Source organism: Balaenoptera ricei, chromosome 9 (genome assembly GCF_028023285.1).
Source record: "Balaenoptera ricei isolate mBalRic1 chromosome 9, mBalRic1.hap2, whole genome shotgun sequence".
Classification (NCBI taxonomy): Eukaryota; Metazoa; Chordata; class Mammalia; order Artiodactyla; family Balaenopteridae; genus Balaenoptera; species Balaenoptera ricei.
In genome coordinates this window covers 47,171,332-48,101,278 of record NC_082647.1, presented here as the reverse complement: position 1 = coordinate 48,101,278, position 929,947 = coordinate 47,171,332, and the positions used below count along the sequence as shown (strand labels likewise).

Below are 929,947 nucleotides of genomic sequence, written 5' to 3'. Positions count from 1 at the left end.
TACACATGGTAATGGCGCTAACACTGGGGAGACAGAGCCAGTACTGTGTCCAGTGCGTTCTCTGCATTACTGCATCGGAATATTAGAGCAACGCGATGTGTTCTGTGCTATAACTATCCCCACTTTGCAGGCGGGAAACTGGGACTTAGAGAGGTTAAGGAGCCCATTCAGGGTCATCTCTTGTAAGTGACCTACCTGAGTAGGTAGTATTAACCACCACCAGGTGCTGGCCACTAAGCCAGACACTGGAGGAAGACAGACTTGTTTAAGAAAAAAGAAACAACAGACCCAAAATGGGGTCTCTTGTGCTAAGCCCCTGTCACCAAACCAAGACCTAATACCTAACCTGATTGCAATTCCAACCTTCCCTATTAACATAATCTTAACCAGTCAGTCTGAAATTTCCTGGTCAGCACCAGTGAGGTAATTCACCTGATGGACCCTTTGTCCCCCAAAAGAAGGCGACGTTGCCTGAAATAGCCTGAAATAATTCTTTTTCTTTCATTTATGACTTCCTATCCCACCCCCACCCTCACCCCCACCCCCACCTTTAAAAACCTTTCCTTTTCTGCAGCTATTTGGGACTCCTTTCTATTTGCTAGATGGGATTCAGATGGGATTCTACCCAGTTCACGATTTAACAAAGCCAATTAGATCTTCAAATTTACTTGATTGAATTTTGTTTTTTAAGACTAAAAAGGTAAGGAGATTGCAAGAGCAAGGGGATAAGACAAAATACAGGAGTGTCATCATTCCCATGTCTAAGTCCCCAACAGGTCCCGTGGTTCAGAGAAGGCACAGTTATTAGAGCGTCCCAGCCAGGCCACTTGGCTTTGAATCCTGGCTCTGCTATTCAGCTACTAGCTCTGATCCATTGTTTTTAAAGGTGGCCAAAACAAGGTCACCATGCTCCTTTGCAAGGTGACTTGGCCGTTCCTTCCATCAACAGGTGAAGTCTCTCTTCCCTCCCCTTGAATCAGGACTGGCTTTGAGACATGTTTTGACCATTAGAATGTGGGCAAGTGCCAGTTCTATCCCAGGAATCAAAAGACCTTGCAGCTTGTGCTCTGAGACAGCTGCCCTGGGACCACCATGACAAGAAGCAGGTGTGGCTCCTGAAGAGTGAGAGGTCATGTGCAGGAGAACTGAGGCATCGCAGAGACAGGAGCACCAACTGGGAGACTGGTGAGAGAAGCCATTGGGGCCTTCCAGCTCAGCCCACCCTGCAGCAGGGTGCAGCTGCATGAGCTAGCCCAGGTGAAACCAGCAGTGGAATAGCCCAGCCAGCCCACCAATCAGGGGAAAAAAAAATCACTGTTGTTTTAAGCCACTTAAGTTTTGGGGAGTTTGTTATGCCACTAAGGCTAACTGTAGCATTAACTTTCGGATCTGGAACAAATTGCTTAATGTCACTGAGTCTCAGTTTTGTCATAAATACTTACTTTATTGGGTTGTGGTGGGCACTAAATGTAAGTCATCTGGCCCAGAGTATGTGCTGGGTGGCTGCAGCCATCACTATCTGCCATCATACACTATGCAAGGAAGTATATTCTACACACTTATCTTTTTATGGAGAAAAATTTATTGGTGGGAAAAATGTTTCCTTTAAGACCAAAATCAGACCACCCTTAACAAACTATTAAATAAAATAGGTGCAACCTTCCTACCTTGACAAATATACCTTTGTAATGACCTGCAAGGCCAGATACAAACTCCTTGATGATCTGCACCTAAATGTGGCGATGCAGGGAGAGCTGGTCTCCAGCCCCTGGGCTGCAGCCACTTCCCTTTTTCCCACTAAGCTCCAGTCCCAGTATACTTTACTGAAGTATAGTTGATTAACAATGTTGTGTTAATTTCTGCTATACAGCAAAGTGATTCAGTTATACATATATATATTCTTTTTTATATTCTTTTCCATTATGGTTTATCTCAGGATATTGAATATAGTTCCCTGTGCTATACAGCAGCCCCTTGTTGTTTACCAGTCTTCTTTAAGAAACTTGGAGTTTAGCTCGGGGGGCAGGGGGAGGGAGGCACTTAAATTGATCCTTTAATTGACACTTAAATGCTAAGTACTATCATTGAGGCCTATTAAAATAGCTGTAGGAACAGAGAACAGGGACCAACTGACTCTGCATAGGAGCCAGGGAAAACCCCCCCAGAGGAGGTGACATGAAGCTGGGCATTAAAAATGAATAGACATTGAGGGGAAAGGGAATAGCACAAGCACATAGCATGCCGTCTGTGAATTGATGCTATGTTCTGGGAATGATTGACTGTTTGGAGCTACTGGATACATTTGGGATGGATCAGAGGTTGGCTAAATGGAGGTTAAGAAATTGGTGTGGAAAAAGCTTGAATGAAGTCTGATGACATTCAGAATTAGTAGACTGGAAAATCAATTTTCTTAATGAAATAGGATAGAATAGAATAGAATAGTCCTGTATCTGCCAGGACTGCTATAACAGAGTACCCAAAACTGGGTGGTTATAAATGGTAGAAATTTATTGTCTCGCAGTTCTGCAGCTTACAAGTCTGAAATAAATGTGTCTGCAGGGCCGCATTCCCACTGTAGTAGGAGGATTCTTCCTTGCCTTTTCCAGCTTGTGGTAGCCCTAGGCACTCCTTGGCTTATGGCATCATAATTCTAATCTCTGCCTTGGTCTTCATAGGATGCTCCCCTTTTTTATAAGAACACCAATCATATTGGGTTAGGGCCAACCTAATGACCTCATTTAACTTATTACCTCTGTGAAGACCCTATTTCCAAATAAGGCTGCATTCTGAGGTACTGGGGAGGGGGGGTGTTGAGGAATTCAACATATCTTTTTTTTTTTTTTAACATCTTTATTGAAGTATAATTGCTTCACAATGGTGTGTTAGTTTCTGCTTTATAACAAAGTGAATCAGCTACACATATACACACGTTCCCATATCTCCTCCCTCCCGCATCTCCCTCCCTCCCACCCTCCCCATCCCACCCCCCCAGGCGGTCACAAAGCACCGAGCTGATCTCCCTGTGCTATGTGGCTGCTTCCCACTAGCTATCTATTTTACATTTGGTAGTGTATATATGTCCATGACACTCTCTCACCCTGTCACATCTCACCTCTCCTCCTCCCCACATCCTCAAGTCCATTCTTTAGTAGGTCTGTGTCTTTATTCCCATCTTGCCACTAGGTTCTTCATGACAACATATCTTTTTGAGGGGACATAATTAAATCCATGAAGATGGGAAAGAAAACATCAGAGTATATCATGTGTTATGAAACTAACTGTTTCAATGTGTGTACATATGTGTCATGGCATTAGTTTCCTGTTGGTACTGTAACAAATTACCACAGTTTAGTGGCTGAAAACAGCTCAACCTTAATTGTCTTATAGTTCTGAAGTTGGAAGTGTAAAATCAAGGTTTCAGCAGGGCTGCATTCCTTCTGGAGGGTTCAGGGGAGAATATGATTCTTTGCCTTTTTCATCTTCTAGAAGCTGCCCACATTCTTTGTCTCCTGGCCCTGTACTTGCATCACTCCAAGCGCTTGCTTCCATCCTCACATCTCCTACTAATCATTCTGATCCTTCTGTCTCTCTCTTATAAGGATCCTCATGATCACAGTGGGCCCAACAGATAATCCAGGGTGTAGGGAAGCAAAATTTGCCACCCCAAAGTGTGTCTCTTGAGTCTCATTTTTTTCATGGGGCCCTTGTAAGTATGTAATTAAATTTGATTTTCTCCTGTTAATCTGTCTCAGGTCAATTTAATATTTAGACAAGCTAGAAGAACCTAGAAAAGGTATGAGGAAATTTTTTTTTTTTGAATAGGTGGTGTATCCAGCAGGATCCTTCACTGGCTGGAAGAACTGCTTTCCAGAAGACCACTGCAGATAGAGATCCTGGGACATCTGACAAAAGCTGGCAGAAGGTAAGATTTCCTATTACATCAGCCTTCCAGAATCTCTGTCTGTGGGATTTGGTAGAGCAAAAGTGGTGTGAATGTTTTCACTCTCTCTTTCTAAATTTAGATTAGTAGGAGAAAATGTCTGTGGAACTATAGTACCTTGGACTTAGTGACTCTGATCAATTTGGTATTTACCAAATGGCTTTAATGATCCATTTCCTCCCAGTGACAGTCACTGTTTTTTCTTTGTCCTTGTCTTTTATGTTTGTCATAAGGAGGAAAAACCACAGAATAATTACAGAGGCATAGGCTGTATAGGGCCCTATAACCTGCGTTCGAGCCTCAAAGACTAGTGAGTTCACAGTTCTCAGCAGACTGGCATCTGTTTAGACAAACTTTGCTGTGGATTAATAGGCACATGAGGTAAAAGCTGTTGCTAAGGGACATCTTGGAAGCCAAAGCCACAAAACTGGTTGACATGGATCGAGCATTTAAGAGCCATTAGGGTGCTTGCCACTTCAAAAAGGCACCCATGAGAGGATAAGTTGGTCACGGAATGGGTTAGATCAACACTAGATCACCTGCCAACCTCAAGAAAATTTCCATGTAATGAGGTACTCTGTAAAACAACACATAACCCCCAACCCCATGGCATATTCCTCCTAGGTACTTCACTTACAGGGTTCCTGGCAGCCTTACCAGGTGTGTAAGGATGGTCACTTCCTGGAAGGTACAGGAACCTCGAGGTATTTTGGGGACCTCGAGAAGAGAAGAATTCACTGAGATGTGTAGGTATTGCACGTGAGTCTGGTGGCAAATCCTTAGCATGGCTTCCTGGCCTGAAGAGGCATTTAAAAGTCCAATCTGAAATTTCTTATGAAAAGTTCCAACAAAGCAGATTAAAAGAGTTACATGATCAATTGCTATTCTTGCTATACTTATATAAACAGGCCAAGTTTTTTGAAACTAAACTTGTTTTGCAAACAAATTAGTCCTAAGTTGTCTACCTTTGGTAAAAATTAGGATGATTTTAGAAAGAAAAATTATGTTTTAGTAATATACTTGTGGCTGTTAGATTCTAATACTGTCCCTTGTCTTTGAGGTTTGTTTTCTACCTATAAACTGGATTGGATCCTGAATTCTTCCAGTTTCCTCCAATAGTTGGCTACAACTCTCCAAACTAACATTTCTAATTTTCTCTCCCACCCTTTTGACTTGAAATCATTAAGAACTAAAACTGTCCTTTTTCTGAAGCCATGCAAGCTAAAATTGGACAACCTGATATAAACTTCAGAGAAATCACCATGATAGCTCATATATAGAGAGTCTTCATATCTGTTGCCATGTAAGCCACTCAGAAAGATCACAAGAGACATTCAAACTGCAAACTAGGAAAATCTGTCAGTTTGCCACTACCTGCCCTCACTCTGTCTGAAAACGCTTTGAGCTAGACATCTAGAAATATTTACTGGCTGCCCTCAGAACTCAGAAACTGGGATTATGTTTTGCTCCAATCCCTAGCCGTTATTTCACTTTGTTTCCATAGAAGTGCCTCTTATTAAACACCTGATTGCTTGCACCATAGTCCTAGCTCTGGGAGCTCACCTGCATCACCACCTCCTGAAATGAGTTTAGCCAAAGTGACCTATTGTCAGGACTAAGAATCTGGTTCAATCTACCAACTCAACTTTTGGACTGTGAAACTTCTTGGGGAAGTTTCAAAGGCATACTGTAGGGAAGCAAAATTTGCCACCCTAAAATGTTGCTCTTTGGCATGAGGATTATTTTAGATTGATTGTCTTTAAGAAACAGAAGAGAAGAAAAAAAAAAAAAAAAAGAAACAGAAGACTCAGGAAGTCTTTTTTTTTTTAACCTCTCCCTTAAGCTGCCTAAGAGAATTTAGATAAGGGGCCTGGTCCGGGAAGAGCACCATCACCAGAGATATCTACAAAGAATATGGGTTAGGTGTGGTAGGGGGACTCAGCAGGGCCTTAAGACCAAAGTTCTCTCTGGGTCCCATTGTCTTTGCATGGCATAGCAAACGTTTGTTTACCAAACATTTGTTTTTCCATCCCATATGAATTTCCATTCTCCCCTTTGAGGTTCCCAAACCCCTACCCCCTTCTCCTTCTCTCAGATGGCATATAAGCCTCAATTACTAACTTGTCCATGGCTCTCATTTTTCTTATGGGGCCCCTGTATGTACATGATTAAATTTGATTTTTTCCTGTTAATCTGTCTTATGTCAGTTTAATTCTCACCAGCCAGAAGAACCTAGAAAGGGTAGAATGAACTTTTTTCTTTTCCCAACAGTGACATTCACAGCTTCTGGAGATTAGGGTATAGACATCTTTGGAGGGAGTGGCATTACTCAGTCTACTATAGTCATAATGCAAACCATATTTGTTACTAGGAGATGAGGTCAAAATAGCTTGAAAACCACTGAACTGGAAGTCTTCTGAATTTTTCAAGTAAGCTATATTGCTTATTTTTTATTATGAGCATAATACATTATCATTATAGAAATATGAGGACATATAAAAAGATCAGATAAAAATCCTGTTGTGACTCCTAAGAGATAACCAGATGATATATTTTTTTCTAATCTTTTATCTATACAAACATGTTTAAAACAAAACTGGAATTATACAGTTATTTATCTTCTTTAACAGGTAGCATATTATATCCCAGTTATTTTCACACATAGTTAATTCAAAAACATAATGTTAATGGCTGCATAATGTTCAGTTATATGAATATACCATAATTTATTCAACCATTTTCCAACATTTGGTCATTTGAATTGCTTCCAATTTTTTCTTGCTATTAATTCACTAAAACTAATCCCTGCAAAAGATGATGAGGGCTTGGGCCAAGTTGTATGTGGTAGTCCCTATATTAGTTTCCTAGAACTGCTGTAACAAATGACCACAAACTGGATGCCTTAAAGCAACAGAAATTTATTCTCTCACAGTTCCGGAGAAGTCTGAAATGAAGGTGTTGCAGGACTGCTCTCTCTCCTGAAGCTCTCGGGGAGGATCCTTCCTTGTCTCTTCCAGCTCCCAGAAATCCCCGGCATTCCTTGCCCTGTAGCTGCATCCCTGCCTCCATGTTTACGTGGCTTTTTCTCTGTGTGTGTCTCTTCATGTCTTCTCCTCTTCTTATAAAGATGCCAGTCATGGGATTTAGGGCCCATCCTAATCCAGTATGACTTCATCTTAACTAGTTCCACCTGCAAAGACCCTATTTCCAAATAAGGTCACATTCTGAGGTTCTGGGTGGATATGAATTTTGAGGGGACACTATTCAACCCACTACATTCCCTATGGAAAGGGTACAACTTTGAAAGATATTTAGGTGCATTGAGAGGATTTGGGGACAGCCAACCATGGGATGGGCAAAAAGGATGAATCCGTACATTTTCATGAAATAATAATTTCCCTGTCTTTATTCACACCCATTCTCCAGTGAACTGTGGCTTCTGAAATGACACATCTAGTGAACCCATGAGCAAATTCTGTTTGGAAACCACACTGCAATGGAGGAGATCATCTGTAGGGTGTGCTTGCATCCAGACTGTGCAGGTATAATTGGCAGCAGCGTGGGAGAGATGATTTTGGTGCGTTTCTTTCCTTAGAGACAAACGTATTCCTTTTCCACACTATTCACTGGCATATTTTGGCATAGCTGGTCAAATATTACTAATACTTTAAAGAGTATTTCTTTACATTTCTCTCCAAATGACCATAATTGTAATCAACCTAACAGCTGAAAAATCAAAATATATGACTTGCAGAGGAGGATCAAACTGCTGGAAATAGCATTTTTAGCCCATTTCTGTATCAAGAGTTCTCAAAGGTGGACAAAAGAATGGCCTTGTAAAAAGATTGGTTAAGCCTTCTTCTCTGATTGGCTTTTCTGAGAACAACTTTAAATTGGCCAGTTGATCAGTCCACATGACTTCAGGGTCTCCTAAGCCCTTGTGTTCTCTGCACCTGCATATCCTGGGGAGGTTCTAGTTTGTTAAGCCCTGGTGGTTCACAGCATGTGTTGGACCCAGGTTCAGATCTAGAACCTGCCATCTGGTGACCTCAGCAAGTTACTTAATCTCAGCTTTTTCAACCATACATGGTAAGAATAATATTAGCTACCTCACAGTGTTATTAGGAGGGTGAAATGAGAGCGTGTCCATCAAGCACTTGTCATATAGAATGGGCCCAATGAACCCTAGCTATAGCAATAGTAATGATGAGCATGACAGTCTGTGAGATTTCAGGCCTGTGACTGTCATGCTCTTCAACTGTCTCACCCAAGGTACTAAATTGTGTCCTCTCCCCCAGTGTCTTCCATTGTATCTGGACACTGCCGAAAAGTGTGTCCCTCACTGACCTACCGCCGGAGCTTTGCAGTATGTCTTACATCCTGTCTAAGAAGACACAGAGAATAGCTCGTTTCCATGTCTCAAGCAGGTAAATACAATTTCAGTCGTCTTGGCTTTCACGTTTGTAGCTGCTGCCGCCAAGATAATGTGGACCTGGAATGAAAACCAAGGGAATTGATTAACCTTGTAGACAGCCAGGCCGCTGTTGGAAGTGTCTGTGTCTCTCTCTACACTTGTCATGGCCTCTGCCATTGCTCCTTTTAAGTGTTGTTAGTATCTTCAACAGCGCCTCATGGCTTGAGAACACAGCTTGGAGGCACATCAGAAAGAGGAATGTCACAGCCTGCCCATTGTATTAACTTGCTCTATAAGCCCGTTGCTTCAGAAAAGAAGTCAGATGTGTCGCATTCACACACTGGCAAGAAAAGTCATTGTGCTGTGAGGAGAGGAAAGGAGAGTGGATCCAGTGGCTGAGACCCCACAGCTGTTCTGCCCCTTGGCCATCAGCTTTGAGAAGTAGGCCCAGGTGGCGTTGACGCCGCTGTAAGGCACAGACACATGCCCTGATAAATTTATGGAAATGCTTCAGTCTCCTTACACTTAGTTAGGAAGGGCCACCTCCTAACACCAGCCACAGGCTACAGCCTCAGGGAAGTTGTGGATAATTACATGGTAATTATTTATAACAAGTGCTTCCACTCTCAGCACGATTATCCGTCCCTGGGTTTGCTTGCCTTCTTGTGCCTGGTTTATGTAGGGAAGTAATGTCCAAATTAATCTATATCTTTTTGTAAGTGAATCTAGTCTCCTCTGATGATCCAGCACCCTTTGGCAGCAGGTGTTAAGCCTTCCTTACAGAAGGCATATTTTCAGTATCCCTTTGGTTATAGAGAAAGCCAGGCAAACAAGACTTTGGTGGATTAAGGATGAATTATGGGATTAATATAGACTTGGTCACTAAGGACAGCAAAGCTACCTCTGTGTAAAGCCGTGACAAATAATCACAGTGAAGCTTTGCAGGGCCTCATGGTTTGCCGAACACTTTTCATATATATCATCTCTTTAATTTGCACGCCAGCCCTGCAAGGTATATATTGATGTGATGATGAACCTGCCAGTACGCTCACTAAAGTATCTGATTAAGGGCACAGCATGGCTCATGGAGAAGACTGATGGGGATTTGAATCCCAGCTCATTAGCGGTGTGACCTTTGCTGTGTTAATTAACCTCTCTAAGCCTTCAGTTTTTCATATATGGAAAGAGGACAGCCCTACAGGGCTGATCTGAGGATTTACTGACTTGCCCGTAGAGCTGATATAACAATGCCTGGCCCATTGCAAGTTGTTGAAGGCAAAAAATTTACAAATGATAAACAGAGGTCAAAGGAACCAAATTGGTGTAATGGCATGTGGTGTCTCCTCTTTTTCTTTTATTCAGGTTTTATTTTATTTTCCTCTGATGCCAATAGTGGTTAGTCCAGGGGCTCTCCTTACTAACAAAATATTGTGCCTGTGATTAATTGCGTGATTCAAAGAAGAGTTGGCCTAGAAAAGGGATTCTCTGTTTTTCTGGATCTGTAACCTCTTGAGGGCTTCCAAGAACTTCAAGAACTAAGTAATATTACCAAATAAAGGGATACAAATGAAATAGGTGAAGGGTGGTCCTTGGCAGGAATGCTCAGACAATGACATGAAACATCATGTTGTTTTTTATATAGGGTGGTTCAGGCTAAACTGCTCAGAACCTCCTGCTTGGTTGACTTCTATGGGTTTAAAAGAGTCTCCCTTGAATTTAAGATGGCTATACTCTCGGAGCACACAACAGTTGGGAAGAGAGGATGCACTAGAAGACCAGTTCCAAGGTCTCTTCCTTCTCTAGTCTCTGTCACTGGCTACAGCCTGTCTCTCAACTCTGGTTTCCTCGTCTGAAAGTGGATGTTGTAACAACTCATCTACTCCATCCACCTTTACTACCGTCCTCACCCCAGAGAGTGGTGATGGATAACTAAGTGAGCTGAGGAATAAGAACGCCCTGGGCTAATTGTGCAGGGCATGTCGTGGGTGGCACAGTGATCACCAATGTGATATAAACTGCCAGTGCTTAATTGGTCCTCTTCCACCCCACACAGAGATCTGTCAGCAAAAAGAATAGAAAAGGAATGATCCCTTCCTCTTCTCAGAAGAACTCAACACTAGATTCTTAAAAATCTGGGCTTCTTTGCAACCGGAATGGTCAGGAGAGTTAATAACCCCACTTTTCCTCTTTCTGTGTACCCAGTTGTTCATTTCTCTCAGGAAATTCGTGACAAAAACAAGCAAACAAAACAAAACACAGTCACTATTCATTCTTTGTGGATTCCATATTTGCAGATTTGCCTCCATGGTTTAGATAACAGGGCCCTGAGAATTCCTTCCCCAAATGTCTACAAGTCTGATTCCAGAGCCTGCATGCTAATCTTTTTTGGATTCCGGCTCCCCTTGGGGGGTGTCCAGGGAGCATACTTACAGATCTTGTATGTATAGGATAGAGTGTCAAGGAGCAGGACAGGCTAAAAGGCTATCTTGCCCTATATTACCATGTTCTAACATAGAACATTAAGGAAGGAGTCTCGGAATTCTAAATTCAAATCTCATTTTCCAGGTTGTTATAAAGGCATATTTGTCAAGGTAAGAAGTGTTGGAAGACGGAGAGAATGAAGAGTGCCCACCACTGAACTAAGAAGTTATCCTGAGACTGAAAAATGAGGTAGGCAGTTGCGTATAATCAATGGATCAGTTTATTGTTGGATAAATTACATACAGAGTGGAATTGGGTAAATGGCGATACCCCTGTTTGTACTGTAATTCTCTGCTCCGCTGAGGGGCCTTTGGGACGTTTTTATAGTTAAACTAGGATATGGGGGTATATGCTCGGAGACAAGGAGTGTATTCCTAAGTCGCAATTGTATCTGACTTATGATGGGTAACTAGTCTTGTGGGTGCCGGAAATGCATCAGTATCATTGTTTGGAGACTAACAGAGCATAGAGGCCACCCAGAACTAATGAACATTAAACAATATCTATTAACTATAAAGCCCTTGACAATAGAGAAGAGATCTACTACACAGTACAGTCCTAGGTAGTTTCAGTGGAAGGACAGGAGGAGCTGAACAGGCCCAAGATGGTATTGGTTATGCTAACAGCCATACAAGAGGGTAGAACGTATTTTGTTTGTTACCTTGGTTTATAACTTTTAAATACTTAGACATATGGTACTTGGGGCTCCATTCGTACTTTAGGCTTGGAAAGAAATGAACCTCTGGTGAGTCGGGTTACTAATATTTGGGACTATCATAGCCTGGTTTACTCTGACTATTATACCAGGGTAGTGGGTTTCACGGTTACAGAACCTCTGTAGCCGTATGATCTGGCAGCATGGGTGCCAGTAGGGGCTCAACCCAGCAAGTAGTGCTGGGAGCCTCTGAGAATGTGACTGTGTTCTGTGGTGAGGGCTGCCATGGGGGCATGTCTGTAATCTACCTGGGGCAGGGTGCCGACAGATAAGGAGCAACAGTCAGAGCTGCACGGAGTCAGTGACAGAGCAGTAGGACCGGAAAGATTGTGAATCCCGAAGATCAGGCCCCGTCCCTTATATAAATGAGGAATAGCTACTAGCATGTTCTAGGATCTAAATGGGAGAAGGGAGAAGGGAGATTCCCCATCCCTTCTCCTTATCCCTTTAAACCAGTCGTTTTTGGACTTCTCTCCAAATTCAGCAAGGGTGAGCTCAAACTGGATTCTTTTTCAACAATATAAAAAGATAGGACATTTCTTATACTCCAGGTGTGACAAAACAGTGCACATCTAACCAATATATAAAGTACTCTTATTATCGTCTAAACTTGGTTGACACCATTTCAGAGAAAACAAATACATTTTAACGGCCTAAATTAAAAAAGCAATTATCAAAAAAATAAATCTCTTTTCAAAGTTAGAGGGGAAGACAAGGACTCTCTGGTCCTTGAAAAAGGTATTGAGCTCTAAAAGCAAAAAAGGCACTGAGCCCTAAAAAAACAAAAGCTATTAAGCCCTTTTGGCCCTTAGCCAAAAGCCATGCTAAGTGTATCACACACATTATCTCATTTAGACCTCACCCTAACCCTAAAAGGTAGGTGTCATAGTCACCATTCTATAACAGAAGTAACTGAAGAACAGAGATGTTCAACAATTTGTCCAAGGTCAAAGAGCTACTAAGTGTCGGCATCAAGATTCAAATTGAGGCCTATCTGATACTAAAACCCCCATCCTTTTTACATCTATGTCTAGTGGCCTCCATTCTGAAGCTTAAAATAAATAATTGGATTATTCACATCACCTGCTCTGCTTCCCTGTTTCTAAATCCTGTCCCTTTTGCAAGGTCACCAGTGGACAGTCCTCCCTCATCTGGGACCAGGAAGTTAGTCTGGCTGGAGGGGGCCAGTTGACAAATCTCATCTTTGTGGTGGATTTCTTATAGGGTACAGAGCAGCTGGAGAGGACACTTCTTAAATACCCTCTGTTTGTGTTGAGACAGTATTAGGGCATCCTGTCAGGGTCTGAGTGCTGGGCAATACGCCATGAGCTGACGGGTCCATTGGAAGCCACATACTCCTACAGAGTGGATCAAGCATTCACCCTTTGGCTGTTGGTTTAGCAAACTTACTTTTACATTCAACCTTGTTTTTTCCTCTCAAATGTAAAGAGGGCCAGGGGTAGAGCAGTGAAACATGATAAAATGGAAGAAAGTTTAGATACAGGGTTATCCTAGACTTCAGAGAGAGGCGCTTTGAAAATCATGCATGTACTTTGAATTTTTTGACATCATGATCTTTTTTATCTTCCCTTCCCCTGCCAGACTAGTCCATTTTCCCTCTATTTGTAAATTTTCATGCGGCATGTCACCTTCCTTGCAAATCTGTTGCGAAGTAATCACATCTCTGTATTAGGTTCCATTTCTAAAAATGTCAAAACAAATCTCAATGATTAAATGCAGTGGGTTAGGCTTTAAGCTTTTTACTTCTCTAAAATTGATATGATTTTAATTAGAAAATTATAAATCTAAGCCACTGTATCACCAAACCACCTCCAAAATATGTATAAAGCTCTAACTCTGAAAAAAAAAAAGTTAAATTCTATATAATGACAGTGATCTTGTTAAATAACCAGCCACATCTCGTTTTATTTCATTTGGGTTGAAATTTTGCCCTGAGGCATCTGAGAGTAAGACATCTCTTATAAAGGTCATCTATGAGAGAACCTTTGAATTTTTTCTCTGTCTATAAACTCTAATTAAATATGCATTTATTGGTGTGATTTTGTCCAGGGAGCTTTTTATTAGTATAGAAGTGACTATTACTCTCTGGCATAGTTTATCCATGGCATTATGCTAAATGTTGAGATTTTTCGGTTCTGCATAGCTAAAGACAAAGTCCAAGAAGTCGTAATTCTTTATCAAAACTGACACTTGTTTTATGCATTTGGGGATCTGTGTAGAGAACGGTGCCGTGCGTTCTCAACGTTAAAATCCCATGGCTGCCAGTCACCAATAGATCTAATTTTAACACAAGAAAAAATGTCTAGCAAACATCAAAACAAAAGCTACCCTTCGAGCTTAATTTTCTCTTTCATGCATTTGTCCATTCTGCTCCCTCTTGGTGTCAGCAGGAAGTAATCTCACTTTTGGAAAGGAAGCCAGTATCCTAGCTGTGCTGACAAATTGTAGGGAAATGACTGCTGAATTTTATCCCTCTTTATTTCCAAAAGAAGAAGAATGAAGAGCTCTCTTTTCTTCCACTTAACATCCTAATGATCCACATCTGCAGTTTATATTGCAGCTACCCATACCTCTGCACAGGAAGAAAAAAAAAAAAAGAATGAGATGTGACATCCCTCCCCCTCCCCTGCCACACCCATTGGAACCTGTCGCTAGTACATCCTTAATCAATCTCTGAAATTGCTGTGGGAACTATACAATCCTACCCCAGTCAATGCCCAGCCCCTGCTGGTTGAGACAGCTACATAGCTTGTGGTGAACTGCTATCCACTATTCCTCTATATTTAGAACTTCTCTAGAGAAATGGCATTGTCTCAGTCACTAAGCTGAAAGCTGCTTAAAGTTAGTTTTTCACAGTTGTTTATTCACAGTCTGTTTCATGCACCCTTCATTCACCTTGCTTTAAAAAATGTCCGATTGATGCACAACCACAGAAATGCAAACTGTTGAAATATCGCCTCCGAGAAAATTGACTGTGATTTGCATTTTGCTAATGTTGGAGTGGGTCAAAATGTTATTTTTCTCTCTCTTCTCAGTAATGTTTCATTAAAGGTAAATTCTACTCCCTTCTACCAGTGAAAAGCCACTCAATGACCTGAATAAGATCTGGTGATAGGAAACATATTTTCAGTAATACTGAACTCATTTTTCTGCCAGAACAAATTAGTCAGTAGCTATCGTGTATGTCACAGAGGTTTTCAAGAGGCACTTAGGAGGATGCTAGAAAAAAAATCCTTCTCTGTAGATTATTAGAAATGTCATGGTGCTAATGGAAAAACGCTGTGGTAATCTTTTTGTTTTACTCTTCTCTCCTAAACTACTCTTTCTTGTTTGCAATTCTGCTCTTAGAAGATACCTTTTGAAAAATGGTTCCAAAGAGAAGCAGAAAGGAAATTTTATAATTTATCCCGGAAAAGGCAAGATAGAGGGGTAATCAGATAATGGAGGCAAAGATGCAACTGAACTAATCATTTCTCTGAGTTCCCATCTTCACTGAAAACTGAATAAGGAAAGGGAAGTGGGCTGGGTTTAGAGGATGCTTTCCTTAGAGTAGGGTATGTTAGAAATAGAGTGAGTCTCTGAATGAATGACTATAATCAAGGACTGTCTTCCTTAATGTTCTTTGGAATTTGAAGGAAAAGCAGTTTACAGCATACGCATAACCCCTTGGGACCTCAGTTTCCACCATCTTGTAATAGAGCAAACAATTGCTACATTTATGGGCTGTTGAGGAGATTAAATACCATGATGGGAATGAAACATCTAACATGATGTCTGGTCCATAGTCATAGAAAACCAGAGTAATGTGTAAAGCTATGATGCAGGTATGTAGGGGTGGGGGTGGCTAAATCATGAAAATTCCGGCAGAAAGACTGACTTTATTTACTGTGTAGCCTGGTCTTTATGTGATTGCATTACTATCAAAGTTTATCAGAGAGGAAAAGTGACTCTTCGGCATCCTCTGCATGATCCGTTTTCTCATGTGTGGAGTTGACTGTGTATTTGTAGGGACAATTTATGCATTTCCCATAATGAGTTAGACATGATTTGAGTTAACTTTTTAAATATTTATTTATTTGGCTTCATCAGATCTTAGTTGCGAGAGTTAACAGTTTAACATCAAAGTGTTCCTTGGGATTTTGCTGGTTCCTTTTGGCTTCTACTCGAACTTAAAAGAGATTATTAGAAGTAGTATTTGTGGTTTCATCCTGTCTTAAATATTTACAGATGCTTAACTCTTAGAGAGATACTTTTCATTTTCCAGCAGATTTAAACTCTAAGTATAAACATTCCTTTGTTCCAAATGAGACATCCTCCAGCAATCGAAATAACCTATGCAGTTATTATTCCACTGGAAAGTACCCTTTACCCCCAAGGAATGTGCTATAAGAGGAAATTAAAACCTAGCTGCCCAAATTAAAGCCTATTCAGTCATTAGATGGCTCTTTAGTCTTTTTGAGCCTCGTGTACCTTCTGGGTTGCAGGGAGGAAGAAGGCCTTCCAGAGCAGGTGAGGAGAGGCTACTGCAGACTCCTGTAAGCAGGAGTGTGATTTATCTAAGAATCACAGAATTTAGACCTGAGTTGGACCTAGGGCATCATCCTCTTCAGCTCCCTCAATTTGTGGACAAGGAAACTGAGCACAGAAGAGGTTAAATGGTTTTTCCAAAATCCACAGCTGTTTGAGGAAGACTCAGAGTTAACCCCCAAATCCCTACAACATCCTGAAATCACAGAGCCCACTAGTCCTGAAGGTAGGGTGAATTTCTCTAGACCCATGTGCTTTGGATGGTGGGATTTGAAAACTCTCTGGGTTGATGGTTGCCTCAGAAGAAACAAAAAACCTATTCTTTTTAAAAGGTAGAGCATTTACAATGTGTTTTATTTTGTAACATATCATGTACTATCACTGAATTGATCCTGAGTTCCATGGTGTCGTGATATGCATTTAATCTGTATTTTGTATAAACAAACTGCTAGTGATCACTACCTAAAGTAGTTTGGAAAGCTAGGTAATTGAAAATTATGAATTCGACTCTTTTGAAAATGCAATTTTGGCCAAAGCAAATGTCTCCTTTAAAGAAGCAGAAAGTGGAATCTGTGCATGGCTTGTTGAAACTAATTATTTAGAGTCAAAGGATCTGGGAGCTGGAAGGGATCACACAGATCAGCCAGTTCAGCCCTTTATTTTACAGAAAAGGACACTGAGGCCCATTGAGTTTACCTAAAGTCACACAAACCAGTGACAGAAATGGAAAGTGTAGCACTCCAAAACAAGACTGATCTCTTTTTCTACTTAACTGGAAAGTCTCACTTAGAGAACATCAGGGTAGAATCATGATGACTTCATAAATGTTCTCTAAATTTTTGTAGAATTTATAATTTATCCAAATCTTAAATCCAGTGCATTGATTCAGCTTACCTGTCAAGGACTAATCATTCCCATGACACTGTCCAGGTTACAGTTCTCACAAATAAACATTAACTGGAAAAGTATATTAATGTGATAATAACAAGCAACAATAAAATTAAGGCAATTCGTCCTTAATCACTTAAACACAAGCACTATATTTTGGTGTTAAATGTGAAATGGCAAAGAAATATGAAATCCACATCAGTGCCAAAAATCGAAATGGGCATACAGAGGTCCTCAACTTTGTTTCAAGGAGAAGCAGTGGCTCACTTCCCTGATACAGTGAGATCTCTCAGGGAAGGTTTGGAAGGCCCATGTTTCTAGAGGGCTGGAGGCAAGGGCAAGTGCCAATAATAAAGTCCCTCTGTAGAGGGGGGAAATGGGATGCCTGATATTAGACACAGCCTTCCCACAAGTCCTCTTGGCCCTGCTTGACCTCCTTGGCGAGTTTGCTCAGTTGTCACCTTCTCGGTGAGATGTCCCTGACCACCCTGTTTAACCCCTCCCACAGCGCCCATCCCAGGATTACTGACCCCTTTGACCCTGTTCTATTTATTTTCCATAGCACTTAATCACTTGCTAACTTAATTCACTTTGCAGGCTGTAATTTACTCATTATTATGCTAGAATATAATAAGCTCATGGGAGTAGGAAGTGTTTCGTTGTTTTTGTTCGCTAATGTATTGCAAGTACTTAGAACAGTGCCTGATATATAACATGGTCTCCATAAGTATTTGCAGAAGGAACTAATGCTTTCTCCTCAAATGGCATTCTTTGGGCTGTCAAAGGTGCCCACCTTTTTCTTCTTCCCATTGGTGGTCACCGTCCTCTGCCTGGACATGCCCTGTCCATCAACACCCAGTCATGGTGAAGAGCCAGGCTTCATTATTACCTTGCCCTCCTGAAAAATAAACACTGTGGGTTTTGGCTCTCTGATAAAGATAGCCTACTTTCTTAATATCAGTGTGATTTTTCAGCCCTCATAAATATTTCTACATGTTTAAATCCTACTCAGTTTGCCACCTTCTACATTCTACATTAACCTAAAATGTGTATTGAGCACGTACAATATGCGCAGTTGGTGCCAGACATTCAATGGTGACAGGAAACATATGTAGTATATTCTGGAATTTATTAGACTAGTGTCCCATAAAGCTTCTCTAACTCCCTGATACTCCTCCGGTCAATTCTTTTGTACTTCTCTGGGGCAGACAAGGTTACTTGCTTATCCATCAGTCATTCCCCTTCCTGTTTGCTGTCTCAATTTAGTTTGGGCAGGGCAATAATGTGCTAGGAGTTGAGTCATGTTTGACCTCAGTCAATCATGGCAATCCCTTTCCCCTTTGCCAGTGACTGTTCTACAAGTGGTCATGTAACCCAGTTCTGGTCAGTGAATTGTAATGTGAATTCTAGTGGAAGGCTTGGGATAGATTTTCCTCCCTGTTAAAAGATAGGGGAAGTTCAGCAATCCCCACTCCAAATCCCAAAGTCTTGATTCCTAATTTGGGTGGTGTCATGTGAGAATGTGATACCTGGTGCTGTGACAGCCATCTTGTGACCATGAGGAAAACCATCACATGTGCACTAAGGATGGCAGAGAGGAAGGACTGAAGGTGCCTGGGCTCTTAATGAGATTGTTAAGCCAACAAATCCAGTCTGAGACCACTCTATCTCCTGACTTACTGATCACATTCAAATATCTCTTAATCATTGATACCTCTTAATCATTGATATCAAATCTGTAGTCTTTTCTATTTTTGATCAGTGTGAAAAATTATAGACTATTTTTGTCTAAAAATGTCTGTCAACCTTGGGATAATAATATTAAGAAAAGATTTTACTTTCTTGAGCTTCTCCTCTATCACTGAGTTTTTCTTACTTTTGTTAACTTTATTTTCTCAACCTTCTTTTATAAATACTTGATTCTATTAATTTATTTTCTGTACAATAATACCTATAAGCTATCTCACTTCTTATGAGATATTATCTTAAGCCCCTTCTTTGTACCTTAATAACAAGATAGGGTAAGGTGCTCAAGATGAGGGGAAAAATTTTAATGTTTTCAACATTATCCCAGACCAGGCTCTCATGGCTGAGAGTTTGGCGAGGGAAACAGGAGGAAGGAGAGGAGAGCATGGTTGCAACATTTCCAGTCCTCTTTGAACACTGCTGCCAATGAATCTTCCTAAAACACTGCCTGCAATAACATCTTTCTCCTGTTTAGAAAATCCCAAGGACTCTGTAGAGCCTGCCAGATAAGGCTTCCACCCTCTTCTTAGTGTTCAGCATCTTTCACAATCTAGACCCAATTGACCTTTCCAGCAGGAGCATCTCTGTTTGTCCTGAATCTCACTCTTTACCCAGTTGGATCTGTCTATTTGCCTGTAACTTTCCTTACCCATTCATGCTTCTGGTCCTGTTTATATTGGTCCCTCACCTGGAAGGATGCCCATCCAAATTCTACCCATCCTCTAAACTGTGTTATTTACTAGTTAGCCACAGGCTCCATGTGGGTACCTGAAAATTGCATAGTGAGACTAGCCTTTTTACCCAACTTTTAATTTAATTCAATTTAAATTAAAAAACTGATAATTGAAAATTAAAAACTTTTGCTCAGTGAAAGACCCTGTTAAGAGGTTGAAAAGACAAGGCACTGACGGGGAGAAAAAATTTACAAATTACGTATCTTATAAAGGATTCATATGTAGAATATATAAGAACTCTCTGAACTCAACAGTGAGAAAATAAAAACTTATTTATAAAATAGGTAAAAGTGTTGAATAGATATTTCACCAAAGATATATGGTTGGCAAATAAGCACATGAAAGTTGTTCAACACCACTAGCCATTAGGGAAATACAAATTAAACTCCTAAAGATGTGTATCAATACACATCTATTAGAATGTCTAAAATAAAAAATATAATAACAAATGTTGGCATGGATGCTGGGAAATTGGATCTCTCAGACATTGCTGATAGAAATGTAAAATGATACAGCCACCCTGGGAATCTGGCAGTTTCTTATTAAACATATGTTTACCACACAACTCAGCAATAGCACTTAGGCATTTATCCTAGAGAAATAAAAATTTTAGAGTTGATGCTGGAATGAGTTAAGACTTTTGGGGCTGTTGGGATGGAATGAATATATTTTGTATGAGATAAGGACATGAATTTTAGGCAGCCAGTGGCAGAATGCTATGGACTGAACTGTGTCCCCCAAAATTCATATGTCGAAGCCCTAACCCCAGCGTAACCCCAATAGGGTCTTTTAGGAGGTTAAATGAGGTCATAAAGGTGGGGCCCTAATCTGATAGGACTGTGACCTTATGAAAAGAGGAAGAGAGCGAGATCTCTGTCTGCTGTGTGAGGACACAGTGAGGAAGTGACCATCTGCACCTCAAGGAGAGAGTTCTCACCAGACACTGACCCTGCTGGCACCTTGATCTTGCACTTCCAGTCACCAGAACTGTGTGAAAATAAATTTCAGCTGGTTAAACCACCCAGTCTATGGTATTTTGTTATGGCAGCCTGAGCAAACTAAGACAGAGCTATTCAGATTATTTGTTTCTTCTTGAGTGAACTTTGGGAGATTGTTTCTTTCAAAGAGTTTACCTGTTTCATCTAAGTTGACAAATATATTGGCACAAGGTTGTTCATAATATTCTTATCTTTTAGTGTCTACAACATCTGTAGTGGTATCCTCCCTCATCACCATAATTGGTAATTTACATCGTCTCTTTTTTCTTATCAATCTAGCTAAAGGTTGATCGCTCTTATTGGTCTCAAATAACCAGCATTTAATTCTAATGATATTCTCTATATTTTGTTTATTTCCTACTTAATTTTCTATCTTTTGTTTTCACTATTATCTATATTGTTTCCTTTCCTCTCCTTAATTTGCGTTTAATTTGTTTTTTCTCTAGTTCCTTAAGGTGGAAGCTTAGGTCACAGATGAGAGATTTTTTCTAATGTAAGGATTTAATGCTATAAATCTCTCTCTAAACATTTGTGATATTGTGGTTTGTAATTAGAAATATGTATTTGGTCTTTGTCTCCATTCCTGGAAAGAGCTTCTAAAACTTCTGGAATTTCCTAAGTGATAAGAGTGATGAAAGTGTCTTTTGTTATTTAGAACAAATCCTTTTCAATCACACCTGAGTTTACATTAATGAGGTGATTATAGAGAGCCCCTAAAGGTGGGGGCTTTTGCCAAGGGAATAAACCCTGTGACTAGAGGGTTGAACTTTCAGCCCCATCTCCTGACCTCCAGGGAGGGGAGAGGGGTTGGGGACTGACTTAATCACTAATGGCCAGTGATTTAATCAATCATGTTTAGGTTGTGAAGCCTTCATAAAAATCCCTAAAGTGTGAGGTTCAGAGAGCTTCCAGGTGGGTGAACTCATGGGGGTCCTGAGAGGGGGCAGGTCTGGAGAGGGCATGGAAGCTCCACACCCCTTCCCCATACCTTGCCCTATGCATCTCTTCCATAGGGCTGTTTCTGAGTTATATCCTTTGTAATCGACCTGTAATCTAGTAAGTAAACTGTTTTCTTGAGTTCTTTGAGATGCTCTAGCAAATTATCAAACCCTAGGTGGGAGTCATGGGAACCTCTAACTTATAGCTGATATGTCAGAAGCACAGGTGACAACCTGGACTTGAAATTGGTATCTAAAGTGGGGACAGTCTGTGGAACTGAGCCAGTAACCTGTAGGATTTGACGCTATCTCCAGGTAGATGGTGGTAGAATTGAGTTAAATTATAGCGCACCCAGCTGATGCTGAGAGTTGCTTGGTGTGGGGAAAAAACTGCTACATATTTGTGACCAGAAGTGAAGTATATTAAGAGCAGAATGTTGTAGGAAAGTAGAGAAGAAACAGGAGTGATTTTCCTTTACAATACTACTTTAGCAACATAACACAAATTTTGATATATCTTGTTTCATTTGCATTGAGTTCAAGATACTTTCTAATTTCTCATGTGACTTCCTCTTTGACCCATGGATTGATTAGAAGTGTATTTTTTAGTTTCCATTTTGTAACATGCTTCTCCTAAAGGACTTTTTTCCAGTGTTTCTGGTAGTGCTGAACTGCTAGTGAAGTATGTCCTTAGCTTTTGCATCTATCAAAAAATCTTTATTCTCCATTTTTGAAAGATATTTTTACTGGGTAAAGAATTCTAAGTTAACAGTATTTTTTCCCAAATACTTTAAAGAGTTTACTCCAGTCTTCTGGTTTGCTTTTTTTTTTTTTTTTTTTTGAAGAGAAATCTAGAAATCTACTGTAATTCTCATCTTTATTCCTCTGTATGTAAAATGTGTCTCCCTTTCCCTTCCCCAACCCAGCTCCTTTTAAGATTCTTTTTTACTGGTTTTCAGCAATTGATTATGATGTGCTATGTTGTAGATTTTATCAGTTTAAAAAGTTCATTGAACTTCCTGAACCTATATATTTATAGTTTTCTTCATATTGGGACAAATTTCAGGCATTTTTTGTTAAAATATTTTTCTGTCTCCCCTTCCCATGATCCCCCTGTGACTCCAATTATACATGTATTAGGCCAGTTGGTGTTAATGTATAAATCACTGATGCCCTGTTCATTTTTGTCCTGTCTTTTTTTGTGTGTGTTTCATTTTTTGCAGTTTCTGTGTCTTCAAGTGCACTAAGCTTTTTTTCTGTTGTGTCTAATTCGTTAATCCCATTCGGTGGATTTTTTATATCAATTATTAATTTTTCATCTCTAGAAATTTGATTTGGGGTTTTAAAAATATTTTTAATTTTTCTCTTCATTGTGTTCATGCTTTCCTCTTACCTTCTTAAACTTGACTACTAATTCTACCATTTGTGCCATTTTGTTTTGTTCCTATTGATTGGTTTTTCTCCACAATATGAGAAGTATTTCACTGTTATTTTTGTGTGTGTGTGTGCACAAATAAACAAGAGTGTATATAATGTATACATACAAGTTAAAGAATACTAATAAAATAAACACATGTTTAAAGCTCCATTATTAAAATAATAATAAGCTTATTGTTCCAAAAAAAATATTACCACCACCTTATCAGTCCCTCCCTGATCACACCCCTCCCTCAGTCCACTCAGAGGTGACATCTATGTTGAATTGTGTGCTTCACTAAGATGTATTTATTTATTTACATACTTATTTATATTCCTAAAACAATATATTATTTTTGATTATTTTAAGCCTTTCCCAAAACACCACAGTTCTTGACATATATTTTTCACTCAATATGATGTTTTTGAAATTGAACTGAATAAAAGTGTATATCTTTTGTTCATTCATTTTCTGTACTGAATGGTATCTCATAAATAAGTATTCCCAAAATTATCTATTTTGCTGTTTCTGCATGTGAAAGCTATTTCCAGTTTGATTTTTATTTGCTTACCAATAGTGCTGCTATAACCACATTTCCAGTTATCCCCCTTTCCAAGCACAAAGAAGGAGGAATTACACTTCCTGACCCCTTGTGGTTGGGTGAGTTCATGTGACTTGTACTGACTAATGAGTTATGAAAAGATGTGTGCTGCTTCCAGGCTGAAGCAATTACTTGCTGATGCAAATACCTCCCTGACTCTCTTCCCTCTGGAAAGGAGACCTACAACATTCAGGAAGTGACTGCTGTATGACCTTGGGAACATGAGTGACTATGATGAATAGAGCCTCCCAACTGACCTACAATGGCTAGTTAGTGTGAGACATAAAATTTTGTTAGTATAAGATTCTTGGGTGTTGGCAGCAACAATATAACCTAGTCTATCATGATGTAGGAAATATCTCATTGTGGTTTTAATTTGCATTTTCCTGCTTACTTAATGAGACCAAACATCTTTTGATATTTTGCTGGCCATTTTTTGTCCCTTCATAGAATGCTCATTGATGGCTTTTCCATTTTTCAGTTGATTTCTTTGTCTTTGTTTTATTGATTTATAGGAGTTCTTAAAACATTTTGGATTCTTTTGTCGGTTTTGTTTCAAGTTTCTTTCTATAATTTATGGTTTTTCTTTTAATCCTGTGGTTCTTTAAAAAAAATAGCTTTTCATTTTAGAAAATTTCAAACATATGCAAAAGTAGAGAAAATAGTATAATAAACCCTCATGGAGCCATAACCCAGGTTCAGCAGTTATTGACTCATGGCCATTCTTGTTTCATCAGTAATCCCTATTCATTCCCCTCACTGGTGGATTATTCTGAAGAAAATTCCAGTCCTCACATAATTTCATCTGTGTATGTCTGAAGAGAAGATCTCTTTGCTATTTGTAGACTCAGCTTTGTGTAAACTCTGTTCCCATCTCCCACCCTGCACAGGCCAAAGGCTTTTTCCCCTTCCCCTCAAACCGAAGCTGTAGGCTTCTGAGGAGCATTTGTGTTTCAGCCAACCAGGTGGCTTTAGCCATCCTTTCAATTATATTGGGCTAAAAGCACTAGAAATAATTAAGTTTAGTATATACTCATGTTGCTTAGATATTTACTAGTAGGTGTGTTTTATGCTCGTATGTTTTTTACACGTGTGTGTTTACCACTGTCCATATTAACCTATAAGTTTCTAAAATGTATGAATTGTTCCTATTTGCCTTGTTTGAAATAATGCCCAGCCCAATGTTATTCAGAATTAAATACAGAATAAATTATATTTGGTGAAAGTGGACATCCTGGTAATTGTTAGGATATCGTGAGGAAAATGAACTCAAGTTATGGCTTGATTTTCATAGATAGTTCTAATGGGTATAAGAAGAAATTTATCTCACGTGGAACAAAATGTGGGATTTTTCCATGTTCTACTCATTTCAGTTTTCTTTTTTTCACACCTATTCTAGGTAGTCTATGCATTGTATGTTCAGCACGGTTGTTTTTTAAAGGTACTTAAAATATGTGGTCCTACTATGGATAAAGGCACTATACTGATCTTACCATTCTACAAGAATCTGGAAGGAGCATTCTGTCATTTAATCCCTTCAACTGTATCATCTAATCAAGTTGCTTCTTCTCAATTATTTGTGTACAGTGTACTTTGTCTTTCAGAGTTTAACAATTCCGTTTGCATACCTCTCTAAAATAATGTTTTTAATAGTTATTTTAAGCAACACTCAGTGATTTCTGTCCTATATTTTTTATAAATGTCTAAATACAATGATTTTCTGTTAATTAAAAATTAAATACAATGGTTTTATTGCTTTTATATTATCTTTCACTTAAAAAAGGAGGAAGAGCAGATTAAGTAGCTGACAGTATATCAAAGAGTAACTGAAAAGACCAACACAGGATCACTGCCTTTTCCTGCTTTTTCTCCTTTGGTTTCTACCAGTTCGCATCCTTTGCAGGGCTGTCATTGCAGCGCTGTCTCTTTTCCTTGGGGCTTGCTTAATACGTTTGATCCAGAAATGCCCCTCCCTTCCCTCTGACCGCTGCTTGCGCAGTTGGCATGCCTATAGCTCTGCTTGCCCTTATTCCATGGTTATCTGGCAGGGATAAGAATTGTGCATCCCTTTGATCCTTATATTTGACCTTCTTGATTAACCCGGTGCTTCCAGACTTCCAGCTGAAGCCCATGGTCTAGAGTTGTGCTCAAGGAATCTCACAGAGTAGAGAGGCTTCCCTGAGCTCTTGAACCTGCTTCTAATGTGCTTTCTTGGCCACTTTATGTTTAGCAGTTGATTGCTGGTGATACTAATGAAACTTTTCCTTTGTTTTAATATCTGACTTTTTTTTCCAATCTTCACTACCAGAGCAACTCTAGGGAACAACGAATCTTCAAACGCAAGATTTTAATATGCCTTCTGTATTAGGGTTCTCCGGAGAAACAGAACCAATAGGATATAGATATAGATGGAGAGAGAGAGAGAGAGGAGAGAGATTTATTATGAGGAATTGGATTATACAGTCATGGAGGCTGAGAAGCCCCACAAGCTACCCTCTGCAAGTTGGAGATCCAGGAAAGCTGGTGGTATAATTCAGTCGAGTCCAAAGGCCTGGGAACTAGGGAAGCCAATGGCGTAAATCCCAGTACAACGGTAGGAGATGAGATGAGGCGCTCTAGTTCAAGCAGTGAGGCAGGAAAAAAGGGGCAAATTCCTCCTTGCTCCACCTTTTGTTCTATTCAGACCCGAGCCTACCAGTTCAAACGCTAATCTCATTTGGAAACACCTCACAGACATAGCCAGAAGCAATGTGTAATCTAGGCATCCAATGGTCCACTCAAATTGATGCATAAAATTAATCATCACACTTTCCTTCATGCCAGTGTTTCTTTTATCTGCATCCTTAATAAAACATTTGTTCTATTTGATCCCAGAGGTTTGCCCTTCCTTTAAATTAATTTGGATGCTGTGAATGTTAGTTCCCCTGCTCCCCACATAGTTCATATTTTCTCCAGTTGTTCATCGGATGGCTCATTTAAGTAACTTGTAACCTATCCCCACTTTATACTGGCTTTTGAAAATTTAGTGAGTATTTCTAAGAAAGACCAATCATTACGTGACAAATGTATGTCTTCTAGTATTTTTGTTCCCAAGCTCTGTGGAATCCTTCTGGCTTTCTGTAATATCTAACCTCAGGCAAAAACACCTTACAGTGCTCTGTAACTCAGCCGATCCATTTCTCTAATGGATACAAACCCACATTTCTCTTACTGAAAATGACTGTTTACCACATATGTCAATCAAGCTGAAAGGTGCTGAAAGTAATGAACTGCCAGTTTGGTTCCCAGTTCTGACTCTTGATTGCAAAGCCCTGTTACTACTTACATATGCACTGCTCTTTCACAGGAAATAACGGGCTCTGACAGCACCTTATAAGCTTCCCACTCCGTTCTTTCTGCCACACTTCCAGAAACCAAAAAGCCCTTAGGAACACCCAGGGGATTTCACAGCTCTGTAAGAAGAACAACCTGTTAATTGGGCTTGGTTATTCTGTGGGGATAGCATCCAACATAATATGTGCGTAATGGAATAACTTACAGCATTAGCCAGTTTAGAGCCCTGAGGATGAGCTTGCCAGGAGAAAGAGCACCACGCCCCAAATAAGCGAGTAGGGTGGGACCCCAGAGGGAATGAATTTACCCAGAATCCTCTTCAATTCAATCCTGAGGTTTTTATCAAGAGTCTTCTGTATACAGAGTGTAAGGTCAGAGACTTTTAATATTTCATTCACATGCGGGCAGGAAAGACAAGCTCTAAAATCTTGAGATACTACTTAATCAAATTCCACAAACTAAATACCTGCCAAGAGACAAATAATTCAGAGCATAAACTTGTTACAGCCAAATCCAGGCATGTGACATAATTAAGAAAACTACCAGTGTGTCTCCAAATAATGCATGTTCGTTTTTCAATATAAACACATGCCAAAAAGGGATAGGCCTAATCTCAAGCCAATACCAAGTTAGAATACTAATGTTGCTGTTTAAAAGTAGCCATTTCTTGATTTGGAAAATAAAAATATGGTTCCTTCTCTCATAAGGCCTTTGTCTCTAGGGTATGTAGTGTGACAAATAGACAGGAAAACAAATAGGTTCTGCAAACAGTGCAGAATAACAAACCTAAGTAAAACCTTTTCCAGTTATAGTTAAGAGGTTTTTGGTTGTTCTTAAGGTACAGATGTAATGGAGTGATAATCCTTTGAGATAGAATTTAAGGGGTACCAGGGAAAGGATACCCAGTCCAAAATGTTTTCTCCATATCCATATCACAGTGCCTGAAATTCGCTATACACTCTTGGGAGCTAAAGTACCTTCCAAATTTTAGTCTCTAGTAGTTTTGATGCTGAAAACTCAGCCTCTTTGCACTGGTGCCAAATCGAATCTCAGAGACGGAGTTTTGGGTGAAGTAGAAAAGAATAGCTTTATTGTTTTGCCAGGCAAAGGGGGACACAGCAGGCTCGTGCCCCTCAAAACTGTGTGTCCCAACCCAGGAGGATTTGGTGTAGAGTTTTATAGCAATAGTTCAAGGGTGGAGTTGCTAATAAGGATCAGGGTGTGTGCAGGGCCTGCAGTCCTTTCATCGGGCCTCAGGTGGTCTCCTGATGAGCTTCTCTGGTTCTCCAGGCTATCAAACCGTAGCCTTCTCTCTGGAATGAGGACTGCTTCGTCAAGTAGTTTATCCTCCATTTGTTGAGGGTTTTAGTTCTGTAGAAGAGGTCAAAGATAGTGTTATGTGTATCCCTTGAGGTGGAAGCAGGACCCTGCCCCAAGGCTGCACTATTGCTTCTTGACTGCTCCTCCCTTGTCTCTGCATCCCTCCCTTCCCTGATTAGCAACTGTTCGAATCTGCCCTTTGGAACTCAGGGAAGGTTATGGAGGCTGGAGTCTATTCCCTACAAACAAGAAACAGGGGACATGGAAAGTCTTTGTGCCCAGGAGCCCCACAGGGTCCTGCTTAGTTTCAGTTTCAATGAAAAAGGTTAATTCATGAGCACATTAATCAACATTATCATCTTGAGTAAGATTTTCTATGGCTTACATGTCTCCTTTTAGAGTCCTAAGAGTTTGAGATTGGAGACTGGAGTGGGGAGGACACATCTAAAGTGTGAGGTTTTCCTTGGGAAGGATTGAAAAATAAAACTAGTAATTTGAGGCGTATTATGTTCCAGGCATTATGTGTTGTGCCTGAGGCCATCATGATCAGTTCATTGAGCAATCCAGGGACACCCATACTTTTATCAACCAGGCCTCTTGTAGTGGCAGGGAACACAGTAAAACTTAAAAGGCTCTTCTCTCTCTCTCTCTCTCTCTTTTTTTTAATTAGGTAACTAAAAAGTCTAGAGGTTATTTCTTTCAGGTACAGCTGGATGTGGGTGCTTGAGCTGTGCTTTCAGAATCTCTTAGCCTTTTTTGCCTTTGGAGTTATTCTTATGAGATCTCCCGGTTTACATGGCCTCTGTTTTGGTTTGTCATCTCAAGAGGAGAAACATACTCACTCTCCCAGCATCCCTATCAATCCCAAATGGAACTTATAAGGGACTTGGATGGGCCTCGCTCAGCCCTGTTGTTCACCTGGGTAGTGGGGCTCCCTAGACCATCACAAGAACCCAGGAAGGCACTGGAATACCTGGGTAGAGTCAGTACAGAGTAAAGCATAAAGTGGGTAATGAGAGACATGAGAACAGGAGGCTGGGTTAGTTTCCTAGTGCTGCTGTAACAAATTACCATAAATCTAGTGGCTTCCAGGAACACAAATAAAATATATTATTTCATAGTTCTGTGGATCATAAGTCTGAAATGGGTCTCACCAGGCTAAAATCAAGGTGTCTGCAGGGATGCATTCTTTCTTAAGGCTCCTGGGAAGAGTCTGTTTCCTTGCTCATGCAGGTGTTGGCAGAATTCACAAGTTGTATTCGTAGGACTGAGGTCCTCATTGCCTTGCTGGCTCTAGGTCATGGTCACTCTCAGCTTTTGGAGGCTGCCTGGATTTGCTCTCTCATGGCCTCTTTCATCTTCAAAGACATCAGCAGTGGGACAGGTCCCTGTCTTGTTTTGAATCTTTGCTGCCTCTTCTTCCATTGGATTTCTCTGACCACAGCTGGCAAAGAGTCTTTGTTTTTAAGTACAGCAGTCCCCCCTTATCTGCAGTTCCGCTTTTCATGGCTCTGTTACCCGAGGTCATGCACAGTGAAAAATATTAAATTGAAAATTCCAGAAATAAACAATTCATAAGTTTTAAATTGCACACCATTCTAAGTAACATGATGTAATCTCGAGCTGTCCAGTTCTGTCCTGCCCAGGACCTGAATCATCCCTATGTCCAGTATATCCTGAAAGTCACTTAGTAGCTGTCTAGGTTATCTGATCCACTGTTGTGGTTATCAGATTGACTGTCGCAGTATCTCAGTGCTTGTGTTCAAGTCACTTTTATTTTGCTTAGTAATTGCCCCAAAGGTCAAGAGTAGTGATGCTGGCAATTCGGATATGCCAAAGAGAAGCTGTAAAGTGCTTCCTTTACAGGTGAAATCTCTCAACTTAATAAGGAAAGAAAAAATTATATGCTGAGGTTGCTAAGATCTATGGTAAAAACGAATCTTCTATCTATGAAATTGAGAAGAAGGAAAAAGAAATTTGTGCTAATTTTGCTGTTGAACCTCAAACTGCAGAAGTTACGGCCACAGTCGTGATAAGTGCCTAGTTAAGGTGGAAAAGGCATTAAATTTGAACAAGATATTTTGAGAGAGAGACACCACATTTTCATAACTTTTATTACAATATATTGTTATAATTGTTCTATTTTGTTATTAGTTATTGCTGTTACTCTCTTACTGTGCCTAATATGTAAATTAAACTTTATCACAGGTATGTATCTCTAGGACAAAACATAGTATGTATAGGGTTCAGTACTATCTGCAGTTTCAGGCATCCACTGGGGGGTCTTAGAACATATCCCCCATAGAGAAATGGTGGGGGACCACTGTCCTCATTTGATTAAATTGGACCCACTCAGAATCTAGGGTAATTTTAAGATTATCTCATGATCTATAACCTTAATCACATCTACAAAGTCCCTTTGGCCATGTAAGGTAACTTATTCATAGTTCCTAGGGATTAGAGTGAGGGCATCTTTGGGAGGCCATTATTTGGCCTGCCAGAGAGGGGTAGGGAAATGCCAAAAATAAACTATCGAATCCATCATTTTAAAGGAATGAAGTAATTGTAACTGAAGCTTTCAAGCATGCCTTCACATATAGTTCCTACAAATGGAACTTAAGAGCTGATTTGGAGGGAAGCCCCCAATTCCTATATCCTTGACTGTAAAGAACAGTCAGTCCTGTCTGAAAAGGTTGTCCTCCTCAGTTGAGCACTCAGTGTGCACAGGGGAAAACTCATGGAATAACGAAGGAGGAAGAAGACAACCATCTAGTCAGCCAGATCAACCAAATCAGATGTAGGGTCTAATGGATCATGTTAACATATTGGGATAACGTTACCTCCTAAATGGAACCCAAGAAGTAACTAGGTTTATTATGAAGGGAATTCACGCAATGATCCCTTCCCTTAATGAAACCTCTTACTGTAGGTCATTAAAAGTCAGCATTACCTTCTCTCCAGGATCTAGTCCCACTGCGGTCATGGTAGCATAGGTGCTGTAGGCATCATAGCTGGTTTCTGTTATTTGATTGGTTATATCTAGTTGATCAACTTTCTGACCCAAGAATCCTCTGACTTTTAGACTTAGGCTCACCTTTGCTTATGATGAGATCATTGTCTAAAGTTTACATTAGTATACTATAACAACAATCTATGAATCTGTCTATTTATCTATCATCATGTAATCATCCATTCATCATTTGTCAAAAATTTTTTTGTTAAAAATAACTAACATTTTGGATTCAGGAAAATCCTCAAAATCAATTTTCTTTCTCTTGCAGTTGGAAAATGAATTTTAAATTATTCATGTTAACATCCTGTAGATAAATTGAATTTTTAGAGTATTTAAGAGTATTTAAGAAAAACTTAGTAAAGTCAATCTTTTACATTAATGGATTTCATTTTTAAAATATTAATTTCACATTAACCATTGCTTTTTGACTTATGCAGCCTTCTAATCAACAATTTTGAGAATCATTCATCTTAATAAGAAAAAAAGTAAATTATTAAAATTTTAACATTATAAAACACTTTTTTTCAACTTTTGTTTCTGGCCATATGACTTACTCGATATCTGGAAGAGACTCTGTTATGTATCACTTTAAAATGCTGTAAGATAGTTTTTTAAAAAACATCTTTTTAAATGCATGTCTGAGCTTACACAAAAATAAGGGAAATCGTCTCAGGCCAGCAAAATAAGACAGCAGGAATCCAGAGACACAGTGAGCCCTGCAGCTGGCATTGCCCTGAAGGCACCTGCCAGGTGCTCCTGGCTTTGAGCTTGGGCCTGTCCTTCAGTGGCCACGTAGTAATTTATCCTCCAAACCGGAGTGCTTGGGAAGTGAAAGGTGGTGCTGTTTGGAATACACTGGGAATTCCGCTCCTGCTCGAGATCTGGAAAGCTGCGAGAGAGTGTCACTCCCATCCTAACAACAGGAAAATGCTTAACGGTGTACAAAATCAATCACGGTTTTCCTGAACTCATCAGAGGGCTGAGGTCACTGGCAGCCAGGAAACTGAATTTCAAATAGTAAAAAGTCCCCCTCAAGGAGAGTCAGGACACATGGATTGTTTTACCTTTGACAGTGCCTGGGAGGAAGAGGCGGCTGCCATAGGGTGGGGGGAGAAAAAATTAAAAAAAAAAAAAAAAAAAAAGAATTCCTAAAGGCTGAATAGGCACTAGTATATCAATTAGAATAACTGGGTACCCCAGACACATGGGGATTTGTACCCACTCCCAAGCTCCTCCCCTTGGTCTCCACTGGGTGCTTTTGAGAAAGATGGCGGGTAGGTCAAAGGCTGGAGAGAGCCCCTTTGGATGGCACAGGACACAGGGAGGAGGTCACTGCGGCTGTGCCCTGAGGCTCCTCTCGTGGTGCATAACTAAGCCTTGGCATATAGTAGGAGCTCAGTTACTATTTGTTGGATGACCATTTGACATTAATTCCACAACTTGGGGTAAAAAAGTGGTTACATCATTTCATTTTTGATAATCAAATAATCTGGCCGGGATCCCATCTACCAGAGCTAACAAGAATTTCTACCCTCTCGGTCATTGTTAAGTGATCTCTTGACCCCTTAGGGTTGCAGAGGATCCAGGAGTGTCTCGTGCTGTCAGGGAATAGGAAACCATTCTCTAATCTGTGCTGACACACTTATACCCCTCGTGGTCCCTTTGAAAGCAACGCTTCCATTTTCTTTTTGCCAAGCCTGGGCATGAGGCTTATTTGCGTTAGGTCACCCCGCCATCTGGGAGGACCCTTAAGAAGGTTCTGTCCCCTCACAGAGCACTGGGTGATGGTGGGCACGGGCTGCCATCCTTGAGAACTGCCACCCCCACTCCAAGTCGTGGGGAAATTTGCTCGCTTCACTCCCTGGAAAGATCACTTGTGCCTTTCCACCACCCAGCCTCAGCCTCTCGGTCAGCCTTGATGGAGAAAGGACTCCTGAAGGTTCTGCTCAGAAACCTCAGGCTTAAATTTTACCATATAAGAGTTGTTTGACCACCTTCAGACACTAGGGGACCCAGGAACCCAGGCTCAACACAAAGACTTCTCGTGGTAGGAAGGGAAAATTCTCACACTTATTCTAAGTCTTCTTCAGCAACAAGAATAAGGCAGACATCAATATGTCAATAGTTTATATATATCCTTTGTCAAATAGAATTATTGTGATATATGTAAATAAATACTCGCCTTTTCTAAGTAGAGGGACCAGGTATAATTACTATGCATTCACTTCTCAAATGACAAAATATAAGATACTTAATAACTATTCTGTATCATATAAATGCAAAGCACAGTTGAGAACTAGACATTTGTTGGGACTATTTAGTGTTCATTGTGTTTATTTTTTCTTATGCTAGACCTTCAGTGAGTTAGTGCACATGAGGATATATTTATTATTTCCAGCAAATTAGCTTAGGTATTACAAACCTTATCTAATCACCACCTTATTTTGAAAATATTAGAATAATTTACATTGCTAAGCATTTGATTGATCTGTTATTTGTCTTATATTTCCGATTTATTATGTTCCCCTAGAGGTGGTAGAAACACCACTGAGAATTAAGATGTCTCTTCATTAATGATGCAGATTATTTGATTTCCAAATATTCACATATTATGGTTACGTGTTCCATTCTTAATATTCCAAAGTCAGTTCTTCCTCTAATATTTTTTTACTTAGAAAGGAAAATATCATTTCACACCAAGCATTTTAATACCTAAATCAAATTTTAAATATTTAAAACATGTGACAGAGGGCTAATATCATTATATATCATTGTTATACAAAGAAGTCATGTAAGTTGATATAAAGAAAGGCTTAAATCTATAGTATATCAAGCTAAGGCAAATAGCCAAGAAAAATGTATTTGCTACAAATTTAACCAAATTTTATTACAATTACTATATAAAGAGTTATTACAAACTAGTAAGAGGAACACTGACATAGCAATGAAGGAGCACTATAATGCAATGATAAAGAGCCCAGACTCTGGAGTTAGAGCTAGGTTCAGATCCAAGTCCTATCACTTGCTGAGGGACCTTGAGCAAGATCCTTAACTTTCACACACCTCTTAGTGTTCTAATGTGTAACGCAGAGTTACTAAAAGTGACTGCTTACAATGTAATTGAGAAGAGTAAGTAAGATCATACGTGTACAACTCTTAGTGCAATTACTGGAACCCAGTACTTATTGTGATTTTGGCAAAAGACATGAATAGGCAATTTGCAAAAGAAGAAATACAAGTGACTAATAAACATAAGCAAAAATTTTAATCTCACTAGTAATCAAAGAGATAAAAATTAAAACAGCAATGAGATACCATTTTTTTTCCTAGCAAATTTGAAATGTTCAAATGAAAATATGTTCTCATTCTCAGTTTTGATATGTATGTGGTGAGTCCTGGAATGAATATACATTGAGACAATTTTTCCAGAAGGCAATTTGCCAGTTTTTATTAAGGGCTTTAAACATTTCCTTCATCTTTGACGACACTCAACCATTGCTCTACTCCAGTGGACTCAACTCACATTGTAGTTTGAAATTGCACCATTTATATAGAACACACCGTGTCTGGTGCCCTCAAGAGTCACGCATCTGGGGGCCCTGCCAGTGACACGCTCAACTTACAGCAACCAAGCCTAAGAAAGAAAGTAGACAGAAAGGCACCTACAGATTTATGTGCAAGGATTTTTATCCCAGCATAATTCACAAAAAGCAGAAACCATGGAATAATTTAAATTTTAATTAAGACTATGTAATGACATGGGGAATGTTCATATAAGTTTATTCCAAAACAAAGGTAGCTTTCTTACTGATTCCAATATAAAAGTAAAATATAATCATTTTAAATGACACAATATAGAAAATTAAAGTAGTCATAATAATTTCAACATACGAAGAGATAGCCACTTTTGATATATATCCTAACAAAGTATTTTACACATGTATATTCATATTCCTACATAAACTGCAAAGAGCAGACTGCTAAACTGCTAATCCCCACAGGGAGAAAAATACAACAGAAGTATTAACATACTTATTCATGCTGATGGGATTATGGACAATTTGTCTTTTCTTTTGCTGATCTCTTTTTTACTTCTAACACGTCTACAGTTAGCATGATTACTTTTTAAGAAAAACATTTTAAATAACAAATGCTGTAAATGACTTGATGTTCAGCTAACTTATAACTATTTCTTTCAGTGATTTGAATGCAGAATATAAAAAAATAGACATATTTCTTTTGCAAAATGTGAAATAACATTCATTAATCACTTTGCCGTCTTCCTCTTAATGAAGACATGCAAATGCATATGCAAACAAGCTGAACTTCTGTTCTGAGGCTATGACAGGATGCTCTGCAAAAGAGAAGGTAATGATAGAGCTTGAAAAGTAGGAGGGCAGAGGAAGGTTAGCAGTGGTGGAAGATTTCTATTCTGAATGCCTTAAAAGAATTGTATGAGCCTATAGTGTTCTGTCTAACAATAATAAAATAAGATCACAAACAGCATTAAGAGAAGAAAGCTAGTCATTGTGCTATGACACACAGAATGTAACCAAATGGGGAGATGAAGACTCAGATCGAAATGAAAATGTATAAAGTTGCAATTTTGTTCAGACTTCTCCCTAAGTCTTGCCAGATCATCATATTCAACTACTTGACAAGTTCAGTCAATATTACTGACTTATAACCCTAGGATATTTTTACCCAATATTACACACTTGGATCAAAATTGAAAAAGTCAGTTCAACATTTAAACATTTTATCTACACAATTCCATAAATTTACATGTCTAGAAATATAAATTGAGTGAACTCGGTGTCCCCCAAGATCATTAGGGTTCAATAGAAAAGACTTCAACATCACAAGAGGGTATGAAACATTAAGATTCTAGATATAACTGTCCCAAAAAGAATTGGAGCTAGGCTTATAGAAGGTTAAATTCTTTGGACAGGGCAGAAGAGAATATCAGACAGCATCCTATTGTGTTAATTCTACTCCTGCCTTTTTGTGTGGCAGGCAGAACAGCCTGCCGCCTTTAAATGGCTTGGGAAACCAGAACAAAGATAAACACTCAGCTGGATTTTACAAACATTTTTGAAATTCTATTATAGGAAAAGGTTCTTGGGTTGGGGAAGGGAGATGCAAAAATGGCAAAACATCATTGCTGCCCTCCAGAATCTTCCCATCGCATGAGAGCGCCAGATAGAAAACTGCAAATCATGGTGGAATTTTTTTAAGGGCTGAACTGGTGGTATAAACACAGGAAGTGGAGATTAAAGGGTAGTCCCCTGGAAGGGGGCTGTGATCATTATTACAATGATGGTAGACCTCTTCACTCAGAGCAGGGTTCATGGAATAGCATCACCCAGGAGCTTGTGAGAGATGCAGACACTCAGCCCCTTCTCCCCGCCCAGACCTCCTGAATCAGAATCTCTGAGGGTGGGACCCAATTTTAACAGCTCTGCAGGTAATATTCATAGGTTTTAAAGTTGGAGAAGCCACATTGCTCTGAAGTATAGGCACTTGTGATGTAAGAGGATATGGTTCTTCCGGTTGTTCATTTAATAGCCCACAATTTAAAAATCAGTGATTATACAATCTCATTTTAGAAAAATATGAAAATATGGAGAAATACAAAAGATGAAAAAATTGCCCTTATGAATTATTATTATTATTTTTTTAAATTTTATTTTTGTCTGCGTTGGGTCTTCATTGCTGCATGCAGGCTTTCTCTAGTTGTGGCGAGCGGGGGCTACTCTTCGTTGCGGTGCACGGGCTTCTCATTGCAGTGGCTTCTCATTGTGGAGCATGGGCTTTAGCCGCGCGGGCTTCAGTAGTTGTGGCATGCGGGCTCAGTAGTTGTGGCTCACGGGCTCTAGAGCACAGGCTCAGTAGTTATGGCACACGAGCTTAGTTGCTCCGCGGCATGTGGGATCTTCCCGGACCAGGGATCGAACCCGTGTCCCCTGCATTGGCAGGCGGATTCTCAACCACTGCGCCCCCGGGGAAGCCCACCCTTATGAATTATTAGTCAAGGTTCTCCAGATAGACAGAATCAATAGAATATATATGGCCAAACCAATTCCTTTACATATGGAGGCCGGTAAGTTCCAGATCTGCAGTGAGCAAACTGGAGACCTAGGAGAACTGATGGTTTATTTCTAGTCCAAAGGTCAACAGGCTTAAGACCCAGAAATAGCTGATGTTTCAAATCAGGAAACAAAGGCAAGAAAAAAACTGGTGTCCCAGTCTGAAGGCTTTGGGGAAGAGTTCTCTCTTACTCGGAGAGGATCAGCCTTTTTGTTTTATTCAGGCCTTCTGCTGATTAGATGGGGCCCATCCACATTAGGGAGGACAATCTGCTTTACTCAGTCTACTGATTTGAATGTTAATTTCATCCAAAACCAGCCTCATGGAAACACCCAGAATAATGTTTGACCAAATATCTGGGCACCCCATGGCTCAGTCAGGTTGACGCATGAAATTAACCATCATACCTGAATTACCTGCTGTAAACATTTTGGTTTACCTTGTCACCTTTTCAGTTTCAACCCTGAGGAATGAGAGTGTATGTGGGTGAGGATAAATTCTTTGGGTATAAAGAGTTAGCTAAAATACCTTTTGCCTGCCTGCTGCTGCCACATAGGAAGTGGAAGTCAAGTTCATTCACCTATGTTACTGCCTCTTTATGTCCAACCTGAGGGTTTCATTTTCATATATTCATAACACATAAGAAGTTGAGGGGTTTTCTTCTCCAAAGCGATTTTTCTAGCTGTGGTGTGAAGTACTTCTCTGGCATAAACATCACTCTTCAACCCCATCTGAGCTGAAAATCCCATCTCTAATCTTCTTTCTGATTGAGAAATGATAGAGTGGATTTGCTGGGAAACATCTGCCTCCCTGACAGCTGGTGGCTCTTGTAGGATTGGCCCTAAGGAAAGAGCATATTGATGCTTATTCATCGAGAAGTATATTTTAAAAATCATAATGTGGACTAGAATTCGAAGAAGAATTGCCCCCATGTTGATTGAGAAAATTTTATCTGAATGTTAGATTATATTCTGTTTTCTTTCATCACAGTGGCTGGTGTCATGTGGTCTTATAAAAGGTCTTGACAAGAACTTGATTCTCTCTTTTTCCTTTATGACCAGAGACAGTCCTAAAAAAATCATTAAAGCAACATTAGCCCTCCCCATTCCCAACTGACTCCTTTGACAGTATGTTCTCTTTCCTAAATCCCGTCTTCCCCATAAGTGGCTCCAAATCTTAGCAGTACATTGGAATCACCAAGGAGTTATAAAAAATACTGATGTTTGGTTCCCACCTGCAGAGATTTTCGATTTGATTGTCCTGGGGTGCAAGCTGGGCATTGGGATTTCTGAAAGCCTTTTAGGTGACTCTGATGTCAGCCAGAGTTGCAAACCATTGCCCCAGGACCCTTGTTATTCAAGGTGTATTGATGCACCATCTGCATCACCTGGGAGCTTGTTAGAAATGCAGAATTGGGGTCTGCCCCATACCTGCAGAATCTGAATCTGCATTTTAACAAGACTCCTAGGTAATCTGTAGACATCTTAAATGTTGCATAGCCCTGTCCTGTGTATTGGTGTTAAAAATCAATTAAAATTGGTATAAAATCCCTGAGTATTAAAATCAGTTTAGGGGATAGGGAAATTCACTCAAGTGAAAATAGCTATGGTTTAATGTCTTAGGTCCCCCAAAGGTGATTGAATTCTAGTAGGTGTTCACAGCACTGTTTGATTAAGTCAGAAGTGAAAATTCTCACCTGAAGCTAACACAACATTGTAAATTAACTGTACTTCAATTAAAATTTTTTTCCAAAAAAAAGTGAAAGTTCTACTTATGGGACTTCCAGCAACTGGAAGCTGGATAGGATGGAGTTTTTGATCAGGAGCATTCGTGGTTCCCTGAAATCCCCTCACTTGGGCAAATGCCTTAGTATCCCCAACACTATGCCCGTCCCTGCCCAGGCCCTTGGAGTCAGATCCCAAGCTCATCCTGTGAACTGTCCAGAGCCCGGCCTGTGCAAAGCTGTGTGTTTTAGGCAAGGAAAATGATAGTATCCTTCTAGGTTCAAATAGAGAAACACCAGTGCTTAAAGCAAAGAAAACGTATTTTAAAGACTTCATTTCTCACCTGAGCAAAGGCTCAAACAGGAAAATGTTTACCAAAAAAGCAGAAAGAAACTTCAGACAAAAACTAAAAGGTAAATTTTCTTTTCATGTGTTCTGAAAAGAATCAGCGAAAGCTGGGTTCAAATTGATGCCTGTAACCATGATAAATTATGTACCGTCTCTCACTTTTGGTTTTCTTAACCAAATAAAGTGAGGATGATGATACGTACCACTAGGTTTGTCGTTCATTTTAAGATGTGATGTAAGTGTTTTGGCCTCAGTTTCCCCAAATGGAAAATGGAGCTCACGATTCTGACTTCAGGATTGTTGTGAATATAGGTTAATATGTACAGCATGGTCCTGGCTCAATAAATGCTTATCATGTGGAAGGTGATTTTTCTGTATCACTAGTGGCAGGGAACGTACTGAGTGGTGATAAAAGTAGCAGCAGTAGTAGTCGTCAGCAAATATGAGTTTTCTCCCCTTTTTTCTTATGGGGGCCAGATTTAACAGAGAGTTTATGTAATCTGCCTACATTCTTACACTGAACCCTACTTTCAGATTCTACCAGGATTCTTATCCAAAGAGGCTGGTGGGAAAATGTCTCAATGTGAGGCATTGCCATCTTGTGTAGGGGGTGTGTGTGTGTGTGTGTGTGTGTGTGTGTGTGTGTGTGTGTGTGTGTATGTATGAGAGAGAGAGGGAGAGAGAGGACTTGAGTAAACCTTTTAAAATTATACATGCCACTCCCTGGAGATTCTGAAACACCCTCCGCCTAGCAAAGTCACCCTCTCTCCAGCTGGACATAAATATTATTGAGTGCTAAAATAATGTTGCGTACACTAATATCATTGCCCTTTACCTAAGAATAAGAAAAGTTAAGCTCCTTGTCCAAGGTTACCACACGATATGTAGCAGAATCAGGATTTGAACTCTGATTTATCTCCAAAGCCCAGGCCTCTCTCACCTGTCTTAATGTAATCTCACACAAGTGATGGAACATAGGAGTGGTAGGTAGAGATGAAAATTACTTTTGCCTCAGACCATTATTCTTCAAGACTACTCTGGAGAGATAGGTGTAAGCGCACTGTGCTTTGCTCTGAGGAATAGACACCCAGAACTCCTAACTGGGCTTCTATGTGGTAGACGCTGCATTACATCTGTTGTTTCATTTGGGTTTCACAGACTCTGAAGTAAGTACTGTTCACCCCATTTTAAAGATCAGGAGACTAAGATGAAGTAACTTGCCAAAGGTCTCACAGCTAATAAATGACAAACTAAGATTGAATTTGGGTCTGTCTGATTCCATAGATACACATTCAACTTTTCCAGAATCATTTCATACCTCGTTTTACAAATAAATCTGGAATATTTGCAAAAGGCTAAAATATGTTTTCTTATATGAGAAAATTGGCCCAGATATTGTGTCTGTTAGCTTTCTTCCAATGCCCACTTACCCTCCCTCCTTAAAAAAAAAAAAAAAGGTTTGTTTCTGTTTTGTTGTTGTATCTGTAGCTGCCACAGGGAATGAAATGAGAATAATGATCCAGAACTTTTCTGGGAGGTGAGGGCACAGAACATTTAGAGTACAGTATCTGCTTAGTTCTCTGAGCTGACAAGCTAAAACTGAATGAGAAAATGCCAATTATCTAGAAACAGACTTTAAGGCTTAATTTTGGATGTTTTGTTAAAAAAAAAATGCTGAAAATAAAGTTGCCACCAGCATAGATAATACCTATAATTCCCAGTTAGAGGTAATTTCTGTAGCTTAAAACCTTGTCCCAGCTAAAATGTAAATGTTCCAGGGAGGAGGAGAGGCATCATACTGTAGGATGCCCCAGGGCAAGAATGTAGTTTTCCTCTTATCTTTCTTCCCAGCATACTTCCTTCCTGACACATAGTGAGTGCTCAATAAACATCACTGAGTGAAGTGGTGAATGCATAAATGAGTGAAAAGTTAGCAGAGGACAAATCCATCTGATACTTTTATGAAAGCCAAACTTCGACAGTGAAAGCATAAAGCCAGAGGTACCCCAGAAGACATGAAAAACAAACTCACTGCACACGTTTGCCCAGAGTAGGCTTAGAGCTCTCTTCAGTTTAGTTTATCCTAGATTTCTCTTTGGACATAGAGGGTAGAAAAGATTTTTGTTATCTAAAATGTCAGGGAACAAAGCCAAAGGTGATCTGTGGAAGAATGCATATTCAATGAGTTTTTGAACTCTATCACTGAATTTCTGAACTCTGATTTTTTTTTTTCTTTAGAAAGAAAAGCCCTCATTTTTCTTTTTCTCTCTCAATACCTCTCTCTCTCTCTCTTCCTCCCCCCTTCTCTCTCAAGTCAAAGAGGTTGTAGCTGACAGCCGTGCCATAAGTGTGTGCCTGATCCTCCCAAGCTAAGTGGCAAACAGGGAAACTCAGTGTTACCCCCGGACCCCTCCGCATCTCAGATTCAGGAACACTTGTGCTTGCGGCATGTTACCACTAGGGGTCGCCAGCAGCAGGCGGTGTGAACTGGGACTTGGGTAGCCGAGGCGGCCTCCTTTGTCTGCACCCCAGGTGTGGACTCCTTTTGTTCAGAGGCTGGGCTGCTACCTGCGGCGTCTGAGCTGTCTGCTCCAGTCACCCAGCCCTGGGCTGCCTGCGCACCTCTTCGGAGGACATGCACTGTTTCTCAGCTTCTGCCTTTAGTTACACCTGACGTTATCCCGGAAGAGCCCGTGTTTTCTCTTTAACAGGACTAGGTATCTTTGCATTAGAAACACGGCTTAAACTGCAAAGGGAAATATTTCTCACTACAACAAAGAGTATATCTATGTTGAGAAATTAATGGCAAAAGGACCCCTTTTCTATAGTAGAGTATTTGCCATAAAATATTTAAAGCTAGTTGACAAATAGCCCCACTCTTCTCCCGCGAAAGCTGGCCCCTGGATTAATCTTCAAAGTCAGGAATGTTTCATTCTATGCTTAGCAGAGAAGAGGAATGACCTTCACAGACACCCCTGAGTGCCTGAAATGTGGGAGCCCAGCTCCAGCCACAACAGCCGCATGCACCCTTCAGTGTTTTCACGTCTGCCTTTAAACTTCAAAGGAAGGAACAGTAAAGCAAAAATAAACAAATTACAGTAACAGAAGAGCTACTCTGTAAACAATAAATTACAGGAGTTGTAACAGCTGGTGATGGGAGTGGGGGTGGGGAATGCAGACATTTGCTCCATGGAAATTTATTCTTGTTTTCACCATTTTAGTTTTTCTTGTTCACAGCAAAATAGTGGGTCCTTAACATGCACGTCAACTTTTTTGTGCTCCAGATGCGTCACTTATCACCTAGCTGCTCAGTGGTCACAGCTACTGATGTGAAAATTAATTGGTGTACATGAGAACCGTTCATGGATTCATTTGTTCCTTGGTTTACTCACTTCTTCCACAGATATCCACTGAGCACCTATTGTGTGTAAAGCATGGTAGAGACTACAAAGGCCGGCCAGACAAGGATCCTACCCCCCAGGAAGCTTTTAATAAAGTAGGGAGGTCAAATATGTTCCACAATTGCGACCAAAGCAAGACAGAGCATCTGCCATTTGAGAGGTGCAGAGAAAAGACTATAGGAATTCAACAGAAGGAGAGCCAATTTCTGGCTTGGGGTTCAGGGACGATTCCCCAAGAAGGTACATTCTTCTTGAACCTTCACGGTCTGTAGGAGGTCCAGCAGGGAGGGACGGGAAAAGGCCAGTGCCGGCAGCCCCAACTGTTATGGGACGAGGTGAGGCAGGTTTACGTTTGTGAACGGTACAACAGGAAATATGTTTGGAAAGGGAAGGTGGGAAGGCTTTAAATGCTAAGCTAAGCATGAATGCTAAGTTAAAACAAAATGGTAATTTTTAAGCCTAAATAGACCAAGTTATCAACAAGACTCCTTTCATCCCATAAGTACTTTACTGTTTGAAGAAAGAAGGTAGAAATATCTTCTAAAAATCCCTACTTCTCAAACAGACTTAAGATCTTTGTAGCACCAATATTCCCCTTTTTACCAGCAGATAGGCATTACCTAGAAATAATGCCGTACATGAGTGAATAAAATACATGAATGAATTTTCTTATTGCTTCATTTAGAGGATGCTTTGGAAGGTCCACAAACAGGTTCCTGGGCCTACTGAGGAGGAGGTTAGCATCTTGTTTCCTCCACCTTCTGCTAATATATTGATATTAAACATTTTTGCAAGTAGCAACGAGCCATTAAGCCTCTGAAACTAAGTTGATAGTGAGTGATCGTGCCTGCTGAGTTTTCTCTGTTGGTTATGACTTTAACAATCCAAGTTATTGATTAACTTGCAGATTTTAGTTCTGAACCTAGAGCTTTCCTTTTGTTCTTCAAAATAATGGACTTCAGAGTTTCCGTCCATCTCCTACCAGTTAGCTAAGCCTCCCCAGTCATCCCATTTCTACTCAGCAAGCATGTTTGTTGGTCTTGTATTCTTCTGACCTCTGGACCCAGTAGAAAAAAATTATTTTCCATCTTATTCTACTTTTGTACAGCACAGAGTGCCTTGGGGTGATGCCTTCACAGCAAGTGTCCCTCTGTCCCTTCATCTGTCAGTTGGGAATAAAAAAATAATCTACTTCACAGGGCCATGCTTTACTTTCTCTAACTAAGGACTGTAAAGCTCTATGAGGGTAAATATTATCATCCAAACTGCAGAAATAGAATTTGACATCCCTTTGTGAGACTTCTGAGTGATGAAACCTGTTGCATATTTCTTGATTTGGGACAAGAAAGATACAAACATTGGGCCAAAGATGAGCATTTCCCCTGGTAGAACAAGTCACTGCTGATTAGTTATCTCCAGTTATCTCCGGATGCAATGGAGAAAGCAAAAGTTGTTCAAATCATAGATTCCATCTTTCAAGTAAAAAATTTACAGTCACTTATGGAGCACAAACTGTATGCCAGGTACACTGTGACTTTACACATCTCATGTCATTTAATCTTCACAATGCCCTACGTTATCAGGAGTTTGGTTGCGGGTGGAGAAACTGAACCTCAGCAAATGTGAGCAATTTGCTCAAGGTCACACAGCTAATAAGTGGCAGAACCAGAGTTTGAATCCAAGTGTTGTCTCCTTCAAAGCCCAGAGGGAGACAACCCTACTAGGTGACATAGCCAAGTCAGACAGTCCGCCAGCTAAAGATCTGGAGGGATGCATAGATTACTAGTCAGAGAGGTAGATGATGCCTTTGATCAGAAGAACTCTGAAAAAAACAGGAAGTTCTATTCTGACAGAGAGGTCAAGGTTGTGATGGGCCATATGTCCTTGAAGGGCTCCACATTAAGCTGCATCAAGGCTGCATTACACAAAGAAGAAGAAAAATGGAACGGGGGCGGAGTGGAGGTGCTTGGGTCTCCGTATACCAGGCTGGGACGTTTCAGGTTCCATGTAGATGAGCGTCAGGAGGACTCAGTCCAATGTGACTGCAGAGTGCTCCAGAGCCCTCAACTATTCTGCAAGCTGCATTAAAAAAAAAAAAAAAAAGAGCCTTATTGGGAACATACACTGGGATGGCATGCTGGAGGGAATTAAAAAAAAATGTTTAAATCAACTAGAAAATGTGACATGGGTGCATACTGTGATTATTTACCATTTATTATTCACTGTGTGTTAGGTGCTTGGTTGAGGTGGACCCCCTAGGATTGGCTGCTGTTCCTGTGTCACTCCTGATAATTTTTAAATTGACTATGTCCTTTTAACCATGTTTTGAAAAATTGAACTACCACAACGTGAACACTTTCCACTTTGCTACATAATGAGAGTACTTTCATTCCTTTAATGTTTGCTTTTTCCTTTGAACTAACAATTTTCTGTTCAAATTTCACAGTTTTCTGTGGCTTCAGGAATGAAAGAACCGATTACCCTGCTGGGAGCGTGAAATAGACTTTAAAAATCTGCATGATTTCCTCCCAGTTAAATTAATTTAGGTTTAAATACAGGAGTAAAGTACACACCTTGTGCCAGAGTCTCTTTTTCTCACACACCTGAGTAGTTCCTTATCCAGAAAGGGCACAATTGGACCTGCTGCTACGTCTTAAGTCTTTTGTGAGGCTCCTTTGCAAGACTGCAGTGTGAGAACCTCTTTTTCTTTGACACCCGTCTTTGTGTGGGCCTGATGACATATCTGGAACGTCTCTATTTCTTTGAAGGCCCATCTCCAAAGCCCAGTGGACCCGTCGGGCACTGTCCATGGCTGGGGTACTTAAGAGCAGCCGGATTGGCTTGCCGGGTGTTTTGAGGGTATTTTAGGAAACGCACCTTCTTGCAGGGCAGGAATCCTCAGCTCCAGAGCAACAAAGGACAATTTGGAGAGGGGTGGAAGGAGCACTCCACAGCCGCTCTGGCATCCCAGGCCCCCTTCCGCCTAGCATCGTGTCCTTAGTGACCCCGCCTTCGCCCTCTGGATCGCACCCCGGCTGTCTCGCTGCTCCCTAGTCCGGCCGGGCGTCGCGAGCCCCGCCACCTTCCCCCACGCCCCACACCCGGTCGCCCTCAAACCTTTGGAGCCGCGCTGCGCACCGCAGCCATGCTCGCCCCGCGCCCCCCAGCGGCCTCCCCGGCACCTCGGGGTCCGGCTCCCCGGGCCAGTGTCGCCCCGCCCTGCAGCCCACAGCCTCCCCCTCCAGCCCCCGTCGCAGGAGCTGTCAAGCCCGCGGCAGCTGAACCAGCCCCCGAGCTCCCGCGTCTCCTCTCCTTCCTTTGTGTGCGCGCGAGCGGAGTTGGGGCGGAGGGAGAAGGGGGAGGTCGCTCTGTCTGTCTGTCTCCCGCCGCCTTTGCCCGGGCAGCTTGAAGTGCCGCCGGCGAGGCGGGAGCCGGGGGGAGGGTGCGGGGAGCTGGCGGGGCGGCTCGGGGCCGCCCGGGCGCCCTGGTCCCAGCCGCGCGCTGGGGAGCGCGGACTGCAGCTGGGGCTCAGCTGGAGGCACGATTCGTCTGCTCCGGCCGTCCCTCGGCCTCCCTCCGCTCCCACCTACCCTCGACACTCGGAGAAAAGCGTGTGAAGGCGCCGAGAGTGACGGAAACCACAAATAAATAGCGGCGGCAGCAGCGCGTCATCTGGCGGAGCAGGAAGTGCAGGCAGAGTCCGGAGGCTGGTGCTTTCTGCGCGTCCCCAGGACTTTGCCATGGGCTGGGGGCCGCGGAGGCTGCGAGCTGCCGGGCCAGGACAGCGGCGGCGGCGTCCGCACCGGGGCTGAGCGAGCAGCGTCGCGCGGGGCGCGCGGAGATGGCAGCGTCCAGCAACTCCAGCCTGTCCGGCTCCTCGGTGTCCTCCGGTGAGTTTCAGCCCGTCGGGCGCGATTGCCCCGCTGGGTCTGTCGCCCGCTGCCCTCGCCCCGCACTCTGGGATGGAGAGAGCCTACCTGTGGCCGTCTTGCCCGCTCTCCCGGGGTGAGGGCAGGCGGCCGGTGTGACACTTGTTTGGCTGGCCAGCACCCTCGGTGCCCACAGCACCTTTCGCGCCTGGCGTCTGACAGCGCAGTGGTGGGGGAGCGGGGCGCCCTTAGTGTGCAGACGCGGGGGTTCTGGGGATTTGGGGAGCAGCAGGCGAGAAGCGAACCGGGCAGGGGCGGGCTCGCACTTTCTGGCGCCGCTGGAACCCGGGCTGGCGGGGCGGGGAAGGTTAGGGTGACGCTGGGCGCCCCGACCCGCTGGCTGTGCGGTGCCCGCTCCGCTGGATGTCCAAATTCAAGGCAGGGGGGGAGCAAACCCTCGCTTCTCGCAGACTTGATTTTCTTTGTTTGTTTCGGAAATTAGCTCCGTGGAGACACACGCTTGGGGTATGGGTTTGAGATAGAGGTAATTCTCTTTCTGCTTCTGATCGAAGCGAGTTAGGGGACGCGAGGTCGAGCCCAGCCTCTGACAATTTGCCCGTTTTCAAGTGTGCAAGTGTGTGTGTGTGTGTGTGTGTGTGTGTGTGTGTGACTTTCCTCTGTGGCCTCTTGGAATACGTTCTGCGATTTTACTTTCCAGGCATACGTTTTTTTTTTCCCAAGTGCGGCTGAGGAAGGAAGGGCTTCTTTCAGCTTTTCTACGTTGAACAGCGGGTCTAATTGAAGAGAAAAAATTGCTAATGAATCTGAAGGAGTAGGAATCAATAGAAGCAGACGCACTGGATTCTGAGTATGACAGGTTTCTAATCAGGATGATGCATTAGGTAGAATTCTTCTACCTCGCTAGTCATTGAAAACTTTAATGACAAACCCTAAAGGGTTAGCTGATAAGACATTTAGTGTAGTTCACAGTATTCAGGGGTCAAGAAGGTCTTGAAGTCCTAATGGAAATGCTTAATATATCAATATTGTATTAATTCCTATTGTGTGTGTGTTTTAAATTATTACCCAAAAATTAAACTCAAAGGAAGAAACACTTTGTTGGAGGCATTGGACAGCAAGCCAAGCATTAAGGAACCATATCTCTAGATATGTGACTAATTAAATCATAAATGCAAGGTGATTTGACTAAGGTGCAGTTGTGACGTGGAACAAGGTGATCACTTGAAAGCCATTTATTATCTTTTTTGGCAGGTTTTAGTTCCAGGGAAATAGCACTTCCTTTCTTGATCACTGCCAACTAATGAAAAGCACAGTGTTGTTATGTGTACGATGTAGTTGAAGTTTCTGGTAGTAGCAACCAATGGGGCAGAACAGTCATATCTTATTAAGAGCAGCAACAAGTTGACCGCCTGTGGGTTTAATTCTGAGAACTCAGCAAATGCTACAGCGTATTTTTAGTACCCCCAAACCACTGCTGCTGCTTTTCAATTCATTTTGGTTGACTAACATTGAATTTAAAACACAGTGATGTTAGCTTATGATTAGCATATGGTTATCCCTCTCCGAAAATGGCCCACAAGAAAATGAATTGGTGGGGGAGAGGTGACGAAGGGAAAGAAGAAAGGATAAAGGACAATAAGGCAGTGTTATCACATGATTTACTGATGGTATAAATTACAGGTGCTGTGGCATCTGAATTTTCAGATCTTGATGAAAGATCTCCTTAAGCTTAAGGAATGTTATTGAAAAACCTAACTCAGCCTTAGGAAGAATACATGGGTTTGAAGCAGCACAGTATAAGCTTTAGATGATGTTAATTGCTTTGTAGATATAATAGAGATGCTTGTGATGGTTCTCTTTTCTGCTTTAGTTACCACTGTTTTAAATCCTAATGAAAACTGGAAAATTATGCAAAAGCTTAAATTCAAAAAGTGGGCAGAGGTATATTTTTTGGTATGACTCAGCCATGGGCCATGAGCTTATATTGGCTAATTCACGAATTAATCAGGCACTTGGTCTTGAAAAATTTGAGAGCCAGAATTCTCTTTTTAAGCTCACTTACCATCGTGTGGATCATGAATAATTCAGGTGACACAAGCAATTCACACCTGTGGGAGGTGTTGGGCAGGAAAGAATAGAGCCTGTTTGTGGTGGCAGCTGGGTTCTCTCAGACAAAGGCCAGAGTCTGAAAAATTAGGACACTCCATCAATCTATTAATCACCGTTTTGGAGGGCCTACTATGTGCCAGGCAGTAAGTTATAAGCCTCAGATTCAAGGAGGTTAAGTGAGGAAGATAATTTAAAGGATTCCTTCTAGTTCTGAAGTTCTGGGATTATTGTTCTTGAGTTTGGCTCCAGCAGTGGGTAACTTGGGGTAAGTTATTTAACTTCTCCAAGCCTCAAATTCCTCATCGATAAATGAGACTGATGCTAATAATAGGAACTATTTCGTAAGAATGTCGTGGGGATTAAGTGAGATAATGTGTATAGAGCGTTTAGCACAGGGCGTGGCACTTAATAAGTGCTTGGTGTGAATAAAGTTTGTTCCTTGGAGGAATGAAAAAGAAAGCTCTCACTGACTCAGACTTTAGGTACAAAAATAAGTCCAACACACATCAAACCTGCCTCTTACATTGCATGTTAAGTTTGGTCTTGAGGTTTGAGCTCCATTAAACAAGCATTTATTAAGTTTCTTTTAGGTTTCAGGCATAATCCCAAGTGTATGGAATAGAAAAATGCATCAAGATGCTTTCCCTCTCCATCCAGCAGCAGAGATGGACAAGCAAATAGCAATCTATTTTCCATTTTGATAAAATAAATTATGGGGAGGAGAGTGCAGGGAAGAGAGTGATGACCTCAGTTGTGAGGGGTCAGTAGGGGTGACATATAAGTTGAGCCTTGAAGGATGAGTGGAATGTTTTCAAAAAGCAGAGTGTGGGAAAGGCATTTCAGGAAGAGGTAGGATCTTAGGCAAAGGTCTGGAGATAGGGAAGTTCATTGCCTAATTTTCAACTCCCTTCTTAGGACTATTGACCCATTTTCTTGGTGGTTCCTCTTCTCTGGACAGTTGTGCTTATAGGCCCATCAGCAGCCTCATGCACAGAGCTACCAGATCACTCACTTTTGGTGCCGATATAGGACGCTTTCTTTCTGCTCAGGCAGCAATGGGTTTAATGGCACGGCTCTCCAACACCTTAGGACATACTTGGGCAATTGAGCCCTGAGAAAGGAATGGTTGATTCTGTAGTGTCCAGGATATGGAGAGGTGAACTTGAATAGAATACCATGGGTTAAACCTCTCTTAGAGGAATAGCCGTGGGAGGTTTAGGTTTGGATGGATTTGTGTGAAGAGTAAAAATCTAATAATTTACTCATATTAAGCTCAAAATTATTTGATTTTCCTGAGAATATGTTCTTACCTGCTGTTGTTGGACCACATCACCCAAGCATCTCATTTATTCTACATTACCAGCTGAGACACAACAGATGAAATAATCAAGTTAAAATTAATTTTTAAATACATTTTCTGAGAACTCTTTAGAAATTTGTTTCTGAAGTATTCAATTATGTGTAAAAGAAATTGCTTTGCCTTTGTTTTAATGATAACTGCTGGTGATTAAATTTCACAGTCACCTAGATTGGCAGGAAGGTTTGATTACCTGTATTATTTTAAATTGGGGGAGAAAAATCCCTATCCTTAAGTTTTTCATCTAGCCTGTGGTACTTGATTATATTCTGAAATAAACAGTGGTTGACTTGCAAAATACTTTTCTTAATAATCATGAATTAGATTTGCTTTTATAACTGAAATAAGAACTTTTTGCATATTAGTCATGTGATCACCAAATGGATAATTTCACAAAGTAACGAAAAAAATCAACTCAAGTAAAGTAATAGATAAAGAAGCTATGAGATGTTTTCCAGTAAGTGAACAAAGTAAAAAATTAAATAATAAAGGGACTCCCAGGATAAGAAGTTGTTAAGATTTTGGGAACATAAACATTACTGTATTATAGAAATGAAATCGACAGGGACTTTTGAAATTAAAATGCAAATAGAAAAAGGTAAAAATCAGTGTTATGTGCAGAGTCATTGAAACCTTAATTGGGAAAAGAACATTCCTGAATGGATTGAGAGATTTATTTTTCCAGATTCTATACAACAGTAATTGTGTGCCAGGTAAGTAATGCCATTTTCTGCTTGATCCTAGAAATGATAAATAGGAATTTTCATTACTTGTTATCGGCGAGTCACAACCAGCGGCATATACAAATCTTTCACATTCCTAGATGCAGAAGGCAAAATTGAACTATAGTAATGCTGCCAAGACTTATATATGTGTAATTAGAAACTCCATGGATCCAATGCTACAAAGCAGGGTATCTTTGTTGAAACAGACACTCACACTGAGAAGTCTTCTAGTCGTTTAGACTTCAGAAAGAGTCAATTATGTGTAAGCAAAATATCTTTACCTTTGTTTCAGTGATAACTGCTGGCAATTTAATTTCAATCACCTAGAACGGCAGGAAGATTTGATCACCTTTATTTGAAATCGTGTGCACAAAAAAATTGCAATTTCAAAAACACTGCAAATATTTTTAAATCACAAAGCTAAAAGTTAATCCCCTGAGAGAAATCATTCACTCAGATGAAGAATATTGTTTTTTGCTGTTTTTTCTGGTGACCTTTCCACAGCTTATTTTAACTTATTAGATTTTCACTGTACTTTGTGGTACCTGAGTTGAACCCAGTGATATAAAATCTGAGAGAAAAGGAGGCTCTTCTTAATCATGACAGCTTGTTTGCAGTGTTTGACAAAGGCCCACTGATTTGTGTACTTTTGCTAAAACGCCAGATGCCCCCCCCCCCACCGCAACTCCCACTAACCCTATGAAGAGTTTTGAATGACCTTGACATTTGTTCAACTTTTGGGGGATGCAAACCCCAGGTATTTTCTGAGGCCAGTCTCTGTGGGGTTTAACTGAACAATGTGTTCTTTGCGCTGCCTCCTGGGGCTTGGCCCGAGTGTCAGTCCTGCTGAGGGCCGTCTGCTGCTCTGCAGGGTCTCCTGTTTTCACACAATGGTGAAAATAACCGGACATTAGCATTGGAAAACCTATACATGAGCAGTGTCATCTTGGCGTGGTTTGGGAAAGCGTTTTCTGCCAGAACGTTAAGATTCCTGCCAAGATAGTTAGATATAAAGAAAGAGAAAGGAACTGAGTGATAGACATAAGATTAATAGCACCCAGCTATCACTCACCCATGATTTATCTTTTATGAATGTATTCACATTTCATGGCTCCTAAAATATGTCATTGAATTTTCAAAATGAATGGCTGGCTTGCCTTCCTCCCTCCCTCCCTCCCTCTCTCTCTCTCTCTCTTTCTCTCTTTCTTTCTTTCTTTCTTTCTTTTCTTTCTTTCTTTCCTTTCTTCCTTCCTTCCTTCCTTCCTTCCTTCCTTTCTCCCTTTTGCTTTTCTCATCAGTTATTGTGTTGGTCAGATTTCTATTTAGAGATGTTTTCAGAAACCCTGCCTTTGGTCTACTTTACTGTTAATAGTTTCCCAGTCCTCCAAGCACCTTGCTGCTTCTGCTTCCACTTGCTCAGTGGGAAAGGCAACTACTGTTCTGCTTCTCGCATGGATTCTGGTCAGAGCGTCAAGATGGACGCCTCCATCTCTGGTGCAGGCTGGTGGGTGTGACAGAACACACTCATGTGTCTCAAAGTTACTAACGAAAGCAGAGGTTTATTTAAAGTTTTCATGGCTAGAGGAAAACCCAGTTGGAATGTGCTGAACCCACATGCAGTCTGCTCTGCCAGGGGACCTGTATGGCTGTCCACTGGGGTCTGAGGCTGGAGATGGCATGTGTGCACTGGGGGAGAGCCATCCACCAGCTGCTTGTGCAAATAACCTGCTTCTTCCCTCATTTATTACTAATTGAACACCTTCGTGGGGACCAATCTTCTAATATAGTCTTTACAGTATGGCCTAATGACAGCATGGCCTTGCTTCAACAGTTTGGCCTGTCAAAGTCACCCAACTTCAGCCCATTCACAGTATCACCTCCACAGTTTAAAGTGTTATTTTCAATCATCCAATGTCTGAGTTCCCATAGACATTCTCTAAGAAAGGTGTTCACTTAATAACCTTATTTAAAATGTCATCACCACCTCAGGTCAGAGGGGACATTGATCAGATTCCTGGAATTGAGATATTGCCCACTCACTATGCAGGCCGCCAAACACCCCATGCCTTTGGTGGGCCTGTGGAGGAGAGCATTTTGTCGAGGGGAGAGGCTGGATGCCAGTTGCCTGGCAGAATCAAATAGATCTGAATTGATACAGCCACTATGGAGAACAGTATGGAGGTTCCTTAAAAAACTAAAAATAGAACTACCATATGACCCAACAATCCCACTACTGGGCATATACCCTGAGAAAACCATAATTCAAAAAGACACATGCACCCCAATGTTCATTGCGGCACTATTTACAATAACCAGGTCATGGAAGCAACCTAAATGTCCATCAATGGATAAAAATGAATGGATAAATAAAGAAGATGTGGTATATATATATATATATATATATATATATATACACACACATACATACATACATACATACATATACACACACACAATGGAATAATACTAACTCATAAAAAGGAACGAAATTGGGTCATTTGTAGAGATGTGGAAGGAGTCTGTCATACAGAGTGAAGTAAGTCAGAAAGAGAGAAACCAATATCATATATTAATGCATACATGTGGAATTTAGAAAAATGGTACTGAATAACCTATTTGCAGGGCAGGAATAGAGATGCAGATGTGGAGAATGGATGGGTGGACACAGGGGAAGGGGAGGGTGGGATGAACTGGGAGATTAGGATTGACATATATACACTACAATGTGTGAAATAGATAGCTAGTGGGAACCTGCTATATAGCACAGGGAGCTCAGCTCTGTGCTCTGTGATGACCTAAATGGGTGGGATGGGGGGTGGGTGGGAGGGAGGTCCAAGAGGGAGGGGATATATGTATACATATAGCTGATTTACTTCGTTGTACAGCAGAAACTAACACAACATTGTAAAGCAATTATACTCCAATGTAAAAAAAAAAAAAAAAAATCAAACAGATCTGGAGAAACAGTCTGCTTCCTTGAGCTGGGGAGAGATCCCACCTTCTGAAATGTGTCTTCGTTAGATGTCTAGATGTCGTAGGAAGAGCCCTAAACGTGGAATCAGAAGATTCCGGACATTTAAACCTTTAACCAGGATATTTAAACCCTTAGCCAGGGCACCTACACCTTTTACCAAAGCCCTTAAATCCTCTGTCAGAGCCCTTAAGCCCTTAACCAGGACCCTTAAACCATTAACCAAGGCCCTTGAACCCTTTACCAAGGCTCCTAAACCCTTAACATAGGCACTTTAACCAGATACTTAACCAAACCAACTAGCTAGCTATGTGGTCTTTGGTAAAGTTAGCCCCTCTGAGCCTTAAATGCCTCGCTGCAAACTGCAGTTGTGAGAGTCTGTTTCTGGAGCTGAGATGAGCATCGACAGAGGTGATAGAAGCATCCCCTCTGCAGACCTGGCCAGCATGCCTGCTTATTAGAGGCCAATTCTCTTTTCCCTCTCTCCTTCCCTTACTGTCTCTGAGCCTCAGTTCTCTTGGCTGTAAACCAGAAATAGCGATATCTGACGAATTTATCCCATGGGGTTGTTATTCCTGAAGTACTGTTTGGGAAAATGCATAGTAAACTGTAAAAGCAGCTAACACTACTGAATGGCTGCTACGTGTCATTCTGTTTACATTATCTCACACAATTCTCGCAATATTTCTCTGAGGTAGACATTATATCCCATTTTGTAAACAAAGAAGTAGGTTCAGAGAGGGATGGGGCTTGGATTTGAGGTGATAGGATTAGAGCAAAGTCTTCCTAATTTCAAAGATCATGCTTTTCCCTCTTGAAACATAAGGGGTTGGTTCGTTTCTGTCTATTTACAAAGTTGCTGACATTAGAGTTTACCGCTGAAATCCATGCTCATGGTTGACAGAGAAAATACAGTTACATACTTGTGCTCTATTTTGTTGCCCTCAGTAGTTAGCCAGACCCTCACCTCAGTCTGACCAAAGCTTATTCTCACCAGCGATACGAACTGGGAAGTGTTACCAAGTCATTACTCTTCAGAGTGAACACCCAGGATATTGGACTTGTGAGTATCTATACTTGAGAATAGTCTTGCAAGGTGAAGGGTGTATAGGTATCCATTGTACTATTCTTGCAACTTTTCTAAAGGTTTGAAAATTTTCTCAGTGAAAGAAAAAAATGAGGCAAAAAAAGAAAAGTATTACTTAGCATTCAGTTGATTTTCTTCACTGGCATTTCAAAAGCGTTCCATTTTGTGTGAGCATATCAAGTCCTGTTATCATCTCATGAAACTCCCAGATTCTGAATCCTCAGGCAACAGAATATCTGTTCCTTAGCTTATATCTTAAGCGAAAGCATAAAGGAGCTGAAATTACAGAAGCAGTTCAGGCAGAACACACGCATCAATTTCTACCTGAGAATTGTTTTTTTTTTTTTCTCCCGACCTGGGTCGACTTGACATTTCACTGTAGGTTTGGACCAAGGAGGGACCTTGGAGGTTGTTTAGAAGATGCCAGCATAGTATAAGCAAGAGAATCAGGGTCCAAGGAACTCCGGGAACTGCCCAGTGCCGCTCAGCTAGTTGGTGGTGGGGCTAGAGCTGAACTGTAGTCTAGGACCCATGTTTCCAGAACATCGTTCTCCATCCTCCTTCCTGGCTCATCCTAAAGAGTAGTATCATCCTTGGAGAACTTCTCGCATATGTTTTTTCTGTCTGGCTTCATACAGGCTGTTCTATTTAATTATTTAATATTTTCAACAAAGAAGTCATAAAGTGCTTTGTATGTTAAATGGGCCTTAGAACTCAAGGCTGTTGTGTCAACAGAGACAGAGACTTAAGTGATCTGGTGTCTGCCCTAACTATATATAGCTATGCTGTCCAATACGGTAACCACGAGCCACATGTAGCTATTTAAATTTAAATTAAAAACATTCCTTTCCTTAGTTGTAGTAGGCACATTTCAAGGGCTCAGTAGTACACATGGTACTACTGTGGTAGCTAGTGGCTACCATATTAAGGCCACGCAGAAATAGAACATTTCCACCATTCTGCAAAAGATTCTATTGGGCAACACTGGTAGACAGGGTATGAAGTTCTAAGACAGGGACTTTACTAACGTAAAATTAATTAGCTAAGGATAGAAAATTTGGTAAAATGTTCTCCCATTCTTGTGTTTGCTCCTTGTGCTGCTTGGGTTGGATTTTACTAATTTTGCAAATTGGCTTTTCGTAAGTAATTTTTTCATAACTTTGAGGCAAACTGTGGAATGACAGCTAGAATATAATGTTGGGGAGAGTAATTAAAATGTTGATAAACACTGCTAGTCCTGAAGTTTGATTCAAGCTTTTTAAAAAATGGTCTGTAGTTTCCTTAATGGCAGCTCCACTTCTTTTTGAAATAAACCCACAGTGAGTTGTAATTTCACCCTCAAAGAGGAAAAAATGCCATATCCAGAAGAAGTTTGGATCTTATAATTGCATTTCTTCCCCAAAATTATAAAGAAAATAGGGAAATTGTGAATGTGTGGACTGAGGTTGCTAGTGGCATATCTAAGCTATGCTATTTAAAAGATTTTCTGCCAACTTGGCCATCAGCAAACCATTTGCCTAGAAGTATTTTGCTTCTGCAAAAGCCCACATACAGGGCAAAGAAAATGCACTGGTTTTTGGAAAATAAAGTTAGCTTTTGGAATTTTCAGCACATTTAATTGGGGGGAAATGCATGCATATAAGATGCAGGAACATGACAGTTCCTACGAAAAGGAAGCCGCCCTCCTCCTTGAACTTCTGTTACCATCTTCAAGTGGAACAAAAAAATGGAAAGGTGGAGGGTATCTTTCAAGTGTCAAGCAACTGTCAAGAAAGACGTGGATGTTGAGGCCACTGGCCTCAGAAACCACACTAGCCAGAAGCCTGTGGCATGAATGCTTGTTTTTTATTGACATAACTCAGATCACAAATTTCAGGCAGTATGAATCACAGAATCACTTGGGTGATAACCTTACGTAGTTCTTTTCTCTTCAGAGGCCCAGTACCTAGATTTCATCATGCCCCATCATTGCCCTCTACCCTCAGTCCTGGCTGAACACTATCTTCTTCAAGGAAAGGAAACCTAGCACTTCTTAGTTATTTCACATAATGCCACTCTAACAATGTAAAGTGCTTTTTCTTAAATAATTTTGCTTCCAAGGAATAAACCTGAGAAAGATCAATTTTGGGGCAGCAAGTAAGCAGGAAGCAGGGAGCATGGTTTTGGGTGTAAATCTTCTGCAGCATCTCCTAAAGTGTGAGGGCTGCAACACTGACCTGTAAGGGTCTTCTCGAGACCTAGACCTGCACTGCCCAATATGGTAGCCACCTGGGCAATCTAGCCCTTGAAATGTGGCTGGTCTGAGATGGGCTGCAAGCTAAAATACACACCAGAATTGAAGACTTCGTACAAAACCAAAAGAATGTAAAATGTCTCATGAATAACTTTGTTATATTGATTATATGTTGAAATGATAACATTTTTTGGATATTAGGTTAAAGAAAACATATTTGAAGAAACTTATTTAAAAATGTTTAATGTAGCTGCCAGAATATTTAAAATTACCTATGTGGCTCACATTACATTTGGATTAGACAGCACTGGTCTGGACAACTCCAGTGAGAATATTCTAGCCTTTCTCACAGAATCTACCGTACAAAACCTGCTGCTTGGCTCAGTGGCTCTCATGGTTGCCGTCCTGTCCACTTTCCAAGCCAGAAACTTACCCTCCCTCCCCCTCCCCCCAGGTCCAGTTCAGCCCTGATTCTTAAGTCCCTGTTTTGGATTAGTCTCAGACACTGAGAGACATCCTTCATTTTTCTGGGTCTGTACAGTGACTTTGAAATGAAATACTATAGAGAGGGACAGACTGGGAGTTTCATCAGATTCTTGTTTATATAGGTTTTGTGCTTTGTTTTTTGTTTATTTTTGGTTTTTGCTTCACGATAGTTCTAGACTTTACATATTTACTTGTGAGTTTTACGTATACCCCTCTTTCCAAAGAAAGCCTGCCGTGCGATAATGCTATGAAGTTGGAAAGAGAAGCTGAGAGAATAAGGAACACATTTTCTCTTGACCTGAAGCTTCTTGCCATGAGTATGCCTATGTGTATACATGCGTGTACACACGTGGTTTATGTCTGTATGTGTGTGTTTATGTGTATATGTATACACAGAAAGCCAAAGTGGATTGGGTTGCAAACAAAAGTTATTTCCCGCCAAATGTATGTTAATATCAAGGGAAGTGAAAAGTCAAGCCTAGCATTACTTTCGGTAATGAAAAAATTCACTTGGGATTTTGCTAATGATGTGTAGATATTAATACACATAATTTGGCTGCCTAATATTGATTTAAGGTGCTCATTCAAATTCATTTTATTAAAGAAAAATTAGCCATTTTGTTCTACAGTGTTTGTCCCTGCAGATAGTGAGACTGTAAAACCGTGTTTATTGGGTAAATAATACTATTTTGCTGACTTTCACATGCAAAGAGAGCATTATGATGTCTCCTTCAGGAAGTGCTGTGAGCAGTTAGGTTCTCGTTGGGGGTCTGGTGAGTTCAATCCGGGTGTCCTCTGGTTACCTCCCTCCTGATCCGTATCTAGGGTTGAAGGTACTGTCAGTAACCTGGGCACAGGGGGTTTTTTTCTTATGTGATGTTACTATGCCTGAGGGTTGAACTTTGTCCCTGTGAGAGCCCTATGCTTGTTTTAAGCAACCAAACTAACCCACGTGCTTTTTTTTTTTTTTTTTAAAGCAAATGTGAGTTCTTCCTCAGAGGAAAAAGCAATTGACAGCGGCTTTGTCAACTCTCTTGAAATAATATCAGGTTCAGATTAGGAGCATAACCACAGCAAATCCTAGGGAATTATGAACGGAAGACATGATTTGGAACTAGACAATGTAATTTGTCACAAGAACATAATAATTGCCACCGTACTTATTTGGTTCTATATTCTAACCCCAGGAATAACATTAAGGGGTATTTTGTAAAAATGCACAGCAGTCTTTCAGGGAAGAGATGCCCTGCAGATATCTTATTTTTCATAAATAACTGAGTGTAAGCCTGTCATTCAGGAATTCATGTAAACATGTTTCTGAGAGCATATGTAGTTCTAGCTTGTGCTTCTTATAGTAATGAGTTCCATCCATTTTCTGTCCTCAGAGTGGACTTGTATTTCTTTTTATTGCTTTAAATGTAACTCTCTGAAACTTATTTTTAACATCCATTCTTAGGCTTTGTAAATAAATGTGGGTTCATTTGAACCCTGGACTTCAAGGGTGATGTGTCATGTATCACTTGCTGTGAAGTTGGGGATCTGGCTCAAACACTAGCACCAACAGCTGTGTTAACTTGGCCCCCTCTGAATTTCCATTTTCTCATCCATAAAATGGGCTAATAATACTTGTTGTGAGAATCAGATGGGAACATGTCTGTGAAAGAAACTTGAAAATTGAAAATTTGTGAACAAAACATAAAAATCTCTGGTCTCATGAAGTTCCCATTCTAATAGATGCTCCATAGGTTCCTTTCCTGGGTGATAAGTTGATCATCCAGAGTTCATGATCATCTAATATAACTGGAAAAATCTCTTCTAAATATATTATTTTGCTCTTCAACAGCCTTTCAAAATCTTGAAGCGTAATCCCACCAGTTTAGAATTTCTCCACTCAGTGTGAGACTCCACTGTGCATCCCATATTCCCATAAACATTTTAAATGAGCCTGGACAAATCTCTCATCCAAAGGCACATCACTGTTTATACTTTCCAATCCAGAGGAGTGGCTCTTTTATAAATCAAATTTGATGTAATAATCAATATATGCAAATGAATATCTGTAATAGATGTGCAAGTTACAAAGCACAGCAAGGTAACTCACATAAGGAGAGCTACCACCCAACCTAAAACACTTTGTTCCCTTGCATCTTCCTGGGTTCTCTTCTCCCTTCTCCCTTCCCTCCCCCACCCTCTTTCTTCCTTTCTCTCTCTCTTTCTTTCTTTCTTCCTTTCTCTCTCTCTTTCTTTCTTTCTTCCCTTCCTTCCTTCCTTCTTTCTTTCTTTTTCGTTTTTTTTTAATTGGAGTAAAATTGCTTTACAATGTTGTGTTAGTTTCTGCTGTACAATGAAGTGAATCAGCTATATGTATACTTATATCCCCTCCCTCTTGGACCTCCCTCCCATCCCCCCCCATCCCACCCATCTAGGTCATCACAGAGGACTGAGCTGAGCTCCCTGTGCTATATAGCAGGTTCCCACTGCTATCTATTTTACACATGGTAGAGTATTTATGTCAAATCTAATCTCCCAGTTCGTCCCACCCTCCCCTTCCCCACTGTGTCCTCCCTCCAAAGTAACCACTACTTTGAATTTCCTGCTTATTATTCCCTTGGTTTTCTTTCTTTAAATGATTTTATCACATATCACTAAAATACATGCTCCATGATGGTGGATATTTTTTGTCTGTTTTGTTCAGTCAATCCCCAGTGCCTAGAACTGTGTCTGGCATGTAGTAGGCACTCAGTAACTAGTTGTTGAGTAAATGAACATGTCAGTATCCCAAGTCTATCAAAGGAATGCCGCTATAGTCCCTCTTTTATCTCTTGTATCAGTTCTGTAAGTGATGTAAATTCCATCACTGTCTCACATTAGCTGCATTCCTTTAATGATTTTTAGAAAATTAGTATTTTTTAAACTGATAATATAGATTATTTGCATTTAGTTGCAATAGGAGACTCCCAGAAAAATTACATAGACTTTTCTGAACCAGGACTTCTTTTTAAACTTGATTTGTAGTTCACAAGCATTTTTCAGGTGTGAATAGTGAACACTCAAGAACATAAGTAGTAAAGCTAGCGTTCAACAGGGAGAGCTATAGAGAAATTTGTTTTAAATGGATAAAATATACGTGCTACAACAAGGATGAACCTTGAAAACATTATACTAAGTGAAAGAAGCCAGCTAAGAAAGACCACATACTGTATGATTCCACTTATGTGAAATGTCCAGAATAGGCAAATCATAGCGACAGAAAGTCGATTAGTTATTTCCTCCTGCTGGGAGTGTTGGAGGGAAACCAGAGTGACTACTAATGGGTATGGCTTTCTTTTGGGGGTGATGAAATTGTTCTAAAATTGATTGTGATAATGGTTGCACCTGTGTGTGATTACACTAAAAGTCATTGAATTGTACACTTTTAAAGAGGTGAATTGTAGGTGTGTGAATTATATCTCAGTAAACCCATTATTTAAAAGAAGCCAAAAAAATTAATAGAGTAGGCATGAGAGGGTGAAAAGACTGGAATGTACGTAAAGATCAAGTCCTTTCCAGATAGGATGCTTGTAATCAGATAGGAGGCATTCACTACAATATTCACTGATATCTTTATCAACACATGGAGGTACCTCTCCTCTTCCCATTATTGTTTGCACATTCATCTTTTTCTGCTGCCAGCCTCCGATCTCATGTAAAGGTTCCACAGAAAGGTGTTCTCTGTGGCTGGTTCGCAGGGTCAGCTCCGCCTGCACTAGGCAGATACCTCCTTCCCCAGTGTCCCCTAAAGGCCACGGTGTCCTCCCTCCTCTGGCTGAAAAATGAGGGACAGCAGCAGGTCTCTGCTGATCCTGGACAAAGCAGTTAATGCATTTCTCATGACTAGTTAATTAGATTTTTATGCAGCTTTTCAAGCCCTGGGCACAGCTCTTATGCCCTCCAAGTGGAACGGAGGTCATCTGGGAACCAAGTTTCCCACTGTGTACGTGGTGCTGCTGAGTGTTATCAGTGCAGTGATGCCGCTGTTCCTCTCTTCCATGCCCCACTAGATGGATGCATGTGCAAACGTTTCCAAGGGTATCATCTGTTGGCTCTTTTGTTGTTTCTAATCAAAGAGCTGACACCCTTTGATCATGTCAGATCACAGTATTGTACTGTAAATACTTTGTTAGAAAGACTAAAATATTACACGGATACAGCTGTCTCAGCTGTTCTGATAGTGCTTACTTTCACCCTGAACAAGTAAAGAAAAATGCGTTTGATCAGATCAGATGTAAAATATGAATATTACAAATAGAAATTTTCTAGAACCACATATAGTTCACTACAATGAATCCAGTCAATAAGCATTTTAACAAGACCTGTTGGTTTTGAGTACCAGGTTGTTGTAGAAATCCTCCTTTCCCCACAAGTTTAGAGTCTCCTAGAGCAAGATAGACTTCCCGTTGGTTGGAGGAATATCTGGCTCTGGTGGGGAGCTTATGGAGATAGAGACTGGCATCTTTGGGGAGCAGAGTCCCTGGGTCATCACTTTCATGGGCAGGCTTCAATCTTCAAAGGCTTGTATGAATTTATAGGATGACTGGCTCCACTTCAACCTGTTCATGGCCTGTCCTCTTTCTTTCTCCCCATGGGAGAGCTAAGATGGGTACCCACACAAAATCCACATAAATACCCATTCATGGGAGTGTGAAGGCAAAGCAAGTACCGAAACGTCTTCCTTAGTTCTTTCCTTAAGGTCCCATTTGCAGCATTTTCTTGGCACCCAGAGGAGGAAGTGGGTATGGGCTACAGTGGATTTGTTGTTCTATGTCCTCCCTCAGGGGAAATCTGGCTGCCCTGGGTCCCCTGCGACAACGTCGGCAGGGTATTGTGCCTTGTGCTGGCCTCTGCAGCTGCCCTCACGTCTCACCCCAGGTGTGGATTTTATACGTTGGTCGTCCTACTTGCTAATGGCCCTGGCCAAGCTTTCCCTAACAAAAGACACACTGTCCCTGGGACATCCTGTGCGTGTAATTTTTCTCATGCTGACACCACCATGCCTAACGCATTCACACTTCCTAACTTCCTGACTAGAACATTCCAGGGCGTGATTATTGCATGGGTTAGGATGCTTCTGCAGAAAACCCCCAAAGAAGTGGGAGATAGGGATACTATATACACTGTGGCATTCCACTCTGTCTGCTTCTCTGCAGTTCTGTGGGCTCTCCCTCTTGGTGGATGGGCTCTGTCCTCAGCCTCGCTCTCCTTTTGGCGTCAAGATGACATCGGCAGTCCCTGGCATCACGTTTAGAAAGAGAAAAGGGATACTGTTTTCCTACTGACTTGGCGGAAAGTAAGAACACCTGTCTCAGAAGCATTCCTCCCCCCAGCAGACTTCCCCTTGCCTCATTGGTCACAGTTTTGTCACATGCTCATATGCGAGCCAATCACTGGCAAGAATAGGATTCCCATGGTGCACGCGGTCATGACCCCCTTCCTGGAATGGAGATGGGGCCAGCCTCCTCTGGAAACGTGAGGACATCTGGAGGGAGCAGGGTTCTGTGAAGGAGGGTGGAGGAACAGAAAGTGTCTGCCACAGGTAGGTCAAGAATGTCCGCAGCCCTCGAAATCTCTAAGGGCACCTAGAAATACTGAGAGTTCTAAGAAACCTGGCCTCCCCCAGTCAAATGACTTATTTCGTCTAGTTGAGAACCCAACGACTAGTGAACCTGCTCATTCTGTAATAATATTCAGTCCCTGACAAAAAAAATGTATCAGCTTCCCTTCCAAGTTAAGGTGACTGACAGCTTTTACTGATGTATTGTTTTCACTTGTTAGTGCCTTATGGTTTGAAACATTTTGTTTTATGGTTATGAGCCATTCATTAAAAAATGGATGGATTCTTCAGCTCTAATGAAAAGTAGGACAGTGAGGGTTGAAGGTTTTGATTCTCAACTGACTTTAACACCCCTGAGCCTGGTGTAAGTTGGAATTGTTTTATTAGAAATTCAGGGAATAATAGTAGATGATTCAACCACTCCTGGTTGCTATGGTGAGGAATTTTTAAAGCTTTGATTTATGAGAAATGGTGATCATTAGCAGCTCTTTGTTTTTAAAACAGAAAGCCCCACAAATTGTGAAGGCTTGAGTGGAAGAGATGACTGGCAGCTAATTGGAGAAAGAATCTCAGGTTATTTCCAAAGAAAAGAGAACAGGCAGAAGGCTTTTGGAGAGCAGATTCCTGCTTTTCATTTTTATGGCAGGCCAGAGCGTGTGAAGATCGTTGGACAAGGGGTCATGTGACCCAGGTCTATGCTAGTTCTGTCTCGGCATTTGCTTTTCATATGGCCTGGGGCCAATTACATTATCATTTTGTAAATTTTTGATGCTCATCTGTCAAATTATTAGGTCGGACCAGATCATCTCTGTGGGTCTTGAAAATTATTTTGTGATTCTGCCGATATCCTCTTGCCAATTTACAGTGTTTTGGTAGTGTGCTCAAGGGAACAACCCTCTGTCCTCCCACGTGTACTTCACATGGCAGTTATCACTGGCCCCATTTGCTCCTGGCACCCAGTCTGTAAGATATGAAGAATTACTGGGTGCCTTTCCTGCACCCACTTTTCAGTCCTTACAGTAAGCCCAGAGGTATCCCAAGTGTGCTCCGGGGGAATATTATACAAGCCTTTTGGAATTTCTTACACTAAGAAATATATTTTATACTACAACCCAGAACACACAGACACCGTGCACGCGCGCGCGCGCACACACACACACACACACACACACACACATAATTCAGTGTATACTTATTGAGTATTTATGATGTTCTAAGTGTTAGAAATATTATTGCAGTGAACAAAACAGACAAAAATTCTGGTCCTTATAGAGCTTCTAAATACAGAGAAATAATAAACCAAAGAAACTATATGTAATCTGTATATTTATGAAATATATGCATCATTATTGTATTATATATAATTTATAATTTCCGTAATATATTAGAAGGTGGTAAGGTCTATGGAGAAAAATAAAGCAGGAAGGGAGATAGGAAATAGTGGGGGGTGGTGTCTGATTATTAAATTGTGTGGTCAGGGAAGGCCTTACTGAGAAGGTAACATGGATGGTGAGGGAGCCAGCATGCAGATATCTGGAGGAAGAGCATTCCGGACAGAGGGAACAGCAGTTACAGATGCCTGCACGTGGACGTGTGCCTGATGTGTTCCAGGAACAGAAGTGATATCAATGGGTCTGGGGTGAATAAGGGGTAAATAGGACTGAGCAGAAGGGGGGTGGGGCAGATCACGGTGGGCTGTACAGGCCATTGTAAGGACTTGGGCTTTTTCTCTGAGATCCATTATCCCTTGATAATCCGTAGGGTTCTAGAAGAGTGACATGATCTGACTTGGGTTTTAACCAAGAACCATTCTGGCTGTTATATTGAGAGTAGACTAAACATGAACACTCTGTGTGTGTGAGCAAGTCCACAAGCTGTGCTTACCCCTTCATGTGTGACGTGCTGTATTTTCTTTTCTATTGCATTCTAATTCATTCATCTAAAAACTGGTCAGCGCCCACAAATTGATTTCATTATCAGGTGGCAACTGGCAGTTTGAAAAACAGATTATAAATTGGCCTAGAACCCCGAAGATGTAACGGTTGAGCTTCCTTGCTCAAGGCATAGTTGTGGTATACATGGCACCCTATGGAAACCTCGTATTCACACTCAATAATAGTTTTCAAGGAGCTTTTGTTCATTTTTTAACTTACACCGAATAGCTATTTTATTAAATGCTGATTTAAAAGTTTCATCTTTTCCTACATATTCAGCAGCTTTTATTACCAATTTGTATTTTAAATAACTTTCTTTTTATTGAAGTGTAGTTGATTTACAATCCAGGTGTACAGCATAGCAATTCAGTTTTTTTTTCTGATTATATTCTATTATAGGTTATTACAAGATATTGAATATAGTTCCCATGCTTTCAGCAAATCCTTGTTGCTTATCTATTTTATGTAGAGTGGTGTGTATCTGTTAATCCCATACTCCTAATATGTTCCTACCCCACTCCCTTTCCACTTTGGAAATAACTTTTTATATAGAGCATTTTAAATATACTTAAAGTAAAGAGAAAAGTATAATAAAACAACTTGAACAATTGTAGACTCATGGCCTGGTGTCATCTAAACTCAACCCCTATAGTTCGGATCATTTTGAAGCAGGTCTCAGGCCTGGTGTTATTTCATCTGTAAATATTTCAGTTGTTATCTTAAAAGATAAGAACTCTTTACAAAAATATGCCACATTAGTATTCTCTCACACACACACAGACACACAGACACAGAAACACAGACACAGACACACACACACACACACAGACACACACACACACACACACACACACACACACACGAGCAGTAATCCCCCCTGTTTAGTCTGGCCAGCAGTGTCTCTCTTCATTCGCCTGAGGACAGAAATGCAAGTGACTTTAATGAAATGAAGCTGTGGTCATTGTGGTCATGCTTTCCTGATGCTGAAGATGGTATTTCTGGATGCTGCCAAGCCCCTGTTGAAGAACTACTTTCTTACTTTCAAAAATGAGTCACTTCAATCCTATTCCCCTTTTATACTTTCGTTTTTTCTGAAGTGTGAGCTCCTTTTCTGTGGCTCTTGACTAATCAATAGTAAGCGCCTTGAGAGAAGGTCTTGGGTCTTATGACCCTTGTACCACCCAGTGGCTTGACATGGTTCCCCGCACACAGCAGCCATCACACTTTTGTTAATGTTCTTACTTCCTTTTCTAAATGCAGAATTGGGGTAACCTCTCTTGGCCCTTTGGCCCATTACTCCTTTGGCCATATGCTGTAGCATCATTAAAATCTGACTTTTCTAGGAAGCCTCACTTCTACCACGATGGAAAGCTTTCTGGATCAGTATTAACTCTTTGACAGGAGCCTTCAAGTTGATCTCTGTTCTTACAGAGCATTTTTTGTCCCTTCTATTTCTTGAGCTCATTATCCTCAATCAGTAGAGTGTGGTGTTTCTCTTTCTGTGATAGCGGCCCTAATCTCCACCAATTTATTGACAAGAGACTAATTTGCTATGGATTACATTACTGGAAACATTGTCGTTTCTAAATATGTGTAATAGTCATAATTCCAGATAGAGGTAAGTAAATATTTGTATGTTTGAGTATATGGTGTATACTAATTCAGTGTTGAGTATCCCTTATTTAACAAATTAATTACCCAAATATTTTATCTGTAAGATTGGTAAGGGAAGTGGCAATACTCCAAGCCTTATTCTTTTCATCCTTGCTTTCTCCAACCTTTTCCCCTTCTCTTTTCCATAAAAATTGAGTGCATACTTGTGCCAGCCACCATGTGTGGCTCTGGGCAACACAAAGATGGGAAGCAGCGTCCTTGTAGTTTCTTCTTCAGAGTTTGTCCCCAGTGGATTGTCAGTCCATAAAGGCAGGGACCCTCAGGTCACCAGCTACTAGCAGAGGGCCTGCCATATAATAGCTTCTTAAGAACAGTTTTTGGGTGAATGGTTGAATGAATGGAGATATGAACTTCACCACAAAGGAGTTTACAGCCCAGGATTTGATAGTGAGTGTGGAGTTGGTGGAACTTGGTAGAACTTGTAAGGTCCTTATCATTTATAAATATTTGCAGTTTGAAACTCTTCCCTTAAGTTGCTACCCCTCCTGGCCACTATCTCCTGAGTTTTCAGTACCCTCTTAAAGATGCCAGAAGCTTGACATGGGGATTCTTACACACAATGGCATAGGTATGGCCTCGGACAACAAACAAAAAAGACTGAAACGGGGGGGGGGGGGGGGGGGAGGGCTCCACTTCCTTCACTGTCTACCTCTCCTGCGTATGTGGCTCTAGCTAGATGAGACACTCCCAGTTGCTCATCCTCTCTGGTTCTGGAAATGTCTCAGTCTTGGGAGGCCTCCCGGATGTCCTGATTATGGGGCTTGTTTAGCCTGGAGGCAACCCTGTAGTTGTAACTCGTTACCATGAGGAAAGCATTTTTAAAACTAGCACACAGATCTACGTCTGTCTTTTCTTCTCTCTGAGTTACAATTTTATGTTTATGCTCTGCCAGGAGACGTTTACTACTGGTTAAAGAGGAATTAAAAATACTTGTTGTTCTGTCATTCCAGGGCAAGGATTCACTCTGGTGGAAATTAATGTCGTGTGTGTGTGTATGTGTGAATGTCTGCATTTATGCGTGTCAGGGTGTGTCTGTGAGTTGCTGTATGTGTGCACATGTGTGTGTCTATGTCTCTTTGTCTCGGTTTGTGTTTGTGTGTCAGTGTATGTGTGTGTCTTTGCGGGATATTTGTGTGTCTTTGTGTCATAAGGCAGATTCAGTTCCCAAGGGAAAGAAAACTTTCAGAGGCCCACAACCCATGGGACACGTTTTCAGCTACTATCTTTTCTTGTGGTTTTAAATTATTTACTCCTCTTCCTGAAGTGACTGATTCAGAATATGAAAGAGTTCTCTCAGAGAATGGAAAAGATATCATTTAACATTTTAATGGTTATATGTAATTAATCTTATTATGTAAACCAATTATTTTTGATCCCTGGTGGAGTTTGTAACTAAGCCTAAGTAATTCTCCAGGTATGATGAATGACAAGCCACAGAGTCAAAATGTCAAAGAAGCAACTATTTTGAGGGGTTGGAACATTTTCTTTTTAAATAGACGTTTTTAGTTGCTGAAAGAGTCCTTGTAGATTCCCCTCAAAATTAAAAAAGCAAAAGGAAGAGGAAATTACAATGAATAGTCTTAAAATTCCAATTAATCTCTCAAATAGTGATTAATTTCCAGAGACATGGAGACTCAGCAGTATATCGGAGAGAAAGGAAAAGACAATTAGGATTGGGGAAATTGGTAGAGGACACTTGGGTAGGTGGAAATCCCACCAGGATTGAAGACTGCACTAGGATTGAGATAATTGACAAGGTTGGAAGCCTGCCAAAAACTATCTGGCGTTGGCTCTTCTTCGTGGGACAAATGTGTCCATTTGGAAACCCACGAACCATGTTTTCTAAAACTGTCTATTGTCTCTTTATGGGAAACCTCAAATAAGATCTGTTATCAAATTAGAGTGCTTTCTTTGTCACCTTTTAGCTCATCCTTTGGCTGAAATGTTGGCCCCCTGCCCTTCTTTGTGCTCAGGGCATTCTTGGGGCTCTCCTCTTCCTAACAATCAACATCTCAGTGAGCTGGTTCAAATCTGTGTTGGTTTAAGATAGTGGATGCTTTAAATTTCTGAGACCACTGATGTAGCCTGGAAATCACAAAAACCAATTGATGTATCAACTTTTTCCTCTATAAAGGCAAAATAACACCATTGCAATTTTTTTTTTTTTTTTGGTGCAAATTATTGAGGACAGGATAAATTGGAACAAAGAGAAAATTAGCATGTTCTCATAGAGCTGGCTATACTTATGAAAATAATACTTACTTTAACATGCAAATGCTAAGATCGAGTGGATTCAGTTTTAAGTCGTTTGGAACTTACTTGTATGTACCTGAAGTTTTAATTACAGGGTAGTGAAGATGGTGTTAAACTTTTACGGTAGCATGGCTTTTGATCTGTTTCTTCTTTCCAATCTCCTAACAGTACTTATTAGGGGGAAAAACTCTCTAGAGAGTGAGGAATAAATATCACAGTCCCTTAAACTTCTATGTGTATGCAGCACTTTACAGAAATAATGTTAAGTGAAGTAACCATTTGTGGTCAGCTGGAAAATGTAACTTTCAGAGGGATTTGACCAGCTATACTGACCTAGAAAACTAAATAAGCAGTTTGGAAAATCTGGTTTGTGTGTATAATTATTTTTATATTATCTCAGGCTGTGCCTTGCAAAGAGCAGACCACAGTAGTTATCTGACCTATTGCTCTACCCTTGCCTTTTCTTCAACACAGTAATTATGTAAGACTCAGCATGTTTTTCACTAACTATGTGCCGTATGCACATTCCTTAACTTCAGCAGCCCTCTATCTGGAGGCGACTCAAGTGCTCTGTAATCTCTCAGTTTGAATAGGAAAGATATCTTAAATTGGGACCAGTGGTAACATTTATAGACTGGGAGGACCACTGGGAAAATAAAAGCATTTGGCACTTTTATTAGCTGAAAATGTCTTGAAAGTTGTGAGGTCTCAGCTATTTTTAATTAAAATAGAAAAGTAATCTTCAAGATCAAAGAGTCCTAACAATGCTTTTCATTTGAATATAAATATTTAGTTGGGATATAGGTTACAGGATGTCTTTAAGGACCTAAGGTCCTTTGGGTTTACTGTTTTTAATTCTGGTTATTCCTTTAGTTGCTTGGAGCACAGAAAAATGATTTCCTTTAGATTGTATGCATGCTCCTAAGGATATCTGAATAAAAGATACATTTCTGATAATTTGCCATCTCAGCTTCATCCCTTGGGCAGCAGGCTGGAATGCAGTAACTTAACCTGAATGTGAATGAATGCATATGTGCAAGAGGGTGTGTGTCTCTTCCTGGATTTGAAGGAATTGGCATTAAAGCAGTTTAATCAGGATACCTTGGATGGCTTATCATCTTGATTAGCTAGCATTGCAATTAGAAGACGTTGAACTTTTGTTTAAAACATGAAAGTGACTGGTGGAGTTCAGATATTAATAAAACTAGGCTTAGCCTATAGTTTTAACCCTCTACTATCTTACGTTAAGAAGAAATAAAAAGACGATTCAAGGGAAACAAGGAACTGGAATTAACTACAAAGCTGTAAAGGGCCCTGGGTGATTTTAGTCTTATTTGGCATTCTGATATCCCCTCCCACCCATCCACAACCCTGACCCCCTCCAGCACAGCAGCACCTCTGTTCTCAGCTCCTGAGTTGGTTCCTTTTTCTTCTTTATTGTAACCATAAATACTAGATGGTAGAAGTCATGCTTAGTGAAGGGAGGCATGAGGAGTAGTGGAATCACACAATATCTGTGTTAAAAGGTTATGTCCTATTAAGATATGCTTTTTAAAGTTAGTTATTAATATAGACAGGACATTTAGATTGTTTTCGATGAGACAGGCTCTGTCAGAGATTGATCCAGTGGTCCTTAGTCCTGATTCACCAGGGATGGTTTTTGAAAACACAGTGGCCCAGGCCACATTCCAGGTCTAAAGAATCTTTTCGAGATAAGGCTGAGAGATACTCATGTGCAGTCAAGGTAATGAAACACTCTGTGTTTCCCCAACATTGAGAATGATGAGTCACCTAGAGCCTTGAACAGTCAAAGGATGGTCCCTGATGACTGCATCACCTAAAGCTTGTTAGAATTGCAAAATCTCAGGCCCACCCCACACCTACTGAATCAGAATCTGAGTTTTAACAAGATCTCCAAATGATTTTTATGTACTTTCAAGTGTAAGAAGCATTTATTAAAAGCCCTTAAATACATGAGCAGGAAATAGAGTCAGAAACACAGATGATTAGGACCATGGTTAAGTGAGGAAAAAGCTCTCCATACAATGGATTGCTGCTAGCTTAAATGAAGTTTGGGTAGAGTTTTTGATGACTGATTAGTTTTGATTAGAGCTCTTAAGAGAGAAATAGAAAGTTAGAGAATTGTATCTATAGTAAGACACTGTCTCTACTTAAACATTAAAGAAAGAGTTCCCACTTTTGAGGTCCCAGGCATAATGGTATAAAAGGTACTGGACTTAGCCTTCTGTTATGAAAAGCTGTGAAAACTGGATAATATATAAACAACTCATTCAGGTATTGGAAAACAACCAGTACAGAAATACAGTAATTGAGTGAGAGGTGGAGGAGCTCTCTAGGAGATCCCACATGTACGATGACATTTTCTCTGAGACCATTTTTCAAACCAAGATTTAGGAAAATAGGACCCAAACAGAAAACTTCAGTCTCCCTAGGCAGAAGAAACAGAGGTCAGAGTTTGAGGGCATCAAGGATTTGAGAGTCAGAGTCCCAGAGAGGAGGGAGCTAGAGAGAAGGAGCCCTAAATATCTCCATAAAAATGCTTTTAGGATCTTTGTTCAACTACTAAGCTGGGCATGTGCAGGGTGAGAGGTGGGAAGTAGCAGAGAGAAGGCTGGAGAGAAGACTGGAGATTTCAGAGGCCATATGGTGCTAAAGAGATGTTGGAGTTTGGGCTTAATGAGAATAGACAGACCTAAATGAACACTCTGAGCATTCATGTGAGGCTTTAGAAGACCAGGGTGAGGTCCTAGGGAGGGAGGATTTCACCATTGCCTTGACAGGATCAAGGTGATCCACAGGTAACTTAACAGGTGAGCAAAACAAAACTCAACCCTCTGTAAGAAAAATGACATAATACCGAGTTCTATAGTGTACATCATAAAATTAAAATTATTTCATCTGTGAAGAAGCAGAAAAAGTGACCAACAGTCAAGAGATAAAGAAGGCATAAAAACAGATCTGCAGATGATCCAGATGTTCGAGCTACTAGAAATGGGCCTCAAAATAATCATGATTGGTATTATTAAATTCTTTAACAGTTAAAGAAAATGGAAGACTTGTATTAAAGATATTTCTTTAGGCAGAAGGAAAATGATCTCAAATAGAAAAATATAATTGCAGGAAGGAATGGAGAGCTATTAGAAATGGTAAATATGTGCATGAATAGAAATAAATATTGATTGTTTAAAATAACAGCAATAGTCCTTTTGTGGGATTTGCAACATTTATAAAAGTAAAATATATAACCATAATAACACAAAGGATGGCAAGGGTAAATGGAGTTAAACTGTTATAAGTTTCTTGCATTGTTTAGGATGGGGTAAAATTACTAATTTAAAGAAGACTGAAATAAATCGAGAATGTATTTTGTAATTTTTAGGGTAACCTAAACCTAAAAATTTATTTTTAGGGTAAAATAATAATTTTTAAAAGATATAACTAAAATGCTAACAAGGGATAAAAATAATTTTTTTAAATTTTGATTAATTTAAAGGGAAGTGAAAAAACAGGAACAAAGGATAGATATAGATGGGACAAACGGTAAACAAATTGTAAGATGGTCAACTTAAAAGCAACTATATCAGTAATTACATTAAATGTACATCAACATTCCAACAAAAATATAAAGGTTGTCAGAATGGATAAAGAAAACCAACTGTAACAGGTTTAAATTTTAATATACTTTATAAAGACACAAAAAGGTTGAAAGTTAGAGGTAGATTTACCATGCAAAAACTAAACAAAATAAAGCTTATAACAACATATTAATATCAGACAAAGCTGATTTTAAAGCTAGAATTATTATGAGACATAAGAAGGGACATTTCTTAATGAAAAAAGGAAGTTATAACAATCCTAAATTTGTAGGCACTTAATGATACGTCTTCAAACATTGACAGACTCAAAGGAAAAAATAGACAAATCCAAAAATCATTGTTGGAGATTTTAAGCAGATAAAAGTCAATAAAAAATAGAAGACTTGAAAAATATGATTATGTAACTTGATCTAATTGACAAGTATAGAACGCTACATCCAACAACTGCATTCTTTTCGAATGTACATGGGCCCTCCTTTTAAGTGCTCATGGGACGTTTGACAAAATAGATCACATCTTGGCCATAACATATGTCTCAGCAAATATCAAAGGATTGGAATCAGTGTATATGATCTGACCAGAGTAAAATCAAATTAGGACTTGATAACAGAAAGATACCTAGAACATCTCTAAATATTTGTAAATTAAGCAAAACACTTGTAAATACCCCACACAAGAAAAAATTACAATGTAAATAAGAAAATGTTTTGAGGTGAATAATAAAGGTAATGAAAATGCAACATATGAAAATTCATGAGACGGAACTAAATCAATACTTAGAAGGAAATTTATACTTTTAAAATGTATACAGCATAAAAAAGGAAAAGTTGAAAATAAATCATTTAAACATCCATTCAAGAAACTGGAAAATTAATAGCAAATTAATCCCAAAAGAAAAAAAGAAAGGAAATCACAAAAAGAAGAGCAGAAATCAAAGAAATAGGAAAAATATATATGATAATAAAAAAATTGACAAAACCAAGTGTGGTTCTTTAAAAATGTTAATATAATTGATAAATCCTTGAAGACCAACCAAGAAAATAAGAAGAAAAAGCACAAGTAAGGAATGTCAGCAAAAAAAAAGAAGGGATCACAACTACAGGTCAGAGATATTAAAAGGAAAGTAAGAGGATATTACAATCAACTTTATGTCAATAAAGTTGACAACTTAGAGAAAATTGATAAATTCCTTCAAAAACATAACTTACCAAAGTGGACATAAGAAGAAATAAAAAATCTAATAGTCCTACATATTGAAATTGAAACCAAATTTAAATGTCTTCCTACAAATTAAATTCCAGACCCAGACTGTTTTAGTGATGAATTATTCCAAATATTTAAGGAAGAAGTAATGTCAACCTTATACAATCTTCGACTCTTCCAGAGAATAGCAAAAGATAGAACATTTCTTAACTCATTTTGTGAGTTCAGCATAATCAAACTCTGACAAGTACTTACTAGGAAGGAAAATTACAAGTCAGTATCTCTCATGAACCCTAGAATTGTTTTTAGCAAATAAAATTCAGTGATTTATAAAAGGATAGTACATTATGATCAAATGGGATTTATTTCAGGAATCCATGGTTGTTTTAACTTTTAAAAAATAATCAAAGCCTCATTAAAAGAATAAAGGAAGAAGAAAAGAGATGGAGAATTTACACTGCCAGAGATTTAGATTTACCATAAAGCTACAGTAATTAAGATAGTGTGACATTGACTCAAGGGTACATGAATAGAACAAACGAATAGAATAGAGTTCTGAAATAATTGTTACAGATATCTGTGAATCTGACAAAGTTCTTAAAGCCAGAACACATAAAGAATCCTATCCTACAAAACAATTGGAAAAATAAAGTCAACTCGATTAAAAATTAGGCAAAATACTTGAAAGGGCCTTCACAGAAGAGAATATCACAATTGCCAGTAAACATATAAAATATGCTCAACATCATTAGTCATTAGATAAATGCAAATAAAAATACCAAAAAATACCATTACGTACCCACCAGAATGGCTAAAATTAAAAAGGCTGACAATATCAAGTTGATATTTTAGACTTTTTGGTGACCTGGAGAAAGGAATTCACTCTGTCCTCCCTGTCCTTATAGTTAAAACTCTATTAGCAGCTCTTCTTCCATTTTCTTGGCTGTAGCATCCCAAGTCATTTCCCCATTGATTTAGTCTTTTTTTTTTTAAATTTAATTTTTATTTTATAATGGAGTATAGTTGATTTACAATGTTGTGTTAGTTTCAGGTGTACAGCAAAGTGATTCAGTCATACATATACACATATCTATTCTTTTTCAGGTCCTTTCCCCATATAGGTTATTACTCTTGAGTAGAGTTCCTGTGCTATATTGTAGGTCCTTGTTGATTATCTATTTTATATATAATAGCGTGTATATGTTAATCCCAACCTCCTAATTTATCCCTCCCCCCGCTTTCCCCTTTGGTAACCATAAATTTGTTTTCGAAGTCTGTGAATCTGTTTCTGTTTTGTAAATAAGTTCATTTGTATCATTTTTTAGATTCCACATATAAGTGATACCATATGATATTTGTCTTTTTCTGTCTGACTTACTTCACTTAGTATGATAATCTCTAGGTCCATGGCATTATTTAATTCTTTTTTATGGCTGAGTAATATTTCATTGTATATATGTACCACCTCCTCTTTATCCATTCCTCTCTTGATGGACATTTAGGTTGCTTCCATGTATTGGCTATTGTAAATAGTGCTGCAGTAAACGTTGGGGTGCATGTATCTTTTCGAATTAGAGTTTTCTCCCCATATATGCCCAGGAGTGGGATTGCTGGATGATATATATAGTAGTTCTAGTTTCAGTTTTTTAAGGAACCTCCATACTGTTCTCCATAGCAGTTGTACCAATTTACATTCCCACCAACAGTGTAGGAGGGTTCCCTCTTCTCCACACCCTCACCAGCATTTATTATTTGTAGACTTTTTGATGATGGCCATTCTGACTGGTGTGAGGTGATACCTAATTGTAAGTTTGATTTGCATTTCTCTAATAATTAGCAATGTTGAGCATCTTTTCATGTGCTTTTTGGCCATCGTATGTCTTGTTTAGAGAAATATCTGTTTAGATCTTCTGCCCATTTTTTGATTGTGTTGTTTGTTTTTTGACATAGAGCTGCATGAGCTGTTTGTATATTTTGGAGATTAATCCCTTGTCGGTCGCTTCGTTTGCAAATATTTTCCCATTAATTTAGTCTTGCCTTTTGCTCAGAGCCTTCTCACATCACCCAGGTAGATATAGCCAATCTACTTAGGCCTTCCAATGAAACACTGATTCGCCATTATTGCCATTCCCCAAATTAACCACTATTCTGACTTTCTCACCATAGATTAATTGTCTGTTTTTGAATTTTATATGCATAGAATCATACAATATGCACTTATATACTCTTTTATATCTAGATTCTTTCACTCAACATTATATCTTGAGATTCATCCATATATTATGTCTACCCGTGGTTCATTCTTTTTTACTTTTGTAGAATATTCCAATTCCTATATGTTTATCTCTGTATACTTATGTATTCTTTTACTGATGGATTCTTGGGTTGTTTCCAGTATGGGACTACTACCAAAAAATGCTGCTATGAATATTTTTGTATGTGCACCTATGTACATTATCTGTTATCTATATACCTGAAAGTAGAATTGTTAGGTCGTGGGGTATGTATATATTCAGTTTTATAAGACACCGCCAAATAGTTTTCTAAAATTGTTTTACCAGTTTATATTTCCACCCAGAAGTGTATGAAAATTCCATATCTTCTCCATTTTCATGTCCCATTTCTTGTTGACTTAAAATTCTTTTGAAGGTAATCACATTTGACTAGACTGTTAAAACCACCACAGTAGCAGAAGCAGCAAACAAACATGATAGGAGAGACAGTCCCAACTGATATTCCCAAGTCAGATCATCCTGAAGGCCACTTACTGAAAGGAAAACAATTAGGTGAAATTGCTCTCCCATTTAAGAAGACATTACCACTTAATCATTAACTTAATTCTTATTTTCCCCTAGAAATGTCACAATTATGAAAAATTATGAAATGATTCCTGATTAAATGACACTACATGTGAAACAGTAAATATAACTGAAAAGGGTAGACTTTTTTTTTTTTTAATTTTATTTTATTAAAGTATTGTTTTTTTTTGTTTGTTTGTTTTTTTCACACACACACACTGTATTTTATTTTTACAAGAGATAAATAGACTGACACCAAGCATTGTACATGGATGACCACAACCAAAGCAACAATGATTGCAATTAAAAAGGGTAGACTTTTAGGCTTAGTCAGATACTACTATTTTAACTAAGTTACATATGTAACTAAGTAACATAACTAAGTTATGATGAGAAGAACTCTCACAGTAGAAACATTTTTTTCCTGTTTGTTGAAGGCATAAACTGGGTTTATTTCTAAAACCCTGCTTTGCTTAAGGAGAGGTCACAGGAGAGAAAAGTCAGAAGCTGTTTCTGCTGTTACTAACTTTGTGATCCTAGTCACTTAATATCTTTTGTCTCAGTTTCAAGTGTCTGCTAAAGCTATGGAACATTATACCTTCTCTGTTCACCAAAAAGATTATTGTGAGAAGCAATTGAATGCCTGTAACAGCTAATCCACATAGAGATTTAAAGTCAACAGAGCATTTTCCACATATTCTCATTTCTATATTTAAAATAATCTTATAATGGGTAAAATGCTATTCTAATGGAAGGTATTTTTTTCATACGATAAATCATATTTTTCATATGATAATCTTATTTGTTATACATCTTATGTCGTAAGCAGAGCCCATTGCAGTGCAGTCTAGAAGTACATTTGCTCATTCTCTTTTGCCTCAGTAGAAAGGAATAGAGAGGATGATGAATAATGAGTAAAACACGTATCATCTCCTGGAGATAGAAAATAAGGATAGAGGCAGATTTTCATTCAGGAGAATTTATTTGGGCTTTGGAAGTAATTTAAAATGGCTATTCCCTCTATTGGCAATTTGTAGCCTGCCTGAGTTGACACCTCCATTTTCAATCACAGCAAGATTGCTTTTAGTTGCAGGGAATTGCTAAAGCCAGAGCTCTGAAACCCTGAATCTGAACCTTTTTCAAACTCGTTATAGATTTAAAGCAGATGGAACAAAAAATAGGATCTTCTCTTGTAATTGTCATCACATGCTTTACAAATTATTTAAATTAATCCATAATTTGTCTAAATCAAGAAGGGGAAATATGGCCCAATTATAACATTGACCTATTATATCTAGACACGGCAAATTTAGTCCAGAAAGGTATGTTAGCCATCAAATATGCAAACTTAATGTGAAGTAGTTGTTGGGCTTTTATATACATATGAGATCTAAGAAAGACAATATTATTATACATACAGTGACTAAGTTCCCAGATCAGTCAATCCAAACCAATATATGGAAAACTCTGTGTGTGTGTGTGTGTGTGCGTGCGTGCATGCGTGTGTGTGTGCCCGCACACACATACCTTCTGACTGTCTATCTGTATGGAGATATGTACCTATCTGTTTAGAGCAAAATCTTCAAAGATTCTCTTTGTAAAACTGAATTAGATTCTAGAGGACACTAGTGTTGTAGTTTAGCATCTCTCTTGGTTTCCTATCCATACCGTGGAAAATCTCTAAGGCAGAAGGAGACCGAAGCTGATCTCCTGCTGTGAGCTCTTTGAGACCCATTTTGAGGAATCACCACTAATCACACTGGGGAAGGCGACTTACCTCACATGGGGGAGAGTTATAATTATTGAGTGGGTGTTATAGTCACCGAGCTTTCGTGTAGTTAAAACATTATTCTGAGACATGTCCTATAAGCCATGGGATTAGGCCTTTATTAATAAAACTCCCCAAGTGGTATTTGCAATGTTTCATTCCACTTGAGAAGATAAATAGGACAGAATTAAACTAACACAGAAAGATTACTTATCTTATAATTAAGAACATTGTAGAAGAATGAATTTTGAATTTATAGCAGATTCTGGGTTGGCTGGGAAGACATATTAAATAACCTTCCTTTTTTAAAAATATCTTTTGAGACATAAATTCTCTGTGGGGAAAAAATATAGAACAATGAGCTGTCTTTTCTCAATTGATTGCCTAGTGTTCCAAACGCTTTGAAAAATGAAGGGAAATGTAACATTTTAAAATGATCTTTTAGAAATCTTTTATTATGAGTGGGGAAGAATGAACTAAAGTCCTAAAGTATTTAGACTTTTTGGAAACTTCCATGATGTAAGCTTAAGTAAGTCTGAGATAGTCCAGCCCACAGAGCATGGTGGCATGAAATGCAAACATGAGTCACCGATTTTTATAGTCAGCTAGAAAAGCAGCACATTTAGTGTGATTTTTAAAGAAGAAAAATAGACAATATTTCCTGACGTGAAGACACTTACTATCTTAGTTTCTCCTTGGAAACTTCACAGAGCTTTATCCTGTTTATTTACTGTGTAGAAGTGACCCTGAGCATCAGCTTGGGTCTGTATTTTAAGATCTTGGCTAAAATGTCATATGTTCTTAAGCAAACCAAAGTAGAGAATTCAACAGTCACCCAATTTATACCATTAAGGTAAAAATAATCAATTTATACAAATCAGAATCAAATTCATACCAGTTTATCTATGGTATGAATTTTCAGGTTTTCTCTGAAATTATCCTGGGGATCATAATTTTGCTTTTAACTTTCTCAATGTAGACCCCAGATAAGAAGAAGATAATTTTATTGTAAGCGTAGAAGATAGATTTTGATGACCCATTTTTTCTTTGTTCCTCCTAAAATGAATTTCTTAAGCTGGTCTTTACTTTTCCCATCTACAAAGTGGAGAATATAAAAGGTTTCCTGAAGCTGTGAAATACATAGAGGGCATTCATGTTTTCGGAAGCAAGTTGGAATGTATAATTACACACAATTCCCAGCATTTTGTGCTTATGAAAGGAGTAATAGCAGTTCCCTGATCTCAAGTCATTAGATCTGTGGGGAGATGTAATGTGATGCTGCCATTTGTTAGAATATTTTAGGACTATACTACTTCACTGTTTGGTATGACATTATGACCGGCTGTAACTGTTTTGGCAGAGTTAATCGGACTTGTTTCCCCCTGGCTCCCATCATCACAGCATCCCACTGGCAGCAGGAAGCTTCTTGAGGAGATGTCTTCGTGCCTTGCTGGGTACTGTAGCCCACATCAAGCCATCAACTTTTCCATTTTCATACTTTTCTAACTTGGAGTCGTTTTCCCAACTCAGTGATCTCCTTTCTGCCATTAGCCACCTGCACTCCATTAAGTTGTCTGTTCCATAGAAATAGAAGCATCGAGTTCCTTGATAAGGGTTGTCTACTGTCCACCATTACTCTCCCTTCTTGTAGCAAAGCCCCTGATTTTCTTATGGGTGCCCACTTTTCCCTAACTCCCTCAGTCCATACACGTTCAGAGCTTCTGAGGGTGGCTTGTGACTCCAGCTTCACAGAAAAGAGCTTCAGGGATTGGGCGGGAAGGGGCACAGGAACCATCGGCCGTTTGCTCTGGCTTTTGCCTGCCGGATTTAAACTGTAGTCACCTTGCGATCATCCACATGGGACCTGAGAGAGACCACACCCACGTCGGGGCAGAGGTGAGAGATGGAGACGTGAGCCCTGCATCACGATGTCTGAACCTGAATGGAGTAGTGGCTGAAGTTCTACCTCTGGCCTTTTAGCTACCACAATTTTTTTTTTTTTCTTTAGCTCAAACCAGTTGGAATTGGGGCTTCTATCATCTGTCACTCTCAACAGAAATAACCCTGAGTAATCCAAGCCTAGTATCTATGGTCCAAATTCAAAAGAATTTCACTTCTTTGTTTTATCCTGGGTATCCCCACTAATATATCAAGGCTGCAGAACCTTTCTTCACCCATGGATGCTGGCACCAACAAGATTGTTCTTGAATTTGAGGCCTCAGATTGTGCAACAAATAAGTTCTCAGCCCCATGTACTCAGTGCTAAGCATAGTATCAATTTGCTTAAAATCAGGGTAACTACAAGTCACTGCTTCTAATTCACAGAGAAGCTGCCTTTTAAAATGTGTGTGTGTGTGTGTATATATATATGTACACACACACACACACACACACAAATACACATATAGATGTGTGTTATACCTTTGTAATGGCTAGGTCAACAATATTTAATTAATTAAATTTGTTAGATTTAAAAAAATAAGCTCCCCATTGGGCAATATCAGGAAATAAATACACCAAGGTAGAGAATTTGATGTGATCAAAGTCCAAGATGATTTGGCTGCAGGCACAGTAGCAAAGTGGGGGATTGTTTGTCCCTTATGACCCCAGGTTTCAAGGAGGCCGATCCACCCACATAGCCAGGGCAGGGTGCCAGATAAATGAGCCTGTGGCACTGCAGCCCCATTCTCCTTCCTGAACTCTCGGTTCACGCCTACTCTTCCTTTTGCTCCCACTCTGTTCCAGTTTCGCCTGATTTCCAAGCCTAGTCACATGCTTTCCTTTCTGGCCCATGAACTCAAGGATGGAATCGATATCCAACTTTAACCCTTAAAGCTCCCAGGCCCATTAGCTTGGCTTGACCAGCTCCTGGCCACTCTTTCCCTGGGCTAGGGGTGCTGTTTCAGTCTTCTTTGTAAGAGGACGGTGGGGTGAAGAAGAAAGTTGAGATGAAAGACTAGCAGATAGAAAAAGGGCAAAGGTAGTATGTTCCCACACAAGTCTTTACCTTATCTGAAAAGACTTCCCATTGACAAAAAAGATGAAGCTGAGCATATGGCATATGCTTCCTAGTGCACCAGATTGTAATATTATACACTGGGATTACAAAGTCTGGATATTACAACCATAAACGTATATAAACATTTTTGTGTTTTGTGCAAAAGGAAAAAAATCACCAGTGATGTATTATCCTAATGAGCTGATTACAAAGATCAATTAGCGATATTCCCAAGCTCTAGATAGAAAGAATGGCACCCACTTCAGTGACATACTACATAGCTGCATTAGTGAGTATGATGGTATTTCTCATTGGTTTGATTGTAGCTGTTTGCTACAGCTGTGTTTTATAGGTTAGAATCCTAGGACTGGAAGGAACCCTTAGATGAGGGATTGGAAAACTACAGCCTACTGCCAAATCCAGCCTGCCCCCTGTTGTTGTAAATACAGTTTTATTGGAACCCAGCCACAGCCTTTCACTTAAGTGTTGTCTGTGGTATGTAAGTGTGTAGGTGCTTTCGCATACGCCGGCAAAGCTGAGTACTTGTGACAGTGACTGTAAACTGTAAGGCTGACAAAGCCTAAAATATTTACTATCTGGTGTTTTACAGTGAAGATTTGCTGAGCTTGCTTTAGAAGGCAATTTAAATCCATTTGCCTGTTTTCTGGAATGATTGTATTTTTGTTGCCTCAGAAAAGTATTTGCCCAGTTAGTAATGATTCCTAGGGATGAAGATTGTGTTGTCTCATTGGTATTCCAACTCCTACTACCCAAAAATTCTTTGTAGAGATAACTTACCTAAATCCTTCATGGTACAAGGTAGACCCAGTTCCTCTTCTTTTGTCTTTAGTTTGGTTGTTTTTGTTTTAGCTGCTCAATGAAATCTTTTCATATATTTAAAGACTATCAAATGGCCCAATTTTTGTCTTCCCTCCCCCACCCCCCTGCCCACAGGATAAAATCCATCCCTTTTAGCATTCCCAAATCTTGAATTTTTTTTTTTTTTTGCATGGCTCATTTACACAGCCTTTTCCATTCACTGTGATGAGATTTCTTTATTATACCAAGAACTGGACATTGTACTTTGATAATATTTACCTATTAAGAAGTGCATTCAGGTATAGAATGAATTTGGATCTCAAAACATCTTGGGAGGCCAGCTAGGGTTTTTACTACACCCATTTTGCAGATGAGGGGCAATGAGGCTCAACAAGGTTAAATACACAGCCCCGTGATCACATAACCAGGAATTGATAAACCTCTTCTAGCTTACTGCACTGCCCTTTGCTTTGTAATGAGCCTGGCAGGAGGACAGTTTCAATAAACTATATTGCATGTGTCTGGTGCAATACTGAGCTTGCTTTGGGGGAGATATTCTGTCCTTCATTGTATATCTGCTGGTTCAACTTCAACTCAAAGTTGTTTGTCCGTGGGGCCAGTGTGAAGTGGGTCCTTGGTGCACTATTTAAATATTGTCACTGTGTTCTACGGTCACAGCAAGCAGGTCATGTGTTAGAAGGACTGGAGGAGAGTGTGGTTAAATTAGCAAAAATCCATCACCAGCAGGAGAAAAGGTGTGCGTTTTGCCGGGAGGAAGATGTTCCATGGTGTCATCTTTCTGTACAGTGGGCAATGTTATCTACATATCTTTCCTGTGTTAGACATAGCCAGCCCATCCCCCTGTTTTATTTTGTGCCGTTTATTTTCCTCTTCTGATGTACTAAATTTAGTAGTCTAATTTGCCCAAATTACTTTGATTTTGGAGTCTATGTTTGAAGTTATTCTCTGCTGTCCCCTTTTTTCATCATCATATGGTGTTACCATGAAATTCTTCTCTGAGTCATTAATGAAAATGTTAAGCAACAGAAACAAAACGATATCTCCTTAATAATAATATATCGTTCTCAACCAAGCACAAAGATAGCGTAGGGGCACTGCTATAGAAGTATGAAAAAACAATCGTTACTGCACTTTGGGGGTGGATATTTTCCAACTTATTTACTTTAGCCTTTTAGATGTTTCTTTGTGGACCAAATTATAGCTCTGGTACTGTCATTAGCACTTTAGATTATCGGTTGCAGTGTATTAAGGGAGATACAGGCTGCTTCTTGAACATTCTGCATTTGTATTTAAGTTTAGCAGTGTTTCCTTTTTTGGTTGTATGTTGCCTGTTGTTCACCTTTTATCCTGGCAAAAGGTCATGATTCCTATACACACAGATCATCTTACTAATTGAGTTTCTCGTTGTGTGTCTTCAGGTTATTGCAGTTTAAGTATTTATTTTTATTACTAATAATATTAGTCGATAATTTGAAGCCTAAACCACTTTTCCTTACACAAACAGCAGCAACTTTTCCCTCCAGTGTATTTGTTTCTGAATCATGCAATTCCCGGTGATTGTGTAAGGAGCAGAAAGGGCACACTTTGACTATGAGACCCAAGGCTGGGATTGAGAGATGCCAGCAAGGACATTCATCCTTGGATTTGCAAACAGATTTGTAAAACTGTGACATTTTATGAGGACATCATTGGGAGAGAATAGATTCAGGACCTTGCTGTCATTTTTATAGTCAGAATTAAAGTGAGATGGGACTTTAAAATGGGAATTTCTCTTTTCTTACCCTTTCTTCCAGTCTTCCTTTAAAAGCTACTAAAAAAAAAAATTCCTTTGTATTTTCCTAACCTTCTCTCTAGTTTAGTGGCCAGCTCTTATTCTCATCTGACCAGATTTCTTCTCATCCTTTTATGTGCACAGCCAGGAAGCCTTCCTAAATCACTCTCCCAGCATCACAGCTGCTTTCTCCCTTTGAGAAACAATATACTCTAGCTCTTCTGTTTTTTTCCCCTGTAGAGTTGCATTCAACAGACAAAATTTCCATGTCTAAGAAGCAGTCACCCTTGAATTTTGCATACCTAATTTCATTCTGGTAGCTTCAAACCTACAAACAAAATGAGTGACCTGATACGTATTTTCATTCGAGAATAGAGGTGCATCTTTTTTCGTAGTGCTGGGGTTTGGCTGAGGCGATCTCTTTCCAATCTGAGCTGACCGTGTGATCTTTTGTGTGCACTCACATATTTTAGAGTTGTCGAATGTCCATTGAATGCAGGATGCCATTAAATTTTGCAGGCTTCTTTCTGAACTGTTATTTATACACCCTGTGAAAACTTCAGTTATTTTTATGACAAACATTATTTTAAAGGAACAGTGGTGACAATGACTATTCATTGATTATTTTCATTGAATGGTCCTCATACATCTATAATATGGGTACATTGTCCTGTTTTTGCTTGGAGGTTTATGTTATTTCTACAGTTTATATTGTTTTTGTTTACCCAGTTAATGCCCTTTTCTCTTAAAGTTATATTAAAGAACACACTGATCATAGAGGTTCAGAGCTTGGGTTCCAGAGTCCGAGTGCCTGTATTTAAAACCCATCCTGCCACCAAACTAGTTGTGTGACCTGGACAAGAAACATTGTCTCTTTGTGCCTCAGTTTCCTTTTCTCTAAAATGATGGTAATAATACTACCTAACTCCTGGGGTGGTTGCGAGATTCAATGAGTTAAGTCATATTATGTGTTTAGAAAGGAGCCTGGCATACAGTAAATGCTCAACAGTGGCAGCTGTTAATCATCTTTATTGTTCTCTCCTGAAGAGTAAGGACTATGTGAAACACAGTTTTTTTTTCAAAATCCCTTACAAAACCTCATAATAGAAATGGGTACTCCACGTCCTGGCTATTGTAAATAGTGCTGCAGTGAACATTGTGGTACATGTATCTTTTTGAAAGAGAAAAACAAATACCGTATGCTAACGCGCATATATATGAAAACTAAAGAAGTGGTACTGCTGAACCTAGTGGCAGGGCAGGAATAAAGATGCAGATGTAGAGAACGGACTTGAGGGCACGGGGGTGGGGGGCGGAATGGGAAGCTGGGATGAAGTGAGAGAGTAGCATTGACGTATATACACTACCAAATGTAAAATGGATGGCTAGTGGGAAGCAGCTGCATAGCACAGGGAGATCAGCTCGGTGCTTTGTGACCACCTAGAGGGGTGGGATAGGGAGGGTGGCAGGGAGACGCAAGAGGGAGGGGATATGGGGATATAGGTATACATATAGCTGATTCACTTTGTTGTACAGCAGAAACTAACACACCACTGTAAAGCATTTATACTCCAATAAAGATGTGGAAAAAAAAAAAGAAAGAAAGAAATGGGTACTCAAGGAACGTGTTAAGTAACTGTGGCAGGTAGAATAATGGTCCCTCAAGACGTCTACATCCTACTCTCTGGATCCTGTGAATGTGTTATGTTACATGACAAGGGGGACTTGAGGTTTTGCAGATGGAATTAAGGTTGCTGTCAGTTGACTGGGATGGGTAGATTACTTGGATCTTCCTGGTGGGCACAGTGTATCATAAGGATCCTTTAAATGTGGAAGAAGGAGGCAGAGGAGTCAATGGCAGAGGAATTTGAAGTAAGAAAAACTCAGTGAGCCATTGCTAGCCTTGAAGATGGGAGGGACCACCAGCCAAGGACTGCTGGGCAACCTCTAGAAGCTGGGAAAGGAAAGGAAATGGATTCTCTTTTCCTTAGAGCCTCCAGAAGGAACACATCCCTGCCAATACCTTGATTTTAGCCCAGAAAGACTTCACAACTGTCATATAATAAATTTATAATATAAACATATAAAATTTATAATAAAGTTATATTAGTTTAAGCAACCAAGTATGTGGTAATTTGTTAAAGCAGTAATAGAAAACGAATACGGTGACCAACTGACTGAATGAAAAGATGATTTTTTGAGACAATGACACCAAAAAAAGGTACCAGTGTAAGAATTTGTACATTAAGAAGACATAATGGCTAGAACCAGTTCTTAAAGCAGTGGATTTTAAACCTTCCTTGGTCAGAATCATTCCTTTAAAACAGCTCACATGCCCGTAAATATAAAGTTTTCCATAAAATTTAACAAGGCCCACAGACCACGTGGAAACCCTCCATTGACCCCAGGTTATAACCCTAGGTTTGTTCAGGATTTGTTAAGACTCAGCCAATGACAAGTTTTAAACAATGACCTAGGAGCATTTGCTACTAGACTGTTAGAGTTGTCTGGTACTTTGAGGTTCTTCTGAGTAGCTGAAGACTCTGTGAATGCTAATCAAAGCTATAAGGTAACTTAGAGGTTTGGGCCCCCTTTTCAGTGAAATTGAAAGTTTAGAACCTTGTTCTCTGTTTCTCAGTTTACTGTGGCAATATTATATCCCAAGTCACATGATCCTTCTGTACTCATATTCTCCATTTTTAGAAAAGATTAATCATCACTAAAGTAATTAAATTGGTGTTTTAAAAGGTGATTTGAAAGCTGAGGTAACGTTGGAGTAGTGGTCACCTTTAGTATGCCTTATTCCAAGGTTTTGTTTGTTTTAGGGCAGTCATGAAAACAGGTTTTATCTCCATATCATAGGAAGTGCTAACATTTATAGCAGATAGTATAGGTGTTCTCTCTGTTGGTATGGTTTCATTCATTCATTCAGTAAGTTTTGATCCAAGACCAACTAAATTCCAGGCATGGTACTAGGGATGAGGGATACCAATGAAAAAGAAGTTGAATGTAGACTCTGTTCTTGAGTTTACAGTCTTGTGATCTTTGTTAAAAAGTAAATACCCCTTGGAGGTATGGTTTAAATGTCACAGCCATTGTGGACTTTATAGTGAATGAGTTTACCAGATCTTGTCTTGAAAATAAGCTTTCACTGGAGGAGGAGAAGAGGTTAGAAGTCCAATAAGAGCCAGAGGGGGAAGAGTAAGATTTCTGTAAGAAGATAAGAAAGGATGGTAGTAGCATAGCATCATGGGGTCAGTGAATGATAACTTTCACTCATACCGGATTTCTCTTCGAGTGGATCCAAACTATTCTTTAAAAGTTCTGGTAAAGAGTGGATAAGTGGCAGAGAGGGTGTGGGATGGCCAAAGGTGATCAGTGTGACCCACCCAGACCTGGCTTGAAGCCCATCTTTGTGACTCATTGAGCACATGGGTTGCATTAGTGAGTCTGGCATTTCCCACAGGCTCTGCTGCACCTAGCCATGGCTGTTTGTAAGACTGCACCTTTGTAGACGATGAAGAACTGCCACAAAATGAGCTGTGATTTCACAAAAAACTTCCCTGTCTCCACCTGAGCCTGGTTGCTAGAACATTCAGGACATTCTCAGCCATGAAATGCTGAAGGACTGGATGTGAGAGTGAGAGAAGAGATGTGTATTGGTTTCCTGTTGCTGCTGTAACAGATTACCACAAATCCAGCGGCTTAAAACAACACACGTTTGCCATCTTATAGTTCTGGAGGGTCACCATTCTCGAGTGGGTTAGCAGAGCTGCATTTTGAAAAGGCAGAGGGAAATCTGCTTTCTTGCCTTTCGCAGCCTCTGGTGGTTGCCCACGTTCCTTGACCCCTGACCCCACATCGCTCTGGCCTCTGCTTCAATTCTCACATCTCCTTCTCTCTCTCACCCTCCTGCCTCCCTCTTATAAGAACTCTTGTGATTATATTGGGCCTACCCTGGTAATCTAGGATAATCTTCTGTCTCAGAATCCTTAATCACCTCTGCAAAGTCCCTTTTGTCATGGAAGGTAACATTTTCACAGGTTCCGGGGATTAGAATATGGACCTCTTGGGGCTATTATTCTGCCTACCACAAAGTGTCAAATATGATGGCACCCAAACAGCCAAAATGTTTTGCTTAAGGCCTTGAAACCAAAATCTCAGCCCCATCCAGTTTTGGAGCCAGACAAACATTTGTAACCCCAAGATGGCCCATTTTCCATTTCCCATTATAATGAACATGATATGAAATGTTTTAATGTGAATGGAATCAGCAATGTCTTATCTCACGTTTGGCTCAGTGGGGAAAGTTGGTGGAAAATGGCAGATTTCCAGGCTATCTGCCTTGCCTTTGCAGGTCTGTAAATTCCTCATCAGACTCCAGACTGTTTCAGTAACTCCTCATCCCGTTGCCTTTTAGAGTGTGCTTTACACTGCTTTTTTGGACAGACATGACATACCTTTTCAGCCTGTGTTTTTCTGAAGCTGTTATGAAGATTTCAACTTTATTTTCTCATAGTTCGGTGTCACCACGAAGCTTTGTATTTTTTTCCAGATAACTTCAAAAGTCTGGTGGAAAAGAGAAAGGGAAAAAAAAAAATTTGAAAAGAACAAGTGCCTTTGCCAAAAACTTTCCTGGGTTCCTTTCTGTCTAACATCTACCCTCCAGGCTAAAGCAGAGAGGAAAGCAGGTCTCAAGGCCAAGCCTGGAGGCAGGAGATCAGCTGTGAGCCAGGACATGAGGTAACAGGGCTAGCAGCCTCAGGACCAGACAAACAGAGGTTCCAAAGCTAGAGAAGCAAAAGATGCAAATAGGAGGACAAAGGAGAGGCTGAATAAAGTGAGGTGCAGAGTGGACACATCTTGTACATGAAGAGTTCTCTCCACTGTGTCTTTCAAGGGGCCAGAGCAAAATCTAAAAGGAGAAGGCCTGGGCTTTGTACTGCACAGCATTGTATATGTGGTGTTTTAAGTTACTGTTACTCCATCTTTTGAATTTTTGTCAGTCACTCATACTGTGACATCTACCCTTTTTTTTAAAAAATATCTATTTATTTATTTATTTGGCTGCGTTGGGTCTTAGTTGGGCACGTGGGATCTTTGTTGAGGCATGCGGGATCTTTCATTGCGGCACGCAGGCTCTTCGTTGCGACACGTGGGCTTCTCTCTAGTTGTGGCTTGCTGGTTTTTCTCTCTCTAGTTGTGGTGTGCGGGTTCCAGAGCACATGGGCTTTGTAGTTTGCGGCACGTGGGCTCTCTCATTGAGGTGCGAGCTCAGTAGTTGTGGTGGGCTTAGTTGCCCCGTGGCATGTGGGATCTTAGTTCCCTGACCAGGGATTGAACCCGTGTCCCCTGCATTGGGAGGCGGATTCTTTACCACTGGACCACCAGGGAAGTCCCTGACATCTACCCTTTTTAAAGCTTTAGGCCTAATACTATGTGTATTATCCCCAAATTTAATGTTATCAGGCAAACTGGTAAATTTTTTTTCCACTGGGAATGATCATATGTAAGTATGATCTTAAGAATGTAGAATATATATATATGAATTCATTTTATTTAACAAATATTTGTTGATCATCCAGTATTCATTGGACTATGTGCCAAGGAGTCTTCTAGGCACTGATGATACAATATTTAACAAAACACATTGAAATCCTGTCTTTTTTTTTTTTAACGTCTTTATTGGAGTATAATTGCTTTACAATGGTGTGTTAATGTCTGCTTTATAGCAAAGTGAATCAGCTATAGCAAGGAGAATCAGTCTCCCTCCCACCCTCCCTATCCCACCCCTCTAGGTGGTCACAAAGTACCGAGCTGATCTATCTCCCTGTGCTATGCAGCTGTTCCCACTAGCTATCTATTTTACATTTGGTGAAATCCTGTCTTTGAGGTGCTTATGTTCTACCTGGGAGTGACAGACTACAAACGAAAATAGGAAAAATTTAGTGAAGGAAAAACAGGGCATGGGCAGGGTTGTAAAGTATTGAAGAGGGTTGAATTTGAGATAGGGTGATCAGAGAGGCCCTTCCTGAGATGGAGGCATTTTTGTAAAGTCAGAAGGAATTGAGGGGGATGGTTAGTGGATATGTGGGGGAAAAGAACATCCTGGACAGGGAAACAGCAAGTACAGGTGGGAATATGCTTGCAGCTTCAAAGAACAGCAGAAAGACCAGTGTGGCTGGAGTAGAGTGAGCGAGGCAGGGAGGGTAGTAAGAAATGAAGGTGGCGTGTGTGAGTGGAGGGTGGTTCACAGGTCATGGGAGATCTTGAAGATCCCAGCAGGGGCTCTGTTCCTCTGAATGAATGGGAACTCATTGGCAGGTGCTGAGCAGAGCAACGATATGACCTAACTTTTATTTTCATAGGATCGTTCTGGCATCTGTGTTGAGAACGGACAGCAGGGTGCATGGGTGGAATTAGCAGTAGCATTTAGGGGCCTATTTCAATAATTTAGGAGAGAGATGATGGCTTGGACCAGAGTGATGGCAGTGGGGCTGGTGACACAAGGTTGAATTCCTGGGATATTTTGAAGGTAGAGCTAGAACAGGATTTGCTGATGGACTAGACATGGGAATGAAAGCATGTGGCGTCAGAGGTGACCTCAAAGTTGTTGCCCTGAGCAACTGGAAGAATGAATGGAAAAGATGGCAGGAAGAGCAGGTTTGGTGGAAACCATCAATGGTTTAATTTGGATATTCAATTTGATACACTCATTAGACAGGTCAAGCAGGCAGTTGGATATGTGGGTCTGGAACTCAGAAGAGAGGTCCTGGCTGGAGATACGAATTTATATTTATACATACACATATACCATAAAGCCATCAACTCGGGTCCCCAACACCACACTTCCTAGAAACCATTAATTCTAGCCTCCATTTATCACTGCTCTTCACAGCAGCCCCCCTACCTTGGCCTAAGTAATGAAGATCTTATAAAAAGCTCTTGGCCGCTTGGTCCTGGGTTTCTTTCCGTATTCTGGTCTGATTTTTCCATTTCCCACCTCCTTCCATCAGAGCTTGGATTCTCTTGCTGAGCCTAGCCCTGAGGTTACAGACTCAGTTGCACAGTGCCTAGGCACTTAAAGAAACCGACCCAAGTGAGGAGCGTGATGGACTCCAGAATACATGCCCCACCTACAGATAACAGCGTGATTCAGCTCCCACCAGGTGCTCCGCCCAGGGAGGGGAACCCATTGTAGCCAGTTCTTCTCAAAATCAAGCCAGAAATCCGTGATTTAAAAAAATGTACAGTCTCCTGGTTTTTAAACATTGGCAGCTAACTTACACATTTTTCAAGACTCTGTGGGCCAAACAGAATATATCTGGGGGCCAAATGTAGTCCACAGGCCGCTCACCTTTTACCAGTGAGGAGAAGCCTGTTGGACAGGCTGGCTGGCTGGGTTTGGCTCCTGAACAGAACCGCTTGGATTGTCCACCTTGGTTTCCCGCAGTGCAGGCAGAGGGCACAAGCCCCCCACCCTGGGGAGGTTCCCAAGGAACACTGTTCCCTGAGCCTGGCTCCTAAAGGCCCTGCTTTTCTGGAAAGGGTAACGAGACATCTTCCCCAGCACCTCTCTCGAGAACATTTTATGTTCCGTTTTCCTTCATCCCCTTCCCTCCTGATACTGTATCTCATTTCAAAAGCAGAATGAGTATTGATCCTATCTCATAGGTGAGACAGGTAGGGACTATTGAATCAGCACCTCTGTCTGAAATGCTTGATGGTTAAAAAAAAAAAAAAAAAAAAAAAAGATTGCAAAATAGTAGCTGAATGAGTCTAAGAGCACAAGTTAGTCTGAGGGCAGGTAGAAGAAACTATATATTTTTTCAACAATTATGTATTGAATACTTGTGAGGTGCCAGTTCTTTTACTACGTGCTGTGTGTACAGAAAAAATAAATAAACCACAGTCTGCTCCTAAGAGAGTCACAGCCTAGTAGAGGAGACAAATATGAAAGGAAGCAAACTGTAGCAGTGAGAGGAGAGCAGCAGGACAGAAATGCCACAGAGCAAAGAGCAGGGGTAGAGGGAGGGTGAAAACAAGTCTTTCTGGAGGCAGTGATTGCTGGGCCAAGTTTTGAAAAATGAGGAGAAGTCTACCAGGTAGACCACTGGGGGAAAGCATTCTAGAAAAATGACTCCCATGTACAAGGTTTCAGAGGTATGGTGTAACATGGAGTAGTTAAGGAACTCTGGTCATTGCAAGAGCTTAAAGTGTGAAGGAAAGGGCAAATCCCGGCCTGAGGGGACAGGGCAGGAGAGAGTGCCAGGGACCAAGTCCTGAAGGGTCTTGTCAAAGAGGAAGAAGGAGGGACCAATGCATTCCCATCTTCGCTAGAGGGCTGCTGGGGCAAGCATAATCTTGGTTGAGAGGCAAACAAACAAACAAAAATCCCCTTTTTCTTCCAAAATTTATGCCAAGAGGAGAGCCACCATCAACCTGAAGCCACTTAGAAAGTTTGATGTAACCTTCATTAATTTCCCTTGAGACCTGCCAATCATATAAGACATAGAACATGATAATAATATCAAGCACTTGTATGGTGTTTACTCTGCAAGGCATTGTCCCAAAGGCTCTATATGTGATGCATTCCTATAACTCACTGAATTCTGAAAACCACCCTATGACGTAGTAGGTCCCAATGTAGTTAAGTGACTTGTCCAAGGTGATATGACTTATAAGTGACAAAGCAAGAGTGGAACCCAGGCAGGCTACCTCTAGTGGCCTTGCTCTTGACTGTTCTTCTACAATGCTTCTGTCTGCCACATTGTGGTGTTTCTCACCAGAGGCTTTGTAAGGCAGATAGCAAATGTCTAGCAACCAGAGACGGGGCTGTTGTATTTGTATAAAACCATCTCTTTGGCATTGTTGGGAGTGACGATTATAAATGCAAATCGTCAGAGACCCTGCCTTAATTCAAAGGCAGTGGGAGCTGCACATTTACCTATGGCTGCCTGCTGCACACTGCTGATTTGGATGTCACCGTGTTTACATGAAATGGTGCAGCCCATGGCCACATCTTTTAAGGCAGTCAATGATCTGTCTTGGTGGAAACAGAATAGGTCTCTCAGTATTTTAGATAATTTTCTGCAAGAACTCTGGAGGGCTGGATTCAGGGTGATTAGACTCTTTAAATAGAGTAAGTATCCATTATGTTCAGAAAGCTTTGCAATTTCTCTTTGATGCTTATTGCACATTAGTTAAGAACTGTCTTGGATAAAGAAAGGAAGAAGTCTAAATGCTAAAATCTTGAAATGAGAGTCTTTGATTGTTGTCTGGAGAAATCTGCAGCACTGACTTTTCTTCTTAAAAATAAAGGAAGAGAAAAGTCAAAGAATCAGATAGTATTTCTATGAGGAAAACAGGAATTGCAGTTCTCAGGGTGAATGCTAGTCTTTTTACAGCATGACTTTTTTTTTTTTGGAAATAAACTTCAAACCTTCTACACATGTTAAAAGTATTCCCCTCTGCAGGGGAACAAATTCATTTCATTAATGCCTTCATTATTTATGTAGTCAAAAAACAAGTATGGAAATAAATATCACTGAGAGAGATTTGTAAAAACAGACATGTTTTGTGTTTTCTTTGAGACGGCTTAGTTATTTTAGAATTCTGTTGTAACCTAATCAGTTAATAACTACATTTGAAAAATATGGTAACGGGAGGAAATTACTTTTCAGAAAATGTAACTTCTTTTTTCAGTGCCGTGAAGAAACACACAAAAAAAATCAAAAAAGCAACCTTTCAAAAATAAACTACTTCTGTTCTTATGTCTCATTTTTCATAGAAAAAAAAGCCCATTTCTGGCATTTTTCACCAATTTGAGACCATTATAGTTCACCTTATGTAGGTGCATTTCACTTTGGGTCACAGGTGTAATCCTGAAAAGTTATGTACAAATCAGTTTCCTAAGCTGCACCATTCAGGATGTACTCACATAGAAAGAACTCCTCATTTGAAAGGGGTTCTATGGGGAGTGCTTTTGGGAAATGAATAAAACATTTTATGTGAAAATACCTCAATATCCCAATTTTTAAAATTCAGATTTTCAGTATGCCAGTTTACCATAAGGTAGGCATGTTTGTATTCATAAATGACATCGTTTTACTTTGTGTATGTTATACAGATTCTGAATTAGAGGATCTTAAAATACTCCAGAAATTTGCTTGCAAAATATGGGCAGATAGGTGTTATCACCTGTAGGGTTGGAACAAATTACAACAGAGAGCCAAGAAGAATGTCACCAAGTCTCAAGACTATCGAGGGAAGAAAATCCCCAGTTTCCACATTTGTTGTTAGTGTGCTTGCCAGATATATCCTTTTGATCTAAAATTACATAATTTAAATAAGTCTGAAGTTAATTGCAGTTCAGTGCTATCACAAATCTATTTTTAGACGCCAAAAGTGCACCCACATCGGACTACCAGGCAGGGTTCCCGCAGGATCTGAACATTCAGTGCCTCTTTTTTTTTTTAAAAAAAGAAGTTGCCCTGAGTAACAGCACACTGGATTGTTCTATTGTTAACACTAAGGAGGGAACTTCCTGATTTTTTTTTTTCAGTTTTATTTAGTGGTTTCTAAACTGAAAAGGAAATATTGAATGGTGCTTAATTTCAAGTTTGTGGGTTATATATTATTTGCTTTGCCACACCCACTTTCCCCCTTCCCTGTCATTTCGTAAGTGGTGTGTTCACTTATTTACGCTCTTGTGCTCTCATTTCCGAGGCTGGGATTTCCCCTTCTTCTTCTTGAATTTTGATGTAGAAGAGAAACTGCAGGGGAGGGAAGGTGGCACAGAGAGCAGAGGTGGCCGAAGTTAACCACTCACTGGCTGGGGACGAAGCGTCTGAGGCTATGAAGGACACAATTCACCTCCCACATGGAGGGATGCACCAACCAAGTGACTCCTCCTTGGAGGAGTAAGTGGTTGAATCCTCCTTGGTCATTTCTGTCATTCTCTGTGAGAATTTCAAAGCAAGCATTACAGTATTATTAAGGCAGCAAGGCTTGGTCCAGCGTGATGGCTGATGGGTTTTGCTTCCAGGAGCAGTGCAACCTTCTGGCAGACTGGAAGGCTGTTTTGAAGATGGCAAGGCTGGGTCTGGACTCAATAGGAAAGAGTGCCCTGATCGATTAGAAATGTCTGCTTTGGGTGAGGGGTAAGGAGGTGTGGTGTATATGCCATATGTTGCCATTTCCCTGTGATGGGTGTTCCAGCTTCTGATTAATAATTAGGAAAACAGCATGCTCATCCCAGTTCTGTTCCTAATGAGCAGTGTAACTTCAGGCAAGTTAACTTCCCTTAGACTTGCTTTCCTGGCCTTTCAGAGGGGACTAGACTATATGAACCTTCCAGGACTCGGATTCTGTGAACCCAGGCCAGGTTACATGTGCCTGTCCATTGTCCATGAGCTGAGCCCTGAATCTTCATCTTGGCCTCTAGGTTTCTTTCCAGTCTGACCTTGTACTACTTTTCAGGCCATGTCTTCAATTTCCTACACTTATTGGCCAGGCCAGATACCCCTGGTTTCTCCAGCTTGCTCCACACTTTCCCGTCTTGATCTCCTTTCTTCAGAAATGTCTCTAAATGTAATGCCTCTGCCTTCTCCTCTTCTTTGGTTATCAAAATCCTACTCATTTTTTTTAGACTCTGAGCCTCATAGAACTTTTTCCCTCGTGGAACCTTTAATACTCAACAATCTATTCCAACTGGCTATGCATTTGTCAGGTTGCCTACAAATCCTGCCTGAAATTCATGGTGGACAGGATTTGTGTTTTATTCATTCACTTTAATGTCTAATCAGGCTAACAAATTGTAGTAAACATTTCTTCAAAGAGGAAAACAAAAACCAAGGAACAAGGATAGAAATAACGTGGCAAGGAGATTCATTTAAGTCAACACACACTTAGTACCTGTTGAATTTGAGCAAAACAGGACGAGGTACTTCAGTGGGGACAAGTAAGAGTAAGAAATAGTCTCTGTTTTCAAGGAGCTTATGAATCATTATCATCATCACCATAATCACCATAGCTTCCATTTATTTAATGCATATTCTTTACCACATCCTTTACCTATATCCTAAATTCTTAGAACAAACTTGCAAGGTATTATCATCTCTATTTTACTGATAAGGAAGCTGAGACCCAGAGAGTTTGAGGGACTTGCCCAAGGCCACATAGAGTTGGTAAGGGAGTGACTGACTTCAGTACCTCTGCTAATTCTAATACATGCCTCCCACGTGGGGAGCCTTTGATAAGGAGGGGCAGTTCCCTGAACACACTCTACTTTCTCATCCTCAAGCCTTTGCTCATACTCTTCAGGCAACTTGGAACACTCTTGCCTTCCATGACTCTCAGCTCATGAAAAGGTTTTCTGTGCTTCAAATATGTCTCAGATATCTCCCTCTTCAAGTCTTGCCTGTCTCCCTTTTCCAGCTGGGTCCCTGATAATGTGTGAATCTATACATACATAAAATGAACGCATTAATACCAACTTCTCTTTCTTCATTACGAGGTTCTAAGGGTGAGGTAAGAACATCTAATGAAAAGTGAGCAGAGAATTCTTTTCCGTTCAACAAACATCTATTGAGCACTTGGCAAGGCTTTGACAACTTAAAGAGGAAGACTCTCCCAGCGTTAGAACAACTGTTCTCTGCTTTATAGGAGAAGAGGCTGCGGTGACACCCATGATGAGATCATCGTCTGGGATTTATGTTGCATGGAGAGAATTACTTGTTGCCTCAGGCAGAAGCAGAAGGTTCCCAGAGTTCTCTTGTCCTCTTCCTGGTTCTGGTCCATGCAGCCCGGAGGGGTGAGGGGAGATGGGCACTGCGAGGAGTGGACAGTCTCAGAAGGAACTGATTTGCTGGGAGTTGCACAACAAGAGTAGGTTTCTGGAAGCATGTCAGAGCTTCTTCCCTCCATCCAGGAGTGAAGGGTCAAAGTAAGGCCGCTGTTGGCATAGTTTATTATATTCACTGATCTTCCTGTGAGTAAGTGGTGAGGTTGGTCTCTATGTCTTCTGCAGGGGCTCAATTTTTTGAGCCACTGCTCACAGTGCTGTGGATTCCAAGGTTAATAAGGCACAACTGGGAGAGACCTTCAAGACGGCGGAAGAGTAAGAGATCACCTTCCTCCCCACAAATACATCAGAAATACATCTACATGTGGAACAACTCCTACAGAACACCTACTGAACACTGGCAGAAGACCTCAGACTTCTCAAAAGGCAAGAAACTCCCCCACGTACCTGGGTAGGACAAACGAAAAAAGAAAAAACAGTGACAAAAGAATAGGGACGGGACCTGCACCAGTGGGAGGGAGCTGTGAAGGAGGAAAGGTTTCCACACACTAGGAAGCCCCTTCGCAGGTGGAGACTGCGGGTGGTGGAGGGGGGAAGCTTCGGAGCCACGGAGGAGAGTGCAGCCACAGGGGTGCGGAGGGCAAAGCGGAGAGATTCCCACACAGAGGCTCGGCGCCGAGCAGCACTCACCAGCCCGAGAGGCTTGTCTGCTCACCCGCCGGGGCAGGCGGGGGCTGGGAGCTGAGACTCGGGCTTCGGTCGGATCCCAGGGAGAGGACTGGGGTTGGCTGCGTGAACACAGCCTGAAGGGGCTAGTGCGCCACAGCTAGCCGGGAGGGAGTCCGGGAAAAAGTCTGCAGCTGCCGAAGAGGCAAGAGACCATTGTTTCGGGTACGTGAGGAGAGGGGATTCAGAGCACCGCCTAAACGAGCTCCAGAGATGGGCGCAAGCCGCGGCTATCAGCGCGGACCCCAGAGACGGGCATGAGATGCTAAGGCTGCTGCTGCAGCCACCAAGAAGCCTGTATGTCAGCACAGGTCACTATCCACACCTGCCCTCCCGGTAGCCTGTGCAGCTCGCCACTGCCAGGATCCCGTGATCCAGGGACAATTTCCTCGGGAGAACGCACGGCACGCCTCAGGCTGGTGCAACGTCACGCCGGCCTCTGCCACCGCAGGCTCGCCCTGCATCCGTACCCCTCCCTCCCCCCAGACTGACTGAGCCAGAGCCCCCGAAGCAGCTGCTCCTTTAACCCCGTCCTGTCTGAGCAAACAATAGACGCCCTAGACGCAGAGGTGGAGCCAAATCCAAAGCTGAACGTCAGGAGCTGTGCGAACAAAGAAGAGAAAGGGAAATTTCTCCCAGCAGCCTCAGGAGCAGCGGATTAAATCTCCAAAGTCAACTTGATGTACCTGCATCTGTCAATACCTGAATAGACAACGAATCATCCCAAATTGAGGAGGTGGACTTTGGGAGCAATGATATATATATTTTTTCCCTTTTTCTCTTTTTGGTCTTGTTGCTCTGGCGGGGTGTCAGGCCTGTGCCTCTGAGGTGGGAGAGCCAAGTTCAGGACATTGGTCCACCAGAGACCTCCCGGCTCCATGTAACATCAAACTGCGAGAGCCCTCCTAGAGATCTCTGTCTCAACGCTGAGACCCAGCTCCACTCAACGACCAGTGAGCTACAGTGCTGGACATGCTATGCCAAACAACTAGCAAGACAGGAATACAACCCCACCCATTAGCAGAGAGGTTGCCTAAAATCATAATAAGGTCACAGACGCCCCAAAACACACCACCGGACGCAGTCCTGCCCACCAGAAAGCCAAGATCCAGCCTCATGCACCAGAACACAGGCACTAGTCCCCTCCACCAGGAAGCCTACACAACCCACTGTACCAACCTTACCCACTGGGGGCAGACACCAAAAACAACAGGAACTACGAACCTGCAGCCTGCTAAAAGGAGACCCCAAACACAGTAAGTTAAGCAAAATGAGAAGATAGAGAAACACACAGCAGATGAAGGAGCAAGGTGAAAACCCACCAGACCAAACAAATGAAGAGGAAATAGGCAGGCTACCTGAAAAAGAATTTAGAGTAATGATAGTAAAGATGATCCAAAATCTTGGAAATAGAATGGAGAAAATACAAGAAATGTATAACAAGGACCTAGAAGAACTAAAGAGCAAACAAACAATGATGAACAACACAATAAATGAAATTAAAAATCCTCTAGAAGGACTCAACAGCAGAATAACTGAGGTAGAAGAACGGATAAGTGACCTGGAAGATAAAATAGTGGAAACAACTACCACAGAGCAGAATAAAGGAAAAAGAATGAAAAGAATTGAAGACAGTCTCAGAGACCTTTGGGACAACATTAAATGCACCAACATTCGAATTATAGGGGTCTCAGAAGAAGAAGAGAAAAAGAAAGGGACTGAGAAAATATTTGAAGAGATTATACTTGAAAACTTCCATAATATAGGAAAGGAAATAGTTAATCAAGTCCAGGAAGCACAGAGAGTCCCATACAAGATAAATACAAGGAGAAACACGCCAAGACACACATTAATCAAACTATCAAAAATTAAACACAAAGAAAAAATATTAAAAGCAGCAAGGGAAAAACAACAAATAACATACAAGGGAATCCCCATAAGGTTAATAGCTGATCTTTCAGCAGAAACTCTGCAAGCCAGAAGGGAGTGGCAAGACATATTTAAAGTGATGAAAGGGAAAAACCTACAACCAAGATTACTCTACCCAGCAAGGATCTCATTCAGATTTGACGGAGAAATTAAAACCTTTACAGACAAGCAAAAGCTAAGAGAATTCAGCACCATCAAACCAGCTTTGCAACAAATGCTAAAGGAACTTCTCTAGGCAGGAAACACAGGAGAAGGAAAAGACCTACAAAACAAACCCAAAACAATTAAGAAAATGGTAATAGGAACATACATATCGATAAATACCTTAAATGTAAATGGATTAAATGCTCCAACCAAAAGACATACACTGGCTGAATGGATACAAAAACAAGACCCATATATATACTGTCTACAAGAGACCCACTTCAGACCTACGGACACATACAGACTGAAAGTGAGCGGGTGGAAAAAGATTTTCCACGCAAATGAAAATCAAAAGAAAGCTGGAGTAGCAATTCTCATATCAGACAAAGTAGTCTTTAAAATAAAGACTAGGGCTTCCCTGGTGGTGCAGTGGTTAAGAATCTGCCTGCCAATGCAGGGGACACAGGTTCGAGCCCTGGTCCAGGAAGACCGCACATGCTGCAGAGCAGCTAAGCCCATGTGCCACAACTACTGAGTCTGTGCTCTAGAGCCCGTGAGCCACAAGTAGAGAGCCCGCATGCCACAACTACTGATGCCTGCGTGCCTAGAGCCCGTGCTCTGCAACAAGAGAAGACACCGCAATGAGAAGCCTGCTCACCGCAACGAAGAGTAGCACCCCCTCGCCACAACTAGAGAAAGCCTGCGCACAACAACGAGGACCGAACACAGCCAAAAGTAAATAAAATAAAATAAATAAAAAATAATAATAAAAATAAAATGAAGACTGTTACAAGAGACAAAGAAGGACACTACATAATCATCAAGGGATCAATCCAAGAAGAAGATATAACAATTGTAAATATTTATGCAACCAACATAGGAACACCTCAATACATAAGGCAAATGCTAACAGCCATAAAAGGGGAAATCGACAGTAACACAATCATAGTAGGGGACTTTAACACCCCACTTTCACCAATGGACAGATCATCCAAAATGAAAATAAATAAGGAAACACAAGCTTAAAATGATACATTAAATAAGATGGACTTAATTGATATTTATAGGACATTCCATCCAAAAACAACAGAATACACTTTCTCCTCAAGTGCTCATGGAACATTCTCCAGGATAGATCATATCTTGGGTCACAAATCAAGCCTTGGTAAATTTAGGAAAATTGAAATTGTATCAAGTATCTTTTCTGACCACAATGCTATGAGAGTAGATATCAATTACAGGAAGAAATCTGTAAAAAATACAAACACATGGAGGCTAAACAATACACTACTAAATAACCAAGAGATCACTGAAGAAATCAAAGAGGAAATCAAAAAATACCTAGAGACAGATGACAATGAAAACACGATGACCCAAAACCTATGGGATGCAGCAAAAGCAGTTCTAAGAGGGGAGTTTATAGCAATACAATCCTACCTCAAGAAACAAGAAACATCTCAAATAAACAACTTAACCTTGCACCTAAAGCAATGAGAGAAAGAAGAACAAAAAAACACCAAAGTTAGCAGAAGGAAAGAAATCATAAAGATCAGATCAGAAATAAATGAAAAAGAAATGAAGGAAACGATAGGAAATATCAATAAAACTAAAAGCTGGTTCTTTGAGAAGATAAACAAAATGGATAAACCATTAGCCAGACTCATCAAGAAAAAGAGGGAGAGGACTCAAATCAATAGAGTTAGAAATGAAAAAGGAGAAGTAACAACTGACACTGCAGAAATACAAAGGATCATGAGAAATTACTACAAGCAACTAAATGCCAATAAAATGGACAACGTGGAAGAAATGGACAAATTCTTAGAAAAGCACAACCTTCCGAGACTGAACCAGGAAGAAATTGAAAATATAAACAGACCAATCACAAGCACTGGAATTGAGACTGTGATTAAAAATGTTCCAACAAACAAAAGCCCAGGACCAGATGTCTTCACAGGCGAATTCTATCCAACATTTAGAGAAGAGCTAACACCTATCCTTCCCAAACTCTTCCAAAATATAGCAGAGGGAGGAACACTCCCAAACTCATTCTATGAGGCCACCATCACCCTGATACCAAAACCAGACAAAGATGTCACAAAGAAAGAAAACTACAGGCCAATATCATTGATGAACATAGATGCAAAAGTCCTCAACAAAACACTAGCAAACAGAATCCAACAACACATTAAAAGGATCATACACCATGATCAAGTGAGGTTTATCCCAGGAATGCAAGGATTCTTCAATATACACAAATCAATCAATGTGATATACCATATTAACAAACTGAAGGATAAAAACCATATGATCATCTCAATAGATGCAGAAAAAGCTTTCAACAAAACTCAACTCCCATTTATGATAACAGCCCTCCAGAGAGTAGGCATAGAGGGAACTTACCCTAACGTAATAAAGGCCATATATGACAAACCCACAGCCAACATAGTTCTCAGTGGTGAAAAACTGAAACCATTTCCACTAAGACCAGGAACAAGACAAGGTTGCCCACTCTCACCACTATTATTCAACATAGTTTTGGAAGTGTTAGCCACAGCAATCAGAGAAGAAAAAGAAATAAAAGGAATCCAAATCGGAAAAGAAGACATAAAGCTGTCACTGTTTGCAGATGACATGACACTGTACATAGAGAATCCTAAAGACTCTACCAGAAAACTACTAGAGCTAATCTGTGAATTTGGTAGAGTAGCAGGATACAAAATTAATGCACAGAAATCTCTTGCATTCCTATACACTAATGATGAAATATCTGAAAGAGAAATTAAGGAAAAACTCCCATTTACCACTGCAACAAAAAGGATAAAATACCTAGGAATAAACCTACCTAAGGAGACAATAGACCTGTATACAGAAAACTATAAGACACTGATGAAAGAAATTAAAGATGATACAAACAGATGGAGAGATATACCGTGTTCTTGGATTGGAAAAATCAACATTTTGAAAATGACTCTACTACCCAAAGCAGTCTACAGATTCAGTACAATCCCTATCAAACTACCAATGGCATTTTTCACAGAACTAGAACAAAAAATTTCACGATTTGTATGGAAACACAAAAGACCCCGAATAGCCAAAGCTATCTTGAGAAAGAAAAACGGAGCTGGAGGAATCAGGCTCCCTGACTTCAGACTATACTACAAAGCTACAGTAATCAAGACAGTATGGTACTGCCACAAAAACAGAACTATAGATCAATGGAACAGGATAGAAAGCCCAGAGATAAACCCATGCACATATGGTCACCTTATTTTTGATAACAGAGGCAAGAATATACAATAGAGAAAAGACAGCCTCTTCAATAAGTGATGCTGGGAAAACTGGACAGCTACATGTAAAAGAATGAAATTATCACTCCCTAACACCATACACAAAAATAAACTCAAAATGGATTAAAGACCTAAATATAAGGCCAGACACTATAAAACTCTTAGAGGAAAAGATAGGCAGAACACTCTATGACATAAATCACAGAAAGATCCTTCTTAGTCCACCTCCTAGAGAAATGGAACTAAAAACAAAAATAAACAAATGGGACCTAATGAAACTTAAAAGCTTTTGCACAGCAAAGGAAACCATAAACAAGGCGAAAAGACAACCCTCAGAATGGGAGAAAATATTTGCAAATGAAGCAACTGACAAAGGATTAATCTCCAAAATTTACAAGCAGCTCATGAAGCTCAATATCAGAAAAACAAACAACCCAATCCAAAAATGGACAGAAGACCGAAATAGACATTTCTCCAAAGAAGATATACAGATTGCCAACAAACACATGAAAGGATGCTCAACATCACTAATCATTAGAGAAATGCAAATCAAAACTACAATGAGGTATCACCTCACACCAGTCAGAATGGCCATCATCAAAACATCTACCAACAGTAAATGCTGGAGAGGGTGTGGAGAAAAGGGAACCCTCTTGCACTGTTGGTGGGAATGTAAATTGATACAGCCACTATGGAGAACAGTATGGAGGTTCCTTAAAAAACTAAAAATAGAATTACCATATGACCCAGCAATCCCACTACTGGGCATATACCCAGAGAAAACCATAATTCAAAAAGAGTCATGTACCACAATGTTCATTGCAGCACTATTTACCATAGCCAGGACATGGAAGCGACCTAAGTGTCCATCGACAGATGAATGGATAAAAAAGATGTGGCACATATATACAATGGAATATTACTCAGCCATAAAAATAAATGAAATTGAGTTCTTTGTAGTGAGGTGGATGGCCCTAGAGTCTGTCATACAGAGTGAAATAAGTCAGAAAGAGAAAAACAAATATCGTATGCTAACACATATATATGGAATCTAAAAAAGAAAAAAAAATGGTTATGAAGAACCTAGGGGCAGGACAGGAATAAAGATGCCGACGTAGAGAATGGACTTGAAAAATATATATATAAGGCAAAACTGCAGCTGAAAAGCAGCTTACTTAACTGAAGTACAATATCACACATCATGTATGGGTCATGATGGCCTTGTGCACCTAATGCCTTTAGTAGACCACAGGAAGGAACAATCTGTCATGCCTGAGAGTGTAAGAGAAGGTTCCACGGAAGTGGTGACACGTTTGCCAGAAGTTGAAGGATGAATGGGATTTGACCAGGCTCAGAAGGGGTGGGGGAGGGGCACTCCAGGAAGAGGGACCAGCAAGTGTAAAGAGTAGAGAGAGCAGGTTGGCATAGCTGGAGCTTGGGGAGTGCAGGAGTGAGGTCCAGTGAGAGCCACAAATTCTGGATTTTCTGTTTCAAATATTGCTGATATGTATGCAAATTACACAGTCGCCCAAAGATGCCAGCACAGGGCTCTCCTCCGTGCTACATCTGGCGCACAGGCCTGCTGTTGGTGCCTCCTTCCCTGCCTTCATCACTTATGCAAGTGGCTGCCCAACACCCTCCAGAGAACAAGTGCCCATTTGTCCTGTGACCACATGCTTCCCTCGCCTTCTGCCCACGGCCAGTCTGCCCCGCTTCCTGAGCTCAGCTTGCCAGAAGGATGCAGGCTGCTGTGCTGTGCCACTGCGGGGGGCACTGCAAACACAGACCACCCTGACGACCTGGCATTGTGCAGTGGCCTAGAAGGGGCCAGAACTTGTTTGTCTTGCCCCCTTACAAAGATTGCCAGCCCCTGGGTTACAGAAAACAAAACAAAACAAAACAAACTAACAGAAGCCTTCCTGCCCCTGATGGTGCATCACAAGTCCTGACCTTTTACCACCCAGTCTTGACCTTCATCGTATCACAGCCTGATTCATTGAGACAGGAGCGCTGACACAGTTCTGTTGTTTCCTCGGCCGGCTTTCCCTTTCCGAGGCTTTGCTCTCCAGTGAAAAACGAAACAAGGCAAAATGAAAATCCAGCAAGCCCCAAATCCTTCCCAACTCCTGATCCTCAGGTGGTCAGTGTTACAGTATTTTGAATTTTGGTTTGTTCTTGCTGTTGTTTTTAGTGGAAGCATTGTTTTTATAGAAAAAGCCTTATTGTCCGTGGAACCGTGGGTTTGCTGTGCCTTGTTCTGGTTCTGTGTGTGAGGAACCGATGCACCAGCCTGTGAGAGCAGAGCTGAGGCCAGGCAGCTAGCGGGTCAGTTTGACTTGGGGCTGGAGGGTGCCTGGGTGCCTGGGGCTTGGAAAACAGACCCTGCCCATTGCAGCCAAGTGCAGTCATTGGGTGTGACTTTGTTGCAGGAGGTGGGAGGAAGTCTGGCAGGGCAGCTGGAGGTGAGGTCCGGAGAGTCTGGAGAGGCAGTGCCAGGCAGGCAGTAGTGATATTCGGAAGAAGCAACCCCTGATATCCAACCCCAGACCTGAGCTCCAGACTGGCCGCCTAGGACGCAGCCTTGCAGTCAGACCTGCTTTCAGGCTACTCACCTGCCAATTTATATCTCTCTTCTGCCTCTAGCTCATTAGCCATTGCTCCCCCAGTTGTCTCCAGCATCCATTTCTCCCTCTCTGCTTCTGATGCCGTGACCTTCATGCAGGCCCTGCATCTCCTCCAGGTTACCATCATTGACCTAGTGATGAATTAATTCCCGGCCTGGAGTCTCTCCCTATCATGTCTGCCTTTTGAATCACTGCCAGATGTCTTTACCTGAAATGCGGTTCTGATCACGTTATTCCCCTACCCACAGATCTTTGGGGGTTCCCACCCAGTAAGCCTGCTATTTCGAGGCCTCAGGCCATCAGCTTTGCCTCTCATACCACTTCCTGTCTCATTCTCTGCAAGGAGTATGATCACCTCTTGTGCTCTGAATATTTCCTGTAGATTCCCACTCTCATCGCTTTGCCCAGTGGATCCACTGGGAAGCTTGCTAACTGTTAAGCATACAGTTTCTCAGGCTCCACCTCGAGGGACACACAGCAGTAAACTGGGGGCTGGAATCTGGATGCTTCATGTTTAAAACTCTGGCCCCGTGGCACTGTGGATGAGCCAGGTTGGAGAACCAGCGCCTTTGCCGTAACCGTTCCTGTGTGCTGGTGTTCTCTCTCCCATCACCAGAACTCTGTTCTTCAGTGTCCAGATCAGATGTTACTTCCTTCTTGAAGAACTCCCTGAGCCCAGCAGTCAAAAATGACTTCTTTCACCCTGTAGGTTGGTCCTGTGGCCTTTGTGCTCTAAGCTGTTTGTCTTTCGCCTGCTTGACTATAAGTTCCTCGAGTGTAAGGAGGGCATTTTATTCATCCATGTGTATCTTACAGCTTCCAGGAAATTTAACAGCTGCTCAAATGTGAAAGATAGCATGCAATCGAATAACCAAGTAAAGATATAAAGATATTACATTCACTTACCTGCTATTTTACATCTACAAGAAAAAAAGAAAAGATATCTCAAGAATGGTAGTGGCATGAATACCTCCAATCAACTCCATTTTAAAAAGTTTTGGAAACATGAATTTAAACAAGTAGCATTTTCAGTTGTTAAGCCTTGTATAAGAATTTTTTTCTTCACTGTCTTGCCTAGTGAAGAGAGTGTAAAGCTTCTGAGAGTATCTGTATTGCCAAGACTTTGCTGATGTAATATATAACATAAGGTTTATGATTTTATTGTTTGTCTGCAACCATTTTTTCTGTTATATTTGCTTTTGTTCACCAGCAGAAACACCTATTAGCTCAGACTTCTGTTAACAGGCATAGTTTTATGGAATTCTCTGAGATGAAAGGAAGACATCAGGAGTCAGCTGTTTATAGCTTTTATAGCAACACCTTTATTGATATATATGTGTGTCTTTAATATCCTTTTATCTACATTGCAAAAATGAAATTATGTATCCATTACCAAAATTAGATAGGAGATGTATTGGATTAGAAATGCCTTCTTCCTAATCCTTAAAAGACCAAAAGGCTCTTCTTTGATAATTCTATGAGAGTTAAAATTCCTTTTTATTTTCAGATGTTACAGATAGGAGATTAACCTAGTTATGCTTTGGCGATATAAGGAGTGCATGTCTCAGGGAACCAGGCAACGCCAACAGAGATTTCTGGTTCAGGAATGTACAGAAGATATGAGACTTGCATGAATTATAGCATGATTCACTAAAGGACATAAGAGTACTTTGCAAGTAATTAAATAATTAAATATTTTAGACTAGGAATTCTGATTTCCTGTAAGTCTTCCTGCTATAAAGAGTCTTCCTTTTTTGTGCATGTCTGAATCTTCTTTATAATTTAGTAATAGTTCTAATACATATTAATTATAGGCAAGGAAGGCAAAATTGAATGAAAATACTAAAATGAATAAACCAACATTTGTTATGTATCTACTGTGCAGGACACCTTGCAAAGGACTGTGACTTAAAATAAAATACCTCTGATAAGACCACTTTTTAGGGTTGTTATGGGGCTGAGAGGTAGTAAAGCACCTGGCATGGTGAGTGCTGAATAAATGGTAGGCAGTGTTTTTCACGTAACTTTGTGTAACCTGTGCAGAATTTCAGAGAGAATGAATTAAGGCCATCCAGACATATTAGTACTGTTTGGATAAACAGAGATTTCACTCTTTCTCCACACAGTGTTTTAAGCTTCATATGAGGAGAAATGTGTCAGTATGTGTAAACTGCGAATGTTTGTTTTCAGCTATGAACGTGAAGCCAAATTTGGAATTAGGAAGATTTTCATCATAGACATGGAACTAATTATGTACAATTCAAGACAGTGTAAGACTTGGTGCACGACACTTAAAGATACAAGCAATTAAATTCAGGTGACAGTGGTTTGTTTGTTTAGCTTTTTGAAGGTGCTTTAAATTTTACATCTCTCTCAAGAATCGTATGTGCTGTACACACAGGTTTAGACACAAACGCATTATCTTTAACCCCCAAACAATGGTAGAAAAGCCCTGAATCAAGGCTCTGCCACTGTAGTGGGTCAAATAGTCGTCCTCCCCAATTCATGTCCACCTGGAACTTCAGAACGTGAACTTATTTGGAAATAAGGTCTTTGCAGATGTAAGTAGTAATAAGATGAGGTCATGCTGGATTAGTGTGGTTCTTAAATCCAATGTGACTGATGTTCTTACAAGAAGAGTAGAAGATGCAGACAGACACACAAGAAAGAAGGCCATGTGAAGATGCAGGCAGACATAGGAGTGATGCTGCCACAGCCAAGGCACACCAGGGATTGCCCTCAACCTCCAGAAGCTGAAAGAGGAAAGGAAGGATTCTTCTCAAGAGCTGTCAGAGGGAGCATGGACCTGTTGACACCTTAATTTCAGACTTCTAGCTTACAGAACTGTAGAAGAGTTCTGCTGTTCTAAGCCAATTTGTGGTGCTTTGTTACGGCAGCCCAAGGACACTAATACAGCCACTTATCAGAGATGCACTTAAATGCACTGATGTGCTATTTTCTATCCTTAAATTGGGCCCAGTAAAACCTACCATGCAAGATTACATGAGGATTACATGAGATAGTCTATGTACAAGTATTTGACACATGCTTTTTGTGTTAAGTTCTGTTCTTATGCAACAAAGTGCTACCCCTTGTTCAGGGTGAGATTTCAGCTTAGGGAGAGGAAAAATTATTTTCTACAGGATCATCCAAAAATGTAAGCAACATCTTCTGGGCAGTGAATTTCCCCTCGATGGAAAGATTTAAGATCCAGGGTATGGAGGATAGTGTATAAGTTAGAGACTGTACTTCAGTCCAAGTACCAGAAACCCAATTATAGTGGCTTAACCAAATAGGGATTAGCCAGTAAGGATCTCATATAATAAGATGTCCTAAATTATGCCTTCTGAGCTAGGAAAGAAGCCCCAGGGTGCCATCCAGGACCCAGGCTGCTTCTCTCATTCTGCCCTTCCATCCTTACATGTTTTTCATCCTTGCTGCCTAAAGTTGGTTGCCCTACTTCCAGCCTCACAAAGTCATTCCAGCAGGAAGAAGAAGGCAATGTCAAGAAGGAAGGGACAGCCCATATTAAGAAAGCACAACTTCCAGAAATTCTCAGTACACTTAAGTTAATTCTCATTGGCCAGAACTGGGTCACATGACCTCCCCTAAACATGAGGGTGTCCAGGAAATTTAACTTTTAGCTGGGCTTGGTGCTGCTTTGAACAACATAAACATTCTGTTTGTAAGGAAGCAGGGGATCATGGATTTGGGGTAGCTAATTAGTAGAGTCAGCCATAAAAGGGATTCTGGAATACGTAGGAGATTAGACTAGATGAGTCTTTCCAACTGTGAGTTTCAAAGATGCAATTAAGAGATCATTTCCTACCCTCAAGGCATTTACAGTTTATATTGGAGGCAGGTTCTGGAGTCAGCTGTGTGGATTTGACTCCCAGTTCTAGCCCTGACTAGATACCATAATCCTGATTGTGGGAAAGTTATTTATCCTCTCTGTGCCTTAATTCCTTCATCTGTAAAATAGGAAGGATAATATCTACTTTATACTGTTATTTTGAGGATTATATGAGTTAAATGTTTAGAGTGTTAATTTGCTAAATAAATGTAGCTATTATTTTTTCCACTAGAGTGTAAGCTCCATGAAGCCAGAAATTGTATCTGACATGCTCGCCTGGTAACTCAGGACGTAGAACATAGTCAGCCTTTAACAGATCTTTGTTAAGTGAATGAATGGATAAGATCACCAGTCCTAATGCTAATACAGCTGACCCTTGAACAACACGAGTTTGAACTGCACTGGTCCATTTATATGTGGATTTTTTTCAATAGTAAATACTACAGTACTGCACGATCTGTGGCTGGTTGAATCTGTGGATGCAGAACCGCTTATACAGAGGGCAGACTATAAGTTACACTAGGATTTTTGACTGTGCAAAGGGTCAGTGCCCCCTAACCCCTGTGTTGTTCAAGGGTCAGCTGTATAAAGATTACTCAAAATAACTGAGATCTGTCATTTCTCAAGTGAGGTTTTGGTGCATGTATCTGAAGCACCTTCTCTAAATATGAGGTGGGAACACTCTACATTAAGGGAAAAGAATGAAGGCTTAAGGATAAGAAGTTGTCTTGATCAGTGCTGTTAGTTTCAGACAATAGAAGCCACTCTAACAAATTTAAGCAGAAAATGATTTGCTACAGGCTATTAAGAACCTTAAAGAACCAGGACTGTTCTAGCAGTAACTTCCTTGCCATCACTGCTCATACTCACCTTTGGTGTTATGGGGTAGTGGAGTGAGAATCTCTGCCATAGCTGCCCCAGACAAATCACACACATCAGGTCTATAAGAGCCAATCTCGCTGTACAGCCACGGCTCAACACCTACTCCTTCCAAATCTCATGTGAATGTGTCTGCTTGTCAGAGTCTAGGTTACATGCAGACCTGTAGCTGCAAGGGAGACTGGGAAATGTAGTTTTTAGCCTTCCAACGTCTGTAGTCCAGGCAGGTTTGCTAAAGGGGGATTGGAAGGGGTGCTTAGCTAGCTAATGCTCAGTGTCTAGCACAGAGGTCGCTCTGTGCAGCTGCATGCAGTTGTCCCACCAAGACTACGGAGGGAAAAAAAAAAAAAAAGACTACGTAGAGGTCACAGGGGGGTGTGGCCACTGAGAGGAGGCTCTGGAAGACCAGAGGAACGCATTGAAGAGTTCAGGCCCACATAACCCAGGAGCCTGCAGAACAGCCACACAAGAATGGACAACAGGATGCTGATGAGGGGATGCAGGGAGTCACGAGAGGAGGAAAGGTGAGGGTAGTTCTCCCTGGGCGTGCATGATTGTGTGCAGAGGGAGACCTGCTCCTGTATTTCCTGTTGCCTTGGCACGGTCCCAGCTGCTCAGCTCCAAGCAGGGCCATCAAGCTCACCTCACTGCCCAGCCACCCCCATCCATCCCAAAGCAGGGATGACAAAGGAGGGGCAGCTGTGCATTGTGGCTCCCATGACCCGACCTGTATGACCCTACAGCCGGTCCTAAAACGTAGACTGTGGGGAGGAACGATGAGGAAGCAAGGAGGAGGAGGGGTACCCGCCGCACTGGAGAGCCTTTTATTAGGACCTTTCAGGCATGAGGTTGGAAGGAAGGAGCTGGGTGATCTTTAAAAAAAAAAAAAAACCAAAAAACTTGGTTGAAGGTGTGATTTCCCTTTCTCTTCTTTTTTACCTTTTGTCTTTTCAGTTTGAGTCATGTTTTATAGACTGTGTGATATAGGCAGTGGGGCAGCTGAGCAATTAGCTGGAATTGATCTTGTAGACAGCCAAAGTGGCAAGCTGATAATTCAAGTTCAGAAAGGATCTTTTACAGAGGAAAAAAAAAAAAAAGCCTCAAAAAACCAGCCATGATTTATCCCTACCCCCCTTTTATTTACTTATTTATTTATTTTTGTAGGCCTTGTGGAGGATTTGGCGGATTTACTGATATCATTTCTTCCTTTGCAGACACATCCATGTTAGTCCTCTACTCAGTTATACCTTTCATGAGGACGAAATCTATAAATGCAACTTGCAGTGTGCAAAAACCATTTTCTAGAAACTGATTCAGTTTAATGCCATTAAATGCAATCAGAAGTTCCCAAGCATCTTACTGGAACTCTCTTCCAAATGTAACCTAATCCAGTTTACCTTTCCTTTGGTATTTAAGTTCCTGACAGCCAGAGTGGACATTTCTCAGACAAAGCAGCTTGGCTTGTAACAGGTGCCTTTTCTTGCTTGATTCTTCTTCATTCACTTCCTATTACCATCTTGGTGTCATGTTACAGTGAGCGTTCACCACTGGGTTATGGTCAGCTCTAGACACAACGATGCTGCCATATCAGATATGATCCCTTGATTTCAGTGTCCTGCGTGTGTCAGATATTTGTGCGTGAGTGAATGAGACATAGCCCTGTTCTCAAGCCCCAGGCGACTTCTCACTGTTTTAGAATCACAGAATCGTGTGATCATGTGAGAATACTTTATCTCTAATAAACCTGGAGTTTAATGACTCTTTCCCAAATGATTTTAGTGTTTCTTTTTCAATTGAAAATATTCTTTTTGAAGAAGAAAAAGTTTGCGTATGAACATTCAAGAGGAAGGAAAAAGCCATTCCCCATTCTCTCAGCTTGAACACAATCGCAGTATTTTAACTCTCACTTTGCAGTTTTGAATGTATGCCTCGAGGTGATTTAATTATCTGCTTCTGATCTCCTCACAGAGAAGTGGTAGAAGCCTGGGGGGTGGGGAGCTTTTCATTCCCCAGGATCTTCTGCTAGAAAGCTGGTGCTCATGGATCATTTATTCGAGGAATTATTTTAAAGCCCATTTTCTATTTCACATAAGTTAGAGCTGCATCAGGCTGGTCTGGCGAGGATGCTCTTTGATGATCTTTTGAGACCTGGACACGTGAGCTCCGGATTAGGGGACTTGGATAGCCTAGGAGCCAATCCTACTAGCGTATGAGGGGGAGCTGACACCCCATTGAACCAGATCTACCTGCAGGGCCCTTCATTAACCAAAGACATTCTAATAATAAGGAGTTCTGGCTGCACATCCCTTTTGTCATCAGGGAAACCCAAAGGAATTAGACATGGTACTTTCTTGGAGTCAAAGCCATCCAGTTATAGGTATGGGTTTTCCTTAAATACATCCTGAGTTAAAGCCATAGATTTCCTTCAGAGCCATCGGAGATAAAGACTGGGACTGTCAATTGTCCTTGCCGTCAAAAACCTACTTGCTTTCCCAGGCTGTCTGACCTGAAACTTAGACTGTCAACCTTTGTCTACTTACCTGCTGTCTTCGCACTCATCTTCTTTGACCACACATGAGCACCATGAGTGAGGGCCGACAACCTTCTCCGAGTCCATCTGCTAGAACTGTCTAAGTATGGTCCAGCCCAGCCCTGGTTTCCATTTGGCTTGGTTACGTCACTGTGCCCTCTTATGTATATCTTTAAATTGCCACTTCAGTGGCCTGCTGTCATCTCAAATACAGTGTGTATGAAACAAACTTCATGGGCTGTCTCACAATTCAGCTCAATAGTCCACACAACTTTTATATGCCAGTGGCAACAATTCTGCTGTCCTTGTCACCTATGCTCAGCTGTCTTGACTGTTCCCTGTACTTCACTGTTGCTTCTTTTTTTTCCTTTCTAATTTTCCACATATCCATGCACCTAGATTGTAGCAATAATCTCCTAGAGCCGTGAGTATTAGATCTGAAAGTCCCCTTTTGCAACTAAACCAATATCTTCAGTGTACAAATGAAGAAATGGCAGCTCCAGAGAGGTTAGATAAATTACTTTGTTTCAAACTAGGAGAGTCAGGCCTAGCATCCTTCCTCCTGGTCCTGTTTTCTCGCTACCCTGCCAGGTGATGTCCTGGTCCCCCTTCCACTAGCCTCTCTCCCTTCATCCATTCTGTGCACTCAGCATTCACATTTATTTTGCTGAAATATTTCTTTCATCATCTCTCTCTCTCTTGTCCACAAATTTTTGGTGGTCCCTATTGCTAGGATGGGACAATATAAATTTTGCTACAATATTGCTAGGATGATGACAATATAAATTACCATTCAAGCTGGGACCCTTGAGAGTGAAAGAAATGCTAAGACAACAGACATAAACCGGGACATATGGTCATACTTCATGTAGTATAAATCATAAAGACCAGACTTTCCCCTCTGGAACTTAGGGTTTTCCATATTCAGCCCCCAATTACATTTCCAAGCTCTGTCCTTAGTAACCTGCACAGCACTTTGCCCCAGCCAATGTGCTCATCCTTCGTGGCATACTTCATGTATATTTCTGCTTTGGAACCTGAACATTTTTCTCTGCTTACTGAACTTCTCCGTGTTCTTTAAGGGCCCAATTGGGTCCCCTTTCTTCCATAAAATCTTCTAAGTTGGTTGCATCTCCCGAAGATGTCTAGCTCCTCCTAAGTCATGCACTTGCTGTCTCTACTACTAATCTGACACTTACAAGTGGTGAAATGAGCTGTTCTGACTTCTTTCCTCCATAGTGAGGATGTAGTCTCTGATCAGCCTCACTATAAATGTGTCTGCCTGAAAAGAGAGAGACCCAGAAAATAACGAAAATGAACAAAACTTTCCAAATGGATATAAGAACTTATTGATGAATGTGGAAAACTGTACAGCCTCTGCAAGGGAGAATGAAGCATTATGTAACAGAAGTTTAAATGCAATCCCACTTCTGCCTGCACAAGTGTGAAATAACATATGTACCAGGTTATTGCTTGTGGCATTACTGTAATCCCAAAAGGTTGGAAGCAACTAAGTGTCCAGCAGTAGGGAACTAGTTGAACAGACTGTGATATAGCACATAGCACACAGTCGAGTAGCTGTAAAAAAAAGAAGGACAATCTCTGTGTATGAATATGGAAAGATCTATAGGACACAGAGAAGGGGAGAAGCAAGGTACAGAAGAGTGGATGTGATTTGCTACCCTTTAAGTACTTTTAATTTAACATTTAAGTACTTTATTTCATGAAATTCTTTCTTTTATAAAGTAGTGTACAGTGTGATTAATTTTGCATTCCCTCATTGGCAGTATTTTCATGTTTGGATTTGTGGAACTGAATAACCATCCGGGGAGGGACATCAGAGCTATGCTTTAGAAAGCTCTTTCTGCCACAGTTGAAGGTGTGTTGGGACAAGGGAGGAAGCCTGGAAGAAGGGGTGATCTACAGGTGGAATCGGCATCCAGGGCTCCCAGCCTCCAGTCTTGAATGTGGCTCTGTCAACCAGGTTTCTTTATAAGAAGCTCAACCATTTGCTGGCTCCGTATCTCAGCATTCCCCTCTTGTTGCCCTTGGCCTTCAAGAGTTTGGAGTTTTGTTTTCAGGTGAACGTTTATTCAGAAGCACGATTTTCCAGCCTGGTAAATTTGAGCACCAGACTTGTTTTACTTTGTGATGTATGTGGTGGTTTCTCCCAATAGCAGAGGGAGGGAGAAAACAGATCCTTTGTTCCACTCATCACGTCTCATTCTGACAAATGTAATTTACATCTCTTTAAGAATGTCATTTAAGGGCTTCCCTGGTGGCGCAGGCATTAAGGATCCACCTGCCAATGCAGGGGACATGGGTTCGAGCCCTGGCCCGGGAAGATCCCACATGCCGTGGAGCAACTAAGCCCGTGCGCCACAACTACTGAGCCTGCGCTCTGGAGCCTGCGAGTCACAACTACGGAAGCTCGCGCGCCTAGAGCCTTTGAGCCACAACTACTGAGCCCGCGTGCCACAACTACTGAAGCCCGCGCGCCTAGAGCCCATGCTCCGCAACAAGAGAAGCAACAACGAGAAGCCCGTGCACCGCAACGAAGAGTAGCCCCCGCTCGCCGTAACCAGAGAAAAGCCTGTGCGCAGCAATGAAGACCCAACACAGCCAGAAATAAAATAAATAAAATAAGATAAATAAATTTATTTTTAAAAAGAGAATGCCATTTAGAAATAATCCCCAATTAATAAACCACTTTGCAATTATATTTTATTTTCCTTCTAACACACTTTGACTCTTATGGGGGGGGGAAAAGTTAGGACATGACTTTTTAATGCAGACATCTGGAATGACCCGTTCTAAGAGAAACTCTGTAGGCAATAGTGATTCCTCCTTCCCAGCCCCTGCATCCAAGCAGTTATCAACCGTAATAATAGATTTTCTTCATGAAATGTCTTCAGGAATGCTCTATCCAGCTGGCTTTTTACTTTTCTTATGTTTTGTATGTCATCTCTTATTATTTTCTTACGGAGAAGGAAACTGAGGCTCAGAGAGGTTTAGTAACTTGCTCAAGGTCACACAGCCTACAGTGTAATGACAGGCCTGGGTTTGAACTCAGGTCCTCAGGCTGTGAAGCTGGTGTTTGCATTATATTCACTGCCTCCTTAACTTGGCCAAGCTCTGTCAGTTCTACGGTTGCTGTTATCTTTCACATCAATTCCAAACCCACTGAGAGCAGTTATGAGCACCCTCATTACCTCTCACCTGGAGCACTGTGATTGCCTCCCGGCGAGGCTCAGTTTCCAGGTTTTTCCTCTTATAACCTGGAGATCCTACGTACTGCCTAGAGCTCAGTCTCTCTGAAGGGCCACAAGTATCCTCCCTCCACTCGACACATTTTTCTGGAGTATCTCCCCAAATACATGGTGATTTTTTCCTTCAAGATATCATTCCTCAGCACATAGGATTTTGTTTTCAATTTGAGTCCTTACAAAGTCTTCCATCTTCAGTAGAATGAAAGTTCAGTTATTTACTTGGAACCCCAAACATTGTTGAGGCAAGACACAGTAGCTTGAAATTACCTAAAATAAATACCAGCAGTGGATACTCATAGTGGTCATCTAACGGAATGACTTTTTTTTAAAATTTTTATTTATTTATTTATATTTATTTATTTATGGCTGTGTTGGGTCTTCTTTTCTGTGCGAGGGCTTTCTCCAGTTGCGGCAAGCGGGGGCCACTCTTCATCGCGGTGCGCGGGCCCCTCACTATCGCGGCCTCTCTTGTTGCAGAGCAAAGGCTCCAGACGCGCAGCCTCGGTAATTGTGGCCCACGGGCCCAGCCGCTCCGCGGCATGTGGGATCCTCCCAGACCAGGGCTCGAACCCGTGTCCCCTGCACCGGCAGGCAGACTCTCAACCACTGCGCCACCAGGGAAGCCCTGGAATGACTTTTTAAAGGAAGCAGATTTGCACAGCTCTAGTGATTGTTCATAGGCTCTGCCCTCATAGAAGTGCACATTAGATATCATTGTACACAGGCCTTTTCAAGTTTCTTTAAAAAGCAATAAAGTGGTGATCACTAATTTCGTGGTGCTCATGAATTCACATCCACACAATCAAATAAAAACCGGTCTTGTGTTACATAAATGCAGCTTTGTGGCTGGGATAACATTTCCAGTGACAACATCGTGCACAGATTCCAAAGTGCTTTGTCTCAAACTGTGTAAATGGATGTGAAGATGGTGTGCTCCAGAAATCTGTTAGACGGTTCAAAAAGTGACTCTAATGATGACTAAGATGCTGCTGACAAAGATGTGTGTCAAGAGAGTAATAAAATTGTTTCAAAAAATATGGGAATGAAAAAGAGTAATATTTCTAAACATATCATCTTATGCTGTCTATGACTGTGAATATGCAAATATAAATTAAGTAAATTAAAATTAACTATTTCATCTTCAGCCTTAGAAGTTTACATATTTAAACTCACCAAAACTCTTTTTTCCTTATTTTCTCATTGAGAAGACAGACAGTTGCTTTATTTTCAGGGTCACCTTATGGTCATGTCTCTACACTGTACTACTCACAGAAAATCAGATATAGATCCTACCCTCAGGACACTCATAACCCAGGAGAGAAGTGTAACAGCTACTAAGTGTAGCTGTTATACTTCATTGCGGTGTGCGGGCTTCTCATTGTGGTGGCTCCTCTTGTTGCGGAGCATGGGCTCTAGTCATGTGGGCTTCAGTAGCTGTGGCACACAGGCTCAGTAGTTGTGGCTCCGGGGCTCTTGAACGCAGGCTCAGTAGCTGTGCCGCACGGGCTTAGTTGCTGCGCGGCATGTGGGATCTTCCCAGACCAGGGCTCGAACCTGTGTTTTCCTGCATTGGCAGGCGGATTCTCAACCACTGCACCATCAGGGAAGCTGTACTGTAGCTGTCTGTACTAAGTGTAACAGCCACCCTCTTCTCTTGAAACTCTTCCATTTCTTGGCTTTAGTTGGCTGTCCTCCCACCTCTCTGGCTGCACCGTCTCAGTCCCCTGGGCTGGCTCCTTTATCTCAAAGCCTCCTCAAATTTAGTGGCATGAAACAACAACTGTTTTATTAGGTTCATGGATTCTGTGGATTAGGAATTCCAGAAGACCACAGAGGGGACAACTTTGTTCTGTTCCATGATGTTTGAGGCCTCTACTGGGAACACTTGAAGGCTCAGCTGGAATCATTTAGGATGTCTTTACTCATTGGCACTGGGTTTCCTCACAGCATGGTGGCCTTACAGTAGTCAGATTTCTTACATGACAGCTCAGAGCTCCAAGCACAAAAATTTCATTGAAGAGTAGAAGCTGCATTGCCTTTTTCTGACCTGGTCTTTTTCTGATGATGACTACCCATTGTTACTCCTGCCAGAGTCTTTTGGTTATAAGCAAGTCAGAATTCTGTCTGAATTCAGGGGAAGGGATCTAGACCCCACCTCTTGTGGGATGAGTGTCAATATCACATTGTAGGAGATCATGTAGGTTGGGAAATATTGTTGTGCCCATTTTTGGAAAATGCAACCTGACCTAAAGATCTTCGGCCGGCCCACATATAACAGAAAGTGAAGATAGAAAACATAGCGGACGTTCTGTGGCCTTAAAGAAAAGTGATTTATGGATGAGGCTTGGGCAAAGGAGGAAGGGTAGGATGTAGACATTTGAAAAGGTAGTGATGGGAACCAGATATAGAATTAATGAGATCTAAGCAACTGAATGAAAATGTAGGGTTAGGGAGAGAGATGGCTGGATGTTTTCGAGTCTGGATGTCAGGAAAAGGGTGTGCCTCAGTCAAAAAAAGGGAAGAGAGGCAGACAAGTGCACGCGGGAAGGAGGTCCAGCAGTTGTTCACAGTAGCATTTACAGTGTCTAAAATCCGATATCCTCAATCCAGCCCTCGGCATTCTGGCCTCTGAACCAACATTGCCTTGACACTCCAACATAGATACCTGTTTGTGGTTAATTCTAACGGCTACTTTCATTGGGTTTTCTGCCCTCTTATGGCACCTCCCCCCAAGCCTGTCTTCCAGCAGAGTATGCTTGGATAAGTGTTTCATGGGTCCTACTGCTCTACTCTTAAACCATCTGCAGCTCCATTATTTGACCCATTCACAGCATTTGATTCTATACCACCCTCTTCTCTTGAAACTCTTCCATTTCTTGGCTTTAGTTGGCTGTCCTCCCACCTCTCTGGCTGCACCGTCTCAGTCCCCTGGGCTGGCTCCTTTATCTCAGGCAGCTCATTATTTGTTGGGTTTCCCCCTTGGCTATTTTTCCTGATTGTTCTATACTCAGCCTTGCGAAGGTGGGCTTCTGGTGGACCATGGGCCACTGAGATGGGCTGTGACTTTTGTGAGCATGTGCGTAAGCACGTATTTCTAGGAGATGACCCAGAGCTTCATCACATTCTCAGAGTTGTCTCTGAATTAAGAAAAAACAAAAGGCCTAGACGCTCTGCTTTCTGCATATTTGCTCCATGCCTTCAACTCCCGTAACTCTAGGATCCCTCCTTGGCTATACGTGAGCCTCTTTGGGGAAGCTTAAAAAAAATACTGATGATCAGGGCTCAATCTCTGACCAGCTGAACAGAATCCTGGGCATAGGGTCCAGTGGGTAATACATTTTAAAGAAAGCGTTAACCCTGCTTTGTGTCAGTCACAAAGATAACCCCCATGGTTAATACTTTAAACTATTTTCTCTTTACTAGGCTGAAATAAGTTACACCACCTTAAAGAGAGTTGAATTATATCAGGATTAGACTGTCAATGTAGATGACAAAATCTGGATTAAAAAAAACATCAGTATAGAGAATAGATTGAATATAATTGTTTTCTTTGGGTTGACTTCATTCAGCTCCCTAAGTCCTTTTTTTCTTTGTCTAATTGTTCCTTTTATCTTTAATCTGTTAAAGTGAAACTTTCTTCCTAAAAAGAAAGTAGATTTTAATTTAATGGGTACAGTTTGCAGTTTTGCAAAATGAAAAGAGTTTTAGAGATGGATGGTGAGGATGGTTGCATAGCAATGAATACGCTTAACTCCACTGAACTTTACACTTAAAAATGGTTAAGATGGTACAAATTATGGTATGTGTAGTTTACCACAATTTTTAAAAATAACAAAAAATTAAAAAAGAGAAAAGAGAATTGACTGTTAACCAAAAAAGTGCAACTAGTTTTAGATGAAATAGAATCATTGGCCTTTTAAAAAGAGGTTTGTTGTTTCTCAGTATAAATTCAATCCATTGAGAAATGATATCAAAATTATTTCTCTCCAATCCCAGTGAAATCATGAGGGTTTAAAGTAGCTGTTATGGAGAATTCCACAGAGACAGAAAGTCAGAAAAATGCCTATTTCTGCCAAATTCAGTTAATGGTAACTAAACCATAACTTTTCTTTTCCCACTTCATTGTTTATTTCCTAGACAAAATATTAAAAATTACATATTTGATTTTTAAAAGGCCTTATAATGTAAGGACCAGCATAATTCCTGAAGGTACTTTTAGCTGGGGTGGGTATATTTTAAAAAGTGATCAAGAAATTACCCAGAGGGACTGTGTTCTCTATGGTTTGTGTGGTGTAGTGGTTGAACTCACAGAATCTGGAGCCAGAATGCCTGGGTTTTAATCCAAACTCCACTATCAATTATCAGTGTGATCTGGGACAAGTTAATTTAACCTGTGTATGCCTCCAGTTTCCCCACCTGTCACATTGGCCCCAGCCTCATAGAATTTAATGAGATAATACATGTAAAGCACTTAGGATGGAGCCCAGAGCTTTTATTATTTCCCTATCACATTGAATTTTAGAGGTTTCTGATTCAGCAAACATTTTCTGCACGTTGACTGTACATTGCTGGAGAGAGTCACAAAACATAGCATGAAACAGACTCTCCTTTGAGACCCTCAAAGACCACCCCCCCAATCCTAGCTCTTTGTACCCTGGCCCTTCTCCTGAGGTGTCATAACTATTTTGACTGCATAGTCAATGATGCAGCCCCTATTTCTTCAACTTCTCCTAACTCCACAGAACATTCACCTATTTAGTGAGCTTCAGGTTTTCTGAAGGCTCCAACTGTGCAGTCTCCCTGCTTGTCTGGGTGCCCTTGGTCTCCCACCTGGCTTCCTTACTGTCCTTCCTTGGGAGCTGCACTGCTTTGGGGCCCTAGATTTCTTTTCAGCCTTACATTCACAGAACATGTTAGTTAAGTGAATTTTTGAGTCTTAGGGTTTTGGACAGAAGTTGGTTGTTCCTCTTTTCATCCACTGATGGCTTGAGAGAAAGTTTATAAAAACGTGAAAGGATTTGCAGAATAATACTGCTCTTACAAAAATGTGTCTCAGAACCTAACTGAGATTCCAGTTTGACAAAAGAGAACAAAAATGAAAGAAGTTGTGAAGGGCTAGGACACAAGGTAAGAATGAAAACAATGCTTATGAAACCACACATTTTCATCCCGGGAAGAGGAGGCAGCTGGCACAAAGGTACAATCCGATGCCCAAGAAGAGGGCACGACTTTCATGTGCTCTTCTAGACTAGGCTGACCAAACTCACTGTCATGAAACCTCTTGAAACCTTGGTCTGAGTTTTTACTTCTGCCACCTTAAGGATCCTGGCTTCGAAGCTGTGGAGGCTGTTAATTAGCTAACAGAGCTTTGTATACTGCTTAAGAGATGTGGGTAGGCAATTGGGACTTGTAGAGCAAAGATGAGATGATTAAAAAAATCTTCTCTGATTAGGATTAACATACCTGCCTTGTCACTCTGAGTCCAAAGAGCTTTACTGGAGATGGGAGGAGGCTTCACGAGAGACATGAGACAAGGGGAGTAGTGTCTCTGGGTCCAGAAGTACTACATCTCCCTCTTGCATTCAGGGAAGAGAATCCTGCAGCCTGGGTGATGAGTTACAGCTGAGGAATAGAGAATTTTGATGCCAAAGAGACTAGGTACAAAGGACACCCTTTGCCATGGTGGATGAGTGTAACGAGAAGGAAAAGGCTTAAGTTTTTTTAAAAAAAATTTTATTAAACTATAGTTGATTTACAATATTGTGTTAGTTTCAGGTGTACAGCTTCAGATTCTTTTCCATTACAGCTTATTATACTGAATATAGTTCCCTGTGCTATACAGTAAATCCCTGTTGTTCATCTATTTTATATAGAGTAGTGTGTATGTGTTAATCCCAACCTCCTAATTTATCCCTCCCCCTCCCCTTTCCCCTTTGGTAACTGTAAGTTTGTTTTCTATATCTGTGAGTCTGTGTCTGTTTTGTAAATAAGTTGGTTTGTATTATTTGTTTAGATTCCACATAAAAGTGATATCATATAATATTTGTCTTTCTCTGCCTGACTTCTCATAGTATGATAATCTCTAGGTCCATTCATATTGCTGCAAATGGCAATATTTCATTCTTTTTTATGACTGAGTAGTATTCCATTGTGTGTGTGTGTGTGTGTGTGTGTGTACCATATCTACTTTATCCACTTATCTGTTAATGGACATTTAAGTTACTTCCATGTCTTGGCTATTGTAAATAGTGCTGCTGTGAACACTAGGGTACATGTATCTTTTCGAATTAGAGTTTTGGTCTTTTTATAGCTATATGCCCAGGAGTGGGATTTCTGGATCATATAGTAACTCTATTTTTAGTTTTTTAAGCAATCTCCAGACTGTTTTCCATACTGGCTGCACCAATTTACATTCCCACCAACAGTGCGGGAGGGTTCAAAAAGGCTTAAGTTTTGAGTCAACTCATAAAGTCTGTTTTAAATAAAACAGTAAAAGCTTGACTGCCACATGAATGAAGAATCATCTCAGAAAGCCCCGATTCAGATATTATGCATGCCATTGGCTGTGTGACAAATGACAGCCAAGATGTGTTTGTCCTCTACAAAGCAAACTGCCGATACACTTATAGCCTGAGATCTCCACGCAGAGTTTCCTAGGAGACTGGGCCACTGGTAGGCCTTTCTCACTGAGCACTCACCAGAAGGGGGACTCAATAAATATTTCCTTTCTCCCTAACGTCTCCTCTCTCCCCTCCTCTCTATCCTTCAACCCCCCCACATCAAAAAGACCTGAAGAATGGATGATCCAATAAGATACTAAACAGGCGATATTATTAACTTCTGATTGAAAGAATATATTTGCTAAATCACAAATTGACTATCGCCTGTCAGATGGACCAACAAGACAAGAGTTGTGAAACTATGCATTTTCTGGAAAAATCCATGACCGGTGATCCCAGTCATTTGTTATTCCATTGCAGGGCAAGACGATATATGAGAAGATTCAGGTGGGATCTAGTATTTACTGACCATTTGTGTGCAGGATATTGTGTTCCAAGTTTTCAAGGCATTCTTTAATGCTAACGAGCCCCTACGTGGCAGGCATTTACCCCATTTCACAGTCGAGGGAAGTGAGGTCCGGGGAGGACTGTAATTTCCCCAGGGTCACCTAGCCAGGGAGAGTGGAGCAGGATTTTGAGCCCAGGTCCACTCCCCAATTCTTTCCACTATAGCACATCTTCTGTATGAGTGACAAGTTGGTTTTGAGCACTGCCCTCCCTTCCTCTTCCTCCCGTCCCTTCCTATCCAAACTGCTGACCACGCAGCCAACAAGAGCCAAGCACCCTTCCAAAAAGCCTCCACTTCTCCCAACAGTGACATCCTTCAAATCCAGCCTGGGCCTCAATGATCATAGTTTGGAAAATAACAAATTGACTGTACTGGCCCTTCTCTCTTTTTAAAATGAGAAGCTAAAGTCACTTTCTGTTTGAAGTCCTGCCCATCTCTTAATGGAAGTACTCAATATGGGTCAAATCCTTCCTTTCCCTTTGATGCTTTTCCTGCTTGTCTCAAGCCCCACCCACCCCTCAGCCCTGGTAGCACTTGGAATTTTTATGTTCAGTTGGCATTTCTCACCAAGTGCCTTCTGACCTCGCCTACATTTCTCCCTCGCAGAACTGTCATCGGGATACACTTCCCTGTATCCCAGAATCTTTGGTACATTAGGCACTAAATGCATGTTTCTCATTGGTTTTTAAAGGATACAAAGAGCAAATGACTTTTCTCCAGGAGGAACTTGAGGGGTGTGGATCCTAGCACCCAGAACAAAGCCCTGGTTCCCCTTTGAATTTCCTTTAGTTCTCCATTGGGGATGTCAGTGTGTCCCTGTTCTGGGAACCTGGTATTCGTCACCTGCATAAGCAGTTTAAGCTGAGTCAGATCGCAGAATCCTCCCCATACCACAGGACAAGAAGAGGCTCCAGAGCATTCCATCTGTGTGTGTCAGGATCACGCTACTTGTGTTTTGGCTTATCTGTAATTTGGATGACTCTCCTTGAAGCAGGACAGCCAAATCAGCTTCCTACTGATAACAGTAATCAGATTTTATAGCAAAGACCCCAGTTAGACAGGGCAAACAGAGAGGCAGCCCAAGTTATTGATTTGTGCCATGGAAGGTTCTTTTCCATTGAAGGCTGAATATTTTGTGCTGAAACCTTTGTCTTCCCTGTACCTGGCATATTTCTCCTATACATGTTACGGGAGTATCTTTTTGAGTATCTTCTTTATTTTATTTGCTTAGTTAAAACCCTGGAATTAAGGTTTGGGAAACAAATTAACCATATTTAGTGTATGCAATTGGCTCAAAAGTGTCACCCATTTTAGATAACATAGGAAGAAGTGTAAATTATTTCTTAGTGTACCAACCATTTTCATTGGTGTTTTTCATGTCTTTTGTATTTCATACCAGTTAAAAAATAGATTCTCCCTGGGTACCAACATTATCTATAGAGTATGTTTTTCTAAAAAAATTACTAACTATGCCATGCATTTTCAACTTCTCTTAATCTTTGCATTTGGAAAATGCTACCTACTCTCTAGGTAGCTTTGAAGATAATAATAATGTGAGAATGCATGGATGCTTCTGCACCAATCCCAAGGAAGGCTTTTCCAGATGTGGAACGCCAATGGGGAGTTGATCTGGCTTGGATAATTGACAGCTGGCAGCCTGTAATCTTTTGTGCTAAATTGGCACTGGGGCCACAGAAGGCAACACAGCAGCTGGGCTGCTGGGATTCAAGTCCCTGCACATGGCATGGCTCCTCCTTCAACCCCGCCGGCTGCTGTCTGCAGGGACCCCATCCCCTAAAGCAGGATGCACTGCTCTGGGAAGGGAAGGAAGCCTGTAACTATTGCCTGGTAGATGGGAGAAAACATCTTGATTCACTCAACTGGGCCACAGTTGGATAATCAGAGTTAGTGTTTTATTGTATTGACTTTGGCATTTTAGTCTTAAATTATTCAGAGACCAGTTCTTAAGATGAGGCAGGACCATAAATTAAAAGAATGGAGGATATCAGCTAAGTAGAGAAAACAATCCCCTTTCAGGGCCTTGAACCATGTGGCTCCTGTTCTTGTCCCAGCTCTTCCATTTAGTGACTGTTAAACCTTATACCAAAACCTCCAAAGCTTTCTGCCCCTCCATCATGTCCTGGTTTACCAAATGGGATAATACCACCTGTCCTACCTACTTCACAGGCTCATTCTGGGGATCAGAGACGTTAATGTAAATGCTCTGCCCACTGTCAAACCAATTGAAATAGAATGCACAGATGGATTAAGAAACAGAAGCTGGTAGGCATGGTCTCTGTCTTCTAATTTTCTTCCTCTTCTGAATTACAGCCTCCATTGTAAAGGCTTCCTGATAATAATAATAGCTATCATTTGCTAAGCACTTTTTATGTGCCAGGCTTTGAGCTAAATGCTTTACAGGCCTTGTTTTATTTAATCCTCATGAAAACTTTGCTGATTGGTACTCATTCCTTCAGTTCATGTAAGACTGGGTTCTGAATCCATCATGATCTTCTAGACAAGCCCATGTACTTTCCTTTAATCTGCTTTCTAAATGAACGGGCTGCATTCTTCATTTTCAGTTTTGACACTTTTAAAATGATTAAAAATTTTATCAATAACTGAATCACTTTTTGAATGTTTGAATGCACCATAAAGCCAGAAAGCATGGTGTACAATTATGATTATTCAGCAAAGAGAGAGAGAGAGAGAGAGAGAGAGGAAGAGAGCTACAGTGACAGAGCGAGAAGAGAGCAGAGAGTAGGTGTAGAGGAGGGAGGGAGAAAGAGAATACATGACGGAGAGAAAAAGATGTAATTTTATGTGTGTGATAGGAATAGTGATTTTCTAACGTTTTACATGCAGATAATCCTTAAAAGCTTATAATTAATTAGTTAATGGGCTTTTGATGTTCATAGAGCAGGAGATTTGGAAGTACATGATCTTGATAATCTTCATAAAAGATCAGAAGATGCTTAAAGTGAGACAGTACCCAGGATTTCAAAACTTTGCTGAACAAGAAATGATTACAGTGGGGGGCAGGGGGGTAGAAGAGGTGAGAGGAGGTGGAACGAGAAAGGGGATTGAGATGAAAAATGGCTTCAGAAAATCCTTTCACGAACAACTCTCCTTTTAGTCATCTTCTTCATCTTCACTAATCGAGTGCATCTTAGCTTTGGCTGTGGCAGGTCCCTGCCTAACTCTGGCAGCAGGCAGACAAGTTTGAGCCACTGGTTGTTGTTCACATTAGTGAAAGCCCTCTGGTTGTTTGCTTCTGGCCCCATTAAATAAGCAGGTAGTGATCAGGCTGCCCATTTTAACATAGAACTTCCTGGTTCTAGAGCCTACTTTAAAGATGAAGCATTTTGCAATTCAAAAATGTTCCAAGTCCCCTTCCATTTCTAAGATGCCCTCCAGGCTGGGCAGCCCTTTAGCTGGATGCCTCTGAAGAGCCTTGTGGGTGAATCCTGCCTGGGGACCTGAGCATAACCAGGCCAGACACGGGAATTTTTAGTTTGGTCGGAAATCTCTTTCTGTCCAGGCCAGCAATTGAATTTGAGGTTAGGAAATAACATTAATAAAGAGGAAAGAGAGAGTGGCTTCTTCTGCAGAATCAGTTCTTGTATTTCAGATGTTGATTATCCAGTCTTGTGAATTATTTAGGGCTTTTGTTTCTCCGTTTTCTCCAGCAGCTTTGCTTTTTCTCTGTGTGCAGTTTCTAGAAGACAGGCAAGGTAAGAGACATGAGTTAAAAACTCAAGTCTGATCATTTTGCTGCTAATACGAAGCTCCACTAAAGGTTTGTCCTGCTCCTGGAGGGCAGAGAGGGGGCATTTCTTATGGATCTTGGCGCTTCTCCCCACCAGCACTTTACATAGTGTCAGTGATTGTTGTTTTTAGGTGGACTAGATTGAAGTGAATATTTTACTGTGATTTGCAGGAGAGAGATAGAGACAGGGCTTCTGAGGTCCCTGGAACCTGCAGAGAACATGGCCCTGCCTGTGACTTTGGTGTCAGTCATAAGGTTTTTCACACATGGAGGGGACCCTTGATCTGTATGGTACTGCCTGCCCCTCACCACAGACACGGGGCTCCCTCCCAGTCTCTGCAGTCCAGACTCAGGGTCTTGACCTCCCCAGTCTAGACACAGCTCCCTCCCACTGTCAACCCATAGAAGTGCATCTGTCTCCCCAGCCCCCATCCAGCGTTTGTGGGTTGACAGTCCAGGCAGAAGTGGCAGTCCTCATATGCATGTGGACGCTGCCTGATGGAGAGCTAAGAGGCTTGCCAGGGAGGATGAACAACTGGGACTCTCCTGGTCCCATGTCATGGGCAGAACAAAGACAAGTCAACGGTAAGGATTTGGAGCAAGGCAGGTAATGGAGACAGCCTGCATCCAAGACCCAGAAAGGGGTGAGTCTGAAGCAGGTGGATGATTGGCTGCTGAGCCGAGAAGGAAGGACTGCTTCCACCGAGGGGAAAATAAAGTTATCAGATGCTTCTAGGTCAGTGGTTCTCAAGCTTTTGGGGCTCAGAACCTTGTCATTCTTTTAAAAACTGAGGGGCCCAAATACTTTTCTGTGGGTTATAGCAATCAGTATTCACCATATTAGAAATTAAAACTGAGAAATGTAAAAAATAATTTGTCAATTTATTTCAAACCATATGCCAGATGTATGTTAACATAAATTATTTTTATTCTAAAAAAAACTATGTTTTATGAAAATAATGATTGAGAATAATGTCATTGTTTTACTTTGCTGCAAATCTCTGTCGTGTCTGCCTTAGTGGGAGATGGTTGGATCCTCTTATCTGCTCATGCGTCCGATCCGATGCTATATCCCATGTCATGTGTCTTCTGGAAAACGCTACACTTGAGGGAGAATGAGAGTGAACAAGTCAAATAATGTCTCAGTGCTTTTATGAAAATAGTCTTAACCTCTCAGATCCCAGGTCTCAGGGATGCCCAGGGGTTCCCCAGACCATCCTTTGAGAAATGCTTCCCTAGGTGCCAGCTCCCAGAAACGCGCCTCTCTCTGTGTTTAACATGTGGCCATCTTGCATGATGACATTTCTGCATTAGCAGAAAGTGGGTAATGGTGAGCCAAGCGGATAATTCTTTTTCAAGCTTTTGTCATTTGAACAGTGCCTGTGAACATTCCACAAAGCATCACAGAGACAAGCTAGAATAAGATGGACGGTGAATGTCCCATTGGGCAATCTGGCCGAGTTCTTGCTCATTGACTGGCAAAAATGATAATCCAGAGCATGAGACAGTCTCCCTTCCACACTTTTCAAAATGTGAACCTCAAATGCTACGAGCCCCACTTAGTCTGGGCAACACAGACGTTTTTCCTCTCCACAATTACTGCAAGCTTTTTAAGAGAGGAGCAGCTGCTCCACATCCTCTCTGAGGTTTGTGTTTCAGGGCCCGGGGGCAACTAAAATCTGCTTTCCAAGTGACCAATAACTGGGCAGTTTACCGACTCATCTGGTGTTTCCTGGGCAGCACAGATTTATCTCACTTAATCGTGACTCCCTTTTTCCTGCACTAATCAAGACAGTGACAGAGCTCTGACACCAGCAAGATGAGCATGGGTGGAAAGTGATGATTTATAAGGACTGTGATCTAGCTTTGCTCAGGCCCAGACTCGGCCAGCGAGAAAAGGATGGTGGATACAGCACAATGGATACAGCCAGTCTGCAGCCAACGTGCAGATCAAAGAAAGACCGTTAAAAGACAAAAGTAAAACATATTTTTATGTTGTTCTAAAGCAGGAACATCATTTCTAATGTGGCTAGGAAAATATTCAGCTTCATTCTCTGCCTCTTGGGAAAACTACATGCATCATTGCTCTGACCTCTCCAAAACTGGCAGTGGGATAGTCTCTGTAGATTCAGTTACAATCACAGAATTGTATAGTGAGAAGGAGAGTTAGAGATCATCCACTGTGAAGGCCAGGGTGTGTGTGTGTGAGTGTGTGCAGTGCGTATACATGGGAGGGAGGTGCAAGGTAGGAACAGTGTCACCACAGCAAAGGCCCATGGGTCTTGTCTCTCTGTGTCCTCTGCCAGACCTAGCTGTGGAACTCAGGCACCACACTAGGGAATTGGATTTAGCCAATTCCCACGATCTCTGTGATCCCTGCCACCTTAGAGGATTACTTAATCTCTGTATCTCAGTTTCCCCATCTGTAAAATGGGTATAACAATAACACCTATCTCATAGCATGATTTTGAAAATTGAAAGATAGTATACATAGATGCTTCTTAAAGCAGTGTACAATACATAGGAAGCACAAAATAAATGTTAGTCATCATCATCGTCTTATTAGCATTACTATTATTATTATTAGACACCTCTGAAACTCAGTCTCCTCATCTGCAAAGTAGATTTTGCCGGTTGGTGTGGGGATTAGGTTAGAGAATATATGGTCAAGTCTTGGAGAAGCTGTCAAGTGCCATTAAAAGTAATGTACTCTATTTGGGGGCCAAGTTAATAGAACAGTTTTTGAACCTGGGTGTTTTTCCATGTGTAAGACTCCAGTCCTGGAGCAGTGACATGTGATTTTCTGCACTGTTTTGAAAGTAGGGCAGTTAATTTCAATTAAGTGAATGTATAAAAACAACCAGAGGAGAAACAGCAATATAGTCACAACTGGCAATAAGAGTTAGTATTTATCTTGTGTCAGCACTGAGCTAAGTACTTTACATGTAATATATTGTGTCACTTCTCACCACAGCCCCTTTAAAGAGGTGATGTTATTATTCTCAGTTTGCACATGAGGAAAGTGAAATTGAGAGTTCACCCAGGGCCACTTAGGCCAGGGTTGAACCCAGGCAGGCTGGGTCCCCAATCAGCACCCTTAACCAGTGTAGGAGCAGAGCTAGAGGTCCAGGAGGTGGACGGGGAAACATCCAAGTTTGAGCTCAGCAGGGCAGTGTTGTGCCCTGCTGGTGAAAGAATTAGATCTTTTGTTCTCTTTAGATGAAAGATATGGTGCTTTATCAGAACTATTTGGGGAGAGGAGCTGGCTGCTTCTTAGGTGAGTAAATCGTTGACCAGACATAACCCAGGGATGGAGCCAAGAATCAATTCTTGAGAAACGGGGGAGATCAGATGAAAGGCTCTAAGCGCTCTCCAAGGAGCAGCCAAGTGAGACAGTGTAAGGAGAGGCCTGGAACAGATATCCACAAGCAGTTTCTGAAGGGACCCTGAGACCCTAGGAAAAAGGCAGAGGTGAGCCCCAGACATGAGGCAGAAACTTCCAGAGTAGAGAAGTGCAGCCCCTTTCTCAAAGGTGCCGGAGGCTGTCTCATGGAGCATGGATATTTTTTCCCTGTCTCAGTCCAAAGCTATTTGGTGGGACAAGATTATGCCACAGCAGAGGCATAACTAGCTCTTTCTGGGGAGGCTCTATAAGTTAGTAATATAGAGCTGGAGCTTTAGAGTCAGGGAGACCTGAATTCAAATCTCAGTCCTGCACTTAAAAGCTATGTGGCTGTGCCGGCACTTAATTCTCCAAGTCTTCATAGGATGGTTGTAAAGAATAAATAAGAAATCAGGACTTCCCTGGCGATCCAGTGGTTAAGACTTCACCTTCCAATGCAGCGGGTGCAGGTTCAATCCCTGGTTGGGGAGCTAAGATCCCACATGCCTTGTGGCCATAAAACCAAAACAGGAGCAATATTGTAACAAATTCAATAAAGACTTTAAAAATGGTCCACATCAAAAAAAGTTTTTTTAAAGAATAAACAAGAAATTGCATATAAATAAATAAATAAATTACCACGCACTTAGTAAGCCCCCCAAAAATGGAAGCCATTAGTATCATTGTTACCATTACAATTAGATCTTCCCATTGACTGGTTCTTGGATTTTGCAGTTGTGTAGAGGGGCTGTCCCTTAACCATGGCTTGACTCCAAGCTATCTTAATCCCACATTTGTTTATTTATTTATTTTATTTATGGCTGTGTTGGGTCTTCGTTTCTGTGCGAGGGCTGTCTCTAGTTGCAGCAAGCGGGGACCACTCTTCATCGCGGTGCGCGGGCCTCTCACTATCGTAGCCTCTCTTGTTGCAGAGCACAGGCTCCAGACACGCAGGCTCAGTAGTTGTGGCTCACGGGCCCAGTTGCTCCGCGGCATGTGGGATCTTCCCAGACCAGGGCTTGAACCCGTGTCCCCTGCATTAGCAGGCAGATTCTCAACCACTGCGCCACCAGGGAAGCCCCCAAGCTATTTTAGATCATCATATGTGATGCCCGTTTTCAGGACAGGGCCCCATGGCTAGGGGCCTGGAATGGTGCTAAGCTACCTTTCCTTATGCAGGTATTACATTCATGATAGTATTGGCCAGGCTTTTCTGAAACTAGCCACACAGCTTGATCCTGTTCTACCCCAAGCCTTAAGCCAATGTTCAGGAAGAGATGGCCAACTGCAAACAGTCATGCCCCTGGCTCAGCTGATGGAGGTCATGGTTTACCATTTCTTGAGTTGGTGGGTCTCCAAACCCTGCCAGCACTCCCAAGAACTCTGGTTGTGCCTCTGAGGAGCCTCCCATCTTTACACCAGACGGGAGAGGTTACTAACTCTGAATAAGACTCAGGCCTGCCTGTGAAATGCAGGATCACTCTCTCTGCTCAGTGTAGGTCATTAGCTGAGCAAGCAATCCCAAGGATTTTGCAGCGTTCATGTCCTTTACTTGTTAATTGAATGGTCGAGGACAGATATTGTTGGAGCATCTTTAGGAGCCAGAGAGTCTGCCCCAAAGAGAAGTCCTCTGTGTAGAGCAGGCCAGAGTCCTCCTTGTGTTCCCTGGGTACGAGTTTGGCAGACTGCAGCAGACTGATGTCAAACCCAGACCGGCACGGAGGCAGGGCAAAGGTGGGCAGGAAGCAGGAGTCTGCAGGGTAGGTGTCAGGCGCCTACCACAGCCCAGTGTGCGGTCCAAGCAGCAGGTTTCAGGTTTTAGTATCAAGGTCTCTAAAAAGCATTCACTAGGAGCTACCAGAATCTTGCAGGGAGATTCTGCTGGCATCCAGAATGTGAGCCAGGGCCCAAAACGGGGAGCCCCAGGAGCAGGGGAGATACGGGCAGAGTTTAGCCATGGGCGTCCCTCAAGCTCTCCTGGACCACGCCCCCCAACACAGGCTGGGTCATCACACATGCACAGGGCTTTCCCAGCAGCATCTTTAAAATGATGCTCAGCCTCCAACATGAACATCTCTTGTTGGACACCACATGTGGCAGCCCTGAGAATTTCTCCAGCTCCTCCAGCTGCTCTAAGCCAGGATGAAGTCAGCTTCTCAGCCCAGCTCTTGCCCATCCCCTATTTTAACTACCTTTTATCATGTCATATGCCAGGCTCAATGCTAAAAGCTCTACAAGCATTCTTTCCTGTAATCCTCTTAGCCACCCCGTGAGGTAGGTGTTGTTATTATGCCCATCTTATAGATGGAGAAACTGAGATGTTGAGGGGTCGAGCTGTCTAGGTTAGATAGCTGACAAATGACAGAGTGAGGATGCAAATTAGGCCTTTCTTCCCCAAAGCTCAAGCTCTGAACCACCCTTCCCTGTGACTTATTCAGCTAAGATGGAATCTTATTCTGTGTTCAGCTGCTTCTCAGAGTTGCTTCATCAGACTGGACCAGTGGTTCGCAACCTTGGCTGCGCACTGAAATCACCCAGGAAGCTTTAAAAAGTACCCATGCCTGGGTTTTGCCACCAGAGATTCTGATTTCAGTTGGTCTGAGGGGCAGCCTGGGCATTTTCTGGACCAAAAGTTGGCAAAGTTTTTCTGTAAATGGCCAGATAGCACATGTGTTAGGCTTTGCAGGGCCATATGGTCCCTGTCACAACTACTCAACTCTGCGTTCATGGAGCAAAAGCAGCCATAGACAACACATGAGCAAATGAACATGGCTGTGTTCTGGTAAAACTTTATCTATAAAAACAGGTGGCTAGCTGGAATTGGCCCACAAGCCATAGTTTGCCAATGCTTGATCAAGTCAGTCATTTCCTTAGTAGATTCTATCCATCGCCAGCGAAATTAGAATTCATCTTGCTTCTGTGGACCTGGTATCTGTGGTATGGTATCTGTTCCCCTTGGGCACCCATAAACCCTTCAATCCACTGCCTTCCTGCAGACTTGGAGGTGTTGGCCTAGTGTCTATGATTTGTCTTTTTTGTCAAGGACTCCCACTTCCCCATAGATCTGAAATCCTGCCATGAACCATCCCTGTTAGGCGGGGATCCTTTCTGGCTTGCTAACTGTTCCCCATGAGGAGTTAAAATTGCCCCCCTTCGTCTTGGCTGGCGGCCAGGTCCTCTATAATTAGGAGGATTAGCTGGACCCACGAGGCTGCCACCTGTCTGACAGGAGGACTGCCCCTGTGTGATCATGCTTCCCCTTTCTGCCCCAGCACCCTGCACCCCTACCCCCGTCTCCCCCCAGAGCCATCTCCCAGGGAGGTGTGGCTTCCCACCCCCTCCTCACCCAGACCCCCACTTCTTTCCTTTCCCAATTGACCTTCCACGTCTGCCCGGTGCTTGTAGTTTGAGTAATAGCATCATTTTCGCCTGAGGAATTCAGTATACCAATTAATTTTCTTTCATGGAATATTAATAGAGTATTCCTGAAATTGTGAATTGTGATTATTTACAAAGTCAAAAGGACAACTAGAAAATAAAGCTGCGGAATTGCTTGTGGCGATCGGAATTATGCCCCAACCACTTAAAAATAGCCTGCTTTCCTCATCTCCCCTCATATGTCAACTTGTCCTTGGTAATGGGGTGTAAGAGACACCACAAAAATGCCAGACTGAAAGAAAACTCTTAATATAGGTGACATCTAAGATATTAACAGTTCATGTACACAAAGCCTCTTTGTAAGTTAGTTGTTTAGACATCGAAATGCATTTGTTCCACAAACATTTATTGAGACCCTAATCTGTTCCGTGTGTCAGGGATACAGGATAAGGCTCCCGTCCTCATGAGAGAATCCATCACATAAACAAATAACTCTATAACCATATCAGAAGTGCCGTAAAAGAGGCGTGTACACAGCTCTGTGGGAGGAGAGGCTGGAGTCAATGCCTGAGGTTACAGGGAAAGCTTCTCCCAGGGAGTGAGAGGCGAGTTGAGTTGTTTGAATAAATTTCCCCACCAGGAACAGGAGGAAAGGCGTTCCTGGGAGAGGGCCTGGCGTGTCAAGGCAGGAATGGGATGCGATTGTGTGACTGGAGTGTGTGGTTCCTGGGAGAATGGTGGGAGCGGAGTCTGGAAAGGGACAAAGGGATGTGTAAACCAGTCTGGCAGTGCCAACTTTAATGGGCAATTTGGGCCAATACAAGCCTTTTAAATAGAGGGCTAATTCGATCCAGTTTCTGTTTTAGAAAGAGCTTCTGATAGCCGTGGGGATCCTGAATTGGGGTGGGAGGTAAGGAAGGAAGCAGGGGCTTCCTATTAGGAGCTGTTGTAAAAATAAAGAGGTTCTCAACTAAGAACTTGGAAGCTAGGATGAGAAGGAGCAGGAAGGTATGATTGTGCTCAAGAGATGTGATTGGATCATGAAGGCAAGTGAGGAGTTCTTTATAATTAAAAAGATAGAAGAAAGAGTGGTATTTTAGAGGGGCGGGGAAGTTAAGGGGTTGGGATTGGGGCCTGTTGAGTTTAGGGAGTCTGAGGAGCATACAGTTTGGGGTTTCCCATTAATCTGTGGGTCATGTGGGCTGAAACTGAAGAGGGAAGATCGGAGGTAAAAATGATGCATGGGCAGTAATTAAATCCATGGCAGTAAGTGAGTTAACCACAGTGTGTGAGAGATAAGAGAAGGGAAGGGAAGAGATGGGATGGTAAGAGAACAGGACAGGTCTATAGCATAACCCCAGGGAACACCAGCATTTAAGGAACTGAGTAGAGGAAGTGCCAACGGAACAGACCCGATTTCTGGATCAGTTATGAATGGGGCAGTGTTGAGGAGACCACGGGGATCTGTTTACACCTGGGACTGAACTAAGAGGTACCACTAGATGAGCTTCAGGATGTCTTAAATATTTACCCTGGAACCTTGCCATTACTCCTACCATTCAGGGTATAAGACTCCATTCATTTGCTTCTTTGTTTACTAATTGAACAAATACTCTACTGAATGCAAGACAGTCTACTGGGCACTGGGTGTAGATGTGGCTCCTATGCTCTGTTGGTTATAGTTTAGCAGAGAAGACAGACATTAAGCAATAAACTTGGAAACAGATGTTTTCATGAAAACAGCCTGTTGTTTTCAGTTGTGTGATTGTGGGCAAGTCGTTTACCTTCCTCAGTCTCAATGTCTTCATTCAAAAAAAGTGGATGAGGATGTGTAGAAAAAGGAACCCTCCTATACTGTTGGTGGGAAAGTAAATTGGTGCAACCAGTATGGAGAACAGTATGGAGGTTCCTCAAAAAACTAAAAATAGAACTACCATATGATCCAACAATCCCACTCCTGGGCAATACCCAGAGAAAACCATAATTCGAAAAGACACATGCACCCCAATGTTCATTGCAGCACTATTTACAATAGCCAAGACACGGAAGGAACCTATGATAAATGCCCATCGACAGATGAATGGATAAAGAAGATGTGATATATATATAATATATATATATATATTATATATATAGATAATAGAATATTACTCAGCCATAAAAAAGAATGAAATAATGCCATTTGAAGCAAATGGATGGACCTAGAGATTATCATACTAAGTGAAGTAAGCCAGACAAAGACAAATATCATATGATATCACTTATATGTGTAATCTAAAAATGATCCAAATGAACTTATTTAGAAAACAGAAATAGACTCAGACATAGAAAACAAACTTATGGTTACCAAAGGGGAAACAGGGGAGGAATAAATCAGGAGTTTGGGATTAATATATACACACTATTATATATAAAATAGGTAAACAACAAGGACCTACTGTGTAGCACAGGAAACTATACTCAGTATCTTGTAATAGCTTATAAGGGAAAAGAATCTGAGAAAGAATATATATATCACTTTGAATCACTTTGCTGTACACCTGAAACTAACGCAACATTGTAAATTAACTATATTTCAGTTAAAAAAATTTTTGAAAAGTGGCTGATAAGAACCTTAGCAATAACTAAGGTATGTATAGGACTTATTGTTTATAACCCCTTACACATATTGTCTAATTTAATACTTAAACTGACAACCTTGATGCTTTAAAAAATGGTATGTTTTGAATAAGCAATATATTCAGATGGTACAAAATTCCTGAACGGGTAAATAGTGAGTTTCCCTTCCATGCTGTCCCCAGTCCCCAATTCCTCTTCCCAGAGGACACCAGTGTTACTATTTTCTTGTGTGCCCTTACTGGGGTATTCTTTGCATGTACAACCTACCACTGTGTGTGTGTATCTGTGTGTATGTGTGTGCGCGTGCATGTGTCTTTCTTCCTTTCTTTCTTCCTTCCTTCCTTCCTTCCTTTCTTTCTTTCTTTCCCTTTCTTTCTTTTTTTCCTTTCTCACTTCCTCCCTTCCTTTTTTTCTTGTGAAAATTGTAGCATGCTTTTCACTGTTCTCTACCTTGCTTTTTTCACATAACAAAATATATCCATTATACAGCACAATTTTACTTAAGTAACATGCTATTTATGGACATTTAGGTTGTTTCCAGTATTCTGCTATTATAAACAATGTTGCATCAGTTCCACATATGCAAGTATCTTTATAGGATACATCCCTAGGAATGGGATTGCTAAATCAAAGAGAATGTGTATTTGTAATTTTGATGATGATGAGCAAATTTCTCATCTTGGTGATTTTACCAAGTTCTGTTCTTATCAGCAAGATCTCCCATGGTTATGAGGGTCATATGAAGTAATGTGTTTAAACATTACTTTAAATGTGAGCCGAGAAGGGGTCTATACTTTCACAGCGTCCTCATCCCTGTGCCTCCCTACACAGTAGCTCTACAGCTTGCTGTCAACACCATGAAAAGTGATGGTTACACGTAATGGGGCAACCCCTTAGAACCCTGTCCAGCCATGGCCTCCAAGACAGGGGTCCCCAAACCCCGGGCCACGGACCGGTAGCAGTCTGTGGCCTGTTAGGAACCGACTGCACAGCAGGTGGTGAACGGCGGGCCATCTGTATTTACAGCCGCTCCCCAGCACTCACATTACCGCCTGAGTTCCACCTCCTGTCAGATCAGCAGCGGCATTAGATTCTCATAGGAGCGCGAACCCCACTGTGAACTGCACACGCGAGGGATCTAGCTTGAGGGATCTAGGTTGCGCGCTCCTTATGAGAACCTAACGCCTGATGATCTGAGGTGGAGCTGAGGCGCTGATGCTAGCGCTGGGGAGCGGCTGCATGATAATGACCTCAGCTCATTTGTCCATACAAGCCTTCTGTGTCGAACTGTGTCATTACTGCTGGTTCTTCTGTTTGTTTTAAAAACTCTGTTTTACACTGGAGTTAGGTATCAGGGAGAAGGAAGGACACTAATTAAGTGGATCCATGGTAGTCTTTTAATGGGACAGATCCTCAACTCAAGAAATGTCTGCTGAGTACCTACTATGTGCAGGGCACAGGGCTGCAATGTATTGTATTTTGAAATACTGCCGACAGCCACAGCTGTGTTAGCTGTTTGCATGGACTTTGGCAGACTGACATTGCTTTGCCTTTTCCCTTTGCTAGCCTCTCATAGTTTTCATTGGCAAACTGGTTGCAAACCAGGGCTGATTCCCTTAGCGTAATAGGAGGGTTCCTGAAACTTATTTTTGAAAATGAATTGTTATAAAAATTAACAGTGTTTTAACTGTACTGCGGGGGGAGGGTTTCTATTAAAAGGAAATTCTGGTGTTGAATTGTTTTGAAAGGTGAAATGTTATTTTCTGTTTTATCTGTTTGGTAAAGGAGAAAATTTAACTAAAGGGAAAATAAGTCAAAATTTCATAACTTCAGGAATCTGAAACAATAGCAAATACAAAAAAATATTTTTAAGAGCTGATGAGTAGAGAATACTAACAAAAAGGATCACATGATAGAATGTTAGCTGATCTGAAGGAAAGACATAGTTTCATTTGCTGCGCTAATAATAGCAAATCTTGCCAGTGTAAAAAATGAGAAAAATGAAAGAAGCAACGTAGAAAAAAGAAAAGGCTGAAAGAAAAAACCCACACACACACAGAAGAGGAAGAATAACAGCAGGTGATGGACACCCAAAGTGGCAAAGGAAATTAAAGCCAAATAGTGAAAGTGGCAGCAAAGAGGAGAGCTGGCCCATCGGAGAGAAAACAGAAGCCACCTCTCCATGAAGTTGCGGATCTGACCCACTTTAGCAGCTCCTGCCTGAGAGCTCATTGACCATAGGATGTGTGACTGCCACCGGGTCCAGTCCTTCCAAAGGATACCATCTATTCCTGCACGACAATACCTTATAACTTTGCTTGGGTGAACCTGATGCCAGGTTACTCTTCCAAGTGCTTTATGTATGAATTCATTTAACCCTTCTAACAACCCCTTAAGGAATCATTATCCCCACTTTATAGATGAAGTAACTGGGTTGCAGAGCAGCTTGCCCAAGGTCAGAAGCTGTGAGTGCAAAAGCTACATGTGATTGGCAGAATTCTACGATGGCCCCCAAGATTCCCACCCCTTAGTGCACACACCCTGGAGAATGCTCTCCCCTTCAGTATGCACAGGATTTGTAAGAATGATGGGATTTCACTCTCTTGAATGGGCTCCATTATATAGCAGGCAAGAAGAGATTTTTGCAGATACAAGTAAGGTCCCTTATGAGTTGATTTGAATTAATCAAGAGGGAGATTTTGGTGGGTGGGCCTGACCTAATCAGGGAAACCCTTTATAAGAGGGTCCAGGCTTTTCCTGAAGAGAGAGAATTAAAGCAAGAGAGTCTTCTGCTGACTTCAAAGAAGCACACAGTCAGGTTGTGAAAGCCTATGGAGGGAGTCACATGGCAAGAACCAGAGAGTGGCCTTAGGAGCCGAGAGTGGTCCCTGGCCAGCAGTTAGCAAGGAAGTGAGGAGCTCAGCCATCAGCCTCAGGGACAAGAGTTCTGCCAGGTTGGAAGAGGACCCTGAGCTCAAGAAAGGAGCACAATCCAGCTGACACCTCAGTTTCAGTCTTGTGAGACCCTGAGCAGAGGACCCAGTTAAGCTCTGCCTGGACTTCTGTCCTGCAGAGACTTGAGCTGGTAAGGGCGTGTTGTGTTCATGTGTTCCACAGCAATAGAAAATGAATGCGCTGAGATTCGAACCACATGATTCTGGCTGCAGAGTTCACCTGTTTCCCCACTACTCTAGTCTGCCTCTTAAGAGAAGTCGTAGCTCAGAAATCGCTGATTCCTGGAACTTTAGAGTTAAACAGGGACCTTTGAGATCATCCAATCCTGTGGCTTAATACAGCCTTCCCCTCACAGCAGAAGCGTGTGTGAACAGGTCAGGGGAGCTACTCTGCTTAAAATGGGGTGTGGGAGCAGGAAACTTGTGTCATAATGGAGACACAAGCAGACAGCTGCCTCTGTCTCTTCTGCCCTGAGGCACTTCTGAGGAACACAGTTTGAGAACCACTGGTCTGATCCAACAACACATCTGGTCTTTATATTTCCCTCGACCACATCCTTGTCATCTGCTGACTTCTGTTAGATTGCCTCCCTAAACTTTTCTTTCGATCCGGGGACCATTCCTCTGGAAAGTTTTCTTTCTGTTGCATTAAAACCCGTTCTAAAATTCCTGCCATTGGTCTAGGTGCAGCCACAGGTGACGCACAGAACAAAGGGATCCCTTCTTTCTCAAGACGGCTTATCATATCATCAAAGACAGTGCTCCAGTTTCACATGAGCCTTCTATTTTCCATGCAAAACATCTCCATGCCCTCCTAGGTCCCTTCACCATAATGGTCACTTCTCTCCTGAACTTCAGTTCATTTATGTCTCTCTTAGAGTAAGGTCAGGAACTAAGCACAGAACTCGTGGTGTGGTCTGCTTCACATGAACTACAGCTCACCTCACACCACCCACAGTAAGATGTTCTGTTTCCATCAGTGCAACATCAGACCACAGTAGCTTCTTGGCAACCACAGTGCAGAGTTGACTCATATCGCTTGTAGTGTCAACCAAAGCTTCTTTTTCACACATGTGGCTGCTAAGGTATGTCTCCACAACAATTGACTTGTGTGTGTTTATTTTAACCCAAACACAGGCTTAACATGCATCACAATTGTCTCATCAGGGATCTGGTGTATATCTTGCTTGATCCTGATTAGGTCATCCAACAACATTACTCTTCTTCCCAGCATCACTTCAACTCTCAATTTGATCAGTATGCCATAAATATCCTCACTGGGCTTATTGACAGAATTTTGGAACTGGACAGAGCTAAGGTCATAGCCCTCTGGCATCCTAGAGGGCCAACTCCCAGTGTTTGGGTCTTTCAAACAGTTACCAGTCCAACTCATTGTATCACCTACTGGCAGTTATTCAACTCATAAAGGTACCCTCAGAAATGTAATGAAATATTTCCTGGAGTCCAGGTACAGGTATTGAGTTCTCTGACCTCCCAAGCCAGGAGGTCAGAAGAGCTCCTAGTGAGCACTCACAAACACTCGGCAGCATCTTTTCCCGGTGGTGCCTCTTACCCGCCGATCTGTAGTTTGGTCCTTCTGAGATAAACATTTCTTCCCACAACTCTGTTCTCTCTCATCTTGTTTGTTTCCACTCAGATTCGCATGGGGAAAGATAAAGACTCTTTAGAGGATAACAGTGGATCTTGGGCTGCCTAAAACTTGAGGCAGAGTTCATTTTTATTTCAGAGGAAGAGCCGATGCTAAGTGTTTTTCCGTAAGAAGTAGGGTAGTGGCTCTGGTATGAAGAGCAGGGCAAACTGAGACGTGTGCAGTTAGAGGCAAGGTTTGTATGTGGGGATGGGATGATGAGAGAGACGGGGGATAAGATGAGCGTGGTTGCTAAGGCATAAGTGCAGGTGTCTGCAGCGTCAGCCTTTTTTGCCTGTCCTTCTGTGCTTTCTGTATCAGCTGTGCCGTACGTGAAAGCAGGGCAAGTTGAGAAATAGACCAGCCTGCTAACGTGGAGGGCATGGTCCTTGGTGGCACTGGGAACAGCCTCTGTTCCATGCGGGACCTTGGAGTGGATGCACGCCGATATCTCCCGTCAAGTGAAGATTCTCTGATTTCATGATTCATTGAGGAATCATAAAAACTGATGTGAATGGGCTTGGTGGAGGTAGTCCAAGAATAGAAAATTAATCATGATGGTCCTGTCTTGGTTCATTTTTTTATATACCTTTCTCCTTTATAAAAATGAAAGTTGCCACAGGTCTCATAGGACAACTGTGATACCCAAAGACCAAGAGCTTCTATCAGATAATTGAAAAAGAAGTATTTTAATTATTGTGGTAAAATTTTACAATGTAATGTTCACCTATTGTTTACACTACCCAGTATTTCAGTCACCATCTCTGATAACTATTGCAGTTTCTCTGGGGAAGGAGGTGTACTCACCTCATCTACTTTCTGTCCAGATGTTTCTGGTGGAGTTGACTCCACATTCTGCTCCGTGGGGCTCTGTGACCCGGGTTTGTCTGGCCAATCAAAACATTAACACCCTCCTGTGTTTGGGTTAAGTCAATGAGATGCAGGGAGACTTTTCCTGGGAGTTTTGGAAAGAAACCCTTGGTCTTTTTCACTGGACTTGGAATTGTCATGATTTGAGGCTTAAGCTGTTTTGGCTGTCTACTTCCAGGAAGGGAGAATCTCAAAGAGAAGGAACCACAGAGGAGGTGGAGTTGAAAGATAGAGCAAAACTGGATCATGGTCATGTGAGGAGGCACCAATTAAAATCTAGACTCTGAAACCAGATTGTTTGGGTTTGAATTGCTCTTCCATTTACTGTCAGGATCACTCAGGACAAGTTAGCTTCCGTGCCTCAGTTTCCTTATCTGTAAAATGGGAATCATTATAATAGCTACTCACAGAGTTATTGTGAGGATTAGGTGAGTTGTGTGAAATGCTGAGAACAGTACCCTGCATTTGGTATGGACCATACAAGTGTTTGTCACCATATGAGCTCTGTGTCCAGCCAAGCCTGAAATCAGACCCTCCTCTCAATTTTTCAGTTCTAAGAACAATATAGTCTCTTTTTGTAATTAGCTAATTTGGATTTTGGTTTTGGTCACTTAACCCAAAGAATCATAACTAGTAGATTCAATGAAATCAAATTATTATTCAAGTTTAAGTTTTGTCTTCCTTAATGAGACTAAGATAAAAATAAGGCAGAGTCAGATATTTCCTGATTGTTATCCATTGGTGAGTATGATCTCAGAACAGCCTAATTCCTTCTCCTTCCCATCTTCTTGGTTGCATTTGTTTGAAATTACTTCTCAGAAATTCTTTTAAAAATACTGCAGGTCATGATTATCTAAGAAAACTCCAAACATTGTCATCAGATTTTCACAGCAAGCATATGCTTTACCTTCTTTATCCCCAATTCATGAAATATTTTAAAATGTTCATATGATAGAACATGCTAAATGCGGAAGAGGGTAGTTGGCTGGGGCTGTGGGTGGGAGGGAGTAGGGAACAAATCAGAAAACCTGGGAATCTACCTTGGCCTCAGCAAATACCTGGCTCTGTGGTCTTGGACAAGTTATTCTCCTCGGTTTCCTGGTCTGTAAAACAGGCAAGGTGCTTTCTAAGGTTCCCTCCTTATTGATTTTGAAATGTATGGAAACTTTCTTAAGCACCTTAAATAATAGATTTAATTTTCTGTGTAGTTGAAACGATGAAAAGGAAGTGAGAAAAATAATAAATCTTAATGAGACCCATCTGTATTTTGTGATTACCTTAGAATTGGTAGTATATATTTTAAGGTTTATCCATCTGGATCTGAGGGGTTTTGTTTCGCCTTGTTTTGGTTTTTTTCCCCTAATTTCTTCTCTCTAAAAATCCATGTGCCATCTCCCTAGGTCCTCATGGTCCTTGGTCATCAACAAGGATCTTGGCCATTTAGGCTGAGAATTGCAGCAGAGGCCCTGGGCCTCTAGTCAGCTTTAATTAGCAGGCAGCACGCAGAGAGAAACAATAAGGTAACCAGAATAGCAAACAAATAGTAAACTAGAGGCAATGGAGACAGAGACATGGAGACACAGCAAATGACTAGAATTAGATCAGGGAGCTGGGAAGAGGGAAGCCAGAACTGTGTTATCCTTCCTTTTTCTTAGACTGTAAAGCCAGGCCTGACGTGTCATAGGCACTCGGTGGATGTGTGTGGAGCCGGGGGCGAGTGATGAATAGATGTGAGCATTTGGCTGTGTGTGGACACACTGGCTCCTGCCAACTCAACTAGCCCAGGGACAGCGAAGGGAGGAAACAACAAAAGAAGACTCAGGATACCGATGTACCAATGCAAAACGCATTTTCCACTGCAGAAGGGAAAATATCATAGGAGGCATTGAATGAGGAACAGTGAGACATTTGAGAAAGCTCTTAAGTTGCCGACTAGCATTTGTTTTTGAAACGTGGCGCTTACTTGCAAGTAAGTATTCATTTCGTGCCTCACTATTTGGCTTTTAGGTTGGAATTAATTTAAAAAGCTGTAGCATCTTTGAGTCCAATTTCCTCTTTTCACATAGCATCTGTCCCTGACAGCTTGTGTGAGGCTCGGCCACTTGTTGAGGGCCAGGCTAGAGGAGGAAATGGCAGGGGAGAGGCAAGGTGGACAGACGCCTCTTGGTGGAGATGGCACTCTCTGATGCTGCGCGGCCCTGTCACATGCGTCCGAGGCTTCTTGGTTTAAGCAAGGCAACAGATGTCTCCGAGAGGGGGATGCTGGCAGCCTCACAAAGGCCAGCATGACTGAGGGTAGGCATGAGTGAGCTAACGGGAGAGCAAGGCACACATGCTTGGGCCCTCTACTCAGAACTAGAAGATAGGCCAAAATTGGATAAGAGAAAATTCTAGAACTGAACAGAGGGTGGATGGCAGAGAGAAAATATAATACTAATTTGGGATAAGCACTCTCCCAAGGGGAAAAGCTCACTATTTCCAGAGGCAAATATGCCCTCGTGCTTTCTATATTCAAACAGATGGCACAGAAGATAAAAGTCAGCACTGAGCTTGGCTTTCCTTAGATGTGGTCCTGTGCGACCCCTTGATGCATTTACCTGGATGTTTGGTTTGGAATGTGACTGAGAAAGAGAATTGAAGCTTTCTCCCCTTAGATCTGTCATTCTCATTTCTTGGGACAAGCGTATCAGTAAATCCAAACAAACCTGGATCTCATTTTGGAACAAGTAATTGAGTTTGTCTTAAGCAAGCTCTTACAGATGGAGCCTACACTTAATCCACTTTCTGTTTGATGTTTTTAGTGTTGCTTTTAAAGCAGTTTGTTTGAAGTTCAAGGTATTAGGATTTAGTTCTTTGGAGACCTCATTCTTAATTTAAAGGAGCCTTTGGAAATTGCTTGGGCCGTGTATTGAATCTTGTTCCTGAAATTAGCCGGAATTTCCCTAATTGTGCTGTGCTGTTTTATAGCAGAAGGCCCATTTGACCAAATATGTGCTGGGTTCTTATTCCCTTTCTGGGGCTTTGCTTGTCTCCCCTGTGTACCTCCTACCCTCTAACCCCCATAGATGTTCTGGCTACATTTTGTTGCTTTGATGCAAAGGCAACTGATACTATGACACATCCCACTTGAAGCTTATGGTTAAAGCCTGTTCTCTGTGGTTCTGTGGGTATTTGAATCTCCGCTGCTCTCCTCATTTCCTTGCACTTGGTGCCTGAAGAATACAATTGGCCTGATTGCTGAGCAGATTGTCACAGATCCATGGAAGGCCATCTGTGGGCCACATTAGGGCTTAAGCACTGACATAACCACATGTCTAGAAAGCAAGCAAGGTCAGGAGCCACAGGGGTGCCTTTGGCCAGGCAGTCTTCTTGTGAGACTGGAGTCCACCATGGATAATGTTTAGCCACTTTTACTGACAGTTTTCCAATTACACAAGTAGTAAAAGGATACTTACGGAAACATTAGAACAAAGCACAGATGAGCAAAAAAGACAACCTCCCTGAAAATCCTTCATTTAGAAATAATCACATAACTCTTTTGATGTTTATGCTTTAAATTTCCTTCCATGTGCATATATACATGTAAATATGTATTTTCTTTGAACAAAAATGTGGTCAGACCATTCATAATAATTTTATTTCAGAATCCACTGTGAACCTATTTCCACATCTTTAAGTACTTGAAATCATTTTTAATCGCTCTGAGAGTTCAGTTGCATGAATGGTACTTATTTTTTTTAACCAGTCACCAATTGTCAGACATTTAGATTGTCTCTAGTTTTTCTTTCTAATAAACCATGCGGTGGTGACCATCCTTGCAACTAAATGTTTATGCAACTTTAACTGTTTCTTTAGTATTAAATTCTAGACGTTTGTTTGTCAAAAGCCACCATGATTCTTATAGGAATCTATCTTATATGCCCTCTAGGATGGCGCAGAACATCTGGGTGACAAAAGTTAGCAGTTAATGCTTCTCAAACAAAACTTGAGTCAGGGAAAGAAGTGAAAGGGGTTTCTGCCCTTTACTGTCTGGAAGTTTTATGTGTATTATTTCCTGTTATAAATTTGAAAGGAAAGACTGGGTTCCTCATGTATTTTGGTTGTTCCAAGTCCTAAATATTAGAGGAAATAGGTTTAAAATAGGCCTCATGAAGACCAGAGGTGGACATTTTTATAACAACACTTTCACCTTGTGATGCAAATTTGTACATCCCAACTTTATCTGTAAGATTATCTGTAACTGTAGTTATAAGTGGCAAAGGAGGAAGGGAAAGGGCAGTCGTCTTAGTTCTTTTCCGTGTTGCATAGAGGTGCATGTTTCTGATATGCTGTGGACAGTTACTGTAAAATGCAGACTAATAGTGTTTCACTGATGAATAGAAAATACTTAGTGAGGACGGAGTGCTTTGAGCAACTTCTCAATCCATTTATCAAAAGAGCTTATAATGGAACTCTCGTTTCAAGGGAGGTCAAACACTAATAAATATTGAGAAAAGAAAGTTAAAAGGGCATCAGGTTAATATTTTACTATCCATTCTTTGATCTTGGAAACGCTGAAATATTTTTCCACACTAATTCTGTGATTTATTGATTCATCCTTGACAATCGGCTTATTGGAACAGACACAGATGCCTTGCTTTTAACTTCAGCTTCAATTTCTATAATGCTTTACAAGGCCAGTGGATTTTTATGTGTTCACCGGCATCACTTATTGATATTGCCACAGTTCTGGAATAGTCTTTGCTGGTTAAAAACTGGATTGGTGTCAGTAAGAGCAGCTGAAATGTTACTGATTTTTGGTTTAAATGCTGTAATAACCTGTCTTGGTTTTGTTGTATTGGTTTGGGAGGAAAACAATAAAATACCCTGTACTTCATTGACTCTGCCATACTTACCTGTATTCAGATACATTCAGAATCTGATCGTTTTCCCACTTCCATTGTTACCACTCTGGTCTATTTTTAAAAACCCCACAAACATCTCATCTCCACCTTGGATTATTTCAGTAACCACCCAACTGGCTGCTCTGTTTCCACCTTTGCCTCACTTTATTCTGATCCCAGAAGCCAGAGGGAGCTCCTAAAATGTAAGTCAGATCATTTTGTAGCCCCTCTTCCCTCAGAGTCAGCACCTCTGCCCCTACATGACTCGCCCTAGTCTTCCTCTCCGACCACAGGCCCCCTGAGCTGTTTCGTTGAGAAGATAACAGAGCTGTCTGGAGAGGATCTGCATGAGCCCCCAGCACTCACCTGCATCCAAACCTTGGTGCCAGTTCCCCTGCCTTCTCTTCTTTGCCTGACCATGACTTGTTCCTGTTGCTGCCCAAGCTAACCTCGTTCCCCTGTCCACTAGATCCTCTCCTCTCCCACTCGTTCCCCCTGCTCGTTCTGACAAGTCCTCTTCTCTCTCCAGCATCACCAATGCTTCCCTCTACTGGATCCATTCCTAACAGCCTACTAACAGCCTGTTATTCCTCTCATTTAAAAAACAGGACAAAACAAAAACCATCAATCGATCAGACAAAAACCACCTTTCTTTTTTCTCTTTCCTTCTTTCTCTCCTTCTCTCTCTCTCTCTCTCTCTCTCTCTCTCTTCCTTTCTTTCTTTCTCTCTCTTCCTTCCTTCCTTCCTCCCTCCCTCCCTCTCTCCCTCTCTCCCTCTCTCTCTCTTTCTTTCTTTCCCCTCCCCCGGCTTTATTGACATATAATTGACAAATAACATTGGGTAACTTTTAGGCATACCACACGATGGTTGGATATGCATATACATCATGAAATGCTGACCACAAAAAGACTAGTTGACACATCTCTCACCTCACATAGTTACCTCTTTTGGTGTGAGAACCAAAAGTGAGAACATTTAAGATCTACTCGCTTAGCAAATTTCAAGTATGCAGTACAGTATTATAACTATAGTCACCATGCTATACACGTTTCTATGAGTTTGACTTTTTTAGATTCCACATAGAAATGAGATCATGCAGTATTTTTGTTTCTCTGTCTTATTTCACTTAGCATAACTCCTTAAGGTTTCATTCATGCTGTCAAGAGTGGCAGGATTTCCTTTTTTATGGCTGAATAATATTGTATCATATATATATATCACATTTTTAAATTCATTCATCCCCTGAGGGACACTTCAGTTGTTTCTATGTCTTGACTGTTGTGTATAATGCTGCAGTGAACATGACAGTGCAGACATCTCTTCAAGATGGTGATTTCATTTCCTTCAGACATATACCCAGAAGCGGGATTGCTGGATCCTGTGGTGGTTTAATTTTTAATTTTTTGAGGAACCTCCATACTGTTCTCCACAGTGGCTGCACCAGTTTGCATTCCCACCAACAGTGCGCGGTGGGTCCTTTTTCTCCACATCCTCACCAACGCTTGTTCTTTTTGTCTTTCTCATAATAGCCTCTCTGACAGGTGTGAGGTGATATTTCATTGTGGTTTTGCTTTGCGTTTCCCTGGTGATGAGTGATGTGGAGCACCTTTTCATTTACCTATTAGCCGTTTGCATGTCTTCTTTGGAAAAATATCTTCTCAGGTCCTTTGCTGATATCTCTATCAGATTATTTGCCTTTTTGCTATTGAGTTGTATGCATTCCTTATTTAAAATAAAAAACAACCACCTTTCTTGACATCGTTTCCCCCTCCAACGATCACTCCATTTCTCTACTCCGTTTTCAGTAACTGCTTTGTCATCCACTCTTTTCCTCCCTCTCTCCCTTGAATTCCCTGCGGTCAGGCTAGTCGGGGTCGCCAGCAACCTCCGCAGCATTAACTTCAAGGGTCCATTCTCTGTCCTCACCTTACCTGACCTCTCGGCCGCATTTGCTAACACTGATCACTCACTTTCCTCCACCGTGAGACATGTTTCTTCCTCTGTCACCCACAATCCACACTCCACTAATTGTCTTCCCGCTCCCGACTGCTGACGGCTCTTACTTCTCTGTCCTTGCATCTTACTACTCTCGCCTTCCCTCACTCAGCTCCAGGCGCACTGGCCTCCTTGTGACTCCTCACCCATGTCAGGTGCGTTTCAAGGCCTTTGCACTTGCTGTTCCTTCTGCCACAGATGCTCTGCTCTGTGACACCTGCATGGGTCTCCACCGTTCTCTTCCTTCAAGTAGTGGCTCAAATGTCCCCAGCGTTCCCTGTGTCCTTTGCCTGCCCCTTTTCTCCACAGCACATCTCATCATCTGGCTTACTATTTTATGTATTTGTTTCCTTTATTGTCAGTCTCTACCCACTAGACTGTAAGCTCCGTGGGGGGCTGGTTATCTGTTGTGTTCTCTGCCACATCCCCAATGCCTGGGACAGTGCCTGATAGGTGCCCAATAAATATTTGTTAAATGAATGGAGAAATGAATGAATGATGAATGTTCTTGGCCTGTTAGTAATGTACTTGGAGAAATACTTCAGGAGAACCTCCTGAGTCTCATACCTTATAGGAATTTCAGATTCCTAGTTTTCTTAGAGTTATTATGGCTTGGGAAAAACAAGGGTGTTTTGAGAGGCGGAATGCCTTTCTCATTTTGCCAGCCTTTCTGTATACACAGAAACACTTCCTCAGAACTCTAAATTCCAAGTATAATTTTTAGAGTCTGTCTTGTAAGCACGAGAAGGTGCCATTTGGGGGCCAAACTGAATGACGGGGGCAGAATCCGAGAGAAGCAGCTGAGAGCTTGCCTTCATGCGGCTCATGTTGCTTCAGAGGCGTTGTAAGTGCAGGTTGAGAGACTTCTGAAAAGGTAGCCAATGCCTCCTGCCTGTCTTTGGTGCCTCCTACCTGGCTAGGGCCCTCTCATTTAGTTCCTCTTCTCCATGCACATCAGCACATGGCACATGACTTGTACTATCCCCTGTCTCTGCCTTTTCTCAAGTATTTGCTTCTTTCTTCAAAAATCCCTTCTCCTTTATTTCTGCTTGCTGAAGTTCCCATTCTTATCAAGGCCCAGCACAAATACAGGCTTGCCTGTGAAGCTTTTCCAGATCCTTGCCTATCAGCGTGGACTCCCCCTGTGGACTGTGCACCTTAGAATAGCAAGCTGCAGGTGCCTCAGTTTTGCTGTGAACACACACAGACACACACAGACATACACACACAGACACAGACATACATGCACACACATAGGTACAACAGACACCCACCCCCCGCCAAATATAAGCACATCGAGGGCAGGGATTGCATTCTACTTTTCTGGAGTTTTCGACACACAGAAAATGCCCTGGACAGTGAAGCCACTCAATATAATTAGAAATGTGATAAAATTGACACAAATCCTTTTTCAATAGATAAAGTCCATTCTTATAAATTCCCCTCCTACTGGTCATTTTCCTTTTCCTCCTGTTTTGTGTCTATTCAGACATTCTGAAGAGAAGCCCCTTGTGCACCACACTGAGGCCTCCTACTAAGGCCAGGGCATAACTGTGCTACTGTGTGTTTGCCCAGGGGCCCTCGGATGTGTCTGCAGACAGAGGCTGTTCTTGTTTGGCAAAGAATGAAACAGGTTAAGCAACTTACATAAGAATGTCCTGCAAGGCAGAGCTGGATTTCAACCTCTGCTTCTCTGAAATGCTAGTCTGGGGGCCTCAGCATGATATTGCACTGATACCAGGCCAGTTCTTCATCAGAAATGACACAAGTGCAAATCTCAGGCATCAAGAAAGAAAGGTAAAACCATTCATGGTTATTGAGGGCTACTGAGGCTTTTCTTACCAATGTTCTCACTTGGTGGCATAGATGAATCCCAGTGATTCTTGGCTGTTGAGGCTACTTACCTACCTCTTTTCATGATACTTTGTTAGTAAGACCAGGAGAAATGAGCACCTGAGAAACAGACTCATGCGGGTCTGGCCTCAGTGGCACTACTGCCTTTGCCAGCAGAAAGGATTAGGCAAATTAGCAAAGGGCCGCAGGGTCTTGTGGGAGCCTCACTGATGTCTCAGACATGGCGTATTGGGTCCCAGAGGAGGGAAAGTCAGCGTGATCTTGGCTGGGCTGTCTGTGGGCACCACGTGCTGGAAATCATCCATGTTGAAAGAAACACGTGGGAAGCCTGAAGCTAGGATCACTCCAAAAAAGGGAAGCGTCTGTTCCTGTCTCATCACCGTAAAAACAAATCTAGTTGTATCATATTTTTTAAGCATAAGCTAAAATGCTCTATTTGTAAGGATTCCGATGATGTTGGGTAAATAACTTGTATTTTGCCAAGTGCTGTGGAGTAAAACAACAGTCAGTGCTGGGCACTCCAGCTGGCATGAAAGGTACTTCCAAGAGAACATTTGCCTAACAGACTCTGCTAGCTCTGGCCTGCAGGTATTTGCATGCTACAGGGCTGAGTTCCTTTCCATTGTATACTTATTTAAAAGGTTTCTTTCTAATGACTCATGTGCACTGAGGGACAAGAGATAAACTGGTCCAAACCTACTTAGCAGTCCAAAGAGGCACAACGGAAGCCAGATATTTAATGAACGTTTTCTGAATTGCCTTGCAGGGGTGCAGAGTGACTTATAACGGGTAAACTCTCCTTGGGATACTTTGTCACTAGCCTGACTTTGTGCCCCAAGTTACCAGTATGACAGGCTCCCCACTGGAGGCGAGATTTGCACTTGGGAGCAAGGCAAATCCAGGAAATGCCCCGTAAATGGCTCCCCTGGATTAAGAAAGGGAAACTGTCCTAAAGAACATTACTCGTAATGATCCATGGTGCTATCTGTTCTCATGAGAGAGCATACTTACTCTTTCATTTCAGCTGAAGTCTTGTTTGTAATGGGTGTTTGTGGTGATCCACATAAATCAGGACATTCTTGAGTTCATAGGTAGTGATGTCTGGAGACCATATCAAAGGGCCCACAGTCAGGCTGAGCTTCATTTTTCTGAATACTTTATGTTTTTCTAAGCATTTTCAGAAATTCCTGTTCACCTGATACAGGTTTTGCCTCTTGCTAGCTCTTTGTTTCATTTTGCTCATATGTCAGATAAGGATGGAGATATCACCTCTTTCAGAAGTCTTGAGATAAAAGATAATAGACCTGGAAACCACAACATGTATTTAATGTCCTATTTAATTTATTATTGCATATAACTCAAAACACTGACTTTTTATAAGAGTAATGCAATTATGAAGCAGGGTTACTGATACTGCTTGGTATCCCGTGCTAATTCCTGTATTTTCATCGAGCTTTGCTAGGGAGGAAGCATAGAGGACTGAACTATAAACACAAATAATTGATACACGGGGCAGAAAGTGGCAAACATTTTAAGAGACAAATTAATAACTCTCCATGAGAGCACAGATGAGAGCCTGAGTGTCCAAGAAGAAGAAACAGGAAAGATAGAAAAAATAGCGTGGAATGACGACTTGGAGGCAGGAACCCAGAGGGGGCCCAGTGGGAGTAGATTTCGTTAGAACTCAGGGCACGTGAGGGACAAGAGCAGAAGTTAGACTAGGAAAAAAGATGGGGGTCAGATTATGGAAGGTCTTACATGTTAGGCTGAGGAGTGTGGACTTTGGAGCAGAGGTGATAGTGAGCAGTGATGAGAGAGACTGGAGGCAGTACGCCAAACAAAAGTTGATGATGTCTCGAGCTAGGGCATTTCAGAGAGAATAGAGAGGAGGGTGAGGCAAGAAATACCCTAACTGGAGAAAAGACAGGAATTGGCCATGAATGAAGTATGAGAAAGGTGAGCTGGTGAGCGGAGGTAGGGGGAGGGGTCAGGTGGTTCACTGGGTCATGAGGTGTCTCCCTGGGCCTTTGGCACTGGCTTCTGAATGGACAACCTTGAGAAAATATTGCCCTTTTACATTCATTCTCAATTTTGTATAATGCTATTTTCTACTTTTAAGTGTGCTCAAAATAGCCAAAGGTACAGCATAGTACTTTGAGCCAACAAAACAATATGACGAGTCGAACTGGTAGAGTTTAAAAAAAAAAAAAGAAAGTGGTGATTCATTTATCAGACTTTGAAGACTTTCTCCTTTTCAAAAATGCCAAAACAAGAAACTCTGAAGTAGATAAATTAGCAGGTGATTATTTGAATAACAAAAGGAATCTTTTCCAAAAGCTTTCCTTCAAGGATTCTTTAAATAGTAAGCACCTTGTCTTCACTCATTTAAAATGTGATTTATTTGTAGGCGTTTGATAAAACACAGGAGCAAGCTCATCACATAAAGCATGATATCCCCTAGAGCTACATTTTACCATGTGCAATATTTTAAAAAATACTTATTTATATATGTATGAAGTAGCCATCACATAAATACTCTAAGAAACTTAATTAGTAGATTTTCATTTTCTGTTAGTCAATTTTGGAAAATTAAAACTGTAATTTTTTTATTAAACATAAAAATGACTAGTAAAATTTGCTAATTATTTTGATTACTGTCATTTGTATAGTCTCATAATAAATACAGAGTCTAGAAAGTTCTTTGTGATTTTTTCTTAAAGGCTTGTAATAAGAAAAGTTTTTATAATGTCAGCTCTGAAAAACCCTAACAATGGCTTCCTTTTAAAATCCTTAAAAGAGGTAAATTTAATTATTTTAGGATTTTCTAGAAGTTCCTAGTTTTCTTCTATAGAATGCTTTTTAAAATTACTCTCGGGCTTCCCTGGTGGCGCAGTGGTTAAGAATCAGCCTGCCAATGCAGGGGACACAGGTTCGAGCCCTGGTCCGGGAAGATCCCACATGCTGCGGAGCAACTAAAGCCCGTGTGCCACAACTACTGAGCCTGCGCTCTAGAGCCCACGAGCCACAACTACTGAAGCCCGCATGCCTAGAGCCCGTGCTCCACAACAAGAGAAGCCACCGCAATGAGAAGCCCACGGACCACAACAAAGAGAAAGCCCATGCGCAGCAACAAAGACCCAATGCAGCCAAAAATAAATAAATAAAGTAAATAAATTTAAAATTACTCTCTGCTACCCAAAAGACTTGAAAGGAAGGATTTGAACAGATATTTATTTGTACACCGATATTCATAGCAGCATTATTCACAATATCCAAAAGTAGAAGCAACCCAACATCAATGAATGAATGGATAAGCAAAATGGAACATTATGTACCTTTGAAAAGGACGAAATTCCAACACCTGCCACAGCATGGATAAACCTTGAAGACATTATGCTAAGTGAAATAACTCAAACACAAAAGGACAAATACTGCATGATTCCACTTATATAAGTACCTAGAGTAGTTAAATTCATAGAGACTGAAAGTAGCAGGGTGTTTGCCAGGGGCTGGTGGGAGGGTGAAAGGGGAGTTAGAGTTTATTGGGCAGAGTTTATTGGGCACAGAGTTTCAGTTTGGGAAGATGAGAAAGCTCTGGAGATGGATGGTTGCATGACAATGTGAATGTACTTAGGATCTCTGAACTATACACTTAAAAATGATTAAGATGGTGAATTTGTTATGTACGTTTTATCCCCCTAAAAAACCACAAGAACTCTCTGCTAAACTGTAGTTCTGTAGAAACTCTCTTAGAAAAGGACAGTGGCAGTGGCCAATCTGGAACCGGTTGAGTGTCCTTATACTTGCAGTCTTCCAGCCTGTGACCGTCGGCCCTTCCTCGGGGGTCCTCTGGCTTTGCCCCTGCTCCCCAAGAGGAAGTACATCTCACACACTTCCGGTGCCACAGGTGGTTACAACAGTGTTTCACCTCCCAGCCCTCAAAGTGGCCTGCTCCAGTGGGTTGCCAGATGGTTTCAACAAAAAAACCAGGAATATATTTTTAAGTTTGGAGTTTTATCAATTTGTGTCCTAGACAGAAAACTCAACTATGGGGCCTTATTTGAAAAGGAAGGGGGAGAAAAATCTACAGCCAGGTTGATAATAATCACTTCTTTCTATACAGTACATTTAACCTCAAAGAGTGTTTTCATTCTAATGCAATTCTTTGAGATTAAGTAGGGCAAGTAGTATCATTCATATACTCTAGTGAGATGAGATGAGGACTGCAGGTTTAAGTGACTTGCCCAAGGTTACCTCGCTAAGCCAGGGCCTGAAGAAGGGTCAGTCCCAGTGTTCTGAGTCCAGATCTGCAGCCCTTTTCAGTGCACCTCATTCTCCCTTCAGAGAAAGGATGAGGGGAGTCCTAGGCAGGCTCTGGGTCACCCGGAGTGCAGGACACCACGGAAAGACCAGGAGCATCTGAAAGCCTCTCTCAGGAGCAAGCATTCTGCTTTGTGCTGTGTTTAGATCCCAGGTGAACCCATAAATGGATCTCCTTTTGAGAGCAGGGCTCCCCATCAACTTCAGAACTGTCGAGGCCTCCAGTCAGATGAAAATTCTGGGTTTCCCGGGAGCCCTTGGCTTCCTCCTGTCTGGACCGGCCTCCTTGGGCTCTGGCTACCCCCCATGTCACTGGGCTACTGTGGAGAGGCAGTGTGCTTAGGGGTTGTATTAGTTCCCTAGGGCTGCCGTAACAGACTACAGCAGGGCAGCTTAGAACAACGAAATGTATTCTCTCACAGTTCTGGAGACTAGAGGTCCGAAGGTGTCAGCAGGGCTCCACTCTCTTTAAAGGCCCTGGGGAAGAATGCCTCCTTGCCTCTCTCCTAGTTTCTAGCAATCCCAGCAATGTATGGAATTCCTTGGCTTGTAGCTGCATCACCCCTATCTCTGCCTCCTTATTCCCATGGCCTTCTTCCCTGAGTCTTTCTGTGTCTCTTCTTCTAAGGACACCAGTCCTTGGATTTAGGGCCCATTCTAATCCAGTATGTTCTCCTCTTAACTAATTACATCTGCAAAGACCCTGTTTCCACACAAGGTCACATTCTGATGTTCCAGATGGACATGAATTTGGGGGAAGACGCTATTCAACCCACCACGGTGGTCGGATACAGGCTCTGGAGCCAGCGGGCCTAGCGGCCTGTCCCTCCTATCTTCAGTCTGTCTTGCTTCCGGGGGCCTCACTCTGTATCTCACACCAGGGGCAACAGGCTGACTTCTTGCTGTCATGTGTTGGTGCTGGCCTCCGTTTCCTGGTTCCCAGGCAACCTTTCCTTGGAGTCATTGCTGTGTGCGCCTAGCAAGACAGCTTAAGGTCTGCCTCTCTCTGAGTTTCTTTCATGACACACTTGATTCATAGAGATCATTCTTTCCATGGGGGACCTTGACAGTCTGTGTAAGGCTTGCCTCCACTTATGTGCTCCCTTTGGGGCACCCAGAAATCATTCGCTCATTCTTGTGATGTGTTGGGGAATTAGGGCAGATCTGGAGCCACCTCGGTCACTCCACGTGGCATCTCCCCTTCCTCCCTCAATCTACCAGGACAGGTGAGGCAGTGACCCCTGCCCTCATATGCTCCAGCTCTACCTGAGGGTTCCTTTATCCACTCCTCTCAGAGCTGTGCCTGAAGGTGGGTGGGGATTGGGGCTGCTTCTCAGGACCCCCCAATCCTGGCCTCTAATACCTTTCTTTTTTTTTGGCTGCGTTGAATCTTGGTTTCTGTGTGCGGACTTTCTCTTGTTGCGGCAAGCGGGGGGCTACTGTTCGTTGAGGTGCGTGGGCTTCTCATTACGGTGGCTTCTCTTGTTGCAGAGCACGGGCTCTAGGCACGCAGGCTTCAGTAGTTGTGGCACGCGGGCTCAGTAGTTGTGGCGCACGGGTTTAGTTGCTCCATGGCATGGGGGATCTTCCCGGACGAGGGTTTGAACCCGTGTCCCCTGCATTGGCAGGCAGATTCTTAACCACTGCACCACCAGGGAAGCCCTCTAATACCCTTCTACCACCCTCCACTGGTCTGCTGCTTTCCCCCGTCTATGGGACTTTATCAGAGCCTTTGCTTACTGAATACCCATCCTTCCAAATCTTTAGCCCATGCCAGGATCCAAGATTTTGAAACAGAAAATAATCGATTTCTTTGTTTTCTGCCATTGTGCTGTGTCATCCCTTCTCTCTAAAGTAATGAAAGCAGTGGTCGTAGCTGGTTGAATGAGCAAGGGTCACTGGGTACTGGGGAAAAATACAAAACAAACACACAAAGAGCCACTGGGTTAGTGCTTAAAAATATCCTCCTAACTCTAATGTTTCAACTCCGCGGTTTAATAGAAGTTCAGGGAGAGCAGCGGACATAAATTAGTGAACCAAACCCAATTTGCAGATGACTAAAACCTGATCCTTTGGTATCCCTGAGAGATTTATAGGATGTGAAGTGTAACTGAGAGTTAAGAAACCAAAACTGACTGAGGGAGCAAGTGAAAAAACATATCCAGAGAGGCTTAGCCAAGCTATAATTGTAGAGCGAGATGGTACCTCATAACAAAATAGCATTAAAAATTGTAAAATGTGATCAACTGAACAATAACTGTCTGCTTAATCTGCTTTGGAAATCTAGACTTTCATATTTAGGATAAAATGGAATATTATATAATATTATGTGAAAATGGACCTATTTTAATTTCAGTGTTGGCTGAGTACCCAATACAGTAAATGTGCCATTTCAAAATTTGGGAAGGACATGCACACAAACTGGTTTTGTGACTCTGACCCCTCACCCACTGAGGGTGTAACAAGATGGAGAGTTAGAATTTTGGAGCAAACTGTGTGCTATGCTCTAAATCTCGTCCTCTCCAAAAAAGGTATGAAGTGTGCTTGCCTCTTTCTTCAAGCACAGAAAGAGCAGCTTCCACCAGACCTCTTGGAGGGTTTAATATGTGTCCTCTGCATTTTGGGGGACAGAGTGAACAGGGGCCTGATTCACACCTAGAAAATCTAAAGGGCAGGTTGCTCTCAGATTGGGGGTCATTGAGTATCTGGAATTTGTCAGGGTAGAGGAGCGACTGTTTCCCATGAAGCAGATGTAAGCGGGGCCCCAGGGACAGCTGTCCAGGAGAGCCACTTGGAGGGTAAACTGACACCCAAAGGAGGTGAGCCTCTAGATTTCCAGTAGCTGAGGAAGGAGCCCTACAGCATTTGCCTGTGTTAAGGATACCTCAGATGTGAGAACCCCAGTAATTGTGGGGAAACCCATGAAAACACTCCAGAGGAAGAAGCGCATATTTTATTTTATTTTTGCCTGTGTGATTTCTCTTCTTTCTTTCTTTAAAAAATTGAAGTATAGTAGTATATACTTGAGTATATGTAGACTTACAACATTATGTTAGTTTCAGGTATGGAGTATACGCTCGGTAGTTGCTGTGGGCCCCTAAGCCATCTTTAAGCAGTACTAATCCAGTAATGCCTTTCCTTCTGCTTCTCTTCCCTCTACCCTGACCTGGAGGAATCAGAAACTGCAGTTAGCAAGAAGTATAAAAGGGCAAGGAGGGAAGAGAGATCTTCTCCCTCAGGCAACTAGCTGGAAGCAGGCTGAGACAGGAAAGTAAGGGAAGTTGTAACTTTGAATTATTACACTGGACTGAACATGTTAATTATTCCACTTTGTGTTTTGTGAGTTGAGTTGCTGACAAACTTCTTATTATCCAAAAGTAATCTGAAAGACATGGGATTTGCCCTAAATTTCTTTCAGGACGGGGAAGAGTTAACTTTACCAGAATAAATTTAAAGTTTGGACAATGGTAGACGAAAATAAAGTTGCTTATAGCCCATGGATTTTGCTTATTCAAAATAGTTGTTACATATATTAAGGTTTCAAAGAGATATAAAATGTCTATAGCCAACAAATGTTTTTGAGCTCTTAGTATGTCAGACAATCCTGTTAAGTGCTAGGGCTAGAAATTACATAGAAGCACATCCCTTTATCTGCTGTTCATATTCTACATGCTGAAAATCATAAAATAACTATTCAGCACCCAGTATTTCACTAGGGATAGTTTCTTCTTTGACGAAGATGAGTTTTGTTTTTTAGTTTTGACCCTTACCCTGATTTATTACAAAGCTTGTGATTTGTAAGAAAAATTTGCATTTGTTAAAGCTTAGAGACATGATAAAATGGAAAACTGAGTCAATAGCTGGATAATTTTTAGAGACGAAGTAATCAAAGCAATTGTAGAGTTAGCTATTTGGTTTACATTGCACAGAATGCAAAGTCTGATAAAGTTTACTTGTGTAGAAAGCCACATGGGCTGCCCAGAAAGTTACTCTGCATGCCCACATTTTATTCTTCTGAATAAGAAAGCACATCCACACACTGTGGATCTCTCTTGCTTTCTCTCCCTCTCCCTCTCCTTCCTTCTCCCCCATCTCCTCCTCTTCTAATTCCCTTCCTCTCTCTCTCTTTCAATCTCTCTCTTTTTCTCCCCTTTTCTCTCTTTTTCTCTCCCTCTTCCTCGACTCCCTTGCCCCTCCGCCAAAGCTTTTTAGACACATACTTATTTGAATCTTATTTACATGTTAGATTTCTGTGTTCCATGTCTAGAATGCTCACGTCTAGGAGGCAAAAATTGCAGAATCGGTGTCAAGCAAATATCTCAGAATGTTCCCAGGATTGTGATTTGCTTTCAATCCCGTTGCAAGTTAGGCCCCCTTTCGGATTTTGTCGGGAAGCTGGTATGTGAAAGCTCATTGATTTGAGTAGTGCACAGTGTGAGCCAAGAAAGTCCCCAAATTAGCTGTGTCTTAAGAAGCAGATCTGAAAGCATCTTATTGCTTTGTCAGTTTCCTGGGAGGGTGTTTCAAGCTTAAAAACTGTAGTCAATGTAAACATTTCCTGAGAAGTTAATTATTAGTATCTCCTGCAAATGGAAGTACTGGCATCATGTAAAAGAAAGGAGAATGTTCTGATTAAGTAGCTTGTTTAATAAACAATGAGGAGGAGCCACAAAGCAAAAAGTATAGAAGGAGGGATAGTGATGGGAAGACAAGAGTCCCTCTATGATGTATCACTAACGAGAGTGCTGATTGCCAAGGTATCAACTTGGGGACATAATAGGGAAAGGAGATCCTGGGAGCTATAAGAAAGAATAAAATGGTCTAGCAGATGCTGCATGAAGTGCTGTATCTTTGACCTGTGACAAATTCACCCTCCAACAGCAAACAGAGGTCCAGGGAATCTTGTGTCCAAGGTGATTTTTCATGTGTTTTGTTTAGTATTTAAATATTGGGCAGACCACTTAATCCCGGATGATCAGTAGGTTAGAATTGCTGCAAACTCCCTACTGTCCCAGTAGCTTTGTTAGCGTCCTTGAGGGATGACATGGGAATGTCATCAGGCGAGCTCAAGGGGAATTGTTTTGGGTGATTTGCATTCTGCGGACTTCCCAGGTTTCTGTCCTCTAGCACAATAATGAGCATTTCCCTCCAGAGGTGTGAAGTGTGTATAATAACTAGTCCTCTTCATTTTAGATGTGATTCATCATGTCCAAGCCTCTTTAGTATTAAGAATATAATTTTAGGGCTTCCCTGGTGGCGCAGTGGTTGAGAATCTGCCTGCCAATGCAGGGGACATGGGTGCGAGCCCTGGTCTGGGAAGATCCCACATGCCGCGGAGCAACTGGGCCCGTGAGCCACAATTACTGAGCCTGCGCGTCTGGAGCCTGTGCTCCGCAACAAGAGAGGCCGCGATAGTGAGAGGCCCGCACACCGCAATGAAGAGTGGCCCCCGCTTGCCACAACTAGAGAAAGCCCTCGCACAGAAACGAAGACCCAACACAGCCATAAATAAATAAATAAATTACTTTAAAAAAATTTAAAAAAAAGAATATAATTTTATTGTGTTGACATTTTCCAGGGAGCAGCCCCAAACCCCCACTGGGGGGACAACAGGAGGGGGATATACCCAGATCCATCCTATCAGTTCGTTGTCTCCCCTTCAGCTAAATCCTTTGATCAGACCTAGGAAGTTGATATTTGAAAAGCCCAGTTTCCTGTAATTCTAACGGCCCCCAACTCAAGAATCACTTCAAATATTTTTTGGAGTTCTGCAACCTCTTTTACCCATTTTGAAAGTCTAATTTAAAAATCTAAATGGAAATCATTATCTATACGTAATTATATAATACATTCCATTTGCTTTGGAAATCAAATTTTTTGAAACATCCAGTTTGAGGGAAAATAATAAAAGGGGTCTATGAGTTACAAGGTTGGCAACTATGGTTTAGTCAACCTCAATTTACAACTAATGTCATTCCTAGTGTGGGAGGCAGAACAACAGCCCCCCAAAGATGTCTTCGTCCTAATCCCTAGAACTTGTGACTATGTTGATACACGGCAAGGGGGAGGTACGACTGCAGATGGGATTAAGGCTGCTGATCGACCGACTTTGAGATGCTGAGATTATGCTGAATTATCTGGTGGGTCCAATGTAATCACAGGAGTCCTTTTAAGTGAAAGAGGGACGCTGGAGGGGCAGAGTCAGAGAGAGATTTGAGGATGCTATGCTGTTTATTTTTGAAGACAGAGGAAGGGGCCATGAGCCAAGGAATGCAGACAGTTTCTAGAAGCTCGAAAAGGCAAGAAAACAAATTCTTCTCTAGAGCCTCCAGAAGGGGCCGAGCCCTGCTAAAACCTTGATTTTAGCCCAGTGAGAGACCTATTTTGAACTCCTGACCTCCAGACCTGGAAGGTAATAAATTTGTGTTGTTTTAAGCCATTAAGTTTGTGGTAATTTGTTACAGCAGCAATAGGAAACTAATGCACTGAGTGTAGTATTTTTCTGGATTTTGGTCATTTAACCAAAACCAGTTAACAGTATCTTCTGGGTACCATGACATACAAATAACTGTACGAGGGTTGTTGTAAAAGTATAGAGGAAGTAGGATCAATCCAAACTCCTTACCACTGTCTCAGTGTCTGCATCATCTGCCCCTTCCTGGCACTCCAGCCTTCCTTTACGTTACTTCTCCACAATCCTGACTCCAGCTCTTCCAGCTTTCTGCCAGTTCTTCAGACTTCCTGCCCTGGTGTTTGGTTCATGCTGCTTCCTCTGCCATGAATGCCCTTGTTCCAGATCTCCCAACAGCTGCTTTCTTCGCATCCTTCAGGCCTTAGTGTAACCTTTCCTCCTCTGTTATCAGAGCAGTGTATCGTGTACAACTCCAAACCTTAGTGGCTTAAAACAATGACATTTATTTGTTCCTCAGGTCACAGCCCAATGTGGTTGATGCGTGTGGGAATCAGGGATAAGAATGGGGACGCCCCTGTGTTCTACATGGCCCCAGAGCCTTTCCCTCATGTGACCCCCACCAACCCCTTGGCCTTCTTGGAATCCTCTGCAGGTTCACGTGCTTTCACCCGGTGAGAAGTCAAAAACCTGTGGAGGATTGTTCAGGCCAGGCCTGGAGGTGAGAGGCATCACTTGAGCTCACATTCCACATGACCCCACCTAGGTGCAAGGGGGTAGGCAGTCTTTCTATGAGCCCAGATGGAAAAAAAACTCACCACTTGGTGACTAATTGCCCTGCTGTGCCCCTTCTCAGAGATGCTTCCTATAACATCCCTAAGCAGGTCTGCCTGGTTAGTCTCATGATGATTCCTTATTTATTTTCTCCATAGTACTTTATCCTTAATAATTTATTTGCCTCTTTGTTAACTGTGTTCTCTCCACAAGCCCAGAGCTGCGTGAGGATAGAGATCATTTGTTTTGTCATGACCGTATGCACAATACTTGGCAAAACTGGGTCCTGTAGAGTAGTTTACCAATTAATAATAGTTAATCAATGTGTGATGAATGGATGAGCCGATGACCCAACAAATGAGTAAAGAGAAAACAGAGCCCTTATCTAGAAGGTATCCACTATTGTAGGAAAGACAGAGCCAATAGCTCATGGTCTTTTACAATAATTAATTTTAAGAAGCCACAAAAACCTTTGCATTAAAAACAGCAGACCTTGTACTAGGGTTCAGAAAGTGTTTGGAATGGCACTGCTCTTTCCGCGAAGTTCAGTTCTCCTGGTGAACAGACTGGGGAGGAGCAGTGCTGTGTGTTTATTCTGGTTGATTAATTCTATTGTTGTATTTCTGAGCGGGGTGCAGACCTTTCAGACACCCTCCTAATTCACCTCATCTCCACCCCCACTCCACTCACAGAAGCCAGATGACTTACTCCTTCCCTCCCCTCCTCTATCAGTATCCTCATAATGGCCCAGGAAATGGGAGCATACCATTTCAGATGACCGAGTTTTTTATCTTTCTTCTCTTTTCCCTTCCCATTGTCCTTTTCTGGCTTAGCGTGCACCGGGAGTGTATGGCAGTCCAAGAGGCAGAATGCCCAACCCAAGGCTTCCCCTCTTGCGGTGTGAGTAGGGCTCTAAGGAGGGATGCTGTGGCATGCTCAGCTACTTTGCCGGGAAGGCTGGGCTGTTGCCTGTCTCCTGGAGGGGGACACGGGGAAGGTCCACCCTACCTAGTTCATTTGTGCGGCTCTGTCTCTGGCATGGCTCCTGATTGGCTGGGCTTTGGGGAATGTAGGAGAGTGAGGGGCCAGAGTGCAGATTCCTGGAATCGCTGGCTAGGCAGGATGCCCCCTACCGCAGATGGGTTTCTCCCATCACCCCATTCTGTCCCCCATGGGGCAAGCATATGGCATTTCCCGGGTAGAGGACCGAGGACTTGTAGTTGGGGTAATTCCTGTGAAGAGTACAGTGTGTACTTACTTCACTTTCTTTCTTTCCCTCGCTTTGGCGTTTTTGTGCAGATGTACGTTAAGATGAACACTAAAATCAAGGATGTGTACAAAGATGTAGCAACAGGTATGTTCAGTAATAGGAAAAAAATGGAAAACAACTTAAACGTTCACATAAGGGAGTAGATAAAAATAAATTATAGTACGTCCATATAATGAAATACTAGAAAGTCATTAACATTGATTGTGTAGGAGAGTATTAAATGACATGTAATTTAATTTTTAAAAATCAGGCTATAAAATAAGGGACACCGTATGATCCCATTTTTTCCAATTAAAACTTTTTTTAATGTATAATATATAAACAATGAAAACAATAAAGATCAAAATGGGGTGGTTATTGTGTAAATGTGATGATAGGTAAATTTTTCTTTTATTCTTAGTGCCCAGTGGTATTTTAAAAATTTTCTATAATGAACACACATTTCTTTTGTAGAGGGACATAAAAATCTAAACTGTTATTTTACAGATTAGATGGCTAAGTTCCCAAATAAACACTTGTTTCTGAAAAATGACTGTTGACAGAACTTAAAAGAACAAACCAAGTCATTGAAGTGCAATTAAAAAAAAAAGCCCAATAACTTGCTTTTCTGTTGTTCCCCAACCTCATCCTGGACCCTGTCTCTCACTTTTCCTCCCACCCACCCGTACTAAGTGCTGAGGCCTCCTCAGTATCTGGAGTAGTGCCATCTCTGGTCGCCACGCCCTCCCATGGCATTCCCACCGCCATTGCCTTAGTTTAGCCCTTTGTCATCTTCTGATGAGACTTGCCTCCAGGCCTTGAGTCACACTTGACACCCCCTACTCCCCCCGGCAAAGGGGGACCCTTCTCAGGAGACTCAGCTCAAAGGTCACATGTTTTCTGAGTCTTTCCTGACCGTCTCCATTTCTGTTCCCAGAATCAACCCTTCTTTATGCCTCACTCTTTGTTCTGAACTCTCTTATGGAGGCTTTAAATCTCTGCTGCATTTCTTTCTTTTTTTAAAGCCACTTTATTGTGGTATGATTGACATGTAAAAGTTGAATGTATACAACTGAATGAGTTTGGGCATAAGTATAGAGCCATCACCACCAAGGCCAGAGTCATATCCAGCACCTCCCGAAGTTTCCTCTCGCCGCTTTACCATTATTATTGTTATTTTCTATTGCCCTTCTTGGCACTTCGTGTTTACACTTCCCCCATGGTAATTTGTGTGATCCTTGCAACATCCCCATGAGGGTTATAGCCCCACTTTACAGATGAGAAAACAGAGGCACAGAGAGGTTAAGTAACTTGTCCAAGGCATCACAGGGAGAAACTGACAAGAATGGGGTCATACTCAGGTAGTACAGCTCCAGAATCTCTACACTTAACATATTTAGGTGCTGCTGCTTCTCATATTTATGAGGCCTTTCACGTGTCTCTCTTCCTTTACCATATTGTAGAGGAGGGATCCTGTTTTAAATGTATCTTTATTTATTTGATGCCAAGCCCAGGGCTGGCATATAGCAATCTCATCATAAATATCGACTATTTATGCAACAAGTGTTTATTGAGCCTTTGCCATATGCCAGGCATTGTTTTAAGCACTTGAAATACGTAAATTACAAAACACATCAAGATTTCTGCCCTCAGTGGGAGGGCAGAGCAGTGACTTAGATTCTAGTGAAAATGTCAAGGGCAAGTTGGGTAAATGACTCAGGTGTTATTTACATGACATTTTTACTTCTTCTGTATCCATGCTTCACTAGATTTCGTTTTAAATTTGGGGTATAATTTGAGGCAATAACAGTGCTGGAAATTAATACCAATCCTTCCTTTGTCACATGAGAGCTCTGTAACTGATCAAGTGTTAGCGACCTGTCAGTGGTCACATCATGACTGCCTGATGCATCTTGATGCTTTGAAATGTATTTTTTGACACTTCAGTGCATATCTGAAAATATCACCTTTCTCTCGTTTCTTTATGTTCTTCTTTCTTGCTCATATTTTTTGTTTTTTTCTGTTTTTCTCCCCTCTTTTCTCGTGAAACCATCTCAATGCCTCTCACTGCTTCCTCCTGCGCCCTCTGCCTGCCCTTCTTTCCTTCTCCCTCTACCTTCCCAAATGTATGTTTCTAACAGTTGATCAAAACTCAGGAAGACGATATGATTTTCTCTTTCAACCTGTAGTGTAAAAATGGCAAGGCATTGATCTGATCAAAATTGGTGTCACCAGCAACTATAGATTTCATTTGGGTGCAGAAGAAAGAAGAAAGGCTAGCTCTAGAGGTCAGAATAATCTCATGAGGTAGACTTTATTTCTGTTTTATTAATAACAAAGCAGAGATTCAAAAGGATTAATTGTCTAAAATCACCTAAATAACAAAGAACATGTAAAAGAATATGTTCTTCTACACTCTGTTGCTTACCACCTTATACAGAGGCGAGCTCTGAGAAAAATTTGCTTTTCCTACCTAGGGGATGTATTTTTCTGGGGTCTCATGTATTAAAGTGAAATTGAGGTGGTAAGAAACTCAGACTATTCCCAAATAATGGCATTATTTTAAAACAAATGGAGCCTTACAGGAATAGCAATAACTTATTATACTTGCAAAGCACTTGCTTAAAAATGTACCACCTGAATATGCTGTTTCTTCATTTTCCCCTCCCTACACTCCAGTCTCCAGGATTGGAAATTACTCATTCCTTAGATTCTACATTAAATTCAAATTCAAATGTCCATAGCGTGACCATAGGAAGCCCCTGAATTTATCAATAGTTTCCTTGTATCTTGAGCAATCACACAGCCTAGATTTCCAGAACATTATCTTGTGCAGATGTTTTGTCAAACTCTGTTCCAAAAATATAGTCAGTATTCCTGTATCTCTGTTAGTCAACTGTGTTCTTTAAACACTTGCAGTTGAACTTGAGCCTCGCTATATCAGCTCACAGGTCACCAATGACCTGCTCACCGCCAAGGTCAAGCCTTTCCCTCAGCGGTAGTGCTTTTCAGCCTTCCCGACATATATGCAGTTTCAGGGTCAATGCTTACCTTCAGGGTTTTCCCCCAGGAACGAATTGTCACATTTTAAGAAGGGCTGGAGGAAAAATACCCAAACCCCTAGCCTCTAATTTAGTTGATATGAACCCAAGCTGGAAGGATTCCCAGGAAATAGAGGGACTGTGGACTAGTGAGAAAATCTTCACTAAGCAGGTGGGGCAAATGATTTGCTGGTTGAGGTCCCAGAGGTGTCAGCTCAGTCTCAGAAAAATGCAGATGTACCCCTGTTCCCCACCTGAGGCTCCCTGTAGCACCCTACTGACTGCTAAGGTGGGAAGGCGCTTTATTTAAGTGACCACTGAACTCTGGGAAAGCAACGAAGTTAGAGAAGTGCTGTCCTTAGGACCATGGTACTTGGTCAAGCCAGGAAGCAAAGATTAAGCTTCCTAAACATTAAATCATTCATTCCCGTGATGCTTTACTTAGGAAAATTTCTCTCGGAAACTCTTATTGATACATTGATTCTTGATCTCCCCCTCCTCTCCCTTCTGGCTCTTCATGTCCATACCCTTATTTCCTCTAGGGCAGAACCGGGGGTCTTAAGGTAGTTAATGAGACATAGCTCACTGTGGGTGTTTATTATTTTTAGAAATTGTACACAATGAAGAGCTCCTCAAGGTCACAGAGTCCCAACATTCTGTCTGGGGGGTGCCATTCCCTATTTGATTATAGAGTCATTCGGCCCAGTGTCTTCTTGGAATCCTTCTTTTTCACATCCTGTCCATAGTGCTTGCCAATATATAACTAATGTTAACATTAGCCCGGGACATTACCACTTCTGGGTATACATCCAAAAGAATTAAAGGCAGGGTCTCAAAGAGATATCTGTATACCCATGTTCATAGCAGCATTATTCACAATAGCCAAAAAGAGGAGACCACCCAAGTGCCCATCAATGGATGAATGGATAAACAAAATGTGGTATATACATACAATGGAATATTACTCAGCCTTAAAAAGGAATGAAATTCTGGCATATGCTACAACCTGGATGAACCTTGAGGATATTATGCTAAGTGAATAAGCCAGTCACCAAAACACAAATACTGTATGATTCCACTTATGTGAGGTAACTAAAATAGTCTAATTCACAGATATGCAACATAGAATGGAGATTGCTAGGGGCTGGGGAAAGAGGGAAAGGAGGGATTGTTGTTTAATGGGTATAGAGTTTTAGTTTTGCAAGATAAAAAGAATTCTGGAGATTGGTTACACAACAATGTGAATGTACTTAACACTACTGAACTGCATGCTTAAAAATGGTTGAGACGGCAAATTTTATGGTATGTATTTTGACACAATTAAAAATAAAATAAAATTAAAAAAATAGTAACCTGGGAAGAGGAATTGGAAAGTTATACCACCAACAACAAAAATTCAGATAATTCACTGTCAACTAATACTTCTCAGCAATTACTATCTACAGTATACCTGAGCTGAGAGCCAAGAAGAATATTAAGATAAATACAGCATGGTTCTTATCCCCAGGGAGATGCTGGTGTGGTCCAGGTTATGAGACATGCACAGAATATTAATTGAATGAAAATTCCAAGAAGTGCAAGTTCACATTAGGTACAAGGTAGAACATTTGAGATGATCACTTAAGGTGAACTGAGAAGGACAGGTAGGAATCTAAAGCCAGATAGAAACAATTTTTTAAAATTACCTGCGCCTGTATTAAAGAATGAATAATTAAGACTTTATGGCCCTTTATTTTTCTGAGTTCTTATAAACTGTTCTGAGATGGAATAATTCCAGGCATCCCTTCCATAAAGTGTCACTTGATTAAATCAACATTGTGTGTTTTAGGGACAAGACGGTGCTAAGTACCAAACCCCTCAGAGGTTTTAAACACCAGCATTCTCAATATAAAAGCGCCAACCTTACTGTAATTTAGCATTCAATTGTGAAAATATTGTACAATTTCCTGAATTCTTATGAAATGATTATTTTTATCCTGTTCTTAGAAAACAAAGCCATAGATTTATTTCTACTTTTTTGACTACCTCAAAAACCAGTGTAGTATAGGAGAGACCTAATGCCATGTGTGCTTCTAATTTAAGGATCTTCCCGTAGTTGTGAAATACTTTACTTTGTGATGGGAATATCTGAAAGAGAGAATATGTCAAAATTGCCTGGCCAGGAGTGCTTACTTTGATCTGATCTATCTTTCTTAGCATTGGCAGGCCAGCAGAGATGGCAATTTCCCTGCCATATAATCCTAGGAAGCTGCTTGCTGAATCCTAAGAGTCCTAACTTCAGGCTGAAGGTGAAAATAATTCCTTCAGGGAGTAATGTCTAGGTCCAGTCTGCAGAATTAAGCTGATAGGCAATGGCATTGCATTAGGAGGTTACAATAATAGGATCACCTTAAATTAAGCTCCCTGAATGAATAAAATAAAGCTTTTACTCTGAGGTTCACCTCAGCCTTGTAAAATGCCTGGCACATCAGAGGTTCTGGAAAAAACGTCAAATAGATGACATGAGAAGGGGGTATTCTGATAATGCAGTGATATTTTTGAGGGTTATCATATATGATTCTTTTTTTTTTTTATTTAACACATTTATTTACCTCTCACTTTGTGCTGGACACTATTCTAGGTGGTATAGCTGTGAATAAAAGATAAAAATCTTTGTCTTTAGGAATCTTACCTTCTAATGGGGGAGACAGATGATTTTTTTAAAATTGTGAGAATGCCAAAGAGAAGAGATAAAGTAGGAAGGGATTTCTGAAACATGGTGGTGGGTGTTGAAATTTTAGATAGGGTGGACCATACATGAATTATGAAATTTCTAAAAATTTGAACACATGAAAGGTTATGATATTTAACACCATTTAATCAGTATGGTGCAAAGGCCATGTGTCAGGGTATGAGGAAACTGGGTACCAGGCCTTGCTTTCATTCATGAGCAAGTTATTCACTCCTTCGGACTCAGTACACAGCTGTCAGATGTGCATTTTGGACTTATGAACTCCAAATCTCTTTCAGCTCTAAAATTCTGTAAGTATTAATGTTTCTTTAATGATTTAGAAGACCCTTCAGGATCTTTCACTTCCCCAGAGTTGTCAATATGAAAACCAGTTACTATCGAACACATTTTTTGGAGCTTTCTGGTCATTTAGATTTTGAAGAAATAGTAATGTTTGCCATATATATAATGCACAATGAAATCAGGTTGCTGTGGTCTGAATGTTTGTGTTCCCCCAAAATTCACACGTTGAAATCCCAACACCAATGTGATGGCATTAGGAGGTGGGGACTTTAGGAAGTAGTTAGGACCTGGGGGTGGAGCCCTCATGAATGGGCTTAATGCCCTTAAAAAAGAGATACCACAGAGCTCCCTAGCCCGTTCTGCCATGTGAGGATGTAATGAAAAGACTGCAACCCTTATCCAACGACGCTGGCACCTTGATCTGGGACTTCCAGCCTCCAGAACTGTGAGAAACAAATTTCTGTTGTTTATAAGCTATCCAGTCTGTGGTATTTTGTTATAGTTGCCGGAAGGGACTAAGACACAGGTATTATGTTTATCAGTTATAAAACTGCCATACTTTTGTAATCGTTTTCTTCTGTAATTTCAGGTAAGGCAATTTGATTCCTTCCATTGGAAATAAATATAGGGAGAGAGCCATTTATGTAGTATGAGTTGATTATAGTGCATTTTACTACAATTTAGTAGTGAAAAAGCCCAGTTAGAATCACATATTCACTATAACACCAATTTTGTGACACAATTCAATATCCTTAGAAATTATCAGAGGAGATGGAGTTATCCAAAATGCTGAGATTACCTGATATAAACTAGCCTAAGCCTACTTGTTATGGACCTGTGGCATCTTTATGCTAAAAGCCAGTTTCCAGGCAAAGCTGAATGGCTGGAGCTGCTGCCCCCAGTGTGATATCTAACTTTATTGAACTCATACAAGGAAATGTGATTTTTGCCATAATGTTAAGATTATACTTTTAACTTGCCAAAGCAAAGAGCTCAGCTTTCATGGAGTATGAAGTTCCTCTAGATAATCTTGATATATTCTTCTTCTGTCTCTTTTTTTGGTGTGTGAGGGGATCCGGGGGGTTAGGGGAGGTTGGGAGGGTGGAGAATCATGTGGTTCCTGGAGCTCTGTAAGCAATTATTTGCTCTGCTGATAAAAAAGTGTTTTGTTGCTATAAAAAGAGGTGTAGGTAACCCAAAATAGTTTCGATTTGGTGATTGTGCTGGAGTTCTGGGAAAACAGACTGTTCTTTTGAATTTCTAAACAATAATAATTTGTTTAATACATTTGCACCGTTCATGATAAGTAATACATCTTGATAAGAAAGCCTTGCATTGGCAGAGCATCTGTAGAAAAATCACTATACAGATAATGAGAACAGTTATGTTTAAATTAAATTAAGTGGACACCAAGGGATAGGAGTAAATAGGGAAGGAGGAAGTAATTGAAACAGCAAATGGTCTGAGGCATAGAAATGGAAATGTGTGTAAACTCTGCAAATTTAAAAGTCATTTGGGTGCCATAAATTATGTTATTAATTTCTCTGGAGTTTTGAATAGGTGCAAGTAATGATTTAATGAAATGACCATGGAAAGAAGTCAACATATGTACCAAAATTGGGGAGGAAATCTCTTAGCATATGCCACTCTGGGACCAAAGGGTATTTCCCAGATTCTTGCTACTCAAAGTGTGGTCCGTGGACCAGCAGTATGTAGCATCCTGGGAGTGTGATAGAAATGCAGAACCGTAGTCCCCATTCTAGACCTACTGAATCAGAAACTGCAGAATGAAGTTGCCAGGTGATGTGTATGCACACTGAAGTTTAAGAAGCACTGCCCGCGGGACTTCCCTGGTGGTGCAGTAGTTAAGAATCCACCTGCCAATGCAGGGGACACGGGTTCGATCCCTGGTCCTGGAAGATCCCACGTGCTGCAGAGCAACTAAGCCCGTGCGCCACAACTACTGAATCCACGTGCCACAACTACAGAAGCCCACGTGCCTAGAGCCCATGCTCCACCACAAGAGAAGCCACCACAGTGAGAAGCCCACGCACCATAATGAAGAGTAGCCCCCGCTCACCGCAGCTAGAGAAAGCCCGCGTGCAGCAACAAAGACCCAAGGCAGCCAAAAATAATAAATAAGTTAATTAAAAAAAAAAAAAAAGAAGCACTGCCCTAGAGTCTTTATAACAGTTCGTTCATTCATTCAGTAAACATTTTTTGGGAGCCCCTTCCATGTGCTAGAAACTAGATTAGACAATAGGAATGCATGGTCCCTGCGCTCAAGGAACACATAATTGGAGTGGGACAAATGAGATATATTAGAAGTTAGAGTTAATAGGCTTTGTGCTTGGCTGTGGGTTGTCAGGATGGGGAATGTGGATGATGCCCCAGTGTTAGCCCCGGGCACACGAGTGCTGGTGGTATGTTTACAGGTAACTAGAGGTAGAAGAGAATGTATCTAGCCTTGAAACATTGAGTTTTGAAGCAGCTATGGAATCTGCAGGTGGAAGTGTCTAGCAGGCAGTTGGAGTTGAGGACAGGGGTTGGCAAACTGGGACTGCATAGACCAAATCCTGCCCTCTCTTTGTTTTTGCAAACAGAGTTTTACTGGCATGCAGCCATGCACATTGGTTTACACATTGTCTATGGCTGCTTTCACCCTATGAGGGCAGAGTTGAGTAGGTGCATCAGAGACCCAGACACCCCGTGGCACACAAAACCGAAAATATTTTCTCTCGAGCCTTTTACAGAAAAAGTTTGCTGAGTCCTGTTCTAGAGCATAGTGGAGAAGTCTGGGCTAGAGACAGCCATGTGGAATTCACAGCAGCCAAGCGGGTGGATAAAGACCATCCTGGGAGGTGTCAGTGAGAAGAAAAAAGGGCAAGATCAGAGCCCTGAGACAGACACGGCTTCGTGTGGTTTTTGTGCCGGGGGGTGGGAGCTCCCCTGGCCATTCAAATTCTTTTTTTTTCCCCCTGATAATTTTACAGCAGTTTTGTTTGTGTGCATGGGAAGGGGAGGGGGTGCCTTGGCACTTGCAAATTTATTAAGCCAAGAAACTTGCATTAGTTCCGTGACCCATCCTGTAGGTCATTTATGATCCTAATAATTTAGCAGATTCTGTATGGTAACAAATAACGCTTACCTTTCAATGAAAGCTGTAAGTAACATAATAGTTTGGGCCTAATAACAGAGAAGAATCTCATCATCTCATGAACTAGAAAGGAAAAATTTCATTTCCTTGTGCATTTGTTTTGCCTGACCCCTGTGGCTGGCACGGCTGTGCAGGGGTGCCCACAGCTCCTGAAAAGCCCCTGTCCTCTTAATCCGGTCCCAAAGCCGTGTGGCCACAAGCTGGCATGTTTTCTGTGCTTTGCCCAGGCGTGAGGCTGCCGTTCTCTACCAGATACAAGGAACTGGATCAGACAGAGAGGAGCTGCGAAGGGAAGCAGGGTGCTCCTGGAGCACGGAAGCAGTTTAGGGCATTAAAAAGGGAACTGCATGTGTAAAATCTGCAAATTTAAAAGCCGTTCGGTGCCATAAACTCTTACATACTCCTCAGGAGTTGTGCATGAAACATTTTAATGGAGTCACCACAAAAAGTCAAGGATTCAAGCCTCAGTTCTTAGCCCACCTTTATTAGATAAATAACGCAGATAGTGTTAAGTCCTGGGCTCCAAGGGGAGGTTGAGTTGAGGTGAGGAGGAGAAAAAAGACGCAGGTGGAAGTCAGCTCAGCACCCTCCCATCGGTGCAGACAACCTAATGTCACGTTCTTTTCGTACCAGCACGAAGGTGGTCCTTGTACTCTCCAATGCCAGGCATGGTGGACGGTGTCTTCACAGACACCCTCTAGTTTAACATCCTCGTGGACACAATTCAGATATAACGGAGCTGCCAAAATTGTTTTGATTTCAATGTGAGGTGCAAGATGCTTACTTCTGAGAAGCTCCAGGAGCTCTTTTGGTAAACCTACAGTTGCACATTGCAGTGCTCCATTAGAGGTTCTGTCACCCCTGGTTAGCAGTGTGTCTAAACCACAGGGGAGGGGAATGAAAATTGAATACCTTCCTGCAGGCAGAAAGTGCAAAACTCAGAAGCCACAGTTCGGTGGCTCTGGGACCCCAATCTCCAGTGTGTAAGGTCTGGGGATGGGCATGGTGGTGAAGAGCCGCACTGCCGGCAGCTCTGACAGAGGAGATGTGGTTCCATTAGAGGCGCTGAGTCGGTCTCCACTTCCACAAAACAAACTTCATTTTCTTTCGGCCTTTCCAGTTCCTTTGAGGGCCCGAAGCTGTCTGTTCACAGTATTGCAGTGTTGGGGTTTTCTTACAGGGCCGTGGCTCATCTGGGCTTCTGTTTACTCTGGAACCGAGTGGCACCAAACCCTTTATCACGTCTTGCTTTCCCAGTGTGAATGAGCCAGTGTTGCAATGCTCAGTTCCTTTGTGCAGCCTCCCCTCCCTCCCCTTCCCCTCCCCTGCCCTCCCCAGCCCCTATCTTTCAGCAGTGTTTCTGTGTTTTTGTGACTCTCCACGAGAGGGTGAAGTAGAAGATCGATGAGTGGGAGGATGAACTTCAACGTTTAGTGAGGAGCTGGGCTCACTGAACCCTCCCTGGCCCCCCAGGGGTAGGTCCAGTAGATTTCTCTATTAAAGAGGAAGTGATGGAGATTTAGAGAAGTTACAGAATTTGCCCAAAGTGGTACAGGCAGAAAGTAATAGAGCTGCATGAGAACCACATCTCCTCTCTCAGATTGGTCGGCAGTGGGGCTCTTCACCACCATGCCCGTCCCCAGACCTTACACACTGGAGACTGAAGTCCCAAAGCCACCGAACTGTGGTTTCTGAGTTTTGCACTTTCTGCCTGCAGGAAGATATTCATTTGTCCTTCACCTCCCCTGTGGTTTAGACACACTGCTAAGCAGGGGTGACAGAACCCTGTGGTTCTGAACGACACATGGTCATCCTCACAAAGGTTTGCCAGTAAGGCTTTTGGCTGGCATCCCCACAGATCTGTGACTGTACACTTTGTGCAACTTTATTGTAAAAAGCTCTCTTTATTAAAAGAACTAAAGCCAAATAAATATTAAAGAAACATCCAAACCCACAGAGCAACTTCTGGGATATGGCAGCTTTCCTCACTAACATCTAACAGCCAGCTGGACCCCAGACCCTACTTGGGATAGCAATATGAATGACGGTTCCCAGATTTTAACCGGTCCTCCAGACTGTCCTGCCACACCTAGGTGCACATCTCCCTGGGGTTCTTTCCTTCTTGAAGATTCTCTTTCTCTTTCCTCTAGTGCTTTCAGAGTTGTTCCTTCTGGGCCTTGGAAGACCTTTTCTGTCCCATGGTCATCATCTGGCCCTCTCCCTCCAGCCTCCTACTATGTCCCTTCTTTCTTTCGCCTCACATCCTATTTGCAGGGGTGCATCTGCTGCAACCAGAGAGACCACATTGGTCCCATCTTTACTTGTTCTCCAACACCAGAATCTAAATCACTTAAAATTAGACCCAATGCTGGGAGCACTTAGGTAAATTTCTCCCTCACGGGAGAAAGTGGCTTCTTTTAAAACTTGCTTTAGAATGGCATTTCTTTAAAACACCATCATCTCTTCTACAGAACAGACCATCTAGGGAAAATCTTTACAGATCATTAACAGTTCTGGTACAAAGCTTCCTTGGTGGAAAACAGTGGACATTTTTTTGGAGAGAGTAGATTTCTGGGTTATCTTTGCCTTTTATTTATGCCTGCTTTCCTAATATTGCCCTCTGGTGTGGACAGCCCAAGATCTTAAAGCAGGTGACGAGGGAGTAGATTGATTCTTACCACCAAGGTGAAGACTCGCTGTGCTCTGTGGTGTACAGACAGTGCAGTGGCAATGGGGGCGGACATGGGAAGCATATGCCAGGTGCCCGGCATTTATTTTATAGATTTGCTGATCTATTCCCCACAGCCCTCCTGTGAGGGAGAGGAGGTGCTCTAATGATCCCATTTTATGGATGAGGAAACCAGGCACAGAGCAGTGGACTGACTTACCCAGAGTCACCCAGCTCATGGGTGGTAGAGATGGGATTTGAACCTAGGCAGTGTGGTTTCAGAGACTGTGCTTATACCCCTTCTTCTATACCTCTTGACACAAGGACAAGGAAAGCTTGTCATTTCCTTCATGGATCTTACGGATTAGTCAGAGAGACATTTGCCAATCTAATTTAAGACATACTGTGTTAAATACCACACAGAAACACAGAATAGGGTGCTCTTAAGGCCTGGATATTTTCATGTGGTGTAAAAAGCCATTTTTGGAACTGCCTTCCATCCCAGAGAATTATCAGCCACTCAGATAACTGAGGAAAATGAGGTAAAATGAGAAGAAGGGTCCTCTCCAAGCCATTTTTCCTTGTAATTCACCACTGATCAGGGTCAAACAGCTTTTCTCATTCTGCTTCCTAACACCTCTGCCTGTCTCCACTAGTGAGTCCCTGCCTTTCCTGGAACCAAAAGTTTAAGTCAGTCCCTGATTACTGTTGCTCTTAAATGCATTGTAACAGGGACAGTGTCCCTCAGAAAGGTGGAACGTGGCTTTACCCTTTAAAATAGAGATGGCTAAAGAACAAAATTCCAAATTCCAAATACCAGATTCCCATCATGATGGAATAGCCTTTGCTAAATCTTGTCAAGCTTCCCTGGCTACAAAATGGGCAAAATCAAACTTGCTTCCTCCTCCTCTTTACCTGGTGGGAGTATTGTAAAGGTAAAAGGCAGTAATTGGTATGAAGATGCCCTGAGCTCCGTAGATAAGAGCTCTATATAATCCCAGTATATCATTAAACCTGCTTTATTGGGATTTGGATACAGTTCTGTAGATCATAGAAGTAGGTCTTTCAGCCAGTAGTTTGGAGTCCCAAGGCTTTATTCCAGAAAGAGAGCATTTATGGCAAATACAGTCAAATTAACACTATCCAGGTCACAGACAGCCTAGAGTTAAAGGATGGGCACACTTCTCTTTGGGAAGCACTTCAGTCACGCTTGAATGTCTCCTGCAATGGGGAACTCCCCACCTCCTGAAGCTGCCACTGGAGACCGTCAGAAAGTGCTTCCTTGGATTGGCGCTCTTTCTCTGCATTCCCGAACTCTGCAGAGCACATCCACATCTGGCCCCTTCAGCTCTTTGAAGACACGCACCATGCTCATCCAGAGACATCGCTAACCTAGCTTCCTTCAACCATGTCTCACCTGATGAGGTTTTGAATCATCTCATTCTACTCATTCTCCTCCAGACATATTTCAGTCCTCCCCTAATATTATAGAGTGTGGCCCCCAGAACCACACTCGACACTCCAGAGAGTCTGACCAAAGGAGATGGACACCTTTTCATCCTATTAGCACAGTCTGAGATCAGAGTTTTCTGGGAGCTTTGTTACTCTATAATAACTACTGATGTTACACCAATTACAATCTTTACATCTACATTGTATGTACCCCTGCTAGGTTGTGTCTCCCCAGTATTGGCAATGATTTTTTAAATTCTTGGCAAAAAGTCACCTCTATCCCTCTTAAATGAAATTTTATTGAATTTGGTGCCAGCCTCTTCAGTTTTTATTTTTTAATCCCCATTTTACCATCTAATATATTATCTACCCCTCACAGGTGGCAATCCAAGCTTCTGAATCTTTATTCCAGAAAGGGTAAAGAGCATACTTCTTTCAACTATAGTGACCTTTAATTAGATCTCCTGTACATGGATCATTTTGATAAAAATGCTCTCACTTTTGGTTAAAATGTTAATAAAAATATTGCCTAGGATAAGGCCAAGAAATATTCTTCTATCAGCTAATTTGCACCCTTTCTACTTGTCAATCATCAGATTGATTATTAATCTGCCTAATTGTACTGGTCTCTATCCTGTGTTTTGTAACCTTGTCCAAAATCCTTTGCAGACATCCCTCTTGTTTGCTTCATTTTCTCTGATATCCCAATCTTATTACTTTATTTCTGGAAAGATATGACTGGCATTACTATGACTTCAGTTGTTCTTAGTGAGACTGGATTGGCTTTTTTTTTTTTAATTTAATTTTATTTATTTATGGCTGTGTTGGGTCTTCGTTTCTGTGCGAGGGCTTCCCCTAGCTGCGGCAAGCGGGGGCCACCCCTCATCGCGGTGTGCGGGCCTCCCACCACCGCGGCCCCTCCCGTTGCGGAGCACAGGCTCCAGACGCGCAGGCTCAGCAATCATGGCTCAGGGGCCCAGCCGCTCCGCGGCACGCGGGATCCTCCCAGACCAGGGCTCGAACCCGTGTGCCCTGCATTGGCAGGCAGATTCCCAACCACTGCGCCACCAGGGAAGCTCTGGATTGGCTTTTATGGTACCACCATTATCACTTTCTTTTTCAATCCATCCCATTTATAATTTCTGGGATCAATTTCCAGCTCAACCACCAATATCTTAGAGAATTTTCCTTCTGTCTCTTTAAAAATAATTAAGACATTTGCCTAATTCCTTGCTTCTGGCCCCACTCTCATGGATCATGTCTTCCTCCAAGGTCTCTGTCAGCAGGTTGTCCATCCCGTTTGCAAGCCAGAGACTGTTCTCCCTGGCAAGGAAGCCAGTGGCAACTGGGAGAGGGATTGTGCCTCTTTTTGACATCCTTCAGCGTCACACCTTGGATGTCACGCAGTTGACTCAGGCCTTCTTTGATGTTCTCCTGGTTCTGAGCCTTACCAAATTCTTTTCAATACTACTTTCAGTCTTTAAGTGACCCTTATTAAAATGCAAATATCTCTTAGAAGGGTTATTAAGCTAACAGCCTATGTAGTTTCAGGGGTGAGGGTGGGTTTTAAAGGAAGACATCCTTAACGGCTCACTTATGGCTGGGCTGAAACATTAGACCTTCCTGGGACACTTTATCTGGTGCCACCTAATGGAGAAGAGCCCAAGCCTGATTCATTTTGGGAGGTTGCTATGTTCCTGTAATATTGTTGGCAGGAACTGGAGGAAGGAGAGGTGTAGAAGAAAGAGAGGTGGATTAGGAGTTAAGAGACATAGTCATGTTCCCGTGATCTGCTCCTAAATAGACTCAGAGACCTCTGTATCCATATCTATAAAATGAGAAAGTTGGGTCAACGCAAACTCATCTGGAAGGTCATTCCCAGCATGATTCTGTGATACTTTATTGTAATCCAATCCCATCTTTTCCACTATAGTTGGCTCTGTGTCCTATTAGCAAGTTATGTCACCTCTCTAGGTCTTAGTTTCCTCAGTTTTAAAGATGGAGTAATGACTAATTCCTGGGTTTTCTAAATGAGAAGGGCTCACAGAAGCCTGGGGAGAAGCAGGATAGAGATGTGGGAGAGAGACTTTGTCCTCCTCCCTCCCTGTTCAACCAAAATAACTCAATATTTACCCTTTGGTCTTCTGCAGAAGCTTTTATTCAGGGAAAGGTTTTTGTTGTTGTTGCTTTGTTTTGTTTTTGCCTACAAATGAATGTATCTTAGTACGTCCATGTAGTATAATATCACAGGACACTCTGAAGCTCCTATCTAGCTCAAAAATTAGATAATAAGCTCTTTGAGAGCAGGGATCAGGACTTGTCATTCTATCTTCATTACCTTTCGTAGAGTCTAAAGTATAGTAGATTTCAACAAATGTTTGTTGGATAAATATGCAATGATAATAATAATCACTATTACTGAGCTCTTATTCCATGCCAGGCATTCAGTGCTTTAGTGGGTTACCTCAGTTAATCCTTAAAATAAACCTATCAGGTAGTTATTATTTTTCCCCATTTTATAAATGCAGCAATGGAGGTATTAAGACTTGAGTAGAATGGAGGCAATTTGATATATATATATATATGTATGTATGTGTGTATATATATATATATATATATATAAACCAAGGCTCTTAATCACCTTGTTACATGGCCTCATTTCTGTCTATGGGACATACTGAGTAATATGGATGAGGAAGCTGAAATGCAAGGCCAACAGGATGGGGAGTGTGAATCTGCAGATAATACCTGGAGAGAGGGAGAGGGAGGGATGGTTCAAGGTGTATGAGAAAGGGCTTAGATGTGAGGTGGAAGATCAGTTCCACAGAATTGGGTTCCCTAGACCACCAGCATCAGCATCACCCAAGAACGTTTCAGAACTACAGATCCTCAGGCCCCATCCCAGACCTTCTGATTCCAAAAAGCTGGAGATCAGGCTCAGAACACGCTCACAGGGCATGTTAATTAATAAGCCCTCCAGCGGATTCTGATGCATGTTGAGAATCCTGCTGTGGACCAACTTCTGAAGAGTGGTGAAGCTTCTGGTTTTCTCACTGTTGGAATAAAAGTTCTAAATCGACACGAATATTTACCTCTTTGATATCTTAAGATGACACTCCACAAGATGTTTGCTTGGACTGAGAGACTAAGTATGCCATTCCTTTCCTACCTTCTGTTTAGTCTGTAACCCGAGGCCCATCACTTAACTCCTGATTCTTTGCCTGTAAAATGTGGTTAATGATGCCTGTTTCCTATTGGGGTAGCAGGAGAAATGTGTAATTAGTGGCTGCAAGGCACCTGGAACCCAGAGCGCCCTATAAATACTGTAGGATAATAACCAGTTTATGGCCTTAAATGCTGCCTGCAACTTGACACATTTAACATTTCTTCTCTGAACTGTAAAGTTGAAAGTTAATTTAACTGTTCAGTATTTGCACTTATTTTTTATTCATTCTTTAGCCCCAAATTGTGTGCGTGTGTGTGTGTGTGTGTGTGTGTCTGTGTGTGTGTGCGTGTGCTTCCTTCAAACTTCCAGAGAAAATGGGTAAGAAAGAAAACATTTAAAAAATCAGGACCTTCTGAGAAAGTAACCTCTCCAAAGCATGATGTTGGATTGATTGTCAAACAGATTCTTCAGATGATTTAAGCAGAAAGGTGAGAGACTCCATGGGCAGAGATGCTTGGTGCCAGAGGTAATGCTGGTTCTTTGAGATTCCAAGCTGTGATTATTTAAAGATGGTTCACCCTTTCACTTTATGAACATTTTCATTTCTGCTCATCTTTCTAACGGTAACCCTCCTTTTCCTATTTAGAATACAAAAAGTCTGAATAATATTCTCTACGAGGTCATTCTTTATTCAGCTTAGGCAAATACTTCCTTTTTTAGGCAAGACTGCTTGTCCTATGTATACACTCAGATTAGATTTACAAGAGTACAGGCTAGTTTTTTTTACTCTAGCATAAAGGTTTTTTCCCCCCTTCATCTTAAGCAGATGAATGGCCAAAAAAGACCCAGATGGAGACACAGCAAAAACATTTCTTTTGAGAGGTTGACCAGGGCACAATTTACATGGAGGATACAAATGTGAATAGATAAGCAAAGAGGGGCTTCCCTGGTGGCTCAGTGGTTAAGAATCTGCCTGCCAATGCAGGGGACACGGGTTCGAGCCCTGGTCCGGGAAGATACCACATGCCGCGGAGCAACTAAGCCCGTGCGCCACAACTACAGAGCCTGCCCTCCAGCCTGCTCTCTGGAGCCTGCGAGCCACAACTGCTGAGCCCCTGTGCTCCAACTACTGAAGCCCACATGCCTAGAGCCCATTCTCTGCAACAAGAGAAGCCACCGCAATGAGAAAGAAGCCCGTGCACCGCAACGAAGAGTAGCCCCCGCTCGCCACAACTAGAGAAAGCCTGCATGCAACAATGAAGACCCAACACAGCCAAAAAAAAAAAAAAAAAAAAAAAAAAAAAAAAAAGATAAGCAAAGATACGTGTGTAAAAGAGGCTTTTATACCAACAGTGTGGTATGGAGAAAAAAAAATTTAAATGCCAACTAACTGTAGTTTAAATTTTTTATGTTATAACTTTAATATTGGAGCATAATTACTGGGCAGGAAAAATACCTCCACCCTTTTATTACCATTTCCTGACATTTTAAATTATATGCTATTCCTGAATTTAAAAAAAAGAACAGCAGAATAGGGATCGTTCGGACCCTCAATCAACTCACTATTTTATAGAACCAAGTCTCAAGTAAACTGGCTTGTTTCTCCTCGTGCCTATGCTGGAGGGCAAATGCTTACAATAGCCTAAAATAACAAGTTGACATATGTTTTCATAAGTGGAAATAAGAAAGAAATTCAACCATCTGCTAATGGAAAGAAAAGTTTTGAAATAAAGCTAACAGCTGCTGTCGTTTCTGAAGAAACATCTCTAAATTCTTCAGAAGACAGTAATGGTGCTTACGACAGCTAAAAATCATTCAGGGCACCATTAACTAATTATGAATTACCTGGGAAATCATGTTTGCACTTAGAAGGGCCATGCAGAATCCTTTTAGAAGTTGGTCTAACTTTACAACTGTCTGGGGTTATTCATTGCAGACTGAAGTGTTTCCGTTTCAAGTCCAAATAAGTCGAAATAAATTGGACAGCGGATTCCCTGTGAGGGAAAAGAGGGAGGAAAAGAGACTGTGCCCTCCCTTTCCTTGAAAAGCACTGGCTGAACCCAAGAATGGCTTCTATTTCCACCAAGCTTCAGAACAATCTGCAAAGCACTTCAGTGAAATGAAATAGTAGCAGGTCTGGCAAATTGTGAGGGTTGACAGCAAACAAAAAGGAAGAATTTAACTCCTCCTCATCTTCCAGCACTGGCATTAAGCTTCAGATAAGGCAAGAAAAATGGCTAACGTTGGGACTGCCTGCCCCTCATAATAGAAAATGGTCCTGCCGGAGATATTTTCTCATTTTTCTGATCACCTGTCTTCTCAAGGCCTGTCTTTTCTTATCGGGAGTAAATTATTTGTTTGCAGTGTTTCTGAGATTGCTCTAAGAAGATCAGTAGAAATGTGGTGAGGAAAGAGAATATAATTTCACTGCCCTCACTTCTCTAAAATCCGGGAATTCTTGCATTGTGTGTACTTCCTGCCAGCTCGGTAGTACTTAATGTAAAGTGTGTGTGTTTAATCCTGCAGAAACAAGTGCTTTTAATCATTGTTTGGATGATCCTAAAGCACTTTAATATTACAGTGTTTAGTCGGCAAACCTCTGCAATAAAGAAAATACGTTGTTTGACTGAATTAGGTAATAAAGTTTCTTCTTGATTTTTTAAAACAGGAACCGTTGCTTTTCAGAAAAAAAGAATTTTTCTTGAGGAATCTGCATGGCAGTTTTTTGTGGTTCCTCTCTTTTCTGACCTCTCAGAGCTCTCACTGTCTGAACTATTCATTTCTCATCTTTCAGTATCTACTTTCATGTACTGTTAATTCTCTTTTTATGTCCCAACCAGACTATAAACTTCTTGAAGGTAAGCATCATTGTAATGTTTATTTCTCAAAGTGCCTAAATCAGTAGATTGTCAGGCATTTGTAACAAGATTTTATGTGTTTAATCACATTTAATGATCTGACCCATTTCTTCTTAAAATAGTGAATTGCATCTCATTCTATTTTAATATCATAAAGTCATCATGAAATGTAGTGTGTTTGACAGTCCCTCTTCTAAAATGACCCTGGCCTTCTTCAGCACAGTGGTCTGCAGTAAAGTTCTTCAGTCCTGGGCTCTGGATGGTTTGGGTATCACACCTAATAAGTGTGATTTGAAGTAGCGTCATTCCATTGAATGAGCTTCATGGCAGTGCATAGGGTCAGACTGAGTAATTTCTGTGTGAGTGTGACTGGGAATTGTTCCGACTCTGAGAATCTTCCATGATTGGAGAACATAAGAGAGAATGCCTCTCTTAGATGGATATTTATTTGTTTTTTAATTACAATTCATAAAGGGTTAATGAAATTGGCCTTTCTGAAACCTGTTTTTGGAATTTGATTTTGGTCACTGATTGACGTTCAGGAGACAAACTCATGTTCTTGGATGTTGTGTATGTGTGTGTGTGTTTCTGTGTGTATGAAAAACAAAGGAATCAAGTTAGTATCGAGAACATACCATTTAAATTCTTAGAAACCCCATAATTGCTGGTTTTGTGGCATGCATATCATATGAAGAAAAGAAAAATAGCCCACTAAACTTGGAGGCCTTGCTTAGGCTCAGAATACATCACCAAAGAGTAAAGAGGGGAGTGTTGGTGATGTTGTTATCATTTTTATTTTTAGAAAAGCCCAGAGCTCAGAGGAGAGCTTCCGTGCACTGAGTCAATTTAGAAGTGGTGTGTAGTGTAGCATGGGAAGTTCATTACAGATGTGGAATTATGCAGTACGTAGCAAGGGTAAATGTTTATTCATATTCCAAATGTAACCCACTTTAGTGGGTTAAGTTTAACCCATTTTAATGCTGCAGTGGGAAGTGGGTTTGCTGTTTTGGTTTATGGGCTTGGAAATCTCCCTAGATGGTAAGAGAGGCGCACCTACGGAAACTGGAAGGATATCCAGGCTCCCTCCTCACCTTTGGACAATGTATTTGATTCCAGTTTATAAAACGTGAGTCCAAAGTCCCTACAAAAATAAATGACCTTCGTCCTGTTCAGGTCTTGTTTCAGACTGTTTTTGCCTTTCCTGTGGTCTAGGGGATGTTGAATGGTCTCTGTCAGGGTCCTGGCAGGGGCAGAAGGCACGCTGGGGTGTTGAAGAGAAGTTAACGAAGGGGCTTTTCTACAGAGGTGTAGGCAGGCCAAGGGAACCAGAGATTCTGAAGCACCCAGGGGTTGCCAGCAGTGCAAAGCCGTGACCACTCCCGGGCCTGAAGGGGCAACAGGAGGAAACCGTGTTACTGCTGGAGCCAGGGGATGGCTAGAGCCGCAGGAGAGGAGCCCGGACAGTGGTAGCTGTGAGGGTCATCCATTGCAGCACCAGAGCAGGGAGGGAACAGGAATAAATACCGCAGCATATCTCTCCTTCCTCCTTCCCTTTCCCGCCCAAGCCTCCCATTGGCTGAACCCAATTGGCAGCCTGAAGCAAGGGAGCCTAAGGACTACAGTTCTTAGATGTTAATCTCCCTACCGCACACACACACTGAGGAGACCCTTGGGAGAAGCAGAGACCACTCCTGTCAGAGAGTCAGTTCTTCCCTTCAAACTCAGGGTTACCAACATAGTGATTTTTCATTGGATTTGCTGCGGGATAGAGGGTACAAGGGATGGATGAAATCAGAATTGGGGTGGAGCGTTGGCTTGTATGATCTGGAAAAATAATCATAAATAGTAAAATATGAGGTATATCCATAAAAAGGAGAAAATAAACAAACAGCCACATGGAGTAGTGGTTCAGAGCACCTGCACTGGCCTGAGGCTGTTCACGTGGGACCCCAGCTTGGCCTCTTACTAGCTGGCCAGTTTCTCTCTGAGGCTCTTTTTGCGCATTTTAAAAGTAGGGATAATGATCATACCTACCTGTGGGTAGGCTGAAGTGAAAAGATAATTGTAAAATTCTTGGCTTGGGACATAATCAGCACTCAAGAAATACAACTGCTAGCTGCTAATCCAAATTATAGAGAGGAAGGCTCAGTCTTGGCTTGTGGTCCTGTCCCAGAAGATGTCCTTCCTTCTGCACCAGGAGTCAGAATGGGTGAGAAATTGACTAAAGAAGGACGCGTGCTAGGTTCCCACCAGGTCAAGGCTGGATGGGGATGTATGTGGAGCAACAGCAAAATGGGGGAGGCCCACCCAGGCTGTGTGATCACATTCTTCACCGGCATCCCACACCAGATCCTGACCCACTCTTTTCTGAGCCCATGGCCTCCATCGCTTCATGTCGGGGCTGCTGTTAAAAGGATTCACAGGCCCCCCTCAGAGTCTTATCCTGAGAAAATGACCATTCTTGGGAGAAGAGGTGACAGAGTGAGTGGGAGAGTTACACGCAGCTAAGAGTAGATCAAGAAGAAATTGGGGTCTCTTGAGGAAAAAAGGATCTAATAAAAGAATCTAAAGATGTAGTTGAGTCCTCTAAACTAGCTGGCTTTCCCTTACATTTTTGTAGTTTTAAAAATAAAAACTAGAAGCAAGTTGGATGAACAGAAAGACACTGGCAGCCTTGGGAATTAGGGGCAAAATTCTGTTCTAAATTCATGAAATCGTGGCGTGGTTTCATATTCAACATGACTCTGTTTCTACCACTAGCATTTTCCTGGCTGATTTCTTCTCCATCCCTGGACTTCCTTCTGGTTTTCCAACTTATGCACCTCATCCCCTACCCATCCCCAGGTCTCCCCAACCCATGAATAAGCCAGTGGTTACAGGGGCAGCACATTTTGTGTCAGTAATCTCTGGATTTTCAGCAGTAATAGATAAGAGTCAGAGACGAGATGAGTGTGTGAGCTGGTGAGAAAGGACCAGATGATAAAAAAAAATACACTGTGTTATGGGGCTGGCAGTCCTTGATATTTTGAAGATTACCTGGCCTTTGACAACCAGTAGATTTGACCCCCCCTTCTCTCAGAAAATACTAAAACATATCTAAAAAGCCATATGATAAATAAATTCAATCTCATAGCTACTATCTCACCACACAAGATGAGTGTAGAAAAATTTGGCTGAGAGAATTGTGGCAGTTTGACATCACAAAGCTACAATGGTGAGGGATTAGAAAACATTCTTCCTATAATTCTATTTGAAAAGAAATTCTATTTAGAAAATGTCCATCAGATTCCATGCTTGTCACATCTCTGTCCCCTAAGTGTAAGAATTAGGGTCAAAGGACTAGACTGGAGTGAGAAAGTCAAATGCAGAAATACCCCTCTGGGTATATACAGGAAGCTCATGTATGGAGGAAGAGCTACTGTGTACCCTTATTATTGATACCTTGAGTCATTTACTATGTGTGAGAGATAAGTTATCTTAATCAGTGGATACATTTAGAATACTTTAGTGTAATAGCTTTGAAAATATTGTTGATATAAAATGCATTTAGAAAGACATCTAAAATTCCATAGTGAAAGTCTCAGTGGTGGTCAAGGTCAAGTATGCCTTCTTTCCGGATCCATCTATTCAGTGCATTGGTGCTCACAGGAGTGGAACAATGGAGTCCCTCCAGCATCCTCTGTCACTGTGGCAGGCAGTGGAGGAAAGCCTATTACAATGTAACAAATGAACTCTGAAAATAGAACCAACTCCTAAACAGCTAAAAGTTGCATATGAAAAAACCTACAAACAGCTCCTGCCAAAGGCTGAGCCTCTTGACCCAGCAAATTATTACTAGTATGGCATAAGTGGTTTCTTAGTGCCCAGAGGAACACCCACTTCCTACCGGAGGGTAGGAAACCCTGGACAGGGGAAGCTCCCACCAAGTGCTTGGACTCAGATGCTTGAGACAAAGGACCTTTCACTGTTGTTTAGAGGCCCAAGATCTAATCATTTCTGGCTGCTCTCTTTGCTTTTTCCTTTTCTAGTTTTTGAATTCTGACAGCCAAATCATGGCCGCACTAGTTACTGATTGGTCTGTATCAGAGTTTGCATATGTCAGGTAGGGCACACTGCACATCCTGGTTGAAGGAGACTTCCAATATGCCCAGTTGTTCTTTTCCTTTTTAATCCCATCAGCCAGCTTGTGACTGGCCATGTGGACACTGTGAGCAGTGAAGGTGATTTGTCTTGCTTGAACCTAGCCCTGAAAATGCAGTACTGATGGCTGCAATAGACATTCTTAAGGAGAATCTGATTTTTTTCCTCTACTTTGATAGTGGTCACTCAGTTGATCAATCAAACAAGCATTTATTGAGCACCTGGTGTATACAGAGCTCTGCTTTAGGGAGGTGCTGAAGAAAGTAAAGCTGCAGGGTAGCACTGGGGTTTTGGGGGCACTCGGGTGGCTTTCCACTGGATTCACACCTCACTTTCATTCCATCAGAAGCCACAGGACACCCACTGGGAGTAATCATGGTGAGGGCTCTGCCCTGAGCAGCCAGGGTTAATAGGCCACATGCCTAGAAGAGGAGGCGAGACAGCAGGTTGCCCTGGAGGAATTTCCCTGTGACCCTCTCCTCGCCCCTTGACAGGATGCAAGCAATCCTTTCATTCAAAGCCTGCTGGTGCCTCTTGTATTTGCCTTTGCATTCATTATAGGCAGGGAAAGATGGCTTTGTTAAGGCACAGACTTCCAGTGGAAATGATGATCTAGCCTTTGTGAGAAAACGCTCCTTTGTCAGAAACACTTAACATACAAACCAAGAAGTCTCCTTCCTTCTCAGAACGCTTAAAGTGAAACCAATGTCCCAATCCTCCCTTTTACCTTCACCTTCCTTCTCTTCCCTGTAATGCAGAGCCCAGTGAACTCCTACTCACCCTTCACTGCCCAGCTCCAATATAATCTCCTCTGTGAAGTTTTCCTCCTCCTTCCCACTCACCCCTGCCAGGGTCGTGGCACTTGCACACCCCACCTCCCATAGACACCATTCAATTCTTTTCCCTCTGGAAGTGGGAGCTGCCTGAGGGAAAGAACTTTCTTACCCATCTTTGTGGGCCCAGCACCTAACGTGAGCTCAGGAACAGAGTGACTGGTAAATATTTGTTATGTGGACAAATTAGGAAATTGATAAATGATCTTTTATAAAGGCACAGGTGTGTAAATATGCTATTCTTCCTTATGACAGTGCCACTGGAAATAGATAAACAGAGGTTACAAGTACAAACATCTTCAGACAGGAGGATAATATTAAGGAAAGATTTGTTTTAATATCTGGTTTCTGATTCTGGTTGTGGAAGCAGGAACTTTCACATACCAGGATTAGGAAGACAAATGTGCCACTGTGCAAACAGCAAGAGGATATGACTCTCCCGCCAGCACGTGGGACAGCTGTCCCAAGTGCCGTGAAGACAGGCGACCCTAAGATAACAGCAGGGGCCGGGGGGTGGTCTATTCTTCTTGCTCTGTTATGTAATGTAAATATTCTCCCTTCCAGAAATCATTGGGCCCGCCTGTTGTTTGCCTTATTCTTAACCCTTTAATTATAGACCTGCCAATGCTGTCATCCACCCTGCCAGGGTGACAGGAAGGCTTCCCTTCCTGCGTACATTTGTTCAAGCATGCGGCATCCAAGTGATAAATACATGCTAATGCCAAGTTGAACGCTGAGGTTTTAATTAGCATCTTGCAGCTTGTGAAGGGTTGCTTTGACTCTTGTTTCTCCTTCCTGTACATTGCTGTTGCACTTCCTGTGCTGTTTTTGTTGCTTTGTGGTACGGTGGGTGAGATGTCTGAAGTGTTGCTATAGTGTGCGTGTTTGTGATCTTTAGAAATATTTTCTCTGTAAGAAGGTATTTTTAAAGCAAGTGATAAGAAACCGCAGAGCACTGAAACCCTGGAGAAAAGCAAAACTTGAGGCTCTGGTTTTCAGGAGGCTTCAAGTATCAGAGCCACAACTACGGCCACACCAGACAACCTGACTGGGCCTCATCTGTCTTTATTTGGCTTACAGTAATAGGTGAGGTTTAGGTTGGTTATAGATGAAGACAGAATTAATGCAATCTTAGACCTAAGTAAACAGGTTTAGCATTGTGAAGCAAATGTATTTAATGCTTGTGATAAAATGATAGGTCAGCCTTCCCAAGATGACCATTGGGTGTACATAGTATTATTTTTATGGGGCACAAAGGAGTTGACCAACTTTGGGTAAGGTTCGGTTGCCTTTGATCCTCAGCGTCCATATCTGTAAAATGGGATAATACTACCCACCTCACAGTGCTGTTTGATGATCCCGTGTGATAATATATATGAAGTCTCACGATGTAGCAAGGTTCATTGGGAGAGGCAGGATTTTATAGTGGAAGAAGCCTAGTTGTCAGAGTTGGACAGACCTAAATTTGAATATTCAGCTTTACTACCTATTAACTGTCTGACTCTGGGCAACCTCATTATTCCTCGGTTTACTCACCTGTACAATGGGACTGATAATCTGTATTTTATAAGTTTGTTATGAATATTAAATAAGACTGCACCTGAAACACCTAATAACGTCATGTAATGAAAGCCTCTCAATAGAGGTTAAAATACCTGTGTCTCTATTTACGATATATGCCGCAAATGATCTTTCAGAAAGGGGGGTGTCATCTTAAAATTGTATTTATACAAAACCTCTCAGGTAGTTGGGTTTCTCTCTCAGTTACTTTATTTTGCACCCCCAACTACTTTCTGGAAGAGACACAGTCGACCTGAAATCACCTTAATCAATGATAGTTTTGCCTTCTTGTGGAGGTTACTTAACAGCCAAGCCTCCCAGTCTCTTCTGACCCGCAGTCCCCAGCTCTCTTCCTCCTCAGACACAACTCCAACCATGGCAGAATCTTCCAGAGCCGTTCTGTGCTCTGCCAACACTGGGCTGGCTGTACCTCACTTTCACAATTTAACATCTTAGAGAGCTTTTCGTATCAGCCACCTTATTCCTTTTAGCACCTTTGTGGTTTTCCATAAACAGAGTTTTTAAAGATCACTTGAAAAAAATAATGTAGCCAGTGGTTATGTTGTGGAGACCACCTACAGGATGAATGAACAGCCAGCTGCCCTCATGTGATGTGATTATGTGGCCAGGGTTGGAGAAGATGTCCAGTGGTCACATTGTACATGGATCTTTAAATTTTTTACTCTGAAAAGGCTAAGGAAGAAGTGAATATGATGCACTTTAGGAAAAAAATGTCTTAGATGCCTCACAAATGCCAAAGATATACATAGAGAACTTAAATAAAGTTGTCCTATGAAATATGAATTAATGAAAGCACTATCTCTAAATTTGTGTATTATTTTATATCTGGTTTTAAGTACATATGTATAACTGAATTAATGAATTAAATAGTATTAGTAGGTATCTGATAATTTCACTGATACCTCTAAAAGTTTATATATTCAAAAACTTTTTGTAGAGGATCTGCTCATTAGGAAAATGGAGGCTGCCTTCTGCTGGGGGTTGCTTAGAACTCCCCAGTATTTAGCAGTTCTAGTCTTTTTTTAAAATATTTATTTATTTATTTATTGGTTGCACTGGGTCTTAGTTGTGGCACGCGGGCTTCTTAGTTGTGGAATGTGAACTCTTAGTTGCGGCATGCAAACACTTAGTTGCGGAATGCGTGTAGGATCTAGTTCCCTGACCGGGGATCAAACCCAGGTCCCCCGCATTGGAGCACGGAGTCTTATGCACTGCGCCACCAGGGAAGTCCCCTAGCAGGTCTATTCTAAACAAACAGAAATCAAACAAAGTAAAGCAGGCATAGGCTGAAGTGTCACCTGTATTACTAAGGGCAGGCAGGAGGGTGGTTAGCCAGGTGGACTTGCACACCATTGAACCCCAGAATTAAGTAGGCTTACCTGTCCCCCAGGTACTGCAGAGCTAGATCACCAGAAAGGCAGCCCTTCACCTCCAGGGCAGCGCTCCCAGGTGCTGACACAAAGCCAGGCGACAAATGGCTTCCATCTCAACAGGACACAACATAGGCCCAGATCGAGGGCAGGAGTTCACTTACTGAGTGAGCTTCACAGGCCAGGAGTGGGGAAGTCTTCTCCACTAACACTGTGTATTTGGGCATAAAGCCTATACTCACTTTGACTGATTCTCACCACGCATGTGAGGCAATTCGATTATTCTGTGGCAGGTGAGGGGTTCACTTGTTCCATCAGCGGGGGAAGGAGGGCTTCACCAGAACTGCTGGTGTTGGCCTGCCGCCTTTTCACCTCCAGGTCACCTCGAACCTCTCTGAGCAGAGAATGCGGCAGTGGGGAGATTGTAGCTGCTCCACAACTCTGATAATTTAAGGGATTCAGGAGAGCTCTCAGAGGGCATCCCGCCCAATCCCTGTTTTTACAGATGAGAAAACTGAGGCCCACCTGGGTTGGGGTTGCGGGAGTGGGTGAAAATCACTGAGTGAACTGAGAGTGGAGCTGGGGCGAGAAACTCCCAGGGTCATTAACAAGAGCACAGATTTCTGCCCTCGCTTGAGATGCCCATCGCGAGAAATCTCTAAATCTTCCATTTTCCAGACTAGTTCTCTCCTTCACAGGAGGACACATAGCCATTGGCCCTCTGAAAGGCAGGTTCCACTGCAGCTGGTTCTGTTTTCAGTCTGTAAGACCAACAATGACCAGGCAAACGTGGCCAGAGTGAACGGCTGCTGACATGTCCATGCTTGCCATCAGTTACTATGGTTATATTAACTGTGCTGTTTGTTATGAACTGAACCAGTTGTGAGGAATGGTGGTGTTAAACCAGGGGGCCCATTTGTTGCCAGACTGGTTGCTGATAAGCCAGGTCTAGGCACGGGCTGAATATTTCTATTGATAATGAAACTGGGGAAGAGTCACACACAGAACCTGATACATAGAGGGCTCTTGAGGAAGAAGAATAGGGATGGATGGTGAGAGGAATAGAGAGAGGGAGAAGGGAGAGAGGGAAGGAGGGGAGGAGAAGAGAAAGGAGGGAGGGGATTCCAGTTAGTGAGATTTCACATTTTTTGGTCTAAAAAAATGGCAGAAAAAGGAATAATGTCCTAAGTATTCTTGCTTCTCTAATGCTGCTTTCTACAGGGTTCAAACTGTGTTATATCATTGAAGCAGAAGAGAAATAAGAAAGAGCTGAAATTTTCACTTTAGCTTCTGCACTGCTGATTCCTCTGTGGGATTAGGGCCATGGGGAGAGAAATCAATTGGCTCTGAAGCAAAACAGACCTGGATTTGAATTTTGCCACTAACTGTGTGACTTTGGGAAAATTACTGAATCTTTTTGAGTTTCATCTTCCTCATAGCTAGGAGATAAAAATACTTACAAGACCCCCGTTATATGCTTCCTTAATTAGCACCCTGAACTTTGTCTGTCATGTTTTTCCTAGTTTATTGTAATTTTTCCTTTTTTAAAAAAATATTTATTTTATTTATTTATTTTTGGCTGCGTTGGGTCTTCGTTGCTGCGCGCGGGCTTTCTCTAGTTGCGGAGAGCGGGGGCTACTCTTCGTTGCAGTGCGCGGGCTTCTCATTGCAGTGGCTTCTCTTGTTGTGGAGCATGGGCTCTAGGCACGTGGGCTTCAGTAGTTGTGGCACGCAGGTTCAGTAGTTGTGGCTCGTGGGCTCTAGAGTGCAGGCTCAGTAGTTGTGGCGCACGGGCTTAGTTGCTCCACGGCATGTGGGATCTTCCCAGACGAGGGCTCGAACCCGTGTCCCTGCATTGGCAGGCAGATTATTAACCACTGCACCACCAGGGAAGCCCTGTAATTACTTTTCAAATGTTTGTTTGCCTTCATTGCTGGAGTGAAGGCACTTTGAAAGCAGGGACTGAGTTTGCCTTGCTCATGGCTATATCTTTATATAGCACTGTGTAGCACAGTGCCTGGCACATAAGTATTTGCTGAAGGGATGGATGGATGGATGGATGGATGGATGGATGAATGGATGGATGGATGGATGGATGGATGGATAGGTGGATAGGTGGATAGAGGGATGAGTGAATAGATGGGTGAATGCATGGAGAGATGATTCAGGAAAATTGTAAAGATTAGATATAATGTATATAAGCGACCTACCCCCAAATCTAGAATCTACTGGGTACTTAAAATTCCTTCCCACTCTTGGTAGGAGACCTCACTTCCTCTTCTGTCTCTGCACTAAGACTTCCCTCTATTTGACTCCAAATATAATACAGGCAAAAAATCTTTCTTTCCTTGCCAGTAGCAACATTTCCAGGGCTCAGATTTATGAGCTGCTTTCATGAGAATTTAGTCTATCACTGCCACTACCACTATGTATGTAGAGACACAAATACCCACAGTAAGCTCAAGGCACACAAGAAAGATATTATTATAATAGGAGAAGAAAATGGCTTTTCTAAATGGCAAGAGTAGAGAGCTGCCTGGAGGTACACCTAAGTTGTCTTTTCTAAGCAAGAAGACATCTTCTTCAGGAAAGAGATGTTTAAAAGAATAATTATCAAGAAATAACTGAGCAGTGGGAAGAGGGAATGGGGGAGGGGCAAGATAGGGGCTTAAGAGGTACAATCTATTATGTATAAAAATAAATAAGCTTATAAAAATAAATAAGCTACGAGGATCTATTATTGTACAACACAGGGAATATAGCCAATATTTCATAATAACTACAGATGAAGTATAACCCTTAAAAATTGTGAATCACTGTGTTGTACACCTGTAACTTAATATTGTACATCAACTATATTGCAGTGAAAACGCTGAGTTCTAACCACTGGACTGCCAGGGAATGCCAAGAAAAGATTTTAAAAAGCCATTTTCTACTAAAAAACAGAAATAACTGAGTAAAACAACCTCTCTTTCCTCTCCCTTTTAACAGCACTTTTCGGTCTAACCTTTCTATGTAACATGCCGCTTTCTACCTTATGCTTTGGTTACAGTGCACACGTGGCTGGAAGTTAGATGCCCAGCAGGCAGTTCTTGTTGAATGGAGTGAATGAGCTGATGTCTTTATTTCATCTTCTGATTTCTTGTGATTAGATTCTGCATCCTGCCTTTATAGCTACACCAGTGCCTAGTGCAATATTTTGTGCCAAGTAGTCTGTAAGTTCTAGGTAAATATTTGTTGGATGAATAAATGAATGCCTGGCTTCTGGAGGAAAGCCAGGAAGACATTCCTCTGATGAAAAGAATTTGTGAAGAGGCAGGCAAATGCTGGAAGGGAGATTGTCGGGGGGCTGGGGGAGAAGAGAGGATTCCAGACTGAATGGAAGTAGTGAGTGTGGGGTTGTCTCTAAAGAAATAGCAGAGGAGGAAGTATGTGAATTTTAAAGGAGGAATTTATCCACCAGCAAAGCAGCTCCATCACGCTGGGAGGAACCTGCATGTTATAGAAACTTTAGGACCAGGAAGTGGGGAGAAGGCCCTGGAGGAAAGGGAGACCAGGGACACGGGCAAGAGGTAATGACAATGATATCCGAATTAAAGCTCCTATGTCTTTTATCTCTCTTGATCCCCATCCCCCTTTATTGGAAAGAGACGTTCGCCTCCATGTCACTGCCACGCCTCCCAAAAGATTTGTTCATACTCACAAGTTCAGTTTTCTCAACTTCCATTCACCCTTCATCTTATTTAACTGCGGCTTCTGCCCACACTCCATTGCAAGGTCATCATAAACCCCTTGTTGCTAAAGCAGTGGGTCCTCCTCATGCTTGTCTCACGTGAACAGCTTCTGATACACTTGACCACGTCTCCCTTTTAAAATCTTTCTTGTCTTGCCTTTCACATCACCCCATCTCATGGTTTCTCTCTTATCTCTCGGGTCTGTACTTACTCTCCTCTTCTTCTTATCCCTTAAATGTTGATGTTCCTGGGGGGTTCTGTCAAAGGCCTTGTGTGTCAACTACTTTAGGGGCTGCAGTCGCCATCTGTATGTTGGGGCTTCCGTTTCTAGATCTCTTGCCTAGATCTCTCTTCTAAACTCCTAGCCCCTTAGATATGCTCACTTGGCTGTCCCATAGACGTCTCTTTCCAACAGGGAAAAGCTGAGTGCATCACCATCTGCCCAACCTGCTCCTCCTCTGGTCTGGCCTATTTCTGTGAATGACATCACTATCCATCCAGTTCCTTATGCCAAAAACCATTCATCTTCTTCCACCAGAAGTCATGTTTCCTCCTCTCCTTTTCTGTTTACGTCCAATTTATCACCAAGTCCTGTAGATTCTGTCTTCTCAACATCTTCCAAACCCATTCCATTTTCTCCATCTCCACTGACACTGTTCGAGTTCCAACCATTACTGTCACCTGATTAGGTTACTACCCAGCTCCCTGATTGGTCTCCACCCCCCTTATCTTCCATCCCTCCCGTCTTCTCTTCCTCCAGTCTGATTTCACACTGCAGTTGGAGTGATCTTTCTGAAATGCAAACTGGATGCTGTATCCTCCTTGTGCATATTTCCCCTTCCTTCTAGAACAAAGGCAAGCCCTTAGCATGGTTTTAAAAGCCCTTCATTATCTGGCCCCTGCGTGCCTCTCTAATTTCATTCCTAGCCATTCTGAAACCTACACACACACACACACACCCGTCCCCCACACACACACCATGGTCTCTCTGTTTCAGCCAGCAGGCTGAACCACTTCTAGCTCTCAGCACCATGTTCTGTCTTGCCTTTGGTCCTGACAGGCCACACCTTGGTCTACTATTCACGATCCATGAGCCCATTTGCTCACAAAGGTACTCCTTGCCGTGGGCTGCTGTAAGTAGCTACCTGGGCGATAGCGTGCCTCCTTGACTAGGCTTAATGTGCAATGGTACTGAAGTTACTTATGATTCTCTCAGTCTTTGGGGACCCTAGGTCTTGCTCTTAGACTCCACTTTTCTGGGACGATTCTTGAAGGCCTTGAAGAGCTGCTCGAGGCCAGATGTAACTGGCCCAGGCCCCATTCAGCCTTCTGAGGGTTAGGAAGTTCTGCTAGATACTCCTTTATATATCCTCTTGCTATTGGATTGCCTCCTTATTTGTTTGTATCCCTCAACAGGAAGGCAACAAATCTGCCTTTCACTTAGCCAACTCTTTATTGAGAAGCTACTACCTCCTGAATACAAGAGTCAGGGCCGTTCCAGTCATGCTGGTAGTGCCCAGCTGAGGGGATGGGTTAGGGCTGAACCCAGTCTGGGCTCACCTCACCAGGCCTGTGCCCTGACTCAGGGCTGTGTCTCCCAAAGGAAGCATATTCTTCACACACAGGTGCTGTCCAGTGACCAAGCCATGCACCTGCCTGAAAGCGGCACCTTCTAAAATTCATCAGAGGTACTCGATAAGCTAAGGATGACCCAGACTTCAGAGAACAAGATAAATGAGGTTCTTGCTCTCATAAGTGCTGTCTAGCCTGGGCTATATTTTTGTCTCAAAATACAAACAAAGAAATACACAAGCACATAGTAAAAAAAAAAAAAAAAAAAAAAAATCAGATAGTGAAAAGGCTCTGCAAAGAATTTAAAAAGGTATCCAAGACACAGCTTTAAGTTGAAGGGTACAGGAAGATGTCTCTGGGGAGCCAGAACATTTAAGCTGAGATCCAAATGATAATGAAGCCGACCATGTATAAATCAGAGGGAAGAGACTGTAACATCTCTAAGACTGTGTAACATCTCTAAGGCTGAAACAACAAGGTTCTACTATACAGCACAGAGAACTATATTCAACATTCTATGATTAACCATAGTGGAAAAGAATGTTTAAAAAAAAGAATATATATATATACATATATATATGTATAATTGAATCACTTTGCTGTACGGCAGTAATGAACACAGCATTGTAAATCAACTGTACTTCAATAAAAATGGAAAAAAAAAAAAAAAAGGCCAGAGTAGCTGAGGTATAGTGGGCAAGAGAGGAGACAAATGAGATGACCAGGGAGAGGTGGTCAGGGGCCAGATCACGCAGAGCTTGAAGCCCTACCTGCCTTGTTCACTGAGGCGTTCCCAGGGCCTGCCTCACTGTATTTATTCAATAAATACCTGTTGAACAGGAGAAACTCATCATGCCTCTACATATGGAATAAGTGGCCCAGACAGAAGCTCCGTGTGGCCTCAGTGCCCTCTAGTGACCACAAACTCCAGCCCAAGGCCCTCGATGGTTGGCTTCATCATCTTTAGAAAATCTCAGTTTAGCCTTGGCCTTGGGGCCCAGCCTGTGGGCCCAGCAGTAATTTCTGGAATATGTCTTACTAACTATTCTCTGCAATTAGGACTAAATCAGTTACAAAAAAATCCCTGAAATGAGAGCGACAGTCAGATGCACACCAGGGCTTCAATTCCTTACCCAAGCAGCAGTTTCCAAAGAGAATGCATGGATGTCTTATTTCTCAGGGGAGTGCTGGGGGCCTGGACAGGTGACAAGTGTTAGAACACATTTCTGTATCCCTTAGCCAGTGTGACAGCAAGAAAGCTCCATAATAGCCCTGACATCTCAATGTCTCACGGCAGTTAGGATGATCTCCAGGTCATCTCACTGCTCACGCACTCTTGGGCTGGAATGGCCTGACAAGACCATAGCCGCAGGCTGCCCGCGCTGGCCCCTCACACGCTTCTGAAGACCCAAGCCTGGGCATCGTGTGTGTGTGTGTGTGTCTAGGATATGTTGCGGCATGTACACAAACATAGCATACTTCTTGGGCTGTCGTTGTTTGCTTTCGTTTGGATCCCAACCCATTCTGTGCCCATTAAGCCCAACAAATTCCAAACTGTCATCTCGTTGTGAAGCTGTCCCGTGGCTGATTGAAAAACCTGTTTCCACCCAACTTCCCTGGAAAAAGCCCATGAACTGCAGCCCATTTGCAAATGTGTGCATCAATAAATCAAAAATGACAGCAGAGACCTGGCTCTTCTGGGAGAGGGGATGGCAGAGGGAGGGACCCAATCCTTCCACCCTCTATTTCCCAAATCATCCTCCTGATGCAGTATAGGCAGCTTCGCTTGAAATATTCTTAAGGGTGGGTCATCTCCAATTTCCTTGGTAGATCATTCTCGAAATTGGTGAATCTTTCACTCCTCTCATTTTCCAAAGCCCCTGCGTGTGTTTTTCTGTGAGTCTCGTCATCCTCCACTGAGCCAAGCGAAGGAATCTGGCTCTCCTTGATGTTTACAGGTATTTCCTCTCTGGTTGTCACTTGCCCAAGTGTAGCACATGGTGTTCTGTAATTTTTCTTCATTAATCAGTCCCCAAATTCCTTTACACTTGCTCCTCAGGTGATTCCATCAAATCAACATATTTCTGGAGCTAAAAATGCTTGGAAGAATATAGCCTTCCAGCTGCAGCCACCAGAACTTGGAGGATTAGCGTGTTTTTGCCTTACTCCTTGGCCATATGTTTCCACAGGTTCATGCCCAGGAGCGTTCTGTGCAGCTGTTTGCTTCCATACAAATGTACTTAGTTTCATTTGTATATTTTTTCTAATTGAGTATTAAAGGCATCAGAAATTAAAATGTATATTGATAACAGCCAGTGTTTGGTGAGAGTGTGGGGAAATGGGCATTCTTTCACACATGATTGAGAGTTCCAACTGATACATCTTTTTGAAGGCCATTTTCACAGTAGCTTTGAAAATCAGAAATACACCCATCACCCAGCAGTTCAACTTCCCAGAATATAAACTACGTGTATAGCCTATCATTGAAGCATTATTTCAAAATATTGAAAATAACTTAAATGTCCATCAATTGGAAATGTTTACATAAGTGAATTAAGTGCATTTTGGTATTCTGGTACACAGATATAGTGGAAAACCAACCCACAGTTTTAAAAAAGGAAGCCACAGATCTGTATGTACTGACATGGAAAACATGCCTAAGAAATATCATTAAGTTCAAAAGCAAATTGCAGGACACTATATATATGAGACCATTTTTATAAATTTTTATTTTAGCCTGTTACAAGACAAAATCTGGAAGGATTCGCAGAAGTCTATTATTTATGGTGCTTTTTTCTGAGGTTAGGAACTTTCTAAAATATACATTCTTTAATTGTTGGGATTTTTCTGCTTTGCTGTGTATTTTAACAGACATATTAAATTATTTTTGTCATGCTCTTGATCTAGAAAGATGACTTTTTATGACACATACTCTCTATCGCCCGTCTCCCTCTCCTTAGGCCTCACACATGGAAGAGCTTTCCGTATGCTGATCCCAGAATTCCTCATCCTCCCTAACAGTTCAGAATGGCAGTGCTATCTTTTCAGGGTTTAGCTACTTCAGCACGTAAGGTTTTCTCAAAATTGTTTCTAAGGTTTTTTTTTTAACTTTTTATTTTATATTGGGGTATAGCCGATTAACAATGTTGTGATAGCTTCAGGTGCACAGCAAAGCGACTCAGCCATACATATACATGTATCCATTCTCCCCCAAACTCCCCTTTTTTAACCTGTACCTCCAGGCCCCTCAAACCAGCTTTTCTTTCTTTTTTCTTTTCTTTTTGTTTCATATGTTCCAGTCTTTATAGATTATTTCATTTGTGTGGTTTTATTACCTATTTTTGTAAGGTTTTGGTTGTTTTCTAAGCATCTATATCTTTTTTCCCCTTTTCCCTCCCTCTTCAATGAGCAGAGATACCTGCTTCCTAACCTGCTTAGAATTGCTCATTAGTATTTATTTCGCAGAATTTTTAAGAGGGCCAAGGGAATTGGGCTTGGCTTTTTACTGCAGAAGCCCTGGTCTCTTTTCTTTTGACTTCACCCTTAGCTCTTCTGGACTAATACTGTGCATGCTGCATGTGTTATTATAGGAATTATTTTTTATTGGATCTTTTTACTTCTGCTTTATTTTCAAGGTGGTGATTTATTTAGACAGCACGTTCAAAAAGAGAAACCACCTAGCGCTCCTATGAATTTATTTCTCATTCATGTTAATTTTTATACAAGCAATATGAACAGAAAATTAGGAAATGCAGCTGAGCAACAAGAGAAAACTAGAAATTGCCTATGTTTTCACTATCAGGAATAGCAAATGTTAATAATTGGGTTTATAGCCTTGTAGATCATTTCTGTGTATATAAATATTTATCTTTTCCTTAAAATGGGATCATATTTGTTAAATTGTTTTGTAACCTGATTTGTTTAGTGCATAATGTAGCATGAATATTTTCCTATGTCATTAAGGAAAGATAATAATAACAACAAAGATAGAGTTTACTACATGCTAGACAACCCATCCTATCTTCAAAACATGCTGTATGTTGGGTAGTAATACTACTCCCATTTTGTAAATTGAAAAACTGAAGCCCAGAGAGGTGAGATAACTTGCCTGAGGTAACACAGCTAGTAAGTGACAGACCTAGGTTTTGAACCCAGATAGTCTAGCTCTAGAGGCCGTGCTCTGGACCACAGAGCTCTGACCCATGCCATCATTTTCATGGCTATAGTAGATGGTAATTTATTTAACCCTTCCCTTCTTTCTGGGCTGTTAGATTCACTGTTATACACAAAGCAGCAATGAACACTTTGTTCAAACATTCATCTTTGTACACATGTTCAATTACTGCTTTAGGCTGAATTCCCATGAATAGAATTGCTGAGTCAAAAAGTTTACACATTTTTTAAAGTTTGGATACATATTAGTCAACATTTTTAAGCAATTTATTTTCTAAGCCTCTTTGACCTTTATAATTCATTGTTCCTTTCGAATAATGTATCACTGCCCATCTGGGTTCAATGATAGTTTTTTCCTTAGAACGTGGACCTTCTTCTGTTCTACTTCCTCCTCCTTCCTTCTGCCTTATACCCATTTCTCTAAAATGTTTAACAAAATAATACCCTTCCCCAAAGCATAATGCCTTTTGTTGTCAGCACTTCCTGTGTCTTATATCTCCTGGACTTTAACTGTTAGATGGGGTATGTGTATTAGTGGAATACTGTCCCACCATTTGACTTGATGCCAATTTTTTTTTAAATTTTTACTTTATATTGGAGTATAGTTGATTTACAGTGTTGTATTAGTTTCAGGTGTACAGCAAAGTGATTTAGTTATACATATACATATATCTATTCTTTTCCAGATTCTTCTCCCGTATAGGTTATTACAAAGTATTGAGTACACTTCCCTGTGCTATACAGTAGGTCCTTGTTGTTTATCTATTTTATATACAGTAGTGTGTATATGTTAATCCCAGCCTCCTAATTTATCCCCCCCTGACCTTTCCCCTTTGGTAACTCTAAGTTTGTTTTCTAAGTCTCTGAGTATGTTTCTGTTTTGTAAATAAGCTCACTTGTATCATTTTATTAGATTCCACATATAAGTGGTATCATATGATATTTATCATTGTCTGCCTCATACGACTGATTTTCTTTCTTTTCTCTATTTTATTTTTTCTTCCAAGCGTCACAAGCATTGCAGTAACAAATCTGTTATATAACTTTTTTCCTGATGTTAGTCTCTGTAAAGTAGGGTGGGCTGTCTGGTAAGGTTGACAGTGTGTCAGAGGCTGGAGGGCAGAGCTCCCTGCTCTGATCCCACCTCTGCCTCCCGCTTGTTTTATGACCTTGAGAAAGCCACTTCATCATTCTCGTTTCATGTTCCTCATTTGCTAAATGAGGAAGGTGAACTAAATGACCTAGAAAACCTATTCCAGGTTTAAAAGAAAAAATACGGTGTCAGGCTATCCAAGAGTAAAGCAGACTTTTAAAAACTATTGTGTGAAACTGGGACAAATGTGATGTTGGCAGGGCCATGTTGGACGCAGCTAGAGGTTCGTGTCAACATATTAAAAATGTTTTGTGCCTTGTCTCTTGGCCAAGGCCTCCTGACAGTGCGCTTTAGTGGCTCGTGAAACGAATCCCTAAGACCAAGGTAATTATAGTTGTTCCACTGAAGCATGACAAATGGCCTCTCACTTTGAATGCGTTTATGAGAAAGAGAAACCTTCCATGACAACAGCACTGGAACTTAGTTACAGGCTCCAGGTCTGGGGGCAAGAATGGAGATAGTCACTGGCTGTGGCCAAGTGAGAGAAGACAAGAGCCTGAGCTCACCCGGGAAGAACCAGGACCGGGTGATATAACAGTGACAACAGCACCATGACAACATTAGTGGGGCTTCATGGAGAACTTGCTATTTGCCAGGCACTGTCCCAAGAACTTTATATATATTATCTCATTTAATTGACACACTAACCCTAAGAGATCGGTTATGAGGTAGGTACATTTATTTTTCTGTTTTATAAAGATAAGTATTGAGAGGCTCTTAAAAGAAGTTGAGTAACGTGCTTCAAGTTATTCAGCCAATAGTTGTCAGAGGTAAGATATGAACCCTGAGAGTTTGTTCATTTATTTAACACATGCTGTTTGAATGTCTGTTATATGCCAGGCACCCTTCTAAGGGCCGATGAGACCTAAGTGAACGAGGCAAAATTTCTGCTTGTATGGAGTTTGGCTAATAGTGGGATGAGCCCAGTAATAACAAGCGAACGAATCAATAAATAATTTCAGATGGTAATAAGTGCTTTGAAGGAGAGTGAGTGGGGTTGGGGGAAGGCTGCTTTACACAGGATTGACAGGGGTGGCCCATGGGAGGTGACATTTGAGCTGAGCCCTGCATGACAGAACAAGTCAGCTGTGCAAAGCTCTATTGGAGGAGAGTTCTTACATGGAGGGTCCACAGGAGCAAAGGCCAGGGGCTCAGAAGAACTTGGCTTGTTCTAGGAAGAGAGAGAAGGCCAGTATGGTTGGATGATACATGAAAAGGGGGGAAGTGCCTGCAATGGAGTGAAGAGGAGGGCAGGGACCAGAGGACACAGGGCCTTGGAGGCCACAGTATAATGTTTGTATTTTATTCCAAGTGCAGATGGGAGACATTGGAGGATTTTAAGCAAGGGAGCATTGTGAACTCCCTTCTCTGTGGATGGCTTTCTTCACCTCTTTGTGACGTTGCCAACAAGGAGCAACCAGAAAGGGATAAGGTGTGTATGTGCAGGGAAGCCTAAATGAAAGTTTAAAGGTTAGGAGCCACCAGCATTTCAGATGAATCAAAATTCTAGGTTTTTCACAGAGCAAGACTGAAATGAACAGTGAGAGGCCATCTAATCCAAACTTCTGACTTTAGGTAAGAAGACCTTAGGAAATCCAAGTTGAGCATCTGAACTATGTTTGAAAACCTGCATTAAGGAGACTATTTGGGGGGGAACTTCCCTATGTAGAAAGCTGCACTCTAGGTTCTGAATATTCTTGACAACTTCTTGGTCTGGGGGTTGTACTTACCTTATAGAGTAAATCTCATCCAAAATAACAAGACAGCTTTGGATAGATGACATCTCAGGGATTCATACTTCCATGCAGTCTGGTGTATGTGTGTGTGTGTGGGTGTGTGTGTGTGCGTATTGATCTTTATCTTTGAAAAATATTTTTGAAGGTGTCATCAATATTTTAACATTCAGGACCTGGCTTTTCTGGTGAGATGGTATTGTATGGATGGTTCTAGAATTTTGTTGTAAACTCGGCAACATGATTTATTTTATTTGAATGTTATTATAGACAAACACTCATCTTAACCCATTAAAATTGGTCTGTGTCACATATAAGATGAAATTAATTGCTTCTTTAGGTTAAAAGCTCACTATTACATTGTCTACTTTGACAAAAGTATTAAGAGCTTCACTTTTATTTAGCAAACTAGGTTTGAATAACAACATAAACCATTATTAATACACTGCATTTGTGTGTGTGCCTGTGTGGCCGATTATTCATAGGTAGGTTCCTGACAATGCAAGCCTAAGAATCCAGATGCATTTGTATGAAACTATCTTAGGAGGTGTTTAGTTGCCTCTGTGATAGGATGGGCCCCAGAAAGCAAGTATGAATTGTGAAAGAACTTAATTTAAGCTACATAACTGTAATTGAGTAGGATTTGGGGAAGTTCACCACTCTTGAGTTACTTTTTATTGATAGTAAGTATATTTGTTTCTTAGGAGGGGAAAAATTCTCAAACTCTCTTACTGCATGAGATTAGAAAATTTCTGTTCCTTTGCATGAAAGTAGTATGTGACAGTTCACAAGGACAAGGGCAGCATAAGGATGGGTGTGGGATGCCATAGGGTTGCAGGATGACAAAAACAGAGTTTCCTCATCAAAAAGCGCTGAATTAGAGAACTCGTAAAGCTTCCCCAGCTTAACATTCTATGAGTCGGGGAAAAGGATTTTTCCCTCTGGCTGTTTAAGCTAGAGTATGTTTTACCAAGACCTTAGCTATGAGCTCAGGAGGGCTCTAATAACTCCATCAAAATTATAAATTCAGCCGTCAGCACTGGGATTGTTGAGTTGACTGAACAAGCAGATTTTCTCCATTGTCTGCTTTCTAGATTGATGAATAACAATATCGTCCTCTCCATTTTGTTGTAACTCTTTCACTCTGACACTGATTGCTGAGAGGTTTTCCGGAAATTTCCTAAGTCACACACTGGAGTAAATTCAAGGACATAATGCGATTCCAATTGAATCATCAGTGCCTCAGCTGTCAGACCTAGGAGTTCAGTTGGTTGAGTTGTACAACTTCAACAGATTTAATATTACATACTTGCCACTTTGCGTCTTGCCCTCAAGTCTTAATAAATGGGCTAAAGGTCTGACTGGAATCTGTGAGATAAATTATATGTTTATTATGCCAAGTTAAGTAAATACTGTTTGAAAGGATTACTGGAGGGTACAATCAAGTTAATTGCTTTAAAAATCTTTTTTGATTTACTGGGCTCTATGAAAATGGTTAAGCAATTGATTCTGTCATGGTAAGTGACATGAAGAAAATGGTGTTGGATCCACAAGGGTTGCCATGTACACTTCCCCCCTCATGCCTGGAACTGTCCCGTAAACGAGCTGAGAGGCCCCCGGGACCAGAAGGCAAATACTGCTGACAGACAGTTGTTCCTCCAGAGAAGACACAAGTTGACAGTTTGACGTTCAAGCTGACGGATTGATTTCTTCCTTTTTATTCTAGATGCTGAAGAATACCAGCCTCCAATATGGAAATCATACTGTGAGTATCTAAAATCAGAATCTCCTCAGAAGTCTTTAGTCGGCCTGCCTTTTGAACAATTTTTCCTGTTGATTTAGTGCACACAAACTCTCGCATCACAGCACTGCAAACCCAAATCTCTCTTTCTCTGCTAAGGAGAGATATTGGTCAGAGAGAACTGGAAGAACCCTGTCCCCTGGCCAGGACCTCTGAGAGCCAGCTGCCTGTGACCCGCTTAGGGAAATGCTTAGGGAAAAAAAAGATGGACATTCTGACTCTCTACCTTTCTTTGGGACTTTCCTTGTCTTCCTTCCTTCCTTCTTTCCATCCTTCCTTCCTCTTTTTTTTTTCACAGTTGGTCAGCAAGGGTTAGTGTGTTGACTTCCATGAATTATGTTCTTGGCTGTTCATCTTAAAGCTGTAATATCAAATGACATTTACCACAGAAAAATTAACAGATAGCAATGGATAATGTTTGGTCACTAAGGGTGACTCCTTAGAAACAGAGATCATTATCTGATCATCGATCATCAATCCGTCTCCCCTCATGAGGGCAGGCACTTGTCATCACCTCAAGCTGGTTTTCTCTTTCCTTAGTATCATCCGCCTGACTAAGTAATTCTCCAGTGACAGAGGGGAGGAGTGTGGTGTGGGGAGCCCACTGTGCTGAGAGCCAGGGGAACAGGCTCTCATTCAGGCTCTGCTTCTGGACAGCAATAATAAGAATAATTATTTCTATCATTATTGATGTTGCCCTTGTTTCTACCGCCCGTTGAGACCTGCAGCGTGCCAGCCACCATGCTAGCTCTGTGCCTGAAGTCGCAAATCGCACCACAGCCCTAAGCGACCAGTACCACTCTTATCCCTGTTTCACATACAAAGAAACCACAGCTCAGAGGGGTTCAGTAACTTGGCAGAGGTTTTATGAGAAACCTTGGAGTGGCATTCAGAGTGGAACCCAGAAGCAAGCCAGACTCACAGCCTGCAAGTTGCCAATCTTTTTTTCTTTCTATTTAAAATTGTATACATAAGTATAGAGATAAGTATATACATACACACAGACACACACACATATGCATATACCTGTGTATGTATGTATTTGTTACAAAAGCAATACAAAGCTACATAAAAGACAAACGTTAGAGAAATACATAAAGCTGAGGGCAAAAATTTCCCATAGGCCGCATACCAGCTCTCACCCCATATTCCACTCCTCTTTTCCAATCACTGGCCCTGTCAGTTTTGGAAAGCATATCTTTCCACGTGTTTAAAATACACATGCCTAAGAGTTTGTTGTTGTTCCCTTTTGTAAAAATGGGTTTATGCTGTACCCGGTGTCCTTCAACTTGCTTGTTTCACTTCACAAATACCTTGTTTTTATCTTCCTATGTCAGCATATAGAGAGGCACCTCATTCTTTATTACATGAGTCTGTTCTTCCATCTGTGAAATAAAGGGGTTGTGCTGGGTCTCTAAGGGCCCTTCCAATCTAATGTTATGCATTCTGATCTTCTATTTTAAAAGGCAATGCTAATGACTAAGTAATTGGATGTTTTTGTTTGTTTGTTTCCTAATGGAGTGTGAAGCGCTCTGGCAGTAAATCAACAAAGTATCTGTAGTGAGAGGTATTGGGGGTCCCGTGACTCACTGTTCCTTGCACACTGCCTTACACACAGCCTTGCGTACGTTAACTACGCAATAAATATTTGTTGAGTGAATGCCACCGTAGAGAGCTTTACTGAAGCGAGAAGATGGCACTGGCTCAAATTCATTTCGCTTTTTGCCAAGAGACCTTGGGCCACCCAGTGTATCTCTTAAAAGCACTTTTATGTCCTAAGGAAACCAGAAAAGGTGTTGTTAATTACATGTTCCTGTATCAATTTTACCAGAGTATATTGGTCTTAAGTTTGATTTTTTGATCTAAACAAGTTGTGTGTGTGTGTTTGTGTTTAATTTGCTCTAGGATCATAAAACTTTAGATGCAGAAGGGATAGTTGAGGCCATTTAATACAAACCATTTAGTGACATATATGAAGTTCCTCTTTATTCTGCTCAACTAATAGTCATCCAGGCTGTATTTGAGGGTCTCTAGTGATGCAGAACTCTACAACTGAAGGGAGTATGCCAACAGCAGGGCCATCCACAGCATCGAAAACAGGTTGATCGGAGATCCACAGGGTACTACTGAGAAAGCACTCTCTTTTGGTTGTCCTGAGTCCATTAATTCTTTGAATTAGGGTGTTGGACTACTATAAACTCATCTAACAATATCATTACCAAGCTCATGCTACTCCCTCTTATTCCCAAGTTTATCATCTACTCCTTTGGTCTTTCAGCAGACATACATTATAAGCATTAGGATAAGCATTAGGAATCAACAGTAGCTAAAATGTGGTCCATACTTTCCTCCAATTTACGGTCTAGGAAGGAGACAAATGTAACCAATTAACATGCAAATGGACTGAAGCAACAATATACTACTGCTCCTCTACCTCCTGGGATTAGAGAAGACTTTCTAAAAGAGGTTAAAGTTGCATGTGGGTCTTGAAGGATAAATAAAGAGAAGAAATCTGAGGGCCTTGAAGAACTTCATGAGATACATGTTAATATCCAAGTATGTTAAAACAATAGCATTTTCCTTATCTGAAAATCCAACAAACCTATCAGAATATGAAATTTGTTTGGTTTTAAATAACCTGTTGGTAAACCCATTCTGAACCTCAGGAATCACCAAGCTGTTTCTCTTTGAAATACTCACAAACCATCCTTTCAGAGATTAATTTTACATGTTGATGTCAGACTCATTAACATATCATCTATGGAATCCATACTTTCCCATCACACACTTAATTTTCTAGCTCTGGCATTTACTTGGTACTTTGAAATTTCTCATACATTTACCAGATACAGTTCATTTTTGCCATATTATAGGACTTGGTTTGAAAACTGATTATTTACAATGATTTTAGGAGTATATAGGTATGTCTTTGCTTTCATCCATCACCTATTGTTGGCTGTAATATTGACTTATTTGATATCAGATTCTTATTATGAAGCCTTAGTCCCAATTATAACGTTATTCCTAAAAGAAAATTAGTCTGCCTCATAATGATCCACTTTAAGAAGCTGTTTTTAAATTTTAATACTAATTGCAATGCTCTTAGGAGCAAGTAACAGAATATTCCTCTCAAACGCATTGATTGACATAAGCAAAAAGTCTAGAGGCACTGGCTTCAGGCATGACTTGGTCCAGCAACTCAAACGACATTATTAGAACCCAATGTGTACCTCTTCCTTTCTTGGCTCTGCTTTCCTAGGTTTGCCTCCACTGTTAGTAGGTTTTTCTCTTGTAACCCCCAGAGAGCTACCAATAGCACCAGGGCTACCACATCCACGTTTAAGAGCAACAGGCAGAAGGACAGTCTACTGCAAGCAAAAGTCTTAGAATTGAGTCTTAGCCGTATTTGACATGGGTTCCCAACCCTGACTCCATCACTGTGGTCAGAGAGTTGAGATATACTAACTGCCCTAAACCCATCAGGGCTCACCACTGGAACTCAGGAAGGTTTACATAGGAGTGACTGGAAACTTTGGAGTACCTTTAAAATGGGGAAGATGGAAATGGACGCCTAGAAGGCAACCAATGAATGTCTGATTTAGAAATTTAGAAGAATAAGGAACCTTAGAAATCAGCTCTCTAAATATTTTCTATAAAGTAGATTGCTTATTAATTTATTCATTCATTCATTCATTCATTCAACAAATGCATATTAAGTCTTTGCCTTAGACCAGGCAGTGTGCTTTGAGCTGTGGGACTGCAAGGATGGATAAGACTCCATCTTGACTCAAAGAGCAATGATGCCACACGAAGTCCCTTAAGTTCCTGCCTTTCCTGCTCCCCTTTCTTTCTTAGAAGCTAATGCTATCACTTCCTGAGCTGATTATTTGGTAAGAAGAATCTTGTCCCAAAGTATCATATATCTACATCTAGTCCTTAATACTCAAGACCAAACCCCAAAGCATTGGTGAAATCACTGAGAAGTATTTGGTTTCAATTCTTTTAAAAAAGCTATTTTCAAGTTTACTTTAAAAATAAAGTAAAGCCACATTCTAAACTTTAAGCCAGAACTATGAACTAAGCAGATGAGTTTAAAAGCCAACCGCCATGGGTATACTCTGAAAGATTTTATTGTTTAAGAGGCCAAGTGCCAATTAGGCAGCAGATGCTGTGGCCAACATCTCTCCCCGGAGACTCTCCTGGGCAGCAGGTCAGGCAGTCACAGCTTGTGCCTGTTTTTCTAAAGAGGAGTTTAGAACCTCAGAATTCTGATCCACAGGCCCCAGGCATCAGAGTCACCTGGGGAGAATAGTTATAATAACCATTCCTCAGCCTGACGCCAGATTTCTGAATCGGAAGAGTGGGGGGATCTGCAGTTTATCACACCCCACAGGTGCTTCTTATACACACTTAGGCCTGAGACCCCCTGGTTCAAGTCTACACAGCCTCATCCTCAGGCTTTTCACTGTGCCATGGGACCAGAGGAGAGCTCCATCCCCAGTAAGACTGGACATTCTGTTAGCAAGACAAAGCCTGCACACAGTTGCCTGGAAGTGGGGCTGAGCCAAGAGGCCATTGAAAGCCCCTGCTATTTCTTACTCACACCCGTGAGTTTTTTCCCATGAAAACCGGGAAGACATGGGCAGTGAGCGGGGTGGCACTGGGTCAGTGTCACAGCCAAGTGGCCAGGTTCGGCTCCTGGATCCACATGCCCTCTTAAGTGATAAGTGGCTGTTAGAGGACATCCCTGCAGGGTCTTTTAGGAGCTGACGGGTTTGGACTGGGCTTAGCATCACCCAGGCCAGGGCTTTCACTCGGCCTCCATGGGGAGTGGGTTGATTGTGTTACCAGAAGATGAGCCGAGTTTCCTTACTGAAGAAAAAAATAAAACACTCTCTCAGTGAGTTCTTGATTTCTCAATCTGCTTCAGGTTTCCTGGGGAGCAGGGAATCCCCTTCTCTTACCTCCACGTTCCCTAGTGACCATCCCCACCCCATCCCCCTGCCTAACAGCTTATTCCAGAATAAGAGTTCTCTCTTGTGCTGCAAGGACCCAGGGCTGGGGAGTGCCGGGGACAGATTTGGAGCATGGTCATAGAAGCACAGTCTGTCATCTCGCCCCTTAGCGCACAGAATCACCCAAGCAGTGACATTTGTTATTGCATTTTGCCTGTGGCGTGGGTTTGTTGAACAAAGAAAATTCAAGAAACGACATTTTCAAGATTATGTGACGTGTTTCAGTTATATTAAATGGGCCTCATGCATGTTTGTTTCGTTATAGCCAACCTTGAAAATGAGGTACTGGGGCTGAAGCTGAGATAGAGTCTAGGGACCCATTTTTTCCTGTGGCTGCCATGGCAATTGGTTGTCATCTCATTATCTTTATAGAGACATATTATTCAGATGGCAAACAGGCTTTGTCGATTTCTATTGCTTGGAACAGCACTGAGCAGATTTTGTAGATCCTGAGACCTGCTCACTGAAAAATAACGATTGATTAATGGTGTGTGCTGCCCAGAGACCAGCAAGGAGAGGTGGCACCCCTGGCTTGAGGGTTTTTCAGGGACCCCCCCCTCAAAGTTACTCCTGGCTGGGACTATTTCCGGTTGTAAGACTGGTGAATGACCATGTTTCTCTTTACTCAGAGGATACCTAGAGGATACAGCTAAGGGCTTTAGCCTGTTGACACAGGAGAGGAACTGTCCCTTACATTCCTTCTCCTGTAATCTCTGTGATTGTTAATGGCGTCTCAATCTTTCAAGCATTCAAGGCCCTTTCCTCCATTCAATTTGTAATCCAGCCCTGGCCATCCTCCTCTGCAATCAACTCACCTCCTCATCTGCATTTCTACTAGTGTTGTCCTAACTCGCACTTTCAGGATCTCCTTTACGTACAACTAAAACACAGTTCTCTTGCTTCCCTGCCTCCAAGGATCCCCCTCCGATGCTTCCTTCAGTGAAGCAAAGGGCAGTGGCCCCCACTCCTGGCTGTGTGTTGGAATCTCCCAAAGACCTTTAAAAAGAACATATTTCGGGACCCCTTGCCAGGCTGGCAGAGTGAGCATCGCCAGAGACGATGGTGTCTGAGAATCTGTATCTTATAACGATATAATTTATATTTTAGCTCTTCGAAGATTCTAATGCAAGCAACCCCACTTGGGACCGCTCCACCATCTGCCTTAGGGACTACTGGTGAGGCTGAAAAATATAGACCTTGGGACCTGGAAATCAGGCCTTAAATCTTGATTTCATCATATTATCTGTGTGACCTTGAGCTTCTTCACAGCTTGGCGTCTCCACTACTTTGTCACTGAGGTGGAGAATAACAGTTACCTTGGAGGTTGGTTGGGAGGAGTAAATGAGGAAATGTAGATAAGGTGTCTGGCACACAATAGGTCTCCAGAAAATGAGAACTTCTATTTTTCTGAACAGTCTTATCCTTATTGTCATTATTCTGAAACAGACCAGATGATGTCACCTCCCTGCTCAAAACATGTCACTGTCCCCCCATTGCTGAAAGAAGAACATCCATGCTTCCTACCATGACCTTCAAGGTTCAGTCCCACATGGCCTCCTCCCACATCTGCCCACCCCGGGGCAACAGCACACTGGACTCTCACGGACCAATCAGCACGTCATTCCCTTTTACTGCTGGGGCTCTTTCCTCTATCTGTACCCCCCTCTCTTTTCTCTACCTGTGGAAACCCTGCTAACTCTTCAAGGAGAGCCCCATGCTTCTCCCCTCGGGAAGCCATCCTGACCACCTGAGTAAAAAGAACTGCTTCCTCCTCTGCCCTTAATTAAAGCACTTGGCCCTTCCTGGTTTTGTTTCTCCACGTGCATCTCCCTCACTGGATCAGTGTCCTTGAAGGAATGGCTTGTGACCCATGAGTCAATACATACAAATATGCATTAAGCATCTGCTATGTGCCAAGCACTGTTTTAGGCGCTGAGCGTCCCACAGTGGAAAGAACAAAGTCCCTGCCCCCAAAGAGCCTACACATTAGTCAAGGGAGACAGCACACAAAATAAACAAATACAGTGTGTTAATGGTGATGAGTACTGTGAAGAAACATGAAATGGTGTAAAGGTAGCGGAGTGATGGGATGGAATTTTATACCAAGTCGGGCAAGTCAGGGAAGACCTGAATGAAGGGGGAGGAGTGCCATCTGAACATCTTGGGAAAGAGCAATCCAGGTGGAGGGCACAGCAAGTGCAAAGGCCCTGAGGCATAGAAAAATAAACCAGGGCTTTGGAATCGAAAGGATACATTTTAGCTGGATGCTCTGGGGCAAATATTTCACTCTGGGCACGTATTTCCTCATATAAAAAATGAGCATGGTAATGATACGTTCCGTCCTCGGAGCTCTTGTGAACGTTCAATAAGACATTGTTCCTGCCACATAACAGGTACTCGATATGCTCGTTCCCTTCTCTTCTCTCTTCCCCTCCATTCATCCTCAAAGCCTCCACATAATGCTGACTGTGGTATCTGTTCTACGGCAGATGTTCAAATATTTGCCGATATGAATTGCAAAGGTGAGCTTAGCTTAAAATGCTTCTCTTATAACAGCTGTACGTGCTTTGCCACCTTCAAGGGAAGCATTAAAAACGGTGTTCACAAAACTGTTCCAGCCATGCCCCCCACATATAACTGCTGGCTTCCGAGGGCATTGACAATGGGAAGAGAAGAGAGGATAGGATTCTCTGGATGTGGGTTCTGCAATTGCTCTAAAGCTCTGTGATTCTAGGGGATGCCCCCTTTGGTTCCCTTTACACTCATTAACAGCAAAACCCTGCTGAAAAGCAGTTAGTTGGTGTTGGAGCTCATTCGAGAGGAATAAAGGATTCCATGCAGGCTCTGTCGTGATTTAAGGAGAGCATGGGCTCTAGTGGGAGAGTCAGTGGAATGTCCAAAACTATGTCTCTATTTTTTTGCCAGTTCTTCCTCATGTTTCCTCCTGCACAAGAAGCCTTCTCTGACCTGTCTCTGATACGTGGCTACAGTTGTCCTTAAGTGACACAGGCATCATCATTAGTGTGGGCAACCTAAGCTTAGAAATGCGGCACGTTAAAACAGCCATATGAGGGTTAGATGGTTTCTTCTCTGTTAGGAAGCTGAGTCATCTACCCTTAATTAGGTAAGAAAATAACCATGTTGAGCTGAAGGCATTGGGGAGCCATAGGTACAAAATACATCCCATCATTTCCACCTGTTTCCACATGACCATCTGCCCTTCAATTAAAATTTCTTTCTTTTATTTTTAGACCTAAGAATAAGCCAGAAGTTTTTGCTTCTCTTATTACATTTTCTAGAAGACTTTATGTGATCTAATTTTTAACGTTTCATAGATGTATTCTATGATATGATTCATAGAATTATTTGACATTAATTATTCCCTCTTCAAGATTCTGAAGATAACATCAAGTAGGTTTATTTTCAACCTCTATTTCCATGGAAGTAGAACCCCAAGGTACCTGCATAGAGTAGCTTTTCCTCTAAGAGAAGTAATCAAACCAGCTGAGCAGCAGAAAATCACTCATTATAGTCTGAAAAATTACAAATAATATTCTGATAAATTACATTTTTGTATACAATTACCTGCTTTCCTCCATGCCCAAGCCTGAAAGTCTGTCTTTAAAACAGGATATAAGAGAGTTATTATTATTTAAGATCCTAAAGGGCCCAAGAAAAAGGAATGACAATGGGTGGGAAATAGTCAACTAGGTAAGTATCTGTGGTGATGGGCGGGGCAAAAATAGAACTCGTGAAAAGAGAAATGAGCTGGGGCTTCATTCACTCACAGAATCGGCTGTGTCTTTGTCCATAACTGTAACATTTCAGAGAATGCCACTCCTCTTCTAATGCCTGTCTTTCCCTGGTATGTCAAGAAACATCAGCATTGAGATTCAGGGATCCTATTATATGATCTTACTACCTAGGTACTCACAAGTAGAATTTCATCTTTAAAATTGTCGACAGAATTTTAGTCCTATCTAGTCTTCCAAGAAAGCCGTAACAGGAACAATGCCAGTAACAATTATGAAACTAAATTGTCCTTATAAAAATTTTAAAAAATCAGTTTTGCCCGTTTATAGTCATTGTGACTAATTTCCATGTAAATGATCTGCCTTTATTCAGTCTAAAAATGTGTCTGTATCTCCTTTGTTTTTTGGTTGAGAAATTTGCAGTTCTTGAAAGGTGGTTAGGTGGAACTGTTTGAAGGCATGTTGGTATGTGCTGATGCTTTTTAATTATAATTCTCTCTTTTCATACTTGGCAGTGTATCAGTTACAGCAAGAGGCCCCTCGTCCCAAGAGGATCATTTGTCCTGGGGAGGTCAGTACTCAGCTATTTCCAATACACCTTGTTAAATATGATGAATGGTCAGCACTATGTTGATATTGGAGGACCTTCAGATTTCCTGGGAGTTGATTTCTTTTAATGTTTGTTAAAGTGTCACCAAATTTAACATCTAAATAATCTGTATTTTGAAGTCAGGTATTATTTGAAAAATACTAACTTGGAATCAGAAGTCTTACATTTTTCACTACTACAGAGGCAAATTAAGCATCCTTTGTAAACTCCAAAATGTGTGTTCTGGTTGTTTTCTTTGTTCCTGCAGTTTTGATACTTTTATCATTTTTTAATTATGAAATGCTTCCAAAAGAGAAAATGCAGAGAATGATAAATATCTGGATACTCTCAACACCCATATTTAGCAAACCTTTACATTTTGTCATATTAAAAAAAATCCCTACGAGAAAAGTGACTGGGTTTTTATTCTTGGAGATAAGCTTAAAAATATATTGACTCATAAAAATGCTTACCAGGCACAGAACTTTCCCTTGCCCTCCTTCACTCATCAGTTCTCTTATCATCTGGGATGCCAGCAAGATTTGAAAGGCAGGACTAAGGCTCTGTTTTCTATTTTTATGCTGACTAGGTGCTTTAATAGCCAGACCAATATCCTTCAAACAAAGGTCCATGGGTCCTTGATTATTTTTGTTATTATGACTTTGATTAAATACAGAATAGCAGATTTCTTTTAAAGTGTCACATCTGCCTTATCAGAGGGAAAGGCTCTAATTCCAACAATCTTGAGATTTTTTCCCTTGAACATCAGTACTTTCTGGCAGACTGACTGGATCTGGTTTTGAATCTGTCTCAAAGACTTAGGTACATATGTACCCACACCCAGAGCCAACTTACCACTGTTTAATAAGTGTTTCTACATGAAATTTTACTTCTGTTGAAGGGTACTGAAGTTCATCAAGTAATCTGAATTTTAATAGAGTGGACATTCTCATCCCAGAAATATAGCCTGAGAAGAGAAAATATTTGATCTGTAAGGAAAAATCCAGGATGAGGTCAAATCTTTATTTGGTGCTATGATCTTGTTCTGTCACTAACCGTGCTGACTTGTCTTTTGGTTATTAAAAGTAATATCCAAGTAAGAGAAATATAGGATAAATACAAAAATTTTAATGAGATGCTTTAATTGGGTATTTTGGGTGAGAAATAAGAAACAAATTGTTAAAAATTCTTTCAATCCTACATTACGTTTAGTATTTTGCCATCAGGAAAAATATAACCGTGTGTAGGGAGTTAGAGGAGTTTAAATGTCTCCATGAAAAGAATGTTTGTAAGATTAAAATACAACTAAAGTCTCTTCCTAGGGGTATTAATAAAAAGTCTACTGGTAAGGTTGGGCACTAGAACTTGAAACCCAAGGGAATATAGTAAATATTCATCTGTTAATTTATTTTATATGTATATAATATATAGATAGAGAGAGAGACTGCTCTGTTCTTACTTAGATCTAGGCGTTGGGAATACAGCAAAGAACTTGGCTATTGGTGCTCTGAGTGTCATATTAATTGTATGTAATTAAAGATATATTTAAGATGTTATCTATGGGTGGGTGTAAAAGAGAGAGAGAGAGAAAGAAACAGAGAAAGAAAGAGAGAGAGAAATAGAAAGAAAGAAAGAGAGAGAGAGCGAGAGAGAGAGAAAGAGTCCGAGCACCTCTTTGTTTCTCAAAATCCTTGGAACCATGTCCGTTGTCCTCTAAGCCAGGTGGAATGTTAGCAGCGGAGATGGGTAGATTCAGATTAGCTTCATGAAGCCTCTTCACAGGGTTCCCCTGAAACCCTTCAGACATCCTATGGGCTGAGGGTCCACAGCCTATCTCTTTAATGTCACACTTGCATCAGAAGGAAGCGCCCCAGAGGCCTTAGCAAAGCAGAGCTGTGAGCCACAAGCCACCACTATCTGCTATGACTAAAGGATATGGCGTGTGTACAGCTTTTTTCTTCCTTCTTTCTCGTCTTTTAAACCAAGCTTTTCACAGTTTGACCTTTATCAATCTGATTCATTAATAAGTTGTGCCTGGTGGATGCTGGATTCCTAGGTAACTTGCCTCTAGGAATTCCGTATCTCATTTCTGCCAGGAAACCTAACACGAAATGGACATTCATCAACTCCATTTCCTGAGCAGGCAGCGTGGGGCCCATCCAGCCAGGCAGATGTCAGGTGATAAAAGGGCCGAGTGTGGCTGGAGGAACAGGTGCTGCCGAGGCGAGAGCCAGCCCGGGTAGCTTCAGGGCCCTTTGTCCTCCTGTGCAAATAATTCCTGCCCACACTGCTCGGCCTCCCAGGACTTGGCCTCCTTCTAGTGAAGGAGTGGTCGCTGGTGAAACCACTCCTGCTGCAGAGGGTGTTTTAGCAAACGGCTCTGTGCCTCATAGCACGCCTGCGTGCTCGGGGATGTGCCTAATGAAGAAGCCTTTCACTCTGAGTGTGTGGCCAGAAAGACTGAAGCTTTATTAACACATTTACATAAAGCCATAAAGGCTATTTCTTCTGAACAGTGAGTTATGATTTTTTCTGTGTCTTTGCCATCGTATCCCTCAGCTAGCCATTGAGTCCTCGCTTTATTGTACACACAGCCTCGCTGCCCTCCTTCTTAGTCTCCAGCCCCTGTCCTGTCAGCCACCTTGTCCCTGGCAAGCCTGCCCGGCTGTATTGCTCCAGCACACTCCATCTCTTTTGTTTCTCTGATGACTAATAACCTCCCAGGCTATGGGCCTCTCTCAGGTTCGGGTCCTCCCACTGAAAGTGATAAATCCCACATTAGAGCACCAAGTGAGTCTGCAGTTACAGTCATGGAACACTGTCGTTCAAGTGTACAGACACAGGCCAACCTGACTTGAATGCTTGGTGGCTCTCGACGGATACCAACCGCCTAATGGACTTTGTTGGAGAACTAGGCAATCGAGGGTACAGACTGATTCAGCAGGTGAAATCCAGTGAGCTTTGCAAACCCAGGAAGGGAAGCCCGGCTGCAGAGTCAGCTGGACTTGTTCTGAATCCTTGTTCTACCACTTTCCAGCTACCTGACTTAGAACCAAGCACTTACTCTCTCAGGGGGGTTAAGGTCTACCCCCAGGGCAAACAGCTACTGTGCAGGGTGTTATAAGTGGGATCTATGTGTCAAGTGTCTAGAATGGTGCCTGGCACATCAGAGGTACTCACTGTTGATGACTCATGGCAGATTCAGAAATCTGTGGAGAGCAAGTTCTGAGACAGTCATTAGGGACAGAGTCACAGTAATGACAGTATTCTCTGGATGTGAGGGCCAAAAAGGCAGTGATCAAGAACAAAGCAAGATGCCTGGGTCAGGGATTAAGCTGCCATGTAAAAAGATACTGAGGAGGAGGAACAGAAGGTACAAGTGGCTGAGCAATGGCTCTGGCGCCAGTTAAGCCAGGGAGGGTCAGTTACTGAAATAATAGTCCGTGGCTTTCTTGAGATTCATCGTGGTAAATTAATATTTATTGAGCAGCCACAGCACCTGGCACTCTTCTCTACCGGCATTTCCCGAGGGCTCCATGCCATGAGATTCAGAACATCTTCCGGTATGCAAAATTCTCACTTGTCCTTTCTGTCAATTATCAATCAGTCCTCACATAAGCATTTATTAATCACCAAATGTGTGCCGGGGTGGTCTGCTAGGAATTGTGCAGAATATCGACTCCTAAATTTGCATCTCTAGCTAAGACCTCTCCCCTGGGCTCCAAACACCTCGCTCCATCTGTCTTCTTGACCTTTTCAGGGAGATGTCCCACCGGCCATCTCTAGCCAAATGCTCAAAGGAGAACTGGACCCCACTCCATTAAATGGCACCTAACTTCAGAAACCTGCATGCTTGTCTCTCCTACCCTCACCCTCTTCTCTTAGCAAGCTTCATTTACCTCCAAATATATCTTGCATTTGTCACTCTTCTCTGCCTCCAGGACTACCATGGGGTCGGGCCCATCATCGTTTCTTACCTGGATTGTTGCTGCTCAGCAGCCTTCAGCCTCATCTCCCTGCTTCCACTCTTGGCACTCGCCCGGACACACACACACTCACACACACACACACGCACACCCCATCCTTCAAACAGGAGCCCAAACCATCATTGTTAGATATAAATCCAACTGCTTCAGCAGCTTCCCATTGCTCTTAAAATAAAAGCAAGACCTCAGGCTTCCCTGGTGGTACAGTGGTTGAGAATTTGTCTGCTGATGCAAGGGACACGGATTCGAGCCCTGGTCTGGGAAGATCCCACATGCGGCGGAGCAACTAAGCCCGTGTGCCGCAACTATTGAGCCTGCGCGCCTAGAGCCCGTGAGCCACAGCTACTGAGCCCACGTGCCACAACTACTGAAGCCCGCGCACCCAGTGCCGGTGCTCCGCAACAAGAGAAGCCACCGCGATGAGAAGCCCGCACACGGCAACAAAGAGTAGCCCCCGCTCGCCGTACCTAGAGAAAGCCTGCGTGCAGCAACGACGACCCAACGCAGCCAAAAATAAAAACAAATAAATTAATTAATTTAGAAATAAGTAAAAGAAAAAAAAAAGCAAGACCTCTTGCCATGCCTGTGAGCCATGGTGTGGCTCCTGCCTTCCTCACTGCCCTGTCTGTACCATCTTCTCGGAGCGCACTGCCTTGCAGCCCCACTAGCTCCTGCTCCTATTCATCAAACGGATCATACTGCTGCTACCACAGGGCCTTTGCATTTGCTCTTTGCCTGGAATTCTTGTCCTCGAGTTCTCTGCCTGTCCAAGTTTCAGATCAAATTTCACCTAATAAAGCCCTCCTTGAACCCCCTAAAAATTAGCACCTACAGACCTTCTCTCTCGTTTCACCCTGTTTATTTTGTTTATAGGACTTAATACACTCTCTAGTATACTTTTGATCATACTTAACTGTTTACTTGTTGCTTGTACATCTCTCTCCAGGAGAATACAAGCTCCAGAGACGTCACCAGTCTTAATCATAAGTACTTCCCTAGCATTAAGCCCAGGGCCAAGCGGCAGTGGGCAATCAGTAAATATATGGTAAAATAATGAAAAAAAGGATAGAGACTGCTAACATAAGGAATTTAGAATTCTCAAACTATTACTAATAGCATATCAGATTTACTCAATGCTGTTATTAGGGGAGGGAGTTGAACTTTTTGGCTGTTGTTGAGGTTCTTACGTAAACATGGACTAATACTTTTTCCTGGAACATTCTTTCTTTTTGACCTTTCCAAAAGGCCAAACGTCAAGATTTACTTGCAAGGTCCCCAAGAATTACCTGAAGAATACAAAATATGCAGAAATTCTTTTATGACTGTAAATGATTTGGTGTCATTTGTCATTCTTTTTTGAAATTGTTGTAGTGACATGGGATTAAAAAAAGCAATTTCAAAGCAGGGAAATAAATTACATACTATTATTTCAAATTGTTCTCCATTTTATGCGGCTTTACTTCCCCTCTCCCTTACCACAGAGTATTTTGGAAATTTTTTTTAATGCAGAAGTGAATTGTAGAACTGAAGTTTCTAGCATTTATGATCAGAACCTTTTTATTTTCTTGATTGTCAGAGGTTAAGCCAAGTACAGATGACAGTGAACTATCTTAAGTTGCCGTAGTACCTTATTTTACCTCCTAGTGAATTGTATTCACTTTTTAAATATTACCGTAAGTGCCCCTTCCCCCTTTTTCATGCATTTTCTCTAGCTTTTGGTGTTCCTAAGTATCTACCCATTTCATCCCTTCTACCTTTATTTGTAAAAACTGTCCTTTTAAGCCTATAAGGGCATTTCATTTTATCATTAGGCTTTTAAATTTTCATTCACCATACCTAGATTTCACGTCTTAGAGTCTTGTAGCTTTAGGCGTTTATCTTGTCTTAGACATGTCTGGAAGATCGTAACAAGCCATACTGATTGGCTGTATCATTCTCAACTAACTCAGTACATTTCAAATCACAGATTTAAAGTAAACTCAGAGGGGTTTTCTAATATTCTACCATCCTTCCCCCTTTTCTTCTTCTATTCATTGAAAATAAATGTTTTTTGAAAACTCTACTGATTCAAGACATCTAGACGATATGTCTTTAACGTAATGAGATTGATTCTATAAGCCACAAACAAAAATCAATCCCATTACCTTTTAATTGGCTTTATGTGTAGTAATCAGAAGGCTATTTCTTCCCTGGTCAGAAATATTTCTCTTCTTTTCATCCTAGACTTTCTCCACTGGTCTCTTTTCTCCCCTTACTATTGATACAACCTAGAATAAAAGGCTTTTCCCATCATTATTACCCCCAGGCTTTCATTTCACTTCCTAATGCAGTCAGGCGTTTTTGCTGATGTGATTTCATCCTGAGCTAGACTTACTTTGCTTGTAGACCCACTGTTGTAAAGGGGGAAAACCTTCTCATAAAACTAATGTTAGAAAAAAAATTTTAGACACATGAGTTTTATTTTTTTTCTAAAGATAAAACCAAGTTTTCTGCTTCTTTAAATAAAAAGCTGCTTTTTTTTATTAACAAGTGAGGCCATCTACCAAATTACATAACCTTCCAAAAATTTTACTCTCTTTGGAATATTCTGAATTTCTTCTAATGTAACGCAGACTTTGCACGTTTGCACCTAGAAAATATTTATTCATTTCCAAGGTGATATCGTGAGCAATGGATAAGGGCTCTTGCGGACAAGCTGCTATAGAATTCAGATGCTCAGAGGCTCCAAGCCGAGAGGACAGATGGCTAAACTAGAGAGGGCCACCAAGGAACAGCATATATATATATAAGTTGAGTGAAAGTTGAGGCAAAAGTAAAAGGTTTTTTTCCTTAAAACAGAACAAGGAAAATGAGGGAGAATTAACAGTGATTGATAAGAAGTAAAATTTCTTTCTTTTTTTTTTTGAAATGTACATTTTTTTTTAAATTTTCACATGAATTAGTATTTTATTTTATTTTATTTTGAGTTTTTGAATTTTGTTTTATTTATTTTTTTATACAACAGGTTCTTATTAGTCATCGAGTTTACACACATCAGTGTATACATGTCAATCGCAATCTCCCAATTCATCACACCACCATCCCCACCCCCGTGCCGCTTTCCCCCCTTGGTGACCATACGTTTGTTCTCTACATCTGTGTCTCTATTTCTGCCCTGCAAACTGGTTCATCTGTACCATTTTTCTAGGTTCCACATATATGCGTTAATATACGATATTTGTTTTTCTCTTTCTGACTTACTTCACTCTGTATGACAGTCTCTAGATTCATCCACGTCTCTACAAATGACCCAATTTCATTCCTTTTTATGGCTGAGTAATATTCCACTGTATATATTTACCACATCTTCTTTATCCAGTCGTCTGTCGATGGGCATTTAGGTTGCTTCCATGACCTGGCTATTGTAAATAGTGCTGCAATGAACATTGGGATGCATGTGTCTTTTTGAATTATGGTTTTCTCTGGGTATATGCCCAGTAGTGGAATTGCTGGGTCATATGGTAATTCTATTTTTAGTTTTTTAAGGAACCTCCATACTGTTCTCCATAGTGGCTGTATCAATTTACATTCCCACCAACAGGGCAAGAGGGTTCCCTTTTCTCCACACCCTCTCCAGCATTTGTTGTTTGTAGATTTTCTGATGATGCCCATTCTAACTGGTGTGAAGTGATACCTCATTGTAGTTTTGATTTGAATTTCTCTAATAATTAGTGATGTTGAGCATCTTTTCATGTGCTTCTTGGCCATCTGTATGTCTTCTTTGGAGAAATGTCTATTTAGGTCTTCCGTCCATTTTTGGATTGGGTTGTTTGTTTTTTTAATATTGAGCTGCATGAGCTGTTTATATATTTTGGAGATTAATCCTTTGTCCGTTGATTCATTTGCAAATATTTTCTCCCATTCTGAGGGTTGTCTTTTTGTCTTGTTTGTAGTTTCCTTTGCTGTGCAAAAGCTTTGAAGTTTAATTAGGTCCCATTTGTTTATTTTTGTTTTTATTTCCATTACTCTAGGAGGTGGATCAAAAAAGATCTTGCTGTGATTTATATCAAAGAGTGTTCTTCCTATGTTTTCCTCTAAGAGTTTTATACTGTCTGGTCTTACATTTAGGTCTCTAATCCATTTTGAGTTTATTTTAGTGTAAGGTGTTAGGGAGTGTTCTAATTTCATTCTTTTACATGTAGCTGTCCAGTTTTCCCAGCACCAATTATTGAAGAGACTGTCTTTTCTCCATTGTATATCCTTGCCTCCTTTGTCAAAGATTAGTTGACCATAGGTGCGTGGGTTTATCTCTGGGCTTTCTATCCTATTCCATTGATCTATGTTTCTGTTTTTGTGCCAGTACCATGTCATCTTGATTACTGTAGCTTTGTAGTATAGTCTGAAGTCAGGGAGTCTGATTCCTCCAGCTCTGTTTTTTTCCCTCAAGACTGCTTTGGCTATTCGGGGTCTTCTGTGTCTCCATACAAATTTTAAGATTTTTTGTTCTGGTTCTGTAAAAAATGCCATTGGTAATTTGATAGGGATTGCATTGAACCTGTAGATTGCTTTGGGTAGTATAGTCATTTTCACAATGTTGATTCTTCCAATCCAAGAACATGGTACATCTCTCCATCTGTTGGTATCATCTTTAATTTCTTTCAACAGTGTCTTATAGTTTTCTGTATACAGGTCTTTTGTTTCCCTAGGTAGGTTTATTCCTAGGTATTTTATTCTTTTTGTTGCAATGTTAAATGGGAGTGTTTCCTTAATTTCTCTTTCAAATTTTTCATCATTAGTGTATAGGTATGCAAGAGATTTCTGTGCATTAATTTTGTATCCTGCAACTTTACCAAATTCATTGATTAGCTCTACTAGTTTTCTGGTGGCATCTTTAGGATTCTCTATGTATAGTATCATGTCATTGACAAACAGTGACAGTTTTACTTCTTCTTTTCAAGTTTGTATTCCTTTTATTTCTTTTTCTTCTCTGATTGCCGTGGCTAGGACTTCCAAAACTATGTTGAATAATAGTGGTGAGAGTGGACATCCTTGTCTTGTTCCTGATCTTAGAGGAAATGCTTTCAGTTTTTCACCATTGAGAATGATGTTTGCTGTGGGTTTGTCATATATGGCCTTTATTATGTTGAGGTAGGTTCCCTCTGTGCCCACTTTCTGGAGAGTTTTTATCATAAATGGGTGTTGAATTTTGTCAAAAGCTTTTTCTGCATCTATTGAGATGATCATATGGTTTTTATTCTTCAATTTGTTAATATGATGTATCACATTGATTGATTTGCGTATATTGAAGAATCCTTGCATCTCTGGGATAAATCCCACTTGATCATGGTGTATGATCCTTTTAATGTGTTGCTGGATTCTGTTTGCTAGTATTTTGTTGAGGATTTTTGCATCTATATTCATCAGTGATATTGGTCTGTAATTTTCTTTTTTTTGTAGTATCTTTGTCTGGTTTGGTATCAGGGTGATGGTGGCCTCATAGGATGAGTTTGAGAGTGTTCCTTCCTCTGCAATTTTTTGGAAGAGTTTGAGAAGGATGTGTATTAGCTCTTCTCTAAATGTTTGATAGAATTCACCTGTGAAGCCATCTGGTCCTGGACTTTTGTTTATTGGAAGATTTTTAATCATAGTTTCAATTTCATTACTTGTGATTGTTCTGTTCATATTTTCTGTTTCTTCCTGGTTCAGTCTTGGAAGCTTATACCTTCCTAAGAATTTGTCCATTTCTTCCAGGTTGTCCATTTTATTGGCATAGATTTGCTTGTAGTAGTCTCTCAGGATGCTTTGTATTTCTGTGGTGTCTATTGTAACTTCTTTTTCATTCCTAATTTTATTGGTTTGAGTCCTCTCCCTCTTTTTCTTGATGAGTCTGGCTAATGGTTTATCCATTTTGTTTATCTTCTCAAAGAACCAGCTTTTAGTTTTATTGATCTTTGCTATTGTTTTCTTTGTTTCTATTTCATTTATTTCTGCTCTGATCTTTATGATTTCTTTCCTTCTACTACTTTGGGTTTTGTTTGTTCTTCTTTCTCTAGTTCCTTTAGGTGTAAAGTTAGATTGTTTATTTGAGATTTTTCTTGTTTCTTGAGGTAGGCTTGTATAGCTATAAACTTCCCTCTTAGAACTGCTTTTGCTGCATCCCATAGGTTTTGGATCGTCATGTTTTCATTGTCATTTGTCTCTAGGTATTTTTTGATTTCCTCTGTGATTTCTTCATTGATCTCTTGGTTATTTAGTAATGTACTGTTTAGCCTCCATGTGTTTGTGTTTTTTACGTTTTTTTCCCTGTAATTGATTTCTAATCTCATAGCGTTATGGTCAGAAAAGATGCTTGATATAATTTCAATTTTCTTAAATTTACTGAGGCTTGATTTGTGACCCAAGATGTGATCTATCCTGGAGAATGTTCCATGCACACTTGAGAAGAAAGTGTAATCTGCTGTTTTTGGATGGAATGTCCTATAAATATCAATTAAATCGATCTGGTCTATTGTGTCATTTAAAGCTTGTGTTTCCTTATTAATTTTCTGTTTGGATGATCTGTCCATTGGTGTAAGTGAGGTGTTAAAGTCCCCCACTATTATTGTGTTACTGTCGATTTCCTCTTTTATAGCTATTAGCAGTTGCCTTATGTATTGAGGTGCTCCTATGTTGGGTGCATATATATTTATAATTGTTATATCTTCTTCTTGGATTGATCCCTTGATCATTATGTAGTGTCCTTCCTTGTCTCTTGTAACCTTCTTTATTTTAAAGTCTATTTTATCTGATATGAGTATTGCTACTCCAGCTTTCTTTTGATTTCCATTTGCATGGAATATCTTTTTCCATCCCCTCACTTTCAGTCTGAATGTGTCCCTATGCCTGAAGTGGGTCTCTTGTAGACAGCATATATATGGGTCTTGTTTTTGTATCCATTCAGCAAGCCAGTGTCTTTTGGTTGGAGCATTTAATTCATTTACATTTAAGGTAATTATCGATACGTGTGTTCCTATTACCATTTTCTTAATTGTTTTGGGGTTTTTTTGGTAGGTCCTTTTCTTCTCTGTGTTTCCCACTTAGAGAAGTTCCTTTAGCATTTGTTGTAGAGCTGGTTTGGTGGTGCTGAATTCTCTTAGCTTTTGCTTGTCTGTAAAGCTTTTGATTTCTCCATCAAATCTAAATGAGATCCTTGCCGGGTAGAGTAATCTTGGTTGTAGGTTCTTCCCTTTCATCACTTTAAGTATATCATGCCACTCCCTTCTGGCTTGTAGAGTTTCTGCTGAGAAGTCAGCTGTTAACCTTATGGGAATTCCCTTGTATATTATTTGTCATTTTTCCCCTGCTGCTTTTAATAATTTTTCTTTGTCTTTAATTTTTGCCAATTTGATTACTATGTGTCTTGGCATGTTTCTCCTCGGATTTATCCTGTATGGGACTCTCTGTGCTTCCTGGACTTGGGTGGCTATTTCCTTTCCCATATTAGGGAAGTTTTCGACTATAATCTCTTCAAATATTTTCTCAGGTCCTTTCTCTCTCTCTTCTCCTTCTGGGACCCCTATAATGCGAATGTTGTTGCATTTAATGTTGTCCCAGAGGTCTCTTAGGGTGTCTTCATTTCTTTTCATTCTTTTTTCTTTATTCTGTTCCGCAGCAGTGAATTCCACCATTCTGTCTTCCAGGTCACTTATCCGTTCTTCTGCCTCAGTTATTCTGCTATTGATTCCTTTTACTGTATTTTTCATTTCAGTTATTGTATTGTTCATCTCTGTTTGTTTGTTCTTTAATTCTTCTAGATCTTTGTTAAACATTTCTTTATCTCCACGATCTTTGCCTCCATTCTTTTTCCAAGGTCCTAGATCATCTTCACTATCATTATTCTGAATTCTTTTCCTGGAAGATTGCCTATCTCCACTTCATTTAGTTGTTTTTCTGGGGTTTTATCTCGTTCCTTCATCTGGTGCATAGCCCTCTGCCTTTTCATCTTGTCTATCTTTCTGTGAATGTGTTTTTTGTTCCACAGGCTGCAGGATTGTAGTTCTTCTTGCTTCTGCTGTCTGCCCTCTGAGAAGTAAAATTTCTTAAGAAGGTACTACTAGAGATGAAGTACTACATTGTGTAGTTAGTTGTTTTAGAGAAAAAAAGAATAACCGACAGCATCATGGATTACAACACACACTCTGTTATCCTTACTTAGTCTGTGACAGCCATAACCCAAGATACCATTGCTCACAGATCAGAGGAGGGAGAGGGTTGGTCCAGACTGAGGGCACGGAGGTTATGAGGAGGTGCTGGCTTTTGTAGGGCCAACCTTACCCAAACAGAAAGCAAAGGTCTCCACACCAGTCGCTATCTAGAACAACCCACAGTATGTCTGCTCTGTGACTCAGAGGTCAGGTCCAACAAAATTTCAGGTGTGGCCAGGATCCTCTGAGAAAGGGAACAGGTACATAGCACTGTGTGCACTAGTGAGGTTTAAAAGACATGCTTCACATTTGACTCATCTGGTTAAACATTAACTGGGAAATAATGCTGATGGGGGCAGGTTACACTTTGCCCCGAGCAAGCCATGTTTCCTAGGGTAGTGTGGCCTGGCTAATCAAGCAGTGAGACGTTTGAAAAATAATGTGGATGGCACAGTCTCAGACCGTCCCGATTTGACTATGGCTGCTCTAAGGGATATTACCTAATTATTTACTGCTATCGGTCTTTCCATAGTAATCCACACATATGGATCACTTACGGCACCCTGAGCACTGGGTTAAGAGTTTCACAGATGTTATTTCTCATAACAGTGCCATGGCAATTGTTATCTGTCTCGTTTTACAAGAGGAAATGAGACAAATAGCACAGGAAGGGCAGAGCCAGATTCAGACTCAGATAGTCCAAATCCAAGACTGGCCTTCTAACCCAGTGATTCTGAAAGTGTGGTCCTAAGACCAGCAGCAGCGGCATCACCAGGGAACCTATCAGAAATGCAGATTTTCTGGCCCACCCCAGACCTACGAATCACAGACTTGGAGTTGGGGCCCAGCAATCTGGGTTTTAACAAACCCTGCAGGTCATTCTGGTGTTCGCTCAAGTGGGAGGACCACTGCTGTAGCCATTGTTCTCACTTCCTCTACTTTCTTTTTTTTTTAAATTGAAGTATAGTTGATTTACAATGCTGTGTTAGTTTCTGGTGTACAACAAAGTGATTCAATTTTATATATATATATATATATGCATATATACTATATATATACTCTTTTTCAGAGTCTTTTCCATTATAGGTTATTACAACATACTGAATATAGTTCCCTGTGCCATACAGTAAATCCTTTTTGTTTATCTATTTTATATATAGTAGTATATCTCTGTTAATCCCAAACTCCTAATTTATTCCTCCTCCCCTTTCACCTTAGGTAACCATAGTTTTTTTTTCTATTTCTGTGAGTCAGTTTCTGTTTTGTAAATAAGTTCATTTGTATCATTTTTTTAGATTCCACCTATAAATGGTATCATATGGTATTTGTTTGTGTCTTTCTGACTTATTTCGCTTCCTAGAGTATGACAATCTCTAGATCCATCCATGTTACTTCAAATGGCATTCATTCTTTTTTATGGCTGAGTGGTATTCTATTGTGTATATATACCACATCTTCTTTATCCATTCATCTGTCAATGGATATTTGGGTTGCTTCGACGTGTTGGCTGTTGTAAATAGTGCTGCCAGGAACATTGGGGTGCGTGTATCTTTTCGAATGAAATGGTCTCTCTACTTTCTGTTTCATGCTGCTTTCTCTATGCCCTGGACTAGGAGAATCAAGATGCTTTGTCTCCTGATGATGCGTACTGTTTGCCCAGCACTGTGCTAGATTTTTCATGAACTTCAAAGTCGATGCCAAGTTACCCCATAGCCGCCTTTTTTTCTAGATGTACTTCCTCCTAGATGTTATTTTCCACCCTTTAAAAGTGTTTTGCCTTTGCCTTTCTTCTTTGCTACGTCTAGCTTTCCCACACCCTCGTATGTTGCAGAGGCCAAATATGAATCTTTGTAGGGGAATGGTCAGTGCTTAATTTAACCTGGTTTTCTATGCCCACCACCGCCCTCCCACCCTTCTTAGTCTTATGTTTGCAGGACTAATTAACAAAAATATTCAAATTCAGTTCTAATCAGGTGATTCATATTCATGTTTGTCCATATTTGGTATATATTCTTATGAACTCCAGCTCTTTTTGATGTTTTCCTTACCTTGTGACTGTGCAGAAATCCTGGCTAAATCTATTTACTCTTGCTTTTTTTTTTTTTTTTTTTTTTTTGGCTGCATTGGGTTTCTGTTGCTGTGCGTGGGCTTTTCTCTAGTTGTGGCGAGTGGGAGCCACTCCTCACTGCAGTGTGCGGGCCTCTCACTGCAGTGGCCCCTCCCGTTGCAGAGCATGGGCTCTAGGTTCACGGGCTTCAGCAGCTGCAGCAGGCGGGCTCAGTAGCTGTGGCTTGCAGGCTTAGTTGCTCCGCGGCATGTGGGATCCTCCCAGACCAGGGATCAAACCCATGCCCCCTGCATTGGCAGGCAGATTCCCAACCACCGCGCCACCCGGGAAGTCCCTTTACTCTTGCTTTTAATGGACCTTTGCATTAATAAAAATACCAAATCCATTATCATTATGTCAGGAATACTGTGAATTATATTTCTATTTTCCAAGTGCTAGTCACTTCACTCAGTGGATCATCTCTGTGCTCGATGAGTAGCTCTCAATTCAGGATTGAAGGCAATTAATTTACCAATAAAAGCCAGTCCAGTGCTGGTGTAGTCCTGACCTTGCCTCCTTGCCTCAGTCTACCACTCCTTTTGCCTTCCCCAGGTTGACTGGTGCCATTGGTAATCAGTCACCTTTGGCTCTGTCCTCTGACAAACCACAGTCTTGGTATTAGCTCTCAGTACACCGTATCTCCCTGTCTTGTTGGACAGAATAGCAAGCTTTGCTTTCGCGATAGTATCTCTTTCCTCCTCCTTATTTACATGGCCAGTGTCATCTCCCCATCTACTGTGGGAGGAAATTAAATAGCCTTGGCACAGCCCGACAAAGGCATATTGGATGCCATCAAGCACCTTGTGTCTTCCTAGGTAATTACGCATCGATCGTTTGATGAAGTGTTCTTGTATCTCCAGGGATATTTCTACCACGTCTGTAATTACACTTTTCTGGTTGTCCCTTTGCTCTGCTGTGATCCTCCAAGTTCCATGACTTCTCAAAGACCATGCTTAATGACGCTCCAGCAGCACCTTTTTCAATTCAAGGATACAGATCAGATCCCTCAGGGTTTCAGTATTCTCCGTCGTTTAACAATATAATTCAACCATTTGCTGTCTTAGTTCATTTTGATTTTGTAAGTTGGCATCAGTATGCCATAGAGTAAAAATGAATGATTCTCTCCTTTCTGTGCAGTAAGAGACAAAAGGGCATGAACACAAATAGATGATTTGACCCAGCATTAAATAAAAAGGCCTTTTGAGGCACTGGCAAAAGCTCAGAGTTTTGAGCTAACTATAAGATGTCCTGAAACCGATTTTTAAGAATGGACTCTAATGTTTGTTAGTCTAGCATAGCCATTGGCAAACTATAGTCTGCCAGCTTTTTTTGTAAATAAGGTTTTATTAGAACACAGCAATGCTCATTCCTTTACGTATTGTCTACGGCTGCTTTTTTGCTTCCATGTGGAGTACTTGAGACAAATTGTATGGTCCTCAAAGCATTTACTATCTAACCCTTGACAGAAAAAGTTTCCTGACCCCTATTCTTGCACTTGAAGTAACTTTGAAGAGTGAGTTAATACATGTACAGCACTCAGAACAGTGCTTGGCATTTATCTATGGGAAGTATTGGTCTTTAATTTCTACCACTTCCCAAGCACTCGTGTAAATGTTAGCCAGAAAGGGAATTTTAGACCTGTAACGTAGGATGAATTTGATCCCAAGCCATTATAAGGAACATTTTGACCTTCATATTTAACACATGTAAATTGATGAAAGAAGCCAGGGAAGTTACAATAAGAAGTTGTAAAAAGAAAAAAAAAAGGTGTTCTTTCACCTGCTTTCTCACGGCCACTTCCTCCCCATCAAGAAATGGTAGCCTGTTAGAAGAGGTGGCCCAGTGCTCCATAAGCAGGAAATTGAAGAGGTATGTGGAATCTCTTTATTTGGTATCACCATCTGAACATGCAAACTAAGCTCACTTTCTTTAATTTCAGGAACAGAGCTGGTGTTACCTTCCTGTTAAAAGTCTATATGTTACTGAATTCTGATTAATGATTTGCCTGCTGAAGCATCTGGGGGAAAGAGTGCCATGTCTGTAACTTACTATGAAATACAGCCCCCCACAAATTTGGATTAGTGGATGGATAGAGGGATGAAGAAATAGATATGCCATAGAGCAAGTATATATAGTACCTTATAGAATCTAGGGGGTGCCTATTTGGGTGTTTGCTGTAAAAGTCTTTCAATATTTCTGCCTGTGTGAAAATTTTCATAATAAAATGTCAAGAAGAAAAACAAAGAACGTTTGTGCAAGAAGAGCAATGGCAGGGCATGCTCCGGCCCAGGGAACAAAAATGAAAGGCAGGAGGGTGTCTCAGTGTCAGAGCTGCTGCAAACACCATAAGCTCAAGAATTTTTAATGTGGAATAATTTGTCAGAAAAAGAATTTGAAAGCAAGGACAAACATTAATAAGGCACTTTTACTCTTATTTATTACCATGTTGGGAATTGTTTGGGGGAAATGCTAAATTAAGTAATTTTTTTAAATAATAGAGAACAGGCTTCTGGATTTTATGGCATCATTACCATGTAGCAAAATGAATATGGGACCTGAAATCAACTAGGTTTCAACCCTGAATCTTCTGCTAACCGTGTGTAGGACTGGGAGAAAATTAATTTATCACTCTGAACTGCAGCTTTCTCATCTATGAAAAGGAGGCAAAGATACATAGTCCACCCTCCTGGTAAAAGAATAAATATAAAAGCATTCTGAAAGCCATGAAGATGTCACCAGACAATGAGTTCTCAATGGGGGCAGTATTATGCCCAAGGAGGGGCGATTGGTTCTTGAGGGGGCTCATAAAAAAATTTTACTATTTCAATGTATAAAGCACAGATATACATATAGAACATAAACAGGTATACAATCTATCTGTAGTATTGAAATTTCACTGGGAAGAGATGATTAGGGAAGAAAAACACGTGCAAAAAAGGAAGGTTATAATGCAAACAATATTGAGAACATTTTGCTGGATAATCTTTAATTCCTACCATCTCCTAAGTTCTGTCCCCTTTTTCTATAGGTAGCTTAATTTGATCCATCAGTTTGAGCACATAAATTTGAATTCTTACATTGAATACTTACATTTGAATCTTATATTTCTAGGAGGAGGGAGAAAATAAAAAAACTTCTGGGGAGAAGAATGAGAATGATGGACATTGTCTTTTCCAAAGCACATGTAGTACCACTTAACCCAAATACCATTAAGCTTTGAAGGAAGGAATTTGCTAACAAGAATGAGGAATTAAATGAGTGTACTCACCCAATCTTTTTCCTGCTAGAAATTTAACAGTAGCATTAGTTTTCCCTTGATTTGATTCGATTCTTTTGGGTACTTCAAGCTCTTTGAGCCTAAGAGGTACGTGGAGAATTTAAAGAGAGTTCCAAGGAGAATAATGAAGATGAATTAAGGTTTGGAAAATAGGATCTATTGGAAAAGATTAAAAGGACAAGGATTATTTAGTGTGAGGAAGAACAGGCAATCAGGTGGCACAGAGATGGCTTCTAATAGTGGAAACCTCCTATGGAGAATATTCTCAGGTTCTTATCTGTACTGAAGACCAAAGGAAGGGAAAAAGTGTATTTTGAAGCAAGAGAGATGTGAGATTAGATATTAAGATAAAATAACTGTCCATGATTAAATCCTAGACTTTGACTCTCCTTTATGGGATTTTTTCAAAATAAGGTGCCTGTCTGTAGGACGTATCAGGAGGAGGGACAGGTGAACCCATCACATTTGCTTCTCCTGCCCTGGTCAGAGGCCGGCCAGCCAGCCTGGCCAATGAGGCCTCCATGGGCTTTGGCTTGATGGAATGAAAGTCATTTTTCCTGGAGCCGTGGCTTCAGGATGCCAGAGGATGACTACCAAGCCCTAGCCAAGAGATCACAGCCAGAGCAATACACCCAGCTGGGTTGTCCATACAAGCAGTGCCGGAGGTGGGTGTTGGGTGTCAACACATGGAGCCAAGGAATCAGTGCCAGAGAAGACGTAGCAAGGATGAGTGGGTCAAAGTGAGCTGCTGGGAAGATGATGTGGACCAGCTGCCGAGGAAAGTAATGCCCATGGCTAGGCTTTTAGGTTGGAAGGCTACTGTGAGAGTGGATCAAAATCCATGTAGAAGTCCTAGGAAGTTGTTCATTCTTTCCATGTTTGGAAACTACTGCCCCAAATTATGGTTTCCACTCCTATGTATGTGTCAGAATCCCCTGTGGAGCTTTGTAAACCTCACAGCCACCCTGGCTCCAGCCTTAGAGATTGGGATTTAATGGGAATATCTCTTAGGATTCTTTGTGAGCAACAGAAACCAAATCTGGCTAAATTTAGGGGGAAAAAAAAAGATTGGGAAGAGGGAGTAGTGAGGAGAGTGGTTGGAAAGATATGAAGAAAGTCTCTGTACAGAAAAAAAAAATGCTGAACAAGGGGCTTTGGGAAGGATCTGTGAATCAGGACATCTCCAGGGATCCAGGAAATAGGATGGCTGCACCTCTGAGCAGCAGAGTGTGTGGTTAGGGGCCCAGGCTCTGGGATATTATAGCCTGCTTTTATACCCTGCTTCTCTGTGCTTCAGTTTGCCCTTTGGAAATGGGTGTGATAGATTTTACCTATGGGCTAGTCATGAGGATTGAATGGGTCAACATACGTCAAGAAAGTGCTTAGAGGGCTTCCCTGGTGGCACAGTGGTTGAGAGTCTGCCTGCCAATGCAGGGGACACGGGTTTGAGCCCTGGTCTGGGAAGATCCCACATGCTGCGGAGCAACTGGGCCCGTGAGCCACAATTACTGAGCCTGCGTGTCTGGAGCCTGTGCTCCGCAACAAGAGAGGCCGCGATGGTGAGAGGCCCACGCACCGCAATGAGGAGTGGCCCCCGCTTACCGCAACTAGAGAAAGCCCTCGCACAGAAACGAAGACCCAACACAGCCATAAATAAATAAATAAATAAATAAATTTTAAAAAATTCGATCAGTGCAATGCACCACATTAACAGAATGAAGAAATAAAACACATGATCATCTCAATTGATGCAAAAAGTTTGACAAAATTCAACACCCTTTAAAAAAAAAAAAAAGAGAAAGAAAGTGCTTAGAACAATTCTTGGCACATAGTGAGTTCTTAATGACTATTAGCAATTATTTTTGTTGTTGCTGTTAGGCTCTGCCATGCATGTGAATCAGCTCTAACCATTTCTCTTAATAGTTTTTCCTCAACTTGCAAATTCCAGGGTCAGAGCATCTGAGCAGCTTATGTTGGTTCACATGTTCACCCCTTGGCCCGAGAATGTGCAGGAACTTGATTAGCGGAATCACTGACTACCAGTCGTTGTTCCCTGTGGGCTTCATTCTTCACTCTTTGGAGATTCAGAAGACTGGGAGGGGAGCAAGTTTTGTCCTATGGTGTAGAAGCATAAAGGACCAAGGTGTGAGCCAGCAGTACTGCCTATCTTGCCATGCAGGCCCCTTTTGAAATTTCAGTGAGCCCAGGAAGGGACTGTAGGGCCATTAGCAGAGCTGTCTTTCAAATAATGTATTACTTCCACTGAAGCTGAGCTCTGTATAATATATGCTGTTGGTTGCTAGGACAACAGAGGTGAAAAGACAGGAGCCCTTTCCGTAAGGAGCTCACATCCTGAAGTTGTAAAGGCCAACAATCCCAATCCTAATAAGATCACGGCCCTAACTGAGGCCTTTATAAAGTTCACAGAGAGGCTAGGAAACCATACCTAAACTGGTGTGAGTTGGCCAGGAGAGATTTTCCTACCATAGTAGCATCTTGCCTCTTAGTTTTAAGATCAGTGAGATTTTGCCAGGTTAGGGGATAGACAGGTTAGAGAGCAAGTATTAGAATTCCAGGCAGAGGAAATATCACAACCAAAGAATGGCCAGAGTCTATGAACAACCAAGGTGTGAAACTACGAGGCATTCTGTATTAGGAACTTAAAGAATTGGGGAACGAGGATGTGGTGGAGCAAGAGTGTGTGTGCTAAGGACTGTCGACTGAAAAAAATGCACAGCCTAAAAGTTGAGAATTATTTTTTATTTGGCAGACAAACTGAGGACTTAAGCCCGGGAGACAGCCTCTCAGATGGCTCTGAGGGACTGCTCTGAAGAAGTAAGGGAGGAGCCGGGATATATAGGAGTTTTCGCAAAAAAAAAAAAAGAAAAAGAAAAAAGCAGGAAGTTGGAACATCAAAAGATTACTAATTAAAGAAAGGAAGATTCTGTATACTATTCATTTATTCACTCAATAAATATTTATTGAGCACCTACTATATACCAGCTCTGTTCTAGACTCTGGAGATACAGCAGCAAGCAAAACACAAAAATCTCTGCCCTTGTGTAGTTTCTATTTGAATGGGAGAGACTGGCAAAAAGCACACAATTAAAATATATAGTATCTCAGATGATGATAAATGTAGTGGAAAAAAATAAACCAGAGAAGAGATATGGGATATGCCAAAGAAAGGAGGCGCCACTTTCAAGTTGAATAGTCTGGGAAGGCCCCACTAAGTTGTGTGGTTTTGACCACATGGCAGTGAAAAATTTGGAGCAGAGAGTAACACAATGAGATCTGCATTTTCTGCCCTCAGTGTGAAAGATAACTTGGAAGATGATTAAACTGCAGACAGGGAGACCTGTAAAAAGACAATTTCAGTGGTCCAGGTGACCATGTAGTGCAGTGAACATGAGGAAAAAGAGAGAGCATTTCAAGAGCAATTAAGAAATTACATACAATGGACAGGACTTAATGACAGTGGGGTTGGGAAAGAGGAAGGAATCTGGGATGACAATTTCTGGCTTGGGCACTGGGTGGGTGATGCCCTGAGTAGTACCATTCACTGGCATGGGGAGAAAAGGAGGTTGACCATCAGATGTGGTGAACAGATACCAGTAAGTTCCCTACATACGAACGAGTTCCGTAATGAGGGCACATTCGTAAGTCCAATTTGTTCGTAAGTCCAACAAAGTTAGCCTAGGTACCCAACTAACACACTCGGCTATATATACTGTACTGTAATAGGTTTGTAATACTTTTCACACAAATAAAACATAAAAAACAAGCAAACAAAAAATAAAACATTTTTAGTCTTACAGTACAGTACCTTGAAAAGTACAGTAGTACAGTACAACAGCTGGCATACAGGGGCTGGCATCAAGTGAACAGGCAAGAAGAGTTACTGACTGGAGGAGGGAGAGGAGGTGGGAGATGGTAGAGCTGAAGGATCGTCAGCAATTGGAGACGAAGGGCAAGCTGCAGTTTCACTCACGCCTGACGCTGATGGCACAGGTTCTGGTTCCTTGCTGGAACCAGATGCACGTTCGCATTTTTGAGAGTTCGCAACTTGAAGGTTCGTATGTAAGGGACTTACTGTATTCCTGTAACAGTCAGCCCACCCAGGTCTCCAGAATGGGCAGGTTGAGGGGTTTAACAACTGAAGATCAACCCACCTATTACAGCAGAGTCGGTGTTTTCTGTGAGTGCACCATCTCTTTTGTTCCCTGGACAATTTCCCTTCCTCTTGGTGTAGGAGAAGATTATGGGCTCTGGTGTCAATCAGATGTTGGTTTGGATTCAGCTCCACGCCGCTGTGTGATCTTCAGGTGATGTAGTCACAGGGGCTTTCTTCTTCTCATCTGTGGACTAGGAACGCCAATCTCTACATAACTTACCTGTTGGGAGAACTGAAGCACACACACTGAAGACACCTGTTAAGTGTTGGCTCCTTCTCCGCTCCTCCTGGACTGTGCCCTCAGTGGGGTTCTGGGTCAGGGTCAGTAGGTCTGAACCTGGAGAAAACCAGAACCAGGAGCAAAGGGCTGAATGTGCAAGGCATGGGTATTTGTATGGATGTGTGTCTGGGTGTAGTTACCCTTCCAGTACTTTTCAAATCCAAATATAAGGAATTTGGGCAATTCACCTTCCTCTTTTATGATGCTTGTTTTGTATAGGTGCTTATATAACTAAACCTGGGAAATCAGGACATCACTGAGGTACTAGACAGCCATTCAATGCTTCACCTCCCCGGGGTGCACTCTCTAACACTGGGAGCGTGAGTGGTGGAAGTTTTGTTTCCAACCCAGGGATCAGGGCATAGTTTCAAAGCAACATGCTGTGGTGTGGAGTCCCATGGTGTAAGGGATTTATTTATTTATTTATTTTTAAATAGATCTTTATTAGAGTATAATTGCTTCACAATACTGTGTTAGTTTCTGTTGCACAACAAAGTGAATCAGTCATATGCATACATATATCCCCATATCCCCTCCCTCTTGCGTCTCTCTCCCACCCTCCCTATCCCACCCCTCTAGGTGGTCACAAAGCACCCAGCTGATCTCCCTGTGCTATGCTGCTGCTTCCCACTAGCTAACTGTTTTACATTCGGTAGTGTATATATATCGATTAGTTCACGTGTATGCATATCGTGGTTGATATTCTTGAATAATATCTTAAATTTTTTTCTTTAGTGTTTTTCATATTTTAGATTGTTTATAATTTTTCCAAGGGGGGAGGGAGGTTGGTTCCCTTATTAATCTGATTGAGCTGTTAGTCTATTAAATTTTGTATTTATCTGAGCTATTTCCCTGAGTAGTTGGAGGTATTTCTGTCTTTTCTTAAAAGCTGCTCTTATAAATTATCAGTATTATCAAAAACAAGTATTACCTCTTACCTTCCTTTTACTCCATTTTATTTTATGTTTTTAAAGTATTTGCTGCTTATTTGCATTTTAGTTAAAAGAATGTTTTTTACTAATCTTCCTTGGGAATACTCAAGAGTTCAAAGTCCTTTTAGTCTAAAGTAGGGTTTCTCAACCTCAGCATTATAGACGTTTTGGGTGTGCTGACCTGTGTATTGTAGGATGTTTACCACCATCCCTGGACTCCCACCCGCTGAATGTCAGTGGCACCCTCCCCCTAGTCATGACAATCAAAACTGTCTCCAGACGTGGCCAAATATCTCCTGGGGAATAAAAAACACCTCCCCTCCCAGTTGAAAACCACTGGTCTATGAAAAGTCTTTTTAATTGTTCTAATATTATCACTGATTTTTAAATCATAATTCCTGGAAAAATATGAGAAAAAAAGGAGAAGAAGGCAGAAAACAAACCAAATGAATGGAAACTGCCTTGGTCCTGAGCACGCAACCTGATATTGTGCGCATCTACATGTTAGCAGAATGTTTATAGCAGGTTACTAAGGCGCCCGACTTGTGGGTACTTACATAACTTAGGAAAACCATTGGTAATCTTTAAAGAGGTTTATTACAGAAAGACTGGCCAGTAGATTTTTTATAATACACTCTAATCGAGACAGGAAGGAATGCACCTCGTCAGCACGCCATCAGAATCCTGGAAAGGTTAAAGTAATGCCATGAGGAAAACTAAAGAAAAGAAACCGGAGATTTCAAGTTTACTCAATTTTCATTCTATACTATGCAATCTGACCACAAGAATGTAAATTTCAGTACTTGCATTTTCTTTCTCTCCCTTTCAATAGAGATCTTTGATTTCTAATTAGAAGGGAATAATCCATATTTATTTTTTTCTGGATGAAATTGCCCCAGTATCACGAATACAAATCCCCCCATCAAAAGCCTTTTCTCCTACACTTGATCTGTATCTTAGAGAATCCAGCAGTCTAGCTGCCCTGTGTAGGAGGTTGCTAAATTGGGTTTTTAAATTATTTCTATTAGGCAAAAACTTAACACATACCAGCTGCTGAGGGATTATAAAAGCTTAGTTTTTTCAGTAATTGGAAACCTTGTTTACAGGGGACTCACAATATTCTTTAAATGCCTTTGTGTTAAATATAAAAGAACTTGTGTTTATCTAGGCAATGATAATCTGACTATAAAGCAAACTCATTTAAGGCTTATGCTTCCTGTCTCTCACTATGCAGCTGTCACCCTACTGTTCTTTCAAGCTTTGCAAAATGCTGAGAATTTTTCCTTAAAATTAGAAGAGTAAATTGAAAAACAAACCAGGTAGTTTGGAATACATTTAATTCTAAATCACAGGGAAATCATTGAGAGACCCAAAATATCACAACATCTAGGCAAATTTATTCCAAGTTCACATTTGTTAACTCATTGACAGAAGTCGAAGGAGATTTTAAGGTGTTCAGTCCTGGCAAAGAAAAATCAAGGACAATTCAGATAATTCAGTCTGAAACCAGTCCGTAGAATTTTGCTAGCCAATGAAGCCATCAACATTGATTGGCATCTGCTCTGGAGAAGCTGGGAAGCACAGTATTGTAGTTAAAGGTATGTGTGCTGAGTCCAAAGCCACTTACTAGATCTATGACCTCAAGCTAGTTATTTGAGGGCTTTGTGTAAAATAATCGCACTCACTTCCCTCATAGGTTTGTTTGGAGGCTTAAATGAGATCAACACGTGAAACCCTAAGGACCGTTCCTGGCACAGAATAGCCACTCAGTAAATGTTAGCCTATTACCACAACGTTCCAAGCCCTACCGGTTTTTACATGCATTATCTCACCTAATCTTTGAAAGAGCCTTATTAAAATAGTACGTTTTTATAACTCCAGTTTTATTGAAAATCGAGGGAAATGAGACGCCGAGAAGTTTAATAACCTATTCAGGGTCACACAGCAATTGAACTGACAGTGGGGCTCTTCATTCATGATCTTTGTCTCATTCTGCAAACGTTTAACGAGTACAGGCACCCTTTGCTCTCAGAACAATCACTCTCCGAATATTTGCTGTAACAATGTACAGAAGGTTTTAGCCAACATCATTCTCCCAGTTAAAAACCTGCTATCACAAGTTCTCCTATGCGTGACGGCTTCTCAAACTTTAATGTGTATATGACTCCCCTTCGAAACGCACATTCTGCATTTCTCACGAGCTCCAAGGTGATGCCAATGCTGCCGGTCCCCAGATCCCACGTTGAGTAGCAGGAAAGCTAGGTGATGGAAGAGGGGCTCCTCTCATACCTCAGAGTCCTCCCGCTCCACCTCCTGTTTAAACATTGCGCATTATACCCATAACTCCCCCCACTTTTCCCCTGAGGGTTTAGCTCCTCAGTATTTGTTTGGGCCAGGTACCTGGGGGCACTACCAATTCAGGCCTGATTTAGATAGTATCTTTCAAATCTTTGACAATATTATTTCATTGTTTATTTTTATTATAGAACATGCTCAGTGTAGAAGGATAATGAAATTCCTATTCTGTTCAGCTGAGGACTGTACATCAACATACCTATTAATTACATCATGAAGTGTTAAACAATTACATAATTGGCATTTAAATATTTTATATTATGCAGAAATTCTTATCAGATTGTTATATAATTATTTAAAAGAATTTTAGTAATATCTGGGACATTGATATTTTTGGATGCTCTAAGAATGAATTATTATTTTCTTCCATTTAAAATAATGGAATATATAGGCTCTTGCTATTTGAAACTCTGCTGCCCAACACATTTTTAGGAATGGATTTGATTCAGATAACAAGAGGTGCCTGCATTCACTCTGTGCCTGACATCAGGTGAAATCCTAGGAATACAATGATGATGAAGAGGAAAATGGCTGCTTCAAAACACTCACAGAATAGTTAGAGTAGAACCAGCCCAGTAAAGATTTAAAATATGGTGAGATGTCAAGTTTTTCAGCAGAGATCAGTAAAAGGAGCTTTAAGAGCACAGAAAATAATGGACCTACCTCTTCCTTCTCTACACAGGAGGGTCTCTCTGGGCACCAGTAATAGCTAATATTCATTGAATATCTCTGTACTCCAGGCACTGTTGCAACCATGTTGCATGTATTTACTCACTTAGTTATTACAACAACTCAGTGAAGCAGGTATTTTTGTTATCATCCCCATTTTAAAGATGAGGAAACTGAGTAACAGAGAGATTAGTAACCTGCTTATGGACACACTGATCTGGCCTCAAAGACAGGCAGTCTGAGTGTAGATCCTACCCTTTCAACCATCTTGTGATCCACCTTTAGTTTATTAAAAGAAAGTTCAGGATCTTAAAATAAGAACATACAAAAAACGATGGACTGTTGAGCGGGGTTGGGTGCATTGTATGGACAGGGCTAGACAGGACAAAAACCATCTTCAGTAGTCACAGTACTGGCAATAATTACATATGAGGTGTGACTATAAAGTCATGAAATAGTTCAACATATATTACATGAGGGTGGTCCCTTTCCAATCAGTCATCTTGGGAAGCTGTGCTTTTATTCCACCAATTTCCCATTGCCTAGAGTGTGCTGAGAATGCTCTTCTAAAGAACCTTCAGATTAAGTCACAGTGCAAATCTTAGTATCTTAGGATCATGCCCCATTTTTGTCTCAGATGTGTTTCCAAGTCGGATCACTCACCCTATTTACTGAATTTGGCTCTGAATAACTTATACCTGTTTGCCACAATAACATCCACTCTTAAATCCGTTCTCAAAAAATAAATGTATGTTTCTATTTACCAGGTGATTCTGAAACATTAGTGTATGCTTAAATATCATCCAGGGGAACTTGATTAAATAACACATTAAAGCCCCACCCTAAGTAATTCTGATTCAGTTTGTCTGAGGAAGGGATCAGGATCCTGCAGTCTTTAACGAGCATCCTGAAGTTTCTGTTTTGAATGACCAGACCACACTTTGAGAAAAGCAGCTGTAAGTATATCCAAGAAAAAGGGTAGCGATTCTTAAGGCAGTTCCAAAAGAGGAATTCCAAAAGTGTTCTCATCAACAGTGACATCAGTGTCATGTATTACCTACCTTGAGGGACTATTCTCCTGTACATGATGCTCACTTAGAATATGATGTTCAGTTATATTTATAAAAAGAATCAGCCACCATTCTTCACAGTCACACCACACACACCAAATTCACCTGTGTCTTGGGCAGGACCCATTTCAGGTGTTTGTTTGCTCACCGATCTACTTGGTATCCTCCTTTTGCAAAAAGAGGTGTTCCTTTCAGGACCAGGTAGATCATGAAAGGATCCAGTATTGGAAGATCCAGCAATATGTATACAAATTATTACTTTTCTGTCCTGAAAAGGGTGGGCTTCTTTCACTTCTTGGAGCTGGATCACTAAACCCCAAGAGCAGGCATTGCAGGTCCGATTTCTGTTAATCAAATCCTCAATGACCAGTTTCACCAAGGTGATGGGTTATCCTAGGATAATCACAGTGGCAGGGAAGTTCCAGAACCAACTTTCCTTCATGTTTGGATATGTTACATTTTTGTCCCTTCCTGAATCCACATGACTACCTAAATTTAGCCCTCCATTTTTTGTCAAGTTGCCTGACTTTAACAAGCATAATTCTCAATGAAAATGCAAGAACTTCTGAGCTGCCTTACTTTTTATTTATCAATTGTCCTCTGTCTCATTCACTGAAGAGAATCTCATACACCTGGAAATTGAAATTCAACGCTACGGCTTCTTTAATAAAACAAATCTGCATTTCACAGGTGGGTCCTGACTCCATCAGTGTCTAATGTGGGGCAGCACCTGGAGAGAGTCAGGCTCCTTTAAGGCAATACTCCATCACAGGGTAGAGGCTCTAGTTTCTCTAGTCAGGTCCCTTGTCCTTTGGAGCCCTGACATCAGCCGACTGTATTTTGTCTGGATCTGAGGATCCAAAATTATCCGCCTTAAAAAAATGTGCACATTCTATGATTTTTCTGGGGTCATTTAACTTATATTAAGCTCTTGACTGGTTAAAAGCTTAGTGAACGGTGGAGAGAAGGACTATGTTTAGATTCCTGTGAGCAAAAGTTTAGGAAAGGAAGAGGTGATGGTTGTATTTTTTTTTTTATCCCAGCCATTCTCTCTCTCTTTAACATTAACGAGGAAGCTATGTTTTCTTTAAGAGCAACGGAGACAACACAGGGATGAGAGGTTGAATCAGATCACTATCAAAACAGCCTGGATAGTGGGAGCAGTGATCAGATGACTGCCCCCATCCTCTGTCTTCGCTCTCTCTTACTTCCACATTTCCTCTCTCCCTATGTAGGGTTGCCAGATTTAGAAAAAATGAAATAAAAACAGGATGCCTAGTTAAATTTGAATTTCAGCTAAATAAAGAATAATATTCTAGTATACGTTTTGTGCAATATTTGGGACCTATTGTATGGCCCTATTCCATGTGTAGTCTCTCCCACACAATTCAGTGCTCTTATTTTCTTGCAGTTTTCATATGCAGATTTGTTCTTCAATTGGATCAAAGGGTCCTGCAGGCAGGATCTTATTTGGTATTCCTCAAGGCACCCTAGATATTGACTTCCCTATTTGGGGGCCTATGTTAGATTTTTCAAGTGTTTCCTCTTACTGCAAGTACAGAACACCCCTGAGCTCCTTATATCTTTCCTCTCACACCTGTGAGGTCATCACTTCACGAACAATGACAGGGCTGAGCACAGAGCTCTGAACATAAGTGTACCATATATTTTTATGAGTGATGGATGAACTGAAAGCAATTTGTTGTCTTCTTAAGAGTCAATTAAATTAACTACTTCCCTGCACGCCAGGAGTTAGTAGTAAGCTCCATCTACCATGCTGTCCATCTGGGAAATTAGATTAATTACCCTTCTCTTATTATAGTCTACCACCCTTTTGTTTTTTTATTAATCTCAAGGAAATATTTTCCTTTTCAACTGGTAGAGTCAGTATTCCATGGAATAAGGGTTGTGAGGGAGAAGGTCAGACTACATGGATAACCCCAAATTATAATTAAAACTGTAGTCGTTTCTTTCTTACGGAAAGACAGGTTAACAGTGTTCTGAGGCCCAACTGGGTAGTTAGGCTTGATTATTCGGCAGCTGCTGATTAGGGATGATTCCCCCTACCAACTAACTGTATTTTAAATTTCTCTAAATTACCTGAGTCCTTTGGAGGCAAATAAACTTGTCTTTCACATATTAAAAAAAAAAAAAAAAAAAAATTACCCTTCTCTTTTGGAAAGATAAGAGGATGGAGGAAGGGAATGGGGTTGGTAGCTACACCTAGATTTGCAAATCTGTGTTATGGCTCAGCCAAAAAGATGGAAAAAAAATTGTCCTGATAAATAGGGAGTCATTTAAAAATGTGGAACATTGACTCTCAAAGAAAGGAGAGATACCTTGCATATTATATATTACCTACTTCCATCAGCTTTTCTAAAATTCTAATTTTCTTCTATGGCATGTTGGTGTTGCAGCCACATTATCTACAGTATCCTGAGAGTAAGAAAGAACTGTGAAAGCCAATAGAACAATGTAAATGACAAAATGTTCAACTCACATTCAAAAGCTTTCCAGAATGTAGAGTAATCAGATAACAAGGTGCCTTTTTACACACTTTGTGCTTCGATTAATCATATTATTTAGATCTTCCTTCATAAATGACACCCAGCAGGCTTCAAACCTTAAAGATTAAGAGTGATGAATGCCCTCTCTTGGTTCAGTGCTTTTCAGGTGTAAAACGCACGGAAGAGTGAACACATTTAGAAGTATCTAGATGATTAGTTTTATGCCAGCTAGGCTTGTCCAAGGCAGGCTTGTCAAGATGATCCACAGAGACCCGGCTCCCCCTTTTGAACCTTTTCCTCTAGTCCATACCTCCCTACTGCCCACTCAGGTCCCCTGCATCCCTTGGAGAGTAAAGATAGGCCAGGAAACTGCCTTCAAATCCCACCACGGTGCCCTGCTGAGAAAACTGCCCATTTGACTGTAGACAGAAATGACTGTAAATGAAGTAGCTGCCCAGCTCATATTCTACTCTAGTAGATAAACATGATCTTGCTGTTATAACCATCAATGAAATCCATAACTTCATGTAGCTCTACATGTTCTCAGTGTCCCTGGAATCAGACTAGAAGAATAAAAGCTGAACATGAGAATTCATGTTAATTTCATACCAACTCCAACACCTTGAATGTAAGAAAACAAAGTTCATAGGAAAGTAGATTATCACATATATGTGGCAGAAATCCAATGTGATAACCCCAAGGCTCAAAATGTGATTGAAAAATCTTTTCTGGAATGTTTATGCTTTTCAATCAACTCATAAATCTTATCCTCCAAAGCTTGTACCTCTGGTGTCAAGTGAATTTCAGCCCATTCACCATTGGATGAAAAAAAATAAGAATGTTAGGATATTGATTTTATCGGGAAAGAGACCAAATTAAACTTATTTTTTAATCCGGGTGCACTCCCCATTTTTATTATAAACACATAATGAAACAATTAGGTGAAGATTGAAATAAATGTTTGTGTTTTATTCATGCTAAAAGTATTTGTTCTATCCTTCAGGATGAAGCCTTGTAATACTTTTATAAATTCCTTAATATTAAAATAAGCCCCACTGTGTTTCCTTCAAAAATTTTTTTATTGGGTGATTGAGTTTGGGTGGGGACTGAGCCTAATGATTAGAGAAATATGGCAATTCTAGGTCATTTTTACTCAAGAGAGTGGAATGTGTTGCTTAACTCCAGTGTCTTGGATCTCTGATTTGGGGAATAAAAACTGGAATAAAATTATTCCCAGGACTCTAGCTCTGTTTATTTGAATAGTATTTTTATCTATCTGATTTGAATTCAAATGCATTATTAACACTTTTCTTCTTTTCAATATAGGTGGAAAACAGACCAAAATATTATGGAAGAGAGTACGTATTATGCTATTCATTGTTTTAATAATGTAATAAGTAGTCACTTCCTATGTCATTTAAATATTAAATATTAAAATTTTTCCAATATATATAGTCTTCATCAAATGTCCATTGTGCAAGAGTTTAATAATAAGGATAAATGCAATCAGATCCCTTTGTACTGAATTTTCTTATAATATTCAGGTGCTTGGCTTCATGAATGTGGGAGGGAGACTATCTCCTGCTCACAAAAGCAGCTACTGAGTGCCTGGCAAGTACTTGAAACGTAAGGCGTAAGGCGGTATTTTCCATAACTGTGGCTCTCTTAGTATTTCATTTCACTTTCTACTTCAATACTATATAAACAGCTAGGGTGTCGAAGAATGTAAACTGAGGCTGAATTCCTTACTTTCATCTACCTCAGTAAACGTAACACTCAGGAAAGTCGTCCCATTTCCTTGCAGTCTCCTAAAACCAAAATGATGATTTCTCTTGACATGGATCTATTAGCCAAATTGCCTTAATACCATAATTATGATTTCCCCCATTTTCCTCTTTTTTTTTTTTAAGGTTTTCTTTTTTATTTAAATGTGGACCATTTTTAGTTTTTATTGAATTTGTTACAATATTGCTTCTGTTTTATATTTTGGTTTTTTGGCCACAAGGCATGTGGGATCTTAGCTCCCGGACCAGGGATCGGACCCGCACCCCCTGTATTGGAAGGCGAAGTCTTAACCACTGGACCGCCAGGGAAGTGCCCCCCATTTTCCTCTTAATTTCATCTCTTGTTTTACTTTCTCAGAAACCTACTGCAAAGCGAATACGCATTACCATAAAAATAGCTGGCAGTCTTGGGCTGTGGCATGGTACACAGCTCACAGCAGGCAGAACCACCCAGACAGAGCAAAGGGCAGAGGCGGAGCGGGGGAGATGTCAGTCAGATGCACAATTCGATTTTCTTCCCATGTCCCACCTGGAGGCATTATAAGGTTAAAGTCTCTTTCAGCTCCCAAAGCTCTCCCAGCCAATCCAAAACCTTCTTCCTCTATTCCCTTACCCATCAGAGCTTCACTTCCGTGATTAATGACCCCTCTTATTTGTCCCAGTTCAGCAGCCACTTCCTAATTGCCACGGCTGCGTTTCTGAACCTTCCCACCCGGCCTTGGGAATTCAGCTGGGGGCTCTGGAATACCTGCCTGCATCACTGGCCTCCTCTCTCTTCCACCCCCATGTCCCTAACATCTAACCTGGTTGTAATAGGACTTATTTTTCTTCAGTATACTGATTTGGATTTTGCTCATAGAGCAAAAGAAAAGAGAATTAATTTAAAAAAGAGAAAATGGGGCTTCCCTGGTGGCACAGTGGTTGAGAATCTGCCTGCCAATGCAGGGGACACGGGTTCGAGCCCTGGTCTGGGGGGATCCCACATGCCGCGGAGCAACTGGGCCCGTGAGCCACAATTGCTGAGCCTGCGCGTCTGGAGCCTGTGCTCCGCAACAAGAGAGGCCGCGATAGTGAGAGGCCCGCGCACCGCGATGAAGAGTGGCCCCCACTTGCCACAACTAGAGAAAGCCCTTGCACAGAAACGAAGACCCAACACAGCCAAAAATAAATAAATAAATAAATTTTTAAAAAATATAATAATTTAAAAAAAAAGAGAAAATGAAAACCTATTATATACTTCTCAAATAGAACATTTTTGTACATGAATTCCAAAAGAAACTCTATTTATTGTCTTTCCCTTTTTTGCATAAAAGTTTTGTTGAATAACCTTCTGGTTCTCATAGTCCAACTTCCCCCCAGTTCCACATAAACTATAGAGTGAAACGAGACCAAAGAAACATTTTCTTAACCATAAAAAAGGAACATTTTGTATTAGAGGGGAGTTAGCTTAAAAACTTCATATTCTGTGTTTCCCTTTCTTTATTAAAAATGAAAGTTTTTGTTGTTGTTGTTCCATTCAAAAAGTAAGACATGCTCTATTCAGGAAACATATGCATATTTCTTTCCTAGAAAGAATCACAAGAAAGTGTGTTCAATAGATACCATTAGGGAAAGGGAATTTTTATTTCTCTACTGTTTATATTTTTATTTCTTTTGTGCCTTTTAACTTTCGAATTTTGAATTTTCCCACTGTGGGTAGGTATTACTTTTGTTCTTAAAAAGTTAGTCAATTAATACCCAATTAATTTGGGAAAATTAGAGCATATAGGAATCTACAAGGTGGAAAATACCATAGCCCCACCATGAAAGAGAAGCATTGTTAACTTTTTTCCCTTCATCTCTTTCTTCCCAGTCTTTGTGCAGGCTCTTTTTTTTTGAAAAGTTGGGATCATAGATATATACATGATGGGTACTTTTAAATCCATGCCTAAAGGGGCTGATGAGCCACACACTGGGTCTTCAGTCTTCAGATGCACAAGATTGTCATTTTCTTCTTTTGAACAATTGAATTTAACTTAGTTCTTGACACCTGACATCTGCTGCTGGCCGTCCCTGAAACACGTCCATTCAAGGGAGTTCAAACAAAGCTGCTTTCAGGTTAACTGCCTATTTGGGATATTCCTTCTCCCATTTTTTTTTTTTTTTTTTTTGCCCTTCTCCCCCCAGAGAGTGACCTGGGTCAGGGGTGTCAGGTTTCTGTGCCCTCCTCTGCGTGTGCCTCTTCCTGCTGTGGTCACCCCCTGCCCTGCCCTGTCAGGTTGTGTCCTGGACATCCCAGTCTCAAACCTCTTGTGGCACCAGCTTTTGTCCTTTCTGATGTGGGAAACTTTCCAGTGCCCTCTGCCCTTCTATCCTCTCCATGTCCCTCCCACCTCTCTCTCTCTCTCTCTCTCTCTCTCTCTCTCTCTCTCTCTCTCTCTCTCTCTCTCGATGGCCTGGGATCTGCAGGGCTCCCCTCAGGTCTCTGCCCAAACCATGTCCAGCCTTCTCCAGCCCCAGCTCTTGCTGCACAGGAGTCTTCTCCACCTCCCAGCTTAGACCCACTGAACATGGGTTCTGGCCAAATTTCTCCCAATCTCCCTCCCAAAAGAACTGGGGACACTGGTCTCCTTTTGGACAGGAGGGTTGCTCTTATGTCACACAGCACATTCATCCTCACCCCGGAAAAGCGATGCTCCAAGACCTCCATACATTGGCTCTCAAGATTTAAAACCAAAATTTGAGAAGCCAGAACACCCCTTTTTCCCAAGCTATCACTGCCCTAGGCTTTTGAGAGTTGATCTGAGAACTCAGGCCAGAGTGTTTGACCTCACTTCCCTAGGACTAAAGCTTCAGCTTGTAAGGTCTAGTTGTAAAGAATAGAAGGGGATTAGGACGTAAGTATTGTGATAGGTTTATTTTTTTCCAAAATGTTATCCTGGTACATGTGTCCTCTGAGAATCTTTGCATTCCTGCGGAAAAAAAACAACAGCACTTCTTGTGTAGCCAGCTTCCCTCCCTCCCCTCTCCCTTTCAGGAAGGTAAAAGGGGATTCTCTGTCCAGAAAACTTCTTCTCTAATTTATTCCCCCCAATTCCCTAAGATTGGGTAATCCTAGAAAGAGGGTGGTGTTCCCTCTCCCAGGAGCCCAGGACCCCTTGGCCCTGGCCTCACTCCGCCACAACCCAGGTCCCACCTTCCTCTGAAACACAGATTGCTCAAATCTCTTGATAACAGAGGTGAGCCGCTGTCTTTGCTTTAGGGCAGCAGAGAGAGCTGGCTGGTTGTGTGTCCCTAACTCCTGTCCTGTTCTCCTCTCCCCTGGCATCGCTGTCCACTCTCTAGGTCCCAGACATCCCCTCCAGAACAAAGCAGTTATTGGCCAAGCTTGCAATCCTACCGAATTTTCTACATGCATGTGTATTACTTTTTAAATTGCAGGGGAAAAAATAAACATTATCTTTAAAAAAGAAAAATAGGTACATTTTCCAAACACATCCCTAAGTGATTGCTCTCAAAATTTAGAGGAATGGAAGACTGTTCATTACTTCTGGCTATTCTTTCCAGAGAATGAGTCTCTAAAATGAACAACACCCCACACTGAAGTAAGCAGGGTGATAATCAGTACGTGCTCATTTGAAATCAAGATAATACCTAGTGAGCAGAGTGCCAAATTGGTAAATGCTCTTTTGCTTTTCTCCATGGATGAAAGAGGAGCCATAACCTGGCTTTTGGTTACAACTTTAATTTTCAGCTTATGATCAAAGACAATAGCAGAAAGCCAGGTGGACTGGTGTTCTTCCTGTTGCCTTGCCTACTTGCATGCTTATTATCTGTTTGGGTGCATGCTGAGAGCCGGGTCCAAGCCCATCTGGAAGTATGCAGTAGTCACACCCCTCTTCATTTAAATGGGGAGCTGTAGATTCCAGGTGGACCCACCATCTTTTTTAGGTAGCTCTTTGCGGTCCATATTGGTATGTGGTCTGTTCAGAACAAAGATGGTCTTGTCTCTCCTCAGGTTTCATGGGATCATCTCCCGAGAGCAGGCAGATGAGCTTCTCGGAGGCGTGGAGGGCGCCTACATTCTTAGAGAAAGCCAGCGCCAGCCAGGGTGCTACACGTTAGCACTAAGGTGAGCCTGATTTCATCCATTGTTGCAACTGCTTTACAGGAGACTTGACTTATTTTTTTCCCAGTTTTTTTATTGTGGTAAAATATACATAACATACAATGTAAATGTACCACTTTAACCATTTTTAAGTATACAATTCAGCACCATTAAATATATTCTGTGTCCTGCAACCATCTCCACTATCCATTTCCAGAACTTTTTCATCATCCCAAACATTCTGTACCCATTAAATCAATTGCTCCCCATTCCCCCCCTAATTATTTTTTATTTTCACTTCATTTACAAAGCAGCCAGCAGCATCTCAGAGGCTTATACATTTCCTGTTATCAGTTGATGGGCTCTGAGGCTCTGTTTATGCATACACAGCATTCTTTGGAGAATCATCTGCAAAGCTGGTGCTCTAGGGCTGCTTCCTTCTGAAGCATCAAGCCTGCTGATTGAGACACACCTCTGCCTCCCTTCGCCCTCGGCAAAAGTCTTCACGTCACGTTGTGCGTGTGTGCCTGCACGGCCACGCGCTTTAACCAGGGGATTCTCTCAGAGATCACGCTGACCCACTGAGCTCCCAGGGGCAGTCATGATGCTCCGTGCCAGCGAGCCATCAGAGCACTTTACCACAAAATCACAGTATTAAAAATCACAATTTCCCTGCTTGTGATTGGTCTGTTTACATTTTCTGTTGCTTCCTGGTTCAGTCTCGGAAGGTTGTGCTTTTCTAAGAATTTGTCCATTTCTTCCAGGTTGTCCATTTTATTGACATAGAGTTGCTTGTAGTAATCCCTCATGATCCTTTGTATTTCTGCAGTGTCAGTTGTTACTTCTCCTTTTTCATTTCTAATTCTATTGATTTGAGTCTTCTCCCTGTTTTTCTTGATGAGTCTGGATAATGGTTTATCAGTTTTGTTTATCTTCTCAAAGAACCAGCTTTTAGTTTTATTGATCTTTGCTATTGTTTCCTTCATTTCTTTTTCATTTATTTCTGATCTGATCTTTATGATTTCTTTCCTTCTGCTAACTTTGGGGTTTTTTTGTTCTTCTTTCTCTAATTGCTTTAGGTGTAAGGTTGGGTTGTTTATTTGAGATGTTTCTTGTTTCTTGAGGTAGGATTGTATCCCTCTTAGAACTGCTTTTGCTGCATCCCATAGGTTTTGGGTTGTCGTGTTTTCATTGTCATTTGTTTCTAGGTATTTTTTTATTTCCTCTTTGATTTCTTCAGTGATCTCTTGGTTATTTAGTAGTGTATTGTTTAGCCTCCATGTGTTTGTATTTTTTACAGATTTCTTCCTGTAATTGATATCTACTCTCATAGCGTTGTGGTCAGAAAAGATACTTGATATGATTTCAATTTTCTTAAATTTACCAAGGCTTGATTTGTGACCCAATATATGATCTATCCTGGAGAATGTTCCATGAGCACTTGAGAAGAAAGTGTATTCTGTTGTTTTTGGATGGAATATCCTATAAATATCAATTAAGTCCATCTTGTTTATGTATCATTTAAAGCTTGTGTTTCCTTATTTATTTTCATTTTGGATGATCTGTCCATTGGTGAAAGTAGGGTGTTAAAGTCCCATACTATGATTGTGTACTGTCAATTTCCCCTTTTATGGCTGTTAGCATTTGCCTTATGCATTGAGGTGCTCCTAAGTTGGGTGCATAAATATTTATAATTGTTATATCTTCTTCTTGGATTGATCCCTTGATCATTATGTAGTGTCCTTCTTTGTCTCTTGTAATAGTCTTTATTTTATTTTATTTTTATTATTATTTTTTAAAATTTATTTTTGGCTGTGTTGGGTCTTCGTTGTGTGCAGGCTTTCTCTAGTTGTGGCGAGCGGGGGCTGCTCTTCGTTGCGGTGTGCAGGCTTCTCATTGCGTTGGCTTCTCTTGTTGCAGAGCATGGGCTCTAGGCACACAGGCTTCAGTAGTTGTGGCACGAGGGCTCACTACTTGTGGCTCGCGGGCTCTAGAGCACAGACTTAGTAGTTGTGGCACACGGGCTTAGTTGCTCCACGGCATGTGGGGTCTTCCTGGACCAGGGCTCGAACCTGTGTCCCCTGCATTGGCAGGCAGATTTTTAACCACTGCACCACCAGGGAAGCCCTAGTCTTTATTTTAAAGTCTATTTTGTCTGATATGAGAATTGCTACTCCAGCTTTCTTTTGATTTCCATTTGCATGGAATATCTTTTTCCATCCCCTCACTTTCAGTCTGTATGTGTCCCTAGGTCTGAAGTGGGTCTCTTGTAGACAGCATATATAAGGGTCTTGTTTTCATATCCATTCAGCTAGTCTATGTCTTTTGGTTGGAGCATTTAATCCGTTTACATTTTAGGTAGTTATCGATATGTATGCTCCTATTACTGTTTTCTTAATTGTTTTGGGTTTGTTATTGTAGGTCTTTTCCTTCTCTTGTGTTTCCTGCCTAGAGAAGTTCCTTTAGCATTTGTAAATTAGAACACTCCCTAACACCATACACAAAAATAAACTCAAAATGGATTAAAGACCTAAATGTAAGGCCAGACACTATAAAACTCTTAGAAGAAAACATAGGCAGAACACTCTATGACATAAATCACAGCAAGATCCTTCTTGACCCACTTCCTACAGAAATGGAAATAAAAACAAAAATAAACAAATGGGACCTAATGAAACTTAAAAGCTTTTGCATAGCAAAGGAAAACATAAACAAGATGAAAAGACAACCCTCAGAATGGGAGAAAATATTTGCAAATGAAGCAACTGACAAAGGATTAATCTCCAAAATTTACAAGCAGCTCATGAAGCTCAATATCAAAAAAACAAACAACCCAATCCAAAAATGGGCAGAAGACCAAAATAGACATTTCTCCAAAGAAGATATATAGATTGCCAACAAACACATGAAAGGATGTTCAACGTCACTAATCATTAGATAAATGTAAATCAAAACTACAATGAGGTATCACCTCACACCAGTCAGAATGGCCATCATCAAAACATCTATAAACAATAAATGCTGGAGAGGGTGTGGAGAAAAGGGAACCCTCTTGCACTGTTGGTGGGAATGTAAATTGATACAGCCACTATGGAGAACAGTATGGAGGTTCCTTAAAAAACTAAAAAGTAGAACTACCATACGACCCAGCAATCCCACTACTGGGCATATACCTTGAGAAAACCATAATTCAAAAAGAGTCATGTACCACAATGTTCATTGCAGCACTATTTACAATAGCCAGGATATGAAAGCAACCTAAGTGTCCACTGACAGATGAATGGGTAAAGAAGACGTGGCACATATATACAATAGAATATTACTCAGCCATAAACAGAAACAAAATTGAGTTATTTGTAGTGAGGTGGATGGACCTAGAGTCTGTCATACAGAGTGAAGTAAGTCAGAAAGAGAAAAACAAATACCGTATGCTAACACATACATATGGAATCTAAAAAAAAAAAAAAAAAAAAAATGGTCTGAAAAACCTAGGGGCAGGACAGGAATAAAGATGCTGACATAGAGAATGGACTTGAGGACACAGGGAGGGGGAAGGGTAAGCTGGGACGAAGTGAGAGAGTGGCATGGACATATATACACTACCAAATGTAAAACAGATAGCTAGTGGGAAGCAGCCTCATAGCACAGGGAGATCAGCTAGGTGCTTTGTGACCACCTAGAGGGGTGGGATAGGGAGGGTGGGAGGGAGACGCAAGAGGGAGGAGATACAGGGATATATGTATATGTATAGCTGATTCACTTTGTTATAAAGCAGAAACTAACACACCATTGTAAAGCAATTATACTCCAATAAAGATGTTAAAAAAATGAAAATAAAAATCACAGCACCCAAAAGACATTGCATTTACTGCACCTTCCTAACCTGGATCAAATGTTTTATGTCCTTTGATCCTCATGGCAATCCTGTAGGGTCTGGTGAAGGTTTTCAATTTCAGAATTGGATTGTTTTCCAAAAGTTCATTCGTGAACTCTTTGGAATTGGGAAGCTCTTTCTCCATGGAAGAAATGGTACCAATGAAACACTTCCCAGGGCCTTCCCTGGTGGCACAGTGATTGGGAGTCTGCCTGCCAATGCAGGGGGACACCATGCTCTAGAGCCCGCAAGCCACAACTACTGAACCCGCATGCCACAGCTACTGAAGCCCGTGCACCTAGAGCCCGTGCTCCGCAACAAGAGAAGCCACTGCAATGAGAAGCCCGTGCACGCAACGAAGAGTAGCCCCCTCTCACCTCAACTTGGCAAAGCCCACGTGCAGCAACGAAGACCCAATGCAGCCATAAGGAAATAAATAAATAAATGTATTTTAAAAAAGGAAAGAAAGAAACACTTCCCAGGTCAGCCCACAAAGGTGTGTTCAACCCACCATCTCGATGTTGTGATTGTGGAAAGCTATATGCTTTCCAAGTTGCAACTGGGGATGGCATATCTTCAGTGATGTCATTATGAGGAAGCACTTCAAGAGTAGCAAGTGCTCTAGAGATGCAAAGTATTTTCCCAGCTTCCCAGCACCCCAGCAGCAGGAGCTGACAGTCCCAGTGGGGAGTCAAGCAGCGGCTGTGAGATACAAGACCAAGGCCAAGAGGGAACAATCAGCACTAAAGGGAGAGCACCGTAATGACTAAGTCATTGGAATGCTGGCTCTGGCGTTCCAGCAGGGAGCTCCACACGGCTCCCCTCTTTCCCTTCTGCTGGACCAACTGGGGTGGGAGGCATGGGGTGCTTTACTGATAGTGGTTAAAGATGTAATAATAAAAGCACATCAGGCCAGTGGTGATAGCTTCCCTTGCAGAGGTAATTGCCTGGTACAAGGAGAGGGTGGAGGGGCGTGGCTAGTCCCCATTAAGAAATTTAGGTAAGATATCTGTAAATCAGGCAATACTCCCTGACTTTTACGAATGAGAATGATCATGACCCAATGGCCTTAGGGATTTCTAGGACCAGATGATGCCATATGACTGGCTGGGGTTAAACCCACCTTTGCCTCTTTCCAGGGATATAGCCTCAATCAGGTACCCCATCTTTTCAAGGCTCAGTTTCCTCAGCAGTCAAACAGGGATAATAATTGCACCTGTCTCAACGGGTCTCCATGATAACTTAATGGGGAAAGTCATGTCCAAGGGCTTAGCCCAGTGCCTGGCATTCAGTATACGCTCGGGAAGTTTTAGCTGCCATTGCCTGGCCTGCCACTCACTGGCCTGATTTCTAACACTACTGTGATTTCTCCTTCCTCATGGGCAGGTTTGGAAACCAGACCTTAAACTACAGGCTCTTCTATGATGGAAAACACTTTGTGGGTGAGAAGAGGTTTGAATCGATTCACGATCTGGTCACAGATGGCTTGATAACGCTGTACATAGAAACAAAAGCTTCTGAATACATTTCCAAAATGACAACAAATCCCATCTATGAACACATTGGATATGCCACTTTACTCAGAGAAAAAGTATCCAGGAGGCTAAGCAGGTCTAAAAACGAATCAAGAAAAGCCAACGTCACAAATGAAGAACACACAGCGGTTGAAAAGGTAAGCTACGCGAGGGACAAAAACAGTCTCTCTGTTTTTCATCTATGCTCAAAAACCGGACGATTAATTCTATATGTGATTTGCCAATATGTTATAGGAGACCACCCCAGCTCCACCGAAAGAACTTTAGAATTTTCATGCTAAAAGGGACCTTGGACCATTTTCAGTTCAACCCCCTCGTTTTACAGATGAGGACAGTGAGGTCCAGAAATGTTTGATCATTTGCCCCAACTCGTGCAGTCAGAGCCAGGACTTCCACAGATAATTATCTGTGAGTTCCTTTGGAGTTTGAAAGGAAAAAAAAATCCCATCAATGTTTTATGATGAAACTAGTCACTTGCTTTTTAATTGCCATTTGAGGTGTTACTGGCTCCATCTCTAGTTCCACTCAGCTGGCCAAATACATGGTATTTGCATTTCCTTCCCTTAGGACTGGGTGACCATGCGTGATCCACAGGTCAGCCGTCTCTTGAAGGTGGTTTTACCTAGATAACAGATTTTACTGACAGAGATGGGAGCATTAGCGGTGATGATGGCTATCTCTGAGAGGCTTGGAAAGACAGGCTATCCTTTGCCCCAAAGGAGGAGTTATTATGCCTCGCCGAGGATTAGAAGCTCCTAAGTGGGTGATGTTCAAGGTGGTTGCATCATGGCAGGATGTGGCGAGGAAGATCTGATTTTCCTCTCCAGTAAGCTGCTGTTTATTTGAAAGACACCACCACAGTTTGCTAGCAGATTTTTTGGATGTGCCTCTTTAGGAACCATCTGCTTTGCCTGGTCCTATCTGTTTTCCACTGAAAGAAAGTGACAGCCAGCCACGCCAGTCAGCCCCCACTGAGTCTGTGCTGAGCCCAGCTTCTAAGGCGGGCTTGGACTGGGGCAGATATAAATAAGCAGGGCGAGCACTGCTCCTTCTGGTGGTTACGAATCCTTAATTAAACTGGAATGGCCCCCTTCGTCCCCCTGTTGTCCAGTGTTAGCAGAAAGCAAAGGAACCTCAGGTTGACTGATTGGGCTTCGGCTTTGGCGACGGGGATGCACCAGAAAGCACTGAAATGAGGAGGAGAGCAGAGGATGGCAGGTGGTCCTGTTGGCAGACAGGGGATGATCTTAATTGATTTGCTAATTAAGCTTTAGAGCCTAGGAGAACCTTCCTCAGAATCATGTCAGTTGGGCAGCTGGCTCATGAAAAATATCATTTGCCATTTTCTTTTTATAACTCCAGAGTCTCCAAAGCACCTGTTTATTCTTTTGCAAATAATTGATTTGGGAAATGGTGGGGTTTCTGATTGTTTACATTTCAACAAAAGAGAGAGAGAGAACTTGGGTCCCAACTTTCAGAGTTTGTTCCCGTCTAGGCGAAAGCCGTTCCTTACTCTGTTTGGCAAATCGGTTCAAAAGTAATTTAGAATAGAAAATCTGGAAGCTGACCTTCCTAGCCATGACAAATCAGAGGATGAATTGTAAAATAAATCTCTGAAGTGGTGTTTATATTTCTGAATTGGGGAGTGATGCCACCAAAAAGGCAATCTGTTACAACTGCAGGCAACACACTAGAACATTTCCAGGAAAAGAGGTGAGTAGGAAGTGACTCTTGTGTAGTTGGGATGAGAGTTTAGATCCTGGGTGTTGGAATTGACATTCACCGATTTCTGCCCACCCCCACAAGGGAAGTTGGGGCACTGGAAACTGATATTTCTAGATGATAGTCCCATAAGGAAATGTACAGGACAAAATATGTCCTTTCTTGTAGATCATTTTGTATTTATTTATTAAAATTAAATTTTGGAGGAAATTAATAATCAGATTAATAATCACTTTGAGTGAGCCACCCAGTACACTTTTACCTTTTTAGGAAAAGGTAAATAAAGAAAACGTTGAAGGAGGAAGTCCAAACTCAGTGAAAGGTTTGATGGACAGGTGTTGGCGGTGCGGGTTTCTTGGATGCTAATGATGCAGTGTTTGGCTTTCCTGGAGGACACTCCGAATACTGGGTCTGGTCATTTGCCAGGGGTCACTCATTTTGTTACTGGGTTTGTGAAGTAACTTGGTACGCCTCCATCTGTTTCTCTCTGACCTGTATTGACAAGTGGAATTACCAAGTCTCAGTCTTGCCAGAAATTCCATTTCCCTTAAGGGCAGGTCAGCGGACTGCTGCCATGGAGACAGTGACTAGAAAAGAGGTGGCAGAAACTTGAATAGATTGACTGAGAATGTCCGCGGCACCTGTCTGCTTCGGTAATGGCACGTCTTGAAGGTTTTAATGAGTGAAATGGGTAGGTTTCCTAATACTTCTCAAATCCAGACAGCCCAGCATTTCATTTTCCAGAGTGCTTAAACTCCGTCCGCCCGTTTATTTTATTGATCATTTCCTAATGAATCCAGAGAGACTATGTTACCTGTAAATCCAAGGATATTAACAGTGTAAATTGGCAAAAAGATATTACCTACCCCATCAGATTTGAGCGGTTTCCAGATTTACCTCCTGTCAAGATGGTTAGCAGTGAACTTGATTTTAATAACTGCAGATGAGGTGGGGAGAGGGGAGGGTGCAAAAAAAAATGTTGTGGTTGTTAGCCAATAGGGATCTGTTTCCTTTCTGATTCTTTAATTGATTTTTAAAACATTATGATCTATAAGGGCTACCATTTCATGTATTTAATTATAATGATCATGCCCAGTGTCATTTCTTTTATGAAACTTATTTCAGAATTTATTCCATAGATGGAGGTCTACTGACCTCCAAAACTGGTGCTGTAAGCAATGTAAGAATAACAACAGGATTTAACATTGGTTCAGACATTTGCAGTTCGTAAACAGAATTCACGCATGTGAAATAGTTTCCCATTTTATCCTCAGAACAACTTTGCCAGGTACATAGGGCAAGAATCGTTATCCCCACTTTATTGAAAAAGTCACAGTGGCAGGATGAGGAATCAGACCCACACTTCCTAACTCCAAGTTCAAAGCTTCTTAAATCTATAGAGCAGCTGGACCTCATTCTGTTCTTATTGCCCTTATTTCCTTAAGCAGACACCCTTGCTTTTGACCATCCTAAGTCAATTGATGGTAAGAATCACTTAATATTCACGTGATGTGTTTTTGAAAATACACTGCTATTAATAGCTCTAATAACTAAACTGTCTTGTAAACGATACACAACTGAATCAAATATATGTAACAACAATATTTTCAAGCACATATTTATTAAGTAAATTTGGCTTGCTGAATTAAATTGCATTTATGCTTTACTGGAGAAAAATCATCTGTACTCTTGATACAATACAAGCACATTTAAGAATATATTATAGTTTACCATTATTCATTTCACTGTTTTTTATAATAGCAAACATCAGAAAACAACCTAAATGCCCATCAATTGGGGATTGCTTAGATGAATTGTGGTACACTGATGTACAGGAACATCATGCAACCACAGAAAAGAATGAGGATGCTCTCATATGGACCAGTTTGAAAAGATTACCCAGAGTTAGCAAATGCAAAACCAAATATACTATAGTACGGGTAGTATGGTTTCATTTGTGTAAACCAGAAAAACAGATTTTGCACATTTTTTTCTTGCAAAATCATAAAACATCCCTTGAAGGATGCAAGAGCTAGTATCAGGGTTGCCAGTGTGGAGGGGAAGGGGGTGTCTAAGATGTAAGGGAGGGAAGGAGACTCCTGCTGCTATTTCATACTCTTTGAATTTTGAACCATGATAAATGCAAGATCCCATTCAGAAAATTAAACAAGAAAACAAAATTCATCATGTCCTAAATTCACATATGTTAAAGCAAACCCTCAGTAAAACATCTTCTCTACTCAGTGTATCACACACACACATATACAGTTCCAACCCTCCGGACCCAGAATGTTTTCCCATCCCTTCTCACTGGCCCCCTTCCCCATCCTGATAGCTCTTTTTTTTCTTTCAGTTCTCCTTTGGATTGTTAGCAAAGAGTCTGTATTTAGAAGCCTTTTGCTGAAGGTTGGGAGCTAGAAGATGGTAATTATAGCACAGAACTAAATCAGCAAATAAAGAGTGTGGCGTGACTGTCCCTGGAAATGGGGTGACTGTTGCTCCCTCCCTGATCTTGACCCCTGCCCACCTATAGACCCCTCAGCAGTGCTCCCCTGGGGTTCTTTCCAGCCCTCCCCCCATTTTTCATGCCCTTCCACCCCACCCCACCCCACCCTCCTTTCTCAAGCCGCCCCAGGCCAGCTCCCAGATTCCTCTTGCTTTCCTACAGCAGCGAGGAAGCCTTTTCCTTTTTCGTTTCTGGTTGTCTTGCTGTGAAACCAGGAGAGAGACCTTTTCTGGAGTGAAGGGCTCTGTCCTCCTGTATAGATGAGTGTTTCAGAGAGGAATGATCTCCAGCCTCCATGCCACTATTTATTTTCTTTTAGAAATAATTATTTTCTTTACGTCCAGGGTGAACCTTTCGTCTTTTATTTCACTGTTTCCACCATAGGGATCAGCTGGCCTGCAAGATATCTTTGCCTAATACCCATGTTACCTTTTTCTCCATACTCCTGGAGCAAGAGAAAGTGCCCCCCCCCCCACCCCAGGGCACAAATCTCCAGGCCTCACTTACTGGCAGAAGCCTCAGCAGTGGATTCAGCTCATTCTGAGTGGTTCTCCCCACCAGTCCCATGATGGCCCCCAATGGCTGGTGCCCCTTGGTGACTTTTCACTCATCAGAGTGTTGCTTTTGCTGTTGTTTCCATCTTGGAAACAATCTGATTTGCTTTGTCTACAGGACAAAGTTCAGATTCCTCAGCAGGACATTTGCAGCCCATCTAAGCCCAGGGTCCCCTGGAAGCAGAGCCTGAGGCAAGGGCTTGGTGCATTGGTAATTTGGGAAGGCAGCCAGGGAGCAGGAGGGAGAGTGAAACAGACAAGGAGAGAAGCCAGTAGAAATGCAGATTTTTGAGTTGGGCACCTTCCAAGGAGCCATGTAGAACTGCTCCTGGGAGGAACTGAAAGGGGGGTGGTATTTGCCCACCACCCTCTGACCTCTGTTGGCTGAGGGGTGCTTGTGAGCTGTTAAGTCCCTCAAGCACCAGGCCGTGCCTGCAGAGAACCAGGTGGGTTCCCAAGGGCAGGGAGTGAGAGATCACGGTGAGGACAGATGCTGTCGGGCTGCCGGAAGGTGAGAGCCACAGCAATGCCCGGGGTCGATGGTGGGCCAGACAATGCCCACTGCAGTCTGGCCCCGCCTTTCCCAGCCTGTCTCCAGAGGCTGGCCTCCCTCGCCAGCCTGTGGTCTACAGATGTTCCTGTGCCCCGTCTGACATGCCTTCCCTCTCCTGTTATCTTCAGCTTTCTGTTCACCCTTTAGAGACAAGCACAGCCTCCCTAATAAAACTTGCTGGGACCCACCCTCCCTCACCGACTCTAAAGGATTGATCTCATCTCACCACTTTCGAAACAAAAAACTTTTTATTGAAGTATAGTTGATTTACAATGTTGTGTTAGCTTCAGGTGTACCACAGAGTGATTCAAATATATATATTCTTTTTCAGATTCTTTTCCATTATAGGTTATTACAAGATATTGACTATAGTTCCCTGTGCCATATAGTAGTTCCTTGTTGTTTATCCATTTTATATAAAATAGTGTGTGTCTATTAATCCCAAACTCCTAATTTACCCCTCCCCCCTTCCCCTTTGGTAACCGTAAGTTTGTTTTCTATGTTTGTGAATCTGTTTCTGTTTTGTAAATAAGTTCATTTGTATCAGTTTTTTTTAGCCTAATGTTTTGCACATGATCTTTAAGATAATTTAACATGCTGTGTCTTAGGTAATTATTGAAATCAGTGGTTCTCAGTGTCTCCCTCAGTGACTGGCAGCATCACATTCCCCAAGGGACTGATTAGAAATTCACCTGCTCGGCCCCAACCCCAGCACTACTGGGTCAGGGCCTCTGGGGGCGTCACCTGCCAGCCGCTGTGTGACCAAGCCTCCAGGTGGCTCCGGTGCACGCCCAAGTTTGAGAACCCCTGGTTTAGACGCTCCTCTCTTCCTCTAGAAGTTGACCAGTTGGAGGCCCAGGTCACTCCTTGGTTTACATCTCAACTCTAAAGCCCAACCCATGAAGGACTCAGCAGAGTAAACACTGTTGAATGAACAGATGGATAATTTTCAAAATGGAACAGATTGGCTCACACTCACCCTAAGGAACAGAGTATCTCGAATACACCAAGATGGTGCATCAGGATCTCCCACCATCTTCTCTCAGTGCAGCTCCTTCCACCCCTGGGCTAAACTCTGACCTGCTGTGGCTTCCTGAGAAGCTAGAGCCTGGAGGAGGAGGGTCTTGGAGACCATCTTGTGCATCCCCTTTGTTTTACACAGCAGGAGACTAAGGCACCCAGCTCATTTGTCTGGAGTATTTCAGAGACATCTAGAGGTCACAGAGGCTTGGATAGAAAAAAATGCTTTAAAACAACCTGCCACTTAGTTCTCTTTTAATATTTTTTTTTAAACACTATTTTATTTATTTATGGCTGTGTTGGGTCTTCGTTTCTGTGCGAGGGCTTTCTCCAGTTGTGGCAAGTAGGGGCCACTCTTCATCGCGGCGCGCGGGGCCTCTCACCATCGCGGCCTCTCCAGACGCGCAGGCTCAGTAACTGTGGCTCACGGGCCCAGCCGCTCCGCGGCATGTGGGATCCTCCCAGACCAGGGCCCGAACCCGTGTCCCCTGCATTGGCAGGCAGACTCTCAACCACTGCGCCACCAGGGAAGCCCTTAGAAGTTCTCTTAAAGTTAAGATCTTTGAGGAGCACAAGTTATATGTACAGGACTCCTGTGTGAATGATTGAAAAGTGAAAAATGAATTCAGCTTGCAGTTAGTCTTAAAGGTGTCCCAGCAGTCAGGACCCAGTTAGAAATAGAAGACACATTCACTGGGATTTTGAAGAGAATTTGATTAACAAGGGATCTTTCCCAGGGACTGACAATGGCGGGAGCTGTTACCTCCCCAGTGCTGAAGGGACTATGGGAAGGCACTGGGTTTCTGGGGTCTTATGAGAGCTGGAGGGGAGACTCCCACAGGAGGGGGCTGCCACAGAAGGGGGAGACTGCAGGAGAAGGGCTTCTGTAGGTAGGGAGCTCACATAAAAAGGGAACTCCCACAGGAGGGGACTCTCATAGAGAGAGGCCCTCACAGTCAAGCAAGGGTGCAACCCTTGGGTGCTGCACCCCTCAAGCGGGAAGGGGCAGGGGAAGAAATATCTCAGCTTCTCTCTCCTGCCACCCTTTGATCTCTTGCCTGTATCTCCCATTGGACAAATCCAACCAGCAGCCAGAGGACAAAGGAGCCAGGGTTACCGTCCATAGGAGTCAGTCTCCCCACCATAGGTGAGGAGGGAATGAATGGGGGGGGGGGTGGGATGTGGCAGAGAATAACCAATGCAAGGAACGAATAGAATAAAAGTGTGTTAGCCTTGTTCTAATTCCTATAGAACGTTCAATCACCAGGTTCAGAAGCCACGATTGGCATTAATGCAAGATGACGAGGTAGCCCTTTTTGTGGGTGGGCTCCACCACTGTGCCATTATGGAAGGGGTCTTGGTCCTGGAGGGTGGAGGGGCTTTGTAACTTCATTAAGGACAGTTAATTCAAGCATGGTGTCGCCCATTGCCCTTCCCCGAGCAGAGATGCTGCATCCATTTGCCAAAGAAAGAGCCTGCATTGTTCACATAGAAAGCATCCAGGGGCCGAAAAAGATACAGTCATATTACAGGGTCTGGAGAACCTGTAGATTTGTTCCGCAGGAGGTCTCTTGGAAATAATATGTAACTGACATAACCAGTCTTTTCTCAGGAGAAAGGATAAATGAAGATGAGCATAACTTAGCTAGTAAAAGTGACAGGTACAGTAATGACTCTGATCATCCATCTTCCTGCTCACACACACGGTGTCATAAAATGGAATGCGATATAATGCTGTAAGAATGGATTTGAACTTAGATTACATTTGCTCATGAAACCAGGTTTTACCGAGAGTTATTTTAAATCAGAATCCTCTAAGGGTGTGGGATTTATCATGCAGTCTGGAAAAGAGCTGATTTGGCTTGGTCAGTGGTTCTCAAACCGGCTTCGGGTTAGAATCACCCTAGGAGCTTTTTTAAAAAAGACACATGTTAACCCCTCCTGGCTTACTAAATCAAAGCCTTTACTGGTGAAGCTCAAGCATCTCTGTTTTTAAGGTTCCCCAGGTGATTCTAAAGTTCTCAGCCCCTGGTTAGATGAAAAGTCAGATGGGGAAGTAAAGGTTGTCAGATACTTGGGAGCATTTTCTTTTAAGGACTCCTGTCCCTCTTTCTCTAATGCCTCTTATATTTCTGAGACTCTTTTATGCCCTAATTTAGGCACTGGCATTCTTTCTTACCTTTACCTCCACACAGAAAGTTCTCCATGTAAACATTCTTAAGAGAGTAAACTCTGGTGGTTCTGGTCACCTGAGTTGGTTCAAAGGTTTGCTTTGCTCCTTTTTTCCTGGGTCCTTTCCCCAGATTATTGGCTAAAATTTAAATGATGGGGAAAATTAAATGTAGTAGGATTAAGAGAATTTAATGAAGAGACAAGAAAAAGTCAGTATCTCTTCTTTAGGGGCTAGTGGGTGGTTTTCTTAATGACTAAGTTTATAGGACTAGGATTCTCAACCTTACCTGCCCACTGGGGAGTTTTCAAAAATACCAGTGCCTGGGCCATACCCCCAGAAAACAGATTTAACTACTTAGGATAAGGGCAGAGCATCTGGTGTTTATATTCTCTGGGTGATTCTGATATGCAGCTAAAGCTGAGAACCCCTGCTATGGAGGAATAACTAAAAATGAGTTAGGTTGTTCTGTACACTAGATTTATCTTTATCAGAAAGCTTCTCTTTTTTACCAGTACCTCACTATCAGTGGTCTCAAGGTTAGAGCTTTACAGGAACAAAAAGGAAAGTTATCCTAATACATTCAGTGTGTGTCAGAATAAGATGGTCCAAACAAACCTTCCTCATTCATCCCCATCAAAAATCTCTGGAAAACAGCGCGATGCACCCCTTGCTGAAGTATTTTCTATGCATGTAGTGCCATCTACTGGCTGAAAGAAGAGTTACATGCTGACTGCAATCTCAAAGGACCACACTTAACAGATGTGGGAGTAATGAGCAAGAACAAATTTTCGGCAATGAACCCACTGAATCGTCCCCATTTCCTCAGGTTTTATAGCATAGATCAGGCTATGCAGTGGCTAGGGGGTGTCTGTTTTGTGGTTCGGGCTCATTCTTTGCGTAAGCAGGTGGGCAGTTCCTCCAGCTTGGGGCGCTTAGGTATAAAAATGGTCCCAATGATCTGATTCACTGAAATTCTGGTCCTGGGTCACACAAACTTTTTGGCCTCAGGGCCCTTTTATACTCTTTCAAATTCCTGGGGATCCCAAAGAGCTTTTGTTTATGTGAGTTATATCTACTGATATTTACTGCATTAGAAAGTAAAACTGAGAAAACATTTAATTCTTTTAAACATAACAGTAATAAAGTCATTACGTGTTTGTGTAAATAACATATTTTTGTGAAAAATAACCCCATTCTCCAAAACAAAAAAAAAATTAGAATATTGGCATTGTTTTACATTTTGTAAATCTCTTAAGTGTCTGGCTTAATAGACAACATCTGGATTCTCACTCCTGCTTCTGTATTCAATCTGTGGTGATATATTATTTCCTTTGAAGTGTAGGGAGAAGCTCTGGCCTCAAACAGATAAGTCATTGGGAAAAGGAAGAATGTTTTTATAGCCTTTTTAGTTAAATTTGAATTTTTTTACTTTTTTTTTTTTTAATAATAGAACAAAACTTAACAGATGGTAGTTTCTTAAAGGTTACTTGCAATGTCAATGAGCTGGAAAAGGCAATTGATAAAAATAGTTTTGACATTATGGACTCTCTGAGAGGATCTTGGGGTCCCCCAAACGTTGGTGGACCACACTTGGAGAACTGCTGCTCTAGGCAGACGTTTGATGGACAGAAAGCACACCTTTTAAAGGTTATGTCTGTACGTCTCCAGGGAGGTGTTTGGGAGGAATTATTATGCCACTTTTAGCACCTTTGACTGTGGGAGGTAAATGATTCTGTCGCCTGGGACTGCCGTCCACCTTTGGAGACTGCAGGGCTTGCCCTGATGATGACCTCAGCGTTCTTCCCAATGGCTCTCCCTGGAGGTGGGCAGCAGCACTGATTCTGGGGCCTCTGTCATTTGAAAACAGCTTTCCAGGTAATTCTGATGCATATTCCAATAAAGAACCACCGACCTGCTCTTACTCCCTTCCCTGTACAGATGAGAAGCTGGGACCCAGAGCTCAAGGTGACATGGTGACAGTGAGCACTGGCAGACAAGACACCATTGTAGGGAATCCCATTATTCCCTTTCCCTGGCCTGGTACAGGGTGTCGGCCTCTTTCTTACTCTTCCGGTGCCTCTCCTTCCACCAGCTTTGTGTCTGTCTCATCAGGACTTAACCAGTCTCCCCACCTCCACCCCACAGTGAGTCGCTGTCATTTTTGCCAGCTAGAGCCATGCACCCTCTTTTGGAAATTGCACCCAGAGCCACTTCCCCTCCCACTCTCCGTTTATGTCCTTCTTTGCTCCCAGAGTTGGGCTGGTGGTTCAAGGCTGATCCAAGGGGTCACACTTCCATGGCCACTCTGCTTGGTTCAAGGGTTGGCATGCGGTCAAGTCAGAATCCATGAAACCAATAGACTTGCCCTGTGAATTCCCGGAAGAAGGCCCTTCTGCCCTTTTACTGCTGGGCTGTATCCAACAGGAAGTAGAGTCTGGGTGGCTAAAGCCTTCTAGCCACCACATAGAGTCTGAGAAAGTGTAGCCTGGAAATGGAGAGAAAGAAACTGAGTCCCGAGGACTCAGTCTGAGCTGCCTCTGGGGCCCGCTGCGCTCTGCTGCCTGTTTCAGTGGTTACCGAGTCATTCCTGCTTAGCTCTTGAGCCGAGCAATGGGAATGTCTGTGTTGAGTTTAGGTGTCTGCGTCTTTATAACCAGAAGAGCTCTAACTCACACCACCCCCATCCCCTGTCCTCCACACTTTTCATCCTGCACTCAGTGCTTGTCACCATTATCGAGAAAGCTCACTAGTCACATTCAGGGTCCATTTTCATTTTAATCGAATCACTCTCACTATCCTTTTACGTGGTAACATCAAATCAGAAAAAGGGACATCTAGTATTTACTGAAATGGGTAGGAATGTAGTGCCTGGATTACCAGGCAGACTGAGAAATAACCCCAAAGCCACCTCTGGAGTACATCTCTCCATCTCTTGCCCCCAGCTCTGAAGAAGTGGATTTGTAGATTTCTTAATAATGACATGCACTTACATAAGATTATGGCAATCTGTTAAAGAGTCCTAGTGAACTCTGATAAACCAGACTTTTATCTGCTCATGATTTTGCCAGGAAATTTTTTTTTAACAGAATGAGAAGAAACATAGCCCCATCTGCAGTATCGGATCTGCCCAGAGAGCCTCTGTTGAATACGAGACCTCCCAGATTATCAGTAAAACAGAGGATATGAATTGGAAACGTGCAGACCCTGAGGAAAGAAAGGTCAAAGTTCCAATCTGTAGTCTTGATTTATTTTTTAAAATAGTTTTTATTTATTATTTATTTAGGCTGCGCCAGGTCCTAGTTGCAGCACGCGGGATTTTTTTTTTTTTTTTTTTTTTTTTAGTTGCAGCATGTGGACTTCTTAGTTGCGGCACATGCTTAGTTTTTCTGAATAATTTCCATTGATATTAATGGATGTGAGATTGTCAAAGCTACATCTTAGGTGATTTGTGTCTGTTGCCTCTGGAACAGGTTGCAGAACTGGCATTACTCATTCCTCGATAATGAAATGTCTGGCTGGATTTTATGACAGCAGTTTGTAAATGTCCTGATTGGTTTTGTCTCTCTTTACAGATGATCACTTTGAAGTTTCCACAAAGCTAGTAATTCACTTTGCACCTAGTCCCCATTTATGTCGCTAATGGTGTCTAACCATCAGAAGAATAAGTTAAAGTTTAAAAATGCAACTTTTATTGCTCTCATGTGACTTGGTGGCTTAAAATAATTATTAAGAAGTCAAATCACTGTCATGTGCAACAGATCCTTCTTTAATACTCATGTTGAGAATCAGAAATAAGCTGCAGAATGATGAGCTATTGATGTCCCAGCATGCCTTTAACAGAGTAGGGTGAGTTAGAGTTTATCTCAGTTTATATAAATTCCATGTAAAACAATTCATGATATAAAATAATTCTAATATTTTTAATCTTGAATGATTATAGGAAATTTATAGTTACCAAAAAGCTTTACATTTATCAAGCATGGCATAGTTTTTAATCCATTATAAAGCTACATTATTTCATTCAGCTTCATAACAGTCTTTAAGTTTTGAGTTCCTATGCTTTATCAGTAAAATAGCAAAAAAAAAAAAAAAAAAAAAAAAACCAACAACACCCTAGGCTTGGGGAGGCCCAGGGATGGCCCAGGGTCATAGAACTAGCAACTTGCAGGTTGTATCACTAATAACTATTAATTAGAACGTGGCTTGGTTGACTTCAAAGCTGCTGTCCTTTCTATTCTACACACTGACAAAGTAAATTAACTTGCTTTGTGTCTAATTTGAAAGCTGCTAAACAAAGCATTATATTGGGAATTGTTTCCCTCTTCAAATGTCAGCCCTCCTGTCTCTTTGTGATGTGATTCTAATCATCAGCTGCTCTTGACTAATTTGTTCTTAGGAAGAAATACGTCTGGCTTAGGGAGTTCCTTAAGAAGACAAGTCGTTCATTACAGACAAATACGCCTCCCTCTGTGATTTCTGTTCTAAAATCCCTCTGTGTATCTTTAGCCTGGAGCTATATGAATTTTAAAAGGATTCGACAATATTGTCTAGCTCTATATGTGGACCTCCCCGAAATCCCAAAGTGACAAGTATGAAATACATGCTTCAGCAGCAAGCCTGCATCCCACATCTTCAGATCATGATGAAATAAATAGGGATGAGAGGAAATTGAAGCCACATTTACCCTTGTGAATGTTTGGAAGTAACACATGACCCAGTTCCCCCAGCTTTGAAACACTGGTTGAACTCTGGGATTGTAAAATGATATACACAGAGTTTTTAATTTACTGGATTTTTTCTTCCTCCAGTAAATTAAGTGTAAATATCAACCAGGTGACAAGAAAAGGAACACTAGCATTTATTGAGCATCTGTCATGCACCAGGTGCTGGAGGGGGTGCTTTGCGTGTTCCGTCCTCACAGTAGCTCTGAGAGGGAGGAATTGGGGTGATTGAAGTAACTTATTCATGACCACCCAGCTGACAAGTGAACCGGAACCCAACCCCTGGTTGACTTGACGTGAAAGCCCCTTCAAGAGCTCCTGACTACTTGAGAGTAACCTTCTTGGAGTTATATACAGGGACTTTGATGACCTTGTCCCCTTGCCCTGTCACCCTGCAAACACATGCACACATCTCTTTGCCCTTATCCACTTCCTCTCCCCAGCTGTGTCCAAGAGGCCAGCACATATGAACCATTACCATTTCCTAAGCACACCAGCTGGCTTCATGCCCCTCAGCCTTTACCCAGCCTCCTCCAGCTCTCTGCAGTGGTCCCCCTCTCCTCTCGGCCAGCCCCCTGCCCTGATGTAAGGAACTCTACCTATCTTTGTAGATAAGGCTCAGGCATTTTCTGACCTACAAAGTCTTCCCTAACCTCACCCAAGCCTTCCTGGACATGCCTTCCTTTGGCCACCTCACCATCACTTAGATTTAACTCTGTTTGCACTTAGCACACTGCACTGGAGAGTTCATTCATTCATTCTTTTTTTTTTTTTTGTATTTTTTTAAATCAGTCATCAATTTTATACACATCAGTGTATACATGTCAATCCCAATCACCCAATTCAGCCTTAAAAGAAAAAAAAAAATAAACAAATGGGACCTAATGAAACTTAAAAGCTTTTGCACAGCAAAGGAAACCATAAACAAGATGAAAAGACAACCCTCAGAATGGGAGAAAATATTTGCAAACGAATCAATGGACAAAGGATTAATCTCCAAAATATATAAACACCTCATGCAGCTCAATATTAAAGAAACAAACAACCCAATGCAAAAATGGGCAGAAGACCTAAATAGACATTTCTCCAAAGAAGACATACAGATGGCCAAGAAGCACATGAAAAGATGCTCAACATCACTAATTATTAGAGAAATGCAAATCAAAACTACAATGAGGTATCACCTCACACCAGTTAGAATGGACATCATCAGAAAATCTACAAACAACAAATGCTGGAGAGGGTGTGGAGAAAAGGGAACCCTATTGCACTGTTGGTGGGAATGTAAATTGATACAGCCACTATGGAGAACAATATGGAGGTTCCTTAAAAAAACTAAAAATAGAATTACCATATGCTCCAGCAATCCCACTACTGGGCATGTACCCAGAGAAAACCGTAATTCAAAAAGACACATGCACCCCAATGTTCATTGCAGCACTATTTACAATAGCCAGGTCATGGAAGCAACCTAAATGCCCATCGACAGACGAATGGATAAAGAAGATGTGGTACATATATATAATGGAATATTACTCAGCCATAAAAAGGAACAAAATTGAGTCATTTGTTGAGACGTGGATGGATCTAGAGACTGTCATACAGAGTGAAGTAAGTCAGAAAGAGAAAAACAAATATCGTATATTAACGCGTTCAATCTTAACTATCAATAATTAATAACAAGTAAATATCTATTGTGTACCTAATCTGTGTCAAGCACTGTTCTTCTCAAGGCTGGCCAATTACAATGACTAGCTCAGGATAGGCCAGTGTCACAAGCACAGTAAGTGAGCCCTTGGGTCTTTGCTAAAAAAATAAGGAAGAGGCTCTTCCTTTCTTAAGTGGATCTTTTGAGCTTTTTTTTCCTAGTGCCAATTTGGGTAGAGTTTCTCTTTTCTGTTGTCAAAAGAGCTCTAATGGAGTCACAAAGGAAAGAGACCCATGCCTGGTAGAGAAGGATCTTCTAGAAAAGGGAAGACATGGGGCTTCCCTGGTGGCGCAGTGGTTAAGAATCTGCCTGCCAATGCAGGGGACACGGGGTCGAGCCCTGGTCCGGGAAGATCCCACATGCCGCAGAGCAACTAAGCCCGTGCACCACAACTACTGAGCCTGCACTCTAGAGCCCGTGAGCCACAAGTACTGAACCTGCGTGCCACAACTACTGAAGCCCGCGCGCCTAGAGCCCGTGCTCCGCAACAAGAGAAACCACCGTAATGAGAAGCCCACGCACCTCAACGAAGAGTAGCCCCCGCTCACCGCAACTAGAGAAAGCCTGCGTGCAGCAACGAAGACCCAATGCAGCCAAAAATAAATAAATAAAATAGAAAAGGGAAGACAGTGGGCAGAGCCTAGTGACAGGGTTGTAAAGAGGAAGGCCCTCGGCAGACAAGAGAGCCAGGTAGGGGAAGGGAGGCTGATGAGATAGGTGAGCTGGAGAAGGGTAATGTAAAGCAGGCTGAGAAGTTTGGACTTCATACCTGAAAGCTTGAGGAGTTTCCAGAGATGTAAGTTTTAGAAAGATGAATTGATGCCAGCAAGGAAGATGGATTGGATGGAGAGAGACTAGGGCCATGTAGGAGGCAGATGCAGTAATACTGAGGCATCTGCATTTTTAGTTTCAGAAGCCAACATCTGTTGGCAAATTTTTAAAAGCCTACCTTTTCAGCTTCTAAATGTTAACACTATTATCAAAGCTAATTATTATCCTACTCTTCCCAATTTCAGAAAGTGTAAGTTTGGTAAATGGTTTTTCACAAGGCTTTCAATGTTGGGATGCAAGGGGAAGACTAGAAGCCATTGCTGCACTTCTGTACCTGAACTGGGCCCCACTGAGCTGCATTAGCCCGAAGGGCTAAACTGTTCAAGACGTGACCTTCTCTTCTCCAGAACCCTCTGCCAAGGTCCCTTAAACAAACACTCAGAAAAAGTGCTTGTTAAATAAATTAATGTGGTTGTATTCTTCCCTCATCCCTTCCTCCACCAGTAAAGAAAGCAATTGAATGCATGCCTTTCTTAGAAAAGCTGTGGCCTTGAAAAATAATCAATGTTGAATTTTGTAATAAAATAAAAATACTCATTAACTTGGACTCCACAAATCCTAACCTCTAATACCTATAAAAAATTTACCTACTAATTAAATAGTTTAGAGGACATTAAAATGGAAATGCTTATTACTTAAGAGAGCAAAGTTTTTCTTCCAATTCAGTGAGTGTATAACTGCTCAAAATGGGATAAAAAGAGGTCGACAATATTTAGTCTGCTAATCACATTTTCTCTAGTCCAGTGGTTCTCAAATTTTAGCATACATGAGAATAGTCTGGAAAGTTTGTTAATACACAGCTTTCCAGGCCCCAGCCCCATAATTGCCAATACAGTAGGCCTGGGCTAAGGTCCAGCTTCCTAGGAGATGCAGGAGCTGATGGTCCAGGGACCACACTTTGAAACCACTGGTCTAGTCAGTTATTAACTATATAAGGTAACTCTGGAACAGTGCAAAATAACAGTTGATAAGTAATATATATATATATATAATTATATGTTGTATATTATATATAATATTTAATATAATATATACTGTAATATATATTATGTAATTATATATATGTTATTTATTGTATCTATTATTAATCAACTATGATTTTGTCATAGTTTCGGAGTTAATAATATATACAATTATATATTGTTATTTGTATATATAAATATTTTATGAAGGATATATTAATATCATATACTATATGAAGAATATATTATATATTACATATAATAATTATATCTATCATTAATCAACTGTTACTTTCCCCTAGTTTCAGAGTTGCCTTATATATTATGTAATATACAATTATTATTATATATTATATTATTATGTTATATATCATAGTATATATAATATATATTATATATTAGTATATATAATATATATTATATATTAGTATATATAATATATGTTAATATATTTGCATTATAGAGGATACATAATTTTTAAATATTATAATATATAATGCATATATAATTATATATATATTCCCACTATTTTTTATACCTACTCTCCTAGAATATAAGCAAACTGCATCTTAGGTGTTCTCTGAATATCCATTGCTTTTGTGTGACACGTTTCCTTCTCTTCTGAAGCTCTCTGCGGTGCCCTCTGAAGGGCACGTCTCCTCACACAAAAGGTGCAGCACAGTGGTTAAGTGCATGGGCTCCGGGGCCAGTGGCTGTGTGGCCCTTGACAAGCATGTATACTCCCTGTGTCTCGGTTTCCTCCTTTGAAAATAATCATAACCGCCTCCTAGAAGGGTTGTGCCTGGTGACCAAGTTAATGGCAGGCACAGCCCCAGGAGCAGTGCCTGCCACATGATGCGTCCCTATGTAAGACTAGCCTTTGGTTCTCTCTTCGCTGTGACCCCTGAACTGGGTCACTGCTCACCGTGAGCTCCACAACCAGAAATACTCCCCCTCCTAAGGCATCTGCACCCCTACATCTCTGTGATGCTGGATCCCAGGCTTCCCTCATCCCCTCTGACACCACCCAGTGCCCGGCACAGAGCAAATTCTCAACCAAGGCAGGGACTGTGGAACTCTCCTTGGGACTTTCCTGAGCCCTCCTTTCCTGCCTTGCCCCCCCACCCCCGATCTGTCTCACCTACACCTTCTTGAGAGCCGGGTTGTGCACTGCTGTGAGTTGTTTCAGGCTGGTCTCCCTGCTAGTTAGGAACCATTCATGGTCAAGGGCAGCGCCTTACTTAGTTCTGCGCCGTCACAGGACTGACAGCCAAGGGACTGTTCTTACAAGACAGTCAATCAATGTTTGCTAAGGGATGAAAGGAAGAGGAGGAAGGAAGGACGACAGAAAGAAGGAATTTTCCAAGTTGCTCATTGTCTGTGAAACATTCTTCCTGTAACTTTTGAAACTAGAGGAAATCCATTAGGTAGAAAACCTAGAAATGATTTAGGCTGAACCATATGAAACTGTTGATATTTGATAGTTTTTTAACTACAAAAAAGGCAATTTCACGTGGCTCAAACTCACATCTATTTTTTTAATGAATTTATTTATTTTATTTATTTATTTTTGGCTGCAATGGGTCTTTGTTGCTGCGCACGGGCTTTGTCTAGTTGCAGTAAGCGGGGGCTACTCTTCCTTGAGGGGTGCAGGCTTCTCATTGGGGTGGCTTCTGCTGCAGAGCACGGGCTCTAGGTGCACGGGCTTCAGTAGTTGTGGCACACGGGCTCAGTAGTTGTGGCTCACGGGCTCTAGAGCGCAGGCTCAGTAGTTGTGGCTCATGGGCTTAGTTGCTCCGCGGCATGTGGGATCTTCCCAGACCAGGGCTCGACCCCGTGTCCCCTGCATTGGCAGGCAGATTCTTAACCACTGCGCCACCAGGGAAGTCCCTAATACCTATTTAATATGAGTGCTTCTGAACCCTGGTAAGTATAACACAGTAATACTTGCTCTGCACATACTCAACACACTATGAATATTTGTTAATAAGTCTACAACAAGGATGCTGGTGGACTGAAGTCCTGAATTCTGAAGGGCCACACAGGATGATTTATCAGAGTAATAGTATAGGTTTGGCACTAAGTGGCAGTTCTTTTTATTTATTTATTTTTCACTTTCTTTTTTATTGATGTATAGTTGATGTACAATATCATATAAGTTACAGGTGTACAATATAGTGATTTACAATTTTTTTGTTTTTTGGTCAATCCCAAACTCCCTAACTGGCAACTATTACACCATTTGTGTGTGTGTGTGTGTGTGTGTGTGTGTGTGTGTGTGTGTGTAAAATCGGCTTTCAGGGGCAGACACCTTGAGGGTTTGTTTGTTAATTGTTAGCCAGATAGTTTGAAATAATCACCCCCAGTCTCTACCCAGCACAACGTTCTGAACCTACTACCAGATTAACATTCAATCTAGAGAAGCAGATGGATCCCACATCTTTCTTGTACTTTCAGCGAAGGTCAGCTGGGTTCATTTCTCTCACATAGTAATCATTCTGCCCCAGTCACTAAAGGCTGATCCACAGCCAAGTCCATGCCGCTGGGCTGTTTAGGAGATCCTCAGTCTATTCAAGGGCAGACTCCCCTGCTTTCCTGCCTTTGGGCTATTTTACTGCCTCTGAGACAGGTCACCAGAGAGAAGGCTCTGAAAGGAAGTGAAAGTCAAGGCAGAGCTGGTAAGAGGTTTTGTGCATAGAGGAAGTTGAGGCCATTGGTTTCAAATAACTGGGTTTCATGTACTCGTGCTCCTGCCGCCCTAAGCACACATGAGAGAAGGGACTCCTGGGACAACAGAAGCTCCTAGTGACCATGCCTTCTGCAGCTTTATTTCCTCCAAAGTGAAGGGTGGCCCAGTGACTTATTTTGGCAGAGACATCTTAGCTCAGAGAAGATGAGCCATAAAATCAAAAATGGGTTGCGGAGAAAGCTCAGAGGTGTATAGGGTAAGCATGTGTGCAAACGCCTATGAAGGCAGGTACTTGCCTGTGCAGCTGAAGCACTGGGAAGGTGCTGGGGAAGGTCACCCAAGGGGGTGAGTCTGACTTCTGGCCCCTGGTTTGTATGAGAGCAGCCCTGGTCCTTGTCATGGCCACTTTAAAAAGAACACAGCTGTTTGAAAACCAGCCGTCCTTCTGATCTATCTTTCAGGAGGGGAAGACCTGAAGTACTTTGGGAAAGTTGACAGCTTTTTCAACTAAAAGTGTCAGACAAGCAGAACACAGAACTTTCAGTCAAATGTTTGGGGACTACTGAATAGGGGTATATATCTACTCCACATATGGACTTAAGATTCCCTACTGTTACAGAAAAATGTGTAGAGTTCTCCTTTGAAATATCTAGACTCAATTTTGTTTAAGTCAGCAAGTATTAAAGGTCAGAATTCATATACTATTTGTGTTAGTTTCCCAAGTGACGATTTTTTGAGTGACTCTCTCTTTGGGGATATGTTTATTAGTTTTATTTTAAGCATGATTTTAGTCCTTCCTTGCTGTTATTGATCCGTTTTTGAAAGAATGGTAAAGAGGGGCAGTTCAGAGCAGGGGCTGAGGAACCACACTACTCTTTGGTCAGCTCTGTCCCCGTGGCCTGGGGCACATCATTTATCCTCTTTCAGCCTGAGCATCTTCTTAAGTACCACAGTGTGTGTGAAGTATATTCTGGGACAGCAGCTGCCACCTACCAGGTGAGCTATAAATTCCAGCCACTGGTATACTGCTGGTTTAGAAGGCAGTTTCAGAATCTTAGTGAAAAATGAAGTCCTTAAATGAGTGATATCTCCTACGTGGTTAAGGTCAAATTTTAAAGTTGTTTCCATGTCTAATAGCCTGTCTCTCTGGCTGTTGCTGTAATGTGACTGTCTCTTCATTTCTAGAGAAATAGCCTCAGCTGAGATTTTCCTCCATAGATTAAAAAACAAACAAACAAACAAAAAAACCAAGAGGGTCATGTAGTTACTGATGTTTTCAAAAAGGAATATTTATTTAGAAAAACCAAATGCATTAGTAAATTGCTTGCTTTATACACATAAACCCTTTGGAATCTTGTAGTGTTTCCATGAGATGTTAAGGCTGTTACCTGTGGTCAAATAAATTTGTGTTTTACCAAGATAAACAGATTTCTTTTGTGCGGGACTTCTCAGTAGGGTCATGTAAGAATTTTCACGAGGGATTAGAGTATGAGTGATTCCCAGCGTATTTGCCCATCGAACCCTTTCAGTGCCGAGCAGCCCTCCAGACTGATGTTCTGAGAGCACACCTTGGAAAAACTGGGACCAAAGAAAATGAAAAATAGAGGAAAAGTGTCCACATTCAGGGGTCTGCATTGTAACTTGCACTGTTATGGTCCTTTTTACATATTTGCCTTGTTAATTCCACTTCCTCCTTCAGTCTGCTCCAGGCCAGTTCTTGACTTTGGTCTGTCCATACAAGGCCCCAACTCTCAGAGTATTACATGAAACATTATGGAAAAGACCCTGCGACTGAAATGGGAGTTCCAAGGGAGTGCCTATGTTCCCCGAATCACAGAACTTCAGCACTCAGAATGGAGAGAGGAGGGCAGTGATACTGGCATTTATTTCATGCTTATTATGCACCACTTCAGGGATGGCCACACTGTACAAAGTTATCTCACTTGGTAATTGATGGGCACTATAATGCACCGCCCATGGGCCCCACAGGACTGACAGGCTCATTCCCCCAGCCCTGGGTGGGCTGCTGGCAGAAGGCTGAAGAAAGGGGCTTTTGTCCACAGCCACATAGTCCTTCTCGGGGGCGGTCCGCATCAAATGACCAGGTAAAACTGAGGCATAAAAGCTCAGCTCCTTGCCCCAGTTCAGGACCACTGTGAAGGACCAGCCCGGCTTCAGAACTCCCGGGATCGGGTGAAGCCTTTGTCGAGGCTTCATCGCAGCAGCGAGCATCTCCCCTGCCCCGTCCTGCTTCCTTTCCTCCTCCGTAGGTATTGATCCTGAGTGTGCTCCCCCAGTAAACTTCCTGCACCTTATGCTCACCTTGGAGTCTGCTTCCCAGGGAACTGGGCCCATGACAATCCTACAGGGAGTATGAAATCTCAGGCTACAGACTGGAGGTGGAGAGTAATCACTCTGTCTTCTTTTTAATTGAATTTAATTTCCATCTCAATCTTCCGTGCTGCTTAATAGTGATACCTTAGTCTTTGCCAGTTCAGGGATTCCTTCTCCCCTCTTCCCCTCTTCCCCTCTTCTTCCTGGAATTACATCTCCTTTCCGTGGGACCTTAGGAGTTGTCACCTCTCTGTGCCAGCATCCACTGAGACACCGTGTTCTGTCCACTCCCTGGTTTGTGGTCCACACCCCATTTGCAGCTACCTGCTTCTTGGTTCAACCCTCAGGTCTCTCCCTGCTGGCCATCTCTTGGTGACACATCTTTGTAGCTGCATGGGAGGGGCCATTCTCTTGCCTCCCACCCCTGCTGGGCTACTTGGGGGACAACATGAAGCTGCTGAATTTTCTACTCTAGACATCATTTCTTTAAGGCAAAAAAAAAAAAAAAAAAGAAAAGTGCCATGTGGTTATAGTTCCATTGTTAGGCACTGAAGGTTCTGTTCAAAGTAAGACATTTAGGGTTGTACAGAATGTCCTGAAGAAGCAATTATTTTTTGGTGTCTGTGGGTGAAAAAGGCTATCACACATGTCGTCCTTCTGCAGATACAGGTTTTAAATTAGTTCCATGCAACTGCCCACATTCTGTTAACATATACTTACTGAGTACCTTCCATTTGCTGGACTTCCTTTGAGATTCTGGGGACACAGTGGTAAACAAATACAGGCAAAGCCCCTGGTCTCGCAGCGTTTAGAATCTGCCTCCCTGGAGTTTTCTTGGCAGGCGTTTGGCTCCCACAAAGCCAAGACCTCTTCAGCAGTGATTTCGACATTGAGGGAGACCAATGAGATGGCATTTGCCCTTCATTTCCCATGTCGTAGTTATGTGAGATCTCACTCTCTGTGACCCTCTCCCAAGGGGACATCAACGCTTCTGCTCAGTTGATTGTCACAACCGATGCCTCTGTAAGGAATCAGCAGCATACATAGAATTTCTCCATGAATTGGCAATCCACAGGCCACATCTGGCTGACAGACGTGTTTTGACTGGTGTGCACATTGTTTTTAAAACATTTTAACTTTGGAGATTTTACAAACAAACCCACATTTCCAGGTTCTTTTTTTAAAAAATCAGAATATCTAGTAGTCCGAGGTTTACAGCCTCATATTGCAATAAACCTACTGAAAGTTAGTAAGCCACCCCATCCATGGGGCAGATGCTTTGCAGTTTACTACAGTTTGGTCAACCAGCCAGCTTCCCTCCTCTACTTTCCCTCCCTGGCCTCTGGAGGCCTGTTCCTGGAGGATTTTACTTTACCTTAACCAAGACTGACAGAGCTACATCCTGGGCCTTATTGTATTGTCCCCACATAGTATGGTATTTACCTGACTGTGCTTTGGCGTCATGTTTTCCACCTTTATTAAGCAATTGTATAAAAAATAGTCATAGGATGCTCACTCACTATTACTTGTGATGTGATACAGTGTATCACACACTTTATAATGACATCTATGGCAGTCATTAGTGCTCTTGAGATGTTATGTGTTCACGCCTTTTTTGGGCAATACTAGGATGCACAGCTCGGCCCCCTTGTGCTTGGGTGGGGCGATACGACAGGAAAGGATGTATGGCGTTTGATCTGTGTTGCATACACATCATTTCCAGGCCATGGCATGATCTGCCAGTGCAAGACCCTCCAGACTTCCTTTTCCTCCAGCAATGACAAGATAGTGTCTGTTGCCAGCCTGAGTCCCAGAAGGAAGAGGCATGGAGAAGAACCCCCAGCCAAACAACAGAGGATGTGTAGCATAAGTGAGAAATAGATCTTTGTTGAACCCAAGTAACCGAAATTTGCGGATTTTTTTTTTTTTTAATTACTGCAGCAGACCCTAGCCTGTACTGAGTGGTACAGTCTATAAAAGAGATTTCACTTAGAGAACTAGAAAAATTCTTCTTCTCAGAAACTAGTTTCCTTTTATCTAAAGGACTCTAAGAATCTTCTTTAGCATCTAGGAGTCTCAAAGCCATCTCTTATGGAAGTGTAGGAACTTGTGATATTTGGTGGGTATTCTAAACCTTCCCCTAATTTAATATTATTTTTTACTTCTTCTTTTTTTAATATATTTATTTATTTCCTTATGGCTGCATTGGGTCTTCGTTGCTGCGCGCGGGCTTTCTCTAGTTGTGGCGAGCGGGGGCTACTCTTCGTTGCGGTGCACGGGCTTCTCATTGCAGTGGCTTCTTTTGTTGAGGAGCACGGGCTCTAGGCATGTGGACTTCAGTAGCTGTGGCACGTGGGCTCAGTACTTGTGGCTCGGGGGCTCTAGAGTGCAGGCTCAGTAGTTGTGGTTCACGGGCTTAGTTGCTCCGCCGCATGTGGGGTCTTCCCGGACCAGGGCTCGAACCCATGTCCCCTGCATTGGCAGGTGGATTCTTAACCACTGTGCCACCAGAGAAGTCCTCTTTTTTAAAAAAACTTTTAATTTTATATTGGAGTATAGTTGATTAGCAATGTTGTGCTAGTTTCAAGTGTACAGCAAAGTGATTCAGCTATACATGTACATGTATCTATTCTTTTTCAAAGTTTTCTCCCATTTCGGTTGTTACATAATACTGAGCAGAGTTCCCTGTGCTATACGGTAGGTCCTTGTTGGTTATCCACTCTAAATATTGCAGTGCGTACATGTCAATCCTAAACTCCCTAACTATCCTTTTCCCCCACCCTTCCCTCCAGTAACCATAAGTTCGTGCTCTAAGTCAGTGAGTCTGTTTCTGCTTTGCAGATAAGTTTATTTGTATCATTTTTTACAAATAAGTTCATTTGTATCATTTTTTTTAGGTTCCCCATGTTCACATTCTCTGACTTCACTCAGTATGACAATCTCTAGGTCCATCCATGTTGCTGCAAATAGCATTATTTTATTCTTTTTAATGTATATATGTACCACATCTTCTTTGTCCATTCCTCTGTCAATGGACATTTAGGTTGCTTCCATTTCTTGGCTATTGTAAACAGTGCTGCAATGAACATTGGGGTGCATGTATCCTTTCCGATCATGTTTTTCTCCAGAAAAATACCCAGGTGTGGGACTGCAGGATTGTAAAGAGGCTGTTTTTTAAAGAAAGAGCAAGATATAAAAATAACTAATTACATCCATAGAGTTTACTTTCAAATACATATATACGTCTCCTTTGAAAAAAATTTTTAAATACCTTAAAAAATAAAAGCCCTGAGAATCCGCTGCACACATTTTACAAGGTCTGTGTGTGAGTGTGAGGTTTAATTCTGGGACTTTCTAAGACTTCTTTTTAAGAGTAGACTATGAGAGAGGTTGATAGATTACATGAAACATGTTGCCTTAAAACATTTCTTAGTTTTTCTGTGGCTTATAATAATAAACAATTATGGATCACTAGTTTTAAAGTTGCCAGTGGTAGACTGAAAATATTTATAAGGAAATATGTGGTTTGGGTTTCTTTTACTTATTTTTATTTGTGTAGGAAAACTTACTGGTACTTAGGGTTATTTGTTACTAGTTGCCAGGAATAGGGACAAAATGGCAAAGACGTTCTTACTTAAGCAAGTACCCTGGGACAGAATGTCTCTTGAGTTACCTTCTCTATTAGTTTTGTATTGATGTGTAACAAATTACCATAAATTTAGCAGCTTAAAGAAACACTCATCTACTAACTTACAGTTCTGTACATCAGAAATCAAGGTGGACTCAGCCAGGTCCCTACTCAGAGTATGGCAAGGCCCAAATCAAGTGTGGGCCAGGGGGAGGCCCTGGGGAAAAATTCACTTCTAATTGCATTCAAGTTGTTGGCTGAATTCAGATCCCTGAAGCTGTAGGTCTGAAGTTCTCATTTCCTTGCTGGCTGTCAGGTGAGGTCTGGTCTTTGCTCCTAGAGGCCATCGTATTCCTTCTCACATGGTCCCTCCATCTTCAGATCCATCAGTGAAGCATCCAGTCCTTCTCATACTTCAGATCTTCCAGACTTCTCCTGCTGCCAGCCAGAGAAAATTTCTACTTTTAAAGGGCTCATGATCATCCAACCAAATAATTTCCCTATCTTAAGATCAATTGATTAGTAGCCATGATTACATTTGCAAAATCCCTTTTACCATATAATGTAATCATGCAACTCACTGCCATGTAACATAATCAGAGAAGTAACACCAGGTGGCAAGGTCATGAGGCCATCTAGAATTCACCCTACCAGCCCCCTCCCCCCACCAACCATTGTACCACCTGTCTCCCAGAATCCTCAGTAACTCCTTTTCACCTATTTGTTTGCTCCCAACTCTCATCTTTTCTGGAGAATCCAAAACTAGTTTCTACTGTATCTGTTTCAAGCAAGCAAGTCATTAGTGCAGGTACATATGTTTTTATTTACGTCTGCCTTGCTTGTCTGGAGTATAAGGTGTAAAATGGTGCTGGGAAATATGTAGGTAAGGTGAGTAGGCAGTATGGTGAAGTGACTGAGAGCAAGAACCCTAGAAGTAGACTTGCTTACTAGTTGCATGACCTTGGATATTTTAGTTCACCTCTCTGTGCCTCAGTTTCTTCACCTCTAAAATGGAGACTATACAAGCAACTACTTCATAGGATTGTTGAGATGACTGAATGAGTTAGTATATGTAAAGTGCTTAAACAGTGCCTGTCATAGAGTTAATGTTTTAATTAGACTAATGCTAGCTGCTTTCACACATAAATCCCCAAATCTTAGTGGCTTAATGCCATCAAGGGTCATTTCTCATTTGCATCATAGTTCAGTGGGGGTGTTTCTGGTGGGCAGCCTTCCATGAGGTCATTCAGGAACCAAGACACCTTATATCCTGTGGCTCCATCTTCCTCTGATTCACTGGGTCTCAACGTGTAATCCAAGGACCTTAAGTCCCTGAGGCCATTTCAGACTATTTCCACAAGACTCCCCCCCCACTTTTCCAGCTGTTCATCTGTGAAGGTCTTGATTTTTTTTCGTATTCTTCAACCAAAACAATATAACAGGTGGAATAAAGAAGCACACATGAGAATCCAACTGTCTCCTTTTAAATTAGACATTAGAGTTTCAAAAAATGTGAAATAATGCCACTTTTGTCACTAGATTTTTTTCTTGTTTGGGCCAATATGGTTAATTTTTATTAAAACATATTATTTACATTAATATTTAGGGCTTATAGTGTTTATAATGTTTATATTTTTATTTTTTAATGAATCAGGATTCTGAAATGTTCTTGGTAAGTCTCAATAGATGTAACTCATAGAAACAAAAACTTCTGGGGTCCTAAATAAATGGTAAGAGTATAAAGGGGTTCTGATACCAAAAGTTGGAGATCTAGTGATGTATCATGGGAAACTCTTCCATTCTGCTGGCAGAGCGAGCCCGGAGAATCATGTCAGGATGTTTCTACGGGCCAGTCCTGGAAGCAGCACATTATTCCCGCTCATATTTTACTAGCTGGAACTCAGGCACAGGGCCACACCAAAAAAAGGGAGGCTGGAGAATGTTGCTGGCTGTTGCTCAAGAGACAGTAGAAGAGGGTTTGGTCACCATCTCACAGTCTTTACCGTATTTGACTGTTGTCAAGAGTTTATTTTATCTTGCCCTACACATGTATCACACGTCTTGTTTAGTGTTTTCCAAGAGCAATAATATTTGGCTAAACATACTCAGACAACTTCAAAAAAAATTTTAGAATTGTAACATGAGCTTACTTTTTGCCTTAGTAGTTTAGAAGTTGGCTGAGGCTTATCTGAAATAGCAAAGCATTTAGCCAAAGAAGTAAAACAAGAGATATCAGTCTTTTCAGAACCAAACCCAACCAGGTGATTAAACAGTATGAGTGAAATGTTCTATAAACATTTCCTATCCCTGTTGAAACCAACAGTGAGGGAGCTGGATTGAGAGGTTCTTTGTTTTGTTTTGTTTTGGGTTCGACTTGGTTTTTGCTTTGATATCTTATACCACTCACACAAAATCTGCTTTGTAAGTTGAGAAATTGATGACCTTTGACAACCTGCAGTATGGGTTAGCCATCTTACACTTTGGGGAACGAAGCTTGAGTTACGGAGAAAGCGACACCCCTAACTCAGGGTTCAGTTGCCTGGAGTTTGTGATTGAGTTCTAGAGCACTAAAACTTTGAAAGCAAGATTTGAGTGAGTACTAGTATAGGCTTAGACAAAATTGTAAGGTGGAAATTTGATTTTTAAATTTGTTGTGACTAGAGTCAGTTTAGATGTTTATAATACATATACGTTTGGAAATTTATATGTAACACTATGGTATGCTTTTGCGCTATAAGTGAACTTTATCATATAGTAGAGGCTCTTGTATAATTAGCATGTTGTGTGACAATCCGTGGCTGTATCTTTGCTTTCATGTATTGTTCGTGCTCTAATTTATTGGAGGTATAAGACCTGAATAAGGAACATAAGCACACCGTTCCTAGGAGAAAGTAAATCCACTTTAGGACTTTTCCCTTTATGAGATCACTGCTATTGTGTTTAAAAAGACAAGCAAACTTTGCATAGGATATATAGGTTAGTAGTTTCTTAATGTTTAAAGGTAACAATTCTTCGTAAATAACAGAGTCCTGCTAACAGATTTTAATCTTCAGGACGTTTATTGTTTCCTTAACAGAGGCCAATGTAGGTGGTTTGAGGACAGGTTGGGGCCAGTGGTTTCGTCATGGACCCAGGCTCTTTTTATTCCCCCTCCGCCAACCTCACCGTATGGCCTTCCCTCCAGATTTGGTCAACAAGTGCACAGTAAGATCACAGTTCCATCACAGGCATCACATGACAATGTTTAAAGCAGAGGGCAAGGGAGGTGATAGAACAAAGGGGCTTCTCCGTTCCTCCCTTCACAAGAGAAAACCTCTCCCCAGCAGACTTTCCATCATATCTCACTGACCAGCATGGGCCCATGTCTTCCCATAAGCCGGTCACTGACAAAAGGGAACAGGGAGCCATAACTGGCTTGGGCCAGTCTTGACCAGTTCTCTGGATCCAGGTACATTGCTGCCCAAACCAAATCAGGGTCCTGTTGGCAAGTGAGAAGAAGAGGAAAGCAGCTGTGAGCAGGGAACCGAGAGGATCTGCCCCAGAGGGTAACCAGTATAAGTGTGCCGGGTTTGGAACAAGCACAACTCGCAGAAGACGATCAAAGTACAGCTGCCCAGTTAAAAATCCCTGCAGCTGGGGAAGTTTTCTCCTGCTACTGGGATAAAAACTCTGTCATGCCCCCTGACTCTTCTAGCCACTTGCAGCTGGTAGAAAGCCCTACCATCAACTTTCAATCTCAAAACACAATCTGGTTTTAATAATTAGAATTCCCAGTCCTGAATAATACTAGAAAATCCAAGTCGATATAGTTAAGTGTCTCTCCCCCAGCCCTGGCTGACAGAGGATGCCTGCTGCCTGGCAAGGGTTGTGATCAGCTTTTCTCTGTCCCCACTCTTGTTGCCAAGTTCGCTGCCCACAGGGTAGGGATGCACAGATCGGGGAGAGCTCTTACTTGACTGGTGTCATCCTAGGAAGGCTTCACACTCAATGGGCCTGGTAGGCACATTTGTGGGTTATGGAGCTTGCTCCACTAGACCCTTCTGACTGCTGTTCTTAGGACATGGGTGAATGCATAGCTGACCATATAACTTATCTTCCAAACGAGACAGTGCAAGTGAGAGTGAAGGGGGTGGAGATGGAGGAGTATTAATTTGACCAGGCCAACAGTCATGACCTGGGACCATCAATTATCTGGAGCAATAAGGGAGAATGGCCGAAGGTCCAACTTAGCAATGCACCTGTGCCTCCAGTGGCCACTTGGCCCATAGTCCCTGCTTTTCCAGCTGTCCCCTTCACCAAGAACTCTCCTTTCAAGTTCTCTTAATGTTCCAGATGATCTTGATGGCCTGAATTGGAAAAACTCCTAGACAACCCTCTATGCCATGGGACCCACTTCTGGTCCACAGGTAACATTTATTTATGGTTGCCCTGAGTTAGGTGGAAATGCCATTTCTTCCCAGATGCAGCCCTCTAACCTCACCCTGCAGGCCCACAGCCCTAGGCTCCACCTTGAGATTGTCTGGATTGCCTCAGCATCAGTCAGACACCCTTCCATCATTGCAGGAATCAGGGGTTTGGGACTTGCGGCTGAGTAGGCCAAAAGAATCTCCTCATGAATCCTTCCCGGTGTTGAACAACCTTCCATTTTCTTATCCTGCTCTGTGTTGGGAGGGAAGGGGGTCTAAGAGTTGTAAACTGGTATTCACTGTTTCCTCTGACTCTGCCTTAAGTTGGTATGCCTCACTTCATAATTCCATATTTACTCCTGAGGACAAACATTCAGTGATAACCTCCTGACCTAGAAGCAAGAACGATGTGTCTTGCTACAATATGTGATGTCCCTAAAGGCTACTGGAGTTCTGTAGTGCTGCACGTTCCCTCAATGAATGGCCCCAGGCTAACCAGTACTCTAGTCTAGTGCTGTTTGCACTTCTCTTCCTGTTGTCAGCTATGAACGCTAACCACCACTTCCTTCTCCCTGTAAATTCATTGCCTCTAGTTTGCTGGCCAGAGAAGCCCAGAAAGAAGTGGAGTTTTTCAGGGTTAGCCAATTGAAAGATCCTAACTCGGAAATCTACATTTTACTTGCCCACTACATCAGAAGTATAGGTGATCTCAACAACAAGAGATGAAGGAGGGTTACCCTGCCCTATTTGCAGCAAGAATTTTCCTAAGATCCTTGTGTATACACACGTGCATTGTTGCATTCATTCTGCTCTTATATTGGGGAGCCAACCAGAGGAAACGGGAGGGCTGTCTGTGTGGCTGTGGGTATGGGAGTGTGGGTATGTGTCTGTACTGTATTTACATTTTTAGTAAATAAATATGGAAATAGGATAGATTTAGCTGCACCTGTCAATCAACCAGACTGACATTTAACTAATATTTTTGAAGTGAAGAACAGAAGACAAAAAAAAAAAAAGGAAAATCATTTTATAATAGTCCCTGGAATATTTTGGGTTAGCTATGCATCATGGGTAATCCTTATTCAACTCTTGTTGTTTTGTTCATAGAGTATTTTCAACAGCTATCCCTGGCCTTCTGGAATTTAATTATGTTTTTCTCTTGAGCTATAATTCGGCTGCTGCAACCAGAAGAAAAAGGTTTGTGTGGAATCAGAGCTGACAACAGGGAGTCTGCAGCTCTGACATTCCTCTGTTGGCTGACAGCTCTGCAACTCCTAGTGCATAAAAAGACATTCCAGAGCATGGTTACCAATAAGAATTGCAGCTCTTGCACATACTTCTTCCATCAGAGGAACCGGCTCTTACTGGCAGAAGTGTTTCATTTAGCGCTATCTCTTCTATTCACTGTTTATGCCAGCAAATATTTGTTTTGCACCTCAAGTGCTGAATGCATGTGCTGCACACTGTGGCAGTGGATTTCTTTTTTCAAGTACACTTTGGTTGACAAAAAGTGATGTCTACACAAAGAAGTAAAATTCAAGGTATGGTTGACTTACGCTCTATCGTGATTATAAGGTCTGGAAACCCAAGAGGAGCCTTTGTGGTATCAAGGAAGGACTTGCAAGGGGAATGAGATTTGAAAGATGTGTGGAATTGGGAACAACTGGGCTGAAGGGAGTTGGCAGGAATCAAAGGCGTGCAGGTGGCAAGTACCAGGTTATTTTCCTCGTGTTGACCATAAATGATCATTTGTACTAGGGTGACTATTAGATGTGTACCTAGACTTTTTAGACTGAAATGAGACATACTTACAGGAATAAATCTAGCTATAGGGTCACCTGATTTGAGAAGGAGCCTTACAGTTCTCTGTTAACCTCAACAACCAAAAGATAAACTGGGTAACGTGTCCTCATGTGCAACGAGCATTGATTTATCACTGAGAATCTTCCCTCTTGTCTGCCTTTTCTCTTTTTTCAAATCTGGTACTTGTTTTCTTGGTAAAATGAAAAGTGTACTAAGATAAATTAAGCGGTTAAGAATGTTGTACCTGACCAGAAAAGTCTATGCAGTTTCACCTTCCTTTTTAAATGTCTTCATTCTTTGCCCTGCGTCATTACACCGGTCGGCTGAATGTTACTAACGTGGTTCTGGTGATCTTGGTGACTTGTCTGCATCCCGGAGAGTTACTGACTGTCTGTAACCCACATTCTCTGCCCTGGGAAATGCAGAGGCCTGTATTGGTTTCCCAGGGCAGCCATAACAGAATACCACCACCTGGGTGGCTTAGAACAACAGAAATTTATTTTCTCAGTTCTGGAGGCTGGAAGTCCAAAGTCAGGGTTTGTGCAGGGCTATGCTGTCTCCAAAGGCTGTAGGGGAGGATCTTTCCTTGCTTCTTCCCAGCTTCTGGTGATTGCTGGCAATTCTTAATGGAACATTAAGGCTTGTAAGACACATCACTCCAATCTGTGCCTCCATCCTCACGTGGCTTTCTCCTAGTGTGTCTCTGTGTTCAAATTTCCCTCTTCTTGTGCTAAGGATAGCAGTCATTGGATTAAGGGCCCACCCTAATCCAGTGTGACCTTCTCTTAACTTGATTACATTTGCAAAGACCCTATTTCCAAATAAGTTCACAAACACAGCTTATAGGGATGAACATATCTTTTTGGAAGGGGATACAATTCAACCCACAACAGATCTAAAGACACAGTCCTTGCCCTCAGGGAACTTGCCATTTGCAGTATTTGGAAAAGTTATAAACAGACCATAATGAGAGAATAAACAAGAGAAATCAGTAAGTATATCCCCTCTCAGTCTATCTGTCCAATCAATTTTTTTTAAAGGTCCAAATGAGAGAAACCAAAAGTCAGCACTCTAGGAAAAGAGAGTGATTTCCAGTGTGTGGTCCAGGGACCAACAGCATCAGCATTGCCTGGGAACCTGTTAGAAATACAGATGCTCCGGTCCCACCCCAGACCTATGGAATCAGATACTCTGGGGTTGGGCCCAGTAGTCAGTATCTGAAGCCAGGTGACTGTAATGCAGGCAAAGGTTAAGAACTACTGGTCAGGGCTTCCCTGGTGGCGCAGTGGTTGAGAATCTGCCTGCCAGTGCAGGGGACACGGGTTTGAGCCCTGGTCTGGGAAGATCCCACATGCCGCGGAGCAACTAGGCCCGTGAGCCACAACTACTGAGCCTGTGCTTCTGGAGCCTGTGCTCCGTAACAAGAGAGGCCCGTGCACCGCGATGAAGAGTGGCCCCCGCTTGCCACAACTAGAGAAAGCCCTCGCACAGAAACGAAGACCCAACACAGCCATAAATAAATAAATAAATAAATAAATAAATAAATAAATAAATAAATAAATAAATAAACCCAAAGTTTAAAAAAAAAAGAACTACTGGTCAAGGAATTCAGAGATGTCACCTTCCTCAAAGCTGGAATGGATAAGACTTTGTGCAGCATCTAAGGAAATCATTAAGCTGAGAGAGAATTCATGCACACTTCTCCGCATCTTACCAGAATAGCCTGCCACTTTTTTTTTTTCATGTTTTAGATCATGGTGAGGGGTGAACATTGGACTGGTGAATTCTAGAATAGAGTTAATCAGCCCAGCATATTAACCAAGGTGTGGGATGAAGTGGTCCTCTCACTAGGTTCTGCTTGCCCTAAAGTTGTAGCATCTGTACTGCAAGGTCAAAGTCAGCGTGTGTGCCAAGCTGTGGAGTGAGGCCTTGGATTGGAGAACACAGAATACTGGAACAGTGCCCCTCAAGCCTTCATATTCCCACCAGCCCTGGGGATCTCCTGGAAGGACAGATTCTGATTCCTTGGGTCTGTGCTGAGGTCCAAGATTCTGCACCTCTAACCAGCTCCCAGAGATACTGAGGCTACGGGGTCCAGGGATGCCCCTGCCCTGTCTGTGTCTTTAAATAGTAAGACTAGGCAGCATGTTAAGGACCCCACTATTTATCCACGCTTTTTAAAGTGGGCATATTAGCTTTTATATGACTGTACTTACATTTGAATATTATGTTTAAATATTGAATATTTGAATATTATGTTTAACATTGAACATTATGTTTGAACATTGATGGAAAAAAGCTATCAATTTTTAAACACTCCACAAGTGTTTGTGAAGGTAGAGTTTGACCTCAGTTGCATTGTAGCTATATGTCAAGTGAGTGAGGCCCCAGTGTCCCCCACTTGGCTCTCTGAAGGGCAACCTGATGCTGGGGTAAACTGAGGCAGCCTTGCCTTCTGACAATTGATGATATTTGGTCTCATGCGCTCAGAAGGGTTGTGCCTGGTGACACACCACGTGAGACACCAGGAGGAAGTATCCGAATTCTCCAGAGAGAAACTGTAGAGAACAACATTTGTCCCCAGAGTTGTTAACCAATTCTATCCATATATCCCAACAAGCTTCTACGGCTTCTGATTCTCTCTTTAATGGGTAGAGGGAGAGAATCTGAGTAAACAACTTTATTTCAAGTGGATATGCAATGAAATAGTTTCCTATGTATGGGGCTCTCAATACGTTCTTTGTTAAGAGCGAATTCCCAGGGTTTCAAACTTTTTTTTTAAAGTATAGTTGCTGTACAATATTATAAGTTACAGGTGTACAATATAGTGATTCACAGTTTTTAAAGGTTATACTCCATTTATAGTTATTATAAAATATTGGCTACATTCCCCATGTTGTAGGGTTTCAAACTTTTGTATCCCAATCCCAGCTTTCTTTTTAGTAGAAAGTACTTTTAATCTAAACTTTGATTTCAGATAGTTGTTTCTGTAAAAATTAATAATAATAAACTTTACTGTTTGATCCTGTTGTTACCTGATATTTGCTCACTGAATTATGAGATACAGATAAGCAAAAAAGATGATATATATAATTTTTGTTTTTTGGCTGCGTTGGGTCTTCGTTGCTGCACACGGGCTTTCTCTAGTTGCATCAAGCGGGGGCTACTCTTTGTTGTGGTGCACGGGCTTCTCGTTGCGGCGGCTTCTCTTGTTGCGGAGCACGGGCTCTAGGCGTGCGGGCTCAGTAGTTGTGGCACATGGGGTCAGTAGTTGTGGCTCACGCGCTCTAGAGCGCAGGCTCAGTAGTTGTGGTGCACGGGCTTAGTCGCTCCACGGCATATGGGATCTTCCTGGACCAGGGCTCGAACCCGTGTTCCCTGCATTAGCAGGTGGATTCTTAACCACTGCGCCACCAGGGAAGTCCGAAGATAATTTTTTTAATAATCCATCACATGGAGATACTGTTTCTTTCCAACATTTACATATAGAGAAATATATAGTTGCCCTATCTTTTAAAAATTAATTTAAATTTTAAAATAATTTCTATTATTTTTATTTTCTTACCAAATAATTTAAATATTATATTTTCATTGTATACAAGTTAGAAAATATACATTTTAAAATCATTTGTTGAGTATCCCTAACCTGACCTTGCAGAGACAGCTACTATTTTTATCTAACAAGCACTTAGGCCATTTAAAACCATAATAGACCCCAGTGGCTTCTTCCTGCCAAGGAGCTTAGCATAATTTCTCTGGGTAGATAAACCTTTGTTTAGGAAAATACCTTGATAGGTCATTTATGAAAGGGAAAGCTCTCAGGAGAAGGTTGGAAAAGGAAAAGGGAAAAATAGAAAGCTACCTTTTTGTTTATGTTTAAGTTTTTCAAATTTATATGTGTATAAAATTGATAGTATATATAAAATTGTTTTGGATCATTATATATAAAGAGAGACAGCACAAGTGCCTGGATTGTTGAGGAGGTGAGGTCAGAGTAAGAGCCTAGAGCTTTGTGAGGCCAATGAGAATGGTTGAGGAAATTCAAAGAACACAGACTTTTAATAAACAATTCTGAGTGGTTTGCTAGGTGGTGCTTTAAAAACACTGTTCTTCCCCATCCCTTACCCTGAATCTTCAGTAAAATCCGCTACACACATACTTTTAGAGTGGAACATGGTGGGGAATAAGGGAAATGCGGTGATGGCTAGTGTAGGACAATGGTGGGTAGAAAAAAGATAGTGAAGATACAGAGCAGCGTGTGACTTTAGCAAAAACAGGGAAGCAGATCCAGAGTGGTGGAGAAATATGCCTCATAACACCTGCCACTGCCCAGATATATTTGAAGGGCCACTGAGGTTTCTGCTGGTTGAAATAAATACCATTCAGATTCAAGAGATTTATGCAGCTTTACTTCAATGTTAACAGTCAAGTAACCCTAGCACTCATTCATTACCTGACAACTCAAAGTCTACTTTTTCTCTCTTAACTATTTATTATGAATATTTTTCTATATTTTCAAGTAATCCTTAATAAAATCATTTCTACTGGTTGCATAGCAATCCATTGAACGGATGTACTGTAATTAATTTAACCACTCCCTATGGTTAGATGTTTGTTCTTTTTTAAAAAAAATTTTAGAAACAACTCTGCAGTGAACATTCCTGTAGTTAAACCTTAGCAAATAGGTTTAACTGTTTCCTTAAGTTAAATTTCATGTACCTACTTTACACATTTGCACTCATATTAAACTGTATAGCCAATATAACTTTACTGTCTTTGCACTGTGTTTTGTAAACCTCTTTCCTTAACTATTATCCCATCAAGATCATGTTTTTGTTTTGTTTTGCTTTGAGGAAATATCTTTATATTTTGCATCTCCTTTTGGGACATTCTGTTTTAGATGACCATTACTGGTTGATTAAACAACCTTTGTGAGAAGTAATATTAGAAACAGACATTGTGGAAACAATTGTGCAGAACTATTCAAAATATCTATTGAATTATTACCCTCAACTGTTGGAGAAGAACAGATAGTGTTTTACTATAACTGCAGTTCTATTAATCCACTAACTGGCCTGTTACCAGAGACACTATTTCCCTGAAATCAGAGAGCTAATGAATGTGGCATTTGCCTCATTCATCTATTATTGGGCATGAAAAAAACTACTATTTCTGGAGAACCTGTTATGTACTAAGCATGTTTGGGGGTTTACCTGTATTGGATTTCAATGAATGAAGAAAGACACTTTCCTGGTTATACAGAAACTAAATAACAAGAAAGTCTTCTGTCATGAGATTGTCATCATGAATATCTACACATATGTAAGAGCCATTGGAATAGCATGCTTACATTAAACAAAAAACAGGTAGAAAACCACATGCCAAACAGACTGTTAATGACAGAGACTTCATCTGTCTCATCTTTCTGGGCACTTAGGATGGTTCTTTGCCTGGTATGTACCAGCCATTCAAAAAAATTGTTGAACTGAATTTAACTGGCTTCCTCATGTTCCTTGACTCTGCCATACCCTTTCCCACATTGAGCCTTTCATGTCATGTCTGGTTTTCTCTCTAGAGTCTTCTTCCCCTAGACATTCCCACCTTTGCTCTTTCTTGTCCTTCAGGTGTCAGCTCCAATGGCACCCCTTTAAGAACATTTTTCTCAGCTGACCACCCTCACCCAGACCCTCCTTATTCACATCCCCTGTATGACTCTTCACTATCTCGCATAATCGTCTTGGGTCATTTGCTTGTTTATTTATTTCCTGCTTTTGCTTAGTAGAATATCAACGTCTTTGTGCCTCTTATTCACTGCTTTATCCCTAATAGAGTCTGGGACGTCCTCAGAAATATTTCTTAATTGAGTAAATGAATTAGTTGTAATGTAAAACAACTTCTCTACCAAGTGGCTACAAGGCCTCCAAAGTCTTATGACATCTCTTCTGCCATATTCTATTGGCCAAAGCCAGACACAGGATCAGCCCAGATTCAAAAGCAAGGAAGCTTGACTCCACCTCTCAAAGGGAAGAACAGTTCACACATACAAAGATGGGAGGAAGTTTTAGTACCCATCTGTGCAAAGAACCCACCACACCACTCTTGGATAGTTTGCCCACCCTCAGCCTTGGACCAGATAGGATCTATGGTGCCAGATCTATTTCATGCATTTCTGAGGTTGTTAGTTTCTAGTGGGTCACGCCAGGATTTGGACAACTTTGAAGACACTTTGAAAGGATTATAAGAAAGGAAAGGAATCATGAGTAGAAGAGAAGAAGGGTTTGTTCTGGATCCAAAGCCTATCTGAGCAGAATCAGGAGACAGAGACAGAATGCTACCCCAAATTCTCCCCTCAACCTGTCCTACTGGCCTCAGATGACATGGTTATACATCTTTCTCCCATGCTTTCTTTCACGAGCAGGAAGTTAGTGTAGATTCTGAAGGAAATCCTACCAACACACAGAAAGATGGTGGTCTAGTGTGAGAGACAAGACTCACAAAATATGTAAAAGTCCTAGCTGGATTCCTGTTGGGAACACTGAGAACCCTGCCTTCCAACTAGATATAAGGGGATAGAGACCCCCCAACAGGCCTATCCCATCCCAAAGTCAGGTCTCTTGTTAATGGAGGGAGGTTCTGGATTCAGTTAAGATGTTTTCAATATCAGACTCTGGAAAATCATGAAATAAACTCATCTAGCCACCAAAAATGTATTGTCACGTGTAGATTTTTATTACCACCATTTGAATATGCAAAATCTAGCTCTATAGTATGCCCTTAAAGCATAGTAGCGCTGTTAATTAGCTGTTAACCAATTAAGAATGAATGATTAGCATAATAAATCCAGCACTGTAAGATCATTCATTAAGACCAATCTGGAAATTTTTTTTTTTAAGTTTAGGTGTTTACCCATCATTGTTTCTATTGTCGTATTGTAATCACTGCTACAATCAACACAGGTTTGGTTTTTGTTTTGGATTTTTTTTTTAACTGAACAGTATATATTTTTGAACCCCAAAGAGATAGTGAAATACTGTAGCTTTCACTTAACAAGTTAAATAAACTGATTATCAAATGTGAGGGACTGATTTCAGTTTAGTCATCACTGAAGTACCAAAAGGCAAAGAAACTTAGGCGCCTAATTACAGAATTCCTTGTTTGAAAGGACCCCCTACACACTGCTATATATAAAATAGATAACTAATAAGGACCTACTGTATAGCACAGGGAACCCTACCCAATACTCTGTAATGACCTATATGGGAAAAGAATCTAAAAAAGAGTGGATAGATGTATATGTATAACTGATTCACTTTGCTGTACACCTGAAACTAACACAACATTGTAAATCAACTATACTTCAATAAAAATTTTTAATAAAAGAAAAACAAAAAAAGAAAGGACCCCCAAGATTCTTGTCTTACTCTCCAGCTGGGAGTGGCTATACCTGCACCTCATTAGAAATGTGACCATCTAGTCCAGTGGTTCTCAATCTTGGAATCGTATTATCATCACCTGAGAGCTTCTAAAAACCCTGATGTTAAGGCCATATGGCAGACCAATTACATTAGATTCTTTGGGGTAGGACGGTAGCTTTGAAGCTGCCCAGGTGATTTCGATGTACATCCAAGGGTTAAGACTCACTATTCTAGACTAACTCTTAAGGCCAAAATAGAATAAGGACCAGATTTACCCTCACAACTAAAACAACCATAGATTGATTGACAGGTAGGTAGGTAGGTAGATAGATACATAGACAGATAGATGATAGAAGGAGAGAGAGAGAGAGGAAACGGTTTGTAAGATACTGGACATCAGACAACAAAGGACGCTGACTGGAAACAAATGAGGGGAGCCCTATGACTGTCCCAGCTTACTGCCTTCAGCGAGTGCCCAGGCAGTGGTGCAAGGAGAGAAGCTTAGGCAGAGCCTAGAGGACTCTGAGATGAAGAGGTGGACCTTAGAGTCCAGGTAGAGCAGAGCAGCTGGAGTTCACAGGACCGAGTAACGAGATGGGAGAACTGCACAAAGAGACACCCAGAGATCTGGGTTCCTGTTATAGGTGCCCTGGAGTATTCAGCAGATATCAGTGCAGCAGGTTCAGCAGTACCAGGGCATGGGTGTGAGGAAACTGGCCAAGGTCAGGGAAGAACCATGCAAAAAGATTAAAGGAAACATTGCAGATGCTCACACTGGGCCAAGAACAGTGGCTCTTTCCACCAGCTGGCCTGGAAAGTCTCATAATTCATGGGGCATTGGGTTGAGTACTCAGGGCGTTCCTGCCTCAGGAGTGGGGCAAAATTAGCCCTAGACCCAGCACTGTGCCAGATCCACCTAGCAAATCATAAAAGCAAGACACGAGAGGATCAAATTGTTTTCAAGCAACTTAACTGCATGCGAGAACAAAGCTGAAGAACATTTATATTTATATTTATATTTATAGAACACATATACCCAGCACCCAGCAAGGAAAAAATCAGAATATATATCATCCAGTGAAATATTACAGATATGGGAAGAGGCAGAAAAATGTGACCTATGATAAGAAGACATATCAAGTTAGAACTAACAGAGATGTTAAAATGAGCAGACAAGGACATTAAAATGGGCATTATATCTGTATTCAAACTGTATTCCATGTATACAAAGAGTTAAGTAGAGACATGGTATATATATAAAAGATACAAATCAAACTTTTAGAGATGAACATTACCATGCTTGAGATGAAAAATACACTAGATTATATTCACAGCAGACTAGAAATGACAGAAGAAAAAATAGAGAAATTAAAGACAGAAATATAAACTATCCAAAAGGAATTTTTTTAATGAAAAAAGCTTCATTGAGCTACTGGACAATTTCAGCTGGTCTGATATAGTTGGAGTTCCCAAAGAGATAAGAAGGAAAGGGAGGACAGAAAAAAAATCTTTGAAGAAATAATGGCCAGAAATTTTTCAAATTTGATGAAAACTGTAAACTCAGGGATCCAAGAATCTCAACAAACCCCAAGTGCCAAAATCTACACCAAGATACATCATAACCAAATTGCTCAAAATCAGTGACAGGAGGGGGTGATTATCAAGGAACAAAAGGAAAGTTTCAGGGGTGATGGATATGTTCATTTTCTTAAATGTGGTGGTAGTTCCCCAGCTGTGCATATATGTTTGATAACTGATGTAAGTGAAACTATTTCAAGCTTTAAATATGTGCGATTTATTATATGTCAGTTATATCACAATAAAGCTGATAGATTTTAAAAAGCAAACAAACAATAATAATTCAACCCTGGCTGCACATGAGAATGATGGGGAACTTTGTAAAAATACAAGGCTCCGTCCTCAGAGGTTCTGGTTCAGTTAGTCTGGGATGGGACCCAAGATCCATATTTTTTAGAACTTGGCACAGAGTTCTTATTGGCAAGCTTTTTTGAGAATCATTGCCAGCAGGAAATTTCAGAAACTTCCCCATTAATCTGATCTAGAGGCTAATGACCTTTATTCTAAATATGTACCTTTATATTTCAGGGATGTGGCCACTTGATACACAGCATTAACATCTGAGTTCTGGGTTTCCTGTGTCTGGTCTTTTTCCTTATAGGCATAAAATACCTTATTTTATAAAAGGATGGGATTCTGACGCCTTTTTCCTTATTTTCTAAACTTTCTGAGTTTTTTTCCCCTCTGAGAACATTCACAGCTTCTGATATTCCCAGAACTTTGTGATGTCATGCTCAAATTGGGCCCTTTGATTTTTAGCTCCAAGAAGTGACTTCTTAGAAGGATACTGTTGGTGTTACAGGTCAGAAATGGTCCAGCGCGAGCCTCCTGAAGACTTCTAAGCTCTCCTTAAGGAAGCACATGACAGCTTTATCTTCACTCTTTTAACATTTATATATCCTACCATGTCACTTCCCAGCCACTCTACCCCAGGTTTTTAGTATTTAGTCCAGCCTCCCTAATATATCCTGTAAGAGTCTACATGATATCATGCATGCCTGCATCACTCCCTTACCTTCTTATCTCTAACCACACTCATGTGATGGGTCACCCTCTAACTCACTTCCAAGTCCTTGCAAATTCTGTTCCCTGTTCCTAGAATACTCTCCTGGACTCGTTCTCACTACATGCTTCTCATCCTTTAGGGACGACTCTGTGTTCCCAGAGCACATTACACCTCCCCAACCTTAGCATTATTATAATTATAAAATTATATATATTATACATATAATATATATTATATATAATATAATATATAATTATATTATATAATTAATATATAATTAATATAGCATATTATATTTATATAATGTAATATTACATAAACATAATTATATAATTATAATTATATACACAATTGTATTATAATTGCCTATTAACTTCTATTATCACTAACTTGACTGTAAACTCCTTGAGGACAGGAGCCAGTCCTAGCTTCCCTCACAGGACCTGGACTGATGATTTGTCAATCAGAAATGCAAGGATTGATAAAGTGCTGGGTAGCACCATTTTCTTACAGTACATTTCTGATTTGCAAATCACCAGTCTGGGTCCAGGAAGTTACCACTGAAACTCAACCATAAGGGCTTCATTCTGTAAGAGAGACTTGATAACTTTGCAAAGTTAGGTTTTTTCTGTTAACTTAAGCTGAGCAGACTAAACCCAGAGGGGATAAATGAAATGATTCCCCATTGTTTCACACACAGAGAGAAGCAGACAACTTGAGAATTATAGGAAAAGTGGAAGTCTCTAAAAAATTAAGTTTTATTAGGATTATATAAACCCAGTGAGTGTCTGAAAAATAGTTTATGTGTCAGGAAACCCAGTTTGGAGAGGTAATAATGGAAAGCAAATCTGAAGTTGTCCTTAAATCAACAGAAATGGTTAAACTTCTTGTGGTGGGAAGTAAGTCAGAATCTGTCCTTTGGGCCTAGAACAGGAATAACTAAACTTTATTTTGTAAATAAGGCTTTACTGGAACACAGCCATACCCATTTATTGAGGAATAGACTATGATTTCAGTATTGACCAAAGCTCTGGTCTCCAGTGGCAGAGTTGAGGAGTCCCGACAGGACAGAGACCATTTGGCCTGCAAATCCTAAAATATTTACTCTCGGCACTTTACAGTGGCTGGCCCTCCACCTAGGAATGCATGAGACTACTTACATTCATTTCGAATCACTGATGGAGCTCTACAATGCACTGAGCACAGTGTCTGGCACATAGTTAACCCAGATAAACGTTGGCTGTGATTGGTAATATGGTGGCCAGGCACTGAGGAACGAACACTGGGCTGTAGGCAAAGGTACAGCCCCTCTACATAAGGCAGAAACACAGATGTTCATGGCATGTGGAACAGTTTGGGCAAGGGCCAAGCAAAGAGAAAAAGAGGACTACAGGTGGGTGGTAACCCGGTGTTTACTCCGCTCTAAAGAAAAACAACTCTTGGGGAATGTTTATATCACTTCCTTTTCTCTACCTCCAGAGAAAAGGATGGAGGGCCAAACTCAGTTTGTGGTTAGTCAGTATTTCACTCTGAGTTTCATGAAGTGGCTTCCAGGATCTTCCCCAGCGGATGTGGTCGAGGTTTAAGAAGTCCAGGGTGTGTATTTTACTTCACCTGATGGATATCTTTAGGGCAAATAGGCAGGTTCGTTTTGTCTGTTTGCAGTGTACACGCATCATCAGTCTCCTCACGAAGCACCAAGTAACCCGAGAGGAAATACTGCAGGAGGTAGGGAGTGAGTGGGTTGTTAAGGATGTGCTGGTAGGCAGAATAATGGCCCCAAAGATATCAGGTCCTAATCCCTGGAAACTGTGAAGGTTCCCTTATTTGGAAAAAGGGTCTTTGAAGATGTGACTAAATTAAGACTCTTAGATGAAGAGATTATCCTGGATTATCCAGATGGGCCCTAAGTGCCACCACAAATGTCTTTATAAGAGAGGCAGAAGGGTATTTCACAGACAGGCATAGAGGAAAAATCAATGTCAAGATGGAACACGGAGAGATTTGAAGATGCTGGAGTGGTGTAGCCAGAAGCCAAGGAACGTCCGCAGACACCCGAAGCTGGAAAAGGCAAGAAACAGATTCTCCTAGAACCTCCAAAGAGGCACTTGATTTTTGGCCCACAAAGACTGATTTCAGACCTCTGGCCTCCAGAACCGTGAGAGAATAAATGTGCATTGCTTTAAGCCACCAAGTTTGTAATCATTTGCTACAACAGCCATAGAAAACTGATACCATGTACTCATTTGGTGAATAGTGTGTGCATGATAAACTACAAAGAGAGAGACAGAGAAGCAAAAGCCTCCCCCCACCTTTTTCTCTATCCATACAAGCAGGGACAGGTGTTACATAGTACACGTACATAGTACACTGAACTGGGGATCAGGGAAAATGGAGGGAGAATTAGCAAAGCAATGGATGGAGACATGGAAGGGAAAACTCACTGAAGCTTTAGATAACTGGGCAGAGACACATGGCTCAGCCATCTCCCCTCTCTGTTTTATTTTTCTCCATAGCACATAGCATCTATTAAATATATTTGCTAATTCGTTTAATGTCTGGCTCTCCCTACGTGAGGACATAATCTCTGACATAAAGTCAGAGATTGTTGTATATTATATTCACTGTGTCTCCAATGCTGAGAGCAGTACCTGGAACATAATAGGTACTCAGTAAATAGTTACTCAATACATGAATGAAATAAAGGCAGGTAAGATTCAGGATTAACTGTAAGCTTGAAATTTTATTGGGAGCCCAAATTAATACCCTGATTAAAGTGTGATACATAAGACAGGTGTCTTTTTGAGAACCATTTATTATCAGTCCATGGTGAAATAAGTACAGTAGTACAGAAGCCTCCAGAAGAACTTCTTAGTGCTTTTTAAAAAATATCACTGATGAAGAAAATAACATAGTTGATAAAAAGCTACTGTAAATTTGATGTTGTTTTTCAATGAATTTGTATTTTTATAAATCACAACATATTTACCACCTTTTATTTTTTTTTAAGTATAGTTGATTTACATTACTGTGTTAGTTTCAGAATATATATATTCTTTTTTTATTCTTTTCCATTATAGTTTTTTTTTTAACATCTTTATTGGAGTATAATTGCTTTACAATGGTGTGCTAGTTTCCACTGCACAACAAAGTGAATCAGCCATATGCATACATATATCCCCATATCCCCTCCCTCTTGCGTCGCCCTTACACCCTCCCTATCCCACCCCTCTAGGTGGTCACAAAGCACCGAGCTGATCTCCCTGTGCTATGCAGCTGCTTCCCACTAGCTGTCAATTTTACATTTGGTAGTGTATATATGTCCATGCCACTCTCTTACTTCATCCCAGCTTACCCTTCCCCCTCCCCGTGTCCTCAAGTCCATTCTCTACGTCTGCATCTTTATTCCTGTCCTGCCCCTAGGTTCATCACAACCATTTTATTTTAGATTCCATATATATGTGTTAGCATATGGTATTTGGTTTTCGCTTTCTGACTTACTTCACTCTGTATGACAGACTCTAGGTCCATCCATGTCACTACAAATAACTCAATTTTGTTTCTTCTTATGGCTGAGTAATATTCCATTGTATATATGTGCCACATCTTCTTTATCCATTCACCTGTCTATGGACACTTAGGTTGCTTCCATGTCCTGGCTATTGTAAATAGTGCTGCAATGAATATTGTGGTACATGACTCTTTTTGAATTACGGTTTTCTCAGGGTATATGCCCAGTAGTGGGATTACTGGGTCATATGGTAGTTCTATTTTTAGTTTTTTAAGGAACCTCCATACCGTTCTCCATAATGGCTGTATCAGTTTACATTCCCACCAACAGTGCAAGAGGGTTCCCTTTTCTCCACACCCTCTCCAGCATTTATTGTTTGTAGATTTTTTGAGGATGGCCATTCTGACTGGTGTGAGGTGATACCTCATTGTAGTTTTGATTTGCATTTCTCTAATGATTAGTGATGTTGAGCATCCTTTCATGTGTTTGTTGGCAATCTATATATCTTCTTTGGAGAAATGTCTATTTAGGTCTTCTGCCCATTTTTGGATTGGGTTGTTTGTTTTTTTGATATTGAGCTGCATGAGCTACTTGTATATTTTGGAGATTAATCCTTTGTCAGTTGCTCCATCTGCAGATATTTTCTCCTATTCATTCTGAAGGTTGTCTTTTCATCTTGTTTATGTTTTCCTTTGTTGTGCAAAAGCTTTTAAGTTTCATTAGGTCCCATTTGTTTATTTTTGTTTTTAGTTCCATTTCTCTGGGAGGTGGGTCAAAAAGGATCTTGCTGTGATTTATGTCCTAGAGTGTTCTGCCTATGTTTTCCTCTAAGAGTTTTATAGTGTCTGGCCTTACATTTAGGTCTTTAATCCATTTTGAGTTTATTTTTGTGTATGGTGTTAGGAAGTGTTCTAATTTCATTATTTTACATGTAGCTGTCCAGTTTTCCCTGCACCACTTATTGAAGAGGCTGTCTTTTCTCCATTGTATACTCTTGCCTCCTTTATCAAAGATAAGGTGACCATAAGTGCATGGGTTTATCTCTGGGCTTTCTATCCTATTCCATTGATCTATATTTCTATTTTTGTGCAGTACCATACTGTCTTGATTACTATAGCTTTGTAGTATAGTCTGAAGTCAGGGAGCCTGATTCCTCCAGCTCAGTTTTTCTTTCTCAAGATTGCTTTGGCTTTTCGGGGTCTTTTGTGTTTCCATACAAATTGTGAAATTTTTGTTCTAGATCTGTGAAAAATGCCATTGGTAGTTTCATAGGGATTGCACTGAATCTGTAGGTTGCTTTGGGTATAGTCATTTTCACAATGTTGATTCTTCCAATCCAAGGACATGGTATATCTCTCCATCTGTCTGTAACATCTTTAATTTCTTTCATCAGTGTCTTATAGTTTTCTGCATACAGGTTTGTTGTCTCCATAGGTAGGTTTATTCCTAGGTATTTTATCCTTTTTGTTGCAGTGGTAAATGGGAGTTTTTCCTTAATTTCTCTTTCAGATTTTTCATCATTAGTGTATAGGAATGCAAGAGATTTCTGTGCATTAATTTTGTATCCTGCTACTCTACCAAATTCATTGACTAGCTCTAGTAGTTTTCTGGTAGAGTCTTTAGGATTCTCTATGTATAGTATCATGTCATCTGCAAACAGTGACAGTTTTACTTCTTCTTTTCTGATTTGGATTCCTTTTATTTCTTTTTCTTCTCTGATTGCTGTGGCTAAAACTTCCAAAACTACGTTGAATAGCAGTGCTGAGAGTGGGCAACCTTGTCTTGTTCCTGATCTTAGAGGAAATGGTTTCAGTTTTTCACCATTGAGAATGATATTTGCTGTGGGTTTGTCATATATGGCCTTTATTATGTTGAGGTAGGTTCCCTCTATGCCTACTTTCTGGAGGGTTTTTATCATAAATGGGTGTTGAATTTTGTCGAAAGCTTTTTCTGCATCTATTGAGATTATCATATGGTTTTTATCCTTCAGTTTGTTAATATGGTGTATCACATTGATTGGTTTGTGTATATTGAAGAATCCTTGCATTCCTCAGATAAACCCCAGTTGATCATGGTGTATGATCCTTTTAATGTGCTGCTGGATTCTGTTTGCTAGTATTTTGTTGAGGATTTTTGCATCTATGTTCATCAGTGATATTGGCCTGTAGTTTTCTTTTTTTGTGACATCGTTGTCTGGTTTTGGTATCAGGGTGATGGTGGCCTCGTAGAATGAGTTTGGGAGTATTCCTCCCTCTGCTATATTTTGGAAGAGTTTGAGAAAGATAAGTGTTAGCTCTTCTCTAAATGTTTGATAGAATTCGTCTGTGAAGACATCTGGTCCTGGGCTTTTGTTTATTGGAAGATTTTTAATCACAGTTTAAATAACAGTGCTTGTGATTGGTCTGTTTATATTTTCTGTTTCTTCCTGGTTCAGTCTCAGAAGGTTGTACTTTTCTAAGAATTTGTCCATCTCTTCCAGGTTGTCCATTTTATTGGCATAGAGTTGCTTCTAGTAATCACTCATGATCCTTTGTATTTCTGCAGTGTCAGTTGTTACTTCTCCTTTTTCATTTCTAATTCTGTTGATTTGAGTCTTCTCCCATTTTATCCTGATCAGTCTGGCTAATGGTTTATCAATTTTGTTTATCTTCTCAAAGAACCAGCTTTTAGTTTTATTGATCTTTGCTATTGTTTCCTTCATTTCTTTTTCATGTATTTCTGATCTGATCTTTATGATTTCTTTCCTTCTGCTAACTTTGGGGGTTTTTTTGTTCTATATTCTCTAATTGCTTTAGGTGTAAGGTTAGGTTGTTTATTTGACATGTTTCTTGTTTCTTGAGGTAGGATTGTATTGCTATAAACTTCCCTCTTAGAACTGCTTTTGCTGCAACCCATAGGTTTTGGGTCGTCGTGTTTTCATTGTCATTTTTTTCTAGGTATTTTTTTATTTCCTCTTTTATTTCTTCAGTGATCTCCTGGTTATTTAGTAGTGTATTGTTTAGCCTCCATATGTTTGTATTTTTTACAGTTTTTTTCCTGTAATTGATATCTAGTCTCATAGCATTGTGGTCAGAAAAGATACTTGATACGATTTCCATTTTCTTAAATTTACCAAGGCTTGATTTGTGACCCAAGATATAGTCTATCCTGGATAATGTTCCATGAGCACTTGAGAAGAAAGTGTAATCTGCTGTTTTTGGATGGAATGTCCTATAAATAATCAATTAAGCCCATCTTGTTTAATGTGTCATTTAAAGCTTGAGTTTCCTTATTTATTTTCATTTTGGATGATATGTCCATTGGAGAAAGTGGGGTGTTAAAGTCCTCTACTATTATTGTGTTACTGTCGATTTCCCCTTTTATGGCTGTTAGCATATGCCTTATGTATTGAGGTGCTCCTATGTTGGGTGCATAAATATTTACAATTGTTATATCTTCTTCTTGGATTGATCCCTTGATCATTATATAGTGTCCTTCTTTGTCCCTTGTAATAGTCTTTATTTTAAAGTCTATTTTGTCTGATATGAGACTTGCTACTCCAGCTTTCTTTTGATTTCCATTTGCATGGAATATCTTTTTCTGTCCCCTCACTTTCAGTCTGTATGTGTCCCTAGGTCTGAAGTGGGTCTCTTGTAGACAGCATATATACGGGTCTTGGTTTTGTATCCATTCAGCTATTCTATGTATTTTGGTTGGAACATTTAATCCATTTACATTTAAGGTAGTTATCAATATGTATGTTCCTATTACTGTTTTCTTAATTGTTTTTGGTTTGTTATTGTAGTCTTTTCCTTCTCTTGTGTTTCCTGCCTAGAGAAGTTCCTTTTGCGTTTGTTGTAAAGCTGGTTTGGCAATGCTGAATTCTCTTAGCTTTTGCTTGTCTATAAAGGTTTTAATTTCTCTGTCAAATCTGAATGAGATCCTTGCTGGGTAGAGTAATCTTGGTTGTAGGTTTTTACCTTTCATCACTTTAAATATGTCCTGCCACTCCCTTCTGGCTTGCAGAGTTTCTGTTGAAAGATCAGCAGTTAACCTTATGGGGATTCCCTTGTATGTTATTTGTTGCTTTTCCCTTGCTGCTTTTAATATTTTTTCTTTGTATTTAATTTTTGGTAGTTTGATTAATATGTGTCTTAGCATGTTTCTCTTTGTATTCATCCTTTATGGGACTCTCTGCACTTTCTGGACTTGATTGACTCTTTCCTTTCCCATGTTAGGGAAGTTTTCAACTATAATCTCTTCAAATATTTTCTTAGACCCTTTCTTTTTCTCTTCTTCTTCTGGAACCCCTATAATTCGAACGTTGGTGCTTTTAATGTTGTCCCAGAGGTCTCTGAGACTGTCCTCAGTTCTTTTCATTCTTTTTTCTTTATTCTGCTCCCTGGCAGTTATTTCCACAATTTTATCTTCCAGCTCACTTATCTATTCTTCTGCTTCAGTTATTCTGCTATTGATTCCTTCTAGAGTATTTTTTTTTAATTTATCATTTTTTTAAAAATATTTACTTGGCTGCATCAGATCTTCGTTGTAGCATGTGGTATCTTTAGTTGCAGCATATGAACTCTTAGTTGCGGTATGTGGGATCTAGTTCCCTGACCAGGGATCGAACCCCGGTGCCCTGTGTTGGGAGCGTGGAGTCTTAACCACTGGACCACCAGGGAAGTCCCTAGAGTATTTTAAATTTCAGTTATTGTGTTGCTCATCACTATTCTTTTGCTCTTTAGTTCTTCTAGATCCTTGTTAAATGTTTCTTGTATTTTCTCCATTCTGTTTCTGAGATTTTGGACCATCTTTACTCTCATTACTCTGAATTCTTTTTCAGGTATGTTGCCTATTTTGTCCTCATTTATTTGGTCTTGTAGGTTTTTACCTTGCTCCTTCCTCTGTAACATATTTTTTTGTTGTTTCATTTTTTCTTTTTGTTGATGGGTGGGACTGTTTTCCTATCTTACTGGTTGTTTGGCCTGAGGCATCCAGCACTGGAGTTTGTAGGCAGTTGGATAGAGCTGGGTCTTGGGCTGAGATTAGGACCTCTGGGAGGCCTCACTCTGATTAATATTCCCTGTGGTCTGAGGTTCTCTGTTAGTCCAGCGGTTTGGACTCAGAGCTCCCACCACAGGAGCTCAGACCTGACCTCTGGCCTGGGAAGCAAGATCCCGCAAGCCAGTCACTGGGAGTTCCTCCCATCCCCTTAGGTGTCTGTGGTCCCCCACCGGTGCCTGGTAGGTGCCCTAGTTGTGTGGAGACATAAATTCTATGTCCTCCTAGTCCGCTGTCTTGACTCTGCCCTCTTCCATTATAGTTTATTGTAAGATATTGAGTATAGTTCCCTGTACTATACAGTAAATCTTTGTTGTTTATTTTATATATGGTAGTGTGCATCTGTTAATCCCATACTCCCAATCTATCTCTCCCCCACTTCCTCTTTGGTAACCATAAGTTTGTTAGTTTGTTTTCTATGTCTGTGAGTCTGTTTCTGTTTTGTAAATAAGTTCATTTGTACTGTTTTTTAAATTCCGTTTATAAGTGATATCATATGGTATTTGTCTTTCTCTGACTTACTTCACTTAGTATGATTATCTCTAGGTCCATCCACATTGCTGTAAATGGCATTATATCATTCTTTTTTATGGCTGAGTAACATTATATATATATACACCACATATTCTTTATCCTTTCATTTACTGATGGACACTTAGATTGCTTCCATGTCTTGGCTATTGAAAATAGTGCTGCTATGAACATAGGGGTTCATACATCTTTTCAACTTAGTGTTTTAGTTTTTTCTGTATATATACCCAGGAGTGGGATTGCTGGATCATATGGTAACCTATTTTTAGTTTTTTAAGGAACCTCTATACTGTTTTCCATAGTGGCTGCACCAATATTTACCTCCTTTTAAAATGGCCATAGATACGAGAAAGAGACAGATACTTGGAAGGGGGTGTATTTATTCCAAATAAAGATAATTCTCCAACCACATAGAGTAACCATGAACCATTAGGACTCCATAGCCTAAAGTTTCAAAGTTATAAGCCAACCCAAACAAGGAAACCAGAGGGTAAAGCCATTCGGTGATTATGACCTAATTAGCATCTGAAACAGGCCCAAACCCAGGATCCCAGCTTCTGAATCCCATCCCGTGCTATTTCAGCGGCCACTGATGAAACATCTTCATGAACTTCCTAAAGGTCATCTCCTAGGCGACTGGGAGTGTGCTTATAAACCTGAATCTGGCTAACGGAGGATGGTATGAGGGCCACGCCTCTGATGGAGGACAGCAGGACAGTTAGGACATGCCTGGGCACAGGGCCAGCTTCATGAGCATGAGGCCTCACAGAGCCTGGTGCTTGGAAAGCCCTTGCTTGATTTAATGCTCTGCCGTCACCTTCTTGAGATTCTTAATAATTTTTGAAAAAGAAGCACACCTTTTGGGCTTCCCTGGTGGCGCAGTGGTTGAGAATCTGCCTGCCAATGCAGGGGACACGGGTTCGAGCCCTGGGCTGGGAGGATCCCACATGCCGTGGAGCAACTGGGCCTGTGAGCCACAACTACTGAGCCTGCGCATCTGGAGCCTGTGCTCCTCAACAAGAGGGGCTGCGACAGTGAGAGGCCCGCGCACTGCGATGAAGAGTGGCCCCCACTCGCCGCAACTAGAGAAAGCCCTCGCACAGAAACGAAGACCCAACACAGCCAAAAATAAATAAATAAATAAATAAATAAATAATTTTTAAAAAAAGAAAATAAACTTGTTTAAAAAAAAAAGAAAGAAAAAAGAAGCACACCTTTTCATTTTGCACTGGGCCCTGCAAATTATGCAGTCAGTCCTGTCTGGGTAAGACAACTTGGCTTTAACTGCATTTTATCCCTAGTTTGCTTCCAATCTCCTTCTGGAGATACAGCCTTCATTATTGCATCTGAGGATTTGACCGACCATTCGCTCTGGGATGAGGAGACTTGGTATACCAGGGCTGGGATGTGGGTGAAGCAAGGGAGGAGCCGAGAGCCCAAAATGTAAGGAAGTGCTCACTCTCAGGATTGTGCAAATACAGGGTCAGCACCTGAGAGTGAGTGCCCCTTAAATTTTGCACCCCATTTGTCTCACTGAGGTCCTACTCTGCAGTACACCTGCGACATACCTGTACCACACCTGCACTACACCTACCATATACTATTCTCTCCTGCTTCCTTTATCTTTGGAAATGAGTGTGTGCCTCTATGGTGGCTGAAGTTTCATCAGCCAGATCAGGTGGCACACAGAAACCTACCCTATTGACTTTTTCTTAGATTTTTTTCTGAAAGTGTTCTTTATTTGTCCAGTCTTTGTTGAGGGAGAAATATATTTCCCCTTTCTCTGCAAGACTGGCCATGGTTGGCAGGTGAATGCTCTATTGTGTAAATGTAATTTGATATAAAGCTGAATTGTCAATACCATAAAACATTTTATAGGAAGGGTGAGTCAATGGCACCGGTAATCACATTCCTTGAGTCACCAGAGACTGAGAATGGTGTGATGTGAAGTCACAAAACCTTGGTTTTTGTCCTGAGTTCCCTGCTTACTTGCTGCATGACCTGCAGAAATGCTTCATGCCCTCTCAGCCTCAGTTTCCTCACCTATAAGATAGGGATAATAAAGCTATCTCTATCTCCAATGATTATTATGATGGGATGATGAACTGATGCTTCTGAACATGCTTTGCAAATTATAAAATGCTAGCTGGTTATTGACACTGTTATTCAATTTTTGGAGGGCAATGGTTTTGCAGGATGGGTCCATTCTGAGTTGCCACCTGCCATCCACCAAGGTTAGGGGTGAATTCCACAACATCAAACAATATGAGCTAGGCCTTGGGATAGGCTTTATTGAGGAAAAGAAGAAATTTCCAAAGCCAGGGTCAGCCAGATAAGAGAAGATGGAAAGTCCTGCTGAGGCTATAGGCTCTTCTAGATGGATTTGTGTTCCAGGGGAAGAAACCACCCCCATCCCCATTTATTTCCCTTTTCCTGGGGCAAGTGTGAGAGCAATTTTGTTAGTGGGGAGATAATGAAACTACTCTGGCACCAGGCAGTCTGGATTTGGATGCCAGCATTTACAGGAATTATCAAGCTCTCAGCACCTGGAGACCTTGGAACCCAAGTAATGGTACCCTGGAAGGAGGACACGGCTTGTCCTGTGGTAAGGGGACCTTGGGAACAGCCTCTGCAGCTTGGAGAGGGAGTTAGGATCCCACGCCCATGGCTCTTTAACCAAATCACCTAGGCTGAGCACCTAGGGGTATTTTCAGACACTCCTGCTCCGTCTGTCACGGGAGCACCGAGGACACCATGCTAACCCCAGTGCTAAACTCTAACTAGGTCACATAGGGGGTTTTTGGTGGTTGCTTGAGAATTGATAGAGCGATCAGGGTCCACCTAGGCTAACTCCAGATCCATCGATTAATAAACTATTTAAAGAGGATTCTCTACAATTTTCTACAATTTTACTATTTAAAGAGGAATCTCTACAAAGATTCACTTGGACTTTTTAGTTTAAAATGCAGTTACAGTTGATTCCTTTAACCAGCCTTGTTTTTGCCTTTTCGTGATTGATGTTGAGACCTTACCCACCCAAAATGCTGCCCTGGCTCATCCTTTCCTCCCTGGCCTGAAATCCCACCCTATATAAGTGCCTCAGCAAATACATAGTCCACTTGAGGGAACAGGGTGTGGGGAACCACAGTAGACAAATAATAATAGCACAATATCAGTTTTGCACCAAATGCTCAGGAAAGCTTAGTAGTGGAGCAATTAATTTTATCAGAGAGAGGGTCAGGGACACTTCAAAAAAGAGATGATATTTGAACTGTATCATAAAGGGTAAGTAGGATATTGTAGGACAAAGAAAGAGGGACGTGCATAGTAGAGAAAACAGGGAGAAAGGTGTGGTACCTCAGATGAGCTGATACCTGTGAAGCGTTTAGAACAGTATATGGCACATAGTAGGTACTCAATAAATAGTAATAGGAGCAGTAGTGGTAGTTATATGTTTAAGGGATTTCAAATACCCAGTATGGCTAGAATATAGGAAGGGAAGTTCTGGAAATGAAACTGGAGAGGTAATTTGAAATTTTTTTGTGAACGGCCTTGAACAGTATGCTAAGGGAGATAGATTTTTATTTGCAGCACATTTTAGCAAACTAATCCATCTGCTTTGTCATTCATTGGTAATCATAGGTGTGTCAGTGGGGATGGTCTAGGTTAGGTTGCATTAACGAACAACCCCCAAGTGTCAGTGGCTTAAGGATTCAAACATTTATTTCTTACCCACGTTACATACCCATCACAGTATTTGCCCAGTACTGTCCTTTTTCTGTGACCTGCTTCTTCAGCCTTCTACCTGAAAGTGACACCTATCACTATTTCCATCTCATTGGCCAAAGCAAGTCACATGGCCACGCTTAACTTCAGAGGGACCAGGGCACTGCAGTCCTACCATACGGTGATGGATACAAGACTCTGTACATTTGTCAATACTCATAGAACTGTATGTTTAAAATGAGGGAATTTTACCATATGTAAGTTATATGCCAACAATTCTGATTTTAAAAAACACTTCAGTGCATTTTTTTTAAACAGCCATCTTTTAAAAACTATGAAAATCACTATCCAAACAGTCACTTAAATTATTATTTGATCCCTAAAAAGTAATTTTATGGATCCTTTTAAAAATCATAACCTGTGATATGCTGATAAACGTCTAGCAACCGGGAATGTTTTCCCTCTGGGAGAGGGAGGGAATAGTGGTATTTGCCTATTTCCATGGTGTAAATACCCCTACCATGGCTGATTTCAAGCTACCAGTGGGATGTCACTGAACTGAGCTAGGAAGAGATGCACACATTTTAAGCCAATCCCTGCACACCACTAAAAATATTAAAATATGCTATAATTTGACATTATAATAAGCAGGAAGATAATGACTGATTTCCTAATGTCCCAGTCTTGCCTTGTACAAATTCCCAATTTGCTAGTAATGCAGAATTAGTAGTAGTAATAATAATAATGCCAACCAGATACTGCAGTTTTAAAAAATAATCTGGCAGGGCTTCCCTGGTGGCGCCGTGGTTGAGAATCTGCCTGCCAATGCAGGGGACATGGGTTCAAGCCCTGGTCTGGGAGGATCCCACATGCTGCGGAGCAACTGGGCCCGTGAGCCACAGTTACTGAGCCTGCGCGTCTGGAGCCTGTGCTCCACAACAAGAGAGGCCGCAACAGTGAGAGGCCCGCGCACCGCGATGAAGAGTGGCCCCCACTTGCCGCAGCTGGAGAAAACCCTCGCACAGAAACGAAGACCCAACACAGCCATAAATAAATAAATAAATAAATAAAAATTTTAAAAAAGCAAAACTGATGGGGCTAGAAAATTATAAAAAAAAAATAATAATAATCTGGCAGAATCATACATTTAAAGCTAGATGGGGTCTTGGAGATTACCTAGTCACTTGAAAGTTGAAGACTCAGAAATGTAAAAGACATGCCGGAAGTCACCCAGCTGACTGGTGACAAAATTGGAACCAGAAACTAAGTTTCCTGATTTCCTATTTAATGTATGTGTGTGGTTTTCCCCACCACTGCAGGAACTGTGGGATTCCAGGTTTTGAATGTGTACCATTGTTCCTACTCCACTTTCTGACAGCCATCTTACAAGTATTGTTTTTAAAAGGTCAACATTCAGCTAAACCATGCCTGTGGTGAACGAGTGGCAGGGAACAGAGGGTGCAGAGGGGTGTCAGGTGTTACTTGATAGCTGTTTGATCCAAACAATGCATTTCGCCCTGGGAGAGCAGAGGATAAGCTGGCACCTTATCTGAGGACTGTGGTTCACCCCCAACCCCCATGGGAACCAGTTTGCATGGGCTCCCTGGCCTTTTGCTGCCAACTTCCCAGCTCACCCCACGTTAAGAACAGCAATGGCAGCCATGTGTTCAGACCCAGACCACCAAGCATTTTCCCATCTCAGCCAAACTTTGAGGTAGCTGAGAAGAGTCTTTGGGGAGAATGAGTGCATTCTACAAGTCTCAGGGTAGAGTCAAAACGAATAATAACTCTACCATAATCACGACTGATTGGGGACCAAGCCAGACTTGTCCCCAAATATATTTCAAGCTTGTGTGACTCTCTTTGGTCGTACAATTTAAGTGCCTTTTTCTTCTTTCTCACTCTAACAAATTCTTGCTCTTCCTTCAAGGCCCATCCCAGTGTCATTTCTTGTTTGAAGACTTTTCTGACCTTGATCTGACCTTGATGGGAGTACCTCCCTTCCCCGCCTCTAAATTTATTGCTTCTTCTACCCTGTTCCTGGAACACTTTGCTTCTACCTTTACTACGGCTCATATCACAGTGTTTTGTGATTGTTTGTTCAGCTGTATGTCTCCGCAACCAGACCGAATATTTGCCCCTTGAAGTCAAGACCCATGTCTTACTCATTTTTAGTTTCCTGAACCCACCATAGTGCCTGGCCTAGCCCGTGATTGACACCAAAGAGAGAGGGTGAGGAGAGAGGAATAGAGGGAGGGAGGAAAGACCATTCTGGAATGAGAGCAGACTTGGAGAAAAGTGAAGCCTCCCTGTGCCCGTCATGCTCTGAGTTACCAGATGACTGTGTACGCCCCAGGGCAACAAGTCTCAGCCGTACTGTGTAGGAAAGTCACCAAGGCATACCTGTTTAAAAGGTAGATTTCTACCTCCCTTCCCTCACCCTTATTGCCATGTTTAAGGGTGGCAGGGCAGAAATCTGTGTTTTTACAAGCATTCCTGGAGATATTCTGCTCAGATGGTCTGCCCAACACTTTTGCGAAGCATTGGTCAGATGGTTCCAGGAATGCAGACAAGATAAGAGCCAGGAGGTGGGTACGGACTCAAGTCCAATGTACCCCCCGGGCTGTAGAGGACTATCTACTGCCTGCAGTGTTTCCCCAAAATCACAGGGAGCTGGAAGGTCCTAGGGGAGTCGACCCAGGACCCTGCCTGACTCACTCAGGCCACGGTCGCACAGCAGAAATGCTGGCAGACCTCTTGCACTTCTTGTTTCAGAATATTTGGCAGAATTTTGGTATGTTAAGGACACATCTGAATATTTCCAATTCTAGTCCATTATTTGATTATTCTGGGCTGTGGAATAGCCACGTGGGATCCTGGTACTAGCCATGGTCTGACTCAAGAACATGAGCCATGACCCTGGGCTCAGAGACCTCCAGCAAAGCTGCGACTGTAGCCAGTGCCACTGTCAGAGCACTTCCCAGGCTGGCCTGAGCCTCCTTCAGGCCCTCCTACCCCAGCCTCAGCAATAGCAGTGTCCTCTGGTCAAGTCCTGCACCCACCGCCAAGGCTGCCACATGCACGGCGCCAGCTGCCGCCTCTGTCTTCAAGGCTGAGCCACAACAGGGCTGTCACCTCCTTGGAAAGGTCTGGTTCCCAACATCTTCAGCCTCCGAGCCCTTCTCCAGGCACCTCACGCCCCTCCAGACCCCCACGTGAGCCCATCTCAGAACTGAGCCCTAGAAGAGGTCTGACACGTGCCGAGCAGTGCATGTCACACTCACTCACCTCACAGAGTACAGTCGTCTCCCAGAAGACGATTGTTTTATATTCCCTCTCATTAAGTGACTATAATTATACCCACATGGGGTGTAATTGATTTTAATTTTCACTCTGAGGTAGCTCCAGGTTACAACCATGAGTCTCTTGCCTAGGATAGCTCTCTCCCTTTATTTAGCATTTAAATGAGTATCCGGAGGGAAACACAAGAAGTAATTATAAGGAGAAACCAAGTGTTGAAAGGGGCAGCTTTTGAAGTGCTTGGGCATCCTGACATGGCAGTGCGCGGTTCCAATTCACTACTTGGGAAGTCAGCTGGGTGGCCTTGGGTGGCCCGGGAAGCCTGACACCCTGATGTTAATGAATCGTGCAGCTGTGCTGGGGACCCAGCCTTTTGCTGGGTGCTGGAGTTATTCTCATGCAATGCTTTTCCATGGCTCACAGCCTCTGTTTATCAATTAGCACATATTTTTAAAATCTTATACATTGCTCTACCTAAAGTTTACAAATAGTAGCAGTGCCACCATTTCAGTTGCCCACTCTTTTTTTTTTTTTTAACAATGTTAGTGCCTTATATTCATAGATCCCTTATTAACCTTTCAGAGCCCAGGTCCCTGTTATTATATGTCACAAAAAGCAGTGAATAATTTTTTCATTGGTGCTTAATTTCAAACTTTCCCAGTGGAATGCAGATACAATGATTTGTGATTTGGGGTCTTTGTTGTATAATTGAAGCATAAGTCTCCATTTATTTTCAGATGGTGAAGATTCTAGAAATAGTGGGATGTATTGATTCTACTGGAGTTTCTAAACTATGGGGCAAGTTACACAACTAAATAATAGGTTTACTAAGGGAATACCACTGGAGCTGTTTGTATAACACACCCACACACCCATCACAAATGGACCTAGAATTCTAATGTTAGCTGTCCCATCTCTGTTCTCCCATGACTCCAATATTATATAATTATCCTTGTTAGTTGTCTCTGCCATCCCCAACTTCTGACTTCTCAAGGACATCTGTATTCCTAGGGCCTGGAGTTAATGTTTATTGAACATTTGCAGATGGAAAGTGGTCCTGGCTGAGCCTTCATTTTGGCAGAGATAAAACCAAGGCCCAAATACATCAGATTATTTAGCCAAGATCACAGCAGTCGGGACAAAAAATGAAACACACAAAAAACAAGTGCATGAGTAATGAGCAGGAGAATTTTTAATCAAATCAAAATATTTATCAAATGTCCCCTATCAAAATTCTTAGTTTCCCTCAATCACTTGGATATGTGAAAGGATGTGCTTTTAGTATAGCAAACACACCCAAGAAGATAAGACATTTCCTTTGCCTATCTCATCTGCAAAGTGCTTTGTGTAATGATCCAAGGGCGTGACGAAATATCAGAATTCAGGAATGGACAGATGTAATGCCCAGAAAACACATTTGTGAAATTCAACCAGTTAAGAACTCTGTTACCTTGAATTTGACAGTGATTCTTTCACAAAAAGTCTCCCCTGGTTTTGAATTAAGTTACACTAAACTAGGAGAGACCAGTTTCTTGTTCCCTTTCAAGTAGTCTCAAGTTTTCTCAGGAATCCTTCGGTCTCTCCCATAGCCATGCTCCTTGCCAGGAACGTGGTAGATCAGGGGTCACAATCTCTCCCTCTGAAGGCTGTGAAGGGCTCACATCCACACGTTTTAATTATTTTTAAAATTTATTCTCAAACGTCTTTTCAAAGACTTTCAGGGTTTTGGGAAGAATTGTCATATTTTTTTCCTCATGTGTTTTTATCCTCACTTCTTTTTCATGTGGCACTAATTCTCTTTCTCTCACGATACTTCCCCTTCTCTGGTTTCCCATGTAATTTGGAATTTTCTTTTTCTTTTTCCATTGAAAGGGGAAGGTAGCCCTAGAGAAATCAGGGTGAGGTTATCCTGGCTAATCCTTCTCCCCACACAGATCAAACGTGTCCAGTTCATCTCCCCTTCCAAGTTCTTCATTAGGTGAGACCTCCATGGACCAGCCAGAGAGGCCCCAATTGCCTCAGGACACGATAAAACATCTGGTTAAGTGTGCAATGGGAGAGGAAACAAAGAATTCCTTTCTGAGGTCAATAAGCCAATTGCAGGAGCTAACCCAACCTCACAAAGCAGCCCACACAGCAACAGGTGGGAGCCTCTGCTGGGACAGCTGTGCACGCCCACTGGCCAGGTGTGACATCAGCCTGCAGCCCAGGCGGGCTCCATCTCACCCCTCCTCCCCTGCCTGCATGCCAAGCTCCCAGAGATCCAGAAAAGCAGGAACAAAGCTCCAGCAGACTCACGAGTGGCGTAGGAGAAGCCTCTAGAAGCTTGTATATCCTGCATTCGAAAGTCCTTAGATTTTACTGCTACCATTAGAAACCAGGCAGCCAATGAGGCAGCAGCAAGAGGAAGAGGCCAGGAGGAGAGGAAAGTGGAGGAGGAGAGAGAGGAGCCATCAACACATGAAGTGCGATCAACCGGGCTTCCCTGGTGGCGCAGTGGTTAAGAATCCGCCTGCCAACGCAGGGGACACGGGGTGGAGCCCTGGTCCGGGATGATCCCACATGCCGCAGAGCAACTAAGCCCGTGCGCCACAACTACTGAGCCTGCGCTCTAGAGCCCACGAGCTACAACTATTGAGCCTGCGTGCCACAACTACTGAAGCCCGTGAGCCTAGAGCCCGTGCTCTGCAACAAGAGAAGCCACCGCAATGAGAAGCCCGCGCACTGCAACAAAGAGTAGCCCCCGCTCGCCGCAACTAGAGAAAGCCGCGCACAGCAACAGACCCAACGCAGCCAAAAATAAATTAATTAATTTAAAAAACTACAATCAACCAATCAAATTTGCATCCACATGTCAACATCTGTCCTCCACCTCCTCCCTCTCAGTCACTAAGGCAAAGCACAGCTGCCCCTCTTCCAAACCAGCAGCCACAATCTCACTGTGACCCTTAGCGTTCTTCTGAAGAAAAACTTTTTTAGCACATGCACATTGGAATCACCTGGGTATCTTTAAAAAATATTGATGCCTGGCTTCCGCCCCCAGACATTCTGATTTAATTGACCTGGGGTAGCAAGTAGACATCTGAATTTTTAAAGCTCCCCAGGCAATTCTAAAGTGTAACAAGCTTTGGGAACCACTGCACTATTAACCAGGTAGTTCCTGGGGTCCATGCCCTACACACTCTCAGAACAAATCTCTCAGAACAGGCTCCACTTCCTCCCGGGGACCCATCACCCTTTTGTAAGGGACAAGTTCAGATCCAGCCAGTATTTATTGCGCACCTGTTATGTGCCATGCCCTGTGGACAATACAGTATGCATTGTCTAGCATAACCCAGTTTGGGGAGCGGGGTGCTGTTCCTGGCAAGTACCTGTTCCAGAGGCACAAAGCTGTCTTGTAATGTAAGTGTAAACTGTCTGATCTTTATGTTCTGTGGCTTCCTGCTTCCAAGATGCTCCTCAGACGGAGTGATTGACAGGTATCACTGTGTTCACATGTGAGAGAGGATGATTTGATAAGGCCACAGGTCATGAGGGGAAAGTGGGAAGAAACAAAGATCCCAGAGGCTCATCCCATCGATACTGAACACGTATACAAACTTTAAAGCGGCTAATTTTTTACGAAAAGTGCAAAAGTCATGTAAAGGTTAAAGACATGGGCTCATGAGCCATACAAATCTTGGCCTCAAAAACTAGCTCTGTGTCCCTTAACAGCTGTGGAACTGAGCAAATTATTTATCCACCCAAGCCTCAGTTTTTCCATCTCGGTATCTACTGCATGGGGTTGTTTTAAGAATAAAATGAAGTAATGCATGTAAAGTACAAAGCATGCTGTCTTGATAAGTGTAATCTTTTTTTTTTTTTTTGGCTGTGCCTCATGGCTTTCGGGATCTTAGTTCCCCAACCAGGGATCAAACCCGTGTCTCCAGCAGTGGAAGTGCAGAGTCCTAACCACTGGACCACTAGAGAAAGCCCGCAAGCAGCAATGAAGACCCAATGCAGCCAAAAATAAAATTAAGTTAAATTAATTTTTAAAAAAAGCATCATTTGAGCTAAAACAGACACAAAGGAAAGCTTCCTGCAGAAAGTGATGGGAGGCCAGAGACTGCTGGAAGGATGAATAGGAGTTAGCAAGGTGAACAAAGAAGGATGATGTTGGGTGGGTTGGAGTATATCCTGGGAGATCCAAGTTTACAGTGTGACCCCACCTTCCTAGGATTCTATGCATATAGAGATATATAAACTCGAAGCTTAAGTTATATACTGAGCACAAAAATTTATTTTCAGGCAATATAGGTTTGTATTCTCAGGACAATGCCAAGTATGGACATTAGTCAAGACTAAGCAATAGGCCTAGAGAAAGAGAGACTTTCAGGTATGAAATACAGCAGTGATGAACAGCAAGGCACTGCACGTGTCACACTTCCTGGGCTATAAACACGTCTCCTAGTCTATGAACTGCCTGAAGTGAGAACAGGTACTGGATTTTACTTGCATTTTGATGCTCAGAGCCTAGCACAGTGCCTCACACTTAGGAGATGTTCATTTGATGTTGGTTGATTGTTTGGTTTGTTGGTCCATTGGTTGGTTGATTGGTTGGGTGGGTGAATGGATGGATGGATGGATGGATGGGTGGATGGTTGGATGGGAGAGAGGGAATGTAAAGTGTCTAGAGCAGTGTCTGACATAATAAATTGTAATTATATATTTCTATTGCCCTACAGCATAAACACCTTAATTTTCATAAACACTAAAATAGTTGGGTCTATAAATTCCTACTCATTTAACCTATTTTAATACAGTCCTTGGAATAGTGTTTTTCTTATAATGGAAAAAATATAGCCATTGTTTCACATATGTTTTGTTTGTGCAGAGAAACTAAAATACAAATGCATTCTGAATAAAACCTACCACCATAACACTGTAACACTGCTGAGCATTAATCCTTTAAAGAAGACTTGTTGATTTGGCATATACCTGAATAAACAGATGTGCTTGGTCCCCAGGGCCATTAGCTTTTTTACTTTGGGAGTGGAAGGGACTTTCACAGACCATGTTACTAAAACCTTGTTTTGGATACTATTGCTGAGAAACAAACCATTTCAAAACTTAGTCATGTAAAATATCTGTTGTATTATGGTTACAGGTTCAGTGGATCAGGACTAGGACCGGCTGTAGTGGGGATAACTTCCTCTGCTCCATGCTGTCTGGGGCCACATCTGGGAAGGCGCAAAGGCTGGGGGAATGTGATGGCTGGGGACTGGAATTATTGGGAAACTGCTTTGTTCACATATGTGGCCCCTGACGTGGGATGACTTGAGCACTGAACTTAGCAGGAGTGTAAATCAGTGTCTACATGCGTCCTCTCCATGAAATGTGTTTCCCCCAAACTTGGCAGCCTCAGTATAGTTGAACTTCTTCTAAGACAGCTCACAGCTCCAGTGTATGGGTTTCCACGGACAAGGCAGAAGCTGCATTGCCTTTTATGACCCAGCCTTGGGAATCATGTCATGTTGCCATCATATATTCTACTGGTTGAAGTAAACACAAGCCCATCCAGCTTTCCTGGGAGAGGACATCCACCCCATATCTTGATAGGAGGAATGTTTTTGCAGGACTGTTTTGTTTTTGATAGGAGTTTTGCAGCCATTGTTAAAATACCACACCCCTCATTCTTAGAAACTGAACCCTAGAACCCAACAGAAGGAAATCTTACCTTAACTCATTTCATCACCCTTTGAGCCTCATTTTTATTGACATGTATTATTCGCTTTTTGTGAGGGAAGAATTGGATCGCCAACACCCCCTCATGCCTGGAATATGCCGGCAACATGGTGGCAGGAAAACCTCCCCCCCTTTTCCTGAATTCAGTGCTCACCTTGGATGATGCCAATTTTGAGAGAAAAGCCCTTGGCACCAGATTTCCGTTGGAGCAGTAGCAGGAGGCCTTCTTAACGCAGCAACAGAACCCATGTTAGGAAGCCAGGGCCAAGCAGTTGAGCCCAGAGTAACAGCCGACGACCGAGCAAGCGTGCCCAGAGCAGTGACACCCCCCAAGCTTCCACCTGCCCCACACATGCACTCCTTCTCCTTAGGATCTTGGCAGCCGGTTTTTGTGCTTTTGCCAGATCGCAACGATTTTCTGGAAGGACTCAGGGCAGCAGGCAAGTGGGCAGTTTCCTGTGGATTCAGATCCTTTAGGACATGTCATTTGGGGCTAAGAGACTGTTTCTTATACATCAAGGAGTTTTGGAAAATAAGGTGAGTGGACGCCAGGACCTTGTGTCAGGGCCCAGAGATCTTGGGACTTCAGACTAACTGGCACCAGGGAGCTGAGAGGTCAAGATATGGAATGCTGGGATTCAGATGACACCCTGGGCTCTGTCCAGCGAGACATCACAGTGACTCTAAGGGACCCACAGGAACCAGCCACGCCGTGTCCCATTTGCACTGGTGTACAAATCTTGGAATGAGTGCCCAGAGGTGGTGCTTCCTGCCCTACCCGCCTGGAACCGACGTCCTACCAAGCACTTTAGGCCATCAGCTGTGGCCAGTCATCCTGTGCTTACTTTGCCTCATGCTGCCTTGAATGACTTGCCATGTGGCAGACAAAGAACCATCTCCACTCCCCACAGTGTCACTCAGGACCAGTTAGCAGAACCAGTACCAGCCTTCTTAAATGTACACCATTCAGGATACAGCAGGATCACTAGCTAAGCTTATTTAAAGAGTAGTTGTTATTAATGATAATCATAGGTAACCTCTGTGAGCCCTTGTTGTGTTTTGGTTACTGCAGACAATGTGGGTTATCTGTCTTAATTCTCAGAACAATCCTGAGTTTCGAGGATTAGTGTCCCAGACACTAGTACTGCTAGATACTCATTGGCCATATATGGTTACAATTAAGTTTAGAAAATGCTGATACTTCTAAATGGTAATACAAAAGGTAATTCTCCAAGAAGGGGATATATGTAGAATTTTACAAACTTCTTTAATCGTAAAACAACTGGGATAACTGATAGTTTAGAAACACCAGTTTGAAACCTGAGTGGGTCACCATAAAATATGTTTAGTATTCTATGAGTTCAGTCTAAGAACTATTTGGAAACAAATATAAGTCTAAATCATTATAGCTGGATTTAGTGTAACTGTCTTTGAAAATAGTTACTGGGGATATACCAAGGATGGCCTGGTGACTCCTGAAAGTAGCTGATGGTTTGTTTTTAGAAATCTGTTATCTGCTCCACAACTCTCCGAAAAAGCCTGCTGCATCACAGGGGCAAGGAGCACCCTGTGCTCCCCACACCCAGTCATATTGTACAAGGTGAGGAAGCTGAGAGTGAAGATTTTGAGCCCATTCAGCTGTTCACAGGCTGTCCTGCTACTGATCACCCCGTTCCCCAAGAGTCTTGAAGGCTCTTCCCTGAGTGCCAGGCTAGAGCCCAGGACTAAGGTGACCAGCCATATTTTAACCCCCAAGATCAATATAAGCTCCAACTTCTTCCTTCATTCTGTTTGTTTTTTATAAACTCACATCCTAACATACACCCCTGTTACCTTTGTTCCTTCTGATATCATCAAAATATTTCAGGAGACAAGCCTACTTTTGCAGCATTTACACATCTTCTGTGCAACCCGCTATGTGTTCTACCGTATGCCTTGAAGAACTGCCATTTGTGGTTAGTATACTTCTAGCTTACACTTGGCTCTCTGTTGATTCTGCTTGAATTTAAATGACCATGCGTTTTTTAACTGTGGCAGATCAGAAAAGAATTTTTTCTCCATATCACATCAAGTAAAGGTAGTCTTAGTTAAACTCAGTTGTCAACACCTTCCTAAGATTAGGCCTTACTTTGAAAGCATCACCTGCATAATCGTTAAAGTTAATTTATTCATTGAATTATATATGCATATATACATATAAAATGATGCCAGGCATGGATCTGAGCAATTTACAACTCACAACTTAAATTGCACATTTAGTCGTCTGTGAGGCACTACTATTATTATCCACATTTCATACTTCAGGGAAAGAGGCACAGAGAGGCTAAGTAACTTGGCATGAGGTCTCCCAGCTGGGAAGGGTTGGAACAGGAATTTGAACACAGACAACTTAGCTCCAGAGTCTTTACTCTTACCAAGGAATTCTTAGCAAACAAACACCGTTGTATTTGCCATTTCTATGACCAAGGGGTTTGATAAGCTCAAAGCATTTTCAACCAAAATAGCGCATGGTCGATTACTGTGTTAGTTTCTTACACAACCCTTCAGGAGATGGCTGGAAACCTTCTTTACTGATAAAAAGTAAAAACGGAGCCCTATTTCATTTTTATTATTATAAGACTGAAGTGAAAAAATTAAACTAGAAAACATTTAAATTATTTAAAATAGAAGCTCCTCGATCCCAAATCATTATTGAAATATTACAAAAGCTAAAGTCTCATAGGTATATTATACATGCTAGGATGTAATTTTGGGGGGTTGAATAAATTTATTTAGAGAAAAATCTATGTTATGCAAACCTGATATTTATTCCTTCTTTTAACTCCTGACTCTTACAAACAATTATATATAACAGAAAGAGTATTTTTATCTGAAAACTTTAATTTCAAGGTCAAAATCTCTTCAGAGGTTTAAATCTTGTTTTTACATAAAATAGTGTTCTGTCTTGCATTTTGAAAAGATTTTAATTCATATCAAGAGATGCTATAGGGCTTCCCTGGTGGCACAGTGGTTGAGAATCTGCCTGCCAGTTCAGGGAACACGGGTTCGGGCCCTGGTCTGGGAAGATCCCACGTGCCGCGTAGCAGCTGGGCCCGTGAGCCACAATTACTGAGCCTGCGCGTCTGGAGCCTGTGCTCCACAACAAGAGAGGCCGCGATAGTGAGAGGCCCGCGCACCGCGATGAAGAGTGGCCCCCGCTTGCCACAACTAGAGAAAGCCCTCGCGCAGAAACGGAGACCCAACACAGCCATAAATAAATAAATAAAAACAAATACTTTAAAAAAAAAGAAGAAGAAAAATACCAGTACAGTTTAAAAAAAAAAAAAGTGTGAAAGGTTTAAAAAAAAAAAAAAGAGAGATGCCATAAAATGGCAGGTATTAAGCCCCACCGAAAGTGAATCCTTTCTTAATACCTGCTAGGTTAAGAGTTTTCATGTCTAATAACATTACTTAACCACTTGCTTTGTACATCTTAGTTTCTTTAAATATATTATAGCTGTGAGATCCAGACCACAGAAAACTCTAATATTTTAGATTTATTTCGTTTCTAGTTATGCTTAAAACTTACCTAATTTTCCCTCTAAGGTAAAGACCTCTTAGTACAAAACAAAACTGATGCAAACTTGGGGGAAAAAAGGTTTTTGTTTCTCTGGCAAGTTTTTCCTTTTTTGTCTCATTCCAATTATAATGGTAATTAATTAAAGAAGCTATGAAAGATACAGAAAATATATACATTGGGCTATTTCCTTACAGTGATTTCCTATGCATGGGGCTTTTTAAATATATTTGTAATCATAGTACATTTATAATTTTTTATCCTGCTTTTTTCACATAGTATATTACAACCTGTTACTGTGCACTCTTCACAAAGATTATTTTTTATTGCAGCATGAGCATCATACTTATTTAGCTATTTCCTAAGGTTAGGACATGCACAATATATTCCATTTTTAATATTAGAAATAATGCTGCCATGAATGCCTTTCTGTATTTAGGATCATTTCCTTAAGATAGATTCTTAGAATCTATAATTCTTGAATTACAGAATATTAAAGGATATTAGTATTTTGAAACTCTTGATACAGATGGCCAAATTACTTTCTGAGATGATTTTAACAGTGTACATTGTCTAGCAATTTCCTGCCTATATTTGATATGCTTTTTAGTGTGTGTGTGTGTGTGTGTGTGTGTGTGTTTGTGTGTGTTTTAACTTGTGCAGCCTGGGAGAGCATGGATATTGACCAGATCCATTGCTGCACAGTGGAAAGAGCTTGAACCTGCCTTCCAAGGACCTGGCTTTTTGTCCTGACTCTACAACTAACTGCTGTGAGAACCTGGGCAGCTAACTTACCTTAACGTTCCTTGTATAATGGGGAGATTTGGCCAGACCAGACACATTCATTTATTTATAAATCTTTGCTGAGCGCTTTTTGGTTCTTGATGCCAAAGAGATTAGAAAATATGAGTGCAGTGTCCTTTCTCAGGATATTACATCCTCCTGGCGGACAAATATGTGGAAGCAGAATCACATGAAGTTTAGGAGTATGAACTACAGAAGCAACTGATCCTGTGTTTAAATCCTACTTATTAGCTGTGTAAGCTTGAGCAGTGAGAGCCCTCTTACCTTCGGTTTCCTCATCTATGAAAAGGGGATAATAATATCTTTGTCACAGTGCTGTCGTGCAGATTGAATGAGACAATGGTTAATGTGCCTGGTGCAATATGTGTCCAGTAATTGTTAGGGTTGCTTTTTCCTCTTTTGTTGCTGATATGAATCTAATATATTTGGTAAGTCTTAAGTGGCAGGGAGCACGTGTACAGAGGCATGGCTTCACAAAAGAATATCATGTGTTCAAAGAATGGGTCCTGGGTTCTGAGCACTGAACAAATGTGGAAGAGCAGTAAGCAGCAGGTGGAAGGTCAGGGTCATGGGCCACAATGAAGGTGCTTTTCAGTTCTAATAGGCCATTGTAGCCACTTCACAGAGGTGGATGGACCTCCCCCACCCAAAATTTGCCTTGATGTTGATACTGATGATGCCACGTGCCCATCAAGAGGATGTGAAGTTTTATTACTCACATAATGAGACTTGCTGGAGAGAGCAGGACAGATTCCCCAGCAGGTCTGGAAATGGCCTGAGAGAGCTGGGAGGGACAACTGGCTTAGGGCTGTGCGGTGCTTGGTGGAGGGGGGTTTGGGGGGTGGGGGGGAAGGGGGAGGGGGGGGCTAGAGGAGGGAGCTGCACCCCCAGAGGCTTGTGCGGTTTTGACGTCCTGCTGGCAGCAAGGGAGGAGGCAGGCGGGCCTTCTGGTTGACATGAAAGCATCAACAGTCATTAACCCAAATTGGAGTCAGACTCTTCTCCACACGGGCTATGGTTTTATGATGGACAGAGGGAATCACAGTGGCTTCCTTCCCTTCTTAAAAGTAAAAACATTCTCTCTGGACCCCACCTCTCCCCACCCCTTTTTGCTGTTCCTCTCGCTCCCACCTTCTCCATTCCTAGCTTAACAATAGTCTCTGCTCCAAACGCTATCTCCTCCTATTCTCTCTTAAAGCATCTGCAATCAGGTTTCCCCTGCCGCTCCTTGGAAACTGCTCTTGTCAATGTGATCACTCACTTGCCTAAAAGCTGCTAAATCCTATGGTCGTTTCTCAGTCCCCATCACACCTGACCTGTCAGCGGTACTGGGCACAGTTGGTCATCTTTTCCCTCGGCTTCGAGGATATCAAATTTGCCTCCCCTTTCTCTTTGGCTAGTTCCTTCTCAATTTCCTGACCTCGTAATGCTTGGGGTGGCCCACGGCTCGGTCCTGGGGCCTCTGCAGTCCTCTGTCTGCACTCACTCTCTTGCTGTAAATCCATCTGGTCATGGCAACTCTCAGGAGTGTGTCTCCAGCACCCTCCTCTCCCTGGAACCCAGGTTGTATGTCCAGCTACCTACTCAGAGTTCATACGCTCCAAACAGAGTTCTGCCCTTCCCCCTCACTCTTGCCTCTTCCGTGGTCTTCTTCATCTCTCGTAATGGAAGTGTCATCTCTCTAGTTGCTCAGGGCCCGAACTGTGCCATTATCCTGGAGTCCTTCTGTTACCGACCAGGGTTCTTGGCCTTCCTTAAGCAGTAGAAATTGATCAGAAGCCAGACAAGAAGTTCAGGCAAGGCTTTATTGGGGCTGCAGCAGGGGGCAGCGAGAACAAACCACAGGTTCGCTTGCTTGCTTGCTCGCTGAGGAGGGGGCAAGCTTGTTTCTTATATGGGGTGAGGGTAGGGGTGTGTCCAGGGGTCGGGCCAGAAGGGTGGCTTAGGTGGTCTGCCCATGCCTTTGGTGGTGCTGTGTGCAGGGGGCATGCGCAGTGCCCTGCCTTTGCTCCAGGCTCTTCAGAAGTGGCAGTTGGGCTTTTTGGTCTTTTCTTGTATTTTGTTCATAATTTGCCCCAACTGCACATGCACACAGTTATTTTTAGTCCCTTATAGTTTATTTGTATTTTGTTGCTCCAGGAGACATTTGTCCAGGTACAAGCACTGCAGCAAAGGGTCACAGGCCCCAGCCTGGCTCACTTCCTCTTTTTCTCTCTCACTCCACATCCAACCTGTCAGCTGATCCTCTGGGCTCCACCTTGAAATGATATCCAGAATCTGGCCCCTCCTCACCACCTCTGCTGCTCCCACCCCGGCCCAAGCCACTGTCTTCTCTTCCCCTGGATTTCCATAATAGCCTCTAACTGGCTGGCCTCCCTGCCTCCACCCTTGCCCTCCTACAGTCCTCAACACAGCAGTCAGAGCGATGCTTTTGAAAAGTAATTCAGATCATACCACACATCTGTTCAGAGCCCCGCAGTGTCTGCTCACGTCACTCAGAGTAAAAGCGAAGCCCTTCCTCTCTCCCGCCAGGCCCTTGGGAGCCTCACCTCTCCTCCTCGTCCACGCAGCTCTAGCCACTCTTGACCTTTGCTATTTCCTGAACGTGCCAACCTTGCTCCTGTCTCAGGACCTTTGCATTTGCCGTCCCCTCTGCTTGCAATGCTCGCCCTCCAGATATCAACACGGCTCACCCACCACCTCCTACCAGTCTTGGCCAAGGTGTCACCTTCTCAATGAGGCCTCTCCTGGCCATCCTGTTTTAAATTGCATCCTCCCTCCCCATCACTCTCTATCCTGTATTTTTTTTTTTTTTTTTTGCTTTTTAAAACTTTATTTCAACATAACTATACTTACAGAAAAACACTCATATCGGTAATTAGAACACAATTTAACTTATCCTACACAATTTGGACCAGAAAACTTGGTACATGGTTTGCTTTAAAAAAGAAAGAAAAAGCATTTGCAATCTGGTTTATTTTTCATCTATTACAAAAGTATATAAAAGATCCACCATCAAATGCTGCTAAAGCAAACAGCATGAACCTTGAGAAATTAAACTTTGGTTTGTCTCTGAAAAATAACACGTATTGCACTGTAAAAGTTTATAAAATTGGTGCAACAAAACATTGTTGTAATGTTTCAATGCCAGTTCACAAATTTCGATAACTAATGTCTATCCTGTATTCTTGTTTATTTTTCTTTGTAGCATTTATCACTTTCTAGAATACTATATAATGTATTTACTAGTTTTGTTTCTTGTCTGAGGGCAGAGATTTTTGTCAGTTGTCCGCTACTGTATCCCGTTGACCTAAAACAGTGCCTGACATATGATTGATACTTAGTAAATATTTGCTGAAAGAGGGAAGGAAGGGAGGGAGGGAAGGAAGGAAAGAAGGGAGGGAGGAAGGAAGTAAAAAACCTATATTTAAACATACTAAAGAATAATTTTATTGCATTAAAACATAGCTGAGGTCAAATTGGATGTGGTCATTTCAGACTGAACTGCCCCTCTGCAATACTCATGTGCACACACTAGGATGACAGTGTCTCTCCCCAGGGCTGGCCAGTGGCTGGTAGAAGTGCCTGCATCATCACACGTATTCTGACATTCCACCTGGGAACGGGCTACAGGGCCATATACTTGGCATAAGGCTGGTCTTCCCAACACACAAGTATGAGGTTCAATTGCAGAATTTGAAAATCCCAGTCACCACTCACACAGGAGGCCAGAAATCATCTTAGGTTCACATTTGGAATGCGCAGGCATCCGTATTTCAGAACTCCTGAGTTGGTAAATATCGCCAGGAACTATATTGGGCAGGATCAGCTGCACGGCTGTGAGTGGCCTCAAGGACTGTTTTGTTTGGGTGATTGTTCACTGTAAAAAACACAGTGGGGGATTTGAGGTGTTTTGTGTGTGAAATTTTGAAAAAAACATTTAATAGGTGTCTCTTGTCATTTGCAACGTGGGACAGTTTGCATGCAGAAAACAGCTGGTTAATTTGATTTTTCTCTTTCAGTAAAGGTACATCCTAATCCAGCTGCTGACCAAAGAACCTGGTGGAAAAGCAGCTTGAGGCTCTATGTGGCACATTATGCTCTACAAATTGCCAGACTGCAGTATGGCAAGAAAGTGTAATTCAGCAAACTTATAGCCTCTGGCAGAGATTTCTCAGGCTCAGTTGAGTGAGCGACAGTGGCAGGGAGGGGGTAAGAGAGAAATACATTTGGATTCTACTATACTGTTGGGGGCCATAAGCCAGAAATTGAGCATCTTTGACTTTTGTAATAAAACCCCTAAATCAATCGTTTGGGGTACCTACTTCTTTGGCCGGAGATGGGAAGGTGCAAAGGAAGGAAAATAGAAAGCAAAAGATATAAATACTGAATAAGAGAAGAGAGTCACGTCAGGCAAGAAGGAAAATAGCAGCTGGGAACTTTGTAATAGCTGCTTCTCCCTTAAAATTTGCATTGACTGTTTGGGTCTTAGTTTTATAAAAGGTTACCTAAAGTGTCGTAAGGCAGGTTTAGCAATTTGATTCCACAAATGCTCCATTCTCTTGAAAATAACCTTACTGTCCTTTCTGAAACTCAGCATTTGAGAAATTTGACTACGATTTTTAAAGTTCTTGTGTAAGGAAATGGGTTACTACATTGTGATGTAAACCTCTTTTTTTCCTCATTCAAAAATTGTGCACAGAAACAAAATACCAACAACTACATGTTGAAATGTGTGAAATGCTTAATGCAACCAAAAGTCTTTCTCTGTAACAGGGAGTAACTTTGTGTCTACATCGAAGCAGACTGTGAGAAACAGGAGCAATTAGCCAAAATTGTTGACATCAGCCTCAATAAAACAGGTGGAGAAATGAAGTGGGAAGAACAGCAATTTCAACATTTCACAATCAATCACCCCAAGAAGCATCAGATTATTTGAGTGCTTCCAAACAAGGTGGTTTGGTCCATTTTGGAGACCACACAGGCCTTCAGTTTGGGATGAACGCTGACTTTTGTGGATGAAGGGAAATGAGTTGTAAGAGAGGCGGCAGGACCAATCCTCCAGGCTTTTTGTGTCTCTTGTATTGAGAGTGGCCCTCTGTCCCTGGAGAACAATTAGAGCAGCAGCTGGGCGTGTTGTGCCATCAGAGTCAAAGGTCTCTCCTCCTTGGACCAGGACACAGCAGATTTGGAGGTCACTGGGAGTTTTAGGAGACAGCCAGTTCAGCCCTTGATACCTGATGCTTTGACAGACTCCAGTAAAGCCAGTATTATTCAGCTTTAACTGGCACGTTGGTGGGAAAGATGGCAGGGTCCCACCCTGGTCTCTCATTTCTTTTGCTGTCATGGGAATGAGTTTGCAGTTGAGTCATATCCCTCTGTTGTCTTTCTCCTCTTTCAGGACTGAAAACCACAAGCAAAGAATATAGCAAACACTAATGGGGCAGTTCTTAGACAAAGCAACAGAGATTCGGCAGTATTGGGGAAATGTTCAGAGTTCATAGGATCAAACAGGCTGGGCTTAGTAGTGTTGATAAAGGAAAACTACCGCTTTGATTATCATTCAGCAATTTGGGATTTGGGCTTTTTCACTTAGTATTTCTAGTTTTTTCACTTGCAAACAAGAACAGAGAACCAGATGTAGGATGCCACAGCAAAAACCACAGTGAAAATCTCCGTGCCCCTCTATCCACTGTCCTCTCATAAGCATTCTCTCCATCTCTCTCTCTCAATCAGACACACACACACATACACACACACACACACACACACACACGGGTGTGTATTTTAAATACTGAAATAATAAGTAGTAAGCATATATTTAATATACCAATATCCAGCAATTAAAAATATTTAAGTATGACCCAGAGAGAGTGAAAACAAAAGGAAAAAACAGATTTCTTACCAGCATTCTGGGCTGAATGAATGACTGCAGCATATTGCTGGGTGTCTCTGAATCTGGGCTGGATTTCACATTTTGTAGCTTTGGGGAAATAATGTGCAGTTCAGACTCATCACTCAACCCCAGAACCTCAGATAGATGTGTGGGAAATACACTGATGGTCTAAGCAAGAAAATAAAAACAACCTTTTAAAATTAGAAGTCATTTTGATGGAAGGCAAGAAAAATAGACTGCAAAAAAGTGGGTTTGTTTATTTTCATGAGACAAAACTTTCATGAGAGCTAACGTTGGCCTCATGCTAGTCACTGGAGGTATAGCTAGTAGAAGAACCCTGGGGGGGGGGGGCCCATTTTAAAAGTTTGTAATAAGTCCTCTAGGAAAAGAGAGGAGGAATGAGCCCCGTGTCAGCTCTGAGCGGTTTCCACTGCTGATCTGCTGCGACAGGAGGGCCAGGGATTTCCATGGGAAGAAAATCAGGAGAGGGGACTTCCCTGGTGGTCCAGTGGTTGGGACTTCACCTTCCAATGCAGGAGGTGCAGGTTCTATCCCTGGTCAGGGAGCTAAGATCCCCACACGCCAGCCACCAAAAACCAAAACATAAAACAGAAGCAATATTGTGGCAAATTCAATAAAGACTCTAAAAATGGTCCACATCAAAAAAACTTTAGAAAAAAAAAAAGGAAGAAAATCAGGAGACCTGATTCCATTCCCCAGGACACGCCCGTTAGGACCTCGGTTTCTTCATCTGTAAAAATGAGAATAATGATTCCCGCTGTACCTTCCTCATAGAATAGAGATGTTACCGAACCAAACTTGGGTCCACTCACCCACGCGCCGTAAAGCCAATCTACTGACACCAGGTTGTGGTGAAGGAAAGTGCAGCATTTATTGTAAGGCACCAGACAAGGAGTCCAGGGCAGCTAATGCTTGAGAGGCCCAAACTCCCCAATGGGTTTCAGAGAAGCATTTTTAAAGGCAAGGTGAGGGAGGGATGTTGCAGGGTATATGATCAGCTCGTGCACAATTCTCTGATTGATGGTGAGGTAACAGGGCAGTGTCACAGGTGTTAACATTATCAATCCTCACCCTCTAGCCCGACTGGGGGCTACATGCTCATGGTCATCATGTAGTTAACTTCTTTCATTTGGTAGGGGCTTTAGTATCTGTAAAGTGACTCAGGAATGTACATCAGATACTGTTATCTGTGTACTTCTGGGAGGAACTAAAGATTCTGCGACTGCCATATGGCTGATTTACTGTTTAAATTGTTTCCAGTTCTCCTAGCCCAACTGCTATTTTTGTCACTACATGTTCACATCCTTTCAATCATTAATTCTTGAGCCAGGCTTTTTTTGTGTGACTCAGGGGAAGCCTTGGAGACTACATCTTTTCTACAAACAAGAGGCAGGCAGAGGACATGGTGGGGGGGAGGGGCGGGGTCTGTCCTGGGAAGGCCCCTAGGGTTCTGCTTGGTTACAGAGATACCATATAATATAATATAGTCCACAAATATACAATGGTACTTTTAATATTTTTCTAGACCTGAACTTGGTTGTGACCCTTAGGGCCTCACCCTGGGGCAGAGTCCCCCTGTTTCCAGTACCCCTTCTTGTGATACCAAAAATCTGATAGCTTGGTCAAAAGAAAACCCCAAAGGGCATGGCCACTGGATTTTATATCAGAGACTCAAAAGAGTAAATTGACTAGATGAATAGGTAGTGATGATGATAAACCTCTATAGTGGTACTTTGACTTCAAGATATCTTATAGCCATGGACATTCATTCAGCAAAATTTAGCAAGCACCTACTTTGTGCCACGTTTGAGGTATGACACTGGAGTTTTAACTGTGACCTGAGCACACACAGTATCTGATCTCATAAAGTTAGCAGTCTGGGGAGGGTCGTAGGTAATAATTTAAAAATCGTACTGCTAGGTCATGGTTATATATTCTTAAGGTGGCGGGAAGAAAGGGTGGAGGGTGAGGCTGGGAAGGTGGCAGGGGCTGGACCACGCAGGCCCCTATAGGCCATGGTGTGGATTTTTGCCTTTAAGTGTCTGTGGAGTTCTAAGTGGCATGATGGGAGGTGAGGGAGGGGTGGGCGTGAATAGAAGCATTTTCACATTCTGTGTTTGAAAAGGTGTTGATTCCTATGGTGGGGTGGTTTTCAATAGCATTTACTCCATTCATACTTCCCTCTTCTCTGATAATCCCCCTGAATTGAAGCGCTTGAGATTAGTGCAGTGGTTTTCAATGTTAGGAGCACATTTGAATCCCCTGGGGGATTTTTTTTTTTTTTTTTTAAAGCCCAGGCCCATCCCCAGAAATTTGGATTTCATTGGTCTTAGGTGGAGCTTGAACTGGCTTTTGTTTGTTTGGTCATTTGTGTTCCCCAGGTGATTCTAATGATCAGGTAAGGCTGAGACCCACAGGTACAGAGGAAAGCACAAAACGGGTCCTCAAAGTGTGGTCCCTGGAGCAGCAACGTCAGCGTCACCCGGGAACTTTTCTCAGTCAGATTCTTAGCCCTGATCTCACACTGACTGAGCCGGAAACCCTGGAGCTGGGGCCCAGCAGTCTGTGTTTGAACCAGACCTCCGGGGGTCCTGAGATCCACCTGAGTGTGAGAAGCACTCGCTGTCGAAGGTTGCAGGCAAGAGAACCTGGAGTCTGGACCTGGTTCTAGATCTAGTTGTAGAATAGCTCTGTGATGAGGGGAGGGAGGTGCAAATCATTGAACTTCTCTGACCCTCAGTCCCTTCAGCTGTGAAAAGAGCAGGTGGGATTAGGTGAGCTCAAAGGTTACCTATGATGTTAGTCTATCATCTGTGCACACGAAAGCTAACAAAGTCTTTATAATATACTTTTTAAAAATCTGTATTTTTATATAATAGAACCAGAACATAATCACTGTAGGAGGCTCAAAATATACATGAAACAATAAAGAAGAAAATAAATGTCAATTAAAATTTCTCCACCTAGAGAGAACTGTTGCCCCCTCCCAATTGTTTGGTGTGTTGGAGATATTTTGGTGTTTTTTCTTCTGATATTTTCTGCATGCATCTACTTACAAACCTGAAATCATGGTTCAAGAGCCTGCTTCTCACCTAACATTATATCAGGGGCATATCCCTTCATCACTAAAAGTGATTTTAATCATCTTTGTTAGTGTCTACCTAACGTATAAACATTACATGTTTATACCATAATGTATTTAACCTTTCCCCTGTCTTGGATGTTTAGGCCTTTTCTCATTTCTTGTTATTATTATGATGAATATCTATCTATCTATCTACGTATTAATTCTTTGTCTGAAGACCTTCTTAAGAGAATCCTAGAAACAGAATCATTCGATCAATGCACATGAGGCATTTGATACATTGCCAACCTTTTTCCCCAGCAATGGGCCACTTCTTAAAAACACCATCAGTCTGTTAGCGAGCTGTCCTCATGACACCCTCACCAGCATCAGTAATATTGATTTTCATTTCATATACTGCCACAAGGCAGCAGATGCCTACATCTACAGGGTAGTATTGGTAGCAGGGGTAAATAGCTCAGGCTTTCAACACCCAAGGGGGGGACTCAGGCTCAAGAGATGGAAGTGAGAGGGGCCCCAGGATGACTAGGACCAGGATTGGAATAGTGGGGAGAGACTGTCTTGGGATTGATGATGACACTTTCAAAAAGCCCTCTTTAAAATGTACCACAGGAATTTACTTGAAGTCTATGGAAGAATTGCAGATGAATGGTAAATCACCTTTTCTAGAAATTGGTACTAAAAAGGCAGACTGTTGTGGTCCCCAGAGGCCAAGACGTGGGTCTGCCTGCAGCCAGGTGGAGAAGGGGCCTTTGATTAGACGAGCTTCTGAGGTCCCGTATGGATTTAAGATGCTAGGTTACTAAAGTCAGAGAAGAGAGAAGGGTTTCCTTTCTTGCACCATCCTGGGCACTTTATACGTACACATGCACCCCAACAGGCTTCGTTTCCCCATGTTTTCCTGCCCAGTGACCCATTCGTGCTTCCTTGTCTTCATCTGACAAACTTCCACTGCCTTCTCATTACCTGATTCTTTCTTGGATCCAGGATCCTAATCATAGAGACAAAGAAGAGTGAGATGCCATGCATAGAAAATAGAATCCAACCCTTATTTATAAAAAAGGAAAAGGGAAGTGGTAAGCTTATGTCACCATTTATTTATAGCCCCACCTACTTCCAGAAGTATCTTAAGTCATGGCTGCTTTGGCAGAGGACTCAAGGAGAAAAAAAGTCTCCTCTTTAAAACCCAGACCAGGGAACACCAGCCCTGTGAGTTGTTAACAGGTTAACAATGGGGAAGAGAGTAATTCTGGCATTTAATTCCTGAATATTTTAAAATGTGAACTTTATTTGGATGAGAGGTAGTTTAGAGGGTGGTTAAAAGCATAGATTTACTGTTATACCCAAAAGAACTGACACAGGTGTTCAAACAAAAACTTGTTCAAGAATATTCTTAGCAGCACTATTCACAATAGCCAAAAGGTGAAAACAACCCAAATGTACATCAGCTGGAGAATGTATAAACAAAATGTGGCACATCCATACAATGGATTATTATTCAGCAATAAAAAGTAATAAAGTACTGATAGATGCTACAGCATGGATGAATCTCGAAAACAAGCTAACTGAAAGAAACTAGGCACAAGAGACCATAGATTGCATGATTGCATTTACATGAAATATTCAGAATAGGCAAATCCACAGAGAAAGCAGATTAGCCATTGCCAGAGTCTGGAGGGAGAGGGGAATGGTGAGTGACTGCTTAATTGGGTAAAAGGTTTCATTTTGGGTGATGGAAATGTTCTGGAACTAGATAGTGGGAATGATTGCAGAATTTTGTGAACGTATGTAATGCCACTGAATTGCTGAATTATACACTTTTAAATTATTAAAATGGTAAATTTTATGTTATGCATATTTTATCACACACACAAAAAATAAACTTATTCTTGGGGGGTGGGGGGGAAAGCATAGACCTAGTTAGTTGTGCCCAGGTTCTAATCTCAGCTCTACCATTTACCAGCTGTGTGACCTTGGGCAAATCACTTAAACCCTCAGTTCCCATTTCCTCTCAAAGTGGGGGTAACTGTAACAGTACCTACCTCAGAGGGTTATAAATCTTAAATAAGCCAACATATGCACTTAAGCATATAAGGAATATAAGCATTTGCTTAGCATAATACCTGGCACAGAGGAAGCATGCTGTAAATATTTGTGTTATTAATCTAGCCCCGGTATTCTCAACTGGGGGCAGTTTTGCCTCAGGAGAAATTTGGCAGTGTCTGGAGAGATTTGTGATGTCACAATTGGGGGATGCGACCGGCATCTAGTGGGTGGAGGTCAGCGATGCCGCTTCCTATCTTACAATGCACAGGACACCTCCTCCACAGCTAAGAATTATCCAGCCCCAAAAGTCAGCAGTTCCAAGGTGGACAATCCCTGATTTAAACGGAGCATGTAGGGACATGTGCTTCATCTAATGAATATATGAATAAAAATACATCAGATAGAAATTTTTGTTCGAAAAAGACTGCCAGCCTGTCTCTGTGTATAGAGAACGTGTGTTAAACTTTGTGAGGATGTAAAAGAAACCCAGCCTCAGTCCTGGAGGAGTTTGGATAAGAAGAGCTCTGTGTGTGGAGGGCTGTTTAAGAGGGAAGTTTTTACCAAGAGACTTTTGTCATCATTTTTCCTTTAATAAGAGGTGATCTGGGGTCATCCACACTTCTCACAATAATGCTTGCTCAGATGCTAGCACTTAACAGTTCCCTATAAAGACGCATCTTAAGTGAGGGAACAGTGTCTGTTCACATATCTGAATGTGTCTTGTGTTTGAGTAAATTCTATTGAACAAATATCTGAAAAAGAAATCACTGTCAGAAATAAAAATTACTTGTTATAAGTAAAGGCACAGACACAAGAAAAATATTAAATCTTCTTGTATTCAACCACGCACACACCAAAAGGTAAAGGAGACCCCTTTTGCCCACTTTCCATTTAAAGAGTTATTTTATCAGATTCCAAAACCATATATCCATATACTTAGTCTAGTTTGGATCACAGAATATCTTCTCACACAGAATGACTCGCCATCAGAAGGTCTGTCCTGATTTGCTAGCAGTGAAGTTTGGGAAAGGGACCCTTATTCCTCCTCTCTGTCCTTTTGCCTTTAGGCTAAGTATTGGAAGACTGTTAAAGGCATGCCAAACCTTCAGTCAGTCCCTGTGCGTGGCAGATGTCCTTTAGGATTGGGCGATGGGAAGGAGGGCTAAGGAGTGTGGTGGAGACCATGAGGAGGGCAGACCCCTGGAGGTTCACACCCTTGGAAGCTAAAGCATGGGGATGCATGGGGCAAGAGACCCCACTCCATGCACCACCTTTGCACACCTTCCTCCATAACTCTGGTTTCCTGTATGTATAAGTGCTTTTGACAGCTTATTTAGTGCTACTATGGCAGGGAATCTTACTAGACCCTCTTGTAGGAGGAAGCAAAGGTAAACCAGACATAGAACATGTCACACAGAGTTCTCAATATGGCAGACCATAAGACCTGTTATAAATCACTCTAATAAAGTGATTAAGTGCAATAAGAAAAATGTGGGGAAAACACTATGGGATTCCAGAGGAAAGTGTTTGCCTCCAGTGGGGAGTTTGGAGAAGTCTTTTTGGAGAGGGTGGCATCTGAGTTCGAATGTGAACATTGGTGGATATGTAGATGTGGAAATGATGCTGGAAAATGGTAAAGGACAGAGCAAACTACCAAGGTGGGAAGTTGACTATGTCGGAGAAGAGGATTTGTAGCATTTGTGGCAGGGAGTATAGGGAAATAAATAAGATGGATAGATTGAGATGAGCTCATGAAAAACCCACAATGCTAGGACGCAGTCAAGCCATGGGGAATCAGTGACATTTTCTGAGCAGAGGTGGAGTGGTGACTGGACTAAGGCAGCTGTTGTGCAGCTGTGTATAAGGTGGACTGGAGAGATATCAAGGGTCTGAGTTATTGTGAGGCAAGTATAGTAAGGAGAGGCCAGACTTGACCGATATTTCAGATAAAGAATTTGGCAAGACAAAGTAAAGGAGGCAGCCCTGCACTGCTTACCTAGGCGCTTGGACATGGGGTTCAGAAGCACGGGTGCTGGATGCAGATGTTTTGGGCTGTAGTCCTGGCTCTGCTGCTTAAACCAACTGCATGTCCCTGAGATACCTCTTGATGTCATAATCTCTTCCTCCACAGAATGGGAATAAAAGTCTTGTTTTACATACACATGAGAAGATTAAATGAGTAAGTGCACTTAACACATTCTAAATCTCGTCTGGCATAACATAAGTTAATGTGCTCAAAAGCCCAATGTAAAAGTTGGCTGTTATTATTATTGAAAGTAAAAAGAGGATGAAATGAGAGGATGGACTTCTGAACCAAGTTGGAATGACAGTAATTGCCAGGAATAAAGAATTACACAAGGAAAAGATTGATCTTTTATTACTCTCCCCAAGGCTGCTTGGAGGGGCTGGAACATGGGGCCACATAGAGGATGGGGTGAGATTCATGGACAGTCCCATCTACATCACGGTCCAACCATCTATGTTCTTGTTTTCTAGTTCCAAAAGCATTGATCATACTGTCTGGAATTAGCTGCATTAAACTTTGCCAACAGATTAGGAGTACTCCTAAGACATAATGATTTCCTCACTTCTATCAATGCAGAGACCTGGAACCAGAAAACCAGGGTCCCAAGGGAGACCATCAAACAGATGATGCTTTTAAGAGCAAGGAGGGCATTAGCTTGGATACTAACAGAATTAACACGGAAAAATTTTTTTTAAAGAATAAAACTATGATGTTTTGGTTTTAGTTAAGGAATCTTGTCTTGTCTTTGTATGGAGGAAGCTGTTTGTGGCTGGGTCAGGGGAAGATGGGGGTATCCAAAATAAGAGGCAGGATGGGAGCAAGACATCCTGCCTCTTATTTTGAAACTTTGACTGCAGAAACCAGAGCTGAAATGCTATACCATTCTCTTATGCCTCATTCAGTGGTCAGACTGTTCTAATTTAATGCATGCATAAGAATAAAAATTAAGCTTTCCAGTGCTGGGGCAGATTTTTTTTTTTTAAAAAAGAGACGCAGGCTTTATCCCCTATAAGATTAAACATTAGGGTTTAAAGGTTTAATCTGCTGGAATTCAGCCCAGGATGGGGTTCAGAGCCCCAGAATAATTGGATACAGCCTCAGGCTTTGAACATCAGAGCTGGTTGGGGGTTGTGTGTGTGTGTGTGTGTGTGTGTGTGTGTGTGTGTGCGCGTGTGTGTGTGAAATATGCTAGCGAGCGTTTGAGGTCTCTCCTTGGCAATGAGCTGTGGCAGGAGGAATAAAGCTGCCTGCCCCTGCCTCCTGCATTGGTTCCTCAGTGGCTAACTGGATACAGCTTCTGGGGGGTGCCGTGTTCATGAATGTGTGCTATTGTTCCAGGCACACGTCGGCCTTAAGAAATAGCACAAAACAAAACAGGCCCGTCCTTATTCAGATGCAGAGCCCCCTCCATCACTCAAACCAGCCCTTCCAGGTCACATGCCCGAGGCCTCTGCAGACAGGACGCAGCTGCCTCTAATCTGCTGCCTAACATTAGCCGCGGTTCAAAAAACCTGACAGCGCTGAGCTTCCCAAGGCTCCGCAGAGGAAACTAGAAAGATCTGGGGTCCAGGCACTATGTTCTCCGAGGAGCTGTGGCTGGAAAATGACAAAAAGTGTGCTGTGGTTCGGAAGCCTAAGCAAGGCAGGAAACGCCAGGAGCTGCTGGCCGTGGCCTTGGGGGTGAAGGTGGGAGTCAAAGGCAGCTTTCTTTGGCCCCCTCTCAAACTCTTTGCCTGTCCACAGATCTCCTCCCTGGTCCGAAGGGCCGCCCTCTCACACAACGACAACCACTTCAACTATGAGAAGACACACAACTTTAAGGTAAGGGAGCCTCTGCTTTCTTTCTTCTGTGATAAAAGGGCAGGTGGAGAGCTCCAGTTTATGCTTTCCATCTGGTCTTTGATGGTAAAGTAACGAGACAGCAAACTCCTCTGCTTTCCACATTTAGTTACTTGCTTTGAATCAAATCAGACGGGAGATTTCAGAAAGCAGTTTGCTTGATGCTGATGCTTAGAAACACCTATATGTATGTATGTTAACTTAGTTCTGGAGAACTGGGCCCATTTCCTCTTCACATTCCCACGTCCAATGAAAGAAAAACAGAGCATGCCCAGTCTTTGGCATTTAGAGCTCATCTGGTGAATATCAAGCAGTACTTTTCCACTCGGAGTAGCAGTAAAGAATATAGTTATCTCTGAGCAAGTGAAAACAGTTGCCCGTTTCACATTTTGTGTTTTGTCTTTTGTTTTCTGGGACGCTAACTCTTTTGGTTTATGTGTAGACAGCTGTGAAAGCAAATGACGACAGGAGATACCATCCAGTAGCTTTTGTCTGTGCTCTGGGTGCAGGGGGCACCCTGGCAGCCCCACCAAGCTCCTTCGGGTCACAGCCTTGGTCCTGCTCACCAGACCAAACAAAAAGATACGGAGAGCTGGTGGCGGTTTAAGTGGATTTTCCCATGTGAATTTATAAACTGGAAATACTGCTATCTTCATTTCAGACTAGCAGTTGTAGAAACGGCCTGCCATCAGAAAATTATGCGTGTTTCCTTTGCCCTGATGTGTTTTCCGAGAAGCGCTGGGAGGAGGTTCTGATGCCAAATGGCCTGGCTTGAGACGCCATTGAGTGCAGGAGAGACAGGACAGCGTTAGAGGTTTTACCCCAGCAAATGGGCTGACGATGTGGAAGTTGGAGAGAGTGGAGATGAGGGATCCAGGAAGAAAAGAAGAGACAGGGGCAGCTAAATGTAAATTGTATTCTCTTTTAAAAACTCGTTTCCCTTAGGGCCAGTAGCCCGAGTAACAACTGGAACTAGATAACCCTTTGTCAGAAGTGACCAGGGAGACCTAGTTTATTCTGTTGCTTTCCTATCCTTCCTACGGACAGATGTGTGTCTATTAAATATATATTTGTGTTAGTTTGGTCTGTTTGCCCTGCTTCTGTTTTTAGAAAGCAAGCAGCTCAGGCATTTGCATGCTATAATTGACCTGAGGCATGGAATTTATTCAGCTCTCCATATTTAGCATGAGGGTGAAGAATTGCATTAGATAGGTCCTCATCCATGCCAAGGCTTTTGCTATTTCTCTCATCACTGAATAGTGACAGGTCTAATTTGGGGCATCACTGAGTAGAGACGGGTCTAATTTATGTTTTTTCTCTTTCCTCTTTTCTATCTTTACCCTAATTTTTTTTTTTTTTTTTTTGCCTTACGAAAGTATTTTTCTGACTTCTGGCAGAAATCCCTGATTTTTTGCATCCTATAGATGCACTACCATGAATGGGAGGATGGATCTTGGACTTGCAAATTTTTTTTCCTTCCTCTTGAAAATTCTGATTCTTTTGGCTTTAAGATACAATTGGAATTTTGCCCTACGCAGTTATGTGTTTACATGGGCTAGCTTCTCTCTGTAGATACTCTGTCTGAGTTTGTGTGAAAAATACCCAAGTGTATTTAGTTGATTGATAGTTGCAAAACTAATTTCAGTCTTTTTAAATCTTAGATCTCTGCATGGGACATAAAGACATTTAAAACAAAAAGTTAGTTGAATCTTATTTTCTTAAATAGTTCTGTTGCTAACATGAACTATATTAATTATTTATCACTGAAAAACACCAACAGCTTTTTAAACGTTTGCTTTAAAAGTCAGTATCTATTAGCTATATCTATTAACAATATCTCTTCTAACTTACTGCTATTAAAAGAAGAAAAGGCAGAGAACAGACAGGTTGTTAGAGGGGAATACACAAGCCAGACAGGAGCGTTTCTCTTCCGTGTTTTAAATAGACATCTTTGAGACATAACAGACCCTTGAGTCGCTGTGTCAGTTGATTGTGGCTTTCAATGGTACTGCTCGTGCCACTGTCCTCAAGAATGAGTGGCTGAGGCAGGAGGAGGGATGGCTCTTTCTGTCACTCCTTTCCCCATCCCCGCCTCATTCAGCCCTCTCCTCACCCGCCAACCAACTTTAAGTGGGAACTCTGCATGGTCTTTAGAAGAACATTCTAAAAGCAGGTCCCTGCTATAAATAGAGCAGTGGGGTTTTAGTAACATGCCACTGACCTAACAGAAGAAAGAAAGCTCTTATCAAAGGCCCCTGCCATCTGCTTGGAATCTGTTTTATATCTTAAATTTGCAGTAAGTTTTTATTTATATTAACTTCTAGTAGGCTTTGTTCTGAAACTTTCTTGATTTGTAATTTGGGTTATTATTGGAGGGTATTATGTGTCTGGCAAAGAGAAAGTGTTTAAAAAGAACAAGTAATCACATTTTCATGCTTATCAACAAATAAGCCTTGCGAGGCCCTGTCTGCACTCTCGCCTAGAGGCCTCCTACCAGAGAGTCAGATCTGCCAGCAGATCTTGATGCCTCACTTCAGAACAGGATTTTCTGCCCCAGTCAGGACTATTCCCCGGGTAAAAAGCCCTCTCCTCATCACTCTCCCCAGGAGCTTCATCACAAGCAATGAATAGATAACCTATAATGAAAAGGATCTGAAAAAGAATACATACATACATATATATATATATATATATATATATATATATATATATATATACATATACATATATATATACACATATATATATATGTATATATATATATATATATAAAACCGAATCACTTTGCTGTACACCTGAAACTAACACATCTTTGTAAATCAGCTATACTTCAAATTTAAAAAAAAAAGTACAATAATTACAATTTTTAAAAAGAGCAATGAATGGAAACTCCTGACACGGTACAGGTTGGAGCCCCTCCCGCTGCGCTCTTTGAGGAGGCTCCCTGTCACTGCTCCTGAGGGCACATCTACTGCCCTTGCTTTCCAAACAAGGCGTGTCTAGGAAAAGCCGAAATTCAGCTCTGGAAACAAAAGGTTTCGGCAGCAATTTAAAGTTGCGCCTCATTTCATGCAGTAATTAGATACTTCTCAACACTGTATACAAATGCGAGTGTTGCTGATTTAAATCCTAAATTCTCGGGTTACTTGTACATACTAGGAACTAAGAGTAGTTGCTGAAGGAATGATGACATTAGAAGACTCCTCTCTAAAATGAAAACTGTTTGATATATAGAAAAGCCGTTCTGTTATTTAACGTGTCTTATGTCCGCATCTCTGTTTGTCCATGGGACTGAAAGAGGCACTCTCCCGTAGGTAGACTAGCTCTCTTTTAGAGGATCTGCCCTAAGAACACCTTATGGCTGAGCTCTGAAACCCTCGAGAACCCTGCAGCGCCATCAGTCTGGATGACTGGCCTTCCTTCCCCACTTAGCACAGTGATGAGGTAGCTGTGGCCAGCTTGGTACTCCTGCCCACAAAGTGCTCTTTGGCAAGGAGCTTACTTCTCTGAGCATCAGTTTCCTCATCTGTAAAATGGGAGTGCTGTAAGGTTTAAAGAATACATGTAAATCACTCAAGGTCACTGGCACCCAGTAAGTTTGGCTACTATTATTACTTTATTGTTCATCTTTTCGTGTCTCTCATTTTTCTTGAGTTTTGATGTTTAGCTTTCTCTGTCTCTGTATTTCTTATTTTCTACCTTCACTTCTTCCTGTCCTTCTTTTTTCTATCATCCCTTTCTTCTTCTCAACATAATGTAGTTAAAAAATGAAAGAGCATTCCAGGCAGTGCAAAGGACATGAGTCAGAACTTGGAATTAGAAATGAGCCAAGGGTGAACAGGGTACAGGGAAGATACCATCCAGGAGAGAGAGTTGCTCACTGCACATCTGGAGAGTCGGCTGGGGCGGGTCGGGTGGTCACAGCCTGCTGACCCATTGGCACTTTGTGCGCTTAGCCCACTCACGCTCTCAGCCTTCCCAATCTGCATGTGTGTGTACATCACTCGCTCCTTCTCCTGAATTCTCTCCCTCCACCCAGGTACTTCAGGGGCACTCTTCTCTCCCTATATGCAATATGCATGGAGAGCAAAGGTCCAGAAAGTTCTAAACGTTAGAGAGCAGACCACCCGATCCTGACCTCACCTGTGTTCCCATCCCACCAATCCCTCCCCCAGCCCTCCCCCAGGCCTCCCCTGTCCATCTTCCCTTCAATCGTCTTCTATCCCCATCCATCCCTTTCCCAACCCTCTGCCAACTTTACTTTCATCCATAGCATTGATCACCAGCTGACATTGTACACATGTATTTATGTGTTTGCCTTCCCCTTATCAGAAAGAAAGACCCCCCTGGGTGGGGGAAAAGGGGTGGAGATAGAGACTTTGGTCTGTTTTACTTTCTGCAGAAATCCCAGTGTCTCAATCAGGGCCTGGCCCAGAGCCGACTGTCAGTGAATATGTTGACAGGATGTGTAGCAGGTATCTCCTGACCCTGCCTACCTAAGCTTGCACTTTCCCTCCTCACTCCCCGTCCCACAGTTTGCCCTCATCCGGGGCTTGTTGTGCTTGTGTTAGTTGTGCTCAAGTCTTTCCAGGTGGTGGGTAGCGGTCCTTGCCAGGGTCACCAACCGTGCTACCCGGTATCTTACATGCAGGCAAGCGGGGGAGACACGTGCCCGGTTTACTCCCATTGTCCCAGCTTCCTGTGTGGTGACTCTCAAAAGTGGCCTTGACTGCGCTTAAGTTAACCAGTTGCCAACTTGCCCTTTTATGTCCCCCACCCTCCACAGACGAGGCTACACCAGCAGCATCCTTTTCCTGCAGTACACTGTGTGTACGCACGTGTGCGTGCAGCACCTCCCACCCCGAAGATTCTGGGGGCCAGGACAAGAAGTCCAGGAGGCTGAGAGTGTGTCCCAGCTGAGGCTGGGACACCCATCCAGGGTGTGGCAGCACCACGACCTCCCAGTTTGGGTTTTGTGGCTCCTTGACGGTTTCTTTGCCTATCATCAGTTTCTGCATTCTTATCAATCTGGTGGTCATTTGCTTTGGAACAAGCCATATTTGCTTCCCACGTGCAAACCCCTTGCTTTTCCTCATCGTTGTTATCCTCATAAAATGTGCTAGCACTTCACCCCCAATATCTTGCCCGCCCTGCATTCTCGCGGGCGTGCAGGGGCCCCTGCCTGTCCTGGTCCCGCTTCCGTGTGCCTGGGGAAAAGGGTGGTTGGATTTTGCACCTGCATTTTGGCACAGGCAGAAATCACTTCAGAAATGGTTGTGAGTTTTATTTTGTTTCTTTTGTTTAATAATCAGAAAAGGCTGTTTTGGCAGAAGCAAGTCTGGAAGGAACAGTTCAAGGAAAGGCTAATAACTTCATCACCTTGAATATAAAATGAGGGACTCAAAGTGAGACTGGAATAAATAGGCTTGGACATACTGGGCTTTATGAAGAAAATAAGGCTTCTGCTCTCAAAGTGCTATGAAGATGAGTCATTTTTATCTACTGTAGCCTGGCTCCCCCATTATAGTTATTAGAAACCCCTTATTTTCAAATAATAGAACCCTTGGAAACCATCTTAAGTGAAATAATAGGCAGGCCTCATAGAGCCCCCAAGGGACTGCTCAGAACTCAGGCAGGGAGGAAGCAGGAACTGGGGGTACACCTGGACCCACTGTCTCCTTCTCTACCCCCTCCCTCCCTCTCTTCCATTCTCTTCCCTCTCCCTCCCTTCCCATCACTTCATTGCTTTCTACTCTCATTGTTCTCTCCCTGCACAAAAAGTCTTAGTCCATATGGTCTGCAAAATATGGCTGATGATAACTCCCTAGTTTACATATTACAAAGACCGGCCACAAAATCCCAATTCTAAATTTCCAGAGAGAGAATCGGAATAGCCTGACTTAGACCAGGTGTCTACTATGCTCAGATAACTCTGGCCATGGAGGTCACCCCCTCCCCGTAAATACATGGATGGGGCTATAGTATGTCTGGAGGATGGATGGTACCCAGGTTACGTGTGAAAGAAAGGAATCCTCCCAAGTAGATAGCCTGGAGATGTCAGCTGTAATCCTTTCCTCCTTGTTTTGAAGAATTCCACTTAAAGTTTCACATCAAAGTCCAACTCTTTCCACTGGGTTCTGCTTGAAGGAAGTCATGAAGCTACTCTGAGCCTCGATGTTATTATTAATATTAGTATCTGAGAGCCTGGGCATTCTGCAGCACAAGTTAGTCTTGTCATCTGTTTGGGTATAAGGAAGAGTCTCTATTCTTTTAGTTCCATCTTTTACAAAGTGTACCCATTGCTGCTGTGCCATTTTGGAGCTAGGACTAGCCCTCAGCAAACCTGGGAAGTAAATGAGGTTTGTGTCTGGCAAACTCTCCACCCTCTTCCCCTGGATTGGTTCTCTTGCCCCCCTTCCATTGCTCCTATCTGCCGAGTTACTCCATGGAACCACCCTGCTGAGACCTGCCAGCCCTAGTTTCTAGATCTTAGCTTCTCCTTCTCCACGTTATCTGGAGGCTTTGCATTCTACAAATTGGCTACACATTAGGGTTAATTTGAAATATCATCTGTTTCCTGACAAACCAACCTGGTAGGTTGCACGAAAACCCTTTCTTCTGTGATTCACCAAGATTTACTATTACTCCACAGATAGTATGTGCTCAGTTTAAAAAGGGCTTGTTCATGAAAATGACAGCTAAATTAATCCAGTAGTCGTGTTTTAAATGAGTCCTCTTGAGACCAGCAGCACGATGCCTTTCTGCAATGGAATTTCATTCATGGCAGGGATTTTGGCCAAGTGAGGAAACAAGTTTTGGACAAGGCTCTCACATAGGTGAGTACCTTCTCTGCCTGCCAGGGTCTGACCTAAAGCTTATCTTATACCTCCTTGGCATGTTTTTATGTAAATACTGGGACACTGTCATTGTAAATCCTTTACAAACCAGCAGAGCCTGGTAGAAAGAAAATAGGCTTTGACAGCTAACCCAACAGAGACTCCTTGCTTAGGCCACATACCAGGCAAGTGGCTTGGCCAAGGTGTTCCACAAATGTAAATCATTTACTAACAAGTCTGGCCCATATAAAATGCTTAGTTGTTATTAATTTTATATTAAGTTTTTTTTATGCCAAAGAACATTTCATTCAGAGGGACTATTCTAAATGACTAAATGGCTGATTCTGGCTTTTTAAGTCCAGAGAAATACTCCTTTTGTGTTTTGTGGAGACAAAAAAAACACCAGTGATCACTGTACGTATTAGCTGGGTATAAGTTCTAAGAAGAGGTAACTATTTAGACATTCTTTTTTTTATTCAGCAAATACAGACTGAGGGCCAATTATGTGCCAGGCACTGCCAGGTACAAGAAAGATGGTGGTGACGTAAGAATGTGAGCTCTTCCCCTGCCAGGTGGTTCTCAACCAGAGCAGTTTTGCTCTCCAAGGGACATTTGGCAATGGAGACATTTCTCATTCTCATGACTGGCATCTAGCAGAGGCCAGGGATGCTGCGAAACATCCTACAAGGCCCAGGACAGTCCCCACCACAAAGAGTTATTGGCCCCAATGTCAGTAGTGCCAAGGTTGAGAAAACTTGCAGTTGACAGTGGGGGCCCTGGTGGTCTTTGAGCAGGGAAGTGTCAAAGGATGTTGGTGCTGATGCCCTCATCAACCTGAGAGGAAGTCAGCCAGCATAAGGATATCTCATTATATGCAATGGGGAGAATCCCAAAAAGCTTTGTGGCAGTCAGTGTTTTAGAAATGAAATCCTGTTTTAAATGTACTAGAACAGCTGCTGAATAGACGCACCTTGGGGGGTGGTGGTCAGTGGTGCCACGATGGAAAAGCCCGGCTGTCCCACGGCGTCTGCTCAGCAGGCCTCACAGGAAAACCCGGAGTCTTCAGTCACAGGCCCAGTGATTCCCCTTGGCTATTTCCCTACATCTGAAAAGGTTCACTTCAAGGCCAGTATTTCATCTGATCTTGCAAGAGGGAAAAGTCCAAAGTTTAACCTAATTTCTCACACAAGTTCAATGTCACATGATGATGGGAAATGCAGTCGATTATAGGAAAAACCCTTGGCTGAGATCAGGAGGCCAAGTGCTGCTGACCATCTGGGGGACCGTGGACAAGCCGCCTGTCCTCCAGCCACCCAGGTAACTCTGGGCAAAAGCTAGACTAGATGAGCCCCAAACCCAGAGACTTGTAGCTGAAAATGACTTTAGCCATCTCCAGCCCCTTCTTCTCTGCATATAAAGCAGCTAAGAAAAAATTGCCTTTGATCCAGAGTCCTTTTCATATCAAAGTAAAAGAATAAAGTTCTCATTTTAATAGGAGTAATAAAAATGACAAACTGAGGTGATGTGGTTTTAGTCTATACCCGTGACTCTCTATCAAGGTTACTTTGTCCCCAAGAGCATATTGGGCAATATCTGGAGACATTTGTGGTTGTTCCAGCTGAGGGGTTGCTACTGGCATCTAGTGGGTAAAGGCCAGGGATACTGCTAACTGTCCTACAATGCACAAAGACTTATCCAGCCCAAAATGTCAATAGTGCCAAGGTTGAGAAACCCTGATGTATACTGATAAGGAAAAGCAAAATTTCTCAACTGTAGCACATCATAAATAGCACTTTCTGTTTCTTATGGTCTAGAACCTGGGCTGAGCTGATTATACACTTGGGCAGTGTCTACACTGACCCATCAAAACATATTTGTTATGAAACCACCAGAGAATACTGCTTTCCAGATTCAGCAGATGTGAGACAAATAACATCCTGCTCACTTAGAAAGAGTCAAGTTGGGGGATACTTGCTAAATGCCTGAGATTTTTCTTGACAACTCTTCTTGTTCTTGTTTTTCCTAAGTGGCTATTCCTGGGCTATTTGTCAAACAGACCTTATCTCCTGTAATATCATCTTTTTCTGTTTGGTGTGGTTTTTGAATTCCAGGCAGACCAGGCCCAGTATAATAGTCTTGGACAGACATTCTTCCTGTCTGGGGTATTTTCTTCCTGTCTGGGGTATTTTAGTTACTGCCCTAAAGTTTGCAAAACGTTCTTTTTTCTGAAAAGATATTCTTGAAAATCAATAAACTTCAGAGAATGGAAAAAGCTGATCAGTGACTTTTCAAGATATGGGGCATTTCATTGGGAGAGTAAACATAATAACTCCAAATAATCCAAAATAAAATGGATCCAGAGAGTGTACCCTCAGCATTTACATATAGCCTACTGTCTAGAGATTGTCCTTGTTAACCCAAAAGAAAATTGAACGATATATCGGCCGTGAAAATAAACAACGTCGCATCACAAAGCGGAAATTAGGCAGTGGACCTAAAATAATGTTTAACTAACTTTACATTCCCTTCTGTCCCCATTTTGCTATATTTCTGGGGAATGTGTATTTGTGGGGACAATGAGTGGAGCTATTTGCTATTCAGAAATGTCTGCCTGCATTTGTTTGGCTGAAGAAATGAGATGGAAGGCAGTGGGGAAACACTGATGGGAAAGGTTGTTGGTAAATATGAGCAGGGCTAATAAGCATTAAATGCAATCTTGATATGCTTAATTATTTTTTAAAATATGGCGAAAAGTGAAATTTTAGAAAATCTGTGATTAGCGTATCCTGTATTTCCTGAAGCATCCAGTAGACCAGTTTCCATTTTGTCAATGTATGGTGAACACTGTAGCTACTCTCCTAATTCCTAAATATTGCATTTTTATTTTTACCTCAAGGCATGTTATTTCCCATGTGATTTCTTCATCCATTGGAGATGTTCCGGATAAGAATTTTGTCACTCCTTCTTTTTTTTTTTTTTTTTCACATGACCTACACGAAAAGAATGCCTTTAAAAAGCCAAACCCACCTTCACTGGCCTTTGGTTGTGCTGTTTCCTCTTCTTGGAATGTTCTCCCCGAGTTATCTGCCTCTCCAGGTCAACATCATCAGTTCCCCTCAGCCTAATCTTTCCCAGTCTAGTGAACTCCTATCCATCCTTCAAAAACCCAGTTCAAATATCTCTTTCCCCAGCCTTCTCAGGAAGAATTTATTATTCTCTCCAGTATCCTACCATAGGATAATTATTTATGTTGCCTGTTTATTCCTGTAGATGAGATCCTTGAGTGCAGGAAGGTTTTGCTCCCCTGATCTATTTTGACTTTGTTATCCAAGGACTAGTATAGTGCCAGGTTAAAAGTAGGCAATCAGCATGTAAGTATTGAATAAATGAGTGAATAATGAGTGGGTGAATAGGTGGATGAACTAGGAAATAGTTCCCCTCTCTGACATCCTTCCCCCACCAATTTGTAATGCCATTTCTGAGATATACCAAGTCTCCATATATGTGTGATTTGGTTTCTGATCTTTCCACTCGGTACCACTGGTCTGTCTGTCCATCCTGCATGGTGTTTTACTTTTTTTTTTTTAACTATAGAAGTCTTGATATATAGTCGGATGTGTTTTCTTATGTTCTTCTACTTATTCAAAATTATCACCGCTATTTCTTTCTGCTCTATTCTTCCATATAGATTGTAGGGTCATCTTGTCAAGTTTTGTGAAAAGCACCATGGAGACTTTGCTTGAAATTGCATTGAATTTAAAGGTTCATTTGGAGGATAATTGATATATTTGCAGTATCGAACGTTGCCATACATGAATATAGAATATCTCCTTACTTATGTCATTAATTTATTTTATAATTATTTTAGATTATTGCTGATGCTATAAATGGAGTCTTTAATTTTTATGATTTAACAAAATGAGTTATTGCTGATGTATAGCGATGCTACTGATTTCTTCTTATTGCTCTTATATTAAGTAAACTTGATGGCCTTGTTCTTTCTTCCAACCATATATGATGTATTTCTTTGTCTTGTTTTATTATGCTGGTTAAAACTCTGAAGGATAATGCCCAAGAGAAGCACTTATAGCAGGCAGCCTTTTCTTTCTGCTGACTCTAAAGGAAATTATTCTAATGTTTTATCTTTAAATGTGATTTTATTATATGTGTATCATAGATATCTTTAATCAACCATTTTTAGGAGAGTTCCCTCTATTTCTAGTATGCTAATTGCTATTACTATGAACAGGTGTTGAATTTTATTAACTGTTGGTATTCTAATTTTTTAAATGATTATGTGGTTTCTCTCTCTTGTTTTATTATTGTTATGAATTCTAGTAATATGTCAACTACCTTAAATCTCTGAAATAAACCCTCCTCGGTCATGACATTTAAATATAATGCTACACTCAGTAGGATTTTTATATTTATGTTCATAATTGAAATTGATGTATAATTTTACTTTTATGTACCATTCTTGTATGGTTTTTGAATCAAGATTACATTAGCTTCATTAAGTGAATTGTGGAGCTTTTCTTTTTTTTCCTCTCCGCTCTGCAGTAGTCTGTATTGGCTAGGGATTGTTTTTTAAAAATTCGATCAAACCTAATAAGATCATTTGGGATCAATGACTATTTGAGGGTAGATGTTTTACTGCAGATTTAATTATTTAATGGGTATAACTGAATTTAGGTTTTCTATATTATTTTGAGTCATTTTGATAATTTATATTCTTTAAGAAAATCATCCATTTCATATAACTTTTAATTTTGTGGGTAGAAAGTTAGCATTCTCGAGGTTTTTGTTTTATATCATTACTGCATCTGCATTCATGTCCTCTCTTTTATTGTTTGTGCCTTTTTTCTTGATCAATTGCCCAAGGTTTGCCTATCTTATAAATCTTTTTAAAAATCACCTGTTAGTTTTTTTTAATCCTTTTTCTTTTCTTTTTCTATTTCATTATATTCTACAATAATCTTTTTTGTTTCTTTGTTTTACTGTTTGAATCTTCCATATCCTTTTTTTCATCCTGTTTTTCAGTCCTCTGAAATTAGTCATCTTGTTGTTGTTTCATAAACAGGCTTGATTAGATTGGCCTGTGTTTCCCAGTTTTCTTGCTAACCCTGGCTTCTTGAATCCTGTCCTTTCCCACTAGGTTCAGTGTGCTTCTTACAGAACTATATTATCCCTAAGTGTATCTTTGAGTGAGGACCTGTGAGTGGAAACTCTTGGCATTTGTCTGAAAATATCTTTATTTCACCCTTGCTTTTGAATGGTAATTAGCTGTGTATAGAAGTTAGGTTGGCAGTAATTTTCTCTGAGCACTTTGATGAAATCTGTAATCTACTTGTCTCTTTTTTGCTGAGGAGAAGTCTGTTTTCATCCTAATTGCTGTCCTTTCGCAGGTAACCTGTTTTTTCAGGATTTTGCTTGTCTCTTTGGTATTCTGCACTTTCACTCAAATCTATATAGGTCTAAATTATTTTTTATTCATCAGGTTTGAGGCTCATTTAGCTTTTCTTAATCTGAGGGGTTTGTGTCTTTTAGCAATTCTGGAAAGATCTCAACTGTTTCTCTTTTTGAATATCGCTTCCATATATGCCCTTAACCCCATCATCTCTCAGCTTTTCAGGATCATCACTCCTTTGCTTCTCTCTCTTCTGCAACTCCAGTCTCTTCTACCTATTGTGTCAATCTCATTGACAAGTCAACATGCCCTAATGTCTCCCATCTTTTATTTAAAAAAAAAAAAAATCCTCGCAGGGCCCACCCCATATCTCCCTGGAGCTATCTTTGTTGCTTTGCTGGACATCACCACCAAACTTCTTGATGACTTTGCCTACACATTTCTCTACTTCCGTGCCTCCCAGTTATCCTTCAGTTCCCTCGAGTACGACTTCTGCCCTCAACAATCCAGAGACAGCTCTTGCCAAGGTTGCCAATGACTTCCATGTGTCTGAATCACAGTTCAGCCCTCATTTAACTGGACCTCTTTCCAGCATTCAACCTGGTTGGCCACTCCTTCCCTACAACACGCTTCACCTCTTGACTTCTGAAACGCTTTACTCTCTTGGTTCTCTCCAAATGTTGGAGCACCATGGGCTTGGAATTGAGCTCTATTTCCCTCATTTTCTACTCTCTATTGCTAATAGGTTTTTTTATTCCATTCACACGATTTTAAATACCATTTACTTGTCACGGATGGCCAAATGTATACCTCCAGTTCCACTCCTCCTCTGAGTTATTGAATTGTGTGTGAATTCCTGCTTGACCTAACACTTGGAATCTCAGCAGCATTTTACCTTAAACTGCTCAAAGCTGAATTCTTGAATTTCTCCCAAAAGAATGTCTTCCATATCTCAGCAAGTGGCATCACTATCTACCCGGTTTCTAAAGCTAGAAGCTAGGAGTCACTCTTGATTCCTCTCTCCTTCAAAGACCCACATTTATTCTACTGTCAAGTCCTTTAAATTCTATCTTCAAAAGAGAACTCAAATCCATTCACTTTCCGTCTCTTCCTCCAACATCCTGGTCATGGCCTCTATCATTTCCCAACTAGAAACCACTACCCAGTTTCTGAATCTTTTCTGCTGTTAACACTCTCGCTTCCATTTTCAACACAGTGGTCGGAACATCTTTTTTAAAAAATCATCTTCCTACTTGAAGTCCTTCAGGAACTTCCTATTGGACCTAGATTACAACCAAATCCACACTCGTTAATAAAGGCTTCAAGGCCCTGTCCTACCTTCAACCGCATCCCAATTTCTCTCCCCCTCACTCTGGTGTTCTGGCCACCCTGGCCTTATAGTCCCTCAGTCACACCAAGCTCTTTTGCTCCTGCAGGACCTCCGTAGATTCCTTCTGCCTGAAATGCTCCCCTCAATGCCCCCACCAGACTGGCTCCTTCTCTTCCTTCAAGCAGCTTGAGGTCACCTTTCAAAAGATGACTTCCTGACCGTCATGGATAACACCGGGGCCTTTCTTAAATCTCTCTAGTAACAGCCTCATTTTTTCTTTTATAGCCCTTTCCGCATCTTTTCTTTTCTTTTCTTTTTTTTTTTTTTTTGAGATATATTATTTACATATTATTTTATCGATCTTGCAGTTTCAACAGTATATTAACAATCAACTTTGTTGCCATGATTAACCAGCAGGTCCCTTTAGAACATTTCTAGTAAAATATTAAGAAACCTTTGATTGCTGAATTTGTAAAATGTTCAGCTTTCAGCAGGACACTTTACTGAGGAATTCTTTTAGTACCACATTTAATGTGAGTGGGCCTTTCAGTGAATCATGGCATTTGGCTCTGGGAGAATGCAAGCGCTCCCTCGGATGGACTCTCTGCATTCCAGCAAGGGGTGCTCTGTCAGAGCTTAGTGTCATTTCCTTGCAGCACGATTCTCCACTTTAGTAAAAATAATTCTGAGAGGGTTTTTTTCCCCCCATCATTTTTCAAAGCAGAAATAGTATAAGGTGTGCAGTTTGCATGTGACAAACTGAAATACCAAAAGACTATTAGAACTTAGTTTTATTGCATAGAAACCGTGGTCAGAAGTTGCTCTTTTTGATGGGTTAATTGACTACTTTCTCTGCCTTGACAAATCTGTGAGTGCCATTAGGAGGGAACCAAGCTTGTTTCATTCGTCACTTTATGTATACCCAGTTACTAGTATATATAAATAAAGACCTCAAAGTGATGCCATTTTTTCTTAAGTAGAGCTCTGATGAACATCTTCCCAAATTGTGACCGTAGTTGTCGTCCTGACTATACAGGCCTGTACAGGCCTCCCAGTCTCTTAAAAAAATAATATTGTCTGCATGTCTTTTATTTGTTAATGGAGGTTTAAAACTTTGAAAGTCCTTATATGAGCCACACAGTCTCATAATATTTTAATTTTGTAAAAATTCAAGACCTTTTCACATAGATTGATGTGCCCCAAATAGACTGCCTGTGATGGTTTCTGGCTTACTTCAACCACATTTGCTTTCAAGGAATCCCCTAGCTCTGCTTCTTGCAGCTCATTGGTGCCAGGGAACATGTATTTTTTGTTTTGTTTTAAATCATGACTTAATACATGGTCCTGTCACAGGTGGACCTGTACCTGAATAATGAGAGATAAGACCATCCTTACTTCATAATGTTCAAAATATTTAACAACTGACTTGGCCACCAACCAATGAGACTGGCACCTTGGCCAATCAGAAGGCACTTTCAACCTACACACACCCAGAGGCCACACCAGGGCCCGCTGAATACAGACACCTCTCTGGGGAAGGCAATTCTATAGACCGTATTGGTAGCCTTCATTTTCAGCCAACTCCCTCACTTTTTAAAATGCCTTTTCTGGAAGTGGCTTAAAGCCTTGGAACCTTCTAATTTTCCCACAGTCATGTCTTATTTATACCTACCTGGATAGTCTATAAATAGGGCAACTTTGGTCAAAAGGCCACAGTAACCGAGGTCTGCCTTCCAGAACTTGCTGAGCTAAATGCAGGTTATAGCAACCAGCTCAGGCTCTCTTGGGTTTTTCCATACAGTGCCTTGTTTTGGGTAGGGAGAGTCTCATTCTTTAGCTGATGGCATGGCCCTGTCCTCTTACTGTTTCTCCACATTCCTTTCTGGCTCTGGTATGGGGCATGGAGGCTCAGTGGAGGATTTTCCAAAATCAAAGCACATCTATGTTTTTTCCAGGTCTGTTCACAACTCATCCCCACTGGAAAGAAAACGCCCAGTGAGGAATGCTCACTCCCACTCAGGCCTTCGTTTCTTGGTGTCATCTATTCGTTTCACGTCCAAGGCCACCTGCCTCCAGGTGACTGACTTCTCTAACACTTTTCTTCATCTTGGCTCACAGGTCCACACGTTCCGAGGCCCGCACTGGTGTGAATACTGCGCCAACTTCATGTGGGGGCTTATTGCCCAAGGGGTCCGATGCTCAGGTAGGCACGGAGCTTTCCTACCCCTTTTCCATTTACATCAAGTGCCGCAATGATGAGCTGGAGGGCATCTCTCCAGAGCGGGGAAATAGGCCCAGATTAGCTCAGAAGTCTAGCTTTCTGGAAGATTCAAGGCATCTCTGTGCTTAATGGAGAGACCCCTCTAGGTGTTTGCTAGAATGAAAAGGAATATCTCTGTTTATACAAGAAAAGAAAAAAATCCAGGGCAGTATATTTTCGTAGGCACCTACCTGCCACCCAAACTAGGTAGCTGTCCTTAAAAGAAAAAAAATAAATCAATTCCAATGGAATTGCATAGATAGAAAAGTTACATTGCTTTCCCATCTTCTATTTATCATGCCATTTAGCCTCACCAATGAACCTTCGGGGAGATGCAATTATTCTCCCCATTAAATAGATGAAGAAACTGAGTCTTACTGATAATCATTAATTGCCCTTGGCTACATAGTAAGTGGTGGAACATTGATTTGGCTCCAGAGCCCATACCCAGTATTTTTCTGCCATCAGATTAGCAGTGAAAATACACACCTTGATTTGATATCACATATTTTCAAAGTACTTTGAAACCCTAGGTGTTTTTCCACCTAGAACTAGACGCACACACCCATTGCTAAGAGCACACAGCACATCTTATTAAGATACATCTAACAAAACAGCAAAGAATTGCCAAATTAATGTTTAACCAGGCTTCCTAATTCATCATGCCATGCTTTTTCTGGCAAACAGTTCCGGCCGGGAGCAAGAATAGCCTCCTATGATATGTTGACTGGGTTTCCACTGACAGCATGACTGATTTCTTTCTTGCTAGGGTATGATTTTAAAAAATAATTCTTATGAAGCATTTAAAATAAGCTAATGACACTACGTTAAGATGATCTGTTTCCTACAAATGAACTTATTTACAAAAAGAAACAGACTCACAGACATAGAAAACAAACTTATGTTTACCAAAGGGGAAAGGTGGTGGGGGAGATTAATTAGGAATTTGGGAGCAACATATACACACTACTATATATAAAATAGATAAACAAGAAGGACCTACTGTATAGCACAGGGAACTCTACTCAATATTTTGTAATAACCTATATGGGAAAAGAATCTGAAAAAGATAGATATATAACTGATCACTTTGCTGTATACCTGACACTAACACAACACTGTAAATCAACTATACTTCAATAAAAATTTAAAAAATAAAAATTAAAAATGATGATCTGTTTCCCCATACTGCCCATTTTGGGTCACAGGCTCATGGGACCTTACGTCCTTTCTCTGCCTGGAAAGGGCTATTTCAGCTTCTACTATATAGATACAGCAGTCACCTGTGGTGATACCTGGACGGGTCCAGGAGTGCTCGTGCATGTCAATTCCTCTACCTGCCCGCATCCGAGATCCATGAGGCAAGCAGTAAATGTAGGTTTGGAGGCAGACTCTCCAGAAATGTTCCAGATACCCCTGATTACCACAAAAGTTACAAAGTATCTCACAGTTCAACCACTGAGCAAAGTGGTGGAATATCTGAATTGCTCAGTGGTCATTAGTTCAACCTGTTCAGATTATACCTATCAAAAATATCCCTAATTGCTTCTATTATCCAATTTCAGCAGGAAACTGGTCCAAAGTCAATATTATGAGAACAAAACTCGGGGGATTCAGATTAGCTGTGAACAGCAACTTGCTCTGGGATAAGAGAGTTTGGGGGTTTTTTTGGGTTTTTTTCTGTGTTTTTTTTTTTTTTTTAATAAAACATAATTCTAAGGCTATGTTACTATTCTCCAGTGGCCACTGTTTAACCTCATACTTCCTCTGGGCAGCAGGAGAACTGAAAACTGATCATTAAATGTTTGGAATATCCATCATTACCTCTCAACTCTCCATATTTTACATAATTTAAATATTTTTAAAATTAACTAGACTTTATTTATAGCATATAGAATTGTATTCGTTTGCAAAAACTGAATATTTTTATACTTGTTAGAAAACATCTTCATTTTAATAAAATATCAGTATTTAACTCTACATAAAAACACTGTCATTTCAGACCTTAAAATGAAGTTTATAAAGAAATTAAAAATAGAATTATCCTGTAATCCAGCAAGTCCACTTCTGGGTACATACCCAAAAGACCTGAAAGGAACAGATCTTTGTACACCCACGTTGATAGCAACATTGTTCACAACAGCCAAAAGGTAGAAACAACCCAAGTATCCATCAGTGGATGAACGGATAAACAAAATGTGGTATATACATAAAATGGAATATTATTCAGCCTTCAATAGAATGTTCTTCAGGAAATTCTGTCATGGGCTACAATATGCATGAACCTTAAGGACATTATGCTAAGTGAAATAAGCCCGTCACAAAAGGACAAATACTGTATGATTCCACTTCTGTGAGGCATCTAAAGTAGTCACATTCATACACGCAGAAGGCAGAATGCGGTTGCCAGGGGCCGAGGGGAAGAGGGTCCAGGGAGTTACTGTTTTATGGGTACAGAGTTTCAGCTTTGAAAGATGCAGAAAGCTTTGGAGATGGGTGGTGTTGGCCGCACACAGTAGGAAGGTACTTAACACCACTAAACTATACACTTAAAATGGCCAAAATGGGGAATTTCACGTATATTTTACCACATTTCTAAAAAATTGTTTTAAATGAAGTTTATAAGAATTCAGTGAGTAAGAATGACCAATGAAATAACTTAAGAACAGCTGGGCAGGTATCCTTATATTTTCTATCACCGTATTTGCTGTTTCTTCTCTTTAACTCTCATGTAATGCTCCTCACACTTCAGACTTCACATATATTAATTTATTTGATTCTCATGATAACCTTCAGAGTAGGTGCTATTATATCCAAACAAGAAAACAAGCCTATTCTATTTAGTTCAGTTCACCAACATTTATATTCACTAAATAGATCTATCAAATGTTATTGAAGTTTACTTGAGCTTTGCTGAATTTCTCATGTTGATAAAGCTAAGATAATTAGAACTGGTTTTGTCTTTGGAAGGGGATAGACAGAGAACTCAGCCAGTAAACATGACATGAAAATCATGTAATGACAAAAATCATTTTCTGATGATTCTACAAAAGTGTAGATCCTCTCAAATCCTTGGTGTAGTTAAGTGCTTTTATTTAAAGCAACTGATTACAATATTCATTATCATGTGTGTATAATATTATATAAAATATAAAAATGATATTATTATTCTTTACACCTATAAAAACACTCAGTATTAGAAGGTACTTTGAATAGATACCAAATCAACTTTGAACATCTTCAGCATTAAATTTTTATTTTCCAGAACGTAGACTGTGCCTTGTTGTTGTTAGAAATTCCATCAGGGGATACCAACTGCTAATAAGGCTTTTAATGTGCACACTGAACTTAAAAGCACCTTTTCAGCTTTGCATCTTGATATGAGCTTTATAAATAATTAGTCTTATCATCACATTACATGGCATTGTTCTAAATTGTAAACTCTCGGGTACTCCCACCGGTGTCCAGTTAGACAGTATTTCCACTCAACAGGTGTCAAAATAAGGCAAGTAGAAAGGAGAACGGCCTACTGAAACTGCCCAGCAAGGAGGACAGGAGTGGAAAGTATGGGCAGCTCTCCAGGAAGGCGAAAGAGGATGCCAATGGTCATGGGTCTCTCAGACCAAAGATTAGAGATTCCTACAAAGAGAGTAATCAGGTCTTCCATAAAAGGAGTGTCACGAACTTAAGGGAAACAACCTAGCAAAAGTCCTAGGCGCCCTTTATGAGACACAATTTGCTCTGGGAATCCAAACCCAAAAGCCCTCATATGGACCCAAAGTTTCCAGTTCCAAAAGGGAAAAAAAACATACAAACAACCTGGCTAATTACCAAAGCTATCTCCATGAGATGTTCTATTCTTATGGTCCAGCCGCAGAGAAGGCTTATTGAGAAAAATGGAATTATATAAGTTTCATGAGTAAAGATAGATTTCATACTCACCTTGTGGACAGCATCACCTCTAAGTGGGATGGATGTTTCAGAGAGATACAGCAAACTCTGGGTGTTTTCATTTTTATTTTTGGTAACGTATAATTTGTGTTGAGCTTTGACAAAAGGGCCAGGCAAGCTTAATGTGGCTTCTTTGTTTACAGACTGTGGATTGAACGTACACAAACAGTGTTCCAAGCATGTTCCCAATGACTGCCAACCTGATCTCAAGAGGATCAAGAAGGTGTACTGTTGTGACCTGACAACACTCGTGAAGGCTCACAACATGCAGAGACCCATGGTGGTAGACATATGCATTCGGGAAATTGAAGCAAGAGGTTTGGAAAAAAATCCCTGCTTATTATAGTGATTTTATTTTTACTGTTGTCAAGGAGACTTTCTTACAATTGTTAAATTGACTCTCCAGTACCAATCTTGGGGAAATGGTCTGCCCAGGCCCATGCACACGTGTGCGCGGGCACACACACTAAATCCAACCAACGACATCAATTTCTGTGTCGTACATAAACCATGCATGTATGCATTTAACACACGCTTGCTAAGCATTTATCATGTGCTACACACTGGGGATATAAAAGTCACAGTTCACACCTTCAGGAAATTCGTAGCATAATTTGCAGAATCGGGGGTTGGGGGCAAATAAATAGATGCTGTGAGTACATGTATTCAAAACACTATTAAAAAAGAACCACGGAGTCACAGAGGAAAATATTTTAATCTTATCTGAGGAGAGTTCAGAAAGGGTTTATGGCAGAGGTGAGGTTTGAATCGAGTCTTTGAAAGTGCTTCTATTAAATAAGTAAAGAAATTTTTGGTCAACACATATATTTTCTACCATATAGAAATTCACTCCAAGTATTGGTTCTGTTTATTTCAAAGAGGAGAGTTAAAAAATTGAAAAGATCTATTCATTGAAAATTGAGAAGGCAAGGAAGATAGAAACATTTCAAAGAAGAGATTCTTTATATTATGCTTGAGTCATCTTTCCTTTATTTGTGCTTTGGCCACTTTTCAGTATCAAAATGTTCAGTGATATGGTGGATAGAGTCTGGTTAGGGAGAACTGGATTGTTGGATGTAATCTGGATAATTGGAAAGGCTTTTACCATTGTTGCCATGTATTTACCCTGCTATAGTTGGTATCCATCATTGTGTCCAAATTGGCTTAATATAGTCTGCAGGTATTCATGCATTTGCCAACCATCCCATTCTTTCCAAAACAAAACAGGATATTATAACTTGTTATCCCAAACCTTTTAGAGATAGGAAATTATTCCCTCTTCCATACAGGATGAAAACGATAGCTATTCTGTTCCCTTAAGACTTGCTCATTTCATCTCAAATTGTAAGAAATGCCTCCTGCCTTTTGACTGCTGTGTCTGTCAGAGATGAATGGGAGCTTTGGAATCTGGTGAAGCTGTTGATGCAGGGGCTGAGCTGAGTACGAGTTGAGGGCGGTGCCCTGACTCTGGATGAGTGGCTGGGAGGAGCAGCCCTGTGTCCTGCTGTTAAGAGGACTCCGCGACCCCAAAGGGTCAGATCATCAGCCTCTCCAGAGCCTGCAATCAGGACTTGTGCTTCTCTGAAGAAGCTGGGATCATCCCATAGTGATCCTCATCAGAGACTACTAATAAATCGGGCAAAGTTACTACCACATCTGGTGTCTAATGTGTCCATGGGGAGCACAGCACTAAGCATGTCTAGTACAAGAGCTAGAATAGCACAAGTTAGGAATTTATACGGAAGTCACAGCGAAGGGACTGGAGCTACAGGCATTAGGGGCCTGTGCATGAGAGCAGAACCAGAGGATGGGCTGGAAGAAATTCACGTGATGCTGCCATTCCCAGCTTCATTGCCACCACTGCCAACATCTTACCCTGTCTTCCACCCATAGCAAATTTCTTATTGTTCTCCAAATGCTTCTATCGCCACTTGTTCCTGCATGATATGGCGGAGTGAAAAGATCATGAACTTGAAGTTAGATTCCCAACCCCTTCTCAAGTTAGCTATAGTATGACCTTGGGCAAGTTACTTACTCCATTTGAATATCTATTTTCTCATCTTTAAAGTAACAGAATCAGTTGTACCTCCTAAGGTAGTTACGAGGGTTAAAATGAGTTGATCCATATAAATGACCTAGTACAGGGCCCAACATAATAGGAATCAACTGTGTTATTTCTTTTGGCTTTTTCTTGGAATGACCAACTCCCCTAACTCTACCTCCAAATCTGTGTGTCTAACTGATGTACTTAACCCATAGGTTTCAGTGCTGTTACAGAGACCCCAAATAATAGTGTCTTCAAAAAGATAGAAATCTCTGTGTCCGGCAGCAGCCCAGGGCTCATGGAGCAGCTGCCCAGTGACAGGAACCCAGGCCCTGCAAGCTGTTGCTCTGTCTTCCCTGAGTGCTGCCCTCATCTGCATGGTCCCAGATGGTTATCACCGTCTCATCTGCATTCCAACCAAGAGCAAAAGGGAATACCCTTTCTCTTCAAGTCCATGACCCAGGCACTATACACATCACTTCTGCTCTCTTCACACTGGCCAGGAGTTAATGGCCTCTGCGATGGATGTTGTTCTAAAAACCAAGGGTTTCATCACAACAGAGGAAGTGGAGAACTAGTATTAGACGGGGAGCTGGCAGCCTCTGCTAACTCTGGCAAACTCCAGCCTGTCCTTCATGATGTCCTTTAAAGAGAGCTCCTCAGTAAGACCTTCCCCATGGCCTGTTCTATCAAAAGGCAGGGCTAGTGTCCACTGCACTGTGCTCCCCTGTGCCACTGTGTCCTTGCCTCTGCTGCAGTGCAGGTTACAACTGGACTGGAGCGTGCTTACATGCACCGCCGACTAGAACAGGATGACACCTGGCCTCATCTTGGGGGCCAATTCAGTCGATCAGTAGTGGCATCCTAGACAGCTGTCCTGAGACGAATTCTGAGTTCTGCTCAGTGGGAGAAAAAGCTGAGGTCAATTAAGAATGTCTCCTCTGGTCACAGGAGAGAGGAGGGGTAGTATTTATGCCATGCATTTGTCGTCTCTGATGCAGACCCGATGTCAACCCTTATATATGGCAGATAGTACATGTGAAAAACAGAAACGCATGTTAGTTATCAGGAGTTTGACAGAGTATACTGCAGCAGCAGTAGAAGCTATTTATTTGCTTATTTATTATTGCTGTAGCTATAGTTTGATAGCAGCTAGTTTTTGACATAAAAGGTCTGAAATCTTGTCCTCTATCCCTTCTGATACTTTGGAAATATCTTAACAAATCAATGAGATCTAGGAGCAGAACCCACATCTTTTTCTTAGCCTAAATATACAGTGATCAAGTTTCCAGAATCATTCAATAGAATTTTATTTTCCTGCATCCGTTTGTATGATCATTTATTTGAAGGTATACCAATTAAATCAATCATATGTAGTTAAACATTTAACATATTGTCATGTTTATGATTAAACATACAAGGCTATAAAATCTGGATAGTTCCAGTAAAATCAGGATAATATGTACCACACACATGCATACTTGTATTGTGTACCTAGTACACTGCTACATGCAGTATGGCATATGGATTGAAATGATGCTGCAGGGAAAATAGTTTGCTGCAGTGAAATCACATCCAGCTGTCAGATGAACAAAGGAAGCAGACCACGGTTGATGAGAATCTTGACCATGGGTTCACTTTGCAAAGCCAGGCAGGAGGAATAGCAGATCGCTGAGGTCTCCACTGCCACACAAGCAAATGAAGACAGACTTGCACAGAAACCGAGATGGACAAGTTCAAGTTCTGACGTGACAGTATGTAATATATAAGAACACTGACTATATTTGCTCATTTCCTGATAGCACGCAGTGTAGATAGGAAATCAGATTCTTTTTTAGACGTTTTAGGAAGCTAAAGTTAAAATCTGTCTGTCCCTTTTTTTAAACAGGACTAAAGTCAGAAGGGCTTTATAGAGTTTCCGGGTTTACTGAACACATCGAAGATGTCAAAATGGCATTTGACAGAGGTAGGCTTGCACTTTCTTGAGTGCCAAATGATTTATCCTTAGCATCCTCTCTTTTGGAACCAGATTTTACTCATAATGGGAATGGGTTTTTAGAGCTACTGAGAGCTGTTCTTTAGGAAGCCAAGGAGTAACGGTTTACAAATATCATAGTTCTCTGCTTCTCTGGGGAAAGTGTTTTTTTAAAAGTCATGCACAGTTGACCATATGGAGAAGTGAGTTTAAAATACTCCTTGAAAATGATCAGACAGCATTTGGTGCCATTAAGGTTCTTGACTTGGTTGCCCAACATTTATGGTCAGTTCACATGGCACCAGGGTACCTTCTGCATCCTCCATCTCAGATCCCTTTGATTTCTTCTCCCAAAGCTCTAAAGAAGAGAGCACAGGGATGGGGGTACCCCTGGCACTGAAGTAGGGGAAGTTTAGGAGGTAACTCCTTTTGTTCTTTGTGACTGTGCCATACATCCTCTAGGCCATATTCTTTCATAGGTCAGATATCATGAGCCAACTTGGGAACTTATTAAAAATACAGATCACCAGGGCCCACCCTGAGGACTCATTCAGGAAGCTGAGTGAGCCCAAGAATCTGTATATCTGTTGAATGATCCAAATAATTCTGGTACAGCCAATCAGAGATGGAACATCTAGCCCACTAGCTAGGACCTCCACTCTGCAGAGTAGTAGACAAGGTCTCTGATGATCTAGCTGCCCTATCTGTCCAGGCTCATAGCCAGTTCCTCCTGTCTGTATACTTTGTACCCCAGCAGTACTGAAATACACCCTACCTCTTTTCATGAACAAGCACCTGGGCTCACGTTGCTCTGTCCATCTAGAATGTGTTCACATCTCTGCCTGGCAAGCACTTACCTATTCATCAGGTGTCAGCTCAAGTCCTTCCTCTGTCATGACTCCTCCCCAACCACCCCAAGCTGACCTAAGAATTCCATTTCCTTTTCCTCTGCCCGCCCCCTTGTTTCCACATGTCTCCAGCATAGCAGTCTTATTTCCTTGTAATTGTTGAGTTGCAGGCCTGACTCCCAGTCTAACTAGAGTTATTTGAAGGGAGTACAGTTGGCCTTCTGTATCTGCAGGTTCCATATCGGTAGATTCAACCAATCATGGATCAAAAATATTTTTTTAAATTCCAGAAAGTTCCAAAGAGCAGAACTTGAATTTGCCACATGCTGGCAACTCTTTATGTAGCATTTACATTGTATTAGGTATTGTAAGTAATCTAGAGATGATTTAAAGTATACTGGAGGATATGCATACGTTATATGCAAATACTAAGCCATTTTACATAAGAGACTTGAGGATCCTTGGATTATAGTGTCCACACAGTGGGAAGTTCCTGGAACCAATCCCCCTTGGATACTGAGGGACAACCATATGTCTTTTCTTCTTTGATGCACTAGGGCTTAATAGTGCCTGGCACATGGTAGATTCTCAATAAATATTTGTTAAATACATAAATAAGGGGATCAGATGGCATATCTGCTACACTCTTATTGTTTTCTGTACATTAGGAGCTTTTTTAATCCTCAGAACCAAATTTGCTGAGGCATTTGTTCTTTCAATTCTCTGTATAAAGGAAAATGCTGATAGTCCCTATATGATTGAAACATTTTTCTATCCAGAAAGTTTTATAGACTGCAACAATTAAATTGGACCGATATTTACTAATGGTAAAACAAAAAGTCAAAAAATGTCTTCAGAATGATTGTAAAAATAGTAAGAAATATAACATTACCTATACATGAGGGAAGGTTAAAGTTTCCCAGATTAAAGTCCTAGGGACTAGGGGAGAAGTAATCAAGTGAAAAGAAACTTCAGTAAGCCTGAAAGAGACATTAGAAACTGAAGATATTCAACCATTATTTTCTGTATGTGATCTTCAAATCCAAGTCCAAAGAATACTAAATAAGAGATTCTTGATTTTTTTACTTCAAATTAGATTGTTATTCTATTATGAACCTTTGTGTCTAGAATATAAATTACTGTGCTAGATTTCTATTTAGCAAATTACCAGGGGCTGGGACCCAAAGAACTATTTTAAGTCTATTTCACTACTTTTCTGGCTACACTTACCCTCAGACCCAAAATCCCTCTCACCAAACTTCTTTTGTTACTTCCTGCATCTCAGTGTTATTAGAAGCCAAAGTAGTCAGCTGAAACTTGTAAAGGAGCATTCATTGTTGGATCTTTTTTTCTTTCTGGGCATGCTTTAACTTGGTGAAATAAGGTCCTAATTAGGAATTGGATCATTGATTGTTTTTCAGATGGTGAAAAGGCCGATATATCTGCCAACATCTATCCAGACATAAACATCATCACTGGAGCCCTTAAACTGTATTTCAGAGACTTACCCATTCCTGTCATCACCTATGATACCTATTCCAAATTTATAGAAGCAGCAAGTAAGTATGGAGAACTAATTTTTTAATGGCACTAAAGTTTTAAGTGCAATGCTTTTGACTTCAAGAAAATTAAAACTCAGACCTGATTAAATTATTGCATGAGAATTTGCTTTGCCAAGCGAGGGCACAATGGTACAGTTAAGAGAAAACGAGGCATAGTTCACCAGCTGAGTTGACCCAATACTAAGCCAGCTCTACTCGGCTGAAGCTGGGTGCCAGGCAGTTGTGTCTCTCCCCATCGTTTCTTCTATGCTGGGAACCAGCACAGTCAGGCTTACTCTGTTATATGTTGAAAGCAGAATGTTTCTGCAGCAAACAATCAGATGTTCTTCAATGAGGACTGTATAGATTAACTACTTTCATCTATTAGGCAGAATCCCATTGCTCATCAATTAAAGTTATACCCCAAGTTTTGCACATTGATGCTGTTCAAAGTTAGTAATAGGCCCAGAATATACTGTGTCAAGTACTATACTAGGAACTCTCACCAATATCTCCTTGTTTAATCTTCCCATCTACCTGATGAATCACATACTCTAATCCCATTGTACAGAGGAGGAAAGCTAGGCTTGGAGAGCTGAGCTCACAGGTCCAGGAATGGAACGTCAGCATTGGACTTCCATCAGTCCATAGCTGCTCATTCAGGGTTTGGCACTTGGGTCACCGCTGTCAGGAGAGAGAACCATAGTGTGTATATGTGTGTTGGGGAGTGGGGGGAATTGCACTACACTTTGTCCAGGAGCATGGTGAGGAAGGGGAGATTCAGGTGCTAGAATGAATGACGTAGAAGTCAAGCACACCTCAAGGAACTTTTTATTAAAAAAAATATAACCTTTAAAGGTTATGCGTTGCTAAACATAATAACAAGATACCTGACGGGGAGAGACGTGGGCCGGCTGGGATTAGTGCAAGGTGTACTTTCCAGATGAGCTGTGGCCCTACTCCCTGGTGAGAGCATTCTTTCCTGGGTCCTGGTGGTCTTGGGGGAGAAGGTTCTGGCAGCAGGGTGCCCTCTGCCCCAGGAGGAGTGACCAGGGGAGCTTTCTTTGAGTCGCTGCCAATACCTATCAGAGTCCTAAAAAGCAGAAGCATGCATGCTTCCTCCCATTGTTAACGTGCCTACTATCTGCTTCCTAACCTGGACGGCACACTGGGGTTAACCATGCCAACGTTCTGGTGAAAAGTGCCATCAGTGCAGACTGAGTTGGCTGGCTCACCTGCCAGTGCCCTTGCATTGTAGAGTGTATTCCGTCATGGAAGCCTGCCACGGAAAGAGCTGGTAGACAACTTCAAGAGAACGCTCCCAAGTGTGGTCCAATTTAAACTAAAGCTGGGGATAGTGAGTTTTCTAGCAAATCCAGTGTTCAGAAAATGGGCAAAACACAGTCGGTGCGTGTGCCACCAGCAAGCATCTACAGGGCTGCAGATTCATGGAGGGCAAGGACCGTGGGCAGCCTCCTGCCACACAGCCAGTGGACATTCAATACGCACGTGGTTCCCAGCCTCAAAGCCTTTTCTGGAATACGGCAAGACATGAACACATTGATTACTTTAAGTGAAATGTTAGTAGACTGCCCCTTTTTCTGCAACCTGAACAAACCAAACTTCTTGTTACTTCCCTGAAGACTTTAATGTTTCAACACTGCACGAATATTCATTACGTATGATCTTCACAGAAATCTCCAGTGCGGATGAGAGGCTGGAAGCAGTCCACGAAGTGCTCATGCTGCTTCCCCCTGCCCATTATGAGACCCTCCGGTACCTGATGATCCACCTAAAGAAGTAAGCTGACTCCTCCTCGGCGCTGCCTCTGCAGCCCCTACCTGCCCCGGGCAGTTAACGCATCAGGAAAGGTTCACAGCCTCCCCAACCCGCTGAGTGGACAGACCGCCCTTCAGAGTGAATTAGGCCGCCTTCTCCAGGCCGGCCCCATTCATAACTGCCAGCCACTCACTCCGTGGCAGGGGCTGCTCCGTGCACTTTAGATGTGTTATCTCTGTGTGGGGGGTACTGTTAGACGATATTGCTGAAACTTGGGGAGGTTCAATAAGTGATGCAGAGAGATGCAGTAAAGCCAGGACTGAACCCCAGTCTGAGCCGTGGCCCTTACTCTGTCTTAACCATTTGCTTGCACTGCCTCCGCCTCTGCACCTTCCTCCCATGCCGGCCTCATGCTCTGTGTTCTGTCCGTCCTCCTGCGCACTAGCGTCCCAGATTCCTGAGGCTGCCTTCCTTCTGGACAAGTACATTCCCACTCTGATCTCTTGTTTTACTTGACGTGTTAATTATCTATCACTGAGGAACAAACTGCCCCCAAACTTAGTGGCTTAGAACAATAAACATTTATTATCACGCAGTCTCTGTGATCAGGAATCCAGGTGGCTTCACTGGGTGCCTCTGGTTCAAGGCTTCTGATGAGGCTGCAGTCAAACTGACAGCCAGGCTACAACCTCCTCTGAAGGCTTGAGTCGGGGAGCCTCCACTTCCAAGGTCAGTCACATGGTGTTTGGCAGGATTCAGTTCTTCAGTGGCTATTAGACTGCAGGCCTCTCTTGCTGACTGTTCTCTGGAGGCCACCCTCAGTTCCCTGTCCTATGGGTCTCCCCATAGGCAGCTCACCCAAATGGCAGCTGGCCGCCCTTACAGCAAGCAAGCAAGAGCACCCAAGATGAAAGATAGTCTTTCTGTAACCTAATCTCAGAAGTGATATCCCGTTGCTTTTGCTATACCCTGTGGGTTAGAAGCAAGTCACTAGGTCTAGCCCATGCTCTAGGGGAAGGGGTTACAGAAGGGTATGAATTCCAGGAGGCACGGATCACTGGGAGCCATCCCAGAGGGTGCCTGCCACAGAGGGCTACACACCGGGTTATCTGTGTGAGAGCACGTGAGACAGATGGAGATGGGTGCTCACAGGATACTAAGTCTCTGGTCCCAGACTCTTTTACCTAAATCATGGATCTCTTTCCTTCACTGTACTTGTATAGTGAAGTCAATGAGGTGGTCTTTGAGATGTTGGAAGGATCAGGGTGCTTCTGTGTGCCTTCCTCTGTGTTTCTGGAAGTTACATGGCAACAGCCCATTCTTAGATTAAAAAAAAAAACATTGTCTATACTGACCAACTTACAGATCCATTCAGTAAGTGAAAGGAAGCAAGTGGAGAACAGTGTAGAAACAGTAAGGCATTGAAGTTTTAATTTTTCTACCTTTAAAACATATAAATACTCTTGCTCATATTCAGCGTGATCCGGGATGTAACGTGTAGCTTAGAAGAGTCCCATTTTGATTAATTTATTTTTTAAAATTTATTTATTTTATTTATTTTTGGCTGCATTGGGTCTTTGTTGCTGCGTGCAGGCTTTCTCTAGTTGCGGAGAACGGGGGCTACTCTTCATTGCGGTCTGCGGGCTTCTCATTGTGGTGGCTTCTCGTTGCGGAGCAGAGGCTGTAGGTGTGCGGGCTTCAGTAGTTGTGGCACGTGGGCTCAATAGTTGTGGCTCGTGGGCTCTAGAGCACAGGCTCAGTAGTTGTGGTGCATAGGCTTAGTTGCTCCGCGGCATGTGGGATCTTCCCGGACCAGGGATTGAACCCATGATCCCTGCATTGGCAGGCGGATTCTTAACCACTGCACCACCAGGGAAGTCCCTGATTAATTTATTGAATTTAAGAGTACAAGTAATTTTTGGATAAAAAATAGACTTGAATGTCAGCATGGCTTTTAAATAGCTCTAAGTTATTTCTTTCAGTGCCCAACTGTTACACTTTGGAAGGCAAAGTATCATTTTCAGGAGAAATGCTGACATGTGCCAGTTGAATCTTAAATGCCAATTATTTAGTATTTTTACTATGGTGGGTTTGCTAGCCATCTTGTTTGGTCAGGCGTGATGCCTGACTTAGCAGGGAAATATGAGCAGTTTGAAAGTGAAGAATGTCCTCTTTCTTACCTCCCTCTTAATTTCGCAAGGTGAAGGCAATGCAAGCTGAATTAACCTTCCTAAAATAATGCTAAATGGCTAGTCTTAATTACTTTCAAGAGAATAAACACAAAGGGGTGGCTTTCTGTGCAAAACCTAAGCATATGTTAATCCTATTTTGCTCTTCTTTGGAGAATGTAATCCCTTTTAGATCTGTTAGGAACATCCTAAAACCTAAATTCCTTAAAGCAAACTATCAGAGAGATCATAATTTTATTCTACTTGGAAGGTATTAAGCCAACTTTGGAGTTTGAACTTCATGTTTTAAAGGCTTTGCAGTTCTTGAACCTGGATGTTGAAATGATGATTTTCTTTTTATTTTTTTAATAATTTTTATTGGAGTATAGTTGATTTACAATGTTGTGTTAGTTTCAGGTGTACAGCAAAGTGAATCAGTTACACATATACATATATCCACTCTTTTTTAGATTCTTTTCCCATACAGGTCATTACACAGTATTGAGGAGAGTTCCCTGTGCTATACAGTAGGTCCTTATTAGTTATTTTATATACAGTAGTGTGTATATGTCAATCCCAATCTCCCAATTTATCCCTCCCCCCCACTTTCCCCTGGTAACCATAAGTTTGTTTTCTACATCTGTGACTCTATTTCTGTTTTGTAAATAGGTTCATTTGTACCATTTTTTTTTAGATTCCACATATAAGTGATATCATACGATATTTGTCTTTGACTTACTTCACTCATTATGACAGTCTCTAAGTCCATCCATGTTGCTGCAAATGGCATTATTTCATTCCTTTTTATGGCTGAGTAATATTCCATTGTATATATGTACCACATCTTCTTTCTCCACTCCTCTGTCAATAAACATTTAGGTTGCTTCCAGGTCTTGGCTATTATAAATAGTGCTGCAATGAACATTGGGGTGCATGTATCTTTTCGAATTATGGTTTTCTCTGGATATATGCCCAGGAGTGGGATTGCTGGATCATATGGTAGTTCTATATTTAGTTTTTAAGGAACTTCCATACTGTTCTCCACAGTGGCTGTACCAATTTATATTCCCACCAACAGTGTAGGAGGGTTCCCTTTTCTCCACACCCTCTCCAGCATTTATTGTTTGTAGATGTTTTGTTGATGGCCATTCTGACCAGTGTGAGGTGATACCTCACTGCAGTTTTGATTTGCATTTCCCTAATGATTAGTGATGAAATGACGATTTTCAATTCCAACAATAATCACTGCTCCAAGACCTCATCCTGTGGGAACCAGAAGTAATGTCCAACTGCTTTTTCGTTTGGCCACATTCCAGCCATTTCCCAGTCCCATGATGATGGCTTGACCTTTTTCCTCAGGCACTAGCCCTGCCAGCAGACAGGGAATCTGCCCTCAGCTTCCTGGTTTGCCAGCACACAGACCAGTAGACAGCGACAAGAGGGAAAAAAAGACATCCATACAAGCCTAGACTAAATCTGTATGCACTATGGGCCACCTAATAATATACTGCCCCTTTAAACCAATATTCCCTCAATGAGAGTTCCACGTTTATTTAGTAAGAAGGACCGATTTTATAATTTTGAAAAGTGTGTCTATACCAGATTGACTTAGTAGTTCACTTCTACTGGCTGAGGGCAATGTCAATAATCTAAAACTTTTTTTAGTCAGAAAATTCCCTTTTAAAAAAATACTTCTCTATAATTCCAATTCTCAATTTTCTTTTGCAAATTCCCAAACCAGAGAAGTTCATAATCAGTATACAAATCCACCCTCCAGTCTGTATAATGCCTCTGTGTATATGTCTGTCTTGCAGGGTGACTCTGAATGAAAAGGACAATTTCATGAATGCTGAAAATCTGGGGATTGTATTCGGGCCCACGCTGATGAGGCCCCCTGAGGACAGTACCCTCACCACCCTCCATGACATGCGGTACCAAAAGCTGATTGTGCAGATTTTAATAGAAAACGAAGATGTTTTGTTTTAATTCACCAGGGAAGTGAGCTGAATGGCCCCAGACCCATCTAAGTTGATAAGGCTAAAGAAATAAAAACATCTTTTACACTTGATTTGTTTTCCAAACAAGTGGCGGAATTTCCTGGACCACAGAGGATCGCCATGTCGGCTCTTGTGTCTCATAGACACTGGCCCCCTCCACAGGAGAACAGCAAGGATGAAGGTGAGAAAAAGCCCTCGCCTGGGTCTTTGCTGTGCTTTGTATGTCTGTTTTGCTGGAAGAGTGATTAATAAATCTTTCTTTAACTTATTAAAAAACAACGTAGACCTTTAAACTTCAGTCTTATCAGTAATAAAAGGGAACTTAATTCATAGAGGTACTTGATACAGTTATACATTTTCCACTGACAAAAAGAAGACAATTCTATGTTAAATGTTAAATGAAACTTATATTGTAAAATGTATTTTTATTTTAGCTGCAAGAATGTTACTTTATTTTAGCAAATAGAACTCAATGCAGTGCATTGATTATTACCCTGTGTACCTTGTCCTGCCTTCTTGCTGTGATCCCTGAAAAGTTTACCATGAATGCAGTATTATCTTGACATACCTCTGTCCTTATCAGTGCTTTGCAATGAAATTTCACCTCCCACCTCTGTCCCTGCTTTTGATAGTTTTTGCTGTTAAGCACTGGCATTTTGCTGTCGTGCGGTGTATGTTTATAGCAATTGTAGGATTGTCTGAAACATCCACAAATTTTCTTTCCATAAAAATTTTGTGAAATCCCAAAGTATGTTCTGGAATTGGTCATAGTCTTTCCATATCATGTGTGTACATCACAGAACATGCAGAACATGGTCATTTTACATAAAATGATTTGGAAACACTGGTTATATCTGGGCCATGTAAAAAGTTAGCACTTCTTTCTTTTCAGGCAAGCATTCTGAATTCATCTGTTAATGTCAAGTTGCATTTTCGCCACATTTCTGTATTTATGAAAAGTGAATCTGCAGTCGTTGATTTTTTTCATTTTTGTTTTATAAACAAGCCTGTTTTTTAAAGAATGAATGTTTGGTTTTTACAAATGTGTGTTCCTCCTTGATCAAAGTAACTCTGATGGATAATAATTTCATATGATTTGATTACTATAGTTCTATCTTATTGGTTATATTTATCTATCTTAGCATGAGCTTTCCACACCAAGATTTCTATATTTTGTAACATAGGTAAAATATTCAAAACGTCAAAAACTGTCAATCAATTTTTTTTTCTTAACCCCAACTACAACGTCTTTTCCTCTGATTATCTGAGATGATTCATGTCATTATACTCACTAGTCTTGTTTCAGAGTGACCAGAAGAGAATTACTGTGTGGTAAGTGAGCTGAAAGGGGAGAGGGCAGTGCAGTTGTCATCCTAGAAAGTCCCGAGGGCTATGTGGATGGACTCTGCTGGCACACGGGGGTCAGAATGGTTCTACTTGGTCCCTGCTAGTTTCGTTCCTCCCAACTGTACAGATTTGTTTGTTGTAGCTTATGTACTTCTTGATACTGTCAAAAAATTATCTGGAAATGGTTTTATTTTGTGAAGTGATCAATACTTTGTAATTTATGATAGTGTAAATGGAAGGAAAAGCATTAAATGTATTAAATTCTTCTGTCTATCATTTTGGAAGACGTGAAGGAAATTGATGTTGGGGGAAAGGGGGGCAGAATATTCAAAACACTGCTCCCAGATGGATTGTGGGCAATAAAGTGTCTACCATCACCAAGACGTGATGAAAAAACAAACAAACAAACACCCCACGGAGTCCACACCTCCTGGCCCCTCTCCCTCCTCCAGCTTCCTCCTGAGGAGCCTGCCTGCAGTTAAGATTCCAATACTCCAGCTTCCCTTTCTATAAAGACCCATTGTGTTTGTTTATGTCCTTCATTGAGAGATGTGGTGCTTAGAGCAGATCACCCTGGGCAACTTGCAGGAGGGCAGAAAAAGAGAAAGACTTGACTTTGAATAGCAGATCTGCCTCTTATCAGCTGCATATGACCTTGGGAACGAGTTCGCTTATCTGAAAAACTGGGTTTGGAAATATTCTGATTGGGACACCTTAGATGAAATGATGATCTAAAGTAATTAGTCATGGTTACTTCTTATTATCATCATTATTTTAAGAATGATGACTTAGGAGGGGAAAGGATATAACATGAGGTGGAAAGGAAAGCACATGAGAGAAAAGGATTTGTCCCAGGTTAAATCCAACTCCGAGTAATAATAAGGGGTATTATTATAACGGGCTCTATAATGTGTAATGAGGTTCACTTGACTCCTTTTCTCGAATGTGATTACAACACCTGATCCCCTCTACCTGCCTTTAGTCTGAAGCCTGCTCACCCATGCCTATCTTCCCCACCATCTGGCAGCCTGACGTGGCTCCTCTTACCTGGCTTGAAATTCCTGCCATTGAAATAACTCTAGTAGTTAGACCTGAAAGGAGGCAGCGTTGTTTCCAGAACCCACTGTTAAATTGCCCACAGGTGGGTTGTGGGAGACAGGACAGGGCAGTGTGGGTGGGGGAAGACCTTTTTCTTTCTCCCGTTAACATAAATGGGCACCTGGTCTCCAAGCTCGGAAGGGGCCTGGTGCAGAATTTCAAGAACAGCAGCCTGGAAGGGACGAGGGAAGGGAGATACGGGGAGTTGAGGAAAGTCACATTCCACTATAGGTGTGTTGCCTGGGCCATCCTGCCTCCAACTGAAAACCCAACTCAGGTAGCTTACAAATTCCCAAGATCTATCAATCCCCAAATTTACAGTCAATCTTTTGATTTTTAAAAATGTAATGTTCATTAATTTTCAACCAACATTTATCAAGCACTTATTAATGGGCCAGACACTGTGAATACTGGCAAGGAAAAGGTTTATCTCACTGGAAAAATTAAATAATAAGTTTAGTTTGGCTGGAGAGCGAAAGCTGGTCATGCTAGGGATTTTGGACTCTAACATAAAAGGCGCTGGTGCTACAAATTTTTTTTTTTAAATAAACTTAATTTTGGAGTAGTTTTATATTTACAGAAAAGTTGCAAAGATACTACAGAGAGTTCCTGTGTACTCCTCACCCACTTTCCCCTAATGTTAACATCTTATATAACCACAGTACATTTATTTAAACCAAGAAACCAACATTAGTACATTACTATTAACTGAACTCCAGGCTTTATTTGGATTTTATGAGTCTTCCGCTAATGTCCTTTTTCCGTTCCAGGATACAGTCTAGGACACCACATTGCCTTTAGCATTCATGGGTTTTAAGAAACAAATGACACAATCTTGTTTACATTTTTTAAAGATCACTTACTTGACTGTGGATCCATCAGAGAATATGCAGGCAGATGGGCGTAGTGAAGGTAGATGCAGGGAGTCACTTGGATGTTCGTTGTTGTCATTATAAGTCTAAGGTGATGTAGCCTGGATCAGGTGGTAGCAAGGCAGAGATAAATAGACAGAACTGAGTTATATTTAGGAGGCAGAGTTGAAAACGTTTGGTTATAGATTGGATTAGAGAATCAAGGACGACTCCCACACTGCTTAATTTGACAACTGGATAATATTTCTTGAAATGAACACAAAGAGAGCCAGAGGTTCTTGAGGAGGGGTGGAAAAAGTAAGGAGGATGATGAGTTCCATGTTGGACATGATGAACTAGAGATACCTGTGAAATTTCCAGGAAGAGATATTTCATGAGCAATTGCACTAACAGACCCAAGCTGGAGGTAGGAATTTAGGAGCGACACCAGAGGTACTAATTGGAACCAAGGTAATAATTGAATAAGAGTGCCCAGGGACCCAGAACAGAGAAATACAGGAGAGGCCTGATTCAAAGTTCTCTAGAGCACCAACATTCAGGAGAGAGGATGAGAAGGAGAAGAGGGCAAATGAAGTCCATTTTGATGAAATATAGAGGGTTTCATGAGTGTGGTTCAGAAAGACTCTTTCCTTGTCTTCAGGTTCGTTTCACAATGTGCTAGTCCATTTCGTTGTTCCCCTTCGATGTATTTTGCTACATGCGAGGCACCATGTTAGACCCTATGCTTTGGAGGGGTTTGCTTCATTGGATGCTTTGTAAATGCAAATAAGCCAGGGTCATTTTTTTCCTGAGTTGAAAAGATATTATCATACTCAAGGACCTCCTTCATTGCCTTCTACTGCCATTTGTACATACTTCTAATCCATCGGTTATCACAAAGTATTGCAATTGTGTGTCCATCTGTCTCCCACTGAATTACAGACTCCGTGGGATCAAGAATGGTGGACACCACATGCTGGTCAGGCACACTCCTACTCATCCTGCAAGTCTCAAGTCGAAGTTTCCTCTCTGCTGAGACTTTCCCTGGCTTCCCCAGGCAGAGTACGTAGGTGCCAGCCGTAAACACATGAAAGCACGGAAAGTTCAGAGAACTCTCCAGAGTTGGGTTTAACCAGCACATGAAATGTGAGGGAAGAGGAGGGGGAATGAGATTAAACAAGCAGGTCTGTGCCAGGGAATAAGGAACCTTGTGTGCCAAGTATGAGTCAAACTTAGAAAGATTGGTCTGGTGACACATGGAGGATAGGCCAGAGGATGTAAGATTAGAAAGACAGAAGCTAATCAAGAAGATGTTATAGGCAACAAACTGAACTTGACTCCCAATAGGAGGGATGGAGAAGAGTCATGATAAGAGAGATATTTAGGGGGTTTAGGGGGTTGTCAGGACTTACTGATTTGATGCCATGATTGAACAGATGAAGTCACAAATGACACCCTCATTTCTGGTTTTTACAATTAAATGACTATTTAGGAAGATAAAAGAATACAGGAAGGAAAGGGGGTTCAGCAGGGAGAAATCATGGGTTCAGTTTGCAGGATGCATACGGTGTTAATGGTTCACCCATGTAAAAATGTCTAGCAAATGGCTGAACACATGGTTTTGGAGCTCAAGAAAGAAGTATGAGATCAGACTGTATAGTCAGCTGAAATAAAGAAGACCAATAATAGGTCCCTGGGTAACAATAAAGTCTGAGGAACAGGCAAAGTTAGAGAACTTTGAAAGGAAGGTCAGAAATGGCCAGAGGAGGAAGCAGAGAGTCAGGAGTGTAAGAAGAAAGCAGAGAAAGATAGAACCTCAAGGATGGAGAAGATGATACTGCTACAGATGATAAGGTGGGGCTTCCCTGGTGGCGCAGTGGTTAAGAATCCGCCTGCCAGTGCAGGGGACATGGGTTCGAGCCCTGGTCCGGGAAGATCCCACATACCGCGGAGCAACTAAGCCCATGCACCACAGCTACTGAGCCTGCACTCTAGAGCCCGCGAGCCACAACTACTGAGCCCACGAGCCACAACTACTGAGCCCACGTGCCACAGCTACTGAAGCCTGCACACCTAGAGCCCGTTCTCCACAACAAGAGAAGCCACCGCAATGAGAAGACTGCGCACCGCAACACAGGGTAGCCCCTGCTCGCTGCAACTAGAGAAAGCCCACTCACAACAACAAAGACCCAACACAGCCAAAAATAAAAAAATAATAATAATAATAAAAATTTAATAAAGTGACCGTTATAGTTTGTTGGACTTATAAATTGAAAAAAAAAAAAAAAAAAGGATGATAAGGTGATGAGTCCCCTTTGGATATAGTAACTAAGGAGTCCCTGTAACTTAACGGGAGCTTTTCAGTGAGGACAATGTAGTGCACAGCACATTGCTAAACCTTTACAGTGAATGGGGTTAAAGAAAGAAGATAAAACCTGTATTTTTAAAGAAAAACCCATAAAGCTCTCCTTTCATAAGCTTATAAACCTCATATGTATGATAAATCATCCACGGGAGCAAATTTTTCATTGCTGCCGAAAATTTATAACCTTAACATACTTTCTTGAAAAACTGTGTACTTCAAAATGCTCTTAAAGAGTTAAGCAAGTATTACTGGAATAGATTTTTGATCACTCAAATTACCTGATTTTTTTCTATGTCCTAATTTACACAATGGGTATAATCTTGGTTTGTTCTAGTTCCCTAATCTGAAAATGGGCACAATAACAGAGTACCTCATCTCCCCTTCTTGTCAGAGTGCCTCTACGCAAGGATCCATTGAGATCCTGAATATAAAAACTAAAAGCTCAGTATAAACTGGATAGTAATGTACAAATGTTGATTATTGTACGCAGGACCATCCTTAGGTAGGGCAAGCCCAGGTTAGTCCATAATTGGCAGGTTTGGAGGATGTGGAGGCATGGGACTGGAGCAGGGCATTACTGCCAGGGGCAACGTAGGGCTGCAAGAATCAGAAGCTCAGGCCAAACAGCCCACCAAGGAGAGATGCTCAGACTCCAAAGTCTAAGCAGAAAACACGTGTGACAAGGCAAAAATAGACCACTTTAGGCCAGGAATTCAGGAATTGAGTGCCATGGATCAAGTGAGGAATAAGCGTGTGTGTGTGTGTGTGTGTGTGTGTGTGTGATATGGGTTCTTTCCCACAGGGGTCACATGCTAAAACCCATCAGGTTTTATGGGCCAACAGGTTCTTGACTCTTGGAATGGTCAAGATGATCACCTTGGAACAATCAGGAACAGTCACAAAGTCCCAAGTCCCAAGTCCATGGCAAGGTCAATATAATACCAACAGCCTATACAGACCGCTGCTTGAGCATGGATTACTGACTTCTAATAGTAAGGAGATGATCATTAACCTCTAAGAAGCACTAGATTCATCCGTCAGGAAAGTATCTGTTGCACATAATATGAAACTATGATGCAAAGGGCTTCAACAATAGGGACATTAATTATCTCAACAAGGAATCCAAATGTAGGGCATCTCCAAGATTGGTTCTGTCTTTCTTTCTATTCCATCATGCTCGGTTTATTGGCATTTTCCTCAGGCTTTGACAAACGTCGTATAAGAAGATGGCTTCAAGGAGAAGCAGGACAATGTCTTTCTCATCCTGCATGTCCCATTTAATAGCTAAGAAATCCTTCCCTCGACATATATTCCCTCACAACACCTTGGCCAGAATTGCATAGCATGTTTATGGCTAAACCAGTCACTAGCAAGGGGAATGAGATTACCATGATTAGTTTAGGTCAGTGTGGCACGAAGTATAGTCCCTTGGCCAGCAACACCATGGCCTGGGACTTGTTAAAAATGCAACTTCTCAGGCCTGAATCATTGACTGGGGCTGGGGCCTCACAATCTGTTTTTTGTCCCAGTTTACTCTCCTTTTTATTTATGCATCATTCAAAAAAATATTTATTTTGTGCCTACTTTGTGATAGGCACTATCAACACAATCATTATTAACATATCAGAGATAGTTTCTGCCCTCATGGAGCTTACAACCTAAAGAAAGAGACACCCACACATACCTCATCACAAATTCTTCATGATAAACTGAGGTAAGCTAAGAAGAAAAAGTACAGGGGTTTTCAAAGATCACAGGAATTTTAGAAGAACTTGATATAGCCTGAAGGGTCTGGAAGAGTTTCCACAGGAAGAATGGTTCCCAGTGGGGGGCTAAAATTTTCTGTCGTAAATCCTATGAAACCAGGTTGTTAGAGAATCCTGGCTAAAATACTCTAAGCAAAGGGAGCAGCATGGACAAAGCCCCTGAGGAGGGAAGAGATGTGACCAATTTGAAAAAAATGTAAGCAGCTCACTGTAGCTGAGGCACAGAGGTAGTGGAAAGAGGAAGGCAAGGACCAGACCACACAGGCCCTCCACAGCAGCAGACTTTTCCCAACTGGTAAGGCCTACTTTCAACACCCATGGGCTAGAACAGTCACATGGCAGTCAAAGCCTAAAGAATTAACAACTGAATAATGACACAATACACCATAAATCAGAAAAAAAATGGATGTAAATAAACTTACCCTGAATAAGGAATGCACTTTCAAGCTGTTCTAAAACCTTTAAGCATACAGTATTACGCCATGTACTTCAAACTGAGACAGGCTGGGCCCTGGGCCCTGGGCCCTGGGCCCCTTTGCTGCAGTGCTTGTACCTGGACACACGTCTCCTGGAGCAACAGAATACAAAGAAACTATAAGGGACTAAAAATAACTGTGTGCATGTGCAGTTGGGGCACATTATGGACAAGATACAAAAAGACCAAAAAAAAAAAAATCCCTTCTACTCCCTCAAAAGCTTTTTTTTTTTTTTGCTTTAAGATAAAGAAAAGGCCATATCCCTATGATACTCTTTGTGAAAATTATCTCAGTACGAGATCCAAAGATTTCCATTATTCACTGTCCGTACTCAAAATCAACCTCATGTACCAGGTACAATTTTCTAAACTTCACCACTGATGAACCTATCCCAAAGTAGAATTCTTCAGCAATACAAAAGACACAGGATAAAACAGTCCTCAGAATTATACTTTAAGTGTATTCAAAATATAAATATAATAACTCTCCAGACCCTTATTTTTCCTAACAACTAAACTCTAAATTTGAAAAAAAAAAAAAAAAAAAAGGACTTTTTCAAACCAATGATGTGTGCAGCCCATTCTCAAGACACAGTCATTTAAACTTCTCATTCTGCATGAGAAAGTTTTGTTTCTTCCCTTTGTTTTGCAGAATAATTTAGGTTCCCACCTTGGATATGATTCACCAAGTGGAGTAAGACCACAGATAACAGTGACAAAGAAACACAGGCAATGGAGAAAACTTCCAAAAACAAATATCCCCGAGTATCCAATATCATGCCAGCAATGATGGAAATGAGGGCCAACCCAAGATTCTGAATGGGCTGCATGAAGCCATATGCGGTTCCCAGTTGATGTTCAGGAACGACAAACGCCACCATTGGCCACAATGCACAGGCAAGCAACGAATAGTAGAGTCCCAGGAGACACATAGCAAGCCAAGTGTTCCACAGCATAAAGGCCAGCATCATGTGGGAAGCAAGCGTGGTCACCACTGCACACAGATGATGTTACTTCCTGTTTTATCCACCAGGAGCCCAAACATTATACTGTTAATATCACTCGCTGTCTGGGAGAAAAATCCAAATTTCTCTGTAAAGAAATCTTTCCTAAGTCCAATGAAAGGGAACACGGCAACATAATAGCAGACACAGGTGATAAATATGAACCACAGGGGTAAGGAGAAGTCCTTCACATCAGTCAACTTAATAACTTCACCTGTTTTTCTTTGTTCTTTATGAAGGATTCTTTCCGCTGTCTGATCCAAACAAGCAAGGGCCAAGGCACGGACTAGTGAAAGAATACATGTTATATCCCCAGTCATAAGTGTGACCCCAAGGGTTGTGTGACCAGCAGAGCCCAAGGAAGCTTAAACCTTAGAATGCAGCCAGCTCATGAGGTTCATGTTTACCGTTCTTCCAATTCCAGCCATGCTAAACTGGAGTCCAACTTACACCAAACACCAAGTTTAATTCTTTGCCTTTAAACCAACTCACAGCATACGTATTCTGGGCAACTGCTAAGGACTCCCCACCCATCCCAAACATAACCGTCCAAAGTCCATCGGCCAAAAAGCATTAAATATTCCACCCAGAGCAAAAACAAATAGCAACTAAAAATAATGGTGCCCCATTGTATTCCAAATGCTTGGTCTATCAAAAAGCCACCAAAGAAACACAAAACTACATTGGGCCAAGAACACCAGGCATACCGCAGCATGAATTTCGTGGTATTCACCTGCATATCCTTTTAATCTGAGTCTGAGGGTCAGCAGGATTATCATAGCCGAAGCCAAGGAAGGAAGCACCAGCAACAGCACCAAAAGCCTGTGCGCCAGGAACTGGGGTCGCAGAGGTCCGGCAGCCCCCCGCGGGGCAGCGGGGCGGCGGGGGCTCCTGTGCTGGCGTCGTCTGGGCCGCCTGGCAGCGCCCTCGCTTCCTCCTCCTCCTCCTCCCCCGCTCCCCCGGGCCGGCGGCGGGAGACCGAGAGATGCCCGTGACCGCAACTCCCGGAGGAAGCCGCCGCCAGAGCCCCGCGAAAGCTGTGCTCACGTGACCGCGGTCGTTCATGTGATGCTTCACAATCTTTTTAACAAGCCCTTCAGGTGATTCCAATGCAGGATAAATTTGAGAACTGGTTTAGAACAGTCAGGGTTTCACCTGAACTGGGGCTAAATCCACCCTTTCCGAGGTGTTTGGATACCTGAAGAAACTCAGGACTTATTAATGAAGAAGGAGAAATAGTTTTGTAGCATTGGGAAGGATGTTCAAACTTTCAGAGGCTGAATAAGACCCTCCACATCCACAGACCACGGTCCCCAAAGGACTGTCACCTCCATAACCATGGAACCACCTCTATCTCTAAAATGACACTGTCTGACCTGTAAACTTCGTGAAGGCAGGAATTGGTCTACTTTGCTCACCAGTCTACCCCTGTCCCTAACTGGCACTATGCCTCGCATACAGTAGGCACTCAAACATTTTCTAAATTAATAGAATAATCCTTCTACAAATATTCAAATATCCTATAATATTTTGGTGTCATGGAGGAGGGGGTGATTCTAGAAGCAGAAGAATCTGAAAATGCATATTGACTCGTCTACCATTTAGAGTTCTGTCCAATATCTGAACCCTTCGGTTACTGAGGATTAACTCACCTAATCTTCACCATATTCTCTCTCCTTCTATCCAGTAGGCATGATTAAGCCTCAAAATAATTGTTTGGAGAATCTGAAGATCTAAGTCTCTAGTTCAATTGCCTGTTACACAAGTTCAATTGCAGGTTACAACCCCCTTGTTTCAATCCTGCCTCTTATCACTTTCTGATAGTATAATTTGGGAAAGTTACTTTACTTCTTAAGCCTCAGTTTCCTTGTCATTTTAATGAACTAGTGTCGGTACATATTCCGTGAAGTAATTGTGAGGCTTAAGATAATCTACGTACAGCACTCAGTAGAGTATTTGGGTCACACAGTAAGACAAATGTTTGTCTAAAAACTCAAGAGCTGTGGGAAAGTTTTATGAGAATGCTTACGCTATTAGTAAGCATTAGTAACCTTTCTTCAGTTACAGGGCATCACTTATCGCTGCCTAGCAAATTATAGGGGGATTCTAGCAGTTTACTGCCCAATGGGTTTTTGAAGCCAAGCCACACCTGCCCTGTGCTGTGATGTGGTGGAAAGCCATCATGGGAGCCCTACAAGAGCACTGAATTTAGAGCCACAAGATCTGGCTCGGTCCCAGATCAAGGCTTCCAACATTTCTGAGCCCCAGGTTTCTCCCCTCTGAAACTTGAAAATTAATGCCTGCTTGCCTGCCCGAGCCACCAACCTCACAGGTGATCACTGAGGCCAGATGGCATGGGAGCAGGTGTGGAGGTGCTGCGACTCACCTTCACACCACCAGGTCCAGCTTCAGTGCTTGTGCTCCCCCCCAGAGTGCTCTCCCTGGAGCCCCATCAACCTCACTGCAGCTTTGGGTCTCTGCTTACTTGGCTTCTCATTTGCTGGCACAGTTGACCACTCCCTTCTTCTCAAACCCCCTCTCTCTCGGCTGCTGTGACACCACCCTCGCCCCCATCCTCTGCTCAGGCTCCTCTGCCCAGGCTCCTCTGCCCATTCTCCCTCTAGAACTCTCCAAGTCCCTTGGAACGCTCTCCAAGGCTGCCTTCTTGCCGTACTTTCTCTGTAGGCAATCACATCTACTCCACCTTCCAATGCTATCTGTCAACAATTCCAAATGACTCCTAAGATTCAGTAAACTATCCTTTTCTATTGCTGAGAAATATTCCATGGTATGGATTTACCACAGTCTGTTTTGCCTTTCACCTACTGAAGGACATCTGGATTGTTTCCAGTTTGGAAAGGGTGTAATTTCTGGGTCATATTTGCATGTTTAGCCTTTTTAAGAAACTATCAAGCTGTTTTCCAGAGCAGCTGGACCATTTCACATTCCCACCAGCAACGTGTAAGTGATTCAGTTTCTCCACACCCTCACTAGCATTTGGTGTCGTCATTATTTTCTATTTTAGTCATTCTGATAAGTTCATATTGATATCTCATTGTGGTTCTCATTTGCATTTCACTAATGGTTAATGATGTTGAACATCTTTTCATGTGGTTATTTGTCATCTGTATCTCCAATTTAGTGAAACAACTGTTCAAGTCTTTTGCCCATTTCATAATTGATTCTTTTTCACTATAGAATTTTGAGAGTCCTTTATATATTTTAGGTATATATGGTTTGCAAATATTTTCTCCTAGTCTGTAGTGTGTCTTTACATCCTCTTAACAGAGTGTTTTTCAGAGCCAAAGTTTTTCTCAGTTTTGATGAAGTCCAACTTAGTTATTTTTTCTTTTATGGATCTTCGTTTTAGCCATGTCTATGAACTCTTCACTTAGCCCTAGGTCCCAAAGCCATTCTATTATTTTCTTCTAAAAGTTTTATATTTTTACATTTAAAATCCATGATCTAATTATTAATTATACTGTGTGATGTTCACGTCAAGATTCACTTTGCACCTTTGGCACAAAGGGACTGTCCAGAATAAGGGTAGAAAGATCTCCCGGGAGGATGGTGTGTGCGAGGCATGGAGGATAAACAGTCCAGATGGAACTGTGTGGCTAAAGAGACAGCCACGTTGAAGACGGCCACCACGATACCTTCTGCTGCTGCCCCATCTGACAATGTGCTCCAGCAAAACAAGCAACTCCACCAAGAAAGAAGGAGACTCAAGGCATCCCCAGCAGGAGACTGTGCAGCAGAGAAAGGTCAGTCCCAGTGGAAGGAGAAGGAGGTGTCCAGGAGGGATATTTTTAGGAAAAACAAAATGGAACACATATATACTGATAGGATGGCACTTGCAGAAAAGTGTACCAAGAAGCCATTGGAAAGTGTAGAAAGAATTAGAAATAGGACTAAAAACAAGCAGATTGAAAGGGTTGAGGTGGGGGGGAGGGCGGGCAGGGAGAGGCCATTATTAACTTTAGGAAAAGACAAAAAGTAGGAAAGCAAATATAATGTTCTGTACACTATCATGCTTAGCCTGAACAATATTTACAAAGGCACAATAATATCAACATGGAATTGTCAATTAAACAAAGGCTGTAATATGACCACCGTACTGGGATATGAGAGAAAGGAAGCAGAAGGCATGGTGGTATAAGAGAACAGAATGCTCAAATACCATAATAGGAAATTAATAGAGGTCAAATATCGATAAATCAAAAGAGAGCATAATACACAAATTAATTAGAAATGTAGAGATGTGCACATGTCGGAAATGAAAAGGCAAAATTGTTGAAGGTGGTTGGGGAAGAGAACTAAGGGAAGGAATGAGATAAGAAACCCCTGTAACGTGCTATAATTGCCTTAATAACATTTGACTTTTGAACTCTGTGTGCATATATTACTTTAATAAAATAAAAACTAATTTCTTAAAACAATAATGCCATGTCTACATAGCAGAGACATGATGCTCCTGTTCTTTCCCTCCTTTGGGTCTGATTCGGTGATGTGGATTATATATTAAGATTCCAGGAGCTAATGGGGCAACACATATTAAACATATTCCTTGGCTTGTGCCTCAGCCACAGTCTGGTAGTGACCTTACTTCTAAGGATTCTGCCTTATGATTTGTTAATCCTTTTCTGGTAACATTGCTTTCAAGCTTAACTGAGCACACTTCCTCCTTCAATGACAGGTAATGCAATTTCGGTGCCGAAAGGATGAAGAGCATTCTTGAATCACATACAGAAAACTTCTGCTTGATTTGATTTAATCATTAAGTATGTTCCTGAAAAAAAAGTTAGATTCAGAGCAAATTGTTGTATATTAAATACTCTCCGGTAAATTTTAACCTTATGTTCTTGGGGGGAAAGCAATGGGCCCTAACCAACAATAATGACAGTGAACTTTAAGACTCTCTACCCTTTTTATTTTCCAAAAGCACTTGGAAGTGATTGATCTGTAGAGTCTGTTTACATGATTTTCCTACACAGCCAATGAAAGAAATCAGTCAAGGAGAAACTAACATTTACTGAGTGCCTATTACGTGTCAGGCACTGTGCTGGGGACTTTAATAAATGTATTGTCTGCTTTAATCTTGGCAACGATCCAGAGAAGTAGATAGTATTATCCCCACTTTACATTTAAGGAAACCAGAGCCTAAAGATATTAAGTAATTTTCTCAAAGCCACACAGCTCGTAATTCAAACCAACCATCAAGTCTTTTCACAAGAAATGTATATAATTACAATTCCCAGTGTTAATTTGAGCTTTGAGTGCTCTGTGATTCCATAGGGCTTTAATATTTAAGCAACCACATATGATTTAGCATTATTCTAAGTGGGAAACTTAGAAGACGATGACCTAATTCGAATCTTTTAAGTATGACTACCTCTTTTGATGTAATAGCCTTGATACCAACAAATATTTATTGATCTAATGATTAACTAAAAGGCAATATGAGATTCAAATAGCAATATTAAAAGAACATTGTATTAGGAAAAGAGTAACTCAAACCGAATCAAAATAACTGCACCTCTTCTGGTCCTGTGACTTGGAGCAACTTGCTTCAAATTTCTAGGATAAAACTGTAGAACTTGTAATATCTCTCTCTCAGCGTTGCTCTACCATTAAAACAGTGAGAACACTACCCACTTTTGGATAAGCACATAGTAAAGTGAAAGCCCAGAGTAAGAACTTAAAATTTGCCATTATTATAAAAGTTTTATAGCTGCAGCTGAAGTAGTTTCCCCCAGTATGTAAGTGAAATGACATAAAGTAGATGAAACTGAATGTTCACTGGAGTGTACAATGTGAGATTTACCTGTGTTGGCACCTAACAGAAAGCTGAGTCCCAAAACTTTGGTGCGCCTCCCCTGACAGCCTGTGACTTAGGAAAGCAGCTATTTCTTACAGATTTCTAACTATGTTTTGACACTGGCCTTGATGCAAGTGAGGAAACCAAAAGATTCCCTTCCTGCATCATGTTACCCTTCCATCAGATAGCCACCTCCTCCCTGTACACATGTGACGTAATGAGCTGACACATCGACAAACCATAAAGAGAAGATATAACCTGGCGAATGGAGCATAACCGAATCAACCCTTTGAAAATGGAAATGAACAACTGCAGGCAGCAAGTCACCCTTTACAGGATCTAGTTTACCCTGGCCCTGACCTGGAACCAGGTGACCAGCCAGAGAACATTACCTTGCGTGGTAACACATGACCTTTATTTACATCAGTGATTTTCTAATAAACAATGAAGTGGAATCATCTTTGTTTCCTGAGAGAGTCAGGATGTGCTGTGGAGGCTTGTTCTGCAATGTCATGTCCTCTAGATCATTCATTTATTCCCCAAGTACAATATTTAATAAAATCTCAGCAGCCGTCCTCTGGTGTTACATTATTCTTCCCCATCCGCATCTTAGCACCTAACCACATCTCCTTCAAAGGGTATTGCAACATGATAGTGCTCTGCCAATTTTAAGAAAAAAGCAAAAAAATGTATCAGATAATTTGGTCCACCTACTGTACTCACTCCTCAGAATTAAAGAAAATCGGGCTATTATTACCTGTAATGACAGACTGAAATTTTATTTCATTGCCACTTTTAGTACATTTCTTTGTACAAGTTGGTCATATTATAACCAAGAAAGCATTCACATTTCTGCATTGGATGGTCATGCATTCAACAATATTAAGAACTGTTATTGTCAGGCAGATGCCAGGTCCTAAAGACTCATTAGTGACCTGTCCTAGTGCTCATGGAGAGACACAGCACAGAGCTTTATATTATAAAACTTTTATAATAATGGCAAATTTTAAATTCTTACTCTGGGCTTTCACTTTACTATGTGCTTATCCAAAAGTGGATAGTGTTCTCACTTTTTTAATGGTAGAGCAACACTGAGAGAGATATTACAAGTCCTTAGTCCCTGGACTCTGAAGCCAGGTTTCCTGGGGTCAAATGCTGGCTCTAATACTTACTGGCTGTGTCACCTTGGGCAAGTAACTTAAGTTCTTAGTGTCTCAGTTACCTCATCTATAATAATAATAGTGCCTATTTCACAGGGCTTTCAGGAAGATTAAATGACTTAATATTTATAAAGCAATTAGAAATGTACCCAGCACACAGAAAGTGTTCTGTAAATGATCATTAAATAAAATGGAACTCATTTTCTAGTGAGGGAGTCAGACAATAAATAAATAAGAAAATTATAGTCTAGTCGTGGGGACAAACACCAAGCAAACAATTTACAATAAAATTAAAACACACCCACTCCTGTCAGTGGCAGCTAGGTTATTTGGCTGAATTCTCCTGCTGGAAAAAATTGGGCACCAAAACAACTTCAGTTTTGATAGCCCCCTGGAGCATAAGGGACAGAATTATAAGTGAGTGTAGGGCTCATCCAAAAAAGAGCAATTAATAAAAGATTTTTCCCTTGATAAGTGTCAGACCCCAAAGGGCCATACCCTCAGGGTCCGGGCAGCCCAGAAGTAAACTATACCCATCCCCCCAACATGTCTTCATGGACAATTAAGTTAATTTGGAGCAGAAAAGATGGGGGGGCGGGTAGGGAGGGAATGGACTTGTCCCTGGAGTGTGACTACAGGCTAATGGTCCCATGGATCTCTTGGTTTTGGTTATCCCCAAATCCTCAAGCCATGAACTTAGTGTAAAGTGGTCCTGCCTGGTAGTGTCCCTAAACTCTTGAAAATCCTTTCTAGAAAAAGTGACTTTTGTCTTAGGTCTTAAATTTTCCTACAAATAATTTTTTAAGGAAAATGAGGAACATACAATGATATCCAAGAATACTAAAGGAACCAGATCCACAAAAGGAGGAGGCGTGGGAAGTTAGGAAGAGTCAGCTGGTGTCGACTGAATTTCGGAGGGAGGCGGACCTGTACAAACCAGCCTTGCTTAGGTCAAGTGTGAAACTGACATGATTAGTCATATTTTGTGACTATAATTTTTATACTTCTAGGTATGCATTCATGTTAACCTGACAGGGCACAGGATGAGATAATGTGAACAGTGGCTTCCAACTTCAGGCACAGGTGCAACACCCTCTCTTTAAAAGTTTACAGACTAGAGACTTCCCTGGTGGTGCAGTGGTAAAGAATCTGCCTGCCAGTGCAGCGGACACAGGTTCTAGCCCTGGTCCAGGAAGATCCCACATGTTCCAGAGCAACTAAGCCTGTGCCTCACAGCTACTGAAGCTCACACGCCTAGAGCCCGTGCTCCGCAACAGGAGAAGCCACCACAATGAGAAGCCTGAGCACCACAATGAAGAGTAACCCCCCGCTCACTGCAACTAGAGAAAGCCCGCGCGCAACAACGAAGATCCAACGCAGCCAAAAATAAATAAATAAATAAATAAATTTTAAGAAAAGTTTACAGACTAAATCCAACAACACTGATGTGAATACACAGAAAGGAGAAAAGAAATATTAAACTACCAGTACATGGGTGACTATAAAGGAAAAGGCCATAGGAGAGACAAATCTAATTTTCAAAGAATGGAAGAGTCCATAAAAGAAAGGGATGATGGAAGGGAGGGAAGGGGGGTAGGGAAGGGGTAGGATGAATGGAGTAAATGTGAAAATGTGGGCCATAGTTATCCTTGGGTGAAAAGAATATAAATGATCTTTATTTTCTTCATTTTGATTAGCTATATTTTTTTTAACATCTTTATTAGAGTATAATTGCTTTACAGTGGTGTGTTAGTTTCTGCTTTATAACAAAGTGAATCAGCTATACATATACATATATCCCCATATCTCCTCCCTCTTGCATCTCCCTCCCACCCTCCCTATCCCACCCCTCTAGGTGGTCACAAAGCACCAAGCTGATCTCCCTGTGCTATGCGGCTGCTTCCCACTAGCTATCGGTTTTACATTTGGTAGTGTATATATGTCCATGCCACTCTCTCACTCCATCCCAGCTTACCCTTCCCCCTCCCCGTGTCCTCAAGTCCATTCTCTGCGTCTGTGTCTTTATTCCTGTCCTGCTCCTAGGTTCTTCAGAATCTTTTTTTTTTTTTTTTTTTAGATTCCATATATATGTGTTAGCATATGGTATTTGTTTTTGTCTTTCTGACGTACTTCACTGTGTGTGACAGACTCTAGGTCCATCCACCTCACTACAAATAACTCAATTTCGTTTCTTTTTATAGCTGAGTAATATTCCATTGTATACATGTGCCACATCTTCTTTATCCATTCATATGTCGATGGACACTTAGGTTGCTTCCATGTCCTGGCTATTGTAACTAGAGCTGCAATGAACATTGTGGTACATGACTCTTTTTGAATTAAAGTTTACTCAGGGTACATGCCCAGTAGTGGGATTGCTGGGTTGTATGGTAATTCTATTTTTACTTTTTTAAGGAACCTCCATACTGTTCTCCATGTGGCTGTATCAATTTACATTCCCACCAGCAGTGCAAGAGGGTTCCCTTTTCTCCACACCCTCTCCAGCATTTATTGTTTGTAGACTTTTTGATGATGGCCATTCTGACTGGTGTGAGGTGATACCTCTTTGTAGTTTTGATTTGCATTTCTCTAATGATTAGTGATGTTGAGCATCCTTTCATGTGTTTGTTGACAATCTGTATATCTTCTTTGGAGAAATGTCTATTTAGGTCTTCTGCCCATTTTTGGATTGGGTTGTTTGTTTTTTTGATATTGAGCTGCAGGAGCTGCTTGTAAATTTTGGAGATTAATCCCTTGTCAGTTGCTTCATTTGCAAATATTTTCTCCCATTCTGAGGGTTGTCTTTTTGTCTTGTTTATGTTTTCCTTTGTTGTGCAAAAGCTTTTAAGTTTCATTGGGTCCCATTTGTTTATTTTTGTTTTTATTTCCATTTCTTTAGGAGGTGGGTCAAAAGGATCTTGCTGTGATTTATGTTAGAGTGTTCTGCCTATGTTTTCCGATTAGCTGTTATTTCTTAAATTTTCTCATCATGTGTCTTCCTTTGCCCAGTTCCCACCATAAATACTTTAAAGGAAGAGAATCAATTTCTCAGCCTCTGATGCAATGCCAGATTTGCTAGGATTGCAAATGCCAGGTTTAACTTCTAAAGTTCCTCTTTTAATTTCTAGTATGCAAATCCTGCTCTCCAGAAATTCATTTTCTATTGTCTTTTAGTGTAATCATTTATTGCACTTAAAGGGCCACACAAGAAACAATTTAATTTTTTAAAAAAAGAAAAGAAAAAAGAAACTGTGTCCTTTCTCAAACCATCAACACATTTTTGAAAAATAAAAAATGACAAGAAAAAATATTATAAAGAAATGTAAGCATTTCCCAATCTAAGCATATTTAAATTCTGTAACATTGAAAGTCACCTACTATTCACTGGGTAGATAAATCAACTTTTACATGCATCTATACTGTATTCATAGCTTACCAACACAGAGGTTAGGGCAGCCCATGTTCTCCTTATAGAAGCAAACAGCAGGATTCCTAGATCAATAGTTACAGAACACAACTATATTTGTTTAACACTAACTCTCTTTGTTGTTTTTTGGTTTGGGGTGGGGTTTTTTTTCATGGGATTGGTTATGAAAATTTTTATAGATTTAAACAGTTCTAGATTCAAAAAATGGAGGAAAATAAGTCAATTGTTCTGATTTAAAATTCTATCTTTAAAAGTCAAACTACCATGATGTCTCAGATAATCTGATGCTCCTCGCCACTGTATGTACACATGTACACATACCTTTATCCACTCATTCCCTTAACTCCAAGCCTCTTTTTTTTTTTTTTTGGCCTTGCCATGTGGCATCTTAGTTCCCTGGCCAGGGATCAAATGCATGCCCCCTACATTGAGAGTGTGGAGTCTTAACCATTGGACCTCCAGGGAAGTTCCAACTCCAAGCCTTTTCAATGAAGTGCCTTCTTTTGCAGATGCATTCCCCACCTCTAAAAACTTCCCCATCGGGCTTCCCTGGTGGCGCAGTGGTTAAGAATCCACCTGCCAATGCAGGGGACACGGTTCAAGCCCTGGTCCAGGAAGATCCCATATGCCACGGAGCAACTAAGCCCGTGCGCCGCAACGACTGAGCCTGTGCTCTAGAGCCCACGAGTCACAACTACTGAAGCCTGCGTGCCACAGCTACTGAAGCCCGCGTGCCACAGCTACTGAAGCCTGTGCGCCTAGAGCCTGTGCTCTGCAGCAAGAGAAGCCACCGCAATGAGAAGCCTGTGCACCTCAACAAAGAGTAGCCCCCGCTCGCCACAACTAGAGAAAGCCCGCGCACAGCAACGAAGACCCAACGCAGCCAAAAATAAATAAATTAAATAAATAATTAAAAAAAAAAAAAAAAAAAACTTCCCCATCACTTAAACATTTCACTAAGTCCTTCTTCCAGGAAGAACTTTTCAGATTGGTCAAGGAAAGAATGTGAAACTACCTTTTTGCCTTTTGAACAATATCATGTTTTTTCTATAGCTCTACTAGACTGTACCAAGAAGGAATGTTTTGGGCTGCAAGTAACAGAAAACTGTGTTTAAAGCTGTGGTTAAATCATAGCAATCCGCCTTATCTCACCGAACTATTAGTCAAGAGATAGGTCATTCCAGGGTTCTTTCAGGGGCTCACCAGTATGATGAAGGACCCAGACACCTGTCACGCTCCCATGCCATCATCCTTAGTGCGCTGGGTTTTACTTCCATGTCTGTTGCCTCACTGTTGCACAATGGCTGCTGCACATCCTCACACTGTGCTTAAACATAAGAATCAAGGGTATTGCAAAAGATGTTCTTCTCTCAGAAGGCTCTGTCCTTTATTTAGGAAGAAACATTTCCAGAAGTCTTCCTTATAGCCCCATAAGTCAGAACTAGATCACATGCATGCTCCTAGTTACAAGGAAGACTGTAAAAGCATCTCTGTTTTAAGCCTCTAGTTAAACTCAGGCTCCTCTTTTGTATGAACTGAATGAAAGCACGTCCTGTTGATTTTACCTCCTAAATCTCTTTTGCATACATCTAATTCTTCTCAGCTCCCCCACTGCCAGCACTCTCCCACCAGCCATCAAAATATCCCACCTGAACTACTCCAACAGTTCCTAACTGGTTTTCCTGTAGCCCCACCTCGTCCACTCTACCATCCACTCTTTACAGTTTCAGTGATATTTTAAATGCAAATCTTACCATGTCACTTCCTCTATAATGGATTATGTTCAAAACTCCTACCATGAGTGATAAGGTCCTGAAGGGTCTGGTCGCACCCACCTTTCTAGCTTTGTCTCCTGCAGTGCTTCAGCTCACTTTGTACTCAGATTACACTGACCACCTCTTTGCTCCTTAAAAATCCTAAGCTCCTTCACAGCTCATAGCTTTTGCATGTGCTATTCCCTCTGTCTGGAGGGACACCCATTCTCCACCTCCCTAGTCCCTTCTGCCTCATTTCTCCTTAGTTTTCATGTCTCCATTTAAATGTTTTTACTGCATGCAAGGGTTACTTATAAGGTGTTATCAAGTCAATGAAATGTAGAAATATTTAAAGTTATTAAATATAAATGGGAGAGATGTAAGAGAATGAATTTTTTAATTTCAGCAGTTAGTTGATGTTCATCTATTAAGAAAATGCTGGCCCTTTGTTAAATCATGCTAGATGAGAAGCCATTTGCAGGACTCATTTTCTTTTCCTAAATGTCTTCCTTCTTTCACCCATTTGATCAACAAACAATGTTTGGAACCCAGCTCCACCACTTTCTAGCGGTGAGGGTTCTTCAGACAGGACTTTCCTCCTTGGTCCAGTGTCTCCTCTGTAATGAGATGGCACTATGACGACGTGTCCCGTCCTCCTCTCATGGTTGGTGGCCTGTCTTTGTTCAGTTCTGGTGCTATGATTGCAAGTTTCCTCTCTAAAACTAATCCCAAGAAATATATGAAAATGTATCACTTTCAAATACACGCTGCTGTGCATATCATTTAAAAATCCAAGAATGCTAAACTAAGTTAAGGATATAAAATATTCAATTTTTACCATATTTCATACATTGAAATACTCTATAAAAATTTCTTCCGGGCTTCCCTGGTGGCGCAGTGGTTAAGAATCCGCCTGCCAATGCAGGGGACAAGGGTTCGATCCCTGGTCCGGGAAGATCCCACATGCCGCGGAGCAACTAAGCTCGTGCGCCACAACTACTGAGCCTGTGCTCTAGAGCCCGTGAGCCACAACTACTGAGCCCGCGTGCCGCAACTATTGAAGCCCACGTGCCTAGAGCCCGTGCTCCACAACGGGAGAAGCCACCGCAATGAGAAGCCTGCGCACTGCAACAATGAGTAGCTCCTGCTTGCTGCAACTAGAGAAAGCCCGCGTGCAGCAACAAAAACCCAACAGAGCCAAAAATAAATAAATAAAATAAATTTATAAAAAAAAAAATTTCTTCCTATTAATTCCATATTGTAAGTTATGCAATAGGTCGGCATCATGTCTTTTACTACTTCACTGCTTTAGAAAATCCTCAGAACAAAGATGCTCGGATTTCAGTTGCTCCATACGCAGTCCTTCAGAGGAGTTACACACGAGCTCAGGGAACATCAAGATAGTTCTTTGAAAAAGAAAAGCATCCTTGAAGATGCAGCCGGTTGCACGTCTGCCTTATTAGTGAAAATGCCCTATGTCAAAACCTTTCCGTCCGGGTAATAAAAAGCACCCATATGTTCCTGGGAACAAAAGCATCCTGAAACTTGACGCCATCCGCGGGTTCACTTGACTTCCAGCTCAGGGCTGGATTTGTACTCCCCGGGCGGTGGCTGTCCACGGACTTCTAGACCTGGGGGAAGGAAATTCACATCCTCACTGAGTCGTGCTAAGAGACCGACATGGACTGGCAGGCTGGGGTATAAGGTGCCGGTTAAGACCGCAGGAGCCGGAGTCAGGTCTCCAGGGTACAAATCCGGCTCTGCCACTCACCAGCCGTGCAACCTTGGGCAACCGTTTAGCCTTTCAGAGCTAAATTCTCCTCGCCTGTCAAGTGAGGATAATAATAGTTCTTACTCCTAGGGTTGCTGTGAGGAGGAGTAAATAAATTAATCCACAGAAAGCGCTTGGAAGAGCGCCTGGCTGGCACATGACGAACTTGTTAATATTGCAGCCTTTCAACTCAGGGCGCCTGCAACTCTGCAACATTGTGCCTGGGTATGGAACGGCTCCTGTAAGTTACAAAACTTGAGATTCTGGGAGCTGAGTGGCCGCGGTTGGGGACGCGGAGAGGAAAGGAAAAAAAGAAATTGGGGTAGGAGCAGAGGGAGAGAGAGCTGCGACGACGTTTATCCACCGGAGCCCACCTGCAGCCTCGGTCTCCCGGCCTCCGGTCTCCTCTACCGTTTCTTCTTCAGGAGTCCGACTCGCGAGCGGCGCACGCAGCCTTTCTCCAATCAGACATCCCAAGGCTGGCGCCACGTAGGCGACCTGGTCCAATCTCGTCCCTGGAGGGCGGGAACGCGAACTTCCTACCTGCACCTGTGGCAGCAGTGGCCGCCTCCTGGGTTATTATTTTTTTCTTCCCGCTGCCCCGGGGTTCTGGCTTCTAGAATCACTTGGCGAATAACCAGCAGGTGAGCAGATGTCTTTTCCCGCGCGGAGGACCGACGCGGTAGGGAGCTTCAATGCATCAGAGTGAGCCCCTGAGATCCCATCTCCCTGCGGCTCCCGGGCGGCGCTATCAGGGAAAGGGGACGCGCCGGAGAATGAAAGGCTACTAGGCGGGAGAGCCTGCCTGGCCATTCACCTGGGGCAGTGAGCCCGGCACCCACTCGCAGGGGCGGCCTCCGGTCGGAGCCAACCGTACTTCGAGCTCCGGGCTACTGCCGCCGCTGCGCCAGGAAGTTGGAGGAGCCAGGGGAGACCAGCAACAGCAATCGGCTTAGCTGGACTGCGGCGATTTCGGCTAGCACACCTTCCAGAAAGAAACCCGACCTCTCCAAGACCGCGCAGAGGGACGCCGCGCCCCGACTTCCAGATTAACCCAAGTGCACCCCCTCCCGACTCTGCGCGGGGAGAGAGGCGTGGAGCCGCGGGGTCCTGGGAAGCCTGAGCAGGTGAGCGATCAGGGTGATTCTCCGTCCGCCAAGACAGAGCCCATTCCGGGGTGTCACGCTGGGGCGCTCCCCCAGCGCCCGAGGAGAAGTTACTAGCTGCAGGCGTTCTGCGTAATTTGAGTAATTTGCAGTCTTTCCCTTGAGCAATTCGTGCAAAACCCTTCCGTGCCTACAACGTTGATTGTGGAGAAGAAAGCGTAGGGTAGAAGACAGAAAGCAGCATCAGAACACCCACCACTATCACCACCACCACCACCAGTGAATAACTTGGGGGTGCTTTTCCGATCTATAAAGCGGAGGGGGAATGGATGTTTGCAAACCCAACTGCAAACTGTGCCTGAGGGTGTGGGTGCCTCCTGTAAGGAAAGAACTTTTGGCTGTTTTTTCTTCTATTGTTTTCAAGTCGCAGCCCAAGTGTGCCCTCGGGGCGTCCTGGGGAGGAGCTGGTGCCAAGGTCTCCTTGCTCAGGGAAGGCCGCTGCGGCCGCCGGCGTAGGCCCTCCGGCTCTCTCCCCCGGTTGGGGGGAGGAGAACCTCCAAACCACAGACACCGCCGAAGTTTCGCTCTCCAGCGCCGGCGAATCCCAGCAGCGCCGGGCGCGTGGGATGGGAAGGAGCCCAGCGGAAACCTGGAAATGAGCCGCGGCGCCAGCGAATCCTGCTCCTTCGTGGAGTTAGTGCCGCATAGACCCAGCACAGAAAATGAGCAAAGGAGCCTCGCTTCCGATATTCGCACCTTCAGTGCTAACAGACAGCCTTTTCGCTCAGCAGTGCTATTTTAAAAGCTGGGAAGAGGCAAATTGGAGTTCCTGGTTGTGCGCTCTCTCCTTTGGAGGAGGGAATTGCGCAAGGAAAAGAACAGAAGCCTTTAATTTGTAACTAAAAATCCCAAGAGTTGAGTTGCCTAGTACAAACAGACGCGGTGCATATTTTAATACAGAACTAAGGGAAGAGGGCTTGGGCTCATCTCAACCGCCGGCAGCGGGTGGCTTCAAAGAGACGCAAGATTGGTCTCTGGGGAATAAAAGGAAGAGTTAGGATGGCGGTTTTCAAGCGGAGTTAGGTCTAGACATGCTTCTCTGAAAGTCGTCAGACAGAAGTTTTGTCGAAAGCAGAATTTAAAAGAAACAAACACCATGAGCTTGTCCCTCGCTCTTACTGGCCTGTAAATCCGCGCCCCACGCCCCGCCCCGCCCCGCCCCCGAAGAATCACATCAAAAAGGATCCCGGGACAAAAGTTTAGGGAGCAAAAACCTTTGAAGGAGATTTCGGAACTGTTTGACAGGGATCTAACGTTCATTGCTCACCTATAGCGGGGGCGCGCTTGCTTCCGGGCGCCCTCCTCGCAGGTGCCGTTCTGGACCCGGTGGGTCACCTTTGGGCTTCGTCTACAAACGGGCAGAGTGACAGGACAGGCCATTTTCCCTCTGGGGCCTGGTTAATCCAGAAGCCCCGGTACCCACCCCTGGGTGGCCCTCGCGCGCGGACCACTGCGCTATCCTGGAAGCCAGGCTAAGGCTGAGGCCAGGGAGTGCCAAGACTCAGTCTCGAGACCAGAGGGTGGCGCCCCGGAGGCCCTTCGTCCGCCTGCGCCCTCGGGGGGGCGCGGCGGTGCCCTCTGAGGCCCGCGCGGCTGCGGACCCTCGGACCCCAGCCGCTCCGGTGCCAGCCGGAGCCAAGGGGAGGAAGTGGGATTGAGGGGCACGTGACTTCGACAAACCCAGTAACGAAGTTGTGTTTTCCTCCCCAGCACAAGCCTCTGCTTCGGCGGCTCCCAGCCCGCAGCCCGCTTGCGAGAAGCCGGGGCAGGGCCGGGGTGGACGAGAGAGGGGCCGCTGCCGCTGAGGCCCTTCCCCGCTCGCCGCGCCCCCCGCCACTTGGCCCGCTGGCCATGGCCGACGGCGGCGGCACCAGCAGCTCGGGCTCCTGGTGGAGTTCGCTAAAGAACAGCAGGAAGAAAAGCAAGGACGCCGCGGGGGGTGCGAAGCCTCCCGCCCAGCCTGACCCCGGGGAACCCGCGGCGCCCGCCCCGCCTGGCCCCGACTGGACAAGCAGTTCCCGGGAGAATCAGCATCCCAATCTCCTCGGGGGCGCCGGCGAGCCCCACAAGCCAGACAAGTTGGGCGGGGAGAAATCGGGCAACAGCCGCCGAAATTTGAAGATCTCGCGCTCGGGCCGCTTTAAGGAGAAGAGGAAAGTGCGCGCCACTCTGCTCCCCGAGGGAGTCAGGTCCTCGGAGGAGGCGAGCTTCTCTGGCGACCCGCACGACGACAAGCAGTAGCCCGAGCGCTCCAGGACTCTCTTCGCACCACGCCTCCCAACCCCCAGGGCTAAGCCCGAGAATTCTGCCCCGCCCCTGTACTTGGAGTCTCATCCCACCAAATTCTGAATATTCGCACAAGGCCTCCAGATTTTATTTTCCTGGAAATTGACGTGACAATTCCGTATATCACGACTCAAGGGTGCATTAAATATTTATTCGTGGTAAGAGAAGATAACGCAGAGGAAGTTGGCACAATTTTTTTTTTTTCAAAAAACTTCAATGGCCACCTTTGCGTCGCCCGTGGGAGTGAGAAGGGTACTTTTGTAAGAGACCTTAGCTCAACTGGAATTGCACAGCCCTCCACTGAGGATGGCATGCTCTGATTCCGAACTTGCTATTGGAAAGCAAATCACAGTGCTATCTTCAATGCCTGAGAAATGCACTTTAGGAGTACTTCTGTAGACATACCTTAAGAGAAGGGATGGGAGACAGCAGGAAGCGTTCTTAAGTAGAAGCATTTTAAGTAAGGCAAGATTGCTTTTAATGTTGAACTGCAAAACTGTACTGCCTGTTTTAGCGTAGACTATTAAAACTGTTGCACTGTAAGACTTAAGGTGACTTTTGTAATTTTTTTCTATTGCAAGACTGAAGCTCATCATACTTAAAAGCAGGCATGCAAAATCCAGGGTGACAGAGTTAATCATTTGCCACATAACCTGACAGTTCCTCTTGAAAAGCTGCAGGGAGGAGAACATGTCTAGAAACTACCAACACCCAGATTGGAACCAGCTAGCTGGATATCCCTATTTACACACCAAATTCGAGGAAGAGAGGGAGAGGTACCAATTAATTATTCCTGTTTTCTTTTATACTTCAGTGCATCTTCATAGAGTAAGTCACAATGCTAATAATAATTCTTTATGTATTCATTATTAACCTGACTCACAATTGTCTAAAAATACTTATTCAAACAGGTGGACTGAACTCTCAGTTTGTGCAAAGCTGGCTTTTTCCCACCCTCTTTGCTTCAAAAGCTAATTTCTTTAGTCTGAAGTACGCATTTATCTAGGTGCAAAGCCTTAAAGATCTACCAACCTGTAGATTTTTAACAAAAATCTACCTGTTTGCTTTTGTTATGAACTTCAAGTAAAAGAGTAAATCAATACTGAAATCACTTGCTTTCAGCAAATTACAAGAGATTTATTTTAGTTGTTAAGATCCCTGGGACCTCTTCCCACCACAATTCAGTTCATTTATAACCATTTAGAAATGCATAGCGGGGAAATTATAATGATCAAAGTGTGTGTGTGTGCATATATATATACACACACACATTGTGTATATATATATATATATATATTATATATATTATATATAAATATATTATATTAATATATTTAATATATTAATAACATATAGTTATAAAGCAGAAACTAACACACCATTATAAAGCAATTATACTCCAATAAAGATGTTAAAGAAAATAACATGTAATATAATATATATAATATATATAAATATATAAAATTCTGATTTCACTGAGTTGGGATTAAATCAGTCCATTCCTCCCACTGCATAATTAGGACTGCTTTAAAACTATGTAATTACAAACCTCAACTGCCAGTTGTGCATTGCACTCATATATATATAATATATAAATTATATATATATAATATATATATAATTTATATATATAATATCTACATTATATATATAATTATTATATATATTATATATTTATAATGTGGATAATGACAGGCAAGAACTTGATTGGAGCTCCTGAATTTGTTATATATAGTTTTTGGTTTCTCTTAAATTAGTAATTTATAACAAAACATGTTGATTGTCCAAAGAGATTTAACAAAGAAACTTGATGAAAACGGCTAAAATGGATTTAAATTAGTGAATCAAGCTTGGATACCAGCAAAATCATAGAGTTTACCATTTGATACATGCGCTTCCACATACTAAAGGCTTACTCCAAAGGAAATTGTTTACGTGGGGATTATGAACACCTTAGTTTCTTAAAAGAGAGTTTGTGAGGGTTTTTTTTTTTTTTAAATCATGAAAAGTTTTTTTTTTGTTTTGTATTCAGAACTGGGAAATATGTGACTGAAGTCTCATCAGGGTGAGCTTTCTGGATGAGGAAGACTTCACATCAATTTTAAGTGGGCCCACCTACCATCTCTAGACTCTGATGAAGAAGAGGGAGTCGGGATCTTGGACTCAGAGGAGCGGTTCGTGGTAAGGGAGGGGATTGTGGGCTGACCAGCAGTGGGAGTGAATAGAGCAGACGCTGTCAAATCAGGCTTTGGAACACCTTCATAGTATTTTAATTTTTGTAGAAGGTAATCAAAATTAGAGTGGATAACTACCCAAAATACTTCTCCCCTCCCAGGAAGACCAACAGATTAGATCTGTACCCATTTATAAAAGTAAGCCAGCCATTGCATACTTTTAAAATCTTATACTAACTCTTTCATCCAGTTTTATTGTTTTAAAGAATTTTTTTTTTCTTAAAAATTCCTTTAGATTCACAAAACATTGGCATTTTCCTGGGTTCTGTCTAGTTTTGGATCCCGTCCAAGTCTATAATTGCTGCAGATAATCAATAGCAGGCATATAGCAGTGGAACTTATTAACATGACATCTTTCCCCACTGTTCTGAAAGAATTTAAAACCATGCTAATGGCAGTTATGACAATGAATGCAATGCACGATTGGCAGTTGAGGTTTGTAATTACATAGTTTTAAAGCAGTCCTAATTATGCAGTGGGAGGAATGCACTGACTTAATCCCAACTCAGTGAAATCAGAAACCAAGAAAAATTGGTGGGATAAAAGGATCATGAGTAAGATGAGATAATTTGACAAAGTGTCTTGCTGGGATTTATGTGCTCTGCAGATGATTAATTACATTCCCATAACATATATACAGATTTTGAAAATGTTTAAACCTCAAGATATTTTATAGTAAATAAAAGGAAAATGTTGAATTAAATTTGGAGTTAATTAGGTTGGAGACTTTTGTTTTCTTAAAATCCCTCACAAATGAAATTTCACTCACAAATTTGGAAACGATTAAAGAAATTCTTATGCCATGCTTCCAAATTATGTGAAAAAGGGACAAAAATCTAGCAGCGTGTTTCCTCAATATTTTCATAACCATGATAATTATACACACAGGGTGGTTTTTACCTCAGTGACTGTCCTTGCAGTCGGTGGCTGAGCAGTAACTCATATTACAGGTCACCTGAACGTCCCTTTGTGTTCGTGCTTCTGTTGTTCATCCCATTCTGATTTGCATTTCAAGAGCAGAGACCCTATTTTGTATACAGTTAGGACATTCCGCTTCATATAACACTGGGAAATATTTTTTTTCTGCTTTGAAATGTAATGCAAACTCAGAACGCTGATCTTGCCGAGTCCTTAGAAGGGAACTATAAACCTAATGAACAGTAGCATGGGCTGAAGCTTTGTCAGAAATAGTTCTTCTCATGGGATACACAGAAGAAAATTTGGGTGGCTTGAAATAAATAAATAATAAAAGTGGGCAGAAAGTGGGCACCTTTCAAATAAAAGGTGAACTGGAAAGGAATAAGGGGGAAAATAGGGCACTAATATCCAGTGATCACAAGGCACCTTTTATGAGAAAAAGAGATAGAGAATATTATTTTTCCTTAGTTGAGAAGTATCAGCCAGACTAGAAACAAACACTAAAAAAAGCTAGCGTGATAGAGATGTAGGGGTAACTGATCTTTAAAAACTCTTATTTTATTTGCAGAGCATCTTATGATAATTACCCAGAAATGTAAGAGATTCTTCCTTGGGATAAGCATGAGTTTATCTCCATGGCAAGTAGAGGGTGGGACCAGAGATATTTTATACCCTTGGGTGTCAACATAACCAGTACCTTAGGCTAGAAACAAGTGTGCAGCCCAGGGTACACTGTCACTGACAAGCTGGCTGTCCCATCACAGCTTTGTTCTTCTCACCTGTTTCCTGTACCCTCGGCCCCATTCTCACCTCGCCTCTGAGCAATTGCCCATGCGTCCCCATCAGGCTCATAGACGTGGAAGAGGGGCCACCCGGAGGGAGGCACAGGGCCCTTCCCCAGCCTCCTGCAGGCACAGTGTATTAACAACCACTTTGTCAAAAGATGGCCCTGTACATCTGGAACATGGGATGAATAGCATTCGTGGCGAGAGAAGATTATCATTAAGGAGATAAATTGTGAGGAAACCGCACAGGTCTTGCCCTGGCAGAGGATAGTTGACCACTGTATAGAAGTGGTAGTAGCTAAAGATCATGATAAATAAGACTGACAGAGGATATCAGCGATCCTTCCAGGTATTCAAAACAAGGAATTCAGCCATTCTTCCAAACCAAATTGTGCTGCGGATGACAAAGTGATGGACGCGAAACTGTCATGTCAGAATTGTTGACATAACCTCGTGCAATAAAAAGATGGAGTATCTTTATCTCTGACATGTATAACAAGACTGTTTACCCACGAGACAAAAATTTCCGGCCCTTAAATTAGAAAGGTTCATGTTGAAGAAGATGAAGGTTCCTACCCCTGAAAGGAGCTGCTGACTCACCTGCCATTAAGTGGGGAATACGGGACCCATCTAGGACCTCCCTGTGCTTTTTCTGAAGGGATATTCCTTGAGTTACAAGTACCCTGGATTATTAATCTTTTTCTCGTACCAGTCATCAAGCATATCCTACAAAGGTGGCAGCAAAGAGCTCCTGCAAAGTTTTCCAAGACACCTGGTCATAATTCTCTCTCTCCCTTGCTCCTAGATGAGTCTTAGATGATCTGGGTGTTGGTTTGCTCTTCTGTAAAATGATGGGATGGAGTCTATATTCCCACTTTAAAACTCTCTCTTAGGAATTTGCTATTTTGAACAACAGGCTGTAAAAGCTAATTCACAGAGTGATCATTGTTTACTATAAAACACAAAGGCACCAACTGTCCAGTACTGATGGTCAGGTGGGAAGTTGGGAGGGAGGTAGAGAAGCATAAATTGCAATAAAGCTACCACATTATCATATGGTGCTGTCACCACACTGTCATCTGGCCCAATAATCAGGGTAATTCTGCTGTATAGGAGCATGGAGCCTCATTATTCATGCTTAGAATCAAATTGCAGCGAGGCGATATAATTATATACATATTATTCAAAAAGTGTGCTTTCACAACTATAATCTCAGTTCCTCATAACTAGCCCCCAAGGGCCCCAAATCCTGCCAATCTACCTGATTCTGTACTCTTGTTTAAACTCATCTTTTTCCATTCTCATTGGTGTTGTCCTTGGTCAAGAATTCATCCCCTCTAGGCCAGGGGCCTGGAAACAATCATTTTTTAACTCTTCTCTACACTGTCTTTAAAACTGTGAAGGATAAGGTCAAACTCCTTCACTACGGCTGCCACCCCTATCCAGCCATTCCATATTACTGACAATTCCCGAGAGTACCTTGTCATGCCTGCAGGCTTCTGTCTGTCCTGTTGCCTCTGCTTGGAATATTCTTTCTCCACTACCTGCCTGGCAAAGCCTCAATCAACCGTTAAGATTCAAGAGTCTCTTCCCACGCAACTGTCATGGTCCTCATTCACTCTGTTGGGAAACACCTATGAATAGTACATTCAAGCGCGTTACCGCTCCCACTGACCATATTATATGCATGTGATCACATGTCTCACTGCCCTTTTAGTCGAGGAGCTCAGGGAAATTCCAAGGGCAATGTTCATTCTTCATGCCCCGTCATGAACTCCTGGCTAATCTACAAGGGCATGGGCCCTCCATGCTGTACTTGCATGTAGTTCTTGGTAGGGCCATAATCTTTTCTCCTCTAGGAAAGCAGGTTGTGTCTGGCTGATAGAAAAATTTAAGAGGGTTGTGAATCAGTCAGAGTCTGATCAGGAGAGAGAAACCACGCAGTAATTTGAACAGGGAGCATTTACTATACAGAACTATTACCCGTGATACGGATTGCAGTGAGAAGGGATTGCCTGGTAAGAAGTAACGGGAACCCAAAAGAACACAGGAATAATATAAGGTGCAACTATGACCCCGGAGCTGAGATTAAGCACTCAAAGGAGGCCCCCTCTTCGCTCTAAACCCCTGCACCTTGTTGGAAAGGGCATGGCTAAGACACACTTGTAGGCAGAGAAATCACACCAGTGAAACTTGTTGGAAACCCACCTACCAGAACTGGTTTTTGTGTGCCAATGGGCACTAAAGCACTAATCACTAAATTCTTTGAACAGCATTGGTAAAAATACAGGAAATATCGCTGTGTTAATACAGTATGGGAGGAAACTGGTGTTTCTGTAGGCTGGGCCACATTCATTTCAAGAGGGCAATTGCTTGCCTATAAAGTGCCTGTGAGAGTGAGAAAAGGGGGTTACTTCCTCTGGGTGGGCTTCAGCCCCCGCCACACACTCCTGTAGCAGGAACCCTTGTCCAGTAAACAACCTACACAGCCTTATACAGCAGCTGCAAGTCCATGAATAGATGGAACTATGCCCTGAAGGTGATGGGCTTTGGTAAAGGACAGACTGGCCTGCCTGAAAGGAAGCCCAGGCTCTAGACCCATTTTTCTAACTGGTAGTTGTGTGGTCTCAGGCAAATCACTTAACTGCTCTGGGCTTTCATTTTCTCACCTGTAAAACAAGAAGTTCAGACACTTCAAGTTCAAAAATTCTGTTATTATAGTGTCTATTAAGAGAAGCAGTGTCTACCTTTATATTCAAAACAGACCAGATCTCCAATTGCATGCAATAAATTTTACAGTAGGATTGTGGTCAACATCATGTCCCTCACCATTGACATGATATTTTTCTGGGCTGTGATCAGATGTCCCAATACCAGCTCTTCCAGCTAACTTGAAATTTCCTCCTTTGCATATATATTATTTTTATATATTATAAATATATATATTATAAATAGCCATACAACGCCTACTCTTCCACTAAGTCTTAACTGTGACATTGGTTGCTTCACTAAGAGCCTCCAAGATAGAGTTAGATGTCCTCGTCTGTGTCCCTGCAGCGGACACACAGACTCCTGCCGCAGCCCATCCCACGGACAGTATTGTTACTGTCTCTACCACCAGATGGTAAACTCTTAAAGGGGAGGGACTCTAATTTATGCTGGCTCTGCTGTGGCCAGCGCAGCGCCTAGCACGTAGTACTCATTAAATATTTGTTGAGTGAATGAGGACTTAAATTTCTTGCAGGAGAAGTGAAGTAATATAGTAGTTAAGACAGAGGGTTCTAAAGTCAGATGAGTTAGATTTAAATCCTGGCTTTTCCATTTACTGTCTGTGAACCTATTTGAGTTATACAACCTGCCATGCTTTAATTTTTGTTGTTGTTATTTGTTAGTTTTGTTTCGTTTGTGTTTGTGTTGTTTTTTTTGGTCCCGATATTGAGATATAATTGACATATAACATTGTATTAGTTTAAGGTGGACAACATAATGGTTGGATAGATTTATATATTGTGAATTGGTTACCACAGTAACTCTAGTTAACATCCACCATCACACAGTTACAATTTTTTTTCCTGTGATGAGAACTTGTAAGATCTACTCTTTTAGCAACTTCCAAATATACAATGTGATATTGTTAACGGCAGTCACCATGCTGTACATTACATCCCCAGAACTTACTCATCTTACAACTGGAAGTTTGTACCTTTCGACCACCTTCACCCATTTCCCCCACCCACTCTGGCAACCACCAGTCTGTTCTCTGTTTCTATTCAGTTTGTTTTAGATTCCACATATAAGTGAGATCATACAGTATTTGTCTTTGTCTGATTTATTTTACTTTAATTTCTTTATCTTCAAGAATAATTGTACCCAGTTCACTCATTTGCTATGAAGGCTGCATGGGATGTATACAGAACTGACCTCCTTAGTAAACTCTTAATAAACATTAGCCTTATTATTATCACCAATATTCAATTCTACTCATGTAACATTTATGGAAGGAAGTGAGAAGGTAAAGTGTGTCTTGCCCCAGGCTCTACATAACTTTAAAGAAGACCCTGGAGCAGTTTAGAAATTCAGAGCCTTTCCTCTAATTTTATAAATCCAAGACAGCTCAGACCAACTCACTCTGACAGCTTATCATGATCTGAAATAGTGGTCACCTTTAGAATTATGTACATATTAGAAGGAGAAGAGTCACAGATGTAAGGTCCCTTTCTTGTCTGGAAAGAGCACATGTTCTCACTATTCACCTACAGTCTTATTGTTACAATCTTCAAAGTTAGGATTTTCTTTTTGCTGATTTTTTTTTCCTTTTCCTGTTACTAATGCAAATTTATCATGAATCCTTTAGAAAATACTTAATAAAATTTTTTATCATAAGCCCACTACCCAGAGTAAGCACTTCTGAGTGTATTTTCTTCCAGTAATTTTTTAATGGATGTCTTATAGGTGTGAGTTTATGTGTGTGTTTAAAAACCCTGAGACAAAGCTTTATTTTTAATTTTTCCCCATTTGCACCCACTTACTATCATTGACCCATATTCTTAAGTCAGAATAGTACAGCCAGGTGAAGGATGGTGGGGAACACGGGGTTATACCACTGACCTAGAATGATTGCGCCATGATGGTTACTATGTCCCTTTTGAGACCAACCCTAAGAAGCCTCTCTGCAGTCCTTAACCCTGTTGACCAGTCTCCTACTTGCAACGTTCCTATTAACATCTATGACTCAACCTGCTCCTGAGTTTCCTCCCCCTCTCTTGCTGTTCTTCCTTCAGTGCTCTTAATCGCTCAAACCAGAAAACTGGAAGTCATTCTTGGTTCCTCATTCTTCCTAAATCACTGGCTCTCTTCATTGAATTGATCAGTCTGTTCTGTATTTTTAATAAACTCTTTCAAATCTGTCCACCTCTCTCCATTTCCCCTGCCACAAACAGAATCTAAGGCACCAGTTTCTCTCCCCTGGCCCAGCCCAGCGGCCTGCTCTCTGGTCCTTTGTATCCACTCCTGCCCCCACTATAATCTGTTCCCCAACCCACCACTGAACTGAACTTTGTAAAAAGTTAGATTTCAAAACTTTTTAACATAGAAAGCTAATCCAGTATCTCCTTCCCCTGGTTAACACTCTCTGATGTATGATGAGACAGTATCCTCCAGATAAAATCCTAAACCAATAAACGTGCTTTAAGCACCCCGCTGGGTCCAACCTCTGCCCACTCCTCCATGTCTCTCTCCCTGCCATCCCTTCAAACACCCTCTATTCCAGCCAAAGCAGGCTCCAGGTCTCGCAATATGTTCTCCCTTCTGCCTTGGAGGTCAGGTTTCCCAAGGTCCCAAGAGCTTGATGAACCTCTTTAGATAGACCCTTTGTTTGCAGACTTTCAGTGCTTTTGAGGACATTTCTGCTGCTTGAGCAGCCACATGGAATGGAACTGGAGTGGAGTCATCTACCTTCTCCAGCTCAGGTTTCCTTGTGAATAAATGCAAATACCACTTCATGGTGTTTTGCTTGAACTAAGCACACATAAAAGCATATCTCTTAGAGATAAACTGCATAGCCCAGAGGAAGCCCTCAGTAATATCAGCTGTTTTTATTCTAGTTCCTGAGTGATGGGTTGAGATTGGCCTGAAGGAATTATTTCAGCGGTTTCCTTTAAACCCTGTCTGGAATGTGAAGGCTCCACTCCTTGGGGAATGCCAAGAGGCATTTTGGAAAACTGTGGTCATGTTCTTGTTTCAAAAACTCAAGGGCAGTTGGACATCTAGGAGGTGGAGAAAAAGAAAGAACCTCAGGTCCAAGATGACAAAAAAAAGAGAATCGGATTCCGTGCTGTCATCTATATGTTTAAGAACATACCCTGAATCTGGGATTATATGATGAATGCATTTTAAGGTGTTGCCAGATCCCCCAAAAAGGGAAGTAAAATTGGGAAGAAGAGGCAATTAGCTTAGTAGGGAAATGCAATGGTAAGTTTCAGGAATGCCTGGGGGATGGCTTAGGGTTGTGGAGACACCACATTGTCAACAATAAAATCTCTAAAGCCCTGGGAGTGACCATTCTTTCTGATCCTAGAGACGGTGAAGGACGAGGAAGCAGCTTCTTCCCCATGATCCACATGCTCTCCTCTAGCTGTCCACTGCTGTATTACTGCAGGTGGGGACTCTACATGGGACAACTTTTACAGATGGTGGAAATCCAAGGCAGCCTTAGGTAGCTCACTGTCAGTTCCGTGGAATATGTCAACACCTATGAGCCTTAACAGACCACTCTTTGCAAGAAATCTCTCTCAGTCTGATTTTGCAGAAGGGTATGTTTTGATTGAAGGCAGCCGCTCACATCTTCACCCTTGGACATATTCTAAGTTTCTTTTACACTGAAGCCAATTCTCAGGAATTAGATGGAGAGATTGAGGCAGAGGGAGCACAGGAGGAGTAGGAGATGTAGCCTAGTGAGGGTCCCAACAGGCATGAGTTTTGAAAGAAAGTTCCCTGTCAGCCCCCCACTGATTGTAATGAGAACGAGGGGGCTATAGATGCCCCTGACCCTGGTATAGCCAAGGCTACAGGCACTAGGAATTTTTTGGAGGGAAGAAGGTAGTTCTTTCCAGTCTACAGGGGCACAGAGCTATGGCTTTTCAGGAATGAAGGGTAGAATTTTGCCCATTGTACCTTTTAATTGTTGGGACAATTAGCTGTCTTATTTTTGTAATGTAATATTTAATATGGGGGCTAGGTAACTTTAGTGCAAATCAACAAGTATTTACTGAGTACATAGTACAAGGGCCTTGGGACAAAAAATAAAGTAGATACCAATATTTTTAGTGCTTCATATACTTTATAAATTTAAACCCTGACTGTGTCCCTCATTTATTTTGTATTGATTTATCGATTTATTGAAAAAATATTTATTGAGTTCGTTCATTCTTGTATTTATTCAGTGTGCCTATTAGGTACCAGGCAGTGAACTAAACTACAGATGCAGAAGAAAGTAAGATCTTAATCTATACCTACTTATAATCTTACTGCAATACAGTGTAATACAAGCAATAATAGTTTGGAGACAGGCGTTGGATCATTCAGGAACCATTCAAGATGTTTTGATGAGTTAATTACATCTCAGGTATTGTGAGTGACCTGAAGGTGTTAAACATGCTCCCAACCCTGGGGGCAAATCACCCCCCTTGCTTCTGGACCAATACACCTGCCTACTTAAGCCAATACATAGGAGAGACTGCCAGCAGAGTGTGACGTTCTGCCTCTTAACTCCTCAAGTTTGCAGATTTCCAGAGGCTGAAGCTGCCTTCGCTGGGAGGGGGGATCTCCCTGAAGGTCCTAGAGTCATGCCAAAACTGGGGTTTTTCTCTTCAGCAAGACCTCTTCCTTTATCCTCTCAACCCTTTTGACTTCTCAAGGTACACAGATCCACTTCCCAGAAATCACTATGTCTCCATTGCAGTCAGAGCGCCATGTCTATTCTCACCAATGAAAGAATGATGAAATATGCTATGCTGTATAATTTAACCTGTTCGCAGTTGGAGCAGAAGCACTAGCTTGCCAGGCTATCCGTTCTGACAGAATAGCCTCTCTTTATCACAACTGTCAGTAGGATTTCTGCTTGTAGCTCTGCGCAAGGACAGGAGATGATCAGGGAGATGATCAGGGCAAAGGCTTGTGAACCTGGACACAGTCTTTAGGACTCATGGGCAGGTCTTTCGATGAGAAAAGAGTCCAATGCTGTAGCCACAGATATTCCTTCCTGGCGGGCTGCCTCTTTGACTTAGCAGCCTCGTTTTTCCCTTGGTCTCTCAGGGAGGTGGTGAGTATGGATGACTAAATTCACTAAATCCGACCTGATTTGCATCCTTCTTTTCTACTATTCATCCAGCCATCAGACTTCCTGTTCCTGAACTCACTGAGTGGGATACTCATTCAAATACTTATTTTCAGGCTTTTCTAGCTATGAAAATGCAGTCTTGCTTTCCTAAACCATGCTACTTCTCTGGTTAATTATAAAAATTATAGGACTTCAAAAAGGACAAAAATAAATAAATACACAAAAATTTTTATAAAAGAATTATAGGACTTCATTCATTAGGCAGCGATTTTTACTAACTCCCTGGGAACAGTGTACTACCCAGACACATCTATACAACCACATCACCTGGTAGTTAAGAAATAGGCACAACTGCTACAAAGCGAGACAGGCTGTATACCATAGTTAACATTGCTATAGGGCTTTATGATTAAGGAAGTGCCTTCATATCCGTAATTTCATGTGATCCATACAAAAACTATGTGTGGCAGATGCTTTAGATTATTATTGCTATATCCATGCCCCTTTGATAGGGGACTTTGCGGCTCCTCCCATCAAGATGTGGAGTCTATTTCCTAACGCTTTGTCTTTGGGCTCATTTCTAGTGTCTTGCTTTGGCCAATGGAATGTGGTAGAAGTGATATTTTGCCAACTCCAATTGTATTAGTCTGCTCAGGCTGTTATAACACCACAGACTGGGTGGCTTAACCAACAGAAATTTATTTGCTCACAGTTCTGGAGGCTAGAAGTTCAAGATCAAGGTACCATCAGGGTTGGTGTCTGGTGAGACCTCTCTTCCTGGCTTGCAGAACTTCTCACCTTAACCCCACATGGCCTTTCCTCTGTGCTTGTGCAAAGAGAGAGAGATCTCTGGCGTCTCTTCCTCTTCTTATAAGGACACGTCCTGTTAGATTAAGACCCCACCTTTATGACTTCATTTAACCTTTATTACTTCCTTATAGGTCTTGCCCCCAGATACAGTTACACTGGGGATTGGGGCTTCAACGTATGAATTTGGGGGGGGGGGGACACAATTTGGTCCATAGCACCAAATCTAGGCCCCAAGGGGCCTTATGAGCTTTGACTCTCTCTCAGAAGCTGTCTCCAACTTAAGACAAGTCCAGGCTAGTCAACTGGAGAAGGGACCTCAAGGAGCAGAGATAAGCTGTCTCCCTGAGGCTATCTGAGACCAGCTGGCTTGGCTGCTCACTGCAGTAGCAGGAGAGAGCCTAGATGAAACCAGAGCCACCCAGTTAAGCCAGGTCAAATGGTGACCTGCAGAATTGTGCATGAAATTAATTGTTTTAAGCCACTACGTTTTGGGTGGTTTGTTAGGCATCAAAAGCTAATTAATGTTGCAGATATTACTTTGACCCCCATTTTGTTGATGAGAAATGGAATCTCAAAGAAATTAAGTGATTGTTCAAGGTTCTATGGTTAGTGAGTCCTAAAGAGCTGCATCTTCTGAATTCAAATATTTGCTTTTTCCATTGTCCTCTGATTCTACGCCAGGAAAGATGGACTCAGAGTCTGGAAACATAAACATACTGATGTGGGGCAATTTATGATCATTTTCCTGGCAAATTAATTCCTAATGCGTTGGACTTTAGATTGGGCAAATGTGTATGTGCATGTGTGTGCATGTGTGTGTGTACGTTTACATGTACCTGTATTTCCTCTGAAGGGTACAGACCCAGGGTTTATCAAGCTATTTTATTCCAAATGAATAGTTTTATTGGCTGTGATAGATCCAGGCCCTGCATGTTTATGTCAGTGTGACTGGACCAGCCTCTGAGTAAAAGTGGACATGGGCTTCAATATGCCCCTTAGGTGTGGACCTCAATGAGAATGTTTCCCAAAACTTTTCATGAAATGCTGAACACAGTTGTAAAAACTTGGTCAGGAAGAAAGCAAGGCTGCAGAGACACCCTCACTGGAATGGAAGATGATTTGCCACTTGAGAAGAATGATGGACAAGGGCCAAGAAGGGAGGCTTGAGTCATGGGACTTCCCCCCTCATAATGACTTCCCTGGTACTGGGCCTCTACCTTCTTTGACAGTCATATTCCTCAGCCGCCTACTGCAAAATCTCTGGCTCATTTCCAATATTTTGCTCTTTAAGACAGTGCTATATAGAATAATTTGAACATAGATCATTTTGCACCTGTGTTAATTTTTTTGTAAAGTAACATCCTAGAAGCAGGCATGCTGGATCAAAGAATATATACTTCACAACATTTTTATAGATAAATTTTAGAGATATCATCAAATTGCCACTGTCAGGGTTGTTCCAATTTACACTTCACCAGCAGTGTATGAAAGTGACTCTCTCCATCGCCTCACCAGGAGAGTATTACCAAACTTTTGGATTTTAGCTACATAATAGGTAAGAAATAGTATATATCCGAGGTAGTTTTAGTTTGCGTTTCTTTTCTTATGAGTAAGCTTGAGCATCTTTTGGAACATTTAATTTCTATGTCTTTTATATGAACTCTCTGTTCACACCCTTTGTCCGTTTTTCTATCACGTTATTAGTTTAATTGCTCTTTAATCATGAGACATATGCTAGTCTTGTTTCTCTAACTAGATTACTCTTAATTATATTTTACATGACATTATTGAACTATTGTGTTCTTTAACTTTCTTGTGTTATGTTTTATATGTGGGGGGTTGGGGGGAGGATTTATTGTGAATTTCCAACCACACTGTTGATTCTCTAAGTACAGGGCCCATGAATTGCATTTACTTTTTACTTGCTCCATTCTAGTGTGAGGCTAAGTAATAATTCATCGTCAATAACTACATGGCTTACTGAATGAGTGAGAACAGAAGAATCAAATGTTGTGTGGAGGTTGGAACCTCATTTGTCATGCGTTAAATGCTGCCCCTCCCCCCCCAAAAAAGATATGTCCTAACCCTCAGAATCTATGAATATGATCTTATTTGGAAAAAGGGTCTTTGCAGATTCATAAATTAAGGATCTTAAAATGAGGTCATCCTGATTACCCAGGATGGCCCTAAATCCAATAGCGTCCTTATGAGAGGCACACAGAGGAGAGATGCACTGCGAAGAGGCCACGTGAAGAGGGGGGCAGAGATGGAGTCAGGCAGCCACAACCCAAGGAATGTCTGGAGAGGAAAGGAAGCATCCTCTCCGACAGCCTGCAGAGGGACTGCAGCCCTGCCAACACCTTGATTTCAAACTTTTGGCCTCCGGAATAAATTTGGGTTGTTTTAAGCCACCAAGTTTATTGTAGTTTGTTATGGCAGCCACCAGAAGCTAATCGTCCTTCACGCCTTTGATCTTGTCTCTGCCATGTTCACTGAATACATGTTATTCAGTTGACTGTGAGGAGAGAGAGGAATGAAGGAGATACAAAAGCACAGGAGAGGAGGGGAAACACAGGGTTGTGGGTGTAGGGGTGGAGAATGAGAAGAGAAGAGAGAGGAGGAGAAGGAAGAGAGAAAGAAAAAAATGAAATAAAAAAAGAGAAAAATGAGGTAAGGATGGGTTGGCTTCTGCTCCGACATTTGGCCTTTTTCTTGGTCCTCATCTTTCTCCAGATGGCATCTCTTCTACTCTCCCTCAGCCTCTCCCGGCCCCTCAGGCATTCGGCCACACTAAGCAAGTTTATTTTTATGCTCTTTACATTTTTTGTCCCATCCCACGTTTCTGGTTTCTAATCTGCAGGCACCAGTGGGCTGGTTAGAAGCCTGAGCAGAGACACACGCTCACCCAGAAAGCTCCCCTCCACTGTTCCATCAGTCACCCTTAGCAGAGGCCTGGGATCCCGGCCATTCTAGTATTTGGGGCCTCCCCGGCCCAGGCAGGGCATTCCAAATCTACAAGCACCCACTTGGAATGCTTCTGCGGTCACATCAGCCCACTATCTGCCGCCCACAATACAAGTGAGGGAACAAAGGAAGTAACCCAGAATTGCCAAGTGTGCCCTCTGAAAAATTCCAAAGGCGGGAAGAAGGTTTTGATTAATTTGCCATTTATCTTCTGGGTTTGACTAAAGTGCTTTAGACATCTCTGTACTGCCTCTAGTGGTCACCAGCCGTTGTGTTCTCCTAAAGGACCTCATGGTTTGTAAATTCCTCACCCACTTTTTGAAATTTTCTGTGTTTCAGTTAGGAATTTTATTTTAAATTATTTTTACATAGAGAAGATATCTAAGTATTTTTAGAATCAATTCCATTTTTTTCTTTTGTGATTTCTATTATTTTTAAAAATTATTTCAAAATATTCATTCTGTGAGTTTTGATAAATTATAGCATGGTATAACAACCATCACAGTCAGGATACAGACAGTTCCTTCACTCCAAAAATTCCCCCGTGTTGCAACTTTATAGTCAAACCACTCCCTGCCACACACACACCCTTAAATCATAGTAAACAACTTTTGATCTTATTTCTATTCCTACGGTGTTGTTTTTTCCAGATTTTCGTATAAATGGAATCATGCAATATGTAACTTTTTGAGCCTTGCTTCTTTCACTTAGCATAATATATTTGATAAACATAATGCATCAATGTTGTTGAGAATATCAATAATTCATTCCTTTTAATGACTGAGTAGTATTTCATTTAATGGATGTACCTCTTTATCCATTTGCCTAGCTAAGGATATTTAGGTTGTTGCAGGTTTTTGTAGTTATGAATAATGCTGCTACGATTATTTGAATACAGGTTTTTGTGTGAACCTGAGTTTTCATTTCTCCAAGGTAAATACATAGAGGTAAGAGTGCTACATTTATATGGCAAGTGTAAGTTTAACTTTACAAGAAACTGACAAACTGTTTTCCAGGGTAGCTGTAGCATTTTCATTCCCATCAGTAGTGTATGAGAGTTCCAGATACTCCATATCCTTGTATTCTATTGGACTTGGTATTGTCAGTTTTTGTTTTTGTATTAAACATTTAAAAAGATGTGTAAAGGTATCATATTGTGGTTTTAATTTGTATTTCCCTAATGACTAATAACATTGAGCATCATATCTTGTGTTTATGTACTATCTATATATCTTCTTTGGTGAAGTGTCTGTTCAAATTTTTGCCCATGTTTTTAGGGGGTTTTTTTGTTGTTGAGTTATGAAACTTTATATATTATGGATATAATTCCTTTGTCAGAAATATGATTTGCAGATATTTTCTCCCAGTCTGTATCTTGTCTATCACTCTCTTAACAGTGTCTTTCACAGAGCAAAAGTTTCTAATTTTGTGAATTCCAAGTTAGCAAATTTTTCTTTTATGTCTTGGACCTTTAATGTCATATCTAGGAACTTTTTGCCAAACCCAAGGACATAGATATTTTCTTTAAAGTTTTCTTCCAAAGTTTTATAATTTTATATTTCATGACATTTATTTTTTGCATATGTATATTCAATTGTTCTAGTACCATTTGTTGAAAAAACTATACTTTCTCCAGTGAGTTATCTTGGCACCCTTGTCAAAAAATATATTGGGCATATTTGTATGGATCAATTTATGGACTCTATATTCTGTTCATTCATCTTTGTGTCTATCCTTTTGCAAATACTTCACTGTCTTGATTGCTGTGACTTCATAGTAACTCTTAAGATCAAGCAACATGAATCTTCCAACCTGGTTTTTCATTTTCAAAATCATTTTGTCTATTCTAATTATTTTGGCTTTCCATATAAAGTTTAGAATGATATTGTCAATAGCTATTGATAAAAAGAATCCTGCTGGGATTTTTATTGGGATTGTAATAAATCTATAGATCAATTTGAGGAGAATTATCACCTTAATATTGTCTTTCAGTACACAAACCCAATAAATTTAGTTCTTTGATTTCTTTCATCTGTGTTTTGTAGTCTTTATCATGCAAATTCTGCAAATATTTTGTTGTTTACACCTAAATATTTCATTTTGGGGGCCATTGTAACTGATACTTCAGTATCTTTTACTTTTCCTTGCCTTATTGCACTGAGTAGTATGCTACTAAATAGGAGTGGTGAGCATCTTGTTTCAGTCTTGAATCTTATTCCCATATCAAGGCAAAAGTATTTATTCTTCACCATTATGTATAATTTAATACATATAATTTATAATGTCTAATTATGTATAATTTAGCTTTAAGTTTTAGTGTATGCTTGTTATCATATTGAGAAAAATTGCTGCTATTCCTAGTTTACTGAGAGTTTCTATCATAAATATATTTTTTATTTGTCAAATGATTTTTCTATATATACTGATATAATTATGTAGTTTCTCCTTTTCAGTCTTCTTTAGTCAATGTAATCCACATTAATTTTGGAATGTTGAACTAGCCTTGCTTCTTGGTGTTCACCCCATTTTCTCATGATGTTATCTTTTGCATATGTTGCTGGATTTAACTTGCTAAAATCTTTTTGAGAATTTTTGAATCTATGTTCATGAGAGTTATTGGTGTATAGTTTTCTTGTGTCTTTGTCTGGTTTTGGTATCAGGGTAATATGGGCCTTATAAAATGAGTAGAGAGGTACTCTCTCCTTTTCAATTTTCCTAGAAGAGCGTTTGTAGAATTGATATTATTTCTTCCTTAAATTTTTGGTAGAATTCACCAGAAAAGCCATATGAGTCTTGAGTTGTCTTTGTTGGAAGGTTTTTAACTACAAATTCAATTTCTTTAATATATATATGACTAGTCAGATTATCTATTTTTGTGTATGTAAGCTTTGATAGTTTGTACCTCTCAAGGAATTGGTCTTTTTCATTTAAGTTATTGAATTTATGAGCATAACGTTGTTATAGTATTTCCTAATTATGCATTTAATGTTCACCCCTTCTTTGTCCAGCTTTTGCTTCTGGTATATTAATTTGTGTCTTCTATCTGTTTTTCTTGGCCATTCTTACTAGAGCTTTATCAATTATATTGTTCTTTATAAAGAACCAGTTTTTGGTTATGCTGACTTCCTCTATTGTTTTTGTGTTTGCAGTTTCATTGACTTTCTATTCTTATCTTTATCCTTTTCTTTCTTTGCTTTGGGCTTAGTTTGCTCTGCTTTTTCTTATTATTTAAGGTGGAAGATTAGATTACTGATTTGAGACCTTTTTTTCCTCCCTAATATAAGCATTTATTGCTATAAATTTCTCTCTAAAAACTGTTTTAGCTGCATTGTGCAAATTTGATGTGCTACATGTTACTTGTCATTCAGTTCAAAATATTTTCTAATTTCCATTGAGACATTTTTTTGTCCCATGTGATATTTAGAAGTCTGTTGTTTAATTTCTAAATATGTGGGGATTTTCTAGATAAGTTTGCTATTAATTTTTGGTTTAATTTTATCATAGTCCTGATTTCAATTCATTTCAATGTGTGCTAAGGTTTGCTTTATGGCCCAGAGTATTGTCTTTCTTGGTGAATGTTCTGTGTACACTAGAAAAGAATGTGTGTTCTGCTGTTTTTAGGTAGAGAAGTAGAGTCTGAAAATGAAAATATTTCAGTTCAATCAAGTTGCTTGATAGTGTTATTTAGGACTTCTATAGCTTTAGTGATTTTCTGTGTACAGTTACCCTTGAACAACATGGGGGTTAGAGGCACTGACACCCCGCTGAGTTGAAAATATGAGTACTGCTATCTCTGCCTCAAAAACAAAGGAATTGATAAATGACTCACCCAAGGGCAGGAAGCTGAAACAGTTTGGATAGAATCAGGACTCAAACCCTAGTTCTTTTGATTCCACATATTGTGATCCTGTTGAACAGAAACATTTCCCCACGTTAGTTAATTTAAGATTTGTAAAATGAAAATACAGGTACTATATTTATTTTCTTAAATCTGCGTATAAATGGACCTACACAGTTCAACCTGTGCTGTTCAAAGTTCATTATCTGTCCCTCCCTACCAGAATGCGAATGTCCGAAGTACAGGACTTCGTCTTATTCGCTGCTATATCCCGAGTGTCTACATGCCTGATCTGACCCATAGTAAGTATGCAGTAAATATATGGTGAATGAAAGAAAACCTAGTGAGAAAACAAGCAAAAACACTATTCTCTTGTATATTTTAAAGAAGTTGATTTGCAATGACAGAATTTTGAAATATCTAAGAGCGCATGAAAGACTTTGAGATCATCTTATCTGGAGGTTATCAATCTTTATTTCTCTGAGCATATCTGAAGGATACAGCACAAGCCAAAGCCATAGATCTCAACTGGAAGGGATGCCCTTGCTGGGGGGAATATCAGAATAGGAGGGAGGAGAAGGACCTACGTAGAGTTTATGGTTTGAGGAACCTTTCCAGGTGATAGGCTTTTCTCGGGAGACATGTTTGTTCATGCTCTTCTTTTCTAAGCTCCTTCCACTCCTACTTCCAAAGCCCCTTTGAAAAATACCAGTCTGGTCCAACTCCTTCCTTAAAGACAGTGATTCTGAAAGGTTAATGATTTGCCCAGAGTCAAGAAGTTAGTGGAACAGCTGAATTAGAAACCAGTATCCTGACACTGTTCTATAGGATCAAATAAGGAGCATTGAGAGTCCAGATTGTCAAAATCCATATCTCTAGAGAAGAGTTTCGCACAAAGATTTGAGAAGGCGGGCTTCCCTGATGGCACAGTGGTTGAGAATCTGCCTGCTAATGCAGGGGACACGGGTTCGAGCCCTGGTCTGGGAGGATCCCACATGCCGCGGAGCAACTAGGCCCGTGAGCCACAACTACTGAGCCTGCGCGTCTGGAGCCTGTGCTCCACAACAAGAGAGGCCGCGATAGTGAGAGGCCCGCGCACTGCGATGAAGAGTGGCCCCCGCTTGCCACAACTAGAGAAAGCCCTCACACAGAAACGAAGACCCAACACAGCCAAAAATAAATAAATAAATAAATTTGATAAAAGAGGGAGTGATTTAAAAAAAAAAAAAAAAAAGATTTGAGAAGGAGAATAGTATAGTTGTTAATGGAATTTGGAGCCAGACCGTCATGGCTCCAAATGAAGTTATTAACTTCATTCAGTTTCGTTTCCTCATATGTAAATTCTGGATTTACTTGAATATTCAATAGCCACCTAAAACTCAGCACATCAAAAGTAAGTGCTCTCTTTTTCCTCACTCCAAAACCTTCTCCTACTCCTCTGTTCCGAATTTCATTAAATGCCAACTGCCTCTCCACAGAATCCCTTTCTCTTTCAACCTCCCTCACTCCCAGCTTTGAGACCTACCAAATCTACATCCTAAATGTCTCTCGAATCAAATCACATTTTATCCATTCACATTGTCACTCCCCTGGTGTCAGACAATCATTTTTTGTTTTGTTTTTGCCAAATGACTGCAACCTTTCTAATTCATTTTGTTGCCAACAGTCTTGCCTCTGCCCCCATTGTTCATCCACATGGTAGCTGTGTAATTTTTCTAACGTACATGTCTGATCATGACACTGTCCGCTCTGATCCCAAATTTCATTTCCTCAATGTGGCTTTCATGGCAGCTCAAACTTACCCCCCAAGCTTATGTTTTATTTTGTCCATGTTGGTCCTCTCTGCTCCTGCCATATTGAAAATTTTTTCAGTTCTCTTGGAAGTGTCATGCATATTCCACCCTCTGGATATTTCTTCATGCTCATTTTTATTCTGGGGTTTGTTTTTTTTTTTTTTTTTGGTGGCCAATTCATCTTTTTATATCTGTTTTTGTGTTTGTGTGTGTGTGTGTGTGTATGTGTGTGACACATACCTTCTCTTTATGCCTCAATAAAATGTGGGTCAGACATCCCTCCAGTGTGCTTCTGTAATACCCATACTTCTCCCACACAGCCCTCACCACTCTATATCATAACTGTTGATCTGTTTACACCTTGTCACTAATCTTAATCTCTATAAGGTCAGGGACTGTGCCTCCCATGTACACTATTATACCTCAGGTGCCTAGCAGGTACTAGGTACATAATGGCTGCTTAACAAATGATATCTATTGTCATCATCTTCCTTATCTTCATCATCATCATGATTGAATAGAGTCGTGATTTACGTAAAATGCTAAGCATGATGACTGGTTGACAGCAATACATAGTAGTTTTAATTATTTAATATTCTTATTTTCTTCAGCAAAATTTAATATTTCTGAGCACATATATTATAATAAAACTCAAAGCAAAACACAGTTACATCTCTTTGGTATTTTATCATAAGGTAAGAAGTAATAAATATATAAAATACTTTAGCATATACATGTATACGTGGACGTACTAGTGATATTTTCTCCCCAAATTCGCTGATGTTCTTGAGGAAGAGCAAAAACATGACTGGAAGTTCTCTTGCACTCTGTTGACTCACATAGTAAAGGTCAAATATGACTCTATGCATTTAAAAAATCCTTTCTGTAAACAAATCATTTCAACTTTAGCCACACCTTAACTATTCCAAGAACAGATACATTCTTAGTAGATGAACAGCTTGTAACAGGCAGCCTTATCTTTCCTAATTCTCTAACTTACTTTTAACACAGTATTGAACGGCAAAGGTCTTATAATAAGAATTGTTCCCTCTTCTATAAAGTTGGGAGAAGCAAGTTAATTATGATTGAGTTTTAAGATAATACAAGATCACTAAGGGACTCAATTTAAAATACTGACTAGCTGAAACAGAAAAAAAATCAGTTTAATCGTTTAGCAAAATTTTATTTTCCTTAGACTAATTCTAGAAATATACTTAAGACAAATAATTTTCTTTCTATGGGGAATTAAAACTTGAAAGAAGTATTAATTTTCCCTCTGTTTGGGTAGATTCTAGGAGGAATTGTAGATTTTAGATTCACAGTGAGTGCCATAGTGTTTTTTTTTCCTAATTAGCAAAATTAAATGATAAGGGAATTCCTTGGTGGTCCAGTGGTTAGGGCTGGCTCTGCGCTCTCACTGCCGAGGGCTCGAGTCCGATAAAATCCCACAAGCCTCACAGTGCGGCCAAAAAAATAAAAATGTCATAAAAACCACTCTTCTATACAAAACTTAGTTTATTTCACAACAAACATAGCATGTTGAATATTAACAAAAATTTTGGTTTTTATTAGTTTGATTCCATGAAGTAAAGTTATTTACATAGATATTTCTACAGTGAAATCTCAACCTCTATATTTCAGGATTCACAAGGAACATTACTTATCAAAATCTTATATTTTTAGGTATGTCCCAGTGTAATAAACTGTAAGTTAAGAAAAGTTTGAATAGCTTGAACAGATGACTTAGGGACAGAAGTTTTTTTTCATTACCAAAATTCTCTGCCAAAAGATTTGCCAAAAATATTCTTGAATTCAGAACCACCATAGTGTTTGTAGGTGCAGAAAAGACAAAGGGGAGAAATTCCCAAAATGAGACTAATGAAGCCCCAAATTGAAGATAAATTTATAAGCAAACAAAAATGGCTTGACTTTTAATGTAAGCTAATAGAAAAATCTGATTTGCTTTGCCAAACATTTATTTATATAGGAGATAGTACAAAATCTATTAAAGGAAATATAATGCTTTACATAGCAGATTGTATGTTTGGAAGATTTTGCACCTTAAAACAAACAAAAAAACAAACAAACAAAAAACCTTTAGTCAGGGTTAAATATAAACAGATACTAAATATTAGCTAAATTGGTACATAGAAATGTCACAATATTAATTAAGCCAATAGTTTATTTCTACCTTATCTTGTTTCACAAAGAGTGTTGAAGAGCTTACAAAAATAACAAAAACAATAAAATTAATATTTAGACACCCAGAAATCATGGTCTTATAGTAAGTTACTTAATAAACATTTTCTGATTTTATTTGATAACTGATTATCAAATGGAACAAAAAACAAAGGTTATAATCTCCAGTGGGGGAGATGCAGCGGTGGGCCAGTGGGCCAGAGGTAGCCGCTTGGAAGGAGAGGGAGATGGGGGGTTTTTTGTTGTTTTTTGTTTGTTTGTTGTTTTTGGCCACTGCCGTGAGGCATGCGGGATCTTAGTTCCCCAACCAGGGATCAACCCATGCCCCTTGCATTGGGAGCACAGAGTCTTAACCACTGGACCGCCAGGGAAGTCCCGGGAGCAGTTTTTATGGTTCCTAAAATATCTCTAGGATAACTATAAAACATGATGCCAATTAATTCGGCTTGCCATACACAATTTCTCTTATGGTAAAATACAAATTAGTTTTATACCTTTGCGTTAAATAGAAAAACATTTCTCTTTGGTGCTGACATTTCCCCTTCTCATTTCTTAAAATGTTGAGCATATTTTAAAAGAATAGGATATCAAATTATTAACCTACTTTGAGCACCAAGTTTTTATCAAACTCTGGGTTTGCACACATCTTGGTTTGGCTTAAGGATGGGGACCATATCTTGTTTTCAATGTGCTACAACATTATAGGGGCCCAATAATATGTGTCAAATGCATGAATTAACAAATTAATGGTACTTGTAATCTCTGAAGATGACATGGAAAAAACTAACATATTCTTCAGCCAACAAAGACTGAATGGTACTATTGTCAGATTCAATATGATGTGTTATACTCATTAATTTCCATTTTCAGGCTCTAGAGCACATTAGAAGTCTTTCTAATGACAAGATGATCTGGGAAACCTCAAGATTATCTTGAGCAGTCCAGCTAGAAGCATAGAGTGTAGGAACTTTTCACCTAAAAGGGACTCTAAAGGATATTTTGTCCAACTTCAACCTTTTCAGATAAGGACATTAAGGCCTAGTTGAGTCACTTGCCTAGATGACATAGGTAATTAACATTATCGATGAAAATAATACCCTGTTACCCAGTCTAGGGCTCTTTCCACCATACAGGCTGCTTTTCCTAATTCAATTATGGAGATGATCAAATAAGGAAGAAAAATTTTGCCTTGCTTTTTACCGTTTTTTAAAATTTGATTTCTTTCCCAAAATCAAGATATGTTGAAACTGGATCTAGTCAAATGTGGAGAGCCAAAGATGCTGGGAAGTTCCTGGAAGGCAGTGCTGCAGAGAGAGAAATGGACAGGAACTATCTTGCTCCACTCTCTGTGGTAGCTGGGAGGGGAGTGGATTGGGGAGGATTCAGGTCTGGCTTTCACAGAAGGGTAGCGCCCATCTCTGGCAAGATCTGACTCAGTTTGAGTGGTCGTTTGAGGGTATTGGCTATGTTGACATGGCCAAAAGAGATCTGAACAGAATATTATGTCCAAAAGTCAACTTACCAACTAGATAACAAACTCTTGGACAGATTTCTGGAGTGAAAATGTTGCTTGGAATGCAGTCGTAGTCCAAGTGTTTTTGCAATAAAATTCACAATTTTAGCCTACATACACCCACTCTTCCAAGCAGTAGTTAAGCAACATTATCATGCTGGTACAATCAAATGATTGCTGATCAAAAATATTGCTAGTGAAACAAAAGATGAATTGTAGGATCTTTAAGCCCTAATTTTAAAAAATGTACATTTTGGAATGGTAATAGTTTTCTCTAAAAATCATTTATCACTGAATAACGTAGAATTACAATTCCAGGGCCTCACTGAATTAGCATATAAGGCGCTACACAAATACACACATGCATACATGCACATGCACAATACACCTATAAACATACAGTTGATTCATACAGTTATTCATGGTAGTTATGTCCTATAAAGGTGCCACAAACACCAAATTGGCAAATACTGAACCACTGATGCTAGGGGAAATATCAATGCTAGGGGACTCACAGGGTCCTGTGAGCCTCTTGTTGCAATGCTTAAGTCAACTGATTAATACATAACTTTATTTTGTGTGTGTTTGTGTTTAAAGACCCCTTATTTAATATACACTGGTGTTTCATTAGCACTGAACTCATGGCCAACAACACTGTAAGTCACGCCTGAACGAAGCTCATCTAACACACATTTTCTCCATAAGGCACATCATAGCCTTCTGTGCTCAGGAACACTTCAGACACTTGGAGACCATTTGAACTAGGGAAATCACCAACAAACAGCACAAAAATGTGAATAACATGGCATGATAGAGACCACGAAAAGGACACTGTTTATAGTATGAGAGCTGAGACAGGAAGCTAGAGAGTCACTTTGACCTCAGCTGAGAAAGTGCACGTCGGGCAACTCAATTTTCCACTGCTCTGTGCCTGTCTGTGAATGACACCAAGGTGCCCTGAGTGTGAATTTGAGGGATTACAAATAAATTTTTGCAAGCAGGCAAATTCACAAATATGGATTCTATGAGTAATGAGGACCAAGTAAACACATATCCTGTGTGTACATGCGTGTGTCTGTGTGTTCATGTGGGCATCTCTCCAATCACCGAATAAGTCAGGCCAGTGTTGTTGGCAGCTGTGACTATTTGCAGTCACAGTGTCACTTCTAAAATGTAACACGAGCCTGTTATTCCTTCACAGCAGGTTGACTATGTAAGTCCCCCTGCGTTTTGGGGGTGTTTAGATAGCTATAAAGTTTCCTTTCTTCTTACTCCTGCAGTCTTAGAATTGCATCTTTTCTTGAACCTTTTTCTCATTGCTATGCTTGAAATGAGATAATACTAAGGTTCCTCTTTTTTGAAAGTAGAAGGAAATCTGAAACTTAAAAACTTCCTCTATCTTTCCGGAGTTGGGAAGCGTGCGAGCCTACAGCCTTGCCCCGGTCAAGAGCTACCAGGGCTTTTTATGTTACTTGGCATAAATCCATGTAAAGAGGGAGGAGTCTACAGACTTTAGATCTATGTGTTGACTGGCTCTTTTTATTTCCTGTGTGGTCTTCATCTGTGAAATGAGAATAATAATGTCCACGTCATGGTGGTGTTGTAACAAATAGAAACGATGCATGTTAAGTACTTTGCATTTTGTTCTCATTATCATTAACAAGAGCAATAAAAACCATACCCATACTAAACATGGAGAATATCGCAAATTCAGCTCCAAAAGGGATTCAAAGGCAATTTAACAAGATAAACATCTCCCTCGGTCACAGTATGGCTATTGTATGTCCCTATAAACCTTGTCATGATTAGTTTGAGCCTCTGGCAGGACTGCTGTCTCCAGCACACTCACGTGCCAATCATTCCAGGCTGTCGAAGCCGTCAGCTCTTCCAAGAGCATTAATTGTTGCCCCACCCTCTGAAGAGCTCCGGTGTTCAAGGTCCATGTAAATGATTCCACCAAAGACAGCTGATCTTAGCTTAAGGCCAAGGGAAGGAATGCTCAGTGCTAGTGAGGTTTCTTCTATGCCCCTTCTGTCTGTCCTTCACTCTTTTTGGTTTTGCTGTACCTTTTGCATCCACATCACCACCTCCTAGCTAGTAATTCTCATCTGCTATTGCTAAAGCATAAAGAATAGAAAATTTTGAGACTAAGGAATATGATAGGAAAAGAAGGTTTTCTGAAAAGAGGCAGAAATCAGAAGAGAAATATATATACTAGACAAATGTTAATATATATTTCACATTTAATATATGTATAATATACAAAGAGAAGTCCAGATATTTGCTGTAAACATTTATCAGAAAACAAAAGAAGAGTAAAATTATTTGAAATCAAAATTTTCCTATGCAAAAAATGGGAGGGATTCACAAACAAAATCACCAGCAGCCTTGCATGATAATGAGTTTCCTATCACTTGAGAAAATCAGAAAAGACCAGTGACAACTTGCCAAGTGCACAGCAGTGAGGGCTGGCTCATTCCCTCATTGAACCAGTCATCAGTCATGGAGTATCTGTGGTGTGGCTGTCACTGTGGGAAGCATGTGGTCTTTGCTTTTTGAGGAATTCATTGTCTGGAGGCATCACTTAGATGATTTCTTTAGAGACTTCCAGTATCTCCCAACTCAGGGATTCTATAATTCTGTATCTCTACTTTCAGCACTGACACTTAGCAGGTACACACTGATAAGACCCTGTTGAATATTAAAATATTAAAATACTTCCATACTGGTTGGTAAACAGCCACTGTGGACCCTACCATGGGCTCCCATCCCCCAGGAGCCCTGGATCTCTCCAGGACCCAGTAACTAAAGAGTTAACTCTGTCCCAGGATTCAAACCCTAGGATTTGGCTCCACCCTAACAGCTAGAGTCCTCCCAATTGATCGGTGCCCATGTTTTACCAATTGCTAAGTAGTTTTTTTTTTTTTAAGATTTATTTTTATTTGTTTATTTATTTTGGTTGTGCCGGGTCTCAGTTGCAGCATGTGGGATCCTTGCTGAGGCATGCAGGATCTTTAGTTGCGGCATGCATGTGGGATCTAGTTCCCCGACCCGGGCCCCCTGCATTGGGAGTGCAGAGTCCTACCCACTGGACCACCAGGGAAGTCCCTACCAATTGCTAAGTAGTTTTAACATCACTTGTCCCTACATCAGTGTCTCTCAAACTTGTTAGACTTTGCAAAAGATCCCCTGCCCTTCTAGGCCACCTACTCCCACATCCTTTAGGAAAGGAAATCAATGAAAACAATGGAGTGTTTTATATAAACAAATGGGAGGGAGAACAATCATGTGTCTATCTATCTACTCTAACAGTAGAGGATTAGATGATTCTTACATGAAACACAATATAAGGTATCTCAAAAATCAAGTTATTGAAATGTGATGGACCCCAACATTACTGATAAAAATATTCACCACTACCCACCGTTGAGTTAAACTACGTACAACAAAGTAAACCTTGAAGTTAAACTAAAAGTAATGTATAATTAAAAAGAAAAACATCAGTCAAAAATTACAATCACCTAAGACAGCAAGATGCTCACAAAGAATTCTCCCCCAGTTTGCTGAAATCACAGTATCTAGGTGTCCACATTCACAAGAGAAGCCTTTTATCTTTACAAGCCTTGTATGGCAGCGACTTTAACAGAGAACTGAATGAGAGAACACAGCGAACTCTAGAGTAGGAGGGGAAACCCTGCTGCTTTAAGGACCCTTCGCTGTTTATGCTCCTTACTTTGAGTAACTGCAGAATTCTTTGGAAGAGATTTTTTTTTTCAAACATCTAGATCAACATAACTCTTTTTTTTATATATAAATTTATTTATTTTTGGCTGTGTTGGGTCTTCGTTGCTGTGCACGGGCTTTCTCTAGTTGCGGTGAGCTGGGGCTACTCTTGGTTGCGGTGCGCGGGCTTCTCATTGCGGTGGCTTCTCTTGTTGCGGAGCACGGGCTCTAGGCACGTGGGCTTCAGTAGTTGTGGCTCACAGGCTCTAGAGCACAGGTTCAATAGTTGTGGTGCATGGGCTTAGTTGCTCCGCGGCATGTGGGATCTTCCCAGATCAGGGCTCGAACCCGTCCCCTGCATTGGCAGGCGGATTCTTAACCACTGCGCCACCACAGAAGTCCGGAACAGATTTTTTTTTTAATTGGGAAAACACTTTAATGGGTGTTCTACTTACACTTAAGTAGAAAGGGCAGGAGTGGTTTGGACAAAACAAGGCTAAAACCTCTCTGTGTTAAAAAAGCTACTTTCTTTGGACAGAGATACATATCTGTTGTGCTGAGAGCTCCTAGGGTGTCCCAAGACTGGGTAGGAGTAAGCACTGGGGACCAAGGGGTGGGGACTCCCCATGGAGCAAAGATGGGAGAAGAGGCTCTGATTTGCAGAGAGTAGATGCCAGCCAGGGACAGGAGAGAGGCAGTATTTATGATGCTCATATGCCGTCACCCTCCCCCAAGCTTTCGTTTTCTGCACTGTGAAGCCTCCAATATTCAGTCTGTTAAGCCAGCAGCCTTGCTTGGTGATCCTGAGGAATTAGGAAGTGGCTGGGAGAGAAATCTTCAGCTTGCAGAGTGATGGCAAGAATGCCAGAGGTAACCAGCGGGAGACCAGGAACCGCCAAGCAAAACAAGACGGGATGGACGACAACCAGAAGGCCTTGGTAAGACCTTCCGAGATGAGGGCTGAGGCGCTTATTTGGATTTGAAAGGCTGGAAAACGTGTGGAAGCTTGAATTACCCTAGAAACACTGCAATTTCCTTTATAAATATCAAATTGTAATTATCCTTAATAATTTATTTAGGAGGTTACCTGTGGTACATAACTAAAGTCTTACATAAAAATGAAATCCTTGGATGTACATTTGAGTCACTCACAAGTACCAAAACCAAAACCAAAACCGAGGAACTTGCTTTTGGTTTTATCGGTCAGTGGGCGGCAGAGGACACTTATGGCCCACCAGTGTGGCACGGACCCCATTTGGACTACACAGGGACAGTTAGTTGCCTTTTTTCTACTCACCCAGTCATCTTACAGACAGTTCCATCCTTCCTTTTTTTTTAATGGCTATAATTTTTTTAATTTATATTTTATATTGGGGCATAGTTGATTTACAACATTGTGCTAGTTTCAGGTGTACAGCAAAGTGATTTAGTCATACACATATCTATTTTTTTCCAGATTCTTTTCCCATATAGATTATTACAGAGTATTGAGTAGAGTTTCCTGTGCTATACAGTAGGTCCTTGTTGATTATCTATTTTATATATAGTAGTGTGTGTATTTGTTAATCCCAAACTCCTGATTTATCCCTCCCCACCCCCTCCTTTCCCCTTTGGTAACCATAAGTTTGTTTTCTATGTCTGTGAGTCTATTTCTGTTTTGTAAATCAGTTCATTTGTATCATTTTTTAGATCCCACATATAGGTGATATCATATATTTGTCTTTCTCTGACTTACTTCACTTAGTATGATAATCTCTAGGTCCATCCATGTTGCTACAAATGGCATTATTTCATTCTTGTTTATGACTGAGTAATGTTCCATTTTATATATGTACCACATCTTCTTTATCCATTCATCTGTCGATGGACATTTAGGTTGCTGCACCAATAGTGGCTGCGCCATAGTGGCTGCACCAATTTACATTCCCACCAACAATGCAGGAGGGTTCCCTTTTCTCTACACCCTCTCCAGCATTTTTTGTTTGTAGACTTTTTGATGATGGCCATTCTGACGGGTGTGAGGTGATACCTCCTTGTAGGTTTGATTTGCATTTCTCTAATAATTAACGATGTTGAGCATCTTTTCATGTGCTTTTTGGCCATCTGTGTGTCTTCCTTGGAGAAATGTCTATTTAGATCTTCTGCCCATTTTTTGATTGGGTTCCGTCCTTCCTTAAAGAGCCCCTGTGATAATAATCTCAGGTGCTGAGCACCAGTGCCCTTGAAGCACAGAACAGTACAAGTGTTCGACATCAGTCATATCACAAAACAATAGCATTTTTGTTCACTCTGACCATGTGAGTAAATGTGCTTTGTAGTAACTTTGGAAAATAATAAAATTTATGAAAAGAGTTTTAACATTACCTATAATTTCAACTCTCCAAATCACATTAATATATGTAGGTATTTTCTCCCAGGCTTTTTTCTATGTATTTTTAAAAACAAAACAAGTATAATACATTACGTATGATTTTATATTCCATTTTATTTTCACTTACCATATAATGAATGTTTCCATCATTTAAAAATCCTTTGAAAATATAGTTTTTAATGACTACATAGTATTCTATTGCATGAAATGTATTAAATTTATTAAACAACTTAGTTATTTCCAAGTTTTTAGTTTTATAAATACACCTAAAAGAAAAATGGGTAAATAACATGAACCAGGAGCTCACAGAATTTGAAGTGCAAATATCCTACAAACATAAGAAGATATCCAAGTTTATTAATATTAAAGAACTGCAAATTAAACAATAAGATGTTAGTTTTACTTATAAATCACATTTAAACATTTAAAACACTTGATAATTCCTCACGTTGGTGAGGACAGAGAAAGAAAATATTCTCCAAAACCAGATAGCAGTGTAAATTAGTATAGAATCTTCTAAGGGCATTATGGCAATTGCAGTATTGTTTGTAATATAGAAACCTTAGAACAACCCAGATGTCCATAGAAGACTAACCAGGAAAATTACAGTAAATTAATATAAAGGAATATTATCGAGTGTTTAGAAAGAATGAGATAGATTATATATATGCTGACATGGAGAGATATCCAGAATATATTGATATATTTTAAAGTTAAAAATTAAAAGGAAATGCCAACATACTTTGTACTCTATACACATACTCTATTTAGTGTAAGGGACTAATCAGTTCCTGGAAATGGGAGATGTAGCTGAGTCAGCTGGTTATGCACGTCCTTACAGCCCTGCCCGTAGGGAGCTGAATTTCTTAGATTCTACATTTGCAACTGCTTTTCCCTGCTCCTCACATTCCTTGAAATAATCGAATGATTCCAGCTACAGTTTATGTAATTGCAGGTCCATTCTTCCAGTCTAAGCTGTTGTTTATGATGACCTTTATGATGTCAAGAGTTCCTACAATCACTAATTGCCTATTAATCTTTAGCCTCTGTTTCCTTGACTGTTTTCATGGAAGTACCTTGAAGATTCATAACACTTTTCATTTTAACTTCTAAGCATAATTGTCTTCTTCTGTCTCTTTGGGCCAGGTGTAGCACCACGAAACCCCAGCAAGTGTTCAAGCACTCCCTGTAGGTATTAACCCACCAGTAAACCCTCTGTTAGTCAATAGTAGGTTAAACTGTCTTCCAGAATTCAAGATAAATAGCAGAAAAAGAAGCCATAGGTATTAAAGAAAATCTTAGGCTGTGATACACACCAAGGGTCCACGGCACTGTGTTGCATAAATTAGTTACATTCTTGATTAGTTAGTTTGGGTGGGGATAACAGGAGCTATCAATATTTAGATCCAGTTCCATGACTGAGAAACTAAGGCTTCAGAAAATAATCCTGTGAAATTAGCAGTTTTACCACTACTTCTCATAGTTTCCATTTATCGAGCTCTTGCTAAGTATCAGGTATGTGTTAAACACATTTACATACATCATTTAACCCTCAAAATAAATCCATCAGATTTGTGTTACTATCTCCAGTTAAACATAAAGAAACAAAGGATCAAATCAGTTAAGTATTTTTGCAAGTCATCCAGCCTATAAGTAGCAGAGGGGAAATCTGAGCTGTTCCAGGCATGACATCTCATGAGTTCTCTCTGGGAGACTACTGAGGCTCCTTAAACTATACTCCTACTTAATTATGGGGGAAACAATCTGTAATGGGGGCTCCATTTTATGTCTGGGTCCAAATACAGTTGAATAAAATGCAGTGCTTCCGAAAAGTTTGGCCCCATCAGGCTACTTTGCAACAATGGATCCAAGTAAGGACCACACCTGAGGGGCTCAGTCAGACACAGCGCAAAGGCCTTCACTTTCCCTTATTCTGTTCGAGAACTGCATTCAACTGCTGACTCTCAAGACAGATGTTTAGAATTATAGAACTGGGAGCAAATTTAGAGTGCCTCAGATGGAGCCATTTCATTTAATGGATAAGAAAACTCAGGGACAGAAATATTAAGGAGCATGTCCAAGGCCACAAGATGGTTAGCAAAAGAGCTAAGACAAGAATTCAGGCCTCCTGACCCTCACCAGGACTTATTCCACAACACCACGTTCACAGTTATGAAAAGGAACCTTTTGCTTTGCTCTACCTTTGACATTTTCATAAAATCTTTGTGTCAAATTAATGACTAACGACTTACTTCCTCTTTGCTTTAGTGAGAAAGATTCTACCAGGACTGCTTTCCAACCTCAGGAAAAGTAAGTGTGAAGCAATATAAATTGCATGCACTATTTAAAATGAGATATGGGTAGAAGAAAAGAAATTTCATACAAAACTCTGAAAAGTAACACAGGCCTATAGCAGCACGCAGGGTGAGTCAGAGGGCGCGGTGAGAGAGCAGAAACAGAAAACTGATAATCATCCAGCCAGCCAAAGTGAGTGCCATAGAATCTCCATTCTTCTTACTCAGGGACAAAGGCTAATAGGCATCTGGTGCTTGGAGGCTGGTATTTCATCCTCTGTAAAGAACAGGTCAGGAATGGAAGAGCTAAGTGCACAGTGCTGAGAGCAGCTCCCCTTCCTCACCTCCATCACTGCGGCAGCCTCAGAAATGGCCTCCTCACCACATCACTGACAGCAGGCGGGGATTTGTCAGATAAATGCTGATTTGTCGGGTCAAGCCAGGTGGTCAATATCTCCCTGCACCTTACAGGGCAAAGTCTAAGCTCTTTAGCCAGCACCTAAGCTCTGCAGTCATCCAGGCCTCAGCCCGGCTGGCTGATCTGTTTTCCTCTCATTCTACTGATTGGCTATCTCAGCATGCCCCAAGTATGCATTATCCATTACTACTTTTACTCCCTCCACCCGAAATTCTCATCCCTTCCCAGTCCCTCTTCTCCATGTTTCCCTGCCCTTTCTAAACCGTCAGACCCTTCATGAAGCTTCCTTGAGCATCCTAATACTCCATGTTAGTGACTCCTGCGGCTGCTGGGGCTGGTGGAGATGGGTAGGGCACATTGAGCTCCCCTATGCCAGACACTGTGCTGAGTCCTCCTGGATTATCTCATTAATCTACACAACAATCCTGTGTGATAAGCATTGATTTCTTGGTGGCAAGTGATAGAAACTCCAACTCAAACTGGATTAACGCGTGGAAAAGTTATTGTCTCACTTAAAAAGTCTAGGGAAAGAGATGGCTCCAAAGAGGTCACGAGGAACCAGTCTTTCCTCATGTCTTCGCTCAGCTTCTCCAGAGCGGCTCCTTTCTAAGGCTCAGGGAGGGGATGCTCAATTTCAGGTTCTCATCTCTCAACACTCAGTCCAGCAGAAGGCAATGGGAATCTTTCCCAGAATTCCCAGCAAAGGTCTCATTCTATCTCCAAGCTCTGAATAGGTGATTTGACCATCTCTGAGTTAACCATTGTGACCAGAGGAATGGGACTTGTGATTGCTTTTACCCAGATTCATGTGTCCTGCCTGACCTTGCCACTTCTTCCAAGCACAAAGGCCAAAAGTCCTGTAACAAGGATATATTGTACAACACAGGGAACCTAGCCAATATTTTATAATAACAATATGTGGAATATAACATTTAAAAATTGTGAATCACTATGTTGTACACCTGAAGCTTATATAATGTTAGATATCAACTATACCTTAATAAAAAAAAGAAAGAAAGAAATGGTCCTATGAAAGGAAATAGAGTTGCTGGAAAGCCAAAACCCACACATATCACATGCGAGTCTCTGAAACATTTTAACAGTGAAAGAATTTCTGCACACTAAAAATAAAATGAGTCCTGCTTGTCTAGACAGCATGGGGAAGAGCTTTATTAATCAGTTTAAATGACAGATTACCATTGGAGATTGGCCACCTGCAAGTATTTTCCAGAGTTGCCTTTGGTTGAATCAAAAGATGAAAAATGTGAACTCAGTTTCCAAGTCAAATCACAAAGCATTGTTTGAAATCTGCTAAAATAAGATTACATTTTATTGTTGGAACTAGTGTGGAAATGGACTTAAAATTTATTCATTTTTCTCAAAGAATTATTAGACTATTAATCTGAGTAGGTTTTCCTTTATTAGTTCCGATTGACTGAGACATTGTGGTATCCACGTGCCTGCTGAACACATATTTTCATGGGGAGCATGGCTACTTAGCAAATGTAGTAAAGCAAATCTCATTACTCTGTCTAGGGCTTGGTGGTTATTCTTGCCATGAGGTAGCAGTTCTTCCTCTTCTTCTGGTGTGTGCTCCAGCTTCCACTTACTCAGTACTTTTGTAGTCCTTGAGTCAGTTTTTATCACACTGTATAATTTCTTGTGTCTGCTTTGCAAATCGCCTTTCAAAATCAATTGTAAATTGACCTCTACGAGAAAGTATGCAAATAAATTCATATGTTCATGGAATATTCATTAAGGCTCCTTTTGAAATATTGCAGAAATGCAAAAAGAAAAGTTGTCTATGTTATAATAATTGTATCATTGATAAGTCTGTATCAGGCACTAGAGTGACTGTCTTTTATACTATCTCATCTACTTCTTACAGGGCTCTATGAGGCATGAAGATAAATTGGAGATGTTGGAGATAACAGATGGAGAAACTGAGGTTTGTAGAGATCAAGTCAATTACCCAAGGCCACTGGGCCAAGATGCAATCCAGACTGTTTGCCTTCAAGCTCCTTAACAAATGTTCTAGAAAATTCATTATTGACAACTAAGCAGGCTTTAGCAGCAATGAACATGCGCTAAAACAATAGCATCAATGGTGAGGATAAAGGCGAAGGAAAGAAGCACGTTGACTAATCATGCACTGGCACAGGGGGGCATGTTTTCCCCCAGTCTCAGGAGAATATGTACTTCATGCTCTTAGACTGAGTCAACTGCAGATATTTAGTGAGATATTGCAATGGCATCACATTCTCAACGTGGCAAGTTCACACGTTGGCTCCTTTTTAGTTTTTCCCATCTCAGGGACTGCTCAGTACATGCTCAACCCCTCCTCTCCTCTCCCTCCCCCAGCACAGAGGAGGTGAAACCTGCAAAAGTAACCTCAGAGGCAAGAAGACTTATATCTTACCTTGAATGGTTGCTGCCTCTTTCCCCTGTACCCACCTGCAGCCCCAGATTCAGACCCGATGGATGGGGTGTGAGCAAAGAAGGCCAGTCAATGTCCCACCACTACAGTCCTGTTTTTCATGTTTTGGGGACAACAGGACTCTGGGAGACCCTCTTGCTCAGTGCACGACTCCCGCACCCACACCCCCATCATCCTAAAAACCGCAGCCTGCCTCCCTCCCAGTGACAGGCAGCTCATTGTCTTGAAGAATTAACCATAAGCCTAAAATGTTCTCACATCTCATGAATAGCTTCTCCTTCAGAATTAACAGAGTAAAAACAACAATGGATGCATACCTGCCCTCACACTCCAAACTTCCTAGTAACCCTAAGCTATGTTCTCACTTATCCCACCTCTGCAACTCAGGGAGGAGAAGATATCTCTGACAGTTGAAAAGTAACCAGGTGTGGGTTCAGTTTTGGCCCAGGTGTGTATGGCTCAGCATTCAGAGGCTGCTCCCTGGACACAGCCCTCAAAGCCTCTTGGCCTACAAAGGAGAGGAGGCATCTCTTTTGGCTTCACAGCATGTGAAACAAAAATAAAGCCCTCCGCTTTTTAGTCAAATGTGAATCACTTCCCCTTTCCTTCTGCCAGGTTCTTGTTCTGTCCTTTGCCTCTCTCTGTCTCTGTCTCTCTCTCTGCCTCTCTGTCTCTGTCTCTCTCTTTCCCTCTTGACCTTTCCTTTTTGCTTCTCTTTCACTCTCTTTGTCTTTCTTTCCTCTTCTTTCTACCTCACTCTTTCCATGGACTACATTCCATACTACAGGTCTAGATGGAGTATGTGCCTGGCTAATAGAGTAGTATCAGTCCAAGTAATTCATCCCTCAATGACTGGGCTTAAGTTAGGAGGTACAGAACCTAGTGATGGGATCACCAACACTTAGGTAAACATTGAGGAGTTGGGATGGTGGTATTAATGAATTCTGATGCTTTTAGGTGGTAGATGAAGGCGTCTCCAAATAGTGCCATCTAGTGGTTCACTGGAGTAAGATCTGCCTCCCAGGGTCTTTCCCAGTGTCAAAGGCCAACAAGGGAAGGGAAGGCAAAGATCTTGTTCACTCACTTTGAAGCAGGTACTCGGCCAAGCAAGATGCTATTTGTCATTGCCTTATTGAGTCCTGACAACCATCTTGTGTGGTAGGCGTTATAATCTCTCCCGGTGAGGCACGAAGCAATTAAGTACCATGTGGGGCGGGGATCCTAACCCTCACTTGACACCAAAGCCGATACCTTCCCCATAACACACCAAGGAAACTACAAAGCTGCATAGATGTGGTTTACAGGATTTGCACACCAGAATTTAGTAGGGGTGATATTGGCTTTTCCACGATTTTAAGTAGAATTTTTAGTTTACAGATTTTTTTTTTTTTTAGTTTAGACTTTAGATTTTTAGATTTAGTAGATTTTTAATTTAGAAGAGGAAGATTTCATAAATTTAAGGTTGAATGTTTAGGCACATTTTAGATATGTGGCTTTCTATTTCTATAGAACTGATAGAACTTATAAGATACACTTCTGATTATAATAAAGACATACTTCGCCTAATTCTTTAGTTTTCAAGACAGAGGAGTATTTACATTTCTGTTCCCAGAATTGTGTTAAGTTCATTTTTTTCATCAATGGTAAAAGAATATACCATCTCTACCATCGTGTTCAATTAAATATCAACTTTTACCACAAAATAACAAACCTTCCCTTCTTCAGAAAAAAAGATTGGCGGTTTTTGAAGAAATCTCATTAAAGTTTATTAGATTGAAACAGCAGAAGTCTCTCATGTAAATCCACACAAACAAAACTACAGGCCACTTCAGGAGACCCTCACCCCATGTGCTGGTGGAGTCCAAGGTCACAGCGGTCATTGAACTAAACCCAAGATGCACTGCTCTTCGGGACCGGCCTGAGGAGAAGAGGTTGAGGGTGGACACTGTACACTTTCTAGTTGTCATCATGGTCTCTCCAGGGCCTTTGCCTTGAGGGCCTGTCTCTCCATAGCTGTGTGGAGAAGCGGCGTTCTGTGCAGCTGCCAAAAAAGTGATGCTGGGGACTTCCCTGGTGGCTCAGTGGTTAGGAATCCGCCTGCCAATGCAGGAGACACGGGTTCGAGCCCTGGTCCGGGAAGATGCCACATGCCATGTAGCAACTAAGCCCGTGCGCCACAACTACTGACCCTGCGCTCTAGAACCCTCGAGCCACAACTACTGAGCCCACGTGCTGCAACTACTGAAGCCTGGGCGCCTAGAGCCCGTGCTCTGCAACAAGAGGAGCCACCGCAGTGAGAAGCCAGTGTACCAAAATTAAGAGTAGCCCCAGCTCACCGCAACTAGAGAAAGCCGACGCGCAGCAACAAAGACCCAAAGCAGTCAAAAAAAAAAAAAAAAAAAAAAAAAAAAGTGATGCTTACGGGCCCAGCCCTGGGGAGACGGCAGAAATGGTTGTTTCTCCCACCCAGGATTGCAGCAAGCCCTACTGGGCTCCCAGTGCATATTCACCACTATACCCTCTCCCACTGTGAGGGAAGAGAAGTCTTCCTCATTGTACCTGTGTCAAAAAAGTACAGCACTGGGGCCCAGCGCTGTGGGTTTACTTGGAAAAGAGATTCGTTGTTAGTCATGTGAAAAAGTCCTTGCAGATGAACTTCTTTGGGGCTCTAAGTTTTTTAGGACTCCCCACCTGAGTGAGGAGAAGGATCTTAGAGAAGACTTTTGTATGTCATTCAGTGGAGGTTACTGGCTGACTTTCTTTTTTTCTAAATCCCTGTGAAATTTAGTCCTGATTTAGTAATGATCCCACCGTGCGTCACTTCAGATGGAGTATGATATTTGAAACAAAGCCCTCCAACACCTCACTAGAGTATCAGACAGAAAGCAAGAGAGAGAATCCAAACACAATAACCCAACTGACTCATGAAGTCCCCAAAAAAGTCTTTGCAGGAAGGAGCATAAAGAAAATGTCTCACACCTCGTCCAGTCCCCTAGGCAATGAGCGCTGAGTGTTTATATTGAGGAATCATTGAGACAGGTGTGTCTACCTGGACACCTGGTGTGTCAGCAGCTAGTTGGGAATGCTTGCGTCACTCTTGGGTAAACCCTCCATGTTCAGAACTGGCAGAGAAAGAGAGAGAAGAGGAAAAGGAGAAGCAAGGAGAGAACAAAAGCCCACAGCATCTATCTTTCCAGCCCCACTCGAGGAAGAGACAGTTTCTGTGAGCAAGAATGTTTGCAGCAGCCCCCAGAAGGCCCCAGTGCCCTAGTTACACAGTAATGCATCGGGGTGGCTGAGAGTCTCTGCGGGGACTGGGCTGTCTCTTGTTTCACAGGCTGGCTGGCCAAACCTGGCCACCAGGGGTTGCTGGGAGCAGGTAGTCGCCGGGCACCTGCTGTCCTGGCCTTGCCTTGTTCTCTCTGTGTGCTGACACCCCTCCCAGGCTGCAGGATAGACAGTCGGTGGGAAGGCAGCAAGAAATCCCCCCAGGAGCGGGACTTGGTTTTCCAGCTAAACTGTCAATGTCGTGAGAACCTCGGTGGGAGTGTGGAGTGTAGCCCTTGGGAGGACAGCAAAGAAGGGGGAACACAATTGCCAAAGAGAAGCTTCTGTGCTTTGCCGTCTCTGCTTTCTTCCAATCAATAAGACCTCCTTTCCCCTTTCATTTGCTTTGTCCAAATTGAGGACAGATGCTGCTCTGAGGCGGTGCACCTGGAAACAAGAACTTTTCTTTTTTCTTCCTTTCTTCCCACGCCCGCAACAGTTTACAAGAAAGGTTGGCTCAAGTCTTTTAAAGGGTCATAGAAACCCAAAGTTGACTGTGAATCAGAGAAAACAAAAGACATTAAAAAGGAGGAAGGTTAAATAGAAAGAGAGAGAAAGATTTTTTTAAAGGGTCAGAAGACACAGGTTACTTACATTTCAGGTACCAGCTTTAGCCACATAGAAAATAAAGAATAGAGGAGGCACATTTTCCTCCACCTATGTCTCCTCTGTGCACTAAATCCCAAGCAGCTCTCCCATCAGAATCTTAACATTTCCAAGCTGGAAGAGACCTCAGAGATCATCTCTTTGCATCTTTCATTTTCAGGATATAAAAAATGAGGCCAGCGAATTAAATCCCTTGTCCCGGGCTGGGCAGCTTTTCCATGATGCCTGCAGCTCAATGAGACACTCCTTGAGTTGCACTGACCCACGCAGCTGAATGGCTCAGTGCAGCTGTAACAATGGGCTTGAATTTCTACAGAGACCACTTTCTGCATTTTGATACAGGCAAAGGGAAGAAGGGAGGGGATGGCCTTTTCACGACCAGCTCTTTTATTGAATAGCAGAACATCATGGGAATCTGCCTGCACTTTTTTAGTTGAACCGTATTACTTTACCCAATACCATATCCTGTGCCAACAGAGGTTCAAGAAGAAAAGAGGAGGCATCCCGTGGTTTGTAGACCCCTCTGTAGCACCACTTTCTCCACCATCTGACCTTGGGGAAGCTGCCTAACATTTCTGGCCTCAATTTCCTTATCTGTAAAATGAGGCCATTGGAATTCCTATTTGGGCAGCACTTCTTTAAACTGACGTTAATCCAGGATGGGGCATTATATTTGTTACATAAATACTACACATTTAGTCTTGGTGTTATCACTTTTATCAGTGTCATAGTGCCTGTTTTTATTTCCTGTGATCAAAAAATGCTTGTTGAATAAATGAATTTTTTTTCTTCTTTTTGGCCTCACCATGCACGATCTTAGTTCCCCAACCAGGGATTGAACCCATGCCCCCTGAATTGGGAACGTGGAGTCTTAACCACAGGACTGCCAGCAAGTCCCAGGAATGAATGAATTTTTAAATTCCTAAGGCCAAGTCATTACAAATTGCACCTGATTGTTTGCTTTTAGTGACTTTGAATATAACTAGCATTCTGTTTTTAGTGTTTCCTCACAGGAAAATTTGGCTTAACAAAAATTCTTATAAAATGGGAGGCAGGTGGAGGTCAATTAAACCTCCACCCGCTCCTATCTCTCTGGGAGTAAAAGCCAAAGTCAGGACGATGACTTATAAGGCCCCACAGGACTTACAAGGACCCCCTGCCCAGACCTCATCGCCTGCTACTCTTCCCCTTCACTCACAGTGCTTGAGTCACCCCAGCTTCTTGGGCACATCAAGCAGGCTTCCACCTCAGGGCCTTTGCACTTGCTATTCCCTCTGCTAGGAATTCTACTCCCTCATTTGCTCTTCTCCTTCACCTTCAAATGTCACCATGTAAGTAATGCTTCCCAAGAACATCAGATCAAAAATAGTTCCACCTTATCCCTGCCCCCAGCACTTTATTTTCAGCTGTGGAAATCTCCTCTCTATCTGATATAGTATATATTTTACTTAATTATTTTGTTGATTGTCTGTACCTCCCTCACCTCACTAGAAGACCCAGAATTCTGTCCATTTTGTCACTGCCATTTCCCCAGCACCCAGATCAGTGTTTAGCAGACAGTAGGCACTCAGTACATATTTCTGGAATTAATGAATCTTGTCTCATTCAAATCCTTAGGGAATCAGGTTGTTAAATAAATAAGTAATAGAGGCTCACATTTATTAAGCACTTCCTATGTGGTTCTAAGTATGTTACATGTGTTCATTTATCCCCTAAGACCTACGAATTAAGAGCCCTATGAATAGGGACTTCCCTGGTGGCACAGTGGTTAAGAATCTGCCTGCCAATGCAGGGGACACAGGTTCGATCCCTGGTCCGGGAAGATCCCACATACCATGGAGCAACTAAGTCCGTGCACCACAACTACTGAGCCTGCGAGCCACAACTATTGAAGCCCACGTGCCTAGAGTCCGTGCTCCGTGACAAGCCACCTCAATGAGAAGCCCGCGCACCGCAGCTAGAGAAAGCCCACACGCAGCAACGAAGACCCAACGCAGCCGAAAATAAATTAATTAATTAATTAATTAATTAAGTAATTAAAAAAAAGAGTCCTATGAATAAAGACCTGTTTTCCTTTCTTTGGCTGGTTCCTCTGCACACTGGTGGGTCCCAGGATCAGTCTCAGAGGCTCTTCTCTTCTGCAACTATACTCACTTCCTAGGGGATCTCATTCAGTCTTGTGGCTTCAAATGCCTTCTATATCTTGACTATTACTAAATGTATATCTCTCACCTGAGACCTCGCCCCTAAACTCCAGACTCATTTATATTGCCTATTCAATATTTCTCTTTGGATGTTTAATAAGGATTTCGATCTTAACATGTTTAAATTTGAACACTTAGATTGTATCTCCCCCTCACTAAATATCTTCCCTCTCTAAAAAGGGCAATTCCATTCTTGTGGTTTTTCACGCTAAAATGCAGGAGTCGTCCTTGATTCCTGTCTTTTCTCAGGCCCACATCTAGGGTTGTCACATTTAGCAAATAAAAATACAAGATGCCCAGTGAACTTTGAATTTCAGATAAACAATACATAGTGTTTTAGCATAAGTATGGCTCAAGCGAGATTTGGGACACACTTAAACACTAAAACATTATTTGCTAGTTATCTGAGATTCAAATTTCATTGGGCATCCTGTATTTTATTAGGTACCCCTCCTCACAGCCAATCAATCAGAAAGCTCTCTGTATCTTCAAAATGTAACCCAGATCCAACCACTTTTCACCACTGCCATCTCTGCCACCTCTGTCCACCCTAGGATGATTGCAAGAGCTTCCCACCTGGTCTCTTTGCTCCTCCCTTTGTCCCTTTCCTTGCAGCAATTGGAGCAATCATTTTAAAAGCAATGTCAAGTCATGTCACTCACCTGCTCAAACCCTCCAGTTGCCTCCCATCTGGTTGAGTTAAAATTTAAAACCCTTCTTTCCACAGCTTAAACAGCCATTGTGCTTTGCCCCACTTCTCTCTTCCCCTCTCATCTCATTTCTTACTTCCTCTCTTGCTTCACTCTGCTTCAGCTACACAGGCCTCCTTTCCGCTTTTTGAATACAAGCACTCCCTACCTCAGAGCCTTTGCAGCAACTTTGCTGTTCCCTGTGCCCAAAACCCTCTGCCCCAGAAATCTTCAGAACAAAGACCTTCGGAATGAAGGTTCTTGCCTTCATTTCACTCAAGTCTTTACTCAAATGTCAGCCTCTGACCATGCTCTTTAAAATAGCACCCTCCCAGCCATTCTTTTTCCTATTTTTAAAAAACTTTTATTATTAGCACATATCACCCCAGCATATATTTATTTGTCTCGTATCCCAGAATATAACTGTTTTGAGAAAAGGAATTCTGTCTGTTTTATTCACTGTTGTAACCCTGTGACAAATGAGTGCTGGCACGTAGAAGATCCTCAATAAATCTCTGTTGAATGAATGAACCCTCATTTATAGGTGGAGAAACCGAGCCAAGGAGAGGCTAATTATTTTTCCTGAAGTCAAGAAATATTCAAGATGCTCTACTTTTGTCACAGCATTTTCAGTGTGAGACCTTGTTTGTTCTTTTCAGGAACTCTGTGAGTTCAGAATGGACAGTCTTTAACCCCATATCACAGATGAGGAAACTGAGGCCCAGAGTTCTGTGATCATCATCCTAAAAGTAAATCCCAGGTTGTCTCACAGGTCTCAATCCCGCTTGTGAACTTTTTTCACTTTCTTCAATCTCCAAACATGTTTTAGGTCTTGTGTTTTAAAATTATATTTTCAAACCATCTCCTTCACATGTCAAAGATGGAGTTGTGGGGTCTCATAAATCCTTGCCACCAGAGGAGTCAAGGAAATGTATGTCCTTTTTTCCTCAAATAACCTGAAATTCTTTCTCCCTATTCTGGGATTCCTTAAGCCTCAGATAATGAATAGATATTACCGGTGGGGACCTCCTTGGTAATACTGGCATTTGCATCGTGAAAGCAAAACCACTCTTAGAAATGACATTTTAAGATTCCTTCTAAGTTAGTAAATTCATGGACTATTTGTTGTTAATTTACACATTCTATTAAACATTTACTGTGTCTACCAAGTAAAGTGAGCAACCACCACAGTTTACTGAGTCTTGAGGGACCTCCCGGGATGCAAGACTTCCAGGGCTGAAATCCAAGAAAGTTTAAGGCAAACCAGGATGAGTTCATCATCCTAATAAACTGGGGGGTTTCTGTTATTTGTTTGTCTGTTTGTTTGTCTTAATGCTACTATGGTGGGCTGAAGGATGGCCCTCCAAGGGTCACCATGTGGCACTTTCTTATTGGTAAACATATATGTACTATATGACCGAGTGTATTAGTTTTCTGTTGCTTCAGTAACAAACTATCACAAACGTAGTAATGCAAAAACAATATAAATTTATTATTATATAGTTCTGTAAGACGGAAGTCAAATACGAATCTCACTGAACCAAAATCAATGTGTCAGCCAAGTTGCATTCCTTTCTGGAGGCTCCAGGGCAGAATCTGTTTTCTCTATTTTTCCAGGCTGCCTACGTTCCTTGGCTCATGGCCCCCTTCCTCCACCCTCAAAGCCAGGAGCATCACATCTCTCTGACTCTTTTTTCTCATCATATCTCCCACTCACCACATCCAGACAAGGTTCTCCACTTTTGAGGACTCATGTGATTAGACTGGGCACACTAGATAATCCAGGGTAATCTCCCTATTTTAAGGTCAGCTGATTAGCTACTTTCCATCTGCAAACTTAATTCCCCTTGGCCATATAATATGACATATTCATAGGTTTTGTAGACTAGGATGTGTTCATCTTTGGGGGATCAATATTACTTCCATACCCAGCAATTCTACTCCTAAGTATTTGCCCAAGTAAAATGAAAAATGATGTTCAGATATAGGTGAATGTTTATAGCATATTTATTTGTAATTGCCTCAAACTGGAAACAACCCCAATGTCTTTCCATTGGCGAGTGGATAAACAAACTGTACATCTATACCAGGGAATACTACTCGGCACTAAAAAGGAATGAACTATTGATACACACAACAATGTAGCTGAATCTCAAATACATATATGAAAGAAGCCAGACTCAAAAAGCTAGGTATTGTATGATTCTATTTATATGATATTCTGGAAAAGATAAGACTGTATAGACATAAATCAGTGGTTTACCAGTGGATAGAGAAGAGGGGAGGGGTTGACTACAAAGAGACATGAGCAAACATTTGACGGTGATGGAAATATCCTATATCTTGATAGTGGCTATAGGTTTACAAGTATATGTTATAAAAAATTCATAAACAGAAACCTAAATTAAATAGAGTCAGGAGACCAGAAGGGGGAGCTCTCATGCCCTATGAAGATAGCAGAGCCACCGGAAAAAGAAAAACTTCCTCTTCTTTCCTGGCAAGAGCTCAGCCAATGAGAGACCGTCACAATTCAGTCAATGAAAAGCCATGGGCTCTTTGTTTACTCTAGCCCCTCCCAGCTTCCTTTTCCCCTTTATAATAGAGTTCTCCTCTCCATTTTTGCTGTGAACTTGCACATGGCTCACCATGGTTGCAGACCCCAAATTGCAATTTTTTGTGGATCCCAAATAAACCCATTTTTTTTGTTGGAGAAATAACTGGCAGTCTATTTATTTTTAGGTCAACAATGTATTTGTCAAAACTCATAGAGCTGAACAGTAAAAAGAGCGAATTTTACTGTATGTAAATTAGACCTCAATAAGCTTGAATTTTAAAATGGGGCATTTGGGGGAGGGGGAGAAACTCTGGTTGAAAGGTGTTATTTTTTAAAATTGGTTTCTGTCTTACACTGATGGTGGTGTCTGTTGTCCTGGAGAGGGACACGCCAGTCTGTTTCCTTACTTATGTAGTAGGAGGTAGCTGTGATCAGGGCAGCATTATGACTTCGTGGGCCCCTTTCTCCATGCAAAAAATGTTGAAGATGATATTTTATGACTGTGTTGATATAACTTTTTAAAAAGTTATTTTAAAAGAAAGTATAATAAATCTTTTTTTGTGGGCCTTTAAGTGTCATGAGACCCAGGCACTGTGACTAAGGGAAAAGTCAGCCATGGATGTGACCAAAGCCTGCCAAAAAGGCAAATCAGGCTAGTAATTTCCTACAAGTGAATGACCAGGAGTAGAAAGTATGCATTCAGTTCCTAGTGCTATCACTGATTTTCCAATAGTTTCAAAAAACCCAGTTAACGTCTCCGGGTCTCAGTTCTCCAGTGTGTGAAAAAAGAATAACAAATTCAGCCTTCACTTAAAACCTGCTCCTAGTGTCTTAGATGTTAAAAATTCATTCAACAAAAATTTGCTCTGTACCAAGCACTGTGTGGTGGATGGGGAATCTGGGATAAATCCTACATAGTTCCTAACCTTAGTTTGCTGCTGCATTCCCTTGAAGGAACGTTCATCATTAAAAATGCACAAAATAGAGGATTCTTGAAAAGGCACTTCTTTTTACTTTGTCTGCTTTTTTTCATTGTTCATTCAAATATTGATTATTCTGCATATATATCCAGGCTTAGAGCCACAAGGGTTTAATTATAAAAATAAATTCTGGAGAAATCATGCATTTCCAGTGGGAGATTTCCATCAACAATTCAAGTGAAAAAAAAAAAAAACAATTCAAGTATTCAAGTGAGATTTCCTACAATGTATGTGTCTATAAACCGTTTATGAATGTCTTCATAAGTCAGTGCATTCGACTGTTAAATTTTCTTTGACTCTACTCTTTAAGAACTGAGTTGATGATGGTGGTAGTGGGCATATATAACGTGGCATGATTAAAGGAAAGACCCTTTATCAAGAAACATCTCTCCTGCTAGCCCTCCCCTGATGACCCACTGCTAACTATTCTTTCCTTTGCTTAAATATCTTTCCCCCATGAGATCTCTCTAAATTTTCAAATACTTCCTCTACCTATTAAGTCAAATGGTTTTCCACTCTACTCCACTCCCATTACAATTGTACCTTAGTCTTGAGAGAGATTCCTTGTCAGTCAGTCAATAGATATTTATCCTGTAGCTCCTGTGCTGAAAGCCTAGGTTGAGAGGAAATATGTCTGTCAATGTCAATTAAAACTCTGTTGTCTTAATGTCATCAACAACAAACTACCTCAGATGTCATCCATTATGTGTTGCTCTGTTTTTAGAAATGAGCTGTGTATGCACTTCTTTCCCCATTTCTTTTCTGATTTTGTTCTAGCAACTACAGATTCAGAAGTACCCTGAGTAGCACAGCGCATTTTCCCAAATAGGCAAGAGCTTGAATAATACTCATAGTCGACTTTTTCATTATCTTAGTTTTCTATTTAATTATGTTTCTTAAATAGAAAATTATGTTTCCCTTGCTAACTGATCCCTTTTGAGGTAATAAATGTACTACATCAATCACTCAGTCACTCATTTTAAAATTAGTCTTTTTTCTGCTCACTAGTTCCTCCTTCCTGGACTCCTAGAGGTGAAACAGAATGTGCTGGTGCCACATCTGAAGGTTTTATTATATATTCATTACACTGGGAGGAGAGGTTGAAACTTTTACCGACAAATATTAAAAAGAATATTTCTCATCAAAAGAGTTTCATAGGGGCTTCCCTGGTGGCACAGTGGTTGAGAATCTGCCTGTCAATGCAGGGAACACGGGTTCGAGCCCTGGTCTGGGAAGATCCCACATGCCGCGGAGCAACTGGGCCCGTGAGCCACAACTACTGAGCCTGTGCATCTGGAGCTTGTGCTCCGCAACAAGAGAGGCCGCGACAGTGAGAGGCCAGCGCACCGCGATGAAGAGTGGCCCCCGCTTGCCGCAACTAGAGAAAGCCCTCGCACAGAAACGGAGACCCAACACAGCCAAAAATAAATAAAATTAATTAACTAATTAATTAAAAAAAAAAGAGTTTTATAACCTCAACAACTACAAGAGTTGAAAAACATTTCGCTTTCTCCGTAATATAACAACTCTGTTTCTCTATGGTCTTTCTGATCTCCAGTCACGTACATAGGTTTTACTTCTGTAACCTGAGTTTCCCAGGGTGCACAGGTCCAGGCGGACAATTAAGACGGTGTGACTTACTGTTACAGTAGCAACAATCACATCCCTGGTTTGAGCTTGTCTCCTTCCCCTCCCCAGCAGAATCACTCCCTAAATCTATCTGGTCTCTGAGAAGGGTCCGAGGTGGGGAGGTCATCCAGTTCACGGGCATCTCACCAGTGAAGATTTCCTTTCTAGGGCTGGTGGCAGCCATATTTGTTCTCCCGGTCTGATAACTATGAAGGGGAGCAGATAATGGTACAATCGGCTGCCCTCAAGGGGCTCACTGTCTGTTGACTAAGATCAACATCTAGAGAAATAAGTACAGTCCATGTGCTAAAGGCTATACCACATCCATCTGGAACAAAGCAATGATGGGTGGGAGTTTCGGGGAGGAAGGACGTAATGGTCTGTGGGACTCTGGAAGATTGAACTGAGGGGCCAGTTCATTGAATGGACTTCATCAAAAGGACAAATGGGAAAGGCCACCCTAGACAGTAGTTCTCAATCCTAGTTGAACCATTAAAATCTTCTGGAGAGTTTAAAAAAAAAAAAAAAAACCAATGGAGGCAGGACATCCCAAGTTTCTGATTTAACTGGCCTGAGTTGAGGCCCAGACAAAGACATTTAAAAATGTTCCCCAGGGAAGGTTAGAATGTGGTGCTGGATTAGAATTGAAGATATTAGTATGAGTTTATGTTTATTTTAATATATATACAGGTAGACACATGAATAAATAAATGTAAATATGTATGTATTCCTGGGGTAGTATGCATATGTTTCCTAGTTCTGTCCACTGAGAGGGCTTAGAGACAATGATAACCCAGCAATAAATGAACACACTTAACACCAGATCTTAGTTTCTAGACACCAATCTCCAATAAAAGGAAACAGGGCTCCCTGCAGAAATGACATATTCTCAGGCCTGAAGCAGGGAAAATATAAGACGACCCTGGAACATCTTTGTAGAAAATAAGGAAGTGTTATTTAAAAGAAAGATGAGGATGGGAGTAAGGGGAGCATGTCACAAAGATATATAGGGGCCAGCCTGAAACAGCTCCCAAGGGCCAAAGCTGGAATAATTTGAGCAACAAAATAAATAAGGGTAGTACTGGGTTATAACCCAAAGCATAAAATAAATATCCATGAGTTCACACTGATAAATAACAATTAAATAATTAAATAAATGGGACGGGGGTAGAAACTTCCTTACAGAAAAATTTCAAATTAATAAATGTAGAAGAAATGAAATAGAAAATCACCTTTAGAACACCACAGTAATAATTGCTGTAAGCAATATCCATAGATAAATGTTAAAATCATCAGACAAAACTTAAGTAAAAAAAGGGATGTTTGCATAGCCCCAAAGTATTTCCTTCAAAATATTTATTTAACTTATGTTCACATTTTTAAAAATATGCTTCTCCCTCCAAAGGGTGAGGCTTAATTCCCTTCCTTTTGAGTGTAGGCTGGACTTAGTGACTCACTAACTAATATGTATTGCAAAAAAAATTAATGAACGGAAATCTCAATTAAATAGAGTGGGGAGACCAGCAGGAAGAAAAAAGACGACTCTTCTTTCCTGGCAAGGACTGGGCCAGTGAAAAGCCATGGACTCTGTTTACTATCCCAACTTCCTTTTCCTCCCCATAAAAGCATTCTCCTTCCCTTGCCGGGCAGGAACTTGCAAGTGGTTGCAGACCCCGATTGCAATGCTCTGCTGATCCCGAATAAACCTTTGTTTGCTGGAGAAATATCTGGCAGACTATTTGTTTCAGCTCAGCAATATGGACCAAGAAAAACAGTAACTTTTCAGTAGAAAAACCTGTCAGACACCACCTGATCAAGTGATCAAGGTTAACATCACCAAAAATAAGTCCTGTTGCTATCACGTGTCCCCTGACATGAAGCAACGTAAGGGCACTTAGCCTCTATGGTTTTCTCCCCCAAAACCCATAACCTCAGTTCAATCATGAGAAAACATCAGACAACCTGAGGGACATTCTACCAAATACCTGACTAGTGTGAAGATCCTGAAAAACAAAGAAAGATGGAGATTTTCACAGATCAGAGGAGACTAAAGAGACATGTCAAGTAAATACAATATGATTTCCTAGTTTTGCCCTTTGAACAGACAGAAGACACTAGTGGAAAAACTGATGAAATTCAAATGAAGTCTTGTAGTTTACTTACTGATGTGCCAATGTCAATTTCTCAGTTTTGGTAAATGTACCTGGTAATGTAAGATGTTAACATTAAGGGAAGCTGTGAAGGGTATATAGGAACTTTATATACGATCTTTATAACTTCTGTAAATCTACAACCATTTAAAAATTTAAAATATGAAATATAAATAAATAGAAATTGTTTAAATGTGCTCCAGGTGGCGCTAATGGACGGCCAGGGTTGAGAAGCCCTACTCTAGGTAAAGGCAGACGTTTGAGCTGAGTCACAAAGGGGTAATATATCCTGAGCCATTTAAGGGATATGATGAGAAGTTTGTTATCGTAGCATTTTTCTCCAGTGTACATAATAAGGTAGAAAATGAAGAAAGATGGGCAGTTGGTCAGATTATAAACAGTCTTCTTACCATGCAGGATAAGTTCTCTGCAGGCTTTGGGAAGCCGTTATAATTTTTCAAGCAGAATGAAGTCAGAACTCATATTTGGTGTTAGTTTTTAAAGAACTCTACTGTTACCTAAATGTTTTATAACAATAGCAATCATTTTAAAACATCTTGCAAGTTTATTTTTTGAAGGGTGTGGATTTATGTGTGGATGCCATAAGAAAAATATTTTTAAAAATGTCAATGTGCTTTCCTTGGTGCGTTTCCTTCTGCATTATGCCACCTTCTCCCTAGTTGGGCATCCCTGGCAGGGACTAGCAAGTGTTAGGATTACAATAGCAGAAATGCAATGGGAGAGTAAGAGTTAAAGCTAAGCTTCCAACACACAAAGTAGGATTTTGCAAGAAGCAACTCGCAAGCTAGGCTGAGTCAGGCTGATCAGATAGACCACAGAGTTTGTGGTAAGGTAACTCCTGATCAGAAAGGAAGAAGCAAGGCAAGCTCAGCCCTCTAGCTCCAGGAGTGACCTCTCCACAGTTTAAAATTTTTCCAGAAGCAGCTCTTTATTAGAAATGGGATCTTTCTCTGAGTCTTCAGGACAATGTTCCTGTGGAGAGAAACAGGCAGGATTGTCCAGTCAGCGACTCCATGTGCCCAGTTGCCCCGGAATGGGCTCACTGGCGCCGGTAAACTCAGCTTCTCAAAGGAATGAGGGCTCCCTTCCCTCTGGCAGCTTGAATCATGTTTCTTAAAGGGTTGCCTGGAGCTTGCAGTTGGTGATGTCAGACAACCCTTTGCACAGCTGGTGTATCACTGAGAGTCCTTGGTGCCTGTGTTCTGAGAGCTTATCACCTACATACAAGATGTTCTCCTATTTGCACCATAAGAAAATAGACTAGAAGGGGACAGAGACTCTCCCCTAAAAACAAGCTCACAGCTGCATTGCTCTAACTCTGTCTAATTGTTAAAAATATCCATCAATGGAAAACTAGTTAACTAAATTTTGGGACAAATATGAACCAGAATACTATGCAATCATTACAAATCATTATGGGGACATATAATTTTGAGTTGGAAAGAGGTTTATGAATATCTTGAATGAAAGGAAATAAGCTAAATTCAGCTTGAGTATGCTGCAGTTCATGAAAATAGTATTATATAAATTTGTGCATGAAGGTGTGTGCCTCTGTATAGGCACAGAGACCTATATGGAAGAATATTCATTAATTTAACATCTTTCATCTCTGAGAGATGGTGTTTTGATTCACTTTAACTTTTCTCTTTGGGCCTTCTGTGTTGCTTTGTTTTTTTACTTTAATTTTACATTTTATTTTTTATAATCAGAAAAATAAACTATTTTCATTTTGAAATAAAGTTATTTGTTACACCTCAGAAAGCTCATGGTACTCTGAACATTCCTCACGTTGCTAATTATAATTTTAAATAACTATTAACACTTTTAAAAATTAAATTAATAATTAAATTCAAAATAAATAATTAAAAATAATATTTTTATATGGCTGTACTATAGTTTAGATAAGATTTCTCTTTTCAAATTTGATGAATTAATGCATAAATATCTTGATATATAAATCCTTGAGTTTCTGACCAGTTCATTAGAATATAGAGGAAAATTTACTGAAGTAAAGTAAATTTTGACAATTATGGCCAAATTACTCTACCCAATAATTACAAGGTCTTTATCAGTTATATTTGTATACTATCTTTAAAAAAAATTAGTTGCCATATGATAATTTTTTTAAAATCTTGTTTTCATTTAGATTTGTTTAGTTACCAGGGAGGCTGGGCATTTTAATACATTATTTGCTATTTTCATAAGAATTAAATTTTTGAATTGCCTTTTCATGTCCTGTGTTCATTTTATTTAAATTTTAATTTCTTGTTAACTTCCATGAAATCTTTCTATCATAAGGCCATGAGCTCACTGCTATAATAATTGTATAAATATTTATTCAATTTTATATTTTTATTTTGTTTGTAGTGGTTTGTAAAATATATATACAGAAGTAATATGTGTTTTATGGTCAAATTTATTATGAATATTTGTTTTGTAATATTTTTCTATTGATTTTTATGCCTGAAAGGTTCTTTTCCATCTCAAACTCAGATAATGTTTCTTATTCTTAGTTATTTTATAGCTAAATCATATACATCTAATTCTTTAGTTCATCTGGATTTTGTTTTGATGTATGATATGAGATGTGGGTCTAACTGTTTTTTCCCCAAATGGTTAACCAACTATTGAGATCCTAAACTATTACAATCTAAGGTCAGCTTAGACCTTAGGGTCTGTTACCTAATGGGTGGACCAGTTAGAGGGTGCTTTCTTCCAGAATTATTTGAAGTAGTTTGTAGTTCATTGTTTGCTAGAAGCAGTGTATAGAAATGAAAACCACTGGCAACTCTACTCCCCTGAACTTTCCTGGATCTGCACCTGTATTACCTTCCTGCTCCTGGCTTCGGTGAGCCACTGATAAAGTGTGTCCTCCTCCAGGTGCATGCATTATGTTAAACTGCAGCCCTTGAACAGAAGTGGAGAGAGGAGGCTGGTCTGGAGTGAGACGGCCCTGGCTGCCTCATAGAGTGGTCCGTGTGATAGAGAGGTAACCGATGGTTGCTCATCTATAAAGGCCCCACATCTCTGGAGCTTAGGGATGCAGGGAAACCTCTTACCATCCTGATGAGGAGCCACTTAGACACTTAGGTTAAGAAAACTTCTCTTGGAATGTGACAGAGAGAACTAATGTGTCTAATCTGCAGGGCAGTTGCAATTTGCCACTGGTTTCTTAAATTATTTTAGAAAGCATGTTGGAAATGCCCAGCATCCTTCTTAACCCAAAAGTCCAGTAATTATTTTCATACTTATTATTTACTTCATTTGAACCAGCCCTTTAGAGGAGACTTCATATTTGCTGACCCATTGATTATGTAATAAATTTGTAATGTATGTAAAATATGTGAAGCATCTTACAGTGCTTTGCTTCACTATTCATAAGCTTGGGGCTTTTTTATCCCGGTATATTTGCTGAAAAGATAAGTATATTTTAATTCTTGCAGCCATTGTAACTTAAGGCTAATTATAGCAAAGGGAAAAAAGAGAAGGTTTCCAAATCAAACCTTTATCCCCCATAGCCCTCTCTTATCCCCCCAAAAAACTCTTCACCATAAACTTTCCTAAAACTTTACTTTTTGTGAAAAAATCTGTGCTCTGCTTTAATGCAGGTCTAATTTGTTGTGTGTCTTCAATAACTGTATCCCATTCCAGAATATGTAGCCAAAAATAACCCACTGGCAGTGGCGGCAGCTTCATCGTCTCCTCAGGATCTCCTGTACTTTATGGCTATTTGCTTTCTGAAAATGGTACAATCTCTCCTTAGTGAATTAGTCTTTTAACAGAATTTCTTCTGCACTATTTAGCAAAATAACTCCACTCAGCTCTACCCCATCCTCTATAAGTAATTAGAGATAAGTATGTCTTAATGCATTTCTGAATATTCTGCTCTAATACGCGCTTCAATCACAAATAAGCCCTGAAGCTACGTGCCTCTGGCACTGTTGAGTCTGGGTTTGCACACGTAATCGTGCAGCACTTGATTTGCCTGACCGTGCTGTGACTCAAATTTGCCTTCCAAAGGGGCAGAAAATAAAATAGCTAACAGGCTATCCTGACATCTCAGATCAATGGTGTATTTCCTTCTCCCTTCCACCAAATGTTAAGAAACTTAGCTGAGTTAGAAAAGTCGCTTCCACTACTCCCTCTGTCAGTATGTTCTATCCTCCACGACTCCTAATTAGGGTTCAGCTTGATTTTTTTCCTACTCTGGCTCAAGGTGCATCTCTGTGGCTCCATCCACCCCCACTTGCACATGTATCACTCCCTCTGTTCCCGAGTCTGGCTGTTCATCCAACCATTATAGTTTAGTTCATCCAAGATGAGTCCAAGCACTGCTAGAAAGGCCAGAGATGAGGCTAATGGGCATACATGATTTCCAGACCACTAGGCACGTTGGAGCTCAGTGAGTCATTTTTAAAAAGTAGATATTATGTTTATTTTCCATTCTTTAGGAAAGAAAGAAAACTCAAAGTGCTTCTGAAACAAAAAGTAGACCCCAATGTTGGCATTAAAAACAGAATCCATAAAATGCTGTAGAACTAGACTTGCATAATTTTCATTTTCTTAATCCAAGGGGAGTTTTGCATTAGATCCTGTTGCTCTGGTTGTGACGATTTTTCAGATTCCATTTAGGATCATGGACATCTTCCCATGAAAGGCTTGGAGCAGTCCTGCTCAAAATATGGTCCACAAATTGGGGCTTGTCCACGACAAGACACGTACAGAAATCAGGGGCGATGCCCATTGTTGGCAAGGCTGTAGGACTCTCAAACATTGCTGGCCGGAGGGCAAAACTGTCTGGCCACTTTGGAAACAGTTCGACGGTTTCTTATAAAGTTAAGACACTTGGTACCCTTACCATACCACCTGGCAGTCCTACTCTGAGGTAGTTACTCAAGAGAAATATCATTTATGTCCACACAAAGACTTGTATGTAGCAGCATTATTTACAATGGCCAGAAACTGGAGCCAACCCAAATTTCTATCTGCCAGTAAGTGCATAAATAAACTGTGATATATCCATATTATGCACTATTATACAGCAAGAAAAAAGGAATGAAGTAATATATACAACCACATGGATGAATTTCAAAAATATTATTTTAGGTGAAAGATGCCAAAAACAAAAGACTACATACAGTATGATTCCACTTATGTGAAGTTCTACTAAAGGTAAAACTATACTGACAGCAGATTAGTGGTTGTCTGGGGCTGGGGATCAGGGTAGAGGGAATCTACTGAAAAGGGACAAGAGAGAACTTTTTAGAATGATGGAATTGTTCTATCTGATTTTAGTGGAAGTTAAATGACTGTATACAATCATCCAAATTCACCAAATACACACTTAAAGTGAGTGAATTGTATTGTAGTTGTTTGAAAGGGAAGAAAAATTTCACTGGGTCCTAAAAGGGGAACAATTTTGGGCCACAACCAATAAGCCTGAGGTAGAGGTATCTTTGATTTTGTGTTAATCTCAATGAGTTCTGAGAGTCCTCTGTAACCCAGGTGCAGGCACACAAGACTAACATCCACATTTCAGTCTTGCTACATCGTATCAGCTGCTGAGTCGGGAGCATCACTAGACCTAGGGTCAAATCCCTGCAATAACGTGCTGTGCATACCTTCAGATCCAGCCTTGAACGTGTGGGCCACTTACTCTGAAAACAAAATGTCATTCTTACTGTAACATTTATTTTGTGTTTTCCTTTTTACAAGCACCTCAAAGAATAGCATCAACAGCTTAATGTTTACATCAATGAATCAAGGCTGTTTCCATAGCAACACCTCTAATTCTCTGGAACTGCAATTTTATGTCAATTTACTATTAATGGAAGACAAAACAAAAGAAAGCAGACAGAACAGAGAAACCTTAACACCTAACACTGACAAGCAGAACAAGGAGGAAGGGAAGTAAACATGTCATTTGCAAGGTTTTTAATACTTAGTGGGCTATGATGTTATTCAGTAGTTAACCGTTTCATGCTTAGATTCAGATAATGATTTCAAAGGACTATAAAGTCTTTGAGTTAAAATGGCCTTGAGGGCTTCCCTGGTGGCACAGTGGTTAAGAATCCGCCTGCCAATGCAGGGGACACAGGCCCTGGTCCAGGAAGCCCTGGTCCAGGAAGATTCCACATGCCACGGAGCAGCAAAGCCCGTGCTCCACAACTACTGAGTCTGCGCTCTAGAGCCTGTGAGCCACAACTACTGAAGCCCACACGCGTAGAGCGCGTGCTCCGCAACAAGAGAAGCCACCTCAATGAGAAGCCTGCGCACCGCAACAAAGAGTAGCCCCCGCTCGCCGCAACTAGAGAAAGCCCGCGCGCAGCAACAAAGACCCAATGCAGCCAAAAATAAATAAATTAAATATAAATAAATTAATAAATAAAATAAAATGGCCTTAAAAGCCAGCTGGCACCTTTTATTTTAAAGTCTAGGAAACTCGTTCCCAGAAAAGGTAAGGGATTTAATTAAGGTCACTGGGCTGGTAAGGTGCAGAGCCAAGACCAGAGCACGGGCTACAGACTTGAAGCTTGGGGCTCTTTTTATGCACCACATGATACTGTCTCTGTTAGAATGTGATTTCTTTTGTGTTATGATTCCTACTCATCTTGTGTGAAAATTATAGGATTTAACCTAAGCTGTGTTAAGTAGTTCAAAATGGAGTCACAGCGTCCAGTGTGAACTTCCATGGTAGTTGTTTTGAAACGTCTGGTATAGGACTGAGTGTCTTAGAATGATAAACTAGGAGTGTTTGGTACTGATGAACATAGGGGCAGGGCAGGAGTAAAGATGCAGATGTAAAGAACAGACTTGAAAACACAGGAGAGAAGGGGAAGCTGGGATGAAGTGAGAGAGTAGCACTGACATGTATACACTACCAAACGTAAAATAGATAGCTAGTGGGAAGCAGCTGCATAGCACAGGGAGATCAGCTCGGTGCTTTGGGACAACCTAGAGGGGTGGGATAGGGAGGGTGGGATAGGGAGGGTGGGAGGGAGGCTCAAGAGGGAGGGGATATGGGGATATATGTATACATATAGCTGATTCACTTTGTTGTACAGCAGAAAGTAACACAACATTGTAAAGCAATTATACTCCAATAAAGATATTTTTAAAAAAGACACATGCACTCCAATGTTCATTGCAGCACTGTTTACAATAGCCAGGACATGGAAGCAACCTAAATGTCCATCAGCAGAGGAATAGATAAAGAAGATGTGGTACATATATACAACGGATATTACTCAGCCATAAAAAGGAATGAAATTGGGTCATTTGTAGAGACGTGAATGGACCTAGAGACTGCCATACAGAGTGAAGTAAGTCAGAAAGAGAAAAACAAATGTCATATATTAACGCATATATGTGGAATTTAGAAAAACGTTATAGATGATCTTATCTGCAAAGCAGAATAGAGACACAGACATAGAGAGCAAAACGTATGGATACCAAGGAGGAAAGGAGGGTGGGATGCATTGGGAGATTGGGATTGACATATATACACTATTGATACTATGTATAACATAGATAACTAGTGAGAACCTACTGTATAGCACAAGGAACTCTACTGAATGCTCTGTGGTGACCTAAATGGGAAGGAAATCCAAAAAAGAGTGGATATATGCGTACGTATAGCTGATTCACTTTGCTGTACAGCAGAAACTAACGCAACATTGTTAAGCAGCTATACTCCAATAAAAATTAATTTAAAAAATAAAAAACAAGGGACTTCCCTGGTGGCACAGTGGATAGGACTCCGCGCTCCCAATGCAGGGGGCCCGGGTTTGATACCTGGTCAGGGAACTAGATCCCACATGCATGCCGCAACTGGGGGTTTGCATGTCACAACTGAGGAGCCCGCGAGCCGTAAATGAGACCTGGTTCAACCAAATAAATAAATATTTAAAAATAAATAAATAAATAATGAAAAATAAAAGTAAAAAAAAAAAAATCAGATGCCATGTAGCAAGTATGTATTAGTCAGGATTCAATTACAGGAAGCAGAGACCACCACAGGGATTTAATGCAGAACAGGATTTAATAGTAGGAATTAGGTGCTCAGGAAATTGGTGGAAGGACTGTTGGACTGGGCTGTAGTCTAGGTCTCCAAGCATGATACTCAGAACACTACAGAACTGACCCACCAGGGAAGCTTTCACACCTGTCCCAACTAGGGAGGTGGAAAATCAAGACGCTGCCATTGGAAATATTGAGTCCAAGAAAATGTCAGTGCACATAAAATCCAGGATCAAGTACCTGGTATCCAGAAGTCACTGGCACTCTCACCATCCACAAATCTGGGGATTAGACACTGGACCACTTCTCAGGGGTGAAAACACTATATTCCATAATCATACACAACATCAGAAGCAGCCCCTAAAGTAACAGGAGATGCCTCAACCTCATGTCCACTTTCAAATTTCCAATGAATGCATCTTATTGGCAGGATCTAATTTGTACCCAGAACTTTGCCTGTAGGGAAGTGTAAAAATCTAGTTTGTTTTAAAAGTTTTCTGATTTCTGCTGTACTGGAAGGTGCACTAAAAGGAGGAGTAAATGAAGGCTGAATATCAGTTGACTTCTTTCAGGTGAAGGAATTCATCAATCCAGTTGGTTAATGGATATTAGTATAAACCCACAATAACTGGAGCATGATATGGGGAAGTAGAAGAATACCTGGACTGCTGAAAGTGGGGTAGACTATCCCAAAACACTGTGGATGGAGGGAATGGGAAGTGAGGCAGCCATGATACAGAGCAGTTGACAGAATCAGTTAAACATTTTAAAGCATGTAGCCTTTGACTCAGCAATCCAACCTACCCTTTTCTAACCGAGAGAAACAATTGCACATGTGCACAAGGAGACCGGTATGAGAATGTTGACTTCAGCTCATTTGCAGCAGCAAAATACTTAGGAGTACCATAATACTCATCATTAGGATAATAACTGAATGAACTATGGAGAATCTTTCCTAGGGAATTCACTGTAGCAGTTACAAAAGTATAAGATAAGATGATATGCCCTGTCATTGAAGGATCTCTAGGACACACTGTAGAGTGAAAGAAATTAGTTTTAGTATATGAGATATGATGCTATTTACACAAAGAAAAGAGAGCAACCATGAAACAATTAACAAAGTTGTATGGGTACATAATTCAGCTACTAGAGTGACTGTGAAACAGCCCCACATGAAAATGCACAAAGGAAATGGTCAGCACCAATTCCTAGGCTTCTGATCCCCTCAGACAGATCAAGGATATAAAAAGAGGTCAGAGTGATGAGAAGAGAATTCGTAAGATTTCTTTGGGAGAGATTCCCAGGGGAGGGGAGAATCCCTGTTACTTTCTACTCTGGTCTAATGAGAGGGGTTCCAGTAGAAAACCTGGTGCGTGGTCCCTGAGGACGTTGAGGACGGGGGACTGAATGGGTGGCGTCTGAGTACCGCCCAGGAAATCTGAAGGGTGGACAATGGCTGACTAAGTGCTGAGGGGGAGCCAGAGAGCGCTACGGTGCTGAGAAAGGCTCCCACTGTCAGCAGGAGAGATAAAGGATGGATGAGGGCATCTTGGGGCCAGGGCGGCCATGGGGGACAGAGAACCTTTGAAGTCCTGCCCAAGGGTACCCATCCACCGGGGTGAGGCTCCCAATTGCAGGAGACTATGTTAAATGGACTCTTGAGAACCACAGTTGGAGCAAGCAGCCCAGGGGAGCAAACACATCCCATGCCACAGAAGGGGAGCACCCCCAGAGCTGGGAATGTCTGAACAAAGGTGTGCTCCTTTTGCTCAGGGCTGCTGTAACGAAGTGCCACAAACCTACAAAGTCCTGAGTTAAACAGTGAGTCGGTAGTAATAGAGAATGGCGAGAGCTCAGAAGCTGATTCCAGAAGCCATAAAATAGAGCCAGGGAACCTGCAGACTATGGAGAGGAAAGCAAGAATGAATTCATGGAAGAGATGGAAGTTTCCAGGCTAACATCTGGGGCAGTGGTGCCACGCATGTCTATATTTAGTTTGCCCAGATGGGTCAGGTGTGGGTGGGCAGTCAGGATCTAGGGCCAATCCATTTCAAAATACAGCTTAGTACAGAATGCCGAGCAAATGCATCTTTTCTTTTCTTGAGTCGTTGCTGCCGTGGAATTGTCATAGATCTGCCCTCCCCCACCCCTTACTACTATCCCCAGAAATAGCCAGCTGAGCAGGTTGTAAAAGTCAGTGCCTTTACCTTTCCTGACTGCTCTGGAATAAATAAAGCCATCTCCTCCTGCCCACTATGATGAACTACTCCTGATGGGGAAATTGTGACTTCTCACCTACGAATTTGTGCACCTGGAGAAGGATTTACTTTATTTAGTTAAGAGTTTGAGAGAAATGCTCCTAATTGCATACTGCATAGTTATCCGATGTCTCTGTTTCTCAGTTTTATTTGCATGATAGTTACCGCTGAAAGAACAAAATCAAATTGAAAGATGTAGCAACATGGCCTTCTACAAGACAGAAAAAAAATCTTAAGGATATTTGAAGAGGCAGGGGTATTATTTATTTAAATGTAAAGTTATTTTTTAAATATAATTTTATTTTTTGTTAGAGACAGCAGGCAGATAAGCCTAAGAGCCTTTTAACATATTTTTCTTGGTATTGCTAAACAGAAAATCTATTTTGTGTAAGTGGCAGCAGAGGGCGCTCTTCTTACAGATTCGTTTCTACCATAACTTTTCTTCTCAAAGGAAAAGTTGTTAAAATGCCTTTGTGTATGTTAACAAGTTTATGACTCTTCTTAAATATATGCATATATTTTATATAAAATTTATTTATACTAGTATATATCAATAAATATATTTTATATATTTAAATTATATACAGGTAGGTTACATAATATTTATTAATTTATATAATTATATATAAATATATATTTTATATACATATATACATTTATATATTTAAGTAGTATATATGGCCATAAACTTGTTAATATACTCAAATATATATGTATATTGATTACTTTTATGGTTTTTTTCTTCCCTATTCGTTAATACTGAAACCTGAAACCACATGTGATTATGTTCTCTTGAATAATTACCACTTTTTTCTCCTTAAGCATGTCAACTTCCTGTTTCATCATGGAAACTTTCAATCTTGAGCTCAGAAAGTTGGGGCTTTGGGTACTGCCCTTCCATTCTCCACTTTATGTGCTTTCTCCTGTCTTCCAGACAGGACGCCAAGCCATTTTTGGAGCATGTCCAGGAGAGGAGGTAAATCTAGCTCCTCTTGTACAGGCTTTGGTCATGCTCTCTGCTGTGGACACGCTGCAAACTCCTCCAACACTCCTTCCCCCCTTCTCTTTTCTTTGTCTCACCTCCTCTCCTATATCTTTACTCCTCCAAGCCTTTCTTCACTATCCCATGCTTCTATCATTCTCCGCCCCTTCCAAGTCATAGGCATCACTATCTAAGCTTCCCACTTGTGGAGGCCAGCCTCCAAGATGGCCCAGTGATCCCTGCCTACTTGTATATATAGCACTTGCATCAAGCAGGGCTGATCTGTGTGACTGCTAGGATATTGCGGGAATGGCGTTGTATGACTTGCAAAGTTAAGGTCATAAAAGACATGTGGCTTCCACTTTGCTCTCTCTTGGATTACTGAGCCAGATGCCATGTTGTGAGAAGGCTCAAGCAGTCCTAAGGAAGGTCCATGTTTCAAAGAACAGAGCTTTCCTCCCAACAGCCAGCAGGGCCTTATCAACCATGTGAGTGAACCACTTTGGAAGCAAGTCCTCCAGCCCTAATAAAGCCTTTAGATGACTGCAACCCCGGTGGACATCTTGACTACAGCCTCATAAGAAACCCTGAGCCAGACCACCCAACTAAGTCACTTCTGAATTCTTGAACCACAGGAACTGTGAGATAATACATGTTTATTGTCTTAAGACATGAAGTTTGGGATAATTTGTTATGCAGCAATAGAAACTAATACTCCCCTCATTATGCCTGATGACATGTTTAAAAAGGCTGTGTGTGGTTTCACATCCTTGTGGTTAAAGCTCTCCAATGGCTCAACATTAATTTCAGGATAAAATCCAGATCCCCTGACCTGGCATGAGGTCTTTCTTCTGATGCCTCCCAGCTTCACTCAGCTCACTCTCCCTTTCCTCTCCCATCTCTCCAGCTACCCTGAAACACCTTTCATTTCCCTAGATGGGGATAGATAAAAATGACAGATGAAATACAAGAGGCCCAGTTAAATTTGAATTTTAGATAAGCAAGTGATTTTTGCTGTTGTACAATATTTGGGACCTATTTATATTAAAAATCTTGCATGGTACATATGTATTCCAAAAAGTTTTGTTGTTTATCTGAAATTCAAATTAAATGGGGCATTCTGTATTGTTAGTTGCTAAACCTGTCGACTCTACAGATGGGAAATGATTTCTCTCAGCTCCTGTTCCTCCCCCTGCCTGGATCACTGCAGGTCCCCCTAACTTCCTGTCCTGCAAGACTTAGCCCAGACAGAGATGTCTCTAGAAAGCCTATGCTGTCTGACTCCACCACACACACCTAGGATGGCTCAGATGTGTCTGCTGCAGGCTTCCACCCCCACCCCACCCCCGTCATGCCTCTTGCATACCACACACATCACAATGATTAATTTGCTTGTCTCTGTACTAGACTCCGAACATCTGGAGGTCAGGTACTGTCTTAATCATTATGTAGCTTCACTGCCAAAAACATAGTATGATTATAGCTTACAATTATTGAACACTTACTGTAAGCTAATCATTGTTCTAAGATATTTGCATATATGACCTCACTGAATCCTCACGTCAACCTGAAAGAAGTACTATTAATATCCCTTTTACTTTTACTGATGAGGAAACCGAGGCATGAAGAAGTTATGCAAAGTCACTCAACAATAGCAGTGAGGTTGGAGTTCAAGTCCAGGAGTCTGACTCTAGAGCCTACTCCCTAATGATGAACTAGGGGCATTGCCTCTCTGTGGTGTTTGATGAGTATTTATCGAATGCATGCAAGAACTAATTATCAATCTAAGTGTCTTCCAACTAGATAATTTCCTTTAAACAGGGACCATGTTGATCTTGGTCCTTTCTGCCTCTACGCTTCCTCACTCTCTCTCCAGCCATCACTGCCTAGCACAAAGCATGATACCTTCCTTGTGGGCCAATAGCAAAGAATCATTCTGGTCTTTTTTTTCCTCCTCACATCCTTATCACATCCATACCAGATGAAGGGTACCACTGTGTACCACATTTCCCTAAGGAAGAATGGACACAGCATGTGCTTTAGGAATAGAAACTAATAAGCCCTCTGGTTAATAGCATGAGTTCTAGAGGAAAACTTCCCAGGTTCTGATCTCAGCGCTACTACTTATTAGCTGTGTGGCTTTGGATGAGGTCCTGAGACTTAGACTCTTCATCTGCAAAATGGAGATAATGATAGTTCGTAATTCATAGGGTGATGAGGATTAAATGAGATTAAACGAATTCCAGTGCCTGGAATATAGCATGCATGCAATAATAAGATCCAGGATGTTAACAGGCTTGCTTCTGTTGCGCCATATCTACCAAGCCAAACACCAAGTACAACACATTTCTTAGTAACATAAATTCCACAGGATGCTTGCAAATTAGGAATATGTGCTCGTATAAATTTGAGAAACTGCATTCTCTCTAACTCCAAACACTTCTGTTCCATTTTACAGATTATTCTTGTCCAGTGTTTTGATTCTATGTTTTATTATCTACATAATAATATTATTATGTATATTATCTATTACATAATATATAATGTTATCTATATAACAAATATATATTTCAAATATTAGTTTTATACGTAAAAGTTTGTTTAGATTTATCACCTTTTGCAAATAACCTTTTTGCTCACCATTCCTTCTTATATCTCAGACCTTTCTCCTTTTCTTTTCCTAAAGGACAATCTTTTAGTGAAAAAGAACTAAAAGTTCCTTTTAGTGAAAGTCTGTTGGTGGCAAATTCCTAGTTTTTGTGTGTCTGAAATTGTCTTTACTTCTTGGAGGATAGTTTGATGAATATAAAATTCTAGGTTGACAGTTACCTTTTCCCAGCATCCCACTCAATGTTCCACTGTTTTCCAGCATTGGTGTTGTAAATAAGTCTGCTGTCATGTTATCAGAGTAACGGACATTTCTCTGTATGGAATCTGTCTTTTACCTCTGACAAAATAAAAGATCTTTTCTTTGTCTTCATAGTTTCATTACAGTAGGTTTAGACATGAATTTATTTTTATTAGTTATGCTTAGGGTTCATTGTGATTCCTAAATCTATGGATCTGTGCCTTTCTTAAATTCTATACTATTTCCTACCATTATCTATTCAGATATTATCTCTTTTCTTTCTCTCTGTTCTCTCCTTCTGGAACTCCTATTGGACATAGTAACATCTGCACATTCTACCATTGCTTTTAAACTCTCCATATTTCTGTTTCTCTGTGCTGCCATCTGGACTTCTTCAGATTTATCTTCTAGTTTACAGATTCTTTTTAGCAACATCTTGTCGACTACTTAATATGAACATTGCATTTTTTGAAATATAGTTGCTGTACAATATTATATAAGTTACAGGTATACAACATAGTGATTGACAATTTTTAAAGGTTATACTCCATTTATAGTTATTATAAAATATTGGCTATATTCCCCATGCTGTACAATATATCCCTGTAGCTTATTTTATACCTAAAAGTTTCTACCTCTTACTCCCCTACCCCTGTATTGTCCCTCACCTCTTCCTTCTCCCCACTGGCAACTACTAGTTTGTTCTCTATATCTGTGAGTCTATTTCTTTTTTTCAACGTTGAATTTTAGTTTCAATAGCAATGTTTCTTATTCCTAGAAATTCTGTTTCTTTTTCAATTCTACTTGTTCTTTTTAAAAAGCATCTATCCTTGTTCATGTTTTCCATTTCCTCTTTCCTCTCTTTAAATAATTTAAATACATTTATCTCAGACCCAATAATTTCAATATCTGAAATCCTTGGAGAAGAAATTCTGATGTTAATTGTTTCTGCAAACTCATGATAGTTTGTTTCTTTACGTGTTTTGTAATTTTGAATTTTAAACTTGTATTCAAAGGTGTAAGTGGAGAAAGGTCCCTCCAGAAAGGATTTTTGATTTCTTGTTCCAGGCGCATGAGAGCATCATAATCTGAAACTACAGTAAGTTAATTTCTTCCTTTGTGGTTTCTCAGATGATGAAGGTGGTCTCTTATTATGAAATACAATGTGAGACTTCTCCCCACATAAATAACATAGCTCAAGATAGAAATACTCCTTGTCATCTCCTTTTTCTTTAATGAATTTTCCCCCCTAGTTTCCCCTTTTATCTAACAGAGTAGACATTTGAGGATCCAAGCTTGGTGCAGGTGTCTCAGTTCCAATCCCTCTCTCTCATGCAGCTATTAAGCTTCTCAATGTTGGGTTCCAGTTTTGGAAAATGTTCCCAGTTCAGACATGGCTTCAGCACTAGCTTACTGGTCTGGTTTCCTCCTTTTTATTTTTGCCTGTAGACATTTCCCTAATTTTGCATAGCTGTGCATTTTATTTTTTTAATATTTATTTTATTTATTTATTTATTTAGTTAGTTAGTTAGTTAGTTAGTTAGTTAGTTGCACCAGGTCTTAGTTGCAGCAGGCGGGCTCCTTAGCTGCGGCTCACCAGCTCCTTAGTTGTGGCATGCGAACTCTTAGTTGCGGCATGCATGTGGGATCTAGTTCCCTGACCAGGGATCGAACCCAGGCCCCTGCATTGGGAGCATGGAGTCTCAACTACTGCATCACCAGGGAAGTCCCTGTGCATTTTAAGTTACATATTTTATCTAGAACTTCTATGTGTTTTGTGAAGAGAAGATTCTTTTGGATGTCTGGTTCACCATTTTATTGGAAAATGCATTCCCAAACTGCATTCTCTAGTTCACTCTTGATTCACCCTGCATATCAATCAGCATATTCTGAGGTCCTGAAATAAATATACTCATGAAGACTTGTTTGAAACAGTATTTCTTGACCCTGAAACCCTTTGTTCAAATAATACCTATCCTTTAGAGCTAGTAAGTCCTGGGACACTCTTCAAGAAACAGTGGTCTAATGATCTGAACAGTGATAGTAATTGAGAGAGTGTGTCTGCTAGTGAACAGAACCCTTCTTGATAAACTTGGGGAATGGCCAGGAAAACTTCATAAACTAATTGTTTTTGCATTCCTGAGGAATATTTTGTTTTTGTTTTTGGTCCTATGTGAAATCCAGAAACACTGTGTACGTTTGCTCCCCTCTTTGCCAACACACAGAGCTAATGTTATCTCTCTTTGCACAAGGAAGGAAAGGAAGTACTTTCCATTCTACCCCTTGTTTTCATGCCCAAAAGTTTCCATGTTATTATTCTGGGTGTTGAAACTTTCCAAACCCAGTGTCATGCAGTAAATTTGGTGGAACAGTTGTATAAAATCTGTACTGCCATTTTAAAATAAGGGAACTTATTATATTTATTTTTACACCATAAAATGTCTATTTTTCTGGCAGCTCAGGAACAACCAACACTGAAATAGAACTTCACATAGAGCTACTCCTGATTAAGGGACAGAAGTTAAGCTAGTTCTCCAAAAGTTGAGAAAAGTTTAAATGAGCTGCCTAAACAGAACATAATTCTACACGATGTTCAATTGAGTCACAGCAAATTAAATGGACATGTCATAAAATTCTTTCACCCAGAACACAGATAGTCCATGGACTTTTAGAACAAGAATTTTTTTAAATTGTGGAGTTGCATAGTTAGGGAAATTAATGCTGTGAATATTTTCAGGGACTTGGGGAGTAGGTCATTGTTATGGAAATTATAATAATGCAATGTTAAAATTAAAAATTATATATGAAACAAACAGGAAAAACAAGATTTCTCTAGGGAATGGGTTTTTGTTATAATAAATGGTGTATCATTTTTCAAAAATTTTATGGGAGTATAGTTGATTTACAATGTTGTGTTAGTTTCAGCTGTACAGCAAAGTGATTCAGTTATACATATACTACATTCATTCTCTTTCAGATTCTTTTCTCATATAGGTTAACACAGGATATTGAGTAGAGTTTCCTGTGTTATACGGTAGGTCCTTGTTGGTTATCTATCTTGTATATAGTAGTGTGTGTAATCTAGGGAATGTTTTTATTGTTTGGCTGGTTACAGTAAAAATTTATCAGAAGAACTGAGTCTCTTTCAGCCCTAAGGTCTGTCTGTAAATTTTCTTCACTGCACTTAGGAGTGCAGATTTACTAGACAGGCCTCTAAAACAAATAATCCAGAACAAAGAATGGCTGTCCTATTGGCAATATCTCCCTGTGGTTACTGGAAGAGATTTCATCATGCACTTGGGAAGAAAATCTGGGTAAAATGGTTAACACTTTATCCTCGTTCTTCCCAGGGAAGTCCTGACATTGGAACCAGAGTCTAAGGATGTGGCTGCTGTCATCAAGGCTTGGGTCATTGTGAAGGGTCATATGTAACTCCCAAGGAACAAGCAGAATTAGGTTCAAGAAAAAGGCAAAGATGGGCCTGTCCACCGCATAGAGAAAGAGAAACCAGTCTTGGGGTCACACAGTGCCAACCTGAGTCTGGTTCAAGGTGACCCTCTGCATCAATTTGGCGTTGACATCAACTGCCCAGGGGACAGGAGCCCAATTGTGTAGGGCCAAGGTAAGCTGTTGTACCATGGTTACATGGAATCTGCTCCTGTGCCATTATCTGAGGGAGTAGAATATTGATAAAATCTCGTGTCCAGTTCAAGTTAAGGATGGCATACACAACAGACCATTGCCTGTGACACCCACAGAAGGCTGTTCTCCATTGCCTTATCATATCTGGAATGGGAAAGAAGTAAAATAATTCATCCCTCTAGTTCCACCATCTTCCTGCTCAGACATGTTCACTTGTAACCTTACTCTGGGTTGGTCCAGACCATCTAAACTTTCCCCCCAGTAAGAGCTCCATGGGGACAGGAGTGATCATTACGCAAACAGGCTACCTTCTCAAATGAAGGAGGGTCACTACAGAGAAGAGGAGCCTCGCTACAAAGGCCTTATGTCAGAGGTATGTCCACTTCACAGAGGAAGAACATGGTAGAAGCACAACAAATTCAACACAAAAAAAGTGTCAACTTGCCTGCCTTGTGGCAATAACACGGAGATGATCTCACAGGAGCATAAAGCATCCAAATTTACATCCATGAAGCTGTTCCCAAACCAGCAACCTCATCTGCCCGGTCACCCACAGAGATCCAGGCAGGAATGAAAAAGGGAGGAAAGTGAGTAGGTATAGAGACTCTACGGCTCTAACATGTCCAGTAGATTCTTCATCCCTGCATTGCTCCCTATACTCAGGTTCTGTGAAGTTTATCCACCACTTGTGAACTGGTCCTGATGTGCATCCTATTATGCCACTTTCGTATCAAGCTCCCATGTAGGAGCTTGTGGTGGGTCCTGACTGCCTTGGACATATTCTAGTAATATGAGCTTACTGGTCTCCTCTCCCTGATTAAGAGCATACAGACCATTAAGGCCTTAACTGCTACCTGTGTCATGTACTAGAAAATCTCACTCATATACTTTGTTTTAAGGTCCTGGGAACATCATGATTTTTCCATGTATCAGATGAATTTTTCAATGGGTACCACCATCCTTCATGGTGGTTTTGTGACATTTGGGGTTTGAGCATGGATTCAGCAGGCCACCATGGATATGAGAAGCACTTGGGTTTGGTAAATTTTTCATCCAACTATTTTATTTAGGATGTGATCTCTTCTTATGGACATGTGGACAGATGAAGCTCAGAGCTGAGTTGTTGAATTTGTTATCACAGAGAAATCTCATAAGTTTGGGCCCTTAATAGTCCAGTCCTGAATGACATAGTAGCCTGATTATACAAGTCCTCTAAGAATAACTCATGAGCCTGTGTAGAGGTTGATTTCAGTCAATCCCAAGAAGGAGAATTCTATGGTTAGGAGCACCACTTGAAATTCCACCCATTTTCTAAGTCAGCCAATGCAGTACTCCATGGGACTTGTCTGCCTTGGAGGCAAGCTATACTATTGGTGAACAAGGTTTTCTTGTCAGGAGATAAATCTTGCATCTGGGACTCTTACTCAATCAGGAAGTCTAGCCAGCAGGTGGGACTTTCAAAATACCTATCGGATGAACAACCACTTGCTCGTAAATTTAGATGAGAACTTGAGAACCAGATTTGACCTTCAGTTGGATGTATTGATACCATTTCTATATCATAATGGAATTTTCTTGGCATTTTCCCACCTCATGGGTCTTTGGCTCAGAGAAAGAATGAGGTGGCATGTCAGGTCAGCGAGTCATGTTTTTTTTCTTTAGTGAGACCATCTGTCCCTACCAGAGCTCAGAAAAAGGGGTAAAGTTTTCAGCAGTGGGAAGGCTAGAAGTTCAAAGATTTAAAAGACCATAAAATGCTAACAGAATCTCATTGCCAACTGTTCCCATTATCTGTGAGATGAGTCACAGATACATGTAACTTCTTCTTAGGTCTGAAGCGGATAAGGGGCCCAAGAGCAGAAACTGTTTCACTGCGACCTACACTACTTCCAGGGCTTCATGCTGCAAAGAGCATTGCTTCAATCTGCCTGCCTGCCTGTGTGTGATGTGCTGTGTCCAGAGAGGCAAGCCAGGTGTTAGGCCTCTATTTCTGTGGCTTACAGCTCTGAGGTTAGCAATGTGTCCTTGACAGTTATGGAATATCTCTTCAAGTTGCTGCCAAAGAATCCCTCAAGAGAGACACCTGGGAGGTGGAGTCTTGGATTCTCTTCTGATTCGGGGCTCAGCTGTGCGTGGACACCATTGTCTGGTCAGCATGCAGTATAGAGAAAGCAGCTTTCTTAGTGGAGCCATGACCAAGATATCATACATTTAACAGACTACTTGAATCCCAGTGAGCTGTACACATAGTGCTAGGGATCTAGACCTTATTTCTAGGGAGCTCAACTTGCCTTACAACAGAGTGATAAAGATATACTATGTGCCCTATTATGTGAAAGAAACTGCTCTTGATCTACTTCCCAGAGAAACATGAAGAGAAACAGCAGTATTTAGAGCCACGTACCAAGTGTAGACAGCAGCTTCCATCAGTTCAATAATCATGACAACATCTTTATTTAGTCCTTGTGATCCACCGTCAAAAATCAAGTCCAATCCCCACCCCGAGATTTTTTGACCATCCAGACTGGACTGTTGAATGGTAGATAATGGGCATTTAATCTTTGCCTGCACTTACACTTATATGATGAGAATAATTCCTTTATACCCACCAGGTAAGTAATTCTGCTTCAATAGAACAATCCTTGTAGCATAAGAAGTGCAGGGAGCTCCCAGGAATACGAACAATTGTAATGGTTCCAGCAAAGGTTATAATGTGGATGCTCAGCTAGTGTCAGTGCCCCTTCATGGGGCTGATATTTAAGAATGTACATTCCAGTTAAGCAGTTTGACAAAGAAATCACAAGTACGGTCTGATCAAATAGGTCAAACACTCACATAGATGGTGACCCAGGGCTCTCAACTACAAGCAATATTAGTCCTGAATCCCGACAGAGGGGTTCATTTACCATGACTTAAGCCTTGAAATCTTTCTGAAGCTGTTGGGAAACAGGGTCTAGCCCTAGTCTTCTTTAAGTTTGAACAGGACTAAATTTGTATAGAGGGACTCTTTGGAGCTTGAACTCAGCCTCAGAAGGCAGTAACAAAGGCAGAAGCAGAGTATCTCTTTCTGTCTCTGTTTTCACTGTCACAGACTAAAAAAAAAACAAAAAAACAAACCACTGCCTTTTGAGGCCTCTTATTTCTATGTTCCATTTTAAGACGTGACATATATCTCCTAAAAATATTGTTCTAACCTTTAGGTACGTACCCCCAGGTCAAAGGAGTAAAGATGGGGTCATGTTCCAATTAGAAGGTTCTCCTCATTTCTACCCATCCAGCATTCTCTCAAATAAAGGCATACAGTCAGAGTTTCTGCTGCCCTTGAATTTCATATATCCATGCTAAACTGTATGCTATCTGAACATGGCTACTTCCTCATCGAGGGCATTTCACTTTGTAGGTGTGGTCTTGGGGAAGTCTTCTCTATGTGCATATGTGAATCAAATCTCAAGGGCAGGGCAGGGATGAAACCATTCCTTTTCTATTAGTTCTATCATTTAAATGAATAGTCTGGACTTCCAGAGATTCTTTTGATTGTTACTTATATAATTCTCAAAACAAGCCCAGTTTCCTATTTGAACATAGTTTCTCTTCAATATGTACCTGATTTCCCCCCCAAAGGCATACTAGCAGGTATCAAATCTAAAGGACTGGTCTATACTAGTCCCCCCATGGTGGCCAGTAGTGGGAAGGGTGTGGTCTGTGTTCTCCCATCCTTCTGATCTGTAGGACTCAACACAACTTCTAAACTTGTGAAGAAGAGGCAAGGAGCAATCCTATTTCCCTTAGCTTCTATTTAATAGTAGAACCATCATTCCAGAGTTTCTGCTACTTCCGAAACACTCTAACCAGAGCAAGCAAATTTCATCCACATTGGATGCCAGCCATGTGACATTTCTTCATCTGCCTTGCTAGAGTGACCAATTGTCCTAGTTTGCCCAAGACAGAGGGATTTCCCAGGATGAAGAACTTTCAGTGCTAAAAAGAGGACAGTCAGGAGCAAATCAAGATGGTTGGAGATAAAGGCAAATACCATATACATTGTTACATGGTATGGGTAAATGATCAGTTTTCTTGAGGAAACATACAAGCCAAGGACCAGCAAGGAGGGAAAGGAAGTGCCGTGTTCTCTTCATACCTAAGAGGTGTACCAGGGCCATGGCGATACAACTGGACATGCTGTGTTTGTTTCGGAGAGAGAGCCTCCGTCCCCTTGTTGTCTATTTTCTTATGGTACAAATATGTGAACACCTTATATGTAGGTAATAAGCTCTCAGAACACAGAAACCACTCTGGGTGATACACCAGCTCTGCAAATGTTTGTCTGACATCACCAACTACAAGCTCCTAGTGACCCTTTAAGAAACAGGATTCAAGCTGCCAGAGGGAAGGGAGCCCTCATTCCTTTTAGAAGCTGAGTTTACCTCCCCCAGTGAGCCCATTCCAGGGCAACTGCGCACATGGAGTCGCTGACTGGACAATCCTGCCTGTTTCTCTCCACAGGAACATTGTCCTGAAAACTCAGAGGAAATCCTACCTCTAATAAAGATCTGCTTCTGGAAAATTTTTAAACTTTTACCCTGTTGAAGAGGCCCTCAATAAGTTTCCAGAAGAAATAGCCTCTATGAAATAGAAACAGAAGTCACAGGCTGAATGAAAATTCAGGAAGATAAATTTGAAATATAGATGGAAATATGAAGAAAAAATGCAAAGAAATGAAAACTATTAGTGAATAAAAATTCATACCAGAGGTCATAAAAATTTAGACAATCACTGAAGAAACTCTAACCAAGAATGTAGAAAAAACTTGAGAGTATCTCCCCAAATTCAGAGGAAAAGACAAAGATTATGAGAAATAAGATAAGAGAGAACAAAGATTCAAGCTAACTATACAAGGGTTTCAAAGTGAAAACGTGAGCAGAAGGGATGTGCTAAACCAGGCCGTCAATAAAAGAACTCAGTGAGAGTTGATGACCACAGTCAATGATTAGAGACCTACAACTAGGTACTGGCAAAACTTTCAAATGACATAGATGAATTAAAGTCCTACAAGCAACGAGGCAGAAAAAAATAGGTAAAAATAAGTAATAAAAAGAAGGCTAACTTTTCTAAAAAAAAAAAAAGGTTAACTTGTTTGCAATTTTAATTCATGAGGCTAATGTAATAAAGTTGACTAAATTTTGTGATGAAAAAACTCTGTAACTCCCAAATTTTATAGCCAATCAACAGAAAGCCATTTTTAAAAGCACTTCACAAGGACCTACTATATAGCACAGGGAACCATACTCAATATTTTGTGATATTCTATAAGGGAAAAGAATCTGAAAAAGAATAGATATATGCACATGTATAACTGAATCACTTTGCTATACACCTGAAACTAACATAACATTGTAAATCAACTATACTTGAATTTAAAAAATTTTTTTAATTAAAAAAATTCTTTAAATAAATTAAAAGATAAATTTTTAAAAAGCTAAAAATAAAAATAAAAATTTAAAAAGCACTTCAAATTCAACATAGGCAAATGGAATTCATCACTTCCCCTCAAAATCCTGCCCTTCTTCATGGCTCACTCTTTCAGTGAATGGCATCACCATGTACTTATTTTCCTAGACCAAAGATCAGAAAAGCTTTTTTGCCTCCTTCTCCTTCCTCATGCCACACATTCCAGTATAAGTTGCAGCACTTCTACATTCTAATAAACTCAGTCCTTTTTCTGTATCCCCGATTCCTCTTTCCTAGTTCAGGTCACCATCAGCTGCCACCTGGATACTAACACAGCCTGCTAGACTATCTCCCTGATTCTACTCTTGCTTTCCTTCTATCCATCTATCAGTGTAACCAGGCTCTTTCCTTGCCAAAACACGTCAATGGCTCCCTAACATCCTTTAAGGAGTGTCTAAACACCCTTTCTTGGTTTATCTGGCCCCTGCCTTCCTCTCTAGATACTTCACTTGCCCTTTCCTTCTCACATGCTGCATTCTGGCCATACTATCTTTGAGTCTCCAAACACCCCAGGCTCTCTTACATCTTTGCAAGTGATTTCTGGTTAGTTCCTATTCAACTTCTAGCCTCTGCTTAGATATTCCTTCTTTGAGGAAGATTCCTTGAGCCTATAAGTCTGGTTAGATGGCACCCCATATAACCTTCTAGGATTCTGTGTGTCTATCACAGCACAGCATCTTCATTGCAGGTTACTTACTGGCCTATCTTTCCCACCAGAAAGTAAGTGCTGTATAGCCCCATATGGTCACTTCCATATGGTGACCTCAACAAATATTTTTGATGAATGAATGAATATAAGTTCAACTGCTCATAAGATATTCCTCTCATATACTTTTTGGAAAAAAAATTATTTGAAGATATACTCTAGCCATTTGACAAATTAATAAAAATTAGCATGGTAAGAATGGGAAATTATAGTTGAAAAGGATAAGAAGACCTCCCCTTATTCAGCTTGCACCCCAACTTCAGGAATCTGGTTGAATTATATATTTTCAGATGGATTCTGCAGTCTCAGGGTAAACTTTGACCTTGTGTCGTTTCCATTAACTAATCATCTTATTCCTTTCATCCCTTCCCAGTGTAATGTTTCTTGAGCCATAATCTCCACCAACTAATCAGATGGAATCTCTTGACTTTGATGACTATTTAAAACAATAACTTCTGTTGTTCTTCCTGAACTTGCTAACAGCGGTGAAGTTTTTTCTCCATTTTTCTTCTGGAACACTGTGCCAGAAGAAACGCTTAACAGAAAGTCTTTTTCCCCCTTTATAAAAGCAGAATTACATAGAACAACAGAGTGGACATTTTTACGGTTGACCAATCTGAATAATGGTATTTTGGATCTATAAAACTTATTTTAAATGATTCTGAGGAGTCTTTTAAATTGGGAAAATCTAATAAACTACCCAGGGGTAGGTATCCCCTGCTGCCGTATCTCTCTTCATAGTGTCAGGACCTGCTAATACTCCTGGGTTAACTGGAGTTGAGAATACATGTAATATGATCTTGACAATATGTTCTTCTTTTTTTCTTTTTTTTTGAATTTTATTTTGTTTATTTATTTTTTATACAGCAGATTCTTGTTAGTTATCTATTTTATACATATTAGTGTATACATGTCAATCCCAATCTCCCAATTCATCACACCCCCCCCCCCGCTTCCCCCCTTGGTGCCATACGTTTATTCTCTACATCTGTGTCTCTATTTCCGCCATGCAAACCGGTTCATCTGTACCATTTTTCTAGGTTCCACATACATGCGTTAATATACATTATTTGTTTTTCTCTTTCTGACTTACTTCATTCTGTATGACAGTCTCTAGGTCCATCCACGTCTCTACAAATGACCCAATTTAGTTCCTTTTTATGGCGGAGTAATATTCCATTGTACACATGTACCACTTCTTCTTTATCCATTCGTCTGTCGATGGGCATTTAGGTTGCTTCCATGACCTGGCTATTGTAAATAGTGCTGCAATGAACACTGGGGTGCATGTGTCTTTTTGAATTATGGTTTTCTCTGGGTATATGCCCCATAATGGGATTGCTGGGTCATATGGTAATTATATTTTTAGTTTTTTAAGGAACCTCCATACTGTTCTCCATAGCGGCTGTATCACTTTACATTCCCACCAACAGTGCAATAGAGTTCCCTTTTCTCCACACCCTCGCCAGCATTTGTTGTTTGTAGATTTTTGGATGATACCCATTCTAACTGGTGTGAGGTGATACCTCATTGTAGTTTTGATCTGCATTTTTCTAATAATTAGTGATGTTGAGCAACTTTTGATGTGCCTCTTGGCTATCTGTATGTCTTCTTTGGAGAAAAGTATATTTAGGTCTTCTGTCCATTTTTTGATTGGGTTGTTTGTTTGTTTAATATTGAGCTGCATGAGCTGTTTATATATTTTGGAGATTAATCCTTTGTCCGTTGATTCATTTGCAAATATTTTCTACCACTCTGACGGCTGTCTTTTCGTCTTGTTTATAGTTTCCTTTGCTGTGCAAAAACTTTTAAGTTTCATTAGTTCCCATTTGTTTCATTTTGTTTTTATTTCCATTACTCTAGGAGGTGGGTCAAAAAAGATCTTGCTGTGATTTACGTCAAAGAGTGTTCTTCCTATGTTTTCCTCTAAGAGTTTCATAGTGTCCGGACTTACACTTAGGTCTTTAATCCATTGTGAGTTTATTTTTGTGTATGGTGTTAGGGAGTGTTCTAATTTCATTCTTTTACATGTAGCTGTCCAGTTTTCCCAGCACCACTTGTTGAAGAGACTGTCTTTTCTCCATTGCATATCCTTGCCTCCTTTGTTACAGATTAGTTGGCCATGGGTGAGTGGGTTTATCTCTGGGCTTTCTATCCTGTCCCATTGATTTATATTTCTGTTTTTGTGCCAGTACCATATTGTCTTGATTACTGTAGCTTTGTAGTATAGTCTGAAGTCAGGGAGTCTGATTCCTCCAGCTCCGTTTTTTTCACTCAAGGTTGATTTGGCTATTTGGGGTCTTTTGTATCTCCATACAAATTTTAAGATTTTTTTGTTCTAGTTCTGTAAAAAATGCCATTGGTAATTTAATAGGGATTGCATTGAATCTGTAGATTGCTTTGGGTAGCATAGTCATTTTCACAGTATTGATTCTTCCAGTCCAAGAACATGGTATATCTCTCCATCTGTTTGTGTCAGCTTTGATTTCTTTCATCAGTGTCTTATAGTTTTCTGAATACAAGTCTTTTACCTCCTTAAGTAGGTTTATTCCTAGGTATTTTATTCTTTTTGTTGCAGTGGTGAATGGGATTGTTTCCTTAATTTCTCTTTTTGACCTTTTGTTGTTAGTGTATAGGAATGCAAGAGATTTCTTTGCATTAATTTTGTATCCTGCAACTTGTCCAAATTCATTGATTAGCTCTAGTAGTTTTCTGGTGGCATCTTTAGGATTCTCTATGTATAGTATCATATCATATGCAAACAGTGACAGTTTTACTTCTTCTTTTCCAATTTGTATTCCTTTTATTTCTTTTCTTCTCTGATTGCCGTGGCTAGGACTTCCAAAACTATGTTGAATAATAGTGGCGAGAGTGGACATCCTTGTCTTGTTCCTGATCTTAGAGGAAATGCTTTCAGTTTTTCACCATTGAGAATGATGTTTGCAGTGGGTTCATCATATATGGCCTTTATTATGTTGAGGTAGGTTCCCTCTATGCCCACTTTCTGGAGAGTTTTTATCCTAAATGGGTGTTGAATTTTGTCAAAAGCTTTTTCTGCATCTATTGAGATGATCATGTGGTTTTTATTCTTCAATTTGTCAATATGGTGTATCACATTGATTGATTTGCATATATTAAAGAATCCTTGTATCCCTGGGATAAATCCCACTTGATCATGGTGATCCTTTTAATGTGTTGTTGGATTTTGTTTGTTAGTATTTTGTTGAGGATTTTTGCATCTATATTCATCAGTGATATTGGTCTGTAATTTTCTTTTTTTGTAGTGTCTTTGTCTGGTTTTGGTATCAGGGTGTTGACGGCCTCATAGAATGAATTCGGGAGTGTTCCTTTCTCTGCAACTTTTTGGAAGAGTTTGAGAAGGATGGGTGTTAGCTCTTCTCTAAATGTTTGATAGAATTCACCTGTGAAGCCATCTGGTCCTGGATTTTTGTTTGTTGGAAGATTTTTTATCATGACAATATACTTTGACCATAAAAAATATATAGGAAAAAGACTATAAAGAAATATGTCAAAATGTATGGAGTGATTATTTCTATATATTGGGAATCTGGGAGATCTGATTTTTCTTTTTTTCTACTTTTCTATATCTTTGAATGAACTTTTTTTGTAATCATGAAAAGTGGATGTTATTTTTACAAAAATCAGAACATTTTACATATTTTGATTTCATATTCAGCTTTTACATATTCAGCTTCACAGATGAATTCTGTCAAACATTTAGAGAAGAGCTAACACCCATCCTTCTCAAACTCTTCCAAAAAACTGCAGAGGAAGGAACACTCCTGAGCTCATTCTATGGGGCCACCATCACCCTGATACCAAAACCAATCAGAACAAATGTCCATAGTATTAACTAAGTGAAAAAGAAATGTATGAGGAGAAAAATGGCTGGAAGGAAGAATATCAGAATTTAACAGTTTCTGTTTGATTTCATTTCTGCTTTCTGGTTTTTTATGTTTCCCAATTTTTTGATAATTAGCATAGCATAATTAGCATATAGCATAGCATAATTTTCAATGTAAAAAACACTTTATTTTCTTAAGTAAAAGGTAAATGATTAATGCAAGGCAATAAATGCCACATACACAAAAAGTTCCAATAGTAAGCAAGATTATTAGAGGGGGAGTTCACTGTGGGCCGTGTGTTAAGAATGGTCTCATGGAAAAAAAAAAAAAAAAAAGAATGGCCTAATGGGAGACAGAGCTTTTGCTGAGCCTTAAAGCATGGACAGATGTGACTGGGCAAAGAGGAAGCGTGAAGCCACTTCAGGCCAGGAAAGTGGCCTGCTCACAGAGTGGAGGTGGGACATTCTTACAGGGACAGAGAGCTCAGACAGGGCTGTGGTGGGTGATGAGCACAAAGTTGAGCTCCACTCCACTGGGGAGGGCTGTGGGTGTCCAGTGAAGTACCTTGAATTTATTTTGCAAGTGAAACATTGGAAGTTTATACCATACATGCCCAAAGCAGCCCAGGAGATGATTTGCAACTACATTCAGACAGTTGCTTCTACCAGCCATTGGCCCACTTCCAAAGTCAACAAGACTTTCATTGGTGCCATCCCATCACACTTTGTGACCTGTATTCCACCTCCTGACGCTTTCTCTTTAATATCTTCCCCTCCACTCAAAGCTCTTGACTTCCTGGCTCCATACAGGTTTTTCCCTCCTGTAGTGAGTTCCCTACTCTACAAAACCATCCCACATTCTTCCTCTCATCCTCCCCCAACCAAGAAAATGGTTCTTCCCTTAATGTTCTTGATGGCAGATAGGAAATTATCTAGCTATAATAATTCATAATAAAGGAAAATTACTCATAAATTTAACATTTACTTTCATGGGTTATTCACATTTTAAAAGAGGGGCTTGTTAACCCATTGGACTTAGAACAATGGAGGGAGGGAGGTTAATTTTTTGAGCGACTTGCCTCATCCTCAAACTAACAAAGCGGCCAATACAACTTCCCAGAGCCAACAACTTTAAAAAACTGTCAATCCTTTTAAATCCTTGTAAGATGAAGACTGAGAGCTGTAGGAAACAGGATCCAGGTGATCCTCTGAGTTCTGGCCAAAGCCAGGGAGTGCTGGAGCTGACAACTGGTGATATTCTTCTCTAATTACATGCTGATCAATGCAGGTGAGTAGTGGTTTGACAAAGAAATGCAATCTTGGGGTCCCAGGCAGAGCCAGGACTTCCTTTGACCCCTGGAGTTGGGTCATGTACTTTCCTGTTTATCCTACTGCCCACCTATTCAGGGTACATTCCTCTTAAGCTCATGCCCAAGGCCAGGAAGGAGGAGGAAGACGGGAAGATATGCCTGGGACAGAACTCTGAGCTGGAGAGGGCGAGGTGGGGTGATATGTGGAACAGATGCAAGGGACGGTTATTATTAGTGCCCATGGTAAACAGGAGAGCTGCTTACACAGGGATGAAATCAGCTGTTTTTGTACTGGGGCAAGTTCCAAAGATACCTCTGCTCTCTTCCCAACCTGATCTGACTCTCTGAAACTTGGAAACTGCGTCCCCTGCTTCTAGTTTCTCCACCCTCAGTGGACTTGCTGAAGCTAGATGCATAATAACAATAATAACAACAACGATTGTAAGCAACCATCCAGGAACAGTTCTAAGACTTTACATATGTAAGCTCAATTTTCCTTACAACCACTCTCCGATGGAGGTGTTGTGGTTGTCACAGTTTTACAGATGGTGAGCTTGAAGGCCAAAGAGTTTAAGTCATTGCTCAAGGGCCCCCAGCTGGTGAGTGGCAGGGCTGGGATTTGAACTCTCCCTAACCATTCTGCTGCACTGCTTCATTTACCTGTCGGCAGAACCTATCCCATCATTTTGGTTTCTGGCTTCTTCTGGTAATGGTTCTCGCTGTCTCACTGTGACCCACATTACCAGCCCCTCTGCCACCTGCCTGGGTGTTCCCTTGGTCAGGACTTCTCAACCTTAAATACGGATATGGATCACTTGGGGGACCTTGTTGACGTAAAGATTCTGATTCAGTAGGTCAAGGGCCTGCAATCCGGCATTTCTAACAAGCTCCCAGGTGATGGCAGTGCTGGTAGCCCATGGGCCAAACTCTGATGTGCAAACTCAATGTAACACCTGATTCTGGATAACAGATACCAGCTCTGTTTCCCTCTCTGACAGTGGCGAACACTTACAGGGCTGCCTCCAAGACAGGACCCCTCCTGGATCTACTGAAACACCTATGGAAATGCTCTCATTTGCAAAAACGCTACAATCCCAGTTGCTGCCCTGTGCCTTCTTCTTCCACTGCTTATTTCCCCTTTCTCTGCCTCTCCCCCGCCCCTTCCCCTCCCCTTTCTATATCTCCTTTCTCTGACCTATAACAGCTTCATTGAATAACCTTCACTACAGTTCTTGTTATTGGGCTTCTCACTAAACAAATGCAGCTTGTGTTTCTTGCTACCCAGAGATTCTGTAATTATAATAATAATGTCTACACACAATTTTGAACCAGTCTGAAGGCTGCTCACTACTGTGGGATGTGTGTACAACACAAAAGAGGAGAAACATGTGGGAAGGGAATTAGGTAATAAGCTTGGAAGAACATTCTGTACTCTGTATTTTATTTACAAGGGGCCTTGATCATTTATTATGAGCATTATTATTCTTCCCTGTAATCCCAAGAGAAAAGAAAGCATATTGTTGAAGTTGAGGGATATTAACGGAAAGCTGGGAGGCCTCTGGGGTTTTGCAAATAGCACAAACAGGATAACCAGGAGCTGAGGACTGCACCAAACACTTCCACTGCCTCCAAGGGGGCTGCCCATGCCCGACGGCCAATAAGCCACCTCATGGGTGTTTCCTTCATCACCATCCAACACGGTGACTCCTCTTTGTGTTTTTTATTTCATGGAACCTTTTGATAATTGGAATCTGATGAATGGGAGGCCTCTGTGTGCATAATCACACAAGCAAACATCACCTTCTTAAAATTTCAGGAGTTCACAGACTTCCCACAGACATGAGAAGGGGACCCTAGATTAAAAATTACCCATCTGTACTTCCCCGGTGGTGCAGTGGTTAAGAATCCACCTGCCAACGCAGGGGACATGGGTTTGATCCCTGGTCTGGGAAGATCCCACATATCGCAGAGCAACTAAGCCCGTGCGCCACAACTACTGAGCCCATGTGCCGAACTACTGAAGCCCACTCACCTAGAGCCCGCGCTCCACAAGAAGAGAAGCCATTGCAATGAGAAGCCCACACACTGCAACGAACAGTAGCCCCCGCTCGCAGCAACTAGAGAAAGCCCAGGCACAGCAACAAAGACTCAACGCAGCCAAAAATAAATTAATTAATTAATTTTAAAAAATTACCCATCTTTTACGGACTATAAGTTTGTGTCACCCCTAAATTCATATGTTGATGCTTTAACCCCCAGTGCAATGGTATTTGGAGGTGGGGCCTTTGTGAGGCACTTAGGTTCAGATGAGGTCATTGGGGTGGAGCCCCCATGATGAAATTGGTGCCCTTATAAGGGGATAAAGGGACCAGAGCTCTCTCTCTTTCCCCCATGTAAGGATACAACAGGAAGTCAGCTGTCTGCAACAACAGAACCCAACCATGTTGGCACCCTGATCATGGGATTTCGGCCTCCAGACTGGGAAAAGTAAATTGTTCTTTAAGCCATCCAGTCTATGGTCTTGTGTTATATAGCAGCCTGAGGTGACTAAGACACTATCTAAAAGCATGTTAAGAAAGATTAGTGCTCAAGAAATTGTACAGAAATGAAAGGTAGAATTGTTTAGTGCAAAGGAGATTTGATGTAGGGTTAGGTATGGATTCACACGCCAGGTCTGCCATCACTAGGACTATGACTCTGGGCACCTTACTTAGCTCTCTGAAGGATTTATCACTCTGTCTTGGAATGCTGTAGGGGTTTCTAAAAGGGGTGATTCTTTCTCAGAACAAGAGAGATCTATGTGTCTGGGTCCAAGTAAGAGAGATTTTACCCTTGCCTGCTCCCATGGCCTCTGGCCAGTTGATGAGAGGGGCTGTCTGCCTTACTGAACAGGGCCTAGGGTGTCCCAGAAAAATGCATTAGACTGTCCTCTAGAGCATCAAGAACCTGAAGGAACCCAAGGAGCCAGAGAGGTTTGCTTACAAGCACTATTTAAGTCCTTGGTGAAAGTGCAACCTAAGGGCAATTGTATTTCTACGTTGAAGAGTTTTTTGGGTTTTTTTTAAATCAAATTGGAAGGTCAAGGCTTTAAAGAGCATAATGATTGGTTGTTTATCTCCATTCTCCTCTGCTTCTGGTACTTCCGTGAACATGTTCTGACCTCAAACTGTGGGTGGGAAGACAGGAAGGATGCTGTCTGTGCATTAGTGTGAGACTTGAAGCTTGCCCGAGTACTTCTGAAACTGCCAAGATGAAATAAATAGCACATAGCCTCCCTTTGCATCTCGGCTTGAAAGTGACACTGTAAATTTTGAATAAAAAGATTTCAGAATGTTGTGAATCATTTGATAGGTATTACTAGAAAGAGAGGTTGTGGCAATTAAATGAGAAAAATTTATTTGAGGCGAATCATAGACTTAAATATGAAAGCAAAACCAATCAAGCTTCTAAAAGAAACTAGAGACTATCTTCACGACCTTGGGGTAAGCAAAGATTTCTTAAGCAGAGCCTAAAGAGGACTAATCACAAAAGAAAAAAAATGATAAAAACAATTCTCTTTGGTATTACAAATTTCTGTCCATCAAAAGACACCATAAAGAGAGTTACAAGGCAACTTATGAAGTGAGATAAGATATTTGCAGTATGTGTATCTGTCTAAGAACTCCATGGTGAAAAAAGACCCTTACAAATTAAGTTTTAAAAGACAAAACCAAAATTTTAAGTGATCAAAGGACTTGAGCAGGCACTTCATAGAGAAAGAAGCCCAAATGGCCCATGTGTGCATAAACAGGTACTCAACATCATTAGTCATCAGGGAAATGGTCATTAAAAATCACAGTGGTAGACAACTACTCCCCCGCCAGAACGGCTAAAATAAAAGACTGACTGTACCAAGTGTGGGAGAGGATATGGAACAACTGAACCCCCCCATATCCTACTGGTGGGAATGTAAATTGGTTCAAACGTATTCACAGGTGACCCCTATGAAGATGAGAGTCCTGAGACAGAAGAAGACACCTAGTGGTAGAAATAAAAATAAAGTGAGCCACAGTTGGGGAGGTGAGTATCAAGTCTTTCTTACCCTTGAGTCCACTTGAGGAAGCCCTTTGCTACTGGTTGGTGCCTGGGGGAATCCAGCTGGCCTTTACACAGTCCTCCTCTCCTTGTTCATGTTTCTTTCTTCCCTTTGGGTTTAGATCTTTAGGTCTGGGACCATTGATCTGGTTCCACCATCACCACCACCAACACCATTCCCAGTTCCAACAATTTATTTTTATTACTTCCAGTGGATAAACAAAGAAATAGACAGCAGGCTAATAGATTTACTCCCTATTGCTGCAAAATACATGCCTAAGCAGCCCTTTCTCATGCTGGTACAGTTTTATTTGTCATAAGATTCTCAGGCTTAGTATAGACTGAAATATAGTCCTTCATGGCAATTATTCTTTATTAAGCATGAATGCCTGTGATTATCATCTTATTTAGTAAATTATCTTTGATCTTTCTTCACACCCACTACTTGGTTATTCTGTGTGCTTCTGGTGCCTGATTCCTCCTACCCTTCCTGACACCCAACACTCCTGCTGTGGCCTTTACAACTGAACAATGCTCACAGTTCTATGAATTTCTCATTCAGCCAATGGCATCATTTGCCAAGAAAAATTTGGGAATATTGGAACACAGCCTCCCTTCACAGTCTGTGAACATTTCTATGCTTGAAGTTAGAGATATAGTTTTAGAAAGTAAATGTTTAACTCCAGCCTAATCTGAATTTTCCTTAGATTTAGTGCATAGTGCACCAAAGTTCTTGTGGGTTATTTTCCTGGATGGTGCCTGATATTTGGGCCACTAAATGCTTCCATGTGTTTAATTCAAGTGGTCAAAGGAAGGACAGATTTGCATGCAAGACCATTTCTAGGAAATTTATCCCTGAGGCACTCACTAATTTTTTTCAGTGTCATAAACCCTGCTGATCTCCAACAATAGTTGGAACTTGCAGTACAAAATGGAAGTTACTTTTGTTTTGTTTCTAGCCAGAATTATATGAGTGGGCTCTCCCTCTGTGGCAGACATGACTTACTGCCTACTCAATATTCATTTCCCACTACCACCATCCTACTCCTTCTCTGAATGCAGAACCCTGATTTTGCTCCAGGAAATATTGAGCAATGGATCTACACCAGGAATGGCATGCTCATCCCCTACCCTGGCCTATGATTGGTCTAGAGGTGGCCATGTGACCCAGTTCTGCCAATGAGATGTAAGCAGACACCTGCTAGGTGGAGCTTCTGGAGAAGTGGCTGCCTTCCTGATAAAAGGGTAGAGGCTTGCTTGTTGTGGCTCTTTGCCCCTTTGCTTTTACTTTCTTCTTCCCTCCTTTTTCCTACCTATAACACAAACATGATAGTTGAACAGCAGTAGTCACCTGTGATCAAAAGGAAACGGCCAAGAGAAATGCAGATATCAGCCTTAATGTTGTTGAGCTGTTGAATCAACATCAGGCAACTCCCACCTCCAACTTCTTATTATCTGAAAAAAATAAACCTCTAACAGTTGAAGCCTCTCTAGTTGGTCTTCTGTTGCTTGCAGCCAAACGCACTCCTAAAAGATGCACTTTTTTTTATCATGGTGAGGTCAAGCAGAAGTAATACGTATTGAGCAGTTTCTACACACTAGGAGTTTGGCTGTTTTAAATGTGCTAGCTCATTAGCCCCTCATATAACCCCATGAAGTAGCTCTTAGCCTCTCTGTCTACAGATGAGGACACTGAGTTCAAAGGGATTGAGGAAAAGGCAGATCTAAGATGAAGCACAGGACTGTCTGACTCCAGTGTCCAAGCGCTTGTCATCCCACCACATTGGCTGCCAACAGTTGGGTAGAGCAGATGGAGGCTTGCCCTGTTTTAGCTGAAATACGAGCCTTCAGTCTGTGTGAAGTAGGGGCATCTGTTTGTTTGTGTTTGTTTTTATCTTTTTTGTTAATACCCTTAAGACAGTGTTCTACAAAGCACTGGTCTAAAAGAAGCTTGCTATCCTACCCCTCTCTTGGTTTTATGTTCAAAAGTCAGGTAGAGGAATGTATGCTCTTAAAAACAGGCAAAGCGACTTCAGATGGGAGAGTCAGAAAGGCTTCTTTGAGGAGGTAATATTTGAGCAGAGTCCTCAATAATAAGAAAGAGCCCTCCATGCAAAGACGGGGAGTGGGGGGCAGTGTTCCAAACAGCATGTGGCAATAGCATGTGCAAAGGCCCTGAGATGCAAATAAACCTGATGTGCAACCATGACTGGGCATAATGAGTCAGGAAGTAGGAGATGAAGTTGGAGAGGCAGAAAGGCCAGATAGTGTAGGGTTTTGTAGCTGTGGAAAAGTTTGGAAGGCACTGGAGGGCTTTACAGAGGTGAGTTAACTGATCTGGCTTGCCTTTTAAAAAGGCCACTTTGGGGACTTCCCTGGTGGTCCAGTGGGTAAGACTCTGAGCTCCCAATGCAGGGGGCCTGGGTTCAATCCCTGCTTGGGGAACTAGATCGTACATGCATGCCGCAACTAAGAGCCCGCATGCCAAAACAAAAACAAAAAAAACAAGCCACTTTGCAGCTCCGTGGAGAATGGACTGTAAGGAGGCCAAGAGTGGAGGCAGGGTGACCACTTGGAAGGCTGCTGCAGTAATACAGGCGAGAGATGATGGCGGCTCAGACGAGGGTGGTAGCCGTGGAGACAGGAAAAGCACTGGGATTTGGGGGACACTTTAAAGGCAGAACAGGCTTGACTTGGATCTGTTGTGGGTGCTAATGGAAAGAGGAATCGAGGATAATTCCCAAGCCTCTTGTGGGATGGTGGCACCTTTTGCTGGGATAGAGAAGGCTAAGATGGATCATTTGGGGGAGGATGCTGTGGAAGGGAACCAACTCTTGGGAACCAAGTGCTGCAATGCACCACAAGGTTCATTGCAGCACTATTTACAATAGGCAAGACATGGAAGCAACCTACATGTCCATCAGCAGATGAACGGATAAAGAAGATGTGGTATATATACAATGGAATACTACTCAGCCATAAAAAAATGAAATAATGCCACTTACAGCAACATGGATGCAACTAGAGATTATCATACTAAATGAAATGTCAGAAAGAGAAAGACAAATACCATATGATATCACTTATAGGTAGAATCTAAAATATGACACAAATGAACCTATTTATGAAACAGAAACAGAATCACGGACATAGAGTTCCATTTTGGATATGATACGTTTGAGATGATTACAAAACACACAAATCAAGTTGTTGAATGGGCAGGTAAATAATACAGTAAGTAGCATAATTATAACCATGGTCATTGATTAGGCACCTGCTATCCACAAGGGTCCTCATAAATGTCACCACACTTCACACTCAATCTTATGAAATAGCTTTTACTACTGCCACTAACCCCAGAAATCCAGACAAGGAAAAAGAGACTTTCCCAAAGGTCAGGCAACTTGCCCAAAATTCCGCAAGGGAATGTGGCAGCCAAGGCATGAACTCAGGGCTTGTGATTCCAAAGCCCAATCGATGTTCTTCTCCCTGAGCCCACCCAATGAGAAGAACCCTGGGGAGAGCTTTCCAAACCCTTTCTAAAGCTACTGTGTACATCCAGGGAAGTGGGACCTTCTTTGTAGGGGTGGGGCTTCCCTAGACCGGGCTACTAAGCTTCTCTAGGGCTCATTCTCTGGGCAACCTCAATCCCCTCTGAAGGAGACAGGGAGGAGATTTTTCATGGACCAATGAGATTTTTCACCTTCTGTCTAAGTTTATTAAATCTGAAAAGCTCTCAGTTTTAGTCCAAAGATTGATGCTTTCCTATCATCTCTCTCAGGGCTTTTTAAAAGTTTGATGTTACTTGACCACATAGAAAATATTCTCAGATGTACTTGTTGTGAAGGGGAGAGAGAACTTTTCAATTTCTGGGCTGGAGAAAGAGCAGCTGTCAATGAGAGTGCATTAAGATCTCTGCCTCTGATTATTTTACCCTTAACGATTTCTTTAAAAGCTCCTGCAAACCTGTGTGGTGGAAAATGGTGAATCCTGTCATTACTCAAACTGAAAATGAACCATGATTCCATCTTCTGAGGGCAGCCAAGCAGTAATATCAGCAAAATAAAGATGGATGTCAGAGCTGGGAGTCTCTGCCAAGGTCCTCACACAAGATGGTGAGAGCAAGTCCACGTGACCTTACAGGTCCACAAAAGGACTCCAGGAGACACCTTATACCCAGATAGTGTAGTGGATGTTCCAATCTGAGGAATGGCAGACACCAAATTGAGCAGCACTTGAATATCTGTCTCTAAGAAACATTTTCTTGTTCGAGTCCATTTGGGGACACAACCCAGATTTTCCTCCTCTTGGTGTGGAGAAAAGGGAACCCTCCTACACTGTTGGTGGGAATGTACGTTGGTGCAGCCAATCTGGAAAATAGTGTGGAGGTTCCTCAAAAAACTAAAAATAGAACTACCACCTGATCCAGCAATCCTACTCCTGGGCATATATCTGGAGATACATGCACCCCAAGGTTCATTGCAGCACTGTTTACAATAGCCAAGACATGGAAGCAACCTACATGTGCATCAGCAGATGAATGGATAAAGAAGATGTGGTATATATACAATGGAATACTACTCAGTCATAAAAAAAATGAAATAATGCCATTTGCAGCAACATGGATGCAACTAGAGATTATCATACTAAATGAAATGTCAGAAAGAGAAAGACAAATACCATATGATATCACTTACAGGTGGAATCTAAAATATGACACAAATGAACCTATTTATGAAACAGAAACAGAATCATGAACATAGAGAACAAATTAGTGGTTGCCAAGGAAGAGGAGGTTGGGAGACGGATGGAGTGGGAGGTTGGGGTTAGCAGATGTGTTCTTTTATATACAGGATGGATAAACCACAAGGTCCTACTGTATAGCACAGAGAACTATATTCAATATCCCATGATAAACCATAGTGGAAAAGAATATATAAAAAGAAGAATGTATATATATGTATAATGAATCACTTTGCTGTACAGCAGTAATTAACACAACATTGTAAATCAACTATACTTCAATTATAAAAAAAAAACAAAACAGAGTTCCATCCTCTTTCTCTGTTTTTCTCCCAGATAATTTCAAAGAGGAAAAAATCTGGCTCCTCCAACAGAATGCAATGAGTCGATGTTCTGAGATTGAACAAAGCTTGTTTTGCTTTTATCCCCCCGTCCTCTATCTTGTATTTTGAGTTGTATTAAACCTGACATTATCCAACGGCTTTTGCATTTACTGAGTTTTAAACTTGGTGCAATTTGTGGACAATTTCAATAATGTGTCTGATACATTTGTGCTGGAGTCATCAGAATCTGGCCCACTGGACAACCCTGAAGACATTGCTCTGTCAATCTTTTCTCTTCTCCCACCCTATTTCCTTAAGAAAAGAGATAAAGTGTAATCCTGACTATTTACTCGGTCACATGCCATATTTCACCCCCAGTGAATTCAAAACCCAGGAATGGTCAAGCAGCTTTACAAATATTCACTTGCCACTAAACCAAGTAAAACTTTATACTGGAGGGAGAGTGAGTGAGGAATAGAGAAGATTTCAGGACTAATTGATTTCAACTTCCTAAAGCAGCTAAGCATATGTGGGGTTTGAATTATTATTTGCAAATCTACACCCGTCCCAAAAAAACAACCATAATGCATAATTAAGATAGAAGCCCAGCAGTTTCAATCCTAAGTGAGCACTTGTGCTTCAGAAAGAAGTGGGATCATTGGTTTGGTCAGCTAATTAGCTGTTGCTTGTTTACCTGATTAGAATTCTCTTGTTCCACTAATTCAATTACCTCATCAACACAAAGACTGGATTGTTTCGACTTTCACATATAGTCTCTCATTTCTTTATCATAACTGTACATGAGCTAGCTGTATTATTACCCTTATTTTCTAGATGGGGAAGACAGGATTCAAGGAGGTACTACAAATTAAGACAGAGACCAAATATTTGGCTTTGATATTAAATTCCCCATGTGCTTATCCATTACATGGGATAAGCCAGATATGGTCTTAAACTTGTCTTAAAATTCCTTAGTGAGAGATATTTTTAAGCCTCTTTTTAAAAGTTCAAACTAATAGCATGATGGTTCGTTTTATCCTTTAATAGGTAGAATCCTCTGATTGCATGTCTATAACTATTAAATACTTAAAGACTAAGGGAGAGGGAGTACTGTGGAGTTTATCCTACTCGGAGACAGAACAGTTCCCTGCACAGAGTAGGTGATCTATCAAGATTTAATGAACGCATGAACTTCCGGGCAGTTACTACAAAATATAAAATATGGTTAATTTATTTTAAAACATAGTTGGGATAAAATTATACCCCAATTTCAAAAATGTCAATATTAGCATATGCATGAGGAAAATAATCCAGAAAAATATATACCAAATGTTTAATGTCTGACACAACATGACTTAAAAAGAAAATTAATGCAAAATTATGTACACGTAGTATATTTGTGCTACAGTTAGGAGTGGAGTCAAACAGACCTATTTATAAATTCCAGACCCTTCACTGTCCACGGTAGCATTCTGAGCAGGTTGCTTAACCCCACTGTATCTTCTTTTTCTCATTTGACAAGTGGGGGTAATAATAATGTGCACGTCATTGTATTGCTGTAATGATTAAATCAGACAATGTGTGTGTGTGTGTGTGTGTGTGTGTGTGTATAGATATATATATATATATATATACAGAGAGAGAGAGAGAGAGAGAGAGAGAGAGTGCCTAGGATCTTGAAGACAAGAGAAACAGTGCCAGAAACAGAAGAAAACTTCCCCCCAAAAAGTATAGAGATAAGAGATGATATCACATCCATGAAACAAGAACAATCACAGAACAAGAAAGAACTCTTGGAAATTATAAAAGTGAATGCCAAAATTAAAATGAAAATTTTGAGAAAGACTCCAAGACATTTTAACAAAAAGCAACTAAGAGAAAACAATATGAAAATTAAAGTATTAATCTATCAATAGAAGGTCTGTATCAGATTAGGTTTGACTACATATAACAGAAAATCTAAAACAACAGTGACTTAAATGTGCAAGGGTTTATTGTCCCTTAAATGGAGGTAGGCATGCTGAGGTTTGTACGGCAGCTCCAGAGAGACTCCTATTTTTTACTCTTTTAGAGCATGTGGCTTCTTATCCTCAAATTCGTATCATGGTCCAAGATAGCTGCTGGAGCTCTGGCCATCATGTCTGCATTCCAGTATCAGGAAAGAGGAATCCAGGAAGGACAGAGGGCACTTCTTCCAGCTAAGTCAGCTCCAAGAGCCATTTTCCAAGAAATCCTATACCAACTTCCACTTATATCTCATTGGCCAGAACTTAGTAACGTGGTCCCGTCTAGCTACAAATGAGTCTGGAAAATGTGTTCTTTCCTCTAGGTAGTTTACCATTAGCAACGAATAAGTATTTTCCAACTAAGGAAGAAGGGGAGGATGTAAATATTTAGGTAGGCAACTAGCAGTCTTTATTACAGGGTACAATTTCTGATTAATAAGAAGTCTATGAAGGGTGAATAGAGCAAAAGGATAGGAGGAAATTACAGAATTAGTACAAAGAAATCATATCTACCCATTGATGAACTGCCAATTATCAATCATAATGAATGAGAAAGGATCCCTCCAAAGCCCATCTCAAAAGATTTCAGATTACTGGACATAAAGAGAAGATCTGAGGGAATTCCCTGGTGGTGCAGTGGTTAGGACTCCATGCTTCCACTGCAGGGGGCCCGGGTTCCATCCCTGGTCAGGGAACTAAGATCCTGCAAGGGCAGCATGGCCAAAAAATACCAAACAAACAAACAAACAAAAAAACCCCAAAAAACCAAAACAAGCAAACAAACAAAAAAACCCCACGAAGATCTGAGGCAAGTTCCCAAAAAAGTATCAGGGCTAAGAATAGCAATGGACTTGCCAATGGCACTACTGGGAGGTGGAAGACAGTGGATCAGTACCATCAACATTTTGAAGAACACATCCTAGAGTTCCATACCTGGCAAAACTAACAGTCAAGTATGTAAAGTCTCAACTACTGAAGAATGTGCTAGGGAAGAAACCAAGAAGGAAGAAAATGTGGTTCCCAGGAAACAGGACATCCAGCACGGGAGGAAAGGTGAGAGTTTCCCAGGACGGCAGCTGCTTAGCAGGCCCAAGAGGCAACCAGCTCAGTCTGGAGTAGGAGGACAGAACGGATAGTTTATCTGAAATTTGTACTAAGAAACTAGAGAAGGGCATAAGAAAATTTAACAATAGATACAAATAAACAAATTAAAAAATAAAGCAATTACAAAAGCTAGATCCCCATCTACCATGATAGAAGTTAGAGGATAATGTCTAAAACAATAAATCGAGCAACAGTATTTTATGCATATTATTTAAAATATGGACATAGATAGAAAAAGAAAAAGCTAAAAGATTTGAGAGTGGTTGCTTCTGCAGAAGAGGAAAGTGGGAGGTGGAATAAGGAAATTCTATTTTTCATATAAGCTTTTTAGCATTATTTTAAAACTTATCCACATTAACACTTTGATTTAAAAAATCAATTTTAAAATATGAAAACAAATGACATGTTGTTGTCCTTTTACTAAATTATCCAAACTTTCTCAGTCGTGTCCTTCATTGAAATTATTGAGAGATAAAATAATAAATGAACTAAACTAATAGATTAATCTGGATTAATTTTATCCTTATTAGGAATTCAACACTGCTATCAACTGATTCCGTGCCTCTTAGAAATCAAAGTTTCTCTGTTCTAAGTCTATCTATCTCAATCTCAGCACCTACAAGAAATGTCATTTTATCTCAGGAAGGTCGACACCAGACAGCAGACACACACACACACACAGAGGGCATTTCTGTCCCTGTTTCACTGATTCAATTTGAAGACTTTAGAACAAACGATCCACTGGAATGGTTTATCAAGTACGAAACTATTAAATTCCTGGGTCCTTAGGAACCCAGTTTAACTGTTGATGAAAAAAAAAAAAAAAGCAGCCAAAAGCCATTAATGAGATAAATTATGAATGGAAAGAATCTGTCAAACTGAATCAGGGAAGGAGACAACTAACAGAACATCTCTCCAAAGATAAGCATTATTAGAAAACTCATTGTGCAAGTTTGTCACTAAGAAATCCAGCTACTGAAGCATTTTCCTGGGCTGATAAAGATAACAGAATGTGTATGTACTGTGTTATTTTACATGTGCCAAAGTACCCAGACTTTCCTTTATGTTCTTTCTCTCTGAAAGAGGAGTTGATTGAAGAGCCCCAGGAAGCTTTTCTCTTTGTGGGTAACAACTGGAAGACAGTTAATGGGCCTTTAAAGTGTGTGTGACAGAGGTGAGCAAAATAAGAGCCACATCAAGCCTCTCTCCTTGATTTCACTGGCTAAGCCGGGGTTCCGTGCTGACCCCCAAGAAGGAGAAAGAACAAGTGGGGCTCCATTCTGCCGGACCTGAGCTCCATGCCTTTCTTCTCTTTGCTCAACTGTGATTTGATACCTAGTGAAATGTCTTTTCATTTTACAGATGCATACTTCCCACATATGAGTGGGTGTTAGCCCTCAATCTTATTCCAAATAAACGCTGGATTTTGAGACCCAGTTGCCCTTAAGAGTAATATCACTCCCAGGTTGACCCCTGAAATGAGGAGTGAACCACAGCCAAGCTTCAGATGCCTAGGTCCCTCCGTCTTACCCCTGGACTATGTAATGACAAGGAAATTCGCTCATGAGGTAATGTTAAGTGAAAAAAGCAGAACATGTGTGTACACATGTTATATATATGGATGGGTGTGTGTGTGTGTTTCAGAGAAATGCATTAAAATATCATCTGTGTCTGTGTTGTAGAATAATTATGGGTTATCTGCAAATTTTCTTCTTTGTAATTTTCTGTGTTTTCCAAATTCTCTCTACAAGGAGCCAAGAAAATATATTACTTTATCGTTAAAGACAAAATAAAAGAAACCTCAAATAGAACTTTTTTTTTTCTATTTAAAGCAAAAGAAGACATATCGCTGGCCTGCCTGGGAGAGAGGGGGAAAGGGGAGGAAACAGAGTTTGTTAATGGATTCACCACTGTGTGGTCTTTGCCCACACCTGGGAGATCTCAGTGAGCTCTGATCTCAGAGACAGGGTAGGGTGGCGGCTAAGAGGAGAGGCCAGAGGGTGGAACCCATTGTTCTTGTGAGAATGAGTTCATTGACACAAGTAAAGCACTTAGAATGGTGCCTGTTTAGTCACTGTTAGCTGTTTGTTTGTTTTTTTCTCAGAGATTTTGGCTTCCCCATCACCCCTCCAGGTCCTCTTCTCTTCAAGACAACGAACAATTATTTATTACCCTGAAGGAACTTCTAGCATATTTTCCACCTGTTCGCATTTCCTCTGTTATAATGTGAATTTTGGATGTGTGGAGATATGCTGGGAGTTACACCCTGAAATTCCCATATGCATTTTTTCCTGGTCTGAGTCACATGGCCTTTGGTATCACAATTGGGCTTCCCTGCTGGGGTTTCATTCCTCAGCAGCCTTTTCCAGTGTCATTCCTTCCCCCATCCTCACTAAGTGCTTCCTGACTATTCCCTTGAATTGCCAAGAAGAAGGATAAATACTTTCAGCTGATGATAAAATGTACTTTGATTCGTGATCATCTTTCAAGTGTTTTCAGGATGCAGTCTTTCATTCTTATTAAGAATAAAACAGGCAAACACAACTAATCTGGTATTTGAACTTGTTACCCTATAGAAATGAAAAGAGGAAGACTAAGGTTTCTCTTTTTAAGAATTGACTAACCAAGGCCTGGCTGCGTCACCTGGTTGACTGACCTTTCAGACAGAGAAGTTGTCACTCTCCTTTGTTGCCATTAAATAACAATTTAACACCATGTCACATACCATCCCTTGTTATCATCTTAATATGCCCAACTCCAGGACTTTCAAAAACAGTCAATTCTTGATCATCCTTGCAAATAGGGCGTCTCTGTTATGGCAGTATGAACACGGCCAGCCCAAAATGTCAGAAAATTTTAAAGCGTGTTTATTTAACCTTGAGCTACAATTTTGTTTTAACATTTGAAATGTGTGTGGCTGCTGTTTAAAGGTTTGTACCACTTGAAACAAAAGAACAAAGCTACAAAGTTGAGATCTGACCCAGGAATTGCTCAGAAACTCTTTCTTATTCTATCATTCTGTTCCAAATCGCTCCATGATTTCACACCAAGCAGGTTTAGCCAGAGTCCTTTCTCACCAAAAAAGAAATAAAACATCCCCGTTAGCTGACTTGTCACCTCTAAGCTGTTGTCTTTCAGGTGCAGAATTTTCCCTGGACAGGTGAGAAAAAGAGGGCTAGATATTTTTTTTTTTAAGATTTATTATTTACTTATTTATTTATTTTTGGCTTTGTCGGTCTTAGTAGCAGCACATGAGATCTTTCACTGCGGCATATGGACTTATCTCTAGTTGTGGCGGCAGGTTTTCTCTTCTCTATTTGTGGCACGTGGGCTCCAGAGTGCCTGGGCTCTGTAGTTGTGGAGTGCGGGTTCCAGAGCGTGTGGGCTCTGTAGTTTGTGGCACACAGGCTCTCTAGTTGAGGCGCACAAGCTCAGTAGTTGTGGCACGCAGGCTTAGTTGCCCTGCGGCATGTGGGATCTTAGTTCCCCGAACAAGGATCAAACCTGCGTCCCCTGCATTGTAAGGCAGATTCTTTACCACTGGACCACTAGGGAAGTCCCCAGATTTTTTGTTTTGTTTTGTTAATTACTCAAACATATACTGACTACTGACTTGTTATATGACACCTAATGTGCTAGGTGCTGGTGGTATTGGGACAATGACACCATTTCTGCCCTTAAGGGTATAGGCAAATAAATCAATAGCTATGACAACATACTCTAAGTGCTGCAGTACAAATAGAGGAAGAGAGCGTTAAATATTCAGAAGAGGGCCCCCTGGTCTACCTCAAGGTTTCAGAAAGCTTCCCTAGAGTAAGGGAGCATTGATATTGAAGGATGAGGAGGAGTTCTCCAGGTAACAAGGAGGGAAAAGGTATTCCAAGACAAGGAAATGGCTTGGGGGAGGGCAGAGTCAGGAGAGCATAGGGTGAATCCATGGGGTTCCAAGTCCTTTGGGATAGCTGGCACACAGTGTAATATGGAGAGGGAAGATGAGGGATGGGAGATGATGTGGGAGGGGTAAATTTTGCGGGACTTTATATGCAATATTAAGTTATTTAGGCTTTACCTCAAAAGCAAACAAGAGCAATTGAAGGATTTTAAGCAGGCGAATTAGGTAATTAAATTTTCACTTTAGGAAGATCACTGTGAATGCAGAGTAGAGAACAGTTGGGAGGATCTGGGAGAACACTGGAGCCAGAGACACCAGTTTGGAGATGATGGCAGTGGACCAGCCCTGAGCTAAAGCAGCAACAGAAGGGAATGACCAGGAAAAGAACGTGTCTGGAAAGCAGAATGGACATGGTTTTGTGACGGATCAGGTGGAAGTCAGGGAGAAGGGAAGGATGACCCAGGTTTTTGGCTTGAGAGAATCGGTGAGTGTTAGTGCCATTAAAAGAAGCAAGTAATCCCAGAAGGAGGATAAAATCCATTTTAAAAGGCTTCCAGTATGGCATGACAGCTCTTACCATGATGGAGATTGCATTAGGCACAACTAAGCTGAGATGGGAATGAGCCATTCATCTAGCCATGTATTCAAGGAATGTGTTCTACACCAGGCACTATGCTGGGCAGTGACCTGAGAGTCCTGTACATGAGATCGGTTTCCATTCACAATTCTACCCCTCACCAGCCCTGAGACTTTCACAAGCCCATTAACTTCTGAGCTTCCATTTCATCATCTGAAATATGGTGACCAAACCCATAGCTTGTTAGGATGATCATTATAACAACACTGGGGAAAGCCCTTGGTAAACTGTAATCACTATAACCCAGAAGATAATTTCAACAAAGAAGCTGAAAGCAGAGTTTGCCTTTAGGATAATGGACCATATTGGCTACAGAAGAGCCAAGAAAAGCCAGGTGAAGAAAATTTCAAAGCCAGGTGAAGAAAGCTGTCACATAGAAGTGTGACAGATATGGATAGAAGTGAGGAGGGACCCCAGAAGGTCCATTACCCACTTCTTCCTACACCACATCAACTGTCCCTTTTACCCACAGTGTAAAGTAAGGTGACCTTTTTTGTGGATAAAGGGAGATACTCTGAAATCGCATAAGGGGGTTTGTAAAGCTGAGGACAGTTACCAGCAACACTTCTCATTTTAAATAATAATTTTCAGACATGGGTGGAAGACGGTGGAGTAGAAAGACGTGTGCTCACTCCCTCTTGCAAGAGCACTGGAATCACAACTAACTGGTGAACAATCATCAACAGGAAGACACTGGAACTCACCAAAAAAGATACCCCACATCCAAAGACAAAGGAGAAGCCACATTGAGATGGTAGGAGGGGGGCAATCACAAGAAAATCAAATCCCATAACCGCTGGGTGGGCTACTCACAATCTGGAGAACAATTATACCACAGAAGGCCACCCACTGGAGAGAAGGTTTTGAGCCCCACGTCAGGCTTCCCAACCTGGGGGTCCAGCAACAGGAGGAGGAATTCCAGAGAATCAAAATTTGAAGGCTAGTGGGATTTGATTGTAGGACTTTGACAGGACTGCGGGAAACAGAGACTCCACTCTTAGAGGGCACACACAAGTAATGTGCACACCAGGACCCAGGGGGAAGGAGCAGTGACCCCATAGGAGACTGAACCAGACCTACCTGCTAGTGTTGGAGGGTCTCCTGCAGAGGCGGGGGGGTGCTGTGGCTCACCACGGGGACAATGACACTGGCAGCAGAAGTTCTGGGAAGTACTCCTTGGCATGAGCCTTCCTGGAGTCCGCCATTAGCCCCACAAAAGAGCCTGTATGCTCCAGTGCTGGGTCGCCTCAGGCCAAACAACCAACAGGGAGGGAACTCAGTCCCACCCATCAGCAGACAAGCAGAGTAAAGTTTTACTGAGCTCTGCCCACCAGAGCAACACCCAGCTCTACCCACCACCAGTCCCTCCCATCAGGAAGCTTGCACAAGCCTCTTAGATAGCCTCATCCACCAGAGGACAGACAGCAGAAGCAAAAAGAACTACAATCCTGCAGCCTGTGGAATGAAAACCACATTCACAGAAAGACAGACAAAATGAAAGGCAGAGGACTATGTACCAGATCAAGGATCAAGATAAAATGCCAGAAAAACAACTAAATGAAGTAGAGATAGGCAACCTTCCAGAAAAAGGATTCAGAATAATGATAGTGAAGATGATCCAGGACCTCAGAAAAAGAATGGAGGCAAAGATCAAGAAGATGCAAGAAATGTTTAACAAAGACCTAGAAGAATTAAAGAACAAACAAACAGAGATGAACAATACAATAACTGAAATGAAAAATACACTAGAAGGAAACAATAGCAGAATAATTGTGGCAGAAGAACAGATAAGTGACCTGGAAGATAGAATGGTGGAAAGCACTGCCATGGAACAGAATAAAGAAAAAAGAATGAAAAGAAATGAAGACAGACTAAGAAGACCTCTGGGACAACATAAAATGTACCAACATTCGCATTATAGGGGTCCCAGAAGGATAAGAGAGAGAGAAAGGACCAGAGAAAATATCTGAAGAGAATATAGTCGAAACTTCCCTAACACGGGAAAGGAAATAGCCACCCAAGTCCAGGAAGCACATAGATTCCCAGGCAGGATAAACCCAAGGAGAAACATGCTGAGACACATTAATCAAATTGACAAAAATTAAAGACAAAGAAAAATTATTAAAAGCAGCAAGGGAAAAACAACAAGTAACATACAAGGGAACTCCCATAAGGTTAACAGCTAATTTCTCAGCAGAAACTCTACAAGCCAGAAGGGAGTGGCACAGTATATTTAAAGTGATGAAAGGGAAGAACCTACAACCAAGATTACTCTACGGAGCAAGGATCTCATTCAGATTTGATGGAGGAATCAAAAGCTTTACAGACAAGCAAAAGCTAAGAGAATTCAGCACCACCAAACCAGCTTTACAACAAATGCTAAAGGAACTTCTCTAAGTGGGAAACACAAGAGAAGAAAAGGACCTACAAAAACAAACCCAAAACAATTAAGAAAATGGTAATAGGAACATACATATCGATAATTACCTTAAATGTGAATGGATTAAATGCTCCAACCAAAAGACACAAGCTCACTGAATGGATACAAATACAAGACCCATATATATGCTGTCTAGAAGAGACCCACTTCAGACCTAGGGACACATACAGACTGAAAGTGAGGGGATGGAAAAAGATATTCCATGCACATGGAAATCAAAAGAAAGCTGGAGTAGGAATACTCATATCAGATAAAATAGACTTTAAAATAAAGAATGGTACAAGAGACAAGGAAGGACACTACATAATGATCAAGGGATCAATCTAAGAAGAAGACATAACAATTATAAGTATATATGCACCCAACATAGGAGCACCTCAATACACAGGCAAATGCTAACAGCTATAAAAGAGGAAATTGACAGGAACACAATCATAGTAGGGGACAATAACACCTCACTTACACCAGTGGACAGATCATCCGATAGAAAATTAATAAGGAAACACAAGCTTTAAATGACACAACAGACCAGATAGATTTCATTGATATTTATAGGACATTCCATCCAAAACAACAGGATACACTTCCTTCTCAAGTGCACACAGAACATTCTCCAGGATAGATCACATCTTGGGTCACAAATCAAGCCTCAGTAAATTTAAGAAAACTGAAATCATATCAAGCATCTTTTCTGACCACAACGCTATGAGATTAGAAAGAAATTACAAGGAAAAAAATGTAAAAAACCCAAACACATGGAAGCTAAACAATACATTATTAAATAACCAAGAGATCACTGAAGAAATCAAAAAATACCTAGAGACAAATGACAATGAAAACACAACAATCCAAAACCTATGAGATGCAGCAAAAGCAGTTCTAAGAAGGAAGTTTATAGCAATACAATCCTACCTCAAGAAACAAGAAAAATCTCAAATAAACCATCTAACCTTACACCTAAAGGAATTAAAGAAAGAAGAACAAACAAAACCCAAAGTTAGCAGAAGGAAAGAAATCATAAAGATCAGAGCAGAAATAAATGAAATAGAAACAAAGAAAATAATAGCAAAGATCAGTAAAACTAAAAGCTGGTTCTCTGAAAAGATAAACAAAATTGATAAACCATTAGCCAGACTCATCAAGAAAAAGAGGGAGAGGACTCTAATCAATAAAATTAGAAATGAAAAAGGAGAAGTTACAACAGGCACCGCAGAAATACAAAGCATCCTAAGAGACTACTGCAAGCAACACTATGCCAATAAAATGGACAACCTGGAAGAAATGGACAAATTCTTAGAAAGGTATAACCTTCCAAGACTGAACCAGGAAGAAATAGAAAATATGAAAAGACCAATCACAAGTAATGAAATTGAAACTGTGATTAAAAATCTTCCAACAAACAAAAGTCCAGGACCAGATGGTTTCACAGGTGAATTCTATCAAACATTTAGAGAAGAGCTAACACCCATCCTTCTCAAACTCTTCCAAAAAATTGCAGAGGAAGGAACACTCCCGAACTCATTCTACGAGGCCATCATCACCCTGATACCAAAACCAGACAAAGACACTACAAAAAAAGAAAATTACAGACCAATATCACTGATGAATATCGATGCAAAAATCCTCAACAAAATACTAGCAAACAGAATCCAACAACACATTAAAAGGATCACTATGATCAAGTGGGATTTATCCCACGGATGCAAGGATTCTTTAATGTAGGCAAATCAATCAATGTGATACACCATATTAACAAACTGAAGAATAAAAACCACATGATCATCTCAATAGATGCAGAAAAAGCTTCTGACAAAATTCAACACCCATTTATTATAAAAACTCTCCAGAAAGTGGGCATAGAGGGAACCTACCTCAACATAATAAAGGCCATATATGATGAACCCACTGCAAACATCATTCTCAATGGTGAAAAACTGAAAGCATTTCCTCTAAGATCAGGAACAAGACAAGGATGTCCACTCTTACCACTATCATTCAGCATAGTTTTGGAAGTAGCCACGGCAGTCAGAGAAGAAAAAGAAATAAAAGGAATACAAATTGGAAAAGAAGAAGTAAAACTGTCACTGTTTGCAGACGACATGATACTATACATAGAGAATCCTAAAGATGCCACCAGAAAACTACTAGAGCTAATCAATGAATTTGGACAAGTTGCAGGATACAAAATTAATGCAAAGAAATCTCTTGCATTCCTATACACTAACAACAAAAGGTCAGAAAGAGAAATTAAGGAAACAATCCCATTCACCACTGCAACAAAAAGAATAAAATACCTAGGAATAAACCTACTTAAGGAGGTAAAAGACCTGTATTCAGAAAACTATAAGACACTGATGAAAGAAATCAAAGCTGACACAAACAGATGGAGAGATATACCATGTTCTTGGACTGGAAGAATCAATAGTGTGAAAATGACTATACTACCCAAAGCAATCTACAGATTCAATGCAACCCCTATCAAATCACCAGTGGCAGTTTTTACAGAACTAGAACAAAAAATCTTAAAATTTGTATGGAGACACAAAAGACCCCAAATAGCCAAATCAATCTTGAGGGAAAAAAACGGAGCTGGAGGAATCAGACTCCCTGACTTCAGACTATACTACAAAGCTACAGTAATCAAGACAATATGGTATTGGCACAAAAACAGAAATATAGATCAATGGAACAGGATAGAAAGCCCAGAGATAAACCCATGCACCATGGTCAACTAATCTGTAACAAAGGAGGCAAGGATATATAATGGAGAAAAGACAGTCTCTTCAATAAGTGGTGCTGGGAAAACTGGACAGCTACATGTAAAAGAATGAAATTAGAACACTCCCTAACACCATACACAAAAATAAACTCACAATGGATTAAAGACCTAAGTGTAAGTCCAGACACTATAAAACTCTTAGAGGAAAACATAGGAAGAACACTCTTTGACGTAAATCACAGCAAGATCTTTGTTGACCCACCTCCTAGAGTAATGGAAATAAAAGCAAAAATAAACAAATGGGACCTAATGAAACTTAAAAGCTTTTGCACAGCAAAGGAAACTATAAACAAGACGAAAAGACAGCCGTCAGAGTGGTAGAAAATATTTGCAAATGAATCAACGGACAAAGGATTAATTTCCAAAATATATAAAGAGCTCATACAGCTCAATATTAAAAAAACAAACAACCCAATCAAAAAATGGGCAGAAGACCTAAGTAGACATTTCTCCAAAGAAGACATACAGGTGGCCAAGAAGCACATGAAAAGCTGCTCAACATCACTAATTATTAGAGAAATGCAAATCAAAACTGCAGTGATGTATCACCTCACACCAGTCAGAATGGCCATCATCAAAAAGTCTACAAACAATAAATGCTGGAGAGGGTGTGGGGAAAAGGGAACCCTGTTGCACTGTTGGTGGGAATGTAAATTGATACAGCCAGTATGGAGGTTCCTTAAAAAACTAAAAATAGAATTACCACATGACCCAGCAATCCCACTACTGGGAGAAAACCATAATTCAAAAAGACACATGCACCCTAATGTTCATTGCAGCACTATTTACAATAGCCAGGTCACGGAAGCAACCTAAATGCCCATCGACAGATGAATGGATAAAGAAGATGTGGTACATGTATACAATGGAATATTACTCAGCCATAGAAAGGAGCAAAATTGGGTCATTTGCAGAGACGTGGATGGACCTAGAGACTGTCATACAGAGTCAGATAAGTCAGAAAGAGAAAAACAAATATCATGTATTAACGCATATATGTGGAATCTAGGAAAATGGTACAGATGAACCAGTTTGCAAGGCAGAAATAAAGACACAGATGTGGAGAACAAACATATGGACACCAAGGGGGGAAAGCGGGGCAGGGCAGTGGTGGTGGGATGAATTGGAAGACTGGGATTGATATATATATATATATATACACATTAATATATATAAAATAGATAACTAATAAAAAGACCTAAAAATGAAATAAAATAAAATAAAATAAATAAATAATAATTTTCTTTTAGTTGTTGTTTCCAGTGAATGCAGATTAATTTAAAATATGGTACAGTAATACAGGTAAAGTTCTTTACATTTCTGTGGCCCTAATAGTAAAACAAAGTGTTTTCAATTTTATGAATTTCATGGAATTCCCCTCTTGGTATTCGGATAATGACTCTGAGGCATGGCAGAAATCACTGCCCCCTTTTTGCAGATGAAAGAATTAAGATTTTGAAAATCTAACAAGCTATTGAAATAGTGAACATCACACAGCTAGTTGATAATGGCTTGAATCCACATCTTTTGTCTCCAAGATCAAGGTTTTTTATACTATTTTATGTTATGTACTTAGAAGAATTAAAGGTTTTGAAAACTTTGTGAAATATTGTTCAGCAAATCCCTTCTCAGTTTCTCAAAGAATGAGTCTAAAAAGGTACTTCAGAAAATACCTTGCTACATTTCCAACTCCCTCACTTTCCTAAATCTTGAAATCATTTCTCTACTGGGTCTTTTCTCTTAACCTACAATATGATAGAGTCTCTACTCTCCCTTGATTGTTTATTCTCTTCTAGATTTAATCCTCTGTCCCCTCTTCTTGGTCGAAGTTTCTGAAAAAATAATGCACACTCAAAGTATGGTCAATACTCCCTCAGCAACTTCTTATACTTCAACCCACTAAGATCAGGCTTCTGCGTGTTCTACTGCACTGAACTTGCAATTGCTAGGGTAACCGATGACCTCCCATTGTCACATTTCTCGTCCCTTGAATGGGACCTCCGTGCAGCATGATGCTGTCGGCCACGTCTTCTCTCTCCTTGGTTTCTGTACCCCCTTCTCTCCAGGTTCTTTCCTCTCTCTTTTTCCCTTCTCTCCCTCTTCCTTCATGAGTTGGATCCTCTTTCTCTGCCTGTTCAGTAAAATCCTGTGTTCTCCATGGGCCTCGACCTTCCTCTATTCTTACTCTGGAAGCAAGAAAGGTAGACTGCAATCTTTGGGTGTTTACAGCACATTTTGGAAGAACAGTAGAATTTTGGGAGGCAGCACGATGGGATTAAACGGCATCCACAGGTAGTAAACTATTCCCTTGGGCACTCTTTGGCACAGTGTTGCTGTTTAAATAGAACTGCCTGCTCTCTTTTTTGTGCTGTGCTCATGAAGTCGTTTCTCAGCCATCCCAGGAACCTGCAGGAATCAGCCCCAGTCTGATGTTAAGCGATAGAATGCCATGCCTCTTAACTCTTACTCTCAGCAAGGTGAAGCCTCCTCCCTAGGCAGAAACTTGCACGGAAGACTCGTGGCTAAATTCTACCTGACAGGTAGGCCCACCCTCAGCCAGCTATGGGCTTGTGATGTATGGGGTGATGCAGCAGTCTTTGCAGAGGGTGTGAACCACTGCCCAAGACCCTCACACCCCTCTAGGTTGTACCTATTTTTTTAAATTAATTAATTTATTTATTTATTTTTGGCTGTGTTGGGTCTTCGTTGCTGCACGCGGGGCTTTCTCTAGTTGCGGCGCGCAGAGGCTACTCTTTGTTGCGGTGCACGGGCTTCTCATTGTGGTGGCTTCTCTTGTTGTAGAGCACGGGCTCTAGGCGCACAGGCTTCAGTAGTTGTGGCTTGCAGGCTCTAGAGCGCAGGCTCAGTAGTTGCAGCGCAGGAGCTTAGTTGCTCCGCGGCATGTGGGATCTTCCCGGACCAGGGCTTGAACCCGTGTCCCCTGCATTGGCAAGAGGATTCTTAACCACTGTGCCACCAGGGAAGTCCGGTTGTAACTTTTATTATTATTATTATTACCATCATCATCATCATCATTATTGTGGTAAAGTATACATAGCATAAAATTTACTCTTTTAACCATGTTAAAGTATACCATTCAATGGCATTAAGTACATTAAGTACATACACAATGTTGTGCAATCATTACAGCTATTTGGTTCCAGAACATTTTTACCCCCTAGTTGGAAACCCTGGTCACATTAAGCAACTACGTTCCATTTCCCCCACCCCTAGCCCCTGGAAACCACTAATCTGCTTTCTGTCTCCATGGATTTGCCTATTCTGGATAGTTCATACAAATGGAATTAAACAATTTGCAGCCTTTTGTGTCTGCTTCTTTCACTTAGCCTAATGTTTTCAAGGCTCATCCATGTTGTAGTATGTATCAGTATTTCATTCCTTTTTATTGTCAAATAATATTCCATTATATGGATATATCACATTTTGTTTACCCATTCATCTGTTGATGGACATTTGGGTTGTTTACACCTTTTGGCTATTGTGAATAGTGCTGCTATGAACTTTCAGGTCCAAGTTTTATTCGAACTCCCGTGTTCCATTTTTTTCAGTATATGCCTAGGATTGGAATTTCTTGGTCTTACGGTAATTCTATGTTTAACTTTTTGAAGAAACATCAAACTGTTTTCTGCAGCACCATTTTACATTCCCACCATCAATGTATGAGGGTTCCAACTTCTCCACATCTTGTTGTTTTCCTTTTTTAAAAATTATGGCATCCTAGTGGGTGTGAAGTAGTTTTTCATTGTGACTCCAAGGTTTTATCTTTAAATGCTAATGATTCTTAAAACTATATTCCTAAGTATTTACCTAAAAGAAATAAAAACATTTATCTACAAAAAGACTTATACACAAATATTCAAAGCAGCTTTAATTGTAACAGCCTAAAACTGGAATCAACCCAAATGTCCACCAACAGGTGAATGGATAAACAAATACTGGCATTGTGAAATACAGTGAAATACTAACCAGCGATAAACAGGAATAAATTACACAAAACACATAGATGAAGCTCAAATACACTATGCTGAGCAAAAAAGCCAGACACAAGAAGAGTATATCATGTATATTCAATATACAAAGCTCTAGAAAAGACAAAACTAATCAATAATTGTTCTGTGGTCGCCTGGGACTGGGAGTAGGGACTGGTTGCAAAGGGGCACAAGGGACCTTTTTGGGTCTTTGAAATATTTGATAAGGGTAGAGGTTACATCAGAGAACATATTTGTTGGCATTTAAAATGAGTACATTTTTTTATATATAAATTACTTTTCAATCAGGTTGATATTAAAAGTTAAAAAATACATAGACTTTCAAATACTTAGCTCAAGACTCCAAGCCTCATTTGTTCATTTCTTTCATAATTCAACAAACGTGTGTTGAGGGCCTACTATGCAGCAGTCTCTGTTCTGTGAGATAAGGATACAATAGAGACAGAGATAGTTCCTGAAGTCACGGATACCATGGTCTAGTCTGGGGGACAGACATTAATCAAATCATCAAACCAATAATGGCATCATTACAACTGTAATAAATGCTGCAATAGAAAGTTACACGGGATTATGAGCTCTTATAGTGGAAGGTGACATTGTCGAATTCCAGGTAAGTGATGGCTGAGTTAAGTTGAGATCTGAACAATGAGGAGTTCATTTTGGGGATGTTCTCTTCAAAGAGGGAAAAGCATGTGCAAAGGGCGAGTGACAATAAAGAATATTACCTGTTCAAGGATCTGAAAGCAGGCCAACACGACTGGAGTAAAGAGATCAAGGGAGAGGGAAAAGGCTGAGCAAGTCATGCTGTAGACTGTGAGTGCCTTCAGACAAAGCTCAGGACCTTGGTTATTATCATTAGAGCAAAGCAAAAAAAATGAAATTACAGATAATGGGAGTTAAGATCAGCTTTGAGTTTCAAGACCATCTCTGGCCACACTGTGAATACTGGTTTGGAAGAGAGAAGCAGCACGTTGCAGAATGACCAGCTAAGAGGCAACTGTGGAAGTGCTGGAGAGAGGTGACAGGCTCTAGTGGCAGGTGGCATTGGTGCGGAAGGGTAGAACCAGATGGGGCCAAGAGGCAAAATCCACCGAGGGGAGGTGCCATGAGGGAAAGGGAGCTGAGGGTTTGTTGGGTGGTTGGGTTGGATGGATGGAAAGATGGGCAACACCAAGAATGGGTCAGGTTTAGTAGGAAGACCATGAGTTCAATTTCAGACATGTGGAGTTTGAGGCTCCTGGGCCACCAACCTCTTTCAGATTTTCTCTTCCCTGAAATGGCTTCCCTTCCCCAGTTTCTGATGGGAAACTCCAGTTCATCCACGAAAGCCCAGCTCAGGCATTACTGTCTCCCTTCTCCCCTCCATCAGGCAGTGTTCACCATTTCTTCTCCTGTATTATCCCTCTCTCCAGGGAACTGTAATACTCTATTTACAAGCCGTGTCCTCTGCTAAGCTGTCAGCTCCCTGGAGGCAGGGCTGTGAATCCGTTTTAGCGCCCCTAGACCGAGTACATTATCACCATCTAATAGCTGCTCTACAAATTCTTGAGGAATGGATGTGGATACATGTATAAAACATTTAAGATTTCTACAGTGCTGTTCTCCTGAAGAGCTTAATAAGTCAAGGCAGATATAAATATAAGTTTAGAAGGAGAAAGTGTGAAAGGTGAGCTATTGCAGGCATTTGGTGAGCAGGAGGAGAAGAGATGTTTGCCCTTTACCTGGCCACGGTATCAGCTAGAAATACATCTGGCCACAGGAATAGAAAACTCAGTCTCGGTGGCTTAAACTAGCAAGGGCTAGTTTTCTCACATAAAAAGTTCAGAGGTGGGCTGTTGCTGGATTTCATCTGAAGGCCCAGAAGTACCATACACACTTGCTCTATTTTCCACTCTGCCATCCTGATTATATTGGCTTTTTGGTCTCATGTTCATTGTCTCTTGGTTGTAATCTGGTTGCAGCATCACTAGCCATCTCATTTGTGTTCAAGGCACAAAGAACATGAAAAATGGAAAGTCAGAGCCAGCAAAGGAGGTCTCAGGAGCCCGCCCGCCAACTCCCTCTTTCAACTCATTGGCCAGAACCCGGTCAATGACTTCCTTAGCTGCAAGAAAGACTGGGAAATCAGGAATGGGACTGTCATGGTAGTATTGGACCAATCATAATCCTCAGTTCTGTTTATAGCGAGGAAAGGGAAAAGGGTTTGGCTATTAGGAAGGTGACTTACAGTACCTGTGACTAAACAAATACAGGCATATCTTGTTTTATTGCACTTCGATATTGTTTTTTTTTTTTTTACAAATTGAAGCTTTGTGGCAACCTTGCTTTATCAGATGATGGTCAGTGATATTTTTTACAATAAAGTTTTTTTTAAAAGTAAGGTGTGTACATTTTTTAGATATAATGCTATTGCACACTTAATAGAGTACAGTATAGTGTAAACATATGTACTGGAAACCAAAAAATTCATGTGACTCACTTTAGTGCAATATTTGCTTTATTGCAGTGTTCTGGAACTGAACCCACAATATCGCCAAGGTATGCCTGTATCATCCACCTGGAATAGCTAGTGCTGTCCTGTAGTTATGTACATCCTGGTGGAGCCAGGGGGAATGGATCCTTCTCTAATGTCCATAAAAACAAGGCACCAGGGCTTCCCTGGTGGCGCAGTGGTTGAGAATCTGCCTGCCAATGCAGGGGACACGGGTTCGAGCCCTGGTCGGGGAAGATCCCACGTGCCGCGGAGCAGCTGAGCCCGTGAGCCACAATTACTGAGCCTGCGCGCCTGGAGCCTGTGCTCCACAACAAGAGAGGCCGCGATAGTGAGAGGCCCACGCACTGCGATGAAGAGTGGCCCCTGCTTGCCACAACTAGAGAAAGCCCTCGCGCAGAAACGAAGACCCAACACAGCCATAGATAAATAAATAAACAAATACTTAAAAAAAAAAGAAGTCCCATTTCACATTTTAAAAAAACAAAAAAAACAAAAAAAAAACCAAGGCACCAATGGCACAGTTACTTCACATGGATATGAGACATTGGGCACCTGAAGCTTTCAGCACAAATGTCTCCACTTTCCAAATATTTTCCTCACTCACCATTTCTCCATCCTTTCCAACCAGTAGCCTTTTTGCACAAATTATTTGATCCACGCCAGCTCATACCTATCTCTTAAGATAACAGCCTTTCCATTCGACTAACTCCTGCTTGGGCCATTCAGCAGAAGACCTGGTGGGAACTCTGGGCTCATTCAAATGTCTTCTCTGCTATTTTATCTTTCCTTCCTTTTGTATTAGAATGCTAGTAGTTTTGTATTTAATGAGAATACACATTAGGGATCCCAAGAAGGAAACTGTCTGGTAATGTTTCAGATGTTTTTCTTTTAGTGATCATCTGTGCAAAACGGTTTATGAATTTTAGGTTGAGCACAGTTTTTCAGATTTCATGCCCATGCCCATTTATTTTGGTTCTAAAGGAGGAAAGGCATGAGTTGCACAGGACAAACAGGTGGGAAGCAAGTACCTCATTGGCTTCCACTGACTACACCTTCTTCACCTAAGTCAAACAGAAGCCCATGTTCTTGACAACACAGAAGGGAACAGCATCAGGAGTGAATTATTTATCCTTGCTGTAAATATAAGCCTACACATTGTCAGCCTGTAAACACTAGTAATTAAGAAACCAGCTAAGGTCTGCTTGGGCAACGTACCTTGACAGCAGCTGCTACAGAACCTGAAGCTGGAGACAGTTTGCTATCCATGTGTGAGATCCCCCTCCCTACCAGCATTAACTGCTCTCTCACCTGTGTTCCCATGCACCTCATCCAAGCGCTGAGTAAAGGTCTCTCCCCCACTGCAGACTTGTAGCTCCTTTTGCGTAGAGACACTGCCTCCTTCCACAGCACATCTTAAGGGTCCTGCAGAGTGCCTGGCTCACAGATGCTCAGGTAAATTGCAGGGAACGGTCCACGAGTATCCTCTTAGCTCCTCCACTAGCGGGAATGCGCAGCACGTGGGAGATTCAAAATCCTCACCAAATCCTCACCAACCAATCATGCTCCTAGTGGAATACATCCAGCCTCAGACACAATCTTTCTGCATCTTTCCAGGGGTCTGAACGTGAAGTGTGGCCATACCAAGTTCTTTCGGCTCCTCAGACCCTTCAGTTTTCAGACAGTCGGCTCCCTCTCCCCTTCGGCTCCACCTGGGACAATCTACCTCCCCAGGTCACTCCAACCGGATAATTCATGCACATCCTTCAGTTCTTTTAGCCACCAGCTCCTCCAGTAAGCCTTCCCTGACCTCCCCAAGTCTGGTTCCGGGCCCCCTCTATGACCGCTCCCTCTTGGCTCTGCAGTGTAGTTGTCCATTAGTTGTTTCCTTTTCTACACCGTGAACTCCGCAAGGGCACGAGACGATCTCGTTCTTTTGTCCCCACCGCTTCTGACGCCGCCTGGAGCACAGGAGGCGTTCAAAATATTTTGGAATAAATTGATGAAGGAGTGGAGTGTCCCCAGCCTGGCGGGTGCTGGGCCGGGTGTCGCTCGCATCACAGCCCCTCCTACCTGGGGAACTCCAGCCTTGGGCCCCAAGCTTAGACTCTCTCCTCAGCTTAGACCTGGGACTCCGTCAGGCAGAGGCGCGCCCGGCGGCTAGGACCCGCCTCCCGGGTTCCAGAGCGACCCCGCCCGCCCGGGCCGCGTCCTTGCGCGCGGGCCGGCTGCGGCTCCCAGGCAGGAGCCGGAGGAGCAGGTGGGGGCGACGGCCCCGCCTCCGCGTCCCGGCAGCCCCAGAGCTGGCGGCCGGGGAGTGAGCGGCGCTCACCGAGCGCAGCACCCAGCGCAGCTTGGCCCCAGCGGCGCCGCCTGGAGCACGGACCCTGCGGGACAGAGCCCGGAGCCTAGAGGCGGCGGCGGCGGGGACGTCGGCCAGAGACGAATCCTGTCCTGTCCTCAGCACGGCCAGCGGCAGGTAGCGGCTCCGCGCGCGTGCCCGGGTCGGTGCCTGAGGGAGGAGGGACGAGCCGCAGCTGCGGGCGCTCGGGCCGTCCCGGAGCGGAGTGAAACGCCGGCGGGGGCAGCGTGCTGCGTGCGCGCATGCGGGTGTCCGGGGGCCCCCAGCCCGGGGCGATGCGCTGCGCTGCCCGGGAGCTTGCCGCCCGCTGCCCGCCGCGCGGCGTCTCCAGGGCCCGGCCGTAACGGGACCGCGGAGGGAACGAGGTCACCGCGGGGTTGCCTGGTGACTTCCCCCGACCCGACTCTCCGTTGAGCGGCCCCTGGCGACAAGGCCGCCCGGGCCTGATCTTCGCCAAGCTCTCCCTTCCTCCCTTCCCCACTTCACCCCCAGAACAAAAGGCTGGGGTCTCGCTGGGGAGTGGGCTGTCGCGGGATGAGCGGGAGCGAAGTAAAGAGCAGCTAGGAAATTGCAGAACTGAAGGTGGCTTGGGGGATACAGAAGCCCTCGGTGAGGAAGCCAATCTCGGAGATGTAAAGTGACTTACGCAAGGTCACACAGCTCGTGGTGACTGACCTGGGGCCAGAGCGCAGGTCTCGGGACTCCCTTCCCGGTGCTCATCTCCAGGCCCCTGAGGTCAGTAGTCTGTGCTCCAGCGATTTAGATCTGGCCATGCATGGGTTTTAAAGTCTCCTTTGGAGGAATAAGGGAGAAGGTGGCAGAGCCTGTTCCCCGCTTCCCTCAGTACACACCGGAGGCGGAGGTGCAGCGGGGATGCGGGAGCAGGGCTGGGGGAGAGGGAACTCCGAATCTCCGGGTGGGGGCTGGAGGACAGGGAGCCCAGCCCTGTGCCCGTGGGCAGGCGGGCACTGGCTCGCAGGAACAGCGCCTTCTGAGCGTGGCTTAACAGCCGCGTGGGTGTGCCTGCGACGGGAGCGGGGGCGGCGTGGGGCCCCAGTGCGCGCTGCTCCCTGGAAAGAAGTTCTTTCCCGGGAGAGGCCGGGAGAGCTCTTCTGGCGCGCTGGGACGAGCCGACAACAGCCCCGACGCTCGCGCTGTTTCGTGACGGGCTCAGTTTGGAAGGAAAGTTACTCTGCAGCAGGAAGGTGGGCTATCACTTCGCCTCTCCAAGCCTGGGGGTGTCCTTGACTGCAGAATGAGGGCTTTGTTCTGCATAACCTGTGTGATTCAGAAAGTTCGTGCCTCTCTCCTCCTTTACAGAATCTTTATCTCTTTAGAGGGAAGAGAAGTACATTTCTTCTGGTCAGCAGTAGTAGTTATCGCAGGGACTCCAGCCTCCCCTGAAAAACAAATTTTTTTTTTTTTTAATTTTAGGCAAAGCTATTAATGGGGACGAAGCTTAGAAAAGGGGTTGGGTTGCCTTTGGGCCTGGTAATGACTTGGATAGAAAAGGAGGTTTCACAGGTGCCGGAAATGCTCCCTACCTCGACCTAAGTAGTGGTAACACAGGTGTACGCGTATAGATACTTGTGAGGTTATTCCCTTGAGATTTGTGCACTTATGCTTTCCCTCAATAAAAAAGTAAATAAAAATTTAATGCTAAAAATCCACTCATTGTAGTAGCACACAGATTAGTGCAGTTTTCCAGCCAATGAATTTTAGAGATACATTTAAAAACCACAGAAACCAAATCAGAAAAATAAATAAATAAATAAGAACAGGGAGCAAAGAAAGTTTAGCAATAACGGGAAATGAAATACACACTGCAGAGGGCCTTACCAAATACCTTTACACGAATCACCTCACATGATTCACAGTTCTTTAAGGGCAGTATTGTTATTGTGCCTTTTTTTACAGACAAGAAAATAAAAGGTCACAGAGGTTAAATGCCTTACTCAGGGGAGCAGGGTTAAGAACCTGGGTACACAGATTTCAAATTCTATACATGCAACCATAAACAAGCAATTTTCGGCCACCTGAATCAGGGCAGAGCCATCAGGGTGACAGAGACTTGAAGGCTGGCTTCCTGCTGTGCCCCCTTTTGGTTCCTTTCCAGGAGCCTCTGTTGTTTTCATATAGTTGTGAGTGTGAGATTGTGTCACAGACTGAAGGTAGCCAGCAGCGGAAGGGATGGAGGAAGTGTGTGTGTGTCTCTAAGAACATACAGTTTTAGGAACAGGAGAAAGCCAGCTGGCCCAGCCTGGAAACCCTGTTTTTAGGAGATTTATTGTTCAGAAATCATACAGTACAGGTTGTGATTTTGCAGTCACTTAAATACACACACAAAATAAATAATGTAACCTAGAAAAGATCTGAGAAACCAAAATGTAATTTACTCTAGAGGAGAACATGTAGGATTTTCACTAGGGAAAAACAGTCAACTTTCCTACATTCTAGAATTTATAAATATATGTTTATCAATGCTTATGTTTAAAAAAACCTACAAAAATAACTCAGCAGAAGGACAGAAATTCGTTTTCCAGCAAACGTGTTGTAAATATACTTACATTTGGTGCAGAAATATTTGAAACTTTAGGGTACAGGAATATTTTATCTAGAGATAAATCTTGAGAAATGTGTCCTAAAGTGTGTTCTTCTGGTGATTTTATACTTCTGCCTAAAATTCAGAAGCCGGAGGAGTAGAATGGTGTTTGTTTTACCAGCTAATATCACATTGCAGAGTTGAATGTTTGTCTTGTTCTTGGAATTAGAAAGTTTTGGTTTGAAGAAGCTGGATTAAGTGGGGCAGGTAAAGAGGTAGTTGGATGAATCTGCTCAGCTGAGTGCCATCAAGCGTGATTATGCATCACGAAGTTATCTTTAGGCGAGTTTTGCCATGTCACAGTTAGTGTTCTTGCCATCTGGCTGCTGGAATATTTAGAAAGGAGTCATAATGTTTGACTGACTCTACTGAGAGCATGACAAAACAGACTTCGAGAGGGAACTATTAAATATGAGTTAGGGTTGGTGATAAAATGATTAATTACTTCTTATTTAGCCACCGCACAAAACCGAAGAGATGGACGGTTCCCAGCTGATGCGGAGCAGGTGCAGCACATAAGTTTTCTCACTGACTTCAGCCAGTAGTGCACTTGAAACTTCCCCTTTGCCGTTCTAGTTGGGTATTTCCTTAGGCCTGCCCAAGCAGGAACCCAACCCGTTTTGCAGCAGGGGAATCGTGTGGTGAACTGCCGTGCTGAAGTGCCAAAGAGACAGAGTGAAGCAGAGCAAATGTGGCAAAAATGCCAGGTGGGCATTATGTGGGCCAGGCTCTGTGAAAGATTTTCAAGTGCATCTTGAAGGAATGTTCACCCTCTGTGGGCGATGTATTCCAGTGAGACACTGAATTTGAGATGGTGGCATCCAGAAAGGAAGTGCCAGGCCTGTCTATGGACTGTAAGCCTGTCAGCTCCTGGGAGTATCAAAGAGGAGGCAGTAGGGAGCTTGTGAGGACTTGGGTCCATGTGTGTGCAGGTGTGTGTCAGAGCAAGGTGCCCAGGCTGCCATCCACTGTGCCTTAAGAGCCAAAGGCTACCTCATACTGAATACTTGTTGTGCCTGGCTAGGCTAAGAGCTTTCTACATATGAAATCAACCCAACAGCCCTAAAAGGGAGCTGATTTTTCTTACTCCCATTATCAGATGGACAGAGAGGCCAAGGGCTAAACTGTTCTCAGAATGATCATGCCACACCCTGCCCTGGTCTGCTATCAGCCAACTCATAAGCCCAAGGTGCCCTTTACCTGTCTGACTCTGCCTTATTGCACCTGAGCTCCTGGAGGACAGGTACTATATCTGTTTCATCTCTCTTCCCAGCAGCTGCATCATGGGTGGCATGCGATGAGTAGTGAATGAATGAGTGAGTGAATGAATGAATACCTTCATATTTAAAGGTCAAAAGTCAGTTTGGATTAACTGTCCTTTTGACTTTTACTATCTCATTCCCCTCTGTTAATGTGGGTCATCAGGTATGATTGTATGGACAAGATGTATAATAGATATCTCCTTTAAAGCTGAAGGACGCTAAGCTCAGCCTGTAAGATCAGAAGGCCTCTGCTTCTTTTAGAAATTAAATATTTCTTCTTTTGTAAAACGGTTGTAATTTGAAACACCTGGGTTGGAATCTTTCATTCATCATTTATTTGTTGTATGACCTTGGACCAATTACTTCACCTTTCTGTGCCTCAGTTTTCTCATCTGTAAAGTGGGCATAGTAATAATACTACTTATCTCATATTTAGGGTAAATAACTTAAAATAAGTCCAGTGCCTAGGACAGTGCTTGGTTCATAGTAATGTTCAATAAATTAGCTATTTTTTTATTATTATTATCATCTGATGCTTTTAAAAATTGTTTGCCTTAAGTGTTTCTGGTTCCATAAAGCATTTGAGGAGTAAACAACATAAAATTAATAATGAAACTGGGGTACAGAGAACACACAGATAAGGAAGCAAGATAAAATCAAAGGTAATTTAGTGAACAAGACTATGTTATAAGGTGCAGGTAATTTCTAAAGATGAGTTTACTATGAGGTTTGGTGTAGTTTCAGGAGATGGGATTAAAAATTTGTCAGAGCTTCCCAGTAACCAAAACAAAGAGGACAACACAAATAGTTACCCAATCCACAGTGACCATGAGATAAAATGAGATCAGTTACACAGCTTTTCCTGGTCCTGAAACTTGGGATAGCTTTCTCCTGGCGGTTCTTCAAAGCAGTCACTGTTGCCATAGAGATCTAAGTCTTCAACATGGTCCCTGCCATGAAGACAATGGAAGTTTTGTGGTAAAAGTTAATAATAAGTGTTTCTTAGAACGTTATTGACTGCCGTTCCAGAGACATACTCTCAGAGCACAGCCCAATAAAAGCTCTTCTGTGAAGGGCCAGAACACTGTGGTTTGGGGATGTGCTATTTCCTTAGCTATGCTTACTGAGTGCCTGGGAGAGTAGAAAGATTCTTCCAAAGATTATAATTCTTGTGAGAGTCAGGTGAACAATCCCATCTTTAAGAACATTTGTTCTGGCTGAAGCTATATAAATGAGCCAGATCAGTTTACTTTATCCAGAAAAAGTCCAAAGGGTGTCATCATGCACATAAACTCATTAATAGATGTGTTCATGAATTTTCTTAATACTGGTAGTCCCATAATCTCCCTTTAGCTGCAGATTTTATCACACTGTTTGGAAAAAGAATAAAATATCCAGTGCTCTGTACTACCTTTTAAGCCCCTTAATACTTTCAGTACTTCTTGGTATTAAGAATAAATGATATTTGATTTTTAAACTTTTTTTTAGTACTTGAAATAATGGTCATGTCTTTTTAGTCTCATTACATATACATTAGCCCAAATATGATTTGTATCAGTTAGGATTGCATTCAGCTGCCAAAACAAACAAAACAAAAACAATGCACACATCAGAATCTGGCTTAAACAGATACAAGAGTGTCTTGTGGAGCTAGACTCCCAAGAAAGGCAGTCCAGGGGTGATGCAGGAGCTCAAACAGTACTATCACAGAATCAGCCTTTCCCTGCTTCACCATCTTCACCATGTAGGACATCATCCTAAATCTAGTTGCCTCATGGTCACAAGATGGCTGCTGTATCTCTAGGCTTACATCTTTAGGCAGGAAGAAAGGAAATGTGTAAATAGCTAAAGAGCGAGGGCCCTTCTATTAGGGAGGTTTTGCCTTTTTAGATAGAAAGTGACGCCCTCCCCAACTACTTCTGACGACATCTCATTGGCCAGGATGGTGTCACAATGTTGCTCTAAAATGTAAAGAGTCTGAGAAGTCAAATATTTTTAGCTGGGTAAACTGCAGCTACCACCCCTCTCTCTAATTAGGGATTTTGCTCTAAGGAAGAAGAGGAAATGGTTATTGAGTAGGCAGCTAGAAGTATCAGCCACCTGACATAACTTCCATTATTAGCTATGTCCCTGACTTAATTAGAAATTACAGAAGTGACTCAGTAATTTAAAATGTTATACTTTTCTAGTTTTTCATACAATTAGCATTAGAGGATGAAACACACCCAATTGCCTTATGTAGATTCCTAAACCGCTGTCACCAGCCCTGCTTCTTTTCTAAATTTCAGATCTAAATTTCCGTTTGCCAATAGGACCTCATATGCTTCAAATTAAACTCACTTCTCCCCGCCCATTCACCACCCCCCAACACCCACACATTTTCTCCTGCCTTCCTTAATTAATATTAGATTGTCTTGGCAAGGAGCCTTGGGGTTGTCCTGGGCTCTTTCTTCTCCCCACATCCCAGACATCCAAACTGTTATCGTCCTTGGCTCTGTCCCATTGCCGTTACTCTAATTCAAATAAATATCCATCCTCGCTCATGTGGATCCCCAAATTGGTCTACATATTTGCTGCTTCTTCATTGCCCTATAATTCATTTTCCACACATGCCCCCAGGGTGCTGTATTTAAAACACCAGTGTCTAACATCTCTCCTTTCTTTAGAAGCTTACAAACTAAAGCTCAACCTGGTTCTGTGAGCGCCATGCTTGCTGGGACTGGTTGCCACACACCCCAGACATTCCCACGTGGCAAAGCTTTGCTCACCCCCTCCCCACTCCCTTCAATCATAGAAGACCTGTCTCAGAGGTCTCTTATGCTTTTCATGGTCCATAAGCCATGGGAACAGTTAATTACCTTTTCATTTATGTTTCCAGAACACTTTATATTTCTATTAATATGTTTTGCCCTGGATTCTATTTTGCCTGATATTAATCATGCTGCACCAGTTTTTAAAAAAAAAATAACAGCCTTATTGGGGTATAATTCACATACCATAAAATTCACTCTTTTAAAGTATGCAATTCAGTGATTATTAGAATATTCACAGAGTCACACAACTATAACCATCATCTTAATTCCAGAACATTTTCATCACCCCAAAAAGAAACCCATTAGCAGTCACTTCCTATCCCCCCTCTCCTCAGCCCTGACAACCACTAATCTACTTTTTATTTCTATGGATTTACCTATTCTGGAATTTTATATGTGTGGAATCATGCAGTATGTGACCTTTTGTGACTGGCTTCTTTCACTTAACATAATCTCTTTTGGGTTTATGCATGCTATAGCATCTATCAGTACTTCATTCCTTTAATTAATTAATTAATTTATTTATTTATGGCTGGGTTGGGTCTTCGTTGCTGCGCTCGGGCTTTCTCTAGTTGCATCGAGCGGGGGCTACTCTTCGTTGTGGTGCGCAGGCTTCTTATTGCGGTGGCTTCTCTTGTTGCAGAGCACAGGCTCTAGGTGTGCAGGCTTCAGTAGTTGTGGCACGTGGGCTCAGTAGTTGTGGCATATGGGCTCTAGAGCACAGGCTCAGTAGTTGTGGCACACGGGCTTAGTTGCTCCGCGGCATGTGGGATCTTCCCGGACCAGGGCTCAAACCAATTTCCCCTGCATTGGCAGGTGGATTCTTAACCACTGTGCCACCAGGGAAGTCCCCTTCATTCCTTTTTATTGCTGAATAATATTACATTGCATGGCCCATACTACATTTTGTTTATCCACTCATAAGTTGATTGACGTTTGGGTTGTTTCTACATTTTGGCTATAATGAGCAATGCTACTATAAACATTCATGTATAAGTTTTTGTGTGGGCAAATGTTTTCATTTCTCTTGGATAGATACCTTGGAGTGGAATTATTGAGTCTTATGATAATTCTGTTTAACATTTTGAGGAACTTACAAACTCTTCCAAAGTGGCTGCACCATTTTACATTCCCACCAGCAAAGTATGAGGGTTCTACACCAGTTTTTAGTGTCTACTTGGGTATTGTTTTCATTGTTTTATTTTCAAAGGTTTAAACATCATTTTGTTTTAGCTGCATTTCTCATAAAGGAGATATAGTTAATTTTTAAAACAATTTGAATATCTCTGTCCTTTAGTAAGAGAAGCTAATTATCTGTTTAACAATAGTTATTGTGGTTACTGATATAGTGGAACTTATTTTGTGCTTTTTATATACCATATGCTTTATTGTTGCCTCTTTTATTCTTCTTTTTTTCTGCCTTTTCCTAGCAAAGTGCCTGGCACATAGTAACTTTCAATATGTAAGTATTATAAGCTATCATTTGTGGACAGGCGCCATGTATCTATAGATTTATTTATTCATCAAGTATTTATTGATTACCTGCTATTCATGTTTATAGTTTACTCAGTGGCTAGCATAGTGCCTAACATGTAGAAGGAGCTCAGTGAGTATTTTCTGCATTGCATAGACTGTGCAAAGGCTGAGATGCTTTTCAGAAGCTGGGTAGAGTAATAGAGAGTGCGTAGGCTTAGGGGCAGCTCACTTGGGTTGGATGCGGCTGTGTCACGTCCCAGCTATTTGATCTTGGACTGTTACTTTACATCTTTGAGCCTTTGTTTCCTCGTCTGTGAAATGGGGAAAATAATATCTTTCGTGCAGAGTTGTTTGGGGGAATGAAAGATAATTATGTAAATAACAATCAGAATTGCTAGCACAGGGAATCCACTTAGTACATGTGAACTACTGTTTTTGTTAATGAATTGTTTAACAAAGAGCTCTCCCAACCACATACATCAGTATGAAATCATCAACCATGTCTGCCCAGGGAATAAACTTATAGTAAAAAATGACGCTGGCTCCTTTGCTATGTGTCTGACATAAATAATTACTGGAGACATTTTTTCTCCTCATATGGTAGAACCAAGAAAAAGGACCAAAGATGTAATTGTACTTCCTCTTAATGACACAGAAATAGATTTTAAGTCTCCAGTATTCCTTAAAGCTGTCATTTATTCTAATACTCTTCTAAACTTTTGAATGAAACGTTTTTTTGGCCAATCATCTTGCTCTCCAGTATTTCAGAGGAAGAATGAAGTAGCTTCAGAAATAGGTAAGATAACTGCCTAAAACAAGACAAGCAAGCAACATTTTCCTCTACATTTTAACAGCTTTTGCATGACTTTTTTTCTGGTTTTCACCTCTATGTGTATGTCCGAAGGTTTTAGAAATTCACCTGCAGACTTTTAGAAGGAAGGCTAAAGCCGATCTGGGTTCATGCCTGGTGTTGGGCATTCCTGGTGGTCATGGATGGTCAGTGAGTTTTAAGTGATAGTGGTTGACCTGTAGTCATTTTGACATTATCTATATAAATTAGGTATGCCTAAGAATGATGGCTCAGGATACCTGTCCGTAAGATCTAGGGGTGCATTATTCTGTGGCTGGAGAAAGAAAGCCACCATTGTCATTTCAGACCTGTGCACCCCCTTATGGTGCTCTCTTGTTTTCTCCCATTTAACGAATGACTAGGATCGGTTACAAATGGAACCAACTCACAAATGATTCATGCCTAATGGGCAATCATGTTTTAAAGCTGTTCCTCATTGTGTAGTAACCATGTATTAACAGAAGAATTAAATCTTAGGGGTTATGGATTGGTTTGAGGAGAATTATTTTACTCTACTCTTGGTTGTTTTCCAAGCCCACTTGGTCAATCACCTTTGACACTTGTGGCTGGCTGTAGGGGTGGTTTTAGCTGTCATGGAAGTCTGCCTGCAAGGCCAGCCCAGCGAAACCCATGGTCAGGTCTCAGTACTGTTCTTTGTGGATCCAGCTCACTTAGACCAAATTGTCAATGCAAATTTATATTTTTCTTTATTCATTTATTCATTTGTATTTACCTTTTAGATGTAGAGGGGTCTCCTAACTCAGATGATGCAAAGCATTTAAAAAAATACTTCTCCACAATTGTCCCAAGTAAAGAAAGCAATCCAGAACTTTAAGTTAGTTTTTAAGTTAGTTTTTCAAATGGGTAGTAATGCCCAAGATACATACTTCAAAAAGTGTAAAAAGGATATACAGTATAAAGTAAGTCTTTCTCACACCCCAGTCTCAGACCACCTGGTTGTTATACATTCTTCTAGAGATATTTCATACATATATATGCATAAGCAGGTATGGGTATACCTATTTTTACATATACCTGTATTTATAGGTATACACATATAATACAAATAAAAGCATATTCATTCTATATACATTTTCTGCTGCCTGCTTTTTTCACTTAATATAACCTGGAGATCATTCCATATTGGTACATATAGGGCTGCCATATTCCTTTAATGGCTACCTAGTATGCCATTTTAAGGTACAAACTGTAATTTAATAACCAGCTCCCAGTCAGTGGGTTTATAGGTTATTTCCAGCCTTTTGCTATTAAAAACAATGCTGCAGTGAATGTCACTGTATACATTATTTCTCGTAAGTGATACACTTACGAGATAAGATAAATTCCTAGAATTAGAAAGTAAACTTAAAAAATTTGGTAATTTGCTCATTGCCCTTTATAGAAAGTTGTACTAATTTATATTTCCACCAGTAATTATGAGCGTCTGATGCCTTGCACCCTCTCTGATACATATTTGCCAAACCTCTGATCTTTGTCAACCTAAGTGAAAAATGGTATCTTGGTGTGGTTCTGACCTGTATTGTCTCATTATCGATAAGGTTCAGCACCTTCAAATGTGTTTAAATGCCATTTGTATTTCTTTATCTGTGATATGTTTGGCCCATTGTCCATTTTTCTGTTGGGTCATTGCTTTCTTTTCCTGTTAAACAAAGAATTGCTTTATTAATACAAACTATTAATACATACACACAAACTATAAAGTGCTAAGAAATCTAAATATCTAGGTCATAGCAAACAGGTAATCATTTCACAATGTATACATATATCAAATCATTATGTTGTATACCTAAAACTAATACAATGTTGTATGTCAATTATATCTCAATTTTAAAAGATTTTAAAAATAAAGATTTGTTTTTTACCACCTTTTGTCTGCAAGCTAAGGAACTTAATATACATATATTATCTCCTGCTTTATCTTCCCTTTTACCTGACAACTTTTGTTAGTTATATCTTTCTATTTTGCCATGATTAATAGTAGTTATAGTCATTTCTGTTACCATAATGTCATAGGCTCTTCAGCCTTGGTTCTATGGTTAATTCAATACTCACTGTCTTTCTTTTTGCCCTAATTTCTCTCTTTAACTCTTAATTGGCTGAAGTTTTTCCTATGGTAGTATCTTCAATACAAATTCAGGAAACATAATTCTTACATGTTTAAAAACATCTGTCATACTTGCTTTTTGACCACAGTGACAGTTTGGCTGGGTATAAACTTTTGGATCATACATTATTTCTCTGGGATACTGTGGCATGTCTAATATGTCTCCAAAACTATATCATTTTTTCTTCGGATATCATGTGCCTTTTAATCTATGGAATTAAACCTTATTTTTGAAAAATTTTCTTAAATTATATATTTGTGATTATATATTTGAATATTTATTCTCTTCCATTCATTTGTGTCTTTTATTAATTGAAACCATTTATCTTTTTTTGTCTGTCTTCCACATCTATCATTTTCTCTCTAACACTTTTAAATTCTTGGTCCATTTCTGTTTCATTTTATTTATTTTTCTCAATTCTCCATGGTCCTCAGTGTGTTTTCAACAATACCTGTTTTCTTTGGGCTGTTTGTAGTGTGCTCTTCATTTTTTTAAATGGAAGTATAGTTGATTTACAATGTTGTGTTAGTTTCAGGTATTCAGCAAAGTGATTCAGTATATTCAGTGATATATATATGCATATATATTCATATATGCATATTCATAATATGCATATATATTCTTTTCAAATTCTTTTCCATTATAGGTTATTAAAAGATATTGAATATAGCTCTCTGTGCTATACAGTAGGACCTTGTTTGGTCTTCATTTTTCTCTTTCACTTCTCCCACATTATATTTCATCTCCTATTGCCTTGCTACATCTTCTCCTTATATTTTTCCTTTGTGTCCTTAATTTAAATGGATAACTTTCATAAAATTTTTTCAGTTAATAATTTTATGCCTTGTCACTGTTTTCATCTGCTTCACAGCAGTATATTTTCTGATAAGTGTTTTTCATCTATCATCTGTCCTTTGTCCTGTTCCTTTTCCCACTTTTTTTTTTTCTAGTTTTCTTGTATAGATCTTGTGCTGGTTCTCTTCACTGTTTCCTTTTATTTAGTATTCATCTTGGAATGATTTGAATTCTTCTTAGACCAACTATTTGCAGGAGATTTGTTTAAGGAAAAGATCAGGGCAGGTTCTAGACCAGGGAGAGTTCTCTTTGGGTCAGAGAAGTGCTCCTTATGACAGAGAGAGAGAGAGAATAGAGAGGGAGAGAGGGAGAGAGGGAGAGTGGGAGAGGGAGAAAGTGAGAGGCTTTAGGCTGCTCATGATTTACTCTCTCCCTCACCCTTCCTCACTTCTAGCCGTGTACCCACTGGAATGGCTTGTCTTTGCCTCCTTCCCTGCTCCCTGGTGTGTCTAAGGTCCAGGGTCGCTCCTGTGCTGTCCTACACACCCTTTTCCATTACTCTAAACAAGTGTTGGTGGGGCTTCCTCACTGAGGAACCAGAGCTTCTTATTTTGGAGAATGACTCTGTGTGGACCTTGTCTGAGGTCTGCAGCCACAGGCCTACTCTCTACAACACCTTACCTAGACCCTGTATTTGATCGTCCTGGGCAGCAGGCAGCCCTGTCTCATTTATTGAAATTCAGGGTTACAGAAATCTAGTTTTTACTCTCTGCAATTGAGTTTATATTTCTGAGATTCCCTTTCCTTCCTATTTTGAAATGGTTTCCAAGAAAAGGAAGGAACAGAGATATTTTCACTCCACCATCTGAAAACCAGAAGACCTCCTTGAACTCAACTTGATTTTGAAAAGTGTTTTCTAATTTAAAAGACTAAAGCCTCATCTCTGCTGTCCCTTAGGACAAGCGTTTCCATTTCCAGGAAGCCACCATATCCTTAATTTTAAAAATTACATTTGAAAGAACTTTGCTTTTTGGAGAGGATCATAAACTATTTTTGATTTGTTTAATACTTATCTCAAAGCAATACTCATTTGGTCCTCACACTTATGCAAATCAGGAAAGAAGGAACATGCTTTACTTTTTTATAGATGGAGAAATAGATGACCATTAAAACCAGAACTAGAGACCAGTTCTCTCAACTGTCAAACTATTCCTCTTTGATGACAGCATTTCTAACATGCCAGGTGAAGCTTTTCTAGTGAGCACTGGAAGCTCCACATCCAGAATACATTTTATTCCCACACTGATAATAAGGCCTACAGTTGGACAGGAATTTCTCCTGCACTTTTCCTCCCTTCCTATTTTAGTTGGTAATATTTTTCTTTAAATATCATTAAGATAATTATTTAATCTGTAGACACACAATTTACATAATGTGCTGCTGCCGAGGTGTGTCTCCATCTTTTGCTTGAGTAGTTGGCATGACCCCTGATATATATGTTTTCTATTTCTTCCCCATAGCAACAGCCAAGCAACAGTATTTGACACTACCTTTGGCCTTGGCAATACCAAGATACCTAAGACACAGTTCCTATCTTTGAACCTTCGAGGAGCCCGTGGTCCAATGAAGGGAGACACACAGACATGTGAAAGGAAATTGCCAGAGTCCCTAGTGCCGTAATAAAATTGCGAACAAAGTACTGTAGGAGCAGTTAGCTCTGGCGAAGGGAGAAGAAAATCTGTGCAGAGGAGTTGGCACCTGAGTGTGTTTCAAAGGATTGGTAGAAATTTTCCAGGTGGTGAAGGCCATCACATGCAGCCTGCGTAGCATGGACAAAGGCACAGAAATATAAAGAAAAGGTATGTAAGAAAACGTCACAAGTGTGGTGTGGACAGAGGATAGGATGCAGAGAATAGGGTGGAGGATGAAATGGAGAACTTGACTCTGTGACGAAGAGCCTTTAGGAAAGGAGTATATGGGAACTGGGGAGTGAAGTCCTGTAGTCTGAGAGGTAAGACCTCCAGTCAGTGTATCAGGCTTGGCTGTCAGTGAACTGTGCTTGCTGCCACGGGCGGAATGTGCCTGGTGACAGAGATGAGGATGCCTCCTTGCCACAGGTTGTTTGAGATTCTAGCGAACTTCAAACTGGACAGGGAACTGGAGGCACCAGAACTTGGGCCAGCCATCCTGATCTGGCCCAGGCTGGCGCAGTATCCCTACTGTGAAAATACTGAAACTAAAATCTAAAGTCTCAGAAGTGAAACTAGAAAAGAAAGAATTTGTCTTGTAGACTTGTTCCCTGTGCCCCCTCCAGTCTGAACATTATTTCCTCAGTGATTCTCAGAACAGCATTTTTAGGAGTATTCACAATCCTAAGTGCAAAATGACCACCTTAGCCTTAGAAAGGAAAAAATGCCCTCCTTAGAAAATCCAACATCATAAAATAAATTAAAGAGGTGGTAATTTATTTTATAAAATGACTTATTATTTTATAACATTGATTATGGGTTTCCATTGAATAATAAACTCCTTTTGTATGCTTAAAGCATACCTCGATTTTTCCAAAATTAGACATGCCATTTTTCAGAAGCATAGCTGTTATGTAAAATGAGGCTTACTTATAAATGTGTGATTAGGATCATGTATTTTTTTTAATATTTATTTTTTTAAAGATTTTTTTGATGTAGACCATTTTTAAAGTCTTTATTAGATTTGTTACAATATTGCTTCTGTTTTATGCTTTGGTTTTTTGGCCGTGAGGCATGTGGTATCTTAGCTCCCTGACCAGGGATGGAACCCACACCCACTACATTGGAAGGCGAAGTCTTAACCGCTGGACCGCCAGGGAGGTTCCCCATCATGTCTTTTTTTTTTTTTTTATCATATCTTTTTAATAAGCCTCATTCTTCTTTTAGCTAACTCAAAGGCAGAAAAAAAAAAAGACAGGAAATCAATATTTTCTCCTTTAACTCTTGGGAACCACACACACAACGATTTTTATGGCATTTAGCCATAATTTATTTTATTTTTATTTATTTTGGGCTGCGTTGGGTCTTAGTTGCAGCATGCAGGATCTTTGTTGTGGCATGAGGGATCTTTCGTTGCATTGCACGGGCTTCTCTTTAGTTGTGGTGCGCAGGCTCCAGGGCACGTGCGCTCTCTAGTTGAGGTGCGTGATCTCAGTAGTTGTGGTGCGCTGGCTTAGTTCCCCCACGGCATGTGGGATCTTAGTTCCCTGACCAGGGATCGAACCCGCGTCCCCTGCATTGTAAGGTGCATTCTTTATACCACTGGACAACCAGGGAAGTCCATAATTAAAATGCTTGAGTCAATGATAAATATTATCAATATCACTGTATCTTTTTACCTAATACTGTTCAAATATTATAATGAATTCAATTATCTGGGACAAATTTGCATTTCAATAAGAGTCTTATAAAAGGAAACCAACTTCTGAGCTCGTTGTAGGTGTGACTTAGTAGCTTCCATATTAGATTGCGGTTAAAGTGTATCTTGGTTTTAGAACACACATGGACAATCTTCATAAATCCTTTAAGCATTTCAGCAGATAATTAACTATCATATCTGGTCAGGCCTGAGCAGATTCAGCTTCAGGAGCTGCTCTCGAGGCTGGTGTATCTCAGGTGTGGGAAGCCCTTCATATCACCTGTGGGAGAGGTGAATGGGCACTCAGCTCAGTTTCTGTTTCCCTTGTGTGTCAATTCCAGTCCTAAGTACAGTGTGCCATTTTCATGGACCCAGACTGCTGAAATTAAACGGATCTACAGAAAAAAGAACCTTCTCAGTAGAGGACACAACTTCCGACTGGATGGGGCAGGGCATTTCATCATCCTGGTTGTTCTAGAACAGGGCTTTTCAAACTTCAGCGGGCACAAAAATCACTTGCTGACAAGAGACTCCCAAAGACTGATTCAGTAGGTCTGGGGTGGAGACTGTGCCTTTCTTACAAGCTTCCACATTCTAGAGCTACTCAAGGTATAGATTCAGACCAACAGTGTTGGCCTCGCCGGGGAGCTTGTTAGAAATGCAGGATCTCAGGACCCACCCTAGAGCTACTGAATCAGAATCTGCATTTGAACAGGACCCCTTGGGTGATTCGTCCTCCATTAAAATTGGGGAAACTGCTCTAGATCACTGTTCCCCAAAGCAACAAGGTTTAAGTATCACTATGGAAACCTGAAATGAGTTTAGATGGTACATAGATGAACATTTTATTTTAATAATCGTTAAGTTGATTTTTATTATTACCATCTATTTATGGCAAATAATATTGGTTTTCCATTTATGGTAATAATTTAAAGTTTCTTTTGCAAAATAAACAATTTTAAAGTAAGTTCAGGTGGTATGTGGATGTGACAAAAACTATAAAAAGTCGTATGTTTACAAGTGACTTAACATGGTGCTTAAGAGCATGGACTCTGGAGCCAGACACCCAGGGTTTGAATGCCTGCTCCTCCAGTAATTCACTGTGTGACTTTGGGCAAGTTTCTTAACCTCTGTGGGCCTTGGTTTCCTCATCTGAAGAATGGCGACAATAGTATCTATCTGATTGGGATATTGTGGGGCTTAAACACGTTCATATATGAAAAGTTCTAAGGATAGTGCCTGACACATCGCAAGGGCTGTATCAGGGCTAACTTACCTTACTATAATCTAGAACACAAATGTTCAAAGATTTTTTATCCTGTGCTTTTTATTTCCCCCTACCTTATCCCCTGCTTCCTTGCTTACTCAGATCGACATGCCCCACCTCCCCCAAAAAGCTAAATATTCCAGGAATTTTGTACCATTGAGGAGAGTGAGAGCAGCAACTTCCATTTGGCCAATGAGAGGATGGTCTTCACTTAGCGAGATGGAGGCGGGGCATGAGAGCTTACAGGTGGGAAGTCCCAGGAGAAGACTCTGCCCAGAGAATTTGCTCTGAAACAATGAGGAAGTGACAACAGAAAGTGACCACTCGTACATCATTTTCACCATAACCTGGAAAGAAGGTTTTTAAAAAATTCCATTATTGTTTTACTTATAGCTTTGGCAACTTTACCACATGTTTTTCGAGAACATTTTGATGTATGCCTTGTATGCTCATGGGCTCTTGGGTTGTGATTTCCTGGCTGCAGGGCACCTTTGATAAATAAATGACTGATTGGTAGAGTGGCAGGACCCTGCTGAAACCACAGTGTGAGAAATGGACCACCTCACGGGCTTCATTCGCCCGCATTCGTGCAGAAGTGAGAAATCTCTCTTCTCTTTTCCTGACTTCATAGACAAAGAAACAAGGGACTCAGTAGGACAGTGTCAAAACATAAAGAGTTGTGAGTGCCCAGAGAACCTTATTTTCAGATTCCTATTCAAATATATTTTTAGAACCAGCAAAAGATGCTTTTGTCAAATAGTAGCAGTAATCCTTGCTTATATTTTAAAAATAGGCACATTTTCTATTTGTGAACAGCTGTGATCTGACAAACTATCCTTAGGGGAGAAAAGTGATGATGACAAGAGCAACTAGTGTGTAAAATTGTTGACCATGAGTTATTTCTCTCTGAAATAACTCACAAAGCTCAGCATATTTAACTTTTTAACATAAAGAGATAGGCAAGCCCAGTCCACATCTCTCTCCAAATGGGAACAGACAGACCGATCCGGTAGGGAAGGAAGGAGAGCAGAGGGGTTGGAGGAAGAGTTCATTACCTGCACCAAGTGGACATCAGTTCTCCTGCCCCACCCCTACTGGCTCCCTGTAAAGCGGTTGCCCTCTGGCAATCTGTGGGTCCTAGGTGGCCTGCAGACATGTTCTGCTGGCCCACTGGTTGTTAAAAATGCTTTTTGATTTGGTTACCCACATTTCAAAACAGGATTTCACACGAAAATCTAGATATGGGGACTTTGGGGAAAAAATGGGAAGATCTGGGGTCAGTACTGGACTTGCATTCCTACTGAATATCAATCAGCCAGAGCTGAGGGAGCCCTCCTGCTCCAGCCCCAGGTCTTCTCTCCTGTTGGCCGGGCCCTTCCACACCTCTTCCTTCCACACCTCTTCCTTCCACTGTTTCCTCACCTCTGAGTCGATACTCACAAGTCAGCTCCCTGCCTACAAGCAATGCTGGGAAAAGGAATTCGTGGGTTCTGGCTGAGGGACAAGGATTCATAATGGGAGCAATTCCTCAGGCATAGGAAAAGTGTCCAAAAATGGTGCACGGCCACAACAAGACAGATGTCCACCCCTACGCAAGGAGGGAGACACTTGCAGAGTAGTGTCATGTCCCTGAAGCCCCTCTGTGGTTCCAGCCTTTTCCTCTTCTTTTCCAAACACACAGAGCCTCCCAGCTGCTTGCATCCTCCTACTTCTGTTATCTCCGCTTATGTGCTACTTCTTCTAACTAGAACCGACTCTTAATAGCCACCTTTCTACCTGTTGAAAAATGCAATAGTTTCTACCAAATATTTATTTATTGTCCCCCTTCCTCGTGTTTGAATTGATGATGACATTTCTTAGCACTCCACACCTCTCTTGGGGCATTTATCCTACCCCACCTTTTCTTATAGTTACTTGTGGCAGTGGAGAAGGTGGTGGTATGATGATGATAAATATAGCTTCAATTAAGTGTCTGCTTTGTGTCAGGACCTGTATTACGTTCTTCATCTACAGTCTTTGTTTTAATTCTGATAACAAACTAAGAGTTAAGCATGGTAGCTATTTTACAAATAAAGAAAATGAGACTCACTTAGGTTAAGTAACTTGACTAAGGCCACACAGCTGGGGAAAAGCAGCGGCAGAAGTAGAACCCAAGTCTGACTGTAAGACCAGCACTGTTCCCCGCATTCGGGGTCTCACGTGGAAACAGTGTTCTGTTCCTCTTGCCACCCTCCCCTCTAATGGTGTTTGAGTATCTTACCTGCATCTCGATGCTGGTTTTCAGAGTTATTTCATGAGTTGGGAGAAAATATAAAAGCCTTTGAGAATCTGGCTTTTTTTATCCTAAGCATTTTTTAATACACTGCAGAGCAAAATGACATTTTTAAATGTACGGGAGAGCACAAAGCATCAAAGAGCTCATGGGTACAGCCTGTGACTCCCTGGAGCCCTGCATTCTTAACTGTCAGATTTTAACAAATACTTCTCTAGATAATTGCTTAATTATTATATCTGTCAAGAAAAAGCCTTCACAGCCATCAAGTACTAAGTATAAAAATATGCTTTCATCCTGGAGTTTGAAAAATCATTCCTGAGATTTCAGCAAGACAGAAGCCCAGTGGCACATGGTCACTCTCAGATTTGTGAGGATAAAACTAGATGGAGAGCAAAGGATGCTGAGGTTAGGGGGAGCACATGGAAGAATTATATCGATACTTACCTGTAGGAGGTCCTTTTCACTCGAGGGTCTCTAAAATACTTTGCAAAATGGCAGTAGAGAAGTAATACGATCTGATTTATACCAAGTTAGTAAAACAAAGAAATGAGGTTTTGGATCAGAAAGGCCAGGGCTTTTATGCAGCTCTGGTACTCCTGCTGAAACTTAGTAGAAACTACATAACCTCTCTGAGACAAAATTTGGTTTATCTCTACTATGGAAATATCAACATCTACCATCGAGTTGTTGAGAGGATTAAATAAAACAGTGTATTATAAGTACTTAGTGCAGTGCTGAATATATATAGGGGGTTCAAAAAGTTATACAGTCAATCCTCATTATTCATGGATTCCACAGTTTGCTAATCACCTACTCTCTAAACTTTATATGTAACCCCAAAGTCAATAGTCGGAGGTGACTTCTCGGTTATTCACAGACACGCACAGGGAGGGGAGAAGCTCGAGTCGCGTCACGCACACGTTCCCAGCTGAGGTTGAACGAGCAGCACTCTGCCTTCTCGTTCCAGCTCTCATGCTGCAAACAAGTGTCCTTTTCATATTCTATTTAGTGCCATGTTTTTCAAATTATTGTGCTTATTGTTGGTGAGTTCGCTTCAGTGGCCTCCCCCCCCCAGATATAGTGCTGTAGTGCTGCATAGTGTTCTTGAACACAGGAAGGCTGTGATTTGCCTTATGGAGAAAATATGTATGTTAGATAAGCTTTGTTCAGGCATGAGTTATAATATTAATGAATTAACAATCTATATTAAACACGGTATCTTTAATCAGAAACACTAATATATAAAACAAAGTTATATATTAATCAGCTGACAAAAATCTTGTGACCAGAGGCTCACATGGGCCTAACCCTTTGTCTCTCCTAGGAGCAATGGTTCAGGTATTTGCTAACACAGTGTTCATGGCAACTGTAAAGAACTTAGCTACCATGAATAATGAAAATCAGCTCTAAACTTATGGTTACCAGGGGGTAAGGGGGGGAGGGATAAATTGGAAGATTGGGATTGATATATATACACTACTATATATAAAATAGATAACTAATAAGGACTACTATATAGCACAGGGAACTCTACTCTATACTCTGTAATGACCTATATGGGAAAAGAATCTAAAAAAGAGTGGATATATGTATTTGTATAACTGATTTATTTGCTGTACACCTGAAACTAACACAACATTGTAAATCAACTATACTCCAATAAAATTTTTAAAAAATTAAAAAATTTGAAAAAAGAAAAAGAGAATCAGTTCTATTCAATTTAGTTCCATATTAGGTTGGTTAAATATTAGTGGCTATAACAAATTAACTCCAAACTCTCCATGGCTTAACACAGAAGTTTATTTTTCATGATTGTAAAGTCTAATCAGGTTTTTGGCAGATGGCCTTAAAATGGTGAGTCAGGGACCCAGACTCATTACATCCATGGCTCTGCTGACAGTAGAACCTTTGCTTCCAGCCAGTGGATGGAGGAAGACAGAAAAGTAGTGGATGGAAAGTCTTTATGGGCCAGCCTAGAGATAGAGCGCATCACTTCTGCCTTCATTCTGTTGGCCAGAGCTTAGTCACATGGTCACACCTAACTGTAAAGGAGGCTGGAAAATATGATCTGTGTGCTGAGGGGTTACATGAATAGTTGTGCCACAATTCTCCTTAAAATTATTTCCTACAGTCATTTTTCTTTGGATAAATGGCAAAACCCTTAAGTAAGAGATATTTAAGTTTTGTAAGTTACTCTTCTGAACCCATTACCATTCTGCACCAAGGGAAGCAAGTCTGTCTGCTCTCATGTGTCTTAGTTAAAAGATAAAATCCTTATATAATGAGACCATATTTTTTCTTGTTCTATTAATACTTCAGCCAACCCTTTATTCCCTGCTGTAAATTTTTGACTGAAATTATTTTGCCACTGAATTAAGGATCATATAAAGAATATACCCAACACCTGCTATGAAAGAAAGTGTTAAAATACAAACAACTGATCATTTATATTTGTTTCAACTAATTTGTGGGCTCACATCCAACTTGCTTTAGCATTCAGCCAGTAAAATACCAACTTTGTCTGACCCTATGTTACTGTGTGTATTAGATTATGTAATAAAATAATACTGATGCTACCTGGAAGAATTATCTACTGTCCTCTGGGATCTCTGCCCAATTTTACTATAGTTTTATGCTGTGGACTCTGATGAGTATTTTTTTTTTCAGTCTTTCTGTCCTAGTTTTACTATCAAGGAAAGCGGCAGTGACATAGTAATTATCAAGCCCCTTCTTTCAGGGGAATACTTTATAGGACAATTGTGGTCTTCTATAATGATCAGCTCATGCACCTCTTTGGAACTCTTAGGAAAACTATCATACACTCTTTCTCCCCAGAATTGAACTTATACATATATTTTATGCCATTCAAAATGTCTATACCATTTTAGGGGATTCTAAAACAGGCCAGTACCGTATGATCCAGCAATTCCATTCCTAGGTATATGTCCAAATGAATTGAAAGCAGGGTCTTGAAGAGATATTTGTACACCAGTGTTCATAGTAGCATTAGGCAAGATACCCAAAAGGTAGAAACAACCCAAGTGTCCATCGACAGATGAATGGATAAACAAAATGTGGCATATACATATAATTGAGTAATGAGGAATGAAATTCTGGTACATGCTACAACATGAATAAACTCTGAAGACATTATATCAAGAGTAGTAAGTCAGATACAAAAGGACAAATATTGTATGATTCCACTTATTTAAAGTACCTAGAATAAGCAAATTCACAGTAACAGGAAGTAGAGCAGAGATTACCAGGGTTTGGAGGGAGGAGGAATGGGGAATTATTGTTTAATGGGTACAGAGTTTCTGTTTGGAATGATAAAAAAAGTTCTGGGAATGGATAGTGGTAATGACTGTACTTGACACCACTGAATTGCATACTTTAAAATTGTTAAAATGATAAATTTTATGTTATGTATATTTTACCATAATTTTTAAAAAAAAATCACTTTGAAAATAGCCTGGACGTGAGAGCCTGATAAGCCTAGCTGGGTTCCAATCCCAGGTCTACCAGTTACCAGCTGTGTATGACTTTGGGTAAACTACTTAGTGTCTCAGAATGTCATTTTCCCTACCTATAAAGTTGGGAATACACTACCGACCTTAGAGGATTGTTGTGGAAATTAATGTGATTAGCCTGCCACATAATAGCCACTATTTAAAAAGGTAAAGAAAACTAGTATATATTAAGCAAGCAAAATCCAGTGGACTGTGTTAAGAATAAAGTACCACTTTACATAATTGCTTTTTGCCTCTAGGAGATCAGAATATTAACACAGAATAATACAGGAGGGCAGCAACTGAGTCTGTGGAGCTGCCCCAGCAGCCAGAGCTGTCACATCCCCTCCTCTTCCACCTCCTGTTGCAGACAGTAAAGGCCCTTCGTACAGTTAAAAAAAAAAAAATAGAATAATACAAATGAAGTAGGATTTTAGCATTGAAGAAACAGAGGTACAGGACTTGCTCCAGCCTTCCAGTGACCAGAAGGACAGAAAGAACACAAAATTACCCTTGCCTAAGTCTGAGGTTTATTTCTGTTTCTGCTTAAATTGTTTTTAGATTCTCTAGGTTTTCCTCATTTTTGTAAACTGTTGGGGATTTTCTGCAGTATAGGTTTTAAGTCTTTGCAGTGTGTCTTGATACAGATTTTAAAACACAAATCCATATACAAACCTATGCATACAAACACACACTCTACAGGGCAATGCCATATTTATCTGGAGATCAGACATCCTACAATATTAACTCTTTGGGACATAACCATTTTTGCAGAATCATGCCCCAAAGCCCTCCGTGTAGCAAATACCAGATGTAAAGTCTTTGCTGAGAAGTGTCATGACCCCACGCAGATGACTGTATAGAAACAACAACAGAAAAACAGCAAGCAAAGTTAAGAGTGACAGCAGAGAAGGAAGCAGGAAAATAGCGAATGCCTGTATAAGCCTGGCTGGAGGCTGGCAACATGAGTAACCGTTGAGCCTGCCACATTCAGAAAAGGTTAAATTTCATTCCATTTGCTCTGCTTAGGAAAATGGGGGTATGTGCAGAATATTTTTAAATTGCATCCAAAATGATAAAAGTTTAATGCTTAAAGAGGTAGAATCTGTTACTTGCAATACTCATTATGGAGTGATGTGTTGCTATTTATATATTAATATGTTCTGTTTATATTGAAACATAAATAGCTAAATTTTATCAATTTTGTCAGCTAATTCTCTCTAAAATCTGGCTACTTCTTTCAGTCTCCAGCACTTGACACGATGCCTGCCTCACAGTGGGCACTCAGTATTTATTGAAAGAAGAAAGAATGAATGAATGAACGGACAAGTGAAGGAATGAAACTACCTATAACATTTGTATGCCTGCATGACGTGTATTACCTGTGCGTGAATAAAGACATCCAAGTTTAAACTCACCCTTTTCTCCTTTCCAGAGCAGAGACCATTCTCCTGGGACCATTCCTAAGGAAGAAACACCCACGCTGTGACATATGCCACTGCCACCGCCACTGCCACCTCTGCCTCCACCTCCCCCCCAGCTGGGGCCTCCTCCGCCTCCCCCACCATCAGCGCCCCCGGTAAGACCTGGGTTTTTTTTTTTCAGTCTGGTTTACTTGAATACACTTGAGCAGGTTTTAAATGTTCAGAATCAGCCACCACCCAGCTCCTCTATGGCAGGCGGCATCTTTGGTAGCTGGCTGTACGGCTCCAGGGTCTAATTCCAAAGCAGCCTGGCCAGGTATTTTCCTCCCCGTTCCTTGGCAGCTCCCACCCTCTACCTCAGCGTCGTCTACATGATTTCTCTTCTAATTCCTGCTGCTCGATACAGGCTTCCCGAGTCTCCCTAATCGACTCTTCCATCTCACGGGAAACCTCAGAAGGGAGGGAGGCCACGATGAAGTGCATAGCCAAGGAGGCGTGCTCAAAGTCAGGTTCCAGTGTGTGATCTGGATGGTGCTAACAGTAGCTTGGGCTTCAGTTGCCAGGTTCTGGGACCAAGTAAGAGGAGTGTCATATGAAATGCCACAACGAAATATAAATCTCTAAATGAAATCTCCCTATCTGCCCAAGACTGAATTCAGTCTATTTCGCTTTGTGTTGTCTCTCTTGGTTTAATAGTTTGGTTTGGGCTTAGGAGAGGCACAGAGAGTGGTTATTTTGTTTTACAACAGGGCTTCTCACCCTTAGCACCATTGACACTTGGGGCCAGGAGTAGAGCCTCACCCGCTATCCTGCCCCCGGGGTGCACACCTCTCCACAGATGCGTGGATGACGTGGCCACGGGACTATAGGTTATAAAAGGAGGGTCTGCGGCCCTGCTGCACAGTCACCAGCCTTGGTGAGAGCGAGGGAATGCCTGAGGTCATATGTCACCCCCATGACGTTAGCGTGGCACACTGACCATGTCTGAAGTGCTGGGGCATACACCTTCCTGAAACTTGGCCCTTGCCCTTGAGGAGAGTGGAAGGAAAGCACATAAGGTGAGTTACACCTGAAAGCTCTCTGGCCAATATATAGCAAGAATAGGAATCAATACTGAATTTCCACTGCCGAATTTGACACAAAGAAGGCATGGAGATGAACAGTTTATAAGTGAAAGAAGCATACATGGAACTATAATGTGGGTCTCACACAGACTTGCTGGGCCTGAAGAAGCACAACTTAAAGTAACTCCCAATACCACAGTACGCCCATAAACTTAGCCAGAATAAATAAACTTATCAAAACCCATATTGTTGGGGACTTGGGGAAATAAACTCTTTTAAACATTGCTGGTGACATACCTGGGACTCAACCTGGGACTCAACAAATGTTGAATGAGTCTTTCCGGAGTGTTCTCTGACAAAAAACAATAAGCCTGAATATATCACTTTTTCCCCTGGTAATCAAGTAGTTTTATTTTTGAGACTGACTTAAGAATTTAACCCTAAAGGAACCAAAAAAGAATTTATACAGGATGTGCACAGCAAAGCTATCTATTCTAGTGAAAAATTAGATCTTAAGTGGTTTATGAGAACTAAATGAACTGTATTGTCACGCTGTTAATTAAAAATTGCATTATGTTAAAGTGTTAATTAAAAATTACATTTATAACTGTGCTGACAATGGAAAGTAGATATGGAATGATGAATTAAAAACAATGCATGTTTTGTGCATCATGAAATCAGCTATATATGTAATAAATAGGAAAGGCCAGAAGAGAATTTTGAATGCTGATAATAAAATTTTAAATTTCATTAGGGAGTCTTTTTCTTTTAATATGCTTAAGTTCATAATAAACAAAAATAATTCTGCATTTGGATAACTCTTGCATTCCCTCCCCCATTCCTAAATTTTTTCTTTTTTTTTTTCTTTTGCTACCTATCTCATGGAGGAACTGATCAATTTAGGAGGAAAATAACCATGTAAATTTTAATTTTATTTTTTAAAAATTTATTCATTTATTTATTTTTGGCTGCATTGGGTCTTCGTTGCTGCGTGCGGGCTTTCTCTGGTTGTGGCGAGCAGGGGCTACTCTTCGTTGTGGTGCACGGGCTTCTCATTGCGGTGGCTTCTCTTTGTTGCGGAGCATGGGCTCTAGGCACGTGGGCTTCAGTAGTTGTGGCACATGGGCTCAGTAGTTGTGGCTCGTGGGCTCTAGAGTGCAGGCTTAGTAGTTGTGGCTCACGGGGTTTAGTTGCTCCGTAGCATGTGGGATCTTCCCGGACCAGGGCTCGAACCCATGTCCCCTGCATTGGCAGGCGGATTCTTAACCACTGTGCCAGCAGGGAAGTCCTTTAATATTTTTTTAAGACGCATTTTTCTACAATCTGGGAAAAATATTTACAGTGCATATTATAGGCAAAGAATGAACAACCTGAGCATATAAAGAGCTCTTAGGGATCAATATGGAAAGGATGAGTAGAAAATGGGCCCAGGATATGACCAGGCAGAAGAAATACAAATGTTTCAACCTCACTATAATTGAATAAACACAAATTAAAATAATGAGAAATCATTTTCATCTATCAGTTTGGTGGTGGTACTTTTTAAATGTTGCCTGGAGTGTTAGGAACCAGGCACTTATAACATTTTTTTTTAGTGGTTTATTTATTTATGTACTGCTACAGGCACATCCATTGCCCCCTTTCCATTTACCCACCCCCACTGTACACAAGGTTGGATGATTTGATTCAAGAAGTCTGTGGCATGGTGGATGGGCTTTAGGTTCTTTTGGTTCTAACACTTATTTTCCAGGTGACCTATATAGTCATTTATTATACCAGGCACTTATACCTCTTAATAGGAGCAAATATTGGTACAATCCCCTAAAACACAATTTGTTAATATGGATTAAGTCCCTTTAAAAAGTTGTTGTACTCAATGACCTAGTTTCACTTCAAGTAATTTCCTTTCAGTAACTCATCATAGTGTACAGAAATATTTAACTATAGATTATTAATGAGAGCATTATTGTGATAGCAACCAAAAAAAAAGAAAGAAAGGAAACAATCTAAATATTTAAAACCAGAAGATTCAATAAAAAATGATTATGTAATCCACAAAACAGTATTCTAGGTAGCACTGAAAATCATATCAAAATTATTTTGTACTCCCAGTATAATAATTGATTCAGGCAAGGATCATTCATGAAACCTAAAATCACTTAGGGAAATGTTTTAGAGAACAGGATGTTCACAGGATCCCAAGTGTCACCCACAGATTACTTCTAATTACAAAGGGGAAAATGTACCTTTAACAGGGATCAAAGTGTCACCTGTCATAGAATGACCTTTACACAGCCTTTTGCTGTGATGCAACAAGAAATACATAGCATCACCCTGCAGTGACCTGCCAAAAATTAGTGTTCTTTGAGAAAGCAACTAGGCACATCCAGAATGTGGGACCTTCTGCGACAGAGGTTGGCAAACTAGAGCAGAGCCCACGGTCCAGTTTTGGTACAGCCCTCGAGCTAAGAATGGTTTTTACATTTTCAAGTGATTGAAAAAAATCAAAAGAAAAATAATATTTTGTGCATATGAAAAATATATGAAATTCAAATTTTAGTCCATAAACAAAGTTTTATTGGACCACAGCAATGCTTATTCATTTACATATTGTCTCTGGCTGCTTTTATGTTACAGTGACAGAGCACCAATTAAACAACTTGTCTCCCCCCAAAGAATTCTTTTCATCTCACTAGTTGACCTGTGTTTTAAAAATTATATTCAATTATTATTATTTTGTTTTGAATTTCATCAATAAAAATTTTGTGGAAATTTGTTTTCTTTTTTGCTGTATCATACTTACAGAACATCCATGATTTTGCCTCTTGGCCCACAAGGCCTAAAATACTTACTATCTGGCCCTTTACAGAAGAGGTTTGCCAACACGTGTCCTACAAGATAGCTGGCTTCATTCAGCCTTCCTTTTGTCACCAGCAGCCAGTGATCTTGGTACACTTGCATCAGATCATGTCCCCTTCCCCATCACTTTTCAAGGACTTCCCATCCCCCTCTTAACTGTAGCCCGCTCCACTTGCATGATCCGGCCCCTGCCTACCTCTCAGACCTCATATGGTGCCCCTCTCCCCATGTCTTCTACTTCAGGACTTTAGCATGGCTGTTCCTTCTGCTTGGAAAGCTCTTTCTGCTCAGCTCAGCCCAGATATCCCTTCCTTGAAGCATCATTTCCTCACACCCCACACTGGCGTTCATAACATACTTTTAAACCCCTCCTTCATAGCAGTTATCAGTTTTTAAGTTAGTTTTTATTTGACTGGGGTCCACATTTTCTGTTCTGTGGTCTTTTCTGTCCCTAGTGCCTGGCTCACAATAGCTACTCATTGAATGAATGGATGGATGGATGCATGACTGAATGAATATCTGTGTAAATAGCATTAGGAAATGGAGTTAAACTCTTCATAAGCAGTGTTCAGGACTTTAAACATCTACGCTCATGGACCAGCATGGCAGATTTTATTATATGTAATCTTTGCAAGGAGGGGGCATTTTGTGTGATATGTCTGATCAGGCTTCACCTGAGCTCTGGAAGATCTGGGGATTAGACCAAGGCTAAAAGTTTTTTGATTTTTCCCTCCTAACCTCTCACCTTTCCCCTTCCTGCCCCTCCCATCCTCGTCTCCTCCTCTCCCTGATGTGCATCCTTTGGAACCAAGAAAAGGGCTGATGGGCCTTGCTAAAATTCTGAAGCAGGCTCTAAGTGAAAGCCAGACAGCCCTTGTCATGTGGTTTCCCTTCTTTTCTTGCCCCTATTTCCCTGTCTTTTGAGCACTACTCCTTTGTCTCATCCCTTTGAAATCCAGAATCAATATCAAAATTGCCCACATGGTACATTGGTCCACTTATAATGAAATTATTGTTGCTTTGGTTACACGATGTAACTTTTTTAAAAAAATCTAAAGAAAATACAATGGATTTGATATTTGAAACGCAGCAAAATTTTTACTGAGCTTTTGTTTTCAAATCTACTTTGGCCCCTTGGTAGTGTCCAAGATGTGAGAAGGAGCTCCTTGAGGGCCTGGTGATTTCTCTTTTTTTTTTTTTGCCACAATTGTGTAACATTGTCTACAAAAGAGGAAGGGACTCTATGGGTCTCTGACCAGATGATAAATTCTTTGGAGTTGGGTTGCCTAGGCAAAGCCTAAAAGAAGATTTGTAAAGTTTTATAGCATTATTTTTTAATGTTGCTGTTCAAGCTTAAATATCCCAAGGAGGCAACAGTACTTCTAGGGGAGACCTCTGTCTTATTATTTAAAATCAAAAGGAAAACTGGCTTGATAATCATTTATTTTCCATGATAAGCAAAACTCTAAGTAGAAAGACACCATGGGTCCAGGTACTCTTCTGCCTGCCTGTTCCAGGGGTAACATTTAATAAAGTGCTGGAGGGAAATTACGATGAGAAGCATATTGTGGCCCCTCACAGTTCTGTTCCCTCGTTACTCTTTGCCAGAGTCTTTGTTTGCATTCAGGAAACTCAGTGAGATGATTTTTCTCCTTGCAGTGTAAGGATTGCATGATTCATGGGTGAGGTGGACTTCCCAGTGTCAGGAAATACCATCTGAGGCTTACATTGGGAGGTTTTCCCACCATCTCTAGGATGCAGGAGCTCATGTGGTATAAAAAACATGTCAACTGTGAAAGAAAATGTGGAAAATGAAGTGGTATCTGAAGCCCCATAAGAGCCTCTTTTGGAGTTTTGCGTTTGCTGTGGTTAAAAAAAAAAAAGGCAGGGGTCAGGGGCCGTAGGTGGAAGGGGGCTCAGTAGAATTGCGTATTACCCTATATTCTGGAAACGGTAATTTGCATGTTGACTGGTGCATTTAGAATAATGAGAGGCTTAAAAATTCTTAAATACTGTCACTCACTTAGATTCTCGTGACATTCTGGTGCTTTGATTAGTGTCACTAATGAGGGATTGGGGAGGTTTACCCAGGGTTGACAGTGGCCACTGGGACAAGGAAAAGTCTTTTGCATTAGGCCAAGCTATTAGGATAGTACTAAGTTGACATTTGGTCCTTGCTTAAAACAGTTTGCAAAAGTGCATGTTTGTCTTCAAGTAATTTTAAGAACGAGATTCTCCCTTCCTCCTCTGCCGGTTTGTACCCGCAAGCAGTAACAGGGCTTCAGTGAAAAAACGAGGCAGTCTGCAGCAGATTTACTTGGTCTGCAAGAGAGGTGTGTCAGGACCTGCCACTCATACTTCCAAAGGGCCATTCAGCACGGTATTTAAATGTGTTTCTTTTTCACAGCTGTCAGGTAGGAGGGATGGCAGGAAAAAAAGGGGAAGCTTGCAGTGGTGTGCTGGGGGCAGCAATTGTGCCCTCAGAACGCCTGGAACTTGGCAAGAAAAGCCTGCGAGCGCTTGTTAAAGGCCTTTATCAAATTTCATAGGAGCCCAGGAGCCTAAGCCACTCACACAGCGTCTGAGCCGAGGGATATGGCAGGAAGCTGCCATGGGCCAGGAGGCCAAAGGGCAGCCCTTGAAAGCCTCGGCCATCTCGGTAGCCGCAATTACTATCTGGAGCTTTATTTTACACTGGAATCTGCTGGCTCTTTGCCTTTGAAATCTTTTACAATTACAGTGTAACTAACAATTCCTAGAAAAACTGCCGGTGAACCACTTCCCCTACCCAAGGGTTGTCTTTTCATATATGCACGGTTATACTGAGGAGGGCCACCTTGATTTGGAGCCTGCGCTCTTTGGGGCCATGTACCCCTTCCCCCAGACTGCTCTTTCCTTTCTTGCCATAAAAGAGAAAAAATTACCAACATCAGGTTGTTGCTGGCAATCAGATATCCAGCCCTGACCCAGTCGAGAAAGCTGCAAGCGACGGGTGAGGGGTGCTGGAATCTTGGGAGCACGAGCATATCTTTGCAGTGGGTTGTTGGCAGCTAGAAAAAGTCATGTTTCCTAGGATGCTTAATGAAAAGACAGGTAACATGAAGTGGAAAAAGCAGGCTACATATGGGTAATGTGGTCCCAACTCTATAAGACAAAACTCTGTGTACTGCTCATTTGTGTGCTCTCAGATCAAGACAGTAAGGAAATAGTACACATACAATGATAACATTGCTGGTTATCTGGGGGCCATATGCGTGATTTCTGTTTTCTTGTTTGTATGATTCCGCATTTTCTCAAATGTCTACATGGAACATTTATTACTTTTATAAATTGAAGAAAAGGTTTTAAGAAAGAAAAAGGAATGAATGATCGTTTACCTACTGATCATGTAATAATGATCTACAATAATAATAACAGGCATCTACTGAACAGCTATTGTATACCAGGTACTGCGCCAGGCACTTAACGAGGATTATCTAAATTCACATTTACAGCAATCCAGTGAGGTGGGATGATAGTGCCCTTTTACAGATGAGGAAACGGAGGCACAGAGAGGTTACTAAGGTGCCCAGTGTCATACAGCCAGTAAGTGGTGGAGGCTGGATTCCTCCCCAGGCTCTCTGAGAGCCTTACTGCTCTGTGCTCTACTGCTTCCAAATATATATACAGCTGGAATAAGCATCACTGATGACCACAGCATCAAACACTTATGTAGTGCTTACTGTATGCTTTGTGTTGTCCTAAGGTGCTTAGCGCATAATTGAATTAATCCTCACAGTAACCCTTTGAGGCAGGTACTATTGTTATTCTCATGGATGAGTTAACTGTGGCACGGAGGGGAAGTGACTTACACTGGATCACACAGCTAGTAACTGGCAGAGCCATGGTTTGCATGCTGGCAGAATGGCTCCAGAATCCCTGTTCTGAACCACTAAACCAGCTGCCCTTTGATATAGACCTTCTCAGGGATTACCCCTACCCCTTGAATCTAAGAGCCAGGAAATCAATGGCTTCCCTTTCTCACACCTAGGACAGAGCTCCCAGATTTCTTCCTGTATCCCCAAGCCGCCTCCTAAGATTACTCTTTTCTTTTTTTTTTCTTTCCTTTTCTTTATGGTTCCATCATTTCCCCTCACTTGCTTATTGGTTTTTTCTCCTTTTTTAATAGAAAAAAAACATTTTGCAAGATACCCTCTGAATAAAACCCATGTTTTAAAAGCAGAGAGTCAGCATTAAAGAAGCAGGTACAATGCAAAAAAACCCTCAGTTTTGTCTTGTCTTTAGTTTACAGCTGGGCTCTTTATGGACTCAAGAAAACAGGCTATCTGCTAACGGTGCAGGGCACACAGTGGAGACAATAAGTGCCTCTGAGCTCAGTGACTGCAGACTGTGTCCTTAAATTTGACCAAACCATCATGCTAATTTACTGAGCTTTTGCTGCACGGAATTACCCAGTCTCTGCCTCTGAAGAGTTTAGAACCTGAATCCAGGGAAGACTGGGCTCAGTCATGGAAGTGCTGAAAGTATAGTTGATTATTCCCAGACCAGAACATTGTCCCTTGCATTGCTTCTTCATTATGTATTTCCTGCATATGGGACCCTTGAAGTCTTACCTTTAAAGAGCCCTCCTGTCCTCTGAATTAGTCACCTTTCATCTTCCTCAGCTTACTTCTCTGAGCATCGGGCACTAGGTCTTGCTAATGCTTTGGGTTCTCTCCTAAACAGACGAGTCGAGGGATGAGAGGATCTTGGGGCCAGTGAGCAATTAGTGAGTTACTCCGAGACAGGGATTCTGTGCCAAGATCAGTACTAGGCACATAGTAGGCACCCAGTACCTAGCATGATTTCCTGAACTAGTGAGTTTAGTGAAGATACTGTCATTCACAAAGCAAACCCACTGTGAACTAACCAACCACTACTTTACATCTTCCACCTGTCTAAGCCCTGAAAGCCAGACACATTCTATGTTGTGTCCTGTCAGAACACCATTAACACATTCACATTTTGCTAAGAATATTAGAAGTAACACATTCAGGTCAGGGATAGCACAAGTTAACACCTGGGTTTTATTTCTAAAGCCATAAAATGTCCTTTGGTACAATCCTCCCCTTTCCAATTTGTTATTGTTTCTAAGAGAATAGACTAATAGACTTCGTACCTTGGCTTTACATAAAGACATTTTTAAAAAACCCAGGGAAAGCAACAGAGTGTACCTGTCTTGTACATGATAACAATAGATTCCCATCTGAATAAGGTCTGTTCACAGTGGAGGTGTGTGAATGTGTTTTCGAGCTGGTGAAAGCAGGATTCCACCTGTACCACATAAAGTATTTAAAACGCAAAGGTGAAAAGCATGTCTGTTCCTATGTCACCATCTGTTCGGCACTCAGTGTACCAGTCCGTCGGTTTCAGTAGGGATCACGTAATGATGCAGTGTGGTGTGTTCAAAAACAAAAACAAAGGCATGTGGGCTTTAGAGTCCAACAGACTGGAAACTGAATCCCTGCTGTGCCGTTTATTAGCTCTATGGTGTCAAGCAAATTACCTAGCAACTCTGAGCCTCAGTTTCCTCATCTGCAAATGGGAATAATAACCACCGCTTCCTAGGGCTCTGCCCTAGGCTGGAAGTTTCAGGAAGGGAGGGATTTTTGTCTGTTTTGCTCAGTGTATCCTCAACACCTGAGCAGTGCCTGCGTGTAGTAGGCATTCACTGTGTATGTGTTGAATGCACTGATCATGGGGTTGTTGTGAGAATCTAGTAAGATAATGAGAGAAGCAGTTGTTTGCCCAGTGTCTGCTTAGTCAATGGCAGCTACTCTTATCCCAGGGACCAGGAAACAACCGGGCAATTAACCAGATATGGGACTAAGTTGAGGGCAAAGACTCCTGCAGTCAGTGCTACAGGAGGTCAGACACCAGAAGTCAAGATCAAGGCTGGGAGCCCGAGTTTTTCAAAGTGGGGAGTCAGGCCAGCAGTCTGAAAATAGTCCCCAAATAGGAGGGCAGAGGTTATCACTTCTAGGCTTCAGGGCTTCCAAGTCCAGGGTGCCGGTACCTGCTCCTGTAGCATGATCTGAACAGCTGGGTGGTTTGCCTTTTCTCCTCTCACTGGCTCGCCCTGAGTTGAGTGGCCTGAGTCCATGGGGTACCAGTGGGAGGTACGTGGAGTCAATCACAGATGGGAGTAATGAGCCCTCAGCAGTGGGATCGCAGCTGTGACGGAGGAGTACGTGGAGATCCAGAGGTGTCCTTTAGGATCCACTCCAGTGAAATGGCAGCCTGATTCAAATATTTTAAACATTTAGAGGAGGCTCTGTTTTCTCAGCTGCTGTTTGGTTTGTCATTTTACAAGCAGCTTTGGCAGTACCAGGCCAAGAGGCTGCCTAGAGAAGGGGCACACGTTTCCCTGGACGTTTTTTTTTTTTTTTTTTTAACATCTTTATTGGAGTATGATTGCTTTACAATGTTGTGTTAGTTTCTGCTGTATAACAAAGTGAATCAGCTATGTGTATACATATATCCCCATATCTCCTCCCTCTTGCGTGTCCCTCCCACCCTCCTTATCCCACCCCTCTAGGTGGTCACAAAGCACCAAGCTGATCTCCCTGTGCTATGCATCTGCTTCCCACTAAGTATTTATTTTACATTTGGTAGTGTATATATGTCCATGCTACTCTCTCACTTCGCCCTCCCCACGTCCTCAAGTCCATTCTCTACATCTGCGTCTTTATTCCTGTCCTGCCCCTAGGTTCATCAGAACCATTTAATGGTGATGCTTGTGCAAGAATTCTAGATTGCCTGGCTCTGAGCCCCTATCTAAAGCAAAGAAAGATGTTCTTTAGGCTTTGGGGAAGCTCGGGGATGCTGAGATTCAAATGCTGTGTCTTGGTCTTTCTCTACCTGGTCCAAACTTTCATTTAAAACTCTACTGTTAGACCAGGGGAATTTGAACACTGATGGGATATTGGTTGATATGAAGAAATTATAGTTAATTTTATTTAATAATATTGCTACATTTTTAAGAGCTCTTTTCTTTGATATCATACAATGTTGCATATCTGTTTTTTAATAAGCAGGGATTTGGAGGGGAAAAGCAGGTCAGGGTAAAGAGAACAAGATTGGCTGTGAGTTGATAATTGTTGTAGCTGGATGATGGTACATGAGGACTGATTATACTACTCAACTTTTGTCTATGTTAATGTTACATAATAAAGAATGTTAATGGACATCAACAACCTCAAAATATGCAAAATAAAGATGATTTAACAGAACCAAGGAGGGAAGTATATAGCATGCTTTCACTAATTCAAATGGAGTTTGAGACCAAATAGTACAAGCTTTTTAATTTTAAAAAAAGTAAGCCCTATGTAGGCATAGAATGTCTGCTTAAAATTATCTATGTTGCCTCCTTCCCCCACATAATCTGGCTCCTGGTTTTCTAGGGATTAATGTTAAGGTTTTTTGCGCCACTACCAGCAAAGATGTCATCTCTAATCATTGAGTGGATTTATGGAATTTTTTTTTTTTCCTCCTAAGACTTAGAATTGCTACAGGTGACTTTGAATCGGAGTGTCACGGAAACTGTAAAGCTGGCGGTCACAATCTCCCTTGCTACTTTTTATTTAAATAAACCTTGAGACCCAGTGCGAACACCAGATAACTAACAATGGTTTGTGAAACTGTTGCACGTACTGTCCTCTGCCTGGGTACAAGGACACCTCCCACTAGCTGGTGTTTTCTCCTCAGACAAAGCACAGAGGACATGGTGGGAATTATTGAAGCAAAACTTTCCCAGCCGGCAACTCTTCTCAACACCAAGGTCACCCAGATATGGAAAAATTTTCACCTTCAGCATTCTTTCCTCTCTAACTAAATGCCTCTTGTGGCTGTTTGCTGAAGGATTGCTGAGGATGGTGAGGGGAAACGACCTTTAAAACCCACTCTGAGGCAAAACCTTTGGCCGTGGAGATAGCTTGGGAAGTGTGTTATGGCTTAAAACAGAAAACAAAAACAAAACAAACCCTTGTGGGTTCCTGAGCAGGTGAGCAGCTATTCTCAAGAGGTCAGATCATAGGCACCCAGGGACTTTTTTAAACCTCGCAACTGTGAAATACAGATTTTTTTTTTAGCCCTTTTGGCATTGCAGACTGTCAGATTTTCTGGAAGATATTATTGGTTTGACTAGAAGAAAAATATGTACAATAATGCTGAAGCTGAGATCTATGACAGCAAGGGAGTACAGCCGCCCCTGAAGGCTGGAGACTCAGCACACAGGGCAAAAGGGCCCAGTACTACCCAGTCCTGTAGCTCAGGGGCCCCTTGTACAAACACAACTGAGGGCTGGTAAATGAGTTGTGCTTTTTTGCCATTAATTCACAACTATTGCTAAAAAATGCTCACTGAAAGCACACTGTTGGATCCAATAGAAAGGATTTTTTGAAAAAAGGAAGCCAGTTGCTAAAGGAGAAAGGCTCACTAGAAATATGGTCTATCTTTGCTCACTTCTGCAAAGGCCACCACGGAGATTTGGACGGACCCAAGGGAGCATGTCACCCTCCTTCCCCACCTTGAGAATCACTGTGGAAACCTAGAGTGGAGATGGGGAAAAGTGGAGAGTCACCACCAATAATAATGGTGATTCCAGGGGGGCAGAGAGGACTGTGCCCAGTGGGCACACCTGTGCCGCCCCTGAGCAGTGGGAGGACACCTGAGCTGGTGAGGGAGAGCCACAGGCTTCTGTGTCAGACGGACCTGGATCCAAGCATAGTGGGTACTGGAACCTGGCCAAATCCTTTTAGACCTGTTTCCTCACCTGTGACATGGAAGTAATAATACTCTGTGGGGTGATAAAGTAATTAATTGAAATGATACTTTGAAAACATCAGCCCAGTATGCAGCTCTGTTCGTGGCAGCCCCTCCCCCGTCCCCTGCACCCCGGGATAGAGCACAGGCTCCCTGGGTTTCACACTGTTCTCTCCAGGAGTACACTAACCCCCCCCCCCCCCCCCCGGTCATATCCAGCTACGCCAGGCCCTGCCTTGTCAGTTCCATCCACCTTAGTGGGACTTGATCGAGGAGCCTTCAGTTTCTGTGCCAGGAAAGGCTGCCTCCCGAGGATACTAAGAAAGGGGATGGAGAGACAAAGATGGGCAATTTCCCTTTGCCCTAGAGCTCTCCACAGCAAGATGGGAGGCTCATTTCCTGATGTCCAAGATTTTCTCTTTGGCACAATGGTTTTCCCATTTCCATTCCAATAATTTCTCAGCACATGCAAACTCACACTGCAGCCCCTCTTTCCCTTCTTGGACCTATCCCTTTAGGCCAGCACCCTCCTTCTTTTGACCAGATTATTTCATTGATACAGCAATTCCTGCCCCTCATCTGGAAAAAGCCATGGCTGCTTCTCCTCACCAGGGCCATTCAAGACCACGGCCTCCCTCCACTGACTTATGTTAACATGAATAATATAGTTTTGTGTTCAGGGCACATAGATTTGCCACTAGTAACGGCACACTTGGTCTGTTTGGCTTGGATAAGAGCAGTGGTCAAATGATTGACCTGGAAGGCTCAGTAAACTTTGTGAAGTTCAACGGTGTTCCTTCCCGCTGCACTTTGGCACATAGGGGTGCAGTCTGTGGGCAAGACCAGCCACGTGCCCTTGCAGGTTAGGTGGCTCCAAGCAGGAGCCCCAGGAGCTGAGCTTCTTGCACATCTGCCTCACCCACGCCCTCTGTGTAACCTTGGACTTCTCTGCCCTTCACCTCTCAGGCCGCACAGTTGGGACAGTCCTATAGGGGAGAGAGGTGGGGCCGCTGTGGATTTTATGTCATTTTGCTTTTGCTTTGTTTCATTTTAATTGTTGCTAGGTAATGCCTTAAGAGAAAAGCTCTTCGAAAGGTTTAAACATGTTCTTTAAAGACTGGATTCTCGGGTGCAAAATGGAGGGAGGTCAGGTAGGGGGAGAAAAAGGGACATGACCACACCTCACCAGCCTCCTAGGGAGAATACAAGGAACCAGTGAGATTCCAGATGAAAACTCTAAACTCACACAAAAGCACACGCACCCTTGGTTTAGCTCTTAGGTGAAATGAATGGACATATGGCAGCTGTATTAGGACACATCATTCTGGAATGTGTTACTTTAAGGCCCGGACCCCAGGAAAACCAAGACCAGCAAGAATCACCCAAGCACCCAATTCCCTAACTCTCTGCTTCGATGTCCAGAGCACTAACCCTCAGCCTCCACCCCGACCCTCTGTAACTTTTTGTGTATTGTCACCTTCCAGGTGATGGGTCCCTTACCTTCTTTACTTCAGGAATCAATGCATTTCACCAAACCTCTGGTTCTCTTTGTTGCCAAATATAGTTGCCCACTACCCCATATTTGGGGTTTCTGCCACAGACCCGTGATGATGGCTGAGTTTCAGGTTGGCAGGACAAACCTGGAAAAAAAGAGCGAGTGCATTCAGTCACTTGTTGGCATGGACACTTTTCCACAGTAATTAAAATTGTGCCTGTGTATTATTACTCAAAACAGCTTGACAATTGAACAAACACCTTCCCCTGGAGTCGCATTTGACCTTTCCACACCCTCAGTTAGATGGATCAGATCATTGTCTAATTTGGGATTTCCCTCAAAGTAGACTGGAGACAAGTGGGCCTAAAGTAGTTTATTTGGGAGGTGATTCCCAGAGGCTCTGGCAAGGGAGTGAGGAAGCAAGAGAGTGGAGGGAAGAAAGCCATGAAGAATATGCGGGAAACCAGGCTGCTTCCTGCAGGTGGGCACCAGAGAGCCTGCCTGGAGTTGAGCCACTGAGGGGCGAGGGGCTGGAGGTTTATCTACGGGCTCTTGTTCCTTTCAATACTTCCAGCAGTCCTGCAGGCACGAGCATTCCCATCTGGGGAACTCCTCTGGCAGAGACCAACAAGCAGTTAGCACGTGTGGGAACTGTGAAGTCAGCCTCTGGGATAGGCTGAGCGGATGTGCTCAGGGCACGGGCAGCATCTGCTTGTCGTACTTACCTCCAATTCACAGAGGAAGAATCTGAGGCACAGAGAGGTTAAATCTTTGCTCAGAGTCGCCCAGCTGGTGGTCCTTGGACTCTTTGACCTGCATTCTGTTCCTTGTACCGCGTTGCCTCTGAGGCTGCGGTTACGGCAGAGATGGCTGGGGCAGCCCCGAATGGCCTTCTCTGATAGTGCTTCTCACATTTTGATTTCTACAGCAGCCTTTGCATGACTGGTGTGGCCCTTCTTTTAGAGGCGACACAGCATAGTGGTTAAGACTTCTGAGCCAGACTTCCTGTGTGTCTTTTTTGGAAATTGTGTGGGCAAATTACTTAAACTTTCTGTGCCTTGGTTTTATTCTCTGTTAAAATACTATCTACTTCACCGTGTTGATGTGAAGACTAAATGAATTAATAATACATGCCAAGTGCTTAGCAGGGGATAAGAACCGTGGACGTGTTAGTTGTTGGTGGTGTTATTGTGCATATGGATGCTCTTTTTCCTTTTTACTCACATTTCCCTGGCTTTAGAATTCATATGAAGTCATTGCAAAACAAAAGCTCACATTTCATTGCCACATTCATGTCTGGGAAGCACCTCGCCAAGTTTAAACATCATTACACTTCAGATGATTTGTTTATCATCTGTCTTCACTGCCTGTTGATAAACTCCCTAAGGACAGAGATCGCGCCAGCCTTGCCCTTCATGGAATGAGCAGTGCAGAGTGTGGTGCCTGGCCTTGGGTGCTGCTCTGGAAATTCACATTCAGTGAATGAGAGCGCACCCTCCCTGGCGCTCGATGGTGACAGCAAAGCTCATTTTACACAGCCAGGCCACCTGCTGGTGGTGACATCAACATAAAAAGAATTTTAAAAGTTGCACCAGAGATGTGCTCCTCCCAGAATTTTCTCTGTATTTATAGAACACTATTCTAAGGCCCTCAAAAGAATTTTCAGCTGTGGCTCAGTTCTTTAATCCTCAGTGAGATGAAATTGGAAGCTGAAATATGGAGTGTGGCATTCCGATGTGCGGTATTAACGTCTGCCAGTAATTATCAGTATTAATGTTTCATTATGGATAATGCTATGTGACAACAAGTGGGCTAATTTTAACATCTGTTTGACCTTGACACACTGTTATAATGAGTCAGGGACAAATTGGGTGTCCTGTTTTACAAACAAGGAACTCAGACCCACTGAGGCATTAAGAGGACCCTGAAGCAGAACAAGCAACTAAGCCGTGTTGCTTATTCACAGTTACCAAGTTCTTTTTGGTAAATGTCAGAGGCACCCAGTAGTGGGAAGTGGATGATGGTTATACAGCCTTGACACCATGTCATGGACCCAACATGTTATGGGCTGAATTGTGTCCCCCTCCAACTCATATGTGACTGATAGGTCTTTAAAGAGGAAACTAAGGTTAAATAAGGTGATTAGGGTAGGCCTTAATCCAGTATGACCGATGTCTTTATAAGAAGAGATTAGGACACAGACACACACATGGGGAAGACCTTGTGAAGACACAGGGAGGAGATGCTCATCTGCAAGCCAAGGAGAGAGACCTCAGAAGAAACCAACCCTACCGACCCCCGGATCTTGGACTTCTAGCCTCCAGGACTGTGAGAAAATAAATTTCTGTTGTTTAAGCCACCCAGGCTGTGGTTCTTTCTTATGGCAGCCCTAGCAAACAAATACACAAGGCCTCTATTAGTAGGCAGGGGCAGAAACTGCTCACCGGCTCCCTCGGATCAGTGACACCCCTCCTCTGTCCTCTCTGTTGCTCCAACACCCTGGGAGGAAAGGTCACTTGGGGCAAATCTAGTTCCAGAGTCAGTCCTCCCCAGACAGAATCTGCATCTTGCATCTTCACTCCCTGCTGTGTGTGCACATCCTTTCCCCCAAGATTTTCCACTTTTTTTTTCTGTTCTGTTCTTACTTGTTCTGTTTTGTCTTATTTTGTCTACTATTTAGAAAATGCAGAATCTCTGATTAGCAGGGGCCTTCTGTCTCTAAGACCTTGTTTAAAGGCCTTTGCTCCTAATGACATAAACTGCTGAGTGTGCTGCACAAGTAATGCATTTCAGAATCAATGAAGAGATAAATTCTATTTCTAGAAGCTTATAGGGAGAACTGTGTCTAATCCTTGCCACCTTAGTTGGTTTTAGCATCCATTATAGGTTGGTCTTTCAGCCATCAAAAAGCAAATCGCTCTGCTTGCAGGCCGCACAGCATTTGTTGAATCCCTTCTTGGGACCTTGTTGTTATTGATTCTTGCTGGAATAATGGGGCTTAGTTATGGCTGGAGTGGATGGGTAGACCCAGGGTAAGCCCTGCTGGCTCTTAATAGAAAATGGGATCACACCCTTGGACAGAAGGTAGATGGGGTGGGATTCATATCACGTAAGAACCTCGTGGGCAGTATAAGAAGTTTGAGAAATACTTTTTTTTTTTTACTTCAGTTACGTTTCATTAGTAAATCTTAAAATCCACCAGTCAGTAGGCATGTTACTCTAATGTCTGGGGTATTTTTTTCAAATCATTGTGCTAGGCTGCGAGATTCCCAAATCAGTGGAGCCTGTTGGTGTCTACCTTCAGATAAAACACATGAAAAGATAGGAATACAAAGTAATGTGTATCCATTGCAGCAAGGACAAAAGAGTGTAGGTTAACCAGAACTGAGTGATAACAGACCATGATCATTAAAGGATCGTGTTAAAATAGCTGCCTTCCTCATCAAAGTGGAAAACAGTGCAGGTAGCGCCCAAGTACTCACTCCAGGCACTTCCATAACCCCCTCAGTTTTGCACCCTGGGAGCCTCTCCCACCCCACTCTTGTCCTGGCTCCGTGACGTAGTGCAATTAAACTTTACTTCCTCATAACCTAGCATTTCAGAAGCTAAACCAGATTGTTTCCTTTTCATAAATAATCGTGACACCATTTTTCTCAATTATTGGAGAAAAATATAAATAAATGAATTTATTCTTCTTGATTTCTATTTCATTATGCTCCATCTCGCTCCACAAAGAGTTGACACAGCCATCTTTTAAAATTCTGCTTCCGCAAACGTTTCCTAAACCCTTTCCACAGTACTTGGCTTCTACAGATATTTTTTCCTGGTTTATCAGGTATTTAATTCATTGGTTAACCAAACAAATCAAAAAGTTCTGTACAGGCATCTGCTAATTCAGTGGTAAAACACACCTTCCCGATCTCCAACTCCTGGGGACCAGCTGTTGCCATTGGTGTCATCTGAGGCATCCACTATTCCTTGACCCCCCTCTAGACCATGACTTTGATGACTAGAGTGCTTTAATATTACGATTTTCTTTAAAATATTCCCATATAAGCACTGGAATGTATCTGTGTGTGTATGTATGTGACTTGATTTTTTTTTAATAGACTTTTTTTTTTAACATCTTTATTGGAGTATAATTGCTTTACAATGGTGTGTTAGTTTCTGCTGTATAACAAAGTGAATCAGCTATATGTATACATATATCCCCATATCCCATCCCTCTTGCGTCTCCCTCCCACTCTCCCTACCCCACCCCTGTAGGTGGACACAAAGCACCGAGCTGATCTCCCTGTGCCATGCGGCTGCTTCCCACTAGCTATCTGTTTTACATTTGGTAGTGTATATATGTCCATGCCACTCTCTCACTTCGTCCCAGCTTACCCTTCCCCGTCCCCGTGTCCTCAAGTCCATTCTCTGCATCTGCGTCTTTATTCCTATCTTGCCCCTAGGTTCTTCAGAACCATTTTTTTTTTTAGATTCCATGTATATGTGTTAGCATACGGTATTTGTTTTTCTCTTTCTGACTTACTTCACTCTGTATGACAGACTCCAGGTCCATCCACCTCACTACAAATAACTCAGTTTCGTTTATTTTTATGGCTGAGTAATTTAATAGACTATTTTTTAAGCAGTCTTAGGTTCTCAGAAAATACAGAGAATTCCCTCATCCCTCCTGCCCCCCAGACACCCAGCCTCCCCCACTATCAACAGCTGATTTTTCATCAAGATTTAAATTCTGTGTTTCGTCCAATGTTCTTTATCTTGAAAACCATCCCTCTGATAGTGTTGTTACTCAAAATGAACAGAATAAGTACCAAAGATTAGTAGAATTTTAAAAACGTAGTTTAAGTGTTAGTTTTTTACTGTCTTACATTCATGTAATGTAGTCATATTTTCTGCCAATAATACCAAGTATTATTGGTTCTTAAGATGGAATTAAATGTCTTAGAGATCAGAGTAGTAGCTGGCACATCAAAGGCAGTTAGTTTTTGTTGACTTCATTGATATTCTGTTCCTTAAAGAGTATTGTGACTTCTAGATGCTTCATCATCTGAACAGACTTCAGCCTGGAAGAAGAATGGCTGCCATCACTGGTGCCAGTAGCCTGGTGGTCTTTAAATGGCCTTTGCCCAAGCAGGACTGGAGCCCCTTCCTTGGGGTGAGGGGTTGACTTCACTGAGATGCCAAGCAATCCATCAGTGCAAAGGAAGGACAGTAGATGGGGAGATATCTCAGTTTGCAGAAGCAATGGTTGCACCACTCCGATTGCATATAGCCTCAATCAGCAGGCCTAATTTTAGGAGATGTAAAACAAAAACTCAGTTGAGTGAAGTGAACTAAAAATAAACCCCCATTTATTCTGTTATAATTCACTTCCTCAGATGATAGGTCTGTTCCATTTAAGCAAAATTCTTTCCCTGTCATAACTGTCATAAAGATGTTTCGATGATTATTAAGAACAATGAAAGCCTACATTTCATCTTGATTCATTGCAGCTGTCGTGACCTTCTATCTATTTCTGCTCTCCTCTAGAGTTGCTGGCATTCAGTGAAACAGATGCTACTGTATTTTTAAGGGAGGGTTTGAGGTGGCCCCATTTTATTAAAAATATACAAGGAGTGTCATTAATAAGAGTATGTTGTATGAGTCACACTTCGGTGCCCTGGCAGGCCCTCCTGTGATTCTCATGACAAAAATACTTGTTTTATTTTAAACTCACAGTGTATTTTCACATTAAATAACTAATTTTATTTTAGTGAATTTTGGGCAGTGTTTATTATATATAAGGTGTTGTGCTGAGCACTGGAAAGGTTAAGACATAATTTCTGCCTCAAGGAACTTACTTGGGAAGGACAGGTGCACATCAAGATGTGAAACATATGATCTCAGCAACTGGCACCAGGATTCTTCTTAAGGAGGGACCTGTCTTTGGGAACATGTCTTTATAAACTGTGAAGAGGTAGGGCGGGGCGTGGAACTTGAGGGCAGGAATGAAGCAATAACAAGAATGACTAAATGGCACCACAGGAAGCAAGGGGAAGAATTTGCTTTGTTCCTAAGAGGCTGAGCAGAGGGAAAAGATAGTTAAGAAGGGAGCGAGAGAGAGGAGCCAGAACACTGGTTTGAGGTGGGTGACTAGGAATGCTGGGCCAAATGAATCCTCCTGTATTGGGATGAGGAGCGGCCATGTGAGGGCCAGGGATACCCAGCGCTCGATGCGAGGTTGCTGCCGGGAATCTGGAAGCGAGCATGCCCATGGCGCATAAAAGCCCCTTAAATTGCAGAAATCTTTGGGAGGGATTGGGATTCCCAAGCGCATCAAGAATGGCTCTGCTCTTAAGGGCTCAGGAAACCTCAGCTGATATCTGCATATCTGGGTTAAACTTCTAAAATGTATGGCGATTATACGATAAGTGGATGAGTTGAAATGCAAAGAATTAATTCTGACTCAGATTAATTTAGGCTTCTCCGGAAGAGGCTTTATAGCTAGGCCTTGGAAGATGAATGTGATTTTAACTGGCAGAGTTGGAGGAAAGGGGCATATCATCCAGAGAGAATGCATGAATCTTGACCTTAAGATACCAAGCGCATGACCAATACGGGGGATGGGGAACTGGGCCAGGTGGGTGGGATATAAAATGTGTGGGGTGGAAGGTGGAAACATGGACTGCGGTCAGATTCTAGAAGACCTTAAACACCATGCCAAGTGAGTTTTATCCTAATTCTGTGGATGTCTCATCTAGATCTAAAGAAGAAAATTGCAGGAAGAACATGAAAGGTTAACCAGAGAGTGGAGATTTTTGAAAGTGAGAGGCATATTATGAGAGCATTTAAATCCATGACTCTCAGACTTCCTACCCTCACCTGCACACCTGAAGGCTGCTGACGTACTCCCATTGCTACTAAGGGAGCTGTGGTTTAAGTGGTGTGGGGAGAAGTGAAACATGGACACAAAAAGTGGAGGTGGAACGAGAAAGGGTGATAGGAATTTGAGACACACTTTGGAATTAAAGTTGCTAGTAGACAGATTTGACAAATCATAGAACATCAAGAGTGTGATACAGAGAGTTCTTGGTTTCGAGGTGGTTAACATGAAGGATATTGCTGAGATCCATGTCACAAGAGGAGTAACAGGTGCACAGGTGTGTGTGTGTGTGTGTGTGTGTGTGTGTGTGTGTATGTGTGTGTGCACATGTGTGTGTGATTTGGGGGATGATATGGGGGAGATAGTGAGTTTGTTTTGGATGTGCTGAGTTTAAGGTGCTAGTGGGACACTTACGTGGAGATGTTCAGCAGTCAGTTGGAAACATAAGCCGGGGGCTGCAAACTCAACTCATTTTGAGGTGACCTATGTATGTTGCATAAGTGCCAGCAAGGCCCAAAGGTAGACTGAGTAGATTCCAGGTGTTTCTGCTCTGCTGGCACATTCCTGAACCTTACCCAGCAAGTAATATGTCCAAGTGTCTGGTTTCCGCCTGCTCTGTCCCTGCCCATAGGAGACGTTCAATGAATTTTGTTGTAGAATGCATGAGAGCAACAGTCTCAGTTTGGCAATGCTAGAACTAAGGAGTTATACTTTTCTTGCAAATTATGGCATACAAGTACCTAATTTCCAGTATTTACTTATATTTGATGTTTTGTCCATATATATCTAGATGTAACAAATATTTTCCTAATAACAAAAATATATAACTTTACAAAAGAGGTTTAAAAAATACATAGGGAAAAAGGCAGAGAGAAAGGTGAAAGAACCATATAGTCTTAATCCTGCCTTCTTTCCTTTGTTTGTTTCTTTTGACACATTACATAGTATTTTATACTACTTTCTCTGTTATTTATTTATTTATGTTAGATATTGATTGTTTACTGTTTTTTCATTTTTGAGGAGGTGTATTTGACTCTTTACATTTCCACATAATTTTTTTCAAAATTGTAAATTTAAAAAAAGATTTTAATACAATTTTTAACGGTTACTTTCCATTTACAGTTATTACAGAATATTGGCTGTATTTCTCATGTTGTACAATACATCCTTGAGCCTGTCTTACACCCAATAGTTTGTACCTCCCACTCTTCTGCCCCTATGCTGCCCCTCCCCTCCCTCCCCACTGGTAACCACTAATTTGTTCTGTATATCTGGGAGTCTGCTTCTTTTACATTATATTCACTAGTTTGTTGTATTTTTTAGATTCCACATACAAGTGATATTATACAGTATTTATCTTTGTCTGACTTATTTCACTTAGCATAATGCACTGCAGGTCCATCCATGTTGCTGCAAATGGTAAAATTTCATTCTTTTTTATGGCTGAGTAGTATTCCATTGTGTGTGTGTGTGTATGTGTGTGTGTGTGTGTGTGTGTGTGTGTATACATGTATATATATCTCACATCTTCTTTATCCATTCATCTGTTGATGGACACTTAGATTGCTTCCATATCTTGGCAATTGTAAATAATGCTGCTATGAATGTTGGGGTGCATGTACCTTTTTGAATTAATGTTTTTGTTTTTTTCAGATATATACCCAGGAGTGGAATTGCTGGGTCATATGGTAGTTCTAATAATGTTTTACCAGCTATCTGGGGATCCCTTAGCCCAGTAAGCTGACACATAAAATTTACCATCACACTGTGTAACTTTAAAGAATACACTTTGAACTCCTGTTGTTTTGGGTCAGCATTTGACATTATGTTTGGGCCCTCTGTTTTGTGAAATGCGGTCATTGGTGCCCATACCATTTGCTCCATCTCTTTTCTATCTTCCACTTCCCAAATTTTCTCAGCTGTATTTTTTATTTTGTTTTTATTTTTTAAATTAGCATATTGTAAGATTGACTTTTTCAGGGAACGGTAACATCCCTGTGAATTACGTATAACACACATAGAGATTTGTGTAACCACCACCACAATCAGGATACAGTGTGGTTCCATTACCCAAAAACTCCCCAGTGCTACCCCTTTGTAGTCACACCCTCCTCATCCTTTACCCCTGGCAGACACTGATCTGTTCTCTGTCACTATAGTTTTGCCTTTTCCAGAATGTCTTTGAAATATAAGCATATGGTATGCAATTATATGAGCCTAAGTTCTTCACTTGAGAGTCGTCCATGTTGTGTATCAAGTGTTCTTCCTTTTTTTTGCTTTTTTAATTTATTTTTTATTTATTTATTTTCAGCTGCATTGGGTCTTCATTGCTGCGAGCAGGCTTTCTCTAGTTGCGGCGAGCGGGGGCTCCTCTTTGTTGCGGTGCGCTGGCTTCTCATTGCAGTGGCTTCTCTTGTTGCGGAGCATGGGCTCTAGGTGCATGGGCTTCAGTAGTTGTGGCACATAGGCTCAGTAGTTGTGGCTCGTGGGCTCTGGAGCACAGGCTCAGTAGTTGTGGCACATGGGCCCAGCCGCCAGGCAGCATGTGGGATCTTCCCGGACCAGGGCTCGAACCCATGTCCCCCGCACTGGAAGGCAGACTCTTAACCACTGCGCCACAGGGAAGCCCAAGGGTTCTTCCTTTTTATTTTCTTATTTTTATTCCATTGCTGGGTAGGATTTCATACGTTTAATCCATTCACTCACTGAAGGACATGTGGGTTGTTTTCTGCTCTTGGAGATTGTGAATAAAGCTGATATAAACCTTCAGGTACAAGTTTTTGTATGAACATATGTCTTTGTTTATCTAGGGTAAGTACCCGGGAATGAGATTACTGGGTCATATGTTAAGTGTATGTTTAACTTCATATGAAACTGCCAAACTGTTTGCTAGAGTGGCTGTACCATTCTACAATCTTATCAACAATGTATGAGAGTTCCAGTTGTTCTTCATTCTCACCAGCACATAGTACTGTCAGGTTTTTGTTTTGTTTTGCTCTATTTAGCCATTCTAATAGGTGTGAGGTGGTATCTCATCATGGTTTAAATTCCCCCAATGGCTAACGATACTGAACATCTTTTTATGTTTTTATTTGTTTTCTATGTATACTCTTTGGTAAAACACCTAAGTTTTTTAACTAGGGTTTTTTTTTTTTCTTACTGTTGAATTTTGGGAGTTCTTTATACATTTGGATGCAAATCCTTTGTTGCATCTGCAATTTGAAAATATTTTCTCTCAATCTGTAGCTTGTATTTTCATTCTCTTAGTAGTGTCTTTCCCAAAACAAAAGTTTAAAATTTTTGATAAAGTCCAATTCAGTAATTTTTTCTTTTATAGGTTGTGCTTTTGGTGTCTTGCCTAAGAACTCTTTACCAAACTCCAGGCCACAAAGATTTCTCTGTTTTCTTCTAAAAATATTATAGTTTGACATTTTACATTTAGATCTATGATCCATTTTGAACTAATTTAAGTATAAGGTATGAGGCTTAGGTTTAGTTTCATTTCTTTGCATATAGATGTCCAATTGTTCCAACATCATTTGTTGAAAAGACTAGCCTTTCTCTATTAAATTGCCTTTGCACCTTTGTCAAAAATCAGTTGACCACCATTGTGTGGATCTATTTCTGAATTCTCTATGCTGTTCCATTGATCTATGGATCTACTCCTTTGCCAGTACCATGCCACTTGACTACTGTGCCTGTAGTAAGTCTAAAAATCCGATAATGGTGAGTCCTCCAACTTTCACTTTGGCAAAATTGCTTTAGCTGTTTAGTTCCTTTCCCTTTCTATATAAATTGTAGAATCAGCATGTCTGTATCTATTTTAAAATCTTATTGAGATTTTAATTGGCATTGGAGAATTGAACTATAAATCTATGTGTCTATAAATATCTATAAGTCTCTGGGTCTTTACTATGCGGAGTCTTCCAATTCATGAACACAGTATATCTCTTCATTTATTTAGGTCTTCTTTATTTCATCAGCATTTTAGTGGTATTTAGAATCCATATCCTATGCGTATTTTGTTTGATTTATGCGTAAGCATTTCATTTGCACTTGGACCTATTTTAAGGTATCATGGGTTTTTTTTTTAAATGCCAGTTTCCAGTTGTTTATGAGTAATATATAAAAATATGATTAATTTTTGTGTGTTGACTTTGTATCCAATAACCTTGCTAAACTGACTTTCACTTTTTGTGTATTGAAATTTTCTACATAGAAAATCATGTTGCCTATGAATAGGGACAATTTTATTTCTTCCTTTCCAATCTGTATGCCATTTATTTCTTTGCTTTACCTTATTGTACTCACTAGGACTTCCATTTATGATGCTGAATAAGAGTGATGAGAAGGGAGTATCCTTGCTTGGTCCTGATCTTAGAGGGAAAATATTTCATCATTAACTACAATGTTAGCTATAGTTTTTTTGTTGATGCCTTTTATCTAATTGATAAAGTTCCCTTTCATTCCTACTTTGATGAGAGTTTTTGTCATGCATGGATGTTGAATTTTTTCAGATGTTTTTTCTGCTTCAATGTATGTGATCATGTGATTTTTCTTCTTTAGACTGTTAATATGGTGGACTTTATTTATTTATTTATTTATTTTAATTTTATTTATTTATGGCTTTGTTGGGTCTCCGTTTCTGTGCGAGGGCTTTCTCTAGTTGCAGCAAGTGGGGGCCACTCTTCATCGCGGTGCGCGGGCCTCTCACTATCGCGGCCTCTCTTGTTGCGGAGCACAGGCTCCAGACGCGCAGGCTCAGCAATTGTGGCTCACGGGCCCAGTTGCTCCGCAGCATGTGGGATCTTCCCAGACCAGGGCTCAAACCCGTGTCCCCTGCATTGGCAGGCAGATTCTCAACCACTGTGCCACCAGGGAAGCCCCTGGTGGACTTTATTGATTGATTTTTCTATATTGAACCAGCCTTGCGTTCTCAGACTAAACCCTACGTAGTTGTAGTTTATTATTCTTTTTATATATTACTTGATTCTAGCAACTTCTTCATAGTTAAGGATAATAACATTTGCCTTCTGTTATGTAACCATAATTAAGTGTTTCTTGTTTTGTCTCTAGAAGTTGAGGCCTGTAGAGGTAAGGTAACTTGCCTAAGTTATGCCACTAATAAATGGTGGATCCAGGATCCCATCCAAGATGAGGGGACTCTAGAACCCTCATTTTTAACTGCAGAAACGTCTGTCTCCCACTGATAGAAGGCTGATGGGCCCCTCCATGGGTGACTCACTCTATCAAGACTGCTTGGCCCATGACAAACTGGACCCAGATGCTTCCGTAAGTGGTAACTCAGCCAGATCAGAATAGTACATTGTAGAACTGACCCTTGAGCCCAGCTCTTTCCACTATGTCATACTGCCTTCTTAACAGCTAGCCGGCAAATAGACTTTTGGCAGCCCAACAGCACCAAAAGAAGTGGCCAGGGAAGAACAAACGATGTCAGGAGCATGGACCACAGAGACATCAGGCGGGGTGTAGAGGATCACCTGCAGGCCAAAGAAGGACTCCTTGGGTGCTAAATAGAGAAGGAAGGGCCTGCCACTCTTCATCAGTGGGGCCCAGAACTGGAGTGAGGTACAAGGGTGATGACGGAATTATAGAGCACATATGCTGAGCAGACTAGGTCTGTTGACCTAGGGGCCTGACCCAGAGGGGTTTGAAAGCAGGTTCTGTAATGGATGAGAATATCATCGGATCCAGCAGCGAGACCCTTTCAGTGCTGTCCTTGAGCTAATCTGTAAGTCATTGTTTCTCTAGGGTCCAATCCAAGTCCAGACCCAGAGGCTTCTGTTGGATTCTCCATCCAAAGGGCCCAGTAAAGTGACGGTGAGAAAAGAAAGTCTAGATACATTTACATTATCATCTATAATAGGTGAAATACTTTGGAAACATCTTGAACTTTCTAGAAATTTTGGAATTTCCCATCTTTTGATTATTTTTGTTACCTTTGTCTCCTTTCATATTTGAGCAGTGCTCATAATCTTTATTTCAGAGTCAACAAAGGGAGGCCATATGCTGAAAACCCTGCATTTTTCCCTGCAGCCAGCAAGGAGGTGTGAAAGGAGAGTAGGGGACCTAGGTGGACCAACAGGGTTGGCCCACGCAAGCTTCTGTGTTACCTGAAGAGGGAGTTTCAGATACAGGCTATTTACAGTTGAAGGCATCAGCCTCACAGCGTAGGGTTACTCTAAGCAGTTTCCATTTTAAGTACTCTCAGCCCTCCCCCCTGCCAAGACAGCTGCTGGCTCACGTTTTTTTTTTTTTTTTTTCTTTTTTTGAAACATCTTTATTGGAGTATAATTGCTTTACAATGGTGTGTTAGTTTCTGCTTTATAACAAAGTGAATCAGTTATACATATACATATGTTCCCATATCTCTTCCCTCTTGCGTCTCCCTCCCTCCCACCCTCCCTATCCCACCCCTCTAGGTGGTCACAAAGCACCGAGCTGATCTCCCTGTGCTATGCGGCTGCTTCCCACTAGCTATCTATTTTATGTTTGGTAGTGTATATATGTCCATGCCACGCTCTCACTTTGTCACAGCTTACCCTTCCCCCTCCCCATATCCTCAAGTCCATTCTCTAGTAGGTCTGTGTCTTTATTCCCATCTTGCCCCTAGCTTCTTCATGACCTCTTTTTTTATTTTCCTTAGATTCCATATATATGTGTTAGCATACGGTATTTGTTTTTCTCTTTCTGACTTACTTCACTCTGTATGACAGACTCTAACTCCATCCACCTCACTACAAATACCTCCATTTCGTTTCTTTTTATGGCTGAGTAATATTCCATTGTATATATGTGCCACATCTTCTTTATCCATTCATCCGATGATGGACACTTAGGTTGCTTCCATGTCCTGGCTATTGTAAATAGAGCTGCAATGAACATTTTGGTACATGACTCTTTTTGAATTATGGTTTTCTCAGGGTATATGCCCAGTAGTGGGATTGCTGGGTCGTATGGTAGTTCTATTTGTAGTTTTTTAAGGAACGTCCATACTGTTCTCCATAGTGGCTGTATCAATTTACATTCCCACCAACAGTGCAAGAGGGTTCCCTTTCCTCCACACCCATCAGACTGTTCTCAGAGTCCATCATTCAGCCTTGGCTGTCCTTTCTGGCCCTGGCAAAGGCCTAGCACTTAGCTCCTTGGGCCCCAGCCTCTCTCTCTCTCTTTCTCTCTCTCTCTGCCCTTCTTTTGCTTCTGATGCCCTTCCCTGCCCCTTCCTTCCTACTCTGGCTGTCACGCTCCATGTGAAGCAGCATCTGCCGTGGTCCTGGGCCCGAAGGCAGTCGGGCCACTCCCCCTACCCAGCTGCAGGCTTGCCATGTATTTCCTGGGTGTTCAACCTCCACTATTTTCCTGGGTGATGTCATTACTAAGGGGTTAGCATGGTGGTTAAGAGAGCCTGACTTGCCTGGGCTCACCTCTCAGCTCTCCACTTACTAGTGGTAGATAGCCTGCTTCCCCTCTGTGCCTCATCCGTAAACTGGAGATGATACTCATAACTAGTACCTACATCATGAGATTGTCCAAGTGCCCTTTAAATGAATTAATACACATAAAGTACTTGGAACAGTGCCGGGCACACACAACTGCCTTCCCATTTCTTTGTGTTATTGCTGTTGCTGTCACCCTTTGCATGTTGCAGCTTCCTTACCCAGACTCCAAAGTCACCTGTGTGTGCATAGTAAAGAGAAAGAACCACATCTCAGTGAAAGTTGATTATTTCAAATGAAGGAGAGGAAGGAGTCACAGGTTTCAAGCTTCGATGAATGGGAGAAAGCCTTTGACAGAAATGGTAATGCTGGGAGTGATGAGCTGGAACTGATGACAGTGGGGCTGTCTCACTAGTTTGCAAATTAATCTGCTGGGATGGGAGCATATTTCTTTTTGATAGTACTTTTTGTCTAAAATAAATAGAAGATATGACACCTCAACCAGTTTTTGAAACAGTGTTCCAACTATGTATCATTTCTTAGCAGTTCCTAGCGCCAGGTCCTTGACTACCAATGCTAGGCTCTATTTTGAGTTTACAAGGTTGTTCTTCCCAGGTCCAACATAGGTTTTTAAAGCAGCCTTTCTTATAACTTTAATTTTAGTCTTGAAAGCCTGGGAATGTTGGCATTATCGAATAAGAGAGAATGGTGCTGAATCCCCATTTCTTGGGACAAGGTGACTAAAGGATAAACGTGTGAAGACAGTTTGAAGAATCAGGGCTGTGGCGTAACCTCAAAGGCAGTGGCTTCTCTTCCCATACCTGCATGTTTTGTTGCAGCAGACAGATGTCAAAAATCTAGGGGCTTAAAGTTTATATAGATTTCACTTCAATAAAATACTGCTCACAGTTTTTTTTAAAGCTGGATATGCTGGTACTAATAGAGGAATGGCTTATTTTTTGCATGCTAAGAGTTGCCACTCAAAAATAAGAGGAAAAGCAATATGTAAAAGCTATAATATTTGGCAAGATATGAGTAGTGCTATAGAGAATTACAAATGATGTGCTTTGGAGGGGCTGTGGATCATATAAAGAAAAGGCTAGTTGAAGAAGTTTAAAAAAAAACATCTTGTATAGAAAACTGTTTTTGATGTAGAGCTTAAAGGAGAAGAAAAAGTTTGGGCAGGTACAGCAGGGCTGAGGCAGCAGGAGTATTCCCAGAAGAGGCAGAAGCATGAGCACAGGATTGGAAGTACAGTTGTAGGTAGGGAGGCACTGCTATACAGTGGAAATGCTTTATTACACTGGTGTGGGTAGAAAAATGTTGGCATTTATAGGTAAACTCAGGGTAGAATATAGAAATACAGTCAAGCCCAGCAGGTGATATTAATGAGGACTTTGACTTTTTTATCCCAAGGGAAATGGAAAACCATTGCAGGTTTTGAGCAGAGTCACTTGATCCGGGTGGCAGGGGCATTACTCAGGGTAAGCATGTTGTTCTAGGAACAAAAAAGGGCTCTTTATCTGGCCTTCCAGGATCAGGAGGCCTCCTGGAAAATAGCCAAGAGACAAGTGTGAAAAGAGCAGAGAGATTAGCTCAAGCTAAGGTCCAGAGGTGAGCTCCAACCTGGAAGGCTCAAGAAGTGGAAGGTCTGGGCTGGTCGCTAAGGGCCTTGTGCAACATGACGGGATTTGAACTTGATTCTGAGGGCAGTGGGGCACCAGCAGAGATTTTTATGGAGGGGAGGGACATGGTAAGTGCCATGTCCCTTATACTGATCACTCTGATGGCTGTGTGGAAAGGGATGAGACAGGAGGCAGGAAGACCAGGTGAGGGAATCCAGAAGTGCTGGTGGCCTGCATTAAGTCAGCATCACAGAGATGGAGAAAAGGAGCCAGATTCTAGAGTAATCACTCAGGAAAAATCAACAGGAGTTTGTGATGGAGTGGCTGTTGAGAACAAGGAAGAGGGAAGGGTCTGAGATGGCCTCCAGGTCCTTGGGAAAGGAGGTAGCTGCCAGCATATGGTAACCAAAGCGATGCCAGTGGGTGAGATGACTCTGAGGGATGGACTTCCTCATGCATGTAGAGAATAGGACCAGACTCCCCTATAGTCTATAGCCCCAACGAAAGGGTCCTAACTCTGCTTTACCTCCTGATAAGCAAGTGGCACTCTGTGAGGCAGCTCTGTACTCCAGGTAACAGTCCTGGGTCTGTAGACAGTTGTTTAAGAAGCCAGGCTTTAAAAAAGGAGGATAGAAGGTATTTGGATTTCTGAAAATGAGAAATGAAACTGTTAGATCTCAAAATGCCTCATTCTGGAACAGCCTGGCTTGTGCATATTTGGGGTGCAGGGAACATTGTGTCAGGCCTGACAGGGGAAAGTTCATTTTCTCTGAAAATATTTCCTGTCTCTCTTTTGGATCTCAGGCTCTCTCTTCTCCTACATAAAGACAGTAGCAGCCGGAGGAAGGTAGTGCCAGTTCTGGCTGTCCTTGCGATTCAGATTTAGTAAAGAAATGCAAGTACCCTGGCGACTGATACCTGTCTGCCCCCAAGTTTGGAGGAAGCAGGAGGAGGCTGAGGGCTGGGCTAATGAGCAGGTTGTGTACCTGGAAACCTGAGTACTAACTTGAGGTTTAACAGCCACATTGGAGAAAGCCCCTTTGGGAGACTGCAAGGCTGGCATCGTACTGGAATGATTGGGTTTAGATCATCTTTGAGACAAACAACCTACTAGATTTGGATCAACCCCCTAGATTTTGATTAGGGTTTCTCACAGAAACCAGGATCAATCAGACAGACATAGTAATGGCATAGGGTGGCAGGGTCACAAATAGCAGGAGGACATGCATTTCATTCCATTTGGGCTGGACTGCCATCCCCCTCCCCCAAACTATACCGAAACCTGATCAACTGGCTTGTTGGAACGACAAATGGATATGCTAAAGCTTTTATAATTTATCAAGACAGGAGGACATCCTCACCCTTGTCCCAGTTAGTACTGTTTCTAATATTCCTGGTTCACTTCCGTTTTTCAGCCTGTATTTGGCAGGGCGATGGGCTAATTTGCATTACTGTTCTACTGTTTTGCCTCTTTTTAGGATCCAGGCTATTCCACTGGAAGCTTGTTTTAGAAGAACCGAGTCAACAAAAGCTTTGTGTGGAACTCAACAAATTGTCACACTCGATAACAATGTTAAGAAAGAACAGGAGCAAACTTTGAAATGTTTTAGTTTTTTGTTTTGTACGTAGGGGGACGGGGAGGCGTGTTTGGTGGATATATTTGCCATGGAAAAGTGTTCAGGAGTGACTGTCTCTCTCGATTATATTTTTAGTGAAGTTGCCAATAATCAGGATTTACATAGAATAAAAGACCCAGTGAATATTTGAAAATCTTCTCTTTCCTGTTTCTGTATACTGTAACCGCGGTAACAAGACTTCTTAGGCTTGTAGATTTTTAAGAAAGCAAATTACGGATGAATTGTTAATAAATATTGAAGATGGAGTAGAAACAACTGTCACGGTAAAATATGGTCTTCGATGTGCAAATGAATATGTCCTTAGATGTCCTTTTGTACAAAACCAATTAAGCTGTGGTCCCCTTAGCCATGAAGTTATTCGCTCTTTCCTACCTCACAGGAGAGGACTGAAGGATACGATACTAATATCAGGTGAGGGAGAGCCCTCTGGTGGAAAATCATCAGGGCAGACAGTGGCACAGGAAAAAAAGCAGAGAAGTCAAAGAAGGAATGTTAAAGTTAGTCCAGCGAGTTGAACTGCAAAACATAAACATGATGGGACTTGCCATATCCTCCTGCTGATTTGGAAGATATTTATCAACAAGTCTGTCATGTGGAATTGTCAGGAATGTATTGAGGCTTGTGCTAAGTAGGAACTCAAATTAAAATCATTATTCCAAGGATACACAATGTTCTTCATAGGCCTCACCTAAAAAGCTTGGGATGGACAAGGTCAGGGAGTGGGGGGTGCATTTTTGGTAATAAATTTAAAAATCTAAAGTAGATGAGACGAACACTGCCACCCCTACTCAGGGGTTGTTAGAGATAGGGTTCCAGTTGCTTCTTTAAACAGAAGAATGCAATTCATTGTGTTGTTCTTCTTGTAACTAGGAAGACAATTACAAAGCACTTTCACCCCCTAATCCCTGACCATAATACATGCCTGAGATTATAATGCCACATTTTTACAAAAATTTTCATAGTCTCTTGGCTAGGGTCATGATATTTCTGTTGGCCCTTTATTCTTATTACTAATTATTTGTAAATATGAGAGGAGACTTTAAAAATCTTAAAATTTTGCAGTTTAAAATGACTTACTGGCTAACTGTTTATAGAGAGAGATTTAAAAAATCATATTGTGTGGAAAATACCCCGCTGTACATGTGCATTCATACATACATTCCTAAAAAACATATATCGTTAGGGTTGGGGCCCCTGGCTTATAGCTCTGTTATTGACCATCATCCGTGAGCCCCTCTCAAGGGGTCAAAAAGCATGTTTCCAGGCAACAAGAAACTGACTTTGAAGCTTATGCCCTACAAGACCTGTGTAAGATGCATCACCAGTGCAGTAGAGTCGGCCGGTGAAAATGTGGACCCAGCACCTTTTAGCTAAAACCACAATTGCCTTCATTTCCAGTCTGTGACACTGGAGAGTCTCTGACTGTCTAGTTGGCAAACCTGGTTTGTCCTTTTCTGACAAATGGCCGTATGGAGAAAATGGCTATAATAGCAAGAGCTTGTAAATCCTATCTGTCCTTCAAGGACCATCTCAGTAAGGTCTCCTGTCTTCCTTGCAGCCTGAACTCTCGGGGTCTTCCTCTCTGTGAGACTCACATGGGCGCTCAGTCATATGCTGCGTTGTATGGTGGCTTAACTCCTTGCACGGGTGTCCTGTCTCACTGGTAGATGCATATGCCCTTGAGGGCAAGGCCAGTGTGTCCTGGGTCTAGTTCATTCACACTCATTCATTCATTCACTCGTTCATTCATCCAATAAATAGTTTTTGAGACTATCTGGGGCCAAGTTTTACTCTCTGGAGATGTACTGGTGAACAAAACGAACAAGATCTCTTTCCTGCCTGTGGGAGTGGTGAACCTTCAACTCATACCCACAACTGGAAATTTTCCACAAGGAAAGATAAATATAAATATATACACTGTGATAAAACTTAACAGAGGAAAAAAGAATATAGTGCCATAAGAGAGAACCCTGGATGGCCTTATTTATGTTGGGGGTCAGAAAACACCACCGAAGTGGAAATGTTTAAGATGAAAACCAAAGACATGGTATTCCCCATGTACTAAAAAGTACTTCTTACTTCGAGAAATGTTTCATCAGCTCTCAGGTCACGTGGTATAATACTGCTAACTGCGGAGGATCCTCCTGGCTGTGTCTTCCAGTGCGACCCCACCCTTCCCTTATTTGCCACCAACCAGTGTATGTTCTTTCTGGTGCTCCCCGGTTCCGATAGCCCATGGAGACCCTGCCGTGTCAGCACAAGCTATAGTGGAAGTGAAACAGTTGGACCTCAGTGTTACTTGCAGAGATAGGACAAAGGTTCTTCTTGTGAACATATTTACAAAGCATTTTAGCAGTCTAGAGAGCAATTATGCTAACCACAGCACCATGCCCTTGATCGCTATAGTGCTTCAAAATAAAAAGCACGTGGCCTTTGGAATTCAGCAGATCTGGGTTTGAAGCTAGCCCTGTGACCTTGAAGAGATTATTTCATAGTCTGTTTTCTCATCTGTAAAATGAGGGCAAACTCACTTGAAACTCACAAGGTTTTGTGAGGATTAACATAACGCACCCAGACACAGAGGAGAAGGCAGTCACTAAACCTTCATTGCAATCCCCTGTACTTCTTTCTTTCTGGATTTGGTCCGGGAGGGACCTGGGGGCACCAGGCAGCGTAATTATTCAGAACCTGGGAGCAGGAGTCAGGAATACACAGACAGAAGCCCAGATAAGTGGGTGGGGCTCACCTAGGAGGAGAAAGAGGGGCTTTGCATTAGGGCTCCTTAAGACTTATGGGAGTTTGATCACAAGAAAGAGTCTGTTCTAGGTCCCCCAGGAGAGGGATGTGAGCCGGGCAGGAGGTAAGTTTCCCTCAAGACCCGAGACCCATAGGTAACTGCATTGGTGAGATGGGCCTTGGGAGTGGTGCAGGGGAGGGCGAACAGGAAAGGCAGAAAAGTATGGGAGGAGAAACTTACCTCGAATAGGACATACGGCTTGTCTGCAATTGTTATATGTGATTATAATCAGATCCTTCTTAATCCTTTACAGGTAAGTACAGATGCTTCCAGCTTGAGAAAGGCAGATCCCAAAGGTCGGAGTGCACTGTTGGCTGATATCCAGCAAGGAACTCGCCTACGAAAAGTCACGCAGATCAATGACCGCAGTGCCCCGCAAATAGACAGTAAGTGAGCATCTGGGCCAGGGCGGCTGAGAGCCAAGGGCAGGCCATGTGAGGCTCAGCCAGACACGCCTGGCTTGCTCAGGGCAGGAGCCACAAATGCTACCCAGGACATACATCAGGCCATCTTAGACCTGCTCAGTGTACAATTCACATGGGCGAGAGAATCAGAGCTACCCTTCCAGGTCTGCAGAGGGTGTATAGCATGTCTACCATCACTTTTCAAATGCTTAAAAGAAAACTTCATGGTAAGATAATTTTTTAGTTGTGATAAAATACACATAATATAAAACTCACCGTTTTAACCATTTTAAAGTATCCAATTCAGTGGCATTTATCCATATATAATCAGAATGTTGTTGCAACCATCACCCCTGTCTAGTTCCAGAACATTTCCACCACCCCAAAAGGAAACCCATACCTATTAGCAATCCCTCCCTAATCCCTCTATCTCCCTGAATCCCTGGCAACCACTAAGTCTACTTTCTGTCACTATGGATTTGCCTATTCTGGATATTTCATACAAATGGAATCTTATGACATGTGGCCTTTTGTGACTGGCTCCCTTTACTTCCCATAATGTTTTCAAAGGTCATCCATGTTATAGAATGTATCAGTACTTTACTCCTTTTTATTGTTGAATAAGAGTTGATTGTATGGACGTACCACTTTGTGTTTACCCATTGTGAGACAACATTTAAAGATCACTTACCCTGTGTCAACATAGTCCGCAAATTGAATGAGAGAAAAATTCAAGTCTCAACATTAACAAATGCACACAAATGTCCACAGAGCCTGGCAAAGTTTTTGTTTTTCCCAAGGAAAAATATTTCTGCTGAATTCTCTCACAGGATCACATGACTGTATGTTTCTATGTCTTCTAGAGTATGATGGTGTAAAAGGAGCCCTGTGCCTGGGTCAGATGACCATGTTGAGTTCTGATTCTGCTACTGGGCAAATCAGGGAAGCTCTCTGAGGCTCAGTTTGCTCATCTGCAAAATGGGGAGATAATAATACCTGCTCTCTATTTGTCGAGATTGTTGAAGGCTGAAATAACATATGTGGAAATATTTTTCAATGTAAGGTATTATTATGTCTCCATATATTTTGCTATGATACATGATGGTAATTCTCAAAGATAGTCCTAAGATATAATTGTATCTAATATCTGTAATTATATATGTTAATGAACATGGATAGACAAATTATTTTAAGACATATTTTCAACATTGATTACAATAAAAATTAGTTTCTGGCTAGCCCCACTATCTAATTAGTTAAGCCCAATTAACAGATAAATCCATTTTATTGGAACACTCATTTCTTTATCATTCTAGTGAAGAGGTAATGTATAATGTTAATACTTGGAATAATCTGGCCACATTCATCCACCAGTGGGCACTGTGCCCTGATTTCTCTGTGCATATTAGCTTCAGGCTGTGAACATTTTCTGCCAGGAATTCTTGTAATCTTTCTCATTTTATGTAGTTGGTAATCACATACATCTGGAAGGCTGGAATTAGTGACACCTCTCCTCAGGGGCTCATGAGCTTTCTCTTCCATAGAAAAAAACCGGTGCAGGGAAGAACATGGGGCGCGGGGAGTGGGAGCTGGGGAGACAGAGAAGGAAAATGCCAAAGCAAAATTCACTGCAGACCTTCACTTCCTGCTTGCAAGTCCTGGGCCAGGCTCTGTGGACAAGAAGTTAAAATTATCGCCTGAATTAAATCTGTGGGTTTTCTTGGTCTAGTCCTCCCACAAAAACAGGCAAGTGAAAATGAGGTCAGCTCTATACCTACAGTATCTGGGTTTTCTAATTGGAAAGGTACTGCCAGTTCCCCCATTGGCATCTACTAAATGGCAGTATAAGGATGCATTTTTTTTTTTTTTAATCCCTTTTCAGAGTGGTCACTACTGATGGTTCTTTGGTAGCTTGGAGAGGGTGGCAGACAGGCCTGGGCACATGAGTCTATAGGGTATCAAGGCAGGGGGTTCTTGAGAAAGATACTGGGTAGAAGGGTAACACTGGTGGTAGGAGAACAGGACGGCTGCCACAGGCAGTGTTAGACCACAGTCGGGGTGAGAGTTGGCCGCTCAGCTCTGCTCACAGGTCCACATCTACTCACCTCTTCTCTCTAAAGGTTCCAAAGGAACCAACAAAGAAGGAGGAGGTCCTGCAAACTCTCGAGGGGGGAGCACGCCCCCAGCCCTGGGAGATCTGTTTGCTGGTGGCTTTCCAGTGTTACGGCCAGCAGGCCAGAGGGATGCAGCAGGTAAGGAAGAGTTCAGACCGGCTACCCTGTGACCCTTATCTCCTTACCTTGTAGAACCAACAGGACAATCCTCACCTGCCAGTAAGTGACATGTTGAGAGTGAACAGTTATATGGTAGGAGATCACATATTTGGAAGCCTGAGCACTGGAAGTTTCCAAAACACAGAATTGTTTTTAAGGGATCTTTGAAATCCTCATCCTGTTTAAATCATCGCATTGTAACCACTGAAGAATGAGTTGCCATAGTGTAGAGTCTTTAGCAACAGTGTGATCGTGGCCCAAACTGCAAAGTATGGATGTAAATCACAGTAGAAGATCTTAGTGGCATCACTGTGGACTCGCTGGCAATGGTGAGTTGTGATGGTTCTCCAGCATTATATCTGTTAGGTGTTGCTGTGTAACAAACCCTAAACCTGAGGGGCTTTGAATAACCATTTATTTAGCTTACAGCTCGGTGGGTTGGCAATTAGGGTGGCCTCAGCTGGGCCCCCTCTAGCATCTACAGGTTGCGTCAGTGGCTTTGCTAATCGTATATTTCTTATGTCTCTGGTGCCCCTGCTGGGACAACTGGCCTGACTGATCCCTCTGGTCTCTCAGGATCTAGCAGACTATTCAGGTTTGTCGTCATGGTGATGGCAGGATGGAGAGGACAGAGTATGTAAAGCCTCTTGAGCCTTAGTCTTTTTTTTTTTTTTTTAATAAATTTATTTATTTTCTTTATTTATTTTTGGCTGTGTTGGGTCTTCCTTGCTGTGGGCGGGCTTCCTCTAGTTGCAGCGAGCGGGGGCTACTCTTCATTGTGGTGCACGGGCTTCTCATTGCAGTGGCTTCTCTTGTTGTGGAGCACGGGCTCTAGGCGAGCGGGCTTCAGTAGTTGGGGCACACGGGCTCAGTAGTTGTGGCTCGCGGGCTCTAGAGCGCAGGCTCAGTAGTTGTGGCGCACGGGCTTAGTTGCTCCGTGGCACGTGGGATCTTCCCGGACCAGGGATCCAACCCGTGTCCCCTGCATTGGCAGGCAGATTCTTAACCACTGCGCTACCAGGGAAGTCCTGGCTTAGTCTTGGAACTGGCAAAGCATCACTTCCTACCACAGCCTGTCGCCCGAAGCAAGTTGCAGGCCAGCTCAGAGACAAGGGTGGGCAAGAGACTTCAACTCTGATGAAAGGAACTGCGAAATCACATTTCCAAGACTGTGAAATCAGGAATGCGTGGTTAATGGAGACCATTTTTGCAACCAGTCTACCGCAGTCGTTTGTGTTTTAACAGGTACCAGATGTTTTGAAAGCACTGAATTAAAATCGGGCAAATATATAATTATTATGTGCAAAAAAAGTGTTTTTCCTATTACTGTGCTCTTTAGTCAGAAAGATATAAAAAATCCAAGAATTTCATTTGTCTAGGGAATATCAAGCCCCAAACATTCCTGGTCTAGAGTCTTCTACCATGTGACTTCACTAACCTCTTCAATGGCCTCTGTGGCTGTTAGATGTTACAGGGTGCATTTGCTGCCGTCACGTACTGATAAAGTCCAGTTAGAACCTTTGGAGCCATTTCATTTCCTCATTTTTGCTGAGACTTTGGCAGATACGAAGGTGCTGAAGTCCTCCTGAATAAAGAGAGCTGGCATTCCTCAGTGCCCACTTCTTTTTCAAAATTCCTGAGTTGGATCCAAAAACAAGTCCTCTAGGGTATAAAACTTCCACTGGTCTCTCTTCACACAAATAAAGATAGGAGAAATAACCGCCAGTGAGCTTTTAACAGGGACCAGCCAAAGGAAGTCAGCAGTATTCTAACTTGTCTCCAATAGGACACAAGTGTCAGATGTTTGAGCCACTAGGTGAAGACAAGAATTGACCTTTTCGGAGGCAACAAAGTCCATAATGAAGTGACTAATTATGCCTGTTACAGGATAGAAACTCAAGGACAAGCCAATAGGTAGATACACGGACTGGGCGTCATGTCAGAGTAAGACAGACCATGGCTTTCCTCTCTCAGAACTCTCCTATTGGCCCCTTTGTCATTCAGAGAAAAGGACTTCGGCCCTTGCTACCTGTGTCGTCTTATTTTCTACCACTTTTGGCAGCCATGCTGCCCTCCTTGCTGTTCTTGCACATACCAGGCATGCTGCTACCACAGGCCTTTGCACTGACCGCTCCTATGGCCTGAAGCACTCTTCCTAAGGTGTCCACTGGCCCAGTCTCCCTTCCTTCAAGTCTCCGCTCAAGTGGCAGCTGATCAACCTATCAGGGAGGCTTTTACTCATCATCTCATATATTGATAAAATATGAGTCCCACCCTCTCATTCTATATTCCCTCTACCTTGATTTATTTTTCTTATATTAGTTATCACCATCTGACATATTATTTATTAACTGGTTTCTTTCTTCATTTTCTGTCTTATCCCTCTAAATGTAAGCTCCATGAAGGCAGGAGCTGTGTTGTGTTCACTGCCTTACAAATGCCTGGTGCGTGGTGGGTGCTCAGTAAATATTTGTTGAGTGGAATGTGTGAGTGGGTAGTGTGGTTGCTTAGAGCCATCAGGCCCAGAAATCAGTGTCTAGTGCTCACAATACTTTTAGCGGCCCATGAAAATGTTTGAATTTCTTTTAAAATTTAAAAAACGTGAACTTTTAGGGTCAAAAATTGTATTTGTCTTTATACCAAAGCAGTCAGGAAACATAATTTTAAAAACATTTTTTAAGGAGGAAGGGGCCCACAGAGGCAAAAGCGCCCAGGGTCTTTGAAAGTCATACATAATGTGGCCCTGGCTTAGAGCTCCGAGGGAGGGATCGTTAAAATAAGATACGATGAGTGGGTGATAAACATCACTGGCTTGTATAGAATGTGTAATGAGACTTCCATGCAATCCAAGTTCTCTTGGAAACATATACAGATGGAAAGAGGAAGCCACAGTTCATCTTTTGATAAACCCCAGGCTCTAAAAGCTGATTCCTTTCACACCAGTGAAGCCCCCTTGATGCTCTTGAGCTGGTCTTTCCCCACCCGCTTCATGGTCTCCTCTCGTGTTTCTAATTGGATATCTAGGGCTAGCATCCATGTTCTGAAGGAAAGCCTCCTTCCTTCCTTCCCTTGGTGCTCACTTTTGGAGCCCTCTCTGCTGCCTGGTTTCCTCACCTGCACTGATGCTGATTCCTGTGGGTCTCACCTTCAATTCGTGCTACCCAGCTCTCTGCTTCATCCTGGAATGGGCATGAACATAAGCTGGGCAAGGACTTGTGCTGTCCTTGTTTCTGCTGCTCACATTATGATAAAAAAAAAAAGGGTTTGCCCATTTCTCATTAGGTTGGCCACTTAAAAGGTTTTGGAATCTCGGATACGTGGTGTTCTCAGACACTTAAGGGGTTGATTCTGTTCCTCAAACTTGTTATCCCTTTCAAGTTCATCTGGCAGGTGGGCACAGAGGGAGGCCTTGCCTTGTTTGGAGAGCAGTCTGGGTCCTCCAGACTGGTTCTTCTCTGTGTACTATGGAAACAGGTTCGAGACCTTGGATGCAGGAATCCCTGAGGCTGACACCTATATAAAACGTCTCACGCTGGAGTTGCAGGTGGTAGATCCTGTCCCTGGAAAGGCCAGGTGGGGACCTTCCACTCCTGGTCATGGTCAGTCAGCCATTCTGGAAATGCCCGCCTTAGACCTCCGGTGGCACCAAGTCCGCCAGGGTGGATGCATAGGTGCAAAGACATTATCTCCTCCACAACCACCGCAAAGAAAATTTCGACAGAGAGCAATGACACCACCGCCCTGCCTCAAGCACAGCGTTCCACAGTTGAGACTTGTCCTGAGGCGTGTTGTCCAGGTGGCTGTCACATCATAGCCAGAGGAGGGTCATCTGTTTGGAAAGCCAGATACCGCGGTCCTGCTCGCTTAGTTTCAGCCCCAGGATCACCTCTTCCGTATCTTGCCTTGATTGGCCTGACTTGCGGCGTCAAGTACTTTTTAGGCATGACTTAGCACCTGATTGGGTAAACACCCTGGAGACTCATGGGCTGAAAAGCTCAGAACCATCAACAGCTGCTGGCGTTATAATCTGATATGAAAGCTGTGTTTCCTATTCTGCAGCACCGGGAAGTTGGAGGTGTGAGAAGCAAACATTTTTTTCAAGTGTTTTCCACATGTTTTCATGGAGATTATAAAATATAGGGGTGCTGGAATAGGAAAAATATATTCCCCAGAATTCCTTTTAGGAAGAGCAGTGTATTTATTCAGAAGAAATGTCTTAATATGCCTCCTGAGTGGAGAGTGATACTCCAAGGACATATTTAAGTGACTGCAGAACTTCTGTGCAGTAAACAGGGAGAGGAACCTTTTTCTCCTCAGAGCGACAGAGGGGGAAAAAGGGTAAGAAGTGGCAGTAGGGTGAGAAGGTGTGCAAAGAGTGAGGAGGCCCCAACCGGGGAGCGCCCTCCACCCCAGTCGTCCATAAAGTCCACCAAACACAGATGCTTACTGTGAGCAAGTCGTTGTTGCTGTTGAGTTCAAGAGGCATTGGATTTCAAGTTGGAGTTGATGTGGTAAAGGATCTATGGGGTGGGGAAGCCAGGTGACCAGGAGACAGAGAGCCCCTTAGAAATGGGCGCAAGTCTTTGGGAAAGGGAGCTTTGAACTTCCAGAGTGCATGGAACTGGAAGGTTCAAGGTCATTGGACCTGGATCCCCAAGGCAGGGTGTCTTCCCACTGACTTCCGAATCACCTCGTCCATTCAGGGAATCTTGAATCTTCTGCTCTCGATGCAGAAACAGAGTCCTTGCTCACAAAATGCTGGGGGGGAGGAAAACCTCCCTCGTCAGGAGCTTTTGGGTGGTACACCCGCAGATGTGGGCTGACTGGCCTAGTGGGTAACAGGGGATGAGTGTGCCGGTGGCCTTGAGATGAGGAAGGGTGAAGGAGGTCGGGGCTGTCCTGTGTCCTGGGCTGGGAGCCCGGAGCCCTGGGCAGATGAGAGTGGAGGTAGAATGGAACAGGAAGGCTGGCGCCACACAGCAGACAACCTGGTGGCTTGAGCTGGGCCTCTCTCAGAGGAGGGGGACAGCGCGTTTATTCTGGCAAGGACCTTGGGGCTGGTCCAGCTGGCTCTCTTGTGTGATAGCTGCTGCATGAGGCCTCCAGTGGACCCTCGGGAAGAGAGCATCCACCACGCGGTTCACTGACGTCGTGCTGGACAGCGTCCGTCACTGCCGCCCACACCCTTGGGTTTCTCCCAATTCTACCCGCTGAGCTAACTCAGAACTCGTTTCACTTTCAGGCGGCAAGACAGGGCAGGGCCCTGGCTCCCGAGCGCCTTCTCCCCGTCTTCCCACCAAACCTATCAGCGGCCCGTTCAACCCCCCTGCGTCTCCCAGGCTAGGCGACGCCTCCGAGGCGCATGGCGCGGCCTGGACGGTCCCTCCGCGCCCCAGCATGCCCGCCCCACCTCCCCCGCCCTTACCCCCGGCCCTGCCCCCGTCCTCCCCCGCCAAAGCCCCGCTGGTGTCCCCACCTGGCCCACCGACCAAGGGGAGCCCCCCGGTGCTCGCACCCCCTCTGCCCTGTGCACCGCCTCCTCCACCCCCGCCGCCCCCGGCCTTGGCTCCCAGTGACAAGGCGGTGAGGCCTCAGCTAGCCCGCTTGCACCTACCGCCCGTCCCCCCGCCGCTCCCTCTCCTCCCACCTTGCGGGTACCCTGGGCTCAGTGCGGACGCTGCCAGCCCTGCCCAAGATGTGCCGGAGCCTCCCGCCCCGCCGCTCCCGCCGCCCCCGCCGCCCCCGCTCCCCGCTTACGCCCCACGCACCCCCAGAGCCTCTCTGCCTGCGCCCCCTTTGCCAGGCGCTAACGACAGCGGTGAAGCCCCACCCCCGCGGCCCCCCAAGTCCCCGTGCTTCCAGGCCCAGCCCCACGAGCCCAGCGCGCAGGCCTTGCCAGCGCCGCCCGCCCTTCCGGGGTCCCAGACGTTCCCGCAGAAGAAGAGGCCCGGCCGAGGCCCCGGTAAGCATCCCTGTTCTTGTCCAGGATCATCTGCCTGTTGGCAGCAACTGGGGAGGTGCTAGGGACACAGCCAGAGGCCTGCTACTGTGGGCCACTTGGGAGCACCTCGGGATGTCTTTCCCTTGGGATTTTGTTTTAGAACACACCTGTTCAGTGCCCCTGTGGAGCACAATGAAAACTTGTTGTGTGGGACTTTATGCTGGAGGTATTCACGTTAGAGACAGGAAACCAAGGGTGAGGGAGGCCGCAAGACTTGTCCGAGATCGTGCAGACAACACGCTGGGGCTTCTGGCCTTCATCACCTTGCCATTACTAGCTGTGTGACCCAGGGCAATCACTTAGCCTCTCTGTGCTTCCTTCTCACCTGTGAAATGGGGATAGCAATAGTTCCCCCTCATGTGGTTGCTGGAACAGTGAGATCCAGAGAAGGGTTGTTTATTTTTACTATCACCATTCAGACCTCAAATCTACTCCCAGGGGTCGAGGTGTCTGTGGGTGCAGTTGTTTCCAGAACCCGCTCTCCTGTTTAATTTTTGCCTAAGTTATTATAGTCTGGAACCCGGCCAAAATCTTCACTGGTCTTTAGTAGATTAGCTTAGCATTTTGCCGTATTTTTAGCAGGTTCTCCAGCTGACTCAGGAAAATGGAGGGTCCATATTTTCAGGCATACGTTAAAAATAATCCCTTCACGTATCCAGCAGAGATCATTCTGGATTGAATATACAGGCCCTATGACTGTGATTTCCATGAAGTGATGAGGCTTCAATCACCTTTGGTGTCCTTCTAAATGGAAAGCACGCTACACATCCACACACACCCATGTACACACACACACACACACTCATAAACATATGCACACACTCATGAACACCCACATCCACACACACAGCCCAACACACATCCACAGTTATACATACACACACATACTCCTTGGTTTTTCAGAAAATCTTTTGATGCAGAAAGTTTCTTAAACGTATACCCTTGAATTAAAAATAATAGAAGCTCATTGTAGAGAAAATAGAAAAAAATTGAAATCACGCAGAATAACATCACTCAGAAATAAAAACTGTCATCTTTGGATATGTTTCCTTTCTTTTTTTCCTGAATATATCTACATATTTACAGGGTTAATACTATTTTGTATATACTATTTTCTATTGTTTCTATTTAGTATTATATTAAAAGCAATTTTGATATAATTTGATATTTGTCAAATTGTTAAAATGTATCTATAAGCATATTAATATGATCATTGATATATACCATATTTCCAGCGTTAGATATTTAAGTTGATTCCATTTTTTGTTATTATGAATAATATTGCAGGAAATACATTTACAGCAATTGTAGTCTACATTTTGGATTTTTTTTTTTTAAAGACAGGTTCCTGCAAGGGAATTCCTGATACAAAAAGCAAGAATATTTTTAAGGCTTTTGGTCACAAGAGATAAGGTTTTAATCATTCTCTTTTCAACTGACTAATCACCATAAGGTCCAGCATTAGTACTCATTCGACCCTTTTGACGCTTGTGATTCTTAAATGTTCAAGATGTGGTGAAAAAAAACAATGCTTTAGATTCAGAGAGATCTGAATTCAAATTCTGCCTTCCCACCCACTCCTTTGTAACTTTAGGCCAGTCTTTTTTAATGCCCTTAGACCTTGCTTTTTTCTAATTTGACAAATGGAAATAATAACAATAAAACACCTTTCACATAGGACTGTTATGAATACTATGTGAGGAAGTGTGCCTGAAGTGCTTTGCAAGGAGCCAGGGCTCAGCAGCGTGATTTCCTTTCCTTCCCTCTAACCAAGTGGAGGGGCAGCTTTTCACCCAGAAGAGGGGTCAGCAGCCCCTTAGCCTCTATAGTCTGCTTGTGGGAGCAAGTAAATCCTAGTGGATTCTGGTACAGAGGAAGGGAAGACCAGCAAGGGAAAGGAAGGGGACTGGGAAAGGAGAAAGGCAGAGGGCAGAGCTGAGAGGTGGGGTGCTCTGATGGCCTTTGGGGAGGAGAAGAGCTGCAGCGGCCGGGTGCCTTTGCAGGCTCCAGAGCTGCACTCCCGAGGCCAGGAGTGGATGCTCGTCTGGCCCCTTTCACTGTGTCTTTGGACGTGAAACTTGGTTTTCCGTGAACAACATGAGGGTAATTTCTGCTTCAGGCCAACTGCAGGGAAGAGTAAAAGGTTGCAATTGTGAACATCTTGGCACAGATGATAAAGGAGCAGTTGTCATCACTTCAAGAGCGAAGTGAAGAGTCAAGTACCTGGGTTGATGTGCCAAGGCAGCGGGTTATTAATTGCCAAATGGGTCATACAAAAAAGTCTTGGCAAAGGAGAGTGAGCCTCCCACAGAGGTCATCAGGGAAGAACTGATGAAGTAGGTGAGATTTGAGTTGGGCCCTGGTGGGCAGGTAGGGTTTAGATTCACTGGAAGGAGAAACGAGGGCCTGCAGTGCAGGGGAACAAGCGTGAGCAGACCCAGGGGCAGGAGCAAGCCCCCGACACATTGTTCATCTAGCCCCCCTCTGAGCCTCACCTGCACACAGTCCTTCCCTTGCACAGGACTCTGCAGTGGTTCCACTTCTTTGGGCTGTACCATCTGATGATGAGGGTTGATATTATCACAGCAGCTAATATTTATTTAATGCTTACTACATGCCACTTGAATTTTTTTTCTTTTTTTATTGGAGTATAGTTGCTTTATAATATTGTGTTAGTTTATACTGTACAGTAAAGTGAATCAGCTATACGTGTAGCATATATCCCCTCTTTTTTGGATTTCCTTCCCATTTAGTTCACCACAGAGCATCGAGTCGAGTTCCCTGTGCTATACAGTAGGTTCTCGTTAGTTATCTATTTTTACATGCGACTTGAATTAAGTCAACTCGCTTAACCCTCTCAACAAACCCAGGAGGTATGTATATTATTATTCTCATTTCATAGATGAGGAAACTGAGGCACAAAGAGGTTGTGTTATTAGCCCAGCAGGAGAACTGGGGTTCAGTCCCAAGCAGCTTGGCTCCAGAGGCTGCCTTTTTATCACTGTATCATTTTATATCCAAAGATCTCAATACCTCACCTCTCACGGAAGGTTATAGCATCCACCATGCCCTATCTGAAGGCCAGTATCTGAATACGCTGTCCTCTTCTCTGTCAGGGACCAGTGGGGGAAAGCTGAACCCACCCCCAGCACCCCCTGCAAGGTCACCCACCACGGAGCTTTCAAGCAGGAGCCAGCAGGCCCCAGCCTGGACCCCGACCCAGCAGCCTGGAGGTCAGCTGCGGAATGGAATCCTGCACATCATCGGTGAGCGGGGCTGTCAGCGAGGAAATGGTTTCCCCTGGCTCAGGGATGGGGGGCACGGTCTCCCAGCCCACAGTGCTGTCATTTCAGGGTGTGTGCTTCACAAGAACAGGGGGTTCACTCTAGCACAGAACAACCTACAGGTTGTGTTAAATAGGGTTTCTCTTGAGGCTTTCTGGGAGGTTCCAGAACCCACTCTCCAACCTTCTTGAGACGAGAGAGAGGGAAGAAAACCAACATTTAAGCTGTGTGTGTGTGTGTGTGTGTGTGTGTGTGTGTGTGTGTGTGTGTTTGTGTGTGTCTCCAGGGAGACATCAGGCATAAGCCTGAAAGATAGACTGATTTGGACAAGGTAAGAGGATGGATGGAAGGCCCACCAGCAGAGGAACAATGAAAGCAAAAATATGGAGATAGGAAGGAAAGTCATCTGGGGTCAGGTGTGACCAAAAGTCTTTGGATCCCTTTGTGGGGTGAGCTACTGTCACACACAAAGCCTAGATCACAGAGCAGGAACTCAACTCATGAAAGGGCCACAAGACCCCTCTCCTCTTGCCATCAGGAGCTCAGGGCGGAACCCATTTGCTTTAGGAAGCCCAGGTCCCCAACTGCACACAGGCTGTGCTCCTTCCCACTAGCCATGCTGAGGACTCCTGTTCTGTCCACCTCTCCCCGCCAGAGTCCTCCCCAGGAACACAAGAGGGGCTTCAGGCCACAGGGGCTTTGCTGGTCCCTTGTTGCTGCCAGTTTCCCCATCTCTGACTCTGGAGCCTGGATAGGCCTGTGGCACTTCTGCTCCCTTTAGAAGTTTCCTTAAGATGCTGGTTGAAGTAAGTTGAGGTGGATGATGGGGAGAGTCTATGATTTCACTTTTCCTGATTCCCCCTTGCCCCAGCTAAATAGTAAAAATTAAGAGGTGAATGGATGTCTTAGGGGGGAATAGCTCTGCCATTAAAACCTTGCACTGGGCAGGCAAACCTGTATGCTCCTGGAAATGATCAAAACTTGGGTCCTCATAGTAACCAGAGTAATTTTGGCATTTCCGTGTGTGCAGATGACTTTGAGTCTAAATTCACGTTCCATCCTATGGAAGATTTTCCTCCTCCGGATGAGTATAAACCATGCCAGAAGATTTACCCCAGCAAGATCCCCAGAAGTAAGTACCACCTTGATAAGACTCCTGGTTTTCCCTGACCCTCCGGAATTAGGTGCTTGGGTGCGCTGACTGGCCACAGGCTGTGTAAAGTGTGACATCAGGATGTCACTGTACTATTGCAGGGATGCAGTGATGTTCATACTTCTGGAAGTTTCAGGACATTTATTTGCCCTAATCTCCAAGGGTTCACTTAGAGGTTTTTTACAGAACACCAAGTTTAGTTATTTGGCATCGGATTTGGATGCCTAAATTCACCACTGGTCCCTCCCCTCCCTGGGGCTTTTGACTGGGGAGCTAAACACCCCAAGACAACAGCAAAATGGGATTCAGGAGCTTTGCATTACTAGTTGGGGAAGAACCCCAAAACCCCCAATTCAAAACTCTGGCAGACTCTGAAATAGAGAATGCCTTAGGTCAATGGTTCCTACCTTAGCAATGCATTAGAATGACCTAGACAACTTTTAAAAATCTGAAGGCCAGGCTGCACCTAGCGCAGGTAAATCAGAATATCCAGGGTAGGACACAGATGTCAGTATTTTTGAAAATTGCCACGTGATTCCAATGTCCATCTAAGGCTGAAAACCTCAGTCCAGTGAGAGCCTTCCTCCTCCCGATCTCATCGTGCGGCCGGGCTCCAAGAGAGGCCTTCACTTGGCTTACCTGCCCAGCCCTAAGAATCGAGGAAGACTGGCCGGCCTGCCCTTCATGGCCCAGCGGGCAGGGAGGTAGTACTTCGGGAGCACAGGAAGCAAAGAAAAGCACAGTAGGTGCTGACCACACAGTGATGCTGCCCGTTAACGTAATTCTTGTCCAGTGCTGATCCAATGCAAGCGGGCAGGAGCTGGTAAGAGGGAGGCAGAGCCAGCAACATGGGGTGAGGGTCCAATGTGTTTTCCACCCCACAACCCGAGTAAGGCCCCCAGCCCCAGACATCTGTAGACCAGCATGGAAAATCATCAGTATCCAAGCTTAGCCCCAGACCGGGAACCTGGCTCTTCGACTGTGTCCTTTCAGAGGGGCCTTGGTGAAGTCCCTTCCCCAGGGTTCAGCTTCCTGCAGGGGCAGGCCAAGGAGCACCAGCCTGCTCTCTGCTCAGGTGAGAGGTCCTCTCGGGATCAGCCTGGGCAGAGCTTTCTCTGCGGGCCTGTGGATTGCACATTTAGAGAGAAGTGACTTGTGTGTTTTTTTAATAATATGTAAATACCGTTGACCCTTGAACAATGCAGGGCTTCATATGCGTATGACTTATAGTTGGCCCTCCACATCCTTGGATGCGGAGGATTCAACCAACCACAGACTGTCGTACTGTAGTTTTACTACTGAAAAACATCCTCGTATAAGTGGACCCATGCAGTTCAAACCCATGTTGTTTCAGGGTCAACTACTCCTCTGAATTGAGAGAGAGAGAGAGGAAGAGAGAGGAGCAGAATAAAGATTGATGAAGGGAAATCACCCCACCTGGGGTTTAAATAGACCATGGAGACGTGACGGTGGAGGAGACGGGTGCTGGGTCAGGCTCCCATTCTTGCTCAGTTCGAGCTCAGCAGATGGGCATGAACTGCCCACTGTACACTTGGCACCATGCTGGCACCAGAGACTACGAGGTGTAAGAAACAAGGTCCCTACCATCAGGCCGCCAGCGTGCACACTCCCGAGATAGAAGTGTGAGACATTAACTAGATCACAATGGAGTGTCTTAATCACTGATTGTTTGAAGTGCAGAGGGCACCACACTGGGCATGAGGGTGGAGGTGGAGATTGGGGACTTGAAGGCGTAGAGAGAGGTAACATTTCCACTGGGTGGAAAGGCATTCCAGGCTCAGCCCGGCACACCCCCAGGAGAGAGGCACGATAGTGTTTGGGCCATTTAAGAATGACAAGCAAGTCCTACGTGGCGTGTAAGGGCACACAATGCCTGGAGAGGACCGCACAGGCTGCCAGAGATGTTAGGCTTCGTGGGGCAGAGGGTCAATACATAACACTTCTTTTCCCGTCATGTGAAATGTTCACAGGTCAGACGGATGAAGATCTAAGTGTTTTTTGTTTTTTTTTTTTTATAGGGAGCATTTTCTTTTTTAAAAAAAAATTTATTTATTTATTTTATTTATGGCTGTGTTGGGTCTTCGCCTCTGTGCGAGGGCTTTCTCTAGTTGCGGCAAGCGGGGGCCACTCTTCATCGCGGTGCGCGGGCCTCTCACTATCGCGGCCTCTCTTGTTGCGGAGCACAGGTTCCAGATGCGCAGGCTCAGCAATTGTGGCTCACGGGCCCAGTTGCTCCGCGGCATGTGAGATCCTCCCAGACCAGGGCTCGAACCCGTGTCCCCCGCACCGGCAGGCAGACTCTCAACCACTGCGCCACCAGGGAAGCCCTGATCTAAGTGTTTTTATTGGAAGACACAGGTTAGGTAACAGCAAACTCTAATACTGCACCCCAGAAAGAGGCTTGCTGACTCCCCCAGGCCAGGGTGAGGGGACTGAGGCTGGCCTCCCCCTGCAGCCACAGAGCAGCCTCACAGAGCTTTCCACACGGCCAGGAGGGCAGGATGGAATAGTCCTTAATACACAGGCAGCCAGATTTCAAAGAGGGAACCTAGAAGGGGCCACGCTGCACATGGCTAGTTCCCTCTGTTCAACTCACCAGAAAAAGAGGGCAGAGAGAGCCTAGGCGTGTTACCTACCCTACAGGAGGTGCCCACACACGAAGAGGACAAGGAGATGTGTTCCCTCCTAATGTGAAGGATGTTTTATCCCTTCTAAGGGATATAAGCAGAACCTATAAGCAAACAACTGTCAGTGAAATACTGATCACCACCAATACAGTAAGTGATCCTGTCGTAGACCTGCTCAGATGTGCCTGGCATGGTTCTAGGTGCTTTGCAGACCTTATCATAAGTCCTTAATGTAGAAAGTTTTCACGTACGGGAAAGGAGGTCCAGACAGGCCAAGTGACTTGCCTAAGGCCTCACAGCAAGTTAGAGGCAGAGCCAGGAATTTCAGACCCAGGGGTGTCTGAGCCACGCAGCCATGGTGAACTCTGAGAAGGGATGTGATTAGGTCTAGGTTGAGTCTGATAACTGGTGGTTTGATCAGAGGAGGTAGAGACCAAGGTCAGGAAACCTGTGGCTGTGAGGAGGGTCCATGCGAGGGAGGACGGATGGGGGTGAGGGTTGCCAGGGCTTGGGGATGCAGGCCACGAGAGAAACAAGAGAAGTGGAGGAGGAGCCAAGGGCCTCTGAGTACCAACCTGGGCCTGGATGGATGGTGTGGCACCAAGAAGAAGGAGCAGGAGAGGAGCGGGTCTCAGGAGGAGACAAAGTGATGGATCAGGGCGAGTGGAGGTGCCTGGAGGGCTGCAAGGGGGAGATGACCCGGGGCAGGTGGAGCAGGGAGTACACTGGTCTGAGGCTGAGGGGTAGGGTCAGGAAGGGGAACTAGCCTTGCGGGTCATTAGTTTGGAGCCCTACCCTAAACCAGGGATCAGCAAACATTTTCTTTAAAGGACCAGAGAGGACATATTGAGGTTCTGCCTGCCATCTGGACTGTGTCACAACTACTCAGCTCTGCTGTGTTGACATGAAAGCAGCCACAGACAACACGTAAAGAAGTGGGCATGGCTGTCTTCCAGTAAAACTTTATTTGTGAAAGCAGCTGCTGGCTGAATTTGGTCTGCTGGCTGTATTTTGCTGATCTCTGCCGTAAACCACTTCAGAAAAACAGAGTCTTAAAAATCTCTTTGTCATACAGCCTTTCTCAGTAATGTGCTGTGGAGTCCTTCAATCTTCAGACTCAGTAAATTCTAAGTTACCTGCATTTGGAGCCCGTGGTGCCTAGCCTCATCTCTGAGAACAGAAGAAAAGCTTCACCCCACAGCTCACCAGGAGGGCAGAGGTGGCAGTCTGTGCTGTGTTCCTCTCCTTTCAGAGCAATGTTCAAATCAGTGCCCACACCAAAATAAATAATCTCCTGAGGATCAAGAAGGAGCAGTTAGGGCTTCCCTGGTAGCGCAGTGGTTGAGAATCTGCCTGCCAATGCGGGGGACACGGGTTCGAGCCCTGGTCTGGGAGGATCCCACATGCCGCGGAGCAACTGGGCCCGTGGGCCATAATTACTGAGCCTGCGCATCTGGAGCCTGTGCTCTGCAACAAGAGAGGCCGCGATAGTGAGAGGCCCGCGCACCGCGATGAAAAGTGGCCCCCACTTGCCACAACTAGAAGAAAGCCCTCGCACAGAAACGAAGACCCAACACAGCCATAAATAAATAAATAAATAAAAATTAAAAAAAAAAAAAAGGAGCAGTTAAAAAAAAAAAATGCAACGTACTAATGAATTGACATCCTACAGACCAGAAAGGGCATTTGCCATTTCAAAAAGAAGATATAGTTTTAGATTGATGTGGCATTGGTAGACGTAAAATACTTCAGTAGCCTCCTAGCACAGTTAAATGAGCATGTTCCTGCCGTTCCTGCGAGCCGTGGGGGGAGAACCTTGTTAATTATGTGGGTGTAGGTCATGCCTATCTGATGACATTTCTTCTTACAGTTTTTCTCTTGCATTCTGCCATTGACCTGTAACCCAAGATTAGAGTTCTTCATGGTGTGGGAGACTCCGTTGGTTCCGTCAGATGAGGGTGTCTCCGTGCTCTTTTGTAGTAGTTCTGGAGCTCTGTCTCCGCCCGCTTGCCTGCTTTCTCTCTGTCCTTCCGAGACACACACACACACACAAACACACACACACACACGGCACACAAATACCCTAAGGCTTAGATCTTCCGGTGCCATCCTCCCTGTCTCCACTCTGCAAGTATGAGCCTTGTTCTTTCTTTGGTAGATGATTTTGTCCAATTTTTAAGTGTTTTTAAAATGCATTGGGTTCCTCAATAAGGTAAACAGAATTACCGTATGACCTAGCAATTCCACTCCTGGGTGTATACCCCAAAGAATTGAAAACAGGTGTTCACACAAGAGCTCATAGACAAATATTCACAGCAGCACTATTCACAATAGCCAAAAGGTGACAACCCAAATGCCCATCAACTAGTAAATGGATAAACAAAATGTGGTGTAGTCATGCAATGGAATATTATTGGACAGTAAGAAGGAATGAAGCAGTGGTACGTGCTACAACATGGATGAACCTTGAAAACATTATGCTAAGTGAAAGAAGCCAGACATAAAGGCCACATAAGATTCCATTGATATGAAATATCTAAAATAGGCAAATTCAAAGACACAGAAAGTGAATTTAGCAGCTGCCAAGGGCAGGGGGGTATGGAGAATGGGGAGTGACTGCTAATGAGTACGGGTTTCCTTTTGGGCTGATGAAAATGTTCTGCAACTAGATAGTGGTGATGGTTACACAACAATGGGAATGTACGAAGTGTCATTAATGGTAAATTTTATATTATATGTACTTTACCACAATGAAAAGAAAGTGAAAAAACCCTATCCCTAAGAATCTTTGGGAAAAAATGCGTAGCTCACAAATATTCATTAACACAATGATGGTAGAAAGAGTGAAGTCATCATCATATGGACAGAGACTTATTGAGGCCCTCAGCTCTGGAGAGATTTAGATAAATGATCCCCCTGACCTACCCTTGAGAGATTCACATGTTGGTGAAGGAAGGGAGGAGAGAAAGACACCCGAACATTACATTTCAGTCTGGTGTTCCCAGCAAAACCATCCTCATCATGGTCAGTTCAGTGGGAAAGTGGCTGATTAAAAATTTGACCGTTTTCGTCGCAACTCCTTTTTTCTTTACTTTTAATTGTGGTTAAAAAAGAACATAACATGGGGACTTCCCTGGTGGCACAGTGGTTAAGAATCCGCCTGCCAATGCAGGGGACACGGGTTTGAGCCCTGGTCCGGGAAAATCCCACATGCTGCGGAGCAACTAAGCCCGTGCGCCACAACTACTGAGCCTGTGCTCTAGAGCCTACGAGCCACAACTACTGAAGCCCCGTGCACCCTGGGGCCTGCGAGCCACAACTACTGAGCCCATGTGCCACAATTATTGAAGCCTGCGTGCCTAGAGCCGGTGCTCTGCAACAAGAGAAGCCACCGCAATGAGAAGCCCGCGCACCGCAATGAAGAGTAGCCCCCGCTCACCACAACTAGAGAAAGCCCGCGCGCAGCAACAAAGACCCAACGCAGCCAAAAAGATATATATATATACACATAACATGAAACTGACCATCCTAACCATTTTTATGTGTACAGTCCAGTAGTGTGAAATGCATTTACATTGTTGTGCAACCAATTTCCAGAACTCTTTTCATCTCACAAAATTGAAACTCTGTACTCATTAAACAACTCCCCATTCTCCCCTCCCCCAACCCCCTGGTAACCACTGTTCTAGTTTCTAGCTCTGTGGCTCTATGAGTTTGACTACTCTTGGTATATAACTAGAATTGTGCTATACTTGACTTTTTTTTTTAATTAAAAAAAAAAATTTATTTATTTTATTTATTTATTTTTGGCTGTGTTGGGTCTTCATTGCTGCACGCGGGCTTTCTCTAGTTGCGGCAAGCGGGGACTGCTCTTTGTTGAGGTGCGCAGACTTCTCATTGAGGTGGCTTCTCTTGTTTCGGAGCACGGGCTCTAGGCACGCGGGCTTCAGTAGTTGTGGCACGTGGGTTCAGTAGTTGTGGCTCTCAGACTCTAGAGCACAGGCTCAGTAGTTGTGGCACACGGGCTTAGTTGCTCCGCGGCATGTGGGATCTTCCTGGACCAGGGCTCGAACCCGTGTCCCCTGCATTGGCAGGTGGATTCTTAACCACTGTGCCACCAGGGAAGCCCTACTTGACTTTTTGAGACTGGCTTATTTCACTTAGCATAATGTCCTCAAGGTTCATCCATGTTGTAGCGTATGTCACAATTTCCTTCCTTTTTAAGGCTGAATAATATTCCATTGTATGTATTTACCACATTTTGTTTATCTGTTCATCCATCAATAGACACTTGGGTTGCTTCCATCTTTTGGCTGTTGTGAACAATGCTGCTATGTACATGAGTGTACCAATAACTGTTTGAGACCCTGCTTTCAATTCTTTTGTGTATACACCCAGAAGTGGAATTGCTGAATGATATGGTAATTCTATTTTTAATTTTTTGAGGAACCACCATACTGTTTTCCATTTTACATTCCTACCAACAGTACACAAGTGTTCCAGTTTCTCCACATCCTCTCCGACGCTTGTTATTTTCTGGTCTTGGTGCTTTGTTTTGTTTGTAGCCATCTTGATGGTGTGAAGTGGTATCTCATTGTGGCCCAACTCCTTTTCTAAAATAGAGTTACTTTACACTTATAGCAAAACTGGCTACCATTACTTCCATTAGCAGAGAAACTTCTCCACCAGGCACTGCAGTAACTTTAACAGTACAGGGTGGTTCACATCATAAAATCAAAGGATTAGATGTCCCCAGACTGAAAGAATCAGAAGACAAAGCCAGTGCCAGTCTTTCGCCTTTATGGCGGGAGGGCAGTTGAGCAGTAAGGACTTCTGTCCTGGCTGACTTATCTTAGCCACGTCTGATTATTACTGGGGACCACAGCCCTCCATAAGCTGTCTTCCAGCATCCCACTCTCTTACCACCTCCTGTCTTTCCAGGTTACTCCTTTATTCCTCTGAACCTGCAAAGATACTGTAATATCTATAAATAATATCTCCCTTGGTAATTCCCTGGTGGTCCAGTGGTTAGGACTCTGCACTTTCACTGCCAAGGGTACAGGTTCAATACCTGGTCGGAGAACTAAGATCCCGCAAACCACATGGCATGGCCAAAATAATTTTTTTAAAATCTTACCAGATATTTATATATATAAAAAAAATCTCCCTTGACCTCCCCTGGGCCATTTCTCTGCTCTTCTTACAGGCAACACCATCTCTCCCCGTCCTCTCAGGCCTTCTCCCTTCACACCATAGAAGGAGCCCTTGGCAAGGCTACCAGTGGACCCAAGCATGGCCAAATCCAGGGGTCAGAGGCGTCAGCTGCAGTCCATCACCCTCTTCCTGAAGCACTTCTTTGCTTAGATTTTCTGGCTGCCCTCTTTCTCCCCTCTCCTCCCACTGCAAGCCCACTGCTCCTCCATTTTTTGTCATACCCAAAACCTTGGAATCGTATTTGGCTTCTTTTTTTCTCTTCTGCTCCCACATCCAATTTCCCAGTAAATTCTGGGACCTCGTCCTTTGAAATGCATCCCCAATCTGATCACATGTCCTCTGTCACTCACCCCTGGCTGAAGCCACTGTCGTTTCTCACCTGGATGCTGCAAGCACCTGCTAACCGGTGTCCCTGCTCCACACGGCAGCCCGAAGTGATTCCTCTAAAGCCCAGTCACGCTGGCCCTGCTTACAATCCTCCAGTGAATTCCCATCTCCCTCCAAGTCAATCAGAAATTCCTGTCCTGGCTTCTAAGACCCACATGAACTGCCCATTGCCGCCACTCTCCCCATCGTCACTTCCCTCCAACAGCATGGACCACCTACAATGTGTAGAATGCTCCAAGCACACCCCCCATCTCTGGGCTCTTTGCACTTGCCCTTCCTTCTATGGGACACTTTCCTCAGATATCCGCGAGACTTACCCCCTGCCTCCTTTAGGTCTTTTATTAAAATAGAGTTACTTTATACCTATAGCACAACTAGCTACCATTATTTCCATTAGCAGAGAAACTTCTCCACCAGGCACTGCAGTAACTTTAACAGCTCTTGGTGGTTCACGCTGTAAAATCAAAGGATTAGATGTGCCAAGACTGAGAGAATCAGAAGACAACGCCAGTGTCTTTCCGCCCTTGTGGAGGGCAGTTAGGCAGTAAGGACCTCTGCCCTGGTGCACTTACCTTAGCCACGCCTGATTATTACCGGTGACTGCACCCCTCCTTATGGTCTTCCCTGATGACCACTCCAGATAAAATAACAGCACTTCCTGTCCTATCACTTGTGCTCTCTTTATGCTGCCTTATCGTTTTCTTCAAAGCATCTATCACCTCCTGACATGTTATATATTTACCTGTCTTCCCCAGTACAGTATAAGGCCCTGGAGGGCAGAGACAGCATCCATTTTTATTCACTGGTCTATCTTCAGCTCCTGGCCTGGGGCCAAGCACACAGACACTCAGTAACCACTTGTTGAATTAATAAATAACAATATCCACACATATATACATTGCTAAACCATTTACAGAAGAAATTTGAAAACAGCACAAATATCCAACAATAGGGTTAAATAAATTAGTGCAGAGCCACAGGATGGAATGTTCTGCATCTGTTATAATAGTGCTGTTGAATATTTAGTGACATGGGAAAATGCCAATGCTACCTTGAGAAGTCAAAACAAAACAAAATGAAAAAACCTGGTATACTAAAATTACATTAAATAAAACCTAAATATAATTCTAAAAAGAAAAATGGAGAGGGAAAAGTGGACCAAATAAAGGAAAGAGAGAAGAGGCTAGAAATACATCCAGTATGGTGTTAAGAGTGGTTATCCCTCAATGGTGGAATGCTGGGTGATTTTTATTTTCCTTTTGCTTCACTATTTTGTCCAAGTGTTCTATAATAAATATATATTACTTTTAATAAGCGTTAAAACTAATTTTAAAATTCCAAATTATTGAGAGAGAGACTATGATTAGCCCCCCCGCCTGGTCTGAGTGCCCCGAGGTGTGTAGGGTGACACTGTAAGTTCTCTACGAGGGGGACGTGGGTCCCTCAGGCCAGCGTCAACTATGGCAGTGACAGCGAGGAAGGAAAGGCAAGGCCAGATATGCAATTTCTAAGGCGTAGCTCTGGCAGATACTAGAATTATCATTTCCAATGAAACCCGTCACTTCCTTTAGTTAGAGACTGTGAGAGGCTTCCAGCATTAGAACAGGGAAGGCCTTATGAGGTTTTCCAGCCCAGCTCCTTCAGGTCGAGCTGAAATAACCGAGGCAGAAGTAGGGTGATCTGCCTCTGGTCACAGCTGGTGGCAAAGCCGGGGCCTGAGGTGAGGTTCTTTGTTCCATGTAACCTAAGAGAACCCCAGGCTTGTTCTTGATGTGGGCAGGCTGCCCAAAATACTGGAACAGCATAGAACCAAACCAGGGGTGTGTTCCACGCCTTCTTGAGTGAGGGGTCTCCATGCAGAGGCCTAGGAAGACCCCACTGTGTGCCCTAGGCTCACTTGAGAGGAAGGGATGAATTTGACATTAGAAAGGGAGCTACCAGCAGAACTCAGTGGCTCTGTATTGCAAAGGGAAAATGATGATTCCATGTTCCTTTTTAAAGTTCAAATCAACATCTTTCTGGATAAATATTTTTTTAGCAGAGTCTTTTTATTATTTTTAAAAGATATAAAAACAGGGCTTCCCTGGTGGCGCAGTGGTTGGGAGTCTGCCTGCCAATGCAGGGGACGCGGGTTCGAGCCCTGGTCTGGGAGGATCCCACGTGCCGCGGAGCAACTGGGCCCGTGAGCCACAGCTGCTGAGCCTGTGCGTCTGGAGCCTGTGCTCCGCAGCGGGAGGGGCCGCGACGGTGAGAGGCCCGCGCACCGTGATGAGGAGTGGCCCCCGCTCGCCGCAACTGGAGAGAGCCCTCGCACAGAAACGAAGACCCAGCACAGCCATAAATAAATAAATAAATAAATAGATAAATAAATAAATAAATTTTAAAAATAAATAAATAAATAAATAAATAAATAAATTTAAAAAAAAAAAAAAAGATATAAAAACAACTACTCCCATCAGTAGCAATACAAGGTTTAACATTTTAACCAGATTTTCTCAGGCCTTTTTCAGATACCTTTAGTAGCTAATTATTTTGTCTACCCCTTCTGTAAACAATCATCACACAGCATACAGAACCCTGGGGAGGACTGCTGAGGGCACCCTCACTCTGGCCCAGCCCATGTATTCATCCCCGCACTGAAATCACCTAGTAACAATATCCTCCTCTGTTTTGCAACCGTTTCCTGTCTGTTGCACTGCTTTGGGGATGGAAAGGGAAACAGAAACTACCGTTCCACTTAACGTCTGTGTCATACAGTTAGCGTTGCCAGTGAAACGTTCCCAGTCACAGAGAATTGTGCTTTTGGTTCCGTATAACCATCTGCCCTTCTTGTCGTGGTCTGGCCAGCATTCCTTCTCTGCACGTGAGGCCGGTATATGCAGCATCCCTTTTGTTTCAGATACACAGCTTGGTTCTCTGCACCATACCTACCACTCTCCACCTTATGCCATGTGGACCCTACCTTAGAGAGAGACCGAGTTGGCCCAGAGATGGTGGTTAGAGGTGCTTCTCCTAGGAGCCCACTGTCTCCTCGCCCAGCCCCTGGAATTGTACTCCAAGACTGGGAGGAGTCCTGGGAGACCCAGCTTTGATGGCCAACCAAGTTTGTAAATCCTTTCTGGGTGTTTTCCAAGCCCTGCAGTATTCAGCCTCTTGTTGGTTGGCTACAGAACGGATTTTTTTTTTTTTTGACCTGAAAATATGTCTCTGTCTGAGAAAAGGTACAAGGCTGGCTTGGTATACAAGTGACGAAAAAGAAAGTTGGAAACCAGCATGGCCCTCAGGCCTCTGCTCCTCCAGCCCAAGCACAGACTTTCTTCTTTTTTTTTTTTTATTATTATTAGCAGCTTTAATTATTATTATTATTATTTTTTTTTTTTTGGCTGTGTTGAGTCTTCATTTCTGTGCGAGGGCTTCCTCTAGCTGCAGCAAGCGGGGGCCACTCTTCATTGCAGTCCGTGGGCCTCTCACTATCGTGGCCTCTCTTGTTGCGGAGCACAGGCTCCAGACGCGCAGGCTCAGTAGTTGTGGCTCACGGGCCTAGTTGCTCCACGGCATGTGGGATCTTCCCAGACCAGGGCTCGAACCCGTGTCCCCTGCATTGGCAGGCAGATTCTCAACCACTGCGCCACCAGGGAAGCCCCACAGACTTTCTTCTTTAAGCCCCACAGTTTAGCGAAGTCTTTCCTATCCCGCTGCTCTGTAGCCAGCGGCTCCTGCAACACAGCGTGTTAATAACTGGGGGAAGAGGCGCCATCTGGTTACTAGGAGGCAGCAGCAGCGGTCACTTGGGCTGCTCTGCGTGCAGTAGACGCATGTGACTGGATAGAGATGGAAAAGAGATTTCTTACTGTGCGCTGTGGTACCAAAAGTTTCAAAACCCCCATTTTAGTGAATCTGAAATACTCTTCTGTGGGCAGACAGCCCATGTGAAGGACTGTTTCAAGCAGAAGGGCTCTGCAGTTTAATTCTAAGAGATTCTAGTGGCATCTCGTAAGGGAAAACCCCCCAAGGAGGTATTTGTATTAAAAGCATCCTGGGTAACCCTGGCAACTCTCAGCCACACATTCTAGCAGCAGTGAAATTTCTTTTACAACAAGATGCAGAGTTTTCCTTTCTGTTTTAAGAAGAAATTGATTCTCCTTAGTTCTGTTGTTTCCAGTCGTATTTATGAAAACTAGTGGGCACTGCTTACCTATGGAGAAGCCTGTTTCATTGCCCAGTGGTTCTCCAAGCAGGGGATTTTGCCCCCCAGGGGATATTCTGTCTGGAGACCTTTTTTGTTGATACAAATGGTCTGGGGCATGTGCTAGTGGCATCTAGTGGGTAAAGACCAGGGATGCTGTGAAACTGCTTACAGCACACAGGCAGCACCCCACAACAAAGAATTTTCCAGCCCCAAATGTCAATAGAGCCAAGTTAAGAAACCCTGGTCTAGAGGAAGGCTTTTCTGTAGTAGATTGGAGTTTCGTATATCTAAGAACGATAGTGTCAAGGCCATACTGCCGCGTGGAATTCGGTCAGGGGCTGTTTATCAGTGTCTCTTTACTTTTTGCTCAGTTGTAAATCTGGCTAAAAACCTAGTACTCCCTATGCCATTGGTCCAAAAATATCTTCATCCTAGAACAAGTGCATGCGGTAATTTTAAAAGTATTTTAATGAAAATTGCAGTGTCCGTTGGATTAATGTTTTGTAAGTTGTAGAGACCCTTCTATGTGGCAGTTCATTTAAAAAACTATATCTTACCACAACAGATTCTTAAGATGACTTATATGCCCATTGTAGAAAACTTGAAGAGTATTTTTAAGAGTTTTTAAAAAGCAGTAAATCCAAAAGGAATCAATTCAGTATATTATTTACATTGTTTAAATGGATTTTTAAAAATAGTTGACATCTTGCTATTTATACAGTTTCTAGTCTGCTTTTTTGTCCTACATTTCAAACATCACCCCAAGTTATTTGAGCCTTTGTAGACATTCAGAGGGCTGCTTGGTGCTCCATCATAAGATAATGAACCCTAGATTTCCTAAACACTGTTGTTGAATACAGGTTATTATCAGCTTTTCACTATCATAAATAATCTGGGATGGATATTTCTGCTTTTCATGTTGCTTTTAAGTAGCACAGCAACGTGAATTGTTGGGAGGGCTTTGGGACATGGTTATGTAATTCCTAGCCTGTGACAGAAGCAGACAGAAAAGTCTTGTACCAAATGTAGCAGAGGAGACACAGGGACACCATTTGGATCACCTGACTCATTGGAAAAGTTCTGGAATTCCTAGGAATGTGGATTTAAAACTTGGCTAGACCAACCAAACCATGTATCTACGTGTACACACGTCTATGTAAGTAAATGTCAAAAAGGAAAACAAAGCTGGAGGGATAAACAGCAGACTTTTAGCAGAGGCAACTCCGGGATAATTAATTGGGATTAGAGAGAAGGGCAGGCAGAGAGGAAGCACTTTAGGGTCTTTTTCTTCCCTATTATCTTTTCTATATTCTTTGAATTCTTAATTATGAGAATATATTCATACGTAACTTGTGTAATATTTAAACCTAATATGTTTTAACTTTTTTTTAAAATTTATTTATTTATTTTATTTATGGCTGTGTTGGGTCTTCGTTTCTCTGCGAGGGCTTTCTCTAGTTGCGGCAGGCGGGGGCCACTCTTCATCGCGGTGCGCGGGCCTCTCACCATCGCGGCCTCTCTTGTTGCGGAGCACAGGCTCCAGATGCGCAGGCTCAGTAATTGTGGCTCACGGGCCCAGTTGCTCCACAGCATGTGGGATCTTCCCAGACCAGGGCTCGAACCCGTGTCCCCTGCATTGGCAGGCAGATTCTCAACCACTGCACCACCAGGGAAGCCCCCTAATATGTTTTAGGGAGTGAGTTGGATCCTCATGGAAGGGGGTCTGAGCTATGTCAGCACACACTTCCACTGCTTTTTTAAGCAACCCTAGCACGACGCCGGCACATCTGGGGCCAGGACACACAAGCGCGTCTGGAGCTGATGCCGTGTTCAGAGCTGAGAAGCTCGCACCTGCATTTAGATGAGAGGCCTTCATCACTTGTTCTCCTCCCAGCTCAGTGGACGTGACGCCTCTGTATCCACAGTGTGTGACATAGAGGCAGTGGGTAGAAACGCACAGTCTAGGGCCAGGAGCCCGAGGGTTTCAGGTTGACCGACTTAACATTACCCTTGGTTCCTGTACCATTGCCCTAAGTGCCGGTTTAGCCAGACTTTCTCCGTGAAGCACATAGCCGGCCCCGGGCCAGCAGATGGTGAGATGGCTCTTTTGTCTTTCAGGCCGCACACCTGGTCCCTGGCTCCACACTGAGGCGGCCGGCCAGAGCTCCGATGACATCAAAGGCAGAAATGCTCAGGTAACACAGCCCTCGGGTCTCTGAGGGTAAAACTGGGAAACCTCAGGGAGCACAGAATTGTTGAGGGTGTGCTTTCCTCTGAACAGCATCCCGCTTTTCCTCAGGGAAAACCATAGGGGTACCTGTGTTTCCAGCTGGGATGAAACACTCACAATTTCAAAACCTGAAGAGTGAAAGGGGGGAGCTTCTCTGGAATCACCACCACATACAGAAGCAGCTCTGGCAACACAGAACCCCTTGGGAATCACTCTGCAACCATCAGCCCGTTCGCCCCCATCATTCTTCCCTCGTTACCGTGGCCTGAGAAGCCTGAGAGGAAAGCTCTGTAACATGTATAAAACATAATGTGGTGTTCTCTCTCGTCTATAGAATACATGGTTTCTCATAGCACCCTGGGGGTTTTTCTCCCATCAACATTATCATTTACTTATTTTTTTATTTTTTTAATTTTTATTTTATTTTATTTTTGGCCACACCGCACAGCATGCGGGATATTAGTTCCTCGACCAGGGATTGAACCCGTGCCCCCTGCAGTGGAAGCACAGTGTCTTAACCACTGGACTGCCAGGGAAGTCCCCAACATTATCATTTCTTTTGACCAAATTCAGCCACAAATTTTGCTGGTGGCTAGAGGAAAGCTGGGGGGAGGGGATCGGGGGAACCAGAGAGGCGCTTGTGTCATAATTGTGAGTCTTTGAAGAAATGCCCTCGTGCTAACACGAGGCAACTGGGACACAGTGTTTTCTAACCTGGGCGGAGATGACATCTCTCACCGCAGATGACAGGGTCTCATCTTTAAAGGCCCTTCGTTTCTTTGAAGACATGCATTCCATCCACCCTGGCCTCCTCCTGTTTCAGAGTGCTGTGTAACAAAAAGGGTGGCCTGCTGTTAGATCAGAACCTCAAGGAAAGGGATGTGAGAAAGAAGGAACTAGGTTACTGGAAGTGGGGATGAGTTTCCTGAAGGAGGACAAGCACCCTCTCCCCTTTCTCACCATGGCTAATCCAAAAATTGCAATAACCATTCTCAGATGATTGTAGGTTCAAAACTGGGTGTATGATTGCAGTTCAGAGAAAGTATGTATACAGAGGGAAAAAGAAGACAGGAAGAATATACACAAAATTGTTCACAGGCATTCACTCTGCCAGCTTATGGCTGATTTTGACTTCTTAGGGGGCATTTCTGCAATTTCTGAATGTTCTATAATAAATACATTATTCCTGTGATCAGAAAGATATAGTAATAATCAAAGTAATATTTCCTACATTATATAGCTCTTTATATAGTTTAGATAACTTGCATATGTTATTTCATTTGCTCCTTTTAGCAACACTGTGGTATAAGCTGGAGAGATACCTTTAATGCAAACTTTTTTTCATATGAGAAAACCAAGCTCCAAGAGGTTAAGGAACTCACCCAAGGTCACATTCGCAGACCTCTGACTCCTTTTCCAGTGCTCCTTCCACTGTACCTCACTGCTTTGCCTGGCATGTTAGAATTGACAGGACAGGAGTCACCCTCCCCTTCAGATGTGGCAAGCATGATGGAGCATTATGCACCGTCTGGTCCCTGACCTCATGGCAGGCACACATCTAAATCCCCGAGCCCATAAAGTCTAGTCAAGGATGAATTGTTAAGTCTCTCTTGGGCGTCCCATTGTCAAGAAGGTCTTCTTTATGTCTAGCTGGACACCGTCTTAATTCATTTTCACTTCAGTGAGGCAAAAAGCAATCGCCCAGAGAAGTCAAGGGGTTCCAGACATGGTGAACAGCACCCTGGGGGTGCTCTTCTTTTATGGGTACAGAGCCCAAGTGATCCGTGCACGGCTGGGAGCCCTGAAATCTGAAAGCCTGGGACCCTTTCCCTGTTTTCCGTTGCCTTTTCTTGGGATCGCCACCAAGTTCTTTGCTTTTCTTGAGCTTCCCGTCAAGTGAGTCTGCTGGTGCTTGATCCCTTAAATGTTTTTGATGGGATTAGGTCCCCACCTGCCACAAGCTACACTTTCATTCCTTTTCCACCCACGACCTCCTGTGTGAAAATCAGCACCTTACGTATGATGGGACCATCAGACCCTGGCAGCCTTGCATGCATGAGGGAAAGCGTCACTGCCCGGCCCCGGAGTGTGTCATTTATGTGCTGTGAGTCTTCTGACCCCACCTGATAACACTGTCGTTTTCCACAGTTATCCCTAAAGACACTCTGGTGAGAAGACAGATGAAGCCAACATCCTGTGAGCCACCTGGGGTTCCATATGGCGGGGTGGACATCGCCAGGAGAACGTCAGACCTCACCACTCTCAAGTTGTAATTCAGTTGACATACAGGCTCTGCATGGAGCATTTATTTATTGTAAATACGTGATTTGCACAGGCTTTAAATCAGTATTATAGTCGATTTTTATTTGAGTAATTTAAAAAGCATACACATCATTTCTCCATTGTTTAAAATGCGTCTTGGCATTCATCTGTCAGCACAGATGAGAGCCCTGTCCCCACCAGAGAGTGTCCATTCCATGACTGTAAATACGCATGCAGGCTGGCCCTCCCTGGATTCGGAACCATTTTTAGAAGATTCCTTAGTTTCCCAAAGTCATAGTATCCACAGCAGCTTCTTATTGGCATGATTTTCTAGTCTCATCACACAAACTGCAAAATCAAACCAGATAATGCCTTATAAATGACGCGGCTCACAGAGAGTAATGTGTCGCCACACGGCCTCCAGTGAACGAGATGCCGCGTCTCGTTCCCGTCTTGCAGTACAGGGATTCTTTTGCTGCCTAATGTAAACGTAACGCAAATCAAAGGCAAGAGCGGGCTTGGCCTCTCCAAGGCCGACCACAGGGCCCCTTTTGTGTCTGAATGATCCTGCAAGTAGCCAATGCTCTTACTGTTTACACGGCCCCTCGTGCCCAAGTCTGCATGGTGTTCCTCCTGTCTCTCCAAGTCCCCAGCCTCATCCTGGCAGACAAGGTGAGGTGAGCTGTATGAGATTTCAGTATTTTCCCTGCAAGTTAGAAACCTGTGTAAGTCATCATGAGTAAATTCCTAATTCTGTCTCAGAGCTCTTTTTTTTCCTCCCCCGAGTGCAGGGTTTTCGTGAAAAACGTGACACGGAAAAGTATAGACTGAAATGTATTCTGAAATGTCTGCCTCAAATATCAGTGCCCTGCGCCCACCCTTAGGGAGCCTGGAGCCACCCATCAGGCAAATCCTAGCTGCCTTCTGAGCCCAAGAGAACCTAATTGGTCTGAGAGTCCCCCAGTCCCTGTGGTGGCACCTCTCTAGGTGGGGAGAAGTGTGTGGGTTCAGCCAGCCCTGACTGTGGACCGGGTCAGGACTGGCTGTGACCTGTGACCGCTCCTCTCACACCCTTTTTCTGGAGCTGGCAAGGGAATGGCAGTGTGTTTTTGCTTGCTGCATGACCCCATCCTTGGTGGAAAAGCTGTGACAGGAAGGAGAGAAAATAGAAGGAAACAGACTGATCCCTCATCTGTGCTCAAAATAGCTGTAGATTAAAGGAAATCAGGGAGGCAGAAGTGAGAAGAGCAGTGAAAAATAAGTTTCCTTTGAAATAGCCCACTCATGCACTCACACCTCAAGGACGTAATGCCCGGAACACGCCATCCATGAAAGGTAGACCGTTAGGAGTGTTTTGGCAAACACGATACTACACCACCTAGCTGCTGTCTGGAGTGGAGACTAAGATGGTGTCCTCCATCATTGTTATGCTTTCTCATTCCAGACAGAAGCCACTGAGCGAGGTCAGGTTCCCTTCCCTGGGGAATAAATCATGCCAAATTGTAACAGCTAAATCAATGGAAAAGAAGCTTTTGCAGGTCATCAGCTATGGGCATACCTGATTTGTTTTTTTGGTTCTGCAAGGTTTCCAGAAGGTCAGAACTTTTGTTTATTACAGTATCCACTCCACCTCTCTCTCAGTTGTACAGAATAGTTACAAGGGTTTTAATGATCATGATTAAGGAGGCGCTAGACCAAGGCTGTTCCACCTTCAGAGTAGACTGCCTGCCCTAATGAGGTATTTACACATTAATGTTCTGCACCGCTGGGACGGAAATTCAAAATAAAACCATTCAAGGACAGAGGGAAGGAATGAGGAGAAACCAAAAATTGCAACTAGGGAGAAATTTCAGGAACCTGGGATCACGTCCCTCCTCCAGACCCATCACTGAATTCTCGCCCTTTGAACTCTCACAGTGCCAGCCTCCGGCAGGACAAATCCTTCACCCCTGGACCACAAACTCAAATGTAGCGCCCCTCCCATCCTCGCGTATTCTTGCTGGCGCTGTGGTCTGTGACTCCCCCAGTGTTTCACGTGTATTTTATATTTATTGATGTTCCCTCTGCAGATTCATTTCTTTGTATCTAATAAACTTTAATAAGTGGGAACGCTTCTAGCTGTTCACTCGTTAAAGCCTATCGATGGTCACCAGCACCAACCTAAGCCAACCATTTTTAAGGATTAGAAGGGCTCATACAGGGTACTGACACAGGACCCAACACTTGCTGTAACATTCTGTGTTAGAGATGGGGCCTTTCTTTTTGGAGCTGAACTTTCTAACTAAACTACAGAATGTTTTCCTGGCTTTTGTAGCTAACTAAACAAATGGGTATTTGGGAAAACCAACCAAGGGAAAAACTTTCTCAAATGCATTTTGTAAAAAGTAGATAATACTATGTTTACTCAGTTTTATTAATATCAAATGGGCAGAGTATTGTTTACAAATTACGCTGACTTGTGTTAAAATGGAATAGCTCTCAACCTAAAGTGCACTGAGCACTGCCACCTCAACTAAGCAAACCCTCAAAAAATCTCCTATATGGAGCAGTAATCATCTCCATCTTCATTACAGTGTCTTGAGGTACAGGGGAGATGAGGTTTACCTGATAGGTAAGTTGGCTTAAGGGAAAACATGGATCTGAATTTCGATTTTGCATCTTACAAGTTTAAGGAAGTAACAGTTTTAGCCAGTCTATGCCTCAGTTTCCTCATCGGTAAAATGGGGGCATAGATATGTATCTAAGCATATACTGGTGAAGATGGAGTAACATAACCCCTGGGCTAGCCTTTAACCGTCGGGTCATAGGAGACCAAGGTATCAGTGCATGCATGCGTGCGCGCGCACACACACACACACACACACACACACACACACACACTTGGGTACAAGCGGTTTGCTTATTATACATCCAGTCACACACAGAGCTCTCGCTGGCTGCATTCCAGGCATTCCATTCAGATGTTCGCTGAGCTGCTCAGATCACTAGCTCTGCTGTTGGGTAAAAGGAGAGAGCAGTAATTAAAATTCACAGATGCTCCTGAAATAAATCTCATCTAGAAAGTAATTTCAAAGTTAGCTGCTACACACTTTGCATCTGAATTAGTTGAGAACCTGACTTGTTTTATCTGCTGTCTTATTAGTAGAAGCACAGATAAGCTTTTTCATGACCAAAAGGGCCCATCTGAGTGGAGAAAAAATGCGATGGCCCAAGATAATCGACAAAGTGGAGAATGGACTTTAAAGCCACTGACTGTAGGGGTAGGTGAAGTGGCCATAGTTCTAGGCACCCCTGATGGAGTTCCGGGTGGGAGAGGTGGTGCCTAGAGGGGCGAGGGGAGCAACTTAATGGGAAGGGCTATGGACTCCAGAAGCATGTTCCAGGTTCTCAGACTGTGCCCCAGGAGGCTTCGCATCCTTCATGAACCTGCTCTGTTATGAACTGAACTGTGTCCTCCAAAAATTCATATTTTGAAGTCCTCACCCCATACCTCAGAAAGTAGCCTTATTTGGGAATAGAGTTGCAGATGTAAGTTAAGATGAGGTCCTACTGAAGTAGGGTGGACCCCTAATCCACCCTATATGACTGATGTCCTTATAAAAAGGGGAAGTTTGGACACAGACACATACACAGGGAGGATGCTATATGAAGATGAAAAGAGAGATTAGGGTGATGCTTCTGCAAGCCAAGAAATGCTGAAGATTGCCAGCAAACCACCAGAAGCTAGGTGAGAGGCATGAGAGGCATGGGACAGAATCCCCCTCACAGCCCTCAGGAGGAACCAACCCTGCCAACACCTTGATCTTGGACTTCTAGCCTCCAGAACTGTGAGATAAATCCCTGTTGTTTAAGCAACCCAGTTTGTGGTCCTTTGTTATGGCAGCCCTAGCAAACAGATACATGCTGTGTTACCTTGGAGCTTTGCAAGAGTTTACAGTTTATGAAAAAGAGCTGAGAATAAAGTTTAAACAGTCAGCAATTCCTTGTCATGTAAATGGGGCCATCATCTACTCTGACCTTGACACAGGTCACGTTGCTGGTAACTAAGTCCTATTTTCATGAACAGACATTCAGTTGCATTTTGCCTGTCACGTGGAGACAAAATCATGGAAGCAATCTGGCATTTCTAGGTCACAAGAGTGGGAAGAGCTGGCTTTTTTCTTAAGTGGCATCCTTTCCTCTAGTGGAGCTTCTATGGCTTTAAAATAAAGATGCTCGGCATAGACGGCACCAGCCATTCTGATGATTTTTTTTAATTTGGTAAAATACACATAAACATAAAATTTACCTTTTTTTTTTTTTTTAATTTACCATTTTTAAGGGTACAGTTCAGTCGTGTTAAATACTTTCACAGTGTTGTGTGACTAGTCTCCAGAACTCTTTTATTATCTTGCAAAACTTAAACTCTGTACCCCTTAAACAGTAACTCCCCATTCCCCTTCCCCCCTAGCCCCTGGCAACCACCATTCTACTTTCTGCCTCTATGAGATTGACTGCTCTGGGTACCCCATAAAAGTGGAATCAAATAATATTTGACTTTTTGAGAGTGGCTTATTTCACTTAGCATAATGTCCTCAAGGTTCATTTATGTTGTAGCATGTGTCAGAATTTCCTTCCTTTTTAAGGCTGAATATTCCGTTGCTTGGATATACTACATATTGTTTATCCATTCATTCACTGACGGAGACTTGGCTTGCTTCCACCTTTTGGTTATTGTAAATAATGCTGGTATGAACATGGGTGTAAAAATATCTGAGACTCTGCCTTCAGCTCTTTTGGGTATATACTCAAAAGTAAAATTGCTGGCTTATATGCTAATTCTATTTTTAATTCTCTGAGGAACCTCCATACTGTTTTCCATATCAGCTGCACCATTTCATATTCCCACCGACAGTGCACAAGGGTTACAAATTCTCCACATCCTCACCAACACTTATTTTCTGATTTTTTTGATAGTAACCATCCTGATGGGGTGTGAGGTGGTATATCATGGTTTTGTGTTTATTTTTAACGAGTGAATTTATCCACAGAATGCATAAATGGAGAAAACGCTGAACGGTTGGGTTTTCCGAAGATTCCAGTCATAAAATATATCCCCTTTCATACATTTTCTATGTTGTGGCCAATGCCCACATCTATTAATGAAACACAAGATAGAAGAGGCCAAGAGACATTAATTTCAGTATTTTTTTATTGTATGCTTGATGTATTTAGAGACAATTCCAAGGGCAAGCACTGGTTGGGGAAGTTATCTGGTCTGTAGATATGTGTACAAAAGGCTATTAAGACTACACGGTCAGTTCCCACTGCAGGAAGCAGAAAGGTTTTCCTTTTTATTATTCCCTGCCCCTAGCATTTTCCAGCTCACACATCTGACTTCTCACAACATGACTGCAAACATGTACGTATTCATCCCCACGAGAAATCGGCATGTGACATCTCGGGATGTTTGGATTCAATCAGATAAAGCACATTTGACACAAACCATAGGAGGGGAAGTTGGGACCTAGGACCCTATGGAATGAAATGCCAGGGCTACAAGGAAGCACAGGCACTGCTGGGTCAGCTGGTGCACGTGACCTGCCGCCCCTCCCCCTCCACACGAGAAAGGCCAGCTCAGTGGGTTCCCCTCCCTCCTTCCTCCCAAAAGCTGAGAGCTCAGCTGAAGACCTTCCCCAGAAATGACTTGACTGCTCCTCAGTCAAGAATGCTGTTAGTGGTTTCATAACAGACACGCTGGTCCCACCTGGCTTTCCTGCTGGGCTGGGCAGAGCTGTGTAACACCTGGACCCATGTGGGATGACATCAGGAAGCAAAGTAGTTTGCCTGGTTGATAATTATTTTTTATACCTAATAATCCACCCGATAGTGAAGGAACTTCACTGCTAATATCTAATAGGCATACACCTTCTCTATTAGACAGCTTATAAGAAAGACTCTTTCTAACAATAACACTGTCTTATGTTATTGGGCACTAAAGAATTACCATAATTTCAAGTATATCCTTAGTCTACCTAAAATTCCAAACCACCTCCAAGGATGAAAGAGTACTACTTCTGCTTTGCTAATTTGCTTTTACTGGAGTTTCTGCCCCTCCTCAGAGGATGAGTGGTAAATCCCATCTACTAGCCAAGACTAACTAGCTTATGTTTGATTATGGGGCGCGGGGATAGGGGAGAGATTCTGTCCTTCACGGCCATGTCTTCTTTCTGCACAAGGCATACACAGCCCCCTCCCCCTCCCCCAGGTCTTAATGGATACACAAATGGTATTTTAGGAAGCTATTTACACGCCAACCTTTAAACATTATTTTCATCGTTCGTCTTGAATATTCATTTTCCCCATACTGCCTTTAGAAAAGCAATCCCTGGTCAAGAAATTATCCACGTAATGATAAGCATTTTTCAAAAGCAGAGTCTGTTAGGAGCATTTAAAAACAAACATCCCCCAGCAATGGCGTACTCAAAATCCAACTACATGTTTCAAGTTGTTAATATGTCACTAGAAGTGAGTATAGCCACATCAGCAGGCTCTTTGCTCTCTTCCTGTCTTTCCCCTCGCATCCCAATGCACAAAGAATCTGTCCACCGCTATTACTCAGGTTTTAACTGTACAGAGAACATCTCTGTACAGCCTGATGGAAGCATCCCAGCCCCTTTTAACTTCTGCCATGAAAGGACTGCCACACCCTCTAGTGGTAAGACAGTGGCATCACAACTGTGATGTATAGCGTCAGCCAAGACACCTCTCAGAGTTGGCCCTTCTTTGGGTTGCTGGAATAAGGTCAATGTCTCTAACAGAAGTGGCCATTATGTTTCCCACTGCACAATCGCTGGGTAATGGCATAAGTCTGGCTGGGTTATCCGTGACCTTTGCTTGGCCCATAATAATGAAAGCAGGCCTCTGTGTAATTTATGCTCACTAGACTTCTTTTGGTCAAACCCCTAATCACCCTGGGTATCTCAGACATGCCAGGTCTGATGAAATGTTTCCATAATAGGGGGAGAGGATTCCACATGGTGAAATTTTAGAGTGGCTTTCTGCACTATCTTGTTTTAAATAAGCACTCAGCAGGTGGGCTTGGGAGGGGATGAGGTACATATGTCACCCCCAAGCCTCACCCTTCCCCACTCAGCAGCTGTAGACAGACACTCTGAGTGGCTGCACCACCTAAGAGGACACCCTAAGTTCACCCACAGTGAGAGCCCAGGCCAAACCCCGACAAAACTCAGCAACCGCAAGTCACCGTGAACAGCTGCTGTTAACTCTGTCAGCACAAATATTCCTCCCATCTCTCACCACTTGTAGTTAGTGATTTTACATACAGAATTTGCAGAACTGCTGGGCAGAAAGCTCACGGTGCTCTTACGCTTACACCCTTACAGGGGAGTTGGTAGAAAAAAGGATTTGTTCCAGTAAAACCTGTGACCCTCAGTGTCCACGTCTGTGTATGGGGCCCAAGTCCCTTCCAGCTCTCATGGCATATGATACACTGCAGCTGACAAGGAGTCACTAACTCGAAGTCACTTCCAAGACTACTGACACTCACAGTATTTCCATTTGGAAATGCCTATCAAGGCATTTCTAACTTGAAGGAGTCAAGTTAGAAGTCAAGGAGTCACTAACTCGAAGTCACTTCCAAGACTACTGACACTCACAGTATTTCCATTTGGAAATGCCTATCAGTGATGAAGACAGGTGAGGCTGCATAATGAAGCCGCTGTCCTCCCTCCCACTGCTGTATTAACACACACACTTCTCAGTATCTCTGCCCCCTTCCATGTTAAGAGTGGTGGAGAGTTTCAGTAGCTGGAAGTAAGCGCCCCCCCACCCCCCACCAGCACCTGCCCACTTCAGCTACCGGTCTGAAGGCAGCCAATGGGCCATGCAGGGCAAGAGGAATAAAGGGAAGGATTAGGGAAAGCCAGGTGCCTCCTCCACAGCTTTGGGGGCTATAACAGGCTGGGTAGGAAGGGCGGGGGTGGGACTGTCACCGTGGAGCCGAATGCTTCTCCATCCATCTGTCCCCTTCCTGCCCTCTGTCTTCCCCGTGCTGGGCCCATCTGGTCTTCCTCACATGCTTTCCTGGGCTCTGCTGGTAAGTCAAATCCTTCATGCGCCCACAACATGGGAAACAAATCAGTTTAATTAAAGTCTCTGCTGAGATAATGGGGTGGCTGCTCAGATTCCAGCTACTTTAACTGGAATCTAAACAGCCAAGAGTTTCTCCTTTTCTTTCCCTCATTAGCTGAGAAATTTGCAGCTTCATGGGGTGGAACTTCTGCCGCAGGGCCATTTAATTAATCCTAAACTAGATGGCGGTAACCAGGCCCAGAATCATTTCTAGACACACGCACATCCGTGCGGCGGGTGAGTGGCCGTGCAGGGAGAGCCCCGTGCCTCATGGGAGAGCCACGCCGCGATCCAGGGACGTCACGCACAGCTGCCTCTGAACCTCTACAGTGGGCAGCTTCCAGCTCGCACGGCACGGGGAAGCTGTCTGTGGGTCCACCGCACACGAGCGCGGTGCACAGGTTCTTTCAGATCACAGGAATCGGGATGGAGCTGGGCCTGGAGAGGAGCCCCCTTTATTCCTTCCCACTTGTTTTGTCTCTCAGAAGACACAGCTGGAGACATTCTGCATTACAGGCCTGCGCTCAGCAGAAGGGAGGCCAGGCCTGAAGCCTCCCTCGAGCACACACACAAGAGCCCTGGGCCAAAGAAATGCCTTTTGTTAACCAGAAAGAAACCACTACTGAGAGAAAGAGTAAGACGTCAAAAGATTTTGCCTTCCCCTCAAACTCGGCGCAGTGGAGCCTGTCTTTCAAGGCTTGATGGACTCTAGTCCCCCCATGAAAAGGCTAATGTGTCCATTTTCACTGAAACACAATAAGAGCAGCTTAAAATCCACCATCAGTCATACAATCGCACAACAGGCAAATGGGATACATGTTACACTGCAGAAGGAGGGGATCTATGTTGCAGAAGAAGGGGTCGTTGTGAGATCCGAGGCAGAACACTAGGGAACAGTGTGACGTTAACACATCTGAACTTTCTCATTTTACTCGGACAGGAGAGCGGTTTGTTTTGCTGGTAATTTAGTAAGGTGGGAAATTTTAAATAAGAAGGGGAAAGGGAATGCTTACTTCACTTAAAGAACTTAATCTCCGTGTCAACACAGTCATAGAAGAGATCTCCCACTTCGGTGGGGTCCAGGGGGTCATTGCTGGTCAGGATTCCCTCCATGGCTTCCAGACCTTGCTTCTCTAGTTCCAGCATCGTCTTCCTCAGCTTTTGACCTTGCTCCTGAGAAGGACAGAAACAGCGGGGGTCATTGCAATGGACACTGAAAGCCCCCCGGAGGGCCTGCCCCCCGCCCCATTCAATCTGCTCCCCGCGGGACTGCCACGGGGATGGTTCTAAAATGCAGGTGCGGTGAGGTCACTGCTCTGCTTGGAGTACTTGCCTTCGGGATAAAAATCCAGACTCCTGAGTGACGCTGGGAAAGGCCCTTTGTAACATACGAGGCTCCAGCGTGCCTCGCCTTTGCCACGCCTCCCGCATCTCCTTGCTCTTCAGCCAGACCAAAATTAGCTGCATTCCTCCAGCCCATGATACTCTTTCTCGCCACGGCACAGGCAACCCTGCTCCCCTCAACACTCGGTCAGCTTGCGCCCACCTTCAGGCTTCCGTGAACGCCTTTCCTCTAGGCTCCCCCCCATCCAATGCCTTTCCTTCTGCCATGGTTGTTCTCTTTCTGTCTTGCGATGGTCTGTCTACTTACCTGTGTCCCCCATTAGACCACGATCTCCCAGGGAGGGAGACCCGGGCTTATCTCTATCCTCCTGCCTGGGACAGAGGAGGCACTCCCAATAATGTTTCTTGAAAGAATAAATGGATCAATGAATAATCACATGGCATGTCTATCCCCGATTTACTTTTTTTCTGAGGGGGTGACATCTCTTCTTCCAAGTGGCAGTCGCTCATTTACAGTGGATGATGATGAGAAGCTTTTATTTGCCCAATTAGTCCCAGAACAGAGAAGCCGCTGTCACCACCCATCCACCACTTCCTAGTGCTGCCTTAACTCAAACCAATGGTCATTGCCAAATTTCAAAGCCCACCCAGCCTCATCAGTCTCATCTCTTTGAAATTTTGTGTAGGATACTTCAGAAAACACGGCCCTTTCTACCCCTGCCTTCGTTTGCCAAAGAGCCACAAAACTGTGCACCGGGGAGTGACATTTCCCCCCTGCTCGGGCTTACTGTCGTCCACCTAGAAAACATGAACAGTCAGCAACCAGGGAGGGCAGCCCTGGACAGAACTCTGTGTGATGCAGCGGTAGCACTCATGGTTCCAGGGAAATGTCTGGCAGGGAGGGAAGATGTCAAACAACTGCGACTTTTACACGTCAGAATGGTCATTTCTGGGGCACAGAAGAGCAAGTTCTATAAACAGTGAGACTACCCTTCTCAGAGATACTTTCTGAATTCACTTGGATTTCCTGCTGTCCTTTCTTGCTATCCTTTTTAGAGAGTCCACCGTGCTGGATGTTAAGAAAATAAGCTCACCCAGTCCACGCAAAATGCACGCACCAATTTACCTATAAGATGTCACTTTCTTCAGGACAAATCGGAACTTTGCAAGTTGTTAAATAAATGCTTGGGAAGCAGATGAGCATCTGACAACCATGTTCCTTCCTTCTCCCTTCAGCCAAATAGAGGCTTGGATTTTATATGAAAGTCCACCACTAAGGGTTGCTGTGGGCATATATTGAGTGTTTGTCTTGTTTGAATTGATGTCTTGTAACTTTATTAATCAGAACTTTGGGTGGAGGAGGGAGGGCTGCACTTTGAAGTATAACTATTTTAAAACTAGAAACTTTAAACAAAACTTTTTTGTATGAAAAAATATACATAACAAAATTTACCATTTTAACCAAGTGTACAGTTCAGTGGCATAAAGACATTCACATTGCTGTGCAACCATCACCACCATCCGTCTCCAGAACTTTTTAAAACACAACACGATTGCATCTTTAAAGTGCTGCCGTTACGTACACATTTTTACCCCTAAAAGTATACAAAGAATTTTCGACAACAGAAAAGCAGTTCTCCTGATTAGTACTGCACGTTTCTGTTATTTGCAGGTGAACAGTAAGTAAAAGAGGGAGATTCTTAGCCCACTGAGTTCTAGAATAACATCCATCAAAAGCAGAGGCTTGCTTTCACTGGCTTTCAAGAGGCTGGGAGGAACAACTACCACCAGCATTCTAGCAGGGGCCTCGGGAGCCTGGGTTTCTGGAAGCAGACTTGCTGGAGAGGAGGAAGATGACGAGCTTGCTAACCGCCGTCCTGCCTCCTTTCTAGGGACCCCGCCCGCTCCCGGGGCTCACAGCCAGGCTCACCTCGTCACTCTCCAGGACCGCCCGGGCCCACTCGTGGGCCTTGTACAGCTCGTGGCGGCGGTCTGGCTTCTCCTGGAACCGAGGCTCCTTTTTGGCAGGGTCGTCGTCTCCGAAACAGGGAGACTGTGCTTTGGGGACGAGTTTTACATCGTCGACAAAGATGAAAGGCTTGAATATGGACCTGGAGAGAAAGGAGAGGAACTTCAGCCAAACCAAGCCTGGGGCTTGAGGACACCAGGGGCTGCCCTTTCCTTCAGCAAACATCTCCTGGGCCAGCTCACGGTGGCAGGCGGGTGCCTGCCGGGAGAGACCCAACTGCATATTTTAGTAACTATTTTAGTAGAACTAACTGCCGTTTATAAGCTGCAAATTCTTCTATTTGCAGCGAGGAGACATCAAAACAGACTGGCTTTGTTCTGGGAAGGCCATTCAAGAGCCCCTTTCAGTCACATGAAAGAAGGCAAACAGACACAGTGTTCTGAGGAAAGGGCGCAATGGGCCACCGATTTGAGCGGGTCTTTCTCCACCGTGCTCTGCGGAAAGGGGTCTCCTGGAAAGGCAGGGTCTGAGACCTCATCCTTTTTTTTTAGGTTCTACCTTATTTGAAAATGTTTGGAATATCTCTGACAGACTCAAGGTGGGACAGATTAAGACAGATGACAAAGAAAGAATCCCGGGGCCCCAGAGAGGGCACACCACAGAAGACAGAAGTCTGGTTGTGTGAGAGTGTGGCTGAGGGGATAGTAGGCGGCTGACGCAAGAACTCTTTGATTCAGCTCTTTTGGCACGAGGGCTGTCTTAGGGGACATGGCTCTGTGTGTGTGTGTGTGTGTGTGTGTGTGTGTGCGCACCTGTGCATACCTGGGGACATTTCAACACGTCTCCCCAGACGCGCACACACCCCAAAACAGCCATGTGTCTAAGAAACCGCATCTTGGGATCCCAGGCCAGCGGGGTCCGTGGTGACCACAGCTGACAGTAACACTAGAGGGAGACAGCCTCACTCTCCCTGCTCTGCACCCAGAAAGAACACGGCTGGATCAAAGCGGTGCTCCTGGCAGAGCACAGGCACCTCTGGGCCCCAAGGGTGGCCTGTTTTCAATCACACCACGCAGGCACCTGCAATAACAATTGGAGAGAATGAGACACACACCCACACCCCATGTGTATGGCTCAGGTTTGGGTTATTTCCTCTCCTCTTAACTGGTGCCTCCCGTGGGTGAGAAGTGAGCTGGGAGGCTGATTCCCTCAGCCCCGAGATGCCTGGACTTGAGGCGGCCAGAGCAGCCTTGCCGGTGTGCCACACAAACATTTTCACTATGCCACAACCTGCAAAGAACTGGAAACCCATGACCTTTGCACCCAAACTGTGTCCTTGGACTTGAGCGTCAGCATCACCCTCAGGCCCCAACCCCGTCCTGCTGAACGGAACCTGCTTGTTAAGGTCCCCAGGGGATGGATGACATCCAAGTCTGAGGAGCATGACCAGAGACCACAGTAACTAGGAGTGACCTCTTGGGTTAGTTCCCTGAGGTTGTCAAGGGAAAGGGGCTCAGGTGAAGAAGAAAGACCCTGATCACAGCATGAAAGATCGGGCTCATCCTAATTTAATTTGAATATTGAAAGCAGTTGCACCCAAAGCTGGCAAAGTGGGTGGTACAGGTTAAGGATAAGTGCTGTTTTCTGCAGGTGATGCAAACGCAGGAGACTGAGCCCATCCACCGTGAAGCACAAGACATAGGCGTGTGGGCTGGACCTAATTCCACAAGGCCGAGTCCTCCCAAGGAACTTCCCTCCCCAAGATGCAGGGGAGCTACCTTATACAGAGGGAACACACATTGCCACTTCCTACGGCCTCCTGAAAATACATCGCTCCTCTTCCCTTCTCCTGAATGTTGAATGGGTGACTGTTGAAAGTGAAAGGAATTAATGCACAATTTTAAAGCGTCTAAAGAATTTTGATTACATGAAGTTGAATTCTCCAACTGGTCATTTGGTTGACTCTGCAAAAGGGCAGTTTGAGGGTTCACTGGCAGATGGTAATGGATCGGGAGGGAGAGAGAAGGGAGGGAGGGAGGGAGGGAGGGAAGGAGGGAGGGAGGGAGGGAAAGAGGTGGAAGAGGGCGGAGTCCAGCGTAGAGACATCCAGAACTAACTGCCTCTGTGCCCCTCTGGTCTCTGACAACACAGCAGCCTCACAGCAGGCAAGTGTCCTATCCTTCAGGGCCTGACAGCACTCGGGGTTTCCTGAAAAGTCAGTGCACACAACACACACCGTCTTCCAGCAGACGTGACCTGCAGCTTCCTTGGCCTGAGCTGAGACCCCCTGAGGGACACTGGGCCCGGGCTCCTGCCAAGCACCCCAGAACCTGCACAGTTCACACCTCCTCCCCAGGCCCAGTGCTAGGCAGAAAGGGTCGGAGCCAGTGGATCCCCTGCTCTTGGGCTTGGAGGCGGGGTGGGTGCAGGCTTAGCCATGGCGAGCCAGCGGAACTGCAGCGTCCAGCAGAGCTGCTGAGCCCGGGCTGCTGAGATTCCTTGGGACAGGGGTTCTCCCATTTTACACCGGCCCCAGGCCACAGATGATGATCACTCGTGTGGTGCTACCCCATGCAACCCCCCGCACTGCGCCTCTTTTCTCCCCCCTTCAAAAGGCCATGTGGGAGTGATGTCTTCATTGGGGAATCTGTCATTCAGTTTCTGGAACCTCAGTGCTTTTCTTACCATGCGGCTCAGGACCATTCCGACACTGGCCCTGTGAGGGAGAAGGATGGCACTGGGTCTTGCTGAGCGACCATCCAGGTCTGCCTGCCTCATGACAGTGGGGCAGGGAACTGGGCTGGGACTCGGAATGGGGGGCAGGGGGTGTCCCCTCGTCACCTTTGACCAACTATGGGGCCCGTCATCTTCCCTCTGTGTCTCTCACTGGACTGAAGCGATCTCTACGGTCCCTTTCAACTTCTAAAGCTATTGTGTTATTTCTCTTTCTATGTCATGTGGCCTGTGAACTTGTGTCTTCAAGAAGTTCATGCTAAGAATAATCATGGTCTTCTGCACCCAATATACAGGACAATAGCAGAGTAAAAATCAGAACCCTCTATGTGATGGAACTTCAAACCAGTCCACGCTCATTTTAACATCAGTGAGAGTGTCCGGTAGCATTTCTAAGACAGGAGGGACCATATGTTTAATCCATTTTAACTTTAAAAATAAATAAGTAAATAATATGACGAGGTTCCCATAATATTCTAAGGCAGCCAAAGCTCTCCAAGAGTTTTTTTCCAAAGTCTATAAGGAAGTCAGCATCCTCAGCTGCTAAAAACATGAACCATAGATGTGTCTGGTGGTTAAAGGAGGTTTTTTTTGAGATTGAATAAATAAAATTACTGCCAATAAGAAACTGCAATAATACTAATATACCAGGGTGTGGGAATTATCTATAACTCAGTCCTAATAATTTATGTCTTCATATCCAGGAAAGGGCAACGTGGATAACTCAGCCGTTTCCAAATGTTCTTATTTCCTGCCAATCCTTCCAGAAGATCTCATTAAAAGTCCAAATAGGTGAGAAGATACTCTGACATCTTCTCACACTGAACCTCAGATGGTAGCTTCTTAAATGCCACTTGAGTAAATGTATGCTAATTAACGGCCCAGAAAGAGGAAACGACTTGCCAAGGCCGCATAGCCAGCCAGCCAGCGGCAAAGCTGAACTGCCATCTGGGTCGTGACCACCCCCTCCCGGCCCACCGCAGCCAGGGCGGTGCCCACTTCATCAGCCATGTGGAGAACCCCCAGAGGAGCCCGTGGGTGGCTCGGATGCAGGCGGGACACAGCTGAGGGAGCTCCAGAAGCTGATTCTCCTCCATCCTCAGAGCTGCCTCACAGGCTGACCTTCAGAGAAGCCCCCTAACCCAGAGCTCGCCCTGGTCACCCAGCCCCTCCACGGTGTGGTGTGACACGAATACAGAATGATAGGCCCAAAAGGGGAAGTGCTTCCACCAGCAAAGGTCGGCCCAGTAGCTGGTTAATGAGGAAGTTTAAAGGTGGCTGAGCTACGCTAAGGGGACCCTCGAGCAGGACAATTAAACAAAGAAAGCCATGAGCAACACGAAAGGGAACCCCGCCACTGCACCCGTCAGCTGTCGCTGAGACAAACCGAAGGGCCACGGCACACAGTCCGCTGACACGAAGCCAGCACGGGCTTGCAAGGTCTTTCTCAGAGTCTGCAGGATTTTAGTCCTGGGTGACACTCTGAGCCACAGCCAAGAGAGGCACTTCACTGGAGGCATCTTTGCCTTCTCTGTCCCTTTTTTCTTTCTAAAACCTTGAGATGGATGCACCAAGCCAGTGTAAAAAATCTGTTTTCCTCTCATTTGTTCCTTCCTTTGGAAGGGAAACAAAATTATCATGAAAGTTTCTAACATTTTATAATATATCATAATTTTCAAAGTGCTTTCATTCAATTCTCATGGAATTTCATTCATTCATTCATTCAATATGTGTGCAATGCTGAGATCCAGATACTATTCTAAGTACTGGGGATACAGCAGGGCAGCAGTCCCCAACCTTTTTGGCACCAGGGACTGGCTTCGTGGAAGACAATTTTTCCACGGACGGCGGGGTGTGGGGTGATGGTTCAGGCGGTAATGCGAGCGACGGGGAGAGGCAGATGAAGCTTTGCTCGCTTGCCTGCCGCTCACCTCCTGCTGTGCGGCCCGGTTCCTAACAGGCTGCGGACCAGGGGTTGGTTGGGGACCCCTGCAGCAGTGAACAAGGCAGGGCAAAAACTTCTGTACCATTTCACAGATGGGATGACTTGAGGCTCACAGAAGCTAAGTGCTTTGTCCACAGGCACATTCCTAATACGTGCCAGATGGAGAAGTAAATTCAGATCTTCTAAATCTAAAGTCATTTTCCCCCATTACCACTCACCCTTATATATCCCTTCTGCGGGTTTTTAAAATATATATATATATATATATATATATATATATATATATATATATATATATATATACGCATTATGCTACTGCAGAAAAGCAAAATATTTTTGTGCTTTGGGATTTGGAACTTAAGTATCAGTGGCCAGCTCACATTTCTGACTTCAAACATGGCTCTGTTCATACTGAAGATGCAGAAACTCCCTGAGCGATGAAGCTGGGCTTATCCTGTGCCCTGGAGTTCCCAGCAGATCCGCTGGCGCAGAAAATAGCAGCCCAAAGGCTCCTGCTTGGATGAAATTTGCTAAACTTTGAACCGATCTGAAAAGGGCCTGGAAGCACCAGTTTCTCTCAACTGCAGGTGTCCCTCTGAATGGTTCATCCATGGGTCATCCCAGCTTGACTGTGAGTCACGTTAATCATACAGTCAAAGCCACAACTGGTGGAGAGCAGAACTTATCCATGAAGGGTGTTTTCATTTAGAGGGAAAGACAACTAGTACTTCTGGAGCATGGGACACCCTTAGGGCTGGATCCAGATACTCTGGGAGGTTTTGAAAAGTCAAAACCGTGGGGTAGGAGAGAGGAAAAAGACAGTGTTGGGAGAATTGGGAATGAAATCAGAGGGAGTGCTATTTTACACAAGGCCCTCAGCTCTGTGTCTGTCTGTGCAGGCTGTGCCCCACACTGTATTTACATAGTAAACTACGGTGTCTACAGCCCCTAACATTATCTCCAATAATGAAAAGGCTCCACTTGTCACTAACATTTGAATTAACCAGACAAGACAGTCTCAGCTGATGCAATGTAGCCCCTCAAGCCTAGTACCTGGGAGAAGACAAAGAAAACACGCACACACCATGTCCCTTGCATCTCCCCATTCCCTGCCACCAAAGTGGGTCAAACACCCTCTTTTTCCTAGAACTTCCTCCCTATTTTCTGTTTCCCAGGCTAAATTACACGGCCTAATACAATTAAAGAAATGGGTGGGGAAATAGCCTTCTAATATTTAAAATGGAAAATTTTTAATACTCTCCCCCTCTTGGTTTATCCATCCTGTATCTTGAGTATTTGTGTGTTTTCTCAGATGTGGGGGCCTCTCAGTGGTGAAAATAACAAGCCCTAATTCATGATGTCTGCCGATTTCCACGGTGTAAACACGCCCACTGGGGCCCATTTCAAGCTACCGATGTGATGTCACTGAACACAGGGTTGGGAAGAGATGACATCAGCTGCTTCCACAGGCTCCGGCACACCACGAGACTCGGAATTTTACACTGTCTCAAAATGCGAAGCTACCTCTCTGCTATTTCCCTCTCCAATTCTTCATATCGATGAAGCTTTAACAAGTACTGCTTCCACGTAAGAAATGGCCTCCAAAGGTCAGAACCGGTGCACTAAAGCCAATGAGTGTCACTATATGGATGACCAAGGCACCAGCAGACTCAACAGAATATTAATATGATGGAATTTGCCTGCTCAATAAAATTAATTAAAGGTCTTTTGCATCTCCCACCCACTCTCAAACTCTGACTTCTGCATCTGCTTCCAACTCTCAAACTTACATAGTACCTGGTACATATTAGGAGGAAGGGAGGAGAGAAGGGAGGGAAGGAGGAAGAAAAAAAGGGAATGTGAGAACAAGCTATATCGAGAAAAGGATCTATAATTAATGCAATGAGCAAAGAGTCAAGAAGTTCTGAAGCAGACAGACCAATAGTAAGATAAGGTCCTTTGGTTTCTAACATTAATTGGGAAGATAAATAATATAGTCTTCTTTGATCATAATCTTTTGCAAGTCCACTGCTCTGAAACTATTTCCTGCAAACATCTCTCTAATGTTTTTAGCATTAGCAGAAGCCGGTTAAGATTTCCCTAATTTTATTACCTAAAAACCCAAGAGTAGGTAATTATGCTTCCTGATGACAAAATACAAAATGTTGAGCATGCCCAATTACAGAGAAACATTGAAATGTTGAATAGGAGAAAAAAAAATCTATGACATTTCTATAGTCACAGTAGGAAATGTAGCTCATTTCACCAGAGAAGATAAAAATGAATGTCTTCCGGGAAGCCCTTAATAGCCTTTAAGTTCTTTTCAATTAATTTAACCATGAATAACTTTCTTTTAAAATTACTTGAAATTTTCCATTTTAGATATTAGAAAGCTATTTTTCAGCTCATTTTTAGAATTGTATTAGGCCGTGTACTTTACCCTAGGAAACAGAATTGCTTTATCTTCACATCCCAGCAATCACAAAGTCCTGTCTTCTAAGCACAGTTAGAGCAGCTGTCTGAGACATCAGGAACCAAGGGGTTTGCTGTGGTCATTCTTCAGTTCAACCTGCTCCTTCAAAGGCTCCTGTTCCCTGAAGAACAATGTCTAAATACCTCGGCAGAGTGTTCCAGACAGACTCTAAACACCTACGTGTACCCCTGCGGGCCAGCACAAAGTGCTCACAAAAGCCACCAGCAAGCGAGGTCAGAGTCCACAAGGGGAAGTCAGACACCAGGGAGAGGAAAGACAAGCCCCAGATCTGATGGATCAAAAAGGGGGTGGGAGTGGGGCCATGGAACCAAGCATTCAGAACTGAAAGATAAAATCAAGAGAAAGCAGCTGGAGTCAAACAAGAGGTGTGTCCTGAGAGGTTGCCTGGAATACTGTCCAGCGGGCGAGGCTCGCTGTCAGAGGCCAGCAGAGGTCCCACGCTGGGCTTGTGTACTGGGGGAGGGAGGGGCGGGTGGAGGAGGGATGGAAACATAAACTACAAGAGGATGCACAGCTGCAATGTGTGTCATTCTGTCTCATGCCTCTCTGCCTTTGCGTATGCTGTTCCCTCTACCCAGAATGTCATTCCTGCTTTTAGCACCTAACAAACCTCTCTTCCTACAACCCCCAGTGCTCAAGAGTTCTTCCTCTGTGGTTTCCCCCTTCATTGTCTCCTTCGTGCCACCTCTTATCTCGCGCACACTTTGTCTCTAGTACCCAAAAAGCATAAGATTTGGTACACAGCAGGTGCCTAATAAGTGCCTGTTGAATGAATGAAAAACTAAGGATAGCTTATACTGAATTTAATAGGTCTTGTTAGAAAGATCTATTGATATTGGCAGTAGTGAGGTCAAAGGGTCAGGAAAGGTACTTGGCTTCTCCCCTGAGTCATCAAACAGTCCCTAGCTGGACACTGCCATTGTCTTGTATTCCTGAAACAATAAGGGGAGAGTAAATACTTTCAGCTGGAAAGGGAATGAAATCAAACAGCTACAGATTCCCTGATAGCAGAGTCAAAGGTTTGATACCCGATACTCAAATGATGATGGTTTTCAGCCAATGGGGCACATGAAAAATACCAGAGAACCTACTGGAATGGGCAGTCTTCTAGACCTCTCCAGGCTGAGGATCAGACTCACCAGATTCCTAAGCCCACCTTAAAGATTCTGATACAATAGGTTTGGGTCAAGGCATCTGTTATTTTTCAAAAACTCCCCTAAGTGATTCTGATAATTTAGAAATCACTGGATGGTTGTGCCTAAGCCACTGATGACATGATTTGTGGTGTGCATGACTGAAAGTTACCAAGGAGGAGGGCTGCTGTCTACCTGGTAGATCAGAGATAGTCTTAATAAATAATAGTTAAACCTACTATGCATTTACTTGGATTATCTCATTTAATCCTCCCAAAAAGCATATAACAGTAGGCGCTGGTATTGTGTCCACTGTACAGGACAGACACAAGCTTGGAGAGGTTAAGAGACTTACCAGTTACTAAGTGACAGAGGTGGAATTCAACTCCTGGCAGTTTATTCTAGAGGCCGTGTTCTTAAACACTGTGCAGTGCAAGCCCTTTGCTGAAGTGTGTGGGCAGAAAGCAATACCCTAAAATACAATGTCTTAGAGAAGAGGCCAGTGCACTTGAAGTGGCTTCAATGTGCATTGCCTCTGGACCATTCTGTCCCCTAACTCATAGGAACTGGTGGTTTTGATCAATCTTGGGCATTCCTGTATCTTTCTGTCTCGCTGGGTCTTATTTATCATTGCATCCCTCAAATACAGCACAATTCCTGGCCCATAATATATATTAATAAATGTTTGTTGAATTTAAAACAATTTGCTTCCATGATTGTGATGAACGCTATGTGACAAAACCCAAGAACTTCCCTTCATCACAACTCTTTATGCTGCACTGGCCATGGTGAGATGACTAAAAAATGTGACTCAGCTATACAGCAGGAGGTGCAGGAACTCAGTGTGTGATTACTGGGTGAGCTCTCAAGGGAAGCACACGCTTGCCACCTGTGTGACTGTGTCTCAGACAAACCTGGAAGGATCTGGGGTCCCAGTGAAGTAGTGAATGCATGGCGAGCTTCTGTTCTGAGGCAGGACAGACACTACACTGGCTGTGGTAAGGAAAGACTCGGAGTCTATACAGACTCCACTGGCTTTGTCCCGTAAGATGTCAATCATAGTCTGCACAGTGATGCTTTCTGTAAAGAAAAGAGAGAGAGAGGAGGCAAGCTGTAACCAAAATCCATCAGTCCTTTCCCTTTTTAGTAACAGACCCCCTGAAATTACAGCTGGGAACAGAACTGCCCAAGTAGGGACTATATTTCCCAGCTTCCCTTGTGGCTAGATGTGGTCACATGATAGATCCTGACCAACGGGAGGTGAGCAGAAATTATGTGTGCAACTTCCCCATTACATCCATAAAAAGGAATGCTTGCCCTTCACTTTTTTCCCTCCCTTCCTGCTGGCTGGGAGATGCCAGTGAGTGGACCGCAAAAGGAAGTCACGTGGTGAGGCAGAATAACCCACCCACCCTGGACTGTCCATATACATCTGGATTGTAACATGGGAGAGAAATAAATTTCCATTTTCTTTAAGCCACATTATTCTGGGGTCTCTGTGTTACAGCACTTTGCAATTCCTCAACTAGTACAGTACGCAACAGAATGATGTTCATAAGAAAGTATGCAATCTATGAAGTGCCCCAAGCAAGCTCTCTGGTACAGTCTTGCTGGTTAGAGTCAATGCTATATTTGGAGAATGACCTCCCTTCAGTGGGAAATATACACAGAGAAGTATTTAGAATATTTAGAGCCATGAGGACTATTGGCTCTGACTTCAGATAAAAGGACTAACAAATCTTTCACTACACAGGATCCTGGTTCTACGTTTTCTCCCTCTGTTTACAATTCATTGAAACACTATTTTTTCAGTGTGTTCACAAAGATCAAATCAGAGCATCACACAGAGAAAAGGTGCCTTAAACTTCACTACCACGACTCACATCTTCTTTGTAAATCTCTATGAGTAATACATCACACCTAAAAATATTAACAGTATAAGTCCTTCTGTTCTTCAACTATCCAGGGTTCAAACTTCCTCACTGTTTCATAAATGAGTTTACTGATTTAAACCAGGATCCAACAGGTTGATAATGTCTCTTAAAACTCTTTTAATCACTGCGTCTCATTTTCCCCCCTTGCATTTTATTTGTTGGGCCATTTCTCCTGAGTTTCTCACACTCCGGACTTTGCAGATGGTGTTATGAATATTTTCCTCCATCCTCTGTATTTCTGGTAGACTAGTAGCTAGATCCAGAAGCTTCATCAGATTTACATTCGATATTTTGGCAGGACTACCTTACAACTGGTATTATATACTTTTACCAAGCTAGGTTTTTTAAGTTAAAAACTTTTAGGGTTTTTTATAAAGTTCCCATTTTTAAATGGATACTTTCTTACCTTCCTACCCAGAATATATTAATTAAGTTCTATAGCAAAAGTCCTAAAGCATTCTTCTAGATTGAGTCAGCCAACTTTTTCTTAAAGAACCAGATAGGAAATATGTTAAGCTTATGGGCCCTATAATCTCTGCCATAACTTACTTGTCGCAACTGCTCAACTCTGCCATGTAGCACGGAAGTAGCCATAAGCAATAGGTAAATAAATGGGTGTGGCTGTGTTCTAATGAAATTGTATTTACAAAACAGGCAGCAGCCAACAAGTTATAGTTTGCCAACTCCTGTTCTAAATGACCAATGGCAAATATAAAACGTGGCCACTGTGTTTATGTGGAAGGGTTTTCCACTCATGCATAAAAGTAACAAGCTATCCAGTCACCCACGTTTACCTAAACATGGACTCTGACTAAGTCAATACTGGGTGGAAGATAGAGGGCTCATGAAAGGAATTCAGTTCAACAATTTGACTCAACAAATGTTCATGGAACAAAGGACTATAACAAGCCTCACAAGGGGATCCTAAGATGAGTAAAAGACAACACCCCTGATGTCAAGACTCAGCAGGCTAACGGGAGAGGAAAATATATGAAGAAGATAAGTCAAATACACAAATGCTGAGGTATAAGCAAGGCTGGAATAAGTATCAAAAAGACAAGCATGATGACATCAGCATTTAAAGGAGAAATAGGAAAAGGAAACATCCATGGATGAGAAAGCATCATGTAAACATAAATGCAAGTTGTCATCTTGCCTGCACAGCAAGGACTTTAGCACAAGTCGGTCTCTCTATACAAGGTCTGTTCTCTACTCTTCCTCTCTGCTCATTCTCCTGAGTTCAAACAAGGTCTCTGAAATAGCTGCAAGACGAAGGGTATGAGAGGGAGAATTGTAAGGGATACACTAACTCACCTTCTTGCTTTTCTAAGCTGTCTTTGCCTGAACAGCAGGCTAGATGGTCATCAGCTGGAGAAAAAACTTCAGAAAAATTGAACTCGTCCTCTCCCGTCCACCAGCCTTGACTCTGAGCGTAACTCCTGAGTTCAGGATGCTCTGCGTCGATCTTGGTCATGAGCGAAAGCTGATTGCAAATGCACTTGACTCCCTCTGTAGAGAGTGCAAAACCCAGTTATTTAGAAATAGACTTACAAAGACTTAGTCAAGAAATGGAAATTTACAAGGCATCTCTCCCCTGCAACTTGCCTCTAACTATAGGGAGGAATGGATTCCGTTTTTGAAGAGAGAAACAGATGATCCTTGGTTCTAAGATTTCCCAGAACGTGTGACCAGTCCTGACACATTTTATCACATCTTCAATGAGCAACAGTCACTTGATCTGGCGAACTAAACCCCAAGCATTTACTACTCACAAGAGAAGTGAAAGGTTCTTTGAAAGAGGTACTGTGCTACTAACAAGACTCATGAACGTCGCAGCTGCGGAGATTCCTCCTCCCCAATTCAGTCTCACCCCACCTGAAGGAGCAGTTTACACTACTGCCCTCTGCTCAAATATATATATATAGCTTTAAAAAAAAAAAATAAAATATGATACTTCATTCAAATTTTTTTCAGGTCCCAACATTTAGAAAAACACAGTAGCCCTGATAATGAATTGTTTTATTTATTTATTTAGGCCTTATGGGATCTTAGTTCCCCGACCAGGGATTGAACCCAGGCCCCTGGCAGTGAGAGCACGGAGTCCTAACCACTGGACTACCAGGGAATTCCCGATAATGAATTGTTTTAAATTAATGGAATGTGCATGCAAATATACATGTGTCTGGGTGCATGTGTGTGCACACGGGTGTGCATGAGGTTGAGAACAATCTCTGGGACTTTGTTTCTGTAACTAAGAATTGGGACCTGCCCCCAGGCAAACAGTCAATATGAAATGTCAGGAGTGTGCCTCCCAAGCACTGACATCCTTCACTCCAGGCTCAGGAAACCCCCGTTCCTCTCTAGAAGCAGAAGCCCAGAAAGGAGAGGCACTCCAGAGCCTACACGTGAAGCACAGAGTGTCTGCAACAGCAGCATGACTCCTGTAAGTCCAGGCACCATGGCCTCAGCTTTTCCTGTCCTCGAAACTCTCCACCGGCCACCCCACTCACCTGTGATTCTCTCCGCAGCCCAGTACTTCCCCACGGTCTCCAGCACCCAGGCTTCCCCACTGTCCACGATCAGATATGCACTTTGGAAGCTGTGGTAGGAGTTTGCATCTTCATAATAATTCCCGCCTTGTCCATATTCTTCCAACAAGGCGACGATGACATCTAAGGCTTCTTTAGCTGTTGCCCCTCTCTCTAAACCAAGCCTGAAGTAAGAAAACCAGAAGCATACCTCTGTCATTTCTCACCACCTCATTATCAGCATAGGAACCAAAGGCTGGGACGGGGCTGAGTTATGAAGAACGCCAACGTGTGTAACTATGTTAAGCACTCAAGCCAATACGCAAACAGATAAACAGCACTTGAACTCAGATACACAACCGTCACACATGCAGTTCAAAATCATGGGGGCGTTTTCTGTCTTTGGACGCACCCCTTCCATAGAGAGACAGGAGTCAGGAGCCCAGTGGCTTCTCCCTCTTGAAAGGAAGCTCGGCCACCTCTCTTTCTCCTTTCTAATTCTGACTCCCCTGGAGCTGGTCAGCTCAGTTGCAGCCCTTAGCAAGACCCCCTCTCTGTGGCTTTTTCTTCCTCCTGCCTCTGGGCAAAAGGAAACCTCTCCCCAGTCCAGCATTGACCTCTATTATTCTACACCAGATATTTTGATTAGTAATAAAAGTGCTCCACAGCCAGCCATTGTCCTCTGTGCATATAATTCACTCACAGTCTCATTAGCAATGGGCGGCTGGTTCGTACATGATCAGTCCTTTTCTACATATTCTCCTCCTACCTATCAGCGCACCTCTACTGGTGTAGCTTACAGCTTCAGTCATCCGAAAGGACATATTTCTTTCAAAGTGAAACAGCAGTCCCCTCCCAGCCCTTCCAATTAATAGACCCCTTAAAGCAGGCACAGAGACTGCCCTCTGTGTGACCCTGAGCAAGTTCCGTAATATACTTGAACTTCAGTTTTATGTCACCTGTAAAATAAATACCTACATCACTGAGTACTATGAGGATGGGTTTTATGAGACAATGAACACAAAAATACATGGCTCTAGGGCCCAGCACCAAGTACGTGATCAGTAAGTTTCCAGACATAGCACACTATGGCAGAAAAACAAATGACTCAGAGATAAAGGGACCTCAGTTCTAATTCTGGTTCTGCTATCCACTGGGAGTAAACTTTCCGAACCTTGATTTTCTCATCTGTAAAGTGAAAACAGTACTACTTCCCTCTCAGGCTGATTTGAAAGAAGATGGCATGTAATGGGTGCTCGGTAAATGTCTATTTATTCATCTCTTCATTTAACTTGTAATTCTGGTGGCAGAAGCACAGAACAGAGCAATGAGCCGGCTAAGATGATAGCAGAGGCCAGTCCTGGGTGAGTTTTCAACTTGAGATGCAATCATTATTAAAATTCACCCAGCTTGATTCTTCCTGAAGGGACGTTTCACCGTGCTGCCGGATAATGCAACTCTGTGCTCTGGTCTTATCTTTGCAAGAGGCTTATTTTCATAGGTAATTATATATCAATTCATTTGGCATTTCTTAATTTAAGCTTACTTAGGGAGGCTTGGTGACAAGGCAATGCTTTGAGAAGCTGAAGCCTGAGACTTCATGGGAGTGATAAAAGAATAAACTCGTTAGAAGATGGAATTAGTGGACTCTTCTGTTGGTCAGTGCCATCTTCTCCAAAAAGGAGTGGAGGAAATAAGCGCTCACCTTACCTTGAGGATCCAGAGCAAACAAGTGTGCTGTGAGTACCTCTCACGGCCCAGAGCTGGGCGCACAGGAGGGCCCTTGCTTTCCACAGGTCCTGCTTTCCACAGGTCCCTGGTGGCCCCTGGTTACATCGTCTTATGTACGTATTCCAGGGAGAACCCTGTGCCCAGGGCCTTTGCAGGGCCCCAACTTACCCGTGCAAATGTGTGCTAGGAGCCTGTGAATACCCAGCCGGGGCAACAGTGCCACCTTTGGAAGCTGTGACTTCTCTTGTGCAGTTTCTAACTTACTCTCCTGCTGTTCTGCCTGTTTGGGTCCCACGCTGAGATTCCAACACACGTGCCCTCCCACACTGACTTTGATGCCCTCTGCACGGCATCTGCAGGGGCGCCTCAGCGCTCATCCACAGACACGATTCTGATTATACCCCTCATGCCAGGACCATGGGGAAAAGATATGCCTTTGTCCCACCTGACCACTCCCTTGCGGTCTCTCTGCCATGGGCTGAGAACAGGACAACTGCCAGAGCTGTGAATGACAGCGGGTTACACCCTCTCCGCCTGAGACTCAGCGGTACAAATGCACCAGGCTATGGTGATCCAGGCCACAAGTCTCCCAACAGTGAGGCCTGTTTTAAAGTTTTTCATGACAGTTTCCCCTCCTAGATGAGGCAGATTCATCTGATGCAAAATGAGAACAGAGCCTTTCTGGCCCCCATGCTTACTTTCACTTCGGGTGCTACACCTCATTATGGGCTTGACTGGAGCAGGAAAAGGGATGAAATTAACTGGGCCAATGTTAGAGTCTCGCTCTGACATCAACCTTCAGTGCAATTCAAATCCTTCCGAGTGTGTGCTTGGTCCGGGTTTTTCTGGGTCTTGGAGTTAGATGCTCGCAAATTCAGATCCTTATTTTTTATGGGAAATCCTGGAGAAAATCCCTCTTTGGGGCCCGTGACCTTTTCACTGGTACGTCAAGCTCACTGCATCCATTCCTGAAAGGTTAACACAGCTCACTAAGGAAGATGAGCACCGTGTGTTCTCCCCTAATGCAAGCCCTCGTGTTTAGAAACTCGGCTTGCTTGTCTTTTTGACACTTATGTCTCCATTAATTAGGGAGACCCCTGTGCCTTTGAATCCCAATTAGGTAAAACCAAGTTATAACTAGATTTACCGTGGATATATAATCACTGCCCTGGGGAAAGTGATAAAAATAGTCAACTCCCCTCCCCTTTTAGGGATGAGTTTGGTGTTCCTATAGGGATGTAGATGCAAATCACCTTCCTTCTCCCCCACAAATCCAGGGGTCTGCAAGGCCCCTCTTGGTTCATGATTTTTTGGACATCGAACGATTCCCAGCCTCTAGCCAGAGGGAAAGAAGCAGGAGGGGAAAAAGTGGATGCTAAGGGCTGCATTGATTTGGAAGAAGGATGCGGGAAACCTTTTGACTAACCTCCATCTCTTGGTATCCAGAGCTTCCTGGCTCCTGGAAAGGAGAAGTAACCTGTGATCTAGTACAGACAGGGGTCGCCTCCCTGAGGGGAGTGGACCCCGGTACACCAGGCTCTGTCGAAGCCTCGGGCAAGTCCCTTAACCTCAATTTCCTGTCTACCAAACAGAAGTAATCAGACCCACTTCACTGGATTGTTGTCAAAGTTAAATGAAATATTCTATCCAAAACGCATCATACAATAGTGTTCGCGAAACAGTAACTCTAATCCACAGGTTCTTTCCTCCTACAGACATTGGCTGGGCCCCCTTTCAGGTCACCTGTGAGTTCTCACACTCCCCACAACCTAAAGACAACCCTTGGCCCTTTCCAGTGATTACACTGGCCTCTTTTCAAGGACTTTTGTGTCTTTTTATATGCTGAGGGTCTGATGGAAAGTGTCCAGAATTATAAGATGCTCTAAGATATTGGGATGGACTGGGTTTTAGTGACAAAGTTAAACCCAAACGGAGCAGCAAAAGTCAGTCTGCAGAAAAAGAAGAGAATAGAGCAGTCATGCAAAGGCAAGAAGAGGCGTGAAACTTGAACGAATGCAGTGACGCACGGGGGCCAGCTGTGCCAGCTCGGAGCAGCTGGCTCTATGTCAAGAATTCCGATCTAGTTGTTAAACCATTGGTAGCCTGACATCAGTCATCGTGGGAGTACTTACACCATGGAAACTGGAAAAGGCTACAAATCAGAGCTGCCCCCCACCACCCCGCCCCAGTCTGGTTATTAAACATTTACCAGAATGCCACTGATGAACGAGTTCTAAGGGCTTTCTAGTTCTCATCCAAGAGGCCAAGATGCATTATCGTGAGAGACAGACCTTGGATTTTAAGAGAACCCTTACCTCCAGAAAATAAATTCCCATTTTTTAGGCTAGCTCCACTCAGCTTCTTGTTACTTGGTACCAACCTCCTGAAACATGCAAAAATGGAGTATATGTGTTTATGTGCCTCTTCCCGAGAGAAAGGGATTCGTTGACAGATTCTCACAGAGATCAGTGGATTGAAAGTAGCAGATGTTACTTAACATCATAAACTGAAAATGAAATATAAAACCAGTATTGCCTAATGCTTGAATTCCCACAGCAAACCTCTAGGAAACACATACAAATTATACTTTTATCTTAAACTCGGTGCCCAATAAAGTGCTACCAACGTTCACTTATGTCCCTTTGGACTGAGGCTGGATGTGACGTGCTGTTGGAAAGCACAAAAGATCAGAATCCATAGAGGGGCAGCCGGCCCTATATAATCTTCGAATAATCAACCCCAGGTCTAGCAAGCACTAGAAATAAAGTGTAAAATGCAAAGAGCTTGCTCTCCCAGGAGTTGTCCAGGAAAGAATTGGCATCCAAGCACAGCAGACAAGCACGGACAGAGGAAGTAGTGATCCCTCCAACGGCAATACCTTGGAGATACTGAGCCCAAACTGAGAGAACACAGCTCACGGACTGAAAGTTTCCTCTAGCACGCTGGTTCTCAACACTTTGTGTGTATCGGAAACACCTGGAGGGCGCGTTCAAGCACGGATTGCTGGTCCCACCCCCCAGAGTTGCTGATTCAGGAGGTCTGTGGTGGGGACCCAGAATGTACATTTCAAACAACTTTCCAGGTGATGCCAGAGCTACGGGGTCACCAACCACACTCTGAGACCCACTGCTCCGGAACCTCGCTACTCAAACAGTGCTCTGTGGCGCTTCAGCACCCATCACCTGGGAGCCTCTGAGACATTGATCTAGGAGGCCTTCTGGCTCAGGGGTCACTTTTAGCATTCGGTTAGTATGAACTGGCCCCCTCACTGTCTGACTGGGCTTGGCTGAACTGATCATAGCTTGTATAAAGCTGAGACCCTGAACTCACAAAGAGCCACTCAAGGTGCGGACACCCGCGGCAGGGTCCTCTTCACACACCTGCTTTTTTATTGTCATAACTGGACATGGGTGGTCAGGGAAGGAGTTAAGGTTAAATGACTATCGTTAAGTTCACCCTATAATCTACTCCTGACACTTGTTAGTGAACAGACCTTGGTAACTATCACAACCCCAATTATGTGCCAAGTATATCTTCTCGGTCTACATCCCGCAGCGTTGTAGACCCAGGTCAAAGGTATCTTCTTCTCGAAGCATTCCTAAACAGACTCAGTCCATTATCATCTCTGAACATCCAGGGGTGTTTGCTGAGGGCCTGGGATTCTGTGCCATTCATGTGGCTGCAAATCTCAGATTGCCTTGAGACACATCTCTCCTTCTGTCATCTTAAATTGGTCTTAAAATCTTGCATTGCTCAATTTTCTGTCTTCTCCCAGCAACCAGACTAAAATCTCTTTGAAGTTTTTGAGCTTCTTCATGTGCCCACAGAGTCTAGCACAAAGCAGATATTCAGTAACTCTCGTTGCCTTATAGGTTGATGAACTTGAGAAGATACATCAGAGGCTTCGAAGAAATTTTAAAAAAAAATTCTTTTCTGTCGTCCCTTAGAAATCAACTGTTTAAACGGTGGTATTTGCCAGTTCTATAAATCCCCTGCCATAAAGTCAATAATAACTCAAAATGCAAGGCTATGAATGGAGCATAAAAGGGACATTATTTTTCATTGTTAACTCTTCATTTTTAGGATTTCTGTTAAGCATGGAGGTAAAAATACTGGGACAACTGTCAAAACATAAGCTCAAAACTTGTTGTTATTCTATCCATTTCATTCTGTTGATCAAGAGAAAACTGATTATAAATATAAGGCTTTTCCCTCCTTTTCTCCAGCTCAGGGAATCTGCTCCTTCTGACTTTATAATAACCAGGAAGCATAAGGAAGGGTGAGGAAGGTATAAAGGCAATATGGCATCAAAGTGGTGTCACAAACAGACCTGTCCATCAGCTGGAAGAAGCTGTGGGCCACGGAGGTCTCTGTGTAGATGTGCAATTTCTCCCTACAAAACCTACAAAATGTAAAAACCTCTATTCCTTTTTATAGGATGTTACATGTGGGAAGCTCTCTGGAGGTCACCCAGTCGAGGCCTCACATCGGACAAGTGACAAGTATCCACACTGAAAACCAAGACCTCCAGCTCCCAGCCCAATCCTCTTTCAACCATGCCATTACTCTATTGCATTTCAGTATTTCAGAAAAAAGGAAGCCATTTCAGAACGTTGTTTCATTCCCACCCACCATCTACTTTAGTCATTCTTTCCAAACTCAGTCGTTGATCAGCCACTACGTGCCAGGCACACAGCCCCTAGGGCTTGTGACACAGTAGTGAACAAGGCGACAGAGACCCCCATCCTGCCGAGCTTACACATCCACTTCCCTCTGTTACACTGTGGCTGGAAGGGGAGGGAAAGGAAGAAAAGATGACCAAGACATAGAGGGGAAAGGAGGGAAGTGATTTCTGTTCTTTTTTCCTTTATCTTTTATGTATTTTTTATGTATTCTTTTTATTTTTATATATTATTAGATAGATACATTTCAAAGACCATAAACTTAAAAGTGTAGTTCAGTGGTCTTTAGTATATTCATAAAGTTGTGCAACTATCACCATAATCTAAATTTAGAACATTTCAACACCCCAAAAAGAAGCACCATATCCATTAGGAATCACTCCCCATCCTCCACTCCAACCCCAGGCAACCACTAATCTACTTTCTGCTTCTGTGAATTTGCCTATTCTGGATATTTCATGTAAATGGAATCATACAATAATGACCTTTTGTGTCTGGCTTCTTTCACTTAGTATAACGTTTTCAAGATTCATCATGTTATAGCAGGTATCAGTACTTAATTTTTTTATTGCTGAATAATACTCCATTGTAATCTATTCTTTTTTCCATCACCTCCAAGTTTATATCAAAAGGCACAAGTCATCTTTGGAAGGACTGCGTTACGAAGTATGAGGTTTGGAGGGAGATAAATCCCATGCCCACACCCCACCTGTTCTGGGCAGTTGTTTCAAAGAATCACCAGGCAGTACCTGACCAGATCCATCCCCAGTAAGGCTTCCGTTTCAGCGGCTGGTTCTCTGGCATTGATGGCTTCATTGGCTATGCACACTCCATGTTCATTGGCTCCCATTTCTGCCCCCCAAAGCCAGGCAGGTCTGCTTATCACGATGGCATGGGTCCTGGGAACTTGGTCGATTGAAATGTAAGTGCACTAAAAAAATGAAGACAGGAAAGAAAGGGCCATCACCTGTCAGGTACCACTTAGCTTTCACCTTGGTACTTACATTAAACCACCACATCGGTTACAAACAGAGCCGAGAAATAAAAGGCCTTGCGACCACCCAGACTTAAAAAACACCACACGTCTCAAAGCAGCTCTAAGGTTTCCACAATGAGTTTCAGTCTTGTCACTCACTCAGTTTTCTGTCTCTTTGGTGCAGGCCAATCTGTGAATAATGTTTACATCTACAGCAGTCCATCTTCTCGAACCAGGTATTCAAGCAATCTCTGCCCTGAATATTCTGTATCTAGCCATTTCAATGGGCACAGATGGCCACCAGCATTTTAAACAAGCATAGCTATTTATTTGCAAAACTCCTTCTAGATCAGTGGTTTTCAAACTTTTTAAAAGTTATAGAGTCCTATCTATAAAAGAAACTTTACCTAGATGCCTAACATAGAAAACAGATAAAAGGAAAGATGCTTTGTCTGAAGAAAAGAGGGTCCCCTAAGCTTCCTGCAATGATCCCTAGGGCTCCCTGGAACACAGTTTGACAACCCACATGACTGCTCTGGTGGTAGAAAAGAGAAAATGATAGTGATACTTTACATTTAACTAACGCATTAAATGTACACTCTCTTATCCATTGTGCTTCCTGGTCTGTCCCATTTGATTCCCACACTAAGCCCATGAGGTGGACATACAAGGAAACAGTCCCAGAGAGGCATATTCCTAACTGCTGTCACAACTGCAGTACATAAGCACTTAGAGCTGTGTCTTACCTTCTCCAGGCTGCTGTGTCTTTACCTAGAAAATGAATGAGCTAATCTAGATCAAGCTACTTCTTTCCAAGTATTGATACTTTTAGCCTCAGAACACTTCCTCCATACAAACTCTTACATAAAAGCATAAAGACAATAAAACTGGTCAAAGTGTATTGAGGTGAATGGAAGAACAGGCATGGGACTGGGGATAGATAACTCAGAGCCTTTCCCCTCCCCATACCGGGCCCCTGGGAGGACTCGGCTAGAGCAGTTGGAAAAGCACTAAACTAGGCTGTCCACAGGAGCCTCCTGACGCTGACATGCTAGCAGGCTATGACACACATACTCTTCCCACGGAAGCTGCAGTATGGAACTCAGGGCTCTAAATTACACAGAGCTTTTTAGCTCTCAGGGGAGAATTTTATCAGCCACAGCAGCCATTTGCATTTTAAATTGGGCACCTGAAAGCACTGTATCAACTGCAGCCTTAGATCTTTTTTTTGATTCAAGACCCACTTATATGGACTGAATGCAGCCCAGAAAGCTACTCTGCATTGATTTTCCATAATCTCTAAACCTCAGGCAAGAGCAGAAATGCACACTCACTGGTCACGTGACATCTGTATCTTCACAATCCACGTTAGGTATTGCTCTGCACTGGGATAATGTTATTTCATTTGATAAGTATTTGTAAACTGAAAAAGGTAATTAAACCCGGAGGTTGTGAAGAGACCTTTGAGTTTTTCATGGCAAACTGATAATAAAATATACTCTTGAAATGTTTTCCCCTATTCAGTTCCCGAAAGTTATTTATTGTTTAAAAAAAATGATTCTTTTACAGCAAAAAGCTGGCCAAAGCAGTAAACAGACTACGGTCCTCTGTGCTCTTCTAAATGGAATTGAAGTTTATATGTTAGAATTGTACTATTTCATGCAAAAAGCAGCATTGATCAATACTTTGCAAAACCCCTGTACCCACTGAGGTCCAGTGACAAACTCTATCTTGAAAAGACTAAGTAAATAGGGAAGGAATCTCAGATTCTTAAGCACAGATTTATCATAAGGTTTTTTTTATAAGGACAGGAAAAAAGCAAAATAGGAAATGAGCTTTTTATTTGCCCTCAAATTCATTTTTACACATTCGTTCCCATTTCACCAATTATCTACAGAGCACCGACCACACACAAGGCATTTCGTGCTAAGTGCTGCTGGCAGATAAATCAGTGAGGAGGCCCAGCCTCTGTCCATTCAGTTGGGAAAGAAGGAGAAGGCACATACGCAGACTATGACTACAGGCCAACTTCAGTAAGTGTCACTGAGGCCTGTCTGCTTAATATGCACTGCATCTCGTCCCCTCCTCCCACCTTGTGCTCTGATCGACACCATCCTGCTCTTCCTTTTCCTTTCCCCATTCCATGCCATTTTGACCCTTCCAAAATACTATATAATTGACTTATGTATTGCACGTGCTGTTTATTTATGCTATCTCCACCAGCTAGAATGTAAGCTCTATTGAGAAATTACAGAAGGGAAGGAGGGAGAGATATTTGCTGTTTAGTTCATGATATATCCCAAATCTGGTATATAGTAGGCATCAATAAACCTTTTTTTGAATGAATGAATGGATAAATGAGTGAACGAATGAATAACAAAGGTCGGAGGGAGCATAATAGAGGTTCAAAGGAAAGGGAACACAACCAAGTGGGCAGAGGTTTTATCAAGTGAGTGACGTTTGGGTTGACCTTGAAAAGTAGGCCAGACATCGAGGTATTCCAGACAGAGGTAAGAGCCTGAGAAAGGTGGGGATGTCAAAAATGCGTTCACGGTTCAGGGAGGTCCTCCACCCTGCCACTTAGGGGAGCTATGATGGCATTGAGTCACAGGACTGCAAAAGCTCAATAAGTACTGACAGATAAAAATGTTGAACACTGAATCCAAAAGACCATATGGTCTCTGTGGGAGTCCAAAATACATGCAGCCAACCTGACACTTTTCAGGCCAAACTTAGAATCATGAGGAAGGAAGGAGATCCCCAACTAGCCAGATGGGCTAAATCAGCGCCTCCCAAGCACCAGGCTGAGGGCTGATGCCTCAGATCTCCTCACAGGCCACAGGGTCGGGGAGCGGGAGGTGGGTGTGTGTGCACCCCAGCCTTAGTGAGCCTGTAACACATGCCCCTCGGGGCATCTTTGTCACGGACCACAGAAGTCTGGGCCTCACAAGGGCCCTTCTGTGGCTGCAATTCACACATGGTCCACTGGGTTTGAAATCTGTCTAATCACACCCAGGTGTGGGAGGGAGTGGGGAGGATGGACACACTTGTCTCATAGAGATCGGTTATTTTAAATCCCAGTTTGGGAGCAAACCTCACAAATAAGGAACATTTACACAAGATGTAACGAGTTAAACTTTGTAAAGTCAGCCATCTAGAACATGAACTCCGCAGGCAGTCATTTTCTTAAGTAAAATTCACTGACGCTCACAATTTCCACATTATTAACAAGGCAGAGAAAAAGTGGGATCTGAGGTAGCAGGAAAGGTTTCTCTGGGGAAAAAAATCCAAAAGTACCTGAAATTTTCTTTCAGCCTGGAAAAACAATTTAGTTCTAAAGTCAAAAGTCCTAGCCAAGTTTCTATGAGAGAAAATGTTCAACACTCAGAAGATCAGTCTTTACGGGGATAGTTCTGGCCTCACTTCGGTGATTAAGCTGTTCAAGGGGGCTTCAGAAAAAGAGGAACAGTTTGTCTTGCTGCCCCATGGCCACACCCACCCAGCCTTTAATAAAACAAATCTGTCAGTTAGTGTGACTTCTGGGGGCCAACGCCACCCAGCAACATAAGAATGCCCAGGGCAGGGGTCGTGGTGAGGCACACTTCTAAATGTCAGCCTTGCCTAATGCTAATCACTGAGGTTTTAAAGGTATTACCTGCACTGAGCTTGTCGCTCTCAGGTGGCTCCTGGGGACACATGCCAGGTTGGAGGATGGAAAGATAAACCTTGACAAGACCCCAGAGACAAAAACAAATGACAATTCTTCTTCAGGGCAAACCCTTTATTATTTTGTGTGATGGTGTCCAAAATGAAAAAGCAAAATCAGCGTCATGCTGTCGCCTACCCCTTGCACATTCCTGCACACACTATTTCTGGATATCACCCAGTGAAAGGGGAATAGAGACACTCACACAATAGACGTTTCAATTAATGAAACGCAATCATTGTGCCTTTCCTACTGTACTCAGATGGTGAACATAACCCTGGCACCACCAGCGAAAACCACTGTGAAATGAGTTGATGAGTCAGCCAGACTTCTTAGGGTGGGAAACAAAGGTAGGGAAAATGGGATGCTTCAGGGAAATAGTTTTAGTTTTAGAAAATTTGTGACTCTAAAGCAGCACTGCTAATTAGCACTGAGGTTGTTCGTTTTTTAATTTTTTTTTATTCCAGTGTCCTGCCTGCTACTTGACTGGTTTTTGAAAATGTGCCCTTAAGGCTCACATGAGTTTAAACAAAGACAAAAGAAGATGTTGACCACACTTTAGAAGAGCTGCCTTTTAGTCCCCCGAAGCTCTAAGATCTTTGAGGATGGACAATGCAAAGGCCTGGCGTCAGAAACAGGATTGGGAAAGGGGACGTGATGGAAGGAAGCCCCCTGCCGAGCCACTCTCCCACGGAGCAAGGGAGATGCCCTGACCCCACAGAAGGCTGGGGACTCCTGCTCCTGGGGCTGAAGAGACGAAAACAGGAAAACAGGAAGAAAGACACACAATCTACTTAGTGGCCATGGAGCTCTGGTCACATTTCTTTGATTCCAGAATGACTTGTGCTCTCCTGCTGTAGGGGATAATCTTCAGAATTAACATTCAGGACCCACCCCCTGCCCACCATGTACACACATACTCCACACACCACAAATACCGCCACCACCCAAACAATGCTACTAACACCACCACCAGCTATCACTAATTGGTAAGTTTCTATTCTTCTCGCAAATATTTTCATTGGGGAAGAAAAGGGAAATGATCTACTAAAAACCCACCCCAACTGTGAAAGTTGTATAACCTTGCTGAGGATGCTAATACCACACTGAACTTCATACAATAGAAAATAAAAATAAATTAAAACTAGCTTTCAAAGAAAAGGAAACAATGAATTCTAAAGGAGAGAAAAATGGAGGAGAGATTTAATATATAATAATAAGAGAATCTTTCAAAAAACATTATGTATCAAACTTGACTTGACTATCAAGAATTCTGTCTCCATAAATTGTGGTATAATTACTCTCTTGGGCACCAAGTATGACTCATGTAAACTGTAGTTGAAATCCATTGTTTTTCCAGGAAAATATTCTAATGTTGGATCCATTTTTTTCTTAACTGGAAGGTTTAACCATTTAAGAATAGACCTATATAACCATCCATGAGCACAGGTGCACATCCACACACACACAAATACATCCATGCACACACAGAACATCAGGATCCAGGAGATGATTCATCTGATTCTTCAACACCCCTACCCACAGGGAGAAGCAGGGCCTGAGGTAAAGGGAGATGAGTTCTGTGACGCACAGTGTACAACACCCTCAGAGAGGACACAGGGGCTCTCACAGATTGATACATACTTATCCATCCTACTCTGCAACCAAAAGAGGAATTGTTAAAAACCCAGAATCCACAGAAGAAAGACTAAAGGACACAAAATAAAATGTTCCAATCTGCCAGCTGTGCAGCCGAACAAAAATGTGCAGTGTAATTTTAGAAACTGAGGAACTCTGTGCTTGGAGGACCCCATTTCTTATTCCTCCATCTCAAGCAAAGTGAACTGGACATAGAGTAGATGACAGATGGACAAGCAGACCGATGGACAGACTGAGTGAAAGATGAAGGGTAAGAAAGGGGACGAACTGGAAGAGAAGACCGCCTTGGTAGGATGGACCAGCTGGAAGGGTGGGTAGGTGGGCAGATGAGCAATCACAGTGACTCTTTTTTTAAAAGAAACCTCCATTAAAAAAAAAAACAACCCACAATTTTATTTATTTATTTTTTTCTTTCGGCCGCGCCGCACGGCATGCAGGATCCTAGTTGCCCGACCAGAGGTTGAACCCATGCCCCCTGCAGTGGAAGCGTGGAGTCTTAACCACTGGACCACCAGGGAAGTCCCACAGTGACTTTTTGCACATGGTTATTCTCAGAAAATGGACTCCAGGGACTGCAACACTCATGTATGAGATTTCTAGGGAAACTGCAGACTATGTATGTTTAAAATGTCATGAAATGGCTGAGGAATAGATGGGTTTTTATGAGAAGTTCTTACTCTTCATAGTTAAACTTTTTCTGTATGCTAATGAGGACTATTATGAAAGTTACATTATAGTTATTGTAGCTCATAGGCCCAAATATGGAAAAGAACCCATCATTCTGTACTTGGGACAAAAACAGGGGAGGGAGACAGGTGTAACTGTTCGGGAATTAAAGGGATAAGAGTTAAGTTTGAAAAGCAGATTTAGCATGTGCTAAAGATAGGAGTTTGGGAACTGACACCTGGAGTTACAGAAACTCTCAACACTGGTCGATTGTTTTTTCAAAAGAAGAAAAAACCTCTCTCTGCACAGTGTTCTCCTTGGAGTTTACAAAGTGCTTTCACATGTTAGCTCACATGTGCTTTACAAGAACCCAGGAAGGCAGACACAGAGGATGCTATGATCTCCTTCTGGCAAATGAGGAAACTGAGTCTCAGAGGCTCAAAGGCCCAAGATGCAGTAAATGGAGAAGGCAGGACTAGAACCCAGGACCCTGCCTCCTGAGCCAGAACTCATCCCCCTAGTTTCAGGTGACTGTAAATTTCAATTGATTTATAATGATAGAACATGCTTAAAATGCTACATGTTCATAGAAGGGTGGCAGACTAGAGGGAGGAGGGGATATTGGTGCTGGGGCCTTGAAGCATGCATAGGAGTCTACCAAGTAGATGACAAGAGCGGAGAGGAAGGACATTCTCAGCAAGGGATAGAAAGAGCAAAAGTACAGAGAAATGCAAGAGTGCTGTTTGTTCAAGAAATGACAAGCAGCTCAATATAGCTGAGGCCTACCGTGTAAGTGAGGAGAGGAAAACTAAGTATGAGGATAAAAAAGTAAGCAGGAAATTGTACAACCCTTATGGAGATCAATTATTACAAAAAATTTATCCTAAGACCCAGTGATCCTGCATCTGGAAGTGTATCTAGTGACTGTACCTACACATGTACAGAAAGATTTATGTACAATGTTCTTCACAGCTGTACTTTCTAGACCAGCCAAAAGTCCAAGTATCCACCAAGAGAGGACTGATTCAATAAATTTTGGAGTATCTCCACAATAGACTACTATCAGCTGTAAGAAAAATAATAATAATCTCTATGTTCAGCAATAGAAAACTCTTTAGAAAATGTTACTAAACAAAAAAAGCAAATTGTAGACCTTTTTGTAAGTCTGAAATTATACATTTAAAAAAACTCAAGTCTCAGAATAGTGTATATAATGTGCTACTTTCATGAAAAAAGAAAAGAAGGCTACATATCCATATTTATTTGCAGTAGTTTGCACAAAACACTGAAAAGATGGGCAAGAAAATAATAGAAGGGATTACATAAGATGTGAATCAGGGGCTTCCCTGGTGGCGCAGTGGTTAAGAATCCGCTTGCCAATGCAGGGGACACGGGTTTGAGCCCTGGTCCGGGAAGATCTCACGTGCCACGGAACAACTAAGCCTGTGCGCCACAACTACTGAGCCTGCATTCTAGAGCCCGCGAGCCACAACTACTGAGCCCACTTGCCACAACTACTGAAGCCCACACACCTAGAGCCCGTGCTCCGCAACAAGAGAAGCCACCACAGTGAGAAGCCCGCGCACCGCAACCACAAGTAGCCCCCACTCGCTGCAACTAGAGAAGGCCCGCGCGCAGCAACGAAGACCCAACGCAGCCAAAAATAAATAAATAAATAAATAAATTAATTAATTAATTAATTAATTAATTTTAAAAAGATGGGAATCAGGGTAGACAGGAATAAGGGGAGATTAAGACTGCTTACTGTAAACCTTTTAATGTTATTAAATCTTTGAACCACACCAATATATCACCTATTCAAAACGTAAAATTACATTAAAAAGTATCTTTACCCAAATGAGTTGAAAATTTATGTCCATACAAAAACCTACGCACAAATTTTACAGCAACTTTATTCAAAATTGCCAAAACTTGGATGCAACCAAGATGTCCTTCAATAGGTGAATGGAAAAATAAATTATGGTACATCTAGACAATGGAATATTATTCAGAGCTAAAAAGAAACATTCTATCAAGCCTGGAAGAGACATGAATGAATCTTAAATGTATATTACTAAGTGAAAGAAGCCTATCTGAAAAGGCTACATACTATATGATTCCAACTACATAACCTTCTAGAAAAGGGAAAACTATGGAGACAGTGAAAAGATCAGCGGTTGCCAAGGGTTAGGGGAAGGGAGAGATGACCAGGCAGAACACGGAGGATGTTTAGGGCAGTGGAACTACTCTGTATGACAGATACATGATATTAGAAATTGTCAAAACCCATAGAATATATAACACAAAGAGTGAACTTTAATGTAAACTATTGCCTTTGTTAATAATAATATATCAATACAGCCTCATCAATTGTAACAAATGCACCATATTAGGGCAAAATGTTAATAATAGGGGAAACTGGGAGGCAGGGGGTTGGGGGGAGTTGAGGGGTTATATGAGAACTCTCTGTACTTATACTCATTTTTCTAGAAACTTAAATCTGCTCTGAAACTGTCTATTAATTTAAAAGAAAAGAAAGAAAAGTGAGCAGGGTGCCTATCAGGAAGAGTTGTGAATGGCATACAAATCAGCCTGGACTCTCATCCTATAAACAACCAAACATTTTTAAACAAGGCAATGACAAAGCTGTGATCTGGAAAGAAAATTCCGGTGACACTGCAGGGAACAGAATTCAGGAGAAAGAGACCTGGGCACCAATAAGCAGATTAAAGCAGAAAGGAGATGGGGGTGGGTGTGAATGAGCTGGGGGCCGTGGAGTGGAGATGGGGACACAGGAGAGGAAGCAGCAAGACTCAGTGACAGCCACCCCCGTGCATCCACAGAGGAGTGGGGAAACGGGGGTCAACGCTTCTGTCTGGTTTCTAGATTAAACGATGCTGCAGACAATAGCGCTGTTAGAGGAACAGATGAGACGGGGAAAGTGAATTTGGTTTTGGATCCGTAGAGTTATTTTACCTGCAGAGTATGGATGTGGAAACGTGCAGAGGCAACTCAGAAAAAAGGTCAGGGCTGCCTTAGGGACTAACTCTGGTATGTATCAAGCTGCACTTATTTATGCAAGGGGACATGATGTAACCTATGGTGTATTTGCGCATTAACATACCATAGGTTAACTAGTGAAAGGAATCTAGTCTATTTCCTAAAATGATTGTAACCATGAGAATAAAATACAGACTTATTTAACCTATTCCCCAAAAAAGAAAACAAATTTTTTCTAAAATATTTATTTCAGCCATATTTATAAAAGGCTTTGTGCAATATTGTAGTTACTATGGCTACTAAAAAATGACCCCAAATTTAGTGGTGTAAAACAACCATTTATTATGTTCGTGAATTTGATGAGTCAGGAATCTGGACGGGGCACAGAAGGGATGGTGTGTCTCTACTCCATAGAGTCTGAGGTCTGGAATCACTGAAAGGTCATTCACTCACACATCTGGCAGCTGACACTAGCTGTAGGCTCTCTATGTGGGTCCCACCCCATGGTCTCTGTACGTGGGCTAATTTGGGTTCCCCCCAGCATGGTGCCTGGGATCTTAGGGCTAGAGTTCCAAAAGAGGGAGACGAGCGGAAGCTGAATCTTTTTATGACCCAGCCCTGGAGGTCACACAGCATCACCTCCGTCATGCTTCACTGCATGATGCCATCGGAAGCCCTCACCAAGATTCGTGGCAGGGGTGGGGGGCATAAACCCTCCACTCCGTGGAGGCGTGTCTATCACATTGTGAGAAGTACATGTGGAATGGGATTTGGTATAGCCATCTTTGGGAAATTAAATCCGCCCACATGAAAATCAAAGTGTTGTTTCAGTTTGCATGACTCTCTGGGAAAAAGAAACATTTAGGGAAGACAGACAGGGAAGGTCAGTAACAACGCAAACCAAGCCAACTTCATCCATACCGAGTCCACTCTGTTCCAGGAACAGAAAGAAACATTCAGATCCAAACAACATGGACATTCAAACATTAATGAATACCCATTTAAAAGCTAGCATGAGCGCCAGAGAACCTAGCACTCTTTTCTGCCTGTATGAAAGGAAGGTCCCACTGAAGTTTAGGGGCTTGGACCAAGTTAGTGGTGCAACACGAGAGGCAAGTGGTTCTGGCGAAAATCCTGTGGGAGCCAGTCTGCCACTGCCTCGACCACAGACTCATGCACTCTGACTGTTCGTCTCATTGTCTCTGTTAAATTCACCTCGCATAAGCAGCTCCTTGTAGAGTTCTGTTGCTCTGGTGATGCTTAATGCTTTTAAAGGATCGAAACAGATAAAGATTCAGATAAGAAAATGAAATACACACTGATGAATACCCACTTAAAACCTAGCACAATCACCAGAAAAATCAGTTTATTTTGTAAAGCATAGAACATCAAAGAATACAAATTATGTCAGGGGCAAGAGTTTGTTAATCTACTAGCCCCCATTTTTTTCATCCAAATTCTTCATCCTTCAACAAACAATTACCATTTAAACACATACAACTAAATATACCATAACCAAGAAGTTTATTCCATGAATGCAAAGATGGTTCAATTTATCATTAAATAGGAAGAAAAAAATCAGGGGATTATCTCCATAATCACTGGAAAGATCGCTAACAAAATGTAACACCTATTCTTGAGGATTTAAAAGCAATCAAAGTATGAATTGATGTATACTTTTTTAACATGACAAAACTATATAAATCTCTGTTCCAAAACCAGCATCTTACTGAATGTGGAAGCACTAGAGGCTGTCCCCGCTCAGGTCAGGAACAAAGGCAAAGATACCCATTATCTCCATCACTATTAATACTGAATCCAAGCTATAAGCCAAACAAATAAGAAAATAATTAGAGATGTAAGAACAATCAAACTATCACTATTTGCAGGTTTTATAACAACATACCTGGAAAACCCAAGAGAATCAATAATAAAAGCTGACACAACCAATAAAATAATTTAGTAAAAGAGCAGAATGTAAAACTAACATGAAATAGCCATCATGAGAGTTTGACAACACACTCTGGGAATATGAACAAACAGGCATTGTTTTACATTGCTGGTGGGAACGCAAAATGGTACACCAGCTATGGAAGGAAATTTGATCATATCTAACAAGATTACATACTTACATACCCTGTGACTCAGAAATCCCATTTCTAGGCACTTATTCCAAAGAAATACTGACTAAACAGTTCTTTAAGCACTCAAAATAAGAACTGGTGGATAATTTTTAACATGATAAAAATATATAAACCAAGACCAGATACTGTGACAGATGCACAAGGCTATTATTCACTTCAGCACTATTTGTAATAGCAAAAGACTGGAAAACAACCCAAATGTCCAGCAATATGGGACTGATTAAAGTCTGATTACATCCACAGAATGAAACACTACACAGCTGTAAATGAGGAATGAAGAATCTCTTTAGAGAGCAGATGGAGTGACCTGCAAGATACGGTTTTAGTTGAAAAGAGCAAAGTGGAAAAAAGTGTATATAGCATGCTACCATTCATCTAAGAAGGGAGGAAAGGGACTGGGATAAATATTCATATGGGTATGTATGTGTGTGTGTGTAGTTTATTCCATATATTAATATGTAACTTTTTAAATGGAAGGATAAACCCCCAAACTTCCAAAACATGATAACCTATAGGAGAAAAAGGAAATGGAGTGAATGATACAAAGGTAGAAGCTAGACTTCTATGAATATATCTTATTTCATAGATTTGACTTTGGCATTGTGTAAATATTTTACTTAAGTATAAAACATGGGCCATAGCAACGAATGTAGAATTCTCCATGTGACCCTGCTTTTAAGGCTACGAACAAACCTGAATGGAAACAGGAATCAACAGAACCCACATGACAGTTCTGACTTGTGAGCAGGCTTCCAGGTTAAGACATCAAGGTGCTGGGCAAAGCCAGAGAAAGAGAATACATGTTAACTGAGAGACGGTAACACGTGACTTACCTCAGCCTTGCTCTCGGGTTCATGATCAGCTGCCGAGAAATACACAATCTCTTGCACTTCATCCCTGGGCCGAGCTGAATTTTTCCCAAATACCACCAGACCGTCCTTCGCACGTGGTGGGAAGGCCACAAAACAGTAACTTGGAGGAGCTAAAGCCATCCTGAAAAGAGAGAGATGCCAAAGAGCATGGAAGCAGGCCTAACATGGAACATTCCACCGGTGAGCTCTTCAAACATATTTCACCCACTAAGAGAGTTCTAGTATTGAACTGTGTGCAGCGAGCTCATTAAGAGAGCCCAGCTGGCAAATGAAGGTGGGGTGTCTGGAGTAGAATCACAGAACCACTGACACCAGATATTGTTTAGTACTCTGTGGGATTAAAGGATCTCAGATTCGCAACAGACTGCAGCGACAGCCAAAAGTGCAAGGACGCAGGAGAACGGAAAGGAGGTTATTGTTCCAGGCGGAAAACACACACGCTGCCATCTGCCACAGCAATACAAAAATAAATAAATATACCTTGTAACAGTGCACTACAGAAGTGCCTCTGATCTAGAGATGCATGGCTGCCATATGATAGTTTTTGGGGTGGTCATGGGGAAATGGGTCTGGAAATAAACTGAAAGATACCCCCCTCTTTTATATATATCTTTCTCTGCCTCAATGACATGACACTCAAGCACCTTTTGGCTTTCCTCCCGCCTCTCCAGCTGCTCCTGGGCTGGCTAGTTCTCTTCTACTTGGCCACCGAGCATCCTCACTTCTTGGCCCTTCCTTCCTCATTTAATGCTCTTTTCTTTCTGGGAAAACTCATCCATGCCCAGAGCTTCGCTTGTCATTTACGAACCAGTGACCTACATATATAATTCCAGCTCAGTTCTCTCCTTGAGCTCCTGACCCACAGACCCAGCCTACCTGATATCCAAAGCTGATTTCATCATCTTCCCTAAACTGGATCCCTTCCTAAGGTTCCCTGTCTCAGCAGCCAGCTTCATCATCCATCCCACTGGAGCATCAGGAACTATCCTTACCATCTGCTTCTCCATTAAAATATAAATGAGAAGTAAAGCAATATTCTCAGACAAGCAACTGGGATTCAAAACTCAGCCTCGTCACCTACTAGCTGTGTGACCTTGAGCAAATCACTTTACCACTCTGAGCCTCATGTTTTGCCCCAGCCCACAGATGTATCATGAGCATCAAATGAAATGATGCTTGAGAACATATTTTGCAACTTGTAGAGGCTACATGAGAATACAAGATATTTTCTTTGGGTTTTGACCACTCAAATAGAGCAGCGTCTCAAAATTTCTGTTGAGTAAGCCAATCAAACTCAACTCCCCTCACTCATTACTGGACCAGTTATCAAGTCACAGAGTCAGCAACATTCTATGTTTAGAAACATCTTTGTGAGGGACCATATTGCTAGGTCTACATCCAGGCTACTTCAGGGTAGTCTGTGTACACACAACCCGGGCTGTCAGAGTTCTTCCTGGCAGTGCTTATGACAGGTCCCTCCCCAGGGCACAGAGAAGTAGGTAGTCCATAACTCTGAAAATAATTCCCTCCTAGCTCAGGAAAATAGCCCCTAGCCCCTTTGGGGGAAAGAAAAGGCAAGAAGATAAAGAGACTCCAGTTCTTCTTCCTCTTAACCTTTCCCATTTTCACAAAACCACATTATCTTCAAACTTGAGGGGTAGAGAGGAATAAACCAAGACTCTGTATGTGTAAGGAAGACCTACAATAATTATAAGCTAAAATGCCTTTATAGAGGATTCTGAGAATTTGGAGGTGGGAAGAATTGCTGGCTGAGCCAAATAAAGTGAAACAGACCCAGAAGAAGGTAAGATCGGGAAAGAATGTGTTTTCCTGTGTTTGTACGACTCTCGTATGTAATAGGACTTCCCTTCTGCCCCCATTGTTGGGCCATGTCAAAAGTGCTGGTGTCTGGTCTATGAGCAGAACCTTACTTTACTTGATCCTTAAAAACAGTAAAAATCTGGGACTTCCCTGGTGGTCCGGTGGTGAAGAGTCCACCTTGCGATGTGGGGGATGCAGGTTCGATCCCTGGTCGGGGAACTAAGATCCCACATGCTGTGGGGCAACTGAGCCCGCGAGCCACAACTACAGAGCCCACGCACCCTGGAGCCTGTGCGCCGCAACGAAAGAAGAGAAAAACCCGCACACCACAGCAAGAGAGAAGGCCACGCACCACAACGAGGAGCCTGCACGTCGTAACAAAAGATCCCGCATGCCTCAACGAGGATCCCACATGCTGCAACTAAGACCCGACACAGTCAAAAATAAATTAAATAAATAAGTAAATAACAGATAAATCTTTTTTAAAAAATAGTAAAAATCCACTGGTCTTGCATTTACAAGATGTATCTACAGAAAATAAACAACACGCATGCATTTTTTTTTTTGCATGCATTTTTTTTTAACATCTTTATTGGAGCATAATTGCTTTACAATGGTGTGTTAGTTTCTGCTGTATAACAAAGTGAATCAGCTATACGTATACATATATCCCCATATCCCCTCCCTCTTGCATCTCCCTGTCACCCTCCCTATCCCACCACTCTAGGTGGTCACAAAGCACTGAGCTGATCTCCCTGTGCTATGCAGCTGCTTCCCACTAGCTATCTATTTTACATTTGGTAGTGTATATATGTCCATGCCACTCTCTCACTTCGCCCCAGCTTACCCTTCCCCCTCCCCGTGTCCTCAAGTCCGTTCTCTATGTCTGTCTTTATTCCTGTCCTGCTGCTAGGAGTCTTTGACAAGTACTTATTCTTCAGCTTGGACATCTGCTTGGTCAGCAGGTCATCTGAGTCACTTGACCATGACGAATACATAGGCAAAGGAAGCCCAGGGGTATGTGGGCCCAGAGAGGCTGGCTTTTCTGCTGAATTTTGGGAATGATTGGGAATGCCAGAAGGGAGCAGAATTTTTATGTCATTTTTTTTTTAATGTTAGATGAACCCTTAAACTGTGTATCACAACCTGTAGCAAACTAGTCAAAGCTAATTGTCCATTACTTTTCCTGGATCACCATTCTACACAATGACTAGCCTCAGAGATGACTTAGCTGGATCCTTGTCTGCTCTCTAGATCAGTGCTGTTCAGAACTTTCTACAATGACGAAAATGTTCTATCTCCACTGTGTAATACGGTGGCCACCAGCCTCAAGTGGCTATTGGCGTGTAGTTAGTGTAACTAAGGGATTAAATTTTTAATTTTATTACAAATTTTAATTCATTTAAATTTAAATAGCCACAGGTGGGTAGTAGAAATCCTACTGAACAGAGCAACTTTACAACTTCCCAATAAACCCAGAAATGAAGACTTTCACATTGAGGTTTCCAATGACCCCAAAAGTATTTATTTGTAAAGTCCTCCACTTATTCTATGACAAATCGTGCTATCACCCACATAAATTGAATTAGTCAAGAGGAGGTAGGACAATGCTACAAGACTGAGAAAAATAAACACAGGAAGTGGATACTGAACTCATCAGGTGAATTGAGTTTAAGCAAGCTCTTTTCTCCAGAAGCTAAAGGTGATCATAGCCCTAGAGGACAATTCCATTTCCCTTGATGTGAATCTCACATTCCTGACTCTGAATATACCCGGAAAGTGGCCCTCATTGCTACCTGGAAACCCCTTGTGTACTCTGTCTGATCAATTCCTCTCTTTAACTCCTAAATGAACTTTTGAGACTTTCACTTCTCTTCAAACTTCCAACCACTTCCTCTAAGTAGATATCTCACTTCATAGTCCACAAAGGACAGATGGGCGGGGGAGTGAGACTGTTACAGAGGGAGGCTTTGCAGGTTTGAAGGCCCTGTGGCTGGGGAAAGGGGAAGGAGCCATTGCATCAAATAGCCAGTGTGGCTGAGCCAGAGGCAACGGGGAAGAGGCTGGAGACGCAGGGAGAGAGGCTAGTTCATGCTGGGTCTCGAAGGCAACGGCAGGGACTTTAGTGTCTGTCCCATAGTAAACACTAAAGCCACCGAAGGCTTTTAAGCCAGGTTTTAGGAAGGAAATGGAGCCAGTGCACACAGATAGCTTTAAAGAAGCTGGCTGTGATAGGGAGGAGACACAGCAGTAGCTGGAAGGGAATTCCATTTCTGTATATCTACTCTAAGGAAATGATCAGGAATATGGACAAGATTTATGCACAAAAGTGTGCATTAGAGCGGTATTTATACAGGTGGAAAACTGATGGAAGCTTAACTGTCCAGCATCAGAGAAGTGGCTAAAAATTTATGCTGCATCTATATGGTAGAATACTATAAAACCATTAAAACGTTTGTGAGGAGTTTTAAATTGCATGGAGAAATGGTTTGGGGAGGTGGGGGGGTGTCCAAAATAAATTATCTTAGGGCTTCCCTGGTGGCGCAGTGGTTGAGGGCCCGCCTGCTCATGCAGGCGACGTGGGTTCAAGCCCTGGTCCAGGAAAATCCCACATGCCGTGGAGCAGCTGGGCCTGTGCACCACGGCTGCTGAGCCTGTGCTCTGGAGCCCGTGAGCCACAACTACTGAGCCCCCGTGCTGCAATTGCTGGAGCCCGTGTGCCTAGAGCCCGTGCTCCGCAGCAGGAGAGGCCACCGCAGTGAGAGGCCTGCCCACCGTGACGAAGAGTGGTCCCTGTTCACCGTAACTAGAGAGAGCCCACGAGTAGCAACGAAGACCCAATGCAGCCAAAAATAAATAAATAAAATAAATAAATTTATTAAAAAATAAAATTATCTTAACTGCATGAAAATATGCATGGAAAAAGACCAGAAGTGGTAGCCTGACCACTAAATTCTTTTTTTTTTTTTTTTTTTTTTTTTTGGAATAATCACTATTTAATAAAAGAAATTAGAAATCAGAAAATGCAAATTAGAACCACAGTGAGATAACATTATATGCTCAACATGTTGGCAAAAAATGTTTAAGTTTGACAATACCAGGTGTAGTCACGAAAGAGGAACAATTGAATCCCCCCTATGCTGTGTGTGGTGAGAATATACACCAGTACAACCACTTTGTAAAACAGTTTTGAGATAATCTCCTGTGACCCAACAATTCTGGTCCATTCATCACAACATTGTTTGTCATACCCAGAAATGATAACAACTCAAATGTCCTTTCATGGTAGGATAGATATGTAAATTGTGGTAGGGTCATACAATGGAATACGACACAACAATTAAAAATCCAGTTCTAACGATGTGCAACAATATGATTACGGATCACCAATTTCATGCTGGGGGAAAAAAGGCCAAAATGCATATGTATTATTCCATTTATATAAAGTTAAAAAGCAGGGGAAACTAAACTTTACTCTTTAGGGATGCATAACATATGTGGTAAATCTACTTTTTTTTTTTTTTTTTTTTTTTTTAGAAATTTCATGTAATGTCTGAAACATTTATATTAACATATTTCCATACATATTTCCATACCTGACCACTAAATTCTTTCTGGTTTTTTCTATTTTCCTTTGTTTTCAATTTCCCTACAAGTATTTATACTTATATAATCACACACAAAAGATTAAAAAATAAATAAACCCAGGGGATATTACCGATTTAGGAATTTTATTTTAAATAAAAAATTTGGCTCTATTTCTATGTCCCAACATCTAAAATTTCAAAACTGGCAAATTCTTATTTGAGTTATAGTTAGGACAAGTTTTTTATTCAGCATTATTATAGTTATTCTCTAGTACTTTGTTTTCCTTTTTTTTTTTTTTCTTTACAGCCTGCCCAATTCAGAGTTACTCAGGGAGCACACAAATTTTCATTACTATTATTTACACAAATAGCGGGCAGGCCTCCTGCAGTCGCCTCCTTAAACAGGAAAAGAAAAACTGGCCCATCAGAAAGCCAATTTTCTGCTCACCCTGAGATGAAATTCTTTTGAAACTAATTCCAGGAATCTCAATTTTTTTCCCATTATTTGTCAAAATACTGGCTAACATACCAGATTAAAAAATCTGAAAAGTTAACTCATCTATATACTGTATAAAACATGCATTTTGAAATCTGTTTACAGGATTTTTATAAACTGTTAAATCATTCATGTATGACACAAAAAACCGACTTAACCATTTTTCTCCCTTTCCCTCTATAATCTTATACAGCATTATGAAATGTCATAATCTCTTCCACAAAGAAAAATAAACTAAAATTTAATTAACTCCCAATCACACAAGCTAATGCAGAAATTTATTGCATAGATTTTTTTTATCATTTATATTCAGCTTTGGAAAACAGTATAACCATTCAATAATGAATTTTCTATAACTACATTCTACTTAAACCAGCATTAAAATCAGTGAACAAAGCTTACTCGGAAATAAAGCCATGATTGATGGCTTTTTTCTTAACTTGCTTGCTTTGAGGCACAATTCTGAAGCTGTCTTCTGAGCCATGGGGATCCAGAGGTGGCGATGTGGGTACAGGGTTATACTACAGGCCTAAAACTGAACCCAGGAATATCTAAAGCAGTGTTTTCCAAACTGCATGTTGTGGCCCTTTTGTGGGTTATGAACTCAATATAGTGGACAAGATCAGCATTTTTTAGAAAAGAACATGTGCATCTCACATAGTAAGAGTAAGCGCTGGTACAAGAAACTTTAAGTTCAGATATACACATATAAGTATATGTATGTACTGGGTTGCAATACAACATTTCTCTCTTACTATGGGTTTCAAGTAAAAATCTTTAAAAGCACAGGCTTAAAGAGCAAGTCTACTGAATAGGCTTCTTTGTGGTAAATACCAATTAGGATTCTTGCCAGGTTAGCGATAAACTAACAGTTCCAATTAATGAAACACTCCAATTTAACCCCCATAGACAATTAAACTTACAGGTATTTCCTAGGACATATTTGTTAAGAATATTTCAAAGTACATTTATCCGTACTTTATGCTAAGTAGAATAAGCCAGTCCCAAAAACGCAAATACTGTGTAATTTCACTTATATGAGGTCCCTAGAGTAGTCAAATTCATAGAGACAGAAAGTAGAATGGTGGTTACCAGGGGCTGGACCAGGCAGGGGTGGGAGTGGGGAGGAGGACAGAGACTTAGCTGTTTAATGGGTACACAGTGTCAGTTTTGCAGGATGAAAAATTTCTGGGGATGGGTTGCACAACAATATGAATACTCTTAACACAACTAAACGGTACACTTAAAAATGGTTAAGACAGTAAATCTTATGTTATGTGTATTTTTACCACAATTAACATTTTTTAAAAATCAAGTAGCCACATGTGGCTCAAGGCTACAATACTGGACTGGACAGCTTTAGATATCGTGCTATCAGCTGTGGTAAAGTACCCCTAAGCTCAATTTCTAACCATCATTGTCCTTAGCAAAGTCCTTTCAGGATTCATGACTTCCTCTTGGGAATTATAACTCGAGTCCCTGGAGCTCACAGCACAGGAGCTGCGTCTCCCAACATACACCCTCCGACTGGTGACAGGAGGCTGGGTACAGGCTTGGGGGGCTGCAGCACTCCACCCCTGTAACTAGGAGACTGCTTACAGAATGTCTAGACAAGGAGGGGGGAAGCTGCATGGGAAAGAAGGTCTTTGTCCTCAAGTTCAGTGAGTAGTTATTGAAGGGCATGAATGCTCCAAGCCAAGTAGGGGTTTTCTTCGCCTGAATGCCAAACTGCCCTGCCCTTTTATCTCAGTGAAGCTGCAGAGGGCCTCATTAGTCACCATACCCAGTAATAAGGAAGCCTTGAGTTGCCTGAGAGGAAGAAAATGACTGTCTATATAGGCTATAGGCTTATTAACTCTCTTGCAAATAACTGTGACAAAGTACCTTTACTTGCACAAAGAAATGAAACCCAAATGTCCTTACTCTCCAAGCTCCCAGCTTCACTGAGAAGATTGGGTAAGTTTAAAGCCAACGTCTATGAATTACCTCCTTCCAGAAAAGCAAAGAAGAATGTATTTTATTATATTATATTATATTATATTATATTATATTATATTATATTACTTATCGATAAAGTCATTTTTTAAATTGTTGACATTCCCACTGAACTGAAAACACGACAAATGATACTCACTTATAAATTTATTTTCCTGTCCTGTATCTGCTATTGAGATAGTAAAGAATAAATAGGTGTCTGGGAAAGGAATTATCTACCTGAATTGAGATGTAAACGCAAGCTGATAAAAGGTACGTAAATTAGCTCAGACTCATCAAGCTCTGCCTGAAAAAAAGAAAGATTCTTCTGTTTCACTGAAAGCTCAAGACAGTAGAGCATAAAGCTTTAGGACTGCACAGCCAGTGATTTCCAGCTTCTAACATTCTATGCCTTGAATGAGGAACTACCTAATGGAAGAAAGACTACATAGGGTATTAAGTAAGGAAGCAGGTTTTGGAGGCAACCTGGGTTCGAATCTCAGCCCCGTGTTACCGTTCTGTAACAGGGATAATGACAGGGTTGTGGTGAGGTTCAAATGAGCTGAAACATAAAGTGCTCAGAACGCTGTCTGGGACACAGTAAGGACGCATCACCGTGAGGGTGAAAAAAGGTACATGATGAAGGCTGTTCCTTTGTCAAGGTCTGATCTGAACAGATGAGACTTCAGAAACTTGGCTTTTTCTTTGCAGTATCTAAAGGCTCTCTCACCTTTTGAAGATGTGCTCCATTGTCACCTGATGTCTTTTAAGAGCTGCTTACTATTCCCTTTCTCTAAGGCCAAGGGCAACACCTACCTCTGACAGTTGACTCAGGCAGTCTTCAATGTCACTCTTCTGCAGACATACTTCCTAGCAGCATGGGGAGGTACGGGGGGGTGGCAGGCTGCACATTCATTTGGTTTGGTCCAGAGCACTGGCCTAAACAGTGTGGAGTGTTTTTTTTTTAAATCAGAATTAGCAGCTAACATTTTTAAATCTAGAGATTTTCCACAGAAATGCAGATGCTTAGCGTCTCTTGGAAACTCAAAAGACCTAGCAACACTGGATCCACATTCTTGCATGACAGCAGGATTGGAGCTGAGGGGGGCTCCTGCCACAGTCCTCTCCACTTCCCAACACTGAGGCCACTGGAAGCGCAGCCTATCATCACCCTTGGGCTATTGCTTTTTTTGTTCTTTCTTTTTTCAGTGTCAGGTCAATTGTGCTCATTTACAATGCCTGGTTGGCCCTGTAGCCCCATGTGTACAGGGGCAAGAGAAGGACATACTTTAGAGACAAACAGACTCTTGTTCATATCCTGACTCCACCCACTAACCGTGGGAAACAGGCAGGTTATGAACTCGCTCTGAGCCAGAGTTTCCGCATGTGAAAATGGGACTGATCCTCCATACACAACACAGCACGTGTGTTTATCTGAGATCGTATGGAAAGTACCCAGTCCTGTGGCCGTATACAGTGGGATGCTCAATAAATGTTCCTTTTCCTCCCTCCTACTACTCACTGGGGATGGGTTTGCCACTTTTGCACCAATCCCTACTATGCTTATTCACCATCTCACCAACGGTTTGCCCCTGGCTCATCAGACACACTCACGTTCCAATGTGTAACTAAAATGTGCTTAAAGGATCAGACTGGAATGATGGAGCCTCTAGATTGAACCATCAGTTTACAGAGAATACAAATGACACCATGGGGATGAAATCAGCAAAATCCAGACTATGAGAAACTCTATAGGACAAATCTGATTTCTTCAACAAAAACTGCAAGAAAAAAAAGATGAAGAGACAAAGTTACTTAAGAGATGTATCAACCAACTGCAATGAGTGGAACTTAGTTAGGTCCTGATTTAAACAAACTGTACAAAAATTTTATGACAGTTGAGGGGAATTCCCTGGCGGACCAGTGGTGACGACTCTGCGCTTTTGCTGCCAAGGCCCTGGGTTCAATCCCTGGTTGGGGAACTAGGATCCCGTGAGCCATGCTGCGTGGGTAAAAAAAAAAAAAAAACTATAATATTCCTAATATTTGGAGTTCCCTGGTGGCCTAGTGGTTAGGATTCCAGGCTTTCACTGCTGTGGCCAGGTGCAATACCTAGTTGGGGAACTGAGATCCTGAAGGTCGCGCAGCACGGCCAAAAAGTAAATTTAAAACAAAGGACAGTTGGGAAAATATGAACGCGTTGAATATTTGATGATACTAAGGAATTATTGTTAATTTCTTAGATACAATGATATTGTATTTATGTCCGAAAAAAGGAGCCTATATTTTTAGAAATACATACTGAAATACTTCCATGTGAAATGATATAATGAAAGTAATCTAGGGTGAGGAGAAAGGGTGGGAAATTCGGATGAGACGAGATTCTCTAGGTAATAAAAATGACTGAAGCTGAGTGATGGGTACATAGAGGTTTATCATACTGTTCTCTTTACTTAAGAAGTAATGCATATGATAAGATGTTTAAAATTCTTTTAAGGTTAGAAATAGCACTGGACTGATCTAATACAGGAAATGCTTTCTTGGAGTCATAACTTATGAGTAAGTTATGTGGGGGCTCAGATATCTCTTTGAGGAAGGATTACTGGGGGCAGGGAGGATGGGGAGGGATTTCAGTTGGCTTGGTATATTAGCACACTGGGGGAAGAGGCAAGCCCCTGGTTTCCTCTACCTTGCTATATCTCTTTCCCTCAAGTTTTAAAACGCCTGTCTCTGCTCTTTAGACTATCAGCCCCATGAGGGCAAGGACACGTATGTAAATCCTTATTTCCCTGACACCTCGCACAAAGACTGGCACATAATAAGACCTCAACAAATGTTTGTTGAACAAATGAAGGGGAAGGGGTATCGATATTTCATCTTCAATGAGAGAAAAAGAGCAGGAAAATCTGATTCTGACAAGGTGCTCCTAAGCTGTGGTTCAGTACACGGGATTCACATTTGACCACACATCAAAATGATGGTCTGAGGAGCAGATTCCTAGACACCCCCTCCTTGGAGATTCTGATTCAGTGGGTCTGAGCTGAGTTCCCAGGAAGGATATTTTTAACAAATGCCCAGGTGATTCTGATGCAGTCAGTTCAGACTGGTGTGGAATATCCACTGTTATAGGTTATTAAACCTCTTTGCTTCTCTAAAGTAGTATTCATTTTTTTCTGCCCAGCTTTTTTTTTTTTTTGAGTGTGGAAACTTTCAACACACACATACAGGAGTACAATAAGCTCCCTTAAGGCAAGGGCCATCAACTTTCTGCCATCTTGCTTCTCAATTTTATTTCTAAGGAAACCATTTAATTTTAATTGAATGTTGCTGAATTCAGCAACAGCATTGGCAGCAATACTCTCTGCCTTCGAGATGAAGGTGGGTGAAACCCATCCCTGGGTAACTTGAGAGAAGTAGGACAAATAAAGATGTAGGAGGCTGTGTTTTCTTGGTCTTTGGCTTTAAAACTGGGAAATCAGACTAATCACACTACATGATAATCAGGAGGATTTGGATTATTAATTGTTACTTAAATATTTTGCAGTTTTCACTATTTTAAAGAAATAAAGTCTCACCCAAATCTTTAAAAATACCTTTTTTTTAAAAAAAGCGTTCTTCATTTAACATAGATGCAAGGTAAATCATTTGGTAATGACCATGACTCCTCTGCCTTGGATAGAAAGTAAGAATTTAAGCCAGAAAAAAGAAGAGCTAGATATCATTTTATGTAGCTGAATATTTCTAAATCAGTAGGACCTGCTAAGAAATATCCTTTGGATGCTTTTTTCTTAATGACTGAAATGATCACAAACTGATCTGCTCTTCCATTCCAAAACTACTGCAATTTAGGTGATTAGCTAGAGGAAATGAAAAGAGTGTCTATTTCAAATTTGTAAAACCAAAATTCCAGGTAATTAACAACTACTCAACTTCACCATAACCCCTGATAATTTAATGGACCACTGCTGGTGCATCACCCTCTCCCAAAATACAGCCACTTAGATGATCATAAGAATCCAGAAACAAAACAAAACCAATGTATGATATGTAATTTGCTATCTATACATATCATGGAAAGCTGGGAAATATATCAATACGTAAGAACAAGCTGGTGAAATAAAAAGAGGTCACACAAATTATATACGGTATCATTCAAATTATGTATATTATATAGATAGATGATGCAAAAAGATCATAAGGAAATACAACAAAATTTTTAAGAGTAATAGTATTGCTGGGTTGCAGAATCACAGGCAATTTCTTAACCTGTATATATTCAGGTACTTTCAAACTTCCCACATGAAAATACAGAATTTGTAATGAAAATACTTTAAAAAAAGAAGAAAAGGAAGAGTTGCAATAGAAATAATCTATTTTCTCAATATATTGCCACTAATAAATATGGCCTTGCAATAAGGCAGAGACTCGGGGATTAAGGAGAACCCCACAGCTCAGTCATGGCAAATGAATCCACTTTATCTTTTGGCCACATCTGATTCTGCCTCATCTTCAAGATATGGTGACAATGAGAAATATGAATAAAGCAAAATGTCCAACTTAATGAATGATTCACGTGACAGCTTAATAACTAAGGAAACGTAGACTTTTCTATAGTCAAGTGGAATGTTGTGCTTCAAAATCTACATTGCTTCATAGGATAAATTAGGGGGTAACTGGTCACTTAACAAAAGTATTCTTCAAATCACTCTAGAATTTCTCTATAATGTGAAATATTCTAACATGTTTCCCAACTTTTTAACATCAAAAAATTTTCATAGACACCCCACATAAGAGGGATTGTAGTTGGTTGGGAAAAATATGTAATGAATATATGTTATGAATTTAGTAACACTCTCAATGCATTTGTATGTACTAACTGGTAATAGAATCCTTACACATCTGAAAAATAATGCTGAAGATATATATGGCTCATTATTTATTCTGTGTCCATTCAATGTTGGGACACACGTGAATTCAAGGCCCCCCTTCAAAAACTCCACTACACCCAGTGATCTGTTCATCACTCTGGTGCATTTAAAATATGGTACCACTTAAAAGAAAACTCAGGCTGCATGAGTATCACTTTTGGCAGAGCTCTTAGGAATTTTAGAGTGAGGGGAAGAGAAGGGATTAGTTGAATGGCATCCATTTCTCATAGATACAACTGTTTTTTTAATGTAGGAAGGAGTAGATAAATAGTACAAGTGGGATTCATTTTTCATTCAAGCTAGCCAAATTAGAAAAATATAGTCAGACCAAGTTCACTATAAGGAAGATGTTTTCCAATACATGGCAGGTTGAAAGAGTTTTCCATCTTTTACAGTAATATAAAGAAAGAAAGAAAATGACTTACATCACATTAATAGTATACACTAGACCTGTGCAGTCAGAATAATCTATCCAAGAGGTTACATTATGGCTTTTTAAGAGTCAGATAGACCCAGATTCCAGGTGTAGCTCCTCCAACTACTAAGTTCTTCATCTATAAAACATGGCCATGATGTCTACTATGTACTGTTATGGGGATTAAATGAGGTAATAGATGCAGAGTATCTGGAATAGAGAAACATTCAAGAAAGGTTTGTTCTTAAAGATTAGGGTTCTGGGAATGTAATGATTATGGAGATAAAGGAAGAAGAATGTGTTTGAAATAGGCAGGTATGTGGTTAGCTGCCAAAAGCATTCCCTGTGGGAAAGACCTGAGAGCTACTGAACAAGCCACATCTAGGGTTCTTTCATTTCCTTGTGTTCTCATTTCTGACATTGCTGCCATTGTGTCCACTAATTTGGCAAGGTTGCTTTGAATGATGACCTTCCTATTCCCACCATCTGTTTTCCTCTCCCATATAAATAATGGATTGTCTATTCTCATCTTTTCCCAGTAATATGATTTGATACATACCTGTTAATGCTGTAAACTGGGATTTTAAAAAATCTTCCCAATCACTCATAAAACAGTGGTTTACACTCTGTCCCTGTAAAAAAATCAGCTAAACATTCATTTCCTACAGAAGAAATTTAAATCTTGCTAGTATGAAACCATAGGGTTACTTTACATCTAGCAAAATGGACTTAAAAACTATTTTGCAAATGCCCATTAATGCTAGACTCATTTGCTGTGTTTTTACCATTAGGAAATTTATCCCATTTTATTATCAAAAAGGAACCTATATACATATATATGAACATATTAGTGTGTGTATGTAAATACATATATATGTGGGTGTGAATATCCCCACTTATGCAAATATTTATAAGTATATACTATAGATAGATAGGAGGGAGGGAAGGAAGGAAGGGAGGGAGGGAGGGAGGGAGGAATGGAGGAAGGAAAAAAAAGGACCTGGAAGGATTAATATCTAACTGAGAGTTGGAAGTGGGACTAAATGTGGGCTATAGAGATAGGAACTTCACATTTCATCTACTTATGTCATTTAAAATTTCTTTATAACAAGCTCATATTACTTTATTGGATTTTTAATTATTTTTAAAAATCTGATTACTTCAGTGCTCAAGAAAGGACATTTTAAGACATTTCATTTAATTCTTTCAGGTCGCTAGGCACTGCTAAGTGCAATTTTAAAATACACTAAGGTTTCATTTTGAGAGGAGAAAAAGATATTCAGAAGAGCCTTTGATCACTACATCATTTTAACTAGGACTTTTAAGAAGTCATATGAATTACCGATATGTAATTTGAGCCCCTAACCACCTACAAGAACCATGTGCAACCTAAGAGAAAATGGAGCTAAAAAGATCTTCTCAAGGTCTTCATCAACTAGAAGAAGAGGCACTCATGTATACAACCAAGAGAGGAGGGCAACAATACAACTTAAAACAATGATCAGAAATGCTTATGGGAGCCTTCAAGAACACCTAGCTCACGTTAGGGTAGTAGATTAAGCACTGGGAGATTTAGGTTAAATATATAACCATTAAGAAGAGAAGGAGAAGGGAACATTAACCATCTCAAGCTCCCTCACTCTGCTTCCAATGAGGCTCAAGCTGGGAGGCCCCCAACTTCCTCCCCTTCCAGTCACCCACCCAGTTCAGTTCATCGCCATCCCAGACTGGGTGGAGGCCCTGAGGATGCTGGGAGTTTCTGGGGGAGAGAGGACAGGTGGGTGTGATTGACATGTACATCACGTCAGTCATTCTCCACTCACCCCATCTCCTCCCCTCCAGTGTCTATTCAAACTTCTCTCAACTCCCGCATCCATTTCTATGAACAGTATCACACACCGCAACCAACCTCCACTTTCTGCTAATGACCTAGACCGATGCAGCCTAATAGAAATATAATGGAAGACAGATGTGAATCACATATGTAATTTTATGTTTTCCAGGACCCACATATGAAAAAGTAAAGGGAAACTGGTGAAATTACTTTTAATAACATATTTTGTTTAAATCCAATATATCCAAAATATTAATTCAAAATACAGGCATGCCTCATTTAATTGTGCTTTGCTTTATTGTGCTTCACAGGTAATTGCATTTTTTACAAGTTGAAGATTAGTGGCAACCCTGAGTGAAGCAAGACTATGGGCGCCATTTTCCCAATAGCATTTGCTCACTTCCTGTCTGTGTCACATTTTGGTAATTCTCACAATATTTCAAGGTTTTTCATTATTGTTATATTTGTCATGGTGATCTGTGATCAGTGTCCTTTGATGTTAGCATACAGAAAAGAGAACTCACTGAAGACTCACATGATAGCATTTTTTAGCAATAAAGTATTTTTAAATTAAGGTATATACATTTTTTTAGACATAATGCTATTGCACACTTAACAAAGTACACTATAAACCTAAGTTTTATATGCCCTGGGAAACCAAATAATTCATGTGACTTGCTTTATTTTGATATTTGCTTTATTGCAGTGGTCTGGAACCCAATTCGCATTATCTCCAAGGTATGCCTGCATAATCAACATAAAAATCATTAATGAACTGTATCTGTTCATTGAAATCCTGCCATTTGCAACAATATGGATGAACCTAGAGGGTATTATGCTTAGTGAAATAAGTTAGACAAAGACAGATACTGTATGTTACGACTTACATGAGAATCTAAAAAATAAAGCAAACAAATGAGTATAACAAAACAGAAAGAGACTCACAGATATAGAGAACAAACTAGTGTTTATCAGTGGGGAGAGCGAAGGAAGGAGGAACCAGATAAGGGTATGGGGATTAAGAGGTACAAACTACTATGTATTTAAAAATAACCTACAAGGATATATTGTACAACACAGGGAACATAGCCATTATTTTATAATAACTTAAAACGGAGTATAATCTATAAAATTTTGAATCACTATGTTGTATACCTGACACTAACATAATACTATAAATCAACTATACTTTAATAAAAATAAATAAATAAAATTATTAATGAAGTGTTTTAAATGTTTGAAATGTCTGTGTCACATTTTGGTAATTCTCACAATATTTCAAATGTTTCCTACAAATGTTTGAAATCTGATGTATATTTTACATTCACAACACATCACAATTCAGACTCTCCATGTTTCAAGTGCTCAATAGCCACATGTGGTCGGTGGCTAGTGGCTACTGAATTAGCACAAACCTAGGCTCTCACTCCAATGAAAATACCCAAACTTTCAGAATGAGTGATTATTGCTGAATAAAGGGATCATGGGTGGCTTTTTAAAAATAACCTTGGCTTATTTGTATTTTTATTGTTTTCCAACAAACACAGATTGCACGTGTTTACTTTTTTTTAAAACTTGTGATTTTAAATATCTTTGACATATTGGGAGAATTTCAATGAATGAACCTTCACATTCATGCTCTAATGCAAGTTATTGTTTTAATGGCACATGTGGCATCAGCATCTGTCTTCATTTCAACATTATCTGTCAATCCATACCTAGTTCCTATCTGCTTCACCATCATCAATTATTCTCTCAGTTCCTTGTAGCGTACCCACCTTCTCCTTCTGCAGATCGCCGGGTTGACGGTACAGAAAGCTCAGAAGAAATATTTCCCCTGTTCTCACCACCTCTGCACATATATTTACTAACCCACACACAATCTCTAGTTCTGCTTTAGTAGAGCTAGGGACACTGGTATATGACTCAGAGAACTCAAATTCAAATTCTAGAAAAAGACTCTGTCTTCAGTGCTGCTTCAAAGTTATTTTAAAATAGGTTTGTTATTTACTATTACTTAAAGTTAGAGATATTCAAAAGCTATTATATGTCCCACCTTGGTTTCTTTACAAAACCAGACAAGCAATACAAGCAACTAATTTTTTAATCAAAGAATGCACTTCTCGCCTCAAAGATTCTGACATATCATAAAATGTAAAAACCATAAAATTATGGTTTTGGTGCTTAAATATAGAAGCAGTCTAGTCCCTGGAAAATGGGAACATGAGGTGGACACAGCTTAAGAAGTTAAATGGGCTTAAGTTAGGAAACTAAGGTGTGAGCACTTACTTTAAATACTACAGATTTTTAAATCATGTTAAAGTTTGGTTTCATGAAGAGTTTGCTACGCTAATAATAATAGGTTTGCTCTTTTCCCCCAGGCTTTGATAGGTGGCATGTGGAACCCTAAAATGGGGAGTTACAACACCTGGATATTAGTTCTCACTGCCAGCTGCCAACCAGCTATATGACCTTGGGTGCAGTCCATTCACCCCGCTGGATTCAGCCTCCTGGGCTGTAAAGAGGGGTTGACAGCACAGCGCTTTCTCAGGCTGCTTCCAGCTCACCATTCCTGACCTTTGCACTAATCTCCCTCTATCCCATTATCCCTGAAACATTTGCCTCCTCATGCATTTCCTCCTTGCTAAAAGAGAAGATGGCTGGCAGCACAGCAGTGAAATGGGGAAAAAAAGGCTGTTAAAAAAAAAACCCTAAAATGAGTCATCTTTCAAGAATTTACCATCCTCTGGTGCCTGAGTGCTTGCTCGTGATGTTAAATCAGTTCTTCCAATGAAACTTGCTCTAAGAACCTGGTATTTGTTATATGTACTGTTCTTGGATGATGTTTATACCAGACACTCATCTCTTTTAAGAGCCACTTGTAGGTACAAAACAGCACAGAAGTTATCAAACAGATATTGGCAGCCAGATACATCAACTTTAGTGCAGCCTGTAGAAAATCAGATCAAAATCACAGAGAGTTTTAATCAGGTCTTTGCACCTGAAGATAATTACAACTCCCCAAACTTCCCACATAACCTCCCCAGAACCTAGCAGCACCCTAAAATCTAGCCTGCTGCAAGAATCACTTCCTATCCCTTAGGGCCGGCTGCAGCAACACCCAGGAGGGCCTTCCCTCCCGTAGATCCCCCCATCAATGCTTCAGTCAGGGGGCAGCTGATGTTAGCTCTGGTCTGTGTTGCTTCCGCCTGGCCTGATTTTTCATGCTGCCATTTTGAATTAACATAGGTTTCCTCTGCAACTGATGCATCTTCTAGTCAGGCTTGGAGCACAGTAGGCACACACACACACACACACACACACACACACACACACCCATCGGGAAGCTGGACTACAAGCGTAATCCAAGACACTTGCAAGCCAGAATTAAACAGCAAATCCAGAAAGACGGTATTATTTAACAGAACACTACCAGGACAGTTTGGAGCCACAGCAAATGACCGCTTCTGCATTTGAGTTGAATGGACATCTTTAACCCCTCAATCTTAGTTCTCGTCAATTCTCTAAAGTTCAAGTGTCCCTCCTGCTTTGCAGATCACACGCGTCTCAGACCTCAACGAGTGATGTCGCCCAATAATCCGTGCCCAGACAGACAAGCGAACCGAGGGCGCAAAGGCAAACTGAAGTGGATAATCATCTCAGAAATACGAGTGCCTTTTACCAATAAGTGCCCCGGCGCCACCGCCTTAACTTGCCCCGACACCCCCCATCCCCAAGATCCGCCCCGGGTGTGGCTTGAGGAGGCGGGCGGTGTTATGTCAAGTCCTTCGGCCCTCGCAGACAACAGCAAGAGCCGACGCGTTTGCCCTTAGGGGGAGGGTAGTCCTCCGGACACGACTCGGCAACCGCAACCGCAGAACCGGCGGACGCGGGGGCAGAGCCGGGCCAAGGGCAGCGGGCCCGCCAGACAGCCATGTTCCCGCGAGCCCGCCCGCGCGGCAGGTGCGACCGGGAAGGTGCCAGGCCCGCTCCGCCACCAGCTGTGTGCCCGTACGAGCCGGGAAACCCCGGAGCGGTCTTGGGGGGCGGGGGGGGAAGGCGGGGGCCGCACTGGGCACACACCCCAGCGGGCCAGCAACTGGGATACCAAGCAATGGAAACACAGGAAAAGCGGCCTGGGGCAGTGAGGAGAGTTCAAAAGAGGTGGTGGGAAGGATGGGGTTGGGGGGGGTTGGAGAGCGGGGACAGGTTCCAACCAGGCTGCAGCGCCCGCGCCCAGGGGTGGGGCAGCCCTCTCCTGCGCCCCCGCAGCCTGTAGCCGGAGTCCCCCACCCCAACCCCGGGCTGAGGCCCCCTCTCTCCTGATCCCCTAGAGACCCCAGACAGCCCAAGCCAGCATCCGCGGGATTCCCACCCGCGGGTTTGGAGGGACAGCCGGAGGCGACGAGGCACAGGGGACGACGATGGCGGATCCGGGTGAAGCCCGCCGGGGGAAGCAGCTGCAGATTCCCTGCGCTCCCAGGGGTGCCTGCCACAGCTCACCTGCGGGGCTGCGGGCTCCGGGCTCGGCTCTGCGGTGCTGAGGCTGCGGCCGGCGAGGGTGCGGGTGGTGCCGCGGCTGAGATCACTGTGGCGACATCGAGGGCTGCAGCTGCAGTGGCGGAGGCGGCCGTCGGGCGCTTCCCCCTCCCCAGACTCCCCGCGCTCTGGCCCGCCACCCCCAGCTAACAGCTGGCCGGGATCACGTGACCGCAGGGCCCGCCCCCGCCTCCGCCCCACGCCGGACCCGGGCCGCGCCGCGCCGCGTCGCACCCGCGCTCTGCCTGGTCCGGGGGGGCGCCTGGGAGCAGAAAGGGCGGCTGAGAAGACGAATCTCCCCGTGGAACGTGGCTCGCTCTTTGCGCGATTTTTATTTGTTGGTCACAGCGGGGTTGCGGCTTTCTGGAAAGGGAGAACTCGGGCTTTAAGGAGTCAGGCCCCGCTTTCTCCGGCGCCTCTCCCGGACTCCGCCGTCTGGGTTGCTACGTGCGGGCCTCTGTGCCTAAGCAAGCTTTCCCCGCGGAGAAACGTGTACGGTACTTTGTTGACTCACAAGTCCAAGCCAACTCCCTGCCTGGGTTTAAAGGTACGGTTCTGCGCCATATTGACAAGCCAGACTCTATGCCCGATACTTAGACGCTAAAGCTCAAAGAGGTTAAGCAAGTCGCCCAAGATCACGCAGCAAGTAGCAAAGCCAAGATTCCAAACCTGGGTTAATAAATCCACAGACAGGTGACAGGTGTGTTGATGCTGGCGTCAAGGTCATTGGTCAGGACATGACCATCCGTCTGTTACCGGAACACAGACTCTACCTTTTATAAACTAATAAGAAAAGACCATCTCAAAGGATATGAAGAGATAGTATAGAGGAAAAGAAAATGCAGTACCACTTAGGCACGTGAAAAAATATGCAAGCTCACTTAACTGCAAATCGAATACATATACAAAGTAGCATTTCCACCTGTCAGATTAGCAAAAATCAAAGTTTTATAAAGTCCGTAGAGGACAACTCGGCAATATCTCCCCAAATAACAAATACATATATAGTCTTTGACCTAAAGATTCCATGTCTGGAATTTATCCTACAGATATACCAACACAGGTGTGAAATGATATGCGTACAAGGTTATCCATTGCTACATTATTTGTGCTAGCAAAGATTAGAAGCGTATGCCCATCAATAGAGAACTGTTCAAATAAATTACAGCACATCAGCACAATGGTATGCTATCCAGCTGTTGAAAAAATGAGGAAGATCTATTTCTATGTACTGATATGAAAGATTTCCAACCTATACTAAGGGTGGGGGGAGCCATGTGAAAAACATTGTGTAAATGTGTTATCATTTGTGGGGGGAAAATATGCCTGTACTCATTTGCAAATGCGTGGACTATCTTTGGAAGGATACCTAAGAAACTGTAATAGTAGATGCCACCAGGGAGGAGAACTGGGTGACAATGCAGGGCAAGGAAGGAGACTTTTTTTACATCTTTGAATGTTATGCCTGTGCTTGTGGTTTGCCAGGAGTGAATGGATAGTGGGAGAGGGCTGGGGGAATCAGTGCAGTTACTGCAGGATAGAGCAGTAGTGGTCATAGACTCTTGGAGCACAAAGGGACCTGACTGTGCATTTAAGGCCAACCAAGGAACTGTCCTTTTACTTTTAGCCTTTATCTTTATATTATAGTAGATTGTCTTTGTTTGGACAATATAATTGGATCTTGCTTTTCATTCAGTCAGACACTCTTTGCCTTTTAATTGGAGTTCTTACATCAGTGGCTCTTAAACGGAAGCAGTTTTGCCCCCAGGGGACATTTGGCAATGTCTGGAGACATTTTTGTTGTCACAGTGGCAGAGGTGAGGGAGGCCTCTACTGACGTCTAGCACATAGAGGCCAAGGATGCTGTTATACATCCTACAGTGCAAAGTACAAGTCCCCACAACTAAGAATTATCTGTCCCTAAATATCAGTAGCATTGGGGTTGAGAAACTCTGGTGTAGACCTTTTATATTTAATGTAATTATCAATATGATGGGTTTTAAATGTAACATCTTGGTACTTCTATTTGTTCTGTTCTTTTTTTTGTTTTTTGTGTTTTTTTTGCTCTTGCCTTTTTTTGAAGATTGAGTATTTTTCATATTCCATCTTATACCCATTATTGGTTTATTAGCCATACTTCTTGTTTTATTTGTTGATTACCCTAGGATTTACAATATGCATCTTAAACTTATCACTGTCTACCTTCAAATAATATAATTTCAGATATAATGCAAAACATTTTCAGCAGGATACTTCTATCCCCCACCCCATCTTTATTGATATTGCTGTCATTTGTTGTAGGTGCAGGTTAGATGATAATGAGCTCTTTCAAGTTTTGTCTGAAAAAGTCATTACTTCACTTTCATTTTTGAAACATTCTTATTGGATACATAATTTTTGGTTGAGAGCTTCATTTCTTTCAGCACTTTAAAAGTACCATTCTATTGTCATAAGACATTGTCACAAGACTTGCAAAGTTTCTGAAGAAGAGTCTGTGTTTGATGATTTCTTCCCCTGTACGTAATATGTCCTTTTTTCTCCTATGGCTGCTTTTAAGAGTTTTCTCCTTAACACAGATTTTGAGCAATATGATTATAAAGCACTTTGTTGTGTTTTGGGTTTTTTTTTTTCCTATTTTTATCCCATTGGGGCTAACTAAGCTTCTTGGATCTGTACGTTTATAGTTTTCATCAAATTAGGAAAAATTTTGGCCATTACATCTTTAAATATTTTACCCACTGTACCCCGTCCCTCCCAAATTCAGAGACTCCAGTTATATATATATTAGACCACTTGATATTGTCACACAGATCACTGAGAATCTATTCTTTTGTTTGTTTGTTTTTTCCTATTTTTATCCCATTGGGGCTTACTAAGCTTCTTGGATCTGTACATTTATAGTTTTCATCAAATTAGGAAAAATTTTGGCCATTACATCTTTAAATATTTTACCCATTGTACCCCATCCCTCCCAAGTTCAGAGACTCCAGTTATACATATATTAGACCACTTGATATTGTCCCGCAGATCACTGAGAATCTGTTCTTTCCCTCCCCACCCACCACTCTTTTTTCTCTCTTCATTTTGAATTTCTCTTGATTTTTCTTCAAGTTTTCTTATCTTTTCTTCTGCAGTCTCTAATCTAATCTACTAATGGTTAATACTGTCAATGAAAGTTTTTTTTTTCTCTCTTTTTTCGGTGCCCCCCCCCATCTCCTCTCCCAGCATTTTTAATGTGGCAGCATTGTCTTTGTTTTTATTTTTTTCAAAGGAGGTTTTGCAGTTCTCCTGGCCCGAGGACTCCCTCAGTCCCTCTCCATCCTTACAGTGGACGCCTCAGGTCCACAGACCTCACCTGGCCCGGTCAAGATCTGGAACTGACCATCTCCCACAGCTTCAGAAAAGTCCAGATGGAGTGAAGCAAAGCTGCACGGTAAAAGGAATTAACTGCCACTGCCTGTTGATGAACGTTTTATATCAGATATTTTATTCTTTATCTCTTTAAGTTCTACTTGGTTCTTTTATACCATCCATTTCTCATACACATTTTCCTTTAAATCTCAGATCATATTTGTATTTTAATAGCTGTTTTAAAGTCTTTGTGTGCTACTTCTATCATTTCTATTTTTAGTCTTTTATTGGTTGTTTTATCTCCTGCTTCTTTGTCTCTCTCATAATTTTTCATCGGATATCAGACTTAGTGAATTTTATGTTGTTGAGTAATGAATTTTTAAAAATATTTCTTTTAAAGAAAGGTTGTAAACTTTGTTCTTAAGAATCGGCTTCACCCATTTGAGACTTGTTTATAAACTGTTTACGACAGCTCTAGGGTAACTTTAACTCTACGACTACTTTAGCTCTTTACTAAGGTATGACTCACATATGGGTTCTAATGAATGTTCCATGTAATCAGTAAGGTGATTCTGGCTAGTAGGAACTTGGACAATTCCCAGTTTTGTGTAAGCTCTGGGAATTTTTTGTGCACAGCTCCCCAGTAGTTGTTCTTTCCTCAGGAGTTAACTCTTTGCCCAACCTTATGGTGATTCACCATATGCCTGCAGCAATTGGTATTCACTCAATGACTCAAGGAAACCTTTATGCAAATTTCTGAAGTTTTTTTCTGCTTAGTTTTCTCTTATCCAGAGCTCTGCCCCACAGATTCTAGCTGCTTTGACCTCCCTGAACTCTGATCTCTGTTTCCTCAACCCCACAAGAGAACTGGGCTCTGTTTTGTTTCCCTCCTTTTTACCATGTATAGTTCAGGAATTGCCTCCAAGCAGAAAACTGGGATAATTGTAGCTCTTATCTCATTTGTTTCTTTTCTCTTGAGAATCACATTCCTGCTCTGCCAGTTGCTCATTGGTTGTCCAATGTCTGACAAAATTTGTTTCATATATTTTGCCCAATTTTCTAGTTGTTCACAATAGGAGAGCAAGTCCCATAGCAATTCTTCCTTCATGGGCAGATGTGGAAGGCAAGGAACACTAATCTTAATGCCCCTAAGGAACCAAATGTCGTGATACAACTAGAGTCATTATTTTAAGAACTGAAAATGCATAGTTTACTTATGGAACTTCTTCAACATACTGGTATAACAAGAAACATTTATTGGACACCTGTACCAGCAATTGCACTATTGCTACAAGGGTGAAAAAGGCATATCAGTCCTACCTCTCAAGAAGTCAGGGGCAAGCAGGGAAATTAATTAGGTATAGAAGTAATATATGCATATATTGTATGTTGCTGTCAGGGTAACATAAGAGTTATGCATAGATAAATACATTAATCTAGCATGTTGGGAAATATAAACAAGTTTAAAAGATGATCATAAATGAGGGTTACCCAAACCTAGACCACTTAAAAAAATACATTGATGATGATTTTGCCTTTTCTTCTAACCAGTGTTATTATCTAAAGAACCCCATGCAGTGATTTTGAGGAGCCGAAGTACATGTGTAATTGAGAAATGCCTTTAACACATTGCATATAGAGATATTTTCCACTTAGTACTTCTTTTAGTGTGTAATTATAGCAGGAGGAAAAGGATCTGTCATTGGGCAACTCTCATGGGGATGAATGACAGACAATATTATGTGAATGAGACACTTATGTATGGGCAAGAAAGCCTATGTAATTGCCTTGTATGTAATCTTATGAGAACCAAAGAAAGCTGACAGGAAGCCATGGGAAAATGAGAAAGAAAAGCACTAGTTAAGATTAGTCAGCCATCTGCCTTAATCCTATGACAACCATGTTTAAGAGGTTAGTTTTCTGAATTTGGTTACCATGGTAACAAACCTTTAAAATGCCCTTAAAACAATTTACAGAATTATTGTGCATATTGAGTATAGGCAACACTGAGAGACCTTAAGTATTCAAATCTATTTAAAAATTATTTTTAGAATTTAAATAATCAATCAAGTCCTTTAGGTATGTAATTTAGACAACCATAAATTGTATTTTAGCAAAAAGGTGTAAAATCCTACTCATATAATTAGGTGATGGGTTTATCAGTTCAGTTATTCGAATGTGTCGTTTCAATGAGTGGCTCCTATTTAATTTTAAATAACAGTTCATGAATGTTCTGGACCTGGTTTCAGAAACAAATTATCATATGTGCTTTACATTCATTGCTGCACCTCTAGGAATCATTCATGCGTTTAGCCAACCGTACAGATAATTTAAAGGACAATTGCTAAAACTTCGTCTTATGATCATCAGAGGGCAGACTAGAAGATTCTCTGATCAGACTTAGCAGTTTCAACCTAATCCTTTCTTGCTGATATGTTTTCCTAGTTTACATGTGTAGAAAAGGTTCACCTTATGCTATGTACGGTTTTAAAATAGGGCTTGCTTTTAATATTCTAGTGACACCTGAGGCCACCTTTTAATAGATGAAAGCTTATTTTGAATTGTAAATGTTGAGCCTTTTATGTTGACAATTTTAACACCACTGCTCACTTGAGATAATATATGACTTTATCAGAAGTTACTATTAGTCATTTTCCAATTCTTCAGAAAAAACAAGCTCTGTCTAAATTGCTGTAGGAATTTTAGTTTCAATTAAAGGAAGACTTCCTTCATGCTATAAGTGATTATAAAATGATTTCACCTATTGAGAGAATGTGTGAAGCTTCTGACTCTAGAGAAAGAGTATTTTGTTTTGGGTGCTCTTCTGTGTTCTATAAAAGACCAAAAAACTGGCATTATTTCGTTTCTTGTTGGATTAATTTCAGAGAATTGAGAATAATCTAGATATAGAGAGATATTTTAGTTTTTAAATTCTTGATTATTCTTTACCCTCCTTTCCACTGACTTTCTACCTTAATCATAAACCAAGTCCTAGGTTTTTACTATTCTTAATAAATCTCTTATACCATTGGTTCTAGCTCTTACATTTGCAAAGGATTTGACTTTTTGCATATGTAGAGTGATTTATTCCTTAGACCTGGAATCTGCGTTTGGTTCTACTTGAATTTCAAAAAGCACTTCTCATGTTTTTTTTTTAATTTATTTTTGGCTGCACTGGGTCTTCGTTGCTGTGCGCAGGCTTTCTCTAGTTGTGGCGAGCGGGGGCTACTCCTCAATGCAGTGCGCGGGCTTCTCATTGCGGTGGCTTCCCTTGTTGCGGAGCACAGGCTCTAGCGCGTGAGCTTCAATAGTTGCAGTGCGTGGGCTCAGTAGTTGCGGCATGCGGGCCCTAAGGGGCGTGGGCTTCAGTAGTTGTGGCTCTCGGGCTCTAGAGCGCAGGCTCAGTAGTTGTGGCGCAAGGGCCTAGTTGTTCCGCGGCATGTGGGATCCTCCTGGACCAGGGATTGAAACCATGTCCCCTGCATTGGCAGGCAGATTCTTAACCACTGCGCCACCAGGGAAGTCCCCACACTTTTCATATTTTTTGAAACAAAAATTGAAAGCAGAGATTATTTTACCATGATATGAATTTATCAGATCATTGATTTTTCTTTACCCTGAATATAAAGAAAGGATTGAGCTTTAAAAATTATTAGAAAATTTCCAGAATAGCCAAATACATAGAGAATGTAGACTGGTAGCTTAGGGGATGGGGGGAAAGTGGGCAGTAACTGCCAATGGGTATGGGGGTTTCTTTTGGGGATGATGAAAATGTTCTAAAATTGTGGTAATGGATGCATAACTCTGCGAATGTCCTAAGATTTATTGAACTGTAAAAAAAATCTGTACTAAAAATTAATTCTTATAAAAAATGAAATAAAATACCCCACGTCAAAAAAAATTTTTTGAAAACCAAAGAACATGGCCCAGTTCAGGGGAAATAGGTGAATGATAAGAGTTAATAGTTTTAAAGAATTATTGCCATAGTAGTAAAATGTTTGAAAAAAATTCCAGGGCGTAGAGTTGATTTACTGTTCAGTCTTAATGTGAGAATCAATTAACTTTAGTAGGCTGTTTAATTTTCTTTAAAGACTATGATTCAAAACAGAAAACCTGGAATACTACTGTATGTGGCATGACATTTTGTAAAAGATTATATATTATAAAATGTAGCCAAAATAGTGCAAGGAAAAACTTGTGATTAGTCCCAAGGAACCATTGGTATAAAGATAACAGGAGAGAACAATTATGCTGGGAGGAAATTTGGCTATTCAAATGAGGATTTCATTGCAAGATCCTCCTTTTCATTGCAAGAACTTTAATTTCATTGCAAGATCCTCTTTAAGTTCTTCCCTATTTTCCCACAAGTAAAATGCTGTCTCTTATTTTAGGGCAAATCTCCTGTACTTGTACTACTCCTCTTCTTGGTTATTCTACACAATTATAATTACCCATTTCATTAAATTTAGCTATTAACTTAAGAACCAACTTTTAAAAATCTAGGATGTCTCAAAGAGAACGTATGCTGCACAAAATAGCTGCACAACAATTCCAGGAGACGTGATCACAAGGGCAAAGAACCAACAATACATGGTTGAATGTTATAATGTCCTACTCTCCTACCCAGAGGTAAAAATTAAATTCAGAGTTATATTAACACAAAATGCACTCCGGCAGAGTTAAGTCCAACAAATGAATGAGAAAATGCTATAAGAAATTGGAACTAAGCCCCAACGGATCTCCCTACCCTTACTTCATTCTTTATAATAATGAAAACTATCCCTCAATACCTCAATTTACATTGTGCATGGAATTGTTTTTACTGTAACTGTTTACCGAAGAGGAAATTATCTTTATCCTACTGCCACCTGGAATTCTAAATTAATAAAACGACTTGTAAATTCCCAGAAATCCCCAAGTGGGATATAATTTACCTGTTATTAGGGGCCAAGGGAACAGCATTCACTTTACTCTGGATTTTTAAAATAAGACCTCAGCTAACATCTCATGTCATTTGCTTTTAGATCATAAAATAAAATGGATGGTAGTCTAGCTCACAGGCACTTAGATTGGCTTTGTAAATTATTGGCTGACTCATACTCACTAAAGGCATCCATTTTATGCCAGAGGCTTTATTAGCAGTCCAGGGACACAAAGAACTGGTAAACAAAGGAATCCACAGACACCATGCTGCGTGTTGCAGATCTCCGGGAATCTTCCAACAGTTTTTATCATTTCCCTAAAAATAATCTATGCATATCAAAAGGAGCCACTTAACCCCTTGGCAACCCTCAAGCTAAAGGGGTAAAAAAAAAAAAAAAGATTATTGTTGGTTTTACATGGAGAACTACTAGGAAATTTTACCTAAATTATAAGTGAAACACAGAAAATTGAGCAAAATAGAGGATGACAGACCCCAAATTGACAAAAAGGAAGTTTGACTTCTTCCACAGTAAAGAAGTTTCCAGAGAGAGGAAATCATGTACTAGAGAGAGCATTACAATGGCTATGTTTGGTACAAAACTATACACACACACATACACACACATATATACACACACATACTATATACATACACATACTTTATACATACAGTTTATCGTTTATATACAGTATATAGTTTGCACTATACATATATATACACATATACACATCTATATATTTTTAAGAGAATAGTTTTATTTTTTCTAAATCTCAACTGTATATTCTTCTAAAGGGGTGGGTTGTAGATAATGCTGAAAAAATAATATAGAAGAATAATTTGGGGAAAGTCTGGAGCTCTTTTCTCATTTCTCATAGAGAATATGTTCACAAAATAGATTTACTGACCATCTAACTTTCTGCTGTAAGAATTCATAGTCATAAAAAATTTCTAACCCTGGGGAAAATGGTTTCTACACACAACTTATCCTTTAACTGTATGTTCATTTTTAGGCACAATTAGTTGTCCCAATGCCCAATGTTTTCCAGAATGCAAAAAAGAATATTCGTAGAAGAGAAAAACATAGGAGACTGTATATTCAAGGGCAGAGAATTAGTGAAGTTAATTGTCTCTCAAATTAAGGTTTTAGACCACCTGCATCGGTATCATCTATCAAGTGGGTTAAAATGCAGATTCATGAGCCCAATCCACAAATTAATCAGAATTTCTGGGGAAAGGGTTAGGAATCTGCAGTTTTAACACATATCCCATATGATTGTAGTGTACACGAAATTTGAATCACTACTACATTTCTGTAGCCTTTAGGAACCAAAGCATACCTCTCACTGTATCTGAAGAAGACTGAGCTATGAATCCAATGTTTGTTAAGGTCTCTTTCTTCTATTAGTCTGGAGCAAGGAGAGGGAGGTTGCAGGGGCAAAGCTGAAAGCAGAGGCAAAATAATATTTTAAAGAGAGAAAAGAATTTACCTTCACATAAAGACTCCAAACCCATATGTAAGAATGTATGAGTTTCATTGTACTAAAAGGGAATATGCAAATCCTACTAAAAAGACTGCTATAGATACTAAGAAAGAGAAGTACTATAATTTTAATGTTTTCAAATGGGCATATTAATTTATATTCATGATTGACATTTTAGATTTCATTTCAAACTAAAGTGGGTAAGAAACAAAACCAAACCAAAACAAAACTCTTACGTCCAAGTGTTTTGCATCTCTGGAAAATAAGTCCCTTGTTATTTTTTCCCAGTTATTATTATAATGACAATTTGCTTTTCTTTTTTAATTGAAGTATAGATTTAGAATATTGTGTTAGTTTCAGGTGTACAGCTAAGTGATTTAGTTATACACATATATATTTTCTTATTCTTTATTTTTCATTATAGGGTTATTACAAGATAGTGAATATAGTTCCCTGTGCTATACAGTAATTCCTTGTTTATCTGTTTTATATGTAGTGGTGTGTATCTGTTAATCCCATACTCCTAATTTATCCCTCCCTGCCCTCCCCTCTGGTAACTACAACTTTGTTTTCTGTGTCTGTGAGGCTGTTTCTGTTTTGTATGTAGATTCATTCTTATTATTTTTTAGATTCCACATATAAATGATACCATATAATATTTGTCTTTCTCTGTCTCAGTATGATAATCTCTAGGTTCATCCAGACAATTTGCTTTTTTAACAAGAGGTGAGAAGGTGTTATTTTTTCCCATAACATTTCACCAAGTTCCTTCTTCTCTTGTAGTTTCCAAACAACACTGGGAAATCACCCATATCCTCAATTCAGTGGAGAGACAGCATACTGATATCTAAATAGCATTACAGGTATAAGCAATATCATATATCAAATAAGATAAGAGGTACAAATTCATTTCCACAAGGAAAGATCCAAATGGCTAGTCACCCATCTGAATCAGAAATCATTGTTTCCTGTTATTTTTATGGCAACCCAGAATTTCACTTAATTACATAAGGTATTTTATAGCACTAATTTACTCAGTAGGCATTAATCGTCATAATGTCCACCTGTGACAAACAATAAACTCCTAAACCAAAACAATAATGATAATTACCACCAAAACAAAGCAAAACACCACATACACTTCTCCACTCCCAAAAAAATTCACCATTAACTATTGCCCTCAATGTTCAAGGTTTGATGCTTATTTAAAAACAATTTAAACCACACCACAGCTTTCCTTACAAATATATCCAAACAGAGTGAATAACCAGAGACACATTCAAAATGTCACCATACCCCTCTCCTCTCATTACCCGTCCATTTTCCTCACTTAATTTCAACATAAAACCTAGAGTAACAGTTAAGAAAATCAATAAAGCTGCTGAGGAAACTGGGACTTGAAGAATTTTTCACAAAACCAATTATTTCCCAAATAAACTTTATTTTGAAAAGAATACCACAACAGAGTTGTATAAATTTAAATATGACACATCTTAGCAGTATTACTGAGTCAAATTATATACAAGTGAAGTCACAGTTCATGTCTGATTATTCTTACGAATGAAAAGGTGCAAAGATGCAGCTAAACTAAAAAGGCAGGTAACATAAAAACAACCATAACCTATTTATATATTGTCATTTCATACTGGTGTCTACCTATTTAGGTGGGAATTGATCCAAATTCACACAAGATAAAGAAATATGCTACCTGAATAACCAAAATTCTTTTTACTTTACTTGCTCTACCACAGATAGCATTATCAGTAATGTTTATACAAAGTAGCACCCTATGACAAGCTACTTTCTTTCCCCCAATAATACGGACCAAAGCTTTCTGTATTGTGGCTTATAACACCTTCAGGTTGAGGAAAACAGCAGTGACAACTTAAGACTTTTCTAAATATAGGTGATTTCATCAGACAAAGGTGTTATTTATGTTCTTCTCAAGAACTTTATGTCTTAGTGGCGAAAATGTCAATATACAATTGGTGAAAGTAGTCTATATATGATGTGGTAATTGTTCATAAGTATTAAAAAAAAAAAACAAAAACCTAGAGGTAAACAGGAATGAAAGGACTAAGACACACACCTGGACCCTCTCACCCCTAGGTTTTTGAGGCAATTCAGTGTTCACCCCAAGATTATTCAATGAAACCAGAGCCATTTCTGGATCATGGGAATTCAAAAGCGCCATAAACAGCCAGTTAACTATCTTCAAAGGATAAGGACCCAAAGACAAAAAACAGAGTTGACTGCTAGGAGAGCAAACTGAAGAGAGAATTAGGCCCAATGAATTCAAAGAAAAATTTTACTTTTTCAATAGTAGAGGGCAGTAGAAACATACTTAACTTGGGGACTGAAATCTGGTTCTATAAGTTAGTTGTTGACCTTGGGCACAAGTCTCTCTTAATGACAATTCCCTCATCTATAAAATAGGTACATTAAGATCTACCCTCTTTTTTCCATAGGCTTCAGACTAATGAGAATCAGACAATGATGCACTTGAGATCACTTTGTAAACTTATAAAGGATTCTTCTTAGCAAATGGAGATTTGGGCACTTTTTTAAAGTGTTAAGGAAAAATTCCAATTTAAGATAAAATTATAAAATCATCAACTTTTTGATCCAGGATAGACCTGTATTCAATAGTAGCTGCTGTAGGTCTGCCTCATTTTTTTGATGAGGCAGAAACAGGAAAATTTTTATTGTATTACTAATTTCTCTTATAAGACAATGTTACTGTAGTATAATACATTAGTTATAGACTTTATTAATTAAAGAACCAGGAAGGGTGATCTTCCAGCCTTAAAAAGTAAACACTGACTCAATACAACTCTTTACCTCCTCTACAATACTTTGACACATTTTATTATGAAGAAATAAACACATAAATAATTTGTTCTATTAATCACAATAGGTCATTCATCACTAGGAACCCAACCTTATGTAGCTTAAATCCCAGGCAGAATATTTCAATGTAAACATATTTATAAATTATTAACTTTACTCATTTCAGCTTTGCACATCTCCTCAGTAAAGCAGTAACTCTTAAACGTAGAGCTCAACAACCATTTTCCCTTTTTCCTCAAGCAGAGACTCAAAGGCAGTTACAGACACACTGTTTCATTACAACATGAAAATAATAAGCCTTGGGCTATTGCAAAAGGCTTTTCAAATATCAGCATCTAACTTGGAGAAAATAGAGGGAAGAAGAAACAGAGGGTGCTGATTTGTGCTATAACCTGGTCTTATGTTGGGCATGCACCCAGTGGCAATATTTTAAAATCACAAGTAAGCAAGTAAAACATAAAGCTTCATATGTAAAAGTGGAAAATGGTCCAGAAGTCTTCTATTCAAAGACAAATCAATTTTTTCTTCCTAATAACCTACCAGAAAGAAATGGGTACTTAGAAGCCCTAAGGGGTTCTTCTAATAATATTCAGAAAAATATATAAAAATAAAAACCAAAGCATGAACAGAACATAGTTAACAAATAAGACTTTCTTTCAAGATGGTTACCCTCTCTTTTAAGGATGGATGCTATATAAAATGGGCAGACGTGTGTCTATAATTCATCATGTTTATATGTAAATTCTCTGGCAGATATAAATCCATCTTTGTCTTCATCTTCTTTATCAAAAATATCCTCCACCAAAACATCATGATGACTTTCATTCACCACTGCACCATGCTTTTCAAACTCCTTCTTTAAATACACTTTAACCTACAAAATAATGGGTCACATTAATAATTATAATTCTTAGGACACCCACATCGAGCCAATCAATATCACAGACTGGACAGACAGTGCATTTAGTTATATATAACAACTACTAAACAACTACCTTATGATATATTTCTAATGATAGTAAGAGAATTATAAGGAATTTTTCCCCTTAAAAGCTGTTGCTATAGTGCTACAGTAGAGACACAAAATATTGCTCAGAGGCAAATATATGGCTTATATCATGGGAAAAACACACAGTGAAAGCATATTATGTGTTAATCCGAGTCTAAATAAAACCAAGCATTTGAAAGACTGCTATCTTTCAATCCACCGAATTATCCAGATCTTGTTTCTAAGAAGGGTCAGAATTCCAGATATTTCTCTTAAAATCAGATTAAATGATGGCCTTTTTAAATTTTAAGTAGGCGTCTGGGAATAGTACCTGCTGTGGACTGGCTGTAATCACGCCACATGACCTTCCGATCTCAGAAATTAAAGCAAAATCCAGCCTGATGAGTATTTAGACTAAAAGTTTCCATTTTTATACAGATATTTAAATATATAAACAAAATATTGCCCCCAATTACCTACTAGATTCACCATAATGCAATTCAACCTATATTTTCATTTTGAATCATATCCCTATTATTCCTCTGTTAGATCAGCACTTTCAAATCTTCTCTCCTCCCCCTACCACCAACATGCAAACATATAGTGTATATTTATTTTTAAGATTAAGGGGATTTAATGCAGTTGTTAAGAAGGGGTGGGGGGCAGTAATAATGAAACTCTATGGACTAATGTAGAACATGTCTCCAGGGTATATTGTGTGAATAAAGTGAGATGTCAAACAGTATGTATAGTATGCTACTTCTTGTGTAAGCAAGGGGGAAATAAGAATATATATTCATGCTTGCTAGTATTTGCATAAAGAAACACTGGAAGGGTTTGTTAGAAACTAGTAAAACTGGATATGAAGGGGGAGGTCACATGGTAGAAGAGGATGTGGGTGGGAAAATGACTTCTTTTTTTTTTTTTTTTTTTTTTTTTTGGAAAATGACTTCTTAATAAATCTTTTTATATTGAATTGATTTTTTTGAACCATGTGAATGTTTTTTCTTCAAGATTTTTTTAATGAAAGGGAATTCAAATTTATCTTGGATAGAAAAAAGTCCATGACTGATAACACTCTGAGGTGTTATGAATTTAGTAGCTGTGGATCATGACCCTGCGGTTTATAACAACATGTCTTAAGACTTAATCATTGGGACTTCCCTGGTGGCGCACCGGATAAGAATCCGCCTGCCAACGCAGGGGACACGGGTTCGGTCCCCGGTCTGGGAAGATCCCACATGCTGCGGAGCAACTAAGCCCCATACGCCACCACTACTGAGTGTGCGCTCTAGAGCTCACAAGCCACAACTACTGAAGCCCACGTGCCTAGAGCCCATGCTCCACAACAAGAGAAGCCACTGCAATGAGAAGCCCGCGCACTGCAACGAAGAGTAGCCCCCCTCGCTGCAACTAGAGAAAGCCCGCGTGCAGCAACAAAGACCCAACACAGCCAAAAATAAATAAATAAATTTATATATAAAAAAAAAGACAATCATTTCCTAGCCATTAGAATGAAATTGATGAAAGCATAAAAAGGGACTTGATTTCTGACCAGCCAAGCCAGAATGGAGAATACGGGTAGACAAAAAACATAGGGCTAGATATCTACCTCCACTTCTTTCCCCACAGAAGCCGACTAAGACAGGTATGTGTAGCAATGGCTGCAAACACCTAAATAAATTATAAAGAGAAGTCTTCTTCCTTTCTCCTTACTCAGCACCAGGACCCTGTGCGGGCTAGGAAAGGTCTCCTACTGTGGAAAATCCAGGCTGGGGTCTCCTAACCTGAGCAAAACTGAGCATGTGATCTGCTTGCTGATGCTAACTGCTAGAAAATCACTATGCAACTCATTTAACAACCAGTCTAAAGTTTTAAACAGAAACTGCCCACGTGAGATATTTTGCAGGACATCTACGTTTCTTATATCGTAGCTCCAAAACGGGAATTGTCTTGGCAAAACAGATCTTCAAAAACTCAGGGTGAGAGCAAGATACACTGAACCCTAAGCATTAAGGAGAAAAAAAGCAAAAAATGAAAAGTCTCAATATATTTCTCTCCAAAACAATGATTTCCTATGAAAAAAAGTCAATTTTCAAAGCATCAGTGTTTAAGAAAACTTATAAATAACATTTTACACAAATAAAAATAAATTTTATTTTAAAATATATTTCTTAAAAAGTAAGCTAAAAGGGAGGGAGGGAGGGAGGAAGGGAGGAAAAAAGGAAGTGGAGGAGAGAAAAGGGAAGAGAGAAAGGAAGAAAGGCAGAAAGAAAAAGGAAAGATCACCTCATCTTTAGAGAGTTTCCAGTCATCATTAAGATCCATTTCTTGGAATGATTCATGGGATCTTGGTCCATTTCGAATCTCTAGGAGATCGATGTTGAATATCAGTGTACTCTCTGGGGGAATTTTACCTGACATGAAGAGAGAGAGGGGTTAAGTTTTATTAAATAGATCCCAAAGTTTTGATGGTAGAAAATTTGTGGTACTGAACAAAATACTGTTTTAATTGAATTAAATAAAGAGCCTTTCTAAGATTGTCCCATATATAGAAATTACTTATAGTTTATTCAAACAAAATAAAGAAGGAACAATCCAAGCTATTAGATCAAAAACAATGTGTTTTTGGCTTTGCAATTAAAAATTGTTTTACACACACACACAGATATGCCTCATGGTCTGAGTATTAAATTTCAAATATAATTAAGAGGTTACATATTATATGTCAAGAATGACTTAATGGGCTTTAGATAATTCAGAGTTAAATATAGTACAAATGATTTACTAACTTTTGGGTCAAAAAGTCCTGGCCTAGAAATACATATAGTACTGCCATTTCCACCACTGGGAGGCAGTATATAACTGAATGAGCTCTGGTTTCACACTGGGATTGAGGCTCACATCTGCCCCTCTTTAAAGCCTCAGTTTTCTCATCTGGAAGCAAATTTAACACATGTTGAGGAAGTTCCATGGGAGGGGAGACATTAAAGCAAATTTCTGAGAAGGGAGATAAAAATCTTTTAAAGTGAAAAGAGCTTGGTTAAAGCCCCAGGGACCTTAAAAAAAACCAAACCAAAACCAAAACAAACAAAAAACTTCTGGGACACATGGACAATTTTTTTTCAACGTGTTTCTTTATAACTATATTTAACATACAGGTCCGGGTAAACATTACAAATATTTCTCAGTGCCCCACCCCCTCATCCCATTAAAGAGCATCTGTAAGCACCAAAAGAACAAAACTTACACTGTGTGCCGAAGCTTACCATTCCAGATCTAGACAGAGAAGGGCATGCACTAGAGGTCATCGATAAAACTGGTATCTTTCCAAAAGGAGGCATGCAAACATGGTACTAAAAAACTACAAAATTAGTGTTTTAATACGTATTAGCAGAATTAGTTTCATGGTATTCTGTTTGAAGGAAATGACTCAAATTCAGATCTCTACTTGTTATAAAATAAAATCAAGTCAAATAGCGTATGGAGAAAGAGAAATGGACTAATACTATATACATAAATATTAAAGGTGAGACAAAGATACAGGAAAGTGAAAGAAATGTTTAAACATCAGAGAAACATTTTCTAGATACTTGACTTCTCTAAAAGGATCATTATTAAAATAAGAATTGAATTTTGTTAGTAAATCCTATTCTATGCATAAGATTTACATAGCAAGATCCATTTAGAATATGTGATACTTCACATATGACACCTATTTTCTTCTCAGTACACTGGGGCTAGGAAATCATAATCCCCACCTTGTAAATGGTTAAGCTTGGACTTCAGGATGCTGTGAAGTCTGTATTTCTACTACGTCAGAGTGGTTTTCTGTCTAGTTCTGATGACTTCTTAAAATTTTTTTTCTTCCTCATTATATAATATGTGCCCATTGTAGAGAATGTGGAAGAGACAGAACCAGAAATAAAAATAACTCCCAGAACCACTGTCCATTATTAACATTCTTATTTATTTCCTTGTGATTCACTTTGTATGTGTATATATTTTTTCCTAATACTTACTATCATAATATATATATCTTCATTTTCTACCTTTATAAATATAACATTATATCAGACATATTTTAGATGTAATTTTTAAAATCTTTAAAATGCCATTTTAAAATAACTGGGCCATATTTTATTTATATACACCCTTTTCATTATACACTTAAGTTGGTTCCAATCTTTTTGCTATTAGAAATAACAAGTGATGGACATCCCTGTTTATGAACCTTTCTCCCAATACCAGACTATTCCCTTAGGTAAGATTCTAATAAAGGAATTACAGGATACATGCATGTAAACATCTTCAGGCTTCTTGTAAGTAGCCCTTTGGAAAACTGCATGGGTTCCCACCTAAACAACAGGTGTTATTGGCTGCCCTAGAACATCTAGCACAAAGGCTCCCTGGACCAACTAGCCCACTTGCTTCTGCTTTATTAAACTCATTTCATGTCACTCCATTATTTATTTAAATAAATTATCAAAAACTTTATAAAACAACTTTAAAACAAAGATGAAAATTAACTCCCATAAGAGCTCTGTCGTGGGAGACTTCATTTGTGAGTCACACACAGCCCACATCTAAAACTGCATTTATTGCTTTAATAATCTATATTTCAAATGTTTGACTCATCAAAACAATTATGTTGAGTAGTCTTTCTTTTTGCATTGTGAAAACAAATTGTAAGTTTCAACTGGGGAGGATAAAAAAGTCTTAGAGGTGGATAGTGGTGACGCTGGCACAACAATGTGAATGTACTTAATGCCACTGAACTGTACACTTAAAAATGGTTAAAATGGTAAACATCATGTTATGGAAATAATACCACCATTAGATAAGAAAACACCAGGGACTTCCCTGGTGGTTTAGTGGTTAAGACTCTGTGCTTCCACTGCAGAGGGCATGGGTTCGATCCCTGGTTGGGGAACTAAGATCCCACATGTCAGGTGGTGCGGCCAAAAACAAACAAACAAAACCCGCCATATTGGTGAGCAATATTAATAATAGAGTTGAGATTACATAACGTTTTTCCTTATTGGCTCAGTTGACCATTTACATATTATGGCCTTAATTGGCCATTTCAAATGCTAATCAAGACAATTATATTTTCCTAAGATATACAAGTCCTCTATTTACTTCTAGAAAAAAATACATAGTAGTTACTAACTTCTATCCCTAATCCAGAGAAGAATTCTAATGCTGTAGTAAAAATGTAGAATTGTTATTACCTTTTCCTTCTTTTCCATAGCCCAAGGCAGGAGGAATGATGAGCTTTCTCTTCTCTCCTACACACATTCCCTTCAAGCCCTGGTCCCAACCTTTGAGAGCCTCCAGGATGCCCAGGGTAAACCAAATAGGCTGACCATTGTTATGTTTGTAACTACAGTAGAAAGAAAACACATTAGAACTCCTTAGTAACTTTATCATTATTTTTTTATTGCTGTGGTATAACATTTCCATCCATGACTGATTAATTTTATTAGTTTGGAAATTAATGAAAATAGCACACATGCACATGTCAAACTCTATAGTAATTCATTTCACTTCCTACCTTTCTTGATGCAAATTTCACATAGCTGAATTTGCTAGAGCTGGCAGAGGGAATAATAATAAAAACAACTCTTAGCATTTACTGTTTATAGGTATTATCCTAAATGCTTTGCTTCTTTTTAAGTTTAACAATGATAATATAAGTACCATTATTACCCCATTGTACAGAGGAGTGTGCCAGTATCTGACCCAACTCGAAAGTGCAAAGTCTTAATCACAAAGTGATGCTGTCCCAGGAAGACCACTAGGATGCAGAAAAGGGATAAAATAATGGGAAATGGATGAGTTTGGGAAGGAGAATGAGAAGCTAAGAATTTACTGCCAGCGCTCACGGGTCCATGCCCACTTGCACAGTGGAGTCAGGAGCTCAGTGTCTTATATCCTGCCTACAACCTTTCCTGATGTATAGCCTGCTGATGGCTCTGATAGGTGCAAGAGGCTGCTCTTCAACCCTGAATCCCCACTCAGACCCTGGCCTAGTTCTCTCCCAGGAGTTTATTGTGGGGCTATGCAAGGAAGTCTGGAGGAGTGGCCCCTCAAGGACTGGGGAAGAAGGAAATGGTCAAGATATCCTGGCTCATGAGTTGGAGAGAGGCCAGCCTAAGAAAACCAACCTGCTGAGCTACTGGAGGGGCTTGTGGGCTGAGTAGTATCTAAGCCCCAGTTAGCTCCCTCTTAGTGCAATAAGGAAAGTGTCCTATTCAAGGATATCTTGTAGTTGAGAAACGAAGTCACTCTACTAGGCTTCACAGGTACCATGGTTACTAAATCTAGGTAAAGGCCATCACTTCTTTTCCTTAATTTCCCCCACGATCAAAGTAGCAAAATGGCAACCATAGAAAATAGGGGAAGGCTAGAAAAGAATAAAGAAAGAAGAAAGAATCTACCACCCAGCACTGCCTACAGTTTTGCAACATTTCTTGTCATGGTAAAGGACTTAGGCTATTTACCACATAGGCTACGGGTCTCGAAATAATGAACATGCTTTATAAACTGATCATTTGATGGTACTTCTTTATAATACTGAGAGTTAGCAGGTTTTGGCCATTTACATGGAGGCTGCATGACAATATTCCCCTCTTCAGGTACTAGAACTTTAGTAGCAAAGTGCTAAATGTCAAGCGGTTACCACCAGGGTCCACACAGGCTTTTGGTTCTGAGACCTGAAAGAAAGCAGGCTGGGTCTAAAAAAGATCAGACTAAAAATAAAAAATGTAATTGGAAGTTTCAAATGCAAATCCTAATATTGTTTACTGTCCACTGTGGCACCGGCCTTGTTGATAAAAAAGATAGGGCTGTTGAGAATTCTATGGCATGCCCTCATCTTGGAACTTTTTGCAAAGGCTAACAGAGTTCAGAGAAGAGTGCCACTGACTTCAGAACCTCATGAGAGACCAGATCGGAATGCCCAGTAAAGGCAGTTTATCAGAAAACGAGGTCTAGGAAGGGCCACGAAGCTTCACTGCTTTAGTTCACGCCATTCCCCCTACCTGGGATGTCCTCCCGTCCTCATTCTCCACGGAGAAACCTCCACCCATCTTTCAAGGCCCATCTCAATTAAGATCTCTGGGAAGTCGTTCCCTTTCCCCATCTCTCAGAGCATGATTATGTCCAGAGTTCATTATGCTTTGTGAGCACTTTGAACATTCTGTACTTTATTTTTATTTATTTATTTATTTATTTTGGCTGTGTTGGGTCTTCATTTCTGTGCGAGGGCTTTCTCTAGTTGTGGCAAGTGGGGGCCACTCTTCATCGCGGTGCGCGGGCCTCTCACTGTCGCGGCCTCTCTTGTTGCGGAGCACAGGCTCCAGACGCGCAGGCTCAGTAGTTGTGGCTCACGGGCCTAGTTGCTCCGCGGCATGTGGGATCTTCCCAGACCAGGTCTCGAACCCGTGTCCCCTGCACTGGCAGGCAAATTCTCAACCACTGCGCCACCAGGGAAGCCCGAACATTCTGTACTTTACATCATGAGTTGTCTTCCTCCCCCTCCCTCCACCCCCCCCCCCCCCCCCCCCCGTAGACAGTGTTCTTCTAGAGGAGAAGAACCCACTCTTAGTCATCTTTGCATCCCCAGGGCCTGACTCATTAAGGATTTGATTGATGAATAGATGAATGAATGGATGAGGATGGAGAGAAGCCAGATTTTAAAAATCTCCCTAGTATCAAACAAAGGGCCTAACATAAAGAAATGTTCAGTAAATACTTTTGGAATGGAATTGGAGAATCAATGCCTAATTGGAAATCATTACACTTGTAAAAGTTTTCCATGTTGCAATTTCTTTCTTTATAAAACAGAAATAGTGATAGTGTAACCACCTGAAAATCCTTCACTGTAGGTATTGAATTAATCTTCCATAACCACACCCACACCCATCAATGAAGTCTTTGAATTTCTAGAAAGAAACAAATAATGAAACAAATCGTGGTCCTGTGCCTTGACCAAAGTGTCATCTATCAGAACAAAAGTTAGGTCAATGGACTAGCATTAACATAACCTACAACAAGCAAATAAATGATTGTATATTCTGCTCATGAAGTTGCTATGAAAAGTTTAAGTAAATTTCACCTACACCAAAATAAAAATGGAATTGAGTTATTTTCCCTCAGGGACAAAGTTTGAGAAATGAGAATTCCTTTAAGGCTTTTCTACTTATTGCCTAATTATACACCTAGATATTTCTACAGCATTTCAGAAATTCTAGTTCTAATTTTTATAATTAAAAAAATTACTGCTTTATCCTGACCACATGTTTCCAATAAGACCTTCAAAGGCCTTGTTATATAAGATTGGCTTTAAACAATTTCCTTTCCCCAAACTAAGAAATTAGATATTTCAGTTTTTTTCAATAGAAATAAAGCTGGTACACGCCGCTGTTCCTGCCCGAGAGCTGGCATATGTGGGTGGGTTCTTTACTATTTTACCTGCAGGGTATAATTACTCACGTGGAGTGAAATAAGGAGCCGTCCTTTTCTAAGTAGCCTTCATAGTGGACCAACATCAAATCCCCTCCTTTGGTCTTGCGATGGCAGATGAACGGCTTCTGGAGCACTTCAATCTTCACTTCTGGTTCAGGGATCAGAGCCCCACTCAAAGAAGTGACTAAAAGCGTCAGGACCGCGTTCCACAAGAAAAGCCTCATGTTGCCAGGGCGGGAAACAAATTGCTACAAAAACACAAAAAGGGCCCCCCGACCTCATAGAGTTAAGGATGTAGTTGAAGACTTAAAGACAACAGCCTCTGGCAAGTTCATGACTCCCCCTTCCTAGCAGACGTGGCACATTCACCACCGACAACTTTCCCACGCACTGCGAACTCACCTCTAAAGAGTTAAACCCAAACCCGGCCCTTGACTGGCTCTTACAACACGGCCCCCTGGAAAGCGCGAGCTCCCGTTGGCTTGCGGTGCTGTCCCTCAGGAGCCTCTCAAGCCAATGACTCTACAACAGTGTAATTTACCACCCGGCCGAGCAGGGCGGTAAGCCCAGAGGCGAACCACCCGTTGAGGTCCTGGAGCCCGGAGGATTACAAAATTCCACAACCTCGGACTTTGAGAGAGGGGTGGAACGCGGAGCTAACCGGAAACTTCGACAGATTCACAGCTGTAAAGAACCCGGCCAGGGTGTGAAGTCCAGGTCTCAGGAAAGACTCGTTTACCCTCACCGTTGGTGAGAGGCCGCCCAATACTAACTGCTTATTATTTAACTTAGGATATGAACGATAAAGACTTTAACAGTGGTTTAGGTTTCACAAAGTGCCTTCTTCGTGAACCTCTCTACACTGCCGGTAAGGCAGATTCTTTTATCCCATTAAAAGATAAGTATATTTTGGCTAGGAGAGGTTAAGCGTCCTGCTTAAGGTTGTTCAGCCCCAAAAGCAACTGAGCTCCGCCATCAAACCATCTTCTGATTCATTCTACAACGCCGCACAACATTATGGCTGCTAATAATTTTAGAGGACCTTAGTGTAGAGGGTCAATAACAGCTTCTATCAAGGATAAGGACGTGCAGACCTCCGCTTTCAAGAAGTAGTAATCACAGTTACGAGTTACACAGGCTCATCTGTCTTTAAAATTTTTAATTTTACATTTTTCGCGTAATTTCAAAAGCAATACGTGTTCATTGTAGTCGATTTGGAAGAAACTGGAAAGCACTCGAGTTTCCAGTTAAAATAAAGGAGCCGAATTAAATTTGAATTTCAGATAAACAAAGAATTAATTGTTCTGTGTTTTTATTTGCTAAATCTGGTAACCTTACACTAAAGAAAAAGAAAGAAAGAAAAAAGATCTCCTGTAACGCCACCATCCAGAAATAATCATCTTAACATTTTGGTGCATGGTTTTGTGACATATGCCTAAAACAATTAGGATCCTATTGTATACTGTGTTTCGTAACCTGCTTTTACCACTGAATCTATAGTTAACATTTTCCCTAGTCAAATATCCTTAGCACAGTCCTTTCTCACACTTTCATATGCATAGGAATCCCCCGAGAGATCTTGTTAAAATGCAAAGTTCGATTCGGGAGTTTCCGGGCTTGTGGCGAGATCCTACAATTCCAAGAAGCTCCTAGGTGATGTCAGTGCTGCCGTCCGCGGACCACACTTCCTGTAGCGAGGTTTTACAGTTTAGACAACATCTGTTTACGCTCGCTGGCCAAACACAGTATTCTATCGTGAAATTCCTATCATCTCCGTACGCCTTATTGTTGGGTACCTCAATAGCCTTGAAGTGCGTAGGATTAATTAGCCTTGAAATAAGAATTGAATCCTGAAGACTAGGATCCAGGGGGCACCCTAAGGGGCCACGGTGGCTCCCAAACATCTGGAGATGGAACCCATCTACCGCACCATTGAGTCAGGACTGTGTTCCACCATTGTCTCAGAGGCCTCCCTCCTCCCGTCTCACCCTCCCTTTAGTCCCAAGCCTGCCTCCCAGGACTCATTTTCCCCACGGGCCTCTCTCACTACATCAGCCATGGCGCCGGCGCCTCTAAACCCCGGGGTGGATTTTGGGAACATGCGCGCAAGCGGTGCACTGGGCATGCGCGAGCGGGCCCCGAGCTCCGTGGGTCGAGGACTCAGGTAGCGCGCCGTGGCGCCGCCAGCAACCAGCTCCTTCACTCGGGACACTTGGGTGGCTTCAGCCTCCCCTCGGACCCACCCAGTGCCTTAACCTCCTTGAGGACAGCGCGCCGGGGCCGCCGCGCCGGGCTACCGGCCGGCTGCGTCCTCACGTGCGGAGGCCGCCACAGTGACCCCGCCCCCGGGCCCGGGATGTGAGGCCCGCGGGGTGTCCCCGCACCGGGCCTAGGCGCCGGGAGTGGCCGGCTCGGCAGCGCCGGGTGATGGCCCTGCTGCCGGTGCTCCTCGCCTCCTGGGGCCTGAGGCAGTGAGGGGGCCGGCGGGCGAGGGCAAGGTGGCCGCGGGCGCCATGGAGGGGGTGCTGTACAAGTGGACCAACTATCTGAGCGGTGAGTGGGAGGCGTGCCCGGCTTCTGGTCCTTTGTCTGAGCCGCGGGAGGGTGGTGTCGGGACGCGCCTTCTGGGGGTCGGGGTCACGGTCCCTCCTGAGACCAGAGAGGCCTGCGCGGACCGGGAATGTTTCCCCACAGCAGTTCTATGTCTCCCGTGCTGTACAGACACAGCCCCCTGTAGGGGCTGGTGAGGGCCGTAGCTTTCCTCACTTCGAGGAAAGCTAAGAAATCCTGAGATGTGGGGTGACTTGAAAGGCACGATGCCCTCGGTGGCAGCGGGAGGGAGGCGCTGATTCCTGCAGTGGGGTCCTCTGGGAGTCTCGAATTCTGGCGAAGGAGCTGGTCTCGGAAGGTTTCAAATAAATGCCAGCAGTAACCTGGAATCCCAGAGGTGAAAGGTCCTTTTTCAAACAAAGTCCCCAGAGCAAGCACTTTCCCTTTGTCACCTGCAGAGTCATCCGAGTGCAGACCAAGGTATCAGAGTTCCGTCTCAGTTCCAAAGTATGCACAAGGTTTTTGGTTTTCTCACTGAGCATTTCTTTTTGTTTTACAGACTCAGAAATTACCGTAAAATAGAATGCAAGCATTAGCAACTCTTTTCTTGCCCTGCTGAGCAGAATGGCTTAAAAATAGTACCTCACCCCCTTTCCAGTTTGTGGAAGTACTTCATATTTTGAGAAGGTCAGCTATTTTTCAGCTGCGAATATGATTCAGGACGAGCATTTTCATAAATGAGTATATAAATAAAAGCCTTATGTGTTCTGGAAACTGTGCTAGGCACTTTTTTGAAATTAAACTTTTTATTATGGAAAATGAGGTGGGCACTTAACATTTTAATAGCAATGTATTTGAAATGAGAAATATTCCCAGTATCTCTTAGAGTGGCGGAGATGTATTTTCCCATCCTAGGGGACCATAGGACAGTTTTTTTTAAGGTTGTAGTGTGATTCTCTGGAGGTGTTTTAAGGACATTTGTGTCTGGGAGGAGCAGTTGGCATAGTGACTGATGAGGTTATAGAGCACAGCTAAAAGTGCACCTGGTGGGTATACCCAGAACCTCTTCCCTATGCATAGTGTGGTTACAAATGAGTTCTGTTTGTTTTTCTTGTGATCATTAGTAGAAACTGAGTGAGGAGGGGTGTTTTAGAAGACTTGCCCTTTGCTTCAAGGACCTTCATTTGATGTCAAGAGATTGTATTAGATGTGGATACCTCATGGCTGGGCTCCGGTGAATGTCAGAGGCTAACATTCTCCTAACCTAAAGGGAGGGTGCTTGATCAAGTAATTTGCTTTTGAGGTATGTCTAAGCCATAAGATGAATAATCTTATGCCCTTGAGTGAAATTTAGTCGCTGGTCTTGGTCCTTCCCCCCTTTCCATCACACACACCTTGTAACTTGTTTTCTTTCATCCTCAACACTCTTCCTTCTTTTGTTCCATCTCCCCCCCTCCTTTTTTTTTTTTTTTTTTTTTGCCTCTTCTTTCTTCTTCTTCTCCTCCTCCTTTATATACAAGGTTTAGTCTCTTGGTACTGTACCTACTTCCTGGTCATGAAATACCTTTTTTTCCCCCTGACTGTTTTTATGTATCCTTCAATAAAGCAAAATTTCTTTAGAAGGGTCTTTTGGAATCTTTATCATGTGGTGCCTGTACCATCTGTTCTGTTGGAAAAGAGTCTACTTTTTTCTGCCCCAAGTAAGAGAAGTTAATTTTGTGAGTGATGCCATAGTGGAAGCCCTAAAGAAAAGGGGCGCTGGAGCCATTGCCAGAGATGACTGTCCTTACATCATGCTGCTTGTTCCCATGGCCCACAAGCCACCTCATTGTGGACAAACTGTTCATAGAAGCCCATCACACTGGGTATACTTAGAATTACGGTTCAGCACATTCTCTTTCCTTAGGAGATACATTTACTTTGGAAAGGAATGGTAATAGCCTAGGAGGAGCAAATGCATTTTTGTTTCTTCCACCCTTCTATGCAAGTTAGTCTCCCCAAAAGAGCATAGTGTGAGTGTTAATGACAAGCTTTGATGAAGACATCACTAATTTTCTTCTCCTGAAGCTGGTTTTTAAAAGTAACATTTTTTTCTTATGGTTTTGCACATAGTAATTTAAAAATACATGTAATATCAGTCTAAGTTTTTGTTCATTTTGAATTTTTCTCCGAAGGGAGTACCTAACCCGTTTGTGTAGTTTATTTCCGTCATGTCCACAGCTTGATACGGGATGCCTTATGTCCAAATTTGAGTGGAGAGGTTAGGGAAACAGTTTATCAGCTGATCTTTTGACTCCTTGGTGGATGTTGTCAATTTCATTCACCAGCTACTGGTGTGCTGGGCTCTGTGCTAGGTACAGGGCAAGCAGTGTTAAACAAGACAAACACTGCTCCTGCCTTTCTTGAGCTTACAGTCTGATGGGGGAGACAGACATTCATTGGATACATGGTTGGAAGCAAGTTCCAAGGGTGTGTGATTTGAGGGGAGAGGATGGGAGAGGCTAGTCTGGGTCGTTGGGGAAGGCTTCACTGAGGAAAAGATTTAAGCAGAGCCTGAAGGATAAACAGAAGCTGGGTAGGTGGTGAGGCCATAGCAGAGGTGCAGCTGGAGGCTGTAAGGAAAATCTTTTTAGGCTCAGGGAATGTCAGTGTGAAGGCCCTAAAGCAGGAAAAAAACTGGTAAGTGTAAGGAAAGGAAAGAAGACCCACATGGCTGGAGAGCTGAGAACAGGCTCCAACAAGACTGCAGGAATGGAGGGCAGGCCTGAAATTGCAGGACCCCATAGGCTGGTTTAAACACTGCGGAGTGATTGTGCATGCACGTGCATGTGTTTGTGTGTGTGGAAGAGAGAAATGGTGGGATTGTTTAAAAGCTCATTTTGGCTACATTTATTGTATTTTGCTAAATACTGTAGTTATTTTGTGAGCTTCTCTTGCCTCTTGAGTTAAACTGTTAAGTATCAATTACTGAAAGTTGGAAACATCCATCAAGCCCTGAGAATAGCAGTATCTAAATTGCTTGCATGAGTGTACTGCTAAAATACAGAAAGAGAAAGGAAGAAAAGTCTCTTTTCCCTAATATATTAGGCAAACTCAGGTACCCTGTGCTCCATCAGAGGAAAAGGAAAAAAGAAAAAGAGCTTCTGTGTATTTTCTTCAACATTCTGAGCCATCCTGCCTTTTGTGCAGTAGAACATTGGATATTCTGGGATTTAGTGTCCAGCCCTCTCTTCACATATTAGAAGATTAAGCCCGGAATGGAAAGGGGATGGATTAAACATTTCACAAACACCTACATTGTATGAGACATAACACTAGGCACTGTAAGTTTGTTATTTGTATCTTTCAAGCCCTAAAAGTTAGTCAAGGGATATTATACCTGCTTGGTTATACGTTAATGCTCTATAGTAGAACACTAGTTGAGTCAAAGAGTCCTAAAGTCTAGTGCCGGCTCTGTCACTGCCAGCTGCAGAGTCACTTTATCATTCTGAGCTTTAGTATCTTCCTCCATAAAAGTGATGAGATTTACCCATGAATAATTGTAAGAATAGTAAAAAAAAAAAAAAAAAAAAAAAAAATCTTAACACTTCTAATGTTCCAGGCACTATTCTAAATATTTTACATGGATTAACTCATTTAATCTTTGCAGCAATTTTAGGAAGCAGTTGCCTTTATTATTCCCATTTTCCAGATGAAGACATTGAGGCACAGAAAGGTGGAGGAAGGAACTAGCCCAAGGTTACACAGTTAGTAAGTGGCTCCAGTGTCTGTGTTCCATTCATTACATAATACTTGTAAAGGTCCTTCCTGCTTGATCGTTATATAATTCTAGCTGATTCATAATGTGTCTATATTTAAAGTATGTCGACCTAGAATAGCAGACTTTATTTGGGGGTGGGAGGTGGGGAGGAATTCAGGAGTACGGAGGACTTTGCCTAGTGTTGTGCATATGTTTTGTCACAAGGAAATTTTCTGAGCTGTGCTCTGAGCTTTCTACTTTCAGTTTTAGGTCCCTTTCCTGCCCACTCAGCACAAAGGAGGGCTGCTGCCATGAGCTCTAGCCAGTTGCAGGCTTCTTGGGCCCTCCCAGTGCATTAAAATACAAGCACATTGCAGCACTGCATTCCAAAAATAACAAAAGCTTGCATCATGCTCACCAGATGGTTGTCTGAGGAGGTGCTGTAATTTTGCTTACCCCCGCAGGTGGAAGAAGGTAATGCTTGTCCATATATGTTTGTACTGTGTAAACAGTGCCAAGAGGCCATCTGGAATGTGAGTGATTCAGAGCAAGATTCTCATGGTCTCACAACCACTAGGCAACCTTTTTTGTTTTTTGTTTTTTTTTAACATCTTTACTGAGATATGAGTTAATCTCTCATGAATTTCACCCATTTAAAGTATACTAGTCAATGGTTTTTAATATATTTACAGTGTATAAGCATCACCACAATCAATTTTAAAACATTTGCATTATCCTAAAAAGAAATACCCGTTATCAACCATTCCCCCCACCCCCTCTTGCCCTTGGCAACCACTAATCTGTCTGTATACATTTGCCTATTCCAGACATTTCATATAAATGGAATCGTACATTATGTGGTCTTTTGTGACTGGCTTCTTTTACCTAGCATGATGTTTTTTTGGATTCATCAGTGTTGTAGCATGTATCAGTACTTCATTCCTTTTTATTAACAAATAATTTTCTATTGTATGGATATATCATTTTGATTGTCTGTTCATCAACTGATGAACATTTGGGTTGCTCCATTTTTTTGGTTATTATGAGTAATGGTGCTGTGAACATTTGTGTCACATTTTTGTGTGGACGTGTTTTCATTTCTCTTGAATATAAACCTAGGAGTAGAATTGTGGGGTCATGTGGTAACTCTTTAACAGTTTGGGGAACTGCTAAACTTTTCCAAAGTGGCTACACCATTTTACATTATTGTTAGTAATGAAAGAAGTTTCCTGTTTCTTCACATCCTCACCAACATTTGTTATTGTCTGTCTCTTTTATTATATCTATCCTTGTGAGTGTGGTTTATATTTCCCTAGTGACTAATGATGTTGTTCATCGTTTCATGCATTTATTTAGCCATTTGTACATCTTCTTTGGATAAATGTCTATTCACATCCTTTGCCCATTTGTTAATTGGGTTATTTATTTTTTCATTATAGAATTGTTAGGGCTCTTTATTCTAGATACAAGTTCCATATCATATATATTACTTGCAAATATATTTTCCTGTTCTGTAGATTGTCTTTCACTTTCTTATGGTATCATTTGCAGCACAAAAGTTTAAAATTTTGACGTCTAGTTTATCAATCTTTTTCTCTTATTGCTTGTGCCTTTAGTGTCAAATCTTAAACCTTTGCCTAACCCTAGGTCCTATTTTTTTTTCTAAAAGTTTTTTTGTAGTTTTAGCTCTTACTTAATCTCCCTGAGCCTCAGTTTTGTGACAACAAGAATAATAGCCATACTAGGTTTGTTATAAAGGTGAAATGGATAGCATATATGAATGTGCCTTGTACATAATTCACTTCAAGTTAGGTTTTCCTGGTTAATGATACCAGGGAAAAAATCAGTTTGTATTGCCTATGTGTGAATTGTGGCTCCTTACGGTTTCTGAGAGTATATGTATCCTGAATTCCTTAAATCGTCCTTTTGGAAGTTGGAGGGGTATAAATTATAAAGGAGAAGATTCAAATAAACCATCAGAATTTTGGAATTGACTCTGCAGTCCTATGACAGTCATCCTTGTGGATGAATGGTGGTTACAGATCATGTAATTCTGTGTACCACTGGTATGTACTTTTATTCCCAGCAAAAATTTATTAATAATTTGTTAAGGAACATAAGAGATGTGAAACCATTGCCTCATTGCCACTGCATCAAAAGCAATACCCGTCTTCCCCTTGATTCTGATGTGTGATGTGACTGGAGATACTAGGAGTGATCCATGGAGTATTATGTGATTGAAGTGGTCTGTGGATGGAAGAAGCCTGGGTACCATTGTTCTCAGACTGTACTCTCAGTGTTTAATCCTCACCACTTCTTGTTACCATTACTTTCATCTTATTTAGAATTGAGCAAAAAAGCTAGTTAAATTCCATTAGGAATAGATTTGAGACAGACCAAAAAAACCAGCAGTGGAGCTATTTTTGTATACAAGACAGATGAATGAGACAATAGGGAAGGTGAGTCCAAAAATTACCATGATGGTTAGGCATTTTTCTCCCCAGATCCATTTTCAAGTTGGCCTTGGAGGGTATAAAAGTACCAGGAGAGAAGGAGAAATGGATAATACAGAGTTAGCCAGAGAGAGGGCTGACCGTTCTCAGTATTCCTATCACATCAGAGGAAGCAAAATACCATTTGCTTGAAAATCTATTCCATGTCCTTCAGTTCCTATATAGTCCAAGACAAGGATGGCTCTGTTTTGATTTTTAGATATCAGAGAAATTGTTTCAGCAACCTACTTTTAACATGGTCTAATAGCCCCCAGTCAATCAATCTTTCATTTACTGAGAATAAATGATTAAAAAAACACTGCTTATCAACTTCTTACCAGACCCTATGTGGGTTGTTGGGAATACTGTTTTGAGTACGACATGATCCTTGTTCTCAAGGAGGTCATAGTCTAGTGAACATCTTTCTCAGCTACAAAAATGCCCTTCCAGATAAATTTGTGATTTTGACTTGAAGCTTTTATGTGGTTATTCTGAGACTGTGGCTTGACAAGGCTTAGAGGGACCACGTTGCATATAGCTGGTCCCTAGTTGTAGTTAGATGTTACCTATCACCCTCTGGTGTCTTTACTGGAATATTAAAGGCAAATTTGGGGCACCCCTGACCAGCTGTAATGTTAGTCTTTGGTCATCCAGGTTGACACCACAGATGTCCTGTTGCTTTTCTGCCTCTGCTGGGCAGTATTTACAACTTGGATGGAGTCCAGCCCTTCAACTTCTGAGGCCAGTATAAGCCACCAAAGATTAAGAGAGAAGAAAGTAAGAAAGTGAGGAAGGCGTAAAACTTGAGGAGACAGGCATACCTTTGTCAAGAAAAATGTAGAGAATCCTTTTTCAGGCGTGGTCAGGGAAGACTTCATGGAAAAGGAGGGACCAAAGGGTGGGTGGGATTGGCCTGGACAGAAAGAGTAAGGTGTGAGGGAACAGAAGGAAGCCTCAATGAAGAAACCAGCAGGACTAAAAAGGAGGGTTCTTTTCTGAGAGCAGGAGGATATACTGGGGTGTTGTTAGGATGGGATTAGATTATTAAACCAAGCCAAGCCTGAGAGTTTCAAGTTAGTATTGTAGGGAATCTCTAGGGGTTTCTAAATAGGAGGAAAGGACAGGTAGAAACAGTACTTCAGGAAGATTCAGCCGTCTGAAACATGATAAGGGAAGAGGGAAGGTTGAAATACAAGGGCAAGATGATGTGGGAAGGCAAGAGGGGAGGCATTGTTCCCCATTTCACAGATGAATAAACCAAGGTCACGTGCTAAATACTTCACTTAGAACACTACTGCAAATAAGTCTTGAGCCAGGTCTGCCTGACTCCGTGTCCTTTCCATGACTTCATGCCCTGGTGTGGGCACGGTGGAGCATTTGAAGCCGGAAGTAGAAATGAGGGTGATTGGGTAGGATTTAGCGATTGACCTGGAGGAATGGGGCAGAAGTGACCCTCAGGCTTGGAGCTAGGATGGTAAGAGAATGCTGGGTTTGTTAAGAGAGACAGTGTAGTCTGAAGGAAGATGACATATTAAACCTTGGATACTCAGTTTAGTCCATCTCTCTCTGTTTGTAAACTGGAAAATAATGCCCAAAGGACTTAAATGATGTGCTCAAGATGGCACATCTGCGACCAGCACTCACCCGCCTGAGAGGCTTGTCTGCTAAGCTGCCAGGGCGGGTGGGGGCTGGGAGCTGAGGCTCGGGCTTCGGAGGTCAGACCCCAGGGAGACGACTGGGGTTGGCTGCGTGAACACAGCCTGAAGGGGGCTAGTGCACCACAGCTAGCTGGAAGGGAGTCTGAGAAACAGTCTGGACCTGCCTAAGAGGCAAGAGACCATTGTTTCAGGGTGTGCGAGGAGAGGGGATTCAGAGCACCGCCTAAATGAGCTCCAGAGACGGACGCGAGGCACGGCTAAAAGTGCAGACCCCAGAGACAGGCATGAGATGCTAGGCTGCTGCTGCAGCCACCGAGAAGCCTGTGTGCAAGGCCAGGTCAGTATCCAGACCTACCCTCCCAGGAGTCTGTGCAGCCAGCCACTGCCAGGGTCCCATGATCCAGGGACAACTTCCCTGGGAGAATGCACGGCGCGCCTCAGGCTGGTGCAACGTCACGCCGGTCTCTGCCGCTGCAGGCTCGCCCTGCACTCCGTATCCCTCCCTCCCCCCAGCGTGAGTGAGCCAGAGCCCCCTAATAAGCTGCTACTTTAACCCCGTGCTGTCTGAGCGAAGAACAGATGTCCTCAGGCGACCTACACGCAGAGGCAGGACCAAATCCAAAGCTGAACCCCAGGAGCTGTGCAAACAAAGAAGAGAAAGGGAAATCTCTCCCAGCAGCCTCAGGAGCAGCGGATTAAATCTCCACCATCAACTTGATGTACCCTGCATCTCTGGAATATTTGAATAGACAATGAAGCATCCCAAATTGAGGAGGTGGACTTTGGGAGCAAAGATATATATATATTTTTCCATTTTTCTCTTTTTGTGAGTGTGTATGTGTATGCTTCTGTGTGTGATTTTGTCTGTATAACTTTGCTTTTACCATTTGTCCTAGGGTTCTCTCTGTCCTTTTTTTTTTCTTTTTTTCTTTTTTTTAGTATAGTTTTTTGTGCTTGTTATCATTGGTGGATTTGTTTTTTGGTTTGGTTGCTTTCTTCTTTCTTTTCTTTTTAATTACTTAAAAATTTTTTTAAATAATTATTCTTTATTGTAATAACTTTCTTTTATTTCGTTTCATTTTATTTTATCTTTTTCATTCTTTCTTTTTTTCTCCCTTTTATTCTGAGCCATGTGGATGACAGGCTCTTGGTGCTCCAGCCAGGCATCAGGGCTGTGCCTCTGAGGTGGGAGAGCCAAGTTCAGGACATTGGTTCACCAGAGACCTCCCAGCTCCACGCAGTATCAAACGGAGAAAATCTCCCAGAGAACTCCATCTCAAAGCGAAGACCCAGCTCCACTCAACGACCAGCAAGCTACAGTGCTGGACACCCTATGCCAAACAACTAGCAAGACAGAAACACAGCCCCACCCATTAGCAGAGAGGCTGCCTAAAATCATAATAAGGTCAGACACCCCAAAACACACCACCAGACGTGGACCTGCCCACCAGAAAGACAAGATGCAGCCTCATCCACCAGAACACAGGCACCGGTCCCCTCCAGCAGGAAGCCTACACAACACACTGAACCAACCTTACTCACTGGGGGCAGACACCAAAAACAACAGGAACTACGAACCTGCAGCCTGTGAAAAGGAGACCCCAAACACAGTAACTTAAGCAAAATGAGAAGACAGAGAAACACACAGCAGATGAAGGAGCAAGGTGAAAACCCACCAGACCTAACAAATGAAGAGGAAATAGGCAGTCTACCTGAAAAAGAATTCAGAATAATGAGAGTAAATATGATCCAAAATCTTGGAAATAGAATGGAGAAAATACAAGAAACGTTTAACAAGGACCTAGAAGAACTAAAGAGCAAACAAACAATGATGAACAACACAATAAATGAAATTAAAAATTCTCTAGAAGGGATCAATAGCAGAATAACTGAGGCAGAAGAACGGATAAGTGACCTGGAAGATAAAATAGTGGAAATAACTACTGCAGAGCAGAATAAAGGAAAAAGAATGAAAAGAATTGAGGACAGTCTCAGAGACCTCTGGGACAACATTAAACACACCAACATTCGAGTTATAGGGGTCCCAGAAGAAGAAGAGAAAAAGAAAGGGACTGAGAAAATATTTGAAGAGATTATAGTTGAAAACTTCCCTAATATGGGACAGGAAATAGTTAATCAAGTCCAGGAAGCACAGAGAGTCTCATACAGGATAAATCCAAGGAGAAACAAGCCAAGACACATATTAATCAAACTATCAAAAATTAAATACAAAGAAAAAATATTAAAAGCAGCAAGGGAGAAACAACAAATAATGTACAAGGGAATCCCCATAAGGTTAACAGCTGATCTTTCAGCAGAAACTCTGCAAGCCACAAGGGAGTGGCAGGACATATTTAAAGTGATGAAAGGCAAAAACCTACAACCAAGATTACTCTACCCAGCAAGGATCTCATTCAGATTTGACGGAGAAATTAAAACCTTTACAGACAAGCAAAAACTAAGAGAATTCGGCACCACCAGGCCAGCTTTACAACAAACGTTAAATGAACTTCTATAGGCAGGAAACACAAGAGAAAGAAAAGACCTACAATAACAAACCCAAAACAATTAAGAAAATGGTGATAGGAACATGCATATTGATAATTACCGTAAATGTAAATGGATTAAATGCTCCAACCAAAAGACATAGACTGGCTGAATGGATACAAAAACAAGACCCGTATATATGTTGTCTACAAGACACCCACTTCAGACCTAGGGACACATACAGGCTGAAAGTGAGGGGATGGAAAAAGATATTCCATGCAAATGGAAATCAAAAGAAAGCTGGAGTAGCAATTTTCATATCAGATTTTAAAACAAAGACTATTACAAAAGACAAGGACACTACATAATGATCAAGGGATCATTTCAAGAAGAAGATATAAATATTGTAATATTTATGCACCCAACATAGGAGCACCTCAATACATAAGGCAAATACTAACAGCCATAAAAGAGGAAATTGACAGGAACACAATCATAGTAGGGGACTTTAACACCCCACTTTCACCAATGGACAGATCATCCAAAATGAAAATAAATAAGGAAACACAAGCTTTAAGTGATACATTAAACAAGACGGACTTAATTGATATTTATAGGACATTCCATCCAAAAACAACAGGATAAACTTTCTTCTCAAGTGCTCATGGAACATTCTCCAGGATAGATCATATCTTGGGTCACAAATCAAGCCTTGGTAAATTTAAGAAAATTGAAATCGTATCAGGTATGTTTTCTGACCACAACACTATGAGACTAGATATAAATTACAGGAAAAAATCTGTAAAACATACAAACACATAGAGGCTACACAATACACTACTTAATAACGAAGAAATCACTGAAGAAATCAAAAAATACCTAGAAACAAATGACAATGAAAACACGATGAGCCAAAACCTATGGGATACAGCAAAAGCAGTTCTAAGAGGGAAGTTTATAGCAATACAGTCCTACCTTAAGAAACAAGAAACATCTCAAATAAACAACCTAACCTTACACCTAAAGCAATTAGAGAAAGAAGAACAAAAAAACCCCGAAGTTAGCAGAAGGAAAGAAATCATAAAGATCAGATCAGAAATAAATGAAAAAGAGATGAAGGAAACGATATCAAAGATCAATAAAACTAAAAGCTGGTTCTTTGAGAAGATAAACAAAATTGATAAACCATTAGCCAGACTCATCAAGAAAAAGAGGGAGAAGACTCAAATCAATACAATTAGAAATGAAAAAGGAGAAGTAATAACTGACACTGCAGAAATAGAAAGGATCATGAGACATTACTACAAGCAACTATATGCCAATAAAATGGACAACCTGGAAGAAATGGACAAATTCTTAGAAATGCACAACCTTCCGAGACTGAACCAGGAAGAAATAGAAAATATGAACAGACCAATCACAAGCACTGAAATTGAAACTGTGATTAAAAATCTTCCAACAAAAAAAGCCCAGGACGAGATGGCTTCACAGGAGAATTCTATCATACATTTAGAGAAGAGCTAACACTTATCATTCTCAAACTCTTCCAAAATATAGCAGAGGGAGGAACACTCCCAAACTCATTCTACGAGGCCACCATCACCCTGATACCAAAACCAAACAGAGATGTCACAAAGAAAGAAAACTACAGGCCAATATTACTGATGAACATAGATGCAAAAATCCTCAACAAAATACTAGCAAACAGAATCCAACAGCACATTAAAAGGATTATACACCATGATCAAGTGGGGTTTAGCCCAGGAATGCAAGGATTCTTCAATATACGCAGATCAATCAATGTGATACACCGTATTAACCAATTGAAGGAGAAAAACCACATGATAATCTCAATAGATGCAGAGAAAGCCTTCGACAAAATTCAACACCCATTTATGATAAAAACCTTCCAGAAAGTAGGCATAAAGGGAACTTACCTCAACATAATAAAGGCCATATATGACAAACCCACAGCCAACATCGTCCTCAATGGTGAAAAACTGAAACCATTTCCACTAAGATCAGGAAGAAAACAAGGTTGCCCACTCTCACCACTATTATTCAACATAGTTTTGGAAGTTTTAGCCATGGCAATCAGACAAGAAAAAGAAATAAAAGGAATCCAAATCAGAAAAGAAGAAGTAAAGCTGCCACTGTTTGCAGATGACATGATACTATACATAAAGAATCCTAAAGATGCTAGCAGAACACTACTAGAGCTAATCAATGAATGTGGTAAAGTAGCAGGATACAAAATTAATGCACAGAAATCTCTTGCATTCCTATACAATAATGATGAAAAATCTGAAAGTGAAATTAAGAAAACACTCCCATTTACCATTGCAATGAAAAGAATAAGATACCTAGGAATAAACCTACCTAAGGAGACAAAAGACCTGTATGCAGAAAATTATAAGACACTGATGAAAGAAATTAAAGATGATACAAATAGATGGAGAGATACACCATGTTCTTGGATTGGAAGAATCAACATTGTGAGAATGAATGTACTACCCAAAGCAATCTACAGATTCAATGCAATCCCTATCAAACTACCAATGGCATTTTTCACAGAACTAGAACAAAAAATTTCACCATTTGTATGGAAACACAAAAGACCCCGAATAGCCAAAGCAATCTTGAGAAAGAAAAACGGAGCTGGAGGAATCAGGCTCCCTGACTTCAGACTATAGTACAAAGCTACAGTAATCAGGAGAGTATGGTACTGGCACAAAAACAGAAATATAGATCAATGGAACAGGATAGAAAGCCCAGAGATAAAGCCACACACATATAGTCACCTTATCTTTGATAAAGGAGGCAAGAATATACAATGGAGAAAAGACAGCCTCTTCAATAAGTGGTGCTGGGAAAACTGGACAGCTACATGTAAAAGAATGAAACTAGAACACTCCCTAATACCATACACAAAAATAAACTCAAAATGGATTAAAGACCTAAATGTAAGGCCAGACACTATCAAACTCTTAGAGGAAAACATAGGCAGAACACTCTATGACATAAATCACAGCAAGATCCTTTTTCACCCACCTCCTAGAGAAAGGGAAATAAAAACAAAAATAAACAAATTGGACCTAATGAAACTTAAAAGGTTTTGCACAGCAAAGGAAACCATAAACAAGACGAAAAGACAACCCTCAGAATGGGAGAAAATATTTGCAAATGAGGCAACTGACAAATGATTAATCTCCAAAATTTTCAAGCAGCTCATGCAGCTCAGTATCAAAAACACAACCCAATCCAAAAATGGGCAGAAGACCTAAATAGACGTTTCGCCAAAGAAGGTATACAGATTGCCAACAAACACCTGAAAGGATGCTCAACATCATTAATCATTAGAGAAATGCAAATCAAAACTACATTGAGGTATCACCTCCCTCCTGTTAGAATGGGCATCATCAGAAAATCTACAAACAACAAATGCTGGAGAGGGTGTGGAGAAAAGGGAACCCTCTTGCACTGTTGGTGGGAATGTAAATTGATACAGCCACTATGGAGAACAGTATGGAGGTTCCTTAAGAAACTACAAATAGAACTACCATACGACCCAGCAGTCCCACTACTGGGCATATACCCTGAGAAAACCATAATTCAGAAAGAGTCATGCCCCACAATGTTCATTGCAGCTCTATTTACAATAGCCAGGACATGGAAGCACCCTAAATGTCCATCGACAGATGAATGGATAAAGAAGATGTGGCACATATATACAATGGAATATTTCTCAGCCATAAAAAGAAATGAAATTGAGTTATTTGTAGTGAGGTGGATGGACCTAGAGTCTGCCATACAGAGTGAAGTAAGTCAGAAAGAGAAAAACAAATACCGTATGCTAACACATATATATGGAATCTAAAAAAAAAAAAAGGTCATGAAAAACCTAAGGGCAAGACGGGAATAAAGATGCAGACCTACTAGAGAATGGACTTGAGGACATGGGGAGGGGGAACAGTAAGCTGGGACAAAGTGAGAGAGTGGCATGGACATACATACACTACCAAATGTAAAATAGATAGCTAGTGGGAAGCAGCCGCACAGCACAGGGAGATCAGCTCAGTGCTTTGTGACCACCTAGAGGCATGAGATAGGGAGGGTGGGAGGGAGTGGGACACAAGAGGGAAGAGATATGGGGATATATGTATATGTATAACTGATTCTCTTTGTTATAAAGCAGAAACTAACACACCACTGTTAAGCAATTATACTCAAATAAAGATGTTAAAAAAAGATGGCACATCTGGATGTTATGAGTCTGAACTTGAAGCAAAGTTTCCTGACTCTATTTTTTTGAGTAAGGTGATGGTGGGACATATTAGAGGGCATTGCCTAGAACAAATAAATAAAACAAATATCTAGTTTGGTAGCCCAAAGCTCACACAGAAGAGGTGATTAACAGAAGATTTTAAAGAGAATTTGGTATCATATATTGCAGTTATAGTCTCCTCACCATCTGCATGCCTGACTCTCCAGAAGACTGTCACTCTTTGAGGGCTGGGATTTTCTTTTTTCTAAATCTCCATGCCTGGAAAATTATAAGTGCTCAAAAAAATGCTTTTTGAACTAATTAATGGTAAATTAAGGAGCCTATAATTGAGCTAATGCTTAGTTATTATCTGTTACTATTAGGGGTGCCTCTTCTTCTTTCCTCCCCAGCTGTAGCAAAACTCTTCCTGACTGACCTGACAGAGAAACCCAAAACTTTGTTATCTGCTGTCCTGTCTGGAGCTCCCCGAGGGAAGCTTAGTCATGATGGAGGGCTCTGATGAGGTAGAGTATAGCTGAACACCCAGGGCTGGACAGTGGACAGCACCAAGGCCATGGAGATCAAAGGTCAATAACTGAGCTTTGTTTCAATTTTAAAATGGTAGATTTTTTTCACCTTTAACATATAGATATAACATTCATAATATGTGAGTTATAATCGTCATTTAATTATATGGATTATGAACACAGCAACCATAATTTGTGGTGAATAAATTAAGTCTTGACTCACCACTTGAGAAAGATTGTCAATCCTATCAAGAAATTTAATCTTCCTTTGTTTGCTTGACATTAGTTATTTTCTCCTGATTATAAGAAAGAATTGTTTCCTGTTACTCTGTATTAAGATAGAGGTTTACAGGTTTTGAAAGCTGAAGGAGACTACTAGAGACTATTAAACTCATGCTTTAATTCTGTAGAAAAGGAAACTAAAGCCAAAATAAGTTAGGAAATTATTCAACCCTTTTGCTTCTCTTGTTCTATACCTGCTTAATTATAGTCACTAGTTTTTTCTTCTTATGGCTGATGAAAAAGCACCTTTCCTTCACTTTTTTCTTTACTTTTGGCCTAAATTTCTGTAATGGATTTTTAAAAATTTTTTATTTTTTGGCCACACTGCATGGCATGAGGGATCTTAGTTCCCTGACCATGGATCAAACCTGTGCCCACTGCAGTGGAAGCGTGGAGTCTTAACTACTGAACTGCCAGGGAAGTCCCATGTAATGGATTTAAATAGCTCCTTCTCATGTTTTTCTGCATTTCTACATGGCAACATTTCATTATGGATTTTTAAAAATTTACAGTGTGTAAATGTTTTATTTTTATCTGTGTTTTCTTTTTCTGTTTAACAGTAAGATTGTAAACTTCTGGTTTCTCATAACACCTAATCAGCAAAAGTTCTGAAAAAGCTATGATGGGTTTATAGGCAGAATGATGTACCCTAACATGAGGCTGATGTTTCACTAAGTGGGCATCCCACTACTTGTTCTAGTTGAGTGTTGTTTTTGGGCCAACATAGAGTAAGCCCACTGTAGCCTCTCTCCCACTGATTACCATTAAAAGCTCAGAACAAAGTACTAAAAGCAAGTACTTGAGGACTCTGAAAAGTATAACAACAAGCAGACTGGGGAGGGAAGACAAAACTTGAACGATCAACATGATAAAGATCAACACTCTTGAAACAAACAGAAAGGCAGAGATTCTTGGCAGAGAAATATAAACTATTAAAAAGGACTAAAAGGTGGCTTCCCTGGTGGCACAGTGGTTGAGAATCTGCCTGCCAATGCAGGGGACATGGGTTTGAGCCCTGGTCCGGGAGGATCCCACATGCTGCGGAGCAGCTAAGCCTGTGCGCCACAACTACTGAGCCTGCGCTCTAGAGCCCGTGACCCACAACTGCTGAGCCCACGTGCCACAACTACGGAAGCCCGCGTGCCTAGAGCCCATGCTCCGCAACAGGAGAAACCACAGCAATGAGAAGCCTGCTCGCCACAACCAGAGAAAAGCCCACGCACAGCAATGAAGACCAATGCATCCAAAAAAAATAAAATAAAATAATAAAATAAATAAATTTATGAAAAAATAGGACTAAAAGGACATTTTTGAACTAAAAAATACAATATCTGAAAAATTTTTTAAATCATTCAGTAGATGGACTTAGTAGAATGCAGATGACACAGGAAAGAATCAGTGAACTTGAATAAATCAATAGAAAGTATTTAGTCTGAAGAACAGAGAGAAAAAAGATTGGGAAAAAAATGAATAAAATCTCAGGGACTTGTGGGACAATAACAAAAGGTCTAACATTCTGGCACTGGAGAAGGGAGAAAGGGAAAGGAGAAAGAAATTGGTGAAGAAAAGGGGTTTGAAAAAATAATAACTGAAAATTTCCCCAATTAGGTAAAAGCTACAAATTTACAGATTCAAGAAGCTCAGCAAACTCCAAGCAGTATAAACTCAAAGAAAGACATACCCACACACAACATAATGAAACTGCTGAAAGCTAAGAAAAACATCTTAAAAGCAGCAAGAGTAGAAAGACACAATACATATAGGGAAACAACAATTTCAATATCTGGGATTTCTTTTCAGAAAGCATAGAGGCTAGAAGAAAGTGGAACAACATCTTTAAAGTGCTGAAAGAAAGGAATTGTCAACACAGCATTCTATATCCAATGAAATAGCATTCAAGGGTTAAGGCAAAATAAAAATATCCTTAGATGAAGGAAAATTGTAATAAGGAAATGCTACAGGCAGTTCTTTAAGCTGAGGGGAAGTGGTAACAGGGGAAGTTAGAACATCAGGATTAAAGGAAGAGCAACAGAAATGATAAATATCTGGGTAAATAGACTTTTTCTCCTTTTAATTCTTTAAAATGTGGATGACTATTGTAAGCAAAAACTGTAACATTGTCATTGGGGGTATAGTGTTCATTGTATATATATGTAATATATATGATAACTATAATTAAGTGGGAAGGCTGAAAGTACTTACATGGTTTTAGGTTTGTATGTTTTACTTGAAATGATAAAACAACAGTAAATAGGCTGAAAGTTAGATATGTATTTCATAAGTCCTAGAGCAACTAATGAAAAAATACCAAGAGATACAGCAAAAACTCCAATAGATAAATTAAAATGGATTCATACAATCTGAAAGAAGGCAGAAAAGGGAAGAACAAAGTAACCCTGCACCTCCCCCCCCCCAAAAAAACAGGAAACAATCAAAAATAATAAAATATTGTCCCTAATTCCAACCATATTGATATCTAGGTCTATATCTATTAAGTGTAAGTGGTCTAAACAGATGAAGTAAAAGATACAGATTGTCAGGGAAAAAAAAGAAGACCAAACTATATGCTGTCTATGAGAAGCCTATTTTAGAGATCAAGAAAGATTGAAAGTAAAAGTATATATGAACAGATGTAAAAATTCTCAGCAAAATATTAGCAAATTGAGTCCAAAAAATATAAAAAGAATTGTACACCATGACCAATTAGAATTGATCCAGGATATGCAAGGCTGGTTCAACATTTAAAAATCAATTAATCTGGGCTTCCCTGGTGGTGCAGTTGTTGAGAGTCTGCCTGCCAATGCAGGGGACATGGGTTTGAGCCCTGGTCTGGGAAGATCCCACATGCCGCGGAGCGACTGGGCCCGTGAGCCACAACTGCTGAGCCTGCGCGTCTGGAGCCTGTGCTCCCAACAAGAGAGGCCATGATAGTGAGAGGCCCGCGCACCGCGATGAAGAGTGGCCCCCGCTCACCACAACTAGGGAAGGCCCTCGCACAGAAACGAAGACCCAACACAGCCAAAAATAAATAAATAAATAAGTAAATTTTTAAAAAAATCAATTAATCTATCACATCAACAGACTAAAAAAGAAAAACCACACAATCGTATCAATAGATGCAGAAAAGGCATTTGGCAAATCACCCACTCATGATAAAAACTCAGTAAAATAGGGATAGAGGAGAACTTTCTCAACTTGACAAAGACTAGCTACAAAAAACCTACAGCTGACATCATACTTAATGGTGAGAACCTAGAAACTTTGCCACTAAGATCAGGTACAAAGCAAGGATGTCCCCCTCATCACTCCTTTTTAACCTCATACTGGAAGTCCTTTCTAATACAGTAAGGCAAGAAAAGGAAATTAAAACTATACAGATTCAGAGGACTTCCCTGGCGGTCCAGTGGTTAAGACTCCACACTCCCAATGCAGGGGGCACAGGTTAGATCCCTGGTCAGGGAACTAAGATCCTGCATGCCACACGGAGTGACCAAACAAAAAAGTATACAGATTCTGAAGGAAGACATAAAACTGTCTTTGTTCACCAATGATAATGATCGCCTATGTAGAAAATCTGAAAGAACTTACCAAAAAACTGGTACTAATAAGTGATTATAGCAAGGTTGCAGGGTACAAGGTTAATGTGCAAAAGTCAGTTGCTTTCCTGTATACTAACAATGAACAAGCGGAATTTGAAATTCAAAACACAGTATCTTTACATTAACACCCCTAAAAATAAAAGACTTAGGTATAAATCTAACAAAATATAGGCAAGATCTATATGAGGAAAACTACAAAACTGGTGAATGAAATCAAAGAAGCTTTAAATAAATGGAGAGATATTCCATGTTCATGAATGGAAAGACTCAGTGTTGTCAAGATTTCAGTTCTTCCCAACTTGATCTATAAATTCAATGCAATCCCAGTGAAAAATCCCAGAAAGTTATTTTATGGATGCCAACAAACTGATTCTAAAGTTTATTTGGAGGGGTGGGGGCGGGTAAAAGACCCAGAATAGCCAACACAGTATTGAAGGAAAAGAACAAGGTTGAAAGACTGACGCTACCTGACTTCAAGACTTACTATAAAGCTACAGTAGTCAGTATTGTGTGGTACTGGTGAAATAATAGACAAATAGATCCGTGTAACAAAATAGAAAGCCCTGAAGTACACCCACATAAATACAATCAACTGATCTTTGTCAAAGGAGCAAAGGCAGTACAATGGAGCAAAGATAGTGTCTTCAACAAATGGTACTGGAACAACTGGACTTTTATATGAAAAAAAATGAATCTAGACACAGACCTTACACCCTTCATCAAAATTAATTCAAAATGGATCACAGATCTAATTGTAAAATGCAAAACTATGAAGCTCTTAGAAGATAGTGTTGGAGAAAACCTAGATGACCTTGGGTATTTGGATGCCTTTTTAGATAAAATCCCAAAGACACAATCCATGAAATAAATAATTGATAAGCTGGACTTCATTAAAGTTAAAAACTTTTGCTCTGTTAAAGACAATATCAAGAGAATTAGAAGACAAATCACAGACTAAGAGAAAGTATTTGTAAAAGACATTGGATAAAAGGACTGTTACCCAAAATACACAAAAAACTCTTAAAACTCAACAATAAGATAACAAAGAACCCAATCTAAAAATGGGTGAAACACCCTAACAGACACCTCACCAAAAAGATATACAGATGGCAAATAAGCATAGGAAAAGTAGCTCCACATCATGTGTCATCAAGGAAATGCAAATTAAAGCAATGATGAGATACCACTACACACCTGTTAGAATGGACAAAATCCAGAACACTGACAACACCAAATGCTGACAAGGATGTGAAGCAACAGGAACTCTCAAACATTGCTGATAGGAATGCAAAGTGGTGTTAGCCACTTTAGAACAGTTTGGTGGTTTCTTACAAAACTAAACATACTCCTACCATATGATTCAGTGAAAGCACTCCTTGGTATTTATCCAAAGGAATCAAAAACTTAGGTCTACACAAAAACTTATGTTCACACAAAAACCTGCACAGGGATCTTTATAGCAGCTTTATTCATAGTTACTAAAACTTGGAAGCAAGCAAGATATCTTTTAGTAGGTGAATGTATAAACAAACTGTGGTACATCCAGAAAATGGAATATTATTAAACGCTTAAAAGACATGAGCTATTGAGCCATGAAAAGACCTGGATGAACCTTAAATATTACTAAGTGAAAGAAGTCAATCTGAAAAGGCTACATACTGAATGATTCCAATTACGTGACATTCTGGAAAAGGCAAAACTATGGAGACAGTAAAAAGATAAATGGTTGCCAGAGGGAGGGGGGTGATTGTTGTGGGAGATGAATAAGATGGGTATATATTATCATACATTTTTCCACATCCATAGAATGTACAACACCAAGAATGAACACTAAGGTAAACTATGGACTAAGGTAAATTATGGTGTGTCAATATAAATGGTAAAAAAATGTACCGTTCTAGTGAGTGATGTTGATAATGGGGAAGACTATGCACATGTGGAGGCAGGGGACATGTTGGGAATTTCTGCCTCCCTCTCAATTTTGTTTTAAACCTGTAACTGCTCTAAAAATTGTAAGTCTTCTTAAAAAGTTTTTAAAAAATAGGAAAAGGTATACCATGCAAACACTAATCAAAAGAAAGTTGAATTGACAATATTAACATAGACAAAGTAGACCTCAGAACAGGGAAAATTGCAAGGGTTAAAGAAGACATTGCATAATTATAAAAGGATCAATTCACCAAAAAGACAGGAATCCTAAATGTGTATCCAACTAAAAGCATATTGTCAAAATATATGAAGCAAAAACTGATAGAACTGAAAGCAGAAATAGATCCACAATTAAACTTGGAAACTTCAGCATTCTTCTTTGAGTAATCCATAGAAAAAGTAGACAGTAAGTCACACAAAGATATAGAAGATCAGAACACTGTCAACCAACTTGACCTAATTGACAATATGGAAGAGTCTCACAACAGCAGAATACTGCATTTTTTCAAATGCACATGGAATATTCACTAAAACTGACCATATTCCGGGCATAGTAGAAACCTTACCAAATTTAAAAGAATGTTCTGTGTCTTAACAAAAAGTAAACTAGAAATCAATAAGAGAAAGATGTAGGAAATCCCCAAACATTAGGAAATTAAACAGTACACTTCTAAGTAACCTGTGGGTCAAAGAAGAAGTCTCCAAGAAAATTAGAAAATATTTTCAACTTAAATTGAAAACATAACAGTGGTTGGGCAGGGGTAAAGTGTGGGGAGAGGGCTTGGCTACAAAGGGATAGCACAAAGGAATTTTAAGGGGAGGATAATGGAGTTTTTCTGTATCTTGATTATTATGGTAGTTGTTAGAGAACTATGAATTTATCAAAACACAGAACTGTTAACCAAAGAAGAAATTTCACTATGCATAAATTTTAAAATAAATACTAAAATATTTAAGTGTCTTTTAAATGGAATAGTTTTTTATTTTTTTTTAAAGTGATGTGTTTGGATGAGCTACTTGTCACAAGGCTACTGAGTAAAAAATAAGGAAAGCTACAGTCAGACATGGGTATGACTCACAAGTAATCACTTTTTTTGGTTTGGATCTTTAAAGAAATAAGGGCATCTCTATTTAGAAATTTTGATTTAAAAATGGTGACTGTTGTGAAATAAAAAAGGAAGAAAATATAGTGCAAAACCAACATGAGCTATGCCATTTTAGATCCAAATATAAGTGCATTTTTTAAAGAAAATTGTGCTCATTGAAAAAATACATACTGTTCAACATTACTTGAACTGAAAAATAACTTGCAAACAATTGCTGTCAATTAAGTATAAAAAGACACTTGCACTACGTGAGAAAAAAGCAAGCTGTTAACAGTTTCATCATAATGATCTTCAAATCTTTAATTTCTTTGAATAATGTTTTGTAGTTATCAGAGTATAAGTTTTACACTTCTTTTATTAAGTTTATTCCTGTTTTGTTCTTTTTGATATTGTAAATGAAATTATTTTCTTTTTAAAAATTTTTTAAATTTTATTTATTTGGGGCTGTGTTGGGTCTTTGTTGCCGTGCGTGGGCTTTCTCTAGTTGTGCAGAGCGGGGTACTCTTCATTGTAGTGCGCGGGCTTCTCATTGTGGTGGCTTCTATTGTTGCGGAGCACGGGCTCTAGGCACGCAGGCTTCAGTAGTTGTGGCTCACAGGCTCTAGAGCGCAGGCTCAGCAGATGTGGCGCATGGGCTTAGTTGCTCCATGGCATGTGGGATCTTCCCCGACCAGGGATCAAACCCGTGTCCCCTGCATTGGCAGGCGGATTCTTAACCACTGTGCCGCAAGGGAAGTCCTGAAATTATTTTCTTAATTTCATTTTCAGATTGTTCATTGCAACTGTATAGAAGTACAACTGATTTGTGTATATTGGTCTTTTTTTCCCCCAATATCTTTATTGGATTATAATTGCTCTACCATGGTACGTTAGCTTCTGCTGTATAACAAAGTGAATCAGCCATACATATACACATATCCCCATATCCCCTCCCTCTTGAGTCTCCCTCCCAACCTCCCCATCCCACCCCTCTAGGTGGTCACAAAGCACCGAGCTGATCTCCCTATGCTATGCAGCTGCTTCCCACCAGCCATCCATTCTACATTTGATAGTGTATATATGTCCATGCCACTCTCTCACCTCGTCCCAGCCCACACTTCCCCCTCCCCATGTCCTCAAGTCCACTCTCCACGTCTGCGTGTTTATTCCTGTCCTGCCCCTAGGTTTTTCAGAACCATTTTTTTTAGATTCCATATATATGTGTTAGCATACAACATTTGTTTTTCTTTTTCTGACTTACTTCACTCTGTATGACAGACTCTAGGTCCATTCGCCTCACTACAAATAACTCAATTTCCTTTCCTTTTATGGCTCAGTAATATTGCCTTGTATATATGTGCCATTCTTTATCCATTCATCTGTCAATGGACACTTAGGTTGCTTCCATGTCCTGGCTATTGTAAATAGTGCTGCAATGAACATTATGGTACATGACTCTTTTTGAATTATGGTTTTCTCAGGGTATATGCCCAGTAGTGGAATTGGTGGGTCATATGGTAGTTCTATTTGTAGTTTTTTAAGGAACCTCCATACTGTTCTCCATAGTGGCTGTATCAATTTACATTCCCACCAACAGTGCAAGAGGTTTCCCTTTTCTCCACACCCTCTCCAGCATTTATTGTTTGTAGACTTTTTGATGATGGCCGTTCTGACCAGTGTGAGGTGATACATCATTGCAGTTTTGATTTGCATTTCTCTAATGATTAGTTTTTGTTGAGCATCCTTTCATGTGTTTGTTTGCACTCTGTATATCTTCTTTGGAGAAATGTCTATTTAGGTCTTCTGCCCATTTTTGGATTGGGTTGTTTGTTTTTTTGATATTGAGCTGCATGAGCTGCTTGTATATTTGGAGATAAATCCTATATCAGTTGCTTCTCCCATTCTGAGAGTTGTCTTTTCGTCTTGTTTATGGTTTCCTTTGCTGTGCAAAACCTTTTAAGTTTCATTAGGTCCCATTTATTTATTTTTGTTTTTATTTCCCTTTCTCTAGGAGGTGGGTGAAAAAGGATCTTGCTGTGATTTATGTCATAGAGTGTTCTGCCTATGTTTTCCTCTAAGAGTTTGATAGTGTCTGGCCTTACATTTAGGTCTTTAATCCATTTTGAGTTTATTTTTGTGTATGGTGTTAGGGAGTGTTCTAATTTCATTCTTTTACATGTAACTGTCCAGTTTTCCCAGCACCACTTATTGAAGAGGCTGTCTTTTCTCCATTGTATATTCTTGCCTCCTTTATCAAAGATAAGGTGACTATATGTGTGTGGCTTTATCTCTGGGCTTTCTATCCTGTTCCATTGATCTATATTTCTGTTTTTGTGCCAGTATCATATTCTCCTGATTACTGTAGCTTTGTACTATAGTCTGAAGTCAGGGAGCCTGATTCCTCCAGCTCCGTTTTTCTTTCTCAAGATTGCTTTGGCTGTTTGGGGTCTTTTGTGTTTCCATACAAATGGTGAAATTTTTTGTTCTAGTTCTGTGAAAAATGCCATTGGTAGTTTGATAGGGATTGCATTGAATCTGTAGATTGCTTTGGGTAGTATATTCATTTTCACAATGTTGATTCTTCCAATCCAAGAACATGGTGTATCTCTCCATCTATTTGTATCATCTTTAATTTCTTTCATCAGTGTCTTATAATTTTCTGCATACAGGTCTTTTGTCTCCTTAGGTAGGTTTATTCCTAGGTGTTTAATTCCTTTTGTTGCAGTGGTAAATGGGAGTGTTTCTTTAACTTCTCTTTCAGATTTTTCATCATTAGTGTATAGGAATGCAAGAGACTTCTGTGCATTAATTTTATATCCTGCTACTTTACCAAATTCATTGATTAGCTCTAGTAGTGTTCTGCTAGCATCTTTAGGATTCTCTACGTATAGTATCATGTCATCTGCAAACAGTGACAGTTTTAGTTCTTCTTTTCCGATTTGGATTCCTTTTATTTCTTTTTCTTCTCTGATTGCTGTGGCTAAGACTTCCAAAACTTTATTGAATAATAGTGGTGAGAGTGGGCAACCTTGTCTTGTTCCTGATCTTAGTGGAAATGGTTTCAGTTTTTCACCATTGAGAAGTATGTTGGCTGTGGATTTGTCATATATGGCCTTTATTATGTTGAGGTAAATTCCCTCTGTGCCTACTTTCTGGGTTTTTTATCATAAATGGGTGTTGAATTTTGTTGAAAGCTTTTTCTGCATCTATTGAGATTATCATATGGTTTTTATCCTTCATTTTGTTAATATGGTTTAACACATTGATTGATTTGCATATATTGAAGAATCCTTGCATTCCTGGGATAAACCCCACTTGATCCTTTTAATGTGCTGTTGGATTCTGTTTGCTAGTATTTTTTTGAGGATTTTTGCATCTATGTTCATCAGTGATATTGGCCTGTAGTTTTCTTTCTTTGTGACATCTTTGTCTGGTTTTGGTATCAGGGTGATGGTGGCCTCGTAGAATGAGTTTGGGAGTGTTCCTCCCTCTGCTGTATTTTGGAAGTTTGAGAAGGGTAGGTGTTAGCTCTTCTCTAAATGTTTGATAGAATTCACCTGTGAAGCCATCTGGTCCTGGGCTTTTGTTTGTTGGAAGATTTTTAATCACAGTTTCAATTTCAGTGCTTGTGATTGGTCTGTTTGTATTTTCTATTTCTTCCTGGTTCAGTCTCGGAAGGTTGTGCTTTTCTAAGAATTTGTCCATTTCTTCCAGGTTGTCCATTTTATTGGCATGCAGTTGCTTGTAGTAATGTCTCATGATCCTTTGTATTTCTGCAGTGTCTGTTGTAACTTCTCCTTTTTCATTTCTAATTCTATTGAGTCTTCTCCCTTTTTACTTGATGAGTCTGGCTAATGGTTTATCAATTTTTTTTATCTTCTCAAAGAACCAGCTTTTAGTTTTATTGATCTTTGCTATCATTTCCTTCATTTCTTTTTCATTTATTTCTGATCTGATCTTTATGATTTCTTTCCTTCTGCTAACTTTGGGGTTTTTTTTTTTTCTTTCTCTAATTGGTTTAGGTGTAAGGCTTGGTTGTTTATTTAAGATGTTTCTTGTTTTTTTGCGGTAGGATTGTATTGCTATAAACTTCCCTCTTAGAACTGCTTTTGCTGCATCCCATAGGTTTTGGGCCATCATGTTTTCATTATCATTTGTTTTTAGGTATTTTTTATTTCCTCTTTGATTTCTTCAGTGAACTCTTGGTTATTAAGTAATGTATTGTTTAGCCTCCATGTGTTTGTATTTTTTACAGTTTTTTTCCTGTAATTGATGTCTAGTCTCATAGCATTGTGGTCGGAAAAGAAACTTGATATGATTTCGGTTTTCGTAAATTTACCAAAGCTTGATTTGTGATCCAAGGTATGATCTATCCTGGAGAATGTTCCATGAGCACTTGAGAAGAAAGTGTATTCTGTTGTTTTTGGATGGAATGTCCTATAAATATCACTTAAGTTCATCTTGTTTAATGTGTCATTTAAAGCTTGTTTCCTTATTTATTTTCATTTTGGATGATCTGTACGTGGGTGAAAGTGGGCTGTTAAAGTCGCCTTCTAGTAGTGTGTTACTGTCGATTTCCTCTTTAATGGCTGTTAGCATTTGTACTATGTATTGAGGTGCTTCTATGTTGGGTGCATAAATATTTACAATTCTTATATCTTCTTCTTGGATTGATCCCTTGATCATTATGTAGTGTCTTTCTTTGTCTCTTGTAATAGTATTATTTTAAAGTCTATTTTGTCTGATATAAGAATTGCTACTCCAGCTTTCTTTTGATTTCCATTTGCATGGAATATCTTTTTCCATCCCCTCACTTTCAGTCTGTATGTGTCCCTAGGTCTGAAGTTGGTTTCTTGTAGACAGCACATATACAGGTCTTGTTTTTGTATCCATTCAGCCAGTCTGTGTCTTTTGGTTGGAGCATTTAATCCATTTACATTTAAGGTAATTATCAATATGTATGTTCCAATTACCATTTTCTTAATTGTTTTGGGTTTGTTATTGTAGGTCTTTTCCTTGTGTTTCCTGCCTAGAGAAGTTCCTTTAGCATTTGTTGTAAAGCTGGTCTGGTAGTGTTGAATTATATTAGCTTTTGCTTGTCTGTAAAGATTTTAATTTCTCCATCGAATCTGAATGAGATCCTTGCTAGGTAGAGTAATCTTGGTTGTAGGTTTTTGCCTTTCATCACTTTAAATATGTCCTGCCGGCCCCTTGTGGCTTGCAGAGTTTCTGCTGAAAGATCAGCTGTTAACCTTATGGGGATTCCCTTGTACGTTATTTGTTGTTTTTCCCTTGCTGCTTTTAATATTTTTTCTTTGTATTTAATTTTTGATAGTTTGATTAATATGTGTCTTGGCTTGTTTCTCCTTGGATTTATCCTGTATGGGACTCTCTGTGCTTCCTGGACTTGATTAACTATTTCCTGTCCCATATTAGGGAAGTTTTCAACTATAATCTCTTCAAATATTTTCTCAGTCCCTTTCTTTTTCTCTTCTTCTTCTGGGGCCCCTATAATTCGAATGCTGGTGCGTTTAACGTTGTCCCAGAGGTCTCTGAGACTGTCTTCAATTCTTTTCATTCTTTTTTCTTTATTCTGCTCTGCAGTAGTTATTTCCACTATTTTATCTTCCACGTCACTTATCCGTTCTCTGCCTCAGTTATTCTGTTATTGATTCCTTGTAGAGCATTTTTAATTTCATTTATTGTGTTGTTTCATGTTGTTTCATTCATCATTCTTTGTTTGCTCTTTAGTTCTTCTAGGTCCTTGTTAAACGTTTCTTGTATTTTCTCCATTCTATTTCCAAGATTTTGGATCATCTTTATTCTCATTACTCTGAATTCTTTTTCAGGTAGACTGCCTATTTCCTCTTCATTTGGTCTGGTGGGTTTTCACCTTGCTCCTTCATCTGCTGTGTATTTCTCTGTCTTCTCATTTTGCTTAAGTTACTGTGTTTGGGGTCTCCTTTTCGCAGGCTGCAGGTTCGTATTTCCCATTGTTTTTGGTGTCTGCCCCCAGTGGGTAAGGTTGGTTCAGTGCATTGTGTAGGCTTCCTGGTGGGTGGGACTTGTGCCTGTGTTCTGGTGGATGAGGCTGGTACTTGTCTTTCTGGTGGGCAGGACTGCATCCGGTCATGTGTTTTTTGGGTGTCTGTGAACTTAGTATGATTTTAGGCAGCCTCTCTGCCAATGGGTGGGGTTGTGTTCCTGTCTTGCTAGTTGTTTGGCATGGGGTGTCCTGCAGTGGAGATTGCTGGTTGTTGAGTGGAGCTGGGTCTTAGTGTTGAGATGGAGGTCTCTGGGAGAGCTTTCGCCGATTGATATTATGAGGGGCCGGGAGGTCTCTGGTGGACCAGTGTCCGGAACTCGGCTCTCCCACCTCAGAGGCTCAGGCCTGACACCCGGCCAAAGCATGAAGACTCTGTCAGCCACATGGCTTAGAAAAAAAGGGAGAAAAAAAAGAAAAAAAAAAGAAAAATAAATAAATAAAGTCATTAAAGTCAAAAATTTTTTTAAATGATTAAAATTTTAAAAAGTAATTAAAAAAAAAAGAAGAAGAAGAGAGCAGCCAAACCAATAAACAAATCCACCAGTGATAACAAGTGCTAAAAACTATACTAAAAGAAAACGGACAGACAGAACCCTAGGACAAATGGTAAAAGCAAACCTATACAGACAGAATCACACAAAGAAGCACGCACATACACACTCACAAAAAGAGAAAAAGAAAAAAAAATACATATATATATATATATATATATATATATATATATAAAAGAGGAAGAGAGAAACCAAATCAATAAACACATCTACTAATGATAATAAGCTCTAAATACTAAACTAAGATAAACATAAAACCAGAAACAAATTAGACGCAGAAAGCAAACCCGAAGTCTACAGTTGCTCCCAAAGTCCACCTCCTCAATTTGGTATGATTCGTTGTCTATTCAGATATTCCAGAGATGCAGGGTACATCAAGTTGATTGTGGAGATTTAATACGCTGCTCCCGAGGCTGCTGGGAGAGATTTCCCTTTCTCTTCTTTGTTCGCACAGCTCCCGGGGTTCAGCTTTGGTTTTGGACCTGCCTCTGCGTGTAGGTCTCCTAAGTGTGTCTGTTCTTCGCTCAGACAGCACGGGGTTAAAGGAGCGGCTGATTAGGGGGCTCTGCCTCACTCAGGCTGGGTGGAGGGCAGGGTACGGAATGCGGGGCGACCCTGTGGCGGTAGAGGCCAGCGTGACGTTGCACCAGCCTGCGACGTGCCGTGTGTTCTCCCGGGGAAGTTGTACCTGGGTCACAGGACCCTGGCAGTGGCGGGCTGCACAGGCTCCCGGGAAGGGAGGTGCGGATAGTGACCTGTGCTTACACACAGGCTTCTTGGTGGCTGCAGCAGCAGCCTTAGCGTCTCATGGCCATCTCTGGGGTCCACATAGATAAACGCGGCTCGCGCCCATCTCTTGAGCTCGTTTAGGCGGTGCTCTGAATCCCCTCTCCTCGCGCACCCTGAAACAATGGTCTCCTGCCTCTTAGGCAGTTTGAGACTTTTTCCTGGACTCCCTTGCGGCTAGCTGTGGCACACCAGCCCCCTTTAGGCTGTGTTCACGCAGCCAACCCCAGTCCTCTCCCTGGGGTCTGGCTTCCGAAACCCGAGCCTCAGCTCCCAGCCCCCAGCCGCCCCGGCGGGTGAGCAGACAAGCCTCAGGCTGGTGAGTGCTGGTCGGCACCGATCCTCTGTGCGGGAATCTCTCCACTTTGCCCTCTGCACCCCTGTTACTGTGCTTTCCTCCGTGGCTCCAAAGCCTCCCCCACCGCCACCTCTTGTCTCCACCAGTGTGGGGGCCTCCTAGTGTGTGGAAAGTTTTCCTCCTTCACAGCTCCCTCCCAGACATGCAGGTCCCATGCCTATTCTTTTGTCTCTGTTTTTCCTTTTTTTTTTGCCCTACCCAGGTACGTGCTGAGCTTCTTGCCTTTTGGGAAGCCTGAGGTCTTCTGCCAGCGTTCAGTAGGTGTTCTGTAGGAGCTGTTCCACATGTAGATGTATTTTTGATGTATTTGTGAGGAGGAAGGTGATCTGCACGTCTTACTCCTTTGCCATCTTGAAGGTCTTCCTCATATATTGGTCTTATATCTTGCAACTTTGCTGAACTCATTTATTCTAACAGTTTTTTAAGTGGATTCCTTTTTTTTTCCTTTTTTTTTTTTTTTAATATACAGGAGCATGTCTGTGACTAGAGGTAGATTTGCTTCTTCCCTTCCTATTTGGATGCCTTTTGTAGTCTAATTGCCCTGGCTAGAACCTCCAATGCAGTGTTGAATAGAAGTGGTGAAAGCAAGCGTCTTTATCTTATTCCTGATCTCAGGGGAAAAACATCCAGTCTTTTGTCATTGAGTATGATGTTAGCTGTGGGTTTTTTGTAGATGCCTTTGTCAGGTTGAAGAAGTTCCCTTCTCTACCTAGTTTGTTAAGAGTTTTTATTATGAAAGGGTGTTAGATTCTGTCAAATGTTTTTTATACATTTAGTGAGATAATCATGTGATACCTTAGAAATATTACAGAAAAACCCAACTCAGGGTTGAAGTGAAAAATGGACATCTATTAGTCCATGTAACTGAAAAGTCCAGAGGGTATCTTATCTATAGGTATTACACAGTCTGATCGAAGTGTTCAAAAAATGTCATCTAGATTTGCTTCCTTTCCCTGCCTCCCTCAAATACTCCCACCCGCTTTCCTTGTATGTGTAAATCATGTTTAGGTCCATGTGATGGCAAAATGACTTCCAGCAGCTCCAGGTAAACATCTTTGAGACCAAAGAAAAAAGAGAGACAGTCTCCATTTCTTTCCATCTTTCCCCAGTCCCAGCAAAAGTCCCAGAATTATTTCTGGTTGGGTCCCTTGCCTGTCTTGGAACATATCATTGAGGAAAGGGGATGTGAAGCTCCATTTAAGCCTGAATCACAGGCCCACCCTGGGGCTAGTCAGCCCAACCCAAACTATATGGATAGAGTGTGGAGAAGGGGGTTTTCAGGAACAGAAATGTGGGAGGTGGATGCTGGGTTGCCAAAAATAAATGTCCACTGTACCTTCTATAGTGAAATAATCCAAGATAATACAAAATATGTGATATTGGCATTTAAATACTTTATCCCCCTAGCCCATCCCTGGCAGCAGTAGCTTATATGAGCTAAAACTTTTCCCTGCTCATGGAAGTTTCTTGTCTAATCTTCTAAGCAGGGAGTTTGGCTGACACCTCTTTCCATCTCTAGTAAGGGATGGCAAAAAAAAGGGAGTAGGGTTGGACAGGAAGATAGTCTAATGGTAATTGAATGGATCAGGGACTGGTATAGACCCACAGTTTTCATCTGCTCTTTTGTTACCTTGAATATTTTATCATTTTCAATTGTATTAGGGTTCTCCAGAGAAACAGAACCATATATATACATATGAGGAGATTTATGATAGGAATTGGCTCATGCAGTTATGGAGATTATGAAGTCCTACAGTCTTTTCTCAGCAAGCTGGAGAACCAGGAAGGCTGGTAACACAATTCAGTCTGAGTTTACAGGCCTGAGAATCGAGGGTGGTGGATGGTTCAAGTCCTGGTCTGAGTCTAAAAGCCCAAGAATGAGGAGCACCAGTGTCCCAGGGCAGGAGAAGATGGATGTTGCAGCTCAGGCAAAGAGAGGAGATTCACCCTTCCTCTGCCTTTCTGTTCAGCTCAGGCCCTCATTAGATTGGATGATGTCCACCTGCATTGGTGATGGCAATCTTTACTCAGTCTGCTGATCCAAATGCTAATATCGGGACTTCCCTGGTGGCGCAGTGGTTGGGAATCTGCCTGCCAATGCAGGGGACACGGGTTCGAGCCCTGGTCTGGGAGGATCCCACATGCCGCGGAGCGGCTGGGCCCGTGAGCCACAATTACTGAGCCTGCGCGTCTGGAGCCTGTGCTCCGCAACAAGAGAGCCGCGACGGTGAGAGGCCCGCGCAACGCGATGAAGAGTGGCCCCCGCTTGCCGCAACTAGAGAAAGCCCTCGCACAGAAACGAAGACCCAACACAGCAATCAATCAATCAATCAATAAAATAAATAAATAAATAAACAAATGCTAATATCTCCCAGAGACCCCCTCACAGACACACCCAGAAATAATGGTTTACCAGCTATCTGAGCATCTGGTAGACCAGTCAAGTTCATACATAAAATTAGCCATCACCCAAACCAAGGTAACAGCATATTAATTTAAAACAGGAAGTGCATTAATGGCCTCTTCATCATGCATGCCTTTTTTCTCATGCAATTCATCCATCATTCCTGAGCTGTATCTGAGCTTCCCAGGACTGTACATCGTGAAAGAGCAGTGTGTCTCTACATTACTCTGGACTCTCCATTGCTCTGCCATTAAATCTCAGATAATGGGAATGAGACTTCTGTGGGCTCTTAACATGCCTTTTGAAATTCTAGGAACTTTATGCTTTAAGAAAAAGTTTTTCTTGGTCATAGTTTTTATAGTTACAAACTACAGAATAAAATAATTGAAACTCTTCTAGTGTCATTATAACTTTTCCTAGATAAATACAGAACCTATTACAGAGAAGGTGTTATTTCAGTTACTATTATCATTTACAAGCTACTTTTAAAATATATTGCAGCTGTGCTGTGTGCGTTTGTGTGTGTGTGTGTGTGTGTGTGTGTGTGTGTGTGTTTGGGTTATTTAACATTTTTCAGATTCCTGTAAGATAAACCTAGTTTATACCACATTTTTTCAATTTTTAGGCATTTTTTTTTCACATTCCAACAGCTCTGAAGTCAGGAAGCATCTGAGAATGAGTATCATGTCATTGCTTAATGGGCAGGCTATTTTTTGGTTTTTTTGTTTTTTAATTTTTATTTATTTATTTATTTTTGGCTGTGTTGGGTCTTCGTTTCTGTGCGTGGGCTTTCTCTAGTTGTGGCGAGTGGGGGCCACTCTTCATCACGGTGCGTGGGGCTCTCACTGTTGCGGCCTCTCCCGTTGCGGAGCACAAGCTCCAGACGCGCAGGCTCAGTAGTTGTGGCTCACGGACCTAGTTGCTCCGTGGCATGTGTGATCTTCCCAGACCAGAGCTCAAACCCGTGTCCCCTGCATTGGCAGGCGGATTCTCAACCACTGCGCCACCAGGGAAGCCCTGTTTTTTTTTTAATTGAAGTATAATTAATTTACAGTGTGTTAGTTTCTGGTATACAGCAAAGTGATTCAGTTATATATTTTTTTTTCTTTTTCATATTCTTTTCCATTATAGGTTGTTAGAAGAGATATTGAATACAGTTCCCTGTGCTATACATTAGGACCTTGTTGTTTATCTATTTTCTATACAGTAGTTTGCATCTGCTAATCCCAAACTCCTAATTTATCCCTCCCCCACCCCCTTTCCCCTTTGATAACCATAAGTTTGTTTTCTATGTCTGTGAGTCTGTTTCTGTTTTGTAAGTTCATTTGTATCTTATTTTAGATTTCACACATAAGTGATATCATATGATATTTGTCTTTCTCTGTCTGATTTACTTCACTTAGTATGATAATCTCTAGGTCCATCCGTGTAGCTGTAAATGGAATTTTTCATTCTTTTTTATGACTGAGTAGTATTCCAGTGTGTGTGTGTGTGTGTGTGTGTGTGTGTGTGTGTGTGTGTACGTGTACACACCACATCTTCTTTATCCATTCATCTGTCGATGGACATTTAGGTTGCTTCCATGTCTTGGCTATTGTAAATAGTGCTGCTGTGAACATAGGAGTGCATGTAGCTTTTTGAATTAGAGTTTTTTCCAGATATATGCCCAGGAGTGGGATTGCTGGATCATATGGTAATTCTGTTTTTAGTTTTTTAAGAAACCTCCATACTGTTTTCCATAGTGGCTGCACCAATTTACATTCCCACCATCAGTGTAGCAGGATTCCCTTTTCTCCACACCCTCTCCAGCATTTATTATTTGTAGACTTTTTAATGATGGCCATTCTGACCGGTGTGAGGTGATAACTCATGGTAGTTTTGATTTGTATTTCTCTGATAATTAGCGATGTTGAGCATCTTTTCATGTGCCTATTGGTCATCTGTATGTCTTCTTTGGAGAAATGACTGTTTAGGTCTTCTGCCCATTTTTTGATTGGGTTGTTTGTTTTTTGTTATTGAGTTGTATGAGCTATTTGTGTATTTTGGAAATTAAGCCTTGTCGGTCACATCACATGCAAATATTTTAGTTTATCTTCAAATTAATGGTATGTGATGGTTAATTTTTTGTGTCAACTTGCCTGGGCCATGGGGTGCCCAGACATTTGACCTAACATCATTCTGGGTGTGTCTGAGGGTGTTTCTGGATGAGATTAACATTTGAACTGACAGACTGAGTAAAGTAAATCGCTTTCCCTAATGTGAGTGGGTCTCATCCAGTCAGTCAAAGGCCTAAATAGAGGGGCTTCCCTGGTGGCACAGTGGTTGAGAATCTGCCTGCTAATGCAGGGGACACAGGTTCGAGCCCTGGTCTGGGAGGATCCCACATGCCGCGGAGCAACTAGGCCCGTGAGCCACAACTACTGAGCTTGCGCGTCTGGAGCCTGTGCTCCGCAAAAAGAGAGGCCGCGACGGTGAGAGGCCCGCGCGCCGCGATGAAGAGTGGCCCCCACCTGCCACAACTAGAGAAAGCCCTCGCACAGAAACGAAGACCCAACACAGCCAAAAATAAATAAATAAAAAAAAAAAAAAAAAAAACACCTAAATAGAACAAAAAGGCTGAGTAAGGGGTAACTCTTCCTGCTTGATTGTTGAGCTGGGATACTGGTCTTTTCCTGTTTTCTCAGTCTCACTGAAACACTGGCTCTTCTTGGGTCTCAAGCCTGATGACTTTTGGACTGGAATTACAAATTGGCTCTCCTGATTCTCTAGCTTGCTGACTGCAGATCTTGGAATTTTGCAGCCTCTATAATTGCATGAGCCAATTCCTTATGATAAATTCTATATAGATATACATACATATTATTGGTTCTGTTTCTTTGGAGAACCAAGACTAATACAGATGGGGTCCTAAATTTGATAAAATATGATAATTGAGGGTATGCTAAACTCCCTCTACTTGAGAGTCATGGTGGTTTTGGAGAGTGTTCACACCAAACATAACCATGGGAGTTGAACTGTAAGGGAGAAGATGCTACTGTTCTATACCAGGATAGCTTTCTAGCAGGTGGGGAGTCAGGGTTTGGGGGTTGTTATGCCAGGAGGGACAGTATTAGAAAGACATAGTTTTCTTCCCAACTCTGTTGTGTACTTCCTGTGTGACCTTAGATAGGTCACTTAATCTACATGGAATTGGTTTCCTTCTCTGTAAAATGAGCTGGTTGGGCTAGGTGATTTCAAAGGCCCTTTCCGTTTCTCAGATTCTTAGGAATTGATCCTTCTGTTTCAGTGAGGGGAGATGGCGTAAGGTATAAATAATGACTCTCTTGCAAAGGGCTAAAATATCACTAATAATATCTGACTCCAGGAGTGTTGATTATCTACTCAACAAGGCAATCTTATGATCAGTTTGATTTCCTGGATTGTAACGTTTGTGCCAAGAATAGTAGCCTTCGGGTTTGTGTTTCCATAGAATTTGAAGCCAAGGTCAGGAAGCATCACCTTCTGAAATAAAATTTTCAAGTTCACCTCAAGAGGTTTTCTAGCCAGTAATCAGCTTGTGGGGGTGTTGAGATAAGGCCATGGGGCTCCTGATGTCCAGTAAAGGGTCTAGGTTCATCGCTGGGAAGGAAGTCCCCAGTATAAGATGGAATAAGAGGAACATAAGCCATAGTTGTAGAATACATTACTCATCTTTGGTTGAGAAGGCTTTTAGGGAAGGATATTTCAGTGACTGGTATGAGGGTGGATATTGAGAATTGGTCTTTATCCAATTTTGTTTAAGGAAGTGAGAGATGTGGTACCTGAGCGGGCCTGAGTGTTCTGGTTCCTAGAAAGCAGACCCTGATGAAGTAAATGATGAGTGAAACATCTTGCCTGCCACCTAACTCCTGTGCCTGAGCTTAGATTTAGTGCTGACCATTCAGCCTCCTGATTAAAAATGTAAGTTTCCCTGAACTATGATCTTAGGCTATGGGTGCTCCAGGAAGTGTACTAATCTTCTGTTATAACGTAATAAATTGATGCTGTTACCAGAAGGGGGACCCCTTCCAGGACCCAAGAGTGGGCTCTTGTCTAACACCTGGGAATGAATTGTCCGAGGAGACACAGATGCTGACAAAGCAAAAGACTTTATTGGGAAGGGGCCCCCCGGGGGTAGAGCAGCAGGGAAAGGAAACCCAGGAGAACTGCTCTGCCATGTAGCTCACATCTCAGGTTTTATGGGAATGGGGTTAGCTTCCCGGGTTGTCTCTGGCCAGTCATCTTGCTTGTGCCCATATTTGGTCCAATTCCTGGTGACGCACGCATCTCTCAGTCAAGGTGGTTTCCAGCGTCAGGGTTTCTGGGACGTCGGCAGGACATATTATGGCTGGCATCTCCTCCCTCCTCTTGACCCCTCCCGATTTCTGCCAGCTGGTGGTAGCTGGTCAGTTCCGTGTTTCTTATTGAGACCTCCTGTTGTGAGATAACTCATACAAGCAGTTATTATTCTGCCTGGCCAAGGTGGGCGGTTTCAGTTAGTGGTTCCCTAACAATACTACTTTGACATCAATTGGTGACTTATGCATTTAGCTGGTGTGAATCAATTCCCAAGGGCCCATCAGGTATGTACCTGAGCAGCCCTTGGGGCTCTGCACAAAGCGCCTACCAACCTTCACTCCAGCTGTCTCAGCTGTAGAAGAGTCTAGTGAGAGAAATGTATCCTTTTTTTTTTTTTTTAATATTTTATTTATTTTTTTATTTTATTTTATTTATTTATGGCTGTGTTGGGTCTTCGTTTCTGTGTGAGGGCTTTCTCCAGTTGCGGCAAGCGGGGGCCACTCTTCATCGTGGTGCGCGGGCCTCTCACTATCGCGGCCTCTCCTGTTGCGGAGCACAGGCTCCAGACGCGCAGGCTCAGCAATTGTGGCTCACGGGCCCAGTCGCTCCGCGGCATGTGGGATCCTCCCAGACCAGGGCACGAACCCGTGTCCCCTGCATTGGCAGGCAGATTCTCAACCACTGCGCCACCAGGGAAGCCCGAGAAATGTATCCTTAAAAGGCTATGGCATTTCAGAGAAAGAAAAAATACATCTGATGAGGAGACTAACAAGGCTTATGCAGAGGTAGTCAGGGATGACATTTTAGGAAGAAGATCCAATTTGAGCAAAAGCCCTGAGGCAGGCATGCAGCAAGTAAGTTTGGTTTGACTAGAACATAGGTTGTGTAAGAGGACTAGACAAGATGTGTGTTTCCACTGAATATGGTTCGTCCCCTGAAATGCTGTGAAGTAAAAGTAGTTAAGCCCTTGAATGTTTTAAGATTATTCCATTTCAGTGGATCAATACCAAATAGTAAGTTAAAGTTATCTTTCTTTAGGGAACATATGACCCTAGGCAGGCTTATTAGACAGCACTTCGTATGATGTTGAAAGGGCAACATAATCTTTTATCTCATTTCTAGGTTTGGAATAATTTTTCTTAACCAGAGGGGAGGAGAACAAGTATGTTAACAATAATCTTTGGAAAATAATAATCTTTTATCTTAGAAAAAGTAAAAACCAAAGATTACTAGTACTATATTAGGGGGGAAAAGGAATAAAAATCATAAGTAATCCCATTACCTAGAGAATCATCACCATATTTATTGCTGATCCTTCCAGACTTCTATGCAAAAATGAGATCAAACATACAGATCTTTTCTAACTTATTTCTTTCCCTTAGAATTTTCCCCCAGAATGTGAGTTCCTTGGAGCTAGAATCCAGCATCCTTTGTTAGGTCCTATTCCTATGTCCTGGGAAGCAGTAATTGAGACCATGCTCTTGCTTCTGTTTTCAGGTTGGCAGCCTCGGTGGTTCCTTCTCTGTGGGGGAATATTATCTTATTATGATTCTCCTGAAGATGCTTGGAAAGGTTGCAAAGGGAGCATCCAGATGGCGGTGTGTGAAATTCAAGGTGAGAAGCCAAGACACTTGCAGGTTTTATTTTTCTTTCTGTTTCTCCCCCAGAATATAAAAACACTGGCTTCTGTGTGCCTTTCTCTGCTGCTCCCATAGTATAAAGATATATAATGTTATGTCCCAGAAAAAGTCTTACAAGTAAGACCTAAAACTGCAGCGAGTTTTTACAAGGAGGTTGGTTAAGAGGTAGTCAGAATAAATGAGAGCAATGTGCTTATCAACCACACATCTAGTGCTCATTCCTTAGTCACCTGCTTACCTCGGGCTTGTGGCAGTTTGCTAAGATTATTTGTCTTTTTATTGCAACATCAAACACTTCTATGTTTAAATCACGACACATACACACCTTCTCACCACCACCATCATGCTCAAAACTAAACAAGCAAACACCTAACAGACCTACAAATAGCCTTTTCTTCTTGGTTTTGAGAATCTTGAGACATGCTGAGAGGATGTGGCTCAGAAACCGACTAGAAGGGAATTTGGGGCATGGGGCTCGGGGGGTGAAGGAGAGTGTGGCTTGCTTGTTTCTTCTCCTAAAGTGTTCTAAGGGAATTCTCACATTTTTGATAAGACTAGTGAAGGAAAGTAGAAAGGAAAAATATTGTGTTCTTGATTGCTTTTCAATAACCCAAGGAGATAAAGAGCACATCCTTACTTGTTTGCATCAAGCCTTTTTGGCCGCAGAGCAGCATACTTTACACACACACACCAGAAGAGAGATTTTTCCTCTCTCCTCTTACAAACGATCCTGAGGAGATTTAGGTGATTCTTTTTTAGGCCAAAGTCCTGGTGAGACCTTGGATCCAATTGCAGTTTTCCCTCTCCATTAGCAGAGACCTCTAGGAAGAGATAAATAAACCAGGAGAAGTAGTAAGGGCTGACATCCTCTCTTGGAAGAAGCTCTCGGTGACTGGCGTGCCAGTTAATCTCAAGAATTTGGGTGGAGTGGAGGCTACCCAGATAGGGCTTTTCTGGGTTTCTGACCTCCCTATGCCTTGCTCCCAGTTCATTCTGTAGATAACACACGCATGGACCTGATAATCCCTGGGGAACAATATTTCTACCTGAAGGCCAGAAGTGTGGCTGAGAGACAACGGTGGCTGGTAGCCTTGGGGTCAGCCAAGGCTTGCCTGACAGACAGTAGGACCCAGAAAGAAAAAGGCAAGTATTGATTGTCCTCTGGACTGGGAACCCTTGGAATCACCTAATGGCATCTCTGGGTTCCCATATTTGTTATCTTGCTTCTGACCACCTAGCCATAGCCAGCTTTTTATATCATGCAAGTGCTGTATATCTCAGTGGACCTTAAACAGTCTATACCTGACTCTTCTTTCTTAGCGTGTCATAGTAGAAAGAATGCAGGTTTTGGAGCCAGATACAACTGGGTTCAAATCATGGCTTTGTAGGGTATTGGCTTTGTGACCTTGACATAGGTCACTTAGCCTCTCTAATCTTCAGTTTCCTTATATTTTAAAAAGAGGTAATTACCTATCTTAGAAGGATTACCATGAGGTACCTCGCCTGGCACAAAGCTGACTTTTGGTAAAGAGTAGCTGAGCCAGAGAAGCCTTGGATCTGGGTATTTCCTGCAGTAACACCCCGCTTTCCCCTCCCTGTTCCTGGGGTAGATGGATACTTAATTGTCAGGTTGCTGCTGCTTAATGCTCATTAACTCAACATCATTAAGTCTCTTGAGAACCATGGCATAACTTTCTATTTTGCCTGGGTCACGAGTGCCAGGGCTTACTGCCTGAGCTCTGCCTTCCCAGTCCCCCAGCCTGGAATGTACACCTGGAAAGATTGGTGGGAGAGAGGGGCCTCTGGGAACAAGTGTTTCAGGGGACCTTTCTCATGACACGTATGGCAGATGTGCTTAACTCTTCAAGTAGACACAGTAAAATGACCTATTTGTTGGTTGTTTTTCAATGCTAAGTTGAGAGCAAATTCTAGACACTGTCAGCTCTGACTCAGATCAGGTGGTAATGTGCAGCTTTTTCATGGAGAAGAAAGCAGAGGCAGTTGTGATTGTAGCCGAGCCCTCAGCGCCAGAATGGCTGGAGTGCCGTGCTAATGAAGGAGCAGCAGGTGTGCAGAGGGTGCCGTTCTCCTTGCCAGGCAGCACGCTGGACCAGTCCCCTGGATTCACGAGCTGTCTTATTAGTGGTAATTGCATGTTACAGAACACTCTTTCCCAGTTTTGAGCACTGGATAGATAGCTGTGACCCCATTTTACAGATAGGAAAACTGTGGCAGAACTGAGACCAAAACCCTGAACCCTTGACTGTTCCCAGTTCTGACACAAGTGGATCAGAGGTATACTGTCTCCTTCTTCCTGTACTGGTGATCATTAAATATGTTGGCTCAAGAAATAATGTAGATTACTTCAGAAGACTAGAAATCTCCTTTTTCTCTTTTTCTTGCTCCCGTAACTTCAATTATGTCATATCTGTAACTCATACTATAAACATCTGACTTTAGGCATAGATTATATTTCACTTATCTGTATAGTATGCTAACTAGTATATCAGTTATTTATTCTGGGAATTAAATTACGTTTTCATCATTTTGTTATTTAGAGTTTGCTGAAAACACTGAAAACTTGAAAACTAAAATGTCGGAACTAAGACTCTACTGTGATCTTCTTGTTCAGCAAGTAGATAAAACAAAAGAAGTGACCGCAACTGGTGTGTCCAATTCTGAGGTAAGATACCATTCTTCTTAGCCACATGACAAGTAGCACCAGATGTTGCTTACAGGTGCTACTTATTCTCACATAATCCCTACCTTGGAATTTACTGCTTTTCAGAGGAAAAAAGTGACAGACTTCAACAAAGAGAAGAAGTGTGTGCATTTCAGCATATGGAAGCATATAGTTTTCCTTCCTGGGATGAATTCAGGATTAATTAATTGATAATTTTGGAACTTTTAACTTTAGTACTGATGTACTAAAATATGTGTCTCCCCAGTTTGCATAACTTTCTAAAATATAGCCTTAGCTGTCTAGCAGAGCCATTTCTATACTACGCATGTGGCTCCTAAGGTGACGGCATCATGTGTGTCAGTAATATGTATCTGTCAGCTCTGATGAGACTGTAACAGGATTTCATTTCACTGTAATAGATGTTCTGCTTGAGTAGAGACTAGTGCTTTCAAAGATAGAGACACAGCTTTATTTCTCTCCATCATCAGCAAAGATTGCGATTTTTATCATTTATTAATGAAATTGTTATTTACTCATTCTAAAACATATATTAAAAGATCTGTCTGGTGTTAAGCTATGTATTGAATGGTTCACATTAACCAGAGAGGGGTCTCTGCTCTGCTCTCAGAGAAGTTATCTGAAAAACAGTGCCCACAAAATGAAGAATCTGCAGATTATAATTAATGGTTTTAAATTACTTTTCTTAGGTAATCACTATGCTACTAGTAATATGTGTGCTCTAAGTTTTTCTAATAAAGGTGGTTTAACTCACTTTCATTCACTTTTTAGGGGTCTCTCTTACTCATTCAGCAACTGCCTATTGTGTACAAGATACTGTGCTGGGGGAGGGAGATGGGAAGGGTACCAAAACACTTCAGTCCTGCTTTTGGGATGTTAGAGCCTAGAGCAATGATTCTCAACGCAGAGCAGTTTTGCTCTTCAGGAGACATTGGGCAATGTCTGAGACATTTTTGGTTGTCACTACTGGGGGAGTGCTGTTGGCATCTAAGGGGTAGAGGCCAGATGCTGCTTAATATCTGCAATGGATAGGAGAGCCACTGCCCCTATATCCCCTGCTCCAATAAGCCAGCCCCAAATGCCAGTGATGCCAAGGTAGAGAAGCCCTGGTCTAGTGGGAAGGGAAAAAGTGAACACAGCAATTTTTAATTCTAGGAAGTGTTTATAGTAAGTGCCTTGGGAACTTGCTAATGAAACTGTGGTTGTGATATTGTGATTTATAATAAGAAATATATGTTTGGTCTTTGTCTAGTTTTTGGCACAGAGCTCCAAAAAAAAAAAAACCCTTGGAATTTCCAGGTGATAAAAAGTGTCTTTTGTTATGTTAATGAGGTGACTATTGGAAAATACTAAGGATGGGGGCTCTGGTTGACTGTAGACCCAAGCAAGTGATTAGAGGGTTGGAACTTTCATTCCTACCCCCTTACCTTCTGGGAGGGGAAAGGGACTGAAGATTGACTTCAGTCACCCTTGGCCAATGATTTAATCAATCGTGCCCATTTAACGAAGCTTCCATAACCCACAGCATGGGGTTTGGAGAGCTCCCGAGTTGGTGAATACGTGTTGACTGGGGAGAGTGGCATACTCAGGGAGCATGGAAGCGCCAAGCCTCTTCCCACATGCCTTGCCCTATGCATCTCTTCCATCTGGCTGTTCCTGAGTTATATCCTTTTATAATATACTGGCAATCTAATAGTTAAATGTTTCTTTTAGTTCTGTGAGCTGCTCTGGCAAAGTAATTAAACACAGGGAGGGGGTTGTTGGAATCTTCAGTCTAGAGCGGGTCAGTCATTAGCACAAGTGACACCCTGAACTTGCCATTGGTGTCTGAAGTGGGGAGCAATCTTGTAGGACTGAGCACTTAACCTGTGAGATCTGACACTATTTCCAGGTAAATTGTGTCAGAACTGTAAGACACCCGGCTGGTGTCCAAGAATTTCTTGGTGGTGTGGAAAAAAACCACACATTGTAATTGGTGTCTGAAAAATAGTGGTTCACGACCAGTAACATCTAGCTTGTTAGAAAAATAAAATTGAGGAAAATATAGAGGCTATGGTTAAAGAACAAAATTCAACTGAGTAAAATTTAAAGATCTTATTAGCTTTATTTAGCAATTCATAAATCGGGCAGCATCCAGTCTAGCTGATAGAAAGGAGCTGTGAAGAGCTGTACCAGGCTAGAGATCTTTATGGACCAAAGTGAGCAGGAACAAGGAAGTTATACTGGGCATTTGCTGAATGGTTAAAGCAGGGTTACTTTTCTTATATGGAGCAAAGGGAAGTCTTGGAGCCAGGTCAGTACAGTAACTTGCACTGAGCAGGCGAGCACTGATGGGTTGACCTAGGCCTGCCTTTTCTGGGAGAGCCCAGCATAGAAACTTGGATAAGTTTTTGGTTTGCTGATGTGAGACTTAGCATGAGTGACTCCATCTTGGGCCCAATCTGGTAACTTTAATACCACTAAGATGTGGTTACCAAACTCTCTAGTCAGGGGGTAGCCTCAGTTTCCTGAACAACTTATTAATATCAATATCCAGAGGAAAAACAACCTGAGCAAGTGAAATAACTTGGAGAAAAACATGATTAGATATTCAAAATAATTCCAGTTGCTGAAACCTCTTAGACTCATCTGTACTGAAAGCCAAAAACTCATTCGGAAAGCAAAAAATGTGTGATTTGTGGTTTCTAATGCTTCCATTCTAGAACTTCATTTTTACTCAGACAGTGGGAGACATTTTTCCATTGATCCCACTGGCCTTCAGTCCATGTGATTCTGTTTGGTGTCTGCCACCCCTTATAGACTGCAAACTCCACAAGGGCTCAGCGCCTAGCACCTGACATACTGCTGTCATATAGTGTTGTTGAGTTGAGAGAAGTTGTTGCCTTCGGTTGGAGTGGTGGGTGAGCATGAAGGGCAGATTGAGGGTAAGGCTTGAGTATGATTAATAGATAAGTTGGACTTGCTCAGTCTTTTTCTTTTATAACTGATACACATATTTGTCCAGCAAAATAGATGGGTACATGATTATTGTTATTACCCATTATTAGATGGATAAAACCTCTAAGGACATTCCACAACTGGGCTTTTTCCTTTTTGGCAAGGTAAAGGAGTCTTCACTCTGGTTGTTTTGTAGGAGGGAATTGATGTGGGAACTCTGCTGAAATCAACCTGCAATACTTTTCTGAAGACTTTGGAAGAATGCATGCAGATCGCAAACGCAGCCTTCACTTCTGAGCTGCTCTATCGCACTCCCCCAGGATCACCTCAGCTGGCCATGCTCAAGTCCAACAAGGTAATAGACCAGGTCAGCTTGGCTGCAGTAGGGCATGATGAAAAGTTAAGAAAGTGATATACTGAGCTAAGTTCTCCATCACCCTTTGGCAACTGATAAAGACATTTTTGTAGTGGACTTTCCTTTATGTCCACTATTATATATGCCCTTAGTCCCTTGTATCCAGTCAGTTAGTGTTGGCAGTTTTACCACCTGAACATGTCTCTCTCTGATGTAGCTAGCTTCTTCTCCCTAGCCTTCTTGTCCAGGGAGTCTTGCTGAGATTGGTGATAGCCTTCTAACTAGTTGCCTTCAGCTCGACTCTTCCAGGCAGCCTACGGTGTTTCTGTTCATGCAGTGTAAATTGGGCCACTTTACCTAAACCTTTTAGTGGCTCCCTCATTGCCTACAGGTTAAGGTCAAAACGTCTTAGCCCCTTCCCACATCGCCAACCTCTTTCTTTTTCATAACCTGGCTTGAACATATTAACTGCTTGTAGCTCCCCTGCTTCTTTGGGCCATTTCCCAGTACCAAGAATGCCCTTCTCACCTGTCTTTCCCTGGTTAGCTCTTATTCATCCTTCAAAATTTAATCTCTCTTTCCCTGAATCCCTTAGTTGGGCTAAGAGTTCCTCCTCTACGCATACCCCTATCTTAGCCTTATTCTATATTGAAATTACCTTAAGGGCAAGAACCCCATACTGTTTACCTTTATGCTTCCAGTGTTTGATACAATGCTGTATCATAGTTTGGTATTTAATAATATTTAATGAGTGTAATAGTAATTACAAGAAAGCTAACCACCAAGGGTATAAATATGGTAATTAGGCCCTTCAAAAGACCATCTTCCTTTTTCTTAGAAATTTGGGTACCTTTATTTGAATAACTATTAAAGACTGGTTGGGATCAATGACTCCTTTCTTTTGGGAAGACCTAAAATTATTCCTCTTGAGTGGGGCAGTGTGTGTTATGATCATATTTACCACTTTCGTATGTGATAAAACTCTAAAATATTCTGTTGGGAGTTTAACATGTGAATTTTCTTTTCTTTGCTTCTTTTAAAGATGAAACATCCTATTGTACCAATTCATAATTCATTGGAAAGGTACAGTAACATTTTTTGTTTTTTCTTCTTTCTAAAAATATAAAAATAAGGATATTGGTATTCCTTGTTTTTTTTTTAAGAAATTATGTGGTGGACTTCCCTGTTGGTGCAGTGGTTAAGAATCCACCCGCCAATGCAGGGGACACGGGTTCGAGCCCTAGTCCGGGAAGATCCCACATGCCATGGAGCAACTAAGCCCGTGCGCCACAACTACTGAGCCTGCGCTCTAGAGCCCACGCGCCGCATCTACTGAAGCCCACGTGCTCTAGAGCCCGTGCTCCACAACAAGAGAAGCCACCGCATTGAGAAGACCATGCACAGCTACGAAGGGTAGCCCCTGCTCGCCGCAACTAGAGAAAGCCCATGTGCAGCAACAATGACCCAACACAGCCAAAATTAATAAATAAATTAAAATAAATAAATTAAAAAAAAAAAAGAAAAGAAATCATGTGGTGGTTTTTCTCATCATTTGAGATGATACCAGAGGTGAACCTGAAGCACTGCAGATCTTTCATTCAGCACTGACTACTACGGAAGATGTTTGCATTTCCCCAGGATATGGATCTCACCCACCACATCTAATAACTTTTCATTTCTCTGTTGTACTGAGTATTGGAACCTCCTCTCTTGTGAAGGAGCCGAGCATTGATTTAAGTGTGGTTTTATCAGAAAAGACAGTGCTATTTTGTTTTGTTTAAAAATAAAAATCTTAGGTAGCTTTACAGGTTGGAAAAAGAACGTAATATCAAAATCTGAACTACTGAAAAAAAGTACACTTTTACACAGTTGTGTTCCTATTATTTAGGGTCTTTATTCAGTTATTATTTCATATAAGCATTCCTGTGTTTTGACATTGTCCATGTATTTGTCCTTTCAAGTTATTATTTAATATTTTCATCTCTTTATATACTGTTGTTTGGTTCTTTAGTACAAGGATTGTTCCCCAATTTGGTTAATAATTTTCTCCTGATGTAACTATTTCTACTAGGAACATCTTTGTAGATTTTTTTTTCTTTTGAGGTATTTCATCAATATACTCCTATATTTTTAATTGCCAAGTTGAAATATGGTATTTTTTTAGAAAAACAAATGCTTTTCCTGGAGTCAACATGTAGCTTGGACCTTTTCCCTTTATTCTTATTAGAAGAAAATGGTTTTGTTCTAATTTGGCTGAGTCTAGTTATTTATAATAAGATGTTATGATTGTCCCTTTAACAGAATCAGTTATTTCACTTGCATGTTAAATAGCCTTTTATGTTACCCTAAAGAGCAACAGATCCTCAGGATGTATTTTGTCCTCCTGGGTTTTTTTTGTCTTCCTTGACCACAGCTTGTGGCTTCTAGACAGTTAACTGCTAGGCAAACAAATGGAAGTGGCCAGTGATTTGAGAGGTGAGGAGAGAGAAAAAACCTTCCAGGGAGAAGCTGAGGAAAGTGAGAAAAAGTGTTGAATGTGGTACCTGTAGAAAAGCTGATTGAAAACCAAAGTGCTATCAATGAATATTTCCTGTTGCTGGTGGGGAGCAGGAAGTTTGAGTCAGCTGAGGGTGCGTGAAGAGCCATGAATGGCTCTTTGGTCTCTGAACTTGAGCCTGGAGACAGGCCTGCTCCCAGCACAGGAGATACCTGCCTTGGAGGCAGGAGGGTGGGGTGAGAGATTTGGCTTGATTTAACAATTCTGTTTTTTAATCAGTGTTAAAAGGAGTTGGTAATTGTGGTTGTGGACCCTTCCCCATCCCTCAGAATAGGATCTATCTGTGCAGTCTATTTATGACCAAATAATTGGACTTTTTGGCTTTTTTCCTTTTAAAAAAATTTTAGGCAAACAGAGTTAAACAGTTGTGAGAATGGATCTTTAAATATGGAAATAAATGATGATGAAGAAATCCTAATGAAAAAGAAGAGCTCCTTATGTTTGAAACCTGCAGAGACAGATCGCAGCATATCAAGTGAAGAAAATACAGATGATAATATAACAGGTAAAAACAAAAAAGATGTGAGGCAGACCATTGAATAAAAGGATCATGGGGCTTTGATTCATTATCCATGATGAGACACTTGATAGGGATTGACCTCAAGACAGCGTGCTAGGTAGCTCCCGAGGCAGATGTTCGTAAGATAACAGAGTTCACTTGAAAACGTTCTGCCATCCCACCTGACCCCCCTATTGAAAAGGCAGAATGAAGAGGAGTTTCCCACTCACTGTTCTTAGCTGTGATGTTCATGGGCTTCAGTGAGCTGTAGCTGTCTGTGCTGACTTTTTAGAGAGTATGAGTATTAGGGTCTTCTGCTCAGAATTTCAAAGTCCATTGAACATAGACTATGATGTGAAACTTAAGAGTCTGCAGAGTTATGGCAGTTCAGTTTTCCATCCTCCTGGTTTCTGGTGAGGCCTGAGGATGTCCGGATTCACCAAGTACCATCAGATTTTTGCCTGGCCGTCTCTGTGTTCATCAAGCCAAATTCCCAAGTTTTAGGTAATAATCTGTAGTTGAAAGTGCTGCCCTTTTCGATTTACTAATTTCATTGGCTGTAACTACTAAAACCAACTTCAGATCAGTCCATGACAACCATCTTAGAGTTTTTAATTGTGTTATAAGTGTGTATTAAATAGTTTGAAAATAAAATTTTTTTAAAAGTTTCCTCCTCATCTCCTCTGGTGAGTGGGGGGAAGAAAAGATGCATTTTCATAGCTGTTAACCTGCAGCAAGCAATCCATACATCACTGAAGTCTTATCCCTTGAGTAAATAATAGACAGGAGAATTTCTATTAAAACAGTACTATTATTTATTTGACCCAATAATTTTTTTCTAGGAATTTGTCCTCAGGGAATAGTCAGATTTAAAGACAAATATATATGGACAGGGATGTCCTTTATGACATTACAGTTAATTCTCATTACTCATGGTAGTTTTGTTCTATAAAGTCACTGCAAACACTGAATTAGCAAATACTGAACCGTTGCTCCTAGGGGAAATACATGGTTAGGTTCCTGCAAGCCTCTTTTCACATTTTCATCAACTGATCAGAACATATTATTGTTTTGTGTGTTTCTGTTTAAAGACGCTTTGTTGGGGAGAGGGATAAATTGGAAGATTGGGATTGACATATACATACTACTATATATAAAATAGGTAACTAATAAGGAACTACTGTATAGCACAGGGGACTCTACTCAATACTCTGTAATGGCCTCTATGGGAAAAGAATCTAAAAAAGAGTGGATATATGTATATGTATAACTGATTCACTTTGCTGTACACCTGAAACTAACACAACATTGTAAATCAACTATATTCCAATAAAAATTAAAAAGAAGAGTCCCTCCTCCTAAAGGAAAAAAAAAAAAAGATACCTTGTTTATATATATTGTTGACTCATTAACATTGAACCCACAGCCAACAGCACTATAACTCATGCCTGAACAAAGCTTATCTTATATAAGCTTATATAACACGTGTTTTTCCATAAGGCACATCACAGCCTTCTTGTGCTTAGGAACACTAGGCAGCACTACACTTGGGGGTCCTTTTAAACAGCAAAACCAACAACAAAATGCACAAGAATGCAAAAAAAAATGGCACTAAATAAACACATTTGCATACAGTATGAAAGGTGAAACAAGAAGGCAGAATGTCACCTTGTTCGACCTCAGCTGGGAACATGCGTGTCAGATAACTCAAATTTTTTCACCACTCTGCGCATATCCAAAATGACTGCAAGAGTGCCATGAGCGTTGATTTTAGTATTACAAATAAACTTCAGCAAGTAGGCAAATCCGCAAAGACAGAATACACTAATAATGAGGTTCAACTCTATAATACTGAAATTTTAGAAACCATGTAAATGCCCTCCACATAAACATGATTCAATATTACATGGTCATTAAAACCATGTTTTGAAGAGTATTGAATGATAATGAAAATATTCATGATATACTGTTCAGTGAAAACAGGCTAGATGAAAATCTACATGTATTTAAACTCAGTTTTGTTTGTGTGTGTATGTATAGTATTTCACTGATTTTTCTTTCTGTATACTTTTCTGTGTTAGAAATGTTCAACAATGAATATATATATATTAACCTTATAATACATAAATAAAAGGTTAGTAATAGGTATCTCCTGCTTTACAGTCCAAAGTGAAATGATAAAGGAAGATGGAGAGGAAAACCTGGGAAATCATGACAGCCACTTGGCACAGTCTGAATCACAATCCTCAAGCAGCTCTCCAGAAACCCACTGGGAAGAAGGCCAGGAAGTCATCCCAACTTTCTTTAGTACCATGAACACCAGGTATTCTGTACTCTCTAAACTCACTGACAGTTGGATACCAGCTTTCCTTCTGGAAAGTCAATCTTGGTGTTCCTTTCAGGGGATGGCGTATCCTAACAGAATAGAGAATGTGGCATACCAAGCGTCTGCTTTACTGTTCACCTTGCCTGAAGCAGTGGATAAGAAGGAATTGGATTGTGAGAGTATACTCTGTCAACAAGTTTTAGCTTGCTTTGGTGGATTATCTTTGGAAAGTGATTTTATTAGACTGTGTTATAATAGAAGAACAGTCACTGGGGCGTATTTGTGAGATGAAGCTAAATGATTTGACCTACAGAGGGGCAGCTGTTTTCATGACTGCCTCTGAACTGCAGAGCATGCTAATGTATTTTCAATCTTTCCTCCTCTGTATCACCAAATTGTTTAGCTTTAGTGACATTGAACTTCTGGAAGACAGTGGCATTCCCACAGAAGCATTCTTAGCATCATGTTATGCTGTGGTTCCAGTATTAGGTAAGATTGCTGGATTTGCCTTAAATTCATAGTCTCTAGATCTGATTCACTGCAGTTATTTTGTAGTAGAAATATGCTGAACTATGTGTACAGTGAGATGACCCTTCTTATCTACCTCTTCATATCACTAGCCACATATAGTTAAAACTGTGTGACCTTAAGCATTATTACATATTTCCATTTCATTTCTAATTATGATTAATATTGATCTTAGAGTTGTGTAATGAAAAAAGGGAATTCTGTTTTCTAGAAATCATACATAAGAGCAAAAGTGAAAGTAGTTGAGGAACAGATCTTCAAATCTGTTGATACTATGAAAAAACATTTTACCAGCTAAAACTTTTTTCAGATTAAAAAAATTATATATATAACTTTATTTAAGTTTAAATTACATTTACTTTTTATAGAGCCAGTAGTACCAGGAATTGCTAATGTGTTGAAATTTGCTATATAATCCATTTAACTCTGTATCTCTTTTTTAAATCAAGGTATATCTTGCATAGAACTTAACTGTTATAATTCAGTGAGTTTTGACAAATACATCTACCTATGTAATCCACACCTCTATCAAGACAGAGAATGTTTTCATCACCCCAGAATGTTCCCTATGCCAGTCAGTCCACAACCTGTCACCCAGCCCAAGGCAACCATACTGATTTCTGTCACCATAGATTAGTTTTGCGTGTTCTAAAGTTTCATATAAATGGAATCATGTTACGTCCTCTTGCATTATACTCTTGATATAATGTTTTCACCTTTGTTGTTACATGTATTAGTAGCTCATTGCTTTTTATTGCTTAATAGTATTCTATTAAGTGACTCTACCCCAGTTTGTTTATTCATTCTCCTACTGATAAACATTTGGGTAGTTTCTTGTTTGGGGCTATTATAAGTGAAATTGCTCTGAACGTTGTTGTGTCTGTGGGCACATGTTTTCATTTCTGAGTAAATACCTAGGGGTGGAATTGCTGATTCATAGGGTTTATACATGTAATTTCATAAAGAGTGGTTGTGCCGTTGTATACTTCCAATAGCAATATATGAGTATACTGGTTGCTTCACATCCTCACTAGCACTTGGTGGTGTCAGTATTTTTGGTTTCAGCCATTTCTGTGAGTGTTTGGTGGTATCTTGTGGCTTTAATCTGTATTTCTCTGATGACTAATGATGTTGAGCACTTTTTCATACGGTTATCGACCATTGCTATCTCTTCCATTGTGAAGTCTGTTCAAATCTTTAACCTATTTTTAACAGTTGGTTAATTTTCTTTTTATTATTGAATTGAAAGAGTTCTATGTATGTTCTGAATAACGTTTCATTGTAGACATACTCATTATGAATATTTTCCCCCAGACTATGACTTGTTCATTTCTTTTCTTAATGATTCCTTTTGAAGAGCAGTGTTTTTAACTTTCATTAAATCCAATTTATCTATGTTTTCTTCTTTTATAGTTAGTGCTTTCAGTATCCTAAAAAATCTTTGCTTATCCCCAAGGTCATGAAGATAGTTTTCTGTGTTGTCTTCTACACTTTTTATTTTTGATTTTAAGTTTACATGTGTGATCCATCTTGGAATCAGTTTTTTATGTGGTGTGAGGTAAGGGTTGAGATTCCTTCTTTTTTTTTTTTTTCCTTTATCTGGTTATTCAAGAACCATTTGTTGAAAAAGCATCTTTTTTCCCTTTTATATTACCTTGGTAGTGCTTTGAAAACCAGTTGACCCTGTAAGTGTGGGTCTATTTCTGGACTCTCTTTTGTTTCAACAATCTGTTGTTTTTCCTCATGGTAGTATTACAGTATCTTAATTACTGTGTAAGGCTTGAAATCAGATAATGTAAGTCTTCCAGTTTTGTTCTTCTTTTTCAAGATGTTTTGGCAATTCTAGGTCCTTTGCATGTCCATATAAATTTTAGCTTTTCAGTTTCTATTAAAAAGCCTGTTGGGATTTTGATTAGGATTACATTGAATCTGTGAACCAATTAGTAGGAAATTGACATCTTAAACAACATTGAGTCTTCTAATCCATGAATGTGCTGTATCTCTCATTTACTTAGGTCTTCTTTATTTTCACAATGTTTTGTATCGTGTAAAGGTCTTACACATCTTTTGTTAGGAATAAATTTTAGAATTTTATGTTTTTTTATGCTATTGTGAAAAGTATTTCATTTTCCAATTTTTTATTAATAGCATATAGATACAATTGACTTGTATATTGAGTTGTTTTTTACAATCATTAATGAGTTAATTTATAAAATGTATTTTCTTTGTTTATTGAAATTATCATGTTTTTTTCCTGTACTTAATGTAATAAATTACATTGTTTGGATGAATTTAAGCCGGCTATCTTGCTGTCTGTTTCTACCATCTTGCTACTTATTGTCTGTTTGTCTCATGTGTTCTTCCTTGTTTACTCCTTTCTTGATTTCTGCCCAGTTAATCAATTATTTTTTGTATTCTGTTTTATTTCCTCTTTTAGCTTTTTAGCTACCTATCTTTGTTCCTGCCTTTCTTTTGGATGAGTCGAGTATTTTTTAGAATTTTATTATATTTTCTCTTTTGGCTTTTTGGCTATACCCCTTTGTGTTACTTTTTTTAGTTGCTCTTATCCAACAAAAATATTCAGACTACATATATAATTTAAAATTTTCTGGTAGGCATATTAAAATTGTAAAGCAAAACAGATAAAACTAATTTTAATATTGTATTTTATCTAACTTGGTATATACAATATATCATCTGAACATGGAATCAATATAAAAGAATCATTAATGAGATATTTGGCATTCTTTTTTTGGTACTAAGTCTTTGAAATCTGGTATATATTTATACTTACGGCATATTTCAGTTTGGAATAGGTACATTGCAAGAGCTCAGTAGCCACACATCTACTGGCTACCGTATTGGACAGTGCAGCCCTAAGGATTACAGTGCGCATTCTAAACTTATAAGGTTATCCTCACCTGCCCTTAGGCCCTTATTATAGTTACTCACTTCAGAGCAGTGCAGTAGAAAAAAGCAATGACAGTGTGCCAGGGACCTTTGAAGCTTATGTTTAGAAAATGATTTAAAAGCAAAAAATAAAAGTTTGGCGGGGGGTGGGGGGGGCCTGTTAAATTCATTGCTACTATAAAAAATGTTTTCCACTTGAAAAAATTGCTTTTTCAAAGATGTTTTCAATCTTTTCTTCTAGACAAACTTGGCCCTACAGTGTTTGCTCCTGTTAAAATGGATCTAGTTGGAAATATTAAGGTGAATATACTGGCTTGTCTCTGTGGAGACTGTATATTTGGAGGGAGTAGTTGCATGAAATCTCATTCAGAAACAAATGATTGTTGAGTTTTATACTCGGGATGAAAAGTGTAGGCCAGCTGTAAGAACCTTTCTCAGAGGAAAAAATACTTTAAAAACAGTACTTTAAAACCCTCAAACTATTTAATTCTAGCTTAAGCCTAATAAGAATCCTCAAACAAATAAAACAGATTACTTGGAAAGCATAAGGAAGAAGGTAAGAGAGGCTTAATTCATTTTGATTTCTTAGAGGCCTGGTTGACAAACTTATGTCTCAACAGTAAACTGACTTGCTTGATAGCTTTAGCGCTTTTAACTTAGGTTATTTCCCTGCTTCTCCTGCAGAAAGTAAATCAGAAGTATATAACCAACAAAGAAGAGTTTACCACACTCCAGAAGATAGTGCTGCACGAAGTGGAGGCCGATGTAGCCCAGGTTAGGAACTCAGCTACAGAAGCCCTCCTGTGGCTGAAGAGGTGAGGCAGCTGGGGTGGGGCAGCAGTTGAAATCCAGCTTAGTTGAAACGTTACCCCCCCAAAAAAATTGTTATGCAAAAGAGGCTACTTCTGAGTGAAAGCTGTAACCCATGTATAGCCTTTTCTAGAAGGCCTGAAGAATAGAATATCAACTTTTTTTTGCCTCTGTCTTGCTAGTGATAAACATTGTTAATATTAATAGAATATATAAGATAGGAATCATAAAGGACAGTAAAGCTGATTGGTTTGTCTTTAAGTCAGTGGATCACAAACTGTAATGGCATCAGAATCACCTGGAGAGCTTATTAAAAAACGCAGATTGCTCCACCCAAAACCCAATTTCTGAGTCAGTAAGTCTGGAGTGGAGCTCCAGAATTTGCATTTCTAACCAGTTCCCAGGTGATGCTGAAGCTGCTGGTCCTGGGACCACATTTTGAAAACCACTGTGTAGGTATTTCAGATAAGAATCGTCTAGAGCAAGCTAAAGGGAAGTCACAGGGAGGAAACTTAGGAAGGGCTGCCATGTGACTTGACTTGTTTATTGCTATGCCCAAGACACTACTGAAAAAGAAGCTGATGTCTGCCATTTATTCATACCCATTCAACATAAATGAACTTTGAAAATAATATTTCTTCCTCTTTTTTGTTTTAGAGGTCTCAAATTTTTGAAGGGATTTTTGACAGAAGTGAAAAATGGAGAAAAGGACATCCAGACAGCCCTGAGTAAGTGTTATTTACATTTTGGTTGATCAATTGAATAAGATGTGGAATGGAGACCCCTGGAGGAGGAGATAGGGTGTGCTTTTCAAGATCTGATTTTGTTTTTTTTCTATTTCATTATTATTAATTGTTTGTTTCTTATATGCTTTGTTAAAAAAGAACTCATGAGATAGTGACCTGGTAATCTAGATCTAACTTATTAAAAATCAGTATATCTTAAAGAAGAGCTAAATTAATAGAGAGCCATCTTTTAATCTTAATAGGAAAACCTAATATTTTTAAGAAGTCAGTTCTTCCTAAATGAATCTTGAGATAACTGTATAGTTTTCTAAAATCCGTATCCAGAGAGAAGCTAGTTTTGGAGACCATAAAAGGGAGGGTGTGGGCAACCCTAGGAATTTGCTCTGAAGTGAGATGAAGGGCTGGTCATCATCTTGTATTCCTCAAGTACCCTACGTGCCCCATTTTTGTGGTGGTAGTTGAGACTCGGATGAAGGCCATGGTCAAAGGAGATCGTCCGTTATCTCCAGCATCTTAATGCAGTGACTGGAACATTGTAGGTACTTAATAAACATTGGGTGGGTGGGTGGGTGGATAGATGGATGGATCAACGCACCTATCGGACCACTTTTGGAAAACATTGAAGACTTGGAAGCATCCTCATAGTGCTACGAACAGACTGGCTAAACTCTCAATCTTGGTCTCTAGGAAATCCTTCCAGGATGGGCACTGAGGTGAGCAGGTGGGAGTGAGATTCCATATTACTTTGAAGCCCTGTATTATTATGATGTAGAGAAGCACATGGTCAGGCTCTAGGCAGTCATGATTATAAATAATGAAATGAATGAATTAGATGCTTCTGCTGGGGAGGAGGAGCCAGTGTTCACACAGCATTTTATCAGTGTCGGGGTGAGTTCTTCCTTTTGTTAGTCCTCCCTTTGGGTCATGAGTCTTGAGGGATCCTGCCCCTGTGTGATTTTCCCAGGCCTCCCTGTATAGAAATTTGCTGATGTGCCATGAAACAATAAAAGCTGATATTTCTGTAACACTGTATAAAAAATTTAGACAACCTAGTCCTCACATCAATCCATTTTTACAGGTTAGGTAACTGAAATTCTGAAAGATTAAAAGACACACTAAGACCACAAAGGATCTGAAGCAGGGTCATTTTGGGATCCCCAGCTCTAAGGTCCTCATTTCTCCCACAGAAGGTCTTCTCCACCATCCCTGAGCTACCTGCATTTTGGGGTTTCTCATACATCCTTGAGTTTCCAGGACTGTCTCAGTTATATCCTCCCCTAAGTGTCCTGATTTCAGTACTAAAAATATATTCACCATGACTATTAGGACTCCCTAACCAGTATCTATCAAACTTGATGACTTTGTGGAGTGATTAAGATCATGGGCTTTCTGGATAGTGTTGTGCCCTTAGGCAATTTTTTTACTTAGCCTTTCTGTGCCTCAATTTCCTCATCTGTAAAATGGGAATGATGATTTGATTTCCCTAATAAGATTGTTGTAAGATTAAGTAGGTTTATGCATGTGAAAAGATTAGAAATTTGGTACATAATAAGCACTTAATAGAGGTTAGCTTCTATTGTTGTTTATATTCTCATCATCATGACACGTAAAAAGTTGATAACCTACCAGAAAATGGGACTTATTTGTCCCAAATCACAAATGGAAAGTTACCAAGCTCAGTTGCCAAGCCTGAAATTTCTCTCCAGACTGACTTCTTAGTATGGAAGTTTCACACTGGGAGGAAGACTCCACCACCTGCAGGAAATGCAGAAGATATGGGATTCAGCACTGTGTGCGTGGTGGACTCCACATGTCACAGGATGCTACTGCTTTCAGATGGCTGGCTGTGTGAGGGCAAGTGGGGGATGCTAATCTCATTACCCCTCTGCTGGAGCTGGGATGGAGGAGAACGCAGCTGCTTACCGGACACAGCAAGTGAAAAGAAAAGCTTTGCCCCTTGGAGGTGGAGAGACAGTTGAGGATATACCCTTTCTGCCCTGCCCCCATCCCTAATTCTGCCCCCTTTCCTCCCCTATCTTTTACTTGATTTGAAAGCTGGGCCTAGAGATGTTGACTTTATGAAGAGAGAGGAGACTTGAAGGGTAAATGCTGCTTCAAAACTGAAATAATCACAGCCAATCTCAGCTTTTCCTTCCCTTTCTTCCCCGCTGGACTGTTTTCAGTGGAAAGGAAAAGGGACCATAAATTTGAGATTTTCATCCTGATGCTCAGGATTATTTCAGAGGTTTTCATGATTTAAATCATCTCTGCTTATAGGGATCCCTAGTTTCCTGCTGCTGTTCAGTGTGGAGAGAGAAAGCTCCCCTAACCAGTCCCCTTCCCTCTAAACACAGGCACAACAAGTTCTGTGCAAACAAATCAGAGATTTATGAGAAATGTTTACACATTAACTATTCAGAACCCATAGGCTGCTTGTTGCCTATTTCTTCTGGATTGCTGACTTCTTTTTTCTCATTTTGAAATCACAGGCTTTATAAGCAGAACTGATATCTTGTCTGAAATGAGATAGTTTGGGTATGTAAGTAAAAGAGTGGGTATGTGCAATTTATATGCCACATATAGGCAAATTAGCTTGCATTTTTTATTATAAAATTGAATTTGAGTTATTGTAATAACAGCTACCATTTATAGAGCACCCAGTGTTGGCATAACACTAGGTTCTCCATAAACATTTTATTTAATCTTCTGAGTACTCCCCTTTTACAGCAAGTAAACTGAGGTTTAGAGAGGATAAGTACTTTCCCTAGGGTCTCAGATCTAGATCAGTGGTTCTCAAAGTGGTCCAAGGACAGCAGCATCTTCATCACCTGGAGACTTATTAGAAAGGCAGACTACTGGGTCCCACCTGACACCTGCTGACTCAGAAACTCCCGAGGTGGGACCCAGCAATGCGTGTGTTCACAAGTCATGCAAGTGATTCTAATCCATGCTCAAGTTTGAGACCCGTTCATCTCGAGCTGGGATGTTGAAGCTCACCTGTCACTAGGCTACATTTGGTTATTTGGGAATTTTGACTGCATCTAAGTAATTATTAAATAAGCAGGAATAAAAGTACTGAAATTAGTTACCCATAGCATCAGTTACTTTTGCCTCCTTTTCATGATAATTGGCTGGTTACCCAATCGCTGAAAACTTTTCCTAACCTAGGAAAAGCAAGACAATTAGTAGGGATAAATTAAGGATAAACCTTGGATGACACTCCCAAATTTGAAAACACTGCTTAAGAAAGGTTTTGAGGTAACTGCTCATAATTTTGGATAGTCTTAGTGGCTTTGAAAATGGGAGATGATATGTAACAGTCCTAAATGACACAATGGAAGCCTTGACATCTATTAACTCTCTGGAAAATGCATGTATAGTCATTGTATTGCTGCAGTTCTGTGACCTAGAATGAGTTGTCAGCAATTGGAAGGAGGCCTTGGGCTTTACACTGCCCCCTTTTGCATTTGAGCCATCACTTGAATTCCCCATAATGATGATCAGAGTGGAATATTTTGGGTGGTCTCATGCCAAGAGCTGCTCTGAACTCTAGTGTCCTCTGGCATTCTCTAGAGATCACTCTAAGGAAAGAGTTGGGTACACAAGGCAAATGTGTTTAATGGTCCACCCTGTAGCTGAGCCCCTCCATTCACAGATGCCACATCAAGAAGAGGCTTTGGAAAGCATCTTTGTAAGTGAAAGGAAGAAAAGTTGCTCTGCCATTTCATGCACCATTGTACTAAATATTATGTGTTCTGCACTATTCCCTCAGTAGGATAGCATATTGCCACATCCCTCACATCTGAATGATTCCATAAATGTCGGGTAAACATTAACCTAACCAAGATCTCTAGCACAGAATAGGAGAAAAAAAATGTAGAGGAGGCTACTTATGCATTTAATATGAAAGGCTTTCACAAACAAGGAGAGCTATATGAGAGAGATGAAGTTAGAACTCATAATCAGATATTTGACATCAAATCATAACTTGACTAATTATTCTGAAAGTATCGGGGAATGTGAATCAAGTCATGCCCTTTCCAGAACTATTAACAGCATGTGCTTCTAATGGCAGAATTGGCTTACAGTACAAGTTTCCATCTCGATGGTGCCTGAAGGTAACAAAGGATATCTCTGGGTACTTGTTCCATCTCTGTCAACGGGTTATTGAGTTGGCTTTTCTCCATACAATTCATTTTGCCCAAAGCTTAGTCACTGTAAAGAATTTGGGGGTACTTTCCTAGTAGTAGGTTTTTTGAATTATATCAAATATTTATCATTTGACCAAATATGTAAATACAATACCATCTACTACCTCATGACCCCATTACTTCCAGAGAAGATCTTCATCCAGAATTTGTAGTTTATCATTATATAATGAATGTTTTTATACTTTTACTCTATATTTATGTGTCCACAAACAGTGTCTAGTAATGTATTGCATGTTTTAAACTCATGTACATGGTGCCACGTTATACACATTCTTCCTTTTTCTCTCGGTATTTTCACATTTATTCACTGCTTATTCACTTTCAAACCTTTCTTTGTTCGTGATTCTTGCCTAAGGACTTCCTAGTTTAGCTCATTTGCAGAACTGAGATGATTGTCACTTCCTGAGCTCAGTGAATGATTGATTTCACCTTTTCTGGCTTTGCTTGTCTACTTCTCAAGCTGTCTCCTAAAGCTTAGATTTGCATTTCTCCTTTGCCCTCTCTACAACCCAAAGTAACTTTGCGAATTCTCACCAATTATAGATTTACAATAGAGAAACACTCTCATATATTCTGTTCCTGGACAGAATAGCTATCCACCAACAGTAATGGGAAGGTAGTTCTTGTTCAGATGCTATGATAGGTTGAGGCATAATATCTAAATACCTCATGGAAAGTTTTTGACTAACCATTAAAGAAATCAAATCTGCATTTTTATAAATAGAATAAGGTTCCAATTTTTTCAAGATATGGCTGGGAAAAGGCACATTTTTCATTTTCATTATTTTGTTTTATCACAGAGAATAAACATTAGTTTTGTCAAAATGGTTTAATGTGACAAGAATGCCCCAAGTTCTCATTGCTTTTAGCTTTGTGACCTTGGGCAGGTAACTATCTCTCTGGGTCTTCTGTATTTTCATCTGTAAGAGGAAGAGAATTGGGCAAGGTGATTGTCAACGCTTCCTACTTAGAAATTTTGACTCAGTTTCTAAGGAACTGACACATTTCAGAGAACTGGGAGAAGGGAATCATTTATGTCTTTCAGAGGCCAAAAATACTTCCAGATTATAGAACATGCATTATGATAATGAATGGGTATTATAGTGAAGATTAATGTATTTCATTATCTAATCTTCTCTAGGTAACCAAAATAGGTCAATGCTTAGACTTCATCCTAATTTAATGCAGCCTCACATGGCAGGGATATTTGCAGCCCTAGAAGTCAGCTAAAGACTTGGGGCAAGTCTTTTTCTTTTATGAGTTTTATTTTATTTGTTGGTTTTCAATTGCAGAGGTGGTCTTCCTAGGCCTGGGTCAGGACCTAGCCTAAATTCTCTGCCTCCCTCTTCTCCCATTAGACTTACTTGGCCCACATTTTGCCCAGTGGGTCTCTTCTCTGGCAAGATGCAGGCACAGCAAGGAACAACTGCCTTCTCTAGAAGGGCTGGGGGGAGACACAGATCGTGGTGCTGTACAAACACTCTCTCTTCCTTAGACCAGGCTGCCCCTCTTACTTGGACTCACAGCATCCTTGTTTTCTTGCTGTCCCATAGAAGGGAGCATGGAGAAGGGTTTCTGGGCTTTTCTGAGTGGTTGACTTCACAGGCAAAGTGTAGGAAAGGTATAAGGTCCCTGAGGTTGGAGTAGCACTGGACCCAGAGCCCTTATAAGCAGGCAGTTTGTCTGCCAGATGAACTCTGGAGCCGAAGGCTCAGGGACCAGGACAGCGGTCAGCTGCGTTTGCTGCATACCGTAAAGAAATACTCATCTCCTTTTACTTCCCTACCACAATTCCAAATCAGAATGATCATGACTGTTAGTGGAAGAAAATAATACTATCTGTATAGGAAAAAAGACTTAAGAGAATATACCTCCAGAATGCCCTCTGTGGTTACCTCTGGGAGGCATGATTATAGGTTTCTTTAGTTCTTCCCTTTTTGCATTTTCCATATTTTTAACAATGAGCATGTATTATTTGTGAAATCAGAAAAAAAGCAGTAAGTGTTATTTTAAACTACGACTGTGCCTCAGGCGGGAAGTTCAGAATCCTTGACACGGCATAAAAAAGGTCCTCACAGTTTGGCCCCAGCCCCAGTGATCTGCAGCCGTAGTGGACTGTTCCCCCTTCATGCCACCATCTCTCACAACTCCATGTAGCTTTCTCTGTCTGCAGCCCCAGGTGCCACCCTACTGTCTGCCCTACCCAGCCTTTGAGACTCCTTTGGAGAATTCTTTCTGTCCACTTGCTCCCAGGCTGGATTCATCTCTCTTTCTTTTCCTGTAGCACTGGATAGAGATCTCTGTTATAGCAGTTGGCAATTTGCATAGCAATGATTTGTTAAAGGCTGGCTCTCTTATAAATCCATGAACTTCCTGAGGGCAAGGGACTGAGTTTAAATCACCCAGTGATCCCTGCTGCCTTGCACTTAGTAAGGGGCAGTGGTAGACTCGCACTAAATTCTTGTTGAATGGAGCAGCTGTTCCATCACAGATGTCTACGAGCAGATTGTAATGGCACTAAATTTCATCTACTGATTTTTAATGGCATTTAATACCTTACATGGATTAGGATCACAAGAAAGAAAGTGTTCCCAGTATACCTCTGTGACTCATCTCAGGATGTTTTCCATGGACCTGTACACCTTCTTACCAGCCCAGATGGCTCCTTAGACGGTTAGAAGAAAGTTGACTGTCTTGCTGATTTACCACAGAGGCTGTGCCTAGTATTTCCTGCCCGTCTGCACCTATATGCTTTGTGTGCTAGCAACCCTTTCTTTGCTAAGGTCTTAGATACCATCCAAAATGTCCCTGAAAACATCTGTCCCCTTAGAGAATCAGATAGGTTTTAAGTGTGGCTTACATTGAAGACTTGTATCTTTGACACTGTCCTAGCCTACAGACTGTTCTCCTAAGAAAAAGATTGAATTTAATATTGAGTTCTCCTTTAGGCTATTTCTAAGAGTCCTTTCTGCACTTGAATTTATTGATTTTTATCATTTTTGCTTTGGCTTCACCACACTGGATGCTGGCATTTCAACCCATTCCTAAAACTTTAGATAGCCAGCAAAATCTGCTGTTAGAATTCAGACGTACAGTCTTCTTTTATACAAAATATAATGTATTTTATGCAAACCTGAATTATGTAAAATTGATACGTGGTATGCTAAAAGTATTAATAAAGCCTCACCCAAATTTTAAAAATAGAAATTGACAAGAATTACATCATTTCAAAGCTAGAGAGCTTGAATAAATAGTAAACTGTGTTCAAGCTACAGCCACATGGCAGTGCTGTTTTGCCCAGTAAAATGCAGATACCTGATGTTCTTTGGCAGTATTCTGTGAACCGCACTGCTTTTTACTGCATAGGAGCTTGTGGTTGTGGTTTTGGTGTCTTTTTTTTGTTATTTTAACATCTGCTCTTGTTATAATTTAAAATGTCATTATATCCTATTACAGTGTCGCCCAAGCATTGATTAAATGGTTGATGGTGGTGCTTGTACTAGTGTTGAAACTAGCCCATGAAAATAAATAAATTTGGAATAAAATTTAGATGTGGTAAAACATGATAAAGAAGGTCAAACAACCCCCATGATACTCTGTGCTGTAATTTAGGAGTTGAGGGCTCTGTAGACCACTGGAGATGATGCTGACAAAATAAAATGGAGCATTGAAATAAAAATGCACTGTGGTGAGGTAGAGCTGTGCCCTTCTGAGAGCGCATTTATTCCTGTGGAAAAATCAGTTTTGAATTTTGCATATATTGAATTATTCAAAGCCTTCAGGAACACATCCCTTGCATAAAATGCAGTCATCTTGTTCTTGAGATTTTTGGGGGGTAATTAAAATTATTATATAGCAGTTTTTAAATCTCCTTTTAAAAAACTCATTGGGACAAAAATAATAGGTTTTTATCTTTAAAGTCTAGAGTGTGAATGACTTCTATCAATAGGCCTCAGCAATTACTTTATATCTACCTTAATAACTTCAAGCTGTTCTTTCCGTAATAGTTTTAAAGGTTTCTAGCTTTTAAACTGTATATCCAGGGTCATAGGGACATCTAGGACAAGCATTTGACATCCCAGAATAGAATGTTAGAATTGAAGAGAACCTTGGAGGTCACTTTACAGAGGGGGAAACAGATGGTTAGAGAGATCAGCTAAGGGACTGGCTCAGGATCACACAACATTTCAAAGAACTGCATTTTTATATCTTTATAGTGTATTTTAAATTGTATTTGGTCTCTATATTACAATATCTTTTCCTCCCTCTTTACTTCCTTCTATGTATTGAATTTTCCAACCATGATAATAAGCTGAAGTTCAGATATGACACAGGGTAAGAGTGGAAATACCAATTTTTCTTTAAAAAAAAATCTCTGTAGGCTTTTTTCCTACTCAAGACTTTTGGGGTACATAATCTCATAATTCAGCTTTTTTTATCAGTTTCTAATACCAATAGGAATGTGCTACTACATACATTAGAAAGGACATGATACAAATAGCACATCAAATTCTGATGAAATTGTTCCTCATGGAGTTTTTCTTCTTTTCAAGATAATGCATATGGTAAAACATTACGGCAACACCATGGCTGGGTAGTTCGAGGGGTTTTTGCGGTAAGTAATCCTTCTGCCTCCTAATGTTCTGATGGTCACAGCAAGGTGTTTTGTTTTGCTTTGTGTGTGTGGTGTTTCTGTTTGTTTTTGAGAATAAGAACAAAATATTGCTTATTTCATTTAAGTCTATAGGTCTTTGTTGTGTGGAAATGTTGGCAATAAAAAGTAAGAAAAGACTATTAGAATGTGCTTCACCTTATCTAGTTCCAGTGACCCTGAGAAGATTTGTCTCAAAACTGGTTGCCTTCTGATGCGGTAGTAAAGAGTGTCAGTGTAGAGATAAGCAGGAAGCTGTCAAATGCTCACCATTGAGGGGAAACCAGTGGTGGTTTCAAGCCCATAGCTCCCTCTGCTGCCTGTTAAAGTCAATCCTGTTAATTCTCAGATTTTAGTCAGTTTTTTTCCCCCTAAATTGAATTTTGTCTTGAATATTAACTGACCTGGGTTGCCAGTGGCTAGGAGTAGATATCTCTTCTTACCCAGTTATTTTCTTTATGGAGGTGTTTGTATTCATATGTTTTGGCTCCTGTTAGCTACCGCTCCTTCCTTCCTTGCATGACCTAGGAAGAACACGCACCTGAGGATCATAGTCCCCTGGACAAATCACTTAGCCTGCTTTGTAAAATAGAAGGAGAAGATGGCCCCTTTATGTCAGCAGTAATACTCTGTTATTCTCCCATCTGGGGAGAGGTCAGCCTTAGTCAGGTGCGGCCATGAAAAGGCGGAGTCTCATGTAGTGGTACAGTAGGAAATGTCATAGAATATGAGTGTTGTTTGGAAGGTCGGGGGATTAAAAATAGCCTTGCAGATGATGGTCTTTTACTAATTTAAAGCATGGGAGACATCATTTGCCTAAGGTAAGAACTGTTCAGGTCATGATTTACTAGGAGGCAGGTAAAGAAAATGGGAAGAATTTACCGTGGAAGAAATCAAATTTTAGTGAAAATGAAACATTTTTGAAAGCATAGAGATGACTAGCTCTATGTCCTGCTGTTCATTGGAATAGGAGCCAGACCAGTTGCAGCCACAGACTGCTCACACTTACCTTCAGTGCATGTTTAATAACATAATAATAGTTACCATTTGGCTGTTGGACACTTACTGTGTATCAGGCACTGTGCCAGGTACTTCTGTGTTCATTATCTTTGGTAATCCTCAGGATTAACTCCCAGTATTTTACAAGTTCGGAACTGTTTGTTCCCGTCCCAGAGTGAGGCAGTGGCAGAGTCCAGGGCTAAACCCAGACCTGCTGTCTCCAAGGCCGGTGCTCATCCCACCCATCACAGCTCTCCACAGTGAAGACAGAATAACTGAGAAACTGCGAGTGAGAAATTAGGCAAAGGATGCTGCTGCATTCATCAGTCTCCCTGAGTAAATACTGTGATTGCCTGCAGGTGCCTGACACCTGAGTTCCCTTGGTGAGGTGACAAAGCATAAAAGCACTGAGCTGCACCGTTTATAAGAAACATAAATGTGGTTTGGGTTTTTTTTTTTTTTTCAGTATAGAGGGCAGAGTTTAATCCTGAAATATTATTGATGATCTGAGATGTTGCCAACAAGAATGAAGCTATAGCACAAAATTTATCATAAGCATGAGTCTTTAAAAGAACATTTTAACTTACAGGATTTTTCCCAATATATAGTAATTTAGACTCATTGTAAAAAAAATTTTTTTTTAATTATGGAAGAATAGAAAGGGGAAAAATTAAAATTGTCCATAATCTCACCACTCTATAACAGGGATTTTTAACATTTTTGTGTTTTACCTTCTTAGCTCTTATTTTCATATATTTTTACATATTCTTTTCAATATTGTTCTATTTCATTTCATATATTTATATAAATGTCTACTTATACTTATATTTTTATATTTACATGTTTATTTTATGTGTATAATTATCTTTATTTTGTATACCTACTCTGTATATGCATATAAATTTTTTTGACATTTAGCTGGTTGTATAATTTTGTATTCTTCTTCTCCACTTTTTAATTTTTTATATTTTCTAGTTTTATTGAGAAATAATTGACATACAGTACTGTATGTTTAAGGTGCACAGCATGATGGTTTGATTTACATGTATTGTGAAATGATTACCACAATAGCTTCAGCTAACATCCATCTTCTCATATAGATACAATTTAAAAAAAAGAAAGGAAAATATTTTTCTCCTTGTGATGGGAACTCTTAGAATTTACTCTTGGAACAAGTTTGCTGTGTATCCAACAGCAGTGTTAGCCATAGTCTTCCCCACTTATTTTTAGGGACTGCATAATATTTCCCGAGTATGGAGGTACCATAATTTATTTGCCCAAATCTCTGTGTTGGAAATTTCAGCTGCTTCTAAGTTTGTTTTTACAGACAGAACAGCATTTTATGCATTTTTTATGCATGTTTTTATGCATTTTTGACTAAAACTGTTATTTCCTCAAAATAGGTTCCTAGAAGTAGAATTGCTCTGTCTAATACCGAGAAACTACAGCCACAACTTAGAATTGGAGCACTTACCATGCACTAGATGTTGTTTTAAGTGCTTCACTTACATAAAGTTATTAATCTCATAACTCTAAGGTAGGTTCTCTTATTTTCCCTGCTCATAGACAAAGAAACCTGAAACACATAGAGGTGAGGTAATACACCCAAAGTTATAGAGTAAGAACATTTTGAAGACTTGATATTATTGCCAATAGTTTTTAAAGTTGCTGGTTTTTAAGAAAATAGATTATGTTGAGCATTTGGCAACAGCCTTATCAGTAGAGGAGCTACCTTTCAGTCTCTCTCCTGTTATTCTCTAAGTCATCCCTACTTTGGAAAGTTTATTGAGTTTTCTAATGTGCTAATTAAAATTATCAGGGGCAGATTCATTTAACTAATCCTGGTTGCTCAGGGAAATGGCTTTTATGCTCAAGGAATTTGACTCATTTACCAGACAAATAGTGAACGTTTATCTTCAGACAGTTACTGTCTGTGGAACTGATGCCCAGTCTAGGCTCTGCCTCTTTCTGTGGCTCCCTGTTTTGGCTTCATCTTCAGTTGAGTTCTGTCATTGTTTCCCAAATAGACCCGGCTGCACCACAGTCCACTAGGAGCCTTTGAGAAATCTGTAGTCCTGGGTTCCACTCTGGAGAAACTTTAAAAATTTTTTATTTTACTTAAATATATGTACATAGAGTTTTGTTTTGTTTTTTATCACAGAGTCCAAAAAGGTTATAACAAAAAATAGCAGTTTGTTCCATACTTCTCAGACTCACTAAAAGAGGCTGCCACTTTCAACTGCTTTGACCATTTCTTCCAATACCTCCATAATTCTAAAACTATTTACTGTTCTTTGTGGCCTTATCAATTTTAATTACTGTTGATTTCTGTTATAGATTAGAAATTAGCTCTCTTAGACCTTACTGTCACTACCTCACCTCCCGTGCCTCCACCTTCCCTATATAATTATATCACAAGGTAACATGATGATGATGAGCCAAAATTCTATGACTTTTTTCATTCTTTCTTACATGAGTTTTACATTTTTCCCTGTACCATTGGATTTCTCAGATCACCATCATTCTGAACTCACGAATGTATCAGATTATCTGTATTTTTTTTTTCTTGGAGTGTGCCCTTCCAGAACTTTCTAAACTCTTCTTCCAGTCTAAATTGTCGTACTGCTATTGCCCTAGGACTTTTCTTCACAGGTTTTCTTATAAGGCATCCCCACCTCATCCTAATTCCATTTCCCAAGTCCTATGACTTCCTATTTCTTGTTCCAACCCCTTTTTTTGATGGTATGCAAACTCTAGTAGCTTCCTAAGAAAGGGTACAAGGGAGCTAAATTTTTGAGTTCCTGAAACTATCTTTATTCTGCCCCTTTTTCCTAGAGTGTTGCTTTGGCTGGTTTAGAATTCTAAGTTAATAGTAATTTTCTCTCAGTACTTTGAAGACATTCCTCCGATGTCCTCCAGCTTCCAATGTTACTATTGTAAAATCTAATGTGCTACTCTGTATAAACTGTTCCTCACCTCCTTCTAGATGCTTTTAGGATCTGTTCTTTGTGCCCACATTCTAAAATTTCACCGTGTTCTCCTTTTGGTCTTTATCATTCATTCTGCTGAGCACTTGGATAGGTGTTTAAATCTGGAGACTCATATCCTTCAATTCTGGGAGATTTTCTCACATTATATTTTTGGACGGTTGCCTTCCCTTCATTCTCTGCTCTCCCTGTACCCCTATCATTATTTGAGTATTTATTATGTGCCAGGCAGTGGAATAAACACATCCTACATGTCCCATTAATCCCTCAAATAAGGAAAGTGCTATCAGTCATCTTCTATAGATGAGGAAACTGAGGTTCTAGGAGTTTAATCACCTTACTTAAATTCCTCAAGATAATATGTAAAAGATTGGGGATTCAAGTCCAGGTCTCCTCACCCACACCTGTGCTTTAACCACTGCATAATGCCAGTCACTTTCAGTTGCAAAAAAGGAGAGGGTTGATTCTCAAAAGACTTTAAATATAAGGAAGCTCAAGAAAGCAACTGCAGAATGATTATTCAAGATTCCAAAAAGTCTCCAGAGAACTCAGCAGAGCCAAACCAGTAGGTGCCAGATAGCAGATTTTAGCAAGCTTAGGGAACAGTTGGCCTGCAAAGGGAGGGGAGCTATAAGGAGCTTAGGAAATCTTACATCAGGGAAGCAGTGTGGTTGGAGGTGTAGTTGAAAAAGCATAGAGACGATTCTAAGTTCAGATCCTGGCCCTGGCGCTCACTAGCTGTGTGATGTCTATCTGTCAAATAGGAATGTAAATTGTACAGGGTTCTTACAAAGATTAACTGGGATAAAATACGTTAAAGCGTCAGTGTACAAGCAGACAACAAATGTTAACCCCCTTCCTTTTTAGAAAATATTCAAGACTACAAAGGAAATATCCATGTAGGGGGAAATAGGAGACATGCAAAGAAAGTACGTGGAGATGAGATACAAATAGGATGGTGAGACGCCCTGCCAGGCTGGCCATGTGCCGACAAAGACTATGGTAGCAGCATGCGTGCAGGTCAACCTGAGCACTCAACCGGAAGAGGCTGGATCACTGTGAATGAGAAAGGAGCTTTCCTCAAACTGTTTTTCTCTCAGCATTCCCTGACTTGATGGGATTATGCATCCTCAAGATGGCCCAAGAACATACTTGCTTCTTCTAGCCTTAAAGTGATTTGGTGCTTGAAACATAATTTTAGAGTCCATGAACTGAAAGGGTGTATGCCTTTTTTTTTTCACTCTTGCTCCCCTCAGCTCTGTATGTGTGTGAATGTGTGTGCACGCATGCGCTTGTGCATGAGTATAATGTGCAAGAGAGCAAGCCGTGGTGCAGCTTCTCATGGGCAATTCTTTTGCAGTTAGCTCTGAGGGCAGCTCCATCCTATGAAGATTTTGTGGCTGCATTAACCATTAAGGAAGGCGACCACCAGAAAGCAGCTTTCAGTGTTGGGATGCAGAGGGACCTCAGCCTTTACCTCCCCGCCATGGAAAAGCAGCTGGCGATACTGGACACTTTATATGAGGTCCACGGACTGGAGTCTGACGAGGTGGTATGATGTCTGCAGGGCAGCGCCGCCTCCTAACTTCAGGGAATAAAGTTCGCTAAAGTGTTTCGTTGCCCTGCTTAATTTCCAGCAGCAGCTTCAGTCCTCTCCAGTCCCTTACTTGGGGGGATGGAGAGGAGGAGGCAAAGCCTAGTGCTTTTATGTATAATTTTTAAAATGCATATATGTTTTGTGTGTTTGTTTAAAAATCAAGGTGCTATATATTCAGTTCAAAGGGCCTCCTGGAAACCAAGTCATAGCTGTTACACAGACGTGAACGGCGAGTTATAAGAGCAGATTTGACGAATGAATTTGTTAGTATTGTGTTTTGCTTTTAGTTTTAATGGGCCACCCAAACCCAAGCTGAAATTGAGCAATTTCTTTATCAAGGACTGTAACTCATAGCCAGTGTTTCAATCAATTTAGAATTAGACTAAAAATTTAGAGGGAGCTCAGCCCCTTTGTTGAAGCTATTGAAATGTAGAGTTCGCTATTCCTAGACGTTCTGCAAAGAATCCTCTTCTCTGTGGCTCTGTGGGCCAGGAGAGCCTGTGTAGTCAGCGTGTCCGGGGCGTTGGTGTGACCAAGCAGTGCCATCCCTGTTTATGGGCCAGGAGACTGGCTCTGAAGAGATGAGTGGTGTGTCCTAGCCCCGAGCTGGAGGACAGTATGGGAGGGGTGGGACAGGTCATCTGAGGTGACCCCGTGCAGTGCACACCCTTTGCCAGCCTGCTTTCTCGGCATCATCTCAGTTGGACATCACAGCAAAACCGTGACATTCAGGGATTATTATTAAACTTCAAAAGGAAGGTTTAAAGGTCGAGGGATTTGCTCAGTCACACAGCCACTAAATAGAAGAACCATGTGATTTCCATGTGTGATCTGGACCACCTCTGCATCAAAATCACATGGAGTGCTTGTTTGAAAAGCAAATTCCCAGGCCTTACCTTGACCTGAAGAACCAGAATTGTGGGATTGGGACTCAGGATAATAAACCTTGAATTTGAATAAACTTTCCAAGTTATTCTTGTGCACACAGGGTTGAAGAGCTACGAGATTAAATTCTAGTTTACAGAATTCCCAGTCTTCTGCATGAACTAAATGATGTGTCCTTTTTTTCAAAGAGGAAGAGGCTATCGTTGAAATGAAGTAGTTAAAGGGAGAGTGAGAAGTGGAGCAAGTTTACTCAGCAGGTTTCTTAATTGAGCCAGCAGGCCTTCAGGGACCACGGTTCTGAATGTGCTCTCTGATCAATCTTGGCTTTATCACCAATGGTGCAGAGTAAGCTAAATGCAGCTGCTTATCTATCTTAAAAGCTCTGGGACTGTGTCACAGTTTAAAGGTGGGATTTAAGCCTTTCACAAAACAACCTTGTGTAGGCGTTCTCCTGAAGAGTGTGACGCCAGGACTGTGGCCCCAGTCTCTCAGCAGGCCAGGCTGCCAAGCGGGGGGTGGGGGGAGAGGCCATGGGTGCCTTCCCTGTCAGGGGCTACTCGCTTAAAGTAGCTGGAAGGGAAGTTCCCCAGGTAGAAGGTGAGTTCCTTTGAGGGGCACAGGTGATGCTGTCCCGAGGGTAAAGAGAACTCTCTCCTTAGATGAGAGGTTAATGTACGGAGGGGTATTGATTTTTTTTGTCTGTGTTTAAACAAATGGGCATTTGTGTAGCTCAAATTAACGAAGCAGATACTGTGTGCTCAGTAAGGACTTCTGGAAAATGCTTAAACTTTAGAAAAACAACATCAAATATTTTAAGGCTAGGGAGAAAAAGGGTGCTAAAGTGATGTTGATTCTTTTGTATCTTAGCGCTTGCTGTTAGCAGCTGCTAAGATGTGTGTGTTGTCTTCTCCCATTCCCACGAGTAATTAGTGCGGACCTCCATCTCTGGCTAGTGTGAACATGATGGCAGGACTAGGGGATAATTTAGACTTCCTGCCCTTACGGAGCCTCCTAAAAGGGAAAAAGAAAAAGCCACCAGCCTTTGCTTTTCCTTGAATGAATGCACATTAGACATTGCGCCATTGGGTGGGGATGCTACCAGGAGATTGTAAGTGTTGTGAAGCATGACCGTTCAGAGCAAATGCTGGTGCTCCTCGTCACCTCAGGAGATCTGGTGTGGTCTCTGGGAGAGAGGTGGGCACACTGAAAATACCTCAGATTTTCCACCGAGGCTTTGAATACACACAAAAAGAAAGCTGCTCAGCATGGCCATTTCGCGTTTCTATAGGTACTGCCTTGGTGTATATGACCCAGTTTTCTGGGAAAGAAGGGTTTCATATTATCCGGGATCTTTGAGAACCCAGATCAGAGTAACTTGACTAACTTGAATAAGTTGCATTACCTACTCAACACTTTTCCAACCCTACAGAAAGGGGGTAATGTTTTTTGATAGGTATTTTCCTCACTGGAGCATGCTAAGTTTACCTAAGATGCGTAAAGCTCTGGGAATTGAACTTCATATTAGATGACAAATTCAACTTGACCTGACGCTTGGCACAGTCAGAGCTTCCTCCTGAACCTGCAGTATTTGCTTCTCCATTTTATTTAAAGGCATAATGTGTGCTAATTGGCATTTACTATCTAAGACGAGGACAAAGAGAAAAGATAAGGCTTTCTCTCCATCATCCTCTAAGATTCCTGGGACCTCTAAGCTTTCTTTCTCTGACAATGAGAGGAGATGGGAAAACGCTAGTATGTTTGTTGGTTGCTCAAACGTTTTTAGGATTCCCTTTCTAGAGTAACCTTTAGAGAGATCCTGAAGGAAAAGAAAAGGTAATGTGTCTTCTAAGTATCATTAGAAGCTAATAAGTAGCATTTGGACGACCTCTTATAAGGCACTTCCATACACATAATTTCATCATGTCTGCACTTCTCCCCACAGCAGAAGCCAGCCCTTACACTTAGGAGGGATTAATGTATATTTGTCTAACTGAACAAAATCCTTTCAATGATGGCAAATTTTTTTTGTGCTTGAAAGCAGATTTGATTCATTATAGCTAATCTTGACAAAAATGTTAAGTTAGAGGGATACCTTTTGGGGAAGAACCAACTTGTGACTATGAGGTAGAGATGATTTTCTCATCACCTCTTGATCCAGCTCCTCAGGTAGTTAGTTCTAGAAGTGGGGCTCTTGGAATGTTGAGCACATCAGTCCCCAGGGAATTGACTTTGAAAGGCAGCGTTTGTTAGGCTGTGTTAAGTAGTGGCTTCAGGTGCCTTGTCATCATTATTTGCATGTCATTCTGAACATAAATCCTCCCCAAATGTCATATTCCATGCTGAGGGGTATCTGAACTCCATAGTTCAGCCCTGCTGCTTCTCTCTCCTCTTCTGTTACTAATGATTGCGAACAGTGCCCCCATCAGAGCACCAAATCCATCCCCTTTCTTAGCTGTTCTGCTCCATTCCTCAGCAGCAGCTTCTAGCACATATGTGGAGCCTCTGGCACAGACCTAGCCAGGGTCAGGTGCCCAGTCAGTGGGCATTTTCTTCCCCTCCCAGACTGCAAGAGCTTCTTAAAGAACCCCTGTTCCCATGTGTAGCTGTAAAGCAGGTGACCACATGGTGTGTAGCATCTAGGAAAGGTGATCTGTTATTAGATGAGTGCTGCTGGAAAGGTTTGCAGTCTTCTCTTTTTTGATTATTAATTAATCAAAAGTTAATGCTTTCAACTTTATATTTTCGGGAAAGTGTTTTTAATTAAGAAAAATATGTGGTAGGGACCAGTAAATAAATTATACTCTTTTCTTTATTAAATTTGAAGTAAGTAAAAGAGCTGAAGGAAGAGGTGTCTTATTAAGGAAACTTAATCTGATTGTGAAAGTCATATGTATGAAGAAATATCATTTACGTCAATAGGAAGAGTCAAAGTGTCGTGAGCAATAAAGACGATGTGATTTTGGAAACTTCCTGAAACAACACTTTTTATGTTTTTCTCTACTAAACAACCATGTCCTATAAGAAGTTGGTTACATGATGGTGCATTTCTGAATCATTGATTAAAATCAGTTGCTTCTGATATTAGTCATGGGTTTTATAACTCTTCAGCTTCCCTGCCCTTGTGTTTCATTTCTTTTTTTAAGGTGAACTATCAACCTTTAAAAATTTTTTTAGATTTAGAATTTATAAGTACAGTACATTTTAAGCCATTGTTCTGTTAGCTGAGCTAACGTGTTTGGTCTTGGAGGGGCTGACTTCCGTGCCGTTTGTGATCTCGTGGAGCCTGTACATGAGCTTCAGTGTCTACGGCAACCCGTGTCCCTGTGACATGCACATAGAGTGCTTTACTTAGAAACACACTCTGCTTCTGGGCGGCCCTTTGTGGTCTGCAGTTGCTTACTCAGGGGTTCATAAGAATGACAAAAATACCCACTAGCTGTCTAATAGTATTTTAAGACTGCTTATCTATTACAAGGGTGTTAGGGTCCTTTCAGCAATTCCATGAACATACTGTTCACTAGACCTCCTCTGGAAATGTCCCCAGTCCTACTGTCAGGCTACTGTACGCAGTAGCCTGTGTACAGAAGCCATTTGCATGATTTCTTGTTGAGCTGCTGCATCAGGGCACTTGTAAGCGATCCTCAGCGGTACGGTTGACGCAGGCATTGATCTTTCTTCTCCACTGTTTCTATACAGCTTTTCATTAAAAGGAAAAAACATACCACTACTCTGCAAAGCAAAAGTTTTCAAAATTCTTCGGTTACCCTTTTTAATCACTTCTCTTTCAGCGTGAACAAATGTTTTCAGCTAAGCTATGTGAGAACACAACAGATCTTGCTTGTTTTAAGCACTGTCCATTCTATTTTATATATTTTAAAGTGTGATCAGTATTTCTTCCCTGTACTTTATAAACAGAAACTACCCTGAAATGGTTGATACCCCTTGCAGAGCTGATCTCATCCACAGACTCCTGTGTATCTGTCTGTTTATAGGTGTATATGGAGTCAGTGGTGACAAGAAGGGTGATCTAGAAGTAATTCTGTTGCTCCCCAGAAGGCTAATGAGCCAGTCTCCTGGCATGTTTGATGCATGAATCCCTTTGTGTCATGACAATTTCACTAGAATGTCAGTAAACAGCCCAACTACCTCATATGAAATTGGCTGTGGACAATCTGTGTCAGATGAGACATGTGTTAAGGTTGATTTAATCTGGTTAATAGATTGGACAAAATGATGTCTCTATAAAGAAGAAAGATGTTAGACCAGATGCCAAAGGCTACAATGTACATAGATTTCCTTGGATTGCTTTTTTAAGTCAGTGTTTAATTCTACCCCCAGTATTCTCATCTCCATTTTGTGATCTCATAGATCCATGCACTTTGAATATCTGTCACATGCAATCCTGTGTTACCTGTTCTTGTTCTTCAGCATTTTGAATGAGCATCATAATGACAGTAGAAAGCAAGTGTCCAGTGGTTTGTTGATTCCTTAATTTTAATGGACCTTTACTTAGAATATAATGTGTTGGAGCCTTTAAGGATCAACTGATAAATGAGAATTTCATGTTTAGGTTTCATGTAAAACTCTGTCCAAGTTCTAACTCTGTATCTTGTGGGGAGGGGGAACAAGGGAGGGATTTACTTTTTTTGCAAAAATATTTGAAAACATCTGTCAGATTTTATATTCATTAGTTATAATAAACTTATTTTTAAAGTATTTTATCAAGTGCTTCTCTTAAAGATTGTGTGGGTTTTTGCTTAATGAATATGCCAGTAATAAGTATCATTTATGGAACACATACTATTTGCTGGGCATCATTCCAAGCTCTTTACAAATATTAATACACTTAGTCCTCCTAATCACTCTATGGGGCCGGTACTGTTATTAACCTCAAGTTACAGATGAGAAAACTGAGGCACAGATTGGGGAAGCCCCTTGTCTAAGGTCCCACAACTGATGAGGAGTAGAGCCAGGCTACAAACTGAGGCAGCCTAGTTCCAAAATCTTTATAACAAACTATTTAAACCTAAACAAAAAATAATTTTGAAACATCAAATGACCACTGTAATGGCATTGCCCCCGGGTGTTCTAAGCACACTAGAAAGACTAGCTCCTGTCACAGGTGGCTGTGTTCTTTGGCCTGGTTTAATTCTGTTTTCAGAGAAACCACAAACGCAGAACAAAGAGATGAGTTTGCTGTGCTTAACGTCTGAGTTGCTCTTTGGTTACATTCAAAGCACATACTTTTTTGCCTAAATCACCTGGTGCCGAAGTAGGGTTGAACTTGTTAGGTTTTCACTCTCTGTTACTTGTTGGTGGATGTTAAGATGCCTGCAGATAGGTAGATACGTGTGGCTGGCCATGGGGTGCAACCCCTGCCCCCACGGCCTCCTCTCCAGCCACCTCTTTAAATACATGAGCTGGGCCAGTTAGAATTGGGACAGGGAGGGTTGAAGGAAGAGAGAGAAACCAGTGAAGTGTGGTAGGTGTTTGAGCAAAAGGGTCCTGTAGAGTCTGAGCTGGGGTGGCAATGTTGGGCCACGTGTAAGAGAAGGAAGAAGAGAAAGCCAGTGGGAAAGGAAAGGATGGTGCAGGCACACCGAGAAGCAAGGACGAGGAACTGTGTAGTTGCCACGCACCAGCAAACTTTCCTTGAAGGCTGACTTTCCCTTTCCCACTTCTAGTTCCTGCCCTAGAATTCCTCCCCTTGCGAGCCCTGTACCTTTACAGTAAGACCCTAACCTTTTTTGCTTACACTGCTTTTAGCGGGCTTCTATGCCTTGAAACAATCACTATGACAAGCATGTGTGTCTTTATTCCACACTGAGTATGGGCAAGTCCAGAAACACCCAAGTGATATACGTTGAAGAACCACCACCACCGTCATTCTCACTGTGTAGAATGGAAATGCCTGGCCAGACCTGAAGTCAGTCTGTATGGGCTCTGCTTATTCTAACTCACGTGCAATTCCCCCAGAGAACCCCAGGGGCCTTTTTGTAATGGCTTTGTTCTTATAAATCGTAAGCATCAGTTCTCCCAGAGACGGCGGTATAAGGACCAGCTGACCATCTCCTGCCTTCCGCCATACCTACCTGGAGCAGCGTGCTCAGATACGCGTGTGTCAAGAGTCAATTGCTGTCCCTCAGCTCCGCCCCCTGCGGTACTTGGAAACCATGAAAAGATAAGCTTCCTGGAGGATGAACCAAGGTGGGTTCAAAAGAGACCATGTTTGGACATCTGTCCTGATTTCTGGTGGGCAGGAGAGCAAAGTTGCCTTGGGCTAATGAGGGGCCAGCTGAGGAGAGGCAATGTCTACTGCTTCCTATTCTTCCAGAACCTGAGAATACTGGTACATTTTCTGTTTTATTACTATTCTACAAGAATGTGGATACACCTGGAATATGGAGTGTGGATAACCAGGTCACTCACCTGGGTTGTGGTCTTGGAGCTCCAATCCAGACCCATCTGCCTCCTGATCATTGATCCTTAGATGTCCTACCTTCGTCTGAAACCCCAGTTCCAAACGTGGTTGCCCCTTAAGCTTTGCCATCTAAGTCAGTGACATCACCATTATTCTCATCTCTCAGGAAGAAATTCAGACACCCTAAACTCCCTCACTTCTATGCTCTTTTCCCAGTTTGTTATGAAGGCCTGTCTCGACCTGCACACTCCCAGTGGCTACAGCCTTGATCTCTGAGTTCTGTGCTTTTTCAGCCTGTCACTGTCTTCCTGAAAATCCTTGATGACTCCATGCCATGGTTCAGGTTGCTTTACAGACTTGCATTGCCCTTTCCCCTTCCTGAAAACCCAGATTGAGTCTCTTCAGAAACTGCCCAGACGCAGTAAATCCCAGCCATCAATTTCACCTCTAAACACTTCCTGCACTTGTAAACAATACCACATAAATTAGAACTTGATGATGGGAAGTGTGACTACATGAGAACTGGACTAATTCTTTGGTGCATGTTTTGGTTATCAGTGTAGCCGCCTCCCTCACTAAACCATAAACTTCACTTTCTTCAAAATAGTGTGCCCAGCACCCAACAGTGCCTTCCTGTCCGTGGGAGGGTTCCGGAACTGTCTTAGAAGTTGGGCATTACCTCCGACGGTGTTCCCTGGTTCCTTCAGGTGTGTTACTACTGTTATCTAGCTAGATAAAAATATTTTGAAACAAAGCCATACACATCTCTTCTAGTCCTTCCTGCTTCCTTGGCTGCTCAAGAATTACTGACTGAACACTCAGAGTATAAATAATTTATGGTTTTTTTAGTATTTTGCCTTCGTTAATGCAGGTAATCAAATGTTTTTTTAATGGTGCTTATGTGTATCAAATTATGAACAATTAGAAGGCAAAGTCCAGCTCATGGTTCTCAGCCCTATTTGTACATTAGAATTAATAGAAGGACTTAAAAAACAAGCAAACAAAAACACTGATGGAGGGACTTCCCTGGTGGCGCAGTAGTTAAGAATCCACCTGCCAATGCAGGGAACATGGGTTCGATCCCTGGGCTGGGAAGATCCCACATGCTGTGGAGCAACTAAGCCCGTGCGCCACAACTACTGAGCCTGTGCTCGAGCCCACGAGCCACAACTGCTGAGCCCGTGCACCACAACTACTGAAGCCCACGTGCCACTACTACTGAGCCCACAAGCCACAACTACTGAAGCCCGCGCACTCTAGGGCTGGCCTGCCGCAACTACCGTGCCCGCGTGCTGCAACTACTGAGCCCATGTGCTACAACTACTGAAGCGTGTACACCTGGAGCCCGTGCTCCGCAACAAGAGAGGCCACCATGATGAGAAGCCAGCACAGCGCAACAAAGAGTAGCCCCCACTCATGGCAACTAGAGAAAGTTCGTGCGCAGCAATGAAGACCCAAAGCAGCCATAAATAAATACATAAATAAATAAATAAAAAGTAAAAATTTTTAAATTAAAAACCAGTAAAAAAATTTCACCAGTGATGAAACAAAAGAAGGAGCCCAACCTTGTCATTGTGCCCTGAACTTCAAAAGATGATCACCAAAGAAAAAGACCAGGTTTTTCTGGCAAGAATGAGAAGAGTTCCTAATCCTGCCCTTATTGGGGGAATTTGCAAAATCCAGAATTCTCATTAAAATCTCAGGTTTTTGAAAGAAGATTGAAGAGTTGGACATGATGAGTAGACATCTCTTCCTCTGAGTGGGGCTGGTGCGTGTGTGTGCGTGCGTGTGTGTGTGTGTGTGTGCGCGTGTGCGTGCGTGTGCGTGCGTGTGCGTGTGCGTGTGTGTGTGTGTAGGTGGAAGGGGATTTTGCTGGGGAGAGATGGGTGAATAAGGAACAGGAAAAACCAGCCCATCCCTGATTTAAGAGAAAAAGCCACATCCCAAGGGTATTCTCCCCCATGATATAGTAGATAATCTCTCCTCTCCATTCGGAGTTCACACTGGTGCAGGACTTAATATAACTATCAGAAGGCAGAGCAGAGTCCAGTCCCTCCAATAAGAGCCTGTATACACAGCTCTTCCTCCTTCCCCCATGCAGACACACATAGACAAGCAGGGCTCAGGTTTGGCTGGTATGCACTGGTATGACTGTGCTGGTTATTAAAATACTGAAATGCTTCTATACCAGGAAGTAAATAATCACTCTCTGAAGTGACTCATGCTGCTTTGACCCCAGCCCCTCTCACGAGAACCACCCAAATCCAGACCACCCCACAGTCCGGTACCTAAAAGAATAACCTGTGGCCTAACGAAGAGCCTTCAGACCCCTGCCTCAGAGCTATGGTCAACCTGTTTTCTGCTTATTCAGTGTCTGTGTCATGCTAGTTATTAAATATTTTTAATATCATCCATGCAGGAAAGTATATAGAACACAAGCTCACAGAGGAAGAGAAATAGCTGTCAAATAAGGTGGGAAATACGCCAAGGAGACTATACCAACACCACATCAAAGCAGATAAATGGTCTGAACAGACTTGCCCACCTTAAGCATGAGCAAATTTCAATTAAATGGCCTGGTAACCGCATAAGTATGCTACAGGCAGCAAAGGGAGCAGAGTGGGGAACAGAGGAGACCAATAGGGAAGAAAAGCTAACCTAAGAAACAGAAGTTCCTACAGGTATATTGTGTTCTCAAAGAACATCAAAAGAACAAGAATTAAAAAAAAAAAAAAAGAACAAGAATTCAGTAAAACAAGAGCTCACATATGAGCTGATTAAACAAAATGAGATAAAAGGGCAGATTGCAGAGCTAAGGAAACAACTTGGCCAAAATAACACTATTGTAGGACAAATAAATGAATTAGAAATAGCAAGAAACATGGTTGAAAACTGAATTGGTAACATAGAAGAAAAGGCTTGAGATGACTGCAAGTGAATGAAGAATTTAAAAAACCAAGATTAATTCTTGAGAGGACAATTGTAGAAAGAAAAAGGTATTCTAACATTAATTGGTATCCAAAAAAAAAAAAGGAACTAAAAAAGTACTGAAAGGTATAATACAGAAATGTTTTCCTGGAATGAAGGAATGAATCTTCAGATTGAAAAAGTACACTATGTTGTAGGGAAGCTTAGAGAAAGCACGTGACACCAAAACGTATCCTGATGAAGTTAATGAACTTCAAGAATGAAGAAAAAATTCCTCAGTGGTTAGGAAGAAACACCAAAGGGTCTCAAACTTCTTTACCACCAGATTCAGAGATTCAGTGACAGGAGGCAATGGAGGAATATTTCCAAAGTTCTGAGTGGGAAAAAAGAGTGCCTTAAGTATATTTTTTTAATTTATTTTTTTTATTGAAGTATAGCTGATTTACAATGTTTTGTTAATTTCTGCTATACAACAAAGTGGCTCAGTTATACACCTATATACATTCTTTTTTATATTCTTTTCCATTATGGTTTATCCCAGGATATTGAATATAGTTCCCTGTGCTATACAGTAGGACCTTGTTTATCCATTCTATATATAATAGTTTGCATCTACTAACCCCAAACTCCCAATCCATCCCTCCCCAATGCTCCCTCCCCTTTGGCAACCACAAGTCTGTTCTCTATGTCTGTGAGTCTGTTTCTGTTTCGTAGACAGGTTCATTTATGCCATATTTTAAATTCCACATATAAGTGATATCATAGGGTATTTGTCTTTCTCTTTCTGACTAACTTCACTTAGTATGATGATCTCTAGTTGTATCCATGTTGCTGCAAAAGGCATTATTTTGTTCTTTTTTATGGCTGAGTAATATTCCATTGCATATATATACCACATTTCTTTATCCATTCTTCTGTCAGTGGACATTTAGGTTGCTTCCATGTCTTGGCTATTGTGAATAGTGCTGCTATGAACATAGGGGTGCGTGTATCTTTTTGAATTATAGTTTTGTCTGGATATATGCCCAGGAGTGGGATTGCTGGATCATATGGTAATTCTATTTTTAGTTTTCTGAAGATTAGTATATTATTGCCAACCGAGTTGTCAAATATAATGTCAAGTACTCTTAAATATGCAAGAACTCAGAGAATGCAACACCCGTGAGTCCTTCTTAAAGAGACCATTTGATAGGAGAAATGAACCAAATAAAAGGACTGGTGGTGAGCATTGAATTTATATAAAGAACCAATACCAAACTGGGAATTGTAGTTGTATTGTAGGTACAGATTGCAAATATTATAAACCTTGATAATATAACTAATAAATTGAGAGTGGGGAAAGGGAGGTATAAGAGTGCCAATCTCCTCTTATTTTCATAGCAGAGAGCTGATATTGTCTAAAATAAAAAGTTATAAAGTATGTATGTAATGGTATTTTTTTTAATAAGCTTGAATGGATCTTGAAAGAAATACCTCTTGGGATAAAGAAATATTTAAAGTTTAGTAATGGCTTCAGTTTAGTTTCTTATCCGAAATACGAGCAAACTACCTGAATGCTTTTTTTAAAAATTAATATGATTAGAAATAAATATGAAAAAATAAGTATACATCTATGTTTATCAAAATATCCTCTATTCTTTTTAATCTGTATCTGTGTAAAAAAAAGTCAGGAATGATATTTAACTAAAGTTAATGATGGTTATTTTTAAGTGGGTATTGATTTAGTTTTACTTTTTTATTTGTAATTTATTATATTGCTTGACTTTTGTTTGATAACTATGCTATCTTTTTATTTTAAAATTAGGGCAGGAGGCCTAGTCTAAAACAAGGTTTAAAATCATCGTATAGTGTGAGTGGACTTCTGGCATATGCTGCTCCTTATAGTGACATTTGCTTTATAACTTCTAGCAAGGTACCTTAAAATTTTAACTTAATCTCACCACACTTCCCTTTTCCCCCTGGTTATTTTTCACTCATAAGCCGCTGTTTCTTTACTCATATATTATTCATCTAAATATCCCATCTTATACAGCTCACGGTGTTATATTCTTTGGGACTAAGGGGGAAAAAATGGAACACCCAGTATGAGACCTACTGACTTGCCCAGTGCATCTGAAACATGAAAAAATAGAAAAAGAAGCCATTTGGAGTAGCTGACAGTCATTTTACAAGAGGAAGCCAAAAAGACTCAGCAACTTGGGAATTTTGCACATGAATTGGCTGCAGTCCATTGGAGATGCTGAAAGATTTCTTTCTTTGTGCTTCTGGGAGCTTGGAAATGAAACGTCAACCCCTTCCCTGCCCAAGTGAAATTGCTGGTCAATAGAACTGTACTTCAGTGTTAGCTTGTGCTGATCAAATTCAGCTTCCAGGGATGGCAGATGCAAGAATGCAGCAGTAACCTGTCTTCAGTAAGCATGTTTTCAGGACCATTCAACCTTATGTTGGTGGAAACCCACGGGAGCCCTATATTCTCTTGTGGCATGTGTGAGAGCAACTCAAGACCCTCTCTCTGTCACACAGTTTTATAAAATCCCAAATCTTTGACTTGATTAGTATAGAAAGACGATCACAGGATTGTGGAACTGGAAGACTCCTTCGTCTGTGGTGGTCATAATCAGTATCCCAAAAGGTTATCAGGATCCGATCAGGAATTGTACATAATGTGCACAGCACAGTGTCGAGCTCAAGGTAAGAGCTCCAAAAATGGTGGTGGTGATAGTAATAGTTGCTGTTATTATTACTGTTTTAACAGGAGGTAAAACTTTAAAGGCCATCATGCCTGGAGTTTTCCTAGCTGAATAAGCCTTTTCTTAATTTGGCCGCTTGTCCCTGCTCTCACAGAGGATCCAGTGCTGCCTCTAGGGCGGGTCCCCTCCCCGCACTGAATGTCATGCCACCTTCAAAAAGGAGACCGGCACCTAATCCCATTTCCACGGAGACCGCGGCATTTCCTCTTCCTTGCCTGAGCTCTAGAGCCAGCTGTGATGCTTCATAGCTGTATCCCAGTTGGAGGAGTCCAGAAGAAGAGCTCACAGGGCATTAGGGTGGACCTGACACTTTCTACAGGACATTCCCCCTCACTCCAGAGAACATCTAATACATTTTTCTGCCCTAATCTCCTCTCCCCTTGTTCTGGAACACACTCTTATTTCTTTGAGTGACAGCCCCTTCACTGCTCTGAGTTCTGGTTGGGCCCCCAGTCACAGTGCCCAGCCCTCTGGCCACAGCAGTGGGCATGTGATCCAGAATAGGCCCATCCTGGGACTTCTCCAGGATCATATATTTGGACACTGGGAGAGAGTATCCATGTTATGAACTGCATGTTTGTGTCCCCCCAAAATTCATATGTTGAAACCCTACCCTCCGTGGGATGGTATTAGGAGGTAGGGTCTTCTGGAGGTAATTAGGGTTAGATTAGGTCATGAGGGTGGGGCCTTCCTGATAGGATCAGTGCTCTTGTAAAAGGAAGGCAAGGGGTCTCTGCCGTGACCAAGAAAGGCCATGTGAGGACATAACCAGGAAGAGAACGCCCACCAAGAACCAACCAGCCTGCCCGCTGATCTCGGACTTGCAGCCTCCAGAACTGGGAGAAATAAACATCTGTTGTTTAACCCACCCAGGCTGCGGTATTTTGGAATAGCAGCCCCAGCTGACTAAGACATCCCTTTTCTCTAGGGTTACCAACCTGCCTTGGCATAAGAATGACTCGTGGGCAGCCTGCCTCCCTTGGCTGCGTGTGAGGTCTGAGACAGGAGGGGGTGGATGGGGGCAGCAGAGAGCTGAGGAACGGCAGCACGGAGGGCAGAGAGCCAGAGGATGTGGATAGACGCTGCTGAGTGCTGTGTCAGACCGTGTCTGGGGCGGGTCCACACCCGCCTCTCCCAGTTGTACAAACCAACACTTCCCCCTGCTTCTGTCACTTGTAACTGAAAGAAGCCTGAGCAATTTTCAAATGAGTCCAAGACATTTGCCTTTGGCCGTATTATCACTTTCTCTCTCAATGCTTTCCGCCTCCACATGATATGTGGACACGATCTTCTGTGGTTAATAGAAGGAAAATGAGCAACGTGCCTAAACGAGGGCCAGCTGGGGGTCCAGTTAAGTCATAACTGCTTGACTCTGCAGCAGCACCAGGACACTGGGCTGAGTCTTTGCTTTCTGTTAGTCTTTACCTCCTTCCTAAATTACAATAAATGAATCTTCATGTACCACCCAGAACTGTGTGAAGAACTTCGTACAAAGTATCTCATTTAACCCTCAGAATAACCCGGAAGTATATGCTATTATTATTAACTCCATTTATATATGAAGAAACTGAGGCTTAGAAATGCTGCTCTGTCCGCCCAAGGAGCATGCATGTGAGAGGTGGAACTGAGCCGTGAGCCCAGACAGGCTGACTCCAGAGCCCACATCCTCACCACTAAGTGACTGATGTAGGAGAGCAGACACCTGGAGTCGGATCCTAGCTCTGCCATCCCTGCCTGCTGGGCTCTGTGCAAGCTAGTTACTTTCTCTGAGCTTCACTTTCTTCTCTGTAAACCGAGAGAGTGAGGTGACACTCCCTGCTCTTGATTTCCTTGCAGAGATTAAATGTGTCAGCGTATGAAAATCCCCTGGCGTGTTGCCTTACTCACCTGGACAGGCACAAGCTTGTAGGTATTTTCATCATGGCCCACATTCGAATCTCCTGGACACGTAGTGGGAGCTCACATTTTGTTCAGATCCTTCTGTACCCTTCTTATCTTCCTGGGCGTGAGGGTAGAAACTGCATGGGACCGGAATGGACAGATCTGGATTCTGGTTCTGCCCTTGTAATTTACACTCTGGGTCACCTTGGTCAAATCATTTAACCCCTTGAATCTTTATTTCCTTGTCTTTAAGACTGAGATGGCGTTGTTATGAGGAGTATGTGAGATGAACATATCTATAGCACATAGCACTGTGCCTGGCACGTGGCAAGTACTAGTTAAGTTGTGGTAGTGGAGTGGTTAAAGAGGTACCTGCTTCTGACATGTAGTTAATTCCTTCTCAGCTCACTCTAATTGCACGTAGACCGAAAGGAAATTACATTCTCAGGAAGGATATCTTTAGACTGTACATAAATGTCATCACTTATACTTAAGGCTTTTTCTTTTAAGTTTCTTATAGTTATTTGTTTTAATCTGCTAAATATTCAGGATTGGTAGGAGAGGAAGTTTCTTTTTTTTTTAAATTTTTTATTTTATTTATTTATTTTTGGCTGTGTTGGGTCTTCGTTTCTGTGCGAGGGCTTTCTCTAGCTGCGGCGAGCGGGGGCCACTCTTCATCGCGGTGCGCGGGCCTCTCACTAACGCGGCCTCTCTTGTTGCGGAGCACGGGCTCCAGACGCGCAGGCTCAGTAGTTGTGGCTCACGGGCCCAGTTGCTCCGCGGCATGTGGGATCCTCCCAGACCAGGGCTCGAACCCGTGTCCCCTGCATTGGCAGGCAGAGTCTCAACCACTGCGCCACCAGGGAACCCCGAGGAAGTTTCTTTTAAAAGAAAATTATTTAAAATATCTTATGTTTTAGAAAATAAGATGTTTAATCACACACCAAAAGTGAAATCTATCTAATATAGCCCCGTGCCAGTCCCTGCGTTGTAATACTGAGTTCTATGGACAGAAGTGTCTCCACAACCAGGCAGGAAGTAAAACACTGCAAACAAGTGGGTACCTATGGTGTGCAAGGCACCGTGATAGGTGCCTTGCAGACATAGGAATGAATTATACACACCCTGCTCTCCAGGAATTTTCAGTCTAGGAATGGAGATAAGACATGTTCTTGAATTATTTTCTTATAAAACAGAATGTAATACAAGCTCTACAAAAAGTGTAGACAAAATGCTTCGGGATCCCAGAGGGGAGAGTGTGTCCTTTTAGTTGAGGGCGTAGCACAAAGGCTCCCTAGAGGGAGTGACGATGAAGTGGGAGCATAAAGAATGTCGCACCACTTAGCGCTCTTTTGGTTGCAGGTGACCAAAGACCTAACAAACGCTGTCAACCAACTCAGCCTCGTTGACATTTGTAGAAAACTACATCCATTTACAAAATACAAGTTCTTTGCAAGTACACATGGAACATTCACCAAGCTAAACCATGTGCTAACCGTAAAACAAAATCACTGACTTGAAGAAAGATTCTGGGAAGATGGGAATGGCAACAGTATAATTTTTCAGTCTCTGAATTTCCACATAAAAGCAGACAGAACAACGAGAGAGCAAAACCAAAAATTCATGAACATCTTTTACTACAAAACTAGGTATTTTAGTTTGCTAGGGCAGTAGCAAATTACCACTAACTAGTTGGCTTAAAACAACAGAAATTTCTTCTCTCAGTTCTGGAGGCTAGAAGTCCAAAATCAAAGTGCTGGCAGGGTTGTGCTCTCTCTTCGTAGCTTCTGATGTTTGTCAGCAATCCTTGTGTTCCTTGGCTTATGGCAGCATCCCTCCAATGTCTGCCTTTATCTGTAAGTGGCTGTCTTCCCCTTGTGTCTCCAAATCTCTCTCTCCTTATTATAATGCCAGTCATTGGATTGAGGGCCCACCCTAACTCTGTATAACCTCATCTTAACTTGGTTATATCTGCAAAGACCCTATTTCCAAATAAGGTCAGATTCACAGCTGCCAGGAATTAGGATTTAAACATATCTTTTGGAGGGACACAATTCAACCTGTAACACTGGGTGGCATTATACCTAACAGTATGAATGAATGTTTCCCCCGCCCCGCCCCCGCCAAAGATCAGGAACAGGTAAGGATGTTTGTTCTAACCACACCATTTCCATTCGTTATTGAAGTTGAGGTTCTAGCCAGTGCAGTAAGGCAACAAAAGAAATACAAGTATACAGATTGAAAAGAAAGAAGTAAAACCTTTTATTTGCAAAGGATGTATGTCTTCAGCAGAAAACCCTACGAACTCTACAAAGACAACTAGAGCTAATAGCTGAATATAGGATGTTTGCAGGAGACAAGATCAGTATAGAAAAATAAGTTGTATTTCTACATACTAGCAAAAAACAATTAGAAAATGAAATTTGAAAAGCAGTGCCATTTAAAATAGAATAAAAAATGAAGAATAAATTTAATAAAATATGTATAAAACCTCTACACGGAAAACTATAAGATATGTCTGAGACAAGATATAGAAGACCTAAAATAAATTTTTAAAGTTATACCATGTTTATGGGTTAGAAGATCTGATATTGACAGGATGCCTCCGACGTGTGTGTGTGTGTGTGTGTGTGTGTGTGTGTGTGTGTGTGTACGTGTGTGTTTATCATGGCACAAAGCAGTTCTTTGACATCAGCTGGGTTTCCTACAATTCAACTCAATTCAATTCAATTCTGACATTATCTACCTAGAGAAAACGTCAAATTCCACAGGTTAAGGGCTCAGTCCTGCAGGACTACCCTCCCCTGACTTCAGATGCCAATCACAAGTCCAGATTGTTACCTGTGCCTCTCACTGACTACAAGCCCATTCTTGGGTTCAATTAACTTGCTAAATTAGTTCACAGAACTCAGAGAAACATTTTACTTATACTTACCAGTTTATTATAAAAGGATATAACTCAGGAACAGTCAGATGGAAGAAATGCAATATATTTCTTATTATAAATCACAGTATCACAATGTCATTTCTTCCAAAATTGATCTAAAGATTCAATGTAATCCCAGTAAAAATACCAGCATGTAGATATGATACCAAAAGCATGAGCAACACCAATAACAAATAAATAAATTGAACTTCATCAAAATAAAAAGCTTTTGTTCATCAAAGACATTGTCAAGAAAGTGAAAAGATAAACTACAAAATAGGAGAAAATATTTGCAAACCATATACCTGATTAGGGACTTGTATCCAGACTATAAATAGAACACATAACTCAATAACAAAAAGACAGACAACCTGATTTAAAAAATAGGCAAAAGGGAAACAGCCATTTCTCCAAAGAAGATATATAAATGGCCATTAAGAATGTGAAAAGATACCCAACGTCATTAGTCATTAGAGAAATGTAATGAAAGCAACAATGAGATATCACTTCACACCTATTAGGATGGCTATAATGAAAAACAAACAAACAAACAAAAAAATAACAAGAATTGGAGAGAATACGGAGAAATTGAAACCCTTGTAACATTACTGGTGGGAATGTAAAATGGTGCCAATGCTGTGGAAACAGTTTGTCAGTTTCTCAAAAAAAACTGAATGTAGAATTACCATAAGACCCAGCATTCCACTCCCAGGCATAGACCCAAAGGAATTGAAAGCAGGGACTTGAACAGACACTTGTATGCCAATATTCATTGCAGCATTATTCACAATAGCCAAAAGTGGAAATAACCCAAATGTCTATCAATACATGAATTGGTAAACAAAATGTCGTCTGTACAAACAATGGATTATTCAGCTATAAAAAAAAAAGGAATGATGTTCTGATACATGCTATAACATGGACAAATCTTGGAAACATACTAAATGAAGTAAGCCAAACACAAAAGAACAAACATTGTACAATTACATTTACATGAAATATCTAGAGTAAGCAAATTTAATAGAGACAGAAAGTAGATTAGAGATTACCAGGGGCTGGGAGGAAGGGTAATGGGGAGTTATTGCACACTGGTTACAGAATTTCTGTTTGGGATGATGAAAATGTTTCAGAACTAGATATTGGTGATGTTTGTACTACATTGTGAATGTACTTAATGCTTACTTAAATATGATTAAAATGGCAAATTTTATATTACATATATTTTTCACAATTTTTTAACTTAATAAAGCAATATACCAAAAATCATTGCATGAATTCTATACTTTGAATTGCATACTTGAATTTTACTCTTGACTTGTAAACTTTAAATGGGTGAATTGTGTGGTATATGGGTTATATCTCAATAAACCTGTCTTAAAAAATACCAGTAGGATTTTGCAGAAATTGATGAACTAATTCTAAAATTTATGTGAAAATGTACAGGGCCTAGAATAACCAGAGGAATCTTGAAAGTTAACAAAGTTGGAGGACTTACATTAGCTAATTACAAGACTTTCTATAAAGCTGTACTAATTAAGATGGTATGGTATAAAGAATCAAGGAACAAGAGAGAGTTCAGAAATAAACCCACATTTATATAGTCAATTAATTTTTGGTCAAAATATCAAAGAAGTTCAATGATGAATGGCAGATCTTTTCAACAAAATGTGCTGGAACAACTGCCTATCTATATGGGAAAAAAAATGAACCTCAACCCATACCTTCCACCACACAAAAAATAATTCAAGATCACACAACTGAACGTAAAAGTTTTAAAAGTCTAAAGCTTCTATGAGGAAACTTAGGGCACTATCTTTGTGAATTTGGAGCAGACAAGGTTTCAAATGTATGTAAATCATATTTAAATTTTAAGAGTTATTAAAAACAAACAAACAAACATGTTCTAAGGAACAACAGCGTTAAAACAGCAGGGCCAACGTTACAAGGTCAGAAGAGCCAGACCAAAATGGCAAGTTCAAAAACATGAATTCCCTCAAATCAGTTAGAAAATACGCAAAACACAATAGAAAAAGTTACAAAGGCTATGACTAGATAATTCACAAATGAAGAAATAAAAATGGCTAAAAAAAAGGGGTTGATGAGCATGGTTTCATATGTTTACTGGACATTCAGGATTCTTCTTCCTGATACTGCTTATTCATACTTTTTGTCATTTTTCTCTTAGGTTGTTTATCTTTTTTTAAAAATTCTGGTTATATTGGTCATATGAGTAGCAAATATCTTCTCTTGGTTGGTGGCTTGTCTTTTCACTTTATATCTCATGGCTTTTGTTATAAAACAAGTTTTTAATTTTAATATAATCAAATTATCATTCTTCCTTTATGATTAGTGCTTGTTGTGTTTGGTTTAGAAAATAATTCCATATACAAATATCAGCAGAACATCATTGATATTTTTCCCAATAATTTTATAATTTTTCACCTTTAGGCCTTTGAAATCATCCAGAAATTGTGTTATGAGGTGTGGTTTGGATTAATGTTATCTTTTCCTTATGGATAGCCACTTGTCTTAGCACCACTGGGGCTATCCTTTTCCTGTAATTTAAATCCCACCGCTATCGTATATACATGAGTTTAATACTAGACTCTGTTCTATTCCATTTGCTTGATTGTCTCTCTCTGGACCAATACCACACTGTTCTTTAAAGAAAGTGATGATCTGTTGGAATCAGTTTCCTCCACTACACACACACACACACACACACCCCTTGTGTTTCCTCTTAAAAAGAGTTTTGGCTATTCTTCATCCTTTAATCTTCTGTAAGAATTTAAGGATCATCTTCTCAAGCTCTGAAAAATATCTTGTTAGAATTTTTATTATAATCATACTAATAGACTGATTTGGAGAGAAACTGCCGTTGCTACAAAATTACATCTTCCCATCAATAAATATGGTTTATATTTCCATCTATTTAGGTATTCTACTATGTTCTTCAATAGAGTTTAAACAATTTTTTTTTAATAATTAAAGTTTTATAATTTTAGTGATAAAAATCTTGTGCATTTTTTGTTGTATTTATTCCTAGTACCTTATATTTTAGAGTTGCCTTTGAAAATATATCTTTTAAAAAAATTACATTTTATAATTTTTGTTGCTGGTGAACAGCAGTGTTACTGATTTTACATTATCTGTTTTGCCTTCAATAACCTTGATAAACCCTTATTTCTAGTAGTTTGTAGATTCTTTTGTATTTCTTAGTTTTTCCTTTTCAATCTTTATAATTTTTATTTCTTTTTCTTGTATTATCACACTAGTGAAAAACCCCAGTACAATGCTGAATAGAAGTGGTGATAGAACAAATCTCCATTGTGTTCCTGATCTGAAAGGGAATGCTTTCAGCATTTCACCATTATGTATAATTTTTTCTGTGTAATTTTGAAAATTGCTATAATTTTTGTAGCTACCATTTACCAGGCTAAGGAATTTGCTTTCTACTCTAGTTTGCTATGGATATTTGTGAAACAAGGTTGAATATTATCAAAAGTTTTCCTACATTTATTGAGATGATCATATGGTTCTCTCCTTTAACCAGTTAATATAATAAATCTTCTTAATAGACTTTCTAATTTTAATCATCTTTGCATTCCTAAGATGACTCCAACTTGGTAATGATATATTTTTAATAGGCATTTCTGGATTCATGTGACTAAATTTTATTTAGGATTTTTGCATCTATATTTGGAAGTGAGATTAGCCTTTAATTATTACTTTCTCATACCTTCCTTATCTGATTTTGCCATCAGAATTATTTTATTTCATAGAATGAGGTGAGCAGTGTTCCCTCATTTTGTATTCACTGGAACAGTTTGTTTCAGAAAAGAGTGATCTGTTCTTTGAAGTTTGTGTCTGGTAAAGTCTTCTGGGCTTAATGGGCTGTTTTATTCTTTCTTTCTTCCTTTTCCTTCTTGTTAAGAGAGGAAGGTGGATTTTAAAACTCCTGGTTCAAGTTATAAATCTAAGCCAAAATTATATTTCTTCTTGAGTGGTTTTATTAACTTGTATTTTTCTAAGAAACCATGCATTTTGTGTATATTTTCAATTTACTGGTTCTGAGTGTCAAGTACAACCGTGCAAAAGTAACCCTGAGAGCTTACTCTGGGTGGACTGGACAAGAAGCCAGCTACGCCTGTACCACCTTCTCCTAGAGGGAGGGATCACACCCAAAATCAGCTTCCCACTGGATCAGTAGCTCCCTTCCTTTGGCAGGAGCGCCTGCAGCTTCCCACAGCCCACACCCCCAACCCCAGGTTTCCAGGTGCTGAGCAACTGGCTTTCTCAGCAGCTGCTATAAACATCAAGCACTTAAACCCAGGTCACTTTGCCAAGCAGTCGTTTGCCTCCCACTGACACACACTCAGGTCCTGACATGACTCTCCATGCAGTGATGGGAAGACAGTGAACCACATTTCTCATCTCTTCTGCTGACCCTTGTGTTGTAGGTTTCCCCCAATAGGGCCTGTTCCTTATCTCAAACTGTGTCACGTTGTGGAAGTCATCCTGAGCCCAGAGAACTTTCAGGTGGTGACAGTGAAGGAACCTACCTTGCACAGCAGTAGTACACAATAGTTCTTAGTATTAGGTTTACACCTACACTGTTTATAGTTTATATCCTATGTGTCACTCCTAACTATTTATTTGTGCATCCTCTACCCGCCTCCCCACCCCATATCTCTAGATCAAACGCGCTAAAGGTTTGCCATGGTTCTGTTTTACTTTCATTTTGGAATAATTTCAGATTTATAGGAAAGTTGCAAAGTTAATACAGAATTCCTGTATTATTATCACCCATCATCCCTAATGTTAGTACAAAGATTATTCAGACTTTACCAATTTTTTCATTGTGTTCCTTTTCTGTTCCAGGATTCTGTTTCAGGATCCAGTCCAGCATAACACATTGCATTTATCTCATTTAATTTTTCAAAATGCAATCATATTTATATACCATAAAGTTCACTCATTTAAAGTGCACAATTAAATGGTTTTTATCATATTTACAGAGTTACATAGTCCTCACCATAATCTAATATAAAAAATTTTTATCACCCTCAAAAATAACCCTGTGCCCCTTAAGCAATCATTCCCCATTCCTCCATCCTCCAGCCCTAGGGAACAAGTAATCTGCTTTTTGTCTCCATGGATTTTCCTATTCTGAATCTTTCATATAAATAGAATTATACAATATTTGGTCTTTTATGACTGGCTTCTTTCACTTAGCATGTTTTTGAGATTCATCCATATTGTAGCATACATCAGTACTTTATTCTGCTTTATTTATTGCTGAAAAGTATTCTATTGTATGGATGTGCCACATTTTGTTTATCCGTTCACCAGTTGATGGGCATTTGGATTGTTTCCATTTTTTGTCTGTTATGAATAATGCCGCTATGAATATTTGTGTACCGGTATTCGTGTGGACAAACATTTTCATTTCTCTTGGATATATATCTAGCAGCAGAATTGCTTGGTCCTATGGTAACTGGTAACTCCATATTTGACATTAAGCTGTTTTCTCAAGTGGTTGCATCATTTTCTGATTTACCAGCCATGAATGAGGGTTACAGTTTCTCCACATCTTCACCAACACTTGTTATTAGTATTCTTTTATTACTATAGCCATCTTAGTGGGTGCACAGCAGTATCTCATGATTTTGATTTGCAAATAATTTGATTGCCCTAATGACTAATGATGTTGAGCATCTTTTCATACGCTTACTGGCCATTTGTATATCTTCACTAGAGAAATGTCTATTCAAATCGTTTGCCCAATTTTAATTGAGTTATTTATTTTTATACTATTGCTTTGTAAGAGTTCTTTATATATTCTGGGTACAAGTCCCTTTCCAGATATATGACTTTCAAATGTTTTCTTGCAGTCTGTGGGTTGTCTTTCCACTTTTTTGGTGCTATCATTTGAAACTCAGAATTCTTTAATTTTGATAAAGTCAATTTATCAAAATTTTTATTTTATTGCTTGTGCTTTTGCTATTGTATCTAAGAAGTCATAGTCTAAAATCATGAAGATTTACTCATATGCTTTCATCTAAGAATTTTATATTTTTAGATCTCTGATCCACTTTGAGTTAATTTTTTATATATAATGTAAGATAGGAGTCCACTTTCATCTTTTTTCATGTGGGTATCTAGTTGTCCCAGCTCCATCTGTGGAAAAAACTATTCTTTCCCCATTGAATTTTCTTGGCATGTTTGTTAAAAATTGATTGACCATTAATATAACAGTTTATTAATGCCACACTATCTTGATTTCCAGAGCTTTGTAGTAAATTTTGAAATTGGAAAGAGTAAGTCCCCCAACTTCATTCTTTTTTTTTTAAGATTTATTTATTTATTTATTTATTTATTTTGGGCTGCATTGGGTCTTAGTTGCAGCACGCGGGATCTTCCCTGAGGCACGCGGGATCTTTCATTGTGGCGTGCAGGCTCTTCGTTGTGGTGCGCAGGCTTCTCTCTAGTTGTGGCATGCGGGTTTTCTCTTCTTTGGTTGCGACACGCAGGCTCCAGGGCGCGTGGGCTCTGTAGTCTGCGGCACACGGGCTCTAGTTGAGGCACACGGGCTCAGTAGTTGTGGCACGTGGGCTTAGTTGCCCTGCGACATGTGGGATCTTAGTTCCCTGACCAGGGGTCAAACACACATTGTAAGGCAGATTCTTTACCACTGGACCACCAGGGAAGTCCCCTCAACTTCATTCTTTTTCAAGATTGTTTCGGCTATTCAGCGTCATCTTATTTTAACTTTTTTAAAAACAACTTTTGTTTTTGTTTTTTTCATTCATTTCTGTTTTGATTTTTGCTATTTCCTAGCTTCTACTTTTTGGGGTTTGTCATATTTGTTTTACAACTGGAAGATGGACGTTTCTCTTATTACTTTTCGGGCTTTCTTCCTTTCTAATGTATGCAATTAAGGTCATAAGTGACTCAAGGTCTGCTTTAGCTGCATCCCACATGTATTATGTGTTATTGTCATTGTCCTTTAGTGATAAATATGTATTTATTTCCCTTACAGTCTCTTTCTTGACAAAGAAACTATTTAGAAGTGTGTTTTTAATGTTTTTTTGAGTTATCTTGTTAACTGATTTCAAATTGTAGTACATTGTATTCAGAAAACCTTGACTTTTTTGGTATACACTGAGTCATGTAAATTGTGTTGTTCAAATCTTCCATATTCTATTTTTGCCTGCCACATTGTAAATGTGAATTTGTCCATTTTTACCATGTCATTCTGTCAATTATGCTATATTATTTGGTGCTTAGAACATCAGAACTGTTGAATATTCCTGGTGAATTGTTCATGTTTTCATTTTGCAGTGACCTTCTTTATCTAAAAAATTGTTTAAATTTCAAAGTCTTTCTTGTCTAATATCAGCATAATTACTGTCTTCTGGCCTCTGTTTTTGCTACTGAGTATGTGCTGTCAATTTTTTTAAAAAGTGTATTTACCTGGTATAATTTTTTTGCTATTTCATTTTTTTTTAGTCTTTCTGAGTTACTAGATTTTAAGTGTCCTTATTATGAACAGCATATGGCTGGGTTTTTGTGTCTGATATCTGAGTCTATTTTTAAATTCATGGATTTAGTATATAAACATTTAGAATATATATTATATATATACTAATACAATATATAACTATGTCTATATCTATCCACTTCCATCTCTCTGATATAGTTTGATAGGCAGTCTTCTAAGCACTTTACATATATTAACACATTTAATCCTCACAACACCCCATTGATGTAAGTACCATTAATATTCCCATTTTATAGAGGAGGGACCTGAGGCACAGAAATATTAAGTGACTCACCCCAATTGACATGATTGTGGAAAGCAGATTGAACATTACAGAGGAGATAATCCTGGAAATTCTAAGAGGCAGGCAAGGTCAAAGGATGGAAGGCATTCTTGGGAGACCAGGGTTTTCAGCTCACAGTAATCAAGAAATCAAGCTAATAGGTGGTACCATCCAGCTAATGGGTGATAGGGCTGGGATTTGAACCTAGCAGTTTAGCTCCAGATTTTGTACTCATAACTGTCATGCAAAGTGCCTTTCATAGGACTTGTTCTTTTTTTGGTGGTTTTTTTTTTTTAAACAAACCCTTTTTTTAAAAAAATTAATTAATATATTTATTTTTGGCTGCATTGGGTCTTCGTTGCTGCATGCGGGCTCTCTCTAGTTGTGGCGAGCGGGGGCTACTCTTCGTTGCGGTGCGTGGGCTTCTCACTGCGGTGGCTTCTCTCGTTGCAGAGCACAGGCTCTAGGCACGTGGGCTTCAGTAGTTGTGACTCGCAGGCTCAGTCTCAGTAGCTGTGGCGCACGGACTTAGTTGCTCCATGGCATGTGGGATCTTCCCGGACCAGGGCTCGAACCCGTGTCCCCTGCATTGGCAGATGGATTCTTAACCACTGTGCCACCAGGGAAGTCCCTTGGTGTTTTAATTACATCGTTCAGGCCTTTTAAGACTTTTAAAGGTGATTATTTTACATTCTCTTTCAAATTGTCATTCTAGATGTGTCACATATATACATTGGAATATTACATCAGATCATGCCACTCCTGTACTCAAACAAACAAACAAACAACAACAACAGAAACAAATTGTCATTCTATTATGCAGAGTTTTAGGGAATCTTTTGGTGCTATTTATTGTGTCTGCTGACTCTCATGGAGGATTTTGTCCTTCTGTATTTCATCATTTTTGTTTGTGAGCTCCTCTTTAGAGAAGGCTGTTTTTCTGTGAGACTCCCCTGTGGCCTGGGTTCGGGGTGTATCTCTCAAGAGCTGTTTTGAGTTTGCTACGGAGAGATCACCATATCTGGACCAAGTTTTTGGTCATTTTATCACCTTGGAGGTCAGTTAGAATCATGGTTCCTGGATCATCTGCAAATTTAAACCTCCAAAGTTGGAGTAGAAACAAACCTGGAGATTTTGTTTCTTAGATGGACATTTTTCCCACCCAGAGAAAAGCATACAAATACCTTTTTGTCTCTATGCCAGTGGATTGATATTTTTCCTAATCTACTCTTTCAATGAGAGTACAACCCTTTAAAAACTGCTTTATTCAGGGATCCAGGCCCCAATCCCAGTTGCAGCAACATCTCACATCCTTGCCACTGGCTTTGCTATTTCTAACTGACACACCTGGGCCTTCCCTTCTCTCTTACTAGTTCACTCAGGGATTTAAAATAAATTTTGCTATATTTTATCTAGCATTTCTAGGCAATGTGGCAGGAGAGCTTTCAGATTATCATTTCCCCTCATGTTATCTTATGAGATTGGAAGTCCCATTTCACCCTTTAAAAAAGGATGATGGGGCTTCCCTGGTGGCGCAGTGGTTGAGAATCTGCCTGCCAATGCAGGGGACACGGGTTCGAGCCCTGGTCAGGGAAGATCCCACATGCCGCGGAGCCACTAGGCCCGTGAGCCACAATTACTGAGCCTGCGCGTCTGGAGCTTGTGCTCCGCAACGGGAGAGGCCGCGATAGTGAGAGGCCCGCGCACCGCGATGAAGAGTGGCTCCCGCTTGCCACAACTAGAGAAAGCCCTCGCACAGAAACGAAGACCCAACACAGCCAAAAGTAAATAAATAAATAATTCTTTTTAAAAAACAAATAAATAAATAAATACTTTAAAAAAAAAAAAAAGGATGATGTTAATTATTTTCTCTTGATAAGAATAATGAAAAATTTGGGCCATGTGTTAAAATGTTAGGAGGAAAATGTAAATGACCCATGATACCACTACCTAGAAGTGATCACTGTTTACTGCTTCCATCTTTTATTTTTATATGTGTCTAGATACACATATATGTGTATGTGTGTGTATATATATATATATATATATATATATATATATATGAATAACTGGATTCATATGTGTATATCTGTTTACTACTTTTTTCATGTGATATTATATTTTTATTATATCATTAAAATTCATTAAATTTACTTTTCTGTACCCCGTGACCTAGAAGTAACAAAGGGAATACTTACTCTAAGACCCCTATAATCCTAACTGATAGATACATTGCATTTAAAGCATGACAATGTTGTGTCTCTCCCATAGAGCTGATTTTCACTGACTATTCTGAATAAGTTGATTATATTGTCTGGTCTCCAATTTGCTGCAACTAAATCTTAGATGCTCCCCCATTCTAGCATTCTTGTTAGAAAATTGCTGTCTTAGAGAAGCTTGGAATGTATGAAGTGGTCCCCAACACAGTTGCTATATAAGGGCTATGAGAGAACAGAATTTAATGGCAAGTTTCTCCATGGGCCAGGGTATAAAGATGGTTTGAAACCAAAGTTGGGGAATGATAAGCATGCGTGATGGAATGGCATTCCTCTTCTCTCTTTCTAAAAGCAGCCTGGCTTCAGGAGAATGAGCGTTGGGTTTCACGTGGTCTTGCAAATGCAGGTCTAACTTTGGCTCACCCTTTCCATGTGCCCACCAGTATCTGTGCACCAAGTGACACAAGGACTGTGGAAAGCAGATGGAACATTACAGAGGAGATAATCCTGGAAATTCTAAAAGGCAGACAGGGTCAAACGATGGAAAGCATTCTTGGGAAGCCAGTGTTTATCCAGCTCACAGTAATCAAGAAATCAACGCAAATCCATGCAGCATGACAAAATGTGCATTTCCTATAAGTTACTCCTTGGCCCTCCCCAGTTAAGTCACCACTATGCAGTATCTCAGCCAAATGGATTTGAGTTCCAAATTAGGTTCTTAAAACTCAGATTAGTTCCAACTTAGGCTCTTGAAATTTATAGTAGAAACAATAGTCTTAAAATCTAACACTTTTGATTTACAACAGCCAGGATTTTTGAAAGAAAAAGGAATTTCAAGTTTCCAAAGACTCTCCCCCCATAAGATCAATGCACAAAGTTTATGTCGTAAGCAAGATATTAGAAAGAAATCAGAAGAATAACTACAAACCTCTACTTCCTGCAGATTAAAGATTGTTCAGATTTTTTCAAAACCATTTTTATTAAAAATAAAAAGATATAAAAAGATTTGGATGATAGTGAGTTCCTAAAAGGGGCACAAAAGTGTCTGACAGTGAGCAAAGAGCTGTAGAGGGCTGTGGTGCAGAACCAGGTGGCTGGAGAGTGGCTGCAAGGACGTTGATGACCCCAGAGCAGATGGAATGCATCGCACCGCGGTTACACCTCTCTTCAGGGAGGTGAGCATGGGCTAAATGCCTCCTCTTGATGGCAAGAAGAATGCCCAAGAAGTCTGGAGATGACACTATGGTGAGAAGGAAATGTGTGAAGATACCCTGAACTGAGTGAAACCTAAAATGCCAAAAAAAACGCTGAAATGACTGAGTTTACCTGGAGCTGAACTTGATTGCTTTTCTGCCATCAAGTGGAATGAGAACTCAAATGTAATTATGTTACAGGAAATAAAGTTCAGTCACTTGCTCACTGGAGTTTGGTAGCCTGTGAAAATCTTGCCCACCAAACTCCGAGAAGTGACCTGAGGGAATTTATTATAAGTCTGTAGGTGGGTGTCTCATGGAATCCAAGGGAAAATGTGTGAGCTGGGCTCAGAAAATACTAGAACCAAGTACTGGAAAACCACTGGGGTCTCTTCTCGGCTCTCATTGCTGCTTCTTTCTGCACGTCTACTTCCATCTTCTCTCTCTGAGGACCAACTTCCTGCACTCCCCCATCCATATGCCAGAATATAGTGGCATCAAGATCCTAAATTACGTGACACAGTTCTAACCACATACAGATTCTAACTTTCTGTCTCTTGGTCTCAATTCCAAATTCTTACACAAGAATCTGATTGGCCCACTTTAGTCCCATGTCTGTCTCCCTCAATTCAATCAGCAATGACCTGAAGGCCGTGCCTGTGGTACAAACATGACTGCTGTGGTCCATCACCCTGGTTCAGGGTGCAGTCCTCAGGGAGCTGGAAATGGCTGTGAGCTGGGAAGACAGGATGATGACTCATTCACTGTGAGGCTTGTGCCTCACTTCTCCCATCTACAAAGGAGGAGGAATAATATCTATAATATCCCTACTTCTAAATGAAGGCAAAGAGAGCTAACATTATTAACTTCTCTCCAGGTGCCAGACATTGTAGTAAGTTAACCAGGTTATCCTAGCTCGTCCTAAGAACAACCTAAGAGATGGGCATTTTAATTTCCATCTTTACAGATAAGGAAATTGATGTTCACAGAGGTTAAATCTCATAGCTAGTAAGGGGCAGAGCTCAGATCTGAGCCCAGACAGAACCAGTGCCGCAGCGGAGGAAAGAGCTATTTATTAAGATTGAGATAATGTCTGAAAGCTGCGCATTACGTTCTCAGCTATTAATAAATTGCCTGGGACAGGATCTTGCATGGAGTAAATGCTCAGAATTAAACGTCTCATTAATAAGAGCACCTGACTCTTCAGTTGCAGCAGACGTCTTATCATCATGAAGTGTTTGGCTCACATTAACCCACCAAACACCTCTACAAAGTGGGAACCCATCTGCCTTAAGAGATTTCTACCAAGACACAGTTTTATTAAAAATGGAAAGGGAGATGAAAACAGAAGCCAATACCGATTTTAATTGTAATTGACCTTCAGCCACCATTTGGTGCAATGGATCAGATTGCTTCTAAAGCTTCCATTGCTGCGTCATGTTGAGGTGTGAATTTGCCTTCTTAGGGGCCTGTTGTCATAGAGTCTTTAGAATGTATCCATGTGCTCTGATCTTTTGACCTCCTGAAGCTAAATAGAACTCTTTTTGATTGGTGCTGAGCTCACACGAAGCCCAGACTCTGCTTGTAAATGTTTGCCAAATGAAAGATTTGTCAACAGGTAATGATTAAATCACCTACTGTATTCTCAGCCCTGAGAATATTAAACCTCTAAGGTACAATCCATACCTCTGAGAGTAAACAATCTTTTCTGTGCAATCAAAAACCTAAGAACTTAGTTATTGGAGAAAGGCAACTCAAAACCACCTTGAGATTCCCTCTTCATACTCACTAGGTTAGCTGTAGTCAAAAAACGGAAAAGAAATGTTGGCCAGGATGTGGAGAAATTATAACCCTCATCATGTAACCCTGGTGAGAATGTAAAATGGTACGGCCGCTCTGGAAAACATTTTGGCAGTTTCTTAATAAGTTAAACATAGAATTATCATATGACCCAGCAATTCCATTCCTGGGTGTATACCCAAAAGAATTGAAAACAGGTGTTCAAACAAGAGCTCATACACAAATATTCACAGCAGCACTATTCACAATAGCCAAAAGGTGGAAACAACCCAAATGTCCATCAGCTGATGAATGCGTAAAAAAATGTGGCATATCTGTACTAAATGGAAGAAACCAGACACGAAAGACCACACATATTATATGATGCCATTTCTATGAAATCTCCAGATTTATTTCTCTATGTATATAATATAAATATTTATTTATAAATAACTATAAGAGGTTTGACCAGAAATGAGGGTATCAGTATGAAATGCCTTGTGATTCTACCTGGGCATTCCGTCAGATGGCCTTTCTTCTAAGAGGTGGGATCAGAACATATTAGCTTGGGAGCTGCTGTTGGAAATTGATCCATCTGGTTTTCTAATTGAGTTCAGAAAAGAAATACCACCAGATCCACATATTGATATATCAGAATCCTCATTGCCAAATATATATAAATCATACAAGACCCTAAAACTATTTATGTTATACTTTTGGTTACACTTCCCACTGTGTTTTTTTTCCTACTGCGTTTTTAAAATGGTGTTATTATGACTCATGCTCAGTTTCCTATACTCTATGAATCCATCCCCTTCCAAGAAGTTTTTTTCTTTTAACTCATGTTTATCTATCTAAAAGCCTTATAGTTGTAAAGTTCTTTCTTTTTCCTTTTTAAAAAATTGAGATATAATTGACATATAACATTATATTAGTTTTCAGTGTACAACATAATTATTTGATTTCTGTATATACAAGTATTGTGAAAAGATCACCACAATAAGTCTGGTGAATATCCTTCACCACATGTAGCTACAATTTGTGTGTGTGTGTGTGTAATGAGAACTTTTAAGCTCTACTCTCTTAGCAGCTTTCAAATATACAATACAGTATTATTAACTGAAGCCACCATGCTGTACATCTCCAGGACTTATTTATTTTATAACTGGAAGTTTGTACTTTTGACCACACTTTGACCCATTTCACACACTCCCCGCCCCCCCACCCCCACCCCTGGCAACCACCAATCTGTTCTCAGTATCTATGAGCCGTTTTACTTGTTTTCTTGATTCAGCATATTAGTGAGATCATATGGAATTTGTCTTTCTCTGTCTGTCTTATTTCACTTAGCATAATGTCCTCAAGGTCCATCCATGTGGTCAAAAGTGGCAAGAGGTCCTTCTTTTTCATGGCTGAATAAAATTCCATTGTGTGTGTATATACGTCTGTGTGTGTATGACATCTTCTTTATCCATTCATCCATTGATGGACACTTAGACTGCTTCCATGTCTTAGCTATTATAAATAATGCTGCAATGAACATGAGGGTTCATATATCTTTTCAAGTTAGTATTTTCATTTTCTTCAGATAAATACCCAGAAATGGAGTTGCTGGATCATATGGTAGTTCTATTTTTAATTTTTTAAGGAACTTACATGCTGTTTTCCATAGTGGCTGCACCAATTTACATTCCCACCAACAGTGTACAAAAGTTCCTTTTTCTCCACATCCTCTCCGACATTTGTTATTTCTTGTTGAGTTCTTCTTTCTTAACAATAGTACCTTGCACTTGTCTGTAAAAAAAAATTACCCTAACTGTTGAAATAGATACCTTTGGGGGTGTCTTCCCGGTTCAGTACCCCCATTTCATTGACAACATCTCCATCTCCATGAGGCAACCATGTTTATGATTGATGACCCTGCTTTGCTGGCCACAAATGGACACCTGACCTGAGGTGAGGCACTCAGACTTGGAGGTGAGATTCAGGGATGATTGTGCCTTTTAGCTGGAATGAGGGTTATGGAAACTGAAGAGCAGAAGCTGCCATCATGGAAAGCTATTCTCATCCACATGCCGGGAGAAGCAGAGAAAATAGACATTTAAAGAGGAGAACGGAAAAAATAAAAAAAGAAAGAGGAGAACGGAACTGATGTGCAAAATAAAGGGAAAAGGGGAAAAAAATGATCTGGTTAGAGAGAGAGAGAGAGCAAGAGGGAGGTAGGAAGGGAGAGGGAGAGACAGAGACTGAGACAGAGACTGAGAGAAAATAATAGTTCCTGGTAGTTTTCTAGTTCCTGCTGCTTGGCTTTCGTGACGTCCACTTCTGTCCTTGGGTTCTGTGAGATACTCTGGATTTTTGTACAAAGCTCTCCTGACTTATTTTTCTTTTGCTTAACCTAGCTTGAATAAGTTTCTGTTATTGACTAGGACTGCTAGAACTTACTTCTACATCTTGTTTTGAGCCCCCAAACAGACAAATAAACCTTGATTCTTTCTGAATTAATGAAACACATTTATAGACATTTAAATCTGGAATCATCTAATCCAACCCATTCATTCTATACCACAAAATACTGGTGTCTGAGGAAGTGAAATTGCCTGCCCAAGGTCACACAGTTAGGAGGTGGCAGAGCCAGAAGCAAAACCAAGGTATTTTGAATATCAGTCTAGTGTTCTTTCCGCTAAACAAGGCTGCCTTTTCTTTTTTTTTAATAACTTTTTTGTCTTATTCTGCCTTTCACATATGACAGTCCCAAACCCAACACTTGGTTTTTCTTTTCTGACTTTCTTATTCTTTCAACATCTATGTCAACACACTTCCTCCCAATAGCATATGCAATTTGATCCGCATCTGGTGGGTACACATAGGCCCTCAAAGATCCTGGCTCTGCAGCATGGGAACCTGAGTCCTTCCTTTCAACTGCACCCATGTCTGTCTGTTCTGGAGCTCTGCCTTGGTCCCATCACCCCTGAGGTGTCCTGAGGCTAGGAACGCCAAACACGTTATGTGCCAACTCTGAATAAATACGGGGAGCTGCTTGGAGCCCAGAGTGGAGGGTAAGAAGGCAGGTTGTGTCTGGATTCCATTACAAAGAATGCTGTGCTCAACTGGCAGTGTCTGCCATGGCAACACCCACTAGACATGTCTGGATTGGGGACATTGGGGGAAGAGGCTACACACTGGCCACAGCTTCAGAAAGGGACAAGACGTACGTTCCATCCTTGCCTTAGGTGGTTGTTCTGTTTCCCAGGCCACATTGCCTCAGTGGTCAGGTGGCTGAGGAGGTAGTCTGAAGGCCACGAAGCTACAAGTGGCTTCCTTGGACCCTGGACGAGAGAGCATGAGCCCCAAGCTAGAGGGAGCTTGGAAAGGCAGCCCCTGCAGGGCCCTACAGCGGTCTACATGCTGCAGGCCACGCTGGCATTAGCTCCTTGTCCTCTGGAGTTGGTTTCATCTAGGCAAAGCCAGCTGGCTGGCTGTCAAAGAGTCAGATGCAACTCGGGGGTAAAAACACTTTTCCACAGCACTTACACAGAAATAACCTTAATCTCTGGGTAAACTTTCCAAGCTAAAAAGCTTTCTCTTCTACATGCTACCGAGAAATCAAAATAGAGTAAAAGGACAGTCTTACTTTAATCAAGTTCCAGAATGAGGACATACAGCTTTGAAAAGCACTGTCTCAAGCAGAAGACCTAAGGATGTGTGTAAGAGAATATTTCTAGAAAATGCCAAAGGCACCAAACATAATCCCAACTTTGCCTTCTGCTTCTCCTCGGTGCTACTCCGTACCCCAGATGGGGAGGCTACTTTGTTCAGCTAACTTTAGGAATGTCATAGTGCTCCGTGAGCGTGTCCAGGCGTCTGTTGAAGTCTTCTACTCTCTGCTTGTGGGTTTTGGATGCTTTCTTCAGGATCCTTTCCATTTGCCATTTCTCCTGCTTCTTCTCAGAGGCCACCTGCGCCAGTGTCTGCTTGTCCAGGCTGCGCCACTTCTCTTCCTCGTTTCTGCTCGTTCCCATCACTTACAGGAGTTTCGCCTTGTCCTTGTTCTTTTTCTTCTTCCACTTAGTCACTCTGAGCTCTGCGACGCCTTTCAGCTTCAGGGGCTCCTTTTGGACCTGCTCGTAGGCTTCCATGGCGCCCTGCTGAAGTTTCAAGACTGCCTTTTCATGAAAACAGTGAGCATCATGCTTGGGGCAGAGAACACCTGCTCCCTATTCTAAATGATCACAGGGGTGGGCAGGTGGTCCAGGCTGAGCATTTGGAGTATGCCAGACCTCTGGACTCAGCTCTTGGCCCAGGGATGGGCTTCTGCTCCAAGTAGAGCTACTTAAGGACCTTTTAGGGAGAATAATCAGATACTGAAAGCGATGACCTGAATCTCCATTTTCTGAGCTGTGAGACACTAAGGATCATGTGAGCTTAGTGCTGCTAGGGACTTTCTTTTCATCACGAGAAGGCAGATGGCTCTGAAGAACAAGGCCAGCTCAGAGGAAAACAGAACCAAGAGATGAAAAGAGACAGATGCCCAGTAACTTTATTTGAGCAGCTAGAGTCAACCATGCCAAAGTTATTCAATTCCTAAACTTCTCAGTTACCGGACCCTGTGTATTTCCTTTTTGCTTAAGCTGGTTTGGCTTTCTGGTACATACAACCAGGTAAGTTAGAATACCAAAATGTTGACTAGTAACCACTATTTAATTTTATATACTTTGCTTCTTATTTTCATATGCTACAGAGAGGATACATCTTTGGGTCATTATAAATGGAAGTTAATTATTGTGGTTTAAAGTTTAATTAATATGAGTTATTGGGACTTCCCTGGCAGTCCAGTGGTTAAGACTCCATGCTCCCAATACAGGGGGCACGTGTTTGATCCCTGGTCAGGGAACTAAGATCCCAAATGTCGTACAACACAGCCAAAAAAAAAAAAAAAAAGAGTTATTCAGGCTACACTAGGAACAATAACGACAAAGAAATACACCTGTATGTGCTTTTTAAAATTGAGGTATAGTTGATTTACAGTATTACATGTTTCAGGCGTACAACATAGTGATTCACAATTTTTAAAGTTTATACTCCATTTAGAGTTATTATAAAATATTGGCTATATTCCCTGTGCTGTACAATACATACTTATAGCTTATTTATTTTATACACGGTAATTTGTACCTCTTAGTCCCCTACCTCTATCTTGCTCCTCCTCCCTTTCCTTTCCCCACTGACGATAACCACTAGTTTGTTCTCTTATCTGTGAGTCTGTTTCTTTTGTGTTATGTTCACTAGCTTGTTTTGTTTTTTAGCTTCCACATATAAGAAATATCATACAGTATTTGTCTTTCTCCGTCTGACTTATTTCACTAAGCATAATATCCTCTAGGCCCATCCATGTTGCTGCAAATGACAAAATTGCATTCTTTTTTTATGGCTGAGTAGTATTACACTGTATATATATACACCACATCATCTTCATCCATTCTTCTGTTGATGGACACTTAGGTTGCTTCTGTATCTTGGCAATTGTAAATAGTGCTGCTGTGAACATTGGGGTGCATGTATCTTTTCAAATTAGTGTTTTCGTTTTCTTCAGATATATACCCAGGAGTGTAATTGCTGGGTCATATGGTAGTTCTATTTTTAGTTTTTTGAGGAACCTCCATAATGTTTTCCATGGTGACTGCACCAATTTACATTCCCACCAACAGTGTTCTTGGGTTCCCTTTTCTCCACATCTTCACCAACATTTGTTATTTGTAGACTTTTTGATGGTAGCCATTCTGACAGATGTGAGATGATATCTCATTGTGGTTTCGATTTGCATTTCTCTGATGATATATGATATTGAGCAGTTTTTCATGTGCCTGTTGGCCATCTGTATGTCTTCTTTGCAAAAATATCGATTCAGGTCTTCTGCCCATTTTTATTTTTATTATTTTAAAAAATATTTATTTATTTATTTGGCTGCACTGGGTCTTAGTTGTGGCGTGTGGGATCTTTAGTTGTGGCGTGCGGGATCTTTAGTTGCGGCATGCACGTGGGATCTAGTTCCCTTACCAGGGATTGAACCCGGGTCCCCCGCATTGGGAGCATGGAGTCTTACTGCTGGATCACCAGGGAAGTCCCCTTCTGCCCATTTTTAAATCAGGTTGTTTGTTTTTTTGATGTTGAGTTGTATGAGCTATTTATGGATTATACATTTTTGGATATTAACCCCATATCAGTCATATCATTTGCAAATTCATTCTCCTATTCAGTAGGTTGTCTTTTCATTTGTCGATGGATTCCTTTGCTGTGCAAAAGCTTTTAAGTTTAATTAGTTCCCATTTTTAAATTTTTGCTTCTGTTTCCTTTGCCTTAGGTGACAAATTGAAAAAACATTGCTATGATTTATGTCAAAGAGTGTTATGCCTATGTTTCCTTCTAGGAGTTTTATGGTTTCTGGTCTCACGTTTAGGTCTTTAATCCATTTTTAGTTTATTTTTGTATATGTTGTTAGAAAATATTCTAATTTCATTCTTTTATGTGTAGCTGTCCAGTTTTCCCAGCATCACTTATTGAAGAGACTGTCTTTTCTCCATTGTATGTTCTTGCCTCCTTTGTCATAGATTAATTGACCATAAGTGTGTGGGTTAAACACGGTATATCTTTCCATCTGTTTGTGTCATCTTCAATTTCTTTCATTAGTGTCTTATACTTTTCCTAGTACAGATCTTTTACCTCCTTAGGCAGGTTTATTCTTAGGTATTTTATTCTTTTTGATGCAATTGTAAATGAGGTTGTTTCCTTAATTTCTCTTTCTGATAGTTCATTGTTAGTGTATAGAAATTCAACAGATTTCTGTATAGTAATTTTGTATCCTGCAACTCTACTGAATTCATTGATGAGCTCTGGTAGTTTTTTTTGGTGGCATCTTTAGGATTTTCTATGTATAGTATCACATCATCTTCAAACAGTGACAATTTTATTTCTTCCTTTCCAGTTTGGATTCCTTTTATTTCTTTCTTGTCTGATTGCTATGGCTAGGACTTCCAAGACTATGTTGAATAAAAATGGCAGGAGGGGGTATCCTTGTCTTGTTCCTGATCTCAGAAGAAATGCTTTCAGCTTTTCACCACTGAGTATGATATTAGCTCTGGGCTTGTCATATGTGGCCTTTACTGTGTTGAGGTAGAGTCCCTCTATGCCCACTTTCTAGAGAGTTTTTATCATAAATAGATGTACAACTGTAGATGTGCTTTTGTTTTCCAAGGAAAAGGAATAAATTTATCCTAAGGCAGTACTTCTTAGACTTTTTTTGTTTGTTAGTTTCTGGGCCCCTTTGTACACTCATGATTTATTGAGGGCCCCAGCGACTTTTGTTTATGTGGGTTATAACTATCGACATTTACTGTATTAAAGGTGGCAACTGAGAACTTTTAAAAATACATATTGATTCATTTGCCAACAGCAATGATTAATGCACTGCATGTTAACATAGATAACATCTTAGTGTTATAATAAAATTAGTTTTGACCTTGCAGCCCCCCTAAGATCTGTTCTAAAGTAAAATGTCAGTCTGTTTCAGAATAAGAAAAAGGATAATGAAGGACAGAACTTGGAAATTACATTTTATTTGCCTTAGTTTATAATACTCAAGTCTGAAAAGTAGCTCTGTAATGTGTTAAAATCTTAGCAAAGTTTGCCCAATTTTAGTAGGCTTGTTGCCTTGATTTACTGAGTAATGCTTCGGCCTACAATGTAAAGGTTATCATTACCTGCTGTGTAACCAAAGATTCTGGGTTTTACCAGAATAATTTACTGTGCTTTATGTTGACTTTACTATATTCTTGATTATTTAAGGAAGAAAAAGAACCAAGGTTCTTCACTTGTGAAAGAACATAGAGTTTTTAAAATCCTGTTACCATCTATGTTTATTTTTAAATGCTTTATTGTGACTCTAATTAAATAGGTAATCAATTATTGTTTCTACGTCATCCATGATCCCATCTTAATTAAGTATCCAAATATCTTCTGATAAGTTTTTTATTTTATTTATTTTCATTTCCCCAAAAATTAGATCTTAAATTTATAAAAAGTAAAATAAAATCAGGATTCAGGGTGGGGGGGGGCATTCTTTAATTGTAATTAAAAAATTTTTTTTAACCTTTTTATTGTGGTAAAATATACATAATATAAAACTTACCATTTTAGCCATTTTAAAGTGTACAGAAAATCAAGATGTCTTTTACATCTAAAACAATCTTGAGATTCCCTAGAGGACCCCTGGAAGTCACAAAGCCTTGTTCTTTCAGCTTATAAAAAGAGAGGCGCTAGATTTGTTTAATGCATTACTATTGTAGGACTTGCATGAGTAGAGTTTTCAGATCAGAAGAGGAGCTCAGCTTTCCCTAGGTTAAACTTGTACAGATAAACTATTGTTAAATAAATATTTCAGAAATGGTATGCTTTCCAGGAAATCCCTGGAGATTTGTCAGTGCCTGTCCGTGTTCTGTTTTTATCCTCAAGGAAAATACTGATCAAAACTCTTATGAAATAGGTGTGTCGTGTTTTCCTGTATTTATCAGAGTCCTGGCAATACTTTGCCTGATGACATTCGACAACAACAGTATAGTCTCAATCATAATTTCAGTAATTAACATGTTACCTTGGCCTGGCCATAGTCTTATTTCTTTAATTTGAACCTGGTGTCTACTGGGCCAGTGGTTGTCAAATGGGAATGCACATCAAACTTACCTATGGAGTTTTATAAAAATACAGAGGTCTGGGCCCTACTCCTGAATCTCTTTACTTGCTATTCTTGGTATATTCTTGGTATATTATGTTTTATGATCATTATGTTATATCTCAAGATTTTTCCTCCATAAAATTATGTTTCTCCATTTTAATGAATCAGGTATCTTTGAATGTAAGCTCAATCATTATCCTTAGGGACAGACTTTTTTTTTGCCAGGGGGGTGACGTTATTATCTTTCTTTGACATGCTATAGAAACAACCAAATTTCTGTGGGTTGCATTATTATTAGGCACCCCTCATCAGACCTTTCACATTTGAAGGTTACTAGTTATAAATTAAACATAGCCATTTTAAGTCTCTGCCATCTACAAGTAGTTTTTGTTTTACTCTGATGCTTGCCTGAAGGCTCTGCTGTAAGCTACAGGCCAAATTTTTTTTTTAAAATAAATTTATTTATTTATTTATTTTTGGTTGCATTGGGTCTTCGTTGCTGCACGTGGGCTTTCCCTAGTTACAGCGAGCGGGGGCCACTCCTCGTTGCGGTGTGCGGGCTTCTCATTGCGGTGGCTTCTCTTGTTGCAGAGCATGGGCTCTAGGCGTGCGGGCTTCAGCAGTTGCAGCACATGGGCTTAGTTGCTCCACAGCATGTGGGATCTTCCCAGACCAGGGCTCGAACCCGTGTCCCCTGCATTGGCAGGCGGATTCTTAACCACTGCGCCACTAGGGAAGCCCTGCTACAGGCCAATTTTGTCTTCAACTAAGAAGGATGGTCTCAGAGTCTTTTCTCAGTATAGAAAAGGACTGTACCCGGTACTTCAGGCTATCAGTGCTTTAAAACTTAGCCTCTAGTGTACATGCTTCTGAGCTGGCATCTCTTAGATAACTTTCATACCATACCAGTGGACAAAATCAAGATCTCCAGGACTGTTTTTAGTCAAGAGGACTACTAACCCAAGGCTCAGGGAACAAGAATTAATTACATAAGACTGAGTGAACTGATGAGAAAAATTTCACTGTGGTTATTTTTTTGGAATGTTGATTTTATTTCAGTGTTCTATATTCTGGTTGTATAAATAAACCCTTTTCTTTCTTCTTAAGCTATTTGTAACCTATAAAATTTAGTAGGTTCTGCTTTTGTGAACTGAAATGGAACATTTAAAAATTATATTTGATCACCACCTATCTCACAGAATTCAGAAACTCTTACTGATTCTCCATGCTTTTCATGGCAATATAATTATTTGCAAAGGCTCAATAAGAATCTGTTCTCCTTACCAAGATACAATTGGATGAATTGATTGTACAACCAGGGCCTTTCCTGGAGTGCCATATTTGAGAATGATGCTTATTTCATCAGATATGACCAACCACTTTTAGGGAGCTAAGGTTGACTTGGCTTACGGAGCTGACGCTTACAAGGCCCTCCTAGGAAAACTGGCTGGTGTCTGGCTTATAGGATCCCAGCCTCACAGGAGGTGAGGAAGGTTACTTCCTGGCAGACCAGGAATCTTAAGAAATTTGGAAGATTTTAAGAAGAAAGAAATTCACCCAAATTTATAGATACTGCAGGCATAATTTGATGGCAAGAGTTTCCTAGCCATAGGAGAGCAAATCTTTTAAGAGATCATTATGGGATTCCTTATGAAAACTTCAACACAAAAATTAATTTTGTAGTTGGTCAAATTACTCTGTGGACCTGGATCTTGCCAGTCAAACTTAAGAATAATCTTTCTTCGAGGGCTTCCCTGGTGGCACAGTGGTTAAGAACCTGCCTGCCAATGCAGGGGACATGGGTTCGAGCCCTGGTCCAGGAAGATCCCCCATGCTGTGGAGCAACTAAGCCTGTGCGCCACAACTACTGAGCCTGCACTGTAGAGACCATGAGCCACAACTACTGAGGTCCGCGTGCTTAGAGCCCGTGCTCCACAACAGGAGAAGCCACCACAATGAGAGGCCTGCGTACCGCAACGAGGAGTGGCCCCCGCTCGCCGCAACTAGAGAAAGCCCGCACACAGCAACAAAGACCCAATGCAACCAAAAATAAATAATAAATAAATAAATTTTTTTAAAAAAGAAAAAAAGAATAATCTTTCTTTGAGATTTTTATGATCATAGAAGGAGAGGGAACACTAGGGAACGTTGTGAAAGACTAACATAGACCAAAAGGTTCCTTGGTGTCTTCAATGGAAAATTAAGCATTGTTTGAGAGCACATCCCGCTGAGTTTTCAGGTTCTGTAGTTTGTGCCTTTCCTTGTCTTTGAGCTGTTTTATAGAAAACTGATAGCAATGCAAATAATTTTTCTCCATCGATATAAAAATTATGTTCAGTGAAATGTAATTGATTATCACCCTGTGGATATTAACCAATTTTGCATCTATTTGTGTATTCATTCCTGATTCAACTATAAAAGTGTAATACTTTGAATTCTCTTTTATAGCATCTTACTAGTTCCCTCACTAATTAAAGAGTTAAATAAAATCTTTGATGTTTTCTTCTCTATTTATATAAGCATCATGATATTATCTTTTAAAAACATTATCCTTTAACAGGAATTTGCCTGTTACATATTTTCCCAGTCCTTTGCTTTCACACTTCCTCTGTTATAATTTAAGTGTGTCTCTTATAAACAGCATATGGATGACTTTTGTTTGATTTATCCTGTCTGACAATCTATGTTCTCATCTGTGGGTTAAGTCCATTCACATTGATTATGAGTACACTTAAACACTGGAATTAGGGGCTTCCCTGGTGGCACAGTGGTTGAGAATCTGCCTGCCAATGCAGGGGACACGGGTTCGAGCCCTGGTCTGGGAAGATCCCACATGCCGCAGAGCAACTAGGCCCGTGAGCCACAACTACTGAGCCTGCGCGTCTGGAGCCTGTGCTCCGCAACAGGAGAGGCCGCGATAGTGAGGGGCCCGTGCACCGCGATGAAGAGTGGCCCCCACTTGCCACAACTAGAGAAAGCCCGCGCACAGAAACGAAGACCCAATGCAGCCAAAAATAAAAACAAAAAACAAAAAAACAACAGAAAAAAGCACTGGAATTATTTACTCCATCTTATTTTGTGTATATCATTCATTAGAATGATTTTTCTTGGCTTCTGTTCATTCCCGCTATCTGTTGGATTGATGGACTTTCTTTGGTCCCCATTTTCCTTTCTATTTGTTTGGAAGTTTCTCATTCTTTCTCTAATATTTAGTGGTTACCCTTATGGCAGAACCTGCTCTATGTCTCTGCGATAGCCATTCTCCCTTTTTTCCTTAGCAATGAAACTGGGAAATAAACCTTGCTGAGAAACTACATTTCTGAGTTTCCCTCAAAGATAGAAGGGAAACAGTACATGAGAAGTTAGTTGGAACTTCTGGGAAGGCTCATTAAAAGAATAATGACAGTTGGCCTATGTTCCTTTGTCCTTCCCTCCTTTGTCCTGCTTGGAATGTGAGTGTGATAGTTGGAACTCCAGAAACCATCATGCACCCTGAGGAAACTTTGAAGATGGAAGCCACACCCTAAGGATAGTAGGGCAGAAAGAAGAGCCCGACCCCTAATGACCAAGGAGTGGCCAAATCTGCCCTGAACTGCCCACCTCCACATTTCATTCATGTGAAACAAAAACCAACTCTGATTTTGTTCAAGTCACTTTAGTCAAGACTTTTATTAGCTGAATGCAATTTCTAACTGATACACCTTAAATTTTTTAACAGGCATACTTAATTTAACAAAACCTAAACTTAATCAATATCTCTACACACATTATAGACCAAGGACCACTACTATCAGAACTTTAGATATATTGTCAAATTTCTCACTTTTTAAAAAACTTCTTGCTGATCTTTGCACTGTCTTCCCCTATTACACACACACTCACATATTTATTTTCTCAAATTCTTACAACAAGTTCACAAGGAATATACCATTATTGCGTTTTTACAGATGAGGAAATGGGGGTTCACAGGAGTTAGGTAACCTATCCAAGGTCACAATTAATTAATTAATTGTGGCAAAGTCATGATTTGAAGTCTTTCTAACACCCAGACTTCCATTTGTGTCACAGATCTTAGCTGCACTCGTTCTATCAACTACTTGGCTGGTGTTGTAGCTCAGGACAAGCACGCTCTCTGTCTGGGGCAAGGCTGGAGTAAAGCAAGCTCTGCTGTCATCCAGATCATTGTATCTTACTAAGTGGACGTATCACAAAAGATCAGTCTGCTAATTTAAGGACAGCAGGTTCCGGTTTAGCAAATTTCCTGGATACATGCCTTTTCCCAGAGGGAAAGCTACATCCTTGTAGGAGTTCTGGAGTAATGCTCTTGGGACACCTCGCCAGAGAATGAGCTAATATAACTAGGTGCTAATAAGCCTCAGCAGACAAATAAAATAAAGACAGAACTATAATCATGATCAGAAAGGGAAAAGAAAAATGTTAAAACAACCATTTTGCCACCATGAAGTCTGTGTTTCTCTTTCAGCACCACCAAAGAGATATTGCTGAAAAGGGAGTTTTGTGTGTTATATGGAAAGAAGGCAATGAAAATATTTAGAAACAGGGAACATGAGAAACTATTTTAGTTGAGAGTAGGGGCAAGGAGGGGAATGACTGAACAAAATAGAATGCCGAGGTGTTTAAATGTATTTTAAAAAATAAAAATAATTTCTCTTTCTTTGACATATATAACAGGAAAATGTTTATCAGGGAATTTGATCAGGTAGACATGCTTTGAAGGCAAATGTAGCCAAATTATGTAACCCGAAGCTTCCTCAGATTCTAGATGCAAAGCCTTTAGAGGGATAACAAAAAGGAAATGATTTTGTAGAAGTTAAGATCGACAGATTCAGAAACAAAATTCAGAATGGATTTTTCTGGCCAGAGGGCAAGAATGCTGAAGAAAATCCTTCTCCTGAGGTTTATGGGGTATTTGGGTCACAGTGACCCATTTATGTAGATTTTTAATTTTTGCCTATCTTCCAATTTAATTTTTTGTTTTTCAAACCCCAGTTACAATGAAACATAAACTTTGGCATAGGCTGAACTCGCCCGACTACCTTCTATTTATTCTCCCTACCCCACTGCCCAGGTGTCACCTCTCCTGAGTGTATTGGGAAGACGTGGGGATGGCTCTCATCCCACTTATGTTGACTTCTTGGGAGTTTTGTCTCCAGATCCTGGAGTCCTTTCACCTCTCCCATCACTGCTGTGACAAATCACACACCACTCTACTGATGGTCACCTCCTGGAGCTTGGTGTCTACAGTCCCTCTTGATACAATGCAACTACCTTGGGTTCAAAGGGTGAATGTGGAACCAGCCACACTTCCCTTTCTGCCTCGTTCCTTGTACCACATGACCACGAGGCTATGTGGATGAAGCAGATTCACCAGATGGTAGGGCTAATTAAATGCACTTACAATGTGGGAGTAAATAAAAGGTAAAATTATATATCCAAGTCAGCCTTACTCACACTAGAATAAAAGCCACAGAGGACTTGGGAACAGGGGTGGGTGGAAGAGTCGGCTGGAGTAGGAGAATCTCGGGTGGGCTTTGCAATTCCGATTAGGGCTCCTGAGACCTCCCAGCCAGCGTGGGGTTTGAAGATGCCTCCTCTCCTTAACAACACACATCTCCCAAAGACAGTGTTCAGAGAGAGTAAAGTCTAGATTCCTATAAAAGAAGAGAAACATTTCTCTAAATGCAATGAAGCCTGAACAACTCTCTGCCCACCAATGGGGCTATGGTTTAATTTTCCTTCTACTTCTGAACAATGGCCAAAGGCAAAAAAAAAAAAAAAAAAAATGAAAGGGGATTCAGGGGTCCTTGATGTTCCTTCAGCCTTGGCCTACACAAAAGACCCGGCTGAAGTTCTGGAATGACCACTGCCCTGTACCTGGAGCCTGTATACATCTCTACACGGGACGCCTCACAGGACTCTGTCCAAGCAGGAGGGAAGCAGAGTGACTTATTGGCTTCCTGTCCAAGCAACTGACTTTTCCAGTTGCATTAAGTAAACCAAGGTTCAAGCAGCCTCTGTAGATGCACTTTCCAGGACTAATTTCCACTGCTTTTATGTGAGCACCCTTTCCATAAAATGTGCAAGACTTTTCTCTCTAAATTTGTAGTTCTCAAGTGGGGGTGATTTTGGCCTCCAGGGAACATTTAACAATGTCTGGAAACATTTTTGGTTGTCACAGTGGCAGGGGGAGTGGGGGGGGAAATGCTACTGGCATCTAGCGGGTAGATGCCAGGGATACTGCTAAACATCCAACAATGCAAAAGATAACTGCCCACAAGAAAGAAATAGCCAGCTCCAAATATCAGTAGTGCTGCTATTGAGAAACCCTGCTCCAAATGCTTGGAAAAAATACTTCACATCATCTGTGATCAGTACTCACCATGCTATCACCCTCATGTCACTCCTGAATTTTACTTTTAAAATTCATCAGCTGATCTTCCTACAAATCATTCCCAAGAAGCAGATTAAGAGTAATCATGGCATTTACTGAGTCCTTACTGTGTGCCAGGTTCTGGAAAAAGGACTTTACATACTTTATCTCACTTATTGTCACCATTTTCAGAAGAGAAAACTGAGGCTCAGGGCAATTAAGTAAATTGCAGGTTATCAATACATGAAACTGAAACTCACTGAGGTTGGAATCAACCCAGAACTCAAGTTTCTGTTCTTTAAACTCAACGCCTTTCTAAGGAAACCAACGATGTCTATTCAATTTATTGAACAATTGCTTTATACTCAGAATTCTCTTTTTATTTTATTTTATTTTATTTATTTATTTTTGGCTGTGATGGGTCTTTGTTGCTGCGCACGGGCTTTCTCTAGTTGTGGTGATCGGGGGCTACTCTTCGTTGCGGTGCTCGAGCTTCTCACTGTGGTGGCCTCTCTTGTTGCGGAGCACAGGGTCTAGGTGGGAAGGCTTCAGTAGTTGTGGCTCATGGGCTCAGCAGTTGTGGCTCGTGGGCTCTAGAGCGCAGGCTCAGTAGCTGTGGTGCACGGGCTTAGTTGCTCCGTGGCATGTGGGATCTTCCCAGATCAGGGATCGAACCCATGTCCCCTGCATTGGCAGGCAGATTCTTAACCACTGTGCCACCAGGGAAGCCCCAGAGAGCTCTTTTTCATCCTGAGAATTTTTCATCTTCTGACAAAAAGTATTTGTTAAATAAATAAAACTTTGTAATTATGGTCATCCATCACTTGGAGCAAACTTGATAGATGGATTTAAAAACACATGTATTTGTATAACTCCCTCCTTTCCAAAAAGAAGAAAAGCTATGTCTTTTATATATTTTAGTTTCAAATTTAAAGAATCTCTCTTCATTTTTGAAACTTCCAGACTAATGCATGTAATGCTTTAAGTGGCAGAACCAGGTAAGACTGCAAGGAAAATTGCTCTATCTTGAGGTGTCCCTATTTAAAAGAAAGAAAGAAAAAAGCAACATTTTGTAACACAACAACGTATTGAATTTTTTTATTCTTGTGTCTGTCTCCTTCATTGTCCTGTGTATTAGTTTTCTACTGCTGCATAACAAATTAAAACAAATTTAGCAACTTAAGACAACACCCGTTAATTAGCTCACCATTCTGTAAGTCAGAATTTCTAGCACAGCCAAGGCATAACTGAGTTCTCTGCTCAGGGTTCCCAAGGCTGAAATCATGCCATCAGTCAGGCTGAGCTCTTCTCTGGAGGCTCTGCGGAAATTCACTTTCAAGCTCATTGAGGTCGTTGCAGTTGTAAGACTCAAGTCTCATTTCCTTGCTGGCTGGCGGTCAGGGGTTGCTCTGAGCGCCTAGAATCCTCTCCAGGAGAGCAGCCCCCTCCATCGTCAAAGCCATTAGTGGAGAATCTCACTGATGATGAATCGACTTCATGCTTTGAATCTCCAAGAAAAGCCCAATCCCTTGTAAGGGCTCACGTGATTACATCAGGCCCACCAAGGACAATCTCCCTATCTTGAAGTCAACTGATTTGAGACCTTAGTTACATCAGCAAAATCCCTCACAGCAGTACCTAGATTAGTGGTTGTTTGAATAATTGGGAGAACATCTGGGTATACCAGGAATCTTGGTGTACACAGGAATCTTGAAGGTCATCTTAGAATCCTCCCTAGTTCAGTCTGTAAATTCCTCGATGGCAAAAGCTGGGCCTTGTGCATCTTTGTCTGGTACTCAATAGATACTCCAGGAATGTTCACTGAACTGAATTGTTTTGAAGGGATTCAGAAATTACGAAGTCGTGAAACTGTTACACATGAGCATTAACTTCCAGGTACTGACAACTCCCATCAGGAAAAAGATCAGATAGGATTCAGTGCCCAGGAAGCCTTTAGGCTGATCACTGTCGTGACCTCTTCCTCTACCAAAAGATTAACTGGATTTTCTACTTTCACTATGGGAATACAGCTTTGATTTTATTAAGGGAAGCCAAGGGAAAAAGAATTCCTATCCCAGAGATGTGCAAGAAAAACAACTTTCCAGAATCGCATCTATTCTATTGAGGAAGTGGTGTGTTCAATGGGTTTGTGGTGTCATGAGCTGCCCTTCCCTAGTCTGCCAGCTCTTTGAGGGTGGAACTACCTATTATTCATATTTCTATCCCTAAGGCTAGCACAGTGCCTGGTTCAGAAGACAAACGTTAAAGATAAAAGCTGATTAAATGTTTGTAGAATGAATGCTATTTAGCCTGTCTCTGCTAGTAGTCATTCACTTCCTGTGGGCCAGGGCTCTGTCCAACGCATTTTCTGCAAGCCAGCAATGCCTGTCTGTTCCCCGGCAGCCAGTGAGCATTCAACAGGTGCACTCTTTGGGCCTTGTACTCTTGTTTTAAAATGTATTTTATTCTCTCCCAAATTAGCAGTTGATCATTTTAGGTTATACAATATGGATTGAAGGTGACTACTATTCAAGCTAGTCTTATAAGGCTTATTTCTAAGAAATATTCAGCTTTATGTTAACACACACACACACACACACACACACACACACACAAAAACAAACCCCCAAATCCCAAAACTTTCCTCTTCCTTTCCAAATGGACATTCATTTCAGTGTCTAGTAAATGTATTTATGGGAAACATTTCTTTACGTTAATCAGAGAACAGAGCTGTGATTTCTGAAAAAAAAAGCTCTGTTTCCCTTAGGTTTTCTCAGCTTCTCCGTTGCCAGCCTCAGACAAGGTACACGTTATCTGCAATTCTGTGAGCCTCCCTGCATTTCAGTCGCATTGGGGAAAACGCTTTCCCGGCCTTCCAAAGGCAGATAAACGCGATCCACATAACTCCACTTCACTGCAACCTGGGAGCCGCGGATTTCGGGCCCGCGCTGTGACGTCACCGGGCTCGCAGGCCGCGGCGCTGGCCTCAGGCTCGGCTGATTGGCTGGGGCCCATGACGTCACGGGCCGGGGCGGCCCTGGGTTCGGGAGGGCCCAGCTATGCTCAGGGTTAGTTTTTAAAAAGGTGGGGGTGGAACAGGGGAGCTCGCGGAGCGCCCGGTCCCTCCCGACGCGCCAGGTCCCGCCCGATCGCGCCCACCGCCAACCTCGCCCGGCCGCCGCGCCAGCCTCGGGGGCGGCCCGAAACGGGGCGGGAGGAGAGGCGGAGCGGGGAGGAGCCGGGCGCGGCGCCGCGCTGTCCCTGGTCGCCGCCCACCCCGTTACACACAGCATGTAAACAGTCCCCGCCGGGAGGAGCCCCGGGACTGGAGGGAGCCCGCGTCGCCCGGCCCAGCCGCCTGCCCGAGAGCCCACAGAGCTGCGCGCTGCCCGCCCGGGAGGAGGGCGCCCGAGGAGAGGAGGGCGGGCGGCGAAGGGAGCGGGAGGCGGGCGGCGAGTGAGGAGGCTGAGGGAGCAGCGGGCGCGGCGGGCCAGGATGGATTTCCAGCAGCTGGCTGACGTTGCGGAGAAATGGTGTTCCAACACGCCCTTCGAGCTCATCGCCACCGAGGAGACCGAACGCAGGATGGATTTCTACGCCGACCCCGGCGTCTCCTTCTACGTGCTGTGTCCGGACAACGGCTGCGGGGACAATTTTGTGAGTGCCTGGGGGAGGGACCGCCGCAGCGCGCGGGAGTGTGGACTCGCGGCCGCTTCCCTGCGCCCGAGCTCCCTCGCCGCGAGGCGGTGGGGCGGGAGGTGGGGGGGCGTAACCGGCTGACCGCGGCGCACCCAGCTGCTCCGCGCTCCGCCGGGGGAGCCCTCGGGCCCGGCCCGTTGGGGTCAGCGCTCCGGGTGCGTCCGGTAGGCGGCAGGCAGGGGCGTCCTTAGGATCCGGGGAGCCGGGCTAGAGAGGGCTGGTTCCGGGACGCGACCCCACGGCTCGAGCGCTGTGCTCGGCTTGGAGCATCTCCGGGGGTGTTTCAGCCTCGCACCAGTGCGGGCCAGGGCGCGCGGACCCTCCCCTCCCGCAGGATCCGGAGTCGGGAGCTTCCTACACCCAGGCGTCCCGCCCAGGTGAGGAACCCCGTTACCCTCTAAATGCGCAGACGCAACTCCTCGAGTTGTCCCTGCCAGGGAGAACCCGCTCCCGTCCCCCTCCCCCATGTTATTCTCATCGGTGTTTGGACACAAAGCCTATGTCCACACTAGCGATGCCCCATCTCCTGGACCTTCTTTGCGGAATTACACCTCGGATCTTAAAAACGCACTCGCGCGTGCGCATACACACACAAACACACACAGGCACGCCTATCCCCCTTTCCTCTCGTGCTTCCATTGCTTCTCTGTGAGCTTCCAACGGGGTGTGTGGAGCCCGAGAGGTTCTGTCCAGCTGAGGCGGCGGCCTCGGCCCTGCCAAAGCCCTTCGGTTTTTCTAGATGAGGGGGAATTTCTCTTACCCACCCCACTCCCCGCCCTGCCCCAGGCTCGGAGGTACCGGGACCTGGAACTGCGGTGTCCAAAACCTCGACTTTGCATCCTGCGCCCACCTGGGATCTTGGCGCTGGTAGTTTAGGAAGGGGATGTAGAGGGCCGGGGAGTTGGGTTGGGAGGTGCAGAGACTGGGCGAGGATGGCGCTTCATGAAGTGTTTGTAAGGACGAGGAAAAAATAATGGTCCCCAAATGTAAGATGGAGGCGGCTATGGGCTCAGGTTACCAGCCTGAGTCGCCGGCCTGAGCCTGGAGCTGGCGCTGCTGCCGCCCCTGCGGACGGAGGTGGGGCAGCGCCTCGGCGAGGCCTGGCGCTGGCTCCTCAGGTAGGGTGAGACAAAGCTGGGCCGAGGTCCAGGCTGTCGCGCGCCCCTACCACCAACGGGAAGTTCGAGAAAGAGTTAGAGAGACAGCAAGATTGTCTCTCTTGGCCCCAGAGAGATGAAGGCTTCTTGTATGACTTGTCGATAAAGCATGCCCCTCCCACCACCTCCACCCCACCCCACCCCGCAAAGGTGAACAACCCACCTGGCCCCAGCCCTGCGACACTCTAGAAGAGGGATGGCATTGGGGGACAGCCAGATTTGAGTTCTGGCTGTGTGACTCTGGTCAGATGCATTTTAATGTTTTCAGATGCTCAGTGTACACATCCAGAAAATGGGTATAATACCAACTGCCAGGTGATCAAATAGATAAAGCACCTAATAGTCTCCAGTGCACAGCAAGGGCCCCACAAATTTGGGTCAGAGATCTGGGGTTCCCCAGAGTTTAGAACTTGTCTTTTTTTTTTAAATTTTTTTAAAAATTAATTAATTAATTAATTAATTTTTTATTTTTGGCTGTGTTGGGTCTTCGTTTCTGTGCCAGGGCTTTCTCTAGTTGGGGCAAGCGGGGGCCACTCTTCATCACGGTGCGCAGGCCTCTCACTATTGCGGCTTCTCTTGTTGCAGAGCACAGGCTCCAGCCACGCCGGCTCAGTAGTTGTGGTTCACGTGCCTAGTTGCTCCGCGGCATGTGGGATCTTCCCAGACCAGGGCTCGAACCCGTGTCCCGTGCATTGGCAGGCAGATTCTCAACCACTGCGCCACCAGGGACGCCCAGAACTTGTCTCTTTTTTAAGAGCCTCAATTTCTCACCTGTAAAATGAGGTTGATCAGAATGCCTCCATCATAGGTACTTGTGAAGAGCAAGTAAACTATAAGTGTATGTAAGAACACTGTTAACTGTAGTTAAAATAAGTAAATTAGTGTTGTCAGTGGGAGATCATTAAAAAAGGATTTACTCCACTGTAAAAGTGTAAGTAAGCTCCAGTATATAGTATATAGTGGAAAGGGCATCAGGGTCCAAGTAATTGCAGTGTTAGGGTTTGATTAGGAGTCCCTTCTAGCCCTGGGCTTCCTTGGACTGCCAGTGACCTTTCCCCCTCTTTATTGTTCGAGATGGGACAAGAATCACTCATGGTTCTGGATTTTATGGGGGAGAGTTCCACACAGCCTTCTTGCTGGCACTGCAGGAGACATATCCAAAGAGAATAAGTAGGTAGAGAAAAGCAAGGCTATTCTCTTGCCTTGAATATATTTATCAAACCATCATTCAGAAACATTAAGTATATCAGGCCTTTTTCAAGGCCACCCATATTATATTTTAAATGTTTTCCCACCTGTATGAGTAAAGTGCTTGAAAGTATTTCTTTTGAAAGTATTCATTCACTGACAATTAAATGAAATAGATAGGGAAGAAAGATAATGGTGGGGGGGGGGGAGTAGTTCATTGGGTAGACTGGAACTTTTTCAGTTTCTAGAGGCCATAATGGACGAGATGCCAACCACTGGAGTTTTCTTTGCCCAAAACTTCTCCTCTAATCTGTCCCAGGCCAGATTTGTCAAGTGCTGTTTGCCTCTCGCTAAGGGAACTCAGACATGAAATAAATGTCCTACTTCTCTTCTTTTTCTTTTCCCAGAAAAATCTGCTAAACATTAGAAGAAATTTGAGATGAAGGGAATGTAATCTGAAGGATTTAACAATAAGAATATTTACATAGCATTTCTCAATTTACAGAGTGTCTTTATATCATTCATTCATTCATTCAACAGACTTTTATTGAGGGCTCACTCTGCACTTGGCCAGGGCTACCTAGAATGGGGCCATTCTATTCATCTAAGAGGCAGAGTGGTATAATGGTTAGGGGCACAGGCTCTGGGGTCAGGCTACTCGAGTTGCACCCCAGCTCCCCACATCTAACTTTGAGACTTGGGGGAAGTTATTTAACCCCTCTCTGCCATGATTTCCACATCTGTAAAATAGGGATGATATTAATACCTCCCTAGCAGACTTGTTTGGGAAAAGTGCCTAAAGTGGGGGTGATGATATTAGTGGCTCTGGCAGGGTCTCTGCACAGCAGTCCCTCTGGATCTATTTAAAATATAATCCAAGTCATGTTCTCACCACTCCCTACCTCTCCTGAACTGACTTCCCATTATTGCAATAAAACCTAAGCTTTCTTGGCTTCAAGTCCCCACATGATTTGTCTCCTGCCACCTCTATGACCTCATCCTGGACCATTCTTCCCCCTTGCTTACTGTGTTCCTGCCACACTGGCCTTTCTGGTCTTCAGACAAGCCAAGCTCATTCCTGCCTCAGGGCCTTTACGTGTGCTGTTCCCTCTGCCTAAAGTACTCTTCCCCCACATCTTTACATGGCCAGCTCCTTTTTGCCATTGCGGCCTGGGAGAAACCTTCCTGACCACATACTCCCTCCCTCACCCTTTTATTCTTATCATAGCACTCATCAGCACTTGATAGTCCACTGTTTATTTTCTGCCTGCCCCACTAGTCTGTAAGCTTCACGAGAGCTTGTCTTATCACTGTATTGCAGTGCTTGGAACAGTGTCAAACATGTGATAGGCATTCAATCCATGTTTGTAAGAATGAATGACTAACAGTCTAGTGTAGAAGATAGATGTTAAATTTCAAGAGTGACAGCTTCAAAGACAACTACCACTTACGTGCAGTTCACTGTGTGTCAGACTTTGCATATATGAACTCATTTAATCTTAGTAATCTCACAAGCTACTCTGTAATTATCTCCACTTTACAGATGAGAAAAGTGAAGCCCAGCAAGGTTTACTAACTTTCCCACAGCTAATAGATGGTAGAGCAACTTGAACAGTAGCCTTGTAGTGAGTATATAGCACCACAGGAGTGACAACAGGGGACCCAATTCAGACTGTGGGTTCAAGGGCTACTTCTTATTGAGCCTCACAAATATTCTCTAAGGTGGGTATTATTATATCCCCATTTTATAGGTGAGGAAACCGAGGCTAATGAGTTTAAGGGACTCATCCAGGACTATGCCACTAAGAAGTAAGAGAGCCAGGACTCGAGCCAAAGCCCAGGGGGCTGTGCCTTCTGCCATGCAGACTGTACCCCAGGCAGCATCAGGCTGGGGGCTCCAGAGGCCTAGGAACAAGGACTTCTTTCTGTCTGCCCTCTCTTTGGCAGCTCCTGGGTCCCTTGTGCACTCCTTCCCCTTCTTGCTTCACAGGCCATCCCGTCCCTGCAGTCCGTTTCCAAACTGCTGCCCTGATTCAGGTCTCTCCCCATGGACGGCCAAGGAGTTCAGGTCCTGGGATAAAATGCTGCCAGTGCCTTGTGTGTGCTGGAAGTTCAAGGACACAGCTACTCTGCCTGGCTCTTCAGGTGTCATGGGGAAGTGGCCGACAGCACACACAGGCAGTGTGCTCCCCTCTTCTGCCAGCTCAAAAGGTCCTGAGAGCTCGGTCAGGCTTGAGGAATGGGGTGTTGGCAGCCACTAACATGCCAGACAGACAGAGGGGCACGTGCTCCTGGGCATGGCAGCACCAGCTGCTTTCCCTCTTCGCCTAGGCCAGGAGAAAGGAGCTCTCAAAGCTCACTGCCCGGCCCCTCCCTGGTGCCTGGGCGCTGCCGACAGGGAGGGGGGTGCTCCCTTACTGTCCACGACATGTTTGGGTCCACAGTTTTGTAGAGTTTAATCCCTCCTCAATGCAAAAACAAAGGTAGCAGTTGTCATAGTATTGAAGAAACATGTTTTATTTATAGAGGGACTATGTGATTTAATTTTATGTGTGTGCCTATGCCTATGTCTTTCTCTCTCCATTTTCGTCCTAGGCATGTCTCTATTCTTAACTATGTGACTAAATAACAATTTTGTGACTAATAACATTTTGGAGAAAGAAAATACAACTTGTTTGAATGAGATTGCATCATGTTTACATGGTGGTAGAGTGGAAAGAAGGCACTTTCTTATTAAATGTAAACTCTCTTCTCAGTTTCCTCTTCTGTCAAATGGGGATAATCATACCTATATCACATTATTATTTGCAGATTAAATGAGCAATAGTGGTAGACTCTAATGCCTTCCACGGTGGCCATGCATTATTCATACAGAGAGATTATTTCAGGGAAAAAGATATGTCCTTCATCATTCATGGGTGGTAATCCTGAGGAGAGTAAAATTCTGCTAACATAAATTCAAATAGGAGGGAATAAGCACTCATTGGGCCCCTGCCAAATGAGAGGCAGGGTTATCTACAGATTATCTCTTGGAATGTTTATATCCACCCTGTGGGTATTATTATTTTCTGCGACTTACAAAGGAAGGAGCTGAGGCTCAGGTTGAAGGCATGACACCTCTCTTGACATCCTCGCTTTGCCCATTGCTTCCTCTGTGACCACAGACAAGTTGCTTAACCTCTCTGAGCCTCAGTTTCCTCGTTGGTAAAACAGATCAGTGTTTGACACCAAGAGCAGATGGTAGGTGTGGCCAGCCATGCTCTTCCCTGGGCAGAAATACGTTGGCTGGCATGAGATGGCTTGTAGCTCTTACCCTCTTACACCATCTCTTCTGTGGAGAGCAGTCAGTTGTGCGTTAAGCTGCACCAACTTAAAATGCACTCCCCAGTACTGCTGACAGCAGAAAACCCATGCAGTGAGAGTGAGGTCCTTGGCAATGGCCCTTTGACACAGATAACTGAGTCCTGGGAGGGCAACAGGCGTGTTCTTAGCTCCCTTGCCACCCCCAACTCTGCCTAAGCACCAGGAAGTCAAGTGCCATCCCCACAAGTGGTAGAACCGTAGGAGCACACAGACTGTGATCAATAAAATGTTTGCAGGATTGAATTACCTTGATGATCTAATTCCATTTTTGGGTAAGCTGGATGTTCTCATCTATACTACAGAAAACAGGCGCTCATTTTCCTGTTTGCAGATGACATTGTTATAATGTCTTAAGCTGGGCGAGCTTTGATAATAAACTCTGACCCAACTTAAAAACAGAAAGAACGGCCACAGATGGTGTGTGCTGAAATCAGAGTTCTCACTGGGGATTTTCAACTCTAAATGAGCAGGAATCTATAGGCTGCTCAAGGTAGGTACAAGGGGGGCCACTTCACTGCAACCCATGCCATCCTGAAAATTGGAGGTGGTTTTAGTCAGTAATGACATTTAGATTTTTTTTTAATGTAACGCCCACCCTCAAATATGTAGTTGGTCAAAGTTCCACTCTGGTTCTTGTTCTCAGATTGCAGTCCCAGAACCAGCAGCAGAAGCTGGGAACTTGTTGGAAATGCAAATTCTCAGCCCCATTCCCCATCAGAAACTCTGGGGTAGGACCCAACAGTTGTGTTTTAATTAGCCTCCAGGTGATTGTGATGCAAGCTAAAGCTTAAGAACCACCGCTTTCCCCTCCTTAGCGAAGCCTTTTCTTGGCATTTCCCCTATTATGATAGTCCAGGTCTGCGATCTGCCTTGGCTCTAACTACCCTATTGGAAATTCAATACATTCTGTCCCCAGATTTATATTTGCCAGGGAATTACATTGTTCAAAGTCACAGGTTCTCTGACCCCCTGCTATAGTTTTTTCGTGGCCAAAGTGGGTGTTTGGTTACATATGCTTGATATTTTCCAAGTTGAAGGCCTTGTGGCCATGCCCTGTGGTGCAGGACTCTGGGTCTTCAGGTGCCCATTTGTCTTTGTACAAGACTAGACCTCAGATCCTGCTTTCAGTAGCTTCAGCCCAGCCATCGCACGCTCTCTCTGCCTTCCCTTGGTTTTGGAATGGGCCTCTCTATTTTCCTAAGAGGTAACCCTCCTGCCCCTAGTCCCTTTCCTGTTAGTTCTGAAGAGCTGGTCTGTTTTATACGTGGGCACTGCCTCGGGGGCACTGATGGCATGTCTTTCTTTGCATAGCATAGGCCTCTGGAAAGCAGTGGAGGCAAATCTGTGTCCCATCCATGGCAAGTGCCAGGCTTGTTTACCCGGCACTGTTTGTCCTAATCTCACTTGGTTTTACATTATTCTTCTGTTGTTTCCCCTTTGTCTTTATGTTCTCAACTGCAGACTTAATTTTTAGTTCATCTTATCTTATATGCTGACTGCCTTGATTAATTGTAGAAGGGGACAGTTTCAATAAATAAAACTGAATACCTTTTATTATGAGATACAATGGATATGAAACAATTAACATTTAGTAAGTGATGTCTTTTAAGTGGTCGTGTATACCTGGGCCTGTCTTATTCCAACCCCCTGCTCCCTCATGTTATCATTTGGGCAGAGCTTCAGTTAAAACTCTTTTAAACCACAAAACCAACACTACTGGGAATTCAGGATGAGTTAGACAGCCACGGGAAGGAAATTTAGGCACACTGGACATAAGGCCCTTTAGCAGGTGTTAAGTCTTTCTTCAATATATTCATAAATCAACAATTCCAAAAGTGGAGTAATGAAAATTGTGGCATGAATAATCTCCTCATGAGGCTATAGATGCCCTAGAAACACTCAAACTGAATAAACTGATTACCAAGCAGTGGTGGATACTCTGTGATTCTGTTATTGTTTGAGTGATATACTTTCCTTAGTTTACTTTGTAATTTGAAGTACTTTTTAAAAAAAATGTAGTTAAAAAATAGCCATGCAAGGTTTTCATAGATACACCTGCTTCTGAATGAACTATATCCCAAGTTGCCTTGGATAGTGTTCTCAGTGAAGTCACATAGGGTGTCTGATTTAGCCTTGTGGCAGGTGGAAACCCCTACCCCCAATCCTCCTGCAGATGCAAAAGGGGAAATAGGCGACTTATATCCACCATTTATTGAATATCTACTATTTGCCAGCCAGGCACTGTGCCAGGCACTAAATAAACTTTTTACTTTTTCTCTAATCTTCACAACAAGTCTAGGGAAGGCAGGCTTAAAATTTTCCGTTGTGTGGTGCTAGGTGTTAATCCCATCTCTGACTTGGATAAGAATTTGAAATATGCTTGAACTTTTTAAAATTTGAGTTTGAAAATGGGTGCTGAGCTGAACTTATATAAAGTGGGACTTTATTATTTGTCTTGCAGAATCCCCACTAATTAAGAATCAAGTGCAGTAATGGATATAAAAGCACTTTGTACTGTTATGCTTTTGTACAATGCAAGAGACTATTATATAAATGGCATTTCAGAGGCTCAACAACTTTAAGGGCCTCTAATTAATAGGGAATCGTGTTTGAGCTATTCTCTAAGGTTGGAGAATCTAGAAGTTATCTTTATTAGGTCAAGGCGATAGCTGCTCTAGAAGTCTGCTGGAATTAGAGCAGCACGTGTCGGAAATGGACCTTCACATCTATGAAACACAGATAATTGGGTGGTAAAGATGGCATATTAGCACCTTGTTATTCTCTCTTGGATCTGAGCAGTGTTTTAAGTTCTTTCTAGTTCCTGGAGATCCTGCAGTGAGAAAGAAGGAAGTGAAATATGTTTATTGAGTGTTGGGCGTATGACTTTCTGGGGTGATGCTCTAATCATTTGTATTAATAGGAGGGGGCAAGTGCTTGACATGGACCATTTCTCCAAACTGATCTTGTCTCTTGCTGCCTAGTCCCTGCTCCTTGCTCTCATCTGCCAAATATCTTCCTCTCCTCTGCATTTTTTTCACCAACGTTGAGCTGTCACTGCTCAGGCCCTTCTAAACAGCGATTCTTGGTACCTGACTGATAGCCTGATGTCATCCTGGTAGCTCAGTGCCCCCTCCATTGCTCAGATATGCAGGGGCCTTCTGCATCTACATCTCTCAAGCCTGTTTCTTGGACTTATTCCAGATCCTTGAACATTTATGGGAGAAACTAGCCTAGTCTTAAAGATGTGCTAAAATGGATATCCTCATTTGGGGGAAAAAAAAACCACTTGTCTAGCCCTAAGAAAAAATAAAACCTAAATCAGTCTCCTCTTGGTGCGTGTTAACATTGCAAGGTGTTGCTTGGGTACGATGCCCTCTTAAAGCATTTTAAGGGAAGGTGAGGTTTCAGAAAGCCTTTGTTTCCTGGTGACTTAGTGATGACTTTTCTGTGTGTTCTCCTGAATTCATTTCATCTTGAAGTAAATTTACCATCACAGGCTAATCTGGGTAAAGAATATCTCCAAGTAAGCAGTTACAAACTATGCCTAATTAATCCTTCAGCCTTTCTCCTTCCTTTCTCCTTTCTCCTTCCTCCTGTTTTAAAACCACCCATAGCTGGCACCAGAAGGGGGGCGGTGGAAATCATGGGTGGGGGAATATTGATCCCAATGCTGCTTTTACTACGTATGAGCAGATTTGATGGAAAATTGAGCAGGTGAGATTATGGACCAGAAGCATGGGGGGTTTCTGCAGGGTATGCATTTTCTGATCTCCTTCAATGCAAACAAATCAAGAATGACTATATGGATTTTACTCTGGAATGGAGGCCTTCTTCAAATTCACGTAATTAAAGAAAAAAAATCTTCTTGGCTTTGTGTATTTCAAACTGAGTATAATGACTGTGTGTCTTTGTTTTCTCCTTTCCCTTGCCGGCGGGCATGTAGCACGTGTGGAGTGAGAGCGAGGACTGCCTGCCTTTTTTGCAGCTAGCACAGGATTACATCTCCTCCTGCGGCAAGAAGACGCTCCATGAAGTCTTGGAAAAAGTCTTCAAGTCTTTCAGACCTGTAGGTGCCTGCCTGGCTTCTAAAGCCATCTTGTTGTCTCCATTGATTGTGCTTTGAATAACATGGATTGTGGGGAAAGTGGGCAAAACCTGGGGTGACTAATTGTTTTTCTCTTGTCTGCCCTGTGGCTTAAAGATAGCAGCTAGTGGAGGGAGGCTGAGGGCGGAGAGGGAGGGGGAAACGGGATGCAACACAGCTGTTTGTTGCAGGGATGATGGTTATTTCTAGCATCACTTGAGTTAAGAATCTCTGATTGGGTGGGAAGCAAACAGAGCCTTTATGAGACAACTGAGTATTCTGGTTCTCATCCAGTAGACTTAAAACCAAAATGCTTGGAAGTGCTATGGAGGTTCTCTTATGGTAGGAAATTGCCAGAAGGCTATATAAAGGATGTACCTCCATGTTGATGGATATGGAGAAGGAGGAAATTGGATAGTTGTTGTGTTCTTTTCTCTTTTTATGAAGTCTCTTATAGAGAGCTTGCTTTCCCCCAACCCCCTTAGGATTTAGGAATCTGTATGTCTATGGTTAGCTGACAGTTTGTTTCATTATAACTGAAAAACATGTAAAATGAATACTCACCCCTAATTGGAAGACTACTTCTCTATTTTTATTGGAAGAGAAAGTCAGATTACGTGACACGTGCCCCAAGTTCAATTCCCTGCCCACCATAAATACTCTACATGCTCAGGGTTATTTGCTCTAGGATTTCTTTTTTTTTTTTTTTTCTTTTTTCAAATCTTTTAAAATAGTATCTACTTCTTTCCTGGAATTTTCAAACTTGTCTTTTGCTTCTCTGAACATGGTAGGCTTGGCTGCATAAGAGACTGTCAGATATTCCAGTATTTCAAGGTTTGGGAGTCTGTTCTGTCAGCTTTTGTTACCACTGGTTCACCGTCATGGTATCTTGTTTTTTTGCGTGTTGGATTATCTCTGCGTGCTTGAAAATTTGTATATTTGTATTTGCAAATTTATATATAGGGGTATATTGAGGCCTAAGATGATGGTACTTTCCTCCAGAGAGGATTTTTATTTGCTTCTGCCAGGGCTGGAGGGGCCCTGTCAGTCAGAGACCACCCTCAATCAGTTTGAGACTTGTGGTTCTTAGAACTCTCCAGGTGATGGACAGTCAGGTTGCAGGCCTGGTTTATTCTGGTTCATCCTTGTCCTGAGAGCAGCCTCAGTCTGTTCAGGCTGATAGAACAAAATACCATAGACTAGGTGGCTTATAAACAAAAATTTATTTCTCATTGTTCTAGAGGCTGGAAGTCTGAGATTAGAGTGCCAGCAGATCTGGTATCTAGTGAGGGCCCACTTCCTAGACAGATGGCCATCTTTTCACTTGAACTTCACATGGTGGAAGGAGAGAGAGAGAGCCCCAGGGCCTCTTTTATAAGGGCACTAGGCCATTTATAAGGGCTCTACCTTCATGACCTAATCACCTCTCATAGGGCCCACCTTCTAATACCATCACCTCGAAGGTCAGGATTTCAACATATGAATTTGGAGGGGGGAACACAAATACTCAGATCATAGCATAGGCTTTTGGGGTCCTAGCCTAAAGTGAGGATGGTTTATAACAGTTTGCTCCTTTGAAAGGCCCTGGGTTTGACTTTGGTCTCCCTAGCTCTTAGAGTAGGCCAAGAATGCAGTAGAAGTTTCTTCCAGGTCAGCAAATGTCCTTAGGACAAAAGCAGCTTTTTTTGATAGGTTTACCTCTCTGGGTGCTAATTCTCAATGTATTTAAGAAGGCATTTTTCATATTGAATCCAGATTTTTTAGTTCTCTTTGTAAGAGTTTGTCCCGATCACTATCACTTAATCCATAATTATAAAAAGTGGAATTTCAAGTGGCTTTTGTCACTTTATCTGATTTGTATCATTTGTCCAACCAGTTCTTTTTGTTGTTGTTGTTTGTTAATTTTCTAAGCCTGTTTGGCTTATTCAAAATAGATTTTTGACTTAATGATACTGGTCTGTCCCACTTCCATTCATTCAAGATGTATTTACTGAGTACCCAGTAGGCACTTGGCACTCTTTACTGCTCTGTTCCTAGCAGTTGAACTAGACAGATGAAAATCTTAGACCTCACAGAGCTTATATTCTAGTGGCAGAGAGATAAGATAAATGAGTATAACATAAGATAAATGAGTACCGCACATAATGTGTTAGTGACAAGTGCAGAGGAGAAAAAAAACATGAGTCAGGGAAAGGGGGTGAGAAGTGTCAGAGGCACTGACAATTTTGATTAGGGGAGCAGGGAAGGCTTCACTGAGGAGGTAATGTGAGTAAAACTTGAAGTGAGATGTGAACCATGAGGAGAGCTACAGGAAGAGCTTTCCAGGTAGAGAGAACAGCAAATACGACCACAGAGGGAGAGAAAACCAGTGTTCAGAGAACAAGGAGGGGCTGGTGCGGCCTGAGTTGGGGGGGAGGGGAGGAGCATTGAGAGATGAGTCCGAGGAACCTCAGGGGCTTTCAGGTCACGGAAGGACTTGGGCTTTTTCTCCCGTGTGCTGGGGAGCCACTGGGGGTGTTTAAACGCAGGAGGGATCTGCTGAGTAGAGAACAGGCTGTGCGGGGGAGCGTGGGAGCAGGGAGCCCAGTGAGGGGGCTGTTGCTTTCCTCCAGGCGAGGCCATCGGTCTTGGACCAGGATGATCACAGTGAAGGTGGAAGAAAGGGGCTGATTCTGGAGATGCCTGAAGGTAGACCCAACCGGACTTGCTGATGGGTTGGAAGTGTGGTGTGGGAAAAAGAAGGCATGGATGACTCCAGAGGTCCTCATCTACTCAGTGAAGGGAATGGTGTTCCTTGACTGAGGTGGGTGAGGCTGCAGGAGGAAAGTTTGGGGGTGGGACTATCAAGAGCTCGGTTATGGACACGCCAGTGTTTGAAATACCTGTTAGACATCCAACTAGAGATATCAAGGCAAACAAAATTTTTTAAAAAAATTGGTCCCCTCAAATCTCAACCCCCCCAGACTATCTAATTGGCAAATGATACTCACTGTGCAGCTGGTTTCCTCAGGGGGGTTCCACTCATTAGCCTGCCACCTGATTCTCTGTATGTGGCTGTCATCTGGGGTGGCAAGCAACAGACTACCTGCAGAGTGGGCTTACCTGCAGAAGGTGAGCGCCCACCAGGACTCCTTTTGCCATCTTGCTTTACCAAGTCTATGGCTGTATTTCAGCAACCAGGCCGCCACATGTAAATGGAAAAAACTGCAGTCCAAAAAATCCAGATGCACAGCTAAAAGCGATTGACTTGGTTGAATACTTTCTTTCAGATCAAGCTGCTTTGTGTCATGGAGACACACAGATTTCATTTAACGCCGTTGAGCTTCCAGAGTTCATTTCTAAAGCAGAGCCTTCCGCCACAGTGGGCAGGGCTGGTGCTCCCAAGGTGGGGCCTTCACCTGGCACGGCGCCCCCTTTGGTGGGGAAGCTGTCACGTGCTGGGCACTCTGGCTGGGTCTTTTTGCCTTCGGGAGAGGCTGGAGGCCTTCTCAGGACTAGTGAGGGTGAAATGCACACAAGCTTTGGGTTTCTCTCAGTCAGGATGTGCCCCAGATCGGATGAGAAGGGAGTGTTACAGACCCAGGTGAAGGACTGCTGGAGATCGGTGGGGAAGCTTTTACCCTCTCCCTCTCCACTGAAGAGTGTATTTCTTCCCACTGGTATTCATCTGTTTTATATAAAGGAGCTTTGGATTTAGAAATAAGACCCAGGAAAGGGGTTGTAGCTGAAAGTATTTGTTGAAGTAACACATACCCAAATGCTACAAGGTTATCACGCAGGTAAGCTTGAGCACCTCATTCCCTGAAAATTTTTGATAATCTGATCAATCTGTGTAGCTCCTTTTTTGTTTCTAGTTGGGGAAACCACAGAAGGAATATTTTTACCTTCACCTTAGAACAGCCTCATTCATGGCTTTGAATTCTTGCTTTACCTTGGCCAGCCCGTTGCCAGCCCCTACCCTGTGTAGTCTCTCCAGAAAGATAAGGACCTTTCTGTTGACAGCCTTCTGCTGCCTTTTGGGGCATCAGTCAAGCAGGGTCAGTTAACTTTGCTGGAGCCCACGCGTGCCTGCCTGCACGGGCCAGAGAACGGAGTCATCTTCTGGCCATCCTCGGCGATCCTGCCCGCAAGGCTCAGCGTGCCACAGTAGCACTCTCTACCTTTGGACGTTGCAATTTTGTAGACTGTGTGCTTTTCCTCCCCTTTCTGTTTGCCTTCTCCCCCCGTTTCTGTTTGCCTTCCCCCCACTGAAACAATCAATATCACAAAGTCCATGCCCTACCAAAGAAATCTGTTGTTGGATTTGACAAGAAAAAAATAATTATTCTTTTTCTTATTCACCATGTTACTCCTCCTCTTTTTTCTCTATCTCTTCATCACACGATCAACAAAGTGTATGATCATCTGCTATTTGCCAAAGCACCGCCTTGGAGAGTAAGAGGCAGGGCAGGGTGCCTAGTCCTTGCGCTCAAGGAGCTGGCTTTCTGGTAGGAGACAGAGCCGCAAAAACGTACAGAGAAACTCCAGGTTACAAAACCGAGCATTTATTTTGCTCTAGACGCTCTGCTAGGTACAGTGCAAAGGAGTTCCATTCCCTGCTCTGCTTACTCCGATCTGCTGGTTCTCTGGGGAAGTGTTTCCTGACAGGATGTCAGTGAGTGTGCACCGACCACAGGGTGTTGGTTGTGGTCCCTTTACCTAGTTATGCAGAATCAGGTTACTACAGTGATGAGGAACCCAAGCTCTGGGGGCAGGCTGCCTGGATTCAAATCCCAGTTCTGTCACTTGCTGGCTGTGTGACCTCAGGCAAGTTACTTGACCTTGCTGTTTCTCAGTTTTTTCATTTGTAAAAGTAGGAAACAAATGATGATAGTTACCTTAGGATTGCTACGAAGATTAAATGACACGATTCTTGTTGGAGACTTAGTGCAGCGCACGGCACAGAGGATAAGCATTGAGTAAATGCTGGCATTGACACGGACGGGATGGGGACACTCGGCAAAATACTGTTGAGAAGTGAGCTCAGTAGTGAAAGCTTTCATAGGACCCTTAGGTTTTTGATGGAGGAAGAAAACAATTTGCTAAGTGATTTCAACACACGCTTAACAGAAGAGTCTGGCTAAGATAGGGATTTTAAAGGGGCAGTGTTGGGGTATTATTGCCAAAAGTTTATCGACACTGGTTTTGGCGAAATAATAATCATCCATTCAGTACCTGATCCATACAACTCACTGGGTTTGAGGCTAGTGCCACAAGGGGGACGAATGGATGCTCCTGTCCCCCAGAGGGACATACGACTAAAGAGCCTCTGGTGACAGGGTTATGGGTGATATTTATTTTCGCTTCTGAATTTTCTAAATTTTCCATGATGTCACAGAAAACATTTATAATCAGGAACTATGTTGTGTTTTTTTAAAAAAACTGCCTTATCTACTATGTGTCAGAAGGACTGGGAATATCAGATGTGAGTGGGCTCATCGAGGAACAAAGTGCTGGCAGTGGCTTCACGAGGAGGGGGGACTTGAAAGGGCGAGATCTGGACAATGTTGGAGCAGGAGGAGGGCCGGCCAAGAAGAAAGACCAGGAAGGCCCATCTTGGCCCCTTAGCTCAGAGAACCTTAGAGATGTCCCTGGGTGGGGCAAGGTGGCTTAGCCCTGGCCTGGCCGGCTCCCAGCCCGTGTTGTTCAGCCTTAGTGCCCCCATCTTTAAAATGGGGGTCATACATGTTTCTCTGTCTTGTGGATGCATGGGGAGCTTCCAAATCAGAACACAGAGGGCTGTCAAAGCCCAGCCACCCCACTGAGGTTTGTTTCAATTTCCAGCTCATAACTGCTGTTAGGAAATGCTTGTTGGGTGGATATGCGGCTCCATGGAGGCAGTGGGGCAGCTTCCTTCCTGGACTGACCCATATTCTGCTCCACTCCAGGGGCCTCCTGGCTTCTACCTAGTTTTTTTTCCTTCCTACTGGAATGTCATATCCAAATGGTACATGTGTGCAAATGACAGCGCTGTCATTGCCATCTGTGAGCAGGAGGGTTTATCCATGTCCTGGCACCCGTAATGGCTTCGGAGACACCTGTCACTAGCCTTGATCAATGCGAATTGGAGAATCCTTGGAGTCCTACATTTTTTTTGTTTAAGTGGCCCTGGATTGACAGTTGCCAGTCATCACATGATTGAGTTAGATAATGAAATAGTGGTTATGGGTCTAAATAATGCTGGCCATGCCATTCATTTTTTCCCTCCATGTTTTTATATCTTTTATTTAGTGATGATTAACAGTCCTTCCTCCCCTCCACCCACCCCCCCCCCACTAGAAAACAGTTCACAAAAGAAGAGAGAACTTACCATTTCCAAGTTAGCTGCAAAACTAAAACTAATCTTTGCCTTTCAGTTCTCTCAAAGCTTTACTCTATTCTCCTGGAGTATTACTCCTCCTCTTACTAGCACTGTGGACATTAGGGTCATGAGGCACATCTTGCTATGACGATTTTCTGTGCTGTTTTGGTTGTTGTTCTTTTTTTTTTTTTTTTTTAGATTGGGGTACAGTTGTTTTACAATGTTGTGTTATTTTCCCCTGTACAGCGAAGTGAAGTAGAGTTCCTGTGCTATACAGCAGGTTCTCATTGTTGCTTTGATGGCCCTACCTGGAGTGAGAGCCTGTGCTTCCCCAGGTTTTCTCACTCTGATTGACCCTGGTCCCCTGCCTGGGGTTGCTGTGTGACTCCATGTTTTTTTCTCTTGAGAAACAGAGATCCTTCCACCAGAAAAATTCCCTTAATTCTGTCTTACTGGCATGAGCAAGATTGGTTGTTGTTGGTTTTTTTTTGCCACTAGTGGCTGGAGAGCCAGGTATTATACCCCACAGGAAAACCCATTGTGACCCAGAAAAAGTTCAATTCTTGCTTCTACTCTTCTAGTCTGGTCAAGAGTCTGGAAGAAGAGAGAGAATCCACTTGTGGGAAGCTGCCCCAGTTGGTCAGAAAGTCTGGTAGGAAAGATTATGCACAAGTGTGGGTTTTAATAAAAACACATTGAGAGCTTCCCTGGTGGCGCAGTGGTTGAGAATCTGCCTGCCAATGCAGGGGACAAGGGTTCGAGCGCTGGTCTGGGAAGATCCCACATGCCGCGGAGCAACTAGGCCCCTGAGCCACAACTACTGAGCCTGCGCGTCTGGAGCCTGTGCTCCGCAACAAGAGAGGCCGCGATAGTGAGAGGCCCGCGCACCGCGATGAAGAGTGGCCCCCGCTTGCCACAACTAGAGAAAGCCCTCGCACAGAAACAAAGACCCAACACAGCCAAAAATAAATAAATAAATAATTCTTTAAAAAAAAAAAAACACATTGAATTAATACAGCATTGTAAATAAACTATACTTCAGTAAAAAATATTGATAAGAAAACAAAAAAAACCCCACTACATCCAAAAAAAAAACCAAAACAAAACCACACACACACACACTGAATGTTGACAATTTAAGTTTATCATGGCATTTGTTTTTTGCTCATATGGTGAACATTCAAACCCTTGTCTTTTGTAGAACGTGTGATAGCCCCTAAAATAAGAGGGTACCTATTACTCTTGCTCATTTGGGTCTTACATCAGTCTTGCCACCTACCCCCCCCCCATTTTTTTTTCTCTCTATCATTGAAAAGACAGACTGACCAGGATCCCATCAGAGGTTTCTTGGTACCACCAGCATCATGGATCATTAAGATAAATCGTGACCAATTCCCCAAATACTTTAGGGTCTCAATACTCAGAGTGTGGTTTCTGGACCAGCAGTATCCCCGTCACCAGGGAGCTTGTTAGGAAAGCAGAATCTCAGATCCCACCTGAGACCCACTGACTCAGAATCTACATTTTAGGTAGATCCTGGGTGAGTCATACACAGCAAAGTGTGAGAAATGCTGCTTCAAAGAATCCTCTGGAGGGAGCTTACAGGAACCTCTAAAGCCACAGGGCACTTACTGGAAGCCCCAAAAGCCTAGCTGGTTGCCTGTGCTCTCTAGGGCCTAGATACTATCTCTCTTTCTTTTATAAAGACACTCTAGCCCAAGTGTTTGAGTGAGTGCCACCTTCAGAGACAGCAGATGCTAAGTGCCAACTGAATAGAGCCTCAACTAGTTTATAACACTTTCAAAAAGACCTGGAGTTAGTCCTACAGAAAACTGATACTCTCTTGGGTCTGAAGAGCTTTAATTCTCAAGGGTTGGCGTCTCTACCCACCAGGTACAACCCTGTTAGGATGGGTGGGCCCCAGTAGTTCTTATGTGATCAGAGACTGTTCTGAAGAAGCAAGACCCTGGGAATGCCAACACTGTTGTCCAGAGTGATCATAAAGATTTATTTCCCGTCAACTGAAAAAAAAATTTACTGAAGTAAGAACGAATGACTCTAAGTTTCAGGAGCAATTTAAATATACTTGACAGGATTTCTTGGCCTGTCTCCTTTCCCTTATAAGAGCGTGTGGGTGCAGTAAAAGCAAGGACTCAGGATTCTTCCCAGTCTGTTTATACTCCTGTTTCTGATATGAATTCTTGACTGTTAAAAATTTGGATCCAGAAATTAAATTTTTTTTTTCCAATCTGGCTATTCAATCTATTCTTTTTTTTCCGCTCCAGTTTTATTGCGATATAATTGACATACAGCACTGTATAAGCTTATGGCATAATAATTTGACTAACATACATCATGAAATGATGATCACAGTAAGTTTAGTGAATATCCATGGTCTTATATAGATACAAAATTAAAGAAATAGGGAAAAAAACACCTTTTTTTCCTTGTGATGAGAACTCTTAGGATTTACTCTCAACAACTTTTTTTTTTTTGGCTGCGTTGGGTCTTTGTTGCTACGTGCAGGCTTTCTCTAGTTGTGGTGAGCAGGGGCTACTCTTCGTTGCAGTGCGCGGGCTTCTTATTGCGGTGGCTTCTCTTGTTGCAGAGCACGGGCTCTAGGCACATGGGCTTCAGTAGTTGTGGCACGTGGGCTCAGTAGTTGTGGCTCACGGGCTCAGTAGTTGTGGCACACAGGCTTAGTTGCTCCATGGCATGTGGGATCTTCCTGGACCAGGGCTGGAACCTATGGCCCCTGCATTGGCAGGCAGATTCTTAACCACTGTGCCACCAGGGAAGCCCCTCTTAACAACTTTCTTATACAGCATACAGCAATGTTAATTATATTTATCATGATGTAAATTATATCCCTAGTACTTATTTAAGTTATAACTGGCAGTTAGTACCTTTTTGACTGCCTTCAGCCAATTTTCCCTCCCCTCACCCCTGCCTCTGGTAACCCAGAAGTTAGACTTACCTACCATAAATGAGAATGGAGACAGAGGTGGGAATGCTAGATTATTACATATCTGTATGATTTCCTTTGGAATCCCAGGCAAATTCTAGCTCTTGTGCTTTTTCTGTTTTCTTCCTCATGCTTCCAAATTGTACATACTCATAAATGTTGATATTAACATTGCATATTGAATTTTTTAAAGTGTATTACCGAGTAGAAAACACTGAAGTCTCCAGCTATAGGAGCAGCATGGACAGCTGGAAGGATATCTCCCAGGTAGCCTGGCGGTTAGGCGTGTAATGTCTACAACCTGCTGGCCTGGGTTTGAATCCTGCTCTGATGCTTACTGGGCAACTCTGGGCAAATTTACTCAACATCATCAGATCTTCTTTGTTAAAGGGAGATAATAATAGTACCTAACCCATAGGGTTATTATGAGGACCAAAGGAATTAATGTACAGAAAAGCTGCTTATACAGTGCCTAGCAGATAGTAACTTAACCAATATAAACTATTATTATTGAATCCGAAGTGTGCCAAAATTGGTTGGTTCAATGGAATGTAAGCCTGAGAATCTAATGCAGAGGCTGATAGAACTGAGTTTCTTAGTTCTCTTCCTACTTCCTACAGTACTAATTAACAATGAGGCAGTCCAGAAGCAAGCCCAGCAGAAGAGAGAGGAAGCAGCAGGGTCTGGAGACAGTCTACTGATGCAGCAGTAACTCCCCTTGAATAATTGAACTGGCTGTGCTTTAAAATGAGAAGCAAGATAATATAATGTAATTAGATAATTCACATAAGACTCTACAGTTTGCAGACCATGGCCCCATGCACTTTCTCATTGAATCTCCATAGTTTCTCTGGAGTAGAGCAGGTGTCATGGTTCCCACTTTACAGAGAAGGACACTGAGGCTCAGCAAAGGCAGTGGTCCCCAACTAGAGCCCTGGCTTCCCCATGCGAGGTCCAGTGCCATTTCCACACAGCCTCTCAACAAATCTTCAGATTCTCCGCTAAGGTGCCTTAAACGTCCTGACAGCCATTGAGAGCTGCTTCTCTTCTCTCTCCCTCCTTTAAGGACAGGGGGAGAGCAGCTCTCAAATTAGCATCTGAAGATTTCCTGCCAAAGGGAAGGGCCTCCCATGTGGCTGATTCTACAGACCTAGAACTATGTGCTTTGGATTCACATCAAGGTAAGGTACAGAGCTAGGAAGAGGAGAGAGGGGAAGGGTTTCACGCTTGGCTTGCTGGAACCTCTTCTACCAAGCCACCCTAAGCTGAGGAGAGGGTGGGTGTTAAGGGGTACCTACAGTTTGAGTCCATGTGAATTATCTAAACGTATTATGAAAAAGAATAATCAATGGTATGTCACTTTAGGACAAGATGGCAAATATGTGGATGCATGCCTCAACTGCGCCCCCTGTACCCATGACAGCCATTGCTAACTGACCAGGATCTTTCCCACTGAGCCTCAGAATCCTCCTGAACCCAAGGCTCCAGGCATCCAGTCAGATTTGTTAACTGAGAAGGAACCCACTGACCATTCCTCTTTGAAGGAGCATCCCTTCACTGCAATGAGGAGTTACATTTACTATTGAATTAATGCATCTTCTTTTGGCATTTAGGTGATTCTGGAGTTCTTGGTAGTGGCAAAAATGTATTTTATCAACTATTTAAATGTTACCACTCTTCTGATACTTTCACCTTGCTGTGTCATCTAGCAGCTCTTGAAATAAACTTGAACACCAAAATATTAGTCATCTGTGTTCATTGTAACCAGCCATTTTTTTCCCTCTTTAGAGGCAAACTTTACGTTTTATTCCACCCACTAAGATATGGAAGGGAGACAGTAGTAGGGGAAAGGGGCTTTTCCCTTCTCCCCAGCACACACGAGATTGGTGCAGACTATGCAATTGGTGCAGACTATGCGAACAAGCTGAGATGCGCCCCTCCTGCCCCTCCCCCCAGTCAGCAGTGTCTCTGAGACAGCTGTGGCCCTGAGCTCTAAGGGGAAGGCACGTGCCTGCAGTTGGCCCTGGTGCCTTGGCAGGCCACGTGCATCATATGACCCATAATGCCTGGCAGATGATTTTGTCCTGAGCGTGTTCAGAGGGCTCTCTGAGACCTGCAAGAGCTGTGGTCTGAGAACTTCAGAGTAAAGGTGTTATTTTGATCAGGACTCTGCTTACCCTTTCCTCCTGTAAGCCTTTGGGAGGGAATGGAAAGTCGGGGGGTGGGTGGCAGGGCCCTGGGAAGCAATGCAGAGTAAATGGAATGGTCCATCTCACTTTGTCCTAATGCAGTCAGTGTTTGGATCATAGGGCCATTCAGTGAAGTTGCCTGAAAATGGTCAACCAAGGGGCTACCATGTGAGAAAGCTTCATCAAAATGCTGTGGGGCGGCATCCCTGTGATGGCAGACAAGGCCAAGAGGCCTGCAGCCTTGGCTTCCTGCCAGCACCAGAGCGTTCGTCCATATTGATCAGGCCCAGCAAAGGGCACTCATGGTTTCTATCCCAGGACCAGCCAGTGTTTTAAGAAAACGTTTACTGTGTATTTATTGTGAATTTCCCTGATGATAATTATAGAGCATTTGGAAAATACAAAACGATAAAAAGGAAAAAATTTACCCATAATCACATTGCCTAAAAAAGTACTCTTAAAATTTGGATATATTTCATTGAAGTCTTTTTTTCTATGCATTTGTGTATACTTTTAAAAAAATTTGTATCATAATGAAAATGCAATTTTCATCACGTTCTTTTTACACACATGAGCACATTTTTTATATCATTAAATTCAAAAATAGTATTTTAAGTGGATATATAAGATTCCATTTTATGGATGTACCATAATTTATTTAACCGTTTTGTTGAACATTTCAGTAGTCTCTATATTTTTATATGTGTGTTACGAATAATAGCAGCATGCATTTTTAGAGAAGAAGATGTAGAGGAGAATATATTTTTAACATCTTGATGAGAGAGTCAGCACTGTTCATTGTACCACTGCTGACAGCCCAGATATGTGTGTGTGTGCATAGATGTTATGTCTTTGTGTATACATGGATGATACTTAAAAGTAGAGAATCTCCAGGCTCTCCAGTAAAACCTAGTCCTTTGGGCGCCAATCCATTGTACGATTGACACTTCCATCTAATAAGCTTATGAAAATAATTATAGATGTAGCTGACTCCCATGAGAAATCCATAGCTACTGTGCTAATTCCTGTTAAGTGCTGTTGAAATTTTTTTATTGAAGTATAGTTGATTTACAATATTATATTAATTTCAAGTGTATAACATAGTGATTCAGTATTTTTATAGATTATACTCCATTTAAAGTTATTACAGAACAGTGGCTATATTACCCTGTGCTATACAATATATTCTTGTTGCTTATTTATTTTACACATAGTAGTTTGTATCTTTGAGTCCCCTACCCTTATCCCTATTTTGCCCCTCCCTCCTTCCCTCTCCCCACTGGTCACCACGAGTTTGTTCTATATATCTGTGAGTCTTTTTCTGTTTTGTTATATGCATTCATTTGTTTTATTTTTTAGATTCCACATATAAGTAATAACAGAGTATTTGTCTTTGTCTGACTTATTTCACTAAGCATAATACTCTCTAGGTCCATCCACGTTGTTGCAAATGGCAGAATTTCATTCTTTTTTACGGCTAATAATCCAGTGTGTGTGTGTGTGTGTGTGTGTGTGGTGTGTAACTCACATCTTCTTTATCTAGTCATCTGTTGATGGAAACTTAGTTTACTTCCATATCTTGGCTATTGTAAATAATGCTGCTATGAACATTGGGGGTACATGTATCTTTTTGAATTAGTGTTCTTGTTTTCTTGAGATATATACCCAGGAGCAGAATTGCCGGGTCATATGGTAGTTCTGTTTTTAATTTTTTGAGGAACCTCCATACTGTTTTCCATAGTGGCTACACCAATTAACAGTCCCACCAACAGTGTAGGAGGGCTCCCTTTTCTCCACACCCTCTCCAACATTTACTGTTCATAGACTTTTTGGTAATAGCTATTCTGAAGTTTGAGGTGATATCTCATTGTGGTTTTGATCTGCATTTCTCTCATATTAGTGATGTTGAGCATCTTTTCATGTGCCTGTTGGCCATCTGTATTTCTTCTTTGGAAAGATGTCTATTCAGGTCTTCTGCCTGTTTTTTGATTGGGTGGTTTTTTTGATATTGAGTTGTATGAGTTGTTTATATATTTTGGATATTAACCCCTTATCAGTCATATCATTTGCAAATATTTCTCCTGTTCAGTAGGTTGTCTTTTCATTTTGTCAGTGATTTCCTTTTCTGTGAAAAAGCTTTTAGTTCCATTAGGTCCCATTTGTTTATTTTTGCTTTTCTTTCTTTTGCCTTAGGAGACATATCCAAAAAAATATTGCTACGATTTATGTCAAAGAGTGTCCTGTCTGTGTTCTCTCCTAGGAGTTTTATGGTTTCTGGTCTTAAATTTAGGTCTTTAATCCATTTTGAGTTTATTTTTGTATATGGTATGAGGAAGTGTTCTAATCTCATTCTTTTACATGGAGCTGTCTAGTTTTCCTAGCACCACTTATTGAATAGATTGTCTTTTCTCCACAGTATATTCTTGCCCCCTTTGTTGAATTTGGATCAGATGCCTTTGGTTGTCTTCCTGCCTGTGGGCCATTTGGCACTCACAGCTGCTTCTCTTCTCTCCCCTGTAGTTACTGGGGCTTCCGGATGCAGATGACGACGCATTTGAAGAGTACAGTGCGGACGTGGAAGAGGAGGAGCCAGAGGCGGACCACCCCCAAATGGGGGTCAGTCAGCAGTAGACTTCCAAGGGCTCCCACCTGAGAAGGAGAGTGGGCCCTGTGGTACCCGAGGTGGGGTCACAAGCTCCTGGGTTAGCATTTTGCAATAGCACTTCGAAACAGGACGTCTGACTCCCAGCATCCAAATTAAAATGAAATACCTTTTTAACGACCACACGATATCTGGGATGAGCTTTGCTCAGAAGTGACCTGAATTTTACTCCCGTTTCAGTGGGTCTCTATGGAGTTGTCTCGGTAGCCTTTGCCATTTTGAATTTAGAGTCCATTTTGCGGCTGACTGTTCTCTCTTGAGTTTATGTTGGAGAACTAACATTTGCTGACTCAAAAGTAGAGAACTCTGAATGTATTAAGGATATGTTTTGAGTCATCACAGGTGACATTATTGAGAGAAAGCATGGCAGAGAAGAAATGCAGTCTGCACTTTTTTATGTACCTTTTAAGTGTATGAAAATGGAAGGTTTTGCTTATAAAGCATGAGTTTTAATATCTAGTCATTAAACTGCACAAGTGCAAATACAAGGGCAGAAAAGGAGAATTACTTAGTTTTGGATTAAGAGGGTAAGAGAGGCAAAGAAGCCTTTGTTTAAGTGTTCTGCCATTACTGAGTTACCTAGATATATAGCAACTGGTTCATGGTTAGGAAGAAACATTATTTGCATGTTCAGTTATTTTAAAACATGCTGATTCCAAAGCCACTTTTAAAGTCTAATAGTGGAGAATATAAATGGGGTGACATAAATTATTGATTTCTTTAAAATGTCTATAAGCCACCCCACATATGAAATGAAACATTTACCTTCTCTCTTTGTAACAAGATGGCAACTTGTTAAATCATGAAAACATCCCAAATCCAAGTGCCACTTAAACTTTGAAGCCATAGATGAATTTAATAGGAAAATAAACCAGGATAAATTTTTAAAAAATATGATGGAATCCTTCTTTACTTTCTTAATCTGACTTTTATTCTTCAAAAAAAAAGTCAAGAAAGGATCCCACTGTATAATTTATTTAAAAATTGTAATCAAGTGCTTTGAGGAACCTAACTGCAGTGAAGTTTTAAAGTGGTATGAAGGTGGGAATCTTTTAATCGTGGGTTAGCTTGGTTCAGAAGGGAAGTTTTAATGATCAAATATTCAGACAACTCACAGAAACAACTACTATCATAACTGGAAACACTGCTGTCATCATTTAGCAACACACACTGAGGGGGGAAATTCTTTGCAATGCTAACATGGAATTATTTAAAACATTCATTTTGCTTAGACCCTTCTGCATCTCTGGTTCTAATAAAAGATGCAGAATGCCTCTTTTACAACACTTGACTAAACATAACATCTGGGGTGGAATTGTTTTTAACATGCACACACATGCCTGTTGGGTTGTCAAAATTTTAGATTAAAAAAAATAAAGCAGCAGAGGCCACAGAGTTTATGGGAGTCTTGTATATCTTCCAGGCATGTTGGTGTAAACCTGATTATCTCAACATTTTCTGTTTAATTGATTGGTGCCGTGAGGAGTACAGCTGCTCGTGGTAAAACGGTGTCCTACAGTTTTAAGTCATCGGGTAAAATAATTTCGTGGTTTCCATCCGTGCTTCAGTACCCATGTTTTTTTCGTTTCTTGGAAAAACATATTAAAGGTTAACTTCAAGTGAAATGAATTTCCTTTGGAGTAGCCTGTTAACAAAACAAACCTTGGGGTTTTATCCAGTGGGGCAAGCGGATTCCGTGCTTTGCTCCCTTGCCTGTGTTCTGATTGGCTCTGAACGTGAGCACAGGTGATTGGGAGCTATGCCTCCCGTAGGTAGAGCCCACGTCTGTAAGCTCCGTGTTCACACAGTAGTCTGAAAGAATGACTTCTGCCACCGAAATGAAGAAGCTTGACTGGCTTGCTCCATTCAAAGGTAAACTGGAATTTTGTACGTAGAGGCTTAAAATCTAAATTTACATACGTTTGAAAATGGAATGGACATATAAAATGTATTTTATGAAAAAAGTGTTTAGGCTTTGACCAAATGCATTGTGGTATTATTATGTGAATGTTTTCTGTTTATAAAAATTGAGCTGAGACAGACTCAGCCATTCAGTGGGCCGGGGAGAAATCTGGCCTTTGTTCTGCCCCAGGGGTAGGAAAGAACATCGCTGTGTGTTACTTATTTTCAAGGCAAAACCCCAAAGGGCCTTGCGAATCGGATTGTTTCCTCTAAAGCTTCGTTTTCTCTGATTGTGCGCATCCCGGCCAGCGCATGCTGACACACATGCACACGTACACACTCACCTGCGCTGTGGATTCTCTGTTTGGGTCGTGGGCGGCATCAGAGCTGGCTCAGTGCAGAGCTTCACCTGGCCGCTCAGGGACGCAGGCAGCCTGTGGTTCTCGTTATGGAAGTGGTTCCCTGGCTAGACGAGTTCCGACTCTCACAAACATGTAAACGCACCTACAGAGAGGCAGTGTGGTGCCACAGGAGAAGCGTAGACCCAGGAGTTAGGAGAGAGACCCGGGTTTAGTCCTGGCTCTGCCAGTGACCACGTACGTGCCCTTGGACAGGTCACTTAACTCGCCTGAAGAAAGGGGTGTTGGCCCTTCCTGCTTGAACCACTGTCCTTCCTTAACTGCCTTACTATGTGTGTGTGTATGAAGAGCAGCAATCAAGGAAACTTTTCGAGAAATGCGAAGGAAATGCATTTTGAATCTTGCTGTCCTTAGGATCCTGGCCACAGGATGACCTTAGAACATGTTTGTGTTGGTCTATGAGTGTTGAAACCCCCTCGGGTCTGATGCTGAGGGGCTGATGAGATTCTGTCCTTAGATGAGAGGGTAAAGGGGGGCCCCGGAGATATGGAAAGCATATCAATACTTGTCCCAGTTGGCTGCTGTGCCATGGAAGGTGTGGATTTGCCTGTGCTCTGACAGACTGGGGCTTTGGAAGTAGGGTAAGTTTAACTTAACTGAGACGGGGAATTCGCATGAAGAATAGCTGGAAGAGAGTGAGAGATGAGTACTTTGTTGCCGTGTCATCCAGTAGAGAGAAAGAGAAGTAACAGAGAGAAAGTGACTGAGTGTGAGAGTGTGTGTGTGTGTGTGTGTGTGTGTGTGTGTGAATAGGGGAATGGTTGATTGCTTGTTGATCACTGTGGGCTAGCTGTGAAGTCACGCCTGTGATCATGTTCCAAAACCTTGGTCCCAGGTTTGAGTGAATCACAGAGACATTTTTCTAGTGGCTACCTGGTGACTTTCCCTGCCTGATAATCATACCAAGGAGACTTCGGGGAGTCGGAGAGCAGATTCTGGAGGGAGGTGAGACCCCACAGTATACCTGCCAACACCATGGACACTACGGTGTCCACTCAAGTCTCCCAGGCTCCCAGCAACACAGTGCTTTTTCCCCCCATGCCTAGAACATGAAAAGTCTCTAATTTAGGAATTCTCCTTGTGTCCTGGTGCCAGAATTGAGGTTTCCAGTGTCCTTAAGTGAAAACCCCTCTCCTCTCGTAGTCACTGTGTTTCCACATAGGAGCAGAAACCTTTCCCTAGCACAAGTACATGTCTAAATATTGCTTCTGTTTCATAAGAGCACAAAGTATGGACCTAGGAGAGCTGTGATACTAGAGCATCATTGGAATTTATATTTTAGGAATCTGCCTCATATTAAAATATACAAGTTGGGAAGCTGTGGTATGAACAGATCTTATTTCTCCTGGTTTGTGAGACACTTAGGAATAGGCAGGACTTAACCTGGGGTAGGAGGAGATGAGTAAGGTAGAATGGGAGAGTTAGGGTCTGATTTTTTACATAAATATAAAGGCAAGAGGCAGTTATCATATAAAATACAAGAGAACTGTTGTCCTGGCTATCTCACCAGGATCCTGCTTTCCTCAAAGGGACTGCTTGCATGTTGAGAGGCAAGGCCTCTGTCGGGGGTGGCTTTGTGGCTTTAAAAATGCCCCCCAGCCAAGGAGACAATGGGTGTCTTGCAAATCTGGTGGAGTTCTGTTCCTCACTAAACCAGCTGCCAGAGAAGCCTGTATTTCCAAAGTGCTGACAGATCTGAAAGGGGCTCCAATCACCTGGCAGGCAGAACGGGAACCAAACTTGACCTCGCTGTCAGCTGCAGAGGAGGCTGCAGATCAGGAATGCCCCAGCCGGCCAGAGGGCAGAGCCCACCTACCCCACCACGCTTCCAGGTTGTAAAAGAGCACAATTAAAACTCAAGTGGATCACAGATCCCTCTTCCCTCTAGTGAGTGTTAACTCCAAAGAGATGTCATTGCCTGATTGCTTAGTCTTCAGATGATCAGAGAAGCCTCAAATTTTTTTGAATTAAAAACTAATCCTCTTCCATAAAGACACAAGCAGTTATCTTGGTTTGGTGATACCAGGTATGGCATGAAAGGCTGAAGTCTTTTAGATTTTATACAGAATAATTCTCAGACGTGCCAGAATGCCGATAGCCACTGGTATCCGTGGCAACGTGGTGTCCATGGTAAAATATCTATAGCTCGTGTTCATTGGGCAAATTGTTAAATAATGTGTTGTCTTTGGTATTTTTATTTAAATTTGGATTACAAAAATAGAGGACCTATGAGCATTTCATGTTGTAGAAAGTCTACTTAAAGCACGGTATGGCTGAATAGGCCCAAGTAGTTAAAATCAGGCACCAGGCCACATACAAATAAACATTTAATTTTCTGAGAACTGTGTATTCAAGTTATTCAGTACCACAGAGAGAGCTGACAGTCTGTTCCTTGTAAAACTGCCTTTGCCTGTTTTTTTTTTCTTTTTTGTTTCTTCAGATTCATTTTTTACTTTAAGTACCTTCTGATAGCTAGGCAGATAAGATACAGAGCAGTACTCTGTACAAATGTCAGCTTTTGAGAGGAGAAAGTAAGTCATCAGTTCTAGGGAAAACCTGAAACTATCTGTGAACCAGTCTTAATTTGTGTAAGAGAGCAAAGTTTAGTATCTACATAAGAAGCAAAAGCAAGGAATGGTTTGGGGGTTTTGTTTTTTAGGTGAGAAATGTTTCATGCAGGGTGTCTCTGCTTTCTTTGCCTTTATATTTCCTTTCAAAGAAATCTCTTGTAAATGACAAAACTGTGAAATGGGTTGCCAAAAATCGTTGCCCTTCATTAGATGCTTCAGCAGTGTAAACGCGAAATTGAACCCTGTGCACACCTGCTCCTTCCTCTCTCCGCTGAGGGTGAGGATCTCATCCAACGATGTAATTACCATACGCTTGCTATTAAAGAGCCTTCCGAACTCCGCTGCTATTTGCCTCTTGTTTACTTTCTCCACCACGTTTGGTCCTAAAGGACGCCTAACTTGCTATAAAGGAGGACCGGGAATAGGGACCATCAGCCAGCTTTGTGGTTACTGATGTTGGAGCCTGGCTGTGGGGGGGTGGGGGGGGGGCAGGGGGATGGGGAGGGAGGAGTGATTACAAGAACCACTGATATGATTCAGATGTTAATAATTGATGTATTTGGAGACATTAATCTATCCTGATACTGTACCTGGTGTTTAGTAATTTTCCACTCTTCCTTCGAACTTTAGATTTTTTCCCGTCCTAGTTAGGAATCCTTCATGGCACCAATTAGAAACCTGTGGTCGTTCTACGATGACATGACACCATTTCCCATTACTTTCCGCCCAATTGTTATTCAGAAACAATGGCATTTAAAAAATAAGTCTGGAGGTTGGTGCTAAGTCCCATTATTTGATCAAGAGCAATTTTCTTTCCCCAAATGAATAGGTCTCCAAAGATTGTTAAATTAGATTTGCAAGTGCCTTAATAGGCACAGCCTAGAGGCTCTTGTGTGTGTTTCAGGTAACTTAATTCGTGCTTCCTTGTTTTCGACATAGGTGTTGTCAGAGATTGTACTGAGTGGTCGGCTGTGTGCAAGCATTCCAGACCTCACTCAGTGTAAGATTCTGGCCTCAGCGGGCAGTGACATGGTCTTCCCCAGACAAAGGCTTTCTTACAAGAGAACTCCTTTGTTACTGTTAGTTGAGCGCTCTCACAGATAGACTTTTTTTTTTTTTTAACTTTGTATTTTATATTGGAGTATAGTTGATTAACAGTGTTGTGTTAGTTTCTGTTGTACACACTGCTGTATTTAAAATGGATAACCAACAAGGACTTACTGTATAGCACAGGGAGCTCTGCTCAACATTATGTAACAACCTAAATGGGCAAAGAATTTGAAACAGATAGACTTTTAAAAATGTAAGCTGGCTCCTCTATCTGAGTGCAGGGACTGGTATTGGAAAGAGCCACTTTCCCCTTTGCAGTGAATCTTTCTCAAATTGGTTCCCGGGGTTCAAGGTTCTAGCCCAGTCTCCTCCCTGACTGGCTGTGTGATCACAGGCTTGTCACCAGCTCCCCCTCGCCCCCTGCCCCATCTTTGTTTCCTCATCTGTAAAAATAAGAGTGTGGACTCATTTCCAAGTTCCCTCCAGGCACTAGCATTGTAGGAATGTATCTTGGCTAGTGAGATTAGGGCAGGTGGGAAGCAAAGTTTATAAGGAAAATACTGTCTCAGGAAACGAGGGCTGGGCAACTGACATTGACCTATCTTCTCTAAGGTCCCTTTTAGAAATAAAGACCCCAAAAGAGAGGGATTAATAGACGGAGCACAGAGGATTTTCAGGGATTTTTAGTAGGGAAACTACTCTATGTGATACTGTAATGGTGAACACATATTATAAATGTGTCCAAACCCATAGGATGTACAACACCAGGTGTGAACTATAATGTAAATTATGGAGTCTGGGTGATAAGATGTGTCATTGTAGGCTCATCAGTTGTAACAAATGCATCACTACATGGGGGATGTTGAAATGGGAGATGCATGTGTGTGGGCTGGGGCTAAATGGGAAATCTCTGTATCTTCTGCTCAAAATTGCTGTGACCCTAAAACTACTGTAAAAAGTAAACTCTAATAAAAAGAAAAGAAATAAAGATCCCAGCCAAAATAGTGGGTGTATAGTAGCTCCAGTGCTGACATCCCTGGGTACTTTCTCCTGCCTTCCTACATGTCCCTTTCTGTGATCAAGAATACAGGATAAAAACTACCACAAAATAGGAATATTTGGGGTGTTTTGCTTAGGGATGTAACAAACAGTCTCGTTTCCTTTAGAAATGAGTCTGGTTTTCATAGTAAAGTCAGGCCAGGTGGGATACCCCATTGTCCCTAGTGTTCACTGTGGATGTGAACGGGTTGAAATGAAACAAAGTAAGCAGAACAAAACCCACTACCCAGTGTTTGGACCCTGCCGCGGGGCTGGAGCCAGTGGGCTGGCTGCGTGTGTGCAGGAGGGGCTGGCAGTTAGTACCCCCTCCCCACGCCGTGCTCTCCTGCTGAATCAGGGCGAGGGGCGGGGTGAGGAGCAAACATGCCTTCCCCCCTTGGCGGGCCTGGCCATCTGGTACTTTGAAAACTGAAGAAATGTGTCCCGAAATAGCTGGCACAGTGCTTTTCCTCTTAGTTTCACAGCGGGCAAATACTTTGAAATACTTCCCTGATCTTTGACCTACCCTTTTCCCTTTTTTGGAGCAAAAAACAATGACATTTCTAAAAATCTGAGCAGGCTGTAATTAGGGAGCCAAAGAATAAAGCAGGCATTTCCTATTAGGCAACATTTAAAGGAGCAGAGAGATTTTTCTTCCCTTTGTTTTCCAGGAAAATATGGCAATGATGCAGGATGTAAAAACCTACAGTAAAACGAAGTTGGTCCTGTGGGATGCTTTTTAATTGGAAGCCTCTAGAGGTCAGCACTGCATAAGGAAAGGGCTTTCTAGTGCTGGCTAGCCTTTTGCCCATTTCCTTGTGGAGCCTTTGGGAGAGGCGTGCTAGCAGACCCCCAGAGTGGCGTGAAAGGAGCGAGCAACCCAGCTGTGCATAGGAGATGAAGGTGTAGAGTCCCTTCTTTATACATAAACCCTAACATTTGACTCTGGTTGGTTTTCTTCCCTTCTCATCCATCTTTCTCTGCAACTCCCACACCCCCGTATGTACACACTGTCAGCTCAATAAACATGACTTATTGACCGATCGATGAACCGTGGCATTTAGCTCACTCTGAGAAGGGCTGGGGAAATGCCAAAGAGGAGATGGATGGCACATTTTATTTTGCTCTGAGCAAGGTGAAAGGCTGCTCTGTGTTCCAAGGCAGCCCGGGATTTTCTGATGATCAGCCGGCAGGCTTTGTGAAGCCCTGTGACTTCCAACCCAAATTCAGGGTGCCGAGGGCGGTGCTGGAACCACAGGTTTCTACTTGGCTGAAATCAGGCTGCCTGAGGCCTGCACAGATCAGGGATGGGTGGGGAAGGATTTGAGCATCTGTAGTATATCTGGCCAGAAGTGAGGTAGTTGGGAGCCCCTAAAAACTGGTCGACACTCCTGGGGGCTCCAGGGCACAAGATGCAGTAACAAGATGTGGTGATGGCCACAGGTGTCATAGACCACCGCAGGCCAAAGACCGAACTGGAGGCAGCCTTGGGAGTTCCCAGCGGCTCCCAGAGTTGCCCCAGGGTTTCCTTTTGTCCCTAGAAGGAACAGGAAGGCCTTTCCTCCCCTCTCTCCATGTTGCCTCTTCTGTTCAGGGTTTTTATTCTTTCTACTGAATTAGGTCTAACCCATGTCACAGTCATGAGATTGATAGTTGTCCTTTGCTGGGTGATTTGGCTGAGCCTGGGACACTCCCTGAGAAGGGATATTGGTGAAAAGGACAATAAACATGTCACAAGCGTAACGGAAGCCGCTGCTCCCCCAAGAAACATTTTAACAGTGGCTTAACAGCAGTCTCACTACTACCGTTAAGTTTCAAAATGATGTTTTTTGATTCTGGTGAGTGTGGACAAGGTCCAAGGTTACCCTGCTCCCCAGTGTTGCTTGCATTCTTTACAAGTGTGGAACAGCCCGAGGAGGTTTCATTCATTTTGCCATGAAGCAAATAGTGCTGAGTGAATATACCCCAGCTGTGTGCACTGTTACATGCAATAATTTTTTTAAAACAAACGTTTATAAAGCCCCTTCTAAGTACCAGGCACTGTACTAAACTCCTTTTGACTCCTGCAATGCTCCCAACAAAAGGTAGATGTTAGGATTGATACCCCCCATTTTTTTAATCTTTCTATATCTCAAGGTTTGTGTTTTTTAAATTTTATTCAAATATACTTGATTTACAATGTTGTGTTTAATTTCTGCTGTACAGCAGAGTGACTCAGTTATACATATATATATTCTTTTTCATATTCTTTTCCATTATGGTTTATCACAGAATATTGAATATAGTTCCCTGTGCTATAGAGTAGGACCCTGTTGTTTATCCATCCTGTATATAATAGTTTGCATCTGCTAATCCCAAACTCCCAATACTTCCCTTTCCCATAATATCCCCCTTTTATAGATGAGGAAACTGAGGTCCAGAGACATTAAGTAATTTTCATAAGATCACACAGCTGGTAAGTGCTGGAGCTGAGATTCAAACCCAGGCAGTGAGGCTTCAGAGCCCTCTTACCTACTCTCCTCCAAAGAGTGTCATCATCATCGGTCTTTTAATGAAATCCCTGGTCCTTTTTGCTTAGCATCACAGAGGCCCTACCCTTAAACTTGATGCGGTGAACGCTGCTGGTCTGCATGGTTGCCCGTGCACAGGATGGAATGAGGAAAACTCCTCATTCAGTTTCATCAGCTCTTTGCCTTGCCTGTGACCAGGTTGGCCATGCTGAGTGGGTTAGAATGATAACTGACACATTTTTTCCCAGTATCCATGTGGTTGCAAAGATTTGAAAATGCCCTAAAGAACCAGAGCAACAGATTTGTTGAAATAATTTAGTGATTGATAAAACCAGAGGATCCTGAGGCAGGGCAAGGCCGTGGAGACAAGCAGCGTGCCCCCCTATCTGGACCCTTCTTCCTAGGTCTTGCCCCCTGAACAAGGCCATTACGGACTCTTCTGAGAACAGAAGAAGCTCTTGCAGACTCCTCATGATGAAGCGGCTTTTACTCAAGCTTACTCTGAAATAACCAGGAGCAGAAATTCACTCTGCAGTCAGGCTAGTCCCTGAGAACCAGAAGGAAGCTGTTGTCACCCACTCAGACCTGGTGTCGCGCAGTAGGGCCACAGCACACCCTGACGACTTCAGTCTGTGTATCTCCCCGAACCGTGAGAACACCCTTCCAGCCTGCCTTCCAGCCCTTTCCTTTCCCACGTCCCTGCTGAGGCACTAGCACACGCCCTCAGTAACCCCATCACCGCCGCGGAATTCTCAGGCTTGTCTTGGTACAGTATCATGCAGGAGTGCATGGGAATTGGAGAACACATTTCAAAGACAAATTCCATTCACTTTGAGTCTCACCTGCTTGTTTGGATGACCTCTGCCGTTGTTTCCTCCACCAATGCAGGAAAAGAGAAGGTGGCCACATCATATCCCGTAAGAAATGTTAGTGCTCCAAACCTACTTTCCCTGCTTCTGAGATCCCAAGTGTTGTCACACAGATCCGTCATGGTTGGGACCCCATGGGTCGTGCATGCGAGCGTGGGCTTGCTGGTGAGTGGCTCCAGGGAGAGGGTGCTAAATCCTGGGAGCGGTGCTTTTCCATTTTCCAAATGATGCTGGGATGCGAGGAAGGAGAGCAGAAAAGGTGAGTCAAAACCAAACCCTTGAGCATACAAATTCTCCAAGGAACACGAAGCTGCACAGGCTCGGAAAGAGGAGGGGATAATGTCACATGGTGATGAAGAAAAGTGGGGGTCTTGGATGGGAGTCTTGCTTCCCACATGGCCTTGGTCTTTTAAATTTTGAGTTTCTCCTGCTTAGAAATGTTATGGGCCACTTTGAGTCTTGGGCTGCAAGGGGCTCTAAAAAGACAGACTCCTGTGGAGAATCAACTTTAAACTGGGTCTGGAAAGTGTCCAATCTAACAACTGACTCCAGCAGTCGCTGTTATCAGAAATGGAAATCTAGCAACTGAAGGGACACGAACTATACAGCCTCCCCCAGATGTCACTCTGCAATGGGACGCGAATTCGGTCAGGTGCACCCTGCTGAGGGCTGTCTCCAGACCTCCGTTTCCCACCACACCCACCCTTCCTCCATCCCCTCCTCTCCCAGCTCGCCTGACATTGAGCCCTTTATAATTCAAAGTTAATCTAAATTTAACATGGGGATATAATGAAATTCTTTACTAGACAACACCACTACTTCAGAAGCATGTCCTTCATATTTGCAAGCGGCCTTAGCTCAGAGGAAAACCCCTGCATGGAAGGTGACTTATTTAACCCGTGCCATTTACTAGCTGGCTTGTACAGTGCCATTAAAACTGGTGATTTGGCTGCGGAATGGGTGATACTTGGTGACAGAGCTAAACTATCCACCTCCTTCCTTCAAAGACTATTTCTGACTCTGGCCAGCTCCTCGGCGACTCCTGTAACTGGTTACAAGAAGGGCTTGGTGAGATAATATGAGTGACTTCGTGCAAAGCTCTCGTTGTGCAGGAAGCACAAACCAGCGCCCTTCTTGTGGCAGGCAGGAAGCACCTCCTCCACCTACACCTCCCAAGCTTTTGAAAAAGATCTGTTATCCGTAAGCAAGCCAGAGCCATCATCTTGCTCAAAGCTAATGAACTCATCCAAGCCATCCACATGGTCCAGTCTCTTTAGAACTCTGACCAAACCTTTGCTTAATGCATGAAAGCTTATTCCCTGAGGTGCCCTTCAAACCTTACTCTGACCCTGTGCTCTTCAGCTCTGGAAAAGCAAAAACAAAACTGGCCACATGCTCTTGAAAATTCCATTTGGAAGCTAGTGGTGGTGATTCCGGACAGAATTTTGACAAAAGACAATAAACACTGACTTCAGTATGCTACTCGCTGCTTAGAGCCCCTCTCCCGGGGACGGTCCTGCCTGCTGCTGAGGGAGAGGGTTACGGATGTGGAGTTGGGCAGAGCAGCTGCTGGGAAATACAATGGCCTTGGTGTGTTAGTTCATCATCAAGACAATGGCACTCTTGTGAATTCTCTAGAAATAGAACTTTTCATCTGGCACCACAGTGGGCTATGCTTTGGAGCGGTGATGTCACAAGCAGGCAGAAACTAGGGAATTCATCCTCTTGGGCAGGGTGACTAATTCTGTTTCCCAACCTCTGTACATTTACTGATGTCATCCATCTTCTCCAAACCGCACCAGCCTGGGGTGAGGAGAGACTCACAACTACAGACACGAATTCTTGTTTCTGTGGCTCTGACACTTACGTTGGGGATTCTCAGCCCTCCTCAGATTCCTCCCAGATATTCTGGGGTGGGTCTTGTGGTGTCTCATGTGTGTTTGACAAGCTCATTTCTGTGGCACCTGCTGTTCTCCTTCCTGGGATTGCACCTCCCTTCTCAGTACTGCACAGACAAGCTTTCCCGTTGTAGGCCTGCCCTTCTCCCTGTGACTACTGGAGCAGGCTTTGGTTCCCAGGAATGGTCACTCCAGCCATAGACTTGACCCTTCCGCTTTAGACCCCATAGAAGGTTGAGTGGCGTTTCCCTGCTGTTTCCAAAGATGGGAATAGGGATTTTGGTTTGAGAGAGCTGTATTAAAGCTCTGACACCTCCTCAAAGCCAGGCTGCGGGGTGGCAGAACTGGGTTCTGATTGGGACCAGGTTCCCCCCCGTAGCATCTTCTTCCAGTAGGGTCTGTGTTGACCTCAGGGATCCCCCAAGTCATAGTAACTTGTTTACAAAGACCCAGCTGGAATCACTGTCCAAGAGGATCAGTGAGTCTGGAGTGACAAAAGAATCAGGTTCATTACTTGCTAGTCAAATCAAACCTCGGAGCTGCCTGGACTCACTGTGAAACTGAGCACAGCTGCCTGCGGCAAGGGTCTGCCCCCCCCCCCCCCCCCCCCCCCCGTGCTGGTCTGTGATGGCCCCAGGCTAGGGGGTTTGAACAGCTGCCTATTGACAGCACCGGTTCCTCTCCCAAGATTATCTTTCCCACCACGCCCACAGCTGGTGCTCTGCAGAATGTATAACATGGTACGGATGCTGTTCAGGCTGCCAGGCGGTGGAAACCCTGAAAAGGACTTCTATTAATAGAGGAGGCATTCCTGGGGCACTCAGACGCTCTCGGGCCTGCTGAGAAGTAGCCAGATTCCCGACAGGCGCTGAAGGGCGGGCTGCAAACCCCTGCCAAAGAAAGGCCTTGTTCTGCCACAGACAATGGTCGGGTGGCCCTGGCATGATGTCAGATGAGTTGGCAGCAGCGGCTTGCGCGTTCCCTCTCCAACTTTCCAGCTGAGCTCTGCCAGATCCAGGGAGCCGTATCAGGTTTAGATTTTGGAGAATGAATTGCACCAAAAGCCAAGGACTGTCTAGCCCTAATCGGCAAGTAAGGAAATGGCTGTAACCCAGAGGTTGCTACTTAGTTCTGGCTGCCTGTGTCTTGAGGGGCAATGTAATTGCTCTCCAGCTAAATGCTGTAGCGTGGGCAGCCAGGGCCAGTGCAGCGCAACAGTCGTGGTCAGTCAGATGGCCTGATGGCCTTCCCCAGGGCCTTCCTGGAGGCCCAGCCCCTGGAGGGAGCTGCATCATATAGCTGGGATGTTTCAGTTAAAAGCAGGAAGGGCCAGGCTTCTGCAGGACAGTGATAGCCAGCCTTCAGGTTTTTTGGTTTGTTTGTTTGTTTGTTTAAGGAGATGAAGGCTAAGAATAATTAGGATTTTTTTTTTCTTTTTTTTTTTTGGCCACATGGCATGTGGGATCTTAGTTAGCCGACCAGGGATCAAACCCGTGCCCCCCCTGAATTGGAAGCGCGGTGTCTTAACCACTGGACTGCCAGGGAAGTTCCAGCCTTCAGGTTTTCATTCATTAGTTAACACTGACCATATGTGAGAAAGCAGAACAACTGACCTGTACTTTCGAGAAACAGAGCCAAGCTTAAGTCCCAGCTCAGCTGCTTACTAGTTGTGAGACTTCAAGCCAATTTAGAAGTTAACTTAATTTCTCCAGTACTCAGATTTTTCATTAGTAATTTGGGACAAATAACCCAATAGAAAAATGAACCAAGGCTACAGAGAGACAATTCACTGAAGAACAAATACAAATGGCCAATAAATACTTGAAAATGTGTTCAAGCTCTCTAGTCATCAGGAAACTGCAAATTAAGACAAGACCTCGGGCTTCCCTGGTGGCGCAGTGGTTGAGAATCTGCCTGCTAATGCAGGGGACACGGGTTCGAGCCCTGGTCTGGGAAGATCCCACATGCCACGGAGCAGCTGGGCCCGTGAGCCACAACTACTGAGCCTGCGCGTCTGGAGCCTGTGCCCCGCAGCGGGAGGGGCCGCGATAGTGAGAGGCCCGCGCACCGCGATGAAGAGTGGTCCCCGCACCGCGATGAAGAGTGGCCCCCGCTTGCCGCAACTAGAGAAAGCCCTCGCACGAACCGAAGACCCAACACAGCCAAAAATAAATAATAAAATAAAAATAAAAAAAAAATAAAAAAAAAGACAAGACCTCATTCGTGGCAAATTTTTAAAAGGTTGAGAGTGTCCGGCATTGGTGCAGAGGCATCGTCACACGCTGTTGGTGAGGGTGTAAACTGGCTCAGACACGTTCAAAGAGCGTTTCGTCAGTTTCCACCAAACATTTCACGTGTAAACACTTTGACTTTACCATCCCACTTCTAAGAATCTATCCTGAAAAAATAATTGTGCATATGGACATGGATGTTCATTGTAGTGTTGCTTGTAATAAAAAAAGTGGGGGCTGGGGAGGAAACAATCTGTCCATCAATAACAAAAAGGTGGTAAGTCATGGCCAGGTGAGTGCAGGTAGCTCCGTAGGTTCTGATACGAAAACAATTCTAACATACGTGGTGGGAGAGGAGTAAGGACATCAGGACAGAGAAAGGAAGATGTTTGCTTTTTACTCTTTTTACTTAAATCTCCATTTTTGTATCTTTCACAATATGTATTGTAAGATTATTCTTCTATCATCCCAGTTCCCTATAGAGGTGTCAGAGCAAGACGAAAGTGGGAGGGCTGCAGCTGGAGCAGAATCTAGAGGACGGGTTTGAAATCAGGAGTTCAGATTTGGACATGCTAAATTTCAGATGCCCATTAGATACAAAGCGGAGATGCTGACCAGGCAGATGGATAGAGAAGGCTGATGTAGGGTTTGGGAATCACCATCAAAAAGGGGTCCCCTGGGATTCCTGGGCCGTGTGGAGAGGAGTTCCAAGAATAAGATGGGGTGGGGGCCTGGAACCAAGTGCAGTGGGTACCCAAGCCCTGGATTCCAGTGCCCTGGACACGAATTGACTTCTGCCATGTATTTAAACAGTCATAGTGTCCTACTCTATTCTTCCCACTCATCAGCATCACTGGCACCATATAAAAGGCTCCCTCCAGCTCATTCTTAGCACTGTTTCCCACTTTTCCTTTGAGTCTACAGCTCTGTCTGGCTCAACTCCTTTGGTGGTCTCTGGGACCCCTAACTTTGTCTTCACTTGACATCCTGTCTTTAGATCCCTGTGCTCCAAGCCCCATGGCTACAGGGAAGCCCTTCCTACTCTTGAGTAATTCCGACCACTTCACTCACCCCCATTCCTCCAGCTCCAGCCCAGGCAAAGCCCAGATCCCTTACTCAGGAGATTTCAACATTTGCACACTTTGGGGCACACTATCTCATTTAATTCCTCAAAGTCAGAGGTATTATCATTTTTATTATTGTCCCTGCCTTTTTGACAGATGAGGAAACTGAGGTTTATAGAGGAGAAATAACCTGCCCAAATTCACCCAGATGGGAAGTGTCTTAGTGTTCTATTGCTGTGTGACAGATTGCCACAAATGTAGCAACTTAAAACAACTCACCTCTATCATTTGACAGTTTCTGTGCTTCAGGAACCTGGGCACATCTTAGCTGGCTCCTCTGCTTCAGAGTCTTTTATGGGGCGACATCAGGGTCAGCCAGGGCTGGGGTTTCATCTGATAGCTCAGTTGGTGAGGATCCACTTCCAAGGCACTCAGTTGTTGACAGAATTCCATTCCTTTTTAGCTGTTGGACGGAGGGCCTCAATTCCAGCTGCCTGCTGGCTGGAGGCCACTGTCAGTTCCTTGCCGTGGGGGCCTGTGTGATGTGGCTGCTCACTTCATCAGCGTGTGTGGGCTGAGAAGGCACAGAGTGTCTGGTAATGAGACAGAGCCTACAATCTCTTATCACCTAATCTCAAAAGTGACATCTCATCACCTTTGCTATATTTGGTTGGCTAGAATGAAGTTGCTCCCACTCAAGGGGAGGGCTGGCCTAGCAAGGGCATGAATTCTAGGAGGGGGAAGGATGGGGGGCCATCTGAGTCAGCCTGCCACAGGAAGTAACACCTGGGGGTTTAACTCAGGTCTGTCAGCCTCCAATGTTTGGATCCTTCTTTCTATGCATGCCTGGATCCTCAGTGCTTGTTCCCTGCTATAACCTCAACAAAAAGGTAACAGTGATATCACCTTCATCATGTGACTCCATCAACTAAAAACTCTTAGCCAGGGATATTGAGTAACCTGAATTTAACAAGCAATAATTGGGACTTTCAAATTAACACACTTTTCTCTTTTTTTTTTTTTTTATAAATTTATTTATTTATTTTTGGCTGCGTTGGGTCTTTGTTGCTGTGCGGGCTTTCTCTAGTTGTGGTGAGCGGAGGCTACTCTTCATTGCGGTGCACGGGCTTCTCACTGCAGTGGCTTCTCTTGTTGTGGAGCATGGGCTCTAGGCATGTGGGCTTCAGTAGTAGCGGCACACGGGCTCAGTAGTTGTGGCTTGTGGGCTCAGTAGCTGTGGCTCGTGGGCTCTAGAGCACAGGCTCAGTAGTTGTGGTGCACGGGCTTGCTCCACAGCATGTGGGATCTTCCTGGACTAGGGCTCGAACCTGTGTCCCCTGCATTGGCAGGCAGATTCTTAACCAGTGCGCCACCAGGGAAGCCCAACACACTTTTCTAAAACAGTGTTATTTAAAGCTGAGCAGCTTAAGTGATGAAGGGAGGAGCAAATGTTGCCCTGTTATCAAGGCAGCTGATAACAACTGTCGTCACCTTTTTTTTTTTTTTTTAAACAAGAGAGGGGAGAGTGCAATTTTACTTTATTTTAATATTTATTTATTTATTTGGTTGCTCCGGGTCTTAGTTGCAGCAGGCGGGCTCCTTAGTTGCGGCATGTGAGCTCCTTAGTTGCGGCTCACTGGCTCCTTAGTTGTGGCATGTGAACTCTTAGTTGCAGCACGCATGTGGGAACTAGTTCCCTGACCAGGGATCGAACTTGGGCCCCCTGCATTGGGAGCTCGGAATCTTAACCACTGTGCCACCAGGGAAGTCCCAACTGTCCTCACCTTTTAACGCAGTCCTGCACTCAGAGACCACTGGTAAATTATCTCTGTATGCCCAGCCCGGCAAATTGGCCATTAATGGAACGCTGCCACTCTGGAGAAACAGGTGGGGCAGAAGAGCATGAGGAAAGCAGCCCGCACACTGTCACAGCAGCCTTCTCTGGGAGCCACCTTCTTCCACACCACTGGTGTAGACAGCTTCCAGTCTGTGTGACGGACCAGGGCCCGACTGACGGCTGTAGCATCCTTCTGTGATGACAGCTGGGAGAGACGGTTAGTGTCAGCCCTCTCTTCCTGTCTCCCTCAGCCACCGCCATCGCACCCTGAAAACTCCTGGCACGGACAGCTTCTAGCGCTGTGGCTTCTTGGCAGCTTGGACAACAGTCTCGGACATCCCTCTGCTCATACCTGTTTCTCAGGCCGCTGTTGGGTGGGTCTCCTCTCCCCCCTGCATCCCCCTCAGAATGCTCACTCAGTTCCCACGACCCTCATTCGTCTCATCGTCTGTGACCTCTGTCTCTAGCTTGAGCCACATGGGCATATTTACTTAATAACTATTTATTAAGAAGCCACCATAGGCCGGATACTCTTGCAGGCACTGTAAAGGAGATAGTGCTTGTATGTGGGTATACATGTACATAGATACCTAGGAGATAGAGGCTAAGAGCATGGCTTTGAAGTCAGATAGATCCTGCCATTTAGTAACAGGAAACTCTCCTTTGGAAAGTTACTTAAACTTTCTGAACCTTAGTTTCCTCTTCTGTAATTTGAAGATCATTATTCCTACCTTGTAGGACTATAGTGAGAATTAAGTGAAATAATTTGTGTGCAGCACTTCGTATCATGCCTAGCACGTGGTAAATACTTAACAATACTTCTATGCGATAGGCACAGGACAGACCATTAGCAGAGATTCCCCATCCCCACCAAACTCTAGGCTCCATGAAGGCTGGGACCACATCTGTCTTGTTCACAGTTGTGTTCTTAGTACCTGGTACAACACTTGGCACATGATAAGCGCTTTAAAAACATTTGTGAAATGGCTTAATCAATGAATAAGTAATGCTGCAGTTAATGACAAAATATTTATCTAGTGCATCTTTCCAAGATGCTCAAAGATCTCTCAATATCATCTAATTCAAAGTCCAGCTTGGATGATAAATAACAAGTTTGGCCATTTATTTAGGCATTTGACCAAGGCCCAAAGGGGTAGGCTTGCCTTGCCTAGGACCGTATAGTTGAGCTGGCATGGTTATAGGGTTGGGATTCAGATTCTTGTACTCTCAGCTCAAAGTTCATACATATCCAGTGTGCTGAGGTCATCTTCCCAGCCTGACTGATTTAGCAAATAGGGAAAAGCCCCATCTGAATAGGGAAAGTTCTAATAGGGAAAAGCCCCATTAGAACTTTCTAATTCCTTGTGACCATGACTCACTTTGGAAGAAACCAATCAGTTGTCCCAGGCCTTGGTCCTGAGCAAATGGTGGAGCAAAAGCCAGCTGCCTTCTACTTGTTAGTCCAAAAGTATGATCTGAACATCCCTGCAAGAGTTCATCCAGTGCCCCCATGGGTGATTCACCTGCGTGGAGAGGTTATCTGCTCAAGTGCGACCAGCAGCCATTCTTGGAGAATGAGAACCAATCTCAGTATCCAGTGATCTGGCTTCTAGTCCCAGCTGCACTAGCTGTGTGACCTTGAACATGTTTCCTTAACCTCTCTGCATTTTTATTTTCTCCCTCAAAAAGGAGGGGTAAGAACACCTTGTAAGGATTTAATGATATGATGTATGACAAAAGGTACCTAGCACAGTTCCCAATGAATACTTGTGCAGTTTGGATTGGAATGCAGGGCAGGCCAGGGAAAATCTTCCTATCCCCCATTTCTCCCCCATAGTCTGGCCAAATTCCCACTGGCATTTTGGACAAGGGAGTGATTTTTAAGATTTATCTCAGAGCAGAACTCTTGTGTCAAGCACTTAACCTGGAATGGAACTGAAGTATATGAAACTGACAAAGTGGAGCTTACTCATCAGAGCAGAGCTGGGGACAGCCTAGATCCTCGTCTGGGATCTGCCCGTCAACATTTTTCTGTGAGCCCCAAAGCTTCCCAGAACTTGGTTGGAAAACAGCTGAGCTAAAAGTATTCTGCATGGTCCCTGTCAAAGCAATAATAATATCAAGACAATATTATGATATAAATACTAGCTTATTATTATTATTTATTATTACTACTGGCATTTACTGCAGTGGTTTTCAAACTTAGCTTGCGTCAGTATCACCTAGAAATCTTATTAAAACAAAGGTTGTTGGGCCCACACCCAGAGTTTCTGACTCAATAGGTTTGGGGAGGGACCAAGAATGTGCAGTTGTAACCGATTCCTAGGGATGCTGATGCTGGCGTCTGGGAACGCACTTTGAGAACTGCTCATTAACTGTGTGCTTTCTGTGTGATAGGCACCACGCCAGGAACTTTACCAAGATAGTTTTATTTAGTGCTCACAACCATTGCTTTGAGGTAGGTATTATACTATTTATAGCTCGTATTTACAGATGAGGAAACTAAGCCTTAGAGACTCTAAGTGACTTGCTCGAGGTCTAACAGCTATCAAGTGGCAGATTCCAATCCAGGTCTGACTCCAAAGTCTTAACCGAAGTTTCACTCTTAACCATGGCATTAAAATGAAAATGCGTTATAAGGGATGAATACACTTATTCCCATACACTTATTTGCGTTCATTGACCCATTAACAAACAAGTTAATGGAATGAACTGGCTCTGAGGGAGAGAATTCAACATAGTTAAGGTTTGATGGAGAGCAGAAAAACAACGCAGGAATTCCTGAAGAACAGACCATTGTTCATCATGGTCTGCCCATTAGGGGCATCTGGGCAGCCATAAAACTTCTCAAGTCACCTTGGAGATATTTGACCAAGGGAGGTAGACTTGTGACAAAGGATAGAAAACAAATTTCACTTTATTCATTTATTAATTAATTTACAAAATACTTACTGAATGCCTACTCTATGCTGAGTGCTCTTTGGTGCTAGAGGTACAATCGGAAGTAAAAATAGACATGGTCCATGACACTTGGAGCCTACAGACCACTTAACATTATTAAGTCCAGTAACAGTTTTGCCCAAGTCTTGAAATCTTGAAATTCAGCTTTGACCACATGATTATTTTATGTCTGAGCCCATTGATTATGACTCTTGCAAGTCTTATTATCTTATACTATTCACTCTGTCCCTTGACCCGGTGAATTTCCATCCTGACTCATGTAGTTCAACCCAATTCTGACATCATGATCTCAAAGGTCTGCCTTCTCAATAGGTGTTTTATTATTCTTGATTATAGACAGGATTTGGCTGGTGTTTGATAATTGGTAACTTGCAAATGTGACTAATAGGTAGAGGTTTTTTTAATTGGTCTGCTCTTGTGTTCTTACTCATTACTGCTAATTACCCAATGTGTCCAATATACCAGATGGACGCTCAAGGAATGGCCTAATGATGAAATCTGACACACCACATTCAGGTTCAAGAGAACCACGGTCCTGGGAGGGAGGTTGGTGCAGTTCTCCATTCTACCATCCAGCACCTTTACTCTTAGAGCAGGTTTGAGGAGGCCAGATTAGATCCTGAAGATCCCATGACATTGTTTGATTCCAAGGAAATTTCCCCTGCATCCTGGGCTTAGCATACTTTCTGTGCAAACTCATTTTGAGGAAAACTCTTTCTTGTTCCAATTTAGATTTGCTCACTCTGGCAGTGTTGTGACCTATAAAAAAGTAATAATAGATATGGTAAGTCCTGACAACTGAAAAGCCGAATTTCAAGGAATCATGTGAAAGAAAGAAGAAAAGGAAAGAAAGGAATGTTAGGAAAGAAGGACTAGTAAGAAATCCATGACATAATGAAACGCGGGGTTTTCATAACAAGCTAGAGAAAACCTCTAGGCTGCCCCCTAGAGACGCAATTTCCTCCTATCTAATCTACAGATTTATTTGCATTAAGAGCAAAACTAAATTTAAGCTTCAGAGCCAACACTCAACATTCAGGGCAGACATATGGACTGTTTGCTTTGCATGAGTGGCAGCAGCCAGTCTGATAGAGTTGACCCAGAGAAAAAGTTTAAAAAACAGACTGTAATGCTAGCTAGTGCATGAGACCTATGGGATGAAATAAGTTATTTCAAAAAGAAAAAATGAAAAAAGAAGAAGGAGGAGGAGGAGGAGCTGCCACCCACACATTCAGTTTTTTTGGTGAATATCAAATTTTTCTCACCAATCCTAACAGACCCACCAGTGATTATTCTTATTTGGGTATTTCCAGTGGAAAAGTATCCGGTTTGTGAAAAGCCTCAGTGGCTGTGTTATGAAGGACACTACTTTCATTTGGGCACAAAATTAGCCTGGGCTGAATTACCCCCACCTGGAGAGTTCCTGCTGCCTACTCATGCCCAGCCCTGCCCTTGCCTTTGGCAGGGTACCCCTCCGGCATGACATTCAGTTTTGGCTCTGTCCCCAGGTTGACTGGCCAGGCCCACATCGGAGTGGGGGGGGGTGGAGGAGGAGGAGGAGGAGGAGGAGGAGGAGGAGAAGGAGTTGGTAGAGCTGAGTGTTTAAGAGTTCAGACCCTGGAGACAGAAAGACCTGCGTTCAAATCTCAAGTCGGCCTCCTACTCTATGACCCTGGGCCTCAGGTTCCAATTAAGTCTCTACAGTAACATGGGTTGTTTTTTTTTTTTCTTATTTTCAGTAACTTTTTAAAATTGAAGTCTAATTGGTTTACAATAGTGTGTTAGTTTCAGGTGTACATCAAAGTGATTTGGTTATACATATATATATGTAAATATCTATATTCTTTTTTTATCCTTTTCCATTATAGTTTATTATAAGGTACTGAATCTTTACTGTGCTATACAGTAGATCCTTGTTATTTATCTATTTTACATATGATAGTGTGCATCTGTTAACCCCATACTCTCGATTTATCTCTCCCCCCAACTTTGGCAACCATACGTTTGTTTTCTATGTCTATGACTCTGTTTCTGGTTTGTAAATAAGTTCATTTATACTATATTTTTAGATCCCACATATAAATGATATCATAAAGTATTTGTCTTTCTCTGTCTGACTTATTTCACTTAGCATAATACCCTCCAAGTCCATCCATGTTGTTGCAAGTGGCAAAATTTCATTCTTTTTCATGGCTGAGTAATATTCCATTGTACATATAAACCACATCTTCTTTATAACATGGGCTTATAAAGATTTGATGAGATAGTATACACTAAGGGCACAGTCAGTGCCTGGCACAGGACATGTAATCAACAAATGGTACCTGTGATCACTGGCAACCTTGGTCTTAGTATTAGTCTGAGCAGTTTAAAAGAGGGAAGTAGGTGGGTCAAGAGCAATTCTCAGATGAATTAGTACCAGATTATGAAGTTTGTCAAGTTAGTTTCTAAATCCATTATATACTGCTGTCCAATAGAACATTCTGCAAGAATAGAAAAGTCCTATATCTGTGCTACCCAATACAGTACAGCCATGTCACATAAGGTATTGAGAGCACTTGAAATTTGGCTAGAGGAGGTGAATTTTCAAATTTATTAAATTTAAATAGCCATATGTGATCTGTGGCTACCATGTTGGACAGCAGAGCTTTTTAGGATTAAAATTGCCATATCTACGTGAGAAAGGGCAAACACTGTCAGGGAGCAGTTAAAGGTAAATATAAGGAAGCATAGAGCTCGTAGGGTTGAAAACATCAGAAAGAACCAAATTTTTAATGAGTGATGAACATCATTCTTGTTCTATCCCTTTAGTGTAAAAACAAGCAAAATCTGAACCATTTCTAAATGTTAGATGTCAAACAGTCCGGTTTTTAGAGCTATTTGGCAAATTGTAATTCCACTGGAATAAAAGAGATTGAACTTTGACTCAGAACTTACAATCACAAAATTTGTGCCCTTTGGTAAACAGCCATAATGCACACATGAGGCAGCATCAGATCTCATCAAGCAGAGGAGAGTTTCCTAAGTGTCCTTCTCGAAGTACATGTTGAACCTGTACAGGTGAGAGTCATTTTGGGGGGGAAGATAAAAGAGGAAGCAGTGCTTATGTAACCCACTCTGAGTTGGCAATGAGTTCGCTCATTGACAGCCTAATGAAAGAGCCCTTATGGGGAGAAATTAATAAAGTTGGCATGTTTTCTGTTCCTACTGGCACAGCCAAGGATATAGGTATAAATGGTGTTTGTTCACTAATAACTCAAATGTGTCACAGACATTGTGGGAGAATGTCTAGTGTCTATGGTAAGTTTAAATATTAGGAGAATTATAACCCAGAGGGTCAAGGATCCAAGATGAAAAAAATAATGTTTCAAATATCACTGCTTTTACATTGCCCTTAATATTTACATGGAGGTCCCACAAAGCTGAAATAAAAGTGGCCCTATATTAGGAATTAAGATACATGGTTTTGAGACTTGGTTTCTGCTGGTTACCAGTTTGGAGTCCTTCAGCAAGTTACTTACTCTGCCTCATGGTTTCCATACATGTAAAAATGGGGTTGAGACTAATTACCTCATGAGATTCTTGCAAGGGTTAAATGGAAAACAATTTGGAAAACTATAAAGCACTTTGCAAATGGAAAGTATTGTTACCATCATTATCGTCATCATTGTTTTGACTTTCTCAACAATCCTCTGGGGGAACTAGATAGAGCAAGTTGACCACTTTATAGTTGAAGAAACCAAAGCTGAGAGGGGTTAAAGGATTTGCCCAAGGTCACGAAACCATGACCACCAGCATTCTCATCCGGCTGATGAACACAAAGGTTTCATATTTCTTTTGAATCCATTGCTTTAGAAATGCTTAAATTCATGGGATTGTAGAGATGGAACAGTCAGAGCTGCCTTTAGATTCAGGGAAGAGAGGCCCCTGCCCAGGGCCCTGTGTGTTAGTGTGTTAGCGAGTTAGGTAGTGTGTTAGTTAGTGAGTTAGTTAGTGTTTTAGTTAGCTAGCCTGCCCACTGGACCAAATCCAGCCTGTTTGGGTAAATAACATTCTATGAGAACATGTCCACGCTCGTTCACTTAGGAATTGTCCTTGGCTGCTTTTGTACTACAAGAGTGGAATTGAGTGCAGTAATCGCAGTAGAGACCAAAGCCAAAAATACTTACTCTCTGACCGTTTACAGAAAAAATGTGCCCATTCCTGCTTTCAAGGACCCGAATAGCACAAACCACACCAAAAAAAAAAAGTATTAAAGAACACACAGCCGTCCTGTCCCTGGCCATCTAAGGATCTGCACTGGCAGCGGGTGACCCGTACCCCTTAAGAGCCACTATCATGACTAGCACACCTCAGGCTCCAGACCTCCACATCAGCCTTGTGTCCATCAAAGGAAGGTTTAGGGCTTCTGTGTTCCTGACTCAGGTGGGCACCGCTTTGGGGTGCAAGGATGATTTGAGCTGCCTAAGTACTTAGATAACAGAAATGACAAATCAATTAACTGCTCAGATCCTTCCTCTCAGACAACATAAATGTGGCGGACTCTTGCATAACAAAAGTATCAGTTCCTGGTACAGCCAAGCATCCTGGCTTCTCGTTGAGTTTCAGTTCCTGGTTCTGGTTCTGGGGGTGCTCAGCTTGGCACGGTATTTACAACAGATGCACGTGGCAACTGGAGAACATTTTGCAAGGTTAAACAACTTACATTACTTTAAGACAATTTTTTATTTTTATATAGGTCTTGCTATAATGTGAGTGAAATGTGACACATTTGTTACGTTGGTGACTCGATGGACATTGGACACTAGAACCGTGAATGGTTTTATTTTTCTAAAATGATTTTATTTAAATAATTTTGACTCAAACTTTTAGCGTTCATTGTAATTTGTATTTTGCCTTTGAACCTTAAAGATAAATTTTAAAGTTTTAAAAGACAAATACATATTCGATAACATTTTAAATTTTTTTACATTTATTTTAATTTACATTATTTGATGAAAATATCCTCAAATTTTATATCCTTTGAATGCCATTTTGTCTTATCTTTATAACCCTTTGAGCATTAATGTCAATAAAATAAGATCCAGGTTTCTCATTTATGATGGTAGTCACACTTTTTTGGTTTTGGCAAGAGAGGAAATAATATGCCTGTCTTTGATTTTTTGTTGTATTTTTTGGGCTTTATTTAGACAACAGATGGGAAAGTGACTGAACAGAATCATTAATATGGTTATTTGTCCCCCATCTCCCAACCTCCCGATAGACATTTTCTATTAGGAATTATGTTGATTCCATTCTACCTCAATACCTCTGGGAAGCTGTTTCTCAGAAAAAAAAGTTCTTTTCAGTTTTGGGACTACACAATCCTATTTAACTGCATTCCCAGTGGGTTTGGATCTCTTTTTACACTGACTGATTTACTGGGAGACTGATAGTCAGAGCTTCCTGTGGCTGCCAGCACCGAATTCCTTGAAGCCCCTTCTGAGGTTGCCTTTCCCAGGAGGAGGAGGGAGGGGCTGCAGGGCTGGCCTGGAAACTGGGAACCAGGTGGCTTTTGGCCCCTTTGTCCCGAAGACAGCTGCTTCCCCTGGGGTGCCATGAGGACCGCCATTCAGGGAGCCAACCAAAACCCTGCTTCTCTTGTAGTAAAGAGACACACTTCCAAATCTACCCCGGGTGCTGCTGGAAAACTGGCGCGAGCGGTTTTTAATTACCTAAGTGGGCTCTGGGGCCAAGGCTTGGTTCTGCCACCCCAGTGCCTGGGGAAGCTTCTCGCACACGTCAGAGGAAATAATGTATTCATTTGTGAGCTCATTCATTCATTGAACAAATACTGACTGCAGGCCTACTGTGTGCCAGGCACGGCACAACCGTGAACATGGTCTGCATCTTCCTGTGGTGTAATTGGAAACGTGTTTGGGCTTTTTTTTTTTTTTTTGTACTGAAGTATAGTTGATTTACACTGTTGTGTTAGTTTCAGGTGTACCGCAAAGTGATTCAGTTTTATATATATATATATATATATATATATATATATATATATATATATATAACTTTATATATTTTATATATATATATATAATATATATATATTCTTTTTCAGATTCTTTTCCATTACAGGTTATTACAAGACATTGAATATAGTTCCCTGTGCTATACAGTAAGTCCTTGTTGTTTATCTATTTTATATATAGTAGTTTGTATCTGCTAATCCCAAACTCCTAATTTATCGCTACCAATCCCCCTTTCCCGTTTGGTAACCATAAGTTTGTTTTCTACATCTGTGACTCTACTTCTGTTTTGTAAATATGTTCATTTGTACCCTTTCTTTTTAGATTCCACATATAAGCAATATCATATGATATTTGTCTTTCTCTGTCTGACTTTACTCAGTATGACAATCCCTCGGTCCATCCATGTTGCTGCAAATGGCATTATTTTAGTCTTTTTTATGGCTGAGTAATATTCCATTGTATCTGTATACCAAATCTTCTTTATCCATTCCTCTGTCAATGGACATTTAGGTTGCTTCCGTGTCTTGGCTATTGTAAATAGTGCTGCTATGAACATTGGGGTGCATGTATCTTTTCAAGTTAGAGTTTTTTCCAGATATGTGCCCAGGACTGGGACTGCTGGATCATATGGTAACTCTGTTTTTAAAATTTTAAGGAATCTCCATACTGTTTTCCATAGTGGCTGCCCCAATTTTTTTTTTTTAATATAAATTTATTTATTTATTTATTTATTTATTTATTTATTTATTTATTTATTTATTTTTAGCTGTGTTGGGTCTTCGTTTCTGTGCGAGGGCTTTCTCTAGTTGCGGCGAGCGGGGGCCACTCTTCATTGCGGTGTGCGGGCCTCTCACTATCGCGGTCTCTCTTGTTGCGGAGCACAGGCTCCAGACGCGCAGGCTCAGTAGCTGTGGCTCACGGGCCCAGTTGCTCCGTGGCATGTGGGATCCTCCCAGACCAGGGCTCGAACCCGTGTCCCCTGCATTGGCAGGCAGATTCTTAACCACTGCGCCACCAGGGAAGCCCCGGCTGCCCCAATTTAAAACGTGTTTGATCTCTGTCTCTGGTCCTTGGCACTGAGCTTCCAAAACCCTAGGAATTTTGTGATAGGACTATCTAGAGATCGAGCTCTACAAACACTCTTGAATGCGGAGATTTGATGAGCTTCTGGGTTGGCGGGCACATGACCCTGCTGGGAAGGTGACACACCCCAACTACGTGGGGACAAAAGCTCCTGCACTCAGGGCCCTTCCAGACTTCACGCTATGTACCTCTTCATCTGGCTGTTCATTTGTATCCTTGATAATAAGCCAGTAAACATAAGTAAAGTGTGTTTGTGAGTTCTGTGAGGTGTTCTAGCAAATTATTGAACCTGAGAAGGGGGTTGTGGGAACCCCTGATTTTACAGCTGGTTGGTCAGAAGTACAAGTGGCCTGGGACTTGTGACTGGCATCTAAAACGGGGGTAGTTTTGTGGGACTGAGTCCTTACTCTGTGGGGTTCTGTGCTAACTCTGGGTAGTTAGTGCCAGAACTGAACTGAATTGTAGGATACCCAGCTGATGTCCACAGAATATTGGTTGTTGTCAGAAAACATCCCAGAGTTCCCTCACCCCCATGAGCTTACAGGATAGCAGGGAAGGTCCATAATGAAACAAGTAATTACAATAAGGTGATGAGTCTGACGAAGGGGATGGATGAGGTGTCCTAGAAGCCTACAGCAGGAGTCTTTTCCTAATTGAGGAGATGGAAAAGCTGTCTCTGAGGAAGAGGCATTCAAGGTGAGACCTTGATACATAGGAGGAGACCAGGCAGAGAAGTAAGAGTGGGTCTGAATTTGAAGGACACCTGTGCCAGGTAACACAAACCCTGGGAGAACCCTAACCTCAGGGTGTCCTATAACAACTTCGCAAAGCCTCTTGGGTGCCCTGTGGATGTTCAGAATGCTACTGAGCCTCATTCATTTGTTCAGCAAATGTTAAGTAAGCACCTTCTATGTGCCATGTGCTAGGTGAGGAGCTGGGAATATGAAGTGAAACCAGACACTGAAGGAGACTGCGCTCTAGCCGTGAAGGCAAGCAGAGTGGGTGCCCACTTTCTTCTGCCCAGCATCTCTTTGTGGGGAGTCCAACTCCCAGTCAGCGTGCTTCCAGGGGTGCTATCTTCACCTCCGCTAGCTCCAGGGATAGGCATCTGACCAGGCTTGGCTAATCAGAGTGCTGTGGCGACTGGTTCATAAGTGGACACGTGACCTGAGGTCAGCCACTTAAATCCTTCCCCAGGACTTCTGATGGAACTAAAGAAAGACTCTTTCAGCACCTGAGGTAGCAAGGTAAGGACAGTGTAAGACCGGAGATGCTAGGAGCCGCCTTTGCCACCTCATGGAAGAATCTTGCCTGAAATGAGAGCTAACCTAGAGGAGAGAAGAACTAAGAAATGGGTGAGAGAGAGTCAGAGCAAGGGTGTGATTACATCACCTTAGTCCCTGGCCCAGCAGTACTTCATCCTAGACGGACGGATAGATAACCAACTTTGTAGTTACACGAACCAACAAACTCCCTTTTTAAAGTTAACTGACCTTGGAGTTTTCTTCACTTAAAATCAAGAGTTCTGATTAATAGAGCAGTCAGGCAGAAAATCTACTTCACAAGAATGTGACAAATGCTATTATAATAGAGGGAAGATGGGGAGGCAGGAAAGCATGATGGATGAGGGGCTGGTACAGCAGATGCCGTTGGTGCCCTGCCTCTATCCGCTTGGACGTCTGGACGTCTCCTGCAGCTTCTAGGGACCATGTCCATACTCATCATCAGCTTCCTGCTCGGGTACCCCTGTCTCTCTGCCTGGAGGAGTGTGCTCAGCCCACCACAGGACAGGCTAGAGTGCTCGGGGGTTAGAACCCTGAGGACAAACCTTCAACAAACAAGGGACTGCATTTATGGCATCAGCTCCCCAGTCCGCTCACTCCTGGGTGCAGCAGTTCTGAGGTATGTTTTCCTCAGCACTTCAGAAGGTCTCTGGCAGGCTGGAGCAATAACCTGTTGTCCTCAGCAATAATCCTGCTCTGTCTGCTGACTCTTGCTCATGGAGGATCCTTTTCTTATGTTTATGTTTTGTAATCTCACTCCAGCAAGCCTCTGTCTGCGCAGTCTGGGTTGAAGATGTGTCCTTCAGGGTGGTTCTGCCTTTGATTCTGCCGAATGTCTCAGGGACATCATAGGCTTAGGACAAAGTTTTGTGTTCTTTTCTTTTACCAGACATGAAGCAATGCAAATTTAAAGCCCCAGTACAAGTGGAGTTACGGATAATCATGAAAGACATTTTCCCCATCCAGAGCCAAGTCAAAGACAGACAGCTTTCTCTGTCGTCTCCCTTTGCCATGAATGGACTGTATCCGGCTAACTGGCTCATTAAGTGTGTAGCCCTGATGGGGCTCTGCTTTCAGGAGTAGGTTTCAGTTCTAACTCTCCATCTCACGGACCCAAGGCTCTCTCTCCTGTTCTCAAAGGACATTCAAACTCAAACATCTTGAATGTGGTATTAACTGGGATACAGTATTGATATAAGCAGCTTTGACAGAGACCCTAAATAACAGTACCTGAAACGAGAGGGTGTATCTCTTTTTCACGTGACAGTTCATGGTGGTGTAGCAGCCTGGCCCTGTGACGTTGTCAGGAGTTCAAGGTCCTTCCATATTGTCTTCCCATCATCCTAGGGTGCTGACATGCTCCAGAAGGGGTCTCAACCATGCCTATGTCCAGGTGTCAAGCTAAAAATTAGGGAGAGTTGGAGAGTATGGATATGGTGGGATGCAGAAACAAGATCAGTCTCTACCATAGTAGCGGAGACCAAAGCTCTTCTGCCCCGGAGCAGATGAAATCTGATTTAGAAAATCAAAGACATATGACACTACTTCACCACCTGTGGTAGATGCTGATTAATGCCCATGACACTTCTAATCGTGAGGAAACCGTCAGGCAATGGGTGGTGTGGACAAACTAAATAGGTTTAAAGGAGGAAGTGTCTGTGTATGCCGTGTGTGTGTGTGTGTGTGTGTGTTATTTCAAGTGTTTTTATTCTCAGTGGTAGGTACCAGAAATACTGACAGATGTGTCTTAGTCTGTATAGTTCAGCAATCTGCACAGGCTCTCAGTCTCTGATTTGATCCACTTCTACAGATTTAACAGATCCTGAAATCCATTTCAGGGCATATACTTCCTCCTTGCTCTCACTGGCAATCGAGCCAAAGTTGGAAATGTGCATTTTCAGACTTCAGTGAGGAACTCCAGATGGTGTCCCGCTGGGATGTGGATTGAGTCCATGGTCAGAAAAGATGGATTAAATGGGAACAAAATGGGAAACATGTGCTTGAAGTCTAACAGCAGCTGCCGAGGGTCATTCTGCTGTAGTAGCTATGCCTGGATTATTCGTATAAAGACCAATGTTACCCGTTCTTCAAATTCATTCAGGGGATTGGGGGTATGTTTGTGTGTGCATGTGTGTGTGGGCATGTCTGTTTGGTGTATGTGTCTGTCTGTGAGTACGAGGTGCTATATGTGTCTTTGTGTCTCTAATGTATGTATTTGTGTTTATACGTGTTTGTAGGGGTTATGTGTGTACCTGTGTCTGTGTGTGTGTTGTGTGTATGTGTGTCTAGCTCTGAGCTCCATGGGGCTATACCCTTTTTTCTGTCACTATTCAGCATGATAAACAATAACTTGTCATAATAGAAGTGATCATGTAGGGACCTCCCTGGTGGCGCAGTTGTTAAGAATCCACCTGCCAATGCAGGGGACACGGGTTTGAGCCCTGGTCCGGGAAGATCCCACATGCCACGGAGCAACTAAGCCTGTGTGCCACATCTACTGAGCCTGAGCTCTAGGGCCCGTGAGCCACAACTACTGAGCCCCCATGCAACAACTACTGAAGCCTGTGTGCCTAGAGCCCGTGCTCTGCAACAAAGAGAGGCACTGCAATGAGAAGCCCGCGCACCGCAACAAAGAGTAACCCCCCTGCTCGCTGCAACTAGAGAGAACGTGCGCAGCAGTGAAGACCCACGCAGCCATAAATAAATAAATAAATAAATTTATTAAAAAAAAAAAAAAGAAGTGATCATGTAATTTAGGATTAAATCACTGTCTATTCTAGCATACTGAGTGCAAATCTTAGCCCACAAACATAAGTGTGCATGAAATAAAACTGTTTTACTTCAGCAGAAGTTAATGTATATCATAAGGCTCCTTTCTGGGGGTGGGGGAGGAAGAAACTGAATCTCAATAAATTCAGCTTTCTTCTTCTCCCACCACCCCTTCCTTTGAGATTGTCTAAGTTCCCCAGGACTTGAGTAGCACCGATATATGAGTCACATCTGGTCTTCATGGGCACCTGTCCGTGTTGACATTGACCAGGACCAGGGATGAGGGACAGTGGGGGACAAGGAAGCCAGAACGCATTTCCAGGGCCAGAGGTGTGGAAGGGGGTCGGGATCCGACTAAGCTGCATTGTACAGATCTGCCTGAATCCTCTCTAGGGACCCCACCCAGGGCCTCCTTACCCCTTCAGATTGTTGAATTATGGTTATTTGTTGTTTGGGTTGTTGATTCACCACCAAACAACCCCTTGTTCCCTCCCATCCCTGGTCTCTCTTTGTGTGAGTCTAGTGCCCTTCTTGGGCACCTGGGAACCCAGTGGCTCTCACAGAGAACTCAGGAAAGTCTGCAAACATCTTCTCTGCCATCTTGCCACTTCCACAAATCTGCACACTTCAATTCCTCCCACCTTCTAGATTTTTCCATCATCCGTCCCCCTCTCTGAGTCTCAGTCAGGAGTGGAGAGCAGGTCACAGTGCACCTCCAGGACCCATTAGTGTCTACCTACTCCTTCCTCTCCTTTCCCCAACTGGGAGAGTTCCAGATTGGGTGAGGAAGTTGTAATAAGGGTAAACTATGGCCCCTAATCAGGTGTTCTTCCAAATGTATTTTTGATGCCCTCGATTTTTCTTGCTAATCCTGAGGCTTAGGCTTTTAAAAATCAAAAGCTAAGAACCGACTCTTTAACATATTGCTCAGCTTTCTGCAATGTCTCTTCATCTCTGTGGCAAGCTGGGTGTCAGGCTGACTGATAAGGAAAGGACAGAGAGTAGAAGGGCAGAGGGGAAGGGAGAAACACATCCGAAAATACATCATTCTAGCACCTGACCACACCAGGAAAATCACAGGGATACAACTGAATAGGATACCATAGCTTCCTGTAATCAGGATTTGGAAACCTGTTTCACACACCTATGTCTGGGATATATTTTGCCCTGGAAGCCTCAATAAGCCCTGAAACTATTTGAATTTTGTAGAGAAAACTGTGCACTTTTCCCCATCTCATCTGCTAGGTTGTGGACCAATTTCAAAGTAATAGCAAATACCATGAAAATTCTCTCAAATCCAACATTCATAGGAAATGTGCTAGCCTCTGATCTGCTGCCAACATAAGTGTCAGATGTGCTTCCAAGGCTGCCACTCATCCCTGTGACTGGCCAAGAGTCTGCCTCTGATCAGCAGAACATTGCCGTGTCTCTAGGAATGAGTGCACACTCAACCCAAGCTGGGAGTTGGCAGCTCTATCCCATAGTTGCCAGCCTTTGCAAGACTACGCTTCAAGGTTCCCACTTTCTGGTCCTTCAGGTGTGATCCTTCTGGTCTACCTGCCCAACCTCACTTGCAGGGTATGTCAAGGTCATACAGAAGAAGAAACCTGACAGATGGTCAAGGTCACCTTTCAGAAGAAGAAGGGAAAATGTGTTGGTTGCCAAGGGCCTGCGTGTCTCTTCTGGCACAAATTTCTTGCAGGTGCAAATCTCTGCTCCATGTGCATGAAAACACTATCAATGAACTTCAGGCAGATATGTTTTTCCTAAAGTGGGTTCTGTGCAAAAGTGATAGATATTATATGAAAATAGGAATCTGTGACCAGATATATTTAGCAGGTCAACTTCTCAGAGTTTTTAATATAGAACTGTACATTGTAATGCTCCAGATGGGGGTATAATACGTGATGTTGACTAATTCATTTGGCCCCCAAAGACTTTCTGACACAGATAGCTCCTGGGACTGACACAGATAGTCGCTGGTTGAACACACTTTGAGAAATGCCATGGCAGTGCACACTTCTCTTGTTACAGTATGTTGCTCTGTGGTTCTGACCGTTGTGGTTTGGGGTTAAAAAAAAATATTATCTTGTAGAAGCTAAGTGACTAAGAAGCAGCAGTTTGGAATCACTATCAAAGCAGCATCTCATCATTCCTGTAAATGTCTGGATTCTAAGAAATCAATGGCTGGATTGTTGTCACTCCTCATTTCAGAGCTGGGTTTGTCTGGCTTTGTTACTCTTTGTCCAAGATCCAAATTGTTTCTTTTATTTATACTTTCTTTTCTGAAACACAGACACAGTCTTCAATAGCCCTAAAAGATGGTCGGGAGGGTCTTATGAGCATCTCAGAGTCTTTTTGGGTGATAAACCAGTAGCCTATTTATTATTATTATTATTTTAAATTTATTTATTATTTATGTATTTTTTTTTAGCCACGTTGGGTCTTCATTGCTGCGCGCAGGCTTTCTCTAGTTGCGGCGAGCGGGGGCTGCTCTTCGTTGCGGTGCGCGGGCTTCTCATTGCAGTGGCTTCTTTTGTTGCAGAGCGCGGGCTGTAGGCATGTGGGCTTCAGTAGTTGTGGCGCGCAGGCTCAGTAGTTGTGGTTTGCGGGCTCTAGAGCACAGGCTCAGTAGTTGTGGCGCACGAGCTTAGTTGCTCCGCAACATGTGGGATCTTCCCGGACCAGGGCTCGAACCCATGTCCCCTGCATTGGTAGGCGGATTATTAACCACTGTGCCACCAGGGAAGTCCCCCCTATTTATTATTAAATTAATTCATCCACCCGATGATTAGCATCAGCTATGAACTGGGCCCTTTGGAACATACAAAGTTAAATAAGGCAAACTTCCTGTTCTTTAATATTTTCTGTGCCAGCTCTGTCTTGATGTCTTCAGCCATTAAGTTCTAGAAAACATTAGAGTAACATGTTTATAGATAAAGGAACTCATCTGGAGATGAAGTTAATAGGTGGTTCCAGTTTGGGTGCTGTAATGTGAGAAACTGTTCCAAGGCAACAGAATAAGGAAGGAAGATCACTACTTCACTTCTACTTAATTTCAGTGAACTTCTTGGAAGAGGTGGTATTTTAAAAGATTTGAAATAAGGACATTGGACTGATCTCAAGACTAGTTGTTCAATAAATGTATGAGGATCCAGCTTGGAAATGTCAGCACAATGAACGAAAGGAACAACCTCCACCCACAGCTGAGAAGCAGTGGCGCTGGATATCCTAAACGTCTTTGTTCACAGCTGAAGACAGCATCTCCTATATTTCCTTAATTCCCACTGTTGTGACCTGTCAAACCAGTGTTTCATTATAATCTTGGCCCTTAAACAGCACAGTTTATCCAAAGATGACAGGGTATTATGAACAGAAATTAGGCCTTGGACCCCGTTTGTAATAAATCATAAGCTTCATTGTGTAGGTGAGGAAAAGGGACCAACCGCTAGATGACAGATTTGCCATGGAGCAAGAAGGCAGGCTCCACGTGGGCACTGCAGAAAGATTCCATTGTGAATTTTGACTGACCCATGAGGCAACTCTCTTTGGGGGAAGTGGTGTGGAAGGAGAATAGTAAAAGTCAGAGAAAAAGAGGGATAATTGGGGGCGGATGTCCCTCCATCCAACTACTCCATCAAAATCATTTGAACTCCCAGATAAATGTTAGCATAGCACAGTGCTTACTAAATATTAAAGGAGAAACTCAAATTATTTTCCTATTCAAGCCCAATTAAGATCTACGTGAAGAACAGGAGAATTTTTCCTCTGACTCAAAATGAACAAAAGGCGTATGAATAATGTTCGGATGTGACCTCACTGTGGTTAAAAATATTTGCGTTGCTTGTATGTAAAATGGCAGGTAAACCATTCAGGACTAGTGTGGGCAACAAGAAATATAAACATAAAAGAGAAGAGGAAATGAAAATGCAATGGTAATAATAGACTTGGATTAATACCAGTATTTTCAAAGGAGACCAAACAACTGCAGATTCAATAGAAGTTTCTTTGCCAAGGGCTCCAACACATTCCATCTATCAGCAGGCTGGCTGCTGTTTCCTAAGGAATGTCTCTAAGATCAGCCCTTTCCCCTTGGTCCTCCATACAGGGGCTCATGACCCACATGGCTTGCTTTAAGTTTCAATTTCCTCTTAGGCTTCTGAATGGAAAATTTGTCTTCCTCTCTATAATACATTCAGTTTGCTTTCATATAAAAATAATATTAATTAAGATTTCGCCCTCAAGTTGAATTGACTTTTAACCTGGCATCTTGAGTAACAACCATTTTAAAGTTTGGCTCCAAAGATTCCTGCTCCCTCCCTTTGCCCTGGTTGTTTGGTGAAAAGCAGAGTTACATAAGGAAACCACTATGCAGGATTTTAGTAAGTTAGTGCCTTTTAGATTTCAGATGCCTGATTTAGTTCTCTAAAAACAAAAATCAAAACAGCCTTCGTTCCATTTTTTGTTAATGCTGAGGCTATTAAAAATGTGTTAATTACTTGATTTGACAAAAAAGACAGAACATATTAAAAAAAAAAAAAGTCCAGAGATGTTTATTGAAGCCATGTCCCTCTTTGGGGTGGGCAGCCAAGGTGTGAAGATAGCTAATGTCTTTTTTTCTGCCTTACATTCACACCTTGGTGAGTTTTCCTCCTGCTTCGGTTGAGGTCACACTACCTGGAATGTGACAAGCCAGAATCATAGCCTGGGCCCTGGAGAGTCCCCTAGAGTCCCCCCTGCTTTGATGTTCAAGCAGGAATCCATCAAGATTATCTGAGATCAGGGAAAAGGCACCTGAGTCTGCTCCTGGGCAAACTGAAAGACCCTAGTTCCCTTTATCTCTTCTCAGTATTCTTATTTGCCTATCTTCAGTGACCTATCTAGTGAATCACTGAGAAATTAACTGTCAGAGGCAGAGCAAACTCAATGAGCTGCCACCATCAGCCGAGGAATAAGCAGAAAAGGAGTCGCCCTTGGACCATCTTCTCTGCATCTCACTTCTTAATTTTACCCTCTGATCTTTCAACATAGACTTAATGGCCATTATACTGACATAGAATCTTCAAAAAAGTTATTGAAACCAAAAAGAATGGAAAGCAGAACTCAAAGAGATATTTATACATCCATATTCATAGCAGCGTTATTCAAAACAGCTGAAAGGTAGAAGTAATCCTTGTCCATTGATGGATAAATGGATAAACAAAGTGTGGTCTATACATACAATGGAATATTATTCAGCCTTAAAAAAGGAAAGCAGGACTTCCCTGGTGGCGCAGTGGTTGAGAATCTGCCTGCCAATGCAGGGGACACGGTTTGAGCCTTGGTCTGGGAAGATCCCACATGCAGCGGAGCAACTAGGCCCGTGAGCCACAACTACTGAGCCTGCGCGTCTGGAGCCTGTGCTCCGCAACAAGAGAGGCTGCGACAGTGAGAGGCCCGCGCACCACAATGAAGAATGGCCCCCACTCGCCGCAACTAGAGAAAGCCCTCGCACAGAAACGAAGACCCAACACAGCCATAAATAAATAAATAAATAAATAAAGTGTAAAATTTATTAAAAAAAAAAAAAAAGAATCCACCTGCCAATGCAGGGGACACGGGTTCAAACCCTGGTCCGGGAAGATCCCACATGCTGCGGAGCAACTAAGTCCATGCGCCACAACTACTGAGCCCATGTGCCACAACTACTGAAGCCCTCGCACCTAGAGCCCATGCTCCGCAACAAGAGAAGCCACCGCAGTGAGAAGCCTGTGCACTGCAACGAAGAGTAGCCTCCGCTCACCGCAACTAGAGAAAGCCCATGCACAGCAGCAAAGACCCAGTGCAGCCAAAAATAAATAAATTAATTAATTAATTTAAAAAAAGAAAAGGAAGGCAATTCTGACACATGCTACAATATGGATGAACCTTAAGAACAGTATGCTAAGTGAAATAAGCCCGTCACAAAAAAGACAGATACTGTATGACTTCACTTATGTGAGGTACTCAGAGTGGTCAAAGTCATAGAGACAAAAAGTAGAAGGGTGCTTGCCAGGGGATGGGGGGAGGCGGGAATGCAGAGTCAGTGTTTAATGGGCACAGAGTTTCAGTTTGGGAAGATGAAAATTTCTGGAGATGGGTGATGGTGATGGTTGCACAAAATATGATGTACTTAATGCCACTGAACTGTACATTTTAACATGGTCAAGATGGAAATTTGATGTTATATGTATTTTACCACAGTTAAAATTGTTGCAGGGACACAACATTGGAAGAATCAGTTGGGAGGAGGTGATGATCCCCTCTCCTCACCCCCACCCCAGACACACCTGGGCAGTTGGAGTAATTTATTTACATATTTAGTTTCCATATAAGCACCCAGTGAGTGATTTATTTTGCTGCTTTACACTCCTGAGCATAAGGATACAACAACAAACTCTTCCTCTTCCTTCATAGTGAAGAGTCAGGTGTTCGGGTTCTTTGGTATTCTGCCCCCTTCTCCCATTGAGAATGATCGGCTTTTCTGTGTTTTAAAGGCCGCGTAAAAGACAACCCCACCTGGGTGTTGATTTGGTCTTTCTGGACCCATCTAGGGAGGGTTGGGAGTTATCCCAAATGGGCATGGGCTGGAGCAGGGAGGTGGAGCCTAGGAACTTGAGATGGGGGCTTTGAAGGGCTGGGAGAGGTTGCAGCCCCAATGTCAGGAAGGGTTGGGGGTTTGCGAATTTGGGATCTGGGGCCCCAGTGGGAAGTTATGTTAATACCTGGAAGAAGGAGTCACTGGTTGCAGTAAGGGGCTTCAAGGGCAGGTGCCCATATGCACACAGCATGGCAGTCCTGTGAGGACGTGCCCACCAAGGGGACGTAGGGTGGCAGACGCTGACACTGGCAGCAACACAAGTGGCAAAAGAGCAAGTACCCAGGACAACCACAGTGGATTAAGGAGCTTATGGGACCACATAATCTTCCTGTTCCTGTGCCAGTCACTAAAGGGAGGGGAGGGAGCCTGGGCTTGAGGGGCAGGGGAGGAATTACGTGCTCAGAGCTGGATATGAGTCAATGGGGAAGAAACCAAGAAGTGTGTCACTGCCTACACCTTTAACGAGTGCCTTGGAACACTTCCAGCTGTCACAATTGTCCATATTTTGCTCTGAATCCAATCTGTGATTCCTATTGTCTTCTCACACTGTGGGATATCTTAGGAAGATGTAACAGATGGCCGTGTGTGGCAAGAGGACTCCTTCCCCACTGTCAGGAGTGGTTTTCTTTTTTTTCATATATTCCTTTTTCTCTCATCCAAAAATAATTTTCTTTATATCAAAAGCAATATGCTGTCTTCATATTGTAGAAAATTATAAAGAAGAAACTTTAAATCTCCCATTATGCCACAGCCACTGAGACAACCACTATTAACTTATTACTGCATCTCCTTCCCAGTTTTTCCCGTGCATTGTTTAAAGTCTTTAGCCACATGACTCTTTCAGGTCCCACTGCCCCAGGTGTGCCAGTGAACCTGTACTAAACCTTTTACACGCCACTCATGCATACAGTCACAGATGGAGCCAGGAGTGCCATGTGTGACCCAGAACAGAGAGAAAGCTAATCCGCTCATAAAGGATGCAAACCCACCACCTTCTCAGCAGATTCCCCACCAACCACAGATCTGATCCTGATGCAGGCAGTTTAGATGACATTGAGCTGTTTCCAAACGTTTATTGGAATTTGCACGATATTTATCTATAAAAACAAGATTGTAAATGGTGTTTAGATTTCTAGGCCAGTTCATCAAAACTGAAGTGACCAACAACGTAACTGAGAGATTGTTGATAACAGTTCTGATCACAGATTCCTCCAAAGTCCTTCTGAATTCCGGGTCCCTCTGAGACCCGAATCTCAGCTGTCCAAGTCTTAACCCCTTCCCCTTGTCTTGGCCCTCTAAATTCGGAGGGTGTGTGGATTTGGCTTGGCAGATGGCAGTGGAAGGTCAAAAGCAAGATGAGAGGACTCAATGGGAGAAGGATGGCATCATTTACATGTCTAGTGCTATTAATTTGGGAGTCAGAGTTGAAATCTTGGGCTTGGGAGTCAGTCTTGGCCTAGGTTCAGATCCCAGCTCTGCCGTTTACTAGCTGTGTGAGTTTGGGCAAATCAGTTAACCTCTCTGAGTCTCAGTTTTCTTATCTATAAAGTGGAAATAGTGATACATATCCCTAAGGACTTATGAGAAGATTACATGAGATAGGACGTCATTTCTCAGGCTTGAGAATGACTCTGTCTTACAGATCCCCACTGCTGATCTGAATTATTTAAATTAGAACATGTCTTAAATATTGACAAATATATTCTTATACAACTATAAAACCAAAGGCAAGTTTACAAGTAAAAAGAACAAACAAAAAGCCAACAAAATTAAAATCGATTAACGTGAGGGAAGACATTATTTTTGCTGTAATTAATTCAGCTTCTTGAAACGTTCACTTCTAGCAACTGCCAGGGCATGGTTCTTTTGAGCTTGGCATCTCTAGTCCACTACATGCTGTATGATGATTCGGCTCACCTACAACCTGAGTCTTAGACATTGTACCCTGGAGGACTGCAGGCTGTCTGCAGCCCAGGGACAAGTTTCATTTGCCCCTCACAATATTCGGGGGTTTTTTTCAGTTAGTTGCTATTATAGAAGAATTAAGACATTTCACACAAACTCTGCCTTTCCAGCTTCTCTTGAATGGCTGGAAGATCTAGCCCCACGAGGCCCACATTCCCACAAGGCCACAGAGTCTGGAGCTGAACGGTGGCCCCTCTAGCCTAAGCCTGGGCTTTGGTTTTGCCCCCAACTCCACTCCCCCGGCTGTACTCATTCATGTCAGCTGCCAGCCCCTGAAGTATTTGGGTCTGTGACCCCTCCCTGTGTGACTTGTTGAAAAGCGTCTGTTCTTTCTTCACTAGCCAGTGACAATTAAACAGCACTTCAAGACACCCACAAAAGGTGAGAAACCCAAGAGCAAAAGAGTTGCTGAAATTATGAGTATTCAGTTATAAGGGGTCCATCTAGATGACCCAGCCAAATATGTTTATGTAAATGTGCTTGAAGATTACAGACATACTTTGTTTTATTGCACATCACTTTACTGTGCTTCACAGATAATGCATTTTTTTTTTTTTTTTTTTTTTTTACAAATTGAAGGTTTGTGGCAACCCTGTGTGGAACAAGTCAATCGGCACCATTTTCCCAACAGCATTTCCTCACTTCATGGCTCTGTGTCACACATTTGGTCATTTTTGCAATATTTCAAACTTTTTCATATTATTATATTTGTTATGGTGATCTGTGATCAGTGATCTTTGATGTTATTATTGCAAAAAGATTACGACTCACTGAAGGCTCAGATGATGGTTGGCATTTTTTAACAATAAAGTATTTTTAAATTAAGGTACGTACATTGTTTTTTAGACATAATGCTATTGCACTTTTAATAGGCTACAGGATAGTATAAACATAACTTTTATATACACTGGGAACCCAAAAATCCATGTGACTTGCTTTATTGCAATATTCACTTTTTGCAGTGGTTTAAACCCACAATATCTCCAAGGTATGCCTACCTTATTGAAGTGAAAATACAAAATGTTTAAATTCTCCCAGGATAGTCTTAGTCCCTGTGGGGTCCTTGAACCCCAGTTTGAGAACCACTGAGATAAGTGTGTCAAGCACTTAGAACTGTGCCTAGCGCAAAGACTAATAAAAGGGCAAGGGTGTTTTAATGATATGGCCTGAACAATGGGAAAGTTGCCAGAAGGTTCCTGCTGCCTGCCTGCTTGACTCTGACTCACAGGTTAAGCTCATTGACATTTGACTTGTGGTTCACCATCTTTTGCAGAGCTCCTTCTTTGGGGTGTACACTCCGAATTGTCCATCTGCTCTGAGAGCTCTGCCCCTAAGACTTCTCCTTGCAAACCTTCATTTGCAGGGACCAGAGTAGCAGAGAGGTGACTCCACCCTCCCCCTCTGAAAAGAAACCATGCACTTTTAGCTTCTGGAATCTCTGTGTCAGGTGGTTAATCCTCACTGCTCATGGGGGGCAGAGACTCACATGCAAAAATGAAGTCAAGGGCTTCTCCAAACCGATTACAAGGCATTTGCTGACTTTTCTTTTTTTTAATAAATTTATTGATTTATTTTTGGCTACGTTGGGTCTTCGTTGCTGCACGCAGGCTTTCTCTAGTTGTGGCGAGCAGGATTACTCTTTGTTGCAGTGCGTGGGCTTCTCATTGCGGTGGCTTCTCTTGTTGCGGAGCACAGGCTCTAGGCACACGGGCTCAGTAGTTGTGGCGCATGGGCTTAGTTGCTCCGTGGCATGTGGGATCTTCCCGGACCAGGGCTCGAACCCGTGTCCCCTGCATTGGCAGGTGGATTCTTAACCACTGTGCCACCAGGAAGCCCAGCATTTGTTGATTTTTTAAGCAGCTCTTAACAAAAGGAGGTGGGGGAGTAAAGGGAGATATGCTTATTTGATTTGAATGGTCTTAGAGAAATCAACAATATGAGAGAAAGTAGGAGGAAAAAGTACAGATCTAGAGATCACACATGGGAATGAAAGGGTGCCACTGAACATTGTCTAAGGTAGGGACACATTTCTAAATCCCGAATGTCCAGTAAACAGGATCAAATTGATCAGCACCAAAAGATGAGCCCACTACCTGGACACTGCTGAGAAGTAAATGGAAAAAAATCAAAACTATAGGACGTGGAAATCCATTTTCCCTTTGTGGATCAAATTAAGTTTCCATGGCAAGCATGACCCAATCTTTTTATTGTTTGAGGCTCTTAATTAGTAGTAAGCCGCCTCCGAGCATATACCCCTTCAAATGTTCTTTGCTAGTTTACTGTGAATGGACAGTGATGAGAATGGAGAATAATGGGGGAACAGATGGAAAAGAAGTGGTGCCTGAGTCTTGCACGTGCTGCTGGCGGATGCCTGGAGGGAACTAGTGCAGGGAGAGGATGAAAGGTCTTGAAGCACTTTTCTGAGAGTTGCTGAGCAACGCAAAGACGCACTGAGGACATTTCTTCCTAACAGGCTCACGCTGACCCAGCATGTGGGCAGAGACTGGTCAAGGGCAGGACGGTACACAGAGCCCCTGACTTACTCACGGAAGTGAGTAAATACCTCAGGATCAAAACAAACAGCACACTCCTCAGTGACTGTAATCATGACCAGTCCTGCCCCACAGGAGTCCTGCTGCACCATCCATGGCCACTTTTGGTCCATGAAAGGCTGGGGAAGGAGCCTTCACTCTAGTAGCTGGTCCTGCCTAGAACTGAATAGGGGACTGTCTTGGCCTTCTCAGGCTGACATAACAAAATACCCTAGAATGGGTGGCTTAAACAACATAAATGTATTTCTTACAGTTCTAGAGGCAGGGAAGCCCAAGATCAAGATGCTGGTCCTCTTCAGTGGTCCTCTTCCTGGCTTCAGATGGCCGCCTTCTTGTTGTGTCTCACATCTGCCACTCTCTGGTGTCCCTTATAAGGACACTAATGTTATTGGATCAGGGCCCCACATTTATGACCTTAATTACCTCCTTAGAGGCCCATCACCAAATACAGCCGCAATGGTGGGGCTTAGGGTTTCAACCTATGAATTTTGGGGGGACGCAGTTCAGTCCATAGCAGGGACCGTCCATGCTATCAATTGAAGTGTCGCAAACACACCCACCCACTCCATCCCAGTGGCTTGATTGATGTTAATACAGTCTCCACAGGTAGAAGTAAGGACATACTACACTTGTCCACTTAACCAGGCCTACTAAAAGTTTTACCTACCAGCAGTGACCAGGGAATGCCTTTACCCTGACCACACAGAACTTCAGCTTGAGGGGAGAGGGGAAAGAAGCCTAAAGTTTCCTTTAGAGGCCAACCTCTCCATTTTGCAGATGAATAAACTGAGGCTCAGAAAAGTGATGCTTTGGATTTGTTAGGGACTTAAAGGTCCGTCCTCATGAATTTATACTCTGCACCAGGTCTGTTTGAATTTGTAGAAGAATTTAGTTTCATGTATGTTTTCCCATGTTAACATGCTGAGGACAGTACTGGGAATTCTCTATGGGACTTCAGCCATGGAGCCAGCCATGGACACAGGAAACAGAGGGACCTTCAAAGTGTCTTCTGACCATGCTCGGCTGAATTCCAGAGTCCAGGAGTCTGGAGAAAATTCTGCCCTAAATTCTCAAATATAAGAAACAATGAGCTTATGGAATGAAAAGTCCTTTAAAAAGAGAAGATATTTAAACCCAGGGTACAGTTCCTCAGATTAAAGTCATGCATTCCCCCCACCTCCCTATTATCCTGGGGTTTTTTAAAATAAGAACAGATGAGACGGATTGCAAAGCAATTCTGCCTTTGCACCACGGTGGCTTAACGCTTCAGTAAAAACTTCAGCTTTAGTCATTATTATGGGTTGAATTATGTCTCAGAATGTGAACTTATTTGAAAATAGGGTCATTGCAGATGTAATTAGTTAATTTGAGGTCACACTGGAGCAGGGTGGGCCCTTAATCCAGTACAACTGGTGTCCTTATAAAAAGATGCTGTGATGTTACAAGGGAGGAAGGCCATGCGATGATGAAGGCTGAGGTGGGAGGGATGCCACTGCAAGCCAAGGAATGCCAGCAGTCACCAGCAACACCAGCAGCTGGGAGACAGGTGCGGAACCAACTCTCCCTCAGAACCATCAGAAGGAACCAACCCTGCCGACACGTTGCTTTCGGACTTCCAGCCTCCAGAACTCTGAGAGAATAAATTTCTGTTGTTTTAAGCCACCCAGTTTGTACTAATTTGTGAGGACAGCCTTAGGAAACTAGTACAGGCGCTTTGCATAGAATTAGACCCCAGAAAAGAATGAACTGTCTGGGACTGTCACTGAAAGGTAAGAGACTAGAAAGAGGGAATAGTCCCAGTCCAAAAATGCAAATATGCAGGTCCAGTGTCGCCAGTCCCCTATCACTTGCCCCAGGTGGACATGGCTAGTGGGTCACGGCCGGCTCTCCCACGGGGCCAGGGCCAGGCCTCTGAGTGCTCCTCCACCAGCGCTCCAGGCTGCCACTCACGTCAGAGACCCCTGCCCAGTTCTGGTCCCTTCCTCTTCAAGAGATACTTTCAACTCCCTTGTGCCTCGTTAATCCACAGTCCACTCTTTCTCTGAGTTTTTAGTGAGCACTTGATAGATTGAACCACCAGAACAACTGCATGGCTGAGAGAGATGGACGAGAAGCAGGGTCCAGCCCAGGAGTGGGAGATGCGGCTAGGAGAGAGAAAGGCCAGGAAACACATAGCGTATTAATTCACGTATTAATTAATTCCTATTAATTAATTTATGCCAGGCAGACCGTGACAGACAGCATCTACAGACAATGCCCTGAGTATCTAATAGTGAAATCTATGTTCCTACTTAGCAATTCCAAACAAAACTGTTTTCTCTTTTAAGGTAAAAGGAAACTTAAGTAACACTCCAATCTTCAACAAAACTGTCTGCACAAACAAACCATTCACGCAATGTGGGTTTTTAAGGACAGGTTTCAATTTGCAGCAGGTGCTTCCGAGGCATGGTGTGAAAAGTTGTGTTTCCTCTAGCTCTCTTTTCTGTGCAGCCTGAACACAACTGCATCCGTGCTTCCCCGGCCTTTCCGATCACTACAGTCACGACAACAACTCAAATGAACTTTAAACAAAGACGTGTCTTGTTGTCACGCCCACTTAGCCCGCTGCCGGCTGTCTGAGTAACATTTCTGTCTGTCCTTAGGTCTTTGGAATAAACGGACTCTATTTTATCAGAACTTATGTCTCCTCATCTGTTATCTGCATGCCCTTTACACTGACATGCTGTGTTCAACTTTTTAACCAAGTGTTTACTGCTGGTGGCACTTACCCCCCCCCCCATTCACTTCCTGCCATTCTGGTATTTGCATTACATTAATATGCAAATGAAATGAAATGAAACACTTCTTTCTTCAGTTGAGAAGTCACAGGTCTAGGGCTGAAGATGGGTTGGATTATTTTTTAATAGATTTTTATAGCACCAAGTTTTGCTGCTGTTGGAAAGCAGATGTTTGCCTGCCTTCTTTCCTTTTCTTTTGTTTCTTCCTTTCTTCCTTCCTCTTTCTCTCACTTGCCCTTGATGGTGATCAGGACAGGCTACCCCAAAATATGGCACCTTGGCATATTAAACATTTTAATCGGAAAGACTTTGAGAAAAAAGGCAAAAGCAGGAGGGTCACTCTGACCTCCCCCCACAAACTTTCTTCCCTGAAACAGGTCATAATCTTCATTTCCTTATGAAGCCTCCCATGTCACATAAAACTTCTATTAAATAAATTGTGTGGGGACTTCCCTGGTGGCACAGTGGTTAAGAATCTGCCTGCCAATGCAGGGGACATGAGTTCGATCCCTTGTCGGGGAAGATCCCACATGCAGCGGAGCAACTAAGCCCATGCGCCACAACTACGGAGCCTGCGCTCTAGAGCCTGCGAGTCACGACTACTGAGCCCACATGCCACAACTACTGAAGCCCATGCGCCTAGAGCCCATACTCCGCAACAAGAGAAGCCACCACAATGAGAAGCCTGTGCACCACAACAAAGAGTAGCCCCTGCTCACCGCAACTAGAGAAAGCCCGCGTGCAACATCGAAGACCCAACGCAGCCAAAAAAATTATAAATAAATAAATAAATAAATTGTGTGCTTTTCCCTGTTAATATGTCTTTGTCAGTTTAATTTTCAGACCCTAAAATGTCAAGAGACCCTAAGAAGGTCAAGGAAACTTTTTCCTCCCCTGTACCCTCTCTTTGTTTCTTCCTTCATTTCTTATTTATTTATTTTGTTGTGGTAAAATATACATAACATAAAATCTACCATTTTAACCATTTTTGAAGGTACAGTTCAGTGACACCAAATGCATTCACCAGCAAGTTAATTTTGTAAATGTTAACAAACTCCTTCTAAAGCTTGTATGAAGAGGTGAAAGACCCAGAATAGCCAACACTGTATTAAAGGAGAAGAGTAAAGTCAGAGGATTGACACTACTTGGCTTTGACTTACTATAACACTATGGTAATGAAGACAGTGTGTTTTGGTGAAAGAATACACAAATAGATCAATGGAACAGAAGAGAGAGCTTAGAAAGAGACACAATACAATGTGGAAAAGATAGTCTTCAATAAAAGGTGCTGGAACAACTGGACATCCACATGCAAAAAAATGAATCTAGACAGAGAGCTTATACCTTTCACCAAAGTTAACTCAAAATGGATCATAGACCTAAATGTAAAATGCAAACCTATGAAACTCCTAAAATTAACACAGGAGAAAAAGCTTGATATCTTGGGGCATGGCAATGACTTTTTAATACACCAAAAGCACAATCTGTGAAAGAAATAATTGGTAAGCTGGACTTCGTTAAAATTAAAACCTTATGTTCTGCAAAAGACACTGTTAAGAGGTTGAGAAGACAAGCCACAGAACTGGGAGAAAATTGCAAAAGACATTTGATAAAGGACTATGAGTCAGAGTATACGAAGAACTCTTAAACCTCACAAATAAGAAATCAAAAAACCTGATTAAAAACTGGGCAGAAAAACCTGAAAGGCACCTTACCAAAGAAGACAAAAAGATGGCAAATAAGCATATGAAAAAATGCTCCACTTCTTTTGTCATTAGGGAAATGTAAATTACAACAATGGGATACCACTCCATACCTATTAGAATGGCCAATATCCAGAACACTGACAACACCAAATGCTGGGGGGGGGATGTGGAGCAACAGGAACTCTCAGTCTTTGCTGGTGAGAATGCAAAATGGTACAGCCACTTTGGAAGATCACTGGCAGTTTCTTACAAAACTAAACATACTCTTATCCCATGATTCAGCAATGGCACCTTGATATTTACCCAAATGAGTTGAACAGTATTGTCCATACAAAAACTTACACATGGATCTTTAAAGCGGCTTTATTCATAACAGCCAAAACTTGGAAGCACCCAAGATGTCTTTCAGTATGTTAACAGATAAATAAACTGTGGTACATCCAGACAATAGAATCATATTCAGCACTAAAAAGAAATGAGATATCAAGCCATGAAAAGACATGGAGGAAACTTAATGGCATATTAAGTGAAAGATACCAATCTGAAAAGGCTATATACTTTATGATTCCAACTATATGACATTCTGAAAAAAGTCAAAACTATGGGGACAGTAAAAAAAAAAAAAATCAGTGGTTGCCAGGGGCTGGTGGGGAGGGAGGGATGAATCTGCAAAGCCCAGAGGATTCTTAGGGCAGTGAAATTATTCTGTATGATGCTATAATGGTAGATACATGTGATTATATATTTGTCAAAATAAAATGTACAACACCAAGAGTAAACCCTGGTATTAACTATGGACTTTGGTTGATAATGGTATGTCAATGTAGGTTCATCAATTATAACAAATCTACTACTCTGGCGCAGGATGTTAATGGTGAGGGGGCTGTGCATGTGTGAAGGTAGGGGATAAATGGGAACTCTCTGTACTTCCTGTTGTGAACCTAAAACTGCTATAAAAATAAAGTCTATTTAATAAATAAATATTTTTAATAATTCAGTATTCACCTGCTGCTGTATGACCTTGTTATTCCATTCCTAGCTATTTACACAAGTGAAATGAAAACATATGTCCACACAAAGCCTAGTACACAAATGCTCAGAGCAGCTTTATTCACATGAACTAAAAACTGGAAACAACTCTGATGTCCATCAATGGGTGAATGGATAAACAAAATAGGGCATATCTATGAAATGGATACTAGCAATAAAGAGGAACAGACTACTGATACCCTAAAATCATTATGCTAATGCAGAGAAGCCAGAAGCAAAAGAGTACAGACTATATGATACCATTTATATAGAATTCTAGATAATGTAAATTAATCTGCATGGTGACAAAAAACAGATCAGCAGTGCTGGCTGAGGGGTGGAGGGAGGAAAGTACTGGAATGGGCATCGGGAAACTTGTGGGTGGTGGAAACGTTCGTTCTGTATCTGATTGCTGTGGTGATTTCACAGGTGTCGTTTTCTGTTAAACATCATCAAATTGTACACTTTAAAAGGATGGAAATAACTTTATTTACAAAGCAGAAACAGACTCATAGACTTAGAGAATGAATTTATGGTTACCGGGGGGAAGGGTCGGGGGGAGGGATAGATTGGGATTTGGGGACGTGTGCACGCTACTATATTTAAAATAGATAACCAACGGGACCTACTGTACAGCACAAGGAACTTTGCTCAATATTCTGTAATAATCTAAATGGGAAAAGAATTTGAAAAATAATAGATACATGTATGTGTGTTGGGTTGGCCCAAAAGTTCATTTGGTTAATGAATACGTTGTTCAATAAAGTTCTTGGTGAAAATGAAAAATGCATCTTGTATTTTTGCTTAAAACCGAACGAACTTTTTGGCCAGCCCAATATGATAATCACTTTGCTTTATACCTGAAACTAACACAATATTGTTAATCAACTATGCTCCAATGTAAAATAAAAATTTTACAAAAAAGGATGGCATTCATTGTATGTAATTACACCTCAATAAAGTTGAAAAATCTAATCAGTTAAATGGGTAGCAACTGTGGGCTTTCACTTGAATCAGGTTTATGGAAAAATTGAACATTAGACTAAAGAAATGCCATACCTGGAGAAGAATATACGTTAAAAGCTTTCGAAATGTTTTTGGGCCCAAATCAAGGAATTTATTTTGAGGAAATCACAAGGGTGTTCATCCTAATATTGTTTATAAAGAACAAATTGAAATGACCCAAATGGTCAGTAAGGAGGATTAGTTGAGTATATTACGGTACACACATATGATATTCCACTATGCAATCTTTGCAAATAATGTTGCTGAAGTGTATTTAATGCCACAGACATTTACAGTACATTAATGAGTGGAAAAAACTCTGGTTGCCAAAAAATCTGGTTGTATATATGGTATGACCCCATCTTTAAAAAAATCATGTTGCTAAATACTTCGATGTCTGGATGGCATACACTAAAATATTAACATTTATTATCTCTTGGCGGTAAAATTATGGGTAATTTTAGCCTTCTTTTTCCATCTCCTTCTCCTTTGATTGATGCACAATAAGCAGGCGTGATGTATATTGATAGTGATAATGATTTCCCAAAGCCTCTCAGCTACTCTAGGAGGAGGGAACCCCGGCATGATTGTTCTATAAATGCTGTTTCTTGGAGAGGGTGAATGCGATGCCCTGAGCACTGCTTTGACCCTTTCCCACTCCACTCCCAACCTCAGGAATGTAGGTGAGATCACTGAAGGTGCGACATTAGGACAAATGGTGAGGAAGGAACTTGCTTCCTTCCCAGTCCCCAGACATGCCACAGACCCTCCCTGCAGTTTGCTCTTGCCTCCTCTGTCCGAGAGGCAGGTGGAAGGATGGCCTGGTGATGCCCAGAACCACAGGAGGCCTCTGGATGCTCTGGAATAGCTGTACCTTCTTTTCACCTGCACAAGCTCAAACCGGCAGAGGAAATTTCCTTCAAAGCCCAGCCATTAATGATACCACCAGGAGATCTTAAACCGGGTGCAGCCACCAACACCCAGCTAGGGCAAAGTCTGATGACTTTGTAGCCTCAAGTAGGAAGATCAGCATTTGACTGTAACACCGACGCTGCCCAGGTGGGGTCCCCTTGTAGGACCTGAGATCTGCCTGCACTCCAGGTTTCTGATTGTGGGCCCCTCCCAGAATTAGGACTTGGGTTTTAATGATAATCTTTATCAGCCTTCTCCACTCTCCCTGCTCCTGCATAGACCTGCAGTTGAACCTGTACCCTGTCCATATGTGAGCATGCCCCACCCCCAGGCAACCAGACCCCTTTATGAATGTTTAGCCCCAAGTATTCTTTCTGGTAACACTACCGGCCACGTCCAGAAAGCATCCAGGTGGGAGAACAGTGCAGACCTGCCTGACACATGTGCTCACTTTGCTGGCTCTGTGACTCCGGCAGGTGACCTCACTCACCTTCATCTTTAAAATGTGGATAGTACTGTCCTTATGGATTTGTTTTGGAGATTACATGAGAGAAAGGAATTTATAAACTGCTATATAATATAACTGTCTTCAGGGAATTCAGATTTCTTATGGCTTTTCTCCATGAAATCTTCTTATACTTTTCTATGTTAAAAAAAAAAAAGTCTAATAACACAAAACAGGAAAAGTATTTTTAAAATCTTCATCCTCCTAAGTTTGGAAAGCCTTTCTAACATCTCTCTCCTTTCACACATATACCTTATATCTATAGATGAGCTATGGCTAATATCAAAACAAATCTGCTTTTCCTTAGAGACAGTGGGTAAAGGAGGGGAGGATTCAAGACAGCCATAGGAGGGTAAAACTGAGGACATCCTTTAAGTTATTAAATATCAAGGAGTATATGTAGAGTGAGAAAAGCAGAGGTGGGATAAGGCCTCTGGGGTCTCAGCATTTGAGGATGAGGTTGAGGAAGAGAAGCTTACAAAGCAGAATGAGAAATAGTAGTCACAAAAGTCGGTGTGGCAGAGACTACTAGTTGCCCCAACATTCATTCTCTTTTCCATGGTGGTAGAATTTTTAACGGGTACATGGCCACCCAGCTAAAGACTGTATTTCCCAGCCTCTAGCGCAGCTAGATATGAACATGTGACTCTGTTCAGGCTAATGGTATCTGAACAGAAGAGATGTGGACAACTACAGGTTATTCTCTTAAAGGGAAGAAGTGTGTCCTCCCCTATGTATTTTCCTTTTTTCCCAGTGGTGGAATGAAGCTGTGGTGAAGAGCCATCTGGGGCGATGCACACAGGTGGAACATCTAGGAATGTTGGAGGAACAAGACAGAAAGAACCTGGGCCTCTGACAATGTCACAGAGCAGAGCCAAAACACCAACTCCAGTGTTGGCATGAAAGTGAAATAAAATCCTATGCTTTTTAAGCAACTATTTCTTTAGATCTCTTAAATGTGGCTGAATCAATATCTATCCTACCCAGTGCATTCAGGGAAAAGACAAGTTAAAAAGGGAGTGACTAACAGAGAGAAATGCAGCTAATAGGTCAAATAAGATGAGGGCTGAAAAGCATCCTCTTGGTTAAGCAAAAAGGAATTCACTGGCGACTCCAGTGAGAGCATTTTCAAGGGGTGATAGCATCAGAAGCTCAATTCTAAGAGTAAACTCCAAGTGAGGAAGGATGGACAGTAAATATAAGTGCTTTGCCAAAAAGTTTAGCTGTAAAGGAGGCAATAGCTAGGTAATAACTGGAGCATGACATGGAGTTGAAAAAAAATCCTGCCTCACCTCTCTTGTACTATTTTATGGGATTCTCAAAGAATAGGAACCTATCCTAACAATAATTGCTTATATTCTCTACCTATTTTACTTACTGATGATTGTGTAGCAAATCACTTCAAAATTTAGTGGCTTAAACTACAATAATTTACTATTTCTCAGGATTCTGTGGGATGACTGAGCTAACATGTTTCATGTGATGTGGGCTGGAGCACTGGGATGTCTGGAAGGCCCAAAGGGCTGGTTATTTATTGACCAGAGGTCCTCTCCCTATGGTTGCTTGAGCTTCCTCGTGGCGTGGCAGCCAAGTTCCAAGAAAACACATTTCAAGATTATAAAAGCATGAGCTGCTAGTACTTCCTAAGCCTTAGACCTGAAACTAGCATGGCATCACCTTCACCACAATCTTTTAAAATAGATCACCGGGCCGCCAGATATAAGGGGAGGGGACTACATAAGTATATGAATACAAGGAGGTTTTGGGGACCACCAAAATAACAGTCTACCACATGGAAATGACGCTGGAGGGGGGAGAGAGATTACAAAGGGGTGGGAGGAAGCTTTTTGACGTGGTGGGTATCTTTTTATATTGGTTGTAGTGATGGTTTCATAGGTGATATATATCAGTGAAAATTCAGTTAACAATCAAACTAAGAAGAATAAAAAAAAAAGAGGGGATTATAGTCTAGCCAAACTGAGGATTATAATCCAGGGAAACAGACTCTCAGAAAGCTCTGAGAGCTGTTACACCTGTTAGAAGTAGAAGGCACAGTCAGACACATTTTTGAGACAAACGATCTTACATCAAAATGTCATATTGATATTTTACATGAAGTTCAGCAAGGATACATAGTCCAGGTAAGCACATACAAAGCAAGTGTACAAAGCAAGCAGCAAGTCACCATGACCCCCTACAGAGCTGGGAAGGAACGCTGTTCTTTTAAGAAGTTGCATTGCTAGCGTCAGAAGAAAAACAAAGATCTTTATGGTGGAGCAGGCACTCCCATCTTTGAGGAAGCCTGGTTAATGTGTAATGCAGATGCACACTGCATATTAATGGGGGAGGGAGGAGGCCCAAACAAGCACAGAGAGGGAATTTTATGTTTAAATTTTCTTGTCCTGCCTTAAAATATAAATTTTATTTCCATATATATAGAGAGAGAACTTACCGAATTGTACACTTTATTTTTATTTTTTTATAAATTTATTTATTTCTTTTTGGCTGCGTTGGGTCTTCGTTGCTGTGCACGAGCTTTCTCTAGTTGTGGCAAGCGGCGGCTACTCTTCGTTGCAGTGCACGGACTTCTCACTGCGGTGGCTTCTCTTGTGGAGCACGGGCTCCAGGCGCGCAGGCTCAGTAGTTGTGGAACGTGGGCTCAGTAGTTGTGGCTCGCGGGCTCTAGAGCGCAGCCTCAGTAGTTGTGGCGCACGGGCTTAGTTGCTCCGAGGCATGTGGCATCTTCCCGGGCCAGGGCTTGAACCCACATCTCCTCCATTGGCAGGTGGATTCTTAACCACTGGGCCACCAGAGAAGTCCCCGAATTGTACACTTTAAATTTGTACAATTTATTGTATACCAATTATACCTTAATAAAGTTATTTTTTAAAAAGAAAGCAATCTACTTACAGAAGAGAGAAATATTTCAATAAATGATGGTATATCCATTAAGTGGAATCTTTTATAGCAATTATCCGTGATAAGAAGAGTATGAAGTAACACTGGGAAATGTTTATGACATGAGGGCAAATGAAAAAAGCCATATGAAATTCTGGGTGGACTGAAAATTTTGTGAAAATGTGTGAGCCACGCTAGAAAAGCTTGCAAGATGAAAATACCTTCATTAGGGAGGGAGAATACCATGGGTTTAGAATACCATGGATTTTCCTCTTTAATTGTCTAAATGTTCTGCTATGGTGTTGCTGTATTTTCTTTAGAATTCATCTCCTGATCCTTTTATTTTGCACGCATTCAGTTATCTAGGCCTCTTCAGCTCCTGCCCTGGCAGTGTCAATCTGTATCTGTCTAAAGCACTTTGTTCCCGTGTGGGTCACTCCTGACGCAGGGCCACTTGTACTGGGCTTCAGATGTGGGCAGACTGTGCTGCTGCGGGGTGATGGGACACTTCTGTGCCCCTCAGTCCTAATAATAGGCTTGCTACCTCTCCCACCCAGAGCTGTCACACTGGCTTCCAAACCTAGACAGGTTCTATTTCACAAATACTTCCTTATTAGTCATTCATTTCCCACTTACTTCCCTTTGCTGCCACCTTCTTCTAAAATACACTGGCTTAGCAAGCTCTTTGTGCCTGAATCACCGCCAGGCTCCCAGCTCCCTGCCTGCCTGCCCCAGCTGCTCACCCACCACTTAGCAGGACCGTACAAGGCTTCATCTACCTCGGCAGCCTCCAAAGATGGGAACTTAGCTACTGCCAGCGTCAGCTGCAAAGTTTCCCGCCTGCCCCTCCATCTCTCTCCCTCCTTCCTGACATATTATCTTGTCACAAAGAAGCCACTTGGGGAAACATGCTATTATTCTTTCCTAGGTGTCACACAGTCACAAAGGCAATTTTCCAGGGAGACGGGTCTCAGCAGGCCAGTGCCCAGGAATGGGAAGAGAAGGGAGTTGGACCTTTACTCACATCCCACTGGCTCCAAGTACCCATTTTACCTGCCATGATGGTGCTTACTGTCTGCTTCAGGTCAGCTCTGCCCCTCAGGATGATGAACGCGGAAAGACAGGCGATGGCAGGCTGGTGTTTACTGTCTCGTGGGCCAAACAGTTGTCTTCATCCCCCAAATGAAGCGTGGGCAGCAGGTCTGTGATGAAGGATTGCAAGCCGGAGCCAGAGAGGCGCCTGCCAAGCTCTGTCACCTGGTGACAGAAGGGTGGGGTGGAGAGCGAGCAGGCCAGGGATGCAGGGGTGCCCGCCTGCACCCAGCTCCTGCCACGTGCTCTGTCGGGGAGCCTCTTTGGCTGTGGCAGGCAGCCCGACGTCTGTTCAACTGCTCTGAAGGTGGCCACGCGAAGACTCAACCGTGATACAACAGAATGGCTCAGACTCGGTCCAATTGATATGTTCTTAAAAAGGGACTTCTTTTTTTCTCTCGGCGGAAGTCCTGTCAGTTGTATCCAGGGCAGCCCAGGCTGCTCCTGGAGAAAACGTAGCTCCTCAGCAGCGCGTGGGGCAGGCTGGCCTCCGACAGCTGCTCTCCTGGTCTTACCAGCCCTTGCGCTCTCCTCCCAAGCAGCCTTACAAAGCTATGGTTTCTCTTATATTTCTCTGCTGACCCTCTGCCTCTCTCACTGTCTTTTTGACTCTCTGCTTTAAGTTTGCACTAAACTTTTTGCAGAAATACATTTTGCCGGCTATGCTTGCCATTTAATCATCCAAATGCCAGGGTACAGACTGAGGGAGATATCCAGGAACACATGTTGATGGGCTATGCTGTAGCCAGGATCCTTTGCCCTTTCTCTCTGCCCTCCTGCCTTTCCCTGGTCCCAAACAGGCAAGAAAATACAAGCACGGGCACAGGTGCACACCCATTCACCACCCCCATTCCCCCCACACACATTCTAGAAGAAATAGAGTGCCCCAAATTCTTCCTTTTCATTGTTCATTATTTGCATAATAAAAAGTTTCCTATCTCTGTACATTCCATTATTATGCAAATATACAATATTGCAAAACTGTGGGAAAAAGTTATCAAATTGGACCCTCAATCATTTACAATTTTATTTATGCCTCATCCAGAAAGCTTTTTTTTTTGTTAGCAGCTGGGTGACTTGAGGGAACTAGATTTATACATCCAGATTATTTTTTAAGGTTAAGAAAATGCTAACTATAATATAAAAAAGTGATGGTGCTTCAAATCCCTCAGACACCCTAAGCACTAATCATAAAGATTTTAGATTTTATTCCACTCTTTACAGATTCAGAAACTGAAGGGCAGATAGGACTTGACTCTCCTGAATTCTAGGCCCTTGCCTGTCCCCATGAGGTGGTGGGGTCCTCGAAGGTAGAGTCTATCATGTTGAAACATCTTTGCAGCCCCATTAGGTCCGGCACACAGTAGGGACTCAATAAATATCTATTTGTTAATAAATGACCAGAAAGGACCACCTATATCAATATGTTCAACATGGGCACTTTCATTAGAACAAGTAATTATTTAATAGATGTATGAATTCGATATTTCTCCCAAATTTCAGTCACCTCAGAGGAATCAGCTGAGGTAGCAAACTGCCATGGACAGCAGGATTGGACAGCAGTGGCCAAATTAAGAAAGACTTATTTTCTCAGAGAGGTACTATTTTCGCATACAGCATCAATTTCTGGGATTTTGTGAGACAGGACTATTTGTACAGTTTTACAGAGATTTGACTGCTTATACAAGCAGACTTGCTCCGGAGCCCTCAAGGATGTAAGTTTGGGTGTGTTTACCCCGCCACATGGCAGTTCTGAAGGAGGCCACATGTTGGGTGTTGGACCTGCCTGTGACTCTCCGCCCAGGCTGTGTGGCAATATCACTTGTGGAGCTTCTTAAGCAATACCTTTTGCCCAGGTCCCTCCCTGGACCAGTTAAATAAGAGCTCTGGAGTAGGGTCCATGTGTCACATTTTAAAGCTCTCTAGAGAGGCCGTCAATGCAGCCAGGGCTGGCACCCTCTGGCAAGCCATGGGGAAAACGAGGCACAGAGAAGGAGGGGTGGGAGGAGAGAGCTCCCTTCTGCCTTCTACAAACTCCGAGTTTGCTTCCAGCCAGTAGTGCTTGAACTTTAATGTATACACAGATCACCTGGGCATCATGCTGAAATGCAGATTCAGATTCAGTGGGTCTGGCTGGGGCCTGAGATTCTAGAACACGCTCCGGTTACTCAGAATTCCGTGCTCACATGGTCAGAAGCTGATTTCCAAGGCCAGTGTGGATCTCTTCCCTGGCTCCATCCTCTCAAGAATGAGCTACACCCCCAGAGAGCTCTCCGATTGATCTGAGTTGTGGCTAAGGGCAGTCTTTGGGGAGCATGGATGGAGCTTGTGTACAGAAGTCCCTCTCAGGGCAAGATGGAAGCAGGGTGGGAGGAGAGATGGAGCAGGCCATGTGCTGGGGGCATCCAGTTGTACTCTTGCTCTGGGTCCCACCAATGTTAGGGGCAGGCCTAGTGCCCGGACCTGATGCCCAGGCCCACATGTGGAAGGGCTGACATAGCTGAAGGTGGGTTGCGTTCCAAGACTTTGCTGGTCACTGTGGGCCTGGAGACCCCACCTCACACACAATCACTGAAGGGAAAGCGTTGCTACTGCAGTGATAAAAGGCCAGTGGGATTCCAATCTTTGGAAGTCCTTTCTCTGCCTTGGTGTAAGCCAACTTAGACTGTGAGGGTAGCAATTTCCCATCCTTGCCTCCCAGCTGACCAATTTTTACTCAAGCTCAAAATGGTCTGCCTTCTGGAAAGTAGCCTCTTTGTCCTGAAAAGCAAAAAATGGAAGCTTCATTGTAGAAATCACAGTGCTGGAACTTTTTTCAATACTTTAGCATCACTGGAAAACTGAGATTCGATAAAGAGTTCATTATGTTGGAGGAAAAAGATGCGAAAAGGAAGAGCAAGAGTCTATTTGAATTTCTCTTTCTGTGAAATACAGCTGGTGGTAATACATGCCCTTAAGCCTTGTTTGCTGAGTGCCTTCAGAGCATTCTCAAGTCTTAAAAAGGAAGATTCTGGAAAACAGAGCATTGCTGGACTCTTTCTCTTGCTGGGCCAGTGACAAGAGGAGACCATTCAGAGCTCCAGTTCGAGGCCTCTATACCTGTAGCTGTGAAACATTTTTCTTCTATTCACCTTCCCCCATGGTCTTTCCTGGGCTTCAGGTGGGACTCCTGGAGGTGCCATTGTGGTACGTTGCTTTGTTCACAACATTTAAATATTCCCCTTACCTAGAAGCCTGTCCTCAGCCTCTTTCTGAGTCTTCTCTTCTAGCAGGATTGTCTTTCGAATTGCATGTAAACTAAATTTTTGACATTCCTCTTAACTGCATATAAAATAAATTCTTGCCTTTACTCCACTAGAAAGAGAGAGAAAAAAACACAGTGGCAGAGGAAGAATCTAAACAGCCTTCAAGGTCAGGCGAAAGAGAAGATGATATTTATCTCCTCTGAGATCAAAGTAAGAGGCAATTAATTTCCTTGGCTGTGCAAGGGGCTGTGGATAGATGTTGAAAGAACTCTTAGATAATGAGGATTTCTGAACTAGCCGATGAATTACCTGGGTGGGTTAGAGTCTCCTTCCCTTGGGGTATTTAGAAGCTGGAGCAAGAGGTAAGCAGAAGAACTTAAGTGCTGATTGACTTGCAGGGAGAGAGAGAAATTAGCCTCGAGTCTGCTCAGGAGGACGATGGGAGCAGCTAGCTGAATGAAATCAGTCTTTCCTCTCCTTTCTGTATCTTCTCAACCAACTCCAATAAACCGGGCCACCAGTAATGAATACCTTGCCTTGTTTATTTCCAAAATACTTTCATTTACTTCAATTGGTTCTTACAGTGGCAGCTCCACGAGTTAAGATGGGAAGCGCAGGTATTGTTATCATCATTGGAAGAGGAGGCCAGAGTCAAGTGAGCTGCCTGCACTCACACAGCTGCTCAGTTAGCATCAGGGCTGGGAAGTGGTTTCCCGATACTCTGTGCTTTTCCACTGCATACACTGTGCTTTTCCACTGCTGTTCGAAACTCTGAGCCTGATGAAGTATTGGGGATGGTGGTGATTCCGCTACAGCTTAAATTGCATTTCTGAAAATTTTCGTTGCACTTCAAAATGGAATAATACGGACTTCCCACCTTATCTCCTTGTTAACGTTTGGCTGGAGGGAGGGATGGCTTGACTTCTAACTAGCCTTATTAGAACTGACACAAACCGCAGATGCAACTTCGCTGAGAAAAAAACAGGAGAGAGGGGGCGTGAGCTCTCCTCTGCCTAATTGCATGGTCTACTTAATTGCAAGGCGGTGCCGCAGGGGTTTGACTCCAAACCAGAAAACTCCAGGGAACATATTGTTGGGAAGTGCCCTGCCTCGCTGGCGATAAATAGACCAGATGATCTGATTACAGCTTCATCAGCCCAACTCAAGTCCTGCATGGCTCCTTTTCTTAAGGAATTTAGAGTAAAATTGAATTTTAAAAAATAATTGAAACCTCTTTATATCTCTCCTATGGATATGAAGTCAAAGAAGGGAGTAGCTGAGTTTCTGTATTCAGAGGGTCTTTTTGGAGTAGTGGTGGGGGGTGGGGGGAGCAGACCTAACAGCGAAATCAGCTGCCAGTATTCACCTCGTGATCGATTGTAAAATGCCCTGCTGGCTCCCCACCACCCTGACTGCAGCCCTCGCCTATTCTCGTTTTTTGATTTTTGTTGTTGTTGTTGTTTTTGGCTGCCTTGGGTCTTCGTTGCTGCGCGCGGGCTTTTCTCTAGTTGTGGCGAGCGGGGGCTACTCCTTGTTGCGGTGCGCGGGCTTCTCATTGCGGTGGCTTCTCTTGTTGCAGAGCACGGACTCTAGGCACACAGGCTTCAGTAGTTGCGGTGCGTGGACTCAGTAGTTGTGGCTCACGGCATCTAGAGCGCAGGCCCAGTAGTTGGCCCTCACCTATTCTTGTTTTAAGATACAGGCTTGTTACAAAAATGACAGATATAGATCTTCAGTGTCTGTGAAAATCAGGAAAATAAATATTGAGTATTCCAAAGTATTTGTAAACACGAAAAAGCAAAAGTATGTCTAATACTTCTGTAGGAAATGTCAGTCTGGATTTGAGAAGAAGGAGTTATATTTTTCTGCTTTAAATTTTTGGTCACACATCATGTGTATATTCCACATATGCACACACACACATGCATTAATGTGTGTGTAAATCCCTTAGACATACAACTTCCCCTATATAATCAAATCTGTGTGTGCCTCTGTGTGAACATGCCATATAAATTAAGCACACACACAGGCTTTAATGTATGAGGGCTCAGCAGAACTGAATTTTAGCAATTTTTGTTTTGTTTTGTTTTGTTTTCAGCAGAATTATGGCACTTTTAATTTTACCTCTGTAACCGAAGGTGTGGGGCTCCTGGCTGTAACATCAAACAGTCCTCTCTCTCTCTTTTTTTAATCTGCGGAAGGAAGGAAGAAAGGTAGAAAGGAAGGAAGGAAGGGTTTTAACATAGTTAATTGGGTGGTAGGGGTCTCTAGAAAGTGACCTGACTCTCACAGCTAACAGGGAGGGAAGAAATAGAAACTGGAGGGGAGAATTCCTGCTCCCATTTCCTGCACTGTTAAGAACCTCCCTCTTGAAATAAGTTGGTACAACCCTTCTGCAGGGCATATTTGTCATATGCATCCACTTTGACCCAGTTATTCTAGGAATTTATCCTAAGGAAGCAACTGGACAGGTGTGCAAGATGGAAGTGTTGGGAGGCAAGTTAGTGAGAAATTGGAGAACTGGAGACAACAAAATGTCAAGACAAGACATTAGTTAATGTCTGTTAAACAGATCACAAGACATAATGAGCTGCCATTCAAATGGTGGTGATCTATATTTCCTGCCTGGAAAGATAATGAGAGCCGATTTTTAACGCGGGTTGGCCATGTGGCAAGTACTTTACATATATTGTGTGATTCGATACTCATAACCACTCCTTGAGTTAGGTATTATATTACTCATTTGATAGATGAGGAAAATGGCCTGAGGTTAAGTAGGCCCAAGGTCACAGATTTAATAAGCAGTTGTCAAGACTTAAACTTTAGAGCCCACTGTAGAAACATCTTTATGAAGATGCCCCCAGCACCTTTCTGAATGAAACAGAGAAACAAAGGACATAAAAGGGCGCCATTTGTGCAAATATATAAACAGAAAGAAGAAAGTAGAAGAGTTGGAGAGATCACGCAACGGTTAAGATTTGCAGGCTTTGGAGTAATAGAACCAAGTTCAAATCCAGCGCCACACTGACTAGTTCTATAAAATTGAGCAAGCAACTTGACATCTCTAGCACTTCAGTTCCATAATTATAAGAGAGACATAATGTTGCCCATCTCATGAATTTCTTGTAAGGCTGGATAATAAATGGGAGTTGTTGTATATGCAGACAGACATCTAGAAGAATATTCACCTATGCATGAACAGTGGTCATATCACTGGGTAGCAAAATTTGGGGGTGATTTTTATTTTTTCTTTCTCCTTTTCTGTATTTCTTTAAAATTATTTCAAAGGGTTTGCATCCTTTTATAAATAGAAAAACCAGTAAGGCTCTTTTCATTTTGGAAAATGATAATCAGTGACAAAGAAAGAGGACAAGGAGGAGAAGGGAGAGAAGATGAAGTTGGAGAAAGGGGATGAGCCACCATCTTCTCTAGAGCTAACTGCTGTGGGCAGGACCTGGAGCTTGAATCAGAGCCTCCTGCCTTTCCAGTGAGCATAATGTGCAACTTCATCAGCTTGAAGAACATTCTGCAGGAGGGAAGCAGGCCTACTCTTGGAGCAGGACATTTGCTAAGGCTGCTGTTACCAGGCCTGGCCCACCTTGCTGTGCCCTTTGCCAGAGTCCCGCCTTCTCCTGGAGCTCTGCTCTTTCCCCTGGGGAGGGAAGCAGTCTAAAAAATGAGTCATACCAAGGTGTAAGTGATTCATCACGTTCTGGGAGTCCTCTCAAAGTCTTTACGTTAAAAAGAAAACATTCAGTGGAACTCTTGGCCTGTTGGAGGGAGACTAACTTTGTCTAACCACTTAAAGTTAGATTTAGTTTTTGATTTGTACCAAAACTCTTAGAATTGTACATACATTTTGACCTAGCAATTCTACTTTTTAAAAAAAATTTATTTATTTTATTTTTATTTTTGGCTGCATTGGGTCTTCGTTGCTGCGCGCGGGCTTTCTCTAGTTGCGGCGAGCAGGGGCTACTCTTCGTTGCGGTGTGTGGGCTTCTCATTGTGGTGGCTTCTCTTGTTGCGGAGCACGGGCTCTAGGCGCGTGGCCTTCAGTAGTTGTGGCACACGGGCTCAGTAGTTGTGGCTCGCGGGCTCTAGAGCGCAGGCTCAGTAGTTGTGGCACACGGGCTTCATTGCTCCGTGGCATGTAGGATCCTCCCAGACCAGGGCTCGAACCCATGTCTCCTGCATTGGCAGGCAGATTCTTAACCACTGCACCCCCAGGGAAGCCCCAGCAATTCTACTTTTAAGAGTGTATTCCAGTAATAACCTATAACAGAAAAGAATCTGAAGAAGAATATATAAATAACTGAATCACCTTGCTGTACACCTGAAACTAACACAACATTGTAAATTAACTGTCTTTCCATTAAAAAAAGAATGCATTCCAAAGAAATAATCATAAGCACACAAAATATTTAGCTACAGGAATATTCATTATAGTAGCTCTTTAGTATAGTGAAAATTAAGACCTGTCTACATGTCCAATAATAGGGGATTGTATAAATTACATCAGCTCCATTCAATGGAATACATGATCCCTTCTAAAAAGGTTGTTGTGGGAGTATATTTATTGTCAAGGTGAAATGTTCCTAATATGATATTAAGAGAAAACAGGTCCCAAAATTAATTATTCCCATGTAAAACAAGAAAAGTATACTTATACTAAGACTTTTGAAAAATAGGAAAATGTTAGTATTTGTTCCTGAATTGTGATTATTTTCTTCTCTTTGTTTATTGAATATATGTCACTTTTGAAATAAGAAGTAATGTTAACACAATTTTCTTTAAGGCATAGAAACCCAAAGTATACCCCTACTACCCTGCAGCATGCTATGTTGGTAACTTCACAAGCACATGTACATCTGTTTCAGTGCGTCACTGTGATTTCAGCACCTGGCACAATGCCTGACATATGGAAGTTCTTCATGGATATTTGTTGAATGAATGAATGAAAGAACGGTAGAACAAATAAAATGGTGGTAACAGGAGACCCAAGATCAGGGAGAAACTCACAACAAACTCTGTACACAACTGCTGGACCTCCTGCATGTAATTTGGTAGTTGAGCTCCATGGGATGAGACCTGTTCATCTTTGAGCTCCTTACAGTGCCTTGCTCATGGTAGGGGGAGCTCAGTAAATGTTGCATGAAACTATAAATGATGGTTTATCTTCTTCCTCCTGGGTTTCATTTCTGCAGACTTTCCTGCAGCAGGTAAATGCATGCCCCAGTGGCAGATCATGTGCAAGAACTGTAATAATGGCCATTACAATAGGAAGCTGTGCTAGTTGGGGTTAGGTTTGTCATAAAGTAACAGAAAGAAACAAAGTAAAAATGGCTTTAAAAATTTTTTTAAGTTTATTTCTTTCTAATGTTCAAGAAATCTAGAGACAGGCAGCTTGGAGTTGGAAGGGAGCTATCACATTTCTTCTATCTTTTTGCTCTGCTGCAAGTGGCTGCCATTCCCAAGGTCACCTTGTGGTCCAAAATGGCTCCTGGGGCTCCAGTTATTTCATCAACATTCCAGCAAACAGGAAGGAATAAGAGGAGAAGAAATACATGCTCCCTTTCCAGCAGCTGCACATATGACCTCCACTTATATGCCATTGGCCAGGACTTTGTCAAGGGAGCCTGATAAATGTAGTTTTTGTTCTGGGATGCCTTGTTCCTGGCTAATGATTAGGGGTTCTCTTCCTGTGGAAGAAGGGAAGAACTGATATGGGGAAACAACTGGCAGCTTCTGCCACTGAGGTGTCCTCAACCATCCCATCACTAGCCAACCTGAGTCTCATCAAATGTGTGGCATCTGCTGTGATGATATAGGGAAAGTCACCCTGACAGTGGCTTACAACTAACCAAGTGTTTGGGGCTGCTGCTAATAAACACTGCCCAAGGGATGACACACTTCTCCAGTTGCCCTCTAATGGCACACTTCCATTTGCGGCAAGTTCTCTGTTATTGTCACAGGGGTGATCGGGTCACTATTCCCTGCCTAGCAGAGCTGGACCATAAAGTGCAAGTCAGCATCTTTCCTGCTGCAGCGATTGCTTCTGTCCTGCAGATCCTGGCTGACTGCAGCATTCAAATCATCAGAGAAACCAAGAAGTTGCTGTGAGGGATTCTAATTATACTAATGAGGAAAGAAATAGAAGAGGTCCAAGTTTCAGAGTACATCTTTAAGGTATTTGAGTCACCCTCTGGAGACTGTGGGATCCTGCGCTTTCTGACATCACCATGGGACTGACAGTTCACTAGATCTGAGAGCAGCAAAGCAATGTTTGGCCACTTCAGAGCAAAGGAAAAGGAATGGTCCTTTTTTTGTGGAAGTGATAAGAAGCAGATAACAATAATCGTCCTGTTACCAGCTACTATTTAGTTAGGGACCGTGCAAGTCCTTGTGGTTGCCAGAATCCAAGACAGCCTGCAATGATCCTTGCTTCCTGGTATTCATGCCCTTGTACAGTCCCCTTCCACACTGAATCAGGGCTTACCTATATGACCAATAGCATACAGTGGAAGTGGTGATGTGTGACTTCTGAGGCTGAGTCATAATAGGCATTGCAACTTCTGCCTTGGTCTCTAGAATTGCTGGCTCTGAGCACACTCTACCCATCCTATAATTAGGCCCGTGTGGAGAGGAACCAGGACCAGCACCAACATATCAGCCACATAGTGAGCAACTTTAGAAGTAGATCCTCCAGCCCTAGTCTGGCCTTCCTATGACTGCAGCCCCAGCCGACATCTGACTGAAGTCTATGAGAAATCCCAAGCCAGAACCCCCCAGCTAAACCACTCCTAAATTCCTGACCCTCAGAAACGATGAGATATTAGATGCTTATTGGTGCTTTAAGCCACTAAACGTTTTGGGGTCATTTGTTATGCAGCAATAGATAACTCACACAGCCTTTATATGTAATTTATTCATCACAACGACACTCTGAAGACATTGTTATCCCCATTTTACTGATAAGGAGACCGAGGCTTACAAAAGTTAATTAATTTTCCTGGGGTCAGAGCAGCTGGTAGAAGCAAAGCTGAGCATGAAACCAGCACATTGAACAACTGCTCACTATGTTGCATGTCATGGAGACCCACCTAGGATTTCCAGAACGCCTGGACACCAAGAAAAGCCAGATGTCCCCAAATGAACTGAGTGGTCTTGTGACAGTGAAGTTTACATGCTACCATTCAGGATTATACAGGCCCAATAGGTGCCTGTTGATCCATGGTCCAAAATCCACAGCCAGTTTGAAACTCCAGTGCATGACTGTGTTGTGAAAATCAGTCACTTTATTCCAGGGAGAACCTGCAATGGGAGCTCCCATGTAGGTCCTTGGGATGCAGAAAGGTTCCCAAACTCCCAGAAAAAGTTTGCACAGCCTCAGAACAATTGCCCTTCCTGGGGCCTTACAGCTTGATGTAGTTTGGGGGTTGCTGATATTTACAGTTATCTGAATACAGAGAACAGGGATGCGGTCTACGGCAAGGGATGCGGAGTGGGATGACCATTTGCCCTTCACTTGCCTCCCGTGCCGGGTCAGTTTCCATTTAACAGCTTGGTGGCTTGCTAGTGTGCTAAGGGGGCCAAATTTGACAAGTACCTAATTGTCAGCCAAAGAATGTGAGCATTCCTCTGAAGTCACATCAAGGAATGAGCTTCTGAGCTCTTGTCTTGGACTCACTGGTTTATATCTGTCTCATTCTGGCCAGAGACCAGCAGCCATTTGGTGGAGGCTAGTCTAGTGGAAGCTTCTGGTCCTGCTGTCCGGTTGGCTAAGAAACCCAGGCTTGTAGGTAAGACAGAGGCTCGTCCTTGTTTTCCAGGCTTACCCGTTACACTGCAGATGCAGATCTGTTTTGGCAACCACGTAGGCAGCTAAGTAAATACAGGAGGAAGAAAGGTCTCTTTCTGAAGAATGAAATGTCACTTCTACAACAAAATTCATCATCTCCTTTTAGCTCTCTCGGCCTTTCCATGCTATGGCTTGTGCCAATATGCCCCTGAGCTTAGAACTTTGGCATCTACATTGACTGCTTCCTCCTTTCAGCCCTTCAAATTGAGCCAGTCATCCAGGCTTGTCAATTATACCTTCAAAATACCCTAGGATGATTTCCTCTCCGTTTCTACTCTGCCTTTGGAACATCACCTAGATAGGTACCTGGACCCAAATGTCTCTCCCGGTCAATAGCTCTAAACTACCTACTGCAATGATTCCACATGTTGTTCACCTACCTTGCAATAATGTGTTTATAATATGTCCTGACATAACTTGATTTTCCAAAGCTCTCCAGTGCTAATCCTGCTCCGTACACACATGCACATGTGTGCACAAATGTGTAAGCACACATGTGGACACATGTACACACTCCTGTGTGTACACACCATGTCCTGCACTGTCACCCACTTTTATTGCCCCTCTACAGTTTTGGATGTGCTTTGAAATCCTTGCTCTTCTGGTTTAACTCATCCTGTAAAGAAAACTTGTTTACCACGTCAGATACCAGTCCCAGTAATCTCTCCTTTCTCTATCTTCACGGGCTGTTATTTTCAGAGATAAGCCACACCTCTGTACTGGCCCCATTTTTCAGATCCTGTCAGGCTGCTAGAATCCCTCTGGACTCCAGAAATCTTGGGGAAAACAAAACCAGAACTGACTGACAGTAAAGTGCAGCCCTGAGGGCCCAGCTCACCAACACTGTTATCCAGAGCCACTGGCCCAGACCCGCCGTGTGCTGGGAGTCATGGTTTGCTGGGCAGAAGGAGGAGTGCCCGCTAATTGGTTATGACCACAAAGACCAACCACAGAACACGCGGTAAGACAGGTATGATAGAAAACAACAGAAGGCCAGGAGAGGAGAAAGCTGCAGTGGTTAAGTGGTACTTGGATGTGATTACAAGTGGCGACAGGAGTTATGAGCAGCAGACACTCTGCAGTGGAGAAGTCAGTCGATGATGAAGTGACTGAAAAATACCTGTGGTCTGCAGGGGTGGTAACAAGCTCTCTCTCTCTCTCTCTCTCTCTCTCTCTGCAATAGCCCTTGGAAATGAGGAAGATCCTGGGGAAAGCAGCAGCTTCCTGTCCTGCCTTGAGGGCACGGGGCTGCTGCTGCCAGGAGAAGTCAGCCGTGTGGAGCACCTGGGCAGCATATGTGACCTGACTGCCTTTGCAGTTATCTGCCAGAGGCTGCAACTCAAGCGCCTACAGGGACCAAGCAGGTAATGTCAATGCGCAAAGTAGGGCAAGTATTAGAAAGAGAGAGGGGTAGGGACCGTGACCAATTGAAGGGCATACACCTCATCCAAAGGCATCCAAGTACGCATCTTAAGATACCACATAGGCTAAACGAGACATATACTTGGGACAAATACGGACCACAGGCACCCTGTGTGTAGTCTCTGGCTGCATAGGTGTATGTGCAACATATCACGAGGACTGATGATGGGAATGATGACCCTGAATTGCCAACATGTTGGTTAAGCTCTTTCAGACTACCAGGACTAATGTGATCTGATGGGGAGTGTATCTGGGGAGGTAAGCTAGATGACATGGCTTCACCAGCCACAGAGCCTGGTCAGTGATCAATCTGGAACCATAGTAGCTCCTATGGCGCCACAGAGCTCTAGAAGGTTGACAGGGAAGGGGCCTGGCCACCTTATTTGTCCTTTAGTAGCAGCTATTAGTGGCTTTCTGCCTTGAAGGCAATGCCATGGTTGCAATTCTCCTGTTGTTACCCCTGTAACTTTTCAACTTTCCTTCTTTCTACCTCTTGGTTTCTGCTTATTTCTGACTTACATTGCTTCATCGCAACTGCTTATTCATGACTTGCCTTCCAAGAACCCACACACCTCCACCAGCCAACTTCCCCTTAACATCTCATTGGCCGGGATTGTGCCACCCACACAAGCTGCAAGGCAGGCTGAGAAATCAAGTACCTAGCTCTCCATCTAGATTGACAGCATCCCATTTCTTACGCATAGGGATATTCTCATACTGTGTGTGCACCTATGTATTTCTAGTTCAAGGCACCATAGGGTGTCTTAGGCAGGGAGTGTGAGATAACAAAAAAGCACAGAAGAAAAGTGTAGGTCTGAATACCAGCTCCATCACCTACTGATTCTGTAATCTAAAAACAACCTTACTGAATATCATTCTCCTGCCAGGTAGAAGGGGGTACTAAATACCTCCCTTGCAAGGCTGTTGTTTGGATTAAATATGATAGGGTTTTTACAGTTCCTAGTCCTGAAGAGATACCCCCAAATGGTTACAATTTTATTGTGGCGTGCTGTCTTCTGTTTGATGGGCATATGGTAGGTGGATGCATAGTAGAACGGAATAGAGCTTGAAGGTCAAGGACATAGACCCTGAAGTCATGCTGTTGGGCCCAGACCCATCCTCTACCACTTAACTAACTGTGTGACCTTGGAGAAGTTACTTGGCCTCTCTGAGCTTCAGTTTCCCTATCTGTAAACTAGAGACAGTAATAGAACATATCTCCTAGGGGTGCATTTGGAAGAAAAGAAGAGAGAATGCACCTACACTGGGCATTGTGCCTGGCATAAAGCGCATACACAGTAAGTGTTGACTGTTATTAATATTGATTGCTTTTTTTTCTTCCTTGGCCCAGAACTAAAATTTATTGAAACAGCAGAGCAAGTGCCTTGCTGTTGAAATTCTTTAAAACCAATCACCTAAAATACACCCACTATTATAATTGGAAGCAGCAGCAAATCAAGAGTAAGGTGTTGGGGTAAGGTGGTCTGCCCTGGATTCAAGCAATAAGAGGGTCCATTGTCTCTAGAGAATTTTAAAAATAATTTTTTAAAAACCCAAGTAAAATTAAAAATTGTTCTGCTTTTTATTGTCACCAGGTGCCAACATTTCCAAACAATGTAAGTGATAAAATCGCCTCCCCCTTCCATCTTATTTGCTAAGTCCTAAAGGATGGCTGCAATTAGTTTCATGTTAGCACATTTTTGTTAGTTATGTTTTTATAAATACTGTATTCTCCTGGAGAACTCCCAGTTATACAATCAGCCTCTGACACTCCAGACTCAGGTGCTAACAGTTTGAATCCCTTCAGTTTGTCTCCAACCCCTGCAGCCCTTCACACTCCTGAGTGAAAACGGTAGACTCAGAAGCAAGGATGAGAGCTCAGGGCTTGTAAAGACAAGGAAACGAAACTTGAGTTACTTCAATTCTGTGTGACTTCCGGGAATTCATCTTAGTATTTAAAGTTAAAACAGCTAACAGAAGGTGAAGTGTGAGGTGTGATAGTTTTGTTTTGCAGATGCAAATTTTAGTTCATGATATATTTTATCACAGTTGAGTGATCTTTTAAAATGAAATCCCTCTAAATAAAAGTGAAATCACTCTTTTAAAATTATTTGTTTTTTAAATTAAAGAACAAACTCAGGAGATTGTGCTAATTTCTGATTACTACAGAATTTGTGCTGAAAATAATTTTGTTCTGTAGAGGAGGATGGTAAAAATGATTTGCTCCGATTAAATTGTTATGCTGCCCTGGTGCTACTATTAGAAAAGATGAGAGAAGGCAGAGGAAAGTGAGCAAACTACCATATTTCATCAATCCTAAAATGTATATCTCTTTTCACATTTTAACCTATCAGAAATCAGAATGCATTTCTCAATCACCATTGGTCGGGTAGTAGTCATGAAGTATTGTTGCCACTGGAGCCTGTGCATGAAACCTAGCAACGGCTTGGAAGAAAATCCTGGTGACAGGGACTTCCCTGGTGGCACAGTGGTTAAGGCTCCGCGCTCGCAATTCAGGGGGCCCGGGTTCAATCTCTGATCCAGGAACTAGATCCCACATGCATGCCACAACTAAAGAGCCCGCCTGCCGCAACCGAGACCCAACGCAACCAAATAAATAAATAAATAAATATTAAAGAAAAAAAATCCTGGTGACAATAATGGAGCACTCTTTCAGAAATGCTGTAAGAGCAACAGCCTTGATGGAACAAAGTGCTGTGGGGAGGGCAGAAGGGAAGGATGCCAAAAACTAGGAGTGACTTAGAAGAGTCAAACTGTGAATAGGAAATTTTAGGAATACTTGAACCAATTTATTTCACTTTTTATTTTGATATATGAATGCACAAGAGCGATAGAAGATAAATGTCAAAGTATAAGGATCCTCTTTCAATAAACAGAAAATTTTGTAATTAAAAAAAAAAAAAAGGTTTGCTCTGTTGACTGGAAAAAAGTGCACAACCTAAAAGTTAGCCTTACTGAGGACTATAGCTGGGGACAGCACCTCTCAGATAGCTCTGAGGAATTGTTCCAAAGAGGTACAGGAACAGCCAGGGTATATAGGAGTTTCTGCTGGGAGAAAAAAACCAAAGAAACAGGTAGTCAAATATCTAAAGATTACTGCTAATCATAGAAAACCCCCAGACATCTCAAGTTAATTTTAGTGCTTTTCTATGTATGGGAAGATGCAAGAATCTGGGCTTGTTGAAATTATTCCTTTGATATGCACTGTAACTACCTAGGGCCAGGATCCTGTTTTTCTCCATCCTGAATCCCCTCAGGGTGCGCTGTAGGGGGCGGCTGCATTGGCTGAGGGCTGCAACATCCTTTGTTTACTGACATGGCAGGTGACATTCTTTGTCCACAGCTCCTAGCAAACATATATGCATATGCATATGCCACTGCATAGGAACCAGAGGGACCTTAGAGAGAACTGAGCCCAAGCCCCTCACTTGACAGCTGTCCTAAGGGGAGTTGTCCCAGGTCACCCAGACAGGAGGCAAGGAGAGCTAGAGGGAAGTCCCCTAGCTATGGCTGGGCTTTTTCCATCGTCCATGCTCAAGCTAACTGAAATAGTACTACAGTGTTGGTGCTTCGAAAACTGTGGTAAAGAACCCATTTCTACAATTTGCAATCAGATACTAGTACACAGCTCAGGCCACTTGTGGCTTATTGTATGGGGTCATTTCATCCAAAAGGTCACCTCCTGCTCAGCAAGGCAAGTGCCGATCACTTGGCTATAGCAGCTGTGTCAAGTTGCCACCACAGTTTCTAAACCAGTGACAGTACTCAGACCAGCTTTGAGTAGCTCTGTACCATGTCATACAGGGTCTATAACAAAGGTGGATGATCAGGAAAACATCCCTGGATATTACTACGCAAATGCTTAGCCTTTGGGTTGCTCTGTTTTTGTCAAATTCCTGAACACATTCTATAAGAGTTAAGAGTCCAGGTGTGAGCCAGGGTCACTACTAGCTCTGTGACTTTGGGCCGGTGCCTAAACCTCTCTAAGCATGAGTTTCCTCATCCGTAGAGTGAGGGTATATTAGTACCCAGCTCAAAGGGGTCGACAGAGGTATGTGTGTGTAAACACCAGGGGCGTCTGCCACATAGTGGGCTCTCATAAGCATTAACTATTATTAGTGTTATTGTTACCTGAAAACTGGGTTTGCCTCTTGGTGGGTGTCGAGCCAATGGACAAAACCAGGCCAAAGATCAGAAGGAAGGATCTATTATTACTTGCAGCAAGTAAGGAGAACACTGGGGATCTTTCCCAAAGCAGTATCTCCCTGAACAGCAAAACTGGGGTAGTTTTAAGCTAAGAGTACATGCATAGTCATGAAGGGGCTTAAACAGAGGGGAACTCAGCAGAGAACTGGGGCAAAGGTCCACAGAGTCCAAGCTTTAGTTGATTGAAGTCAGGAGGGTCAACATCATCATTCCATCCTCCACCTGGGTGGGAGCCTTAGTTCCTGCAGAACTCAAAGATTTATTATTATGTCTACCCCTTGAGGAGGAACTAGGACTTTGCTTTATCACTGTACTATTCTTTGAAGGCCTTTTTTCCGTTCCCGCATGCCTTTGTTCTCTTAAGGTCATTAATTACTGACACCTGTTCAAGGGCAAGCATTGTGGCCAGGCTTAGATCATAAAATGGCTTAGGCCAAAATGGCTTCTCTGATGTCAAGAAAGCCATGCCTGGTTCTTTTTCTCCGGGGCCCCCCTACCTTATCTGCTTGCATTATTAGCCCTCCTCTCCTTTTTGGGTTGAGGAGATGTGGGTTACGGGTCAGGGTGTAGCTACCATTGAGGCAGCATAGGGCAGAGAGCCCTGAGGCAGGGATCAGGCTTGTTGGCTCTGGCTCTGTCCTCTGGTGACCAGGGATGAGTCCCCAGGCTGCACAGGCAGTCAGCAAGCCATAGCGGGCCCTGCCCGGGGCCAGGCCTTGCGCCGGGCACTGACTGAGAAATGGTCTCTGCCCTGGAATCTCTCACATTATGGAGTAGGCAGAGACGCTGACAGCACACAGTAGGTGCCATCACAGAGGTCGGAACCGCGGGCAGCTCAGTGGCAGCACGTGAGCCTCTCCATCCTGTAAGTTCTACGTTTGAGCCCACGGAGTGAGCATGAGTTAGAACGGTGTTACAGGGGGATACTTTCCCCTTCTTTGCCTCCCGGGAAGAGACATTTTGACCGAAAGACACTCTTTACTCCCTCCGGGTGTGATCTGAGAGGTAAATCTGGGAGAACAACTAGGAGCCGGGTGCTGCTGGGCGCTCGGCTTAGTGGCTCCCTCATCTCGCCTCTTGGGAGCCTCGCGGGTGAGAAGCTGGCCCTCTGTCTGGGCCCCAGGGGCAGGCTGCCGCCCTTCCTGGGGCCCTGTGGGGACCCCCCAGGCCAGCTGTGCCTGCAAAGGTGGGGGGGGGGCTTGGCTGGTTTGGGTTTCAGGTCACAGATGCATTTGGTTCTCCTATTGAGCCATTCTCCGACTTCACCTTTACCAGATACGTGATACGTGTGGGGCACCATTTGCCAATACTCTGATTTACTTCTCAATAAGTTTGGAATTTGGTCAAGATAGAGGGGTGCTATTTCTTGGCTCCCTGGGGGACCCCAGGAGTTAGACATTCCATGTCATTAGACAGACAACAAGCTCCTTGCTGTGGGCCCACGATTATGTTGACAGTGCCGCATCTCTGCCTGGGACGCATGTAATGGTTGTTCACTGATATTGGTTAAACCGATTAACAGTTTCAGGGGGCTGAGCAGAGGGAAACAGGAAAAGCTTCAGAGAAGAGGAGACGTTTTATTCAAGCTTCAAAGGATAAGAAATCTGCCAACAAAACAAGGTAGACAAAGGCACTCTAAGACCTATGAGGGATGGGGCATGTTCTGTGACAATTTGTATGTCCCCATCTTTCTGAGAACCAGTTTTCTCGTCTGTAGAATGAGGATAAGACAACTGCCCTTGCCTCCCTCACAGGGTCCTTGGGAGTGTCATATGACATACCGGAGGCAGAAATGTTTTAAAAACTGTAAAGTGCTGTACAAATCATTATATAATACTCAGCCACCAGCATAAACATCAACTGTCAGCAGAGAGGGTCAGAACGAATTTTTTTTTCCAAGTTGATGAATTCTTTTAATCTTTTATAAACTGAACTCTCCCAGAAATGATTTTCATTAATGTCCAATGCCCACAATGGAACCACCAAGCTTCTTGGCTCCTACTAAAACACTGATAAAACACAATCTGGCTTGCCTTTATGGATATCTTAGAAATTATATTTTCAGAGAGAACAATAGAAAAACAGACAGTGTTGTCAGTTTGACATTCCTTGCTAGGATATTTTCAGGCTGCCAATGTCTATATGCAAACAATACATTCAGAAACCAAATGAGTGCTTTATGTATTTCTTTCTTCTGCCCAATTTGCATAGAGGGGAGGCCAGTAGAAAATGTAGTGGCAATCAAATTTCAATGGTAATGAAACAATGAGGCGTTTCTGACTGTAGGTGGGTGTTGAAATAATCATGAAAGCAGCAGCTGGCTCCTTTCTCTCTTTTGTCCAATTAGGAGCTGTTTTCTGTGCGAGGAATACTCAAAGGCAATCATACCTTGATCCTCCTTGTGTCAAAAGTCTGTCTGGAAGACTGACTTATCATCCAACGCCATTTAAAAGCAGAAACAGCACATTTATTTTTCTGTCTCAGTATGACACCACCTCAGAGAAAGGTTGCTAGCTTTGAGCAGAAATCTTATTTCCTTCCTGGTGGGTAGGCGAGGGCTGCGTCTTCTAGGGATTGGAGAGAATTGTGCCAGTAAGTACCCAGCATAGCCAGCTGCTGGCAGCAAACAAAGGGTCTCCGTGGGACACGTGAGAAAAAGTGTCCGTTAGGGCGAAGAGGTTCGGAGTACATCCGCATATTAGCGGCTTTGGGAAGAGAGAAGCTCTGTAAATAATCCACTTGCAGACAGCTTAATATTTTGAACATAGTAACAGCCCACGTGCAGAAACCACCGGATAGGGCAGACAGCAAATTTCACTTCCAGCAATACAGTTGTGCTTTCACGGCAAACGAAGGTTCTGGCAGCCCGGGGAGGAAGAGGAAAGAGAAGGAGGAGGGCTTTGAAATACAGCCGTAGCCTTCCTCCTGCCTCTGGGGTGCCACAGGGAAGGAACTCTGTTGCAGAAGGGATTCTAGCTATGGACTAGAGCCAGTGTCATTTTTTTGTTTTCAGATTTAAGACAGTTCCGCAGTTGCTGACAGACTTCAGAGTCTGTAGTGTTCCCTGGCCACCTCTTGTATGTGCAGCGTGGTGCTAGGTCTTCTGGGGGATTCGGAAGAATCATCATCATAATCCCTAGCATCTGTAGAGTGGTGTATGCTTTACAAAGTGTTTTTCACTTAAAGTGTTGCATTTTTTTGCCAATAATCTTGAGAGGTAAGAAAGAATGTGGACGTTATTTCCCTGGAAGAGGGGTAAAATAATAAGACCTCATCATAACAATAGCTCAAATGTATTGAGCATTTACCAGACTTATTTTCTGAATTGTCACATTTAATTCTCATAAGCCCCTTATAAAGGAGGTACTATTATGATCTCCAACTTGTAGTTTAGAAAACAGAGGCTCAGAGAGATGAAGTGAATTGCCCAGGTCAGACCAGTAGGACATAGCAGAGCCAAGCCTCCAAGCCAGCTGAAGGAGAGCCTGCAGTCTTCTGAGTCCCCAGCCTATGCTGCCTGGGTCCCCTCTGTTTTGACACAGTCCTGTTCCCCCCCAGGGGAGAGACATTCAACAAGCATTGAGAGCCCACTGTGTCAAGAGCAGCTCTAGACACTGGGGATGCATGCATTCATTCAACAAATATTTCCTGAGTGTTCATTACTGGCCAGGCACTGTTTTGTGCTCGGGGTACATTAGCGAACACTGGGCGTAGCAGACAATAAACAAGGTATGTTTAAGGAAATAGTATAATATATTAGAAAGTGATAGGCTCTATGGAAAAGAGGAATCATAGGGCACAGTAAAGGGGACCAGGCGTGCTGGAGTGGGAGTGAGGGGACAGGATCCACTTGTGCAGAAGGTGGTCATGGGAGCTCTCTTTGAGAAGGTGACATTTGAGTACATATATTGAAGGAAGCGAGGGAAGTAACCATGCCTTTACATGGGGAAGAGTGTTCCTGGCAGAGGGAATAGGGAATGCGTGGTGTGTTCAAAGAACAGCACGCGCAGTGGAGAGCAATGGGAGATGTGTCACAGTGTAATGGGGTGCCCGGTCATGGTGGGCCTCGTAGGCCATTGTACAGACTTGTCTTTCACTCAGAGTGAAGTGCAGGACCCTGCCAGGCTCTGAGCAGAGGAGCAGCCGGTTCTGGCTTCTGAATTGAAAGGACCACCCTGGCTGCTGTTTTGAGAATGGACTCCAAGGGACCAGGGTAGAGGCAGAGAGGCCAGTCAGGAGGCCACTGCAGTGATCCAGATAAGAGATGATGCTTTTTTTTGACTCGGCCTGTGATGGTGAGAAGAGATCAGATTCTGTATGAACTTTGAACGTAAAGCCACACTGCCGGTCTACCCAATCATTAGACCAATTGGAACCTGGTGAAAAGAAAGCTGCTTTATAAAAGAGGAACAGAACATAGGAACTTGTGAATGGTGATTAAAAAAACTGAGAAATAGAGCCAGCTAGGAATGAACTATACTTATAATGACCCAACAGAAAGCACGACAATTGTAAAACTAGAAGACATAATAAAGTCTTTGTTTTTATTCTTTATATCATTGAATTCAGTGTAGGCATGCAAATAAGTGAGCCTTACTAGCAAAGCCATATCATTTATAACTTTATCCTCGTGATTGTGCTGTGAGCACAGTCCATAGAAATACAGTATTGTTGGAACCTTTGCTTCTTTGTTTTCCAAGCTGAACTCTTAACTATTTTAATCCATTGGGAAATGCAAATAAAAGGAGAAAAAGGGAGCAAAAGAATGCATGCATTATTTAACTGTTCCTGATCCCTATGACGATGGACACCTTGTGATTATGAGAACTGAAAGGAGATTGGGTTTTTCTTTTCCTATAGATTCCGTATAAGATACTGATTCAGAAAACAAAAGTGGCCAGATGGATTTGATTGACATCCTATTTCATGAGAGGACAATGAGTTGTACATAGTGAGGAAGGCAGTCATCCTCCGGCTTGGTGTTTTTATCCTCTCTAAATATAGCAAAGAAGTGTTTTGCTGTTAAGATGGGTTGGATCATCATTTGACCTTTGTTCACGGATAAGTGTGGGCAGGAGATGAGTATCAGCAATATTTACCGACTGACTTTTGTGTGCCAGCACTGTGCTATCTTATTCACCTTTGTATACCCAGCTTACAGTCTTTGAGTTTTGCCTGATATTGTTCTTTATTGAGACGCACACCATATTGAATGTTCACAGTTGAATGAAGATCTTGCTCTCTGCTTAGTTGTCTGCTTAATCATCTTATGTTTTATTTATTTATTTATTAAAAATGTTTTATTGAAGTACAGTTGATTGACAATGCTGTGTTAGTTTTAGGTGTATAGCAAAGTGATTTAGTTATATGTACACGTATATGTATTTTTTTTCAGATCCTTTTCCCTTATAGATTATTACAAACCTATGAAGTTTAGTTTCCTGTGCTATACAGTAGGTCCTTGCTTATCTATTTTATATGTAGTAGTGTGTATATGTTAATCCCAAACTTCTAATTTATCCCCCCTCCTTAATCATCTTATATTAAGGGGACATTATTCTCAATGGAGCCGACTCTCAAAATTGGACTCTGATGCTGGATTCAATTCTAAGCATCAGAATCTAGGCTGGAAGATCTATACACTCCTGCTTGTCAGGTGGCAAATTGTGCAGCCAATATCAGACTGTAGGTTAAGAAAGCATGAACCAAGTTTCCCATAAGGAAACAACTATGGGTAAGTGTCTAAGCTTATTCTCTTCAAAATATGTTTAAAAAAACTCAAGGCATGCTTATTAATCAAGACCACTATTTCTGGAAGTTCTAGCGCCTTAAAGACAAAATGAAATAAGTAAACAATACTTTTGAGAATTAAGTAGAAGTAACAAAAGTTCAATAAGGAGCCACTACTAGAAATCACCTTATACGTCTTTGAGGAAAAGCTCAGAAAAGGTCACCGGTGGCTGGGCAGAGCATCAGACATCAATTTTCTCACTTAAGGCAAAAGGGACATTTATTCTTTCATTGAACTTTGTTAACACTCGAAGGTGAGTTCGGAAGAAAGGGAAAAGTTTGCAAACCTCATGTCCAAGAATAAAAATGTGGGGCTAAAAACTAAGTCTTCCTTATTTTTTAACCATCTCAAAAGGGAGTCAGACATTCCAGACCAAGGACTACCACTGTAGGAACTCTGGATGTATAGTCAGATTTCTCACATTTTTAAAATACAGTTTGTATTCAGGAGCAATGATTATGAGATCTTTGTCCTATCCTACGGCCAGGTTTGAGAAACCCCCAGGGATACAGTAGATGGTGACTGAGGTTGTAGCTAGGCTGGATTTGGGGAAACAGAGTGCCATGTGTTTAAAAATATACCCCAAATTCAGCTTGGAGCTAGCAGATAAATCCAGCACTGAGAATGACTGAGGGAGGCAGGGATGATAGCTAGACCTCTTGGGGGTCATCTCAAAGAATATTAGAATAATTTTTCTTTTGGTTTCAAAATCTCTCCTCCATAGCTTTCAGTTCACAGATCTTTGTAAGTGTGTCTGTATCTAAAAAGATTGCTTCATGGCAAGGCATACTCCCCCCTCCCCACTGCAGTTGCCATGGAAACAGCACTTGCCCATGTGTCAGGAGCTCACACACACACAACACACACACACACACAGAGCAGATTAATATATTCTCAGGGAAATGCCTTTTATGCCTTCTCCTTCTGGTGTTCTTTATACTTCTAAAAAGACACATTCAGAGCCAAAATTTTACTAATTCCTACCATCCAATTGTTATCTATTGTGTCCTTTCTTTTGATGTTAAAAATTCTGATTTTAGGTTTTTCTTTAACATAATCTCTCCTGGAAGTGAAATAATCTATTGATATTATTCCCCCCTTCACCTACCTCCAACTTTTCTCCCACCCCTTAAATGAACATACTGTAGATCTCAATACATTTAGTTTATTAACTAAAAAGAAACCTATTTCAGATTCTACTCAGTTTCTTTGATGAGTATAATGATGCATTTCATGTATTTCATTTCCTTAAATAGTCTCTACCCAAAATACTAGTTTTAACTGGCAAAACAGCAATTCTTCTGAAGGATGTTGATGAATCACAAGTTCATGTGAGTATAGGACTAGAGTTATCTGGTTTAGTTTTTAATCTAAATGAACTTGAAAAGAAACTAAAGGAAAATCTGATGCAGGGAAATAATTTATTTCAACCAGTATTTCTTGAGCACGTACTATCTGACTGTATCTAACCCAGTTCCCTTGAGAGCTGATTCTGATTACATGGAGAAGCTCATGATCAGCCGTAAGGCCCATGGGTGCAGCATGGTGCATGAGGGCCGGGAAACTGACCTCGATTTCACCACCAGTTGGGAGCTTTCACTTCAACTGAATTGGGCCATAGAATTGTAACCTGTAAGATGAGGAACTTGAACTAGACTATCACCCTGGTCCCTTCAGCTCCAAGATGCCATGACTATAATTCAGCTTCAGAGCGGCCTGATGGAGGCATATGGTTGATTAAGCAGCCTTAGCCCACAGTCCCGGGAGTGACTCAGCCGTGGCCCTGGGTGAGGTCTGACACCCATCAGTCTTCCCACCTCTTGTTGTACCCACATCTATCCAGTGCCTCAGCCCATGGGGTGAGATAGAGCTCCTACCCAAGTGTCCCTTCGGGCCATTCCTTCTTCTGCCTTCATCAGCTCTGACTGTCCTTTGTCACACCCCTACTGAGGCTTGCCAACCTGATACACTCATTCACACCAAGTTATCCAGTGGGCTTTGTTTGTACTCAAGGCAACATTCTTTAATTGTAAAGTTACTTTTTGGAGCTACCAGACCCTAGTAAAGTCTCCAATTTAGTTCCTACAACTTTCCTTCTCACATGCTCTGCTTCAGCCTCAAGGGCAATTCCTGAAACTCACCAAGCTCTTGATTACCCTGGGCCTTGGCCTGAGGCCGGTGCTGCTGCCACTGCCCAGAAGACCCCCCTCTCCTCCCCCACTCAGCTGCTACCTCCTTCCCACCCTTCAATCTCAGCCTCAAAGTCTTTTTCCCCAGCTGAGCCCTGGCTCTGCTCTTTTCCTTCTTAGATTTTGCTACCAAATATTACAACAATTTCATAATCACTTAATGTCCATCTTCCCCAGGAGATGATGAACACCACGACAGCACTGCACCACTGTACACCCAGTGCCTGGCCCACACAGGGGTTCAGTTAGTAACTGTCAAGTAAGTGCATGGATGAACAGATGAATGAAAACACTGTCTTGACCCAAAGAAGAGACAAATGGTGGGAATTTCAGGCCCTGGCACATGCTGAGGGGGGAGAGACAATTTTTTAAAAACTTTTATTGACATGTAGTTGATTTACAACGTTGTGTTAATTTCTGCTGTACAGCAAAGGGATTCAGTTATACATATATATATATATTTTTTTTTTCATATTCTTTTCCGTTATGGTTTATCACAGGATATTGAATACAGTTCCCTGTGCAATACAGTAGGACCTTGTTGTTTATCCATCCTATATATAATAGTTTGTATCTGATAATCCCAAACTCCCAATCCTTCCTTTCGCCACCCCCCTCCCCCTTGGCAACCACAAGTCTGTGGCAGAGACACTTTTAACAGGTAAAACTTGCCTCTCATCTCTATCTGCAGTGCTAACCTAGCTCTTGAAGGACAGACACCAGCAGCAGAAAACATCATTTACTACTAAATGGTCTATAACTATTTGTCAACAGTAAGGTTTTGACTCATGATGAAAGCTTTCTTTATATAAATCCAAAGCATTTTACTTTGTGTTCGGGCAAACATGTTAGTGACCGCAACCCTTAGACTGTGAAGCACAATGGTAGGGACATTAGACTGAGATAGAAAAGTTGAGAAACTTGCTGCTATCTCACAATGAGCCTTTGGCAGAATGAGGACCAGAATCCAACTTTCGCCAGTCAAGTCACTTTGCCTCTCTGGGCCTGTTTCCTTCCTCTGTAGATGATTTACTCCCTTCCCCTGCTCCACTCCTCAGTGGACCCTGAAACTCCTTGATTTACATGCCACTCTTCTGACATCAATAATGCCCAAATCTTTCACATGTTTAAAAAAAAAAAAAAGGTGTATAGAAGTATGTCAGGCATTTAATTAACACTCATATAATATCGTTTTTAGATTTGTGACATTTGTGATTTATCAGCTTTTAAACATTTGTTATATTCTCTAAATAAATATTTATGTTTATATCTTTAAAAAAAACACATGTAAACTTTTCTTTAAATAATTGGCTTATAGAGTACACATAATCTTGGGAATAAAAAAAGGCATTAATGTTGTTTTTGCTGTCCAGACTGATGCTGGCAGATTCACAGTTGCCCTACTTATTCTATTTGTGTGTCTGCAGCATGGATAGGTGACTGGTAGATTGCTCTCAAATCTTTGAATATCAGTTCCAGCTTTAAAATAGGATTTTGCATCCTGTTTTCACCACTAAATCAATGTAAATTAGAAAAATTATTTATCCTCTTTATGTCTGGTTTTGTGTTTGTTTGGTTTTTTTCATATGTGAAAAGGAAAGAGTAACTTTTTCTACTTCTGTCCCGAGGAATTTGGCAAAGGCTGTTGGAATTAGTGGCTGTGGCTTTGCCATTTCCGTGGAGAGGCCTGACCTCAGGGCTGTACACTGATACAGGCTTGCCAGGGATTTGTGGCACCTCTGTTGCTGGGTCCATGGAAGGTTTCTAGAGCGAGATGCAGATTCATGGAGTTATGTGGCCTGAGAAGACAGATATGGTGTTACTTCTAGAACAGTGGCATCCTAAAACACCAGTTCCAAGCGGGTCTTTCTATCAATGAGAAAAAAAGGATAAATGTGGTGTGTGTGTGTGTGTGTGTGTGTGTGTGTGTGTGTATGTGAATGTGTGAATGTGCGTATTGTTGCCAACTGTTCTTTCTTCTGATATAACGTTCTTCCTATTTTTTGGCGTTAAACTGGTGTTTTTAACATCCATAAAATGTACTTGTCCATAAGATTCCAAAGTCTGCTTGGAAACACTGAGCTGAAGGACAACCTTGTTATTGTTTCCTAGATCTTCTGTGACCTGGTTTTGTCAGTCAATGATTAACTTCCCTTGGCTAGCAGAGATAATCTAAGCTTTGGAAATCTACCCAGCTTCTTAAGTGGAAGGACACTAACATTTACTGAGTGTATACTGTGTGCCAGGAACTGCATTTGGTGCTTTCATATCCATTATTACATTAAATCTCCTTAGTAACTCTATGAAGTTGGAAGTATTATGCCAATTTAAAATGGGAAAAATCTGAAGCTCAGAAGACAAGTCACTTGATCAAGGTCCTGAGCTGTTAACTGGCAGTCTGAATTTGAACTCAGTTTGTCTGAGCCCAAAGTCCATGGTTTTCTAGCCTCACTAGCCTATTTCTCAAAATAAAACCACAGGATACATATTTTAATCTGGGATATACTTTTGATGTCAATTGAAGGCTATTTGGGGAATGGCATTTTAATCCTGATGCCTAAAAAGAAGTCATGAAAAGACGTTAAGGGACAGAGACTCACCGTTAGCAGAGGCAATCCTGGGTTGACCAGGACTGGTTAATCCGTTGACACCGGGGCCTCTTCTGGTCTGTTGAGGGTGTAAGGGACTCTGAAGAGGTTCCAAGGCCAGGGACCAAGTGAGACCAAGTGCCCAAGACACACTGTGGCCCTGAGTACCTTCCAGAGCTGGGCGTAAAATATCTGGATTATCTCTTCTTTTGTATACCTATCCTCGCTTCTCCTTCTGTCCATAAGAATGATCGATGTTGACTAAATTTCATGACATAGAAACAAATGGTTCATTTGCCCTCCAGGGCCATAACCAGCAATTGGCCTTGTATTCAGTGATACATGGGCCAGTGTTTATTTCTAGGTCTGATACCTTGTTTTATCTGTGATTAAATTATACTCTGATGATGACAAAGAAAGGCTAATGTTCTGTATTGTCAAGACTTTATTGTTAAGGAATCAGTTCAAGAGAAGGCCAAGTCTTTGGGCAGAATGACTAAAAGTCTTTAAGCCCCAGGTTTGCAAACTTTAGTTAAAACTGTAGAGTCCTTGCCCTCTTGTCAACAGGCCTGGGGTGAGGGGCCTGGAATCAGTATTTTAACAAACAGACCAGGGGACTGAGTGCAGGCAAAGGATCCAAGGAGCACACATCAGGAAACAGTTCTAAGATACATTTCATTCAAAGGGTATGTAATCATTCATTTGCTCAGTGGAGGCTTTCCCTTTATTGCTTTTTTCAACCGACAGAGATAAAGGACAGCGCTTTTTTACCCTAGTGCTGAGATGGAAGTGCATAAGCCTCCAAATAACAACTCATTTTCTTGGTATGTTTCAGTATGAAAAATGGGCCAAAGAGAAAAAGCCTTAGCTGTGGAGAATTCCAGAGGGTTGAGGTGGGGGAGGGGTGATGACCAAGTAATGCTAAAGATCCAAGAGAGGACAGCCTTAGCATACCCTTCAGAAGGACAAGTAATGTGCTGGGCCCCTCAGCCTGAAGGCCATAAATCTGGACCAGCAGTCACTCTAATTCAAGTCCTTTGGAATTTCCAGACGGTTCTGTTTTTACTGAGTATACACGTCAGCATATCTTTTAAATGCTGCCCGAAAATACCAGCGCCCTGGCTGGATGCCATGCTTCTTCAAGGTAACCCGCACCATTGCAGGGCTGTCTTCGTGGCTGTTTATGGGCAGGGAGACATTGGTTGATGAGCACCTGAGCCGAACCAGTTGCTAAATATACTAAATGTCTTCCCTAACTCTGCCAGTGCCTCTTGGGTAAGTTGTGACCATGGAGAGTCACAAAGAGTGAAGGGCATGAAGGATGCCTTAGGAAAGGAGAGCTGGAATCTGAGGCCGGTGGCAGAAAAGCAGGAAATACAGCGAAAAACACTTAGTCTGCTGTCCCCAATGAATTGGGGAAACTAGGCCCGGGGTGGCAAAGTTTCTTTAGGAGGATTAAAGCTGAAGGACAGGTAGTGGCTCTGTGCCCTGAGCTGAAATAGATTCGAAGACCAGTCTCAGCAGTGATCATCTACAATGATTGATTAGCGATGTCTGCCAAGGGCTCAAGAAGGGGCATACTCGTGTATAGGTGGCATACTCATTGTTATACTCTAGGTGACATGGGGCTACATTTTGACCTCTCTGGCTTTTGCTGATCTCTCCTTTCAGAGACACGCACCAGATCTTTCTTTCTCCCCATGAATATACGTGGCCATTTCCATGCTGCTTGAATAAGAGATTTATAGTAGTTTAGGAAAAATCTCTTAGAGGTATCTGGGCTAATGAGCAGTAAATGCCACTCCGCATGTGTCTCTAAAAACTACGAACAGGGAAATCCCTACAAGTTGGCTTTCCCTGTGTAGTCACTTATTCTCTTTGCAACAGATGTCCAACGTGTCAGGTTCCCCCATGCCCTGGAACCAACTGTCACCCTCAAATCCCCTGGAGTTTATCATGACTGTGGTAGAATTTACAACATCTGTCACTGGGCTTCACATAGAAGACATGGTAGATTCATATGAATTATGACTGTGAAATCACCACTACTTTCAGTCATAACTGAGCTCCCTGGACCTGATGGTGTTGATGTTCCCAGTTATGACTGGCTGAAGGGATGGGAAGTGGTACAGAGAGGGAACTCACCGTGCTTCCTTACCACTCCACTGCCTGGCTTTTGGCCATTTTTTAAAAAATAAAAATCAAGTTTCCTTACATGTTAAATAATCTTGTCTTCAGGGACACTCTCCTTTCTAGAAGGTGTGCTTTCGTTGGAAATCACCAGCCTTTGATAATGTAACCAAATTTTCTAACAACCAAGAGTTTGCTTTGCAGTTCGACCTGAAAGTGTTGTGTTTTGGGCTTTTAGGGAGTTGATGTGCTTGTGGTACTGGGCTGCATTAGTCAGGGCTCTCCAGAGAAACAGAACTGACAGGATATATAGAGATATACATAAGAGGAGTTGTATTATAGGAATTGGCTCGTGTGAATATGGAGGCCGAGAAGTCCCATGATCTGATCTGCCGTCTGCAGTCTGCAGGCTGAGAACCAGGGAAAGCTGGTGGGGTAATTTAGTCCTAGTCTGAAGGCTCAAGAGCCAGGAGCACTGACTGATGTCCAAGGGCAGGAAGAGATGGATTTCCCAGCTCAAGCAGAGAGAGGGATTTCTCCCTTCCTCCAGCTTTTTGTCTTATTCAGTTCCTCAGCGGATTGGATGATGCCCACCTGCATTGGTGAGGGCGATCTTCTTTACACAGTCTACTGATTCAAATGCTAATCTCTTCCAGAAATCATATTTTACCAGCTATCTGGGCATTCCTTAGCTCAGTCAAGTTGACACATAAAATTAACCATCACATGGGTTGAGAGCATAGAGCCTTAAAAAATCATTAAGATTTAGAGAAATAATGGTATCTTTCAGGTTTAAAAGGAACAGTGAGTGATTTGATTGCTAATGCTTATCGTAGAAAAATGCCATTGAAGAATCGTGTGGGAAAATACAGAGGAAACTGCAGTAGGATGGTGGGGGGCGGGAGATAGCTTTTGGCCATTTAACCTGTATTCTGTTAAGTGACTTGACAATTCTGCTTGTTGCCTTGTCAGTATAAAGTAGAAGTTCAGGAACCACATCTGACTTCAAATCCTAATCCATCATTTACTAGCAGTGTGATCTTGGGCTAGTTATCTAATCTCTCTAAGCCTCAGTTTTGTCAATTGAAATGAAATGGGGGTAATAACAGCTCCTACTTCATGAGATTCAATGAGAAGGTATGCCAAGTAATTTAGCACTGTGTCTGGCACACAGCAACTGATAATTAAGTATAGGCTATTTTTATTATTATTATCATTATTTACTAACAGTATGGTGGGAAAGGTAAGCACTAGGAAGCAGGAGCCCTTTCCTCAATTACTTACTTAAATTAATAATTACAATAACAACAAAGTAGCAAACACATGGCTGGGGTCCTTACTATGCATTCATTTTCAACCCCCCAATGAGGTAGGTACTATTATATTATCATCCCTAACTTATAATTGAGGAAACTGGGTCACAGAGAGATTACATAACTTGCCCAAAGTCACACAGCTAATGAACAGCAGGACCAGGAGTTGAACCTAGACCTAGTTGAACCTGTTTGCAGAGCCAGCATGCTAAACCACCATGACACATTGCCTTTTGGCTGGTGGGGCCTTGGCTGGTGGCAATGGGTAGACCAATAATCTGTTGGGATCTCCTCTATGTCTGAGATCTATGATCCCTTGTAAATGTACCTGATTTTAGATTTATAGTTATGCTCTGTAACAGATAGTAAAAAACATGGTACTAAGTCCTTAGGCTGGGAAACTCTCATACATTTCACTTAATACAGTCAAATGGTACACAATCCAAAAGTAAAGGGCACATGGTGTAAAGTCTCTTCTTACACCATCATCCAGCCAACTAGTTTGCCTAGAGGTAACTAATGTTAGCTAAAATGGGGTTGATTCTGAGCAAATTGTTGATCTAAACCTTACCTCTTTACTATCCAAGACATTGTTGCCCTGCCCCACCTCCCCTCTCTGCACTTACTTCCTGGCTGGAGAGAGAATTCCTAACTGGCTAGTGCTTCCCTCTCTTTTCCTCATCCCCGTTCTAACCCCACCCTGGTCTTTCTTTCCCAACTCAGACTATTAGCACTTTCCACTAAACTGAAGGGAACCTCAGAAGACTGGGATTATCTACTTTTTCTTCTACAACCCTCTTCTCTACCATGACTGTTGTTCTGAGTATATCACCAATTAATATACCATACACATTGTGAAGTATAAGGGCTGGTGCATCTGGACTCCTTAGGGAAACTAATTCTCCATAGTATTCCTAAACACAGAAAGAAATAGGTTTTTCTTTTTCTAAGTATTCTAGTACTAAACCTTGTAGCTCTAGATGTACAGGAATGGACAGACGTTATGACATGTTATTGATCACATTTAATGAAAAGCAAAAATTATAACATAACAAACTAAGTATATACACATTGACTAGCACATTAAACTGCTAACAGTGAATAAGTTACACGCTAAACATTTTAACTTTTTATAAGAAGCATGAATTTCATATATATATATAATTTATATAATTTTCAGCTCTTTTCCCCCCTTTTTAATGTGATAAAATATAGATAACATAAACTTTACCATTCTGACCATTTTTAAATGTACAATTCAGTGGCATTAAGTATATTCACAATATTGTGCAACCATTACCATCCTCCTAGAGCTGTTCCCACTGGCTCTCTCCCTTTCATGTTGTCATGTGTGGAGAGAGAAAACATAATATCAGCCGTGGTCATGGCCCCTCAACTCGGTGGGAAGTCAGATTGGCTCCCTAAGGTTACTGGAGTATTCTCTCTCATCTCCTTTACCCCGGTTCCCTTTTCTTCATCTGACTCACCTCACCTTACAAAACTCCCACTCGCTTCTACTCCACTTACACATGTAAGCATACACACACACACACACACACACACACCCCCTTTATTACCACCTCATACAAATCTGTTCATCAGAAGATCTTTTACTAACCTTCCATAGAGTCTTTGTCGTGTTTTGGTACAATGTGGTTTTTCCCCCATTCAAAACTAAACCTGTTCCCTTTATCCTCAACACCCACCTTCTAGTTACATTTCCAAGCCTCTGTAAGCTTTATGTTTGCTGAGAAGTTCCAAGCAATCCAGGTATTTTCATGGTCAAATGGCTGGGGGGAAAATGGTGCAGGGTCAGGCAGACATAGGGGATCTCTGACATTTGTCTTTCCCACTTCAGGAGCCCTGCTACTTCCCAGTGAGACAGTGCTTTAAGATTTGCCCCATTTTCATCTCAATGAGAACTTCGCAGACAAACAAGATTATACTGATATCTTGGATGCGGCTCTGATAGCATGTACTCTTTACTCATTTATTTTGGCAAGAGTTAATCTTTGCTGTGACCTACACAAACTGGCCTGGTGTGGATCAACTTCAAGTGCATTGAAGGGTAGTTTGACAATAGCAGAAGCAGTAGCAGCATCTCTGCACAGTCATCTAGTATATGTGTTTCTTCTGACCATACCTTCTGATAGACCATACAAGCACAATGTGAAGGCAGCAATTAATTTTTCTTTGGTTATTGCACTTACTGAAGAAGCTTCACCTGTGAGGTCTATGCATGCTGGCACAGCATAGAGACAGCCCTGCCAGAAAGAAGAGTCCTTTATTAAGACAATGTTTTGTGTGCCAGGAATGTTGAGATTCAGTGTTAAGGTATTTTAGTCCTTTGGAAATCCTTGGGGGAAAATTAGTTGGAATAGTTTTGTAGTAATAAATCCAAAGACTTCTGATGCAGGACCAATCTCTTCCTTGCTTTTTGAAAAAAACTAAACAAAACAAAAAACTGTTACCCGGTGCAATATGCATCGTGCAATAAAGAGTTTTAACTTCAGTTACAATTCAACATGTACTGAATCGCAATTATTGGCTCTAGGCTCTGAGGATGCAACACTCTTTAAGATATAATTCTTGTTCCCCAAGAGCTCATTGCAGTGGGGGAGACAGAGACTTAAAGAAATTAGAGCTGTGTGATAAATACTGAAAGCGTGTAGGAGGGATGGAGATGCCACAGAGGAGGAAGTGATGAACTCTGGAGTGTTCAGGAAGGCTTTCTGAAGGAAGTGGTGCCTGCAGTTTGGAAGGATGAATAGGAGTTAGCCTTGCAAACAAGGTGGAGAAAGGGAGGTCCTCCCAGGTAGAAGAAACACTAAGGGCAAAAGCAAAGACAGCTAATCTGTATAGGGAAGGCAGTGAGACCAGGAGTTAAGATAAATTGGAAGGAAATGGTGAGATCAAGAGCCTTAAGGTGTTAATGATGTCTTTTTTTAAAAAATTGAGATATAATTCACAACCATAAAATTCACCCTTTTAAAGTATCCTTTAAAAGTGGTTTTTAGCACTTCCCTGGTGTTCCAGTGGCTAAGACTCCATGCTTCCACTGTGGGGGGGGCGCGGGTTCAAGCCCTGGTCAGGGAACTAGGATCCCGCATGCCATGCAGCGCGGCCAAAAAATATAAATAAATAAATAAATAAATAAATAAAAGTGGTTTTTAGTATATTCCCAAGGTTGTGCAACCATCACCACTATTTAATTCCAGAACATTTCATCACCCCAAACCCTGTACTCATTAGCAGTCACACCCCTTTCCCCTCCTCCTGGCTTGCTTCTGGAAAACACTAAGCCACTTTCTGTCTCTATGGATTTTCACTATTCTGGACATTTAATATAAATGGAGTCCTATAACATGTGGCCCTTTGTATCTGGCTTCTTTCACTTAGCATAATGTTTTCAAGTTTCACCCGTTACTTCATTCCTTCTATGGTTGAGTAATATTCCATTGTATAATATATCCCATTTTGTTAATCAATTGACAGACAGTTGGGTTGTTTCCACCTTTTGGCTATTATGAATAACACTGTTTACACCCTTTCGTGTGACATGTTTTCAAATCTCTTAGGTGTATGTTTAGAAATAGCATTTCTGGGTATTATGATCACCCTATGTGTAGGGTGTTTTTGAGGAACTATTAAACTGTTTTTCAAAGTCGCTATGCCATTTTACATTCTGTAAGCAAACCTGAGGGGTTCCAATTTCTTCACATCCTACCAACACATGTTATTGTCTGTCTTCCCACCACCCTCATGATTCTGTTTTCTTTTAAATTATTTTTGTCTGTCTTTTTTATGATAGCTACCCAGTGGGTATGAAGTGGTAGTTCATTGTGGTTTTGATCTGCATTTGCCTGATGACTAATGATGTTTAGCATCTCTTCATGTGCTTGTTGGACATTTGTAAATATTCTTTGCTCATTTTTCAATTGGGTTATTTGTCTTATTATTACTGAGTTGTAAGAGTTCTTTATATATCCTAGAAAGCAGACTTTATAAGATATATGATCTCCAAGTATTTTCTGTTGTTAAGATCATATGGTTTTTGTCCTTTATTGACATGGTGCAGCACATTGATTGATTTTCATATGTTGAACCAACGCTGTATTACTGGGATAAAAATCACTTGGTCATGATAGTGTATAATCCTTTTTATATATTGCTGGATTCAGTTGGCTAATATTTTGTTGAGGATTTTTACATCTGGATTCATAAGGGTATCAGTCTACAATATACTTTTCTTGTGATGACTTCATCTGGTTTTGGTATCAGGGTAATACTGGCCTCATAGCATTAGATGGGAAGTGTTCCTTCCTCTTCTATTTTTCAAAGGCGTTTTGAAGGATTGTAAACCTTTGTTAGAATTCATCAGTTTCTTCATACAGTGAAGCCTTTTGGTCCTGAGCCTTCCTTTATGGAAATTTAAAAATTATTAATTCAATCTTTTTATTTCTTATAGGTCTATTCAGATTTTCTATTTATCCTTGTGTCCATTTTGGTAGTTTGTGTCTTCTAGGAATTTGTTCATTTCATCTAAGCTATCCAATTTTCTGGCATAACAATTGTTCATAGCATTCCCTTATAATCCTTTTATATTTCTGTAAATTTGGTAGTAATGTCCCCTCTTTCATTTCTGATTTTAGTAATTTGATTCTTCTCTCTTTTTTTCTTTGTCAGTACAGCCAAAGGTTTGTAAATTTTATCATATTTTCAAAGAATCAATGTTTGGTTTTATTGATTTTCTCTATTGTTTTTCTCTAATTTATTTCTACTCTAATCTTTATTGTTTCCTCCCTTCTACCTAATTGGGGTTTATTTTGCTCTTATTTTTCTAGTCTTAAGGTAGAAGGTTATTTTATTGATTTGATAACTTTCTTCTTTTTTAATATAGGTGTTTATAGCTATAAGTATCCATCTAATCATTTCTTTCACTGTATCTCATAAGATTTGGTTTGTTGTGTTTTCATTTTTATTCCTCTTAAAGTATTTTCTAATTTCTCTTGTGATTTTCTTTGACTTATTGGTTATTTAGAAATGTGTTGTTTGATTTCCACATTTTCGTGAATTCCCCATTTTTCTTCTGTTAATTGACTTCAGTTTCATTCTATAGTGGCCCAAGAAGACATGCTGTATAGCTTTAATCTTTTACAATTTATTTTAAACTTGTTTTATAGCATAACATTATAGTCTATCCTGCAGAGCATTCCATGTACACTTGAGAAGAGTATGTATTGTGCTGTTGGCAAGTGGAGTGTTTTATAAATGTCTCTTAGGTCTAGTTGGTTTAAAGTGTTGTTCAAGTCTTCTGGTTTCCTTATTGATCTTCTCTCTAGTTGTTCTATCCATTATTGAAAGTGTCATATTGAAGTCTCCAAATATTATTATTAAATTGCCTCTTCCTTCATTTCTGATAGTTTTTGTTTGTTTGTTTGTTTTTGACACTTAAGTCTCTCCTCAGTTAGCTTAGTGGTTAGGTAATTATTAGATAGAGATTTCCTTAAATGTTGGGAACCAATGAATCTCCCAGTCTTTACAGAGGGTCTCTGTGTACATGTTGGGTCATGCCTTCAATATCCAGTCAGGCAATTGACAACTCTGCCTTAGCCTACACTTCCTACTTGCACACAGCTTCAAGTTTAGGTTACACAGAGGTGAAAACTTAGGGCCTACTCGGGTCTTTCCTGAGCTCTCACACTTGCACAGCTTGAGCATGTGTACAGCCCCATGCATGCACATGGCCTTCTAGTTACCCAGGAGTGTGTTGGAGTTTTTTAAAGGCCCTATGGGCATTCCCCAGCTTTTCCTTTTAAGCTTCTAGTTTAGCCTATTGTTTGCCAACAGTTATCCACTGCCTCAAGTAGTAACGAAATTAAATAATTGCCTCTAAGTATTTTCAACAAAAGTCCTCAGGGAAAAGACTTTTCACACTGGGTGAGCTCCAAAGAAGTCAAATAAAGACTGCCTTACGATTGGAATATTCCAAGGAAACACCAAAGAGGTCAAATCATGACAGTTCTGTGAGAATGAGTCTTTGAAGGTGCTCTGGTTTTATTTTACCCTCTCCAGTTGCTGCCAGCATGCTGGTTTTCACTGTGCTTGTTGGCTGTTGATTTTCAAGGATACAGAGTTGGGGGATGTGGGTAATGGGAACAGGACAAATTAAGCTCACTGTTCTTAGTGAGATTCAACTGCTTTTCTTGAATAAAAACTCCCTGGATTGCTGCAATATTTGATTAATTTCCAGAGTTTTGAAAAAGTTGATTCTGACAATTTTTGCCAGTTTCTTCATTGTTTTTATGGAGGAGAGAATTTTCAGAGATCCTTACTCTGCCATTTTCACTGACATTACTCCAATGAGGTCTTAATGGGGAAAACAAGTACACGTTTTGAAATAGTGGAATAGTTTCAAGTAATGACAAGATCTGGGGTAAGATCATGGGAATGGAGAGCTGGAGTGAAGTGTAGGTAAATGTTACTGCTGTCGGGGAGAGGGGCAGGTAGTGGATTTTTGAGGCCAGGCTGATGAGAGGGTAACATGGTCTGTATGTTTATATCCTCCCAAAATTCATGTGTTTAAATCATAACACTGAAGGTGATGGTATTTTGAGGTGGGGCCTTAGGAGGAGTTACCTGAGACTGATGGATGGTAGCAATGTCAGTGTTTGAAATTTGAGAAATAAAGTTATTATATGCATAGCCAGTATGATAAAGCAGTGATAGAGAAATTCTCAAGATGGAAGATGACCAAAAAATTTAAAATGAGACTTGTAAGAATATGAAAATTATACCAAGATAAAAAATGGAGAGCCGTTATCAATATAACCAATATGGTCTATCAGTAGGAACATTTCTCAATGCCAACAAATTATTTTCACTCATCCCTTCGTGCATCGGGAGGTGAAGGCAAGAACTGCAGCCTTGATAGCTGTATCTTCTCGTAGAGTTACCCTCTATTCATTCTTCAAGGGAGTCCTTATTCTCTGAACTTTATATTACCTGGGTTTCTCTCTAGCTTTATATTATAGTAGAACCCACAACTTTCTGTCGCTGGAGATGACCCACCACGAGGACAAGTTTGGTAACCTGCATATCTTCAGACCAAGGTTAGTCAAGGCCTCGAGAATTCAAGGTGCCCCACACCGTCTTTGTCTTTGGAAAATCACTGCTTTCTGCAAGCTCTGAGGGCACTGATTCATCCATCTTTGGTCTTACACACAGAATCATGAGTATTCATTATATAAAATTCCTTTAATTGACATTTTCACTATTTATAATAGCTAAGCTATAGTGGCCTACAACACATGTGCAAAAACATTATGCACTGAAATGCCCTAACTGGGCCATTACCAAGTTACATCTGAATACAAGACCTCAAGATTTGGGGCTGGAAAACACACTCTCAGCATAATTGCTTAAAGCTACCATCAATCTGGACAAGGAAAAGCACTTTAAGTTCAGCTCTCCTGACTGTGACAGTGAGACCCAGGGGACCTGGGGTAAATTCAGCTGCTTTTTTCTAACCACATGTTATACCAGACTTAGAAGTAACAGCATGAGGAAAATGAAGCAGGGAAACTGCCTCCCCTTCAAGCTGCTGTAACTCCTTTTTCTGCTGGTCGTTGTTGACCTCCTGGAAAGAGTGGTCTATAGTTGCCTTCTAGTACTCATTCCCAAGCAATCTTCAGTAAGCAATGGCCTGGCTTCCGCCTCCACCACTCTAAAAAGATCAACAGTGAGGGATGCTGTCCTGTCAAGGATGATGTCAGTCTTTATCGTTCTCCACCTGTTTGAGAGTGCTGAATGAATAACTCGATCCTCTGTTCCCCTGTATCTCCCATCTCCACCTGTGAGCCCCATGCCTCTAGCTCTGCCTGCTTGACACTGATATTTAGCGAATATCTCCAGCTCAACATGCCTCAGATTGTACAAGCTGTTTCCCCCAAATCTGCTTCTCTTCTTGTCTTCCTTAATCCCCACATCAGCCAGCCTGGAAACGCTGAGTCCTTACATTTCTCTCTCTCTCTCTCTCTCTCCCCAACCTCCCTCTCTCCCTCTCCCTCTCTCCCTCTCCCTCCATATATTCAATTCATTCTGTTTCTGAATAAACCATTCCTAGATGTCTCTTCTCCATCCCCCCTGTGTTCCTAGCTATCCTCCTGACTATAGGCACCCCTTCTGCTTTCCAATCTGCATTGCTACCAGAACCCCCTCTATAATACACACATCTGAACATTGTCAGGCCTTAGAGGTTTCCCAAAGCTAGGATGACTGAATGACCCTGTTAGCTCGGGAAAGTGCAGTTTTATGTGGGGTGTTCTGTTATCCCATCTGGTTAGCATGCCCTTCTACTCTCAAAAACAACCCATTTGGATGATGAATTATGTGGTCATACTACCACAGCTGACAGGATAAAATCCGAACTCTTTTATCTGACGTACAATCTGGCCCCAGGCTAACTTTTTGGCTCCATACTCTTCCATCCTGGCCACCGGACATTCCCCAAACACACCAAGCTGTTGCCACCTCATCATCACTGTCCATGCTATTCCCGCTTCCTGAACAACTTTCCCCCCATTTCCCATTTACCGACTCCTCCTTGACCTTCATGGCCCAGCCAAAATAGCACCTCTCTTGTGAAATACCATATCCTGCCTGGCCCTGTCTCCACGTGTCAGAGCTTGCCTCCCACTATCCCCCAGACCCCCACCTGTGATCCTATAGCAATTTGTTCAAACCTCTGTTTTAAACTGGTACAACACTTGGCACATTGCAGGTCTTCAAAGTGTTTTGAAAAAGAGGCTTTAGAGAAGCATGAAGCTGGGAGTATTTTCTCTGGCTCTGATTAGAATCAAGAGCTTTTATCCTCCATATGGAACATGCTTGAGAAAATCCGTCATGTCAGAGCCAAGTCTGTGTCTTCTTCATCTGTAAAGTAATATGGAAAATAATTGCTTCTACCAAAACCTACCCATGTGAACTCAATAGGGTAGTAAAAACAAGTCCTGCTGTTGAACTATAACATGTTGAAATGAAGAGATGAGCTTTCCATCTTTTGTTATCTGTCCCCACAGCCTAGGACCTGTGGAGGGTAGGGGCAGGAGGAGATTCTGAGATCTGGCAGATGGCTAAATAGAGAATGTACCTATGGGGGGGGTCAGAGTGATTTATTCCAGTACAAATGAAACTGATTTGAAGAACCATTTATTGACCATGTACATGGGTCAAATACCGTGCTAAGAAGTTTACATACCATTTCTTTATGTAAAGCCAATCTTGTAGGATGGATATTATGAGTTCCCATTTTATATTTGAGAAAAATGAAACTCAGAGAGGTTAAGTAACTTACCAAGGACACAAAGCTAGTAAGTGGAGTGGGAATACATAATCATGATACTAATAAAGCACACGTATGTGCCAGGGTCTTTATGAAGTATGCTGCTTGGTCTTCACAACCACCCTATAAGTTAAGATACTGTTATGTTTCCATTATCAGATGGGAAAACCTTTAAGTAACTAGCCCAAGGTCACATAGCTAGTAAGAAACTATCCCAGGCAGTTTACCCCAGGAGCCACATGCCTGGTCACTACCTTCACTATCTTCCAGGTCTGTTTGATTTTGTTATCTTGGTTCATTCTATATTGCCAGCCTCCATAAGATACTCTTCCATAGCTCCTCAAAGTCAGCAATGATGCAAACCAGCAGCATTGTATGTTCCAAAATTCTTGAGCCCCACTCCAGACCTAGGGACCCAGAATCTGCATTGTAACAAGATCCCAGGTCCTGGTCTAAACCAGTGGGTATCAACCTTGTCTGCACATTGGACTTCCATAGGGATCTTGAAAGAATCCAGATGCCTGGGTTCCACTGACAGTAATTCTGCTTTGTCTGGGTATGGTCTGGGTATTGAGCTTAAAAAAAGCTTCCCAGGGGATTCTTATGTGATGCCAGGTCTGAGAACCATTCCCTTAAGCAAATATAGCTTGTTGGTTCCTTCCTTCCTTCCTTCACTCATTTCTCTTACGTGCAATTGACATCGTCAAAGTATAGGCACAGCTTTATGGGGAGATGAAAAAACAATTACAATATCGTAGAATAAGCACTATGAAAATCATTATCCCGTGGGCCACGGGAGATCCAGAGGAAAGCCTGACGTCCAAGTCTGCATGAAAGAAACAAGGCAGATTGCTCCCAGGACACCACATGAGTCTCAAGGGAAAATAGGAGCTCTCGGATTTGTTGAGGGGGATGGTGAGCTGGTGTGGGTGAGGGGAGAGTTCTGTGTTTACTATGAAAGTTAGAGTCATAGAACTTGAAGCCGTAACAGATTATAAAGACGATTTGATGAGTACAATGAAATAATATTTACCTTCACTACATGTGATGCACTTTGATGTTTTCTAGTCTTTCAATACTCTTTTCTTTCGTTAGGAAAAAAAATACTGGTCATGCCTAACTGAACTGGTTTCCTGCACCACTAATGGGTCACAACCTGCAGTTTGGAAGACCTGACTTAATCCCTTTCATTTTTCCTTGAGGAAACAATAACCCAGAATATCGAAATAACTTAACCTGGAAGAGTGAAGAAAAATATGTTCAAATTCCAGTATGAAGGATTGGTGTCAGAAACAAAGAAAGCCTTCTGTATGGTTTTGGTTGTTGGATATTTCAGAAGGACTTGCCTTCCCTGGAAGTCCTACCCATTTTCTGGGAGGCTAAGTCACAGCCCTGTAGAGAAGGCAAGATGGTGAATTAATAAATGAGGTGTCCAGGTTCTTTCTAGCCCCACTCAAATATCCTATTATATTAATACTACTGAGCAGGAATTCTCAGTTTAGCTGGGTTTGGGAAGGGGTCATTGCCACCTGGGAGTGGGGAGAGGGCCTTATTAGAATCACCCAGGGCCTTTGTCTAATGTACATGACTCCCAGCTATTCTGATATGCACCCTGACCCTTTAAGGCCAAAATTCCAGCTGACAATTTGGCGTATTGAGGCTCTGGTTGATGGAAGTGTATCATACCACTCCAGTGTGTTGGGAAAGGTAGGGAAAACAAAGGTGATAACCACTGATCTCCTCAGCAATGGTTCCCCACCTTTTAGGCTTCACAGGCCAATAAAAATTCAAAATGAGCTTGGGAATCAATATCAGGGTGCCAATGTTTCATTGTGTCAAATAAGGAAGTAAAAAAATCCCAAATAAACAAAAAAGCAAATCCCCCAAATCCCTCTACAACTATCATAAGATTAGAAAGGACATAATCTTAAACAAAAGGAAAGTTTTGTGAAATGAATATGTTTAGCTTTAAGAAATTTTAAAGAAATTTTAAATTTGGTAACAGATAATTTATCATCTTAACCATTTTTAAGTGTACTGTTTGGTAGTGTTAATTATGTTCCATTGTTGTGCAACCAATCTCCAGAACTTTTCATCCTGCAAAACTGAAACTCTGTACCCCTTAACAACTCACAATTTCCCCCTCCCCCAGCCCCTGACAACCACACTTCTACTTTCTGTCTCTATGAATTTGACCACTCTATGCACCTCATATAAGTGGAGTCAGACAGTATTTGTTTTTGTGTTTATTTTTTAGTTTTTGGTGACTGACTTCTTTCACTTAGCATAATGTCTGCAAGTTTTATTCATGTTGTACCATGTGTCACAATTTCCTTCCTTTTTGCTCTCCCTCTGCTCTCCACCATGTGAGAATACAACAAGAAGACAGTCCTTTGCAAACCAGGAGGCTCTCACCTGATACCAGATCTACTGGCACCTTGATTTTGGACTTCCCAGCTCCAGAACTGTGAGAAATTAATGTCTATTGTTTAAGTAAAAAAAAAAAAAATCTGAATAATATTTTATTGTATGTATATACCACATTCTTTTAATCCATTCATCCATGGATAGATATAGGTTGCTTCCACCTTTTGGCTATTTCGAATAATGCTGCTATGAACAGGGTGAACAAATCTGTTTGAATCACTGCTTTCAATTCTTTGGGGTATATACCCAGAGGTGGGATTGCTGGATCATATGGTAATTGAATGCTTAATTTTTGGAGGTACCACCATACATACTGTTTGAAGACAGTTAGCTTTTTTTAGATAAGGAAGCAACTACTGCATTGTCCTAATTTTTCTTAGTTCACTGGGAAAACTTCATCACAGACCTGCATTGGTCTGTAGATCAGTGCCTAGAATTACTGCTCCAGCAGATATAAACTTCTTCCTGAAGCTATTTACTCTTCAGATGAGGAAATCTGGATTCTTTATATCTTGCCTGACAAGAAAGATAATTAATTTTTCATCATAAAATATCCAGTAAGTAGTTTGGAAAAGTATACAAAAACCATTAGCTTGATTACACTAAATTATGAAAAACAAGACCATTTCTATTATTCACTTTATCAAGCCATCACCATTTCAAATTTGACTATGGGGCATTATCATTCTAATATTGAGCATTGAAGATAACAGACACTTGTTTTCCCCTGCATAATGACTGAGTTTACAAACATCCTAGAGGAGATGATCTTCCTTTCCAAAACTCTTGCTTCTCTGAAGTTCATATGTATCAAGTTAAGTAAATTTCCTGCATGGTGGGGCTTTAAAAAAATTTTTTTAAATTGTACATTTTCAATTCTTTGTGAGCTCCAGAAGAAACTCTTCTGCTACTAAAAGTCATGAGTTATTATCAAATAACTATAATTCAGTAGAAAAAAATCCTGCTGTTTTAAAATGAAGTCTTAATCGTAGCTGCCATTCTCCTCATTAATATTGGCCTTGACAGTATTTTTCATGTCACCCAATCATTGGAGGGGGGCAGGCATGAAGAAACAGAGCAAAATTTATAAGTAGCATGACATCTGTGAAAAGACATACTAGAGAAATCGGAGAGATGTAAGGCTGAACGTTTAATTGAAATGTTGCGTTTTACTGAAGAAATTCCAGATCTCTCCTAATTCCTCCCTGGAATTTCAATGAATCACAATTTTAATGTATTACAAATTCTAAAAAGTAACAAACTGTCATTTCCAAACGTATGAATTTGCTGTTTGCAAAAGTCATGTCTGAAGTTCCTTCCTATTCGAATATCTTTTCCTTTTTTTGCTTGCCTCACCAAAGGAGCTCAATTATGGAAATGTTTTTACCTCTCTCTAATTTCTGACACTCAACACTGAATCAGAGATGCCTCATGGAGTGTTACATGTGTGTGTGTGTTTTCTTTTTGCTCTTTCCCTGCTAAATCTGTGTGCTTTTAGTGCAGCACATTTCCCATCTGTATGATTTGCTTGAAGCTTGGTATTTATATGTCATAAAAGAAAATGTTCTAAATGTATGAAGAGAAATACATTTTGTTGTAAAATCTGATTAAGTTATTCCATACTGTTTAAGTCTGTTTGTTTCAATGAGACAGTTGTAAGGGCCTGTTGGCATTAATCTTTTAGAGTTTAATATTGGTTCACAATTTGCCCATGCTATGAAAATGAATCTGCATCCAATCATTTCGTTAGACCTGTAGACTCTTCTTCCATTCCCACTGTTACTGATGTGGGTCAGCCTCTCATTATTTTTTTTTCTGGTGGTAAAATATACATAACATAAAATTTACCATTTAAAGCATTTGAAAATTTTTATTTTATTGAAGCATAGTTGATTTACAATGCTGTGTGAATTTCTGCTGTACAGCAAAGTGATTCAGTTATACATACATATACTCTCTTTCATACTCTTTTCCATTATGATTTATTACAGGATATTGAATATAGTTCCCTGTGCTATACAGTAGGACCTTGTTGTTTATCCAAAGCATTTTTAAGTGTACAGTTCAGTGGCATTAAGTACATTCACATGGTTGTGCAACCCCATCATCATTTTGTACCTGTACAGAGTTCAGAATCCAGTCTTGCTTCTAATTTTGCCCCCTTTAAGGAAAGAAGTAGAAATTGAATATCTGTGTTGACTTATTTTCACCATGCATCGGAGAAAAATGGAAAAAATGGAAGGGGCTTTCTTTGCCATTTCTTCTGTGCTTTAGGCTACATAGCTGATGAAGATCAAATGCAGATAAAGTTCCAGGGGCAAAGAAGGGCATGTATCTGCTGCACTTGCGCATCCCTGAGGCAGATTATTTCTTGCTCTGGACATCACAGTCTAAGGGATTGTTTTGTGAACCTGGAAAACATAAATGCTCTTAAACTCATTTGGCACTAAAGTGTCTGGCCACCAGAAGCACAAAAAGGCTTTTAGAAGTATAATCTGTAGCTTTATAATGTGCAGAAATGATAATTTCTAAAAATTAAGATGCGAAACTCTTAGATGGCTGAACTTTGTACCGGTGCACACAGCATAAAGGAGTCTGACCAGCCTCGGCTCCGCCCACGGCCGCTGACGTCACCTGGTCCGTCTTCGGGTCCGCGCTGAGTCTTAAACCTTCTTGGGGGGTAAGTGCATCGAAAATGAGGAGCCCGTTGACACAAATGGTTTCAGGTTTGGAGCCTTTGGCAGTGCAGTTTTGTTATCACTAGATGTCAGTGTGGACTTTTCCGACCGCCACCCTCTCTGCAGGAGATGTACCAGACAGCACCCTGGGCCCTTCCCCAAGTCCTGGCAAACGCAGGGCTATTTTCAGAACTGTAATTTCACCAAATATATTATATATTTACACATTTTAACTTTTCAGAGTTCTTTTAAAACACAGAAACCCTGAACCAAAGGCTGTACTTTTTAATGCTGTAATCGTCTAATCTCAATGCTTGCATTTGGAAGGCAGCCTACCAGGCTGTTCTGAGGCTGGTAATGGGAAGTCCCAGCTGTGTTCCACTTAGGGTCTTTTAAAAGCAGCATGCGACCTCAGATACCTGTAGTGCCCAGCTTCAGGAAACCAAGCATCTTATGCTACCATGGCTCAAGAGTAGGGCGGGAAGCCAAGAAAAAATATGTATGATTAGCTACATAAGGATTTCATTGGCCATGTTTACTAGAATATTTATTTATTTATTTATTTATTTATTTATTTATTTATTTGAGGCAGCTTGTAATCAGGGAGCTTCTGAAGTCTTAAAGAACAGTCATTATATTAGTTTCTTATGGCTGCTGTAACAAATGACCACAAACTTAGTTGCTTAAAACGGCACAAATTTATTATCTTGCAGCTTTAGAGGTCAGAAATCCTAAATGGGTCACACTGGGCTAAAATCAAGATGTTGGCCGGGCAGTGTTCCTCTTGGAGGATCTGGGGAGGATCCACTTCCTTGCCTTTTGCAGCTTCTAGAAGCTACCAGCATTCCTTGGCTCGTAGCCCCCTCTGTCTTCAAAGCCAACAATGGCACATTGAGTCCTTCTTGCACTGCATCACTCTGCCTCTGCCTCTCCTCCTCCCTCTTTCATTTATAAGGAACCTTATCATTAAATTGGGCGCACTCAGATAATACAATCTCCCTATCTTAAGACCCTTCATTTATTTACACCTGCAAAGTCCATATTCACAGGTTCCATGGATAAAGGCATAGACATCTTTAGTGGGCATTTTTCTGCCTATCACAGTCATTATTTTAAATAAAAATAGTATAAGATGCAATTTTTGAGGTGATGAACTTTTTAATAGCCTAATTCCGTGTGATAGAAAACTGCTGTTTGCAGTAAACTGTGTGGGAAAATAATAAGGCCTAAATTTCCTTCAGTCATGGAATGTTAACAAGGAAGAGAAATAAATTTGCCACACCCAGCATTAATATTTGGTGGCCCTCCAACCTGACTGTGCACAGCACTACCTCTGCTACCCCTTGTGACTCCCCATTTTCAGGATGTCGATCCTAGGAATAGCACTGAGTTGGTTCAGGGTGAAGACACAGGGAGAGCGGGAGACATGGTTCCTGCACTGAGAAACATTGTGCAAAATGAAATCCAGGGCTCTGAGAAAGCTGTTTATAGCCCCGTGCAAATTCAGTGTAGGATTGGATGCCTAAAGCCAACAGGACTTAACCCCATGCCTTGCTACAACCTGAAGGCTGGTTTTGTTCTGCCTTGTAAAGCTGAATTCATCTCCCACTTCTCAAATTGATCTTTCCTACCTAGTGCTCCCAGGGACCCAAAAGCTTACCTGTCATCCTTGAGTGTCCCTTCTCAGTCGTGCACAACACCCAATTGGTCTCCAAGACCTATGGTGGCTATTCCCTTAATAGCTTTTGAATCTGCCCTACATCAGTCTCCTAACTAGTCTTCCACTTCACTGTGCTTTCCTCCCTCCTATCAGGAAATTCTCCAAAATACTGCTTGAGTTATCCTTCTAAACTGTATATACATTCATGCTACTTCCCTGTTTATGAAAGTGGTTCCTTTTTGTCTTCTGGATTGATTCTAACCTCTTAACCCAGCACACCAAGCCAGTTAGACTCTGCCTCAACCTGCTTTTCCAGCCTATTCGCTCACCTCATCACCTCCTACCCTTTGTTCCAGCTGTAATGAACTACATGCCGTTCTTCAGATGCTCAGAGCTCTCCCTTGCTTCATGCTCTCTCAGCCTGGAATGCCTGTGGCTGCTGAAGCCAACTCTCTCTCTCAAGATTCAGCTCAGTATCACTTCTGGGAATTCATCTTTGTCCTTCACCCAACCCCCATCCCTGCACTCGGCCCCAGCATGTATTTACCACACTGCACTCTAATCATCTCGTTATTTATATCTATGTCCTCTGACTCTATGCTGTAAGGTTTTTGAAGGCAGGGACCCTGTCTGGCTTAGCTTTGCATTCCCAGTGATAAGCACAGGGCCTGGCATGACAAATGCGCAGTCACTTTTTGCTTAAGGGATGAAGACATCTCCAGTGCAGGTCCCAAGGTATTCTGCTGTTTCCATGCACCAGGGATGACCTAGTTCAGGGCTATGTTCCAAAACCTACCCGGTTTAGACCTGTATCCCTAGAGTGCAGCCAGAGCCCAGCTAGCTTCTGGGAAATAGAGGGCGGGGCAAGTTGAACAGTAGCTCTTATTGCTTTGTTTTCTTTCTGGTTGCCAGGGAAAGATCATCCTGCAGTTATGAGTTTACCACTTCCAACCTGGCCTAACCTGGGGGCATACGTCAATCAATAGCAACTCAAAGGGAATTGGCCACCTAAGGTATGGACTGCCCTGGATGAAAAGTGTAGAAGATGGCAAATGGGACACATGCAAACTTAATGCGGTAATGACAGCCTGCTAAGTCAGTAGTGATTCAGGACGGGTATTGTCACTGCTCTCTCTCGTGATCCACAGCAGTTACTGATGTCTCCTGTGTGCAGACTGTCTCAGAAGCAGGCACTTGTAGGGAGTTAAAAATAAAACAGAAACAGAGTTCTGTGCTTGGGAGGCTTATGCAATCTAGGTCTAAAATAAGGGGCTTGCTTTTATTGGGGCTTTTGGCTACCTTTTTGGGTAAGGGAGGAAGTGGTAAGGGATAATGTCTTATAATACTATTTAATCATTCATGTATAACCATAGTGATTTCCGCAAGTGACAGGAAGCAGGGAGGTGGTGCATATGCACTGGAGGAGGGACCACATGCATTCTGTAGCAGAGAGCTATTTTTTCTCCAAGCTGTTCTTCGTTTCTGTAGGCAGGGAAATGCCCCTCGGTACTGACCTCATGACACACCTGTCCACTAAATGTTGTGTTTTTTCAACAGTATGCCCCTCATAAAGAGCAGGGATTCCTTTTAAAACATTCTCTATGGAATCTGAGCGTTTTCTTCATAATGGAGGAAAACCATCATGCGTTGTGGTCGTTTTGTACTAACGGTTTTAAAACAAGGGCTTTTAAAGATTTTTAAAAAAATACTATTTGCAATCCAAAGTGGATTAATTGAGAAGAGAGCATAATATAAATATTTAAGCTCTTATTAATACTCCACATCATTTTGATAAGCAAGAATTAAGTTATTTTTATTAGTAGTTGCTTACATTGTATCTCGTGCTATATTTGGAGAGAAAAATGATCCCAGAATCTATGTTTGACATAGCTTAGGGATCTGGCCACTGATTGATTAACATGAAATGCTTTCACAACACATTTAGTCCTGTTCAGGACTCCGAAGACTCCTTAGTGAAAGCGTAATTTAATTATCCTATAGAATCAAGAGGTTTTTTTTTTAAAGCTTTAGATATATTTCAAATAGCTAGTCCCTGGTCTCTTAATGACAATTTCTTTTCACATTTCATATATATACATACATGTGTACACATTCATCCATCCAATGATAGAAAGATGTAGGTTTGTCATCATGACATGTCATATTGTCATCAATATTAGAGTAGTGATATACATACTTATTAGTAAATTACTACTAAACAATTATTACCAATAAATTCTCAAGTGCCAATATATATTAAAATTATAGGGGACTTCCCCCGTGGGGCAGTGGTTAGGAATCCGCCTGCCAATGCAGGGGACATGGGTTCGAGCCCTCGTCTGGGAAGATCCCACATGCCGTGGAGCAGCTAAGCCCGTGCGCCACAACTACTGAGCCTGCGCTCTAGAGCCCACGAGCCACAGCTACTGAAGCCCGCACGACGAGAGCCCGCGTTCCGAAACAAGAGAAAAGCCACCACAATGAGAAGCCCGTGAGCCGCAACAAAGAGTAGACCCCGCTTGCCGCAACTAGAGAAAGCCTGCGTGCAGCAATGAAGACCCAGTGCAGCCAAAAATAAATAAATTAATTAATTAATTAATTTAAAAAAATTATACAAAGTGGTAAAGTCAGTCCCAGTCAGTGTCAGTATATATTAAACTGCACAATATCACAACCTGCTAGAGGTAACATGCAAATTATTACAACCTGCTAGGGATAATAACATTGAGATTAAAATGTGTGTATCTATTAACAAATTTCAAAGTAAAGAGAGACTGAATCTTTTGAGACTCACAACTACTCTGTGAAACTGGTATTATGATTATCTGTATTTTACAGAGAAAACAGGTTTAGCCAGTTTAAGTGGCTTGTCCTAAACCCCACAGCAGCGCTAGGCAGAGCCAGGGGCGAACGCTGGCCTGAGCTTACATACTTCATGGTTTGTGCTTATAATCCTCTCATGATGGCTCCATCCTTTGGAAGACAGGTATGATTGATTAAAGAATCAATGAGAGTAAAGGGAAGGAAGTATTTGGCATACTCATGACAGAAAAATAAAAGTGTGTTAAAGATATTATCCAAATTTTTGATGTTCTTTGAAAAATTACCCAACAGTGCGATTCCTAAATATTCCTCTAAACTGACTTCAGTTTTATTAAGATCTAAATTTCTAATCACTACTAAAATCTTTTGTAGGTGGATTAAGATAAATTTTAATGTTTAGATGCCTCATTTATTTCTTTGAAAATGAAATATAAGAATAGGAAAAAAGCCATTTAAAGATAGGTAATTATACATACAGTCCTATAGTTTGGTAAGGAGACTAGGTAGTATATAATACCCCTCCCCCCCAAAAAGAAGGCAAAACCATGGCCATCTTTTAAATACTATAATGAGAGGAAAGTGGGATGGCAGAGACTTTAGCAGACAGTGTAGGGCTGGTGCTGACTGCAGGACAGCATGTGGGAGG

At 41.8% G+C, this 929,947-nt stretch overlaps 7 protein-coding genes, 2 long non-coding RNA genes and 2 pseudogenes across 17 annotated transcripts; 6 read left to right on the top strand and 5 right to left on the bottom strand.

Annotated features, from left to right (window-relative positions):
• Positions 1-45,886: 45,886 nt before the first annotated feature.
• Positions 45,887-371,210, top strand: CHN2 (chimerin 2). Of its 2 annotated transcripts, XM_059933676.1 has the most exons (13): positions 45,887-46,539; positions 204,543-204,581; positions 213,900-213,955; positions 244,819-244,850; positions 249,274-249,387; positions 254,624-254,909; positions 337,391-337,468; positions 353,178-353,262; positions 357,414-357,587; positions 361,203-361,280; positions 363,559-363,696; positions 365,373-365,478; positions 369,440-371,210. In XM_059933676.1, the coding sequence occupies exons 1-13, from the start codon at positions 46,491-46,493 to the stop codon at positions 369,609-369,611; spliced, it is 1,407 nt and encodes a 468-aa protein (XP_059789659.1). In that variant the 5' UTR covers positions 45,887-46,490; the 3' UTR covers positions 369,612-371,210. The 2 variants fall into 2 exon arrangements, with proteins under 2 accessions (XP_059789659.1, XP_059789660.1); XM_059933677.1 differs by lacking the exon at positions 361,203-361,280.
• LOC132371911 (uncharacterized) lies at positions 327,278-506,461 on the bottom strand. 2 transcript variants are annotated; one of them, XR_009505008.1, is made up of 6 exons: positions 505,153-506,461; positions 442,948-443,017; positions 415,288-415,365; positions 372,931-373,040; positions 328,479-328,637; positions 327,278-327,976 (listed from the first exon to the last, which is right to left on the bottom strand). It is a non-coding gene; the product is annotated as an uncharacterized LOC132371911 (long non-coding RNA). The 2 variants fall into 2 exon arrangements; XR_009505007.1 differs by lacking the exon at positions 442,948-443,017.
• Positions 378,133-379,322, bottom strand: LOC132371477 (major facilitator superfamily domain-containing protein 1-like; annotated as a pseudogene).
• PRR15 (proline rich 15) lies at positions 392,951-398,798 on the top strand. 5 transcript variants are annotated; one of them, XR_009504855.1, is made up of 3 exons: positions 392,951-393,585; positions 395,335-396,370; positions 397,943-398,798. XR_009504855.1 is itself a non-coding variant. In XM_059932741.1 (2 exons), the coding sequence occupies exon 2, from the start codon at positions 395,476-395,478 to the stop codon at positions 395,863-395,865; it is 390 nt and encodes a 129-aa protein (XP_059788724.1). In that variant the 5' UTR covers positions 392,951-393,102; positions 395,335-395,475; the 3' UTR covers positions 395,866-396,455. The 5 variants fall into 5 exon arrangements, 4 of the variants coding, with proteins under 4 accessions (XP_059788724.1, XP_059788720.1, XP_059788723.1 ...); XM_059932741.1 differs by lacking the exon at positions 397,943-398,798 and having other exon boundaries at positions 392,951-393,102; positions 395,335-396,455; XM_059932737.1 differs by lacking the exon at positions 397,943-398,798 and having other exon boundaries at positions 395,335-396,455.
• On the top strand, positions 425,374-433,819 carry LOC132371912 (uncharacterized). The gene is made up of 3 exons (XR_009505009.1): positions 425,374-425,462; positions 431,496-431,555; positions 433,770-433,819. It is a non-coding gene; the product is annotated as an uncharacterized LOC132371912 (long non-coding RNA).
• Positions 505,956-596,750, top strand: WIPF3 (WAS/WASL interacting protein family member 3). Of its 2 annotated transcripts, none has more exons than XM_059933674.1 (9): positions 505,956-506,320; positions 530,001-530,144; positions 564,850-564,982; positions 567,121-567,252; positions 572,516-573,235; positions 576,391-576,540; positions 577,589-577,690; positions 592,268-592,344; positions 594,528-596,750. In XM_059933674.1, exons 2-9 carry the CDS (start codon positions 530,058-530,060, stop codon positions 594,549-594,551), a joined length of 1,425 nt encoding a protein of 474 aa, XP_059789657.1. In that variant the 5' UTR covers positions 505,956-506,320; positions 530,001-530,057; the 3' UTR covers positions 594,552-596,750. The 2 variants fall into 2 exon arrangements, with proteins under 2 accessions (XP_059789657.1, XP_059789658.1); XM_059933675.1 differs by lacking the exon at positions 505,956-506,320 and adding an exon at positions 507,310-507,408.
• Positions 596,751-599,810: 3,060 nt separating this feature from the next.
• SCRN1 (secernin 1) lies at positions 599,811-658,019 on the bottom strand. Its single transcript, XM_059933673.1, has 8 exons — positions 657,849-658,019; positions 638,252-638,411; positions 626,017-626,198; positions 618,837-619,039; positions 617,641-617,835; positions 615,307-615,472; positions 606,049-606,229; positions 599,811-603,947 (listed from the first exon to the last, which is right to left on the bottom strand). Exons 2-8 carry the CDS (start codon positions 638,408-638,410, stop codon positions 603,789-603,791), a joined length of 1,245 nt encoding a protein of 414 aa, XP_059789656.1. The 5' UTR covers position 638,411; positions 657,849-658,019; the 3' UTR covers positions 599,811-603,788.
• A 69-nt stretch (positions 658,020-658,088) lies between these two features.
• On the top strand, positions 658,089-751,493 carry PLEKHA8 (pleckstrin homology domain containing A8). Of its 2 annotated transcripts, XM_059933672.1 has the most exons (15): positions 658,089-658,431; positions 661,156-661,317; positions 720,522-720,638; positions 721,652-721,807; positions 723,223-723,347; positions 726,499-726,657; positions 727,700-727,740; positions 729,562-729,719; positions 731,877-732,036; positions 732,443-732,528; positions 735,719-735,777; positions 736,162-736,292; positions 736,945-737,015; positions 745,798-745,859; positions 751,242-751,493. In XM_059933672.1, the coding sequence occupies exons 3-15, from the start codon at positions 720,617-720,619 to the stop codon at positions 751,437-751,439; spliced, it is 1,428 nt and encodes a 475-aa protein (XP_059789655.1). In that variant the 5' UTR covers positions 658,089-658,431; positions 661,156-661,317; positions 720,522-720,616; the 3' UTR covers positions 751,440-751,493. The 2 variants fall into 2 exon arrangements, with proteins under 2 accessions (XP_059789655.1, XP_059789654.1); XM_059933671.1 differs by lacking the exons at positions 658,089-658,431; positions 661,156-661,317 and adding an exon at positions 682,106-682,503.
• On the bottom strand, positions 669,062-680,343 carry FKBP14 (FKBP prolyl isomerase 14). The gene is made up of 4 exons (XM_059932736.1): positions 679,978-680,343; positions 676,713-676,864; positions 673,768-673,895; positions 669,062-671,364 (listed from the first exon to the last, which is right to left on the bottom strand). Exons 1-4 carry the CDS (start codon positions 680,172-680,174, stop codon positions 671,206-671,208), a joined length of 636 nt encoding a protein of 211 aa, XP_059788719.1. The 5' UTR covers positions 680,175-680,343; the 3' UTR covers positions 669,062-671,205.
• Positions 751,494-786,089: 34,596 nt separating the features above from the next.
• Positions 786,090-786,422, bottom strand: LOC132371474 (protein FAM32A-like; annotated as a pseudogene).
• A 14,079-nt stretch (positions 786,423-800,501) lies between these two features.
• On the top strand, positions 800,502-830,280 carry MTURN (maturin, neural progenitor differentiation regulator homolog). The gene is made up of 3 exons (XM_059933670.1): positions 800,502-801,059; positions 810,753-810,875; positions 824,908-830,280. Exons 1-3 carry the CDS (start codon positions 800,898-800,900, stop codon positions 825,016-825,018), a joined length of 396 nt encoding a protein of 131 aa, XP_059789653.1. The 5' UTR covers positions 800,502-800,897; the 3' UTR covers positions 825,019-830,280.
• Positions 830,281-929,947: the final 99,667 nt, after the last annotated feature.

What these genes read in the sequence shown, in the direction of transcription:
- PLEKHA8 (XM_059933671.1), top strand. Translation starts at nt 682,464, where the DNA reads ATGGAGGGGGTGCTGTACAAGTGGACCAACTATCTGAGCG. An exon ending in TGCTGTGGTTCCAGTATTAG is followed by an intron (nt 732,529 to 735,718) that starts GTAAGATTGCTG and finishes CTTTTCTTCTAG; the next exon opens with ACAAACTTGGCCCTACAGTG. An exon ending in ATCTAGTTGGAAATATTAAG is followed by an intron (nt 735,778 to 736,161) that starts GTGAATATACTG and finishes CTTCTCCTGCAG; the next exon opens with AAAGTAAATCAGAAGTATAT.
- CHN2 (XM_059933676.1), top strand. Translation starts at nt 46,491, where the DNA reads ATGGCAGCGTCCAGCAACTCCAGCCTGTCCGGCTCCTCGGTGTCCTCC. An exon ending in GGATCATTTGTCCTGGGGAG is followed by an intron (nt 213,956 to 244,818) that starts GTCAGTACTCAG and finishes TTTTCAATATAG; the next exon opens with GTGGAAAACAGACCAAAATA. An exon ending in AACACACAGCGGTTGAAAAG is followed by an intron (nt 254,910 to 337,390) that starts GTAAGCTACGCG and finishes GCCTGTCCACAG; the next exon opens with ATCTCCTCCCTGGTCCGAAG.
- FKBP14 (XM_059932736.1), bottom strand. Translation starts at nt 680,174, where the DNA reads ATGAGGCTTTTCTTGTGGAACGCGGTCCTGACGCTTTTAGTCACTTCT. An exon ending in CTATGGAAAAGAAGGAAAAG is followed by an intron (nt 673,896 to 676,712) that starts GTAATAACAATT and finishes TCTTCATGTCAG; the next exon opens with GTAAAATTCCCCCAGAGAGT. An exon ending in GGAAACTCTCTAAAGATGAG is followed by an intron (nt 671,365 to 673,767) that starts GTGATCTTTCCT and finishes ATTATTTTGTAG; the next exon opens with GTTAAAGTGTATTTAAAGAA.
- MTURN (XM_059933670.1), top strand. Translation starts at nt 800,898, where the DNA reads ATGGATTTCCAGCAGCTGGCTGACGTTGCGGAGAAATGGTGTTCCAAC. An exon ending in ACGGCTGCGGGGACAATTTT is followed by an intron (nt 801,060 to 810,752) that starts GTGAGTGCCTGG and finishes GCGGGCATGTAG; the next exon opens with CACGTGTGGAGTGAGAGCGA. An exon ending in TCTTCAAGTCTTTCAGACCT is followed by an intron (nt 810,876 to 824,907) that starts GTAGGTGCCTGC and finishes TCTCCCCTGTAG; the next exon opens with TTACTGGGGCTTCCGGATGC.
- WIPF3 (XM_059933674.1), top strand. Translation starts at nt 530,058, where the DNA reads ATGCCACTGCCACCGCCACTGCCACCTCTGCCTCCACCTCCCCCCCAG. An exon ending in CCCCACCATCAGCGCCCCCG is followed by an intron (nt 530,145 to 564,849) that starts GTAAGACCTGGG and finishes AATCCTTTACAG; the next exon opens with GTAAGTACAGATGCTTCCAG. An exon ending in CAGTGCCCCGCAAATAGACA is followed by an intron (nt 564,983 to 567,120) that starts GTAAGTGAGCAT and finishes TTCTCTCTAAAG; the next exon opens with GTTCCAAAGGAACCAACAAA.
- PRR15 (XM_059932741.1), top strand. Translation starts at nt 395,476, where the DNA reads ATGGCCGACGGCGGCGGCACCAGCAGCTCGGGCTCCTGGTGGAGTTCG.
- SCRN1 (XM_059933673.1), bottom strand. Translation starts at nt 638,410, where the DNA reads ATGGCTTTAGCTCCTCCAAGTTACTGTTTTGTGGCCTTCCCACCACGT. An exon ending in AACCCGAGAGCAAGGCTGAG is followed by an intron (nt 626,199 to 638,251) that starts GTAAGTCACGTG and finishes TCATTTTTTTAG; the next exon opens with TGCACTTACATTTCAATCGA. An exon ending in CTGGGGATGGATCTGGTCAG is followed by an intron (nt 619,040 to 626,016) that starts GTACTGCCTGGT and finishes TTCTTACTTCAG; the next exon opens with GCTTGGTTTAGAGAGAGGGG.